The 1,153,433-nt window shown below is 38.9% G+C and overlaps 1 protein-coding gene and 1 long non-coding RNA gene across 2 annotated transcripts; both read left to right on the forward strand.

Annotated features, from left to right (window-relative positions):
• The first annotated feature begins 361,496 nt into the window (after positions 1–361,496).
• Positions 361,497–903,227, forward strand: khdrbs3 (KH domain containing, RNA binding, signal transduction associated 3). Its single transcript, XM_051936013.1, has 9 exons — positions 361,497–361,891; positions 595,917–596,035; positions 698,716–698,832; positions 735,817–735,963; positions 740,187–740,320; positions 740,791–740,980; positions 831,015–831,097; positions 891,375–891,433; positions 902,521–903,227. The coding sequence occupies exons 1-9, from the start codon at positions 361,801–361,803 to the stop codon at positions 902,610–902,612; spliced, it is 1,032 nt and encodes a 343-aa protein (XP_051791973.1). The 5' UTR covers positions 361,497–361,800; the 3' UTR covers positions 902,613–903,227.
• A 387-nt stretch (positions 903,228–903,614) lies between these two features.
• LOC127530101 (uncharacterized) lies at positions 903,615–928,950 on the forward strand. Its single transcript, XR_007936632.1, has 2 exons — positions 903,615–904,885; positions 928,059–928,950. It is a non-coding gene; the product is annotated as an uncharacterized LOC127530101 (long non-coding RNA).
• The last annotated feature ends 224,483 nt before the right edge of the window (positions 928,951–1,153,433 follow it).

Here is a 1,153,433-nt window from a genome sequence, read left to right on the forward strand (position 1 = left end):
TTCTTCAAAACTCTTGGCTGCATTTTTTTTTTTGCTGAAAATGAAGCCATTACTCCAATGTGCTCCCAAATCAGATTCTATACTGGAGTATGGAAGACTCTAAAAATTGTTGGAACCAAAACGTCATAGTGCCTGCAGAGAATATCCCTGAGACATGACACAGAAGATATTACTGCACCCCAGATCTTACCTTTAAAGATACAGGTCCTCTTTTCAGCTTCTGAAATGCCCAATTCAAGAGACACACGCAATGCCCAACCATTGACATTTGGGTAAAAGCTGCTACCCTCTCTGGCACTGTGGGGTAAACATCTCTGATTTGTTTCCAATCTGCTATAATCTTTAATTCAGTTTGTTCCATTCAGAAAACATACACAGGGTGCACATATATGGAGCATCACACCCTTTGATGCTATGATGACTCTGTCTTTCCACAATGTCCTGCACACCAGAGGTACTTTCCCTATCATCACATTAGGTGCCTTTAAGTTTACCAGAATTAGTTTAGATTTGAATAAATTTCCCACCGCAATGACATAGCACCCTTCAGGATCTAATACTACACTCTTACTACAAGTGGGATTGTTTTATGGATTAAAATTCATACACCCCTGGTTTTGTTCGTATAGTTGGAATGAAAGATGTGGTAGATTCAGTCTTTTTTCAATTGAAACTGACCCTTACTTGTTAAGTGAACCTCCTGTAAATAACAATCTTGGCCTTTAAGCCTGTGAGATAAGAGCACACTTTTTTATTCTTAAGACCTTTGACATTCCAGCTTGCAACATTTAATGACTGATCAGAGAAATACTGCTTCTGAACATTAGGGGACATTTTGTTATCTTAAGTGCAAGGAATGAGTTTTTTTTTTTCAGATTTTAACTTTAACACTTTAAGTTCATTTCTTTATTGTCGGGTGTTGCAATTAGTAACCTAGCCAACAAAATGAGACAATTGTGGGGATAAAAGAAAAAGAGAAATAATAATTTGCCCTCTTTCTCTTCTCATCCTTCTCAACTCTTCCCCATCTTCCCTCCCAAACTGAGTCTAACACCAAACATCACAGTTCTCTGACATGCCAACCAAAACACAAAGAGGTACTTTCCAATTGTCAGTTAATACCTGGTGGATGAGTATAAGAATAAAGGATTAGCAGTTTTCCTCAATTATACCCCTTGGTAGAAAGCTCAAGGACATAAGTCATGCCTAGACAGAACTGGTCAAAGGGCAAATGGCCTGAAAACGAGAGGGGAGACGGTCCCTACACTGCACTTTCCCATTGTTTCCACTGCAAGCACAAGACCAGCATAAATCAGTTACACAGAAGCCAAATGTCTCTTACACCATCCAGAGACCACACCAGTTCAGGACACCAATTAGCTTAGCCACCTGGCCATCTACTTACATTGAGTAAATAGAATTCTAGCAGGAAGAGTATCTATCCATCCATGTTGCATTTGATACTGAATTTACTTTGCTTCTGTTTTAGGAATATTAGAATTCTTAATTTTAATCTATAATGCATGAATAAAAGTCTAAACCTTTCCCAGCTGCTTGTTTAGCTGCTCTGCCTTGTCACCTCAAATTACAGGTACAAGAGCAAGGGGGAAGTATTTAGCCACAGCAGCTGTCAGCCCTGACAGTGACCATAAGTAGAGCTGCAGATTACAGATGCATCTTTGTGACAGGCTGCTAAGTGTGAACACGCGAGGCCCATCAGTGGGGATTGGGGACACTGTGTTCAGGTCTATGTGAGAATAGGATCACCTTGAGATCACTTTAATGATAAAACACTTAGCATCGTTGGTCGCATTTCCAGTCTGAACAGCTGGAGTGTACTGGTGACCCCGAGCCAAAGGTGGGCACTGAGTGAAAGTGAGCTCAACTAATGTCACCAGGAAGCACACAGCTTGCAGTGTTTAGAGGACGTCCCTAAGCACACGGAGCATAGGAGTGTCCCTGTTGCTCACAGAATAAAAGGAGCAGCTTTGTAATCCAGACGTCGTCCATCCACGGCAGGCCATCAGCAGTTGCCGGTATGCAAATGTCTGATGTGTTGTGATTCCATGATAAAACACTACCTCTTCTACAATGAATTCTTGATCATCATCTTTCTCCAAAACTGTGTTACCACAAAAAATTACAACAGACAAAAATCAGTGCCATAAATTGACATCTAGGGGCTATCCTAATGCTAAAGTAATTTCCAAAGGCCATTTAGTTAATGATAAAGTTCTCAGATTTGAATAATTACTTGCTATGCTGACTTCCCTGGTATAAACTATTCCAGATAAAACCATTTCCAAGAGCACTGTAACCTTTCTTTAAACCCTGGTGTATACTTCTTTTATTTAACTCGTTCTGTTTTCATGATACTATAAAGATTTTTTCATGTTTGTTATTCCATTTACACTTTACAAATACAGCACTATTTGTTTCTTTCTAGCATCCCAAGTTCAAATTTCATGCTCCATCATTGCTCCTGCAGGAGTCTGAACATTCTCTCTGTGACTGTACTGGTATTGTTGTTTTTCTCTTTGGTAACCCGTTCATGTAAAGTTAACTGGCAACTGCAAATTAGCCTTGCGTGACTGTGGGTGTATGCATGAATTTGCCCTGTGATGGACTTGGCACCCTGTACAGGGCAGTGGTGTCAATGAGGTGATGGGGGGTGGCTTTGGTTCCTGGTCTCAAGCATCTAGCTCTTGATCCATGGGAACTCCCCTGCCTACCTGTCCAATGAAGTTTGGCTTTTTTAACCCCTGGATCTTGGAGACCCATGTTCCTCTGGTTCGGTGTTCTGACAATGCTCATCGACATTGCAAAAACTCCATGGGTGAACTTCCCCCCAATAAGGTAATGGCTTTATCAGACAGGTGAGCTAAGCCCCTAATAAATGCTGAAGCTAGCGACACATTTGGTACAAGGTTGTTTTCTTCCTTGCACCCAGTGCTACCAGGATGGGCTGTAGCCCTGCAACCTTGAATCAGATTAAGCAGATTTTGAGAATATTATGTTCCCATTATTGTATTTGGTTGAAATAGCTTTCAGGTTTGTTGTCATATATTAAGTTTGCCTGAAAACTGCTAATCATTCATTTTGTACTTATCCGCCAAGGGATCAACCAATGTTAGAAAGTTTATTGGCTATAGAATGACAGGTGGAGATGATACATCCATCCATCCATCCATTATCCAGCCCGCTATATCCTAACTACAGGGTCACGGGGGTCTGCTGGAGCCAATCCTAGCCTACACAGGGCGCAAGGCACAAAACAAACCCCGGGCAGGGCGCCAGCCCACCGCTGGAGATGATACATTTCTAGTCAAATATTCAAATAATCCCAATGAGAAGGTTAATAAAGCATTCGACTCAGTTGATTGAGCTGCTCTGTGGGACATCCTGAGACTCTGTGGGATCCCGCAAAGTTGCTGGATATCATGGCCGGCCTGTACACTGGTACTGTGTGTGCTTGTGACACCCCGTGTAGTGGGAATTGGGAAACACCAGCCTACACTCTAGGTGTCTAGTATGTGGGATAGAGCGTGACCAGGATGATGGTGTAAGACAGGGAGACACAGAAACAATATGGTTGGGTTTTTGCAAAAATAAAGAGAGGTTTTATTTACAGGTGCACTTAAAGAAAAACAAAAATAATGTCCTGCGGAAAATATATAGATCAATACACAGTCCAATACCACCAAGGACACACAAAACAGTAAATAAATGAACCCCAAAAATGATGACTATTTACAGTATTTACAGTGCTGACTGAAACTCCCAAAAAAAAGAAAAATGCACACAAATTAATGAAACCCATATATACACAAATATATGCTGTCTTCCTCCACAGAAATCCCAGTCAGGAAGCTGCTCCTCCAAACACTATAAAATACAGGGTTTACTAAGAAAAATACTCAAAATACAGAAAAAGTGTATATACAAAAATAAACAGTGCACCATTAACCACAACCCAATTTATACCTCCACCAAAGTTAATTCAGAGATATTTATCAAAATATATACAAGAAAAAAAAATATTTACAATAATCATGGCCCAAGCAGTAGTGCTTGGTAATTTCAAGATGGTGTTCTACCAAGTACCTTTCTATCAGCAAGATCTAGCCAGAAGGCACCCTCTAGAGGCCGCAATTCCCTTTTGTATTATGCACCCTCACGCTAACCAATTAAACTGCTAAATGTCATCCCATGTGTGGGCACGCAAGACTTGGTGAAAAGTGGCATCTCCTGCCCTGCACAATTACTATAAGGCCGGGTTTATACTTCACGCGACACGATGCATGCTGCAGCAGATGCTCCTGCTACATAAGCGTTTCACTGTTTACATTATCAGTATATATTACTGATTACAGTTTTTTATTTTCATTTAATGATTTGGTGGTCAGCTTAAATTAAAATTAGTAGAGACATGTGACATGAAATTCATTAAAAAACTGGCCTATAGATTTAACCCCTAACATTTGTATTCATGTCATGCCAATTAGCCTACATCACCATCCATTTGTCAATTTGTTTTGTCAATGTGTTGCATTTAATACAGTGCAATAGTGAATCAGAACCTATCCTGTCAGCACAATTTGTAAAGATGTTTGTAACTTTTATTATTCTTATACCCTAAGCTTGAGGAGGAGGCTTATTGCATTCTTAGAATTTGTTATAGATCTCTCCACCTCATCATGCAAAATGAGCTGGGAGCACAACAGCAAACCACTAGAATGGTGATGGAGAACTTCGAAAGCTTCAGAGTCTCTTCTTCTCTCTTTGGTCTGAGGAAGGGTCAAGAGGGCATCCTCTTATGGGCATATAAAGCTGGGTAATTATAAACAGGAGCTAAACAAGATGATGGGAAGTTCACTTCTGGTCAGAAAGATAGAGCTCCACTTGAGAGACCGATCAGTTCAATTATTTCTGGAAAAAATGCTTTGATATAATTAATTCACCCGGAAGGCATTTGTTTCATTATGAATGTGTTGCTCTGCTGTTTGGTCAGACAGAGAGAGAACTCACTCTGATAAAATGGAAAGTGTGCTGAATAAAACAATTAACATTGCACTCTAAAAACCTATTTAAAGAGTTTGTGTCTTGGTGTGCTGAGCACCCCCTACTGGCTGTAAATTTAGTTTAGCAGCAGCAGTGATTGCAATTTTAGTGTAACCCTGGGAATGAGTAAAAGCATATGGTTAATGGACACATTACCTTTATTTGATAATTCTTTAAACTGAGATTGCCACTAATAACATAATATGAACGATTTTGCTTCCCGAACACTTCTGGGTATGTCTCATTTTGTGAGTGCAAAAATCGCCTTTACATTTCATTGCAAGCTCCTATTTTAAAAATTTTCTCTCATATTATAAGTATATGAGAGTAAGACATATATATATATATATATATATATATATATATATATATATATATATATATATATATATATACTAGGGGGCTCTGCCCCCTGCTGGTTTCGCTTGCCAGCCCCTGTGTTTGGTTTACTGGATATACAATACAGTTTATTTTTTGTATAGCCCAAAATCACACAAGAAGTGCCACAATGGGCTTTAACAGCCCCTGCCTCTTGACAGCCCCCCAGCCTTGACCCTCTAAGAAGACCAGAAAAAACTCCCAAAAAAAAAAACCCTTGTAGGGAAAAAATGGAAGAAACCTTGGCAAAGGCAGTTCAAAGAGAGACCCCTTTCCAGGTAGGTTGGGCGTGCAGTGGGTGTCAAAAAGAAGGGGGTCAATACAATACAGTACAATACATAGAACAGAATAAATCCTCAATACAGTTTAAAATAAAAATTCTAGAAGTACGGAGTAGAATTTCACATTAGATGATATCACATAACATGATTTGGAAGTCCTGGAGACCTCATTCATCAAGCTGCCTCCCCCATTTTGCCATTCCACATCTGAAATAGCGCTAATCCGATGAAAGGACCCCTCATTCCCACGTCCCCATTCATCAGGGATGACTTTACCTTAGGCAGGCAATCTACAATTTAAAGAGATTGTTATTTTCTTGTGAATTGTTACATATGCATTATTTTCACTTTTACTTTAAAAACTTTTGTAAAAACATTACTTGTTTCTTTATTTCCTGCCCTGTGCGAGGTTACATCTCTTTCTTCCCAGACGTATAATACTGCTCGTGTTGTGAAGGGTGTTGCGGCTGAACATACGCTAAGGATATGCCTTTAGATCATTTGCTGTCTTTTTGCTGCTTGCTAGCTGCCTCTTCTGCCTGTCGCATGTCGTTGTTTTAAGAGCTCGGAGCACATGATGCTTGCCTGTCAAAAGCAATCCAACAACTGCTAGCTTAGAGGTCTGTTGACTTGTTTTAAATGATGGCTCACTGCCTGGTCTCGCGTGACGTTGTAAACGCAATAGCTGTCTTTTATTTCTGGCCTCGGGCGTGGTTGAATTCTTTCTTGCAGGATGTATAACGCTGCTCGTGTTTGGTTGGGGTAGCTGCTGTCGCGCTGCCCTTCGATCTTTTTAAAGCCTGTACAGCCACTGTCCTTTTTGCTACAGCCCTGGGACAATCTCTTGGCACCAAGTCTCATGTTTACGGTCCCCGCGAGACGCACCGTGGCAAGTCTCCTTGGTCTTGCGGGTCTTTAAAATGTCTTTTGAGATTATCACGTATCGTAGCCTTGCATTTGCTTTCCATTCAAGGATTTTCTTTTATATATATATATATATATATATGGGCGGCACGGTGGCGCAGTGATAGCGCTGCTGCCTCGCAGTTAGGAGACCCGGGTTTGCTTCCCGCGGATAAGTCAGGGCTTGATTTTACCATGTAATTTCTGGTATTTTATAATGTCGGTCATATACAGTAAGTCGAATGTGGAAACCTCACGCTATTGGTCTAAGAGATTATGATATGCTAACGCCCACCTGAGAGAGTAACCACGGAGCACACTGTCTTTTTTTTCTATGTATTGTGCCTACGGGACCACACAGTAATACCCAAATTATTCTGAAGCGACGTTTGCATTGATTTGTGTGTTTTGTATCTCACACCCTCATACACCTTCATTGTAAGAGCATCGCTTATCTACGATGGAGCATTCGATCAGAAGAAAATATAAAGCTGGTTTTAAATTAAAAGTCGTTGAAGTGGCGAAAGAAATTGGTAACTGTGCTGCTGCAACAAAATTTGATGTGTCTGAGAAGCTGGTGCGAGATTGGAGGAAGCAAGAATATGTAAAAAAAAAAAATTAAATGTTGTATTTTTGAACTGGCTTATAAGTCGGGGTGTGATTTTATGATCGATTTTTTGGGTTTCGAGACCTGACTTATGCGTGAGTATATACGGTACTTTGTTCCTCTTCTGGCGTCATACCTCTAGTGGCTAAATTAGGTGGACATTCATAATACCCTTTGAAAAATCATCATATCCTTGTGGGCAGCATGGTGGCGGAGTGGTAGCGCTACTGCCTCGCAGTAAGGAGGCTAGGGTTCTCATCTGTGGCACGCGGCTGGGGGTGGCACCCAGCCGGGATGCCCAGGAGGACAGGAGGAGGGCTCATGCCTCCTCCAGACCATGAGGGGGCAACCGCCCTGGTTCCTTTGGGGGCCACGGGTGCAGGGCTTGGAAGCCCAACCCTGTAGGGGCCCGTGGTCTCCGCCAGGGGGCGCCCCCATGCCTGAAGGACCCGGAACCCCAACACTTCCGCCACACCAGGAAGTGCTGGGGGGAAGAAGACTGGGAACACCCGGAGGGCTTCCGGGAGCATAGCCGGCACTTCCGCCACACAGGAGAGTGTCTAAGGAGTGCTGGGAATCACCTGGAGCCCATCCGGGTAATTATAAAAGGGGCCGCCTCCCTGCAGACGAGGACTGGAGTCGGGTGAGGAGTGGACAAAGTTTGGAGGCAGGAGAGAGGAGACGGCCTGAAGAGCAGGCAGAGAGTGAGAGACGCCTGGACTTTGGGGGAGTTTGGTGCTTGAGGCACTGGGTTGTGCACTTATGGACATTGTGTAAATATGGTGAATAAATGTGTGGTGGACTGTACAATGGTGTCTGTCTGTCTGTGTCCGGGCAGCTTATCACACATCTTGGGTCCTTGCTGCATGGACTTTTCCATGTTCTTCTCACTTCTTAATGGGTTTCCTCATACAATCCAAAGACATGCGGGTTTAGTGAAATGCCAATGCTAAATTGGCATTGGTGTGGGTATGTTTACCTTGTGTTTCTGCCTTTTACGGTATGCTAGCTGGGATGGTCTCCAGAACTCCCCACGACTCTGGTCTGGATTAAGTAGGATAGAAAATGACATGACATATTGTTATGTTGTACCCATTGTAAAGGTAAATTGGTTTCTCTCAACTTAACTGAAACCTTACACTAAGCATTTTACACTGGCAGTGATATACCTCAGAAATCTATTCCGTGTTCTGAATGCTAATTATTGTTTTATTAACAAATTTTGCTTTTCACTTTTCTTTTGTAGTAATATTCATGCGAGAAATATGCTTGAATAAAAACAAAAATTTTTACTGCTTTTTATTACATTGCCATTGTTCTTTGACTGTGTTCAGGTCTGCTGTCATTGTGGCAATAATCCTCTTCTTGGGTCCTAGTACGGCTTCAAATTTCTTATTTGGGTGTTCAGATTAAAAAGTTTAAGAACCCCTTATTTATAGAAAAAAATATATTTAAAATAAAGAATTTCAGGTTTCCAACATTTTTTGCTGCTTTCATTTTTGTCCTGTCTGATTCAGGAAAGTTCACCTGGTCATTTTATCCTCTGCCTGTTAAAATCTGTGACGCTATCAGCCTTTGTTTTTACCAGGACATGATCCACTTCCTCAGTGACCCCTTTCTGTATTGACCTAGAAATTAAAGGATTATTGGGAAATAACTGTAAGGTTCCTAGAAAACTGCTTTTGCAACACTGAAAATAGACTTAATAAACTAAAAAAATATATATCTGTTGGGTGTAATTTGATAGGTTAAAATGGCAAATTCATCCATTTAAAATTAAATCTACAATACACTAAAATGTGCAGAAGCTGTAATTTCTAAAATGTTTAATCCAAACAAGTGGGGTGGGGATGGAGCCAATCCCAGAAGGCACAGGGTGCAAAGCAGAAAGAAACCCTGGACAGGGTGGCAGTCCATTGTAGAGCAAACACACACACACACACACACACACACACACACACACACACACACACACACGCACACACACCTTACACACACTAGGGCCAATTTAGTATTGTTAGTTCACAAAACCTGCACGTCTTACAGTAGGAGGAAACCAGAGCAGGCAAAGGAAACTCAAAACAAGCAAACTCCATACATGATGTGCTACTACTGTGCTAACCTGCCAAAATTGAAGGGGTCCAAATACTTTCTCAATCCAGTGTATATTGACCCCACATCAGTGTCTGTGTGAAGTGTGCGGGACATAATTCAATCCAGGGTTTTTTACTACTTTGTGCTAATTTTTGTAAGAAAAATTCCCAAGATCCTTCACTGTAAAATATACTGGACATTCATAAAACAGGGTTAGTTGTTTTATTAGAATGTTTATAGTTTTGAAAATCTTGAATGTTTGGTTTAATGATAGATAGATAGATAGATAGATAGATAGACAGATAGACAGATAGATAGATAGATAGATAGATAGATAGATAGATAGATAGATAGATAGATAGATAGATAGATAGATAGATAGATAGATAGATAGATAGATAGATTTTCCAGGGGGAAATTTGGGTTTTTATAGGTCAGGTCAGGTTGAGAAGCAGGCATTGGTGCAGCGTGTTGCCACATCCACCACGTGACAAAATAGCTCGGGATCCCTGTTGGTAACCCCCAAGGCAGAAACGTGGTCAAGTCCCACCCTCCAAAAATGACCATCTATCTGCCACAGCCAGGTGTTATGTGGGTGTCTGTGACGATGCGGGTTCGCTCCATGCTCCCATCTGACTTCTGGGAGCTCTTGAACCCGACACCATCGGTAATGTCACCGATGAGCTGGACAGTGAGGCACAACAATGAAGCAAGGGGATGGTGCAAAAAGTGCAGAGTGTTTTTATTTAAAATCAACAAACCAAAACAAAATGTTCTAATTAAATAGTGCAGTGCATCAAAAATAAGTCATTAAATAAATAATACGATAAAACGAGTAAACTAATGGAGGTTAAAAAAACACAATGAATAAATCCTTTTTAAAAATTATGTTAAAACAATGGCTGGAAGCAATCCTTTAAAACACAAAGCCTGGTGCATCCTTCTTTAACCCGGCTACTCCCCTGCTTCTCCCTTCCGGGCCCCGTAACAGGGGAATCGCCCTACCAGCAAAATGCAGCTCCTTCAATACTGGTCCAGTAGCCCTCCGATCCCCGGCTACGTTGGGCTCCAGCCAGACCGAGACTTAGGTTTCTTTCCCCAGTGGCCAGGGCGCTCACGCTGGGGCTCAACACGCCCAAAGCCTCCACAACTCCCGCTATCGTCAACGGCCAGTCGACTCCACTGCTTGTCACTCCAACTACTCCCACTGACTCAGCTGGAGCACCAACTTCAATCTGCCCCCTCCGAGAGTTGGCCAAACACTCCTCTGAGGATCTCCTACCAGCTACCTGCCTTTGCTCATGCAAGCCTGCTGTCGCTCACTCACACCGCCTCCACACTTCTCCAGCCTTCTTCTCCCTTAACCTTCCGTTCTCTCTCCTCTCTTTTCGCCTTCCTTTTTCTTTTTTTCTCTCTTCCTAGCCACCTCGCACTTCTATTTATTACGGGGACGTGGATCAGGTGTGGCAATTAGCAGCTCCCGTCATCAATTATGGATTGCGGACGACTCCTCACCTGTGCACTTAAACGAGGACCGCCCGCATCACGGAATCATCCGGGAACCGATCTGCCCACAGTACCACGCCCCCTCTCTAAGCCACGAGTGTGGCGATTATTTATTTAAAAAATGGCCTTTTTAACGTGAGCTGTGGACCAGCTACACCACAGTGTTCCCTTGGCCTTGGGTACTCAGCATTGAGGATCCTGCAAGCCGGATCACCCTTGGGGAACAGCACCAGAAGGTCGTAATGCCATAACTGATGCTCCCGCACAATGCAGGTCCTCATTCAGAACTCCATGAACAACCACTCATTCAACACAAAGTCAAACCAGCAGCACCCAAGGATTCTTTGAAGAGACACAGTACCAAAAGAGTCCAGTCTTCGTCTCAGGTCACTGGGTAGCATCCATGTCTCGCAACCATATAGTAAGACAGGAAGCACCAGGACTCTAAAGACAGCAGGAGATGAACTTGTTTTTGTTTGCTATTCATTTTACATTTGATTGTTAAAAGGTATAATTAATGACTGAAAAGAATGTATATTAATAAATATTGAATGGTCATTGATCTGAGAATGGGAAGAGATTTATAATTTATTACATTTCCACTAAAACATAAAATTTATTAATAGAAAGAGTTTATATTAGTAAATATGGAATGGGATTGGCTTGAGAATATAAAGAGATTTATAAAATATTACAGTTCGACTAAAATCCTGGAGTACAAATAAATCATTGATAGAAAAGACAGCAATAAATAAGGATGAGAAATGGAATAAAACTGCAAATATTGTAATTTGAATGGTTTATCAGCAGCAAGGGCATCTAACTGACGCTCCGTCAATTTACTGGCAGTTATAAATAATTAGGCAGTCAACCCATCACAGGTTTATAGTTGTCTGTGGCAACAGCAGCGCCGGCCAGTTTGAAAAATGTCAACAAGTGAAAGCTTCAAAATAGAAGCAGTAATTTAGAAGAGTAGCTGGCAAATCAGTGACTTCTGTAGTGAATCGTCTCAATTTAAAACCTCTTTTTATGTATTATGACCAAAAAAACATAAATTTCAATATTGTAGCTTGCAGTGTGACCCAAATGTGTGACTTAACAGTTAGAGAAGCTATGCTGCATAATAGGACTTAATCATAATTGCTGTCACCTTTCACTTTAGTTAATAATTTCTAGTGAGAAAGATGCCCTGCATGGCGGCAGTGACAGGTACAGAGCATTGTGTACAGACCAGGCAATCAATTGTTGCTATTCTTGAAAAAATATATTTGTAATATACTTCAGTCTTTCACCTTTAAATGGATGTGTTTTTCCAACACGAATTTCATGTTGTCTATTGTACTAGGTAGGTGGTCAAACTCCAAACATTTTATTCCAGTCAGGACGGGGCAAAAGTAGCACCATATCTTAGATTTAGGTACTTAACGCTGTACCCACTGTTATGCAAGAGATGTACTTTAACATACAGTGCAGTGAAACCAAGAACCGTGGACCCAGAAATGCCCAACGTCCTAGCCAGAGGATCAGCTTTAAACAGCAGCTCAAAGTAGACAAACTAGTGGGTCACAAATGCAGCGTCATCCTTAAGGACCATTCCATCACCTGTCTTGAGGCTGATCCTCCAATTAGATGTGAACCACCCAAGCTCACTGATATTGCACAGGTGGTGAACCAGCTGAGGGGGGGAAAGGCTGCAGGGATTTATGGTATCCGGGGTGAACTTCTCCAAGCTGGTGGTAAGGCTGTCCTCCTGGCATTGCTAGCAAACTTTGCTTCTATTTGGGAGACGGGCATCATCCCAACTGACTGGAATACGGGACTTGTCTTCCCTATCTGGAAAGGGAAGGGTGATTGCCTGGATTGCGGCAACTACAGGGGGATAACACTACTCTCAGTACCAGGTAATATCCTCGTTAGGGTTGTCCTCAATGACTTGCTCACCTATCAGTGACTGGAGCAGTCTGGTTTTACGCCTAAGAAGTCTGCTATCGACCACATCAGCTGTAGTGGAAGAGCTGCTCTCCAGGTCTCAGCAGTAATTGTAGCACTTCCTGGCAGTGCCCACGAATCCCAACGGGGCTGTAACAAACTCCAGCTCCCATGAAGCCCTGTGGGAGTCCGAGACACCACTGCAGCCCAGGGGGGCTGCCATCTAAGGTTCTGGGGGAGGTAATGCTCTAGCCACACTTGCTTCCCCAGTGCTCCCAGCATGGAGGTGTCCCATATATATATATATACTAGCTGTGTAAGCCTGTGCAAAACTATTGAAATTGTCAGAAAAAAAAATTGAAATTTAGACATGTCGTGCTCGCATCACTTGTGCATTAACAGCTAAATGACTTAGTCTTTCTTCGCAGGTTTCGTTTTGCCGACGTGCTCGCCTCGCTTCTGTATTAGTGTTGGGATGAAAAGTAAAAGAGAAACCATTTTGCAGATGTGCTATCCTCACTTGTGTATTAGCAGCTAAGCGAGTGACTCCTTCTTGTGAGGTTTCGCTTTGCCGATGTGCTCGCCTTGCTTGTGTATCCTTGTGTACCCTGACTCTACCTCTCACTTCCGGGCCGGACAGACAGACACACACATTTCCACACGTAGACGTTTATATATAAGATACATACACCTCGACTAAATCTATCACTCAGAGATATATATGTACAAAAATTCTTTCACACACTTGGGAACACCAGTGGAAAGTAACGAGAAGTGCATTTAAGACTGAAACCAGTAAGCACTTCATTACACAAAGCTGGAAAAACTACCGAATCATGGAGTTGAAGCAGAAACCTAGACAACCTTTAAGAAGGATCTGAATGAGATGCTGGGACACCTTGGCTATTAAAAACCCAGATGAGCTTGATGGACTGAATAGCCTCCTTGCATTTGTCAAAGATTCAATATAAACCATTTATAATATAATTTATAATATAATGCGCAAAAAACATTTATAGATTATATAAATTAAACAATGAATGCATATGCAGAATGGAGCAATTAGAGCAGGGATCTCAAACTCCAGTCCTGGAGGGCCACAGTGGCTGCAGGTTTTCATTCTAACCCTTTTCTTAATTAGAGACCTGTTTTTTTTTACTGCTAATTAACTTCTTCCATCCATCCATCCATTTTCCAACCCGCTGAATCCGAAGACAGGGTCACGGGGGTCTGCTGGAGCCAAGCCCAGCCAACACAGGGCACAAGGCAGGAACCAATCCTGGGCAGGGTGCCAACCCACCGCAGGACACACACAAACACACCCACACACCAAGCACACACTAGGGCCAATTTAGAATCGCCAACCCACCTAACCTGCATGTCTTTGGACTGTGGGAGGAAACCGGAGCGCCCGGAGGAAACCCACACAGACACCGGGAGAACATGCAAACTCCACGCAGGGAGGACCCGGGAAGCGAACCCAGGTCCCCCAACTGCGAGGCAGCAGCGCTACCCACTGCGCCACCGTGCCGCCCATTAACTTCTTTTGAATTCATTTTAATTGACTTGTTTATTTAAGATTTGTTCCCCTGAATCGTTCCTTTGAATTGCTTCATTTCTTTCCTTAAACAGAAATGAAATGTGAAGTGAGTGAGCCAACAGAAGACCAACTAAATCAGGGCCTCAAACTCCAACCAATTTCACTCCACTCAGTTGCTTAATTAGGCTCTGATTCTCGTTGTTAATTAAACCCGTTCTTTAATTCCATGGCTTGTTGCTGCTCTCATTGTGCAGTAGCAGACATTTCCTAAATTGTTGAGTTTTTCTTTACTTTTCTAAGAGCTCTGGTCAAATGTTTCGTGGACCTGAGCAGATCAACATTCCTGAGACCTTCACCTTTCTTTATTTTCAGGTATTGTATGATGGACACAGTTTGCTGGTCCTGTTTTAGTTCATTTTGTATCTAATTATTGTTTGGCTTGCTAATTAAGAAAAAAGAAACAATTGTTGGGTCTGAGTCTTCAAGAGCAAGTCAAATACCATTGATTCAAAAGCAGGTCACTAATTAAGAAAAGGGTTGGAATGAAAACCTGCAGCCACTGCGGCCCTCCAGGACTGGAGTTTGAGATCCCTTATTTAGAGTTTTTCCAGAAAAGCCTGACAACCTGCATATCAGGATAAACCACAGTTTGCCTATCCTCCTCAAACTGGTGCTATTTTGACTAAAAATGAAGTCATACCAAAATAAACAATCAGTAAGGTCCACGCAAATGAACGGAGTCAAAAACCAAGCAAAGGTCAAAACTGGAAGTCAAAGAGAATCGTCAAAAACAAATTGTAAACCAAAAATCTGTCGAAAATGCAGAGCTTTGTACCAATAGTCAGTAATCAGAATATCCAGAAAAATAAGTTGCTCTGTTCTGTTTGATCCAATGATTGTTTAGGAGAAATCTTTATATACAATCCACTATATAAAAGCGGTCGGGATTGTCCTTCCGTCTCGTGAGTGCTACGCAGGCGTGGAGTTTCTCGCACGCCCCGTCCACTTTGCAATGCACGATGGGATTTGTAGTTTCGTTTTTCCAGGTAAAAGATTTTCTTCTCCAGACTGTGCGATATATCTACTATATAAAAGCGGTCGGTATTGTTCTTCTGTCCCTTGAGTGCAAAGCGTAGCGGTATTCCGCTTATCACAGAATTACTACTTGTACTTTGCGGTACAAAGCGACGCGATGTGAGCAGAGTTCTGGTGCTCCCATCGTTCCCTTGCTTTTGTGCGCCATGCGCTGGAAAAATAGACAAAATTATGTCTCTGGAAATATTTAATGTTGATGGAGTACAAATGCCTCACCGCGTAGTAAATATCAGGGGAGATGGTGCTTGCTTATTCTCATCTATAGCTTATTTAGTGCATGAAACTCCGTCTTTAGCGGTACAGATTCGGGCTGACATTGTACGACTTTGGACAGGCACTCGAGGGGATAAAAAAACTTAGGTTTTCAGGAGATGTTATGAATGGACACGTTGATGTTCTCATTCCCTACACTTACATGCCTGATGTACACATGGAGCACACAAAAATTGAGGATAAAAGTCGGTCGCCTTAAAAGGCGGGTGAGCCTAGTATTGTATAAAGATTATAAAGACAGCAAAGGGCCTGAATACTTACATACATGAGAGATTACAGTTTATGATTTTTAACAAATTTGCAGACCTTTCTGAAAGCATATCTTCACTTTGTTATTATGGTTTATTGAGTGTAGATTAATGTGTAAAAATGGCAAATGTATTCATTTCAAAATAAATCTGCAACACAATAGAGTGTGTAGAAAGTGAAGGGGCTTAAATACTTTCCATTGTACATACATTCATACAAGCAAACATATATATATTTAACCCATGACAGCGTAGGTAGTGTCTCATGGGTCGTTGTCAAGATAAGATGACCCCAGCAGTATCCTCACTTCTGTCTCCTGTCTTAGAATGGAGGAACATCCACAGGAAGAGCTCTGACGTCATTGCAGGCGAGTCGTTGATAGCCCTGTCTCTTCTGCCTGTCACCTTATTTAAAGAACTCACTGACCAGAAGTTGGTTTTCATTTTGAAACCAGGTACTAATGAGGTCAGACCTCTAGATGGCAGTCTAATTAGCTGGGTTAAAAACCAATTCTCAGAAACTGTGCTGTAATTTTTGCTTTTCACATTTTTTTTAATATTAAATGGGGTATCCCATGGGACCCCAACAATTTATGATCTGATCTGATGATTTTATTTTTATCTACATAGATACATACACACATATACTGTCAAGCCTGCTTACTTCATTTCAAGGTAAATGAGCCAGAGCCTGCACTCTTAAAAGTAATGGTACCAGAGTGGTTCGTCAGAGTGATTCCGTAGGGGAACCATTTTTGGTTCCCAAAAGACCCATACTTGTGAAGGTTCTAGAAAGATCTGTAACAGGCTTCATACAGTGAATAGCCATGAATTGATGGAGACAGATTTGTGAAATACCAATAAGTCATCATTTTAAAAGGACTCTTTCTGCATACAATAATATGGGCCAAACCCAGGTTTTCTTAATTGGTCGGTGTCCTGCTTGGTAGCCTACAATACATTAAAGATTTCACTTTTTTTTCTACATATTGGAAAGTTTTTCAAGATAGAATGAAACAACTTCATATGCAAAGATCCCTTCCCAGAATGAAATAGTGCTTGGTCAAGCAATGACTGTATGAGGAGCCACACAACCCAGCAAAGAACAATAAAATGCCATTAAAGAACCGTTGTTTTTAAGAGTGTATCATGGCAGTACTGGTTGCAATGTGGAAATCAGCCAGGGACAGGGCACCAGATCATTACAAGCTCCATACCAAAGAAATTAATTGAAAAGGTAGAAAATGATTTAAAAAATGATTATTATTACTAACTATTATTGTTTACCCAAACGAGAATAAGATGGTGTCTCTCCTTGAGCTTGAAGTTCACCTCTGGCCTTTTTCTTATGTGCTCTTTTCCTGTAATGCCAATAAATGTTCTGTGGTGTGTTGGCCTGACCTGAATGAGTCTAGTAAACTGCTCAGGGTTTGCATCTCAGTATTTCTCTGCATTCATTTTACCCTTTTTACAAGCCCACCAGAAACATCCCCACTTGGAGGCTACCACCCACTGTGCCTTTCCCAATCTCAGGCTATTTGAGACAGACGTCTATACAAGCAAGTAAAAGATCAATAATTGTTTAGATAATTAGTTAAACTGAACATTACAACCAATGTTTAATATTCACAAACATATTAATGATTAATAACTTCATTAATATTTAACACTTAAACAGTATTTTTTAAGATAATTTATGGAAGATGAAAGGATTTGTAATGCCATCAAATTAAAATATTAAAAATGTGTATATCAGTATTTGACTTATCTGGCACATTCATATTTCTTACTGAAATTCCCTCCAATACATTTTTTTTCTTATTAATTTTTACAGATATGGTTTTCACAATCGTCTCTTATTAATTTGCAGAGCACAATGCACTGATAAACTGGCTTGTGTAGAAGATGTTCTTCATGTATTTTGTCTGTGTTAGCAGTCATTTGATCTGCGTTACAGCAGCATTTTTCACAGCTCATAGTAAACCAATTAGGTGCTCTGGAGTTCTTTGCAAATATCTGAGAGATTTTGTATGTTCAGCAAAAAAAAAAAAAAAAAAGATTCATTTTGCAAATCATGAATAAGGACCAGTCTGTTAGTTTTCACCAAGGTTCATAATTTTTGGTCAATAGATTCTCTGAGTCTATTTTTCACATCACAGCAGCCATGCTGAAATACTGTATGTATTAATAATGTGAGCTATTGGAAAGTGGCATTGCACTGTAGTGCATTTAGGAGGTCAAGACAAAATAATGAAAAAGTAGTGGCATGAGAAAACAAAGACAGAGCAAGGTGTGCAGCCACTGTCTCTGCCTTCCACTGTTTGTATGGCGAGGTTTCACTGTGCTAAGATAATTAGCAAGGTGACTGCTTCAAAACAGAATATACAGATAGATAGATAGATAGATAGATAGATAGATAGTGTGAACACTAGAGGCCACTGTTGCTCCTCAAACCCAACAGACAGACACTGAGGACACAAGTTAAAAGCACCAAGACTCTTTTTATCCATCCACCCATCCATTTTCCAACCCGCTGAATCCGACCACAGGGTCACGGGGGTCTGCCGGAGCCAATCCCAGCCAACACAGGGCACAAGGCAGGAACCAATCCTGGGCAGGGTGCCAACCCACCGCAGGACTCTTTTTATTCTTTCTTTAAATTCTTCACAGTGCTCTTGACCACTACAACCACAAGTAAAAAGCACTACAGACCACAATTATTCTTTCTTTCTTTCTCTTTCTTTCTTTCTTTCTTTCTTTCTTTCTTTCTTTCTTTCTTTCTTTCTTTCTTTCTTTCTTTCTTTCTTTCTTTCTCTTCTCTTCTCCTCCACACCTCCCAGCAAGCTTTGTCCACCTTTCACCCGACTCTGGCTCACTGACTGCGCTTAAGGTGGTCCTTCATATGTCACGACCTGCTGTTATATTTATAGACGAAGGTGTACAGCGTGGACACAAAAGGTGACAGGACCATTCTTTGTGATTCTGTGGTGTTGCTCACATGAACATCAGAGACACAGTCCTAGAGCCTCAAAGACTGTGGTCTTCCCATGAGATAGTCCATTATCCAGGACACCATATTATGAGAAAAAATATTTTATAGAATAATTTTCATATAGCATATTTTTATTTTGGACGGAACGGTGGCGCAGTGGGTAGCGCTGCTGCCTCGCAGTTAGGAGACCCGGGTTCGCTTCCCGGGATGCCCTGCATGGAGTCTGCATGTTCTCCCCGTGTCTGCGTGGGTTTCCTCCGGGCGCTCCGGTTTCCTCCCACAGCCCAAAGACATGCAGGTTAGGTGGATTGGCGATCCTAAATTGTCCCTAGTGTGTGTGCCCTGCGGTGGGCTGGCGCCCTGCCTGTGGTTTGTTTCCTGCCTTGCGCCCTGTGCTGGCTGGGATTGGCTCCAGCAGACCCCCGTGACCCTGTAGTTAGGATATAGTGGGTTGGATAATGGATGGATGGATATTTTTATTTCAGGTTTGTACGATCATCCACAACACTGCCATAAAGAAATACTCTGTCCAATTTTTTTTATTTTTATATGTTACTTATATGTTGGAGAACAGAGATAACGTTTAGTTTATTAAGACTAACATTGTACCACAGCAAACAACATGAAAATATTCATGAAAAAGTAAATTTCACGTTACTTGTGTCACGTAAGCCACATGTTAAGTTATCCAGTTGTATGCTCACAGCAGGGAAGCCACATTCGTTTTTGGTAAAATATTGTTAAATAAACACTTCCAGAAAATCAGAAAAATATACAAAGAATGAAAAGCTTTCGCAATGAAACAAGCCTTTGAATTGAACAAAGGACTCCTGTGCACTTGAATGAAGGGGAGAGTCGGGTATATTGACTGAACAAAGTGGTGGCATTTATGAGAGGAACTGCAAGCTGGAGATGCTGTTAAGTCAAGAATGTAAAGAATTTTAGAAACACTGAAAAACACAGCTGTGTAGCATTTCCTTGTGTAATTTATGATGAAGTCTAAAAATAATAAACCCCTAGGCAAACCCTATACAACTGATGTCTCAAAAAAAGAGAAATAAAATGCAGGTAAAGTGTTATGTTGCGATTTTTCAGACAGGAGCCTGGATACAACTTCCAAAGATGAAGATGGCTGTTCTTCCAGTTAAGACTGTGTCCGACAGGAAGAGTAGGATCCAGGGGGATGGACACTGGAATTGACATCAATCATTCGGTGTGCAGAGGGAGAGAAAGAGAAGGCATTATTACATAGCAGCAACCCCTGGAGCAGCAGAGAATTACAGTCACCAGAGCCCTTAAACTGTCCCCTATGTGCATGCATGTGACAATGTACAGCATGTGTTATTGTTTGGTAGTTGTTTTTAAGTTATTGAAATGCATAGTTACACTCCATGCTGTAGGGGACTTAATAAGGTTGGATTCTCAAATGGTTAATGAGTTTATTTCATAATACAGAAAACCCACTTAATTGAGAATTGGACACATTGGCTACATTGGCTGTTGTTTATTATCCATTGTCATTATTGCTCGTACATCATATTGCAATTAAGACATGTTTAAATGTTCCTAGAATGTCCAAGAGAGACATTTGTCCTTTGAAAAAGACAGATGTGACTAAGTGGCAAATGTTCAATGAGAGCATGTGCTTGTACGCATTCAAAAGAAAGGTCGATTGCTGAGATTTCCATAAACATTTCTTCAAACAGGGTAATAAAGACTAAAACTTACAGTAAGCTCAGAATAATGAGAGGTTTAAATTTAAACCTTTGCCTAATAAATTAAAGTACAGTGGAACCTCGGTTTGCGAGCATAATTTAGTCCCGGAAACGTGCTCGTAGTCTAAAGCACTCGTCTATCAAAGTGAATTTCCCCATAAGAAATAATGGAAACTCAGATGATTTGTTCCACAACCCAAAACTATTCATATAAAAATGATTAATACAAAATATAAAGTAAAAATACATAAAACAAATTAACTTGCACTTTACCTTTGAAAAGAATCATGGCTGGTGTGAGTGAGTTTCTAAACTCTTGTGGGATTGCACCCAATGGGACGACACGTGGAAGAGCGTCCCAAAGCAATCGCAGTCTCCCAGTGCTGTAGCAGTTCGCCGTAAAAGCGAATCCTAAAAGATCGCGGACATGCTATAAGCACCTGCTGTCGATGGGTGATACAAGGAACAAGGAACATTATAAATGCGCAGGGCCCTGCCTGACTGCTGTGTCTGTGTATAGGAGAGTGGCAGATCCCGCTACAATAAATAATCGCGCTGTTGCTGTTTCAAGCTGAATAAAGCTGGTGTTGCTAAAGTACTGAGACTCAGCTTCGTGTTTTAGGGTGCAAGACGGGGACTCACACGTCACAGCACACATGCACGTGCGAGCACACACAGTCACAATGCTAATGCTGCCGTAAACAGTATACGCTCGTACGGATGTTGACTATATGAGTGAGGCACACCGACTCAGACGGAGAATGATAATAATAATAATTCATTACATTTATATAGCGCTTTTCTCAGTACTCAAAGCGCTATCCACACAGGGAGGAACCGGGAAGCGAACCCACAATCTTCCACAGTCTCATTATAGGAGACGATTGCCCACAATCCCGCAGCGAGAGAGAGAGAAGAACCATCAGCTCAGTTGTGATCACATGACGCTCAGCAGACAAAGCGTATACATACTACTCGTACTGCAAGACCTCGCTCGTTTATCAAGTTAAAATTTATTAAAAATTTTTGTTCGTCTTGCAAAACACTCGTAAACCAAGTTACTCACAAACCGAGGTTCCACTGTATTCTCAAAGATAACATGCAAAGGAGAATGGTTTGTGAGCACATCCACCCATAGGATGAGTAAAATAATTAAACTAAATAATTGTTTCAATATATTATCTACAGTGGAACAGTGTACTAGAATGGGGTCTGGATGAGAGAGAGACCCCCGCTGATATCACCAGGAAGCGCTCCAGTTACAGCCTTTCTTTGTGCCTAGAACTGTGATCCTTAATTTTTTTGTTTCTTGTAACCTAATTGCTCCTTTTCTGAGTCTTTCAGACCTAAAATTGGGGTTGATTGTCATCTCAGGAAAATTGCCAACAGTCCTCATCCAATGATAGTGTCCTTTGTAGAATCACGGATGCAGGTCGTAGTGCAAAAAGGAATTTTGCTTAAGCTGCCCACAGTGACCCATCGCAAGACACCATGCAAACCATTTGAGATATTTTCCCTTTGAGTACATTTGTGATTCATGCCTCTGCACAGCCCAAATTCAGACAAAAAAAATGGGTCACAACCCATAGTTTAAGAACCTATGACCTAGAAATAAGAGAGTTAGTCCTTTAAGTTCACATTGACAAGATGGGTGATTCTGAGGGCTGTTAAACTCTAGAAGGTTGTGGCTCTCTGCTGATATCTACCACAGTGCCAATATGTCAACTGGGAATGCTTGTGGGGTGTATGAGTGTCTGGACCCACAACAGAATAAATGGCATAGTCGGCTGTCTTTCCACTGTGGTGGGGTGGAGTATGGTATCGATGTGGAGCTGTGTAGTACAATGGGGACTGGGTGAGAGAGCTGAGACAGCATTACCAGGATATACAAGTGTACACAGGATTTCAAAATGATCTAAGAAAGAAATTTTGCATTTCTATGATATAGTCTTTTTATACAGTGTCACAAAAGCAGACCACAGACGTAAAAAGGTTTGGGGCAGCCACCCGTATATTGTGCCTTGGCTGCAAATGGGCAGAAATTGATTGTGATATTCACAGGTTTGAGTCCAAAACAGAACTGAATGTAATAGGAAAATATGGCAGCTTTAAAGCCCGGAACTGGAAGTGACATCATCAGGATTGGAACTGGAAATGGCATCTTCTGGACCGAAAGTGACGGCATTTCTGGCACTGAAAACCGGAAGTGATGTCTTTGATACTGGAAGTGAAGTCATCCATGGCACCAGAACTGGAAACGACATCATCACTGGCGCTGGGACCTAGTAAGATTTCCGCATGGGTGGTTTGCAGAAGATTGGGAAAGAGAGTTAGTGCAGCTCGCCACCCCCTGGTCCTGCGTGGTAGTACTATTCTTAAGGCCTTTCAGATGTCTCCCAATCGCATGTGTGTGGCAACAGACAAACATTTGGAATATCGCAGAGCTTGTTCCACCATTACTGTATTGTAGCTAATGAATCATGATGGCCCAAATGCCATACACCTATTTCTTTCAACTTAACATTAAGCGTTTCCTTCATAGTCATCTTATACAGTATGTTGCCTTCAGGTTGTGCCAGAAAATCACTTTAATTAGATTTCTGCATTCTTCCATTGTGTTGCTAGGGAGTAGAAGTTATTTAGTCTTTAACTAGCTTATCGCTTATCACAATGCTTTTCTATCACTTATGTAGGTTTATTGGTGTAGACCTTTGGTATTTGTGTGGAAGTGCAGTGGTTCTGAGTAGTTCATTTAGCTGCCTAATAAAGTTCCTTTCGTGCACTGATAGCTGAAAAAAAATCTGTGTGCCAGTGTTAATGCCTGAATAATTCAGCATCACTTTGACTGTAATGAATAAATATTCTGTCAAGAAAACAAGCTCAGTGCCTCTTGTTGTCCGTACAAAAACTGTGCCAAGTGGGAAACACTACTTTGAAGATCTAAATTGGGCTGGAATATTCACATCAGTACATTTTTTTTTAAAGAAAGCTACAGATCATATGTATAAGCATCCACATTTAGTGCAATGATCTTCATGTAAGTGCCAATTTGCATTAATATAACTTGCTCTTACACCCTGAGCGGCCCAGTACCGGGCTGTGCGATCATTTAAAAATCTTTTGATACATCATAAAGGTGAGCTATAACATACAGTGACACAAACAATACCTTGTTTGCAAGTGATGAGTGTTGACTTCACACTACTAGTAATCAAATTAGTTATAATATTTACAGTTGATTTATGAAATCATATAGATAGATAGATAGATAGATAGATAGATAGATAGATAGATAGATAGATAGATAGATAGATAGATAGATAGATAGATACTTTATTAATCCCAATGGGAAATTCACATTTTCCAGCAGCAGCATACTGATACAATAAATAATATTAAATTAAAGAATGATAATAATGCAGGTGAAAAAAAGACAATAACTTTGTATAATGTTAAATGTTAACGTTTACCCCCCGGGTGGAATTGAAGAGTCGCATAGTTTGGGGGAGGAACGATCTCCTCAAATATGTGCGGTGTTTCATAAATTGTCACAAAAAATGTTTGAAAATCATAGTAATTATTCTGTAAAAGGAATACCCAAGTGTTATGAATCAATCCGAAGGTCCCAACCAATAAATTTCAAATAATGCAATTAACCCTCCCACCGACCAAGCAAAAGCAAGCTACAGGCTTCAAACTGGAAACAGTGTTACAGCACTCTTCTGATTTGTCGCGTGCTCTCGCATATTATTTCACAAAACAACAGCAAATATCTACAAATAACACATCAGTACTTACAGTAGATTCTCCTGATCAAAACAAGTCCAAGCACATTATTGTACGATGCATTAGTTATGAGATATCCTTGAAATAACAGGAGGCTCAAGACCACCTTTGGCAAATACCACCTCACATTTCCGAGTCATTAGCTCTGACTCAGTAGGTCTCACAATCACAAACTTCATACCATTGGATGGCAGTGACTGTGATGTCTCCAATGATTTGTAGATGTCCATATATGAATATAATGAGACACAACTGCTGTGGTGAGCTGGCGCCCTGCCCGGGGTTTGTTTCCTGCCTTGCGCCCTTGTTGGCTGGGACTGGCTCCAGAAGACCCCTGTGACCCTGTAGTTAGGATATAGTGAGTTGGATAATGGATGGATGGATGGAGACACAGCTGAGGGTGTGTATATTCATAACTATAAGTCTCTCAAAGACACATGGTGCATCAGTACACAGAGTAGCAGAGCACTGAAGAGCATCATTGAGCATTGTTTTCACTTATTTTCTGAATAAAATGACTTCAAGTCGACCAAAATGTACTTTGACTGCGGTTTTGGAGGCTATCTTCAAAGACAGCAGATAAAGACCTGGCTGATTTTGATTCAAACACAGGCAGCAGTTCAGAGGAAGAGTTTCCTGAGTAAGTAAACTTGCTAAACTTCTACTCAGTGTAATTAATATGTAGTTTAATTTCGATCAGTGTAGATCATTGTTACTTAAAGTTATTATATGTAATGTTATATTGACAATGGCACCAACAAGCAGCCATATTGGAAATTTTATAATACATATATGTATGTATGTGTGTGTATAGGGTGGTCCAGACCTAACTATGCAATGCAATGCAATAATTGCATAATTAGATCTGGACCACCCTTATATAATATGTATATATTATGTATAATGTGTATGTATATTACAATGTCATTTCTGTTTATTAGTGTTTCATGAAATTGTCTACACAAAGGCATTTATATTTTTTACATAAAAACTGTTTTTTGTTTATATGTGTGTGAGCGATACTGTTTGTATTTATATACAGTACGTATGTAAATAAGCCTGCAGTGGGTTGGCACCCTGCCCGGGATTGGTTCCTACATTGTGCCCTGTGTTGGCTGGGATTGGCTCCAGCAGACCCCCGTGACCCTATGTTCGGATTCAGCGGGTTTGGAAATGGATGGATGGATGTATATAAGCAAAGCTGGCTTTATTTATTTATGTGTGTGTGTACATATTATACATATATATTTCTGTGCAGATATTGTCACTGTGTTGTCTTAATGTCATTATCCTTTTACAATTTTTACATTTTCAAAATATGTTTTTAAAATTGATGGTTGCATAGAGACCAGTTTGATGAGGAGTGGAAACCTCCACAGAAAAAAGAAGTTTAGTACCCTCCCTTGCTTCTGGCTATGGTGATAGACCATCAACATCTGTCAAAATAAGAACCAGTTTACCTGTAAAAGGATCACACCCAGCCAGAAGTACAGGCCCAGCTCTTTCCCCAACTCCAAGGTCCAGCCACTTACCAATAACTTCACAAAACAGGAAGGCCACAAAAAACATTTGCAGTGCTGCTGGTCAAAGTGAAGAAGTACGGCACCATGTTTGGAGAGGTTTTGGAAAGGGGAAGGGGAATCCATGGCGCCAAGTGCTGTAACTATTTGTTTCTTTGTGTTATCAACATGAAAGTTTAAACAGGTACAGTTGACATGTCTGGGATCACCTCAGAGGTGAAATGTGACCTGGCATTACTTCTCCATGAGATGCAGTGCTGTATCAGAAAATAAAAATTTGAAAAAATTACTGTGAGCGCCTATATTACTTTAGTTTAGCAGCAGTTTCAAAGTAAAGGAATGTTTAAATTTGACACAAACACAGATTACATCACATTTGAGAAGTTATCTGTCAGGTTTTAGTGAAAAATTGACTGTCCTGCATTTATTTTTTTAATAATAAGGCTTTATGTTAGGGTGAACCCCCTCAGGCAGCGATTACTGACAAATGCCCCCAGGGTGTAAGAAGATTTATTGAGATTACCTCATATTGAGTGAGTCATGGGAAAATATATAAATCTGCATATTGCCAGCTTTGTAAGACTGTTCAAAGTTTGGTGCTAAATTCAAGAAATGGTTAGTTGTGACAAACCAAATTATTGCTATTGCAAAGTTACATTTTACATGTAATATTGCCAACACTGTCAGTTAGGCTGACAGTACATGGATTCTCTGTTTAGATGGACCAAACATATAACATACAAGATTTGTTACGAATCTCCATCAAATCGATATCCTTTAATGAGTACATTGTTGTCCAGCATTTCCAAAACATTTAGCATTTCCCAGAATGTGTGTGCTGATCTCTGCCTAAACGCCACATTCTGGAAGTTCCTAGTGAATAAGGACAGCTCACAATCTCTCGTATGTTCTGGTAAAGTTTGGAGTAGTTTCCTAAATTAGGAAAACTGATAAAATGCTTTCATTTCTACTCCTAGGACTAATTTTGCATCATTGTGAGATTTTTTTGATCCATTTAGGACTGTTTTCCTACTGTGAAATGCTTGATAAACATAGGCAGTGATTTTTAAGATGGCCGCTACTCACCCTTGCAAATATTTAAGAGAAACAATATTGGTCAATTTATTAATTTTTAAATCCAACCAGTTGTAAGTAGCCAGAGTCTATTCCAACAGCACTAGACTCCACGCTGGCTAAAAGGGACAGCTTACACCTCACCAGCTTGATTAGGAAGTGAGTGTTACACACAACTTGTCGAAAAGAAAAGAAATGCTGAGCTAATTTGTAGGGGGTACTTAAATCTGTTCAGCTGACAGATCTCTCACGATAGACCTTAGAGTGGAATTCTATTCAAGCTGAACAGGAGTGCAGTGTATTCTGGGAAAGTTGAAAGGCAAAGCAGGATTCAGAATACATGGCTTTTGTTTCCCATGTAAAATAACTTTGAGTTTGTGATAATGATTTAGTAACATTTTCTGTGCGTTTTGAGAAATGTAAAAAGTCATAGCACACTCTGATAACAGGAACGAAAACAAGTCACTTAGGCACTTATCAAGCCTGTACTCATGGATGGGGGGATTGTGTGGTGAAGGCCTCAACTAGTCATTTAGAGAGTTGGAGTAAGAAAAATGAAATGAGAGTCCAGAAGTGAGAATGGAAGGCTGTGTTAGGCAAGAAGTTAATCTACTCTACTATAAAAGAGCCTGTACAGACAGACCTAGTGTAGGCTATTTTGTTTTGTTTTTACTACTCTTCATTTTTGCATTTTATGTTTTCCCTATGGTCATCCCTCACTGCAACTGTAGCTCTCTTAACTAAAAGTATGTGGACACCAGATTATTGGGTTATTGGGTTCAGATATTTCAACTGCACCCATTGTTAAAAGGTGCAAAAAATTAGGCACAAAGCCATACAATCCATTGACAAACATTGGCAAGTAGAATGGCAAGTACTGAACAGCTCAGTGATTCTAAATTTGGCATTATCACAGAATGCCATCTTTGACACAAGTCAATTTATGAAATTTCTGCTCTGTTAGATTTTCCTTGGCCAACTATAAATGCTATTATTGTGAAGTGGAAAAAGTGTTGAGGAGCAGCAATAGCTCAACCACAAAGTATTAAACCAAACAAACTCACAGAGTGTGGCGGCTGAGGGCTGAAGTGCATAACGTCAAAATTGCATATCCTCCGTTGCAACAATTAAAAAAAAACATGGTTACAAACTGCCCCTGGAATCAACATCAGCCCAAGAATTGTGTGATGGAAGCTTTATGAAATGGGTTTCCAAGGCTGAGCAGCAGCACACAAGCCTAAGATCACTGTGCGCAATGCCAAATATCATCTTAAGTGGTGTAAAGCACATCGCTATTGGAATCAGAAACTGCAGAAATGTTTTCTTCTGGAGTGATTAGTCACGACTTTACTATTTGGCAGCTAATGGATGAGTTTAGGTTTGGTGGATTCCAGGAGAATGCTACCTTCTGGAATGCATTGTGCATACTATAAACTTTGGTAGAGGAGGGATAATGGCCTGGGGCTGTTTTACATGGTTTGGACTAGGCCCCTTGGTTCCAGTGAAGGGTATTGTTAATGCTATATCTAAGTCTGTGCCAACAGTTTGAAGAGGGCCCTTCTCTGTTCTGCCATGAATGCCCCTGTGCACAAAACCAGGTCTTTAAAGACATGGAGAAACTCGAGTGGCCTGTACAGTGCCCTGACCTTAACCCTACTGACCACATTTAAGATGAATTGGAATTCCTGTTGTGAAACAACAAATTCCCACAGATGCCCTCCTCAGTCTTGTGGAAAGCCTTTCTAGAAGAGTGGAACCTGGTACAGCCAAAAAGGGGGGCGCAACTCCATATGAATGGTCATAGACTTGAAATGGGATGTCCAAGAAGCTTATTTACAGGGTGAGTTAACATTTGAATGGCGGAAACAATTTATTCACAAAACATACTTCATATGTGCAAGATGATTTACAGGAATGTCTCAACCTGTTTGCCGTCATGCTCAACACATGTACCATATGTGGCATATAAATTGTACAGAAAAATTGTATATAAGTTTATACATAGTAGTACCATTAGTGTTAACATAATTTTGACTCACTCTATATATGTGATGGCTAGGTGTCTCCAGACATTTGCATTTGTATTTTGGTTAATAAAGGCACCATTTTTTGTTTCCTGTGTGCCTCCTTGGTATTTGGGTGTCAAGAATTGTATTAGTGCCACCTTTAGTGTTTTTCTGGTTTTCACTGTATCCTGCAATATAAAATATTTAATGTGGCAATTTTTATTCTTTCTATAAGATTTAGAGTTTAGCTTCCTTTCATAATGTTTGATTAGCATGCATGGACAGCTTAATTAGTTTGTTTATCTTGTTAATGGTTATGTGGGTTACAAATGCTTGAGATAATATTAGGATTACTTTTGTATTAACTCTAAAAACCTCTCTAGGGTGGCATTTAAGCTATTTTAATAATATTGTTTTAGAGTTTGAGCCAGTTTTAAGTCAATAAAAAATAAAATGTATGCAGTCAGAGAGGGAATGCAGCTAATTTCTAGATGTTTTATTTTTACTCAGAATTGGGACATATGTTTGGTTATATTAAGTTCAATGTTAAGGAGAAAATAAACAAAAAATAGAAAATGCATTTATTAATGTGCTAGGCTGATTAGAGCAAAGTATATGGGGTTCTCCTAAAAGTCTGGATATAGCTCTCTGCCTGCACAGTGGGACACTTGTGATGTGACACATTGATGAGACTTAAATCAGAGCTCCAATCCATACTAAAAAAATCCTTTCTGTTCTATCTATTCATAGCACTTTGTTCTCTTTTTTATTTTATAGAATGACATGTCTGCATTTCTTTCTACATAATCTATTTCATTTAAAATAGAATTGTTTTAAATTTGATGGTGTGAACTATTTTAAATTCATTTATACGTTGTTTGAAATAAATTTTCTGTTGCAGAAAATGTGAAGTGAACTTGGTTATGTTGTTTTGAACAGGTCCCCGAATTACATAATGTGAAAAAATTGGGATTTAATTTGTGTCATCTTAAATTTGAAGAAATCAGTTTGCTTGTGGATGGGGAAGAGAAAAACAAGAATTATTTAGGACTTTGCTTATGTTTAGTTTTTTATGGACTGTAGCAGTTGAGGCTTTTGTCCACCTCTTGAACCCTCAGGTACCACTCCAAACACCAGGTAAAAGTACAATTCTTCTTTATTGTACAATCACGTGCACAAAGCACCCTCCACTCCACACTACTCATATAAATCACTAATCACAATACAATACTCTTTCCTCCTTGCCCAGACACTTCGCCACCCTACCTCCCAGCTCAGCTCAATGTCTGGGCTTTCCCAGAGTCCTTTTATATCCCCTGACCCGGAAGTGGTTCCTGTCCAATACCCACAAGTCCTTATTGCTTCCGGGCCAGGGTAAACAGTCCTTTTCTTCAACCCGGGAGCACGTCCTTTCTTCCTGTCATGTGACCATGACGTACTCCCGAGTTATAGGGCACATAAGAGTCCACGAGCCCCCCTACAGCGACTCCCGGTGGCCCCCAAGGTATCCAGCAGGGCTGTGCATAAAAACTACAGAGTCCATGAGGCCCTGCAGGAATTCGGAGCACATCCATGCTGTTGGGAGAGCTCCTCCTGGTGGCCTGGGGGTGAGGGCCGGAATAGGAAGCCGGCAATCCACCACAGGACTTTACATTTTTTATTTTATTACCTGTTTATATTGGATAGAGTATGAATTTATTTTGTGTTTATTATCCATTCTGACTAGTGACTATCAAAGTGTTTATGGTGTTACCAAAAGGTATCAACTAACCTCTTATATTAATTTCTTAATGGGAGACAGGAAGAAATTTCAAAACTAGCTATACAGCTGTTACCTGTAACCTCTCGCCTGTCTTCATTGTCCACGCTGCACACTGCGTATTCAACACTAGGGACCGCTGATGGAAGGTTGCTCACTGACTGGGACTGTCATTACTTTCACTCCTTTATTTCCACCCAGTTTACCAATAATAAGTGTCCCTTTGACTCTATAAGAGACCGCAGCTAGACAAGGAACGATCACTCCATCACACAGCAATGACTGTAGCAATTAGACAGATTGATTTCAACTTAAATTTTACTTTAAAAATATATTTATTTGAGTAACAACCAATAACAGGAAATACAGGCAGTTCTCAGGTTACGTACGAGATTGGGACTGTAGGTTTGTACTTAAGATGAATTTGTATATAAGTCGGAACAGGTACATTATTTTAATAAATGCTATTGTTGACCGACTGTAACCAAGTACTCTGCCAATGAATGATGGAGTTTCATCTCTCTCTGACCATTTTATTATTTCTACTTTATTTTCAATGGTGATGGTTTTTCTCTTCTTTAATGTATCACCAGCTCTTGCATCAGATTTGTGTATCAGAGACATTGTTGAAGGGTGAAGACAAAAAGTTAAGATGAGCTCTTCTGCACAGCACTGTACACACTATCACAGCAGGAAGACACCCTTCAACACGTCTGGTGTACTGACAAGAGACAACTTCCTGCTATGTGCGTAACAGTACAAGCAGGCTTGCTATTGAGAACGAATGAGGGCGGCGAGGGGCGGTTCATCACCAGCCAACCTCACAGTCACCTCCACTACAGTATGCTGCCACCGAGGACGAACACAGTGTGGTAGTGAATCACCCAACCCCAATTCAACAGGCAGCTATCCAAGGCACACTACAATGCTACCCCTGCCGCCCCGTTCAGCCACAACCGTGTCACCACTTTTGCAGCATTACCAGCCATGTGTGCTGGGCGGGCAGTGAAATGCCCCCCTCCGCTCCATCCGGCCTGTGTCCAGTCAGGAGCAATAGCTGCGGTGGCATAGTAGGCGGGCAGTGAACCATCATCCTGCACATGAGTGACAGCTGTGGCCCCGGTGACTATGGACCACGGGTCACTGCTTGCCACCAGGAGCCGCCCGAGGGACATTACACTGCGAGAGCAGTGAAATCGCCCCCCTCCAGCCACCACTTGCAGCATCCCCAGGCCGAAGATGACGGAGCGGCAGCTGCGTCCTCGTTCGTAAGTCATAGGTCGGATGTCCGTAACCTGGGGACTACCTGTATAAGTGTTTGGGAAAAAACTTTCTATATGAATTTATAAAGCGCTTCTGACTGTGCCTGTCTGTGTAACTAAGGCAATCTGTACCATTTTTACCCAGCACATTACTAAGGAGATGAGATCATTAACTTTTAACTGTGGAATTATGTATAAGAAGTCTTATTTATTGATCAGATATTTGTCAAAGACGTTTAATCTGTTAAACTATTTTGGGACCTTTAGATATACAAAGTTATAGGTGTTAAGATTATACCATTTATCTGTATGCTGAATAATACAGACTGATGTGAATTTGAAGTTAAATAATCGCAAAAGAAACACAATAATTGCGGAAACATATTTCCAGATACAAGTTCCCAATTAAATTGTTTCAAGATGGCAGATCCTCCAGTCTTAAGTCCTTCTGGTGGGAAGAGGCAGGTCCTGGCAGGCACACACTAGAAGTGACATCAGGGTGTTAGAGCTGAAAAAAGGAAGAAAAGAGGCATTAGATAGATAGATAGATAGATAGATAGATAGATAGATAGATAGATAGATAGATAGATAGATAGATAGATAGATAGATAGATAGATAGATAGATAGATAGATAGATAGATAGATACTTTATTAATCCCAATGGGAAATTCACAAGGACACATTGCTAATCCCTAAAATTGTGTGGAATTACAATCAACAATAAACAATCCAAAGAATTATACAACTTTGGTGGGACAATGTAGTCTACATTTAGTCCCAGATGAAAATTTCCTTAACGCCCATTTCCTTAGTGAGCTATACATATTCATTATAGAAAAAATTAAAACAAACAATTCTTGCTGGGGAGAGAGAGCTCCTTGAAATGCTTTCAGATGTTAAGAAGTAAAAATGTAAGAAAGTACAATTTTTGTTACGTTTGGTGGAATTATTTTCCATTTTTGTTACTGAGCTGAGCTCTTTACAAAAGTGTCAGAAAGCTAACAGCTGTACGAAACACTCTGGTTTTGCAACAAGCAGCAAAAACGTTTAATAAAAAAGCAGCCAAACTCTTTCCCCCTTCTTGCCCAAATAAGTGTACACACCTGGCTTTCTTTCTTCTAGAAGACAGACACTTTGTCAAAATAAAAAAATGGCACTAAGTCATTATCATACAAGCTGAAGACAAGGCACAATAAGGTGGCATTTTAAGTGCTTCATACACTTAAATCAAGTTTAAAGCATATTATGCTGAATTCAAAAATATTTCTAGCTGTGCAGAATTTCATAAATATTTCTAAAATGCACTTAACGCAAGAAAGGGAAATTCTTGTAAACTGATCAAGAAGGACTGAGTTAGTTGTAGAAAAGTGGCCCTCACTTAAGAGTCACCAAGTAACTCTGGACTTACTATTGCAATAACATTCATACATTCCCAAACCAGTTTGGGGATGTGTGGGGCTGCAAAAACAGAAGAAATTGCTACAATATTACGAGTGGCAAAATCTACAGTTTGGTCCATCCTGAGAAAGAAAGCAAGCACTGGTGAACTCAGCAACGCAAAAAGACCTGGACGTCCACAGAAGACAACAGTGGTGGATGATCGCAGAATCATTTCCATGGTGAAGAGAAACCCCTTCACAACAGCCAACCAAGTGAACAACACTCTCCAGGGGGTAGGGGTATCGATATCCAAGTCTACCATAAAGAGAAGACTGCATGAAAGTAAATACAGAGGGTGCACTGCAAGGTGCAAGCCACTCATAAGCCTCAAGAATAGAAAGGCTAGATTGGACTTTGCTAAAGAACATCTAAGAAAGCCTGCACAGTTCTGGAAAAACATTCTTTGGACAGATGAAACCAAGATCAACCTCTACCAGAATGATGGCAAGAAAAAAGTATGGAGAAGGCGTGGAACAGCTCATTATCCAAAGCACACCATATCATCTGTAAAACACGGTGGAGGCAGTGTGATGGCTTGGGCGTGCATGGCTGCCAGTGGCACTGGGACACTAGTGTTTATTGATGATGTGACAAAGGACAGAAGCAGCCGAATGAATTCTGAGGAGTTCAGAGATATACTCTCTGCTCAAATCCAGCTAAATGCAGTCAAATTGATTGGGCGGCGTTTCATGATACAGATGGACAGTGACCCAAAACATACAGCCAGCAACCCAGGAGTTTATTAAAGCAAAGAAGTGGAAAATTCTTGAATGGCCAAGTCAGTCACATGATCTTAACCTAACTGAGCAGGCATTTCACTTGTTGAAGACTAAACTTCAGACAGAAAGGCCCACAAACAAACAGCAACTGAAAGCCGCTGCAGTAAAGTCCTGGCAGAGCACGAAAAAGGAGGAAACCCAACATCTGGTGATGTCCATGAGTTCAAGACTTCAGGCTGTCATTGCCAGCAAAGGGTTTTCAACCAAGTATTAGAAATGAACATTTTATTTCCAGTTATTTAATTTGTCCAATGACTTTTGAGCCCTTGAAATGAAGGGATTGTGTTAAAAAAATGCTTTAGTTGCCTCACATTTTTATGCAATCATTTTGTTCACCCCACTGAATTAAAGCTGAAAGTCTGCACTTCAACTGCATCTGAGTTGTTTCATTTTAAATTCATTGTGATAATGTACAGAACCAAAATTAAAAAAAAAGTTGTCTCTGTCCAAATATTTATGGACCTAACTGTATATACACACACACAGTAATTCTTTAGTTCTGCTCCCCACTGTCTGGTTAGCAACTGGTAATTTCTCTTACCCTGGGTCCTTTCTCACTCTTATTTCATTTAATCACACTGTCAACACATTCAAATAAAATTTTCACTTCTTCTGCAGTTGCCTGCATCACCCAAACCTGTGAGGATCGTACAGGCCATATAGCACTACACAGCTGCAACGCTGTATGCCTACCAAACATCCTCTCACCTGCCAAAGTACAAACTTTACTCTTACAATCTTCAACTATTTAAACATAGTTTACATTCATTCTATGAACAGTCAGAGCCTTTGCTTTGTTCATGACACGGCCTGTCACACCTGACCAACAAAGAACAGAATATGTTCCAAGACTGGTACAACTGGAATCTGATTGCCCCTTTAAGAGTTTTATTTCCCTCCTCTTCATGAAATAAAGGAAATACTTGCAAACAGGAACCACTGGTAGGTAGATTTCTCTCTCCTGGTGTCCCAGTGGAAAACTTAGAGCTACACTCAACCCCATTATTAATACCATGACTTTTCAGAAAATGATCCTACAAACTCTGCTTGGAGCCCAAAACCTCACTGAGGTTGGAGAGTCAAGCTTGAGGGAAGCGCTTAGCTGATGGGAGGAAGAGAGGCCAGAGATCAAGGCAGATAATGGTAGATGGAAGATACGAAATGGAGGAACTTGAAGGTAGATAAGTGGATGAGCATCCATACATGCCAAATGTAAGTTCTAATATTTCTCAATTAAATAAGGAGAAAACTGAAATACTTATTCTTGCAGGTGAGGTCAGGTTGGGGAGCATACACTGGTACAGCAGGCAGAAACTTGGCCCAGTCTAACCCTCCATTAATGACCATCTATCTGCCGCAGCCAGGTGTTATATGGGTGACTCCTTGGTCTGGCCCAGTTGCTCGGGGCCTCAACAATGAGGATCATGCGAGCTGGATCACCCTCAGGTCCTCACACCATATAACTGTCACTCCCTTACAATACATGTAATGTGCCTGATTCTGGTCTCCATGAGCAACTGCTCATTTGATACAAGGTCAAACCAGCAGTACTCAAGGACTCTCTGAAGAGACACAATATTGAAGGAGTCCAGTCTTCATCTCAGGTCAGTGGATTTTGTCCATTAAATTACAACCATATAGCAAAACATAGAGCAACAGGAGTCTAAAGACTTGGACCTTTATCCTTTTGCATAGATATCGTGAGTGCCACACACCCCTTTCAAGTGACCTCATGACCCCCCATGCTCACCCAATCCATCTACTGACTTCATAGGAAGAGTCACCAGAGACATGAATGTCACTGCTGAGGTAAGTAAACCTCTCAACAAGGTTGCCATCTCTCCACAGACAGACACACTGCTGATGGCTGTGCCCAAGAGGTCATTAAAGTCCTGGATCTTGGTTTTATCCAGGACACTCGCAAGCCCAGACTCTTAGACTCCTTGCTCAGTTTCTTATGAGCCCAGATGAGAGCCTCCATTGACTCTAAGAAGATCACAGCATCATCAACAAAGTCAAGATCAGTGATCTTTCTTCACCAGCAAATGCCCTACAGCCACTGGACCCCAAAACCCTGCCCAATACAGAGTCTACACAAGCAATGAACAGAGTTGGAACAAGAATATACCCCTGATGTACCCCAGAATCAACTGGGAAAAATGCAGAGGTTCTGCCTCTACTTTGCACTCACAGTACTAGTGTACAGGCTGGTCATGATATCCAGCAGCTTCGGGATCCCGTAAAGTCACAGGATGTCCCACAGAGCAGCTCGGCAAAGAATGCAAAGAAACTCTGCTAATATTCACATTAGCGCTTGATGAGAACCCTCAGTGTCTGGATGTGGCCGATGGCAGACTTCCTAGGTATAAAACCAGCCTGGTACATTCATTGATACAGTAGGTGAGCAAGTGATCACGAATCCTATTGAGAATGACCCGAGCAAGGACCTTACCTGGCATCAAGAACAGTGTTATCTCCTTATAGTCACTGCAATCTAGGCAATCACTCTTTCCTTTCCAGGTAGGAACAATAAGTCACTTTTTCGAGTGAGTTGGGATGACGCTCATCTCACAGATGGAAGCAAAGATTGCTTGCAATGTCAGGAGGACAGCTTTACCACCAGCCTGGAAAAGTTCACTTTGGATACCTGCAGCCTTCCCTACCCTCAGCTGGTTCACCACCTGTGCTAATTGGAGGATCAACCTCAAGAATCGTGGAGCTAGAGATGTCCAACATCCTAGCCGGAGGATCAGGGTTAAACAGTTGCTCAAAGGAGCCAGCCTAGGGGGTCACAACTGCAGAGTTATCCGTAAGGACTGTACCATAACCCATCCCACCTGTGCTAATTCTTGGCTATAATAAAAAATGTACAGCAACTTCAATAAAATGAGAAAAAATTAAAAGTCAAAAATCTTCATTTTAAATCTCATTAATTCTGCCACCAGAATGCAATTTTCTAATAAAGTAATACAGCAGATCTTAGATCCTTTATGTCTTCAGAGAATACAAAAAAGATGTTTAGCTGTTTATTACTGCGATGCACTCCTAACCGGTCAACAAAAAAGATTGCAGCCGCAAGAATCCTAACAAGTGACCAAATTATACAGGTATTAGCATTATTACTGGCAGTCTGTGTCTTTCAGAATCAATTTTAAAATACTGCTAATTGTTTATAAGGCTCTGAATAATCCTGCACATTCATTTTTCTTGGAATATTTGTCCTCTTATTATTTCCAATTGTATCCTTAGATTTACAAATTCTGCGTTGTTTGCTCTTACAAGAGTAAAAATTAAAAGAAGTGGTGAAACTGTTTTTAGCTTCTATGGGCAAAAAAATATGGAATAATCTACCTAGAGAGATACAGTGATATGAAAAAGTTTGGAAACCCCTCTTAATTCTTTGGATTTTTGTTAATCATTGGCTGAGCTCTCAAAGTAGCAACTTCCTTTTAATATATGACATGCCTTATGGAAACAGTAGGATTTCAGCAGTGACATTAAGTTTATTGGATTAACAGAAAATATGTAATATGCATCATAACAAAATTAGACAAATGCACAAATGTGGGCACCCTAACAGAGATATGACATCAATACTTAGTTGAGCCTCCTTTTGTAAATCTAACAACCTCTAGACGCCTCCTACAGCCTTCGATGAGTGTCTGGATTCTGGATGGAGGTATTTTTGACCATTCTTCCATACAAAATCTCTCCAATTCAGTTAAATTTGATGGCTACTGAGCATGGACAGCCTGCTTTAAATCATCCCATAGATTTTCGATGATTTTCAAGTCAGGGGACTGTGACAGCAATTCCAGAACATTGTACTTCTCCCTCTGCATGAATGCCTTTGTAGATTTTGAACTGTGTTTTGGGTCATTGTCTTGTTGGAATATCCAACCCCTGAGTAACTTCAACTTTGTGACTGATGCTTGAACATTATCCTGAAGAACTTGTTGATATTGGGTTGAATTCATCCAACCCTCAACTTTATCAAGGGCCCCAGTCCCTGAACTAGCCACACAGCCCCACAACATGATGGAACCTCCACCAAATTTGACAGTAGGTAGCAGGTGTTTTTCTTGAAATTCAGTGTTCTTCCTCTGCCATGCAAAGTGCTTTTAGTTATGACCAAATACAGTAACTCAATTTTTGTCTCATTGGTCCAAAGCAATTGTTCCAAAATGAATCTGGCTTGTCTAAATGAGCATTTGTATACAACAAGTGACTCTGTTTGTGGTGTGAGTGCAGAAAGGGCTTCTTTCTCATCACCCTGCCATACAGATGTTCTTTGTGGAAATTGCGGTGAATTGTAAAATGATGTACAGATACTCCACCTGCAGCAAGATTTTCTTGCAGGTCTTTGGAGGTGATCTGTGGGTTGTCGGTAACCATTTTCACAATCCTGCTCATATGACACTCCTGTATTTTTCTTGGCCTGCAGACCTGCTGGGTTTAACAGCAACTGTGCCTGTGGCCTTCCATTTCCTGATTGCATTCCTTACAATTAATTGAAACTGACAGTTTAAACCTCTGAGATAGCTTTTTGTAGCCTTCCCCTAAACCATGAGACTCAACAATCTTTGTTTTCAGATCTTTGGAGAGTTGCTTTGAGGATCCCATGCTGTCACTCTTCAGAGGAGAGTCAAAGGGAAGCACAACTTTCAATTGACCACCTTAAATACCTTTATATCTCATGATTGGACACACCTGTCTATGAAGTTCAAGGCTTAACGAGCTCATCCAACCAATTTGGTGTTTCAAGTAATCAGCATTGAGCAGTGACAGGCATTCAAATCAGCAAAATTACAAGGGGACCCACATTTTTGCACAACAAGTTTTTCACATTTGATTGAATTTCATACAACTAAATACTGCTTCACTAAAAATCTTTGTTCGGAAAACACCCCAGTACTCAGATGTTCCTAGGAAATGAAAGACATACCACTGTTATCTTTTTTGTTGAAAGTAGAGTCAATTATTATGCAGGCTGAGAGGGGTTCTCAAACTTTTTCATATGACTGTATGTCAGGCCAGGTGTGACAGGCCGTGTCATGAACAAAGCAAAAGCTCTGACTGCTCATGGTAGAGTTGTTCCAATTATGTCCCAAAATTTTGTTTTTAAATGTAGCTTTTTGTGAAATTCTTGACTAATCACATGTTCACCTTTTGTTTTCTTTTCTCCTTATCTGATGGCAGCACTGTGCCACCACAATCTAAATTAAATTTTCTGAGACTATTAGAAATAAACTCGATCCCTTAGGTTTAAAAATCAAGTTGGAGGTAAAGAATGTAGGGGTAATCATGGATTGTGACCTAAACTTTAAATTGCAAAGATAAGTGCAGCAGGCCAAGAAAAGATCCTTCTGGTACTCTGTATACAATGTCATGAATCTCTGAAGTACAATCACCACAACTAACAAAGAATTTTCTACCAGTAAATAAGATTGAAACCAATTTAAATGGCCCCAGATGACTAGGAACACGTTTATTCACTTAAGGAATATTACAACATTACAAGATGCTGAAACATTAATCCACCTTTTTGTTTTTAGTCAACTACATTACTGTAAGGCACTCCTAACAGAACTACCTAAGAAAGACATCAATCAGTTACAATTAGTGCAGAATGGAGCAGCAAGAATCTTAATTAGAAAAAGAAAATCTGAGCACATCTCAGCAGTTTTAGTGTTGTTACACTGGTTACCCATGTCATTTGGAACTGACTTTAAAATACTACGAATGGTTTACACAGCCTTAAAGAATGTCGCCCCATCCTATATTTTTGGAATGTCTGTCCCCTTACAATCCAAGTCATAACCTGAGTTCCTCTAGTGGTGGTCTGCTTATAATAGGAATGGTGAAACAGCCTTTTGTTGTTGCGCAACAAAAATCTGTAATACTTTACCAATAGAGACTTGCTAGACTAATACTGTGCAACTTTTGAAAGACTTGCTAAAATAACTTTTTAAATGTGGCTTTTTTCATAACTACATTTTAGTTGTACTGTTAATAGGCTTTATATGCATAGAATTATACTCTTTGGGGATTTTAAATCTTTACTAATCTCTACTTTTCGCTGCATTCCTTTCCGGTTCTGCTGTGGTGACGTTTTGAACCACCACCATCTGATCAAAGTTCTGTGCAGCAGCCTGTGATGCTCGAATGAAGGTGGGTTCCCCAGTTGTTCACTTCCATCGAATTCTCTGGGATGAAGACTGGAAACAATGAGAAATGATTTAAGCACTGTGATGGGCGGCCAGGTTCCATTCCCGGCCGGGACACCCCTTCAACACTGGATCCAGGGGAGCAGACATGGAATGCACTCTATGTCCCCTGGAACACTTGGTGGCAGCCCTTCTGGGTTACATCGGGGCCACAGAGGTGGGACTTCAGGACTCAGACCTGTTGGGCTCTGTGGCCACCACCCGGAGGAGCTCCATGGCTTAACGAGCCTCAGTGGGCTGGAAGGCAGCCACACCCAGAAGTGCAGCCTAATTAGGACAATTACCACCTGGAGCACTTCCGGGAGGGCTACAAAAATAGCCTGCAGCCACTACTCAGGGCCAGAATTGGGAGGAAGAGGACGAGGTTGCCGAGGAGGAGGAGGAGGAGGAGGAGGAGGAGGAGGAGGAGTGGTGGTGGTGGTGGTGGTGGTGCCGGTCCCGGTGCCGGAAGGGCGTATTTGTGGTGATTAGTTGTGCTTTATTTGAAGTGCTTTGGGACTGTGTATTGCCTGTGGGGATTCACGGGGAAGACGTGCTCCACAGGTGAAGAAAAATAAAAAGTCTTTGTGCTTTTACACGTGCTTTAGTGTGAATCTGTGCCGGGTAAGGCGCCTATATAGCGCCTTATTTCACAGCACATACTGTATACATTAGGTAGAATGCCCAGTGGGAGCTCAGCCGTCTTTTGCCATGTAATCCCTGAAGGTTTTGTTTTTCTTTTTCTCCAGCTTGACTGGAGTTTTCTTTTTTGTTTGTTTTAATATTTTCTGGTATCCTGGCCATCTGACTTTTTAATTACACGTATCTTCAGAGACTTACAACATGATATTGAATATAAGGACACTGCCCTTCCACTAATTATATCCATCCATCCATTAACCAACCTGCTATACCCTAACTACAGGGTCACGGGGGTCTGCTGGAGCCAATCTCAGCCAACACAGGGCGCAAGGCAGGAGACAAACGGGCAGGGCCCCAGCCCACCGCAGGACACACACACATACACACACACACCAAGTACACACTAGGGACAATTTAGGATCGCCAATGCGCCTAACCTGCATGTCTTTGGACTGTGGGAGGAAACCGGAGTACCCGGAGGAAACCCACGCAGACACGGGGATAACATGCAAACTCCACGTAGGGAAGACCCGGGAAGTGAACCCGGGTCTCCTAACTGCAAAGCAGCAGCGCTACCCACTGCGCCACCGTGCCACCCCACTAATTATATATCTATGTTTTATAAGATTTATTTTTTCTTTGTTACTTATTCATTAATATTCTTACCTAATCTTATTTGCTTTTTCCTTTCTTGTAAAGTTCTCTTGTAACTTTTTCTTTAACATTTTGTAAAGCACTTTGTTTGTTTGAAACTGTGTTATAGAAATAAAGATTTTTGTTGTCAACAAAATCACGACTGGTTGACAGTTGTGAGGGTCAATACAATGGTAGCTATTGAGGGGTAAAGAAGAAGAGTAGTAAGCTTGAGCAATCCCACGATGTTTAGTGAAGAACATACATATTCATGAGCATTGATTTTTACTGTTTATTACAGCATTTTCTAAATATTATACATGTGTGGGCATCTACATGCACTGTAAACTATTTAGAGGGTAGCTATTGAGAGAAACTCTTTGTGTTAAAAATAAAGCATGTAAATAATCGATAGATGTGCAATCTATGATAAAAAAGGGGAATTTATTTGTATCTATATCTATTAATGTGCTTATTTTTATATATTTAAAAATATACAAGACCCCTGTATCACTGCGGGGCTTGTGGTGATATTTTGACTCTGGAGTTCCACCCACACAGCTCCATAAATAAGACATTTTTAAAGCACACCAGAAATCTTTCATTGCAGTGAACATTTCTCCAGCTGTTACTGAAATTAAAAGAAATGCACAGTTTGCATCCATCTTGTACATCTGGACACCTATGAATCAATTTGCAATGTTTAGTGCAAAGTTCCTACAGTCACCTCCTAGACAAAAAATGTATGTCCTTTGCATTAAGTGTGATAATAACATTTTCAAGCACGGCTAAGGCGCAGTGCGTTCACATAATCAGAATTCCATTCTTGTCAGAATTGTATCAAAATCTTCACTTGGTGGGCCCCGCAATGACCTGTACTTGCATGCCACAAAACGCAAAAAGAAAATGATCCCTATTAAATCGTGGAATAGTACAGTAGCTACCTGTGCGTTTCAGGAGCGTGGCTTTGAAACCCTTTATGATGCAAATTACAGTAATAGAAAAACTAGGCAAATAATAGTTTGGATTTCATTGGTTCAAAGGGTCGAAAATGATAGCATTCGGCGTCTAAACAAATGAAAGCACTGATTGGCAAGAAGATATTTTAATGAAGGCCTTCTGGCACTGGAAGGCAGCTGTTGAAGCACAATTAGTGAGAAGGCATGTCAGTGCTTAATATATTTTTCTTGTTTTCGTCAAATGATATTCGCTTTCTGTCACTTCTCGACATGTAGTGAAATGTATTTTTTCAGCAATTATCAGATTCCTTTATCCCTACTATTTGACTTCTGCACCTAGTGCAGGCCAATCAGGCCAGAGTTTAGAATAAATGCCTTTGGCTTTAGAATATTGGAAGTTTCATTTACAATGGAGTCTAATTAAGTCCCGAATTAACTCCAAATGTGTACCTCAGGGGCATGACGCTTGCCATGGGACTCCCAGTCTGGATATGTTTTGCTGATAAGAAGTAGAAGAATGAAAAACAAAACTGAGTTTTCACAGAGGGCATGATAGACATTTGTGCACCTTTCTACCAGCAAGGTTTGGTGAAGCGTTACAATAACAGAAGAAACTTTTGTGAAGTCTGGAAAATTATACAGACGTAAAACTGTAAAAATGGCAGATGCTCAAATCCCACTACTGGTGCACTACATGACTTTCAGCACATGCTTTTACCCACCTGAGAGCTAGCCACATATGTTGTAGTGATGTTCACCATGAATGAATTGTATGACATATTGACATCTCAAATCATTTGTTGAAACAAAAACATTTACAGAGAAACATGATTAACTTCACTGTACAAGACCTTAGTAGAAGTCATACTTCATCTCAATATCCTTGATCTATCCATAAGATCAGACTGACTCCAACAGAGCATGGAGTACACCTCCTGGTCCAGGCTTTGGTCTTCTCATGCCTACACTACTACAAACTCTCTACTTGCAGGAGTACAAGTGTGTATTAACCAAGTTGCTGCAGATGATGCAAAATGCAGCAGCACATTTGGTGTTCAACCAGCCATGACACATGTCACTCCTCCTTTCTGGTCACTATATTGACTCGCTGTAGCAGCAGGTATTAAATCCTTAATAGCTGTATGCAGAATATCAGTGGATGAACACCTTTATATATGCAGACACCTGTGAGGTCCTATGCTCCTTTTCGACCACCCAGTTCTATTGATAAATGAGATCTGGTGATGCCATTTTTGTGTGGCATCAAATCTCAATCTGAACTCTTTTCATAGGTAGCTTCTAGTTAGTGGAATGAGCTTCCCACCAACATCCAAACCGCTGAGTCACTTAAGGTGATTAAGAAGCCCTTGAAACTCTCTTGGTATGTGAATTTATATCTAACTGACTAGGGGCTTTGCCCCCTACTCACTTCACTCGCCAACCTCTCCGCCTGCGCTGTGGGCCAGCAACTTTGTGTCTCTGCCATTCACGTATATGGATTTCACTTTCACCAAACAACAAATCTTTTAATTCTCATGGATTCACCTCTTCGTTGGGAAGAAACACTACTTTTCCCTGATGGCAACATGAATTAGACCAGCGTTTCTCAACCTTTAAGTATTTGCGACCCGAGTTTTCATAACAGTTTGAATCGTGCCCCCCCTAATGTTTTTTTGAAAGGAGCCCACTAATACCAATTTGTTTTTTTTAAATTAATGATATATCATAGATGCATATTTTGTTATACCTACTTAACTTTTATCGACATTTATCTAACTTTATATTTACTTTTCTAGTATTAGAATGTAGTTTAAGTTAATTTGTTTTGGTTTCAATAGATGTATTTTTCATATTTTTGATTCTTGTTTTCTTTTTTTCACATCTTCCCACCCCCCTCTTTGTTACTTCGCGCCCCCATAGGGGGGCCCGCCCAACAGATTGAGAACCACTGAATTAGACGATCTACAAGTCTATGACTTAAAGTTTAAATCAATCTCTTTTTGCTGTTGCGTTATTTCACTGAGTAATGATTTCCATTTATTCCGCTAATGTGATCTTTACTATCATTTTTTTGAGACTTTTGAATTTTCATACTTCCATTATCTCTAATCTGCTCTGCATGTGTACAGTGCCAACATTTTGAATTCTTTAGGATGTTCTACTTTGTCATCTACTCTTTGTCTTTAATTTCCGGCCCGAGTGTAGTTAAATCTCTTGGCACAAAGTCTTGTCTCGCGGGATGTGAAAGTGTCTCTCTGAGAAAATCACATCTCATCTCCTTCCAAGATATTTTTATTATAATAAAGAGATATTAATTGTTAGGTTTTTGTAGCTCAGAAATTGCAACCATTTTGTTCTGAACCCTTCACTTCTATAAATAATCTAGTCTAATCTTGTCCTGTAACACGTGCTCCCAAACTGTCCCCCAGACTGATCTTTACATGATTATGTTAACCACTTTTGCAGGTCACTTTAGATGAAAGTAAATACAGTAGTACCTCGGTATACGTCTGCTTTAGAATAAGTCCAACTTGGTATACGTCCTGTTTGGACGTGAAAAATGTTGCTTTGTATACGACCTTTGTTTGGAATATGACTGGTGTTTTAGAACACCGTGTGTGGTGTAGCGGGTCCGCGGCTTCAAAAAAAGGGTCAGGTTTTAACCTGTATAGCCGTGTCATTCTCCTTGGGCGCGATTGCACGACCGCGGGGGAGTTAATGAGGTAGTCGTACCTGCACAGGTGGGCTGTGATCGGGAAAAGTGAGACTTTTTTTAACTTTTTAACCTCGGATTTTATCTGATTTATTTATTGTTGTTTTTATCCCCACTGAACACTTGTTTTTATGGATACTTACTAAATAATTATTTATTGAAACCAGATGCACTGCACTTTTTGTTCGGTCACTGATTTTTGTTTTAAATAAAAGCACTTGGCATTCTTGCACTATCCCCTGGCTTCATTTGAGAATTGTCCTCATTTGTCAGCTCATCTCGGTGACATCACAGATGCTTTTGGGTTCAGGGCTCCCCGTAAAGACGTATGGGAGCATGGAGGGGACCTGCATCATCACACTGCGCACTACCCTACGCTGCCCACGAGCATCAGTATGCCAGTTGCTAGCATTCACTGAACAACCCGTGCTACCCTTGTTTACCTCTCTCGAGACAAAGCCACGACTGCCCACGAGTGTCAGTGCGCCAGTTTCTAGCATTCCGTGAACAACCCGCGCTATAACTCGATGTGAACTTTCACGTGATTTTGTGTTTTTTCGCATAAATTTGAATTGATTGTTGAAAAGTATGAAGGTGGCATGCATATCCAAGACATGGCTGCTGCATACTGTATGCCGAGAATGACGGTATCTACGATTGTGAAAAACAAAGACGTTATTAACAAGCAAAGTGAGGTTAAATTTTCATTTATTTCATCTAATTGCTTTTGTATGTATGTATTTTAGTATTAAGCAGTGTTTAAATTATTTTATACAATCCCATCAATGTATAATATGCCAATAACAATAGGATTTTTTTTCATGGGAACGGATTAATCATTTTCTCTTTATTTCTTATGGGAAAAAATTGTTTGGTATACGTCCTGTTTGGTATAAGTCAAAGGTTCTGGAACGGATTAAGGACGTATACCAAGGTACCACTGTACATGTAAATGTTGTTTTTTCACTACCAAATATACATATAGTTACCCTTTATCCCCCAATGCGGTGTTTTGATAAGGGGGGTGAGACAGAGTATAGGACTTTGTTTCTTGGTGCAAAGATAGCTATCTGCATCTTAACAACAGCAAAACCAAGGAACTGGTTATTGGGTTTTGCTGCACCAAAGAGCTATTCATGGAGTACTGGTGGACCACTCCAACAAGTACTTGGGGGTCCACATTAATGACAGGATGGACTAGCCTCTGAACACAGAGGAACTTTATAAGAAGGGGCAGAGCAGACTATTTTCCATAGAAGACTATGTTCAATTAATGTGGGTAGTGAAGTCCTTCACATCTTCTACAACTCTCTGATGATCAGTGAGATTTTCTATGCTGTGATATGCTGGACTGGTAACATCACTTCAAGAGAGTCCCACCAAATTAATAAGCTAATTAAAAAGGCAGGCTCAGTTATTGGACACAGGCTGGACCCCAAGGAGGTAGTGCCTAGGGAGAATGATAGTTAAAATAAAACTGAGTGTCATTATGAACAATGCTGCACATTCTCTCTCTGACACCAACACAAAAGACGTTGAGCCAATGAATTATTCAGCAGGAGTGTGTCAAGAAATGTTAAGGGGCATCTTTATACAAACAGCAATACGTCTGCATAATGCCTCACTGGGACTGGGACTGCCAAGTCAGAAGTTTTGTTTCTTTTTAATTTTCTTGCTTTTTAGTCATTCAGGTGTGTGTTAAGACCAAAGTGAGTATGTGTTGTCAAGCCTGGGTCACAAAGTTGCACAAGAGAGCTCAAGAAGTAGAAACTCTAGTGCTGTTCTACCAGTTACAAACACAAGTCTCCCACAGAGGCGAACCGGCCTCACAGGGAACAGCTGTCAAATGTGACACACCTGCCCTGACTCCTGCTCAAAAGAATACAAAGTCTTCTTCATCAAGGGGATCCAGCGGGCCGGCAGCAGTGACCAGAGCAGAGGAAATCTGGGGGAAAAGAGACAGGAGAGTGAGAGACCTCAGGATGGCCACGACTCGATCTTGTAAATGTTTCAAGCCCCATGCGAGGAGCATGTTATGTGGCAAGCCAGCAACCCGGCAGCTGATCTCACAAAGTGGTACTGAAAGAGTGCATTTGTTTTCCATTGAAAAACTGTTTAAGCAGGAGTTTCTGAAGGGTCATTGCATCCCCTAGCGGCAACGGTCATAGTGTATATATTTATTTATCTACCTATTTATGTATTAATTTTTTAAGGAGCTTCTATAAAATGCCAAATTTTCCCCTGTGGACAAATAAAGTCTGTCTGTCTGTCTGTCTGTCTGTCTGTCTATCTATCTATCTATCTATCTATCTATCTATCTATCTATCTAAATTTAGAATTCTATGGTATTGCAGTTTTAAAGGTATATAACTTGTGTTCATTGACCTTGTAGTAGGTACCATGTTACAGTAAAGTCTCAGATTCTAAATTACTCACACAGAACAGTAACAAATTATACAGACATGAAATACATCCTTATCACACTTAAGATTATTTACAGTGGATTCAGAAAGTATTCAGACCCCTTCACTTTCTGCACACTGGGACATTCAAGAACAGTCAGAAACTTGTCCTAAAGCCAGTCCAAAGTGGTCTTGGCTGTATGCTTCAGGTAATTGCTTTGCTGAAAGGTGAACCGCTGTCAAACTCTCAGGTCTTGTGCAATCTGAAGCAGGTTTTCTTTAAGAAGCTCTCTGTATTTCGCTGTATTCATCCTTCTCTCAATTCTAACCAGTCTCTCTATCCCTGCTGCTGAGAAGTACCCCCCATAGCAAGATGCTCCACCACCACAAATCACTGTAGGGAATGGAGTTAGGCCGGTGATGAGGAGTGCCTGGCTTTTTCAGGGACATAGTGCTTGGAGTTCACCCCAAAGTGATCCATTTTTACCTCATCAGACCAGAGAATATTTTTCCTCTTGTTGTCAAGCTTCAGGCAGTCTGTCATATGCCTTTTACTCAAGGGTGGCTTTTATCTAACCATTCTACCATAAATGCCGGACTGATGGAGCGATTCTGTGATGATAGTCCATACAACAGGTTTTCTCATCTCAGCAGAGAACTCTTGAAGCTCAGTTAGAGCTTCCCTAGAGTCACCTCCCTGACGAAGGCCTTTCTTCCCAGTTGCTCTTTAGGAAGAGTACTGGTAGTTTTAACATCCTTCCATTTCACATTTTTTGTAGCCACTGTGCTCCTGGGGAATCTCAAGGTTGAAGAAATGGATCTATTCCTTTACCCTGATCTACACCTAACCACAATTTGATTGCATCGGTCAACACAGAGTTCCTTGGACCTAATAGCTTGTTTTTTCTCCTAGTGTGAGACATTATGTACTCTGGAGTAGGCCTTTCTAAATGCTGTCCAGTCAATTCAATTTGTTCTTGTTCTAAACATATCTTAAGGAGAATTAAAGCAAACAGGATGTACGTGACCACAATTTGGAGTCAAACATCAAAGGGTCTGAATACTTAATAAAAATGAAAGATTTCAGTTTTTGATTTTTAATAAACTTGCAAACATTTCTGAAAACATATTTTCACTTTGTTATTATGGCCTACTGAGTGTGGATTGATTGGCAAAAAAGGCAACTTTATCTATTCAAAATTAATTCTACAACACAATAAAGTGTACAGAAAGTCAAAGGGACCTGAATACTTTGAGAATCCCCTGCATATGCAAATTATAACAAGCAAACAAGCATACCATACAAAAATAAAGTGGGCCATATTGAAGTCTACGAATTGATTAAAATGTATCTCAATTTCAGTCTTCAGTATAGAAGACAAGCAATATGACAAGTAGGTGTTAAAAAGGCTCTTCAGTCAGCCAATATGTTTCGAGCAGAGTCCTTTCTCAAGGCTCAAAAAATTGATATTCAAAATGCAATCCAAAAATATCCTGGGACAATTGACTAAATAATGACAAAGTACAAAAACAGAGATAAATACTTATCGAACAAATCTCTCAAAACACCTCTCCAACAATAAAAAATGAAGGGTTTCAGTAGACTGGAATACTAATAGAAAAAGTAAGAATATAAGATTAAATACATGAAAAACATGATCTATATTACAAACGGGGTGGTATATGGAATACCTCAGCGCATATAAAGGAATCAAATTGAAACATATTGTCACCACACCAAACAACGACAAAACTGAAAGAAACAGAACTTTCATGATTACATTCATGTTCAGTTATTTTATATAGCTGCTTATTCATTCATTACATGACATAATATAATAACATTCTTAAACTTTCTTATTCCAATTAAGGATGGAGGTTGGACCCTATTTGGACAGTACTGGATACAAGGTTTATACAAAGACCTTGCTACTCCCGATTTGTGAGTCTGCTGCAATTTCCTTACCAGACACATTGCAGAACGTATTTGCTATTAGCAGGCAAACATAACATGGAAATTTATATTTTACATATTATGGTGTATTTTTCTATTGCAGTTATATAGTTTTTATTTCTTGCTAAAATTACAAGCACAGTAAAATATACTGGTATACATCATAACAATTTCAGTTTGTACAGGAACGTGTGGACAGAACTCAGTCAGCATATTCAGAAGTTAAAAATGGTGTCCCACAGGGTTCAGATCCTGAACCTTTCCTGTTTTCACTTTACATGCTTTCACTGGGAACTATCATTAGAAAACAGAACATTCTCCTTCACTTTTATACAGAGGACACTCATCTATAGATCTCTTTCACACCAAACAATATGTTAGAATAGTTAACTAACCAAGCATACAAATTTTTGGGACATGTCAAGAACATCACAATACCTGGAGAAAAACTTAGGGACTGTAGATCCATGAGGCAGCAGCGCAAACCATTGTGCCCCTATGTTGCAATTTATAATTGTTTTGTCACTCCATCTGAGGTTGCACTTTTTGCACTGTGGTAACTGTCTGTGGCTAGACACAAACCTGTGACATCTGGATTACAAAGGCCCTCAGAAGAAGTCTCTAGATAGCAAGAGCAATAGAAGAAGTTCCATTCCTGGCTGCACAGTGGCTACCTGTAAGCTCTGCAACTGGACCGCTTCCTGATGACATCAGCTGTGCTAGCTCTTTGTCATTCAGTCCCAACCTTTCTGCACCATCGCTACACTCTTATCAGTCCACAGTGCAAATCCTGCCAACTACGCCATATATTTTGTCATGGAATTAAACTTATGATTCATCCCAGATCACACTTTTTGCAATGTGGTGTGTGGGCTGAACCCATGGTGTCTGGATTACAAATGCCCTTACAAGAAGTTCATATATGGCTAGAGTAATAGAAGAACTTCCATTCTTGGGTGCATATGGACTGCCAGTAAATAATGCAAGTGAAACACTTCCTGGTGAAGTCAGCTTATCTCTCTGTTAATCAGCCCTCATCTTTCTGTGCGGCACCACCATTACCCAGCAGGGCTACTACTGCTGAAGAGTTTGTCCTTTTGGTAATATGAGAGCACCTATGTGATGAACTGCTGGTAGCACTAGTGGCCAGGCAAACAGTAATTTTTCCAATTTCAGTGTAATCTTCGGTGGATCACACTTGATTCTTTTTATTAAAAATATATCAAGCCTAGTATTTTGTAAATGTATCATATGCACTTATTGAGTTTTCCCATATGTGTTTCACTATGAAAATGGTGCATGTTGGTCATGGTATGTATTTTAGTTCCTATGATTGTGGGCACTAGGGAATCCATCCAATCGGGAGCCCGGGATTCCCGGACATTTTTCATCCCCGCATTCCTGGGAATGAAACTGCTGTAATTCCCGGGAAAACGGGAACAGCTAAGCTTGCATATATAGCGTGTAAAAGCATAAAAATCAATCAAGAAATAACAGAGTTATAGCTGAAAATAATTAAGTGGCACGGTTTTTTGACCCATGGTGTAGTGTGTTGCTCATTAATTCATTCAACAACAGACCAGCAGCAGTCAGTCTTCTGGCTCCCACTAAGACTGAGCAAAGTGGACTGGTAGGTGTCTGCACTCTGCAGCTCATGAATGCCAGGACGGGGCAGAGTTCATTGACGCCTGTGGTGTTGACAGCTTTGAACAGGCACTTGAAATTGCAATGCGTCAGTCTGTTGCATCCGCATTATCTGTGCTAAGAAACTTGCCATCACAGAATGATGACAAAAAACTGGATGCATCAGTAAAAGCTGAAATGGCGGTGTTTAAGAGTAACGGCAAGCGCGGGCGTTGGTTAGAACAAGTGTATCAGTATCTGATGACTGTGCCGCCTACTTCAGTGGAGGCAGAGCGTGCTTTCTCAGCGGCTGGCGTACTCTGCATGAAGGTGTGCTCTCGCCTGGACGACCGCAAGCTGGACACGTTGTGCTTTCTACACTCTTATTACTGCAACTAAAGATACATGTACTTATATGACAGCATGAACTGCTCGTAGACAAGGTTAGTCTTTTATTTGTGTCAATATATTGCAGTAGTTTTATTAAAAATTAGTGTCGGTTGTTCTAAAACCGTTCACATGTGAGATGCCCGTGCACTGTGTCATCCCCGGGAGCTTGGGATTCCCGGGAATGACATGCAGGATTTCCGAATTCCCGGGAATGGATAAACCCGTCCGGGAATGGATTCCCTAGTGGGCATGGAGTAGGAAATGTATTTGTTTAATTGGATCCAGTTGTTAAAGAATCAGAAATTTTAAAAAATACCATTTTTATTTGAACATTTTCAGAAAAAAGATGATTTTGACCTTTTCTTAATGATCTTTTTAAATTACACAGTCAAGGAGAGACAGAGTGTGTCTAGCAGCACTTTGTTCAAAGTAGGAGATGACTAATGAATGGAACAGGCCAGTTTAATTTCCGCATTTAACATAACGTGCATGTCTTTGTGATGTGGGGTGAAGCTGGAGTACCCAATATGAAAAAAAAGAAACAGAAAAAACCCAAGCAGGCACAGAGAGAATGTAAAATGTCCTTGGAGCTGGGTGGCTTTGGTGTTAAGCACTGAGGCACTATGTTGCCTTCAGTTTATTGAAACATAATCAACAGTGTGAAAGCCATATGGTTAACTCTAAATTCATCATAAATAATACTGTTTCTGAGTAAAAATGTTGTTGCTGGATTTCATCAATTTTTCCAAAATTGTACAACTACCGAAATGGCAAAGGTTCAAGAAGTGAGCATCACAAGAAATTCCTAAGTGTAAGTAAATTTGTTTTAAACTTTTAGTAGTGGGTGGCACGGTGGTGCAGTGGTAGCACTGCTGCCTCACAGTAAGGAGTCCTGGTTTGTTTCCTGGGTCCTCCCTGCGTGGAGTTTGCATGTTCTCCTCCGGGTGCTCTGGTTTCCTCCCACGGTCCAAAGACATGCAGGTTAGGTGCATTGGCGATCCTAAATTGTGCTTGGTGTGTGGGTGAGTGTGTGGATGTGCCCTGCGGTGGACTAGCGCCCTGCCAGGGATTTGTTCCTGCCTTGTGCCCTGTGCTGGCTGGGATTGGCTCCAGCAGACCCCCGTGACCCTGTGTTAGGATATAGAGGGTTGGACAATGACTGACTTTTAGTAGTATTTCAAAGAAAAACAGTTCACAAAAAATGAAGTACATACAAAAAAGGCTTGTTCTCTATGATGTTATATTTTTTGGCTTCTACATGTATATTATGTTTCATTATGGTTGTGATGTTACTTACAGTGAGAAAAATAATTTATTGTTATGTAACTTTCAATTTGCAACAAAATTGAGTCTGCTTCACTGTTTACAGCAAGAGAGCAGGCTGCATTATTCCTAACACATGTGGGCTTGGAGGTGAGCTGGTCTAAGATATCAATAATAACAATTTGAGCATATCTATTTTTATATTCTTATAAGTGAAACTTTCTAACAGAACTAAGCAAATGCTTCTGTGTATATCTTTATATCTATTTGTACATCTTTATATCTATATCTTTAGCTTACCAAGAATGGCTCTTATGATCGTTCATTTTCAATATTATTAACAATTTCTTATGGAAAGCACAGAGTAAATATGTTGTGAGATCTCAAAAATGATGAAGTAGACACTGCATCTTTACATAACAAAACATTTTGAACAATAAGAATAGTTTGTTAAATAATATTCTCAAGTCCTATATTAAGCCATAACATAGCCAAAGAGTAGCATTGAAAAATGCTGTAACCAATGTTTGCATTTGTACTTTTTTGAGAACTTTAGGAAAATTTTGATGAGAAAAGGTCATTCAGTCCAACAAATCTCACCACTCCTATCCACCTAATTTCTCAAAAATAACATCAAGTCGAGTTCTGAAATGATCCTTAAAGTTATACTGCCTATCACACTACTTGATAACTTATTCCATGTATCTGTGGCTCTCTGTGTGAAGAAAAACTTTCTAATGTTTTTGCAAAATTTACCCTTAAGTGTGTCCCTGAGCTGTTGTTAAACTCATTTTAAAGTAACAGTATGGACACACTGTGCCAATTTCTTTCATCATTTTAAATTCATTCTTGTCACATCTTATTCTCTGTTTGCTAAAACTCCTTATAACTCATACCCCTCATTTCCTGGAGTCAGCCTAGTCGCTCTTCTCCGGACATTTTCTAGTGCTGCTGTGTCCTTTTTGTAGCCTGGAGACCAAAACTGCACCCAGTACTCCAGATGAGGCCTCACCAGTGTGTTATAAAGCTTGAGCAGAACCTCTTTGGACTTGAACTCCACACATCAGGGTGCTATATAACCTGACATTCTGTTAGGCTTCCTAATGGCTACTGTACACTGTCTGGATGTTGATAGTGACAAATCTTCTCCGAAACCTAAAGCCTTCTCATAAAGTGTACTTTCAAATCTTAGACCTACCACTGTGTACTCAAATCTGACATTTTTACTTCCTATGCGTAATACGTTACATTTCCTTACATTAAATTTCACCGGCCAGAAATCTACTCAAACCTGTATGATGTCCAAGTCCCTCTGTAATGATTCAGCAGGTTCTAGATTATCTGCTAGTAACCAGCTTGTTATTTACATTCATATCCAGTTCATTTAAATATAATAAAAATAACAGTGGCCCCAACACTCTGTGTGAATAAATGCTTTTTAATATTTGCTCGAAATGTACTCTACTTCCCTTCAGTTGTGCCACGAAGTCCTCGCTTCCTTTAAATTAACGTCTGAAATCAAAGCTAATTATAAATTATGATTTTTAAACACTTTTTTAAAATATGTTTCCATGTTTGTCTTAAAATTCGCACCTTTCTATATGCTGACAGTTTTGCCACTTTTGGCTCTGCTATATCATTCTCGTAGTTTAGAGACCAAACTGCAACCACTGTGCTCCAGATATGTACTCACAAGTCTATTATGTAGCTCAGTCAAATCTCTCTAAATTGAAAATCGAATAATTTTATTTCCAAACAACTTTCACATTTGTTTAAATTAAAACCTAATTTTGCAAAACATATCTGCCTGATTCTGTTCCATATAGCATGTGATTTAGTGTCTCCAGATATTTGCTTATCTATCTAGTTTAGTGTTGCCTCCTACTTTAGCTAATCCGTTTGTTAACTGTTTATCTACAGCATGTGTGACAATTAAAAATGACAGTCCACCTAGCAGTGCTCACTGTAGGGTCTCACTTTGGAATGAGCAAGATGACAATATGCTACAAAATGATGGGCCTGACTCACCACTTTGTGAAGAAATACGTAACACTAGTGCATTCAGACATGTGTCTTAGGGTGTTGTCATAGGCCTAAAATGACTTAATAAAAGCAAGAGACACTATTGAAGGGTGATACCAGCTCTTTCATTTTTGAGTAGAGTGTTCTGTGACCAAAGGTGAATGCACTGGTTAGTAAACGTGAAACAACTTTCGTGCTTGCACTGGTTCATGGATTTATTTATAAGTAACTGTGCTAACCATCTAAGATGAGTTGAAATCTAACTAATCAATGTAGACCTTGGCGTATTCAGCATTGATGTTTTCAGTGGACAGTCTATTGGAATGCATTTTTTGTGCATGTAGTAATAAAATGCATTAGATTTGTCATTCCAACAGACATGCATCACAAACATTACAACATTCAAACAATTTGGAAAAAACAGGCTATTCAGCCCAGCAAAGCTCGCCAGCCCTATCCACTTAATTCTTCTAAAATAATATCAAGTTGAGTTTTGAAGGTCCCTAAAGTTCTACTGTCTTCCACTCTACTAGATTAGCAGGTACTGTAGATTATTCCAAGTGTCTATGGTTCTCTGTGTAAAGAAAAACTTCTTAATGTTTGTGTGAAATTTACTGTCACGACTGTGAGAGTAGGAGGACGTTGTATGGACCCAGTGAAGGTAATTCCACGCCAGGCCAGAGGGTGGCGGGGTGCATTAAACCTTCTTCTGTTGTCTTAGAAGACCAGCCGCGGGAAAACCTGTGTGACCCATCCTTGAATACATCATTTCCACTTCCAGCACCTAAGTTGATGTCATTTCCAGTTCCAGCACCCAGGTGGAGGCCACTTCCGGTTCCGGCAGCTAAGACATTGTCATTTCCGGTTCCGGCGCCTAAGATGACATCAGTTCTGGTCCCAGCACCTAGGCTGAGGACACTTCTGGTTCTGGTGGCTAATTGATGTCACTTCTGGTTCCAATGCCTAGGATGAGGTCAGTTCCGGTTCCAGCACCTAAGAAGACATCAGAAGAGGGTCACTTTCGGTTCCCCCACGTCACTTCCAGGTTTTCTCCTTAAACTCGCCATCTTCCCAAACTTAACTCGTTTCATGTCTGGACTCCAACCAAGACACTTCCGTCTACCAAATCAACCCATTGCAGCTGGGGATAATATACGGGTCACTGTCCCAAACCTTTTTAAGTGTGTCGAGTCTAATCTTTCACATTACCCTTAACATGTTTCCAGCTGTGCCTCCATGTTCTTGATGATCTCATTTCAAAATAACAGTCTTGATCCACTGGACTACATTAGCACTGCTTTTACAAACACCTTGGCATATAAATAAATGTCATATTGGTGTCTTCTGCTCAGTGTCAGCAAGACAAAGGTGTTGATTGTGGACTCTTCAGAAAACAGTAGAGGCAGCACCACCACTTGGAATTAGAAGCAATCTGGTGAAGAGGGTGGACAATTTCAAATACCCCAGCATCCACATCACAGCGGACCTGACCTGGACCAAGCACATCGAGACCTTGGTAAAGAAGGCACGACAAATGTCTTCACCACCACAGATGCCTCAGGAATTTCAGACTGCCTTACCAATTACTACACATCCACCATCGAACTGTGGCCACCAGGGGGCACACCAGCTCCCCAAACCCGAGCCAGACAGACACTAGGCACAAGTCCAGCACAACACATGTTTATTTAAGTGGAGGAAAATGATTCCCTGTACAGTCCCAGCACACTGTACAAAGCACAAGAGTACAGCACTGTCTTTGTCTTCTTCATCTGCCTCCACTCCTCCTTTGGCAGCTTTGTCCTCTTCCTCCAGACTCTGGCCTCCCAAACGAAGACAGGCAGCTCGTTTTATGCTGCACCTGTTGGTTCGTTATAAAGTTCCCAGGAGTGGTGACAGCCCAACAAAGGAGGGCTCTGCAGCTCCCCCTGGTGGCTCCCATGAAACCCAGCAGGGCTGTGCCAGACTCCAACTCCAATGGAGTCCTGCAGGGATCCAAGTTGCTGCTACAACCCGGGGGGGCTGGCATCAAGCACTCTGGAGAAAACAGCACTTGTGTACATCTGCTACCCCATTCCTTCTATTATGACAGTCTCCCAGCCAATGAAAGGGCCCCAGCCGTCTGTCACAGAACGTATCCTGACAGTGAGTATTGCATGTGAAAGGTGTATTATATAAATAAAATGTATTATTATTATTACTGCCTGGTTTGGAAACAGCATGCAGAAAGACTGCAAAGCTCTGCAGAGAGTTGTGCCTATTTTCTAATTTCCAGGAGATCTGCACCAAGCAATGTCGAATCACGTTAATGAAAAAGATCAGAGATACCAGACATTCCAACAACAACCTCTTCTCTGTGTAGCAGTCAGGAGAACAGTACCGTGGCCTGAAGACCAGCTCAGAGAGCCTGAGGAGGAGCTTCTGTCCACAGTCCATCTGCATCTTAAATAAGGACAGTGCTTAGAGCTATGTGATGCACTATTGTTAACTCTCTTATATTAAGTTATTTATTTCGTTATTATTTAACACATATTTTATAATTCTATTGTAATGAATTCTATTGTTCTCATTTAACATGATGATTTTTATCGATACTTATGGTCATGTATTATTGTTGTTGTCCTTTACATTCCTATTTAACACACAGTCTTGGAGATTAGCACCGAAGCATTTCACTACATATTGCATTCCAAGTATAATTTGACTTGACTTGACTTGACATCTGGACTGACTCGGCCTGTCCAGGTCATTAACTCTTTTGTTTTTAAGCCATTCCTGTGTACCTTTGGCTTTATGCTTGGGGTCATTGTCTTTCTGGGAAAACAAGAGTTTTTTGCAGATTGCATCAGGTTTTCTTCCAGGATTTCCCTGCATTTTGATGAATTCCTTTTACCCTGTACCTTCTCAAGCATTTCAAGGCCTGCTGCAGAGAAACATGTCCATAGCATGATGTGGCCACAACCATGCTGCATGGTTTTTCATAATCTTCAATGTTCAACTTATGCCAAAAATGGCATTTAATCTAATGGCTAAAAAGCTACATTTTGGTCTCATCAGACCAAAGAACATTCATCCAGCTAACCTCAAAAATCTCCTGTGTGCTTTCTTTTTGCCAGTCCTAAACCTTAAAAAGGAGAATGGTGAAGCACCAGGCCAAGAGTTGTAATGCTCTCAGAGTTCTCATAGACTTCTTGGGGGCCTCCCTCACTAGCCTTCGTGTGATGAGTGGTTCATGACGCCATGCAGGTTTTTAAACAAATAGGGAAAAGGAAAAAGGAAGGGATGGAGGAAAGGGCAGGAACAGGACGAGATATAGTGTGATGCAGAGTGGAAGCAGACGGATGGGAAAGTGAGCCTCGGGTGAGGAACATGTGGCCAAAGCTCAAGAGGAGGATGAGGGTTCCTCCTGCTGAGCATTTTTTGGAGCAGAAGCTGCCAAGTGTTCTGGAAGCTCCCATAGAAGCCCGACAGACTGTGGCACAAAAGGGAGCAAGGAGCAAATCTTGGTGTGGCACGCAGTAAATGCAGACAGACTGGTAACAGGGGCCCAGGCTGGATTAAGGGCTGTCTGCATTTACTGTGTTGACGTCTCCTTGTGCCACAAGATTCAAGAAAAGGGTAAGCCGGAGAGATGTTGGATTTTAGAAGGAAGCAGCAAGGCTTGTGGCTTTAAAAGAAAATGTTCATCCTCATTTTTTAATGGAATTATTTATTGACTATTTTAACCTCCACATTCACATATGGATTATTTATTTAATGGTAGGTAAGCACTGACACTTTCTGTACCAGCCCCCTTCCTGCATGTACTGTATGTGTCTCATTTGTCCGGATCATCTTTTACGACTATGTTCATGACTATTGATAGTTTTAGGATGAAGAGTAAGTGACAAGGGAGCATGGAGCTAACACAGACCATCATAGTTCGTCTTGTACAATCACTCAGTTCTTGTAGACAGCTTTCTCTAGGCAGATTTATAGCTGTCCATTACTCTTTCCAATGAGTAATAATAATAATTAGCAACATTGAAAAAAGCACTTTTTATCTTACTCAGAATTCTTTAACATAGACAGTGGGGATCCACTTCAGCCACCACCGATGTGCACCTTCCACCTGGATGATACGACAGCAGTCATTCTTGTGCCAGTAAGCTCACCACACATTAGCTGTGTGGACAGTAGAGGGCACTCCAGCTCCCCAAACTCCCAACACAAACAGGCACTGTCACAGGTGAAAAGGCAAAGAGTCTTTTATTGTGGGAAAACTCTTCTTTAAGAAAGGTTTCCCACCACCACAGCCACAAGTGCACTTAGCACGATAGAACTCAGTCTTTGTCTTCTGTCTTTTGGTCTCACAAGTGTTTCACAAGCTTTTCCCTCCTTCCTCTTGACTCTGGCTCACTGATGTAAGATAGGCAGACCCTTTTATTTTAGTCACATATGGTCTGTCCACAATTCCGGGGTGAGGTGGAAACCCCATGATGTAGGGACTCCAAAATCCTGCAGCTCCCCCTGGGACCCAACAGGGCTGTCCCTTGGGACTACAATACCTGACATTCCCTGCAGGTACCCATGTGGGAATCTAAGCCTGGACTCACTGCTATATATTGTTCTGGGGGACATAAAGCCCTGTGTAAGCTGTCTCCCCCTGTCCTTCCATCCAAAGAGTGTCCCCGCTGTCCTTCACAGCTCTTAACCAATTATCCAATATGGGACAGAGGATAATTAGGAGGGCAGTATGACCATGCCATGGTAAGCAATTTACCCAGGATATCGGGAAACACACTGCGCTTTTTAAAATATGTCCAAGGATTTTTAATGAATACAGAGAGTCAGGATCATGGTTTTACATCTCACCCAAACAACAGCACCACTGGTTACAGGAGAGTGTCCACATCACTGCACTGTAGCACTGGAATCAACACACAGATGCTTGGGTAAGTGCTCCTTGACAGCCTCTCCAAAACACTTCCAAGCTGTACCTAGATGCTCTACCATCCAAGTACTGGCCAGGCCCAAACATGCTTACCTTCAGGTGGATTGAAGACCTGTTCTGAAGTACAGGTGGCATGGCTACTGGTTTCTATTTTCTTAATGACTGATTTAACTGGGCTCCAAGGGATAGTCAGTGACTTGGACATTTTCTTGTTTCCATCCCCTGACTTGTGCTTTTCAATCACCTTTTCATGGAGATGCTTTAGTGTTCATTGTGTAGGTTAGGCCACCATACTGACTTAATGCAAGTAGGTCCGTCCACATTTAGGCGCATTTATACAAAAGTCAATTGAAACATCAGACAGGTTGACTCTATTGAGCTAAATCTGGGAATTCTAAAACCAATACATATGTGATCAATTATTTCCTGTTTTACATTTGTAATTAATTTAGAAGGGCGGCACGGTGGCGCAGTGGGTAGCGCTGCTGCCTCGCAGTTGGGAGACCTGGGGACCTGGGTTTGCTTCCTGGGTCCTCCCTGCGTGGAGTTTGCATGTTCTCCCCGTGTCTGCGTGGGTTTCCTCCAGGTGCTCCGGTTTCCTCCCACAGTCCAAAGACATGCAGGTTAGGTGGACTGGCGATTCTAAATTGGCCCTAGTGTGTGCTTGGTGTGTGGGTGTGTTTGTGTGTGTCCTGCGGTGGGTTGGCACCCTGCCCGGGATTGGTTCCTGCCTTGTGCCCTGTGTTGGCTGGGATTGGCTCCAGCAGACCCCCGTGACCCTGTGTTCGAATTCAGCGGGTTGGAAAATGGATGGAATTAATTTAGAGCATTTTGCTGAGATCAGCTTTCATTGTGACATTAAAGAGTCTTTTTCTTTTGTTTGGTGTTAACACTAAAATGTGAAAACTTCCAAGGGGTTGAATACATTTTAGAGGCACTGTATGTGCAGAATGTTATGAAAAATGTGTTTTTAAAAATGCAAAATACAGTGTAACCCTAGAGAATATTTTAAATGTAACCCCTATAACTAAATCAGAGGCAATAACAAATTCAGCATTTTCCTAATTTTTTAAACAATTTAAACAATGTTGAAGTATTGACATGCACTTTAACTATTCTTTGTCAAACGCCCCATTCATTATTTACTTTGAACGCCTTCAAAGAACAGTTTTGAATCTTTTGGGATAATTTGTTTCGAAATCTCTGAGTAAAAAAGTCTACACATGTTTTTGCTTTAGAATTGTAAATGTATTAGGAGTTAATAAGACTCTTTATAACTAAGTAAGAAAAGTGCTTGAAGGCATTTGATGCCTCTGTAGATAAAAATCCTCCTTTAGTTCTGCTGAAAAAGACAGTGATGACTGACATGCTTGTACTTCTAGAATCAGGCGAGGGTTGTTTTAATTATATTTATTTTCCCAAAAAAAAATAACAGAAGGCGTTTTCTAAAACTGAAATTATTTACTCTGTCCACTAATGATGTCTTAAATGATAATTGATGACTGAAACATTTTATTACAGACTTTATTGCAATTAGTGCTGATGGGCAGGGTCACAATATTTTCCTAGTTTGTCGTGTGAAACCATTTTGATAATTGGTGGAGGTCAAAGTTGGGACATGTTTATTAAAGGCCATCTCTATTAAAGGGTCTTCCTTTTGAAATGTAGCTGACCATAGCTGATTAAAAATGACAACAACATGCTAAAAATAAAGTGAAAATGTGCCACTTACCGTTTCTGACTGAGGCCTTAGAAGACTTCACGTTTATAAGCATAAATGAACAACACATTATCAGAGTTTTAAACAGATGCCCAGATTGAAGTGAAAATCATCAAAGTCAGTCTGCTACTGCATATAATAAATGGGAGTATTAACAAGAAAAAAGAATTGTTGTAGTGTAAACATCAAGTGAAAATTTACAAGCAAGCAAACTCTAAGATAACTCAAACACATCATTGTATTTTTCCCTTGTGCAAATTTCAACAGTTAAAGACGCTGACTCAGCTTGGAGTAAATGTAAAACAATTTGAGGTTGATCTCTCCTCATTTATTTAAGTTGAATGTTGTGTACAAATCTATGACAACTTGACAGTATCTGATGGATTTGACCCCGTTCTACCTCCACGAGGGCCGGCATGTTAAATAATACGGTACATTTTTGCTGTAACTCTCATCACCTTACTAGGCATTAGCTGATAAACTTAATTCACATACAATATGTATTGTGATACAACTTAATAATCAAACACTCTCATGATAACAGTACATCTGCAGACCAATGGACAATGAATACATAATATTATTGGAAAAATTGTGAAAAAATTTATAAGATTAGCTTAAAACCAATAAAACAGGTGTTAAAAATGATAAAAATAAATACATACAACTGTTTCACCAAATTAAACACATTGAGCTTTGCGATTGTGAAATTGAATGCGGAAATAACCTTGGCCGTTTTGCTCACCCCACAGGCTTCTCTAAATGGCTCAGTAGTTTCACTCTGTTCTGCAAGTGAATGGTGCCTGAAGAAGGGGCCTGAGTTGCCTCGAAAGCTTGCATATTGTAATCTTTTTAGTTAGCTAATAAAAGGTGTCATTTTGCTTGACATTTCTCTACATTCATAATGGCTAACACGGTACAACACCCTAGTACTATAGATGATAATTAGAAAGAGAAATACAGTTTGTAAGTTTGTCTCCTCTTTTTATATTAAAGGGAGAAAAAAACATCTGAGCTTGTTTATTGTCCTGTGTCTACACTGTCTTTACATTGTTACACACGTGTGCTTAGGAGGCAGCCAAAGGGTCCAAATGGGAATGTAAGTACAAGAGATAAAGGGCTTGGAAACAAGCACTAATGCCTTTTTCCCTCTTTCGATAGAACAACGGAAGAATAGCCTTTGTTTTCTTCTTCCATCCAAATAAGGCGACATCTCTTCCGTCTACCCTCTGATGACATCACTTCCAGCTCCAACAGATGACGTCACTTCCGTCTCCCCCGTATGATATCACTTCCGGCTCCAACAAATGACATCATTTCCACTTCCTCTACTTCATCAAATCCTCTTCCTGCCATTTCAAGATAAAAGCTTCACCCAGTCTGTATTTGGTTGTCTATTGTAATTACTACAAAGAGTATATATCAGTCAGTTTTGATGACTCAGACCTCCAGACATTATACGGGGAGGCTTCCCGAAATCTTTATGTTTGTTTTGTCTGTTTATTTCTTGACAACATGTTTACATAAATCCAGCTTGTGTAATTCTTGTGTTATGACTAAAGTGTATTATTTCGTTTATTGAAGGAAACATGAAAAATGGTTTATTGCTAGGCTGACCACAAAACAGAGAAGGTGAAGGTGTTTAGGTGCACTTTTATATACAAATTTGTTCACAAATTAAAATTAATTTCTCTCTACATATATTTCCATTCACGACTTTATGCAAGTGAGAGATCCACAAATTGACATTGTCTCTAAGATTGATTAAGATTCTTTCTATTTCCTAGACAAACATGAAAATTATGCATGACTTGCAATATATATATATTGTCAAGCATACGCATCAGAGGATCTCAGTGCAGGCTCAATTAAGGTATGTGATAACTCGCCGGAGCAAGAGGGGGCGCTGTTGTTAATATTTTCTTCTCCTTCTCTTCCCGCAATACCGAGAAACTTTCCAGTGAGAGCAGTTATCCTCACCACATCCGGTTCATGCATTATATGAAACTCGGCTCCCCGGAAGGAGGTGTTGTTTCCACCAAGAGCAACCTGCCACCCGAAGCTCCACAATGAATGACCTTTATTTTATTGTCCAGGAGCCTGTAACTTTATTATTGTGCCAGAGCAGCTATTTGCTTTATCACCAAGAGTGGCACTTTTTTTTTCGATTGTAGTTATTAAATGAGACAACCCAGTTGGTGTCCTAACTTTTCCTTTGTACTATGACCTGTCACCCAGCTACAATCTCAGTCTATGAATGCAATGAATGTAATTACTCCAGACCTACAGGCTGTCATATAAACGAACCACACGCCGTGGCGCAGTGTAAAGAGGCTTCGTCTCTGACGCTGACGTCCGAGGTTTGATTCCCCGAGAGGGGAGCAGTGGAGTGTGTACGCCTGATGATCCCAAATGAGGGCGAAACACGTGTTGCGTACTCTTTGCTTTATTTGACAGTAAAACTATGCAACATTCCATGATCTGCTTCTCCCAACTGAAAAAGGGCACCATGGTGGATGTTTGCCGAATGGCAGACCAACCAGAAGTGTTACCTGGTAAGTAACCATCCACACAATTCAGGTCGTCGAGACTCAGTCTACGAATGCAATGAATATATATATATATATATATATTGTGGAGGATTGCCGGCTTTCCAGTCCGGCCCTCACCCCCAGGCCGCTAGGAGGAGCCCTCCAGACAGCATATTCGTGCCCCGAGTTCCAGCAGGGCCTCATGGACTTTGTAGTGTTTTGACACAGCCCTGCTGGATACCTTGGGGGCCGCCAGGAGTCGCTGTAGGGGGGCTAGTAAGCTCTTGCGTGCCCTATAACCCGGGAGTGCATCCCAGTCATGTGACTGGAAGAAGCGATGTGCTCCCGGGATGAAGAAAAGGACTTTGCCCTGACCCGGAAGGAAAACGGACTTGTGGGTTTGGCTTAGAGCCACTTCCGGGTCAGGGGCTTTAAAAGAACTCTGGGTAAGCCCAGACACTGAGCTGAGCTGGGAGGTAGGGTGACGACGTGTCTGGGAGTGGAGGATTGTTTATTAGAGAATTGTTTATTGAATATATGAGTGTGGTGTGTGGAGTGCTTTGTGCACTGTACAATAATAAAAATAGTTATTGTACTTTCACCTGGTCTCAAGAGTGGTACCTGAGGGTTCGAGAGGTGGACAAACGCTACATCTGCTACAATATATATATATATATATATATTTGCTATGTCCATACAATTAGTGTGATCATGAAAGGTCAAAATGAGAGGACTTTCAATAAGATTATTACAAGAAAGTCTTAAAGCTGTAATAATGTCATAACATACATACCTTAATATACCTGAGGATTTGGGTCAATTAAATGAATGCAGATCATTACCTCAGATGTCCAAATAATGACAGCAATGCTCCAGCTAAAGCTAATGCTCACATTTTGCAACTTCTAATCAGAGGGTATATTAGGTGTGCCAAATAAAGTTGCTAATCTTGTTGCCAGACCATGTCAGTATACATGAACTGAAAATCGCAGAGCATATCAAATTTAGCAACTATGTGAAGAGTTCTTGGCACAGTTTTGTTTGCCCTTTTTCAGACAGTAAATAGCGTGCTGCCAGACGGAGCCGGTGCTGTACAAAGGGTTAACAGATACGGTGAGTTCAGCTGTAATCTTGGAAGTTTTGTTTTTTTTTCCATTCTGTTGCTTACATAATATGGTACATAAAACACAAGTTATTAGACAGTAAAGCTTCTCTTCTGTTTGTGAGGTCCAAAACACCTGCATTCCATACTCCTCGTTGCTGCATCATATGCATTCTGCTTCTAGATGAGCATTCATCGGTTGTCATCTCTCATGCACACAGAGCCCACCTGATTTTGTTTGTCGGGGTGAGTTGTGGACTAGTTAGAGTGAGTCACTGTGCATGTCATTTTATGCGACTGGTTTCATGGGAGCACGCTGCCTATTGCCTCTGACTTGCTAAGATTACGTAAATGAAGGCTATAACTAATAATTGCAGGAAAAGTCTCTAATGTAACAAGCCCTTAAGATGAACACAATAAACAGTAAAATAAGAGCAGAAAAGCATCCTTTTACAGTTCTCAATGTGTTGAGGGCAGCCCGCCAGTCACAGTGCGCCATTCCGACATCTGGTTGGCGAGAGCCCAATTAGCAGCTTGGAAAAAGTGGCTCTCACAAGAAACAGGAGCCATGAAAACATCTACATCTACGTCACTAAAATAATTTTAAAAGATGTGCCTTTTATTATCATGGGATACAGTAACAAAGTACAATATTAAAATGTTAAACCATTAAAAAGAAGAAATAAAAAATACAGTGAAAAAGTTACGAAATAGCAATGTAGTGAACCATGCTGTACCTTTTTTTAATGAGTTCCTATTTTACATCTCCAGTTGCTTTTCATGTCATGGTAAATTATATAAAAAAAGTCTGATTGTCAAAGTCCAATAAGCGTTCTGTGTCTACAGAGCTAATCATCTCGTTCTGTGCGCTAATGTGCTAAACTAATTAATATTAATAGTAACTTGAAACGGACCCCTTTATTGTACATAACTGAAATGCTGGTAGAAATCAATAAAAATGAAGGCAAAACTCCAGGATCCAGCTTTTAATAATGAAAAGCAAGTGGGATATTATTTTTGTTGCTTTCCTGATGTTTGAACTATGGTGTAAAGGATTGTTACCAAACATATACGAGAATAAAAAAAAAATGACTGAACCGACACTCGGTAATTGGGAAGCTAACAGTAACTACAGGTCTTTTCAAGGCATGTTTTTCTAGTCTCCGAAGCGAGTATCCTAGCAACTATTTATCCCAAAACACAGTAATGAGTTCAGAAAAAACAGCGTAATTGGTAGAAGATATTGTAACAGGAGCTCCAAAATTTTACTTTTTCAAGTCTACAATGGTGAGATAAGGAAACAGGGTGATTAAATTGCCTTATACAAGATTAGACTTCGCTTTGATATTTAACTACAAAGAGACATTAGAAGCAATCCCTACCATATAGGAATTCATTTTGTTTGTTAAAGTTATAGTTAATTATATTTAAGTTTTGTGCCATTTACTTTTGGATGTGTCTTTGTAAAACGAAAAAATGTTATTCGATTGGAAGATTTTTCTTCTTAAATGTAACCCTACAGCTTTAAAGGAATAGCGGTGGTATTTCAGTGCCGCATGTTTATTAGATGTTGGAAATACAAACTATAAAAACGCATGGATTAAACAATGTACATATGTAGTGCACTTACATTTTATTTTACACTTGGCACATAAATAAAACTGAAAAGGTAATTGTCAAGTGAAAAGTGTCATACTTCTTTATTGTTTGTATCTGTAAAGCTCAGATGGAACAGAATCACACATAACATTTTTGTATGCTATTTTGAGGTTGCTGATCGTGAATCTAATATTTTTGATATTTAATTATTTACCGGTGGTTCTAGCCCTCTAACAAGTTTAAAGATGACAAATTTCAAACATAAGCATGTGGTTTACTATTTCAAACTATTTCAAGTTCTGTGATTATGATTATGGTGTCGTTTTTGATTTTTGAACCTTTATTAGGAATCTAGTTCCTCTATGGACCTCTATCAGTGGGTGAAAAATTGCAAATTTCAATCAGTCAAATCATTACAGAGGCACCTGCTAGACTTGGGCAGATGTGTGAATAATGAAATTTAATTTAAGTAAATGTAAATATTAAACACACAAAGTAAAATGTTAGATATAAATTCAAGATGGGAGGTTTGAAAGTACAACTTATTTTTGGAAAAAATAGGTGGATAGGATTGGTAAACTTAATTGGGTTGATCGATATGTTCTTGTTAAAATTTTTCTAATGTTCACAGTCACAGTGGTCTCATCACTATCAACATCCAGACAATGGACAGAAGCAACCAAGAGGACTAATAGGATGTTAGGCTTTATGGTACGATATGTGGAGTACAAATCAAATGAAACTATGCTTAAACTGTTTAATGCCTTTGTAAGGCCTCACCTAGAGTACTGTGTGTAGTTTTGGACTCCATGTTACAAGAATGACATAGCAGCACTAGAGAAAATCCAGAGTAGAGCAACAGGGCTGATTCCAGGACAGGATATGAGGAATGAAGAAAAATTGAAGGATTTTAACTTTTCAATTTAAAAAATGGAGAATAAGAGGTGAGATGACAAACGTTTTTAGAATTATGACAGGAATTGGTAAAATGGATCCCAGTTGTTACTTTAAACGAAGTTCTTCCAACAAGAACAGTGAAATACAGATCTAAACCATAGACACATGAAATAAATTACCTAGTAGTGTGGAAAAGAGTGGGATTTTAGAGACTTGCAAGACACTCAGATTGGTGTAATTTTGGAAAAATTCTGTAAATCGGATAGGTAAGCTTTGTTGGGTTGATAGTCTGTTCATATGAAAATTCTTTTAATGTTCTAAAATTAATAGCCACCATCCAGTGGTATTTGCTCTGTTCTTCATCTCTGTTTTGTAGTTCACCTTTTTCCAGAGTCTGCAACACCATTTTGTGTTTTTGGATGTCTGGATTTTGTCATTTGCTCTTGTTATTCGAATGTTATTCAAGTTTGTGAATGTGGCTTTGTCTTTAGTTTATTTGCTTTTTTGTTTTGTTAAATTTCAATTTTTTTTTGTATTTTCTTGAATATATTTTTGTTAAGTTTTGTGACTTTAAATATTTGCATTTGTATTTGAATTTTGTACTTTTGATATTTTTTAGTATTTACAGTATTTTGGAATTTTTCATTTAAAAGGTGTTTCCCCCTTGCTTGTTCTCCTTTTGTTTACAGAAATAAACTCTTCATTTGTAAATATATTTTGTTTGCAGAAATTTGCAGTTATCCACAAAAGAGTTTTTGTGTATTTTTAAAATAGATTTGAATTTTAAAAGCCTGAGCCCCATTCTAGACATTTTGAGCTTCGGGTAAGGCTGTAGAGGGTGAGGCCTATTTTGGGTTCCGACCTAGTGAAGTTATGGTCTGGGTGGTGGTATTTAGAGGTCTATTCACCTTCTATTGACATTCTGTGCCACAGCTTTATTGCAAATTCTAATTCATACCATGATGCTTCCATATTCTCACCTAAATCTTCAGTGGCCTTTTTTTGCCGCACGCATTACACTATGACTTCATTACGCTGCCTATTTTTCTGAGTTTCATTTTGTTTTCCAATAATCTCTTTATTTATTTTAGAATGCATAATTCTATTTGCTGGGGAGGACAATTATCATCATCATCATCATAATCGTCACTAGTTTAACAGCCATTTTCTGTATTTTTCCAGGAAAGTAGTTTGCCCCCCAAATCTTTTCCCTCCACTTTCTCGCCTGACTTACTGCACCTTTTCATTACATTATGTGGAAAAAAATACTTGTTGGTAAATACAAGCCCACTCTGAAAGGGACACCAGTCTGGTCTTGCAAAATCATACAAATGAATGAAGAATGGTCATTCAGCTTGATCAGGATTATGTTAATTAAAATAAAAGAAACAATATTATAAAATAACATGTTTTTAGACATAAAAGAATTCCATAGAAATGAATGAAGCTATTTGTGTTTCCCCATGGAAGAAATCTAACATTTTCTCTTTTTATTTTCAAAAGCTCATGTTATACATAACTCTGTTAGGGAATCTGTAACAAATCAAGTGAAACAGACTAAGAAGCTTTCCGGGCTCTTAAAATGCACCTGTGCTCTCATATTCAATTAAACTTTTTGTTTTACAGATTGACATACGCTATAGATAGGCAGAATGGTGCTAGTATAGTTGGAAGCCAGTGACCTGAAGCCATTGAATTATGTCTGGATAAATAACTTGCAGATAATGTAACACACTAAAAAGTGAGAGTTCAGCCATGAAATGAGCATACAAGACTTTAAAATTCAGTTTAATGGAAAGAGATTTACCCTTTTGAAATACATCACTATTGATCAGTAAAGCTACAGTCAATGAAAATCTGTGAAGCTAGGAAATGAAGGCACTTCACTGTGTTTCAAGCAGCAAGACAGGATCTAAAGGCAGGCTGTTTGATGTCATACTCATTACATACATTTTTATTTTTTTAAATATAGGAAAATAGGGCAATGCTATCTTGAAGCCACAACAGTGATAGTTTAGGTGAACAGTAGCCGTTCAGAAACTACACAGGTCACTAGCTTATAGGCTAGTCACTCTGGATCAGTGAGGAAACTTTTAGAAAACTTGTTGACCAGAGTCACTTATAATTTGTGTCTACTGAGACACTAATTACTTTATCTCCAAAAAACACAGTTCCTGTTACCCAGATGACCAGAGTATGGATAGAGAAAACACTTCTTGTTCTGTAGGTATAGCAAAGATTATAAATCAATTGGTTCCTCCAGATCAGGGGTCTGCAGAGTCATTACTGGAGGGCTGTGGAGGAGTCCTCACAGGTGGCGCAGTGGTAGTGCTGCTGCTTTGCAGTAAGGAGACTGTGGAAGATTGTCGGTTCGCTTCCCGGTTCCTCCCTGTGTGGATAGCACTTTGAGTACTGAGAAAAGCGCTATAGAAATGTAATGAATTATTATTATTACAGGTTTTTGTTCCAACCCAGTTTCTTAATTAGAAGTTGATTATTGCTGTTGAATCACTAATTACTCAAGCAATATTTTTATATTTCATTTTAGTTACCTCACTTGTTAAGATTCCTCACCCTTAATTGCTTCTTTTAGTATTAAACCATGTAGGAAAGAGAAAGTGATTTAACTTGTCCACCCCAGGGACGGCAAATTAATGTAAGCAATGCAGGATCTCTACTTCATCTTATAGTCACGGTAGCAGAAACATGAATATGACACCAGAAGATGAATATGACACCATATATTCTGAGCACCAGAATATGAAATATGAAAAGATCTGTATAATTTATACATTGTCGAAAGTCCACATTAAAACTTGAATCTCTCTGTTGTTCGAAATGTGGCTGAAGTCTTTCTTTCAAAAATAACCCAAATCTGCTTGTTGAATTAAAACAATACCATTTATTTATAATGTAAGAATAATAGAAGCTGGATATATGCAAGTATATATATGCATATATATATATATATATATATATATATATATATATATATATATATATGTATATATATATATGCAAAAATTCGCTGACGACACTGCTATCATGGACTGCATCAAGAGTGGGCAGGAGGAGGAGTATAGGGACCTAATCAAGGACTTTGTTAAATGGTGCGACTCAAACTACCTACACCTGAACACCAGCAAAACCAAGGAGCTGGTGGTGGATTTTAGGAGGCCCAGGCCCCTCACGGACCCTGTGATCACCAGAGGTGACTGTGTGCAGAGGGTACAGACCTATAAATACCTGGGAGTGCAGCTGGATGATAAATTGGACTGGACTGCCAATACTGAGTCTCTGTGCAAGAGAGAGACAGAGCTGACTATACTTCTTTAGAAGGCTGGCGTCCTTCAACCTCTGCAATAAGATGCTGCAGATGTTCTATCAGACGGCTGTGGCGAGAGCCCTCTTCTATGCAGTGGTGTGCTGGGGAGGCAGCATAAAGAAGAGGGATGCCTCACGACTGGACAAACTGGTGAGGAAGGCAGGCTCTATTGTAGGCACGGAGCTAGACAGTTTGACATCCGTGGCAGAGTGACGGGCACTGAGCAGGCTCTTGTCAATCATGGAGAATCCACTGCATCCACTGAACAGTATCATCTCCAGACAGAGAAGCAGCTTCAGCAATAGACTGCTGTCACTTTCCTGCTCCACTGACAGACTGAGGAGATCGTTCCTCCCCCACACTATGCGACTCTTCAATTCCTTCCAGCGGGGTAAATGTTAACATTATTCAAAGTTATTGTCTGTCTGTATACCTGCATTTTTATTACTCTTTAATTTAATATTGTTCTTTATCAGTATGCTGCTGCTGGAGTATGTGAATTTCCCCTTGGGATTAATAAAGTATCTATCTATCTATCTATCTATCTATCTATCTATCTATCTATCTATCTATCTATCTATCTATCTATACATATATATATATATTGTAAGAAGAACGATCATAAGACATTGCGAAGGGTTGGGGCTGCCACCCGTATAATTTTTCCCGGCTGCAAAACTGCAGCCAAAGCACAGACATGTTCATACAACAGAGTTCAAAACAGAACTGATTCATTCTACACAAGATGGCAGCTTTAAATGCTCATAGAGGAAGTGATATCATCAGGACCAGAAACTGGAAGTGACGTCGTTGGCTGGCCCAGAGCCAAGCGGAATTTTCCTAGAATGGTCTGCAAAAGATCAAGAGGGAGAATTAGTGCACCTTGCCACCCCCTGGTCCGGCGTGGAATTACATGTACTCAAGCCCTTTAGTTGTCTCCTAAACACACATGTATGACAATATATATATACATATATATATATCTAAAGTGAAAGAATTCGACTCAACACACTCAAAAAGGTTTGGGGCAGCCACCCGTATAATTTCCCTGGCTGCAAAAAGGGTTTGAAAGTAGCATTGATATGCATGTACAGTATTAGAGTCCATAACTGAACTTAGGATGGTTCGAAAAGATGGCGGTTTTAAATGTCCAGACAGGAAGTGGTGTAGTGAACCCGGAAGAGATGTGCTTCTGGGGTTGCCACCAGAAGTGACATGCTTCTGGGCGGCAGAACTGCAAGTGACATGTTTCTGGGTGCCAGAAATGGAAGTGACGTCTCCAGAGGTGGATCAGATTGGAATTACCCTTACTTGGTCCATACAGCTCCTTCCTATTCGCTTGTGTGTGACAATATATATATATCGTTCCTCCCCCAAACTATGCGACTCTTTAATTCCATCCGGGGGGGTAAACGTTAATATTTAACATTATACATAGTTATTGTCTGTTTTTCACCTGCATTATTATCATTCTTTAATTTAATATTATTTATTGTATCAGTATGCTACTGCTGAAGAATGTGAATTTCCCATTGGGATTAATAAAGTATCTATCTATCTATCTATCTATCTATCTATCTATCTATCTATCTATCTATCTATCTATCTATCTATATATATATATATATATATATATATATATATATATACACAGTATATATATATATATATATATATATATACACCACAGGTAGTCCCCAAGTTACGGACATCTGGGGGACACGACACAGGCTCCTCAGTAACTGCTGCTCCGTCATCTTCGGCCTGGGGACTCTGCAAGTGGTGGCTGGAGGGGGCGATTTCATTGCTCGCGCAGTGTAGTGGCTCTCGGAGGCTCCCCCATTCCTTCCCCATTCATTCTCAGTGGGCAGCTGGGTGCGCGGCAAACGTTTGTATGCAGGACGAAGGCTTGATGGGGTGGAGGGGGCCAGTTTGCTGCCCGCCCACCACGCCACCGCAGCTACTGCTCCTGACTGGACGGAGGCTGGATGGGGCAGAAGGGGGCTTTTCACTGCCCGCCTACCAAACAACCTTGCAGTGTCCCTCAAACGGCTGCTCCATTCATTCTCGGTGGGCAGCTGGTGATGCTACAAGCAGTGACCCAGTTGTGGCTGAACAGAGGCCATTGAGGGTGAATGGGGTGGTGGGGGACAGCATTGTAGTGTGCCTCGGGTGGTTGCCTGCTGAATGGCGGCGGTGGTGGTGGGCAATTCACTACCCGCCTTTGGCCGCACCCTGTTCACTCTCAGTGGGCTGATGCTGCTGGCAGCATACTGTATGCAAGTGGAGGTGACTGTGTGGTGGGCAGGAAGTTGTCTCTTGTCAGTACACCAGACATGCTGATGAGCAGTGCCTTCCTGCTGTGATAGCATGTACAGTGCTGTGCAGAAGATCTCATCTTAACCTTTTGTCTTTATCCTTCAACAATGTCTCTGAAACACAAATCTGATGCAAGTGCTGGTGAAACAGTAAAGAAGAGAAAAGCCATCACCATGGAAAATAAAGTAGAAATAATAAAATTATTTATATAATAATAGTAAAATTAAATAATAAAATGAATTTCCCCTTGGGATTAATAAAGTATCTATCTATCTATCTATCTATCTATCTATCTATCTATCTATCTATCTATCTATCTATCTATCTATCTATCTATCTAAAAAGGTCAGAGAGAGGTGAAACTCCATCATTCATTCGCAGAGCACTTGGTTACAGTCAGTCAACAATAGCATTTATTAAAATAATGTACCTGTTCCGACTTACATACAAATTTAACTTAAGAACAAACCTACAGTCCCTATCTCGTACGTAACCCGGGGACTGCCTATATATATATATATATATATATATATATATATATATATAGAGAGAGAGAGAGAGAGAGAGAGAGAGAGAGAGAGAGAGAGAGAGAGAGAGAGAGAGATAAATAGATAGATGAAGACATTAACAAATAAAAAATTATAAAATCTTTGGCGAACCTCTACTCTCCCATCGAAAAAGGAACATAACTTATGTATACTATCTCTTGTCTTAGAATTTCTCTCTTATAGAAAAAGACGCATAACTTTTGAACTCTAATTTTTCAATTCATGTGGTTGAAATGGATAAGTTCTTTGGTTGATTATGAAGCTTCTGTTGTCTGCAAGTAGTGTTCATTGGCTCACAGCAGCTAGCTTCTGCTCTGGCTTACCACCAAATCCCCAACAGAGAGCTCTCTTCTGTGTGTGTGTGTGTGTGTGTGTGAGAGAGAGAGAGAGAGAGACAGAGAGAGAGAGAGATTGTGTGTAGGTCTATATGTAAAAATTGCTGTGCACTTTCTAACATGGATTTAAGAAGAAGCTTATAACAGTGCCAAAACAGTGATCAGTGTTGCTCATCCTTGATTTATGGTCCTTTGTTCAGACCTTGAGTGTCCAGCTTGTGTCTTCCAGAGAGATGTCCCTGGGTATTACATGGCCTGGTATCGATCATCATAGGATCATCTTAGGACCATTTTAGGATTGATTTCCAAAGACATAGCAATGCTGGAAAAAGTCCAGAGAAAGAGTGACTAGGCTGATTCCATGGTTATAGATGATGAATTATGATGAAAGATAAGAAAGAGCTGAGAATTTTCAGTTTAAGCAAAAAGAAATTAAGAGGAGACATGATTGAAGTGTTTAAAATAATATAGGGAATTAGTACAGTGCAACGAGACTGTGACCCCATCACCTGGGGTAAAACCAATCCCGTCTGAATAGGGCCTTGCTGTATTTGCTGAAAGGTCACTTGTCTTGACCAGATTTTATTCTGAATGGGAAGTCTAAGTAAATACAAACAGTGCATTCAGAAAGTATTCAGACCCCAATACTGGCTGCACACTTTATTGAGCTGTAGATTTAATTTTAAATGGATAAATTAGACATTATTAATCATCAGGTTATATCCTATAACCCATGGTGTGGTGTAAGAAAGTAGTGTAGTGTAGTCAGGTAAGCAGACACAAGCAGCCACCAGAAAGACAGATCTGAGACAGGTGACAAAGCCAAAATAAGGACAGAGGATCTTAAGTCAAAAGAGAACAAACTCGTAAACAGAGAAATTCAAGTATGCTTTGCAAAATTTTTGTTTTAGAAATTTAGATGATCTTAGAGATGTGTCAGGGGGTTTAAATACCATTGTGGTTAGAGATGTAGGTGAAACCTCCATTAAATGCCTGCTATGAAACTGTAATTATGTCTAGACGAGAGATCAAAATGGTGTTGATGCAAAACAGAAATAATACTAAGGAACTTTTATTAAACTTTATAAAGAAAAGAAAATGAAATAATCCCTGAGGCAAGAGGAACCTATGAAGCCTTAAGCTTAATACTGTATGAGAGAAATTTCTTGAAGGGACAAGACAGAGGCACTGACCAGAAAGCAGGAGACAGAGCTGGAGGTAGCAGAGTTAAAGGTGTTAAGATTTGCATTGGGTGTGACGAGGATGTACAGAATTAGAAATGAGGACATTAGAGGGTCAGCTCAGGTGGGATGGTTTGGAGACAAAGTCAGAGAGGCGAGATTGCGTTGGTTTGGACATGTGCAGAGGAGAGATGCTGAGTATATTGGGAGAGGGATGTTAAGGATAGAGCTGCCAGGGAAGAGGAACAGAGGAACATCTAACAGAAGGTTTATGGATGTGGTGAGAGAGGACATGCAGGTGATGGGTGTGACAGAGCAAGATGAAGAGGGCAGGAAGATGTGGAACAAGATGATCTGCTGTGGCAACCCCTAACGGTAGCAGCTGAAAGAAGGAGAAGTCATCATTATGACAATTATATATCATTTTAAATTAATCTAATATGAATAAACTAATATATAAAATGTTCGAGAGAACAGAAATAACTAAGAAAAAAAAAACTGGGCAATAAAGCAGCAAATTAAAAGATAAAATATAATTCATTTTCTTAACAGTCTAAAATAATTTCAAATAGGGAGGAATATAAGACAAAAGGGGAAGTATTTGAAATTAGAGAATGTCAGTTTTAAAATCCAGTAAAGACTAAGGCCAGTCTTTTACCTGGATCTGAATGTTTTATCAGAATTATTTTAAAGAATAGAGACATACAGCAGACAGGAAGTAAACAGCCAAAATGGTATCTTTTTGTTAGGTTACATGCTATACATTACATTACGTTTGTCAGATCAGTGGTAAATGAGCTATTCCATCTTTTAAGCTGGGCAATGTAACATATGGCTGTGTAATTAGAAAGCCGAGAAATTCTGATCACGCAGGAGACTAATTCAGCTTGGTTTTTGTCGTATTTCTAATGGCATTTAAGGAACATCTGTTAATCTTTTGTAACTATGAGGCTGTCATAAAGTAGAAAAATCATGTGTCTTTTATAAAAACCATTGTAGAAAACATAAAAAGCAATATAAAAGTACTTACACAGAAATCTGCATCTTAAGTATATCCGGTATTTTTTTGTTTCAGTTAACAGATACTCTTTACTATATGTCAGTATAGTAGGATACTTGCCAGTGTGCAATAAATTTTCATATACTGTATCTTGTGTCTTTAATAGCATTTAATAAAACAGAGGAATGACATTGAAAATAGCTAACAGAAAACTGCTAAACTAATTTGGAGACCCACAGCTCCATGAAACTATCAAAGAGTCTGGCCTATTCTTCTTATGTATTAAAAAGAGTAACAGTTCAAATGTGTAGCAATGCTGTTTTTAAGAAATGGGGCTCAACTATCATTCCTGGGAGGTCTTATTTAAGAATTAAAGCAATTCTGGTATTTACCTTTACAAAGCAAACACCTTCCAGAACCTTCAATAATAATAATAATAATAATAATAATAATAATAATAATAATATAGACAAGACTCTTGACTAAAGAATGAGAGGGAGAGGTGGATCTTCAGTTCAAACATGCAATCTCAGGGGGACTTGCGTTTCCTGTTTATGATGTGTGCTGATTTTTATGGATGTATCTATTTAACAATTTCTTAGCAAAAAATGCTTGCGTTTTGCAAATTTTGAGCATGCAACTCTTTTTTCATTGATGTTTTTCACATTGTTTGCAGTTGAATAGCATTGGTCACCATTGGCTTTTATTTATATTTTTTATCTGCATGAAAATATGAGATCATAACTTTTTTCAGCAATCACTACAAACTACATGGGGTAAGGTACATTTAAAAATATATATTTTGTGGGTGGAGTATTCCTTTAAGGCTTTATTAACTATTCACAGTACAAGCCATACATTAACTCTAGCCAGAAGCATTGTTGACGTCTCTGTGCTCAGCCTCACCTGAGATGAAAGTGACAATTCTTAAACCCATCTAATCCAGTGCTGGGTTTTTGTGGTCACAGCCTATCTAAGCAGCATCAGACACATAGCAGGAACCAGACCTGCAAGAGGTACCAACCAGTTCAACACAGGGCTCATTCATGCACTCACCCATGGAGCCAACATTGAATTGACAGTATCTGGAGAAGAACCCTAGAAGATATGGGAAGAATGTATAAATTCATGCAGACATTTGCTGGGTGTAGGATTTGAATCTGTGAAGGCTCCACAAAACAGTAGCCCAATCAACTGCACCACCTTGAATCCATGTCCATATTACTGCAAAATGGTTGTTCTTTTGTTTTTTCAGTTCTTCTAAGGGAAGCTAACAGATCTTCACATTCTGTGGAATGTCTGTTATACTGCACGTTAACTTAACAAACAGCAAAAAAAAAAATTAAATTAAAAAATCTTTTCAAAATACAACACCTTGCCAACTGTTTTGAACTATTGTGTTATTACATTCTATAAGCCACAAAAATAATTTTCATTAAATGCTATGGCCTTGTCCATTGTATACATCTGGTAATATTAATAATACTGCATTAATAATGGAAATGAGTAAGAGTACAAGGAAGTCATGGAGGACTTTGTCTTGTGGTGCAGGGACAACAACCTGGAACTCAACATCAGCAAGACAAAAGAGCTGGTGGTGGACTTCTAGATTGCCAAGCAACCTCTAAGACTGGTCACCATTCCAGTCGAGGATGATGTGGAAGTGCTACAGAGCTACAAGTACCTGGGAGTTCACATAAACAACAAACTGGACTGGCCTGACAACACAGTGGTGCTGCACAAGAAAGGCCAGAGAAGACTGGACTTGCTAAGGAGACTCAGGTCTTCTGATGTGTGCAGCAAACTGCTGGAAATGTTCTATAAGTCCAAAGTACCTAGTGTGGTGTTCTATGCCTCAGTCTCCTGGAAAAACAACCTAAACGCAAAAGAAGTACAATGTCTGAACAAACTTATCAGGAAAGACTGCTCCATCACAGGCCAACCCTGGACACATGGAAGCTGTTGTAGAGAAGAAGATGGTGGGAAAATTGGGAGCCATCATGAAAAATCCCCTCCAAGAAGTTCTCTCTAGGAGCACTTTTAGCCTCAGGCTCATTCCACCACGGTGTGCTAGGAAACATCTCTGGGGGTCTTTTTTGCCCACTGCTATTAGGCAATTTAGTGCTACCACCCGGTGTATTGGTTAGGCTTATTTTTATTGATTGATTGATCGATTGGCTGTATTATCTCTCCTGTGAGTCTGTATTCTTATTTTTATATAGTTTCTGCTGTTGTATTCATTTGAAATTCCCTATGTGATTAATACAGTTTATGCAATCTAATCTAATCTAATCTAATCTAATCTAATCTAATGTACAGGTATTCTGGAACTTGAGGTTTACAGTTATCCTCTCCCTTGAAGAACCTTTCTTTTTCAATTTAAAGTATTTTGAACTTTTGACACCTTTTTGATGCCTGTCTTTTGACACTGGGGCCAGGTTAACGTGGAGTGAGGTCTGTTCCTGAGAATGAGCCGTGAAGTCCTGGCCAGGTTATTTTTTTAAGGACCTTTTCACCCATTTTTGGCATTTTGTGTCACTGTTTCATAATTGGTGTAATAGACAAGGGTTAGTGGACTTTTATATATTGTATATAAGTGTACATTTTGGAAATATTCTGACCCAGACACAAATAGGCAGACACAGAATGTCCTTAACACACACATTTATTGCACCACACACCACTACAGTGCACCAATCACTGTCAATCAGTCCTTCAGACTTTTTTCCTTCTCTCTCTCTCTCTCTCACCTCCACTCCTCTCCTCCAAGCTCTGTCCAGTACCACCCGACTGCGGCTGTTGAGTGGAGTGAGGCCTCTTTTATACAGCACCCGGAAGTGCTCCAGGTGCTCCCTGATTAACATCCGGCAGCACCTCCGGTCATGGCAGAAGTGCTGCAAACGAGTTCAGCTCCTCTTCTGGCAGCACTTCCGGGTGTCGCGGAAGTGCTGCGGACCACAGTTCCGGAGCTGTCCAGGCACTCCCAGGTGGTGGCCACGTCCCTCCATAGGGTTGAGATTCCAAGCTCTGTGACCCCCATGTAATCCTGGGAGGTCGCCCCCTTGTGGTCCAGGGAAGATACTGCCGTTTTCCCGGTCCTTCCCGTCCTCCGGCATCCCGGTGGGACAAGGTCCCTGGACATCTGTCACAACATATTTATATGTATAATGTGTTGCATGCTATACTATACTACATAGGCTACTATTTATTGCCATACAATACTTCTTATTTTTTCATTTACTTAATGTTTTGGGGTGACAGGCAAGTAAGAATTTAATTGTTTTACGTACACGTGACAGTATACTTCACCTGATTATATTAGTTTACTACATAGACAGCAGTTGTGTCACTAGGATTGGTGTCATCCAGTGCGCTAACCAGGATCGGATTAAGACCCCTATATGTTCCTGGGTGACTTGATGAATCTCTCTCTCTCTCCTTCTCTTTAACAGAGAGTTGATTATACTTTAAACATTGCAGCTTGTGGACACCCAGTCATTTAATGCAGCATGGTAAATCTTATTATTAATGGCATGCAGACACTTGATCATTTCATCGAGTATGAGGGGGCAGTTGGTGATTTCAGCGTGTAGACACCTGATTGGTTCATTGTGTGTGAGAGGGGGAAGTGTGGGGGGTGATTTCCCTTGATGATTTCAGCCCAAAACCCTGTACAGATTTTTTTTTGATGGTGTCACCCTATGTGATCCACACTCCCAGCATCCCTCTAGTAATGCCATTGGTCGGCAGCATTGTTGAATTAAATGAACAGTTGTGATAAGGTGCAAATTTTGATAACAACTTTCCCAAGAACAAGGAAAAGCAAAAGCTGGAGCTCCTCACCCATGGTGAAAATAAAACCAGATGCTGAGGTAGATGAATGTAACTGAGTGTCCTAACCTGTAAACATGTAGATACTGTTGACATTACAGAGGGAGCACACAGTAAGGGACTGCATTTCTAGAAGCCAAAAGACATTGTGAAATAACACGAACTGACACCACAATAAGGTTTGGGGCAGCCAACCCCTATACTTGAAAAAATGGCTAAAAAATGCAAAAGTAGAAAAACAGGTCTTTTAGTTTTAGTTCAAGACAGAACTGACTCAGCAGACAAAACATGGCGGTTTTTAAGGCCGGGAAGTGACATCACTGTGACAGGAACCAGAAATAATGTCATCGGTCCCAGAATTGGAAGTTCCATCATCGGGCACTGGAGCCAGAAGTGACGTCATCGGGCCCAGGTGGAATTTCCCGTGGTTGATCTGCAGAGGAAGAAGAGAAAGAATTGGTTTGTTTTGCCATCCCCTGGTCTGGCATGGAATTACCCTCTTTTGAGCCCTTTAGCTGCCTCCTGTGTGCGTGTGTGTGACAACATAAAGAAGACGTTAACCTCAGAGATGCTCACTGATGGCTACGATGAGTCCTATGGTGTTAAACCTACATGTTTAGGAGTGATACTGCTATCTCCTGGTAGGTCCACCTGTTAAAACTGCTAATCTCAATACTTCAGTAGGCATGTTGATCCCAGCCACAATGGATTTTAAAATCTCTGACACTTCCAATGTTTGAGGGTAGGTGACAAATAGGCCACATTAATAGAACACCTAAAAGGTCAAAGGAAGAGAGAGCTGCCCTCTTTAGTTCCTTAATTTTTCAAAGTTGTTGTCAGCAAATGTGTCTTTCAAATGATATTAATAGTGTCTTGGTCACACAACCACCCATCTGGTTTAATCAGTTTTTTTTTAAGAATGAATGGATGAATAGTAACAATAATAATAATAGGAAGAAGAATAAATAAATATGGATGCCTTTGTTTAGTTGGGAGTTTAAGCATTGAATGTGTCTTTTCATTATTCTCTGTGCTTGTTTCTTTTTTTACTTAGTCTATTTCCTTCTCCTTTTTGTGAAGTATATGTAAGGAATATGTACATAAAAAAAGAACAAAAAAGCATATACAGCACGTTCTACTCTGGCTTGCATTTACACCCATTTCCCAAGCAGACAATCAGTCTCACATGTTTTAAATGCAATCATAACAGTGAAGCAATATTAATCTATCTTAGAACGATTGTGTCTGGAATGGAGATCTAGCACCTTAAGGGAATAATTACACTAAAGTAGGACACCATGATGTAGTATTCTCTGAATCTTCCACTATACAAATGATTTTGTTTCCAATGTTTCAGTATGATTTTAGCTTCTATTATATCTCTGTTCAGTGTGGTTTGACTCCTGGGCCTCCCTATATAAGTCAAACACTTCATATTCATGTTATAGGCTGCATTTAGGGCATCACAGTAGAGAAGTAGTAAGAGCGACTGCCACACAGCTTCCATGGACATGAGTTTAACTTGCGGCCCAGTTACTGTTTGTGTGGTTTACACATTATCCATGTGTCATCCTGGGTTTTCACTCTGGTTTCATTTTACACCCCAAAGATGTGCATGTTGGATTATTTAGTGACTGTGAAGGGCTCTGGTATGTGTGAGTGTGCAGGAATTATCCCTGTCAAGCTACACTTCAATGTTGGAAACCCAGCGTGGGTCAGTCAGTTATGTCAGTACTTCCTAGGCTACCTTGCTTTTCAAAAATGATGTCATTATGCTTGTATGCAAACATTTTAGGATTTTAGAAAAGCAGAACATGTGAAATATTGTATTTTCAATGAACTGCTGTTGACTCATGGAAAGGGAGAACTGCTTTCATCTGACTAGAGCTGAGATGTGGTCTGCTTATTCTTCAAAGAAATTTGCTGAGACAATTAAATTTTTGATCAGATGTCTCAAACAGATTGCACTGTATAAAATTAAAAAATTTCAAAATTTCTCTATGAAAAGCAATGTCGATCTTGTGAACTCATCCGTCTTAAAATGAAGAAACGTTCTGTGGGATTTCAACTGGAAATTAGTTCACTGTTTCAATTTCACCTTGAGTGTGGTTGCTTGAACTCATATATTTTGTAGATTTTCCTCTTTTGCTTGTCTGACAGCAACGGGGATGCCTGGTGGAAGTGACTCAAATGCCAGGCAGAGCGCACGCACACAAACAGCTCACACAGCAGTGCCTTTCTTCTGCTGCTTTGGGTAAGTTAACTAACAGAGTACAAAAAAGTCACTTCTCTGGAAATAAAAAGAATGGGAAAGAAATTATGTATATAATACTGGATTGATTGAACTAATATTATTTGAAAATTATTATCATAAAGCACCAATGTTATTAACCTGTTGCTACATGGTGTTTGAACTAATTAGTATAACAGGAAAGGCTCAGCTGCCCTAACTGATATAAACATTGGATGGGTTTAAAATGGACAGTGGTATCAGGAGGTGGGAGGGTTCAGGGCCTTAGTCCTGGATAGACACGAACAATCGCGGCAAGACCCTGATCTTATTTATAGAATTTTAACTGTTTAAACTAATATCAATAGCTAGATGGGGAACTTATTTCACTTCCTTTTCTCTTTTCATAGGGTAATATTGACACTGATTTTGTGCTAGTATTGCTCATTTTGCCAATTTTTGCCCGTAGCCATGCCACATGCACTTCAGAAGAGGTCATCCACATGAAGCTAAGCATGTTCAAGCTCTGCCAGTACTTGGATAGGAGACCATCTAGCAAAAGCTTGGGTTGATGTTGCAAGAGGTGTTGGTCAGGCCAGAAGGGGGCACTTATCCCTGTGGTCTGAAAGTGAATCCCAATACCCAAAACTTTACCTGCTACACCAAACTTCCTGCCATTTTGCAGAGTTTACTGCACTGTCTTTCTCATCAGACAGGCCGCAAAATATCACCTGGATTAGGTCCCAAAACATAAATCCTGACATAGCCAAATATTATCAAAGTTAATCCAGATCCTACATGTGTGTGAAATACTAAATCACAAACCAATGATGTCAAACTGCACATTATGTCATGCAATTTTCTAAACTGCTTAATTCAGACCAAGGTCACGGGGTTTTGGTGGTGGAGCTGGAGACTACGCAAGACAGCATAGAGCGCAAGTTAGGAACGAACCCTATACAGGGCACCAGTCCATCACCGGCTGAACACACATCAGAACATTAGAACGATCTAAATGGGAGATGAGGCCATTCAACCCAGCAAAGCTTATCAGTCTTATCTACTAAATTCTTCTAAAAAAACATCAAGTAGAATTTTAAAAGTCCATAAAGTCCTACTGTCTACCACGGTACTATTAGCTAATTCCAAGTGCCTATGGTTCTCTGTGTAAAGAAAAACATCCTAATGTTTATACAAAATTTACCCATAATAAGTTTCCAATTGTACACCCCTTGCTCTTGATGAACTCATTTTAAAATAACAGTCTTGATCCACTAGAGTAATTCCCTTCATAATTTTAAACACTTCAATCAAGTCTCCTCTTAATCTCATTTTGCTTATACTGAAAAGGCTCGCCTCTTTTAATCTTTCCTCACAACTCATCCCCTGAACCCTGGAATCAGCCTAGTTGCTCTTCTCTGTTCTTTTTGTAGCCTGGAGACCAAAACTGCACAAAGTACTCCAGATGAGGCCTCACCAGTGGGTTATAAAGCTTGAGAAGAACGTTTTTGGACTTGTACTCCACACATCAAGATTAGCCTTCTTCTGAACACTGTCTGGATGTAGAGTGTGTAGAATCCACTGTGACTCCTAAATCCTTCTCATAAAGTGTACTTTTGAGTTTCAGACCTGTGGAAGAATAATGTTTGGGTATCATAGCTTTCATTTTAAAGAAATAACATAAAGGGTTAATAAATGTCAGAAACGTTTGCAGGCATATCAGGAAATCAGGTAAAGGTCAAGTGAACTACAAAATGTACTGAAAGATAACTAAGAAATCAGCAGATGTCCTGTAAACAACCAGAATGAACAATTGTTATATGCACAGAAATTTCAAGGGTGGTAGCTCATCTCAAAAAGTATAAGAAGAGCCAGAATATAATATAATAAACTTTTATTTTATAAGTCATTTGGGTGTAAACCAATAAATCAACCAGAGTAAATGTTTGCATTGATTGACACTGTATGTAAATTCATTAGTTTATAAAATGAACCTCTATTTTTTGTTGTTCTGATCATTTTAACCATGCTGTAATGGACTGCTTTTGAAGAATGTTCCCTCCAAGGCATTTTGCAGAGGAGTAATTAAAAGATACAATGAACAGCTTTTCTCCTGCCTTATAACTGATTTGTCCTATTACAGGATGTTTTTCTTTAATAAAATGTTAAATTTCTACCACAGACCTTCCATGCAGTAGACACACACTAGGGCCAATTTAGCATCACCAGTTCACCTAACCTGCTTGTCTTTGGTAAGAAACTGGAGCACCCTGAGGAAACCCACACAGTCACATGGAGAACAGGCAAACTCCACGTAGGGAGGACCCAGGACGTGAACCCTGGTCTCCTTCCTGCAAGGCAGCAGAACTACCACTGCACCATCATGCCACCCCATATTGCACATTATTTACTAACAAAAGAAACTCTACTGTAAAAGAAACTCTACTCTCTTTTTGCTTGCAGTTTTCACAGGTGACGCTCCCACCTCAAGTTATTCTAGCATTTTCCCTTTAGCATTTGAACAGGTCGTAAATGAAACAAAAAAGTTTCTGTACAAGTGTTTTCCGCCATTCAACATAAAGTATCTAAGACTAGAAGTGTTACTCAGTTTGATTCCTGTACAGTCAGATAGGACATATTGTTTGTTTCAGCAACTTCTGGAAAAAGATATACTGTACTTGCAAAGCATAACTGTTTTAATTGGGACTGGTGCTATATAAATTCATCCATCCATTTTCCAACCCACTGAATCCAAACACAGGGTCACGGGGGGTCTGCTGGAGCCAATCCCAGCCAACACAGGGCGCAAGGCAGGAACCAATCCCGGGCAGGGCACCAACCCACCACAGTGCTATATAAATGAAATGTATTATTATTATTATTATTATTATTATTATTATTATTATTAATGCGGAGGCCTTGGTGGGGTTTCAAAACATAAACTGTTCACTTTAGGTCCTGCAAGAAGCACAAGTCTGTCCTGGCACAAAAGGCTGTGTTTTTTAACTTTAATGGCTATGTTTGAGCTAAAACCAAATTTGGAAGTCCGGTAACACTCTGTTAATAACATGCTGACACTGAATTCAAAGCAACTTGTCACGATAGCCATGTTGATGCATTTATACTCTATTAAGGTTTGCTAAACAAATTGGTACATAGTAATAGGTATAACAACAACAACATTTATTTCTATAGCACATTTTCATACAAATGATGTAGTTCAAAGTGCTTTACAAGATGAAGAAAGAAAACATATAAAAATAAAATTAGGCAATACTAATTAACAAAGAAGAAAGTAAGGTCCAATAGCCAGGGAGGACAGAAAAAAACAAAAAAAAGCTCCAGAGGGCTGGAGAAAAAACCAAAATCTTCAGGGTTTCTGAGGCCACGAGACCACCCAGCTCCCTCTAGGCATTCTACCTAACATCAATGATCTCAATCTGTCCTCATGGTTTTCAGGCTTACGTGGAAGAATTTGATGATGATGGTCATGTCGACCTCTGGCCTTCAATCTGTCAATGTGGGGACAGCACGGTGCTTTGATCAAGTGGTGGTGACACAGATCACCACCACAGAGAATCGGATAAAGAACAGCAGAGAAAGCAGGGGTTAGTATGGATTTCTAAGCCATGAAAAAAATGATAATTAAATGCATATACAGAATATCAGGGTTACACTAAAATGAAGTTATGAGAAAGACATGTTAAATTAATGAGTTTTTTGCAGTTATTTAAAGTGCTCCACTGTATCAGCCTGGTGAATTTCTATCGGTAAGCTATTCTAGATATTTGGTGCAAAACAGCAGAAGGCCACCTCACCACTTCTTTTAAGTTTAGCTCTTGGAATTCAAAGCAGATACTCATGTGAAGATCTAAGGGTTATGATTTGGAGTGTAAAGTGAAAGGCATTCTAAAATATAGGATGGTATAGTATAGTATATAAAACAGTTACACTGGACAATGAAGATTTGCTTCCTGACCACTTTTGGCTGTATCTTATGGAGTTTGGCCTGCTGATCACAAACTTCACCTTTACATTTCGCTTTCATCTTCCATTTTATTGCAACCACCAATTTTTATCTTTTCCTCTTGTATTATAACAGGATTAAGCAGGCTTTGAAAATGGTATGGTATGTTATTATAAATATACAAATACAGTACAACAGTAACAATGGGAACATCAATGATGATCTAACAGTAGTGTCATGGCTACTAGGAATGGAGCTCAGAATGGGACAACCGTGCTAAGGAGTCTCATTACATTAAAAAGAACTGGCCGCTCCATAAACCTGTGACACATAAACCACTTGTTGACCCAACAGAAATTTTTGCCTCCCCTTTACATAAAACTTGGACTGCTGAAAAATGTCACAAAAATGATGAACAAGAAAGGTGAGTGATGTTGATCTTTGAGACCAATATTTCCATGAGTGACTGATACTAAGATTAAGAAAGGCATTTTTGTTGATCCACAAATCAGTCACATCATCAATTGCAAACGGTTTGAAGATCTGCAAGTGAGCCTGAAGGAAACTGAAGGCATTCAAGGATGTTGTTGAGAATTTTTTCGACAGTAACAGAGCCCCAAACTACGTCCGGCTGGTTGACAACATGCTTCAAACATACAAAAACATGAAGTGCAACATGTCGCTGAAGCTTAGCTTATCTTGATGCAGCCAGTGAGGAACAGGGTGAAATGTTTCACCAGTACATTGCAATGATGGAAAAAAAATATCAGGGTAAGTGGAATTCATCAACGCTGGCTGACTGTTGCTGGATACTGAAATGAGAAGCATTGCACAGAAAGTACAACTGAAAGTCAGCAGCAAAACCCTTTTACTCAGTTGAACTAATTCAACGTGTCAGCATCATTAAGTGGTTAAACACACTAGATTCAAGCAAATTTAATTTCTTGTTTCTCCTGCATGATACTGTCAATCTGAAATTAACTTTGTGCTCATCTTAAATATGCCTATTGTAAAAGAAAAAAAAATCAGGAAGCAAAATTTGTTGTACAGTAATCCCTCCTCCATCGCGGGGGTTGCGTTCCAGAGCCACCCGCGAAATAAGAAAATCCGCAAAGTAGAAACCATATGTTTATATGGTTATTTTTATATTGTTATGCTTGGGTCACAGATTTGCGCAGAAACACAGGAGGTTGTAGAGAGACAGGAACGTTATTCAAACACTGCAAACAAACATTTGTCTCTTTTTCAAAAGTTTAAACTGTGCTCCATGACAAGACAGAGATGACAGTTCTGTCTCACAATTAAAAGAATGCAAACATATCTTCCTCTTCAAAGGAGTGCGCGTCTGGAGCACAGACTGTCAGAAACAGAGAGAAAAGCAAACAAATCAATAGGGCTGTTTGGCTTTTAAGTATGCGAAGCACCGCGGTACAAAGCTGTTGAAGGCGGCAGCTCACACCCTCTCCGTCAGGAGCAGGGAGAGAGAGAGAGAGAGAAAAACAAACAGTGAAAAATCAATACGTGCCCTTTGAGCTTTTAAGTATGTGAAGCACCGTGCAGCATGTCCCTTCACGAAGCAGCTGCACACAGAAGGTAGCAACGTGAAGATAATCTTTCAGCATTTTTAGACGAGCGTCCGTATCGTCTAGGTGTGCGAACAGCCCCCCTGCTCACACCCCCTACATCAGGATCAGAGAAAGTCAGCGCAAGAGAGAGAGAGAGAAAAGTTAAATTGGGTAGCTTCTCAGCCATCTGCCAATAGCGTCCCTTGTATGAAATCAACTGGGCAAACCAACTGAGGAAGCATGTACCAGAAATTAAAAGACCCATTGTCCTCAGAAATCTGCGAACCAGAAAAAAATCAGCGATATATATTTAAATATGCTTACATATAAAATCCGCGATAGAGTGAAGCCGCGAAAGGCGAAGCGCGATATAGCAAGGGATCACTGTACATTATTATTGAACATACATTCATACATTATATTTAAAATAAAATAGGCAGATTATGTTTTCTAGTCTGTGCATGCTACTATGGTCACCAAACCTTCACTCATTTTGTTGGCAAGTTTAACCACCAACCCATGTTCTCCTTTCATTTTGAAATTCTACCTACCTCTCCATAAGTTTATCGCACTTGTTCACCTGTTAACGTTACTGCTTCTAGTATTCTGTGTGGACTACTGCATAATTCTGCCACCACTCCAATTTTGCACACACCACCTTCATATACCACATTTCATCTTAATTTATGCACTGTAAAAAATGCATATGCAAAAACTAGACAAAAAAAAATTTTAAACGGGAGTTGTTTTGCTTTTATTTAGCAAAAGAATCTGCCAATGGGGTAAGCAAAATTTGACAAGATTTCTTAAAATAAGCTAAGTGATCGTAAACACAAATTTTTTGATAAGTCAATAATTCTTACAATAAGGAAAACAAGATTTCATGTCATGAAATAAATACGTTTCCCCTTGCTTAGATTTAATTTTTGGTAGTGTGCTCATCACCTCTTTATGCAGCCACCCATCTTATTTAGGATGTGCTTTTCCATTTTCTGTTGTTTGCACTGCTGCCATACATACCCTTGGGTGAATGTATAAAATAAGAATAATATATGAAGATTTTTCACACAACGTCTTTTGAAGGTGTGATGTGCATGTGGAGTGAAAATGTATAATCTAGCATTTGTAAAAATAATACTAATACACAAAAACTGAAATTCAGTCTATTTTTAGGTAACTATCTCAGCTACTATAATTTTTCTTTTTTTTCTAAAGGAGTGTGGTGGTCCTGTAATACTGCATGCAGAATGCTGTATCTAGGAGACAAAAGACATTGTGAACATTTTCAGGTTACAAGCACACATTAATTAATTGTTATTAGCACCGAGCTTTGGATTTAATGTTGGTCATTAATCACATTTTTTTTATAGAGAAATCATGTTACTGTGCTTTGAATAGATTTTGATTGCTGACCATATTAATAATCAACATTATTTATGTGAAGTGAATGCAGTGTTAATTACATAAATTTGTTAAGTAGTGAATGTTTGCCTGAAAGAAGATGGCTTTAATTAAGAAAGAAGTAACTCATTATTGGGACAGAGAAATCCTAAACAAGGAAAAACTAACCAGCAATCTAAAGATGTTCTCCACTAATTTTAATCCAACTGCAAAGAAACTCCTTCTTTTCCTTGAAGTTATCGGAGGTAGGTGTGTAGTTGAGTCACCATACAAGACAAAAAAAAAGAAAAGGAGGGCACCTTTAGGATTTAGAAGCGGCGCACAGCTTCACTGTGTCCACTAGAGATTCTTCGATCCGAAGCAATCCATCACCAGCGGCTGACACTAATAAAAGCAAAAACAAGGTTAATCTATAGTTCTTGGCACCCGAATTGCTAATCTATCAATTTCAAGGTCAGCTTACTGACCATTAAAAAATCCAAATCAGCACTGTAAAAGAAATTTGTATCAAACCACTGAGAATTTGGAGAAATGTAATCTTTTGGTTGTCTTGTGTTCTGTAATTTAAACCGCCTTGTAATAATGCTAAGTATGAAAAGTTTTTTTAAAAAAAGGTAGATAAACTCACAGGAGATAACTACAATTCCTTTGACTTCACCCATGTAGGTTTGTTTTTCAAGGATGTTTAAGAATCCAGTTTTCTCCTTAAATCTATATGTGCCTTGAGTCCTTCATGTGTGTATAAGAATATAGCCAATATTTATATATTGTACAGGGGATGACATGCATTTTATAAATTTTGTTCACGTTCATATATATACTGTACATAGTGAAGGACCCTATCACCACGTGTAGATTGTCATACATGTGAATAGGGGGCTCCTTCATGACACTGTCATTAACTATCTTTCCCTCCACAGTTCCAAAGGGCCTCAGTCAGATAAGGCCTGAACACGCACCGCAATCCTACCAGGCCAAGGGATATATAAAGAGCCACCTGACGAAAACTGAAGCCTATTATTTTGGGCTGACATTGAGGAAAGCCAGAGAGTAAAAGTGCTGCAGAGATGCACTTCACTGAAGTGGCAATAGAACTGTTAACAGCAGGGGCCGAGTATTTAAGTAGTTAGTCTGCAGGGACAGCTATTGAAGACAATGGAAAAATTTAAATTTCTGAGATCAGTGGTAGCCCAAGATGGAAATTTAGATGCAGAGATAACCCATGGAGTCCAGTACAGATGGAACAATTGGAAGAAGGTATCAGAAGTATTGTGTGATCAAAGAATATCAAATATCACAGACCAGCAATGATGTATGGAACTGAGACATTGGAAGTAAAGGGAGTGCAGGAGAAGAAGTTAGAAGTGACAGAAATGAGAAGGATGAGATGGATGTGTGGAGTTACAAGAAAATACAGAATAAGATATGAGAGAGGTACAACAAAAGTGGGAGAGATAACTAAGAAAGTACAGCAAAGTAGATTGAATTGGTATGAAAATATGATGAGGAGAGACAATGAATATATTTGCAAATGAATGACGGGAAGAGAAAGCAAGGGGAGGCCTAGGAGAAAGTGGATGGATAAAGTAAAAGAAGGTCTGAAGAAAAATGGCTTGGCTGCTGAGGAGGTGCAGAACTGAGCAGTATGGAGAAGGTTGATCAAGGACATTGACCCCACAGAGAAGTGAGAAAAGATGAAGAGGAAGAAGAAGGTTGGTCCCCCAACCTTTCAATCTGTGTCCGTCCTTCATTCTACAATATATAATGTGCACTAACTGAGCAAAATATTAGAAACACTAACTGATACTGGGTAGGGCCTCCTTTTGCTCTCAAAACAACCTCAATTCTTCATGGCATGGATTCCCAAAAATGTTTGAAACATTCCTTTCATTCAGGTCAATGTTGACATGATAACATCACACAATTTCTGCAGGTTTGTCAGCTGCACATCCATGCTACAACTCTCCCGTCCTACCACAATCCAAAGGTGTTCTATTGCTTTCAGGTCTGGTGGCTTAGAAGGCCACTGAAGAACACTGACCTCATTATCACATTCACGAAATCAATTTGAGACCACTTTTGCTTTGTGATCTGGTGCATTATGATGGTGGAAGTAGCCATTATTCAGTCAAGCTGCCATTTTCAAACCTTCTTAGTCCTGAACAGGATCACAAGGCGATCACTGGAGCCTATCCCAGCTATGGCAAGGCCCAAGGCAGGAACAAACCCTTGACTGAGTGTCAGTCCATCGCAGCATAGCCATTAGAAGATGGGCAGATTGTGGCTATGAAGGGATACACATGGTCTGCAACAATACTCAGTATTCCAAGTAATAATTCCAATAAAACATTTACCCACGCCATTACACCACCACCACCAGCAGCCTGGACTGTTTACACAAGGGTGCATGGATTTATGTTGTTGGCACCAAATACTGACCTTTCCATCTTGAAATTTATCAAACCTGGCTACATTTTCCTGGTCTCAATCTGTCCAGTTTTGGTAAGGCTGTGCCCAGTTTAGCCTCAGCTTTCTGTTTCTGGATGGCAGGAGTGGATCCCAAAATGTTTTTTCGCTGTTATTGGTCATCTACCTCAATGTGTGTGCATTCTGAGATGCTTTTCTGCTCACCTCAGTTGTACAGAGTGATCATCTGAGTTACTGTAGCCTTTCTGTCAGCTCAAACCAGTCGGCCCAATGTCTTCTGACCTCCCTCATCAAAAAGGCATTTCTGTTCGCATAAATGCCTCTCACTGGATGTTTTTGATTCTTCTTACCATTCTTACCATTACCATACCCGTCCTGGGTATGGCGTTAATCTGCATCCAGCCCTGCATGTAGGCCCTCCAACCTAGCAGGGAAAAACTTTGGGGTTGGTGGCAGAATTGGCACTCCAGCCACCCTAAAAAACCTCACACTGTTCCATTCCATCTGAACTAGTGTGGTGCTAAGGTGTCACCCGTTGCATGGCTGCACTGGGATCCTGAATTGGTTTGTCATGTGGTGGGTGCGGCAATGCGCTGTATCAGTGCATGCTCCTAACCTCTTACCATTTTGAGTAAACTTTAGAGATCACCAGTTATAGAAATACTCAAACCAGAGTTTGCCATCTGGCACCAACAATCATTCCATGGTTTGATGTGAGCATTAACTGAAGCAGATGACCTATTATCTGCATGAATTTATTTATTGTGCTGCTGCCACATGATTGACTGATTAGATTTTACATCTATTTTTAATCTTCTGGTTATTTTCACCACTTATCATTAGTGAGAACAAACAAAGACGTGACACTGAAGCAACTACTCTCAATTTGCCATATTGTTTGCACCTGTGTTTGCTTGAATGTTTTTTAATTGTTAGTATGTGTATTTGTTTCAGAGAGCAAATTACATAATCAAAAGTGTTCAAAAAAAGAAAATGTCAGAAGAGACTTAAATGTTTTAATGGGAAGCAATCCATTAGCCTCTTTCACCCTAAACAAAAGTGACGACAACAAGATCTTTGATAAAAATGTAAGCTCTTACTATAAAAAAAAATGGAGACATAAATAGTGGGAATATTCAAAGTAACTAGATAACAGCTTTGCTGCTTCACTCAACATGGCCAAACAAGTCTGTATGTCATCTATATGGTTCACAAATCTATCACTTCAATGATGAAGTGTTACTGAAGCACTGAAACTACTTCCAGAGCAATTCCCAGAACCACTTTTAAGACCCAGAGCACCGCCAGAGGTTTCTCTTTGCAGGCCCCATGTTTTCTTCCACTGTTAAGTCCCAATAACTACATAAGGAGCCAGCCTCTGACCTCAACTGTTTTTCCATTGTGAACACTGAGATCCTACTCTTCCTTGTGGGACCTCTTTGTTGCCAAACAATATTGTGGGGAATCATCTGCAGCTTCCTGTGTGGCTCCATAGCCTTTGTAACCATCTGGCATCCTTCAAGTTATTACTTCTGAAGGCACTTAAATCAGATCGAGGAGATTAGATAGAACTTTATTCATCTCCAGGGGGAAATTTGGCTTTTTAAAGAAGCCCTTTAAAAAAATAAATACATAAACAGATAGATAAATACAGTAAATATACACACACATCAGAATGACTAAAAAGGAATAAAAAAAATAAAACCTCCTGGCTTGGCAGTCCCAGTCCCAGTGAGGCATTATGAAGACGTATTGCCATTGGTGTGTAAAGGAGCCCCCATGGTGTTTCTTGACATACTTCTGCTGAATGATGCATTGACTGAAAGTCCTCAGTGTTAGTGTGTCAGAAGTAGTACGTGACGCATTGCCCATAATGACACTCAGTTTTGTCTTCCTCTCCTTTGCTACGACCTCCAGGGGTTACACAGTGCACCCAATAACTGAGCCTGCCTTTTTAAGTAGCTTGTTAATTTCGGTAGGCCTATCTTGAAGTGATGGTACCAGCCCAGCACAGAAAATTGCACTGCCCATCACAGAGTTGAAGAAGATGTGAAGGATGTCAAATCCCAAATTAAAGGAGTGCAGACTCCTAAGAAAGAAGAGCCTGCTCTGCTCTGCCCTGCCCTGTCCATTCTTCTTACACAGTTAAAATTTAGAGCAATGATTTCCCTAACAAATGTCTCTCTCCATTACAGTTCCTCTTTAGAGTATGGTGCCTAATTCTAAGTACACCTTTCTCTAATGGACATTGGCCCATGTGTTTACCTTCTAGTATCCCTCTCTAATTCTTGTTAACTTCATTTTCTTTGCCCCTTTTACCCCCAGTACCACCTTGCTAGGCCTGTGCCCTGTGACAGTATTTAAAGCTATGGTATTAAAGTCAAATCTTTCCTAATTTCTGATGAATGTAAACCTCTCACTGTTACTCTTCTGATGGCCAAATTTGATCAGAAAAAGGACAACTAATTAAACAGTGAGAACAATTACAATCAGAATGTTTCACTTAATGTGGAACTCATGGGAAAGGAAACTGGCAGCCACTGGGACTCCCTGCAAATAAACCTGAGATATGCCACCTTAAATTGCAGTTATTCATGAAATAAACAAAAAAAGGTAAGCGACTTGGAATACCCGGGATTATACTACAGCTTATTTCTTCATTTAATTCACAGATACGCTTATTAGTATTCTGAAAGTATTCTTGCTGTACTATTTCCTGAACTATACATAGTCTTTTATAAACAATAACATATTATACATATATTTTTTCATTTTCCTAACATGATTTCCTGCTTTCCCAATTATTTTCTTAATAAACAGACCACCTTTTCAGATATCATTCAATCTGTAATGCAGAATGTAAGATAAAAAGAACCCTACTGAGACAAAAGCTCAGACACACAGCTTGGTTGCTTTGGTAGAAATAAAAAACAATATGTTATACAGTCCCTGGTTTACTATACATCCCAATCTTTCCTTTCCTAATGGCTACTTTTCTTAATCTGTTAAACTATCCTACTTGGAATTGAGTGCAGGTCTAATTGTTACTTTATATTGCTTAATAAATCATGTTATCAAAAAAATCTTTGTGAACCTGCATGTTTTATTGTAGAAGGTTCTTTAATTCCACATGGCCAGATTGTTTGTTACATAGACCCACACATACAGTGCCCTCCATAATGTTTGGGACAAAGACACATTTTTCCTTGATTTAACCCTCTGCTCCATGGTTTAAAATTTCAAATCAAACCATTTCAGACAACACTTTTTAGATATGGTTTCCCCATTTCAAGGGACTATAATGTTTGGAACAATTGTTGTCACGTGTGTTTGTGATTCCTCAGGTGTGTTTCATTGCTTCATAAGATCCCTCAGCCTGTTTCTATTCTTTGGAGTCTGTAGTTGCCATTGTTGAACATGAGGACAAGAGCTGTGTCGATGAAAGTCAAAGAAGCCATTATGAGGCTGAAAAACAAGAATAAAAGCATAAGAGACATCGGTAAAACCTTAGGATTGCCTAAGTTAACTGTCTGCAATATCATTAAGAAGAAAGAACACAGTGGTGAGCTCAGTAATCACAAAGGGACTGGTAGGCCAAGGAAGACCTCCACTGCTGATGACAGAAGAATCCTCACTCTGGTAAAGAAAAAGCCTCAAACGCCTGTCCGACAGATCAGAAACAGTCTTCAGGAGGCAGATGTGTGTGTGTCAGAGATGACTATCAGCAGAAGACTTCATGCACAGAAATACAGAGGCCACACTGCAAGTTGTAAACCACTAGGTAGCCACAAAAATAGGATGGCCAGATTACAGTTTGTGAAAAAGGACTTGAAAGAGCCTGCAGAATTCTAGAAAAAGGTCTTGTGGACAGACAGAGACGAAGATGAACCTGATCAGAGTGATGGCAGGAGCAAAGTGTGGAGACAAACAGGAACTGCCCATGATACAAAGCAGACCACCTCATCTGTTAAACATGGTGGTGTGGGTGTTATGGCTTAGTCATGAATGGCTGCCAAAGGTCCTGGCACACTTCACTTTATTGATGATGCAGCTGCTGATGGCACAATGAATTCTGAGGTGTATAGAAATATCTGATCTGCTCAAGTTACAGTAAAGTTACAGACCTCAGTATGTGCGTCTCAGGAACTGCAGGTCTGACATTGTGGTCAGCAATACAGGAGCACCGCAGGGGACTGTACTTTTTCTGGTCCTGTTCAGCCTATATACATTGGACTTCCAATACAACTCGGAGTCCTGCCACGTGCAAATGTTCGCTGACGACACTGCTATCGTGGGCTGCATCAGAAATGAGCTGGAGGAGGAGTATAGGGACCTAATCAATGACTTGGTTAAACTGTGCGACTCAAACCACCTACACCTGAACACCAGCAAAACCAAGGAGCTGGTGGTGGATTTTAGGAGGACCAGGCCCCTCATGGACCCCGTGATCAGATCTATAAATACCTGGGAGTGCAGCTAGATGATAAATTGGACTAAACTGCCAATACTGATGCTCTGTGCAAGAGAGAGACAGAGCTGACTATACTTCCTTAGAAGGCTGGCGTCCTTCAACAGCTGCAATAAGATGCTACAGATGTTCTATCAGATGGTTGTGGCGAGCTCCCTCTTCTACGCAGTGGTGTGCTGGGGAGGCAGCATAAAGAAGAGGGATGCCTCACGCCTGGACAAACTGGTGAGGAAGGAAGGCTCTATTGTAGGCATGGAGCTGGACAGTTTGACATCCGTGGCAGAGCGACGGGCGCTCAGCAGGCTCCTGTCAATCATGGAGAATCCACTGCATCCACTAAACAGGATCATCTCCAGACAGAGGAGCAGCTTCAGCGACAGACTGCTGTCACTGTCCTGCTCCACTGACACACTGAGGAGATCGTTCCTTCCCCACACTATGCGACTCTTCAATTCCACCGGGGGTGTAAACGTTAACATTATTCAAAATTATTGTCTGTCTGTATACCTGCATTGTTATCATTCTTTAATTTAATATTTTCTTTATCAGTATGCTGCTGTTGGAGTACTGTATGTGAATTTCCCCTTGGGATTAATAAAGCATCTATCTATCTATCTATCTATCTATCTATCTATCTATCTATCTATCTATCTATCTATCTATCTATCTATCTATCTATCTATCTATCTATCTATCTATCTATCTATCTATCTATCTATCTATCTATCTATCTATCTATCTATCTAAATGCCTCCAAACTTGTTGGACGGAGCTCCAACCTACAACAATATAATGATCCGAAACATACTGCTGAAGAAAAACAGTGTTTTTTAAAACTAAAAATGGAAAATTCTTGAATGGCCAAGCCGGTCTCCCGATTTACATTCAACTGAGCAAAACTTCCATTTGCTGAAGAGGAGACTTCAGGGGACAAGGCCCTGAAACAAGCAGGAGATGAAGATGGCTGCCTTAGAGGCTTTGTGCCAAACGTCATGGAGAGCACTGTAGCCAATTAACAGCATAAACAATTAGTTAAAATGAGCAGCATCTAAAGCTTGATGGCAGAATATTTTATTTAAGAAGAATATATCCAAGGATGAACACAGATAAAACCAACAAAAGGACTTAAGAGGATAAGTATTCGCTTACATTATTTTAGGGAAAAAGCCTCATACTGTACAAGAGAAAACTAAAGGCTTGAATTTTATTCAGAAGTTATGCTTTATTTTACCTTTCAAATAAAACTTCCAAGGAGCAACATGCATATACTCTCCATTAACCGCCCCCTAAATTTTAAAATCTGTCTTAATCCTAATAATTTACATCTGTAAACTACACTGATATTTCAGTTAAAGTGACACTCTTCCCTAATATATACAGTAATTTAAAACGTTTTTGTGATAACAAAAATTTAGTGTTTATTTTAGCTGTGACAAAGAGAAATGAATAAATAGGTGAACTATTGTCAGTAAATATTTCTTGATACATGTCTGGTTTTCAGCTGAAAAAAAAGAGTTCTCCACATGAAGGTCAAAACAGATGGTTTATGGCAACCGCAAGAAGCCGAGAAGTAGATTGCCAGGAAAATTGTTCATGATATCAAATTATAGGGTTGATCCTGAACTGAGAGAATAAATCTGATAAAAAAGAAGTAACTGGAGGCAATAGTTAAACATAACCAGATTTTACACTTTAACCACAGGAAACTCACTCAAGGAAAATAATAGCAATGTAACTCCATATTAGTAAAATTTTAAAATCTTTAAAGCAACAATTTAGATTAGGAGTGTGATAAACTTCAAGGTGTCAGTGAGCCCCAATCCCCAACACGAACACACTTATATAGTCCTGGGTTCAAACAATGAAAGGTTTTATTTTACATACCTCCAAATGTGACACAAGCACAAGCAAAATACAGGTCTTCTCCTTCCTACCACACCACCCTCCTCCAGTCAAGCGTTGCTCCACAACCTCCCAGCTCCAACTCGTCTGAATAAAGGAGTGCGGTCCCTTTTATTACAGACCCGGGAGTACTTCCAATGCCAGGGCGACTGCCCAATGAAAGCACTTCCAGGTCACAGGGAAGATCATAATAGGAAGCTTGTCTCCCTTACAGCGCCCTCTCGTGGCACCCAGTGACCCCAGCAGGGCTTCTCTGCCGGACTACATATCCCAGCATGCCCTGTTGGTTCCCTACTGTGCATCGACCTCCAGGGCTGCTGTCATCTAGCGTGTTGGGAGAAAAAAAAACCTCCATCAACATCTTTTCTTTTTAATGGGTTGTCCTTCCACCCTTTCTGGTCCTTCCTTCCATGTATGCTCCCTTTCCTGGCCGGGATGCCCATCCAGCCCGTGTGGCATCTATAGGAGGTTCACAATATTTAGATCAATAAAAAAGAAATACCAAAATAATATTATTGCCTTGTGAATGGGTACATGAATGGCAAGAGGTTGCTGGGACAAGGGCACTTTCAGCATAGCATATGGTAAGGCTAGGAAAAGAGAATGACAGACTATCAGCAGGAGAGGGCTATTACCACTGTTCAAATGAATAGGCCACTGCTGCTGTACACACCCTAGTATGTGTGTTGATTGTATGAAATGGACAGAGATGTTAGCACTTACAAGAACAAGCACAGTCCCAAAAATAAAACTAAGACACTGTCATTGTCTTAAATGATTCCTGTCTTGTTTAATAGGTAGAAAATTCTTTGTTAATTATGGTGATTGTAGTTTTGGAATCCGTGATATTGTATACAGTGTACAATAGGGATTTTTTTCAGGGCTGCTGTTGCTTTCAATCTACTGTACCTGTTCCCATTAAGCCAGATCATCCCAAAACACAAGGTGAACTAACAGAGCTATGCAGATGACACATAAAACTACAACATGTAGCCGGTTATACTTCCTTAGAAGGCTGGCGTCCTTCAACATCTGCAATTAGATGCTGCAAGGACAGTTGCAGCAGATGGTTGTGGCGAGCACCCTCATCTACGCGGTGGTGTGCTGGGGAGGCAGCATTAAGAAGAAAGACGCCTCATGCCTGGACAAACTGGTGAGGAAGGCAGGCTCTATTGTGGGAATGGAGCTGGACAGCTTGACATTTGTGGCAGAGCGACGGGCACTGAGCAGGCTCATGTCAATTATGGAGAATCCACTGCATCCACTAAACAGTGTCATCTCCAGACAGAGGAGCAGCTTCAGCGACAGACTGCTGTCACCGTCCTGCTCTACTGACAGACTGAGGAGATCGTTCCTCCCCCACACTATGCGACTCTTCAATTCCACCCAGGGGAGTAAACGTTAACATTATACAAAGTTATTATCTGTTATACCTGCCTCACACTCTCCACCTTGCATTTTTATCACTCTTTAATTAATATTGTTTTTATTAGTATGCTGCTGCTGGAGCATGTGAATTTCCCCTTGGGGATTAATAAAGTATCTATCTATCTATCTATCTATCTATCTATCTATCTATCTATCTATCTATCTATCTATCTATCTATCTATCTATCTATCTATCTATCTATCTATCTATCTATCTAACAACAACAGCATTTATTTATATGGCACGTTTTCATACAAATGATATAGCTCAAAGTGCTTTACAAGATGAAGAAAGAAAAATATAAAAATAAGATTAGGCAATAGTAAGTAAAAGAATAAAGTAAGGTCTGATGGCCAGGGAGGAGAGAAAAAAACAAAAAAAAACTCCAGAGGGCTGGAGAAAAAAAAATCAAAATCTGCAGGGGTTCTGAGGCCACGAGACCACCCAACCATCACTGGGCATTCTACCTAACATCAATGATCTCCATCAGCCCTCATGGTTTTCAGGCTTCACATGGAAGAATTAGATGATGCTGGTCATGTGGACATCTGGCCTTCAATCCATCAAAGTAAAGACTGCATGGTGCTCTGATCAGGTGGTGGTCGAGTGGATCGACGCCACAGAAAACTAAAAAAAGAACAACAGAGAAAGTAGGGGTTAGTACGGATTGTGGAGCCATGATAAAAACAATAATTAAATGCATATATAGAATATCAGGGTTACACTAAAATGAAGGTATGAGAAAGCCATGTTAAAGTAATGTGTTTTTATCAGTTTTTTAAAGTGTTCCACTGTATTAGCCTGGTGAATTTCTATTGTTTAATATTCCACATTTTTGGTGCGTAACAGCAGAAGGCTGCTTCACCATTTCTTTTAAGTTTAGCTCTTGGAATTCTAAGCAGACACTCATTTGAAGATCTAAGGTTACAATTTGGAGTGTAAGGTGAAAGACTTTCTGAAATATAGGATAGAGCAGATTATTTAAGGCTTTGTAAACCATAAGCAGTATTTTAAAGTCAATTCTAAATGGCACAGGTAAAAAGTGTAGTGACATCAGAACTGGGGTGATGTGCTCGGATTTTCTTTTCCTAGTTAAGATTCTGGCAGCTGCATTCCGCACTCGTTGCAAACGATTGATGTCTTTCTTGGGTAGTCCTAGTGCGTTGCAGTAATCTAGCCGACTAAAAACAAAAGTGTGAACTAATTTTTCAGCATCTAACTTTTGCTATATTTCTTAAGTAAAAAAATGCTGTCCTAGTGATCTGATTTATATGCAATTTAAAATTTAGGACAGAGTCAATAATTACCCCTAAATTCTTTACCTCTGTCTTAACTTTCAAGCCTAATGGATCAAGTTTATTTCTAACATCCTCATTATATCCATTTTTGCCAATCACTAAGATTTCTGTTTTCTCCTTATTTAGTTTGAGAAAATTACTGCTCATCCACTCAGAAACACGAGTAAGACTTTGGGTCAGTGAGCCAAGAGAGTTGGGGTCATCAGGCGCTATTGATAAATACAGTTGTGTGTCATCAGCATAGCTGTGGTAGCTCACATTATCCATCCATCCATCCATCCATTATCCAACCCGCTATATCCTAAGTATAGGGTCACGGGGGTCTGCTGGAGCCAATCCCAGCCAACACAGGGCGCAAGGCAGGAAACAAACCCCGGGCAGGGTGCCAGCCCACCTCAGGGCTCACATTATAAATTGAGATAATCTGACCTACTGGAAGCATGTACAGTACATAGATTGAAAAAAGCAGCGGACCCAGGATAGATCCTTGTGGGACACCATACAGAATTTCATGTGTCTTCGAAGTATAATTACCACAACTAACAAAGAATTTTCTATCTGTTAAATAAGATTTAAACCAATTTAAGACATTACCAGAGAGGCCCACCCACTGATTAAGGTGATTTATAAGAATATTGTGATCAATGGCATCAAATGCAGCACTCAGATTTAAGAGGATGAGAACAGATACACGGCCTCTGTCTGCATTTACCCGCAAATCATTTACTACTTTAACAAGTGCAGTTTCTGTACTGTGATTTGTTTTAAAACTTGGCTGAAACTTGTCAAGAATAGAATGTTTATTCAAGTCATCATTTAATGCGTAATGACTGCCTTTTCTAGGATTTTACTTAAGAAAGGCAGTTTAGAAATAGGTCTAAAATTTTCAAAAACATAGCTTTACTTAACTATAACACCTAGACCTAGAGCTCTGGGGCTTGTCATCCAATGCCTTATTTGCATTTTAGAGTTGATGAGTGAAAGAACAGAAATTTTAGTTGTTGGCAAAAATCAAAATAGTGAGGTTTTGAAATATAAACTTGATTACATTGTGTTTTGTCTTGGTAGAGTAATATATTACTCTACTTTCTCCTTTTGTATTATTAATACAGTATGTAGCCTTTGTCAGAATGCCTCAAATCTCACAGACTTACTACTGTTTATAAGGTATTGTGCCATATAACCTCTCCCCACCTTCCCTTCTACATGTATAACCTCAGACAATTAGGCGTAGTAAAAGACAAGCAGGAGTTAAGTTACAATTAAAATAATGTATTATTGATAATATTGATAAATAATAACAATATGCAAAGCACATTTGAATATTGTTACCCATATAACCTGATAAATGCATAGTTTCAGGCGACACACAGACTTGTTAGTTACTTAAAATGTCTCTACTTAAGTATTCATTTTTGGTCAGCTTTCTTCAGAACAGGCCGCATGCCTGTACCAATATGGCTGCCGAGCTGTGCTTTTAATTGTATTGTCCTTTTCAGTTCATGGTGTGTGAGATGCTCCTTCATCATTTGGTGAGAGAGAGAGAGGGAGGGGTAAAGCAAGCAAATTTATAGATGTTCTGTCCAAACCCTACAGCCAACAGGACATCAGTACTTAAAGGCTTCTGATACAAGCCAATTCCAAACAGCCATACTTCAGACCAATGAGCCATAGAATACCTTCACACCTGCCCCCAAAACCATGTGTTAAGGTGAAGCTTGCCAGCTAGGCAGTCTGGCTTTCTTGTGGGGGTTGATTGAGAGAGTCCTAGAAATACTGGCCAAACTGGTCTGAGGCACTTTCCCCAACCCTGTCATAAAATTACAGATAGACTCATTCCAAAAAGGGGGGAAGCGGTTCTTAACCATCTAACCATTGCTGTTCTTATTAATGATTGGCATTAGTGTTATTTACAAATAAAGACACACAGAATATTTATCAGAATATTTATATTTATTTAACTTATATGCAAAATTTCACACCATAACACCTTGGCATTAAAACTCAAGGCAGAAGTAAAGAATTTACTGTGTATTCGTGGACTCTGACCTAAACTTCAAATCTCACATTAACCAAATAACTAGGACTGCATTTTTTCTTTTAAGGAACATTGTAATGTACTTCTAACAGGACTACCTAAGAAAGACATCAGTCAGTTGAAGTTTGTTAAGAATGCAGAAGCAGGAATCTTATCTAGAAAAAGAAAATCTCAGCACATCTCACCAGTCCTATCATCATTACATTGGTTACCTGTGTCCTTCAGAATTGATTTTAAAATAATACTAATGGTATATAAAGCTCTAAATAAGCTTGCTCCATCTTCTGTCTTGGACAGCCTGCCCCCTTATATTCCTATTTGTAACCTTAGATTTTCTAATAGCAGTTAGTTAATTATTCCAGGAGCAAAGCATAAAAGATGTGGTTAGACAGCCTTTTACTGTTATACACAAAAAATCTGGAGCACTTTTTACTACTAAAAATACACCAGGCTAATACTGTGACACATTTTTTTTAAACTGCAAGCCCATTTTCTTAATTTGAATTTTTCATAGTTGCATTTAGTTTTAATTCTAAAATATGTAATATGCATAGAATTATATTCTTCATGGATTTGCAATTACAAATAATCTATACTCTCCCCTAATTTCTATTCCAGTTTCTTCGGTGGTGTCATTTTGCACCAAAGTGCTGTACAGCTGCCTGTGATATTGCAGTAGAAGTAGATACCCCAACTGTTGGTGAGATCCACTGGATCGAATCTTCTAGGACAAAGCTTAAGAAAAAACAATAAGGAACAACTTAAGTACGTGTAAATTAGGTAGAATGCAAAGTGGCAGCTGGGTGGTCTTTTAGCCTTGAACCCCTTTAAACATCACAGAATTGCTGTTCTCATGAGTAAAACACTAATACCGTGTTTCCCCAAAAATAAGACCTAGTACAAAAATTAGCCCTTGCATGATTTTCAGGCTGCTCTGTAATATAAGCCCTATGGAGCAGAGTTTAACAGTAGATGATAGCACATAATAAGATTTGGATATATTTAGAGTCCTGGAGACCTCATCCATCAAGCTGCCTCCCCCATTTGGCCAGCATTGGGCCAGCCAATCCGATGAAAGGACCCCTCCTTCCCACGATTCCTGCGATCCTCCATCAGGGATGACTTTACCTTAGGCAGGCAAAACAACTTGACAGGTGGGCCGTGGCACCAAGTGCCACATTTCAGTACCGAGAAGAGAAACAAAATAGGTGAAGGTTAGTAACAAATTATAACTATCATGTTACTTATATTTTAGTGCTAATGACTAACAACAGAGATGCAGTCTGTACAGTTAATCAGCAGCTCTAGTCAGGATATGCTAAACTGAAGTAGTGAGTCTTCAGCCGGGATTTAAAAGCTGAGACCGAAGGGGCATCTCTTATAGTAGCAGGCAGACCATTCCACAGTTTAGGGGCCCTGTAACTAAAAGCTCGACCTCCCATTGTTATTTTATTAATCCTTGGAATCATAAGCAGACTGGCATCTTGAGATCTTAATGTGCGCTCTGGTTTGTAAGTCATGATAAGTTCAGACAAGTAAGCCATGCCTTGGCCATTTAATGCTTTATATGTTAAAAGGAGGATTTTGAAATCTGCCCTAAACTTAACCAGGAGCCAGTGTAAGGATTTAAGAACTGGAGTTATGTGTTCGTATTTTCTTGTTCTTGTAATAATTATTGCAGCTGAATTTTAGATTAACTGGAGGCTGTATAGAGAACAGTTTGAACATCCAGTGAACACCGCATTGCAGTAGTCAATCCTACTAGAGATAAATGCATGAATTATTTTCTCAGAATCCTGTTTATTTAGAAAGCGCCTTAATTTCATAACATTTTTAAGATGGAAGAAACATGATCTGGACAACTTTGTAATACGCACTTTAAATGACATGCTAGAGTCAAAGATAACTCCTAGATTGCAGGCTGATTCAGTATAATTAATGGGGATTCCAACCGAGTTAAATGATGACAAAATATTGTTATGATCATCGTCATTCTCTCCAACAATTAACATCTCTGTTTTATCAGTGTTTAAAGACAAGTAGTTCTCATCCATCCACTCCTTTAATTCGCTAACACAACTAATTAAAGACAACATTGGAGAAACTTCATTTGATCTAAATCAAAGGTATAACGGGGTGTCATCTGCATACGAGTGAAAATTAACATTATGTTTCCTAATGAGTGATCCCAGTGGAAGCATGTAAAGTGAAAACAATAAAGGTCCCAGTACTGAGCCCTGCGGGACACCATATTGACCTTCTGTGTATAATGATGGAGTACTGTCAGCACATCCATCAATTTGGGGATGTGCCCATTCCAGCAGCATCAGCGCAAGACAGAAACAAAATCCCTGGATGGGACATCAGCTCATCGCAAGGTGAACACAAGAATACACACACACACTAGTGTCATTGTAGCTTCACCAAATTCCCAGCCCTTCATGTCTTTGGATGGAAAACTGAGCACACTGTGGAAACCCACCAGGAAATCATGCAAACTCCAGGCAAGTATCAAAAGGGACGTAACTCCCTGCGAGACAGCAGCGCTACCACTCTGTATTCATTATTCATTAACAGTATTCATTATTTAAACAAAGTTAATGATTTATCTGTAAAATGTAACATACTGTACATACTTCAATGCATCTCATCATGAAAGTGATATCAAGTATAAATCTAAGAATTCTAAATGTGCAGAGAACTGGAATATTATAAATTTAATGTGTTCTGTGTGGTAATCTATTGCTGCCTGCCGCTGCTGTCAGGTCAGGAGGAAACCCCAGAAGCGCATAGCGATTAACAACTGGGTCAGTTTTCAGATGACGTTTACGATGGTCTACTTTAATGATAAAGTAAACTACGAGGTTAAAGTGGACATTTCGAGTTTAAAGCCAAAATTTCCACTTTAATCACAAAATATAACTTTTCATTATGTCCTTATTTTTTTTCTCTGTGGCTCAAATACGCCACCATACATTCTGATGGTATTGTGAAGTTGCAAAACAAAAAGACGGCACAGAAGATGGTATGTGAGACATTTAAAATATATATTGTGTTACTTTGGGGAATATGCGATGCTTGAATATAAAAGCACCACAAATGCATTTCTATGTCGCTGTTTTGCTTCACCACTTCGAACCATTCATCAAACATCGAAGCAGGCACATCGATCCTGGAGGACCCTAAAAAGCAGGTGGAGTAGCAAAAAATTCAGGCTGGAATTCAGGGTTTGAATGTGGAGAGTTACAGTATGAAGATATTCCAGAATTAGATGTGTGGTGTAGCGGGTCCACCGCTCATGTCAAGAAGGTCACTTTTTAAATAAATCACGGCTTAGGGGGGGGGGTTCCTGGGGAATTCATGATGCGGGCGATCCTCGCTTAAGTGCACAGGCGAGGAGTCGTCCGCATCCGTAATTGTTCCCGGGACCTGTTAATTGCCACACCTGATCCACATCCTCGTGATATATAGAAGCATGAGGTGGCTAGGAGGGGGGAATGGAAACAGGAAAGGAAAGGAACATAACAGAGGTTGCAGAAGAAGGCGGCAGGAAGCAGTGAGAGGAAAGCCGGTGCAAGAGAGAGAGAAGAACGAGCGAGCGCAGGCTCGCGGGCAGCTGAGCAGTAAGCCTGGGTGTTTGGCCGGCACCCGATGAGCAGTCAATTGTGGTCTCTCCCCCTGAGCATTTTGTGAAGAGAGGGAGTAACCGGAAAGAAGATGGCTCACCGTGTAAGGCCAAGAAGGCAGCGGGAGTCGGGACTTGGAGTGTGAAAGCCCCAGCGTAAGCGTCCTGGTCGCTGGGGAGCCCAAGTCATGGTCTGGTTAAGCCTACCGGAGCCAGGGATCGATGAGGTGAACAGACCAGCAGGAGAACATAGAGAGAAGGTCAGCTGCAGGTAGGGTGGCTCCGCTGGTGCATAGCCTGGACGGGAGAAGCAGGGGAGTCACCAGTAGAAAGGCCCCGGGCTTTGTGTTAAAGGACAGCTTCCAGCCATTTTTTAACCTCGGGTTTTAAAAGATTTTTTTTCTATTGGATTTTAAACTCCACGATTTCACCTTGTTTTTATTTGATTATTTATTTGAAGGTTTTGATGTACTGCACTATTTATTTGAACACGGTTTTGCTTTGTTGATTTTTAAATAAAAGCACTTTGCACTTTTTGCACCATCCCCTTGCTTCATTGTTGTGCCTCACTGCCTAGCTCATCAGTGACGTTACTGACGGTGTCGGGTTCAAAGTCTCCCAGAAGGAAGATGGGAGCATGGAGCGAACCCGCATCGTCACGAGATGACATGACTGTATTTGGATACATGTATATTGTTGTACATGAATAAATGTAAGATATCCCCTGAAAATAAGCCTTAGTGCATGTTTTGGAGCAAAAATTTATATAAGACCCGGTCTTATTTTCGGGGAAACACGGTATTACATTTTCTTTGTTTGACATACAAAATATTTTTCAAATTAAATACAAAATTTCACACCACAACAAGAAGAAAGGAGAGATTGCTAGTGTCAGCACCCATCCTACCGTGGAGTGGTATTGTGGGTATTACCTGGGCTTTTCAAATGCTCCCTAAGCTCACATGTGTGTCAATGTAAAGTCACAAAAACCATCTCAGAAGCCACTTGTCTGCAATGAGAAAAGGCTTAAAATTGGCATTGTTATGCATTATACTCCCCGTGTCTGCATGGGTTTCCTCCGGGCGCTCTGGTTTCCTCCCACAGTCCAAAGACATGCAGGTTAGGTGGATTGGCGATTCTAAATTGGCCCTAGTGTGTGCTTGGTGTGTGGGTGTGTTTGTGTGTGTCCTGCGGTGGGTTGGCACCCTGCCCGGGATTGGTTCCTGCCTTCCGCCCTGTGTTGGCTGGGATTGGCTCCAGCAGACCCCCGTGACCCTGTGTTCAGATTCAGCGAGTTGGATAATGGATGGATGGCTGCATTATACTGTAAGTCTGTTTTTTAAAGTATAATTAAAAAATGTGTTCATAAATTCATAAATTCATAAATTACTTTTTCCCTAATGTTTATGTAGATTACAAGCATACATTCTGATCAGTGGTGAAGTGTCAGGTAAAGAATATCCTATATTACACACTGCTATGTAACCTAAGCATTATACAGGTTTTATTTTTATTTTTTCTTATTCTTGTATCCTAACCTGTACTTGTTCCTTAATTTTACAATCCTGCACAATTTCCTTCTGGACCCAAGCTGAGAAATGTTCATCTGACAAATCCCACTAGTGTTTATTATAAATGTACAGCCATTATGTTCTAACTTAGTTTGACCTATTGCATAATTAATGCTGTAATAATTTTGTAAAGCAAACATTTTATGCCATTAAGTATTCCCTAAGAAAAATAAAGAGCACATTCAATGTATCACAGTGGCCCTCACACAAATAGACTTTAGCATTTTGTAAGAGATGGTACAGTATATAATTAAGACCAAAAAAAAAAGTCTGCACAAAAAGTAAAAATTAAAAAAAAATAGATGGTAGCACAACAAATGGAATTATACATGAATACCTTTTTTACTCATATTTAATAACTGGCTGAGGTATGTGTTTCACCTTGTGTTTAATATATTAGGGCAAGGGACTGATAAAGCAAATAAATCCACACATTCCCAAACTACTGACTCGTAATGTTAACTTGAATTTGTAATAATCTGATAATTAGCCAATTAACATTAATATCAGAAAGGTTTTAAATTGGGTAAGCTTCTCTTACAGAGGGCAGTACAGCTTTTCTCATTATACAATACAATACAATTTATTTTTGTATAGCCCAAAATCACAGAAGAAGTGCCACAATGGGCTTTAACAGGCCCTGCCTCTTGACAGCCCCCTGGCCTTGACTCTCTAAGAAGACAAGGAAAAACTCCCAAAAAAACCCTTGTAGGGAAGAAATGGAAGAAACCTTAGGAAAGGCAGTTCAAAAAGAGACCCCTTTCCAGGTAGGTTGGGCAAGCAGTGGGTGTCAAAAGAAGGGGGTCAATACAATACAATACAATACAATACAATACAATACAATACAATACACAGAACAGAACAAATCCTTAATACAGTATAAAAAATTAAAAAATTACAAGTATGGAGCAGAATTTAACAGGAGATGATATCACATAATATGATCAAGCTGCCTCCCCCAGTTAGCCATTCCACAGTTGAACAGCGCTGGGCCAGCCAATCTGATGAAAGGACGCCTCTACCCCATTATTCCTGCAACCCTCCATCAAGGATGACTTTACCTTAGGCAGGCAAAACAACTTGGCAGGTGGGCTGTGGCACCAAGTGCCACATTTGAGTACCAAGAAGAGAAACAGAATAGGTGCGGGTTAGTAACAAATTATAACGATCATGTTACTTATGTTTTAGTACTAAAGAATGAAAACAGAGATGTAGTCTGTACAGTTAATCAGCAGCTCTAGTCAGGGTGTGCTAAACTGAAGTAGTGAGTCTTCAGCCGGGATTTAAAAGCTGAGACCGAAGGGGCATCTCTTATAGTAGCAGGCAGACCATTCCACAGTTTAGGGGCCCTGTAACTAAAAGCTCGACCTCCCATTGTTATTTTATTAATCCTTAGAATCATGAGCAGACTGGCATCTTGAGATCTTAATGTGCGCTCTGGTTTATAAGTCATGATAAGTTCAGACAAGTAAGCCAGACCTTGGCCATTTAATGCTTTATATGTTAAAAGGAGGATTTTGAAATCTGCCCAAAAATTAACTGGGAGCCAGTGTATGGATTTAAGAACTGGAGTTATATGTTTGTATTTTCTTGTTCTTGTAATAATCCTTGCAGCAGCATTTTGGATTAACTGGAGGCTGTATAAAGAACAGTTTGAACATCCAGTGAACACCGCATGAGGATGAATTTTATAATCTCCCCTTAATTCACGTGTTTCCTCACACTTTGAAGATGCATACTGTCATTTCTCTTGGGGTCGCCAAAGTGTTCCAGTTTGAATGCATATGGTATCTGGTATCACATCCTGAAATGTGCTCTTTGTTGGAGAGTTACATAGTGTAACAGAGAGAATAATATCTAGCATATAGATTGATAATATTTTATTTTTGTTGAACTGTTTGATGGATAAGTCAGGGACATCAAAGTACAATGAGACGAGACTTGCAAAGGCATGTTATTCTGTAAATAACTACGTTATCGCCATTCTCCATGAAAACGTTAGATTAAAATGTTTTTTGCCCATCACTACAAACGCAGGATAAGCAAAATAATAATAAAAATATAATTTGTGGCTGGGTTATTCCTTTAATTCAATCACATGTTCTCACCAAAAGTAAAAGAGTTGTTTTAACTGAATAAAAGAGGTTTAGCAACAACATGTGCAAAATTAGCTATTGCAGTCAGTATATATAAAGGTATTTCAATAAACCTCTGCACTGTTTCATATATAAGAACAATAGATGTTTGACAGTTAGTGAAGACAATCACACTTGTGTGTGATAGCAATTTCAATCAAACTTAAAGTAATACTCCACCCAACAGTAATATTTTATATTATACTGTCCCATGATGTTTGTAGTGAGACAGAGAAAAATTTTTAGTCTCATGGTTTCATGCAGAGCGACAGTAAAAAGTTTATGATATAATAGAAGCCAATTGTGGCCAGGGCTATAAAACAGTAAATGATGTCTAAAAGGTCCATGAAAAAAGGAAAAAGAATTTTCATGTTACACATGTTGCATAATCCACATGTCTGTTATCCAGTCGTATATACTCAAAATGTGCAAAATAGATAGATAGATAGATAGATAGATAGATAGATAGATAGATAGATAGATAGATAGATAGATAGATAGATAGATAGATAGATAGATAGATAGATAGATAGATAGATAGATAGATACTTTATTAATCCCCAAGGGGAAATTCACATGCTCCAGCAGCAGCATACTAATAAAAACAATATTAATTAAAGAGTGATAAAAATGCAAGGTGGAGAGTGTGAGGCAGGTATAACAGATAATAACTTGTATAATGTTAACGTTTACTCCCCCGGGTGGAATTGAAGAGTCGCATAGTGTGGGGGAGGAACGATCTCCTCAGTCTGTCAGTGGAGCAGAACAGTGACAGCAGTCTGTCGCTGAAGCTGCTCCTCTGTCTGGTGATAATACTGTTCAGTGGATGCAGTGGATTCTCCATGATTGACAGGAGCCTGCTCAGCGCCCGTCGCTCTGCCATAGATGTCAAATTGTCCAGCTCCATGCCTACAATAGAGCCTGCCTTCCTCACCAGTTTGTCCAAGCGTGAGGTGTCCTTCTTCTTAATGCTCACCACAACCATCTGACAGAACATCTGCAGCATCTTATTGCAAATGTTGAAAGACGCCAGCCTTCTAAAGAAGTATAGTCGGCTCTGTCCTCTCTTGCGCAGAGCATCAGTATTGGCAGTCCAGTCCAGTCCAGTTTATCATCCAGCATTTGTTTCTAAAATTATTCATTGTTTTGGAAAAAACAGCATGTGAAACATGTTTTTACTTTGCCATTATGGGTTATTGAGTGTGGGCTGATGGGCAAAAATGGTAAATGTATTCATTTATAATTAAATCTACAATACAATAAAGTGTGCAGTAAGTGAAAGGGTCGGAATACTTTCTGAATCCACTGTAGTAACCTTCCTTGAATTCTCTGCGCCGCACACACTTAAGCCCATCTTTGTTACAACAGCCCAAGTATTTCTAAGTTGCCTGCACTTAGATTTATGTTTTGAGTTCTGTTACCCAAACACTTTTACTTCCTTAGTTCCTTTTCCCACTAAACCTTTTTACCCTTAGAGGGCAATACTTTGATTTTTTTATTTTTCTGAACACATTAAGGCCTAGGTAGTCCTCTCTTGGAGTGACGCAGACTAGCTTCCTCATGAGAGAGATTTATTTAAACTAACAATAATTTCAACAATTTTTTTTTTACATGTTTGAGTTTTCCTAAGCAAAAATTGCCTTAACAAGCATTGTCTCCCCTTGAAGCAGTGGCAAAGTTCAGATGAGGACCTTTTGTTGGCTCAATGATGTGTAGGCCAGTAATGTCACACACTGATGCCTGCAGCATTGCAATGCTCTCATATTGTTGTGTCCAACAACATCAAGTCATTACCAATACATAAGCAAGGCAAGTAAAAGGAACTAAAGTGAATTGTAAAAGAAATTGGCAAAACATCAAAAATTAATCCAAATTTGTCCAGAAGCTACAGATGGACCATTGCTGTTTGAATTTTGTATAGTAAGCTCCATGCAAATAGCTTCATGATATACTGTACAGTATCAAGATAAGCCAAATAATAGTAGAATATTTCATGTTTCCTATTTATATTCACCCTGATATTTCTCTTTAGGTCTCAGGACAAATATTCGATTCCTAATGATAATCTTAGTCCCCTGTCAACTCTCCGGTTTTGTTTTCTCCTCTATTCCACCTGAATATCTACAAAATCTAGATGTCTTGAAATATGAAAAAATGCATTGTCCACTGTATTTCTATTTTAAATTAAGTACTGTATTTTGTTTCCAATATGTAATTACAAACATTACAGAGATGGCCAGGCTATGGTGCTCATTGCACTTAATATGGAATTTTGAACAGTAGGTTATTTAGCAGTAGAAAAAATAACCTGGTCAGATGAGTTATCCTTTACCTTAATTTAAATAATAATATTAATAAAATGGTTGGGCATATGTAAGATACACATCAACTAGGTGACTAGGATAAGCATGGTTGTTGGACTGAATGGCTTATTGTCATTATAATCCTACTGATATTCAAAAGAATCTGTAGGCCTAAACGTTTCTGGTTGCTGTGTTACTGTGTGGTGTGTGTTTTTCAGCCATGATCTGAGTCATAGTGCAAGTCAAAGGCCAGCGAACAGAAAGCATTTTTTTGGTCTGATAAAAAGAGGGCTTACTGTATGGTGACTCTTTCTAAAATGATCGAATCCATGTCACAGAAGTTCTTTTGCATAATAATACATCTCACTTCTGAGTAACTTTCTACTTTCTATAACCCGCCAGCATAGTAGATAACTTACAGTGATGGTGACAATATAATCATAATCTTATAACACAGCCCACCATATATTTATACCTTAATTTAGGTCCTTAAAAATAAACTGACTAGCCTAATATAATTACAAATTAAATGAAATCGAAATAGAATGATGCATTTAAAATTTACCCAAGATTTCTTTTTTCCTTAGTTTTCCAAGAATATACAAATTAGACAAACTTTCCATCCAATCAATGAATAGTATACTTTGAAATATATCAGCCTTTAGCAATGCAGTCATAGTCTACAACTTTGTGCTGTGATGTTGTTGCTATTGTTTTGTTATTTGTGTTGTAGCAAATGGAAAGAAAATAAATTTAAAAAGAAACCCTTTGCAGAAGGTGGGAGCCAATGACTCTTTAGTTTAGTAGTGTATATTTAGTTTCTTTTATGTGTACTATGAGGACAATTTTGATGAATGAATGAGACAAAACAAAAGATAATGCATTGACCACCCCTTGAAGCCCCTGGGTGTCATTTCTTACTCTTATCAGCTATTGCTACAATAAGGGCAACAAATTTCTTTTAACAGTAATGTCATATCTCATGTCAATGCGGATGTATCCTTATTTTTAAAAAATGTTTACATTTTTCCAGCTTGATATTAAATGAGTTCACCCCTGGTGCCCCAACCTTTCGTTTGTTTCAGTTTCTCTCGTTTCACACTACTTTCTTGAATGTGCCCCCTATGTGGTGGTAGGGATTTGGGACAGAGTGAGGTTAGGGGGTGTTTATCAAATGTCAAAAGGAAGACGCATTAACAAAAAGGTAAAGAACCTGTGTCATGTCTAACCATCTGTCATATATCATCTTAATTTTGCAAGTCTAAGTAGTTAATGTCATCTAATTAATGATTTGTATTTTATTGTACGTTTGTTCATTTGCAAAGATTTACAATTGCGGGGAGAAATGTAGCTGGACATCAACTGTAGGACTTGTAAGGCAGCTTCAGTATTCCGACAACTACAGAAGATCTGATCATCAGCAAAACTTAGAGCATGATGCAAGTGTTCAATGTCGTAGTCATACCCACTAGTGAAACCTGGAGGATCGCTCATAAACTAGATATGTTCTAGCAGAGATGCTTACAGTATGTAGGTTGATGGGAGTCACCTGGCAAGACAGAGTTAACAATGAGTCAGTATTGCAAAGAACAGAGCAGTCAATATTGCAAAAAGCAGATTAATCTTTTCTAAGTGATATGGTAAAAGAAAGACGACTAAGAGTACTGGGTCACACCTTCAGAATGCCAGAAAGAAGTCACCCCATGACTGCTTTGGAATGGATTCCACCGGGAGAAAAAAGCAAAAGAGGACAACCAATAATGACATGAAAAAGGACAGTAAGAAATGACATAAAGGTGATGGGCTTGACCTGGGATAAGGCAAACATCATGACAATGGACTGAGACAAATGGAGAGCCAATGTTGTTGTCCAGTGCACTACTCAGTATAGGAGGAACTGAGTCTATTCAGGTTGATATCCGAAAATCATACTTATTACTGTGGAAAACATCACACCGATCTTCCTGTGACTTGAACAGAGGAGCAACTCATTATTTCCACTGGACACTTCTACTGTATGCCATTTATGATCAACACCGTCTTTTTCTTTTAAAGTCAGGTGACTTGTTAGTTTTATACTGAAAAAATGTATAATGCATGTTGCTATGGATCAGTCAACCAAAACCTCTCAATACATCACAAAGACATATTTTTCCATGATTTACCTCACTGCTCCACAGTTTAAAATTTAAAAATTCCTCTATTCAGATGTGATTAAACTGCACATTGAAGACTTTAATTTATCTGTATTTGCATACATTTCAGTCACACCATGTAGAAGTTACAACACTTGTCCTACATGTTCCCCATAATGGGCACCATAATGTTTTGGACATAGCAATGGCAGGTCTATTGAAGTAGTCATATTTAGTACTTTGTTTCAAGTCTGCTATTCAACAACATGACAGATGCTGAGTATCTTCTTTGGTGATGCTCAGCCAGCCCTCTAATGCAGCCATCTTCAGCAACTGATTGTTTCAGGGGCTTATCCCCTTAAGTTTAGATGGTATTCTCAATTGGATTTAAAATAGGCAACTGGCTTGATCATTTGAGAATTTTTCATTTTTAACACTGAAGAACTCATGTGTTGCTCTACCAGTGTGTTTGGATCATTATCTTGTCATAGGATGAAGCACCATCCACGAGTTTGGAGGCATTTACTGTAACTTGAGCAGATCAGATGTTTCTGCACCTCAGAATTCATTGTGCTACTGCAGTTCCATCATCAATGAAGAGAAGTGTGCCAGGACCTGTAGAAGCCATACATGCTCAAGCCCTAAAACCCCACCCACCGTGTTTAACAAATGAGGTGGTCTGCTTTGTATTTTGGGCATTTCTCTTTCATCTCCACACTTTGCTCTTGCCATCACTCTGATGCAGGTTCATGTTTATCTCGTCTGTCCATAAGACTATTTTTCCAGAATTTTGTAGGCTCTTTTAAGTTCTCCTTCGCAATCTCTAATCTGACCATCCTGTGTTTGTAGCTAATTAGTGGTTTGCATCTTGCAGTTTGTCCTCTGTATTTCTGTATCATGAAGTCTTCTGCAGATAGTCGTCTCTGACATGTCCATATCTGCCTCCTGAAGGCTGTTTGTGATCTGTAAGACAGGTGTTTGGGACTTTTTCTTTACCATAGTAAGGATTCTTCTGTCATCAGCAGTGGGGGTCTTCCTTGGGCTACCAGTTCCTTTGCAATTACTGAGCTCACCAGTGCATTCTTTTTCTTAACAATATTCCAGACAGTTGATTTGGGTAATCGTAAGGATTTACTGATATCCAAAATAATTTTATTCTTGCTTTTCCACCTCATAGTGGCTTCCTTGATGCTTGTCCTCATGTTTAGCAATGGCAACTACATACTCCAAAGGTAGTCTGCAGGTAGAAGTAAGCCGAGGTATCTCATGTCTGCACTGATAAAGCCATGAAGCACACCTGACAAATCACAAAACACCTGTGATGCCAGTTGTCCTCAAACATTATGAAATGGGGGGACCATGTAGAAAAAAGTGGTGTCATTCTACACAGTGGGACGTGTAGAAATATATGCAAATCCCTTTAAATTAAAGTCTGCAGTGTGCACTTTAATCACGATGTCTGAATTGTTCGATTTGTAATTTTAAATGAAGGAGCAGAGAGGCAAACCAAGAAAAATGTGTCTTTGTCTGAAACATTACAGAGGGCACTGTATTTTACTTTTAGTTTATATATGAAAAATAAGACAACCCTGTCCATCATGTAAATTTCATGTGGTTTGCACTTATACACTATAAATAAATTAGACTTGTTTCTTACAGTATGTGATTATTCAAACTGTTAGTTTGAAAACCCTCATCGTACATCCATATTATTTCCCTGATTCTTTATCTATGGATGCCTTTTAACTTCTGTCTGCATTTCATTTGTGTTATTCACTTAGTAAGCACATATGTCAGTATTCATGCCAGAAAAAAAAATCTTTCTGTGAATTCTGTCAAGTTTGATGGATGTCTTTTACTTGTGAAAATAGTTTGACATCTGACAAATATAATTTGACTGTAGAAATGTTACAAAGGTGATAAAAGAAAATTACTGCAGATGATTACAGTGTAAAAAGTGAAGACATTTAAGAAGGTGAGACTTAAGAAATTAATTTTTTTTCTGTAAAAACCTTTTATGGTATAGTCTGAAAAACTGAAAAGGACACCGTGTCTGTATTAAACAGTAGTGAACGGAAAACTTAACTGAAAAGTGAGCTAGAGATAGACTCTTTTTTCATTTTCCTTATTTAATATAAATTTCTATTGGATATTTTGAAAGCCAGAGAATTTTTTCCGCTTTGCATTAAACTGATTACTTGCATGATTTCATTCAGTGTAAAGGGTCCTCCAGGCAAGCTCTGGACCGAGAATCAATAAAACTGAAGTGAAATGCAAAACCTACACCTGCAGGAGATTCGGGCATATTGTGGAAAGAATGGAATTTTTTTTTTCTTTTAATTCACTATTGATCGCATGCTGGTCCACAATATTTGATCCTTACTGAGTGTGAATGTGTGTGATTAAATCAGAAACTGCAGAGCAGAGAGGCTGATCAGCAGAAATGTTACCTGTGTCTCTTGCACGTTTTCTCAAAATTGAGCTGTATTTGGCGTGATATTTTCAGTAAACCAATAGACAGTTATAAAGCCAACAGTGCATTTAAGAAATCTGTTTGCAAATATTTTTTTTTATAAAGTCATACATCGGAGTGAAAAATTAACACCATGATTGTGGAAGTGATTACAATATTACATTCCCAGGCCTATGAAAGGAGCAGAGAGTTAAAAGCAAAAGATTCATCAGAGAATAAATTGGTAATTCTGCAAATGTGAAGGATAGCTTAAAATATCTTAAAGAAAATTAAGTAGAAGATGTAAAGTATTCCAAAAATAGAGGATTAAAATTTGAGATTTATCATGTTACAAAATGAAAATAAGATATATATCAAAGGTATATATCAAAAAGAAGAAAGGAAAAAAATATTATCCTAACTTATATACAAATAAAGGCATACTTTGCTGGTATAACTTGAATATGAGAGTGCAAGTAAACATAATAAATTATAACACAATCAAGCAGCCTCAGAGCATGGTGTTAGTCTCAAAGACATTCTTTTTGAGAAGAATTATATCCACATTGTAAAAGCAAGTAAAATAATTGCAATTTGGTTTGTGAAAATTTTTTTTTCAGCCTTTAATGACTGTACCCATTAAGAAAGCAATGCGATAATAGTGGTCTGTTGGAACAGACACACGAGTACAGGAGGTGCCAGTACATTTAATAAGTTAATCAGGAAGGCTGTCTCTGTTGTGATCACTGGCCTGGACTCTCTATAGGCAGTAATGGAGGAAAAGCTGGTGAACCTGCTAGCTATCATGAGCAATGTCTTTCACCTTCAGCATGACACCCTGGTAAACCTGCAGAGCACCTCCGGCATAAGGCTCAATCCACCACAGCACACAGAAGAATTTTTAACATTTGCAATTTGGTCTTACAACATAATCTCTGCCTTTCTAATATGTTAATGTTAATTAGATCATGTACCTATTTATTTTTATCTTACTCGTTCATCTTTATTGTATTCTGTCTATTTATGAATCTTTTTTAACTAAAGAAATCATATTAGCTTAATGCTCTGTCCTAATGAAACATTAACTTTATTTATTCAGTGTTGGCCATGATGACAAGGAGTCATATTAAAGCTGGGGGATACATCAAATATACTTGATACCAGTAATGACGCACTGCACGATAACGTGCAGTGAATACACTTCACTTGAGCATTCCTAGTTTTCATACTCTTTCTTTATCTGTACTTTTAGCATTCGTTTGTTCAGAGGTTGATGATGCTTGCTGCTTCCTGCACAGCTCTTCTTTTCTCCACCCTAGCGGCCCACTTCTCTTCTTCTCCTATCGGCATCTTTTTGCATTAAAACTGATTAAGTCAGTGTTTGTGTTGCAATTACTTAGTACGATTTCCTTAATTTTTCACTTAAGCTGGTACCTAAGTCTTCAATCTGCCTCAAGAATGATTTAAGATATGAAGAGGTAGGGGAAGTGACAGCGAAGGTGGTTGGGTATGAGAACGGCACTCGTACGCGTACACTGGCCACTGCCGGGAGTTGTTTCTACAATAAAATAAAAATAAAAAGAGGAATAACCTTGGATGTCAATCATCACCCCTGAAAGTGAATAGTAGATGTCACATAGTATATGTGTACCAATTTTCAGGTCAATAAGTCAAACGGTTTGTGAGCTACAGGTGATTTAAAATCCTGGACAGACAAACAAACAGCCATGGTAGCGTAATATATATAGCGGTTTTTAGGCCAGCTGCATAACGGTATATTCCCAAAAGGCCAGTATAACAGCCCGCCTATCTATCGTCATAACCCTTGTCACACACGTGTGCATGGGAGGCAGCTGAAAGGCTCACAAAGGGATAATTCTATGCCAGACCAGGGGCGGCAGAGTGCACTGATCCTTTCTCTTTGTCTTCGGCAGACCAACCACAGGAAATTTCACGTGGATTCAATGACATTACTTTCGGTTCTGGGGCCAGATGATGTCATTTCCCCTGCCCGGCTTTAAAACTGACACATTTGCCTGTCTGTACTGTTCTGTGTTGGACTGAAGTCTGTTAAGACTTGTACCATTTTGAACCACTAACTTCCATTTTGGCAGCCTCTCTCAAGTATATGGGGCGGCTGCCCCCAAACCTTTCTCTGTGTCGTGTGGAATCCTTTCACACCCTACTTGCCTGAATAACAGCCTACAGATATCTTTATGGCACACTATGATGCTGTTACGTTATTCTGCTCTCTAAATTTTGCACTCCGCTGCCATAGAGGCATATTTTTGGAAGGCTTCTACAACTCTCTGCTGTCATGAACCCGGCTGGCCAGAATGCTATATTAGGCTACAGACATATTATACCACTGTGTAGTTTCACTATTATATGCAGGTCAGTTTTGTTTCTTCTTATACATTTCAAGAAGAAAACAAATAAGATTTCAGCTGTACTTCAGCAAGGGATCAACTCCAAACAATAGATGCTTGGTGTACAGAGAGAAGTACAAACAGGCAAAGAGAGCCTTTGCCCTTTTGCTCCCTGGGAGGTTTCTTTCCTCCCTGAGCTCACCTTAGGAGATCTGCGTTACAGTGTGACACATGTACCACCCCTGTCAAACTCCCCGTCTGTCACTGTCCTCGGTGCGAGCAGCACTGCACCTGATGCATTTCAGGCACTTGACACCAGAAACGAGATCCCCATGGAACCTGACTTCTTCTGAGGGCCTCTTCAACCCAGAACCACTGATAACATACCCGAGGATTAGCCGGCAATTGAGAACACACACAGTCAGCAAGTGGGTGGCACAAAGTGGTTCAAGAGTTTTAATTAAAACCAATCAAACAGTACTCCAAACTGCATGCAAAAAAGTGATTTTCCATAAATAAATAAATAGTCCATAAAATCAAAGGTGTCAAGTGAAGGTTAAAATCCAAGTAAATAATTCCATTAAAATGAGGTTAAAATCAAAGGCAAGTTCTTCTATTAAAATAGCCACGAGCCCCAAAACCCATCTCTAAAATCTGGCATCTCCTCATCTTATCCCAACAGGATGTTGCAGCATGAGGAGACGCCCATGGACGGGTGCAGTCAACCAATTAATCCCATGTTTGGGCTCCTAACGCCTACCTGTCAGCATCCATATGACTTCCCACCTAACCCCACTCATGTCTCCCTTAGCCAGTCTGTCTGAGTCTATCCGGTAGATGCTACATGACAAGGCCGCTCCTACTCCTTTGGTAAGTTCTAAGGAGTGCCCAATTTCCAGCCACGCACTCAAGCACAGGCCTGACACTCTCTTCCTCGGGGATAATCCAGACACCTGCCATTAGTCCGTAAAACATGGGCTCCTCAGATGTCTTTCTCACACCCTTATTCCTTCCTCTTTCTTGCTTTCTTTTTGATCTGATCTTCTTTTTGATTCCTAAATCCTTATTGATTTTTTGCAGTCTGATCTCCACTTCCTGCCATGCAGGCTCCCTATATTGTTATGACTTGGGTACAGGTGCTCTCTTCCAACTTCTCTGAGATGTGAATGAGGCACCTGACTAGCCTGTTCGAATTTGCACATGAATGCATCATCGCCCCAATTGTGAACCACTCAGAGTCTGCACGCTCCGTGATATCCAACTACAGTATTTATTACTAGCCGACGCCCGCCGTGGCATACGGCAGTGTAAGAATAGGAACGGAAAACGGTGAGAAAGGATTTCAGAAATCAAGAAGAAATAAATACTTCTTGAAAGATGCAGTGCGCATATAGAATTTCCGGCCAAGCAGGATTACATGTGAAAGTGATAAATAAATCAGGCTTTCCGAATTTGCGTACTATGGCCATGGCATTCTGATAGTTTTGTTGCATGTATATTGGACTTCCTGGAAATGTGGATGGTAATATGATCATTTTGCCTACACATACATTATTTTCAGGGTTTGCTTGCAATGCATCTGATAGTTCCATGCACAGATCTTGTTGATGTAATCTGAGATAGTTGAGACACATGCCCTCTGTTTTAACATACGCATCTACGACGTACTGTTGGAATAGTTTGCCGCTGGAGTGCAAAATACTAAATGTATTCCTCATTGCTAATCTGTACACGTAAAATTGTCATTGAGTAAGCCTTATTTGCTTGGCGGTTCTTTTATCGGGAACATCTCCGACGAAAATCGCTGCAACATCGGTGTGACATATTGGGGCATTGTATCGTCGTAAATCCTGCCTAGGGTTTTCCTTGAAAAACCATTCGTACAGATGCTATTGGATTGGACTGAGCAATTTCATGCATGTGTTTGTATGATTTAGCGAAGGGGTTGATGGTTCTGAGCATGGAATCTAGCTGGAGAAGTACATTTTCGCTGCATGCAGAGTTTGCTTTATTTTATAAGTGTACTTCAGTAGCTTGCGCTGTGCCAAAAACAAACAACTGTCCATATCCTGGAGAGGTAGAAGTGTTAGCGTATAGTGGAGAGATTTGGTGATAAATCTGCCCGTGTATTTTAAAACAGTATGGTCCGTGGCCAGGAGGTTGAGTTATCTGTACACCCATGGAAGCAAACGCTAGAGAAGAGTTGTATTCTCAAATGTGTTCACGATAATTTTTAGCTTCTGATGTTTGCTGTGTAAGAAGCTGTTGTAAAGACACAGGTGGCTCCCGCAAAGGTGGTAAAGCTACTTTACCGATGTGGCAGCACCTTGAGTACTTGTTGGATGGATTACGCTCAGCAGACCAGTATAGTGCAAGACATGGAAGAGGACAAATAGGAATCGAGAAGTGCTGTGTCGGCTGCATGTGGGCGGGACCAGTTTTGAAGTGGAAGCAGGACGAACCAGAAGAGAAATATATATAAGAGACATCTTATTATTTATAAGATCTGGCGGTAAAGTGGTAAAGTTCAGTCTTGATCTGTCAGGTTGCTGTCTGCGCTCTCGGTTTGCATTAAAGATGATCAGCAAGCAAGCATTGATCTGCTTCTTATTGGCTGAAGGTTTACCAAAATCCATAGAAGGCCTTCTGCTCAGTGTGAAGACAGTGTTTTAGAATGTATAAGAATGGACTGAGAAGTTCAAAAACGGTCAAACAAGTGTTAAACATAAAGAAAGAGCAGGACATTTGTCGATGTCTACTACCAATAAAACATTGAACAAGTCCATACCATGATTCTAACAAACCCAGGAGGATTTCAGTCCCTCGTCACACCCTTCCTTTCAGTTTTTGCTCACTTCTTTAATGAAGCGACTTTCTAACACAGACTTTACAAGTCCTGAAACAATGCCTGCGTTAACATGTTGCTTATGGTAAACTGAAAAATTAAAAGTCTGCAGCTGAATAAACTACCTACTGAGTTTTGAATTTGTGCCTTTTTGTCTATAAAGCCATTGTAGGAACTGTGGAAGATCAGCCCAGCTACAGACAGACAAAGACTCGCAATGTCCCAAAACACACACTTTTGTTTTCATTACAGCTTTACAGCATCACACAATGCATAAATTAGTCACTGCAATTCCACTCAGTGCTTTTCTTCTTTCTTTCCTTCCTCTTTGTTTACCGCCTCCACTCCCCTCCCGCAAATTCTGTCCTCTGCCACCCGACTCTGGCTCCCTGAACGGAGTGAGGTGGACCCTTTTATGTTGCACAAGGATATGCTCCAGGTGCACTCTGGTGATTTTCCTGCAGCACTTCCTGGTGAGGCGGAAGTGCTGCATGAGCGCCCGGATTCTCTTCCAACAGCAATTCCTGGTGTGGCAGAAGTGCTGCAGTTCTGGGCTCCTGGTGGTGGCCACGATCCCCAACAGGGTTGCGCTTCCAAGCTCCAAGCCCATGGCCCTGATGCAATCCAGGGGGCTGCCCACTTGCGTCCCAGGGGAGATATTGCCCCTCTCCTGGTCCTTCTCTTCTCCAGGCATCCCGGTGGGGCATGGTCCCCGGTCGTCTGCCACACAATGCATGACTGACTACCAAAGATAATAGTGGATTACTTCAGCAGCCTATTTTAATGTTTTTTTTTATCTTTTATTGAATTTGTTAAAAACATATAACATTACATACAATCAAGTCAAAAATTAACAAAACTGAATTCAAATGAATCCCCACCCATGAGAAAGAGAGGAAGGCCAACAGCCAGAGTAAAACAATTGAGAGTAGTAAGAGAGAAAGGAGCCCTTTTCCCCCAATATAAATGGTTATTCTAAAATATTATTGATTAGGTCCTGCCAGGTTTTAAAAAAGTTTTGCACAGATCCTCTGAGTGAAAATTTGATTTTTTCCAATTTCAAATAGTATATAACATCAGTTACCCACTGACTTAAAAGAGGTGGGTTAGGATTCTTCCAGTTGTGCAAGACACATCTACGTGCTAATAGTGAAGTAAAGGCCATTACAGTTTGTTTGTCCTTCTCCACTTTATGTCCATCTGGGAGTCCACCAAACACAGCTGTTAGAAGTGATTGTAACACCAAGGCTGTCTGATAGGCATTTAAAAATTTTTGTCCAGAATGATGTTAAATTGTTACACGCCCAAAACATGTGACCTAATGAAGCTGAAGATCGATTGCAATGTTCGCAGATTCGATCTTGCCCTGGAAACATTTTGGAAAATTTTAAGCGAGAGAGATATGCAGGGCCGGATTAAGAGCTTTGGGGGCCCGTAGCACATTTCAAATTTGGGGGCCCTTTTGGTCTGCATCATCTGAAGTTTAGATTCTGAACAGTTCAAACCGGACTAAATAATTATTTTACTCTCGATTATAATAAGAATCTTATAATATTTATGTGAATTTTATGTGTTGGGCCCCTAAAGTTTTGTTGTGTAAGAAATTTACAGTTTAAAAACATAAAGATAATATTTTTAAAGACCAGTTTTTCAATGCTACACTTTTTCATGAAATATTGGGTCCACCATTTGGGGGCCCCCGAAATTGCGGGGCCCGTAGCATATGCTACATGTGCCTATTGGTTAATCCGGCACTGGAGATATGTTTGATAAAAGATTTTGAGTTGAACAATTGAATGCTTTTCACATATGGAGCTCATGTGATTTCTGTGCATTGCTACCTTCCATTCCGTTTCTGAAATGTTGATTAAAAGATCCTTTCTCTGCTGAGCTCTGAGATCTGTAAAAGGAAGGGACTTTAAAATGTTTTTATATATTATAGAAATGCTGTCTGAGTCTCCAGTATCAACATCTCTTCTGGAATAGAAATAGGTGGGAGGTGAGGAAAGTTGGGCAGATTTCATTTAGCAGTTTCTAATTTGAAGATAGTGGAAAAATTGTGTTGATTTTGAGTGTAATTGCTCAGAGGATGCAAAGACATTATTTATATACAAATGTCTAAATGTTTTAATCCCATATGTTTTCCAAAGAATTAAAACTGTGTAAGTTCAACAGGGTGGAAAGAGGTGGTTATCATGTAGAGGTGCCACTGATATATATTCTCTGACTTAAAGTGCTTCTTAAATCGGTTCCATATTCTGAGTGATTGAAGGACAATTTGGTTTTATTGTTAGACATTCTTTTTCAATATTTGAATATTTACATTCCCTGAACAATTAGAGCTTAAATATATAACAGGATCATCAAAAACCTGAGTTATTACAGCACCCAAACCAGATGTGCTTATTGGGTTCTGGTGCTGAAAAAGTATGACCTGGGTCATATATGAGGGTAAATCAAAAAGCAATGCAATGGATAGAAGCTGACACCATACAACACGTTTGTGATGGCTTACAGGTAGTACAAAAGAGCACAGCGCAGCACTCAGCCATTAGTCTGTTTGAAGCCAAGCTCAAATGAATGTGGATGCTCCACTGTGGAACTGCACCATTGTTGAACAACACGCTATACAGAGATTTCTTTGGGAAGAAGGAGTGAAGTCTGAAACTGAAACCTGAAATTAGCACTAAAAAATGAGGAATGCGGTCAAAAACTGTCTTGCTGCTCCATGACAATGCACATCCCCATGCAGCATTCGCAATGGTTGAGGCAGTGCCACAGCTGCGGTGTGAACGTCTTCCACTTCCCCCTTATAGCCCTGATCTAGCACCATGTGACTATCATATCAAATCCACTTTAAGGAGCTTGAAGTGGTCACCGATTCACCTCTGATGATGAGGTTAATGAAGTAATGCAGACCTTGTTTCGGGAGCAGCTGTAAAGCATCTTCTCAAAAGGATTGAAGAAGTTAGTGGAATGATACAAGAAGACCAGCGACCTGCAGGGAGATAATGAGGAGAAGTGAGAGGACTGTCATGTTCATCTGCTCACAGTTACAGGTATTAAAGGGTAAGTTGCCTTTACTTTTTGATTCTCCCTCGTAGTTCAGGGTGCTGCTTGACCAGGTTGGTGAAGACTTTTGTATGCACATTGTCCAAGGGGTTTTGGCATGCTTCCTGCTTCATTCCTGTTTTATTTTTTTTAAACCAGCGCTTTATGAACATTACCATTCACTTCAACATGCCAAGCAGTCTAGAAACATTGTGGTCAAGGAAGTAACCCCCGAGGAAGACAAGAATAGTTCAATCAATCAGTCTTTATTCAGTCACAGATGAGTACATGGATTCCACATTGCAAGGCAGAAGAGCAACATTCCGCTCTTCAGTCAGCTTTTTATATTTTCTCTATATTTTCTACACAAATCGTTTCTGTTTTGTGTATGTTGCAGATAGGGCGCTAAAGAAGGAAAAGTCATCTTTCCTGTGTCTAACGGATGCATTCTAAATAAAGAAGTTGTCCTAGGTCAGCTTACTCCAACCTGTCTTATGACATAAGCCTGTATGAATAACCTGCCATTATAACAAAACAGCTTTTAACCCTTAGTAGCTTGCAAGTAGTTGAATTTTCTTTCACATGGTCTAGCATTAAAAGGCTAGAAAAAATTATAATAATGAGCTCCATATGTGCAAAGCATACAATTATTCAACTCAGAATTATATATCAAGCACATCTGTCTCATTTAAAATTGTCCAAAATGTTTCCAGGGCAAGATCCAACCTGCGAACGCTGCAATCGAGCTCCAGCCTCACTGGGTCACATGTTTTGGGCCTGCACCAAATTAACATCATTCTGGACCAAATCTTTAAATGCCTTTCAGACAGCCTTGGCGTCACAATCCGTCCTAATCCATTAACAGCTGTGTTTGGTGGGCTCACAAAGGGGCATAAAGTGGAGAAGGACAAACAAACTCTAATTGTCTTTACTACACTATTGGCACATAGACTTATCTTACTCAACTGGAAGAATCCTGACTCTCCTATTCTAAGTCAGTGGGTAACTGATGTTTTATACTATTTGAAATTGGAAAAAATCAAATTCTCACTTAGAGGATCTGTGCAGAACTTTTTCAAAACCTGGCAGGGTCTAATCTTAATACATAATTCGCCAGTCTCCTCACTCACTCACTCACTCACTCACTCACTCACTCACTCACTCACTCACTCACTCACTCACTCACTCACTCACTCACTCACTCACTCACTCACTCACTCACTCACTCACTCACTCACGTCTGTCCGAAGCCGAATGCACAGTCGCCTTCTGCGCAGCTGCCTGAAAAACCTTACGAGACCGACATCGCGTCAGGCAGCGGATTTACGGCCGCAAAAATTCAAAGAGAAAGGCGACTTCGACCAACATCCAACCCCAACATCGTGGGAGGCGGCGGATTTACGGCCGCAAAAATTCAAAGAGAAAGGCGACTTCGATTAAAGCTCTAGAGGCCTGAAAGCTGATTTCGACTACAGCTCAAGGCCTAATTACGCATTCATTCAATACACCTATATCAGGTTTGTGGTGCTTATACTTATTATATATTATACTACTCCACTTGTGCCCGTTTCATCTTATGTTGTCAAAACGGGCTTTTTGTCTAGTCAATAATATTTTAGAATAAGCTCTTAAAGCACTGAGGAAGCAGATTCTCTCTACGTTTCTTTTTCTTCTCCATTCATCTTTATCCGCTTATTCATTCATTGATTTACTTATTTTTACTAGCTTTAAGTTTTACTCTGTTGGTCACGCTCTCTTTCTTAGGGGTTTGGGTTGATTTGTTTTCAGTCCTATTTTTGTAAAAATTGATGTATCTATATGGAATGTTGTGTGATTACAATAAAATCAATAATAAGAATAATAATAATAATAATAATGTTTTATTTATGTAGTGCCTTTCATACACTCAAGGCCACTTTACAATTCAATAAAACATTAACAAAACAATAAGAAACACATACAAGAAAATGAATAATACTAAAATGTTTAGATGTGAATGTGCCCTTAAAGATTGCCAGGATTCAGTTGGTATAAACGCATAATTGTGCATTTGTAGCTTTTTGGTTTCTAGTGACAGTACACAGTGTTTCCACAATAACTGTGGCCCCAGATCTCCCAGAAAAAAAAAACTGTCAAGAGTAAAAACTTACCTTCAATGGTCTTCTTTGACCATTCAGTCATATGTATTTGGGGATGTATTTAATGCTACTTTTCTCCAAAGAGCAGACAAGCACGATATACAAAAGAAACAGAAAAAAATGGAAGTACATACTTAGAACAAAGCTGACAAGTAACAACAACAATAACTTTCAGAAACGCACTGCAAAGAACATCCTGAAGAGAACATCAAGCAATTGCAAAATATGATTGACTCACCTACTGCAAATCAGTTCTTTTAATCATCAACCACTGCTTTAACAGGAATACAATGTGAAGCAACTCCAAGTGCAGACTCAAAGAATCCATGTTAAAAGCCGATAACCTGCGTGACCTCCAAAACCACTGCAGTGATGCAAATACAGGAAGCTGCAGGCAAGTGTCCCAGCATTCAGTGATTAACAAAACAATAATTCAGTCAATACTAGTATAAAAACACTTAACAAACAGTGCCAACTCGAACCCACACAGAGATGAGATTGAAAAAATAACCTTGAATAAAAAGACAAGAGTGCGCTTTATCTTTTAAAGAAGGGGTGTATGCTGATATTTGGGCTGTGATGATTAAGAGAGAAGACATGTTGATCCTAATTTGGCACCTTGCACTGATTTCAGGATTTTGTGTTGTTTTGTACAAATTTCTTCTGCCTTTTTTTTTCCTTCTTCATGCACCTGCTGTTTGTGATAAAAGAGTTGACCCTAATGAGCAATTCAGAGACAGATTTTTCAGAGGCTGGATTCCATGCAGTCTGCAATCAGTAAACTCTTAGAGCAGGTAAAAGCTGTTAGCAATTTACTTCACCATTTCGATTCTGGTTTATCAGCTCATTACCTACTCCACAAGCTTCAACAGCAGCTGAGCCTAAAATTGTTTACCCACTTTATTGAGATGGTAATCTTGATGGCAACCATGTTTTTTTTCCACATAGTGTGAATTATTTTTTCATTTAGTTTGTATTCCTTTTTTTCTCAACTGACAGGACATGTTTTGCTTTATCAGTGTTAATAGGCAAACCACTGAATTGGGCAACCACATGAACATAAATCTCTCCTCTATTGAGTCTTTGAGGATCTATTTAGTGTGAATTCTTTTTATTGTACCTAATGCCCAGTCTGTAAATATTTCTTAGACACGGTTGATTGCTTTACTAAAGCTAAACCAAGAAAACTGATAAGAGTAAACATTTTTGGTTTAACGCAGATTGAAATCTAAGCAACTAGCAGGTCATTTACTAAGGTGGTATGAAAGAAAAAGAATTATGAAAGGCACAGAAGATATTAAAGAATTAGCAGTTTTCAGGATTACAAAGATACTGCTCTGGTTTTGCTTTATTAACTTGTTCATTTATTATTGGTGAATACAGTGCCACTCCTAGCCAAACTGGGCCCCAAAGCGGAATCTTCTTGGGCCCCCATGCCAAATCTACTACAATAGTATTTCTTACAACAGCTTTAATCTGAATAATAAAGGTACAAATAAATAATTAATAAATCCAAAGAAGTACAGTACACATAACGTCAAATACAAATACTTTTTTTAAAATAATCAAAACTTGAAAGTGAATGTTTAGGGGTTTCTTCAGTCTCTTCATTGTATATCACAACAGCACACGTCTATATTTTTTGAAGGCAAATCCGTGAAGTCATCACAAAACAGCTTCTGGGTAAAGTCTGAGGTGATGCTGATGATAGCCAAGCTGCTCATACATTGTTGTGCCCTGGAGGACCTCAAGTATGTCGTGATTAGCTTAACCTTTGAAAAACTGGTAACTGGAAGGGTTACTGCAATCTGGAAGGCAACCCATGGATTTAAACTTCAGTGGCATTTCATGGCAATAATAATATGAATTGATCTGTTTCCTTTACAAATGAAGGCGTAACCAGTAAAAATAAAAATAACAATAATAATAATAATAATAATAATAATAATAATAATGGTCCAGGGTGTCAGTATACAATTATTCTTTGTTACTTGACACAGCCAACAGTATCACTTGTGACGTGATACAAGAAATAACAAGTATTTTAATACTACTGCCACTACTAGTGCTACCACTTCTTCTACAACTACTGCAATCCATCCATCCATCCATTATCCAACCCGCTATATCCTAACACAGGGTCACGGGGGTCTGCTGGAGCCAATCCCAGCCAACACAGGGCACAAGGCAGGAAGCAAACCCGGGCAGGGTGCCAGCCCACCGCACAACTACTGCTACTAAAAATAATAATAAAGCTAAAAATATAAAATATATCAGTAACGGCGGACTGCACGATAATGTGCAGCAAATAGATAGATAGATAGATAGATAGATACTTTACACTTGACTTATAGTTTTCATACTCTTTCTCTGTACTCTTTCTGTGTACGTTTAGCATTTGTTTGCTCAGAGGTTGATGCGTTCTTCTTTTCTCCACTTTAGCGGCCCGCTTCTTTTCTTCTTTTGTCTGTATCTTTTCACGTTAAAACTGTTTGTGTTGCAATTACTTAGTACGTTTTTCTTCATTTTTCACTTAAGCTGGCACTTAAGTGTTCAATCTGCCTCAAGAATGATTTAAGATATGAAGAGGTAGAGGAAGTTATGGCAACGGTGGTAGTGATGATGCCCTCTAGCTATCTGCCTCAAGAATGATGTGAGATATGGAGAGGTTAGGGGAAATGACGGCATAGGTGGTAGGTGATGCCGTGCTGCCCGTTGCCAACAGTTGATTCTACAATAAAATAAAATAAAAATAAAAAGAGTAATAATAGTCATCACCCGAAAGAGGACAGTAGACGTCACGTAGTATATGTGTACCAAATTTCAGGTCAATAGGTCAAACGGTTTGCAAGCTTCAGGTGATTTAAAATCCTGCACAAACAAACTGACAGCCACAGTAGCGTATTATATAAGAAGATATCTACTATTACTTCTCCTACTAATATATAAAATACTACTACTAATAATAAAATAAAAATAATTACTACTACTAATCCTGAACGTGCTTAATAAACATACTTAATTCAGTAAACAGAGTGTCAAAATGAATCTGAATATTTAGACATTTCACCTACACTTATGAATTCATGTAAACTTCATGTTGTCCTTCCAATGACAGCAGATTGCAATGTCATTAATTAAATCAGTAACGTTAGCTACCAATTGAATTAACCAACAACTTAAGTTTATCTGAGCTAATTGCCCTTTTTGTCTGTAAAAGTTGCTTGCCTTGCGCTTTTCCTCAATTCTACCAATAACAAACTAGTAAGCCTGTGTGTGTTGGTGAAATTTTCAAATGTGTCCTTAATGCAGTACCACTCAGGGCACTTCATAAGTCGACTAACGTTAGCAGCCTTTAGCAACACGTACAAGTCCTGAGGTCTGTATGTCGGTAATAAATAATCATCAGCCATGTAACCGCTAGGTATTGTACCATCAGATAATATCTGTTAAACACTCGATATCAGAACTGTTACACATAATGCTTCTCCATTAGTCCAGTAAAATGCTAACTTTAGTGTAGTGGCAATTGGTGTAACAGCTGGAGATTAGACAAATTTATATTTCTGTACACAAATGCACGTGCAGCATGAGCTTCTTCTTCATGCTTTTGCTTTGTTTGTTTCTGTGTTCCTGACTTGTGTTGACTTGAAGCCAAAACAGGCGCCTGTCAATGGCAATAATTTGATCAGAATCACTTTTATTCCCCAGTACTTGAATGTACAGGAATTAGACTTGCTAGATTTCGAGCTGCTTATAAATAGAACACAACATCACATACAAATAACATAAATAGCATAAGTTAAAAAGAAAAACTTCATACAAATTTGCAGGATAGTACAGTTATAAAGAGGATATGCAAATGATGATGTGATAGTTCAAGCGTGAGTGTGTAGTGTCTATACACACGCATACACAAACACAAGTAAATACACTTTACACACACACACACAAACACCTTCATACAGTATATGACAGAACTTATGAATATATAAAGACATCAGGCTAAGTTACTGGTTTGAGTGGGCTATGGCTCTGGGAAAAAAAAACTATTGAAGCGTCTGTTAGTATTAGTTTTAATTGGCCAGAAGCGTTTACCAGAAGTCAGTTTTTGAAATAAGTGATAAGCTGGGTGACATGAGTCCGTGGTGATCCTTATGACATAGTTAGTGACATGAGATGTACAGGTCTGACACAGATGGAAGAACACAGCCAATTATTTTGATTCATGAAACTGCAGAATCAAGCTGCAGACCTCCAGAGTTTCGCTCTGTTGAGGAGGTTTTCGCATTGCATTATACGTCAGTGATGTTACATGATACGCCCAGTGACACTATGGTTAAGATTAAGATTGCGGGAGGAGTTATCTGACTCATGTCAAGTAAAGCAAAAGACAAAAACGTGCATTCCAATTGGCGGTTCAGTGGAGCTTCTAAATCACAGAGGTCTGCGAACCCCCAGCCAGGGGACCCCACATTGGTCCTCTGATCACAGGCCCCACGTACAGTACATGATCTGCATATAGGAAGGGGCAGCTCTGGGTGGATAAGTAAATGATAGAAATATCTAAATCATGGTGCTAAGGTGAATAACTTTGTGTTACATGTGCACCCCTCAATACTCCCCTCTGAAATCCTTAACAACAACTTCCTACATGGTGCTGAGACCAATTTTGCTCTCAGTTTCTCCCATTACAAAGGCTAAATCACTGAATACCTTACCAATGGCAGGCTACACACTGCTGAGATCAACCTTGCTCACAGTTTTCCATCTTTGCATGGGCCAACCCTCTAAATATCCTAACAATGGCTGTTCCCAATTCATTGCCTCTAAGATGGATTTATCCTGAATGAGCAGTTTGTTACATTACTAAAAAATACGCCTCTGGACCCTTGGTAATTGCTATTGTTAGTAAACAACAAGGTAATTTCAGTGAGATAACAGCAAACTTTATTTCAATCTAAACTTGTTTGTTTGCAGAGAAGCCAGGGATATTAAACACTAGAAGTTAAAATAGAAGAAACATACAATCTTAATGATTTAAATCAAAGTCTATACAACAAGATTTACATCAGGTAATTTGTCTGGCTTTTCAGCTGTTAAAATCTTTATCTTTTTAATCCCGCAGAGGGGTTCTTTTAAAGATCAAAGCTTTGTACTCTTTTTTGGCCTAAGGCCAGTTGTCATGTTTGTGAACATTTAGACACACAGATGGTTAACCTTACAGAGATGTCAAGGAAATGCCTCCAAATCCTCTCCTTCATACAGTGTATTGGTGACTGATTATGCCAGATTCAGGCAACTGACAAATTCTGATGGTCTTGTTACTTGTCAGGGAAGCTGCCCTTAGCTAAATACAATAACATGTTGGTTCAAAGGTCCAGAACATACCTTCTTACAAGCATAAACACACTGGTTAGTTTTTTCGAGTTTAAACTTATACAACCAATTAGTTATAACTTTTTTATTATTATTTTTCATTTGCATATTTCCTATAGTTTTCAGCCTTATTTGCATACATCCAAATATCCTCTTCTTCTTCTTCTCATTTATTCGTTCATATGAATCATCTTTCTGTGCTTGCACACCCAATTTTCTGTCCAAAAAGGCATTTGCCGCTTAACCCTTAACTACTCGGGCTGGTGTATTTTGTACACTAATCTCAGTTATTTTTGTCCAACGTCCTGTCACTTGGAGGATCCCAGCAGTATCCGCCATCTATCCTCAGCTTGATTTACTACAAGTACAGTGTCGCAATGGTTTCCCTCCAGTGGATCCCAGGCCGGTTTTATGAGTGTATTCACATTCGCATTTGGTACACTACGCGGGTACTTACGTATTGTGAAGCCCAATTCGCGTACGTCCACCCTATCCCCGACACAGACAGGCAGGACACAATTTTTCCATACAACACACGGTTTTATTTACAACATCACGCTTGGGTCACAGATTTGCACAGAAACATAGGAGGTTGTACAGACAAGAACTTTATTCAAACACGGCAAACGAACATTTGTCTCTTTTTCAAAAGTTTAAACATGCTCCATGACAAGACAGAGATGACAGTTCCACCTCACAATTAAAAGAACGCAAACATATCTTCCTCTTCAAAGGAGTGCACGTCAGGAGCAGAGAATGTCAGAGAGAGAGAGAGAAAAAAGCAAACAAAAATCAATAGGGCTGTTTGGCTTTTAAGCATATCACACAACAGAGCAGCCGCAGGTAAGCCCAGCAAGTAAGGGAGCAATATGAAGGTAGTCTTTCAGCATTTTTTAGAGGAGCGTCTGTATCCTCTAGAGGTGCGATCAGCCCCCCTGCTCACAACAAATACAAAATGCTCACATAGCACAACACAGTCCCTTTTGCCGCCAGTCCTTCCACCTCCACTCCTACTCTGGCTTTGTCCTATTCCTCCTGACTCTGGCTGCTTACTTCTGGTGACTGTCTCCTTTTTATAAAGCACCAAGAAAGACTCCAGGTTCCCAACAGACTTTTTCCGGCCACACTTCCGCCTCGCAGGGCCAAATAGGCCCTGAAAACATCCAGGCATCCCCTGGCATTGGCCATGGGCACCAGCAGGGCTGAGCTCCCATGCACATGACCTGTGGCTCCGCTAGAAACCAAGATTGCTGCCCTCTGTTGGGTTCTGGGGGAGAAACTGTCCTGGAAATACTCTCTCCCCCGGTCCTTCCATAATCTGGGAGTCCCGGCCAGGTAAGGGCCACAGTATGTATGACAAAGATGACATGTTCTTCTTACAATGACTTTGTCTGCAAAGAGCATTCAAGAACTGAAGTGAAATGTGAAACGTGTAAATCCTGTAGTGGATGAAAGTGTGACCGGTGACGAAAGCACCCTGGAGAGGTGGATCAGGTTTATTTTCCGATAGTCCTAGACTGTGTCATTCTATTCAGTAATATGGTATTAAATTACATTAAAATAATTTACATAATTACATAATTATCACAATATTTTATATTACAACCTCACAGCGTGCATATAAATAGCCATTTTAATACTGGTGCATAAAGTACACTGCGTGAGTACTTATGAGATGAGAAATGGTGCAAGTAGTTAAGGGTTAAACTCCTGTTTAAATACACACAGTCAAAAATGATGCTAGCCTTCTCCCATGAGCTCTACAATATAGCCTAGTTTACACAGTTTATTCACTTAAAAACTGTATTTTATCTAAATAATCTTACATTCCTCACATAAATGAAATACTATGAGTTTTATTTCAAAAACTAAAAAGAAATTATTTTTCACCCCAATACACAGTGACATGTATTTAACAATATTTTGGCCAAAATTAATGCTTTTTGCACGTTGTGAGCCTATAATTGGACGAGATGACAAGTGGATTATGCAACAAGATCAATGTGAGATGTTGTACATGGGCATTTTTGATCTTGTTTGCTGTCATCCAGTGTTGGTAAGTGTAGGCTTTCATCCTATCAGAAACATTGCCATCTCTGCCATCTCCATGAAAACATGATATTAAATTTTTTTTCTCAGCCATTACTACAAACCACATGGGGTAAGTCACTAATAAAAGAATATAACTTTTCGGGTGAAGTATTCCTTTAATCAAGGAAGTCAGACCATCAAACCAAACCACAACACATAGATATACACAAAACAGGGTGCAAAATGTAACCGACTAGCTGTAGAACCTGACAATCGTGAAGTTGTCAACACAGAAATCCAAAGAAGCCATACAACATTTACTGATAGTGCTTGTAATGCAATATGACAAATTTGTCAAATTTCAGACCCAGTTAATCCATATCTTCTTTGTGTGTCTTTGCAGATTGCATTCCCACTGTCCTCTTTCTACACGTTAGATATTGCTGTGATGTCACCACTGCAGCCTTGCACTCCCTCACAAGTGCAGACAACCTGCTCCTGAACATATTCAACATATACATACTAATTAATAATCTTTAGCAATAATAACCCAAAAAAGGCAGCAGGTGGATATTATGGCTTAAGCTGTTTCAGATTTTGTATACTAGAACACAGTCTTCATGATGATATCTTCCACAGGAAAGGCTGTTCTCGTTAAACCATTGTGATGATTGTTTCTCTTTCTGCATTTTTTTATTTTTATTTTCTGCCCAGACTATCTTGTCTGTTAGCATTTGTTTTAAGCATGACAGGGATGATGAAAATCTTTTACTTGCAAAAAAATAAAAAAAAAAACATTCATCAAGTGGTGGCCTACTTCAGAATTAGTCTTTAATCAAAGCTAAAATGATGATCATAATTAATTAGGTTAAAAAAACATGAGAATCACAGCTCAAAAAGCTCCTTAAATCCTAAATAATATTTTAATTTTGTTTACTTGTCTTATTGCTTAGACACTTCACTATGTACTAAGTGCAATCGTGCCAATGTTACAAGCCTTACTGGTTCAGTCTATGGTAAGTTAAAAACACAAAGAATGATAATACATTTCAAAACAATAACAAAAATGAATGACCTGTTTCTTTTTTATATTCTTATGAAGATTATTGATGTGTGTTAAAAACAGTAACAGCCCTAGCACCCTTAACATATGGGCACAATGGGCACTGGCTGGGGTTCCAAGGAGCACAGGGGCCCACAATGTTTCTGATGCCTATATATTTTTCTGTTTTGCTATACAAACAGAGGCCTCAGCACACTACTTTGTCTTGTGGCCAATGGTGCGGGTAAGATGGCCTTGTGTTCCAGAGGAACACTTAACCTGCAGAAGAAGTTTCTTGCACCAAAGCCCTTTTCATCCATTGTTTAAGGTCATTTTGCACTCCTCTACACCCTGCAGCTTGAAGTCCTATTTCATTTAATTAGATTACAATTTATCAAAAGCTTTTTGTAAAATCAAGGTAAGAAGTTTCATACACAACTCTGTTAATATGCTTTTGTTGCTTCCTTCTGATATATTAATGAAACATGATCTGCCCTTCTTAAATGCAGTCCCCCTTGCTGACTGCTCACTAATACACCTATGTTTAATAGATGTTTTCATTAATTTGACGATGATGCATTTTAGGCTACAGCCTATAATTATTTGGATCAATCTAATCCCCTTTTAATGGAATGGAATAAAAGATTACAATCTTTGAGAATTTCTCTACTGTGCAGTAATTCAAAAAATATGTGACAAGAGTTTATATGTACTCACTAACTTCCTTAAACAGTCTACGATCAATTTTATCTGGTCTTGGTAATTTGTTTGATTTTAGTCTTTTTAATCAAAGCATCACTTCTCTCTCTACAATTTCCAAACCAAATCATACGTATCTCCTTGAAAATCCCTGTAACAGCTGGTTCAAGCACATGCAAAAAACAAATCTTAAAGGTGGCTTCTTTTTATGGGTTAGTGCTATAAAATATGAATCTCCAAATTAAAATCAAATAAATTCATAATTAAGTCTTTATTATAATAACTATTTTAATTAAGCATTGATGTTGTGATGGATGGCCAGGGCCAGGGCCGGATTTTCCTATAGGCTAACTAGGCTTCAGCCTAGGGCCTCAAGATCAAGAGGGGCCTAAATTCAAATTGTTAGCAAAATTTTATTATCATGTAATTTACAAACTTAAAAATGGAAGGTGAAAGGGCCTCATAAGTGGAATAGCCTAGGGCCTCTTTTCATATAAATCCGGCCCTGGCCAAGGCCCATGCCTGGCCGGGACGCCCCTTCACCACATTTGCCGGGGGGACAAGGGTGGGAAGCCCAGTATCTCCCCCTGGACGCTAGATGACAGCATCCCTGGGTGCCTCAGACTCCCCCAGGGCTTCATGGGGGTTGAAGTTCTGTGCAGCCCTATGGGGTTCTGCAGGCTCCGCCAGGGGGTGCTGCAACAGGAGCGGCTGGCCCCTTTTGGGCACTGGTTTCAACTTACCCAGAAGTGCAGCTGGATGTCGATAATTATCCACCCGGGTACCCAATAAAAGGGTGGCCAACACTCAGTGGCCACAGTCAGGTGGAGGTGGACAAAGCTTGCTGAGGAGGAGGAGGAGTGGTGGAGGAAGAGAGGAGAAGAAGAGTGCTTGGTGTTACTGTGCTTTGAGACTGTGTTGTGGCTGGAAGGATTACAGGGAAGACGAGCCATCCAGCTGAAGAAAAATAAATAGTCTATTTTATTTTACCCGTGCCTCCCGTGTGAATCTGTGTCGGGTCAGCGCAATATAGCGCCTTTATCTTACAATGTCAAGAAAAAAAACTAAACATCACTGATTCAGATACCAAAATAAATTAAGCGCTAGTTTGAAAAATTTTGTAACAGATGTCAGTGCCATTATAAGTAGACATACTCTGCTCCAAAAGATGAACTGACATCAGCAGAGTAGATCTTTTACTCAGAAGCCACACCAGTAGTTAAACAAAAAACACCACAGAAATACAACCAGACAATAAATGAATTTGCAGTAATTAATGCAATTTTTTTTACGTATATGTTAGGTTATATTACAGCTGTGTACTGTGCAGATTCAACTTTGAAGATTTTCTTATCATTTCAATTTATTTTTAGAAAATTTTATTTTGAATTTCTCATCTCGTTCTTTGTTTATGCGATATGATAGGAGCCAACACGTGACAGCAGTCATCCTGTCGAATGTGACACAGAACGTGATAGTATAAGTATGATGGACATGCCTCATCTCTCTAAAGCAATTCTAATGATAGCTTTCAAACAAGTAGGTCCTAGTGTCAGGTTTCCTTTTGGTTTGTTGAACTCCTGTCTGCCTTTGACTTTATTTGTTCTTTTCTACTCGTGTTTTGTTGGCCTCTTTCAATACTGACCTAGTTACTCTCTTAAGACACTTCTGCAGCCACGTAATCATCTCCTGCTTATTTTCTCTTCTCACAATAGTCTTTGGATGCAGTGCCTTATTGCAACATTCAACATTTTGAGCACCACAGTGGAAGCTGTAGACATAATATAAAACATATGAATGCTCACACTCTTAGCAAACCTGAGTGAGATGAAAATAATAACTCACACTGCATGGAGCTTCCTCAGTGTGTGTTCAGTATAATTTCTTTAGGATTGGCTATGCCAATGTCATCCATAGTGAAAATACATGATTTAGTCGGACACTGCTTGGCATCCTTTTCATAGCTAATACTAGTACAAGTCCCATTCCTACCTCTAGTTAGTGGCATCTTGTTGCCAATCAGCATTAATTTGTGATCTTCTGCTAAAATAATGGCTTGGGAAATGCAGTCCTTACTATTCTTGTCTGTAATAAAAGTTATGGTTGTAAATTATTGTACTTTCTGATATTCAAACTGTATTTTTTGAAAATATATACCGTCCACTGTGTAATTATTAATGATTGACCTTAACAACTGCACACAGGCACAAGCTCCCACCTAGCATAATGTAGAGTTGCTGCCAGCACTGAATGACCAATCTGGATAAGAAATGTAATCACAGTTGCTAGACGGGAGCCTTTCAATTATTTTCTGAATTCACAAGTATATCTATATCTATATCTATATCTATATATATATATATATATATATATATATATATATATATATATATATATATATATATATATATATATATATATATATATATATATTTTTGTATACAAAAGTTTTTTTTTTTCATAAGGTCATTAATAGATAGGCCTAGCAATCTAATAGGGTGGGCACAGCCCTGAGGCCCACCCAGAATGGCAGATCTACTAGTGGGAGGTTTTTAAGTTCTTCATATGTGAAAACCTCAGGAAAATGCAAACTTACATCATTCACTCTATTGCTGTCAGGATATTTTAGTTTGCCCTTAGTGTTCCTCATACACACATTTCTTCATTGACTGACCTATTAGTGTTAAAATGCTGAAAAAATGTATTTGGGTCATGTTTTGTCTTTTCTGCAATATCTCACTCTAAGTTACCTTTTAGCATTCTTAATATCCTTTTTAACTCTTGCCCTTATGATTTCATAAGCCAAATGGTTAGTGCAAGAATGAATTGCTTTGTACACTTTATACATATATATATCTCTATTATAATAAAAAAAAAACTTGGGTCGAGACGTGATCTTCTTGGAAGACACTTTGACATCCCGCAAGAGACACTTTAACGTCCTGCGAGACAAAGCAGTGAGACAAAAGGACAGCTGCTGTACAGGCTTTTAAATGATCGACGTGCAGTTCAGCAGCAGCAAGCCAGTAGCTGACCGGTCCGCATCTCCTTAGTGTGCGTTCAGCATCCTCCCTCCCCTCTTCACAACGCGAGCGTCAGAGATGTGAAGTGCGCCCCGGTGGGAGAGGGGGGCTGGGAGGGATGAACGAGAGCATGGAGATGCCAAATGCTGGGTGTGCTAAATAAGCAAATCCTATTTAATCGAAATAGAAAAATAAGAAAATTAACAAAAAATATGCATTTCAATGCACCTTTTACATAATACAGTCTTCTCTCACGAATGGCTAGGTTACAGGCTCTGGCTTGGGTGTGCATAGAAGCAAGGTTAATATTGAAATGAGATGCTGCCTTCTGGGAGCGTTCTGGTTTTCTATTGGATGGACCAGAAGAGGCGGGGCTTCTTTTTAAGCTCCTTTTTTACTCAATACAGAGTTCTCTTAAAATTCCTATTGCTTCTAAATTTCAGAATGAACTTGCTCTGTCCATCCATCCATCCATCCATTTTGCAAACCTGCTTATCGAGGGCAGACTTGTGGGGGGCTGGAGCCTGTACAATAAAGCGGTGGGTGCAAGGCAGTAATAATCTCTGGGCAGGGCACCTGTCTATCTCAGGGTGAACACACAGACAGACACACAAACCAGTACAGCCAATTTAGCAACACAAGTCTACATAACCTGCGTTTCATGGGAAGAACATGGCAACTCAATGCAAGGAGCACTTTGGACATTAATCCTCCAGTTGTCTCCTTGTCACAAGGCAGCAGCACTAACTGTGCCATCCAACTTGCCCTATGTTGTCCGTAAAATGCTTTTAAATCTGCTGAGTGCTCCTCGACTGATTCCACACTTGATATTACTGTATCCTTCATTACTCCAGATAGGAATATTTTTCTTTCCCTTAAATAAATTTGGCTTTTTAGTGCTGTCAGCCTCGAGGCTAATTTTTTAGCAAAGTGTTTCCATCAGCACTATCTGATTGTGCCACATTTATTAATTACATCTGATGAGCATTAAAAGTCTTAAACAGATTTTTAATTAGTCCTTCTGGCATCTTATTAAGACAGTGTTAGTCATGCATTTATTATTCATATGAACTAAAAAAAATAATGTTACAGCTTTTAACATGCATTTCTGCTAAGAAGAATATTGTTCAAAATAATACAATATACTTAATTTTAAAACCATGTTCTGTTTAAATTGCATTTATTGAGTGAACACTATAATCTTCTTTGTCTAAGATTTTTCTGATTGTTAAATTAACTTAAAAACCACTGCTTACGTACAATGTTATTTTAGGGCACAATATACATATTTTATTTTACACTACTATATTTTACTTAAATTTTATATTGTAACTAGCCAGGCTACCTGTTGAAAACAGGTAATAGAATCGTTTAAAAGTATGTGTTATCTCTTGCCCAACATGTATGTTCAGTGCCTTTCCTCTGTATTCACGTATGCTGGAAAGTCTCTTTACCGATACTCCCTCTCTCAAGTGCATTCCCGTAAAGCCTGCTTCCCAGACTCTCATTATTTTAGAAGGGCATTTCTCGCCTCTTATCTAGTTTTATACTTTAAGTCTCTGGAGGCAACTCTGTCACCATGCATCTTACACCTTTTCAAACTGCTCTTCGCCGACGTTCCCTCCCTTAAGTGCGTTCCTGTAAAGCCTGCTTCTTTACCCTTTCATTATTTTCAAGGCACCTTGTTGCCTTTATTTTCAAGGCACCATTCTCGCCTCCTGTCTGCTTTCATACTCTCCATCTTTGAAGGGGATTTTCTGCATGCCTCCTATTCCATTTCTCCTCCTTGTATGTTACACACTTGCATTTCCTCTTCTGTCAGCAGTTCTTAAATCCTTACACTTGCTCCTGGTTAAGTTTAGGGCAGATTTCAAAATCCTCCTTTTAACATATAAAGCATTAAATGGCCAAGGTCCGCCTTACTTGTCTGAACTTATCATGACTTACAAACCAGAGCGCACATTAAGATCTTAAGATGCCGGTCTGCTCATGATTCAGAGGATTAATAAAATAACAGAGGAAGGTCGAGCTTTTAGTTACAGGGCCCCTAAACTGTGGAATGGTCTGCCTGCAACTATAAGAGATACCCCTTCGGTCTCAGCTTTCAAATGCCAGCTGAAGACTCACTACTTCAGTTTAGCAAATCCTGCCTAGAGCTGCTGATCAACTGTACAGACTGCATCTCTGTTATTAGTCATCAGCACTAACACATAAGTAATATGATAGTTCTAATTTGTTACTAACCCTCACCTATTCTGTTTCACTTCTCGGTACTCAAATGTGGCATTTGGTGCCATGGCCCACCGGCCAAGTTGTTTTGCCTGCCTAAGTTAAAGTCATCCCTGTTGGAGGATCGCACGAATCGTTGGGTAGAGGGGTCCTTTCATCAGATTGGGTGGCCCAGGGCTGTTCAGCTGTGGAATGGCCAACTGGGGGAGGCAGCTTGATGGTTGAGGTCTCCAAGACTCTAAACAAATCCAAATCATATTATGTGATATCATCTGTTAAATTCTGCTCCATACTTGTAAAATTTTTATTTTTATACTATATTGAGGATTTGTTCTGTGTATTGAATTGTATTGACCCCCTTTTTTGACATCCACTGGTCTCTTTTTGAACTGCCTTTCCCAAGGTTTCTTTAGGAGGGTTTTTTTGGGAGTTTTTCCTTGTCTTCTTAGAGAGTCAAGGCTGGGGGGCTGTCAAAAGGCAGGGCCTGTTAAAGCCCATTGCGGTACTTCTTGTGTGATTTTGGGATATACAAAAATAAATTGTATTGTATTGTATTGTAACGTCATCAACTAGTGGACCTATCACACTACAGCCAAATTGAGCAATTAGATTGCTCAGAGGCACCGGACAAACAGACTTACATTTACATTTACATTTACATCATTTAGCAGACGCTCTTATCCAGAGCGACTTACAACAGTGCTTAGTAGTCTACGACTGTTCTTCAGTCTTTAAGGCTAGGATTAAATCTACTGTCATTAAACAAGTTACCGCTGACCAAGTTGTATACAAAACCCTGCTAGAAGAAAATAGTAAGTTAGTACAAAATTTTTTTTTTTTTGAAAAAAAGGGTAGAAAAAAGAGTATGGGGACTTTAGTCCAAGTGCTGTTGAAAGAAGTGTGTCTTCAGGCGATGTTTGAAGACAGTGAGGGTCTCCGCTGTTCGTACAGCAAGAGGAAGTTCATTCCACCACTGAGGAGCCAACACTGCAAAGAGTCTTGATGCATGTCGTCCTCTTCTTTTAAGTAAGGGTGGTTCGAGACGTGCAGTGCTTGATGTTCTGAGACAGCGAGAAGTGACACGCTGCTTGACCAGTGCTGATATGTAAGGTGGTGCAGCTCCAGTTTTGGCCTTAAAGGCAAGTGTTAGGGTTTTGAACCTGATGCGGGCAGCCACAGGGAGCCAGTGCAGGTTCCGCAGCAGAGGTGTAGTGTGCGAGAATTTGGGAATATCAAAAACGAGTCTTGCAGCTGCATTCTGGATCAGTTGAAGTGGTCGTGTTGCCTTTAGTGAAAGTCCAGACAGCAGAGAGTTGCAGTAGTCCAGCTTAGAGATGACCAAGGTCTGGACGAGAAGCTGAGTAGCCTCTGTAGTGAGAAAGGGGCGGATTCTCCTAATGTTGTAAAGGAGATATCTGCAGGACCTGGAGAGGTTGCTGATGTGTGGAGAGAAAGACAATTCTTCGTCTAGAGTGACACAAGACTTCTTGCCGTTTTTGAGGGGGACGATAACCGAGTTGTCAAGAGAGATTGCAAGGTCAAGATTCGGAGATGAGTTGCCTCTGATATACAAGAGTTCAGTCTTGCTGGGATTCAACTTGAGGTGGTGGGAAGTCATCCAAGAGGAGATATCAGCAAGGCAGTTTGAGATGCGGGTTGAGACCTGCTGGTCATCGGGTGGAAAGGAGAGAATGAGTTGACTGTCATCCGCATAGCAGTGGTAAGAGAATCCATGTCCAGCTATTACCTTCCCAAGAGAACCTGTGTATAAGGAGAAGAGAAGGGGTCCTAGGACAGAGCCCTGAGGAACACCAGTGGTCAGTCTTCGTGGAGCTGACTGGGAGCCTTGCCAGGCAACCTGGAATGTCCGGTCAGCAAGGTAAAAAGCAAACCATTGCCAGACAATGCTTGAGATTCCAAGACTAGTGAGAGTTTCCAGAAGTATCTGATGGTTGACCGTGTCAAAGGCTGCAGATAGGTCCAGAAGTATGAGGACTGAGGACAGGTTGGTAGATCTGGCTGTGTGAAGGGTTTCAGAGACAGCAAGAAGTGCAGTCTCGGTAGAATGAGCTGCTTTGAATCCAGACTGGTGAGGGTCAAGAAGGGCGTTATTAGATAAAAACAAGTTAAGTTGGTTATACACTGCTCGTTCCAGTACTTTGGAAAGAAAAGAGAGCAGGGATACTGGTCTGTAGTGGTTAATATCTGAGCAGTCCAGAGTAGGTTTCTTAAGAATTGGTGTGACAACAGCAGACTTAAAGGCAGTGGGAACATGGCCAGTCGTTAGGGAGCCATTAACTATGTGTGTGATGTGTGGGAGAAGATCCTGAGAGATGAGCTGAAATGTACCTGAGGGGATAGGGTCGAGTGAACATGTTGTGGGGTTGCTGGCCGTCAGGATCTGAGACACTTCCTCGTGAGAAAGTGGAGTGAAGTGATGAAGCTGGGTCGCACAGGTCGGTTGAGAGTGGGTGGGCAACATGTCAGTCTGAGGGAAGGAACTACAGATAGTAGCAACCTTATCCTCAAAGAATGTAGCAAAGTCCTCTGGTGAGAGAGCTGGGGAGACAGAAGGAGATGGTGATTACTTTATCAGATCACCTCTGACATTGACATAACATGAAAGCAATGCAACCTCTTAGGTTCTTTTCTTACTTGGGGATAGGAAAAAATGCCAAAACCAGCTATGTAACTGTTACCAGTAACCTCTTACCTGTCTCAATGTCCATAGTGTACCCCATGTATTCAAACCTAGGGACTTTCAATGTCAGACTGCATGCTGTGCTGACTGGGACTTACTTTCACATCTTTACTTCAACCCAGTTTAAGATCAATAGAGGACTTCACAAAGCGTCCTTCATTTCCTTAAGGGACCCCAGCTAGTCAATCAGCACTCTAGTAATCAATAATCAGAGAGAGACATTGAGTTTAAGCTTTTTCTTTAAAACCATATTTATCTGCATAATAACCAATAGCAACAAAAATGAGCAATAAAAATAATTATACAATCTGGGTGGTTCAAGCAGTCTTCATTAAGTCCTAGATGACATTTTACCAGATGGCAGGTCTTTAGTCATAGATTATATACCCTCATTGAAAGGTGAAAGGAAATTTTCTTGCCAGAGACAGAGCTCCTTGGAAAGTGTCCAGTAGTTAAACAGAGAGTAAACTTCATTTAAATGTCTGTGGCTTCTCTCAAAGTGTCAGAAAGGCAACAAATCACCAACTGAAATAAAACTAAATTAAAAAGTGAACTGAGACTCTTATTGAAAAAGATCTAATAAAAGGTGGCCAATGTCTGCCCCGTTCTTGCCCAAATTAATGGTACACACCTGGCATAATGTCTGGTAGCAAAGCAGCTAACACTTTTACTGTGTCCTAAAACACTGCAAAGTTATCACAAAAGCTCAAGGACAATTCCCATAGGAGTTAAAAGCTGCACTAACCTGCAAACAGACAAAACCTTCTAGGATCCTGCTTTGCTTTTCAGATTTTCCTGAATACACTTCACTCCTGTCCAGTTTGACAGGTTTGTCAGGCTTCAGCCATTTACCTGAAATCTATCAGTTAAAAATATTAATACATTTCCCATACAGCAACTAACTTGATATTTCTGTAGATCCGTCATCATCACACACTAAAGAGCAATAGTAAACTATTTGTAAAAAGAGGTTTAGATACCAGCAGCAATTCTTTCCTACTGAAAGAGGTGTGTTGTAAACCTGTTATGATTTTAAATATGCATGTCTGTTAAACGTTTTACCTTAAACAGCTCAATTAAATAGAAACCAATATAGTGTTATTAATGTGAAATTATTACAACAATAACATCCAATAAAGTCCTGTATAGCCCTAAATCACACATAAGAATTCCTCAATGGGCTTTAACAGGCTCTATTTTTTGACTGCCCTTCTGCCTCGACTCTCTAAGAAGATGAGAAAAACATTCCCCAAAAAGTCCTGTAGGAAAATAAAAACTGAAGAAATCTTAGGAAGAGCAATTCTGAGAGAGATAGATAGATAGATAGATAGATAGATAGATAGATAGATAGATAGATAGATAGATAGATAGATAGATAGATAGATAGATAGATAGATAGATAGATAGATAGATAGATAGATAGATAGATAGATAGATAGATAGATAGATAGATAGATAGATACTTTATTAATCCCAGGGGGAAATTCACATACTCCAGCAGCAAAAAATATTAAATTAAGAGAGAGAGAGACCCCCTTCCAGGTAGGTTGGGCATGCAAAGGGTGTCATAAAATGGGGTAAATACAACACACAAAACAGAACACAAGTAATCCTCTTCAGAGCTAAATGGCCAATCTATCATGGCCACCTTAGTAATACAATACAATGGTAGAAACTACTTTGTGCCTGCACAGCGCTTCTCACCAAGTATAGACAACTCTCAAGGCAGAATGCAAGAATAGATCGTACAACTTTTAAAATATGTGGATACGGATTTTGTTCAAAAACAAAGTAGAAACTAATTAACATTAATAAAAAATTACAATAGCTGTCCATAAGCTAATTGTAGAATCACAGCCAGATTGCAGAAAAAGAGTCAGACAAGTCCAACTAGCAGCCTCCTCCCTACTGGCCATTCTACTGCTGAGTCAGTGCTGGACCGGCCAATCAGATGAATCAGATGATTCCAGTGCTCCTTTGTCTGAGAAGACTTTTCCAGGCAGGTAAACAACATGGCAATTGAGCAGTGGCACCAAGTGTCATGGAATGATACCAAGAAAAGAAACAGAATAGAGGAGGGCTACTTAAAGATTATAAATATATTACTTTTATTTTAGTACTAATGACTAACAACACCCAGTATTATCAATAAACTGTGAGTAAAGGCAGCAACTTTTATTAGAAATGAGACAGGAGGCTTCTGCTTTCAAGACGCAACAAGTATACTGTAAGTAGTCAAAGGTAGAAAAGTGCAGACTTCTAAAAAAACTTGTGATAAATCTTTATCGATGTTCTTTCAGTGCTTCAGTAACATAATTAAATCACATAGAGTATACTGTAGATTTTCTGAAGATGGTTACTTATGTGTCACTGCTCATGTAAAGAGAGGTGGATATAATCAATACGCTTGAAAAGATTGAGGTTATTTAAATGTCAGAAGTAACTTGTAAATTATAATTGCATAGATACTGCATATAGCATAGAAAATTAGCACTTGGCTGCTGACTTTAAGTACATATTCAGGTGTCGGTCTGATAATGAATGTAATGAATGCAGGTTTCCAGACATCTGTCATTCCAGGCACAAGCTGCATGTTCCATCTCCTCTACCCAGGCCTTTTAGGAGTAACTCGTTTTCAAGGACTGCAGTGCGCTTTATACTCTACTCTGATCCTTACATTACGGGGTCCCTGTAGGAAATACATTAGTCTGCATTCTTTCAAGTCTTCATAAAAATGATTTCCAAGCAGGTGAATGCAGCAGCAGGACTCACAACGGACACTCACTGGGTTATTTAAAGGAATAAAATAAGTACATTGACTTTTCACCCCTTAGGCTAGTATGAGGAATTTAGCCAGGAATAAGAAGCAACTGGGAAGACAGAAGAACATTTTAATAGGCCACTCCTGGATTAATTCAGCAGGCAACTTTGAAGAAGATAGTCCCAACCACCTTGTTAGGTTTGATTTAAAAGACAAAGGCAGAAAAAAAAATCAAAAGGTTAAAAAAAATCTGTGTGCCTTCATCTTCTGCCTATGGCCCCCTACTTAAGAGTAAGTGGGAAACTGTACTTGAACACATTTCAGGATTTTCAATTAATATCAAGCTGTTTCCATCATTTTCTATTGATTACCATTTCCTAGTTTTCACACTTTTTAAATTATTTTTAATATGCTCTGTGCCATACTGTTTCAAATTGTTAGATTATATGTGAATCACACAGATATTGAGTATTCCTTGGGAACAAAATCTTGGCTGTTTGTTTTACTTTGACAACAATAATTCCAATTCTTTACATATTTTTATCTAGATAAACATTAATTAGAAAAATTACTACAGTATATATATAATGATGTTTTTACATGTGTATAAAACTATCAGGGGAATAACGTCTCAGGCAGATAGATAGATAGATAGATAGATAGATAGATAGATAGATAGATAGATAGATAGATAGATAGATAGATAGATAGATAGATAGATAGATAGATAGATAGATAGATAGATAGATAGATAGATAGATAGATAGAACATTATTTGTCCCTAGGGGACATACTGTATGTATATATACAGTGGTGTGAAAAACTATTTGCCCCCTTCCTGATTTCTTATTCTTTTGCATGTTTGTCACACAAAATGTTTCTGATCATCAAACACATTTAACCATTAGTCAAATATAACACAAGTAAACACATAATGCAGTTTTTAAATGATGGTGTTTATTATTTAGGGAGAAAAAAAATCCAAACCTACATGGCCCTGTGTGAAAAAGTAATTGCCCCCTTATTAAAAAATAACCTAACTGTGGTGTATCACACCTGAGTTCAATTTCCGTAGCCACCCCCAGGCCTGATTACTGCCACACCTGTTTCAATCAAGAAATCACTTAAATAGGAGCTGCCTGACACAGAGAAGTAGACCAAAAGCACCTCAAAAGCTAGACATCATGCCAAGATCCAAAGAAATTCAGGAACAAATGAGAACAGAAGTAATTGAGATCTATCAGTCTGGTAAAGGTTATAAAGCCATTTCTAAAGCTTTGGGACTCCAGCGAACCACAGTGAGAGCCATTATCCACAAATGGCAAAAACATGGAACAGTGGTGAACCTTCCCAGGAGTGGCCGGCCGACCAAAATTACCCCAAGAGCGCAGAGACGACTCATCCGAGAGGTCACAAAAGACCCCAGGACAACGTCTAAAGAACTGCAGGCCTCACTTGCCTCAATTAAGGTCAGTGTTCACGACTCCACCATAAGAAAGAGACTGGGCAAAAACGGCTTGCATGGCAGATTTCCAAGACGCAAACCACTGTTAAGCAAAAAGAACATTAGGGCTCGTCTCAATTTTGCTAAGAAACATCTCAATGATTGCCAAGACTTTTGAGAAAATACCTTGTGGACTGATGAGTCAAAAGTTGAACTTTTTGGAAGGCAAATGTCCCGTTACATCTGGCGTAAAAGGAACACAGCATTTCAGAAAAAGAACATCATACCAACAGTAAAATATGGTGGTGGTAGTGTGATGGTCTGGGGTTGTTTTGCTGCTTCAGGACCTGGAAGGCTTGCTGTGATAGATGGAACCATGAATTCTACTGTCTACCAAAAAATCCTGAAGGAGAATGTCCGGCCATCTGTTCGTCAACTCAAGCTGAAGCGATCTTGGGTGCTGCAACAGGACAATGACCCAAAACACACCAGCAAATCCACCTCTGAATGGCTGAAGAAAAACAAAATGAAGACTTTGGAGTGGCCTAGTCAAAGTCCTGACCTGAATCCAATTGAGATGCTATGGCATGACCTTAAAAAGGCGGTTCATGCTAGAAAACCCTCAAATAAAGCTGAATTACAACAATTTTGCAAAGATGAGTGGGCCAAAATTCCTCCAGAGCGCTGTAAAGACTCATTGCAAGTTATCGCAAACGCTTGATTGCAGTTATTGCTGCTAAGGGTGGCCCAACCAGTTATTAGGTTCAGGGGGCAATTACTTTTTCACACAGGGCCATGTAGGTTTGGATTTTTTTTTCTCCCTAAATAATAAAAACCACCATTTACAAACTGCATTTTGTGTTTACTTGTGTTATATTTGACTAATGGTTCAATGTGTTTGATGATCAGAAACATTTTGTGTGACAAACATGCAAAAGAATAAGAAATCAGGAAGGGGGCAAATAGTTTTTCACACCACTGTATATATTTATATATATATATATTGTTTATATATGTAAACAATTTAATCTACTAGGTGACACAAGAAAAACGCAATCTGGTGTCAATAACACTGCAAAATGAAACTCTTTCTTTCCTGAAAAAGATCCCACCCCTGATTCTGACTCCACTTTATAGTATGATTGGAGGTCTGACATGTGCTCCCCCACCTTCTCTCCTAATGAAGTAATTAGACGTTCTCTAACAGATAACAGATTAAAAGAATGACCCTAGTGAACACAGTGCCGTTTTACCTGCGTGTGGGATTCCTACCACCAGTCCCAGCAGAATCTTCTCCGATGCCCACCACTGCCAAAGCACCTACGATGTTGTGTGCCTCAGACAGAAAGGGGCTCCTTTATCATGGCTCAATCTCACATGAATGTGCAGGAAGACACATGCTCAGGTTTCTCTCCTGAACTCTGCGCAGGTAACTTTTCTTGCACTTCCTCTGGACTCTCACGTTACTCACACTTTATCGCCTGTGGGTAACTAAGTTGGTGCTCTTCCCACCACTCTGAAGAAATATTGGGACATCAACGTTTAAGATGGAGAGAGTCTTCCACAAATGGATGTTGAGATCAGCTTATCCAATAGTGCTAGTCCTCCAAAGAAAGCTGTGGAATATCACATGACAAAGAAAAAGGGTTAGTCATCTTTCAGAAAACTGTCAAGAAAAAAATAGTTATGTCTAAAAGTATGAAAAAAAAGTTAATTAATGTTCCTCGGAATACATTTTAATATACCTTTTTTGAAAAATATTTTTTCTTTTTGTTATGAGAAAAAAGCATTTGCATTATTCTTACTGATTATTCCTAATTAGCCTAAATCTGAAAAAGAAAAGACAAAGACTGGGGGTACTCGCAGTCACTTTACATGATGTTGCATCAATTGGTGCAGACTGATCACTGAAGCAAGTACTAGCAGCCACTATATTGTTCAGTCCTTGCAACAGAATGTCACAGAGGTGTCACACTTTTCTCTTTTTCTGTTTCATGTTGTGTCAGCTGTCCCTACGTGTACCTAGGTAATCAAACTATCCACAATTTGGAGATATGCTTTTAAAGATGCGTTGGAACCGCAGAGCTATTCTTTTTCTTCCGGAGCTGGGATCTCATTGCTATATAAAGAACAAACCTTACAGTTTAAATATCTGGATTTTGGTCTTTGGTTGTACATTCTCCTGTGTCACTTTAAAGAACTTTAGTATTATAACAGCCAAATAAAATCCACAGTGATTCAAAATGTTAAAACATCGAAGTGGATGCATACTTTTATAAGCACTGTGCAAGACCTGTCATATGATTTTGAGTTTAGAAATGAAAAGGCCGAACCTTTAAAAGGTATAGCATCAACAGCAATGCCTCTTTTATTGATTTATGTTGCAAAATGTAAAATATGGAAATACAGTAAATCCATGACCTAACTACAAAAAAAGAACTTTGTCTGAGTTCTCCTTGTCTTGTGAAACTAGACTGTGTCTAAGAATAAATTAAACATCAAGGTGACTCTTCTGTTTAAAAATTACACAATAAAAGTGAAAGCAACCCCTTTGACATGACTTTGACATTACTTTGTGCTCTATAATATAATGGAAGGTCACTAAACTGAATGAAAAGTATAGCTGTAATGCAGTGAAATGTAGGGAAACCAGCTGAGCATTAATTATGAACAGGCCGTCAGACAATTTGTCAATGTTCACTCACTGGAAATATATTAAAACCCATCCACAGGAGGCAACCCCTTTCTTGCAAAGACAGATAATCAAATGTAAATGACATGTAATCACATATTATATAAAAAATGAATATCAAAATAACCCATAAGACTGATTAGCCAAGGTTTATTTTGGCAGCAGTGAGTGTAGAAAGTTTTTTCACTGTGTCTAATAAAGAAGGCAGGCTTTTCAGTTGAAACCCAGAGTGGCAGTTATACAGACGTAAGCTTTAAACATATAGAAAACATAATAAACATTCCCGTGAGCCCAATTGTATCTGCCACTATTCATCCCCATTGCAACAATGAGTAAAAAGTGAAAACAATTGCACTTTGGGTCTTCAATTCTGATCTTGATTCTGTCACAGAATCGCTGAAAAGGAGGCGGACAAGCTTGAGTGAGCAGTATACCATGGCCTCGTTATACACTAAAAATGGATTCCATTCTTTATGCGCTTACCAGTAAAGAGGGAAAGTGACTCCTAGCTCTGTGATTCTGATTTTGTTTGACTTATCTGCAATGTGTTATGAAAGCAGTGGTATCAACCCAGAAGAAATGCAGTCACACATTGGGTTTCTCATAAACCTTTGTTCAGGTCGAAAGATTTCTTAAATTACAAGAAGAGAGAAAACTAAAGCACATGTCACTATTCCCCCTCTTCTGGGACCCCCCTAATTTTCCTATTTGGCTCTCTCCATCTCTGACCTAAGCCAAAGTCAACTGAGATGTCATTACGATCACACTACACTGACAGGGAGGATTTGACGTTAGCTCTCACCCTTACTGGCTTTACTTGGCTAAAATATAACAAGGCTTCTTCCGTATTTGTCAAAGAGCTAATAAGGGTCATTCTCAATTCAACAGTAGAGTAATACCTGACCCCACATAATCCTAATCATAACCTCAGATCTTTAAGATCTTTAAACACTGGCTTGCTTGTTTCAAGAGTGAAGCATAAAAGATTTCAGCAACCTTTTGCTTTTATGTATATAAAATCTGGAATTTACTGATAGGCAAACATGATGCTAATACTGCTGAACATTTCAAAACAATGCTAAGAATATGCTTTTTTAATACACAGGTGCATCTCAATAAATTAGAATATCATCGAAAAGTTAATTTATTTTAGTAATTTAATTCAAAAGGTGAAACTCATATATTACATAGATTCATTACACACAGAGTGATATGTTTCAAGCGTTTATTTCTTTTCATTTTGTTGATTATGGCTTATAGCTAATGAAAACCCAAAATTCAGTATCTCAGAAAACAATCTATGTAATATACAGTATGAGTTTCACTTTTTGAATTGAATTACTGAAATAAATTAACTTTTTGATGATATCTTAATTTATTGAGATGCACCTGTAGTCTTACTTTATTGTGTTATCAGATCATGGGCAAAGTGCACCTAATAAAAAAGGTACCAACTAACCTCTTAGGTTCTTTGCTTAATAATGGAGTATAGGAAGATACGGTCATATGAAAATGTTTGAGAACCCCTTTCAACCTGCATAATAATTGACTCTCCTTTCAACAAAAAAGATAACAGTGGTATGTCTTTCATTTCCTAGGAACATCTGAGTACTGGGGTGTTTTCCGAAACAAAGATTTTTAGTGAAGCAGTATTTAGTTGTATGAAATTAAATCAAATGTGAAAAACTGGCTGTGCAAAAATTTGGGTCCCCTTGTAATTTTGCTGATTTGAATGCCTGTCACTGCTCAATGCTGATTACTTGCAACACCAAATTGGTTGGATGAGCTCGTTAAGCCTTGAACTTCATAGACAGATGTGTACAATCATGAGAAAAGGTATTTAAGGTGGTCAATTGCAAGTTGTGCTTCCCTTTGACTCTCCTCTGAAGAGTGACAGCATGGGATCCTCAAAGCAACTCTCAAAAGATCTGAAAACAAAGACTGTTCAGTCTCAGGGTTTAGGGAAAGGCTACAAAAAGCGATCTCAGAGGTTTAAACTGTCAGTTTCAACTGTAAGGAATGAAATCAGGAAATGGAAGGCCACAGGCACAGTTGCTATTAAACCCAGCAGGTCTGGCAGGCCAAGAAAAATACAGGAGCAGCATATGCACAGGATTGTGAGAATGGCTACAGACAACCCACAGATCACCTCCAAAGACCTGCAAGAACATCTGGCCGCAGATGGTGTATCTGTACATCGTTCTACAATTCAGCGCAATTTGCACAAAGAACATCTGTATGGCAGGGTGATGAGAAAGAAGCCCGTTCTGCACTCACACCACAAACAGAGTCACTTGTTGTATGCAAATGCTCTTTTAGACAAGCCAGATTCATTTTGGAACAAAGTGCTTTGGACTGTTGAGACAAAAATTGAGTTATTTGGTCATAACAAAAAGCGCTTTGCATGGCGGAAAAAGAACACCGCATTCCAAGATAAACACCTGCTACCTACTGTCAAATTTGGTGGAGGTTCCATCATGCTGTGGGGCTGTGTGGCTAGTTCAGGGACTGGGGCCCTTGTTAAAGTCGAGGGTCAGATGAATTCAACCCAATATCAACAAATTCTTCAGGATAATGTTCAAGCATCAGTCACAAAGTTGAAGTTACACAGGGGTTGGATATTCCAACAAGACGATGACCCAAAACACAGTTCGAAATCTACAAAGGCATTCATGCAGAGGGAGAAGTACAATGTTCTGAAATGGCCGTCACAGTCCCCTGACTTGAATATCATCGAAAATCTATGGGGTGATTTGAAGCAGGCTGTCCATGCTCGGCAGCCATCAAATTGAACTGAACTTGAGAGATTTTGTATGGAAGAATGGTCAACAATACCTCCATCCAGAATCCAGACATTCATCAAAGGCTATAGGAGGCATCTAGAGGCTGTTATATTTGCAAAAGGAGGTTCAACTAAGTATTGATCTAATATTTCTGTTGGGGTGCCCAAATTTATGCACCTGTCTAATTTTGTCATGATGCATATTGCATATTTTCTTTTAATCCAATAAACTTAATGTCACTGCTGAAATACTACTGTTTCCATAAGGCATGTCATAAATTACAGTACAAGGAAGTTGCTACTTTGAAAGCTCAGCCAATGATAAACAAAAATCCGAAGAATTAAGTTCCAAAATTTTTTCATATGACTGTATGTCAAAACCAGCTATAGCTGTTATCTATAATCTCTTACTTGTCACACTGTCCTCATTGTACTCCATATATTCAACCTTGGGGTCCTCCAATGGCAGGTTGCTCGCTGACTGGGGCTGTCGTTAATTTTCACTCCTTTACCTCAACCCAGTATTACCACCAATAGAGTGGTCTTCATTTCATTAAGGGTCTACAACTTGACAAGAAATCCTCAGTCAGCACTTGGCTATGCCAGTAATCAATAATAGGATAAAGGCATTGCATTTAAGCTTCTACTTAAAAATATTTATTTGCATAATAATAAAAAGCAGCAAACATAAGCAATACAAAGAACTGCACAACTTAGGTGGGTCCTTAGAGTCTTCAGGCAGTTTTATTCTGTCCCACATGACAGTTGTGAGATGGCCCAGTTTCTTAGTTATTGATAATATACCCTTAATTGAAAAGTGGAAAGATTTTTTGCCGAAGACAGAGCTCCTTTGCAGGTGTCTAGCAGCTAAGCAGTTGGCAATCTCAATTTAAATGTCTGTGGCTCCTCTCAAAGTGTCAGAAAGGCACAAATCATTTTGCAGCAAAACACAAGTGAATTAAAACTAAAAACTGGAAATGAGTTTCTTACTGAAAATGTTCTAATAAAAGACAGCCACTGCCTTCCCTCATTCTCAGCCCAATGAAAGGCACACACCTGACTTACTGTCTATTAACAAAGTGGCTGACATTTTTACAGTTTCTAAAAACACAGGAAAGTTACTACTAGAGCTCAATGTTGAGTCCCATTGGAATCAAAAGCTGCACTAAGTTGCAAAAAGTCTGGCAACACAAAACATTCTAAGGTCCTGCTTTGCCTTTCAGCTTTCCTGGAATACACTTCACTCCTGTGCAGTTTGACAAGTCTTTCAGTCCTTGGCCATTTACCTGAAATCTGTTGGTTAGAAAGATTAAAGCATTCCCATATGTTCAATTTCAAAGTTATTTGTAGTGCACATGTTGTAAAATATTAAAACTAATACTATATAACCACATATTTTAGATATGCATATCTTCACAATGATGGGCATGCTTTCACAGAACTTAGTGATATAATGGCAGCAATCTGAAATAAGAATGGAATCAAGAGACAAGAGTTTGTAATGTAAATTCAAAGATCATCTGAGGAGAAAAACACAATGAGAACACAAAATCATAGTTATGATATGCACCAAGAGAGCCAAAAAACAGTAAAGTGCTTAGTAAACACAACCAAGACTTATACCAATAAACGTAGTCACAATACAGAAGAAGCAAGCAGAAATTCCACTGGTCAACAAGCATTTTGCTACTGGAATACTTTAACAAATTTCACTGACTCCAAATCTGAAAACCGTTTTCTTCCAGCACGTCCAGTTTTTTAGTTATGATGTTCCAGGTCTTGGACAATTAGGGTGACTGGATAGTAAAGGCGATGCGTTTCAGCATTTAAGAAATAAGTTTGGTCTCAAGAAAAGTGAAGCCAAAATTAAGGAAGGTGTTTTTGTTGGTCCTGAAATCTGTGAACTGATGCTTGACGATGAGTTTAAAAAGAAACTGAAGCCAACTGAATCAGCACCCTCATTCGTGCAGGTTGTCCAGAATTTTCTTGACAAGCACAGAGCAGAGAATTATACTGAGCTTGTGGACAATATGCTGAAAGTATATTAGCTTACGGGAGCCAGAATGTCACTGAAGACGCATGTTTTACATTCTCATCTCGACCGAGATGAGTATGAGGAAAGATTTCATCAAGATATAAAGGTGATGGAAAACTGATATCAGGGAAAATTCACTCAGAGTATGATGGGTGACTACTGTTGGTTCTTACAAAGAGAGACAGATGTGCAGTACAAGCGCAAAAGCGTGTGCCTCCAACATTTTTGGGTATGCTGACCTCACTTTTATATTGAGGTAAATTGACATAAATATGCTTTAATGTGTCTCTGGTATCGTCTTCTGGTTTGTTTTCAGAACAAACACATCAAAACAATTTTGGCGGGACATAGTCATGTTGATATATTATATTGATATTCAAAAGTGTCAAAACGTCAATGATGTGTATTTCAAAAACCTGAAGTGCTAGCTTAATTCCGATTTCATATATGAAATCAGTGTAAAAAACTTAATAAAGAGATGTTCTGAAGTTCCCAGTAGCAAACAAAAATATTTTTTTGTAGACCAGTGTATTAAACTCAAAGAAAACCACACAAGAGTTTTAGGTTGAGTCCACAATGTTGGAAAGTCAGGAAGTGTATGATGAAATTTTAAACGAGGATGAGAAGATCTAACTCACTATTCATCCCAAAGGTGTTCAGCAGGGTTGAGGTCAGGACTCTGTGAAGGCCACTCGAGTTCCTCCATATCTTAATGGACCTGGCATTGTGCACTGGGGACACAGTCACACCAGAACAGAAAAGGGCCTTCCTATAACTGTCAATGTAGTGTATCGCCATACAGCGTATCTCACGCCCGGGGTTGCAGCTTTTTCCTGCATATTTTCAAAATACTGTAAAGAAAATGTTGCAATATGTTTTGGGAAACCCTCATATTAATGTAAGTTTTTTCTTTTCTTTTAAATAGCAAAGATGCCTTTTTATTATTTTTAAGTAGAAGCCAAAAATATATGAAACTACAGTAGGAAAGCTATTTGTGATTTTCCCCTTGGGATTAATAAAGTATCTATCTATCTATCTATCTATCTATCTATCTATCTATCTATCTATCTATCTATCTATCTATCTATCTATTTAAGCTCTATAATTTTCAGATTTAAACATTTTCAAATTTAAAAATTGATAAATGCATTTGGATATGGAAATATTATTCTCAATCACAAAAAGGATTTAGTTGATTTAGTACTCCATTTTTTCAGTTGCATTTTTCTAAGTGTTATATTTTTAATTTCTGGATCATAATTTGTGAAGCTTAAAATTTTCAGTAAATGAACATTTTTATCTTTTTTCCTATTTGAAGTTAATCATGTGACATGCAAAATGACCCTTTTTCCTAAATATGAGGAGATTATGCCTCACTATGTGTAATGAGAATTTAATAGGTTTAATTGAGAACAGTTTTAACTTTCTGGGTTAATAGCTGTGACAGGGATAATAGTAAATTAAGTGTGAAGCTTCATTTAGATCTGTTTTTTTTAGTTAACTTAACACTGTGCAAAACCCACGCAAATTATCTAAAAACTGAAGATTGTTTTCAATATGCATTCAATATAAAAATACTCAACGTTGCACTTGTCCTCTTGAAGCATTTAGTTCAGCTCATTTTTATTTTGCACAATGCACTCCCCTTTGCTCCCAAGCTGCTGTAAGGACATGTGTTTAATTTCTGACTCTGTCGCATTTTCAGTGTGTCTTCTTTTTTCAGGTGCTCTATTTTATCCACATTCCAAAAAAAGAACATAATGTATTAATTAATAACTATAAAGTGGTCATGCATGTGTGAGCATAGGGGTGTGATATACAATGGACTGACATGTCTTCCAGTGTTAATGTCTGCATTACATGCGATATTATAAAACAAAAGTGACATAAACTTGCAAAACAGTTTTTTTTAGCCATAAAACATAAAACTGAGCACTATTTGAGATGATAATACAAATGTACATATTAAATTAAAACCAATAATAAAAGTACATTTGAATTTAAAAACAATTATAAAAGTAAAGTAGATTTAAGTTAAAGCCATCTGTCAATAGAAGTGAGAAAAACAAATGTTCCAGGTTAACAGTGTGCTGACTGCCCTGGACAGCAGTAGTTTAGAAAGAGAAATGGAATCACAAGATGGGTCGCAAGAAAATAACCTAGAAAACCAGGGAGAGCAAAAATCAAGAATACAAAGCCCAAAACATGGAAAAAAGTCATAGCTGAGATTAAAAATGAGAAAACCAAGAATTAATACATAAAGTTAGACCCCTTATAACATTGCAAGATGCTGAGAAATTAATCCACACTTTTGTTTTCAGTCGACTAGATTACTGCAACGCACTCCTCTCAGGACTACCCAAAAAAGACATAAATCAATTGCAACGAGTGCAGAATGCAGCTGCTAGAATCTTAACTAGGAAAAGAAAATCCGAGCACATCTCTCCAGTTTTGATGTCACTACACTGGTTACCTGTGTCATTTAGAATTGACTTTAAAATCCTGCTTATAGTTTACAAAGCCTTAAATAATCTGCTCCATCTTATATTTTGGAATGTCTTACTCCTTACACTCCAAATCGTAACCTTAGCTCTTCAAATGAGTGTCTGCTTAGAATTCCAAGAGCTAAACTTAAAAGAAGTGGTGAGGCGGCCTTCGGCTGTTATGCACCTAAAATCTGGAATAGCCTGCCAATAGAAATTCACCAGGCTAATACAGTGGAGCACACTGCTGAAAACACATGACTTTAACATGGCTTTCTCATAGCTTCATCTTAATTTAATCCTGATGCTCTGTATGTTCAATTAATTAACATTATTATTCATGGTGCCTCCAAAATCCGTACTAACCCCTACTTTCTCTTCTGTTCTTTTTCCAGGTTTCTGGGGTGGCAACCTGCGCCACCACCACCTGATCAAAGCACTGTGATGTCCCTGCATTGATGGATTAAAGACCAGAAGTCCACGTGACCGTCATCATCAAGTCCTTCCATGAGAACCCTGAATATCATGAGGACTGACTGAGGTCATTTATGTTAGGTAGAATGCCTACAGGGGGCTGGGTGGTCTTGTGGCCTGGAATCCCTGCAGATTTTATTTTTTTCTCCAGCCGTCTGGAGTTTTTTTTTTGTTTTTTCTGTCCTCCCTGGCCTTCGGACCTTATTTTTTTTCTATGTTAATTAGAGTTCCCTTATTCTAATTTTTATTTATTTTATCTGTTTTCTCTTTCTTCATCATGTAAAGCACTTTGAGCTGCATTACTTGTATAAAAATGTGCTATATAAATAAATGTCGTTGTTGTTGTAAATGGGGCCAAATCCTAAGTTAAAAATCATAGTTGAAGCCACAGGAAAGAGTTCCAAACCAGAAATGAAATTTAGACCCAGGAAAGAACATAGCACTGGAAAACAACATTGTATCCGTAAACTTGGACAAACCAAGAACTGCAAAATGCTGGTCTTTTATACCTTTGACCTTGTGATGTTACACGTCTCACAATTATGGTGGACCTTTCCTAGTAACTGCTTAGCAACCAGACCAAACAAAATGCACAAAAACAGCAGCAGGGACATTAAAAAGAAAATGGTGTTACAGTAAAACATTATTAAAAAATTAAATGTAACCTTTGTTTATTCATTGGCTCCCCGACCACCGTAAACAATGACAGGTTATATTTAAAGGCCAAGAAATGACTGTAAAAAATTACACTACACCTCGGATTGTGACAGATGGGTCCAGAGCCTTTCTTTCCAGGCAACAGCAGGCACAAGGCTGGAATCATTTCTGGACAAGGGCCCACTCACACATTCACTTACAAATTCACACATGGCCAATTTAAATTTAAAATTTCACAGATCCTGTAGAAAATGAATATCATTGGACTGATTTTTGATTTTGATTTTTAACAAATTTGCAAATCTTTCAGAAAACCTGTTTTCACTTTGCCAATATGGGTTATTGAGTGTAGATTGATGGACAAAAGCAGCAAATGTATCTATTTAAAATTCAGTCAATAACACAATAAAGTGTGCAGAAAGTGAAGAGATCCATCTGAATTCGCTGTAGTTTTCAGCAGGGGGGAGGCTCACACAATCAAAAATGGTCGTCTCCATAAACTAAAACTGCTGAATAAGAAATAATAACAACACCGTGTTTGGCAAGTATATATAACCATTTCTGCTCTAAATTTTACTAAAACTTTTAAAAGTTGTTGCCTAAATCATACTATGAATAAAAAGGGAAACTGATGAATTTTAAAAACCTTGGGCAAAAGCTAATTCACACTCCATTAAAAATAAATTTATAGTTTGTTTTATGCTACAGTGTGCTTTCAGTTAGAACAGTGTTTCTCAAACATTGGGTGGGCTGTAAGTTGCTATTGCTTAAAATGGTAGTGGGTCGTGAAGTGGGTTGCCGCTCCAATAATCGTTCCACACCCTGCTCAGATCAATTCATTATGGGGTCCCCCTTGTTCTGCTGAACAAGCTCACTTGAGCATGAATGGGAAAAAGTGGATTGTGACACCAGAAAGGTTGAGAAACACTGGTTAGAACTTGTCTTAATATAAGAAACACCTAAGACATATCTATTAGATGTTATTTTTACCAATAGATATATTGAGATATAATGTAAAAAATATTAAACAGTTTATTATGACAAGGAATTACTGTATACATAGTACAATAGATTCTAAAATGTACCTTACAATATATTATTCCTGGTGTTTTGAATGTATTAAATGTATTAAATTATTAAATTAAAAACCCAGCCACAAGGGATGCACAAACCAATGTGTTTCTTCATGCCGGTCCTAAGTCCGGATAAATGGGAAGGATTACGTCAGGAAGGACATCTGGTGTAAACTTTTGCCAGATCAATACATGGATAATAATACAGATTTCCATACTGGATTGATCGGTTAACAATGGCCACCACCAGTACTGTTAGCCAACAGGGTGATGGTGGAATTTGAGCTACTGTTGGCTGAAGAAGGAGAAGAAGAGTGGGTAGATATGTCTAGAGGAAAGAGGAAAGGAGGAAGGTAAAGAGAGGAGAACTGACGGTAGTAACTTTGAATGTTGGCAGTATGACTGGTAAGGGGACAGAGTTAGCTGATGTAATGGAGATAAGGAAGGTTTATATATTGTGCGTGCAAGAGACTAAATGGAAGAGGAGTAAGGCCAGGTGGATCAGAGGCGTTCTATCATGGTGTGGATGGGAGGGGAAATGTGGTAGGGGTTATTCTGCAGGAATAGTATGTGAAGAGTGTTTTGGAAGTGAAAACAGTGTCAGACAGAGTGATGATTATGAAGCTGGAAATTGAAGGAATGATGACGAATGTTGTTAGTGCATTTGTCCCAAAAGTTGGGTTTTGTGATGGATAAGAAAGAAGATTTCTGGAGTGAGCTGAATGAAGTGATGGAGAGTGTACCCAAGGGACAAAGAGTGGTGATTGGAGAGGATTTCAATGGACATGTTGGTGAAAGAAACAGAGGGGATGAGGAGATGATGGGTAGGTATGGTGTCAAGGAGAGGAATGAAGAAGGTCAGATGATAGTGGATTTTGCAAGAAGGATAGACATGGCTGTGGTGAATACATATTTGAAGAAGAGGGAGGAACACAGACGTACAAGAGTGGAGGAAGATTCACACAAGTAGATTATATCCTATGCAGGAGGGTCAATCTGAAGGAGACCGAATACTGCAAAGCAGTGTCAGGGGAAAGTGCAGTTAGGCAGCATAGGACAGTGGTCTGTAGGATGAGAAGAGGAGAGTGAGGGCAAACCTTGTTCAAATGGTGGAAGTTGAAAAAGGAAAACTGTAAGGGTGAGTTCAGGGAGGAGGTGAGACATGCACTAGGTGGCAGTGAAGAGTTGCCAGATAGCTAGGCGACTACATCAGACGGTTGACAGCAAGAAGGGTGCTTGGCATAACATCTGGTCAGTGGAAGGAGGAAATGGAAACCTGGTGGTGGAATGAGAAAGTACAGGAGAGTATACAGAGGAAGATGTTGGCGAAGAAGAAGTGGGATAGTCAGAGAAATGCAGAAGGTAGACAAGGATACAAGGAGACAAAATGTAAGGTGAAGAGAGGGGTGGTGAAGGCTAAAGAAAAGGTGTATGATGAGTTGTATGAAAGGTTGGACACTAAGGAGGGAGAAAAGGACCTGTACCAATTAGCTAGACAGAGGGACCAAGCTGTGAAAGATGTGCAGCAGGTTCGGGTGATAAAGGATAAAGATGGAAACATATTCATAAGCGAGTAGAGTGCGTTGAGCGCATGGAAAGAGTACTGAAGAACTGTAGTAAATGCAGGGGGATAAAACTGATGAGCCACACTATGTAGTTATGGGAAAGAGTAATGGAACTAGGTTAAGAAGGGAGGTGATGATTAGTGAGCAGCAGTATGGTTTCATGCCAAGAAAGAGCACCACAGGTGAAATGTTTTCTATGAGGGGGTTGATGGAGAAGTATAGATAAGGCCAGAAGGAGTTGCTTTGCATCTTTGTGAACCTGGAGAAAGCATATGACAGGGTGCCTCGAGAGGATCTGTGGCATTGTATGAGGAAGTCAGGGCGGGCAGAGAAGTATGTAATAGTTGTACAGGATATGTACAAGGGAAGTGTGACAGTGGTGAGGTCTATAGTAGGAATGATGGATGCATTCAGTGTGGAAGTAGGATTACATCAGGGACCGGCTCTGAGACCTTTTTTATTTGCAATGGTGATGGACAGATTAACAGACGAGATTAGACAGGAGTCCCTGTAGACTTTGATGTTTGCTGATGACATTGTGATCTGCAGCGATAGTAGAGAGCAGGTTGAGGAAACCCGGGTGAGGTGGAGATATACTCTAGAGAGGAGAGGAATGAAGGTCAATAGGAACAAGACAGAATACATGTGTGTAAATGAGAGGGAGGTCAGTGGAATGGTGAGTATACAGGAAGTAGAGTTGGCGAAGGTGGATGAGTTTAAATACTTGGGATCAACAGTACAGAGTAATGGGGATTGTGGAAGAGAGGTGAAAGAGAGAGTGCAGGCAGGGTGGAATGGGTGGAGAAGAGTGTCAGGAGTGATTTGTGACAAACCAGTATCAGCAAGAGTGAAAGGGAAGGTCTACAGAACAGTAGTGAGAACAGATATGTTATATGGGTTGGAGATGGTGGCACTGACCAGAAAGCAGGAGACAGAGCTGGAGGTGGCAGAGCTAAAGATGTTAAGATTTGCTTTGGATGTGACGAGGATGGACAGGATTAGAAATGAGTACATTAGAGGGTCAGCTCAGGTTGGACGGTTTGGAGACAAAGTCAGAGAGACGAGATTGCATTGGTTTGGACATGTGCAGAGGAGAGATGCTGGGTATATTGGGAAAAGGATGCTAAGGATAGAGCTGCCAGGGAAGAGGAAAAGAGGAAGGCCTAAGCGAAGGTTTATGGATGTGGTGAGAGAGGACATGCAGGTGATGGGTGTGACACAGCAAGATGATGAGGACAGGAAGAGATGGAAAAAGATGATCCGCTATGGCAACCCCTAATGTGAGCCGCTGAAAGAAGAATAAAGATTTTAAATTTATTAAATATATTTTTATTTTTTGGAAAATGTGTTTCAAGATATTATTATATTTTACAATTCATTTTAGTATACTGTAAGCTATTTTAATATATGTATTCTTTATTCATTTTATTGCATATTTAAAAGCATATTAATATGGGTAGTAATATTCAGTATATTTCTGTAAGGGATTATTGCATCCACTAAACAGTATCATCTCCAGACAGAGGAGCAGCTTCAATGACTGCTGTCACTGTCCTGCTCCACTGACAGATTGAGGAGATCGTTGCTCCTCCACACTATGCAACTCTTCAATTCCACCCGTTGGTAAACGTTAACATTATACAAAGTTATTGTCTCTTTTACCTGCATTTTTTATCACTCTTTAATTTAATATTGTTTCTTTATCAGTATGCTGCTGCTGGAGTATGTGAATTTCCGCTTGGGATTAATAAAGTATCTATCTATCTATCTATCTATCTATCTATCTATCTATCTATCTATCTATCTATCTATCTATCTATCTATCTATCTATCTATCTATCTATCTATCTATCTATCTATCTATCTATCTATCTATCTATCTATCTATCTATCTATTAAATAGATATGAAATTAAACCCTATGCTTAACAGCTAAAACTTTCTTTGCAATACTTTAGTGTACTATGATGTAATTCTACACTCCATTATTAGATAGTCTCATTTAAGTTACACATATTGGAGGAACTGTGCTATACATGTTAATAAAAAATGTATATCTTTAATGACTGAATATGTCATTTAAAACCTTATCTTGATTAAACTGTGTTATTCAACTTATTAACACTGTGGACTCTTCTTATTTGAATAAATCATTTTTCATTAAACAGGTAGATGATCACCAGGTAATCAGTGACTACTATATTTGCTACTGCTCCTAATAAAGCATATCATGTTCATGACAAAAACGTTGCCCACCTAGTTTAAAAAACTCATTTGAACACTCCACATGAACTGTGATTCAATTAAAATAAGTTAAAACTTAAAATGAGTAATCTGAAATTTTATTTGAAAAGTTGCTTGCCAGAATATTTAACTTGATTTTGCTTTAGAAATGCCATTATATGTAAGGAGCAATCATAGCATGTCATTTTCAAACCCACTTACTCTACACCAGGGTCACAGTCTTGGGGGGCTGGAGCCTATCCCAGACAGCAAAGGGTCTTAATCTGATATTTTACTGCAGCCAATACTTACGTGAACCTTCTCTTTTTACTTGCTAAATGTCTTCTAAAGTCAGTGTAGTCTTCCACCTTACACTGGGGATGTGGATAGGAGCACAGCTTCTCTGAAGAATAGCTCAGTAATGACAGGAGCAGCAAGCACAAAATAACAGCTGTGATAATCAAGGTAAAAAAAAACAAAACTTCAAGTAACCAGAATATAATAATAATAATAATAATAAAAATAATATTTCTTTACATTTATATAGTCTCAAGAAAGAATTCTGAAAACTTAATATATAGTTCCAACTGTTACCAATTTATGATTTGAGTCTTAATAATGTATTCATTCACATTTTATGATATATATATATATATATATATATATATATATGTATATATATTTTTTTCTTTCTTTTTTTTCTGAATATCGATTAAATGGCTGTATTATTTGTCATGTGAGTCTGTATCCTTATTTTTATCTTTCTGCTGCTGTATGCATGTGAATTTCTCCTCATTAGGATTAATAAACTTTATCTAATCTAATTTTCCTCAGTACAGTTTGTTCACTGCTAAATTTCATTTATCTGTACAAAATTTACACTCCCTGTAAATTCTTAGGATCACCACACCAATACTGGGTAGGGCCCCCTTTTGCTCTGAAAACAGCCTAATTTCTTCACCCCAGGAATTCCACAAGATGTCATAAACATTGCTTTGATATCCTAGTCCATGTTGTCATGATTGCACTGAACAATTTCAGCAACATTTGGTAGCTGAACATTCATCCTGAGGATCTCGTGTTCTACCACATCCCAAAGGTGTTCTGTTGGAATCAGGTCCATGAAGAACACTGAATTCATTGTCATGTTCATGAAACTAGTTTTAGGACAACTTTTGCTTTGTGACATGGTGAATTATCTTGCTGGAAGTAGCCACTAGAAGATGCATGAAGGGAATCCCATGGTGAAAAACAGTACTTAAATAGACCCTGCATTCAAGCAATGAATGATTGGCATTAACAGGCCCAAAGTGTGCAAGAAATCATTCCTCACACCATTACACCACCACCCCCATCCTGGACTAATGAAACAAGGCAGGTTGGGTGAGTGGATTCATGCTTTTGGTGCTAGAATCTGACCCAATTGTCTGTGTCCCTAGGCAGAAATTGAGATTCATAACATTTGTCAAGTCTTCAATGGTCCAGTTTTGGTGAGACTGTGCACACTGCAGTCCCAGCCTTCAGTTCTTGGATGACAGGAGGGCAACCTGGTGTGGTCCTCTGCTGTTGTAGCTCATCTAACTCAAGGTTTAATGTGTTGTACATTCTGAGATGCTTTTCTGCTCACCACAGTTGGACAGAGTGTAACCAGTCTAGCCATTCTTCTCTGACCTCTCTAATCAACTAGACATGTCCATCCAGAGAACTGACACTTACTGGGTGCATTTTGTTTTTTGCACCATTCTAGAGAATGTTAAGCATGAAAATCCCAGGAGATCAGCAGTCACAGAAAAACTCAAACCAGCCCAACTGGCACCAACAATCTTGCCATGGTCGAAATTACTGAGATAACTTATTTCTCCCCATTCTGGTGTTTGACGTGAACAGGATGTTTCAAGTTAACTGAATCTTCTGACCTGGATCTGTATATTTTTAAACATTATGCTGCTGCCACATGATTGGCTGATTGGATATTTGAGCAAATAAGCAGGTGTACAGATGTTCCTAATTGTTTTCCCAGTGAGTTAATAAATTATGTAAATGTATGTCAGGTTTATAATAAACCTGCTAGCAAACCAAATTACAATCTTAAAGAACAAAATGTAAATTTATTGAAACCTCCTCACTCATTTTCTTTTCTCTGTTATTTTTTTCATGAACTCTGGTACTGTATGTTTCTCATTGGCCTTTTTCTTCTTTTACTGTAATTGATTGTTAAAAAGAGGCTATTTTAATTGGCTATGACATGACTTTCTTTGTGCCATTAATAACCACCAGAAAAGAAGGACAGAAAAAACAATGTGGGGCGGAAAGAAATAAGAGCCTGCTACAGATAAATATGGTGTGATAGATTATATTATATATAATTATATTAATTTCATTTCATAATATAGACCAGAGTCGTGCCTTTGGTGGCTGTAGCCTATCCCAGCAGGCATAGTGTACAAAGCAGGACCAAACCCTGGACTGGGCCCCAGTCCATCACTGGGCAAAATTAAATTATATAGTGTTATGTAATATTCCAAAAATAATAGTCACTGAATGTGTTTATTTTAATAGAAGAGATGTCATTGCTTGGTTTTATTAACTAAAAGACGTCAGTCACTTTAAATTCAGAGTTCTTTAAATGGGTGGAGGTGGCATATTTCATGGCCTAATTTCTTCTAGACAGATAAGATCTGCAAAGCAACCCATCTTTCAGTGCTGTCAGCATACAGATTGTTAGTTATAAAAACGAATGGACTTGTCAGTGTCAGAATTGCTACACTTGGAGTGAAGTAGGAGCCATCGATTTGGATCCCTTTATTTTTTGCGATGATAATGTTGCAGGATATTGAATGTTGTCTCTTTCAAGTTTGGAGCACAACTGAGACAGTTAGGTCTCACACTTGTAATGCTGAGGACAAGTAAACATTTGGAAATGCAGGGGGCTGATGTGCTAAATGGAACTGCTTAATGATTTCAGATAGATAGATAGATAGATAGATAGATAGATAGATAGATAGATAGATAGATAGATAGATAGATAGATAGATAGATAGATAGATAGATAGATAGATAGATAGATAGATAGATAGATAGATAATCAATGAGAAAAATGCATACTGTATAATAAACAAGCCAGCTTCTTTTAAACACTATTATTCTATTCGCATTGTAGCTGGATTGTGTGTGGTGCAAAAGAGGTCAAGCAAATGCCAGCATTTTCCTTGTTTGCAGTTACCATAAGTTTCGTCCTAACAACAATACAAGCCTATTTTCTACTAACTCTGTAGCAGTGTGAATAGAAGTTTCTGGAAGATGCCTGTTGTCACCTCACCGAACTGAGGTCTCAATTTGCAGATGTCACTAAATTACTCTGTTAGAACATTAGAACAATGTAGACGAGAAAGCTCACCAGTCCTATCCACTTAATTCTTCCAAAATAATAAAGTTGAGCTTGGAAATTTCCAAATGTTCTGCTGTCTACCATACTACTTGGTTACTTTTTCCATGTATCTATGATTCTTTGTGTAAAGAAAAACGTTTTAATGTTTGTGAAAATTTTACCCTGTGTTCTTCATGATCCACTGGACTAATTCCCGTCATAATTTTAAACACTTTCATCATGACTCTTCTGCTTAAACTGAAAAGATTCAGTTCTTTTAATCTTTCCTCATAATTCAACCCCTGTAGCCCTGGAATCAGCCTAGTCACTCTTCTCTGGACCTTTTCTAGTGCTGCTATGTCCTTTTTGTAGCCAAAACTGCACACAGTACTCCAGATGAGGCCTCACCAGTGAGTTATAAAGCTTGAGCAGAACCTCCTTGGACTTGTACTCCACACATCGTGTTGTATAACATAATATTCTGTTACCCTTCTTAATGGCTTCTGAACGCTGGCAATTGATAGCATAGAGTCCACTATGACTCCTAAATCTTTCTCATGAGGTGAAAGTGTATTTTCAAGTTTCAGACCTCCCATTGTTTATTCTAACTTAACATTTTTACTTACTATGTGTACTACTTTACATTTACTTACATATCTGAAACTAGCAAATAAAAAGAAAAGGTTATAATGGGCAAAAGAACACAGCCATTGGACTGAAAGTGACTTGAAAAGCATATTATGGTCAGCATCCCAGAATCGTCTTTCTCTATTGCAGATGACACTGATATTTGGTGTGTATTTAAGGAAGACATCAACAGAGGACCTGTAAGGCGTTAGTCTTTAAACTACAGACTCTGATGTCCTGATCTATCCTGTTATGTAGTTATGCATCTGGGTCTTTCCCTTCTTTTTCTATCCTGGTTTAGATAGTTTGTCCTAATCTCTCAACAAAGTAGTGACACTTGTGCATGAAATCTTCAGTTTCTTGCCAGTCTGTCACTTGGAATAATCTTCATTCTGTTAAAAATGAAAGCTGTTTCATTTTTGCCATTTTTGAATCCAGAACTAAACTTTAGGAAAGCCAGTACCTTGCCACCCAAGTGAACAAAATAACAGGTTTCAGCAGTGCTAATGCAATTACAAACATTTTTCTAGTAACCAATTAGAATTTAAACGTTCCTAATTAACGCTAAGCTAAGGGAGTTGAACATTAGGACACCGAAGGAATGGCTGCTGAAAATGGAGCTTTGCAGTCATATGTGAAAAATGAATTAGAAATCAGTCATTTTAAGCAGCAATAGCCATTAGCAACACTAGTAATGCATTGGCTGTTATTTTCTATCAGTTTAATGGTATCCTGATTAAAAAGGGTATCAATTTCTACCAAAAACATGAGAATTTTTGAGTGGGTCCAGACTTTTGACTGGTAGTGTATGTGTTTCATTTTTATTGTTCTTGCCCGAGGAAGATTGACGTTTTTTAGTTTTTAAGTGCATCACAATTTCATTTTTCTGTGCACATCATGGATGCTAACAGCTGCCTTTATGACTCAAGTCATGAAGGCTTGGCGATAAATTCCAGCACAATTAAATTAACCCTTTTGTCTGGGATTTTGGATCCTTCCTTCACCATGAGCCCTGTGGGGAGAAGACCTTTAGAAAAAAAATATTTTTGAGACTTATTTTTTTTAGCTAAACACCTTCAGAGTAAAACACATTTTCCAGTTTGGATTTTTGTTTCTGATGCATCTTCTTAGTGAAGTGCCTTTATGAGTCTGGATTTTGTGAAGGCATGGCTTCATAGTAAAGGAATTTTCAAGTTTGGATTTTGTGAAGGCATGGCTTCATAGTAAAGGAAGTTTCAAATTTGGATTTTGTGTTGGAATGGCTTCATAGTAAAGGAATTTTTGTGCTGACAGTTTGGTTTCCAGTCAGTGGTGTAGCTCGAGTTCATGCTGAACGGGGCGGGGCCTCCCTCCAACATATCTGAATATGTTAACCTATTTAAATAGAAAATTAAAATGACACATAGAGAAAAATTAAGATAAATTTTGCATAGATTTATTCATATATAGAGAAACATTAAGCATTTTTCACATATAATTATTTATGAGCATCAACTAGACAAGAATATAGTATAGATGCACTGGTAAGTCGTGTTCTAATTATTAGTTTAATATAATTATACTGCGAAAACAAGAACCAGTGTAGTGTACAAGTGATAGGTGGGGATGTTTTCTGTGCAGAGCAAGAACACTTGCGAAACGAAATTATAAATTGTAAACTAGTTGTTTATCTTCCTAGAAATTATTATCGGTGTAATGTTTATGTGTAGGGCTGCACGGTGGCGCAGTGGGTAGCGCTGCTGCCTCGCAGTTGGGACACCTGAGGACCTGGGTTCACTTCCCAGGTCCTCCCTGCGTGGAGTTTGCATGTTCTCCCCGTGTCTGCGTGGGTTTCCTCTCACAGTCCAAAGACATGCAGGTTAGGTGGATTGGCAATTCTAAATTGTCCCTAGTGTGTGCTTGGTGTGTGGGTGTGTTTGTGTGTGTCCTGCGGTAGGTTGGCACCCTGCCCGGGATTGGTTCCTGCCTTGTGCCCTGTGTTGGCTGGGATTGGTTCCAGCAGACCCCCGTGACCCTGTGTTCGGATTCAGCGGGTTGGAAAATGGATGGATGTTTATGTGTATTTTTTTATTGCCTCATAAATTTCAACTGCTGTGTCTGATGCCGTCACAGAAGGACAGTCTGAAAACTATTTTTGAAGCATTTGTGGATAAAAATCAGAGAATTTTACATTTTACATTCATGAGTGATATTTTTCCGAACCCTGCTGCTTACACATGAATTTTACTGAGCCTTTTGGCCAATAATGCCGCCTCCGAAAATGTGCCGTAAGCCACTGTTTCTAGCCACAGTGCCTTTTTGAATGGTGAATGCTCACATTCAAGCCATAGAGAATTTCTGATTTTTTTTTTCTTTGCGACAACAGCTCGCCTTCCAATCATATTTTTTATGAATGCTCACCTTCTAGTTACAGAGATTTGTTTTCGAATTTTGATTTGCATGATAAAAGTTTAACCCTCTGGTCTTTGATGCCCAGGATGCCCATGACTAGCATCTTTCCTTGAACCCATAACACTGAAAGTCATGAAACTGAGGATGGACTGGGCAATGAGAACGCATAAACTAGCAAGGGTTGGTAAATCAAGTGCTTAGGTGAATACAAGCACACGCATTCACTAGCATAATTTTAGCATCACCAAATCCCCAAACCTGCATGTCTTTGGAAGGAAACCGAAGCACCAGGGCCGGATTAAGAGCTTTAGGGGCCCGTAGCACATTTCAGATTTGGGGGCCCTTTTGGTCTGCATCATCTGAAGTTTAGATTCTGAACAGTTCAAACCGGACTAAATAATTATTTTACTCTCGATTATAATAAGAATCTTATAATATTTATGTTAATTTTATGTGTTGGGCCCCTAAAGTTTTGTTGTGTAAGAAATTTACAGTTTAAAAACGTAAAGATAATATTTTTAAAGACCAGTTTTTCAATGCTACACTTTTTCATTAAATATTGGGTCCACCATTTGGGGGCCCCCGAAATTGCGGGGCCCGTAGCATATGCTACATGTGCCTATTGGTTAATCCGGCACTGCGAAGCACACTGTGGAAACCCACCAGGAAAACATGCAGGCAGGGAACAAAAGACGGCACAGAAGATGTTGTGTGTGACCTTTAAAATGTATTGCGTCAGTACGATGGGGAATTTGCAACGCTTGAATATAAAAGCACCACGTATGTCAGTATTTTGCTTCACCACATCGAACCATTCATCAAACATTGAAGCACACACATTGATCCTGTAGGAATTGCAAAGCGGCTTGCTGTCACATGTTGATAGTAAACAGAGACTCTGACGTCACAACTTGAACACACTGCACCCCCCGATTTTTCGCTGGTACTGCAACTCACACATGCGTCTCGTTAATTTCTGAGAACCTGCTCAGAGGACATGTCAAATGAACGCTGGAAACGCGTGGCAGCCATGATGTATGCATGTGCAGAAATATAATGTACGTCATGGTTGCTTACTGCTGCCTTGTTGACTCTCGTCATGAAGGCTCAGTAATACATTTCTGCATAAGAAAAGGAACAGTTCTATATGAGATTTTGGATTCTTCAGCATGATTCCTGTGGGGAAAATGACTTAAGAGAAAAATGCTTTTTAAATTTCAATTTTTGTAATAATATGCCTTCATAGTAGGCTAAAGTGCATTGGGTCTGGATTTTTCGGTGGTTCCTTCATGTGGTGGCTTTAATTCTTGTGGTGACAATTCACCTTTCATTCAAAGGGTCCTGTCTAGTGATGAATACTCACAGAGAATTTCTGAGTTGAAATTTTTGTAATAACAGTTCGTCTTCGAGTTAGCTTGTCTGATCATAATGCTTTTTTGAGAGGTGAAAGAGAATTTATGAGTTTTGATTAATGTAATAGTTGATCATAGAGTTCTTTCAAGTGTTGTTTTTATGGTGGTAGCTTGTCTCATAATTGCTTTGCTTTTTCAAGTTTATGTCTTGTGCCAGTTTGTCTTCAGTTCCTTGTATGGATTCACTTAGTGAGTAATTGCTATTAAAAAGTCTTGTTTTTTGGTTTTCTTGACCAAGTCTACATCTTAGTGTTTTGGCAGTGGTTAAATAATAAAATTTTGGTAAATGTCTCTGCAATTTTTACCTGAGAATTATTATGTTTAAGTCCTTTGGTTTAGAAAAAAATCAGACCTTATCTGACAGAATAAGCAGCACAACTTCTAATCCAGGCTTTGGTCTTGTCATGTCTGGACTACTGCAACTCACTTCTGGCATTTGTACCCACATGTGCTATCGAGCCGCTGCTGATGGTCCAGAATGTAGTGGCCCATCTTGTATTTAACCAGCCTAGATGGGCACATGTCACTTCTCTCTTCAGGTCGCTACATTGTCTCCCTGCAGCAGCTCACATTAAGTTCAAATCCCTGATTCTTGCCTACAAAGTAGTCAATAGAACACAGCAACTGGGTATATGGAGACACTGGTGAAGTTCTATAGTCCTTCTCGTCCATTCAGGTCTGCAGGGAACAGTGTCTGGTGATGCTGCCTCTGCATGGAATGAAGTCTCAATCCAGACTCTTTTCCTGTGTAGTTCCTAGTTGGTGGAATGAGATCTCCACCTCCATCCGAACTGCTGACTCCCTCAATGTATTTAAAAAGCAATTGAACACCCATCTGTTCTGTGAATATCAGTCCAATTGATTGAAGGAAAAAAACTGTTATTGTTGGTTAATTTGTTGTTTAAGTTAATTGCTTTATTGATTTTAATCTATGATTATAAATTAATTATTACATCTTTTCACTTGTGGCTATAAACTCTTGTTATCTGTCCTATTACATTGCAGAACAAACAGGCCCTAGCATAAAGTTACTCGATTATGTTTACTTCAAGTCACTTTGGATAAAAGAATCTAGCAAGAAAATAAATGTAAATGTAGAAAAATAGATCTCAATGTACAGAAATTATTACCTTTTGTTTTCCATTTTATTTTTAGTAAACAAGAAATAACATTTTTTGAGAGAAGGGAAATATCTCTTGGTGTACTGCTTTCTATAGAGATGGAGAAGCGAACTGATTACACTGCATTTTATTTTTAATAAAACATTTTGATTTTTTTTTAAATATCCAAGACACCTGCATGCCCAGAAAATGAAAAAGGCATAGTATGCGACAAAGCTCAATCGCAATGAAACAAACTGAAGTGCTGCAATCCAATTATTGCATTTTATAATGAATGATGAACCACTGTTGCCGAGGATATGGCAATGAAAGAGCTGAGGACAACATTGACAATCTTGAGTGAGTAAACTCACTGACACTCACTGATACCAATCAATCCATAAACACACAGTGAGAATGGGCAAACTCCATGCAGAACTAAGTGCTGTGAGGCAGGATTGACAGTTCTTTACTACCACACTTGCTGAAACATTTGTACCAAATTTACTAAACCTCAACATGATTAAAACTAAATGAATGCCTATAACTTCTGTTCAGTTTTTGAATGTGATTGCATGCAATGCGTGTGCTCAATCTTTTGCTAGACCATCACAACACATGTGGCAGCAGGTAAAGTGTTTGCAAAATAATGAAATAAGCTGCCTGGTGAAAGAATCTAAGCAATGGTGTGATTTTTTACTTTCTTGTATACAAAGTATTGTAATCGTCCAAAAGTTCGACCTCGAGATTTTGATCAATCTCGATGTTTTAGGCCTCCCAGAGTCCGAAAATACCACTTTTGGAATTATGTCTGTCTGTGTGTGTGTGTGTGTGTGTGACTTGATAACCTGAGTACGCTTTCAATTACGTCAACCAAATTTTACATACAATTATTAGGTACAAAACGTAGATTTCTATCAACTTTGAGATATTTCCGCTAACCGGAAGTGGTACTTTTTTATTCATAGCAGCTGCAGAGTATGATTTATTCAACTTTACTTTTATTATAATTGTTCAATATATTATTAATTTGATTTGATTTGTTGTTGATGGTTTTTTAATGTACATAATATAAAATATAATCATTGTCTTGTGGGTTTACTCCTTAAATATACATCTCCATATCTGAGTATATGAGAAAGTCTAGGGGAGACCAATCCCGATTTTTTCACTTATGATTGTATAGTTGTCTACAGAACAAAGACAACATTTAACATCTGGGTATCCAAATTTAATAAAGTCAATAGCGAGCATTTGGTGATCACTTTCCTCGCCCTTAAAGCTGAAAGTTTGCTGCGGAGGAGCAGCAAACAAAGCACATAGGTGATCTCCTTTTAAATTTTTTTTCCTTCCTAAAACAACATGGATATGCTGTTATGCAATATGGGTAATCTCAAGACATGGATCAATTCTCTGTAACATTTTTGACTTGAAAAATGAACATATTTGATAAGATGTAATGCTTTTTTTTCACGTTGGAACACCAGATATTTATTAGTTCCATTAGAAATGCAAAAATGAGCTAGTTATTTTGTTTTATTTATAAATATGGTCCACTTTAGAACACTGTTTCATGTGGCAAATAAAATATGGAAGATTTTATTAAACAATTATCATGACCAAGCACAGGAGTGGCATTTCGGAAGGGGTTAAAAGCAGAGATAGATAGTCAAGATAAACGAATTACCTTGGATATGTTTTCGGAGAGGACCCAGGCGCCGAAGCTATTCGGATGCAGGCCATCTCGCTTGAAAAAACGCGGTCTTTCCCAAAAGAGGTCCCAGTTGTTGATGAACCCGATGTCTTGATTCTTGCAGAAGCCCTGCAGCCAGTTGTTTAAACAAAGCAGACGACTGTAGTACTCGTTTGATCGTCTGACGAGAGGGAGTGGACCCGAGATGAATATCTTTGCCGATGGGGTCCTCTCCTTTGTGTCTTTAATTAATGCAGTGAAGTCTGCCTTGAGGATCTCGGACTGTCGGTGCCTTATGTCGTTTACGCCAGCATGATTGTGAAGAAATCCATCCATCCATTTTCCAACCCGCTGAATCCAAACACAGGGTCACGAGGGTCTGCTGGAGCCAATCCCAGCCAACACAGGGCACAAGGCAGGAGCCAATCCCAGGCAGGGTGCCAACCCATTGCAATTGTGAAGAAATAACTTTGCCAAGTGTATTTTTTAAGTTCCTACAGCTCCAGTGCTGCAATGTTTTTCAGGACCACTAGAGGGAAAGTGTGGCCTGATAGTCCAAAAACTTATGGACCCTAGAATACATTCCGATGATTACCTGAAAGTGTACCCTGGACTAGGTTTAAAAGCCAGTCTTCACCATTATAGTATTTAGTCTAAAGTTTACTGTCTGTGGTGGGCTGGCACCCTGCCCGGGTTTGTTTCCTGCCTTGTGCCCTGTGCTGGCTGGGATTGGCTCCAGCAGACCCCCGTGACCCTGTAGTTAGGATATAGCGGGTTGGATAATGGATGGATGGATGGATGGAAGTTTATTGTTGAGTTGAGTGGAAGTGGAGTGAGCAGAAGACAAGACAGGGTTTGTTTAGGGGTTGGTGGGTCTGGTAATGGGGTTCGGGAGATAAAGAGAAGTAGAAGGGAGTAAAGAAAAGCACTTTGTGGTGAAATCTAGAGAAGGAAAAGTAGCAGTAAACAAGCACAAATCTTCTAAGCAGAGCGAATAGAGGAAATGTGGGGTTTTATATACTAGTATACATTTAAATATTTAATTTTCTCTCTTGGTTCATCTGTATTTTTTGAAATCTAGAGCTGCTTGATACTTTTTGTGCTTCCTATTTACTGCATAGCCGAATTTTACAAAGGTTTCAAAATAACCAAATCAATAAAATGTCTAATTCCTAATTTGGTTATATCTGTAAAACAGTTTTAAAAGACTTGAAAGATTTATATTCACAAGTGAAAGCTCACTTTAAAACTGACAAAAAACCTCAATTATAATTTAAATAATGAGACACAAAAATAGATCAAAAAGAATCTTAATATTAGAAAGTAAGATGTTAGGCTAGCTTCTTTGATTACATCCTGAATTGCAAATGAATGCCTATAAAATATAGATAACAGATTTTTTTAAATGTTAAGTAAAATGTTAATCATTAGTTCCATTTTCAGACCAATGCAGGGAAAAGGAGATTGTGCCGACAGTTAGAACTAATTTTAGAATCATTTATTTTTCTTTCTTTGGGGAAGATTTGTTTACAAGAATGACATTTTCTCTGTGTTTCCTTTTTATTTTTTTTACTACTTTTTTCAAACTCAGGATCACAGGGGCTGCAGCAATGGGCACAAGTCACAGCCCAGTGCTGGATGAGGACAGTCATTGTAGGGCACACATGTACTCGTGTAATGTGAGGAGAGAGCATAGCACGTCTGAGAGGTGGACATTGAGAGCCTGCTACTACATGAAAGTCCCCGCGTATTACAAGGCCTGATGAGCTACTGAGGCCAAGGGAGTCCTGCTTTAGCTACACTGGCAGAAAAGGATCTAATCCCCTGGTTTACAACCTCCTGCTAGTCCATAACGCAGAGACAACACGCCCCAAACTTACAGTCTTAAAGGCTGAAGGATTTCAATGCATTTGAGATTTTTTAGTAGGGAGTAAGTGTTAAATTGAGCCTAAAATTTTGACTTCAACTCTGATTACCACAGGGCAATGAGCCGTCCCAGTTTGACCGGGAAAGTCCAGATTTCAGGCTATGCGTTCTGATAAGGCTTACCGGTCCCATTTGTATGCTTTGCATCCCATTTTATGACTAGCATCCTAGAATTAAACAATATGTCCCATTTTTAGGCCATCACAAAGGGGGATCTCCCCAATCCCCCCAGACTTCAATTTTTACAAGACGCACTATACTCCATGGGGGAACCTCCCACTTTGAGACTTCAAACTCAAAACACAGCACTCGCTAGAGCCCACTCTATTAGGTTAGATCAATGAAAATGATAGGTTTAAATTCAAGCCATATTTTATGTTGAGTCTGGAGCAATATTATGGACAAAATGAAATAAACAAATAAATAAATAAGCAGCAAAAAACATTCTGTGACACATTTATTTATTTGTGTTCACATTTTATGCTGTTTTTCTTTACTTATTGTCACATTTCAAAGTAATTTTATTTATTTAATATTTCCAAAATGTTACCTCATACTATGAAAGATGGCAGCATAAATAATCTGGCACCCGTATTTTATTTATTAAAGGATACATTTTTGCAAATCAAATCAACAAACTTAAAAAGAGTATTTAGAAAATGGGATCTGGCTTGTTTTGACTCAGATTTCTAGGTTTATTTTGCTTTAGGCAATCTGACTTCTCACTCACGTTACTGACCTTGACTTGATGACTATTCTTATCTTCTTCTATAATACGCTACTGTGGCTGTTCGTTTGTCTGTCCAGGATTTTAAATCACCTGTAGCTCGCAAACCGTTTCACCTATTGACCTGAAATTTGGTACATATATACTACGTGATGTCTACTATACGCTTTCGGGGTGATGATTTTATTACTCTTTTTATTTTTATTTTATTTTATTTTATTGTAGAATCGCGCCATGCGGCGCATGCGTATGGGCACCATTCTCATTCCCTACCACCTTCGCTAATCATTCTTGAGGCAGATTGGAGACTTAAGTGCCAGATTAAGTGCAAGATTAAAGAAAACGTACTAAGTAATTGCTACACAAAAACTAACTTAATCAGTTTTAACGCGAAAAGATGCCGATGAAAGAAGAGAAGCAGCGGGCCGCTAGGGTGGAGAAAAGAAGAGCAAGCACATCAACCTCTGAGCAAACGAATGATAAACATACAGAGAAAGAGGATGAAACTATGAATGCTCAAATCAAGTGTATTCGTGCAGTGCGCAGTTACTGGTATTGTATATTATACCTTTAATCTGTTTGCATCTCTACCACCCAAAAGTAGGGTCCTAACACCACATAAAGGAATGGGAAAAAGCCACACCGTATTGGGCCATTGAAGAAGAGTGTTCTGAAGGGTTTTCCAGAGGAGAGAAAGAGAAAGTTGAAAGTACAAAATTGTCTAAGATGTCTGTGTATGCTGTAGCATTACCAGTACCCTTCACTGGAACCAAGAGACCTAGCCCAAACCCTGAATGAAACACAGCGCCAGACCATTATCCCTCCTCCACCATGAGTACCATGCAGTCCAGAAAATTGAATTCTTCTTGCCTTGGGCCAAACCCAGATTCGTTCATCAGACTGCCAGACAGTAAAGCGTAATTCATCACTCCAGAGAGCACATTTCCATTGCTCCAGGGTCCAATGTTCAGTGTGATCTCTAGCCAACACTTGGCATTGCGTATAGTGTGCAGCTCTTCGGCCATGGAAACTCATTTAATGAAGCTCCTGACACAAGAGTTCTTGTGGTGATGTTGTGGTGAAACATCTGAACTCAACAGTTTGGAGAGGTGTCCAAATAGTTTGGGTCATATAGAGTAGATCCTGTCATTCATGGTGACCAATGCAAGAGAGATGGGGTGGTGCTAGTAGAGGAAATTGAGGAAATTCCCTTAAGATTTAAAATTGCATGTGACCCAGGAGATGCCACTTGGTAAGGGAGAGAGGCCATAGAGGAACGCATTGGCGGTCATTAGCCTGTGACAGAGATATACAGGTTTAAAGATTTTTAAATCAGGCATGTTTAAGTTTGTGTGGTGACTTTCATACATGGATGTCTGACCAATAAACATCCTTGATCAACAAGAATTATGAAGTAAATTTTGTCTTGACGTACACAACATAACAAAATCTTGTCATGCATTCGGTATAAGACAACTGTTAGTAACTCTTAGTAAAATAAAATATTTAAATACCTACTTTTTTTGTTCTGTGTCTCCACCAAAAGCTGCTACAGCCCAAAAAAAAAAAAGATTTGAGCAAAGGTGAAATTATGCAGAAAATCAGACTGTGAATATTTTTTTCCATTGCACTATAGTATACAGTAGAGTATGCTTGAATGGAAATTACTTTGAACTTTCTCATATTCTGGTGCGTATCATCATCTTGGGATAACACGTATTGTAGTCTCCTTATTTAAAGCAGTGTTATCATTTTTTGTATAAGCAATTCTCATAGCATTCTGTGAGCACTTCCAGCTCTGTGGTTACTAATTTCACTTTGAGAAAAGAATGGGCTTGGACAGAGAATCACATTTGTTCCAGTTACCAGTGACCTTGCTCTTAAATAGAACACTTTTAAGTCATCCTTCCAATATAGATTGTGGCACATAAAATGCTTCAGATATTGTAGTTTAAAATTGTCTACGACTAAGAGTCTATATTATTTCAAAACTGTTGTAATAACCCCCAACCAATAACTTCTTGTGGTTATGTTTTAAATATATTAAATGGATTATATTATATTTAAAGAGTAATAAAATCTCACTGATATGCACTACCACAAAAATCAATATAATGACAAGGGGTATATTTCAGTGAACTGTTGTTCAGTGTTAAGAAAAAATGTTTTACAACTGAGAAGCTATTTGACATATAATCAGTCATTCAATAGATTGTCTGGAGCTGTTTTGTGCTAATAAGTTCAAGAGCTTACAATAATTTCTACACTTAAACAGATACAATTGAATATTAGAATGTTTATCTTAGAATTCAAAGAAGATCCTGCAAAATACAACCAACCAATACTATTCAGAAGCTCTGTGATAAAAAACAATTTCAGTGTTTGTCTACATGAACACTTAAGGTAACACGATTTATTTGAAAGCAATATGAAAGTTGCGGAGACATTTTACGTTTCTTTTTGTTGTAAAAAATCCTTAGTAGATAAAGAAGAGTCTTGTGCCATCATTATTAATGAACTCCAACATAGAAGTTCTTTATTTACACCAACTGGTGGAGTCCCACATGCAACGTGGCAGACTGAAGAAATCTAACAGAGCAGTGTTATTTCATTTAGGTGCATTAACATAACACATTTAAATATATTTTAATTTACACTGATTACCACACAGATAAATGGTATATTCAAATACCACCACTTATGTCATTAACATCAAAATTAGTCCTAAGTAAATATCTGGTTAAAAGAAGTATGATTTCTTATATGCAAACTGTTATCAGAGAACAACATTCAAGGTGTGATCAAAAAGTACGATGAATGTTGACGCAGAGTACGATCCAAGAGCAATGCAAAACAATTCAATGCAGGTTCTGACATGTCGATCCTAGAGCCTAGTTTGTGACAAGTTTCAAATTGTTTGATACTGTCGGTCGTTTGTGAGCCACTTTTGAGTTCAAGTGTGTTTTTCAAGTTTGTCATTAACAATGGATATCGAGCAACGCATTAACATGAAATTTTGTTTCAAATTGCAAAAAGCTCAGGAAACCAATCAGATATTACAAATCGGTTTATGGTGACACTGCACCGACAATTAAGACTGTTCACCAGTGGTTTGATCTATTTTGTAATGGATCTGACTCAGTTGAAGATGAGAAAAGATCAGGACGTCCTTCGACATCAATAACCGAGAAAAATTCTGAAACGGTTTCATTCTTTATTATGACACCGCTTCTTGTCAAACATCCCTTCTAGTACGACAATTTCTCTCGAATAAAAGCATTACACTGTGTCCACATCCACCTTATTTGCTGGATCTGGCACAGTGCAACTTCTGGCTGTTCCCTAAATTGAAAATGACCATGAAAGGCAAACGATTTCAATCCATTGAGGACATCCAGGCAGCCACAAAAGCCGAACTAAAGACACTCTCAAAATATAACTTACAGAACTGCTTCGCAAAGTGGCAGGAGCATTGAGATAAGTGCCATCGAAGTGGAGGAGAGTATTTTTAGGGTGACTAGTAGTTGTAAATCTTTTACTGCAATAAACGCTCCTTTTTTAAAACATTCACCGTATTTTTTGATCACACCTCGTCTAAAAATAATGCTATATATGATCCTATTTTCTAATTTAAATGTACTGATACAAATGTCAGGATGGATGAAATAGTTAGGCTGGGGTGTCCAGCTCCGGTCATGGAGGGTCTCAGTGGCTTTAACTTTTCGTTCTAACCCTTTTTCTTAATTAGTGATCAGTTTTTGCTGCTAATTAACTTCTTCTGCCTAAATTTTAATTGATGTGTTATTTAAGCTTCAGACGCCTTAATTGGTTGTTTTTTTCTTAATGAGCAGCCATACACTAATGAGATTTAAAACGATTCAACAACTGATCAGATAACCTATGTCCATCATACAATATTTGAAATAAGGAAAAGTTAAGGTCTCAGTAATGTTGATCTGCTCATTTCCACAAAACATTTTGATGCTGCTCTCAGGAAAAAGAAAATCAACAGTTTTGGAAATGTCTGCTGTTCAGAATGAGTCCAACAATAAGCTGTGATATTAACTAATGTGTTTAATTAACAATAAGAATCAACTTCTAATCAAGAAACTGTTTGGAGTGAGTGGTCCCAAATTAGTTGATCATCTGTTAGCTCACTTCACATCTCATTTTTGTTTGGCTGCCATTTAAGGATGAAAGGCAATTCAGAGGACAAAGTCTTAAAAAACACGGCAATTAAAGTGAAAGGAAAAGAAGTCACTTAACAGCAGAAATTGGTCACTGATTAAGAAAGTGTCAGGAAAGAAAACCTGCAGCTACTGTGGCCCTCCAGAATCCCAGGTGGGTAGGTAGTTTCAAATATGTTTTTTCCCCTTGCACTTTTTTTATCTCAAATTAGAATATAACCCTTTATCTTTCATCCATAGTACTAATGCTCACACATACCACAACTCCACAAAACTAAGACAAAGCCCCAAAATAGAAATTCACAGTATATACACACTGTTATTAATGTACAGAAGATAAAGTGTCACACTTGTGTAACCATTAGTAATTAATTTAGACCACTTTGCAAAGATCTGTTTTCACTCTGACATTATAGAGGCTTTTTCTATTCATCAGTGTTCAAAAATAAAATATGAAAATGTCTAATAGGGTGAAATCTTTTTGTTGACATTGCACAAATTGGCTGGGATTGGCTCCAGCAGACCCCCGTGACCTTGTAGTTAGGATATAGCGGGTTGGATAATGGATGGATGCACAAATTAAATGATGTCATTGCACTTGTGTACAGTGTTGTGACCGTGTGCAGCAATGACAGTTCCAAGACTCCCAAGAAATTTAGGGGTGTGAATTGGATTGTCCTTTTTATTGGCTGAAAAGAAAAGCAAACAATCTTTGGTGTATGTCCCATTATGTGTGAAAGCTCAGGCAATTGTTAACAAAGTGGGCTGGGTAGCCAAGTCTTAGCTAGTCCAACGGGTTGCTTGTACCAGTAAATGATGCCTCCTTCTGGGACACCAAGGCTTTTATGGAAGAAGGACCAGAAACAGTGAGATCAAATGTCCCCACTGGTTGGCTTTTCAGTGCTGTGGAGAAAGAAGGAGATGCTAGTGTTATTGGCAGTTCCCCTTTTCTCGTCTCGGTGGGTAGTTACATACCTTGACTGAGCCTGTGAGGAGATCCTCCGATGCGCACGCGTGACAAGCTATATGACACCAGAGTGTATGCTGGTTATGACAGGACTGCGCTATGATCACTCAACAAACATATCATCAGGGCCACAGTTCAATGAAACACAAAATGAGGTGCAAATAACATTTTCTGCATAGACTATAACACTTTTTAACACCTTTTTCATATTCAGCAATGTTTATTTGTATGAAGAATAGTGTTGATCAGCGAATTTCGCCAAAGCGTTATTTGCAGTGAATTGGCTGTGTTCACGTTTGTTATTGTTCATTAAATAATTCACTTATAATTCACACAGTTTAGCAGAACTTTTTACCCCAGTGTCCCATAATGATTTGTGAGGCCAAAGCAACATCCCCCTAGAGTTGTAACAGCCAACATAGGATTGGACTGTCCCCCAGGTATATAATGCTGATCATTTGCATTACAGACTCTGTGGAATTTATTTAGTGGTAGAACAGATAAGCAAATAATGCAGGTTCTCAAAATTTTATTTTAATGAAACATACAGTATATGGCATAAATAACAAGTTATCTCTGCTTGTCGCCAAATGAGCAGGTTGATCTCTGAGTTTCACATCAGTATTAGAGAAGGAGGTGCAGGCCCTATGCATGCATAAATAGCCACATGGAGATAAAAAACAAACCTTGAAGGATGCTGACACCCACCACCCCAAATACAGGAGATTCTATGAAATAACATTGATAATGAAAGATTTATTACTATTTACAAGATATTTCTACTTTTTTGATAGAAGAAAAAGTACAGGGCATCAACACAGACAGTTTGGAGAACCTTCAGCACGACTTCAAAACATAGTGTGAGCAGACAGCTTCAATCATGATAAGCTACTTTGAATTTTCTTCCTTTAAACGACCTAGGTGTTATTTCTGACTACAATTTCAGCATTTCTGCTTTATTTTGACAACATATACTGTATGATTGTGTGTCTCTGACTGCATTCTTTCTTCTTTGATCTCACTATTACGGTGGTGCACTGGTTGGCACTGCTGCTGCACAGCTCAAGTTACCTATTTGGCCACAATAATAGGTCTAGTATTGGTGGCAGACAATTCTCTAACCCTAAGGGACACTTTAAAGATGATGGCACCAGTATAATCCAGTGAAATCTAATTTAGTTAGTCCTTCCCCATTGACTACAATGCATTTCGCTGAGTTTGGTAATATTCGTAAAACACATCCGTGATTTCTTCGAACTCAAGGAGAAGCAAACACCGTGGAGTTTTATAGCGACTTTAAAATGATTCAATCCCATTTGGATTTTCTTTTTCACATTATATTATTAATGGGCTTTTGAGAGTCCACTGATACAAATTGAGGAGCTATTCTAAAAAAGACTAATTTAGTTTTTTTAGGTGGCTAAGGATCAGAGGTTTTATTTTTTTAACCTAAACCAACATTAATGTGGTCTGCATCATTACAAGGTCTTTCTAATACCAAAGTCCAATGGACAACACAAAGGTAATTACTGTATGTGTGATGTTTCAGTTTTTAATTTGAAAACATTTAATATTTAATAATAATTGACCTTTACTTTGAGTGGCATGGCGGTGCAGGGTAGCACTGCTGTCTCATAGAAAGGAGACTGAGTTTTCTCTGAGTGGCATTTGCATGATCTAACTGTGTAAAATATTAGTTTGCTCCCGTTGTTCCGGTTTCCTCTCGCAGTCCAAAGATGTGCAGAGTAGGTGAGTTGGTATTGCTAATTTAGCCCTAGTGAGAGTGTGTGTATGTGTGTGTCTTTTTGCCCTGAGTTGGGCTGGCACCTTGTCCAGATGTTGTTCTTTTTTTGCACCCTATGATTGCTTGAATAGGCTCCAGCTACTCTGCGACCCTTCCCTGGATATCCATGTTAGGAAGACAGATGGACAGACAATATTTACCTTTATTGAATTTGCTTTTTTAAATGATATTACAGCAAGACTGTAACCCATTAAGAGCAAAAAACTGCACATCAAGAGCTTCAAAAACCTGGGATTTATGGCTGGGCTGCCATTAAAAAACTGCTGGTATTAAAGGCCAATGCACTTAGACACAAAATACGGTGTTAGAATTTGAAATACCTTGACCATAAGCAACAAAAAAGAGTATTTGGCTCTGATGAGTTATCTTTCACACTGTTTCCTACACCCAAATAGTTTTATATTTGGAGAAATCCAAAAGATGTCTTCAGGTCATATTGTCTGTTGCCAATTGATAAATATGGTATGGGATGCACAATAGTATGGTCGGCCATCTTTGTGGAGGTCATTAACTCTGATGATTTCCCTGCTAAATGATACTATGACAGCCAAGAATAAAGTCGGAATAAGTGTACATTGCCCTAATTCAGGGTGTTCAAAAGAAATGTAATGATTTACTTCATGAGGTAGAAGTACATAATAGGCAAGAATAGCAGCATCACATATTTGAAAAATTAAAATATGTGCTTCAATTGAAATGTTTAAAGTCTAAATATTCCCAACTGTAATACAGATTTCTCATTTTTCACCCTCTGCTAGAGGTCCATTGGGGGCTAGATCAATAATAAAGGACCAAAAGTTAAAAATAACTCCATAATCATAATCACAGACCTCGGAATAGCCTAAATGATCCCCCATGTACTTACAAGGGGGGACCCAAAAATAACCAGAAATATTTTTAAAACGTGTTTAATTTAATTTTCTGTACAGACTACAATTAGTCTCCTTCAAAGTACTCTCCATTGGCGGAAATACACTTATCTAACCGTTTGTTCAATTGTTCAAAACATTTTTTAAATTCGTCTGAAGTAATGCCCATTAATGCTCTGGTCGTTTCTTGTTTTACCTCTTCAACGTCAGCAAAACGCCTTCCTTTCAAGTCTTTTTTCATCCGAGAGAACAAAAAGAAATCACACGGAGCTAAATCTGGTGAGTAGGGTGGGTGGTTCAGGGTTGTCATACCGTTTCTTGCCAAAAATTGGCGAATGCTGAGAGCAGTGTGAGATGGAGCGTTGTCATGATGAAAGAACCAATCGCCCGACTCCCAAAAATCAGGGCGTTTCCTTCTCACACTGTTGCGCAACCTTCTTAACACTTCTAGGTAGAATGCTTGGTTTACAGTCTGACCTGCTGGAACAAATTCATAATGCACGAGACCTTTGACATCAAAAAAAGAAATCAACATTGTTTTCACTTTTGATTTCACCTGCCGAGCTTTTTTTTGCTTGAGGAGAATTTGCGGTTTTCCAATGACTGGACTGCTGTTTCGACTGAGGATCGTAACTGTAGCACCACGATTCATCTCCTGTAATAATTTTGGAAAAAAAATCTGGGTCATTATCAAACTGATCCTTCATTTCACGACAAGTTTCCAGGCAACGCTCTTTTTGATCTGCTGTCAGCAATCGTGGGACGAATTTTGCAGAAAGTGCCAACCTAACAGCAACAAAATTCAGATTATTTTTGGGTCCCCCCTCGTATGTTTGAAATTTGTCATTTCTAACCCTCTGGGAGTGGTTCCTAGAGGGCTAAGACCATCGGATCAGGTATCAAAAATATTACCATATTTGTGATCAGCAACCTTGAAATAGCAAAACACAACACTCCACATGCCTCTATTACCAATACATAATTTTTTGAAAAGGAATAACTTTGACCCCTTGCAACCTATTAAGTGTTGAACCTCTGAAGTCAGTTGATGTGGCATGCAAAACTTCAGGTCCTTTTGATCATTTGTGCTGAAGACACTTATTGGTTTAATCTTTGTCATAAGGGTGCACAAAATATGGTTAAAAAATATCTGCAAAATGAGGAGGGCCAAAAATAGGGGGAACCCCAAAAAGTTCACCATCTATAAAAAGGGCGTACTGCGTGTTGTATAACATAAGTGGCAATGCCAGAATTACCACAAAGCCACCATCACACACTGCACGACCCTGAAGTCTGCTTCCCATACTTCTGTATAATAAATAACAGAATCGTGGGTTTGACCAGGCCACCTTACAATAGCATTAGTGAAACAGATTTGAACATCACATGCTAGTTGTATATTAGGGTTGAGGAATTGTAATAATATCTGGGTGAATATCTCTCTCTCTCTCTCACACAGGCGGAAGCACGAGCGTAGCAGCGAGCGGAAGCACCGAGCAGAAGCACAGAGCAGCGGCGTCTCCCACAGGCACGTAACCCTTCGCAAACACCCGAGCAAGTTCATCGGAAGTAAAGCCGGCAGCTGACCAGAAGAAATAACCGGCAGTGAGAAACTTGAAGCCGACGGTCTCTGAAGCAGAAAGCACTTAAGTAAACTACAGAAAACGGAGAAGATGACATCAATACTAAACGTAAGTTCTATCTGCTCTCTGCCCGTTGAGGGCACGTTTATATGTTGTGTGTCCTGCAGCATGTACAGTTCAGGTTTTCCGGCCGACATTGTAGACAGCTTCACCTGCCAAAAGTGTTTAGTTAATTTAGAGTTGGTCGGGAAAATACGCGAATTGGAGGACCGCGTTAGGAATCTGATAGCGATTAGGCAAACCGAAAATTGGATCGACTCGGTTTGTTTAGACAATTCGGCTACATCTGATTCGGCTTCAGTCTCTCCTGGCCCCACTGTAGTCAGTGCATGGCCAAAGTCAGCAGCACCAATTCAGCCACAGGGCGAGTGGGTAACAGTAAGACGGGGGTCTAAGAATCCAAAATGTAGTCCCCCGGCACCCAGGTCACCAATTCGGACCCAGAACAGATTCTCAGCACTCCGCAGCGCGCCTGTGGAAACTGAGAATAAGAAAGCGCTCATAATTGGCGATTCCATAGTGCGGAATGTTAGAATTCCAAACTGTGTTAAACCAGCAGTTCATGTTAAGTGCCTCGCAGGGGCCAAGATTTCTGGCATAGAGGCCGCATTGGACCGTGTCGCCGACGATGAAGTATCTACCTTATTGCTGCATGTCGGCACTAATGATATTTATTCACAGCAATCTGAGGTATTAAAGAGGAACTTCATCTCTCTTTGCATCAAAGCTAAAAGAAAATGTCGGAATTTAGTTGTATCTGGCCCCTTACCAAGATTATATAGAGGGGATGTGATTTATAGCAGATTGCATTCCCTTCACTGCTGGCTAGAAACCTGGTGTGCAAACAAAAGCATAGCGTTTGTGAACAATTGGGATGATTTTTGGGAAAGGCCTGGATTTTTCAGAAGAGATGGTCTTCATCCTAACTGGAGGGGATCTTATGTATTATCCCAAAATATGGCAGCAAAACTGCCTGGTTGACTGATTAGAGCACCATCCAGGCCGCAGTCATGTGATCTTAAATCACAGGCTGTTGTTTATCCCACCTGTTACTTTCCTGAAGCTGTTACCCATAATCCTTGTCTTGGGGCATCCAGTAAATTTAGTCTTGATACAAACCTTAAATTAATTGATAACCAAAAAATAAGGTGTATAATTAGACCAAGGGATAAAACCAGACCCTCCACCAGGGGCATCTGTAATAGAAATTTACTACAAATTAAAACAAAAAGTATATCACCAATTCAGAAAGAAGCATACAGTTTTAAATGCTGCTTATTGAACATTCGCTCTCTTGGCACTAAAGCTGTTTTGGTAAATGATATTATATTAAGTACAAAATCTGATCTGTGTCTTCTCACCGAAACCTGGCTTAGTAAATGTGACACTGTCCCCCTAGCTGAGGCGTCACCAGATGGCTACTCGTTCCTTCATAAGTCTAGAGATTCTGGTCGAGGAGGGGGCCTTGGAATAATTCATTGTAACAAAATACAAATCACTTCTAAAAATTTAGGCAACTTTACATCCTTTGAAGCATTCATTTTAAATATTAAAACAGATTCCAACACAATTATAGTGCTAGTCTATAGACCACCAGGGCCGTATTCATTGTTCATGTCTGAATTTAGCAACCTTTTATCTGACTTGGCTATAAATTATGATCACGTAGTACTGATGGGAGATTTTAATGTACACATTGATGTGGAAACTGACACTTTTAGCAAATGTTTTACTTATTTGTTAAATTCAGTAGGATTTTGTCAGAATGTCAAAGGTCCAACTCATAATCATAACCACACATTAGATTTAATTATAACTTACAAAGTTGAAATTCAAAATTTAATTATTACTCCATTAAATGAAGTTATTTCTGATCACTACTTAATTACATTTGATTTAGTCCTGCCCTTGCCAACACACTCCCAGATTAAAACAAAGACAGTGCGACATCTAGATTGTAATTCTGCTTCAAAATTTATAGATACTTTGAGTAAGTCGAGTGTAATTGTGGAAAACCATTTAGATCAGTTAACATCAAATGTAAACACAGAAAACAATTTAGATGAGCTAACATCACATTATAATGTGACCTTGAGAGATGCTCTGGACACAGTGGCTCCCCTTAAAACAAAAGTGATCAAAGCACATAGAAACTCTCCCTGGTTTAATGAAAACACTCGAGCTCTTAAATTAGAGTGTCGAAAACTGGAACGCATATGGAGAACAACAAAGCTAAAGGTCTTTCAAATTGCATGGACAGAGAGTGTTAATAAATATAAAAAAGCCCTCTTTAAGGCTCGGTCAGAATACTATTCTACATTAATAGATAGCAATAATAAAAATCCTTGGGCACTGTTTAGAACAGTGGCTAAATTAACAAATGGAAATTCAGATCAACAGTGCAAAATACCAACAGACATTAGCAGTACAGACTTTATTAACTTCTTCAATGAGAAAATTAAAAATATAAGATCCCAGATCTCTGCATCACAGTACAAACCAAATACTAGCTTAGCAGACCCTGTCTCACATTGCACTCAGCACTTTAGTAATTTTAATCCTGTAACTGAGCAGGAAGTCTTAAGTTTAATTTCTAAAATGAAGCCCACTACTTGTTCCCTATATCCAGTGCCAACAAAACTAGTAAACATTATCAACAGTTCATTATTGCATGGCACAGTACCTGATACACTAAAAGTGTCAGTCATTAAACCATTACTTAAAAAGTCAGACCTTGACCCACATATGCTAAATAATTATAGGCCTATTTCAAATTTACCGTTTCTCTCTAAAATACTAGAAAAAGTAGTCGCCAGTCAGCTTCAGACACACCTTATGCATTACAATTTATTTGAGAAATTCCAGTCTGGTTTTCGCACTGGTCATAGTACAGAAACGGCACTAACACGGGTTGTAAATGACATTCTGATATCCTCTGATGAAGGAAACTCCACTGTAATTATGTTGTTGGACTTAAGTGCAGCATTTGACACCATCGACCATTCTATTTTACTGCACAGGCTAGAAAATGATGTTGGGCTTACAGGCACCGTGCTCGCTTGGTTTAGTTCTTACTTATCAAATCGATTCCAATATGTACAGAAATGTGCTGACAGTACTCCATCATTATACACAGAAGTTCAATATGGTGTCCCGCAGGGCTCAGTACTGGGACCTTTACTGTTTTCACTGTACATGCTTCCACTGGGATTTATCATTAGGAAACATAATGTTAATTTTCACTCGTATGCAGATGACACCCAGTTATACCTTTCATTTAAATCAAATGAAGTTTCTCCAATGCTGTCTTTAATTAGTTGTGTTAGTGAATTAAAGGAGTGGATGAATAAGAACTACTTGTCTTTAAATACAGATAAAACAGAGATGTTAATTGTTGGAGGGAATGATGCTGATCACAACAATATTTTGTCATCATTTAACTCAGTGGGAATCCCACTCAATTTTACTGAATCAGCCCGCAATCTAGGAGTTATCTTTGACTCTAGCATGTCATTTAAAGCGCATATTACAAAGTTGTCCAAAACATGTTTCTTCCATCTTAAAAATGTTAGGAAATTAAGGCGCTTTTTAAATAAACAGGATTCTGAGAAACTAATTCATGCATTTATCTCTAGTAGGATTGACTACTGCAATGCGGTGTTCACTGGATGTTCAAACTGTTCTTTATACAGCCTCCAGTTAATCCAAAATGCGGCTGTGAGAATTATTACAAGAACAAGAAAATACGAACACATAACTCCAGTTCTTAAATCCTTACACTGGCTCCCGGTTAAGTTTAGGGCAGATTTCAAAATCCTTCTTTTAACATATAAAGCATTAAATGGTCGAGGTCCGGCTTACTTATCTGAACTTATCATGACTTACAAACCAGAGCGCACATTAAGATCTCAAGATGCCGGTCTGCTTATGATTCCAAGGATTAATAAAATAACAGTGGGAGGTCGAGCTTTTAGTTACAGGGCCCCTAAACTGTGGAATGGTCTGCCTGCTACTATAAGAGATGCCCCTTCGGTCTCAGCTTTTAAATCCCGGCTGAAGACTCACTACTTCAGTTTAGCATATCCTGACTAGAGCTGCTGATTAACTGTACAGACTGCATCTCTGTTGTTAGTCATTAGCACTTAAACATAGGTAACATGACAGTTATAATTGTATACTAACCCTCACTTATTCTGTTTTTCTTCTCGGTACTCAAATGTGGCACTTGGTGCCATGGCCCACCTGCCAAGTTGTTTTGCCTGCCTAAGGAAAAGTCATCCCAGATGGAGGATCGCAGGAATCGTGGGAGAGAGGGGTCCTTTCATCGGATTGGCTGGCCCAGCACTGTTTCAGCTGTGGAATGGCCAAATGGGGGAGGCAGCTTGAAGGATGAGGTCTCCAGGACTCTATACAAATCCAAATCTTATTATGGGATATATCATCTACTGTTAAATTCTGCTCCGTACTTCTAAAATTTATATTTTTTATTTCTTACTATATTGAGAAATTGTTCTGTTCTGTGTTCTGTACTGTATTGTATTGACCCCCTTCTTTTGACACCCACTGCACGCCCAATCTACCTGGAAAGGGGTCTCTCTTTGAACTGCCTTTCCCAAGGTTTCTTCCATTTTTCCCTACTAGGTTTTTTTGGGAGTTTTTCCTTGTCTTCTTAGAGAGTCAAGGCTGGGGGGCTGTCAAGAGGCAGGGCCTGTTAAAGCCCATTGCGGCACTTCCTGTGTGATTTTGGGCTATACAAAAATAAACTGTAAACTGTATGTATATTAATTGAATGAAAGTCCTTTCTTTTCACAAAGGCTAGTTCATTCAATGATGGTGCCTTTATTGCAACATGCATTCAGTCCATTGCACTAATTACATTAAAAAACTCAGCAATTGATGCAATTTGCCTTTTGATCTCGGCCTGTTTACCCTGAGCATAAGGAGTGTATCTGGGTAACATCTTAGTTATTATACCCAAGACGTTAAGTGCCGGAACTTCCCTGCTTTTGTGGCAGATAATAAGCAGATATGTACAAGCACATCGAGCTTTGACCTTGCATTTATTTAAGTATGATCAAAGTAACTCCCACTCTCCAGAGTAGTTGTACAAATATTAAACACATTGTAAAGAGTAAGAAGAAGCAGATACAAAAGGCAGTTGTTTAGTTCCACTTCAAGCACTCATTACACTATTACATAATGATGGCATGACACAACTCGGTGACGTCTATGGAACTTCTTGACAAATACCCTATGGTTGTTAAAACCTGTAACGGAAAAGGGATGGCATGATAGTCTCTGTAATGTAGGCTCCATTTTAGAATACAACTCCAAGGAGATGAGGCCCCTGGTCTGCTGTATATAGTATAAGCACATAAACCAGATGTGTTCAGGGCAGGATTTGAACCCAGTCTCCTACAGTCATAAGTCCAAAGCTCTAAACACTGAACCACAATGCCAATCTCTGGAATTAATTAATATAAAAGTGTCTGAATTTTTTTTTTTACTTTGTGTTAAGTGTTTAACAGTTTGGAGTTAATGACAAAAAATTCTAATAAAATGTACTCTTCTTCTTTTTTCAGCTGCTCCCGTTAGGGGTTGCCACAGCAGATCATCTTCTTCCATATCTTTCTGTCCTCTGCATTTTGTTCTGTTACACCCATCACCTGTATGTCCTCTCTCACCACATCCATAAACCTTTGCTTAGGCCTTCCTCTTTTCCTCTTCTCTGGCAGCTCTATCCTTAGCATCCTTCTCCCAATATACCCAGCATCTCTCCTCTGTACATGTCCAAACCAACGCAATCTCGCCTCTCTGACTTTGTCTCCCAACCGTCCACCTTGAGCTGACCCTCTAATGTTCTCATTTCTAATCCTATCCATCCTCGTCACACCCAATGCAAATCTTAACATCTTTAACTCTGCTACCTCCAGCTCTGTCTCCTGTCTTTCTGGTCAGTGCCACCGTCTCCAACCCATATAACATAGCTGGTCTCACTACCGTCCTGTAGACCTTCCTTTTCACTCTTGCTGATGCCCGTCTGTCACAAATCACTCCTGACACTCTTCTCCACCCATTCCACCCTGCCTGCACTCTCTTTTTCACTTCTCTTCCACACTCCCCATTACTCTGTACTGTTGATCCCAAGTATTTAAACTCATCCACCTTCGCCAACTCTACTCCCTGCATTCTCACCATTCCACTGACCTCTCTCTCATTCACTCACATGTATTCTGTCTTGTTCCTACTGACCTTCATTCCTCTCCAGGGTCTCCTCAACCTGCTCCCTACTATCGTTACAGATCACATTTAGAGAAGACTGAATGTATTTTATAGTCCCTATACATTGTATTACAGTCTTTCCATTGATTTATTATTATTTAAATTCTTGTTTACCAGAGCTCTTCAGCTGCATTTATGAAACAAAATATTACTGGCAATAGAAGACTTTAGTACAGTCATGGCCAGATATCAAATTTCTCTTAAAGTATTTAAAAGCAATTCTAAAATTAGTTAAATCACCTTGAAAATGTCTCATCTGCTTCAGTTTGTTGTGTAAGACATTTTAGTACCAATCAATAGCGGTGACTTGATGTATTTTAACTGGTCATTATTTTAAGGTGTCAATGAACCTTAAAATGATAGCAGCAAGAACTGAATTATCCCCACTTGTTTAATTGCAAGTATTTTTTAAAAAATTAAAGGCAAAGGTTGATTTTAGACAGCCATGCTAACTGGTGCATGAAATCACATTCTTGTTTTTTTTTGCCCTGAAGCTCCCAGTAATATTAATATGAAGACTCTTTTCTTTTAATATAGTGTATTCGTTCTCAAATTTTATTTTTAGTCTGTTTGCAATATACCATTTCTTGTTAATCTTTTTAATAAAAATATTTACGCATATATATTTGTTCAGACATATACCATGCACATAATGTACTATTCAGAATATTTACAGTATTAAAATGGCTAAGACACTTTTCACTTTTTTCTTAAATCCTAAACCACAATCCCAAAATAACTCACTCGCCTGTGCAAATCTCAAATGTCCATACCAAAAGCAAGCATTAAAATCAAAAACAGGCACACTCCCATCTAAACCAACCATTTCACTCAGATGGAAAACAAAAACGCAAAGAATATCGACTACACACTAGCAGGATCAGTCCTGAGCACTCCTCCGGAAATGAGTTACTGCAGTGAATCACGACTTGCATGTTTGTCAGGGTAATTATACTGTACAATGTGTTGAACTTTACAATAAATACTTCATCTCTCCACTCAGAATGGGGATACTGGTACACTAAAAGCTGAAATACTAAGTCTCCTTCATAGATTCAAATTTACAATTAAAAAAAACAACAGAACTTTAGTAACACAAAAAGATTACTACCAACAACAATGGCAACAGACAAAGTTGGAAGTCAAATTACTCTTCAGATTCAACAACTCTATTTCCTTCCCATCACACCTGTGGCTTGTGTTAGGCTACATAACCTCATCCATGTCACATAAGTTGTTTGGTGGAAATATGCTCTGCTGTGTCTTAACCACTTTTGGATGGACTCCAGTGCTATGTCCCCACAGGTGTCTTCCATGTCCTCTCTTGTAGGGATTCCTGTCATATACCCAGTGCAGGATTTACGTATAAGCTACACAAGCTATAGCTTAGGGCCCCCGCCTTCTTGGGGGCCCCCAAAACAAATTGTCCAAGTGAGCAATTGTCATATATACTTAAATATACTACAGCATTATTTGTCCCAATCAGGCCCGGCCTTAGGCATAGGCGAAGTAGGCGACCGCCTAGGGCCCCGGCGTCCGGGGGGCCCCGGATCGACTCCTTGGTCTAATTTTCATGCATTTCACAGAGCTTCCAGGGGGGCTCCGCCCCCCTCAGGGGGCCCCTGGACCCCCCTTTCGCCTAGGGCCCCATAATACCTAAGACCGGGCCTGCATATACCTTCCATCAGGGCTGTTTCTGGGCATAGGTGGTCTAGGCAAGTACCTAGGGTGCCATCTAGTGGTCAGGGTGCACTGCTGCAGCCATATGTAGAGATTACTGTCTTTACATTGTTTAGAAAAAATTGATCGGACCAGAACACAAAGAAATGTTTATGTTGTGCGCCTCAGCAATATGTACAGCATAATCTGTTGTCCAGGAACTTCCCTTAGTGACGTGACATTTTTTTAAAACAATACAAATCTACAAACACTCAAAGTGAATGTTCAGTTGTATTGCTTTATATTATTTTTGCATACAAGTGATGTTCGGTCTTAACGTCTGATGACCTACACAGTCCAACAATAACATGAACAACAACAACAATGATGATAATGATGCCAATAATAATCCTCAAACTGCAGTATAGAAGAAACAGACATGACGAAATAAATTAAGACAGCAACAGAACTGTAGTCCTTGACTGAATTGCTAAAATCTGATTTAACCCAAACTATGATTGGACACACATTAAAACTTGTGTTAAAACTTAGCAAATATTTTCCTCTGTTGCTTACTAGCATTTGTGTGATTCGCTCTGCGCATGTTAAAGCAGTGGCACATTTTTTTGGATAGTCAGATTGCATTATTTGCATACATGAGCATACAGTAAATAGGAATTGTGGGTAAAGATTCCTACTGAAAGATAATCATCATATTCTCACTTTCACTGAATGCTGTCATTATGCTAAGTTTCCAATTTATCCACCCATCCATCCATTTTCCAACCCGCTGAATCCGAACACAGGGTCACGGGGGTCTGCTGCAGCCAATCCCAGCCAACACAAGGCACAAGGCAGGAACCAATCCCGGACAGGGTGCCAACCCACTGCAGGACACACACAAACACACCCACACACCAAGCACACACAAGGGACAATTTAGAATCGCCAATCCACCTAACCTGCATGTCTTTGGACTGTGGGAGGAAACCAGAGCGCCCGGAGGAAACCCACGCAGACACGAGGAGAACATGCAAACTCCACGCAGGGAGGACCCGGGAAGTGAACCCGGGTCTCCTAACTGTGAGGCAGCAGCGCTACCACTGCGCCACCCGTTTCCAATTTATTTTATTATTATTTTAAACAACATGTATATGTTACTGTAATGTCTAAGTTAAAATATATATATATTATTATTTTAAACAACATGTATATGTTACTGTAATGTCTAAGTTAAAATATATATATATACATATATGTGTAGAATGTCACAATCATCAAAAGTCTCATGTTTATCTATTGGTTTAAATTTTGGTTTAAATAGTTAACTTTAGTTTATAGTTAACTATATACTTTAACAATAACTTGAGTTTTTCTTTCTTAATGTTCTTTAGAGAAGCGGTAAAAGCAATAAATAAAGACTACTAATACAGCCCGATTCCTACTTATTTTCTGAAATGCTCCCCTCAAGAATGTATTTTTTTGAGACACTCTTGTAAATGTTGCTATAACTCGACATTCTCAAATTGTGAATTTGAGGTCCTAAATACTTCACTGTCCACAGTCCTGTCTCCGGGTCTCAATGTACAAGTAAAAAGCAAGGGGGTGTCGGGGTGCCATTTACAACTTCACCTAGGGCAGCAAAAATCATAGAACCAGCTCTGCATTCTACCACCATTTTGAGAAAAGTTCCTGACAGCAGCACATTGGCAAACCTGAGACAGTGGCTTACTTTTTCAGAATGGAGGATACTTACATTTCCTGAAATGACAATGTAGTATGACTGATATGTCTATCAATAGTCCCTTTGTTCTTCTACACTTACATAATCATAATGTTGATCGAGGAAAGACAAGAAGTGTTCTATGTTATAAGGGCCCAGAACAGCATGGTGGTGAAGGAGCCAATGATAGCTGCACATATTGTCACATTGTCCCCATACTGGCCAGGGACTTTCACAATTGCATTCTGTCTAATAATGTTACACCTCTTCTCCTCCTTTTAGTGAGGCTGAATCCTGCCTCATCAATAAAGGTGAACTTGTGGGGGGTTTCTCTGGCATCAAGCTCAAAAATGTTCTTCTATGAGTGGTGATGCTTTTAACATGGTTTATGACACTAGATGCATACAGATCTGCAACAGATGGCAGAGCACATCCATTTATTTTCTCAAATTTATTTTTGGAGTGGATTATTGCTGCCGAGGTACGTAAACATTCATGTCCCTTGTGACTCTTCCTATGAAGTCAGTAGACGGAGTGGGAGAGCATGAGGGGGGATGAGGTCACAGGAAAGGGGTATGTGGAGCTCCCAATATCTTTGCAAAGAGACAAAGGTTGAAGTCATTAGAGTCCTGGTGCATCCTGCTTGCTATATTGTTGCGAGACATGGACACTATCCAGTGACCTGAGAGGAAGACTGGACTCCTTCAGTGCTGTGTCTCTTTACAGAATCCTTGGGTACCGCTGGTTTGACTTTATGCCAATCGAGCAGCTGTTCTTGGATTCTTGAATGAGGCACATTACCTGCATTACGAGGGAGCATCGGTTACGGCACTACGGCCATGTGGCACCATTCCTGATTTGAGTGTGATCTGGCTCACAGGATCCTCACTGTTGAGGACCTGAGTGGCTGGACCAAGCCAAGTGGATGCTCACATAACACCTGGCTGCAGCAGGTAGATGATCATTTCTGGAGTCTGGGACTAGGCCATGTGTCTGCCTGGGACATTGCCGACCAGGATCCCCAGCTGTTTCATCATGTGGTAGGTGCGGCAATGCACTGTACCAGTGCATGCTCCCCAATATGACCTGCACCATTGGTAAACCAAACCAGAAACCAACGGAGTATGTGATCACACTTTTCAATTATGGCTTCAGAGAATTGTGCTAGGATAGACTTGGAAATATTTAATCTCTTTAGTTGGTGTAAAAATTCATCCACTGTTAAGTTTTCTTAGTGATGGAAGTGGTGTAAAGTTTCCAGCTGATAGGGTTTGTGATAGTAGTGCTCAAAAATTTGAAGGATTCAAACATATAGACTAGAATATTAATTTCTGGAAGGAGATGTTGTAACTCCCCTTTATTAAAGTCGATTACTATTTCCACTGTTTTGGTGTTTTTCAGTAGCAGTGGCAGGTTATTGAATGAGCTCTTCAAATTCTATCTAGCTATGTTTTAGGTTTTGTCAAAATAGTGATTGATTCAAGAACTAAGTTTTGGCCCATAGGACATTTGCTCTGGCTATCATATTCCTAACACCTTTGGCACAGACACCATGTCCCCACATCCTTGAACTGGATTAACCAGGTCCAGGAAAAATGTCGATGGATAAATACTGTATATACAGTACATACTAGCCAACCTGCGGTGTAGCATACACCGCATAATTATGTATTGATGGGTGAACACTTCCTGAAAGACACAGTTGTCCTAATGGGGTGGGTTTGAGGATACAACTGTAGGTGATTGAAAAGATGGAACTCTGGAGAAGGCAACATACAATTGTCTGTGGCTGAAAACTGGAGGACTGCCGTCGCGCCTCCACCTCCCAGAGCGTGGGACGGGGCTGTATGGCGCTCGGGCGTGGAGGGCAGAACAGGGGGGAGAGGGGAAGGATGCCCATTACGCCCCCCCCCCCCCCGTCATTCTAGTCTGCTGATTTCTTAGTCATCTCTTAGTCATCGTTCAGTACACACTGCCTGCTCATGTGCCCACCCCCAACTCCTCACCTGAGTCGCTTTCATCTGTATACAGTCCACATGCACCTCTGAGCCACGTTGACTTTTCATTGTTCTTTGCTGTTACGGCTGCTTTTCTATATATATAATCCACCAAGTCACCCGACCATGGTAGTAGCGACGGGGGGTGTGTACAAAGGGCAGGGACTTAATCAGTGCAAGCATATGACCCACACTTACTGGGAATTCCTCGTTTGTGGGGAACAATTGCAAGCTCCGGTCTCTATCACGAATGGGGTTCAATGGCTTACCCACGCCTCTTGGCGCTGGGTAGACACACGTTGATCCATTCAGTGTAGCGCATGTGAAGCACCGGACATCCAAGGGCATCACAGACCTGTTATTGTTCAATCTCACGTGGCTGAAAGCCACTTGTCCCTCTAAGAAGTTGGACGCCGACCGCTCGGGGGTCGCGTAACTATTTAGCAGGAGGGAGTCTCGTTCGTTATCGGAATTAACCAGAGAAATCGCTCCACCAACTAAGAATGGCAATGCACCACCACCCACAGAATCGAGAAAGAGCTATCAATCTGTCAATCCTCTCTGTGTCCGGGCCGGGTGAGGTTTCCAAGTGTTGAGTCAAATTAAGCAAAAGGCTCCACACCTGGTGGTGCCTTCTGTCAATTCCTTTAAGTTTCAGTTTTGCAACCATACTCCCCCCAGAACCCAAAGACTTTGGTTACCTGGTTGGCTGCCCGGCGGGTCATGGGAATAACGTCGCCGGATCGCCAGTCAGTATCATTTATGGTCAGAACTACGATGGTATGTGATCATCTTCGAACCTCCGACTTTCATTCTTGATTAATGAAAACATTCTTGGCAAATGCTTTCGCTCTCGCTGGAATTGTTGGTGGGCGGGGCTCTGTGAGTTGGCAGGCGTGGCTCTGTCTTGCGTGCGTCTTGCTTTCCATGGACTTAGTGAATTCTTAGAGTTGGTGGGCGTGAGTTGTCGTCGTATCCCATGGTCTTAGAGTTGGTGGGCAGGGCTCTGTGAGTTGGCGGGCGTGGCTCTGTCTTGCGTGCTCCATGGTGTCTTGCGTGCTTTAGTGAATTATACAGTATATATAGATTATACCATACTACAAAGGCTAGGATGAGTTGCTCCCTTACTTATTCTATAAAAGATACTTCTTCATCTTCATCTTTTCCCACTTCTATGTGGGGTCGATGTATTCGATCATATAATAAAAGACACACAAATTAACTTTATAAGTATCTTTATTTGGCAACTTTTTGTCACGTCAAACTAGAAAGGTTTTCTTAAATAATGGTTGGGTTGCTATATTGAATGAGACAATGAAAAATAGGAAATAGTTGGATGAATGTTATAAGAAATACAGTATGAGCTATAAAAATATTTGTATTAGTAAACTTTGTTTTTAAACTATTTAGAAATTAACTATACATAGACTGACTCTTTCCGCAACATTACTATCATATAAACACACAGAAAGCCAACTGGGACTGAATCAGCTGTTCTGTCTTGTCTTGTGGGTCTTATCTTATGCAATTTTTTAAAATGAAGTCATTTGCTTAAAGAGAGATTTAAAAATCTCCAGTGTACCTAACTTTGGTTTTCATAAAGATAGAAAGGTCAGAGTAAGTGACTGAGCCTCCCATGAGTGAGTTGATGAGATTGAACAGGCAGCAGTTTGGTTTACTTTTCATTGAATTAGCAATTAATCCACTCTGTCTGATGTTAAACAGAAAATTTTAATTGAACCACTGTAATTGTTAATTTGATATTTTTCCCATTGCAGTGCCATTTATTCACTACTAGCCAATGTACCCACTGTTGCCTAGCTATCTACATTTACAATAAAATGCTAAGGTCTGTATGTGTCAGGTGTCACTCAGCAATCTAATTGGTCAGTTTGGCTTTGGCCTGATTGGTCAGTTTGGCTTTGGTGATGCAATCGAAAGAGGAGCTGCAAGTGTGAGGACACGAGAAAGTTTAAAAGTGCAAGAGGGATGCCAAGAATTGCCTTCAAAGATAGCAGGTATGAAAGTGGACAGGAGGAGAGAAGCAGGCTTTACAGGAACGTGCTCATCACTGATATGGCAGATAATTTGGGCAATGCTACTATTTTTTTGTATTCCTTCTATTAAATCTCTGTTCATGATAACAGTTATGTTGGTTTAACTGCAATAAGCATGCAAAAATTCGTAAACTTTTACTGAGAAATTTTGGAGTCATGAGCGGTTTTGTGGTGTTTGCAATTTCATCATGACTTCCCAGTGCAATTCTTGGACGGCTATGCTTAATTGAATGAATAGTAATGGAAATACAAAAGTCTATGAAAGTAGATACAGCTGTTTTTCAATGATGCATTTTGTGTTGATCTAAAACTCAACCAACATGGTCATCATTTCAATTGAATTATAAACATGGAACATAGCCTTCACAATAAGTGAGGCCAAACCAACAATATGCCAGATTCATTACCATCGGTTGAATCATTTGGCGTGTGATAACTTGGTGTTAGTTTTGCACCATTCTGTGGTGGCACTTCTGGACATTGTCATTTTGAGGATTCATTGAATTTCATTAATTAGCAATTTACTTATCAGGGCTTTTAAGCTTTTTAAAAAAGACTTTTTTTGCATGTATGTTAACAGAATGTGTACAAGGGTAAGAACTCAAAACGTCCTGGAATGGTTATATAAAACTTTTATTGTAAAACCTATAGCAATTCTCCATTAATTATCTTGAAAATACTTTCCTTGAGATGCCATGAGATAGCAGGCAACCAGTGCCCACCCCCCGGGGTTGGCAAGTGAGGTGATCAGTGCGCAGAGCCCTCTAGTATTCATTAAAAATGAGGTTAAAAACACACCTGTAGGAAACTGTCCTTTACTATCCTGAGCCCTGGTGCCTTCCTTTCAAACTGATGTCTATCCATCTTATCCTGATCGGGCCCCGCAGCATGAAGTAGGAGGCCATCCAGCAGGCACAGACAACCTTTTATTCTGACTTGTGTTCCCGCCGCCAATCCCACGGCATTCCACGGGCCCAACTCTGCTTGCACCGCTGCCAATCACTGGCTCCTCCCAGCAAGAATACGCTGTACTCCCAGCGCTGCCAATCACTGGCTACTCCCTGCAAGAGTAAACCCTTAGCACAATGGTTGCTCCTGCTCCATAGTCACTCAGGAAGAGCAATCCTTCAGCCCTCTCCTAAGCGCTGACCACACACTCCCACACACTCCATTCCCATCCACCTACTTCCTCCCATTTTGCACCAGCTCTCTCTCGCTCACTCCTGCTCTTCTCTCTCCTTTCTTTAACCTCTGTTTTTTCTTTCATTTTTCCTTTCTGATTCTCTTGATTCTCCCCCTTTCTCATGCTGGTTCTCTCTTATATGCATCTGCAGGTGCAGCATCTCAATCGCGCACTGAAGGAAGCCAATGAAGCAACTGAGACAGACTGCAGCCTTACGTGAAGGTACGTCTCGTCCTAATTACTTCACCAACCTCCCATAGCTGTGTGAGCATGAACACCCATGGAGATCGAGCTGGCCAATTAATTATTTAGTTAAACAGTATCTTAATCGTTAAGCATCAGTCCTGCTATACCACAACAACCTGGCAGAAGTTGAGAGAAGAATGGGAGAAAATTCCAAAATCCTGTTGTGCAAAGCTTGTTCTGTCAGACCCAAGAAGACTCCAGGCTGCAATCATTGCTAACAATGTTTCAAACTAGTACTGTATAAAGGGTCTGAATACTTGTGTCATAGGAAATTTCAGTTATATATTTTCACTATAGGGCGGCACGGTGGCGCAGTGGGTAGCGCTGCTGCCTCGCAGTTGGGAGACCTGGGGACCCGGGTTCACTTCCCGGGTCCTCCCTGCGTGGAGTTTGCATGTTCTCCCCGTGTCTGCGTGGGTTTCCTCCGGGCGCTCCGGTTTCCTCCCACAGTCCAAAGACATGCAGGTTAGGTGGATTGGCGATTCTAAATTGGCCCTAGTGTGTGCTTGGTGTGTGGGTGTGTTTGTGTGTGTCCTGCGGTGGGTTGGCACCCTGCCCAAGATTGTTTCCTGCCTTGTGCCCTGTGTTGGCTGGGATTGGCTCCAGCAGACCCCCGTGACCCTGTGTTCGGATTCAGCGGGTTGGAAAATGGATGGATGGATGGATGGATTTTCACTATATTTTAAAATTCCTAAACTAGTACTGTATAAAGGGTCTGAATACTTGTGTCATGGGAAATGTCAGTTATATATTTTCACTACATTTTAAAATTCCTGTTTTCACTTCATCATTCTGATGTGAGGAGAAACAATGAATTTAAATGATCTTGGGATAAGGCAGCAATAAAAAAATTTGTGTTAAAAGCAAATTTCTCTGAATACTTTCTGAAGGCACAATATGCACAATAGTTCAGTTTCAGTTTTTAATGTAACTTTCTGCAATTACATTTGTAAATGCATACCATGCAGGAAACCATAACAAAATAATTGGAATGAAGTTAATTATTTCCAGAATTTTCTTTTCAATTTTTTTTCCATTTCTTAATAATAGTTTCTCAATCTTGCATGACAAAGATGTAACAATTCCTTAATAAATAAAGTTTGGCGTTAAAAATTGGAAGATGATTTCTAACATTCCAGCCACTAGGGTTTTCCGTTTGTCTGTCTTTCGAACTGAGTTTATTCTCCAATGGGGTCATTAGACATGGAAATATCTGCAAAAGAGAGCAAACAGAGTCCTTGAGGAGTTGAGGTAGCAGACCATCTCGTTCTGCTGACTTATCCACTTCAAGAGTTCCCAGCTCATTAGGAAGCTAGTCTTACTAAAACTCATATCTGACAATGTCTGGAGCAGGGGCAGATCATCAGTATTCTCTCTGGGAAATCAGTACAAACTTCAGCAATGTCATCTATAGTTAGCTGTCATTTTTTTGTTCCAAATACCTTTAGCCTCACATATCTTTAGTTCATCACTGTAATGCTGAAACACTTTTTGGATTTTGTTTAATATATAGAATTGCTGCACTTTTTAAGATATCATATTTCCATCTCGTTTCACTATTTTACTCTTTCTTCTGATTTTTTTTTGTATTTTTCTGATTTGTTCTTGTTTGCCTCTCCTGAAGTAATCCTGTTTTCTATTTTATTTTGTACCTATGAGGCCTTGTCAGCCATGCCTGAGAAGTCTTCTTCAGCTTATTTTTAATAGCCTTAGAAATATTTCATATCTTTAGCCAGTCTGGCTTTGAGCATACTCCATATTTTATCAGCTGTATCGGATTAAACACCATCTGCCCAGATTACTGATTCCAATTCATCCTTCATACTGCTTCATATATACTGTCTATATATATATATATATATATATATGTATTTAAATTGAAAGTGACTTTAAAGTGACTTCTTTGAAATATTTGTTTATCTTATGTATGTTTAAATTAAAGTTAATGTATATGTGCCATTGGTTCCCAATGGTTAAATGACTTTGATCCTGCTCCATCTTCATAATATGTTTACAAATAATTGAAATTAGAGAGGTGCTGCCTTGACAGGGGCTCTGCGCCGCAGGAGTGTTTTTGTGTGCTGAATCATTCTTTCCACAGGCTGTATAAGAAAGACGTATACAGTATCAATCAATTATAGACACTGTAAAAGAAAAAAAAACTGCTCTCCTAGTATCACTCCACCAAAAAGGCATGGACTTGTCAAAAATGGCATGTTCATTACTTTCATAAAAAACACATGCAGGGAACAGGTATAAAAGAATGGGGCATTCATTCAAAAGTCTGCGGTGCAGAGAAAGAAGCAAGCAGGGAGTACTGATTGATAAAGGGGCCAGCACCCCATGTAGCAGTCAGGTACATAGGCAGACCCTGAAGGCATTAGGTCATTTGTCGAGTTCCCTTTATGCTCCATAATAAAAATTCTTCTGGGCTGTTGCTTGGCCTCAGAGAATACTTAAGGATGCCCCTATAGGTCACAAAATATATGTAGATCTCGCAAAAAGGAACAAGAAAAAACAAAAAGAGTTGGGGTTTCATTCGAACACCCTGTTTAAAAGTGTGGTATTGAGAGAAAGAAAAAAAAGATAAATGGAAAAAAAAACAGTTGTTGCTCTAAAGAGTATTTGTAGAATATATTTTAGACTTAGAGCTCTATCTTCATCTAGAACAGGACCGGCAATGAACGGTGATATCCGGTGGTGCTGATCTTTAAGTACCGGGCAGAACAGAAAGGGCGGGGCTTGTGTCACCTGCACAGGAAGTGATGTCACTCATCTTCCACATGCTTTGAGTCCATTCTGTTGTGATTTAATTTTTCTTGTGTCTTCTTGAAAGGTTTGAGCCAATTTATGCATCAGTCATGAGGTTTTTATATACAAGGAATTCATTTTTGACATGTATTTTATAATCTTTTAAGTCTTTCTTAGAAAATTATTTATTTTTACCCTTATGCTACTATACCAATTTATTTTTCATGTGGACATCCTTTTATTCTGACAATGGTGTACATAGTGGTTTCCATAGTGATAAGTGCCAGAATTGTGTCCTGGGTTTACGTTGCGTGTGATGTTATCAAAGTGGCCATACAAATATCACAGCATTATTTATGTTGCACCCAAAACTGGTGTAGCGTGCGGCCGGGGCCCTTGCCCGGCCAGGAAGCCTCCACACTGGAGTACCAAGTGGCAGCCCCACTGGGTTGCAGTGGTGCCTGGGACTCCGTGGGAGTTGGAGTTTGGTGTAGCCAAAGACGTTTCCCGGTTTTCTGTGGTGGCGACCTGCGCCATTACCACCTAATCAAAGCACCATGATGTTCCTACATTGATGGATTAAAAGCCAGAAGTCTACATGACCATCATCATCAAGTCCTTCCATGAGAACCCTAAATACAAAGAGGACTGTTCATTTATGTTAGGTAGAATGCCCAGAGAGGGCTGGGCGGTCTCATGGTCTGGAACCCCTGCAGATTTAATTTTTTTTCTCCAGCCATCTGGAGTTTTTTTGTTTTTTCTGTCCTCCCTGGCCATCGGACCTTATTCTTATTCTATGTTAATTAGTGTTCTCTTATTTTAATTCTTACTTTGTCTTTTTTTCTCTTTTTCTTCATCATGTAAAGCACTTGGAGCTACATTATTTGTATGAAAATGTGCTATATTAATAAATGTTGTTGTTGTTGTAGCCCTTTTGGGATCCATGTGCACCACCAGGGGGTGCTGCAGCAGGATCTGCGGAGTCCTTGTGAGCAGTTCTTCCTCCACACCCCGGAAGTGATGCAGGAAATAGGTCATCAAGCACCTGAAGCACTTCTGGGTGCGTTATAAAAGGAGCCAGCAGACAGTACTCAGGGAGCCAGAGTCGAAAGGAGGAAGACAATGCTTGCCGGAGGAGTGGAGGAAAAAAGAAAAGAAGAAGAGTATTTTGTTGAGTTGTGCTGTGTAGTGCTTGTGCTGGGAACTGTGTTGTCCTTGTGGAAAACAGGGGAAGGCATTTCCCACAAGAAAAAAGCAAATAAAAAACGAGCGTGACTAAAACTTGCGTCCTATGCTTGTCTGTGTCTGGTTGAGGTGGCAGTGCCAGCCTGGTGGGCCACACTGGACAAACCTTCTTGAAAAGCTTGTGATCATTTCCTTAGTGCTCTTTTGCTTTACCACTCAGTTTTTTTAACTCTTGTCTTGCCCTGGTTCCAAAGAAATTTTGGTTTGTTTCCAAATTTTTCATCCTTTAGCATTTCTGGTTTACAGATTTTCTCGCAGTCCTTTACAAAAAACAATGCCCTTAATGTCTTTTTAAGAGAACACATTCTAGGGAAAACAGAAGCCATGTTAATAATGGTATTTCATTCTTTTCCAACGTCTTGTGAGAATGCAGACCAATACTCATGAGAAACTGCTCGGCCACCCGTGTGTGACAATCCATCTACTAAATAATCAAACACTGAGGGTCTCTGTGTGCAATCACTCAGCAATCTGATTGGTCCGTATCACTTGATTGGTCAGTTTGCCTTTGCTAACACGATGAAAGAAGAAGTATGAGTGTGAGACGCATAAAGAGGAGTAAAGGCACATGAGGCATGCTGAGAGAGTTGCCTTCAAAGACGGCAAGTATAAAACTGGACAGGAGGTGAAATTAATGACAAAGTCTGAGAAGCAGGCTTTATAAGAACACGCTCGGGAATAGGAAGAGTGAAGAGATGTCCAGACATGCTCAGATATAGAAGAAAGGCATTGAAGGTACATGTAGGGTATGAGATAGCTCTTATTTTTAAATTACTCTATTACCTGTCTTCGATACATACCATGGCTAGTATATTATTTATGGTGACACAGTTCATGCCACGTCTTCAGATTAAATATATAGCAAGCACAAGAAAAACAAAGTTTTAAAGGATTTCAGCACTGAGAAGGTCTCAGGGCATGTTGGGGTTCCTTTGCAGGAAGGGTGAAGGTTTCTTTTGTATTAAACAAGCTTTCTTAGGTCAACAGCAAGTCTTCAGAAGCCAGAAACAAAAATGGAGGTCCACTAGAAAGACAGGAAGCCTATCCCTTTCAGTCATGTACCACCTTGAGCAGAGAAAGGAAGGTATTTGAGGACTGTAGGTGTTTTGTCAACAGCTAGAGAAAGTAATAGAAATCCCCAGAATGATGTTTTACACTTGTGTTTATTCTCAAGAGTTGTCCACTCTGCTAACTGTTCATAGCTCATAACTCTCAGGATCAGCCTAGTGGCTTTCCTCTGGATGTTCTCTATTGCTGCCACATATCTTTTTGTAATATGGAGACCAATACTGAACACATTACTCCAGGTAAAGCTTCATTAGTGCATTATGTAACTTAAGCATAACCTCCTTTGAGATATACTCCACAATTTGTGATATATACCCTAACGTCCTATTAACTTTATGATTGCTTCTGTAGACTGTCTGGATGTAGAGTGAATGATGAGTTCACTATGACTCCTATGTCCTTTCCATAAGATGTAGTTTCAATTTTCAGATCTCTCATTGTGTATTCAAATCTAACATTTTTAGTTATTACATGTAATATTTAACATTTACTTACATTACATTTCATCTGCCACAAATCTTTGACTGTTCTTGTATTACAGAAATATTGAAACAATCTCTTAGGGTCATATTTTGCTTTTGCCGCAATATATATTTTATTATTCTTTTTTGTTTTCGATTATGCTTCTTGGGTAAGATTTGTTTTTTGCCTCTCTCTCTCTCTGTTTCTGTCTACTGGTTACAGTCGCTTGCCTGTTTTAACAGTTCCTCTCCTGGTCATTCCATTCATTGTTGTTGCAACCCAGCGCTACCTTAACTGTGTGTATGTGTGTTTATATGTTGTAACAGTTTTAGTTTGCCTCTTTTGTCGGGAGCACTATTCTTTACCGTTTAGAGCGGTGAAATATCTCAATGTATAAAGTCATGTTATTAAAAAGTACAGTATATATATAGGAGTGCCTTTTCTTCAAAAACTTTATTTTCAATTTTTGCTCTTTTTACTGTGAGTTTGTATTTAATAGGAAAGTGGTGGAATGTGATGTACTGCATCATGTTTTCACCAAACTACTACAGCTTGTCCTGCTCTTAAAAACTGAATCCATAACCTTTTGATTGGAAACACCAACGTAGGGCAGAAATTTGGCTGACTTGGTCCGTTGAAGTGAAAGAATATTATTTTAAAAACTCAAAAATATGTACTTCTCACTGTCAAGTCAAGTCAAGTTGGGGAGCATGCACTGGTACAGTGTGTTGCCGCACCCACTACACGACGAAACAACTCAGAATACTGGCTGGCAACCCCCTAGGCAGACACACGGTCCAGTCCCACCCTCCGTAAATGACTCTGAGGCTAGGGATCTGCAGTGGCAATCGGAAGGTTGCCGGTTCGAATCCCGTAAAATGCAAAAAGGGACTCTGCTCTGTTGGGCCCTTCAGCAAGGCCCTTAACCTGCAATTGCTAAGTGCTTTGAGTAGTGAGCAAAGCGCTATATAAATGCAAAGAATTATTATTATTATCTGCTGCAGCCAGGTGTTATGTGGGCGACCCCTTGGCCTGGTCCAGCCACTTGGGTCCCCAACAATGAGGATCTTACAAGATCACTGGATCACCCTCTGGGAAACGCACCACATGGCCGTAGTGCCATAACTGACGCTCCTCAAAATGCAGGTAATGTGCTTCGTTCAGGACTCCATGAGCAACCGCTCATTTGACACAAAGTCAAACCAACGGTACCCAAGGATTTTCTGGAGACAAACAGTACCAAAGGAGCCCAGTCTTCGTCTCAGGTCACTGGATAGCGTCCATGTCTTGCAACCATATAGCAAGACAGGAAGCACCAGGACTCTAAAGACTTGGACCTTCATCCTTTTGCATAGATATCGGGAGCGCCACACACCCCTTTCCAGCAACCTCATGACCCCACATGCCCTTCCAATCCATCTACTGATTTCATAGGAAGAGTCACCAGAGACATGAATGTCACTGCCAAGATAAGTAAACCTCTCGACAAGGTCGACACTCTCTCCGCAAACAGATACACTGCTGATGGCTGTGCCCAATAGGTCATTAAAGGCCCTCTCACTGTGTGACTTTCAAAAAATTAGATTAGATTCAATTTTATTGTAATTGTACAGGTACAACGAAATGCAGTTTAGCATCTAACCAGAAAGTGCAAATAACAGAGTAGGGTGCAATAGACAGTGGATGCAATTCTTACATTAAAGTGCAATAGAGAATAAGGTGCAATAAGGCATCATACAAATGAGAATATATATCTATATGATATTTGATTTTACAGGTAGTAGTATCACTGTCTTTCTTTAGAAAAATATCACACAAACACGAGACAAATTACAAATTATTTATCCCCATGTATTTCAGCAACACTTAGGTATGCAAAGAAAATCTGTGTCTCTACTCCATATCCAGGAGCCCTTTTAAACTTCCAGTATAGTCAGCTTGAGAAAATGGCTAACACTTTTCAAAAGACATTTTTGATGGACCGTGAAATTTAAACCTCTGTTTTAAAAGAAACAAGTGCTGGCTTGTTAGCCATTACACTTAGGGTGCAATGTTCTCCTGCTGCTTCCACAGATTCAGCTGTAAAATTTAAACAGACACAAATATCTGTACCTGAACAAGATGAGCAAAACAGAACTACACTGGGAGGTTGTTTGTCAAAGGTTTCAATCGTTTTTCTACTGCAATCATTTTCTTTTGATAATAATATTAGGTCTATAGTTTACGGGACAGAAAAGATGGCCTTGTATAATGTTGACCTAAAGGGAAAGGCCTCACGTATATTTCCTTAGATTGAGAGCTTGTTTGTGTGCTATAACCTTTGTGATATGCAAAGGAGAACATTCTAGGATTCAACTGCTCTCATAAGGTGGAGACTGGATTTATTTGGACCAGAGGGGAGATAAGAGATAAAGCTAACGTCATAGAATGACAAATTAATGTATTATTATTATTATTATTAATATTAATAATAATAATATAATAATAATAATAATACATTTTAATTAAATAGCATCTTTCCTATTCTTCAAACTATGGCCATTGCAAAATGTTTCACTTGTTTTTTTATGTCATTTGTTGTCCCTTCCAGTTGTTCTCCATTTTTTTCATTATTATCTAAGTTGATTATTCTTTTGATGAAGGTGTGTGACAAATTCATTAAAATTTATTAATAACTAGTAGCATTTAATACTTAATTAATTAACAATTTTTATTTATTTTTTCTCATGAAATGGATAACATTTTTTTCATGGTAGTACATATGGGAATAAGAGAAATTTATAGACTACTCATGACTGAGATACGAACTGTAGTGATAATTTTAAATTCCCATATAGAGTATACACAGAACATATAACAATCAGACATGGCTATCTGTATTCTTTCTTCTTCTTTCGGCTGCTCCCATTAGGGGTTGCCACAGTGGATCATCTTCTTCCATATCTTCCTGTCCTTCTCATCTTGTTCTGTTACACCCATCACCTGCATGTCCTCTCTCACCACATCCATAAACCTCCTCTCAGGCCTTCCTCTTCTCCTCTTCCCTGGCAGCTCTATCCTTAGCATCCTTCTCCCAATATACCCAGCATCTCTCCTCTGCACATGTCCAAACCAACGCAATCTCGCCTCTCTCCCAACCGTCCAACTTGAGCTGACCCTCTAATGTACTCATTTCTAATCCTGTCCATCCTCGTCACACCCAATGGAAATCTTAGCATCTTTAACTCTGCCACCTCCAACTCTGTTTCCTGCTTTCTGATCAGTGCCACCGTCTCCAACCCATATAACATAGCTGGTCTCACTACCGTCCTGTAGACCTTCCCTTTCACTCTTGCTGATGCCTGTCTGTCACAAATTACTCCTGACACTCTTCTCCACCCATTCCACCCTGCCTGCACTCTGTTTTTCACCTCTCTTCCACAATCCCCATTACTCTGTACTGTCGATCCCAAGTATTTAAACTCATCCATCTTCGCCAACTCTACTCCTTGCATCCTCAACATTCCACTGACCTCCCACTCATTTACACACATGTATTCTGTCTTGTTCCTACTGACCTTCATTCCTCTCATCTCTAGAACATATCTCCACCCCTCCAGGGTCTCCTCAACCTGCTCCCTACTATTGCTACAGATCACAACGCTATCAGCAAACATCATAGTCCACGGGGGCTCCTGTCTAATCTTGTCTGTCAACCTCTCCATCACCATTGCAAATAAGAAAGGGCTCAGAGCCAATCCCTGATGTAATCCCACCTCCAGCTTGAATGCTTCTGTCTCTCCTACTGCAGACCTCACCACTGTCACAATTCCCTCATACATATCCTGTACAACTGTTACGTACTTCTCTGCCACTCCCGACTTCCTCATAAAATACCACAGCTCCTCTCAAGGCACCCTGTCATATGCTTTCTCCAGGTCCACAAAGACACAATGCAACTCCTTCTGGCCTTCTCTATACTTCTCCATCAACATCCTCAGATCAAACATTGCATCTGTGATGCTCTATCTTGGCATGAAACCATACTGCTGCTCACTAATCATCACCTCCCTTCTTAACCTAGCTTCCACTACTTTTTCCCATAACTTCATGGCTTATCAATTTTATTCCCCTGTAGTTACTGCAGTCCTGCACATCCCCCTTATTCTTAAATATCGGCACCAGTACACTTCTTCTCCACTCCTCAGGCATCCTCTCACTTTCCAAGTTTCCATTAAACAATCTGGTTAAAAACTCCACTGCCATCTCTCCTAAACACCTCCATGCTTCCATAGGTATGTCATCTGGACCAACGACCTTTACATTTTTCATCCTCTTTATAGCTGTCCTTACTTTCTCCTTGCTAATCCGCTGCACTTCCTGATTCACTATCTCCACATCATCCAATCTCTTCTCTCTCTCGTTCTCTTAATTCATCCGCCTCTCAAAGTACTCTTTCCATCTGCTCAACACACTCTCCTCGCTTGTGAGTACATTTCCATCTTTATTTTTTATCACCCTAACCTGCTGCACATCTTTCGCTCGGTCGGTCCCTCTGTCTAGCCAATCGGTACAGGTCCTTTTCTCCATCCTTAGTGTCCAGCTTCTCATACAACTCATCATATGCCTTTTCTTTAGCCGTCGCCACCTCTCTCTTCACCTTGTGCCTTATCTCCTTGTACTCTTGTCTACTTTCTGCATCTCTCTGACTATTGCACTTCTTCTTTGCCATCCTCTTCCTCTGTATACTCTCCTGTACTTCCCCATTCCACTACCAGGTTACCTTTTCCTCCTTCCTCTGTACAGATGTCACGCCAAGCACCCTTCTTGCTGTCACCCTTACTACATCTGTTGTAGTCTCTCAACTGTCTGGTAATTCTTCACTACCACTCAACCTTGCAGTCTTTCTTTTTCAACTTCCACCATTTGATCCTTGGCTCTGCCCTCACTCTCTTCCTCTTCTTGATCTCCTACATCATCCTACAGACCACCATCCTATGCTGCTTAACTACACTTTCCCCTGCCACCACTTTTCAGTCTTCATTCTCTTTCAGATTGACTCTTCTGTATAGGATGTAATCTACCTGTGTGCATCTATCCACTCTTGTACATAACCCTATGTTCCTCCCTCTTCTTAAAATACAGTGCATCCGGAAAGTATTCCCAGCGCATCACTTTTTCCACATTTTGTTATGTTACAGCCTTATTCCAAAATGGATTAAATTCATTTTTTTCCTCAGAATTCTGCACACAACACCCCATAATGACAACATGAAAAAAGTTTACTTGAGGTTTTTGCAAATTTATTTTTGCTAATTTCTAAAAGAGTGTGCCCAAGCACCATTCTATATTCCCTTGTACTGATATTGTGATTAAACCTCTGTGGTTCTCTATCAAGCCTTCAAGTAATACTCATAGTCTCGTTGAGGGTTTAGGGTCACAATGGCAATGTCCTGAAGACTTTCTGACAGAGCACTCTCTGTCAGTCCCAGGTCTTCCATCATTGATCCTCATTCTCCATTAAAGGGACAAACACATCCTTGCTGCCTCCCATTCATAACAGGCAGTATGATTTGGTATTTTGTGTATGATAAACAATTTCTTAAGACTGGAGGCTACCTCAATGTATAAAATGGGATATCAGACTGATCCAAGTGACCATAGGCCTATAAGCTTAACATGCATCCAAGATATATTAATGAAAGCAATTAGTAAGGAAAAGATCAAGCAGTACGTGTCTAGAGCAGGACTATTAGCAAGGCTGAGGAAGGTTGTGTTTCAGTAATATTCTGGAATTCTATTAGGAATCAACAACAAAATACAATCAGAGAAGTGCATGTGATATCATGTGTCTGGAGTTTCAAAGGACTTTTGATAAGGTACCACTTGAAAGATTAATGATCAAAATTAAAGAAGAGGGAAATTGGGCCACGGTTTGCTGGTGGGTACAAAACTGCCTCAAATACAGATAGCAAATAGTTATGGTTAACAATTTAATAAGCAGGTGATGTTAAACGTGGTGTCCCAGAAGTATCAGTATTGGGGCCACTGGACAGGGAAATAAACAATACGCTGGTTAACTCTGCAGATGATGCCAAACTCTATGGCAGATAATGGAGAATCAGCTAATTTGTTACAGAGATATTTGGATAGCAAACAGGCTTTGGCAGATTTGTGGCAGATGAAATGTAATGTAAGAAAATGTAAAATATTTATGGTGGAGAGCAGGACTTTAGGAACCTTCAAATCTCAACTTGATGTTATTTTGAACAATCTAGGTGAATAAGATTGATGAGGTTGTTGGACTGTTTTTGTCATAATTTTTTTTAATGTTCTAATTAATATGCTAACCAATGAAAATTCCACTTATCTTCTGGCCACATGTCATCTCTTCCATCCGGGTACTCATTAAATAATAAAGTATATGGTAATACCCATCCAAATTGAGCCTAAAGCTCCCTATGAGCCACTACTTTGTCAACATTTATGTTATCTCTTCCATGGGCATCTGCTTCTCAGTGGGACATTTTTCTTTTTTTTCCCCCAAAAAATAAGTGTAGCATATAATAATGTTGCGGTCGATTGGCTGCTGAGGCAGATAGGCTGGTCCAGGGACAAGACTGACTGCAAACTAAGCAAGAGCTCTTCGGAGAACCTTTGGGAAAACAAAGGAAGAGGGATGGAGTCTGGGTGTGGTGGTGGCAGTTAAATAGGAGCCATCACAAGGAAGGATGTTTTTTCTTCTGAAGTATTGAGGTGTGAAGGAGGGCTAGATTGGTGAAGGAGTTTGTGAGGTTTAGGTTGTATCTGCTTTTTGCTTATTTTGAATCAATCCCCAGTTTGGATTTCCTCATATTATAATCGTTTCACTAGCAATTATAAGTAACTAGCTGTGTAAGCCCGTGCTGTAAAAAGCCCGGGCTCCTAGAAAATATTGAAATCGTCAGAAAAAAATTGGAAATGCAGAGTTGGCGGTTTCGTTTTGTGGACATGCTCGCCCCCCCTTGCCTATCAGCGGCTAGGCGAGTTTCTCTCTCCTTGGAGGTTTCGTTTTGCTGATGTGCTTGCCTCGCTTATGTATTAGCGGCTAAGCGAGTTTATCTTTTGTCGACTGTTTCACTTTGACGATGGAGTCACTATCTTTTAGCTTCATGCTATAGCATAGCACTTCTTTCTTCTTTGAGGTTCATGCTGTAGCTTCGCACCTCTGGGGTGGAGAGACAGACACACACACTTCCATGCATAGAGGTTTATATATAAGATTTTGAACAGCTGTAATTCATTACATCAGTTGATAGTTAGTATTCAACAATTGCAACATATTGTAACAATTTATTGATTATTGAACAAGCTTAGTGTAGTACAGGCTAGTTGAAGCTAGGGCCTATTCAGTGCAATCAGGCGCAAGGCAAGAACTCATACACATGGCCACAGTTACTTACACTGGTCAATTTAGACTCTGCTCAAAGTTGTCTTTTTACCTAATACCTCCAGGATAACTAAATTAAACTCCAATGTATTTAAATTAATATTGTATACATCTTTGATCATGTGTCGCAGAGCATCTGGATGGATGTATCAGCATATCATAGAATCTTTCTTAACCAGTGATCCCTCATGACTGGTGATGACTGGAGAGACAGCTGACAGCTTGGAAAGATGGCAACTGGGACAGGTAAGGTTAGTGGCCCAAGTGTGTGATGAAGTTCCCAAAAAAGCTGTGGACAGATATGAAAATATACACCCCCAGGGGAGCCCTACAGAGGGGTGAGCACCCCAACAGGATGGATCAAAGGACTTTAAATGACACAAACGCATCTATGCCCATGAGTTCAAGATGTATGTACAGGAAGGTCTGAAAGAACCTGAACGACCTGAATATCCAGCAGGCTGAGATGAAATGTTTAGACCAGGATAGTGCAATGCATTGCACAGGATTTATCCTAAATGAGACACTGGAGGAGCCTGGAATAGGGTCACCCCCCAGAACCCAGAATATCCAGGCATCAGATGTCCCTGCAACAGGCAGATCAATGCAATATCAGAGGGTTAAATCGCCTCCAGCCTGCAAGAAGAGAGAGTGGTCTTAGTTTGGGAAGGCTTTGCAGGCCACTAAATCTGAAAGGCATACACACTGCTTGGCATAACTGGAATTGCAAAGAGGACAGCCATCCAAACCATCACAAAGGCTGTGTAAAGAGCCTCTAGATGACTTTGGTTCCAGAGGGGTGATCCATGGACTAATGCTACTGGGAGGCACGTCAGTACCTGATTAATCCTGGCTGGGTGACTTGGATGGAAAGTGTCTGATGTTGAATGACCTGAAATACCCACTGAACCCAGGGTACGCCACTGACGATGCATCCCAGAGCATCCAGATGGATGCATCAACATATCAAAGAGGCACCTTTTGATTCATGTCCGCAAAGTTTTTAGACCCAAGATGATATAATTAGTTCCACCAGGAAGTAAAATAGAACGCGATCAGCACAAGCCATTAAAATATCATTTTGTATGTGTTAAAGGCCACAAAATGATTAAATCAAATGAATGGAGTTTGTCTGAATTAAGTTGAAGAATGAGATAAATAGTTCATAAAAAGGTATAATAATTTGTGCTTTTTATTTTAAATTGCAGATCAATAAGTCTGCCACAACTGAGTGATTAGACTCAATTAAATGGTACTACAGGGAGCTGTGGTAGAATGTATGCCTGGGTCATATCATATGGCAGCTGCAGGCTATAGGCAGTCAGCAAATTATTGGAAGGCTGATAAGGTGTCCAAAACGAATCAATTGTAGACTTGACATTTTAATAACTTATTGTCACCTCTCCAATTGTGATTATGTTCCAATAGTGTGTTAAGCTCTCACTTCTTATTTCCATTCAATTCTGTTTGTGTATTGCCTGTGCATTTTCTTTTACATTGTATATTCTGTTAATTAAATTATTTTGTGTCCTTTTATTATTGTAATAGAATTCTACACGGCATATTCAAACAGACATCACAGAACAATTTAATTTTTATTTTCTACATGCACTTCCCCGACTCATCAATAGCTGCTTTCTTCATAGTCTTGTATTATTTATGCTTGCCATAAATGATTTGTGTATGTTATAAGCTTAGGAATGACAAGGCTCCACAAACAGATATTTATTTTGACAGCATATAGAAAGGAAATAAAGGGCAGAATAAATGCTGGCTCCAGCCTGCTTCAGCATGGTCATTTATTATTAAAAGAAAGACTTTGCCATACTGTCTATTTTGGAGAAGTTCCATGACTTACTACAATCTACTGACCAGTAGGGAAAAAATACAATTTATATTTGTAATCAGATACTGTAATGCAATAATGGCCAGCAGTATTTTATGAGGTTCCACATTGATTAAGACTGATTTGTAAATATCTACCAGAGACAGATATTTCAGAAAACTTTTTTTTAGACTGGCTTGCATTATATCCAGTAACCAAACCTTAATGAATCTGTCCAGACGATGACAAATATAAACTCAGCCATTCACTTATTCATTCATCTACACAAAGATTAAAGTAACTCAAATACGCTTTGTGTAGATCCTGACCTGTCACTGTTACTGTCCCACAGGGTGTCCAGGTTTGTTGTGATAAAGAACTGAGCCAGGAAAAGACCTTTTAATAAAGAAAATGAGGTCAAGACTGTAATTAAAAGGACAAGACAAAATTGTAGTTCAAAGTCAATAAAGGAGGTCACAAACAAATTTTTTTAAAAACTCTATCACTAGGCCTACTTGAAAAACATCTGGTTTGGCAGAAATCAACTTCTCTAACATAGATGACCTCTTCTGTACATCTCTTACATTAAATAAGAACATAAATTTGACAAACGAGAGTAGACCATTCAGTCCAACAAGGTTGATCGTATAGCTAATATATCATGTGGTTGAAGAAGTAAGCCACAATATTAATTAACAAAAGAAAGTCTCTGCCATATTGGGGTGATCCAAACTGTTACTAATAATAATACATTTTATTTATATAGCATCTTTCCCATGCTTATTGCACTAAACAGATAAATACAGGATATACAAAGCATTAAACAGAACAAAAGACAATAAACCAGAGTAAAATACTAAATTCAACAACTAAAGAAAAGTCTGAACAAATAGCATAATTTGTGATATAACACACACACTCATAAATTATCCTGAGCATCCTGAAAGAAGGGGCAGAATGTCAGGTTAAGGTGAAAGCCTTCCTGAACAGATGAGTTCTAAGTTGTTTTTTAGAAGAATGAATGGAGTCAGTTGAAGTCATTAATTTCGGGAGGTCACCTTAGGTGCAGGTTAGTGTGGGGAACCACAAGATTGTCAGAATCAGAGGACTTTACTGGGTGAACATGAGCATAGTGATGGAGCAGGTCACTGATGTAGTCTGGTGCAAGGCCATTTAAAGATTTGTAGGTTATTAATAGAATTTTATATTCAATCCTGTTAGACACAGGAAGCCAGTGAAGGCGAAGCAGGATGGGTGTTCTGTGTTCGCTGTTACTGGTTCGTGTAAGGACTTGCAGCAGTGTTTTAAATCAACTGGAGCTATGATATAATATTAGAAGTAGCAGTGTTGTGCATGAACTAGTTAAAAGAGCGCATCTTGTCACACTTGGATCACAGAATTGCACAGAAACACACAGGAGATTATAGAGGCAGGAACTTTATTCAAACACTTCAAACAAACATAAGTCTCATTCAGGAGTGAATCGAGCTCCATATGTAGTCAGAGGGGACAGTTCTGTCTCTCAATTAAAAGAACAGAAAATCTTCCTCTTCATAGGGCCGCACCTCGGGAGCAGGACCCCCAACAGGAGCAGAGGATGTCTGGGGGAAAGGAGAGACAAGGCAGTGAGACCCAAGGACAGCTGCTGTACAAGCTTTTAAATGTTCGAAGAGCTGCGCGAGAAGCAGATCACGCGACATGGCAGCAGCAGCAAGCCAGCAGCTAATGGAGCAAAGAGGAGGTAAAAAAAACTGCATTTGTTCCCATTGTATCAGCATTTAAGAGGAGGTTTCAGAGGAGCGACCACATCTTCTAGGCGTGCGTTCTGCCCCACTCAATTCATTGAACAAGCTCATTTTTCTAAGAGTGGTGAACTTAACGTAACGTATTTGCAAGTGAAGTACTTGAACGTGAGCTGGTTAAGTTTTATGTGACATTCTGGATCTCGTTTAGGTCCAGATTAAACATTTTGCCTTACCCTGTAATGTAGGGGTGGAGCCGAATCCAAATAAGGTATTCGGATAACCACAAATAGTGTATTTTTCCGAATATTTATTTTGTACAAAATTTTTGCCATTTATTTGTATGTGGAAAAAATAACATAAAATCAAATAGGCACTGTCTGTGTCTGCCTGCTTGTGCTTAAGCTACACCCCAGCTGACACAAGCATGCTGTGAAGCTCCGCTTTCGCTTTTAGGAAAACGTTGTACTTCGCAGGGCCACTTTATATTTTTCCCTGTTGGACATGCAATATGTGATGCGATTTTGACTGGCAGCATAATAGGTTAGTTCACCTACACGCTGGTTCTGCAGTCACCATTTGTGTCACATGGTTGGAAATACAGTGATCCCTCGCTATATCGCGCTTCGCCTTTCGCGGCTTCACTCTATTGCGGATTTTATATGTAAGCATATTTAAATATATATCGCTGATTTTTTGCTGGTTCGCGGATTTCTGCGGACAATGGGTCTTTTAATTTCTTGTACATGCTTCCTCAGTTGGTTTGCCTAGTTGATTTCATACAAGGGACGCTATTGGCAGATGGCTGAGCAGCTACCCAATGTACTTTTCTCTCTCTCTCTCTCTCTTGCACTGACTTTTTCTGATCCTGACGTAGGGGGATTGAGCAGGGGGGCTGTTTGCACACCTAGACGATACGGACGCTCGTCTAAAAATGCTGAAAGATTATCTTCACGTTGGCTACCTTCTGTGCAGCTGCTTCGTGAAGCGACATGCTGCACGGTGCTACGCATACTTAAAAGCTCAAAGGGCACGTATTGATTTTTGACTTTGTTTCTCTGTCTCTCTCTCTCTGCTCCTGATGGAGGGGGTGTGAGCTGCCACCTTCAACAGCTTTGTGCCGCGGTGCTTCGCATACTTAAAAGCCAAACAGCCCTATTGATTTGTTTGCTCCTTTGAAGAGGAAGATATGTTTGCATTCTTTTAATTGTGAGACTGAACTGTCATCTCTGTCTTGTCATGGAGCACAGTTTAAACTTTTGAAAAAGAGACAAATGTTTGTTTGCAGTGTTTGAATAACGTTCCTGTGTCTCTACAACCTCCTGTGTTTCTGCACAAATCTGTGTCCCAAGCATGACAATATAAAAATAACCATATAAACGTATGGTTTCTACTTCGCGGATTTTCTTATTTCGCGGGTGGCTCTGGAACGCAACCCCCGCGATGGAGGAGGGATTACTGTACAGCGGTAATTTATATGTATACTTGCATCTATTTAATTTATTTTTTGACCGGGAGGATATTAGCATATATGGTTATACATGTTTGTTACTGGGTATAACTCAATAAAGTGTATTTAAATAAAAAAGTCTTCATAATTATTGCATTTTATTCAAGAACACTGTAATAGCCTAATATAAGGCATGCAAAATTGAAAAAAAGTAAACTCATGGGTCATTTATTCTCACTCCTTAAAAAATACAAAATGAACAGAACATGAACTAGTTCAAAATTGAAATGGTGAACTATGAACATGAATTTATTCATTTTAATCTATGTGAACTGAACTTTGAGGTAGCTCTTGTAAGGTATGAAGTTGCAGAACACTGAGAAGCAGCACCTGCCAGTAGGGAGTTACTATATGTGATAAAAGCATGGACACGTTTCTCAGCATTAGAAAAGGAGAGGAAAGAACAAACACAAGATATGTTACAGAGGTGAAAGTAAGAAAGTTTCTTAATGTGGTTTATGAGAGTGGAATAAGAAAGGGAGGAATTAAAGGTGGCACCAAGATTATTTGCATTAGATGAAAGTGTGATAAGATCACTGTCAAGAGTGACTGAGAAGGAGCTCAATTTCTTTAATTGCACTTCAGTGCCAATTTGCAGGAGTTCAGTTTTGTTGCAAATTAATTTTAAAGAGTTCTGCTCCATCCAGGTTTTAATTTCACTGAGGCAAGTTGTGAGCTGAGAAAACTCTGATGAAGTTTCACTTTTAACATTGAAACAGAGTTGAGTATCATCTGGATTTAAACCAATGGAGGGCCGTGTGAGAGATACCCAGCATGTTCTCCATTCTGGACAGTAGAATCTCATGTCTGACAAGTGTCAAATGTTGTACTGAGGTCTAACAGAATTAATAGGCTGGTTTGTCCAAAGTCTGCTACCATAAACACTTAATTTGTTATTTGTTGTAGCTGTCCTGCTCCCTGAAACCAGACTGAATGGGTTCCATCAAATTATTAGAAGTTAAGTAATTGGTGAGTTGGGATGCTACAACACACTCAAAAAATTTTGACAAAAAAGATAAGTGAGAAGTAAGTTACTGGAGTTTGAATAATCTGATCTAATTAGTTCCTGGATTTCAAAAAGTGGAAGATCCACCTGCCCCGTCTTAATTACTTAATAAAACAGTGTAAACAGAATACTTTGTGCTGATGCCATGTATGTTGTTTTTAGGACATGAAACAACAAGTAAGAATAAGGGATGGGCAGAAGCTGGTAATTGTTATGATTCCTTGCATAAGCAAAAAATATTGCCAGCTTTAACAAAAAAGCATATATTATTTTTTAGTTTCATTACAGCTTTATACTCTAAGATGTGTGGCTAATGATAAAAACAGGATTCATGCTCTTCATCTTCTCTTAAACAGTGTGTGTTGTCTTAAAGCAGATCTAGTAGAATCAGATATATCCTGTAATTCCACAGAATGACAAAAACAACTCAAATAATCATAAAGTAAAGAAACAACCCAAAAACCTGATTAAAGAAAAGGAACAACTTGAAATTAAATTCCTCCAAACTAATCTGTCCCAATATCTCATCCAGATACTTCTTAAAGGTTGTCAAGCTTACATGACTTGGTAGTTTGTTCCAGATTTCCCACAAGTCTCTGGGTAACGAAGGGCTTCTTGGCTTCAGTTCTAAATGCATTTGCCCTTAATTTCCACCGGTGTCTTTACTTCCGTGATTTGCCATTTAGTTGAAAGAATTCATCTGGATGCACTTTATCTATGGTTTTGAGCATTTTGAAGACTTGGATTGAGCTGCCATGCAGCCTTCTCTGCCCGGGACTAAACAAGTCTAATTATCTGAGCAGGACATGTCCTTCAGTCTATCACTTGACTGCTTGATTGTCCTGCATGTGGCAATTATGGCAGAAGAGATGGTTTCAAAAACTACTGTACTCTTCTAACTACATTGAGGACACTCAACAGAAGGTCCTGAATTCTAGACAGATACAAGAATGTATTATCCATGTTTGACTTATTTAAAGTAAAACACTTCCCCAGTTTAATGATTGCCTTACAATTTTTTATAGTCAAGTAATGATAAATGCAATAGTGAAAGCCATTTTATAGAGAAAGCTAAACACTGTATAACGATGTAGTGTGGACTTCTATAAAATGTGTTTTTTTATTTTTTACTATACCATCAGCCATTGTAATTCCATAATGTTTTTTTTTAATCTGAGGTAAAATTCCAACTGATATTTTTCCTTTTTGTTTTTTTCCGGGTATTTCTTTGAATTCTTTCAACCAACACTATTTTAGATGTGTCTTATATATTAGATGATAGCCTCTGAAGTTTAAGGTGACCTTGTGCCCTACTAAACCTAAGCCCTGGAGGCAGTATATCCATTTCTAAGAGGTGAGATATCATAAACAGTGAGGGTGAGGGGAGAGGGTGTCGAAAATCGAAAATTATTTCAACACAGGGAGATCATGATTTATTGCAGTTCATTAATTTCACATTATCCAATATATAGCACTAACTTAATAAATTAAGCAAATATATTAAGTATTTATAATGCAAGGGAATTGTACGGTACCAAACATGTTAGAATTACATGAGATCATCTGTAAGGGGACTGAACCTCCAACCCATTGTGATACGTTTTTTTAGGTCCTAGATTTGAGGTTTTGAAATTTCAGATTTTTAGGTCTTAGATTTGCACTAAAGTGACCTTCAGAAGTTAACTTAAAACTTGTCATTCAGTGTATGAATTTATGACAGCAGGCTGTATGGCATATCTTAAAAATGTTGGGATAATAATCTGTTTAAAACTGCTATTAAAATATATATAGAACTACTAAATTGCCTTTGTACTGTTAAGTGTAGCCATAACTTCTGTTACATTTTCCTGATCTCCCTTTCACAGTGTCACAGCATGCAACCTCTTTGCCATTATATGTTCTTATTTCTTACTATTTCTAATAAATGATTAGATTAGACTAGATCAGATAAACTTTATTAATGCTATGGGGACTCACAGGACAAATAATACAGCCAATTAATCCATCAAATGCGAAAGAAAGAAAGAAAGAAAGAAAGAAAGAAAGAAAGAAAGAAAGAAAGAAAGAAAGAAAGAAATGAACTTAAGGAGTACATCAGGTGGAAGCAACAAACGCTTGATAGCCATGGATGGAAAAGACCCCCAGAAAGTGCTTCTAAACACGCTGTGATGGAAGGAGCCTGTGGCTAAAAGTGCTCCAAGCAAGTGCCTCCTAGAGGGGATGGAGGGGATTTTGCATGATGGCATCCAATTTTGCCACCATCTTCTTTTCCACAATAGCTTCCAGTATGTCCAGGGTTCACCCTGTAATTGAGGAGGCTTTCCAGATATGTTTGTTCAGGTATTATGCGTCTTTGGAACTCAGTTTGCTTCCTTAGGAGACCACAGTGTAGAACACCACACTGGGTACTATGGACTGGTAGAACATTTCCAGAAGCTTGCTGCCAACACATCAAAAGATGCAAGTCTCCTTAGGAAGTCCAGTCTGCTTTGGCCCCTCTTGTACAGTGCCACTGTGTTGTCAGACCTGTCCAATTTTTTGTTTATGTGGACCCTCAGGTACTTGTAGCCCTGCACCACTTTCACATCCTGTGCATAGATGGTGACTGGTCTCAGAGGTTTCCTTGGCACACTGGAAGTCCACCACCAGCTCTTTTGTCTTGCTGATGTTGATTTCCAGGTGGTTCTCCCTTCACCGTGAGATGAAGTCTTCCACAATGAACCCTGCTTCATCTCCATTATTAAGACAGCCTATGATGAAGGAGTCATCTGATACCTTCTGCAGGTGGCAAGAGCTGGTATTGTGCTGGAATTGGAATTTCTCTACCACTAACCAATTCCTCAACATATCAGATTCAATGAACAATGTTTTGAAAAATGTTTACTTTGTAAAAATAAGTGTCCACAGGACAAAGTCCTCTACAACCTTCCTGTGCTCTGACTGGTCTCCATTATTAATGCAGGGTTACGACGTTAAAATGAATTGTAGGATTCATTATACATAATCTCTTTTTTTCAATAACATCAATTCAATTACAGCAGAATGAGGAAGACAATTAATTCCACTAAGCCAAGGGTATAAACTCATGTTTTCATTTATATATGGGATTCTCTGTTTAATAATAAGCTAAATAAGCAGTGGCTTTAACCAAGAGAAACACAAAGAGACAGCAGTTTAAAGTCCCACTGACATGTTGTTAATCAATGTGCTGAAACATTTTATCCAATAACTACTGTAAAGGAAATAACCAGCTACATTTATTTTACCTTTTGTCAATAATCTCTGAGAAAATAATCAAAAAGCTTTTTATCTTGCAGACAGTTTTTTGCAGTGAATGCAAAATAATAAAAATAAATGCCAACTGCTTTTAGTGCATGAAACATGACACAAACTGTTTAGAAAAATCCTTTTGTGATTTTTTTTCTGTATTATTTGTATTTCCTGAACGGTGCAGACTTTCCACAGCAATGTAAATATATTTAAAGCAGAATGTCAATACTCAAAAACATTTCAGTGGAAAATGGTATTTGACATAGTATCTTAAAGGTGTCTTTTTCCTCTTCCTGAATATTTATTATTCATACTATAGTCAGAGAGCAAACTGAAAAGAAGAGAAGACAAATGGAAAAGTTTTTTAAAACTCCTGCTAAAATGACTGAATTTCTGAAACCTCTTCAAGAGCCAAAGATTTTTTTTTTTTGAAATCACACATCACTCCATGAATATGAATAGGCATAACGTCTTCTACAGTATACTGTCACACATGCATGCACAGTCCCTTTTGCTGCTTAGGTTTTGTTTCTGTAACGCCTTTGTTGATTTATTCAGGACTGTGGCTTTGTCACTACCATAAGTCCTTATCCAACATTGCATCCACTTTCTTGACCCAGTTTTGGGAGCTGCTAGAATCAATGACTTTGTTCAGGTCAGAAACAATAATCAATAACTCGCAGTCATTCTGTCCTTCACCCTGATGCATTACTCCCATTATCCCTGTTTTCTTGTCTTCATATTAAGTTCAGTGTGCCCTTGGTAGGTCTACTTTTTTATTACGACAATGCTTCCTAACAGTTACTCTTTTATTATTGGATATGCCATGATTGTTTACTCCTTATGTTATCCGGTCTTCTAATTTCAGTGTGCACCAAACATTGCATTCTCCTGCGAGAGAGTCTCCTCACCTGTACAAAGCTCTAGTGGAACAGCCTGGTCAATTTTGGAGGTGAACACAGCAATAAAAAAATCAATTATGCTTGGCTTGGCACAGTCAAATGTTAAAATTCAGACTGGGTGTACATTTTCATTACAATCTTTTTTTTTTCTTAAGCTCCATTCAGATGGGATTAGTTTTACACCATGAGGTTGGGTAAAGTCAGTGCTTGAAGTGAGCTGGTTTGTGCCAGTACTCAGTACCAGCATTTCCCTATTCCAGTAGTTAATGTATGTGAACTGTTGCATACCATCAGTTCGGACAACATTAACAACCCTTATTTATAGCAGCAATATATCCGTTTTGATTAAAATTCTGCATATCGGCACACCTGCAGACCCCTGAAGGATTACCCCAACCTTCCCGTTATTCAGCCCCCACAGAACAAGGAGTACTATTTGTTCTTTTTTACCACTTTAGGGCCTGGATAAAGTAATTATTACTGGCAGACCACTGTAATTTTAGTCCTGCCCAAATCACTCAAATGATGGAATTTTACTAACGTCAATTTGCATAGGACATAGCTTAACATGGGGTTATTTTTTACAAACTTTTTATAAATGGTTAAAGGCACTGAAATCTTTACTGAGATGTGAATGCGCAGTCTGTAAAAAGTTACTTAAATGAGTTAAATTTTCAGAGCTCCTCCAGTAATAATCACTTTACCCCATATTCTAGTGTAAAACTAAATCGTGTTCAAATAGGGCTTTACAGGCCAATGCTTTTTGTTAATTTCCTCAACACGCATCCATACCCAAACTTAGAGGACGAAATGAAGATTTCTCTCTACTAATGTGAAATGGAGGGTACACTGTCTTATAATATCTTGCTTGATTTTTTTCAATGGCATTACCAGAACTGTGTTGAAAAACAGCTTTATATTTACTTGTAATATTTATAACTAGATATTTATACTGTTTGGTTGAATGGACAAATAGATGTCCAGTCTAGTTTGATGTGCTAGAGAGTTCACTAGAAACAACACACTTCATTCAAATTAGTTTTGAGTCCAGATGCCTTTTTAAATTATGCTAATACATTAAGGACTAGGGGTAAAAATATTTGTGGGTCTGATACATAAAGTATCAAATCATCTGCATATAGTGATATTTACTGTTCGAGTCCTTCTCCAATAATCCCCTTTATCACTGATGTATTTCGAAAATGAACAGCCAGTGGCTCAATGGCTATTGCAAAAAGCAATGGTGATAGAAGGCACCCTTGTCGAGTACCACGTTTTAGTATGAAGTACTCTGAGTCCATGTTATTAATATGTAATATGTAATTTGATCCATGCTGATATGTTTGGGCCAAACCCAGATTTGTGCAATGTGGTGAATGAATAGTCCCATTAATCTCTGTCAAATGCTTTTTCTGTGTTCAAAGATAATAGGATGTTTGATATGTTAGATTTTGTGGGTGAGTATATTACATTAAACAGAGGCCAAAGTTGTGAAGCTAAGTGTCTACTAATGAATCCAGTTTGGTCATTTGATGTTACTGAAGGAAGCACTTTCTCAATCCTTCTTGCTAAAGCTTTGAAGAGTATTTTAACATCTTTATTCAAAAGTAAAATCAGTCTGTATGATGTGCATTGTAATAGATCCTTATTTTTCTTTGGCAAAATGGTAATTAATGCTTGACAAAAAGTCTGAGGTAGAATTTTGTTTTCTCTTACTTCTATGAATATTGTTAATAATAAACCAGTTAACTGAAATTTTTTTATAAAATTCTACAGAGTAGCCATCAGGACCTGTTGCTTTCCCACTTTAGAGTGGGTTTACAGCATCCAGTAATTCTGAGAATGTCAGAGGATTTTCAAGTTCTTCTGCACAAAAAAACTCCAAGATTGAGTCTCATCCTCTTTAAACTGAGAGGAGTTTAAGGATGTATGGTACTCTTTAAATGCATAAATTATATTTTTATGGTTTATGATGTTATCTCCGGTTGTGTTGGTAATTTCTATTCCCCTTCTGCGAACTTCCTGCTTCTGGATTTGTTAACCTAAAAACCTTATTAGTTTTCTATCCATGTTCATAATAATGATGTCACCATGTACAAATGAGCTGTTTCATTTCTTTTAGTGTCAAGAGATTAAACATAACATGTATAGTCTGTCTTTTCCTGTTCTTGATTTTTATTATATGCAGCTCTTTTTTGTTCATTTCTATTTTTTTGAAGTCCATTATCAGCCCTTGCCACTCTTGTTCCATCACGATGTAAAATTTGACGTTCTTGAATAGAAACTTTGTTTTTCTACCTTGCCATTATAACCAACTACATTGAAGGGTGACTTAATACTGAGAGTGTCATGGGGTGGAGGGAGGATGTGCGCTGTAGGAATAACAATTAGGTGAGCGGTGTGGGGGGAAGTTGTCAAGGCTGAATAATGTGGACACAACGGAAAACATTTTTAATAAAATAGAGAGAAAATGGATCCAAAAAACTATAACACCCCAATAACAACTCAACAACTGTTCAGTGTAACAAATTCAGTCCCCTCTTTCTTAACCTTAGTAATATATTCGCTGAGAAACACTTAAAGAATTTACTTCTTATTTCATTAATTTCCAAGGTGACTTTGTGTGTATGTATTTTTTGTACAAGCAGCTTGTGTGAGCGCTTCCCCCGGAATTTTGGCTAACTTACACTGGGAATCTGAGAGGCTATCAAATGAGTAAAAGAGGAAAATCTACAAAAAAGGAAAAGGGGAAAATCTACAAAATATTCAAGCTGATACAACTGCTGTCAAGGCAAAATTAAAATAGTAAATTGAATTTAAAGTCATACAGAATATTTCTGTTTTAAGATAGACAAGTTTGCGTTGGAAGATTTTGAAACTTCAAAACTTACCATAGTGCAATCTGTTCAGAATATCTCAACAAAAATTGAACTATCATGACACATTCTCTTGAAGAATAACAGTGTCAGATTTTAATAAAATTGGTGCGTGCTATGATGGTCCAAATTGTTTCATGCAAACAGACATGATTATCGCAACAGGTGCTTTTCACATTATATGCAAACACGCCAAAAAATGACAATGGTGTAAGATACAAATATTTTCTAATGTGGCTGACAAGCTAACACATTTAATTTTTTGTCCAAACTTAGTGTCTACATCATAATTCCATTAAAACAAAAGGACACTAAGGAAGAACTAGAAAAAAAAAGATGGAACACTGCAAAGCTAATGGATGCTGTAGAGACGTTTAGGAAGTCTTTCCCAAATCACAGTACCAAGACCTGTAATGCGGAACACTAACAAAATAACATAAATGGATCAATGGAAATGCATGTTGCCTTCATAAGAATGACTCCATATTGTTAATATGGAAAAACTCATAAATAACAGAATATTCATACAATTACACAGAAATGTTTTAAATGTGCTGTAGGTCAAAAAACATTTTGAAGCCAAATTAAAATATTTCTTATGTAAATCCTTACCTTATCCTTAATGTAAGTATGTAAGCACCATCTGAGCATTTACTGAACATGCAGTTGTTCTGTATTATTTAAGTAATTTAATTTGAAATGTACTTACAGATTTAATTTGGGTAACATCTTAGTAAATAATGGACATTAACAGTTAAATGACATTATGCCTCACATTAACCATTACCTATATTTAAGTCAATTACATTATTCTACAAATATAAATTGGTTTGTGCTATCATTGAGTACTTCAAATGTGCATTATCGAAGTGCATTTTCCTAGATAATCATTCATTACAAAACAAGACACTCCTGTAAGTATATAAAAGGCTTAATTACCTAATACAGTTTTGCAAAGAGGTGTATCTGTTCAATTTAATATCATTGTAAATAGGCCAGATATTTTGTTAGGATTATGTCATGTTTACACATCCTTATTTAGTAAAATTACACAGCATTTGTACAATTTTTTGTTAGATGTTAAGTATTTCAAATAGAAGTGTAAGCAAATAAATACTGTATATTTTGATATTTTTATTCCCTTGTCGATTAAACTTCCTTTTTATGAGCAAAGCTCAAAACAGAGACTAAATACAGGTTAAGGTAAAGATAAAAGTTAATAGTGTAGGCTGAAGGGGGCGCTCCAGCTCCACAGATATGACACAAACAGACACAGGCACCAGTTCAGCAACACACACAGGCTTTTAATTCATTTTCATGGGAAATTCTTCTCACAAGCGTTTACCACCACAGCCAACACAGTAATAAAAGCACATAGCACTTTGTATTCTTTTCTTCCTGTCATCTTCTCTCTCTCTGTCCCCTCTGCCAACATTCCCCACAGCAAGCTTCATCTTTCTCCTCCTGTGGCTCTCCAAATGAAGGCAGCGGGCTTGTTTTATGTTGCCCCCGGAGTTCTTACAGTGGCCCATTAGCATGGTCCAGAAGTACTTCCGGTTGAGAGAGAAGCCAGAGGAAATAGGGCTCACTGGTCCCTGCAGCACCCCCTGGTTGCGACCATGGGAACCAACAGGGCTGAACCGCAGAACTCCATCTCCCATGAAGTCCTGTGGGAATCTGTGGCACTGTTGCAATCTAGCCATCCGGGGAGATAATGCCCTGTGCATGCTCTCTCCCCTAGTCCTTCCAGTTCATAGGCATCTTGGCCCAGCTAGGGCCCTGGCCATCCAACACATTTTTTTAAAAAATAGAACAGCTTATACATGAGATATGCAGGTGGGCATCAACATTGAGTAACAATATTGGTGATTGAGAAGGTGATTACATGCCTCTGGTGCTGAAGGGGTGCCATGGAGGAAGACCAACATGTTAGCTGGCAAAGTGAAAGGCACATCTAGTTTTCTTTTAAAATGGCAGAATCTGACAACAATAGTTTGCTTTTTGTTTTTTTATCTTCTTGAAATGACCCAGATATGCTGTTTTGCAATATGTGTGTAATGTCAAGACACAGACCAATACTCAATAATATTATGGCTTGATCAATGGAAGTATTTGGAAAGTTTTTCTTTACAATGGGATCCTGGCACACTCGTCCTCTATTATAAAATACAAGAGTGGGCTACTTTTTTTCATTTATAAAATATGCTTCACTTCAGAATGCAGTTTAATGTAATAAATTAATATATGCCATGATTGTGAAGAAATAACTTTGACTTGAAAAATACAGCACTTATCCTTTAAAGTGTTGTATCAGTTGTGGCGGATGGCTGGGGATCCAACCCAGCCGAGAAATGGCTGGAAGCGGTAGAGGGCCAATACCTCCCCTGGGCCACAAGAGGGCAGCTGCCCTGGTCTGCATGGGGGCCACGGGATCAAAGCTTGGAAGCTCATCCCTGTTGGGGCCCATGGCTACCGCCAAAGGGCGCCCGGACATTTATGGAACCCTGGATGGCAGCACATACGCCACACCAGGAAGTGCTGCCGGAAGATCATCTCAGAGCACCTGGAGGGCATCCGGGTTGTTATAATAGAGGCCGCCTCAATCCAGTAGATGAGCCAGAGTTGGGAGGAAGAAGACGGAGCTTGAGAGGAGAGGAGTAAAGGTGGCAGAAGTATGGAGAGACTAAAGGAAAGAAGGGACTGAGTTGGCTGATTAGGGCATTGTGAGGTGCCGTGTAAGATTGAAAGCATAATAAACGTGCGTGCTTTGGACATTTGGTGTCTTGTCTGCAGTGTATGGGGGGGTGGGGGGGGAACTGGCTCACCCCGCAGTGATGTCAGATGCCACAACGTTCGAGTCTACAACTCTGGCAATAGTACTCACAAATTGGTTGCCCACATATACAAAAAAGAAAAAGCCTGAATGGAATTAAAAACATTCCTTGACTTTTAAAAAATATAAATCTATGTATGGATTCCACAGAAAAAACATCTTAAGTCCATAATACACGATAGGTCTATCTTCCAAGTGCTATGTTATGCAGGAGACTTTTTCAGAAGCTCTTTCTTTTGTCTTTTTTGTTTTCTTAATTAACTTTTTTAATAAAGTTTCTATTTTTTTAATGAATGAAATTATTTAATAGTGTTAAGATTTAGCCTCTGGCTTATTACTTTTTACTGTAATTTTTTAAATAGATTTTTAAATTGAATTGAAGTTGTGCTGCTCTCATCTTAGACCAAAGTTTTGGCCCATCTCAACTGCGTTTTCAAATGAGCTGCAGACTTCAGAGATGTCACAGGTTGAGCACAGTGGATCTAAAGGTACCTTATGTCTACAACATCTGAGTCTGTAAGAGACTTTGACGAATGTAGACTGGGAAACATTAAATATTGCCGCACTCGGCAGGTAGCACCACCACCAAAGGATACACCTCACACATTATCGGAGGAGCAACTTGTCACAGAACGGAAAGAGTGAAGCTCCAAAGTAGAAATTAAAGAATGGTGGAAAAGATTCAAAACTGACCAAACTTTATATAACAAGGAATGTTTGATAATGTTAAAGATTGAAGAAACTGTCACATCGTGCCTTTCAGTCTGTGGCACCAAGACCATGGAATAGCCTGCCTTGTGGTCTGCGTGGAGCCGAGTCTGTTGATTCTTTTAAAAAACAACTAAAAACATTTCTTTTTAAACAAGCTTTTAATCAGTGCTGAATAGTTCCAGTTTGTTTATTTATTGCTTTTATTGGTCTTTTTTATGTTTTGTTTTAACTGTTGTATTTGTACTGTATTTGCTGTTCAGCGCTCTGTGACCTTTTGTCTGTGAAGCGCGCTATATAAATAAACTACTACTACTACTACATCTCATGGCAAATTTACAGCAAGTTTAGGTACTGTGGCATTTTTTTTACTGTGACAAATCAAGTTAAACCTCCTACTTCAGACTGGATAGATTCCATTTGATTTGATCAGACTGAGTGGAAAACACAGGAGAAGGTCTGGAGACTTGTGTAAATAAGAAATATACAGTGCATCCGGAAAGTATTCACAGCGCATCACTTTTTCCACATTTTGTTATGTTACAGCCTTATTCCAAAATGGATTAAATTCATTTTTTTCCTCAGAATTCTACACACAACACCCCATAATGACAACGTGAAAAAAGTTTACTTGAGGTTTTTGCAAATTTATTAAAAATCAAAAAACTGAGAAATTCCATATACATAAGTATTCACAGCCTTTGCTCAATACTTTGTCGATGCACCTTTGACAGCAATTACATCCTCAAGTCTTTTTGAATATGATGCCACAAGCTTGGCACACCTATCCTTGGCCAGTTTCGCCCATTCCTCTTTGCAGCACCTCTCAAGCTCCATCAGGTTGGATGGGAAGCGTCGGTGCACAGCCATTTCAAGATCTCTCCAGAGATGTTCAATCGGATTCAAGTCTGGGTTCTGTCTGGGTCACTCAAGAACATTCACAGAGTTGTCCTGAAGCCACTCCTTTGATATCTTGGCTGTGTGCTTAGGGTCGTTGTCCTGCTGAAAGATGAACCGTCGCCCCAGTCTGAGGTCAAGAGCGCTCTGGAGCAGGTTTTCATCCAGGATGTCTCTGTACATTGCTGCAGTCATCTTTCCCTTTATCCTGACTAGTCTCCCAGTCCCTGCCCCTGAAAAACATCCCCACAGCATGATGCTCCACCACCATGCTTCACTGGAGGGATGGTGCCAGGTTTCCTCCAAACGTGACGCATGGCATTCACGCCAAAGAGTTCAATCTTTGTCTCATCAGACCAGAGAATTTTCTTTCTTATGGTTTGAGAGTCCTTCAGGTGCCTTTTGACAAACTCCAGGTGGGCTGCCATGTGCCTTTTACTAAGGAGTGGCTTCCGTATGGCCACTCTATCATACAGGCCTGATTGGTGGATTGCTGCAGAGATGGTTGTCCTTCTGGTAGGTTCTCCTCTCTCCACAGAGGACCTCTGGAGCACTGACAGAGTGACCATCGGGTTCTTGGTCACCTCCCTGACTAAGGCCTTTCTCCCCCGATTGCTCAGTTTAGATCAGCTCTAGGAAGAGTCCTGGTGGTTTCGAACTTCTTCCATTTACGGATGATGGAGGCCCTTGTGCTCATTGGGACCTTCAAAGCAGCAGACATTTTTCTGTAACCTTCCCCAGATTTGTGCCTCCAGACAATCCTGTCTCGGAGGTCTACAGACAATTCCTTTGACTTCATGCTTGGTTTGTGCTCTGACATGAACTGTCAACTGTGGGATCTTATATAGACAGGTGTGTGCCTTTCCAAATCATGTCCAATCAACTGAATTTACCACAGGTGGACTCCAATTAAGCTGCAGAAACATCTCAAGGATGATCAGGGGAAACAGGATGCACCTGAGCTCAATTTTGAGCTTCATGGCAAAGGCTGTGAATACTTATGTACATGTGCTTTCTCAATTTTTTTATTTTTAATAAGTTTGCAAAAACCTCAAGTAAACTTTTTTCATATTGTCATTATGGGGTGTTGTGCGTAGAATTCTGAGGAAAAAAATGAATTTAATCCATTTTGGAATAAGGCTGTAACATAACAAAATGTGGAAAAAGTGATGTGCTGTGAATACTTTCTGGATGCACTGTAAGATGCAAGCACATTATACCTAAACAAAATACTTGCAATCCCCCCTTTGAAATGCATGACTGGTGTTCTGCCCCACATCTTGTTAGCTGTTATTTGTTGAGCTGTGCTCCCTCTTCTTCTTGTTATTTATTAACACACCAGTCAGTCACGTCCCACACTCACAGTGGTGCTATAAATGTCTACGAAACTCACGTAAAGCGCGTAGGTTCCATAATAAACATTTAAATACAATACACCCCATGTGTCTCATATAGGCACCCCTTTATCTCTTGTTTCGGTCACGTCCAAAGTGTTTCTTTAAGGTATATAAACCCCTGGGTCTGGTTAGTTGTGGTATGCAGCAATTTGAACCTTTGTCTACGCGCTTTTCTTTGTCTTGATCCAACTATGGAAATCACTCGCCTTGTAATTGTCTTTTAAAGCTTTATTGTTTAATGTGTACTGCCTGCTATGTATTACTTTGTAAATCATTCTTTATTGTCTTTGGTTGTACACCTGTATATATACCTGCATGTTTCTTTTGTATATATTTCAGTTTACAACAAGGTCCGTCCAGTAAAAGCCTTCAAGAATGCTCACCCCTTGTCATTTTTATGTGGATGTGCCGAGTTGTTTAAGCTCTCTGCAGCCACGTTACATGAACAGTGCGGAGTGAGGCAGAAAAACTTAATTCATCCACGTTACTGCCTAGGAGGAGGCTGCATCATCTTGTTGATGCTTATTTTTAAACGCTGCAATGGCAATGATTCACTCTTACTTCAAGACTCTAATGGTGAGTCATTCTGAACAAACTTGTAACGACATATTCCTTTTGTGGACACAAAAAGATGGACCTGTGTATTCTAATGTCAGTGTCTTCAAATGGACATATAGACACTTCTGACTGTTTCACTGCCACTTGTAAGCCTGTTATTGACAACAGCAGCTCGTCAGTTTATGTATTTGGGGGTTTGTTGGTTTGTTCTGATGGACTACTGAAACGTTTTAATTTTCCCCTGGGGACAAATATATAATATATATGATTTTTAAAGTTGTTACACGTATAACAATCTGAATCTCAGAATTTCAAGACCATTCCTGGCATTCTTGCTAAACTGAATTAAACTCAAACCCTAATGGTGCCTCAACAGGGTCATATATCAAATATGTAGAGTTATTTTATGGAAATAAATTTGAGTTAGGGAAGAAGAGGTTCATATACTAAAAAAAAATCTCTCAGAACTTCTATAGTCTGCTGTCGTTTAACATTCATCATTTATCTTTTATTGCCATAGTCAACCAGAACATGAAGCTTGTATTACCAGATAATGTTCTAAGTAAATTAAGTATGTAGTCTTAATCTTCACCAAATAGACAATATACAAGGGATCCTTTCCCTATGCAGTTAGTTTACAGAGGATGAGACTGGAATGAAAACATGACATGTGCATGAATTTGAATCCCACATGTTTACGAGAAGGAGCCGTGACTTCTGTCTTTTAGCCAGGTCCGTTGAAGCAACAAAAAATGTATTTCTTGTGTTTAGTTTCATTCTAGGGTTGCCACCAGAAAACCCAATAAAATTTATTCCTGCTATATAAGAACAATAAGCAGATTTTTGTTAGATGCATTCTTTATGTAGCTGGCCCTATGAAAGGACAAATATTCTTCTAGGTTTTGGTAATCCAAAGCATTTGTAATCCTAAATGAACACTGTGTTTGCTTTGTTTGTTGATGAACTCCCATTGTTTCCAGATCACTTGCATCCAAAAGTCAAAGGACACATAGAGGTTTATAAGGATATGTGACTACTTCTAATTGAAATATGCTCAGAAAGAGGTAAACAAACAACAAATGCAAAAGAAGCAAAGAAAAACATAAAGAGACCATTAAGTACACTATTAGTATTTAGCAGTTTGTCTAATTGTGACTAGAACATTGCAAATTAATTTGTCCAAATGTTTTTCCAGTTTTGAAGAATGTCCTGACCTCTCACATTTGATGGCATTTCTTTTTAGGTTTAGGTTTAGGTTTAGGTAGTCTTTATAGATAGATAGATAGATAGATAGATAGATAGATAGATAGATAGATAGATAGATAGATAGATAGATAGATAGATAGATACTTTATTAATCCCAAGGGGAAATTCACATACTCCAGCAGCAGAAGCATACTGATACAAAAAACAATATTAAAGAGTAATAAAAATGCAGGTAAAAACAGACAATAACTTTGAATAATATTAATGTTTACCCCCCGGTGGAATTGAAGAGTCGCATAGTTTGAAGGAGGAACGATCTCCTCAGTCTGTCAGTGGAGCAGGATGGTGACAGCAGTCTGTCGCTGATGCTGCTCCTCTGTCTGGAGATGACACTGTTTAGTGGATGCAGTGGATTCTCCATGATTGACAGGAGCCTGCTGAGCGCCAGTCGCTCTGCCACGGATGTCAAACTGTCCGGCTCCATGCCTACAATAGAGCCTGCTTTCCTCACCAGTTTGTCCAGACGTGAGGCGTCCTTCTTTTTAATGCTGCCTCCCCAGCACACCACCGCATAGAAGAGGGCATTATTATCTCCGAGGGAAATTTGTTTGCAACAGGAAAGTACAAAAACAGAAGACATTGTTACAGAGACTTAATAGATAAACAAAGACACAACATTTGACAACCAATGTTATTGCGTAAACACACATTGAAGATCAATAGAAAGAAGCGTAATTACTTTCAACAGCACACAATATAATAATGCAGAATTTAACACTTATTCTGCCTGGCCCCAAGCTTTTTTTGATTTTTGTTTGTTTAAGGACATTTTTTACATCATTCTTTTCAAAAAGGGCTGACTTCTGACTTATCATATTTGATGTCATTTATTTTTGCGATGTATTATGCTTCTACACTGATATCATTAATATAGAAAGGCCCTTCACAAATCCGTAAAGGGCTGCATTAATTACCTCATACCAGTTTGGGGATTTTCTAATCTGTAATCTGTTATCTCCCTATTAACCAGCACACAATCCAATTACTTATGTTACTATGGATGCTAATGGCTTTTTAGTTTGACAACTCATCTTTTGTGAAAAATTGCAGTAAAGCCTTTTCATAATCTGCCAAATGCTTTGTGTATATCAGCAGGTTCATTGAGTTCAAAAGGCAATATTTTATAAAAAAAGGCCATTTAGTTCAAGATAGTTCATTACTTTCTATTTGACTAATGTGCTTATGATAAGTTGGCTACATTTGGTTTATATACATATATCATACCAAGACATCTACAAAGAGTTCATTTTAAAAAACACAGATTTTTATTTTGTAAGTGGAATGGGGAAGGAAAGTTTGCTCCACAACACAATGTGTTTTGCGACACAAGATCACTGTCAAATCTACTTGTGGAACGAGCCTCGGACACAGACAGGCAGACATCATTTTGTCACCCAGCACACGTTTATTTTAAATGCATAACCCAGTGCAGCAGCACCAATCACCCTCAGTCCAGGCCCTCAACAAATGCCTTTTCTCTCTCTTCAGGCCGCCTCCTTGCCTCCTCCTGGACCTCGTCCTTCTCCTCACCCGACTCCAGCATTGAATGAAGGGAGGCGGCCCTTTTTATAAGCACCCGGATTTGCTCCAGGTGTTTCCCGGCAATCTTCTACCAACACTCCCCAGTGTGGCGGAAGTGCTGAGGTCCACGGCTGCCAAGGCATCCGGGCGCCCCCTGGTGGTGACCACAGGCCCCTACAGGGTTGAGCTTCAAAGCTCTGTACGCGTGGCCCCCAAAGCAACTAGAGCGGTAGCCCCCTCATGGTCTGGAGGAGGCACAAGCCCTCCTCCAGTCCTCCTGGGCATCCTGGCTGGGTACGACCCCCCGCCGCGTGCCATACTACTATATGCTTTTTATTTTTTCAAATGTTCACAGTTATAGGAGTTAATAATAATACTTTCAATAAAAATGGGAGGCATTTTCATCCACTAAAGTTACACACACAAACACCACAGTTTGTACTCTGACATGGAGCACAGTATACGGTTCAAATTCCAAAAGAGAGATTCAGTGACAAGGGAACCATTTATTATCACTAGTGAGTTAAACATCTCTCTATTATATAAAAAAAATCTTGGGTCAAGACGTCCCGCGAGACAAACAGGGCAGCTGCTGTATAGGCTTTTAAATGTTTGAAGTGCTGCGTGACATCCAGATCACACAGCATGGCACAAGAAGCAGCAGCAAGCCAGCTAATCGAGCATAGAGGAGGTAAAAAAAAATGTACTTGTTTCCCATTGTGTCATCGTTTAAGAGGGGGTTTCGGAGGAGCGACCGCATCTCCTTAGCGTGAGTTCAGCCCCCCTATTCACAAAGTGAGAGGCAGAGACGTGAAGTGACTGGCACTTAGCACGCCCCGGGGGAGGGCAAAGGGGGTGGGCGAGCGAAGTGAGCAGGGAGCAAAGCCCCCTAGTTACTACTGAAAATATTGTTGTAGGAGGAATTAAGTGCCTGCTTTTTACAGGAGATGCATTATTCCTATAATGGTAAGCAAACTGAAATCTTTTTAAGAATATCTTGAGTAGTGTAATGGGTAGTCTGGTGGAGAAGAGACTGTAAGCCAGAAAACTTAGCCCTGGGAGAAGGTTTATTAAAGCCCTAAAGTCATGTAGGAAGTAGATGAACATGAAGGAGACTGAAAATATAAAGAAAAGAAAGAGGTTCCTAAACTCCTTTTTAAACAAATTACATTTTTTCTATCTTAGATTCTTCAGTTTCGTTGTTTGAACTAAAGGAGACATTTTATTTGCTAAATCCTTATAAGTCAGTGGGTCGTTATGGTTTCCTTAAATTACCTTTAGCCTGCTGTAAACATCTGACACCCTTTTTATTTAGAGATGTTGAATCCTTTCATTTTCCATCTTCCCTTCCAAATTGCATCCCTTAGTAAACCCAGCCATGATCGTTCTCTTTCTTAAACAATGTAAGGACCCTGTAAACTCCTACAATCATCACCCTGTTTCTGTCATGAGTGCTGACGCAAAACTCTTAGAATAGCAAATGTCATTCACAAGTTAATTGTGCAGTCTAGACTGGGTTCATCCGGTCCCATTATGCCACTGACAACATCTGTCCTAAATGATGCTGCTGTTTACCAAATCCACCAGCTCTCCTCTCTCTCAGTATGGAGGAAGCTTTTAATTGATTGAATAGGTGCTACCTATGGCTGGTTATGATATACATTTTTTGTGAAGATTTCATTAGTATAAATAAAACATTGTATCCCTATCAAGTGGCCATAGTTCTTAAGAACTCAATGTTTTCTTGGCCACTCCAAGTCACAAAAGGCACCAGACAGAGATGCCCATTGTGAATTTCCCCCTGGGATTAATAAAGTATCTATCTATCTATCTATCTATCTATCTATCTATCTATCTATCTATCTATCTATCTATCTATCTATCTATCTATCTATCTATCTATCTATCTATCTATCTATCTATCTATCTATCAGTCTTGCCCCTACTTCAGTCACTCTCTCTTTAACCTCTTACCACTGCACTGATTTCCCCTGCTTTATGTAGATGATATTTTACTGTTCCTAGGAAACACCATATTGGATCTTCCCCATGTTCTAACTAGGTTTGCTATTCTTAAGTAAGATACTATGTAAATAAAAATAATAGTTGTGAGCCACCATTAACAATGAATTCAAGATGGATGTCCTTTATTACATGCAGACTAATGGAGGCTGCCATGTGCCCTCCTCAGTGCACTGTGACAAGATTGACTAATATAATAATGTAGAGTTTTGATGAAATTAGGTTCATTTATATAACACAGTCAGTTTACACCAATCAATAAACAGATAAATTATATATTCTTTAACACAAGTATGTCTTAGTATTATGTAAAAGTTCCAAAATAGTCAAACAGATTAAAAGTCTGTGGCAAATATCTTGTTCATTGAATAGGATTTTTTCTATGTACATTCACATAGTGAACAAAATAAAAAGTTAAAATGTCATATGATGTTGTCTCTATAGTTAGGTGCTTGTACAAAAAAGTTGTTGCAGTCAGAGGAACCCCAAACATCCATATACATAGTCCCACCGTAACAAATCCCTTTGAAAAACTAAAAGGCTATAACTTTATTCAGACAAACCCTACTCTTCTCCTCCTGAATTTTCTTTATTAAAAGACTATGAACACCTTCTCTAGCTCTTTGGTCAAATCAATCAAATATCTTGTAGAAGTTTCCCCTTAATTTCAGATAGAATAATAACAAATCATCATTGTGTTCTTAAAACCACTAAAGATTTATTCATGTTATATATAATCCCTCTTTTTTTGTCATTTCTCTTTAGATTAGCTACTATTAAAACTAGTATAGTTTTCAATTTAATTAGGTTAATGTAATGCTGTTCCAACCATCACCAGTCAAGTAATGGTAAGAGGTTGGATCTATCCTCTCTCATCTGATATGTAACTATAAAAAGCCTTCTATTAAATTTTCCTCTTTTATCTGAGATAGGTCACTGGGGGGTAGTTTTTGGGGTTCTTTCCCCAAGCTGGAGTTTTACCCCTGGAATTCTGTGTGAAGACTTACACTGTCTGGTACTGGTAAGATCCTCCAGTTATCTATGAAACCAACATGGTGGCTCCCTGACCTCTGTCTCATGTCTAACCTTTACTACTTTGATTACATCTTGCCTGAAGAAGGGGACTGAGTTACCTGAAAAGCTTGCAAATTGTAATCTTTTTAGTCAGCCAATAAAAGGTGTCATTTTGCTTGATTTCTCACTACATCCATAATGGCTAACATGGTACCACATCCTAGTACTACTTATAAACTGAAAGTGCCTTTCATCAAATCTATGTCCTATCCTCTCCTTTACTTTCAGCATTTGGCGCAGTGTGGAGAGGCATCTTGGCTAATGTCCTACCTAGCACAGTTCCACTCCCCTGTTATATAATTTAGCTCTACTCACTGATGGTAATTCTAACTCCTTTTTCCCTTGGTCAAAATGTAGAATTGCAACATGGGAATGCATGGGCTCTGTACGTTCCAGCTCATAAAGTATAGCTTTGATATCTTTATTTTTCTATCTCCAGCCAAGCCTGTCTCTCTGTTTTTGAGACATGTGGGGTTTGCTATCTTCTACTTTCCTCTTCCATCACTTATTTGTATTTTCTTGTTCACTCACTCCTACCCTACAGCCTGTGACAGCACTATATAAGAGCCTCACCAATTACCCTGATTTTACCTTGTGACTTACCTTTAGGACTCTCTCTGTATTGGAATATCATTTTTAAGAATATATATTTAAAATATGTGCATCATTTATATCTTACATCCTATGTATGTCATGCTATGGTGCTGGCTGAGGATCCCTACTGTCACTCATGTACACAATCCACCTGTGGGACATTTGTACCAATGTTCCCAGTGCTAACCTTTTGATCTGTGGTTTCCAGATTTCAGTTTTCTATGTTGCTGATTTACTTTCACCTCTTGCCACAAATCTTTCTTCTCCTAGACTTTATGTATCTTTCTCTTTCTTATTTCAAGAAGGGACTACTTTACATAGCATCAAAAGTGGTAAAAGTTTTCTTAGCCACACACGGGAAATCTCCAGACTGTCTTGTATTTAGTGTTTGGAAATCTTGTCCTCGTAATTTAACCATTTTTGAGTTCTCCGCTATTCGGATTAATGGGTCCTCAGGCTGAAACTTTGGAAAATGACTCTCTTTAGTGGAACAACTTCAGGACCGGGTGACTGGTGAATACTGCTATCTCAAGTCTTAAGTCCTGTTAATTCCTCTTCTCTCTGTCTCTTTCTGGCCTGCAGTGGACACTCGCTACTTCTAGTGTGATGGGCTTTCAGGCCACCATTTAATGTTTGTTTGGAGGGTTCAGCTGTAGCTTTTAGGGGTTTCAGATCTATGGCAAGGAACACAGATAGAGATGATGTAGCGTCAAATTTTCCCTTTTCCCAAAATTTGAAAGTGACATGTTGATTGATAATCCTGCTTTCTGTTAGTTAGCCAGCAATGGATCGTGCTTATTGCACCTCTTTCCTTTAACCTCTCAAAAATCGATTTTTTTAATGAAAACATTATTGTTGAAAAAGAAACCACAACAAAAGCATAAAAAGTCAACAAAAGCTAAGCATTTTTAATTAACATATTCCTTTATAATTATTAACGTAAGTTTATTGATTTACTTTGCCATTATGGCTATAGTTTCAGCTAACCTGTTTTTTATATTTATCATTAATTCACTCTATTTCCAAAAATATCAGTCTATTGTAATGTAGAATAATTGAGATAACTGAATCAAACTAGCTGTAATCTTATAATTAATTATATCTGGTGTGTATTTACCTAGCTACCATCTATTTTCCTATTGTTTTTCCAAGTTTGTCATAATTATTTATTAAGTTTCTGCTTTGAAAGGCACAGACATATGGCATTAGATATGGTTTCAAAATAACAGTTCATATTGTTAGTGAAATTAGGTTAGTTGTTATTTTAATTATTGTGAAATTACATTAAGAATTATATATTGACCAGGAGCAGGTGTCACTGAGAAGGCAACTGGTATGCTGTTTTCCATCAGTGCAGACTCTTGAAGATCAACTTTGAGATCAGCATCTGCCCCTTCAAAAGATGATTCTCATGTCAGTAAGATACCCAGCGAAGCATCAGTCTTAAGGTAGCATGTAAACTTCATGTATACATCAGATTTGAAGTGCTGGCTACAAACATACATAGTGCCACAGCATATAACATTATCTGGTCCTTCATATATTTTGATGACTTGGATCCATTTTCTCCTCTATGCTTCATCAGTTGTAAAGCTGTGAAAAATCCGATAAGATTGTTTTTCATTTGAAATTGAACACAGAGAGACACTACAGGTGATTCCACTGTTGTTTTGAATAACCATAAGAGTTCACCCGTTAACAATGCCTCCCAGAAGAACAAAACAGAGAACTGATAAAAAAAGGGCAATCATGAGTCACCAAACTACACAGATAGTGACCAGGCAGGAATTTGTTCACTTCTCATAATTTCTCTAAATATTTTGACTATTCCTACTTATTGTTTTATGGATTATTTTTTTTATCAGATCTGCTGTTGAAAACATTAGGATATTACCTGGAAGGGTTAAATGGACACATTCTGTACATACTTTGCTTATTAATCGACTCTTTGTTTTAAAGAGAAGATATCTATGTTTAGAATTCCAGTCATAGGATAATAAAAATATATACTGTCTCTTGGTATTGTAAGTTTATATAATTCAATAAAGTTTAGATTTTTGTTAACAAAAGTAACAAAAGAATGCTTAAAATAGTGAGCCTAGGGAAAATTCTAAGTAGGCTTTGCCCCTAAACTGACATGAAGTGGTACAGCAAATGTTTGTGTTCATGTTATGTAAAAGCAGTTTGATACCCACTTGTTTCCAAGACAATGTGGACCTACAGTGCAGTAGGAGGTCAAAATGTGATCATGGCTGGAGGCAGACTATGAAACATGCTACTGTAAATTGTTAAGTGATTGCTTTGTTTTGCAAGGCTTATGTAACTATTATACAAGTTTAACTCAGAATGTCGGCTATCATTAAATAATACACTGGTATTTATTAAAACTATGATGAGCATTTATTTTAGTTTAAAATAGTATGTTTTATATTTTGTGATCATTTCAACATCACCAACAAGCTAACATGATTTAACTTGACAACATTTGAGACCTGAAGGGACATTTTGAAATAAAATTGACACGAATGAAACAATCCAAGTAATTTTTTTTTTAATTACAAGATGATCCTAAAAGATGGATTGCATTTGAAAATGAGACATCTGATTAAAAGGAGAAAAAAACATGTTTAAAAAAATTGCTGGTAATGTCAAAATTTAAATTTATTTCTCAACGTGAACACCATTTGTACGTCACCTGGCTAGATCTCTCACCCACTAATTTGAATTCCTGATTACGAATCATTAGTCGGTGGGAAGCTATCAGTCATCCTTCAGTTTTTTCAAGAAGAGTTGACAGTTCTTGTGTGGTTGTGTGATTTTATATAATTTTTCTCCAAGTTGAAATGCAAGTGGCCTCCAATGTATAACATGGCATGCAATTTATAACTAATAAAACTCATCAACATTACGTGTAAGTTTTAAACTGTGAGTTTTTAGATATTGTAATACAAAAATTCCTCAATTACTCAGCAGTAGAATTCTGCTCACTTTGAATGATGTGTTAATGCGTTTTGCAAAGGATGAACAAACATTAAAGATCATTCCACGCTGTAATGAAAAGAAGGTAAAAGACACAGCGGGTTGGCTGTTTATCCTTCATCTGGTGTGCAACTGACAAAGACAAGGAAGGTAGAAAATTATAAGAGGGGAATGAGGGAACAATGTCAGTGCAGGTAAAAGGAGAAAAAGTGAGAGTGTTGCAGAAAATACTAAACAAAGAAGAGTTCTGAGCCATCGCTATATGTTTCCAAGGGAATGTGGACCTACAGTACTATAGGAGGCTGCTTTTATTTGCACCAATAGGTGGAGCTCCATGTGCTTTCTTCAGAGTAACGAGGCAGATTGAAGAAACCTAATAGAAAAGTTCTTTTTACCACTTATTCATTTCCATAACACATTTCAATATATTTTCATTTTCACCAATCAGCTTTAGATAGACGGTATACTCCAGAAGCACACCTCTGAATTAAGTATAATGTAATGTCCCAAGCTAGTTGAACATATTAAAAGAACTAGGTATACGAAATAAGACTTCTCATATGTAAACTGAGCACAAAGTTAAATGTTATACATGATCTCATTTTCTAATCTAAAATGTGCTGGTGCAGATGAAGCCAGGATGTCCTTGTTTAACAGGCTGGCAGTTTCAAACACTTTTTTCCTTTTTGCCACAGTGAGAAAAAGCTACCATTAGAGAAGATGAAGGGAGAGATTAAAAAGGTAGTTGGTCATTAAAACCTGGAGAATTGTGTGCTCCCAGCATGAAGATGAGCTTAGTTTCTTCTGGTTTTCTTTGAAAAGAGCCTTTTTAAAATCCAATTAGACACACCTGACATGAATGGTATCAAATAACCTCTTAAGTTCTTTTCTTAATGGAGGATTGGAAGAAATCCCAAAACCGGCTATACAACTGTTACCTGTAACCTCTTTCCTGTATCACTACCCCATGTATTCCACTCTAAGGACCGCCAATGGCAGGTTGCTTGATTCACTGGACCTATCATTTACTTTGAATCATTTACTTTACTCCAGGTTACCACCAACAGAGAAATTCACAAAAGTGCCCTAAAGGAACCACAGTTAGTAAAGGAATGATCAGTTTTAACTTCTCTGTTAGTTAATAACAATTGGTCTGAGACTGGCTTCAAGGTTTTATTTTAAAAATCATATTTACTGTATTTGAATCAAAACCAAAAGCAATAAATATAAGCAAAACAAAGAGTGATACATCCTGGGTGGGTTCTGTGGTAGAAATTAATATATTAATTAAAGAAAGAAACTTATCCACTGCTAGGATAAGTTTGATAAAACCTCTTCGAATCAGAAATCAGGCAGGAGAAAAGTTGTCTTTAATTATCTCTTTAACGCTTGAAGAGGGAGCATTCATCACAGCAGTCTTTCACAAAATGTTCAAATAAGTAAAGGCAAAGGTCAGTTTAATATATCATACTCTCATGGGTTAAAATACATAAGGTGCTTTAGCATAGTGCTCAACCAGCCTAAAATAAAAGTTTTTCTCTATTATATCCTTGTTCTTCAGTAACTCTTGAATTCAGCTCTTATTCTGCTATGAAAACTGTATAAGTGCCAACTAGCAAGACTTAAAGAACATTATATCAACCAGTTTCTTGAACCATTCTGGAACATTCTGCTTGTTTACTTGACCATTTCAGCAGTCTCTTCATGACATTTTTAAAACAAATGCTTATATATTTCAATGTGTACTGCAAACCAAAATGCTTAACTACTGTTACCTTTTAATATGGAAAGAATACCAAAACACTTTACGTTTATTACCCCTAAATGACTATGCGACCCCTAAGTCTAATTTTTCTTCCACAGTTCATGAAGTCTTCATTCAGTCCCAGATGACATTTCCCAGATGTTCTTGTACCTTAGTTACACAGAATATACCCTTAATTGAAAAATGAAAAGAAAGATTTCTTGATAGAGATCAACAGCACCTTTACCGAGTATCCATTATCTGAACTGCAGGTAACAAAGCTCTATTTAAGTGTTCTCAGCAGCAAATTAACTGAAAGTTCTAATTTTGCAACAAAGCGCCAACTGAACTACAAACTGAGGGAACTCTTTTTGGAAAACATCACTCTCCTCCTCTGTTCTTGCACAAAATAAGCACACACCCCTGTATTTCTTTCTGCTGGATGAGCAGAGTTTCTCACAACACAGAAAATGGTACAGAGTTATTATCCCGTAAACTTATGGGAATTAGTTTTGCTGCATATTAATTTAGTTCATGAGTTAAACTTTAAAGCCAGTCTCTCTGACTGAATGCTGCTAGTGGCTCAGGAGGTTAAATTGTTCATTCTTGCCTAACTGTGGTCCCTTAAGGACACAAGGAGACATCTTTGTGAAATTCTCAATTACTGATAAATTGGGTTGAGGTAAAGGTTTTGAAAGTAAAGATAGCCACTCTCAGCAAGTAGCCTGCCACTGTAGTCCTGAGGGTTCATGGTGTAGCACAGACAGTGAAACAGGTAAAAGGTTAAAGTTAACAGTGAAACCTTCAGTTTTTGATCTTTCTTCCCCATTTAGTCAAGAACATGCCTGATTCAAATCACAGATGATCTTAAAACATGATTAACACTAGAATTCCTGAGGCATAAGAAAAAACTTGTAATCCCGGTCCACCTTAATTCCCTTTACACCTCTCAATCAGTGTCTTTTGTTTTGTAAATGCGTCGATCAGCACAAGCAGCCTGCTATCCCATCCCTCGCCTTGACGGAGCTCAGCTTGGGCAAAAAAGTTCTTCCAGCTCAAATCAAGGCTCCTTATCAGCATGTGATGTGCCGGAAATTGTATAAGATAAATAATACAGTATATCCTTATTTGGAATACATGCATTTACTGTGTGTTCCGTGTCTACAAAGATCTGGGTAAGTGTAGGATTAAAGGAAATGTGAGAAATGCAAGAAATGCTGAACACATACCTAAAGCAGAAAACTTTTTCAATGTTATACTAATAATGATGAGAACTGTATAATGCGTGAAGACTTTAGTCACATAAACATGTGCGCTTTTATTCAAGAATATATATATAAAAAAAAAAAAAAGCATTCGATTTAAATGTGGCTGCAAATGAGTTGAAAACTCACGCTCAAATGTCAATTGACAAGGAGTTTACATGTATAGTTAAATAGTGTAGAGGTAAGAACTGCTGCCTTATAACCCAAAGGTCCCGGGTTCGAGACCGGGCGCTCTGTGTTTTGAGCACTGAGCTGCTAATATTATTATTTCGGCAATATAATAAAAACATACATTTGATTTGAGTCTGTAACACCTACATGTAAAAGTTAGTGGTTGTTTTTTTATTATTCAGTTTTATTCTCTCAGTGACATTCACTTGATACAACAAACTTCCCTCTCCCTCTTCGAGTTGATGGCATTTATCTCCATTCTTTTCACAAAAGCAGTGATGACCACAGTGAGTGCTCTGGCTGATACTTGCTCAGAACTATTTGTTGTACCAGCAGTCAAAGATTTCATGTCCCGTGACCACTATCAGACTGGACAAAGGCAGGACCGTAACAACAGACAGCTTCTTCACAGCTTCAGGAATTCTAGTGTTAAACATAGGTGAAGTGTCTATTAAACTTTGAGGAGGCAAAGGCAACTTTCTTAACGTATGGAAGGCTATCCGGCTGTGACACAGTCTTTACTGTTACATGCCTGCTCTGAGTGCAAATTGTAACTTAGATGAGATAAATTTCAACTTTCTCCTAAATTAGTTCCCAGAACTCTTCATGTCTAACACACTTTTTCTGCATGTTTAGGTATCTTTAGGAACTCTTTGAATTTGTGCATCAGTTCTTCCTAAACATGTAGTGCAGTCAGTCGTAAGGTGGGGTTACAATGTTAAAGTGATTTTACAGTTTTGACCATTAAAACCACCAGTCAGTAGGGAATCAAAGAAGCACTAAAGAATATTCAGACCATAAATGAGTAACAAAGCAAGGTCAGAAACAAAATTTCATTCTTATCATTCTTCATTTCTGAAATCCATAATTCAATACTCAAATTCTAATTGAAAAACCTGGAGAAAACCTCACAGAACAAATGCTCTCTTATCAAAAAGTAGATTATAAAAACAACCCATACTTTTACAGTGTTCTCCATAGTTGGCAGCATGTTAAGGCATCATGATTTTTGGAAGTTGAGCACACTTGCAATATAAAATAGAGTAAAAATGGATTGTAATAGATTGCTATTACAATGTGACCGCATCATGAAAACTGAATTTCTGTTTGCAAAATAGTGGAAAACAGTAATGCATCTTATGCTAGTCAGGGTCGTGGAGACACGAGTCAGTTTTCATGGCACCAATTCTGAATAGGATGCTAGTCCATCACACAGTACATTCACTAATATCAGAGAGATTAGAATCACCAATTCACCTAATGCACAGATTTTTGGGAAGTGTGAGGAAGCTGATGTATAAGGAGAAAAAAAATACAGAACAACAGTAAAAGACCTACGATCACCAAGTCTAATTGGAGATGTTCACAAATTTTATTTATTTGACCATTTGAATCATCTTGGCAGATACGTTCCAGTTCATGGTGACACCTTGCATAATAAAAAGCTGAATAAAGTAGAACAAAGATGGAAACAGAGCAGGTGAACTAAACCAAGCAGTTCTAAAGCGTTGTTCTCCTCTTGGAAAATTAAACAAACTGATCGATAAAAATATATATTGGCAGGTTAAGCACTTGAACTTTTGTTATCATCTCCTCATTGCGCAGCAGCATATGATTTCAAACTGCAAGTGATAGTGAACCAGTGTATATCGACTGGACAAATTGAGTTTCTTTGTGTATAATAGCAGCTTGAAAACATAATCTGTATTTTGATATTATAATTAAAAATCTGCAAATTGGATTATTGATTTTGCCACCAGATTGTTGCAAATTTGCCACATGTGGTGAGTGGCAAAATGTATTACTGAATCCAGGTCTAACTAGAAAATTACATTAGCATTGTAATGAGTATTACATATTATTTTCTAAATATTAAATTTTCACCAAGTAATGAGACTGACCAATCTGATTGTAAGAGCCATTTGTTAGTTAGGTTATGTTAAATTGTATTTTCCTAGTTATGCTAAAATGTTTGCCTATATATTAGTGCATAGTTAATGGAAGGTTCTATTATAACCCCTTCAAGCTAACTTGTAAATGGAACATTTTAATTATGTCTTATTGTGAGTAGAGACTAATTCAGTCTGGGCTCTGTCTAGCAGTTTGTAAAGCATGGAGAACAAACATTGTCAAACGATACTGAATATTTTGAATGTACTGAATATACTGAAGTGAAGCCTATGTAAGTCCAACATTAAAAAGTAACACAACTTTTAGAAAAGTACAGAAAATTAAAATAATAATGAAATAGAGAATAAATGTTTTTTCTCATTTATTCTGCTTATGTAATACGTTTTTCTGAAATTTTATGATTTGTTCTATTTAAAATTTTAACTAAACTTTTTAAACTATTTTTTTCTTTTGTTATGTGTTTGACTCATGCTGGATCCTACCTTACAAACTCAGAAGCTGTTCAAACTCAGCAGCTGGAAAAGACACAGCTACACTGATGGATTTGGGACTACTTGTAAGGAAAATGTTCTGTGTTCTTCTGTATGTAATGAAGTCTGTGCCAGTACGTTTACCATTGAGAAGATGAGCTCATTTAACTTTCATTAATTGTTAGCAACTTTCTCTCATGTGATTAGTCATGAACTAATGGAGCTAGAACCTTGATCTTGGTCTTAATCAAAACTATATGTTCTGAAATGTCTGGGAAGTTCAAAAAATTAAGGTAGCAACAAACCAATTGGCAGGAAAGTTTATTGAAGTTAAAGGATGGACCCTGCAGGCCTGTCTATTGGAAATCCCCCAGAATAATCTACACTACATATGTGCTTAAAATTCATAATCAAGTGTAAGTTCTTACATTTGCAAATAAAACATTTTATTTCAGAACCGTACTTCTACATTATTTTGTCTTGGTAGAGTTCTCTATTACTCTACTTTCCCCTTTTGTATTATTTATTGTGTAGACTTTGCCAGAACACCTCAAATCCCATAGACTTACCACTGTATACAGTGATCCCTCGCTATATCGCGCTTCGCCTTTCGCGGCTTCACTCTATCGCGGATTTTATATGTAAGCATATTTAAATATATAACGCAGATTTTTTGCTGGTTCGCGGATTTCTGAGGACAATGGGTCTTTTAATTTCTGGTACATGCTTCCTCAGTTGGTTTGCCCAGTTGATTTCATACAAGGGATGCTATTGGAAGATGGCTGAGAAACTACCCGGCTTACTTTTCTGTCTCTCTTGCACTGCCTTTCTCTGATCCTGACGTAGGGGGATTGAGCAAGGGGGGCTGTTCGCACACCTAGACGATAGGGACGCTCGTCTAAAAATGCTGAAAGATTATTTTCACGTTGCTATCTTTTGTGCAGCTGCTTCCTGAAAGACATGCTGCACGGTGCTTCGCATACTTAAAAGCTCAAAGGGCACGTATTGATTTTTTTATCTGTCTCTCTCTCTCTGCTCCTGACGGAGGGGGTGTGAGCTGCCGCCTTCAACAGCTTTGTACCGGCGGTGCTTCGCATACTTAAAAGCCAAACAGCCCTATTGATTTGTTTGCTTTCCTCTGTCTTTCTGACAGTCTGTGCTCCTGATGCGCACTCCTTTGAAGAGGAAGATATGTTTGTATTCTTTTAATTGTGAGACAGAACTGTCATTTCTGTCTTGTCATGGAGCACATGTTTAAACTTTTGAAAAAGAGACAAATGTTTGTTTGCAGTGTTTGAATAACGTTCCTGTCTCTCTACAACCTCCTGTGTTTCTGCGCAAATCTGTGACCCAAGCATGACAATATAAAAATAACCATATAAACATATGGTTTCTACTTCGCGGATTTTCTTATTTCGCGGGTGGCTCTGGAAAGCAACCCCCGCGATGGAGGAGAGATTACTGTATAAGGTTTTGTACTTTATAACCCCTCCCCACCTTCCGTTCTACATCTATAGCCTCAGGCAATTACATAGAGTAAAAGACAGACAGGAGTTAAGTTACAATTTTAAATAAAATATTATTGGATAATTTTAATAAAATAATAACAATAAGCAAAGTACATTTGAATATTGGCAACCATACACCCTGATAAATGCTGATATGTACTTTCAGGCGGCACACAGACTTGTTAGTTATTTAAAATGTCTCTAGTTAAGTCATCATTTTATGGCTTTCTTCAGGACAGGCCTGGCCTGTCTCAATATGGCAACCGAATTTATGCATTCTTTGTCCAAATTCTTACACCAATAGGGCATTGTGGTACAGAATGGCCTCTGATTCAAACCAATCACAAATAGCCAAACTTCAGACCAATGTGGGCACAATGTACCTTCCACACCTGCCCCCAAAACCATTTGTTGAGCTAATGCTTGCCAGCTCGGTAGACTGGCTCTCCTGTGGGGGTTGATTGAGAGAGTCCTGCAGAGAATCAATCACTTGCCAAACTGGTTTTAGGCACATCCTCCGACCCTGTCATAAAATTACAAAGACTCAGTCCTAATGACCCGGTGGTTCTTTAACATCAAACGATTGCTGTTCTTATCAATGATATACACCTAATATTACATTGCTCCGTCTAAGTTACAAATAAAGACTTACAAAATATTTATCAACTTATATACAAAATTTTGCACCACAACACACATATTCACTAGTTTGTATATAAAATGTTCTTATTTACTAAAATGTGTTGCAAAGACTTTTACTCTATCCAAATATGTTCGTACCGTTCAGTCTTTACAAAGCAGGCTGTTAGGTCGACTATGATGTTATCTTAATTTTAGTAGTTTACAGCTATGGTATACAAATTATCTTATAAACTAAAGCTCTGCCACATTTGTCATCATTTGTCATAGTGAACTGAGCTGTTCATATTTCTTAAAGGTTTGAGCCATTACAGTGGTGCTCTTAGCTGTTATTTAAAGGAAAACTCCCCAAATTTTTAGCTAGATAAGGGGATCAACCATTCTGATGACAATCTAATGGACTTTGGAACTTCCATCTGACCACAATATAATGAACATTTCTAAGAGATACAGTAGGAAATGGATAAAATAACATGTCACTGGTGAGAAACCCACTTGGCTTAGAGAAATTAACAAGTGGCTGAGCGTATTGGACAAAGTACACTGTAAAAGAAGGGCTTGGAGATTTATGAAATTATAGCAAACATTTTTTAAGTGTAAATAGTCTGTATTTTTTATTATGGGCAGTCAGTGATTTTTCTGTATCTTCCATATGAAGTCTAAATTAAGGTGGAGAACGAGTTAATGATAATTTTGACACTGCTTTAATGTAAATATTGTTTAGCGTTTCACTTGCTGTTAAAGAAACCCTGATCATCTGGACATTTTCATTGAAAGTTAACGTAATACAGCATGTGTTAAAATATACAACTGTTAAGTTTAGCAGCCTACTAAAGGCACATGAGTGTAACTCCAAAGCTCAGTTTCTGTTCTTAAAGGCCTCAAGGCGGTTAGCAACCTCAGATTTGGTGCGAGAAGAGAGATGACCTTGGGAACAGTTTTTGCTTGTTTTATTGATTTGTTTGCTTCTGCTTTCTTGACGGCGCCTCATTAGGTTTCTGGTTCTTATTTATTTATTTCTTTTTAAGCACACTTCAAGAAAAAAAAGATAAGATTGTACATGTGGGAGCAGATACAATAATCAATGCCTCTGAAAGATTGTGGCAAGAAGAGAAATTTTATTGAACATCTGGTTATGGGAAGTGTGAATTCCTGTCATTTGCATGTTGTTAAATTGAGCCAATAATCACATTTTATTCCCAATTCCTAGTGGATTGCGAGTTTTGCTGCTGTTGGGCACAAAGGACTGATGATAATAGACTGCTTCAATCAATGTTTTTCTTTCTTAGATTTTTACACTAGTAGATGAATACATATGCAATTTGCAAATGCAAGTATGGTCTGGAGCAAATAAACAAATTAAGGGGATTGTCATCAGGGAAGCTCATCCAAATATGTGACTTTTTAAAAACTTAATGGAATCTTTGTGCCCTATACACAAAGAGACAAAACTGATACATTTATCAATGTAACATTTTATTTTTGTGTTACAAGAACTCATGTTTTGCACTTGAATAACTGTATATTGGCAGAGATGAGCTTTGCTATATTTGTATTGTTGTATTTGTCCTTAGACTGGTATTAAATCACAAACTAATATTAAAAGCTGCTCTCTCCTTAGGAAGAATGTTGCGCATAGTATGCACACTCATGAAACAGAATTTTAAAAAGTAGAAGATTCACTATATGTATTTAGAAGCAAACTTCTCAAATGGTGAATTAAGAAAGTTTTCAGACCCCTTCACTTTTTTTCCCTTTTATTATGTTGCAGCCTTATGCTAAATTCATTTAAATTTTTTGTTTCCACATCAACCAATACTTAATACCCCAGAATGTCAAAGTGAAAACATGATTTTAGAATATGCTGCAAATTTATTAAAAATAAAAAACTGAAATATCCCATTGACACGAGTGTTCAGACTCTTTACTCAGTGCTTACCTGAAGCCCCTTTTCCAGCGACTGCAGCCTGGTGTCTTCTTGGGGCTGATGTAACAAGCCTCAAACACCTGGATTTAGGGATATTCTGTCATTCTTCTCAGCAGATCCTCCCAAGAATTTGGCTTGATGATTGGGAGGTAACAGGATCAGAAATTAAGAATGTGAAAGTGAAAACTCTTGTGCTTTGGAGGTGACATGAATTAGCAATGAGGTGAAAGTGGCAGGCAGTGATCTGTAGTGGATGATGTGCTAACTGTATGGCAAGACTTAGTGGACCATATGGTTTAATTCTCACTTATTCTTTTTTTTTAGTTTTATTTATTTTATTAAAATCAAATAATATTCCATACAAATAACTCAAGTTTTCCAAAAAACAAACAAAAAAAGGTTCAAAACAAATCAATCAATCAATTTCTCACTTATTCTTCTAATAATTTTAGTTTTTCCTTCATGTAGCTCTCATTTATTCTTTCCAATTTTATTTAGCTATTAAGAGACCCAAAGTAGACACTCCTTTTAAGTATTGTCTGGTGTCAGACATCATAACATTTATGACATTAGATCTAATTATAACTTACAAAGTTGAAATTCAAAATTTAAATATTACTCCATTAAATGAAGTTATTTCCGATCACTACTTAATTACGTTTGATTTAGTCCTGCCCTTGCCAACACACTCCCAGATTAAAACAAAGACAGTGCGACATCTAGATTGTAATTCTGCTTCAAAATTTATAGATACTTTAAGTAAGTCGAGTGTGATTGTGGAACACCATTTAGATCAGTTAACATCAGTTGTAAATGTGGAAAACAATTTAGATCAGCTAACATCACATTATAATGTGACCTTGAGAGATGCTTTGGACACAGTGGCTCCCTTTAAAACAAAAGTGATCAAAGCACATAGAAACTCTCCCTGGTTTAATGAAAACACTCGAGCTCTTAAAATAGAGTGTCAAAAACTGGAGCGCAGGTGGAGAACAACAAAGCTACATGTCTTTCAAATTGCATGGACAGAGAGTGTTAATAAATATAAAAAAGCCCTCTTTAAAGCTCGCTCAGAATACTATTCTGCATTAATAGATAGCAATAATAAAAATCATCGGGTACTGTTTAGAACAGTGGCTAAATTAACAAATGGAAATTCAGATCAACAGTGCAAAATACAAACAGATATTAGCAGTACAGAGTTTATGAACTGCTTCAATGAGAAAATTAAAAATATAAGATCTCTGCATCACAGTACAAACCAAATACTAGCTTAGCAGACCCTGTCTCACATTGCATTCAGCATTTTAGTAATTTTAATCCTGTAACTGAGCAGGAAGTCTTAACTTTAATTTCTAAAATTAAGCCCACTACTTGTTCCCTAGATCCAGTGCCAACAAAACTAGTAAAAAGTGTAATGGTTGTTCTTGCAGCGAATACTCTACATATTATCAGTAGTTCATTATTGCATGGCACAGTACCTGATACACTAAAAGTGTCAGTCATTAAACCATTACTTAAAAAGTCAGACCTAGACCCACACATACTAAATAATTATAGGCCTATTTCAAATGTACTGTTTTTCTCTAAAATACTAGAAAAAGTAGCCGCCAGTCCGCTTCAGTCACACCTTACGCATTACAATTTATTTGAGAAATTCCAGTCTGGATTCCGTACTGGTCATAGTACAGAAATGGCACTAACACGGGTTGTAAATGACATTCTGATATCCTCTGATGAAGGAAATGCCACTGTAATTATGTTGTTGGACTTAAGTGCAGCATTTGACACCACAGACCATTCTATTTTACTGCACAGGCTAGAAAATGATGTTGGGCTTACAGGCACCGTGCTCGCTGGGTTTAATTCTTATTTATCAAATCGATTCCAATATGTACAGAAATGTGCTGACAGTACTCCATCATTATACACAGAAGTTCAATATGGTGTCCCGCAGGGCTCAGTACTGGGACCTTTACTGTTTTCACTTTACATGCTTCCACTGGGATCTATCATTAGGAAACATAATGTTAATTTTCATTCGTATGCAGATGACACCCAGTTATACCTTTCATTTAAATCAAATGAAGTTTCTCCGATGTTGTCTTTAATTAGTTGTGTTAGCGAATTAAAGGAGTGGATGAATGAGAACTACTTGTCTTTAAATACAGATAAGACAGAGATGTTAATTGTTGGAGGGAATGACGATGATCACAACAATATTTTGGCATCATTTAACTCAGTTGGAATCCCAATTAATTTTACTGAATCAGCCCGAAATCTAGGAGTTATCTTTGACTCTAGCATGTCATTTAAAGCGCATATTACAAAGTTGTCCAAATGTCCAAAACATGTTTCTTCCATCTTAAAAATGTTAGGAAATTAAGGTGCTTTCTAAATAAACAGGATTCTGAGAAATTAATTCATGCATTTATCTCTAGTAGGATTGACTACTGCAATGCGGTGTTCACTGGATGTTCAAACTGTTCTCTATACAGCCTCCAGTTAATCCAAAATGCGGCTGCAAAAATTATTACAAGAACAAGAAAATACAAACACATAACTCCAGTTCTTAAATCCTTACACTATCTCCCGATTAAGTTTAGGGCAGATTTCAAAATCCTTCTTTTAACATATAAAGCATTAAATGGTCGAGGTCCGGCTTACTTGTCTGAACTTATCATGACTTACAAACCTGAGCGCACATTAAGATCTCAAGATGCCGGTCTGCTTATGATTCCAAGGATTAATAAAATAACAGTGGGAGGTCAAGCTTTTAGTTACAGGGCCCTTAAACTGTGGAATGGTCTGCCTGCTACTATAAGAGATGCCCCTTCGGTCTCAGCTTTTAAATCCCGGCTGAAGACTCACTACTTCAGTTTAGCATATCCTGCCTAGAGCTGCTGATTAACTGTACAGACTGCATCTCTGTTGTTAGTCATTAGCACTAAAACATAAGTAACATGATAGTTAGAATTGGATTCTAACCTTCACCTATTCTGTTTCTCTTCTCGGTACTCAAATGTGGCACTTGGTGCCACAGCCCACCTGCCAAGTTGTTTTGCCTGCCTAAGGTAAAGTCATCCCTGGTGGAGGATCGCAGGAATCGTGGGAAAGACGGGTCGTTTCATCGGATTGGCTGGCCCAACACTGTTTTAGCCGTGGAATGGCCAAATGGGGGAGGCAGCTTGATGGATGAGGTCTCCAGGACTCTAAACATATCCAAATCTACTACTGTTAAATTTTACTCCGTACTTCTAAAATTTTTATTTTTATACTGTATTGAGGATTTGTTCTGTTCTGTGTATTGTATTGTATTGTATTGTATTGTATTGTATTGTATTGTATTGACCCCCTTCTTTTTGACACCCACTGCTCGCCCAACCTACCTGGAAAGGGGTCTCTCTTTGAACTGCCTTTCCCAAGGTTTCTTCCATTCTTTCCCTAAAAAGTTTTTTTTGGGGAGTTTTTCCTTGTCTTCATAGAGAGTCAAAGCTGGGGGGGCTGTCAAGAGGCAGGGCCTGTTAAAGCCCATTGCTGCACTTCCTGTGTGATTTTGGGCTATACAAAAATAAATTGTATTGTATTGTATTGTACTGTATTGTGTTCCACCCTTTTTAACCAAGTCTGTGCCAGTACATGTACAGTGAAGATGATGCCATCATATAGGTTTCATTAATTGTAATATCTTTCTGTCATGTAATTAGTCATGAACTAATGGAGCTAAAACCTTGATCTTGGTCTTAATTGAAAGCTGATGCCCTTTGGATATCGTACAGCACTTCTAAAGAGTTTGGCAGTGCTGAAATCAAAGATACTTTATTGAACTCATTTATCTGAATTGTGTATTATACAACAGCCATCCAGAAAGCTTAGATCTACCAGTCAGTTGTCTCTTGCTGTCCCCCTTACCCAATTACATAAAGAGAGAGACAAGAGAGGTTAGGAGCATGCGTTGATATAGTGTGTTGCCGCACCCACCACATGACAAACCACCTCAAGATTCCAGGTTAGGACCCGAGTGCAGCCATGTGACGGGTGATACCTCACCACCACACTAGTTCAGATGGAATAGAACAGTGTGAAGTTATTTATGGTGGCTAGAGTGCCACTTCTGCCACGAACCGCCAGATTTTCTCCTGCAGGTTGGAGGGCCTACTTGCAGGTCTGGATGTAGGTTAACGTCATACCCAGGATGGAGAAATTTCAGGGGGCCTTGCTCAAGGGCCCAAAGGAGTTAGAGTCACTTCTGGCATTTATGGGATTTTAACTGGCAAGCTTCTGATTGCCAGTGCAGATCCCTAGCCTCAGAGCCACCACTCCGCCACATAAAGAATTCACCCTCAAATGAACAGTTTGAAACGTGACTGAAGACACATTTCTATTCTCTAGCTTTCCTTCAGTGCTACTGATGGTTCCTTCCTCTTAGCCATTTGTTTGTTTTCAATTTACTGATGATTTGTATTGCATTGGGTGGCACGGTGGCGCAGTGGTAGCGCTGCTGCCTCGCAGTAAGGAGACCTGGGTTCGCTTCCCGGGTCCTCCCTGCGTGGAGTTTGCATGTTCTCCCTGTGTCTGCATGGGTTTCCTCCGGGCGCTCCGGTTTCCTCCCACAGTCCAAAGACATGCAGGTTAGGTGAATTGGCAATTCTAAATTGGCCCTAGTGTGTGCTTGGTGTGTGGGTGTGTTTGTGTGTGTCCTGCGGTTGGTTGGCACCCTGCCTGGGATTGGTTCCTGCCTTGTGCCCTGTGTTGGCTGGGATTGGCTCCAGCAGACCCCCGTGACCCTGTGTTCGGATTCAGCGCGTTGGATAATGGATGGATGGATTGTATTGCATGTTATTCTATTTATTTTATTTATGTTTATTATATATTTTATTGTAAACAACTTTGGCTACAGCATTACTGATATTGTTTTAAATGTGCTCTATAAATGAATTGACATTGACATCTTCTATGCACAAGAGAGCAGGATGTGCATCCAAATATACAACTAGGTAATATTCAGTCCAAAAGTGATACAAAAGAATGCGTTGTTTCATAAAGACAAGGGTAGCTGCACAGGGAAATCAACAAGGAAATGTCCAATCAAAATAAACTCCCCCTGGAACCAGGATGATTATACTTCTGGTGTGGTGTGATTGACTGAAGCGTCCCGGCAGGGCATCTCTCAATTCATTCCAAGAAAGAAAATCATAATGGCTAGGTGCTTTAATGAATAGGAAAACAGGTACAGAATTTCTACATGTACAGTACATTTGGTATGGGATTCGTAAAAGAAGTGTTAATGTTTGTGATGTGCTATCTGTTGGATTGACAATTGCAATGCATTTTATTACTACAAATATTTGTGATACACCATCTGTTGGAATGACAGCGATATAGCAACCGGATGAGCACAGAGATACACAGACGCACAGACACTTATTTTTTTTACTAAGTTCCATTTTTGAGTTTTCGCCCTTCTTAAAAATCTTTGTGATACACCATCTGTTGGAATGACAGAGATATAGCAACCGGATGAGCACACAGATACACAGACGGACAGACACTTATTTTTTTTACTAAGTTGCATTTTTGAGTTTTCACCCTTCTTAAAAAACAAGTGTTTCAGCCTTTAGACCTTCAATTGAAATTAATTCAAAGACTCTCATTTTAAGGAACCTAAAGCTACCATTTATCTGCTGCTCTTGAGAAAGCCCATTAAACGACAGAAAATAAATATCTGAATTCATAGAGGTAATCAGTAATTGTGTTGTGTATTCAGAAGGAAGCAAGTCTTTACAAGATATGATAACAATCCTTTTGACATGTAATAAAGGAACATAAATTAATAAACACTCGCTAAAGCCCACACTCTCGGCTTTGCAGAGTGAAAGTGACAGTTTTAAATTCAAGCCTTATTTCATTTGTAGGATTATGATGGGCAAAATTAAATAAATACATAAATAAATAATCAATAAAACACATATCCCATGACACATTTATTTATTTACACTCACAATTCATGCTCTTTTTCTTTATTTATTGTCACAATTCACAGCACTTTTATTTGTTTATTTGTGTTTATTTATTTATTTAATTTTTTTCAAACTATTCCTCCATATTAAAAGAATACTCCACCCAGAAGTGATATTTTTATATGTTACTTACCCCATATACTTTGTAGTGATGGCTGTTTTAAAAATGTAATGCCATGTTTCATGTAGAATGGAGATAACAAAGTTTCTGAAAGAATGGGACCTAGTGGTGACCAATGCTGGACAATAGCAAACAATATCAAAAAATGTCCATGAAAAAAATCTCACTTTACTTGTGTCTCATAATCCACATGTGAAGTCACCAGTCTTACTCTCACAATTTGCAAAACGCATGTATTTTTTTTTTAATACCATTAAGTATATAACTCTGGAAAATGAAGGTAGCCCACAGAAACAAAGCCCCTTTACATGGGGCCACACTTTTGAATTGAAGACAGGACTCTTGACCAATGAATGAGGAGGAGAGGCGGGTCTTTAATTCAAAAGCACAACTCCCTGTGACAGGGCTTCCTTTTTGTGGACCACTTTCATTTTCCAGAGTTATTTATTCTGTTCAAAACTTTATGTCCTTTTATACACAAAGACATAAGAGTAACAATTATTCTTGGCCACCAGTGTAAACTGAACTGAAACAGTTCTGTGATGATTAATGTTGTAAACTTCTTTCTGATTATTGTGAAGGTCTGATTCACAGCTACTGGAAATGCTTGTTTGAGTGTATTGCCAACAAAGGAGGTTTGACCAGTTTTTAAATCCAAGGGTTTACTTATTTTTTCGCTAGTACACTGTAAATGTGATAGGTGTGTTCAATAAAGAGAGGAATCATTACAATATAATTGTGTGTTATTAGCTTACGCATATTTCATTTCTCTATATTTGTGACTAAGATGAAGATGTGATCACATTTTATAATCAGTTAGTGCAGAAAACCAGAGGCCTCATGTATAACGCCGTGAGTAGAATTCCCACTAAAACATGGTGTACGGAAATTTTCATACGCACAAAAAAATCCAGATTCATAAATCTGTGCGGACGGCAACTTCCACATTCTTCCGCTACATAAATTCCGGTCATCATGAAAAGTTGCGCACGTGCACGCGCCTGCTGCCACTCCCCAACTCCTCCCAGAATTACGCCTCTTTGAATATGCAAATCAATATAAATAGCCCTTAAGCTCACCTGTCTGTGAAAAGGCAATGGCAAAAGCACGGGGGGAAATAGAAGAATTTCAGCAAATACCAAGTGGAGGCAAGGAAAAACTTACTATTTGTGGTATAAACAACAAAAGGAAGTTGATCGAGTGACATAGATTGTTGGAGAAATTTGAAAGCTCAAGTTCACAAAGTCGCACAGTGTCTGAAATAAAAAAGAAGTTGTCAGATATCAAAGTCGAGTAGAAAAGGTGAGTTGTAGCCCACCGTCTGAGTGTCATATGAAAGCTTATTAGGTTACAGAGAAAAGAAAAAAAAATAGGCACACAGTGGGAAAAAAGCTTGAAATGTCAACTTTAATCTCGAAATTTCCACTTTAATCACGTAGTTTATTTTGTCATTAAAGATGAACATTATACACTTCATCTTAAAATGCAGATGTTGAAGGACGCAAGCTTTCTAAGGAAGTATAGTTGGCTCTGTATTGTATTGAGTTGTATTGGAAGTCCAATGTATATAGGCTGAACAGGACCGGAGAAAGCACAATCCCCTGCGGCGCTACTGTTCTGCTGACCACAATGTCAGACCTGCAGTTCCCGAGACGCACATACTGAGGTCTGTCTGTAAGATCGTTCACGATCCATGCCACCAGGTATAAATCTACTTCCAACTCTATCAGCTTGTCACTAAGGAGCAGAGGTTGGATTGAGTTGAAGGCACTGGAGAAGTCCAGAAACATAATTCTCACTGCACCAGTGCCTCTGTCCAAGTGGGAGAGGGATTAGTGTAACATGTAGATGATGGCATCCTCCGCTCCCACCTTCTCCTGGTATGCGAACTGCAGAAGGTCGAGGGCATGGCGGACCTGTGGCCTCAGGTGGTGAAGCAGCAGCCGCTCCATGGTCTTCATCACATGTGAAATCAGGGCGACAGGCCTGAAGTCATTCAGCTCATTAGGACATGATACCTTTGGGACTGGGGTGATGCAAGATTTTTTTCAAAGCCTCGGGACTCTCCCCTGTTCTAGGCTCAGGTTGAAGATGCGCTGTAGAAGACTCCCCAGCTCCAATGTACAGGCCTTCAACAGTCGTGGCGATACTCCATCTGGACCCACTGCTTTGCTGGCACGAAGTTTTCTCAGCTCTCTGCTTACCTGGGCTGCTTTAATTGTCGATGGGGGGAAACTCTCTCCTATGCTGGTATCAGCAGAAGGATGGGTGGAAGATGCAGTACTCTGAGGTGAGAGTGGGTTAGGGTGGTCAAACCTGCTAAAAAAGTTGTTCATCAGGTTTGCTTTCTCCTTGTCTCTCTCGATGGAGGCACCCCGCTTCGAGCTGCAGCCAGTGATGATCTTCATCCCATCCCACACTTCCTTCATGCTGTTATTCTGCAACTTTTGCTCCAGCTTTCTTCTGTACTGCTCCTTCGCCACCCTGAGCTGGACTCGGAGGTCCTTCTGCACGTGCTTGAGCTCATGCTGATCACCGCCTTTAAAAGCCCTTTTCTTCTGGTTCAAAGGGCCCTTGATGTCACTTGTAATCCATGGCTTGTTGTTAGCATAGCAGCGTACTGTTCTTACTGGAACTACAATGTGCATACAGAAGTTGATGTAGTCAGTAGTGCAGTCAACAGCCTCCTCAATTTTCTCACTATGTGACCCCTGCAGGATATCCCAGTCCGTAGTTCCAAAGCAGTCTCTCAGAGCTTGCTCTTCCTCAGGGGACCACTTCCTGAATGAGCGTGTGATTGAAGGTAGCTCCATCACACTTGGTTTGTAGTGAGGCTGAAGCAGAACCAGGTTATTATCTGCTTTTCCAAGCGCAGGCAGCGGGGTGACGCTGTATGCGTCCTTAACGTTTGCATACAGTAGGTCAATAATCCTATTCCCCCGGGTGTTACAATCCACATACTGGGAGCAGGCAGGTAATGTTTTGTCCAGCGTGACATGGTTAAAATCTCCAGTGATATAGCACAAGCGCCTCAGGGTGCTGTGTTTGTAGTTTAGCAACAGCAGAGTGGATGATGTCACCCGCTATCTCCGCGTTCGCCCGAGAAGGGATGTAAACAATAACAAAAATGACGTGTCCAAACTCTCTGGGCAAGTAATAGGGACGCAGACTTACGGCCAACAGTTCGATGTCCATGCAGCAAGTGGAGATTTTGACATTTACATGTCCCTTGTATTCACATAGAGAGCGAGTCCTCCTCCTTTCCGCTTCCCGCAGGTATTTGCGTCTCTGTCCGCGCTAACTGTGCTAAACCCGGGTAGCTCCACGTTAGCATCTGGGATGCTAGTTGTTAGCCACGTTTCACAAAAACACAACAAACTGCATTCTTTGAATGTCCTGACATTTTTCACCAGCACAGCCGGTTCGTCGATCTTATTTAGTAGCGAGTTCACATTTCCCAGTATCACAGAATGTACCGAAGGCTTGTATTGCCACTTCCTCGCTAGCCGCTTAGCGCCGGCTCTGCTGCCACGATACAGCTTTCTTATCTTGTCAGGTAAATAGGGAACCACACTGGCATGGGCCTTTGTTCTTAGCGCTAGAAGTTGACTACCTGAATAGACAAGTCTCTACGTGTAAAAATCCATTTCCAAGTAGTAAAAAGTGTCCAGAAAATGAGTCCACATAAAAGAAAGTGGTAGGAGTGATCAGAGATATAGAGGATATGGTAGAAAGATAAAGAAAGATAAAGTCATACACGGAGCTGCTGGAAAGGCTGCCACTCACGGCAGCGCCTAACTAACTGCACGACTTACAATGAAATCATTTATTGCAGCAGTACTGTCTCTTTCAAACGTACTAACCCCCAATTCCTGTCCTTCCTTTTCTTTCACCAAGTACCCAATCGCCACACAATCAGCTCAGTAATAGACGTTAAGCCATCTGTAAGCTTAGAACTCTGATTCTTCAAAACTTTTAAGGAACATTGAAATATCTTCGTAGTACATATTTAATTATTCTATCCATCTATCCTTCCAGTGTCGCGCCAGCCCCAGCAAGAATACAGCGTGAGGCAGGAACAATCCCTGAACAGGGCACCAGCTCCTTACTAGCGCTTCGACACCGTGTCCTCACATGTTTAATTATTAAAAATATAAATTATTTAAATGATGTTAACATTTTATCTGTATAATGTAATAAACATATTTTGCTGCATTTCATCTTAAAAATGATATCGTCATCATATGTAAATACACACTTTATAAAGTGGTGCAGGTTGTGCAATATTATAACTGTATCGCATGTTTACAGTGAGGTAATTGTACTTATAAATACAAGCAGTTCTACAAGGAGCACTTGATGGACTGATTGAGTGCGTTTATAGTTCTTGGGATGAAACTGTTTTTGAACCGCGAGGTCAGTAGAGGAAAGGCTCTGAAGCGTTTGCTTTATGGGAGCAGTTCAATAGACAACATGGCTGAGGCAGCGTATGCTTCATGCTGTATACCGATAATTTTGTTTCCGATCAGCTGCTGTAGAGCTGTGATTCTCCACTCAGATACAATGATATAAATACTCTGAGTGGTGCAGTGAGAGTAACAACGCTAAAGCAGCTATGGTATTTGGAATAGTTTGGCCATTTCGTGGACCATTATATTGTTACAGGTTAATTACAATCAGATGCCTTAAACTATTGAACAATATGTGGTTAATTTCAGTGTATATGATAAAGCTGCATCAGGGAGGTGGATCTACAAAAGAAAGGGAAACCACACTGGAACAAAATCACTGCTTTGACACTGGGTGCCACCAGTTTTCAAAACTGAGCGGAGAACTTGCCTGCGCCAGGGTTTGAGCTAACGTGAAAATGTGTGTGGCTTTACGCCAAGTTTAAGTTTTATACATTTCAATTTGAGCGTGGAAAAGTGAGTACGCAACATTTTTGTATATATTATTATTTTGTTTATACATGAGGCCCCAGGTCATTAAAACGAGTTCACGTACTTTCTTTTACCTACATAAAGAAACAATATTAACAAAAATTAAATAATTACAAAAATAGAAATAACAATAAAAAAATTAACATAAGCTAAGGCTCATTATATATTGGAAGAATCTTCAAACTCCACACACACTCTGGAATTGTGAAGCAGCAGTTCTAAGCATTGTGCCATTGTGCTGCCATTGTCTAAAACTTTCATCAGTTGATTCACTGATTCATCCTACTGAGTCCAACCTGAGGGAGTTATGGGTGTCCATTCCAGCAATATCAAGTGCAAAGCAACAACTAAACCAGTATGAATGTGATGCAAGTAAAGAATTGACAACTAACCTAAAATGCATCTGTTTTGGAGGAAGATATTGTACAGAATGTTAGGGGTCTGTGGCGGATTAGTGTTGGTGTAGGGTTTTGGTTTTTAAAATAGTGCAGCTCAGATTCCGCATGTGTAGGTATACAGTATGTGTAGATGTATGCAAAAGAGGCACTCGACCACAAAATAGCTAACGGGGGAATTGCCTATTTAGTTATTCACGTGGTGGAATGGGGAAGTACAGGAGAGTATACAGAGGAAGTGGTTGGTGAAGAAGAAGTGAGATAGTTAGAGAGATGCAGAAAGTAGACAAGAGTACAAGGAGATAAAGTGTAAGGTGAAGAGAGAGGCAGAGAAGGCTAAAGAAAAGGTGTATAACAAGTTGTATAAGAGACTGGACACTAAGGAGGGAGAAAAGGACCTGTACCGATTGGCTAGACAGAGGGACTGAGCTGGGAAAGATGTGCAGCAGTTTAGGGTGATAAAGGATAAAGATGTAAGCATGCTCACAAGCGAGTAGGGTGTGTTGAGCAGATGGAAAGAGTACTTTGAGAGGCTGATGAATGAAGAGAATGAGAGAGAGAAAGACGGTTGGATGATGTGGAAATAGTGAATCAGGAAGTGCAATGGATTGATTAGTAAGGAGGAAGTAAGGACAGTTTTTAACCAGATTGTTTAATGGAATCTTGGAAAGTGAGTGGATGCCTGAGGAGTGGAGAAGTGTACTGATACAGATTTTTAAGAATAAGGGGTATGTGCAGAGCTGTAGTAACTACAGTGGGATAAAATTGAAGTTATGGTAAAAAGTAGTGGAAACTAGGTTAAGAAGGGAGGTGATGATTAATGAGCAGCAGCATGGTTTTATGCCAGGAAAGAGCACCACAGATGCATTTTTTGCTCTGAGGATGTTGATGGAGAAGTATAGAGAAGGACAGAAGGAGTTGCATTGCATCTTTGTGGACCTGAAGAAAGCATATAACAGGGTGCCTCGAGAGAGGTTGTGGTATTGTATGAGGAAGTCGGGAGTGGCAGAAGTATGTAAGAGTGGTGCAGGATATACACGAGGGAAGTGTGACAGTGGTGAGGTCTGCGGTAGGAGTGACGGATGCATTCAACATGGAGGTGGGATTACATGGTGGCTGTGAGGCTAGGGATATGCACTGGCAATCGGAAGGTTGCCAGTTCGAATCCCGTAAATGCCAACAGGGACTCTGCTCTGTTGGGCCCTTCAGCAAGGCCCTTAACCGGCAATTGCTGAGCGCTTTGAGCAGTGAGAAAAGCGCTATATAAATGTAAAGAATTATTATTATTACATCAGGGATCAGCTTTGAGCTCTTTCTTATTTGCAGTGGTGATGGACAGGTTGACAGACAAGATTAGACAGGAGTCCCCTTTGACTATGATGTTTGCTGTTGATATTGTGATCTGTAGCGAGAGTAGGGAGCAGGTTAAGGAGACCCTGGAGAGGGGGAGATATGCTCTAGAGAGTAGAGGAATGAAGGTCAGTAGGAACAAGACAGAATACATGTGTGTAAATGAGAGAGAGGTCAGTGAAATGGTGATGATGCAGTGGGTAGAGTTGGCGAAGGTGGATGAGTTTAAATACAGTACAGACTAACAGGGATTGTGGAAGAGAGGTAAAAAAGACAGTGCAGGCAGGGTGGAATGGGTGGAGAAGAGTGTCGGGAGTGATTTGTGACATTTGTACCAGCAAGAGTGAAAGGGAAGATCTACAGGATGGTAGTGAGACCAGCTTTGTTATATGGGTTGGAGACGGTGGCACTGACATAAAAGCAGGACACACACCTGGAGGTGGCAGAGTTAAAGATGTTAAGATTTGCATCGGGTGTGGCGAAGATGGATAGGATTAGAAACGAGTACATTAGAGGGTCATCTCAGGTTGGATGGTTTGGAGAAAAAGCTAGAGAGGTGAGATTGGGTTGGTTTGGACATGTGCAGAAGATAGATGCTGGGTATATTGGGGAAAGGATACTAAGGATAGACCTGCCAGGCAAAAGGACAAGAGGAAGGCCTAAGAGAAGGTTTATGGCTGTAGTGAGAGAGGACATGCAGGTGATGGGTGTAACAGAGCAAGATGCACAGGACAGGAAGAGATGGAAAAAGATGATCTGCTGTGGCAACCCCTAACAGGAGCAGCCAAAAGAAGAAGAAGACCTCTTTGTTGGTTTTATCCTTCCACTGCACTGTTTTATGGATGATTATTTATTGAAGATTTTTGAATTGCACTGCTCTTTGGATACTGGTTGTTGTGGTCAATAAAATGCACATGTCTGCACCTGAAATTTACTGTTGTGTCCTCACTTTCCCTAGTCTATCCTTGGTTACGAACTACCGATTCTCCAGAAAACAGGTGATGCCAATGGCTGTGGGCTTGGAGCATTAAAGTGGAAGGATAAGCACATGACTTAATAAAAACAACATGGACAGATGCTGGCTTGCTATTTGAAACCAGCCATACTAACCCTTGTGCTGCAATTGATTAAAATACAGAATGTTTAAAATTTTAAATTTACCAAGCTGATTGGACTTGTATATGTCCACATATTCACTTAGTTACATAACATTAAAAAAAAACAGTGAAAATGCAAATCCAGTTTAAAATAAGCAAATGACAGCATAGATAAATACCTATAGAGACCTTAAAGAATGTAAAACCCACTCCTGCAATGAACTCAACTATGCTGGTAAAAGCATCAAGTGTATTCACCGACAGTTCAGCTACTCCCATCCATATGACCTTGCTTACAAAATTAAGTATCATTTTCTGTAGGCTTGCAATTTTCTCTGTATTACTGTCAATCCTGAATTAATACTGAAATATTAATAATGGTTATATGGAGGACCGTGAAAGCTACAGCTTTATATGGATCCTTCAAATCAGCCATCATAATTTTTACAAACCCCTTTTTAAATCCCCATGGCAGACTTGCAGGAAGCAAACACCCACTTCACTTCACACTGGGTCAATTTGCAGTTGTCAATTATAAAAAAAGGCACATACTGTATCTGAACTGTTGTGAAATGCCTGAGTCTCTGGAGCAAAATCATACAAAACAACAGGAGATGTGTTAGTGCATAGGAATCAGACCAGGGTCCAAGATTATTATGTCAGAAAAGCAACTAACAAGCAATCATGTCATCCTTGTCTGTTTACTGTATATTACTTAAAGATAAATGTTGTTTATGGAACAGTTTAGTGTTATATGGTCGTATATTTGATAAGTTAATGCTTTTGCAGTCACCAACTTCTCTGCACCCATCAGACTGGTATTATCAAATGACTATGAAGAATATTCACCCCCTTAAAAACTTTCACATTTTGTTGTTATATATTCATATTATTTAAGATTTGTCTTATCATAGTGTTTATTGTGTAGGTCAGGCTACCTTAGTGGCTGATTATAAGTTTACATTTATGCTACAATCACTTGAAACCCCAGATAAGTGATCTCCACTGAACTAATTCTGGGAGTTTAAAAGTCAATTGGCCGCATCATTGATGATATGGGTGTGTCTCACTAAAGGATTGAAGTCTCATGTGATCATATCAACATTTTGTTATTTAAAGTTTGTCATTACAATCAATTATCATTTTTCAGCAACATAACCACTGTGGATTTGGAAACTGTGGATACTGAAGCATTGATTCTATGGAAAGAATGGAGTCAGGATGCCAGGTCGCACTGATGGGGGGAGACAGGGTCATGCTGATTCTTGTTACAATTTTTAGTTCTTCTAGATAGTTGAGTTTGATCATCTTCTATTCACTCTGCCAGATGCTGCAAGCGACCACAGCAGCCCTGATCCAAGGAAATCACTACTAAAATTAACGAACCACTTACTAAACCCTCCAACTGGTAGTGACGATGGGCAGTGTGTACAAAGGGCAGGGATTTAGTCAGTGCAAGGTCATGACCGGCTCTTACCTGGAATTCCTCATTCATGGAGAACAATAGCAAACCCCTGTCCCCATCATGAATGGGGTTTGATGACTTACCCACATCTTTCGGCTTCAGGTAGACACACGTTGATCTTAAAGCATCACAGACCTGTTAATGCTCAATCTCATGTTTTGCTGCAGTGCAATAAGCCTCTCAGAAACTCAGAATTTTTCTTTTTGCAACATATGGACACGAATAGCCACAAGTAAACGCGGGTATCTCAAAAAGCGTTACACTTTTATAATAGCAAATCCATGGATAGCAAGGATTTACTGTAATTTAGACCACTTTGCAGAGATTTGTTTTCAATTTGAATTTAAATAGTCTATTTTCTGTTCAGAGTCAAAAACGCCTAATTAAATCCCCTGTGATTCAAAGTTGTATAACAATAAAAAGTGAAAAGAATCCAAAGGACAAAATACAGTACTTTTTATAGGCACTGTATATAGATAAATGGAAAACTTGTAAACCTAACTCTGCATCAAATTGGTATTTACTGCACTTTTTAGGATTCCTATGCCATGTCTATGCCTTAGTGAACTAAAATGAATGAACCGCCTTCTTGGTCAAGAAGTAATTTTAACGAATCAGATTAATATGCCAGTATTGATGTGCTCCTCCATACATTTTTAACTACAGTACACTGCTGTAGAGATATAACATAACGTTACATAATATTCTCAGACCTGATTGATCCCATTCAGAGTTTTTCTGAGCCAGAACTTGTTCTCCCAGTATTGTGTACCAAGCAAGAATTGCCTTAGACAGACTGCCAGTTCATCGTAGGATCCACTCACTCACACACACACACACACACATGCACACACACACACACACGCACACACACACACACTAACCTCTGCCACTTAACCTAACACAGACATCTTAGGAGGTGTGGAATTAAAATCCATGCACAAACACCACATAGACAAAGGCCACACTTGAAGCTTGATTCCAGAATGGCTTATCAAAGGGCAGCAGCCTTAGCCCCAGCACCCCTGTGCCATCCTGCTGTTGAAACAGCTATCTGAAATCAATAGAGGACCTCTTTCATTGAATCCCACACAGCAGCAAATGAAACATCAGTTAGGGTCCATGCAGTTGGAACTCTGGAGAAAGCCAGGGCATTATCCTGAATGTTGGTCTTACTATACCCTGAACCTCCTGGAACTACCCAACAGTATCATTTTGCAGGCGCTCATCTACTACTGTTATACAGACAGCAACAATAACCATTCTTTTTCTTATATAGCCCAAAATCACACAAGGAATACCTCAATGGGCTTTAATAGGACCTGTTTTTGACAGATCCTCAGCCTTGACTCTCTAAGAAGACAAGAAAAAACTCCCCAAAAAATCTTGTAGAGAAAAAAAGGTGAAATCTTGGGAAAAGCAATTCAGAGAGAGACTCTCTTCCAGGTAGGTTGGGTGTGCAATGGGTATCACAAAATGGAGTAAATACAACAAACAAAACAGAATCAAAATAATCCTCTTCACAGAGCTAGATAGCCAATCTGTCATGACCACCTTAGAAATGCAATACAATGATACAAACTACTTTGTTTGTGTGCAGTGCTCCTCACCAAATGCAGGCGCAGAGCACCACAACTTTTAAGACAAAATGGAAGAATAGATCATACCACTCACTAAATATAGAACTATCACATTTGACGGTGGCGCAGTGGTAGCACTGCTGCCTCACAGTAAGGAGACCTGGGTTCACTTCCTGGGTCCTCCCTATGTGGAGTTTGCATGTTCTCCCCAAGTCTGTACGGGTTTCCTCTGGGTGCTCCAGTTTCCTCCCACAGTCCAAAGACATGCAGGTTAGGTGCATTGGCGATCCTAAGTTGTCCCTAGTGTGTGCTTGGTGTGGGTGTGTGTGTGTGTATGTATGTGTGCCCTGCGGTGGTCTGGCACCCTGCCCAGGGTTTGTTCCTGTCTTGCGCCCTGTGTTGGCTGGGATTGGCTCCAGCAGACCCCCGTGACCCTGGATATAGCGGGTTGGGCAATAACTGACTCTCTGACATATGACGGTACAGATGTGTTCAAATAAATCAAAAACAAAGCAGAAACTAATTAACATCAATGAAAAACATTATCTGTCCATGAACTAAGTGTAGAACTATAACAACATTGTACAAAAGGAGTCAGATAAACCAGACACTGTCAGAGTCCTGGAGACCTCGGCCAAAAAGCTGGTCAATTGGGCATTCTACAGTTGAGTAAGCTGGGTCGTCCAATCTGATGATTCCAGTGCTCCTTTATCTGAGATGACATTTCCATAGGCAGGCAAATAGCTCAGCTGAACAGCAATGGCACCAAGTACCACATGAGGATACTGAATAGAGAAACAGAATAGGGGAGAGTTAGTAACAGTTTATAATTATCATATTAATTATATTTTAGTACTACTGACTAACAATAGAGATGCAGTATGCACAACTAATCAGCAGCTCTAGTCAGGGTATGCTAAACTGAAGTTGTGAGTCTTCAGACTGGATTTAAAAGCTGAGACTGAAGGGGCACCTCTTATAGTAGCAGGCAGACCATTCTGCAGCTTTGGGGAACTGTAGCTAAAAGCTCAACCTCCCACTGTTATTTTGTTAATTAATATTGTATAATGGTGTACCACAAAGATCTATTCTGGGTCCACAGCTTTGTTACAATCTACATGCTTCCACTAGGCCCAATTATCTCAAAACACAATGTGAGCTACCACAGCTTTGCAGATGCTACCAGAGCTATGCACAGCTATGCAGATGACATACAGCTTTATTTATCAATAGCGCTTGATGACCCTGATCCTCTGGGCTCTCCAATCCAATGTGTTAGCAGTATTTCCAAATGGATGAGTAGTAACCTTCTCAAAATAATAAGGAAAAAATAGAAATCTTAGTGATTGTATTGTGATAGTCTGTAATGGTATGGATACAAAGTGAGTTATGAGAACTAAGTACATTGTAAATTAAGGACATCTTCTTGCTCTTTTTCTAAAGCTTTTCACACTTTCATGTAAGGCAGATATAATGGACCAGTCTCCTCCACTCTTGTCTCTTGTATACTTCCACACCTGATATTCCTTTCTCCCTTGGAACCCTTTTCTCACGGTCCATCCACTTTCTCTTTCGTTGTCGTCTTCTCCTCCATCTTGACACCTCTATATCCATGATACTTCAATCAATGAATGATAGTGACTTTATGGCCTTAAAGTATCTTCTACGTTGATATCATCTTTAGAGTGAATAATTTATCAACTAAAAGGTACTGCCTGAAAATGAATGTCATTTGATATGAACACAGCTATGTTCATGGCTAGACAGCATCATTCACATTAATAGCAAGAACCACTAGATTAAGGGTTACAATAATACAATACTAGATAGTTAGATAATACTTTATTTGTCCCCAAGACTATACAGAAGCTCAAAAAATATTTAAATGCTATAATGAACAACCACCCCCTCAGATCCACAGAAGAACTGCTGGATTGGAGAATAAAAGAGATACCTCACAAACACAGCTTAGAAAGAAAAAAGTATAGAGGCTTTCTGTAGAAATGTCATATCAAATTAATTTTCAATAAAGAAAAGAATACAGCCTATTGACACTAGGTATATCATCAAAAATAACTGAGAAACTATATTGCATTTTAATTTTAATCTGCTTCTGAAATTAACGCTCTGCTAATTTTTTTTCTACCTCATGGTATTAGACGATGTATATTTAATAAATATTAATGTTTTTTAACAAGTTCTGCAATTAAGATTACATACTAAATAAGATATTTAAGCTCTAGTTGTTTTAAGCATGGAATTTAGAAAATAGACGTCTTTGGGTCAGCAGGGAGTAGTGATATGGAGGAATTCTTGCAGCACTTGCTGGGCGCTGATCATATTATCTTTTGCTCCTGGACCTGCCTGAAGGAAAGTAGGCCAAAAGAACAGAAGAAGTAAGCAAAGGCACACTGATGAAAAATACCAGTTATGACAGAAAAAAAAAAACGAAGAACATTATTTTTTTTTTTCTTATTTTGAGTTGATATTCACAGAAAAATGTAGATTTAAGAATCTCATAATGATCCCTCTCACTAGACAGAAACCATAAATTTGAACTGTAATTTGCTGACTGTCAGCTGTTGTTTCATTGGATTTCTGCTTAGTAGAGGGTGTTCTAACTCTCCAGTGAAATAAAAAATCCTTCTTATGCTTCCTTGTTCTGTGTTATGATCCTACTGAATTCAATATGAATTAACCAGTCATCCAGCCACCTTTCAATTTTTGAAACTCCACTGTAAAGCTATGGGAGCTGGAACTTATCCCATCATCCACAAGGGCAATAACAAAATAAACCCTGCTTGGCAAGATTCAATTGCACATTAGATTAGATTAGATTAGATTAGATTAGATTAGATTAGATTAGATTAGATTAGATTAATTTTATTAATCCTATGGGGAAATTCTTACTGATCCATTTAAAAAAAAAATCATAGTACTTGATCAACCCAGACCTGGGTTCGCTTCCCAGGTCCTCCCTGCGTGGAGTTTGCATGTTCTCCCCGTGTCTGCTTAGGTTTCCTCCGGGTGCTCCGGTTTCCTCCCACAGTCCAAAGACATGCAGGTTAGGTGGATTGGCGATCCTAAATTGTCCCTAGTGTGTGTGCTTGGTGTGTGTGTGTGTGTGTGTGGGTGTGTCCTGTGGTGGGAGGGCACCCTGCCCAGGATTCATTCCTGCCTTACGCCCTGTGTTGGCTGGGATTGGCTCCAGCAGACCCCCGTGACCCTGTGCTTAGATTCAGCAGGTTGGAAAATAGATGGATGGATGAACCCAATACAGGGCATAATGTTTTCAATGTTTGAACTCATTTAATCTGTCCAAATGTTTGCAAGAGTTTTAGCCTTTTATAGCAATATTTAGTACAAGGAAGAAATCAGCTCTGGAGAAGAAGCCAGGCCATTATAGCACACACTTACAAATGCAACCACACTCATTTCACCACAGTTAAACACACATACCATCAGTGTTCACCATAGCCTTGAAGGTGTGATGACAGCAGGCAATTTTAAAGGTGCTTTATGTGTGAGAAAACATAACTCCGTAAGTTATTTGGTTAGTGTGGCTGCCCTTCTAGCACTGGTGACTACCTGTGCTTTTATAGCACATGTTCAACAACAAAAAACAATTATGAGCAGGTATACAGATGGATAGATACCAACAGTAATATGCCTGCATAATGCCTTACTGTGACCGTGACTGCTAAGTCAGAAGTTTTCTTTCATTTTAAATTTTATTTCCCTTTTAGTCATTCTGGTGTGTGTTCATACCATCTTGTGTGTTTATTTATCTATTGTGAAATTAATAGCCTTAACACACAAAAATGGTTTGGGGCAGCCACCCATATAATTAAATCCTGCAAAAGGCAAATATGTCGCGCTGTTGTGTACAGAGTTGAGTCCAAAACAGAACTGAATACAAAGGTGGAAGATGTCTAGCTTTTAAGGCAGGTTGGCGGAAGTGACGTCATCAGGGACCGGGGCTAGAAGTGGCGTTCTTGTACCCACAAAAGGAAGTGACATTGTTGGGGCCAGAACCGGATGTGACATTCTTGGGACCAGAACTGGAAGTGACATTCTCGTGGCCAGAACCAGAAGTGGCGTCATCTGGCCGGAACCAGGCAGAGTTTCCTGTATCTGGTCCACAGAAATAAAAGAGAAAGGTTTACTGCACCCTGCCACCCCCTGGCCTGGTGTGGAATTACCTTCTTTTGGTCCTTCTAGCTGCCTCCCATGTGCACGTGTGTCTCACTATTTATGTATTTATTTATTTAAAGAGCAACATAACAGGATAGATCAGGACATCAGAGTCTGTAGTTTAAAGACAAACGCCTTACATGGTTTCTTCCTTAAATACACACCAAATACCAGTGTCATCTGTAATAAAGAAAGACAACTCTGGGATGCTGACCATAATATGCTTTTCAAGTCACTTTCAGTCCAATGGCTGTGATCTTTTGCCCATTATAATCTTTCCTTTTTATTTGCTAGTTTCAGATATGTAAGTAAATGTAAAGTATTAGACATAGGAAGTAAAAATGTTAGGTTAGAATAAACAATGGGAGGTCTGAAAATTGAAGATATGCGTTCACCTTAGGAGAAGGATTTAGGAGTCACAGTGGACTCGACACTATCAATTGCCAGCGTTCAGAATCCATTAAGAAGGCTAACAGATTGTCATGTTATATAGCGCCCTGATGTGTGGAGTACAAGTCCAAGGAGGTTCTGCTCAAGCTGTATAACACACTGGTGAGGCCTCATCTGGAGTACTGTGTGCAGTTTTGGTATCCAAGCTACAGAAAGGACATAGCAGCACAAGAAAAAGTACAGAGAATAGCAACTCAGCTGATTCCAGGGCTACAGGGGTTGAATTATGAGGAAAGATTAATAGAACTGAATCTTTTCAGTTTAAGCAGAAGAGTCTGATGAAAGTGTTTAAAATTATGATGGGAATTAGTCCAGTGGATCATGAAGAACACTGGGACACAGTTATAAAATTGTTAATGGGTACAATTTGCACAAACATTAAAACATTTTTCTTTACACAAAAAACTATAGATACATGGAATAAGTAACCAAGTAGTGTGGTAGACAGCAGAACGTTAGGGACTTTCAAAGCTTCACTTTAAGTGTGAATTAAGTGTAGAGGACTGGTGAGCTTTCTCATCTAGATTGTTCTAATGTTCTAACATAGTAATTTAGTGACACCTGAAAACTGAGACCTCAGTTTGGTGAGGTGAGAACAGGCATCTTCCAGAAACTTCCATTCACACTGCTACAGAGTTAATAGAAAATAGGCTTGCACTGCTGTTAGAACAAAACTTGTACTAACTGCAAACAAGGAAAACGCTGGCAATTGCTTGACCTCTTTTGCACCACACAAAATTCAACTACAATGTGAATAGAATAATAGATTTCAAAAGAATGTGGCTTGTTTATTATACAGTATGTTTTTGTCTCATGAATTTTATCTATCTATCTATCTATCTATCTATCTATCTATCTATCTATCTATCTATCTATCTATCTATCTATCTATCTATCTATCTATCTATCTATCATATAGTGCATTTCACATCTATCTATCTATCTATTGAAATCACCTTGTTTTTAATGAAGAACTGCCTCTTTTTTGTACCGTCTTGCTCTCTCACTCACCCTTGGTATGACTACTTGATACCTCATAGTCAAACCATTGCAAGCTACATGGATTGTACAGGGCTTCACACAAGCCTACTGGGGCTCTGGGTCAGTTTCAACGCCTATGCAAGCAACATCAGTAAGTCAGTAAATGTTCATCTTATATAACACTGTAGGTCGGTGCCTACACAAAGATCATGCAAATACAAAAGCCAAAGAAGAAGTAAATTGTTTATTCAATGTTTGCATTATGTATTAGAGATTATAGCATCAAAGGATTAGGTCAGGTCAGGTCAGGTTGGGGAGTATGCACTGGTACAGCATGTTGCCGCACCCACCATATGAGGAAACAGCTCAGGATCCTGGTTGACAACCCCCTAGGCAGACACACGGTCCAGTCCCACCCTCCAGAAATGACCATCTATCTGCCACAGCCAGGTGTTACATAGGTGACCACTTGGCTTGGTCCAGCCACTTGGGTCCTCAACAATAAAGACCCTTCGATCCGGATCACCCTCATGGAATTGTGCCACATGACCGTTGTCCCGTAGCTGACACTCCCTCACAATGCAGGTAATGTGCCTCATTCAGGACTGAGCAAACAAAAGTCAAACCAGCAGTACCCAAGGATTCTCCGAAGAGACACAGTACCGAAGGAGTCCCATCTTCAGAGTCCTCAAAGGATGCTTTCAAAAAATAAAATAACATATTTGGAAGCCATAAGAAGGATAGTACAAATTAATGATAAACCGCAGGGGAAGATAAACACTGGGAAGTGTACTTGATAATTTATGGCTGTTTTATAGACATTAATAATAAAATAATAACTCTTAGTATGACAGATTCTACGTAGGATTCCAGACCCATTTTCTTCATTTTAAAAAAAATGCATGTGAAAGGTTAACACAAATTGGAGTCGGAGAGTGTTTGCGAAACAAACCTGGAATTTGTCATTAAAACCGTAGACTTAAATCAGCATGACCAAGACAACATTTTCCATGGAGTGCCACTAGTAATGAAGAGAGGATGCAGAGTAACACTATGATTTCATGAGTGTTGTCTAACTCTGAAAATGTCATTTCAGCAAGCAGATGGTAATGCTACAAAGACAGTTAGGATTTCCTTCTAGGGATGCTATAAAAGATGTCTGTCATTTTAGATAGGAAAGCCGGTAATTTATCATTTTGTGGCTATAGAATTATAAGAAAAACCACAGGGTTGTTTGAAGAAGAACTTGTGTATTTGTTATCTGAATGTAAAAACTACTGGGAAGCCTCAACTGGGAGGCTGGGTTTTAAAATTCTGTGTATCTAGCATCTGATGCTAGGTCTTACTCATTAAAAGTTTCTAAAAAGTTGGTGTAAATGATGTTGCTTTATAATTAACAGTGAAAACAAAGGAATAAACTGCACTAAGCGCGGGAGAAGACAAAACACTTTTGACTTTCAATTGTGTTTATCACCAACATGTATTTGAAATAAATATATGGAACTGAGAAATAAAAGAAACAACTTAAATGCCACTAGATTTCCTTTGTTTCAGTGCATTACATATTGATTGACCTTCATTGTACTCATACAAGAGTCCTGCGTTTACAAGAATCAAGTCTAAAACTAATTAGTATCTTTTAGCTGCCATTCACTTTGAAACAAGACTAAGTATTGGACAGAATTTATCAGAATCAAAGCAGAAACCAACAGAGGCTTGCAATGGAGGTCTGATTCCTTTATGTGAAAATAACTGTAATTGACTGATAGTAGCACTGGTCCCAGCAACAATGTTATCTTGAAAACCCTCTCGGACAATCTCAACTGTTGGGACAAAAAGAGTTGCAGAGGCACAGAACTGCTCAGAATAATTCAATCATTTTTACATTGCCAGACAAAATGAGTCAAACCACTGGCCGCAGAAGAGAACAAATTCTCCCTCTTGGCAGTCAAAGAAGCTCCAGTTTTGATTTAAGGAATGCTGAAAGACTGGCATAGTGTATCTTTAGAGATTTGTTTAGTTTAGTTGGTTTTATTTTGCACACGTTACAAGGACAACAAAATTCTTACTCAGAGTTGACCTTAGTTAAGACTAACAATATTAAATCGAAATAATGAAAAAAGTGCATTATGGACACATAACCCATACAAGCAGAGAGGGACTGGCATTCAAGACTTGCCCTGGCCTTTCATCCAGACTGGTCCACCATAACTGGCCAGACATAAACCATCCTTGCATTATCTTTCAGTGCATGTTCACTTAACATTCCCAATTCATTTGTAAGTAAAGTAGTACAGTATACTCGCTGATAGGTGGTGCAATTGCTTCCCTTTTTCCCGACAGTCCATTTTGTCCTCATGCTTCTCCACAACTAGGTTGTGCTGCTCTGCAAATGCTTCACTTTGGTGGATTTTGAGAAAAAAAATAAAAACCTATGAGAGTCAAACACAGTTAGTGCTATGTCACTGCCAGGGTTTATACCCTGACATTCCAGTTTTCATGACATTTTCCATGTATAATAAAGCTGAACCAATTTACAATCCAGGATTGTCAATGTTTCTAAATATTTTGCATAAGTAATATTGCTTGTTCAGCTTATGATCTAGACTTTAAGACCTTTCAAAAGTTCCACCAAGAAACAGGGCTGTAAGGCACCCCATTATGACAGCCAAACAGTTCAGCCAATGGTTTGGCCTCACTTGTAGTGAAGGCCACATTCCATGTGAGTCATTAATTGGAAACAGTGGCCAAGTGACCAACACAAAAATCCTGCATTACTAAAAATTGGTTATGTCTACCATCACAGACTTTTGTATTTACATTCGTTGGTCAAGCAATTTTTAAATATAGAATTCATGGAGTTTCAAGAATTTCATTGGTGTGTCTAATGGGAGGTCAACACTACAAAAAACATGCATTACTCCAAAGCACCTGAGTGGACAAGATCCTACTGAATTCTACAATAGTCTCCTACGTTTCACTGATGTTGAGCAGCAGTTGGTTCAATTTGCACCATTCATGTCCTTCAATAGTCCCCTATTTTCAATCTTTGCCAACTGCTGGTGCTTCCAACTATGACTATATCAATAAAACATTTCTGCAGATGACACAGTTCAGTATTGTATCTAACATCTGAGGTGTACAGGGTAAACAACTGAAGGAGCTACATACATGAAAAGCTGCAGGACCAGATGGAGTCAGTCCTCAAGTTTTTAAAGCCTGTGCTGACCAACTTTGTGGTGTCCTTTGTCACCTGTTCAGTCTGTGCCTAAGGCTTCAGAATGTGCTGCTGCTGTAGAAAACATCCTGCATTGTTCCTCTTCCAAAGGAGGCAGGTGCCTCCTCACCTAATGACTGCAGACAAGTGGCACTTACATCTCACATCATGAAGACCTGTAAGAGGCTGGTCCTGGACTACATGAGTCCTCTTGTGGTAGACCACCTGAACCCACTGCTGTTTCCCTATTGGACAAAGATTGGATTTATCTATCTACTGTACAAGGTTTACTCTCACCTGAACTAAACTGGTAGCACTGTGAGAATTATGTTTTTTGATTTCCCCAGTGCCTTCAGTACCCCCCAGCCATCCCTGTTAAGCACAGAGATAAGCTTATGGTGCACTGGATAATGGACTATCTGTCGGGCAGACTGCAGTTTGTGAGACTTGAGGACTCTGTTTCTGATATGGATGTGAACAACACTGGAGCACCACAAGGGACAGTCCTGTCTTCTTTTCTCTTCACTCTATACACCTCCAACTATAAATATAACACCAGGTTATGTCATTTGCAGAAATTCTCAGATGATTCTGCACATATGGGGTGTATTGATAAAGGGGATTAGACAGAAGAGAGGAGTCAGGTGGAGAGCATTGTTTCTTGGTGCAAAGAGAGTTGTCTGGAACTTAATATCAGCAAAACCAAGGAACTGGTTAGTGATTTTCACCACACCAAATAGCCTGTATGTCTGGTCATTATTCAAGGAGTGGATGCAGAGGTGGTCCACTCCTACAGCTACTTGGGGGTCCACATTAATGACAGGTTTGACTGCTCTCAAAACACAGAGGAGCTATATAAGAAAGGGCAGAGCAGGAGACTGTGTTCTTATAATGTGAGATGTGACATCCTTCATACCTTCTATAACTCTGTGGTGACCAGTGCAATTCTCTGTGATGTGTTGTGCTGAGCTGGTAACATCACTTCAAGAGAGGCCCACTGAATCAACAAGATAATTAAAAGGGCAGGCTCAGTTATAGGACACACTCTGGACCCCCTGAAAGTAGCTGAAAAGGAGAGAATTAAAAGAAAACTGAGTGCAGTATGAACAATGCTGCACATTCCCTCTCTGACACAATAATAATGAGGACTTTCATCCAACTAATTATTCAGCAGAATTGTGTCAAGACACGCTACGGGGGCTCGTTTATACCAACAGCAATATGTCAGCACAGTACTGGAACTGTGACAGCCAAGTCAGACATTTTCTTTCTTTTAAATTTTTTTCTATTTTAGTCATTCTGGTGTGTGTTCAGACCATAGTGTGTGTGTGTGTGTACATACATATATAACTACCTATTTACAGTATGTATTTATAACTTCTGTAAAGAGTCAAATTCCCCCTTGGGGACAAATAAAGTTCTATCTATCTATCTATCTATCTATCTATCTATCTATCTATCTATCTATCTATCTATCTATCTATCTATCTATCTATCTATCTATCTATCTATCTATCTATCTATCTACTGAAAGGGAGTGAGTAAAGTTCTCTGTAGAACCCCTGTGCTTCTCATGACCATGCCCGATACACAGTTCTTAAGTGCTCAAACTGTGGTATACTAGTTAAGAGGTCCATTATTCAGGGCACTGTGGTATTATTAGCCCACATTGACCGGAAGTTCTTCCCCAACAATTTGAGCTATATGGGTTGAATGCACCACAGAAGACAAAAAACCAATATCCTCACCCTGCTACCCTGTTTCTCCAGATGGCAGTAAACTATTTTCAGCAGACAGATGTCAGTATTTTCCATCCCTATATGGTCCTGGTAGGCAAACTGGCAGAGTGTCCTGTACTATTCTAATCTGGGGCTGCAAGTGACCCAATATTAGCTTTTCCAAGGCCTTCATAATGTGTGAGGTCAGATCCACTGGTTGGTAGTCATTTAAGACTTTTGGCTGCACTATCTTGGGGACTGAGACCACACACGATGTTTTCCATTCAGTTGGAACCCTTTGAAGGATCAGACTCAGATTGAAGATATGATGAAAAATGAAACACGGTTGTCCAGCACACTCTTTCAACACCTTAGAGACAACACCATCAGGGTCCTGGCAGCTTTGTGTTGGTTGAGTTTCCATAGTTCTTTCTTGACCTGGTTCGCTATGAAGGTCAATCCTGGGTAGCTAGGAGGTTGTCAGAATGGTGGGTGCATGTCATTGTAGCTGGTGCATGAGGACAGTGACACTGGTAGCTGGAATGTAGAAGTGTGGATGGAACGTGAGGGGGAGTGAGGGTATGCAGACAGTGGTACTGTATGTGGTCATGTGGAGTAATATAGATAGGAGTGGCTGCATCTGGGAGGGTAAACTGTGAGCAGGAAGACCTTCATGTAAAGGCAGAAGCATTTAAGAAAAATCAATGGATAGATGAAGAACAGTATAAACAGATTCTAGAATAATTTGCATCTGTATCATGTATCATGTAAAATATACAGTAGTTAATTTTTAACTTCAAATATACCCAAAATACCCATAACACATCATGTCTACTAAAGAATTATTTTTTTTTACAAAATGATGATAGTGCTGTGGGTCTGATTTTGAACTGAACAGTTATTAACCTCTGTCCTGTAGAATAAACGGCTGGGAAAACCTTTTGGTGAAACCTTAAACAATGTACTTAATATATTATTTCCAAGAATGAAATTTAGCTTTAAATTAAAGTTTTATTCAAGGTACATTGAAGTGTTATGTAGCTGTGCAGTCATAAAAATACATCATTCTAATTTGCTCATTAGAAGACAATAACCTTCTGCTCTCCCTAAAAAAAAATACTTTGTAATGGCAGTGGTGATCACAAATAAAATTTATTAGGTGAAGATTTGTACATAATAAAAATAAGGCACTTACATCAGCTCACATAGAATCCAACAATAATTCATGTCCTTACTGAGGAGGTTGTCAATGAGACAGGCCAATGTGGCACAATTCCCAGACTTCCAGGAGAGTCTTAAAGTGTGTGTGTGTGTTGGCTGCTTACTTTGAGACAGATCTAGTGAGGGTATAATGCTGACTATAGACATCTAGTATTTTAATCTTATTGGGTCTGGACTCCAAAGCATACAAACTGTAAAGAAAAATGTTTGTTCCTTAATATTTTCATTGAGTTTTCATCCATCTATCCCAAAAAAAACTTTGCACAGAGAAAATAGAAGAAATCTTGTAAAGGGCAGTTCAGAGAGAGATCCCCTTCCAGGTAGATTGGGCATGCAATGGGCATCAAAAATGGGGTAAATACAACAAACAAAACAGATTCCAAATAATCCCCTTCACGGAGCTAGATGGCATCATTGATACCTCAGAAATACAATACAATGGAAGAAACTGTTTTGTTCTTGCACAGCACTTCTCAAAAAGTAAAGGCGTAGAGCATCACGACAACTCTTAAGGCAAGAATAGTTTACAACATTCACTAAACACAGAACTGCCACATATGAGGATACAGATTTGTTCAAATACATCAAAACAAAGTAGAATAATTAAATGCAATGAAAAGCATCAATATCTGTCTATAGGTTAATTGCAGAATCACAGCCAGATTGTAGAAGAGGAGTCAGACAAGACAGACACAGTCAGAGTCCTGGAGACCCTGGCCAACTAGCTGCTGCCCCCAACCTGCCCCATTGGCCATTCAACAGCTGAGTCAATACTGGACTGGCCGATCTCACAAAAGCACCCTTCTAACTAATGATTCCGGTGCTCCTTTATCTGACATGGCTTTTCCATAGGCAGGCACACAACTTGGCAGTGGAGCAGTGGTACCAAGCACCACATGAGCATAACAAAAAAGAAACAAAATAGGTGAAGGTTAGTAACAGTTTACAGATATCATATTAGTTATATTTTAGTACTAATGACTAACAACAGGGATGCAGTCTGCGCAACTAATCAGCAGCTCTAGTTAGGGTATACTAGATTAAAGTAGTAAGTCTTTACAGTGATCCCTCGCTATATCGCGCTTCGCCTTTCGCGGCTTCACTCCATCGCGGATTTTATATGTAAGCATATTTAAATATATATCGTGGATTTTTCGCTGCTTCGCGGGTTTCTGCGGACAATGTGTCTTTTAATTTCTGGTACATGCTTCCTCAGTTGGTTTGCCCAGTTGATTTCATACAATAGACGCTATTGGCAGAAGGCTGAGAAGCTCCCCAACTTACTTTCTCTCTCTCTCTCTTGCGCTGACGTAGGGGGGTGTGAGCAGGGGGGGCCGTGTGCAGCTGCTTCCTGAAGGACATGCTGCACGGTGCTTCGCATACTTAAAAGCTCAAAGGGCATGTATTGATTTTTGACTTTGTTTTTCTGTGGCTCTCTCTCTCTCTTCCTGCTCCTGACAGAGGGGGTGTGAGCTGCCGCCTTCAACAGCTTTGTACCGGCGGTGCTTCGCATACTTAAAAGCCAAAAAGCCCTATTGATTTTTTTTTGACTGCTTGCTTTGTTCTCTGTCTCCTGACGCGCACTCCTTTGAAAAGGAAGATATGTTTGCATTCTTTTAATTGTGAGACAGAACTGTCATCTCTGTCTTGTCATAGAGCACAGTTTAAACTTTTGAAAAAGAGACAAATGTTTGTTTGCAGTGTTTGAATAACGTTCCTGTCTCTCTACAACCTCCTGTGTTTCTGCGCAAATCTGTGACCCAAGCATGACAATATAAAAATAACCATATAAACATATGGTTTCTACTTCGCGGATTTTCCTATTTCGCGGGTGGCTCTGGAACGCAACCCCCGCGATGGAGGAGGGATTACTGTAATCTGATTTAAAAGCTGAGACTGAAGGGGCACATCTTGTAATAGCAGGCAGACATTCCACAGCTTCAGGGACCTGTAACTAAAAGCTCGACCTCTCACTGTTATTTTATTATTCCTGCAAATCATAAGCAGGACGGCATTTTGAGATCCTATAGTTTTGCGCTCTGTCTTGTAAGTAATGATAAGTTCAGAAAAGTAAGCAGAGCTTTGTCCATTTAAGGCTTTATATGTTAAAAGAAGATTTTTGAAATTTGCACTAAACTTAACTGGGAGCCAGTACAAGGACTTAAGAACTGGGGTTATGTATTTGTACTTTCTGGACATTGTAATAATTCTCTACTAATGCTAAGAATGTGTGCTGCCAGAATATCCATTGATATCCATAACCACATCAACAACAGTTCAATAAGTACTAAAGTTTCCAATTTCCGGGGACAGCTTTTGTATAATTTATAAAAACATTTTAAAGTCCCTTTCTTTTAAAGATCCCAGAGCACAGTGGGAAAAGGATCTCTTACTCAACATTTCAGAAACGGAATGGAAGGCAGCCATTCACAGAAATCACTGTAGCTCCATATATGCAAAACATTCAAGTATTCAACTTAAAATCTTTTATCGAGCACATCTGTCTCGTTTGGAATTGTCCAAAATGTTTCCAGGACAAGATCTAACCTGCACACATTGCAATCGAGCTCCAGCCTCATTGGGCCACATGTTTTGGTGTGTAACAAATGAACATCTTTCTGCATGAAATTTTTTTTTTTTTTTTTTTTTAAAAGCCAAAAGACAATTGCTTAGGGCTTTTTAATAAGGCAACAATAAATAAAAGAAAGGGAGAAATAAATATATAGGTAAATAAGAGATGGCGAAGGGAATTAAATGCGGTAATAGTTATTTCTCTTATTCTAAAATAATATTGATTAGATCCTGCCAGGTTTTGAAAAAATTTTGTACACATCCTCTAACTGAGAATTTGATTTTTTCCAATTTCAAATAATATAAAACATCGGTTTCCCACTGACTTATCAGAGGAGAGTTAGGATTCTTCCAATTTAACAAAATAAGTCTGCGTGCCAAGAGTGTATTGAATGCAATCACCGTTTGCTTGTCCTTTTCCACTTCAAGTCCGTCTGGAAGAACACCGAACACAGCTGTTAGTGGGTTAGGAGGGATTGTGACCCCAAGGCTGTCTGAAAGGCACTTAAAAATTTTGGTCCAAAATGATGTTAATTTGGTGCAGGCCAATTCTATTAAAATTTTTAAATGCCTATCAAACAGCCTTGGTGTTATAATCTCTCCTAATCCACGTACAGCTGTGTTTGGTGGACTCCCAGATGGGCTTAAATAGGAGAATGACAAACAAACTGTAATGGCCTTTACTTCACTATTAGCATGTAGACGTGTCTTGTTCATCTGGAAGAATCCTAACCCACCTCTTTTAAGTCAGTTGAGTAACTGATGTTATATACTATTTGAAATTGGAAAAAATCAAATTCTCTCTTAGAGGATCTGTTTAAATTTTTTTAAAACCTGGCAGGAGCTAATCAATAACATTTTAGAATAAGCATTTAAATTGGGGGAAAAGATTCCTTTCTCCCTTTACTTCTCTTAACAGTTTTGCTCTGGCTGTTGGCCTTCCTTTCTTTCTCTTGGGTGGGGGTTGATTTGATTTTAGTTTTGCTAAGTTTGACTTGGTAGTATGGAATGTTATATGCTTTTAATAAATTCAATAAAAGATCCAAAAAAAATAACGTTTCCAATTTCTGCTACAGGAAGTAAGATGCTCAGCTTTGCGGCTCATTGATACAACAGACAACAGTACACAGCTAGAAAACAGGATGTCTTTTTGGTGATAACCTTGTTGAGGACTGATTCACTTGTAGATTTATTGACTGCAAGCGCATTCATTAGACATGTTTAAAACATGGGTTATGTAAACCCCACACAAATAACAAGGAATGCCAAACCCAGTGGTCTGACTGCTTGCTGTTATATAATGTAACTTGTCAAAATTATAATGGATATTATTTTTGGCATTTGTACCTTAGGATGGTCTGCTATCTCATAAATATCATCAAAAGTTAGGCAGTCAGTTTAGCTTCACTATTTTTTAAATGGATTTAAATCATTCAAACTAGACATGCAAAAAAAACTGATGAGCCCCTTTAACATTAGTGTGACTGAACTTTTAAAATATTTTTTTAACTAATGTATATTTAACAATAATAAAAATACATTTAGGCCCACTTCTGACAAATTTAGGTCCACCCTTTGGTAATGTCCTGGTGCCACTGTTGGCCTAGACAATGAGAATGTTGTCCTCGGCATAAATCCCTAAATCCGTTTGAAAGGTTGCTTCTCACTAAACAGTGTCTCCCACCTTGTATTTATTAGTCTTATATTTTCTTAGGTGTATCACTGTGAACTTTTATGCAATTAACTGCAAGTGTTTGCCTAGTTTTGAAGACTGTACAGGTCTTTTTGTATCGTTTTTTCTGACTATCCAATATAGTGTCATCTGCAAATTTCAGGCGTTTTCATCACTTTTGTGTTGTTAATACTAATTATAACAAGTAACAGTCCAAGGACAATCCTCTCTTGGACTAAAATTCCTTATTTTTGTTTTTTCATTTGTTACCTTGTTTGCTTGCTTATTTATTGTGTTTTTGCTTATATTAATTCTTTACAAATGAAACCTTTGAATACTCTTGGCTTTTTGGCATATGTCTGTTTTCGGTGACAGCTCTTGTGCAAGACCTCTTCACTACAAGTTCCTGGTAAGTTTCTGGTGTCACTGAAGTATTTAGTTGTGAAATGTCTTTATAGCCTAAATTATGCATTAGCGTACGGAATCCTGGCACTAACCAGCTCCTTGCATACATCCAAAACTTCAGAAATGGAAATATAGACCCTATAAGCTACAGTATGTAATGGAACAATTAGTTTCCATAAATTGATAGGTGGATGCAGGGGACCTGGTCGGCAAGAGGCCTTTTCATATTGCACATTGAGGTTTAACACTTAAGGATGTGTTTTGATTTCCTAGTGGGACCATACCCACTTCAAACAGTTAAAATGGAACTGAAAACTCAGCTCTATAGGGAGTAGTAATCCTCCGCCCCCCCTTGATGAAATGAACAGTTTACATAGTGCTGAAATCTCCAAGGGGGAACCATCTCTCTTTGTCGGTCACTATAATGTATAATTGAACATGCGATAAAATCCTGGAGAGGTACCAGGGGAACCACCCCTCCATGCTCTCTGAAATGAATGGGGTTAACGTTGCACCCAGATCTCCATGTTGCATTCAAATGTTTGTATAGGGAGCTATTGTCATTGAATCACACAGGGGCCTATGGGGGTCTTAATCTTGCCATGGGTGGATGTCTGACCTGACAATGACTTTCGATGCCAAATCCTTATACAAGACAATGTTCTGTATGGGATATACTTATTTGTAATGATGATAATTACTACTACTATTCATTAATATATCAAAATACTATTTGATTTGGGACTGTGAAACAAGTCAAGATGCTCTGTGTCTTGCATGTGTGCTTAGGTCACATTTTCAGGGCTCCCATAAGGGTAATGATACCACCCTGGACAGAGAGGGGGCACTGTTGCTAATCATATCACCCTTTTTCCCGCACTTCTGAGGCTCGAACATCAGAGGACCAGTACCCCCAAGAAGCCCCACCCCTACCAGGACAACCAACATATAAACACAGCAACAAGGAGATACCAGAACCACCATTGAGGAAGGCAGAACACTCTCAACTAAACCTTTTGAATATTAAAGTCATTATGTCTCCTCATGTAACTTTTATTTTCACGTATTTTACCTGCTGTTAAATGAAATGACCAGCTGGTACCCCAACCCTTCTTGAAGTTTAACACTTCTGCCTTTTATATCTCACTTCTAATATTCTTATTAGTGTAAAAACAACTAATTCAGTACCTTGATTAAGCTGGCAAACAAAAATACAACTTTTTCAGCATTATACAGGCTCAGACCCCTAGCGATGCTAAACTGGATTAACTGTGTTTCAGAATGTTTTGTTATGCAACTGTGCATAATTACATTGTAGCAAACATTATGAAACTTGAACACAATTAAGTGAAAACATTTTAAGTGTTTTCTGCATGAAGGAAAAACATAATTTATGTAATTTCACTTACAGCTAACTAAATACCCTATTAGTGATTTTTTTTTATAATATAATGAATTATTCATAGTAAATAATATTGTCAAATATGTGGGAATTTTCTGAAAGTGAATTCAGGTTTTTTTTTCCTAGAAACCTATGGCTAAATATCTGTTTCTGAATTAAAAACAAACCCCAAAGCTCTCAATAAAAAGTAAACTATTTACAGCGTATTGTGTGAATAAACATAATGCAAGCCACTAAGCAGGCTTACCTGAGAGAAATGTGTAGGTTCTGATTTGAATATTTAACATATTAATTTTACAGTGCTGGAAGAAAGTACTTTTACGGTTATTGCTTCTTTTTCATTTATTTGAAATGTCTTTAAGCTAGAGACATGGAGTACTGAGCTTAAATGAGCATCTGTAATGATTATGCCTATTTTCCAGAGTATGAGTAAGAAACAAACAATAAATCATATTACTCTTTCCTCGGTAGATCGTGTATAATTTGAACTGACAGTGCTGTACTGGTAAAAGATCAATGTGACTGCAAAGCAATGGTAATAGAAAATTACAAAATATTTAGATGGAATTTCCCTTTTTTAAAAAGCACACAAACAGAAATAATTACAGGTGACCTCTGCTTATCATATTCCAGGATGGTATAAATTTGTTATAAGAGGCGCGACCACAAGAAGGCGCCACTGAACCCCAGACACAAGTACACCCAGCACAGTCACTGATTCTAGTAAAGGGTGTTAATTTGCACAGCACCTTCATTAAACAGACGATCACAACCCAAAGCATTTCTTCTTTTTACACTGTTCCATTGAGTTTCGTCCACTGTTTCCCAGCTCTGACACACCTAAGTGAGGCGAGATGACTACTTTTATATTGGAATCGTGGAATGGTGGAAGCACATCTGGGACACTCCCCAAAGTAGTTAGACCTTCCTCCAGAAGTTCCCTTTGACGGCACATAGGGAGTTCCGTCCTTGCCCTTCTAAACTACATGTCCCATGAAACCCTGCTTTATTTCAAACTAGGACCATACCAGAGTAGCACTGCCACCTTTCACCCTAAACTGTTTCCAACAACCAGTCTCCCCCCAGTCTGTCCATTACAGTAATCCCTCCTCCATCGCGGGGGTTGCGTTCCAGAGCCACCCGCGAAATAAGAAAATCCGCGAAGTAGAAACCATATGTTTATATGGTTATTTTTATATATTTTAAGCCCTTATAAACTCTCCCACACTATTATAAACATTGCACGCACAATTATACAGCATAAACCCCTTGTATTCTCTTAGATATTAGGTAAGATTCATTGAAATTATGTATGTAAACACAGTTTACATACAGTAAAACCTAAATATTATTTTAAAGATATCGAGCATCTCCAATATCACATATGTTACAGCCATTACGACAGACAGGCCACCAGCAATAAATATGTACAATGCAAGAAAAATTGTATACAGTAAAATGTGTGTACAGTGACACTAAACTATGTACATGTAATAAGTACTGTACGTAAATAATTAATTATGGTTACTCACCAACAATGACATGACGACTTGTCCGATAACGATGAGTTTAATTTTACTGCACAACAAAGGATAGCGTTACAGCTCTTCTAAAGGAGCCTCTTCAGGCGACTGTTTAGCACCGCCATTTTCTTCTTCCAGCACTCTTCAATCCAAATCCCTAAAGCAGATTCCATCCAGACTACTGCCTTATCACGTCCACTTGCAACTCGTTTTGCACCCTGGTTAAAGGACACTGCGGCCGTAGATCTTATATGCTTTTCCTCCTTTTTTAAATAAAAAGAATCGTGGACTCATTTATGCTGTAATGGTGTCCTGCAGCGGTGTAGCTGTTTCCTTCCTTCAACATATCCAAAACTTTTACCTTTTCTGCAATCATTTGCATCTTCTGTTGGCGCTTGGGCACGTTAATGCTGAATGAGTGAGATTAGACTTCCTGTTTAATGTAGCACTCCGTCGCTGAGCCAATCAGCAGCACACAGGAACTTAACCTCATGCTCTGATTGGGTAGCTTCTCAGCCATCCGCCAATAGCGTCCCTTGTTTGAATTCAAATGCGTCCCTTGTTTGAATTCAAATGGGCAATTCAACTGAGGAAGCACACGTACTGTAGACCACAGACATCCGCGAAGCAGTGAAAAATCCGCGATATATATTCACATATGCTTACATTTAAAATCCGCAATGGAGTGAAGCCGCAAAAGACGAAGTGCAGTATAGCGAGGGATCACTGTATATAATTGCCCAGACTGGGACAGGAACCTACAGCCATGCTGGCTGGGTTGCACCTCCACTTACGTACCCCATCCATTATGGCTATTATGGTAATTACAGAAGTTAAAAATATTGGTTCTAGAATCTGATTAGGTTCCCCTTACAAGGCCCTCCTGTAGATCTTTTTATTTTTTTGTAGATCAAATTTATACAAGAAAGGCTTCAAAATAACAATGCGAATGTCCTGGAATGGCCGAGTCAGAGCCCATATCTCAGTCCAATTTAAAATCTGTGGCTGGGCTTAAAGAAGACTGTTCACTTGTGGTCAATATACAACTGACAGAGCTTGAGTAGTTTTGTAAAGAAGAAGAAGGGAAAAATGGCAGGATGAAGCTTTGCAAAGCTGGCAGAAAGAGAGAGATCTATGCATACATACTCAAGGCTGTCACGGCTGCCAAAGGTGCAGCTACTAAATATTGACTTGAAGAGGGTGTACGAGGTGAGACACAAAAATAACTGGACTGCACATGGGGCTTTCCTGGAAAACCATCTGGAGGTCAGCCGGACGTGAATCATAGAACTATATCCCTTCGTACACGCCCTATCAAACCACCGACTGGCTAGGTATATCCTTTGAAGAGCCCAGTCAGTATTTGCATAACAATCTCTACATGAGTTGTCGCGACAATGTAGGGTGAAAAAAGCGAACAGTGAGACAAGACAAGACTACTCTCCCTCGCACAATGCTTTTTCCGTAAAGCAGTTTTTGGCTGACATTTACATTCCTGTCCTCGATCATCCTCCCTATTCGCCCGATTTAGTTCCCTGTGATTTTTACTTGTTCCCGAAAATTAAAAGTGATCTGAAGGGAACACATTTTTTTTCAGTGGATAAAGTGAAGACAGAAATGGCAAGCCTGTTGAAGAGCCTCAAGCATGAAGATTTCCAGCACTGTTTCAATCAATGGACGTTAGGTATGGAGCGGTGTAGAGATGGGGACAGAGGAGTACATAGAAGGTGACAATGTTTAGAATGCTGTAAGTCATCAATAATATTTTCTTTTTACCTCGTATGCTTATATGATCGATTATTTTGTGGTTTTTTGGTTTTTTTGTAATTAACTTAGATCATTTTCTGTAGATCAACTTAAAAAAAGTTAAATGAAATCCACATGATTCAATGTTGTATGATAATAAACTGTTAAAATTTCCAAGTGGCTGGATACTTTTGATGGGCACTGTAAGCTCATAAAACTTGATGTCCTTCAGATTTACATTCTTTCTTTTAATTAAAAGCTGAATGTAAAATTGTTGGTTTCCTTCTACCATCAGCCATGACATTCCCCTTCTCTTGGTGCTCCAGAACTTCTCTCAGGCCAGGCATTCTCTGCGGAGTTTCCTACACCAGCCTTTATAAAAACTGTGAAAATGCCATTATTCAATTCAGTTCAGTTTATTATTGTGTTGTGCTCTTCTCAACTAAAATGAAATTACAGACTTTACAAATTGTATAATGGGTACACAAAGAAGATCTTAAGGAAAAGGGCTTGGCTCGTTATTAGGTTCAGGACTGAGCTGCATGTTGATTAAGCACATCAATCTCACATAGAAATGGGAAAAGATGAAGGGGAAGAAGAATAAGATAATGAGTACATAAACACACAAAGTAGTTTGAAACTGTTAACATAAATGCAGCCCAGTTCTATATGTTGTCACATACGTGTACATGGGAGGAAGCTAGAAGGACCAAAAGAAGGTAGTTTCATGCCAGGCCAGGGGTTGGCGGGATGCATTAAAACTTTCTCTTTAATCTCTGCAGACCAGACATAGGAAATCCTGCCTGATTCCCATGACGTCATTTCCGGTTCCGGGCAGGAAGACGTCACTTCTGGTTCCAGTATCCACAAAGACGTCAATTCCGGTTCCAGTCTCCATGACGTCACTTCTGATTCCGGCCTCCATGACATAATTTCCGCCGAACGGAAATAAAACCCAGACCACTTTCTGCATGAACTCAGTTCTGTCATGGACTTAATTCTGTATACAACTCAGCTTATAATTTGCCTTCTTGCAGGCAGGATTCAGGTATAAGAATGGCTGCCCCAGACCTTTTTTTCATGTGTCAAGGCTGTTCATTTCACAATGTCCATTAAATAATTGTTGAACTATGGCCAGGTGACATCAGAGCAGAGGAGCAGTCAGCAGCATCGCTGCAGAAAATAAACCTCTTGGAGGTCCACAGTCAATTATAACAGAAAATTTTAAAGACAAAGTCAGACACATCAACAGTCCTGGAGACTGTCAATGCTGGGCCATCTAATCTGGCAGCTTTGATTCCAGTACTCTCAGTATCTCACATGACTTTTCCAAAGGCAGGAAAACTGCCTGGCAGTAGAGCAATAGCACCAAGTACCACAACAATATGCAGAGAAGAGAAACAGAACAGAGTTAGAAATGGTTCAGAATTATTGTAATGCTTATATGTTTGTGAAAATGACTGTCAAACAGAAATACAAAATACAAAACTAATCAGCAGCTCTAGGCAGGGTATGTTACATTAAATAAGTGAGTCTTCATTACTGCACTACATTATAGATTTGTCTTATGCCCTTGGCTCCTGTGGAGCTCCATTTGCCAACTAAACAATTGCTTACAACATTTACTCTTATTTGTGTGCTTAAATTTTTAAATCTTTGCTCTATATCTGCTTAAATCATTGCTAATAGTTTACCATCAATATGCGTGTGTATATTTCTCCACTCTAGAGTGCCTGTTCCTGCAAATAAATAACATTATTGTATCTTTTTTGCATTAGTCTTCTAATGGCTGCAGTGCCTGTTCTTTCTTATAAATGCTACCATTGTATCTCTTTGCCTCATTTTTCTAATGACTCAAGATTAGTGTAATTAGCGCATGCTGCTTTCTATGATCTTTCGAATGCCTTATCGGTTATACTTTTCGGCTAATGCGGTGAATAGTACTTCCATCCACCTTCTGCTGAGTGTAATTTCTTTGCTTCTCCTCTTTCCTCATTTTCTGGATCATTTCCTCTCTTATCCACGTTTTTAAAAGTCTGATTTATTCGCCCTTTCTAATATACATCTCCACTTTCACTGTCTCTTTTTAAAGCTTCACATTCTAGAGTCATCATTCTCTTTATTTTTTGTCTAAAATAGGTACTACTTCTCTTTACCTTATAAAGCGAAATTCTTCATATCAAGAATCATTCCTTCCACTTCATTCAGTCCACATTTGTTAAGGCTATGGAGGCCTATAAATTTGCTTGGTGTGAGTGAATGTGAACGTGTGTGAAAATTCGCTGAAATGGACTGGCACCCTACTCTGGTTTGTAAATTCAGGATTCATTTCTTTAATTTCAGGTTTAATTTCTTTAATTTAATGAATTACCTCATTAAAGGAACACATTTTTATAAAAATAATGCTAAAGTATTTTACATGTATGGTTAAATAACTCTGACTCCCTCATTTTTAAACATTAGATTAGATAAACGTTATTAATCCCATGGGGATATTCAAATGCATACAGAAAGCAGACACATAAAAATCAAGAATACAGATTCATAGGACAGATAATACAGCCAATCAATCATGCAATCGAACAATCGATCGATAAATAAATAAACAAATAAATTATTAAATAAAGTTAACAAGGACATTGGGTGGAAGCATTGCATTTCCTGATAACATCCCAATTTGCCATCCTCCTCTTTTCCACAACAGCATCCAGCATGTCCAGGGTTTGCCCAGTGATGGAGCAGGCTTTCCTGATAAGTTTGTTCAGTCATTCAGTCAAGCTGAGGTTGCTTCCCCAGGAGACCACAGTGTAGAACACCACACTGGCTACTCTGGACTGGTAGAACATTTCCATCTGTTTGCTTCGCATATCAAAAGGCTTGAGTCTCCTTAGGGAGTCCAGTCTGTTCTGGACCTTCTTGTACATCGCAACAGTGTTGTCAGACCAGTCCAGTTTGTTGTTTATGTAAACACCCAAGTACTTGTAGCTCTGCAACCTTTCCACGTCATCACCCTGAATGGTGACTGGTCTCAGAGGTTTCTTGGTACACCGGAAGTCCACCACCAGTTGTTTTGTCTTGCTGATGTTGAGTTGCAGGTTGTTGTCCCTGCACCACAAGACAATGTCCTCCATGACTTTCCTGTACTCTGACTCGTCTCCATGATTAATGCTGCCTGTGATATACAAGTCATCTGAAAATTCTTTAGAAATTCTCTATTAATGTAGAATTTTAACAGCACATAATAACAAATTTTCTTCCTGAAATAAAAACAAAAACAGGACCACAGCAGTTCCTCAAGATGATAAGGCATTTCATACATGTGGAGTTAGTGTAGGCTGTGTCAGCATGCACCTGTAAGGAAAAAAAGGTTTGAGGTTATGTTCCTGATAAAGATGAGGAAATGTTAAAGGCACAACAATTTGGCTGTACAGAGTAGTTAACAAATATAGGAGGAAACATATATAAGAGGGGAAGGAGGCTAGGCGTTATATTATACCTGTACAAAAGATATATCAACAATTGTGTCTGTGCTTTCTCCTACTCCAGCACACAGCTACAGAAAGCTGTTAATAATTTTGCTAGTTTCCATTGAGCTCTGAGGTTTATCATTGACAGTTGCACCACAACTTTACCATTTTTGATTTCAGTCTTTCTATCCAGCTTTCCAACAGTAACAGTGTCTCTTTCATGGTGCACCTCATGGACCATCAATAAACAAATGTCCATAAAGACAGTGCAGTAGAGTGTTAAATGAATAATTAAAATCCATAAATTCATTCATCCATTTTCCACCACTTATCTAGAAACAAGTTGCAGGGGCAGCAGTCTTAGCATTGAGGCCCACACGTCACTTTCTGTAGTCAACTCATACGGTAGGATCCCAAGGTGTTTGCCGGTCATCTGGGAGAAATAACCCCTAAGGTCTCCTCCCGGCTGCTTATGCCCATAAAATCTCCACAGGGAGGTCTGTGAGATTTCATATCAGAAGCTTTCCAACCTATCTCTAAAGGAGGACCCATCCACCCTGCAGAGAAAACTCCTTTCAGGCAGAGAAAGCTCCTTTCAGTCGCTTATTCCTACAATCTCATTCTTTCAATCATTACCCAGAGCTCATGACAATAGGTGAGGGTACCAAAGCCTGTCCTTGGGAGGATGCCCCAATAAACTCATACCAGGCTGGGTACTCTTTGTAAATTTGTGTATCATTAGGGGCATTTGAATCGCTCTTTGTCCGACCCTTCACCTGGGATCAATTTGCCTTGGGAGGCCCTATCAGGATCTTTTGCCCCAGACAACATATCTCCTCCCAAGGTCTCAGGGGCATACAAACCTCTCCACCATGATAAGGTGGCGATTCCCACAAACCAATAAAAGAATTGAAGTCTCACCCAGAGAGCACCAACCCTTAAAGCACTTCCCAGTACTCCTTCCATAAATGGAGCCCCATTGCATCCCTCGCTCATTTAGAAATGAGGACACCTACCAACTATATGCTTTTTCTTTCAATTCCATGCTTGCATCAATGCTTATGTATGACTATCCGCATTTCCCCCTCCGACATGCACCATGGCCATCCTACTCCCTGTCAACAGGCATTTCCTTTGTCCTAGAACCCTCGGTCAACCTCTGCCATCTCCCATTGGTACCCGCAAAAAGATACAAAGTCCACAATGTCTCCCCTGCCCTTTGCTGCATCACTGGGGCCATAATCCATAGAGATTTTTTTGTATAATATGGAGACAGTGTGCTAACATAGTGGAGTGTTTATGGATGGATTGAGGAGTTGAAATATTGTTGGACAAGTATTATGGATGAAGGACACTGACTGTAACTGCATTTTTTCAAGGATTTCCAAATAGTTCAAAATAATTTAAATGCAGCTACCAGACAAGTATTCCAGCACTAGTATGACTTGCCGTACATAAAAACTCAATTGTCTAAATGTCTTCTTTTTAAACTTTTTGTGAAATTCAAAGCAAACCGTTTACAAAAAACTAAGATAAAAAAGTTGATGATACATACAAAAGAGAGAAAAAGGGAAACTTTGCCACACAGAGTTAACCTTACGATCATTCTATTTTCTATAACTTATTAGGGGTTAAACTGAATCTTCAATTATCTTTGTTAAGCTACATTATAATCAAGTTTAAAAACTAAGCAAACTAAAGTAAATTTACCATTAACATTAACTTAAAGGGTTTGGTCGTTACACTCACTCTGACCACTACCACTACTCCACTCCACTACCGACAATAAGTCTGTAAAATGATTCTAATTAACTGACAAGCATTTCAGATTTTGGTATACCTTCATCTCATAATAAGTGGATCACTGCTCACTGATGTAATTTGTTGCAAACAGAGAGTGGAGCTGCCATATTTACTACTAGAAAACATTATGAGAAACTGAATGATCAAGGTTTAAACCTCACTACTGTGACCACAGACTCACCGTGTTTTCACATGTGTGAGGGACATTATTGACATAACCACACACAAAGCAAGAGATCAGGAACAGGAATAGTTTTAGAAAGCAAACCATTCACAAAGGTTTGTGTTATCTGCAATCTTGGATAAAGAAACAATGTTAAACCTTTTAACCCATCATGTTCTAATGTCAAGGTCACAACCCACTAGAAATTGGGATCCATGTCCTAATGATGAGTACACAAAAAGTCAGTAACTAATACCAAAACAAAATGGCATCAGACAAGCTATATACATGTGATCATTGACCTTTTTTTCGGGTACGACAAATCCATAAAAATATTACAAATGAGTCTACAAAAAATGAATATCCGAATATGTTCGTATTAGTATAATAAGGACTGGGAAACTGTTGGTATTCATTCAACAGGAGCCAGAAAGTCTTAAGGAGTTCAAAAGACGAGCAGAAACAGAGATGGACAATCGACAAAAGAAAATGGATGGGCCAATATCAGAATAACATGACAAGTGCCTCGATGACATCTTATCCTCAGTCATGAGGAAGGAAAAAGCCAAACTGAATCAAGCCGGGCAATAGTATGTCAGCCTTTTCTTTATGATATATTTTCACAGAGGAGTAACTCTAACAGTCAGTTCTGATTATGCACATTTATCAAACACCGATGGGAGAATGCAACTAAAATAAAACTGTGAGGTACACGTGAAAAAATAACCCTTTCCCCCATGAGGCGTTTATCAGCTTTTCTTCATATTAACAAAGTGTGGAGCATAAGCTTAAAACTGTTCAGACACTTTCCCTCGTACTACTTTCCCACTTGAAACACTTTTGTGGATTATGCAACACCCTTTTTCTCAGACTGCTATCTTTATGCTTGTTGAAATATATAGTGGATTCAGAAAGTATTCAAACTGCTTTAGTTTCTACACACTTTAGTGAGTTGTAGATGTAATTTTAAATTGCCATGTTTGCCCATCAATCTACATTCAATAACCCATAATAAGGCCGAGATGGGCTCTGGCCTCTCACAATCCAAAACTGTATTAATAATGTGGATTTAGAAAGTATTCAGATCCCGATTTTTCTACACTTTATTGTGTTGTACACTTAACCTTAATTGGATAAATTTTCCATTTTTGCCTGTCAATCTGCACTTAGTCACTCATAATAACAAAATGAAAACAAGTTTTCAGAATGCAAACTTATTAGAAATCAAAATCTCTCATTCAATTAAATATTCAGACCCTTTGTTGTGGCACTCCAAATTAGGCTCAGGCATGTCCTGTTTGCTTTAATTCTTCTTCAGATTTGTCCAGAACTTGATTGGAGTCCACCTATGGAAAACTGAATTGATTGGACATCTTTTAGAAAGGTACATGCATGTGTATATAAAGTTCCATCGTTCACGGTGCATGTCAGCACTAAAACCAAGTCATGAAATCCAAGGAACAACCCAATTGTGCTGAGACATAGATCAGCTTAGAGTGTTTCTAGGAGTTTTGATAATTGTGAAATGGGAGTTGGGAATAATTAGGATTCTTCCTAGAGTTAGTCGTTCGGTTGAACTGAGTAGCCAGGTAACGAGGGCTTTGGTCAGGGAGATGGGAAAACCTGTCGGAAAGACAACCATCTCTGCAGAACTCCATCAGGTCAGGTTAGGTCAGTTTGGGGAGCATGAACTGGTACAGCACGTTACTGCGTCCACCATATGACAACACTGCTCAAAATCCTGGTTGGTAACCCCCCCCCAGGCGGACACGTGGTCCAGTTCCACCCTCCGGAAATAAACATCTATCTGCCGCAGGCAGGTGTTACGTGGGCATTCCATTGGCCTGGTCCAGCTGCTCGGGTCCTCAACAATGAGGATCCTGTGAGCTGGATCACCCTCGGGGAATCCTGGTTTGTAACACTTATTGAGACTTACTCTAGAAGACTTGAAAGTGCAAAGTACTAAATTAAGGATTTCTGTTTTTGATCTTTAATGAATTTGCAAACTTTTCTGAAAGTGTGTTTTCATTTTGTCATTTTATGCATTATTGAGCATAAACCGATGGGCAAAAATGGCAAATGTATGCATTTAAAACAAAATCCACAACACAATAAAGTATATAGAAAGCAAAGGTTCTGAATACTTTCTGAATGCGCTGTAGGAGGTGTATGTCCTTAAATCGTCTAATTTTTCCACATGAAGCCTGAAAACCATGAGGACTGATTGAAATCATTTATGTGAAGTAGAATGCCCTAGTGGGCTCTGGGTGGTCTCGTGGCCTCGAAACCCCTGCAGATTTTTTTTTCTCCAGCCCTCTGGAGTTTTGTTTTTTTTCTGTCGTCCCTGGCCATCGGACCTTACTTTATTCTTTGTTAATTAGTATTGCCTAATTTTATTTTCATATTTTTTTCTTTCTTCATCTTCATCTAAAGCACTTTGAGCTACATCATTTGTATGAAACCGTACTATAGAAATAAATGTTGTTGTTGTTGTTGTTAAATACTGAGTGTCCTCAAAACCTGGGGATCACCAACGGGAAGACTCTGTGCGAATTAACAATTGACCCAAACTGTAATTCAGCAAATGTACACATTAAGATTTCTGGTGTTTAATGGTCAGTAAATTAGGTGAGGTAATACTTTGAAGAAAGGTAATCATGAGGACACATGATTTATTACTCCTATATCCTTCAGTCACTCAGGCACAATATGTAGTTCCAGTTTCAAAATAAGAATATAGTTGAAGGTTATTCTTTCATTTTATTTTGTCTGTTATAATAAAAATAGCAGTAATGTACAATAAGGTCTACAGATATCTTTAAACCTCAAGGCTGAAATTACCTGAGCCTCACCTTTCATATCATCACTAGTCTCTTTATCATTAATCTGGTCCTCCTGGAACTTTCCAGGCTACGGATTAGCAATTCCTTGTGGAAAACTCTCAACATGTGAGTGTAGGCTACTTCAGCCCTAGAAAATAATTGATTCTGTGCCCTTGCCTTAATGTCATTTATTTCATTTGATTATCCTAAAGTCACATGTATTTTATGATAAGTTATTTAAACTTGTATTGTGAACACCACACATTGAAGATGAGGTGAATTCTATTGTTCCAAGTTTTGGATACTTTTTGTATTTGTACTTCCCTATCATTTATCACTCATTGCCATTTTGTGGTCTTGTATTAAACTATTTACTATCACCATTATTAAGAAAATACATTGCTGAATGTTTTCCCATCACACTTGCAAGACAGTATTTTATTAAATTAACTTTACTCTTTTATGTAACAGTTCTCTTAATGATTCTCTAAAGGTATTAGTTGATGTGGTAGCCATTATATGTTCTGCATTAAATAAGCATGTACTGTATATACGACGATGTACTCTGAAGGTGTACCAGGGGTTGAAATCCTCATTGCTTCTTTAGAATCAGTGTATGGACTTTCTACATGTTGTCATCAGTAGTGGGCAGGCATCTCACTCCTCCGTCGTGCTTAAAACTTCTCAATCCATTTGTCAATGCTGCCCTGGGGTAAGACACTGTCCCCATATTGGGTAGAAATTGGCCCCTGGTACACCTTCAGCCTATAAAAAGTGTATCATTGCTCACTGATTTTCTTTGGTGCAAGCTGAGAATGGAGTGGTCATGTTTACTCCTAGAAAATAACAAAAGAAACTAACCAATGAGGGCTGAAAAACGTTACCACTGTGAACACAGACATACCGTGTTTCTACATGTGTTTGAGGAACTCTGTACAGTCAATGCATATAAAATTATCAGGCAAGTGCAGATAATTATTACCCTAATATTTAATTACTAGGGGGCTCCGCCCCCTGCTCGCTTCGCTCGCCAACCCCTGGTGTTGGGAATGAGAAAGAGCGTGATGTATGAATGAGATATAGAATAGTGTGAAGGTGTAGATGATGCAAATAGAAAGCAAACAATAAAGTGTGTGGCACAGTGTAAAGGTTTATTGGAAAATTTCTTTGTACACGCCATTTAATTGTAAAAGGTAATTCCAGGTCAGAACTTGTAAGGTCAATGAAGATGGTTATTGTCGTGATCAGAGTCAAGTTTGTCAGAGCTTAGAAAGAGTTGTGTCTCTCCAGGAAGTAATGTAATGACTTGGGTATTTATGTTTTCCACATTAATATTTTTTGGACATAGCGTAGATAAAGGCTTGAGGAATTGTAATAATATCTGGGTGAGGTCTATCTGTATTGGTGAGTGTATCATCTCCCAGATGTAATAACCAATTGTTATGATCTGGATCTGGACATCACATGTTTTGTACTAAGTGTATCTTTTGAAAGCAATGTTAATTGTCTGCGTATTTTAAGGTGCACTGAACAATAGGTGAGCGCATGGCATGTGGAACAATAGGTAAGCACTGTCTAAAATCTCCTCCTAATAAAAAAGTACCTTTCCTCCAAAGGGAATATTATTATTCATCAATGTTTGTAGAAGTTTATGAATGGTGTTGAGTAAGTGACTGGATGCCATTGCACATTTATCAATAATTAACAGTTTTGCAAGACGGATGTCATGTGCAGTGCCACTGTTCATGTTCATAGTGGATACCGATTTCTAGGATCTAATGCAGTTCATAAAGTTTTCACTTTCAGGTACATCATTAGTTAGAAGGTTCTGTAGATGTTCAGGATATGAATGTAAAGGAGGCAGTCTAATTTGACCCTTTTGACAACAACGTGTAAATCCATTACTTGTATTGTCAGTTGTTTCTTCAGGGAAGTTAAGTGAATGACAATGATTGCAAATGACATTCATTAATCCCAATGAATTTTCCTGAATAGTGGACTCATTATTGAATGCGTTGTTAGCTAACTGGCGCAAGTGTTTAGCAGGTGTCTTTCGTTGATGTCCGTGACGTGTATCTTTTGCTTGTGCTGTTTGAGAGGCGCGTTGTTGTATGTGTAGTATTTGGGACGTGTTGTTTTGGAGCTGTAATCGATTTGCCTGTGCTGTGTGAGAAGCCCGTTGTAGTCTACTGCGTGCATTGTTTGTATTGAGCCTTGCTCGTTTTTGTATGTCGGTCAGTTGAGCTTTCTCTTTTTGGAGCCTTGCCTGCTTGTTTGTCGGCATTCCAGATGCGCGGTGTAGACGTCTGCGTTTATTTATTTTGTCCCTTTGCTGTCGTTTACGTATGTCTGAGACAGGAGGTGTTTCGTTTTGAATCCGTGCCTGTTTCGATGCAGCGCTTTGAGACGCGTGCTGTATGCGTGTACGTTCATTGTGTCTGTCCATATGCGCTGGTTTCTGTTAATGTTTTAGTTGAGCTTTGCGTTTTTGGAGCCGAGACATTTTTTCTTCCGGAGGTTCAGAAGCGCGTTGTATATGCCGCCGTGTATTTTGTTTTTTTCATGCGGGTTCGTGTGTTTGGTCCCGTTATCCGAGCCGTATCGTTTTGTACCCGTGATCGTGAATTTATGACTTGTTTGTTCTTGAGCGTGATAAATATGGATAAGTAATAAGGAGGATCGCACTCACTGTTAATATGGAGCCTTTTCTGCGGTTGAACGGTTAATAGTGCCTTATTGTAATGAGATCCACCTATGCTGCATAGTGTGAACGTGTTGAGATGACGTATGTTTAATACGGACGGTTCATTTAGAAATGGGGCTTTGTGTGTAGATTTGTGCATATTTGCGTTGTTGATTTGTTTCAGGGTGCACTGTTCCAATGCGATGCAATATTTGTCCACATATGCGAAAGCAGTATGGGCCATTGCCTTTTGGTGGCCTGATATTTACTCCGGTAGATGCAAAAGCAAATGAACTATTGTAGGATCTAATGCAGTGCATAAAGTTTTTACTTTCAGGTACATCGTTAGTTAGAAGCTTCTGTAGATATTCAGGATATGAATGTAAAGGAGGCAGTCTAATCAGACCCTTTTGACAACAACGTGTAAATTCATTACTTGTATTGCCAGTTGTTTCTTCAGGGAAGTTAAGTGAATGACAATGATTGCAAATGACATTCATTAATCCCAATGAATTTTTCTCAATACTGGACTCATTATTGAACGCGTTGTCAGCTAAGTGGCGCAATCGTTTAGCAGGTGTCTGCGGGCGATTCCTTTAGAAATGGGGCTTTGGGTGTCACTTCTTATTGATGTTAGTGTGTTTGTGGGTCTGAATCATCATTGTTGTGAACGTTTCGTGTGCCATGTCCGTAGTCTGTCCCGTTTTTCGTCTCTAATGGGCTTGGTGTGGCGGTCACGGCTTCTTTTGTTTGGTGTGGTAGGAGCTTGTTGAATCCTCCTCTTTGTGTGCATCCCGTTTCGTGTGCAATGGGATTCGTGTGGCGCTGTGTGCTTTGCCGGCGTCTGGGGTTTGTTGCTTGGAGGGGATGGTGGGATTGGTGGGGCGTGAGCGCCTTCTTTCTTTTTGTGTGCCAGGGGCTTGTTGAATCCTCCTCTTTGTGTGTGTCCCATCCGTTGCTTGTAGGAGGGGGTGGGGTGCTTGGAGGTGGGTGTGGGATTTGTGGGGCGCGAGCGGGTTCTTTTTTTTTGTGTGCTAGTTTCGTGTGCAATGGCTTTCGTGTGGCACTGTGTGCGTCGCCTGCGTTTGACTCCTTTTTTCTGTGCTGACTCCTTTTTTCTGTGGTCGCGGCGCCTCATTTGTTTGACTCCTTTTTTCTGTGCTCACTCCTTTTTTCTGTGGTCGCGGACGCCTCTCGCGGCACCTCATTTCTTGGGGCGCCTGCGCAGTACGTCTTTTTGCGGCTACGGCCCATGGCCGGATGTCCCTGCGTCCATCTGGTTTAGCATTACTAATAGCTAAACTGTCCCAGTATCTTGTCAGATTCTTCTTAAGGGTTGTCAAGGTTTCTTCTTCAGCAACATAACTTACAGCAGTAGTTTAGTCTAGATCCCTACAATTCCTTGACTGAGAAAATCCTGTCTCGCTTCAGTTTTAAATACACTTCCCCTAAATTTCCACTGGTGTTCTCACACTGTGCAAGAACAAACTATTTTGTAGTGCTGTGTTGCATTTCTGAGGTGGCCATAATAGATTAGCCATCTGGTGCTGTGAAAAGAACTTCGTGTTCTGCGTTGTGCGTTGTATTTACTCCATTTTTTTGACACCAACCTACCTGGAAGGGGTCTCTCTCGGAATTGCTCTTCCTAATATTTCTTCCATTTTTTCCTACAAGGGTTTTTTGGGAGTTTTTTTCTCATCTTCTTAGAGAGTCAAGGCTGGGGGGGCTGTCAAAAAACAGGGCCTGTTAAAGCCTATTGAAGCATAACTTGTGTGATTTTGAGCTGCTCAAGAAAAAAATTGTTGTTGTTCTTATTGTACTACAGCCACTCTCACTAGCCCAACAAATTCCTAATCTTATATAGGCCTAGATCGGAAATGAAAGTTAAAAATTAGTTAATCATCCTATAGACTAGAGACACTTTAAAAGTTAATTAAAGCAATCTATCACATGATGTTTTAGGCAAGGCTGGTCATGGTCCTTTGTTGTAATAATTGAAATATATACATCTATCTATCTATCTATCTATCTATCTATCTATCTATCTATCTATCTATCTATCTATCTATCTATCTATCTATCTATCTATCTATCTATCTATCTATCTATCTACTGTATATATTCTTTTTAAGTCTAAACCGCAATCTTAAAAATTATTAGGTGGTTACCTACCAGGTAACACTTGTGGTTGGTCGGCAAGTCAGCAAACATTCGACATGTCGATTCAGATATGTGATACAGTATAATACAAAGAGTATATGACACATGTTTCATCCTTATTGGGGCTCATCAGGTGTATGCACTTTTGTGTATATATATATATATATATATATATATATATATATATATATATATATATATATATATATACACAGAGAGAGAGAGAGAGTATGCATATATACATATATAACAACATTTTAAAAAATTGAAATGAAAATATATTAAAAAAATACATCAAAATAATTTCCTTCACACTAGGTTTGGGACTGTTATGTCTAAAATTAGATAGATAGATAGATAGATAGATAGATAGATAGATAGATAGATAGATAGATAGATAGATAGATAGATAGATAGATAGATACTTTATTAATCCCAAGGGGAAATTCACAAAATTATGTGATGTCACCGTAAAATCAAAACCAACAATGTATACAGAAAGGAGATTAAGTATACCAAATGCATCTGATTACACTGGTAATCATTCCACATTTTCAAATATTTTCATATAAATTATGCAAGGAACTAAAATTATATATTTCATCCCAAAGGCAATGAGTACTCAGACAGCTACAGGCTTGCGACTGGCGAGTGAGGCTAACTTTTCTCAGATCTCAAAATGACCCTTTGCCATGAAGCCCTTTAATACAAACTGCCACAATCAATATAGTCAACAAAAGTATTATATTAACTGCAAATAGGAGTTTTGATCATTTTAAAATAATTTCTGTTTGCATAGACTGCCATTATAGAGTATAGTTAACATGGCAAAACATTAATGATAGACTATACTATAAGGTAGAGTAAGAAATTGCTTGTGCACCTAATTTGCAAATACCTGAGTTGTGTATTTCATATTAGAATAAGGAGTCCTTAATAGATGTATGCAATTTTTATATAAAATCCAAATAAAAGAAACCAGCTTTAAAATTAAAATTTGTTCATGCTAATTTATTATACTTTCTAAAGTATATAAAAATGTAAAAGAAAATCACTAGAAGTCACAATGGATATGACTGATCAAAGAAGTCTGTATTATATTTATTCATTATCTATCTGAGAGTCAGATGCTAGTAATTTTCTTCTTTCTTGCAAGAAGAACATACCCAAAGGTTCTGTGATCTTTCCTTCTGTTTCCCATTAATAAGTTTGAGTTTCATATCCCAAGAACTGTAGAAACAGATATAATAATATGAATTTAGGCCTTTCTTCCATTGTTGAAGTTGATGTAATTTGAAAAAAGGTCATAGTTTGAAAAAAAAAGAAAAATGACAGGCTATAGATGAAGTTTTGTGATACTTCAAAAACCACTAAGAGGCAGCATTGCCTCTCACAGACACGGAACAACATTTTGCTGTTATTTCTTAACATACTGAAGTTTGATTGAAATTATTCCTTTTTTTTTCTGCAAGAAACACAAGCATATTATTTTTGGGTCAGTTATATTTATTTTTTATTTGTTTTTGGCTAACTGTAAAAAAAACAACTTCTAATGTTATGTGCCAGCCTTTCCAGATGTTAAAAGTACTATCCAGACAAAATAAACCAGTAAATGATCAATACCTTAATTAATATATCTATTAATATATATAGATGCATTTTTTTATCTGTAAGAGTCAATAGTTTTAGAAAATTAGTTTATCTTGTTTGTGTTTATGCTTTTCATTCGGCCTGTGCCAAGTGTCCACTGTTTGATCTTGTCTAATTGAGTTGGTTTTACAAGTAGGCTGCCACCACCTTCAGCAGAGAGTGTTTTTGGCTCCTTCATGTCGACCTTTGCTACTATGTAGTTTCTATCTTATTTTTCTAGATCTCGGCACGTACCTCAACGTCAGTTATTTGACAGAGATGAGCCACTTTAGTAGTTTTCTGGCAGGTGTTTTGTTTGTGTTTGGCCATTCATTTATGAACAATTCTAGAAACTGCTTAAAAAATGCCACTATAACTTGACTATTTAATAAATTATTCAAAGAACATCTGTTTTATAAAGCTAAAATGTATCCGTCCACATTGCACATTTTAAGTTTTGCATTTATTCAAAGTGGCTGAGCATTGTTGTTCTAATCGACTACTGCTACTCTACAGCTCTTAATTGTTCATATTTAATTCCTCCAGTTACTAGTCACTACTTCTGCTTTTATCTTATTCCTGCCATGGCGATCTGTGCCATTGTTAGCTTGTACTCTGCAGTAACCTTCAGCATTAAAAAGGATGAAGGATGTTACAATTAAGATGATGTCTAAATAGTATATAGAGTCATATCTAGATATTAATGAATCCATCCATCCATCCATTTTCCAACCCGCTGAATCCGAACACAGGGTCATGGAGGTCTGCTGGAGCCAATCCCAGCCAGCACAGGGCACAAGGCAGGAACCAATCCTGGGCAGGGTGCCAACCCACCGCAGATATTAATGAATATCCTTGTTATACTTAAGCAGATTAGAATACCCTTTGGGGTTGGGTGATGTTTTGGCCTTGGAACCCCAAGAGGTTTATTTTCTAAATCATCTTCACCATTCTGTTTCATCAGATGTGATAATGTGTCTACCCAGGCATTACCAAAGTAAGAAAAAAAAACTTTTTAAGTGTTTGCATTTTCAAGGAAAGGAGAACAGAAAAAGAAAGAACGTCATTTACCTTTCTTGTTCAGCAGATGAGAAGGCAAGACAGCACTTTCACTAGTGATTTAACAGGTCTACGTGGCTTCACATACAGTCCGGCTCCTTGCCACCTGCAGCTGAAGTAAGAAAAAAAGAGGTACGAAGTGTTTAGTTTAATTTAGTTTAGTATGGAAAGTAAAATGGATTACAGAGGTTAACCAAATAATAGATTTAGAAAGAAAGGTACTAACTTACCATTGATACAGAATTGCAAAGTGCTCAAGCTCGACTCCCATGTGTGTACATACACCTGCAACGCTACTTGTAATGTAATAGAGGCCTTGCAGAGACGTAAGTGACATGACATGAGAACTTGCCTGAGTCACCTGCAATTGGTTACAGGGCAACGTAGACTTCAGGATTGGTCAGCAACATGGCGCAGAGTATAAAAGGCACTTCCTGCCTGCAGGGGTCGTCTTTTGACCAAGTCACAGTGATGAGTGTTTGGCATAGTTCAGCCCTTAAAGTACATCAAACATAGTGACTTGTGTCTTGTTTTTGTATCTATTTTCTTTTTTATTTATTTAATCTCCTAGTAGCTGTATAGCTTTGGTGGAGCTATTTATGGGAATTCGGTTTGTGGTGCACTTTTTCTATATACACTGAGTTATACCTTTTTGTAAATAATTTTGTGGATCATACTACTGGAAGGAATTTTTTTGTGTAGTATCTTCCAATTTTTGTGTGTATATATGTATTGTTCTTGTTTCTTTTTCTTTTGGAGGTCTTGCTATACTCCCTGTGCATATTGTACAGTTTTATGTTTTTTTGTGAGGAAATGCTTCTTTGAGTTTTGTGTGTCAGTTGCAGTAAGGACTTTGTGAAAAGCCCATGTGACACTATTTGATGTCCACCTGTAAATAAAAACCCACTTTGGTGTTGAAATCCAACCTTTTTTGTCAGTACCTTCCTGTCCAACATGTCTAATTTCCAATCCTGATCGGTCCCGAACTTCAAGATGCCCAATTTGTAGTCTGGTGCTGTTTTTCCCACTTCACGAGGTTTCACATCTGATCAAAGCATACATCCATCCATCCATTATCCAACCCGCTGAATCCAAACACAGGGTCACGGGGGTCTGCTGGAGCCAATCTCAGCCAACATAGGGCACAAGGCAGGAACCAATCCCGGGCAGGGTGCCAACCCACCGCAGTCACAGCATACAGTATAGATTTAAACAGGACACTGAATTTTACCGCTATAAACATCAGAGACTTTTTCTTCTTTCTATTTCTCTTTTATCATTTCTAAAGCACCATGAGCTACACTTTTTTTGTGAAAATGCACTATATAAATAAATGTTTTTGTTAAAATGTTAGCAATCGGGTGAACTTATTTTAATCAGTAAGTAAAATGAGGATGTGCTACATCTCATTTGAGAGACACTCAGATATTGCTTTATTTTGATGAACTTTTGATTAACACAAGATCAGCCAAACTAGCGGCAATAAAAGAGGAATAGCAGATTAGTGGAATTAAAAACACATAAAAAGAACTAAAGCAGTATAATGAATGAAATAATTTAACATAGACAGCTATATTTCTAAAATGTAATCAATGAAGTTTATTTCATATATAAAAACACAATGATGTAGACCTCTGGATTGAATCCTTGGAACTCTTAATATTAAGAACATTTTCAATATCAATTAGCAAAATGAACAGAAAAAAGAAATATCATCTCTTGAAGGTAGTATCAAACACTTGTACTGGAAGATTTTATTAGGTTTAATTACTGCATTTGATACTATTGATCATTTAATTTTATTTATGAGGATTGAATTAACTGCTGGTAATTTCTGTGGTTGCCTTGAATTAGTTCTTTCCTACAAAACCACCAGACATCATTCTGTGTGGGTAATTTGACTTTGCACTGTAAATCGATAGCTTCTGGTGTATCTTAACGTTTAGTTTTAGGACCTTATACTTTTCTAATATTAATTTTGACTCCCAGTAATGTAATTTATCTCTTTGAGATTCATGCAATTATTATGAGGTTAACACCCGTTATTTAAAATCTTTTAATGACACAGCTGTCCGCCATTGATCTGTTCTTTTTTCTAGAAATGGAAATTTACAATCATATTCATTGTTTACAATCAAAAGAAGAAAAATATAATATTATGTTCATGAAATTAGAAATATAAATAAGGAATTTTTGTTTTAACCTATCCCGTTAGTTACTTGCTGAAATATAAGAGAACTGTACCTATGAATATATAATTTATAATCTGTGTATAGTACTCAACAATCTATTATTCAATCTACAATATATAATTTATAATCTGCATATAGTGCACAAAACTCTGTTCTTCAATGTTCAATATATCCTGTGTCATGCAAGTGTGCCAAACGATAACCTTCTGGGCTAAGGTATGGGGTAAATGCAATGGCAAATGGTTGCAAATACTGTTGCCTTCTTTTCCTCTCACAACCGAAACTGCTCCTTGAGGGCAATGGAGCCGAAGAAGCCCCACCCCTTCTTGTCCATCCGATATAAAAGCGAGATGCTCCCGGAACGCAGTGTCTCATTTGGACCTGACCTTGCTGAACAGAGAGAGAGAGAGAGAGAGAGTGTGTGTGTGTGTGCGTGTGTGTGTGTGTGTGCGTGTGTGTGTGTGTGCATGTGTGTGTGTCCATGTCCATGTGAATGCTACAAGACTGATGTAAAGGGCAACTAGCCTGTCATTGTAGCACCATCGAGTGTGTGTTTTGTTTGAACTTTTTTCCTTTTTGTTAGAATTAAATGGGGTTTTGCTCAGTTGGCATTCCAATTATTTGTGGATTTGCCTTGCCTCATCATTTGCCCTACGACACCTGGTTGTTGCCATCAACTATTTGTGATTCCCTGCAGATGCAGACACATCAGGCTATTGTTTTAATATTCTTAGTAATGGAGAATTACACTGGAAAACAAAGATTTGGTTTCCTAAACACTTTTAACTGTGTATTGTGGATTTTGGCCTGCTAATTCTAAAAATCACCTTTAATATTTTATATTACATACCATTATACAGACCTGTACCATTGCGACGGGTTATATCCAAACCGGAAGGACACCAATATGTTGAGGAATCGTATGAGTAGGTTAGTAGAGGATTGTTTAAACTAGAGAATGGGAGGACAGGGAGTTTAGGACAGGTCAGGTTTAGACCTGTACATGAACGAACAAACAATAGTGTAAAAATAAAAATACAATGTAATGTAAATTCTAACCCAATGTTTAAATGTAAAAGTAAAATGAGTAACACATTAAAAATAACTTGCCTTCTTGCTAGAAGTATCATGAAGTTGAAGTTGTACGTAGAGGGGCATAATTATGATATTATAGCAATAATGGAAACCTAGCTAAATAAAAAAGACAGGGATGAGTATAACATAGGGGGATGCACATTTTTAGGAAGGATAGGCAGAACAGAATAGGAGGTGGGGTTGCTGTTTATGTCAAACAGAATTTAAAGGTAAGTCCTCTTCTGTTGGAGACCCATTTTAAAATGGATACAGTATATACAGCTTCGCCTGGAAAGCATTAGGGAAAGAGGCCTTATTGTAGGAGTGTGTTACAGACCACCCAATGCAGAAAGTAATTTCAATGCACATCTTTTTAGTAATATTAAAAAGTCAATTTTACAGGGGGATATTATAGTCATGGGGGAATTTAAATACCTAAATATTAACTGGGATAACCCAGCAAAAAGTGGAGCACAAGAGTGGAAGTTTTTAGAAGTAATCAGTGACTGTTTTTTTAACACATTATGTTAAAGCACCAATGTGGGGTGAAGCCTGTCTGGATTTAGTATTTTGTAATAATCAACATAGAATTAAGATTGTAAGGATAATTGACCAACTAGGGTCAAATGATCATAATATAATATAGTTCTCAGTGTTTTGGAAGAGTGTGAATTGTAAGACTAAAACTGCTAAGTTTAACTTTGGGAGGGCAAATTTTGAGCAGATGCGGCAAAGTCTAAAGATGAGAGACTGGGACAAGCTTTTAAGTATGGAGAGTGCTGAGAACTGGTTGAACAGGTTTAAAAATGTTTAACAGGTAATGCAGGACTTGCATATACCTAATTTTGGAATTAAGAGGAAATTTTTAAAAACTCAGCAGTAGGTTATGATCAAAGTGAAACATGTGATATTTTTTATCTGGACTTTCAGAAAGCATTTGATAAGGTGCCACATGAGAGGTTGGGCATCAAACTAAAAGAAGTGGGAGTTCAGGGTGATGTTTTTAGATGGGTGCAGAATTTGGCTGAGAGTCACAGGAAGCAAAGGGTAATGGTGTCGAGGAACCTTATCGGAATTGGCTGATGTTAAGAGTGATAATCCACAGGGGTCAGTGCTAGTGCAGCTGGTATTTTTAATATATATAAATGATTTGAATAGGAATATAAGTAAGAAGTTGGTTAAGTTTGCAGATGATACCAAGACAGTTGGATTGTTAGATAATCTGGAATCCATTAAATCATTACAGAGAGACTTGGACAGCATACAGGCTTGGGCAGATGAAATTTAATGTCAGTAAATGCAAACTATTACATGTTCGAAGTAAAAATTTTACATCTGGATACACCCTATAAGAAGGATTTGGGAGTTGCTGTGGACTCTATGCTATCATCTTCCAGAAAGTGTTCAGAAGCGATTAAGAAGGCAAACAGAATGTTAGGTTGTATAGCACGATGTGTAGAGTACAAGTCCAAGGCCTCATCTGGAGTACTGAGTGCAGTTTTGGTCTCCAGGCTACAAAAAGCATGTAGCAGCACTAGAAAAGGTCCGACTAGGCTGATTCTAGGGCTACAGGGGTTGAATTATGAGGAAATATTAAAAGAGCTGAGCCTTTACAGTTTAAGCAAAAGAAGATTAAGACGAGTCATGATTTAAGTGTTTACAATTACAAAGGGAATCAGTCCAGTGGATCGAGATTGTGATTTTAAAGAGAGTACAACAAGAACATGGAGGGTAAAGTTGTAAACTTGTAGAGTAAATTTCACACAAACATTAGCAACTTTTTCTTTACACAGAGAACCACAGGCACTTGGAATAAGTGACCAAGTAATGTAGTAGACAGAAGGACTTCAGGGACTTTCAAAACTCGACTTGATGTTATTTTAGAAGAATTAAATGGATAGCAATGGCGAGTTTTACTGGGCTGAATGGCCTGTTTTCATTCTGATTGTTCTAATGTTCTTAAAAAGTAAAGGTGCCAGAGTGGTTCTGCAGAGTAATGCCATATTGGGACAATTTTTGGTTCCCAAAAGGCCCAACCACAAGAAAATTCCAGAAGAACCTCTATTTATTTAGATCAATCAATAGCGGGCTCCATACAGTAAATAACCATGAGTGAAATGGTAACAGTTTTCTGAAATGCCAGTAAGTCACGATTTAAAAAGGCTAAGTTCAGGTTTTCTTAATGTGTTAATGTCCTGTTAGGCAGCCTACCATACATTAAAGATTTTTTTTCTACATATTAGGAAGTTTTACAAACCACAAAAAAAAAAACAAAAACAACTTCATATGCAAAGGACCCTTCCGAGAATTAAATAGTGCTTTGTCAAGTTTTGGTTCTACAAGGAACCACACAACCCAGTAAAGAACCATAAAATGCCATTAAAAAACTTTTATTTTTAAGATTGTACACTGTCTGTAGTTGGTATCTACAGTATTTCAGCAGCATTTAGAGTAGGACAGGAAACAGGATTGTCCAACAAAGGGTATCCTCAAATGAACACCGACACTCACTCACATAAGGCACACACAGAAACCAGCCTCTAAAACATGTCTTTGGGTATGCGGAACGAAACAGGACTTAGACACAACTCATAGATGAGATTAGACCACCATACCATGTCTGCCAGCATATAGCAAACATTAAGGAAAGAATGAAACTGGCAGTGATGGAGAAGTTGGGTAAATGCAGAATGAGGAAGATGGGTCAAGCATACTTGATAAATAAGGAAGAGGAACATTTAGAGTGGTGGGACAGAATTTATAACATCTTGTTCAGTTTGATTTATAGTGCACAGAATCTAGAAATCTTTACGATTCTCAAATTTGTGACTCAGAAAAACACGTACAAGGTTTTCTACAACTTGAATTAGTGCACCTGATACTGGAAAATGTATACCACACAAGTAGGGTAGACAACAGGCACATGCAGGCTAGAAGGTTAGCAAAGATGCTGTGGAGTGAGTAGGAATGAAACTTAACCTATCACTGAGAATTATTACTCTTTATATTTACATTAATCTTTTATGTTTTGTTAATTTGTGTAATTTGTTTTTCCTTTTTGCTTGGGATGTTTGATGGGCCGGGGGCGGCACGGTTGCGCAGTGGGTAGCGCTGCTGCCTCACATTAAGGAGACCTGGGTTCACTTTCCAGGTCCTCCCTGCGTGGAGTTTGCATGTTCTCCTCATGTCTGCATAGGTTTCCTCCGAGTGCTTCGGTTTCCTCCCATAGTCGAAAGACATGCAGGTTAGGTGTATGGGCGATTCTAAATTGTCCCTAGTGTGTGTGGGTGTGTGTGTGTGTGCGCGCCCTGTGGTGGGCTGGTGCCCTGCCCGGGGTTTGTTTCCTGCCTTGTGCCGTGTGTTGACTGGGATTGGCTCCAGCAGACCCCCATGACCCTGTAGTTAGGATATAGCGGGTTGGATAATGGATGGGATGGATGTATAATGAATGGATGTTTGATGGGCTAGTTATGATTTTAGCTACTGCTGCCACCTCATAAGGCATATTATACCTGAGCTTTGATTTACTACTAAGTTATCTTCGGTGTTAACATTTTTCCCATTTCAATATAGGATTTTTCAATGAACTTCAATGTAAATCAAAAGTACAAAAACAAGTCAATTGGTATTTCTAGATCAAGCAGTTATAAGTGCACATATTTATTTTAGGGGTGTCAAACAATAAAAATATTTAATCGTGATTCATCGTAAAACGTCACTTGAGGAATCATTTTTTTAACTAAGATAATTCTGCAACCTCCAGTAGTTCCTTGGGAATGTCACTGCTCTACAGCTTCTTAGCTGCTCAAACTGCTTGGAGTTAGAAAGACAGCACTCACCTTAGGCGCTCACTTTTACAGAAATCCATCAGTTTTGGAGTGGGGTGCAGAAGTGATAGGGAGCTGTGATCTCAGTGGAGATGTGAGCATTAAAAGACTGACTTGGATTTGGAAAGACAGGAATAGAATGTTGCAGCAGGAGCACTGTGAGACGGAGTGGATGAACTGAACCACAGTTGAGCGTGGAGACCCATGTTCGGCCACTATGTATCCAATGGTCCTTTCAAGCCCCACCTTTGTTTTGTCCCCTTGTGTGCCACCTGACAGTTGTTTGTGGTTAAGGACTGCTGCTTTTGTGTATCGATACATTAATACATTAGACTACTTTTATGTAACAACTGAAGAACATTTTCAGTTATCTGCATGTTTATTATAAAATTAGGCAATTTAAAGACAGTTGATAATATTGGAATAGGTGATTTTTAATAAGGGCGGCACAGTGGTGCAGTGAGTAGCGCGGCTGCCTCGCAGTTGGGAGACCTGGGGACCTGGGTTCACTTCCCAGGTCCTCCCTGCGTGGAGTTTGCATGTTCTCCCCGTGTCTGCGTGGGTTTCCTCCCACAGTCCAAAGACATGCAGTTTAGGTGGATTGGCGATTCTAAATTGGCCCTAGTGTGTGCTTGGTGTGTGGGTGTGTTTGTGTGTGTCCTGCGGTGGGTTGGCACCTTGCCCGGGATTGGTTCCTGCCTTGTGCCCTGTGTTAGCTGGGATTGGCTCCAGCAGACCCCCGTGACCCTGTGTTTGGATTCAACGGGTTAGATAATGGATGGATGGATGGATTTTTAATAATGTCAACCTTACTGGTTCTGCAGCCCAAAGGCTTAGATAGCAAGGGCTGTCAAGTAGTGTGAACAAGGAAAAACAACATATTACACCTTTGAAAATTAATCGCACGTGTTTGACAACCCTAATTTATTTACATCTTACAATGAAGCGTAATCTTTTTCTAGGATCTGTGAATTGCTTGCTACTTGTTATGGTGTCTTTCTGCCTCCCACTCTGTAGGACACTGGTTCAGACTAAATTAGTATAAAACTGTATAGATTCATTTTATTCAAGATATTTTTTTTAAATAAAAAAAACAAAACAATTTTTATCCCCCTTTACTCAACAAAATGTAATTTTATTATGGGATGGTAGGGTATTTGAAAGGCAATCTTATTTACCAAAGGTGAAGTTTCTATAGCAAACCCCCTTTAGAAAATTTTTTGGTGGGCATAACTGTGAGAGTGCCCTCACTCACTGCCCTCAAACCTTTGCAGGCTTGTTACAAGAGGCGTCCTAACCCGTAAGGACTTACTCATACTTAAACAAATCCATCATTAAAATTGTGTCTTGAAAAAGAAGACATCTTCATGTATAATTTAATGCACTAATGCCTGTACATTTCTACATTTCTGAATCTGTCTTCTTAACAAATTTCATTCTGTGTTGCTTATTTGGGCCAGAAAGCCCAAATGAGACCCATAATTTGTAATGTTCAATTAGTGGACAAGAATTTCTCCATCAAAGCCATTGTCTCATGCTGTATGTGTGTTTTTTTATAACTTGTTTGTTATAAATCCATGTATTATGTAAAGAATATGATTTAGATGAATGCGTCTACTTCTTCTATTTTTATACACCAAGGTCTATGGTTTATATGTAAACATTTTAGCAATTCTCAGTAGAGCTCCTCATAAATATTTGACCATATTTGTTACTTTCCTTGACTATTAAAAACCATCTCTGTTAACGGCCATAGCTGTGAATATCAACAAAGGCAATTTTAGTAAGTCATTACATTTATTTATTCCCTTCATTCATCAACACATTCCTTGCTTGACTTTGCTCCACACTCAAAAAGAAAGTACTTTCAGCACACATTTTTTTTTCGTTTTTCTGCATTATTTTTTCCAATTTCAACGCAGAGTAAATTAATGAAGGGAAATGCATGTGTTCTCTGGCTCTCCCCTGACATTTTGAAACAAAGCACAAGCAACACTCATTCCCCACACACCTTCCTTTTTGTTATTTGGGAACTGCAGCTATAATTAAAATGCATTTTTCAGGGTTACACAATTAATTCTGAATACATTGTTTTAATACATTATGAAAAATATATGAAAAAGTTTAATGAAACCTTATAAATATCAAGTTATAAATATTTAATTAGTCTATTTTCACTTTATGGTCTATTTAATATCGATTTTACAGCGGCAGAAAGCCACAGACTGTCCCAGCAGCTTCATATGCTAGGCCTGAAACCAAGGGCACCGACTTGTCATACACATTGGGAGGCAACCTTTTTTAGGCTACAACACAAACAAGAATCCAACAGTAACAACAATAATCTCTCTATTATATAAAAAAAACATGGGACGAGACGAGACCTGTTCAGGGAAACGAGACGTGACCTTCTCAGAAAGACAAAAGACACCTTCACGTCCCGTGAGACTAGACTTTGTGCCAAGAGATTTAACCACGCCCGGGGCCAGAAAAAGACAAAGAGTAGATGACAAAGAAGAACGTCACAAGAAATTCATAAACGCTGGCCCGATACACATGCAGAGCAGGTTAGAGATAATGGAAGTAGGAAAACTCGAAAGTCTCAAAAAAAAATGATAGGAAAGATCACATTAGCGCAAACAAACGGAAAATATTACTCGGTGAAATAACGGAACAGCAAAAAGAGATCGAATAGTGTTTGAGGATGTCTGGGAGAGAAGAGAGACAAGGCAGTGAGACAAAAGGACAGCTGCTGTACAGGCTTTTAAACGTTCGTAGCGCTGCACAAGATACAGATCACGCGGCATGGCAGCAGCAGCAGGCCAGTAGCTGATTGAGCAAAGAGGAGAGTTAAAAAAAAAAAAAAAAACAATTTGTTTCCCATTCTATCACCGTTTAAGAGGGGGTTTTGGAGGAGAGACCGCGTCTCCTTGGCGTGCGTTCAGACCCCCTCTTCATAATGGTGCGTAGTGGGGGGGGGGGGGGGGGGGGACGAGCGAAGCGAGCAGGGGGCAAAGCCCTCTAGTATTAACAATAATAATCCTTAAACTTCAACTCAAACTGGTATAGCATAGGAGACACAAAGAGTTAAAATTGACTTTGTTTTTTTTAATATGTCTCCATTTATGTGTTTTTCGATCATTGTTATTCCCATTTGGAGTTTTTGAAGGTGAGGATTTCAAATGTTTGGTTCATTTTTGCAGATAAAATATTGCTTTATAGTTTTAAATTATTTTGAATCATTCCATTTCAACATGTTGGTTTTCATGGTCATCTTCATTTTTCCTTACCGTTACTAGCAAGGCCAACCGAAATGCACAATTCATGACGTCAGAAACATGACTGTATAAAGGTCTGCCCATTTTCTTCCGTAATTACCTGAGTTTGAGGATAAACCTCCAAAAGTCTGTCATGTGATTTTCATTTCCTTTTTCTTAAGCAAACACATTTTTGCCAATGATTTTTCTTCTAAGGTTATTGGGTTTGACGATAGGGCAGATTGATTTTATGAGCGACGAACTTTGCGTGTTTCTGACTATGTTTCATTTCCGTGTCTTATTCACAAAAAATAATGTCTCACAATTTTTTTTTGATTCAGTATACAAACTTGGCAGCATAATCATCACAGCAACAGAACTGCAACTCTAGGCATTGAATTCATTGCTAAAGGTCGATTTAATTTAAAATGTAAGCATCTCTTAAATGGGGTTATATTAAAACGCTAAAACTGCCCTGCGTTGTTCACCACCACCTGTCACCTGCTCTTCTGGCACCCTAAAAATGAATGTTCTCCATAGTCAGTCTGTTGCTGGAAAACTCTTCCATCATACATAGTTTTAATTGTGGTATTGCATTCTTTGCACGTGTAGACTATATTAAAATAAACAGAATAAATGGGTAAATGTTTAAAGATGATCATTATACTACTAGTCATTTAGCCCGTTACAATAACGGGCGCTAGAACAGTAGTGCATAAACATTAGTAGGAACAGTCTATATTAAATGGCAAGGGACTTTGACCTCATTCTTTTTGTTGGTCGTATTTTTCTTTCTTTCAGCCTTTCTTTTGTTGATGTTTACTTGCTGAGCTGACCGTTCTTCGTGGGCTGCCGCCGTGTATTGTGTGTCTTTAATTTTCTGTGACAGTAATACTGTCTTGTACGGCTCTATTCAATAAGGGCGCGTAGATAATTTAGTTCAAATGGCTCTGGAACATGTGAAGAGCAACAGGTGCAGATCTTTATTTACACGTGCCTTTATTCGCTGCGCCCAATTGAGGTCGTCCTTTTGAGGCTCGCCTTTTTGTGCGCGCCCTTATTGAAGGATACCGTCTTGTACATCCGCTGGCTTGTACGTCCGTAACTTACGTCCATACGTCTGTAATATACCTTTAATTTTCTCTGGCGGTAATACAGGCGTGTGCGTCGGTAATATGCCTTTAATCTCCTCTGACAGTAATACTGGCTTGTATGTGGCTGTAATATGCGTCACTGTATTGTGTACGTTTAATTTCCTCTCGCAGTAATACTGGTTTGTATTTCCATAAAACGCCTCTAACTTTCTCTGACAGTAATATCGCGCATCGCACCGTGCCCCGCGCATGCGCACTTCACCAGAAGACACCCACACACGGACACCTGGATGCACATAGGGATTTTATATATATATAGATGATTTCAGTGAATTTTGTGATTCAGTTATACATGTCATTTTATTTCATGGACCTAAATTTAACTTATACGTTTGTAAGATTATGGTTATGTTGTAACCATCACAGTAATCTATATTATAGGCTGGCAGGTTAAACAGAAAGCTCCTCTTTCCAGTAGTGGTTTATACTGCTGTTAAATAGTAATATTTTTTTCTCTCATGTGACAAGGATTCAATCTTTAAAGAGAAATGTGAAAAGCAAAAATAAAAGAAAGTCTGCCAATAGAGCCCAACTGCTATGTGTTTTCTGAAATGTATTTTTCCAAAACAGTTTTGCCAGTTGGCACCACTCTCATGTCCACAGGTTTCTACATGCAGATCTAACTATGACAATTCCATTCAGAGCATCTTTGAGCATTGGCCATCATTCTCGGAAGTCCTGCACAGCAAATAATTTGCTGTGTGCATGTCGCTGGTGTTCATGGTTGTTTATTAGGATGCATCTGTCTGATGAATTAAGTTTTATTCAGAATCGATATCTGTAAACAGTCATATTGGATTTGATTCACTTGCAAAATTTTTTGAACAGTAAAACAACAACAAAAAAAAAACAGGATATTGAGTCTAAATGTATCTTTAGTCACCTGTAGTAAACATATGGATTCAGATGCAGCTGCTGTGGACTTTCAATTAATTTTTACCATCATGACTTTCCTCTGGCGTTGCCCCAAAATAGGATTGGGGTGGCAGCTGCCCCAGTGATTCCCCAGATAGATGGTCCCTATGCCTGAAACAATTCTGGATAAGATGCTAGTTTACCCCAAAAGTACAAGAATTAAAATCGGATCACCTAATTTAAATGGCACTAAAGATGAACTGATACACTATATAAATATATTTACCAAATCATTTCATGCATGAATTCCCTGCCAAACATTCAAATACAGGAATATGGGACTTATTCCCATATTGGGCCTGTCTGCTGGGCTGATAATCAAAAAGCATACAGAAGTCAAGCTGGATGCCTGAAAATTAAAGAGTCTGAGAAGCAAGCTTTACAGGAATGTAATCGAGAGAGGAAGTGTCAGGCAAAAGAGTCCGAGACACACAAGGATACCCAAAGAAAGGCGTTGAACGAACGATGAGCGTACATAGGAGGCAAGAGTTTTTTTGTAATGATTTTCCAATTGTATATAAGTCACCTTTTTTCACAATGCTGATTACTTCAAATTTATGACTGTAAGAGCCAATCTTAGAAAGTTAATGCTTTAAGTTAAACTCATATTAGTGTTTGCTTAATTTGAATAGAATATCATTTTCTTTCAATAGCCATGGAGAATGGTATAGTCTTTTACCCCCTGTAAATTATTCTTTTGAATAAAAGGATTAATCTAATCCAATAATATTTGTTTCGTAAATACCTAACAGGTTTACAGGTTCAGTAAATGAAATAATTCGTGATTTCATGTTAATAGTTCATTGACTTTTCCTTCTGTTCACACTTTCAGATCAGTCCTAATGATCGGATCGGCAGAGATTTAAAGAAGTTCTTTTTATGAACAGAGCAGGAGAATAGTAAAGGACTTTAGTTGCATTTGAAACATGGAAGTAGTTTTATCTTTTCAACATATTACTACAAATAAACAAGCTTCAAAATCAAAACAATATTAAAGTTAATTAAACGAGGGTATTTCAGACTTGCCAGCTGTAGTTGCTGACCATGGACCATATCAGTTTACATGGCTGAAAATTGCTGGGCAAATTTAGTGACGGCATGATAACTTCCCAGCACAGTCATGCTCGCCCCATTTTTCTGACAGCCAACAATATGCTGCCTGACGGAGCCAGTGATGTATGAAGGATGAACGTGTATGGCAAGTCCAGCTGTAATCTCTGCCCTTTTTTTTCCTATTTTGTTATGAAGCATAAAATGCAAGACATCAGACAGACGAGCTCCTCAGCTATGGTGACCAGATTTTTCAAGTCCCATAAAGGGTCTGTCCCTTGGAGTTTTAGGGGTTGAATTGTGTCCCCCTTGGAGTGGTGAGCACACTTGTTGTTGAGGGGTCCTTCTTTCAACTTTACATGCTAAATAATACCAATGCTCAGTCGAAAAGCAAGAGTTGTCTTGTCCGTGTTAAAATGTTGATGATTTTTAAATTATTTGTCAGGACACATAGCCTGAAATCAGGAATCTCTTGGGAAAATTGGGATGTATGTTCACTCGATTCTCTTCTGCTTGTGAGGTTCAAAACACCCACATTTGCTTATTCCTCATCACTGCATTCCATGCATTGTTCTTCCAGATAAGCCGTCACTTCTCACGCACACAGAGGCCACCCCTACGATAAAAGACAAAATCAAACCTGTTTGATTCTGTTCAGTAAATTGCTCTTTTCTACAAAATTACATCTGTTTCTCTAAACCTTACACTTAATTTCACAGTAAAATGTTATAAGGGCTTGATAAGCTCAAGAGCAGTGGATGCTAAAACAAATGTGTCTTTCTGCCGCAATGAGGAGATCATCAGCATCATATTTGCGTTTTATTTATTTTAAACATGTAACATATTTTTTATTACTCTTCTGGGTGAAGCTGGGTAGAACAGCTAGTATAAAATGTCATTTTATCACTATAAGGTGTCACGTGCGTACACATGGGAGACAGCTGAAAGGCTGGGGTGATGGTAGTTACCGACTGAACAAGGGGTTGGCACTGTGTTCTAATGCCATGTCTCTTCCTCCCATTGCAAATCAGAAGATTGGTGGCAATTTCACCGTTGACCTCACTTCCGTTACCCTCTTGTTCTTGCCTGGAATCCATATGACTGGAAGTTCAACTATTTTGAAATTAGTTCCATACTGAGCTCTCGTCTGAAAAGACGCATTCGCAACTTGTTGCATGCATTTGGTGTTTATTAATAATAGTAACACATTTATTCTTATAGCACCTTTCCCATGCTCAATAGTTTCCAACTATTCTAATTATGCAGGGTCATCAGGGTAGTGCCCCAACTCTTTGACATTGTCTTGTCTCCTCTTTATACTGGTAAATGATTTTTAAAGATGAGAAATATTCTTCTGAGAGGATTTCAAACAAGATTTTTCAAATTATTTTAATTGTAGTTTCCATTAACATTACGTGAGGTGCTAAAAGGTTGAACAGATTGGAGACAGGTTCAGGGGCAGTTCAGAATACTAAAAGAAGTCCGAAGTACCGATCATCAAAAGCCCAAAACACCAAAATGAATACTGAATTTGAAAAACCTCAAGAAAAAAAAATCCTTATGCAATCTAGATGTTTTCCCCTAACTAAACCACAAAATTTGTTTACTAAGTGGATCCATTTCTCTTTGGGATTAATAAAGTATCTATCTATCTATCTATCTATCTATCTATCTATCTATCTATCTATCTATCTATCTATCTATCTATCTATCTATCTATCTATCTATCTATCCAATAGATGGATAAAGTTTTGCTATGGCACTTTTATGGTATATTTGGTTTTCTTGAAAATTATAAAGAATGTCCTTACATGATCCGGATACTTTCCTCTAACTAAACTAAATTATTTACCAAGTGGATCCAATAGATTGATAAAGTCCTTGCCTCTGCACTTTTATGATGTATATGCTTTTGTTGAAATGTATAGAAATGCATCACATAAGAACATACTTTCATGTTGGAAAATAATGTATATTGTGATTGTGAAAAAATAACTCAGACTTAAAAAATACCAAACTTCTCCTTTAAGTGAGTATCAATATATTTCCATATTTATCAACTGAACTTAACTGATGAAATTCCACTTGTTTAGAGTTTAACAAACAACATGCATCTCATAAATTCGGGTGTCTCATTTGCTACATAGTGAGCTTCATCGCTTCAAGTGCCAAATTGAACTATTTCTTGCTTAACATAATCAAGGAAGCATGCATTTCAATTCTATCATAGGTATTTTACTTACAGTATACACAAACAAAATGCAGGAATATTCCATCACTTGCGCATTTTGTTATATACTTCAATGCTTGAGGTTACAGTTGGGAATTTAAGAATCTGACTTCATGCTTAAGAGCATGCAGATGAGCTAATGTAGAAATATTCCTTCAAATCCTAAGCAGCCTTTTCAGTCTAGAATTAAATAGTTTTAACATGATTAAAGGACTAATACATGTTAAATTCTTTCTCTTCACTTGTAACAGCCATAAAGAATGATTAATTCTTTCATTCATGTTCTTAGCTCATTTAGTCTAATAGCAGAATCAGGTCTGGTACAGCCTAGCCTCTCAACAATCAGACACTAGTACAATGTCCATAGATTAAGGCATCAACCTTTTTCACTTCTCCAGTAATTAAGCAGCAGCTGCCATTTGTCACCGGTCATTCATTACCTGTTACACGTCATTTCTTCCTTATCACTAATCTCTTGTCTCTTCTCACTTCGCACTTGGCACCTTTCAATGGGAACTTCACTTGAAGAATACAATTTTTTTTTTAACATTTTATTGAATTTATTAAAATCAAATAACATTCCATACAAGCAAGTCAAATTTTACAAAACTAGATTCAAGTCAAATCAACCGCGACCCATGAGAAAGAGAGCTTTAACAGTAGGAAAAATAAGTAAATAGATAAATAGAATAAAAAAAGAAGAGAATCCGCTTCCCTAATTTAAATGCTTATTCTAAAATGTTATTGATTAGATCCTGCCAGGTTTTAAAAAAGTTTTGCACAGATCCTCTAAGTGAGAATTTGATTTTTTCCAATCTTCCTATATAATGTGCTACCGTGGATGACCGTTTGTCTTTCCAGGATTTTAAATAACCTGTAGCTCGCAAAACCGTTTGAACTATAGACCTGAAATTTGGTACACATATACTACATGACGCCTACTATCCGCTTTTGGGGTGATGATTGACCTCCAAGATTATTCCTCTTTAAATTTTTATTTTATTTTATTGTAGAATCAACTCTCGGCAACGGCCAGCAGGGTTGGCAGTGCAGTGCATGTGTGTTCTCATTCCTACCACCTTCGCCTTCACTTCCCCTACCTCTTCATGTCTTAAATCATTCTTGAGGCAGATTGAAGACTTAAGTGCAAGCATAAGTGAAAAATTAAGGAAATTGTACAAAGTAATTGCAACACAAACACTGACTTAATCAGTTTTAATGTGAAAAGATGTTGACGAAAGAAGAGAAGAAGCAGCCTGCAAGGGTTGAGAAAAGAAGAGCTGCTCAGGAAGCAAGCAGCAAGCACATCAACCTCTGAGCAAATGAATGCTAAATGTACAGAGAAAGAGTATGAAAACTATGAATGTTCAAGTCCAGTGTATTTGTGCAGTGCACCATTACTGTTTTTGTCTATAAGCCGCGGCTTATCTAAGGAAAAAAGTTGTGAAAATGAAAAAAATAGAATATCGGCTTATACATAAGTCCGGCTTATACATCCATCGCGGGGGTTGCGTTCCAGAGCCACCCGCGAAATAAGAAAATCCGCGAAGTAGAAACCATATGTTTATATGGTTATTGTTATATTGTCATGCTTGGGTCACAGATTTGCGCAGAAACACAGGAGGTTGTAGAGAGACAGGAACGTTATTCAAACACTGCAAACAAACATTTGTCTCTTTTTCAAAAGTTTAAACTGTGCTCCATGACAAGACAGAGATGACAGTTCCGTCTCACAATTAAAAGAATGCAAACATATCTTCCTCTTCAAAGGAGTGAAGCAAACAAATCAATATGTCTGTTTGGCTTTTAAGTATGCGAAGCACCGCGGCACAAAGCTGTTGAAGGCGGCAGCTCACACCCCCTCTGTCAGGAGCAGGAAGAGAGAGAGAGACAGAGTTTGTTTTTCAGTCAAAAATCAATACGTGCCCTTCGAGCTTTTAAGTATGCGAAGCACCGTGCAGCATGTCTTTTCAGGAATCAGCTTTACAAAAGATAGCAACGTGAAGATAATCTTTCAGCATTTTTAGACGAGCGTCCGTATCGTCTAGGTGTGCGAACAGCCCCCCTGCTCAATCCCCATACGTCAGGATCACAGATAGTCAGCGCAAGAGAGACAGAGAAAAGTAAGTTGGGTAGCTTCTCAGCCATCTGCCAATAGCGTCCCTTGTATGAAATCAACTGGGCAAACCAACTGAGGAAGCATGTACCAGAAATTAAAAGACTCATTGTCCGCAGAAATCCGCGAACCAGCAAAAAATCCGCGATATATATTTAAATATGCTTACATATAAAATCACAATTTAAATGACCACTACGTGCGCGTGTTGACTCGGCGACGCCCAGAGCAGAAAGAACGCGCTCCGGCCGCTCCAACCGCGCCATGCGGGGAGTGAGAGAGACGCCAATATCTCACACTCTCTCCCCCCTTAAAGAAATTAAATGGGTGCGAGTGAGACCACTGACCTCCCTCCCTTCTATTAGTTATAGGTTATAGTACGTTCGGCTTATCCATGAGTCCGGCTTATCTATGATACGATTTTATTTTAAAAATTTGTATGATTTTTGGTCTCCGGCTTATACATGAGTCCGGCTTATAGACAAGAACCTAGGGTAATATATAACATTAGTTACCCACTGACTTAAAAGAGGTGAGTTAGGATTCTTTCAGTTGAGCAATATAAGTCTACGTGCTAGTAGTGAAGTAAAGGCAATCACAGTTTGTCCTTCTCCACTTTAAGCCCATCTGATTGTCCATCAAACACAGCTGTTAGTGGATTAGGAGAGATTGTGATACTAAGGCAGTCTGAAAGGCACTTAAAGAATTTTGTTTAAAATGATGTTAATTTGGTGCAGGCCCAAAACATGTGTCGAAATGAGGCTGGAGCTTGATTGCAATTTTCGTAGGTTGGATCTTGCCCTGGAAACATTTTGGATATTTTTAAACGAGACAGATGTGCTCGATAGATGATTTTTAAGTTGAATATACAATTAAATATAATCAAAAACACAAAATGCAAAAAAAAAAAAAAAATAGAAATCTGACACAATATATATTAACTCTAGAATTACCAGAGCCTACGAAAAAACTCATAGATCCGGCCCACCTTAAATCCGTTTGCACCTCTCCGCCAGCGTCTTTTGTCCTGTAAATGTGCCAATAAAGACAAGCAGCAAGAAGCCTGCTATTCCATCCCCCCACTGACTTAGATCGGGCACAAACTTCTCCCAGCTCATGCCTTGATTGATTATCTAGGAGAGAAGTGCTGGAGTTTTAGAGTGGAAATAATAGATCATTATTTGGAACACATGCATTTCATGCGTGTTCCGTTTCTACAATAATCTGTGTAAACACATTTTTAAAACATAAACGTTTTTCATATTTTAGTAGTAAATGACAAAATGTACGCATAAACTATATAATGTATGAAGCCTGAAGTCCAAAGATCAAATAAACACTTTCACACAAGGTTCAAGGAAAAGACAACAGCTGCCGTAGCGTAGCGGTAAGATTTGCTGACTTGTACTTAAGAGTCCCTGGTTTGATCCGCACTGCCTCCTATATTTGCCGTTTTCAGTAGTGTGCTGCTCTTATGTGTGCAGACAGCTCTGCCCAGAGATCAGTGGGAAAACCCGTAAGACACCTGTATTAACAAACAATGAAAGAATCAACATGTATATGAAATTACAATTACATTACATATACAAAATTATTGGTGCCTGTAGTTGATTGGTTAAGATGACAGAATTCTGCTTATTATGAGTCAGATGATGTAATGTATTAGAAAATAGAAAAGTTTAAAAGGAAATTGATTGTTTAGTTAATTCCTCACTCCATGGACTGAGACATTTGCGCATATCTATGTGCAAATAAAGAATTGTTCTGCATTCTCATCAGATCTCCGTGAATGACTTCTTTGAAAATGGAGCAAAGTTTTTTCCACAACACATTTTGGGCAGTGTAGTGGCTTGATAGCACATAGAGGTACTCCTGTTGAAAGTGAGTTGCAACAGACAAAACCAAAGCCTGGACCAGAAGTTGTATTGGATATTCCATCAAATAAGGTCTGATCTTGCAGATGTTGTACTGCATGAACCTGCATGAATGAGAAGCAGTAGAAATCTGGTCAGAAAAAGGTAACTCCTTATCAATTATGGTCATGCTAATAACATAGCAGAAATAGCACAAATCTCCAATACAACAACAACAACATTTATTTATATAGCACATTTTCATACAAAAAGTAGCTCAAAGTGCTTTACATAATGAAGAGAAGAAAAATAAAAGACAAAATAAGAAATTAAAATAAGACAACATTAGTTAACATAGAAAGGAGTAAGGTCCGATGGCCAGGGTGGACAGAAAAAACAAAAAAAAACTCCAGAAGGCTGGAGAAAAAAATAAAATCTGTAGGGGTTCCAGGCCACGAGACCGCCCAGTCCCCTCTGGGCATTCTACCTAACATAAATGAAATAGTCCTCTTTGTAGTTCGGGTTTTTCACGGAGTCACTTGATGCTGATGGTCATACAGACTTCTGGCTTTTAATCCATCCATCATTGTTGGAACATCATGGTGCTTTGGGTAGATGGTGGTGGCGCACGCCACCACCAACAGGACACCGGAAAAGGAAACAGAAGAGAGAGTAGGGGTTAGTACAGATTTTGAATGAATAGTTATTATAATGAATTGGATATACAGAGTATCAGGATTAAATTACAGTGAAGTTATGAGAAGGCCATGTTAAAATAATGTGTTTTCAGTAGTTTTTTTAAGTGCTCCACTGTATTAGCCTGGCAAATTCCTACTGGCAGGCTATTCCAGATTTTAGGTGCATAACAGCAGAAGGCCGCCTCACCACTTCTTTTACGTTTTGCTCTTGGAATTCTAAGGAGACACTCAGTTGAGGATCTGAGGTTACGATTTGGAATATAAGGTGTCAGACATTCCGATATATAAGCCGGGGCGAGATTATTTAAAGCTTTATAAACCATAAGCAGAATTTTAAAGTCAATTCTGAATGACACAGGTAACCAGTGTAGTGACATCAAAACTGGAGAAATGTGTTCGGATTTTCTTTTCCTGGTAAGGATTCTAGCAGCTGCATTCTGCACTAGTTGCAAACGATTGATGTCTTTTTTGGGTAGTCCTGAGAGGAGTGCGTTACAGTAATCTAGCCGACTGAAAACAAACGCATGAACTAATTTCTCTGCATCTTTCGATGATATAAGAGGTCTAACTTTTGCTATGTTTCTTAGGTGAAAAAAATGCTGTCCTAGTGATCTGATTAATATGCGATTTAAAATTCAGATTGCAATCAACGGTTACCCCTAAGCTTTTTACCTCCGATTTGACTTTTAATCCTAATGCATCCAGTTTATTTCTAATAGCCTCATTGTATCCATTATTGCCAATCACTAAGATTTCGTTTTTTTCTTTATTTAATTTGAGAAAGTTACTATTCATCCATTCTGAGATACAAGTTAGACATTGTGTTAGCGAATCAAGAGATTTGGGGTCATCAGGTGCTATTGATAAATACAGCTGTGTGTCATCAGCATAGCTGTGGTAGCTCACGTTGTGCCCTGAGATAATCTGACCTAATGGAAGCATGTAGATTGAGAAGAGCAGTGGACCCAGGATAGAGCCTTGTGGAACACCATATAGAATATCATGTGTCTTTGAATTATAATTACCACAACTAACAAAGAATTTTCTCCCTGCCAGGTAGGATTCAAACCAATTTAAGACCCTGCCAGAGAGGCCCACCCATTGACTAAGGCGATTCTTAAGAATATTATGATCAATGGTGTCAAATGCGGCACTCAGATCTAAGAGGATGAGAACAGATAAATGGCCTCTGTCTGCATTTACCCGCAAGTCATTTACTACTTTAACGAGTGCAGTTTCTGTGCTGTGATTTGTTCTAAAACCTGACTGAAATTTATCAAGAATAGCATGTTTATTGAGGTGCTCATTTAACTGTATAATGACTGCCTTCTCTAGAATTTTACTTCAGAAAGGCAGGTTAGAGATGGGTCTATAATTTTCAAGAGCAGAGGGATCGAGATTATTTTTCTTAAGTAGGGGTTTAACTACCGCAGTCTTAAGACAGTCTGGGAAGACCCCCGTATCTGATGACGAATTTACTATGTCATATTTACCAATCATCATAAGGCACATTCATTCAAACAAACACCGTAAATGCTCCACTGCCATTCAGCCAGTTCAGAAATGTTTTTAATCTAAAACGGTCAGCGACAAACAACAGACATTTTGAAGCTTTTTTTCCCACTGTGTCCCTATTTTTTTCTTTTCTCTGTACCCTAATAAGCTTCCATATGACACTCAGACGATGGGCTATGACTCACCTTTTAACGGCGACTTTGATATCTGACCAATTTTTTTTTTATTTCAGGCACCGTGCAACTTTATGAATTCAAACCTTCGATCAACTTCCTTTTGTTGTTTATCCATCTGCTTAAACCAACAAATATTACGTTTTTTCTTGCCTTCACTTGGCATTCGCTAATATTCTTCTTTTTGCCCCGTGCTTTTGCCATTGTCTTTTCACAGAACGTTGAACTTAAGTGAATATTTACATTGATTTGCATATTCAAAGAGGCGTAGTTCTGGGAGGAGTCTGGGAAGGGCAGCAGCCATGTGCACAAGCATTAAATTTCACGCAGAAAGGGATTTATGTAGCAGAAGTGCATGGAAATTGGCTTACACACAGTTTTCTGCATCTGAATTTTTTTGTGCCTACGCACATTTTGACTTTTGTCCATACGCCATGTTTTAGTGTAAATTCTACACACGCCGTTATGCATGAGGCCCCTGGTCTCCACAATACAAGAAAGACATAGTAGCACTTGAAGCTGTGCTGAGGAGAGCAACCAGGTGCATCCCATGACTAAAAGACATGACATACTCTGACAGACTAAACCTGTTTAGTCTCGAGCAGAGCAGACTGTTAAGGGACCTAAGGGTGAATCACATACTCAAGGACACCAATGGAAATTAAGGAGAAGTGTATTTAGGACTGAAGCCAGGAAGTACTTCTTTACTCAACGACTTTTGGGAGTCTGGAATAAACTACCAAGTCATGTAGTTGAAGGAGAAACCTTGACAACTTTAAATGTAGTATCTGGATGAAATATTGAGACATCTTAGCTATTAGCTGCTGTAACATAATGTCAAGACATTGATAAAGAGTTGGGGTACCAGCCTGACCACCCCGTATAACCAAAGGTTTTAAAAAAGAAAAAAATCACTGAATAATTGCCAAGACAACTTCTTAAATGCATATTCAAAACAGAACTAATTAAGATGGCAGATCTTCTTGTTTTGAGCATTTCCAGCAGGAAGAGGCGGGTCCAAGTAGACAGACACTGCAAGTGATGTCAATAGTGGTATAGTTGTCAATCATTCTGTCTGCAGAGGAAGGAATTAAAAAAGCAATAGGACACAGAGCCAACCCCTGGAGTGGCAGTAGAATTACAGTCACTAAATCCCTTAAGCTGTCCCTTATGTGCACGTACATGACACTGGACAACTGAACTTGATGGACTGAATGGTCTCCTCTCACTTATCAAATTCCATCTGTTCATATTCTCTAAGGAACTCTCATTCATCCTTACTATCTAATGTGTTACTATTAGATAATTTGCTGTGAATGAATGTGATTGTGTCTGTGTGTTTTCTATTGGACTGACATTCCATCCAAGGCTGTTTAATGTTTTGCGACCATGATGACAAAATAGACTCTGTGATCCTGCATTGGTTAGGGAAATCAGCATGTATTCAGTGAAGATAGGTGGAAAAAATAAGTATGAGTAGTGGGAAATTAATGTATTTGCTGAAAATCACGTAAAACATATATAGTAGAGAATGTAAACCACATCAGAGATTTTTTAGGAACTATAAAATGTCATTGAACATGATAAGAAAGTATGAAGTCTGACAGACCGTTAAATTCTTTCAGCAATCAAGTACCAGCAATGAAAGATGTGAGTGGGAAGGAAGGATTAGCATTGTATATAGAAAATTATTAAATTCATACATGGAAAATAAAAAGATCAACGAACATGCAGAGTTATGGAACGTCAGTTCTGAAATAGAGAATGGCAGGATGAAATAATGTGAATGATGCTGGTCCTGTTTTTGAAAAGACTAAACCATAGAAAGCAAAGAATATGTAGTTTTGTCCTGTAGGCCACTAATATTGTCCTGAAAGTGCTAAAAATGCAAATTATTCTGCAGAAGAAATTCATTTGAGTTAGGGAGAAGCTATATGAGCAGTTAAACAATTAAAGTGATGAGTAGATAATTTAGAACATTAGGACAATCTCAACGAGAATAGGCCATTCAGTCCAACAAAACTCGCCAGTCCTATCCATTTAATTCTTCCAAAATAACATCAAGTCGAGTTTTGAAAAGTCCCTCTAGGAAGTGTTCTTTGTGCTTTGGCACAGCGAAATGAATGGTAGTGATAACGCAAATAAGTCATAAGAGTATTTATAAGTGACCTTAGAAAGCAATGCATATACAGTAATATTTATTAGACTATTGTCCATGACTCCTCACATAATTCTTTTTTATATATAGGAAACCTTCCAGCATTTTGGCTTCTACAATTTTTAAATAAATATAAAATAGATATATATCATGAATGTGAAAAGAACAGCTGTCCCCATCGGCTAGAAATCATATACCACCAATCTATTTATCTGGACACTAAACTATGTTTTGACGCAGCATCTGAGAAATCCCAAGGCAGATCTTGGAAACCAGAGGTCACACATTTACTTTGACCCTGTTTGGTCAGCGGCAAAGACTGGAAAGTCCCCAAAGTGTAACTGCGAATTATGAGCTATATTTTTCACTGCAGGCCATTCTTATTCCTCCTTAGAAAAAGTCCAGTGGTTCATTTGAATGGTGGTTTGATTTCTTTTGACTAGTGAGCTTCACAGTTATCAGTGATGTTCAAGCTTCTTTTGTCTCATCAAGACAGACTATGAAATATGATATTATTTTAATTTTTATTATTCATAGCCAATGCAAACGTAGAAAAACAAGACACCTCAGAAAGGGTTTTTTGTTCGGCTTTTATTATGAACTTTATTACATTGGCTTTTAACGAGGCTAATGGTGATTAACATTTGCTTTGGATTTCTATCCAGTATAATACCTACTTTAATAACAGCTGTTATAAAATCAAGTTTTATACTAAAAATCACAATAGGGATACCTTTGACTTCTTTTTATAGGATTTCTCTGACTATGCCGTAAGTTGCAACTGTGACTACCTGTGATGTTGTAACTCCATCCAAATGTTCTTTACACACAAGAACATTTTTCAGTTATGGTCACCCATGCCCAAAAGCCTGGTGACATTATAAAGTCACATTCTACCCTCATTTGGAGTAAAACACATAGGCAACGTAGAACATGTACAGATTTGCAGAGACTGTGTATTCTGTATTCTAATGGACTCTTTAATTTATAATTCTTCTACTGTTTTGTCTTGCATACATCCCTAAAATAAACATACAGTGTATTCAGAAAACGTTCAGACTCCTTCACTTTCTGGATACATTTCTTATTTTTGCCCATCAATGTACACTCAACGACAAAGTAAGGACATTTTTTCAGAAAGGTTGACACATTTATTAAACATCTCTCATTCTTGTAAGTATTCAGACCCTTTGCTCCGACACTCCAAATTGAGCTCAGGTGCATCCTGTTTGCTTTAATTATCTTCAAGATGTGTCGAGAACTTGATTGGAGCCTACCGGTGACAAACTGAATTGATTGATTGTACATCATTTAGAAAGGCACACACCTGTGTATAGAAGGTCCCATAATTCACAGTGTATGGCAGGAGAAAAAATAAGCTATGAAGTCCAACTCTCCAAAGCTTTGTTTGTTCCTAGGAGTGCAATGGCCACAATAATTATGAAATGAAAGTTTGGAACCACCAGGACTCTAGTGTAAGCTCTCTGGCAAAACTTAGTAACTGGGCCAGAAGGGTTTTGGTCAGGAAATTGACCAAGAACCCAATGGTCACTCTAGCAGAGCTTCAGAATTCCTCTACTGAGATGGGGCAGCCTATCTGAAGGACAACCATCTCAGCAGCAATGCACCAGACAGCTGGAAGCCACTCTTCAGTAAAAGTTAGACAGAGTTTGCCAAACAGCATTTAAAGAACTCTAACAGCATGTGGAAAAAGATTCTTTGATCTGAAGAGGCAAAAATTGAACTCTTTGGTGGAACCCCAAACCCTATGTCAAACGAAGTACTGCTCCTCACTTGTCTAATAATATCTCCACAGTAAAATATGGCCCTGGCAGTGTTATGCTATGGTGGCTCATCTTAGTGACAGTTCAAAATTGAAGGAAGAATGAAAATAGACAAATACACAGAGAAGCTTGAAGAAAACCTGCTCCAGAGTGCATATGACCTTCGACTAGGGAAACCATTTAATTTTTCAGAATAACAATGACTTGAAGCATGCAGCCAAGCGAACACTATAGTGGCTTTGGGGCAATTTCCTGATTGACCTTGAGTGGTCCAGCCAAGGCCCAGGCTTAGACCCTGTACTGTAGAACATATGTGAAGAGGCCTTAAGATGGCAGTGTACAGATGCTTCTTATCCAAACTACCAGAACTTCAGATGATCTGCCGGGAAGGATGGGGTAAACTGGTCAAATCCATCCATCCATCCATCCATTGTCTCCCGCTTATCCGAGGTCGGGTCGCGGGGGCAGCAGCTTGAGCAGAGATGCCCAGACTTCCCTCTCCCCGGCCACTTCTTCTAGCTCTTCCGGGAGAATCCCAAGGCGTTCCCAGGCCAGTTGAGAGGCATAGTCCCTCCAACGTGTCCTGGGTCTTCCCAGGGGCCTCCTCCCGGTTAGACGTGCCCGGAACACCTCACCAGGGAGGCGTCCAGGAGGCATCCTGATCAGATGCCCGAGCCACCTCATCTGACTCCTCTCGATGCGGAGGAGCAGCAGCTCTACTCTGAGCACCTCCCGGATGACTGAGCTTCTCACCCTATCTTTAAGGGAAAGCCCAGACACCCTGCGGAGGAAACTCATTTCAGCCGCTTGTATTCGCGATCTCGTTCTTTCGGTCACTACCCATAGCTCATGACCATAGGTGAGGGTAGGAACATAGATCGACTGGTAAATTGAGAGCTTCGTCTTGCGGCTCAGCTCCTTTTTCACCACGACAGACCGATGCAACGCCCGCATTACTGCGGATGCCGCACCAATCCACCTGTCGATCTCACGCTCCATTCTTCCCTCACTCGTGAACAAGACCCCGAGATACTTGAACTCCTCTACTTGGGGCAGGATCTCGCTACCAACCCTGAGAGGGCACTCCACCCTTTTCCGGCTGAGGACCATGGTCTCGGATTTGGAGGTGCTGATTCTCATCCCAGCCGCTTCACACTCGGCTGCGAACCGATCCAGAGAGAGCTGAAGATCACGGCCTGATGAAGCAAACAGGACAACATCATCTGCAAAAAGCAGTGACCCAATCCTGAGCCCACCAAACCGGACCCCCTCAACGCCCTGGCTGCGCCTAGAAATTCTGTCCATAAAAGTTATGAACAGAATTGGTGACAAAGGGCAGCCCTGGCGGAGTCCAACTCTCACTGGAAACGGGTTCGACTTACTGCCGGCAATGCAGACCAGGCTCTGGCAACGATCGTACAGGGACCGAACAGCCCTTATCAGGGGGTCCGGTACCCCATACTCCCAGAGTACCCCCCACAGGATTCCCCGAGGGACACGGTCAAATGCCTTTTCCAAGTCCACAAAACACATGTAGACTGGTTGGGCAAACTCCCATGCACCCTCCAGGACACCCTCCTGCTCAAATCCAGGTATGCAAAGCTTGTATGTAAGAACACTCAAAACTGTATTTACTACCAAAGGGTCTTCAACAAAGTATTGAATTAAAGGTCTAAATACTTCTATGAATAAATGATTGAAGTTTTTGATCAATTTGCAAACCATTTTGAAAACACATTTTCACTTTGCTATTATGAGTTATTGAGGGTATTCTGACGGGTAAATTTATTTATTTCAAAACAATCTATAACACAGTAAAGTGTAGAGAAAAGGTATTTTTGATTTTGGGAGTCATGGGGTTCCATGTCTTGACGTACCAACAAATGAATATGTTAGAGCGACCAGAGTGTTAAAATGCAAATTCAGGACATATTATCTATAGTGGAAACATTGGCCCTTAATTATTAAGAAAAGGTTTTGTATATTACAGAGTGGGATTTTTTGGCATGAGAATGCCTTTGTCTGTGCAGACGTCTTTAACATTCACATGAACTAACCTACACTAACTAATAATGCCTCTCCTTCTTTTGCTAATGATTAGTGGTATATGCAAGTTCGGGTACCAATCACATCACATAAAATCAATCAAACAATGGAGTGCTGATACCTAGTCTGTCTTGATTGGTATTAGAACAATCTGATACCCACTGACATCATTATCATCATCATCTGACAAAATACAACCATATAGATTTAAATGCTAAGTAAGGTGAGTGTCACAATCGCCCACTGTTTAGGGAAATATCCTGGCTGGGAACTACACGGCAAACACCTCAAGTTAGAATTGAAGATCTATGAAAAATGGAAGGAACGCACAGGCTACACACACTACATTTGTAGTCAAACTACACACTGCAAGTCCAGCAGCACAGCTAGGTAATATGTGGCCAGGTGTTTGATGGTCAAACAATTGAAAAAAAACCTACCTGTTCTTTTAGGTTGGAGTGGTGGCTCTGAGGCTTGGAATCTGCACGGGCAATCGAAAGGTTGCCGGTTCAAATCCCGTAAACGCCAAAACTGACTCTACTTCATTGGGCCCTTGAGCAAGGACCTTAACCTGCAATTGCTCTGCCTTGGGTATGACATTAATCTGCATCCAGCCCTGCAAGCAGGTCCTCCAACCTGCAGGGAAAAACCTGGGGGTTGGTAGCAGAATTGGCACTCCAGGCACCATAAAAAACTTCCCACTGGTTCAATTCTATCTGGCGCTGAGGTGTCACCTGTGGCATGGCTGCACTCAGGTCCTAATCTGGGATCCTGAGTTGGTTTGTCATGTGGTGGGTGCGGTAATGCACTGTATCAGCATGTGTTCCTAACATCCCAACCCGTTCTTACCATACCAGGATTCCATGATTCTTTGAAAAAAGAGCATCAGACTGCTGGCTTCATTATCATAATGTGGAAGGTATAGGCTTCCTTGGTGGCTCAAAGACCAGGGGCCTCATGTAAAAACAGTGCGTATGCACAAAAATGTTGTGTAAGAACGTTTCCACGTTCAAATCGCGATGTATAAAACTTAAACGTGGCGTAAAGCCACGCACATTTCCATGATAGCTCATACCCTGTTGTATGCAAGTTTTCCGCTCGGTTTTGCAGACTGGCAGCACCCAGCGTCAAAGCAGTGCTACTATTCCTGTGTGGTTACCCTTTCTTTTGTAGATCCACATCCCTGACGCGGCTTTATAAATACACTGAAATTAACCGCATATTGTTTATTAGTTTAAGGCATCTGATTGTAATTAACCTGTAACAATATAATGGTCCACAGAATGGTCAAACTATTCCAAATACCATAACTGTTTAAGCGTTGTTACTCTCACTGCACCTTCTTCTTCTTCTTTCAGCTGCTCCTGTTAGGGGTTGCCACAGCAGATCATCTATTCCATATTACTCTCACTGTACCACTCGGAGTATTTATATTACTGTATCTGAGTGTGAATCACAGCTGTACAGCAGCTGATCAGAAAGAGAATTATCGGGACACAGCGTCAAGCACACGCTGCCTCAGCCATTCACTATTTGAACTGCTCTCATCCGACAAACGCTTCAGAGCCTTTCCTGTACAGACCTCACGGTTCACAAACAGTTTCATCCCAAGAACTATAAAACACACTCAATCAGTCCATCAAGTGCTCTTTGTAGAACTGTTTGTACTTATAAGTACAATTACCTTACTGTAAACTTGCGATACAGTTATAATATTGCACAACCTGAGCCACTTTATAAAGCGCATATTTACATATGATGACAATATCATTTTTAAGATGAAATGCAGCAAAATATGTTTATTATATTATACAGATAAAACTTTAACTTTAACTACATGGTGCCGTAGCGCTAGCAAGGAGCTGGAACTTCGTTAACGGATTGTTCCTGCCTCGTGCTGTATTCTTGCTGTGGCTGGCATGACACTGGAAGGATAGATGGATAGAATAATTAAACATTACGAAGATATTTCAATGTTCCTTAAAAGTTTTGAAGAATCTGTGTTCTAAGCTTACAGATGGCTTAACGTCTATTACAGAGCTGATTGTGTGACGAAAGAAAAGTAAGGACAGGAATTGGCGGTCAGTATGTTTGAAAAAGACAGTACTTCTGTAATAAAGTATTTCATCGAAGGTCGCGCATGACGCAGCAAGCATCTTGCGTGAGACATGAACAATCACTACGCCACCGTGTTCCCATGTTTAATAACATGCTTTAACTCCTATCATCATGAAAATGATGTCATGTATACTTCTCAGTATTTTAATTATTCAGAGAGCTGTAATATTACGAATGTAATGGATTATGTGTCCTGTCAGAGGAAGAGAAAGCCCGGAAGCACGTAGTGATTCACTCACATAGAAGATCAAATACAATACAAAGCATTTAACGTGCTACTTTAGTTACGATGGGATTTGAGAAACTAGTAAATTAAATGATTTTATGATGAAGTTTATGATGTTCTACTTTAATGACAAAATAAACTACGTGATTAAAGTGGAAATTTCGAGATTAAAGTTGACATTTCGTGCTTTTTTCACACTGTGTGCTTTTTTTTTTCTGAACCCTAATAAGCTTTCATATGACACTCAGACAGTGGGCTACCGACTTGCCTTTGCAACTTTGATATCTGAAAACTTCTTTTTTATTTCGGGCACTTTGCGACTTTGTGAACTTGAGCTTTCGAGTTTGTCCAATACGCTGTGTCACTCGATCAACCTCCTTTTGTTGTTTATACCACTGTTTAAACCAACAAATAGTAAGTTTTTATTTGCCTCCACTTGGTATTCGCTGAAATCCTTCTATTTTCCCTCATACTTTTGCTATTGTCTTTTCACAGAAGGCTGAGCTTAAGGGCTATTTATATTGATTTGCATATTCAAAGAGGCATAATTCTGGGAGGAGTTGGGGCGGGACAGCCGGCGCGTGCATTTGCATTAATTTTCACGCTGACCGAGATTTATGGAGCGGAAAAACGTGAAAGTTGGCATTCGCACAGATTTATGTATCTGGATTTTTTTGTGCATAAGCACATTTCTGCTTTTGTGCTTACGTCATGTTATAGTGCGAATTCTAGGCACGGCGTTATGCATAAGGGCCCAGAATTGTGACTAGAACATCTTACAGCAGAATGAATTAACGTTTTTTGGGTAATACTTGAGAAAAGAATTAAAGTAATATAATTCATGCATTGTGTGCCTTTTTCCATAGAGAAAAAGATCAAACTAAGCTAGTGTAAATTTATGTTTTGATTTGTTTGTTATTGTCCTTCAGCTGTATATATTTGTATATATCCATCTCCTATTATCTGTGTACAATGACTAAATGGTATTGTTTGATTTATTACAAGTATGTTTGGGTTTTTTGTTGAAAAATTGTCTATGAACCACAGACAGAGAGAGTGAAATTTGATTTAGGTGGACTTTCAACAATATAATTCTACAGATGTCTTCATTGTTCTGACATCCTGGCTGTAAGGGCTCATATAAACCTCAGCAATATCGCCAGCAGTCCTAGGGTACCTCTGTGTAGGTAAAAGTATGAGTTGTTCTCATCTTTATAGTGACAGAGCAGAACATTCTATGAAAATATTAAAATCCATCATTTTTACACAGACGTGGACAAATGTGTTGGTACCCCACAATTGTCTCTGAAATAACTGGAAACTAACAAAAGTAATTGGCACTCATCATTGGTTATTCTGTATCTAACAAAAATCAGACTTTGCTTTAGAGTTTTGATTCAATAGAATCTTTCAAATAATAACACAAATGAAAATGGCATGGACAAAAATGATGGGACCCTTAATGTAATGTTTTAGTGGCAATCACTGCAAACAGTTGATTCCTGGAGCTCTCAATGACACTTTTGCACACGTTGTTTGGCCCACTCTTTCTAAGCAAAACTGCTCCAGTGGCATGTGGTTTGAATGGGACCTTCTACAGATTGCAAGTGTTGGTTCTTTCCATAGATGTTCCATGGCATTCATTCAAATCAGGGCTCATAGAAGTTCACTTCAGAATAGTCCAATGTTTTGTTCTTAGCCTTTCTTGGGTAGGTTTAACAGTGTGTTTTGGGACATTGTCCTGTTGGAGGATCCATAACCTGTGAGTGAGACCAAACTTTCCGACACTGGGCAGTATATTTCACTCCAGAATGCCTTGATAGTCTTGAGATTTCATTATTCCCAGCGCACATTCAAGGCCTGCCGAGCCAGACGCTGTAAAGCAGCCCCATAACATAACTGACACTCCTCCATGTTTCAAAGTAGTTACGTTGTTCTTTTCTTTAAAGCTTTATTTTTTCATCTGTGGATATAGCGCTGAAGTGACCTGCCAAAAAGCTCCAGGTTTGTCTCATCTGTCCAAAAGACATTCTCCCAGAAGCACTGTGGCTTGTCAATAGGCATTCTAGTAAAGTCCAGTCTGTTTTGCCTCGGAGTAAGAAGACCTGGGTTCGCTTCCCGGGTCTTCCCTCCATGGAGTTTGCATGTTCTCCTTGTGTCTGCGTGGGTTTCCTCTGGGTGCTCCAGTTTCCTCCCACAGTCCAAAGACATGCAGGTTAGGTGCATTGGCGATCCTAAAATTGTCCCTAGTGTGTGCTTGGTGTGAGTGTGCACCCTGCGGTGGGCTGGTAACCCTGCCCGGGATTTATTCCTGCCTTGCACCCTGTGCTGGCTGGGATTGGCTCCAGCAGACCCCCGTGACCATGTGTTAGGATATAGCGGGTTGGAAAATGACTGACTGAGTGACTTTCAACATTGGAGTCTCCCTTGGCCTTCTTCCACTGCACCCACTGTCACTCAAAAAGTGACAGATAGTGCAATCAGAAACTGTTGGACCTTGACCTTGGAGTTCAGCTTGTATCTCTGTGGTAGTTGTCTTTGGCTTTTTTTCTCCCATTCTCAGTATCTTTCTACCCATTCTGGGGTTGATTTTCCTCTTTCTGCTTCATTCAGTCTCATGAACCTTAAACTTCTTTATAATATTTGCAGCTTTTATCACAAGAACAGAAAGCTGCTTGGAGATTTTCATCTAGCCTTTGACTTTAACACACTTGTCTATAATTTTCTTTCTGATCTCCTCAGACAACTCCCTCCTTTGCTTTCTCTGGTCCATGTTCAGTGTGGGACATAACGATGATACCAAACAGCAGAGTGACGACTTTTATTCATTTAAATATGCTGAATGACTGACTACATGACTGAAAACATGAGTAATAATATTTAAGTAATTTGAAAATCCCTCTAATCCAATTATTTATGATCTTTCTAGAGGAACCAAAAAATGTGTCCAGGCCATTTCAGAATATTATTGTAGAACTAGCCAACCCCAGGTTTGGTTAACCGGAAATACAATTTAAAGAGACTGTTATTTTGACGCGCTGCTCTTTCTTCTTTGCTTAGTCGTTAACGTGTCATCTAGAACGTATAAAATGTATAAGAGCTGAGAGCGCAGGAAGTGTGTCTGCCAAAAGCATTCCAACAGCTGAGAGGTTAGATGACTGTGGTCTTGTTTGAAAATGGTTGTAAGTAGGGCATGACTTGCTTCCAAAGGTTATAAGTATGACGTGACTTGACCATCTCACGGGACGTGAAAGTATCTCTCTTCAAAAGATCATGTCTTGTCGCAGGATATAAAGTCTTGTCTGATCCCATCTCATCTAATCTCATCTAAAGATTTTTTTTTTTATAATAGACAGATAAATAACACTTGATCTCTTTTCACACTCACTTTGCTTTACTCGATGATATATCAAAGGCATTTTAGGTACTGTATACAGGGAGCAATGATTTTTCATTTCATCACTTTTCAGGAGGCATACAACACTTTTCCCATTGAGTTGTAAGGGTACCAACAAATCTGTCCACGTCTGTATGTGGCTTCCATATGTCTGTTAAAATCTATGGAGGTGAGATGCACCAAAATGCTCTTTTTATATATCTTAATGTTGAAGAGTGAATGTGAAGATTGTTGCCATAGTCTGTTTAAGTAAGGAAACATCATTTTTCCATGTTTTCTAAAATTCGATTGTTTTTAAAAAACCTTTCAAAATAAATTTAGATGTATGCCAATGTGTTAGGTTTTGCTATCAATATTTCACACACAAAGCGAGCAAAGGCGTGATAAGAATGACAGTACTTGAAAAGCCTCTTCTTTAAAAGTAAGCTTACATTAGATTAAGTGTAATAAATGTAAATAGCCTTTGGGGATTTCTGAAAAGTAAAGTAATCTGAGCTCATTTTAGGACAACGCGGTTTTGATGACTTGAACACTGGCTATTACAGACACCCTGAGGTCAGAGGTTTGAATGAAGGCAACTGCACAATGGAGGATAACAGAGGTTTGTAGGGCAAGAGGCTACATAAGCCTGAAACGGCTCTCATAGAATCCCTTTTCCTTGGGTCATCTGCTTAGTCAAGCGCACACCTCCAGGTGAAGATCTTCATAAAAGTATCGCTGCAGGCAGAAAATACTTTCAGTGGCAACTGGAATTTAATCATTTCTTTTTCTTTTAAGTTGCTGCTGACCTAAAAGGCATGTTCATCTTGTTTAATATGATGGAAGAAGACAAGATAACATGTCATTAACCGAATGAAGACAAAAAAAGCCAGTCCTTTTAAATAATACTGTTCTGCTTGTGAAAGTGGAAATGTCTTTATTATCTAACAAAAAGCTTTTGTGGTTCATCAAAGTCACTGGGTTTGCATCTCTGGTTAACACAGAAGCTTGATTATTCCCCCTTAAACACAAATTGTTAATTTCAGTGAATTAATTTACAGTCATTCAACTGCAGAAAGTATGCAAAATATGAAAGTTTGGATAAAACCTGCATAAAATAAGACAATGCAGCCTTTTAGCAATCATTGGGAACCGATACCAAATGATGCAGACCACTGGAACACAGGATCAAGGGAGGCTATTTAAGAGATGGAGTAGAATATTAGAGAGGACATACACTGTAATAATAAAAAAATATCAAACCTCTTTATAGCCATTTCAAGCCACTCTTCCGTCTAAGGATGAAGATTCACATTCAATGATAGAGCATGACTGTGTTTCCTAAAATTTACAGTGGATTCAGATCCCTTCACTTTTTTCACATTTTGATATGCTGCAGCCTTGTGCTAAAATTATTTAAATTGTTTTTTACTCATCAAGCAACACTCAATACACCAGAATGACAAAGCATAAACAGGATTTTAGATATTTTTGCAAATGTTTTAAAAATAAAGCATGATTGGATAGTGACATCCCCATCCAGCATTGCTGCTACAGCTCTGTGATGTCACGTTGGCCACGCAAAGCATCATTGGGTGCTGGGAAAAAAAAAAATTGTCCAATACAGTCACACAACAAATTTCCAGAAAACTATTAAACAACAAAGGTCAACGGTGAACCCGGCATATTCGTTGTTTAAAATGGTTTGGCGAACTTCACTGATCATCACTAGTCTGCACCTCTGTGTATAAAGACACTTGTGAAGACCTTGGCATCTTGTCATCCACTCAGGTCTGCTAATAAATGACATCTGGTGAAATCACCTCTATGTGATATCAAATCTCAATCCAGAGTGTTTTCACGCGTAAATCCTACCTGGAAGAACAAACTGCTGACTCCCTCAATGTGTTTAACATGTATTTGAAGGCTCACTTTGTTCTGTGAATGTCTGTCTAATACAGTGACTTCCACCCTCTTCTATGCCCCATACCCCTAGAAAATGTTTGATTTATGCTCATACCCCTTACAAAAGCAATATCACATTTGAAGTTGAAGAAGTCAAATTTCTAATTTTTGAACCAAAAATTGAACCACATACAGTACTGTGGGTGAAACAAATTGTACTCAAAAATAAGCTTTTAACTCAGTGTGCCTAAAATTTAAATATACATTGGATGATTTACCTTTTATTAATATAAGGTTATTTAATAATCTTGTAAATGTGACCCTGTGAAGCTTAGACATTCGATTGATGATCTGAGGGTTGGGATATCCCATGAATCATCAAGTACCACGAGGAAAACAACAACATTTATTTCTACAGTACATTTTCATACAAACAATGTAGCTCAAAGTGCTTTACATGATGAAGAAAGGGAAAAAAGACAAAATAAATAATTAAAATTAGGGAACACTAATTAACATAGAATAAAAGTAAGCTCCGATGGCCAGGGAGGACAGAAAAAACAAACAAACAAAAAAAAAAATGCCAGATGGCTGGAGAAAAAAAAAATCTGCAGGGGTTCCAAGGCCACGAGACCACCTAGCCCCCTCTAGGCATTCTACCTCACATAAATGACCTCAATCAGTTCTCATTGTATTCAGGGTTCTCATGGAAGGACTTGATGATGATGGTCATGTGGACTTCTAGCCTTTAATCCATCAATGTAGGGACATCACGATGCTTTGATCAGGTGGTGGTGGCGCAGGTCGCCACCTCAGAAAACCGGAAAAAGAACAGAAGAGAAAGTAGGGGTTAGTACAGATTTTGGAGCCACCATGAATAATTATGATAATTAATTGAATATACAGAGAATCAGGATTTAACTAAGATGAAGCTATGAGAAAGCCATGTTGAAGTAATTTGTTGTTAGCAGTTTTTTAAAGTGCTCCACCGTATTAGTCTGGTGAATTTCTATCGGTCAGCTATTCCAGATTTTAGGTGCATAACAGCAGAAGGCCGCCTCACCACTTCTTTTAAGTTTAGCTCTTGGAATTCTAAGTAGATACTCATTTGAAGATCTAAGGTTACGATTTGGAGTGTAAGGTGTAAAACATTCCGAAATATAAGATGTATAAAATATAAAATAAAATATAACATATAATGATATTATAATAATATTATATTAATATAATAATATATTAATATTATAATATTAATATATAATATACTGTATATAATAATTATATAATAATATAATATAAAAGACAGAGGATCAACAATCAACAGGTTTGGGGACTTTGTTCCCAAATAACACCTGCACTGCAGTCCAAAAACATATGCACCACACACTTAAAATTGCTGTGTTACTGCCAGGACCACCAGCATTAGAGATGAGCAGAGTACAAGAAGCAGGTGCTGCATCCATTTCAGTCCCCCTTGACCCGGCCAAAATATCAATTAAAACTCGAAATCAGTGACAATTCATGATCAGGACTTGTACAGAAATGAATTCCAGACCTCGGGCTTCTCTATGGATCATTGCAAGGTCCAAATTCCAATCTCTTTTAAAAAAAGTTATTCGTTTTTACAAACCCTCTGCCCACAACAAGGAATGCGCATTTCTGCAGCATATTCACAGGTGACAATTGTCTTGATTCTTTTCATATCACAGAACAAGAGCACTAACTGATAAATGACCTGTAAATGATGGTGCACTGGAAAACACCGATTGCACCATGATAAAGTCGGACAATGCTCCTCACTTAATGATCTTTATCACACCCTATGCTAGGGCCTTGATAGCTAAAATAAGAGTAACTAGTCTTGTGTTGTTCTGTTTGGTTTAGAGCTCTTCACTGGTGATGATCAATTTTGTAGCCTTCTCCTTTAACACTTGTGCTCCAACAGTCCCCTGGACTGATGTTTACTTAGTTGGTTTTAGTTTTATTCATTTATATAGCACATGTTAAACAAATAGAAGTTGATCAAAGTGCTTTACATAGTGTGGTGAAATAAGCCACGAGAAAAACTCAAAAAGAGCTGGGGAATATCCCTGTACATTGTCAGGGCCTCACTTCAGCCAGGCTAATACCAAACTCATAAAGCAGGCTTGTGGCCCATGAAGACCCAAAAATGGGACATGGGTGTTTAAATTTCATAATGCTAAATTTCCAACAAAAAACGATGACAATAACATTTATTTGTATAGCATGTTTTCATACAAATTATGTGCTTTACAAGATGAAGAAAGAAATAAGAAAAATATAAAAATAAGATTAGGCAATACTAAGTAACAAAGAATAAAGTAAGGTCCGATGGCCAGGAGGACAGAAAAAACAAACAAAAAAAAACTCCAGAGGGCTAGAGAAAAATAAAAACCAAAATCTATAGGGGTTATGAGGCCACGAGACCACTGAGCCCCCATTAAAAAAACTCTGATCAAAGGACAAAGAAAGTTTCTTTAGTATTATAATATTTATTAAAGTAGACTCAAAAGATCTATTAAAAAACAAGGCAGGAGCAAAAATAGGTTAGCTTTAAAGGGAGAACATAAAAACAGATAATTGCCAAGATTATAAACCTAGAAATAATAATATAATGATCCGGGGATACTAGCTTCTTCAGCAGCTGCTTCGCCATGCTGCTCACGTCTTCTGCAGTGCCGCCTGCTCCTGACTGCTTCATCTCTTTTGCACGTACATACACGCTGAACTGCCCCACCTCATTTTGCTTACCTGGGGTCATAGGAAACCTTATCTGGAGCCTCCAGAAGCCTTCACAAGCCAGGCCAGGCCTCCTATGCCAGCCTGGATTATGCCTAACTCCACATGGGTTAAATTCCTAACTCCACAGGCTTGCTTCAAGCCTTGTAGGCCCAAAACAGATTTAAGTCTCAAAATAACTTAAATATCCCAAAATATACAGGTGCCTTCCCAGAGAAAGAGAAACTGGAAAAACTTGGCATAGAAAGACAGATTACAAAAGGAATTTTTATAAAAATAAGATTTATTTGCAAAATACCTCAAAAAAAAATAACAGAGAAAGCTCCACAGGCAAACAGATGCATTAAAGCAGTTGACTTAAAGGCTGTTCACTTTAAACAAGTCTCAAAAAACAAAATCCAAAAATCAGAATCCTTAGACAAATAAAATATAATCAAAAATCTAGAAAAGTCAACCATAAATAGTATACTCATGATTCATGATCACTTACCAACAAAAATGATTCTCACTGAACTGCCTGTGTCCATAGCCTTTATAGCCCAAACGGAGACTGACAGGTGGCCCACCTCCTGGGGTACGACCCACAAGGAACATAGAAGGCAGAGAAAAGCAGAGATAAGTAAATACTGCAAATCCATGAGCGTATGATGTTTGTATACAGGTATAATCTATTTGGAGTAGAACTAAAAGGTAGCTACAAAAAAAACAAATTGGGAGTGGTCACCCCTCGACTTTCTCGTATACTCGATATGGGGATGAATATTTGAGGAGTAAACCGCAAGACAATGATTATATTTTTATATTATGTACATTAAAGAACCATCAACAACAAATTAAATCAAATTAATAATATATTAAACAATTATTATATAAGTAAAGTTGAATAAATCAGATTCTGCAGATGCATAAATAAAGAAGTACCACTTTCAGTTAGAGGAAATAGCCCAAAAGTTGATAGAAATGTACATTTTGTACCTAATACTTGTACGCAAAATTTGGTTGACCCATGTGAAAGCGTACTCAAGTTATTGTGTTTACAAAGACTCACAAAGACACACACAGAGACATAATTCCAAAAATTGTATTTTTGGACTCTGGGAGGTCTAAAACATTGAGATTAATCAAAAAGTGTGTACCACTGGAATTGTTTTAAAGTGAATTCTAAAGGACACGGACAACCAGTGTAATGCTGCTAAGACTAAGGACATGTGCTGAAATTTTCTTTCTTATTAAGATTCTTGTTCCTGCATACTGGGTTAATTGCAACCAACTGACGTATTTCTTAGGTGGTCCAGTTAGGAGTTCATTGCACTAATGTAGTCGACTAAAAACAAAAGTGAATTAATTTCTCAGCATCTTGCAAGTTTATGAGAGGTCTATCTTTTGCAAATTTTCTTAAATGGAAAATGCAGTCCTAATGTGCAATTTAAAGTTTAGGTCAGAGTTCGTGATTACAACTAAATTCTTTACAACTGACTGGACTTTTTAAAATTCACAAAGAAATGAAGCACAAACCAAACAGTGGAATAGAAGCGATGCTGAACCAGATTTTTCATCTGCTGTTTCACTTTTAAATCCCAGTAGATGTGGTTATTCATCTGTAGCATCAGGTGGATCTGCCCCCTTAGGCTCAACATGCAGACTGCAAGTGATATACAGAGCTAGACACCAAAAAAATAATATTTATAAACACTAAATTATCACTGAACAAATTATTAATTATATCATCTATATATATAAAATCCCTATGTGCGTCCAGGTGTCTGTGTGTGTGTGTCTTCTGGTGAAGTGCGCATGCGCGGGGCACGGTGCGATGCACGATATTACTGTCAGAGAAAGTTAGAGGCGTTTTATGGAAATACAAACCAGTATTACTGCGAGAGGAAATTAAAGGTACACAATACAGTGACGCATATTACAGCCACATACAAGCCAGTATTACTGTCAGAGGAGATTAAAGGCATATTACCGACGCGCACGCCTGTATTACCGCCAGAGAAAATTAAAGGTATATTACGGACGTACAAGCCAGAGGACGTACAAGACGGTATCCTTCAATAAGGGCGCGCACAAAAAGGCGAGCCTCAAAAGGGCGACCTCAATTGGGCGCAGCGAATAAAGGCACGCGTAAATAAAGATCTGCACCATTGTTACTCTTCACATATTCCAGAGCCATTTGAACTAAATTATCTACGAACGCCTTTATTCGCTGCGCTCAATTGAGGTCACCCTTTTGAAGCTCGCCTTTTTGTGCGCGCCCTTATTGAATAGAGCCGTACAAGACAGTATTACTGTCACAGAAAATTAAAGACACACAATACACGGCAGCAGCCCACGAAGAACGGTCAGCTCAGCAAGTAAATATCAACAAAAGAAAGGATGAAAGAAAGAAAAATACGACTAACAAAAAGAATGAGGTCAAAGTCCCTTGCCATTTAATATAGACTGTTCCTACTAATATTTATGCACTACTGTTCTAGCGCCCGTTATTGTAACAGGCTAAATGACTAGTACAACATAAAAAAGGAGACAAAAATATTGAAAAAATAATATTTTAAATATTTCAACAAACAGAAAACATACTTGAACCAGGACTAAATCATGACATCTCAAGGCATTGAGGTCTAGCAAATGCAGTCATTAAATGTGACATGCTCTCCAACGCCAAGTAGATATCTTAACTGAAACTTTATACTCAGAAGAAAGAGAAGGCTTTAGCTACAAAATAAAATCTTTGCCAGGATCTTTACAGTAAAGAGGTGGCTAATAGGTAGAAGCTCCCTGAAGAAGTGGTCAAGCGAAGCGCCTGATGATTTAATTTCCCTGGAGTTACCCAGAGCTATAATTAGTAACGTCTGTATTAACACCATTAGACCACGGCAATTAGAAGTGTAAGTTGTAAAGGCCAAATGTTACTTTTTTGTAATGGAGCTCTTAATGGGGGTCAATTAAAGGAATTATGTTATATCCTGCTTATCTGTGGTTTAGCTACTCACCTTATACTTAGTATTTCTTTCTGTTCTGTTGGGATTTCACACAATTTTTATTTTTGTTTGTTTATTTATTTATTTATTTATTTATTTATTTTTATCAAAATAATCCAAGACACACAGTGTCTTCACAAAGTTTTCAGACCCCTTTACTTTTTTCACATTTTACCGTGTTGTAGCACAGTAAAACAATCATTTAAATTGATTTTTCCCTCATTAGGCAACACATAATACCCCAGAATGACAAAGTGAAAACAGGATTTTAGAATTATTTTGAAAATGTATGTAGTACTAGGGTGTTGTACCGTGTTAGCCATTATGAATGTAGTGAGAAGTCGAGCAATCTTTTTAGTTAGCCAATAAAAGGTGTCATTTTGCTTGACTTCTCATTGCAAATGTATTAAATATAAAAAACTTGAACTATTCCATTGACGCCAACATTCAGACCCTTTACTCAGTAATTTGTTGAAACACCTTTGGCAGCCATACCAGCCTCGACTCTTCATGTGTATGACGCTTCAAAGCCACTGTTCTAAACAGATTCTGTCAAGCTCTGTCAGGATAGAAGGAAGACTATCGATAGACAGCTAATTTTAGGTCTCTCCAGTAAAGTTTGATTGGGTTCAATTCTGGAAATTCCCATACTAGTCCCTAAGCCACTCTCGTGTTGTTCTTACTTTGTCCTGTGAGAAGGTGGACCTTTCACCCAGCCTGAGGTCCAGAGTCTTCTGGGGCAGGTTTATATTCATAATATCTCTGTACTTTTTTCCATTCAGCTTTCTTTCAAACCTGTCTATTCTCCCAATCCCTGCCACTGAGAAACAACCCCGTCACATGACGCTGCCTCCACCATGCTTCACTGCTGGAATGGTTTTGTGCATGTGATGTACATTGCCAGGTTTACATTCAGCTGTGACACCTGGAGACCAGACAGTTCATTCTTGGTTTCAGAACATCTTGTTTCTCATAGTCCGAGAGGCGCCTTTTTGTAAACTCCAAGCAAGCTTTTGTTCATCCTCTATTATATTTAATTTATCATCTATTATATTTTATTGATCATCTATTATATTCTAATTTCTGTGCCATAATTGCCAGCTTAGTGGAGAGATGAAGGGGTGGTTGTCCCTCTGAAAGTTTCACCCTTCTCCACACAGGTTCTGCGGAGCTCAGCCAGAGTAAACATCAGGTTCTTAGTCACCTCCATTACCAAGGGCATGATCGTTCAGATTTGCCAGGCAGCTAGTTCTAGCTACAGTAGAGTTGTGTTTTTTTTTTTTTTTTTCCCAAACTTATGCCATTTAAGAATTATGTAGGCCACTGTGCTCTTGGGAATCTTCAATTCTGCAGAAATGTTTTTATAGCTTTCCTCAGATATGTGTCTTGACACAATCCTGTCTCTAAACCATGCAGGTAGTTCCTTAGACTTCACGGCTTGTTTTTTGCTCTGATATACATTGTTCACTGTGGGACCTTCTATAGCAGTGGTTCTCAATCTGTGGGGTGGGCCCCCCTAGGGGGGGCGTGAAGTAATAAAAAGGGGGGCGCGAAGATGTGAAAAAAAGAAAACAAGAATCGAAAATATGAAAAATACATCTACTGAAATCAAAACAAATTAACTTAAACTACATTCTGATACTAGAAAAATAAATATAGAGTTAGATAAATGTCGATAAAAGTTAAGTAGGTATAATAAAATATGCATTTATGATATATCATTAATTAAAAAAGAACAAATTGGTATTAGTGGGCTCCTTTCAAAAAAACATTAGGGGGGGCGCGATTCAAACTGTTATGAAAACTCAGGTTACAAATACTTAAAGGTTGAGAAACGCTGTTCTATAGACAGGTGGGTGCCTTTCCTAATCCTGTGCAATCCATTGAATTGACCCCAGGATTCTAAAATCTTGTTTTTACTTTTTCACTCTGGAGTATTGAATGTTGATTGATGATGGAAAATTTAATTTAAATGGTTTTACCACAAGGCTGCAACATAACACATGTGAAAAAGGTGAAGGGGTCTGAATACTTTCTGAAGGCACTGCAATAAGGTGCTGGGTGGGCTGTTCATATTTGACGGTGAAAGTTGTTATCTGAAATTGTATTGTAATGATTTATGGACTGAGGGTTTTTCTTATGTCCTTTAAAACATTAGAACAATTGTGAAGAGAGCGGGCCATTCAGTCTAACAAGAAGTCCTGTTTGCTTGTTGACTGATTTGTCTATTTGGGTTATACTGTAGAATTCAAAATCAGGGCCTTATGATGTACTGTCATTTTTTCAGTATATTCTTTGTTTAATGTAAAGTATTATTTTTCTGATGTTTGTTGCATTTAAAAATTTTGTTAATATTAACTCTTTTAGGGCAGATGTTGACTTTTGTCGACACAAGAGGTTTAGGATGGATATCAGGGGCTGTAAATACTGATAAAACTCACCGTTACATTATAGGTAGACCCTCTTTGCTCGGAGGACTGTTAGACTCATTGACTTGATGCTTGAAACCCTGCGTGTGTGTGAGTAGCATAGAGTAAGCAACATCTAGAATGGCATTGACATCAGGTGAGAGAGCAAAGCAAATGCACAAAGCAAAATACTCTGTGCATATTATTTATTTCTTTGTTTTTTGTGTATTATTACTGAATTGGACTCTGACTTATCCAACTCCAATTTTGATACAAGTGATCTGGCGATCGAAAATGAAAGTCAGGTGCCTGCATCAGCTGACCGGTTGCCAGATGATCGTAGTTCTGGACACGCTCGTGCAGCTGATGCGCCAATAAAAACATCTGCCCTGGTACGGCTACACAAACTGGCAACTGGACTTCACCAAACAACACGGCCTGCTGGTGGACTACACAGATTAGCAGCCCCTTGACTACTTCAAGCTGTCTTTTACCAGAAAGTTCCTTTCAGCTTATGAGTGATGGGACAAACACGTATGTAATAAATATGTGAATATGCCTACTGTAGGGGCTCCTGGAACATAAAACAGAGTGACATTTGTCATAAATAAGTATTTTATGTTGATTTATGTGTGAAACCATTGCTTTGTGTGCTTTTTAGAAAACAGATTTTTGGAAAAATATTCAGCCCAGGGACAAAAGGAAGAAAAAATAATTTGCCCTAAAAGAGTTAATCTGTTTATTTATTTATTATCTATGCATTATGTCTTCCCCTTTGCAGTTTGTGTTTTGTGGGTAGAATCTTAAGAGTCGGTGACACACTGATGTCACTGTTAAAGGACTGGTACTTGCAGGTATTGAGTTTTCTGCTTTCTTGGATTTTCTTGCTTATTTGAATACGTATTGGGACTCGCTTGTTGCCTTATTTTTTGGCATTTTCATTTTTTTTAATTGCTAATAATCTTTTCTTCGTATATAAAGAGTTTGTTTTTGGATTGTCTCACCTGGCCAGAGGTCACATGGTTCCCCTCTCTAGAAGGGCATTTTTGTGTATCTTTTTAATTTCTGGGACATTTATCATATAAAGTGTTGTAGCCAAAACCAGTGGTTGTTTAGGGTGATTTAGACTGAGGCCAGCCAGTAGAGTTTGGGGTCAGACTGCCTGGAGTGAGGCTTATTTCTGGGAAGGCTCTAACCTGATTTGTGGTCATTTCCCTTTCACCATTTTTTGTGCACTCATTCATAACAGACTGGACTTTTGTCCCATGTATCCCTGAATTGTATTAACCAGGTTTAAAAATGTTATGTTATAATAATGAATAATTTTAAAAAAAGGAGGTTTACCCCAAGCATCAATCCATTCCTGCCATATGGCCGATAATAACTGGCACCCAGAAACAGCAGTGCAGTTCACATGAAAGTATGTGAATAAATCATAATTCCAAAAAGCAGAGGGAAATAAAGAATGGGACTACATGTTGGGGGTCATTTGTGTCAAGTAAAACTTCCCTATATGGCGATGTCAGCAGCCATGTGTCACAGCTTGGAGTCACACAGGTATGAATGTTGTTATCTAATGGCACTTCCAGTCAAATATTGTGCAGATTCTCAAACACAGAGGCAGTGGTGTGCAAGCAGTACCATTTGCATCACTCTGTGTTCTATACCACACTGACTAAAGAAGGGTGCTGATGTCACCAAAAGATCTGTAGGAGGTGGACGCAGTTTTTCGGTCAGGCTATGTCCTATTGCACCAGGGAGGATTGTAAGTATTTTTTTTTACTGTATATTGAGTGACATTGTAGGGACAGCATCTCCAGAAATTATTGCAAGGAGCAAAATGTCACATGAGGCTGGACAGGTTCAAGGTCAGAACCAAAATGATCACAAGGAAAAGCAAGCAAAATACAAGGACAAAATGAAAGGGGAGTCAAGAACAGAAGAAAGTTGAAAACTGAAAGAACACCACCTTGGTAAATAAGCTAATTATTCTAGAAATGTTTTAGGTAGAATTTATCCATTGAGGGATGCAGCTACTGTGTGCTGTGGAGCCAACAAATCTATAGCAAAACTTCTGTGTGTGTTATAGAAGTGCAATTCGTGGTAATGTGCCACATAACTGTATGTCACATAAACAAAAAACAGTAACGGTGAAATATAAATAAAACCCCCCACCACCAAAAAAGCTCAAAAACCCACTAAATGGATTCTCCATAATAAACTATTTTTATTAGGCACTGTGAAATATTAACTCGACCATAGACAGACACAGAGTCACGCAAGTCCAAAATCAACACGTTTTTAATTCTTTGCTCTGCCTTTACACAACACAGTGCACAAATCACCCACAATAATGGCTCAGTCTCTTCTTCTTTTCGTGCTCTCTGTCTATTCTTCTGCCACCTCCACTCCTCTACTTGCAAGCTCTGTCCTCCACCACCCGACTCTGGCTCCCTGAATGGAGTGAGGCGGCCTCTTTCATATTGCACCCGGAAGTGCTCCAGGTGCTCTTTAATTAACTTCTGGCAGCACTCCCGGGTATGGCAGAAGTGCAGCCTGGGCACCCGGAAGTACTCCAGGTGGACCTGGATCCTCTTCTGGCAGCACTTCTGAGTGTGGCTGAAGTGCTGCATTCAAGACTCTGATACTGGCCAGGCATCCCCTGGCAGTGTCCACAGGCCCCTGCAGAGTTGAGCTTCTAAGCTCCAAGCCCATGGCCCCAATGCAATCCAGGGGGGCTGCCCTATTGTATTCTCTCCTGGTCCTTCCATAATAAAAGTATTTTGGCTGGACAAGGGCCCCAGTTGTCCACCACAGCACATAACATAAAAGAAATGTTTATTTGTGAAAGACAGGACCAGCGTGATGTACTATAACATGGTGAATGACTGGTAACAAGCAGCATTGTAGAAGGTGCCATCTTACACTCTGAAGCAGCTTTTCTGCTGGTCTGCCATACTGGAGTGTTGTCTTGACTACATCAATATTAGTGACTTTAATACTGTATATATGATTTTTAGTGAACATTTACTGAAAAGGTAAAAGATGATCAACAGTCTATGATACTGGAGTCCAAATTCAATCTGCAATGAAAAGTGGAAGGCGTTGTACTGGATACAATGATTTGAGTTCCACTTCTGTGTGGCATTATATGGTGATCTTTGGAGGGGGCATAACATCTGCAGTTGGCTTGAAGTCCATGATGTTTCCTCCTCTGATATCGTTCTTGATACGTGTTTAATGCTTTTTGTGCCAGCCTCATCCAATTGTAACATTCATGTTGTCATAGATTTGGTTATGGACCATATAAACAGCAATGATTCAACCACTGCTGAACTTGCTCTGTTGTCCATATGACTGATAAAGGTGTTCTTTCATGCATACAGCACCAATGTTTTTGATTTTAAAGATTACTTGGGAGAGTGCATATATTCTATTCTCCCATTTTCTGATATTTTCTAACAATTTTCTTTAATCCAATGACTAATAACAGTTATTCACATTTTACATTGAGATTTATTGCCCTCAGGATAAAATAAGCTTGGAAATCTTTTCCGAATTGTAAAGTGTTTCACTAATATCTAATAAGAGAGCTTTCTTTCACATCGTACTGTACAGTTCATCATTGTTTAGTAAAGATCATGAAACACAGTGTTTATCAATGTATAACTGACTGAGGAAACCTCTAACTGACCTTCCTGGGTCTGGCTGAGTGACACCCAACATCAAGATGTTTTCCAAATGATATTGATGTTCAATCTCCAGTGATAAATTTTAGTAGATACATTTTTTCTTCCCTAAATCTCTTTGCACCAATGCAAGGCTGGCAGGACTTATCTCAACATCACTGGGCAAAACACAGGAATGGGATGCCACTCCATTGCATCACACACCCATACACACATCCTTTGTCTCTCACAAATAAATGTAACATATGCACTCATGGTAACAATCCATCTAACTGCCGAAACTGACCACTTGATGGGTTCTACATGGACATGGAAAGAACATGCAGACTCATCTGCACCGAGCAATGTTTGGACTCGGAACTTTAGAGCGAGAAGTAAATTTATTAGTTGTTTATTATGACACCTTTATTCAGCCTGATTAGAGCAAATTATAATTCTGTGGTTTCCCAAAACGCTATAAAAAAAAAGGTAATTGAAAAACAACAGAGTGATGGAGTTTATATTTTAGATGATAGATTTAAAAGACAAAAGTGCCATGATAGTTTTATTTTTTTAAAGTATATATATGAACTGCACACACACATATAGTATATTAAAGGTTTTTTCTTAGAATGTAGTATGAAATTTTATCAGAAGGGTCTGAATGTTTTTTTACAGAGCACACAGTGACACTTGCATATGCATGAATGATAGCTTTACTATACAGTAAGTACAGTGGCTACTAGCATCATCTAGTGGCCATAGAAGGTCATAGCATGCATATCATTTACATTGTATTTTTTATTGTATTTCTAAATAACAATCTGGCTATGATATGATAATGCACATCAAGAATACATAAAGAAAATCACAGAAATGTCAAAAAAGACATCCAGTATAACATGCCACATCCTAACACCTTTGAACCATTTTGAGAAATTGATGTATTATTATCAGCAATTCCGAATGCAGAATGTGAAATTCTGCAATTTAGAATTAATGTAAAAAGATCATATGTTTTCATCTATAAGAAAGCAATAAAGAACAAATTAATTATGGCACAATGTACCTTTGATATTTAGACTGAGAACATATTTGTTAGTTTAGGGTGGTTGATCAGCGCTAGAATGGCTCAGATTCTTAAAAGGGTTTTTGCTGGAATGTGCCATAAATGGAAATCAATCCATTTATTCAACCCATTGAATCCACTTGAATACATTCTGTTTATGTTTTATGTTGGCCAGACATGCAAGAAACATATGTGACTGTACGGCTATTACTTCTGCACACATTGATGCAAAGCTAGTGTCAGATTCACTGATTAACCTTGTGAAGGTGTGAGATGAAAGCCAAAGTGCATGCAGAGGCAAACTGACACAGACACGCAGCTCAACGTGCATTCATGAACTCCAGAGCGGCTTGAATTTGGAATCTACAAGCCCATTTATGTTTCCTTGGACAAATCCAGTCAGTTTTTCTAGTGCAATAGGTATAGAGACATGGAAAACATTTTTAATGTCTAATTGTTATTATTCTTATTACAAATAAAATCAAGAATTCAAATTAAACTCAACAGTCTTGCAATTTCGTGTTTCTCTGTTGTATTCTGAAGAGTGTTTTCTAACTTTTTGATTTCCTGCATTTGTAAGAATTATCAATGTGTAAATGATTTAGATGATTAATTCATTAATTATACAACATTCAAACTTTATGGAATTAAATATTTCATCTTTAAAATATCAAGATTACATGAGGGTAATAGTGGACTTGTACAAGCAAAGCATTGTGTTAAAAAAAGTCAGAGTGAGGTTTACTGTGTGTTGAGGCTTTCTTAGGCCATGTCCACCCAGTCGTCTTCTCATTTCTTCCTATGCGGTTAGAATGGAGTTGGGAGTTGGAGGTTATACCAGCATCACTACTGGCTCTCAACATGAATCTGCCCTTCGTTGAGCATCCAGTTCAGTCCATCATATCAACTGAAGACTACAATGTCATGAAATTCTTCTGCAGTTATTAATGATTTTCATTCAGTGAGCTACCTGAAAGTTGGTATCTTCTTCCTAGCTGTGACACAATTTAAGGTAAATACCTTAAACACTTTAAATACAGGATTTTAGTTTAATTGTTACATTGATACAGAATTTATGTTCTCAGTCAGTCAGTCATTTTCCAACCTGCTATATCCTAACACAGGGTCAGGAAGGGTCTGCTGGAGCCAATCCCAGCCAACACAGGGCACAAGGCAGGAACAAATCCCGGGCAGGGCACCAGCCCACTGCAGAATACACACTAGGGACAATTTAGGATCACCAATACACCTGACCTGCATGTCTTTGGACTGTGGGAGGAAACCAGAGCACCCGGAGGAAACCCACGCAGACACGAGGAGAACATGCAAACTCCACGCAGGGAGGACCCGGGAAGCGAACCCAGGTCTCCTTACTGCTACTGCTGCCCACATTTATGTTCTGTGTGTCTTAAATTCCCAATTACACACACACACACAGATTATATATATATTTATATATATATATATATATATATATATATATATATATATATATATATATCCATCCATCCATCCATTATCCAACCCGCTATATCCTAACTACAAGGTCACAACACAACACAGGGCGCAAGGCAGGAAACAAAACCCTGGGCAGGGCGCCAGCCCACCGCATATATACTGTATATACAGTATATATATGTTTATTGCGTATATATATTATATATATATATATATATATATATATATATATATGGTTGAAATAGTTTACTGTCAAATAAATGCAAAGAGTACGCGACACGTGTTTCGCCCTCATTCTGGGCTCATCAGGCGTACAAACTCCACTGCACTCCCTCTCGGGAATCGAACCTCGGACGTCAGCGCCAGAGGCGATGCCCCTAACGTTGCGCCACGGCGTGTGGTTCGTTTATTTGACAGCATGTAGATCGGGGTAATTACATTCACAGCATTCGAAGTCTGTGTCACAATCTGATTGTATGGGTGGTTACCTACCAGGTAACGCTTGTGGTTGGCCAGCAATCTGCTAACATCCGCCACGGTGCCCTCAGTTTGTGAGGAGCAGATCATAGAATGGTTGAAATAATTTACTGTCAAATAAATGCAAAGAGTATGCAACACATGTTTCGCCCTCATTCTGGGCTCATCAGGCGTACAAACACAAACTGAGGGCACCATGGCGGATGTTAGCAGATTGCTGGCCAACCACAAGCGTTACCTGGTAGGTAACCACCCATACAATCAGATTGTGACACAGACTTCGAATGCCGTGAATATATATATATATATATATATATATATATATATATATATACACATTAGCATAATATTTCATGGTCATGGGGGATGGGAATAAATAACAAGGGCATCAAGTAAATCTACATGTCAAATCCATGCATTCACAAAGAAATATGGTCATTTAAATATACATGTGTACCTTTTTGTTTTGTGTGATATCTATATTTGGAAAACACCACTTATGATTTCTGAATATAATGAAAACATATTTAATTGACTGCAATTAACAATTCTTTTAGTTAGAAGCCGATAATAGATAGATAGATAGGAAAGGCACTATATAATAGATAGATAGATAGATAGATAGATAGATAGATAGATAGATAGATAGATAGATAGATAGATAGATAGATAGATAGATAGATAGATAGATAGATAGATAGGGGCAAAGAAGAATATGAGCAGTAGAGAACAATACAAAAGTTTAATTATCACAATTGCTTACCATAAGATATATAGGCCAATTCAAACATCATCTTTAAACAAGATGTCTCTGTCAAAGAAAACATTTATTTAAGTATAAAAGAATTATCTGTTAATCATTTGGACAGAAAACATTAATTTACTACTTAAGTGGATCTGTGCCACAGCCTCCTGATCAAGGCACCATGCAGTGCCCTGTGCTGATAGATTGTAGGCGGGTGTCTCAGCTGTCCACAGCATCACCAACATCATCAATTACTATCAGGTGAAGAAAACAAAGAGAACTGATTTACGGACATTTATGTTAAGTAGAATGCCCAGTGGGGGCTGGGTGGTCTTTTTGGCTTTGGAACCCCTGCAGATGTTTTTTTTTTTTTTCTCTCCAGCCTAACTGCATTTTTTTTGTTTGTTTTTTCTGTCCTCCCAGCCATCTGACCTTACCTTTTGCCTTTGTTGCTTATTCTTTAATATTATTGCCTGATCTTATTTGTTTTTCATTTCATATAACGTTCTTTTTGTTGTTTTGTAAAGCACTTTGAACTACAATGCCTGTAAGAAAATGTGACATACTGTATAAATGAATTTTGTTTTCCAGTGTCACTGACCTTTTCTTTGAATGGTTAAATATGATTGGTAGACTTTATTTAACAATTTTATCAAGTACGTCACACTTTTTTTTAACTGGGGCATTTTAACAGATGCTTGACAGGTGTGATTTTGTGAGTAAAAAAAATACATTTTTAAATATGTTATTTGTTTACTTACACTGTTAAGGTATACTTAAAGCAAATGCAAATATATTAATGAAATATGATCTTTTTTATTTCAATTTAGTGAGCTTTCCTTTCAGAGTGAATTCACCTTCTTTCTTGCATGTTGCTTGCTGTATTTGCAGCTGTGATTTTGTTCACTCAAATGGAATTACAATGTGAATTAGCAATCACTAGAGCATATTTTGCCAATGAGATATTTTATATAAATCCATTTTAATTACTTAACTTTAACAGTATATGTGTCTAACTAGGAAAATATTTGAATAAGAAACAGTGTAAATAATATACCTTTAACTATGCAGTACTGCCTGGAATTAGTTCACAAACTAGAGTGCTCAGTTAATATTCAAATGTACTGACCGGGAGATCCAAAAATTGTGTTATAGTAGTTCACGTTCTAGGCTCTCTCTCTCTCTCTTCATATATAAATAAAAGACTTGACAGGTTCTGCAACCGTACTGGTGTACTAATAATTATTTTATCCACGGCATAAAGTAAACATATTTTGTCGGAGAAAAAAAAGTTTCATTGAAAAGGAAGAAATATCCGTCTTGTATTGGCATTCTTCAAGTGACTGCTTTGTCTTCTTTTAACAGGAATTTACCATGCTTTTGTCTCGCAGCTATATTTAAAGTAATCCGTTAAAATACATTTCACCCAAGTGCAAGTCTGGCCGTCTAACCCAATGCACTTGTATTTTAATAATCACTGAAGCTAGTTTAAAAACAAAGCAGGCAAAGCAATGGAAGACACAGCACAAATACAGACGTAGTGTGTTTGCATATCACACCAGCATTATTAAAAAAAGGAAAATGTTCTTCTGCGATTACATTTAATTACATTATGAATTAAATTTTAATTCACTGATATATCGCTAACACTTTGTTTACCCCTTCACACGGATTAGCTAAATTTTCTTGTTTTAGAGCCTGGTTTCTGGACATGAGATTAACGTTCGTGTCTTGTCCCGTCTGCCTGTCTGCTGTCTGTTTTCAAGCCGGCACCTTCTTTGTGTAGAGCTGACGCTTCAGCACCGCGGACAGCTCCGACTGCATCTCGTAGTCAAACGGCCACATGGTCTCGACTTGCTTCCTAACCTTCTCTCCCCGCCTTCAGCTTTAATGACATTCACATTACTTATTAAGAAACAAAGCTACACATTTACCGACCAATAGGAGTAGTTGGGATGAGAGGCTTTTTGTTGCCAGTGGAAACAGAGGGTGGAGCCAGCGTGCCTGTTTTCTGTAGCTGCTTCAGCTTGGCAGCCGCAGTTGCGATCGAGACGTTACAAGCTGTGTGATTTGCGAATGGAATAACAGGATTGTAGTGGACCGTATAAAAAAACACAAACAGTGTGACCAAAATATAAATAAACTATCAGCACTCTCATATTACGTGCGTAGAAAGAATTTTTAAAAGAAGCAGCGCATTACAGGAATATCACTTGTGCAATTTAAGTGGTATTTACTCACCTTTTCATCTTTTTCGGATTAAAACAATCTTATACATTGTTAATGGATAGCGAGAAGTACTTGCCGGAGCTGATGGCGGAGAAGGACTCTCTGGACCCATCCTTCCTTCACGCTTTGCGTTTGGTCAATCAAGGTAAGTCAGAATTGAACTGCAGACAAGTACAGTGGGGCAAGGTGTTTTGTGCTAACAAGTATTTTGCTTTAGCTGACAGTTAATTATCGATTACCAGTCCTTGTTAATTCAAAACATTTTTGTAATCGTCTACTTATTTACTTTGCCAATTTAAAATGGTTTTGATATTTTATTTTGAAATCAATGCATTCGGAGTTCGCAGTTTTCCGCCGCGCAACTGATGTGCGCTTTGCAATCTGTCACTTTAATTAGCAGCCCGACATTTTTTGACAAGTTGGAAACTCTGAACGTATGGCGTATAAGTCCTATCTATCCAGTCAGAGCATAAGAAAACTGAAATTTTAAGTGTTTTACTCCTAAACCTGTCATTGACCTGCTAACAGCGGCAACTTTAGTAATTCAGTAACTCGAGCTTCAGAAGAAAATGCCGTTAAAAGCTAGCGAAAGGGTCAGTTTCATAGCATGTTAATTTCATAGCCAATAAAAAGCGACGCTGCTTAATTCATGTTAATCATTAATCAGCGAAGCAAAGATTACAAGCAATAGGTCAAGTCTACTCTGGTAATTGAAGTAAATTTTTAATGGTCTTCTTGAGCTATCAACAAATGCTATGGTCAGACCTTAAACAGAAGTCATGCGTAGCTTTTATTATTTGTAAAAATGTATTAGTAAAAATAGCATATTTCACTCTGATTTATCAATGGCAAAGGTGTCAGATCAAAAAATAGGAAGAACACGTCAGGCGTGTGACCTGCAGAGCAAAGCCACAACCAAGTTATCTGCTTTCCAAATCTGTCACTTAGTTTTCAGTACATGCTGCTATAGCATTGACTTGCAATGGTTACAATATTGTATACTGTACTATATTATAGTCCGGCTATATCTGTCGCCGCGTTTCTATAATTATGGAAAGACTAAAATACATTTTTGATACGAGTCGAGTTGATACATGTCGAATTTATTAAAGTATATTGGATTTTACTAAGGCAACACGGTTTTACTAAGAAGAAAAGAAAAGCGAGCGTTTCACTACCGTGGACAAGAATTCTCAAAGGCTAAGTGGCGCAGTGCTTTTAATCTTTCGTTTCCATGCCCTCCCTCGATCTCGAATTTAAGTGAGGAGTGTTGATTTTAACCACGAATATTCTACATTCCATTTATTATTAAATTGCCTAGAGAACGGAAGAAAAGCAATTAACAATAATAATTAGAAGAATTTTCATTTCACTTCCCCGCAGCTTTTAGAGTCCGCCAGTGCATCGCATACTTCAGAAAAATATTTCTTTTAACTTTCTCGACTACCGGACCTCAAAAGAGATAGGCACCGGGATTGTGGACTTTATAAAGTACGACATCAAATACCTTTACAAACAGCCGTTGAACGTCTCAACGATTTGCCTGCTTTTCTTACAAAATTCTTTAGGGATATCTAGACAAGGTTTCTAATCGGTAAAATAAACTATAAACGTCCACTATTTTTGTCATTACCGTTATTTTTCTACAGTGTCTTTTTGCGTGTCACTCAGTGAGGAGTCGCTTTCAATCGCAACAACACAATTTAAACCCGCAACGTGCAGTAACGTGAAATAAAGGAAAATATTTCAGTGCAACATTTAAGACAGTAACGTGAACTAGATACAGAAGTTAAATGTAACAGTAAATGTTAAAAACAGATTTATAAATTACGGATTGAGAACAATGTCGACGTCCAAGCAAAGTTTAATATGATACTACGGCTGATTTAATCTTTATTTCGGTTCTTTTTATCTCTTCCACTGTGATACTTTGCATAATCACCCTTTAAAAATCTGAATTCTTTAATAGCACTTTACTGGCTTGTGTGGTTTCAATGTGTGAAAAAGAACCATTTTATTCTAGGAAGTGCTCTTTGGACTTTTCAAAGGTTGTGGTCAAAGCAGAAAGCTGTAATGTATAGTGGACTTCCTTCTCGGGATACTGACAGGTCAATAAAACCCGTGTTATTGTATGCAGAGAGAGTGCTTTTAAAATCAGGAACCCATTGGCATTCCACAGATCGGTTATCACCTATTTTATTTATGAAATCTGGTTTGGATCTAAAAAAAAAACAAAAGTTCTTTCTGGATTCTTTGTTGTTTTGGGAACCAAAAACGGTTGTCCTGTGACATTGCTCTAAACAACAACTCTGGCACTTTTATTTTTAAGAGTGCATACTACACTGTTTTTACCAATTTGCTCAATTAACACCCCATAGTAGACCTGTATGTGGTTGTTTAGCACTAACACGCATTTTTCTAAACTTAACCTCACTGTATAATTATATTGAATTATGTCACACTCAGATATTGATATTGTTGATGCTTTATTATCTGGAAGGAAGGAACTGATTACTGTAATGAGCTAACTTTCTGTTTCTTTGAAATGACTGGATTATGTATTTTAATTATTATTATTATTATTGTAAAGTATTTGCTTAGTTGGATGCTGCCTGAACAAGTTTTTCATTGTTAGGCTTTTATGTTTTTTATGGTTCTGGTTGTGAATCAGTTTTAGCTGTTAATTGGACAGCAGATTTAACTAAGGTGCATGCTGCTTCCATATCTAGTGTTTACAAACACATCCACGGCATTTAGTAAAGATTAGTGCTTCATTTACAGGAGTAGTTTATTGTAACACTTTGTGTTTCTTCCTTTAAAGCAAATGTATAATTTTATTATGATAATCCCTGCAGTGTAAATGACAATGAATTAGCCACATCTCTATGGGACACGTTGTCAGGTGGTGTGGCTCAGTGAATAAAGCTTTGGATCTCAAACCCTGAAACTACGGGTTGAAATCCCACTGGTGACACTGTGGGACCCCGAACAGGTCACTTCACCTGTCTGTCTGTGCCCCAATTGGAAAAACAAAAGAAATGGAACCCATTGTATCTCAGATGTTGTAAGTCGCCCCAGATAAAAATGTCAGCAAAACTATATTTGCCCTTTAGTTATTTTAAAACTGTCATTTAATATTTGAGTGAGAGAACCGGGCTGTTAAGAAAATAGGGTGCTAAAAAGAATCTGAAGGGCACCCTACATACCGTAGTGGGTATTAAAAGGGATGACAAAACCTCACCTTCAGACTGTACAAAGCAAGCTGTCATTGAACAATTTGCTCAATGAACTCTAATTTAGTGACTGAACTCTAATTAAGAAACTGGTTGGAATGATGATTACTAGCTTGACCAACTTCGGTGTTAATACCATTTGAATCGTTTTTTCTAATGATTGCAGCATGTCAATGAATTTTTACAACTGGACAAAACCTCTCCACTGTTATGCATGGACTGTGATGTGATTTATGAATATATTATTATACAAAATAATATAATAATTACACAAATTGAGTTATTATTGTATGCACATGTATAATAAACAGTGTTTTTAATTAACATGACCTGATTGTATTGGCTTGATTGTTTAATGACTGAGGGAAGAATTCAACATTTCATTTCATATTTGTCTTTTGTGTATGTAGTATTTGGTATGGATACTTAGTTATCTTCATGCTTTGTACATGTCATTTTTCCATTCAAATCCCAAGTGTAGCTTATGCTTACAGACCTTCCTGGCCAGTCGCACATCTGCCCTGTTGTTTTCTGCTGTTATCCTGCACAGTTGACAGCAGCTGGCGATACAGATTTAGCAAAACTTTATCCGCCGAGATTTAGACAGCTTAGCAATATCCACTTCTTAAGGTTTCAAAAAGAAGAACAAGTCAAATTGGGACTGTAATCAGTGTGTGTCTATAAGAATGTGCAAAAAAGAAGTTGTTATGAACCTCCATGCCAGGTCTTCAAAAATGTGTTAATAAAGGCAAACATCAAATGGGAGTTTGTTTCTATAATATTTATTAATCGAACACTTGCAGCAGTCATTGAGTATAAAGCTTTGGAGAATAAATTGTGTACATTTTTCATGAAGTTTCTTTTTATATTTTACGTTATGTGCACGTCATGTTTTTGTGCAATGCTGCGTTGCATTTCTGTACTTTGTTAAATTGTACAACTGCAATCTCTTAATTTATGTTCTTTTAATTATCATTTTATTGCAAGAGAGAGTACAAGTGAAAATAATTTCAGTGTACTGGCTAGTTATAGCAAATCCATTCCAAAACATCATCTTAGACAGGCGTAGAAAATTAATAAATGATAAAATAAGAAAAAAATTCAAAACACAGCCCCGAGTGTGGCTTCATTTCAAATGGCTTAAATCAGCAAAGAAACAAGCCGTCTGTAGACATCATTTGAAAGATCCAATCCAAGGTCAAACTGACAGGGATTGGTATATCAGCTTACACATCATGCATCAGTTTCCCTTAATGTTTAGGACATGGATGTGTTGACAAAAAGTGTTTATAGTGAGGACTAGTGAAGTGACTCTAATTTCTTTTTGGTTGTCCTTTATCACGCTGAGATTACACTTAGTGTTGTAGTTGTTCATGTACAGATACAGCACATTGTGTATAATGTCAAGATTTGCGCAGGACTTGGCCGCCTTCTCCAACTTGTGTTTAGTCTGTTTTTTCAGGTGCCTGCCAGGATTTATTACGGTGCTTTAAAGAGTCAGAGCCGCTCGCTCTTGTTTGGATGAGGTGGCGTGTGCTCCTCTTCACCTTCTTTGTAACCCCGTCACATATAAACCTGGAGCCCCTCTCGTACAGTGGGATTCAAATTAAATTTGGGTAGTGTAGATGAGTAAATGAGCTGTAATTTATTTTACAAGTGCAGTTGTCCTCTGTTCCGGGCAGAGTAACATAAAAGAGAAACGTGTATTCTTTATCATACATCCTCAGCTATGTAGCTTAAGATGTTAGTATTATTTAGCAGAGTCCATCTATGCTCAGGGTTTTATAAATGTAAATAAAGGTTTACCATTCAATTAAACAAATACATTATAACAAACACACAATATGTTCATGTTTTTAATACACTGTATACATACAGTACATACTTATTTTTGCAAGTTGACTTAAAGCATATTTTGGATCATTGGGCTCGCAGGCCATCCCGGCAACAGCAAGGCCAAAGGTGACTAGTCACCCTGGATGAGGTTCCAGCCTATTCCAGGGCATACTCCACACAGGGAGTGATAATTTGGACTTTACAGCTCACTTAGCAAGCATGCATCAGGAAATATGGGAGGAGAATCCATGCAGACAAAGGGAGAATGTGAAAAGTTAGCACAGGCAGTGGTTTAGCTGGGGTCGTGAGACAACGGTATACTGATCACTACTCGGCCACGCAATAATAATAATAATTATTATAATTCTTTACATTTATTTAGCGCTTTTCTCACTACTCAAAGCACTTTTTACATAGTGAGCGGGGAGCCACTTCACCCACCACTAATGTGCAGCACTCACCTGGATGATGCAACGGCAGCCATTTTGTGCCAGTAGGCACGCTCAGCACACCTTAGCTGTTAGGTGGTTAAAGAGTGAGAGATAGTTAGCCCATTAGAAACAAGGGATGTTTTGGAGACCAGAATGACTAGGCTGCAGTGGGCAATTTAGCCAGAACATCGGAAAACATCCCTACTCTTTACAAAGGATTTTTTACAACAACAGAGAGTCAGGCCCTCGGTTTTGCATCTCATCCGAAGGACAGCACCATTTGTACAGCACAGTGTCCCCATCACTGCATTGGGGCATTGGGATCCACATTCAGATCACAGGGTAAGTGCCACCTGCTATTGGCCTCACCAACACCTCTTCCAGCAGCAACCCAAGTTCTACCTGGGTGGTCTCCCATCTAAGTACTGGCAGGGCCTAAACATGCATAGCTTCAGGCGGGTGACCTGTTCTGAAGTGCCTGTGTGTTTTGGCTGCTTCCCTAGAAAAGGCAACAGGTTCAAATAAGTCAGAATAATTATTTTACACAGATTAAATTCACCCGTTTGACAGTTTCAGTGTTAAAAGTTGATATGGAATGGTCCAGGCGGTACTTCCATGTAAATTTCACTTTAGTGATAAGGCAGAAAATCACTTAATGGAAGATTTTACAGTACAATACAACTGATTGTACTATACAATAACAAAGAATCAACTACATTAGAATATGTAATATTTAATTACACAAATAAATGCAGCGTAAAATGAACAGGAAATTGAATCAAGTGAACAACTTCAGTAGAATTTCATTTAAAAGCTAAACACTTTGAGTCAAATGAAGTAAGTAAGCTGCACAGACAGACAGATTGCTACGGGGTCCTTCGATGTCTCTGTCCATGTCAGTCTTTACAGATTTATTGTGGTGTGTTTGTTTATGTGCTCATTTATTTCACTTCATCATCCAGAATGTGCTCTGGCAGGGCAAACAAGCTGTCAGCTATCTTCACTTTCTTTGAGTGTGTGAGTGTGTGTGGTTGCTTGTGTGCCTACATCTATATTTAAGTAATAGATCTCGAAAAACTACTTGCCCTGAAATTTTGCAGTTTTCCATGACTAAACAGACTAGACTGTAAATGTCACAGTTAAATTAAACTATTTCTAAGGCAGTTATCACTGGAGATAGGTCAAACGGTTTTTGAAGGATATTGAGATAAGTATTGGACCAAAAATAAAAGGCCTGGAGCCTGTAACTAGACAAACATTATACAAAGATCTGTCCATCTTTTCAGAAGTTATTGTTGTACTTAGGTTTCTACAGACACATAGACATACATACAGACACCATGCTAAAGTCAACCTTTCTTTGTATTTTGAATGTCATAGAATCAGAATTTGAACTTAATTTTGATAGCACATTTTGCACCCCCTGCCCCCCCCATAACTGCCATTAACATAGAAGTGAAGTAGAAGCACGCAACTTAATACTTTCCAAAGCAGGATTCATGTTGAACTGTAAAATTATTTTTTTTGCTGTTTCTTCAATGTCGGTTGTACAGAACAGACTTCACTATAAATATACTTCTTGGTATACAAAATTGGACAAAATGGTACAAATAAGTAGTTAAAAAACATGTAGAGCAGTAAGTGAAAGATTTGAATAGCCTGGCCATAAAGCATTACAGTACTCAACTCTGCTTGAGATAAATGAAGCAGCTTTTCTTCTTCTTCTTTTGGCTGCTCCTGTTAGGGGTTGCCGCAGTGGATCATCTTGTCCCATATCTTCCTGTCCTCTACATTTTGCTCTGTTACACCCACCACCTGCATGTCCTTTCTCACCACATCCATAAACCTTCTCTCAGCCCTTCCTCTTTTCTTCTTGTCTGGCAGCACTATCTTTATCAATCTCGCCTCTCTGACTTTGTCTTCCAACTGTCCAACTTGAGTTGACCCTCTAATGTACTCATTTCTAATTCTGTCCATCCTCGTCACACCCAATGCAAATTTTAACATCTTTAACTCTGCCACGTCCAGCTCTGTCTCCTGCTTTCTGGTCAGTGCCACCGTCCCCACCCCACATAACATAGCTTGTCTCACTACCGTCCCGAAAACCTTCCCTTTCACTCTTGCTGATACCCGTCTGTCACAAATCACTCCTGACACTCTTCTCCTTCCATTCCACCCTACCTGCACTCTCTTTTTCACTTCTCTTTCACAATCCCCATTACTCTGTACTGTTGATCCCAACTATTAAAACTCCTCCACCTTCGCCAACTCATCTTCCTGCATCCTTACCATTCCACTGACCTCCCTCTCATTTACACACTTGTATTCTGTCTTTTTCCTGCGGACCTTCATTCTTCTCCTCTCCAGAGCATACCTCCAACTCTCCAGGGTCTCCTCAACCTGCTCCCTACTCTCGCTACATATCACAATGTCATCAGAAAACATCATAGTCCACGGGGATTCCTGTCTAATCTCATCTGTCAACCTCTCCATCACCACTGCAAATAAGAAAGAGCTCAGAGCCGATCCCTGATGTAATCCCACCTCCAACTTGAATGCATCCGTCACTCCTGCTGCAGTTTTCACCACTGTCACACTCCCCTCATACATATCCTGTACAACTCTTACATACTTCTCTGCCACTCCCAACTTCCTCATACAATACCATTAATTAGTGATATTAATAAATGAAGCAGCTTTTCAAGATTTACTATCTTAAGAAAGTGCTCCAACTCTGAAACGACAATAATCAGTTTTACCTGGTCAGATGTACACTACTTGTAGATGTTGTAGAAAATGAAAATTCAAGTATTGGCATGAATGAATGTAAACTTAGTAAGAACTTCTGTAAGCACTAAACTTAGTGTGAATTAGATATGTCAAGTAAATAGTTAAAGTCATTTGCCATATTTCTTTTTAGTTAATGTCAGAAAGAAACCACCAATATGTAGTAATTCAGAAAGACAGAGAAAGGGTCAGACAGAAACTGCCCGAGGTCAGAGAAGGGGAACACCTGTTGTTTGAAGGCCAGCTAGGAAATAAGGGAAGCCAAGAATGAAGACAAGTGATAAGCTGAGAACAATATTGGTGGCCAAGGAAGGGCCCGTGAGAAGCCAGCTGGAGTAGGGAGTTGGGATAAACAACAAATTAGTTGTTTCGTATGTGGTCAAGATGATAAGAAATGGTTATATAAACTGTGATTTTTGGCTTGTTCGGGGCTCAGCTCAGTTTGGCCTAATTGGGTTGAGTCCGTGTTATTGTTTATTGCAATAAAATTAATTACTCTGTTTGCCTATCGTTCGACTCCTAGAGCCTTCTTTCAAGGTGAGAATCTTTGTCGTATTTTACGCCCTTACAGTGTCTTCTCAACAAATGGCATGCATTTACCTGTAAATATCACGAAATCTAAGAAATAATTTTAATAGTTAGACTGCTTGACAGAAGGTAGCCTTGAAGCAGGGCTGGGGTTCAAATATTGTGAGATGGCCAGATAATCTACTCTACCAATTTATTTTTAGACGTTTGATGTTAAACTCTGCACTGCTTATTTTCCCAAGGCTTTTGGTCTTTTTCACCAGTTGTAATCATCATACGTTTTCTTATGATTCATATGTTTATCTGATCTTAGACTGAAAAACTGGTTTACCAATGCATAAATAATGAATACATCACATAATAAAATTCTCAGACGCTGTTACAGTGATCCCTATCTATATCGCGCTTCGCCTTTCGCGGCTTCACTCCATCGCGGATTTTATATGTAAGCATATTTAAATATATATCGCGGATTTTTCGCTGCTTCGCGGGTTTCTGCGGACAATGGGTCTTTTAATTTCTGGTACATGCTTCCTCAGTTGGTTTGCCCAGTTGATTTCATACAAGGGACGCTATTGGCAGATGGCTGAGAAGCTACCCAACTTACTTTCTCTCTCTCTCTTTCTCTTGCGCTGACGTAGGGGGGTGTGAGCAGGGGGGCTGTTCGCACACCTAGACGATAGGGACGTTGCTACCTTCTGTGTGCAGCTGCTTCCTGAAGGACATGCTGCACAGTGCTTCGCATACTTAAAAGCTCAAAGGGCACGTATTGATTTTTGACTTTGTTTTTCTCTGTCTCTCTCTCTCTCTCTCTCTCTCTCTCTCTCTCTCTCTCTCTCTCTCTCTCTCTCTCTCTCTCTCTCACTCCCTGCTCTTGACGGAGGGGGTGTGAGCTGCCACCTTCAACAGCTTTGTACCGGCAGTGCTTCGCATACTTAAAAACCAAACAGCCCTATTGATTTTTTTTTGACTGCTTGCTTTGTTCTCTCTCTCTCTCTCCTGATGCGCACTCCTTTGAAAAGGAAGATATGTTTGCATTCTTTTAATTGTGAGACTGAACTGTCATCTCTGTCTTGTCATAGAGCACAGTTTAAACTTTTGAAAAAGAGATAAATGTTTGCTTGCAGTGTTTGAATAACGTTCCTGTCTCTCTACAACCTCCTGTGTTTCTGCGCAAATCTGTGACCCAAGCATGACAATATAAAAATAACCATATAAACATATGGTTTCTACTTCGCGGATTTTCTTATTTCGCGGGTGGCTCTGGAACGCAACCCCCGCGATGGAGGAGGGATTACTGTAATTCAATTCTGGGTAGTGGGTGCTGGAGCCTACACTCTGCTCACTGTAAGAAAGTTGCTTTTATTCAAATACTAAAAGGCTTGAAACATGCACTACATAAGAAGAAGCCATGAAGACCTCTCAACATCTATGTTACTTTTTCGTTCATCCATCCATTTTCTAAACCTGCTTCATCCTGAGCTGGGTTGCAGGGTCCATATCACTTAATATCATTGATAAGCTTAGAACATTTTGTTATTACAGCTTCACTTCAGAATTGTTCATGACTGCATTTTTGCTTATTCAAAAATATTTTTGATAGGAAATATTTTGCAATGCAGTAGTACACAGCGTGTTTGGTCATGCAGTTGATGTATAGTACACACATCTCTGTAGCCCGTCAACGAACGTCAATGGCCCTCCTTGCATATTCCTGTCTTATGCAGAGTTTTTTTGTTGAGTCTTCATCACGTCTCCTCTGGATGATTGGACATCTTTTAATGGTTTTGCTTCACAAAGAATCAATAGTATACATAAAGTTCAAAATGTGGCCACAAGGATCCTGATTCATATTGATACAGTGATCACCTTAAACATCAAAGCTGATGTTATGTTCTACCCTTAGTGAGCCCCAGTACTGGTATATTGACTTCCTGTCAGATAAAGAATCATCTATAATACTCTGCTGTTAAGTTACAACATATTAACTTACGCTAAGAAAACATAGAGACAGCTGAGATCTTTTGATTCTTCTCTTTTAGTCATCCCAGAGTTTTGCTACAACACCTTTGGGGACTGTTTTTTGAATTTTATGGCCCCTTCTCTTTGGCGCTCTCGCCTAGTTAAGCTCATGAGGCACTACCAGTTGTAACATTTAAATCAATGGCTAATGACCCACCTCTTCACTTGTGCTTTCAGGAACTGTTTATTCTGCAGCAACTCTCTAAAATTAACTCTGCCATGTTTTATTGCACTACACCCTCTCTATCTGAAAAGATGCCTCTGTGTGCACAGTGCCGCGTTTATTTTAGTACTGCTTGGTGTGAGTACCAGGCACAACAAATGACAATGCCTTGCTAATTAATTCAATTTCTGACATGTAAGTGTTGCAGACAGGGAGATTTATTCTTTTGCTGGATTTTCTGAAGTGATGATGGTGATCCTGCACTCATGAAAATGTTGGTTCTGTAATGGCACTTTCTTGGATTCTATGGTTCTCCATAAAACCTTTGCTTAACAAAGAACCCTTTCTTTCTGGGAAATGTCCTATACATATGAAATTGGTTCTTTGGGCTTTGTAAAGATTCCTAATATGTGAACAAAACAGAAATCTTTAAGGTATAGTAGGCGACTTAGCCGGATACAAGAGATGAAGAAGACCTGAACATTGTCTGTGCTATGGTATGCAGCACAAGCTCTTTTAAAATCAGAAATCCACAAATTCCTTATCATCTCTTCATGGATATTTAAGAACCCTGGCACAAATCTAAATAAATAAAAGGTTCTTTTTGGAAACCTTCATGGGGATGGTTCATTTCCTTATGACAACACTCTGAAGAACTACTCTAACACCTTTATTTTTAAAAGCATACAGATAGGGCAATTTTAGCAAAGCAGCAAAAACAAAATGCACTTTTTAAAATTGTAACATGGGAGGAAGTCAGTGTTAAGTATGCACTATAGATGTTTTCATAACATATTACTCCATCTATTGAACCAAAGGCTACTTAAACCTGGTCAGGTTAACAACAACAACAACCTTCATTTCTACATCATATTTTCACACATAGGATGTAACTCAGTATGCTTTACAAGATATCAAAGAACACGTTGCAAGAAAAGAAAACCAAACAACAACAAAAAAAAACCCCACAAACCCCTCTAAGCTCATCAGCAAATGCAGTGATCCGTGGCTGTGCACTTTATTGTGCAGCTGGATTTTTAAACTTTATAAAAGGCAGACCCCAGGTGCTTCAAGAGGGTGGCCACACCTCATCATCCCTCACCCTCCACACAGGGGCTCTACCGGGCTGGGTTCTGAGTCCTCCGCTGTACTCCCTCTACATGTTTGACTACACAGCTGTACACAACTCTAACATCATTGTCAAGTTTTTATTGCTGTGGTAGGCATGATATCAAACAACAATGAGCAGGCTTACCTGAAGAATGTGGAGCCCTGTCACTCTGGTGTTAGAATAACAGTCTACTCCTGAATGTCAGCAAGAGAAAGGAGCTGATTGTGGACTTTGGTATGAAACAGCAGGGGTACTACCAGCCCCCCAGTACTAACAACACTCAGGTAGAGAGTGTTGACAGTTTCAGATACCTTGATGTCCACATCATGGAGGATCTGACCTGGCACGGAAAAGTCTGTACCACCTCAGACGCCTCAGGGATTTCAGGCTACACTCCCAGATACTAAAGAACATCTATACATCCATCATCAAAAGTATTCTGACAAGAAATAATCACCTCCTGGTTTGGGAAGAGCAAACAGAGAGTGGTGCGATCAGCTGAATACAGGGTGTGCACTTACTAATCTCCATCTACACCAAGCAATGTCGAACTAGGGCAAGGAAAATTATTTGGCATACCAGCTATCCCAGCAAAATCCTCTTTTGTTGTGCTATGGTTAGGTTAAACCCTATGACTGTCTAAAGTCCCATTCAGAGAGATTGAAGAGGAGCGTCAGTCCACAGTCTATCCGCATCTTGAATAAAAAAAAGTGTCTAGAAATACATGATGCACTATTGCTAACTCTCTCACATTAAGTTATTAAGTCATATACTGCACCTACATGTAGTTGTTATTTTTATTGTTAGTTGTTACATATTATAATTCTATTAATGATTTTTGATTTTATAAAGTTATGTGTTGTTATTGTCACTTTATATTCGTGTCAAGACACAATCATAGGAGTTGAACTTCTAATTGTATTGTATGTTTAATTTGTATGAGACGAATAAGATTTGATTTGATTTGAAACTGGAAATAGATAAGAATAAGAATGAATGAACGACATACTCAAAATAGTAGATATGAATAAAAAATGCACTTAAATAAATAACACATATAATAGATAAAGTAGAGTCCTCGTGAAGAGATTCATTTCTAAGTCTTGATAACTCATGATAAGTCCAGTAATATGTTAGATGGCCAGTGAAGACAGAAAATAATATAAAAACTCCAGAGGTGCAATGCTGGAGAAAAAACAAAATCTGTAGGGGTTTCAAGGCCAAAAGATCATTATTGTACCTAACATAAACTTGCTAAAGTAGTTCCTTATTGTTTTTTAATCTTCATCCTAGGAGATTTGATGCAGTGGGTTTCGTTAACAGTTGACCACCAGCAAAGAGATATGTTAAGCATATAACATAATAGGTCAACAATTATAATCAAGTTTTATGGAGTTGTGGGAATGACAGCACTATTAACCCTTTCACTCTGATGTCAAGTAGGCATATAAATTAACCTTAAAGCCTTGCAATCAGCAGCCATGCAGTCACCATGGGCCCGTCCAGCCCTTGGTCTCAGTGACAACAGTCCCCACCCACACTGTCTATAGTTATGCCACTAGTTGATATCATTAGTTTGTATTTTTCTGTTACTGCTTTATGTTTGTAAATGTTTGTTAGTGCTCTGAGTCTCCTTTCTTAGGAGAATGTTATATAAGAATAAACTGAGTTTATTTCTACATAAAACACATATTTTACAAGACCTTTCAAATTTACCTTAGTTTTTAGAATCTTACCTAGGCTGTCATGTATAAGGGCTTTAAGTGTTGGTTCGACATTTTTCAAGCTTTTAATTGCCATTTTGCAAGCATTTTTCAGTCGTTTCTCAAGCATTTTTCAAACACTTTCAAAGAAGTAGCTCAGGTTATGGATGGAAAAAGGGGATGGTATTATTTACTTACATATTTATTACATATTATTTACATATTTTATTCATTGACAATTATTACTGACACATATATATACAAGGAGAACATGCAGACCCCATGCAGACCCAGGCGCTGTGAGGCAGGAAAGTCAGCTCTGCGCTACCAATCTGTTTATATTTAAGCATCCATGATAAACTTTAATCTGATTTAAACTAAATGTATAATTATAACATTTGTTCAGTTCTTCTCACTTGATTAAAAGCTATACACATGATTAATCTTTCTGTCAATAGCTCATGAGATGATTGAGGCATTTTCTTTTTTTTTTGCCAGCGCTTTACAAGCACTACCACTCATTTCAATGCAACCAAGTGTTTTGGCTGAAACCACTCGATACCTGCTCCAGATGGGGGTTTTCTAAAACACCTATATGTAAATTGCCATTATATGTAAACTGGTATTGGAGCATTCTAGTCTAGCGATAAAACACTAGAAAAAAAAAACAATGTGAATGTGTCCTAAGACAAAATGTTCATATCTTTCTCAAAGCCTGGAGCTTATTTTGACAGCACTGGCTATAGGAACCAACATGAAGAGGGTGCTAACACACTAACACACACATAGAGTTAATTTAGAATCACCAATAATTATGATGCCTACATATCTTGGGGAAGTCAGGAAAGAACCTGAATACTAGTAGGAAAATAGAGGCAGGTTTGAGGAGAAAATGTAAACTCCACACAGACAATGACCAAGTGCTGGATTCCAATACAAGACACTGGATCTGTGAGTCAACAGCAGGAGTATCTTCTATGACACTATATGGCAAAGGCTAAATGTTTTAGGAAAACATTTTTAACATTTCAAAAGACTTATAAATGTTGTTGAGTAGTTCCTTTTACTAATTGAAGTGTTTTGTTTTAATTACTTACCAGAATATATATTCTGCTGTGAATGCTAGGGGGTGCCAGTGAGCCCCAAACACACCAACACAGTCCTGGGTTCAAATAAAGGGTGTTTTATTACAATTACCTTGTATATTCAAGCACCAAAACAAGTTGTCTTTTCTCTCTTTATCCTCTTCTCCTCTCTCTACTGCACCACACTCCTCCAGTCAAGTTTTGCCTTCACTCCTCCCAGCTCTGACTCGTCTGGACAAGGCAGTGTGGTCCCTTTTAATTGAGGACCCAGGAGTACTTCCGGTGATGTGATGTCCCGGGTTATGAGAAAGCCAGGGATATCCTCCCCCAGCAGTGCCCTCTATCGTTCACCAGGAATCCCTAGATGCAGCCCTACAGGTGTCCAAACTGGGATTCTATATGAGGGACACTGCCACCTGTTAAAGTGGGGAGATGAATTGCTCCCTGCCATGTTCTCCTGCCAGTTCTTGTACTGGGCATCCAACCCAGGACGAGGATCATAAGGAGGCTGAACTGGGTATTGTCTCCATTTAGTCCATCCTTCCATTATGGCATCCCAGCTGGGTACGGACTCCACCTCCACCCTGGGCAGGACACCCAGCCATCCTCTGGGATATCATGGAGCCTTTCTGAGTCTAGTATCAATTATTGAACAGGATATTCAATATGGTTTAAATCCATATTTATTGGAAATGGTCAATATGGAGAGGACTTGATGTAGAGGTGATAGGAGTTGTTCAGAGACTAGGGTGGCTGGGGCATGTGAAGCATGAGGCAGAGGATGATCAGGTGAAGAGGGTTACCTAGACAGAGATAGAGGGTAAGGACCAAAAGGGCGGCCAAATAACACATAATTGAATGTGGTGTTGTATACTAAAAAAATGAATGGGTCTCACCCCAAAAGGACCCTGTGAGGACAAGAGAGAGTCAAGGAACCTGATAACCTCTGTACACCCAAAAAATGGCTGTTAAGATAGTGGAAGTGATGATAATGAAGGAAGGTATTTTCAGGAGGGTCTTGTGATATTTTACTATTTTATATTTAGTTGACCCATTCATCCAAGTTGACGTAAAAGGTCAGAATACATTACAACCATTTATAGATATTTTTTACAGTTTGAGCAAAGGCAGGTTAAGTAAGCAAGTGTTTAAAATTATGATGGGAATTACTTTAAAATACAACAAGAAGATGGAGACACAGTTGGACATTTAAGGGCAGATTTCACACAAATGTTAGAACATTTCTCTTCAGACAAAGAACCAAAAAACACATGAAATTAATTACACCAATCTACAAAAAACTTCTATGGTTGCACTTTTGTCAAAAATTGTAGATATAGATTTGAGGGGGCTGAATCCAAATCTGGTAATAGAATTATTTATCACATCTGGTTTTTGAGAGATGAATGTTTTTAAAATGAAAAAAAGTTGAGAAACAATATTTTTAAAATTATTTATTTAAACTTGTAGAGAAAAGCCAAGCAAAATGACACCTTTTATTGGCTAACTAAAAAGATTACAATATGCAAGCTTTCAAGGCGACTCAGACCCCTTCTTCAGGCAAAATGTAATACAGAGACTGGAGTTCCCTGTGTTTATATACACACTCTAGGACAAGAAACAATACTGGTAAATCTTTAAATGAGAAATTTTAAATGTAAAAAATTAATAGATTCATTCAGGCTAGGGTTCATTTAACAAGAGAGAAAAGAACAATGTATTGTCAAGATCTCTGGATAAGATAACTGTCCAACAAAGTCTTTTGGAGTTTGTAATGAGTTTTTTCAAAACAATGTAGGTCTGTAGACAGGTTGTCTGTCATTCTGAGAGATGTAAACAATCCTCATATCTGGCCATAAAACTCTTGTCTTTATTCAATCCATGTTGTAATGTATTACATTTTAGCATGAGTTTAACTTCCCATTCTTTTCTCTCTTGCTGTGTTTTGAAGTTGCCCATAAGCACTGTGACTTTAAAGTCCCTCTCACAGTGTCCATAGCTGTTGAAGTGGGCCGCTACAGGAACATCTGTGTTGCCATGTTTAATGTGGAACCTGTGTAAATTCATTCTCTGGCGGAGTGTTTGTCCAGTTTCTCCCACATAGAGTGCAGTGTCAAGATATTTCATGCAGAAAATTAGGTAGACTACATTAGATGATCTGCAGGAAAATGATCCCTTTATGTGATGTTCAAGTCGGCAGTGTGGTATAACTATACGGTCTGTATCATAGATGTGGGCACATGTTTTGCATCTTTTCTGTAGGCATGGAGATGTGCCATTTTCTGTTGGTTCACTTAGGGGAGCTTCAGACAATTAGTTGTTGAAGGTTTGGTGGTTGTCTCTATGCCAGGAGGGGAGGTTCAGGAAATACATTTTTCAGTGTTTGGTCATTGTTTAGTATTGGCTGAAGTTCTTTTATAATTTTTCGAAGTGTTTCAAGATGTGGGTTGTAGGTGACAACAAGGGAGATGCGGTTCTTGTTGTCTTTGTTTTTATATTCCAGAAGGTTGTCTCTGGGTATGGCAGTAGCTCTTCTTATTTGAGTGCCTGTTGTTTTGGGGGTGTAACCTTGTCTGATGAAATCTTGTCTGAACTCCTGCAGTTGTTGATCCCGGTCTGTCGGGTCTGAGCAAATACAATTGTACCGCATTGCTTAGCTGAAAATAATGGAGCGCCTTATATGCTTGGGGTGGAAGCTATCACTTTTCAGGTAGGTCCGTCTGTTTGTCGGTTTGTGAAAAACAGAAGTTACAAGGGTGTTGTCTTTCAGTTGAACGGTGGTGTCAAGGAAGCTGACTTCTGCTTTTGAGTAATTCAGCTTCAGCTTTATGTTGGGGTGAAAACAATTATATTCATTATGAAAATGGAGGAGGAACTTCTCACTGGCAGTCCAGATTATGAAGATGTCATCTATGTAACGGAGATACAACATTGGTTTTATGAAGCACATTGACATGAAATCTTCCTCCAATTTAGAATCTTATTTAGACTTGAAAAAAATATTAACATATAATTTTTAAACATAATTTGGTATCAACAAATAGTAGTCATTTGCCAGTTTTCTCCTCATAAAATCCTCTAAAAGTGTTTCACAGTGGAAAGATCAACACGTGTTTGTTAACAGACTCACTCCTCTCTCCATTAGAACGATGTCCTTGTAGACCCTCTCCCCATGGTCATCACAGACCACTCTAATATTGTCTGGGAAAAAATACAAATGAGATTATAGGAGATGGATTTTTAAAAATATGTTGCACCCAAGTGGCTAGTTATGAAGAGAGAAGCTTTTGTGTTCTCAAGAAATTTCTGGCACATGCTTTTAAAAGACCCCCTAGGTCTTTTTTTTTTTTCAACTTTCTTGTTACCTGGTCAAGACAAATGGATGGATCAACCTGACTTTACATGTTTCTCTCTAAACAACAACTTTGTCTCTTCTGGACAATCAAAAGGCATCTTTTTAACTTTCTAAATATAAATGTATGGCTATCTGAAAGAAAATGAAGAGAGAAAAAAAATACTGAGACCAAAAAATGTGTAGCAAAATGCTTGATTTGGGGTTGTTTCCATCTCAACTAACGCTAAGAACAAAGACGACTGCCATTTCCCAGTTCAAAATATACTTCAAATAATATTCTGTGCATGAAAATACTATTGTCATAAAACAAACATAACTTTTAAAGAAAAATAATTTTTTACAAAACTGCAGTTTTGACAGAATCTTATATCTGGCAGAAGCGGTTTATAGTAGAGGAATTCCAATTTCAGAAATGGATTCATCTGGAAAGTACACTGATTTTCTTGAATGGGTAGATCTTATTACAGAGCAGTGTTACCAAGTAACCTGGTGGAGTGTAGGACTTAAGAGACCTTCAAAACTCAACTTGATGTTACTTTGGAGAATCAAAGGTAAATAGGAATGGACTGAATGGCCTGTACTCGTCACTGTTGTTCTAATGTTCTAATTCAAAGGCGTACAATGTTATTCCTTGACTGGATTCTTGCATGAGTATGTTCTGTCATGGACTGGCACCACGTTCAGAGTTGATTTATGCCTCGAATCAATTGACGTGGCATACATTTGACCCTAAAATTGGATGGTGTGCATTCAGAAAGAGCGTGAGTGTTTCATATATTGCTTATATTTTCTGGCTGTCATTGCAGTTCACAGATAAAAATATTACATTCTCAATTTATATTTTTTAGTTACTATAAAATATTCTTTGATCTGCACTTGCTACTTTAACTGACAGAATTTTTACAAGGATTTTTCCAATCTAGATTTGTCAATCTAATTTCTAAGATTTGCTAAGATCCTGTCTTCCTTTAATTGTCAAATTTTTACCAAAACTCTTGAATTTGTCTACCATCAACAAGAGTTCTTCAAAGTGTAGTACAAAAACATATCATTTTCAAGAATATTTATGTTTAGTGTACTTAAAGGTGCTAGTGCTTTGGTATAAGCTTTACTGCTTATGCAAGAGATCTGTAGACTGCGTTTTAGAATTACTTGCTTAAGAGCCTTGCTAATTTCCTTTGGGGGATTAAACTGAAGCAATTAGGATTGCAAAATGAATAATAAAAAGGCTAGCAGTGATGCTGCCAATGGTTGTGGTGGGGGTGATTTTAATTTCTAATGCTGGCTGGCTGCTTTTGTTTACTTTGCAGTCGTTTGAAAGCATTTAAGGAATGCCAGTCTGGAACGTATTCCTGTCAAAGATGACAATATATGAGAAGATGAGCTGTGAAGTTTTAGGATGGATCATGTTATTGAGTGGTGCTCACCTCCCCCAGTTTCAGCTCCTTTCTTCCATTGCATTGGCTCAGAAAAATGAAATCCTTCAAACCCTCTGTTCATCCAAAGCCGAGATCCCATAAGGATTACCAATGTGGTGTCTCTGTGTTTTAGTGTGTGCAGTATTCACGATTCATGATTTTGCATGCTTAATGCAAAATATTGCTTTTTATAAATATATGTATTACTATTAAACATACATATTGATACAAAGTTATTCACAAAGTAGATTAAACATTTAATTTTGTCAAGAATAATTCATATTTCATATTGTCTTGGATATCTTAAATGAAAGATTTCTTACTAGGTGTTTTGCAAAAAATAAAATATAGTATATACTCTTATTTTATTCCTAACTAATGAAAAAACTGACAAGATTATACAGTTCAGCCTGTAGTATTTAATTTAAAATAATAATTCCAAGATTTTTGATCACAGAATAGAAGGTTGAAGAAAAAAGTAACATATATAGTTTTAATACAGCAATCAACAAAACGTTAATGAAATAAACTATTAAAATCTTAAAAAAATAATAGAACTACTGTAAGTGTAGTGCATAACTATAATACATGCAAAATCTAGATTAGTGTTACCGTATATACTCACGTATAAGTCGGGTCTTGAAACCCGAAAAATCGATCATAAAATCAGACCCCAACTTGTATGCCCATTCAAAAATGTGACACTTAATTTTTTTTATTTTACATCTTCTTGCCTCCTCCAATCTCGCATCAGTTTCTCAGACAAATCAAATTTTGTTGCAGCAGCACAGTTACCAATTTCTTTCACTAGTTCAACAACGTTTAATTTAAAACCAGCTTCATATTTTCTTCTGATCGAACGCTCCATCGTAGATAAGGGATGTTCTTGCGATAAAGTGTTGAGAGTATGAGGGTGTGAGATACAAAATACACAAATAAGTGCAAACGTTGCTTCGGAATATTTTGGGTATTACCGTGTGGTCACGTAAGCACAATAGAGAGAGAGAGGTTAGGAGCACATGCTGATACAGCACATTACACATAGAAAAAAAAGGCTGTGTACTCCTGGTTACTCTCTCACATGGGCTTAGCATATCATTATCTCTTGGACCAATAGCATGAGTTTTCTGCATTCAACTTATATGAGCGACATTATAAAATACTTGAAATTATACAATTAAATCAAGTCCCGACTTATCCGTGGGAGAACTTATCTGCAAGTATATATGGAAATAGAATACTCTCAAACTCACTTAATTACTGGAAATCACAAAATAATTCAACAGTAACAGATGCAAGGCAAGATACATCCCTCAACAGAGTGGCAAATATCGGTTAAAAAATTTGATTTAGATTGAATTATAATTTCCTCTCAAGTAATCTATATTTTAATAATAAGATGTTACAATATTGTTACCATGTCACTCCTTAAAAGCACATACCTATATAGATATTGTTTCCCTCGCCATTACCCAGTAATACCCCAGAATGGCAACATGAAAACGGAATTTTAGAAATATTTGCAAACTTATTAAAAATAAAAAAATTAGATATCACATTGACGCAGATATGTGGACAGTTTACTCAGTACTTTGTTGAAGTACCTTTGGCAGTGTTTACAGCTGGAATTCTTCTTGGGTATGACAAACACAAGTTTAATACACCAGGATGTGAGGATTTTCTTCCATTCTTCATTGCAGATTATCTCAAGCTCTGTCGGGTTGGTTGGAGACCATTCTGTGTATCCATCAGTTGTTCAGTTAGATCAAGTGGCCATCTTTAGGTAGAGCTGGTAATGATTGTTTCACAATTTTCCCATTTAATATTTATGAAGGTGATTATACTCTTGTAGACATTTTTGCAGCCTTCCCCAGCTCTGTGCCTCGTCTCTAAGCTCTGCAGGCAATTCGTTTGATCGGTTGATTTGGTTTTTGCTTTGAAGCAAATTGTTATAAATGGGACTGCCTCTAGACGGGTGTGTGCCTTTCCTAATCAATTAAACAAGTGGACTCCAAATAAGGTGAACAAACATCTTAACGTTGATCAATAGATTGATGGACCTCATCCAAATTTCAGGTGCCCTATAAAAGGGTTTGAATACTTGTGTTAGAGTGATATTTAAGTTGTTCTTATTTTAAAAGAAGTTGTAGACTTACTTAAATGAAGGCCAAAGACCCACAAAATTGAACTGCTTTAGCTATACAGAGTCCGAGCATCCTGTCTTTCATGTCTTGGGAAAGGCCATCAACCAGTACTCTGAAAAACTACGCAATCTACGGATTGCAGACCCTCTCTTTAAGGGTTTGAGAGAGGCTCTCAGCCAGTACAGATCCACTGAAAGTGGTCCGTTGTGGTCCTTTGACAAAATGTGGAGAGACTAATTTACATATTCACAGTCCATTTAGGGAAACACTAACTGTGTATGAACCCCAAAAATCCTAGACCTATTGTATCAATCGTAGGGAAAATTTAAGATGAAGCATCTGTATACCTGCATTGTTATCACTCTTTAATTTAATAATTTATTAATGTTCTTTATCAGTATGCTGCTGCTGGAGTTTGTGAATTTCCCCCTGGGATTAATAAAGTATCTATCTATCTATCTATCTATCTATCTATCTATCTATCTATCTATCTATCTATCTATCTATCTATCTATCTATCTATCTATCTATCTATCTATCTATCTATCTATCTATCTATCTATCTATCTATCTATCTATCTATCTATCTATCTATCTATCTATCTATCTATCTATCTATCTATCTATCTATCTATCTATCTATCTATCTGCAGTTGACATCCCCCAACCCCTCTCACCAGAGCACAGGTACTTAGAGTGGATGACTCTATGTGGACTTAGAGTCTTAGGTGGATGTTCAAAAGGGAGGAAAACCTTGAAAAATAGAATTTTGATATGTACAGACACTAGCTAGGCCGGGAGTCCCACAATAACATATACCTTCAGGTGGTGTGAGAGAAATATTTGGCCAAACATCTAAGAATTTATATTTGTTTAATCTGGTAATAAAAACACAGTAGCTACCCAAACAGCATAGTGGGATGGCCAGTGCATCCTTACATATCCATGAGACCCCAAGCTCAAAGTTATTGTTAGGACTGGACATCTGTTTGAATGAGGAATGGTGTAAAAGGGAGCATATTACAGTTAAAACTACAGTTTGTCATTCAGACATTGAAAGTCTGGCTGTCGGAATTCATCCACATTATTTGACCATGGAGATAAATTACATCATCCTTATTAATGTTTATATTCCTCCCTCCACAAATGGGGACTTAGTAACAGAAGTGATTCATTCCCAGCTACAAGCCAGTTCCACCAGAATAGTGAGGAAGTGGAGCCTGGAGGTTGAAATTGGTCTGAATGGCTGCCTCCAAACGACAGACTGGGAAATGATGTGAAGGTCAAATGGAGAGAATATTGAGGAACTCGGTCACTGCATCACAGACCATATTAACATTCTGTGTGGACACACTGGTACCCACAAAGACAGTACTTTGCTTTCCAAATAACAAGCCCTGGATTACTATTAAACTGAAAGGTCTCCTGAATGAGAAAAAGAGAGAATTCAAATCCAGTGACAAAGAGGCTCTGAAGGACGTACAGTGTGCGCTAAAGAAAAATCTGAATGACGGAAAAGAAGCTTACAAATCTAAAATAGAAGGATGTCTGGAATGAACTGGGTATAATTACGGAACTTAAGAAATCTAGGGCTCAGATGCTAGAAGGAGATGTGGACAAAGTTAACATCCTGAAACATTTCTTTAATAGATTTTCTTCCAATAACCAGGTTCCCATCACCCCCCCTACTACATCAACAGCATGGACTGCCTATAACTGAAGGAGACAACTGGGAAGCTACAGGACCAGATGGAGACAGTCCTTGAGTTCTTAAGGCCTGTGCTGACCAACTCTGTGGTGTTCTCTGTCACCTGTTCAGTCTGTCCCAAAGGCTTCAGAAAGTGCTGCTGCTGTAGAAAACATACTGCATTGTTCCTGTTCCAAAGAAGGCAAGCACCTCCTCACGTAATGACTACAGACCAGTGGCACTTACGTCTTGCATCATGAAGACATTTCAAACACTTGTCCTGAAGTACATGAGTCCTGTTGTGGTAGACCACCTAGACTCACTGAAGTTTGCCTATCGGACAAAGACTGGAGTTATCTATCTGCTTTACAAGGCTTATTCAAGGAGCCTCTATGTCCGGTAGAGGTGGTCCACTCCTACAATTACTTGTGGGTCCACATTAATAACAAGTTTGACTGGTCTCGGAACACAGAGGAACCACATAAGAAAGGGCAGAGTAGGCTTTTTATCCTTAGGAGACTGTGTTCCTTGAATATGGGATGTCACATTCTTCGCATCATCTATAACTCTGTGATGACCAGTACAATTTTCTGTGCTATGGTGTGCTGGACTGGTGACAACACTTCAAGAGAGGCTCACTGAATCAACAAGCTAATTAAAACGGGCAAACTCAATTATAGGACATACTCTGGTCCCCCTGGAAGTAGTTCCATTATGTACAATGCTGTACATCCTATCTGTGACACACAAACACAGGACTTTCAGCCAACAAATCATTTAGCAGAAGTGTGTCAAGAAACGCTATGGGGTCTCCTTTTATACCAAGAGCAATACATCTGCATAATGCCTCACTAGGCCTGGGACAGCCAAGTCAGAACTTTTCTTTCTTTTGTATTTTCTTGCTTCATTGTCATTCCTGTGTGTGTTCAGACCAAAGTGTGTGTATATTTATTTATTTACTTACTTATCTATTTATGTATTTATTTATTTAAGGAGCTTCTGTTAAAAGCCAAATTTCCCTCAGGGAACAAATAAACTTTATCTATCTATCTATCTATCTATCTATCTATCTATCTATCTATCTATCTATCTATCTATCTATCTATCTATCTATCTATCTATCTATCTATCTATCTATCTATCTAGATGACGCTGAAGGAGATCGTGGGGATGCATGAGGTGTAGAATACAAGCTAAAGGAGGTTATGCTTAAGCTGTATAATGGAATAGTGAAGCTTCATATGGTGAACTGCACACATTTTTGGTCTCTGGGCTACAAGAAAGACATAACAGGACTAAAGAAAGTCCAGACAAGACCAACTACAGTGGTGTGAAAAACTATTTGCCCCCTTCCTGATTTCTTATTCTTTTGCATGTTTGTCACACAAAATGTTTCTGATCATCAAACACATTTAACCATTAGTCAAATATAACACAAGTAAACACAAAATGCAGTTTTTAAATGATGGTGTTTATTATTTAGGGAGAAAAAAAATCCAAACCTACATGGCCCTGTGTGAAAAAATAATTGCCCCCTTGTTAAAAAATAACCTAACTGTGGTGTATCACACCTGAGTTCAATTTCCGTAGCCACCCCCAGGCCTGATTACTGCCACACCTGTTTCAATCAAGAAATCACTTAAATAGGAGCTGCCTGACACAGAGAAGTAGACCAAAAGCACCTCAAAAGCTAGACATCATGCCAAGATCCAAAGAAATTCAGGAACAAATGAGAACAGAAGTAATTGAGATCTATCAGTCTGGTAAAGGTTATAAAGCCATTTCTAAAGCTTTGGGACTCCAGCGAACCACAGTGAGAGCCATTATCCACAAATGGCAAAAACATGGAACAGTGGTGAACCTTCCCAGGAGTGGCCGGCTGACCAAAATTACCCCAAGAGCGCAGAGACGACTCATCCGAGAGGTCACAAAAGACCCCAGGACAACGTCTAAAGAACTGCAGGCCTCACTTGCCTCAATTAAGGTCAGTGGTCACGACTCCACCATAAGAAAGAGACTGGGCAAAAACGGCCTGCATGGCAGATTTCCAAGACGCAAACCACTGTTAAGCAAAAAGAACATTAGGGCTCGTCTCAATTTTGCTAAGAAACATCTCAATGATTGCCAAGACTTTTGGGAAAATACCTTGTGGACTGATGAGTCAAAAGTTGAACTTTTTGGAAGGCAAATGTCCCGTTACATCTGGCGTAAAAGGAACACAGCATTTCAGAAAAAGAACATCATACCAACAGTAAAATATGGTGGTGGTAGTGTGATGGTCTGGGGTTGTTTTGCTGCTTCAGGACCTGGAAGGCTTGCTGTGATAGATGGAACCATGAATTCTACTGTCTACCAAAAAATCCTGAAGGAGAATGTCCAGCCATCTGTTCGTCAACTCAAGCTGAAGCGATCTTGGGTGCTGCAACAGGACAATGACCCAAAACACACCAGCAAATCCACCTCTGAATGGCTGAAGAAAAACAAAATGAAGACTTTGGAGTGGCCTAGTCAAAGTCCTGACCTGAATCCAATTGAGATGCTATGGCATGACCTTAAAAAGGCGGTTCATGCTAGAAAACCCTCAAATAAAGCTGAATTACAACAATTTTGCAAAGATGAGTGGGCCAAAATTCCTCCAGAGCGCTGTAAAAGACTCATTGCAAGTTATCGCAAACGCTTGATTGCAGTTATTGCTGCTAAGGGTGGCCCAACCAGTTATTAGGTTCAGGGGGCAATTACTTTTTCACACAGGGCCATGTAGGTTTGGATTTTTTTTTCTCCCTAAATAATAAAAACCATCATTTACAAACTGCATTTTGTGTTTACTTGTGTTATATTTGACTAATGGTTAAATGTGTTTGATGATCAGAAACATTTTGTGTGACAAACATGCAAAAGAATAAGAAATCAGGAAGGGGGCAAATAGTTTTTCACACCACTGTATGTTGATTCCAGGGTTGCAGAGTATGAGTTATTATGAGAAAAAGTTGAAGGAGCTGAACCTTTTCAGTTTAAAAAAACTAAGATTAAGATATGATAGAAGTGATCAAAATTATGAATGGAATTTGTACGTGGATGAGACTGTGACATTAAAATGAGTTCAACAAAAACACTGAAACGCAGTTGGAAACTTGTTAAGGGTAAATTTCTCACAGATGTTAGATGGGTTTTTCCACACAGAAGAACCATAGTCACATGGAATAAGTTACCAAGTAGTGTGGTAGATAGTAGGAAAATGGGTCCTACAAAGATCAACTTGTTTTTGTGTTCTAATTGACATGTTTGCAAAAACTCAGTATCAGCAATAAATATTTTGCAAGTGTGATTTAGAAAAATGAATGTTCTTGCCTCCATGCTGGTCAACAGTTAAGTGAAACAGTAATCCAAAAACCCTTTAAAGGAATACTCTGACTGAGTGGAGTCAGGTTGGTATCATAGTTCTTCTCTCAGGTTGGTGAGTTTTTGGATACAGAGAAAGTAGACGGACATGTCATATGTATGGGTTTGGCCATAACCTCTTCCTCTGTTCCCTTAAATTCTATCTCTATAAGCATAGCAAGATGGTCATACTCATGACAACTGAAAAAAAAATATGTTTCTAATAATAGCAGTGATTTATACTTGAAAATATCCTAGTAGATGATTATATCTCTAAATGTACAGTAAATGCTATAACGGTTTAAACTATTTAAATGAAAATCTGCCAAACACAACTGTGTCTGAATGCAAGATTATAACAGACAATGGTTTATGCATCTTCATTTCAGTTTGCTGACTTGTTTTCAGGCACAGAGAAGAAAATATCGGTTGTATTCCCAAGCGCGGCTCAATGAATGCTGTTTCACTTATTGCTAGATTTTAGTTATTCATTAAAAGTAGCCAAGTAAAGCAGAGTGTACCTCAGAGGGTTTGCAATTTTATAACTGTCAAAACAGTCTTAAATATTACAACATTTGTGGAGCAGAATCACTTATGCATAACTAACATTCCATTGCTTCAAGGAAATTACATGAAAAACAGCTTTCAAGTTTCCAAGAACATTGCTTTTGTCAAATACTGAATAGCTTGACAAGGCATTGTCAGGGCTAGTTTAGAGTTAGCCTTTAATGTAATAACATTTTATGAACAGCTCAATCCATTTTAAACGTTATACTGTTTGGGTTGTCAAAATCCAGGTGCACAGTGTCACCCATATGTTGAAAAGACAACCATCTGTTCTAAATCACACTTAGAAACACACCTAGCCTCACTCATACGTGGCCACTTTCATTCCACCACTTAACCTAAAATACACATTTTTGACACAAGGAAGGAAAACCTGGAGGACCGGGATAAGTACATGGAGCAGACGGCACACAGACAATGACAGAGTAGCAGAGACCTCTACGCAGTGACACTAACCACTATACCACCCTGGCTTCTGTAACAACATTTTATTACTTATCGTTTAACTTTTATGAAAGTTCTTATGTGTATTTTAGAGAAGACAAAAAATTAGTACAATATTTCTGAGTTTATAGAATTAGCCATAACACTCAGATCAAGAATATAATCAATATGTTGGTGTAATATGGACAAGAATATAAGAATATACTCACTAGACTGGTTAAGTTTGTAGATGATGCCAGACTAGGTGGAAGGGAAGATAATGTAGAATCTGCTAAAATTTAACATTGTAATTAACATTTTTGGGTAATATACATGTGTTTGTGGCAATTTATTTGTGAAATTTAAAGTAATTAAATATAAGATATTAGATAGATAGATAGATAGATAGATATTTTATTAATCCCAAAAATGTAGGAAGTAAAAATGTTAGATTTAAATACACAGTGGAAGGTCTGAAACTTGAATGTATACCTTATGTGAAGGACCTGAGAGCCATGGTGGACTCATCACTATCAGCATCCAAGGAGAGTACAGAAGTGATCAAGAAAGCTATTAAGATGTTAGGTTGAATAGTACCGTCAACTAGGAAAGTTATACTTAAGTTATTTAACATTATTAGTGACAACTCCCTTGAATTACAGAGTTTTTGGTGAAGGTGGATGAGTTAAAATACTTGGGATCAACAGTACAGAGTAATGGGGATTGTGGAAGAGAGGTGAAAAAGAGAGTGCAGGCAGGGTGGAATGGGTGAAGAAGAGTGTCAGGAGTGATTTGTGACAGATGGGTATCAGCAAGAGTGAAAGGGAAAGTCTACAGGACGGTAGTGAGACCAGCTATGTTGTATGAGTTGGAGACGGTGGCACTGACCAGAAAGCAGGAGACAGAGCTGGAGGTAGCAGAGTTAAAGATGCTCAGATTTTCACTGGGTGTGATGAGGATGGACAGGATTAGAAATGAGGACATTAGAGGGTCAGCTTAAGTTGGACGGTTGGGAGACAAAGTCAGAGAGGTGAGATTGCGTTGGTTTGGACATGTGCAGAGGAGAGATGCTGGGTATATTGGGAGAAGGATGCTAAGAATAGAGCTGCCAGGCAAGAGGAAAAGAGGAAGGCCAAAGAGAAGGTTTATGGATGTGGTGAGAGAGGACATGCAGGTCATGGGTGTAACAGAGCAAGATGCAGAGGACAGAAAGATATGGAAGAAGATGATCCACTGTGGCAACCCCTAACGAGAGCAGTCATAAAAAGAAGAAGAATTTTAGTTTCCATATATATAAAAAAGACATAGCAGCATTAGAGAAAGTCCAGAGAAGAGATACTAGGCTGATTCTGGGGCTAGGAGGTATTTGGTGTGTAGAGTGATTAAAGAAGTTGAACCTTTTCAGTTTAGGAAAATAGAAATTAAGAGAGTTCATGACTGAAGCATTAAAAAATGATGAAAGGAATAAATGCAGTGGATCCGATTAAAATAAACTCTGCTACAAGAACACTTGTAAACTTCTTAAAGGCAGATTTTGCACAAACATCTGAGCACTCTTTTTCACGTAAAGAACCATAGATACATGGAATAAATTAAGAAGTAGTGTGGTGGAGAGTAGAACTTTAGGGACCTTCAAATTTTGAACATTTTTTTCAAGATGGCATTTTTTACTGCCTCAAATATCTGGCGAAAATGGTTTATGGTAGAGAAGTTCCAATTTCAGAAATTGTTTTAGCAAACCTGCTTCTTTAAAGTATATTGATTTTTTTGCAGACCAGTTTTACAGATAATCTGGTGGAGAATCGTCAGTAAGGCAGTTATATTTATTTATAAGAGCACATATAAATAACAGATGTTCCGCCAAAGTGCTGTACAAAGTAGCATTAAAATAAAAACAGAACAAATAATCATACATAAGCAGATCAATAAAAATAACCAATTAAAACCATACCCCACAACTCATTACACACAGTAAAAGGCAGAAGAAAACAAATAGGTCTAAAGCCTAGTTTTAAAAACCTCGATAGAGGATGAAGACCTAAAGTGGAAAGGCAGGTCATTCCAAAGCCTAGGGCCAACAACTGAAAATGCTCTGTTTCCCCTGGACTTCAGATGAGATCTTGGAACTACGAGGAGCAGCTTTCCAGATTAACTTAATGCTCTTGTGGCCGAGTAAGGGTGAAGGAGGTTGCACATGTATTGTGGAGCTTAACCAGGCATGGCTTTAAAAACAAATAGCAAAATTTTAAAATCAATGTGACATCTCACCGGTAATTAGCTGAGAGATATGATCCTTTTTTCTAGACCCAATTAGCTGCTGCGTTTTGAACCAGCTAAGGGCATGATAGAGCAGAGACTGACAGAATGGTGTTCAGTGAATAACTTACCACTGAACACCACAAAAACCAAGGAACTCATTGTGGACTTCAGAAAGCACAGCTCAGAACCTCTCAACATCGACAGAGACTACACCTTCAAATTCTTGGGAAACCAAATCTCAGAGAACCTTTCCTGATCAGAGGACAGCACAGCAATGGTCACAAAAGCACAACAGAGTGCACTTTCTGAGAGTGCTAAGGAGCAAAAACTATTGGTGACTTTTTATTGTTTAGCCATTGAGAATATCCTGCCATGCTGAATCACAGTATGGTACACCAGATACATGGCAAAAGACAAAAAAGGTTCTCCAGGAAGTCATAAATTCAGCACAAAAAAATGACAGGCTGCTGTCTGCCCTCGCTGGAAGACATTGCCCACTCTCACTATCTCACCAGACCCACAGACATCATTAAGGATCCTTCACACCCTGGTCACCACCTGTTTGAACTGTTACCCTCTGGTCGGCGTTATAGATCTTTGAAAGTACGGACCAACAGATTCAGAAACAGTTTCTTTCCAATGGCCATACATACATTGAACACAAATAAGCAAATTAAGGCGGGTTAAAGAATTTTTGGTGAGTGCTGGGAAATAGACTCATATATACTACTGCTGCCCTTGTGCAGCTACTCCCCAGAGAAATGGCATTATTTATTATTTATTGCATTACTACTGGTTTCATTGTTGTTCTCATTTCTTTTAAGTATATATTTTATGTATAATATACTGTTATCTGTAAACTGGGCTTAAGGTGCCAATGTCCTTTATTGCAATAATGTTTTTTTTTTATATTTGTTATTTTTTTGTTGTCCTTCTTGTGTGTATTATGGGTTGTAGTTTTTTTCTTTTTTTTCCACAAAAGTAGTGTGGTTTGCTTTTTTGTACCCAACTGGAGTGACGCTCATAATTTCATTGTAATTTTTTTATAATAAAAATAAAGGCTTTCTAAATTGAAGCAGTCCCATGTACAAGGAATTACAATAATCCTGCCAAGATGTGATAAAGACATGAACGGCTTTTTCCAAGTCCTTCTGTGGAAGAAAAGATTTTAGTTTTGGAATTTGCCTCAGTTGGTAGAAAAGAGGATACCTAGGTTCCTGACATCATTATGAATCATGACCCTATTTGAATGCTGATTTCAACTATGGATGTGGTAGATTCAAAAATAATGACCTCTGTTTTATTTTCATTTAACTATAAGAAATGTTGTGCCATCCCGTATTTAATACCTTCAAAGCACTGCGCCAGCTTGTTTACTGATGAAATGATGTCAAGTCTAACTTTGAGGTATAGCTGCATATCATCAGCAGAACCATGATAAACAACATCATGTTTTTGAAAGATGGCCCTCAGAGGGAGCAGATAAAGAGAAAATAGGACTTTAGGGACCTTCAAAACTCAACTTAAAGGTATTTTGGACAATCTGTGTAAATAGTATGGACAAACTTGTTGGGCTGAAAGGCCTGTTCTCATCACAGTTTTTCTAATGTTGTTATAACACATTTGGAACACACATTTTGATTTCTTTAAGTCAGTGTTTTTCTGTTAACTGAATGCTGTCCTTTCACCTTAAAACAGTCTCACCCTCCTCACTAAGAGAATATTTTATATGTCCATTTGAAGGAATGAATTTCAAAAAGCCCTGTCTGGGCAAAGATGGCAGGCAATTAGTGCTACTTAATCCCTTGCTTCCTCAACATTGCCTTCTGTGTTGTTTGCTTCATCCTCCAATGATTTTTTTATATCATCTTATCTTGCCATCTTAGACTTCTCTTCCTGGTGAGGGCTGCAGTATCTTCTAATTTTATTTTTTCAAAATCGTTATGAAAACCGGTGATGGAGAAACATGAAGTTAGTATGTTTTATTTGCATTCTGTAATGAAACATGGAGGGCTAAATACCATGGCTGCATTTTCTCCCTACTTAAACCTCTGGGTTGAACAACTTTCTTAAAGCACTTTCTGCATCTTAATTTCCAAAACTGAACATTTAGAATTTTTTTTGCAATAACTTCTCTTCAATAATTGTGAAACAAAGAATACAAGACATTAATGGAAATAGAGGAGTTGTGAACGTGGATTGGAAAATATTTTTTGTTTCTGAATTGCCTCTTTGTTCTCCCTGATTGGTGACTCTGTCAAAAATCATTTTAAAGTCCTGAAGGTGATGAGACAGCCCATTATCCAGCTACTTTCTCACTTACACTGAAATAATATTTGCTAAGAACACACTAGCTGCATTTCGTTTTGCTAATATTTTGACATCACTGACCTGAACAGATTACAGTAGCTTGTGAGTGTCATCCCCTGCTATACTTATTCATTCATGTCGCAGTTGCGTCCCTGTTTTTGTGAGTTCTGCTGGCTTCAGTTTTTTCTTTCTTTTCAATGTGTTATACAAGCATGTCTAGTCCCATTGACCCTTATCATCCATCAATGTCACTTCATTTTTTTATGTTGATCTTGCTAGTGGAAAAGGTACAGTATAGCTAACTCATACAAGGAAATAAGGATGTTCCTCCATTATATATTGTTTGCAGGGCCATGGGATTATTTTTGTTACATCATCTACTGTATCAGTTTGAAACTAAAGAACATTCCCAATCCTGTCTAAACCATTTCACACTCACAGGGGGCTACGGCCTATCCCAGCAGTACTGGCCACAAGAGAATAGATTATAAATTAAAAAGTAAATGTAATTTTATGCAGAAAGGATGCCTTTCAGTTGAGGAAAACCTTTTATTATCGTGCCTACATATTTAATACTGCTTTATATAAAATACTGGGTGTGACATTACATGCTTTAAAAATAGCAACATGAATGAATAATGATGGATTTACTTTGTACTGAACATACTAAATGGTAAAATCTCATATTTAAAAAAAGGAAAAATGTAATACTGTATTAGCTCAAGTACTAGGTGTTACACAGGGATACGTACATGCGTTTTTCCCAACAGCGTTTTGGAAATTCAATATGGCTAAACTCAAACCACAATGAAAGAAAAAACTGGAATCCGAGACAATGACATTGCAATCCAGATTAGTTAAAAAGAAAACGCTGTACCTTAGTTAAGATCCCTCTTTACCTTGTACAAAAGTCTGTAATTGCTGATCACAATGTTCACCTATCAGCCCCAGCACAATCCTACTAACTGATGGGAATTGCAGTCTCCCTATTTTCCGTTGGCTTTTGGGTGTCTTCCTACCATTATAGCCCCTCTCCCTCATACAACATAAAGCCTATATTTTCAGTTGGCACAAGCAAAATTTTGGGTAAGTCTAGCTGTTTTTGCGTAACTGGTAAACAAACAAATAGACAAATAAATAGACTGTTCCATTGAGGAGTCTCAAAAGTATATGAGGCTGCAAATGAAAAAATAAAAAATGGGTGTTGGGCCTCCAACAAATGGCCAAAACAAAAGGACCAAAAATGGGTGTGAGTCCTCCAAATTACATGTTCTGTGTTCCATTTAAGATAGTATTTACCCGTCATTTATAGATAGCAATACATATAAAACAAAAATTAGTCAGACAAGACTTAATGAAAAAGGATATAAGCAAGATCTAGAACTAGCTGTACATTGTACTGTATGTAGCAAATGGTTTTATAGGCAGGAAATAAATCCGTGAATATTAATTTATGTATTACTAGCTTTGCTGCATATCTAAGATGGGTTGTAATCTAAGCAATCAACATAGACCCCATAGTTAATATTTGCAGTGCACCATGCAGTGCATACGTCTCTAATCTATGTTTTATGGTATGGGATTCGTAAAAGCAGTGTTAATGTTTGTGATCTGACATCTTTTGGAATGGCAGAGACATAGCAACCAGATAGACACCCAGACATATACAAAAATACTTATCATTTTATTAAGGTGGAGAGTTTGAAAGAAATTCATTTTATGCATACAAACAGGTCTAGGACTTAGGCTTACAATAAGACTTGATAGTGGTAGGTAGCCAGTCACTGGTCATGCTCAGCCAAATAAAGACATCTTGGAGGCTTGGTTACAGTATAGACAACACCACATAAATTCCCTTAAGTATAATTTATTGATATGTATAGTATGACAACAAGCAATTATTTTACACAAAATGTAAAGATGATGATGATAGTTATATATGTACATGAATATCAAACACAAAAATGGTTCCTCATTTTCTGTTTTCGTGTTTCACAAATCCCTTTTTCTGCTCTCCCTTGGGTATCACGCATCATGCAGTGAAGCTTCGAGAGGTCACGCTTAAGCTGCTGCTTGAATACATTTTGTAGTTTTGGTCTCATGAAGGACATAATGACATTAGAAAAAAACTCAAGTGAAAAGATTGCAGAATATGGATTATTAGAAATGGCTCAACAAGCCACACTGTTTTAACGATGATCTCATTTGGTCTAAAAAGATATGAAAAGAGGAGAGGATGTCAATTTCTAAAGATAATAACTTAACATACATAAGTGCAAACTAAGATTAGATTTCACATAAAGGTCTTAAGATGTTATTCCAAAAATGAATGATTATTTTGTTCTACACCACACACATTCTTTGGTTTGTTTAGCCATAGTCACATTTCAGTTTTGTTTGTAAAGTGAAAATTGTAAGTGAACTTAATGTGAAATCAGAACTGTGTGTTTTTTATTCTTTTGAGGAAATGTACTATATATAATTCTGATGGGTACTCTAAGGCAGGGCTGTTCAATTACAAACTCAGTTGGGCTGGATTTTCAATCCAAGAAATTTAGCTGGGCCAGACATTTTTGGCGCCCAGTAACCCTCTTGTCTGTCTTTTGAACTGTTTAGCTTCACTTGATGTTATTTGTCCGTTTTACACACTAAGGACCTCATTTCAACCCTCAGATCACATCTTATCTTTTATTTGCTCACACAAAAATGGCAGAACCAATTTTTAATTTTCAATAATATATGAATTATTTTTTATATATTACTAGTTGTCCCCCACGGCTCCGCCTGTGTACTAGTGAAACAGGACAAACTTTAAAAATGAATAAACAAACAGGTATTGTGGAGGCAAGGTATGCTCCCAAACATAGCCAGATGTAGTCCGATTCGAATGGAGGCTGGCTTGTGAGTGAGGAGGGCACCACCTGGCTCCCCACTCCTGACGTCACACACGATGAGAGGAGTCGCAAAATCAACTTGAATGTTCAAGCAAATTACAGAAAAAAACCCGTTCTACATCTGTTAAGTAGTTCTCTTGTTCACTAGCTTACCTGGAGGCAAGGTACGCTCTGAGGCTGGCGCGTGAGTGAGGAGGGCCCCACTGAGTGTGGAGACAAGATGTAATTACATTGATTGATTACATCTGGCCTGAAGAAGGGGTTTGAGTTGCCTCCAAAGCTTGCATATTATAATCATTTTAGTTAGCCAATAAAAGGTGTCATTTTGACTTCCCATTGCATCTATAATGTCTAACATGGTACAAAACCCTAGTACTATAGCAACTTGATTTGCTAACTAAAGCTCAGTTCTGTTTTGCTTTCATATGCTGAAAACTAGGGGCACAAATAGAGGGGATGCAGAGCATGCTTAACATAATGGAGGGGCCTCATAAAGAGGCTTGCTTATTATTTAATGGCCATTGTTGTGCCCTGGTCACAATGAGCTAAAGTACAATGCTCTGTCTTCAAGAGGGTTGGCCGCAAGTGCACTGCTGAATGAGGCCAAGGAAACAAATCTCGGTGCCCACTTCAAAGCAACACACTTTGATTTTCATATACTGTATTTCAGTAATGCAATATTTAAAAAAATCAATGAAAATAATAAAACTGATCTTGAATATTTTTGTGAACTTCATGTAATATTATATTAAGACTATCAAAACTAGACATTGGTAGAATAACAACAATGAATGCAAATGCATTCAGTGAATACAATGCCATACATGAAATTTAACATCAAACAATACATACTAGCTGATATCAATATGAGCATCAATAAGATGCTGCAGATGTTCTATCAGACAGTTGTGGCGAGCGCCCTCTTCTACGCAGTGGTGTGCTGGGGAGGCAGCATTAAGAGGAAAGACGTCTTACGTCTGGACAAACTGGTGAGGAAGGCAAGCTCTATTGTTGGCATGGAGCTGGACAGTTTAACATCTGTGGCAGAGCGAAGGGCTCCTATCAATTATGGAGAATCCACTGCATCCACTTAATAGTATCATCTCCAGACAGAAGAGCAGCTTCAGCGACAGACTGCTGTCACTGTCCTGCTCCACTGACAGATTGAGGAGATCGTTCCTCCCCCAAACTATGCAACTCTTTAATTCCATCCGGGGTGGGGGGGGGGTAAACGTTAACATTTAACATTATACATAGTTATTGTCTTTTTTTCACCTGCATTATTATCATTCTTTAATTTAATATTATTTATTGTATCAGTATGCTGCTGCTGAAGAATGTGAATTTCCCATTCGGATTAATAAAGTATCTATCTATCTATCTATCTATCTATCTATCTATCTATCTATCTATCTATCTATCTATCTATCTATCTATCTATCTATCTATCTATCTATCTATCTATCTATCTATCTATCTATCTATCTATCTATCTATCTATCTATCTATCTATCTATCTATCTATCTATCTATCTATCTATTGAGCAGCCTTGGCCTGTGGATAAGAACCTGATTCTAGAGAAGAGAGTGTTAATGGTCCTGAATGGAGGACACAGAAAATTGACTCTGTAAGATAGCTACGATCTTTCTTCTTCCATTTCAGTTGACTTCACCATCACAAAGTGGTTGGGAGCCACTGTGTATCTACTGAAGTTCGTCAGCTCACATAAAGACCTCTGTGCTTTCCTGAAACCTCTGAAACAAAATATATATAGAGGAGTTGGTGAGCCTGCTTGATGACATTCAAGAAACAGATTTACCAGCTGCAGGTTGTCAGTAATGGTGACCACCAGACATTTTAATATTTACATTTACTTTGTCAAGAAATCAGACCACCCTAGTCCACTAGTAAAAGCTCAGTCTTGGAACTGAATCAGGTCAGAAATATACAGGAGAGACTCAGCTGCAAAAATATTCAGATTGGCTTGTGAAGGTGTGGAAAAATGTGAAGATTACACAATGAAATGAACATAAGAATAAGAAATCTGTCAAAATCTGCTTCAAAATCTCCACATTTAAACTGTGAGGTTTTCTGTAGTTTGCCTTTTATGATCTGAAATAAATGATTATTCTGTTGTCTTGAAAAATTTGCTTGAAAACGTGAACTAAAGTATCTTTTTCTTCAGTTAACCGTGTAGGTTTGGAGATAAAAATTAAACTGCTTTGTCACTCAAATGTTATGTTTTGAAATAATAATAGATTTTTAATCGTAAAAGTTCCATTTGGACAATAGCAAATTTAAAAAATGGTTCCAAGTAAATAGAAATACTATTAACTATTCATAGAAATCTATATTTGAATTATTATTACTTTCTTGTAAATAGAACTTTTGGTGGGTGAGGCAAAAATCTGCGATTGAGCTGAATATTATAAAATATTATAATTCTACAATGCTCAAGAAGTCGAGAAAAGTTGATTATAGCATGATGTGTGTGTCTATGGGAAATCAAAACTGATTTTCACGTCTTAAAATTACAGTTTTCTGCTTTTTCTGTTGTGAAGAGATCCTGTGTGACTGCATCCTAGTAAAGATACAAAAGTTGAGAATGAGTAGTTTCTGTGATATCCACCCCAAACACTGAGACCTATGTACCACAGTAACTTGCATTGTGTTTGCCTTGTTATTTGCTCCACACTTATTGTTTCCAATGTGGTGTTCCACGGGGGTCAGTACTGGGGTTGCTACTGTGTTTAATATATAAATTATTTGGATTGGAATATGAATAAGCTGGTTAAGTCTGCAGATGATACCAAGCTGGAGGACTGCCAGGTAATCTAAGATTCATCTAATCATTACAGAGGGTCTTGGACAGCATACCAGTTTGGGCAGTTTTGTGGCAGATGAAATTTAATTTAAGTAAATGTAAAGTATTATACAGTGGAACCTTGGGTCACGACCGTAATTCATTCCAAAACTCTGATCGTTGTGACTCGAAGTAATTTCCCCCATAGGATTGTATGTAAATACAATTAATCTGTTCCGGACCATACGAACTGTATGTAAATATTTTTTTTTTTTTAAGATTTTAAGCACAAAAATAGTTAATTATACCATAGAATGCACAGTGTAATAGTAAACTAAATGTAAAAACACTGAATAACCCTGAGAAAACCTTGAACAGAAAAAACTAACATTGCAAGAGTTCACACTACAGCCTTACGAACCGCTCGCTGTAAACACTTTATTTAATGAGTTTTAAGCACAAGGAAAAAACTGAAAATTTGAAAAATCCTTCATTTATACAAAAACTAACCATAAACAACCAAGAAAACTAACCTTGCATGAGTCGAGTTCTGGTATGAAGGAAGTGAGCAGGAAGCTGGGTGGAGAGGAGGTTACAGTTTTGAGGTAGAGTCCCTCTGCGTGATGCAGAAACTGGCTTTTTTGTCACCGAGTGTGTGGTCATGAACAGATGTAAAAGTTTGGCAAACTTTTTAGTCGTAACCCAATTTGTACGTGTTCCGAGACGTTCGTGACATGAGGTTCCACTGTATGTAGGAAGTAAAAATGTCAGGTTTGAATACACAATGGGAGGTTTGAGATGTGAAAGTGCACCTCATGAGAAGGACCTGGGAGTCACAGTGGACTCGACATTATCAACTGCCAAACAATGATCAGAAGCCATTAAGAAGGCTAACAGAACATTAGGTTATATAGTGCCTTGATGTGTGGAGTACAAGTCTAAAGAGGTTATGTTCAAGCTTTGTAACGCACTGGTGAGATCTTATCTAGAGTACTGTGTGCAGTTTTGGCTTCCAGGCTACAAAAAAAGACATAAAAAGCTAGAAAAAAGTCCAGACCAGGCTGATTCCAGGACTTCAAGGGATTAGTTATGAGAAAAGATTAAAAGATCTCAGCCTTTTCAGTTTAAGCAAAAGGATACACTGTAAAAAGTTAAATCTAAGCCCAGTGAAAAGTATTAAATCATTGTATTAAATCAAGTTTTCCTTGTTGCAAGAATTACTGACTTTTCCAAAACATTTGTATTTCCGATTTATTTAGCTTAGTTTAAGAAATCTTGTCAAGTACATTTTTCCTTACCCTTTGGCGGATGTTTTTTGCTAAATACAAGCAAAACCAAGTTTTTTGTCTAGTTTTTGAATATGCATTTTCTGTAGTGTACTAAGAGGTAACATGATTAAAGTGCTCAGAATTCTGAAGGGAACTGGTCCAGTGGATCAAGACTGTTATTTTAAAATGAGTTCATCAAGAACACGGGGACACAGTTGAAAATATATTAAGGGTAAATTTCGCACAAAACATTAAGAAGGTTTTCTTTACACACAAACCATAAATGCATGGAATAAGTTATTAAGTTGTGTGGTAGATAATAGGATTTTAGGGATCTTCAAAACTCAACTTGATGTTATTAAGAAGGAATTAAGTGGATAGGACTGTTGAACTTTGTTGGGCTGAATGTCTTGTTATCGCAGAAATCTTTCTAATATTTTAATAACTGGGGGTCTAGAAATGTCTAAAGTGATCATGTTATGCCTATCTGCATATTTTTTGTATAAACCATTGTCATAACTAATCAATGATAATTACTGTATGTACTATATTTTTAAAATGAGCAGCTTGTTTAGATGTAGACTCTACAACTTGTACTTTGATGGGTATAAACAGATAGATGGTTTCTTTTTCTTTTGCATTTATATTCCTGTCAGGTTGTCTTCACCTTTCATATATACAAACCCAACAACGATACAATGGAGCATTATTATTGAAGTCTCTTCATATTGCTCTGAACACTTGCAAACTTGGATCAATCATTCCCCGGTAAGAAACCCATCAGACACGTTCTTGTGAGGCAATTAGCATTTTCTCCTTTTAAACAAGTTAAGCTGCTTTCTACTTTGTATTCAAGCTCAGGTCTCTGCCTCTGTTTGCAGCCAAGCCTTCAAACGTTCTACGTTACATTATTAATAATCAACAGCTTTTTTTCTTTCCTATCTTTGTCCTTAAACTCACTTCCAGCAGACTTCCTACCATACACCCTGCCTGTTTTATTTAATCCCATGGCTGTGTGATTCTCCAGTTAAAGCCCTTCACTTGCTTTACACAGATCTTCTTCTTTTAACCATTCCTCCTTATGATTCCTTTCAGTACAGATAATACACCCCTGATGTTCTCTACGCCTGCTGTTCTTTTCTTTTTTTATGGTCAATTTTAATTTTACCCACAAATACCACTATTAGAGAGTTGCATTCACAACTTGGTTATCTAATGGACTGGACTGAAACCCTATAGTTGTCCATGCTTTGAGAGTGAACGTACATAACAACAGGAAGTTGGAAAGTCTGTTTAGTCCATCCACCTTGTTGTTTAGCCAATAGGTTTGGCTGATATTTCACAGAGATGCATTTTAAAAGCTCTCGTGATTTCCATCTTCCTACAGAGTGCATTTTATAATAATCACTATGGTGAATGTTTTCTTTCCAGGAAAAGATGCATTTTCTAGAAAGCTACAAACTTTTCATGCTTGCAGTAGGAAGAAATTTACTGAACACGTGTCTCATGTTGTGAAGTGGAAGGATATGGAAATGAAAATAAGCTTAAAACAAAGGGGCTACTTGCCATTGTCATGTTTCATGTCAAAGATTTTGATCACTTGTTAGTCTGCGAAAGCGAGAAGTCAACGATAGATCCAATGATAGATTACTCTACCTTGGATACTGGGTTTAAAGAAAGCCGTCACCATTAACTGGAAAAACATCTGAAGCCATGAAAGGATGCTTGTTGTATTAATCAGTAGGAACTCAATAGTGCCTTACAACATTTCTTCTACATGATTTCAGGCTTAATGATACCTATGCCGTTTTCCAAACTGCAGCTTCAGAATCATTCATTTGTGCAGAGCATGGAACTATTAATAACTGTTTGTTTGGCAGATGCCTTTATCCAATATATCAGCTGTTTGCTCATACTGTTGGAACAAAGGCAGATTAAGTGACTTGCTGAGGGCCACTCAGTGAGACAGAGAAAGTAGAAACTAACCTGGCATCCTTGTGGTTTAAACTTCAGTACTTTACAGCAGGAGAGAGGTTGGGAGCATGCGCTGATTACAGGAAGTTGCCGCACCCACCACAAACCCGGATTGAGATCCGAGTGCAGCTGTGCAACGGGTGACTCCTCAGCACCACACTGAACAGTGTCAGGTTTTTTACAGTGGCTGCAGTGCCAATCATGCCACCAGCCCATAAGTCTTCCCTGCAAGTTAGAAGATCTGGACTTTATATCTATCTCTCTGTATATAAAATCCTAAGCCTAAAAGTGCAACGATTTTATGCGACGTTTTTATGTCACTTTTTTGTCACACTAACTTATTTTAAAACCTACATATATATTTTGGTATCATTCTTTTCAGAATTTATAAAACTTTAATGTGATTTAATGTGATCAGATTCTTATTCCATTTTTAAATTATAAACTAAAAAATATCAAGAACTCACGTCCCACGAGACGAGAGTTTGTGCCAAGAGTTTTAACCATGCCCGGGGCCGGAAATAAAAGACAAAGAGTAGATGACAAAGACAGCTGCTGTACAGGCTTTTAAATGTTTGAAGCGCCGCGCAAGATGCAGATCATGCAGCACGGCAGCAGCAGCAAGCCAGCAGTTGATAGAGCAAAGAGGAGGTAAAAAACAAACGGCATTTGTTTCCCATTGTATCACTGTTTAAGAGGGGGTTTCGGAGGAGCAACCGTGTCTCCTTGGGGTGCGTTCAGCACCCCCTATTTACAACGCGAGTGGCAGGGACGTGAAGTGGCTGATGCATAGCGTAGAAAAGGGGGGTTGGCGAGCAAAGTGAGCAAGTGGTAAGCCCCCTAGTATATATAATATATATATATAGCAGGACTGGGCAAGAAATCAATAATTAAAAAATAAGAAATCAAGAATAAAAAAACATAATACAGTTCATTAACTCTTTTAATTTTGATTTCTTCAGCTGAACTTAAGATCAAATATATGTGATGATTTTTCTTTAATGGTAACTTTTCTGAATCAGTTGGCCTGAGCTAGATTTAGATATGTTGAGGAATGACGTGAAGTCTGGGAGGCTTCAGAGGCTGTATTCATCAAGCATTAGCAGAGAATAAATCTTGTCTGAATTTGGGAAGTATGCGTCCAAGATGCATAACAAATTAAACAAACTCTGAAATTTTCAGAGGCCCTGCCAGACTGTGTGACCCTAAGATAGATAGATAGATAGATAGATAGATAGATAGATAGATAGATAGATAGATAGATAGATAGATAGATAGATAGATAGATAGATAGATAGATAGATAGATAGATAGATAGATAGATAATACTTTATTTGTCCTCCAAGGGGAAATTAAAACTTTATGCAAACTCAAACTCAAACTTCAATCCCAAACACACACAAGAAATTCTGACTTGGATAATTAGAGACCTGCTTCTGTCTGATAACAGGTTTATAGCTGGCTGCAAGGTGGTCAGATCTATGCAGTTATGCCACAGGTTAACCTTTAAAAACATTAACATTTGGACAGCGTAAGCCCAGCTTGTTGTGTTCACAAATGGAACATGTAGAGAGAATTATGTAACCTCCAAAGTTCCCCTGGTTGAAGTCAACAGCATTCTAGGGTCAGAATGATTCATCATTAGAGTACTGCTAAATTATTTCTGTTCCTGAGTTAATGTACATTAGCCAGGAGGATGTAAATTATCTCACTAGGTATTAACGTGGATAAATTCAGTATGTATTTCAATGTGAGGATTACATATTTTAGTTCTAATTGTAATGTGCTTGTTTTTTTACCATTGCTCATTCACATAGCCCCCTCTTCTTCCTTTTCCACTCCATCTGATCATGTCAGATGAAAAATGTACAGCATTAATAAGCATCTGAAATAAGAAGCTTAAAGTGGTTCCCAGCAGTACCCAAAATGCCTCCATACCTGAACTTACCATGACTCGTCATGGAATGTGACTGTTCATCCAACATATTGAAAAGCGATTGAACATTCCTCATTTTATAGAGGCAAGCCAGAACTGAAACCTTTCCCCTGACTTTTATGCTTATATTGTGCCTTCCCAATTTACATCCTTGGATAAGGTGTAACAGAGTGCTTTTGCCTGCAGTGATCCCTGGGAATATTTTTTATACCTCACTTTGCATTCCTCAGAACTTACATTCTTAGATGTTGCAGATGTAGGCAAGCCTTCAGATCTTCTTCTCTGAAGTTTCTAGCCAGTCCAAAAAGGAGTTGAGACAAGCTAATGCTTGGATTTGCAATAAGAGCAGCATATCTTCGATTTAAAAATCCATTAAAAATGTATAGTGACAAGCTGGATATCAGATCACATCTAAACTTAACATTAAAATTAATAATTCATTATTGTTAAAAAAGAGTATATAAAAAAGGCTTTTACTCATGCGGAAAGGGCTAACACTTATGTGCCACCTGGAAGTAATGAGGTGTGGCTTGTTTATCTTTTTCATAAATCCAGCCCTGCAATTAAAGGAATAACAACTCCAAAAATTGATTTTTTTTATGTTTCTTATCCCGTGTTTTTAGTAGCCATGGGTTAGAAAATTTTTAATATCATGTTTTCATGGAGAACAGAGATAACAATGTTTATGATACAACAGGCTTCAATACTGGTTAATCGGAAGCCAGTATTGAACAGCGACAATATTAGAACAATCATGAAAAAAAATCTAGTTACTCTGGTTGCATAATCTACATGTCAAATTATCAATTTTTATGCTCACAGCATCCAAAACACATTCTTTTTTTAAATACTTCTGAAAAACTAATTAGCAGACAAATGTGAAATGTGTTCAAATTGGATTGAGCGCTTCAGTTGAAGATAAGTCTCTGGACCAATGAATGAGGAGGAGAGGTGGATCTTTATTTCAAACGCTTGATCCCATTTGAGAGCATGTTGTACTAAATTAACTTCCCTGAAGTGTTTTAGAGGGTCTGAGGCATTAAAATCCTTTATCTCTTTATTATTTAATATATTAAGTGGCCACTTTTTTAGGTATACCACCTTACTAACAAGTTGGTTATCCATTTCTCTCTTGACTGACTGTAGTACACTTTTATTTTTTTTGATATACTTTACTAATCCCAGAGGGGATATTATCTTTTCATGTGACCATTCAGGATCAGAGCGCAGGGTCAGCCATTACACAAGATTTCAGGTTAAGGGCCTTGCTTATGGGCCCAATGGAGTAGGATCCCTTCTGACAGTAATGGGCTTCGAGCCGGCAGTCTTCCAGATACCAGATCACACAGAGCCACCACTCCACCTTATTTGTCAGCCATGATTGGCTCATTTCATCAATGGTGTGTTTTTGCCTACAGGGGGGTCACAAGAATTTCACTGTACTCTGTACACGTGACAGTACTATTACTATGATTATTAGCTAGTGTTTTTGAGTGGTCTTCTATTCTAGGTTCTGTTCCCCATAAAATCATGCTAGTGTGTGCATCATTATTCACATAATTCTAAGTAATGAATTTCATGGAAAATGCAGGTGTTTTTAAGAAAATGACCTCTTAGTGTATCCACAAACATATATTAGAAAAACAGGCTTTGGCTTTCTTAATTATATGGAATAACTACTTTTATAAATTAAAAAAAAAATAATAAAATGACAAGGAGGTGCAGAGGTTATTATTTAGAGTTTATTTCCTACATGTGATGTACCACTGATATAGCAGTGATACTGTGCTATAAGCCTTTATTTTAGAAAATGCATTAGCACTAAGATTTTATCTTGTTAGTGCAATAACTACACAAAGCAATTAAAGAGTAATTGATGATTGGAAAACAGAAAAAAATAAAGCAAGTGCTTAAAATGGATTTGCTCTAAGTTTAATTATAAACATGAAAGGTTTAAGTCTGAATTAGTACTTATACATTTTGTCTAAAAGTAAAGTAAAAGTTGCTCTGGCGGTGCTAATGTAATGCATGCACTTAGTTTGTGCCGACGGTTGTGTGTCATCACTTTCAAAAGAGCCATACAGTGTATAATTTAATCAAAGAACAATTTTAATTTGCATTTTAGCTGAGGCTTAGAAGAGCAAGTACATTGTTTGACTTGTAAATCTGGTTAGCTGTTCAGGCGCTGTTGTTCTGTAAACAGCCTGATGAGTCCCAGATGTTTAATGCACATTCTGTTTTCAATTCATTTTTATAAGACACTTCCACTTATAAGCCCAGACAGTACCCAATACACTATCACAAATCTAGTAAAGTTCAAGTTCAAATTCATCGTTGTGTTTACATTGTATAATTAAATTCCAATTGGCGTGTCTCCAGCTCATAATACACACATAAATGACAATAAATAAAGAAACAATTAAATGTAATTGTCTGAAAAGTGATGGCACTGGATATCAGAAATCTTTAATAGGACTCTTTGCCTTTGTAAGGTTAATAGGAAATTCAGAAGACATACAATATAAACATAAAGCTTAAGCATAATCCTGAATGCACAACCACTTTTGTAAAGATATTTCAGCTGTCCTTGGCCAGCTGGTTGCCCAGACCCTTCAAAGACAGTCACCATTATGTCACAGAGTACGCAAGCAGTGACAGTTTCAGGAGAACTGGGTCCAGCAATTGGTCCTTCAACAAATTCAATCAAGGGTGTACCAAGTACCACCCCAGGACAGAGAGAAGATAAAGTTATTAGGACCTCAAATGGCAACACCATTTGGGGCACTCAACATATTATACTGTTATTTATTAAATAGTTGTTAACCTTCTAGCCCGCTTAGTTAGTTGGTTGTAGTAGACAGAGCTGATCTTGACAGCTGCACCCTAAGTGGGCCAAAGCAATCTTATGCATACTGTCACACTTACTCACACAGAGCTACTTAAGTGACAACAATTGTGTTAATATTAACAATAACAATATATGACTCTACTCTTACTAGCCATAAGACACCAGGTGATTGCTTAAATACGCCAATTTAGAAACACGCACATTGATGAGAGGTGGTTTGGTTTGGGACTGTTGACATGGATCATGGTATGTATGCATAATCTGTTGTATATAGTTTGTATCAACGCCTTTGCCTTGTTCTCAAAACAAACCTTGACTTCTATCAGACTATTATAAATAGTCTTTTGCAAGATGGTCAGTGAAAGACAGCTGGTCATCAATCAACATCCCGAGGTTGCATACAGACTTGGAGGGTATCAGCAATAGTGATCCAAGCTGAACAGAAACTGGGGTGATGAGTAGATAGACAAGCAGGGAAAACAAGAAGGTGATGGATGTTGCACATGGGCGTGCATCCTAGCCAGGGTGGGGTAAGGTTTCCTTGACTGGAGGCCAGCCCTTTGTACGCACAAGAAGGAAGGCAAGGATTGTTGTGCTTCAGTCAGGAGAGAGGCCAGAGCAGAAGTGAATATGCTGGTGTCCTGGCAGGATTGGACTGAAGAACAATACCCGGTCAGAAGGCTGGTGTGATGGAAGGATAGGGGGAAACAAAATTAGCTGTTGGCTGCATCCCTATGTGGTGTTACCAGTACAGACACCCACAAAGCATAGTGGGAACTTGTATTCCCATTGGGCAGTCTTGTTGGGTTCCGTGATCTCTGCTTTGTTGGGCTTCCACGTGACCCAGAAATGCTTCCAATGGGCTACACCCTATCACTGGAAGTACTCCTGGGTCAAATAGAAAGGGAGCCGCTCAACCTCATTCAGGTGAGTTTGAGTTGGGTGGAAGAGGACAAAGCTTGCCTGAAGGTGTGGAAGGAGAAAGAAAAGAGAGAAGAAGAGAAGTGTGCTTGTGTTTATTATTACAAAGAAGCCATTTGTTGAGGTACTTTATTATAATAAACCTTTTAATTGAACCTTTTTTATGGTTGTGTCTGGGGTTTGGGGTGCTACAGTGCCTGCTACCAATCATAGTCTTGTCTTTACCAGGTTGAGCTGCAAATAGTGCAGTGAGATATGCAGAGATTTTAGCTGAGAGAGTGTGTTCCTCTGGAGGGAACAACGTGTACATGCTGTGTATCATTGGCAAAAGACTGATTTTAGAAACCATGAGACTGGATGATAGAGCCTACTAAGGTGGCGAACAGACAGAACAGGATAGGACCGAGTACCAATCCTTAGGGGCATTCCAGTGCTTCTCTGGCTCACCATTGACATTTCTCTCCACCAGGACAACAGGGTAGAATCTGTCCAAGAGGTAGGCCTCAAACCACCTGAGGACATTCCCAATGATGCCGGGTTCAAAAAGGGTGTCAAGGAGGATCTGATGGGTGACCACATCAAAGACAGAGGAGCAATCTAGAAGGATGATTATAGATAACATGTTGGTCTTCTTACCAGCAGTAAAGTATAGACTGTAGTCAGTAGAGCCATCTCAGTGGAACGGCCTGCTTGAAGTTCAGTAGAAAGATGGAAGAGACCTGGTTACAGGCAGCAAGTTCAAGTCTAGAAAGAAGAAGAGACAGACTAGTCTGGAATTTCCTATTTGAGATGGGTCAAGTGTGGGCTTCTTGAGAAGAGACAAGAAAACAACAACCAGGTGTGGAATTTGAACATACAGTAGACACTACTTCTGTAAGACGCGACTGCTAACAACTGCATCACCATGCTTCCCTAAGAGTAAGCATAACATTCTAGATGGATGGTCATAGTTTTCTAAAAATTAAACCTTCTCTAAAAATGTATTGATTGGGCAATTTGAGGGAGTAAAGACCTGTAAATCAAATTATCTTCCTTTAACACATCTGCTTTGGCACATGACACATTTCAGAAAAATTTCAGCACATCTTCAAGTTCATAAAGGCTCAATCATTGAAATGTGAATGTAATTGAAACTGTGTTTTGTTACAAGACAATAGTTTGCTGGGACTCATCAGTCATAATCCCAATTTGCCTGTTTCTTGTTTATTTTACAGTAATCCAACATGATTATATATTAAAATTAATTTTTCCTATTCAATGCTAAAACCATTTTAGTAAGAAGATAATAAATTTTGGATAAATTCATTAAAAGAATTAAAAAAAGTACAAGGGCAGAGAAATCCAACATACAATTGAATTGCCAACATCTATACTTATTACATTAATGGAAAGTAATGCTCAAAAATGCTACAAATTCAAAAAATTTAATTTCTAGTACATCAATTAATATTTAAAACAGATTGATCAAATGATCTTGTGCAGCTGCCCTGCAAACTAAATTTCTGTACATAAATAACTAATGAGAAATGATTAATGGGTCTAACTTTGTATTTAGGAAAGCACTGGAAGATGCATACTTGCTTAAGATTTATTTTAGAATGAACAAGGTAATGCAAAACTAACAGCACAGACTATTGTGCCCGTTCTTTCTCCTTTCCCATCAGCCAATATTTTTATCTAGAGACTCGACTGCATGCTGACTGTAAATAAGCTTATAGCTAGTGGCTCACAAACTCACTCCAATAAAAAAGTTAATTGGCCAAATGTCTAATGATAGTTCCCAGGGTGGTGAGTTTTAATTGTATCTTATCAAGCTTGTCCTAATAGAGTATCCTTAAATTGGCATTGGTAGCCTTATAATTAGATTTTGAACCCATGACTGTTCCTTAGTTGAAACATGCTAATCAATTGCAGTAATTACTTTGTTTCTTTGCCTATCTTCAGGTGTTGATGTAGCAATGCATATCATGTGCTGGAATCCTGTTAAGAGACCACTTGTCACTCACTTCATTCATAATGTGGATTTATTATAGCATACTTAGCATCAGATTAATTTTGCAAAAAAATTTTCAGTACAGCCAGACAGAATAAGCATGTACTCATTCAAACTTCCTGTAAGTTTTAAAATATTTGTTCTATAGCGTAAGTTGCAGAATTTTTATGTATAATAAAAAAATAGTACATTGTTAATGAGAATGATTCAATTCAGTAGCACTGTTCTTGTTTTTGGGTGACATGGTGTTGCAGTGGTAGCAGTGCTGCCTCGCTGTAAGGAGAACAAATTTTACATCCCAGGTGCTTCCTTCATGGAACTTGCATGTTCTCGCAATGAGTTTCCTCCCCCAGTCCAAAGACATGCCAGTTAGGCAGAGTGATGATAAATTGACCTCTGATGTGCTTCTGAGTTCAGCCTTTGATGGGGCTGGTGCTCTGCCTTAGTGTTGTTCCTGGCTTCTGCTGCCCTTATATACTATATGGACAAACATTTATGGACACCCGATCATGAGCTCATTAGACATCCCATTCCAAAAACATGAAGATTAATATGGAGTCGCCACTCAACCCACCTCTTTGCAACTATAACAGCCTCCAGTCTTTTGGTAAGGCTTTCCATAACATTTTGGAGTGTGTCTGTGTGCCCAATCTAGCCAAAAGAGCATTTGTAAGGTCAGGTACTGATGTTGCATGATTGCGCCTGGCTCACATTTAGTGTTGCAATTCATCCCAAAGCTGTTCATTAGGGTTGAGGTCAGCGCTGTGTGTAGGCCAATTGAGTTCCTCAACGTCGGGGCATGATCCTAATGAGACGACGGATGGTGTCCTGGAGGATCTCCTCTCAGATCTGGACCAGAGCATCACTGAGCTCCTGGACAGTCTGAGGTGCAACCTGGTGGAGTCAGATGGACTGAAACATAATGTCCCAGTGGTGTTCTATTGGATTGAGGTCAGGCAAATGAGCATGGGGGCCAGTCAATGGTATCAATTCCTTCATCCTCCAGGAACTGCCTGCATACTCTCGCCACATGAGGCCGGGCATTGTTGTGCACCAGGAGGAACCCAGGGCCCACTGCACCAGCATAGGGTCTGACAGTGGGTCCAAGGATTTCATCCTGATACCTAATGACAGTCAGGGTACTGTTGTCTACCCTGTAGAGGTCTGTGCGTCCCTCCATGGATATGCCTCCCAAGACCATCACTGACTCACCACCAAACTGGTCATGCTGAACAATATTACAGGCAGCATAACCTTCTCCACGGCATCTCCAGACCCTTTCACGTCTGTCACATGTGCTCAGGGTGAACCTGCTCTCATCTGTGAAAAGCACAGGGCGCCAGTGGTGGACCTGCCAATTCTTGTATTCTATGGCAAATGCCAATCAAGCTCCACAGTGCCAGGCAGTGAGCACAGGGCCCACTAGAGGACATCGGGACCGCAGGTCACCCTCATGAAGTCTGTTTCTGATTGTTTGGTCAGAGACATTCACACCAGTGGCCTGCTGGAGGTCATTTTCTAGGGCTCTGGCAGTCCTCATCCTGTCCCTCCTTGCCCAAAGCAGCAGACACCGGTCCTGTTGATGTGTTAAAGACCTTCAATGGCCCTGTCCAGCTCTCCTAGAGTAACTGCCTGTCTCCTGAAATCTCCTCCATGCCCTTGAGACTGTGCTGGGAGACACAGCAAGCCTTCTGGCAATGGCATGTATTGATGTGCCATCCTGGAGAAGTTGGAGTACCTGTGTAACCTCTGTAGGGTCCAGGTATCGCCTCATGCTACCAGTAGTGACACTGACCGTAGCCAAATGTAAAACGAGTGAAAACACAGATGAGGAGGGAAAAATGTCAGTGGCCTCCACCTGTCAAACCATTCCTGTTTTGGGGGTCATCTCACTGTTGCCCTTCTTGCGTGCCTGTTGTTCATTTCATTAACACCAAAGCAGCTGAAACTGATTAACAACCCCCTCTGCTACTTAACTGACCAGATCAATAGCCCAGACGTTTCATTGACTTGATGCTATACTCTTATTAAAAAGTGTTCCTTTAATTTTTTTGAGCAGTTTATATATATCGTATTCTAAGAATGACACAAATATGTCATAAAGGGTTAGGGCATTTTCATGATCCCTGTATATTGTAAGATGCCAAAAACAAAACAGCGATATGTTTTTAGGTCTTTTCAGACTGGAATCCAAGATGAAACTGAAATGAGGTGGAGTAGGAGGTGGTTAAATGGGATCAAGTCAGGAAGAGGTGGGTCCAGAAGGGCGTATCACGGAAGTGACATCAGAGGTGGTGCGAGTGTCAGTCTTCTGTCTTGCAGAGGGAGGAAAAATAAAGGCATTATGCAACAGTGGTAACCCTTGGTCTGGAGGAGAATTACCACCATCAGAGCCCTTCAGCTGTCCCCAAAGCACATGAACTGTATTGTACTTGAGGAATATCAGAATATGGATGTGTATGCCAGGATCTAGTGAAAGACGACTACATTTTCGTGCAATTTTTTGCTGTTTGGTTTTGGTGTTTCTTTTGGAACTTTTTTTGCATGACTTTTTCTGTTTTATTATGTTGACCCGTTTTTTTTGCTGCGGACATTATTGCAGTCTACATATTTGGACACCATTTTAAATATAGTATATAACAAACTGCAGTCGGTTATCAAACACTTGCCTCTGTCAGGCAGTGGAAGATATCTCTACAGAGCAGTTTTTTTTACTTTCTTTAATAGGGTTTTTGGTTGGGCACCATCTGGTTGGGAAGCTTTGATTTATAAAAAGAGGCATTTAGCTTGAGATTTAAAGTTATTGAAAGAATTTTCTTTTAAAAGAAACCTTTGAGTTTAGTGGGAAAATGAAACTTTATAAATTATGTGTGACCTTTAGAAAAGGATTTTGAATCGTACAGGGAGGCTCAAAGGGAAAACTCTGCAGTGTGCAGCACTCCAAGGCTTGAGCATGGGAGACATGGGGCTATAATAAACAGGCATTTTGGTGTATGGTGCAAGCAGGGTACTTTGGTGTGTTGGTCAAAAAAGAAGAATTTGGGGTATCAAGAACTGCTTAGTATAAAGAAAAGAAGAACTTTACAGAAGGCTCATTTCAGCCAAAATTTGGCTCTAATTTATTTTATACTGACTGAGGAACACTCATTGCCTGTCTTCAGGGTAATATCCTGGCTATATATTATGGTTTGCATCCATGACCACCTTTGCATTGGTACTATTATAATCAGTGTTGTACAAGTTCACACCTCACAAGAATTAGCTCAAAGTTTAGTTCACACAGATTAAAATGAATTCATTCACGTTCATAGTTCACCATTTCAATTTTGAACCAGTTCATGTTCAGTTCATTTTGTGTTTTTTAAGGAGTGAGAATAAATGCCCCATGAGTTTACTTTTTTCTATTTTGCATGCCTTATATTAGGCTATTACACTGTTCTTGAATAAAATGCAATAGTTATGAAGATTTTTTTATTTAAATACACTTAATTGAGTTACAGTATACCCAGCAACAAACCCATATAACCATATATGCTAATATCCATCCATCCATCCATTTTCCAACCCGTTGAATCCGAACACAGGGTCACGGGGGTCTGCTAGAGCCAATCCCAGCCAACACAGGGCACAAGGCAGGAAACAATCCTGGGCAGGGTGCCAACCCACCGCAGGACACACACAAACACACCCACACACACCAAGCACACACTAGGGCCAATTTAGAATCGCCAATCCACCTAACCTGCATGTCTTTGGACTGTGGGAGGAAACCGGAGCCCCCGGAGGAAACCCACGCAGACACAGGGAGAACATGCAAACTCCACACAGGGAGGACCCGGGAATCGAACCCAGGTCCCCAGATCTCCCAACTGCGAGGCAGCAGCGCTACCCACTGCGCCACCATGCCGCCCATATGCTAATATCCTCCCAGTTAAAAAAAATTAAATAGATGCAATTATACATATAAATTACCGCTCTATTTCCAACCGTGTGACACAAATGGTGATTGTGGAACCAGCGTGTAGGTCAACTAATCTATTACGCTGCCGGTCAAAATTTGCGTCACATATTGCATGTCCTATGGGAAAAATATAAAGTGGCCTTGCAAAGTACAACGTTTTCCTAAAAGCGAAACTGGAGCTTCCCAGCATGCTCATGTCAGCAGGGGTGTAGCTTAAGCACAAGTAGGCAGACACAGACAGTGCCTATTTGATTTTACATTATTTTTTCCGAATACAAATAAATGGCAAAACATTCGTACAAAATAAATATTCGTAAAAATCCACTATTTGTGCTTATTCGAATACCGTATTTGGATTCGGCTCCACCCCTACATTTCAGGGTAAGGCAAAACGTTTAATCTGGACCTAAACCAGATCCAGAATGTCACATAAAACTGAACTAGCTCACATTTAACTTCTTCACTTGCAAATACATTACGTTAGAAAAATGATCTTGTTGAATGAACATGCCGACTATGATATTGTTTGCGATTCACATACATGTATACTCATCCAGATTTGGGGCAGTGATCTTTATATGTCTGGCGTCAATCACATTTAACAACTCCAGCAAAACCAGCAGTTTGTTTGATTGCATCGTCCTTTAACATTTCCCTACTGCTCCCCATTAGGAAGAGTACAAGTTTTGATAACGTGTTGTAAGGGTGTTCAAAACTTGGTGCAAAATTTGAGAAATGGTTGGTTATGTCATATCCAAATAATCACTATGGAAAAACTGCATTTTCCACATGGCCAAAAATATTTAAAGTTACCAACACTTTCGTTTTGTCTGATAGTGCACAGCTTCTCCATGTAGGTATAGATCACATGATGGATAAGATTTGTTATAAATATTGTTCCATGTCTGGTAAATCAATATATTTTAACAAGTTCTTTGTTGTTTGCATTTCCAAAATTTTCTGCCTTTCTAAGATGTGCGCACCAATTTCTGTGTGAACACTATCTTCTGTCCGCTATTAGTGTGTAAGGACAAGCTCCTGGTGAAATTAAGAGTAGTTTCCTAAATTGGGAAATTAAATGCTATTACTCCTACTCTTAAGAGCAGGACCAGATTTGAGTCAGTTTAAGATCTGAGAACGTTATCCTTTTCTGAGATAATTACGGGCACTGATCTCAAAGCTCATGGTGATTCTTCGAATTTTTCTACCATCTCAATACTAGATCAATGACAATGGGTTTATTCTTCTCAGAGAATTAATATGACTATGGCTGCATCATTTCATACTGTGTTTTTTAACAAAGGGCCCACATGATGCAGTACTATTCTTTATTAAAAAATAGAAACACTTGTGTTTTCCATTTTAAGTAAAACGTTTTACTCATCCTGTTGTCAGCTTGGATTAGTCCTTCTGTCCTTCATTATTATAATAAGCATACATTTTTTAATTTTTTCCCTCTTTGCTGTCAATTGGGTTTAGGGGGTGGCATGAGACTTTCACCCTACTCCCCAAAAGTCTTGAATGCCAACTAATAGTTTAATAATTGGCAAACAAACAATATAAGCTATTTACATTACGAAATCTATTTTATTTTCAGTCCATGTATTGTTACAGTGTAATACTGTAGTTGTTCCCAAAGATTTATTTGTTATGAGTTGCATAAATAGATGAAGAAGGCAGATTTTTATTTATCTCCAGTGATGGTTCAATTGCTAAGTGTGTTCTAGTATTGTGATTTGTGGGGCCATTGACATAGCTTCACTGAAACAGGTTTGCAACTCAACAACCTATCCTAAGATTTCCACAACAATCGTAATGTGCTAAAATGAATATTATTTTTCTATGTATTTTATTCTTTATACTGTATATCTTCCAATGTATCGAGAGAGAGAATTTTAGAGGTCATAAAATCAGACAGATAATAACGTATCAAGTATAACATTATTCATCAATCAAAAAGGTGACAGTGATGCTAACATTAATACAATGCCTTGGTCTGTTAATACATTTTGAAAGGCTTTGAAATAGATCCCCTTTTAGTTTGCCTCTGGCTTTATATAACATGTTAGTACAAAATCCTAACTCTGCTACTTTCGATGCTTTCAGTCATCCTGTACTTTTCTGTTTCATCAAACGTAATCGCTGAATTAATGCAAATCAAGTGGCGCAAGTTAATTTAACTCACAGCTATTTCAGACTTTACCTGGAGATGTATATTGTGCACAGACAAGTGCAGAATTAGATATCAGGTTCCAGCCTCTATTACTTAAATACAATTATAAGAATCACCTTTTTTATATTCAAAATATAAAGAGAAAAGTGTAAGTATGAATACCTGCTTTTATGGTTTTAAATGTAGTAATTCATAACTAAAGTAATGAAGACAAACTCCAATGTTCTGCAGGTTTTTTGAAATAAAGTTCAAAATGTCTGATCCTTATAAGGTTTACTGCATGGAAAGCAAGATGATGAACTTTCAGTTAATATCTTGCTCTCCAGCCATGTTAGAGATACTATTTTTTATAACTGTTTCAGTCCTTAGATCTTCCATGAAAATATCCACAGTTTTAATTCTTCATTGACTTTAAGAAGTTATATGTCACATCGCCCATACAACAAAACAAAGTGCTGCCATACTTCTGCCTTTCTAGGTCCATGTCAAATCAGAGGTGCCACTTAGTGTTTGTGTTGTCTATATTGTCCCTCAAAAAATTAGATTAATCAAAGATCCCTCCCTCTCATTAAAATGTAGACCCCTTTTCAAATGTGCAGATTCTTTTTAATGTGGATCCACAAATTCATCTGTCAGTTCTTTAGTTTGTCTATTGTTATGCTTACCAAACTTTGGAGATCTTTAGAGATCAGTTAAATTGCATTTACACCCACTACAATGGTCTACTACCTTACTGTCAGTAGTTTCTTCAGAATTCACCCAGGTATGAATGTCACTATAGCCTTGCTGATTTTCTGTCCCCTGTGGTGTGCTGGCGCCCTGCCTGGGGTTTGTTTCTGCCTTGCACCCTGTGATGGCTGGGATTGGCTCCAGCAGATCCCCGTGACCCTGGATAATGAATGGATGAATGGATAGATTTTCTGTCCCTTACCCCAATTTTCCTAGCTGTATAAGGAAACTGGTTTTCAGGACAGAGAAGCTGAGTAGAGCAAACATGCAGACAGGAAAGAAGGCTTTAATAGATTTTAATCTTTAAGCATTATTCAAATAGTGCCATAAACAAAAGCAAAATAAAGTGTGGCAATGCACACCAATACAACCTGGTACTGCTGGGGCTTAAGACTTTCTAGGCGGCTCTTTTCTTGCATTGCCTGAAGTGACTGTTCTGTCTAAGATAAACAGAAAGCTAAAAACCGTTGGGAACGTATCAGTCTCTCTGTTTCAATAGTAAAATGCAAAATTTTCACAAAAAGTTAATACTAATAAATCAAGTAAATAGAAAATGTCTGGTTCTTCTTGGGGCGGCACGGTGGCGCAGTGGGTAGCGCTGCTGCCTCGCAGTTTGGAGATCTGGGGACCTGGGTTCGATTCCCGGGTCCTCCCTGCGTGGAGTTTGCATGTTCTCCCCGTGTCTGCGTGGGTTTCCTCCGGGCGCTCCGGTTTCCTCCCACATTCCAAAGACATGCAGGTTAGGTGGATTGGCGATTCTAAATTGGCCCTAGTGTGTGCTTGGTGTGTGGGTGTGTTTGTGTGTGTCCTGCGGTGGGTTGGCACCCTGCCCGGGATTGGTCCCTGCCTTGTGCCCTGTGTTGGCTGGGATTGGCTCCAGCAGACCCCCGTGACCCTGTGTTCGGATTCAGCGGGTTGGAGAATGGATGGATGGATGGTTCTTCTTGATAAATCAAAGTATTTTTTAAAATATATTATTAAACTTAAGCAGTGTGATACATTTCTGACAGCTGGAGGATTCAAATTATGATGTTTGTTCATCATCAGCTTAATTATTATAGCTGGAACATGTCTATAAATTGATCCCATTTTTATTATCATATACTGCAGAAATTAAAGTCACAAGCATTATGGAAAAAATATTTTCCAGTCAAACATGCACAGTGCTGTATTATAGTTTTTTTAAAGTTAATTGTTAATCTGTTTAATTAAAAAAGAAATATAGTGATCTGTTGATCTAATTGTAGCTTTTTGATTGTTCCTGCCAGTAAATGTTTCACTTTCTGTGTATTTATTATATGCAACGTGGAGCATCCTGTTTAGACTATGAATTAATTTGAATTTAGATAAAATATGCTAAATAAATGCATACATTTATTTAGCTAACATAAAGCAAAAGATTGTTATAGCTCAAAAATGTACAGTTTTATGCATATTTTATTTACATTAATGTTTTGACATTATTGATTTTTTAGTTAATATATATTATTTTACAATCAGTAACAAGTACATAGATGAAGCTATATAAATCTATTACAAGTAGATATATGAAGCTGTAACAGAATAAATTATTAAACATAAGGAAAGGGATTGAATGTAACTGAAGTGTTAACTAAATGTTAACTTAAAACTTAAGTCTCGGTAGGTTCTCTTACACAAAACAAACATAATTTCCCATGGTTAGAATGAGGTAAATGAGTAACAAACACCCCTCCTGAAAGCGGGTATAAATTGATGGGAAAGCCCATACACCCCTCCTATGAAGCGGTGCTAAGATCAATGAGACAATCCACTGAACTTCCCTCTTAACGAAGCCGTGTTCAGAATAATGGGAGAATCGACATGAGTCAGAAATTACTGGTGGCATTAATTGATTGGAGAATGTAATAAAGTTCTGCTTATTAAAAGTCAGATGACATGATGTATTAGATAAGGTAGCAAAAAGTAAAAAAGCAGATGAATTATTTAATTGATTGCTGTCTCCATAGACTGTGACATTTGTGCATAACTCTGTGCAAATAAAGACATGTTTTGCCTTCCCATCTGGGCTTTGTAACTGCTGTCTTTGAAAACAGAGGAAAGTTTTTTCCACAAAAACATTTGCTATAGGTCTGATGTTCAACACTTGAGCTGGAAAAAACGACCAGATGAATTTAGTAAAATCAAAAATAACACTAATTAAAAGTATTTATTTATTTACTAATTAAAAGTATTTATTATAGTATTTTATACTATGCATGTTCTCCCTTGCACATTAGACTATGTTTGAACTGCATGAAGCATCCAGAGTCAATAAATTTCTTTCTCTCATATAGCTCTGTTTCCATGCATAAGATAACACATGATTATTGCATCATTTTCACCGTGGTTTTCTTCACACTTCAACTTTTGATTCAAATAATATTTAAAGCTAACATAAACAGTTATCTGTAAATATTATATGGAATCATCTTCATTATATCCAGTTGCAGGGTTGTATTAATACCGATTAAAACAGTACATCTGTTCCATTTGTAATTTCTGATCTGTCTACATTGTTAATTCCGCTCTAAACTCCATGTTAAACAAGGCCTGCATTGATCTCTTGAACACGACCAACTAATTCTTTTTTTGAGGTCACTGGCCTTCTGCTTAAGGGATTGGGCAGGATTAGTCCTTCTGTCTTCCATCTGATCCAATCTACTTGTCATGATCGAGATCATTTTAATTATATTCATTATTTTGATCTTTGGCATACAGTGGTTAGTTGTTCACCTTTAGAGATGGTGACTAACTATGCTCACTTTGAATTCCAGCTTCTTTAATTGACACCTTTTCTGGGTGTTGTCATTTAATAAATGATGAGATGCCAAAAATGAGAACTAATACTCAACTGGTTTGTTTGCAGTATTATTAGAAGGGAAAAAAGTTTGACATTAAATAGCTGAAACGTGCCACTAGATGCTGGGCAAACAGATTAATTTTTCCGGGCATGACATTGTTTATTGAGCACATGGCTCTGACTCCTACGCTTGCAGTATGGTATTTGAATGCATGAGTGAACTTTACACACACAAGTCGGCTTTTTTTGTTCATCTGCAGAGGAGTCATTTTTATTTTTGCTCACCCAAGGGCCAGTTTCTAGTAATCAGGTATAATAAACACCAGATGTTACTTAACGAAAAGCTTCTAAAGTATGCTTTTATAAAGGACAGAAGATTAACAACATCCCCTCATGTACTGTAAAGTTTGATTTGACAGAGTCTTAGTATTTATGTAGATCTGATTGATTCCAGGCATTTTTATTTCTGCTTTGGTTGTTTATTTCACACCTTGTAAATACAGACTTTATCCTTTTAAAGAACTTGCAGTATTATTTTAATATGCATGTTGCAAATAGCCTTTTTGCTACTTATAGCAGGTTTATGTGCTGATGCCTCATGGTCTGTCCAAATTTTACTTTGAGTCTGGTGGAAAGTATGCTTGTTCAAGGGAAATTAAATTGTAACCTAAAAATGATCTGGAATATTCTTTTAATTTAGTGCATCTCATGGATTAATTTTATCTCCAGTGAAGTATCAAGCTATACTGACAGCTGTGACTTCACGGTAGAATTCCTGTAATCACTACATTGTTGTCTTCTTGGTCTTTCTCTTTGGCTTTTCCAATAGCTGGGGTAACCACATTGGAGATGTATGAGTCTCTGTCCCACCGCATAGCAAGCCATCTCCTATTATACACAGTCCCCTGCATGTCCTTCTCTATCACATTCCTTTTTCTCTCTTTCCCCTGACACATCTATCTGCAATACACGCCTTAGTTCAATATTTTTAATGGTTTCCGCAAATGTTCAGCTCAGCCTTTTCTTCATCATCTACCATATCCCTCTAACCTTTTAGCTCCTCCAATTTGCTTTTTTTCTACTAAATATATTTTGTTCAACCTATGCATCCATTACAGCATTTCCATCTCTTGAACTTCTGTTCTTTCAGTCTCTGGTTTTGTTTTTTACTTTACAATATTGCACTATACACTATGCAATATTCCTACAGTATATGCGAAACACACAACTGAGCATGGGGCCTGTTATTGGAGGATTGATGTTGGGGGGTTGTGTGGTAGTTTGAGAGGTCATGGGGGATAATTGAGAGTTTGCAGACCTCATTGATTCAGGAGTTCTGGACAGCCAATCGGATTGCACGTTTTTGTCACTTGGTTTACTTGACTTGAGTCAGATGACTTCTCCCACAACCCAAATGTTAACCACAGTGTAACTGTGTGTATCACATAACATCATGAAGAAAAGTGACAACCTCCTCAACACAATGGAGCTCTGGAGGTCTACAGCTTGACTCTGTTGGGGTTATTGCTATTTCATGGATCATCAAAAAAGTGTACTGATCATTTTCCATTAAAGAAAATGTGCATAACATGCATCACAAGTAAATTATTGGAAGGAATTATTAAGGATGAGATTGAACAACATATGGTAAGAACAGGAGTTTTACTGAACAGTCAACATGGGTTCAGAAGAGGGATGTCATGTTTTACTAACATGCTATGATAAGAATTCTATGAGGAAACAACAAAGAGATATGATCAGAGGGGAGCATATGATATTATTTATTATGTTCTTCAGAATGCATTTGATAAGGTCCCACATGAAAGGTCGGGAATCAAACTTACAGAAGTGGGAGTTCAGGGTGTAGTTTGTAAATGGGTCCAAAATTGGCTAAAACACTGGAAGGAGAGGGTGATAGTGCAAAGTGTTGTCCCTGAGAAGTCAGTGATGGGCCAACTGCTATTTTTAATATATATATAAATATAAATGATCTGGATAGGAATAGGGGTGGCACAGTGGCGCAGTGGGTAGCGCTGCTGCCTCGCAGTTGGGAGATCTGGGGACCTGGGTTCGCTTCCCGGGTCTTTCCTGCGTGGAGTTTGCATGTTCTCCCCGTGTCTGCGTGGGTTTCCTCCAGGCGCTCCGGTTTCCTCCCACAGTCCATAGACATGCAGGTTAGGTGGATTGGCGATTCTAAATTGTGCTTGGTGTGTTTGTGTGTGTCCTGCGGTGGGTTGGCACCCTGCCTGGGATTGGTTCCTGCCTTGTGCCCTGTGTTGGCTGGGATTGGCTCCAGCAGACCCCCGTGACCCTGTGTTCGGATTCAGCAGGTTGGAAAACGGATGGATGGATGGAAAAGTATTACATTTAGGAAGTACAAATGTTAGATTTGAATAAACAATGGGAGGTCTGAAACTTGAAAGTACACCTTATCACAAGGATTTAGGAGTCATAGTGGACTTATCACTATCAAGTTCCAGACAGTGTTCAGGAGCCAGCTTGGGTAAAACCACATAGCTTTAGCTATATTCAGTTCTATAAATAATAAGATACATGAATAGATGCAGTGTTGAATGGAAAAATACAAATAGAGAATCTTTTGCTAGACTAAAAATGCATTATCTGAATATGCAAAGATGTGAATATGTTCAGCAAATATTCAAGTCTGGACACAACTATTGCAGAGGTGTTAGTCAATATGGAGATTACATAGATTTAGTTATCAAAAGGCAGCAATGATTGACAAGCCTCCCACTTATTTTCATAAATTATAATAGTGAGGAATAAAGGAGTGCTCCTGTTTCTATTATTTATATCTTGAAAGACAGGGAGTTAGCAAATATTCTATCATATAAAAAAGGGTGATTGGGCAGATCCAAGTAACTATAGGCCAGTAAGTTTAATGTGCATCACAGGTAAATTAATGGAAGGAATTATTAAAGAGAAGATTGAGCAACACATGGCAGGAACAGAAGTGTTAGTGAACAGTCATCATGCGTACAGACAGGGGAGGTTGAGTTTTACTAATATGGTGCAATTCTATGAGGAAGCAACCAAAGGATACGATCAAAGTGAAGCCTATGATATTATTCATCTTGACTTTCTGAAAGCATTTGATAAGGTGACACATGAAAAGTTGGGTATCAAACTAAAAAAGGGGGAGTTCAGGGTGATGTTTGTAGAAGGGTGCAGAATTGACTGAGACACAGGAAGCAGAGGGTTATGGTGCGAGGAACTGGCTGATGTTGAGTGGTGTTCAACGGGGGTTAGTGCTAGGGCCCCTGCTATGTTTAAAATATACAAATGATTTGGATGGGAATATAAATAACAAGATGGTTAAGTTTGCAGATGATACCAAGATAGCTGGATTGTCAGATAACCTGGAATCCATTGATCATTACAGAGGGACAGCATACAGGCTTGGGCATATTTGTGGTGAATGAAATTTGAAGTAAGTAAATGTAAAGTGTTACATGTATGAAGTAAAAATGTTAGGTTTGAATAAACAATGGGAGGTCTGAAAAACAAAAGTACACCTTATGAAGAAGATTTAGGAGTCGTAGTGGACTTGACACTATCAACTGCTAGACAGTGTTCAGAAGCCTTTAACTAGGCTAATAGAATGTCAGGATTATATAGCATCCTGATGTGTGGAGTACAAGTCCAAGGAGGTTCTGCTCAAGCTTTATAACACACTGGTGAGGCCTCATGTGGAGTCCTGTGTGCAGTTTTGGTCTCCAGGCTACAAAAAGGACATAGCAGTGCTAGAAAAGGTCCAGAGGAGAGCGACTAGGCTGATTCCAGGGCTACAGGGGTTGAATTATGAGAAAAGATTAAAAGAGCAGAGCTTTTTCAGTTTAAGCAAAAGACGATTTAGAGGTGACATGATCGACGTGTTTAAAATTATGAAGGGAATTAGTCTAGTGGATCGAGATGGTGACTTTAAAATGAGTTCATCAAGAATATGGGGACACAGTTTGAAACTTAAGGGTAAATTTCGCACAAACATTAGAAAGTTTTTCTTTAAACAAAGAACCATAGACACATGGAATAAGCTACCAAGCAATGTGGTAGACAGTAGGACTTTAGAGACCTTCAAAACTCGACTTGATGTTGTTTTAGAAGAATTAAATGGATAGGGCTGGCGAGATCTGTTGGGCTGAACGGCTTGTTCTCGTCTAGATTGTTCTAATGCTCTAATAATCTAATTTCCAGCTGTGCCATACACTTTTTATTTGCTAATGATTGATTTAGTTTTACTCCAAGTGATATTCAGTGATTTGGGTATTTGCTTGGAGTCTTCTTATTTGCTTGAAGTGTTCTTATGTCTTCATTACATAACATAACATAATCCAGGGGCTTTTATATTACAGTCAACGGAAACCTCTTTACTACAGGCAGATGGTCTCCACTGAACTAATTCTCTGACATGTCTAAAGCCAATCGACTGTACCAGTGATGATTTAGGTGCTTCATATTAAAGGGTTTGAATATTTATACAAGCAATTATTTTGTGCTTTATATTTGTAATTAATTTAGACCACTTTACTGCTGTCATTAAAAGGACATTTTACATTCTGTTGATCAGTGTCAAGAATAGCAAATTAAATCCACTGTTAATTCAATGCTGTTTAACAAAAAGATCTGAAAACTTACAAGTGGTGAATACTTTTTTTGGAATCAGTTTTATCCAGTTCAAGGTTATGGGGACCTGTAGTCAATTTTAGCAATACTGGGCATAAGGAAAATACTTTGTAGTGTATGTGTGAGTGTATAAAAAGGGTTCTTTCGAAAATGATCAGTAAATCAAATTATAAAGAAAGAAACCATCCTGCACAGTGCACCAGTGCATTGCACAGCCCACTCTTGATCAGTTTGAAATCCACAGTCAACCTAACACATACATCATGGGGGATTTAAACATGGAGAGAAAGTGTAAACTTTGCAGTGGCAAAAGCCAGGTGTAGGATTTGAACCAAGAACACTGGATTACTGCATTTTATAAATTACAAGGTAATGAGAGGACAGAACCTATGCCAGCAATAGTGAATCATTAACATGCATACCATAAGACGCTTTTATTTAATTCAGGCCATGTTTATAATACAGGACTCAATTCCAGTTTATCATTTTAATTCAGATGTTTTGTCTGACAGTTCTTTTTTATAGCTGCATGCTGCCTATGTCTGATCTCTATATTTACGTAAGCAATGCTCTGAAAACAACGAACAAGTGCAAAAAAGTGACAGTTAAAACAAGTGATGTTATGTTTATGTCAATAATGTAAAAACTTTCAGTTTTTGCTTAGCCCTGCAGATATGAATGCTCCTGCTGAGCCATGTCAACGGGTCATTATTGAATACGCCTTTAATGCAGGAACATCCAGTGGCGTTTCTGCATTAAGGGCCAGTGGGGCACACCTCTCCCAGATATTGTGCAAAATAAGTTTTCAGCTTCTCTTTAGTTATTTAACATATTATTAAAATGTTTATAAATGTCCACAACTTTTTCTTCTAAAGAATGTTTTTCCATTTGTCAACCATGTGCTCAATGTTATTTCTTACCTTGAAAAATACTGCCTTTTAGGATGAAATGGTCTTCAAGCCGTGTACTTCCAACCTGTTCCCAGTCGAGAGGAAAGCCCCGCAATGTTCTAGGTTTACAACAACAACAACATTTATTTATATAGCACATTTTCATACAAAAAGTAGCTCAAAGTGCTTTACATAATGAAAGAAGAAAAATAAAAGACAAAATAAGAAATTAAAATAAGACAACATTAGTTAACATAGAAAGGAGTAAGGTCCGATGGCCAGGGTGGACAGAAAAAACAAAAAAAAACTCCAGAAGGCTGGAGAAAAAAATAAAATCTGTAGGGGTTCCAGGCCACGAGACCGCCCAGTCCCCTCTGTGTCCCCTCAGTACCCGTGTTTGTGTGTGCACATGTGCCACCTGAACTTACCACTTTAGAGATGGAGCTTGAAGGCATTAAAATGAGATTTGGCTTTTTTTTTCAGTTCACCCTTTTCCATGTTAAGGCTATGCAGCACAAGCCAAAGAAGTAGGTGTGAAAAGTCCAGTGCCATTTACTCTCTTAAAGTTATCCATAATTATTTAAAAAAAAAATTAAAATAGGGCTGAGCTGCATCTTGATCTTTACTCCCAATTGAGGAGGAATGCCTGATAACATTATACAGTTATGCGCTGACTTATGGCTCCATTTGGGACCAGCTATTTCACCATATGTTACATTAGCAGTATGTTGGTCACAAAGTGTACAAGTCATTGCATTTGAGGCTCTGCAGGTCCATCTAAAGCAGTGGGTTGCTGTCGCTGGTTCATGAGTGGGTTGTTGTGTATTCCAGTGTTTCTCAACCAATGGGTCACAACCTGGGTTGCCACCAATGGGTGACAAGTTGCCATGTCACTTCTTGACACTCACACTTTGTGGAAAAGAAGCCAGCAGTTTGATGCCCCTGTTTCAAAAAAGCAGAGAGTCCCACTACAGCAAGAATAAGTACAATATATAGAAAGTTTTTTTTTTTTTCAATTGTTTGCAAATTTACATTGTCCAGCAAATATCTATCCACATAGTGATTAGTGCTACACTGGACAGCTCCAGAGCCTCGTGTAACAATGTTCTTGTAGCATGTCCTTTTCTTCATGACATGGCACTTAATTTTGAATTGTTTTGGCACATGTTTATAAACAATATTTGTTTTGCAATATTGTTTTTGTCTGTGTCTCTAAATGTCTGGTTTAGTTTGGTACTATTTTTAGTTAATATATAATAATCTTTTATAATTTATCACAAATATATGTCTAATCATATTCCTCTGATGATGCCACCTGGTAGGTTGTTGAAAGGAGACAAGGACTGAATATAATTCAAGGGATTAACTAAAAGTAACTTAAAGCTGAAAGCACAAGAGGTCTCTGCTTCGTCTTAGAGAAGCAGTCAACCTCATTTTCCAAGGTTAGAATGGGTAAATGAGTAATGAACACCCCTCCAGAAAGCAGGGATTAAACTGACAGAAGCCCATACACCTCTCCTATGAAGCAATGCTAAGATCAACAGCAAAATCCGCAAAACACCCCTCCTAACAAAATGGTGCTCTGAGTAATGAGAGAATTGGCATGAGTCAGAAGTTACTGGTGGTGTTAGTTGATTGGAGGAAGTAATAAGTTCTGCATATTAAGAGTCAGATGTGATGTATTAGATGAGGTAGTGATAATTAGAAAAAGGATAAAAGCAAATGAATTGTTTACTAGGTTGCTCACTCCCTGGACTGTGACATTTGCACATAAAGCTGTGCAAATAAAGAAATGTTCTCCTCTGGACTTCGTGACTGCATTCTTTGAAGATGGAAGGAAGTTTACATGAACTACAAGATGCCCAGGGATTAGGTCTGTGCAACGGTTCGAATGTATGATGCATCATAATGGCCTCTTCATAATTTTTATTTCAAAAACACCACTGGTAACATCCATTTAGTTTTGACTGCCCAGAGGTACCTCACCACTCACTTTTCACTCAATGATGTTCTCATTTGAGATGCACTGATAATGTTAATAAACTCTGTCACACTTTACTTTTAAGTTTATGTGATTGTTCTCACCTATTTTGCTCTGTAAGATTTGGAATCACATCAACAATCCACATATGAAATTGGACCACAAAACTAATTAAATTTCTATAATTTTTTTTTTTGTACATGGCACAGAAAATAAACCCATCTATTTCAGATTTACCAAAAAATCCTGCATTGGCCTAGATAAGAATGGGTTTGTCAGTGTTGCTTTAGAGCCACCCATTTAACTAAAATATGCATATTTTTGTTATGAGAGGAAGCTGATGAATCCAAAGAAAACCCATGTAAACACAGGGAGAATACACCAGACACAAACTTGGGAAAAAATCAAACCCAGGAGTCTAATGATTCAATTTTGGTGTATTAGGGAATTATTTTTTCTGAGAACAGTGGCCTGCCTTTAGCAAATTACATTGCATACTCTACATGTGTTTGCTAACTAAAGCCCAACATAACAGCTGTCAGGTAAAATAGCACCACTGCAAGTCTGAAATGCAGATATTTTAATACGCCCTTGTAGCAAGAAGAGATATCCTTTAATAAAGATATTTGGAAGACAGACAAATTAATTCAATTATTCATTTGCGGAGCCTGCTTATTCTGATATAGGATTGCATAATAAGTTTAATTATAATAACTTAATTAATGAAAGATTTAGATAAGAAACCTAAACCAATTATTAATTAATGGTAAGACTTAATATTTTAAATATCATAACAGTTTTTATTGTGCGTGTACTTAGTTTAAGTGTCACATAATCTGTTATTGTAAACAGAAGTCTCAGTCATTACAAAAAGGTTATTAGGCCTCCTAGCAGTCCCAAAAAAATAAGCCAGGACCCTCATCAGCTTTCCCAGATATGGCCTTACCCCAGATAGCCAGCCTTCAGCTACTACCTGCAGGCTTTGGCCTATGCAGGCCCAAAACATGTCTTACAAGGGAGAGAAAACCATACAACTCTGCCTTATAGAGACAATCCAAACAGGAGTTTTTTGAATGAATTCTTAACAAAAATCAGAAAAGAGCAAAAAATACACAAAAAGATCCCACAAGATGGGGACATCAGTATCAATTAATGACAACAAATTACCATATCATAGATAAGGATATTATAGCACCAGACGCTGTAAGCAAGGATGACACCAAATGAACTCATTACTAAGGGATGATTCAAATAAAGGAGAGGACACCCTGTTCAATGATAGATAGATAGATAGATAGATAGATAGATAGATAGATAGATAGATAGATAGATAGATAGATAGATAGATAGATAGATAGATAGATAGATAGATACTTTATTAATCCCAAGGGGAAATTCACTTTCTCCAGCAGCAGCATACTGATAAAGAAAATATTAAATTAAAGAGTGATAACAATACAGGTATACAGACAGACAATAACTTTGTATAATGTTAACGTTTACCAACCCGAGTGGAATTGAAGAGGCACATAGTGTGGGGGAGGAACAATCTCCCGAGTCTGTCAATGGAGCAGGACAGTGACCGCAGTCTGTCGCTGAAGCTGCTCCTCTATCTGGATATGATACGGTTTAGTGGATGCAGTGGATTCTCCATTATTGACAGGAGCCTGCTCAGTGCCCGTCGCTCTGCCACGGATGTCCAACTGTCTAGCTCCATGCCTACAATAGAGCCTGCCTTCCTCGCCAGTTTGTCCAGTCGTGAGGTGTCCCTCTTTTTATGCTGCCTCCCCAGCACACCACTGCGTAGAAGAGGGCACTCGCCACAACCACCTGATAGAACATCTGCAGCATCTTATTGCAGATGTTGAAGGATGCCAGCCTTCTAAGGAAGAATAGTCGGCTCTGTCCTTTCTTACACAGAGCATCAGTATTGGCAGTCCAGTCCAATTTATCATCCAGCTGCACTCCCAGGTATTTATAGGTCTGCACCCTCTGCACACAGTCACCTCTGATGATCACGGGGTCCATGAGGGGTCTGGGCCTCCTAAAATCCACCACCAGCTCCTTGGTTTTGCTGGTGTTCAGGTGTAGGTGGTTTGAGTCGCACCATTTAACAAAGTCCTTGATTAGGTCCCTATACTTCTCATCCTGCCCACTCCTGATGCAGCCCACAATAGCAATAACAGATATGGAAGGGAGATTTTGCACTTAAACTTTTCCAGTGCTTTCAATATCATCCTGTTAAGGAGTCAGCTCAGAAATATTCAGGTGGATGAGCCTTTGATGTCCTGGATAATGGACTTATCTGTTGGGCAGACCTTAATTTGTGAGGCTGAGGGACTGTGTTGTTGATGTATATGCAACACTGGGGCACCTCAGGGAACAGTCCTGTTTTCTCTTTGCCTGTACACCATGGACTATAAATATAACAACAGGATATGTGACTTGCAGAAATTCTCAAATGATTTTATACTAAAAGGCTTTCTTGACAAGGACCATGAAACAGAGTATACAATAGGGGTCAGGTGAAGAACTTTGAGAATTGCCTGCGACTTAACATCAGCAAAACTAAGGAACTGCTTATTGAATTTCACCATACCAAAGATCCTCTACACCCATTCACTATTCAGGGAGTGGATGCGGAGGTGGTACACTACTGGTACTTGGAGGTCCACATCAATGACAGGCTGGACTGATCTACTAGTGCATAAAAATATGTAAGAAAGGGCAGGGCAGACTCTTTTTCAGGAGATTACATTCCTTTAATGTGTGTAGTGACATTCTTTACATGTTCTATAACTGTGATGGCCAATGCAATTTTCTATGCTGTGAGCTGCTGGGCCGGTAACATCACTCAAAGGGAAGCCCAGAGAATTAACAAGCTGATCAATAAGAGAAGCTCAGCTATGAAGTACAGTCTCAGCCCATTAGAGGTAGCAGAGAGGGAGAGGATGAAGACCAATATGATGGCCATTTTTGACACACTAGCATTGAGGGCTTTCAACCAATGAATTATTCAGTGGAAATGTGTCGAGAAATGCTACTGGGACTTCTTTATACCTATGGTAATACGCCTTTATAAGGCCTCACTGTGATTGCTCTTTTATCTTTTGCCAAGTTAGAGTTTTTTTTTTCTTTTTTTATATGTATTTGAAAGGGGTTGTTTGTTTTGATATTTCTTGAGCTTCTGTAAAAAGCTAAATTTCCCTCTTAGATATATAGATATTAACTATCCACCTTATCTATCTATCTGTCTATCTTGAGCTGGTCCTTTTTATCCGTTAGGGGGATTTCTACCCTGTAAACCCCTGTTGTGTTATGCAGACAAAGAAAACAGGAGATGACCCACATATTTCGAGGTGCCACTCACTGTATAGCAATACTTGACAAGTGGGAATTCCACTGGCTTTAAGGAGAGTTAGATATGGAATGTCACCTCTAAAATTTAAACACCGTTACAACCAATTCTATGGACTAGCTCAATGCTGCTAGTTCAACTTCATACTCCCACATTGATTTAAATTAATTGTCAGAAACTGGTTTATTGTTCTTCCTTTCCTGTATGCTTTATCCAGCTGATTGTTCTAAAAATTTACTATTCATCAAAAGGCATATTTTCCATATCACTTTGACTTTTCTTAGTAGGTAACCTTACCAAATGCACAATTCTGATGTAGGAGGTGTGTATACGGAATTCTGCATTCTATGCAGAAGAGATCACGAAGGAAGAATCTGTAGCAGGCTCACAAATGCAGACTCGAGGTTCGTTTTTGTAAAACAGCAGTTGTGGCTGAGACATTGTAACAAGAGCTGAGTGCATGAGCTGTGGGAGTGAGAAGAATATAGCAAAAATAATCTGTGCAGCAGGGGGCTGATTGCATGTATTGTAAAGTAATTGTGGGTTTGTTCGTGCCTCTCTAACACAGTTTCCTTAGGAGCTTGATATTAATTCTAAACAGTAGTCCTCTTTCAAAGGTATTACGCTTGAGGCTTCAAATCGAAATATAAATGTTATGTCTATTTTTAAAAACACTGTCTGAAATTTTGGATTAAAGCAGATAAATGTTCATCCTTTGCCTGCTGTCAGAGATTATTTAAAGTATAATTTTTTTGGACCATACATATACTTTGGTAGAAATTTTGCAAGAGCTCACAAATGCAACACATTCTTACTCTTGAAGTACTTTGCTGCTTTCATTCAAATCCATAGTAAAAATTTAGTTTTCTGTTTTGTCTTCTGATTACGGTATCTTTTATTTGGTAACTCTTAATTTTCTGTTAATTTGTTGATGCCATGTTAACTTTGTTTTCTTTATTATAAGAATGAAAAGATTTTTTTATTCCTTGTTTTAAGTACTTATTTTTTTTTTTAATCTTGCTGTCTTTGCCCACACTATAGAAATAGCTGCAGTATAAACTCATTTTTTCAACTGATATACTGCTAGAGCTACAGAAATTCTTGTTATCTGGTACAACTTTTTCTGTCAGTTTTTCAGTTATTACTTTTCACTGGACTCAATGGGCTCTGTAAATCTCATCACCAGTTGGATAATCTGAAAAACAGCAGCAGTAACTTATACTGCAATATTTTCCTATAAAGGACTCTAATATATTAACACGATTAAGAGACTGACATTCAGATACTGAAAATGTTGAATACAATACTTTTCAGTGAGCAGAAAGGTTCTGATTTTCATGTTTTTAAGTCTTGTCTAACTGGATCATTTTTGATTTTGTTAGCTAAACCTGTTAGGCTAACAATTTATCTTAAAACATTATACTTGAATGTAGTGAAACACACAATACGTTCAACATATTTATGTAACTGAAAAAAATAATAATATAGACATGCCAAGATTATAAACATAAACCTAATTTTCATGATTAGGGTACGTTTTAATTCATTTGATTTTTTCTAACATATTGAATGCTACTTTTTAGGTCTTTGTATCGCTGCTCACAAGAGATATCATTATTGCCACTACCCACATTGCTAGGGGTGTGGCTTCTAGGGGTGTGGCTTCCAGGGTCATGGCTGCTGGTAGTTGCCGTGGCTACATAAAAGGTTGTCTGAAGGTTCCTTTTGTTTTCTGGCCTGCAGATATAAACATTCACTGCTTAAAAGAAATCTTTCATTTTAGTGCTTCTTGCAAGTTTCATTTGGTTTGACTTCTTGCCTGGTGTTTCATCTTCAATTCTTGTCACTCATTAGGATTTGGTAGCTAGTTTCATTGTTATTTGTTTTGGTTTAATTTTTTGTGTCTTTCTCCTGGTTTAGCTTAGTAAATAATCACTTGTCTGTTTCTCGGTAGAACACTAATGGTCACTTTGCCAAATTAATCCCACATTTGCTCACTGAGCGACATCAGATCACAGCGTTATGGACTCAGTAAGGTGTCAAAAATGCAGCTTAATAGTGCAACAAAAACACTTGTGTTTTCATCTGTTTTGGGGTTTTGACACATGAAGAATCTATTTATGAAGTTTCATGATCTGCAATCTTCTTTATTTTTTCTGGGTTTTTACTTACCGCATATACTCTCAGAAAAGTCGGGACTTGATTTTATCGTATAATTTCTGGTATTTTATAATGTCAGTTTTATAAGTTGAATGCAGAAAACTCGCGCTATTGGTCGAAAAGATTATGATATGGTAATGCCCACCTGAGATAGTGACCACGGAGCACACTGTGTTTTTTTCTCTATGTGGGTGCAGAAATGCACTGTATCAGCGTGTGCTCCTAACCTCTCTCACTCTGTTGTGCCTACGTGATCACACGGTAATACCCAAACTACTCCGAAGCAACATTTGCACTGATTTGTGTTTTTTGGTTCTCACACCCTCATACACCTTTATTGTAAGAGCATCCCTTATCTACGAAGGAGCGTTCGATCAGAAGCAAATATGAAGCTGGTTTTAAATTAAATGTTGATGAAGTAGCGAAAGAAATTGGTAACTGCGCTGCTGCAACAAAATTTGATGCATCTGAGAAACTGATGTGAGATTGGAGGAGGCAAAAAGATGTAAAAAAAAAATTAAGCATCGCATTTTTGAACGGGCGTATAAGTTGGGGTCTGATTTTAAGATCAATTTTTCGGGTTTCAAGACCCTACTTATACGTGAGTATATACAGTATATAAAATAAAATCAAAACCATTTCATTTTGGTTATTTTACAAACCAAGGAATTTAATTCTCCTATTGGCTCTGAGATTTAGTATTTTATTTAAAAATGAATAATTTTACCATCATTTTCAATGTTATTTTATTTTGTTATTAAATTTTGATAAGTCAATGTGTTTTGTCACTATGGAAATTTCCCATAGTCTTTTAGAAATAAACGATTGGTGATATCATCAAGTACAACAGTATAAAGGTCACCACTAGCATTTCTTCTTCAACCAAGATTTGATTAAAAACTTAGCAATTATTTGCCACTACTTTCTGAGTTTTTGTTTTTCACCTTTGCTTGTATTCTTTGAAATTGATTTGGTTTTGATGATTGGTTTTCTTTGCTCTGCTGGTATCAACCTTGCTTTGTATTCTTGACCTTGACTTTCTCTCGGTCCTTTCATAAAAGAATATATTTATCTTCTAATCAGTACTAGTTGTTCCCTCACGAGATACAAAATTGTTTTTATTCTTAATGATAGCTATCAACAAATCAGATCGCAGGAGTGGGATTTATGTTCTGGTTATGATCTCATTTCGGCATTTGACTTTTGTTTTTGTCATCCTCCTTTGGTTGCTGGTTTTTCTGTTTTGCTTGGTTTCCACGGTATGCTGATAGTTGCTTGTCCTGATCTTGCTTATTGCTACCTTAATAATCTCCAGGTTTTATTGTACTCACAGCAATCCATGGGCACCTATACGTGTCCTTGACAAGTAATGCTATCCTTTGTTAACTCCAGTGTATCCCATATTTTGGTGGTAAGAGATTAGTACTGTAGACATTACAAATTAAATGGATGGTCCAAGTGTTTTCCATTTTTACCAGTGTCCTCAAATATGTCAAACTTTATCCATACATTTGAGGCTCTGAATTAGATCTTTACGTAATCTTCTTTTTTCAAGGCTAAAGTTTTAGTAGCCTTATCCTGTCAGAGTGGAGTTTGTCTTTCACTCCAGAGATGTATTTGGTTGTGTTTCTTCAGTTGCTCACCAACTTTTGAATATTGTTCCACATCTTTCTCAATTATTTTCACTGCATGTTCAGTATTTGCTTTCCCTTTAACTTTTGGCAACAGTTGCACATTTTATAAATGAATTAACTATATAAATACACTTATTTTTAAATTTAGAAGATATAGCAGTCCTTGTATAAATCCCTGAGGGAATGTATTGACGACCACACTTGTTTCTCTGTATCTGTATTCTGTCTCCTGTCCTTACACCAGGTCACAATCCAACCTAATGTATGCCAATGGCTTCTAACTTCAAAAATAATTTTCAGTGAACTAACATATGGCAGGTTATTTTGCATTCTCTTCCTTTCTAGTGTTGCCTTTCTAAACATTTTGTGATGCGGAATCTTTCTCTTTTATGTATAAATTTATTTTCATACAAGTAGCCTTCAAGTTTATTTCTAACTGTACCATCTGTTATTTTACATGGAATTATTAGTCTGTAATAAATGTGATCCAATTCGATTTCTTCTTATAGACTGGAGTTAGATTTGTAGCTTTCCAAACATTGGGTATTTCTTTCAATGGCTTATAAATAACATTATTTTTTTAGCACTCATGATTAAATCCTGTTAGGTATTTGCATTGTGTTACTCTTTATCTCATCTAGTGACATCTCAGTACATTTCAATCCTTAAACACAGGGCTCATTTCACTTCTGCCTGAGGCTTTCTATTTTCATATTTTGCAAAAACTTGACTACATATTTCATATGCTCAATTCCAGAATTGTTGCTTTTGTATCTCTAGAGCTGTTTAAATGATCTAACACTGAAGTAGTAAAGAAAGATTTTTCTTTTGGTCTTTTTAATCTGCGGTTCCTTTTTTATATCTCATGCCTTGACATTTTCTTTGCATTTATTGCTCCCTTGTTAAAATTTCCTGCATTCCTCTAGATTTATCATTTTTGTTCTTTTTCAGATTTCCTGTAGTCCCATGTTTATTAATATTTGTAGTCATCTGCTTAGGCTTTTGTGTATTCATTTTCCAAAGGGGGTGAAAGTGTAGTGATTAGTGCTGCCGCTGCTTCACAGATTCCCAAACCACACCCAGGCATAGTCTGTGTGTAGTTTGAATGTTCTTCCCAGGTCTGTCTCATTTTGTCCTCTGAATTTTCCATATTTTCTCCCACTTCCCCCAAAGATGTGCAGGTGATGTTAATTGTGATTGTAAACTGGCCTTGGTATAAATGACACTGAGTGTGTATAAGTGGACACTACTATCATATGTATTTGTACCCTTTACACGGCTCTTTCCTGCCTTGCTGTCAGTGCTGCTGGAATGGCCTCTAGACTTGGGAACATGATTTGATGAAGGAGGTTAATGTATTGAATTATATTTTCATATTCACTGCACAATTATTTTGACCATGAATCAGAGTGAGTCTAAAATTATACCATTTATTATTTATAGCATTTTTTTATTTCTTATTTATTATGTTTTTCACAGTAACAGAAATTTGCATTTCATAAATGGTATGTTTTTGTTTTAATGCTCAGTTATTTTAAGTCAAATTTAACTATAATTTGATACCTGATGTCAGAGGAGAAATCGCATAATTTCTAGAGGTATTTACCGCTGTGGGAATTAAGAAAAGCTGAGTGATGAAACAGTTATTTACAACAAGAATCATTTCAGTTTCCTCTTGTCTTTCCAACAGTGTCAACCAGCTCACTGTCCAACACTGTCATTGTTTGAAATCACTGACAATCACTTCTTTTTCTTTACTTCATATGTCTTACTTCATAAAGCAATATTTTTTTTTTCATTTTTGAGAATGTGTTTTTTTGTACCAAATTAATATATATTCATTTGTTTTATGCACATGCCTCTTCCATTACACAGATCAATAGGCTCGAGTGTATTAAAGCTATATCGTTGCAGGGTCTGCTTGTGTGGAGTATACAAAGTCTATTTTATATCGTTAATTTTTAAATTTTATTATTTATTTTTTCACCAGGTTGCACATTGGCCCAGTGTGAAGTTGGCCCCAACTAATGTTAATTTGTGCCGTAATGGCACTCAGTTGGCTACAGCTGCTGACAACCAGAATTGGAATAATTGTGTAAACAAAATGAAGGATATCAAGGATTAACTTTTCTCACATATTCATCCATTTTCCAACCCGCTATATCCTAACTACAGGGTCACGGGGGTCTGCTGGAGCCAATCCCAGCCAACACAGTGCACAAGGCAGGAAACAAACCCCAGGCAGGGCGCCAGCCCACCACAGCTTTTCTCACATATTGATTTTTTAAATATTTGTCCAGCAAGTAGTCTATATTCCGCATTTGATTCATAATGGCCTGAGATCACTGAAATGTTTAACACTTTCAGCATAACACATATCCCTTTTCTCATCAAAGGATGGGACATAGTCTTATCATATCTCCTTTTAATCTCCATTTGCTTAAAACAAAAGCGTTTAACTCCTTCAATCTTTCCTCATAACTCATATCTTGAGCCCAATCACTCTTTTCCAGGCTATCTCTAGTGCTGCTATATCTCTTTTGTAATATGGTGACCAAAACTGCACACAGTACTCCAGGTGATGCCTCACCAGTGTGTTATAAATCTTAAGCATAACCTCTGTGACAAATGTAGACGGCGTAGCAGCCACTCAACCCGAAACAAATAGATGCAGGAGGCACACTTATAAAAACACAAATGTTTTTTAATTATCTTTACCTCGTGGGAAACACCTTCCTCGTTTCCTACAGGCACAACAACACACAATACTTTTCCTCTTCTTCTTCTCTCTTTTCTTTCTCCTCCACTCCTCCTCGGAAAGCTTCATCTCCCTCCTCCCGACTCTAGCTCCCCGAGTACTGTCTGCTGGCTCCTTTTATATGTTACCCAAGAGTGCTCCAGGTGCTTGATGTCCTACTTCAGCTGCAGTGCCCCCTGGCAGCTCCCCTGGATCCCAACACGGCTGTAGACAACTCCATCTCCCATGAAGCCCTGCGGGAGTCCGTGGCACCACTGCAACCCATGGGGGCTTCCATCAGGCGTCCTGGGGGAAGTACTGTTCTGCTCATGCTTGCTCCCCCGGTCCTCTCAGCGAAGAGGCGTCCTGGCCAGGCAAGGCCCTCGGTCATCTGTTACACCTCCTTGGACTTGAACTCCACACATCAAGGCACTATATAACCTGACATTCTGTTAGCCTTCTTAATGGCTTCTGAACACTGTCTGGCAGTTGATAGCATAGAGTCCATTATGACTCCTAAATCCTTCTCATAAGTTGTACTTTCAAGTTTTAGACCTCCCATTGCTTATTCACATCTAACATTTTTACTTCCTACGAGTAATACTTTACATTTAAATACATTCAAATTTGTCTGCCACAGTTTTGCCCATTGTGCTAGGTCCCTCTGCAGTGACTAAGCAAATTCCAAATTATCTGCCTACTCTGCAAGCTAAACCAGGTTGTTGTTTATATGCCTATCCAGATCATTTATACTGTATATACAAAATCCTAAGCCTAAAAGTGCAATGATTTTATGCAAAGTTTTTACGTGACGTTTTTTGTCACACTTTAAACTGGGAGTATTTTAAAACCTACATATATATGTTTGGTGTCATTCTTTTCAGGATTTATTGAACTTTAATGTTAGATTTTCAGATTCTTATTCCGTTTTTAAATTATAAACTAAAAAATATCAAGAACTCACGTCCCACAAGATGAGACTTTGTGCCAAGAGATTTAACCACATCCGGGGCCGGAAATAAAAGACAAAGAGTAGGACAGCTGCTGTACAGGCTTTTAAATGTTCAAAGTGCCACGTGAGATGCAGATCACGTGGCAAAGAGGAGGAAAAAAAAACTGTATTTATTTCCCACTATATCACCGTTTAAAAGGGGGTTTCGGAGGAACAACTGCATCTCCCTGGTGTGCGTTCCGCCCCCCTCTTCACAACGTGAGCAGCACAGACGTGAAGTGGCTGGCACGTAGCACACGCCGGGAAGGGTTGGCGAGTGAAATGAGCAGGGGGAAACCCCCTAGTATATATACTGTATATATATATATTCACGGCATTCGAAGTCTGTGTCACAATCTGATAGTGTGGGTGGTTACCTACCAGGTAACGCTTTGTGGTTGGCCAGCAATCTGCTAACATCCACCACGGTGCCCTCAGTTTGTGAAGAGCAGATCATAGAATGGTTGAAATAGTTTACTGTCAAATAAATGCAAAGAGTACACGACACGTGTTTCGCCCTCATTCTGGGCTCATCAGGTGTACACACTCCACTGCACTCCCTCTCGGGAATCGAACCTCGGACGTCAGCGTCAGAGGCGATGCCCCTAACGTTGCGCCACGGCGTGTGGTTCGTTTATTTGACAGCATGTAGATCGGGGTAATTACATTCACGGCATTCGAAGTCTGTGTCACAATCTGATAGTGTGGGTGGTTACCGAGGTTCGATTCCCGAGAGGGAGTGCAGTGGAGTGTGTACACCTGATGAGCCCAGAATGAGGGCGAAACACGTGTCGTGTACTCTTTGCATTTATTTGACAGTAAACTATTTCAACCATTCTATGATCTGCTCTTCACAAACTGAGGGCACCGTGGCGGATGTTAGCAGATTGCTGGCCAACCACAAAGCGTTACCTGGTAGGTAACCACCCACACTATCAGATTGTGACACAGAATTCGAATGCCGTGAATGTAATTACCCCGATCTACATGCTGTCAAATAAACGAACCACACGCCGTGGCGCAACGTTAGGGGCATCGCCTCTGACGCTGACGTCCGAGGTTCGATTCCCGAGAGGGAGTGCAGTGGAGTGTGTACACCTGATGAGCCCAGAATGAGGGCGAAACACGTGTCATGTACTCTTTGCATTTATTTGACAGTAAACTATTTCAACCATATATATATACATATATATATATATACAGTGGACCCTTGACTTACAAACTCAATTCGTATGCAAAGGCTGGTTGTAACTCAAGTTGGTTGTAAGTCAAGACTATTTTTCCCATAAGAAATAATGGAAATACCCATAATGCGTTCCGAACCTCCCACAGCAACACTTACTTAACCTTTTCATAATAAAAAAGGGTTGTAAAATGTGCATAATTTACCAAAACACCAATAATTTTTCTAATGTACTAACCAAAAAGTTATAAAAAGTGCCTAGCCTACCAGAAACAACAATTTCATACTGTACTCACCATTTAATTTGACATCTTTGGGCTGCAGGAAGGAAGGAGGAGGAGAATGAAATGGAAGGTGGTTATTGTTTGGAAGGAGCTTCCTTATACAAATCTTTTCTTTGTAAAATTTTCGAGATAGTGGATTTCGACATACTGTACATATTAGCGAGATCGGTCACACGAACACCACTGTCATATTTCAGCACAATTTCCTTCTTCATTTCGATTGTGATCGCTTTCTTTACCTTCATTACCTTCTCTTCCTTCCTTAGCAATTATCGAAAAAAATTATATAAATCACTGCACTGACCGAAATTATGTCCACAAATACATGTATCTGGGCTCCGACTGACCCTTACAAACGCTCTTGGCTGTTTGTTTACAATCGCATAAGCGGATACACGTGACCGCATTCAGGTCGTAACGCAAGATGTTGGTCGTAAATCAAAACAAAAATTTTGGTCGTAAATCAAGTTGTTCGTATGTCAGGCCGGCCGTATATCAAGGGTCGACTGTATAATAAAAATAGGAGCTGGCACAGCACTGAGTACTGCGGGACAACACGTTTGAGAACACGTAATTCTGTTAAGGTTCTTTGCACCATCACTCTCTCCTTCATGTGTTTTAGCCAATGTTGGACCCATTTACACACTACACCCTGAGCTCCCATTTCTTTTAGTTTAATGCCCAACTTTTCATGTGGGACTTTATCAAATGCTTCTGAAAGTTAAGATAAGTAATATCATATGCTTCACTTTATAGAATTGCACCATGTTAGTAAAGCACGACCTCCCATCTATACCCATGCTGACTGTTCACTAACACTTCTGTTCCTCCCAGGTGTTGCTCAATCTTCTCCTTAATAACTCCTTCCATTAATTTACCTGTGACGCACATTACATTTACTGGCCTATAGTTACTTGGATCTGTTCAATCACCCCTTTTATATTTGCTAACTCCCAGTCCTTCAAGATATAAATAACAGAAATAGGTGCCCTCCTTTATTCCTCATTATTATAATTTACGAAAATAAGTAAGATGCTTGTCAATTATTGTTGCTTGTTGATAACTAAATCTATGTCACCTCCATGTTGACTAACACCTCTGCAATAGTTGTGTCCAGACTTGAATATTTGGTGAACATATTCACATCTTTGCATATTCAGATAATACATTTTTAGTCTATCAAAAGATTTTCTATTTGTATTTTCCATTCAATACTGAAATCTATTTGTGTGTCTTATTATTTATAGAACTAAACATAGCTAAAGCTATGTGGTTTTACCCAAGATTTTATAAATGAATCCTTCACATTATTTTTAGATTACAGCTTTTTGTCTTTCACACTGAAAAAAATCCAATTCTTGTCCTGCCTGTGATCCTCTGACATGCGTTTTCCTCTTCATTAATCTACAAGCTGCTGCCGCTAATGACTAACATGACTGGAAGCTAGCCACTGAGGCATTTAATGACAAGGTGCACTACATATCCTGACTGAACCGCCACCATCCCAACAAGAATGCATTGGTCTTACAGGCCAAACTATGGTACGCATCGTTCACTTTGAAAATGTAATTTTAAATCCCAGCAACAAATTTCCTTAATATTTTTTTACCTTGAAGCTCTCTTACTCAATGAGGTGTTGATAAAGTATGTTGTATTGTTTGTCAGCTTGTTATTAAAAACTTTAAGAAACATAAAGGTAAGATGCTTTCTTAATACTTTAGAAAATTCTGAAACTAAAATTAAGCAAACATTTTAATGGACTGAATATCAAGGCATCTGGAAAAGTATGCATTTTAAATAGTCTGTAGTTCTACTACAATGTAAAATTACAGCTTTTGAAATTGCCAGAATACTCACCAAGTGGCAGATAAGTTAAAAAAAAACCTGTCATATGTAATACAAGCCTATCTGCTTTGCACCTTGCACTTCAAAATGAAACTGCCAGACCCATGGTGTCTGCTGAGCCCTTCTGATAAATCCAGAGCAACGGTCGTCATTAAGATAATAACTGATGACTGCAGCTGTACTCAGATGAAAAGAGAAGTAGGTAACATCACAGTCTGTTTGAGAGAGCCGCTTTCTTCATGGGAGATCATTAAGCAGCACTTTTGGAGACATTTCATTAAAAAAATCTCAGTTAAAAACATTTCATTTTTAAAATATATAGGCTGGAATCATTAAGACTATTGTTGGTAGTACTTTTGCTATTCCATATAATATGGAGAAGATTATACACAATCGCTTTTTCTGTTAAGAAGCTCTAGATACCCTTTCTTTTTTTGGATAGATACAAAATTAATTACTAATACAATCCATTCATGTATTTGTTTTCTGAATATGCATTTTCCAGTATATTGTTGTGTGGTGCTTTATGTTTAAATTGGGCTAGAATGGGCCAGAATCCAATTCCATCAGATACTGAGTCTCCACTGCACCGCATATGTAGAGCAGCGCAGCAGACTTTATTCTTAAATCTTGCAAACTCCGTCCAACCATTTGCCAATTTGCCTAAGCAACCAAGTAAAAATTTATTTTCATATGCATATTCAGTCCTGGGCGGCACAGTGGCGCAGTGGGTAACGCTGCTGCCTCGCACTTAGGAGACCTGGGTTCGCTTCCCGGTTCCTCCCTATATGGAGTTTGCATGTTCTCCCCATGTTTGTGTGGGTTTCCTACGGGTACTCCAGTTTCCTCCCACAGTCCAAAGACATGCAGGTTGGGTACATTGGCGATTCTAAATTGTCCCTAGTGTGTGCTTGGTGTGTGTGTGCGCCCTGCGGTGGGCGCCCTGCCCAGGGTTTGTTTCCTGCCTTGTGCCGTGTGTTGGCTGGGATTGGCTCCAGCAGACCCCTGTGACCCTGTAGTTAGGATTCAGCGGGTTGGAAAATGGATGGATGGATGGATATTCAGTCCCACTATACAACACAAATAACAACAATTTATTTCTTGTATAGCCCAAAATCACACGAGGAATGTCTCAATGGGATTTAGCAGACGCTGTTTTTGACCAGTCTTCACCAGCCGTGACTCTCTAAGAAGACAAGAAAAAACTTCTGAAAATGTTTCTCTGTATGCTCTTCTGACCACCAGTATACGCAAATTAAATGTAAGACTATAGTTTGCTAATAGTAAACAAATAAACCTCCACAATTACTACAGCAGTAAAATGTATGTAAATAGAGAACAAATATCTTGAATATTCCAGTATGTAAACATATACAGTGCCCTCTATAATGTTTGGAACAAAGACAATTTCTTGTTTCTTGATTTACCCTTCTGCTCCACAGTTAAACATGAAATAACATTTTTTCTACCTGGTCGCTCCATTTCAAGGCCCCATAATGTTTGGGAAAATTGGCGTCTCAGGTGTTTGTGATTCCTCAGGTGTGTTTCATTGCTTCATAAGATCCCTCGGCTTGCTTCTAGCCTTTGGAGTCTGTAGTTGCCAGTGTTCAACACGAGGACAAGAGCTGTGCCAATAAAAGTCAAAGAAAAACTGAAAAACAAGTATAACACCATTGGAGACATCTGTTAAACCATAGGATGACCTAAATCAACTGTATGGAATATCATTAAGAAGTAAGAATGCACTGGTGAGCTCAGTAATCTCAAAGAGACTGGTAGGCCAAAGAAGACCTCCACTGCTGATGACACTGGTCAACAAGTATTTTACTACTGGGATTCTCTAATTTTTATTTTAACAAATTTCACTTGCTGACTCCAAATCTGAAAACTGTTTTCATCCAGCCTGTCCCATTTTTTAGTTATGATGTTCCAGGTCTTGGATAACTAGGGTGACTGGACAGTACAGGCGATGTGTTTCAGTATTTAAGAAATAAGTTTGGTCTCGAGAAAAGTGAAGACAAAATTAAGGAAAGTGTTTTTGTTGGCCCTGAAATCTGTGAACTGATGCTTGACGATGAGTTTAAAAAGAAACTGAAACAAACTGAATCATCACCCTCATTCGTGCAGGTTGTCCAGAATTTTCTTGACAGTCACAGAGCAGAGAATTATACTGAGCTTGTGGAGAATATGCTGAAAGTATATTAGCTTACGGGAGCCAGAATGTCATTGAAGAAGCATTTTTTACATTCTCATCTCGACTTTTTTCCACCAAATCTAAGCGATGTCAGATATGAGCATGGGAAAGATTTATTCAAGATATAAAGGTGATGGAAAACTGATATTGGGGAAAAAATTCACTCCGAGCATGATGGGTGACTACTGTGAAATATGAAATGTGAATGTGAAAGTACAAGCGCAAAAGCGAGTGCCTCCAACATTTTTGGGCACACTGACCTCACTTTTATATGGAGGTAAATTGACATAAATACTGTATGCTTTAACGTGTCTCTGTTATTGTCTTCTGGTTTGTTTTCAGAATAAACACATCAAAACAATTTTGGTGGGACATAGTCCAAAATCCAGATATCGTGTTGATATATTGATATTCAAAAGTGTCAATACGCCAATGATGTGTATTTCAAAAACCTGGTGTGCTAACTTAATTCCGATTTCATATATGACATCTGTTTAAAAAACTTAATAAAGAGCTGCTCTTAAGTTCCCAGAAGAAAACAAAAAATATTTTTTGTAGACCAGTGATGATAGAAAAACCCTCACTATGGTCAAGAAATAGCCTAAAATGTCTGTCTGACAGATAATAACTGTCTTCAGGAGGCAGATGTGTGTATGTCAGAGACGACTATCTACAGAAGACTTCATGAACAGAAATACAGAGGCCTCACTGCAAGATGTAAAGATGTCAACCACTAGTTAGCCACAAAAACAGAATGGCCAGATTACAGTTTGTGACTTCAAAAGGCCTGCAGATTTCTGGAAAAAGGTCTTGTGGACAGACAAGACAAAGATCAACCTGAATCAGAGTGATGGCAAAAGCAAAATGTGGAGACGAAAAGGAAGTGCCCTAGATGCAAAGTATACCACCTCATATGTTGAACATGATAATGATGGCACATTTCATTAATGATAGAGCTGCTGACGGTGGTCACACAGTGAATTCTCAGGTGTACAGAAATATCTGCTTAAGTTCCAGTAAATGCCCCCAAACTCACTGGACGGTGCTTCATCCTACAACAAGATAATGATCCCAAAAATACCGCTAAGGCAACACAGGAGCTTTCCAAAGTTAAAACATAGAAAATTCTTGAATGCCCAAGCCAGTCACCCAATTTATATCAAACTGAGCAGGCCTTCCGTGTAATGAAGAGAAAACTTTAGGGGACAAGCCCCCGAAACAAGAAGGGAGCTGAAGATGTCTGCATTAGAGATTTGGCAGAGCACCACCAGAGAAGATCCTCAGCACCTGCTGATGTCGAATAATTTGCAGACATTTAAGCTGTCATTGTATGCAAGGGGTATGCAACAACATCCTAAATATGACGGCTTTAATAGATCTGCCATTGCTGTCTCCCAAACATTATGATGCCCTGAAATGGGTGACCATGTAGAAAAAGTGTTGTACATCGTGTGACCAAAATATATACAGATATCCTCAAGTGATAGTCTGCAATGTGTACTTTAATCATGTCTGAATTGTTTGATTTGTAATTTTAAACTGTGGAGCTGAATGGTAAATCAAAGAAAAATGGGGCTTTGACATAAACATTATGGAGGGCACTGTAAAATAGTGCATTGAAACATATAATAAGAAAATAAAAATGTAATACAGTTATCATAATTCAAAAGGTGAATAGCGTAAGTACATTAATGGCTGGACCGATTAGTTTGTGCCAGCAAAATCAGATATCATGAGGGGAAAAGGTCATGCACGGGAATCATTCACAAGTCTAATTGCCTACTGAATAAAACTGTTATGTAGTTTTGTAGTCCTTGATTTCATATTCATAACATCTCTCTGATGGTAGTAGTGTGAGTAGACTTAAAATGCTGTTGTCCTCCTGATGTCTCTGGCAGGGTAAACAGAGATGATGTCATCCAGTCCTGACCACCTGCTGTAGGACTTTACAGTTCTGTGCAGAGTAGTTACTAAAAGAGACTTTGATGGTGTTTCTGTAGTAGCCCTATAAAAGCTACCAAGGATTGTGGCTGGCATGTGAAATTTCTTTAGCCTTCTCAGGAAGTAAAAACAATGTTGATATTTCATTAACAATTGAGTAGTGTTGTCGAACCAGGTAAGGTCCTCACTAATATAAACACTGAGAAATGTAAATATTTTCACTCCTTCTATCTCTACTTCACCGATGCACAGTGGAGTGGGCTGCTCCCTCCTTTTCCATAGGTTTACAATAATCCAGTTTTTTTGTTAAACTGATAGGTATACTGTGAGAATCGTTACTTTGATTGGTGGATACTGAGAACCAATTACTAGTTAAAGCTCCAGGAGAGGTCCAGTGACTGCTTTTCTGAGACTTGTAGCTAATCAAAATGTTTGAGTAAATCCTGAAGAAGAATGGCAGTAGGAAGTAATTGCAATTTGGTATGGGGTCAGTAGTGCAGACATATCTTTGACAATTTACCTTGTATAATAATAATAATAATAATAATATCAGGAGTCTGCACTACTTCAATGGTTCCTACAAGATGATCCTAAAACCACCTACACCTGAACACCAGCAAAACCAAGGAGCTGGTGATGGATTTTAGGAGGCCCAGACCCCTCATGGACCCCTTGATCATCAGAGGTGACTGTGTGCAGATGGTGCAGACCTATAAATATCTGGGAGTGCAGCTGGATGATAAATTAGACTGGACTGCCAATACTGATGCTCTGTGCAAGAAAGGACAGAGCCGGTTATACTTCCTTAGAAGGCTGGCGTCCTTCAACATCTGCAATAAGATGCTGCAGATGTTCTATCAGACAGTCGTGGCGAGCGCCCTCTTCTACGCAGTGGTGTGCTGGGGAGGCAGCATTAAGAAGAAAGACGCCTCACGCCTGGACAAACTGGTGAGGAAGGCAGGCTCTATTGATGGCATGGAGCTGGACAGTTTAACATCTGTGGCAGAGTGACGGGTGCTCAGCAGGCTCCTATCAATTATGGAGAATGCGCTGCATCCACTAAATAGTATCATCTCCAGACAGAAGAGCAGCTTCAGCGACAGACTGCTTTCACCGTCCAGCTCCACTGACAGACTGAGGAGATCGTTCCTCCCTCAAACTATGCGACTCTTGAATTCCACCCGGGGGTATCTATCTATCTATCTATCTATCTATCTATCTATCTATCTATCTATCTGTAATTCAAATCCATTGTATTGCATAATGTTGTGTGACAGCTTTGTGTGGTCAGAAAGGTGAATTGGAACAGGGACAGATCTCATGCCCTCATCTGATATAAGAAACCCAAAACAAAATAACACTGATTGAATGCTAAAATATAAGAATGTTGTGAAGACTGTTGGAGCACAATGCTAGAGCACAGTTTAAAACCTGTTTTGCCCTTTTACGTTCTCCTGCCACAACACCATGTGATGGCCCACTGATTAACATTGTGGGGGTGGTCAAAAGCAAGTAATGTAGGGAGAGGGAATAGTGTTTGAGTCCAAGATCTTAGACTAACTTCTGAGGAGACACCAGCCTTCTTCTGGGAAAATTGACAGAACGTGTTTAAGGCAGAGCTGGGGTGCAACCAAGTTGAAAGGAATGACCAGGAGAGGACTCATTAAAAAAAGGCAAGTGGTCATAACAAGAAGACTGAGAGATTGTGAGCATCAAAACCAAATTGTACCCAAGAACTGTAATCAAAAACAAAATGAACAATTCAGGAGCCGTGAAGTAAAAAACTGTATTCATTTTGGAATACTTCAAACTCACATAATTATGGTCCTGTTGCACCAGTCTTTATACTGTTGCAGAGATAATGCGGCAAACATAATATGCAGGACTGCTATCCATAGGGCCAAATGATGGTGACCAGAAATAAGTAAAACTAACAATGAATCATTATGAAAATACCTTCACAAGGGAAAAAAATGTATTAAACAAGAACAAGGATCATGACAGCGGCCTAATTCAGTTATGGTACTCAGACTGACAGCATATCCTTCAACAGTGCATGAAAATTGCTGACCCCAGAGGAAAATAATACAGTATGAACACGGAAAGAGCCAGCCATACCTGTCATTGTGGGTGGACCTCAGGGATCCATGCCCATCCAATCAGTCTGCTAGTACTATCCATTAATAGTTTTTAATAAGGAAAAAAAAGACTCGTTTGCATAAATATATGCATGTAAAGAATTGAATCTGCACTTTTTAAATTGAGATTCTAGCAAGTACATTTTATACCGAGACTAAGAGTAACTCAACATTACCTTAATTAGAGGCTTGTGCATATGTCCCGGGTTGTCAACATAGATCATTGATAATTACAAAGCATACCGTATCATTTTAGAAATATGGGTGTCAGAAAATGCCTGAAATTGCCCCTGGCTACTTTAATTACGGATGACATTGGTAAGGACCCCGACACTCTTTCCAACTGTGCCAGAAAATCCCCAGATTGGGGACATAATTCACCTAATGAGTGCTAAGGAAAGGGCTTGTGCGAAGAGTCAGAATCACATGTGCCAAGTTCAATCACTGTGGATGACATGGGCGCAGACAATCCTAAACAAGTCACACTGAGAAAATAGTGAGGAAGCCCCATATGGAGCAATATTTTACTTTTGTCTCTTACTGTGCTTTGCTGCTTGTGCGTGTGTGTGTTTTGTGCCTGCTGCAGTATTTCGATTTCTTTAACATACTTTACGTGAACTTTCTGCCACAGTGATGCTCTTTTCTGTTGTTAATTGTGTATGTAGAGAACAGCCAAGCAAAATGACACCTTTTATTGGCTAACTAAAAAGTTTACAATATGCAAGCTTTCGAGGCAACTCAGGCCCCTTCTTCAGGCAAGATGTGTATGTAATTTAGTCTGTTGCATCTCAATAATTTACTATTTTGTTGATATTTTAAGTATTTTTGCTTTGGTGTCCGAAGTTTAATTCTGTTGTTTGGGTTCTAGTTAGGTGTAAGAGCACAAACTACAGTGGAACCTCGGTTTGCGAATAACTTGGTTTACGAGTGTTTATCAAGACGAGCTAAAATTTTTAATAAATTTTGACTTGATAAACGTGCGAGGTGTTACAATACGAGTAGTATGTATACACTTTATCTGCTGAGCGTCATGTGATCACAACTGAGCTGATGGTTCTTCTCTCTCTGTCTCTCACTGTGGGATTGTGGGCAATCGTCTCCTATTCTCCGTCTGTGTCGGCATGCCTCACTCATATAGTCAACATCCGTACGAGCGTATACTGTTTACTACAGCATTGTGACTGTGTGTGTGTGTTCTGTGACGTGCGAGTCCCCGTCTTGCACCCCAAAACACGAAGCTGAATCTCAGTACTTTAGCAACACCAGCTTTATTCAGCTTGAAACAGCAACAGCGCGGTTATTTATTGTAGCGGGATCTGCCGCTCTCCTATTTACAGACACAGCAGTCAGGCAGGGTCGTGGCCAAGTAGTACTGTGTCCTGCGCATTTATAATGTTCCTTGTATCACCCATCGAGGGCAGGTGCTTATAGCATGTCCGCAATCTTTTTGGATTCGCTTTTACGGCGAACTGCTACAGTGCTGGGAGACTGCGATTGCTTTGGGACGCTCTTCACCATGTTGTCCCGCTGGGTGGAATCACACAAGAGTTTAGAAACTCACTCACACTAGCCATGATTCTTTTCAAAGGTAAAGTGCAGGTTAATTTGTTTTATGTATTTTTACTTTATATTTTGTATTAATCATTTTTATATGAATCGTTTTGGGTTGTGGAACAAATCATCTGAGTTTGCATTATTTCTTATGGGGAAATTCGCTTTGATACATGAGTGCTTTGGACTGTGAGCACGTTTCCGGAACAAATTATGCTTGCAAACCGAGGTTCCACTGTATTCTGTTGTTGTGTGTTTAAAGTGGTGATGTCCTTTTGTTATGAACCTACTCCTTTTTCCAGTGCTTGAGTGGCCAGTGTGTCAGCATCACTACCATTCGTTTCTTTAAAATTATTTTGACATCAGTGCTTTATTAAGCTAGTTTTCAGAACCAATACTAAGATTAGTTTAAGAAAGTAGATAGATGGATGGATAGATATTCACACACACTACTTACTGTCTGAACACACATCAAAATGACTAAAAAGGAAGAAAATTAAAACGAAACAAAAACTTCTGACTTGGCATCCCAGTCGCAGTGAGGTAATAAACAGGCGTATTGCTGTTTGTTATAAAGGAGCCCCCATAGCGTTTCTTGACGCCCTTAGCCAACCAATTATAGAGCAGAAAAGTGTCGCAGAGAGAATGTGTAGCATTTGTCATATTTGCGCTCAGTTTTGTTTTAATTTTCTGCTCCTCTGCTCCCTGCTGGTGGTCCAGAGTGTGTCCCACAACTGAGCCTGCCCTTTTTAATTAGCTTGTTGATTCAGTGGTCCTCTCTTGAAGTGATGTTGCCAGCCCAGCACACCACAGCACAGAAAATCGTACTGGTCATCACAGAGTTATAGATGATGCGAAGAATGTGACATCCCATATTCAAGGAACACAGTCTCCTAAGGATAAAAAGCCTACTCAGCCCTTTCTTATGTGGTTCCTCTGTGTTCCGAGACCAGTCAAACTTGTTATTAATGTGGACCCACAAGTAATTGTAGGAGTGGACCACCTCTACCGGACATAGAGGCTCCTTGAATAAGCCTTGTAAAGCAAATAGATAACTCCAGTCTTTGTCCGATAGGCAAACTTCAGTGAGTCTAGGTGGTCTACCACAACAGGACTCATGTACTTCAGGACAAGTGTTTGAAATGTCTTCATGATGCGAGACGTAAGTGCCACTGGTCTGTAGTCATTACGTGAGGAGGTGCTTGCCTTCTTTGGAACAGGAACAATGCAGTATGTTTTCTACAGCAGCAGCACTTTCTGAAGCCTTAGGGACAGACTGAACAGGTGACAGAGGACACCACAGAGTTGGTCAGCACAGGCCTTAAGAACTCAAGGACTGTCTCCATCTGGTCCTGTAGCTTCCCAGTTGTCTCCTTCAGTTATAGGCAGTCCACGCTGTTGAAGTAAAGGATGTCACTTCCCACATTAAAGGACTGCAGTCTCCTAACAAAAAAGAGTCTGCTCTGCTGTTTTTTATATAGTTCCCCTGTGTTCCGAGACCATTAAACATATCAGCTTGCAGCATGTATTTGCTTAGCTATATTTTAAAACGTGTACACGAAGCATGCACCTTCTTTATTGATATATGGGAATATTTTTTTCTAAATGAATAAAATAGTAGAAAAATGGGTCACCATTCTAAATTGGGTATTAAACTACTCCAGTTTTATATGATAAAAAAAGACAACAAATCTACTAAGCAAATGTCATTTTTTTTACTCTTTAACTTATTTATGATTTGCAAAAAGCAGATTATAAAAATGCAATTATGAATAATCTTGTATATAAACGTTGACACGTGGAAGTATGTATGTCTGCCCAGCCCAGAAGTGAGATGTGGAGTCGGGGTAAGAGCTCCACCTCTGAGGAAACAGAAAACTCGCTTAGCCGCTAATAACATAAGCAATGCAAGCACTCTGGCAAAACAAATCCTCCTAGGAGAGAGATGCCCAGAGTAGTTCCTTTCAATTACCTCACATCTCTGCATTATAATTTTTTTTCTGACAATTTCAATAGTTTCTAGGACCCCAGGCTTTTTACAGCACAGGTTTACACAGCTTGTGTTATATAACCAAAAATGCCATAAAGTGTTATAAAGCTGCAGCGTGCAGGAGTGTCAAACACCATTTAAAGAGGATGAATACAATTGGCTTTCTAAAACATATTCCCATGTAGACATTTATAGGAATGTGTAGTTAGAAATAAAGATTGAAATACGTGTATCACCTTTCTAATGATTGGCCAGTAGTAAAAGTGCAGGTGGGTTAACTGTTGTCATTAGAAAAATGATTGATGGCTACCACGTCCTCTTCTGATGCATCCAGATTGCATTTTTCTCATTTATATGTCAGAGATTTTTGGGATAGATAGGAGGCAGAAAGGAGGATGGCATTTTGTTGGAGCTCAGAGGATGGATGCCATTTTGCAAGAGGCAGGAAGGAAAATACAGTTTTATGTTCCACCATATATACAAAATGCATACAGTTATCAAAATTCAAATATTTTTTAGTAATGCTATTAATTCTCATGGTAAGTGGAATCAATGAGATTTATCAAAAATCAAAGAACAATTGCTCATTCATACAGTGTGTGGACCTCTACAGGCTAGCACCGCCGCCCAAACCTGGCACAGACAGACGCAGAGGCACAACTCCAAAGCACATAGGACTTTTTTATTTTCTTTTCCCTTGTGGGCAACGCCTTCCCCATTCCCCACAAATATAACATAGTCCAACAAGCACACACAACACAATATTCTTTTCTTCTCTCGTTTTCTTTCTCTCTCTTTTCTCTACTTTACTCCTCCGGTCAAGCTTCGTCTCCCTCCTCCCGACTTTGGCTGCTGGCTGTTTTTATAACGCACCCGGAAGTGCTCCACATGCTTGATAACCTATTTCTGGCAGCACCTCCGGGTGTGGTGGAAGAGCTACTCTCCAGGGCTCAGCAGCAGCTGCAGCACTCCCTTGTGGTGCCCTCGGATCTCAACAGGGCCGCACCAAACTCCAGCTCCCATGAAGGCGTGTGGAAGTCCTTGGCACCGCTGCAATCCAGGGTGGGCTGCCATCTAGCGCTCTGGGGGAGGTAACACTCTCAATAGGCTGGCTCTCCTGGTCCTTCTAGTGTGGAGGCGTACTGGCCTGCTACAACTGATAATAATAAGGTAAAACATTTACAATATATTTAAAGTCTAATTAGCTAGAAAAATCCAGAATGTTACCTTAAAAAAATCACTGGAAAAATATGCCGTTAATTTTAGAGATCACAAAATTGTGCTCTTATGCCAAGTACATATATAAAGTCCTAAACTGACCTTTTAAATCAGATGTATTATTATTATATTATTTTCAGCAGTAGTACTACCAACACCATAAATATTGTGTTTTAACAGTGCAATTTATAATTTCAAATAGTCTTTGCAATTATTTTCTTTCAATAGTGCTTTTCTTCTTAGAACCTGAACAGGCATTTTGAAGAAAAAGAAATGAGCGTTCATTTGATCTCTCATCGAAATGCAACTCACATTTCATTGTTAAATAGCAGCACTTCCATTATTCATAACCGCAACCAGGATTTTCTTTTCTTGTGTTCGTGTTTGCAGACAATCACGCTTATCGCCCACTATTTCAAATCCAATATTTAACAGTCAGTCAGTTGTAGCAGTTCTTCATTCATTTATTGCTGTTTCCATATATCTGTTTTCAGAACTTTCTTCGTCTAAAGCATGGCTGCCTGAATCTAGAAACCATTCCAATTAAAATGGGCAGAGTCGAGTCTTGGATTCAACACCAGTCTCCAACATCACACACATTGTATAAAGCATTTTAGAGATCACCCTAACATTATTTTTGTCTGGAAGGTAACCACTGTTTCATAAAGAAATCCATGCAAACATAAAGAAAATGTTTGAACTCCATGCAGAACACAACACAGTCCTCAAGTACTTTAATCAGGACAGTGTGGATCGGGTAGTTGCACTGGAGTCTATGAGACTGGTGGGCCCACAGTGACTGCATGGATGTTGTTTCACAAGACGTCATTATTAACTTGCCTTCCTACTTCACATTGGACTGTAAAGGTTAATGATGCTTTAATTACTGCAACTCTATAAAGCATTATTATGATTATTATTGCCCTTTTCTTAATGGATGATGGTGGCCATTTTGTACTTACTTGCACATGATGTCTCCATGCTCTCTGTTTTGGACTGTCTTCAGTGCAGTTCTCCAAGTGATGCTGACAGTCTTCAGCTATTCCTCCATGTTGCAACTCCATATTTTTCTCGCTCTTCCACTCTTTCTTTTTTCCTGTAGATCCCATGCCAGAGCTACCTTTGCTGGGTGTCCAGAATGCATGTGGCACACATGTCTAAGCCACCTCCATTGGTGATTCTTCAGTAAAGTTGCCATTTTCTTCCAGTTTCCCATATTGTGGAGTCTTGCATTGGATAGTGAGGCTACCCAGTAGATTTTCATGAGTCTACTCACGCAACTGTTATGAAAACTTGATAGTCTATTTGCGTCTAGGTGATACACCAAACACCAACATTCTATGCCATACAAGAGGACAGAAAGAACATTGCTCTGACCAACTCTCAGCTTGGTGTTTCTTGAGAGGATGGATAAACACTAGAAGGGGCAAAGTATGGCAAAGGCTGCTGCATGTCTTAATGTCGTCTTCAGTTTCCCTGTGGAAATTGATGATACTGCATAGGTAGCAGAAATTGTTGACATTCACTATGCGTTTGTTTTTTATAGTAAGTGATGACACTGATAATTTACTCATAATTTTGGTTTTAGCAGTATTGCTGTTGAGTTCAATAGACTTGGCAAACTGCTCTAGACAATCGGATTTTCTCTGTATGTGAGCAAAGGCCGTCTGTGAAATCTAAGTCATCTAGTGAAGTAAACAATGTTCATCTGATAATCGTGTGCTGCTAAATGATTGTAATCCTCATCATTTAGTCAATGGTAAGGTTTAAAAGAAATGCAGACATGACATAAGCTTGTCAAACTCCAGACACGACAGAGAACCTTTCTACGGAGTTACCCAGACTGCACATGATAACTCTGTAGACACCTTTTGATTAGGCAAACCCTCCTCATATGGATGTCATAATGACGTAGCATCTTCCAGATGCTCTCTTCATTCATGATGTCAAATGCATTAGTTTTGCAGTATGACGTTGTGTTCTGTGGTTCCTGTTCTTTATGAAGCCTGCTTGTTCAATGTGTAGTAGATTGTCACCCTGATCTGACTGGCACCTTGTGTTGGTAGGTACCTTGCATGACCCAGTGACCAGGAAAACTATGTCGGTAGGAGTTTAGTCTCCTGGCAGAGACACCCAATTCTAAATCCAGGCTAAGCCTTGTCACTTGGTCCTCCATATTAGGGGATTCAGGCACAGGGCTAACATCCTCTCTTGTCATGTTACAGAAATTTGAACAAGATAGCCATTTTTAAACTGGATTACATTGAATTTCACATGAAGGCAGCCTATGTATTTTTTTGAACTAAGATCCATCAGACTAGTTATGCCACTGCTATTCTCTGTCCAACTGTGTTTCTCAAAGATATTGTAATTTAAATTTTTATATATAGGCAATTCTCATTATCCGTGGGGATTACGTTCCTAAAAACACCATGGATATGTAAAACACAGATACTGTATTGATCCTATGGGGAAAAAATGTGGTTATGTACCAATAGGATGTTGCGTCTCCGCCAACGAGTCCTCATCCTGAGGCATCAGGCTACTGCTCTCTCCCCTCGAGGCTCAGTAATGTTCTTCCTCTTTTTCACCTACAAAAAGCTTGTTACGACTTTGACTTCCTATGCAGCCAAATTCAGTCGTATTTTAGGCGCTCTGCCACAAGAGTACCTGGCTGCAGCAACTGCAAGATGTAGAACCCATTGTCCGCACTAAACCATCCAATCAATAGTAGCGAACTTGTGTGAACTTGTGACCTGTAGTTACTGGGAATTCCTTGTTCATGGGGTACAATTACCAGCTCTGGTCCCCATCACGAATGGGGTTCAGTGGCTCACCCACACCTCTCAGCACAGGGTAGGCACACTATATCCATTCAGTGTAGCACGTATACAGTCCAGGACATCTGAGAGCATCACAGACCTATTATTATCTCACATGTCGCTCAGAAAATTTTATTTTGCTGTGCATGGCCTCAAATACAAACCCCGAGATTTCTATCCATGCCCCATCCCGCGGTCCACAACAAGAACTCTAAATCTAAAAGTACATTTTCCAATTTTATTTTACTGAAGTGCAGGGTAAAATGATTAAAAAATATTCAAATTAAAAAACTATTGAAACTGTTTGTCAGGTAAGAACATTGACAGTGTAGATGCTTATCAGGATCAGCTAGGTTAAATAATGTGGCAACAAATTAGTTTCCACATAAAATAAAGTACTTTTTCTGTGTGTATAGTGATTTAAAAAGTCTTCCCTGCTATTTCTTCAGATCATTCAGATCCAGTTTCAAAACTATGCTCAGCTCCTGTAATGCAGTGGTGTTTGGCATAATGTCAATCTGCCAGTCTACCAACACTGAATAAAAATCGATACATCCTGACAATGCTGTAATGAGGTTTTGCTGGATTCAGAAGGCTTACCGAACAGCAAAGCCTCCTTGTGAAAATGCCTGTTGTATATTTATGTACTGTATATGAAACTCTTCTTGAAATGTTATACCATAGTGATTGTGCGGTACAAGTAAAATTTTGCAATTTGTTAAAGATTTCTGTATACATTTTAATTACTGCCTACATTTCAAGAACTCTGCTTTAGCGATGCATAGAATTATCTGAAAAGGGACAAATTCTTGAGGAGGATTGTGAAGGTGTATAGTTCTTATGTATTGCTAAGGGAGCTTCCTACCTAAACAATCAGTGGAACACAGACATATTTACAAGAAAATTCATGAATTCTCACTAATGCCTCACTACTCCATAAAGTGAATGAAAAAATATTGCTATGATTTGGGAAGCAAAGAAAATTTGTGTCCTAAGTCATAAGCTGAAAGTCATCACTTGGCAACAAGTAGCCACCAACTGGCCAGAAGTAAGATAATAGCCACCACATTGAACAAGTAACTGGACAAAAGAGCTTGCTCAAAACAACAGGACAGCCACCATTTGTCATGATATAGATAGCTTCTTGAAAGCTGGACAACAGCGGCCTAAGAATCCAATAACTCAGGACACAGCTGCAAGCAAGTGCGACACAATCGGCATATAATTAAAGAGCGATTACTTCTCAGTGAAAGCTGTGTAGCTGGACACAAACAGTACAATGGTGTTCATGGTGTCACACATAAACACAATGCTTCACATACACAACAACCACCTGCTGTGAATTCCGATTATGCCATCAAAGCACAGTGATGTGAACATTTAACTAAAAAAATCAAAGAACAAAAGAAAATTCAACTCAAATGTAATAAAAAATAACAATAAATATGGCAGAAAATCATGGCAAAACTCACCCAGCAGGCCCATTTTCCTGATATTAGATATAAATGTTGTGATGTGGGTAACACAAAATAACGAGACGGGCAAGGTTGGCCTGCCCAAAAAAACACTCACCTCAATTCAAACTTGACCTTAGGCAAATGGGAGGATTCAGGCCTGTCAAGGCATCAAGATGGATAACAAGCTTTTAAAGTAGAAAAGTTGAATAATCTCAAGAAAGACTCAGATATCTCAAAACTTGTCTAATAAGAGGGAGAACTGTGAAATCTTTATAAAGACAATATTTTACAAAAATTAAAAATACAAGAAAAAAATTAAAAGAGCAAAAAGGAGTTGCTTGATATGCAAATCGAAAGCGAACAAGGCCCAAAAACACAATCCAAGCAAATAATCCAAAGGCAGAAAGAGAAATAATCACAAAACCAGATCTTGTATGATGGACACACCGGTGCAAAATTGATTAGGTTAGCTAGTCATCGGTTGGCTCACTTTGCATCTTATTATTGTTTGAAAGAAAAATAGAAACCTTAAAATGCAAGAGAATGAAAATAAAGGCAACAAAGCATATTCCCTTGTTAGTGGCATTCATACACCTTTCACTTCCATGGTGAGAAAAAAAAAATCACTCCCTGAAGTTTAGGAATGATGAGTATTGGTGGGAGAAAATTGTGGATGGTCTCGAATGGTCAATGAACCAATTTCATACCTAAGCAGCCTTCTTCATACTCAAACCACAGTCAACCCTTATGATCAACTGCGGGTGATGATCAACTGTGGGTGGCCCACATTTCATCTGTGATGCTTGTCCTTTGTCTTCTTCCATGTCTTCCTCCTCTTATCCTCACATCTCGTCATCTACCTCTCTAAGCAATATTTGCCTCCATTGTTGTCCAAACAACGAAAACTAATGTCTAGCGCTCATGCTCTGCTATTTAAATGAAAATGGCTACACGTGTTGTCACATTTAAGAATTTGGTGTAGGCGATTGACCAATGGGTTTGCCATTTTGAATGGCAGTGTTTTCCAAATTCAAACAAAGGTGATTTCAGTTTTAGCAATTGTGTCTAATATAGAGAACTGTGTGGAGTGTTTTGCAAAATGCGTATTTTGATAATGCTATGTTGAATATGTACTTGCAGTTCTGCTGAATTGGTTAAAGATTTTGGACACGTGTAAATGGTTTCAGTGATGGTGCCTCTAGTTCTAATTTTTTCATGCTCGTGATCAGAAAATGGTGGCAACTTATAAAAACAAAATGTCATCACAGTAAAATGCAAAATCATTTTCAATTATTCAAAAAAAACTTCGTAGAGCAAAGTAAATGTTTGTGCAAGATTCCTCAAAGTTAAAAACCCCTGAATAAACCTTGCCCAAATCCTACACTAAGCATGAAAAAAAAGAATGCTCATTATATCACCAGCCTTCAGTGTGTATCTGAATGTTGTTAAATTATATTTAGTAATAAGCAAAATCTACAGAGTACACTCTTTTGTGAGTTTCTGTGAAATCACAGAAATGTTTGCAAAAAAATGTCTGCGAAATGCATTAAAGTTAATGGGAAAAGAGGAACTGAACTAGTTTTAAGAGGCTTATAATGGTGCAGTGGTCTTCTAAGTGTCCCTGTGGGCTATGGAGGCATCTGTCGACTATGTTGGACTGAGTGTTGTGGCCAAAAAATGTGATCTGAGCTGTGAGGCAGCAATGCAACATCGTGCCACAAACAACAAGAGACACAAACCAATGATAATCACAAACAAAATACAACAAATGGCCATAAACTAAAAATGTTATATTTAAGTTATATATATAGTGAAAAACCAGTCCAGTTACAGACAGACACCCAGGGCACACAATGTCCAAAAGCACACACATTTATTTCTGTTCTTTGCACACAACACAGTGCCCAAATCCACAGTCTCAACAACTCAGTCCTTATATTATAATTTTCTTTGTTTCTGCTGCCACCACTACTCCTCTTCTCGCAAGATTCGTCTTCCTGAATTAAGTGAGGCAGACTCATTTATACTGCTCCCGGAAGTGCTCCAGGTGCCCTCCAATCACCTTCTGGCAGCACTTCCGGGTGTGGCAAAAGTGCTGTGTGCCAAGGCTCCGGAGCTGTCCAGGCACCCCATGTCAGCGGCCATGGCCCACCGGCCGTCTATCACTATATATATATATATATATATATATATATATATATATATATATATATATATATATATATATATATATACAATACAATTTATTTTTGTAGAGCCCAAAATCACACAAGAAGTGCCATAATGAGGTTTAACAGGCCCTGCCTCATGACAGCCCCCCAGCCTTGACTCTCTAAGAAGACAAGGAAAAACTCCCCAAAAAACACTTGTAGGGAAAAAAAGGAAGAAACCTTCGGAAAGACAGTTCAAAAAGAGACCCCTTTCCAGGTAGGTTGGGCGTGCAGTTGGTGTCAAAAAGAAGGGGGTCAATACAATACAATACAATACACACAAATCCTGAATAGAGTATAAAAATAAATATTTTACAATATACAACAGAATTTTACAGTAGATGATAGCACATAAAATTAGTTGGATTTGTTTAGAGACCTGGAGACCTCTGCCATCAAGCTGCCTCCCCCATTTGGCCATTCCACAGCTGAAACAGTGCTGGGACAGCCAATCCGATGAAAGGACCCCTCTACCCCACGATTCCTGCAATCCTCCATCAGGGATGACTTTACCTTAGGCAGGCAAAACAACTTGGCAGGTGGGCCGTGACACCAAGTGCCACATTTGAGTACCGAGAAGAGAAACAGAATAGGTGAGGGTTAGTATCCAATTATAACTATCATGTTACTTATGTTTTAGTGCTAATGACTAACAACAGAGATGCAGTCTGTACAGTTGATCAGCAGCTCTAGTCAGGATATGCTAAACTGAAGTTGTGAGTCTTCAAGCGGGATTTAAAAGCTGAGACTGAAGGGGCATCTCTTATAGTAGCAGGCAGAGCATTCCAGAGTTTAGGGGCTCTGTAACTAAAAGCTCGACATCCCATTGTTATTTTATTAATCCTCAGAATCATAAGCAGACCAGCATCATGAGATCTTAATGTGCACTCTGGTTTGTAAGTCATGATAATTTCAGCCAAGTTAGCCGGACCTTGGTCATTTAATGCTTTATATGTTAAAAGGAGGATTTTGAAATCTTCCCTAAACTTAACAGGGAGCCAGTGTAAGGATTTAAAGTAATATAGTATATATAGTAATGTGTGCGTTCCTGTCTTGCACCCCAAAACAGGAGGCTGAGTCTCAGTACTTTAGCAAAACCGGCTTTATTCAATTGAAACAGGAACAGCACGATTATTTATTGTAGCGGGATCTACCACTCTCTTTTACACAGACAAAGCAACCAGGCAGGGTCATGGCCAAGTAATACTGTTCCCTGAATTTATAATAATAATATAAATATAATAATTGTTTTCCCAGCGAGCTATGCTGTCTTCCACAGTTGCAGTGATTGTGATTCGGGATGCTCTTCGGCGTGTCGTCTCGTTGGGGGGAGTCCCAAAAGAGTTTAGAAACCTTACAATATATATATATATATATATATAATATAATATATGTGTGTGTGTGATATAGTATCTGCCAAATAATACAAAGAGTACACGACACATGTTTCATGTGTTTCACCCTTATTGGGGCTTGACAGGTGTATGTACTTTTGCATCCCTGGCATTGAACCTTGGATGTCAGCACCTGAGGCAAAGCCTCTGACGTTGCACCACAGCGGCTGGTTCGTTTGTTTGACAGGGTGTAGATCGGAGTACAGTATTGCATTCTTAGTTCTGAATCGAAATCTGATTATTTAGGTGGTTACCTACCAGGTAGGGCAAGTGGTTGGTCAGCCATTCGGCAAACATCTGCCACGTCCTCTCATTTGCGAGAAGCAGCTAATAGATATGTGATACAGTATCTGCCAAATAACAAAAAGGGTACATGACAGAGTTCCAATCTTGGGGCACACATTAGCTACACAGAGGAAGCAATGGTCCAGTTGTTTCAAGTCGAGAAACCTGGAAGAGCTAGAACTCCTTTTTGTTTCCCATGTATCTGTGCAGATGTTTTACAATATTTTTTTCCATTAAGAGGATAGAAATATCTTGTAAACGATATTATCTTTCAAGGAAAGTGAGAGGGCTCCTTTAAGGCTTGTTTTAAGATTGTAGCTGGGCACATGGCTAATTATGCATGCAAATTTACCATGAAGGGCTGCATGCCAGGCACAAAAGGATTGAATCTGTCCAGAGGCAGTACTCATAATTTTCTCTTTATGGTACTTCTCAAAAAAAATACTGCAGTTTTATTTTTTTTAGGTGCATTCAGGTTGGAAGGATGGAGTACTGATCAGATCAGTTGGTGACATCACACATGCCCAAAGGAGATCGGCAACGATCTTACAGTATGCATGCATGAAAGTTCTGAGCAGGGCTGCTACAGCTTTGTGATATCATGCTGGCCTCACAAAGCATCATGAGGTGCTGGAAAAAAATGTTTGCCTAAACCCTACGCAGGATGAATTTCCAGAAAAATATTTGGTGTACAAGGTCAATGGGGCGAATACAGCATATTTATTACGAAAACACTTTGGTGAATTTTATTGATAAACACTAGTTATGTTATGTCTGGCTAGAAAATCTATGGCTACAATAATGTATAATTTTTAAATAAAATTTGTATTTATTATTGAAAAATTTCTAGTCACTTTATGCTGTTCTGCTTCATGGCATCAGTACTTGGGAAAGTTGGCTAATCTGTTATATTTCTGTCCTTCACAAAATAAGTAGCTCTAGTAGAGTTTAGTGCATAGTGAAAATAATGCAGGAATTTATTTTGTTTTTTTGCCATTCATCTTTTCACAATTTCTATATAATATTCTTTTGGAAAAGACGTGCAGCAGTGCGTCATACTGGTCGGTCAACAGGATGAATCTTGTTGATTCAATTCTGTGGTGTATCAAGAGACAAAAGAATCGATTCGTTCAAAAAGAAAATTTTGCTTCCAGGCAGAACATGCCATAGCTGAATGTATCTCAGAAATCAGGTGAAATGTCCTTCAATAAACAGTATTTGAGAATTACATAATTTAAGTTGCAGTCCTGTTTTTATTTTGCCATCTATTGCTGGTTATATTATTGTTTACCTGGTAATTACTCTCCTTTGAGTGATACTAATGCAGCATATTCAAAATAAAGTGTGAAGATAAGAACTCTAAAGTGGGTTTATTAACAGTATTATAATATAGATCTGTGGTTTGTTTGAAATTTGAATGCATGTCACTTCCTCTTCTTTTCCCCACCGAGAGCGCCAAGGTTAGATGGTATTATTTTCACTTGCTTTTAGTACTGACACTTTGGCTTTGATAGGAGGAGGGGGTAGAAGGTGTGCTGAGTGGATCCAATTTCAGACATGGAAACTTTATCTTGCAGCATCCCTAGAAACCACACGCTGTGTGATAGTCCAAGTGCAAGTAAAGACTGTGGTCCACAGCTAATTGAAATCTGACAGAATACCAAATGCAGTGTTGACGCCAGGGAAGGCAATAAAGAAATGGTAGCAGATGGCTGAAGTGAAGATAGATCAAGCATAAGGCTAGCTCTTGTAGTATTCTTGAAAGGGATGGCTTACGACCTTAACTGAAAACATGCAGACTTTTGTTGGCATTTCCATGATTAAAAGCAAAGGAGCTGTAAGCATTTCATGTAATGTGAAGAGTATTTATCACATCATTCTTTAGAATAACTCAAAAGTAATTCATATTTTTTTATTGCAAAGGTTAAACCAAATTTAAATTAATTATGAAATCATGTGTTTTTTCTTAAGGATGTAAATCAGTAAATTTAGCAGTTATCAATTGTGTCTGTGTATAGCTAGGAAGTTTAATGGATGCTGGAAATGGAAAGATGCAGCGCAGTGGTCAGTCACACTAACTTGTGACGTGGCTTCAAAGAGCATTTCCCAGTCTCACTGTGCACTTTGTCGAGGCTTTCACTCTGTGCCTTAGTTCTATCGATTCACTGACATTCTGCACTCAGATGTACAGGTTGTAAGTAGAGCCTACAAAACACTAGGAGGTGTTTATTTAGAGACTGATAGCACCTCGCCTTGATCTCAACATGTTTTCAAACAAAACACAAACAAATGTAGAGGATTCTTGAAGTGGATAACGTGTTGTGAACAAATATGGCATTTCACGGTGTTCTTTGTCTTAAAAGCTTCACTCTTCTTTAACCGTACATGGCGATGATCACTGTCACCAAAACAGCTTCATTTTTGATTTGACCGATTAACATACTCTCCTGGCGAAATCATGGAAATGTTCGGGAACTTTCCTGAACTCAGTGAAATGCATTGAAGTCAGCAGGGACTGGCAGCTAGAGATATGTCTGCCGACCATGCTTAATTATAGTATTCAAGAAAGTCACCTGAACTGTGAGGTGCCACCATGCTTCCCTGAGATGAAACAAAGAATTAAATATCAGAACATTTGCAGGTCTTGAAATCAGTGGCAGACAGGAAGCATGAATTCACTAAGGCTTACTCCACAACAGTTTAGACTGCAAGTGCTCACCTCTCAAACCAAAATGTTTTTTTTTGTCCCCCCTGGCACTTTTTCTCATTTACTGTCACACCTACCAAATAAGTGCAATACTGAAGCACGTGGATTCTTCACTCCTTTCAGTCTGCATCAACTGCATAGCACTTATTAAATAAAGAAACAGGCTCAAGTATTACACATACAAAAAGACGTTACCTTTAAGACACTAATATACCAACACATTTCCTGTTTCCTACTGCATACACGTTTTGTGTTTAAGTGTATTTGCAAGTTTTCCACTAATTTTTAGCCCACCACTAGGATCAGTATTACTGTATATATTCGCAGATAAGTTCTTCCTCAGAAAAGTCAGGACTTGATTTTACTGTATAATTTTTGGTATTTTGTAATGTTGGTCGTATGAGTCGAATGCTGAAAACTCACACTATTGGTCCAAGAGATTATGATATGCTAACGCATACCTGAGAGAGTAACCACGGAGCACATTGCCTTTTTTTTCCTATGTATTATGCCTATGTGACCACACAGTAATACCCAAACTATTCCAAAGCGATGTTTGCACTGATTTGTGTTTTTTGTATCTCACACCCTCATACACCTTTATCGAAAGAGCATCCCTTATCTTTGATGGAGCATTCAATCAGAAGAAAATATGAAGCTGGTCTTAAATTAAACGTCGTTGAAGTAGCAAAAGAAATTGGTAACTGCACTTCTGCAACAAAATTCAATGCGTCTGAGAAAAAAATAATTAAGTGTCGAAAAAAATAATTAAGTGTCGCATTTTTGAACTGGTGTGTAAGTCGGGGTCTGATTTTATGATCGATTTTTTCGGTTTCAAGACCCAATTTATATGTGAGTATATACGGTATATATCAGGGGGTTGCCCATCCAACATTCACTTTTACAGCGCAGTAATGTTTATGCTGTCTTTGTAAAGCATCATGGGGAGCTGGGGAAAAAATGTTTAAGCTGGCTCCTCTGTGAATATTCCAGAAAAATATTCATCCATCTAGGTCTCCAACAAACTTGGCAAATTTACTGCAAAAAATACTTTGACAAATTTCAATAATCCACATTAATCACCATAGATGCCTATTGTATCAGAAACTTTGTTATCTCTGTTCTGCATAAAAATGAAATTAAAATGCTTTCTATTTTGGATGGTGTATTCCTCTAAATTCTAGAGGCTGCACAAATATGATGTTGCATAAGAGAGACATAAACATTCATTCTTACTTTTTGTGGAACAAAGCTATATATTGTTTTATCAAAAATTAAAATCAACCCTCTTATAAGAATTAAAATACTAATTACTTTATTTTTTCATGCAAAAATTAAACCAGCATAATCAAGTTGCAAAAAATCAATGGTTGAATGTTTCAATGGATATTATAAGGATTATAATATTAATCTTAAAGCAAGATATGAATAATTTTTAGAAAACAGTCCATAATCCATTATTTATTTTGAGTAAAAATGCAAGAATCTATTCTTTTTAAAAAAAAACAAACTCATTACCTTCTAGCAAACCCGTGTCAGTCTGCTTTTTCTTATCATTTTTTGAACTGCTTGGTCTTCTGCCAGTTTAACGTTTTCAACTTTTATTTGATATTGCCCATCTGTAGTAGTTCTTCTTGCAGTATTCCAGTTTTCATTTCTTTTCTCTTAAGGCATGTAGTACAAAGGCACACATTTTTTTAAAATGAAAGTTTTCTTGCCAAAACATTTAACTTTTATTGAACAGTTTCTGGGACTTCCTTTCTTTAAATTAACTACACTATGGAACACATTTATTACCGTACTTTAGTCCAAGGTTTAGTGAAGTAGAGGTGTGGTGCCATGCATTTATAAACATGAACTGACTGTTTTGATCAGATTTATAAAAATTCAAAATTAGAATATAATCAATTGTGGCCTTTATTACAAATGAGGAACAAACACATTTCTGCCCTCTGCTCTGCATGTCTACTTTGGCTTACAGTAGACTGAGCAAAACACACAGTGAATTAAAAAAAAATACACTCTACAGCTCAGCAAAGATCATAGCAAGGTTCTTTTGATTAAACATTTATTTTATAATGCTTCACTGCCTTTTAATTTCATTTCTGACTTGTTGCATGTAATTATATTTGAAAATAAGCAGCATGTGGAAAGATGGCACCAAGTCTCATGCCTTGCATCTTCATTTTTTTTTCTTTTTATAAAGACTAAAATGTTTGTACTGCTGAGAAGTCTCAAGTGTGATTTAGTGGTAAAAAACAAAAGGAATAAAACAAAATGAACGATAACCACAAACAAAATTCAACAAATGGCCACAAACTAGCAATAAGTAAATAAATACAAATCATTGTACTCACAATGATCTTGGGGCACACATGGGCCGTGCTACGAAGCTGTGGCATGGGACTGGCTTGTTTCATTGTTTGAAGTGATGGCTCCAGGTGCAGCTTTGTCATCTTTTTTTTTGTTACAAATCCATCTGTGCAGATGCTTCGTACATTTTTCTTCCAAATGAAGAAAAGAAATGCCTTGTAAATAGAAATCAGTCTTTTATTATTAGTATTATTTCTCAGAGTCTCCACTGTCTTTTTTAAAAATTGTAGTTTTGTGAAGGGTTAATTATGCATGTAAATTAGCCATGTGGTGCTGCATTGCCAGAGTACTCGGAATAGTGTGTTATATCCAGTGGCTGTACTCATTATGGTCAGCTAATGTATCCCTCAAGTGAAAAAAGTACAAGTTTCTTTATTTTTTATCTAGTTGTTACAACACACATGCATGAAACAGATCAGCAAATATCTTACATGGTTGCTATGGCTCTGTGGTGTAACTCTGGCATTGCAAAGCACCATGGGATGCTGTAAAACAATATCTGCCTACGCTAGCCACAAAAGTGAAGTTCTAGAAAAATATTTGGCAAACAAGGTCACCTGTAAACAACCTGTAAAACGCTGTGGCAAATTTCACCCCTTAACCCAACTTTTTATGTGGAATTATATGTAACTGTGTACATTTTGTAAATATAAAGTATTGAAACCATTTTTTATTCCAGATTAGATTCTGTTAGAAATAATTCATTATAAGATTTTGGTGTATACATAGATATTTTGTGGGTCTGTGCGTTTTAATCTTCTATCCGTAATCTCTGTTAAAATTCCCAGATGCATTATTAAGGAGAGGGAAAGTAAAGAATAGTGCTGATTGGTGAAATTTGCCAGAGTGTCTTTCACAGTGAAAAAGCTGTGTTCACCGATGACCTTGTTTGGTGCATGTTTTTGTGAAAATCTGCTGTGCTACTGGCTTAGGTGAACATTTTATTCCCAGTGCCCCATGATGCTTTGCAAGGCCAGTGTGACATCACAAAGCTATAGCAGCCATCCATAGAACTTTCATGTATGCCTACTGCAAAATCCTTGCTGAGCTGTTTCAGGCATGTGTAATGTCACAACCCGATCTAACCAGATTTTCACCTGCATGAAAAAAAATAAAACAAACAAAAAAAAGCAGTATTTTAATTTAAGGATGGCTTTAGCCAACCACGATGAGAATGTTATGACTATTACCATCAAATATATAAAACTGATCTCTGTGTCTTATTTTAATTTCTTAGTTTGTCATTTATTTTTCTTTTCTTCATTATGTAAAGCACTTTGAGCTACTTTTTGTATGAAAATGTGCTATATAAATAAATGTTGTTGTTGTTGTTGTGTGTTTCCTCATTCACTAACTGGTTGTCCAGTGCCACGTGGCTAATTTTGCATCCATAATTAACCATGTGCAGCTAGAGTCCAAAACAACCTTAAAGGAACCCTGCCCTTTTCCGAGTCATACTTGACAATGTTAATTAATAATAATAATAAAAGTTTTATTAGGATTTACTATTTATTTTATTTTTCTTGCTGGAAGAAAAAAGCACAGTATCTGTAAAGACAAATTGGAAACAAAAAAGACGTTCAGGCTGTTTCCTGGAGCTGCCACTTCAAACAATGGAATAGCCAGTCCCAGGCCTCTGCATCATAGGACAGCCAATTTGATTGGAACTCTGTGAGCGTGATTATATGTATATAAAATTATATATATTATTTATGTGTATAAATAAAATATGAATTTTATAAATAAATATGCTATATAATTTTATATATAAAATTATGTATAAAATAATTTTGTTTGCTGTTATCATTCTGTCTGCTTCTGTTGTTGGTTATCACTTCTGCCTCACAGCTCAGATAATAATAATAATAATACATTTTATTTATATAACGCCTTTCCCATGCTCAAGGCACTTCACAGAGTTTAAGAAAGAATGGCAGGGTGTACAGTATATAGCATTGTACTTACCAGATAAATAAATAAAGAAGAGTAAGACAGTAAATTCAGAGAAAAAAAGCCTAACAGACAACATAATTGATGGTCTCGCACACACACACACAGGTGACATGAGCATCTTCACAGAGAGGTAAACTGAGAGAAGGGTAATAAAGTCAAGTAGAGCTAAAAGCCTTCCTGAACGGATGAGTTTTGAGTTGTTTTTTAAAAGAATTTATCAAGTCAGCTGATCTAATTAATTTTGGTAGGTCATTCCAGAGTCTGGCCGCTATACAGCTGAAGGCCCTATCACCCATGGAGTGTAGATTAGTCTGGGGTACAACAGGATTGCCAGAATCAGAGGATCTTAGTGGGCGGACAGGCACATAGTGACGGAGAAGGTCACTGATGTAGTTTGGCGCAAGGTCATTTAAGGCTTTGTAGGTTATTAATAGAATTTTATGTTCAGTCCTGTAAGACACAGGGAGCCAGTGAAGGTGAAACAGGATGGGTGTGATGTGCTCGCTGCTCCTGGTCCGTGTAAGGACCCTTGCAGCCGAGTTTTGAATAAGCTGGAGCTGTGATATAAGATTAGAAGGGGCACCTGCCAGTAGGGAATTACAATAATCGGTGTGGGATGTGATAAAGCATGGGCAAGTTTCTCAGCATTAGAAAAGGAGAGGAAGGAGCGAACACAGGATATGTTACTGAGGTGAAAGTAAGAAAGTTTCCTAATGTGATTTATGTGGGCAGAATAAGAAAGGGAGGAATCAGAAATGACACCAAGATTCTTTGCAGTAGAGGCAGGTCTTATTGACTGGGAAGGAGCTCATTAATTAAGTTGCACTTTAGTCCCAATTTGCAGGAGTTTAGTTTTGTTGCAGTTTACATTTCTGGCCACAATAATTGGTCGGGCATAACTGGCAGATGCTTCCCTAGTCCCCTGGAACACTTAAAAGACCATTGTATGACTATAATTAAATAGACCATTGCACCACTCAAAACTACTTCATTTTCTTCTTTCCCATTAACTTCAATGCATTTCCCATAATTTCACTGAACTCATGCAAAGCAAACTTGTGAGGTTTGCTCATCACTATTAAAGAAGTATCGCCTTTAGTTGTGGTGGCACAAAACATTTCAATTTTAGAAAGTGGTACAACAAGAGGAGGTTGACTACCTCAGCCTAGAGCTATCATTTGCTATTCTATCTATCTATCTATCTATCTATCTATCTATCTATCTATCTATCTATCTATCTATCTATCTATCTATCTATCTATCTATCTATCTATCTATCTATCTATCTATCTATCTATCTATCTATCTATCTATCTATCTATCCTTAAGCATTTACTTTGAATAAGAGGTCTATTACTATATAAATTCATTCTGTGAGACCACAGTTAAGAGAAACCAACATCCAAGATAATGCACAGCTTCACAGCATTGGCTTTATATTAGTGGGGGCTCTGACCTGGTGGAATTACATTTTTGAAGGCTTTGGCTTAAAAAAAAATTGGGAACTCCTGTGTTAGAGTATATTTTTACTCTAGAACAATATGAAAGTAACTAAAGCAAGTGGCACATTACACAATTTCTAGTCAGAGGGTATGCCAGACTTGACAAGCGAATTTGCTGAATTTTATCACCTTGCGGATGTCAGATTACATGACTGGGAATCACAGGAGATAATGAATTACATGTCTTTGTATGATTTTGCAGAGTTTATAATTTCCAAAACATCGTAAGCTCCACATGCCTGACAGCGCCTGAGCAGTCCAAATGCTCTCAGGTATGGTTCAGATGCTGTCTCATGCTTTTTTTTCCTTTTTCTGTAGCGAGGTGAGAAATACAAGACATACAAGTATCTCTTCTGTTTGCACGAATAAAAAAATCTACATTCCTTAAGAAGACTCCAGGCTATAACCACAGCCAAAGGGGCTTCAATGAAGCACTGAGTAAAGGGTCTCAATACTTGTGTCAATGTGAAAGTTCAGTTTTTTATTGTTAATAAAACTGAAAATTTTTCTAAAATCCTGTTTTTGCTTTGTCTTTCTGGGATATTGAGTGTGGTTTGATGTGTGGAAAAAAATTAATATTGAATGATTTAAGTGCAAGGTTGCAACACAGCAACATAGCAGAATATGAAAAAATGAAGGGGTCTGAATACTTTCTGACAATACTGTATCATTCATGTTATGTTTTATGTTTTTTATGATGTTGTATTTCTTTTTATGTTTTCTACTGTATCGCTCTATCACACTCCTTTGAAGTCTCATTATGTAATACTGGCCAATGTTAAAAGACCCATCTTTTGCCTTTCACTTCCACAGACAAATGCCTGCCATGATTAAAAAATAGTGGAAATACACCAGAATGACGTTTTATTTGCTACTAGCAACTAGTATGCTGTAATTTTGTTTAATAGTCCTTTTCTCTGTAACAAATAATAAAGGCAAATAAAGAAAAAGGAAAAGTGCAATCATATGGAAACTGAAGTGTGTCTAGGGAATCTGGAAAAGCACTGCTGATGTTAATTACCACGAGGCATTCCGAGCATTTCATAGCCACAGATGGGCAATAGTCATTAAGACATGATACTTTGTTTCCTTTTAAACTATGCACTATGATATGTCTGCATGTATGTGTGTGTGTGTTTTCTAAGATCACACAACTGACAGACAGGTATAATCAAGAGAACGTAAATATGATGTGATATTCAGAAGATTTGAGGATGCAGGGTGAAGCCCAGTCCAGGTCAGCTTTCTTAGGCAAGAGAGACACCCCATCTCCTACCATTTAGAGGCCTCATATTCCGATTAGTGATCTTTCCTGCAGCCAAGTTCTTCTGTACAGAAAGACACACATACTGTATTTCTTTGTGTTGTCTTTGTGAAAATGCTGTTTTGGAGTTACAGTGTCCGATATATTTTTAATAAGAGAGGAATTGTACCTTTCAAATTTGTATATATGGCATACATTTTGTGATGTAAGAATAACATTACAACCTACTCAGGGTAGCATTATTAAATATTAAGGTTCACTTGAAAGCTCAAAAACACATATTTGATCACAGTTCCCCACCACTGAAATGCTAGTGTTCTACCATATTTCATACTTCTATATATCTAGTTTCTCAATCTGCTTATCCTTTACAAATTAAGTGATATTCATGCAGATCATTTTGAAAAATAATGTTTAGAGCTGAGCGGTGCTGTGACGCAGTGGTAGCGTGGCTACCTCGCAGTAAGGACCTGGGTTCGCTTCCCAGGTCCTCCCTGCGTGGAGTTTGCATGTTCTCCTCGTGTCTGTGTGTGTGCTCCGGTTTCCTCCCACAATCCAAAGACATGCAGGTTAGGTGCATTGGTGATCCTAAAATAGTCCCTAGTGTGTGCTTGGTGTGTGTGTGTGTGTGTGTGTGCCCTGCAGTGAGCTTGTGCCCTGCCCAGGGTTTGTTCCTGCCTTGCGCCCTGTGCTGGCTGGGATTGGCTCCAGCAGACCCCCGTGACCCTGTGTTAGGAGGTAGCGGGTTGGGAAATGACTGACTGACTGTTTAGAGCTGCACTGCCAGAGTGGCACCGTTCTTGTAGCTACTGCCTCATGAATTCCATATCCTTGGTCAATATCTGTGTGGAATTTACACATTTTTCCTGTGTCTCCAAGTACGCCAAGTCTTCATCTCCAGTGATATGTATGTTAGGTTAATTTATTAAGTTCAGATTGTTCAAGTGAGATTGTGTTTATGAGTGGGCACAGTGATCAGTGCCAGCTCTAGTATCTTTTGCTGCCCTAGGCAAAAGTAAAAATGTTGCACATAAACCACAGAGTCTTGAAAGGAATTGTTATCCACATTATTACAGAGAGAAGATCATTGCGGGTGACGGTTGGGGTGGGGCCTTCTTAAAGGTTCTGTGTTAGTCACACACAAATCCCAAATTTTGGATCAAAGAGGGCTTAAGGAGCCCTTGGAGATCCACATGAGTTTTACCTGGCTATTAGTTCAGAGAACAGTTGGAGAGTTCCCATTTGACATTCACACAAGTCATTCCTATATGTCAGATCTGACAGCAGGGAGGCCAAAGATTACCAAAGGCCAAACAATCACAACACCAACGGATATGTCTATTAGAGTTGATAAAATCTCGCCTGCCCAAGAAAACTTTGCTGCCCTAGGCAACCGTCCACCTCGGCTATCTTGACAGAGTAGGCCCTGATTATGATGGATTCCTTTCTTTGCCACTCTTACATCCAGGTATGGGCTCCAGCTCCTTGCAATCCTAAATTGAAATAATAAGGCATGAGAGTACTGTGTTATATTGTACAGGTGCCCCATGCAGGGTTACTTTCATTCTTGGACCTAAAACCACCAGGATTTGCTCCTCTTCCTGTGACTGTGAACTTGGATTCATGGATAAGTATCCATCCATCCATTTTCCAACCCGCTGAATCTGAACACAGGGTCACGGGGGTCTGCTGGAGCCAATCCCAGCCAACATAGGGCACAAGGCAGGCACCAATCCCGGGCAGGGTGCCAACCCACCGCAGGACACACACAAACACACCCACACACCAAGCACACACTAGGGCCAATTTAGAATCGCCAATCCACCTAACCTGCATGTCTTTGGACTGTGGGAGGAAACCGGAGCGCCCGGAAGAAACCCATGCAGACACGGGGAGAACATGCAAACTCCACGAAGGGAGGACCCGGGAAGCGAACCCAGGTCCCCAGGTCTCCCAACTGCGAGGCAGCAGTGGTACCCACTGCGCCACCGTGCCGCCCTGGATAAGTATTGTATTGTTATTTCTTCACAGTCATGGTAAATGTTAATTTGACACATATGATTGTTTTCTAAACTGACACATCTCTTATATATATTTCTCTTCTGGTTCGTCCTGCATCCTGTCCCGCCCACACACAGCCAACACGGCATTTCTCGATTCCTATTCCTGCTCTTCCAAACCCTTCTCCACGCTGCCTGAGGCCTCCCATACACCCCCATGCTGCTTTTCTCGATTCCTATTCCTCCTGCAACTAAACTTCTCAAACCGAACCTCACTTGCTAAATACAAGAAAAGGCATTCTTCCCAACAACTATATGAGTGCCAGAAATGCAGTAAAAAGTTCACTACACAGGATTGTCTGACTAAACACAACAAAACTCATTCACAACTCTTGCAATGCGACATCTACAAAGCAACGTTTCCAAACCAACGCAGTCTCAGCAGACATACACACAATCCTCTTCCCGTTACCACTGGTACTTCTTCACCTAATTCCTGTCTTCCCGTCCAAGAATACAACATTGGGACTCCAGACCAGCAGTGCACTGCAAAAAATCAGTGTGAAAAAATGAGAAAAAATAAATAAAAAACAAGAAAAAGATATTAGAATGAAGCAAAATTATCTGCCAATATAGTGAGAAAGTTTAACTTCTTAACTTGTTAAATTTTCTAAAAATGAGATTATATATCTTACACATACAAATCTACTCAAGTCAGTTATTCTTAAAATAAAAAAACAAGATCTATTATTTCTTTTCAAGATTGTCTGGCTTGTTAAGATTTCATTTTTTGCAGTGTGCAAACACTGTCATGCACTATACTGGCCTGCTGAGCGTAATCCATCCAACAAGTACTCGAAGTGCTGCCACAACGGTAAAGTAGCTTTACCATCTTTGCGGGAGCCACCTGTGTCTTTACAAGAGCTTCTTACAACAGCAAACATCAGAAGCTAAAAATTATCGTGAACACATTCGACAATACAACTCTTCTCTAGCGTTTGCTTCCATGAGTGCATAGATAACTCAACCTCCAGGCCACGGACCATACTGTTTTAAAATACACGGGCAGATTTATCACCAAATCTCTCCACTATACGCTAACACTTCTACATCTCCAGGGTATGGACAGTTGTATGTTTTTGACACAGCGCAAGCTACTGAAGTACGCTTACAAAATAAAGCAAACTCGGCATGCAGCGAAAATGTACTTCTCCAGCTAGATTCCATGCTCAGAACCATCAACCCCTTCGCTAAATCATACAAAGACATGCATGAAATCGCTCAGTCCAATCCAACAGCATCTGTACGAATGGGTTTCAAGGAAAACTCTGGGCAGGATTTACGACGATACAATGCCCCGAAAAGTCACACCGATGTTGCAGCGATTTTCGTCGGAGAAGATGGCGAAATGCCTGCCGAAAGGGACATTTGCATCTATCCCATAGGCAACTCCTGTAAACAGATTTCCACGCTCAATATGAATTGCGATCCTATGGTTTACCCACTTTTATTCCCTTACAGAGACATTGGCTGGGACAAAGATTTACAACATGTTCCCGATAAAAGAACCGCCAAGCGAATAAGGCTTACTCAATGCCAGTTTTACGCGTACAGATTAGCAATTAGGAATACATTTAGTATTTTGCACTCCAGCGGCAAACTATTCCTACAGTATGTCGTAGATGCGTATGTTAAAACAGAGGGCGTGCGTCTCAACTATCTCAGATTACATCAACAAGATCTGCGCGTGGAACAATACAAAGGACTATCAGACGCACTGCAAGCAAATGCTGATTATCTGTTGTCTCCACCAAAACACCTATTCACAACTGCGTCTTTCAAGAAGTATTTATTTCTTGTTGATTTCTGAATTCCTTTCTCACATGTTCCGTTCCTATTCTTAAACCGCCACATGCTACGGCAGGCGTCGGCTAGTTTTTAATTAATTTTATTAAAATACCATACCTGTCCTTGCATTTTAAAATGAATATGAATGGAGCCAGGGACCAAAGATGAAAACAAAGACCTTAAAACTTTACCTTTTTACCTTGTGTGAGCCCCTTTGTGTCTCCATTCCTATAATTTAATGTGTTCATGAAGTTACAATTTTTGTTTATTCTTTGCTTATTTGTTGTATTTCTGAGCATGTGGGTTTGCTATGAAAACTTCCTTCTTATAATAGAAATAATCAACACTTATTAAGCTTAATAAACCACAATACAGTATGCTGGAAAAAGAATAGATAACATCAATAACATCTAAAGGTTTATTCTATGAAATGGACACATGCAAAAAAAAGGAAAACTACAATAATAAAAGTAAACAGTAATTGAACAATATTGCATAATTTGTTTTCTTTTTACACATACATTATGAGCATTGCTTCTTTATATTTCTTCTATTACTGAGTTTTATTTAGTCAAAGAGCCATGAAAGAGCACAAAGAATAAATAGCAAACACTCAGATTTTGCAGAAATCTGAATCTCTAGCACAGCATTCGAATCACTGGGTGGTATTACCATATAAAAGCAACTGCATGTGAAGCTGTGCAGTGTTGTAGGTATTAATGTAAACCACAGGGAACTGCACTGCTTGAAAAGTGACATGGTATTGATTTACTAGCATATCGTCAGGAAGAAATATATGTTGGTGTAAAGGCAAGCAAATAGAAAATCACTTTGCCAATGTAAAGAATGGATGCCTATTGTTCTTTCAGGATTTAAATTTAGAAAAAACTTTGTACAGGGCGGCACGGTGGTGCAGTAGTAGCGCTGCTGTCTCGCAGTTAGGAGACCCGTGTTCGCTTCCCGGGTCCTCCCTGCGTGGAGTTTGCATGTTCTCCCCGTGTCTGCATGGGTTTACTCCCACAGTCCAAAGACATGCAAGTTAGGTGGATTAGCGATCCTAAATTGTCCCTAGTGTGTGCTTGGTGTGTGTATGTGTGCCCTGCGGTGGGCTGGCGCCCTGCCCAGGGTTTGTTTCCTGCCTTGCGCCCTGTGTTGGCTGGGATTGGCTCCAGCAGAGCCCCGTGACCCTCTAGTTAGGATATAGCGGGTTGGATAATGGATGGATGGAAAAATTTGTACAACGGAAAGGCATACTTAGTTATTACAATCCTAATATACAATGGATTCAGGAAGTATTCAGACCCCTTCACTTTCTGCCCACTTTATTGTGTTGTAGATTTCATTTTAAATGGATAAATTTGCCATTTTTGTCTATCAATCAACACTTAGTAACTCATAATGACAAAGAAAAAGCATATTTTAAAAACCTTGAGGTACCTTTTTACCTTAGGTGCGCTTCACAAGTTGATAACCCGGTGAAACAATGACTGACATTATTGAGGAAAGTAGCAGTGTAGATAGCAGCAGTTACTTAAATATTCACTTTTTAACAGGGACTTTGAACACAAATGAGACCTGGGTTGGGGAAAAATTCACTTAAGCATTAATATTTACTAGCCTACCCGCGGGTAGTATACGCCGCATAATGTGTGTGTCTCTCTCTCTTGCGCACCTGTGTGTGTGTGTCTCTCTCTCTTGCGCACCTGTGTGTAAGTGAATGAAAAGGTGGAACACTGGAGAGAGCAACATACAATTGTCCGTGACTGAAAACTGGTTTTGGCAGATACAGGCATATCTTTTTGAAAGTTTGGCCCTGTGCCTTATTAATTGTCATTGCAAAGGCCAATCTAACAGGAAATTGCCTGCGTGTAAAAGTAAAAGGCAAATTTGAATCTGATGGGGTCAGGGAAATCCGGGGAATATGGACAGTTTGTGAGGTAGCAGCTGTGATTGTTTTACACTCCAGTACATTGCGGTGAATGCTGAGAACAGTCAGTCTAGTGCCTTTACAGAGACTTCTTGCTGGCATGAGGTTTCTGAGAAGCATGACGACTGAACCAATTTTAAGTTTGACTTTATGTGGAGGCATGCCAGTGGGAGTAATGGCTGCCTGGCGGGTCATGGGACTAACGCCGCCGGATCGCCAGTCGGCATCGTTTATGGTCGGAACTACGACGGTATGTGATCTTCTTCGAACCTCCGACTTTCGTTCTTGATTAATGAAAACACTCTTGGCAAATGCTTTCGCTCTCGCGCGAATTGTTGGCTCTGTAGTGCGTGTGCCATGGTCTGCTGCTTAGTGAATTGTTGGTGGACGGGGCTCGGTCTTGCGTGTGTCTTGCTTGCCATGGACTTAGATAGATACTGTAATCTATATATATAATTCACTATCTATCTATCTATCTTGATACTTTGAGTACATTCAAATCTCAATATTTTGAAAAAGGTAGATGAATAGAAATCAATGAGCTTTGTGTAGGACATACTATGTGAAGATGTTTTCTTCTGTTTTTTTGGCACAGCAATGTTTGGTTTATTAGAGCTATTTGGCCCCCAAAGCTACGAATAATTTGTTAACCCTTATAAATTGTGCTTTTCTTAGCAGTATTTTTTATATTGTTATGCAAATTGTTTATGTCAAATGTTAAACAAAAAGATTTTTTTGAATAATGAGTGAAATATTCAGGTTCAAACAGTTAGCAATGAGCATACCTTTTTAAGTACCTACAAAATCTATCCATGCTGCATGACAGAATGTGCAGTAATTGGGAACGAAAGTGCACACGGCAAGTCCACAGCCACACTTATTAGAAACTGCTGCCTGTGCTAGAAGGGGAAATTGCTGACTGTAGAAAAGGTCAGTATCCCAAACACACTTCCAGTATTTTAGGATGTTGTACTTGAATTTGACAGCTGCATTGTTTTCCTTCCTTTATGCACTATTTTAATTAACTGGCAGCAATTTTGATACCAATCATTTTTTGTGTGTCACATTTTTGGAGGAAAACTTTTTATTTGGGCTGTCGTTGAGTCTTCTTTTTCACTTGATGAACTATCAGTGCATTTTGTCAAGATGCTGAATTACTGAAGATAAAATTAGCTCTGCTTTGTCTTTCTGGAGCACTTAACATTCAAGTCTGTCATGATAAGACAGCTCCTTTCAAATTTTTCCTTTTTTACACACTCGAAAAAATGGACATTGTATATCACTCCCTTGAACATGAGTGACAAACATATTTATTATATACATAGGTCACAAGAAAGAAACCACTAATCTTAATAATCTCATACTTATTATCCATTAATTAGAATAAAGGCTCTGTTACACCTAGTTGGTCAGTCCATTAAGTGACACAGAAGCCACCGTCATCTGAGGGGCACCATTTATAAAAGTTAGGGGGTGCATGCTGCAGACACCAAAGGTGACCCCTGACCCCGGATTATACTGAGTACTGTTACCTACTGGATGCTGTTTATTAAAACAAAAGTGCGCACACTCCGTACAACAAGGGGTGTACACTCCTTTAAAGTCTGCAGTATATACACAACGGAATGCCATCTGTGCGACTGAACGGGCACATGCTTCGGACACTGAGGGTCTTCAAAGTTTGATAATACTGACTACCCGCTGTGGACAACGAGAGGCGACGTCTCTTCACCTCACCTAGAGTTCCAAATGGGCTTCGACCAGTACTGCTGTCACATTTCATGGCTTTTCCAGCAATTTTTAGTTGCTGACTTCATTTACATGATCTTAATGAGTCAGGGCAGTTGCAATACCACATACTTCTATTACCTTTGGTTGTGTAGTGTGACATACCCAGCTACTCAGTTTGCCCAGTCTGCAGCTCATAAAATCAAACAAGTTTGTTCTTGTTTTATGTCGTAAGGGGGGGGGGCTTCGTGTATGTGATTGCTCACCCGGAAATTGGATGGATATGATGAAGTAACAATAAACAAGGGGGCTTGTCTGTATGATGTCTCATGATTTACCTACCATAACAGAAAGGAAAAAAGAAAAAAAAAGGTGAGATTGCAGTTGAACCCGTCATACCTGGAAAGCATTCAGTACGGTACCTGGTCTTTCACTCAGCACACTGTTGGCTATCAGAAAAAGGGACAAGCTTGTGATACTTTGGAAATGGGGAAACTGTGCTGGAAGGTCGCCATTAGGTGTGTCATATTACTAATGAAATCAGTTATTGTGTGTTTTATATTTGTAATTATTTGCAGAGATCTGTTTTCACATTGACTGTAAAGAATCTTTTTCCTGCTGATCAATGTCAAGAGATCCAAATTTAATACACTGATTCAATGTTGTATAAAAATGAAACGTGACAACTTTGCTAGGAGTCGAATACTTTTTGTAGGTATGGTATATGTGTACATTGTACAATACAGATGAATTATGATATGTTTTACACAGAATGAAGAAAAAGAAATATGGATGGCTGAATTCAATTGCTTATTTGAAAGTCCAGTTTTGTAATTAATAAACACTGGAATATGAAGCCACATGCCACACATGCCATAAAAGAAGTTGGCAAAGTGTTTAGGATTGTTGGACTTGAAATCCCAGTCAGCATCTGCACTGAGTTCGCATTTTCTTCTCACTTCTGCTTGGATTTTTCTCCCACCTACCATATACACTTATGTTATGTTAATTGGGAGTCGCCTAAACTTGACTGCACTTAGTTGGACCCTTCCTTGTGCTATGGCCTCTGCCTTCTCACAGTGCTAAAACTGAACTAAGCAGGTTATTTAAATAGATGGATGGCATTAGTAATTATCAATTAAAACATACCATTTTGCCATTATAATGTAAATATCTACAAAACAAATTTTGTATATTTCAAAAAGCAGAACTGATTCACAACTTCCTCTGTCTTTGATGAGGACACAAAATATAAATGAGGTATCTCCAATTTCTGAAATCCCAATCCCCTGGTAGCATTAACACATTCCTATTTCCAAAAAGAAGTCATTAAAAATTTACCATATCCTGATCCTAAAGACGGAAATGTCAGGTTGATTGCTCACCAACCCCAGATCAGTGGTGCTCAAGGTGTTTCAGACTGGGGACCACTTTGCTAAATTCAAATCTAGTAACAGAGCACTTATGTCTGACAGTCACCTGATAGTGTAATTCCACGTTACATTTCCCAAATTTGTTTAACGAAAGATGTTGCAAATATTACAATTCTAATCCAGCATTGATGCATTTGCATTCCAAACTGCTGAATTGCAGCCAGTGATCCATTTTAAGCCATGAAAATCAATTAACAGCAGGCATAGAGTTAAAGAACTGACACGACCAGATGTGGTCTCTCCAGGCTGACATCCAAGTGAGCTCAGACGAGAGACCTGTGCAGTGAACAATACCAAGATCAGCTGAACTGCAAAGAGAGACTGGAGCTGAAGAGGTGTTGTGTGTAGGAGAGAGACAGGCAAATGTGAAATAAAGGGGCGACCACAACAAGCAGACAGTAGTGGAACAGAACGGCATGGAATTGAAATTAAAGTTGTTACCGTCCACAAGAAAGTTAGATGTTGTGCTGTTCAGTGATAGTAGACTCATTTTTCATATTTTAAGGATACTGATTTAGTTAACACTGATGTTGGCCAGCAGCCTTGGTTGTTATGAATAAATACTTAAAGCCAATGTCCCACGGTTTCCAGATGGAAAGTAGGCCAGATTTGTCGAAGGCAGCTGCTAATCTCATTGCACAACTGAAAATTGCTAGGTATGTCAAATTTAATGACTGTATTACAGTTGTGTTCTCCCCTTTTTCTGACAGCCAATAGCATGCTGTCTGACAGAGCTGGTGCTGTACGAAGGGTTAACAGCAGGTATGGTGATTTCAGCTGCAATCTCAGTCCTTTTTTTCCCATTCTGCTCTGGTACGTAAAACACAAGACATAAGACTGTTTGCAAGGTCCAAAATATCCTCATTTTTTATTTGTCATCGCTGCATTGTACTTTTGGATGAGCTTTCATTGATTGTCAGCACTCATGCTGAAAGAGCTCACCCCTACGACTGTTTGATTTTGTCGTGGTGAGTCTTGGACTAGTTGGAGTGAGTAGTTAGGTATGTTAGAGTATGTGACTGGCCTTTAGAGGAGCACTCCGCCAATCTCCGACTCGTTAAGGCTGTGTGAATGACGGCTATGACTGAATAAATCTCAGGATAAGTCGTCTAATCTGACATTGCCTTAAGTAGTTACATAATAGGCTAACCTATTTGAGCAATCTAAAAGTCAATTTCCATTAATGATTGTCAAATTGTGAACCACATGAACTGGTCGTCCGTATTCCAGCTTTTGAAAGCCACTGCCCTAGATTGTCCAACTAAGGGTGAGTGTGGGTGTACAAATAATTTTGCTGTAAAGAAGAGTAGCATCCTATCCAGAATTGGGTCCTGCCCAAAACATAGCACTAGCGTGATGGACTTTCTGCAAACTTGTTAGAAAGTGGATTGAAAAAAAACTTAAACAGTGGACTTTCTGACTTCTATCTTCATTCCCATTCAGATGAAAAGTGAAACACGATCACTTGTATGAACATGACATCCCTCTTTGCTCTACTCTAGGATTTTTTTCTATTTCATTTCAATAATTAAATGGTTCATTGCTATTAAGTTTTTTTTCTATATTACACCTACGCCTCCCATGATCATGTATCACTCGTGTCTGAGAAGATAAATTAAGCGGACATAGAATGTTCACACCAAGGAAATGGTCTCAGTAATGAGGGCTCTTTGGACAAAAGAGACGAGAGCTAATCTTCTTTTGAGGATCATTATTGTGCCTAATCTCAAATCCTTTTTTAATTCCCCGGCCTTAGCCTAAGCTTTAATTGGTGACCTCCAGTGCCAGATAAGTGGGTGTGATAGCATGGCCCTGCGCTTTGTACTTTATAATGATCGACAAAATTAAAAGCTCCAAATCTAGCCTGATTCCTTCCGGCATTTTTCGTTTCTGTGGAAACACATGGTCTAATTTAGCTTTTTATCCCCCTTCAAATACCTTGTAAGCTATAAGCTCCATAGCCTCCTGCTGTTAATTGCAAAACTTAAGTGCTTCGGCAAATGCAGTGAGCTTAATTTGTATGGAACTACAAAACAGCAGTTGACTTTGTATTCTCTTTTGTGAAGTCTGATTGAAAATAACCAACAAGCTCAGCAGTTCCACAATGAGCAAACATTCAGATCTGAAACAATAAAAAAAAACAACAAATATATATATATATTTTTTTTTCTTTTACACTTTAGCTTTTAACAAAGCTACAATTGATTTGAGTTCCTGTTCTTCTCTGTCTGAGTTTTCAATTGACAGAAATGAAGTGACATTTGGGTACTAATTGGTAACATTTTCAGTCTTCTGCAAGCTGAAATGTAGGAAAGCTTGGAATGTGCAATATTTTAAATGGCCCTTAAAAGGTAATCTTTGAAAGGCAGGGCTGATGTGCATTGATATTGGCATGTGATAAAGAAGTCACACATTTGTTCTCTTATCGAACCTTGTGGACCAACTTCATTTTCTTTCAATCTTGACTTTTTCTTTAACATAATATAATGTAGCATTCTCATATCCAGCTTGGGGTCATGGGATGCCAGAACTTATCCCAGCAGCAACAGGTTAAAGGCAGGACCCAAGCCTAGATAGACCTATCTTCTATTTAGTATCATTTTAGGTTATTGGTTATTTTGTTAGACCTCTCCTCCCTTTTTTTCTTTCAGTTGGTGCCATCTTAGAGACTGAAGTTGACTAACAGTTTGGCGTATCTTCATCTCTGTGTATCAATTGTTTTCTGTAAAATCCTGTCCAGTCTCTTATACAGGGTGGTGCACGGAAACGGGAAATTTTCAATTGATGTTCAATGCATTAATAAACACATTACAAAATACATTTAATGATGAAATGTATTGTACAGGATATGCAATAAATGATGGTAATCAATATTCATTCAATATTCATTTTATGTTTTGAAGAAATCATCATGAAGGTGTTCTCCATTTCTCTGTACACATTCTGATAGCCTATTGTGGAAACTCTGCTTTGCTCGATGTAACATGTCAAGAGGAATGCCAGCGATTTCCTCTTCGATCCTCCTTTTTAGTTCAGCAATGGTGGCAGGACGTCTGTGGTACACTTGGCTTTTAAGATGTCCCCACAGAAAAAAATCACAAACCGTGAGATCTGGGGATCTTGGAGGCCATGGAATGTCACCGTTGTGTGAAATGACAGTGAAATTCCCTTTGCTCAGCAGTCACACTATCACCACTCTTATGCCGTAAAAGGCTTTCACGGCAAATGCTTGTTGTGCACCACACCACTACTCCATTATAACTAATGACAAGGGACTCTAAATGAGGTTGCATTGGTCCCAAACAACTGCCAACACCCCTGGGTCGCCAATACCTAGTTCCAAAATTTCGCCTGTGCCACCCTGTATTACTCATCCAAGATGTTCTTCTCCTTCCTCCTGCACATTTTTGTTAATATTTCCTTCTGTAATCTATATATATTTAGAGAAGATGCTAAGTCCCAAGACTTTAAGAAAAACAATTTTATTCCAATCAAAAGAGGAATAGTCAGGGTATTTATTTAAACAGGACCTACCACTTTAATACACAGCAAGGAAGCAGTGATAGGGCCATGTCAATGGCCAGATTAGAATGTTCCCCGACACAACCATTGGGCGAGAGATGTGTTACGCTTACGTTTGCGGTTGCCTTGGTAGTGATGGAAAAGGAACCCTCAACAGCCACATCAATAGATAGATAGATAGATAGATAGATAGATAGATAGATAGATAGATAGATAGATAGATACTTTATTAATCCCAAGGGGAAATTCACATACTCCAGCAGCAGCATACTGACACAAAAAACAATATTAAATTAAAGAGTAATAAAAATGCAGGTAAAAACAGACAATAACTTTGAATAATGTTAACGTTTAACCCCCCGGGTGGAATTGAAGAGTCGCATAGTTTGGGAGAGGAACGATCTTCTCAGTCTGTCAGTGGAGCAGGACAGTGACAGCAGTCTGTCACTGAAGCTGCTCCTCTGTCTGGAGATGACACTGTTTAGTGGATGCAGTGGATTTTCCATAATTGATAGGAGCCTGCTGAGAGCCCGTCGCTCCGCCACAGATGTCCAACTGTCCAGCTCCATGCCTACAATAGAGCCAGCTTTCCTCACCAGTTTGTCCAGGCGTGAGGCGTCCTTCTTTTTAATGCTGCCTCCCAAGCACACCACCGCGTAGAAGAGGGCGCTCGCCACAACCGCCTGATAGAACATCTGCAGCATCTTATTGCAGATGTTGAAGGACGCCAGTCTTCTAAGGAAGTATAACCGGCTCTGTCCTTTCTTGCACAGCGCATCAGTATTGGCAGTCCAGTCTAATTTATCATCCAGCTGCACTCCCAGATATTTATAGGTCTGCACCATCTGCACACAGTCACCTTTGATGATCACTGGGTCTATGAGGGGTCTGGGCCTCCTAAAATCCACCACCAGCTCTTTGGTTTTGCTGGTGTTCAGGTGTAGGTGGTTTGAGTCGCACCATTTAACAAAGTCATTGATTAGGTCCCTATACTCCTCCTTCAGCCCATTCCTGATGCAGCCCACGATAGCAGTGTCATCAGCGAACTTTTGCACATGGCAGGACACGGAGTTGTATTGGAAGTCCGATGTATATAGGCTGAACAGGACCGGAGAAAGTACAGTCCCCTGTGGCGCTCCTGTGTTGCTGACCACAATGTCAGACGTGCAGTTCCCAAGACGCACATACTGAGGTCTGTCTTTAAGATAGTGCACGATCCATGCCACTAGGTATGAATCTAATCCCATCTCTGTCAGCTTGTCCCTAAGGAGCAGAGGTTGGATTGTGTTGAAGGCGCTAGAGAAGTCTAGAAACATAATTCTTACAGCACCACTGCCTCTGTCCAAGTGAAAGAGGGATCGGTGTAGCATATAGATGATGGCATCCTCTGCTCCCACCTTCTCCTGATATGCAAACTGCAGAGGGTCAAGGGCGTGTTGAACCTGTGGCCTAAGGTGGTGAAGCAGCAGCCTCTCCATGGTCTTCATCACATGTGATGTCAGAGCAACAGGCCGAAAGTCATTCAGCTCACTAGGACGTGATACCTTTGGGACTGGGGTGATACAAGATGTTTTCCAAAGCCTCGGGACTCTCCCCTGTTCCAAGCTCAGGTTGAAGATGCGCTGTAGAGGACCCCCCAGCTCCGATGCACAGACCTTCAGCAGTCGTGGCGATACTCCATCTGGACCCACTGCTTTGCTGGCACGAAGTCTCCTCAGCTCTCTGCTCACTTGCACTGTTGTAATTATGGGTGGGGATGTCTTTCCTATGCTGGTATCAGAAGAAGGATCTATCTGTGCTCCTGTCCTCAAGACAATGTAATCATTATGCTTACAAATAGGGTGTTACACACCACGATTCTTTGAAAAAGAATTCCAGTGGTGACATCTCCTGAGCCAAATACACGAGGTGCTTCGGTGACAAGAACGCTGAGAGGTAAGCCTGAATACAGAACCATTGAGCGGTTGGCTAATAGAATGACTCGACGACATGCTAGAGATACTCCAAGATACAAAATGCAAGAACAACAAAGGAGACGAATGAGGAGATCATCAAAAATGCACCACTTCTCCCCAGAAGTAAACATTGGTTTTATATCCTTACATCAACGTTTGGCTGAGATGCACTAAGTATGAAAGTTACATCGGTAATGTGCGCACTGTGGGGCAGTATTTTTTCATATTGAAAATGATGGAATTTGTGGCCAAAATTGAAGTTTTCAGCCTCCTCTCTATGAACCACCATTATTTGAGGACTGGAGGTCCATAGGCTTCTTAGTGTAGCGTAATATCTTGAACTTTTCATGTCTTCCTATGTTTCCAAAGTATTTCAGTTTTCTACTTTTTATTTTATTTTCCACTTCCAGGGTCTTACTCGATTTATGTAGAACTTCTTCATTATTGTTTTTCTTTGTCCACGATATATGCAGAATGCGCCTGTAAGTCCACATCTGGAATACATTTATCCTGTGTAGAATATCTGATTTACACCTCCACAAATCACAACTGTAAAGAAGTGTTGCCAACATATAACAAATTTGAATTTGAAGCTTCAGTTTTAGATTGAATCATTTGTTACAAAGAACGTTTTTCATTTTTATAAACGCAGAATGTGCTTCTTCTGTTTCAGCACTTAATTCCACCTTAGTGTCAATGGTCATCAACCATTGTTCCCCAATATTTGTATTTGTAAACTTGTTCATTTTAAGTCTTGTCCCTCCAAATATCGATCATAATCCTTTTTTGAATTACAGTCATGACCTTGGCTTTCTTCACATTCAATTTAGAGTACAAGCGTCTGCTACTTCTTCTTTTTATATTTGTACTTAAATAAGGACTATAATGTTTGGCACAAAGAGATGTGCTATATAGAAGGAAGAGAGGCTTGTTGTATGTTAGAATAATTAGATGACTTCCAGTGTTGTGAATGGTGTGAGAGTACTGATGACCTAAGAGCAAAAGTATTTTAAGAAAATCTAGGTCATAGCCGTTAAGCCATTAAAGGCCAAAGTGGCATCCATTATGAATCAGGTATCTAATTAATAGCACTCTCCTCTCTTCAACATCACTCTACTGTTATCTCAGAGCTACATGGGAGAGAAGCATAAATTCATGATGCAGCATTGACAAGCACTGTCTGCGACCTTAAGCATGAAATGCAGGATCTCCCATACAACAAAAAGAGCTGTCTGAGAATATAACACTGGGCATTGATGACTACGGTTTCATTTGTTCTGGATCATCAATTGCTTGAATTAATCTGCAGATTAATTTTCTGAGCCAGCTTTTAGGTGCTATGATCTGCATGCTTCAAAAAGACCCTATAAATCAGGTCCGAGCTGCTGCTAAAGCCAATGTCACTAGCTGTTGGGCATGTAAGATTTTCAGAATGTAGTTGATGATGTCATCATCAGATCATGTCAATTTGCATGAGTGCAGTTTAGTGACTGCATGATGATTTTCCAACACAGTTGTACTTGCCCCTTTTTGTGATAACTAATAGTGTGCTTCCTGACAGAGCTGGTGCTTTACAAAAGGTAAATAGCTAGTGAGTTCTGACAAAATCTCAGCCCTTTTTCTTCTTTCCATTCTGTCATGGTATGTAAAATATGAGACATCAGACAGACAAGCTTCTTTTCAGTATATGACATGCAAGATTCTTATTCCTTGTTACTGCGTTATATGAATTATACTTTCACATGAGCAGTCATTGCCTGTCATCTCTCATGCACACAGAGCCCACCATGACTGAAGACAAAACCAAATGTGTTTGATTTCATTGGGGGAGTTGCAGACTACTTGGGGTGAATAAGTGAGTACCTCACACTAGGCGACTGATGTTCATGGGAGTGCACCACCAACTGCTTTTGACGTGCTAACATTATATAAATAAAGGCTACAACAGAAAATCACTGAAAGTCATCTAATGTGATATGGCCTTATCCTGGCAGAAAAGGAAACTTGACCCCAAAGTTTGTCTTCCTTTGGCCTACAAGGGCCTAAAAAGGATTTTGGCTTTGAATTGTCAAAATATACTTTATAGTGGGTATCTCTAGGCATCTTTCAGAAAGAGTCGGGTTTACCCCAATGTCCTGGCTAAATTGCCTATTATAACTTAATCCATTGTGGTCCCCTAATCATCCCCTGTCTCTAATTGGCTATCCCTCTCACCCTTTTTCCACCCAATAGGTAATGTGTGGTAGTAATACGTGTACAATATTGGCTGCCATCACATCTTCTAGGTGGGTGCTACACATTAGTAGTAGTTGAAGTGGTTTCCCTCTCTCTAAACGCTTTGAGTAGTGAGAAAAGCTCTATATAAATGTAATTAATTATTAACTATTATTGTTATTATAGTCAAAACAGAACCAATAAATTAAAAAATCTAGAAAATCCACACTCACAAGAAACACTCTTTGAAAGTCAATCAGTGGACCGCTAAGAGACTCACTTCCTAGGCTGAATTTATGGGCTAAATTGGATGAAGTAAGGGTGGTCCCGCCTCTTGGGATTCCACCTACAAAATACAAGGAACATCAGAGCACAGTACAAGATATATGGATACTGAATAAAAAATATCAATGAAAATTACATAGTTAAAAAAGAACAAGACAGAAATATAGAAGATACACATAGGCTAAAACAGAACATTAGGAAGCTGGGATTTGTCCCAATAGCATTGTGTACAAGGCAGGAAGCAATCTTGAATTTAGATGTGGTCCTTTGCATGACAGACCAAGCCACCAGATCACAACTACATGTCTGTGATGTGGTAGGACACCATAATCCTGGGGATCTTGGGGTTGTAGATTGACGAAGAAGGTAAAGACTATGCACAGGCAGTAACCAGGCCAGAGCTTTAAGGAAACGGCACCAAGCTTTCTTTTTTGTAATTTGAAATCTGAAGGAATATCACAAAAATACATGAAAATTACAAACATATTGGATGCATATTTATTGCATGTATATTATTTTTAATTTTTACAAACACCCACACTCACCCACATGTACTGACCCAGTATTGTTATTACTCACACAAAATAGCTAAAATGGAGTGAGGACTTCTAAAATAGCCAGGAAAACAGGCCTGACTCCTACCAGCCAGCCCAGAGAAGGTGCACCAAAAGGCAGCCTAGTGTCCCATTTGAGCGACTGGCATTGGCCTAAACTGGCCTAAAATGCACTTAACTTTCAAAGTTGAAAAATATACTTTGAAATATAACAAAATACACTCAAAATGCCTCACTAGGGGATAGATCATCATCAGCTCATGGCTAGTACAAAACAAGACAAAATAAAATCTTTATAAAAGGATAATTTATTAACAAAATACTCAGAAATTCTCCAAAAAGGAGGGAAATGGATTTGCCTAAAAGGTAATCTAAAGCAAACAAGTCTAATTCATAATCCTTAAATTGTAACCCAAGAAACAAAACCTTAATTAAATCACAAACCAGAGAAGCAGACATAGAAATAGCAATTCTAACGCAACCATCTCCAAAGCACACTCACTTTACCACGAGGGACTGCAATTTCCATAATCCTTTACAGGACTGGGAATAGTCCTTCAACGGAGATTGACAAATGGCCTCACCTCGTGGAGGAACCAGCCACAAAACACAAGGGACATGGCAAAACAAGCTTCAACATATAGAAGCCAAACAAATAAAACTCATAAAAAAACTACAAAATAATATAAATAATAACAACAACATTTATTTATATAGTACATTTTCATACAAAAAGTAGCTCAAAGTGCTTTACATAATGAAGAAAAGAAAAATAAAAGACAAAATAAGAAATTAAAATAAGACAACATTAGTTAACATAGAAAGGAGTAAGGTCCGATGGCCAGGGTGGACAGAAAAAACAAAAAAAAAACTCCAGAAAGCTGGAGAAAAAAATAAAATCTGTAGGAGTTCCAAGCCACGAGACCGCCCAGTCCCCTCTGGGCATTCTACCTAACATAAATGAAATAGTCCTCTTTGTAGTTAGGGTTCTCACGAAGTCACTTGATGCTGATGGTCATACAGACTTCTGGCTTTTAATCCATCCATCATTTTTGGAACATCATGGTACTTAGAGTAATAGACTAGAACTAGAATTCTTCACTAGAATAAACACTAGTGAAACACGCAGAGCTCCAGCTCCATGCATTTCTCTGTCTTTGTCGTTCTTGCCTTCTCTATCCTTCACTAGCTGCTCAGCAGATGTTGATTATCTTCTTTTTCTTTCCACCATGTCACTTTGTTTGCCTATTACTTTGCCTTTAGAGCCCCATGATCACAGGTCAGTATGCTGAGGTTGCTGAGGTTCTTGATTAACAAGAACGTATCAGGCCATAAGTTTTCAATCAAGGCCAAGATTAAGGTTTTAGCCCAAGTAGTACACAAGTGATCGTATGACAGACAGACAGACCTTTTTTATGCAGCATATATAAAAATATATATACAGTATATAAAAATAAATTTAAACATAACTAAGCACTTGGGGGCTTTGCCCCCTGCTCGCTTCGATTGCCAACCCCCAATGGCTGATCTGCATCTCGCGTGGCACATCAAACATTTAAAAGCTTGTACAGCAGCTGTCCTTTTCTCTCATTGCCTTGTCTCTCTTCTCCCCCAGACATCCTCTGCTCCTGTTGGGGGTCCCACACCCGAGGTGCACCCCTATGAAGAGGAATATTTTCTATTCTTTTAATTGAGAGACAAAATTGTCCCCTCCGACTACACACAGAGCTCTATTCACTCCTAAAAGAGACTTAGGTTTGTTTAAAGTGTTTGAATAATTTTTCTGTCTCTAAAATCTCCTATGTATCTGTGCAACTCTGTGACCCAAGCGTGACTGTTATGTGGATTTCACTTTCACTTTCACCAAACAACAAATCTTTTAATTCTCGCGGATACGCCTCTTCATTGGGAAGAAACACTACTTTTCCTTGATGGCAACACGAATTAGATGATCTACAAGTCTCCAACTTAAAGTTTAAATCCGAACAATATATTCAATCTCTTTTCGCTGTTCCATTATTTCATCCATCCATCCATCTATTATCCAATCCGCTGAATCCGAACACAGGGTCACGGGGGTCTGCTGGACCCAATCCCAGCCAACACAGGGCACAAGGCAGGAACCAATCCCGGGCAAGGTGCCAACCCACCGCAGGACACACACAAACACACCCACACACCAAGCACACACTAGGGCCAATTTAGAATCGCCAATCCACCTAACCTGCATGTCTTTGGACTGTGGGAGGAAACCGGAGCGCCCGGAGGAAACCCACGCAGACATGGGGAGAACATGCAAACTCCACGCAGGGAGGACCCGGGAAGTGAACCCAGGTCCACAGGTCTCCCAACTGCGAGGCAGCAGCGCTACCCACTGTGCCACCATGCCGCCCACTCCATTATTTCACCGAGTAATAATTTCTGCATGTTTGCGCTAATGCAAACTTAACTATCATTTTTTTGAGACTTTCTAATTTTAGTACTTTCATTATCTCTAACCTGCTCTGCATGTGTATTGTGCTAACGTTTTTGAATTCTTTACGACGTTCTACTTTGTCATCTACTCTTTTATTTCTGGCCCCAGACGTGGTTAAATCTCTTGGCACAAAGTCTCGTCTCACAGGACGTGACAGTGTCTCTCTGAGAAAATCACGTCTCGTCTCCTTCCAAGATTTTTTTTTATAATAGAAAGATAATATCCAGCATGCATGTCTTTGGTCTCTTTGTGTTGCCAGACATGCTAGTTTTCCTCCTATATCCTATTCAGACACCACAAAGAGTTACTGGGTTGGGATTTGAAAAAAAATGAAACCACCATGACATTGGAGAACACAACAATGCCAAACTGGGGTTATGTCAGCAGTGGCTGTACTTGTTATGCCAACTAAAGATGCCGTAAAGAAATTGCTTAAAGAAATTAAACATTTCCCAGGCAACCCTAGTACAATTTTACAAAGGCTTAACTGAAAGTGTGATTTCATTCTCCATTGTTATCTGGTTTGGTTCAGCAACGGCCCACTCCAAGAATAAATTACAACGTGTTGTGAAGTGAAAGTAATTGGCTGTGCTCTTTCATCTGTTGCAGACCTGCAGCATCTAGAGTCACTAACTATGTCAAAAGGATCACCATGGACTAATCTCACCCAGGTGAACACTTGTTCCAAAAACTCCTTACTGGTTCACTCTTTAGGTCAATTAAAACTAAAACTAATAAGACAGCTTCTTTCCCAGGGCCATAGTCCTTGCAAACCAGCAATTTAGCCCATCATCCTTGCTTACTAATGTGTTCTGTGATATACTGTATGGAGGTGTGCATACTCACTATACACTCATGACTGTTATTTTTGTGCACATCTCGTTTGGTCCAATTATATTCTGCAACTGTTTATAATATATGCTATTTAATTTGTTATTTATGTAATTTGTATGTGATGTGGTTTTATGATATACAGTAAGTATCTCCAAAGCTACCTACTTTAACTCCTGTACATTAAGTACTAGTGAATAAAAGCGATTCTGATTCTGAATTGAATCTAGGTCACTAGTGTTTTGAGGATACAGGGCTAGCTAGCCCTTGTGCTGTCTCATTATATTTCCACCTCCTACATATCAATTTTCCAAACCTGCGCTTTGGAGCATGGGATCTCCCAGTAACTTTGGATTGAGCGGCAATCCTCTGCATGGCAGACTAAAGTAGAGAAACAGATTAAAATCTACATCTCTGGGATGATGGAGGAAACCAGCATACTGGAAGAGGAATATATGGACAGGAGACTCTACACAGTCCTGTGGCCAGGCCAGAAATGGCAACCTTGGCCCCCTGAGCTGTATGGCAGCAGCACTAACCACTGTACCACTGTGCTCCCCAACAGCGAGGTCATGTTCTTGAAAGTGATACTAAATATAATTAGAAAGGAGCTTTCAGTGCTTTGAAAATAAGATCCTTCTGCTCGCTACTCATTGTGGAAATGGAGACCTTTGGGTTAAGTGGTCATTCTCTTTACAGATATTTTAATGAAGATACACTCTATGATACTTTAAAAAGGAAGCCAGGCAGTATCAATTTACCAGTACAAAGGAATTTTAGGCCTCTAACGCAACTGTATCCTCAACAATCTGTGCCTAACCTCATCCACTCTTCTGTTTGCTCGCTTCCTCCTTTCTGTTTGCAATTCACCAGGGTATCAGTCATCAGACAGAGACCAAGGCATTTTAAATAAACTGCATTGCTTTTCTCTTCAACTAATAGCATGCCGTCTGTCACAGACTCATTGCTGCTATTATATTTTGAAGCCTTTTAAGATGAAATGAAATACCTAAGATTCAAGTTCTCTGATGTTACACCTGATTTTAATGGAGTGACTCACGATGGGTTTGTGTTTGTATTTGATCATTTGCTGCAAAGAGCAATATGCATGGCTGACAGAACTCTCCTTTAGGTAAGTGGACTGCCATGGAGTTTCACTGTCTGCGTTTCTCCTTTGAGAGCTCTACTTATGAACTGCGGTGACATGGCCATTTGACAATTTATAAATAGACGTTCCAAGTTGAACACGTTATTTTCCCACTAATGGTTTTTGGAGTGACCCTGGGTTTTGCAGGAGTTTCCGGCAGGAACTTCACTTTTCATCACAAGTAGCACGACTACGTTTTCCTTCTTTATGGTCGATGTCAGTGTGAAGTTCTCCTGCTGTCTCTGTGGGTTTTCCCCCAGATATTCTGCAGGCCTAAAGACAGGTGTGTTATGTTAAATGAAGATTCTAAACGTTGACCCCATTAGTGAGTTATGGGGGTATGCTTGAGTGACTTCTGTCTGGGCCAGGAATGCTTCTGCATCCTAAACAAGATTAAATGGGTTTGAGAATTTTATGCTAATTGTTGCATAAGAATGTGGCTTTCTGTGTCTGTAAATGGATTCACCCCCTTGGACGTTTTAACGTTTTATTGTTATACAACATTGATTTCATTTTTTTTTTGACATTGATCATCACAAAAAGACTCTTTAATGACACAGAGAAAACAAATCCCTACAAAGTGCCAAATATAAAATAGGAAACACTGGATGGCACAGTATTCACCTCCTTAAATATGATGACCCTAAATCATCATGGTGCAGCCAATTGCTTTTTCCAATCGCAGAATTAGTTCAATTGAGACCACCTGTCTGGGGTTTCGTTTGATTGTAGTCTGAATGCCCCTGTATGTGGAAGGTTCAGCTTGTGGTGAGTCAGTATGGTGGCCTAACTTACATAAGAAGACACCAAGCAAATATCCAAGTCACTGAATATCCTTTGGATTAACATTAAATCACTCAGTAAGAAATGGAAAAAGTGTGTTATTTAACCTTTTCGGCCCTGACATCCTACTACTAGTACATACAGTATATGCAGCCATTTTTGTAAAGCACAGGTACGTTTCCAACCTTTGGAACTGGGCGTGCTACTATTAGCGCAGACTGGAGGGAAGTGTAAGTTGCTTTGAGTGCTGCCTGGTGGCATAGTCCATGAAACTCAGAAGTGAAAATGGACGCTTCTGTGCACCACATAGAAGTATCTCCACTTTCAATTTTATTTCCTCAAGAAGATGGAAGTATTTGGCAGCTATTGTACAGGGTTGCACACAAAAACCCGAACCGTCTCCGACCAACTGGCTCGAGCTATTATACAGGTAGGTCAGCAGCCCGAAAAGTGCATTAATAAGGAAGCTGTAAGGCAATGTGTACAGACATGCGTGAAAGAGATCCGGAAGATGTATTCTCTGCAACAAAGGATTGGAATAGTGGAGGCGTATGTGTCTACTGGTTCTTTTAAGGAAACATGGGACATTTTCGCACATTTTCCTGGCGTAAACCTACCAGCAAAGAGAAGTATTCACGAGTTGGTGAAGAAGTGGTGTAAGACTGGGTCAGTTGCAAACTGCAAAAAGAATCGGGCCCCGTCCGTTCGTACACCTGCGGTCGTAGCAGATATTCATGAACAGATGGCCAGAAGCCCTAGGAAATCGACATGTAAATTGGCACAACAAGTGAATGTTTCGCACAGGTCTTGTCAACATGTGTTGCACTCACTACAAATGAAGCCGTACAGAATGACTTGTGTTCAAGAACTGAAGGACGACGACAAGGAAAAACGTGTCTATTATTGCACATGGCTCCTTCAAACAATTGCAATTGGATTTTTGTTTTGCATATCTTTCGTTTCGTGTACGGGCTATGAAACGTACGTCAACGTTGGAGTCGGAGATGGTTAGGTTTTTCGTGCGCCACCCGGTATAATAATAGTGATATATTTTTTTGTTTCAAATTTTGTTTCAATTTTTTTGTTTTCATTTTTGAGCTTCCTAGTCACACCAAAGGTAGAATATCTCACGAAATAAGTTTTCCCATAAAAACAGAAAATCCTAGACCGAAAGCGTTAAGATTGTATTATCTGCTTTTATTTTACATACTGTGACAAAGGCGCTATACAAGCACTCAACCCGACACAGACAGATGCTGGAGGCACACTGATAAAATAAATTTTTTATTTTCTTTTCTTCTTCACCCGTGGGCAATGCCTTCCCTGTTCCCAAAGGCACAACACAGTCCCAATAAACACAATACAAAACCAATAAGTCTTCTCTTTATCTCCTCCTCTCCTCTCCGGCAAGTTTTGTTTCCCTCCTCCCGACTCTGGCTCCAGGAGTAGTGGCTGCTGGCTCCTTTTATAGCCCACCCAGAAGTGCTCCAGGTTGTTTGATGACCCATTTCTGGCTGCACTCCTGGGTGTGGTGGAAGAACCGCCCACATGGGCTCAGGAACCACTGCAGCGCCCCCTGGTAGTGGCCACGGTCCCTAACAGGCATGAGTTCCAAAACCCCATGCTCGTGGCCCGATGCAACCCAGGGGGGCAGCCATCTAGCGTTCTGGGACAGGTACTGTCCTAACCAGGCTTGCTCCCCTGGTCCATACAATGAAGAGAACCCCGGCCATCTGTGACCATACACAAGCAACTTTTGTTTTCATAATATACCAGAACCCCAATTTTTGTCATGTTTAAGATTTTCCCACTTGAATGGTGAGTGGTAATGATGACAGGTTTTCCAAAAGTAATATCTGTTTTTGGGAATTAAAGAAAACAAAAAAAAATTATTCTTTTATAATTTGAATATTAGTAATTTAGTATATTACAAAAACAGTGACTTTTTTTTCAACAAGTGTGCTGTAATAATAATTCTTTTCATTTATATAGCGCTTTTCTCACTACTCAAAGCGCTCAGCAATTGCAGGTTAAGGGCCTTGCTCAAGGGCCCAACAGAACAGAGTCCCTTTTGGCATTTACGGGATTCAAACCGGCAACCTTCCGATTGCCAGTGCAGATCCCCAGCCTCAGAGCCACCACCACCATTTTATTTTAATTGTACAAATAAAAAGGAACATTCATTTTAAAAAAAGCAAATTTTTACATTTGTAATTAATCCAGCATTAGCAGTTTTTTAAGCAGTTCTCTTATAAGCGGAGCTTCCACTGTACCATTTCTACTCGACAAAATGGTCTGAATAGAGACAAGACTGAGCGCTTTGAGTAGTGAGAAAAGCGCTATATAAATGCAAAGAATTATTTTTATTATTATTAAAGAATTATTAACAGACTGACTGACCAACTGACTACATCAGAGGCCTATCTGACAGACAATGCACTTCAAAAAAAACCTTACAGGACTTTCTCTAGTGATGGTTATCTTATCTCTACATTGTATTAGTTCATTGTTCTCTTCTTTCAGGGTTAATTCATCTAAGGTTTATTAATTCTGCTAACATTTGAACAAAAAGGTTGTTAATATGAAAGGAAAAAAATCACTTTGCTGTCCCAATATAAGCTAGAGTATTTTTCAGTTTCTTTGTTACATCTTGCCTGATGAAGGGGCCTGAGTTGCCTCGAAAGCTTGCATTTGTAATCTATTTAGTTAGCCCATAAAAGGTGTCATTTCACCCTACTTTCTCCTGTATCAATCTATGGCTAACACGGTACAACACTCTACTGCTATGTATCATTTCTAGACAGAAAACAGTATGTGCAGTTGGCAGCACAAAATTCTGTTATGTATTTCATTGCAGTGTTATTAATCATCAATTTTTAATTGTGTCGTAATTGTGTACTCTTCTAGGAAACTATCCATTGCTTAAATCAATTCAGGTTCATGGGGATAAAGCAAAGGAGGGGCACACTCACTCACAGAGGTCCTATTGTAAAGTACCAATTATTTTCTTTTTCTTATAATAATAATTAAATTGCTATTGTGCAGTGTAGAGCCACTACACAGTCATTATACACATTAATATAATTTTTTTTCTTTTTTTGCTTGGAAAGTAAAAAAAAATGCCTTTGTTCTCATGTTTTATCTGGGAGGATATTTCACAATGTGTACTGAGCCACTGTCTGGGGCGGTTGTCGTCTTTCCTAATATGCTTTTTCTGTTCATGACCTGGTCAAAGCATTTAAAAGAGAATGCAATTACTATGAAACATTTTACCAAATGCTTTTCTTGGTTTTGTCTTCCAATTTTTTGACATATCAAAGGATTTTTTTTTTGTGTTTTCAACAAAGGATGTCTGAGCAAACATGCAGTCTGTTTTGATCATAATTTTCACTCTTGCTCAGGAATAAAACAGCTCTTTAATGACACATTACGTTAATGAGCATATTTCTTTTCACACTGCCCCTGGGGTGTAACACAGACAAAAACAAACATTTTTTTTTTTTGTCTCCATCTTTTCTAAATTGTGGTTTATGTTTTTTTGTAAAAAGAAAGTGGAAGGATTAAAAATGGCAAAAATAAAAATGTAAAAGAAAACAATTAAGATTTACCGCTTCATTGTCCATTAGAAGGCATTTGAATTTTTATAGCTTTGCAATGTTTCTGGCAGCCTACAGTATATTGACACAGCCAGCAGGTGCACTAAGCCCCCAGCCCTTCTTGGTCACTCCCAGGAGGCAAGCAAAACTGCTAATATTTCCGAGAGAAGGCAGACACATTCATTTTTAACTCTGAATTAGACCTGCTACAGTCTGCATGCTTTATGAATGAACAGACAGCCGAAGCTGCCATTCACTGTAAAAAACGAAATGTGATTGTTCAAGAATGCAACAAAGAAATGCATACATAGCCATAGTAAATGCATAGAATTAGTCAGTCTACGTAAATAAATAAGTTAAATAAACAAACATGTATTTTTTTTGGTTAGATGAGTGTAATCATTAGAGCCAGAAGACCAGCTTCAGCACCCAGCCTGGTCACTGCTAGTGAGTGATTAGCTCATTCTCCGCATTTTCCCAAGAGTTTTCCCCGAGTGGGTCAGGTTTCTCCTACATCCCAAAAACATGCATGGAAATATAAATAATTTATTGTATGAATAATACATAACAGACACAAATGCAATGAATAATGTTTTACTCTGTAGTTAGCTATTTTGTGTCACTGCTGTAGGTACCCACCTCGTAATCCTCTCCCAGCCAGTATCTGATTTCAATTTTCATGTTCTCCATATACCGATGTGGAATGTCTCTGGATATTCCAGTTTCCTCCACAGCCCAAGGTTGAGCAGGTCACATTGAGTGATGAGTCTAAATTGGCCCAGTAGGAGTGAATATGCTATCTGATGGAGTAGTGTCTCACAGTTAGGGAATTTTCTATTAAATAACAGCTGAGATCACCACTGCAAGGGTTCCAATGGATGTTATTTATTACAACAGATCTGAAGGAGCATCTGCCACACAAACACCCTGAGTTCACTATAACACACGCTGATCTAATAAAGGAACTGAGATGATCTAATAAAGGGAATGAGATGCTGATTTAATAATATAGACTGAGATGATTTCATAACACCTTTGCATAATACACTCACTGAACAAATTATTAGGAACAGGTCTGGACAGGTTGGGGAGCATGCACTGGTACAGTGCATTACTGCATCTACCACACGATGAAACAGTGTGGGATCCGGGTTGACAACCCCCAGGCAGACACACAGTCCAGTCCCACCCCCCAAAAATGACCATTTATCTGCCACAGCCAGGTGTTACATGGGCGTCTCCCAGGCCTGGTCCTCAACAATGAGGATCCTGTGAGCAGGATCACACTTGGGGCATCGCACCACATGGCCATAGTGCCGTAACTGACGCTTCCTCATAGTACAGGTAATGTGACTCATTTGGGACACCCAATTGTTTGTCACAAAGTCAAACCAGCAGTACCCAAAGATTCTCCGAAGAGACACAGTACCGAAGGAGTACAGTCTTCGTTTCAGGTTAGTGGATTTCGTCCATGTCTCACAACCATATAGCAAAACAAGGAGCACCAGGACTCTAAAGACTTGGACCTTTCTCATTTTGCAAAGATATCAGGAGCGACACACACCCATTTCTAGCGACTTTGTGACACCCCCCGCCCCCAATGCTGTCCCAATCCATCTACTGACTTCATAGAAGTGTCACCAGAGACATAAATGTCACTGCCGAGGAAAGTTAACCTCTCGACGAGGTTGACACTCTCTCCGCAGACAGACACACTGCTGACGCTGTGCCTAAAAGGTCATTGAAGGCCTGGATCTTGGTTTTTATTGGGACACTCGCAAGCATAGACACTCAGACTCCTCTCTCAGTCTCTCAAGAGCCCCAATCAGAGCCTCCATTGACTTTGTGATGATCACAGCATCGTTAGCAAGTCAAGATCAGTGAATCTTTTTTCTCCAACAAATGGCCCACAGCCGCTGGACTCCACGACCCTGCACAACACTCAGTCATTGCAAGCACTGAACAGAAAAGGAGCAAGAACACACCCCTGACGAACCCCAGAATCAACTGGGAAAAACTCAGAGGTTCTACCTCCACTCTGCACAGCACTCACAGTATCAGTGTACAGTCAGGCCATGATGTCCAGCATCTTTGAGGAGATTCTGCAAAGTCTGAGGATGTCCCACAGGGCAGCTTGATCAACCAAGTCAATTGCTATACAAAAATCAACAAAGGCTGCAAAGAAACTCTGTCGATTTTCGTGTCTGTGATCCATGAGAACCCTCAGTGCCAGGACATGGTCCATGGTAAACTTCTTAGGCATAAAACCAGACTTCTCCAGTCACTGGTAGGTGAACAAGTGATCACGGATCCTATTGAGGACGACCCTAGCAAGGATCTTACCCGGCACTGAGAGCAGTGTTATCCCCCTGTAGTTGTCGCAATCTAGGCAATCCAGATAGGTACGACAAGTTCCATTTTCCACTCAGCTGACATGATGCCCTTCTCCCAAATGGAAGCAAAGATTGCTTGCAATGTAAGGAGGACAACCTTACCACCAGCCTGGAGAAGTTCACCCCAGATACTGCAGATCCCTGCCTCCTTCCCTATCCTCAGCTGGTTCACCACCTGTGCAATCTCAGTGACATTGGGTGGGTCACAGCTAATTGGAGGATCAGCCTCAGTAACCGTGGACCCAGAGATGTCTAATGTCCTAGCCGGAGGATCAGCTTTAAACAGCTGCTCAAAGTAGCCAGCCAAGTGGATCACAATTGCAGCATCATCCATAAGGACTGTTTCATCACCCGCCCCTATATTAATACTTTGTTTGTTCTCAAAACAACCTCAGTTCTTTGTGGCGTGGATTCCACAAGATGTTGGAAACATTCCTTGAGATTCTGGTCTATTTTTGCATGATTCTTCAGCTACAAATTCATGCTGTCAATCTCCCATTGTACCACATCCCAAAGATTGTTCTATTGGATTCAGTCTGGTGGCTGGAAAGGCTGCTAAAGAACACTGAACTCAAGAACACTGAACTCATTGCTATGTTCAGGAAACCAATTTGAGATGACTTTAGTTTGTAACATGGTGTATTGTCATGCTGCAAGGAATCATTAAAAGTGGTACATTGTAGCCATGAAATGATGCACATGGTTGGCAACAATATTCAAATAGGCTCTGTGCCAAGAAAACATTCTCCATACCATTGTACCAGTACCACTAGCATGAAATGTGGACTCAAGGCAAATTTGATGCATGTTTTCATGCTGTTGATTCCAAGTTCTGACCATACCATCTATGTGCCTCTGAAGAAATCGAGATTCATCAGACCAGAGCCTTCACCTGTCCAGATTTGGTGAGTCTGTGTCCACTGCAGCCTCAACTTTCTGACAGTAGTGGAACCTGACATGCTCTTTTGTCGTTGTAGCCCATCCACATGAAGATTCAACATGTTGTGCATTTGGAGGTGTTTTTCTGCTCATCCTTTCTGTCAGCTCCATCAAATCTGTCCATTCTTTTCTGACCTCTCTCATCAACAAGACATTTCTATCCACAGAGGTGCCACTGACTGGATGCTTTCAGTTTTTTGTACAATTCTGAGTAAACTTTAGAGACTGTTGTGTGTGAAAATCCCAGCAGATCAGCAGTTACAGGAATACTCAAAACAGCCCATCTGGCACCACCAGTCATACCATGGCTGAAATCACTGAGATCACATTTTTCCCTATTTTAATGTTTGATGTGAACATTAAGTGAAGCTCTTGACATGTATCAGCATGATTTATACACTGTGCTGCTACCAAATGCTAAGCTGAGAAGATAATTGCATGGATAAGCAGGTGTGCAGATGTTTATAATAATTTGCTCAATGAGTGTATTTTTATATAATACCCATCATCCCTTCACACCTTATGTGGAAGACACTACTTTATCTGGAGAGCATAGGCTGCAAAATAGTTAAATGCTTAAGAAAAACAACTGAAGGAATGATCTCACCATTGTCATCTTGGATACAGTGGGCTCAGAATATCTTATAAGAGAATTTCCCTAAGAGAATAACCCTAATCCTAACGTCTGGCTCCATCTCAGTCTACTGGAATAAGCACGTGAAGAACAAAGTGCACGGACAGGTCAATGAATTAAGATATTGTTTGCCTTAGACTTGTCATGATCATTTCTTACACATGCATATAGTATACAACCCACAAGGTTGATTTTCCAATTATGTTTATAGGATACATAACAATAAAAGGCATATTTAGCAAAGAAGAATGTTTTTGTTGTATTAGCTTGTCCTTGTATCATTTTCTCCAAATAAGCTATACTGTTCTCTTTCAGTAATTGAATTACATGTGATAAGCCGCATCTATTCTTATGAGCCTTAATTTGTGCACAATCCAGCTGTAGAAAGAAATTCACTGGAGAGAACACATTCAAGGCCTTGTTAAGACAAGTCTTGATGAAAAGCCCAATTGTCAGTTCATTTCACAAATCACTAGGGGACAGGATTCACAGCTTCGGGTGCCAAATGAACTGCATCATCAAGGACTTGGAAGTGTCATGAAACATAATTTAAAAATGAATATAACATGCGAAATAATAAATAAACACTGACGCCAGTATGAGAAACACTATTCTCATACAATAGGAGACATTAAATCAAAACCAGGGTGGTATACTAGTTAGAGCTGCCTACTCGCATCTCCAGGGTCTGGGGGTTCAGATCTCAGGTCAGGCATTAGTCATTCTCCTCATGTTTGACAGTATATTTCATTCCACATCCTAAAGACGTGTTAGGTTAAATGGCGAGTATAAATTTGACTAGTAACAGTTGTAGGAATCGTTACTTTTGATGAACTGGCACCTTATCCAGGATGTTTTCTGCTTTGTTCCCAGTTGTTGCAGGATAACCTCCAGCCCCTATAGCCATAAATTGATTTAAATGGGTCTGAAAATGAGTGGATGGATGAATGGATCAGTGAAAACCTTGGATTGCTATTTGATTAATGACAAATTTGGGGTGTCTGCCAAAAACTGACACTTTCAGAGAACTCTCTCTCTCTGTATACATACTGTACATACATAAATTTATATATATATATATATATATATATATATATATATACTATAGGGGTTCCCCCCTACTTGCTTCGCTCGCCAACCCCCTGTTCAATTCACTCGCCAGCCACTTCGTGTCGCTGCCTGCCGCTCGCGTTGTGAAGAGGGGGGGCGAACACACCCTGAGGAGACGGTCGTTCCTCCGAAACCCCCTCTTAAATGGTGATACAATGGGAAACAAATAGTTTTCTTTTTTACCTCCTCTTTGCTCGATCAGCTGTTGGCTAGCTGCTGCTGCTGCTGCTGCCGTGCCGTGTGATCTACATCTCGTGTGACACTTCGAACATTTAAAAGCCTGTACAGCAGCTGTCCTACTCTTTGTGTTTTATTTCCGGCCCCGGGTGTGGTTAAATCTTTTGGCACAAAGTCACGTCTCACAAGACGTGAGTTCTTAATATTTTTTAGCTTATAATTTAAAAACGGAATACGAATCTGAAAATCTAACAACATCACATTAAAGTCTGATAAATTCTGAAAAGAATGATACCAAACATATACAGTATATGTAGGTTTTAAAATAAGCCTGATTTAAAGCGTGACAAAAAATGACATAAAAATGTGACCTAAAATAATTGCAGAAAATCGTTGCACTTTTAGGCTTAGGATTTTATACATATAGAGTATATATATATACTCATATATATATATATATTGTGGCACGCGGCTGGGGGTGGTACCCAGCCAGGACGCCCAGGAGGACCGGAGGAGGGCTTGGCCTCCTCCAGACCACAAGGGGGTGACCGCCCTGGTTGCTTTGGGGATCACAGGTACAGAGCTGTGAAGCTCAACCCTACAGGGGCCCGTGGTCACCGCCAGGGGGCGCCCCAAAGCCTGGAGAGCCCTGGACCTCAGCACTTCCGCCACACCAGGAAGTGCTAGGGGGAAGAGGAGCGGGGACACCTGGAGTGCTTCCGGGTACACAGCCGGCGCTTCCGCCACACTGGGGAGTGCTGGTGGAAGATTGCCGAGAAACACCTGGAGCACATCTGGGTGGATATAAAAGGGGCCGCCTCCCTCCATTCGTTGTCTTGAGTCGGGAGGTCGAGAGACGAGGTCTTGGAGGAGGCAAGGAGGCAGCTTGAAGAGAAAGAGGCATAGTGTGGTGTTGGCCTGGACTTTGGGGGAGTCTTGGGGGTTTGTGTTGCACATTTGTAAATAGTGGATTGTAAAATAAACGTGCGGTGGTGCATAATACCATGTCTGCCTGTCTGTGTCTGGGGCTCGTTCCACAACATATATATATATATATATATATATATATATATATATATACATTTGTTCTGCCTGAGAACAAATAATATGCTATGAAGGAACTGGACTACCCTGGATGTTCTTCATTGTCTTGCTGTTGCTGTTGGGACTGCATGACTTAACCCACCTAGGTTGTATAATTCTACATACGTTCAATCCTCCAATTTGATGGGGTAATGCTGCAAGAAAACGGCATGAAAATCAAACACGTGAATGTTAATGCATTGCACCAATGGCAAATAGGGGGTTATGTTTCCGCAACCTGTAATGATTTTCTAGAGATTGCTCAAAATACACTTTTCTGTATAGAATTTTTCATAACAAAATATTAATTCTGATATGTACTTTTCATAATACAGTAAAATAACCCGTAAAATTCAGTACACAAAATAAAATTTGCAACATACAAAACATTTTTTCCTCGCTAGTCATGCTAGACATTCCTTAGAATTCTGTGACCTTTTATGATAACAAGTCAATAGAAAACTTTAGTCACTGTTGTCTGACTGAAGAGGTCTCGACATCACCTCTTAGCTGGAGGATGGTGTTGGAGATCATGAAGGACACACCAGCTTCAAATTATCCGTCAGCGACTTCTGCTCCATGTGCCGCTCAGAGTATGGGAGCATAGCAGAGGTGAACGGACGTTTAACCTTGAGGTTGCAATTCATGGTGGGATTGGCAGCTTCAAAGTCTCTAACTAGCTGGTCGCAGCCAACAGCTGCCACTGACATTCTGGTGTAAAGTTTAGCACCTTTCTTTTCTCACCATGCTGCATTACTCAATTTGCACTGTTGGGATTAGAACCTGAAGGACTTGCACTATGCTTTGGGGGCAAAATTGTAACACAACACTTTATTTTTTAAACAAAACAGTGAAAATATGCAACAAATGCATAGGGAGCTCTTTACTCTATAACATTAGGGTATACAAGACTGATAAAGCACCTAATAGGATCCCAGACGCATTCCAAACTTGCAAACATCTCATTTTTTTCTCTATTGTGCACAACAGTGAAGCCAGCAAATGTTTGTCACCAACGCAACAATAAAAATGAGGTTACAAATAAAATTGCATACATGCTTGAGGTTGCAAAAGCTAAACATGTGAATGGTAAGGATTGCTTGTATCACTTTGTACTTGCTGTAATTGGTTTTGATGCAAATAAATATAGTTTCTTAGTGAGAGCTTAAAGACAGTGTCTGTATTTGACTTTTACTGATGAGCAGGGGGATTAGATTGTTCATTCCTTGTCTATGTTCTCTCCTTTAATGACACAAGGGAAACCCTCATTTGTAGGTAAACTGGGTTGAAGTAAAGGTTTGAAAATAAGTCCCAGTCAATGAGCAGCCTCATGTAGAGGTCCCAAGGGTGAAACATGAGGTGAAGTATGGACAGTCAGACATGTAAGAGGTTACCAGTAACAGCTACATAGTTGGTTTTGACATTTGTTAATATTTTACATCTAGAAAAGAACCTAAAAGGTTGGTTGGTACCTTTTGTGATAGGATAACATGACAAAACAATGCCCTAAACTGTATATTTGGAGACAATAATGAGAATCTGGAAAGATTGATTGACTTTCCTCAGCCCCCTCAGATGGTGAAGACACTGTTGGACCTTCTTAACCAGATAGGTGCTGTTGATTGACAATAAAAATCAATGATGTGGACTCCTAACAACTTAAAGTTACTCTTTTCCACAGAAGCCTATTAATGCTAATATATGTATGTCTTCCACCAGTGTCTTCAGGAGTTTTTCTGAACAGTCACCATGTGTTCAAAAGTGGGAGGTCATGTTTAACCAACATGGTGGAAATTTAGGAGTCAACAAAAGAATTTGATCAAAGTGGTGCATATGATGTTATTTATCTTGACCAGGGGTCTCCAACACGGTAGCTCACAACCCCTTTCCAAGTAGCTCATCAAAGGGTTAATGAATCCTACATAAATTTGAAAACTTGATTAGTCAAATTAAGGTGGGGGATCTTTTCAAAAAATCATATCACAATCCTTTTAACACAAAATCACGATCCAAAATCTGAGTTGCAATCTATTTTTTCAATGTGTCATACACGTAAGAGAATATCCAGACTCAAACTCATCAAGACCTAAGTAAAACTTTATTTTAAATATCAAACAAAGTTGAATTCAATTGTTCTCTCATTCGCTAGCTAAGCGAAGTTAAGGTACATGCCTCGAAACTGGCGAGTGAGTGAGGAAGGCCCCTCCTTTCGGCCCACTGCGTGTTTCTTGGATTCACGCTTATAAATTGTTTACTGCAAGCAAACTATGGTACATAGCGAAATGAGAGAAGTCGCAAAATCAACCGGAATGTTCAAGCAAATTATAGGAAAAAAAACGATCTAAATCCGTTAAGTAGTTCTCTCGTGAAACGCGAACAGACAGACAGACACAGAGAGACATTGGATTTTATATATTAGTAAACCTTCAAAATAATGTGCAATTAAAGTCTTAACAGCATTCTCAGCATTTCTGGAGCTTAGTAGAGCCAGATAACTATAAGAATTTTCACCAAGCAGCTCTGAAAATGTCTGCTTTGTTTGGGTCTCCATACCTCTGTGAGTTGGCCTTTTCTCACATGAATGTCATAAAATCAAAGTTCAGAACAAGACTGACAGATGAACATTTAAATCACTCCAGAAGAGTGAACCTGAGTGGCTCCACTCCACCAGACACCTGCCTCTCTTGTTGACTCCATGCAGTGCCAGTCGTCTCACTAACTAAAAAACACATCACACATACAACTGGGCATGTGAATAAAGCTGAAACAGTGACATGAAACAAAATGAAAAATGAATAAGGAATATCTGTGTATTTGTAATTGCATTGTTTTGTTTTAACAGCATTCATGTTTAATTCAATAGTGTGAGAAAATGCATAGACATACAAAATGCACTTGCAGGTGAACTAAATATTTTTTGTGATGTTTTAATGCAAAATGTGTTGTGGACACCAACGTTTTGTAAATGTTCAGGCAAAACAAGCTTATTCAATTTGTTTAGGTTGAAATAAGCTATGAGAATAAATGTTAGAAAACATGAGTAGCTCTCGGCCATTTTCATTTTGTAAAAGTAGCTCTCAGGGGGGAAAAAGGTTGGAGACCCCCGCTCTTGACTTTCAGAAAGTATTCGGTGCCACATGAACAGTTGGGGCATCAAACTAAAAGAAGTGGGAGATCAGGGTGTTGTGTGTAGATGGGTGCAAAACTGGCAGAGACACAGGAAGCAGAGGGTTGTGGTGTGTGGAAGAAAATATTTAAACAGACGCCCCCACTGGAATGCCCAAGTTAAAGCAATAAAACACAGGCAGGACAAAGTGTCAATCATTATTCTTTATCTAAATCTTGCAAGAGCCAACAGCATATCTTATTAGCAAGTGCTTCAAAGAAAAGAGCGTCATCTGCACTAAATTTGTACAATTCATTGATTAGATCACTATTCCAAGGAATTCAGTACATATTCAGAAAACTTTTCACATGATTGGTCACACCCAGTTGTTAACGGGACATGACAAACGTTGAAACCTTAAATGATCACAATTAACCTTGTCCACTAGGTTGATTGATAGTTCTGCTAGCTTAGGATGTATGTGACTTTTTAAATGTATTATTATTATTTTTATTTTAAAAGATATGTTAATGAGCGTGAGATTTTGCACGTTCATCCTGTTTCTCATGGTTTGTCAAACAATGGTCTAATATATGGTCTAGCTGGGTACATCAACAGAAAACTTAGTACTAAGCATTAAAATAGAACAATGATTTTACCTTAAAATATAACATTTTTCTCTTAAGTTTTGTAAATATATATATATATATATATATACTAGTCATTTAGCCCGTTACAATAACGGGCGCTAGAACAGTAGTGCATAAATATTAGTAGGAACAGTCTATATTAAATGGCAAGGGTCTTTGACCTCATTCTTTTTGTTGGTCGTATTTTTTTTTCTTTCAGCCTTTCTTTTGTTGATGTTTACTTGCTGAGCTGACTGTTATTCGTGGGCTGCCGCCATGTATTGTGTGTCTTTAATTTTCTGTGACAGTAATACTGTCTTGTATGTCCGCTGGCTTGTACGTCCGTAATATACCTTTAATTTTCTGTGGCGGTAATACAGGCGTGCGCGTCGGTAATATGCCTTTAATCTCCTCTGACAGTAATACTGGCTTGTATGTGGCTGTAATATGCGTCACTGTATTGTGTACCTTTAATTTCCTCTCGCAGTAATACTGGTTTGTATTTCTGTAAAACACCTGTAACTTTCTCTGACAGTAATATCGTGCATTGCACCGTGCCCCGCGCATGCACACTTCGCCAGAAGACACACACACACAGACACCTGGACGCACACAGGGATTTTATTAAAGAGGATTTTTTTTTGCTTCAACTAAAATGCATTTATCGTAGTGAATAATAAAATAACAGCTTCAGCCTTTAAGCATAAGCTCAGAAGGACAGGAGACTCAGCCCATGCTAAGTGCAAATTGGACCAGGGCTCACATCAAGTCTTACAGCAAGGAACCCTCATCAGAATTGGCTGACGTTAAGAGTGGTGTTCCACAGGGGTCAGTGCTAGGGCCACTGCTATTTTTATAATATATAAATGATTTGGATAGGAATATAAGTAACAAGGTGGTTAAGTTTACACATGATACCAAGTAGGTGGATTGGCAGGTAATGTTGAATCCATTGAATCACTACAGAGGGACATGGACAGCATACAGGCTTGGGCAGATTTGTGGCAGATGAAATTTAATGTAAGCAAATATAAAGTATTACACATAGGAAGTAAAAATGTTAGGTTTGAATACACAATGGGAGGTGTGAAAATGAAACGTTCACCTTATATAAAGGATTTAGGGTTTATAGTGGACAATGTTCAGAAGCCATTAAGAGGGCTAACAGAATGTCAGGTTATATAGTGCCCTGTTGTGTGGCGTACAAGTCCAAGGAGGTTCTGCTCAAGTTTTATAACACACTGGTGAGGTCTCATCTCGAGTCCTGTGTGCAGTTTTAGTCTCCAGGTTACAAAAAGGACATAGCAGCACTAGAAAATGTCCAGAGAAGATAGATAGATAGATAGATAGATAGATAGATAGATAGATAGATAGATAGATAGATAGGATTAATAAAGTATCTATCTATCTATCTAAGGGGAAATTCACAAGAGAAGAGCGACTAGGCTGATTCCAGGTCTACTGGGGATGAATTATGAGAAAAGATTAAAAGAGCTGAGCCTTTTCAGTTTAAGCAAAAGAAGATTAAGAGGAGTCATGATTAAAGTGGAAATGATTAGTTCAGTGGATCGAGACGGTGACTTTACAATGTGTTCACCAAGAACATGGGGACACAGTTGGAAACTTGTTAAAGGTAAAATTCACACAAAAATTAAGAAATTTTTCTTTACACAGAGAGCCATAGACACTTGGAATAAGCTAACAAGTCGAGTGATAGACGGTAAGACTTTATGGGCTTTCAAAACTCGACTTGATCTTGTTTTAGAAGAATTAAGTGGACAGGACTGGCAAGCTTTGTTGGTCTGAATGGCCTGTTCTTGTCTAGATTGTTCTAATGTTCTAATATTTTAATATCCACAGTCGGGTCCCTTTGTTATGCTGACACTGATGGACGGATTGTTATTATTTATTTTAACATTCTTTTCTTTTTTGACTGGGGTTTTTCTGTCAGGTTATGTCATTATATTTCCTCCATTGTCCCAAAGACACATGTACTAGGTTGGTGTGTCACTATTATTTGGCCCAGTGTTGCTAGTTCTGAGTCTGTTTGTGTTATATGAAACTGACACTGTGGAAGTGACTGTGGGTGATTGTTTGCATGGACTTCCTTCCATGGATTCATACCCTGTTTAGAACTGGCTGCCAGGATTGGCTTCTGTGCCATACCCCATGGTAAAGGAATAAGTAGGTTTAAAAATAGAGTGAATAATTCGACACTAAGCCTGCAAATTCAGAATTGCTCTCCAGTATGTGCCTTGCAATTCCAAGAAGTATAGGAAAGATACGTCTTGTTTTAATGAATGCTGGCACACAAGGCAGCTTGATTAGAGCTGAGCTTGAGGCCTTAATTCTGTTTAAATAATTAAGAAAAAGCAACCATCTCATGAATAACAGACACAGTTGATATTAGATGCTCTTAGGTAGTCGGCATTGTAATTTGCAGCTGTGTTCATTCATCAAGAATTGGCTGCTTTTATTAAGAACTATTTAGACATTCAATAGTTTGGACAACCTAGTAGATTGTTAGGAGATGAATAACAATTAGTTTTGTGCCTGAACTGGTTTGGCAGGGGGCTGTCTGGTCTGTGTATAGAAAGAAGCTAAACAATCCCCTCCTCTCCATAATTCATCAACGGACAGCTGTTTAAGCAGTGTGGAAAGTTAGAGAAGGAATACAAAATAATTCAAACTGGGAAAGAAAATGTACATTCTCTTTACATGGAAACCAGCGTATGAGAAGAATCGATTATCCTCCTTATTTGAACTTCCCTTTCATTAAGGGCACTTTACTGTGGTGCAGTTCATGGTTTTCACATTGACAAAGAAGTAAAATACAATGCTTAGCAATAATTAAATGTAGTGTAATCACTAGGGGGCACCACTGTCCTCCAAACCACAGACACAGCAATGCCCAACACAATTCCAGGTTCAAATAAATGATTTTTTTTTTTAACAAAGACACCTTTTCTACAGAACACCAGCAAAAATATACCATGCACAATACTCCTTCCTCCTCCAAGAGAGCGTAGCCCACTGCCTCCTGACTCTAACTCATCAAAGTGACTCTTTTAAAGTCGACCCGAGAGCTGCTTCCGGACTCCTGCATAAATTGTCCGGAGCACTTCCGGGTCATGCAGAAACCAGGGCAGTCCTCTCCCCAAAGATCCAGACAGGTCTACATTTCCGAATTCCAATTCCCATGCCACCCTGTGGTTGTCCTAATCGGGTTCAACCTGTTCAACCTTGAGAAACACTGCCACCTGCTGTGTGGGGGAATGTCCTGCTCCTGATAAACCTGTTCACCCAGTCCTTCCATTATGGCCTCCTTTATCGGGATTCTGGCCTTCCTTCCTTCCAGGTACTTAAATCTTTACAAAATGTCTTAGAATAAAATTATGCTCATAAATGTTTTAAACTCAAACTTTTATGTGTAAAGGCAATGAAGCAATTTTAATTATGGCTGGATTTCAATTAAATTAGCTTCTAATCTAAGGTTGACGTACTTTTGTGCAGCTTAGTCTAGACTCAGTAACTGCTTTCTTTATCTTCATTTTACGATTTGTGATCGTTCATTTCATAGTACCGTGTTCTGCTTCATTTCTTCAGTGTGGCTTCAGTATATTCCGTTCCAGTGTGGTGGAGTGGTTAAGGCTTTGGACTGCAGATGCTAAGGTTGTGGGTTCAAATCCTGCTACTGAGACTGTGACATTAACAGTCACATGACCTGCCTCTGCTCCAATTGGAAAACCAAAAGAAATGGAACCAATTGTATCATAAATGTTGTAAGATGCCTTGGATAAAGTAAACGTAAATACAGTATTTGTGTGAGTTGTCTGTGTACTGATGATAATTATCCTTAAGCTGTGTGACTATTTAATTTCCATTTAATCTGATATGAAATACTGTATATATATATATATATGTATCTAATATATTGAGCACACCTATTCAGGTCAGGGTTACGGGAGACCTTAGCCTAACCCAGTTTTTTCAGGTACAAGGCAAGGCCTACTTCTTAATGGGGCACTAAACCTCTGCAGGACCCTCTCACTCATACATGCACACACAATTGCACTCATACAGATTCCAAAAGTTGTCAGACCCCTTCACTTTCTGCACATTTTATTGTTTTGTTGATTTAATTTTAAACAAACAAATTTGCCATTTTTGCCCACCAATCTACTTTCAGTAACCCATTATGACAAATGAAATTTACAATGCAATAAATTGGGCAGAAATTGAAGGAGTCTGAATACTTTCTGAATCCACAGTAAATGTGTTTTTGGATGGATTAGGATGTGGAAGGGATGACTTATGTGAACTTTTCAAGAAAAAAGAAGGGTATCTCTAAATGATGGGGCACTAACACAAGTGAGAGAGAGAGAGACATCATAGATTGACACAGTCAATGACCCCACACAAAGGACTGGAGCAAATGATCCAGCAATTTGCATGGATGACTGTCATTTCCATAGAGAGTGAATGAGTAAGACATGGCAACATGTCTTGGCTGGTAGAAGGCATAATGTCCTGGAAGACAGCATGAAGCACCATGTTATCCCTCTGATAGAGAAACATCTGATGAGCTGCTTTGAAGGTTTGACCCTTTAGGGCAGTAGACATCCTAGATGGACACAGGCAATGACCCCCACAAAGGACTGGAGCAAATGATCCAGCAATTTGCATGGATGACTGTCATTTCCATAAAAAGTGAATGAGTAAGACATGGCAACATGTCTTGGCTGGTAGAAGGCATAATGTCCTGGAAGACAGCATGAAGCACCATGTTATCCCTCTGATAGAGAAACGTCTGATGAGCTGCTTTGAAGGTTTGACCCTTTAGGGCAGTAGACATCCTAGATGGACACAGGCAATGACCCCCACAAAGGACTGGGGCAGATGATCCAGAAATTTGCACGAATGACTCATTTCCATAGAGAGTGAATGAGTAAGACATGGAAGGCAGCATGAAGCACCATGTTATCCCTTAGATAGATAGATAGATAGATAGATAGATAGATAGATAGATAGATAGATAGATAGATAGATAGATAGATAGATAGATAGATAGATAGATAGATAGATAGATAGATAGATAGATAGATAGATAGATAGATAGATAGATAGATAGATAGATAGATAGAGAAAACATCTGAAGAGCTGCTTTGAAGGCTTGACTCTTTAGGACAGTAGAAGGTTTATGGGTGTAGGGACACCAGAAGGAGATCCACCCTCACTTTCATGGAGCTTCCTATAAACACAACAGTGATTCTGGGGTTAAGCTGAAACTGCCTATCACACTAGACATGTTATTTGTAAAGATGGAGGTGATTTATATGCAAGCACTCTACGGGTGGAAATGAAAGGAGGGAAAGATGTTAGGTGGAGGAAGCATTTGTTGCTTGTAGTGTGATAAAGGTGGAATTAGTAGGAGATCCAACCCTTCTTGATGAACAGGTTTTGAGATCTGTTTCAGTAGGCATTTATTTTTCTATTTTCCTGTTTCTGTTTCTATTTATTTAATCCCTTTGTTTTTTGTTGTATTAATAAATAGATGGATTTGTGCATTTTCACCCTTGTTGGCATTATTCTAGGTTACGGGATGCTACAAGAGCATCCTCTAGTGATTACACCCTGCTCCACAAAAATGTAGTCACAGATAAAGCAATTAGATGTATTTTTCTTACAATAACTACATGTTTAACTAATCACTGTTTTCCTAGTGAAAAAGATGAATGTAGAAAATTAAGTAATGGATTTATGTTTCAGCATTTGGATTGTAGAGTTAAAAAAATCAGAGTTATCCTGTCGAATATATCTTTCTTTTTATTTGTATCTAATTGTAACTGTGGTTGTTGTGAACAGGTGTACACCTCAGGCTAGCATGTTTCTTCAGTTAAAACACACACAGTTTTAAATGCAACATAAAAAATTACTCAGGGATGTCTTTAGTTCTAAGAAGACAAACAAAAAAACTTTCCAAATCTGCCTTACTTGTTATCCATGACATATGTTCCATACCCAGGCTTAGTCTTCCTCTCAACTACAAATTTGCCAAGGTGCAGGTGTTAAGTTTTAATACTCCCATGTAATGTGAAGATTCAAGGATCCCAACACACCCAGAACACTCCAAAAATACTCTGGATATTTCCTATCACGTTTTGAGTTGACTTTATTAGGCATTAGCATATTTTTATACAATATTAAGCACAGCTATTATATTAACTCTATTAATTCATTAGACCCTTGAAAACTTATTGAACAGAATTTTTTTAAAATTGATGATGATGTGGACTGTAGTCTCCCTGAAGCTAAATGTATAATATATTTATCTAGAGACAGCTGTGAATGAATTTTGCTTAAAACTGGATGGGAAAAGTTAGACTGCCCACTGAGCGTCACATTTCTAAACCAATCAAACGCCCCCTGAAGGTGGTGCTCGGAGTAAGGGGAGATGATTTTGAACTACAAAGATCTAAGGTGCTCTTGTTAACCTGATCCAACAGACAGTAAGCTACTATTTACAATGAACCATCTACAGTCAAATGTCTCCTTCAAAAAACCCTATTAAACATATAAAGTGTGTATCGCATTAAATAAATAAACATAACTTGTTCTAAAAATAAACATAACCTGAAGCATGGGAAAAACTTTTCTGTAGCATCAGATTATACATTGCCATTTAATGGCATCAACGAATAAATGGTAAACTTGAACGATATGCTGTTGAAGGTGCTGTGTGTGCACTCTGTTATTCGGCATTCGATTGGAAACTGACTGACTGATTTACAGATGTGACACTATGACAATTTAAATTGTAATAGTATGTGATACATGAGAGCTATCTTTATAAAGTAATGTTAACCCAGACTCCACCTTAGCTACTTTTTATAATACACAATCTATTGTAGTCTAATAATAAAGCAGTGACTGCATGGGTTTCCTCTGGGTGCTCTGGTTACCTCCCACTGTCCAAAGACATGCAGGTTAGGTGAACTGGTGACACTATATTGGCCCTAGTGAGTGAGGGTGTGTGTTCAAACTGCAAAGGACTGGTGCCCTGTCCAGTGTTTGCTTCTGCCTTTTGCTCTATGCTAGCTCAAGTACCGACCCGCAACCCTGGTCTGGATTAAATGGGTTAGAAAATTACACAACTAGTTCTTTTACAGTATTGGTAGTACCGAGGGAACCCAGCAGACAGATGCAGACTCAGGTTTAAAAGAACTAAGAAGTATTTTCATTTTCTTCTTCTTTCAATAATCTTTCTTCTTCCACAATAAGCACACAATGAATAAACACAACAGTTCTCCTCCTCTCCTCCCAGCAGCTCTGTCACACTCCCTCCCAATTCTGGCTTGGCTTGCTGGGTTTCCACCAGTCCTTTATATAGTCCTTGACCCGGAAGTGCTTCTCCTCTTCTGTTCACATGACTTGTCAGCACTTCCGGGTCAGATGGAGAATTACATATTTCTTTAGCCCGGAAGTACTTCTGTCCTTCCGTCCCCATGACTCGGGAGTACTTCTGGGCTATATTGGAAACAGAAATCCCCTTGTCTCCCTTCAGCGTCCCCTGGTGGCACCAACCATACCCAGCATGGCTGTGAAGCCGAACTCCATCTCTCATAGTGCCCTGTGGGAATCTGGGGCACCGCTAAGCTGCAGGGAAGTCGCCATCTAGCGTCCTGGGGGTTTCATCTGGGTTGAGCTGCCGGCCGTCCCTCACAATATATTAAAAATAGCAGTAGCCCTAGCACAGACCCGTGACCCTCTTAGCTTCACCCAATTCTGATAAGGTCCATCACATCATAGCCCTCAACTTCTCGTGTCTGACCCAATTTTGCACCCATCTACGAACAACACCCTTGAACTCCCTGTTCTTTCATGTGGCACCTTATCAAAGGCTGTGTGTAAGTCAAGGTCCTCACAGGTGGCGCAGTGGTAGTGCTGCTGCTTTGCAGTAAGGAGACTGTGGAAGATTGTGGGTTCACTTCCCGGTTCCTCCCTGTGTGAATAGCGCTTTGAGTACTGAGAAAAGCGCTATATAAATGTAATGAATTATTTATTATTATTAAGGTATATAACATATTCACTACTCTGATTGTATTCTTTTATTGTTTCTTCACAGAATTTTAGCTTGTTGGTAAAATATGACCTTCCTTCTCTGAACCCATATTGACTGTTCAGTAAAACTCCTGTTCTTGTTGTGTGTTGCTCAGTCTTATCCTTAATAATTCCTTCCATTAATTTACCTGTGATGCATGTTAAGCTTACTGGCCTATTCTTGCTTAGATCTGCTCAATCACCCTTTTTATATGACAGGACGATATTTACTATTTTCTAGTTCTTCGGAATTTCACCAATGACTAGTATTGTGAATTTCCCATTGGGATTAATAAAGTATCTATCTATCTATCTATCTATCTATCTATCTATCTATCTATCTATCTATCTATCTATCTATCTATCTATCTATCTATCTATCTATCTATCTATCTATCTATCTATCTATCTATCTATCTATCTATCTATCTATCTATCTATCTATCTATCTATCTATCTATCTAAAAATATGTGTCAAGGGTTTGTACTAACTTTGATATTTATGAATGCCAATATTAGTTTGCTTAAGTAATAGTTGGGTTACTGCTTGTAGAATATACAATTTTAAAGCTGCTATTAATGTTAGTATTTGTGTATTTTATATTGTATTACAGAAAAAGGCACAATATTGTTCACTTCAATAATGGAATGACTTTTAATTAAGTAAACGAGATTTCTGTTTTTGCCCTAGTATCAAAAGGGTATCAAGTATTGTGAAATCTCATTGGTATTGGTATCAAATACAGAAATTCTGGTGTCTTGATACCCAGGTTCAGATCTGTCATCGGGGTGTTCTGTGTGCGTCCCCAGGGTTCCATGATGGCAAGGGTCTTCACTTTCCCACAAACCTGCTTGATGAAATGATCGCTTATCAGCGTGACAAATTCAAGAGTTAGAAATAACAGGTAGCATTAAACTACTGGGTGTCCACACACTGCATTGTTAAAAGTATGATTAACATTCTGTTAAAGAGCTAAGTCACCCAGGGGCCTGTGGGGGTCTTAATACAGAATTGGTGACACCCTTACTAAAAAATGTGTCTGTTTGCTCTTTAAATGGGAGCAGACCTAGCAAATGTTACAAACTCCTACGAAATCTGCTGCTCAGTAGCACCCAAAGAAGTTTAATTGTTGAGTTATTAAGCAGGAAGAATTAAAATTGTATGGTTTTTGATGTTATTGTAGATCAAAGAATATGCATAACATAAGAGCATGCTTGTTGTTTGTGTAGATCGGAAATTATTTTTGTTGTTGTAAAATTATCCCTGTTTCTTGACAGCTTCATTTGCAAGGTCACACAGGCATTGGTATCATGGCATGGTGACATAACATCTTCATACAACTGCACTACTGCCAACTGAGTATGCTGGCAGTGTGCTGCTACCATGCATGTTTTAAAATTGCATTCAATATTTTTCCCCCCTCTGTTGTGTTTTTAAACATCCTCAAGGCTATTTTAGTGTTATGTTAATTGTATATTATATTCAGAAGTGTTTGCCTTGGCAAAATTATGTTAAATGCTGTAATATTCTATTGTCTTAGGACTACTTTTGCTATTGCACAGTGCCATTTATGTCTAAATAAAGAATAGATAGGCAAATAGTATGCTCAACTGTGCAATTTAAAGTGCATTAAAGAATTAAAGAACTGCAGTGTAAAATGATAAATAGCCAAGGTTTGTATATAAACAAATATAAAGGCTTCATTGCTTAATTGCCAAGATAACAGCAAGCAACTGATCAAAGACACTAAAAGCACTTAATGTTGCTTTTACACAAAGAGAACGATTGAAAAAAATCTGAGAAGCAAGAAACAGTAAAAGGCTTTCCTTTTGGTTCATTATAATCAAAAATCATTTGTCACTTTTGTGTAACATTTTCCTTAGAGCTTACTGATGGCCAGGTTACATCTTCATATATAAGTGGATATTCATATGTACTCAGAACACTAAAAGGTGGTACCAGACCACTAAATACAAAAATAAAGAGCTTTACCTCACAATGTATGCTTAACAATGACAGAGAAGCAATCATATAAAATGATATGCACTTTCTAAGGTGATAGGGCCATTTCTAAGCATACAGTATCTTGCCTGCTTCCCCACTCCATACCACAGTCTTTTCCCTCTCATTTTTACCATCCACTGTCTCACTGCCACATTCCTCTCAAAGTTTTGTGAATTCTTGCAGGAGGAAAGACACTAACAACTCATCTTGTAGCTTACTTCTCTGGAATCACCTTTAGGGTCAGGACTTGTCTTACAATGTCCCAGTGTGCTTTTAGCTGAGCCAATTAATTGTATCAGTTTTGTTTTATAGCTTCTTTTTAACATGCTAGACAGAAAGAATTGTTCCTTATTGTTCTTTAACCCTAATCCTATACCTAACCCTAATTATAAAAGCCAATGTTATAAGGTTCCCATTTACTACCAGCTCTTAGGAACTGAGTGCACAAAATGGGACCACCTTTTAGTTCCCTGTTTAAGACAGACACAGGAGACCATCTGTCCCAGCACTGCTATATGCTATTTAACTTGGCCAGGAACAAACTATCATAGGCTGGCTAAAAGTTGATGTACTGGCCAGGTTACCCCATTTAATAGTAACAAAAAATGGCTTTGGTTATCCTTGATTTGCAGACTGGTGTCGTAGCTTGGGATTCAGATTTCTCTGTTCTGTTGTCTTCTCTCAGCAGTCAACATCTAACACTAGGCTTCCTGGTGGCCTGGTTTTTAAATCATTAGTTCCAGAAAGGGGTGGAGACTTCTTGGAGGTGTGGGGGTGGAGCTAGGCTTCTTCTCTTCTTTCAACAGTTCTTCGATGCTACTCTGAAAAGAGAGAACACCACTAGCATCAGCACCCTGTCTCATCCAGCAGTGGAACTGCTTACCTTGCCAGAGCTAGGAAGGTGGTCCCCAGGCACACATGCGTGACAGCTGTAATAAATGTGAGGACCCATTCTGTACCTATTACATGTCCTCCTACCTCATAATATTGTTCTACAGTTCTGTATTTCTTATTTTGCTCATTTTTCATTGTTTTGCTAACGGCTCATCAATGGAGGTAAATCACATAATCGAGGACACCAGTGGAAAGTAAGTTGAACTGCATTTAGGACTGAAGCCTGTAAACACTTCTTTATGCAAAGAGTTGTGGTAATCTGGAACAAATTACTGAGCCCTGTAGATGAAGCAGAAATGTTGACAACCTTTAAGTGGTACCTGGATGAGATGCTGGCACAGTTTAGTGTATGTGTGCCAGGAATGAAGGACAGGCATCCTGGCCAGGATAAAAGAAGGATTTATACCTAATTAAGAAGTCATAATGGAAGAATCGGGTGAATGGGCATCAGTGTTCCTCAGGGCTGAACCTGATTAGGTCACCCACTGGGATCATGGGAGTTGGAGTCCAGAAACGCAGCCCTGTCGGGATCTTTGGAGACCACCAGAGGACGCTGCCAGGGGGAGGATTCAAGACAAACCTGAAGTGCCCCAGACAAGTTGCACAGGAGACTGGAAGACGTTCCTGGGTCAACTTTAAAAGAGAGCCTGCCATCTCACTTAAAATGAGGCAGCAGGCAACACTCTTAGAGTAGGAAGGAGAGAATTATGATTTGGTGTATTTTGCTGGTGTTCTGGAGAAAGAAAGTGTGTTGTCAAATAAAAATCCTTTATTTGAACCTAGAGTTTTGTTACATATTGCTGTGTCTGTGGTTTGGGGCTCAGTGACACACTCTTGTTGTTACATCAACTATCAGATAAACAAATTGGCTTGATGGACTGAATGGTCGCCTCTCGCTTGTCAAATTTTTTATTTTTATTTTCTGTAGGTAATATCCGAAGTCTCTTCTTACATTTTTATACTTCATATTGTTTGAAAAAAATTCTTCACTAGTTTTTTTTTTCACTTGTGGTGTTTCATTTTTGTATACAAAATCTTATAAAACAAAAAAAGGTTTGAGATGTATTGTCCCGATTTTAGCTTTTACCCTCCTTTTAATGTCCACTGTGAATATAACACATCCCAATCAGATGCTTTTCCTTCTAAAAGGCTTTTAAACATTTATGCTCATTCTTCGGATAAATGCAAAATAAGCACTACAAAATAATTAGTAACACTTTAGTTTAGGTACTGCAAAAATGCATTTACTGTTGCTCAACAAGATCTTAATATACATTTCTTTGGGTCTTTATAACACTTAGAAAACAGCAGTAGATGGGTTATTCATCTCTGCGCTGTGTGGTGTATTGACGTAAGGGTAATATGACTTGTTGATATGAAGGATTCACTGGCCTTTTACTAAAAATGTAATATCAAGAGAAATGTGTCTCAGTTAAGACACCTCAGGTCACTCCAAAGTCAACTTTTTTAGCAGGTCACATTGCTGAGATGAATAAATGCTTTACTGATGGTTTGCAAGTGTTATGAATACCCAAAGAAGTGTTTCTTCAGATCTTGTTATATAAGAGTAAATTCGTTACAGATGCATTTTTGCAGTACCTAAACTAAAGTGTTAGCAAATAATCTTTTTTTGTTTGGTCCACAGTGCTTTGTTATAATGCTATTAAAATTAAAATGTGGTCTCGAAAACACCATGAAAGACAAAAACTAATAATTTTATTAAGGGAATTGAAGGCTAAGGGAATTGATTCTGTTTAACCGCAGGTAGTGAGAGCTGCGTGACTTCTTTTAGTTAAATAAGGATTCTCACACTTAAAGACACCCATGCAGAATACAGGGAAGAGAGAATTCACACAAAGTGTTATGGTAACCTGAAGCAAACCATTGAGTCATGCAGTTGAAATGAAAACCTTGTCAGCTTTTAAAAAATAACTTCTTGTTTATAATGCATGGACAATTTAGCAATTGACCAATTAAATAGGCTTCTTTCTTTTGTCAATATTTTTAATATTTTCTTTTTATTTGAAGCAAATTTGCAATATATAAGAACCAATATGGGAAAACATTTGTGTTATTCTCATGGCATTATTTACTGCTGAAGTAATATAATAGTAACTTCTCATTAATATAAAAATGACAAAAATATTATGACTGTAAATTTTGGAATTAGTATGTTTGATTGAATAGCAAGAAAGATGACTGATCTTCTGTAGAAACAATTGTCTAAAGCAAATAATACATCTAATTTTCAAAGCACTCATTAACACAAAGATTGTTTCTTTAAAAATTATGATGACAGATATGTGTCAATAGTGAATCTGTTTTATTCAGTATAGTGCTAAAGCAAGCTTAAATTCAAAAAAAGTATTTAACATAAAGGTTCACATATACAACTAGATAGATAGATAGATAATAAAAGACACTATATGATAGATAGATAGATAGATAGATAGATAGATAGATAGATAGATAGATAGATAGATAGATAGATAGATAGATAGATAGATAGATAGATAGATAGATAGATAGATAGATAGATAGGAACTTGGAAAGAATAGAAAGGAAATTGCAGACGTCATAGCTGTAATAATCACAGCAACATTTGTTTTGTGTTGTCATAATCAGGCTTATGATTTTTAAAAAGCAAAGACAACGCATGAGAGGCTCTGGACCTTCTCAGAGTTTCCCAGCCAGAGCCCAGAACTGAACCCAATCAAACATGTCTGGCGAGACCTTCAAATAGCTGTTGACCAACAGTCTCCATCCTGACTGAATTTGACTGGATCTACAGAGAACGACGGCAGAACATCCCCAAAGGGCATGAAATAAAGCACTGAGTAAAGAGTGCAAATAATTTTGTCTATGTGATATTTCAGCATACGTTTCTAAAATCCCGTTTTCAAATCGTTATTCTTGGGTATCAAGTGTTGCTAATATGGGGGAAAAATAATGATTTTAGCATAGGGCTGAAACATAACCAAATGTATTTAAAGTGAAGGAGCCTGGATACTTTTGAAGGCACTCTGTTTTATCAAAATAGGCATATTATTGGATTACAGTTTTAGTACTAAACTTTACAAGATCTATATCATATTTCACTTTGAGTAATATTTTTCATTTGCCAATGTTTTAGCATCATTCAAATATGTTTTACTCAAAAACAAGTTATTTGTAAGGCTTTTAATGAGCTTACTTTTGCCTGTCAACTGACTGTCAGGTTTGCCTTTGCTTTTATTGTGTTATATACACACTTGTTGAATCTTTTGCTGTACTGCCTTAAAAAACCTGAAGTTAAAAACTGGGTTATGGGGTTGCAATGCACTTGCCCTTTGTCTACTTTCTTTCCGCTGTCTGCTTCTGTAAGTAATATATTGCAATTTGAGTGAGGGAGCATAGAGTCTTAATCCCAAGGATTATCACATCCTATAATCTTGCATTAGTGTGTTTTATCTCAGCATAAATCAGGTCTGCTACACGCAGATGAATGTAGATTCAGGATTAGCAGAAGACAAATTCACTTTTCAGTTTGACCTTGAAAATGTAACCAAAGATTTGAAATTGATACATCAAGATTGAAAAGCATGAACAATGTCAATGTGATTTCATATAGATAAATAGATAAGATGTTGAACTGTGTAAGATTTGACTATCCAATTTCTGTAATAAACATGATATCACAATTTCACCCTCTGGACTGACTTCCTGACCTTGGAAACACATTACATGGAGAGTATGAGAAAGTAATTACGCTAAAAAGCATTTTTACTTATTAATTTATGCTGCTGCCCTCAGCTATCCCTGGGATTTCACTTTTTACTTGGAACACATTGTACCAATAATACTTTCAAGGAGCTGTGTGCATTGTAGCTTTGATAAATTAGAAGAGTTCTCTATTAGATGCAGACCTACACTGCTTCAGTATGACAAATGGAATCTTACTACTTGAGATGTATTGATTCTTATTCTTGAAAAATCGCAATATAGAAAACAAGGTGTTCACTGAGATTACCACTGTGGTCATTAGTGCCATTTGTAATTTTTCTTTTTGCTGTGCATGTGACAAAAGACTCACAGGATTCTAGAATTTTTTTTTCCTAAACATATGTATCTACCTGTGTGGCAGAAAATAAATTAAAGCAATGAAAGAATTAAGAAGTATAATAAGCCTGTGTGACATTTCAAAGCAAATGACCAAACCCTTTAAGCGTAATTATAGTATATTGTTTCAGCATTCATGCTAGCCCCATCCTTGTGCTATATTAAAAAGCAATCTTTAAGTCATATTGTTAAGAGATATGTACATATAGGAGAGATACTCTTGCCAAATTGATCTAATGGGAGAAAACATGAAAACTGCAGTCCACTTGTTTCAATACTAAACTTAAATCTCCTTTTACATATTTACTCCATACTGGGAATTTACCACTAGAACCAACAGGGGGCACCAGAGCCTCTAACCCCAGACACAACTTCGCAGACACAAGTGCTTTTCAAATAACAGTTACCTTTCACAAATGTTCGAAAAGCACCATCAGTGCACTTCTCCTCAGTTTCTCTCTCTTTTCTCCTCCTCGACACATCCCAGACAGGCTTTGTCCACTTCCACCCAACTCTGACTTGCCTGGATTAGGTCGAGTGGCCTCTTTTATCTCAGATCCAGAAATACTTGGCCAGCCGGGACGCCTCCAAGCTGGAAGGACCAGGGGAGGGAGCGTTTCCAGAGCATTACCTGACTAGATGGCAGCCCACCCTGGGTTGCAGCAGTCCTTGGACTCTCGCAGGGCTCCATGGGAGCTGGAGTTTGGTGCAGCCCTGTTAGGTTCCATGGGTGGAACCAGGGGGTGCTGCAGCTGCTGCTGAACCCCTGAATGCAGCTTTTCCGCCACACCTGGAAGTGCTGCCGGATCTGGGTTAACGAAGAAATGGAGCATGTCCGGGTGCCTTATAAAAGGAGCCAGCAGCCACTACTCTAGGAGCCAGAGTCGGGTGGGAGAAGACAAAGCTTGTCAGGAGCAGTGGAGGAGAAAAGATAGAGAAAGAAGAAGAGTGTTGTGTCTGTTTGCTGTGCTGTGAACTGTGTTGTACTTGTGGGAAATGGGGGAAGGCGTTTCCCACGAGGGAAAAAGGAAAAAATAAAAGCATGTGCTTGCACTTGTGCCTCCTGTGTCTGTCTGTGTTGGGTAGGGTGGCTGGTATGCCCCCTGGTAGTCCTAAAGGGATTGTTAACCCCTTCAGCTTCCTTGGGCAGCCCCCGAAGAACACCACAGGGCTACATTATGGCATTATAGGTTCCAGCATGCCCTGCTGGAGGTCATGTGAGAACTTTAAACTAGGGAGGTTGCCACCTAACATCCTGGGGGAAGAAATGTGCCTGATCAAATGTTCTCCTCACTCCTTCCATTATATGGGCAACCCAGCCGGGTATTGTTCCTGGATTTAACCCAGCCAGGAAGCCAGTGTGTTCCTCCTGGCATTAGTATCCCCTGCTTGTCTTCTGGGCAAGATAGGATTTTTTTCACGCCGTTTCTTGGAGTGTCATGGGGCTGGCCACCGTTTAAGGAAACACCCTCCTTCCCGGCCGGGATGCCTGCCCATGTATATCGTCCATCACACAGTAAATTCATGGATTGGAGACATGTATGAAGAAAGCTAGGTCAAGAATCTAGGGAAAGTTAGCCCAGCAGTTTCACAGGCAACATCTGCTGAAGTATAATTTCAGGGAATTATTGCTCTCATCAGGCAAAATCCAGAAAATTGCCAATTAAACCACCCAAAACTTTGCGGTTTCCTCACTGAAGATGCACTGACATGTACAAGACAAAACCCATTTATATCTATTAGGGGGTGCTTGTTCCCCCCAAGATGTGTCCTTACTTGATGCAGAACAGACAAGAGCCAATACCTATCCCCTGTGCAACCATGGCAGAAAAAATCAGATGAGAGAACTATGGTATAAAAAGATGTATTTAATTTGCAGTAAAATGTAATTTCCACCCCAAAAAAAACCAATATATAATTAATTTATTCATCCAGGCCAGAGAGAAGCCAATGGAACATACATTCAAATCTCCATGGGGAAATGATGACAGCTATATCACCCGGGTCCAGCAAGATGAGGAGCAGCACTTGGTCAGCTTCTTCCTTCATGATGGATCCTCTTCATTATAAACACACACACATATTTACATATTTGCCAAGTATGGGCAACTTCCAACAGAGCTGTCCATGTTATTTTTGGATTAGGCCCAAATAACACCTTCCCTTGTTCTCATGGCTTCTAGAGACAGTAGCTGTTGGTCACTCTGGTCATATATTGATTTAGCAAACGTCAGCATTTGAAAGTAGCCTGCCTGGATTGGCTTTCACATGTTTCTGTCCATCGGCCTAGCCAGTTTCACCCTGTCAGCTGGTCTGTGTGGCTTCAACTGTGGAATAAAGGAATATTTTTTACAGATTACAGTGACACACTTTAACTTATTACAATACAATACAATACAATTTATTTTTGTATAGCCCAAAATCACACAAGAAGTGCCGCAGTGGGCTTAAACAGGCCCTGCCTCTTGACAGCCCCCCAGCTTTGACTCTCTAAGAAGACAAGGAAAAACTCCCAAAAAAACCCAGTAGGGAAAAATGGAAGAAACCTTGGGAAAGACAGTTCAAAGAGAGACCCCTTTCCAGGTAGGCTGGGCGTGCAGTGGGTGTCAAAACAAGGGGGTCAATATAATACAATACAATTCAATACAATACACAGAACAGAACAAATCCATCCATCCATCCATTTTCCAACCCGCTGAATCCTAACACAGGGTCACGGGGGTCTGCCAATCCCAGCCAACACAGGGCACAAGGCAGGGAACCAATCCCGGGCAGGGTGCCAACCCACCGCAGAGAACAAATCCTCAATACAATATAAAAATAAAAATTTTAGAAGTACGAAGCAGAATTTAACAGTAGATGATATCACATAAGAAGATTTGAATATATTTAGAGTCCTGGAGACCTCATCCATCAAGCTGCCTCCCCCATTTGGCCATTCCATGGCTGAAACAGCGCTGGGCCAGCCAATCCGATGAAGGGACCCCTCCTTCCCATGATTTCTGCGATCCTCCATCAGGGATGACTTTACCTTAGGCAGGCAAAACAACTTGACAGGTGAGCCGTGGCACCAAGTGCCACATTTGAGTACCGATAAGAGAAACAGAATAGGTGAGGGTTATTACTAATCATCATAAACATTTACAAGACTAGACCTATCATAAGGGATTTGAACAATGTATTATCAAAGTTTGAATGTATTTTGATCAATTTCGTGAAGTTTGTTTTTTTTAAGGATGACTACTGTACTCTATGTGAAACATATCTACAATGTGAATAAAAAAGTGTGATATAGTGGGTCCGCTGGTCTAAACGAATGGCCAGTTTTTTAAATAAATAATCACCGCACTCGCAGCTTAAGGGAGCATGGTAGTGTGGCCAGAGCGGTTCCCGGGCTCAATGTGGGCGTGGGCTTTTCCGCACTGAAGAGCACAAGTGCGGGATCACCCGTGTCTGTAACTGATGCCTAGAGCTACTAATCTCCACATTTGTGCCACGTCCCCATTATAAATAGGAGGAGTGCAAGTGCAGAAGGGAGAAAAAAAGAAAGGAGGTTAGTGGAGAGGAGAAGTCTGGAGAAGTGCAGAGCCGGTGCGAGCGAGCGAGAGCAGAGGTAGGCAGCTGGAAGGAGAGCCCTGGAATGAGTGTTGGCTGACACTCGGTTTGAGCTGAAGGAAGCGGTCGCTCCAGCGGAGTGATCTCAAGGAGCTGGAGTGACCAAGAAGGTGGTTGGCTCACCGCGTAAGGCCAGGAAGGCAGTGGGAGTCAAGAAGGCTTGGGAGAGTTGAACCCTAGCGTGAGTGTCCTGGCCATTAGGGGAACCTGAGTCTCGGTCCGGCAGGAGCTGTATGGAGCAAGGAGACAGAAGGCTACCAGACCAGCAGGAGAAGGTCAGGTGCAGCTACAGGTAGGACGACTCCCCTGTTGCAAAGCCTGATGGGAGAAGCAGGGGAGCTGCCAGGTAGAAGGAAGAAGGCACCAGGTATTTATAAAGGACAGTTTCCAGCTTGTTGTTTTTAACCTTGTTTTAACTGGATTTATTTATTTGGATTATTTTAACCTCCACTTCTATCACCCTGTTTTTATGGATTATTTACTTATTGAAACATTTTTGAAGCACTGCAGTTTGAACACTATTTTGGTTTTGCTTTGACTGTTTTTAATAAGAGCACTTGTACACTTTTTACACCATCACCTTGTTACTAATGTGATTTGTCCTCATTGTACAGCTCATCCAGTTACATTACCGACGGTGTTGGGTTTGAGAGGCTCCCAGAAGAGGGGTGCAGGACCCGCACCATCACAGATAGCTAAATTTCAAAACTGCATTCTTCTTAGCCTACCTTTGCTTATCTGCACACATGTGCGACTTGAACTTTTCAGTTCCTCCTTGGGGCCATTGAATGATTTACTGCGATACAATACTGTGAAAAGGGTACATGAATTTTAGGGATGCCCCAAGCAGGTTTTTTTTAGGTCCATGTGGCCCTACCAGAATTTTCATGACAAAACTGTCAGTGCTTCTAAGAAAGGAATTCCACCAGACTCGGCCATGTGCTGTACACTTCATACCTTCTTTCAAGCCTGATGTGTAGGACAGCAGTGAAGTAACGAAAAGGGGGCGCCTGTGCTGCTAGTCTGGTGGAACATAAACTTTGAACAGATTCTGAGAGCAAAAAATGGAGCAACCATTTCATTTAGATTTGGATGTTTTCAGTTGTCAATCTATAGGATTATGTTAAATGCATCATTCTGAGTTTAGTACCAGTGGCAAAAAATAATTCAATAAATTAACAGTACAAAGCTGTTGATCATTGCTACTCATCAGCATATTTTATTTTTAAAAACACTCTTATTGTAAGTCATTCAGTGGTATTTATGATAGATATATCAACCGATTGCTCTTTAAAGCTTGCTTAACAAATTTCAGCCTCAGTCAATAGAGGTGTTCTGCAATTCTTTATACTTATCATGTTAATGCTGCACTCCTTTTTAAGATGCAATACTGGCTTTTCTAGAGGAAAGCTAATTTATCCTTCTGAATGCATCCAAACTGAATGAATAACTCTCACTGGAGTCACACTCAGAATGAGTCCATTGTAAAATATTACCACAATTCACATTAAAGGTAAACTCCATTTAACAGACAAGCCTAATAAAGGTGGAATGAAATTACACAAAATTAAAAAAAACTATAAGACTGTTATCATTCACAGTCATTTTCTGGATGCTACAGCAGATTTCACTGACTCCAGGGCTTCAGAGCCCATTTTACAATATATCTTACTGGGTGGAAGGGGCAGGACATCTGGTTCAGCCTTGGAAGTGACATCAGTTGTCTTCTGGGTCTAGAGCCATCAGTTCTGTTGGTGAAATTGAAGGAATGGTAAGTGACAGTGCCCCCACTCTCTCCGGAGGAGAATTACTTCTGTTCTGAGAGTTTTCAAGACATCCCCTAAGCACACGACTGACACCATATGCAAGCTCAGTTCACAAAATTTTTGAATAGGGGGAGCAAAAGGAAAGGTGAATGGTTTGGTGGAGCCCATCCAGTGCAAATATCTGAAACTTTGCAATAAAGTTTAAATTTATAATACTGAAAAAATAGATCTGAACAGATTACTTTCATCCATTACTTTTTTGATTCTTATATTCTTTCATCTTTTATTCATTTTACAATCCCTTAACATTACCCTTATACTGCATTATAATGGATATTATATTTCTGCTAATTTTAAATAAAATTCTTTGTATATATATATATATATATATATACCAATGAAGAGCAAGTACTACAACACTCTCTTAAAGGTTAAAAAATCACGTTTTTTTTTTTTTTTTTTTTTTGTCATCGATATCCGAGAAAGGGAAAGCTTGTGCCCATATTATTCATTTACTTGGCAATAAATCATGAAACCTTTTCTTTCTCGCAATATATTCCCCAAAGTGGCTTGAATCAGCAAATTTCTACCTGCTTCTCACATGCATGCTCAGTTGCTGTGTGATGAAACAACATATAGAGTTAAATTATATTTCTTCCTTTTTGTTTTCCTGACTTGTCAAATTTTTTTGGCTCTTTTCTCAGAAATGATGTAAGCAAAGCATCAGATTAAAAAAAAAATGCAGGATGGTCCAGTAGGATAAGAAATCACTATACAATGTCAAATGGAAATAACATCTATCATTCAGCCTGATCTTATCGGTGTATTTCTGCATTGATCTGCAATACATAAGGCAAAATATTCAACTTTAAATATTTTAATTATAAATTTAAAAAGTCCTCATATATTGTTATTGAAATATTCTACTTTACAATTTAAAATAAAAAATACAATACCATACTAGGGACTTAAAGATGTAAATTATACATAATATTTAAATTAATAGTATAATGTTAGTATACCTGTGGTGGGTTGGCACCTTGCCCAGGATTGGTTCCTGCCTTGTGCCCTGTGTTGGCTGGGATTGGCTCCAGCAGACCCCCGTGACCCTGTGTTCGGATTCAGCGGGTTGGAAAATGGATGGATGTTAGTATACTGTTCAAGGAAGTGTAATTCATCTCGATCTTTTTCAAACACACTATCCTCCGCGTAATCAAATGCCCTTATAAAAGGAAGGCATGTCAGAGGGTCGTCATTTAGTATTAGTAATTCTGTACGTAATGCTAGAGGTGCATCTTTCTTGTCCCGTTGCTAGACTAACATTTTAGCAGCTCTTCATTTCCATCTTCATGAATTGACGCAAATCTTTTCTGTCACTTTGAGCGTCAACACCTACATATGTTAGACGTTTGTTGTCCTTGTATTTGCTCTTTTAACAACTCAAGCTCCCAAATCATTTCTAGAATTCCTTTTGTTTTAAGCATGTCTGGTGGTAAAGGTGTAGGTGATGCAGCATTTGGCGGTGATGGCAGAAAGCACTATTTGTTTTAATATATGCTTTTTAAGTGCTGCTGCTGGAGTATGTGAATTTCCCCTTGGGATTAATAAAGTATCTATCTATCTATCTATCTATCTATCTATCTATCTATCTATCTATCTATCTATCTATCTATCTATCTATCTATCTATCTATCTAAGTGTAAAGGTTGAGGGATACTGTTTTCAATGCGATCCTGTCCTTGCTATTGTAATTTATGAAACTGACTCGCTAACCTGCGGTGGGCTGGTGCCCTGCCCGGGGATTTGTTCCTGCCTTGCGCCCTGTGCTGGCTGGGATTGGCTCCAGCAGACCCCCGTGACTCTGTGTTAGTATATAGCAGGTTGGATGATGACTGACTGACTCGTTAACTGTTCAATTAACTAGACTTGGATTCAGGATATCTCTGAATTTTGGTCGTTTCCATTGTTCTCACACCATATTTATTTAAAATGCTCGATTTGGTTATAAATCACTGACTTTGTTTTTCTTTATTCAATGAGGATAATATCCTTTCAGAGCCGGCTCTAAGATTTTTGCTGCCCTAGACGAAGTTGTAAATGCTGCCCTGCCACCCCCTTTGCTTTGAGAAGAATCATCACTTGCCAGACCTGTACATTGAGACCTGGAGACAGGACCGGGAACAGCAAAGTATTTAGGACCTCAAACTCATAATTTGAGAATGGCGAGTTATAGCAACATCTGTTTACCAGAGTGTCTCAAAAAATACACTCTAGAGGGGTGCCATTTCAGAAAACAAGTAGGAATCAGGCTGTTTTAGTAGTCTTTATTTATTGCTTTTTGCATTTTCTAAAGAGAATTAAATGCAGTAAAACAAAGTTATTGTTAAAACTGCATTTCTTTTTCTGTTGTTTGCTATTTAAAGCACTAATCAAACCTGTGCTTTTTGGTGATGGTGACATTATAGTTATTCTTTTTTTTTTTTTTAACGAAGATATTACTGTAACATATACATGTTGTTTAAATTAATAAAATATATAAAAGCATAATAACAACAATCAGTGAAATTGAGACTATAATGATTATCTTTAAACAGGAATCTTAACCCACAACTTCCTACTTACCGTATGCATGTGTATGCAAATAATGCAATCTACCAATCCAATCAATGCACAAGCTTTTCCAGGGAGAGGTGGACTACGCAGAACTGCTTTAGTATGCCCAGAGCGAACCTCACAAATGGTGGTGAGCAACAGAGGACCATATTTGCTAAGTTCTATTACATGTTAACTTACCGGGGTTAAAAGACTAAACCATAATCTAAGTAACTATGAGAAACTGATATTCAATTGAAATTAAGCAGACACTTACGTGGATTAAACATTATCTTTCTAAGATTGGCTCTTACATATTTCATCCAACTTTATTAATGCTTGTATGTAAGGGAGGGGGGGGGGGGTGTCCAAAATTCTTGGAATCGTTCAATAGCATGGAAGTAGGGTGTAGTTCTTGAAAATACCACTAAGTGTTTCACGCCTACCTTCTGGTTAATCGGTCCACCAAGAGGGCATCATATTGAGTTGATTGAGTTTGTATTGCTGCCATTTATTCTAACATCGTGCAGGTAACTGGCTTTTTTTTTTCTAAGTCGCTATGGCAAATTTTCAAGAGACAATGATGATAATGTTTTTCTGTATTGATGGAGTTTGTTTCTGATGGACAGACTGTTAATCAGCGACAATACATTAAACTGCTGAGGCATCGACAGTAAAGCATCAGGGAAAAAGTGTCCGGAGAAGTGACGCACCCAAAACTGGGTTTTGCACGATGACAATTCACCTCCACACAATGCATTGTCAGTCAGAGTTTTTGACCAAAAGCAATATGGTTGTTGCTTTGCAACCACCATTGGTATTCACCAGATCTCACTCTCTGTGCCTTCTTTTTATTCACAAAATTAAAAAGGCCGAAAGTGAAGATTTTGTGCTCCTGTGAAAGAAATTTAGGAAAATGTAGGAGGCTTTAGACATGTTAGCAATTTCCTGAAATAGGAGCAGTCTGAGGACAAAAGTATTGCATTTCAAATAAGAGTATTTTGAAGGTGACTGAAAGGTAATTACTGTATTATAATATATTTTTTTTTAATTCTATGATTTTTTGGGTCCCCCCATATATCAGAGCATTTAACTTACTCACTAAAAGAGGGTGTGATCGTCTAACTTCTTGTTTAACTGTGATCTTGTCACAAAGGTTAGACTGACATGCACAAGTGTCCATAGTGTTACTGTATGAAGTTAGGAGTCATCAATTCCCAGAATGGTCACCTTGGGCAAACTAAGAGAGAGGCATGACTAAATGTGCATTTAAGTTTCTGGACTAGTGCACCAAAAATGAAATTCGAAAGGTGCTCCTTCTGTCTGTCTATGTCAAAATAGCTTCTAAAGGTTTTAAGAATGTGATGGAGTAAATTAACAAATCCTCTGTGTGTCAGTAGTGAATCTGTTTTATTCAGTTAGTCAGTCATTGTCCAACCTGCTACATCCCAACACAGGGGTCTGCTGGAGCCAATCCCAGACAGCACAGGGTGCAAGGCAGGAACACCAAGCACACACCAGGGACAATTTAGGATCGCCAATGCACCTAACCTGCATGTCTTTGCACTGTGGGAGGAAACCCACGCAGACATGGGGAGAACATGCAAACTTCAGGCAGGGAGTACCCGGGAATTAAACCCAGGTCTCCTTACTGCGAGGCAGCAGTGCTACCACTGCGCCACCGTGCTGCCCCTGTTTTGTTCAGTATTTTGGTAAACCAAGCTTAATATAAAAAAAGCATTTAACATAAAGATTCACATATACAACTAGATAGATAGATAGATAGATAGATAGATAGATAGATAGATAGATAGATAGATAGATAGATAGATAGATAGATAGATAGATAGATAGATAGATAGATAGATATGAAAGCCACTATATAACTGATAGAATGGAAAGGCACTATATGATAGATAGATAGATTGGAAAGGCACTATATGATAGATAGATAGATAGATAGATAGATAGATAGATAGATAGATAGATAGATAGATAGATAGATAGATAGATATTAAAGGTGCTATATAATAGATAGATAATGAAAGGCACTATATAACTGATAGTTAGATAGATAGATATGAAAGCCACTATATAACTGATAGATTGGAAAGGCACTATATGATAGATAGATAGATATGAAAGGTGCTATATGATAGATAGATAGATAGATAGATAGATAGATATGAAAGCCACTATATAACTGATAGAATGGAAAGGCACTATATGATAGATAGATAGATTGGAAAGGCACTATATGATAGATAGATAGATATTAAAGGTGCTATATAATAGATAGATAGATAGATAGATAGCTTGGAAAGGCACTATATGATAGATAGATATTAAAGGTGCTTTATAATAGATAGATAGATAGATAGATAGATAGATAGATAGATAGATAGATAGATAGATAGATATGAAATGTGCTATATAATAGATAGATAGATAGATAGATGTGTTCATAGTGTTACAGTTTGAAGTTAGCAGTCATCAGTTTCCAGAATTGTCACCCTGGGCAAACTAGCCTAAAGAGATAGGAAAGACACAGTAACATAGAGGGATAGATGGACAGATAGATGTATTAATCCCAAAGTAATACGCACAGTTACATTTGTTTTGTGTTACAATCAGGCTTGTGGTTTGTAAAAAGCAAAGACATCACAGGAGCTGCTTAGGGACAACTCTGTGAATGTTCTTGAGTGGCCCAGTCGGAGCCCAGACAAACTCAATCAAACTTCTCTGCAGAGACCTGAAAACAGCTGTCCACTGACAGACTCCATCTAGCCAGGCAGAGCCTGAGAACATCTGCAGAGAAGAACGGCAGAAAATCCCCAAATCCAGGTGTGCAAAGCTTGTTTCCTCAAACTCAAGAAGACTTCAGGCTGGAATTGCAGCCGAAGGTACTTCAAATAAAAATTTAGCAAAAGGTTTTAATATTTGTGTCAATATGGTATTTTAGATTTTTTTTTACTGTTTTTGATTTGTCATTCTTGGATATTAAGTGTTGCTTATGGGGGGAGGGGGGATGAATTGTAATGATTTTAGCATAAGGCTGCAACATAACAAAATGTGTAAAAAGTGAAGGGGTCTAAATAATTTCTGAAGACAGTGTGCATACAAACAGTACTAGGCAGCCAACTTATTACTATCACATTGTCAAACCTGATTGATCCAGTTCAGGGTCACAAATTGGGCGCACCATCTGGGAACAAGAAGACAGCCATAGACAGGGCACTAGTTCATCACAGGGTCCACAAACATACTGTACATACACACCTAGAAGAGGTCAATTCAGAATTGACAAAAAACCTCCACACTGACGTGTCTTTGGTATGAAGAAGGAAAGCCAGTATACCCAGAGGAACATCCATGTAGATGATGAGAATGTACAAACTCCATACACACATGACTAGATGTGAGATTCAGATCTCGTGGATCAGTGAGACAGCAGTGTAAGCCACTGTACCACCATGCTGCCCAAGAAGCAAAATTCATCCATCCATCCATCCATCCATTTACCAACCCGCTGAATCCGAACTGGGTCACGGGGGTCTGCTGGAGCCAATCCCAGCCAACACAGGGCACAAGGCAGGAAACAATCCTGGGTAGGGTGCCAACCCACCGCAGGACACACACAAACACACCCACACACCAAGCACACACTAGGGCCAATTTAGAATCGCCAATCCACCTAACCTGCATGTCTTTGGACTGTGGGAGGAAACCGGAGTCCCCGGAGGAAACCCACGCAGACACGGGGAGAACATGCAAACTCCACGCAGGGAGGACCCGGGAATCGAACCCAGGTCCCCAGATCTCCCAACTGCGAGGCAGCAGCGCTACCCACTGCACCACCGTGCCGCCGCAAAATTCAATGAAATTATAGTTTTAATCAATGCATAATTTAAAGTCATCAGTCCCTTAATGATTTAATCAGTTATACTGAAAGATTTTGGGTCCAGGTCAAGTTGGATAATATTATGGGTGGGTCAGGTCAGGTTTAATTTTTTCATCTAATCTGTGTTCTGTTAGGCAGCTCTCCTAGAGAACAAAGACTTGCTATAAATAAGCCACAGTGGACATTAGAATCCATTAGGTTGGCTAAGTGTGTATCTACATCAACTTATATTGGAAATGTATCATTTCTTGTCTTATTAGTAATTAATACGGTCTCATTTGATCTCTGGATTTAGCCTAATGTGAAAGTACCTATTTTCTTTTCATTTCAATTAGTGTAGACTATACGTTACTTATCTGATTCATCAAACTATGAGTTGATGTATGACATAAATGCATCATTGGTTTCAAAGATGCAATGGAAAAATGATTTGTTAGAGCACTTTGTGAAAATAATTGTGTGATTTTTTTTTTTATTATGAATATGAAATAATGTTTTCAAAACCAATGGATCGTCTTTTAAAATTGAATAATTGGAGTCTTCAGAATTTTAATTCATGAGATGTTCTTAAACACAGTGAATCTGAAGCTATGCTGTATAATATACTAAAACTGAAAATGTTATTCTTGTCTTTAAATCATGGTAACCGTTCTGAATGCATAAATTGTTATTCTTGTTGCAGAACATTATCAAATATTTTATCATGATTATTCCTTACTACTAACAAAGTGAAAAGTAACAGCTGCAGGTAAAAAACTTGTCACTCTGGTTGAGATATGGCAATTCTATCAATCTTGATACTTGCTAAAGAAAAAAAAGATTTATTTTTCGTACAAGTATAGTAAATTTTGAACCAGTGAGTAAAAAAAAAAAAATCAGAGGCTGTCAAAAACTGTTCTGCTATTTGCAGTTATATTTCTCATGGGAAAATATCCCATTTGGCAGTAGATAGCTTTGTATTAAAAGGGCTCCACCATCTATTGTTATGTTATATAAGACATACTATATGGAACTATAGGAGCTTAAAATAATGTACGCATAAACAGAACAAGTGCCAAATCCATATTTATAGCAACAAAAAAGACAGGCATTTGGGGCACATAGATTCTATAGAAATGAATAAACAAAGATGTGATTTTGGCTGGGTATCTTTTAATTTTAATAGTAATTCTATTAACCTGCCAGGCATTCTCATCAAGTGAGTATTAAAACATTCATGTCAAGCAGGCAGAATAATAAAATTGCTGAAAAATGGCGTTTCTGTATTAACTAATTATTTTACAATGTTTAAGACACTTACAAAAACACTAGTAGGTGCCAGCACATATTACAGAATGTTCATGACAGGGATGGGCTGCCAGTTGGCCTAAATCAGGCAAATTTTACAGTCATTATTCATTTCCCATTCCCACTTTGTGCAGTTTAAGGTCATAAGGACTGGAGCCCCTTTTGGGACAACGCATGGAAGAGTGCCAGTCCAGCACAGGGCACACACATGACCAGTTTTGGTGTCCATCTTACAAAAAAGACATAGCAACACTAGACTGTCATGATTTGGTATGATTCTGTGTCCTCAGATGCCAACGTTGTTTAATTCTGTTATTATGTCTGCTTCCAGGGATGCAAGGGGTGTGGCCTCTGAGGTCATGACCCATGCGTAATCGACGCAATGGGATAAAAGGAGAACTAAAAGTTCCAATTTTTACCTGATTTTACCAAAACTCAAAAGAACACATTACAAAAAGAAAGTAATTGGAACTTTATACTAATACTAGCTGTGCAAGCCTGGGCTTTCCTAGAGAATATTGAAATTGCCAGAAAAAAAAAACGAAATGCAGAGTTGGCGGTTATGTTTTGCGGACATGCTCGTCCCCCTTGTCTATCAGGGGCTAAGTGAGCTTCTCTCTCCTCGGAGGTTTCGTCTGTGCCCGCCTTGCTTGTGTATTAGCGGCATTTTCACTTTGGCGAAGGAGTCGCTTTCTTTCAGCTTCATGCTGTACCCTTGTCCTTCTTTCTTCCTCCGACTTGTTAACTTGGGGCCACCTTGCCAGCTCTTTGAGCTTCATGCTGTAGCCTCGCACTTCCGGGCCCGATAGACAAATACACACACTTCCATGCGAAGATGTTTATATATGAGATAATTATACTTTATACTACTATATCTTAAATTTCAGTTTCTCGATTCATTGTGTGTGCTGTATACCTAGTCATTTATTAAGCTGTTTATATTTGCAATATGTGCTTTTACTGCCTACATATTATTCTTTTATTTGACTTTCATGTTATATTCACTTCAAGACCAGACATTTTGTGTACATCTGACCATCACACCGGGCGGCACGGTGGCGCAGTGGGTAGCGCTGCTGCCTCGCAGTTGGGAGATCTGGGGACCTGGGTTCACTTCCCGGGTCCTCTCTGCGTGGAGTTTGCATGTTCTCCCCGTGTCTGCGTGGGTTTCCTCCGGGCGCTCCGGTTTCCTCCCACAGTCCAAAGACATGCAGGTTAGGTGGATTGGCGATTCTAAATTGGCCCTAGTGTGTGCTTGGTGTGTGGATGTGTTTGTGTGTGTCCTGCGGTGGGTTGGCACCCTGCCCGGGATTGGTTCCCTGCCTTGTGCCCTGTGTTGGCTGGGATTGGCTCCAGCAGACCCCCGTGACCCTGTGTTCGGATTCAGCGGGTTGGAGAATGGATGGATGGATGGATGACCATCACACCTCAATGAGCTTGTTGGACATCCATTTCCAAAACCATGGGTGTTAATATGGAGTTGACCTTTTGTAACTATAACAGCCTCCACTCTTCTGGGCAGGCTTTCCCCAAGATTTTGGAGTGTGTCCATGAGAACATCTGCCCATTCAGCGAAAAGAACATTTGTGAGGTCAGGTACTGATGTTAGATAAGAAGACCTGGCTCATAATCAGCATTGCAATTCATCCCAAAAGTGTTCAGTAGGTCAAGGTCAGGGCCCTGTGCAAATCCCTCAAGTTTCTCAATATCTTTATGGACCCGGCTTTGTGCAAAGGGATGCAATTATGCTGAAACACAAAAGGGCCTTCCATAAACTGTTGCCACAAAGTTGAAAGCCCATAATTGTCTAAAATGTCTTTGTATGCTGTAGCATTAACAGTACCCTTCTCTGGAACCAAGGGACCTATTGCAAACCCTGAAAAACAACTCCAGACCATTATCTCTCTTTTACAGTAGGAACTGTGCAGTCCAGAAGTTCTCCTGGCATCTGCTAAACTCAGATTCATCCATCAAACTGCCAGAGTGTGAAGTGTGATTCATCACTCCAGAGAACTTATTTTCACTGCTCCATAGACCAATGGCAGCATTTTTACACCACTCCAGCCAATGGCTGACATTGCACATAACAATATTAGGCTGATGCGCAGCTGCTCACCCTCAGAAACCCACTTCATGAAGCTTCTGATGCACAGTTTTTGTGCTGTGTGATGATGCAGGTCTGCTCTTTGCTCCTTCTTCCATAATGGAAACCTCTTGAACCAGACACTGTCAGTACCGTAACCAAGATGAGCATGGCAGATGAGGACAAAACACACCACACAAAGCAAGGGCTTTTTTTAAAACAAATCAAAAAAACAAATGTTCCAAAAAAGTGCAGTGATCAAAAAGTTAATAAATAAACAATCGATAAATAGTCAAAGCGTTGGTGGAGGTTAAAATGTTCCAATAAATAAATAAATGATAAAATAAAAATGAGGCTAAAGTTCAGGCAGGCGTCTTCTTTAAATTATCATCTCTGGTGACTTCATTTTTAAAACCGACGCCTCTCTGGCTTATCCTACTCAGACCTTGCAACATGGAGAGATGTCCACCAACAGGCCCAGACATCTTTTAAATGTAGCCCATGTCCCCACTACCCAATCCACGGCAAGCTACCGGACCCTATTCCCACACCCACCGCTGCCTTTCCAGGCTCCACCCAACGAAAGGAAACTGCAGAGCGTAACAATCACTCCTGCTTGATCCTCGTGCCCCCTCCTGAGTGCTGGCCACACGCTACCTCCTGGGGCACCATTCCCAGCTTCCCTCTAAGCACTGGCTCACTACCACTCCTGCCCAACTCTCCATCCTTTAACCTCCACTTTCTTTTGTTAATTTTCTTCTTGGCTTGTGCCAGCATATTTTTAAGACTTCGTGGGTGCAGCATTTCAATCGCACACTGCATAGAAGCCAAAGAAGCAATTATGAAAGCCCATACCTTCACATGCAGGTGTGTCTCGCTCCAATTACTCCACCAACTCCCTACAGCTGCGCGAGTGCGCCCACAGAGAAGGAGCCGGCCAATTGATTTATTACAAAACAGCCACTCTTTTTGAGCCGTGGACCCGCTATACCAAAGCTAATGTTGCTTCCAGAAGCACTTCGGTATTCAGTTGTGAGTAGTGCCTTTGAGGATAAGTGATTTTTACATGCTATGCACTTCAGTACTCTGTGACCCCATTTTATGAGTTTGTGTGGTCTTTCACTTTGTGGCTGAGCTGCTGTTGTTAGTACTTCCACTTCATAATAACAGCACTTACAGTCTACTGGGACAGATCTAGCAGGGCAGAAATTTCATGTACCTACTTGTGGAAGTGGTGGCATCCTATGACAATACAGTACCACGTTTAAAGTCACTAAGCTCTTCAGTACAACCCATTCTACTGCCAGTGGTTGTCAAAGGAGATTGCATGGCTGTACGCTCAATTGTATGAATCTGTTAGCAATGAAACACCTGACCTCAATAGTCTGGTGGGATGTCCACATACTTTAAGCTATGAAGAGAGAGAGCACAACAGACACGCTAAAGGTTTGGAACCCAGTCCCGTATACTGTAGGTCTTATGGAGAATAGTCTTTCAATAGTGTTACAAACACACAAGAGACTTCCATGAGACATTGCTGAGTAGTACAGGGGGATTTTTATATGACATGGGTAATTAACAATGACGTTGAAATAGTGAGCCAGAGATGATAAGATGGAAGAAAGGTGGAAGTGAGGTCATCAGGAGTAAACCGAAAGTGAAGCCATCAAGTGAAGTTGGATCTTCAGCACCCGGAAGAGGACTGTTTCTTAAAGTGGTTGTTGAATGGATTTTGTTTGGAGTTTCGGAAGGTAAGTCTTCTAATCTTCCATTTTCCTGGAGGGTAAGAGAGGGAGGTGTTAGCGCTAAACATCAAATGCTCCCGGTTGTTGTATTCACTCTTCGTCAGGCCATTTGGCTGACCCCTATTCGAATGTGTGTGACAAGCCTAATAGCATACTCTTAATTTATTTGAATGGTTATGGATTTTTATTACAAATACTATCTTTAAGTTGCATGCGCTGCCCCATATTTTGTTTTGGTCAGTCATGCCACTTGAAGTGAAGGCTTTCTTCAGGTGTGATTTTACTACACCAGTGTGAATTTCTCACTTTATCAGCTCTCTTCTCACAAAGGTTTAGGGAAAGAAGTGAGAAATTTGAGCGAGAAACCATTTAGAAATATGTGTGTGTACTTTTCGCACCTTTTATTATATGGAAACTCATCCCAAGTCTGTTATAAAAGTAAAGACAATAGAGAGGTCTGACAAGAAAGCAAACACAACATCTCAATAATGAATGCAATGTCTGATTTGTTCATCCTTTTTTAAATTTTGATTTATTGCAAGCTTTCAGCAGCACATACTTTACCTAATTCTGACTTCGGTGTACCGCTTTGAAATTTAATGGATACAGTGACAATAAATAAATAAATAAATAACAAACTGAAGACTTTAAGGGTCATAGGGGTATTTTGGCATGTATTTGATTAATATAAAATTAAGCTATTATTGTTTATATTTTAAATAAAGAATAAAATAAACTGAAAAAGTTCATGTTTAGCATTTTGATTGTGTATCACACTGAGCTTTGCCTTATTAATATTAATAATTATGCATAATATTTATGCATGATTATCTAAAAAGAACAACCTGTCTCCAGTGAATAATTTCTTGCACAAAGAGACATTTCCATGCTGTGCATTCTTTTATAGGCGGTGCAACAATTTGTCATTTTCTATTATCGCTATAAATAATTATGCATTTGTAACATTTCTCAGATTAGAGATAAATTATGATATTGATTAGTGTTTCCCTATCCTTGTCTAGGGGGAATCAATGTGGTTGTTGGTGTTTGTGTTCACTTCACATGAAATACAATGAAGCAGTGGTTAGCATTTCAGCCTTTGGGGTCCGGGGACCTGGATTCGAATTCCAGCTCAGCCATTCCTTATGTGATGTTAACAAGTTCTGCCTTACACTTTCTTTAGTTTTCTCCTTCTTTCTTCTTGTAACACAGTTTTTGGGTGTATTTATGAAGTCATGTACATTGAGGTGTCCAGCAAAATGACACCTTTTATTGGTAGTGAGAAGTCAAGCAAAATTACTCCTTTTATTGGCTAACTAAGAAGATTACAATATGCAAGCTTTTGAGGCCCCTTCTTCAGACAAGATGTACATGTACATCTGAGTTGCCTCGAAAGCTTGCATATTGTAATCTTTTTAGTTAGCCAATCAAAAGTGTCATTTTGCTTGACCTGCTCACTACATTCATAATGGCTAACACATATAACACCCTAGTACCTTTTATTGGCTAACTGAACAGATTACAATATGCAAGCTTTCAAGGCAGCTAATGCCCCTTCTTCAGGCAAGATGTAAGGGGGGGCCTTAGCTGCCTTGAAAGCTTGCATATTGTAATCTGTTCAGTTAGCCAATAAAAGGTGCCATTTTGCTGGACTTTTCAATGCATCCATAATGGCTAACACAGTACAACATCCTACTACTACTCATACGTACAGTGAAATTCTTATTGCATGTCCAACAAAGTTTCCGTCACCTTAATAAAAAAATAAAATGTCTATAAAAAGTATTGCTCCCTTTGGAAGTTTTTACATTTTATTGTTATTCAACATTGAATCTCACTGGATTTAATTTGTCTTTTTTTAACACTGATCAATAGAAACAGAGTACTTGATGTTAAAGTAAAAACAGATCTCTGCAAAGTGAATCATTTAAATACAAATACAAAACACAAAAATAATTTGTTGTATAAATATGTATGACACATTTACAGTGCCCTCCATTATCTTTGGGACAAAGAAACATTGTTTCCTTGGTTTATCCCTTTGATCCATAGTTTAAAATTCAGACGTGATTAAAGTGTACATTACAGACTTTAACTTAACGGTATTTGCATACATTTTGGTCACACCATGTAGAAATGACAACACTTTTTCTACATGGTCCCCCATTTCAGGGCATCATAATGTTTGGGACACAGCAATGGCAGGTCTATTAAAGCCGTCATATTTAGGACTTTGTCGCATATTCCTTGCTTGACATCTGTGATTCATAGACGTCACCAGGTGCTGAGGGTCTTTTCTGGGGATGCTCTAATTATATTGTATTCAAACTGGGCAGTGCTAGTGTTACTAGGATATCATCCTTGTGTGGGTTTTTGGATATTTAGGGAGGGCAACTCAATAAACTAAAACTGTATTTTTACTGGTCATTCATTGGGTGGGCAGAGCATAGCCACACCCCTGCTGTGTGTAGCAAACAAAAAGGTAATGTACTGTTTCTCCCTGAAGCTGATCTCCTGCATCTCTGTGCGCTCTCAATGGCAAACGTGTATCCTAAGTTTTCCGTTCGGATTTGACAGGCATATACAACTATTCCGTCCACACGTCCATCTTCCTAACCCACTTATCTGAGGCAGGGACGTGAGGAAGTTGTAGCCTAGCCCAGCAAATCATAGGACGTAAGGCAGGAACAAAACCTGGACAGGACTCCCGTCTTGCAGTGCAACTTAACTTTATGTATTTTAGCACCAATAAGTTGGCAGCTTACAGTTTACAAACAATATCATTTACCTGAGTTTGCTTCAGTGGCTTACATGACTAAACATTAATGTAGACTTTATCAATTTTATACATTTCTGTCCACTGTCTTGAAGGTATAATAGGGGATTAGAGCACATCTTATGAGTTGATTCCTTTCTTACACACTGCATACCCTAATGAAGTCAAATGACATCATTGATGTATGCAGCAAAATGGAAATGTATTGAGATGTTATATTACTTTTCAAACACTAGAATTAAGTATACTTCAGATCAAGAGTCCTCATCAGATTTGATTTTAGTGTACAATCAGTTTTATATTAATGAATGCAAAAATGTGTATGAAATTGACTGCTAGGCTTAAGATCAAATTTATGAATAGAATTGTTTCATAAATGAGGACCAGCATATGATTCCAGAGTATTAGATGATTTAAATAGTTTTATGCAAATGTAAAATACTTAGATTCATATCTAAGCTGTTTGAGAAATGCCAATACAGCAGATCAGGAGCCATATGTATATAGTGACTCAAAGTAAAGATTTGCTCCTAGTAGAGTATCTGAAAACTCTATGTGCTTGTTTTTTATGAATTAAAAATAACATTTAATCCATGCTATTCTTTAGATTTAAAGCCCTCCTGGCTTATTTAGGCAATGTCATAATCATGCCACCAGTATGTAGCAGAGGTAGAAGTCAATGATTTTTCCAACTTACAATGCCTATATTCTCTCTATTGTAAAGTTATTTTTTTATTATTTTAGTTGCTGGCCTAGTCTCAAATAATCTAAAGCAAAACTCTCAAGCCTTAATGAATGTTATGCTGAGCAAAGAAACACATCCTGGCTCTGAGATGTTTAGAATCACCTTGTTAGCTTACTACAGTGCCTATAAAAAGTATTCACCCCCTTCGAATTTTTCAATTTTATTGTTATACAACATGCGCCCTGTGGTGTGCTGGCGCCCTGCCCGGGTTTATTTCCTGCCTTGCACCCTGTGTTGGCTGGGATTGGCTCCAGCAGACCCCCGTGACTCTGTAGTTAGGATACAGTAGGTTGGATAATGGATGGATGGATGTTATACAACATTGAATTGCAGTGGACTTCATTTGGCTTTTCTGATATTGATGAACTTAAAAAGACTCTTTAATGTCAAAGTGAAATACAAGATTGATGCAGTGTGATCACTAAAGCACAATGCAAATTATATATTTTTTATATTTGTACCCACCAGCAAAATAAATGATCCACATAAAAATAACACAACTAAATCATCAGTGTTGCTGCCGATTGGTTTTAGAAGTCACACGGTTAGTTCACATGTCGGTAGTTTCAATTACTTGTAGTATAAATGGCCTGAATTTGAAAGGGCCAACTTGCAGTGAGTCAGTATGGTGGCCTAACCTACACAATGAAGACAAAAGAACACACCAAACAATTCCATGAAAAGGTGATTGAAAAGTACAAGTCGGGATGGAGACAAGAAAATATCTGAGTCACCGAATAACCCTTGGAATCCAGACCAGTGAGAACTCTGAAGGGGCGACAAGCTACAATGAAGGATTAGAGCGATATAGGCTTAAGATCAAATTTATGAATAGAATTGCTTCATAAATGAGGACCAGCATATGATTCCAGAGTATTAGATGATGTCAATAGTTTTATGCAAATATAAAATACTTAGATTCATATCTAAGCTGTTTGAGAAATGCAAATACAGCAGATCAGGAGCCATACATATATAGTGACTTAAAGTAAAGATTTGCTCCCTAGTAGAGTATCTGAAAATTCGATGTGCTCATTTTTTATGAATTAAAAATAACATTTATTCCATGCTGTTCTTTTTATTTAAAAGCCTCCTGACTTAGCCTACAGATGACAACTGTTGCCTGGGTGCTTCCCCAGTTGTGGCTTTTTGGGAAAGAGGCAAAGAGAAAGAACATACATGACATCTGTATCCAGCAAAGAGCTCTAGCTCCCTGGGAATGAGTTCTTTTGTGATTGCAGCATGTTACATAACCTGAGTCTATATAGATATAATAATAAAAAGCAATGACCCTCCATTAGTGATACGGCAGTAAGAAATCACATAGGAGAAATAACTTAGCTTTGTTTAATGATGGCTTATGCTGCATGATAGATGAAGGAAGCTATGACAAGAACCCAATTCGGGAGTGGGGGCCCAATGTGTAGAGTCTGCCATTTTCGCCTTGCAGTGGAAAGATTTTCAGGATCAGATGACATTATCTACCACCTGTCTGTTGGCTTCTAAGGTGTGCTGGGCAATTTTAGGCTTTATACTCTTTCTTCACATGCAGGTCCCCACTTAGGTGAATTATGCAATTCCAAACAAGGCAAAAAAGGATATAGTTTCATGTTGACTTTGACAGACAAAAATAGTATACAACAGTCCTCAGTCTGACGGCCCATTTCCTAGTTGTCTCTATCTGCCTTGTCTTAAAATGCTTGCCTGTGCTAAATCTGGCTCTATGTTAACTGTGCATGTGAGTAGAAAAAGGCAGATTTATAAGATATATTTGCACAGAGTGCAATGACATATTAAACTTATGCTTATTACAGCATCACAGCTAGAGTTTGCCTGTAGGTGCATGAGAGACCATGAAGTCAGCTGGAAGAAGGTTTGATGCTCTGATGAGACCAAATGTAAGCCATCGGACTCTGCACCATGTTTGAGTAAGTCAAACACTGCATGCACCATATCCACAACACATCATCCCCACCATGAAGCATGATGATGGTAGCATCATGCTGTGGAGATGCTTCTCTCCAGCAGGCCCTGGAAAGTGTGTAGGGTTAAAATTAATGCAGCAAAACACAAACCTGCTGCAATCTATAATAAACCTGCACCTTGGGAGAAGATTTGTTTTCCAGACAACAACCCCAAGGTGAAAGCCAAAGCTACACAGGAATGGCTTAAAAATGACAATGTGAATCTCTCATAGTGGCCACGTCAGAGCCCACATCTCAATTCAATTGAGAATTTATGTCTAGACTTGGAAAGGGCTGTTCACTTATGACCTCCATGCAACTTAACAGAGCTTGAGTGGTTTTGCAAAGAAGAAGAATGGCAGATGTGAGAAGCTGATCAGACTCAAGGCTGTCATGGCTGCAGTGGTGCATCTACTAAATACTGGCCTGAAGGAGGTGGTGAATACTTATGTCATCAATTGTTTGGTGTTTGGTATTTGTAATTAATTTAGATCACTTTGCAGAGATCTGTTTTCACTTTGACATTAAGAAGGCTTCTCTTTTCATTGTTATTCTAATGCCATTCCCTAGTAGCTTTGTGTTAATGCTTGTGGTCGTTGTCTTGCTGGAAATCAAATCTCCATCCAAGGAGCAGGTTTCTTGCAGACTCCATCAGGTTTCCCCCCAGGTATTTTCCTATATTTTGCTGCATTCATTTTACTCTCTCAGTCCTTTCAGGGCCTGCTGAAGAGAAGCATCCCACAGCCTAATGCTGCCACCAACAAGCTTCATGGTGGGGGTGGTATGTTTTTGATAATGTGCAGTGTTTGACTTACACCAAATATGGCATCTAGTCTGATGGCCAAAAAGATCAAATGAGAGAACCTTCTTCCAGTGGAGTTCAGAATGTACTTTCATGTTTTTGCAACCGTTGCTTCCTCTTTGCTATTCTCCCATAATTCTGTAGCTGGTGAAGCACCAGTTGTTACTGTATCTGCACAGTCTCTCCAGCCTAATCATCTGTAGCTTGTAACTCCTTTAGAGTTCTCCTTGGTCTCTTGGTGGCCTCCCTCACTTATTGTCTTCTTGCACAATCACTCCATTTTTGTGGAGAGCCTGCTCTAGGCAGATTTCCAGTTCTGCCATACTCTTTCCATTTCCATGACTGGTTTAACTGGACTCCAAGAGATATTCAATGACTTGGATGTTTTCTTGTCTCCATTCCCTGCTTCGTGCTTTTCTATCAGTTTTTTTGCACAGTTGCCTGAGGTCCTCACTGTGTAGGTTAGCCCACCATACCGGCTCACCACAAGTTGGAACTTCCAGATCAGGTGCATTCATACAACAATCAACTGAAGCCCCAGGACTACTGACAAGTGATCTCCTTTTAACAAATTATCTGATACCAGTTATAATTTAGGAGTGTCATATTAAATGGGCAATACTGTAATGACAAATGTGCAAAGCTGAGAGAGCTCACTTGGCTGCATGGGTACATCTACTAAATAACTGACTTGAAAGGGTAAATACTTATGCCATCAATTACAGTAGTGGCAAAAACGTTTGGCAATGACACAAATGTTTTGCGAAATTTGTGGTGACAATTCGACTTGTTTTTATATTATTCTGCAGAATGATCAGATTCATATTAGTTCATTGCAAAGAACTTTATTAGCATAAAAAGTTAACTTTATCACAAAAACCCATTTTCACTTATTTTGGCCCTGGCACAAAATGATCAGCTAAAAGTGTCCAGCAAGTGCCAGCACCGTCTCCTCCTGAGGAGTCAGCTACAGAATCGTGTTGCCACCAATGCAGAGCTTGCTCAGGAATGGCAGCATGTTGGTGTGAGTGCATCTGCAAGCACAGTGAGGTGAAGACTTTTGGACAACGGCCTTGTGTCAAGAAGGGCACCAAAGAAGCTACTTCTTTCCAAGAAAAACATGAAGGACAGACGAGGATTGGACAGCAGAAGACTGGTGCAAAGTTAAATTATCAGATGAATCCTCCTTCCAACTTTTTGGGACATCTAGGAAGATTGATTGTCGGGAGAAGGAAAAGGCGAACAAGGCCACGAGTCCTGTGTCATGCCAACAGTGAAGCATCCTGAGACAATCCATGTGTGGGGTTGCATCTCATCCAAGTGAGTGGGCCCAGTCACAATTCTGCCCAAGAACACGGCCCTAATTAAAGAATTGTATCAAAACGTCCTCCAAGAGCAACTTCTCCCAACAATCCGGGCGCAATTTGGTGATGATCTGTGTATTTTCCAGCATGATGGAGCACTACGTCACAAGACAAAAGTGATAACGAAGTGGCTCGGAGGTCATAACATTGAAAGTATGGAACTGTGGACAGGAAACTCCCCATATCTTAATCCCATTGAGAACCTGTGGTCAATTCTCAAGCCCACAAATTATGATCAACTCCAAGCACTAAATAGGCAAGAATGGATCGTCATCAGTCCAGATTTGGCCCAGAAGCTAATATCTAGCATTCCTGAGTGAATTGCAGAAGTTATGGAGAAAAAGGGTCAACATTGTAAACATTGACTCGTTACATAAATTTGATTTCCAGTAAAAGCCCTTTGAAACTTATAAAATGTTTATAATTGTTCTTCATTATACCATAGAAACATATATAAAAAAAATAATAACAATAATCTGAAAATACTGAAGCAGCAAAGTTTTCAAAACAAATTTGTGTCACTGCCAAAACTTTTGGCCACTACTGTATTTTGTGTTTTATATCTGTAATTAATTTACAGTATATACTCGTGTTTAAGTTCTCCTGCTGATAAGTCGAGGCTTGATATTACCGTATAATTTCTGGTATTTTATAATGTCGGTCGTATAAGTCGAATGCGGAAAACTCACGCTATTTGCCCAAGAGATTACGATATGCTAAGGTCCACCTGAAAGAGTAACCACCGAGCACACAGCCTTTTTTTTTATGCATTGTGCCTACATGACCACACGGTAATACCCGAACTATTCTGAAGCGATGTTTGCAATGTTTTGTGTACCTCACATCCTCAAACACCTTTATCTTAAGAGCATCCCCCTAATCTATGATGAAGTGTTTGATCAGAAGAAACTATGCAGCTGGTTTTAAATTAAAAGTCATTGAAGTGGCAAAAGAAATTGGTAACTGAGCTGCTGCAACAAAATTTGATGTGTCTGAGAAACTGGCGCGAGATTGGAGGAGGCAAGAAGATGTAAAAAACCATTTGTTGTATTTTTGAATGGTTGTATAAGTCGGGGTCTGATTTTATGATCGATATTTCAGGTTTCAGGATCCCACTTATATGTGTGTATATACGGCGGACCTCTTTGCAGAGATCTGTTTTCACATTGGCATTCAAGAGCCTTTTTCTGTTGATCAGTGACAAACAAGCCCAATTAAATCTCCTGTCAGTCAATGTTGTATCATTATAAATTGTGATAAATGTGAAGGGGACGACTACTTTTTATTGGCACTATAGTAAGCTATCAAAATGATTGTAAACATCTCAACGCCAGGATGTGTCTCTTTGCTCAACATAGCATTCCTGAGAATTTTGTTCTGGATTATGTGAGACTAGGCCAGTGACTAAAATAAAATAAATACAGTATACAGTTTATATGTGAGCTAATTTGACAGGACACTCTTGGGTATTTGAACAGGGAGGTAGAACTGACTGCACCTTAATTGAATTGGGACATACAGTAGCACTTCATCTGTACCATTTTTTTTTTACCATCTTGACAATTTGTATTAACTCGCTCCATTAATTAAACTGTTTCTGAAGCAAAATTCTTTTTCTAATATTACCTAGAAATCCATCATATTTAGGTGACTATCTGACCATGCATTGAAATTCTCTTACAAATCTGTGTACAAACTGAATGGGTTAAAACAAATCCAACTGAATAAGTGCTTTTATTTTTATATTTATTTGGCTACATCTTTGATGAACCAACGCTCAAGTTCATTACTTAAACTTTTCTTTTTTGGTTAGGGTGATGATGAAAGCATTAGCAGGCATAGCTTTGCATTTTTCTATGAAGCACTTCACTATTAAAATAATTATGCATGATATTTCTTTCTTTTTAATTAAAAAGAGTAAAGCAACCATCTAAACATTGTTAGCTCAATTGGGTGCAGCAGACCACAACCTCAGCAGTAATTAGTAGAGGAAAGGAACATTTTGTTCTTCTTGTGATGGAAACCTAGAGATTATTTCTACAGAGGTAGATTCCTTGGGGAACAAATATAATCTTTATTTGTGTCTTCATGCTGCAGGCTTTTTTTTCTTCAGCAAACACAGATTCACCGGTGTTCTGAAGCAAACAACTAAGATCCTGAAGTCATACAAAGCTTTTTAATTTCAAATATCCAAATATCAGATTTAATACATGTGGCCTTTAACTAAAATAGAGATGTTTAATGTTAAATATTAGGGTTTCAAAAAGGAAATGAGTACCATTAAATGAAGTCAAAGACTATGAAATTATGAAACACACACACACTCACACAAAAAGTACCATCTTATAGAAAAGGTAAGAAAGCCAATGGTGCAGTTAAACCAAACAATATGTTCCATTCTTAATAATAGAAAACTAACTCCTTTAAACTATAAAAATACATACAGAAAAGTAATTGAAAACGAAAAGAACTGTTTTAGTTTTATTTGTTTTTGTTGAAATGTATGGCTGTATTTCAAAAAAAGAAAAACGAATGCTTACAACTACATACAGATCAAAATATCCAAAGATCAGAGTCAGAGTCAGACTCTGCACATCTGGGCTCAGCTCACTCCATTACACTGGCGACCATTCTTGGAAGTCATTAAATAAATTACTAAAGAATCACTGAGTGAAACGGGAAAACACAAACTAAATTGTAATTTAATTCTCAAAATCTGACTGAGCTAACAATGGCTCTGTATTTTTTTTTAATAAATTAATATTTTTTAAATTTCACATAGTATGGCAAAATTGACGCACAGCAGGGTTGGATCTACTATTAAACAAATGAAGCTTAAATTTAGGGCCCCCTAATCCCAGAGGGCCCCCAGAAGCAGCGATAGTCCACATTGCTTAAAAATTTTTGCTGTCTACTGTATGAGAAGTGTTTTTTATAAAATAATAATAATAGTAATATAATGTAATTCAAAACAATTGTTAAAATAAATGTTAAAAGTTTGTGACTAGTGTAGAGGGTGTAGCAGCTACTCAATCCAACACAGAAAGATGCAGGAGGCACTTATAAAAACAGAAATGTTTTTTTTAATTTTGTTTCTTCACTTGGGGACAACGTCTTCCCCGGTCCCACAAGCCACAACACAGTCCCACTAAGCACAGTCACAGCACAGTACTCTTTTTCTCTATTCTTTTCTTTCTCTTTTTCATTCTCCTCCACTCCTCCTCGGCAAGCTTCGTCTCCCTCCTCCCGATCTTGGCTCACCGAGTACTGTCTGCTGGCTCCTTTTATATGTTACCCAGAAGTGCTCCAGGTGCTTGTGACCTACTTCTGGCAACACTTCCAGGTGCGGTGAAAGGATTGCCCATACGCTTCAGAGCCCCCTGAAGGAGCCCCCGGATCCTAACAGGGCTGTATCCAACTCCATCTCCCATGAAACCCTGCAGGAGTGTGAGGCACTGATGTCACCTGGGGGGCTGCCATCTAGTGTTCCGGGGGAGGTAATGCTCTGTCCACACTTGCTCCCCTGGTCTTACAATGGAATAGGCGTCTCGGCTGGGCAAGGGGCCCCGGCAATCCATGACAGTTTAAATTTATTTACAATTATATAGCAAAAGAAATTAGTACACAGATGTAGTTTCCACTACGACTGCTAGATGGCGTGACCAGTGCTACCTTTATGATCCTTGGTATGTATTGAATACGCATCAAACGGCATTGGTGGAATACATGCACCACCTCGGCTGCATTAAGGCCGGAAGCGGTTTGAAGTGATTTCACGACAATCGTCTACAAGGGGTTAAAGTATCATATAGGCTAGACGTAAATGAAAAAACTTTCAAATTAAATGTGCTGGTAACACTTTACATTAAGTGTCCTTAATTACACTGTAAATACTATGTAATTACCTGTATAAGTACAGTATAACTACAAGTTATTACTTCGAACTTACTGTGTATAATAGTATAGTTAATTACTCAGTTGTAACTGTTATTCCACAATTTATATAATTACAATGTAATAATTTATCACTGATCCAAAAACAAGTGTATTTACATAGTTACATTGTATCTGTACAGTGGAACCTCGGGTCACGACCCATAATTCGTTCCAAAACTCTGGTTGTAACCCGATTTGGTCGTGACCCGAAGTAATTTCCCCCATAGGATTGTATGTAAATACAATTAATCTGTTCCAGACCGTACGAACTGTATGTAAATATATTTTTTTAAAGAATTGTAAGCACAAATATAGTTAATTACACCATAGAATGCACACCGTTATAGTAAACTAAATGTAAAAACATTAAATAACACTGAGAAAGCCTTGAACAACAGTGAAAGCTAACATAGCGCTACAAACTGCTCACTAAAAACACTTTTTTTAATAAGGTTTAAGCACAGGGAAAAAAATGAACATTTGAAAAATCCGTAATTTAATAAACAACCAAGAAAAGTAACATTGCAACAATGCACGCTACGAACCGATTGCTGTAAAGAGAAGTGAAGTGGAGGTTAAAATCCAATAGAAAAAAGTCTTCATTAAATACTGTACAACGAGGTTAAAACAATGCTCAAATCAATCTCTTTAAAAACAAGCTCAGTGCATTCTTTAACTGCCTTCTCGGCCTTATGCGACCAACCCTCTCTCTCTTGCTCGCTCTCTCTCTCTCTCTCTCTCTCTCTCTCTCTCTCTCTCTCCCACAGGCTCTATCTCTCTCTCTCTCTCGCTCACTGCACAGGGAATGCACAGGGAGAGACTGAACATGTGCGGAAATCATCGGCGAGCACGAACCAAAAGGTAAACTGGCTTGTTTGTATACCGAGTGTGTGGTCGTAAACAGATGCAACAGTTTGGCGAACTTTTTGGTTGTAACCCGATTTGTATGTGTTTGGAGACGTTCGTGAACCGAGGTTCAAAATGTAATAAAAAATCAGGGTATGTAACTACAACTATGTAACAGATGTTCCATGGTCTGGGCAATTGTAATGGAGAATTGCAGTGATAACTGCATAGGTTTTCTATGATATTTCAAGATCTTTTTTAAGTGGTGGAAATACCTTCGCAAAATGGTTAACGCTTTTCCCTCACGGATTCATTATCCTGAGATGGAATTCTGTCTGGAGATATGAGAGTAAAATTTGTACGTTCTACCCATGTCTCCCTATTTTTTCTTCATGAGTTTTACTGCCACATCCCAGAGACATGTAGGTTGGGGTTACGTGGCGATACATGTGAGAGAAGTCCATGAGAAATGATGGCCACTCCAATGGTATGTAAGGTTCTGACCCTTTTTGATTGTGTGCTTTGTTAATGGCGTCTTAAGAAGTTCATAAATCAGATGGCTGGTGATTTCTTATGGACCTTAATATACCTTTCCACTGTAAGACTGGGAGCAATTATATTATGGTCACTCATCCTGCTTGGACAATTGCTTTCAAAAGATGAGTTTATTGCTGAAAAATGCAAAATCTAGAGGGGAACCTCCTTGACATTTTTTGCTTAAACAAGCATTTGTCACATTCCTGGCTATTATTATACCCATCCCTAACATAATACTACCAAACTTGCATCATTCAATCAAGGTACGCAGAGCCGCAGAGCCATTCCAAGCATCACCGGGCACAAGGCAGGAAACAGCCCAGGATGGGGAGCCATCCCATTGCAAGGCCCACTGACAAACATACCAGGACTCACGCTCTCGCCCATATGGCCACGTAAGCCAACCTACATGTCCCTGGGATGTGGCAGTAAAACCCATGAAGAAGACACAGGGAGACATGGGTAGAATGTACAAATTTTACACACATATCTCCAGACAGAATTCCATCTCAGGATAATGGATATGTGAAGCAAAAGCGTTAACCATTTTGCAAAGGTGTTTTCAATATATATATATAGAAATATTATCGAAAACCTATGCAGTTATCACTGCAATTCTCGATTAAAATGGCCCAGACCATGGAACATCTATTGCATAGTTGTAGTTACATACCCTGATGTTTTTATTACATTTTGAAAGTACAGATACAATGTAACTATGTAAGTACACTTGTTTTTGGATCAGTGGTAAATTGTTACATTGTAATTATATAAACTGTGGAATAGCAATGACAACTGAGTAATTAACTATATCGTTACTTTGTATTACACAGTAAGTACGAAGTAATAACTTGTAGTTACACTGTACGTATACAGGTAATTACATAGTAGTTACAGTATAATTATGGACACAATGTAAAGTGTTACCAGAGTGTTTCATTCTAAATATATTTAATACAAGATAAGTTTAAATAATTTAAAACACTATTAACTTTTATAACAGAAATTAAAATTTTTATTACAATTATCCAAGTGTTCGTCAATATTACTAATGCACTTGACAGTGCCTATCAAGAGAATTTTTCAAAGCCATCCTTTATAAAGGACAAATTTTGGTCTACCTTGACTGAAGAGTACTTAAATTCATTATACATTTTGACTCTAAAAAATAACTGTGCATTTGACAAAAAAATTTGCCTCTTATGAAAAAAAACTACATGTGAATATGTTGCTAGAAAATGAACAAGAAAAGTAGTTTTTTGTAGAATGTGCTACATGTTTTATGTACTCTGTTAGGCGTCTTGTATTATTGTGGAATTTAGCCCTAATATAGCTGCTTTATAGCGCCCCACGTGTACAGTCTTATCTACATTTAGACAGCTGCTTTAAGCAAAGAGACTTGCTAACTAAGGATAAGCAGACCAAACGGTTAAGCAGCACCTGTGTCCATCACCAAATCAGGTGTCCACTCACCACACTGCTACATTTGGAAAACGTCTTTTCCTCAGCTGCTGACCCCTTTGGGAACATGGCAGTCACCCACACCCACCAGGTGCTCTTATCACCAAACATTGAATATATTATTATGGAGATTTCTGTGTTAGTTATTTTTCTACCCTAAAGTTACTGTTAACTGTATTTTTTATTTGAATGTTAGGTATCTGCTTTATAGTGCCCCATGTCTACAGCTTTACTTGCACGTGGACGGCTACCTCCAGCAAAGACACTTACTAGCTCTGCACAAGAAGACCATATGGTTGTCTTCAGACCTGACCTACACCTGTCCAATCCACAAAGCAGGTGCCCGCTCATTGCACTGCTTTCTTTTGAAGATGTCTGTTTCCAGTTGCTAACCCCTGCAGGAATATGGCAGTCACCACACCAGGTGTTCTTAGCAGTATACCTTGACCCAATCATACAGTGTAAAAATCAATAGTATTATAAAGCACCGTTTATAAAAAACAGAGTCTGATAAAAAATATTTATGCAGTAAATAAAAGTGATGGAAGATGAGTCATTTAGAGTCTGGGTGTTGAGTTGCTTCAGCTTGGTGTTCAGTCCACAGAGGTCCTTGTCAGTTTCTGTGGGCTCTTCTAAATCTCTTCTCTCTGCTTGATCTTCTTTCTCCTGCTTAGTGGCGTAGCTCGAGTTCGTGCCACTCGGGGCGGGGCGGTGCTTCAATTTGCCCCCCTCCAACATATCTGAATATGTTAACCTATTTAAAGAGAAAATTAATGATATGGTTTTAAATATATCAGACCCAGAAAACACTGTGCCTGCAGTTTTAACAGCACTTACAGAATTTCAAAAGATCTCTGGATTCAGAATTAATCTGAATAAAAGTATACTCTTTCCAGTGAATTCACAAGCATATAATATTAGATTAGACACCCTACCTTTTACCATAGCAGATCAGTTTAAATACGTAGGGGTAAATATCACAAGTAAACATAAAGCTCTTTATCAACAAAATTTTGCCGTCTGTATGGAAAAAATTAAGCAAGACTTGCATAGATGGTCAACCCTTCATCTCACTCTAGCCGGAAGAGTTAACGTTGTTAAGATGAATATCCTTCCTAAACCTCTTTTTTTATTTCAAAACATTCCAATATATATCAATAAATCGTTTTTTAAGCAATTAGATTCAACTATAACCTCATTTATTTGGAACTCAACACACTCAGGTATCTGAAGAGCGACCCTACAAAGACCTCAGGCAGAAGGTGGCATGGCTTTACCTAATTTTCAGTTTTATTACTGGGCAGCAAACATACAAGCCATAAAAACCTGGACACAAACAAATGAACATACACAGGCTTGGCCCGCAATAGAAGTAAAATCCTGCAGTACTTCTTTATATTCCCTGCTCTGCACTCCAATAAATGCAAGTTATCGCAAATATACTAATAACCCAATTGTGCTTTACTCACTCAGAATATGGAGCCAATTTAGAAAGCAACTTAAGATGGAGAATCTTTTATCTGTGGCACCTCTGCAGGAGAACCACCTCTTTCAACCCTCGCAAACATATCCAGTTTTTAATACCTGGAAAAGATTTGGGATTAAATTGCTCAGAGATCTTTATATAGACAATATCTTTGCATCCTTGGAACAATTATGTTCCAAATTCAACCTCCCAGCTACACATTTCTTTCACTATCTTCAAATTAGAAACTTTGTTAAACAGAAACTCATCTTGTACCCTCTACCATGCTGGAAAAAATACTGCTCAATTTCGAGGACTTAGACACCATTTCTGCAATATATAAAATTTTATTAGAGTCCCTTCCTTTCAAAGATCCAAGAGGACAATGGGAGAAAGATCTCTTAATATATCAGAAAAGGAGTGGAAGGTAGCAATGCAGAGAATTCACTCGAGCTCCATATGCGCAAAGCATAGAATTATTCAACTAAAAATTATATATCGAGCTCATCTGTCTTGCTTAAAACTGTCCAAAATGTTTCCAGGGCAAAATCCAACCTGCGAACGCTGCAATCTAGTCCCAGCCTCACTGGGTCACATGTTTTGGGCCTGCACCAAACTAACATCATTTTGGACCAAAATTTTTAAGTGCCTTTCAGACAGCCTTGGGGTCACAATCCCTCCTAACCCATTAACAGCTGTGTTCGGTGTTCTTCCAGACGGACTTGAAGTGGAGAAGCACAAGCAAACGGTGATTGCATTCACTACACTTTTGGCACGCAGACTTATTTTGTTAAATTGGAAGAATCCTAATTCTCCTCTTATAAGTCAGTGGGAAACCGATGTTTAATATTATTTGAAATTGGAAAAAATCAAATTCTCAGTTAGAGGATCTGTACAGAATTTTTTCAAAACCTGGCAGGATCTAATCAATAATATTTTAGAATAAGAAGAAATAATTATTTCCGCATTTCTTTCCCTTCTCCATTTTTTACTTATATATATATATATATATATATATATATATATATATATATATATATATTTCCTTTCTTTTGTTTATTTTTGCCCTATTAAAAAGCCCTTAGCAATTCTCCTTTGGCCATGCTCTCCTTCTCAAGGGTGGGGTTTGATTTGTCTTCAATTCTTTTTTGTATAAATTGATCTATTTGTATGGAATGATTACAATAAAATTAATAAATAAAATAAAAAAATAAAAAAGAAGAAAATTAAAATGACATATAGAGAAACATTAAGATACATTTTGCATGGATTTATTCATATACAGAGGAACAGCAATAATTTTTCACATATAATTATTTATAAGCATCAACTAGACAAGAATATAAGCCGTGTTCTAATTATTAGTTTAATATAATTACACTGCAAAAACCAGAACCAGTGTAGTGTACAAGTGATAGGTGGGGATGTTTTCTGCACAGAGCAAGAACGCATTCAGATTGATAACGAAACGAAATTATAAATTGTAAATTAGTTGTTTAGGTTAGGTTTAGGTTTATGTTTGTTATCGCCTCATAAATTTTAACAGCTGTGTCTGATGCCATCACAGAAGGACAGTTTGAAAATTATTTTTGAAGCAGATAGATAGATAGATAGATAGATAGATAGATAGATAGATAGATAGATAGATAGATAGATAGATAGATAGATAGATAGATAGATAGATAGATAGATAGATAGATACTTTATTAATCCCAAGGGAAAATTCACATACTCCAGCAGCAGCATACTGATACAAAAACAATATTAAATTAAAGATTGATAACAATGCAGGAAAAAAATAGACAATAACTTTGTAAAATGTTAACGTTTGGTTACCAGAGGTGGAATTGAAGAGTCGCATAGATTGGGGGAGGAACGATCTTCTCAGTCTGTCAGTGGAGCAGGACAGTGACAGCAGTCTGTTGCTGAAGCTGCTTTTCTGTCTGGAGATGACACTGTTTAGTGGATGCAGTGGATTCTCCATAATTGATAGGAGCCTGCTGAGCGCCCGTCGCTCTGCCACAGATGTCAAGCTGTCCAGCTCCATGCCAACAATACAGCCTGCCTTCCTCACCAGTTTGTCCAGGCGTGAGGTGTCCTTCTTCTTAATGCTGCCTCCCCAGCACACCAGGAAGAGGGCGCTCGCCACAACCGTCTGATAGAACATCTGCAGCATCTTATTGCAGATGTTGAAGGATGCCAGCCTTCTAAGGAAGTATAACCGGCTCTGTCCTTTCTTACACAGAGCATCAGTATTGGCAGTCCAGTCTAATTTATCATCCAGCTGCACTCCCAGGTATTTATAGGTCTGCACCATCTGCACACAGTCACATCTGATGATCACGGGGTCCATGAGGGGTTTGGGCCTCCTAAAATCCACCACCAGCTTTTTGGTTTTGCTGGTGTTCAGGTGTAAGTGGTTTGAGTAGCACCATTTAACAAAGTCCTTGATTAGGTCCCTATACTCCTCCTCCTGCCCACTCCTGATGCAGCCCACGATAGCAGTGTCGTCAGCGAACTTTAACTTTAACTATAACCCTTTGCTTACTGTGTTTGAGCCGCTTTTGTACCCACTAACTAGTTGTGCCCTGAATTTCCACTTTTAGTGTGATCACTAACCTTTCATGTTGTACCTTATGAAACATCTTCTGAAAAATCAAGATAGATAGATAGATACTTTATTAATCCCAAGGGGAAATTCACATACTTTTTTTTATACATATTTGTGGACAAGAATCAGAGAATTTTACTTTTTTCATCCATGAGTGATATTTCTCCGAACCCTGCTGCTTACACATGAATTGTGCTGAGTCTTTTGGCCAATAATGCCGCCCCCAAAAATGTGCCATCCGGGGCGGACCGACCCCTCCGCCCACCCCTAACTGCACCACTGCTCCTGCTCTGCTCTGCCTCCTTCTGCTCAGTGTGCACCCCAGACTTAAAGGCACAACGTCATGTTGAATTAACAAGGGTTACAAGAATAATCTGCAAATTTTTGCCTTTCTCAGTCTGTTTGTCCATTCAGATCCTAATTGCCCCAGGTCTAACAAATTAACAATCTGTTTAAGATTCTAATAGATTGATCTAAAAAATACAAGGTTCAAGTCAGTAAAGATACACAATGTAAAATCAATCTATAGTAGTCAATAAAATGTACAGTGTGTTTAGTATAGGATTAAAATGTACCCCGTTTAAAGGTTTAAGTATACTTTGTTTAAATAAATGTCAGAAGGTCCAGGTTCTCTAATTGCTGGCTGTTTACTCAGATGTCCTTATTGCTGGCATGTTACTCAGTGTTAGTTCACACAGTCTGACATATTTTTTGCAGTCCATTTTATTATTTTATATTTTAATTCGTAGTTCAGCATTGTGAGTTTTGAACATTAAAATCAACAACAACAACATTTATTTCTATAGCAAGTTTTCAGACAAATGATGTAGCTCAAAGTGCTTTACAAGATGAATAAATATAAAAATAAGGTTAGGTAATACTAAGTAACAAGAGTAAAGTCAGGGAGGACAGAAAAAACAAACAATACTCCAGAGGGCTGGCGAAAAAAATAAAATTTGTAGGGGTTCATGAGACCACCCAGCCCCCACTGGGCCATATGGCACATTTTATATGCCATATACATGTCTAAAATAAAAGATTATATTGACTGTGGTCTTTTCAATGTTTTATTTCATCATTCTATGATGTGCCATGCATATATAAAACACTTTCCTAATTTTCAACAATAATGCAGATGAAGTTGTTATTCACAGCATTGACACTGACTTGTGAGATAAGCCAATACAGCAATTTTATTTAAAATCAGAGATGCAGTGGTTATATTTTTAAAACAATTGTGGTGATCTGTCATGGAACAACCCCATTGAAGAAGATAACAGTGATTACTCAGACCTTGTTGCTCTTTGCAAAGGGACCCCCATAACAGTTCAAGCTTCAAGGCCCCAGAAATGTATGTCTGCCACTGCCTTAACAGCTCAAAGAGACAATGTTTGAACCCTAGTGATTCTGGCCCTGCTATGCATACAAACACATACAAATCTCGACAAATAACTAAACGTGACAAATTAAGAGTCAAGAGCTGAGACAAAATGAACAGACTTTAGGGTCATTCCATCAAGATACACCGAAATTTGAAAAACATTTTTGCTATTGTGAGACACGGGTCCGAACACCACCAGACAAATACGAACACTTTACAAAAACACATGGGTTTATTAGTAAAATACAGTCTCACACAGCACACAGTGCTCCCAGCACCAATCACTCTCTTCACAGGCCTCTCTCCCAGTGTCCGTGGGCCGATTTTCCTTTCCTCACGGGAGCTTTGTCCTGCTCCGGCTCCCGACTCTAGCTCCCTGATTGTAGGGAGGCGGCCCCTTTTATTTTCACCCGGATGTGCTCAAGGTGCTTGAATGATGTTCTTCCGGCAGCACTTCCTGGTGTGGCGGAAGTGCTGCCCTTGCACCCGGAATTACTCTGGGCATTCCTGGAAGTTCCTTCCTCCACCTTCCCAGATGTGGTGGAAGTGTCGTTCTCCCGGGCTCCATGACACTCGGGGTACCCCCTGGCGGTGGCCACTGGCCCCAGTGGGCTTGAGCCTCCTTGCTCCTTCCCCGTGGTCCCTTCAACATCCAGGGTGGTTGCCCCCTTGTGGCCCGGAGAACGTATAAACCACCTCCCAGTCCTTCCAGGCGTCCCAGCTGGGTGTGACCCCCAGCCTCCTGTGACACTGTGTAGTTTTTAGAAAAAGTTAAACTTTGTTCGGTCATTTTTAGGGTTAAATGATGGCCAGAAACAATTAGAAAAAATTTTGCACCTTGTTCCCTTCTAGCCCAAATCAAAAAATTGAGGCCATTGCAATGTTTAGCATTTGAAAGCCTTTGTAAAATGTCAAATACCTCCTAACCCAACAAAGATATTTAAATGACTCAAAAAATATTTTTTTCAGCATGAAGTGAGAATTCTTTTTCACTTAACATATGCTCTGTAAATCAATCATATTCATTGTGAACACAAAAAAAGAAGGCAGACAAGATGAAAGTTGGGATGCCAAATGGTTAACTGTGTTATCAGTTGACAAGTTTGAAATAAAGGTTTTGAGAAATTAACAGCCAGGCTGTTGAGTGAAGTCTTTGTAGACACGAGTCCAAGTCATGATTGCCGAGTTGTGCTGGTGACGCCCTATTTGAGGAGTTCTGGCAGGAAGAGGCGGGGTTTAATGTTTCCTGAACTGGAAGTGATGTCAGCAGTTTTCATGTTGATGATCTTCTGGTGTGCATTTTGAATTAAAAGCGAGGCTGTAAATGAGAGCACGAACTCTCGACTAGGGGTATAATTACCATATAATAGGTCCCGAGGTTGTCTTCCAATCACACGTGTGTGACATACTTTAAAAATTGACGATAAGGTACCAGTTTTTTACACTCTGTGTAATTTTTTTTAGCAGCACTGAAGAGGTAAAGAAACATTTTATCCATACTGTAGACATCTTGTTACATGAAAAACATAAAAAATAAATATATTTTGAAATACTGAAAATAGTTACCCCTTCATAGGTCCCCATGCTTCTAAATTTGAGGAAGATCAAATTTTTGCTATTTATGAGGCCTTGCTCTGGTGGGACTGTTTCTTAAAAAACATTTTAAGAATGCAGATGGGGATACTCTGAAATAGAAAAAGAAGTTTGGGAGGGATGTTCATCTTGATGGTATTGATTCTCCCTGCTAATGTGACCATCTCTTCATATCTTGTTTAAATTTTTCCATGCTGATGTGATGGTGTGGATTTATTTATTTTGATTTTAACCTCCACTTACGCCTTTATATGGATTATTTGCTTATTATGGATATGGGAGCACTGCACTTTTTGAACACTATTGGATTGTTTTTACTAAAAGTACTGAACACTTTGCACCTTCCCCTTGCTTCATGTGGTGTCCTTATTTGTACAGCTCATGACTATCAACGGTGTTGGGTTCAAGAGGCTCCCAAATGAGAAGAGCCGGACCTGCACCGTCATAGCTGATAGCAAAATTTCATAGAAAAAACATCTTGATATATGATATATATGATTCTAATTGAAGATGTGAGTTCCAAAATCTGCTAATTGCACCTTTTGGTAAAATTTAGTGAACACGTGATTGTGACTTTTCATGCAGTTGGTCATGCGCCGAAAATATATTTGAGCTTCAAAACCTGCTAATTACAACAGTGTAGCGCTATAGTTTTAGAGATTTAGTTTCAGAATCTGCTTACGGACCCAGATTTTCCTATTTATCTCCAAAATTTATCTTTTGTACTTAGCTGATTTTGGAACTGAGCTCTTCAATTGTCAATTTTAAATTGATATGTTATGAGCAGGTATGGTCATCTATGCAAATATGTTAATGGACTGGTGCTTGGTCCAGGGTTCATTCTTGCCTTGTGTCCGATGTTGTCAGTATAAGCTCCAGTTCTCCAAAAGTTTATTTGTAAACAGTGAATCAATGCATCTGCCATAAAGTGTGCAATCACAAAGCATATTATGAATTGTATAGTAATGTAATTAATATTAACTAGTTACATTTACAAGTATTCACTTAGTAGACACTTTTATCCAAGGTACCTTACAAAAGAGGTCAATATTATCAAGTAAACATTAATCTTGGGGGACTACTGTGAAACAAGCATTACAGGCCAAGGTTAAACAATTGACCATCACAAGTGAAGAGCTCCAAGCCCAACAGAACAATGCAAGATTGGTTACTCTTTTATTGGCTACTAAGGACCTCACATTATCAATTACAAATATATTCACATGATAAGAGAGTTTTCAAATGTTTTGCTAACACTCTGAAGGAGTCTAACATTTGGGTGGAAGTGTGCTGCGCATTGCATAAGTTAGTAGAGTCTGGATTGAGATTTGACGCCATGCAGAGGTGGCATCATCAGACATTGTTCATCAGCAGACCTGAGTGGGCGAGAAGGAGCATAGGACCTCATAAGTGCCAGCATATACAAGTTTTTAATTAATTTGAATTTAATGTGTACAGAAACAGGGAGCTATTGTAGGCAACTGAAAAGAGGAGTGACATGCACCCATCACCACTTTAAACATCTATACAATACAATACAATTGATTTTTGTATTGCCCAAAATCACACAAGAAGTGCCACAATGGGCTTTAACAGGCCCTGCCTTTTGACAGCCCTCCAGCCTTGACTCTCTAAGAAGACAAGCAAAAACTCCCAAAAAATGGAAGAAACCTTAGGAAAGGCAGTTCAGAGAGAGACCCCTTTCTAGGTAGGTTGGGGTGCAGTGGGTGTCAAAAAAATGGGGGTAAACACAATACAATACACAGAATATCCGTCCATCCATCCATTTTCCAAACCGTAATATCCTAACTACAGGGTCATGGGGGTCTGCTGGAGCCAATCCCAGCCAACACAGGGCGCAAGGCAGGAAACAAACCCGAGCAGGGCGCCAGCCCACCACAATTACACAGAACACAACACAAGTAATCCTCAATACAATATAATAGTGCACTAGAGTTATTACAAGTACGGATCAGAATTCAACAGTAGATGATATCACATAATATGATTTGGATTTATTTCTTTTCTTAATTAAGGTATTTTGTTAACATGACAAGAAGACTGAATAGTACTAGAAAAAAATTGCTGTTATAAATACCAAGTAAAAAGAGTTTACCCAAATGTCATTAAAACAATTTCAAAGATGCATGTTTTACATTGAACAGAGAACTCCTTATAACATGATGGGAGCTGTGAGGCTACCGTGTGATTAGTAAAGAAGTTCACTGAAGCTGAACTTGGGAGCCCAGGTGGAGCTGCCATGTGTGATTCTAGCAAATACTAAGATCTGTGCTTTGAAGTTAAAAGGATTCCATTTGAATAAAAGTTGAATGAGGCAAAGCTCTATGTGGTCAGTCAGTGAAAGGAATGAAACAGATCATTTCAGCAGGCAGGTTGCCCTCATGTTCCTCTGACCAGATGAGCGTTGCCCTCTGGTAATTCTAATTTTCATTTTCCTCAAGGAAAAATCATCCTCTGCCATTGATGTACCGCTTCACAGTTGTTAAATAAATTAAAGCTGGGATGCTGATATTTTTGTATTTTATATTTGGAATGGTTTTTGGTTTGTTAATAAATAGAATTCAGTTAATACATATTTTTATTCTTACATATCAATGTGCAACATAATCAAAAGGCAGTAATTTCAATTTATAATGTATCAGTAAATGTGAAAGACTCCCAAAAACTATTTTTGTGTTTATTTTTATCAAATACCTAAAAGTGGTTGTGTTCACTTTTCATTGCATTGCAGTTATCATTGATTAGCACTAATGGACAGCGTGGTCCCATGCCCTGCCGGAACACCCCTGCTGCATATGTTCCAGGGGAGCAACCATGGGCAACTCAATACCTCCCCCAGGACGCTTGTTGGCAACCTCTCGCAGGGCTCGATCGGAGATGGAGTCCTCAACAGCCCGGTTGGGAGCTGGGGTGGCCACCAGGGGGTGCTGCATGGATTCCACAGCCCAGCTGGACAACTCTTCAGCCCCACCCGGAAGTGCAATTGGAACCAGGTGGTCAAGCACCTGGAACACTTCCGGGTGGGCTATAAAAGGGGCCAGCCACCACCACTCAGTGGCCAGAGTCAGGAGGAGAGGACGAAGCATCAAGGGAGGAGTGGTGATGCCAGAAGGGCATGTGTTGGTTTGATTAGTCTGTGTTTACTTGGACTGTGCTGTGGCCTCCAGCTTAAGAAAATAAAGTCTGTTTGTGTTTTTACATGTGCCTTAGTGTGAGTCTGTGTCGGGTCGGGCGCTATACAGAATCCTTATCGTAACAGATAGATTGATACTACTTAATCCAAAGGGGAAACTGCAATGTTTTGGCTGTATTTACTTTATTTGAACTTTATTTGTGTCCAGGGGGAAATGTAGTGTTTTACAGAGGCTCATTAACTAAATAAATAAAAAAATAAACACACACACAATATGGTCTGAACAACACCAGAATGATTGAAAAAAGGAAACTAAAAAGCAAGAATATGTCTGACTTGCCAGTCCCAGTCACAGTGAGTCATTATGCAGGCATACAGCTGTGGGTATAACGGAGCCCCGTAGCGTTTCTTAATATGCTTCTTGTAAAAGAGGGGTGCAAGGACCTCTGGAAATGCGCTAATTCACAGAGTTTAGTGAACAGAAAGCTGAGTGCAGGAGTCACACTCAGATGACTGGAAATATGAGACTGTTGAATTCCAGTATTTTATATTTATTTAACGTAAAAAGACAACTGAAACACACAACAAACAAACAAACATGCTGTAGATAAACCAATATGGCGGAAAGACTCTGTCATTTAAAGACCAGAAGTCTACGTGACCGTCATCATCAAGTCCTTCCATGAGAACCCAGAATACAATGAGGACTGACTGAAGTCATTGATGTTAGGTAGAATGCCTAGAGGGGGCTGGGTGGTCTCATGGCCTGGAATCCCTGCAGATTTTATTTTTTCTCTAGCCGTCTGGAGTTTTTTTGTTTTTTCTGTCCTGCCTTGCCATCGGACCTTACTTTTATTCTATGTTAATTAGTGTTCTCTTATTTTAATTCTTTTTTTTTGTTTCTCTTTCTTCATCATGTAAAGCACTTTGAGCTACATCATTTGTATGAAAATTTGCTATAGAAATAAATGTTGTTGTTGTTGTTGTCATGAATGGACAACCACTTCCGGTTGACGGCGTGACCTCATTAAACTTTCTTACACTTCTGCTGAATGATTGGTTAGCTGAAAATCTTCAGCGTGTGTGTGTGTGTGTGTCAGAGTGAAGATGTGCAGAATTGTTCATAATGGTCCTCAGTTTTGCTTTAACTCTCTCCTTTGCTATGAAGTCCAGGGGTTCCAGTGTACATCCGTAACTGAGCCTGCCCTCCTAATTCGCTTTTTTGATTCAGTGGGCCTCTCTTGAAGTGATATTACTGGCCCAACACGCAATACTGGCCAACACAGATTAGGACTTTATAGAAGGTCACTAAAATATAAATATTGTAACAAACCACAATCCCCTAAACACAAAATAAGAACTTCTGGCTTGGATAATAAGTGAGCTGTTGCCATCTAATAACAATATTTCAAGGTCGGGATTACACGTTAGTTTTAATTGTAATGTGTTTCCTTTTTTATGAAGTTAAAGCCGATTCTCTCCAATGCACAAAATGCCACAGTTCCTGAACTCGCTGTGCTTTGCCATGAGCTGTTACAGCTCATCCATCTTACTCTAAAGTAATTGAACATTCCCAGTTTCATGGAGGCAGGCCAGTTCTGAAATCTTTCCACCTTACTTTTATCTCCTCTCAGGATGTTCGCTTTTTACATCTTTGGAGGAGCTGTTCCTCTGATAAAGTGTAACAGAGCTCCTTAGACCCTAGTGATCACAATGCTACTGGCTGGTAATGAGACTATTTAATATAGCCTACTTTACATTTCTCAGCTGCTTACATTCTTAGATGTTGCATATGTAAGGTAGCCTTCAGATCCTCTTTGCTGTCCTTCTAACATCTCTCAAGTTCACCGCTTGGCGAAAAAGGCAGACGGGATGTGTTGATACTTGGGTTTGCAATGGCAGCAGCATATCATTACCGTATATTTGTGTATAAAAATCGATCATAAAATCAGACCCTGGCTTACACGGCCATTCAAAAATGCAACACTTAATTATTTTTTTACATCTTCTTGCTTCCTCCAATCTCGCACCAGTTTTGTTGTAGCAGCAATTTTTTTCACCACTTCAACGACTTTTAATTTAAAACCAGCTTCATATTTTCTTCTAATTGAACGCTCCATCGTAGATAAGGGATGCTCTTACGATAAAGGTGTATGAGGGTGTGAGATACAAAAAACACTAAACAGTGCAAACGTTGCTTTGGAATAGTTCAGGTATTACCGTGTGGTCACGTAGGCACAATACAGTAATCCCTCGCTATATTGTGCTTCGACTTTCGCAGTTTCACCCTATCGCGGATTTTATATGTAAGCATATTTAAATATATATCGCGGATTTTTTGCTGGTTCGCGGATTTCTGCGGACAATGGGTCTTTTAATTTCTGGTACATGCTTCCTCAGTTGGTTTGCCCAGTTGATTTCATACAAGGGACGCTATTGACAGATGGCTGAGAAGCTACCCAACCAGAGCGCGTATTACATATTAAATAAAACTCCTCAAATATATTGTGAGCACGGGGGCTGTTCGCACCCCTACAGGATACTCCTCAAAAAACGCTGAAAGATTACCTTCACATTGCTCTCTTCCTTGCTGGGCTTACATGTGGCTGTTTTGTCAAGCGATATGCTTCCCGCACTGTGCTTCGCATACTTAAAAGATCAAACAGCACGTATTGATTTTTGATTGTTTGCTTTTCTCTCTCTCTTGCTCTGACATTCTCTGCTCCTGATGGAGGGGGTGTGAGCAGGGGGGCTGTTCGCACCACTAGATGATATGGACGCTCGTCTAAAAATGCTGAAAGATTACCTTCACGTTGCTCCCTTCTGTGCAGTTGCTTTGTCAAGTGATATGCTTCCCGCACGGTGCTTTGCATACTTAAAAGCTCGAAGGGCACGTATTGATTTTTGATTGTTTGTTTTTCTCTCTCTCTCTCTCTCTCTCTGACATTCTCTGCTCCTGACGGAGGGGGTGTGAGCAGAGGGGCTGTTCGCACACTGGCCTAGAGGATACGGACGCTCCTCTAAAAAATGCTGAAAGACTACCTTTACATTGTACATCCTTGCAGCTGCTTTGTCTGGCAGTGCTTCGCATACTTAAAAGCCAAACAGCCCTATTGATTTTTGTTTGCTTTTTTTTCTCTCTCTCTCTGACATTCTCTGCTCCTGACGCGCACTCCTTTGAAGAGGAAGATATGTTTGCATTCTTTTAATTGTGAGACGGAACTGTCATCTCTGTCTTGTCATGGAGCACAGTTTAAACTTTTGAAAAAGATACAAATGTTTGTTTGCAGTGTTTGAATAAAGTTCCTGTCTCTCTACAACCTCCTGTGTTTCTGTGCAAATCTGTGACCCAAGCATGACAATATAAAAATAACCATATAAACATATGGTTTCTACTTCGCGGACTTTCACCTTTCGCGGGGCTAGGTCTGGAACGCAGCCCCCACGATGAAGGAGAGATTACTGTACATAGAAAAAAAACAAAGGCAGTGTGCTCCATCTCTCTCAGGTGGGATATCTCTTGGACCAATAGCGTGAGTTTTCTGCATTTGACTTATACAACCAAAATTACAAAATACCGGAAATTATATGGTAAAATCAAGCCCTGACTTATCCACGGGAGAACTTAACGCAAGTAAATACGGTAATTTAAAAAAATCCACATTGTGGAGCTTCAGCCTGAACACAGACAGGCAGACACCAATGGTTCCAACACACACGCATTTTATTTACAGTATTCACAGTTCCCAACACAGTCCCACACAGCACACAGTGCCCCTGCACTAATCACCCTCAAAGTCCGGGCCTTCTAACGATCCTTCCCTTGTTTCAGCACCTCCACTCCTCTCCTCCGAGCTTTGTCTTCCTCCTCCCGACTCCGGCTCCTGACTGGAGGGAGGCGGCCCCTTTAATTCCCACCCGGACGTGCTCCAGGTGCTCCCTGATAAGCTTCCTGCAACACTTCCTGGTGTGGTGGAAGTGCTGCATGAGCTCCCGGAAGCACTCCGGGTGTCCCTGGTAATCCATCCGCCAACACCTACAGGTGTGGTGGAAGTGTTGACGTCCAGGGCTTCACAGTCGTCCGGGCTCCTCCTGGCGGTGACCACGGGCCCCTATAGGGTTGAGCTTCCATGCTCAGTTCCTGTGGCCCCCATAAAAACCAGGGCGGCCGCCCTCTCTTGTGTTCCAGGGGAGGCGTAGTCCCTTCTAGGCATCCTGGCTGGGCACAGCCCCCAGCCCCCCACCACAATATATACATTCGTAGTGGCAAGCCAAATGCCAGATCGTATCTAAATTTAACATTAATAATTGTGTAAAATAAAAAAGTACATTAACCACAATTACAAATAATATACAAATCTCGCCTAAAAAAGTGCACATTTTTTCCTGCCAACAGCTGAAGGAGGACTGACCCCTTCCCACTACATTGTATACTTTTTTGTGCACTCCAGAACTGTGTTTTTACAGAAGAGTATTAGGAAAACACAGAAAAAAACATTAGGTACACATTGAGGCAAAAAAGGGCCTATTTCATGATTAAAGTCTTCTTAATTTCTCTTCTACAATGTTCTAGTGAGGAAAATCTGGAGAGATTTACTTTTAAAAAAGACTTGCTAGGATATAACATTAAAGTGGGGATTTTCTAAGTAGATAAGAGGTTTGCACAACATAGCATAACATTTTCACATGTGCTAAATGATCTTTGGGTTCATAGGGAGCTCAAGCTTGTTTTGGCAGCATTGGTGAAAAGTGCCAGCTCTAAACAGAATGCCAGTCCATTACAAGGCTTAGCTAAGAATAATACTATGAGATCCCAGTCATCTTTTTCATTTTGATTTGTTTCCTTCAGTCATTAGAGAAAGTGAATTCTAAAAGTGATCCCAACGTATATGTCTTACAATTTACGAACTCTGGTATTACCTGAGCAATATGCATCAGGGACAATACGTACAAAATTTCACACAGGCATCCTTTTTAGTGAATAAAACATCTTACGCTAATCTTTTAAGCCTGGTCATCTGCTTTTCAAAAGAAATAGATAAGCATCAGCTTAACAGAGAAATAAATAGTGAAGCACTACAGGAAAGGTCAAACCACAGATATAAAACAAACACTGTTTTAATAACAAGTGAAGGCATAGGATATAATTGGTTATTTCTACATATAAATGTATAACAATAAAGTGCAAAATTCTTATTGTCAGCAGTAATAGATACTTAATTTATGCCACGTCTATTAGAGTTAGATAGATAGATAGATATTACAAGTCTTACTCTGTTGTTAGCTTCTTGTAAGAATGACAAGTGTATTTCTAGCAGTATTAATAATGCATAGAACTGTAGACTGCAATTGAATTTTTGCAAAGAGTTTCTAAAATTTCATTAATTTGCACTTTAATCACTAGTGCTTCAGATTGTATACATCGTGGCACTCACAGCACTTTTCTGAGCACTTTTATCATGTCTTAACATGTGGATGATACCCCTTATAGATATGAAAGACACTATATGATAGATAGATAGATAGATAGATAGATAGATAGATAGATAGATAGATAGATAGATAGATAGATAGATAGATAGATAGATAGATAGATAGATAGATAGATAGATAGATAGATAGATAGATAGATAGATAGATAGATAGATAGATAGATAGATAGATAGATAGATAGATAGATAGATAGATTGTTGCCACTAGAGTTTGAAATGTTAAGAAAATTTTAGCCCTTTCTGGACTAACAAAAGTCTTGCTTTGTTGTTAGCTTCTTGTAAAAATGGCAAGTGTATTTCCAACTCTATTAATAATGCATAAAACCGTAGATTGAAATTGAATTTTTGCAAACAGTTTCTAAAATGGCATTCATTTGCACTTTAATCACTAGTGCTTCAGATGGTATACATCATGGCACTCACAGCTCTTGTCTGAGCACTTTTATCATTTCTTAACATGTGGATGATACCCCTTTTAGATATGAAAGTCACTATATAATAGATAGATACTGTAGATAGAAAAGGCACTATATAATAGATATGTAGGTACTACTACTACTGCATTTTTCTGGCTGTACTGAATGCACAGAGTGGCAGCAATTTTGAAAGGAAATGGAATCAGTAGAAAGGGAAAAGTACAAACTAGCCAAGGACAATTACTAGGAGATCGTGAATCATGAAAATAAGCTTTGTGCACAAAACCAAAATCATAGTCAAGGGGTGTAGCAAGAATGTTGAAAACCCTGATATGTATGTAAACTGAGCCAATGTTTGGTCAAAATGACAGAAAAAAAAATAATAATAATAATAACGCTAAAAACATTTTAAGATGAATCCACCAACTTGGCACACCAGGAAGTGCACAATGCTGACCTTTTATACCTTCCTAGTAATGATGTCACTTCTAGTCACCCTTCTTATCTGTCACGAAAGCAACAGTGAAAGTAACAGTTTGAAAATGTCATTGTGGGAAAATGTAATTTAAATATAGCGATGTTAAAAATGTACATGTGACTATAGGATTCGTTGAACTCTAAAACCTACAGAATGAATTTTCAATTACTTTTTAAAGAAAATTTATACAAAATAAACAACAAAATTGAAATCAAGACAGTGACAACCTAAACATGTTAACAGCAGTTAATACAATCAATAAATGATTTATTAGATTTATTTACAATGAAATTTGCATTCACTCCCAGTTTGCAAAGCAACAAAAATTATATCTGTAACTTGCAGTAGTAGTATCATTTTAACACTAAACCTGATGTGACATTATTCAACTTATAATCATCAGGTATGTCAAAGTTGCTGACTGCGGTGCTGATCTCACTGCTGGACCATGTCATGTCAGTTTACATGACTGAAAATTGCTGAACATGTCAAATTTGTGCCTGCACAGTTTTTTTTTTGTCCCTTTTAGTGTCAGCCAATAATGTGCTGCCATATGGACCCCAAGCCTTAAAAAGGTTAACAGGTATACAGAGTTCAACTGTAATCTCTTTTTCTTTTTTCCATTCTATCATGGTACGTAAAACATAAGACATCAGACAGATGAGCTTCTCTTTTGTTTGAGTGTTCCTTCTTCCTCATCGCTGCATTATATGCATTGTACTTCCTGATGAGCATTCACTGGTTGTCAGCTCATTTGTACACAGAGCGTGTCCCTGTGACTAAAGACAAAAATCAAACCTGGACTGAATCGCTGGGTATGTCAGACTAGACATGGCATGGCATGGCGTGTGCCACCAACTACCTCTTACTTGCTAAGATTATGTAAATGAAGGCTACAACTGAAAATTGCTGGAAATGTTATCTAATGTGGCGTGGCCTTAAGGCAGCCAGTTATAGAAATCAAGCCCAGATTAAATGGCTGAGGTGTACCGTATACAAGCTTAGATGGGTGTAGCACTGTTTACATGCAAGCTACACACTGAAGGGGAGTTATTCTTTATAGAGAAAATAGTTTTGTCAAAATTTTTGCCAAACTGAAATAACAATACCCAAACTATACATTAGTACGAAGATTCTGCAAAACAATCAAATTTGTATGAAAAAAATATTCTTTGAAACTAAACTAAGACTGAAAGCTATGTTTTTTTTGTCCTCTATAACATTATAACATAATTTACAGGAGTCCAACTGCTAACTTTCTAGGAGTATTTTAAACTTCATTTAATTAGATGAGAGTAATTTGTATTCTAGTCATGCAGTTGTTATAAGTTACAGAAGAAATTCTGCAAGAGGCAATGAAAAAAAATACTTCGAATTGCTTAATGTGATTACCTTTGTACAATGTGAAGCTGAGAATTCTTGGCAGATAGAGATTTATAAGTGGATACGCCTATGGGCAATACAGAGAGGATTTATTGTGACACAGAATACTAAAAGACAGGCTCTAAATATTCTTTTTCCATGGGGCATGCGACTGGGTTAAGCTAACCATTTACAAAGATATCAGCATCACAGCTGAGGCCCAAATGTGGTTTGCCTCTGTAGTCTAGGATGGTGTAACAAAATTCATATTCTATATCTTTTTCCAAATAATGGTCATACAAAAGAATTCACTCACTATATCACTGAGTGATACCTTCTAAAACAATGACAGTTACTTGAATGAAGCAATGAAGAAATACAATGGCAGTTTATCTAAATCAGTCCTCTAATGCCGGCATCTTAATTCATCTCTTTGTCTCTCTCTCTCTCTGCTTATAGGTTTTATTTTGGCATATTAAATCACAATTAGTTGAGTTATTTAATTATATCTAATAAATAAATCTACAAATATACTACATGTAATATTTCGCACTTTATTAAAAGTGTACAGAACAAATAGCACAGTTGTGTCTCGTGCATTCACAAGTGCCATACTGATGTCTTAACGTACAGTAACTGACTTGCTCAGGGTCACTTAATATGTGAGTTGCACTAAATTTGAATTTTGTGCTTTATAGTTAAACCCCTTGGTGACAAGAACATAGTATTAAAAATAAACAATAAATATGGCTTCACAATATGGATGTACAGTATCAGATTTTGCATGTGTCTTTCTGGTAGTCTGCATATGCACAGCCTTAACTTCGGCTGTAAATTTTCAGCTTTAATGGCAAACGGTGATGTGGACTGTAAACGTAATAGCAGAAATCTGTAAAGCATGTACATTTTTAATAACATCCACTAAATCACTCGACCCTTCTTAAGTGATTCCATTTCCTTAGGAAACACAGAGACAGCAGGACGACCCCCTGCTGCGCGCTGCTCGTACTTATGCACATGTATTTCGGCTGTCAGTAGAAATTGAATGCGTTTCTGCCGGAGAAAGAAAACAGATCACATTATAAACACATTGAAAATTTTTTTTTTTTTTCGAGTTGCATCTGCAAGGTCATACCTTTAAAAGCCTACAGAAATAAAGATGTCATACGAGAGGGCAAACGTTCACCAGAAGACACCGGTGTCTCATCTTGTCTGCCCAAGCAGTCTTTTTGGTTGTTAGCGCACACCTGGGAAAGAAGAAACGAGAATAATCCATCAAGAAGGAAAGAGAATTTCTGTAGTGCCAAGCATGCAAAAAATTCAAAGTGGCATGTGCTAGACTTGTTTGATGGAAAAAGAGGAAGAAAAGTCTTTAGGGGGCAATTTAATTCAAATATTCAAGTTCAGTTTTTTCTTTTGTCAAACTTAAAAATGATCATTAGCTTCCAAAATTAAGGCAGACTACATAATGTAACAGTTTTTAACTGCATCACTGTTACATTAATGGAAACAATTATTAAGGAAAAGATCAAGCCGTACACATCTACAACAAGGGTTCAGATGGGAAAGCAACAAAGCATACAATAAGAGAGGTGAATATGATATTATTTATCTTGATTTTTCAGAAGATGTTTCATAAGGTACAACATGAAAGGTTAGTGATCACACTAAAAGTGGAAATTCAGGGCACAACTAGTTAGTGGGTACAAAAGCGGCTCAAACACAGTAAGCAAAGGGTTATAGTTAAAGTTAAAGTTCGCTGACGACACTGCTATCGTGGGCTGCATCAGGAGTGGGCAGGAGGAGGAGTATAGGGACCTAATCAAGGACTTTGTTAAATGGTGTGACTCAAACCACCTACACGTGAACTCCAGCAAAACCAAGGAGCTGGTGGTGGATTTTAGGAGGCCCAGACCCCTCATGGACCCCGTGATCATCAGAGGTGACTGTGTGCAGATGGTGCAGACCTATAAATACCTGGGAGTGCAGCTGGATTATAAATTGGACTGGACTGCCAATACTGATGCTCTGTGTAATAAAGGACAGAGCCGGTTATACTTCCTTAGAAGGCTGGCGTCCTTCAACATCTGCAATAAGATGCTGCAGATATTCTATAAGACAGTTGTGGCGAGCGCCCTCTTCCTGGTGTGCTGGGAAGGCAGCATTAAGAAGAAGGACGCCTCATGCCTGGACAAACTGGTGAGGAAGGCAAGCTCTATTGTTGGCATGGAGCTGGACAGATTCACATCTGTGGCAGAGCGACGGGCGCTCAGCAGGCTCCTATCAATTATGGAGAATCCACTGCATCCACTAAACAGTGTCATCACCAGACAGAGGAGCAGCTTCAGCGACAGACTGCTGTCACTGTCCTGCTCCACTGACAGACTGAGAAGATCGTTCCTCCCCCAATCTATTCGACTCTTCAATTCCACCCGGGGGGGGGAGGGGGTAGGGGAGTGTGTGTAAACGTTAACATTTTACAAAGTTATTGTCTATTTATTTCCTGCATTGTTATCAATCTTTAATTTAATATTGTTTTTGTATCAGTATGCTGCTGCTGGAGTATGTGAATTTCCCCTTGGGGTGAATAAAGTATCTATCTATCTATCTATCTATCTATCTATCTATCTATCTATCTATCTATCTATCTATCTATCTATCTATCTAGTGAGGGGATCTTGTTCAGAATTAAGTGGTATTAAAAGTGGTGTCCCTCAGAGATCAATGCTGAGGCAGCTACCTCTTTTCCAACCTCCTTAGAATTAGACCCAAGCGTCACTCAGGTTGTAAATACAGTGCTAGAAGCTTTAGTCCCGATTGTCACCTGGGCAACGATATAGACGCATCTTGCATAAGACATAAGGATTACTCGGGCTGTAAAAGTGCCAACAGTGCCGAATGTTACTTGGGCAACGGTATAGGCGTGTCTTGCATAAACATCAGGCCTGAGCATTACCTGGGCAACGGTATAGACCTGTCTTCTCCTAGCTTCATAATAGAGTCTCGTAAGAAACGCCTCTCATCAACAATGATGACGAAGTAAATCTGTCTTCAGGCAGTTAAATTGAAATTGTCAGTGAAACCAAAAATGATTCTGGGAATCTAAAAGTGACACTCCCGTCACTTGCACATGTATAGTGTGCTGTTCATATTATTATTATTGTATCATTATTATACTTTCTATACTTCTGACTTTTAGTGTTTTGCACATTTTACAGTAGAAAGATGAGATTTAATAAAAATGTCATTTTTCATGCCCTAAAAATGCAGCTTTTTTTACATGTATTTTTGAGAAAAAAGAGTAATGCTAAGGGTTTAATATGCATAAATGGTCTGAACAAGAGTCTAATTAGTAAGCTGGTTAAGTTTGCAGACGATACCAGATTAGGTGTCAGGGCAGATGATGTAGATAAAGCTAAATTGTTACAGAGGGTCTTAGACAGGCATTGTGTTGAAATTTAATGTAAGTGTATAACAAGTATTACATGTAGAAAAAAAAAGTGTTCGATATTAATACATAATGGGACCTAGGGGTCATAGTGCACTCATCACTATCTACATCAAGGCAGTGTACAGAAGCAATCAAGAAGGCTAATGGGATGTTAGGTTATACAGGGCTATTCAAAATGAAACAGCAGATTTCAAAAATGTATTTCAAATAAACTGTATAAGCCAGAAACACATTCCGCACATCACTGGATAGAGGAAAGTTCAAAGTTTGGTTCTATGGTCCTTGAGGTTGCATGAACTCAACATGAGCACCATGTGTAGTGTGACAAACATCAAAACGGTAGACCATTTTTTGCCACACATGAATCAACTGGTCCCTAGTTACTGAATTCACAGCTTCCTCAATTCGATGTTGCAAATCTTGAAGATCAGCAGGTATAGGTGGAAGGAACACTCTTTATTTAATGTGCTCCCATGGATAAAAATCGCAGGGGGTATGGTCTGGATTCCTGGGAGGCCATAGACGATAAGGAAGATCTTGTTGTCCACATCTTCCAATCCATCATCCTGGAATGGTGTTGTTCAGGTAACGTTGGACTTCCAAGTGGAAATGAGGTGGGGCACCCATCTTGTATGAGGTTCCGGCATTACCTGAATGAACCATTCCAGAACGATGGATTGGAAGGTTCGACCTTCATTTATAATAATTGTTTTTCAGGACACAAGACCAGGAGTAAAAATGTAGTTCAAGAAACGGCGCATAGGTCAAAACCAGAATTGAGGAACGCAATCGACAGAGCTCAAAACACTTAAAAGAATATACAAGACTGGTACCAAAAGAAACATGAACATCACATGTAAAAAGTTGAAGCTCTTATTTAGTCTTAGATATTGAGGAATGGCATGGGCTAGATTTATACCAGTTGCTGCGTTGTCCTGAGGCATTAAAGAATTTATTTCATAGAAACTGGTGATATAAAAGCCCCAACATAGCAACACCCATCACCAAAACAAAACAACATTGAGACTGATGCTAAAAAATAATACAATTTTAAATAACATTTCCAATCAAGAAATTTATGTCAGAAATGGATTAAGTGTGTATGTAAAACCCCTAAAACATATATAACATAATTACAGAGTCCAGGAAAAATTTTGAAATACGTAAATCACAAGAAGGATGAACAGACTTATGGGGATGAATGGCCTGTTCGCATCACTGTTTTTCTCGTTTTCTATTGTAATAGTTAACTTTTAATATGTATACTCACACTTCTTTACACTGTACTATCGCATTTAAAACAGGTGAAGTTAAATGAAGGAACTTCAGCCATATGTTCACTGTCCGCAATCACTCATTCCAATTACAGACTGTAGGAAACAAGAACCTGTTCCGACAGCAACAGCATTGTGAATAAAATAAAAGCAACACAAACAGTGTTATCGTTAATTTCATTATAATTGATACCAGCGTAGTTTTTCAAATCACTTTTCTGGCTATTTTGTAGAATATATCAGTAAAAATGTTATAACATTGTGAAAGAGCATCCTCCAATCCCAGTTAATCTGTTTTTGGCATGCAGTATGCAACATACCAGCATTTAAAGTGCTCTACTAAATCCATGTAAAGGTGAGAGAGCTGTGCAGTCTTTAAATCATGGCTCAATCCTTGGGCTGTATTCTTTAAATGTTGCCATCAAGGGTTCAGAATGTTTCCAGCCATGGAATATGGTACTTGTGCTGTCTGATTCTGAGATTATGCTGCCTGAAAAGTATTGGATGTGTTGTCCTTTGAAAGACTGCTTAGGATTCAGGGACAACTGGAGGCACAAGAAAGCCCTTTAACCTGGTAGTTCTGTAGGTTAATAAGGCCGCTCCGGACTCTTTATGACATTGAGGTTCAACCCCAGTAGCTGTCAGTGATGTAAGACTCTAGGGTCAGGGGGTGAATGTGACAATGGAACACTTCTATGGTGAAAAGAAGGCAAGGGCAGAAAAGAGAAAGAGGTGGAAAGCCAGAAGGTACTACTTTATGGTACAGAGAAGTAAAAAAGAAATTGTGATTTTTTTTTGTATGTTAGTTTTCGATACTGTTTTCTCTCTTTGTTGATCCTTGCTTTTGTGTTTGTGCATAACTTACCCTTAACAAGTTTCCATCTGTGTCCCCGTATTCTTGATGAACTCATTTTAAAGTAATAGTCTCAATCCACTGGACTAATTTCTTTCATAATTCTAAACACTTTAATCATGTCACCTCTTATTTTCTTTTTGCTTAAACTTAAAAGGTTCAGCTCCTTTAATCTTTTTTCTTATCATATTCCCTACAGTCACACTTCTCTGGACCTTTTCTAGCGTTTCTATGTCTTTGTTATTGAATAAGGACAAAAACTGCATTAGTGAGTTATAAAGCTTGAGTGTAACCTATTTGGACTTGTACCCCACACATCAAGGCGCTATATAACCTAACATTCTGCTATCTTTCTTAATGGCTTCTGAACACTGTTTGGAAGTGCCGAGTTCACACTACTCCTAAATCCTTCTCATAAAGTGTACTTACAATTTGCAGACATCCTATTGGGTATTCAAATTTAATGTTTTTACTTACTATATGTAATACTTTAAATTTACTTATATTAAATTTAATCTGCTACCAGTCTGCCCAAGCATATAGTCTGTCCAAATCCTTCTGGAATGATTCAACCAATCCTCCTAGCTTGATATCATTTAGAAACTTACAAACCTTGTTATTTAAATTCCTATCCAAATCATTTATATATATTAAAAATAGTAGTGGCCCTAACACTGACCACCCCTGTGGTACACCACTCTTAATTTCACTCAATTCTGATAAGGCTCTTCGCACCATCACCCTCTGCTTCCTATGTATTAGTCAATTTTGCATTTACCTACAAATCACAACCTGAGCTCCCACCTCTTTTAGTCTGATGTTCAACCTCTCATGTGGCACCTCATCAAAGGCTCTCTGTAAGTCAAGATAAAAAATGTCATATACACCAGTCTGATTACATTTGCTGTTTCCTTATAAAATTCCAACATGTTAATAATAATAATAATACATTTTATTTATACAAGGCGCCTTTCAGAGAACTCAAGGACACCGAACAAACAATAAATAAATAAATAATTAAATAATTAAATAAAAGACACAATTATAAAAAACTTAAAACATCAGAAAATCTAGAAATTAAAACCAAACAAAACCACTATAATAATATAATATAATGTTTGTAAAACATAACCTCTCTTGCTCCCCATGCTCATTGTTTAGTAAAACTCCTGTTCTTGCTGTGTGTTGTTCAATGTTATCTTTTATATAATTTGCCAGTCTCCTCACTCACTCACTCACTCACGTTCGTCCGAAGCCGAATGTGCAGTCGCCTTCTGCGCACGTCACCTTCTGCGCATGTCCGAAGCTGAATGCGCAATCACCTTTTGCGCAGCTGCCCGAAAAACCTTACGAGACCGACATCGCGGCAGGCGGCAGATTTACGGCCACGAAAATCCAAAGAGAAAGGCAACTTCGACCAACATTGCGGCAGGTGGCAGATTTACGGCCGCGAAATTTCAAAGAGAAAGGCGACTTTGACCAACATTGCGGCAGGGTCTGTCTGAAGCCGAATGTGCAGTCGCCTTCTGCGCATGTCCGAAGCTGAATGCGCAGTCGCCTTCTGCGCAGCTACCCGAATTACGAGACCGACATCGCGGCAGGCAGAGGATTTATGGCCATGAAAATTCAAAAAGAAAGGCGACTTCGACCAAAATCGTGGCTGGCGGCAGATTTACGGCCGCGAAAATGCAAAGAGAAAGGCGACTTCGACCATCATCGCGGCAGGTGGCGGATTTACGGCCACGAAAATGCAAAGAGAAAGGCGACTTCGATTAAAGCTCTAGAGGCCTGAAAGGCGATTTCGACTACAGCTCCAGGTCTAATTACACATTCATTCAATACACCTATATCAGGTTTGTGATGCTTATACTTATTACTTATTATTCCACTCGTGCCCGTTTCATCTTATGTTGTCGAAACGGGCTCTTTGTCTAGTTTTTAATAATTCCTTCCATTAAAGATGCACATTAAGCTTACTGGCCTAGAGTTACTTGGATCTCCCCAATCACCCTTTTTATATAATAGGATAATAATTGCCATTTTCTAGACCATTGGAAATTCTCCAGTGCTCAGTGACTTCTTAAAATTATGCGTCAAGCACTTGAGGATACATATTATCTGATTCTAGTAATTTGTTTAATTTCAGCCTATTTAATTGGAGCAGCACATCTTCCTCTACAATTTCCAAACCCCTCAATACACCCTTAGTAGTCCCTGTTATTCACATCTTCACGTGTAAAGACCATAGCAAAAACGCAAGTTTAAAGCATCTGCTATTTAACTGCATTTTTTAATTCCCCTTTACTAATCCTGATTCACTTAACCTCCTCCTTGACTGTTCTTTTACTACTAAAATACTGAAAGAATCTCTTTGGGTATTCTTTCTGCAATATTCTTCTCCAGTTGCCTTTTTGCTTCCTTAATATTCTTCGTGTTGGTTGTCCTCATGCTCTCATATGCCCTACGATTTATATTGACGTTATCAGTCTTATATGCCTTACACAGCTGTTTTCTCCTTTGCAGCTTCTGTTTTATCTCCTTATTAAACCATTGCAGAGTTTCTTTTTTTTTTTTAAATTTCCTACTAATTCCAAATTTTGGGATGAACCTGTCCTGCATCATATGTAAAACATTGTTATACCTGTTGCACTGCTCCTTGAATATCTCCTGTGAAAGAAATAACAGGACAAGGTTAGAGTTTTGGGGCACCTTGTGGCCAATCCTGTATAATTTTAAGCAATAAATTAAAAGAAAATGCCTGTTTTAGTCTTAGGTAGACTGACTAGGATGGCGGCTCTTCCATATTTAAGGCATTCTGGAAGGATGAGGTGAATCCAGGTGGATGAACCACGGTGGTGACACCAGAAGAGGAAGAAGAGAGGTAGTTATGACACAGTGCCATCTCTTGTCTTTGTGGAGAATTACTGTCACCCATGCCTTCAAGCTGTTTCCCATGTGCAAGTGTGTGACACTCCACACTTAAAAACTTATCCCAGTTTATCCCTTTTATACTTAAGTTAAACTTAACAGTTTTAGTCTTTGCATCTGTGCTCTATCAAAAAAGTGAGAATTGTATTATATTATGGTCACTTGACCTTAGTGGTTCAATCAACTCTACACCCTCAGTTCTGTCTTGGTCATCACACAGCTTCCTAAAGATCTGCAGGAGTCAAAACCTTTAAAGAAAACCAATAGAAATAAGTAAAAAATATACTAGCTCGGCTTTATCCAAACTCCAAAGGTGCATTTATCTGTCAAGGGTATGTTTTTTTTCCTAGGTGCTCCTAACAGAGTTTGCTGACAGTTGTATAGCAAATGTATTCCTTGTACATTTTTACAGAATTCAAATTTGCAGTCAATAATTCATCAACTGAAAACTATATGAAAACATTTCATTCTATTTTATTAATGAAAATGCATTAACATTTCTTTCTTTTATTATCAAATACCCGTCTCATAAAAAAAAAAAAAAACATGACATTTAGTGATTAGAACAACCAGCTCTCATCAGCATGCGCACTGTCACTTTTCTCTTCAGTTCTTTGCTAAAAGAATAATCAGTCAGCGTTTTTTTTTTTTTTTTTACTTGAATAGAATTCATTATTTTCAGCAGATATTTTAAAAGGTTGCATTACAAAGCTGATGTGCCAGTGTATGATATCTTACAAAGTAAAGTTGCAGTCTGGGCACCACACTTTAAATTTTATTCATCGACTACAACCTAAAAATGTGTCTCCAATGATTGCAAGTGCCTGAATTTCTGAAAGAAGAACAAGCAGAAAGGTGGCAAAGAAAGCTGCCAACTGACAGTACAGAAATAGAATCTCGGAGGAATAGGAGAGAAAGTCCTGAATTAATAGGGAATGGTAGTAGCAGTGTTAAAGAGGAAGGACCACCTTCATGCCCTCTGAGAAATAACCTGGCCAACCCAATAAACCACAAACACTATCAAGAAATGACAAAACCTGTTTTCTCTAAAATAACCTATTCTGTAGCAGAATTTAATTAGGTCACCCTAACCCAAACAATGATTTCTAGCTTCTTCTGGAAAATTCTCAGAAACTGCCAGGCCAGCTGAGAGATACAATCCATTAATTGTTACAGAGTTGATTTACAATAGAAATAAAATAGTTGAAAAAAATGGACACCAAAGTGATGCAGTTAGCATGAGATATATACTGTACTTGTACGGCTGTGAATGACACTTACTTAAACACTGCCAGCCACTGGGTCTCAGAGTCCATTACTTGTTTCTGTACTCTGTCCCTTCTTCATATCCCCCAATGCCAGTTATCCTGACTCATTCCTCATAAAAAAATTGAAATACTGAAGCCGAATAGAAGAAGTTGTATTTCCACAAAGAAGTGAATTAATAACGTGAAAAACACCGAGTTTGATTTTGGAAAATCCTTACTTCTTGAAATCCTTTATATACATTATATAAGGATAGTCTCTTAATTAAGGATTTCATTACTAGAATCCCTTATCTTACTAACTAGCTGTGCTAAAGCTGCTTGAAATCTAAGTAATCAGTAAATCTCATGTTTTGTGTTTAATAAATGGTAACACTTTAGATGCTACAAAAATGCTTCTATAACTCATTTACTATGTTGTAACAAGACAGAAACAAACACTTACAAAGCATTAATTAAGTATTTATTTATCCATCCATCCATCCATTACCCAACCCGCTACATCCTAACTACAGGGTCACTGGGGTCTGCTGGAGCCAATCCCAACCAACACAGGGCACAAGGCAGGAAAGAAACCCCGGGCAGGGCTCCAGCCCACTGCAGGGCGTGCACACACACACACCAAGCACACACTAGGGACAATTTAGGATCGCCAATGCACCTAACCTGCATGTCTTTGGACTGTGGGAGGAAACCGGAGTACCCGGAGGAAACCCACATAGACACGGGGAGAACATGCAAACTCCACGCAGGGAGGACCCGGGAAGCGAACCCTTACTGCGAGGCAGCAGCATTACCACTGCACCACCATGCCGCCCATATTTATTTATCTCTGTAATATAACATACCAATAAAATTTCACTTTGGAATAGTCTGAGGTGGCTTAAATGAGACATGTGTTTCTTGCTATTACATATTTGAGTTTAAAATTTGTGAATCCTCCATATTCAAAATTCATTTTGCCATTGCGTCAATATATTGCACTGCACAAGCGTGAATGACTATTTTCCCGATGCTTTGTAAATGTTAGTAAGATCAACAGAAGCCTTTGTTGAGGTCTTTTTGCACAGCAGAATATGAGTAATAGAGGAATTTTTGCAATACCTAAACGAAAGTGTTACAGATAAATTTGCAGTCCATTTTGTCTGGTATAATAATACTTACCTAATCCCTTTCCCTCAAAGTGGCCTTTCTCTCTTCAGATAGAGCCGCCCATTTTTGTTGCATCCTCTCAGCATCACTTGTTGAACTGAGTACTCTTGTACTTAGCTGGGAAAATGCAGCAGTAGTCACTACCTCATTCGCTTGGCTTATAAATTCTAACCGAGTCATGTTGGGGTTTTGGTTTCCCAACATGTGCATTGATTAATGGTTATTTACAGTCATCCATTGCCCACCAGACTAAGCTATCAGTCAGTTATTAAACCTCATTCATATAGCCTGAGCAGGTGCAAAAAGTTGCTATCACACTGCAGTGGCTAGAATATAACTTTGGACAAAAGAATTGGCTGATAACACCAGTCCATCACTGCCATGCATTCTAAATGCATGTCCTTCTGTAGGTTTATTCCTTGGGGATCTCCAGACACCTCACTTCGGTGGGTCTGACTCCCCTTTACCTGTTGATGCCATACTCTCCTCACTATGCTCGCATTCCATCCAACACAAGCGCCAATGTCCTGGAAGGATGATGTCACGTTTTCACTCATTTGCATGATTTATTTCTTGCTTAAAGTCCAAGGGTTGGACCTACAGCTGGTATCATCTTCACTGTTGCATATTTGGTCCCTAAGAGTACACTGACTTGAGGCAGTCACCCAGTGAAGGTCCCTTTTCAGGTGCCTTTTATACGCACCGCAGGAAAGTCTAATCAATGTAACTTGTACACTTCATTTCCAAATGTACTACGCTTTTAATCATTTCCCCACTCTACCATGACATATCCATCCTGCAAGTTTTGAATCAATACGATTTCTTTTTCCCTGTGTCACAGTTTTAATGGCCACGTTCCTATAGTGTGGAGTTCAAACTGAAACAATTAAAAAGAAGTGAACATGAATAACATGAAAATGCAGCGGCCAACAATTTGAAATGCTTGTAACTGTAACAACAGAAGAGAATGTTTCAAAGCAATGTGTGTCACCTAACTTCTAGGTGTTACGAATTATGAGACTTAAATTGTAATAACTGCACAGCTCTGCAGAAAACAATGATATTAGCCTACTAGGCTAAAGGATAAGTTTTCTAGTCTATGAGCAACCAGTGTAACTTAATCTGAGGTAGGTGACATGCCATGATGGGTGCCAAACCTAATTCTGATAGCCAGCTACATCGTAAGCATAGGAGAGTGTGACAGTGTTAGCTGGGTAAGCCTAATAAGGTGCAATTATAAGCATGTTTTTCAAAAAACAATGATCCGAGCTGCCTGGGATGCAGATATTTTGGTAACACATTAATTTAGGTACTGCAAAAATGCATTTATTACTCATTTACTTTCAGAGTTACATGTATTTTAGCAGGTAAAGAAAAAAAAAAGCCACTTTACTGAGGCTTTGTAAGTGTGTGGTGGGCCGCCGGATCCCCTGCCCGGCCGGGACACCCCTTCTGCTTATGTTCCGGGGGTGCAGCCATGGGCTCCTCAGTACCTCCTCCGAGACGCTTGGTGGCAGCCTCCCTGGTTGACGATGGTGCCTCAGTTTCCCGCAGGGTTCCATGGGAGATGGAGTTTTCCACAACCCTGTGGGGATCTGGGGTGGCCGCCAAGGGGCGCAGCATGGATCGCTGAGCCCAGCTGGTCTAATCTTCAGCCCCACCCGGAAGTGCAATTGGAAACAGGTGAGCAAGCACCGGGAGCACTTCCGGGAGGGCCATAAAAGGAACCAGCAACCACCACTCAGGGTCAGAATCGGGAAGAAGAGGATGAGGTTGCCTGGAAAGAGTGGTGGTGTCAGAGGAAGAGTGTGGTCTGTGACTTAAATGCTTTGGGACCATGTTGTGGCTGGAGGGTTCACGGGGAAGATGTGCCCTCCAGCTGAAGAAAAAAAATAAAGGTTTTGTGTTCCTTTTATACGTGTCGTTGTGTGAGTCTGTGCTGGATTGGGCGCTATATAGCGTCAATACCACAAAGTGTCATTAAAACCCAAAGAAGTAAGGTCTTATTATGTAAGAGGAAATGAGAAATAGATGCATTTTTGCAGTGCCTAAACTAAAGTGTTACCAATATTTTTAGCTTAGATGATTCTGTTACATATGTGTTAGTTCTGTTCCTGGGTTGTGAGCGAGAGAGATGAACTTCAGTTGCAGGTGAGAAAAATACCATGATTGGCAACAATACACATCTGGTGCTCTAGTGTCAGGTATATAAGCAAGGAGAATGCAACATGCTCGCATTTATGAAAGAGGAATGATAGCCTCAACATTCAGGGAACAATGATAATCACCTTGGATGCAAAGTTTCATGATAGCTACTCTGTCTAGGTTGCATTTGTGCAATTTATGCAAGTAAAAATACGGGTGAGAAGTTCAATGCCAGGATGAGGACGAGCTGTGGCTGGTGCTAAATCTGAGTTTGTTATAACAGTTATCACAGCGTCCCTCAATGAGAATAACAGATGTAAACAGGAGCGAGAGTAACAATGCTATGATGTCAGATACATGAGCATGTTAGGCGGCACTTGTTTTCCGCTCACTGCTTATTATCAGCTTACTAAAAAATGTATTTACAGCCAAAAGAGTGTGAGGAGTGAATTCATAAAGGAAGTGAAACAGCTCCACTGCATTCACATCTGTAACAAGTGTGCATTTTTTTGCATACAGAAATGTAATTACAGTTGTATAAGAAAAAGAGCAGAAGCCATCCATCCATCCATTTTCCAACCCGCTGAATCCGAACACAGGGTCACGGGGGTCTGCTGGAGCCAATCCCAGCCAACACAGGGCACAAGGCAGGGAACCAATCCCGGGCAGGGTGCCAACCCACCACAGGACACACACAAACACACCCACACACCAAGCACACACTAGGGCCAATTTAGAATCACCAATCCACCTAACCTGCATGTCTTTGGACTGTGGGAGGAAACCGGAGCGCCCGGAGGAAACCCACACAGACACGGGGAGAACATGCAAACTCCACGCAGGGTGGACCCGGGAAGCGAACCCGGGTCTCCTAACTGCGAGGCAGCAGTGCTACCACTGCGCCACCGTGCCGCCCAAGAGCAGAAGCCTGCAGCTTAATTGTACAAAAACAAACCTCGTCTTGGACTAGTGTGATAAATGTTTTAGGATATGTTATAAACACTTCTTTATAATTTCACTATAATAACATATTAGATTATACGTATTTGTAAGAAAACACAGTTTATCCCCAAGTAGAAAACATTAATTGAGGGCACCCATTCTGTCCAGGTTAGTTGCTGCCGTGGCCTCAGACACCCAGGGCAGGCTGCTGCCCCAATAACTCAGAAATGGATTAAAGGAGACAAGGTAATAGAAGAATATTTCAGACATTGCTGACATGAAGGCTGTGTCATAATAAGGGATTCTAACCACCCCTAGCACAAAGAGTTCCCACCTCTGCATTTAAGCAAATGATACCACGGTGTCAATCAAACATTATTAGGCACCATGATTGACCTACAACTATACTTAAACTCCTAAACTGTTGAGCATCATAATGTTTGTGTTCTGCCCTTGTGCTATGTGGTTTCTCTGCTTATTGGCCATCCCAGTAAAACACCATGTTTGGGGTAAAACAAGCACTGTACGTTATCAAGAACACATCATCCCTACTGTGAAGCATGGTGGTGCCAGCATCGTGTTATGGTGATGCAGCAGGCTCAGAAATGCGTGAAGAGGAAATGCATGCATCTAAATAAAGGGACACCCTGGAGGAAAACCTGATGCAGTCTGCAAGAAACCTGTACCCTGGGATAATTCAGTTTATATTTGTAGCATTCCTCATTAAGTGCAAGTAAAATGCAAATACAAATTTTACAAATTATTATTTACATAGAGTATACATAAAGACACAGATTTGTTTAAACTGAAAAATAAAGTAGCTGGAAACTAAATAACATACAGTAAATGGAGAGCAGCAAAATCTGTCCATCTGTTAATTATTGAACTATGGCCAGTTGACAATGGAGGAAAGGAAAACAAAAACTCCATGGAGAAGGTTTGTTTTCCAAGCAAGTCCGTGACCCCAAATGTAAAGCCAAAGCTACACAGGAATTGCTTAAAAACAAAAATGTTAAAGAAATAGTCCATCCAGAAATTATATTTTTGTTACCTACCCCATGTAGTCTGTGATGATGGGCAAGAAAAAAATGTAATCTCATTTGAAAATAAGGCATAACAGAGTTTCTGACGGAATGGGACTGAATGGTTACCAACGCTGGACAGCAGCACACAATAGAAGAAGGGACAGAGTCTATGAAAAAAATCTCACAATCTTATGTTACTTGTGTTGCATAATCCGCGTGTCAACTCATCTAGTCATATGCTGAAAACGTGCAAAACACACATATTTTTGGCTAAGATATTGTTAAATAACCATAAAAAAAGAAAACCCTTCACCCAGGGTTGCACTTTGAATTGAAGATTTCTTCCATTCATTCATTGGTCAAGTGTCCTGTCTTCAGTCCAAAAGTGTTTTCAGGTTAGATATCTCTTAACATTTAATTTAAATAGGATTTTCAAGTCAGTTATATATACAGTCTCTATATTTTAAAGAATGTAAACTTTCAAAGTTAGATGTTCAATTACGACACTCCATTTACATATTGTGACCAGAGGGTTGTGGTGCAATTAGCCAAGACAACCAAGGTGCTATCCCAGGTGCCTGGAATATGTTTATTCAACCAGAGAACCTAAACGAAAGATCTGTCACCAATAATCTCTTTACTAGTTTTGTCTAATATTTATGAACCAGGAAGTTAGATGCGCACTAGGAAATGAGTCTATAATTATTGATCTCCTTCAGTAATTACATTTTTTCTAAGTCTAGGTGGAGTTCCACTTAGCATGTTGAGCGTATACCGCAAGTGAACGGAGGCTGTTCTGAGAGTGATCTGTTTTTTATTTAGTCTTGGAGGCACATGGCCATAATGCTGTGGAACTGTAACCATGTGCATTATCCTCAATTTTTGGGATGCCGATAGTCACGAACCAAAGATGGACCAGGGTGACTGAGTAGACAGGTGAGACTTTAAAATCAAATGAATGGGAGTTTATTTAAAAGAGAAGGATAAAACAGTACAGTCAAAAAATATATAGTTGAATAAATAATTCACTAAAATCCATGCCATAAAACCAATAAATTGTCTGTAGGGTGCAAATAATCCAGTAATAAATAAATTCCAAAGATTCAGTTTAAACTCCTGAAATGGCCTAGAGGTAAAACCTTTATGTCAATTTATATCCTCTCTTGTCCTTGTTAGGACAATGGGAGACTTCCCTGTCGCAGCCCATTGCATTCCTGATCCGCCATGTAAATCCAAAATGCACCACTATCAGCTTCCTTGGTTCCCTTCTTGGGATGTCACCGTGTCAGACTCTTACCCTGATGCAACCCCAGTCTAAGACACAGATCTGAACCGTGTGAAGGACAGCCGGGTCCCATGCCCGGCAGGGACGCCCCTACTGCATCTGTTCCGGGGGAGCCACCATGGGCAGCCCAATACCTCCCCCGGGATGTTTGGTGGCAGTCTCCCTGGCGGACGGTGATCCCCCAGCCTAGCGCATGGCTCCATGGGAGATGGAGTCCTCCATAGCCTGGTTGGGGGCTCGGATGGCCACTAGGGGGAGCTGCATGGACTCTGCAGCCCGGCTGCTCGAATCTTCAGCCCCACCCGGAAATGCAATCAGGACCAGGTGATCAAGCACCTGGAATGCTTCCGGGTGGGGTATAAAAAGGGCCAGCCACCACCACTCGAGAGCCAGAATCGGGAGGAAGAGGACGAGGTTGCCTGGGAGGAGTGGTGGTGCCAAGGTGGAGAGAAAAGAGTTTTGTGTTGTATAAGTGCTTGTGGGACTGTGTTGTGGGTGGAGGGATTACGGAGAAGACGTGCCCTCCAGTTGAAGACAAATAAAGAAACTGTTTGTTTTACACGTGCCTCTGAGTAAGTCTGTGCCGGGTCGGGCTCTATATAGCGCCTATATTACAACCGCTATTGCTAATAGTTGCTACTGATCCAAACTGCACCACCAATGGGTTCCTTGCTTCACAGAGTGCTTTTCCCTTCTTTGGATGCCACTGTGCCTGGCTCTTTTGCTACTACATCCCCAGTCTACCACAGAGATCTGAACTGCTACCACTAACAATTGCCACTGCTTCCTGAGGACGTCTTGTCCTTCTCTGGTCCTAAGCCTCTCTCCTCCACTAGCTTCCAGCTCTCTTGCTCGTCAACTCAACTGCTCAGCTAATGAGAGCACAGCCACAGTATGAAGCCTTCACAGCAGTCAGTCCAACTCTTCAACAGATAGTCAGCCGGACCAATGCTGCCCTTTCCTTTCCTTCGCATACTGGAGCGAGCTAAAATGATGAGTTGCACTAACAATCAGTTATGATCATTAAAAAAATTACCATAATAAAAATGCCCCCAATATTCATCCTACGACAATGACTAAAACAAATATTCCTCTCCCTGAAAATCGTAAGAGGTGTGATTTCTTTTCCTTCACTTCTGTGGACCTTCAGAGATCCTTCTTTACAGTTTTCCAGTTCTCTTCTGAAAAGAAAGCTCAACATGCTTTGAGACATCCAGAAATCTTCATTCTTACCCCTAGGGCTTTCCCTGCACTCCCATCTAAAACCTCACACGAAGGTGAAGCAAATGTGACAATATGATACACTACTTTTACCTTATCTTTCTAGCCAGCTTCATTTTTCTTGGCTAAGCATATGGATTGTTGTGTGTAGGTGACAGAGGACCAGTACATGCTCAGTATGTATTCTGTGCCTTTCATTGATTATGGCAGAATTTCATTTCTAGAAAAAGTCAGCTTTAGATAGATAGATAGATAGATAGATAGATAGATAGATAGATAGATAGATAGATAGATAGATAGATAGCCTGGGTTTTTCAAATATATGATGATTTGCTTGAGTCAAGCTCTTACTTGAGTTAAACAAGGCAACAGTGTTATTTACTCAGAAGACTTTTTGAGAGTAGCATATGTAAGAGACCAGACAATCAATGATATAAGAGTTTGGGCATCACCCTGGTGACCCTATATAACTGGAAGCAAAACAAAAATTCAGGAAAGTACACAATAAATGAGCAGACATCTTTTCAGACCGGGTTCTCAAACTGAACTAAACTAAGATGACGGATCTTCTGATTTTGAGGATTTCCATCAGGAAGAGCGGGGTCAAGGTAGACGGTGGTGGTGGCAAAGCCATCGATCATCCAGTCTGCAGAGGGAGGAAGAGAAGAAACATTATTACACAATGCCAACCCTTTCAGCGGATATTATAATTACTAGAGCCCTTAAGCCAGTGGTTCTCAAACTGTGGGGCAGGCCTCCCTAGAGGGGCACGAAGCAGTGGTGGGCCGTCAGGGCCTGCAAGGCCTTCTCTGCTGGCCTAAAAAAATATCTGAATGACAAACTGATGTTAATTATATTTTGTCCATGAATACTTATTAAATAATTCCAAATAGTCTGTCCGCTTCCTTTCATAGCTTTTCCGATGGTTGTGCTGCTTCCAGACATGTATTTTCGTATTAAAGCATTTAACCAATCACATTTCAGCCATCATTTGTTGCCAGGCAGGGCCAAAGTCAAAGAAGTCTGCCTGGAGGCCTTCACAATTTGTTCTGCAGGCCCTATAACACAAAATAAATGTTGATTAAACTGTTGCTTCAACCAATCAGATTTTGAGTTGGTGTCACTAGGGCCCTCCAGCAGGCGTACGGCAACGCCACCGTATTCAGACCCGTTAATTGGATAGGATGGTGTAATAGAAAAATCTGAATGAGAGCATGGGGCAGCTGTACACATTGGTATGTTTGACAGTGACCATTCCCGTGTCCACTGCTTCTGTCGAGCGGACATTTTCAGCCCCAAAGCGAATTAAAAATTATGCCAGAAACACGACAGGGCAGGTTTGACTTAGCTTCGAAGGCAATAGAAAGGGACTTAGTGATGGAACTGAAGTGCATGGATAATCTGTACGACAGAGTAATTGAACTGTTTTTGAGGAAAGAGAGGAGGATGGATTTTGTTTACAAATAATCCGAATTTTTGGTGAGTAAAATGTTGCGATTTTCCTAAATAATATTGCAAGTTTATGAGTTATTATTGATGTTTTTTATGTGTGTCACAGCTGTAGTTGCAGTAGAAAGGAACTTATTCACCCCTGGTTTGTCTATTCAATAAAGGCATTTATTGTGGCTACAGGAGTTATCTATCTGCGATGCAACGGCTCTTTATACTGTATTTCTGCATATTAAGATGGTTTTTATAACCATAAATTAGTTTTTGAGGGGCGAGTTGATTCAGATGGAGCACTACTGAAGGCCTAGGTGTCTGCCAACTGGCACGAAGTAACAAAAGGGGGCCGCGAAGATGTGAAAAAAAGAAAACAAGAATCAAAAATATGAAAAATACATCTATTGAAACCAAAACAAATTAACTTAAACTACACTCTGATACCAGAAATATAAATATAGAGTTAGATAAATGTTGATAAAAGTTAAGTAGGTATAATAAAATATGCATCTATGATATATCATTAATTAAAAAAGAACAAATTGGTATTAATGGACTCCTTTCAAAAAAAGGGGGCGCGATTAAAACTGTTATGAAAACTCGGGTCGCAAATACTTAAAGGTTGAGAAACGCTGCCTTAAGCTCTCCCCTATGCGCAAGCACATGACACATACAAGACAGATTTTATGAACTATAGCCACATCTATATCTCTTTCTTTCCTTTATACTTTATATAACACATGTAATAAAGTACTAGCTGAAGGTTCCAGGGTTGTTTAGGTACAGTATATTTATATAATGGGTTAATTAAAGTAAGATAGCAAATATTCTTTTTTTTTTTTAAATGTTGAATCTTTTGTCATAGATGTCTGAATCGAAGTGTCCCATGTGTTACCTACACCTCTTCTTCATCAAGGTCTTTGCAGTCAATTTGTTCTTTTCATGTGTGATTGGATGCCATAATTGCTGTCACTCGTTGCTGGGTTGAAACCATGAGCACCACTTGTTTGTATTTCCTGTTGTGGAACGAGCCCCGGACACAGACAGGCAAACATGGTTTACTCACCACCACACATTTATTTACACTACTAATATTTACAGTTCAGTGCCACACAAACCCCAATCTCCCCCAAAGTCCAGGCCAACCACACTATGCCTTCTTCGGACCACCTCCTTCTTTCTCTCTCTTCACTGACCTCGTCCGTCTTCCACCCGACTCCAGCCTCTCTGTGAAGGGAAGCGGCCCCTTTCATAAGCACCCGGATGTGCTCCAGGTGTGTTCCGGCAATCTCCCACCGACACATCCCAGTGTGGCGGAAGTGCCGGCTGCGTACCCGGAAGCACTCCGGGTGTCCCCACTTGTCTACCACCCAGAACTTACGGGTGTGGCGGAAGCGCTGGGGTCCAGGGTTCTCCAGGCATGGGGGCGCCCCCTGGCGGTGACCACGGGCCCCTACAGGGTTGAGCTTCCCAGCTCTGTACCCGTGGCCCCCAAAGGAACCAGGGGAGGTCACCCCCTCGTGGTCTGGAGGAGGCATGAGCCCTCCTCCTGTCTTCCTGGGCGTCCCGGCTAGGTGCCACCCCCAGCCGTGTGCCACACTGTTTACTGTGATTTCACAAATAAATGTTTAATCCCACATTTAATAAATTGAATGGTTTGTTGAATAATTCAATAATTGATATGTCATGTAAGCTGGGCAAAGCCACTGTTTTTTGTGTTGTTCCTTCTATTGAGCCCTAATTCATGATGGAACTTCATAAGCTCTACATAATATACTGTATATGTAAAGTTTCAGGGACAACCATTTAGCTGTTTTTGAGTAATGTATGTTTTTGTTGTGGAGTTGGCCCTCCCATTATGATCCCCATATTAGAATTCTTTAATCTCCATGAAGGCTATATTTTAAACTGCATAATCACCAATGTAAATACAAAATGTTCAAGAAAGTAGACACAGCCATTTTTGAGTGATACGTGATTTTTGTGGTAGTCCTACATTGCACACCACACAACAATGATAATTTTTTTCTTGTATAGCCCAGATTCACATGAGGAATGCATCAATGGGCTTTAACAGGCCCTATTTTTTGACAGCCCCCAAGGCCTTGATTCTCTAAGATGATAATAAAGATCTCCCCAAAAATCCTTGAAGGGAAAAAAAAGGAAGAAATCTTGGGAAGGGGCAATTCAGAGAGAGAGAAAGAGAGACCCTCTTACTGGCATGTTGGGTGTGCAATAGGTGTCAAAAATGCAGTAAATACAACACACAAAACAGAGCTAGATGGACAATCTATCATTGCCACCCCAGAAATATAATATAACAGTACAAAATACTTGCGCAGTGCTTTTCACCAAGTACCACTCACTAAACACAGAGTTAGCACATGTAAGGATACAGATTTGTTCAAATACATCAGAAACAAAGTAGAAACTAATTAACATGAATGAAAAAAAACAAAATCTGTCCTTCAGATAATTGAACAAACACGGCCAGATTGTAGTAAAGGAATCAGAGAAGCCAGACACTGTCAGAGTCATGGAGAGCTCAGCCAACTAGACGCCTTCCCCTACTGGCCACTCTACAGTTGAGTCAGTGCCAGACCGGCCAATCGGGAAGCTACTAATGATGACTCCAGTGCACCTTTATCAGAGATGACTTTCCATGGCAGGCAAACAACTTGGCAATACAGCAGTGGCACCAAGTGTCATGGGATGATACCAAGAAGAGAAATAGAACAGAGTAGGGTTAGTAACAGTTTATAAATATTGTATTACTTATATTTTAGTACTAATGAATTCCACCATTGTTTCCAAGGAGTCACTGACGTGGATTAGAGCCTTCAGGATAAATGAAGACAAACTTAAACAATATGTTGAATTCATTACCATCAGCTGAATCATTCTGCCTTGGTAACGTGGTTTTGTTTTTGTGCCCCAACCACCCCACTGCAATCTTCTTTCTTGTTGGAACTTTTGAAAGGCCTTAATGATTTTAATCAATATCAATAGTAATATGCATGCAAACTGCCATGACCTTCAACTCAACCATTAGAACGTTCTGTGCTGATTACATTTTTAAAACACTATGGGGCTTGGATTTGAAGTTGGTTCAGCTTTATTTTACATGCAAACTTTCATGAAGATCTACTCAGCCATTTTGGAATAATGCGCACTTTTTGGGTTGCCCTATCCCCATCATAACTCCCTTCCCCAATTAATTTTTTAAAACCCATTATAGCCTCTATTTTAAGTTGGACTAACAGTAGCTTACAATGCAAAATTTCATGAAAACCAGCTGTGCCATTCTTGCATCGTTGTCGAACAGACAAGGCGAGATCTGATAGTTGAAATGAGATGCTTAATGTGCAAATCAGACAGACAACACCAAACAAAGCTGAAAAGTTCAAAAGACAGAGAGAGAGTATTACGATTTTATTTATATAGAAATATTATGTATAAAACAGTATAGCATGTCAAATAGGTTGTTTCAATATAAGTAATGAGAATCCCAAAATCTCTGCGATGAAATATAAAGAGGCTAACACAGTGTAGCAGTAGAGGCGTGTGTCCACCTCTTGAACCCTCAGGTACCACTCCAAACACCAGGTAATAGTACAATTCTTCTTTATTGTACAGTAATCACGTGCACAAAGCACCCTCCACTCCACACTACTCATATAAACAATAAACTCACAATAATACTCCTTCCTCCTCGCTCAGACACTTCGCCACCCTACATCCCAGCTCAGCTCAGTGTCTGGGCTTTCCCAGAGTCCTTTTATACACCCTGACCCGGAGGTGTTCCTGCCCAACAGTCCACAGTTCCTTATTCCTTCCGGGTCAGGGTCAACAGTCCTTATCTTCAACCTGGAAGCACGTCATCTCTCCTGCTCACGTGACCAGGACGTATTTCTAGGTTATAGGGCACACATGAGTCCATGGGCTTCCCGACAGCGACTCCTAGTGGTCCCCAAGGTATCCAGCAGGGCTGTGTATAAAAACTACATAGTCCATGAGGCCCTGCTGGAATTCGGGGCCTGTCCATGCTGTCGGGAGAGCTCCTCCTGGGGGTGAGGGCCGGAATAAGAAGCCGGCAATCCATCACAACAAGTAAATGCAGTGAACAAACATAATCTAAAACTTTAAACCTGTCACATTATTTTCCACTCTCCTGGAGTTTTATTTATTTATTTATTTATTTTTGCTAAATTCAGTTTTCCATGGTAATGCATAAAATGTTAATCTTGGCTTTACTAGGAACGTGAGGAATCCACTTCCTACGGGATGGCTTTAGGCTTTATGGATCTATTCCAGCTTACTCATACATCTGTTGTAGCTATTAAAAGGGCTTTATCGCCACTTTTAATGCATCATATTCTAATCATCATTGGGGACCCAGGATTATACTACCCCACTAAAAGCACACATTTCGATAATCTGTGTTTTGTGTTCTCCACACTGAAAGTTGGTGTATTTAAAAACACTGGATGCAAAATGGCAAACATCCAATGACTATTCAAGGCCAGAAATAATGGTTTATTTTTTAATCAACATCAAGCAGGAGAATTAAAAAGTAGCACCTTCATTTAACAGATGATTACCTACAATAAATATAGCTCTAAACATTCTGCAGAGGAAAAAAATAGTTTAAATAAATGTTATTGCAAAAAAAAAACTCTCTTAGCTGAATACAAACATAGTTCAAGGAGTGTTTTTTACTTTATTATGTAGTCACAAAAACAGGTTTATTGAGAAATTAGGACAAAACTGTGTTGTACTTCTTTTTGTCATCTTTTGGCAAAAGGTTTGGATGATTTATTAAGTTGTCCCACAACACATAGCTCAAAAATATCCTACTTTTATGTATTTTTTCCTACAGAGATTGAGAAACTACAGAAGGATGAAGAAAAGGAAGATGAAAAGTTTATTGATGTGGTAATCAACAAGAACATGAAGCTGGGACAGAAAGTCTTAATTCCTGTCAAACAGTTCCCCAAAGTGAGTAAATTATTTAATGAAAAATTAAGTATGCCTGCCGTCTTGAACACGTGATATCCCTCTTGTTGACATTAGCTGAATATGTTTTTCTAATTTATTTATGTGATGTTTATTCATTAATTAGAAATACACTGTTTTGCCGTTTTCATTTCTATATTTGGTATTTGATCACATGCTGTTTAAAAATACACCAACTTATTAATGAACTATGTGTTTGTTATACATAAATAGTCATTATTTTCAGGTTACTATTTCAAGTCACAGTGTAGATAATTCTGTTTCATTTTTTTTAAACAATGAATGAGAGACGCTTTAATCTGTAGAGCAGACGTCTGGCGTAGTGGTTAATGCTGTGGACTTCAAATCCTGAGGTTGTGGGTTCAGCTCCTGATATTGTGTGACTATCAGCAACTCACTTTACCTGCATGTACTCCACTTGGAAAAGCAAAAGAAATGGAGCCAATTCTATCTCAAATGTTGTAAGTCACTTTAGGTAATGGGGTCAGCCAAATAGGTAAGCATAACAGCATATTGTAGGGGCCAAGGCAAATGAACTGGCATCCTGACTGGGATGGAAAGAGATCCTTTACCTGGCTGGGAGGCCATAATGGAAGGAACTGTGTTGGTTAGCAATCCCTATCCCAGTCAAAGTAAAAAGCTAATGGATGGACTGAGCAAACATGAATGCCAAAGGCAGTTCATTCGACCACACAATAGGTGGCAGTGTCCCTCCAGGCTGGTCCCAATTAGGACTTCTGCAGGGCTGCATGGCAGTTGAAATGTAAAAGAACAGCTAAGTGCTGCAAGAGGGGGCTGTCTGGGGAAGACTGCCCTGCTTTCCTTATGTCCCAGAAATGATCCAGATGACCACTGCTGTGACACCGGAAGCATTCCTTGGTCTGGTTTATAAAAAAAATGATGCATCTCCCTGGGAATTCAGAGACAGAAGGGTGGAAGAAGTAGAAAAACATTGTGCTGTGTATTTATTGATTGTGTTCACTTGGTGAGGTTGGTGACAAATTAAAAAAGAAAAAAAAAACTTTATGTGAAGTTTTGTTGGATGACATTGTGTCTGTGGTTTGTGGCTCAGTGATGCCCCTACTGGCTACAATATAATAATATTTTTCATATTTGTAATTGTTTTTCAAAACAATAGTTTGTTAATAGTATAAATTCCTGAAAATGCTATTCTCCTTTTTCTTGACTGGTTTGTGGAAATTCAGACCTAAGTTAGTAGAATCTGCTGTGCCACCAGTAAGGTTATAAGGTGTATCATCCACAGTGTAAGAAATGATAGCCGTGCTCAGAAAAGAGCTATGAGTACCATGGTGTATACCATCTGAAGCACTTGTGATTAAAGTACAAATGAATGCCATTGTAGAAACTCTTTGCAAAAATTCATTTGCAATCTACGGTTTTATGCATTATTAATAGTGCTAGAAATACACTTGCCATTCTTACAAGAAGCTAACAACAGAGCAAGACTTTTGTTAGTCCAGAAAGAGCTAACATTTTCTTAACATTTCAGACTCTAGTAGCAACAATCTGAATTTCAAGTCTGGCCATTTATATTTTTGTAAACACAAACACTTGCTTATAATGTACATGAACATTTTTATAACAGAACTTTCTCCCCTGAGGATCTATCTATCTATCTATCTATCTATCTATCTATCTATCTATCTATCTATCTATCTATCTATCTATCTATCTATCTATCTATCTATCTATCTATCTATCTATCTATCTATCTATCTATCTATCTATCTATCTGTTATATAGTGCCTTTCATATCAAGCTATCTAGCTATCTATTGTCATACAAACGAGCCAGGGAATCAAAAAAAGTTTGGGGCAGGCACCCATATATTATGCCCTGGCTGCAAATGGGTAAAATGGTTGTGGTGTTCATCGAACAGAGTCCATAACAGAACTGATGGTAGGTTACAAACATGGCAGCTGTAGAGGCCGAGACAGGAAGTGATGTCACCGGGACCAGAACCGGAAGTGATGTCGTCTGGGCCGGACATGATGTCATTGGGTCCAGAAGTGCCATCATCAGGAGCGCTGGAACGGGAAGTGACGTCATCATATGCACCAGAACAGGAAGTGATGTTATAATAATAATTCATTACATTTATATAGCGCTTTTCTCAGTACTCAAAGCGCTATCCACACAGGGAGGAACCAGGAAGCGAACCCACAATCTTCCACAGTCTCCTTACTGCAAAGCAGAAGCACTACCGCTGCGCCACCTGTGCCAGGACCAGAAGTGAAGTTATCAATGGTACCGGTACCAGAAGTGACATCATCATAGGTGCTAGAACTGATCAGGATTTCCCGTGGATGGTCTGCAGAGTATTGAGAGAGAAAGTCAGTGCAGCTCGCCACCCCCTGGTCTGGCATGGTACTATTATTCAGGCCCTTTAGCTGCCTCCCAATTGCACGTGTGTGACACTATCTATCTATCTATCTATCTATCTATCTATCTATCTATCTATCTATCTATCTATCTATCTATCTATCTATCTATCTATCTATCTATCTTTAGATAACTTCCAAAATTCTTTAGCTTACCTGTGGGTAAGTTACTAGTGTGATTTTCTCCTGTTTGACAGAAACTAGATAATCCCACAGAATGTCTTAAAGTTCATTATTTCTTGATGTAGTATGAAACTTGTATTGTAGCTTGCCAGACTGCCATTAATTATACAGTGCTTCCTTCTGTATCTACTAAAGTGGTAAAAATCATTTGTTAGGGATGGGGCATTTTAGAGTGCATGCTCTGTTATTGGTATATTCGAAATTATGAGGTACTATAAACATGTTACCAATATTTTAGCAAATTTTACCTGTGTTGGCGTCATCCCTTAAATCTAACATCATCTCTTTGCTGTCTCAGTTCCATCACTGGTAGCACTTTTTCTTACCTGGAGATGTCACAGAGGCTCACACTTTCTTCCTACAGATCAATTGCCTTGGATTTGAATCCTGCACCTGGTTGTTGTCTGTGTGCCATTTACATGCCATTCTTGCGGCTATTTCAGTTTTTCTATGGGTACTCCAGTTTTCCTTTCACACTCCAAAAGCATGCGTGTTAGATTCATTGGTTGTTGCACACTGGTCCTGTGTGAATATGAGTGTTAACATTTTGGTTCAGCAATAGCCTGGTGCCCTGTCCAAGGCTGATACTTGTCTTACAACAGATTATCCTAGGATAAGTAGTACCCTGATAAATGACCATGAGTTTGGTTAAGTGGGTATTAAAATGTCATGTTATGTTTTATTACCTCTATTGTACATTGAGATACATACGGTAGGTGACAGTTCTCATTCCCCTTTTATTACTCCCAAAGAATTTCTTTTAATTGAACCTAGTCCTTTCTTTCCACATTGCCATGCCCTTCTCCAGTAAAATCATGATATACAGTGTAACTATCTTGACCACATATTTGCATGCCCCTCACTCCCATACCATGAGAAAGTACACTATATAGACCTTATAAACCTACTGGATTACTCTTGATGCTTCTTTATACTAATGGCAACATAACTTCATAACTCCTTACAGTGAAAGCTTATTTTATCTTATTCAATGAGATAAACAATGAGGATCTTACGAGCTAGATCACCCTTGGGGAAACGCGCCACATGGCTGTAGTGCCGTAACTGACGCTCCCTCACAATGCAGGTAATGTGCCTCATTCGGGACTCCATGAGCAACCGCTCATTCGACACAAAGTCTAACCAATGGTACCCAAGGATTCTCCATAGAGACACAATACCGAAGGAGTCCAGTCTTCATCTCAGGTCACTGGATAGTGTCCATGTCTCGCAACCATATAGCAAGACAGGAAGCACCAGGACTCTAAAGACTTGGACCTTCGTCCTTTTGCATATATATTGGGAGCGCCACACACCTCTTTCCAGCGACCTCATGACCCCCCCATGCTCTCCCAATCCGTCTACTGACTTCATAGGAAGAGTCACCAGAGACATGAATGTCACTGCCAAGGTTAGTAAACCTCTCAACAAGGTCGACACTCTCTCCGCAAACAGACACACTGCTGATGGCTGTGCCCAAGAGGTTATTAAAGGCCTGGATCTGGGTTTTTATCCAGGACACTCACAAGCCCAGACACTCAGACTCCTCGCTCAGTCTCTCAAGCGCCCCGATCAGAGCCTCCATTGACTCCGCGAAGATCACAGCATCATCAGCAAAGTCAAGATCCATGAATCTTTCTTCACCAACAGATGCCCCACAGCCGCTGGACGCCACGACCTTGCTCAACACCCAGTCCATACAAGTATTGAACAGAGTAGGAGCAAGAACACACCCCTGACAAACCCCAGAATCAACTGGGAAAAAAGCAGAGGTCCTGCCTCCACTCTGCACAGCACTCACAGTACCAGTGTACAGGGCAGCAACCTTGAGGGGATCCCGCGAACCCTCAGGATGTCCCACAGGGCAGCTCGATCAACTGAGTCGAACGCTTTGTGAAAATCGACAAAGGCTGCAAAGAAACTCTGCTGATATTCATGTTTACGCTTCATGAGAACCCTCAGTGCCAGGATGCGGTCAATGGTAGACTTCTTATGTGTAAAACCAGACTGTTCCAGTCGCTGGTAGGTGAGCAAGTAATCATGAATCCTATTGAGGATGACCCTCCAAGGACCTTACCCAGCACAGAGAGCAGTGTTATCCCCCTGTGGTTGCTGCAATCCAGGCGATCACCCTTCCCTTTCCAGATAGGGATGACAAGTCCCGTTTTCCAGTCAGTTGGGATGATGCCAATCTTCCAAATGGAAGCAAAGATTTCTTGCAATGCCAGGAGGATAGCCTTACCAGCAGGCTGGCGAAGATCACCCTGGATAGCACAGATCCCTGCAGCCTTCCCTACCCTCAGATGGTCCACCACCTGTGTAATCTCAGTGAGATTTGGTGGTTCACAGCTAATTGGAGGATCAGCCTCAAGAACCGTGGACCCAGAGATATCCAACATCCTAGCCGGAGGATCAGCTATCAAAGTAGGGATCAAAGTAGTCAGCCCAGCGGGTCATAACTGCAGTGTTATCCGTAAGGACCATTCCATCAGCCGCCCTGACTGAGACTCTCCGAGGAACAGATTTGGATATGCGTAATGCTTTGATTCCTCTGGTCTAGGACGTGGGTCGCTAGACCACAGATGGTGCATCACTTGCTCACAGATTCCTCTAACAAACGCCTCCTTATCTGCCCTCAGAGCCCTCGCAGCCGTCCTTCTCAGATCCTGGTACAGACCAGAGTTGCCATTGAGCCGTGCGCTGTGACTTCTCTCGATGATATCCAGGGTGCCCTGCGAGATGAAACACCTCCTTCTGGGAACACCGGTAACACCAACACAACCCTCAGCAACCTTCAGGGTCTTGTCACGGAAGGTCTCCCACATCACATTAGGATTGGCAGTCGTACCCAAATCTGCAAGTTCCTCACACAAACTGCATGCAAACTCATTAGAGACAGCCTGGTCTTGGAGTCTGGCCAAGTCCAGGCTCATTTTCCTAGTAGGGGGTAACCTACTGGACCTAAGCTGGATCCTAAGAGTAGCAACAACAAGTCTGTGGCCAGAATTCACAAACTGGGCACTTCTGTACACCCAACAGTTTTGCAAGAGCCTCCAGCGTCTGCCCACGAGGATGTGATCGATCTCCTTCACCGCACCATCAGTATTAGAGTACCAATTCCAACAATGCAGTTCTGGAACCAGGATCCAGTGATTGGCAGCCCCTGACCTTTTTCAAAGTCAAGGAACATGGAGCCACTTTCACCATTGTCACCAGACTCATGGGGACCGAGACAATCCTCATACCCAGGCCTGTCAGTGCCAGTTTATGCATTGAAGTCACCCATGACCAGAGGAGTGTCACCTCGTGGGCACCCATCCACCACCGAGCGAAGCTACGAATAAAATGAATTATGGGGAAATACTAAAAGTGCTCAGCCTTTTCAGTTTAAGCAAAAGGAGATTAAGAGGTGACATGACTGAAGTGTTTAAAATTATGAAGGCAATTAGTTCAGTGGGTCAAGACTGTTGGGAACTTGTTAAGGGTAAATTTCACACAAATATTTGGAAGTTCTTCTTCACACAGAGAACCAAAGACACATGGAATAAAATACCAAGTAGTCTGGAAGACAGTAGGACTTTAGGGACCTTCAAAACTCAATTTGATGTTATTTTAGATTTAAGTAGATAGGACGGGTGAGTTTGTTGGGATGAATGTCCTGTTCTCGTCTAGATTGTTGTAATGTTCTGAACTATCTATCTATTGATCAATTTATCTATTTATCTATCTATCTACATTGCAATTCTTTCTTTATTGTTTTAAAGCAAGTATTTAATTTGCTGTGTCAAGGTACTATTCTAAATGTTTTAGTTTCCAAAAACTTTATTTACTTAAGTATATGCACTAAACTAGCAGATTTTGGCATCACAAAGGCGGACATCTTGCTTGCACACTGTGTAACAGAGCTGCCTTTTGACTCTAGGAAGATGGTGAGATACTGGCATGTCCTCCCATGTTCATATCATTTTTTAGGTAAATCAGTTTTCTACCACCTCCCAAAGACAGTATGTTACTGCTCTAAACCGCCCTGCGCATGTCTTTCCTGTCATGACTGACTGTTACATATTCAAGGTTATTTTCTTCTTTGTCTTGAATACTGCTATCCACTGGACTCCTACAATGGGTGAACCCCCATGAATAAATTAATGACTAGACAAAGTGTTAATCAGAATAGTGCTTGTAAGCTCGAAATGCCTGGACTGCTTCCAATGTCAGAATTGGTTATGGAAAGTAATATACTTTATCATTGTATATGTGTATAACAATTCATTGGCTGTGTCTTAGCCATATTTGTCAATGCCATCAATACAGCATAGTTTATTATAATTAATTTATACTTTTCCCACCTAAGAAAGACTCTTTTTTTGGCTTTCTTCACTAGAAAAAGCAATTGTGGCTGTTCCGGTTTTGCTTTTGTAAAATGTGACACCAGTAGGTGTCTTTATAATTAAAGCGGTAATTTCTGAGTTTTTGTGTTTGGCCACGATAATAATCTCATTACTGGGATTGCACTTTACATCACATTAATTACTACTTGGATGCAAGTACCTTGAAGCACAAAGACACATTTTGCTGTAAATGTCCACTGTGTGAATTCAATGTGTGATAGTTTAACACAATGGTCCAGATCCTTACCTGTCACTGATTTATTGAAACCGTGACGTTATTGGCATTAACATTTTTTCTTCGTAAAAAAACCTAAAACTTATGTAAACCTTAAATGACTAGATTTGTGTTTGCTGTTTCTTATTTTTTCATTCATGGTACACCATGACTATTGTTTTCCTGAATAAATAGACATAGCATGTTGATATTAAGATATTAAAGTGTTTATATAATATAAAGGAAAAAAGTGCTTGAAATTCCTTACCTGTTAAAGTAGGACATCCTGAATTCACTTGTACCAGCACATTTAAATTAAAGATGGGATCAAATATTTTAACTTTATATTTTGTTCTCTAATAACAATTTACATATAAGAAGTCTTTTTTTCTATGAAACTGATATTCATTCAATGCATTTAATCTGTTTAACTATTTGGGGATCTTTGAATAGGAGACAAAGATTTTACATTATTGGAAAATGTCCTTAATGCTTGTGCTGTAAATTAAAATATACTTAACTGTGTTATGTAAATGAACCTAACTGATAAAATAATCTATTTTGTTAAAATAGATCAATCTGCCATGTTGTACTGAAAAACAGCACATGATGGCTCCAACTAATAATGGACATCCATTTTTGGATGCATTTGTAACGGTGACTCAAGACTATTTCTTATTTAATGAAACATTTCTCTGACAGTAACAATTCAGAAGTTACAATAGTGATAATGTCCTGGAAAAAAAAAACCCAGATGAGAATGCAGAACAATTGTTTATTTATTTCACTTCCATGGAGTGAACCATCAATTCAACAATTGATCCACATTTAATACATCACATCATCTGACTCTTAATATGCAGAAATGTACCACCTTATCCAATCAACTAAAGCCACAAGTAATTTTGGACTCATGTTGACTCTCCCACTGATCTGAACGTCGCCTTGTTAATAGGGGTGTTTGAGGATTGTTCTACTGATCTTAGCACCACTTCATAGGAGGGGTGTTTGGGCTTTCCCATTAATGTATCCCACTTTCTGGAGGAGGGTTTGTTACTCATTTATCTCATTCTAACCTTGCAAAAATATGCTGGTATCTTCTTTAAGACAGGGCAGAGACCTCTTGCACTTTCAGCTTTAAGTAGTATGTAGTTAACCTTTGAGTTACACTCAATCCTTTTCCTTGTGTTTAATAATTCATTCTGTTATATCTTATATATACTTGTAATATATTGTAAAAGAGTATTCTATATTAACTAAAATTCCATAATGAACCTGTTAACCTTTGGTGCACCCACTTTTTGTTATCCTTTAATATAAAGCCTTTAATTCTTTACAAGACATCAAGTGCACTGCTGGATCTTGAGCAAAGGGGGATTTTGGTTCACTATGACTTGTTTTCTTAATTTTAATTTGGTTTTGGCTAAGCAAATTAGCTTGATGGTATGTAAATTGGCTGGTGCATTGGACCTTAAGCACAGGCTTGTTTTTCACTCACTACATGACCATACTAACTCACCACAACTTGGGCCTTCCACGATCAGGTGCATTTAGACTACAATCGATTGAAACTGCAGGCAGGTGATCTCCATTGTACTCATTCTGTGACTTCTAAACCAATTGGCTGCACTAGTGAGGATTTAAGTGTGTCATATTAAAGGGGGAAAATACTTAAACAATTAATCATTTTTTATTTTAGATTTGTAATTAATTTAGATCACTTTGTAGAGATCTGGTTTCACTTTGACATTAAACAGTTTTCATCTGTTAATCAGTGTTAGAAAAGCCACATTAGCTCCACTTATTTATTCTGTATAATAACAAAAAGTGGAAACTTCCAAGGGGTGAATACTTTTTGTAGGCATTGTATATGAAAGCCTGGTGGTTGTTGAGTTTCCAGATTTACCTAATCATTCATGAACTACACAGCCCGCAATACAAACACAGTGGATGTAATACAGTCTGTGAAGATCACATTATTTATGGTGGACAGTGTTCAATCAAATTGCTGTAAAGCAATAAATGGAATCTACAGCAGAAAAATAGTCTGTTTTATGAAGCAATAGTATGACATCTTAGCAAGCATAAAATAAAACCAGCATTTATCCTTAGTCAATTAGAATTAATCATTTCAATTTATTGGAGAATTAATTTATGTTTGTAATGAACTGATTAAAGGCCTTTGAAGATTCTAGGAATATATGTAGTACTGATTATTAAAACATTATACAGGTCATTTTAAATTAGAATGACTTTTTATGTCATGCTGAAATTAAATTTAATTAAGTGTACAGGTATATATCTCTAGAACCTATTTCTATCTGAATTTATGTAGTATATATTAATATCCTACTACAACATTGCATTAAGTTCTTTCTTTTACAATATTTCACAATTTTTGGCCAGAAATTGCATTTTAAAGCTGGGCAATGTCATTTTCTTGTGCTGATTCTTCAGAATGCACATAATGCAAATATTTGCAACTATTATTGTGTAGCATTTTGAATGAAATACAGGGATCCAATACAGAAATGCTTTGCCTTTCTGTTGATTTGTAGAATGTAGTATACCATTAGGCAGCAGCTTTTACTCACTGTGCAATTTCAATTCAGTTTTCCTTTTCTGGCCACACCATTGTAGGCCAATATGTTTTTATTAGTGATGGAATATGCATTATCAATTCATGGTATTCACATACAGCCTACTAGCAGTTCTGGGAGATTCATTATCTGCAGTATAATATGGTACAACAATGTTCATGTGCATCAAGACTGAAAAACATGTACGACAGCTCTATATCCTAATTCTTTTTCTTATAGTGTAACACATTGTACTTCAAACACTGAAGAACTAAACTTACATGAGTCAATAATCATTTTTTAAAAGAAACGAATTTAAGAAAATTATGCTTCCTATAAGATGAAAGCTGGGTATTTTTTTGGCTTGATTTTAGGAAATTACTGTGTAATTACCAGTTATACAATTTTAATTCTTGTTTTTATAGTGCAGAATATAATGAAAGACGACAGAGTTATGTAATAACACTTATCCTAACCTGACCACTTTTAAAAATGCAGTGTATATAACAAAGGCATTTTTCCAGGATGGGAGGCACAGTAGTAGCAGGAGAAGTAGACATTCTGCTTCGCAGCTCCACAAAAATGCGTTTGACTCCCAGCCCAGTCAATGACTATGTTGGGTCTGCATGCTGAATGTCTTCATAGGTTTTTCTGCTTTCCTCTCACATTTCTAAGGTGTACAGTGAATTCGGAAAGTATTTAAACCCCTTCTCTTTCTGCACACTTTATTATATTGTAGATTTAATTTCAAATGGAGGAATTTACTATTTTTTGTGAAATTTCAGAAAGGTGTCATTTTGCTTAGCTTTTCTCTACATTCATAATGGCTAACACGGTACAACACCCTAGTACTACAGAAAGGTTTAAAAATTTTATAAAAATCAAGGACTGAAATGTCTTATTCATATGCATTTTCAGGCCCATTGCTGTGCTCAGGTGTATCCTATTTGCTTAAATTCTCCTTGAGATGTGTCTAGAAGTTGACTGTATAGTTGGATGGCATTTAGAAAGGAACATACTTGTGTATATAAGACCCCATAATTCATATTTCATATCGGTACAAAAACCAAGCCAAGAAATCCAAGGAATTCTCTCTAGACACCTGTGATCAAATTGTGTTGAGGCATAGATAAGGATAAGGGTATAAAACCATTTCTTGAATGTTCCCAGTGGCCTTAATAACTGTTAAATGGAAGAAATCTGGAACCACCAGGACACTTTCTAGAGTTGGCTGTTTGGCTAAACTAAGCAACTAGGCAAGAAGAGCTTTGGTCAGGGAGGAGATGCAATGGTGGATCCAACGGTCACTCTAACATAGCTTCAGAGGTACTCTGCTGAGATGGGGGAATTTGCCAGAAGAACCACTATCTCAACAACTCTTCATCAACAGGAGTTTATGGTAGAGTGGCAAGAAAGTATCCACTCATGCCAAGAGGCATTTAAAGGACTCTGTGAGCACGAGGAAAAAGATTGGTCGGAGGAGACAAAAATTCAAATGTATGAGCAAAACTGCAGTCAGTATGTCTGTCATAGACCAGGCACTGCTTATCACCTGCCTAAAACCATCCCTACAATGAAAACCTACTCCAGAGTGCACATAACCTCAGACTGGGGTGATGGTTCAACTTTCAGCACAACAATGACATGACGCATACAGCCAAGACGATACTGGAGTGGCTTTGAGACAATTCTCTGAGTGTCGTTGAGTAGCCTAGCCTAAGCCCAGACCCCATAGAATGTAATGGAAAAACGTTTCTCTGTTTTCAAAGAAGTCATTCATGGAGAGGGGCTTCACTATTAGTTAATTCCCGCTTTTTAGAGGGGTGCTTGTTACTCACCTACTTCATTTTACCCTTAGCAACTATCTTGGTGGCTCCTCTAAGATGAGGCAAAAGCCTCACATCCCTAGACTTAAAACAACATTTAGTTAATCCTTTAGTTACAGTTAATTCTTATCCTATATTTACATTCAATTATTGTCCTTATGTTTAATAATTTGTTGTTATAACTTCATATACTTGTATTAAACTGTACAATTATATCATGTATTGATTAAAAATATTAATTAAAATTTTATAAGACCATCTGTGAAGAGACCTGAAGATGGTAGTTTACAGACACTTTTGTTACAAAAGTTAAAAATTGGGAGTGGTCTCCCCTAGACCTTCTCTAGATATAGGGGATGGATATTTGAGGAGTAAACCATAAGACAATGATTATATTTTTATATTATGTACATTAAAACAACATATCAAATCAAATTAATAATATATTGAACAATTATTATAAAAGTAAACCTGAATAAATCAGAATGGAAATAGCCCAAAAGATGATAGAAATCTATGTCTTGTACCTAATACTTGTATGCAAAATTGTATGCAAAATTTAGTTGACCTACTGTAAGTGAAAGTGTACTCAAGTTATCGTGTTTACACACACACACACACACACACACACACACACCCACACGCACACCCACACACACACACACACACATGCACACACGCACACACACGCATACGCACACACACACAGTGTCGCTGACGACACTGCTACCATGGGCTGCGTCAGGAGTGGGCAGGAAGAGGAGTATAGGAACCTAATCAAGGACTTTGTTAAATGGTGCGACTCAAACCACCTACAACTGAACATCAGCAAAACCAAGGAGCTGGTGGTGGATTTTAGGAGGACCAGGCCCTTCATGGACCCCGTGATCATCAGAGGTGACTGTGTGAAGAGGGTGCAGACCTATAAATACCTGGGAGTGCAGCTAGATGATAAATTGGACTGGACTGCCAATACTGATGCTCTGTGTAAGAAAGGACAGAGACGACTATACTTCCTTAGAAGGCTGGCATCCTTCAACATCTGCAATAAGATGCTGCAGATGTTCTATCAGATGGTTGTGGCGAGTGCCCTCTTCTACGCGGTGGTGAGCTGGGGAGGCAGCATAAAGAAGAGGGATGCCTCACGCTTGGACAAACTGGTGAGGAAGGCAGGCTCTATTGTAGGCACGGAGCTGGACAGTTTGACATCCGTGGCAGAGCGACGGGCGCTGAGCAGGCTCCTATCAATCATGGAGAATCCACTGCATCCACTAAACAGTATCATCTCCAGACAGAGAAGCAGCTTCAGCTGTCAGACTGCTGTCAATGTCCTCCTCCACTGACAAACTGAGGAGATCGTTCCTCCCCCACACTATACGACTCTTCAATTCCACCCAGGGGGGTAAACGTTAAAATTATACAAAGTTATTGTCTGGCTGTATACCTGCATTGTTATCTCTCTTTAATTTAATATTGTTCTTTATCAGTATGCTGCTGCTGGAGTAAGTGAATTTCCCCTTGGGATTAATAAAGTATCTATCTATCTATCTATCTATCTATCTATCTATCTATCTATCTATCTATCTATCTATCTATCTATCTATCTATCTATCTATCTATCTATCTATCTATCTATCTATCTATCTATCTATCTATCTATCTATCTATCTATCCTTTCCAGGTTAATTAAATCACATCTAGTGATTTAATAAGTAAGAAGCAATTCACTAAAGAAGAAAATTAGATATATAATTAATAATTTATTTGATATTCAATAGCTTTATTGCAAAACTTTAAACTTAAATATTTTCAGGAAAGGAGTTAATGTGCTTCAAGGGCTAAAAGCCGTCCTCTTCAGGGTCATGTAAAACAATTCGTTAAAGAAGAAAATTTGAAAAATGAATTTTTACGATGTAGAAAGAGAAAGAAAACAAGCAAAATGAAGTAAAGAACTGAGACCTGACATACAAAAAGAATGTCACCAACCCAACTAGCAATGTTGATTTGGAAAAGGATGACTACACAGAAAAAAGGGAACATAGTAGAAATAAGTAGAGCAATTAAAGGGGATGGAAATAAATCTGTTTATTTGTATGCAGATTGTTTGTCCTCAACCAAATGACAACATAGGTGAATCCCACAATTCTCTCTTTTCATTATTTTATGTGCCACTCTGATTTTTTATTTTTCATTTGTTATTATCATTTTTACTTCCATCATCTTTAATTATTGTAATTATTTAAATTAAGTTCCTTTTTATATGTTTCATTCAGTTGAAGGAAATGGTTTTACTTTCTATTATTAATGTGTTGAAGTAAAAAGACAAAGTAGAGAGGAGGGTTGGGTGTCCTATACACCAAGGAAACACCACTGAAATAGAGACAGTAAGATGAAAGTGTAATTTTTAGTGTTTTTAACATAAACATCTGTCTAAACTGTTTGGGCACATGCATTGAAAAGAGAGCAGATGTAGCAAAAGATTTAAAACATAGTTTAAATAAAGACAACAAAATACTTCTCTGATCCGTACAGGCCTATCCAGCTGACGTTAGGCTGTTTCCTTAATGTTACGAACAGCTGGTTTTCTTTCTTGAATTCTTGTAAGTGTTGCTTCCTTTAATCTTTTCAATGGTAATTTATGTAAACTCTATGGAATAATCAGCACTTCACACCAGATCACTCCTAGGATTAAGGTTTGACGCCTTCTAATACCGCATTAGGCAAACTGCGTTCCATATTCTCTGTGTTGCTTCTCCCACTACTTCCACAGAATATCTCAATGCTCATTTTTGGAGTTTTTGTAGAATTATTGTCATTAAAACCATCATAATTGTGATGCATGCATTTAGGTGTTTTCACCTTTCTGTTAAGCATAAGTGTATCTTGTAACCTAAGGTTCACTCTGGGCAACTGTATCTGTTGTGATATCCATGAGATTATGATCTGTTTTGAGATCACATACAGTAATAAGTGGTCTTACTTCTCTTGCAGTTGTCCAGTCCATTAATACAAAGGTTAAGCCCTCTGGTTTTTGGTAGCAATCCACAGCCTATTTAGAAACCTGCTTGGTCTTTTGTTTCTGTCTCAAAACGCACACACATCTCCTGGTGTGTTACAAATAAAATCTAACAGTTGCTCTCTTTCACTTGTCAGCAAGCAATTCGAACAAGGAGGCTAGAAAGCTTAAAGGCAGGTGGAGAGCGCCTGTGTTACAGTACTTGCGAATGGCATACAAGAAGCACAGGATTGACTTTTCTGAAAGTTCTGTTTGTTTTAGTCCAATTAAAGTGGAAGTCTTTTACATAGCATAACTCTTTCTCGCTCTCTGTTTTCTCATCACAGTGCTTTTGGATTTCTAAAATTACCATTATGCTAGTCTCTCGGGGCCAGACATGATTCTCAGATGAGAATATACGTCTGGAGACGACCCATTAAAAGGTGTGTTGTGAATAGACGCAACATCCTGCAGTGCAGACGCTACCCCTACAGGGCTTCTTCCTAGAACATCTGCCCCCAATCTCTCCAGTCTGTGCGTTTTAAACTGCCGCTAGGTCTGCAGGAAGATAGCAAAAGGTACTGAAAAAAAGCCTTGACGCTGAGAGAAAATAAAAAGCTAAAATTGCTGTTATCCATTCAGGACCTCAAAAGCACAAGCTAACTGAAGCTTCGTGATTAGTTTGCACATTGTAATGAGCTCTGCGACAGAAGAGACAGACAGACAGACAGACACACATACATGTAGACCACCACAGCCACTATTCTGCAAAGTGCTTTTGTCTGCTATGATATCTTTCTGTCATTTTGACTATTGCATCAGTATGTGACATAACAATTTCTAATAGAGTTTTGATGAGCATTATCATCTCTGGATATACAACGTATTAAAATGTAGTGGCCACATTCCGGCATGGCATATTTGCAATTCCAATTAGAAAGTACTGCTACATTTCTTTAATTATTTGTTTAGATGTGCAGTCAGAAGGTGGATGTTGTGCATCCTTCTACCTGATTTTACTGGTGTCGTTGGGCAGATTTATTGATTTGGGTGTTTTGAGTACTGAAATCTGCATCTCCTGTGGCTCTTTGTTATCAGCTCTCTTAACAGCAGTCCTTTTGATGGGCTGTGACACAATCGTTTATATCAAATGCATATATTCATGAATACAGCTGCCAGTTCTTTCAAGCTTAAATTGACTCCTACACTATTGTCATAACGCGACAACATATTATTCATGTTTACCACTAGCCCAATCATTCAGTCGAATGCCGGTCTTATATAATACGCTATTGTAGCTGTCCGTTTGTCTGTCCAGGATTTTAAATCACCTGTAGCTCGCAAACCGTTTCACCTATTGACCTGAAATTTGGTACACATATACTACATGACCTCTACTATCCGCTTTCGGGGTGATTATTGACCTCCAAGGTTATTCCTCTTTTTATTTTTATTTTATTTTATTGTAGAATCAACTCTCGGTAGCGGCCAGCAGGGCAGCCATGCGGCGCATGCATACAGGCTCCGTTCTCATCCCTACCACCTTCGTCATCACTTTCCCTACCTCTTCATATCTTAAATCATTATTGAGGCAGATTGAAGACTTAAGTGCCAGCTTAAGTGAAAAATTAAGGAAAACATAAGTAAGTAATTGCAACACAAACATTGACTTAATCAGTTTTAACGCCAAAAGATCCTGACGAAAGAAGAGAAGTGGGCTGCTAGGGTGGAGAAATGAAGAGCTGCTCACGAAGCAGCAAGCGAATCAACCTCTGAGCAAATGAATACTAAACGTCCAGAGAAAGAAAGAGTATGAAAACTAGGAATACTCAAGTCAACTGTATTCTGTGCCGTTACTGGTACAGTATATAATCCGATGTTACAGAAAGTTTTTTTCCCTTGACATTGGTTATGTTTATTTTTAATATGTGTAACGGGCTCAGTGCACAAGTGACACACATTTATATGACTAATAAGGTTTTTTTTGGCGACTTTGACTTTATATGGTTCATCATAAACAGAAGCGTACTCTCTGCAGTTCAAAATCATTGTCTCTGAGCACTACCTTCATGAGGCGTTGGATTGATTTAGAAATGTTACACAGTGAGCCGGCTAATTGTCTCCACCCAGTTTTAAGTAAAATTCACCTATATACGAGGGACGTTCAAAAAGTTTTTGCACTTTTATATTTTCATTAGAAATGGTGAAGGCGGGAGGAGTAGTAATTGGTCGTGTCTGCGAGTGTCATGTGACTAGTTCTTTCTGGCAAGCCGGCTGCCATTGCAGTTTAGTAAAAGAGTTGTCACCCTGTGGTGAAGATGGCTGTGAAACATCTAAATTGCACCAAAGAGGAACAGTGTTCTGTCACATGATTTTTGTGGGCAGAAGGTGTGCCGGGAGTGCAAATTCATCTCCGCATGTGTGCTCAGTATGGGGATAAAGTTCTCTCTTGTAGAGTCATCTATGAGTGTATTGAAATGTTCGAAAATGACCGTACTAGTGTGATGGATGCAGAGCGTTCTGGACGTCCAGCTACAGCCACGACCACGAGGAATGAAGAAAGAACCCTGGAACTGATTTGCATCAGTGGGTATGCACTCAACCAAAAACATTTTTTGCTGATGGCATTAAAAAGTTGGTACAACGCTGTAAAAATTGCATCGCAAAGGAAGGTGACTGTAGAAACGTGATGTAATTTGTTTTTGAATTTCTTAATAAACACAGTAAAAAAAAAGTGTGGCAACTTTTTGAACACTCCTCGTATTATATGTATGGTTTCAGCGAGACTAACATTTTACTGTTATGTTTATGGCTACACCCTACTTAGGATTATGCAGGCTTAGAAAATAATATGAGATGGTGTAGTATGGTTTATGGCTATACTGGTTAAATAAAATACCATTACCATCAGTGAAAATTAAGGCCAAACAGAGTGTTAGGACAAGATTGTCTCAGTTTACAATCGCACATTCAAAAAAATGAGGTAGAAGTAGAAAACAAGACATATAAACTGCTCCCAAACTATGTTTAAAAAATGTAGCCCAACTTCCTTTAGGGCCTTTACAGTATTTGATTTTCTTCCATCCCTTTAGTTCCAAACATTTTCTCTTTCTGTGGATTTTGTTCTTTTTCATACACTCCATATCTTCTACCTGGATGTTTTAGCTTCTGCCTGTCATTGCTAAGAATTTGCTGTAGCTGCGTCTGTGTTACAAAAGTAACTAGAAAATAAAATGATTGGCCTGACCAAAAACCAGAAATAAATACAGGAAACGAAGGTAAGGAAACATTTAGCTAACATGTCAGCTATGTTTAACACTAATGAAATGAAAGTTTCTGAAAAGATTCCAATACATGGTCACTTGAAACAGCACACAACCAACTTTACATAAGGTGATGCACAAACGTAAGACTTAGGAATGAAGCCTGATCACAAGGTAGCAACAGTGTGCATCAGCCATTATGAACATGGCTGTGATCATGCAGCAACACACAAAATAAATGTGTATAAAATGAAAAAAAAAAAGGAACCATGATGAATGTCATCATCATAATGAAAAATATTTTAACATTATCTAAAACAAATGTACTTAAAGTACAAAAATGGTTTAAGAGAGTACTAAAATTCTGATAACAAATTTAAATGGCTAATCAGGGTGTCATCATTTCCCACTATCTGACATGATCACCTAAGGCTTTCCTTGACCTACAATGTCCATACAATTCAACAGTTTATTTATTGCCTTTCACTTCACTAGGCCTATAGGACATGACTTTGACACGTGGATACTTTTGGATTTCAGTATGGTTTCTTTAATGGTCACTTACAAAGGTTTTCTGACTAATTTGTTTGACTCCCAAGAAAATTATTAAAAAAATGTAATTAATTGAGGTATATATGCTTAAACTATAGTACGAAATGGGAAGCTATTATTGCTCCGATTTAATATTTTTTTTATTGACGGAGGACATTAAATCTATCACACATTTTATGTCAGTGGTCTACTGTTTCCTTAACTTGTTGACATCAATCGCAATAATTGTCCGCTCCCTTATAGTTCAAACCAAATACCAGGGATTTATTTTGCTTATTGTTGATTTGAACCTTCCATGTTATTTTGTCATCTGCACAGTACCATCATTTGTATGTGCTATATTTCTGCAGTGCTTACTGCATAATATTTAAAGTATCACAGTATATTAGTTACTGCTGTTTTAATCATCCTCAAAATATAATATTGTAAGATGAAATATAATAGTCTAAATTTCTGCTTAATATACACACATATTCAGTGCCCTCAGAAGGTATCCAGACACCTGCTGTATTTTGTTTTACATTTTATTATGTTGTAGCCTTGTGCTAAAATCATTTTAATTCGTTTTTTTTTTTCTGTAACAGTCAATGCTCAATACCCTAGAATGACCAAGCAAAAAGAACATTTTAGAATGTTTTACAAAATTATTAAAATGTAAAAACTTTATGCTCTCAATCCCACTTAATGAACCACTGGGAGCCCAGGCCTATCCTGAAAGCATTGGGCCAGAAACCAGTCAGAAACCAACCTTGAACAGGGCACCACCCCATCACAAGACCCCACTCACAAACACATGGCTAACACATCATTTCTAGTTAACCTAACCTAACTAAAACCCACTCAGACAAGAGAGATGTGCAAATTCTACATGGACAATGACTGGCTGATGGATTCAAACTCAGAATGCTGGATCCTGGAGGCAGACAGCAGTGCTCACCACTGATCCACCATTGTACTCTAATATACAGTATATCACTATAAGTTATAATAATAAGTGTACACAGTCATATCAGTAATAATACTATGCCAGTGCCTTCTAGAAAGGAAACTGCAAGGACTACAACAAATTAATCAAACTTAAAACAACAAAAGGGAAAGGACAGAACTATTGAAGTTAATAGAGTCGTTGCTCTCTACAGTATGTGCTTTAGAATGGGCTGTCCTCTGTGGCAGTGTCTGAAGACGTGTAGATTTTGTGGAGCTCCGCCAAACAGCAGCACACTCTAGAGAGAACACTTCCTGAGGGTGGGTATAGAACACAAAGAAACTTCATGATGAAGTTTCTAAACATCTGTCTGGTTGATGTATGAAATAAAACTGAGAAAAGCGGGTTATGCTTTCTATACAGTATGGCAGGCATTTGTAATTAAGAGCTTGCTTGTTTCTTTACAACGTATGCAGTGCTACATGCAGCAAGAGAAAGATTTGTTATTTAAGGCAGATGCAAAATTGAAAAAAAAATAAAGATAAACAAATGTTAAATCATTCTATTGTACTGATATGATATATACAGTATATATAGTCATAGAAGGTGGCATTGGATTGTGGTCCCGGGTTAGATGGATAGCGTTTCTGTTTCCAGACTGCACAATAAATTGAGTGGACTGGGGGGAGACAGTCATCCAGGACGGTTTACTCTTCTGTAGAGGGTTCAAAAATGACAAATGTTACAACCAAAGAGTGTTGGGGCTCCAGGTGAAGAACCCCAAATATATTTGATGGGAAAAAAATGAGTCAAATAAGCAAGCACATGATGGTATGAAACAATCAATGATTTTTTCGAGTTGTCGAGAATGTCCTTCAACGTTGGTTCCAAACTGAACAAAGACTTCTGGTATCATGGTTGTTTTATGACGGAGCAGACCTACTGAGAGGAAGTGGAACTTGGACTCTGGTCTGGTCTGAAATGAGCTTTGGAAATGTGGATAAAAAGGAACAGGTGGTTAGTAACAACACCTTTTCTTGGGCTCGGCCATTTAAGATGTCTCCTATTAACACGTGCCTGACACCTCTGATGTGTTAGGTGGCAGCACTCCTAGACTGGTACACTCATGCATACTCCCACAGGGTATGTTGGGAACTGTAGTCCAATTAGGCAGCCCTGTTGGGTGCCTTGGAATACTGTGCCATCTGTAGTACCCCTGTGTTCTGCATAAAAAGGGCCACCAACATTCTCCAATGGGGAAGGGACAATTCTACTGGCAAATGAATCCCCTGAATGACACTCTGCGACGAATGAAGGTTTGCAAAGATGCAGAAATGGCAAAATTGGGTCATGAGAAAAAAGTTTAAGGACAACCGTCTTACACCAAAAAGGACTTTGGAAACCGGAGGAAATTCTGACAGGAGCACGCCTGGCAGACCCAAAGCCACAACAGAATCAGAAGACAGGGTTTCTGAGAGATAACAGGTTGCGGGATGGGTGCCTCACAGGACAACAGCTGTGCAGTAGCCATATGTCCAATTGTTTATTTGTTCTATGCTTTAATTGCAGATTACATTGAGACGGGTGGTGGTGCCTGGCAAGGACTTGTCTCTTTTTCTTATTTTGCGGTTTTAATAATGGCTTCTTTACTGCCACTCGACCTGTCAAATGTGCTGCTGTTGAAAGTGACCCCTGCTCACTTTGAGCACTGTCCTGTGAGGCAGCTGGCTTGCAAGCTATTACATATTGCTGGAGCCATTAAGTAACAGCACTAATCACTGCTGCACCACAACACTCTCCATAGCTCTCTCTTTATACTGTCTTTACAGTGCATATTGTGAATGTGTAGGGGTCGTCTTAAACTTAAACACAGACAACAACTACATGAACACAAGTCTCTGCTTTAAAGAACTTTCATTTTTTTTTCATTCACCTTCACAAAGGCGTATATGTGTAACACATAGAGAAAAGCATTTACTTATTTATGTATTCATTTATCTTTGATTTTTTTCTTAGAAGAGTAAAAAAAAGAACTCCATCTATAGAGAATATTTAAATCCCGAAATCAACGGAACAAAAAATGCCTTCCAGTTAATCAAGGCATTTAGCTATGCAGACTTAATTTTGTCTCTTTTTGAAAGATGACTAGGAATAAGCAAAGATTTTGTTCTCCATGGTATTTGCAGTCGAGTGTTCTCCTTTACAGCTGAATTAATTTTACTGAAATGGGAAAAATGTTTTTAAAAAGTGTGTATTCTTCGCATTTTATCATGGGGATTTTATTTTTCCTCTTATTACCTTTTAACACCTAACAAATTTATTTTCACTTGACTCACAAATGTTCCAGCTGTGTAGAAATTTGAACATCTTCTAATCAAAAAAGTGTGGTAGATGTTGTTTTAGTATAAAATATTAACTTACTTCATCTGTAACCTGTTAGGAAAACAGGAAAACCTTGTTTCTTTTTGTTGTTATACGTTAAGCTCTTATTACCTGCTAAAGATTTTACATTTTCATATTTACTAATTTGTATAGCATTTTATCAATCACAGTATTCAGTCTACACAACAAGTTGTAGAGCACTTGCTAAGTAGCACTCATCAATCAGCATCTGTCTTTGCTATTATGAATGGCGTCAGCATTCTGTAAACAGATGTATAACTCTGTCCTCTTCAAAATGTATCCATAATACAGTGACGCTTTTTTTATTCTTTCCTTCTAATAATAAACATTGACATATAAAATTAAAACAGATGTTCTGTTTGGTGCTGCAGTGACTTCTTCTTATTCTTTCGGCTGCTCCCGTTAGGGGTTGCAACAGCCGATCATCATCTTCCATCTCTTTCTGTCCTCCTCATCTTGTACTGTGACACCCATCACCCATCACCCATAAAACTCCTCTTAGGCCTTCCTCTTCTCCTCTTCCCTGGCAGCTCTATCCTTAGCATTCTTCCTCCAATATACCCAGCCTCTCTCCTCTGCACATGTCCAAACCAATGCAATCTCACCTCTCTGACTTTGTCTCCCAACCATCCAACTTTAGCTGACCCTTTAATGTCCTCATTTCTAATCCTATCCATCCTTGTCACATGCAATGCAAATCTTAGCATCTTTAACTCTGCTACCTCCAGCTCTGTCTCCTGCTTTCTGGTCAGTTGCTCACTTTTTATCCAAAGCAACTCATAAAAGAGATCAACATAATTGAGTAATAAATCAGCCTGGAGGACTGTTTGGGAACAAGAGTTAAAGGATAAGGTTACAAAATTGATCATCACAAGTGAAGAGCTACAAATCAAACAGAACTTCTTAAATACAATGAGGTTATCAGCGGCTTGGGTGCAGGTGGGTGGCTTGTTTCACCAGCTAGAAGCTACACAAGAAAACAGTCTGAATTGAGTTTTGATGACACTCACAGGTGGTATCACCAAATGCCATTTATTAGCAGAGTGGGCGAGAAGAAGCCTAGGACCTCACAAGTGTCTCCACATATATAGGTGCTCACCCACTGATTATTCTAGATAGATAGATAGATAGATAGATAGATAGATAGATAGATAGATAGATAGATAGATAGATAGATAGATAGATAGATAGATAGATAGATAGATAGATAGATAGATAGATAGATAGATAGATAGATAGATAGATAGATAGATAGATAGTGCCATGTGGTTGGTTTTGTTTTGATTTAGTTCTGCATTTATGTGAGAATTTGCACAAGGAAATTGAAAACATAATCTTACCACAAGAAAAACGGTACCAGGAATATGTGATAAAATTATTATTTCCAGATCCCTTTTGTCATCACAAATATGAATTAGAACAACGAAAGGCATGGATCAATACTCGACAACTGTCTTTGCTTGAAAAATTAATGCATTTGGTAAGTTTTTAAGCTTTTCCTCTGTTCCCTTTAGACTTCAAAATAAAGCGCCAGTGATTAAATTTAGAACACAATTTCGCATGGCAAATGCATAGATAGATAGATAGATAGATAGATAGATAGATAGATAGATAGATAGATAGATAGATAGATAGATAGATAGATAGATAGATAGATAGATAGATAGATAGATAGAACTTTATTTGTACCCAAGGGGAAATTTGGCTTTTAAATAAAAAACAAGCTCTTTGAATAAATACATTAATAGATAGATAAATAAATAGATATACATACACACACATCACATGTATCAAGGGTACATGAAAAAATAGGTGACATTGGCTTGTTGAATACTATCTATATGCTCTGCCCTTCACCTCTCCCTGACACATCTGGATAAAAAAGACACATATGTCAGGATGCTATTCATAGACTTTAGCTCTGCCTTCAACACAATCATCTCACCAAAGCTTGTTGTAAAATTGAGCAGGTTGGGCCTGAACACCACCCTCTGCAATTGGATCCTGGACTTCTTGACAGAGAGGCCCCAGTCAGTTCGGATAGGGTGCAACACTTCCAGCATCATCACATTGAGCACTGGAGCACCGCAGGGCTGCGTGCTTAGTCCACTGCTGTTCACCCTGCTGACTCACGACTGCACAGCCACGCACAACACCAACCACATCATCAAGTTTGCGGATGATACAATGGTGCTGGACTGATAAGCAGGGATGATGAATCAGCATACAGAGATGAGGTGGAACGGCTGTCTGAATGGTGTGAAGACAATAATCTATCTCTCAATGTCGACAAGACAAAAGAGATAATCGTGGACTTCAGAAAATCACGTCCTGCCCACATCCCACTCAGCATCAACGGTTTAGATGTGGAGACTGTTAGGAGTACCAAGTTCCTCGGTGTGCACATAACTGAGGAACTTACGTGGACACATAACACCTCATCACTAATCAAGAAAGCCTAGCAGAGACTACACTTCCTGAGGCAGCTGAAGCGAGCAAGTCTTCTCCCTTCCATCCTCACCATTGTTCTACAGAGGCACCATTGAGAGTGTTCTGACCAGCTGCATCATTGTCTGGTATGGCAACTACAACATATCCAACCGCAAGCACCTGCAAAGGATAGTGAAGACAGCAGAGAACATTATTGGGGTGCCTCTCCCTTCACTACAGGACATATTTTACAAACGCAGTGTCCGCAAGGCCTGCAGCATTGTGCAGGACCCCTTACACCCCTCACATGGACTTTTCACACTTCTGCCATCCAAGAGAAGACACTGCAGCATCAAAGCCAGATCTGCCAGGCTGCAGGAGAGTTTTTACCCCCAAAGCTGTTAGACTCCTTAACACCATGCTGCCACCTGGGATCTTCCACACGGCCTCAACCACCAATAAAAACAGAACTTTTATACATGCGAGCCACTGTCCTGCAAAGACGAGTGTGCAGGTGAAAAGAACTGAAAATCTCATACTGACTTTTAAGTATTTTGACACTCTTGAGATCCTTCTGCTGTGAAACATTCTGACCTGTCATTGTTTACACGTCTTAAACAAGTATTATCATACACTGATAATTTCTGTATTATCTATATCTATTATTTATTATATTACATATCTTACACATCAATATTGCTGCTACTTATTTGTCCTGTCTTTGCACAATGTCTTGTCTTGTTTGTGTTTTAATTTTTAAATTTTAAATTTTAATTCTATTTTTAATTTATTTATTGCACGTCATGTTGTTACACTGTAGACCCTGAGCTTTGCAATTTCATCTATCTGTATACTTGTATATGGTTGAGATGACAATAAAGTTCACTTTGACTTTGACTTTATGTCCAAACTAATTTTGCTTAATAAGCACGAACCAATAACAGCACAGATAGATTCTGCATTTTCAAAGCTCTACATTTTCATCAATCCACACTGCAACTCTGTGCTGGTGTTTTCTGAAATATACAATCCTGGAGAGAGTTATCACAAGTCTCGGTTTTCGAGTTCTAAAAATGTCACAGAGCATTGAAAATGGAGACTAAGGTCTACATTTTTAAATGAAAACATAGTAGTGTGGGTGTAGCCTTAACTGTCAGAATGTTAGAAGCAGTGAAGAAAGTACTGTTTTTTTCATTTGATGCAAATATTTCAGAATGTTTGCGTAACTTTAATCCTGTTTGTTGCTGTATGTTTTATTTTGTCTTTTGTTGGCTGCATCTGAGAAGGCACATTTTACATTATCTTGCGTAAACATGACTAAATATTAAACCTTAAACTTGACCTTCACCTAGCTGCATTTCCAATGGGACTATATGCTTTGAATTCTTTTACTTACTTACTGTACATTTTCTCTAGTTTCCTGAGACACAAATAGAGTCAACCATGCCATGAAACCAACCAGTTTCCAAAGCAAGAACTCACTTTCAGATCTTTATTCACTCACAGAAATCCCGTTTTAAAGCACCACTCAATTAAATACTGCATTGATTTGGTAAGAAGGTAGAATTCTAAGGAGCTAAGAAAATTAAAATGAATAAAGAGAGAGAAAAGGTGTTATGCCTGAGAACTGAATCTTAGTATGTAGATTTAGGAGACTCAGCAACACGTTTGTGTCACCCATGTGTAACTTATCCATTTCTAAACTTTTATAATCCAGTGAAAGGTACAAAAAAGCTGGAGCTTGTATTGCCATCATCAGATAAACAGCAGGAACCAGCACTAAATGGGAGAGGTGTAAATTATGTGTAATTTAAACATTATTTTAAAAAGCCTGAAATTTTCTTTAAAATTCTTTAAACCTAATGAGCTCATAATTGTGCTAAGTTTTCCAAAGCTTCAGTCTCCAGTCACAACTTATTTCTAGTTTACATTCAAGTAACAGGTTCTTGCAATGACTGTCATCTGGATCCTCTCACATTATTTTTATTACACTATATATAGTTCTGCGGTGGGTTGGGTCCTGCCTTGTGCCCTGTGTTGGCTGGGATTGGCTCCAGCAGACCCCCGTGACCCTGTGTTCGGATTCAGCGGGTTGGAAAATGGATGGATGGATGGATGGGATATATAGTTTCACTACACATATCATTGACACTTTAAGAAATGTAAAAACAACAACAGTCTTTCACTGCCCCAATTTATTTACCATTACATTAAAATTATATTAGGCTTCTGAATATATTTGGATCAATAAATAAGTGAAAATAGAAAACAACATGCCAGACATTACTATATTTACTTATATTTCCACAATAATCTCCATGATAATAGTCTTTTAGAAGATACTCTGTAAAAACAGTTACTAAAGAAAAACATTAGTAAATATTTTTGTTTACAGAGCTGTTAGTGGGATGGTTTTTCATGTTTAGTGCATATCCACCACCTCTCTATTTCTTTTTTTGCAGTTAAAAAAGCAAAAATAAAAATCCAATGCTAGACAAGTAAAAGTAACTAAATGACGTTAGTGTTGTTTGCACTTAAAGTTTAATTTTGATTGTGACATAAATTTATTACACCTCTGTCCTTAGATGATTTTTTTTTCTTGTGACAAGACATTTTTAAACAAATTTACACATTAGGGAGCAAATATATTTATTTTAATTCAATGTGAAAATCGCAGCTTTCTTCCATTTCCTCTGAATTAAAACATCTAATTTAACAAAATTACTTAATATATGTATATATATATATATATATATATATATATATATATATATATATATATATATATATATATATAAAACATATGCAGTATTATAGTATAACTGTACCTAGTCTTTAAACATTAAAAAAACTTACTTTTACATTATGCAAAGGTTCCATAGAACAATCTAGAGCACTTTCATTCTCCTTCCAAAACCTATTTTTATTCAGTTTAAAATTTTTTCAGGGCGTTCCCAAATAATCAACAATAATATCTTGACAGATTTGAAAAAAGCTACCGCAAGTGGTATTGGAAAACACATCCACTTTAAACATGTTATGTTATTTTGTGTAAAATGTTAATAAAAGCATTCATATCATTGAGTGATAAATTCACCAAGATGGAAGGCTTTAAGACTAAACAGAGAACAATCTGTGTGAATTTCAGATGTTTTCTATAAACCCGGAATGCAACCAGTTTTTCAGGACAACGTACAGTACATATCCTCAGACCACTACAACACTTATGTTTGAGTCTGTTCAGATTTCATTGTAGACGTCAACCTAAAAATCCCAGAAACACATGGCATCAGATAAAAAGGGTCACTTTAACAGTAAATGAGAGGTAAAGACGAGCGCCAAACAAGTTAGAAAATGTATGCATGGTGTAACATTCATATGCATTCTGGGACTGAGTTAACTAATTTGAATGTTGGAACATCTGCGGTGGGTTGGCACCCTGCCCGGGATTGGTTCCTGCCTTGTGCCCTGTGTTGGCTGGGATTGGCTCCAGCAGACCCCCGTGACCCTGTGTTCGGATTCAGCGGGTTGGGAAATGGATGGATGGATGGAATGTTGGAACATTTTCATTTTTTTAGTTGTTTCATTAAAAGTCAGTTCTCACATTTATGTATGTTAAGTATTTTAGAAACAATGAGTAATTTAATCAAATATACCAGCGATAACAGAATGCAATTACTTGTGTTAGCAGACTACATTAAATATACCGTATGCTACCTAACAGCACTCTTCCATGTCATGTAGTTAAAAATGTTGGTCAAATAGGCTGCAACATAAAAAAATGTAAAAAAAGAGTTCTAGAAAGTTCTAAAGGCACTGTATGTTTCAGTCCCCATAAAATCCTATAAGTGTGAAAACACCAATCACTCTTTTATTTTACTGCTAACTGTGCTACTCGTCTAAGATAATCTGATTCCTGTCTGTCCGGCAGTTACTCTCTGTTGGACATATTCAGCATTAGCATTCACAGTGCACCATCTATTGAAATGTATTTTGTAATGCATGTAGTAATCGGGTGCATTGCATTTTTCATTCCAACAGATGGCGCATCAGAAACATTTCCACTACTTTTTACGAATCCCATACCAAATGAGAAAAATCTTGTAGCAGCATGCACAATGGGCCTGCCCAAACCTGGATGGGGCTAAACATTTAACTCTGCCTGTTATTCATAGATGTCACATGTTTAGGATCTGCTGAACTCTGCACTACACTGGAAAGATGTGATCTGCATGCAAAGGATAAAGGTTGAACGTTTGTGTAACTTGATTTACTCAACAGTCGCCATTATTTGAATAAGGTAACCCTCCCACAACCGTAATCTTAACAAATCAAGTCCAGTCAAAGTTGTTTTATTGTCATACCATCTGTACAGAGTATTACAGGATACAGTGGCATGAAATAGTGTTGCCCAGGAACACAGTGCAAAACATACATAAACATAGGACTAATGCAAGGTCAGGTAAAGAACTATACTATAATAGATAAATAGGTAAGTGCAGAAATAATAAGAATTTGAAATAGATAGTAATAAATAAATTATATATATATATATATATATATTTGTAAAATCCAACGTCTGTCTGTATGTCTGTCCGCTTTTCACAAGAGAACTACTTAACGGATTTAGATCGGGTTTTTTTCTATAATTTGCTTGAACATTCTGGTTGATTTTGCGACTTCTCTTATTGTGCTAATTATCATAGTTTGCTTGCAGTTGTGATTTATTTGCGCAAATCCAAGACAGAGGCTGCAGCCTTAGGGGAGTGGGGTGGGGCTTTAGGAATAGGGAGCTGGGCAGGGCCCTCCTCACTCACCCGCCAGCCTCTGTTCGAGTTGGTTTACCTCTCGCATCTACAGATTGTTAAGGAGAAATGTTCAATGTTTTTGAGAGGGAGAGATCAGAGCTCTGTGTGTTTTAGAGGGTAGCTGCTGATTGACAGAGATATTACGGCCATGCAGGGGAAGCTCTCCTGCCAGAGCTGTACACAATCAGATACAGTGCCAACATTTGACATTGGAGAGTACCTACCTTCTGCTTGGCTAGAGTTACATTTTTTTATTTTTTTATTGATTTTTTAATGTTTTTCCTGTTTCATTACTATGTGGGCAGAGCCACAGGGGACAGCTACTAAATAATAATTCCCCTTGGGATTAATAAAGTATCTATCTATCTATCTATCTATCTATCTATCTATCTATCTATCTATCTATCTATCTATCTATCTATCTATCTATCTATCTATCTATCTATCTATCTATCTATCTATCTATCTATCTATCTATCTATCTATCTATCTATCTAATAGTAAAACTAATAATAAAAAACAACAATAGAGACAAGTGTTACCAATATGTACTGCATATAAATTCACCACTACGGGGCAGGGGGGCAGCACAGAGTTCAGAGTCCTGACGAGGTAAAGGGTAGAAATTGTGTAACTGGGCATATCGCCCATACAGTCGCTGTAGCCTGACAACTGTCACTACCAGTGGGCGGAATGGGGCGTGACCCCTGTGTATTATGGGTGGAGTTACACATTTAACTCAACCCATGTTTAGCAAAGAGTCATTCCACAAGCTTCAGTGAGGGGTTCCTGGACCAAATGGCATGTAACAGAGACATTGCAACTAAATGGACCCCTAGATACAAAAACACTTGACATTATATGAATATTTTAAGTGGATATTTTGTGCACCATTGCATCTTTTAAATGTTTGCGAATTTAGATCAAAAGTACACTTTTCTGTCATCTAGAGCGTTGCTCCACATTGGAATCATTTTTGTCCTTCATTTTCTTAGTCAATCATAGCCCTTCCAGGTGAGTTTTTTCACAGTAGAGTACTATAGTGTGAGATTCACACTTTGTCTTTGCTGAAAAGCTGAGAAAACTTTGTGAGAAATTGATTAAATGAATCTGACTGTATGGAAGCTCGCCTCACATCATTTCACGTCGGTTACATCATTTTATCTCCATGCACATCAATATTGTTAAGTAAACAAGTCAGGACTCACAGACACACCATTATATTTGCACTCATTTAAAACAGAAAGGTATAATTACTTGCCATACACTATTAAAACATGTCTGATTTAAATTCAGATAGGATTTTAATGAATAATAGGCTCCCATGAGATGTGATAACAGCAATATTTTATTAATGTCTACAGGTATACATGTTGCAGGAATCGAGCCCTCTGACACATTGTTAGAAATGCTGGAGGGCAGCGTTTATGCGACTGTAAGCCTCATTTTACTTCAGACTTCTACATTTGAAAATGTTCACTGGGACATCTTAGAGCCCGTAAAAGCCAGCAGCTGAATAAATGACATTTTACTTAGAAGCTGTTAATTTCATTTATTTAATATTTAAAATGAATGTGTGTTCATGTTGTTCAGCAGCAGGATGTGTCAAAAGTGAGAGCAGTTGTTTATTTTAATGCTGTATGTGCAGACAAGATGGCCCTCCTGCATGATTAATAAAAAGATAATTTTAGAAATTTAGAACAAGCTAAATTGATTTCTGCCTATACAGCCGTGATAATACCAATATAACAGTCAAATCCATTAAAATCCCTGTAAGGCTCAGGCATAGATTTTATTGTTCTACATTTTAGCAATTGTGCCAGGGGCGGGCACATTTTATTCTCCGTATGATCTAGCTGAAAATATGTGATCAAAAATTACAAAATAGGTACTATGCAGTCAAGCAAATGACAGCATTAAAGCATCCAAAGTCATCCCTTTCACTGGATTAATGTCAAAAAGGGACAAGAGACTTAAATTGTTTTGAGTCACGTAAGGAGCACTGATGTCACACAACATGCTCAATGTGAGTTGTGTAGTTACTTGCACTAAAAAAACACTTCCTGCGTCTTTTTTCTTTCATGCACTATGGCAGAATAAGCTGCCAAATCATTCCCATGCTGATATCTGTTTTTGACCACCAACACCTCTGTAATGTATTGTGATTGTTAGCTCTGGTATCCTGATTCTCAAACAATGGTGAAACTAAATAATTTGCAGCCTGCGGCGTGTGACGCTTCCTGCCACCCCCATACTCCCTCCACCACTTCACTCTGCCTAATGCATTTTTTCACATGCACCAATATTATAATGGATAGTTTCACATTTTCTGCACATTTATATTATTCAGAAACAATTCTCAGCACAAATAATATCATCAAAAGCATCCCTTACAAATGAACGCTTGTAATAAAAATTCAACTGCTTTTGAGACGAAGGCTTTAAAATCTTAAACAGTTTCCTAGAAATTAATCGAAATATTTAAACAAGGAACTTAACATTTGAAAGTGAAAGGCTTTTTTTTAAGATTACAGCTGTTTGTTAACTAGGAATATAAATATTGAGCGAATTAAAACAAGAGCAAGAACGTGTTTATTCTTTCTTGTTTTTCTGTGAAAGAGTAGCACAGCACCTTCTTACAGTCTAGCAGTATTTTTTCAAATCTCTTTTTTAGGTAACACTGTTGTCATCTGCTGGAATTGTACTGTTAGTTCTGAGGAGCTTATCAGTCCTGAAGTTGTTACTGCAGTATCTACAATCTTCTTAGTTTGTGATTCGAAATTGGCCTTCTGTGGCTGTTGTGAGCTTCTTAGACTCCCAAACCTTAGACATAACTACACCGACAACAGTGCCAGATTCAAAAGTCGTAGTTTCTTTTTTACATTTCACAACATAACCATCAAACTGTTTTTTTTTCTTCATATCCGCACAATTCTTTCTCTGCTTTTCTCCTCTTTTTCTTCCGCTACTCTCAGGTGAATATTGTCCTCTTTCTCTTCTGGCTTCAGCTACCCTGGATCAGGTGGAAGGCTCTTTATTAAACCAAACCCAGGAGTACTTGCAGTGTCAAAAAAAGCACATCCGAGTGAAACAGAACCTTGTTAGAACAGCGCCCCCTGGTGACACCCAAGTATTCCAACAGGGTAGTCCTTTGGATTCACAACTCCCATGCTGCCCTGCAGGTGTCCAAACAGGACCTCTCTAAGAGGGATGCTGCCACCTAGTTCCATGTGACCACAGGAGGCAGTCTCCCACTGTCCTTCACTTATTTTGATTTGGTTGGTCTTCCCTTTCCCAGTTGGGATGATCCTCCACCTGTAATGTCCATCCATGACAGCTTCCTGGCTGGAATAGGGAACACCAGCTACTTTGGTTGGGATGTCTATTCATCACAGCTGTCCATCCATTATGATGGCCACCTGGCCTAGTAAGGAAGCACCATCCATCCCGACCAAGTTGCTAGTCCATCCATGTCTTCCATCACACTGCATACATATCGTTGTTTCCTCCCTTGCATCTGGTGCTGCAAAGATAAGCTCCACTCTCCTGCCACCTTGATTTGTGTTTGTAACTTATGAGCTGACACTTCAAAATCAGAATTCCAGCTTGCAAATTACTTGGTCTTATTCCCTCTCTTACCCATAATTCCTCACCACAAAACTAGTTCATCAAAGGATTTTGTGGAGTTCCTAAAACAGCCTAATTGTTCATCTGGGAAAAATCCATCCCCAGATGACAGACTATGAGCCCGCTGGACTACGCAAAAAGCCTTAAATTAACAAATGGAAGATTCCCACTGGAGATTCGTCCGTTTTCTTTTAGCTGTGATAATTTAGAATTTTAAATGTCTGGCCTGCAACTGTCACATTTTTATATGCATTTTAGATAAATATCCTAATAAAATAAATGTCAGCAACACTCATATGTGTACAACACAGGATTCAAACACGTAACTGCAGTCCGTGAGGGCCCCGCTCCAGCTTTTTAAAGAAAGCTTATTAAATTTTCATAGGATACACTTAAAATGTATTACATCAAATTAAGCCAAGTTTTTATTTTTATTTTTTTTTATTGTAGGGGCAACCAGAATATGTAGTTGCATTCTCAGTCCCACTTTAAACACACCAGTCCAGCTAACATGCATCTCCTGTAAATGAACACCCAAAGCCCGTCATCGAGAGTTGGTGTACCCAGTGATAATTTTGATGAAATGCCCTCCTGGGTCACACTCCTCTGGAAGAGGAAAACATGAAGTGCCTGTGTCACTTCGAAAGCTTTCCCCAGCACCCCTTCAATATCAATCCCCATAAGAGAGACACAGTACTCACACTTTCGATACTCCCCAACTGCAAAACTTATATGACCTCCATAAAGGACAGAAAATGCACCAGCAACCTTCCAGTTTTACACTTTTTCCTGTTGGTTTATTTTATGAAAGGGTAAGTTTGGGATTTTTCAAGTCAAAGTTATTTCTTCACAAACATTCTACCGTGTTTCCCCGAAAGTAAGACCTACCCTGAAAGTAAGACCTAGCAGTAATTTCTGATGTAACGCTAATATAAGCCCTCCCCTGAAAATAAGACCTACCTCTAATCCGACATTTTTGCATCTGTCCTGAGAGCTGCTGTATTTAGCCCAAAAGCTGCCCTGGTTACAAGGTAAGGCGCTTTTACAAGTAGTTAAAAGAGTAAACGTTGTCTTTTGTCCAGCATAACATCAGATAAATATGGTGCACTCAAGCCGTTATATGAAAGTAGGTAGATTTAATGTTTCCACGTGTTTTGCGAGGTGCCCAAAGAGGTCTGCTAGTCTGGGAGTCTGCTAGCACTCACCGCGCTAAAGACATGAAGACCTTCCTTAAAGAGAGAAGAATAGATCAGATAATGATTCCTGCATGAATGACAGCCTATCTCCAGACACTTGACATTGCAATAAACAAGCCATTCAAGGACTATTTGTGAACAGAAGTCAATGATTACATTGAAAACAGAATGGATAGAAATAAGCGGGGGAACTTTGTGAAGCCTAAGCTGCAAGAGGTGGTGACTTGGGTGAAGAATTCATGGGACAAAATCACTGAAAGCTGTGTTGCCAATGCACTACGAGCAGGTTACCTGGACAAGAAGTGTTCATTTAAGGAGAGAGGTATTGCTGCACATGAGAGATTGGGGCCATTAATTCTAAAGGAATTAGAGTCAAAAGAAATCCAGTTAGGAATTGCAGGTTCAAATATGGAGAGTTATGATGATATTCTAGAAGAAGATGACATGATTGTATTTGAATAAATGTAGAAGCAGTTAACATACGGTAGTTTGTATAACATGAATACATGTTGATTGTTAAACCAGAGTTAACATAGGAGGGGGTGCCCTAGGGAGTCCATGATACCGGTAGCGCTGCGCTGGCCGTGGCTTTTGGGGGTGCACGTTTTTCCTGCTGCGGTGGGTGAGTGTGGAACAGCTTTCAACCTCATTTTTTGCTTCTTCTCGTTCTTTGTGGTCGGCGTGCGGCTGTGGGCTTTTGTTTCCTGCTGGGGAGGGGTGCTGCATTTCACCTTTTTTTAGGCGAGAAAAATCTTTTCTCGTTTGGGAAGGGGTGAGGTGAGGCGTTTTTCCGCGGGGCCGCAGGGATCGAGAACGACAGGAGATGGGGTTGAAACTTGGGGCACTACCTTGGAGTAAGTTGTTCTGTGCTTGCCTGCCGTGGCAGGGGAGGTGTGTGCTCCGGGGGCTCCATCCAGTGCCCCACTATTGCGGATTCTTTTGGGTACCCCCTCGTACAGTAGTTTGCAGAACATGAATACCGTACATGTTGATTTGATTGTTGAACAGGCATTAATGTACCAGTTAGTTTGTACAGTATAATTGTTGAACAGTAATAAACATACTTTACTTTTTTGAACTTCAATAAAAATAAGACCTACCCGAAAATAAGCCCTAGTGCATTTTTTGGACCTAAAATTAATATGACACTGTTTTATTTTCGGGGAAACACGGTATATATGCATTTGCTATGCAAAATTGTGTTCTAAATTTAATCACTCTGTGTACATTACAAAAATAAAATATCTTGCCCGCACAGCCACTTTGTCTACAGGGCATGGTGGAAAAACTTAAAAAGTTTCGAAATACGTCCATTTTTCAAGCCAAGTCAAGTGTTGAGTATTGATTTGCAATTACACACATTATAAAATGTTTATACATGTCATTTTTTAACACAAAAGCACCAATATTGTTAGATTCTCACAGGTGGTGCAGTGGTAGTGCTGCTGCTTTGCAGTAAGGAGACTGTGGAAGATTGTGGGTTCGCTTCCCGGTTCCTCCCTGTGTGGATAGCGCTTTGAGTACTGAGAAAAGCGCTATATAAATGTAATGAATTATTATTATTATTATTATTATTATTATTATTATTATTATTATTATTAGATTCAGCCAAAAGAAGAACAGCCATGCACAACAGCTCATCACGTAATCTTCCTGCATGACAACCTATCACCATCCCCAGGACATGGTTTCCTCCCAAAAGACCAAATGACAGTTAACTTTTCATGCCATGTGGTTGGTGTTCTTTCGATTTACTACCATATTTATGTGAGAATTTATACAAGTGAATAAAAAATATATCCTTACCATGAGAACATGCGATAATATGATTATTTCTAGATCCCTTTTGTTGTCACAAACATGAGTCAGAAACACGGAAGAGACAGATCAATACTTGACAACTGTCTTGACCTGAAAAAAGAATGTATTGGTTAAGCTTTAAAGCTTTTCTGCCTTGCCCCATACCCTCCATTGTAAAGTACCGGGGCGAGCATGATATTTTTTTTAATTTATAGAAAGTGCTTAAGTTTAGAGCACATTTTTGCGTGGAAAATGGATACAGTATATAACACTTTTGTGAAAAAATAACTTTGATTTGAAAAATACTGAACTTATCCTTTAAGAACGTGATGTGAAATTTGAGAATTTTGGGAATCTTGCTGCAGTAGATGACAGAATAGCTTCTTATTCAGCTTGACAGTTGGAGATTCACATATGAGAAAATATAAAACTGCAGTCAATTATTTTGTTTTTGGTGGTGCTATCTGCTGCTACGTAGTCCATAAATATTATCGCTTAAAACATGTTTGAAATATTTCTTTTTTCTTTTATAAGATACAAGTTCTTTGTACTCCTGTGAAGCTTCTAAAACAACACAGTAAGCAAGAAGTCAAAAGCTCCAAGTCTACAACCTTGCTATTGATTTACAGTTCTGCTCCTTTTACGGTATATTTTTCCTCAGTTGTTTGAACTAAACTGTCAAAATTAAACAACTGAACAAATGTGCATACACACAGTAAGAATTTACTCCTTAAAATAAATTTACAAGACATACTGTTTTGGACATTTTAAGCCATACTGGACAATTCTTTTACATCTCAAGCACACATTCCACAGCACCATTAGCATCACTTTTGATAATCCTGAGTCTCGGACACTCAACAAAAACCACTCAACTGCCCTACCAGAAGCCAAATTAAGAATTGCATGAGTTTGAGACAAAATACCCTAAAGTGTAACCTATGAGACATACTGCTTCATTATGTCCTGATTATTTTTACATGTTTGATTACATTAATCAAACGTAGCTGTATTTGCTGGTCTTTATGCCATTGTCTTGGTACAAACCTTTTCTCATTCAACCTAGCTACATATCTTCTGGAATAAAATATTCCAGACAGCTTGTGACAGGACTGAAGCCTCAGCAGTTTATTAATAATGCACTCCCTCAATAGACAGGAGCAGGTAAAGACCTTCTGACAAGATAGATGCAATTTAAACTGAACCTTTGATTAAGTGATTTTCTACCCCTTTAGGTGTAGTTAGAACCTATCCCAACATCACTGGATGCAAGGCAGGAACCAAACTGGGATTTTACTCTGCCACAGGGCATGCTAATTCCTACAGCAACACTCACGGGTGACTGGCCATTTTAAGCTCACCTGAAAATTGTTGTAATGTAGAAGCTGTCACACATGTGCGATTGGGAGGCAGCTGGAGGGCCTGAATAATAGTAGTACCATATCAGACCAGGTGGTGGCAAGCTGCACTAAACCTCTCTCTCAATCCTCTGCAGACCATCCACTGGAAATCCCACTAGGTTCCAGTGCCATTGAAGACGGCACTTCCAGTACCGATGCCGTTGAAGACATCACTTCCGGCTCCGGGCCCGATGACGTCACTTCCTTTACTGAAAGCCATCATCTAGCCTCCATACCATCAGCTCTGTTCTGGACTCTAACCTGTGAACATATCAAGCCATTACCATTGTGCAGCCAAGGCATATTATACAGGTGGTTGCCCCAAAACTTTGTGATGCCTCTTTGTTGTTTTTGTGACAAAGGAAAAATGAGAAGGGTCACACAGACATGGCGAAATTGAAAACATCACACTGACAGTGACTAGGTTGGGATTTAAATATAAAGTGCAATATAAATAAAATTTATTATTATTATTATTATAAACCGGAATCTCCACAGCAAGTTACTCTGCTGTATGGCCACCTTTGTTTTAACCTGCCCTGGATGAATATTTAGTTGTCGTATAAATTTAACTTAATAATCGAATGTGTTTAATGGAAAGTACAACTGGCTTCATAAAATATGCATAACAATGCTGCATATAGTCTCTCTGACTCACTAATACTGAGGACATTCAGTCAACAAATTATTTAGTAGAAGTGTGTCAAGAAACACTATGGGGGCTCCTTCATACCAACAGCAATGTGTTTGTATAATGCCTCACTCTCACTGTGACAGCCAAGTCAGAAGTTCCCTTTCTTTTTAATTATTTCCTTTTTAGTCATTTTTGTTGTTATCTATCTATCTATCTATCTATCTATCTATCTATCTATCTATCTATCTATCTATCTATCTATCTATCTATCTATCTATCTATCTATCTATCTATCTATCTATCTATCTATCTATCTTTTTAAAGAGCTCCTATAAAAAGCCACAATTTTAAAGTTCTATCTAAATCTAATAAGAGATGTAAAATAAAGAAATGACAATAGTTGAGCATCTTTACGTCTCTTGTTGGACCACTATGTTAAATGTATTCTTACCTAAAACAAGACTTTGGTCAGACTACAGACAATCTAGTTTTTATTTCTTATGGCGTGGTTAAGAATTGGACAAATGCTACTGTGGTGTGTGGCCGGCTAAATATTCCAGCCCTCACCCCCAGGCCGCCAGATGGAGCTCTCCCAACAGCGTGGACGTTCCCTGAATTCCAGCAGGGCCTCATGGACTTTGTAGTTTATATGCACAGCCCTGCTGGATACCTTGGGGACCACCAGGAGTCGCTGTGGGGAGACTGCCGGACTCTTACTTGCCCTATAACCCGGAGGTGCGTCATGATCACGTGACAAAAGGAAACGACGTGCTTCCGGGTTGAAGAAAGGAGCTTTTTATCCGACCCGGAAGTGTTCATGATCACATGGACAGAAGGGAGAAACACTTTCGGGTTAGGGGGTATAAAGGACTCATGGGTAAGCCCAGACATTGAGCTGAGCTGGGAGGAAGGGTGGTAAAGTGTCTGGTAGTGTGGAGGATTGATTATTGATTGTTTATTGCTTTATTGTTGAGTATTGTGGAGAGGAGGGTGCTTTGTGCACCTTATTGTCCTAATAAATATTTATATTTGGACTTTTACCTGGTGTCTGGAGTCGAGTCTGAGGGTTCAAGGGGTCACGAAGACCGCTATCTATCACAGCTACATATGTATATTTGATAACATAACGTTTTTGCTTTTGTGTTTTGCTTATGACAAGTTAAAGTACTTATGAAATCTATGTATCTATAATACATTAAGTAACACTTTCTATACATTTAAATAGAAGAAGAAAAATTGCAATTTTAGAAACATTCTATATAAAAAATATTTCTGGCCCCTTATTATAGTATATAAAAAGCTTAGCTGTCAGTAACAGTATTCTATTGATAGTGAATGCTATTCATGGTCATTGTGGTGGCTCCAGGCTGTAAAGCACTCCTCTGCATTTTAGAACTCCTCATTTAAAACACTGTGGGGACTATGGCAGAGAGAAAACCTACAGCAGTTTCACCCTCTGTTTAAATCTAGTAACTAACCCATTCATTAAACCCCATGGGGGATACTAACAATAAAATATATGACAAAAATGTTCCATAAAGTCAGTAATGGCTGCTAAAAGGTCTCTTTTTGTGCCCTGTGAGAATAAGATAATGTGCCTTGTACAATAGTTGGGTTAGAAGTAGGTTATCTTCATTAAATGCACTTGGAAAAAAACATTTCATTTCCCATCCTTATAGAGAAAAAAGATAAAACAACATAAAAACAACATAATATTTCTAGGTAAATGATACACATACAGTACATGATGCATATATATATTTTTGTTGCATTAAACTGATTATCATTTAATGGTAAATTGTAGGTCCCCGCGAGTGTGTGTGTCTGTCTGTTTGAATATATATATATACTGTATATATATGTATATATCTACAGTATATATATAAAATCCAACGTCTGTCTATCTGTCCGCTTTTCACAAGAGAACTACTTAATGGATTTTTTAGACTTTTGCTTGAACATTCCGGTTGATTTTGCGACTTCTCTCATTGCGCTAAGTATCATAGTTTGCTTGCAGCAGCAATTTATTTGCACAAATCCGAGACACAGGTTGCAGGCTGAGGGAAGGGGAGGCAGGACCTTCCTCACTCACGCGCCGGCCTCTGTTCGAGTCGCTCTACCTCTTGCCACGTGTTGGAGCTAGCAAAACCTGTTTGTTCAGCAGACATTATCATCTACAGATTGTTAAGGAGTAATGTTTGATGTTTTTGAGTGGGAGATCACAGCTATGTGTGTTTTAGAGGGTACCTGCTCATTGGCAGAGATATCACGGCCATGTGCTCTTCTCCCCACCCGGGGGATGCTCTGCCATCAGAGCTGAACCCGACCAGATACAGTGGCAACGTTTCACGTCAGAGCGCTTGGCCAGAGATACTGTGCCAACTTTTTACATTTTTGCCAAAGAGATCACAGCTACATTCTCAACCCTGATAGCAAAACCAAATCATATTGTATATGAAGAGGCCCTCGGATAAGAAAGCTATCAATATATATTCTTTTGAATACAAATTATTACATTTTTTTAAACTGATTTTTAAAGTTTGTCCTGTTCCACTACTACGCAGGCGGAGTGGCAGGGGCCAGCTAGTATATATATATATATATAAACACAATCAAATGTACATAGCATGAGTGTATATACAGTACATACAAAACAATATATACACACATGCTAGGTACATTGTCACACACACACACGCTTGGGGACCTGCGATTTACCATTAAGCAGTACTCTGCCTTGCGCCCTGTGTTGGCTGGGATTGGCTGTTTAATGCAACCAAAAAGCAAAAAAAAAAATTCTCATGACTTGTGGAGCCTTCTCCTATAGGCTACCAAGTCTTTAGATAGAATTGCTCTTCTCTGTGGGACTTTATCACTTTTGGGTGCAGGTGTCCTAATGAACCCTGACTTCAAGTACTGCTGCTCCTTGAATAGCTGGTGTGGCAGAATGGAATAAAACACCGTAAATGATATCACTATTTGTCCTGAGACTCGAGCTCTGGTCTTTGGGCAAGAGAGAAGAAGGCCTTAGCAACTACTTTTACTTAGGCTTACTTTATCAGAGCCTTGTAGATTCTCCCTATGTGTGCATATGTAACTATATATACAATATTACATATATATATATATATATATATATATATATATATATATATATATATATATATATATATATATTTCACTTAATGGACAGTTTAATGGGCACAGTAAGCATTTCTATTGTATTTAGTCTAATTCCACAGATGTTAGATTGAAATAAAATGTTATTGCTGTAGATAAATTATATGTCAAGTCATGTTCCTGTAAGCATTTCATATAGTTTTACTTGAACAGTAAGACAGTCTCAGAAATGAATGTTAAAATTCTTTATATGGTGTAAAAGACCAGGCCCCAGGCAAGACAGACAGACACCTTATGTCTTAAACACACACATTTTATTTTCTTCACCCGTGGGCGCACGTCTTCCCCGTGACCCACAGGCAATACACAGTCCCAAACAAGCACAATTCTCACCACAGCAACAATCCTTCTGGCAGCACCACCACTCCTCTTCAGGCTTAGTCCTCTTCCTCCCGACTCTGGCTCTCCCGAGTGGTGGTGGCTGGCCCTTTTTATACCCCACCCGGAAGCGTTCCAGGTGCTTGATCACCTGACCCTAATTGCCCTTCCGGGTGGGGCTGAAGATCTGACCAGCCGGGCTGCTGACTCCATGCAGCTCCCCCTGGCGGCCATCCGAGCCCCCAACCAGGCTGTGGAGGACTCCATCTCCCATGGAGCCACGCGCCGGGTTGGGGAATCATTGGCCGCCAGGGAGGCTGCCACCAAGCGTCCCGGGGGAAGTATTGAACAGTCCATGGCTGCTCCCCCGGAACATAGATAGATAGATAGATAGATACTTTATTAATCCCAATGGGAAATTCACATTCTTCAGCAGCAGCATACTGATACAATAAATAATATTAAATTAAAGAATGATAATAATGCAGGTGAAAAACAGACAATAACTATGTATAATGTTAAATGTTAACGTTTACCCCCCCGGATGGAATTAAAGAGTCGCATAGTTTGGGGGAGGAACAATCTCCTCAATCTGTCAGTGGAGCAGGACAGTGACAGCAGTCTGTCGCTGAAGCTGCTCTTCTGTCTGGAGATGATACTATTAAGTGGATGCAGTGGAGCCTGCTGAGTGCCCTTCGCTCTGCCACAGATGTTAAACTGTCCAGCTCCATGCCAACAATAGAGCTTGCCTTAATCACCAGTTTGTCCAGACGTGAGGCGTCTTTCCTCTTAATGTTGCCTCCCCAGCACACCACTGCGTAGAAGAGGGCGCTCGCCACAACTGTCTGATAGAACATCTGCAGCATCTTATTGCAGATGTTGAAGGACGCCAGCCTTCTAAGGAAGTATAGTCGGCTCTGTCCTTTCTTGCACAGCGCATCAGTATTGGCAGTCCAGTCTAATTTATCATCCAGCTGCACTCCCAGATATTTATAGGTCTGCACCATCTGCACACAGTCAGTCACCTTTAATGATCACTGGGTCTATGAGGGGTCTGAGCCTCCTAAAATCCACCACCAGCTCTTTGGTTTTGCTGGTGTTCAGGTGTAGGTGGTTTGAGTCGCACCATTTAACAAAAACATTGATTAGGTCCCTATACTCCTCCTCCAGCCCATTCCTGATGCAGCCCACGATAGCAGTATCATCAGCGAACTTTTGCACATGGCAGGACTCCGAGTTGTATTGGAAGTCCAATGTGTATAGGCTGAACAGGACCGGAGAAAGTACAGTCCCCTGTGGCGCTCCTGTGTTGCTGACCACAATGTCAGACGTGCAGTTCCCAAGACGCACATACTGAGGTCTGTCTTTAAGATAGTCCACGATCCATGCCACTAGGTATGAATCTAATCCCATCTCTGTCAGCTTGTCCCTAAGGAGCAGAGGTTGGATTGTGTTGAATGCGCTAGAGAAGTCTAGAAACATAATTCTTACAGCACCACTGCCTCTGTCCAAGTGAGAGGGGGATCGGTGTAGCATATAGATGATGGCATCCTCTGCTCCCACCTTCTCCTGATATGCAAACTGCAGAGGGTCAAGGGCATGTTGAACCTGTGGCCTAAGGTGGTGAAGCAGCAGCCTCTCCATGGTCTTCATCACATGTGATGTCAGAGCAACAGGCCGAAAGTCATTCAGCTCACTAGGACATGATACCTTTGGGACTGGGGTGATACAAGATGTTTTCCAAAGCCTCGGGACTCTCCCCTGTTCCAGGCTCAGGTTGAAGATGCGCTGTAGAGGACCCCCCAACTCTGATGCACAGACCTTCAGAAGTCATGGCGATACTCCATCTGGACCCGCTGCTTTGCTGGCACGAGGTCTCCTCAGCTCTCTGCTCACTTGCGCTGTTGTAATTATGGGTGGGGATGTCTTTCCTATGCTGGTATCAGAAGAAGGATGTGTGGAGGGTGCAATACTCCGAGGTGAGTGTGAGAGTGGGTTAGGGTGGTCAAACCTGTTAAAGAAGTTGTTCATTTGGTTTGCTCTCTTCACGTCTCTCTCGATGGTGGTACCCCGCTTCGAGCTGCAGCCAGTGATGATTTTCATCCCATCCCACACTTCCTTCATGCTGTTATTCTGCAACTTCTGCTCCAGCTTTCTCCTGTACTGCTCCTTCGCCGCCCTGAGCTGGACTCGGAGTTCCTTCTGCACGTGCTTGAGCTCATGCTGATCACCGTCTTTAAAAGCCCTTTTCTTCTGGTTCAAAAGGCCCTTGATGTCACTTGTAATCCATGGCTTGTTGTTAGCATAGCAGCGTACTGTTCGTACTGGAACTACAATGTCCATGCAGAAGTTGATGTAGTCAGTAGTGCAGTCAACAACTTCCTCAATGTTCTCACTATGAGATCCCTGCAGGATATCCCAGTCTGTAGTTCCAAAACATTCTCTCAGAGTATTCTCCGCCTCCGGAGTCCACTTCCTGAATGATCGTGTGGTTACAGGTAGGACTCTCACTTTTGGTTTATAGTGAGGCTGAAGCAGAACCAGGTTATGATCTGCTTTCCCAAGCGCAGGCAGCGGGGTGGCGCTGTATGCATCTTTAACGTTTGCATACAGTAAATCAATAGTCTTATTTCCCCGGGTGTTACAGTCCACATACTGGGAGAATGCAGGTAATGTTTTGTCCAGCGTCACATGGTTAAAGTCTCCAGCGATTAGGACAAGCGCCTCAGGGTGCTGCGTTTGTAACTTAGCAACAGCAGAATGGATGATGTCACTCGCTGACTCCTCATTCGCCCGAGGAGGTATGTACACGATGGCAACAATGACGTGTCCAAACTCTCTGGGCAAGTAGTAGGGACGTAAACTTACGGCCAACAGTTCGATATCCCTGCAGCAAGTGGAGATTTTGACATTAACATGTCCAGAGTTACACCACCGTGTATTAACATAGAGAGCGAGTCCTCCTCCTTTGTGCTTCCCACAGGTACTTGCATCTCTGTCATACACAGTAGGGGCGTCCCGGCTGGGCATGGAACCCAGTCGTCCGTCACAATGGTTATGTCTTAAGTAAGGACATTTCTGTGTCTCTTCAGAGCCTGGCCAATTCTTCTGGATTTACAGTCCTCAACTCAGAAAAATTTTTGTGGTACCCAGATCTCATCAACAAATGCTAGGGACTTTTCCTGTGGCTGTTCTCCCAGTCCAGACATCACAGGAAGGAGAACTGTAACACTAAATATTATGTATATATGGATGCATATGCGTTTATTGTATAATTGCAGCATATGATTATCAGTTTCAATTAATGGTCACTTTAATATGTACCTTTTTATATATATTTGATCTAAGTCCACATGCATGGTTAGATTGATATCTGAATTGGAACTGGGTTGCATCATTCCCATCAGATTGGGGTATTAGTTAGTGCTGTTGCCTCCAAGCTTTTAAGTCCTGGCTTTTTCACATCTGTGTGTAGTTTGTACAATCTCTCTGTGGGACTGCGTTACCTCATGTCACTCTGGTTTGCTCCAGTGTCACAAAGGAACGCATGTTAGTTGATTCGTGAGTCTAAACTGGCTCTGCATGAACAAGTAGCATGCTGAATAATTTTAGGTTCATTCTTTGTGCCTGTTACTTCTAGAATAGGCAATAGCAACAACAACGACATTTATTTGTATAGCACATTTTCATACAAACAATCTAATTCAAAGTGATTTACAAGATGAAATAAAAAGGAAGTTAATATATAAAATATAAACAAACAAGTTTAGGCAATAATATTATATAGTATGTAACAATGAAAAAGGTAAGGTCAGATGGCCAGGAAGACAGAAAAAATAAATAACTCCAGTTAGCTAAGGAGAATAAAATAAAATCTGCAGGGGTTCCAAGGCCAAAAGACCACCCAGTCCCTTGTAATAGTAATAAGAATATATATAAAAGTAAAAATATTTATATTGCACAAACATGCTGCAGGATAGATGTATTTAAATTAAAAATGCAGAATGCAGAACATTTTGGAAAAAACAACTAAGAGGCCCTAACACATTTCTGATAGGTAAGCAAACATGGGTTTGCTTCATAAAGTCAATGTGAGTGCCTGTCTACACTAAACAACTTCTAAAGGCTAAAACAAAAACACAACAAAAAGGAGAAACATTAGAGGAGAGAATAAACATACCCAAAGGTGTCAAAACAATGTACAAATCTATTATGAAATATTTTAAAAATACACCAAAAAAGTAAAGAAGACAGAGTTTTGCCTTTCCAAAAGGATTCAGAAGACCACAGTATCTGCATTGTTTCGTCAAGCCTACTTATACAAGGGGAGACGGCCATAGTGAGATTACATACCTGCATATGTGGCCACATTCACTGTGTTCACTGTCTTTATTTGTTTTCAGCCTTTTCATTGCCCTCTAAAGTAATGGAGGTAGTATTATGGGGGTTTTAGAGTTCAAGGAATTTAATGGGTTGGCCTGTTATAGAAAATGTTACTTTTGAAATATGTCCTCCAGAGGTGCCATTTTGTTTTTAGAATCGACCCCATTGTTTGCTTGCTGTTTGTAATGCAGAGTTGCCAGGCTGTTGTTAGGTAAGACATCCATGTGACACAATTACTATGAAGACATAAAGGTCCACGTCATACACCCCTTTACCCTCCAAGTTTGTGACTATTTCAAAACTTGAAACTCTAGCATCACTGTTGTTAAAGATCTCTCTGGCTATGACCTGTTTTCTGTTCTTTGACATATTGGTTTGTGCATTATAAAATATTCTGATTTTTGACTCACTCACTACATTTCTTGACTTTGTCTCATGTCCTGGCCTTTGTTTATTTGTATCACATCCTCCCGGTTTCAACCTTGGCTCGGTATTACTAATATGTTCAGTCTCCTGTGTGGTTGTTACACTGTGCTTACATAACCAGGCCCACAATGTGATAGGACAGGCATTTAGAATTCTAGGAAACAATGAGAGACCACCAGCTAAAGAGTACATTAAAAAGAACAAGTTCATCAATGAGAAAAGGGAACATGCACAGATTCCTGTAGAACTTGACACTTTTAGCTCAGAAAATGAGTGATGTGTATCAAGTATTTTCTATAAATGAACCATTTGGTCTAATTTAAAACAAAAGCTCCTTCTCTGCTTATCAAGTGTATATTGCACAGATGTCGTCTCTCATCAGCATGTGAGACTGCACAATGCATGTTGAGGTAACAGCAAGTATTGTTATCAAAAGGCTTTAAGCGCTGAACCCAAACAGATTTAAAGCCAAATTGTGACATGTTTGATAAGTAGAAGAACTAATACAGTGTTTAGAACTTCAAGACACAACTAAAGGAAGACAAATTCAATTTGTTAGCTGTGACAAGAAGAGAATGCAAAACCAATCTCCTGTTCACTAAATGCTGTGCTGTGGTGTCACTTGCACGCTTTCCTTTCTGAGGCTTTTAGGTTTTTACTTTCCTTTAGGGTGTTAATAGCTGACTGACAGTTTCCTTTCATTTTCTTTTTCAATGTAGCTCAAGTTATGAAATAAAACAAATTATCAGGAATCTGGAGGAATTCTACAATATATACTTTCTTTAAAGCTACAACTTAGTGAATTTTCTTGCAATTAAAGGGTAACCAATACCTAAAGGTGATATACGTTAAACAGTAAGGGTAGTTTTTTTCATGCACAGAAAATATATGAAATTATTTCCTTTTAGATTTTATATTGCTAAAACCACCAACTGGATTTGTGCACAGTGGGGTTGCTAAGGGTTACAAAAGTTACAGATTGGTTTTGTAACCCCAGGGTAATAAAACAAATTTGGTTCCTAGTTTTGTGGTAGATAACAAAAGCAAAAGCCTGAAATCAATGTTTTTCATTCTGCATGGGCCACCAATTGGCTTTGCTAATATACTGCCTCAAAACACATAGCATTTTTAGCTAGGTGCCTGTTTAAAAAGGTCCACTTTAGTCCCTGGACAGTGCTTCCTCTGCAAAGTGTCAGATTTTTTCATTCAGCATACACAGTTAAATGCCAAATAGAGTTTATCCCTACCAAATTTATTTAGTTTTTCCTATTAGGCACAATGTATTATAGTAAATATAATTATCTGAGTTCAAATGATTGAATACATGTAACACACATTTTTAAATATTCAAAAATGTCATTAAAAGTATCACTTTTATTATTTTTGTAAATGTTTTCCTTAAAGTTAACAATTTTAATGACATGCAGAGAGGTGATACTTAAGTGGCTGTCAGTATTTATTAATCATAGTTCCCAATATGCATTACACATTCTTAAGGCAATTTACACCTCCAGTTAACACAATTAACTCACAGTGATCCACAGGGCAAACACCTGGCACCCTCTGCAGGCCCATCTGGCAACAGATAAATATGATATAGTATATACATTTGAATTAAAGGGAAAAAGCATTTACCTGTATACTTTGGTATGGATAAACACAAAACACTTAGTGGATATAAAAATGTACTGTCAATAGTGACGTACAAACGTTTATAATATTGTTGTGAATGTTTTTAAATACATTTTTGCATATGCCTTTTATGTGTGACACAGGATTATGATTTCAAAATTGCTTGTGCTATACCAGGGGTGTCGAACTCCAGTCCTGGAAGGCCTCAGTGGCAGCAGGTTTTCATTCTAACCATCTTCTTAATTAGTGACCAATTTTTGTTGCAAAATACTTTTAATTCTTTTAATTAACTTGACTCAGGCCCTTTAGTTGTTTCTTTTTCCTTAATTAGCAGCCAAACAATAATGAGACACAAAACAAGCCGCCACATCACACAAAATCTGAAAATAAAGAAAGGTGATGGTCTCAGTAAGGTTGATCTCTCAACTCACCCAAACACTTTGACGATGTTCTTATAAAAAAACAGAAAATCAACAGTTTTGGAAATGTCTGCTGTTGCAGAACGAGAGCAGCAACAAGCCATGGAATTAAATAACGGGTTTAATTAACAGTAAGCATCGGCTTCTCATTAAGAAACTGGTTGGAGTTTGAAGCCCCAGTTTAAGCTGGTCATCTGTTGGCTCGTTTCATATCTCATTTCTGTTTGGCTGTCATTTAATGAGGAAACGAATCAATTCAGAGGACTGAATCCTTCTAACATGGCTGTTAAAATAAGGGGGAAAAAAGTGAATCAGCAGTTAAAACTGGTCACTGATTAGGAAAAGGGTTAGAAGGGAAACCTGCAGCCACTGCAGCCCTCTAGGCCTGGAGTTTGACACCCGTGTGCTATACTAATAGTAAAATAGTTTAAAAATTGTAATACATAGGAATGAGATACCATATACAGTATATGGTGTATATGACACTGATAAGAAGAAATATGGCCACTCCCATAGAAAGAAAATCATGTCAAGTAACTCGGAATAGCTGCCCATGTCAAGGTTAGGGATATAAACTTACATTAGGTACTTGTAGTCGACTTGTTGAATGCAGAAGATATAGATAGGTGTAAAGACCTGTCTGACTTTGATAAGGGCCAAATTGTTACGACCAAATGACTGGGTCAGAATATATCTGAAACAGCAAGGCCTGTGGAGTGCTCATGCAGCCAGTACTTACCGACTGCTCTGATGATGGTAAAGCCAAGAATTGCAGACATGGTTTTGGACAGCCAAGGCTCATCAGTGTGAGAGGTTAACAAAGGCTAGCCTGTCTGGGACAAACTAACGAAAGGGCTACTTTATCACAAATCACAGATATTTTTAATGATGGTCACAAGAATAATGTGTCATGACATGTCATGTCAAATCTTTCTGAGCAGATGCAAGCCAGCCAGTAAAACCCGTCCATCGTCAAAAGCACATACAGTAGGCATACCAGCGTCAGACCCAGACCTTGGATCAGTGGAAGAAGGTTACCTGGTTTGATTAATTCCATTTTCTGTTGCTTCATGTACAGTAGATGGCTGGGTACGTTTGTATCATTTACCTGTGAAAGAGATGGCACCAGGATGCGGTAAGAAGATATGTCCGCGGAGGATGTGTGATGCTTTGGGCAATGTTCTACTGAGAAACCTGGGCATTCATGTGGATGTTAATTTGACACATACCACCTACCTAAACATGTTGCAGACAGGTACCACCCTTCATGGTAACAATATTCCACGATGGAAGTGGAATCTTTTAGTAGGATAATGTGCCGTGCCACACTGCACAGCTTTTTTTGGAAATGGTTTGAGGACCAAAATGAAGAGTTCAAGGAGGTGCCCTTTCCTCCAAATTTCCAAGATCCAAATCCAAATGGGAATCTGTGGGATGCATTGAAACAACAGGTCTGATCCATGGTGACTTCAACTTTTAACTTACAGGAGCCTCTGATGCTAATGCCCTAGTGCCGGATACCACAGGACACCTTCAGAGGTCATGCAGATTCTATTTTGAGTGTATATAAGTGTATATAAGCAAAACAAGAATGACTGCCTTTTAGGAAAGTAATAGATTTTAACAGAACTTAAAAAAAAATCAAGTGGGATTCGTAAATATGTTCTAAGCAGCAACCTATGCCTACGAAAGTGAAGGAAGCTTGTTTGTTTAAATAATAGTAATATCTGGTATTACATTTACTGAACTGATATTTTAATTTGAAAAAACTAGGTTTTATTTTCAACATACTAAAATAAGAATTGTCAGCCAATTCTTCTGCAGTGGTCCTATGTTTTGATGTATTTTGTGAAGACAGACACTATGATATATTACATCACAAATTATCTGTACGTTGCCTGTATTATACTTGTATTATTCACTTTCATCATAGTTCCCTTGAAATTCTGATTTATAAAGAAATCCTTTATTTAAAAGAAAAATGATGTTCATAGCAGCGTAAAAAGTAAAATATCAAAACCCTTTGTTACTTGAAGTTTTACACTTGTTCAAATCAGACCCCTTAATACTACTAAAATGGAATATATAATACACTGCTACTACTACTAATAATAATAATAATATGTGACATATTTATTCTTTTGTAGTATTACAACATTAATAAGCTATTTAAAGTAACTTCATTTGCACTTTGCATTATGCTTGAACTGAGCAAAGCTCACTATGCATTTGAAAAAAAAAAACTTTCATAACTTATAAAATACAAAACAAAATACAGAATAATTAGATTAAAATAACCCAACACATTGTCATACTTCTTTAATTCACATCAGGATCACGGGTGCCTGGTTCTTATTGACAACATTGTACCCAAAGCAGGATATAAACTGGAAATTGGCACAAGTCGAATGCAGGGCCTCTTTGAAAGCAAGAAGCATGACAATATAATGAAAATGTATAATTAAGATAAGGCACTAAGTTTGAGAGTCATAAGTGAACAAGAATTGTACAACTCAGTGCTTCATTTCACGAATTAAATGAACGAGAATCCTTTAACTGGTTCTTGGGTAATGAGTTAGGTCACAAATCAAACAAACGAGAATTGTGTGACTTGTTTGCGAATCAAATGAACAAAAATCTCGTGACTCGATTTCAGGTAAAGAGTCAGTTCATGAATCAATAGAACTAAAATTGTGTAACTTGCTGGTGAATAACATGAACGAGAATCGTGTGACTCATTCTTCAGTTCACAAATCAAATGAGAAATAAAAAGTGTGCCCTAAAGTAAAGTTGATAGCAAATCATTTTTAAAAATTAGAATAATATTTTTATAAGGTTCAGTTTTGTGTGACTAATTTGTTGAATGTACAAGGGGGCATAAATGTATTAGTTTAACATTATGTTTATATATTCTCTTTAAAATAATTCCAATAGCAAATTGTACAAAACGAACAGTTAAAACAGTATACTTTAAATATGTTATTACTGTATTGTACTTCAATTATGAACAAGAGAATGATGAAAGACAGAGTTCTTGTTTGCCGATAATGATTTACAAGTTCTAACACCTGATAGCACTGATCTCATTTAATTAGCTGGTATTTTTTTTCTCTTATTCTACATTCAGAAAAGCACAGCAGCATGATTTTTACATTTATAAGACATTTAGAAATATTTCTGCTTTTTCTATAGATTTAAATGCTTAACTCTCTTTTGTTAATTTCATTATATTTTGCCCTTTCTCTGTGCAGTTTTTCCCCTCTTATTAATGACAATTAAACACGAGCAGAGCAGACACGCTGGCAAACAACACTACATAATCAAAGGTTGCTACTTTAGCGTTAGACCCACTGATTAGTAAATAAAAGAAAAGTAGAATGAAAATCAAGATGAAAATAATAATAATAAAAATTATTTGCATTTATATAGCACTACTGTTAAAAAGACAAAAAATACATTATTCCTATATAACTGCTTGGTAAATTTTAATATATTTTTTTTTTTTTTTTTTACCAAACTTAGTTTTCTAATTTCTAAAACACAGAACTTGGAATATAACACATCACTTAATTAGCCCAGGAGTCCAATTAAAAACAAAAGCTGGTTGGAACAAAAACCTGCAGCCACAGGGGGTCCCCAGGACCGGGTTTGGGAAACACTGATTGAAGTGACAAAGACTGAATGCATCACATGTGCACACTTCTCTTGAGCTCTACTGAATTGATTTATTCGTGTTCACAAATAATTTCCAATGATTCACTGAAAAAAGTCATTCAGAAAGAACAAGTCATTCGTAAGTCACCAGAAAAATGTTTTAGCTATTTTTGAAATACTGAAAATGTGAGCCAAAATTCAGAAAAAAGAAGGCAAATTTTTATTAAGTGTGTCCTTCTTCTTCAGAAGATTGTGCATGTCTCAGTGTTGGTTTGAGAGATATTGTGCAAATCATTCTGATTAGACATTTCTGATTTGACATAAAGCACTTTCTGGATTCTAGACAATCCAAAGCAGCCATTTGACTTAACACCTGCACAAGCAAATTATTTTATTGTCCTTCTTTGAATTTAAGTCTGTGTGTGTGTATAGGTGCATATTATTTAGTTTGCTGAAAATGTTTTTTCATATGTGATAATACATCCATCCATCCATTTTCCAACCCGTTGAATCCGAACAGAGGGTCACGGGGGTCTGCTGGAGCCAATCCCACAGTGTGATAATACAGTATTTGCTATTTTGACTATTTGTTTCATTTTACAGTAAGGTTTAATATTTTCAGAGCATATACCATAGAAAGGCTGCATTTGTATACAAATTTTACTATCCATTAATCATTATATTATTTTACATCATTCCAGGAAAATATCTTGGCTTACAGTTTTGCAATTATGAATTGTTGTTTATTTTAAATCTAAGATATTATTTTAAACACTCAAAATAACATAATAATTATTTTTCTCATATAGTAAAGTGAAAAAAATCCCTCCAGGCAAAGCTTGGAGAGAGAAAATAAACTTGTAATCTCAAAACTAATAGATTCCCCCAATCTTCTTGTCATGGTTAGTCTGTCCACTGAAATGTCTAATGTGTGAAATCCGCCAAAATATTATTCTAGTTAATTCCAGAAGATAATGACCATACACAGTCTCAGCAGATAAATATGGTTCTAATATGTCAATATAAATAACTAGGATAGAAGGGAACTGACAAGAGTCAGGGACAAAAGAGTACTAATATGCAGTACATTTACTGAAAGATCCTTGGGATTGAGCCACACATAATTTAGGCCGCAGTAGTTAATGCCTGCCAAATAAAGATTAAAGAGTTTATCTTTACAGAACCGAAAGAACTACCACTAAGAAAAGAATGAAAGTCTTTAGATCCTAGAACTAGTCTGACAGTGGCCTGAGGTGACTTATGACAGGCATGATTAGCTGGCACTCTATATAAGAATAGGAGATTCCCACTGGTTTACCTATTAGAAGTGTGTGAACACTGCCCGAGAGTGACAATTATGTGTCCTGGAATGATGAAATGATGACAGCGATATTTTTATACTTATATCAGTGTATTTTTATATTTATTTATGTTTTTTCATCAATTCGACTATAGCACATTTCCTTTAGGCATGGTGGCTCAGTGGTAATGCTGCTGCCTCGCAGTAATGAAACCCTGGTTCGCTTTTCATGTCCTCCCTATGTGGAGTTTGCATGTTCTCCTCGTGTCTGCGTGGGTTTCCTCCCAAAGTCCAAAGACATGCAGGTTAGGTGCATTGGCGATTCTAAATTGTCCCTAGTGTGTGCTTGGTGTGTGGGTGTGTGTCCTGTGCTGGGTTGGCGCCCTACCCGGTTTTGGTTCCTGCCTTGTGCCCTGTGTTGGCTGGGATTGGATCAAGCAGACCCCCGTTTCCCTGTGTTAGGATATAGCGAGTTGGAAAATGGATGGATGGATGACATTTCCTTTAACAAGTTCAGACAGCTGCACAAATATATGAATATTACACAGATAAAATATAAACAAATGACATATACCAAAACAAAAGGCATTCAAAGAAATAATCAAATGATGCCCCTTTTCCAACTCCAAGGAATAATGTCAAATAGCAGGGCCTACTGCTCATAGATTCCTTGAAACATTTGCGTAATAAACAATATGTTCATGAAGGCAGAAACAGGTCTTTTTTCTTGTCTTTCAAAGGTCCAAAGTTCAAACCATCCCAGTGTGTCTATGTTCAGCTTCAGCAGGGTGAAAAGGTTTAATTCATCTGACATTGTGATCAGCAACACAGGAGCGCCACAGGGGACTGTACTTTCTCCGGTCCTGTTCAGCCTATATACATCGGACTTCCAATAAAACTCAGAGTCCTGCCACGTGCAAAAGTTTGCTGACGACACTGCTATCATGGGCTGCATCAGGAGTGGGCAGGAGGAGGAGTATAGGAACCTAATCAAGGACTTTGTTAAATGGTGTGACTCAAACCACCTACACCTGAACACCAGCAAAACCAAGGAGCTGGTGGTGGATTTTAGGAGGCCCAGACCCCTCATGGACCCCGTGATCATCAGAGGTGACTGTGTGCAGAGGGTGCAGACCTATAAATACCTGGGAGTGCAGCTGGAAGGTAAATTGGACTGGACTGCCAATACTGGTGCTCTGTGCAAGAGAGGACAGAGCCGACTATACTTCCTTAGAAGGCTGGCGTCCTTCAACATCTGCAATAAAATGCTGCAGATGTTCTATCAGACGGTTGTGGCGAGCGCCCTCTTCTACGCAGTGGTGTGCTGGGGAGGCAGCATGAAGAAGAAGGACGCCTCACGCCTGGACAAACTGGTGAGGAAAGCAGGCATGGAGCTGGACAGCTTGACATCTGTGGCAGAGTGACGGGCACTGAGCAGGCTCCTATCAATTATGGAAAATCCACTGCATCCACTAAACAGGATTATCTCCAGACAGAGGAGCAGCTTCAGCGACAGACTGCTGTCACCATCCTGCTCCACTGACAGACTGAGAAGATCATTCCTCCCCCTAACTATACGACTCTTCAATATCTATCTATCTATCTATCTATCTATCTATCTATCTATCTATCTATCTATCTATCTATCTATCTATCTATCTATCTATCTATCTATCTATCTATCTATCTATCTATCTATCTATCTATCTATCTATCTATCTATCTATCTATCTAATTTGTAGGACCAGGAGATCAAATATTGTCAAAGGATTTGTACAGAGTGGTGGCTGTGTGGCTAAGGATCTTCACTGGTATCTGGAGTGTTGCCGGTTCAAATCCCATTACTGCAAGAAGGAATTCTACTCTGTTGGGTCCTTAACCTGAAAATGACTCCAGGTGCAATGTACAATGGCTGACCCTATTCTGTCACTCCTAAAGGCCATGTGAAAAGACAACTTCCCCTTGGAGATTAACAAAGTATATCAAATAAAAAATAAAATTACCAAAGACACAAAGAGATCTTTTTACCAAGCCAGAGATGTTTAAAGAAAAAATGTTACATTGAAAAGAATGAAGAGAACTGAGGAGAGTTTACGTCTAGAATTGCACACCAAATGTTATAATTATCCAAAGCCTAGATAAGCTAAAAAAAGACTTTATATGATGGAGCCGATGATGTCACGGGGGGATTTCTCGGAGAGATTAGTTAGAAAACAGCCAACGGGAATGGTACAAAATTACGGCACCCATAAACAATACAAAATGGCATTGTGAAAAGATGCTAAAAAATTACACGTTTTTCATTAAGGTAGTTGGAGAAAAATAAATGTCAAAATTGAATTCTTTGAACTAAATAAAAACTAATATCAGGGTATTTAGAAACAACCTAAATGCCATATCCAAATCAGTCATTTTTTTCAAGATTCTTCCAGGAGGAGAAACAAAAAGCTACACAATCATAGCACAGTCATATAGCATAAGTAAAGAAATGGTATGAAGAAGAAAGATTTTATTTAGAGTGGCCAATGTGGGGAGGCAGCTAGTTGGTTGAGGTCTCCACGACTCTCACAGTGTCTGGCTTGTGTGACTCATCTTCTACAATCTGGCCATGGTCCTACAACTAAATGATGGACAGATATGGTTCCTACTTTGATTTTGATGTATTTCAACAAATCTGCACCATAATAAGACTCGGGTTCGCTTCCCACGTCCTCCCTGTGTGGAGTTTGTATGTTCTCCCCATGTCTGTGTGGGTTTCCTCCGGGTGCGCTGGTTTCCTCCCACAGTCCAAAAACATGCAGGTTAGGTGTATTGGCGATCCTCAATTGTCTCTAGTGTGTGTGTGTGTGTGTGTGTGTGCGTGGGTGTGTGTGTGTGTGTGACCTGCGGTGGGTTGGCGCCCTGCCCAGGATTGGTTCCTGCCGTGCACCCTGTGGTGGTTGAGATTGGCTCCAGCAGACCCCCGTGACCCTGTGTTAGGATATAGCGGGTTGGAGAATGACTGACTGTATCCTTATGTGTGATAGTTCTGTATTCAGTGAGTTTAATCATCTATTCTTGAATTTTGCCTTGAGTCTTGTCACAGTGCTCTGTGTCTGCACTTGGTGATGAGTGCTGTGCAGGAACAAAGTAGTTTGTATTGTTGCATTCTGTTTCTAGTTTGGCCTTGATAGATTCACCATGGAGCTCTGTGAAGGGGACCACTTGTGTTACTTTTTGTATATTGTGTATACCCCATTTTTTGACGCCCATGGCACACCCAACCTACCTGGAAGAGGGCCTCTCTCTGATTGAAGCATCCCCTTGAGTGATTTTGAGTTACTGTATGTATGCAAGAAATAAATTGTTGTTATTGTTGCTGTTGACAGTAGGAAACAGTTTTGTCTTCAAAGAGTTATCAGAATCTGGAACAAACTGCCAAGTCATTTAGTAGAAGCGATGACGACTTTTAAAAGGTAATCGGATGTGATATTACAACAACTTGGCTATTAGCTAATCAAACAAGATTGCTGAGAGGAATGGTCTCCTATCATGTTGTTTAACTTCTTATGTTCTTATTTCCTTATCCTTACATCTCTAATATATCAAAAGGCACAAATGTATTACAATTAATTATTGTCCCCCCACAAGCTCTGATAAGAAAGGCAGGGTGGAAAGAAACAAAGTTAATGGCTATATGTCATGTGCTCTTTTATTACTCATAATTAGGACTGAAATCTTTCTTGCTTTCCTGAGACCTACTATATCTCTCTTTTTGTACAGTTAAAGCCCAAAGACAACCTTATTTTCTATAAGATATATATTGTCAATTTGTTACTAATGGATCTTATATTATGCATCAACTATGTGCACTTACTCATCCCTTCTTTACTAATTTATTTGTTAAGAAAAGGTTACAGCATTCCAAAGGAAAAAAAAGATAAAAAATATTGGATGGATTGATGTTAGAAGCTTTTTTTAGGCTTTATAACATAAATTATTTAGCTGTTCTCCAGCATATCAGTAAAGTCGCTTAATGTATCAGATCAACGTTTATAAATTCATCATTTTTAACCATGACATGATGCTATCTGACAAGTGAAACAGGTAATTTCTTTCAGTTGTAATTAAGATGTCTTCGGTTGAGGTAAGAAACCAGCTGTGTCTTATACTTTAGGACACACAAGAGGTATGGCAACACCCCACACTGGCACATCATGCTGTGTCAGGCGTTATTACTTAATTTAGTCTGTAGAGTATTCATTCTCTGAGGTTTTTAGTTCCAGACTTAATTTAAATAAAGTGTCTTCAGTAGAAATTAACGGATAAATACTTAGAAGTAAGCTGTACAATCACTTACCTCTGAGTCTATGTTGAATAAGCAAAACACACAAATTCTGAAAAGTGCATTACTATGTAATAAAATGACATTTTTTAAAAATGCGTTTTTATCCACTTAAATAGGCTCCCTTTAGTGTTTGGTGCACATAGAATGATATGTGAGAAAGAAAATACAAATTATATTCACAAATAAAACATAAGTTACATTGTTACTGTACACTGAGTAGAGCTAGTGCTACAAATATGGAAATCATGCAGTTTGGATAATATATTTTTGAATAATGATCATGTCTAATGCCCCTCCTTTAACCGTCACCTTATCGTGGTGGAGGGGTTTGCGTGTCCCAATGATCCTAGGAGCTCTGTTGTCTGGGGCTTTATGCCCCTGGTAGGGCCACCCAAGGCAAACTGGTCCTAGGTGAGGGATGAGACAAAGAGCGGTTAAACAAACCTCCTATGAAGAAAAACCATTTTGGACGGCGTTTTCCCTTGCCCGGACGCGGGTCACCGGGGCCCCACTCTGGAGCCAGGCCTGGAGGTGGGGCTCGATGGCGAGCGCCTGGTGGCCGGGCCTGCACCCATGGGGCTCGGCCGGGCACAGCCCGAAGAGGCAACGTGGGTCCCCCTTCCCATGGGCTCACCACCTATGGGAGGGGCCAAGGAGGTCGGGTGCAGTGTGAGTTGGGTGGTGGCCGAAGGCGGGGACCTTGGCGGTCCGATCCTCGGCTACAGAAACTGGCTCTTGGGACATGGAATGTCACCTCTCTGAAGGGGAAGGAGCCTGAGCTAGTGCGCGAAGTTGAGAGGTTCCGGCTAGATATAGTTGGGCTCACCTCCACGCACAGCTTGGACTCTGGAACCAATCTCCTTGAGAGGGGCTGGACTCTCTACCACTCTGGAGTTGCCCCCGGTGAGAGGCGCCGAGCAGGTGTGGGTATACTTATTGCCCCCCAACTTGGAGCCTGTACATTGGGGTTTACCCTGGTGGATGAGAGGGTAGCCTCCCTTCGCCTTCGGGTGGGGGGACGGGTCCTAACTGTTGTTTGTGCGTATGCACCGAACAGCAGTTCGGAGTACCCACCCTTTTTGGAGTCCCTGGAGGGGGTGCTAGAGGGCATACCTTCTGGGGACTCCCTCGTTCTGCTGGGAGACTTCAATGCTCACGTGGGGCAATGACAGTGAGACCTGGAAGGGCGTGATTGGGAGGAATGGCCCCCCTGATCTGAACCCGAGCGGTGTTTTGTTATTGGACTTCTGTGCTCGTCACGGATTGTCCATAACGAACACCATGTTCAAGCATAGGGGTGTTCATATGTGCACTTGGCACCAGGACACCCTAGGCCTCAGTTCGATGATCGACTTTGTGGTCGTGTCGTCGGACTTGCAGCCACATGTCTTGGACACTCGGGTGAAGAGAGGGGCGGAGCTGTAAACTGATCACCACCTGGTGGTGAGTTGGCTTCGATGGTGGGGGAGGATGCCGGTCAGGCGTGGTAGGCCCAAACGTGTTGTGAGGGTCTGCTGGGAACGTCTGGCAGAGCCCCCTGTCAGAAGTAGCTTCAACTCCCACCTCCGGCAGAACTTCGACCACATCCCGAGGGAGGTGGGGGACATTGAGTCCGAATGGGCCATGTTCCGTGCCTCTATTGTTGAGGCAGCTGACCGGAGCTGTGGCCGTAAGGTGGTCGGTGCCTGTCGTGGTGGCAATCCCCGAACCCGCTGGTGGACACCGGCGGTGAACGATGCCGTCAAGCTGAAGAAGGAGTCCTACAGGACCCTTTTGTCCTGTGGGACCCCGGAGGCAGCTGATAGGTACCAGCAGGCCAAGCGGAATGCGGCTTTGGTGGTTGCTGAGGCAAAAACTCGGGCGTGGGGAGGAGTTTGGGGAGGCCATGGAGAATGACTTTCGGACGGCTTCGAGGAGATTCTGGTCCACCATCCGGCGTCTCAGGAAGGGGAAGCAGTGCAGTGTCAACACTGTATATGGTGGGGATGGTGCGCTGCTGACCTCGACTCGGGACGTTGTGGGTCGGTGGGGGGAATACTTCGAAGACCTCCTCAATCCCATTAACATGCCTTCCAATGAGGAAGCAGAGCCTGGGGACTCAGAGGTGGGCTCCCCCATCTCTGGGACTGAGGTCACCGAGGTGGTCAAAAAACTCCTTGGTGGCAGGGCCCCGGGGGTGGATGAGATACGCCCGGAGTTCCTCAAGGCTCTGGATGTTGTAGGACTGTCTTGGCTGACACGCCTCTGCAACATCGCATGGACATCATTGACAGTGCCTCTGGATTGGCAGACCGGGGTGGTGGTCCCCCTCTTTAAGAAGGGGGATCGGAGGGTGTGTTCCAACTACAGAGGGATCGCACTCCTCAGCCTCCCTGGAAAAGTCTATTCAGGGGTCCTGGAGAGGAGGGTCCGTCGGATAGTCGAGCCTCGGATTCAGGAGGAACAGTGTGGTTTTCGTCCTGGTCGCGGAACAGTGGACCAGCTCTATACCCTTAGCAGGGTCCTGGAGGGTGCATGGGAGTTTGCCCAACCAGTCTACATGTGTTTTGTGGACTTAGAAAAGGCATTCGACCGTGTCCCTCGGGGAATCCTGTGGGGGGTACTCCGAGAGTATGGGGTACCGGCCCCCCTGATAAGGGCTGTTCAGTCCCTGTACGATCAGTGCCAGAGCTTGGTCCGCATTGCCGGCAGTAAGTCAAACCCGTTTCCAGTGAGAGTTGGACTCCGCCAGGGCTGCCCTTTGTCACCGATTCTGTTCATAACTTTTATGGACAGAATTTCTAGGCGCAGCCAGGGTGTTGAGGGGGTCCGGTTTGGTGGGCTCAGGATTGGGTCACTGCTTTTTGCAGATGATGTTGTCCTGTTTGCTTCATCAGGCCGTGATCTTCAGCTCTCTCTGGATCGGTTCGCAGCCGAGTGTGAAGCGGCTGGGATGAGAATCAGCACCTCCAAATCCGAGACCATGGTCCTCAACCGGAAAAGGGTGGAGTGCCCTCTCAGGGTTGGTAGTGAGATCCTGCCCCAAGTGGAGGAGTTCAAGTATCTCGGGGTCTTGTTCACGAGTGAGGGAAGAATGGAGCGTGAGATCGACAGGCGGATCGGTGCGGCATCCACAGTAATGCGGGCGTTGCATCGGTCTGTCGTGGTGAAAAAGGAGCTGAGCCGCAAGGCGAAGCTCTCAATTTACCAGTCGATCTATGTTCCTACCCTCACCTATGGTCATGAGCTATGGGTAGTGACCGAAAGAACGAGATCGCGAATACAAGCGGCTGAAATGAGTTTCCTCCGCAGGGTATCTGGGCTTTCCCTTAAAGATAGGGTGAGAAGCTCAGTCATCCGGGAGGGGCTCAGAGTAGAGCCGCTGCTCCTCCGCATCGAGAGGAGTCAGATGAGGTGGCTCGGGCATCTGATCAGGATGCCTCTTGGACGCCTCCCTGGTGAGGTGTTCCAGGCACGTCCAACCGGGAGGAGGCCCCGGGGAAGACCCAGGACACGCTGGAGGGACTATGTCTCTCGACTGGCCTGGGAACGCCTTGGGATTCTCCCAGAAGAGCTAGAAGAAGTGGCCGGGGAGAGGGAAGTCTGGGCATCTCTGCTCAAGCTGCTGCCCCCGTGACCCGACCTCGGATAAGCGGGAGACAATGGATGGATGGATGGATGGATCATGTCTAATGCTGTATATATTTAACGGTTAATGTTAACACAGAATCGAAAAGATTTTTAAACATGTTTAAAGTCTGCAGAGCAAAATATGTCTACATATTTATTTTACTTATCGTATATACTCGCATTTAAGTTGTCCCGTGGATGAGTCGGGGCTTGATTTTACTGTATAATTTCCGGTATTTTATAATGTTGGTTATATAAGTCGAATGTGGAAAACTTCCGCTATTGGTCCAAGAGATTATAATATGCTAACGCCCTACCTGAGTGAGTAACCACGGAGCACACTGCCTTTTTTTCTATGTATTGTGCCTACGTGACCACATCGTAATACCCGAACTATTCCGAAGCAACATTTGCACTGTTTTGTGTTTTTTGTATCTCACACCCTCATACACCTTTATCATAAGAGCATCCCTTATCTACGATGGAGCGTTCGATCAGAAGAAAATATGAAGCTTGTTATAAATTAAAAGTCGTTGAAGTGGCGAAAGAAATTGGTAGCTATGCCGCTGCCACAAAATTTGATGTGTCTGAGAAACTGATGCGAAATTGAAGGAAGCAAGAAGATGTGAAAAAAAAAATTAAATGTCACATTTTTGAACGGGCATATAAGCCGGGATCTGATGTTATGATCGATTTATTGGGTTTCAAGACCCGACTTATACGTAAGTATATATGGTAGTCATTGTATTCCTGACCTGTCCATCCTGGGAAAAGTTATTCTTAGGGAAATGTTACTCCACTGCAGATTAGGCAGAAACACAGTTCAGCTTCAGATTATTTTTGTGTAATGCATCATTGGCAAACTGCTAAACCGTAGAAATTTGCATACATAAACACGCAAAACAAAATTAAAACAGAGCAATTTCAGTTTGATTGACATAAACGCATCATGATAATAAAACAGTGGATACAAAAAGTATTCAGACCCCTTCATTTTTTTACACATTTTGTTATGTGGCAACCTTGTGCTAATATAGTTTAAATTCAGTTTATGCCCAGTACTCCACAATGATAAAACAAAACCAGAATTTTAGAAATTTTGGAAAAAATTTTAAAAATAAAAAACAGATGCATCACATTGACACAAGTATTTAGGCCCTTTACTCAATATTTAATTGCAACCCACTTTGGCCTCATTTCCAGTCTGGAGTCGTCTTGTATATGACTTGACAAGCTTCATATGCCTGGATTTGGGGATTTTCTGCCATTCTTTTCTGCAGCTCCTCTCAAGCCCTGTAAGGTGGCATGGAGAGCTTTGCTCTCTATAGAGATGTTTGATTGAGTTCAAGCCTGGGCTCTGGCTTGGTAACTCAAGGACATTCATAGAGTTGTCCCTAAGCCACTCCTGTGTTGTCTTTGCTCTGTAATTAGGGTCATTGTCTTGTTGGAAGGTGAACCTTTGTCCCTGTCTGAGGTCCAGAGCGCCATGGAGCAGAATTTAATTAAGGATACCTCTGTATTTTTCCCCATTCAACTTTCCCTTAACCACTGTGCCTGCCACTGAAAAACAACCCCACAGCATGATGCTTCCACCACCATACTTCACTGTTAGAATGGTATTGTACAGGTGGGTGAGCAGTGCCTGGCTTCCTCCAGAAATGACACTAAACTTGGTTTCATCAGATCATAGTATTTTGTTTCTTACATTCTTAGATTTCTTTAGGTGCCTTTTAGTAAACTCTAAGCAGGCTTCCTTTTGTCTGTTACTGATGATTGGCACTTTGTCTTGCCACTCTGTCATAAAACCCAGACCTACCAGTTTCTAATAGAATAGGCATTTACTGTATGGTGAATGACACTAGACAACAGCAAACAATATAAAAAATATCATTTGTGTTATTTGACTTGTAAAATCTACATATCATCCAATCTCATGCTCAACATCCCAAACACAAGTATTTTTACTAAAATACTGTTAAATAAACCACTATTTGGGGAATGCTTCTGTGAACAAAAATGGAATGCACTCAGATGTACCTGAGCATTCAAACTGAACATCTGCTCAGAATGACGGATCTGCTGGTTTCATGGTAGGTGACGGGCAAGAGTGAGTTCTTTAGGGCAGCGTGGGGTGCTGCCATGTAAAATAACTCCGTGAAGAAAACTATACCTAACTTCAACTTAATATCTAACAAATGCATCCTCTGCAACAAACATTTATATTCTTAAACACAATCGGTTCTGAGCTCCAACAACCCTAGGCAGAGACTCACTAACATAAGGGGACTCAAGTTTAGTTTTGTTTTGTTTTAGCAGTCAACAATGGAAAATAACACCTAACTTGTAACATAATGAGTGTTAATCTTTTACAAGAAGATCCAAAACCTTCATCATCTTTGTACTGAATACATAGTGAAGATTACTAAGTCATATGTAATTATTTCCTCCTGGGGGATTTCAGAGAACATTGAATTAAATAATAAGTCTCTTAAGAACGGATTCTTCTTGTAGACAGCTGACCTCTTGGCCTTCTGTATAATTCTTAGTTTTCTGGTGCACCTTGCTTCGATAGCATGAGGTCTTTGAGATTCTGATCATTTATTGTATAAGGGCTGTAGTTTGCAGCTATTTGCATTTGACCTATGAGAATTTCAGGCAACACATTCAAAATTTATATTTTTTCACTCCATTAACCCCTTTTGGATTCAAACAGAGATTTAATTTATAATGGCGAGATTAACATCAAAGGACCAATCAAGTCACTAAACAATTTTGTCAGAATTGGACACTGAGTGATCATTGTATATTCAGACTTTTTGGAAACTTGATCAGCATAAACAGAGAATAAAATAGATAAACAGCTTTTGAGATCTGGTTCTTTTTTGAATTGTGTTTTATTTTTGCCGCACTGAATGATTTTAAGAGTGGCGTATTCAAAAAGCCTATCAAGTCACTCTGTAGGTGGAATATAACTTGTTTCCCCCTCTGTCCCCCGGTTTCCTTCCACATCTCAAATATGTGCAGGTTAGGATGAGTATGTTAGAATGCCTTACTGGTGTTTCATCTGGTTCCTCCTTTAACCTTATGTCACAGGTGTCTGGTCACACTTATAGGTAATCTAACTTAGACACCATTAAAATATCCGACTACGCCACCCAGTTTTATTAAGAGACTGGGAACTCCTGTAATTTACCAATAATAGCACACAGGTTTCTTTAAATTGGGCGGTGAGTAAACACACAATGAAAGACACAACAGTAATTTCAGAAAAAGGCAACAGTAAGTTCTATTGTGCAAGACAATATTAGGTACATTAAAAAGATAAATGAACATAACAGAACCTAAACATATCAGGAATTAATTTCCTTTTTTGTAAAAGGAAAATACACAGTCCACACTCTAAAAGTCCGTAAAAACAAGAATTGGAGGATACAACCTTTAGTGGTGCAGAGTCCAGTTTGGGCACTGTGTTACCCCAACACTTAATTGTTCATGGATGCACTCTGTTCCCCGGCAGAAGTTGTGTCAAACTGTTGACTCCCTGTCAGCGTCTCTTCGTTGTCCCTTTTTCTTCCACTCTGGGCTCCTTGTGTTGCTGGGACCTAGGCACGCCTCATTTCTCGTCTGTCAGCTTTACTGGGTCCTTTCATGCAGATTCCCTCTCTCGCTGAACCCACATCCAGCGTCTCTTTGTGGAGCTGTCTCTTCCTCCCTGGAAGTGTTGCCGTCCTTGTGCCTCACGTTGTGCCAGCCAGGTACCCTTGTCTGCCTGCGAGCCCCCTGTGCCCTGTCCGAGTGTCTTGGCAGCGTTTCCTGTGGGTTCTCCCTCCTGCCTTCTGCTGCCCAGAAGTTTATATTTACTTCAGTCCCTGCTGTTGTCAGTCCTGGACAAACAGTTTAATCAATGGCACATCTAAATTGCCTGGGTTTAACAATTAATGAAAACACAAGTTAACAAAATGTATGGTTACCAAACATTAATAAGTACAGATATGCTGATTAGAAACCAATATTTCCAAGCCAGGTAAATACAGACATTCTTCTAAGGCCAAACTTCAAAACAGTGACTCCCTTGCAGGACAGCAAATACCATTAATAAGTACAGACAGCCTTTTAACTTCTCACCCCCCAGTCCCAACAGTGGGTGCCTAATGGAACCACCCAGTGCACAAAAAAAATGTAAAAGTGTCCCCCTTTGACACTTATACTAACAGGATAGACTTTGCCTCTCCGAATTACTGTAGTAGATAAAGTGAATGAATGGATGGATGGATTGATGAATACAGTATATATTTTTAGGTGTTATTTTTTACACTTAGATTTGATTATCCTGGACTTGGGGACCAAATCTCTTCATACTGCTTCAATGAGGTATCCGTCTGCTATATCACTAATTACAAATCAACACTTTTCTTCCTTTTAAACAGCATTTCAATTCCTGTTCCTTTCCTGTGTTGGAATGGTGCCTGCAGATTTGCAACAACGAAAAATTCTCATTCTGTTCCACCTGCACCTTTTTTGACAACCTTTCAATGCTTGAGCCTTAAATAATTCCAAAGCATTCTGTGGGTGGAATAACACTTATCAGTGGTGACATCACATATTAGCTGTTAAGATATTCATTTATTCTGTGGCTGGTGTAAAGTATTGTGAAGAATAATAGAAAGGCCTAAAACTAAATTTAACATGTCTTTTTTTCTATACAGTGTAAAACTGCCCAACTACTAAACCACAAAGCACCTCATTAATGGAGCTTTGTGAGGTTATTGCTTCATTCATCTATTGCATGTCAAATCCTCATGATAAATAATTTTAAAAAGTACAGACTGAGTTTATAATTTACTAGCCACTATGTCATGATCTTTAAATCCCTAAAGCTAAGGTTTCATAACAATTCCAAGGTTTCCCCCTAGAGGCGGGAATTACTGTCAAAATACCCCAACTAGAAACAAAAGGGCCAAGAACAAATCTTTATAAAAAAAACTAGGGGGCTTTGCCCCCTGCTCACGTCACTCAAACAACCCCCTTCCCCCCCATCCACCATGGGGGTGCGCCAGCCTTTTCGCATCTCTGCCGCTCGCGTTGTGAAGGGGAAAGCTGAACACATGCTAAGGAGATTTGGTCAGATCAGCTGCTGGCCGAGCTGCGTATTCTGCTTGTACAGCAGCTGTCCTTTTTGTCTCACTGCCTTGCCTCATGGGACGTTAAAGTGTCTCTCGCGGGACGTTAAAGTGTCTCCGAGAAAATCACATATCTTCTCCTTCCAAGCCTTCCAAGATTTTTTTTTATAATAAAGAGAAAGGATTACTTTCACAAAAGGCTATGCAAGCCCCAATGCTCCGAAGAGTACAAGGAGATGCCTGAATGGCAATGCGATACACATTAAACAAAGTCCCACTCTGGAATCCAGAAATCGTGGTCAGAAACAGAGTAGACATTCAAAAATATCAAAAAGCACAGTAACATAAACAGAATGCAAAGAGGCAAAGTCAAAAGCAGAACACAGGGTCAAAAATTCAGAAAACACAAAGCAAAGCAATAGCACAAAACTTATCAAAAACACTCTCTCCACTCCCATCGTATTCAATGAACCACCAGGAACTATGGGAAGCCTTCCTTTAAATAGGATGGAGGGCCTGTTCATGGCAGTGATTGGTAGGTGGCCCCGCCCCTTGGGGAGCCACCCAAAAAACACAAGGGACATAATCAAGGCCACATTCACTTATAAACGAACACAGAGAAAAATGTACATAATGAATATTAATACAAATAAATGGCATAAAATATCACAAAACAAGCTAGAAACACCACTTTCAACCCCACGCAGGGAAGACGTGCTGGCTGAAACATGACACACGGTACCTTTTGAAGTCAGGTAACAGAATAATTTAAAGATATTTGCTATCTTTTGCAGTATAGCATTCACGACATGTACGTTCAGCACCTTTCATCTATTCGCATGTGTGTGAACGTCTCTTCACCCTATCTTGAGCACATTTCCGTAAAGCCTCTTCCATTAAATAACATCCAAAGGTCCCAAATTAGTTAATCATTAAAAGTATTGTCTGTTTGGTTTATAGAATAAGACTTCTTATACATAAACTGTTATCACAGAATAAAGCACAAAGTTAAATGATTTATATTGTCTAATTTCCTAATATAATGAAGTCATGATGTTCTAGCATAACAGGCAGGCAGTTTCAAGCACTGATTTTCTTTTCCCTTACATTGTGTCACAAGAGCTGGATGCTTAACTGAATGCTGCCTTCCAGATGTTGCTATTCTTATATAGAGGTGCAGACAGAAGAGGCAAAAGATTTCTTTCATTAGAGGTTGTGACATTATAGTTATTTGACACGGCTGTCATATGCTCTAAAGGCAGAGGGTGTTTGTGACAGCGCCAACCTCTGGTCCAGAGAAGAATTACAAGTCAAGTTAGAGCCTTGAAAATAACTTCCTACTCGTGTATACAAGAATTCTATATCTGCAGTGGACACAATGTACTGAATATCATATTCAAAGGATTCAAATTTAATGATGAAGACTGTTGAATCCTTAGTGATGGCTTGCATTGATCTTAGTGAATATTTAATAATAAAGTCAATCAGCTGTGTTGCAGGTTGTAAAATCAGTCTCACACCCTGGAGAATTGGTAAGATCTTTATGTACTTTTGGCAATGGATAAACCATTGGGATCAGTGGACGCTCCGCCATGAGAAAATGAGCTCTTCTAAATGGGACAGCCTGGGACAACAGGGGTTAACAGGAACATTATTTACTTCTGTTGGGCAAATGTATCTTGCTATAGTCAAATTCTAAGTAATTAGGAAACAGCCTTGAATAATATAATTAGCTAACTCTTAAGATATAATGCCATATTATACGGGCTTCTACTTATGTACTAGAAAAACATTTGGGTATGTTAATATTTAGTCTTTAGATTGCCTCTTTAACTGAAAGAAGTCCTGCAGAAAACAGACAATAACATATATGTTGAACACCCCTGGCTATCGATATTATCTATTATACTTCTGTAGTGCATGTCTGCTGCTCTATTTCATATACTTTTTCTAAGCATGGAACCTTTTATTCTCAGAGAGATATTAGCATGTAGAGGTGAAAGCAGTAGCATGCTGACACATAACAGATATCATGTTGACAGCTGATAAGATATTCTGAAGAACAGTTACAATACTCCGAGTGATTAATAGCATTCAAATATTTATGTTTTTCATCCTCTGCCTCTATTATCCATAGAAAATGACTGATGGAAATACAACATTTTTTGTGACTCTGTTTGTGCCTCAGGGACTGAGAATAAATGATTGCACTGATCAACACAATGCACTATTGACAGCTAATTTTTTTTCAGTATGCAAGGAATGAAATGTGAACATTATAAGCGTATACAACATGTGTAAATCTCATTCATATTTTACAAAGTAAAGGTTAAATTAAAAACAGATTAATCATAAAATGAAATACTTTAGGCATTTTACTGATGAGGAGGCTTGTAGAATTTAAAAGAGGAAACAAGACACTTCCTGACTGTGCTTTTAAGTCAAATTGAAAATTACCTGGAATTTGTGACTCAGATGCAAGTCAATATCATTCTTGCTGTTGTTAAAAGTACACAAATATATAATCAAATATTATATGTTATGATAATATTGTGACAACCAATAAAATGAGGGAAGTGACACACAGGATTTTTCATTTAAGCCCTAAAGCACTTTTATTTATTTCTCGCACAGCTCTGACTGCTATGGCCATGGTAGATACTACCAACACAACAAACCTGCAGAATCCTGTTCTTGCCTTACTCTCCGTGCTGTCCAACCAAGTGGTCTCGGCGTCTGGGTCTAAGTACACAACTCCAGGCCTCCTGCACAAGACCACATACGCTGTGTCCAGCTCTCCATTTCATTCAGTCAATGACACTGACTTGTGGTACTGGCTTAAAGTGACCGCACTGCCCTGCTGGCAGGCTACAACTCACGAAAAATTAAGCAGTAAAACCCAATGACCATACTGTGATGGGGATTTTTAAAACATTATGACTTGTTTTTGTTTTATTCTTTCTGTTCTAGCTCAATAGAAGAGATTATTTTTTGTTAAACAAACAAAATAGTTTGTTTCAAGTGCAAAGTGTATTGCACTGTCATGAGTTTATTTCCAGAATGCACTTGAAAACAATGCTCACTATTCTCATTCACACTCTGGTTGTTACTGGTCATAATATATTTGCATATATTCAATTAGAAAGGGAGTTTTCAAAAGTTTCTGTTTCCAAAAAAAGCTGATTTTCTTGCTTAATATTCAGTACTTTTAAATCATTATTTTTTTTGCATTATATAAAATCATTTATATGAATATTGATGAGCCACACATTCCAAGACTTATTTTTATCTCAATCATTTGCTGCAGTAACAAAAGCAGGGTGATAACTGTAGATATAATTATTATTAAAATAACAATTAAAGGTGATATGGTGACAGAATATATTTTCAAAAAGAGATGAAGATAAAGTTATGAACAAGCTTGCACCTTGCAAACAAGGATTCAACCTAATTTCTCAAAATAAAATGCATATAACAGCTAATGAAGCATGCAACTAGGAATATTCTCAATATTAATATTAGTTGCTTTCAAATTGTATGCTTAAGGTGCTGGTAAATTTACATTTTGCAAAAAACAAAAAATTAAAAATATGAGTGTGTGTTTGGCACAGTGGTTAGCACTGTTAGCTCATGGAGCCTTCATCCTGACTTTGAATCTTGCACCTGGCAACTTTTTAGTTGTGCAGTTTTCACTTTCCCTGTACAAAAAGTACATTCACTTACAGTATTGTAACTTTCGGCATATGTGTTCCTAATTTTAATACAACAAATTGACATGCAGGTTAGATGCATTGGCGATCCTACATTGTCCCTAGTGTGTGCTTGGTGTGTGTGTGTGTGTGTGTGTCCTGTGGTGGGCTGGCGCCCTGCCTGGGGTTTGTTCCTGCCTTGCGCACTGTGTTGGCAGGGATTGGCTCCAGCAGACCCCCTCGACCCTTTTTTGTAGGAATATAGCGGGTTGGAAAATGACTGACTGACTGACTGACTAAAATTACTTAATCTAACTAACACTGAAATATTTAATTAATTCCAAGCCCTGGATCAAGGTGGGGAGCATGCACTGATAATGCATTGCCGCATCCACTACACGACTAACCACCTGGTTTGGGCAACCCAAATGCAGCGGGTGGCACCTCAGCACCACACTGGAACAGTGTGAGGTTTTTTTTTTTAAATTTTATTTTTATTTTTTTTGCAGTGGCTGGAGTGCCAATCCTGCCACTTATCCCCAAGTTTTCCCTGTAATTTGCAGGATTTGGATGCTAATTAACGTCATACCCAGGACAGAGCAATTGCAGGTTAAGAGCCTTGCTTAAGGGTCCAAGGAGTAGAGTCACTTCTGGCGTTTACGGGATTTGAACAACCTTCCGATTGCCAGTGCAGATCCCTAGCCTAAGAACCACCACTATGCCATGGATCAAGCTGGACTTAAAATGTCATGTTATAGATTCCATTCATCCATCCATCTTTATGTATGTGTGCATATAATGTGAAAAGTACCTACTGCTATAGTCATGTCTGTCTGTATGTATGTATGCCACATGAAACACTTACTCTTTGCCAGGACAGTTCAGTTTCCCTTGAGATATCTCCACTACAGAATACTGTACACATTTCTGTCATTTCTACATTTCCACTTTCCAATTTTCCACCTTTTTCAAATCAAAATTGACCAATTGACCAAAATTGTCTTTCTTAGAATACAGAAACAATCTGTGCAACTTCAAATACCCATTTACTTTACTGTTTTAGTTTTACCTTGAGAGGAATTACTTCAACTTGTATATTTATTACTGTTTTTTTTCTTTTATTCATTTGACAGCAGCCCTGATGTCACCTGCAGTCGTGTGTGCTGAAACAAGAACACTTTGCTGCAGGACACATGATGGGCCTGGGTCAGATTTAGTCAGGGCCGGGTGTCAGAATGTTATTTTATAAGAAAGATACAATGTTTGATGTGTATTTATTTGTTCAATTCAGTAATAATGATATTCCTATTTGTTCAATACAGTAGTAATAACATAATTTATTCATCACTGTGAAATTTTAGTACTATTCCTTACTGTACTAAAATGCAGGGAGAGGTTTCATTATAGGGTGGCACGATGGCGCAGTGGGTAGCGACCTGGGGACCTGGGTTCACTTCCCGGGTCCTCCCTGCGTGGAGTTTGCATGTTCTCCCCGTGTCTACGTGGGTTTCCTCTGGGTGCTCCGGTTTCCTCCCACAGTCCAAAGAAATGCAGGTTAGGTGGATTGGCGATTCTAAATTGGCCCTAGTGTGTGCTTGGTGTGTGGGTGTGTTTGTGTGTGTCCTGCGGTGGGTTGGCATCCTGACCGGGATTGGTTCCTGCTTTGTACCCTGTGTTGGCTGGGATTGGCTCCAGCAGACCCCCTGTGTTCATTTTCAGTGGGTTGGAAAATGGATGGATGGATGGGTTTCATTATATGCTAACCTTCTGCTTCCGCTTCCATTGCATCCTGTGCTCGTTTGTGCAGCTGCACTGTGTCTCGAATGAACCTCAGTCACAGCAGCTCACTGTTCCTGCTCTTCAAATCAAAACAGTTAAGTAACATGACATCCATGTCCATAAAAGTAAAAAATAAAGCCAACATCTGTAGAAATGTAAGAAAAATGGCACAGTGACGCTTTATTCTCTAGTGACTAACTGTGCATTCAGTATTTACGTTACACAAACACAAACTCACAGCTTCATTGTGTAAACATTATAATTTAAAAATAATCCTTTGACACTGTAACTTATCAGGAAAGCACCATAATAATTAGCTATCAGTCATGTTTGAATGCAACCAATAATTTGAGCTTTAGATTCTAATTCCCCATTTGGTACATCTTTGAAAAATTTTATGTTTAAAAAATGTGAACTACAGTTAATCACAGAACCTCCACCTCCCATAGCTAACAAAGGCACATGCATTATTGCATCACGTGAGTTGGAATCTGCTATCTATGAAAGCATTTTCAGCCACATGAAAATATAAAATGATATTTTATGTACACTACTAGTACATGTGGATGTACATTGGTAGCAGTTAGGAGACCAGGGTTCACATCCCGGTTCCTCCCTGAGTGGAATTCACATGTTCTCCCCATTACCCATTTCCTTGGGTGCTCCGGTTTCCTCCTGCAGTCCAAAGACATGCGGGTTAGGTGGATTGGCAATGTTAAGTTGGCCCTAGTGTGTGGTGTGTGTGTGTGTGAGGGTCTGGTGATCAAATGCTTGCTGAGACAGGCCTAAGCCCCTATTTGAAGCTACTCAGGGTTAAGTGGGCTATGAAAATGGTATAGTACTAGTGCATGCAATTACATTCGGTTATCACAAACTCTTTGGTAAAGTACTGTATATACTCGCGTATAAGGCGGATCTTGAAACCTGAAAAATCGATCATAAAATCAGACCCCGACTTATACGCCTGTTGTGACCCTTAAATTTTTTTTTTTTTTTTACATCTTCTTGCCTCCTCCAATCTCGCATCTCGTTTCTCAGACGCATCAAATTTTGTTGCAGTAGCGCAGTTATCAATTTCAACGACTTTTAATTTAAAACCAGCTTAATATTTTCTTCTGATCGAACGGTCCATCATAGATAAGGGATGCTCTTACAATAAAAGTATATGAGGGTGTGTGATACACAAAACGGTGCAAACGTCTCTTCGGAATAGTTCGGGTATTACCGTGTAGTTCACTTAGGCACAATGCATTGAAAAACAAAGGCAGTGTGCTCTGTGCTTACTCTCTCAGGTGGGCTTAAGCATATCATAATCTCTTGGACCAACAGCATGAATTTTCCGCATTCGACTTATGCGACTGCCATTATAAAATACCGGAAATTTTACAGTAAAATCAAGTCCCGACTTATCCATGGGAGAACTTAAACGCAAGTATATACAGTAACAAGAAAATGTGAAAATGCTTCAAATTTCAAACCAACTAACCAAGTTTCCAAACACACCTGAATGTTACATCATGCATAATTTTCTTACTTGTTGAATGTGCTCAATCTGATTGATTATTTTCATGTAAATCAAATTAAGAGATAAAAGCTTTCTGATTAAACACTTACTGTAGCACACACAATAATAAGCATTATTGTACATTGTGTTTCGTGAACATATTGTTTAAATCTTTAAAGTTAAGAATTCAAAAAGTATGTAACCCGTTAGACACCTGGTAACAGGTGGAACTGCATTTAGTAGTAATAACTGCTACCAAAAACTTCCGTTAACTTCTTTTCAGACTTGTGCAATGCTTTTATAGGTATCGGCCTACTCCTCTTTGATGCTTTCATTTTAACCTAATATTCGAGCCAGTGTTGCTCTTTTTCTTGATGAATCTATTTATTTACAGTATAAACCAGTAACGGCACACTACACGATAACGTTCTGTGAATACACTTGACTTGAGCATTCATAGTTCTCATACTCTTTCTCTGTACGTTTATCATTCTTTAGCTCAGAGGTTGATACACTTTCTGCTTCCCAAGCAGCTCTTCTTTTCTCCACACTAGCGACCCACTTCTTCACCTCTTTCGCCGGCATCTTTTCACGATAAAACTGATTAAGTCAGTGTTTGTGTTGCAATTATTTTGTACGTTTTCTTTAATTTTTCACTTAAGCTGGCACTTAAGTCTTCAGTCTGCCTCAAGAATGATTTAAAATATGAAGAGGTAGGGGAAGTGATGGCGAAGGTGGTATGAAATGAGAAGGGCGCTCGTACATAAGTGCTGTATGGCCACCCTGCTGGCCACTGCCAACAGTTGATTTTACAATAAAATAAAATAAAAATAAAAAGAGGAATAACCTTGGAGGTCAATCATCACCCCAAAAGGGGATAGTAGGCGTCACATACTATATACCAAATTTCAGGTCAATAGGTTAATGCTTTGTGAGCTATAGGTGATTTAAAATCCTGGACAGACAAACGAACAGCCACGGCAGCGTATTATATATAAAGATTAGGAGCAAAGCTTTCCAGCTCGATGCTTTTCTTGACTCTAACCATCTTTATGGACCATGGCTTAAAAAGCCACCCTGCATGGCAGCAGGTGTCAAGCTTTTTAACTGGTCACGTCATCAGGTCTTTTCTGATGTTTTTATAAGCTAGCATCCTGCCACTGGTACCCTGGTCGCTGTTTGCCCGCAGCTGCTTATTTGTTGTTTTTCTGCTTATTTCGCTGCTGATCTTTATGTTAGAGTCATTCATTATCTATGACCTGTGACATGTGTGGTACCTGTGTAACATAACTAATATATATGTATAATTGTGTGATATAAATTTGAGAGGCAGAGACATAAATAAAGACTTCCACCGGTGGACAGAATAGCACAAGCCGCTTTGAATATTAGGGCACCATCTGGGTGTCCTCGTTTAATTAATGAATACAAAGAAAAAAATGTTCAGAAATGGAAAAAAATGGCATAATTACCCAACAAATACAGGTGTTCCCAGATTAGGAGGGACAGATCAGTCATTGGAGGTTGCTCCATGTTGGGTTCTGGGTCTAAAGTCAGACATCATTGTCTGGAGACCATCCAGTTTTATATAGCATCATCCAGAAAGGGCAGGGTCAGCTCTGTGCTTTGTGGCTGGTTGGGTTCCCCACACTAGGTGGCTTCTCTGAGCTATGGGTAGAAAAGCAGAGACAGTTAGCATGAGCGACCCCCTCTCAAATTAGAGTGGTACATAGCATGGCAACTTAGCCAGGAAGGTGATCCCCTGATGCACATACAGTAGATGATGACAAGACATTTAAAAGAAAGCAGGTAGCTTGTACAATTGATAAAATTCAGATTGAACAAAAAGAGGTGGTTTGCATATGTATACAGAATGAATGAACATGTATGCCAAAATATTGAAATTAATAGAAGAGATCACAAGGCAACAAAGGAAGAGATGGTGGAATAAAAGACAAAAAAACTGAAACTATTAGCATTTGAGAGTGCAGAAAATATTACTCTCTGGTGAAGGAGATCCCATATGGTTGACCCCAAAAAAAACAGATAGAGAAAGAAGCGAGACATAGAGAAGGGAGATTTTTATGTATGAGTCTTTTATGGAAGAATTTATGCTGTAGTGAATGTACTTAGCCAAATGGAGATAAATTAGGCATCAAAAAGACAGAGACTACCTTTTCAAAAAGTTCCAAAGGACATACAGTCTTGCCACTCAACATGCCAACTTTTATGGAGTTGAAACATGGCCACCAAGCCTGCAGATTTATGGCTCTGGAACACCTCATGCCATCATGTGACTTGATGTCATGACATGGCAGTTATTGTGAATCCCTGGCACAATGCAAAATCACTACATTTAATTTAAGAAAATAATCAAAAGTACAGTGAAACATACACAGCTGGGTATGTACCTGACAGAAAAAAAATGTAATAATTGCTGCATAATAACAGCTACACTAATGAGCACTAATTAGTATACTGCATTAAATAAGAAACATCATTGCATTAGGTCAGGCAAGATAAGAACCGCAACATTTCTTATCAGTATGTATAAATGTGACATTTTGATCTTACGAATTTTCATCTAATAATTTGATGAATATGTTTATGTGTTAAATTAGTTGTTTAGGGCCTAATAGGGAATAATAATTACTGTTGTCTTGATGTATTTTTCTTCTCATGTTTTATCTGTATAAGCCCCACCAAATCAATTTCCATGCGACTGAAAACATATTTTAATTGACACATCCTTTTCTGGTCATTTATATAAACTCAAAACATTATCTGGCTTGACAATCTATTAATTAAAATCGCAATTCAGAAGCATAATGCACTTGTTGCAGTAGCAGTAGTACTTAGTAGTTATTATCATTTGTGCAAAGTGCAGGGAAGTTTTTACTTGGTTATCTGACCAACACTGAACATGTCAACATTGTTTGGCACTAAAAATCTTTAAAAAATGCATTAACAGAAGTGTATAATAGAATGTCAATCACAGATGGAGTGTTGTTGTCCATGGCGGACTTCCCTTTTAATATGTAGCATTTGAATAAGGTAGAAAGGACTGTGCAGCCCATTTCTTAGTTTCCTCAGCCTGTAATTATTGTTTCTGAAAATGTATCTTCATCTGCTTTGAATGCAAGATCATGAATGAAAACCAACTTCCCATCTGCTTGTTTTTTAAATAGTGAATGGGAGTAGAGGGAGTGGGACTTCCAGATTTAAAGTGGAGGTGATGTCATAGGTGCTCCTAGTTTTCTTCTTGCTGTCTAGAAGTAAAGAGGGAAAGGTTGTTAGGAACCCCATTTTTGTATCTGTGTAGAGTCCTCAAAATGTTCCTTGGTCTCATGTATCTGGCAAAAGACAAAGAGATATGAAAGTTTATATATAGATACAGTATATACTGTATATTGCATAGTTTTTACTGTCAAATAATGCAAAGAGTACGAGTTTCGCCCTTATTTGGGCTCATCAGGCATACACACTCACTGCACCCGTCTCAGGGATCGAACCTCACTCTCCGGGCTGTCAAATAAACGAACTACACGCCATGGTGCAACGTGAAGAGGTTTCACCTCTGACGCTGACGTCAGAGGTTCAATCCCGAGTGGGGTGCAGTGAGTGTGTACGCCTGAAGAGCCCAAATAAGGGCAAAACACATGTCGCATACTCATTGCATTATTTGACAGTAAAAACTATGCAACATTCTATGATCTGCTTCTCGCAACTGAAGAGGGCACCGTGGCGGATGTTTGACGACTTGCAGACCAACCAAAAGCGTTACCTGGTAGGTAACCACCCATACAATCAGATTGTGATTCACACTACGAATGCTATGAATATATATATATACACACACACATGAGGGGGAGTCAAGCTAAAGTTAGAAAATGGGATTTATTAAAAAATGGAACTAACCTTAACAAAACTGATAATGTAATTTCACAATGTAGTCTCCACCCTTCTAATTGCACTTGTGCCACCTTCCTGCAAGTGCCGGGATTTCAGCAAAATAAAAGGTTTTGTCTTGTCCTCGCAACCACTTGTGCATCCGGGTTATTTTCAAACATGACATGCCGAGGGGTACTACAGTCACTAGTGCAGGCTACTGTGACTTGCTGGAGACCAATGTGAAGCCTGCTATTCGATCCAAGTGGCGAGGACTACTGTCTCAAGGAGTCCTTTTGCTGCAAGAAAATGCCCACCCGCCCACACACACTAAGAGCACCAAGGCTTGTTTGGACAAACTGAAGTTTCAGGTATTGCCACATCCACCTTATTCGCCAGATTTGGCACCGTGTGATTTCCACCTTTTTGGACTGGGTGGTCGTCGATTCAAGACAGATGACGACGTGAAGAAAGCAGTGTGTGAGTGGTTGTGAGGACCAGGCAAAACCTTTTATTCTGCTGGAATCCTGGCATTTGCAGGCATGTGGCCAGGCACAAGTGCATCAATAAGGGTGGAGACTACATTGACAAATGACATTATCAGTTTTGTTAAGGTTTGGCTCATTTTCTGATAAATCCCATTTTCTACCTTTAGCTTGACTCCCCCTCATATAGATAGATAGATAGATAGATAGATAGATAGATAGATAGATAGATAGATAGATAGATAGATAGATAGATAGATAGATAGATATTGTTCACAGCATTAAAGCATATAAAATCAAATACAAGTAAAAACAATCTGTGTTAAATGACCCAATTCAACTAATGTGAAGAGTCACATTGAGCAATTCATAATTGATGCCAGGAGCTGGTAATTGCCATACCTGAGCACAAATATTGATACCAATCGGAGATCGGGTGACAGTTGTTGGAGCTACTGCAAATAAGGCAACACACCAAAGAAGAGTTGGAGCACCACCCGTGATGCACACTGCAATTGTTAAGCAGAAAATTGAGGAACATCTTTTTAGACGCAAATCTATAGCAAGACTTTCAGCGAGATGTAGTCGTGGCCATGATATGGGTTTCTTTCCCAGAACGGGAAGGGTTTCCTGCAGAAATAGGCTAGTATTCATTTACCATCAAGCCTTGGAATAATCCAGTTTATGGATAAAAGAGGAGAAGATGGCAATTACAGTGCCCACTCAAGACCTGGAGTGGAATTGCAATCTGTGCACAAGCCTTGAAAATGCCCCCTTCTTGGGTGTGTGTGGCACTAAATACAGTCGTAACTGGGCTAGTTTAATGTCAGGTCTGGGAAGAAGCTGAAATATTAGGACTTGCTACACATACAGTAAAATCAGCAGAGGCACATCTCTGTGACCACTTGATACCAGGATCTGTGTGATGTAGTGGGTCCACGGCTTAGTAGAAAAGGCCAGTTTTAAATAAATAATCGCCACACTCGCGGCTTAAAGAGGGGGCGTGGTAGTGTGGTGGGAACAGTTCTCAGATGCTACGTGATGCAGGCGTTTCCTCGCTTAAGTGCACAGGTGAGGAATCATCCGTATTCTTAATTGATGCAGGGAGCTTGTAATTGCCACACCAGAGCCATGTCCCCATGATAAATAGGAGAAGCGCAAGTGCAGAGTGAAGAAGACAGAAGATGAGAAAAAAAAGGCTTGGAGTGCAAGTGTGAGAGCGAGAGAGCAGCATTGGGGGGAAAAGAGAGTGTAAGAGCCAGCCAGCTGTGAAAGAGGAAGGTCATCGTGGTCATGGGTCCCGAAAAGAGTGAGTGGGACAAGATCGCACCCACTGAGGTTTTTGGAAGATTGGGTATGATCAGGGAAGAGTCTACCCTAGGGATCCGAGGGATGACTTTGAGTGTAAGAAGGAAGACGGGAGGACAACTGACCCCGAGCGTTCAGGAAGACGCCGGCAGAGGCAGCCAAGACGGGGGTCGGTAATATGAGGACTGCGGTGGCTGAAGTCTGTCCCACTGAGCATAAATCAGGTGAGCTGGAAAGACTGGGAAGGAGCAGAGCTTGGCTGGTGTGACCCATATGCCATTTGCAGGATTTTAATCTTGTTTTAGCCTTGTTTTTAAAGGCCTGGATTTTTACCTGTTTTTTATGGATTATTTATTTAATAACATTTTAATCACTGCACCATTTTGGACAATGGTTTTGTTGTTTTAATAAAAGCACTTTGCACCTTTTTGCACTATCCCTTTGTTTCATTGTATCCTCACTGTCCAGCTCATCCGGTTACATTACTGACGGTGTCGGGTTCAAGAGCTCCTGGAACCCAGATGGGAGCATGAAGCGGAACCTGCATCATCACAATCTTTTCTTTTTACTTAGTGTCTTAAGAAAAATCACTAAAGCACTGTTTGGACAGGATAAGCTTTTACTGTTACCACACAACATTGGTAATTTTTATTGTGGATTCACACGGGATAAAATATATGTAGAAATTTATACAGGGATTGATGTGTCTTCTATGGTTACACAATGTCATCCCCTCTAAAAATCCACACTTGCTGTAGCTACATAACTATTGCTGCTCCCCATAAACAAGCTCCTTTGTTCACAAATCTATCTACTTGACTAACGCTGTATGAATTTCTTTGAAGCAATTGAATGTGGGTCACTCTGAGTGCAGACAACTTCTTCAACTTCCTCCATTTTTTCCGCGAGAACCTCTAAAATCCTGGGTGAAATGCCGTTTCCACCTGTTGACCTGTTGATTCACATGGGACTAATTTAACCTGGGTTTATTTTTTACTGACTTGTTATAGAAAGTAAAAGGCTCCATAATCTATCATGAGATGTAAATGTGCAATCTGTAACAAAGTTACTGACATGAACGATTCAGAAAGGACTGAAATTACAGAGGTCTTCCAGTAATAATTATTTTATCCCATCTGCTGGTGCAAAAGTAATCCAGTCTGAATAGGACTGAAGACAGAGTTGGCTACAACAGCCTAACTACAATATTTGGTATGGAGTTTATGGAAGTTTTTTCTTGAAATGTGCAGAATGGGAGAACTTCCAGTATAGTTAATTTACCATGATGTACAAAAAAAAAAAAGGAAAAGCCATATTTAAAGTTTTTCTCCTTCCAAATATTGGAGATTGTAAGCTATGTCTGTGTCAGAATATTCAGGACAAAGTCAGTACTCCAAATAATAATGTGGCTTTGTCCCAAATGTCTTCATTAGTATTGCTTAATATAAAACATCATGCAAGTCTCATTACTCTCATTGCCCCAATTCTGGTGAGGGTCAAAGTACTCTGGACGTGCCGTCCTCTCATCAGCAAGTTCTTCTAACTCCCTTTGGGGAACTCTCATACACTTCCAGACCAGTCAAGAAATATCATCTGTCCAGCATGTTCAGCATCTGCCACTGTCTTCTGCAAACTGGTAAAATCTGAAAGAGCGGGCAAAGAGAGAAGTATTACATTTTCTTTGAATTAACAAAATTCATGTTTATAACAGCAGATACTGAGAGCCCTTACTCACCAATTGCTTCCTTTTATTTTGCACTATCCTGGAGGTATGCTTCAGTATAACATTTTCATTATTTTCTTAATGGCAATTTCACATGGTCTAAGAAAAGCTAATAATTGGTGCTGCATAACTTGTATGTTGTTTGGCAGAGAATGATGCACTAGTGGTTGAAATTATACATTTGGCTTTGATTAAAAGGTAATGATTAGAAAAATATCTGCTATTTCCACTAAGAAATGCTGAAAAACCTTCCCAATGATGTCAATAAGAAAAGGAAAAATTGCAAGCTGACTACTGAATGTTTATGGAAATACAGAAAGCTAAAAAGAGAAATGTTCCAGCTCTACAACATGGTTTCGTTATATCTTAGATGTGTTAGTTAAATATGTATGAGTTTAAATAAAATACAAACACCCACACATTCAGCTGATGATACATCACATACTGTATAGCAAGGCTACTGATGTTAGCATTAGCTTTTTTAATTTAAAATGTGCACATTTTAGAGGCTTCTAATTGGTAATGGACTTAATTTGTCCACTGGTAATATTTTATGTGGTGTGACAAATTACAGAAACTAACTGGCACTTGAAAAGGATTTATTTTTGTAAACAGGATACCTTTTAAAACACTGTAAATTAGGCAGACGATCACTGTATTAATCATCTTCAGCATCACAGTGAATGTTCTGTATATGCATCTAAATTGATCTGTGTAGCCATTTTTCATGTGACTAGAGATGTTTGTAGCCTAGTAAATAGCTCTCACAGAAAGATCTGTAAGGATGTGATGCCCGCTATTATGTGGGTGAGATTTTACCTTGTGATAAAAAAATGAAAGATTTTATTAGAAGGAAGGAACTGTTTTTTAAATAAGGCAATTCTCTACCATTACTTTCCATTCCCCTGGCACCCTCCATCCATGGATTTGCCGAACCCAATTAGTTCGTTATAGTTTATTAAAATAACTTTCTGTAAAATGTTATAGCAATAGTTTTACCAAGTCATATTTTATATAACACCGTATACAATAAGCATTAATGTAAGTCACTTTCAGGGTAAAGTAGATCACAATGCAGTATATAGTGCAGAACATTTCAAGGTGGGTGGTAAGTAGTGGTGGAAGTAAAACTACAATACATAATAAATGTTCAGGGGATGAAGAAAATAGGGTTTTTTTAATAGATTATGAGTTGTCTTGCAAATGTCCTAACATGCAATCTGAACACAAAACAATGTGTAAAGTCAGCATTCTCACAAGTGGTTCAAATAGAAAAAGAGAACTGGAGGTACTTCCTGTTTGTTTCCTCCTCGTCCTGCATATAGTGTTCAGGATGCAATGTTGGTACAGTGGTGGTTTCCCCCCTTGAAATTTCCAAAAGTGCAGTGATATACAGAAGCAATTATAGAGAGTGGCGTTGGACCTCCTGGGGGGTTTATGAGAAGTATCTGCACGCATACTTTAATTTGCTGGTACTCTTAACAGCAGAACAGGTACAGAGTAACAGTGAGTACCGGGCCACTTCAAGCACTGATTTACACGATATTTACACGATAGTTAGCCTCAAAGGAACAGCAGTTCAAAAATGCAGGAGAGAAAATGTAATTCTGCATATCTGCCATAACCAATGGGACCTTAAGGACAAACACAATAACCTGATCAACTTCAGGATGTGAGACGGAAACTGGAGCACAATATCCGGTGATCATTCACTGACCCCGGTGACACTGGTAAGCAAAGATTTTGTCACAGGGGTGTATTAAAAGTACTTTTTCATGCTGATTTCAGAAGTGTACTCAGAAGTTCTGTATCATCCATAGTTTCTGGGTTATGTCTTTTTATAGGCTGTATATTTAGTATACAGTATAAGGCCGTATTCAGGTATACATTTTTTTAAATTAAATTCAGGATTAAAATAATTTTATTGCTGTTTTTGAATATTTTAGATCTTTCAAGGAGGGCTTAAAATAATTCTGTTGTGCCAGAGATTGCAGGCCATAACATCTTTGGTCTCAGGTTCACATATACTGTATATATAAGAAAGACATATATCAAGATTAGAGAACCCAAGATCAAAAAAAAGGAATTTTTGTAGGACATTAAATTAGGAAATTGAATGAAGATGAGTTTTTGATAAACAGCTGAACCAAGTTGTAAAATCTGCTTTTCAGTACTTTAAAAGTATTTGCAGGAATGTCTTAATAATAATAAAAATAACAATAACTGGGGGATTATAAGGCAGACAACTACAATACAATACAAGCCCAAAATCACACAAGGAGTGCCCCAGTGGGCTCTAACAGGCCCTGTGTTCTGAAACGCCCCAAGCCTTGACTGACTACCAAGAAATAGTTGGATGAACTTTTGAAGTTGTACAAAGCCATTGGATATAGCATGTCTTTAAAAATTCATTTGTTCTTTCTTCTTATCATCTGGATGTTTCCCCTGGAAGTCTCATCGCAGTCGGTAACAAACATAGCAAAATGTTTCATCATTTCTGAAATGGAAACGCTAGACCAAAGCAAGTGGAGCCCCAGTATGTTTGATGACTTCTGCTGAACCTTTAAGAGAGCTATTCCTGATGCCAAGAAGAGCATAAAATTATACAGTTCTACTTGTTAGATATAAATACACATTTACTGTAAATTTTAATCAGTGGTTAAAATCCTTGTGTGACAAAGTCTGATTAGATATTTGAATTCTATATGAAAAATACTGTAAGATTCACTTGTACAGATTCATGTAACAAAAAAGAAATACATTTACTAAAGATACTAGAGAGATTGAACCACAAAGCAAAATCTGTGTTCACCCAGAGTGTCATTGTGAAATTTCAGATTAGCCATGAAGTGCTGAGCAGAGGATGCTTTTTTAGGTCTTTATTCAGTTGTTCCTGTGTAGCATATTACTTAGTGGACAGGAGGGATAGGAAGCATGGCAGGCATTCTGAAGTTTTCAAATGTTTAGCTTTGCATATTAATATTTTACAGATGATTCTAAATCCAACATTAAGTCTTGTATATATGAGACAGCAGGGACTACAATTTACTCCTTGTTCTCCAGCTCACGTTACTAGTTACTATGATTTAGTTCTGAGTCCTCTGTCTGGACCACAGGACTGTCTTCTCCCTTTAATAAAGTAATCCACCTTTTCTATTTCCTGATCGAACCCCTGTCTAATAATCATAGTTCTGACGGCTTGTCAGCCTGTTCTTAACATGTGCATAGAATGTGGTACAGTTTTTACTTGCATGTACAACCAACATGCACCATGTGGCTACTCTCTGTTGTCTTGATAAACAGGAATGTATTAACTATCCATCCATCCATCCATCCATTGTCTCCCGCTTATCCGAGGTCGAGCAGAGATGCCCAGACTTTGTTTAATGGAAAACTGAGATCAGCTTACCTCATGTACTTTCTTTTTTGGTGACGATCTCAATATCCAAAACCTTGCAGAAGAGAGTTGTGAAACAACCATGCTAACAAATGGGATAAAACAGCTTAGTAGTTCACCTATCATATCTTAGATGGCACAAAATAAATAAACAAATAGCCACAGTGTATATCTTGAGAATGTGGTTGTATTTTGTTTTATACACAAGTTACCTTTGTTTTAGGCTGATTTTTTTTATGACAGGTATACAGGTGTAAACTATGGATGAATGTTTTGGACAAAATTAAATAAGTAAAGACAAATAAATAAATGTTTTGTGTAATGTAGCAACCAATAAATAATAACAAAATGATATGTGATCATAAATAATTAAATGTGTCATAATATATTTTTGTTGCTAATTTCATTATGCATGTATTTAATTATTTAATTCATTTTTTGCATCAGTGAAACTGCTTGCAAAATAAAATATGCCTCAAAACAAAAACTGTCAATTTGACTCAGCAAAGTTGAGAAGGTGGGTTCTATCAAGTACCGTTTTTCTGTTTGTGAAATGTTGGTGGAGTGGATGAAAACCTCCAGCCATGAAATATCTCCAGATGCAGACTCCAGATGAAGAGTTCAGAGCTTCTTGATTTTATGTATTTGCTCCAAATAGTAAATCTGGGCAGCTTTTTGTTGTACTCATATGCGCCACATTCATGCACAGCCACAGCTTTGACCATGAGCTTCATCACCAATTCACCAATCAAAAAACAGTACACATTAGAGTCCACCCTCTCATCTTTGATGGGTCAAAAGCCTTTCATGATTTCCATTTTTCATTTATTTGTTGTGTCTTTTTTAAGATGTTTCCTGAAAATATTCACACGTGGATCCGCTTCTTATGTGCCATCTTTGATCCAAAGTTTGCTTTCTATGTACCCTTATTTCCTTCCTCTTTTTTTAACTTCCCCTCACATTTTTTATACTGGACAAAATTTTATATCATCATCCCAACCTCAGCCCCACATGCTTCCTTTGTCTCTTGTTCTGTCTGTTATTCATTCTACCCTCAATTGTGCCATTTTCCCAGTTGACCCTCTTAACATATGTCCTACAAATCTCATCATCTCCTCCACCATACTCTTTTCTATACCTGTCTTCTTCATCACTTTTTCATTTGTCACCTTCACTTTACAGCTAATATTCATTATCCTTCAGGAGCACCACATCTCAAAGCTTTTCAGCCTCTTAATACTTGCTTTCTCATATGTTCATGAATCATTACCATAACCTAACACTGAGAAGATGTATGCTTCCAGTAATGTCCTTCACAATTACAGAAGCTGTCCTGTCCTTTTTACATTCTTCATAGTTACATTTTTAACACTAGAATTCCTGAAGCCTAAGAAAAAACACGTAATCCCAGCCCACCTTAAATTCCTTTGCACCTTTTCATCAGCGTCTTTTGTTTTGCAAATGTGTCAATCAGCACAAGCAGCAAGCAGCCTGCTGTCCCATCCCTCACCTTGACAAAGCTCAGCTCGGGCAAAAAGTTCTCCCAGCTCAAGCCAAGGCTTCTTATCTGTGTGTGAGGTGCCTGGAGTTGTATAGGGTAAATAATACATTGTATCATTATTTGGAACACATGCATTTCATGTGTGTTCCATGTCTACAAAGATCTGGGTAAGTGTAAGATGAAAGGAAATGTGAGGCAAGAAATGCTGAACACAATCCTAAAGCAGAAACTTTTTCCATGTTATACTAATAATGACATGAAGTGTGTAATGTGTGAAGACCTTAGTCCAAATATCAAATAAACATGTGCGCTTTTAATTAAGAATATAACCAAAGAAAAAAAAAAGTCTTTGTAAACACGGAACATACATGAAATGCATGTATTCCAAAAGAACAATATATTGTATTATTTCCCATATACAACTCCAGGCATCTCACACGCAGGTAAGAAACCTTGGCTTGAGCTGGGAGAACTTTTTGCCCGAGCGGAGCTCCGTCACGGTGGGGGATGGGACAGCAGGCTGCTTGCTGCTTGTGCTGATCGACGCATTTACAAAACAAAAGACGCTGATGGAGAGGTGCAAAGGGATTTAAGGTGGGCCAGGATTAAGGGTTTTTTCATAGGCTTCAGGAATTCCAGTGTTAAACCCATGGATTCTGAATAAGACCTTAGTTTCAGTCCAGAAAGCGTTATTTAGCGGCTGTGACTTCATGGGTATAAAGGTCACATTGAACACTTTCTATTTATCTGTTTTTGTAGAAAAACTTAGTAATAAATAATTTGCAGTGTTTTTATTTTGTGAGAACTTTCCTGGTCAACGACTTTTGTGAGACGATTTTTTGACTTCAATTTCGCATTTTGTTTTGGCTTTAACAATTGTCAAAAGTTGACGACTTCCTGGGCACAAATCCCATTTGCTCTTCAATTCACGTCTTATCTCCTGGTTATTTTCTAAAACATTTGTTGCCTTTCTCATTGTGGCAGTACAAATAACAGTTTTCATTTCAAGGCATATTAAATGTTGTGTACAGTATCACTGAAAAAAATAGAAATAATTAAGTGTGTAAATAAATAAGCAAAAAAATCATACTTCATGACACATTTAATTATTCAAGATCAAATATAATTTTACTATTATTTATTTATTGTCACATTTAACAATGTATTTATTTAGTTACCCATTTATTTAAATTTATCCAATATATTCTCCATAAATGATTAATGCTGTTGCTTTACAGACTCAGAAACAGAGATAATTCTTGCTTGGGACACAAACTTGGTTGAGTTTATATTCATGCAGTTTAGCTCTTATCACACTAATTTCCAGACTATATCACCACAAAACGTAGTTTTTTTTTGTTTGTTTGTTTTGTTTTTTTTTTGCTATTTTAGGTCATTAAAGAGTAGTGCATATTTTATTACTGTGAAAATTGTGAAATCTGCCCCATTCATCATCTCCACATGTCCTCAAGATTTTTGCCTGATCTCTGAAGGCATACATCATAAGAGGTTTTTTCACAGTCTCATTTAAGGGAGTTCCTTGTTGGTCTCATAAGTCAAAAGCATAAAACTGGAAATCGTTACAACACCCAATTAGCATACCTGTTATTGATCACTCTGTATCTCTGGTGCACTCCACAACTGAGTCAGACAGCATGATTAGGAACAGTACAGTGCATTGTTCAAATGTAAAGCTATGTCTACCTAATTGCCTTCCATTAGAGATGAAACCTTTAAGTGGCTAACTGAATTCAAAATGGATAACCGAAATATGCCATCCAAACATCAGTAACAAGTGCAAGAATTATTTTTCCCTGACCTGGACACACTAAAAAGTATGCCTATTATTATTTACCTTAAACCATAAAAATCACATCATGTGAACATGGCAGAGAAAAAAGTGAAATAATACCACAATGTACTTGCTGATTAGGCAGTACGTTTTGCCTGCATGAATACAGCCATGACCTTCTGTAAAATATAAAAGAAGCATAACTCAGCACAAATATTTCTAAAAAAGGAAAATGGTTCCACACTACAGATGTGAGAAGGATAACTAACAGGGTGATATTCTTTATGGAATTGTATTTTATGTATATTATAACTACAAGGGACTGAAAAGTTTATATTTCTATTTTTAACTGTGGAAGTCAGTTCATTTAATGGTTTTACCCTTTGTTATTCTTTAGCATGCTGAATATATTACAGTACATAGAGTGCCTAGACAAAGTGTTCACCCCTTTGAATGTTTGCACATTTTATTTTTATACAACATTGAATCATAGTGGATGTAATTTGTCTCTTTTTGACACTGATCAATAGACTATTTAATGTCAAAGTAAAAACAAATTATTTACAAATATAAAACACAAAATGATTTCTGACATAATTATTCATTCCCTTAATATGATGCCCCTCAGTCATCAGTGGTGTATTCAATTGGCTGTAGAAGTCACAGAACTAGTTAAATAGAAGTCACCTCTCTCGGTTTCAATTGATTGCAGTATATGTGATGGAAACTAGGGCGTTAATGGCCCAAACCCCCAACACGAACGCACACAGAGTCCCAGGTTCAAAAAAGGATGGTTTATTCAACCTTTTTCCTCCCACAATACCACAAGGTAGCACCAAAGCACAGGTTTCACTCTTCCTAATACACAATAATCTCCACAATACTCTTACCACAGCACTGCCCTCCTCCAGTTGAGTGTTGCCTTACTTTTTCCCAGCTCCGACTCACCTGGACAAGGGAGTGAGGTCCCTTTTATCAAGGACCTGGAAGTATTTCTGGTGCCAGGGCCACTGCCTGATGGAAGCACTTCCAGGTCATATGAAAGTCCATTGCAGCAGAGAGTTTGTTTCCCTGCAGCGCCCTCTTGCAGCACCCAATGCCTGGATGCCCGTCCAGCCCATGTGGTATCTACAATAAGTACACCTGAATGTGGAAGGGCCAACTTGTGGTTATTCAGTATGGTGGTTTAAGCAACACAATGCTGACAAAAGAACACTTAAAGCAATTCAGTGAAAATGTGACTGAAAAACACAAGTCAGGATGGAGTCTAGAACGTATATAAGTCACTGAATATCCAGTTAAACCAGTTATTAAGAAATGGAAAGAGTATGGCACAACTATAAATATACTACAGCAGGCCGTGCACTAAAACTGAATGATTGTGTAAGAAGACTAGTAAGAGTAGTTATCATGAAGCCTATGAGAAGTCTAAAAAAATGACAAGGTACGGTGGCTAAGACTGCTGAGAATAAATTTTGCCTGGTTGCTTCACCAGTCACAACTTTATAAGAAAGTGGCAAAGAGAAGAAGCACACAGGACATCTATCGAGTTTGCCAGAAGGCACATTGTAGATGCTGAAGTCACCTGGGAGAAGGTTCTGTGATCTGATGAGACCAAAATTGTGCCTTTTGGCCATCAGGCTAAGCACTTTGTCTGGTGTAAGCTGCGTATTATCAAAAACACACCATCACCCACCATGATGCAGGTTAGTGCCAGCATCACACCGTGGGGATGCTTCCGTGCAGCAGACTCTGGCAGTTTTTTGAAGGTAAAATAAATGCAGCAAAATACAGTGAAATCCTTTCAGGAATACCTACATGTTTTGGAAAAAATGTTTTCCAGCAAGACAACACCACCAAGCATTCATCCATAGTCCATAGTTGCAAAAGAATGGTTTACAAACAGCAAACAGTTACTATCCTGGAGTAGCCAAATCAGAGTACAGATCTCAATCGAACTGGATGGACTTAAATAAGGCTGTTCACTCACGATCCCCATGCAATCTGATTGAGCTTGGGCAGTTTTGCCATGAAGAATGAGGACAAAATATCAGTGTCCATATGTGCAAAGCAGAAAGGGAGAGAAAGACCTGTGCACACAGACTCAATGCTGTCATGGCACCTATCAACTACTGACTTGAAGAGGTTGAATATTTATGGGATCAATTATTTTGTGCTTGATATTTGTAATTAATATAAACCACTTTGCAGAGATCTGTTTCCACTTTGACTTTAAATAGGCTTTTTCTGTTGTTAAAAAGATAAATTACATCCAATGTAATTCAGTTTTGTATAACAGTAATGCACTGTGTGAAAGGATCAGACTCCATACACTCAATAAGGTTTGGGGCAGCCACCCATATATTATCCCTGACTGCAATGGGTTAGGTCAGCGTTTCTCAACCTTTAAGTATTTGCGATCAGAGTTTTCATAACAGTTTTAACTGCGCCCCCCCCCCTAACGTTTTTTTGAAAGGAGCACACTAATACCAATTTGTTCTTTTTTAAATAATGATATATCATAGATGCATATTTTATTATACCTACTTAACTTTTATCGACATTTATCTAACTCTATATTTATTTTTCTAGTATCAGAATGTAGTTTAAGTTAATTTGTTTTGGTTTCAATAGATGTATTTTTCATATTTTTGATTCTTGTTTTCTTTTTTTCACATCTTCGCGCCCCACAGATTGAGAACCACTGGGTTAGGTTTTTCACAACAGAAGTGTCTTGTTTGGAGTCCAGACATGAACTGTTGAAGGTTTGGAATGATTGCGGTTTTAAGTGACTAGACCAGAAGTGATGTAGGGGAGTCGGAAGTGACCTTCTTCTGATGTCAGTGAAGGCGCCAGAAACGAAAGTGACATCAGCCTAGGAGCTGTAACCAGAAGTGACATTGTCCTGGTCGTTGAAACCAGAAGTGACATCGTCCTAGGCACCAGAACCAGAAGTGCCGTCTTCAATGATGAGTCAGACAGGTTTTCCCACGGCTGGTCTGTAGAGTTAGCAGGAGAAAGTTTAGTACACCCCGCCACCCCTTGGCCTGGGGTGGAATTACTTTCGCTTGGTCCATACAACATCCTCCTACTCGCACATGCGTGACAACTGTTATAGATTAACTTTCATAAATTCAGGGAAATGCTAACATTGTATATGAGATTGGAATGTCAGCAGTTGCAATGTCTGAAACAGGCAACACTCAACATTTGTTTCAGGCTCTTCCAACAAATCTTTTGTTTCTTGTATAGTAAGGGATATTCTATGACATTTTTGAACAGGAAAGACTGAGAATATCTTATGTATGTTGTCTCTGCTGAGTTGGCACCTTTCCTTCCATGAGGGATCCAGACCAAAAGAGAAAAATCAGATCAAATTTAATTTGTCAGATGCAATTAAATATTCAGTGCAAATTGCTGTGGAACACCTAGCTACAGAGGTTCAAGAAAAATATAAATTTCATGAAAAAAGAACGACCTCCCCAAACACACATAAAAACTTCTGGCTTGTATAACAAGAGAGCTGCTGCTATCAAAGAACAGGCTTATAGGTGGCAGCGAGATGTGGTCAGATCTACGCAGTTGTGCCAATGGTTTTACATTTAAAGACATTAACATTTGAATAAAGCAGGTCCAGCTTGTTGTGTCCACAATTGAAACATACTAATAGAAGTTTGTTCATTATGATGTTCCTCTGTTTGAAGTCACCAGCATTCCAGGGTCAGAATGATTCATCATTAGAGTGTTGGTAACAGACTGAATTTCTATTGCTGAGATAATAAACACTATTCAGGATTATGTGGCTTTCGTCCCTAGGCAATAACATGGACGAATTCTGTCAGTAATTCAATATCTGGATAATACACTTTAGTTTTAATTATACTTTCCTCACTTTTTTACCTTAGTTCAATCACATAAATCTCCAGTCACCTCCTGCCTTTTCCACGTCATTGTATCGTATCAGATGAAACCTGTCTAGCATTAAAATGTCTTAAGTAGGAAGTTTAGGCCAGTTGTACACAGTACCCAAAATGCCACAGTACCTGAACTCACTGTGACTTGCCATGAGGTTTAAATATTCATCCAAACTTATTTAAAAGTGATTGAACATTCCTCATTTTATTGAGGCAGGCCAGTTCTGAAATATGTTTACCTTACTTTTATCCTTTCTCTGGATCTCTTGCTCTTTCCATCTTCAGACAAGCTGCTCCTCCAATAAGTTGTAACAGAGCTCCTTAGGCAGTGGTGAAAGCAGTGCTACCTGCTGAGTTTGGGAATATTTAATATACCCCACTTTGTGCTCCTCAGAGTCTCTTACACTCTCAGATGTTGCAGACATAAGATAGCCTTCAGATCCTCTTCGCTTACCCTGTGACATCTCTCAAGTTTGCACTTTGCCCAAAAGGCAGTTAAGTCGGTTGATATTCAGATCTGTTTTGACAGCAGCATATCTTCAAATTAAAAATCCATTTAAAATTGAAAGTGACAAGCCAGAAGCCAAATCTTAACATTAATAGTAAATAAATTAATCAATATTTGTAAAAAAAAAAAAACAACAACTGCAGGACGTAAGGTTGAGGATATCTACATCAGGATTTGCCCTAATGCTGTATAATTTATATATCTGCCTCTTACTAGAAAACTCTGTTTTTAATCTCCAGAGAAATGTATGCATTGTAGGGCAATCCCAACTAGCTGCTGAAGCCATTGTAGTTACTTTAAAGTACAGTGCCCACCATAATGTTTGGGACAAACACACAAAAACCCATTTTTCCTTGATTAAACCCTCTACTCTAAATTTTAAATTACAGTTCAAACAATTCAGATGTGATTAAAATGTACATTTTAGACTTCGTTTAAGAGTATTTGCTTAAATTTCAGTCACAGCATATAGAATGACTACACTTTTTCTACATGTTCCCCACATTTCTGGACACCATAATGTTTGGGACAATTGGTGTCACAGGTATTTGCGATAACTCAATTTTGTTTCATTATTTCATTAGTGTAGGCATAAGATAACTAGGCCTGCTTTTACCTACAGACTACCGTTGGACTCTGTACTTGCCACTGTTTAAAAGATTGACAGATACTGTGCCAATGAAAGCCAAATAAGCCATTATGAGGACTGAAAAACAAGAATAAAACACATTTTCTGGAATATCATTAAGAAGAAAGAATGTACTGGTGAGCTCGGTAATCTTAAAGGAACTAGTAGGCCAAGGAAGATCTTCACTGCTGATAATCAAAGAATCCCCACACTGGTAAAGAAAACGCCTATCCGACAGATCAGAAAAAGTCTTCAGGAGGCAGATGTGGATGTGTCAGAGATTACTGTCTGCAGATGACTTCAAGAACAGAAATACAGAGACCAAACTGTAAGATGCAAACCACTAGTTAACCACAAAAACAAGATGGCAAAGTTTGCGAAAAATACTTAAAAGAGCCTGCAGGAATCTGAAAAAAGGTCTTGTGGACAGACGAGATTAAGATGAACGTGAATCTGAGGGATGGCAGGAGTAAAGTGTGGAGATGAAAAGAAACTGCCCAAGATCCAAAGCATACCACCTCATCTGTTAAACACGGTAGCGGGGTTGTTATGGCTTGGCCAGCATGGCTGCCGCATGTATTGGCCCAGTTCTCTTCATTGATGGTAGAACTGCTGATGGCAATGGCACAACAAATTCTCAGGTGTACGGAAACATCCAGTAAACCTCTCCAAACTCATTGGACGGCACTTTATCCTGTAACAAGATAATGATCTGAAACATACTGTGTCACACACATGCGCATGGGAGGCAGCTAAAGAGTCTAAATGAGAGTAATTCCACGCCATACAAGGGGGTGGTGGAGTGCACTGACCTTTTTTCTCACTTTCCTGCAGACCGTTCACGGGAAATTCCGCCTGGCTTCCTGATGACGTCACTTTCCGGTTCCAGGCAGAATAACATCACCTCCGGTTCTGGACCCTTGGATGATGTCACTTCTGGTGAAGAACCCATGACAGAAGAGACTTCCAGTTCCGGCCCTTTTGATGAGGTCACGTCTGGGTCCGAGCCTATGGAAGAGGACCCTTCCGCTTCCACCCTCGATGACTTCACTTCCTTTTCTGGCCTTTAAAGCCGCCATATTTGACTAACCTAATCAGTTCTGTTTTGGACTCCGTTCTGAGCACATCAGTGCTAGTAATTACCCATTTACAGCCAGGGAATATTTTTCGGGTGGCTGCCCCAAACCTTTTTATGACTCTTGTGTCTACTTTTTGTGACAACTGCTAAGGAATCATAGGACTTTTTCAAAGCTAAAAATGGAAAGTTCTTCAGTTGCCAAGCCAGTCACTCGATTTAAATCCAATTGAGCAAACTGAGAGAAAACTTAAAGTAATAAGTCCCTGAAACTAGGAGGAGCTGAAGACCATTAGAGGCTTGACAGAGCATGACCAGAGAAGATCCTCAGCACCTGGAGATGTCAATGATTCGTAGATTAAAGCAGTCATTGCATGCAAGGGATACGCAACAAAGTCCTAAATATGACTACTTTAATAGACCTGCCATTGCTGTGTCCCAAACATTACGGTGCCCAGAAATGGGGAACCATGTAGAAAAAGTGTTGTAATTTCTACTTGGTGTGATTGAAATGTATGCAAATCCCCCTAATCTAAAGTTTTGCAGTGTGTACTTTAATTATGTCAGAATTGTTTTATTTGTCATTTTAAACTGTGGAGCAGAGGGTTAAATCAAAGGATAAATGTGTCTTTGTCCCAAACATTATGGAAGGCACTGTACATTTTAAAGTACTCTTTAAATATATATAATAAATGAGTGAATTAATATGGCAAGTTTACAGTACCCCTCACACAATTGGATGACACCAGCATGTTTCCAGCTAAGCAGGGTAATATCAATACTACGTACTATGACATTTAGGATGTGATATATATAACAGAGTCTCTGTATGAGCATACAACCAAAAGTTAATTTATATAATGTACAGATCTTAATTTTTGTATTGCTTATCATTTACTGTTGTGGATGTAGCAAAGGTATTATTACGTTTTTTAATTGAGATGCTCAAGGTGCTATAGCTGACATTGTTCACCCCCTCAGAGCAACACACAGCGCAGCTATCCTTCAGTCTGAAGTGTTCTGTTGTTGATATCTCCTGGGTGCTTTCACTGCAGGAAGCTCCTAATAACTGAACTGTAAAGTAGTACATAGCAAAAACAAGCACAGGTGAGGAGTGAAACAATAAGGCCTGTGCCTTTCTTTTGTGGCTAATTAATGGATAGTGGTGTTTCTTTAGACAGGGCCATAATTCAAATGGGAGAGAAATGGACCTGACAGAAGCACAGCACTCACCATATTGTATGGTTAATCCCATTCATCAGCAAGTACCTTATATAGTAAACAACCCTTGATAAAATGAACCTGCCCATCTAGATTTTTCCTCACTGATCGTCCAATTCATTGTTTCCTCCAAAAAAAATAAAAATGTAAAATTTTTTGTTTCTTTTGTCTTTTAATCAGTTTAATTTCTTGGTATGTTCCCACTAAAAGTCTCCTTCATTACCTTTCCTGCCTCGATCTACCGTTATACAGTTCTGTTCAATTATTCACTACACACACTCACAAAATGTTCAAAGTCAGTTCTTCATTTTCTTGAACACATCCTTCATGTCCTTCGGCTGCTTTTGCAATGTCTTTTTCCCTAATTAGCTTATTGTATTTCTGCCACATCCTTGGCCAATATAAATTTTTATGAATTTCTGCCATTACTGCTTATCAGCTTGTCCCAAAATACATATAAAGATGTCTTTCTATTACACAATGGTGTGCCATATATGCTAATAAAAAATGTTGAGACTGGTCAGATGATTTTTCCTTAGCTTCAGGAATTCCCTTTGCTCTGACAGAATGAACACACAGCAGTTCTATTCAGCTTGATGTACAGACAGCACCAACCCAATTCATAACACCAATGTCATCCAGCCGGACTACAAGAAATTTTTGCGTAGTTCTACCAATTAGATTGCTTGTATGTCTGGTCCACATCAACACTGTGAGCACAGGGAAAGCAATTCATTTCCAGTTCAAGTATTAAAGGTGAACGCAGTCTCAGTTATACAGTATCAGAAGTGGGCATGCCCTTCATCGAAAAAATGGAAAATTTGGATGAGGAAGAATGTACCAGAGGTGTTAGCAAACAGAATATGTACAGTGGTACCTCGTACTTTGAACTAAATTCATTTCAGGAGGCCATTTGAACTCAGAAATGTTGAAAGAAGTCCAAATCAGTTTTCCCCATTAGAAATAATGGAAAGTTAATTAATCTGTTCCTAGACCCTTAAACAGCAAGGTAAGGTAAAAATAACACAATTAAAAGCCCTAAATAATAAATGAAAACATGAAAACAATAAGTAAAATACATAAATACTGTATAATAAAATGAAAAATGCAATTACTATGCCTTCATGCTTCGTGATAAGTTCCCTTTTCACCTCAATCGTTGATACTACAACCTTCCATCCTAGGCTTGTTGCTTCCACACTCTTTTTGGATGCCATAGTTAATAGATAGGGGTTATATGTATAACCAAAGATGCCAAAAAAAGGTGAAAAAAGCACTGAAAACACATGAATATAACGTAAGAGATGCTTTCACAGCAAGAGTGAGAGATGACTTGGGCGAACAACAGATTACATTTATGTTGGTGCATTTTTTTTTTACTGCAATGGCAGTTTGAGCGTAGAAGCATTTTTTCGATCTCCAGATCAAATTTCTCTCAAATTTAGCGTTTGAACTCTGGAGCGTTCTAAGTTAAAAGTACGAGGCACCACTGTACTTTTCATCACATAAATAGGCTATTAGTTTCTCAAGGCTGTCATAACAACACGTAAACGTGCCCAAGGATTATTGTGAGTACAGTAAAATAAGGAGATGATGAAGGAAGCAGTAGCTGAGGTTAGAACAAGCAAAGTCAGAATACTATGAAAGCCAAACAAAACTGAGAAATCAGTAAATGAAGGGGCAAGAGAAAAACAAGAGTCAAATGGAGGAAAGAGATCGTAACCAGAGCACAAATCCTACCTGTAGGACCTATTTTATTGAAAGCTAACTATCACTAAGAGTTTTACATTCACCAGGATAAGGCAGTAGGTAATACAGTATTGGTCAGAAGTTTACATACACTCATGATGGACACAGTGGAGTGGTGGCAACTGAGGCTAGGGATCTGCACTGGCAATCGGAAGGTTGCCGGTTCGAATCCTGTAAAATGCCAAAAGGGACTCTGCTCTGATGGGCCCTTGAGCAAGGCCCTTAACCTGCGATTGCTAAGCGCTTTGAGTACTAAGAAAAGCGCTATATAAATGCAAATAATCATTATTATTATTATGAATATCATGGCAATTGTGGGGTTTCAGTGATTTCCTTGAACTGTTCCTTTTCTGGGGTGGAATGAATGTACAGTAATCCCTCGCTATATCGCGCTTCGCCTTTCGCGGCTTCACTCTATCGCGGATTTTATATGTAAGCATATTTAAATATATATCGCGGATTTTTTGCTGGTTCGCGGATTTCTGCGGACAATGGGTCTTTTAATTTCTGGTACATGCTTCCTCAGTTGGTTTGCCCAGTTGATTTCATACAAGGGACGCTATTGGCAGATGGCTGAGAAGCTACCCAACTTACTTTTCTCTCTCTCTCTCTTGCGCTGACTTTCTCTGATCCTGACGTAGGGGGATTGAGCAGGGGGGCTGTTCGCACACCTAGACGATACGGACGCTCGTCTAAAAATGCTGAAAGATTATCTTCACGTTGCTACCTTCTGTGCAGCTGCTTCGTGAAGCGACATGCTGCACGGTGCTTCGCATACTTAAAAGCTCGAAGGGCACGTATTGATTTTTGCTTGTTTGTTTTTCTCTGTCTCTCTCTCTCTTTGTCTGCTCCTGACGAGGGGGTGTGAGCTGCCGTCTTCAACAGCTTTGTGCCGCAGTGCTTCGCATACTTAAAAGCCAAACAGCCCTATTGATTTGTTTGCTTTCCTCTCTCTTTATGACAGTCTCTCTCTCTGATGCGCACTCCTTTGAAGAGGAAGATATGTTTGCATTCTTTTAATTGTGAGACGGAACTGTCATCTCTGTCTTGTCATGGAGTACATTTTAAACTTTTGAAAAAGAGACAAATGTTTGTTTGCAGTGTTTGAATAACGTTCCTGTCTCTATACAACCTCCTGTGTTTCTGCGCAAATCTGTGACCCAAGCATGACAATATAAAAATAACCATATAAACATATGGTTTCTACTTCGCGGATTTTCTTATTTCGCAGGTGGCTCTGGAACGCAACCCCCGCGATGGAGGAGGGATTACTGTACAACATAAATGGTTAATGACTTTAAAAAACAAGAATTTCATACACAAGATTGAATTTAAATGTGTACTTCTGGCATTTTAAAGCAATGCTTCTGCAATGGTTGGAGTAGCTCCTGTGTCCTACAGTGAACTGCAAGTCTGCCCTCTCATAAGTTTTAAAGGTACCTTGCCAATACCTAACTTTGTAATGATTTGTCTATTCTTCCGTTAAGCTTCTAAAGTAAGAACTTCTAGATCTCTGCTGCTTTTTAAGACCAAACTCTTTAATATGATTTATATTTTAGTTCTCTTCAGTCACTACAGAAACTTTCATATTTATTTATTGTGGTCATCCAAATGAAAAATGGTCAACGGAAGTGGAATATTTTAGGATGCCAACACAGCCCTCCCTGCTTACCGATTAGGCCGAAAACAAAAACAACGGCATGAGAAAGGACAACAAAGTTAAGTGCCACGTAATAAAGTGGCATCTAAGCGTTTCGGCTCTTCTGACTTGGAACTCCTTTTGTCAGGTCATCTGCGTGATCAATGACAACTCCTTCCCGGCGGTCGCCCCTTTTAAAATCCATGAACATAAGGGATGGGTTCAGTTGCCCTCAATGTGTAATTTCTCAAGAGGAAATGAAGGAAGAAAATGTCAAGACTGTTAGTGGCAGGGCCCCCTTGTGTCCAGGGGTGGTATCACATACCTAGGAAGAGATTGGATGGTTATTCTCAGAAGGGCATGCGTCACACCATGCAGGACCATTTGAGTGTTTAATTCTGCAACTTTGCATTAATTCATCAAATAACATCTAAATGTGTAAAACCAAAGAAATGACAAACAAGTTTGTTTGAAGCTTTCTGACATTATGTTATTAAATAAGATGTTGTCAGCTATTAGAAATGGAAGGATAACTTACAAAAAATTTGGCAGTGTGTATAAAAGTACCAACAAATAGTCTTCACTGTTTATATTTGACATCTAATGTTATATCCTGATATTTCTCACTGTTCTACTGCTGCCAACGCCATCCTGGCCTGTCTTAATCATTACATTCACTTTTGAGTCATGATTGTTAGAAAACTGATAACAATATTAACAATTCATCATACACACAGAAAGAATCATTTTTATATTTAAGGAATATTTTTTAACGTCTTTATAATGACTATGGTATAGAATACACTTAAAAACCCCTTGACATTCTAAACTCTGTTGTCAAGGAAACAAGTTACCATGGCAAAGCCAAGAGTCAGGGAGAGGTGAATGATTGGTATCATACATTACCTCCCTCATTAAGTACCCTCACAGAACTATATAAATACTGACTGAAGCGAATAAAAAGAAAAATAATTTAAATATGCAATGAACCTCTTTACAACCTCATTACTGCCAATACAACCTCATTATTTAATTACAACCTTAACTCATTTGCTAGCAGAGTTTATCAGAATTGAAATGATTTGTTTTAAAATGATACTTAAACCTAGATTTAATGTTCCTTTTTATCTTCTGTCTCTAAAGTGAAGTTTTCATTACACTTGAAGGAAAGTCATGACTTTAAGCACTTTGTCTCTGTATTAAGTTTATGCAAGCCTTTGAAAAAGTGCCTAAGGATATTCAGTATCGAAAAAAATGCAATATGACTTCAGTTTCACCTCAGTAATTGCCACTACTATGGATCATTTTCCTCTTCATGGTGAGAATGAATGGATGGTTGGCAAAAATGATGGATTACAATATCTTTCTCACACTAGTGAGAAGTGACATGATCACAGCTGAATAAGTAAATTATAGTGGCCTTTCTAACACCATATCAGAAATCCCCATTAGCACAGAGCACTTTAAAGGGTGCAGCGGGCACCAGTGCAGCAATTTAAAACTTGTTACAAAAGGTTAACAAAAATCTTTTAGCGGGTTTTACCCGAGAAACTGGTAATGTATACATACATCCTGTGAAAATAATGTTTGAATAGTATCTTGTTGGAACAAATGGAATGTAAAATGAAGAGATCGTATTGCAGTGGTCATTTTAAAGCTTGACTATATCATCACAAGGAATGGGAACATTCATTCCCCCCGCAAACTGATTCTGTGCCTGTAGGTCTAAGTGGAAGCAGTGGGTGTGTAAGACAAGGCAAAGTTCACAAGTTCCAAGTGCATGTACTACATAAACAACAAATAAAGAAACTCTTGTGTCCTTTGTGTTTCGTATCCTCTGGGCCAGGGGTGGGCAATGCTGGTCCTGGAGGGCCGCAGTGGCTGCAGGTTTTCATTCCAGTCCAATTACTTAATTAGAAACCAATCCTTGCCACTTTCAGACCTTATTTAATTTTATGGCTTGTTAGTCTGCAATGTTAGATTCTTATATCATAGATATAAGATATCATCTAAATTAGGGGTCATCAACTCCAGTCCTGGAGGACCACCGTGGCTGCAGGTTTTCATTCCAGTCCAATTACTTAATTAGAAACCAATCCTTGCCACTTTCAGACCTTATTTAATTTTATGGCTTGTTAGTCTGCAATGTTAGATTCTTATATCATAGATATAAGATATCATCTAAATTAGGGGTCATCAACTCCAGTCCTGGAGGACCACCGTGGCTGCAGGTTTTCATTCTAACCCTTTTTTTTAAATGAGTGCCCTGTTTGTGCTGCTAATTAACTTCTTGTGAATTCATTTTACTTGAATTGCTTTTTTAACATTTGTTCCCCTGAATTTCTTCATTGTTCCTCTGAATTGCTTCATTTCTTTCTTTAAATAGCACCCAAACAGAAATGAAATGTGAACTGAGGAGGCCAACAGAAGAGCAACTCAGTCAGGGCCTCAAATGCCAACCAATTTCATTCCAACCAGCTGCTTAATGAGGTGCCGATTCTTGTTGTTAATTAAACCTGTTCTTTAATTCCGTGGCTTGTTGCTGCTCTTGTGGTGCATTAGCAGACATTTCCAAAATTGTTTATTTTCTCTTTTCTAAGAGTTCTGTTAAAATGTTGAGCAGATCGACATTCCTGAGACCTTCATCTTCCTTTATTTTCAAATATTGTATGATGGACACCAGTTGTTTTGGCTCATGTTGTATCTCATGATTCTTTGGCTGCTAATTAAGAAAAAAGAAACAATTAAGGGGTCTGAGTCTTTGAGAGCAAGTCAGTTCAAATTGGTTCTAAAGAGGTTAATTAGCAGCAAAAACAGGTCACTCATTAAGAAAAGGGTTAGAATGAAAACGTGCAGCCACGGTGGTCCTCCAGGACTGGAGTTGGCGACCCCTGATCTAAATTAATTTGAAGCCTAAAAAGGATCATTTATAGTCTGTCACATTTTTCTCTGTAGTGTTTTATTAAACCAAATAGTGCATGATGAATCCACACAGGTGCAAACGGGAACAACTTAGAAGGAGAACCACTGGCTCCTTTGTCATTTGCATCTTATTGCTAATAAGGAGCCATTTAAAACAGCGAATGCAGATTTTTACAACTGAAATACCGTATATACTCGCGTATAAGTCGGGTCTTGAAACCAGAAAAATCAATCATAAAATCTGACCCCGACTTATACACCCGTTCAAAAATGCGACTTAAATTTTATTTATTTTTTTACATCTTCTTGCCTCCTCCAATCTCACATCAGTTTCTCAGACACATCGAATTTTGTTACAGCAGCATAGCTACCAATTTCGTCCGCCACTTCAGTGACTTTTAATTTAAAACCAGCTTCATGTTTTCTGATTGAGCGTTCCATCTTAGATAAGGGATGCTTTTGCGATAAAGGTGTATGACGGTGTGGAATACAAAAAACACAAAACAGAGCAAACGTCGAATAGTTTAGGCATTACTGTGTGGTCACGTAGGCACAATACATAGAAAAAAAGCGCATTGTGCGCCGTGGTTACTCTCTCAGGTGGGCTTTAGCATAGTATAAGCTCTTGGACCAATAGTGGGAGTTTTCCGCATTTGACTTATACGACCGACATTATAAAATACAAGAAATCATACGGTGAAATCAAGCTCCAACTTATCCGTGGGAGAACTTATCCGCGAGTATATATGGTAAGCAATTAAGGGTGGGGAACCTTAACAAGTGAGACCACTAAAATGAAGCATCAAAATTTCACTTGAGCAATAAGTGCTTCATCAGTAATAATTGACTTCTCATTAAGGAACTGCATTGGAATAAAAACCAGGCAGCCTCTGTGGCCTTCCAGGATCGATGCTGCCCACCCCTGCTCTGGGCCATCCTTCTCAATAAATTCACCATTTCTATGTAGTTCTAATTTCTACTCATCCTGTGAAGTAGAGAGCAACTGTGTAAGTAAAACCATGAACAACAAAAGATCTACGAATATGAATGACACCATTGCATATTAGAAACTTAATGTTACTTCTTTTTAAATATATTCACAAGTACAGATTTAATTTATTTTAGTATTTCATATTATAAATGTCTTGCGATGGACTGGTACCATGTCCAGTGTTTATTGTTGCCTTGCGTCCCATGCTTGCTGGGATAGTCTCCAGCTCCCTGCCACCCTGGTCTGGACTGAGTAGGTTAGAAAATGACACGACATATTACAATGTCAAAAGAACATGGATTGGAAAACTGGTTTACATTTAGTACATATTATTGTGTAGATGAGATAATAGTAAAGTGCTCGTGCAGCTGCTTCATGTCTTCCAGTACCTGAGCTTGACTGCCAGTTTATTAAGTATCTCTGTGGAACTTAGATGTATTCTCGCTATGTTGCTCTGTTTATTTCAGATTTGCATTGAAAAATAGAAGTTCTACCCAGTTCTCAAACATGTGTGTGTTAAGGTGATTGCTTTTCTTATAAAAGACTGTAAGTTTGTATGTATGAGAGGTTTGTTGCCTGTCCAGATTTGGTTTCTGCATTGTTCTTTATGCTTGTAGAATGAGCTTTCATTCCTCTTAATGCTGTAATAAAACAAGCAAAGGATTATTTTTACAAGTTTTTTGTCCTTACCAAGCACTAATCATTTAAATAAACCTCAGTTAATTTGAATTATAGTTTGATTCGATCATTACTAATGGCATCAGTGGTTAGTTAATCTTGCATTTTGTTAAGAACCTTCTATACATGGATTGATGGCTCAGTTCTCTTCTCACTGTGCTTTTCAATTTGTTATTTATTTCTCAAACTACGTTTCTTATATTGATATTCTGCTGCTTATTCTTACCTTTTACATGTGACTAATTTCTTTTTTTTTTTCCCTCTTTCACTGTCTTTAGTTCAATTTTGTTGGGAAACTTCTTGGTCCACGTGGAAATTCTTTAAAAAGGCTCCAAGAAGACACTCTTACAAAAATGTCCATTTTAGGAAAGGGTTCTATGAGAGATAAAGAAAAAGTGAGTAATTTTAATTTTTAAACTAACATTGAACTGCATGAAAACAGAAAAAAAAGTATAATGTTGGAAATGACTGAAATGTGATTAGAAAAGCATTACACACATTGTGAAGAGAGAGCTCGAAAATATTCATTGTGCAGTTGTTAAAGCTTAAGTACATTTTCAAGCAACAGAATATATATTTTTTGACCTAAATAAAATTGACGGAATTAGATCATTATTTAACCTGTTCCAGTTTTTTTTTTAAGAAAACAAGGAGGTGTCTCATAGCACAGCATTCATAAAGCAGATCAAAAAAGTTAACTTTGTTTAGGCAGCGGGTGGCACAGTGGCGCAGTGGTAGCACTGTTGCCTCGCATTTAGGAGACCTGGGTTCACTTCCCGGGTCCTCCCTGCATGGAGTTTGCATGTTCTCCCCGTGTCTTCCTCCGAGTACTCCGGTTTCCTCCCACAGTTCAAAGACATGTAGATTAGGTGCATTGGCAATCCTAAATTGTCCCTAGTGTGTGCTTCGTGTGTGTCTGTGTGTGCCATGCGGTGGGCTGGCGCTCTACCCGGGGTTTGTTTCCTGCCTTGTGCCCTGGGATTGGCTCCAGCAGACCCCCGTGACCCTGTAGTTAGGATATAGTGGGTTGGATAATGGATGAATGTTTGGGCAGCTCAGTATCTTAGTGGATGGCGCTGCCATATTGCCACCCACTGTTGTGATTGGTCTGGTTCTTTTATTTATTGATTTATTTTTGCTTCTTCCTAAAATGTTTGTGTTTATCTATGTGTCTATCGTGGGATTTTAACCCTAAGGAATCCAATTTAGGAATTATTTTTTTTAATTTAAAACACAATATTAAAATGATTAACGTTTTTTCTCAAAGCCGTTTTAATTTTCCTCTGAGTGTCACTGTTTTGTGACATTTGTTTTAAGGGTTTCAAAATAACGTTTGTAGATGTGCAACATCTTTAATGTTATTGCAGAAAGGTCAGAAATGTAATTTTTGTATTATCTGATATTGGATAAAAAACTGTGTGTTTGTTCTTGTTGGTTTATTTCTGGCTTAAAGACATAACTTCTGGCTTCCTGATTATGATTCTTGCTTCCTGCACTGATCTGTTAAAAAATCAGCTTGATTCCTGAGTAACGAATGTAGGACATCTCTGGCTTCTTAAGTCTCCTCTCCTGCTCCTTAGTAAAAACCATTGCTGTTTCATTGAGGAAGGGCACCCACAATTTCATCCACCATCCAAACTCAATCAATTAGATTAACTGATGATTTAAAGTGCACCCCTTTTCCTGAAAATGTAGATATGTACATGTATGTGAGAGTGCCCTTCATTCAGTTGGTTGTAGCTTCCTGTGACTGTATAATTCAATAGTTAAGATAAGGAAATTCAGGGATGGAAAATGCTATTTTGCCAAAAGTATATCAGCATAATATACATATATGTTTAACATTTAAAGCAGTGCTTCTCAAGCTCAGATCTGGAGTCCACCAGTTGCCGGCGGTTATTATTCCAGTCAACTTATTCTTTTTAATTGGACACCTACCTTAATTAAGACAGCTGCCATTACACAGATTCTCTGTTTTGGTCTCTTCTAAATATTTACTGGAATACAGAAAGCATTAATATGTTACAATAGGATCATATTGAATTTTTTATCTTGGCTTTTACAATATTGTCTTGATTTTGATAATATATTATTCCTTTTAGAAACATTATTCATACCCTTCCCCGAGTTTTTTTGCTGTTTGATTGCAGCTCTTAAAACATTAATGCAGATTAAAATGTGATTAACCAAGAGCCCTGTAACTGACGCCCATTGTCTTACAGATTTTCCTTGGTAAAGCCAGGTAACGCAGGTAGTTAATATATAAATAGCTATTCAGCAAGCATTTGCAGTGTTTACCATTTTACTATTGCTTCATCAAAACTCTGTGAAACAAAGTTGAAATCCCAACCGGGCCCCTCCTTTGTAAAATATACACAAAAAAGGTTTGAAATGTGCATAAGCAACTTCCCATACGTATGTCATAATTTATTAAAGATAACTTGATGGGGGAATTTGTGTTTATTTACAGCAAAACTGACCCATGCATATGCAACATTTCAAAGAAATTGATAAAGCAGGAAAATGCAGCCAAACCAACTAAATGATGACCCGTATGCATAATAATTCTTATCACCGAGCTGTTATTATAATGTGCGTTGACGTGATAGACATATTAAAGCTCAAAAATGATGAATATAATGCACTTGTATTGTTGTAACATATTTTACCTCCCTTTTAAGAGAACCGATGCTGCGTATTTGTACTGAAAACGTTTTTACTTATTAATCTGTCTATATAGCCTACTTGTCACTTCTCAGGGAACAGGCTGAGAGGTCAGGAATATCTCAGCCAAACTTCACTCCATCATGCTTACTGTACTGGAAGATATTAACCGACCGACAAAATACTACATTTAGTTTCTGTATGGTGTGGGTGCACATACATAAAACATAATGCATTTTGCCAACATAATAAGGCTATTTGCAGCAGTGCTCAATTTTTCTAGCATAGTCAGAGCACTCTAATGCACTTATATTGCAATAAGGGCACCTAGCGATTTTAAAGTTGCTTTTGTTAACTATAAGCAGTTACATTGCATTAACATATAAGTCATTTGTGATGGCAAGATGATCGTCGGGGCTGCTCTGGCATAATGACACATAAAAAGGCATCTCCAATTACAGATGCCATTCGCAGATTGAAATCAGATAGCATAGAAATGTTTTTTCAAATAACCCTCATTTTTCCTCTGAAGATTTAGATTGTGGCTGGCATCCGGTAAAAGGCTGGTTCCTACTTCATAGCTAATAGTTTTGGCTCCCTCTGATACTGCAATTAAGTAAGCTTGGTTAGTAAATAAATCAACGAATGACTACAAGTGTGATTAACAAGTTTTGATTATTTCGTTTCAAGTGTGTGAAGTAAAGTTAGCATTGCTGCCACAGTTTTTGTGAAGTAGATTTTTAAACATCCTTCTTTGCAAATGTTTCCTGTGATTGTTGCTTAGAAATTATACACTTTATTAGGCCGTATATTTTTTCCTGTGTCAAGTAGAATTTGCATATAGAAAGGTCATCCCCCTTTACCATCTAAATGTTCTAAGGAATGTTTGTGATGTATATTATGAATGGTTCTGTCCAGTTGAATACGCTGTCTGTTGACCTGCCACCACTATGTTGCTGTGCTTCCGAATGAAGCAAGTTCTCAATTCCCAACTTTCACAATAGTGGATCCATTATTTTTTCAACACATAGCAGAACACATATATTATCCTAGGCTGGTGTATTTTTCTCTTTACTATTTATTTCCTTTTGTGGAGTGGATCTTAACATGTTACATTTCCTCAGTGATAAGGAAATTTAAATAATTCAGCTTGTGTCAAGGAGTGAGGATGCAGTGGGACTGTAGTTTTCTAGTACCTGTCTTGAATTTTATTTCTGTTATATTCATTCAGTTACTGTAGGATTTCACATGAATCTTTCATTTTATATTCACATAATAAAATATTCTGGTGAAAAGGTTTCATTTTACAAGGTATTTTTAAACCATAAAAAGCTTATGTTTTGATGCATTATAAAAACTCAACTTGAAACATTGTCTTTAACATCAGATTTTTTCATGATTAATTCAGCTTAAAATAACCAATAAATTAAGAACTACAGGCTATAGAAATTCTCAGATAAAAGTAGTGATTTCAGCTATTTTTCTGGGAATAACCAAAAAGCAATAGATAATAGATAGAGTTGAATTTTAGAAAGGTTTGTGATAAAATATGATTTCTTCTTTATGCAAATCTGTCTGTAATGTTGAAAAACCTTCTGTTTCTTCAATGCCTTTACATTGTACTACTTTCAATGGGGTTTTAAAGTCAAAGGAAATTCTCCATATTTTTGTCCAGGTCTAATAAGCCATTTACTGTACTTTTTTTTCTGTAGCAGGATACAATGATACGGTTCTTTAATATGTTTGACTATAAACTGTCAAAATTTTAGATCAAATTATAAAGAAAAAACCTTGGAGGAAAAAAAATGGATAATACAAAAATATTGGTGCATTCAAAATTTATTTTATGTAATTCCAAAGTTTAAAATGTCAAAAAAGAAAATTTTGTTGTTTTGGCTTAGCTGATGTTCTGTTTTATTCTTTACTAAAACATTGATGTTACTTCTGCACGGCTTGACATAAGTGTAGATAGATAGATAGATAGATAGATAGATAGATAGATAGATAGATAGATAGATAGATAGATAGATAGATAGATAGATAGATAGATAGATAGATAGGAAAGGCACTGTATAATAGATAGATAGATAGATAGATAGATAGATAGATAGATAGATAGATAGATAGATAGATAGATAGATAGATAGATAGATAGATACTTTATTAATCCCAAGGGGAAATTCACACATGTACATGTGTATGTACATATTTAATGTATCGACGAGTGGCAGTGAACCTTGAATTTCGATCGGTCAGTTTCTGCAGGTGTTTTAGTATATTTAGTGTTAGTATTAATAATAATAATAATATACATCGTGGTTGTGCAAGGTAGGACCCTGGATCAATATAAATGTTGGGGTGCCATTCGGGTCACCCCATTTAACAAAAAAGCTTTAAACACAAACAAAACATAATGGTGCATATAAAGTAAAGTAAAACAAGGCAAAGCATTTCTATAACAAACGGGTCTGGTTCAGAGCTCCATCTCTCTTGAATGTCAGTCCAGAATCAGACACCTTCTATGAGCACCATGGCAGAGTCAGTTGCTCTCACTGGGCGTCTTCTGCTAGCTGTGGGAACCAAAAGAGGGGATAATGCTTGTAACCACAAGATGAGAACAGGAGGGTGATCCTCAGACACACATACATGACAATATGCGTTTTTTATTCTTTCTTTTTACTTTAGGATTTTGGATTTGTAATCTCACAGTGTTCTGTGTATCTGCTGTAAGATGGCTGGAGTGTTTTGCTGACATGGAAATATGCTAAATTGGTCACCATGAATGTTCCTTTGGTCTTAGGAACCATTATTTTTTTTGTACACAATATCTTCAGGCGCTTCCCGGATAGTGTCCAAAAGTCTAAATTGGCTGTGAATATGGTAGAAACTTCACTTTTTTGGAGCATGTGGCATCTTTAAATTTAATGCTAGTATTTTACTGCCTCTCTTCCTTTCTCTCCACCTGTTGCCACCCTTTTGTTATATCCATACTTTGAAGTGTCTACAAAATTTTGACCTGACACACTACCAAGTAAACCGACTTCCTGTCAGTCAGCAGTGGATTGTGCTTATTCCACCTTTTTTCGTTTCAGTTACAAAAATTAATTTTAGCAATGTAAGAGGTACAGATGAATAGCATTCCGTAGTGACAGCATGAATTTGGGATAACATCTGTACCTTTTTTGTGAAGGAATTCCTTCATGATTTCAAACCTAGGTTTGTTAACTTTCTTATGCCAGTATATTAATGCTTTAAGCTAAACTGATTTTTGTACGAGGGACATTCAAAAAGTTTCCTCACTTATATACTATCGTTGGTAATGGTGAAGGCAGGAGGAGTAGTAATTGGGCATTAAAAGTTGGTACGACGCTGGGAAAATTGCATCGCAAGCAAAGGTGACTATGTAGAAAAGTGATATAATTTGTTTTTGAAATACTTAATAAACAGTTTTAAAAAAAGTGCAGAAACTTTTTGAACGTCCCTCATTGTTATTTAATGTTTACTTGCTCGGTTTTGAAAGACTTCATTATCTTGTAATATAAATTCGTGAAGTAAATTTAGTAAATTGACTGTGTAAGAAAGGTGCTATATTGCGCCCGACCTGACACAGATTGACACGGAGGTACGTGTAAAAACAAATAAACTATTTATTTTTCTTCAGTTGGAGCGCACGTCTTTCCCGTAATCCCTCCAGCCACAACACAGTCCCAAAGCACAGTACAGTCTCCAAGCACTCTTCTTCTTTCCTCTCTTCCACCACCACTCCTCCTCAGCAAGCTTTGTTCACCTCCACCCGACTCTGGCCGCTGAGTGGTGGTCGCTGGCTCCCTTTTATTGGGTACCCAGAAGTGCTCCAGGTGGTTGATTGCCGACATCCGGCTGCACTTCCGGGTAAGGCACACCCAGTGCCCAAAAGGGGCCAGCAGCTCCTGTTGCAGCACCCCCTGGTGGCGCCTGTGGAACCCCACAGAGCTGTGCAGAACTCCAACCCCCATGAAGCCCAGGGGGAGTCCGAGGCACCGCTGCAACCCAGGGAGGCTGCCATCTAGCATCCAGGGGGAGATACTGGGCTTCCCACCCTTGTCCCCCTGGCAGATGTGGCGAAGGGGTGCCCCAGCCAGGCATGGGCCCCGGCCGCCCATCACAACTGTTATTTCATTAAAATGTTTTCCAAGAAACCATTTATCATACTTTTATTTCAAACGTTTTTTAAAGTTTGTTGTATATGCAATTCAGCGTCAAATGTAATCAATGTTGAGGTGGCTGTGAGAAAGCAATGATGAAGAATGAGGAGCTACATGCAACAGAAATTAATCTTAAAAAAAAAAAAGAACGCTCAATTTAATGTTGTTATGGTTAAGAAAATTCAAGTATTCACTGAAAGCATGGAGGAGTTATTAAGTTTTGGGAATGAAACCTAGTAGGAATCCAAAGTTGTTTCAGTTTGAAAGGTTCGGCACAGCATCACTCTTAAGGCATTCACCCTAAGCAGTCATCACATCTGAAGTGTCGGCTACCGATATATATGCTTCCACAGCATGTAACAAAGTTTGGTCTATTTTTTTAATGGTTTTGATTCATTTTATTTACATGTTTCAACAGTGAGAAAGATGCAGGAACTCCGGCAGGGATGTTTTTGTTTAAAATTTGAACACAGAGGTACATTATAGAAGTTCTACTTTTATGATTCCGCCATTGTTTTGAATAACCAGAATGGCATTTTCCCTATGACTGTGACTCCTGGAAGATAAAAATAAGGAAGTGTGAAATGGCCTATTGGTTTGTTCTGGGCCAAAATTATCTTTCTGATGTAGGAGAAAAATAAAGTTTTCACAGAAATGAGTTTTGACTGCAGTCAGACAGTTTGTGTGCTCACAGCTTTTACCATGAGGCCCTCCTACCAGATATCACATTATTACAGATATACAGTACTTATGTGCTACATGAATATAGCAAGTAATCCACTGACTGCTACTGCTGGAAAAAATTGAACATTTTGATGCTAGATTATGTCGCAACTAGACTTGAATGTTTTTAGAAGAATTAAGTGGATAGGACTGGCGAGCTTTGTTGGGCTGAATGGCCTGTTCTTGTCGAGATTGTTCTAATGTTCTAAAGTGGCATTTTCAGGCTTTAGCTCACTCAACCAAGCAAGCCCATACTAATAAGAACTTGAGGGCTGCTCACTTGCTCATTACAAAAATCTGAGGTATGCATTCATTTTTAATTAAAGCCTTTTGTAAGCACAAGATATGTACTGACATTCACTCATTCTTTATTGAGGTTCCTTAAGAGGTGACATGATCTAAATGTTTAAAATTATAACGGGAGTGAGTACAGTAGATCCCAAATCTTACGACAAAATAAATTCCTTAACAAGAACACCAGGGCATGTTTGGAAACGCAGTGTGAACTGTGTGTTACAATGAAAACTTTAAAAACAACTAATCTGACCGGTCATAAAACGAGTCATCAAAATTAAAAGTTATAGTATAACTATTTTTCAGACAAGGTGCCTTTTTGCAGCAGTTCATTGTTCCGGCAACATAGACGTGGAACTCCAGACAAGAAACGTTCTTAAAATTGTACTCTGTAAGAAGAATTCCGGGCGGCTCAGTGGCGCAGTGGGTAGCGCTGCTGCCTCGCAGTTGGGAGACCTGGGGACCTGGGTTCGATTCCTGGGTCCTCCCTGCGTGGAGTTTGCATGTTCTCCCCGTGTCTGCGTGGGTTTCCTCCCACAGTCCAAAGACATGCAGGTTAAGTGGATTGGTGATTCTAAACTGGCCCTAGTGTGTGCTTATTATGTGGGTGTGTTTGTGTGTGTCCTGCAGTGGGTTGGCACCCTGCCCGGGATTGTTTCCTGCCTTGTGCCCTGTGTTGGCTGGGATTGGCTCCAGCAGACCCCCGTGACCCTGTGTTCGGATTCAGCGGGTTGGAAAATGGATGGATGGAAGAAGAATTCCTCTGACAGAGTCAACAGACGGTGTATTTTTTCTCTTTTGTCCACTACGCATTGATCCAGAAGAATGCTCTTTTAACGTTGGCATTGTGCCCAGGAGAACAAAAGAAAAATTTGCAGGTTTTAATCAGCTCTGAGTAACTGGCTTCATTTGCACAACTTTGGAAGTATGAACACCACTGTTCATTAAGGAGGCTGTCAAAAAACTTGTCATCTTTTTGTCCTGCGAATGATTTCAGGTTGCAGTACTGGTCAAACAACTGAACATCGTCTACAATAATACTCTTTTTGCTGATATACTGTACGCGTGGTAACAGATCATCAAACGTACTATCTTTCACTTTGTTTAAAAAAATCCAACAAAAGCACTGAAATTCATTGAAGGGTGTCATCCTCTTTTCCAAATAATTAATGCACCCTTGGTCTTGCATTCTTCATCCCGGCCGTCTTCACAAAGTTTTTTTTTCAAAAGTTCTTTCACTTTCAGGGAAATAAGTTTCACTTTGTCTGCTAAGCAGAGTTTGCTTTGTCGACTGTAGGATGCCTTCAAAGCCGATGTTTCTTCCCTTTCAATAGCTGCAATTTTCGCCTGTCATACTGACATCAGTGAATGCAAAAATCACAAATATACTTCTGAAAAACTGTTCTCGAAGAAATTCTTGATCAGTACCAGTGACTGATTTATGCTCTGAAAGTATTGTAACGTCCCAGCCAGGCTGAAGGCCTTTTGGAGTGACTGTTGGGTCTGATTGAAGGAGGGCGGAGTACAGCACAAAGAACTGACAGCAGGGATATGATTGGCGTGGAAAGGGGGGGCGGTACCCAGGATGGATGGGACGGGAGGAGGGTTGGGTATGGCTTGTTGGAAAAAAAGGACGAGAAGGAAGGTGTTGTGGCGTTACGGAATCGTGTTTTTTTTCTTCTGTTTTGCTTTTCTTTCATGTCGTTTCTCAGGACCTCAACTATGAGAGAAATATAGGAGATTGTAAATAGTTCAAAGTCAAAGATGTTTATTTTATTGTTTATTTTTTTTACTGTTACAACCCTGTGGTTTTTTTTTCTTCTTTACTGTTCAGGTAAACTGTTTTGTGAGCCTTACTTCGTCCGTCTGTTTTTTTTCTTTTTTTCGAGCCTGACGAGGAGGTCACTACAGTATGCTTTCAGCATGGGGAAAAACTGCAAAAGCCTCTCAATTGCTGGAGTTAGGCTGTGTAGCACGTAGCCGTGTTTTGTTTTCAATAAAACATAGAAGATTTATGTAAAACATAGAGATGATAGCGGGCGATTTCAGCTGATAACCCTGTCAAATCAGTTATTGATAAAAGCCAGACATTTTCACCTTTGTAGGCAATGCCTGCTGGACACAGGACACAACGTCGAAACATGTCCTTCTTTTGCCGGACGTCTGGTAACCCTACTTTAGGAACCTTTAAATTTTGACTTGATGTTGTTTTGAACAATCTAAGTGAATATGATTATTAGACTGAATGGTCAGTTCTGGTCACAGGTGCTCTAATGTTGTAATGTTCAAATTAGTTACTTTGTCTTGATATTCAAAGACACACTGGAGACCCAGCTTCTTTTGCCTGTTTTTATCAATATCTGTTCCTTTACAAACTTCCATGGTACATAGCATTCATTGTCATTAGTCAATACCATGCTGTATATTTCCTAGATCTGAATATTCTGCCTAAAATTTCAGTATATTCTGTGCTATTATACAAAGTTATTGTCTGTTTTAACATGCATCGTTATCAATCTTTAATTTAATATTGTTTTTTTTGTATCAGTATGCTGCTGCTGGAGTATGTGAATTTCCCCCTGGGATTAATAAAGTATCTATCTATCTATCTATCTATCTATCTATCTATCTATCTATCTATCTATCTATCTATCTATCTATCTATCTATCTATCTATCTATCTATCTATCTATCTATCTATCTATCTATCTATCTATCTATCTATCTATCTATCTATTATACAAATACTCCATCTTAACTGTGCCTTTAATGGTCATTTTTAGAATAATCTTGGAAAATGTTTTAGCCCACTTTTATCTCGATATACTGCTTACTAGTTTTGTATTATTGTAATAGTTAAAATATAACTCTTATAATACTGCGGTGGGCTGGTGCCCTACCCAGGGTTTGATCCTGCCTTGTGCCCTGTATTGGCTGGGATTGGCTACAGCAGACCCCCGTGACCCTGTGTTAGGATATAGCGGGTTGGAGGATGACTGACTGACTGACTCTTATAATAAAGAAGCAGAGACAGTAAGATTAATTATGTATCATTGATAAAATGCCTAAAATTGCAGTATTAAGAAAGCAGAATACTATGTGAATATTGGCAAACCATACATTACAGCCTAAGTAGCAGTCGACCTGGTGGCTTTCAGCTTATCTTCAGTCCAGCTTGCTTTGCTACTACATGGCGCTTGAGTGAAGTATAGAGGCCACATGCCAATATGGCTGCTGAGATAGTTTTCTTCATCATGGTCTTCTCTTCATGGTCAGATGATGAGAGAGAGATAAAGGCAAGGTGAGTAACTTCATACCATTCTTAAACCAATAGGGTGTCTTAGTACAGAATGGCCTTCAATTCTAAACCAATCATAAACAGCCATACTTTAGACTAATAGAAATAATTTTCCAGTCCCTTCCTGATCAGTTACCAGTGAAAATGATCGGGTACAACTTATCCCCAAGTTGCTCTGTTTAGTCAATTTATGGCCTTCCTTCACTGGATAGCTTATGGGCTCTAAGTCCAAATACAGTCACCCTTGCCAAGTTGGTTTGATGCTCCATCCTCCTCACCATACATTTCACATCCTGGGTCAGTACTAAAGACTGGGGGGTTTGATTAGGTAAATATCAAAGCACTGCTGTTCTCATCAATGAAATAAAGGCACACAAAATATTTATCTTATAGCTTTTATATGCTAGAAATCACTCCACCACACCATATAATCGATATCTCAAAAAGAAAAAGAAAAAGTGGCTAAGAGTGTTAAGATGCGTCTTTTCAGGCAGAAGTCTATTAACTACTACCAAAGATGGCGGTTCTTTCAGCTGTGAGAGATTCCAGCAGAAAAAGGCAAGTTCAGGTGGACTGGCACCAGAAGTGACATCAGTGGTGGAAAAGCCGTCAAACTTCCAGTCTGCTGTGGGAGAAAAAGAGAAGGTGTTATCCCAGAGCGCCAACCTCTGGATGGCAGAGAACTAACGTCCCCTATGTGCAGACTTAGGTTCTAGAGTTTTCTTTATAGAAATGTCTATGTTAAAAAAATGAAATCTGTGCATGTATTTCTATAATACAGCAAATTAACTAATTATAGAGAATATAATCAAATTAATATTCTATGTAATTTGGTTTTTATTCTTGACATAATGTGAGCCATCCAAAATACTAGATTTAATCAAAAAATATTTATATATACTGTCGGAAGAGTTCAGAAGTTATAATACTTTTAAGATTATTTCTCCAGGTAATACTGATATTAGTTGAATTAATTCTACAATATCCATAATACTTCAGAGAATCACAAAATAGCTTTAGGAAAGAAGAGTGAGGCTCAGTACACAGCGTCTAATGAGGCAGAACAAAATTGTTCAAATTAGCTGTTTCTTTCTTTTAGCCATCCAGTTTCCTCAGAAGAGCTGCTGATAAAATTACTGTTTTGATTGTTTTAGTTTTTGATATGAAAACAAAATAATACATGTAATCACAGTGTTTAAGAATGTATCTGTCTGTGGTTCTTGGGTATTTTTGTCATTATGATGTTGTGGTACTCTAAATTGTCAGGTGAATATAATATAAATGAATCTGGTTTGTTTTCATTGTTGATTGTGTTGCTCCTCTGCTGAAAACCCATCTTCAGCCAAATGCAGATAACATGAATGTCTTTAGCATTTCCCTTTTTGGGTGTATTCTTTTTATATGGCATACAGTATGTACTTTCTTAATTACATAAATATAGTGTTTTGTTAACATTCACAAAACCACCCTGTAATAATTACATGCAAATACACTGATTGCACAGTTTTTCAGTACATCTTTTTATTAAAGAACTAACTGCTCATTTGCCCAAAGAACGACCTGAACTTGTCAGAGCATGGGCCCACCAGCGTTTCCAAAATTGGGTAAGGGATATTGGCTAGATATTTGATTTTTGCAGAATGGATGAGGTCTAGTTTGAATAGCTCTATCTTATCCTAAAGATTATTGCAGTTTAAACTGGTGATTGGAGAGACCACTGCTTTAAACTGAATTCATGTTAATACACCAAAAAATTTTTCTAAGGCTTTATAGCACAGAGTATGATCCTGCAGAAAATACTCGTTCATAGAGTGCACTGCTGACGTGACAGAATGTGTAGTAAACAACAATTTTCCGATATTGTGTGAAGATTCAGTACTGTACCCTTAGTTTTCTTTTCTTGTAACTGTTTCTTTGATATCTTGTAATGCACTTTGAGCACTTTCTGTGCATGAAAATGTGCTATAAAAATAAATGTTGACTGTGAGCACCAGTCTACACTTTTGACATATGCTGGTAGGACGGAGGGCTTTTTCATATCCACATGTACTTCAGAGCAGGTAATCCAACCTGAAGCAAAGCATCTGTGGACCTAGCCAGTACTTTGATGGGAGACCATCTGGGGTTTCTGCTGGAAAAGGTTTTGGAGAGACCAAAGGGGGGCACTTAATCTGTGGTCTGAGTGTGGATCCCAATGCTCCAGTGCAGTGACAGGAACACTGTGCTGTAAAAATGGTGCCATCCTTCAGATGTGATGGAAAACTGAGATTCTGACTCTCTGTGGTCATGAAAGATCCATAGACATCTTTCGTAAAGAGTCAAGTGCACCCCAATGTCCTGGTTAAATTGCACACCATGGCTTACTCATGCTGGACCCCTAATCACTTCCTGTCTCTAACTAGGTATCTCTCTCACCTCTTCATCACCTAATAGCTAGTGTGTGGTAAGTGTACTGGCACAAAAATGGCTGCTGTCACACCATCCAGGTGGGTGCTACTCATTGGGAGAGGGAGAAGTGGGTGCCCACTCACTATGTACAGCACTTTGACCAGTGAGAAAGTAATATCTAAATGTAAAGAATTATTATTATCATTATTATCGCATCATTGCGAACTGCACTTCAATCACAGGTGGATTATCAGCTATAATACACCTTACTCCATCTTTCAAAGATTCTTTTTTTTCTAGTTTAAAATAATATTAAACATTACTTTCCTAAGTTATGGATGATGGGCTAGGATTCTTCCAGTTCAGTAGGATGAAGTATTGTAGGATATCACAAGGGTTTTTTTATTGTATTATGGTGTAACCTCTTTGCTTGATTTTATCTATAGGTGGTCATCTCAAAATTAAAATAGTTCTGATCTCCTCTTTATTTTTAGCTAGCTTTAATTCCAGTATAAATAATGATGCTTATTTTTGGCAATGTCTCTGCCTTGTACACAACCCTAAGTCTTCCATGACTAACAAGTGCAGTATTGTTGTCTTCTGATTCCTTCCATAGTCTCTAATAGAAATATTTGCAGTCCAGATGAAAAACTGGAAGTTAGGTAATGCCATGCCACCCTCAGTTTTAGATCATTGCACAGTTTTAACATGCCTATTTTGCATTGCATTTGCATTAGAATTGCGTCTTAATTTTTAAAGGAGGATTTGATAATATATACATTAAGGATACTCTGCAAAAGAAATAAAATCTTTCAAAGAATATATATTTGAACAATATTAATTTTTCCTGCTAAAGTAAGGTGAAGAGATCACCATATGTGAGCATCTTGTTTGACGCTTTCCATCACATTGCAGAAATTAAATATTAATACATTACATTTTCTGCTACAATCTACTCTATCTCTCTCTATATAAAATCCTAAGCCTAAAAGTGCAACAATTTTGTACAACGATTTTATGTGACTTTTTATGTTACATTTTTTGTCATGCTTTAAATCCGGCTTATTTTAAAACCTACATATATATGTTCGGTATCATTCTTTTCAGAATTTATCAAACTTTAATGTGATGTTGTTAGATTTTTCAGATTCTTATTTCGTTTTTAAATTATAAACTACAATATCAAAAACTCATGTCCCGCAAGACAAGACCAACAAATTTAACCACGCCCGGGGCCAGAAATAAAAGGACAAAGAGTAGATGACAAAGACAGCTTTTAAATGTTTGAAGCTCAGCGAGATGCAGATCACGTGGCACGGCAGCAGCAGCAGCAAGCCAGCAGCTGATCGAGCAAAGAGGAAGTAAAAAAAATATTTGTTTCCCATTGTATCACTGTTTAAGAGGGGTTTTTGGAAGAGTGACCGTGTCTCCTTGGGGTGCATTCGGCCCCCTTCTTCAAAATGTGAGCGGCAGAGATGCGAAGTAGCTGGTGCGTAGTGCAGGCCATGGGGGTTGGCGAGCGAAGTGAGCAAGGGGTAAGCCCCTTGTTAATAATATAAGACAAATAAAAAGTGATTTATTTTAGTTTGATTTTCAAGACAATACAATGAAAAACATACCATTTTTATTCATGATCAGATAGATCCCCCAAAAAGTGTTTATTATACTGTATTATACTGTATAAGTGTTTATTATACTGTACTTAAAATGAATGGTAATCATGAGTATGGATTCATGATAAAGCGCATTGTGTTATCAGTTTAGAGAGTTACATGTTGTTCAAGACCTTCCCGTTTGATCACCCTTATCTACACTTCTTAAGACTTTGAGAGCCACAGGTTCAGTAGCAGTTGCAAAAAGCAATAGCGATAACAAAACAACATAATTTGTTTCTACGTTCTGAAGTTAAATAGCAAGAATTTACTGCATACTGTTTATATAAAACAGAGCTTTCTGAGATATAATAGTTCATTCCAAATACATATATTGGGTTTAAGCTGAGATTTGTTTATTACAGTAAAATCTGTCAAAGTTTTTTTCAAGCATTCAGAGATGCTAAGGTCTTAAAATCAGATACTTAAGGAATATATATTCTGGTAGCATATATCTTGAATAAACTCATGTTGTTTAAGTAAATACTTCAGCAAAATTTAATGATGATTTATAAGGTAAGCCACTGTAGTACATAAAATGATTAATCTTCATTGTTTTTTAAACATTCTCTTTTTGTGTGTTACATTTCAAGGAAAAAAATAATCGCCGTGCGCTCCCTCTCCTACTATTCTGCCTGATCTTCATCATTGTGAAAGGATGCCCTACTTTTTGGGAAATGACTTTCAAAGGTGCAGTCATGTCCTGTCATACTTTAATTCCACATAGTGGTGCTCTCATTTTGTTTTGCTTAGTAAATCCGTCAATATTTCTTTAACGTTTTTTTTTTTTTCTGATTCTTCATATTTAATTTTAATTCATTTGTACTGTGTTTTTGTAAATAATGTTGCTAATGATCTAATTTAATAGTTGCAGTGATCTGCAAGCCTGAGAGATATTGTTTCAACATGGTCAGTTAAGGGCATGGTCATTGATCAACACTCTAATGTTGTGTGCATACTTGATGGGTGTTAGTGACAATGAGCCGAGCTGAAAGGTGATGGGCTGCTGAACAGATGGATTAGCTGGGATAACAAGAAGGTACATCTTTTCCAAGTTGAGCTGGAGATGGTGACCTTCATTTAGGTTGCAAGGTCAGTGAGACATGCAGAGATTCTAGATGATTTTTCTGTGTGTGTTTTTTTTGTGTGACCCACCTACTATCTGCCTTTACATCAATCATATTGGTGCCTGGTTTATCAAGATTTACATTGGATCTTTGTGTTCCCTTCGGGCATTATCATCTACCAATATAGAGCAGTACAAATTTAAATGTTACATAAATGGTGAGTCTCCCAGTAATGCTACTGCCCAGGAAAATATATTGACTATGAACTGCCTAAATTGAATAAGCAGCACCTTCAATTTGGAATCGCACAACTTTTATTTAAGAAAGGTTAACCCAGAATAACACAAAGAATATAAATACTGCACAGTGCAGGATTCAAGCACAGAGCTTCAGAGCTACAGTATATGGTAGTGGTATTAATAACCATTGTGTGGCCAGCTTTCTGCTGGTTGGCCATTGAAGCAGTGCATCTCTGCACACCTTTTGGTTTTCCACAGTAGGACTCTGTACTACTTTAACACATCATATCCATGCTACTTTTCTGGGTAGAGGTGGTCATTTGTTAGCTTTTTCTCTGTGAACTGAAAAGACTCATATAAGGTTTCTTTGGTGGCTTTTTCACATTTAGTGCATTCAGAAGGAGAAAGCAACTGTCAAAAGAACAATTGAATATGTTCAGACAGGTGAACGTGACATTATTTATTTTGATTTCCAGAAGGCTAATGATAAGGCACCACATGAAAGGTTAGTGACCAAACTTAAAGAAGTGGGAATTTGGGGCACAGTCAGCAGGTCTGTACAAAATTGTCTCAAACTCGGGAAGCGAAGAGTTATGGGGTGGGGAACGTTTTCATAATTAGTTAATGTTAAAAGTTCTGACCCCTCAGGAGTCACTTCTGAGGCCACTGCTCTTTTCAATATGCATAAACTCTATTCATAAGAATATAATCAGTAAGTTGGATAAGTTTGCAGATAATACCAAACTAGGTGGAAGGGCAGACAATGTAGAAGTAGCTAAATTTTTGCAGGGGGATTTGGCAACATATAGGGTTGGGCATATTTATTGGAAATTAAATTTAATATAAGTAAATGTAAAGTATTACACAGAGGAAGGTAAAATGTTAGATTTGAATACACAATGGGAGGTCTGAAACTTGAAAGTACACCTTATGAGCTCATCACAGTTTACATCAGAACAAAGTACAGCAGTGATCAAGAAAGCTAATATAGTGTAAGGTTATATATCACGATCTGTGGCGAAAAAGTCAAAGAAGGTTATGTTTAAGCTTTGTAACACAATAGTGAGGCCTCGCCTAAAGTATCAATCTTGGTCTTCATATTACAAAAAAAACATATCAGCATTACAGAAATATCAGGGAAGAGCAGCTAGGCTGATTCACGGCTAAGAGGTAAGAGCTATGAGGAGAGACTGAAGGAGATGAACCTTTTCAGTTTAAAGGGGATATAACTGAAGTGTTACAAATCATGAAAGGAATTAGTACAGTGTGAATCCCAGCTGCCACTATAAAATGAATTCTGCAACAATAACACAGAGACATGGCTGTAAACTTTAAGGTTAAAGGTAGATTTCACACAAAAATTATAAAGTTTTTGTGTACGCAAAGGCATAGGAATAAGCATAGGAATAAATTACCAACTAGTGTGGTGGAGACCAGGGGCATCATATATAATGGTGTGCATAGATTTCATAGTAAAAAATGGCAAATGGACAAAAATGGAAATGTGCATATGCACAAAAAAATTCAGATTCACAAAACCGTGCATAAACTAAATTCCATGCACTTCCGCTCCATAAATACTGGTCCATGTGAAATGTAACGCATTTGCATGCACCTGCCACCCGACCCTGTCTTCTCCCAGAATAATGCCCCTTTGAATATGGTAATCAATATAAGCAGCCCCTTATGTTCAGTGTTTTGTGACGACAATGGCAAAAGCACGGGAAAAAAAAAACTTCAGTGAATGCGAAATGGAGGTCCTACTCAGTGAAGCAGAGGAAAGAAAAATGCACTTTGGTGGCTTAGGCAGTGTATGAACAACAAAAGGGAATTGATGGAGTGGCACACAAAAGTTCAAGTTCAGATAGTTGCACAGTGCTGAAATAAAAAAGAAGTGATCAGATGTCAAAGTCGAGGTGAAAAGGTAAGTCGTAGCCCACTGTCAGAGTGTCATACAGAAGCGTATTAGGGCACAGAGAAAAAAAAAAAATTAGGAACACAGTGAAGAAGGTTGAAATGTAGACTTTAATCTCAAAATTTCCACTTTAATCTTGTAGTTTATTTTGTCATTAAAGCAGAATGTTGTAAACTTCATTTTAAAATTGATTTCTAATTTTCTAGAGTTTCTCAAATCCCTGTGTGTAATTCTATGTGTTTTACATGTTGAATCACTATGTGCTTCTTAAATTGGCTTTTTCTTCCATAGACAGGAGCACACAGACAGTGATCGTCACACAGAATACACTACATTCATGATATTACAGCTTTCTGAACATTTTAGAATGCTAAGATGTATACTTGATATCATTTTCATGATGAAATGCATTAAAGCATGTATTAAACATGTGGGGCACAGTAGTGCAGCAGTAGCGATGAGCTGCCTCCCCCGTACAGGGATTGTTCCTGCCTCCCACAAGATGCTTGCTGGGACACGCACAACAATGAATGGAATAATGCAGCAGTACTGTCTCTGTCAAACGTACCAACTCCTAATTCCTGTCCTTCCGTTTTCTTTCTCCACGTAAGCAATTGCCACACAATTAGGCTCTGTAATAAATGCAAAACTATCTTCAAAACTTTAATGGAACATTGAAAAATCTCTGTTATACATGTATAATTATTCCATCCATTCAGGGTCATATCCGGGCCAGTCCCAGCAAGCATCACGCATGAGGCAGGAACAATCCCTGGGTGAGGCACCAGCTCATTGCTACTGCTGCACCACTGCATCCTCACGTGTTTAATTATTTAATTGTTTAATTGTTTAATTATTAACAGTTTACATTATTTAAATGCAGTTTATCTGTAAAATGTAATATGCATACTTTAATGGATTTAATCATAAAAATGATATCAAATATACAGTGCATCTGGAAAGTATTCACAGTGCATCACTTTTTCCACATTTTGTTATATTACAGTCTTATTCCAAAATGGATTATGTGAATACTTATGTACATGTGCTTTCTCAGTTTTTTTATTTTTATTAAATTCGCATAAACCTCAAGTAAACTTTTTTCACAATGTCATTATGGGGTGTTGTGTGTAGAATTTGGAGGAAAAAAATGAATTGAATCTATTTTGGAATAAGGCTGTAACATAACAAAATGTGGAAAAAGTGATGCGCTGTGAATACTTTCCTAATATTCTAACAGCACACAGCTCTAAGAGGATAGCTCTTGGAAATCTAAATCGACTTAGAACCCAGTCGTCATCATATGTAAATACATACTTTCTTCTATTGAATTGAACTGAATTCCTTTATTGTCATTGTATGGTACAATGAGATTCAATATGCAAATCCTCCATAAGCTTATTTTCCTTTTTTAAATGATAAAATAACAATAATACAATTAAAAACAATGAAAAATATACAATATGAAAACACAATAGTACAATAAACATGTACATACAGTGCAGATAGTGCAAATGGTTCATAAAGTGGCTCAGGTTGTGCAGTGTTACACTTGTAGTGCAAGTTTACAGTGAGGTCATTGTAATTATAAGTACAAGCAGTTCTACCAGGAGCACTTTTTGACCTGATTTAGTGCATTTATAGTTCTTGGGATGAAACTGTTTCTAAGCCTAGAGATCAGTGCAGGAAAAACTCTGAAGCGTTTGTCTGAATGGGAGTGTTCAAATAGACTGAGCGCATGGCTGAGTGGAATCCATGCAGATGCTGGTAGCTTTCCTGAGGTAGCTTGAGCTGTAAATGTCCTCCAGGGCTTGATATCAGGGCCTGATAATCCGCTCCGCTCTTGACACAACCCATCATAGAGCTTTCTGATCAGCTGCTGTGCAGCTATGATACCACACACACACATACAATGTGTTAAAATACTCAGTGGTGCACTGAGAGTAACAACACTAAAGCAGCTATGGTATTTGGAATAGTTTATTTATTCTGTGCACTGTAATATTGTTGCAGAATGATTACAATCAAGTGAATTAAATTTGTAAATAAAATGCAATTAATTTTGATGTATTAGATAAATCCCATTTCACTGAAGCAAATCTTTAAAAAGGGAGCCCACACAGAAACAGTAGCACTGCTTTGAAGCTGGGTGCCACCAGTTTGCAAAACTGAGCAGAACCATTGCCATACACAAGGGGGGAGGCTGCCATGGGAATGTGCGTGGCTTTATGGCAAGTTTAGTTTTTATACATTGTGATGTGAACGTGGAAATGGGTGTACATAACATTTTTGTGCATATGCACTGTTTATACATGAGGCCCCTGGACTTTAGAGATCATCAGATCTCAATTTGGTATTATTTTGTACAATCAATATCAGGGGTGGCAAATTCCAGTCCTGGAGGGCCGCAGTGGCTGCAGGTTTTCATTCTAACCCTTTTCCTAATCAGTAACCAGTTTTCACTGCTAATTAACTTCTTTTTCCCTTCATTTTAATAGCCCTCTTTTTAAGGATTCAGTGCTCTGAATGAATTATTTTCTTCATTAAATGACAGCCAAACAGAAATCAGATGTGAAACAAGTCAACAGTTGGCCAGCTAAACTGGGGCTTCAAACTCCAACTAATTTCACTCCAACCAGTTTCTTAATGAGAAGCCAATTCTTGCTGTTAATTAAACTCGTTATTCTGTTGCTGCTCTCATTCTGACATAGCAGACATTTCCATAACTGTTGATTTTCTGTTTTTTCTAAGAACATTGTCAAAATGTTTTGGGGACCTGAGAGATCAACCTTACTGAGACCTTCACCTTTCTTTATTTTCAGATATTGTGTGATAGGCACGGGTGAGCTGGTCATGTGGCTGTTCTGTGTCTCATTATTGTTTGGCAGCTAATTAAAGAAAAAGAAACAACTAAGGGGCCTGAATCAAGTTAATTAAAATTAAGGCAAAAGAAGTTAATTAGCAGCAAAAACTAATGAAGAAGATGGTTAGAATGAAAACCTGCTGCCACAGCAGCACTCCAGGACTGGATTTTGCTGTCCTTGATCTAGATGAATAGGATTGACTAGCTTGTTGAGATGAATGGCTTCTTCTGGTCATAACATTTCTAATGCTCTAATTCATCAGTTGTAAATGATTATCAAGAAGTACACTGTGCTATGACTGATATAATGTCCTATTCTCAAAGCATTCATGGTACAAGATTGCATCTCTCTTTTTTCAGATTATTATAGCAGCCTTCAAAGCAGCAAGTAGTACTAAACTTTTTGCAGCTCATTGCTGACTTGCACTATCTTGACTTGACTGGGAAAAACACAAATCAGAAGTGTGAACACAACATTTAAAAATGGGGGCACTATTTTTCTGCCAAGAATAACATATTTTTTTATCCTTCAACATAGGACATCTTTCGGTGTTAAATAAGCATTGATTAGATAGATAGATAGATAGATAGATAGATAGATAGATAGATAGATAGATAGATAGATAGATAGATAGATAGATAGATAGATAGATAGATAGATAGATAGATAGATACTTTATTAATCCCAGGGGGAAATTATTGATGATATGCTATATATTCCTGTAGTGATAAATCCATCCATCCATCCATTTTCCAACCCGCTGAATCCGAACACAGGGTCACGGGGGTCTGCTGGAGCCAATCAAAGCCAACACAGGGCACAAGGCAGGAAACAATCCTGGGCAGGGTGCCAACCCACCGCAGGACACACACAAACACACCCACACACCAAGCACACACTAGGGCCAATTTAGAATCGCCAATCCACCTAACCTGCATGTCTTTGGAATGTGGGAGGAAACCGGAGCGCCCGGAGGAAACCCACGCAGACACGGGGAGAACATGCAAACTCCACGCAGGGAGGACCCGGGAACCGAACCCAGGTCCCCAGATCTCCCAACTGCGAGGCAGCAGCACTACCCACTGCGCCACCGTGCCGCCCGTAGTGATAAATTATTTTTGAAATTATTTCCAGCTGTAATTGAACCCTTAAAGTTCTCTCAGGACACGGATAGGTGACATTTTACTTGGAAATATCTGTGAATTCGTCATAGAACAACTTGAATTTGTGGTCGGGGAAAATTATGTCTGTTTGGAATCTTTAATCATCCTAATACAGAACATCTTATTCCTCTCAGGAGCTAAAGGAGTAGATGCATTTTGATATATAAGCTTTGTTTAAAATTAAATCATTTAAATGAACTGTGTCTTTTTCTGCTAGAGAATACTGTAAAATAGCATTGTACAGTATTTTGTATGTCAGTGAAAGCTTACTATTGTGATATTGAGATGTACTGTTTGCATAGTGGGTGTCATCAACTGTCAGAATAAATTATAAATAGTCAAATCTAAAGATGCAAAATATTTTTATATTCAAATATGCCACAATTCTCATTTCTTTGTACTTATTGTTAAAGTGTGGAGCCCTAGCTGTCAGTTTTATTGCTATTTTTACTCCTTAAACATTTCTTGAATATATTTTTCTGCAGCATCGATATGAAGCAGAAACTATGTTACTGTGTTAATGAAAAAGGATTTACGCTTATTCTACAAATATTTTTTATTGAAGGAATTTTCAAAGTTGCCTTCAAAGGTTTTGATTTTACTTCTTTTTTTTTAATGTGTTGTTATGTACCAAAATGTATATCAATATTTGTCACTTATTTCAGCTTATACTGCACATGTTGATTAGGCAGACCTGAAAATATAATTAATAATTATTGCTTAATGTATTTCCAAGAAATGATTTTTTATGATATGGCTCCTGATGCATGTTCATTTTTGCATATGAAGTTATCTTGTGCAGAATTAAGTCTAAAAATATTTCATTGGAATAGCACATTGTACTACATGTACAGTACAGTCTGTTCTTACAGGTAATACAGTTTTCTAAGTGGAGTGAAACAATCTGGTTTATTTAACATTTGTTTCACTTCATAATGGCAACTTCAGAGTAACATACACATTTTTGTACACTAAAATCAAGGTACACAATAAAATATACAGTATATTCTTTCACATTCATGGGTTTCAAGTTTGGGTAGAATTGTGGTGAGTATCAGTATGAAGCTTTCCTCCGCAATGGGTTGAAAGGTTGCCCAAAGGTTTTCTTCTTTATCCAAGCTGAAGGATTTCAAACACCCTTCTATGTTTACTAAACAAATTATTTTCTTTGACTCACCAGTTTTTTTGAATTGTGCCAGATCTTTTTATTTCAATTTTTGTCTCACATTGTTGTTTTGGTAACTGTGCAGCTGTCTTTCAAGTATTAACCTCTTTTGTCTTCCTACTATGTCTCTTCTTTTAATTGCATCTCAAAAACTCTTTTGCTAGTTTAACTAGCATAACATTCAGATGGCTTCTATTCCATTTTGGGGGGTATAATTTATCAACTGCAGTGAACAGTCACACCCAATAGTAATGTTATAAACATCAGTCATGCTAAAAAGAATAATCTTGTAGAAGCTCAAGGCTGATTATTATTATTATTTTTTTTAGCAGGAAAAGGGAGACAAATTGTACAAAACAACATATGTTTCAAAAAGCCCTATCAGGCCCCACCATTACCCTGAAAAATAAGCTAGACAACAAAAGGTTGTTCAGCTCAAAAGAGCTTACTTCTCCCCGATTCTGTGCAGTCAGTATGAGCACCTGCCTATTTAAACAAACCACTAGAGAGTATAATGACCAACAGACTGCAAAACAAACAAATAAAATGGAGTAAAAACTATGCTGAAATACATAGGCAATATGCAGCCTCACAGGTGGTGCAGTGGTAGTGCTGCTGCTTTGCAGTAAGGAGATTGTGGGTTTGCTTCCCGGGTCCTCCCTGTGTGGAGAGCGCTTTGAGTAGTGAGAAAAGCGCTATATAAATGTAAAGAATTATTATTAAAGAATTATTATTATTAAATAAAATAGTATATGTACAAATACAGAAAAACTGTTTGAAAGTATTGTATACATTTTGGCAAAAAAACAAGTGATAGTCTGGCTCCTCCAACAGGTATCAGAAGAGCAGACAATCAGACCATTCCTTCAGCGCTGCTGTCTAGTGCCACAAAATGACCTCTAGGACAGTGTGGACACAGTCCTGTTGTTCTCATCTCACTATTACATTATAATAGCAAACTAGCTAGCACTAGCAAAACCAAGGAACTGGTGGTGGATTTTAGGAGACCCAGGCGTCTCCTGGACCCCGTGATTATCAGAGGAGACTGTGTGCAGAGGGTACAGACCTATAAATACCTGGGAGTGCAGCTGGATGATAAATTGGACTGGACTGCCAATACTGATTCTCTGTGCAAGAGAGGACAGAGCCGGCTGTACTTCCTTAGAAGACTGGTGTCCTTCAACATCTGCAATAAGATGCTGCAGATGTTCTATCAGATGGTTGTGGCAAGTGCCCTCTTCTACATAGTGGTGTGCTGGGGAGGCAGCATTAAGAAAAAGGACGCCTCACGCCTGGACAAACTGGTGAGGAAGGCAGGCTCTATTGTAGGCATGGAGCTGGACAGTTTGACATCTGTGGCAGAGCGACAGGCGCTGAGCAGGCTCCTGTCAATCATGGAGAATCCACTGCATCCACTAAACAGTGTCATCTCCAAACAGAGGAGCAACTTCAGCGACAGACTGCTGTCACTGTCCTGCTCCACTGACAGACTGAGGAGATCATTCCTCCCCCAAACTATGTGACTCTTTAATTCCACCCAGGGGGGTAAACATTAACATTACTCAAAGTTATTGTCTGTTTCTACCTGCATTTTTATTACTCTTTAATTTAATGTTGTTTTTTTATCAGTATGCTGCTGCTGGAGTATGTGAAGTTCCCCTTGGGATTAATAAAGTATCTATCTATCTATCTATCTATCTATCTATCTATCTATCTATCTATCTATCTATCTATCTATCTATCTATCTATCTATCTATCTATCTATCTATCTATCTATCTATCTATCTATCTATCTATCTATCTATCTAATAGATATTCAGGCAGCTAAACTCCTCCCTATATCAATATGACGACTCGGAAACTGGCTTGACACGAGGTGTACAAACCTCCAGTCTATTAACAAAGAGCAGGTGTGAAAGTACAAGTAAAGAACGCAAATAACAAACAGTTTGGTAACAGCTTTAAACTATAAGTAGCAGTGCAGGCGGGATAAACTTCGCTGCATGTAGTTGTGTTAGATACATTACTTACATTGGGAACGCCCCACTGTAAGGCGACTCAGGATGGACAAATATCACAAAAGTAAGCATATCTTAACATAACAACAGTTTACAAAATTGAAATGGTTAATAATTAAGTATTTTGCCCATTTTAACAAACATGATACTCATTGACAACATCCAAAGAACCGCTCTGAATTATCAAGAACTGCTGGCTTTCTTGTAACAGACCTGCAACTGAATTGTTTTTCTTGTTACTTTTTACTCTGTTTAATCAATCCTAAAAAACATAGCATCTTTATTATACAATGTATACACTTCTTACAATAATGAAAATGAATTGAACTCCTGTTAACAGTAATGTAAACAGCACAGCAGTGTCCGCTTTAATGATGTAAGTTTATAAAGAAAGAATACTGTAATAACATCTAACTTGAATTTTAAAGTTTTAAGTAAATGAATTGTCATAATTAAGCTGCTTTAGCCACTCTTAACTTTACAAATGTAAAGGTGAAAAGTCACATTTTTTCTTTAACAACAGCTTACAAGGAGCTTTATATTTTCACCATTCATTCCCAAAAATGATACAGCAAATACATTTTAAGATTTTTTATATGAATTCTGTGGTGCCATTTTTATTTTGTATTACCTATCTTTGAGAAGCATTAACAAGATGAAGATTTACTAGCTACCCATTATTTTTTTTGTACTTGCTAATTCTGTTTGAGGTCCTGTCAGGAACCAGTGCTGGATGGGGTGTGAGTCTATAGCAGATCGCACTCCTGTACACACTCTGTTTTTATTGCTATAAGGTATAAAGTCTCTAACCAAACCTGTACCTCTTTAGGAGTGTAAGGGCAACATCCACACAGACATAGGAGAATGTGCAAACTCGGGGCTGTGAGCTGCGAGGCAGCAGTGCCAACTACTGCTTCGCTATGCCTGCTGAGTTGAAATACAGATAATAAAAATAAAAATATAAAATCAAATGTCGCTGAAGCAGTCATGTGAAAACATTTTAAGCACCCAACTGTGCAACATATTTACACATTTCCAAATAATATGAAATATTTCTGCAAATTAAGAAGTTGCAGTGTGTCTTTACTATTAAGTACTTATAAGCAAAATAGATGGTGTGAAAAAAGCTAAACATAAATAATATTGTGCATAATATATAGCTGGGTCTGAAAATATTCATTGTGTGTGCCAGTAAATCTTCAGAATCTCACAGTAGGACCTGAAAACTTAATTTCTGTTCATCTGCTCCCTATAGCAGCATACGTCTTAGCCACTAGATGGGGAAGGGGAGACACTCTGATAATTTAAATTTTAAAGAAACAGTAAATTTATGCTTTGAGCAAAACTTGTCTTTGTGATTTGCATTGTGTTTTACACGAGAAGATAGCTAAATGAAACAAGCTAGAAAATGTGTGCATGGCATAACATTCAGATGAGATTGAGGACTGCGCAGAAACTGTAGGCCACAACCATTTCAGAGTTGTGGGGGCCAAATGCTGTCTCACTAGGATTGGGCAAAAGGCTGAAAACAGGAAAGAGCGGGACTCTAGACCATCACAGAGACCACTCTCACTCACACATTCACATAAACACGCACACACACCTTATTTACACAGTGCAATTTTGCCATTGCTAATTAACATCATCTAAGATGTTAGACGATGTACGCATGGCATAACATTCAGGTGCGTTCAGCGACTAAAAAGTTGGAGCATTTCAGATTTGTTTTTTACTTCTTCCAAGAGTCAGTTACAACATTTGTGTTTATTAAATAGTCTTGTAACAATGAGTCCTGTTCAAAAGTAATAGCGAGAATAGAGTGCAATTACATGTGTTAGTAGACTAAATTAGTTACGTGCCTTTAAACAGCACTTTACAATGGGGCAAAAGACGGAGCACAAATAGGCTTGTTGTGGTTCAATAGCTTTCATATACGGCAGATTGCAGTTCAAGTGATGTGAAAATGGAATTGAGTGATGTGTGTTAGTGGTGGAGGGTCTGTGACTGTTGTTACGTGAACATTTTTTGAAAGATACTCAATACGGTAGTAACTGATAATTAGTATTTGAAAAATATATCTATTAATACCAAATGAACAATACTAAGCATTAATATTACTCTATGAAAGGTGAAAAGGAACTCAAATAAGTTTCCAATCTAGCTTTTAATATCAGTATGCTGGTTACATTGGGAAAAGGATGCTAAGGATAGAGCCAGGTAAGAGGAAAGAGGAAGGCCAAAGAGAAGGTTTATGAATGTTGTGAGAGAGGACATGCAGGTTATGAGTGTAAGAGAGCAAGATGAAGAGGACAGAAAGATTTTGAAAAGGATGATCTGCTGTGGCAATCCCTAACGGGAGCAGCCGAAAGAAGGGGAAGATTGTGACAGATAGTAAGGGTCCTTGCCTGGCCGGGAGGCTGATATACTGGATGGATTTGGGGAGCAGATGTGCACAGGACCCTGCATTCCCTGGACCTCTAGAGGGCAGCCCCCCTGGGCTACTGTGGCTCCACAAATACCAGCAGGGCTTCATGGGAGTTGGAGTTTAGGATAGCCCTGTTGGGTTCCATGGGGGCCACCAGGGGGAGCTACAGAGCCCTACATTGGGCTTTCACTGCACCTGGGAGTGATTCCAGGTCTGATGAATGAGCCACCTAGAACACTCCCAGGACCAGCTTAAAAGGAGCCTCCTCGCTTCGCTCAGGGAGCTGGAGTTGGATGGAACAGGACGAAGTTTGCCAGAAGAGGAGTGGAGGCGGAACTACAAAAAGAGAAGAAAGGAAGTAGGATTCTTTTGCATTGTGATAATGGTGCTTGTACTGTGCTGTGTTGTTTAGGGATTGAGACAAAAGAGCTTTCCCACAGCAATAAACCTGTGTTGTGTGGCTAGACTTCTGTATGTGTCGGGGTTGGGCAGTGGAGCGCCCTCTGGTGGCATATATATATATATATATATATATATATATATACAGTGCATCCAAAAAGTATTCACAGCGCATCACTTTTTCCACATTTTGTTATGTTACAGCCTTATTCCAGAATGGATTAAATTCATTTTTTTCCTCAGAATTCTACACACAACACCCCATAATGACAACGTGAAAAAAGTTTACTTGAGGTTTTCGCAAATTTATTAAAAATAAAAAAACTGAGAAATCACATGTACATAAGTATTCACAGCCTTTGCTCAATACTTTGTCGATGCACCTTTGGCAGCAATTACAGCCTCAAGTCTTTTTGAATATGATGCCGCAAGCTTGGCACACCTATCCATGGCCAGTTTCGCCCATTCCTCTTTGCAGCACCTCTCAAGCTCCATCAGGTTGGATGGGAAACATCAGTGCACAGCCATTTTAAGATCTCTCCAGAGATGTTCAATCAGATTCAAGTCTGGGCTCTGGCTGAGCCACTCAAGGACATTCACAGAGTTGCCCTGAAGCTCTGACAGAGTGACCATTGGGTTCTTGGTCACCTTCCTGACTAAGGCCCTTCTCCCCCGATCGCTCAGTTTAGATGGCCGGCCAGCTCTAGGAAGAGTCTTGGTGGTTTCGAACTTCTTCCACTTACAGATGATGGAGGCCACTGTGCTCATTGGGTACTTCAAAGCAGCAGAAATTTTTCTGTAACCTTCCCCAGATTTGTGCCTCGAGACAATCTTGTCTCGGAGGTCTACAGAGAATTCCTTTGACTTCATGCTTGGTTTGTGCTCTGACATGAACTGTCAACTGTTGGACCTTATATAGACAGGTGTGTGCCTTTCCAAATCATGTCCAATCAACTGAATTTACCACAGGTGGACTCCAATTAAGCTGCAGAAACATCACAAGGATGATCAGGGGAAACAGGATGCACCTGAGCTCAATTTTGAGCTTCATGGCAAAGGCTGTGAATACTTATGTACATGTGCTTTCTCAATTTTTTTTATTTTTAACAAATTTGCAAAAACCTCAAGTAAACTTTTTTCATGTTGTCATTATGGGGTGTTGTGTGTAGAATTCTGAGGAAAAAATGAATTTAATCCATTTTGGAATAAGGCTGTAACATAACAAAATGTGGAAACAGTGATGCGCTGTGAATACTTTCCAGATGCATATATATATATATATATATATATATATATATATATATATATATATATATTATATATATAATGTGGAGACACTTGTGAGGTCCTCTGATCTTTCTCATCCAATCAGGTCTACTTATGAACAGTACCTGGTGATGCCACGAAATCTCAGTCCAGATTCTTTTTATGTGTAGCTCCTGGCAGGTGGAACAAGCCGCCTGCCTCTATTCAAACTGCTGATTCCCTCATTGGGCTTAAGAACCATTTGAAGACTCTTTTGTTTGGTGAATTTCTGTCTAACTGATATTAGCTGTTAGGATTTGTTACCTAGGAATTATAACTTGCTTATATTTTGTTCTGAACTCTTTACTTGTCAGTCAGTCAGCAAGTCATTGTCCAACCCGCTATATCCTAACACAGAGTCACGGGGGTCTGCTGGAGCCAACCCCAGTCAACACAGGGTGCAAGGCAGGAACAAACCCCGGGCAGGGCGCAAGCCCACCGCAGGGCACACACACACACCAAGGCACGCACTAGGGACAATTTAGAATCGCCAATGCACCTAACCTGCATGTCTTTAGATTGTGGGAGGAAACCGGAGCACCCGGAGGAAACCCACACAGACACGGGGAGAACATTCAAACTCCACACAGGGAGATTCCTGGGAAGCGAACCTAGGTCTCCTTACTGTGAGGCAGCAGCGCTACCACTGTGCCACCGTGCCACCCCTCTTTACTTGTGATGATCAATTTTGTAGCCTTGTCCTGTAACACAAGTTCCCAAATAATCCCCCAATTAATATTTACTCAATTATGTTGACCTCTTTTGTGAGTCACTGGAAAAAAAAGCATCTGCTGTCCATATAAATGTAAATATAAAAGTTGTATATTATGAACTACACTTTTCACCTAATCCCCAAGTGGCATCTAAGTTATCAAAAATCCCCTTCCTATATTAGCCCTATGTGGTGTAATATCTGATGGAGCTTGGCAGCCTTCACCATACAGCCTGCTTTCTGTGTCACTCTGCTCATTTGGAGGTGTCCACTTTGAAGTAAAATGGAAAAGCAAAGTCCTGTACAAGAGAACACATTAAGAAATACATTTATGTATCAAAAAAAACAGCTCAGTAATTTTTCAGCACATGTTAGCACTTCAATTCTCTTTTCAAATAGCACAGTGTGAAGTAGCTGTTGACCATAATAATTCACTGTAAACCTTCAAATCACTTAGATTTTTTTTTTAACTATCTACATTTTTTTTTACTTTTCCCTTTATTTTGAAGGAAAGGTAGATTTGAAAATGCTGATTAGATAATACATTAAAAGTGCACTTGAATCTGATTCTGCTTTTCTCAACAAAATAAAATAATAAAAAGAAACTCTTTCTCTGCCCTGCTCTACATTCGTGGCCAAAAGTTTTGAGAATGACATAAGTATTTGGTTTTCACAAGGTTTGCTGCTTCAGTGTTTTTAGATCTTTCTGTAAGATGTTTCTATGGGACACTGAAGTAGAATTACAAGTATTTCATAAGTTTCAAAGGCTTTTATTGACAATTACATTACGTTTATGCAAAGAGTCAATATTTGCAATGTTTGCCCTTCTTTCTTTTTCAAGACCTCTGCAATTCGCCCTGCCAGGCTGTCAATCAACTTCTGGGCCAAATCCTGACTGATGGCAGCCAGTTCTTGCAGAATCAATGCTTGGAGTTTGTCAGAATTTGTGGCTTTTTGTTTGTCCAGCCACCTCTTGAGTTCTCAATGGGATTAAGGTCTGGGGAGTTTCCTGGCCATGGACCCAATAATTCAATATTTTGTTCCCCGAGCCAATTAGTTGTCACTTTTGCCTTATGGCCCAGTGCTCCATTATGCTGGCAGGGGCATTGTTGGTCACTGTTGTGATGTGAGATTTTTAATATTTTGTATGTCTTTAATTGTAATTTAGGCAAAGCAATGTAATTTAGTGTTTTAAACCCCCCCCCCCCTTTTAGGAATGGGCCTCTCTGAATTTTACGACAGAGTTGGGGGAGGGTGTGCCTTAAACCCCCGCAAGGAAGCCAAGCTGCCATATGGTTTTGGGGGATGCCAGGTGTTGCCCCATTGGTCTGAAGCATGGCTGTTTGGAAATGGCTTCTATAAGAAATGGCTTCTATAAGTACCATGATGTCCTATTGGCTGTAGGGGTTGGACAGAGAATCTATAAATCTGCTTGTTCAACCACATTCTCTCTCTAACTAACATCTGAAAGAAGCATCTCTTACTAACCTCTGATGATGAAGACCAACAAACCATGAAATGAAAGGACAACACAATGGAGACCACAGTTTAGCAGCCATATTGGAACAGGCATACGGCCTGTTCTGAAGAAAGCTGAATGATGCTTTAACTAGAGACATTTTAAATAACTACAAGTCTGTGTGCCGCCTGAAACTACATATCACCATTTAATCAGGTTGTATGGTTGCCAATATTCAAATGTACTTTGCATATTGTTATTATTTATTAATATTATCAATAATACATTATTTTATGTGTAACTTAACTCCTGCTTGTCTTTTTACTACACCTAATTGCCTATAGATATAGAAGGGAAGGTGGGGATAAGTTATATACTATAATACCTTATAAACAGTGGTAAGTCTGTGAGATTAGGCATTCTGACAAAGGCTACATATTAATACTACAAAAGGGGAAAGTAGAGCAACATATTACTCTACCAAGACTAAACAGTCACCAAACTGTTCTTGGATGGTTGGGAGAAGTTGCTCTTGGAGGATGTTTTGGTACCATTCTTTATTCATGGTTCATGATCAGGGGGGCACCACCAGTGCAGAGCCTGGCAGCAGACAGGTGTGAATGCCTGGTGTCAAGAAGGGCAGCAAAGACACCACTTCTCTCCAAGAGAAACATCAGGGACAGACTGATATTCTGCAAAAAGTACAGAGATTGGACTGCTGAGGACTGCTGGGGTCAAGTCATTTTCTCTGACAAATCCCCTTTCCAATTGTTTGGGGCATCCAGAAAAAAGATTGTCTGGAGAAGAAAAGGTCAGCACTACCATCAGTTCTGTGTCATGCCAACAGTGATGCATCCTGAGACCATTCATGTGTGGGGTTGCTTCTCAGCCAAGGGAGTGGTCTCACTCAAAATTTTGCCTAAGAACACAGCCATGAATAAAGAATGGAACCAAAATATCCTCCAAGAGCAACTTCTCCCAACCATCCACAAACAGTTTGGTCACGAACAATGCCTTTGCCAGCATGATGGAGCACTGTGCCATAAGACAAAAGTGATAACTAAGTGGCTCGGGGAACAAAACATTGAAATATTGGGTCCATTGCCAGGAAAGTCCCCAGGCCTTAATCCCATTGAGAACTCAAGAGGTGGGTGGACAAACAAAAAGCCACAAATTCTGACAAATTCCAAGCATTGATTCTGCAAGAACGGGCTGCCATCAGTCAGGATTTGGCCCAGAAGTTGATTGACAGCATGCCAGGGCGAATTGCGAAGGTCTTGAAAAAGAAAGAAGGGCCAACATTGCAAATATTGACTATTTGCATAAACGTAATGTACAGGTGCCTGTCATAAAATTAGAATATCATGACAAAGTTGATTTATTTCAGTAATTCCATTCAAAAAGTGAAACTTGTATATTAGATTCATTCATTACACACAGACTGATGTTTAATCCAATGTTTATTTCTTTTAATTTTGATGATTATAACTGACAACTAATGAAAGTCCCAAATTCAGTATCTCGGAAAATTAAATATTGTGAAAAGGTTCAATATTGAAGACACCTGGTGCCACACTCTAATCAGCTAATTAACTCAAAACACCTGCAAAAGCCTTTAAATGGTCTCTCAGTCGAGTTCTGTAGGCTACACAATCATGGGGAAGACTGCTGACTTGACAGTTGTCCAAAAGACGACCATTGACACCTTGCACAAGGAGGGCAAGACACAAAAGGTCATTGCTAAAGAGGCTGGCTGTTCACAGAGCTCTGTGTCCAAGCACATTAATAAAGAGGCGAAGGGAAGGACAAGATGTGGTAGAAAAAAGTGTACAAGCAATAGGGATAACCGCACCCTGGAGAGGATTGTGAAACAAAACCCATTCAAAAATGTGGGGGAGATTCACAAAGAGTGGACTGCAGCTGGAGTCAGTGCTTCAAGAACCACCACGCACAGACGTATGCAAGACATGGGTTTCAGCTGTTGCATTCCTTGTGTCAAGCCACTCTTGAACAAGAGGCAGCGTCAGAAGCGTCTCACCTGGGCTAAAGACAAAAAGGACTGGACTGCTGCTGAGTGGTCCAAAGTTATGTTCTCTGATGAAAGTAAATTTTGCATTTCCTTTGGAAATCAAGGTCCCAGAGTCTGGAGAAAGTGAGGAGAGACACAGAATCCATGTTGCGTGAGGTCCAGTGTAAAGTTTCCACAGTCAGTGATGGTTTGGGGTGCCATGTCATCTGCTGGTGTTGGTCCATTGTGTTTTCTGAGGACCAAGGTCAACGCAGCCGTCTACCAGGAAGTTTTAGAGCACTTCATGCTTCCTGCTGCTGATGAACTTTATGGAGATGCAGATTTCATTTTCCAACAGGACCTGGCACCTGCACACAGTGCCAAAGCTACCAGTACCTGGTTTAAGGACCATGGTATCCCTGTTCTTGATTGGCCAGCAAACTCACCTGACCTTAACCCCATAGAAAATCTATGGGGTATTGTGAAGAGGAAGATGCAATACGCCAGACCCAACAATTCAGAAGAGCTGAAGGCCACTATCAGAGCAACATGGGCTCTCATAACACCTGAGCAGTGCCACAGACTGATCGACTCCATGCCACGCTGCATTGCTGCAGTAATCCAGACCAAAGGAGCCCCAACTAAATATTGAGTGCTGTACATGCTCATACTTTCATGTTCATACCTTTCAGTTGGCCAACATTTCTAAAAAATCCTTTTTTTGCATTGGTCTTAATTGATATTCTAATTTTCTGAGATACTGAATTTGGGACTTTCATTAGTTGTCAGTTATAATCATCAACATTAAAAGAAATAAACATTTGAAATACATCAATCTGTGTGTAATGAATGAATCTAATTTACAAGTTTCACTTTTTGAATGGAATTACTGAAATAAATCAACTTTGTCATGATATTCTAATTTTATGACCAGCACCTGTAATTGTCAATAAAAGCCTTTGAAGCTTATGAAAAACTTGTAATTATACTTCAGTATACCATAGAAATATCTGACAAAAAGATCTAAAAACACCTGGAGCAGCAAGCTTTGTGCAATCCAATACTTGTGTCACTCTCAAAACTTTTGACCACGACTGTACCGTGTGTAACTGCTAATAGTTTACATTATAGATCAGACCATACACCATCCAACCTGGAGACACAAACTAGAGTGTGAATTATACCTTGACTTTGTGACATCTTCTACAACTCTGAGATGGCAGGTGCGATTTTCTACCCTGTGGTGTGCTAAGCTGGTAACAACACTTCAACAGAGGCCCACTGAATCAACAATCTAATTAAAAGGGCAGGCTCAGTTATAAGATGTACTGTCAACCCCCTGGAGGTACAAGCAAAGAAGAGAATTAAAACAAAATGGAGTACCATTATGAACAGTGCTGCACATCCTCTCTCTGACAAATGAACACTGAGGACTTTCAGGTAACAAATCATTCAACAGAAGTGTGTCAAGAAACGCAATGGGGGCTCCTTTATACTAACAGCAAAACTCAGAAGTTTTCTTTTCTTTCTTTAAACTTTTCTTCCTTTTTAGTAATTCGGGTGTTCAGACCATATAGTGTGTATATATATATATATATATATATATATATATGTCCTGTGGTGGGTTGGCACCCTGCCCAGGATTGGTTCCCTGCCTTGTGCCCTGTGTTGGCTGGGATTGGCTCCAGCAGACCCCCGTGACCCTGTTTGGATTCAGCGGGTTGGAAAATGGATGGATGGATGGATGGATATATATATATATATATATATATATATATATATATATATATATATATATATATATATATATTCACGGCATTCAAAGTCTGTGTCACAATCTGTTAGTGTGGGTGGTTACCTACCAGGTAACGCTTTGTGGTTGGCCAGCAATCTGCTAACATCCGCCACGGTGCCCTCAGTTTGTGAAGAGCAGATCATAGAATGGTTGCAATAGTTTACTGTCAAATAAATGCAAAGAGTACACGACACGTGTTTCGCCCTCATTCTGGGCTCATCAGGTGTACATACTCCACTGTTGTGGATGCTGGCCCGGACACAGACAGGCGGACACCGATAGTTCACCCAACACATGTTTTTTCTGCATATTTACTATTTACAAGGTGTCACACACAACCCCAAACTCCCCCAAACTCCAGGCCTTCTTTCCAATGCCTTTGTCTCAGGTCTGCCTGCACTCCTCTCCTCCAAGACCTCGTCTTCTCCACTCCTGACTCAAGCCATCGAACGGAGGGAGGCAGCCCCCTTTTATAATAACCCGGACGTGCTCCAGGTGCCTCCCAATAATCTTCTGCCGCACCCGGGTGTGGCGGAAGTATTGAGGACCAGGGCTCTCCAGGCATCGGGGCGCCCCTGGCGGTGACCACAGGCCCACTATAGGGTTGAGCTTCTAAGCTCAGTTCCCGTGGTCCCCAAAGCCACCAGGGTGGTCGCCCCCTCGTGGTCTGGAGCAGGCATAAGCCCTCCTCCGGTCCTCCTGGGCGTCCTGGCTGGGTACCACCCCCAGCCGCACACCACTATATATATATATATATATATATATATATATATATATATATATATATATTTCTATTTCTATTTCTGTATTTATTTAAAGAGCTTCTGTAAGAAGCCAAAATTCCCCCTAAAGTTTTAATACATAAATAATACAGTATTGTATATCTGTATTCCTGTTTCCTCTAAGAAAATTCAGCAGATTCGGTAGAAATCTCTAATATCTGTGTTCTACAAATAAATAATAAAAATCTAATAACATATCTGTTCAGTATCCACAGTATCATTTTAACTAGCATATGTTAGGCAAAATACAATACAAAATGCTGAAGCCTTTTTAGGAGCTTCTAGCTTTGCACAGTTGTCATTGGAGGGGCTCTTCCCATTCTGCATGTCCTTTTCATACTGATTTTCCAACTAGGCACACCTTGGAAAAAGTACCCTGCTACAATCTGCACTATGTATCATAAATAAATAGGTTTGATTTTACTGATATTTTCATTTTGAGTTTGCCCTGTTACTGTAGCTTCATTTTTAAAAGAACATCTAAGGCTAACCTTCACCACTCGAAACATGTTTTTGGCTTTGTTGTTGCTCTACCATTTTAAGTCTGCTTGATTGCACAGCTCTGGATGTTTTGCTTCAATCCCAGAAGTGATAATGATGAACAGATTTCTTTATTTTGAACAAATATAAAAAAGGGTCTTGATTTTACAAAGGAGAGGCACAACACTCTTATCTCATTCATATGCCTTAAAGTGTGTTATCAGCAGCTATCCTGTTTATTGATGGCTGTTATCTTCAACACACAGTAGGCTCGGATTTATGGGAGTGTACAGAAAAAAAATTCAATATACTGTATTTTGAAGTGCAGTGTTATTTTACAATGCATATGTTTTCAGTTAATATCTGTCTTCTATTGTAGGAGGAAGAACTCCGAAAAAGCGGTGAAGCTAAATACCAGCATCTCAATGAAGACCTCCATGTTCTCATTGAAGTCTTTGCTCCTCCTGCTGAAGCTTATGCCAGAATGGGACATGCTCTGGACGAGATAAAAAAATTCCTGATTCCTGTAAGAAAATTCACATAAAAACGCATTTTTTTATTTTAAATTACTGAAAATTACAGTGGTAAAAAATAACGCATATTACGGGTGTGAGAAGAAGGCCCAATCCTGTTGTTATGTCATGTTTTACTGCTCATAAAATATGTCGTACATGCCAAAGCTATTTCCCAGGTCAGTAATTCAGTGCCCTCTCCTACAGCCGTTATTTTTAATCTTCTGTCCAGCCACGTCAATGCAGGAGATAAATCTGTGTGTGAGTTGTTGTGCACTTTATGATGATTAAATGTGCCTTAAAGATTAATCAAAATTGATCTTAATTATGAATAGGATCACACATGCCCTTGAGAGTCTGTTCCAACTTACTCAGCCCAGCCTTAAAGGTGAAAAAGCGAAAAAGTCTGCAATGAAGATGTTACCTCATGTTAACCATTAAAATGAAGTAAAATGTGCTGGGTATCAATTGATCAATTGGTATTTAATGAAATCATGCTATGAATAGAAGGCACCATCACAAGGCAGTGCAGACTAGGATATTTATCATTTTATTATATTTTTGCCTGACACCTTTATCTAAGGTGTTTTGTGAATTTCCCCTTGGGATTAATAAAGTATCTATCTATCTATCTATCTATCTATCTATCTATCTATCTATCTATCTATCTATCTATCTATCTATCTATCTATCTATCTATCTATGGCAACTTGCGTGATCAGGACGCATTACAACTGTTTACAGATATTTTTACATCTGATGCACATGGAGGCTAAGTGTCTTGCCGAGAGTCAAATGGCAAGATTTAAATGTTCATCTTTTGTGTTTAAGGTCTGGTACCTTAGCCACGTTACTATTCAATATCACATACACAGACTGAGAAGTACAATATAAACAACATCATCCATCCATTTTCCAACCCGCTGAATCCGAACACAGGGTCACGGGGGTCTGCTGGAGCCAATCCCAGCCAACACAGGGCACAAGGCAGGAAACAATCCTGGGCAGGGTGCCAACCCAACCGCAGGACACACACAAACACACCCACACACCAAGCACACACTAGGGCCAATTTAGAATCGCCAATCCACCTAACCTGCAATGTCTTTGGACTGTGGGAGGAAACCCACGCAGACACGGGGAGAACATGCAAACCTCCACGCAGGGAGGACCTGGGAAGCGAACCCAGGTCCCCCAGATCTCCCAACTGCGAGGCCAGCAGCGCTACCCACTGTGCCACCGTGCCGCCCCCCATATAAACAACATGTACAGAGAATTCAGAATGTAAGCAGCTCCCCTCACTTTCTGCCCACTTTATCTAGTTGTGGATGTAATTTTTAAATGGATACATTTGTCATTTTGTAAATCAATCTACAATCGATAACCATTTCAGCAAAGTTCTGAAAAATTATTAACAATCAGAAAATTGAAATTCTCTTAGTCATGTAATCATTTAGACCCTTGATTCAGTACTCATTTGATAGCAATTACAGCTTTGAGTCTTCTTGGGTTTGTCACTACAAGCTTTGCACTCATGAATTTGAGCAATCTTATCCCATTCTCCTGACAGATTCTCTCAAGATCTGTTAGACTGAATAGGAAACATCTGTCAACTGCCATCTTCAGGTCTGACCACAGATGTCCTATGGGGATAAAGTCTGGACTTTGTCTGGGCCATTCAAGGACAGTCAGAGACTTTCCCTAATCTCACTCTAACGTTGTGTTGGCTGTACGCTTTGGGTCTTTGTTGTGCTGAGAGTTGAATCAGCGGCCCTTGGAGAATCGCCACTGACAGTCGTAGCAGGGGGTTTGGGTACCCCTAAGAGAATCAACACTGACGTCATAGTGGAGCAATGTCAATTTTATTAAACGGTGATTTGTGAGCACACACATCCCACATGCAGTGACCAATAACTAAAGCAACTGTTCTTAAGGTCACTGCAGTTTTACAAGGTGAGCTGTCATCCAAGTTTGAGGTCACATGCACTCTGGAGCAGGATTTCTTCAATGATCTCTCTGTATTTGGCAGCATTCATCTTTTCCTAAATTCTTACCAGTCACTCTGTATCTGCCGCTGAAAGGTGGTTCTGTCACCACCATGCTTCCAGGTAGGAATATTATTAGGTTGATGATGAGCAGTACCTGGTCTTCACCAGACATAATGTTTGGTGTTCTGCCCAAAGAGTTCTGTCTTTGTCTCATCAGACCAGAAAATGTTTTTCCTCATACTCTCAGACTCCTTTAAATTCCATTCGGCAGGATCCAAGCAGGCTGGCCACTCTACCATAAATGCCTGATTGATGGAGTGCTGCTGAGATGGTTGTCCTTCTGATGGGTTCACCTATGTCAACCAGAAGCTCTGTTAGAGTGACCATTGGGTTCTCGTTTACCTTCCTGAATAAAGCACTTCTAGGATGGCTACTCAGTTTAGCCTGACAGCCAACTCTAGTTATAGTCCTGGTGGTTCCAAACTTTGTCTTTCTACCAATTATTGAGGCAGCTGTGCTCCTGGGAACTCTCAAAGCTTTTCTCTGATCTGCGCCTCAACACAATTTAATCATGGAGGTCTACAGAGAGTCCCTTGGACTTCATGGCTCAATTTTTGTCCTGATATGCAGTCTTAATTGTTGGACCTTCTATACACTGATGTGTGCCTTTCCTAAACAATGTACAATGTATTCAGTTGGCAACAGGTTGACTCCATGAAGTTCAAAATGCATCTCAGGAAAAGTAACGCAAACAGGACACGCCTGACCACAATTTGGAGTGGCACAGCAAAGGGTCTGAATCCTTCTATAAAAAGAGATTTCAGTTTTTTGGTTTTAATTTACTTTGTAAACCTTTCTGAAAACATGTTTTCACTTTGTCTTTATGCTTATTGAATGTAGATTGATGGGCAAAAGTGAGAAATGTATATATTTTAATATTAAATGTACAACACAATAAAGCATGCAGGGGGTCTGAGTACTTTCAGAATCCACTTATTGTGCTTCATAGAATAGAAATACAATTGCTCATTTAAATATGAAGTAACTATCATGGCCCCTGCGGCCCTGCCCACATAGTAGTGAAACCAGAATAGTGAAGAAGCCCCGCCCGACTCCCTACTCCTGAAGGTCCGTTTCATCCTCCCTTGGCCCACCAGCCTCTTTTTCGGATTAGCAAGAATATTTCGCTCCTGCAAGAAAACTATCATTCTTACTGCTCTCAGTATAATTAAAGAAAATTATCTTAAGGCTACAGTGCATATGAAATATCCAACCAGTGTGCATAGTGTAACAATGGCGCCATATTGCGCCCGACCCGACACAGACTGATACAGAGGCACGTGTAAAAATAAAATAAATATTTATTTTTCTTCACCTGTGGGGCACGTCTTCCCCGTGAACCCCACAGGCACAACACAGTCCCAAAAACACAATCCACCAACACAACACTCCCTTCTGGCACTACCACTCCTCCTGTCAAGCTTCGTTCTCCTCCTCCCCACTCTGGCCACTGAGTGGTGGTTGCTGGCCCCTTTTATAGCCCACCCAGAAATGCTCCAAGTGCTTGATCACCCGTTTCTGGTTGCACATCCGGGTGGGGCTGAAGACTCGTCCAGCTGGGCTCAGGGACCCATGCAGCGCCCCTTGGCAGACACCCCAGATCCCAACAGGGGTGTGGGGAACTCCATCTCCCATGGAGCCCTGCGGGAAGCTGAGGCATCACCGTCAGCCAGGGAGGCTGACACCAAGCGTCCGGGGGAGGTATTGAACAGTCCATGGTTGCTCCCCAAGAACATATGTCGAAGGGGTGTCTCGGCCGGGCATGGAACCCAGCCGTCCGCCACAATAGCTAACAATTTATAATTATCTGTTTATACAGTTACCTCTTTAAAGTGCTGTTTAATCTGTATTACCAAGAAAGACTTCTTTGTCTACCATTTTAGTTGTGATTTTGTGCTCCAGTAGAATTCTCTTAACTCTGGATCACCTATAAAACCAGTTCTTGGTTGTGTTCCTGGGATACTGGACCCCAGTGGTGGACTGTAGCTTGTGCTATTTCTCATTAAAGCAGCATTAATAGTTTTCCAAACATTTCCTCACATTTCCTTACACTGTCTGCTATCCCTGAAGCAATTAACTTCTATGCACTGTTGCAAGCAGTAATGCAGAGCACAAGCAGCCTAATCAGTAATTCTGATTTGACTGCACTGGTGTTTTCTGTAATTTCTGTTCTGTGCCTGTGTTTGCAGGATTACAATGATGAAATCAGACAAGCACAACTTCAAGAGCTGACATATCTAAATGGAGGGTCTGAGGAATCGGAAGCACCAGCTGTGAGGGGAAAACCAGTTGCAAGAAGCAGAGGAACTACAGGGCTTGCCAGGTAAAACTGTCACTTTATTGTCCTCACTTAATTCTGATTGGTATTGCAAAGGATAAAAGGTAAGTTAATACACCATTAGTAAAAGTTAAGGAAAATTTCTAAACAGTAACTAAGCAAATATTAAAAATATGTATACATACATTTTATTTTTGGACCTTTGCGCTTTGCTTATTTTGATTTGTGTGTTGTATTTACCCCATTTTTTTTGACATCTATTGCATACCCAACCTTCCCAGATGGGGTCTCTCTCTGAATTGCCTTTCCCAAGATTTCTTCCATTTTTTTCCCTGGAAGTTTTTTTGGGGAGGTTTTTTTGTTTTCCTAGTGAGTCTAGCTTGTTCAAACCCATTTAGACATTCCTTGTGTGATTTTGGGCTATACAAAAAATAAACTGTTGTTGTTTTGCTCAAGAATTAAAGACTGTTTTACCTAAAATTCTTCCTTAGTAACTGCCATACTTTTACTGTTAGGGGCCGAGGAGGGGTCCCATCACCCCAAGCAGGTGTGCCCCGTGGAGCTCCAGCCCCCAGAGGCTCTTTACCTGGTCGATTACCAGCAACCCGGACACGTGGTATTCCTGCTCCGAGAGCTCGAGGTGTGCCACCTCCAGTCGGATTCAGACATCCCCCACCTCCAGCCCATGAGACCTATGGAGAATATGTAAGTGTATGTTGATTCTGAGTCACTAAAAAAAGAAGAAAAATACAGCCAACTTTCAAAATTAAAAAGTGTTTGAAGCTTAAGCTCAAAATTTAACTATAGAAAGTAATATACAGTATTAATATATGGTAGTAATTACTTTTGGTCTGTTTTTATAACTTGTGTAATCTTATATGGTCACATGCTCTATGTTGGTGATTTTTAAGTTCAATAGATACTGTGCAAATGTAGTACACACATATTTGCTTCTCCACAAATTGGAGTAGGACAGTGCAAGTAAAATGTTTGTTTTTTTAAATGAATGCCAGTTGCAAACATGTACATGCATAAGCAAATACTTTAATATGTGAACCATTTGAGTCGATTCCAGCATGCACATTTCCAATGTCCAATTTCCTGATGACATATATGTTCCTGAAAGCCACATTACAGTTTATGCCCAACCTAAGCCAAAAGCAAAACTAAAATTCAAATACAGAACCCTTCTTAAGACGTGCTGTGCACATTGACCAGCAGGAAGCTTTTTTATTTGTCAAGAACACTAATTTATGTTTACTGGTTTTCATTCCTCCCCCTTCTTCATTAAAATGACAGAATTGTATTACACTGTTTTGTACAATCAGCCTGTATTGTTGTAGAATCAAACCACAATCAAGCCCAGGTTGTGCGTTTTGTACTGTGGTCACTGCTGGAGGTCAACTGTGAACCCAAGAAGTCTGGATTACATGGGCTCCTCAGAAGGAGCTTCTCTAAATTGTTAGCTAAAAGAGATCTCTGTTAACTGTTTGTGCAGAGACGGGCTGTATGCAATGTAAAACGGAGTGCTTCCTGATGACTTCAGCTGTGCTTTCTCTCTTACTCAGCCCCCACTGTACTGTACAACACCATCAACACTCCACTCATCCACCATGCAAATCCTGCCGACTGTGCCAAGTGTATTGTCATGGAATCACACAACGATTAATCCCAGGTTTTGCATTTTGCACTTTGGTAACTGCCAGTGATCAGTCACAAACCTGTGATGTTTGGCAGGAGTACCAGCATGTGTCATCAAGCTGCTGCAGCTGATTCAGAATTCATGTCTGGCATTCAATCAGCCAAGGCAAACAAATGTCACTTCACTTTTCACATCACTACATTGGCTTCCTGTCAAATCTTTGATACTTGCCTACAGAGTATGGACCGGGAGCTATATATTTGGAGGCACTTGTGAGTTCCTGTGTTCACTTCTTAGTTCTTCTGATTATCAGCATCTGGTGATACCATCTCTGTGTGTAAGCAAATCTCAATCCTAATTCTTCTCATGTGTAGCTACCAGCTAGTGGAGCAAGCTGCCCACCTCCATTCAAATTTCTGACTCAATAAGCATATGTAAGAAGCATTTGAAGAATTGTAATTAGCTTTCCTTTTGTTCTGAGCTCTTCATTTGTGGTGATCAATTTGTAACCTTGCAACACTGTAACACCTTGTCTCACACTTGTCTGATGTTTGCTCAATTATGCTGACCTCTTTTGCAAGTTGCAATGGATAAAAGTAACTGCTAAGCAAATAAATGTAAATGTCTGTTATGTCTAGTAAATGTTTATTACTAGGCCCCTCAGAATTATCTTTCCTAAAGCATTACCCTAAAGGTGGGACTTCCATTAACTGTGCTGGGATTGCCTTGTAAGCAATAGCAAAACCTGCTAGCTCTGTCTGCCTCACTCAGTCTCTACTTGTGTTATGCAGAGCCCTCATCACCACACCAGCCATAATCCTCTTTCGTCTCTAACCACTTCACCATTCTTTCATTGGCACTCTTGGGAGGATTTTAGAATTGAGCTGCAATCTAAGCCATTAGATTAGATGAATATTATTTTGGTAATTTTTACACTTCTGTTGACCTAAAAAAAACAGCCAAGAATGACAAATGCTATCATAATGAAACACAAATTTTTCAATACAGGCTTTTCACACATTACCTTCTATATTTCTCATCATATTCCACAGTTTGTTTCATGAGTTATCTCATTTTATTACACCAGATCTAAGAAATAAAAAAGCAACCTATGCCATTTATGTATATATATATTTTTTTTATTTTCATTTTGTAAGATGCACTAACTGCTAAAATATTCATTTGACTACTGTAAAATCTACAAGTATAACATTTTATCTGTGTTATTATCATTATTCACTGTGTTTATTTTTCACTGTATCTCTCACTACTCAGTAAAAAACAACAAAAAAAAAAGTTTTATTTTATCCATCCATCCATTATCCAACCCGCTATATCCTAACTACAGGGTCACGGGGGTCTGCTAGAGCCAATCCCAGACAACACAGGGAGCAAGGCAGGAAACAAACCCTGGGCAGGGCGCCCGCCCACTGCAGGGCATACACACAACCCAAGCACAATTTAGAATCGCCAATGCACCTAACCTGCACGTCTGTGGGACTGTGGGAGGAAACCGAAGCACCCGGAGGAAACCCACGCACACACGGGGAGAACATTGCAAACTCCACGCAGGGAGGACCCGGGAAGTGAACCCAGATCTCCTAACTGCAAGACAGCTCTACCACTGTGCCACCGTGACACCAAGTTTTATTTTATTTTATTTTTAGTCCTTATTTATTTATTTATTTCCATTTGTAATGTTAATTTAAAAATGAGAATTATCCAAACAGCTATTCTGGTTTTATTGAAAGACAATTCTTATAGTGTCTTCTAGGGGAATTTAAAAGAATAATCAAAAACAGACGGAAGCCACTGCACTTTCAAATTAAATTGCCCTAACCAAAACATTAGCTGAAGTTAAGTCTAAAGTCTTATCAAAGTTATTATTAAGTAAAGTTAGGAAGCCACATGTCCATTGTCTTCAACGCTGTATCGTGACTGTTATAAAGCTTCTTCAACTTATCTCTATCCTGTGAAACTTCCTCCAGGTATTGTCTTCATGCTCCTCTCTCTTGCTTCCTATATCTCCATATCTTTCTTGGCCTCCCTGCTCTTTTCCTTCCTACTGGAATCCATCTTTCCGCTCTTCTTGTTGTTCTTGTGTTGTTCATGTGTCATACATGGCCTACCCATCTTATCATTCTCAATATCATTCTCAGCTCCATCTGACTAGTCTCTTTTTCAAATCCTCATTACTGTTCTTGGCCATCTCGTTCCCATAATGCATCTCAAGCATCTTCAATCAAACACATCTGGTCTTCTCTTAATTGCTTGGTCAAATGTCCTACTTTCAGCTCCATACCAGGCCACCAGTACTACTAGAGCATTATAGACGTTTACTTATGCCCACAGTTTGATATCTCTGCACCACCAAAGTCCTCTTTATAAATTAACAAATACTGCTCATAACAAAGCTAATCTCTTCATCACATCAATCTCACCGCCATGTTACCCTAGAACTTGCTTCCCAGATATGTGAATTTTTGTACTCTTTCTAGCTGTTGACCCTTATTTTCCAATCCATTTCTTCTTGTTCACCAATCTCCACTCATTTTGTAGTGTTCGGCCTTTTGCTTTGTTTTCATTCACACAGCTTCAGTCCTTGTGGATTTGGTTTCTTGGTCTTGGTGATCTCCCACACGAATGACATTTGGCCTATCCTATGACTTTATTTCTTCCTTTCCCTGTTGTTGGTGCTGTGTCTTGCTCATTTCTGTAAATACCAGACTTTCACTCATCTCTGATGTCCATATCAGTCCACACTACTCTGTCTGTACTCTTTTGAAAGTAATTTCTGCCTGACTCCCAGCAAAAATAATTAACCTTTTTGACCCTTGTCCATGATTATACCATAAAAGAGCATTATAAAGGAAACAAAGTATTATCATGTATACACACTGAAAGGTAAATAGTACTCACAAAAAATGTTATTTAGATAGATCCTTTATTCTGTTTTCACCTTGCCATTGGATTTGCAAACTCAGCTAAGAGATTTTTTTTATTCTTAGCTGCTTGCCATGGCTTCCCTCCAACATGACCGTCTAGATCAACAAATACTTCATGGCTTGTGCTTTCTGCCAAACGTGATAGAGCTATGCTCCTCTCACTCTCTAGTCTTGTGGCTTGGCTTCTTTGCCACAGAAAGCAATGCTGTTTGGCTCATGCAGAGTGAGACACTCCAACTTTAAATTCATTGTTAAATATTAATGTAATTTATTGATTGCTGAATTGTTCTTTTAGATTACTGGCAATGCTAAATTGCAACAAAAAGCTTCCAAGTGCACCTCTCATACAGGGTGCTTGATGCAGACATTTGTTCTTAGAATTTCTTTATATTCCTGCCTGACGAGTCTTAGACAATTTTGAAAATGATTGTCTTTTTTTAAGTAACAAAATGATGATGGTTCTTACATTTCTATTGTGAAAAATTGCCAAGACCTCTGTATTTGTTGGTGTGCTGCTGTCGCAGATGAAATAATCCATCAGGCCACTTCATATACTGTGCTTTGTCATTGACGGAGAGAAAGGAAGGTTGGGGTCCCAATGGGTCACCCCATTTGCTTAAAACAAAAAAACAAAAAAACAAAATGAAAGTAATAGGTGCGTTTTAGCAAAGGATTAAAAATTGTCACGGCTTTAGCTGTTTTATCACAGGATCAGAGCTCTGTAAGATGATGCACTTATCTCCTGAATGATACACCACTTCTCAGGAGCGCCTCTCTTTTATAGCTCCCGGACTCAAAGGGGCATGGTCAGTTGTCCTCAGTGGATGTCTTCTTGGAGCTGTGGGTAATAAGAGGTACTAGCCAACCCGCAGCGTAGCATATGCCGCATAATTATTTATTGATGGGTGAACACTTCCTGAAAGACACAGTTGTCCAAATGGGGTGGGTTTGAGGATACAACTGTGAGTGAATGAAAAGATAGACCTCTGGAGAGAGCAACATACAATTGTCCGTGACTGAAAACTGGTTTTGGCAGATACAGGCATATCAAACTTTTTTAAGTTTGGCCCTGTGCCTTATTAATTGTCATTGCAAAGGCCAATCTAACAGGAAAATGTCTGCGTCTAAAAGTAAAAGGCAAATTTGAATCTGATGGGGTCAGGGATATCCTGGGAATAAGGACAGTTTGTGAGGTAGGAGCTGCGATAGTTTTACACTCCAGTACATTGCGGTGAATGCTGGAAACAGTCAGTCTAGTGCCATCACAGAGACTTCTTGCTGGCATGAGGTTTCTGAAAAGCATGACGACTGATCCTATTTTAATTTTGTGTTTATGCGAAGGCATGCCAGTGGGAGTAAGACTGTTATGATACTCTTTGGGGAATGAAACTTGATCTGCGGGATCGTCTGTGACAATGGAGTCAACGCTGGTGAAAGTTACTTCGTCAGTAGAGATAAGTTTCATTACTTGTTCATTAAGGTGTAGCGAGTTTTCGTTGGTGACGCTTAATATAGCTTGCGTGCTGAGTTGTTCCAGAGTGACAGTTGAGAAGTCGATGTCGCCATATAGTTGTTGAACGGAATCAGAAATAAAAGGAAAACAGTGTGAAGGTAATGGGCAGGCGGGGCTCTGTCTTGCATGTGTGGATGCAGGAGGAGGGCTAGAGTTGGCAGGCGGGGCTCTGTCTTGTGTGTGTGCGTATCCCATGGTTGGGCGACTTGGTGGATTATATATAGAAAAGCAGCCGGAACCGAAAAGAACAATGAAAAGTCAACGTGGCTCAGAGGTGCATGTGGACTGTAGCAGAGACGAAAGCGACTGAGGCAGTGTTTGGTGAGGTCTTGCGTGCTGGCACATGAGCATGCAGTGTGAATGCCTCGACAGTGAGGGTGGACGCAGAAGGAGGGTTAGAGTTGGCGGGCGGGGCTCTGTCGTGCATATCCCATGACATGGGAGGAGGGTTAGAGTTGGCGGATGTGGCTTTGTCGAGCGTATCCCATGGTCTTAGAGTTGGTGGGTGGGGCTTTGTGTGTTGGCGGGCGTGGCTCTGTCGTGCATATCCCATGGTCTCTGTCTTGCGTGCCATGGTCGGCTGCTTAGTGAATTGTTGGTGGGCGGGGCTCTGTGAGCTGGCGGGCGTGGCTCTGTCTTGCGTCTTGCCTGCCATGGTCGACTGCCTTAGTGAATTATATATATAGATACATGAGTTAGCGACAGCACCCTCTGATGTTCCAGAGTGGCAGCACATACCTCAGATGAGCCTGGAAGGTGACACTTGGACGCATATATATGATAGCTTATAGTACGTACAGTACACTGTTGTATATAATAAGTACTGTTTTTTGAATTCTAAGTCAGAGAATATTTAACACTGTATTTATATAAAACATTGTCTTTTAGAAACTATAGGTATCATACTCAGTTGGCCCTTGTGATTCGTGGGTATACAATTTCTGAATCCTCCTATTTGTGGGTTTGTCAACAATAATTAAATGGAAATTACTTTACTAGTTTTGAAATCTGAAAACTGCAGACGACATTCATAGGCTAGAAAATGTAATCAAAACTAAAAAGTTCTACGAGGTGAGAGACAAAAATAACTAAACTGGGTTTGGGGCTGTCCTGGAAAACTGATCGGCCGGTTGTGAATCATAGAACTATATCTCCTCATACACGCCTTCTCAAACTGCCGACCGGCTATGTGTATCCTGTGAATAGCCCAGTCAGTATTTGCACAATAATCGCTACACGAATTGCCACGATAATGTCGGATGAAAAAATCAAACAGCGAATCAACATTGCAAATTTTCTCTTTTTCCGTAAAGCAGTTTTTGACTGACAAAAACATTCCTGTCCTCGATCATCCTCCCTATTCACCTAATTTAGCTCCATGTGATTTTTTCTTATTCCCGAAAATCTAAAGTGACCTGAAGGGAACACGTTTTTTTTCAATGGGTGAAGTGAAGACAAAAACAGCAAGCCTGTTGAAGAGCCTCAAGCAAGAAGACTTCCAGCACTGTTTCAATCAATAGAAGATACGAATGGAGAGGTGTAGAGATCGAGGAGGGGGAGTATATAGAATGTGACAATGTTTAGAATGCTGTAATTCATCAATAAATATTATTTCTTACCAATCCGGTTATTTTTGTGTCTCACCTCGTATTAAGTCATGAACACATAAAATATGTTGAATATTAATCATTTTTATTGTTTACTACCATACATATACACACATTTATTTTAATAAGCTAGATTTTGTAAATGTAAATTTCACAAAAAAACTGCAGAACTTTGTCTCAGCAGCCAGTGTCACACATGTCAATTGCTTGTGTAGTACTTGTTCTGTTTCACATTTCTCTCGGCTTTTTGCATCTTATTTAGAGAAATAAACTTAGAATATAATCATAGGTCTAAAACATAGTACTAGTGCTTCTAGTGGTTCTGAAAGTGCTCTGAAGAGAAAGAAGAAAATTATGACCCTGAAAGAAAAGGTTGCATTATTGGATATGTTTTGTTCAGTGAAGTCAGCTGCTGGGGTTGCCGTGTACTAAGGTATATAAAGAAAAAGAGCAGGAAATCCATAAAGCCGTTGTAGTAGCTTTCCCATCAAGGAAAGTGGATATTAATGTTTCTTAAATTTACAGGTAGGCCCAGGTATACAGTATAAACCTGAGTTTTGTATTTTACTGTTTCCTAAATACAGTACTGTGTAATACTGTAATTGTGCTGTATGTGTATTGGCTCTTCCTCTGTGTGTGTTAGCTTACATTTTAGAACATATTCTTCAGATTTTTAGTTTGTTATTATAAGTTATTGAGTACGGATAGAAGGGCAAAATAGGATATTTTGTCCACATCAAATTAAATCTACATCACAAGAAAGTGAAGAGGCCTGAATACTTTCTGAATCCACAAATCAAACAGTGTGATATTGAAATGTACAAAGATAATCAATGTTGTGATTTAAACAGGATTGTAGCCCTGACTTAAGTTTATTCTTTGTTTATTTATTGGTTTTCTTATTTTTTCAAATATTATTTGACCCTTAATGTTGTTGATTTGGGATGTTTTTTAATGTGACTTTTTGAATTATTTAAATTGTGTTTTTCTTTAATTATGTTTTATTTCATTACTGTATTATGCTCTTTGTGTTTTGTGGGTGGAACAGCTAGAGGCCACCCTGACTTCACGGCTGAAGGTCTGCACTCAGCCTTATATATTGTGAGGTTACGGTTATCCTTCAGTAGCTCATTGATGTTCTAAGAGTACATTTTGTTAACACTGGGTTTTCTGAAATTTGCTTCTGTTTTTGAGGTTTATGTTTGTATTGCATTTGGGATTTGTTTGCTCTGTAAAACCCTTTAGGCAAATCCTCTCTTGCCTCTCACCATTTTGTACTTCTTTCTTATCTTTAAAATATCCTTATTTATAAAGAGTCTGTTTTGGCCTTGTCCTTCTAAGCCAGATTTATTTTTTTATGTTTTTTTTTCTCCATTTTTAAAACAGTTTTGACGTTTGAAGGTATTTTGGAACTTTAAAAACTTTTACTCTATTTTTGGGGGATGAACAAGTCAAAACCCACCAAAGGAGTTTGGGGTCATGTTATCTCTGGTGAGGCCTATATCTGGGCAAGCTGGAGTAGTTCTTTGTCTGATTTATTGGTCTTTTATGAAACTCTACACCCTTTCTCTTTTTGGAGTGCATTCAAATCATAATAAAATTAACCCCTCACAGAACACAAGGAATGGAAGAACATTTAAAAGGTGCAGTACTTTAATAATAAACAATAAACAAACAAATCAATATTAAGATATGAAAAATGCTTCAAAATAACAACAAAAAGGAGAGTAAACCTTAGTTGTAATACTGTACTATGATCCGAGGTTTGCATCTTTAATCTTGGATGTGTTCATGTTGTATGTGTTATGAATTAGTTTCTGTTCTTACTTTTTTCAGTCTTTTCTGGACCAGTTTCGGAGATCTGAAAGTCATGTTGGTTTCCTTGTTTAATAGTGTTCTATTATTATTCTACTATTTTGATGTGATTTGGCTGCATGCGACAGTCCGGATTGACCTCCCGCTACCAGGTCCTTCTGGGATCCTCTTGAAACCACCACTGCCAATAAAGTACACAAGGTATGAGCCAGGCAAATGAGGACACACGCATAGCAAGGGGTAGGTGCAAAGGTGTATATTGCCTTTTTTAAACTTCTAAAACAGATCAGTCCCCAGTGCTTCCCTTTAAAACCAATGTCTCTCTGGCTTTTCCTATTAGGATATTTCAGTCCAGACAGACGTCAACAAACAGGCTACCCATCCTATTTCTTTTCTTAGGGCACCACCATGCCTTCACCCCTTCAACTTCCAGGACTTACACAGGGAGTCCTCTCTTGTATTATGGGTGCTCCTGTTCCCTGGCTGCTCAGCAGGAGAAACCTTCAGCCCTCTCTTGAGCGCTGGCCACAAGTTTCCTTCCCTGGAGCTCCATTCCTTCTGCCTGCTTCTTTTCTGTCACACTGGCTGCCTCCTGATCCTGCCCTTCTCCCTCCCGTCTTTCAGCCTCTGCTCTTTTCTTTTTATTTTGGATCTTTTTTCTCTGCTTCTTTGTTTTTTTCCCTTCTGTTCCATGCAGGCTCCTTTATTCTCTGCTGTCTAATTAGGTTCAGGTGTGAGGAGCTACTCCCCCCACAGCATACCTGACTGATCTGCCAGCGTCCGCACATGTATACGGCATGGTCAGCCAGTTCCCTAATTAATCGTGAAGCGAAACACACTCATGCACCACCGGACTCGCTTGGAGCCTGAACATTCATGGGGCGCAATTATTTATTTAATGTTGACCACCTATTGTTAAACCACAGACCCACCATTTTCTTTTTCATCATTACGTCCACATTGTTTGGGGTGTGTCCTCTGAGGTTGTGGTTTTTAAAATATGACGTGACAAGTTTAAAAGGTCAGCCAAGAGATCTTTTCCTTATCTGAACTGCAGTTTACAAGGCAATTTTTGAAATCACTTTCTACAATCTTTTTTTGATTAAAATTTCATCTGATTTTTGACTTTTGCACAGGTTATTTTTGACTGCTTTATTTGGGAAAATTGTTTGGTATCTTTGACCTCCAGATTTTGACCTTTTTCTGTCTGGACCCATCTGTCTCCTGGTGGCCTCTTAAGTCCTCGTCAGTGAGCTGATATAAAAATCTGAAGAGATATGCGTGTGTGTTGTAATGATCTGTCAAAAATATTATTCTGCCCACATGCATCCTGTAGTCTCTGCATCATTTCAACTATAAAAGGCCCTCTGGTGGTTAAAGAAGATAAGCAAATTAGCACAACAAATGCAGATTCTCAGAGGTTTGTTGAATCCATGGTTTTCTGGCGATTCCACTGTCTACACTATTATATTTTAAAAGACACACCAAAGGTATTTTTGATGTGTTAGCATAAACTGTCTTCTTGTTTCTCATTGTCTTTCAAGGTTTTATGTTAATGCCTGTTATTTTTAAAATAAAGCACTTACAATTATTTACTACTACTGGTTGCACCCTAATACATTTTGGTAGGTGGTTTATTGGTTATAAGTATTACTCAGATTTGCAATATTAAACTCATAAACACTTGATTTAATTGTGAATAGTTATTTTTATTTACATTCAGGAACACAATAAAAAGTTTCCATCACTTCATGTTTAAGTACAAATTGAAAAGAAATGTAACTAAAATGTAACAAATGACACAGTTTATACAAGTATACAATGTTGTTCTAAATCAATTTAATCTGAAAATATTTAGTCAATCTAATATTATAAAACATATCTCTCTATTATAAAATACAACTTGGGACAAGAGTTTTTTCCCACGATAAGATGTGATCTTTTAAAGAGAGATCTTTTGAAGAAAGACAGAGAGACACTTTCACGTTCTGCGAGACGGGCAAGTCACTTCATACTTACAACCTTTGGAAACAAGTCCCGTGATACACATGAAGAGCAGGTTAGAGATAATGGAAGTAGGAAAATTCGAAAGTCTCAAAAAATGAGAGTAAATATCACATTAGCGCAAGCAAATGGAAAATATTACTCGGTGAAATAACAGAACAGCAAAAAGAGATCAAATAGTGTTTGAGGATGTCTAGGGGAGAAGAGAGACAAGGCAGTGACTTTAAAATGTTTGAAGTGCTGCACGAAATGCAGATCACGCGACACTGGAGCAGCAGCAAGCCAGCAGCTGATTGAGCAAAGAGGAGGTAAAAAAACAACTGTTATTTGTTTTCCATTGTATCACCATTTAAGAGGGGTTTCAGAGGAGCGAACACATCTCCTTGGAGTGCGTTCAGCCTCCCTCTTCACTACAGCGCGTAGCCATAGAATAAAGATAGCATTAGCAGAAACAACCGGAAAATATTACTCGGTGAAATAATAGAACAGCGAAAAGAAATCGAATAGTGTTTGAGGATATCTGGAGGAGAAGAGAGACAAGGCAGTGACTTTAAAACGTTTGAAGTGACGCACGAAATGCAGTAGCAAGCCAGCAGCTGATCGAGGAAAGAGAAGGTAAAAAAAACAACTTATTTGATTCCCATTGTATCACCATTAAAGAGAGGTTTTGGAGGAGCGACCGCGGCTCCTTGGGGTGTATTCAGACCCCCTCTTCACAACAGTGCGTAGCGCTGTCAGAAGAGGAGGGGGTGGGGGAGGGGGAGGCGAGTAAAGTGCAGATCACACGGCACGGCAACAGCAGCAAGCCAGCACTTGATTGAGCAAAGAGGAGGTAAACAAAAAGGAATTTGTTTCCCATTGTATCACCGTTTAAGAGACGTTTCAGAGTAGTGGCTGCATGTCTTTGGGGTGCGTACAACCCCCCTTTTTCACAAAAGTGTGTAGTGCTTGGTGGGGGGGAGGGGTTGGCGAGCGAAGTGAGCTGGGGGCAAAGCCCCCTATTGTAAAAAAAAAAAAAATAACACATGTTCATTGACCTATGTAACTTGGAGAGGAGAGGAAATCTGACGTTTACTTCCGGTACTGAAAATCCTAAAATTCTGTTAGCGTATCATTGTGAAATGTGGGTTTTTCTGTACTTTTCTAATGCCGGTATATTTGCACAGCCCTATCATCACACCCTCAAGTTCTGCATAGCAAATTAGGTTTCTAATATCAGGACCAGCAAACATGCTCTGTGTCAGTTTAACCTTGGATGCTTCCAGAAACTTTCATCATAAATTCATAAGGCGGGCTGCACCTCTTGGTAGGGCTTTAACAGACTACTTCATTAAATCAAGCTTAATGTGAAGCAGTGGTAGCGGCACTTTATCTGGATCAACCAGGTTTGGTCTCATGATGTGTTTGGCACCGAGCTCTAGCTTTTTTCTAGCTGGCCATTCCTTCTGAAGCCAATGTCAATTCTCAGCTCTGCTATCCCACTCATTGTAAGAAAGGGTGGGCTTCACATACTGCTACCTGGTACTATCACTCAAGACTGTGCTCAAGTCTCTATACTAAACGTATGATTGAATACAATATACAGTCTTTACACATAGATTTTAGAAAATTAGAAAATGTTACATTCAAACAAGGTTTCTTTAAAATAAAATTGATATTTAATTAATTATATTTCTAAAACTACTGAAACATCTAATGTATTTTGTTAAAAAAATGTTATGTGATGGAGAACAATGGTGTTATTTTTTTAATTCAGTGCCCAAATATATATAAAAATCAAATAATCAAAACAATTTTTATACTGTATACCTGTGATCTGCAGCCCACACATCCAATGTGTGAATACAGATTACTGTCAGAAGTGCTGAGAGGCAATTAGTGATATCTGACACTTTAAGTTCTTATAATTGTTCCAAAATGTATTAGCTTACCTACAAAAATGAATATAGATAAGACAGTGAGTATCATACTGAAAAGAAATTATAATCACTTCTTTAATACGTAACAGAGCTGTTACTGTATCCTTTAAATCCTGGAAAACTATATTGCAGTTAATTATTGCAAAGAAGCCCTTTCTCTATTAGATCCATACTTTTGGGTTGCCTAGGCAAGCAGTCAATTGACAACTGCTATCATCAACACAATAAATTAATTAGTCCCTGCAAAGTGATGCCCCACAGCTCTTTGACTCACAGGTGTGCCTGGGCACCATTTACTTTAAAGTTAATCACACTTCAATGCATCTTGCTAAATCACATAGGCAGAGTGCAGATGGGTACTATTTACATGAGCCTTTGACAACAATCACTGCAGGATGATTCACAGAGTAATTCCAACATCTGTAGGGGTCTCTGTATTTAAATTAATGACAAGTGGGTCGATTTCCATCTTCTTTAACTGCATTAATTTCTTACTTTATACATTTTTGCTTGACTGCTGTTGTACACATTTATTTGACTTCTGAAGTAAATGATCTTCAGTAGATGACTGATTGGAAAAATTAGAAATCGAAACATTTATTTGTCTAATACACATCCATAAAGCTTAAGAAAGATAAAAATAGCTTCTGTGGAGGTGCTATTTATTTGACACCCATTCCCATAGCTCTTTGGGGCAGTGAGCCATACATTTTGGATTAACAAGCTAAGTGTGTGCCAGTGATGCAAAATAATTCACTACTGAAAAGCAACAATATAAATAGACTTGTAGTCCCTGGTGGTTTTGCCACGATAATAGGAAATAATAAAAGGGCATCTAGGTGTGACATTTCAGTTGTCATTGCTGGCTACAGTACAAATAATTGTTGAATATGTTCTCTGTAAATCAAAGCATATTTTCGCAATCCTTAATGGCTTATTGACGTACAGATAATAAATCATTTGTATAATATGTAAAGTTAGAACAATTCATTCTGGCAGCTACTTTATAATGGATTAGCTGGACTATTATAAAAAATGTGTATTGCTAGCATGTATTCATGATGATCACACAGTAGGCTGCTGAAACTCTCTACATTAAAAATAAGGAACATTTTAAAAATACCTTTGTGAAGTTTGCACATCCTGTTTGTTTTTCTGATAGCTTCATCCTGTAGACCCGAGGTCACCAATAGGCGGACCCAGGTCTGAAACAGGACTCAGAAGCGGCTCTATACGGACCCAGACCTATTATTATATTTTGATACATCATTTCTATTTTAATCTGCACAACTTTTCTCGCATTCACTGTATTTTTTTTTTTTTTTTACATTTTATCTTTGTCTTTATGGCAGTCAATGTACAGTATGTACACAGGAAATGCACACACCAATCGTGTGCATTGTAACTCATTCCACGTGACACCTATTCAGGCCAGTCAAATCATTTATTCAGAGCAATGTTGTGAGTTGGTCAAGTGGAATATTTGTGTGTGAAAATACACACGAAAAATACACAGAGAGAGACACACAAATGCCCAAAGAAGTGAGATCAAGGGAAAACAGACACTCTAAATGAGGAAAACAGACAGAGAAGTCATTATTCCGAATGGACAGGCTCATACATGCTCATACTTCCACAGTGAGTTCAAAACCAGTTTGTCTCATTTGCTCAGAGACTGTAGCTATAATTAAAAGTGACAATGTGAAGGCATCACTACGAGACAAAGCACAAATCTTTTGAGCAATCATACCCCACTCAATTCGAACTGAGAGCACAGAAATGACATTGATCTCAAGAGCCCAATATGATCGATTCCACCAGAATCCTGACACCAATCATTCACTGGATGATGGATTTTTGAACAACATAAAAAAAAAACCTTTTACTGATTCCGGAATTGGTCAAGGAATGCATGAGTGCAGTGGCTGAAACCCTACTGGAGAGAAAACAAAAACAAGAGATATGTGAAAAGATCAATCAAATCCCCATGTCAGACATCAACAGCAACAAGAAAAACAGAAATATTAACCCAGGATGTTGTTAGAACAACTGGATGAAAGCAATTCACAAGGCACATGTGTAGGTTTTAAGCTGTAGATGAGTCTAACTGATGTGTTTGAACAATGCTCAGCTGTTTAGTTTTATGTAAGATTATTCAACAAGGAGGAAGAAAGAGTTCAGTGAAGACCTATTGGGTGTTACATTCCTGTGGAAAGCAGGCCCGGACACAGACAGGCGGACAGCGATGGTTCAACCCACACAGCGTTTATTATACATAATGTCTATTTATAATAGTGCACACAACCCCAAACAACTCCCCCAAAAGTCCAGGCCTTCAACCATTGCCTCTTTCTTCAGGCCGCCTTCACTCTCCTCTCCTCCCGAGCTTGTGTCTCTCTTCCTCCCGACTCCAGCCCTCGAATCGGAGGGAGGGCGGCCCCTTTTATCCCCACCTGGACGTGCTCCAGGTGCCTCCCGATTAGCTTCCGCTGGCACTCCCCACGTGTGGCGGAAAGTACTGCTGCGCATCCGGAAGCACTCCGGGTGTCCTTGGTCTTCTTCCCCACAGCACTTCCGGGTGTGGCGGAGAGTGCTGAGGGCCAGGGCTCTTCAGGCAATTGAGGCGCCCCTGGCGGAGACCACGGGCCCCTATAGGGTTGAGCTTCCATGCTCAGTTCCCGTGATCCCCAAAGACACCAGGGGCGGTCGCCCCCCTCGTGGTCTGGAGGAGGCGCAATCCCTCCTCCAGTCCTTCCGGGCATCCCGGCTGGGTGCCACCCGCCGCCCCACCATGCTTTGCCACAATCCATTGTCAAAGATTGAGACAAAGAACCACAAAAAGATTTTGGGGCAGCCACCTGTATAATTTTTTCCTGGCTGCAAAAAGGTTGAATTGTATACAGTTGTGTACAGGTTCGAGTCCAATACAGAACTGTCTTGATGAGGCAAAGATGGCAGTTTTAAGGGGCATATCAGGTCGGAACAAGAAGGTGACATCATCAGGGCCTTAAACGGGAGTGATATAATTAGGCCCAGAACCAGAAGTGGCGTCATTGGACCAGGAACCGGAAGTGACGCCATTCGAGGTGAGGCGGAATTTCCTGTAATCGGTCTGCAGTGGAAAGAGAGAAAGGATTCAGAACACTCTACCACCCCCCGGGTCTGGAGTAGAATTACCACTTCATCATGCCCTTCAGCTGCCTCCCATTGCACATATGTGACAACCTTCAGACCAGTACAAGAGGAGAAGGATATCTACCTGGCATAAAGAGAAGGTTAGCAAAAAGGGGAATAAGAGCCAAAAAAAAAGTGGTTTCAATAACCACAGATGGAGCCCCTGCCCATGACAGGGAGAGAAAGGGGAGTTGTGGTAAGAATGAAAGAGGACAATCCTTAGGCTCATCTCTTATCATTCCATAATTCATCAAATAGTGCTGAGCTCCACCCCAGTCAGACGAGTGTGCAGAAAGTGATGAGCATGTTGATGAGAATGACAAACTTTTCTGAGGGAATCTTCTTCTCATTAGCATTGCTATGCTCAGCGGAATTCCTCAGGAGGGAGGTGGATGCAAATGCTGACGACCTTCTGCTGCACAACAATGTAAGATGACTCATCAAAGGCAAAGTGTTGGAGCGTCCTTGGTCCATCAGAATGGAAATTCGCAGCTTCTTGAAACAGTCTGAAGAGGTAGAAGGCAACTTAATTTTCTAATTTTTTGGAAGATGAAAAGAAGATGGATATTTATGATATCACTTTAAAGCTACAAGGCAAGGACAATTCAGTTTGTGACCTGATGACACCCTTTCCACTCCTTCCAGAGGAAAACTGGAGATAGATGTTCAAGGAAGACCTGCAGCAGAGACTCTTGTGAAGGAGCAGATTCAGGGTGAGAGAGATGGATCTGCTTTTTTTTGACTTTGTTGACAAGCTAATGGTAAACTACAGCAAACGTTTTTGATAGCATCAGCCTGTTTATTCAGAACCCATTCCTTTCACAGATGTCACCGGGTTCTCAAAGGAAGTCACACAGCATTTGAAGTGGGCAAATGCTGGGCCTCTCCAGATGCAACTGATCTATCTCCAAGCAGATGTGGCCCTGAAAGAGCATTTTGGAGGAACTGATCCTGCCACTTTCTTGTTCCAAATGGTCTCAGAGACAGCTTTCCCAGGTCTGAGGAAAGCAGCCCTGTACATCTTGACTATGTTTGGCTCCACATACAACTATGAGGCAGCTTTCTCTACTATTAACATTATTAAAACTAAATATTACTCCAGGATTGCAGATAAGCACCTACACATGTGTACGAGAATGGCACTAACATCATTCCAGGCCAGACATAAAATGCTGGCAGCACAAGGTAGAGCTTACTTCTCTCATTGAACAAGAGAAAGTAGGGTGGGGAAAATGGGAAGCAAAGAGAGACAACTTCAAAATATATGGCAATGAATTGTAATGCATGCTAGACATTATAATGTTCTGGAGCTTTGCTTAAGAAAATTTTTTCTAACTGGACCTCATTGAATTTTAGTTGAAGAGCCCCTGCAGTAAGATGTTGGGTTGACATGAGAGGCTGTTCGGTGTGTATAAGTTGTTTGTGATGAATTTGTATCCCATGTAAGACGTGTTACTAAACATTATGAGTTCCATCAGTAAATGCAGGTTTTATTTTTCAAAGAAATACATCATTGTAGCGAATACAAAGAATTAATTAACCTGTGCACAGTAAATTAATATATTCCTCCTGTATTAATCCACCATACCTACAGTGCCTATAAAACGTGTTCACCTGCTTTGAAGTTTTCACATTTTACTGTTGCTCATCAAATCATATTTTACTGCTCTCAAAGGTTGATCTATTGATGGCTCATGAAACTTTAAAAGAGATTCTCATTTATGTTTCAATTAAGGATCAACTCTCACAAATGTTTCTCCTAAAGTTCCGTAGAAGTAGCTTTAGATAAAAATGAGATAGGAGATTCAAATAAGGTAAAAGGAGTCAAAATTGAGAATGTGGTTTGGAAAGCATGTTATACAGTATTTTGTGAGATCTTTCTCATCTTGTTTTAATCTCTTTCAAGACTTCATATTTCTTTTTTACTTATTGTTGGGCTGATGCCTTTATCCAGAGTGGGCATGCAACATTTGAAATATGATCAGTTACATTTCTTTGTGTTTTCCAGCTTGGAGCAGAGGCAGATGAAGAGACTTGCTCGTGGATTTATGGTGTCAGTAGTGGGATTTAATCCCACAGCCACAGGGTTTGAACTCCAAAGTTTTACACTGTGTGCCATACTACCTCTCTTTTCTTTTATAATAAGTGGTAATCTAATTGGAGCATAACAATACAGATTAGAGTAACTAATAGTATTATTCAGAGCCAGGGACTACAGTTTTGTAATAATAGTAAAGTGTTTTATTACCACAGACAACTTATTATTGAGCACAGAATGCCAGATATTTTCAAATTGCAAGAAATGACACTATTTGGAAAATGTGAGCCGACTCTGTGACTTTGCTGAGACCTTTGCTGAAACTCAACCGGAGAAACTGTAGTGAGAATACTGGGAGTTTTTTTTTCTCAGGAAGAAAATATTAAACGCATAAAAAAAACACAATCTTCATTTTTTTTCTTGCTGATGCATTGCTGTCTAAGAGAAACCAAAAAATATATTAACACTAGAATTACCAGAGCCAACGAAAAAACTCGTAAATCCGGCCCACCTTAAATCCCTTCACACCTCTCCGTCAGCATCTTTTGTCTTCTAAATGTGTCGATAAGCCCAAGCAGCAAGCAGGCCTGCTATACCATCCCCCCCCACCGCGGTCAAGAAGTTCTCTCAGTTCCTGCCCTTGATTGATTATCTGGAAGTGAGCTACCCAGAATTGTAACGGGAAATAATTTGATGGTGTGTTTTGTGTTCCACAACAATGTATGTAAACACATTGTAAAAACAGAAACGTTTTTCACGTTTTAGTAATAAATAACAAAATGGAAACAAGAACTATATAATGTGTGAAGGCTGATGGCCAAATATCAAATAAACACTTTCACAAAAGGTGCAAGTACAATACGACAGCTTTCCCGTGGTGCTGTGGTTAGAACTGCGATTTGTAATCCAGATTTGTAAACCAGAGTGTCGTAAATTCGAAACCAGCTCTACCGCAAATTTACCGTTTTGAGTAGTGAGCTACTCTTATTGTTAAGTATTTTACAATAAAAACATACATTTCATTTGTGTCTGTAAGAGCCACTGTAAATCTATAGTTCTTGTAAAAGTTGACGGTTTTTTTATGTAGGAGGCAGTCAGGATCGAACCGGGACTCCTTGATTACAAGTCAGCAATTTCTTACAGCTACGCCACGGAAACTGTTGTATCATCCTTGAACCTTTTGTGAAAGTGTTTATTTGATCTTTGGACTTCAGGCTTCACACATTTATACACCTAAAGTTTATGCCTACGTTTTACTAAAATATGAAAAACGTTTTCTGTTTTAACAATGTGTTTTACACAGATTATTGTGGAAATGGAACACACATGAAATGCATGTGTTCCAAATCACAATCTATTATTTCCACTCTAAAACTCCTGCACTTCACTCTCAGATAATCAAGTTATGAGCTGGGAGAACTTTGTGCACGTTCTGCGCGTGGTGGGGGGGATTGGAATAGTAGGCTGCTTGCTGCTCGTCTTGATTGGCACATTTACAGGACAAAAGGCGCTGACGGAGAGGTGCGAAGGGATTTAAGATGGGATGAATTTACGAGTTTTTTCGTAGACGGGTAATTCTAGTGTTAAGAAAGTCTCTTTTATGATTTTCATTCCTTTGGGACTGATCGACAGAAAAAGTTAAAAAAAAAAAAAATATAACAATATAAGACACAAAAAAATTAACTGCATAATTTTTCAGTAATTGTCTGCCTTGACTCTGTGTGGATAGGTTTCTATCAGCTTTGCACATCTCCACTCTTTCATTTTCCCCATTCTGCTTTTCAAACTGCTCAAGCTTGCATGGTGATCACAAGTGAACAGCTTTTTCAAGTTCAGCATTTAAATTGAGATGTGCACTCTGACTCTGCCATTCCAGAACAGCAGCATTGATGTTTTGAAGCCATTCCCTTGTAGCTTTGGCTTTATACTTGGGGTCGTTGTCTTGTTGGAAAACAAATCTTCTCCCAATGTGCAGGTTTCTTGCAGACTTCATAAGGTTTGCCTCCAGGATTTCTCTGTATTTTGATGCTTTGATTTTATCCTCGAAAGCCTTCCAGGGCCTGCTCCAGAGAAGCATCATCACAGCATGATGCTGCCACCACCATGCTTCACAGTGGGGATGTGATGGTTTTTGATAATGTGCAATGCTTGACTTATGCCAAACATGGCGTTTAATATGATGACCAAAAAGGCTCAATTTTGGTCTATCAGACCAGAAATCCTTCTTCCAGCTGACTTCAGAGTTCTGTTATATGCCTTCTGACAAACTCTGTCAGGTGTGCGTGTGTCTGTGTGTGTGTGTTTAACAGCGGTTCTCACTTTGCCACTCAATTATATAGCTGCAACTGGTGAAGCACCCAGGCTACAGTCCTCTCCAATCTCAGCCACTGTAGTATTTAGCTCTTTAGGATTTCTTGTGGATCGTTTGGTGGTCTCTCTCACTGGTCTTCTTCTTGCCCAATCACTCAGTTTTTGTGAATGGCGTGCTTTATGCCCGATTTAAAGCTGTGCTATTCTCTTTTCATTCTTCATGACTGATTTAATTGGACTCCAAGGGATTTTCAGTGACTTAGATATTTTTTTGTCTACAGGCCTCTGACTAGTGCTACTCAATCACCTTTTCATGGAGTTGCTTGGAGTGCTGTTTTGTCTTTATTGTGTTGGTTAGGGATCATACTGACTTCGCATAAGTCGGGCTTTCCACATTCAGGTGCATTTATACAACAACTAGACAAAGAGCCCGTTTCGACAACATAAGATGAAACGGCACGAGTTTGATTTAGCAGTGTATGAAGAACAAATGATAAGTAACGAAGAAGTTGTTTTTGTAATGATTGTAGTCCGCTTTACTCATTACTGTACAGGCTTGTACTGTTAGTTGATGAATTTTCCAGGCCTATAGTATAATATTGAATGATGAATGTTCCAGTACAATATGGAATAGTAATAAGTATAAGCACCACAAACCTGATATAGGTGTATTGAATGAATGCGTAATTGAACCAGAATGTGTAATTAGGCCTCGAGCTGTAGTTGAAATCGCCTTTCAGGCCTCTAGAGCTTTAATCGAAGTCGCCTTTCTCTTTGAATTTTTGCGGCCGTAAATCCGCCGCCTGCCGCGATGTTGGGATTGGATGTCGGTCTCATAGTTTTTCGGGCAGCTGCGCAGAAGGCGACTGTGCATTCCTCTTCGGACGGACGTGAGTGAGTGAGTGAGGAGGCAGGCGAATTATGTATTAAGATAATTGAAACCATAGACATGTGATCGTCATTGAACTAACTCTGTGACTTCTAAAACCAAGTAGTTGCACCAATGATGATTTAGATGTGTTCTATTTTGGGGGGTGAATACTTATGCCATCTATTTTGTGTTTTATATTTGTAATTAATTTAGTCAAGAATCTAGTTTCACTTTAACACTAAAGAAACTTTTTTTTTCTGTTGATGTAAATTAAATTGACAGTGAATCAATGTTGTATAACAATTAATTATGAAAATGTCCATGAGGTGAATCATTTTTACAGGCACTGTACGTACACTGCAGTGCAGGACATTAGAAGATTATATTTCCATGAGTCAATGTGAAAGCTTTGTTTTTTTTTTTCTGTTGAACAAAATGTTCCATCTGTGTTGTGACGTGGATAAGAAAAAGGGTAAAATGTTAAAAAGAACTAAAGGAAGTAGTGGGAAAGTATAAGAAAATAAAAAATCAAAAATTTGACATGATAGAGGATTAATTAATCAACATTTCACCAATGTGTATCATTTTATGTCCAGCAATGAGTTTTGCCCCTGTTATTTTCTTATAGATATGCCTCTGCATTGCTGCAGAAGTGCTGAAAAAGATACATTTGTATAGGTAAGACTGCCATGGCCATAACAACTGTGATATTTGTAATCTCATTAATAGCCTCTCATGCCGTGACACTTCTTTAGATAAGAAGGTTAATCTGTTGATAAGAGAGTACAGCTAAAGGGGCTGAGAGTTTCAGATTTGATTAGTGTTTCACCATTTAAGTTGAAAAGACCAAGACTCTCTTAATATGTAACCTTAAATGGGAATGAATTAATCATTTGTGGCTACTAGAGGGTGTCAATGAGTCTCAAATCCCCAGGCACAACTACACACAGACAGTCCGGGTTCAAGTGAAGGTATTTTAGTAAATAAAGTACCTTTTTACAAACCTTGGTCCCCCAATCACAATACAATCTTTCTGTCCTTTTCTGCTCCTTCTTTTACTCCTCCAGGAGAGTGTTGTCTCCTTCCTCCCAACTCCAACTCTTTGAGTGAACGATGGTAGCCCCTTTAATGCTGGATCCAGGAGCAGTTTTGGTGTCAGGATACTACAACCAGGAAGCACTCCCAGGTCAGGCAGGACCCTCAAAAAGTAGAAACAACCCCATGGCGGCACCCATAGAAGCCAGCAGAGCTGCCCCCTGGGACTACATCTCCCAATATACCCTGGTCTTGCAGGAATGGATCAAGGATCTTTTATTGTCATACCAACATCCATATGCAGATTCAAATTCAAAGTACTCAGGTCCTGGTAATTAAACAGTGCCCATGACCCCATAACAAACAGCCTTCATAATAAAAATGTTCCCCATCAGTAGCCCTTTAACCCCTAAAGCTTCATGATAAAGGTATCACAGATAACCACAATAAGATAGAACAAAATAACATTTATACATAAATAAAGATAACCATAGTTAAAAGAAATATTATTGCAGCATACCCTGTAATTAGCAGCAAGTAAAAAAGATAGCAGCAAATAGTTTATTACATGAGACTACTGAAACAAAAAGCAAAGTGTAGTATAAGTCGCACACAGTTTACAGTCAGATTTATTGATGTTGTATCCAAGAAGAAGCTGTTCTTCAACCTGGTAGTACTAGCTGTAAGCTGCAGAATCTCCTGCCTGACAGGAGGGAGGAAAACGTCCATGCGCAGGATGACTGACATCTTCCATAATGGAGAAGGCTTTACTTTTGCTGCACAGGAATGATGCCATCTAGCGTGTTGGGAGAGCATGCAGTGTTGAGAGGCTGTCCTCCTCCATCCATCCACTGTCCCAACATCCTTGCCAGGTAAGGGGATTGGGTTCATCCCAGCTGGGATGCCAGTATGTCCCCTCAATCTGTCATACATAATTTGTATAATGTTTAATCCTCACCATTTAATGTATATATTCATAGGAATTACTTATGAACGTTTTGAAATCACATTATTTTATTTGTCTGCCACTTCCTGATTCGCTCATATGAGAAAACGCCTCGCTTAGGTTATATGCCACTCAACTTATCCAGATGTATAGTTATGCAAATTATCAAGCTGATCATGAATATGATCATATTTTTGATATCTTATTTTCTACTAGTGCTCTTGGCTGTCTAAGAGTCACTCCCAGAAGGTTAAAAATGACAAATTTGAAAAATAACTATGTGGGATATTCATTTTAGACTATTTTGGGGTAAGTAATTACAAATATGATGCTATTTTTTGTCCTTTACTTGGCATATAGCACTCTATGGACCTCTATCAGAGGGTGAAAAATGACACATTTCTATTACAATTGTAAATATTTACTCTTTAATTATTTAAATTGAAGCACACACTTTAACAGTTATTCTTGTTTATTATGTACTTCTACCAAATGACGGAAATTATTACATTCCTTATAAACACCCCCAAATGAAGACAGTTTGCGTTAATTCAGACTTTTTATGCCTGTAATTGTTTATTTATAATGAACCTATATATAAATATCCTCTGTATAATATCACCCTGACTGGAAATCCACCAGCAAAATCTTCATTTTAACAGCCCACCTCTGTAAAAAAAGTTTTTCATTAGCATATCGTATCTTCAGATTCATGTAAATTTTATTATATAAATTATAATAAAAATGGTTTATAAAGATCAGCAAGAACAAAAAAGTTATATTTTGTGACTGATTTCTTAATTGACAGCAGTTTCATTGGAAAGTCCATCCTTTGGAAGTTAAATAAAACCGAGGTCCTGACTCTCTGTGATCATTAAAGATCCCTGGGCATCCTTTGTAAAGATTAGGGTGTATCCCGATATCTAGGCTAAGTTTCCATCATGGTCTGGTCATTCTGACCCCCTAATCATCCCTTGTCTCTGACTGGCTATCTCTCTCACCACTTCACTTCCTAACAGCTAATGTGTGACGAGCATACTGACGCAAAAATGGCTGCCATCACATCATCCTTATGGATGCTGCACTTTAGTGGTGGTTCCCCTCTTGCTAAGCACTTTGAGTAGTGAGAAAAGCGCTACATAAATGTAAAAATTATTGTTATCACAATTATTATTATTAGGGGGCTCTGCCCCCTGCTTGCTTTGCTTGACAATCCCTGGGGACAGGCGCTGGGCACCCGCTATTTCGCGGCTGAGAAACGCTGCTCGAAGGGAATTGGGGTACTCCTCCATTAGAAAAAGTGATTGTATTTAAAGAGATGGTATATAGAAGAGTATGCGGGCCGTGGGAGGAAGATGATTTGGTCCTTAGTTATTATAGAAAGAAAATCGGTTACTTGAGTATTTCACTGCATCTAACTGACTATGTTAAATACCAATTGATAATAAAATGTAGTAAAAAGTAGAAGTAGAATTTAAAAAGTAAAACTTAATAAAAAGTAAAAAAAATTTAATTACTTTAACGCCTCGTCAAAAACAATATTATGAATAACTTTATCCTCTAACTTACATTCTATAAACATTGCTTTTTTGTATTTCTGTTCAGATATTGTTCGGGATATTTTCCTTTATTTTCGTTTATTGGACAATTCTCTCTGTTCTTGATTTTTATTATATGCAGCTCTTTTTTGTTCATTTTCTTTTTTTCGACGTTCATTATCAGCTCTTGCTGCTCTTTTTCTGTCGTAATCTAAAATTCAACGTTCTTGATAGATCATTTGCTTTTCTGCCTTGCCATTATAACCGACTGCATTGAAGGGCGAGTTAGCACTGTGAGTGTCGCGGGGTGCTATGGGGAGATGATGTGCGCAGTAGGAGTAATGATTGGGCGAGTGGCATGGAGTGGTGTGGTCAAGGCTGATTAATGCGGCCACAACGGAAAACTTTTTTTTTTAACATAATAGATTAGGATAAGCTTTCACATCGGAGAGGAACTCATGCTAGCATCTGGAGTGCACCTCTGTAAGGTCAGTGTGGAAACTGAGGGGCTCTTTATGGGTTACCATGAAGGTTGCCTAGAAGAGAAACAATTGAGGGCAACAGTGATGATGTTAGGCCAGTACATCTCCTCCAGGTGGAACACAGTCCCTGTTAGGCTTGAATATATTACAAATGTTTACAGGGATTTTTTACAGTTGGAGATGGGCAGTACTATGAGGTGGAGTCTTAAACATGGTGAAAATGGAAGTAAGTACTTCCAAAATGTAGCCACACATCAGGTCAAGACCTTCATTCCCTAGTGAAGAACAAGCTCACTGCAATCCACCTACTCCTCACTGCTAATTGCTGGATTCCAGTCTAGCAAGACCCAACCAAGCAGACCTGAAAAAAAAAAACTAGAAAAGTCCCCAAAAAAGCAAAAGGGCCCACAATAAGAGAGATAAACCATAAACCTCTGGCTTGGGCACATCACGGCAATCAAAGAATGCTTATAAATGAAAGATTTATTTTTCAGAATAGAAAAATATAATACCAGAATTGTTAAAAGAGCAAAAAGGAGTTGCGTGAAAGGCAGTCCCAAGCAAACAAGTCCCAAAATGCAATACCAGATCAGAATCCCAGAACAGAATAGAAATGCACACTAACTGAGCAAATTATTAGGTACACCGTCACAGCTGCTTATCCATGCAATTATCAGTATCAGTTATACGTGATAATGAGCTTATCACATGGGAGCAGCACAAAGCATAAATTCCTGCAGATACAGGTTAGGAGCATCAGTTGATGTTCACACCAAACACAAAAATGGGGGAAAAATGTGATCTCATTGATTGCAAACTTGGCATGATTTTTGGTGCCAGATGGGCTGGTTTGAGGTTTTCTGTAAATGCTGATCTCCTGGGATTTTCACACACAACAGTCTTCAGAGCTTACTTAGCATGGTGCAAGAAAGAAAAATATCCAATGAGTGGCAGTTCCGTGGACAGAAACGCTTTGTTGATTAGAAAGGTCAGAAAAGACTATCCAGACTGATTTGAGCAGACAGAGAAGCTACAGTATCTCAGATAACCACTCTGTGCAACTGTGGTGAGCAGAAAAACATCTCAGAATGCACAGCATGTTGGACCTTAAGGCAGATGGGCTACAACAGCAGAAGAACACTTTGGGTTTGACTCTGTCAGCCAAGAACAGAAAGCTGAGGCTACAGTGGGCACAAGGTCATCAAAATTGGACTGTTGAAGACTTGAAAAACTACCCTGGTCTAATGCATCTCAAATTCTGTTGAGGTAGAATGATGGTTGAGTCAGAATTTGGCACCGGCAGCATGAATCCATGTACCCAACCAAACCAAGGTGCATGTGGTGGTGTAATGGTGTGAGGAATGTTTTCTTGGCACATGTTGGGACAATTAATATCAATAATCACTTGAATGCTACAGCCTATTTGAGTATTGATGCTGACCACGTACACCCCTTTGTGCCCACAATTTTCCCATCTTCTAATGATAAACGCCAGAAGTAACTCTACTCCGTTGGGCCCCTGAGCAAGGCCCTTAACCTGCAATTGCTCTGTCCTGGGTATGAAGGAGCCCAGCAAGCAGGTCCTCCAACTTGTAGGGAAAACTTGGGGGTTGGTGGTAGGATTGGCACTCCAGCCACCATAAAAAAACCTCACACTGTTCAGCGTGGTACTGAGTTGTCATCCATTGCACGACAATTTGGTGGGTGCGGCAACATGCTGTAATCAGCGCATTGCTCCCAGCCTCTCCTTTAATGATTACTTCCAGTATGATAATGCACCATGTCACATATCAACAAGTTTCATGAACATGCCAGTGTATGTTCACTGTACTTCAATGGCCTTTTCAGTCACCGGATCTGAATCCAATAGAACACCTTTGGGATGTGGTAGACAGGGAGATTTGCAGAATGAATATTCAGCTGACAAATCTGCAAAAAATGTGTGATAAAATCAACATGGACCAGAATTTCCAAGAAATGTTTCCAGCATCTTGTGGATTCCATGCCAGGCTGTTGTTAGTGTGCCTAAAAATTTGCTCAGCGAGTATATGCCAAAAACCAGTAAATCCATAAAAAAGAATACTTACAAACAAATCCAAACAACTATAGTACTCAACTGCTGGAAATAAACAGTCAGAAGAAGAAGCAGTTGTAAAAGGGTTTGAATACTTTGTGAAGGCACTATATATTCTTTTCTGCTATTATTCTTTTTCTGTAGAGATGCCTTATGATTGTCATTTGTTACCACTGGAAATGAACAGTCCTGTATTTGCTGATTTCAAATGATTAATAACATGTCTCACAGAAAAAAAAAACACTTTACTTTTGTTGTTTTGTTCCGCACAAGCAAAAGTTTTTAGCACATTTTTAAAACAGGTGCCAATTCTTTTGAAATATATTTAGAATTAATGGAGAATGAAATCTTTACAGTTTTCTTGTGGAGTATTTTTTCTTTCTTATAAAGGAGTACGTGGGTTAACAAGACTGTGCTATTAGAGACTGATGTTTGCTTTTTATTGAACATCCTGGTAAACATTTCCTGGTCCCGCTCTTTATGTGCTGTGTGAAGGACAGAATTCTTGATCGCTAGGTAGGCATTATCCAAATTACCTAAAGCCTTCCATTCACAGATGTGATGACAGCACTTACTCAAGTAGGTTTTTTTTTCTGCAGTAACATGAAACCATTAATTTTAAGGCTTTTAAAACTTCCGATACACACTCCAGTGTTCTAATCTTGTTTCAAGTGATTATGCCCATTATAGTGTTCATATAGATTTACTTAAGGGTGCTTAAGAAGAATAAGGAGGCCTCACTCTGAAAAGTGTAAATTAGGTTATGATTTGCTTTAACACCTGTGTTGTGATTTGGAGAATGTTGTATAAAATTTTTGTTAGCCTTCTTGGATTAGATTAGAATAGATTAGATACACTTTATTAATCCCAAAAGTGAAATTCACATGCATATAGCAGCAGAAACATAACAAAACAAGGATACAATCACACAGCACAGATAATACAGCCAATCAATCATCATTCAATAAATAAATAATATTACAAGTACATCGGGTGGTAGCATTGAATTGCCTGATAGCAGTAGACAGAAAAGACCCTCAGTGATGCTTCTTAGCACACTGTGGTGGAATGAGCCTGTGGCTAAAAGTGCTCCAAGAGAGCACATACTGAAGGGGATGGATGGGATTTTTCATGATGGATTCCAATTTTGTCGCCATCCTCTTTTCCACAACAGCTTTCAGTGTGTTCAGCGGTTCGTCTTGTGATGGTGCAGGCTTTTCTAATAAGTTTGTTCAGATGTTGTTCTGCTTTTGAGCTCAAGTTGCTTCTCCAGGAGACCACAGCACAGAACAATACACTGGCTACTATGGGCTGATAAAACATTTCCAGCAGCTTGTTGCAAACTTTCAGTCCCCCTAGCAAGTACGGTCTGCTCTGGGTCGTCTTGTACAGCACCAAATACAGAACAACAGTAAAATGTATACATATGATCTCAACTACATCTACCATTGAACCTGATTAATCCTATTCAGGGATTCCAGCAGCTCTGAGCAAGTCAGGAAATCAACTCCGTCAAGGCTCCAATCTGTCACAAGGCACACTAATATCCACAGACACATTCACTAATACTGGGCCAATTTAAACCCCCTAACCAGGACTGGCACATTGTGTGAGGCAATGAGTTGTCATTTCAGGTGGCATGTAGCAGTGCTACATGACTAACGTCGTCTTAAATGTATTGTGCTGAGTCGCGTCTTTTATAAGCTTTGTCCGTTTATGTAGACTATGGTGCGTCTGTGTAAATGTTGTCCCCGTGGAAAGAAAGGGGGAAAGGAGAACTCTGCCGGACCGTGACCGCTTAAGTTAATTTGCCTGTCCACCCATGAAGTCCAACCGGTTATTTTTTATTTAAATGAAAGGAGAGAGATAGAGGGAAAAAAAGGAGAGAAACCAGAACACAACACAGAGACGCATCTAGAAACAGAGAAATGCCCATCCGGGTCATCACACACCTTTCCACAGCTTGCTGCTCTCAGTGCCGGACCATTCTCACAAAACCCCGGAGTTCAGTAGTAACAGGACATGCCAAGAACCATATGGTGAGACCGTTTCTTTTTATTTCGGGAAAGGAGCAAACAATCAAGTGCTTCCATATCACAGTTACCGCTGGACAGTTTCTAACCGGTTCAAGTTCATTATCATTAATCACTCTCTGGACAATTTCCTGGACTTTACGTGTGTTATGTGTTTCGTGTGTGTCATATCTGTTTTATGTTCAGTGTAGGGTCAAGGGAGGGTTAACTTTGTATATTTATTGCTGCACCGCTTATTATAATATTCCGCTTATCACTCGTGGGGTTGTGTGTGTTAGGGGAGGGGGGAGATGAGATATTTATACTGTTTGGCGTTTTGTTTCACTTAGTTTCGTCAATATACAGTATATACTGTATATTCACTTTAGTAACTTACCAACTGTTTGCCTTTTTTGCCTATTTGAGGGAATTAATTGGAAGAAGTAAGGCTTGTCTAATGCCCCTCAGGTTGCCAGGCCATAGGCTTGGCGGTGTAGTTGCCGATCCGGACGATTGGGCTGGCCGCTACAGGCGCTTTGCTCAGGGCAGAATTTTCATGAATAGAAGAGTTTTTTTTTTTACAATGCAAAATAATAATACAAAAAAATGAAAGAGTGAATCATAATAGTTATGTGCATATCAAGTGGCTAATTTATATCTTGCTTTTAAAATTTTAAGAAATATTTTCATTTTCAGTGTTTCAAATGTCTCAAAACTTCACACCCAAGCATCAAAACAACACCAGCAGAGCTCGAACCTACAAGTCAATTGGTGCTCGTTTTCCTGATTTTCGCATATCTTTTTCATAAATATTGATATTCTGGAATGTTAAATGTTGTCAGTCACAGGTTCCATGTCTGTTAAATGTCTCTTAAGTTTGCAATGGGTGTGTTTAGTCAAAATGTATTTAGAGAAGCTTGCAGGATGAGCAAAACAAGTAAGTTTAATTTTGCATTCAATTTGGTAATTGCAAAACTATTTTAAAAATACTGTATATATTTAGTTCATACAGAAGTGATAAAGATTTTATACATGTTGTGGCCCACCAGGGTGCACTCCAGCTCCCCAAATATTCAACACAAACAGTCCTGGACACAAGTCTCAATAAGCAATAGGTTTTTATTGTGGGAAATCCTTCCTTTCCAAGCATTTCCCACGCCACAACCACAAGTACAATAAACAGCACACAGCAACTCTTTGCCTTCTTCTTTGTCTCTCTCTCTTTGCCTTCTCCACTCCTCCTGGCAAGGTTTGTCTCCTTGCTCCTGACTCTGCCTGTCTGAGATGAGTCAGGCAGCTTCTTTTATATTAAACCCAGGGGTACTTCTGATGTCCCATAATAATGACCTGGGGGCATTTCTGGGTTATGCTGGAGCCTGACAAAGTAGAGCTCACCAGTCCCTATAGCATCCACTGGCAGCACTCACAGAACCCAACAGGGCTGAGCCAAAGAACTCCAATTTCCTTGATGGCCTGTGGGAATCCATGGCACTGCCTCAACCCAGGAGAACTGCCTTCTAGCAGTCCAGGAGAGACAATGCCCTGTGCAGGCTGTCTCCCCTATCCTTCCATTGCAAGGGTGTCCCGGCCAGGTAAGGCTCCCTGCCATCCCTCACACTGTGTATTGGCAATAATGCCTGTTTATATGTATCACTAATTTTAACCTAATCTTTTTAATTGTTTTTCCCCAATAATATTATTTATAATTTTTCTGTTTGTTCTGAGGATGTGCTGTAACATGGGAGAATTGTCTTATGAACTCTGTAACATGATATATATATATATATTATGTGCGTAATTCTCATGCCTAGTATGTATATATAGTGGTGGGAGTAGTATCCCTGGGCTCAAGCAGCAATATTTAATGTGCCAGCTCTGGTCATAACACAAACAACTTTGGGATGAGGGAGAAGAACCAGAGTGTTCAGTGGAAAACCATTCTAGAAATAGGGAAAGTTAGCAAACTGCAAAAGAGAGCATGCTTAGGCTAGGATTCAAACCCAAGACTCTGGAGCTACTGTATACTGTAAACAGCAACCATTGTGCTATACGCTATCCTAAAATATAAATGGTTGTATAGCTATGTCCTTATAAAATACCTAGGGATGATGTTTAATGCTACTCCCCACACTACTATGTTTTCGATTAAAAAATGTTTTTAAAACCAAAACAATCTCTGTCCATTCTAGTGTTTTCCTCATCGTTAACAAATGCATTAGTTTTGCTAATAACTGAAAATGCATATGACATTTTCCTACATTGAGCTTAAGGGCAATCGTGAAAAAAATCCTCAAATATGTGGTAATACCACTAACCACAGGATTTATCACAAAACTGTAGATTATTTGTCTGTTTCACATGTATGTAGCATTCAAACTACACAAAACATAATTTAGATGCATACAACACAACAAGCACCATGGAAAGCAACTCTTTTATGTACAGTACGCTATGTTGGAATATGACTTTCTTCCCTAAAGGGTGACCAATCAGGGAATGAGATGTTGTAATGAGCAGGATCCAATCAAAAAAAGGACCACGTAATAAGGACAAACCAACCAGAGCGCAATTAGAGTTCTTAAAAGTGGCATTTTCAAAAGATTAAGGCTCTATGTGGTATAGCGGGTCCGCTGCTTTAAAAAAAAAGGGTCTGGGTTTTAAATCTGTATAGCTGTGTCGTTCTTCATGGGTGTGATTGCACGACCGCGGGGAGTTAATGAGGTAGTTGGAGCAAGTTGCACCTGCACTTGTGGGTGTATTCGTTTTCAATTGCTTCATTGGCTTCCTGTGGCGTTTGATTAAGGCATGGAGGTGCGGGGAGACGTGGCTATATATACGGGTCGACACCAGGAAAATAGGGAGGATAGAGGGATAAAAGGATAGAACGATCGAGGAAAAGTGGAAGTTAATGGAGGTTAAACGACGGGAAAGGCAGTCTAAGCAGGAAGATCTGGCCACCTAGAAAGAGGAGACAGAACGAGCTGGTGCCCCACGAAGGAGTGTTTGGTTGTGGCACTCTAGGGGCTAATTTGCCCCACTGAATGTTCGAGTGAGTGGGGTGAGCAAGGCAGGTGTCCTCCCGAGGGATCTGAGGAGCGACTGCGGGAGCGCGAAGGATGAAGAGAGGAGAGCCGACCTCGGACGGTCTGGCAGTGACATCCGTAAGGAGGCCAAGATGGAGGTTGGCCAAAGGAGCTCATGGCTGTTGGGTCTCCGCCGGCTACACGAGTTATGGGTGAGCTGGGGAGAAAGATACAAGGAGGTGTGCCGAGATCGGGATGAGAGAGACTGCATTTTAACCTCGGATTTTAATGGATTTATTTGTTGATGATTTTTATCCCCACTGGACACTTGTTTTTATGGATTCATTTATTGAAACTGATGGACTGCACTTTTTGTTTGGACACTGTTTTGTTGGTTTAATAAAAGCATTGGAAATATCAACTGGCTTCATTTGAGAATTGTCCTCATCTGTCAGCTCATCTTGGTGACATTACCGACGGTGTCGGGTTCAGAGCTCCCGGAAGACATTGGGAGCATGGAGCGGACCCGCATCGTCACACTCTGGAAGTCTCTGTTTTTGAGGGTTAAAAACGCCAGGGTATTCTAGATGAAAGGTGAAGACCATTTTTAAAGGAAAACATAATGGTGTGGTCATAGCCTCTAGCACATTGTACCTTTTATTGACTTATAAACCGTGGTGAGATCAATTATCTTATGAAATTATAAAATTATAAATTCAATAGATCAAAAAAATTATAAACTCAATAGATCATTCTACGTGTGTGCAGTGACAGTGTGTTGCTTTTGAGTTAAGGGTAAGTACACCCACTTCTGAGAAGCCCTATGGGTAAATGTAATATAGTTTATCATAATAAAAACTACATCATGAAAATAAAGTAATGTTCAAAGCATATATGAGCTTATTGAAAAACAGAAAAGGAACAGGAAGATAATTTTCCAATTTATTACTGATCCCTTAAAGCCCAATGTATTAAAAATGGTGCTACTACATTGAAGTATTTTAATATTTTACGTTTGGACATTGCAGGTCAGCGGTTTACTTACGTACTGCATACATTTGTGTAAAACAGAAGTGGTGAAGAATTTATACATTTGTATTTTTATTAACGGTTGACTTACTCAGCTCAGCATCACTCAGTGTGTCAGCTGTGAACATATGAACAGCAACACAGCAGCTTACAGTGCCACACCTTAACCACCAGGTCACACTGCCTATTTAATTCTATGACTAATACAATAGCGCTTGCCTTTGCAATAGTTTCATTCATTCTGCTTAGACTAAATGTCAACACAAAAGGCAGAGAAATTAGCATTGCAGAGAACTAGCTATGGGGCGGGGCGGGGGGGTTTACCTTGACAGCCACTGACTGATACATTGGATGATATCAAGAGGTCACTGAGGCCAGCTGTTCCCAATCACATCAGCATGCTTATACTGTTCCCACGGCATTGGCACCTGTGTGTCATCTAGAGCTGGAGCATCTGTCGGAGAATAAATTGGTTCCAGTGATTAAAACGTGCAGGTGAAATGATTGCATTATGTATGTTGTGTTTTCGAGCAATTTTTTTCAGAGAGAATATAAGCAGTATTTAGTGAATAAATTTTAAAATAGACGTTGAAAGAGTTTGTAAACATTTGAAAAAAAAAATATCAAAACCCAACTGCTTTGTTCTGAGCAGGTTTCTTTTAATTCACCTTGATGACTTAAAAACCTGCCTAAACAAATTCTATATGACAATTCCCATCCTGCTGGTTTAAGCTATTGGATAAGAATCCTATATGTAGCATCACACTGCCACTTGTAAGGATTCATGCTATGGATGGTGTTCATAGGATAAGGCGTAATGCTACACTTCCACAGATATTGATCCCATTGTTCAACCGAAGTGTGTTCTACTTGGTCTCACACATTGCAAATGTCTTTAATCAGTTTGATGTTTGTGTTTAATATACACTTTATGCAAAATTAACTTTCATTTTGCTACTCTTACATGAGGCTCAGATTTCCAAGGCATTCAACAATTGAATGTCGTATGTGTCTTTGTTACTATCTGAGTGAGGAAATAGTGTATATATTTTAGAGCCCCCTTTTTTGCTCACCCTGACTAATGCTTTTCTTGTTCAAATATACATTTTAGCTTCTTACTATTTTCTATCTTAATTCACAGGTCTACAATATTTTCACCATTTATTTTTTAATAGACTTTACCAAGGCAGAGTGGTGGCTCTGGGGCTAAGAATCTCTGCTGGTATCTGGAAGGTTGCAGGTTTGAATCACCATTATTGCCAAAAGAGATCCTACTCTGTTGGGCCCTTGAGCAAGGCCCTTAACCTGCATTTGCTTCTGGGACGCTGTACAATGGCTGACCCTGCACTCTGACCCTAAGGGGTATGCAAAAACTAATAAATTCCTAATTCCTTATGCAAGAAATTGTATAAGGAATAATAAGAACAAAAAAAGCACTGTCACATAATATATTTTCTGGTTTGTCTTTTGTCTCTCTGTGTCATCCTCAATATAAACCCTGTCTCCATCCAATCACATAAATAAATGTGGAAGGAATAAAACAGGTACGTTGGACAGATGGCAGTAGGGAGGACCCTTGTGAAGTTTGGTCATTTGCAGTGAGTTCCGGAAAGTCGTCCTGGTAATGGACACTATGATTAAAAAAGAGAGTGATAAGGCAGGAAAAAAGAACAATATTGAACATGTGCTTTAAGGTGGAGGATACAGTACAGGCTTGGACTAACCAAAGCCAGACAGAAGATTGCCACACTTTGCCTCCTCCAAATTGGAAAGGGCTTCAACATTTTTCTTGAAGAATTTACTGGAACAGTTGTTCTTGAACCAATGTGCGACAGAAAGAAATGGAAAGGACAGTTAGAGGACTGTGATTTGTTGAGCTATAAACAATCTTTATTGTTCTGGGATAGCCTCTCTGGAAACTCCACAAAAAGGAAGAAAAAGACTGCAATTTCATTTAAGCAGCGACAGAACTGTGTGGACATTGTGTGTTGTCTGTTGTCAAAGATTTCTCCTTTCATGTTATTTGTATATTGTACTAACTGTTCCTCACGGCTCCGCCCATGTATGAGTGAAACAGGACAATCTTTAAAAATCAATAAATAAAAAGGTATCACTAGCTATGCGGAGGCGAGTTATGCTCCAAAACACAGAGGTAGACTGATTCCCCACTCCTGATGTCATGCTTCCCCCTCCACTCAGCTTGCAGCCTCTGTCTCAGATTAGCACGAATATATCGCTCCTCCGCTATGGTTCTTAGTGCGATGAGAAAAGTCGCAAAATAAACTAGAATGTTCAAGCAAATTCTAGAAAAAAAAACTTGATCTAAATTCGTTAAGTAGTTCTTTCGTTCGCTAGCTAAGTAGAGGTAAGGAACGCTCCGAGGCTGGCACATGAGTGAGGAGGTTCCTGCCCCCCTCCCCTCAGCCCGCTGCATGTCTCTCCAATTCACACAAATAAATCGGTGCAGCAAGCGAACTATGATACATAGCGCAATGAGAGAAGTCGCAAAATCAACCGGAATGTTCAAGCAAATTATAGAAAAAAACACGATTTAAATCCGTTAAGTAGTTCTCTCGTGAAAAGCGGACAGACAGAACAGACATTGGATTTTATATATATAAAGATGTGTTGGGTTGATGGTGTGTGCGGTTATGAATCCGATTGCTACCATTGTGTTTTGTACATAATTGATTTATTCTATTTGTTCTCCACTTTGCCTGTTGCACTGGGTCATTTTCTTTATATTAATTTAAATATCGTATTTAACCTGTCAGTATCACAGGAAGGGGTCTGAGGACAGTTTAGGGATGACCTGCTATCCGGATCAATATCACCAAAAGCGTGGTGACTTATAATGGTGTGGTTTGGGATAAGGTGAAGTGTTATATGGTTGTAGGAGGTTTAAAACATATCTGAATATTTCCTATTCCCTATTTCTTGAGATTTTCAGCTTTGAATGTTCCTCCATCTTTATAATGTAATTTTTGTTAGGACCTACTATGACAATTATTAGAGATAACTACCCTAAACTTACATTATGCCATGGCATACATGGATTTACATCACCATAACTATTTTTGGTATCCGTTTAGTTTTGGGACGGCTAAAATGCATCTATTACTCATTTACTGATATGTAACAACACTTACAAAGGATCAGTAAAGTGTCTATTCATCTGTGTGATGTGACCTACTAAAATAACTTCACTTTGGAACAGTTAGAAGTATCTTAAGTGAGACATTAATCTCTTGATATTGTATACTTCAATATACAACTTGTGAACCCTTCATACAGTGCATCCGGAAAGTATTCACAGCGCATCACTTTTTCCACATTTTGTTATGTTACAGCCTTAATCCAAAATGGATTAAATTCATTTTTTTCCTCAGAATTCTACACACAACACCCCATAATGACAACGTGAAAAAAGTTTACTTGAGATTTTTGCAAATTTTTTAAAAATAAAAAAAATGAGAAAGCACATGTACATAAGTATTCACAGCCTTTGCCATGAAGCTCAAAATTGACCTCAGGTTGCATCCTGTTTCCCCTGATCATCCTTGAGATGTTTCTGCAGCTTAATTGGAGTCCACCTGTAGTAAATTCAGTTGACTGGACATGATTTGGAAAGGCACACACCTGTCTATAAGAGGTCCCACAGTTGACAGTTCATGTCGGAGCACAAACCAAGCATGAAGTCAAAGGAATTGTCTGTAGACGTCCAAGATGGGATTGTCTCGAGGCACAAATCTGGGGAAGGTTACAGAAAAAGGACAGTTCCTAGAGCTGGCTGGCCATCTAAACTGAGCGATCAAGGGAGAAGGGCCTTAGTCAGGGAGGTGACCAAGAACCCGATGGTCACTCTGTCAGAGCTCCAGAGGTCCTCTGTGGAGAGAGGAGAACCTTGCAGAAGGACAACCATCTCTGCAGCAATCCACCAATCAGGTCTGTATGGTAGAGTGGCCAGATGGAAGCCACTCCTTAGTAAAAGGCACATGGCAGCCCGCCTGGAGTTTGCCAAAAGGCACCTGAAGGACTCTCAGACGATGAGAAAGAAAATTCTCTGGTCTGATGAGACAAAGTTTGAACTCTTTGGTGTGAATGCCAGGCGTCACGTTTGGAGGAAACCTGGCACCATCCCTACAGTGAAGCAAGGTGGTGGCAGCATCATGCTGTGGGGATGTTTTTCAGCAGCAGGAACTGGGAGACTAGTCAGGATAAAGGGAAAGATGACTGCAGCAATGTATAGAGACATCCTGGATGAAAACCTGCTCCAGAGAACCTCTTGACCTCAGACTGGGGCGACAGTTCATCTTTCAGCAGGACAACAACCCTAAGCACACAGCCAAGGTATCAAAGGAGTGGCTTCAGGACAACTCTGTGAATGTCCTTGAGTGGCCCAGCCAAAGCACAGACTTGAATCCGATTGAACATCTCTGGAGAGATCTTAAAATGGCTGTGCACCGACGCTTCCCATCCAACCTGATGGAGCTTGAGAGGTGCTGCAAAGAGGAATGGGTGAAACTGGCCAAGGATAGGTGTGCCAAGCTTGTGGCATCATATTCAAAAAGACTTGAGGCTGTAATTGCTGCCAAAGGTGCATCGACAAAGTATTGAGCAAAGCCTGTGAATACTTATGTACATGGGATTTCTCAGTTTTTTTTATTTTCAATAAATTTGCAAAAACCACAAATAAACTTTTTTTACATTGACATTATGGGGTGTTGTGTGCAGAATTCTGAGGAAAAAAATTAATTTAATCCATTTTGGAATAAGACTGTAACATAACAAAATGATGAAAAAGTGATGCGCTGTGAATACTTTCCGGATGCATTGTATACCTAAGTTATTCTACCAGCATATCAAATGCCACACTGCACAGAGATGAAGAGACGCTTTATTAATGAGTAACAGTGTGGTATAGCGGGTCCACAGCTCTCAGCAAAGGCCTGTTTTAAATAAATAATCACTGCGCTCACGGCTTAGCGAGGTGGTTGTGTGGATGCAGCAGTTCTCAGGGCGATTTGCAGTGAGGGCGTTGCTTACCTAAGTGCACAGGTGAGAGACTGCCCACATCCGTGATTGTTCCTGGGGCTGCTAATTTGCCGTAGCTGCTATGCCCTTTCGATATATAGAAGCGTGATTCGGCTAGGAAGGGGAGAAGAAAAAGAAAGGAAAGAAAGAAGAGAATGGGAGGTAGCATGAGAAGGCAGGAAGCAGGTGGAGAGAGCTGGTGTGAGGAAGAAGGAGAGCGAGCGAGCGTGTGAGCAAGAGCAGGCTCGAATGTGAGAAAGCAGGCAGCCGAACCAGCATCGTCACAAACAGATGCATTTTTCCCTAAACCTAAACTTTTTTTTGTATGCAAGCGTTGGCCTCTTGCACATCTCCCTGAAAATATGCTTTCACTTTGTCATTATGGGTTATTGAGTGTAGATTGATAGGCAAAAATGCAACACAGTAGAGTGTGCAGACTTTCTGAATCAAATGAATGCGCTTACATACATAAATGTTGTGAGGTTAGTACTGCACTATTGTCATATTATATTTAAAAATATGTGTAAGCACTCTATGCCAGGAATACACTTAATTAAATTTAACTAATTACCAAACACACTGTACCTTCTAAAGGCAATTGTTCTTGACAGAGTCTGTTAAGGTGTATTACATAAAATCCAACTTTCTGCAGCTCCCATTTTCTGGAGTCGGTCAAGGTTCAATGATTGATCTCCTCTTTACAGTATCTAAATATAGCTTTCCAGGATACGTGAATTGTCATCATAACTTTAGGTTCCAAAAGTTTGTCCCTGATACTTTGCTTAATTTGAAAATCAACATTTGATGCATATTGGCTTTATATCAGGTCATTGCCTGCCTGTATGACATTGGTTCTACCTTTCTGTCGACAAACACTAACAAAACTGAAGCACTTTGTGTGAGATCTCCAGTATTAGACTGAATCCTTTTCATTGAATCACAGCTTTTTCAAAATTGAACCATTATTTTCAGTCATTTGCCTTGGAGTCATTTTCAGCAGCACCCTAACTTTGTTATAATCACAGACTGCTTATGTCACCTACAAAATATTGCCAGAGTCTGACTCCACCTTTCCTTTTTCTGTGTGTAAATCTTCCATCTCACACCTTCTTTTCCTCTGGGATGTATTATCACTAATCTCTTTTTAGAGGCCTTCCTACAGAAATCAATCACAAATTATAACACGTTCAAAGTGATGGCTTGGACTGAAGACATCATCCATCAACTGGCTTGACTACAATGTCGCCCTGTTCAATATCAGATTAGAATTTAATTTCTGCGCCTTACTTAGAAAGCCGTTAATTCTAACATACCAGGCTACCAATCATCTCTTACCAGGTACCAGAGATTTTCTAATACTGATGCTCATGGCTTAATTATGTAACTTTCAGTGAAGCCATGTTTCGCCCTATCTCTCTTGCTCTCCATAACTGTCCTCCCTATATCTTCTCATAAGACTCTATCACTATTAACTGTTAGTTCCTGCTAGAAAATCAAAATGATTCAGTTACCCTGTACATTAGAAAAATAAGATGTTTATTACAGTCTCATCTACCTAGTATACAAATAATGACTCCCTCACACTTAACCTTTAATCTGCTTCTCTGCACTATTTTTCACATTTATGGAATCTGCTTAATGTTCAAGAATGATCATTTCTTTACTATGTAACATACCACAATACAGCAATCACAAAGTCAATCCTGGCAGCATCAGGAGCAAATCAAAGCAGGAAGCAACCCTGGAAGAAATATCAGGCTTTTGCATGGCCCACTCAAGAACATGCCTACACAGAGCAATTTGAAGTGTGCAGTTAACCTAACATGTAGGTCTTTTGAGATGTGGGACAAAAAAATGGAAAACCCTAAAAACACCTACACTGATACTGAAGGAATGAGCAGATTCCTCTCACACAATGAAGCAGAATGTCTGATATTCTGTAATATTGCTGACAAGATGCATCAGCCTGGGGATGATCTACAACCACTATGAGCTGGCATTCCATCATGTACATGAGCAGCTTCAGAGCCATCTGCAGGGGATCCTATAAAAACAACAAGCCTGAAGAGTCATTGAATGCATACCATCCAGTGTAGCAACAATAAATGGACTTTTTAAGGATTGTGAGCTACCCACAAGAGTGATATAAAAAGAAAAGAATGCATATTAGCAATCTACACTAGCAATGCATTAGGGTCAGCCATGGGATGATGAGAAGACAAACCACCTGGCTTAGCAAAGCACTGTAATAATAATAATTCATTACATTTATATAGCGCTTTTCTCAGTACTCAAAGCGCTATCCACACAGGGAGGAACCGGGAAGTGAACCCACACTCTTCCACAGTCTCCTTACAGCAAAGCAGCAGCACTACCACTGCGCCACCTGTTAGGACAACTGTATGCCTTGCAGACCTAAATTGGACCTGCTGCACGCTTCTGAGGAGTTACTGGATAGTCTCAAAGTTGAGGTCCGGACCAGGAATGCCATTTTCACTCTCAGTCCAGTAAAGAAAGATAGCTGAGAAACTGATACAACTACAGATCCAGGGTTACTTGCCTGGTACACCACATTCTAGGGCTACACTTAGTACACCTGCTGTGCAATCTGACAATGAAGCACTCAAGACCCCTTCTGATGTGTTTTTGTCACCACAATGGTAACAAAGACCACCCCGCTGTTTCAAAGACTTTGTGCGCCATCTCAAGGAGTTGGAAGTAGTCACTTGGGACAGTAACTCAAATGGAGAACAATGTAAAGGTGCTAATAAGATCCATCATCCTGGGAATCAGTCACCAGAACAATGAGTTGGTATTCCATTATGTAAATGAGCAACTTCAGATCCAGCTACAGGGGAGCCTATTAAGGGGCAAGCCTGCAAAGTGGGAAAATTAATTCCATATAATGTAGCAACAGTCCTTTTAAGGATAGCAAACCACCTAAAAGACCAATGGAAACATTAAAGAATCTACATTTTCTAATACTGATGCTCATGGCTTAATTATGTAACTTTCAGTGAAGCCATGTTTCGCCCTATCTCTCTTGCTCTCCATAACTGTCCTCCCTATATCTTCTCATAAGACTCTATCACTATTAATTGTTAGTTCCTGCTAGAAAACCAAAATGATTCAGTTACCCTGTACATTAGAAAAATAAGATGTTTATTACAGTCTCATATACCTAGTATACAAATAATGACTCCCTCACACTTAACCTTTAATCTGCTTCTCTGCACTATTTTTCACATTTATGGAATCTGCTTAATGTTCAAGAATGATCATTTCTTTACTATGTAACATACCACAATATAGCAATCACAAAGTCAATCCTGGCAGCATCAGGAGCAAATCAAAGCAGGAAGCAACCCTGGAAGAAATATCAGGCTTTTGCATGGCCCACTCAAGAACATGCCTACACAGAGCAATTTGAAGTGTGCAGTTAACCTAACATGTAGGTCTTTTGAGATGTGGGACAATCTGGAAGCATCGGGAGCAAATCTCAACACCAGTACAATGATCTGTTGAATGAATATGTAATTTCTGTTATGAACAGCAGCATTCAAACAAAACAAAATTTGGTATAGCCCTCCATTTTGCTCTTCAGTTCGTGATACTTACTTCTAGAGAAGAATGCAAATCAAATGTACCTGCAGAAGGCTAAGGCCTTAAGACATTTCCTCTGTGACCGATGTGTGTCATTTTTTATTTTCTTTAGTACGAGTTTGGTGTAGTATAAAATTGTACATGTGAGCACAGTATTCACTCAGCGCTCATCAATTCAGTGTGCTCGTCTGTCTGAGAGCACGTTCACAGCTCTGTAAAAATGAATAACCTTTAAAGACACTGGAGCACTTTGAGAGAGGGCCATTCATTGCTTTAACAGGAGTGAGGAAGCTTCCTAATCTGTTTATTCTTTGTGTTATTTTAAAGCTGCTCCTCTGCCCAGATTCACTCCTCACATACTGAAAAACAAGAGAATTTAACCATTTCATTGAAAACATAGTGATGGTATGCAATATGGTATTGCAATCATTGAGCGATGGCAATGTTCACAGACAAAACTGCATCATCTTAAATTAAATAAGAAAGCAATTACGAGGGCAAAATAATGGATCTACTCTCAAAATGTAAGAAATATCAACTTTTCACAGCTGTGTTGGGTGTTCTCACATTACTATATATTTTTTTTTTTAGTTTTTGCTTTGTTCCACGTCTTGTAATCTTGTGAACTATACTATAACACTGATAAATTATTCATGTTTTCTCACACTGCATGGGTCCCACTGCTTGCTGCGTGCAAATGTCAAGTTAAAAAATATGTACATGTGCCTTACAATTGTAATTTATTCGGTTTCAGAAATGATATTGCTATATTGAGGCAGACCACACCACAAATGCTCCACTGTCTTGATACTTAAGTTGTATTTTTCTTATGCTAAATTCAGGCAATGCTAATATAGCAGTCTTGTTTATGACATATAAGCATCATGGGGTCATCAGATCTGTTTATTTTCTGGACACATTTTCTGCATACCAGGTTGTGCATAATGCTGTTCAGATGAAGCACATGATCTATGGAGTGTAAGGTTGCCAGCTTTAATTTGGAGAAATAAGAGACAACAACAATAACAACAACATTTATTTACAGTATATAGCACATTTTCATACAAATCATGTAGCTCAAAGTGCTTTACATGATGAAGAAAAGAGAAAAAAAGACAAAGTAAGAATTAAAATAAGACAACACTAATTAACATAGACAACCCCCATGGTCAGTCCCATGATCCCAACATCACTACCAGGATCCATTTGAACCCGTAACCCTCAATAATATACCCAAGCATGAGCTGGGCAAATGAGGACACACACAATCAGCAAGAAGTTGGTGCAAAGTGTTGAGGTGCTTTTATTAGAAATCAAAGTGTCCAAAGTACAGTGCAAAGGATCTATAAATAATTCATAAATCTGTAACAGTCCGTAAATTAACATTCAATAAATAATCTAAAGATAAAATCGTAATAAAAACAACACAGTCATCGGGTCCTTACTCTTGTTTCATTCGTTTCACTGAGCCCAGTGCAACTTCTTCTCTTCTGTCTCTCCAGCTCACCCAGTGGTTTGATTAGTCGGTGAGGACACCAGCAGCTGCTATCCTCTCTTCCGACTCCCATCTTGGCTACCTACATTGGCATCTTCCAAACCACTCAGACCTGGCTGTCCTCCTTTCTTCCCTCATACTCTCCTGGTGTCCTATGAACCCCTAAGGAGGACTCCACCACCATCGTACCTGCTCCACCAGTAAATCAGCGGGTAACGATCCACCCCTAGAGCTCCGTTCAGTGTTATGCAGAGCTACCAACCACTCTGCCTCTTTTTTCTGAAACTGGTTCGGCTCGGACACCCGGAACTGCGCTCGCTCACATTTCTGTTAGTCTCTCACTTCGCCCCTGTCATGCCTCGGTTCTCTTTTACAAACCCTGTGGGACATTGGAGTGGCAATCACAGCTTCAGTGCTAATGAAGGAATGGACCAATCCCACATGTGTGCACATTGAAGTGCATTATCTGTTTATTTAAAATACTCATGCCTCAGGTGTGCTATCTCACATCCCCGTTCCATGCCCCCAATGTAATGCTATAATACATATGACTTTATTGAGAGACAATACATTGGCGTTGGGGAAGGCACGCAAGTCGTTTTAAAGCAGGGTGTGTATGAAAATATGGAATAAATCACGTTCCGTATCAGTTCAATACAGAACACATCTTTTGTGTTATGAATTTTACGAGATGGTTGACAACCCTAATGGAGAAATGGCAGTATGCAAGTTTGAAAATGAATGGCACCACTTTCCAAAAATAAGCAAAATTTAGCAATTACCGCCATGGTAGACAAATTTATGATGTTGAAAGTATGGGCCTGGGAACTACAATAAATGTAATGAGTTATGTTTTTAGTGTAACACAGTACTGTATGCAGCATGTGTCTGCAATTTTGCTCTTCAATAGTGGCTTGCACATTGCTTATCTACCAATAGGGCCAACGCTGGGATATTATTAAGTGTGGGAAATTTTTGTTAGTACATCCATTGAGGTCTGTAGCACATTCGTGGTTAGCATTTCCTTGATACAAATAATCTGTTTTCTTTTATACCAAAGCTCACTCAAAATGACTCACTCTGTCGTCATTGGGATGTTTGATGTATCTTTCACTATGATATTAGCTGATGTAATCATATTTCAATAATTGTGAAATTCTTCAAATATTATGCCTCTCTTGAGTTGTGACTTTAAATTACTTTAGATGTTTGGAAGCTACTTAAGCCGTTTGGTAGTATGAAATTCTTGAAGACATTATTTTTGTGTTATGGAGTCTAATTGGCGTGAGGTGTCAAAAATGAGCCACAAAGCATGCTAGGCCCTTCACTAGATTGCCCTTAAAAGGCTCACCCCAAGTCAGGTAGATCTAACTATTATCTACAGGCTTTACTGAAACAGGCCTAAAAATGGGGAGCTGACTTTTTCAAGTTCTAAATGCAATGAAAGTCCCAAAATATACTAAAATGTCGTGCAAGAGAGAGAAACTGTAAACCTCTGGCTTATAGTGACCATACAAACAGGTATCGTTATAAACTATGGGACTTATTAACAAAATTAGAAAAACCCAGAAAAAATAAGGCAATAAGTCCTGATACACAATCCAAATAGCAGAATGCAAGAACACAAGCAAAACAATTCACAAAAAAACAGTATGGAAGAAAAAGTAGGGCACAATATTAGTTAACAAAAACAGGTATTTATTATATTGATAGATCCAGAACCCTTATTGAAATTCTGAATACTGATTTAATTAGTCCATGGCTTTCAAAGGTATCAAGATCCACCCCCTTATTTTACTTACATAATACAAGGATACAAGATTTCTTTTGCTGACAGCATATATATTTTTTTAGGATGTGAAACAATGAACAAAGGTAGAATGAGAAACAGATGGTAACCATTATGACCCCACAGACATTACCAGGTTTGTTTATTATAGAAATGAATTATTTGTATTCTGAAACTCTATAGCCCCACACCCCAATATGTGTGAATGAAAAGGCAAACACGACACAAACTACCATCTCTTATACAATGGGCATCATCTTGAAGCAAAGATATAAAGAAACACATTTAGCGTAGGCAACCCATGCCTAGTCAGGGCTAATTAGCATTTCCATATAGAAAATATAGCCAACACATTCTAATAACCATTATTAAATGAAGGCACAGACTGCTATGATAAGTTTTTATATAAAAGGCAAATAGGATCTTTGTAAATTATTAATTGCATAGTGAGTATACCAGAGAGATAAGCAAAGTAGTCTGAAACGGATAAGCATAAATGGAGCCTTGCATTGTCTTCTTCCTCTTCATATTTTCCCACTTCTATGCTGGGTCGATGTGCCTGATCATCCTTTTCCAAAAAGCTCAGTCCTGCACCTTTTCATCAGTCAAGCCCTTTTCCTTCAGACCGTCTAACTTTATCCATTTACCTCCGCTTTAGCATCCCTTGCTTTCTCTTCCCCTGTTCTTCCATTCCCATCACACTATTGCCCACATATTCATTATCTCTCCTCATCACACGTCCATAGCAATTCAGCCTACTTTCCTGTACGTTCTTAGATATCTCACCCAATTTTGTTGTACCTTGGATTGTCTCATTTCTTATTCTGTCCTTTTTTATAACACCATACATCCATCTCAACATTCTCATTTCTGCCACATCTAACTTTTTCTTCTGCACTCCCTTAACTGCCCATGTCTCAACTCCACACATTATTGCTGGTCTTATCACTGCTTTAAAAACCTTACCTTTAACCTTCAATCACACAATACTCCTGATACCTTCTTCCAATTGTTCCTTCCACACCGAACTCCAAGGGTTAGTTTTCCATCTCGGGTTACCACTGATCCTAGATATTTAAACTTAGCTGCTGTTTTCAATAGCTCTCCCTGCAAGCTAACCTCTGAATCCTGGTCGTCATTAAGCCTCATATATTCTGTCTTCCTTCTGTTTATCTTCAATCCTCTATCTTCCAAAGCCCCTCTCCTTTCTTCCAACTCCCTCTCCACTTTCTCTGTCCTGGTGCTACACAATACAATACAAAACTTACACCAGGGAATTGATCATTTATCCCTTAACTCAACACATCCATAACAACATGAAAGAAGTAAGGACTTAAAGAAGATCCCTGGTGCTGATCTACTCTAACTGGAGCAAATCTAGCCACCAAGGTGGCAAACCAGCCCAACTTGGTGCCTGTCCCAAGCCCTTATAAAGACAGATGTTTTGTGTCAGGAAGGGCATTCAGCCATAAAACTTTAGCCAGAACCTTAGTGATGGAGCCTAACAATAGCTATTCATTAATTAATAATTAAAAAAAATGACTGCATTTTGACAGTGTTAGGATTTAAGCCAACAGAGAAGAATAAAACCACTGATTGGAGACATGTACCCACATTGATATAATACAAATTAAACACAAATTCTTCCACACCACAAATATCAGGAGAAAACAATACTTACAAGTAACTGGGATTCTCTTTCTAATTGGAATATAAAGCCAGAAAGAGGACTCGGCAGCAATGATGTCAGAGTGGCCCCACCTCCTTGGACTCTGCCTACAAAATGCCGAAAATGGCAACACATTTAAACAGACAGAATAGCAAAAAACAAATAATAAACAAATCTAACAGAAAAACCTTGAAAATCAATCATTTTCAATTAACAAAAACAACATAAAAAATAAATACAAGCCATATAAAATTAGAAGAAAAAGTATTATGTGTTTGATGGCATTAATGATGAACTGTGTGATTTTAAAGATAATTTTGTGTTTCTGAAATAACAAACTTTCATTATAAATGGGTGTGTTCTCACCCGTTCTAGAATTTTTCTTACTTCTTTTGCCATACACTGCACAGTAGAGTTGAAATTTTATATTTTTACTTACTCACACATTATATGTAAACCTAATCTTGGGACACAATTCAAAATTTCTTCTCATACTGTAGCAATATTTCTTTTGGTTTTTGTAAGTCAATTAATTATCAACAGTTTTCACATTTTTAAATGTCAGAACAATAATTTCAAGGTAGATTACTTTAAATTAATGAATTAAGTTACAGAATTTCTGATTTCTATCAAGTACTTTCCGGGAAAAAAAATTGAAATAAACTCTTCTATGTTTAGTTACTAGACAATACCGCATTCATCAGGGTAATATTGACTGAAGTAAAGTGTGAAGGGGTGAGAAACTAAATTGGTATGTGGAACCGTGTGGTATTTATAACTTGGAAAAATCCTTAACTCCAATACATGTATAATTAAATTTACAACAAACATTGAAACTTAAAGTGTTATGTCTCTACTGATTTATCCTATCATTGCAAACAGTACAAGATTTTTTTTCTAAATATTAGCCTTCAAATATATGTTTAGTGATATCCTTTACATTTAAAAATGTTTCATCAGCATATATTAGGTTGGGTAGCATGCTGGGACTCTTTTCAGCATCAGGGGTATCATGTATAAATGGTGCGTACCCACAGAAATGTTGTGTATGAACGTTTCCATGCTCAAATCTCGATGTGTAAAACCTAAACTTGCAGTAAAGCCACGCACATTTCCACGGTAGGTCATACCCTGGCGTGCGGAAGTTCTCCACTCTGTTTTGCAGACTGGCGGCACCCAGTGTCAAAGCAGTGCTACTGTTCCTATGTGGTTTCCCTTTATTGTTTAACACCCACATCCCTGACGCGGCTTTATAAATACACTGAAATTAACTGCATATTGCTTATTAATTTAATGCATCTGATTGTAATTAACCTGTAACAATATAATGGTCCACAGAATGGTCAAACTATTCCAAATACCATAACTGCTTAAGCGTTGTTACTCTCACTGCACCTTCTTTTTCTTTCAGCTGCTCCCGTTAGGGGTTGCCACAGCGGATCATCGTTTTCCATATTACTCTCACTGCACCACTCAGAGTATTTATATTACTGTATCTGAGTGTGAATCACAGCTGTAAAGCAGCTGATCAGAAAGAGAATTATCGGTATACAGCATCAAGCACACGCTGCCTCAGCCATTCACTATTTGAACTGCTCTCATCTGACAAACGCTTCAGAGCCTTTCCTGTACAGACCTCGCGGTTCACAAACAGTTTCATCCCAAGAACTCTAAACGCACTCAATCAGTCCATCAAGTGCTCCTTATAGAACTGTTTGTACTTATAAGTACAATTACCTCACTGTAAACTTGTGATACAGTTATAATATTGTACAACCTGAGCCACTTTATAAAGAGCATATTTACAGTACATATGATGACGATATCATTTTTAAGATGAAATGCAGCAAAATACGTTTATTATATTATACAGATAAAACTAACTTTAACTGCACGGTGCTGCAATGCTAGCGAGGAGCTGGAGCTTCGTTCAAGGATTGTTCCTGCCTCGCGCTGTATTCTTGCTGTGGCTGGTGCGACACTGGAAGGATAGATGGATAGAATAATTAAACATTACGAAGATATTTCAATGTTCCTTAAATGTTTTGAAGAATCAACGTTCTAAGCTTACAGATGGCTTAACGTCTATTACAGAGCTGATTCTGTGGCGATTGGGTATTTGGAGAAAGAAAAGTAAGGACAGGAATTGGGGGTTAGTATGTTTGAAAGAGGCAGTACTGCTGCAATAAATTATTTCATCGAAGGTCGCGCAGCAAGCATCTTGCGTGAGACATGAACAATCACTGCGCCACCGTGTTCCCATGTTTAATAACATGCTTTAACTCCTATCATCATGAAAATGATATCACACATACTTCTCAGTATTTTAATTATTCAGAGAGCTGTAATATTATGAATGTAATGGATTCTGTGTCCTGTTGGAAGAAGAGAAAGCCCGGAAGCACGTAGTTATTCACACACATAGAGCACATAGAAGATCAAATACAAAACAAAGCATTTAACGTGCTACTTTAGTTACGATGGAATTTGAGAAACTAGTAAATTAAACGATTTTAAGATGAAGTTTATGATGTTCTACTTTAATGACAAAATAAACTGTGATTAAAGTGGAAATTTAGAGATTAAAGTTGACATCTTGTGCTTTTTTCCCACTGTGCGCCTTTTTTTTTCTCTGTACCCCAATAAGCTTTCATATGACACTCAGACATTGGGCTATGACTCACCTTTTCACGGCGACTTTGATATGTGACAACTTCTTTTTATTTCGGGCACTATGTGACTTTGAGAACTTGAGCTTTCGAGTTTCTCCGACACGCTATGTCATTTCCTTTTGTTGTTTATACCACTGTTTAAACCAACAAATAGTATGTTTATCTTTGCCTCCACTTGGTATTCGCTGAAATTCTTCTATTTTTCCTCGTACTTTTGCTATTGTCTTTTCACAGAAGGCTGAGCTTAAGGGCTATTTATATTGATTTGCATATTCAAAGAGGCATAATTCTGGGAGGAGTTGGGTCGGGACAGCAGGCGCGTGCACGTGAGTTACTTTTCACGCTGATCGGGATTTATGTAGTGGAAGAACGTGGAAGTTGGCGTTCGCACAGATTTATGCATCTGGATTTTTTTGTGCGTATGCACATTTCTGCTTTTGTGCTTACGCCATGTTATAGTGTGAGTTCTACGCACGGCGTTATACATGAGGCCCCAGGAAACTGAGTATCACAATCCAGTCGGGGGAATTCAAAAACTTGTTTTCTCTTTAAGCCTGCTGGATCAGGGATGTTATTTTGTCATAGTCAGAGGTCAAGAACCTAAGCTTCAGAATAAATCGTAGCAAAACTTATTCTAGAGTTGTAGCCAGACAATCATTCATAATCTAATAAAATTTTTAAAGGGAGACCAGTCTCATTGTCAAGAAAAGTAAATCTTGAAACCAAGAATACAATTGAGAAATAGAGGAATGTGGGTCATAGTGAAACCAGGAGTTGGAGCAGAGATCTAAATCAGAGATTTAAAAAATGTTTTTGTAACCTAGTGGTAGTGCCACCACTTTACAGATCCAACCTCCTGGGTTCAAATCCCAATGTAAGTCATTGCCTGTGTGGAATTTATATGTTCTTTTCATGTCTGTGTGGTTTCAGGCACAATGTCTTTCATTTCACATGCCAAAATACATGTTGAGTAAGTTATATGGCGGTTCCAAAATAGCCAATAGGTATGTATGTGATCAGGCTCTGGGATGGACTTGCACGTTATCCATGACTACTTTTAGATCTTGTGCCCAGTGTTTCTGGGAAACTCCAGCATCCCTTTGTAAGAAACATGTCCACACTCGGAGGCCAATAGTTTACAGACTGAAGCTAATGCTGGGATAAGTACAGAGTTGGCAACGTCAATTCCTAATTAAAAAAACACAAACTCCAATGTCGATGAAAAAAACAATTAAGCAAGTCAAAATATAGATTTTGTAATTGTCCATCCATCCATTATCCAACCCGCACTATCCAAGGATTCTCTGAAGAGACAGAGTACCGAAGGAACCCAGGTCTCAGGTTACTGGATAGCGCCCATATCATGCAACCACTAGCAAAACAGGAAACACCAGGAATCTAAAGACTTGGACCTTTGTCCTTTTGTAGAGATATTGGGAGCGCCACACACCCCTTTCCAATTACCTCATGAATCCCCCATGCTCTCTCAATCCGTCTACTGACTTCACCGGAAGAGTCGCCAGAGACATGAATGTCACTACCGAAGTAAGTAAACCCCTTGATGAGGTCGACATTCTCTCTATGGACAGACACACTGCTGATGGCTGTGCCCAAAGGTCATTAAAGGCCTTGATTTTGGTTTTTATCGGGACACTCGCAAGCCCAGACGCTCAGACTCCTCAGTCTGTCACTCAAGAACCCCATTCAGAGCCACCATTGACTCAGTGAAGATCACAGAATTGTTGGTCACCAGACCAGTGAATTTCTCTTCACCAACAGATGCCCCACAGCCGCTGGACCCCATGACCCTGCCCAACACCCAGTCCATGCAAGCATTGAACAGAGTAGGAGCAAAAACACACCCTTGATGAACCACAGAATAGAAAACACAAAGGTTCTGCCCGAGTTGCTGTATATCATGGCCGGCCTGTACATTGGTACATTTACCACTGGATTTTAATAATAGATGCATGCTTACAAGTCCTGATAGAATAAATTAAAGCAGAAAAAACAGTTCAAATAGAAGTTTTCTGAAAAGTAAACTAATACAATCTCACAACTTAGTCCAGAAAGCAAATTCACAGCCACTGAAAATGAATAAAGAAGTGTTGAAAACACTTTGCTGCCGAGCATAAGATGAGAAGTGTTGATGGGTTAGTCTCTGTGGTGGGCGATGGTGATTTTTTGTGAAAATGATAGTGATGGCAATGACTGACGTTGATTCTTTTCTTTTCTTCTCTGTTGAAATGCGTGGTTCTGTTTTAAATTGCGCAACCTGGAATTAGATGTTACAATTACAGGAAAGGGTTATATGTTGCAACAATCAAAATCCTTGCCATTTACAAATGAAAACATTTAAATATACAAGAAAAAGGTGTGACAGACACAACACTTATAAATATGGAACAAGCACAAATGACATTTTTTGTAGCACTGTTACATAACAATGATATATTGGATTAGACACAATTTTTTCACCCTAATATACAAACACAGCTAGACATAAGCATGGCAGTCAAGGGCCCTGCAGGCTACAGGGTCCCTGAAATTGATCAAGATGTATGAAACATATTTCCAAAGAAATGTTCCCGGTGATAGATTGACTGATTGAGTCCTCTTTAAACCCTTTTATGTTGAGATAACTTGTCCATTACTAGCTGCTCACACACACCATCTTCTGCAAGTGTATGTGCCTCAAGAAAACTGGTACCAGCAGGCTGCCATAGTGCCTGAACAAGACAAAGATTTTTGAAAATACCGGAGGAGAAAACTTAGATATGCACAAAGTTTGTTAACCAGAAGACGAGCCTATCTGTCATCAAAACAAAAAGGGCAAAACTGAACTTGTAGTCAAATGTCAAACAGAAGGAGGTGTTTTTAAGCCAAAACATTAAAAGAAACAACTGAAAAGAAGTTTGTATTCAATCTTGGACAAATGACAAGTAAAAATTGTGATCTTTAAATAGGTGCATTGATGATGTCTTTGTTGTGCCATCCCTGTAAATTGTGAGAAACATTGCCTAGGCAATAAACGATGCAAAATCCTCAAAGCAGATGAACCCATTGCCGATACAAAATGGCGTCAAAAGGTAACATAAAAAATAATTACCTGGTGATCAAAATAGCTGCGGTCTACACAGGCCTAAAATATGTGGAGCTTTTAAAGTTTAAAATATTACACATTTCTCAAGATTTCCAACAAGGGGAAGACAATGTAAAACCTCTGGCTTATAACCGAAGGGCAATGACGGATCTTTATAAAAGGAATTTATTTAACAAAAGGCTCAAAAGAACAGAAAAGGTTTTGCCTTAAACCTCAGTCCACAGCAATCAAGTCCCAAAACATAATCCAGCAACTAAAAATCAGGAACAGAGCAAATAAAAATCCAAGAATGCAGAAATAAATCAAGAAAGTCAGAATAACTCACAGTAAACTCCATTACAAACTCAGTGCTGCATTAATGGATTACTGGATCCTTTTCTCTGGCTGCCTTATAAAGATACAGGTATTATGATCTCTAACTTTCAAAAATGTATTATGCAAATTCTAGCAGAGTTTGTGGCTAATGGTATGTTAGATTATAGGGTTTTGACAAACAGAGATTCCAAAATTGTTTTGATGTTTTTTGCACCTTGTTTCGACGCCATTTTGTCTTTTTTTCTTGGGTACCACCATTTTCTGGATCTCATTGTCATGATGCTTTCTCCATTTGCTAGGTATGTGCTCACAGAGGTCGTGAGATCGTGACCCTACCCCGTTAGGTCAAAAATTTAAAAGTTGGCTCAAGTTGGCCATGTTTTATCCGAGTTTCACGGATACGATTTGAATCACTGCATGAAAGACTGTTGTTTTTGATTTTTTCCCAGTTAACAAATCATTACTGTTGTCTTTTTGACTTAGAATTTTTGATTGAGTTTTGGTTTTGACAAAAGAAACCTTTTTTGTTTTCTTGATTTCCGATTTCTTTCTTTCAACTCTGACTCATGATTTTTTTTTATTACATTCTCAAATTTTTTGAAAGATAAGATTAACTTTTGCTTCTGATCTCAGCTTACTTGTTTGACTTTGCATTTCTCCCAGTCCTTACATAAATGGGGTACAGTGGTGGTTCTGAGGCTAGGGATCTGCACTAGCAATCAGAAGGTTGCCGGTTCAAATCCCATAAATGCCAAAAGAGACTTTGCTCTGTTGGGCCCTTGAGCAAGGTCCTTAAACTGCGATTGCTCCGTCCTGGGTATGATGTTAATTTGCATCCATCCCTGCATGTAGGCCCTCCAAACTGCCATGAAAAACTTGGGGGTTGGTGGCAGAATTGGCACTCCAGCCACCATAAAAAACCTCACACTGTTCCACTCCATCTGAACTAGTGTGTTGCTGAGGTGTTAGGTCCTAATCTGGATCCTGAGTTGGTTTGTCGTGTGTTGGGTGCGGCAATGCGCTGTATCAGTGTGTGCTCCTAGCCTCTTACATAAAACATTTAACTGTCTTCCTGGGAGGCAGTACAAGAGGGAGGATTGAGCAACAGCAACATCTCTTGGGGTTCCACCCATAAAGAACAGTGGAGGGCAGTACATTTAAAGAGACTGCACATAATTAATGAATAATAAGTAAAATCAACTGAAATGACACAAAAACATGAATAAGTGAAAATTAATACAAAACGATAATGTGAAAAGTGCATAGATACAAGCCAAGGAAAAATCCCTCACTGTATCATAACGCTTCTAATTATTCCTGAGAATAGTTACTGGAATACATTAGGTCTGTCCTTGCCTACTTGAGATTTGCATAGTGATGTGTTGATTAGATCAGACCGTACAAATATATATGCTAACTCTTTTTACATTTTTCAGTCTATAGTTTAATGACAACATTATACCCACTAGCATAGTTCATGTGTTTTAATAAAAAAGGGCTTTACTTTGCATCTGTTATCTTTTAAATAAAATGAAATCTGAAGCATTGACCTTTCAAGGTGTAGTATGTTATCTTTTGCTAATTTAGTTTGAACATGAAGTCCTAACTCCTCACGTAAATCCAAAATAGCCTCAGAAGGGAACCTTAATCTTTTGACAAGACAGTTCTCTGGCTTAGCATACAAATTCCAAATGTCCCTCCTGACCTTTCCTTGATTTTTTTTTTTTTTCTTAATCTCATTCTTTCTGTCATATTGCAAAAGTTGGGACTCACGTGCTTAACAGAGACTCCTGGATTTTTTTTTGAAAACAGACCTGTCTTAGGTTAGAGAATCAGATAATACCATTCTTACTTTTAAAGTTGTCACCAAAATAGGTTTCAACATTTAATGTAAAATGAAAAAAAAACACACATATTTGTATTTTTGATTCCTGCCTTTCTCCTGAATCTTTTGGAATAGACTGTAGTCCCTGTAACACTGTATTTTATCATGAAAGGAATCTGGGGCTGATCCTATCCTAAAATAGAGATTTCTTTTTCATTCCCACACTTAGATTGTCTGCTACGTACACTCACTCATACGTTCTCCACTTCAGCTCTAGTTCTCTTAAAACAATGCACTTGCAGCTGGGGCTATGAAACATCTTCACACTGACTGCCACGGTGCTTCACTCCTCCTACTAGAAGACATCTCCTCTTTTCTCTGTAGCCCAGACAGAAAGACAGAGCAATAAGACAAGCAAGTGGAGCAGGCAAAAAACTTTTATCCAGTCATTATAGTCTTCCACATTCTTAAATAAACTGATCACAAAAATTAAAGGAACACTTTGAAAACACATCAGATCTCAATGGGAAAAAAATCCTGCTGGATATCTCTACTGATATGGACTGGGTAATGTGTTAGGAATGACAAATAATGCCACATTGTTTGATGGAAATGAAAATTATCAACCTACAGAAGGCTCAATTCAAAGACACCCCGATAATCAAAGTGAAAAAATGATGTGGCAGGCTAATCCACTGTGCCGAAATTTCATTGCAGCAACTAAAAATCGTACTCAGTAGTTTGTTTGCCCCCCACGTGCTTGTATGCATGCCTGAGAATGTCCTAATGAGATGACGGATGGTGTTCTGGGAGATCTCCTCCCAGATCTGGACCAGGGCATCACTGAGCTCCTGGACAGTCTGAGGTGCAATCTGGTGGCACCAGATGGACAGAAACATAATGTCACAAAGGTGTTCTATTGGATTGAGGTCAGGTGAGCGTGGGGGCCAGTCAATCGTATCAATTCCTTCATCCTCCAGGAACTGCCTGCATACTCTTTGCACATGAGGCTGGATATTATTGTGCACCAGGATGAACCCAGGACCTACTGCACCAGCACAAGGTCTGACAATGGGTCCAAGGATTTCATGCTGATACCTAATGGCAGTCAAGGTGCCACTATCTAGCCTGTAGAGTTCTGTGCGTCCCTCTATGGATATGCCTCCCCAGACCATCACTGACCCACCAGAGACATTCACACCAGTGGCCTGCTGGATATCGTTTTGTAGGGCTCTGACAGTGCTCATCCTGTTCCTCCTTGCCCAAAGGAACAGATACCGGTCATGCTGATGGGTTAAGGACCTTCTCCGGCTCTGTCCAGCTCTCCTAGAGTAACTGCCTGTTTCCTGGAATCTCCTCCATGTCCTTGAGACTGTGCTGGGAGACACAGTAAACCTTCTGGCAATGACACATATTTATGTGCCATCCTGGAAAAAGTGGACTACCTGTGCCACCTCTGTAGGGTCCGGGTATCGCCTCATGCTACCAGTAGTGACCTGTTAAACCATTCCTGTTTTGGAGGTCATCTCATTGTTGCCCCTCTAGTGCACCTGTTGTTCATTTCATGAACACCAAAGCAGTTGAAACTGATTAACAAGCCCCTCTGCTACTTAACTGACCAGATCAATAGCCCAGAAGTTTCACTGACTTAATGCTATATTCTAATTTTTTTGGGGAGTATATTCTTAATATGACAAAAGTGAAAGCAAGTATCAGTAAATGGGTGTGGCAAAACCATGCCACACAACCTGGTTATTTCAGGAGCTGCAGGTCTGCAAAAAACAGTGAATTTCCAGGTCATGTTTTTTAGCACACTTTTCAGATAACACTTCCCAATAAAAAAATAGCATGTTCTTTCTGGGTGCTCAAAACTCCAAGAGGTACACCCTATCCCATTTAAATTGTAATACATGAGGACGCTCGAAACTGCAAGGGTGGTCCACACCTTTATATTCGTAAATCTTGATGCTCAAAACTCAGAGAGGGAACCCTGCTCTCCAATCTAATGATACTAAATCTGGATTGGAAAATCTATGCTCTATTAAAAAGAAAGTTCCGGCACTTATGTACTTCCACTTCAGGCTCTTTTTGGATATAATATAGTTATAGTTGTTATAATACAGAATAAATTAGTTTACTATATATTCTATCTTTTTTCTCAGTCCTCTGGTGGTCGGTCCATAAGTCAGAAAGTTTGAAAACCTTTATCACAGATAATGCTGGACGACTCACCTGATGTACACACATTTCTGCATCTATTGGCATAGGTCTTCTTGGTGACTGTGTTCTTCCTCCTTCTCCTTACTGGCTCTTCCACTTCCTAATGTCTTTTAAAAGCTTGTCAAGTCAAAGGTGAACACCCCTGTCATTTTGACAGAGATATTCAGTTTATGTTCACATGGTGTGCATGTACAAAGAATGGTTCAACGGCTTAATTTTTATGCATGCGGAAAGTCCAGAAAAAGACCACTTTACCATTTAAAATCTAAGTTTTCATCTTGCTGGATTGCCCATTACATAGCAGTAATGTTCATTTTGCTGGTTTAACTTGTAATACCAAGTGTTTGCTAAAACTTCCTCTTTTTCAGTTTTAAACTCGCTGCTTGTTAAACTTGCTTGCTTGTTAAAGGGTCAAACTTACAGTTTGAACTGAAAGTTACAACATCAAGAAAAATCTATATAAGCAAGTTACACAATGCACGCATAGCATAACATTTAGGTTGTAAAAGAATCAGTCTCAATACACGAATGTTATCCCTGGCTGCAATTGGGTAGTAGAAAGATAAGCAATGTTGCTCGGTTGAGTTCTCAGATGGAACTGATGAGGTTTTGAAAGATGTGGTTTTATAAGCCGTGAACCGGAAGTGGTGTCATCTGTCTAGAACCGGGAGTGACATCAGTCTGTACGCCAGATCCAGAAGTGACATCTGTTTGGGCACCGGAACCGGAAGTGATGTTAAAACAGGCAGGTTTTCCCATATATGGCCTGCAGAGATAACAGAGGTGAGTTTAGTGCACCCAGCCACCCCCAGGCCTGGTGGGTAATTACCTCCACTTGGTCCACTCAGCTCCTTGCTAGTCGCACGTGTGTGACAAGGTACATTCGGAAACTAAGTTAATGATATGAAAGTTGGAGCATTTCAAATTTTTCTTTACTTCTTCCAAGAGTCAGTTATTATATTTTTGATTATTAGTTTTATAACAATGAGTCATATTCAACAGTAATAACAGTAACAGAATGAAAGTAAATGTGTTAATAAAAAATGCTTTAAATATGTGCTTTTTAACAGCACTTTAGTTAAAAATGGAGCACAAAGAGGCCTGTGGTGGCTCAATTGGTTTCATATACAGTAGATTGCAGCTCAAGTAATGTGAAAATGGCATTGACTGATGATGTGTGTGTTAGTGGTAGACGGTTGGTGACTAAATGTTCAATTTTCTTAAACGTAACATTTTTGAAAATACATCCAATAGAGCGGTACCAAATAATTAGCAATTAAAAATTATCTGTTAAAACAAAATCACCCATACTGACATAAAACCATATATCAATATTACTCAATGAAAGGAGAAAATGAACTGAAATAAGTCCTGCATGTAGCTATTAATATTAGTTTCAACACAGTAGTTTGTTTAAAGTATATAAATAAGTAAGAAATTTGAAAGGAACTGGTTTATTTTATAAGGGAATACGAATGGCACACAATGGGCAAGAAGCTCAGGGGCTTGCTGTGAGTGTTTGTAGATATCTGTGACTGAAATATCATGGGCTGAATGTCAGAGATCAGGGGCTTAAGCCATTGAAGCCCCCCACTTTCCAACGCCACTGTTCATTTCTAAATCCTTTGATTATGTCTGTTAGGGCAATTGCCCCTTTCCATCCATCCATCCATCCATTTTCCAACCCGCTGAATCCGAACACAGAGTCACGGGGGTCTGCCGGAGCCAATCCCAGCCAACACAGGGCACAAGGCAGGAACCAATCCCGGGCAGGGTGCCAACCCACCGCAAGACACACACAAACACACCCACACACCAAGCACACACTAGGGCCAATTTAGAATCGCCAATCTACCTAACCTGCATGTCTTTGGACTGTGGGAGGAAACCGGAGCGCCCAGAGAAAACCCATGCAGACACGGGGAGAACATGCAAACTCCACGCAGAGAGGACCTGGGAAGCGAACCCACGTCCCCAGGTCTCCCAACTGTGAGGCAGAAGTGCTACCCACTGCGCCACCGTGCCGCCCGCCCCTTTCCTGTGTAAGTAATTAATTCAAACACTGTTTAGCTGCAGGTTGATAATGTTGGCTCTTCACAGTAATATTCTGGAAATAATATACACAGAGCATTATATATACAGAATGCATATTAATGTTTTTGTGTCTGAAAGGTTAAATGTCATATTATATAACTGATCAACAATCCATCAATCGAGAACCTCCTATATCCTGAGAAGAGTCATGGGCAAACTGGAGCCTATTCCAGCAAGCCTGGTCAGAATGCCATCCCATCACAGGCTGAACACACAGACTCACAAATACATACCAGGGCCAATTTAGTGTTGCCAGTCTACCTAAACTGCAAGTCTTTGGACTGTGGATAGAAAGCAGAGCACCCAGAGGAAACCCACATGAAATGGGGTGAACATTCAAACTCCACACATGGAGTACCTAAGATGTGGAGTCCGTCTTTTATATTGTGATGCAGTAGCGGTTCCAATGTGCAACCCTATAACAGGGAAATTTTAGAAACACACCATCAAATTTACCTAAAGAATCTACATCTTGGTGGCAAAAAAAAAAACAAAAAAACGTTTTTCGTTATTACAGAATACTTGTCTTTAGGAGGTCGCAGTATTCAGAAATGTTACTGAATTGCATTTGTTTTAAGGCTGAATTGTGCACAAAGACCATGGTGTGGAAGACTCCTCATTGCACTGTTTAATAAAAAAAGATGTTTAGAAATTGGTTTGATGTTTACAGTTTGGGGAATTTCAGGAACTGCAGTTTCATTGAAGTGAAAGATGTATGGAAAGACAAAAGCACTGGCAATGCAATTAAAAACAGTAAGTGATGATCAATCACACTGTGACAGGGAATGAAAGAAACCTTGCAAAGCTTTCTTGAAGAGTCATGGCCATGATGAATGTGCTGTGGTCTACATTGGTTAAAAAAAAAAAAAGGCATGTTCCATCGTACCCAAAAGTTTCCGTTGACTACATTATATTTGATTGAAAACACTTGCTAAACATGCTGGTCATTATAGTGGAATAAATAACGCATGCAATGCAAACACTGATGTGACCTCACTGAAAATGAAAAACAAATCGCTAACATTTATTGAGAATACACATTTATTAATTGACATAAAGTGGATGTCTCACTGATCCTGTATCTGGGCCTGCATGGAAGGAATTGGGCTACCTTACTGTAAATACAGTATATGTGACTAACTATGCTTATCTTTCGAAGTCAGGTGATAGTCAATAAATTTTAAAATATTTTTGTATGACATGACTGCGATATTTAAAAAAAATCAAAATTGATCATTTTTGTTGTAAATATAATTACATTTTTCAATGGTTAAGTTAGTTAATAATTCATTTAAAAAATAGTTTAGTTTAAATAATGCATTTTTAAAAATAATTCTGCTTTGATTTATTTATCAAACAATATTAATTAATACACCATGTATGACTACTTCTGTATCAGACTAATCAACGTGCAACTGTAAAATCTATTGCTACCATACCCCCCTAAACCCTATCCCCTCACTCCATTATACTTCTAACTCTTGTCAGCGGGTCACCTTCCAGGCACTCTTGAAGTATGGAGTAGCACCACATAGCGAGAGGGTGAGAGATCTTTGAGTAACTTTGTCACCTGTTTCTACCACAACAACTCAGAGAAAATGCCCACTGAGAACAATTGACTAAGGAGAATTTTTATAAAGCCGTGCATCCCCAGTTGAAGGTGCTTGATTTTGAACAGAGGAAAAGAAGGATTCATTCAGACAAGCAATAATTTCTTTAAAGAGAAAGGAAATACAGCTTGCCATACCATTGTGCATTATTTTATTTATTTCACAAATCAGATCCATAGAGTGCTTAAGTACATATTCTATAAAAATCACCTGTCCTCTGTGGCATTTTCCACAACACAGTTCCAAACTACCTGTGGAAGCAACATCATCAGAAAAAATGTGCATCAGGAGCTTCATGAAATGGGTTTCCATGGCCAAGCAGCTGCACAAAACCCTAAGATCTCTATGCACAATGCCAAGCATCGGCTAGATTGGTGTAAAATTCGCTACCATAGGTCCCTGGAGTAGTGGAAACGTGTTCTCTAGAGTGATGAATCACACTTCATTATCTGGCAGTCTGATGGATGAATCTGAGTTTGGCACATGCATGGAAAACGCTATTTTCCAGACTGCATAGTGACTACTGTAAAGTTTGGTGGAGGAAGGATAATGGTCCAGGTCAGTTTTTTAGGGTTTGCGCTAGGGTCCTTGGTTCCATTGAAGCATACTGTTACTACAGCTTACAAAGACATTTTAGAAAATGGTGTGCTTTCAACTTTGTGTGGCACAGTTAGCTTAAGACCTTTCTGTTCCTATGTGACTGTGCCCTGGTGCAAAGTTAGGTCCATTAAGACATGGTGGAACTCCATTGCCCCGACCTCACCCTTATTAAACACTTTGTAAATGAACCGAAATGCTGATTGCAGGTCAGGTCTTCTCATCTAACATCAGCACCCAACCTCACAAATGCTGCTTTGGCTGAATGTCAACAACTTCCCACAGACACACTCCCAAATCTGGTGGAAAGCCTTCTCAGGGGAGTAAAGGCTATAATAACCACAAAGGGGGTAGGAGATGAAGAAGCAATTCCGTATTAATGCCAATGCCTTTAGAATGAGATGTTCAGCAAGCTTATATAGGGGTGAAGGTTATACAGTACAGGAAAAGTTGGAACCCTTGACAAGATTTAACAAAAAAGCAAGATGTTTGCTTTTTGATAAATCCAGGACTTGATTGTAGTGGGTAAACCACAATAACAATAATAATAATAATAACACATTTTATTTATATAGCATGCTCAAGGCACTTCACAGAGTTTCAGAAAAAACAGCAGGGTATGTCACATTGGAGACAAAAGTAGTTTCTACCTAGAACACTAAAACAGATAAATACAGGATATATGAAGCATTAAATATAATAAAATAAAATAAACCAAAATATTAAATTCAATAGTAAAAGAAAAGCCTGAACAAATAACATAATTTGTGATATAACACACATACAAATTATCCTGAGCATCTGGACAGAGAGAGGTAAACTTAAAAAAGGGGTAGAATGTCATGTTAAGTTAAAAGCCTTCTTGAACAGATAAGTTTTAAGTTGATTTTTAAAAGAATGACTTGAGTCAGCTGATCTAATTCATTTTCGGGAGGTCATTCCAAAGTCTGGACGCTATACAGCTGAAGGCCCTGTCACCCAAAGAGTGCAGGTTAGTGTGGAGCACCACAAGATCACCAGAACCTGATGACCTTAGTGGGCAAACAGGAGTGTAGTGATGGAGCAGGTCACTGTTTGCAGGTTATTAACAGAATTTTTATATTTAATCCTTTATATTCAATCCTGTAAGACACAGGGAGCCAGTGAAGGCAAAGCAGGATGGGTGTTATGTGCTCGCTGTTGCTGGTCTGTGTAAGGACTCTTTCAGCAAAGTTTTGAATCAACTAGAGATGTCACATAACATGAACGGGCCACCTGCCAGTAGGGAGTTAACAACAATTTGTTAAATTTGTGAATTTGTGAATTTCCCATTGGGATTAATAAAGTATCTATCTATCTATCTATCTATCTATCTATCTATCTATCTATCTATCTATCTATCTATCTATCTATCTATCTATCTATCTATCTATCTATCTATCTATCTATCTATCTCAATCGCTGCGGGATGTGATAAAAGCATGGACAGGTTTCTCAGCATCAGAAAACGAAAGGAATGAGCGAACACAGGATATGTTCTGGAGGTGGATGTAAGAATATTTCTTAATGTGGTTTATGTGGTTGGAGTAAGAAAGGGAGGAATCAAAAATTACACCAAGATTACTTGCATTAGAAGAAGGTCTGAGGAGATCACCATCAAGAGTGACTGAGAAGGAGATCATTTTCTTAAGTTGCACTTTAGGGCCAGTTTGCAGGAGTTCAGTTTTGTTACAATTTAATTTTAAAGAGTTCTGCTCCATCCAGGTTTTAATTTCACTGAGTCAAGTTGTGAGCTGAGAAAGCTCTGATGAAGTTTCACTTTTAACATTGACATAGAGCCGAGTATCATCTGCATAAAAATGATAACCGAAAGCTATGAATAATATGGCCAAGAAGAAGCATAGAGATACAGAAGAACAGAGGCCTGAGGAGAGAGTCCTGATGAACCCCTTATGTGTCCTGCACTGAGCTGGACCTGCTGTTTCCAAGACTAACAAACTCTTGCCTGTCAGTCAGATAGGACTTAAACCATTGGAGTGCAGTGCTAGAGATACCCAGCATGTTCTCCATTCTGGACAGTAGAATGTCATGTCTGACAAGTGTCAAATGCTGCACTGAGGTTTAACAGAATTAATATGCTGGTTTGTCCAGAGTCTGCTGACATAAGTAAATCATTGGTTACCCGAAGAAGAGCAGTTTCATAGATGTGCTGCACCCTGAAACCAGACTGAAAGGGTTTCATCAAATTATTAGAAGTTACTGTAAGTAATTGGTGAGTTGGGAGGCCACAACACGCTAAAGAATGATTGACAGAAAAGGTGAGAAATAGACGGAGAATTGTTAAGATGGTCAGCATCAAGACCAGACATTTTTAACACTGGAGTTACAGAAGCAATTTTAAAAGTAGCTGGCACAAGTCAGTGCCAAAGGATGAATTTATTATTGTTGTAACAGTCAGGATTATGGCATGAAGGAGGATTTAAGAAGTGTTGTGGAGATAGGATCCAGTACATCTGTCAAAATCAGTTAAAATCAATCTGGGGAACCCCCTCTAGAGCTGTCAAGCATATCATTTTCAAGAAGTAAGCGCTACTCTGTGGTATTCAGTTTGACTCATTATTTTGAATTTTTCTGGTACAATGGTAGTACTAGAGTGTTGTACCGTGTTAGCCATTATGAATGTAGTGAGAAGTCAAGCAAAATGACACCTTTTATTGGCTAACTAGAGAGATTACAATATGCATGCTTTCGAGGCACCTTGCCTGAAGAAGGGGCCTGAGTTACCTCGAAAGCTTGCATATTGTAATCTTTTTAGTTAGCCAATAAAAGGTGTCGTTTTGCTTGACTGGTACAATGGTGTAATTGTCCCAATAAAGAATGTTTCCTGCCTTGTATCCAGATTTCCCATGGTAGGCTTTGACTCTGCATGTCTCAGCAATAGAAAAAGTGAATTCAAAGAAAGAACAGATGGCTGGGTGCTGAAGTTTTCATGAGAAGTCTCACTAAGTCGTTATATCATGTTACAATTACCTGACAAGAGAGAAAGTGACAGTATCTGGTAAAAGATTAGGGAAACCAGAAGTTCTGGCATCTGTAGTATACTATGTTTACCGATGAATACATCAATCACACAAGGTAGGAGTTTAAATTTTAAGGCAAATCAGTTTAGTGATTCTTTTTAGTTTAGCAACTAATGAGATTGAAAGAAATTAAGAGATAGAGGATGTCTCTTACCACTGCACTCTCTTCAAGTGCATACAAATTGTAATCTGCCTGATTGAAACAGACAGGCTAGAGATAAACTGAACTTGTTGTTGTGAACTTGAGATACGCAACACTTAGGATGTAATACTAGGAAAGGCTGCATTGAAAACAAAGTAGGAAATGCATTTTCCTGGATACCCACCTGGTACTCTTGAAATCAGACATTTATCTCCTTTGTCAATTTGACATTCACTTTCTTGTGCTGTAGCAATGTACTCTGCTGACAATGGAATAGCCTTAAAAATGAAGTATGGCCTTAAGGTGTCTTAGGAATATTTGCGGTTTAGAAAATATATAATATATAGCAAAAAAAAGCTCCTTCTAAATTTTTCTGCTGGTTTGGTTATAAATTTCATTGAACGGGAAAGTAAAATCTTGGCTACTTATGACTGATTGGTGTGCATTGACCTACCTGAGCACTCAATTTCATTCTCTCCATTTTCTCGGATAGGCGGTAAACCTTGTCAGTTATTGCCAGTAGCCCAATTGCAGGCAGAACTTCCAAAATGTGATTATGGCTGTTGCACATAGAGATATAATGATAGCTCCTCACAAGTTTGACATAACTATCCATTTTTAACATTGTTACATGTGGTTTACTTATAATTGCTTCTGTATTTTTCTCTAAATGGGGTGTTTTCACTTAACTGTCTATAGTCATTTATTCTTAATAAATAAATAAATAATACTAAATAAATGAACAAAAACATCTTTCAAATGAACATGTGTGGCAAGAAAATTAAAATAATTTGCAGAGCACATTGTAAAATGATGGATATGCTGGACACATGTGTTAGAGTGGGTCTGGCGAGACCACTCTAGGGCTGTTAAGCGCCTCATCCTCACAGAAGTAAGCACTCCTCTATGGTATTCAATTTGACATGGTACTTTGATTTATTTACGGTAAGACTTCTAATAAATTAACAAGAATAATTTTCAAATGAACGTGTGTTACGGAAATTAAAATAATTTACAAAGCACGTTATAAAAGCATGGATATGCCTTAAAGTAATGTTAGGTGAGGACGGAAAGAGACAATATTTGTGCTTCTAATTATTCAATCTGTTCAGTTCAGTTAATTTTGGCATAGTGCTTTTAGCTACAGATTATAATATAGCACCAGTAAATGATTAAACAATTACATATTTACAATGGGAGTGGCGCAGTGGTAGCGCTGCTGCCTCGCAGTTAGGAGACCCAGGTTCGCTTCCCAGGTCCTCCCTGCGTGGAGTTTGCATGTTCTCCCCGTGTCTGCGTGGGTTTCCTCCGGGTGCTCCGGTTTCCTCCCACAGTCCAAAGACATGCAGGTTAGGTGGATTGGCGATTCTAAATTGGCCCTAGTGTGTGCTTGGTGTGTGGGTGTGTTTGTGTGTGTCCTGTGATGGGTTGGCACCCTGCCCGGGATTGGTTCCTGCCTTGTGCCCTGTGTTGGCTGGGATTGGCTCCAGCAGAACCCCGTGACCCTGTGTTCGGATTCAGCGAGTTGGAAAATGGATGGATGAATATTTACAATGTAATGGGTGGCACACATGGGCTTGCATCCAGGACTGAACAGAGACCCTTACCCGGCCAGAAGTGCGGTGCAAATGAAGGATCAGGTGAAATGAGCACAGGTGAATATTTTCTAACTCGATACGCTAGATGGCAGACTCCTTGGGCAGATTCCCACACAGACACGTGCAGGGCATGCTGAGACCTATAGTTCCGTAGGGCAGCCCTGTTGAGTGTCAAAGGGGGGCGCCAAAGGGAGTTGCTAGAGATTTACAGTCTCTACTTTCGTGGACTTCTGTACAACCTAACACTGGAACTACTCCTGGGACATTAATAAAAACAGCCACTCGATTTCAGCCAGGTGAGTTAGGAGAGGAGCAGGACAACACTCACTTGGGAGGAGTCGAGGACAAAGAAGGAGAAAAAGGTTGTTTTGTTGGGCTGTGTTGTGCTAAAATAAGATACGTGATAAAGGTATCTTTATATATACTGTAATATGCTACCGAGGAAGTTCGTTTGTCTGTCCAGGATTTTAAATCACCTGTAGCTCGCAAACCGTTTGACTTATTGATCTGAAATTTGGTACACATAAACTATGTGACCTCTACTATACACTTTCGGGGTGATGATTGACCTCCAAAGTTATTCCTCTTTTTTAGCATAATGCTGTAACATAACAAAATGCGAAAAAGTGAAGGGGTCTTAATACTCACAAAATGCACTCTGTTCCGGATATACTGTTAATGCAAACTGCACATAGAAAGTGACGTGTGGCTGGGGGCGAGGAAGCAGAAACAGGGAGAAATGTTGGGGTACCACCCCAGTAACCCCATTTAATAGTACAAAAATAAAAAGGAGAAAACAGGTGTGTAAGCACACACCTAAAAAGACACCAACTTAATGTCAGTCTTGCAAGCTTTCTCGCTCTCTGCTCTCTCTCTGTGGTATGCATCTCTGGCTCTTAAGAATCAGAGAGTATCTTTATTGTCATTGTAGCAAATACAACGAAATTAGGTGCAGTCCCTGCGGTGTCAAAATATAAATAAATATAATTACAAAAGGATAAGAAGAAATAAGGTAGAATGCAAACATTCAACATAAGATCTTAATTGCACATGAACACTATTGCACAAGATGTCATCTATTGCACGGCTGCATTGGAGGTGATTAGGTGGCAATTCAGTGCCCTAATAGCAACAGGGTAGAAACTGTTATTCAGTCTATTAGTCTTTGTTTTGATGCTCCTATATCTTTTTCCTGATGGCAACAGTTGGAACATGTCATGAGCGAGGTGTGAGGAGTCTTTTAAGATGTTTTCTGCTTTCCTGAGGCAGCAAGAGCTGTGCAGTTCATCCAGAGAGGGTAAAGAACAGCCAATGATCTGCTAGGCAGTCTTTACGATCCTCTGAAGTGTTTTCCTCTGCGCTGTTGTGCAGCTGGAAAACCACACGCAGAGGCAGTAGCATAGGATACTCTCAATAGAGCAGCGATAGAAGGACACCAGCAGTTTTTTGGGGATGTTATTTTTCCTGAGGACTCTCAGGAAATAAAGTCTCTGCTAAGCCTTCTTCGCCAGCTCAAATGTGTTCAAACCCCAGGACAGGTCTTCCATGATGTGGACTCCCAGGAAGCGGAAGTCTGACACCCTCTCCACACAGTCCCCTCCGATGTAGGTTTGAGAGGCTTGATGTCTGTTTTCTTTTTCCTGAAGTCCACAACGAGCTCCTTGGTCTTACCTTGAGCACAGGTTCTCCACAGGGGTGTGTTCTAAGTCCCCTCCTCTTCACGCTCATGACCCACGATTGTTGTGCCAAGTTCAGCACAAACCAAATTATTAAGTATGCGGACGACACAACAGTGGTGGGTCTCATTCGAGGTGACGGGGAAGGGGATTACAGAGAGGAGGTGAAGTCATTTGTGGAATGGTGTGATAAAAACAATCTGATACTGAATGTCGAAAAAACAAAAGAACTGGTGATCGACTTCAGGAAGAAACAGCTGATACACATCCCGGTCTACATTAAGAACACTGCTGTGGAAATTGTGCAGTCTACTAAGTTCCTGGGAGTTAATGTGACGAACAACCTCACCTGGTCCCTGCACACCTCCTCCGTCATCAAGAAAGCTCACCAGCGCTTGATCTTTCTGCGGAGGCTAAAGAGGGCCCATCTCAGTAAGTCAGTCCTCACCACTTTTTACAGAGGGACCATAGAGAGCGTGCTAACCAGCAGCAGCTCTCTGTGGCAGGAGAGCTGCAGCACTTCGGACTGGAAAGCACTGAGGAAAGTGGTGAGGGCTGCGGAGAGGATCATTGGAGCCCCGTTGCCAAATGTACAAGATTTGGCAAAACAACGCTGTCTGGCCAGAGCTGTGCGGATTTCTAGAGACCCTACTTATCCTGCCTCTGAACTCTTTTCCCTCATGCCCTCAAGCAGAAGGTACCGCAGCCTGAAATGTAGAACTACCAGGTTTAAAAACAGTTTTTTTCCTACTGCCGTTCGTCTTTTAAATGAAGCATTTTAGTATTTTATTGTAGGCTGATTTTAACTATGTGTTTGTATTAATGTCTTGTGCATCATATTTTCGTTCTGCAGCACATCTTGGATGTTCTGCTAAATGACAAATAAAATTGAATTGATTGATTGATTGATTGATACTTGTGTTCAGGAGCAGGTTGTTGTCAGTGCACCACACTGTCAGCCGCTCCACTTCGTCCCTGTAGATGGATTCATCCTCCCCAGAGATGAGCCCCACCACAGTGGTGTCATCTGCAAATTTGACAATGGTGTTGCTGTGGTGGATGGGGGCACAGTCATGTGTGTACAGCGTGAAGAGCAAGCGGGCTCAGCACACAGCCCGGAGGAGAGCCGGTGCTGATGCTGATGGCCGAGGAGATGTGAGGGCCCACTCTAACCCTTTGTGTGCGGTCTGTCAGGAAGTCTTTAATCCATTTACAGGTGGAATACGGGAGTCCCAGGGCTAGCAGCTTGCACACCAATCTGTGAAGGAGGATGGTGTTAAAAGCAGAGGTAAAATCAATAAAGAGGAGACATGCATAGCTCCCCTGGTGCTCCAGATGGGACAGGGTAGCATGGAGAGCAGCAGCAACAGCGTCTTCAGTAGACCTGTTAACCTTGTAAGCAATTTGCATCAAAAGTGGGAGGGATGAAGGACATGATATGACTCCGGACCAGTCTCTCAAAACACTTCATCAACACCGGGGTGAGCTCAGGTCCAAGTCTGCTTAAAGACACCACCTTTTCGTGCCATCGGTTCATATTTCAGATCGGATGGAAGGGTTGGGATTTGTTCCGGAAGTCATGGGTAGGCAGGAGTGCCCTCACTGGGCATCTTTTCTGGGCTGTGGAGCAAGGACAGGACACCATTAGCAACAGCGCACCCTCTCAGCCCAAAGGGGTATTGCTTACCTTAGACAAACTTGTCTGGGGTCTCACAGACACATATGCATGACACATGACAGGAGGTAGAAAAGCGAAGTGGAGAAGTGAGAGTGTAGCACTAGTTACTGTGCCACAATACAATCATCATCTAATTACATCACTCAGGCACATACCCAACTTCATTCAAACTGGACAAGTTTCGAAATACCATTTAAACTAACATTTATGTGTTTGAGATGAGAGAGGAAGCTAGATTATCTCTAAAAACAAAAAAAAAAAAAAACATGAGGACAGAGCGGTCAAACTTCAAATCAAAGCCCAGGTCCCAGGAGCTGTGAGGAAACAAAAGCCACTGCACCACCTTGCCACTCAGTGCAGTAAATGAATCTTGAATAATTTAAAGATTTGTTTCGAACCTAGTTTTGTTCAACTTGACTTGCTTGTATGGAATGTTATTTGATTATAATAAAATCAAGAAAATGCTAAAAAAATAATATTGATAATTTAAAGACCTAGAAGATACCTGTCTTGATATATACAGTAGATACAGTGAAAATATGCACACTAGTAGAGTGGGGAAAAATAATTTCAAGTTTACATCTTCCAGTGTACAGTGTGAAAGGTGAACAAAATGTATTTTGTAAAGGCAGAATTATTTTAGACCTGTTGTCCATTCCACACAGCACAACCCTGTACTATTTAAATCTTTATTTTCTTCACTGATGTCTTTGGTATCTGTTTACTGGTTCTAAAAATTCTAAAAAAGAAAAGTGTAGGAATTATTCTGATTATCATGAATCCTTAACGTTGCACACCACAAGATGATTGCATTATATGATATTGTCAAGTCAGAATTATTTTCCTTAAAGATTATAAGAAGAAAACAAATGATGATCTTGATGAGATCACTAAGGGTCTAATTGCTTTTGGTAAGCCCCTCACCGTGCTTACTCAACTAGTAAAGGCAACCTCTTAGGGGTTTTCTGTGTTTTTTCAGGGGTATAAGCAGGTTTTATGCTCAGTCCAAATATCTTTTAATAAATTGATTGCTGAATGTAATCGGTCTTCCTGTTTGTGTTGACTTGCATATGCATGTGCTTCCTGCTATGAACTATGTTCATGTTGCTATTTTACCATTCATCTTCTATAAGATATATTCTGTACTGTACAGCTATTAATTTTGAAAATATTTGTTAACACATTATTATCTACTTGATTAAAGGATAAGTGTGTCACTCTAGTTACTATATCTCTGTCATTCCAAACAGATGGCGCATCATAAACATTAACACTGCCATATCAAATGGCATATCTTCTTCATCTTTTGGCTGCTCCCGTTAGGGTTCATCACAGTGGATCATCTTCTTCCATATCTTTCTGTCCTCTGCATCTTGTTCTGTTACACCCATCACCTGCATGTCCTCTCTCACCACATCCATAAACCATCGCTTAGGCCTTCCTTTTTCTCTTACCCGGCCACTCTATCTTTAACATCCTTCTCCCAATATACTCCGTATCTCTCTTCTGCACATGTTCAAACCAACGCAATCTCACCTCTCTGACTTTGTCTCCCATGTCTCCCAACTATCCAACATGAGCTGACCCTCTAATGTACTCATTTCTAATCCTGTCCATCCTCGTCACACCCAGTGCAAATCTTAGCATCTTTAACTCTGCCACCTCCAGCTCTGTCTCCTGCTTTCTGGTCAGTGCCACCGTCTCCACTCCATATAACATAGCTGGTCTCACTACCGTCCTGTTCCTTTCACTCTTGCTGATACCCGTCTGTCACAGGTTACTGTACTCCTGACACTCTTCTACACCCATTCCACCCTGCCTGTACTCTCTTCTTCACCTCTCTTCCACTATCCCCATTATTTTGTACTGTTGATCCCAAGTATTTAAACTCCTCCACCTTCGCCAGCTCTACTCCATGCATCCTCACCATTCCACTGACCTCCCTCTCATTCACACACATGCATTTTGTCTTGTTCCTATTGACCGTCATTACTCTCCTCTCTAGAGTATATCTCCACCTCTCCAGGGTCTCCTCAACCTGCTCCCTACTATCGCTACAGATCACAATGTCATCAGCAAACATCATAGTCCACGGTGACTCCTGTCTAATCTCGTCTGTCAACCTGTCCATCACCACTGCAAATAAGAAAGGGCTCAGAGCCGATCCCTGATGTAATCCCACCGCCACCTTGAATGCATCCGTCACTCCTACCGCAGACCTCACCACGGTCACACTCCCTCGTACATATCCTGTACAACTCTTACATACTTCTCTGCCACTCCCGACTTCCTCATACAATACCACAACTCCTCTCGAGGCACCCTGTCATATGCTTTCTCCAGGTCCACAAAGACACAATGCCACTTCTATGTACTTCTCCATCAACACGCTTAGAGCAAACATCGCATCTGTGGTGCTCTATCAGAGACAAATGCATTCCATAGTACACTTCAAACGTTAACCCTGGGTTCTACCTAGATTACTTATGTTTTAGCCCATCTTTAGACATATATCACAGCTAGGGTAACATACAATTGTACAGGGATGCACCCTGACTGGTCTTCTACTCTAGATAAGTTAAAGGCCACTACAGAACTTTAACAGAAAGAGAGTCCCAAATTACCTGACCTGACAGAAAAGTCCTACAAGTGAGCTCATCTTTTATTGGTGTGATCCAGGCCAGGGGAGAATGGTCCTATGTAAAAGGCCTAAACCGGTTACCACCAAGGGGTGATGCCTGCAGCTACGGTATATACGATATTGCATGACTAGGGACATGCCGAGGTCATAGCTACTTTGCCAAGTTTACTTAATGCCACTCTCAGGAGGATGCAACTGGAGCCCTGCTGCCTAAAAACAGGCCTGGGTAAGTGTCCTGTATTCTTGGCATTTTAAATATTCATCAGGGCACCTGATGTCAGAAGAAGGACTTTGCTGGCCGAAATATTTTCTGTTGCTACCCCCATACTGGATATGATTTCAGTGAATTTCCTCTGGAATAAACCCAAGTTAGGTTTGAATGACTACTGTCATCTAGACAACAATCTGGAGAGTAGGTGAGTTATGGGTGGTGGTAGTAAGGGCAAAATGTTCAAAATGTAATAAAATGGGTTCATTTTGATAAAATCAAATTAGGTAGGTACACAAGTGAGCTATCTCATCCACCAAGGCAAGAGAACAAAATACTGTTTAGTAAGTTTCAGAAGATCAGTAGGATTTTGTATTTTGTTCATCTCTCCATGTGGTTTGATTAAATAATCCAGTAATACAAAGTATTTCTTAAGACTTTGCATAACACAACTGACTTAAAAGATGTATTAGTGAAGCATCTAACTAATTATAAGGTATTTAACATTCAGTTTAATAAAAATGACTTTCTATCACTAGGTTTCATGCAAGCAAACAAAAAAGTGGAGTTGAATTTAGGTGTTGACCACTTTGACTTTACTCTGCCTTTCAAATGAAAGAGGAAAAGAAAAATTCATTTAAAAGATATATAATAGAAAATGCAGTTTCCTTTGAAAGCTGTAATTTTATTGGAGATTAGCACAATAGAAGGAGTGAACTAAAAAAAGTGCAGAGTAGAAATGACCATAATAATTTTACAGACATGCTGTATTAAATCTTTAAAAAATTGCTGTTTGTGTCATGACAGTTTGTCATCTAAGGAAGACGATTCAGTACATCTTGTTCTGCAAAAGCAATAATTTCAACATTCATGCATTCCAATGAATACCAAGAGGAGAGACATCTCTAAAACAATATTCTCTTTAATTAAACTTAAATGAAGGAACGATGTCACATACATCTGAAATTCATTGTTCATAATTTAATTTTTATATCACAAAATGTTCCAAAAATAATGGCTCTTGGGATCAGATGTAGAGGATTGCAGTACAAAGAAGGAATCCTTAAACAAAGTAATAAACTGAATATCCCAGAAAAACTGTACACACACACTGGAAATCAATTAAACAAAGAAAAGCGATACGCTTACCAAAAATATATAATTGAGATCATTATGTCTTTTACTAAACTGGGAAAGATAAATTAAAATAAAAGCCAGACTGCAAAGTTTGGACAAGAGTGATCAAAAAGATAGGGGAACAAAACTATAAAAGACATGGTTAACCGACTATTAATTATGGGAATATTTAATTTAACCTTGACAATTCTTTCATCCTGTTATGTTATTTCCAGCAAGAAAATCCTATACATAGCAGCAAATAATTTAAAAATTTCTTTGTTTGAATTACAGGCTAATATTTGTCTTGAAAATTTATCAGTTATTTGTTCAAAAGACCTTACAGAAGAGAACATCTGTAAAATGAACAAAAACCTCTTATACATTTATTTAAAAACTTGCGTCTTTGTGGACCTGGAGAAAGCATATGACAGGGTGCCTCGAGAGGAGTTGTTTTATTGTATGAGAAAATCAGGAGTGGCAGAGAAGTATGTAAGAGTTGTGCAGGATATGTACGAGGGAAGTGTGACCGTGGTGAGGTCTGTTGTAGGAGTGACGGATGCATTCAAGTTGGAGGTGGGATTACATCAGGGATCGGCTCTTTCTTATATGCAGTGGTGATGGACAGGTTGACAGACGAAATTAGACAGGAGTCCCCGTGGACTATGATGTTTGCTGATGACACTGTGATCTGTAGCAATAGTAGGGAACAGGTTGAGGAGACCCTGGAGAGGTGGAGATATGCTCTAGAGAGGAGAGGAATGAAGGTCAGTAGGAACAAGACAGAATACATGTGTGTGAATGAGAGGGAGGTCAGTGGAATGGTGAGGATGCAAGGAGTAGAATTGGCGTAGGTGGATGAGTTTAAATACTTGGGATCAACAGTACAGAGTAATGGGGATTGTCGAAGAGAGGTGAAAAAGAGAGTGCAGGCAGGGTGGAATGGGTGGAGAAGAGTGTCAGGAGTAATTTGTGACAGACGGATATCAGCAAGAATGAAAGGGAAGGTCTACAGGACGGTAGTGAGACCAGCTATGTTATATGGGCTGGAGATGGTGCCACTGACCATAAAGCAGGAGACAGAGCTGGAGGTAGCAGAGTTAAAGATGCTAAGATTTGCATTGGGTGTAACGAGGATGGACAGGATTAAAAATGAGTACATTAGAGGGTCAGCTCAAGTTGGACTGTTGGGAGACAAAGTCAGAGAGGTGGGATTGCGTTAGTTTGGACATGTGCAGAGGAAAGATGCTGAGTATATTGGGAGAAGGATGCTAAGGATAGATCTGCCAGGCAAGAGAAAAAGAGGAAGGCCTAAGAGAAAGTTTATGGATGTGATGAGAGAGGACATGCAGGTGATGGGTGTCACAGAACCAGATGCAGAGGATAGAAAAATGTGGAAGAAGATGATCCTCTGTGGCAACCCCTAACGGGAGCCGCCGAAAGAAGAAGAAGATATTTATTTAAAAACGACTCTGTATTTTAAGCAACTTAGACTGTGTTCACATTACCCGGCTGAAGTGACCACATCTGATTTTTTTTGCCTTAATGCAACATAAATGTGATGCTTTCTGGGCTGTGTAGACAGACATTCTGCTTTATACAGTACATACGTATAGATAATTAAACATTTAGATCTGAAAATGCTAAATCAAGATGAACTACTGCTGTGTTTTATATAGCACCTTCCATTGTACAAACCATCAAAAGGCATATATACCTATACACATATTAAAACTAATATGGTCTTTCTCTTTATGTAAAAATAAAAAAAAAAATAAAATCATGATATGCCTTTAGATAAAGTAGATCCACTTTATAGATGGTAATTTGGAATCAGGGGGTGCCAAGAGATTCTAAAGCGATGTAAAATGAAAATCGCCATTTGCACCGATTCGAATGCACGGTATGTTCCCAAAGAAATGGTTTTGTGCCTTGCACTCCTACAGTAGACTGAAACCAACAGTGTTGTGCTTCTCACTTACACTTGACTGTGGAGTATCAAACAAGCGACTTAGCCATCTTAGCTATTTCTTTCGAAACTCATGTTCACGTAGCAGAAGACAATTATAATGCACCACTGTTACAATATTTCTAACAGAGTTCGCTATCCCCTGGATACAATTCAGATTTAAAATATCTTCATAAAAAAATAATATATCTTCAATTAAAATTAAAAAAAAATAAAATTATTATATTGTATCTGATATTGGTTTGCTCTTGCCACCTTCTACAGCTTATTCCCTTCCTATGGGTGACACCTTGACTTGAAGGCTTGGTGCAGGTGGGAGAAACTGACAACTCATGCTCTTAAAGCCATTAAAAACTTTTATATTAGAATGGGCTGTTCAGCCCAACAAAGCTCACAAATCCTATCCCTGCAGTTCCTACAAAACAACATCAAGTCGAGTTTTGAATGTCCCTAGAGTCCATAACCAGCACCTCCTCCAGCAGTACTTCAAATATTTCCTAGATGGTCTCCCATCCAAGTACTTGCTGGGCCTAGCTTCATGGTGGATGACCTGTTCTGAAGTGCAAGTGTACAGTGTCCATTTTAGGACATCCTCCTCCCTCCGAAAAAACTCCATCCTTCCTACTACCTTCGACAAAATATTCCTCCTCCCTGCGAGGAATCCCCAGTCACCCCTCCTCCCTCCTCTCTCCTCCCTCCTCCCTCCTCCCTTCTCTCTCCTCCCTCCTCTCTCCTCCGTCCGCTCTCAGTTCTCCGATGTCCGTTTTCCGCCATCCACCCTCCTATCTCCGTCATCCGCCTTCAGCTCTCCATCAAACCTCACACTCCCCCCCGCCCCCTCATCGACATTTTCGTTAATGAAGTGACGTAATACTTCAGCTCCACCTTCTTCACAAGTTCATTCACCAAATTATTTGTCAATTATATTTCACAGTAAGAATTTACAGCACGACTCAAACGTGGGAACGAAAGTAAATGACGTTAATTGTTGAGTGTCTTTTAATATTGTGTAAGCATACATATTAACACATGTGCAATTAAACGTGTGCATTTACGGTGTGATTTTTCAGGCGTAAAAGCTCGCCTTTTATTAAAAAGGTAAATGCAAACTTTTTTCATTCTGAAGGGCACAAACCACGCAAAAATGTCGGTACACCAGATAAATAAGCGCAACGTATTATCAGTTGTATTGTATGCTTATAATACATATAGAAATGTGTTAATCGTTAACTTATAGTATGGGATGGTGTTTTTCAACTCAGCTACAGATGCAGATGGAAACCAGAACTGCTTTGAAAAATACGAATGCCTTAGGACCGATCCGGAATAAGGTAGCACAGCGCCTTGATTTAAACGATTCCATGTCTTGGTGGGTTTGCGTTGCTTGTTGTCAATATCTTTACACCTGTTTTTAAGGCTTATTGACTGAAAGGGGCTTTCGTGAAAAAAGTTAGGGCTTTGCTACAGGATACACCCTCCACAAGTTAAGGAAGTTAAAAATAAAGGTATATATTTCTGTTTTATTTAAACCTTTTAAGTTTGTATGCGGGCGGCATGGTGGCGCAGTGAAAGGTGCCAGTTAGGAGACCCGGGTTCGCTTCCCTGCGTGGAGTTTGAATGTTCTCCCCGTGTCTGTCTGGGTTTCCTCCGGGTACTCCGGTTTCCTCCCACAGTCCAAAGACATGCAGGTTAGGTGCATTGGCGATTCTAAATTGTCCCTGGTGTGTGGGTGTGTGCGCCCTGCGGTGAGCTGGCACCTTGCCCGGGGTTTGTTTCCTGCCTTGTGTTGGCAGGGATTGGCTCCTGTATTTAGGATATAGCGGGTTGGATAATGGATGGATGGACATTTGTATGCATAGCCCCATTTGCCCGTTTTCAGGTGTAAAGATATTGACAACAAGCAATGCAAACCCACCAAGACATGGAATCGTTTAAATCAAGGCGCTGTGCTACCTTATTCCAGATCAGTCCTAAGGCGTTCGTATTTTTCAAAGCAGTTCTGGTTTCCATCTGCATCTGTAGCTGAGTTGAAAAACACCATCCCATACTATTAGTTAACGATTAACACATTTCTATATGTATTGTAAGCATACAATACAACTGATAATATGTTGCGCTTATTTATCTGGTGTACCGACATTTTTGCGTGGTTTGTGCCCTTCAGAATGAAAAAAATTTGCATTTACCTTTTTAATAAAAGGCGAGCTTTTAAGCCTGAAAAATCACACCGTAAATGCACACGTTTAATTGCACATGTGTTAATATGTATGCTTAAACAATATTAAAAGACACTCAACAATTAACGTCATTTACTTTCGTTCCCACGTTTGAGTCGTGCTGTAAATTCTTACTGTGAAATATAATTGACAAATAATTTGGTGAATGAACTTGTGAAGAAGGTGGAGCTGAAGTATTACGTCACTTCATTAACGAAAATGTCGATGAGGGGGCGGGGGGAGTGTGGGGTTTGATGGAGAGCTGAAGGCGGATGACGGAGATAGGAGGGTGGATGGCGGAAAACGGACATCGGAGAACTGAGAGCGGACGGAGGAGGGAGGAGGGAGGAGGGGTGACTGGGGATTCCTCGCAGGGAGGAGGAATATTTTGTCGAAGGTAGTAGGAAGGATGGAGTTTTTTCGGAGGGAGGAGGATGTCCTAAAATGGACACTGTACAAGTGGAATGGCTAAGCCAGCAGGAGTGTTAACCCTGTGATCTGAGTGTGGATCCCAAAGCCCCAGTGATGTGACAGCGACACTGTACTGCAAAAATGGCACCGTCCTGATGTAAAACCAAAGTCGTGACTCTCTGTGGTCATAAAAGATCGCCGGGCATATTTCGTAAAGAGTAGGGTGTTTTCTGCTGTCCTGGCCAAGTTGCTCATCACAGACTGGCCAATCAGGCCTAATCATCCTTCGTCTCTAATTCAACCCTCCCAATCATCCCTTGCCTATATCAACCACCCCTTCGCTACCTAATAACTTATATGTGGTGACCATACTGGAGCACAACATAGCTACAGGTGGATTCTGCACATTGGTGGTAGTTGACGTGGTTCCCAATCTATATGTAGAGCCCTTTGAATGCTATGTCTTCTTCTTCTTCTAGAAACCTACTGTCCACCACACTACCTATTCCATACAACTATTGTTCTCTGTGTGAAGAAAAACTTTCCATGGCCAAACAGTAGCACACAATTTTAAGATCACTATGCAGAATGCCAAGCGTTTGGCTGGAGTAGTATAAAGCACATCACCATTGGACCCTGGGGCAGTGGAACCATTTTCTCTGGAGTGATGAATCACATTTCAGTATTTGGAAGTCTGGTGGACGAATCTGTGTTTTGGCAAATGCCAGGTGAATTCTACTTTCTGAACATTGGAACAATCTAGACAAGAATAGGCCATTCAGCCTAACAAAGCTCACATTAAGTTCCCTGAAGTTCTACTGTCTATCATATTTCTTGGTCACTTATTTCATGTGCCTGTGGTTCTCTATGTGAAGAAAAACTTCCTAATGTTTATTTCCATTGTTTGGCCTGCTTTAAGCATTACTAGGGGAGTGTCCTCTGAGGTCAAGACCCATGAATAATCAATGCAACAGGATAAAAGGACAGCTCTGAGTATCCGATTAGCAGATACCAAATCTTTGAAATATTCAAAGATTAGCTTTTTGCTCTTTTCTTACGTGTACTATTGGTTTTGACTCTCTTGTTCTCTCAACCACAATTATTGTCTCTCATGTTGGGTTTCACCATCATTTCACTTTACATCTTTTTTGTGCTGTTTTGTTTTTTAATGTGAATACCCAGGTTTTTGCTCAAAACGTTCATCTGCCAGTTTGCAGACAGAACAACTGTATCAATTCCTTTCGTAGTTGTAAACACTTCATGCAAGAGTGATCTGTGGTAAAATGTATTCTATTTTGAACAAATGTAGTAAAAATTAGAAGTAAAACTGCTGTAATTATTAAAATTGTGTTAAGTGCTTGGGGATTGCATTGAGTAATATACTTAGTAAATATAGTGTGTTTAGAAAAGCAGAACCTTTAATGGCAGATTAATTTTTTGTTTCAATTGCAACATATCTAATATGACTTGATGTGTTATTATATAGGTCACTACCATTTTGTGAAGTTTTCTGGGTTATACAATTTTTTTTTTTCATTTATATACTTTACCAAGGAAAATTTGCATTTTTATAATGTATGCAAAACTAATGCAAAATTCTGAGGCAAGCGGGACAGAAACATAGTTACAAAGCCCTAAATTTCAAACTACGGTGTTAAAATAATAATAAGCATCTGCAATGGAAACTGTATATCATAATGTGTGTAGTTGTTCCTAAAGTATCCTCCTCTGCTACTTCATATGTAATTTATGACAAGAAACAGAGCTCTAATCAGAGTGACTAGAGGTTCATTGCAGATCTCCTAGGCCGTCAAAAGTCAGTAGTTCTAATATTGATTAAAAAAAATTAGAGTCAAGTATTTTAGTCAGTAACTGGAGATTAATGATTGATATGCTCTTCTGAACATCATCACATTGTACTTATAATCATTAATAATTCACTAGCATATCAGCACATTAAAATATCAATTGCAGTCAGAGATTCTTACAAAAGAAATGATGGACCAGTACATCAAAAAATAATGAAATTCTTTTCTTTCTAATTTATTTGGACTTGTAATTGCTGTTTTTTTATTCCCATTCCTTTTTAGAAGTAGTTGTTTTAAAGGACAAACTGCAGGACAGTTTGGATGCATTATGGCTCTTAGTTCAGCACCAGTGTGGATTTCACATTTTCTCCCTGTGTTTGCTAAACTAGTGTCGGAAAATTAGTATTTTAAATAAAGAAAAGCAGAGATCATAATTATAAACACCTCCATCTGCAGGATATCCGTTATTACAACAAGCCAGAGGGAGCCTCATCATATGAATGGCAGAGTTCTCTACAATAACAGTGAGAAATATAACAAACCAATATTCTTAGGAAAGGTAGAGCACAGGCACATTCATTTAAATATTTAAATTTAAAATAAATTCCACCACCAAGAATAAAATCACACTAATACACACATTCATTCAAGCTGTTCTAACATAATTTACTTATAGTTCTTATTAACATTTTAAATGTATATAAATTATCTGTTCGCTTCCCGGGTCCTCCCTGCGTGGAGTTTGCATGTTCTCCCTGTGTCTGTCTGGGCTTCCTCCAGGCACTCCGGTTTCCTCCCACAGTGCAAAGACATGCAGGTTAGGTGCATTGGCAATTCCAAAATGTCCCTAGTGTGTGCTTGGTTTGTGGGTGTGTGTGTGTGTGCCCTGTGGTGGGCTGGCGCCCTGCCCAGCGTTTGTTTCCTGCCTTGTGACCTGTGCTGGCTGGGATTGGCTCTGGCAGACCCCCTGTGACTCTGTAGTTAGGATATAGCGGGTTGGATAATGGATGGATAGATGGATAAATTATCTGTTGAAAAAAAACAGTAGACAAATACCTAAAAACTGCATGGGGTTCAAATAGATTTCCCCCTACTAGTAGTAATAAAACTAAATAAAACAGATAAAAATATAGCAAAAATAATGTTTGTATATTTCAATTTAAAACGGCATATATTCCAATAAATTAAAATTAGCATTTTAATGAAAATGTTTAAAATTATGTCTCAAGTAACGTATTCCACAATAAATTAAACAAGGTAAATAATCTAGGGTTAGTATAAGAACCTCAGATTTAGGGTTAGGTTTAGGGCCCCAAAATAACTTTTAAGATTAGGGCATAGAGTATACTAACTTTACATTTAGGGTTGTAGTAGGGAAGGGACCTATTATGTGCAAATAAAGGAATAAAAGAAAGGTAAAGAATATAAAAAGAAGGACTATTTCTATATCTTGCCAATCTGAGACAATCAACAATACACTATAGATTTAACCAATTATGGAATTAAAAACTATGTATACATTTTTTGTCCCTATGCAATTTAAAAGATGGATTACACAAAGTGTTAGGTTAAAATCTGTTTGTTAATGTCTACAACATTTTGTCCTATTTTCTTTTGGTGCATTGTTTTAGAACCTTGATATGGAGGAATTTGTGTAAGACAAATAGTAGCTTCATTTGCATAACACAGTCAAGAAACATTTTAGTTGAACCAATCATCATACAGATAAATGGTACAGCCTATTAACACACCTATATCTTAGTATCACCTAAAGCTCCCAAAGTAGTTAATAAATGTATTATCAGCAAACAAATACTGTACATTGGATAGTCTATTAACACATCTATATCTTATTATTATCTAAAGGTCCCAAACATGGTTAACATATTAGAAGTCACACATATTTAAACACAAATTCATACACAAAGACTTCCCCCAACAATAGTTTATGAAGTTTCCATTCCCCATGTCATGCTGTCAGATTGACTTAAGGCTGTAAATTGTCCCAGTATCAGTGTATTTAGGTGATTACCGTAGTATGTTTCTGTAGTGGACATGAGTTACATCCCAGATTGGTTCCTGCTCCTCACAAACTTGAGAGAAATTGAAGATTCTGAAAAAAATGGACTTCGCTGTCTTTTTAGAGAGAGAGTTTTGGATAGCTTGGATCATAACTTTGGATCATGTTTAGATCACGGTACATTATTTAACTAATTTTTATTTGTATTTATAGTTTATCAAGCTAAATCAAATCATTTTTTAAATTATAGATAGCACAATATGAATGGTATGCTTTACACAGTAATAATTAATGTTTGGATGAGCATAATTTACATGAATAGCTGGCAATTAGGAGAAAAACACAATAGCCTCTAAAATGTATTGCATCGAATAATAAAACACAAATACAATAAAAAGCTTCAATAACATGCTCTGCAATAATGTGAATTGGAAAATATTGTGATTATCATTTGTCTGCATTTCATAAACAATCACAAAAACAAAGTCACTTGTTCACTTGAACTGAGACTGCCCTCCTTAAAGATGAATGAATAGTTCAGCCAGTGATTTTTTGATGCTGCTGTGAACATCCAGGTTTACCTCAGTATTTCTGTAGACCTATAGACAATAACATTGTAGCCATGAGCATTTACATCTGTTTAATACCCTAACTGTAATTTTCCCAGCACTTCTTCCATTCCTGTTAACATTTCCTGTACTCATCTTTTGTTTCTGTGTTTCCCTCCTCTGTTTTTTTCTGGAATTCTTAGACGGTAGAATATCTTCTTCCAGTAAAACAACAGAAACATTATTTAAAAATCTTGGATTGACAATATGTTGTGTGGAGGTACGTTGTCATTGTTCAAAATCAGTTTTGGATGCACCACTTCTCTGGATGTTTTTTTCATGACACTTTCCCACAAACACTTCAGTCCACAGAGAACAAACTATTTATGAAAAAGTTTGGCAAAGTCAAAAAGCTGATCACCATTATCTTTTGAAAATCTGTCATGGTGGCTTGGAGAAAAAAAAAGCCCAAGTCATGTGCACAACTGTAGTATAAACCTCAGAAATAAGCACTCAATCAATTTGAGTATGATGCTACTTGGAGAACTGACACCCTGAAATATATTCAAGAACTACACCCTACTCCCATGCTATTGACCAATTCCAGGAATTTATGGATTCCCCGTCATATAGAATAATAATAAATGAATCAGTTGTCCCATCTTACAGACATTTCTGTTTTGCTTTTCTCCTCACAAATTCATTAACAATCTCATTAAAGTCCAGGTTTTTATTCAGTTTCCTCTCTATGACTATTTAAGAGAACAACTTCAAATCCTTGGTTGGTTTAATTTTCCTGAGGGCCCTCTGACCTATGGGTTGGGGTTGACAGTCCCCATTAGAGTCCATGTTTTCTGGGATGATGAGCAGGAATAAAAGAAATCATACTAATAAAAATATTGTACATTGTGAGATATGTGGATATTTAACTTTCCCATTAAACAAAAGTCAAAAACGTATTATAATTGTCTAAACACCACTTTTAATTTTCCTAATAGGTTTATTCAAAGGATCAAAAACTGAAGTACTGAATTATCACCAACAATTACATCAGTGAATAATTCAGCACTTTGAGAACAATGTTCCCCAAAGACTATAAGGAAGGATTTGGGGCATTTCACCCTCTACAGTGCACAATATTTAAAAAAAATATGCAAAAAATCTGGTCAAATCTGGGGTCTCCAATCCCTCAGACGTCACTTTCTTAAAAACCACTGCCATTCACCTGTAATTATTATCTTGACATGGTCTTAGAAGTATGTCACTTAACTTTGTCTGTCAATCACCATTTGCCGCTGCATCCACCGATGCAAGTTAAGGCTTTGCTATGCAAAGCAGAAGCCTTACATCAACACTGTCCAGAAGTACCATTGACTTTTCTGTGCTTGGTCTTAACTGAGAAGGAAAGTAGCACATTGAAATCATGTTTAATGGTCTGTCAAGTCAACATTTCAAATAGGTTTTGAGAAACATGGCCAACTCTTTCTCCAGGCCAATGAGGAGAGGACAATCCACGCTCTTATTAATTCAGAAAGCAATGTACAACTTTTGGAGTAACATATGGTGCCATTCAGAGGCAATGATTTCAAGGGATGTTCCTGCATTTACCAGAAGGACCGCACCAAGCCACATTCTTCCCACATTACAGGTGCATGGCTCCATAAGTAGAGAGTGCAGGTACAACAACGACGGGAAAGCTGAAGACCAGCATAATGGACAAATGTAGGAAAATTCCACTTGCTAAATTTTTAGGAGAACATTAGTACAACCTAGATAAGAACAGGCCAATCATCCCAACAAAGCTTGCCATTCATATCCACTTAATTCATCTAAAATAACAACAAGTCTAATTTTGAAAGCCCCTAAAGCCCTACTATCTACTACACTATTTGGTAACTTATTACATGTGTCTATGGCTCTGTGTGCAAAGACAAACTAGATATATCACGGTCCAAGTTTTATTCCACCATCATCAGAAATGGCTCCAGCAACCCTAAAAAACTTTTTTCAACCATAAATCATCTTGTCAAACCTCCTTTACCTGCCCATTCTGAGACCACTGATGACAGATGCAATATGTATATCAACTTTTTTAAACAAAAAGTTGATAATATCCGTTTACACCTCTCTACCAAGGATATCTTGCCCTTCCCAACTGTTGACTCATTGTCTGAGACCGTCCATCCTCTTTGCTCTTTCTCTGTTGCCACACGGGAAGAGGTGGAGGATGTCATCAGGAAAATGAAACCGTCTACTAGTTCCCTGGACCCTTTCCCCTCACCCTTGCTGAGGGCCAACATTTCTGCCATCTCTCCACTTATCACCAGGATAATAAATCAGTCCCTCCTGGCTGGCCATATTCCTTCTGCACTAAAAACTGCTGTCATCAGACCTCTACTGAAAAAATCCACCTTGGATCCTGAAGTTCTCTCCAATTATAGGCCCATCTCCAATCTTCCATTTCTCTCCAAAGTCCTGGAAAAAATAGTTGCAGCACAACTTCACAATCATCTCAAACTGAACAATCTGTTTGAAAAGTTTCAGTCTGGTTTTCGCCCTGGCCATAGCACTGAAACAGCCCTGGTCAGGGTCACCAATGATCTTCTGATGACGGCAGATACTGGTTCACCTTCACTACTTATCCTCCTTGACCTGACAGCTGCTTTTGACACAATAGACCATAACATCCTTCTTCACCGCCTGCAATACACTATTGGACTCTCAGGAATTGTTCTAAATTGGTTTACATCATACCTGACTGGCAGAACTGAGCATGTCGCCCTTGGCAGCGCAAAGTCCCACACCCACAACGTCGCCTGTGGTGTTCCACAGGGCTCTGTGCTGGGCCCTATCCTTTTTACTATCTACATGCTCCCCCTTGGAACTGTCATTGGCAGACATGGTTTATCGTTCCATTGCTATGCCGATGACACTCAGCTTTACCTCAGGACTACTCCCACCTCCTCTACTGCTCCTCTGCCAACATCTACATTGTCTACCTGCCTGGAGGAGATAGAGGCTTGGATGAGGCTCAATTTTCTTCAGTTGAACAGATCCAAAACAGAAGCCATCTTAGTTGGTACATCACATCATCTTCGCTCTTCTACCATCACCAGTATTACTTTCTCTGGCCAAAATATTCCTCTTTCCACATCTGTTACTAATTTGGGTGTTAGAATGGACTCCCAACTTACTTTTGACACCCACATCAAATATCTCTGTAAGTCATATTTTTACCATCTCAAGAACATCGCCAAACTCCGCCCATTACTCACCCTGGCAGATGCAGAGAAGCTCGTCCATGCCTTTGTCTCTTCCAGGCTGGATTACTGTAATGCACTCCTCATTGGGATTCCTGGCAAGAGTATCCAGAGCCTCCAGTATATTCAGAACAGCGCTGCCAGGATCCTGATGAGGGTGCGAAAGTATGATCACATCACCCCAATCCTGAAAACCCTTCACTGGCTCCCTGTTTCATTCAGAATAGAGTACAAGGTCTCCCTTCTTACCCATCAGTGCATTTATGGACATGCCCCTCTTTATCTACAGGAACTCCTTACCCCCCATAACTCCTTACGTTCCCTCCACTCTGTACTCACTAACACTCTTCAAGTCCCCAGAACTAAGCTCAGCAGCATGGGTGACAGGGCGTTTTCATCGGTGGCGCCGAGGCTGTGGAATGCCCTCCCTGATTACCTGAGAGCCCCACAGTCGACTGAGGCCTTTAAGCGAAACCTAAAAACTCATCTTTTTAGAAAGTCATTTTGTTAAAGTATTTTATAGACTCTTCTGTTCTTTTTTTTATTTTATTATTCTATTTTTACTCTGTAGCACTTTGGGATTGCTAAAATATAAAGTGCAATATAAATAAAATTTATTATTATTATTATTAAATAACAAAAAACATACAACTGGAACAATTTAAATCAATGTCTACCCAGCAAGCTTCGTTTCCGGTGGTTTGCCTTGAGCAGCTAGTTTGCAGTCTTTTCTTCTTCAGCCACTTGGGATGCTAATGTTTGTTGGGATGCTGTTGGGATGATGTCAAAGAAATGCACTCAGATGCTCTCTTTTGTACAGTTGCCTCAAAGAGGTAATTTTATTGGAAAAGTACTGCTAAACAGCAAGACACAGCAAGTCACATATTGCATCATGCTAAAATCGGACAACTGATAACCTGTTATTGGTATTTTTACTTGTCAGTGAGGCCACTTTATCATTACCACATATAATACATTAGAGATGATTGGAGCAATTTACATGAGATCAGGCCATTCATCCCAACACAGCTTGCTAGCCCTATCCACTTAATTCTTCCAAAATAACATCAAGTCGAATTTTGAAAGTCCCTAAAGTCTAACTGCCCGCAACACCTCTTGGTAGCTTATTCTATGTTTCTGTGGTTCTCTGTGTAAAGAAAATTTTGTTCGAAAATTTGTGTTTCTGTGAAATTTACCTTTAACAAGTTTCCAGCTGTGTCCACATGTTCTTGTTGAACTCATTTTAAAATAACAGTCTTGATCCAGTGGACTAATCCCTTCAAAATTTGAAATACTTTTTCCTTACCCTGAAAAGGCTCAGCTCTTCTAATCTTCCCTCATAAATCATCCCCTGCCATCCTCGAATCAGCCTAGTCGCTCTCCTTTGGACATTTTCGAGTGCTGCTATGTCTTTTTTGTATCCTGAATACCAGCGCTAGTAGCTAAACACAACAAAGGTTATAATCATACAAGACCAAAAGGGCCCAAACACTATCATCTTACAAGTACACCCTGGTTATTTTATCTGTACATTAAGTTGTACAGTTTACAGTCATAGTAGCCATACAAGTACCAACTTGTGCATTCAGTGCCCAGCTGCTTAATAAAAGTTATTAAAAGAAATGGCGATGTTACACAGTGGGAAACACTCAACTGGCCCAACTTTTTTGGAGCGTGTTGGAGTCATCAGATTTGACATGAGTTCATATTTAAAAATATATATATATCCAGAAGAGTAAACCATCTAATAATGTGGTGTTGTAGTGTTTTCAGTATAGTACAGGGTGAATAGACTTTACAAAACTTTTTTTTATAATATTTTTCATATCCCAGCTTTTTTGAAATTTGGTTGTAGAATCAGTTACAGTTTCACTGGCAATACTTGTACCAGTATATCAGCAGAGACATCTTACATAATATTACAAATTATTATTTTTTATGTATGTACATATTGTGACTTGCTCACATGGGGTCAGACAAAATAAATTCTGCAGATCTGCTTTCAGAGGGTATTAGATGTGAACATTTGAACAAAGCTCATCGGAGCAGCTGCTAATTGTTCACTGGTGAATTGGGAATGGCATTGTAATCGACAAATCACCATTATTTCTTCCTGTTCTCCCTTATGTGCACACCCTCAATTAGTGAATTTTTTTTTTTCCCTTCGCTTGCTCCATCTGTGTTGTGTCTATGTGGCTGTGTGTATTGCTAGTAGCATTTCTTTGGTATTGTTTATGCCAGGCTCTGACTGTTCTGCCTCTCAGGTTGATTGGTAGCAGGTGCCTTTTACTCATTGAAGCCAATCTTCATATAAAAAAAGGGGAATGAGAGCCAACAGGCACTTACTCACTTAGCCTGTGCTCACAAAACTGGAGACAAGACCTCAGATCTGAAAGAAAAAGACAAGGATAAAAGGGGAGAATTTAAAAAGCAGGGAAATACAGTATAATTAGGAAAAGAAGGAAAGATAGGATCTCTTCTCTGTTTCAGCGTTGGCTCGAGACCTTTTAGCTTTCTTGCTTAATGATTTTTCAATCTTGCACGTCTAGTCTTTCCTCAGAATTATTGTTAATTTTGTTAACTTCCACACCCATTTTAATTTAATTTTTAACTGGGAAGCCAATGACATGGAAATAGAAAGTTTCTGCTAATTATAAACACTTTAGGTTAGGTTAGGTTAGGTTAGGTTTCTTTATTTAGTCATGTTTATACAGGAAAACATGAAATTTAGAAGAGCCTTATGAGATAAATATATTGTGTCTCACTTTTCAGCAGATAGTATATTCATGCAGGGCATAGTGACTTGTGTAAAGGTCTGATTTTGTTCAAATTGGCCTGCATACTGTGTAGAGTATAAGAGTTAACAGTGTTTTACATAAAATGAGAGTCTTATGTTTCTTTTTTCTTATAAATCTCTCACACATGCACAAATAAAAGAAGTATAAACAGCTAACCACCTCAAGTTTCAGTTTCTCCTTTATAGTGTCAGACAGAATATAACATGGCATTATGGAGGATGGTGTAGGTATTAGTAATAGGTGTGAGATTAGTACCTGTGTGTTAGGAAAATATACAGCATAATAATAATAATCCCTCTATTATAATTAAAAAAATCCTGGGATAAGATGAGACTTTTTAGCCTGGGACGGGACGTGACTTTTTCAGAGAGATACTTTCATGTCCTGTGAGATGAGACTTTGTGCCAAGAGATTTAACCACGCCCGGGGCTGAAAATAAAAGAGTAGATGACAAAGTACAATGTCGTAAAGAATTCAAAAACGTTGGCATAATACACATGCAGAGAAGGTTAGAGATAATGAAAGTACTAAAATTCAAAAGTCTCAAAAAAATGATTGTAAAGATCGCATTAGCACAAACAAACGGAAATTATTAATCGGTGAAATAACGGAACAGCGAAAAGAGTTTGAATATATTGTTCAGATTTAAACTTTAAGTCGGAGACTTGTAGATCGTCTAATTTGTGTTGCCATCAGGGAAAAGTAGTGTTTCTTCCCAAAGAAGAGGCGTATCCGCGAGAATTAAAAGAAAGTGAAATCCATATATGTGAGTGGCACAGACGTGAAGTGGCTGGCGTGCAGCAAAGGCCAGGGGGGGTGGTGAGTGAAGCGAGCAGGGGGCAAAGCCCCCTAATAATAATAATAATAATAATTTTTATTTATGTAGCACTTTTAAAAAAAAAATGAAAAGGGCTCCAATTGAAATAACTTATTTATTTGTGTCTAACGCTGCCAGGAAAGGCGCCAGCCCATGCAACCCTGATCAGGCTTAACTGGGACTGAGAATGTTATTGTATGTTACATTGATAATACCAAGCATAGGAAAATAACTCTCATGTTAAGATTGTTCAGATGTATAACACCATCACTAGCTAAGAGACGACATCTGGCTTCATGTAAAAGATTCACAACAGAACATTTCATAATTTACACCTGGTATTACCAACCTACCATTTTTATAGTTAATCAAATTTCAGGTCACAGAGATGAGAGTTTGTCCCAGTGGCACTGGGTGCAAGTCAGGAAACAGTCCTGTAAACAATGCCAGTCTATCGCAGGACCCACTCCCACACACACTTACACTCAGACTCTGCCTTTCCAGAAAAGCCTGTCAATCTATCTAGAACATCTTTGGGAAGATATCACAGTATTCGGGGGAAAGTCCATGTTGAAATGGACAGAATATGCAAATTTAACTGCCTGGGACTGAAACCCAGGAAAATGGATCGGTAAGGTGGTAGTGCCACCCACTGCACCAGCATGTTGTCAGATTTGCCTTGCACTGAACATTTGAGTCTGTAGATCATCACACATGTTCAGTTTATATGCTAAGACTGATAAATGGTTGTTTTTGTGTTTGTGTTTTTAGGATTACGGTGATGGCTATGGAGCAGTCTATGATGATGAAGGGTTTGACTCTTATGACAACAGTTATGGTGATCAGGTAGAAAGGTAAGTGATGTTTTGTTTCTTACTATTTCTGATATAGGGATCTGGACATTGTAATGCATATGCTTAACTATTTGAACCTACAGTAAATGGCAGTGAATTAGTTTGTTTTGCAACATGGGTTGTGCCTGCTACAATCATTAAAATGTTAAGGACAAGTAAAGTAAACTCAAAAATCTGCAACAGTTCCAACTAACCTTCACTGTGTACAGTTGAACCTATTGTCTAAACCATATTTACAGTATATCCTGTTTCCTGCTGTATGGTACCATTTATACCTCCTGATAATTATGTGTTTTGCATGCTCTCCTTGAAGTCAGAAACCCAGGATATATTGTAAAAACTCTAGTACTACATTATTTAGATTTATGCTGACGATGGGCTGTTGACAGATGTTGTCTGATACTGACTGCTGTGTGGAATAGCTCACTAACACCCTGGGGAGGTATGGATAGGATTTATTATGGCTGCATCTCTTTATTTGAGAAGTTAAATAATGAGCAACTTCACAGGTATTGGATAAGGCCATACAGTATCCTAGACATTTAAGCACTAATCCGGGGACAAATTTGTAAAGCAGGTTATGCAAATACAGAACATTAAATATGTGAGACTGAAAAGCAGATTAAGTGCTCCATAGAGATTTTATAACAAGGTCTACTTTACTACCACCCATCACCTACAGCACATATAAAATCACTTTAAAGCAGGAGGTAAAAATGTACATTACTATATGATTTGTGATTTCTTCTGACTTACTGCTCTATATTCTAAATCAGACCTTGTCTCTAAAGGATATTTTATCTTAAATACTTTAGTAATAGTTAAATTATTCTCTCACACAATACTTTACATGTACCATAAGAATGAAAATGAAAAATCAACCCACCACACAGAAGAACCTCCAGTTGCCAGAAACTCAGCCTTGCTGTTTTTCTTTTTATTCATTAAGCTGTTCTCTGCTTCCTGTTATGCTTGTATTATCAATGGCTTTAGACCAAGACAGCTTGCCCCCACAATTCATCTTTAGTTAATGAGTATAATAAGTTAAAAAATGCTGAAAATCCTCTATCATGCTTCACTGCTTTGCCATTAATTTCTCTGATTACACTTCAGCTATACATATACTTTTGTGTGTGTGTATATATATTTATATATACAGTATATGTATGTATATGTATACATGTATATATATGTATATGTGTGTGTGTATATATATTGTGATGAAACCGGGGTCGTCAGCGACCCCCAAACCCCAAAACACAAATAAAGGATGGTTTATTAACCAAATTCCTCCACAAAGTAGCACAAGCACAAGTAATTTCTCTCCACAATTTCTCTCAACACCACACTGCCCTCCTCCAGTCAAGTGCTGCTCCACGTCTTCCCAGCTCTGACTTGCCTGGACACGAAAGTGCAGTCTTTTTTATTAAGGACCACGGAGTACTTCCAGTGCCAGGGCCACTGCCCAATGGAGGTACTTCTGGGTCACATGGAAGTCCCACTTATTAGAGAGCTCATCTCCCTGCAGCGCACTCAAGGTACTCCAGCAGAGCGGTGTTGCCGGACTACACTTCCCAGCATACCCTACTGGTTCTGTACTGGACACTGATATCCAGGGCTGTTTCCAATAGCGTTCTGGAGCGATAAAGAGTCCCCAGTGACATCATCTGGTGGGCTGTCTGTCCATCCCCTCCAGATCGCTCCTTCCTTTCTCCTGGTCAGGATGCCCATCTGTCTGCTCAGAACCTCCCGTCCAGGTTAGGACCCATCCCCTTCTCTGGTCGGGATCCCCATCTAACCCTGGTGGCTTTATATATACAGTATATAATATGTTTGTGTATGTATATATATATATATTTTTTTTTTTCTTTGATTTACACCTCCACTCCACAGTTTAAAATTACAGATCAAACAAATCAGACATGACTAAAGTGCACACTGCAGACTTTAATTTAAAGGTATTTGTATTCATTGCTTTTTTCTGGGCATCCTAATATTTGGGACATAGCTATAGCAGGTCTATTAAAGCTGTCATATTTAATAGTCTGCATGCAATGACTGCTTGAAGTCTGAAATTCATAGACATCACCAGGTGCTGAGGATCTTCTATGATTATTCTCTGCCAAGACTCTAATGCAGACATCTTCAGCTCCTCAAGGACAAATGTTTCTTTGTCCCAAACGTTATGGAGGGCACTGTATATTATGTAGTGGAGTGAATGATGAGGCAAGGCAAATCCAAGAATAACTGGGGTGCCAACTGGGCAAAAACCCCATTTAATTCTAGCAAAAAAAGAAAACTTCAAACAATACACACACTTGATGGCACTATAATTACAGGCTAGTTGTCTTTTAAATCAATCTCATGGCAATCTCACAGACTCTCTTCAGCATGGCCAGGTCCAAATTAGATGCCACCTTCCTGGAGTGTCTTCCTTTTATACCAGATTGACCAGAAGTGGTGGAGTCTCATTGGCTTCATTGCTCTCATGGGGTGGTTTCTCAAGGCTGTGAGGAGAAAAAGGAGACAAGACTGTTAGTGGCAGCACCCTGTCTAATCCAGGAGTGGTACCACATGCCATAGGTGAAAGAGGAAGGTGTTCCTCTGGCACACATACATGACACCATATATATATATACAGTATCTGCAGAAAATATATATACATACAGTATATATAGGTCTTGTCTTAATCTCCTTTTGCTTAAACTGAAAAGGCTCAGCTCTTTCAATCTTTTCTCGTAACCCATCCATCTCCTGTAGCCCTGTAGTCATCCTAGTACCTCTTCTCTGGCATTTTCCTAGTGCTGCTATGTCTTTTTTGTAGCGTGAAGACCAGCTCTAGTAGTTAAATGCAACAGTAATTATAGTCACATGATACCAAAAAGGGCCCAAACACTTATTTTATACCTTCTTACAAGTACACACTGGTTATTTTATCTGAGCATAAACCTTGTGTTGTTTATAGTCATGGTGTAATACAAGTATTTGTGTGAGTATTTTCGTAACTTCCATTAGCCCTCAGACTGGACTTGGCAACCATCTACATAAAAACACCAGCCCAGCCCAGCCATGTTAAATGCCTGTTAAAGACAATTAATATAATATTATCCATTCCGTTAATAGAGCTACAGTCTGCTTTCCACATTTAAAAGCTGCATTTTATATAAATAACCATTTATTCCTAAAACTAACAGACCACACAGATATTACACGTCTTATTTCCAAATAATGTACTGTTAAAATAATTATTTTCTCCCCAATTACTATAGAAATTCAACTTCGTGGGTTTGAGTCATGAGTCAGAGTCTGATCTCCCCAAGTACGGTGTTGATTTTGTTCTTTATGTAAAAAAACAGCAAATGACGGCACTGATAAATATGCATTACAGGTTGAAAGTGAAACATTCAGTCTTTAATACGTTTCTTAGTTTGACATGGTACAGTTAAGATCATCCTGTGATCTGAGCGGTGGAATAGATGGAAAATGGCTTTATTTTGCTGTCGCTAAAATGAGCACTGTCTGCCTCTCTTTAAAGGTGAGGACTTCTGTTTGTGCATAAAACTTTGCCATAAAATTTAAAACCAGGAATATTTTTGATAGGTATTTGCACAATAGATAAAAATAAAGCATTGCAATAATATCAGGTTTCCTCAGAGGTGCTGAATCAAATACAGTTGGTGGTAAAAACCCCAATTACTTGACTGTTCCTTCTGAGAGTTTCGCAATACGCTCTTTGATGCATGAATTTACTTTAAAGCTTGTCTTTAGAAGAAAAATGGTCGCATTTTTTCTTTTTCTCATTATGGTATAGCAGCAGATCAGTTACAATGTCATGAAAAAAAGGTTTTTGTCCCCTTTCTGTTTTCTTCTATTACTGAAAATGTTTGAAAACAAGTGCTTTCAGATCTTTAACTAAAACTAAATATTATGTGATCAAAGTGAACAGAACACATATATGTTTTAACTATATACTCAAAGAACACATTTATTCAACCATTGACACTGATAGAAAAAGTAATTCTGATTTTATTACATTTCTGGCCCAAATTGGATTGGGAGTAAACGCATTATATCAGATTTTTTTGAGACTGGATAAAGGCTGTTTGATTTCTATCACTTAATCACTCACATGCAGACACACACACACACACACACACACACACACACTGCCTATAAAGCTTCTCAGGATAGTTCTACTACTTCCGATGGCGTCTCTCACCCAGATCCATGTGGCCCCATCACAATTTTAATGCTAAAAATGCCAGTTTTTAAAGCATTTTTTTGAACAGGTCAACACCAGGGCCTTTTAAACACTCTTTATGACATCACTGCCATAACTATAAAAATCAATAAATACAAATGGAAAAAAGAGATACTTGTATTGAAAAATGATGGAGGATAGAAAAATACTAGAAAACATGAGAAAATGGCTCACCTGTAGTATCTTTGTTTATGATCCAGGTGAAGTAAATTAGTTGTTTATCTCTCTTTCCTGTTTTTAGCAATGTACACTACATGACCAAAAACATGTGGAGACCTCTGTAAACGAATGAATTCAGATGTTTCATTATTAACATTTGCATAAAATGAAACACATGGCCATGCAGTCTCCACTGACATATGCAGTAGATTGGGTAATACTAATATATAATAAACATGGCACAGTCATGGGATGCCACTTTTGCTCCAAGTCAGCACATGAAATTTCAGCTCACTGCCCTGGTCAATCCTAAGTGCTGTTAATGTGAAATGGAAGCGTCAAGGAACAACAACAGCTCAGCCACGGAAGTGATTGACCACTGAAGCTCACAAGCTTCACCTGAGTGCTGAAGCCCATAAGCCTGTAAAAATCACCTATCATCTATGGCATCGCTCACAATAGAGTTCCTCTTTAAGCAACATCAGCACAAGAACTGGAGCTTCATGAAATGGGTTTCCATGGTCAAACAGTGGCACACAAGCTTAAGATTATTATGCGGAATGCCAAGAATTGGCTGGAGTGGTGCAAAGCACACCACCATTAGACTTTGGGGTAGTGGAAACATGTTTCCTGGAGCGATGAATCACATTTCACTATTTGGCAGTCTGGTGGGTGAATCTGCATTGGGCAGATAGCAAGAGAATGCCACCATCTGAACATTGGAACAATCTAGTCGAGAATAGCCCAACAAAGCTCACCAGTCGTATCCACTTAATTGTCCTAAAATAATGTCAAATCGAGTTTTGAAGGTCTCTGAAGTTCTACTGTATACTATACTACTTGGTCACTTGTCCCATGTTTCTATGGTTCTCTGTGTGAAGAAAAACATCTTAATGTTTGTGCCAAATTTACCCTTAACAAGTTTCCAACCGTGTCCCAGTATTCTCCTTGGACTTATTTTTAAAGTCATAGTTTCGTAATTTTAAACACCACAATCACGTCTCTTCTTAATCTCCTTTTGATTAAACTATAAAGGCTCAGCTCTTTTAATCTTTCCTCATAATGCATCCCCTGTAGCTCTGGAATCAGCCTAGTAACTCTTCTGCATTGTGCCTACTGTTTGGTAGAGGGGGGATAATGGCGTGGGACAGTTTTTCAGGGTTTAGTTGAGGCCCCTTGGTTTCAGTGAAGGGTACTGCAAATGCTACAGCATACAAAGGCAGTTTAGACAACTGTGTGTTTCCACCTTTGTGGCCAATGTTTGGGGAAGGCCCTTTTCTGTTCAGAAATGTCTGTGACCCTGTGCACAAAGCTTGGTCCATAAAGACATTGAGGAATTTGAGTGGCCTAACCTCGAATCTGTTGAACACCTTTGGGATGAACTGGATGGCTAGTTGTAAACCAACATCAGTAGCTGACATCACAAACGTTCTTTGGGCTAAATGGACACAAATTCCCACGGACACATTTCCCAGTCTGGTGGAAAGCATTCCAAAAAAAAGTTGAGGCAGTTATAGCCACAAAGTGGAGTGTGGGGGCAACTCGATATTAAAGTACCCATAATTTTGGAAAGGGATGTCCAACAAGTTCATGTAATGGTCAAGCTTTTGGCCAAATATTGTAATGACTTAAAATATCAGTATAATGTCAGTTTTTATTTATTTACCAATTGAGGCTGCAGCTCTGGATTCCTCTTTATGCTAAATTCATTGTTCAAAGATTTGCTTTTATTGTTTCTTGTTTTATTTTGCTTCTATTACGGTACATACTGTGCACCTTATAACTCTTCAAAAGAAGTTTTTAATGGATGTATCAAGCAAGTGAACTTGTGAAGGGATTTTTTTTCCAAACTCTCTATGAAGTCCTACAGTTTTGTAAAATGATCTGCTCTTCCTTGTGTGTTACAGAAAGCTCTCTTTATTCTGACAAAAAGCCCTGTTGAAGTCAAGGCTTTTTGTTGGATTGTGTCTGTAGGCCGTATTTCTCTAAGTCCTTTTCAGAAAGATTCATTTTGCACAGTTTGCATCTTGAGGGCACATTTGCAATAGCTAGTTGTTAGATCTGCAAACTTTTCTGTTGGAAATGTGCCTCCGGTGTAAAGCTATTTGTTTTAAAAGCGAGATGGCAGATAATGGTAAAGGCTTGAGGCAAAAGTGGAGTGGGGCGGGGGAGACCATGAAAAAGACATAGAATTTTGTCATTCAAGATGTGAATGCCAAAGGCCCTGCCTTACTGAATGGAGCTTAGTGTGTTTCTGGCTGGTTATAAAGAAATTAATTGATCTAAAATTGTATATTTTTTCTTGGAGAACGATGGCCAGGATTACTTAGGGTCATGAGAAATAACTAGTGTATCAAGATGGGGAAGAGACTGAAAAATATTCTGTATCTCAGTGACTCCATTAAAAGTCTTATGCAAATGTGCACGTACCTGCTTTGTTTATCATGATGAAAGAGCACGATACATCGTATTTAATATACCAATGCACTTGATCTTCCTGGCAAAATAACATGCAACAACAACCCCTTACCACTTAAAGAAAACAAATTGTTTGTTCCTTACCTTATGTTTTTTTTTTCATTTAATTGTTATTTATGTTGTTTTTGTATTATCATTATGTTCATAAAAATTACTTATGAACACTTTTAAATCACTTCAGCTTTTTTTGTTTGGCGCTTCCTGATTCTTCAATATGAAAAAACACATTCATACGATATACCAATCGACTTTTGGGAGCTTTTGCGCAAGGGTGAATAGGCGAAGGTGTGAGTGGTAACATGGCAGAGCGGTTTCAGGGTGTTATTGTGTAATTGGTCAGCCAAACATTCACGTGTGGGCATGCAATAAGAACAATTAATTTCTTCTATAGCCCAAAAATCATACAAAGAATGCCTCAGTGGGCTTTAACAGGCCCTGTTTTTTGACGGCACAAAGCTTTGACTGTCTAAGAGGATAAGAGGAAAAAAAAAACAAAAACTTGTAGACAAAAAAAAAATTGAAAGGAATCATGGGAAAGACAACTCAAGAAAGGGAGACCCCACCAGGTTGGGCATGCAATGGGTGTTAAAAATGGGGTAAATATAACACAGAAAACAGAATACAAGTGATCCTCTTCACAAAGCTGAATGGCCAATCTATGATGGCCACCTCAGAAATACAATACAACAGTACAAAAGAGTTTGTTGTTGCACAGCGCTCCTTGCCTAGAGCATGCGTAGAGCACCATGACAATTGTCTAGGGCAAAATGCAAGAACAGATTATGCCACACTGTAAATACAGAACTATCACATATGTGGATACAGTTTTGTTCAAAGACATGAAAAATGCATCTCGGAAAACAAGCTGCCTCCCCTCATTGGCCATTCTATGACTGTGTCAGTGCTGGGATGGACGATCTGATGAAAGGACCCTTCTACTCGATGATTTCGATCTGAGATGAATTTTTCCATACGCAGGCAAACAACTCACCCAACAGAAGGATAAATGGAGCCTGAGCATGACAGTGGGGGAAGGTTCGAAAGCAAGGAAGTGTTGGGAGTATGAGCCAGCATGGTAGAAGGAAGGCAGAGAGGTTGGTGAAGCAAGAGGTACTGCTGTTTTAGGGGTGTGTATCTCCTGCTGAGCATTCCAGAGAAGCCTGAGTGATTAAGTTCTCCAGTGGTCCTGCTAGACCGAAGTCAAGTGGTACTGCCTGAGGTGACTGAGATAAGCGCTGGGGAGAGGTACTGCAACTGTCAGTACCTCAGCCTGGCTGCAAGACCTGAGAAGAGTGAGCTGTGGAGAAGCAAAAGAAAGATGTGCAGGGCTGTTACAGAAAGAAGGGACAGAGGTAAAAACTGGAGGAAAGGAACAATCAAGGACATCTTAAGCGTGAGCAGCAGAAAACGTGATTTTGGACTGAAAAGGATCCACTGAGGCTTGTGGGTTTAGTGAATGGATCCCAACTGATTTTAACTTCGTATTTTTAACCTATTTATTGGAGTATTTATTGACGTAGGGCGGAGTGGTGGCTCTAAGGCTGGGCATCTGCATTCAAATCAGTTCAAATCCCACAAACACCAGAAGTGACTCTACTCCATTAGACCGTTTAGCAAGGCCCTTAACCTGCAATTGCTCCATCCTCGTTATGACGTTAATCTGCATCCAGTCCTGCAAGTATGCCTTCCAACCTGCAGGGAAAACTTGGGGGTTGGTGGCAGAATTGGCACTCCAGCCACCATAAAAAACCTCACACTGTTCCATTCCATCTGAACAAGTGTGGTGCTGAGGTGTCACCCGTTGCATGGCTGCACTCGGGTCCTAATCTGGGATCCTGTGTTGGTTTGTCATGTGCAAAGTGCTGTATCAGTGTATGCTCCTATCCTCTCTTATTGATGTTCACCATGAGCACTGAATTTTTTTTTGATTATTTTTTTATTTCTGAAGCACTGCACTTTTGCACCATACACTTTGTTGTGACTGTGTGTTTCCTCATTTGCCCAATCGCATCTCTGTTCATGACTATCAATGGTTCCAGCTTAAAGTTTTGCCAAGAACCATGGAACCAGCCCAGACCGTTATAGCTGTCTTCAGCAAAAATGACCAGAAAGACTTGAAGCTGTGCATGCCACATCAACTGGACCCAGGGATTCACATCATAATTGTATTTCACCCAGGGTTCTTCCCCTGGCTGTGGTTCAGATGGCATTTTTATGTCTATTTGGTTCATTGCTTATGTGAATATTGTTGATTATTTAGTTACTTCATGTTTAAGCATCTTTTTTTATGTGTCGTGTGTTTTTTGGTGGTCTCCCAAGAGTTGGAGCCACCTGCCTATTGCCTTCCAAGACCTTCCCCTGACACTATAAAGGCAAGGACAACACAGAGTCCCTTGCGGTTCATTCTAAACATGCTTGTGGTGTGGGATTATCGGTTACTGTACCTTTTGTGAATTTCTGTATTTTTTGACCGCTGGTCTCTATATATTGACTACTATTTGGATTTGTGATTGGGACATTGTTTGCTTATGGAATTGCCTTTTTTTGAATGTATTGTCTTCTGTGCCTTTGTTCTTTTTGATCCTTAATTTTTGTCTGCCTTTTCATTACTACTTGGGGTTTGACAAGTGATTTTCCACTCTATTGGGCATTTTGAGTATTTTTGGGACTTTGTGTAGTTTGCGTGATGTCGAGTTTGTAACACTAATGGAATATGAGGGGTACCAGTTTCACAAAACTTCAAAAAAATGGGGATCAAAAAAATAAGGATCAGTAATATTGGCACGTCTAGTGTCATTTATACTAATTTGAGGTTGCTGATCGTGAATATGATAATATTTTTGATAAGTGATTCTTTACTGGTGGTCCTAGCCAACTAAGAACCACTTGAAGAAGGTTAACAATAAAAAATTTTAAACATAAGAAAGTGGGATATCGTTTTAAACTATTTCAAGGTCTGTGATTACGATTATGGTATTATTTTTGATTTTTGATCCTTTACTAGGGATCTGTATGGATCTCAGATGGTGTTAAATGACAACTTTCTAGTACAATTGAGAATATTTAGTCTTTATATATTTAAGTTGAAGCACACATTTTAATATTTCAAATATTTGATGTAACTACTGGTATTCTTGTTTATTATGTATTTCTGCCTATTTCTTTTGAATACCCCGAATTAGCGTGGCTTACGCTAATTCAGACTTTTTAATTTTTATTGTTATTTCTGTTGTTTTTGAATTAGTGTCTGCAAGGCAAATACATTTAAATGTCTTTGGGAATGTAGGAAAAAGGTCGCTGAGAAAGGAACTGCATGAAAACCAAGAAAGACATTCCAAACTGACAATAATCTGAACACTGGATTCATGAGATAGCAGCAATACCCACTGCACCATCAAGTTATTTTATTATTTCTAACTTGGCCTAGATACAACCACTCTAGATTCAGACATCCCATTCCCAAAGACTGGGTTAAATGAACTAGTAAATAGAATTCTGTCTTCTTCTCTTTTTCTTTTGCAGTGTTGAACACCTAATGGCTTTTGCCTGTACATTTTGAAACTCTCCTTGATGAATGCTCATTCTCTTGACATCACTTGCAAAGCATTTTAGGGTGTTGGGAGTGGGTCACACCAAACTAACCTAAAAGCAGGCTTGGTGATTTGGCACACCCTACAAGATGGCACCTTACGTGTAAAATGAACTAAACACAGGGGTATAAACATTCTGTCATTGCGTAAATTAGTGTTTGTTTTATCGCTGCAGTTTGATGGTGTCACTATTAGTATTAGAGTAAATGTAAGCCACATAAGCTCACTAATGCAAGATAAGGGATGTGCAGAGTTAGCCTGCAGGCTGTTAACTTCCTCCTTGCACTAAAATTCCTGGATTTTCTGCTCTTCATATACACAATGGTTCTGTGTAGACATCACAGGCATCGGCAGGTCCTGTAGTGGTTGGAAAGGATTAAGGAAAAGATTGCACATTCAGCTTGAAGTTACAGTAATGTCATAATAATATGTAAGATAATGCAAGCAGACACCCTTAGACACACATTAACTTGTAGAGGACTTTGCAGCAAGGATAGATAGATAGATAGATAGATAGATAGATAGATAGATAGATAGATAGATAGATAGATAGATAGATAGATAGATAGATAGATAGATAGATAGATAGATAGATAGATAGATAGATAGATAGATAGTGTGGTGGATTGCCGGCTTTCGATTCCGGCCCTCACCCCCAGGCCGCCAGGAGGAGCTCTCCGAACAGCATGGACGTGCCCCGAGTTCCAGCAGGGACTCATGGACTATGTAGTTTTTACACACAGCCCTGCTGGATACCTTGGGGGCCACCAGGCGTCGCTGTAGGGGGGCTCGTGGGCTCTTATGTGCCCTATAACCCGGGGGTACGTCATCATCACGTGACAGGAAGAAACGACGTGCTCCCGGGTTGAGGAAAAGGACTGTTTACCCTGACCTGGAAGGAATAAGGAATGGTGGACTGTTGGACAGGAACACCTCCGGGTCAGGGTGTATAAAAGGACTGTGGGAAAGCCCAGACACTGAGCTGAGCTGGGAGGTAGGAGGGCGAAGTGTCTGGGCGAGGAGGAAAGAGTATTGTGTTATTATTGTGATTTATATGAGTAGTGTGGTGTGTAGAGTGCTTTGTGCACGTGATAACAAAATAAATAGTTGGTATACTTTTACTTCGTGTTTGGAGTGGTACCTGAGGGTGCGAGAGGTGGACAAAGGGCTTATCTGCTACAATAGATAGATAGATAGATAGATAGATAGATAGATAGATAGATAGATAGATAGATAGATAGATAGATAGATAGATAGATAGATAGATAGATAGATAGATAGATAGATAGATAGATAGATAGATAGATAGATAGATAGATAGATAGATAGATAGATAGATAGATAGATACCATATAGGAAGGTAAAACTGTAAAAAGAAACGTTCTCAATGTCAATCCTTAATTTTTTTTATGTGAGAGCACTGCAAATATTGTTATGTTTAAGTGATATAATAAATAAATATTCCAGAGATAATTGTGTTCTTTAGATTATTCTTACATATATTTATTTTTAGTTGTGCATTTGCCGCAAAAGTATGTTTTTTTTATATAATTATTTAGAATTACCTTGCATGCAATTTGCACATGTTTAGTTTGCTGTTATCATGGCTTATTGTATTAACCTTTTTTTTTTTTACATTTATTGTTTGTTCATTTATTTTGAATTGCCTAAGACTCCACATGCGCTTTGACTGGCACTGCCAATGTTATAGTATTTCAAATTCAATCTTGCAGAATACACCTCAGGTTACTCTTATTTTCCCCACAATAAAAATTATTCAATAGTAATCTTTCTACACTCGTTACAAATGCATTATTTTTAGGAAGTAAAGGATTAGGTCTAAAGTGAAAATAAAACTGCACATTATTAAGTGTTCTTCCATAATTTACTCTGAATTACTTCAAAGTGATTTTTACCAATTACTTATTATGTGAAACATCTCTTCTTCCTATCAGACAGATTTAGGTTGAGCTCTTATTTATGTCTCCTAAATCTGGGTCTCTATTGCATTTAGAGATGAAAAGGAGGGGAAAAAAATCAGACTTTCAAAATCTGTGCAGCGCCATTTAAATTTACATTTACAGAGGAGGTTGTTGCAAGATGGGTACAAAATGAAATAGATCTGTGTTTGCCGTTTAGATCTGAAAGTTAAAATATATCACAAGGTCAGTGAAAAGCCTATTTTTATGTTCCTATCCCTGATCTTAAATTACATTTTTCAGACCAGGCATTTATATTTTGAGCCTTCAGTCTACATTTTAAAAGCTGGTTGGGCTGCCAACCAATGATCAAGGTGTCAACAAGACATTTCTATTCCAAGGCTGTTTCCATTTAGGTCTTACCCATGGTTAGTGGTGCCAATTTTGTGCTTGTTTATTTTGTCAGAGAAATTGTGATTGATTATTCAATGTATGCCTTACATAGCTAAAATGTTTCTAGCTATGGTATAGTCATTTTAACCATTATAGATGTCCTATATTTTTCACAGGACAAAAGATGGTTTTATTTGATGAGTGAAGTTTGAGGTTTTGATTCAATCTATGAAAAACGATTGTGCTGATTTTTTTAGGAGTGAATGGTACAGCTGCTTTAGCATGGATCTCAAACTCCAGTCCTGGAGGGCCAAAGTGGCTTCAGGTTTTCATTCTAACCCCTTTCTTAATGAGTGACCTGTTTTTGCTGCTAATTAACTTTTGAATTAATTTTAATTGACATGATCTTGAAGACTCGGATCCAATAGTTGTTTCTTTTTCCTTAATTAGCAGCCAATCATACAATATCTGAAAATAAAGAAAGTGCTGTTAGAAAAATCAACAATTTTGAAAATGTATGCTATTGCACAATGAGAGCGGCAACATGCCATGGAATTAAAACAACGGGTTTAATTAACAACAAGAATCAACACCTAATTAAGAAACTGGGTGCAGTGAAACTGGTTGGAGTTTGAAGCCCTGACTTAGTTGGTCTTGTGTTGGCTCACACATTTCACATTTCATTTTTGTTTAAGAAAAGAAATAAAGCAATTTAGAGGAACAATGAAGAAATTCAGGGAAACAAATTAAAAAAAACAAGTAAAGTAAAATTAATTCAAAAGATGTTAATTAGCAGCAAAAACAAGTCACTAATTAAGAAAAGGGTTAGAAAGAAAACCTGTTACAGCTGCGGCCCTCCAGGACTGGAGTTTAAGATCCCTGGTCTAGCACTTCAGCTCCAAAAATGTTAGGACAGAATGGAAAATGCTAGAAACCAAACGCAGGGATCCATAAAGTGGCTTGTATTCAACCAAAAACAGTATAAAGACAAGGTACTGTAGGTTTTACCTAATCAAATGTATTGTTTTTGAAGATATACAATTATTCCAAAATGAATGCCCACAAAATGTTCCCAAAACATTGGTACAGGTTTAGCCGATGACTAATAAGTAGTGTGACAATTTGACATAACAAGTGATATGAAAGACCTGATGTTAAATGGGTGACGCAACCGAGTTCTAGTATACTGTATCTGGAGCCTCCAACAAAAGCCTAGTCCTTCAAGAGCAAGAATGAGTCGAGGTTCACCAATCTGCCAAGAAATGCACCAGCAAATAATCTAGAACAACATTCCCCAAAGACAAACTGGCAGGATTTCACCCGTTAAAGTGCACAATATAATTAAGAAATTCAAGGAATTAGGTCAGATCTCAGTGCATTAAGGGTAAGGCCAAAAACCACTTCTGAATTTACGTAATCTCAAATCCCTCAGACGTCACTGTCTTAAAAACCATCACTTGTCTTTAATGGATATCGTGACATGGCTTCAGGAATACTTTGGTAAAGTTTTGTCAGCCAACACCATTCACTGCTACATCCATACACGCAAAGGAAAAAGTGATACATCAACCTTGTCCAGAAGAGACAGCGACTTCTCTGAGCTCGGTCTAATCTTAGATGGATAGTAGCACAGTGGAATCGTGTTTTGTGGTCCCACAAGTCAATTTTTAAAACGGCCAGAGGAAAAGGGCCATCCCAGCTGTTATTAGAGTCACATCGAAACGCCAATGTTTGTCATGGTATGGAGGTGTGTCAGTGCCCATTGTATGGGTAACATGAACATCTGTAAAGAGCACCATTAAGGTAGAAAGATACGTACAAAAAGCTGCCATCCAGACACTGTCTTTTCTAGGGATGTCTCTACTGTTTTCCAGCAGGACAATGACAGACCACATTCTTCCCAGATTAAAAATGCCTGGCTGCATAATCAAGAGAGTTTAGGTACAAGATGTACACCTGCATCGGATTGAGAAAGTCTGGTGCGTTATAAAGGAAAAATATGGCAATGAAGTCCTTGAACAATTGCATGGCTCAAGATCTTCTTAACACTTTGAATGCAAGGTATGAATTTAGTCATATCTCACTGAGCATGTCAAAATATGACATATGAGATAACTCGTATCTCTGTATACAGTAATCCCTCACTTATCGCGGGAGATAGGTTCCAAGGCCGACCGCGATAACTGAATTTCCGCGAAGTAGGGACACCATATTTATTTAATTATTTAACGTGTATTTGGATGTTTTTAAACCCTCCCTGTATTGTTTACAACCCACCCTTTACTCTATTAATAACAGGGACAACTGCTAAGCAATATGAAATCGGTAGATAAGTTTACACTTACTGTATAGCGAAGTACACGTAGCTATATATGACGTGATGAATATGCTGCGCAGTAAAAATGATGACGATGAAAGTGATGATCCCCTGAATGCAGTATAAAGAGCACGTTAATGTTGAATGAGTGAGATGAGATGAGACTTCCTGGTTAATGCAGCGCTGCGTCGCTGAGCCAATCAGCAGCACACAGGAACTTAACTGCGTGCTCTGATTGGGTAGCTTCTCAGCCATCCGCCAATAGCATCTCTTGTATGAAATCAACTGGGCAAACCAACTGAGGAAGCAACTGTCAGAAGTAAAAAGACTAATTGTCCGCAGAAACCCGCGAAGAAGCGAAAAATCTGCGTTATATATTTAGATATGCTTACATATAAAATCCGCGAAGTCGTGAATCCGCGAAAAGTGAACCGCGAAGTGGCGAGGGATTACTGTACAGCCATTATAGATAAGCCAGCTAGCTGGAGAGCTTTACTGCTGCATCTCTGTTACCTACTACAGTGGTAGTAGGTACACTGCCATCTAGTGGATAGCCATGGAATTTTATTTATTTATTTGTTTGGTAGCAACGGCTTGCGGAAAATAGTGATATAAAAAGACAGTCTGTAGCTATATCATTGTGAAACAGGTATAAAGCAGCTGGCATTTTGAAACAACTGGATTTACTGCAAGATGAGTATTTTGAAGATAATGATAGAGATTGAGGTAGCGACAATCATTTTAAATGATATGGAGCCTGTAGGCTCTGGCACTGATGTGAATAGCTGCACCAAAGGCGTTTCTTCATCAAAAAGCGTCCGACTTGTCGTGACTGTTAGGACAGCAATATATTCTGCCGCTTACTGAGCACAAACAGTCACCAACTGCCAAATATATTTTGTGCAACAAGGGTGGACAGTGCAAAGAAATGTGTTATATTTATTGAATCATGTGCTTCTAAGTCTGCGCTCTGTGTGGTCCCTTGCTTCTAGGACTCTCATTCAAATGTAGACTTTTAGTCATGTTGCTGATATAAATAATGTAAACAACTTCTTCTTTACATTTTGAGAGTTACTCTTGATAATAAAATTGTTGCCTTCTAATACATTTCTTTACATTTTTTACTAATTTTGATAGAGTTCATTATTTATTATATATGCATAGACCTGTGCTGCAGCATCCTGGTAATAAATGATCCAGTAGTAAACGTGTTAATGGGTGAATGGGGGAAAGTTCCACTTGCTAAACTTAACCACTTTGTGTCTTCAGTGCCCAAATTCTTAGTAAGTGTTACTAAAAGAAATGGTAATGTTATACATTGGTAAATACCCAACATGAGTGTATAGTTTCAAAAAAGCAATTAAATTGACAAAGTAAAATATCAAATAAAGTGTTGTTGTGTTTTCAAAATAGTACAGAATGAACAGAATTTACAAATCATTCCTTTTTGTTTTTTATTAACATTTTCCATATTGTCCCATTTTATATTTGGAATTGGGGTTGTAGTTTCAATTAAATGTACTTTGGATACTCCACTTTGCTCCGTGCTACTACAGTTGATAGATGTGCACGCCAGGTTGCTTGGTACTCTAGCTATGAAGTAGGCCAGTATGAGTGATGAGCATGGGAGTATGAGTGAGAGCCTTCTACGATGGACTAGCAGTCCTGCTCAGGGTTATTTCTTGCCTTGTGTTTGTTGCCAAGAAATACAATTCTGGCTTTCATGCAAACTAAATCTTTTATTTCTATAGCACATTTTGATTCAAAAGCATGTAGCTCAAAGTGCTTTACAAAATGTCAAAAAAAGAAATTAAAGAAAATAAAAGCGTATATCTGAAAAAATGAAATACCCAAAGCAGCAAATAAGAATAAATTAATGCATGATTGCTATTACAAATCCATCTTAATAAAAGGATAAGTGTCTGCATTGCTGTCTCTGTGCATCACAAACATTTTTAGTAAAAACGCATTGCATTTTTCATTCCATTAGATGACGCACCACAAAGTTTCCATACCAAATGGCATATAACAGAGACATAGTTAACACGGATATCTACATTAATTACTTAGATTTTAACCCATTTTAGACATATGATAGATAAAAACTAATTCATATTTAAGGGTTCTATTGTGGTCTCTTGTGGTTATAACAAATGTGATGCTATTGTCAGATGGCCAGAGAAGACTGAAAACATCCATCCATCCATTTTCCAACACGCTGAATCTGAACACAGGGTCACGGGGGGTCTGCTGAAGCCAATCCCAGCCAACACAGGGCACAAGGCAGGAACCAATCCCGGGCAGGGTGCCAACCCAATGCAGGGGACTGAAAACATTTTTAAAAATTTCAGCTGGTGGAGTTCCAGGGCCAAAAAAACAGCCAGCCACTACTGAGCATTCTTCATAAATGTCCTCATGCAGTTCTTTATTGTTTCAAAGTTTCAACTTGAAGATTTTATGCAGTGGGTCTCATCAACAATTGGAGTGTCCATATTCATTCCAACATCACAGATGGCTGCACCGAACTTTTTAATGAGCTGATGAAGATGCAAAACTCTATCAGAGAAAAACAGAAAAGAAAACTGAGAAAAGCAGAGATTAGTGGTAATAGTGAATTCAAGAAATGTATATTTCAATACATATGTAATCTATCAAAAGTGAAATGAAAGTAAAGCTGTGGAAAAGCCAAATAACAAAAGTGTATTTTTATGGAATTTATTTAAATAATTAATGGTAGTAGCCTAGTGTACTTCAGTTAGTAAAATATGTCAGATAATGGGTGCATAACAGCAAAGGGCCACCCCACCACTTCTTTTATGCTTACCTCTTGAAATAATAAGCTGAACACCATTAGAAGATCTAAGGCTGTGACTGGAAATGTAAGGGGACAGGCATTCCAGAATATAGGAAGAAGCAGGGTTATTTAGTGCTTTGAAAACCTTTTAATAGCATTTTAAAATCATTTCTAAAGGACACGGGTAACCAAAGTAATGATGCCAAAAAACTGGTGAAAGGTGTTCGAATTTTCTATTCTTTGTTAAGATTTTTGCTGCTGCATTCTGAACATACTGCAACCGATTGATGTCTTTCTTACAAAGTCCTGTTGGGAGTGCATTAGAATAGCCCATCATACTGAAAATAAATTAGTATGAAGTAATCTATCACAGAGTACACTGACATGCACACCTCCGCACAATCATCCATCCATTCATCCATATTCGGAACCCGCTTGTTCCACTTCAGTACTGGTAGGAGACAATACCAAAGCAAAAAATCAATGCTGTACAGAATGCTGATTCATATTGGGATGATTTAAAATACTAAGATAATTTAAAAGACACCATTTTTGCAATTAAGGAGAAAGCTAGAACACACAAAAAAAAAACTACACAGAACAAGGAAAACATTTGGGCTCTGCACAAGTCAGGAATGAAACACAGATGCCCATCCACTCTTATCAAACCACTGCCTGAATGCAGTGTATTGGTTATATAAAGAGTTGTTTATTTTTTTGGGCCATTTCTACTGCCCTTCTGAACACATACGTTAGTACCAATAGGCAAACTTAAGTCTTGCTCTCAAGGCACAATGATTGAGATCCACTAGACCGTATCCTTAAGACCAAATGTACTTTTATGCCAATATTTGCCTTTTCCATTTAAATACATCATAGAAAGCTAAAATAGCATGAAAAAGGACTTGTGCTGTAAACAGCAGGAGTGTCGTCAACCTCCATATGTGACTGAGTGTTAGCAAATGATGACAAATGTGTTGCAATCTTTCTCAGATTTTCGTCACATTGAGCACTGTGGAGATTACCAATCCACGTTTATTGCATTCTCCTTGGAAGTCACAAAGGCTGCTTTTCCAGGGAAAGTCAATAAAGACTGATCCTGATACTCTAGTGAAGTACACATCTATATTGGCTAAGCTCTGGGACTTTGCAGCTTCCATGGAGAAGCACCGCTAGGAGGTAAAGACCAGGAGTACAATTCACAACCTTGGAGCTGAAGTGCCATTTTCAAAGTGAGGCACTGGAGAGTTCTAAGAGCACCAGTTCTAATCATCAATTTTTAATTGTTTTTCCTTTGATCATTCATGCATGGCATGCTCTTTAGGGGTTAAAGTTTAATGCAACTGAGTGCAGAATAAGTGGAGGGCCATATCCCAGAAGGAGAAATATTGCTTTTTTTAATTGGTAAAGACATGTGTAACCTGCAATATATCTGTTGATTGGTGCTGAAGGAGGGAGAGGGAATGAGCTGCCATTAATGGGCTCTATGAAGCATAAGAGTAAATCAGACGGATTCATTGCTGTGAACGATCAAATTAATCTACTTTCCATGTTGTAATTGAAGACAAGACATGTGAAATGTTTTTTTTTTAGTTTTGTTTAATTGAGCTTTGTTGCTTGATATGTTATGCAGTTGCATGTTAACGCTGACAGCTTATGAAAATAAAATTCATCCTCTGAGCCAAACATTATAGATGTGGCCAACAAGCATGAAACATCAAGCTGCTTTAATACAAGGATCATCTATCTATCTTTTCAGTGTCTACACCAGCTCTCCCTGTGCATTTTTTTTTAATAATGGAGTCAGTTTAGGAGAAATGGGTGCAAAGCAGGAGAACAACATGGGTGGTGCACCAGTCCACCATGGACGGCACTTATACAGACACCTTATAAAGTATGTGACTTGAGCCTCTCGGCCCCCTGGAGGAAACCAACACGATTAGGAGATATAAAAACATCAGCCCAAATTAATGTTTTATCAAGCTCTTCATCATGTAATAAAATTGTGATCGCTGCACATTTACAGGTGTTTTATGTTTTATAGCTATTGTAACTCTCCAGATTATACGTAATGCATATTATGTTATCTTCATTTTGATAAATCTCTCATTCTGTCCATAGTTACTCCCAGACAAGGCGAAACACATTTGATTTGTGATGTGCATACAAACAAAGATTATTGATTATCAAAAGAGTGGCACGTTTTTATTTACTGCACTGCAGATATCATCAGAGTTTTGGTTCTCCTTTATTGTGTAAGCGCTTGTGAGTTGAGCTGCAGGTTACCTGATACTGTAAGAATATTGGCTTATACTGTATATTAGTGTAATATCTGTGTTAGCATATTCTGATATTCTTCATCGCAGATATCACCAGAGTTTGGTTTCTCTTTAATTCTATAACTGCTTTTGAGAAGAACTGCAAGTTACCTGATACTGTGAGAATGTTGGCTTATATATTAATGCAATACCTGCGTTGTTAGCATATTCATATTCTGATATTTGTCATCACAGATATCAGCAGAGTTTTGGTTCTCCTTAATTGTGTAATTGCTTGTGAGGAGAACTGTTGGACTATAGAAATGTTGGCTTATATATTAGGAGAGTAAAATAATCTAGATGAGAACTGGCCATTCACCCCAACAAAGCTCACCAGTCCTGTTCACTTAATTCTTCTAAAATCACATCAAGTTGAGTTTTGAAAGTCCCTAAAGTCCTACTGTCCAAGTGTCTGTGGTTCTCTATGTAAAGAAAAACTTCCTAATATTTGTGTGAAATTTAACCTTAACAAATTTCCAACTGTGTCCGCGTGTTCTTGATGAATTCATTTTAAAGTCACAGTCTCGATCCACTGAACTAATTCCCTTCATAATTTTAAACATTTCAGTCATGTTTCTTCTTAATCTTATTTTGCTTAAACTGAGAAGGCTCAGCTTTTATTAATCTTTTTTCATAATTCATCCCTTGTAGACCTGTAATCAGCCTAGCCGCTCTTCTTTGGACTTTTTCTAGTGCTGCTATGTCCTTTTTGTAGCCTGGAGATCAAAACTGCACACAGCACTCCAGATGAGGCCTCACCAGTGTGTTATAAAGTTTGAGCATATCCTCCTTGGACTTGAACTCCACACATCAAGGTGCTATATAACCTGACATTCTGTTAGCCATCTGAATGGCTTCTGAATACTGTCTGGCAATTGATAGTGTCAAGTCCATGATGACTCCTATATTGTTCCAATAAGTGGTGCTTTTGATTTTCAGACCTCCCATTGTGTATTCAAACCTAACATTTTTACTTTCTACATGTAACACTTTACATTTACTTACTTTAAATTTTAGCCTGTATGCTGTCGAAGTCGCTCCGTAATATAATATTAATGTCATATCTGTGGTATAATATTCATATTCTGATATTCTTCATCACAGATATCACCAGAGTTTTGATTCTTGTTAATTGTGTAACTGCTTGTGACATGAACTGCAAGTTACTTGATATTGTGGGAAGTTTCCATCCATCCATCCATTTCCAACCCGCTGAATCCGAACACAGGGTCACGGGGGTCTGCTGGAGCCAATCCCAGCCAACACAGGGCACAAGGCAGGAACTAATCCCGGGCAGGGTGCCAACCCACCACAGGACACACACAAACACACCCACACACCAAGCACACACTAGGGCCAATGTAGAATTGCCAATCCACCTAACCTGCATGTCTTTGGACTGTGGGAGGAAACCGGAGCGCCCGGAGGAAACCCACGCAGACACGGGGAGAACATGCAAACTCTACGCAGCGAGGACCTAGGAAGTGAACCCGGGTCTCCTAACTACGAGGCAGCAGCACTACCACTGCGCCTGTGGGAAGTTTTGCTTATATTTTAATGTGATATCTACATTAAAATGTTCATATTCTAATATTCTTCATTGCAGATATCTCCAGAGTTTTGATTCTCGTCAATTGTGTAACTGCTTGTGACATGAATTGCAGGCTACTTGATATTGTGGGAATGTTGGCGTATATATTAATGCAATATCTGCATTAACATTTTCTGAATATAGTAGTGCAGGGGTAGTCAAAGTCATTCCTGGAGGGACACAGTGGCCGCGGGTTTTTGTTTCAACCCAGTTGCTTAATTAGAAAACTATCCTTGCCAATAATTACATTTCATGGCCTGTTACTGCTTTAACTCTGCTATGTCAAGTCATTCTCATATCCTAGATTTTTTTTCCATTCTAAGGATATCATCCAAATACTTTGAAGTGTAAAATGGATAGGTAATTCTCAATCCTTCACTTTTTTCTCTTCTCTTTCCTTCCAGGTATTTAATTAAACCAAATAGTGCACGATAAATACACACAGGTGTAAAGGGTAACAAGCAAAATGGATAACTGCTGGTTTCTTTTGTCATTTGCATCTTATTACTAATAAGGAGCAATTAAAAACTGAGAATGCAGCTGTTTAAGACTTAAATAAGCAATAAGGGTTCATAATCTTAACGAGGGAGATAACTAAAATGAAGCAGAAGTGTTTCTTGAGCAATAAGTGCTTCTTATTAAGCAATTGGGTTGGAACAAAAACCTGCAGCCACTGCGGCCCTCCAGGAATGACTTTGCCCACCCCTGTAGTAGTGTATTCAAAGAATTTGAAAACTTACACCAATGTATATCTGCGTGTATTTTCTAAAAAATAAATAAATAATACAAAGAAAGTAACATACTATATAACTAAATGAATGGTAGCAAAATTCATTGTTTTGTTCTTACTAAAAGTATTTTAGAGATGTAGCGAAATAAATACATAAAACATTTATTTATATTAAGACGAATAACCTGGAGAAAAAACAAATAGTCAAGCATTCCTATGGAAATAAACATTCGGAGTAAAAGATTATAGCCAAAAGAGTTAGACAATTTATTTAATCAAAAATACTATGTCTGTTACTGTACACAATTAAACCGTAAGTGACCTGTGGCCTTATATGAACAATCTAATTGGGTCTCGTTTGTAGAATAATACAGTGTAAGTTCTAATGGTTTGACTAGAAAAATAACAAGTTAGAAAATGAAGACATGGAGTAACATTCAGATGTGTCAGAGGACTAAGTTAATTGATATGAAAGTTGGCACAATTTCCATTTTTAGTTACTCCATCAAAGAGTCAGGTATCACATTTTTGTTTAAATACGTCAAACCAAAAACAAGAGTGACAATAAAATGTAATTACGTGTGTTAGTCTTCTTCTTTCGGCTGCTCCCATTAGGGGTTGCCACAGCAGATCATCTGCTTCCATATCTTTCTGTCCTCTGCATCTTGTTCTGTTACACCCATCACCTGCATGTTCTCTCTCACCACAGTACACTACATTAAATAATACATGCTTTTTAACAGCACTTTACCATGTTATGTAGTTAAAAACAGAGAACAAATAAGCTTGTGGTGGCTCCATAGCTGTCATACACAGAAGATTCCAATTCAAGTGATGTGAAAATGGCATTGATTGATGTGTTGTTAACAGTTGGGGAAGGTCGGTGACTAATTATAAAGATTTTTTTTCTTTTTTTTTTTTTAATAACAAAAGGAATCCAAAAAGATAAAAGAAAAAAACAATAACCACCTAACAGGTACTTAGTGGAGTAAATACAATCCCCACTTTCTCAGCCTTAGTAATAACATCAGACCATTCTGTTAAATGAACTAAAGGCCATCTCATACTGTATGAACAATAAAGTGAAATTACCAAAAGAAAAATAGCTATGAAGAGAAAATAAACAATCCTCTCTAATAAAATCCCTGTGTGTGTGTCTTCTGGTGAAGTACGCATGCGCGGGGCACGGTGCGATGCGCGATAGTACTGTCAGAGAAAGTTACAGGCGTTTTACGGAAATACAAACCAGTATTACTGCGAGAGGAAATTAAAGGTACACAATACAGTGATGCATATTACAGCCACATACAAGCCAGTATTACTGTCGGAGGAGATTAAAGGCATATTACCGACGCGCACGCCTGTATTACCGCCAGAGAAAATTAAAGGTATATTACGGATGTACAAGCCAGCGGACGTACAAGACAGTATTACTGTCACAGAAAATTAAAGACACACAATACACAACGGCAGCCCACGAAGAACGCTCAGCTCAGCAAATAAACATCAACAAAGAAAGGCTGAAAGACAAAGAAAAATACGACCAACAAAAAGAATGAGGTCAAAGTCCCTTGCCATTTAATATAGACTGTTCCTACTAATGTTTATACACTACTGTTCTAGCGCCCGTTATTGTAACAGGCTAAATGACTAGTACTAGAATAAATCACAATCTGTTACTCGATTTATGATGCAAAGCACCTAAAAAAAGTTTTCTATCTACCTATTAATATTAGTTAAAAGACAGTACTACCTAAATAACAATTATTGTATAACAGGAATACCAAAGGTGACACTTTCAGTAAATATTTTAGTTTCTGTTTCAAATATACGGAAGTATAAGCGGCTCTTCAGTCCATAGACCAAACTCTTTGTCATTTGTTATACCACTAAACAACTCTTTAACACGGCCCAAGCTGTAGTTCCGCTCCATTTTTGTTCTTCGCAGCACTCATCCCTTTGTGAACCATAAGAGCTGCTAATCACATTGTTGTCCTTGTTATGGGCCCCACAGCTCTGATCTTTGGCCCTGCAGCTCCATTTTTAACCCATGCTATCTTAGAGAGGCTGCACCTTTATGTGTGATTAGTTAGTTCAAACACCTTTAAGCTGTAAGTTGATAACGCTTGTTTCTTACAATAATAATGTGTAGATGGCACAGTCATGAGGTACTTTATACTGTAGTTTATATTGTAATATAAATACTGCCTATTCTAATTGAGCAGCACTTGCACCATTTCTTTCTCCTTCCATTTATTTCCAGGTAGGTGTCTTTTGTGTGTGTGTGTGTGTTTCGTTATGATTGGCTTGCACAGAGCCTCCCCAGGAGTTTTGACTAAGTTGACCTCTTTTGTAAGTCACTTTAGATAAAAGCATCTGCTACATGAATAAATGTAAATGTAAACTTTTTCTGGGGATTTAAGTGGCTGTCAGATGAGTAAAAGGAAAAAATATACAAGTTTAATCAACCTTTCTCAAGGTAAAATGGAAACAATAAACTTCACAGAACGTTTCTCCATTTTAAGACAGAGTGTTTGCAAATTGGCCAATGCTTTTCAATGGGAGATTTTGAAATATTAAAATTTTGTACAGCGTGATGTGTTTGAAATATCTCAATGAAATGTCTCGACATATTTCTTTGAAGAACAAGTTATGCCACATTTCAACAAAACTGGTCCACTGGCGGCCAAGTTGACAGACATGGCCACCTCAAATTGGTGCTTTGCACATTATATGCAAACACACCTACAAACCCTTATATATTTCCGCCTCTGTTATTTAAATTTCTTACCCTATTGTACATATAGTACTTTGCCTATTTTACTTATATATATACCTACATTTATACTAGAAGAAGTATCACCCGGCATTGCACGGGTAAGTAACTTTAAGTTCTGCTTTGTTTGTCTGCTAGTCTGGTTTCAATTTGTTCTGGTGCTTCACTAACTGAGGCCCACCAGGTGGCACTGTCATTCATCCATCCATCCATCCATTATCCAACCCGCTATATCCTAACTACAGGGTCACGGGGGTCTGCTGGAGCCTATCCCAGCCAACACAGGGCACAAGGCAGGAAACAAACCCTGGGCAGGGCGCCTGCCCACTGCAGGGCACACACACCCACACACCAGGGACAATTTTGGATCGCCAATGCACCTAACTTGCATGTCTTTCATTCAAACTGTAGTAAAAAGAAAACAATACACTAAGGTATACCCAGGGTCAAAATTTTGGGTCAGAACATAATCTACAGTTTTGCCTTGATCAAATGATGGAGCAGCAAATTTTGGCAAGGGTAGGTCCAATGCTGTAGTTCCCCAATACACAGAGGCTTAGACAGAAGTTTACCACATAAAAAGGGTTATATTTGGTGTGAAGCTCTTTAAAGTAAGAATTTCCCACTGAACACTCACCAACACAAATCCAATACACAGCAATACTGTCATTTCTACCTTTCTCTTTCTCCTCTGCTCCTCTTCGCGAGCTTTGTTCACCTCCTCCCATCTCTGGCTCTTGGAGTTGAGGCAGGCAGCACCTTTTAAAATAAAACCTGGGAGTTCTTCTAGTGTCCCAAAATTGTGGCCCAGGCGCACTGCCAGGTGAGGCTGGAGCCCAACAAAGTAGGGCTCACTGATCTTTTCTGTGCCCCCTGGAAGCATCCATGGACCTCAACAGGTATGAGCCGACAAACTCCAATTTCCAAAATGCCCTGTGGGAATCTATAGTGATACAGCAACTCAGGGGAGCTGTCACCTAGCATCCCATGGAAGACCATGCCCTGTGCAAGCTGTCTCCCCGTCTTTCCATGTCATGGGCATCCTGGATTGTATAAAGTTCCCAGTACAACTCCGGCTGAGATGCCAGTCCTCCGGTGGGATCTGTCACTCGGCCCCTTCCTCACCTGAGCTGTGTAGGGTGAGGCGGCCTGTCCTGTGAGAGCTGTACTTCTTCGAGGGGGTTCACCACAATCCACCTGTCCATGACCCCCAATAGAATCATATGGACAAAAGTCAGTCAGGGAGATGTTGCGCCTCTACTGACTTCCGGTTTCTGCTTGCCTTCCATATGGGCAACATCTCCAGCTATGCTCCGGCTGACGGCATTCGTAGCAGCAGAGGCCTCCTCTTGGAGCTTTTCTCCTGCATTCATGAAAGCAGGACAGTAATCCCCACCTCTCCCCGTGCTCAGCTGAGCTCTCCGATGGAGGGCCATCTGACACATGTAAGCAGTATTAGCTGACCTGGTCTTTCTCCTGTGGACCTCCTTCCTGTTCTGGGGGTATAGCAATAGTTTCAGTCTCTCTATGAGATAAAGAGAGATGCCATGCTGTCTGGACCCCCCTTTACTTGCATGAGACCACCACTAGTTTCATAGGGGGCCAAACTTCCTCAGGTATTCTTACGTTATCCTCGGAGGTGCCTTGGCCACCCTCTTCATTCCCTCGATCATCACATGCAGCAGCCCAATCATCAGTAATAGGGAATGAATGAGCTGGAGTACCCTTACCAGATCCCATACGTCCAGGCTACAGTTACTCATTTCGGTTGACAGTGGGCAGTCCCATTCACTGGCCCCAAGTCAGAAGGCATGTGACTGCTCTGCACATGCTCCATCTGGTTTCCTAGTGGCTCATGGGATGTGGAGTCTGGACTGTCACCTACCTGACCATTTGGTCATGTCTGCACCAATTTATTGGTGAGAACCCAACATGAATCGTGCAACTCCTTACCTGCCATGGAGGAGACAGTCAGGCCCCTCACCTATACATCAAAGAATGCAGAAGTCACGTGTGCCTTGTATAATCCATATATATATAATTTGATAGTATCCATATGTATGGTGTTCGCGTCAATACCCCGTATGTATGACGATGTATGGTGTTCGCATCAATACCCCATATGTATGGTGTTCCCGTCAATACCTCGACTCAATACAAGTTAGAACCATGCAATGGGACTCTGCTTCTGTAGTTAGAACATAACGTGGCAAACGCGGACGCAGCAGCAGAATTTTGAAGAAGTTGTAAGCGATGGATAAGTTTTTGTAGGATGCCAGATAGAACAGCATTACAGTAATCTATATGTGAGGTGACTCGGGCATTAATCAATACTTTGGTACTGTGTTGCATAAGAACAGGACGAAGTCTAGAAATGTTTCAGAGATGGAAGAAGGCAGTCCGCGAAATGTTACTTATATGGGAGGAATTATTTAATAATAATAATAATTATAATTATTATTTAATAATTGCCTTTATTAGTGTATAAATGGATATAAATAATTACATTTAAATGATTCGCCAAAATCTGTTGAATGTAAACGATACTGTTTTAAACATTATTGTTTTTTCATCAGAAAACCCAGTTTCCATGTCTACGTGTATTAGTTTAAATGGCACTTTTACCATTCCCAATAGGGCGGACACGCTGACGTATCGTGTCGACTGGGCAACCCAGCGAATGCGGCGTCTATCTATATATGTCTATGATTTGTTCGGTTTCCGACGTAGAGTAAATTAAGTAAATTCATCTCACTGTGGTGCGTATTCCGTGAGTAATACCATGTTACCGTAATACCATTATAATTCAACTGCTTTACGTGAATATACCCTTGCCACCGAAAAAAAGACGTACAATTCCATGGTCCACTTCAGATGCCAGAGAAACGTCTATTTCAAGGGCGTCTCAAATGCCACAGCAGACACAATCCAAAGTGGACGAACTTACAATAAAATGTGAATCAGAAAACTGTTTGTTCTATTTTTATGTTCTGTTTCTCTCATTTGGGAAATTCACCACTTACAGATTCCCGGACAACGCCGGGTACTCCTGCTAGTATATCCTTATGTTTAATATAACTGTCAGCAATCTTATCAATGTGGACTGAACTAGAGCAATGGATTTAAATGATACTAAGCTGCCAAAGATGAAGACAACAGTTTTGAATTTCAGTGGTTTGTATTTTTAGAAATGGAAAGAGCTTTAATGAAACATTTGTAAAATGGACCTGCCATAATTATCCTATTGTGGTGAACGAGTGAGACTACAGAGTCTCAAAAGTAGTTGGAGTGCCAACCAGGCCACCCCGTTTACTATTTCTTTCAAAATCAAAATGCTGCAGTTAAATAAATAAACAGATGCACAGGGACACTAGAACACACTGGGAGCACCGTCCTGCTGTGAGTTCAGGTCGAAGTAAGATGTCACCTTCTTTTCATATGTTTCAGACTGGAAGGGGTGGGGCTTGAGAAAGTGATGGTGCATGGTCAATCGGCTTCCTGGGTCGCCGTCTCTGTGCTACGGAGGGAAGAGAAAAGACAGTTAGTGACAGTACCCCTTCTTGCCCTGGGGTGGTACTACATACCTGATCAGGGCCAGCAAGGTGGTCTTTAGACACACATATGTGACACTACTGTATATATGTAAATATTATAAGTAAAATGTTACAATAATACTATATCAAGGGGTAAAACAGTAATAATCCTACATACCCTGACATAGTGACAGGCAGAACAGGGGACACCATTTGCTGCTTCACCTACGGCAGCACAAACGCTAAAGCTGACATTCGTTTTTACACTAAGTGCTGTTTTTGGCCCTCTGGCTACTAGTAGCTTTCCTAGCCCAATGAAATGTCCAAGAAAAGAAAAGCTGATAAAAACAGAAGACAGCTGCCAAAGAGATGTGACACAGAAGAAACAATTGTGATGAGCATAGAGGGACCTGTGTGTCTGTTTTATAAAGCAAAAGAGGCATTTGTTTATTGATGTATTCTGGCTCACATCAGATATATAAAGTATTATTTTGACCCTCATTAAAATTAAATTTGACACCCTTGGTTTAGAGCAACCTCACAAGCAAAATTTTAAGTCTCTATACAGAAAAGCAAGGAGAACTAATTCCAAATGAAGCCAGTTTACTGAAAACATTGTGTATAAGGAAGTATGTTCTGCTTATATGTGTAAATTAATTCAATAAGGAGTTAGTTTAGCATTCAAGCTTTTAAGCATGCAAGTTACATGAATACTTACACTCATTAAAAATAAAGGTGCAGGAGAGGAACCATTTTTGGCTCCCAAAAGATCCATCCACATGAAGGCTCCAGAGAGGACCTTTTATTTATTTAAATCTGTAATAGGCTCCATACAATAAATCACCATGAATAGATGGTAACAGATTTGAGAAATTCTAATAACACATGATTTTAAAAGGACTCTTCCTGCATACAATACCACAGGCTAAGTCCAGATCTTCTTAATCAGTTAGTGTCCTGCTAAGTAGCCAGCCAAATAAAATTTAATTTCTTTCCTACATATCAGAATGTTTTTTAAGCACAAAGAACCAACATCATATGCAGAGAACCCTTCCAGAATGAGATGATGCTTTGTCAAGCAATAGTTCTATGTGGAACTACACAACCCAATAAAGAACCATAAAATGCCATTAAAGAACCATTATTTGTAAGAGTGTAGAAGGATGTTTGCCTTCAAGTTATCTGTTTTCTCATCCTTCTTTTGTGTTAACAGCCATACGCACTGAACACCTGTCTCATATTACAGTCTTTCTTTCCTCGGATGGCATGATGTACAGTTGCGGCCAGTTGTGAAAGTCTGTATTTGGCAGATGCCTCTAACCAAGACTATTTACCAATCCAGGATACATGCAATATATTAGAATACTTTAAATGGCTTTATAAATTTTACAGTAGTATAACGGTTTGCTATATGTAAAGCAATGAAAAATACATTTTGTACCGTATTGTATTTTTCTACAAATGCTGTTGAGTCATTTATTTTATTGTTGAAGTAATACACTCTACAGGAGGTCTATCATATTTAATCCACTAATAAGACAAATATCTGATAATAATTGTAATTTATAGCTTATATCTGTCCACTGTTTTAATGTCCTTACAAATTTAAGAGATTTATCACACAAATTTGTGTAATAATGGTGTTGTGAAGAAACAAAGTCCGCCAGGGACATGTAGTACATCATTCAGATTTAGCACAGCCATCTGTTTAATAGCATCAGGATGACTACATAGGTACTTATGATCAACCATTCATTGAGATGACAGATGCTACAGATTTAACATGTCTACAAGAGAAGGTTTGCTGCTAAACTACAGATTACAAGACAAGGTTATCTAATAGGCACTGCAATTATTTCCAAGACCTTGGCCAACTGCTACACAAAATGATTACTCTCTTCATTTTTTTTCCTTTGACAAGCAGAGGGAAAGATAAAAAGAAAAGAACGTGCTAATGAAACCTTAGAACAAATTTTGTATTACTGTTCCAAAAAAAAAAGATATATTTAGAAATAATGGGAAGGTGCAATTTACTAAAGCTGTTTTTATATACTGTGCATTGACCACTTAGTTACAAGTAAAGACTCTGAAACTTGTGATAATTATCTGTTTACCTGAATAATAACAATCCGCATCTTCTACTTTTTCAATGAGATGCACATTCTTTTTGTTTAGAGTGTTTTCCGTCGAATACTAAAAATGTGAAGGTGTTTTGAGTTTATTTTTTTGGCCTAAAGGAAATTAACCATCCATCCATTATCCAACCTGCTATAGCCTAACTACAGGGTCATGGGGGTCTGCTGGAGCCAATCCCAGCCAACACAGGGCACAAGGCAGGAAACAAACCACGGGCAGGTCGCCAGCCCACCCACCGCAGGGAAATTAACCACAAATCATTAATTTATGCTTAAAACTTAAAAACAATATATGAAAGCTAATACAATAAAATATGTTCAGCATTCTCGTTTAGAAAAATATTTATTTGTATTTAACTTAATGTGTATGGATTTCCCATTGACAACACAGAGCATTGACCACAGTACTGTAAGTAAAACATTAAACACAATTCAGCAAGTACAAATACAGAAAAATACACCTATCTTTATTATAACATGTTAATATATGTTTAATCTATTAATATTGTCCAAATACATTTAACCCTGAACATGGAATCAATTTGTTTTCAAATTGTTTTGTGCTTTAGTTCTTGGAAAACATATTAAAGGAACTTGACAATTCTTTAAAGCACATTACCAGTCTTTCATTGCTAAAACACCAAAGATGTCAGCATAAATTACAGTAAGTAATTAAAAGAAAAACAATAACATGGTGTAGGCATTCTTACATCCTCAATAATGGTTTTGTTTGGCAGTGCATCTCGGTCCATTGAAAAGACAGACTGCAGTGAGTTTGTTCACACAGGAAAAAAGGCCATAAGCCTGAAATGAAATCCATAGCTGAACAGGAAACCTGTGGGCAGTATAATAGAGTGACTCGCTCATTCAAATAACTATCTCCCTTACTTATTACTTACATATTACTCTCACAAAAATGGCACACTGTAGGTTGCGCATGCTATTGAAATAACGAGGGAGCCTTTTTTCCTCCCTCATGCTGTCCAGGCAAAATTTTTGCAATACGTCTTCCTCCCAACACTTTCCTAAATAGCTGGCTGGTCTGAGTCAGAAACTGCTGATCTACTGGGATTTTCAGGCACAACCATCTCCAGGGTTTACAGAGAATGGTCCAAAAAAGGGAAAATATCCAGTGAGCGGCAGTTCTCTGGGTAAAAATGCCTTGTTGATGGCAGACTGGTTTGAGCCAATAGAAAGACAAAAGTAACTCAGATAGCCACTCTTTACTTTTTTTTTTTTTGCATTATATTGATTTTATTGAAATCAAATGAGCGGCACGGTGATGCAGTGGGTAGCGCCGCTGCCTCGCAGGTAGGAGACCCGGGTTCGCTTCCCGGGTCCTCCCTGTGTGGAGTTTGCATGTTCTCCCTGTGTCTGCATGGGTTTCCTCCCACAGTCCAAAGACATGCAGGTTAGGTGGATTGCCAATTCTAAATTGTCCCCTGTGTGTGTGTGTGTGTGCACCTTATGGTGCGCTGGCGCCCTGCCCGGGGTTTGTTTCTTGCCTTGTGCCCTGTGTTGGCTGGGATTGGCTCCAGCAGACCCCCATGACCCTGTAGTTAGGATATAGCGGGTTGGATAATGGATGGATGGATAATGGATGGATGGATGTATATCAAATTTACATTTATGTTTCTTTTAGGACCTTTAAGAGAAAAGTTGTAGTCGCTTCTGATCTTAAAAAATTTACTTTTTCTGAAAATAATTCAGTTGGGTATACAGCCTGATCACGGGAAACCTTCATTGTACAAAATATACTAATCTCCTGCGATGAAGTAAAAGCAACCATTGTTGGTAATACAGAAAAATTTTTTGTGCAGTTGTGAAAATGTATTAGACCTGCCGGGCTCAGTTCTTAGTTTACTTCATACTTATCAAATTATTTTCAATATGTGCAGAAGCCTGAAGACAGTACTTTCTCTTTCCTGCCTGCAGTTGACATGGTGTCCCTTAGGGTTTGCTGCTGGGACCATTTCTCTTTTTTTCTCTCTATATATGTTGAGTGATCAAAACTTTTTTAGCCTGAACCTGAAAGGAGTAATCTAAAGTGCTGATTTTGTAAGTGAACAAAAAGTTAAAACTGTATTTTCCTATAACTGGGATGAAAACCTGACTGCAATTTGTCATAGTTGTTTTTTAACATAAGATTGGTGTTCTGCCTAGAAAGAGAAAAAGCAGAAGGAATCTGAAGGACCAGAAGATGGAACTGCAATTGGTAAAAGCAGGAAGACAAAACTGAGCACAAAAACATTAAATGCTAGACAAATTTGAACTAAATAAATCATTTCATACGGAAGCACTGAACCGCACAGTGAAAAAAAATTATGGGATAACCCTTATCTCATATGTACGGGATACTTTCCCGTACGTACAAGATGTTTTTGCGTACGTACGGGATACTTTTACGTACGTACGAGATGTTTTCAGAAAATGATGTACAGTAGCACGTGATGGCATTTGGTACTCATCTGAATGTATGAGGAGCACATGCAGTATTGGCCGGTGCGACCTTAAAGCACCTGGTCCACAGGCTATGGTAAGTGGTGGGCATGAGATATATACATGGTGGGCATGAGATAGTAAGTTGTACGCACTAAATTGTTTCCCAGGAAGAAAAAAACACCATATCTCCTCAGGTGCTCCGTACGAGTGAGCAGATGAATATCTGTAAACATAAAGCACATTCCCAAACCCTTACCCCCCCACAAGCCTAATCTTAACCATAGTGTAATGGGGTATGCAATGGGCGTTTCGTGACTGACATTCTGGGCAGTACCTGACATACGTCACAGGTATTGCAAGCTGCAGTTAAACCCATCTCCTACCATCCCACACTCCTTTAATAAATAAAAGCCCAGCCGTCTGCTTTTTTATATCATTGCACTACAAGAGCTGGAAGTGACGTCAAACTGAAGCGCCGAAGCCTTGGTAAAGGCATAATTAGGTATCCCCGAAGCGCACTTTTGTAATATTTTTATCTAACATTATCTCATACGTACGTGAAAACATCTCATACGTTCGTAAAAGTATCCCGTACGTATGCGAAAACATCTCATACATACGTGAAAGTATCCCGTACGTACGCAAAAACATCTCATACGTACGGGAAAGTATCCTGTACGTATGAGATAAGGGTTATCCCATAATTTTTTTTCACTGTGCGGTTCAGAGCTTCCGTAATTTCAAGAGTCTAAGCCTAAAACTCTAAAAATACGGAGTGCTTAAAAACCTAAACAGGACTTGAAGTCAAAATTAGGAGCCAAAGCCAAAACAACAGAAATCAGTCAAGATTTTTTGACTTACCCTCAATTTTAGAAAGCTTGGAATTGAACAACGCTGATCTTTATACTGTGGCAATGATGGCATCACTTGCCACAACACTTCTGTCGTCAAATGATAGCAACCGAGGCAGTAACCACAAACAAAACTTCACATGATTGTGTTCTATTTGTATTGTTATGTTCACATTTTGTTTTTAGTATGTATATGGTTTGTCTGCCGAACGTCACAAGATCACAACTAGAGCCGATGGTTCTTCTTTCTCTCTCGTTGCAGGATTGTGGGTAATCATCTGCCATGCTTGGTCTCAGTCCGCGTGCCTTACTCGTATAGTCAACATCCGTACAAGCGTATACTGTTTACTATAGTATTGTGACCACATGTGTGTGCATAAAGCATTATTTTATTTTGTGTGAGAGCGATAAGTTTGTGTAACGACAATGTAATGTCACATTTCCGCAAAATCCTCAAAAGGAGGCAAAAGCAACTGTCATTGTTCCTTGTTAAAGTCGCAAAAAAAGAAAAAGATTCCAGTGAGCCAACAGATAGCAGTGATTCCGTCAGTTATAGTAAAAGTCGTCCTACACAATAACCCTCCTCTTCCTCTCCTATCTCTCCTCTCTCTCATCTCTCTCACACTAGCCCCAATTCTTGTCAAAGGTAAAGTGCAGGTTAATTTGTTTTATGTATTTTTACTTTATATTTTGTATTAATCATTTTTATATGAATATTTTTGGGTTGTGGAATGAATTATCTGAGTTTCCATTATTTCTTATGGGGAAATTCGTTTTGATATACGACTGCTTTGAATTACAAGCACATTTCCAGAATGAATTATGCTCATAAACCAAAAGACCACTGTATTTATGAAGCGTCTCAGAGTTGGAAAATGGCCCTAACTGGCTGAAACATCTCAAAAGAGTGACGCACATTTGTCGTACTCTTAGGAGCATTTTAGCAATTTTCCTTATTTTGCAAATTACTCCTAATCTCAAGAGGATTTCAGAAAAAAAGGAGCTAGGAGCTCAAACAAAAGGTGTTCAGGAAGAGGTCGGCACACACATTCCAAAAAAGGCTGAATGTTTGGAATGGCTGGACAACTATGAACTCATAAAAAGAAATTGATTTAACCAAGATGGAATAATATCCGTAACAAATCTTGTACGTTACATAATCGATCCATCAGATCAGAGAAATGATTTGCTGAAAGTGTTGGCAATGTTGTTTTTTTAGCCACACGGAAAATTGCATTTTGCAATAGCAATGAATTAGGTATGTAACATCCAACCATTTTTTTAATTTTGTACCACACTTACATCCCTTTAGGTAATACGAAATTTATAAGATTCCCCACCATTTCATGTGAGATAATGTTAAAGCAAGCTACATTCATGCAAATTGACACACACATAAAGATTATTTGCCCAAGTGTAGATGAGCATGCATATGTGAATTGCTAGAGTTATCACAGTATCAATACACAGGTGGTTATGGATGCAAACTGTATTGTAGTAACCAGCATATTACCTGGAAGATTCGCGTTAGAATTTACAAATTCAGGAAGGTTCAAAAAACTAGGCAGAGTGTCCTGAGGTTTTAGATGAATACAGGCTTGCAGAAGATGGATGGGTTCACATAGAGGGACATGGCAGTTGACTCTGAAAGATGATCAGCAATACTGGATGAGTGAATACAACTTATAGCCATCGCTACTTTCAGTAACTGTGACGGTACAAGGCACTTCCTGGGCCGTAATAGCAGGAAGGGGTTTCTTCTGAAAGTACAGTGGTGGATTATTCATTGTTAAATAAACGTGCCAGTTATTGGGCTTTATTCTCTTTCAGTTTGTGTGTGTGTCCCTGTCTTTCCATATTGGGGCTCATTATAAAGTAATTCCTAATGTTGTTGCAAAATGGCAACAATTACAGACATCTTAGCACAATATTCTGCCTTATTATGTTTTAATACTTCTTCTCCTCCCACTTAGAATATTATTATATTCTTTGTGTTAAAACCCTAGTGTTAGTATCAGAAAACTACAAAACATCATCATGAGTGCCACTTTGCCGCAAAATCATGACATCATTCATTCTCAGATGTGGCCTCCTAATCCTTGTTGGGACTGGGAGTAGGACTCATCGTAACTACTTCTAATGTCCTACTTTCAGGTATGACAAATGTTTACCCTAGTCGTACTTTTAGTGCAATTCCTAGGAGTAAGTATGAGGTGCTTGACAAATATGGGAACTGATTTCTTTAATAGGAATTTGCAGTGGGTACTTTGTACGAATCAGGGACGATGCCATTTAAGTGATTTATCAATTACAGAATGTACCATACTGTTAGAGCAATGTACTGCTAATATTTTTTATGATTAAACCTCAAATATTCTGTGACTAATTTCATTATACTATGTTGTTACGTGTAAAAGTGTTACATGATATGCTCAATCTGTATTCCTATGATATCTAATTTACTAGTAAATGCACTCACAATGCCATTGCTATGGATGTTATGAGTGTTGTGAATGGGTCCATTATTGTTATTATTATTATTATTATTAATTTTTATGCATTTTTCTTTGTCAATTTACAAAGTCGTGTACTCATTTTTTGGGTTTTTGGAGGTTTACAGTAGATGCTGCATCTCTTATTAGTTTTTCAACTGAAAGCTTACTTTTGTTGTGAATTATTCACAGCCATTTTGATCATTCTGTTGTTAGGACAGCTCAGCATTGTCAAGGGGTAGGCCCTCAGAAGTTGTGAGTTTTCAAATTCCAAAATCGTTATTGACAGTGTTTTCTTTAAACAACCATTTTTCCAGTATACTTTTGGTCCCAATGTGTTCCTGAATTTTTTACTAAGATTTTTTATTCTTGTTATGGTTTTGTTAGCACCAGTATTCTTGGTTTTCACATTTTTTTCTGGTTTTAACTATGTATTTTCTTCTAATCTCCTTTAAAAAAAACTTCCTTGCTAGTGCTTTAGCATATTGATGTGAAATCACATATATGGCTAAGGATAGGTCTCTAATGTTTTAGGGTCATCATACCACAATGCCCTCTGATGGTTCCTGTGACTGTTCTGCTATGGAGAAAAATATGAAGTTGATGATATGAATAGTAAATATAAAATTAAGCAGGGTGAAAAATCTAAAGAAACAAAGAAAAACAATCACCAAAGTCCAATACATAAACCAGAAATCAAGGCATAAAATGCAAAACTCCTTGAATGAAATGTTGCAATGAATGCTGAACAACGCCTAAGAAAATCCAGAAATATCGACACTACTGATAGTGTGCCACCATCTTAAATAGGAAATGGTCTGTGACAACACACCTATGACGGCATCCAGTCATGTGGTAGCAAATGCCCTAGCAGCCATACATAATATTGCTATAGCTGTAAAAAACAACTATGAACAAAAGTAAAACAAAAAATGGCAATGTGAAATATTTGATAAAAAAAATCATTTTAAGATCAAAATGAAGAAGAAATTACAAAATACCTATAAAAACAGACCTAAAAAATTCATCCCCACGCCCCAAAATCATAATAATGACTGCTTTGCCATTAATTCAGTTCTCTACCTACAACCCTATAATGGAATAAACAGGCACAGGAAACGGAAATAAGAAAATTCTATATGAAAATATTTTCCTACTCCATTCCAGAAATGAGACTGACTTGGGCTTTCTTAACTGCAGTACTGCCACTGGATTTCTTATTTTTTATATATTCACTACACTCTCCGTAGCTTCCTGGACTGCCATTAGAGTTAATATTGCAAAGTCACAGAGGTTAAGAGACCTTGACATTTTCTAACTACTCAATCAACTCCCGTAGACTGCATCTTGGTCCAATTATGTCTTATTTAATACAGCTTGGGAGACTAATAGAGACTTTATTTGGACTCCAAACCAAATAGCACCTATAAACCTACAAACTCCACTCTTTAATATAATTTATCTTTACTAATGACTTCTAAAGCATTCTCCTCCTTAACTCCTTGATCTTGGTTGGGAATTCAGACTATATACTTCTTGTCTTCTAAACTTAAAGAAGGTTATGCATATTCTATGTCCTCATTTTTTTCCCTTTTCTCTTCCATGCATTAATTTTATTTCTAAAGTGATTTATGTTACTTGCATGGGTTTTTACTTGTCTTGTCTGCTTCTCATCATCTTCTGACTTTGACCTACTCTCATTATTCTACTAGAGTGTGGTGTTATTAATTAACTTAAATTATTGACTGTACATTCATGTAAGCACATCCTTTTCAGTAATGTTTGTGATATAGAAAAAGGACTTAAAATAATTATTATTAAAGGATACCAATCAATCCATTATATTATGATATTCATTTTTTTTATATATTGTAGCAGATATAGCGTGGAGCCACCTCTCGAACCCTCAGGTACCACTGTTGAGACCAGGTGAAAGTATAACTAATATTCTTTTTCTTATAACAGTGCACCAAGCACTCTCCTCCCCACACTCATTAACTACAATAAACTCTTCTCTATAAACACAATCCTCCTCGCCCAGACACTTCGCCACCCTACCTCCCAGCTCAGCTCAGTGTTCTGGGCTTTCCTTAGTCCTTTTATAGTTTCTGACCCGGAAGTGGTTCCAAGCACAACTCACAAGTCCATTTCCTTCCGGGTCAGGGCAAACAGTCCTCTTCTTCATCCCAGGAGCACATCGCTTCCTCCAGTCACGTGACTGTGACGCACTCCCGGGTTATAGGGCACGCAAGAGCCCACTAGCCCCTTTACAGCGACTCCTGGCGGCCCCCAAGGTATCCAGCAGGGCTGTGTATAGAAACTACAAAGTCCATGAGGCCCTGCTGGAACTCGGGGTACCAATATGCTGTCCGGAGGGCTCCTCCTAGCGGCCTGGGGGTGAGGGCCGGACTGGAAAGCCGGCAATCCTCCACAATATATATATATATATATATATATATATATATATATATATATATATATATATATATATATATATTTGTTACAATCTCATTAGATTCTGGTGTTCTGGATTATTCATTGTCCTGAAATGTAATTGTTTTAAGATGTGAGGTTTTTAGGAGAAAAATGGTTCACTCAGAAACCGTCAATCCATGAGATGACTTAGGTGGCCGCGTGGACACTAGTTATGAAATTTAAGGAGCATGCACTCCAGACAGCAAGGGGGGATAACTTTGAAGTGTGATACTAAGTGGTCTCCATTGCCTGCTGTTTATGAAAGTAAATGTGCACGTGCTCCACACACCAAGGCCTGCATGCTCCTTAAAGCCTGAGGGATATGCGCAAAGGGGTACCGTTTGTGCTACTGAGGGGGCGTGTGCTCTGGACACCAAAAGGAAGCCCTCCCACAGGTCGTTGAAGACTAATGATACCGACTAACCACTATAGACAATGATGGGCAACATCTGTCAACCCTGCCTAGAGCTCCAAATGGGCTTGGACTGGCACTTAATTACAAAAAAAAAAAAAGGTATGGCAGTTTGTTTTGCCAGAAAATAGAATTGGCATACTGTTAATAATGCTTCTTTTTTGTTTTATCTGTGGTATCTAGCCATTGTTTTTTTTTATTTATTGTATCCCAAAAATAATAAAAAGGATATTACAAAAAATTGCACTTTTGAAATCCAACAATAGATCATTATTTTCATCCTGACATATTTTGTTTAATGTAATATTGTGAGGTTTGGTATGTCAGAGTTTCCTTCTTTGGAAGACTATGGAATATAAAAAGAAAAAGAAACTAGAAGTTTGAAATAATCTGAGTTATAGCAGGATACAGAAACAAGCAGTGATGATGCATATTCTGTATTTTCTACAGCTACTTTAGATGGCTCATTAAGTCATGGAAATCTTACTTAATAAGGTATAGTCCAAAACAAACTCAAACAAGTACAACAGTTGTTACATTTTTCTATAATACTAAGCTATAAAACCCATTATCAACATTCTAAAAAATGCCTTATTCTTTCTCAAGTAGAACCAAATAAATCATTGGCGAAAATGTAAAAACTGAAAAGCCACAGAATACTGCACAGTATACAGTCATGTGTCCATTTGTGATGCCTTGCATGTAGTGCAGCAAAATTATTTCCGAAAGCTGTTTTGTTCATATTTTATTCCAAGGTGCACCTTCTGTATGTACTAGGATTTATCATAAATGGTGTCCCTGGGTTGCAGCAGTGCCTCGGACTCCCCCAGGGCTTCATGGGAGTTGGAGTTCTGTGCAGCCCTGTTGGGTTCCACAGGCGCCACCAGGGGGTGCTGCAGCAGGAGCTGCTGGCCCCTTTTGGGCATTGGTTTCACCACACCTGGACGTGCAGCTGGATGTCGGCAAACAAGCACCTGGAGCATTTCCGGGTACCCAATAAAAGGAGCCAGCAACCACCACTCAGCGGCCAGAGTCGGGTGGAGGAGGACAAGGTTGCCTGGGAGAAGTGGTGGTACAGAGGAAGAGTGTTCTACCTTGGTGTGTTTGTGTTACTTTGGCACTGTGTTGTGGCTGGGGGACACGGGGAAGACGTGCCCTCCAGCTAAAGAAAATAAAAGATTTCTTGGTTTTTATACGTGCCTCCATGTCCAGTCTGTGTCAGGTCGGGCGCAATATAGCGCCTTTGTTACACCACCTAGTGACTTTCCTTCCAGCTTCTGTCACAGATCTTATGGCCCTCCTCTCTGTTGCCCCCATTATCCCCAGTTGAGATATCACCCTTCAGTCTAACCATCCTACTAAGCCCCTATAGTCCCAGATTGATCAACTCAAAGACAGTCTGCCAAGTGCTAATTTGGCACTTCTCCATGAGTTCCTGGTATTTTGCTTTCTTTCTTTGGCTGGTGTCTTCCAAGCATTCTTCCCCTGGCACTGTGAGTTTGAGCATGATGAATTGTTTGATGTCCTCTAAAAAGATGAATATGCCTTCCAAGATGTTTTATTTATATGATGGGGTCTGGATTTGTTAAATGATTGCCCAGATCTACTCTGATCTTCCAGTCAGAGGTTTGGGTGAGGAGACCAGTCCTAATTTTTAGTTGAGTGTGGAGTTCCTCTCCTGCTTCGATGAAAGAGATAATCTTCTTCAGTGGACAGAATGTGTCTGCTGGAGATGATTGTAATGGTTATACTGTCGGCAACTGTCTTCAGTACCTGGTCGTAGCGTCAATGGTAAAGGCCTTTGGGCAGCTACTAATAAGGCCTTCCAATGACCCATTTCAAGCACAGATAGGGCAAACGGCTGTCTCACTCTCTCCCAAGATATGAAAATTTCAAGAACTTGAGAGGGCAGCACAGTCAGCTTTGACAAGGAGCTGGATACAATGGGGGTCTGCCTGCCAGATGTTCTCCCAGGTTATCAAATGTTGGAGTTTACCATTCCACCTTGTCCATACTCCCTGCTGCTTAAGCCCCACCATCCTACTTGCATTGCACATACTGAAGCATACTTATTTCTGACAGATTTAATTCTTTTAGGCAGATATCTCAAGTCTTCCAGAATCTCCTGCCAGATGTTCCGTCATTTTTCAGCAAATCAGAATCTCCTGCCTGACTCCTGCCAATAATCCATAATCTCCTGGAAATTGCTCCTCACTCCAAACTGTATGGACTCCTATCTAAAAAAAATCATTATCGTGTTATTAAATTATACTGTAAAAGTGAGATTTTCTTCAAGGAAGAGGACCAATCCACAAGTGTTCACAGTAGGATGACCTCCCAGAAATCACTGCAATGAGGTGTTTAATTATAGAGCTGGGATTTTTCTGAGGGTAGCATCACCTCCTCCCTAAAGTCATCTTATCAAAGTTGGAAAATCTGTCAAGAATCAACCATTTCAGCAGCACTCCATCAATTTGGTGTTTATGATTAGTGGGTAAGCGTCAGCCATTTTTGATTACAAGGCATATGAGAGTTTAAAGTACTCTGAGAGCATGGGGGAAATATTCTCTGGTGTGATGAGACAAAAATGTAAATCTTTGAACGAAACTCCAAGTCGTTTTCACAGGTACTGCTCATCACCTGCCTAATGCCATGTCTATAGTGAAGCAACATCATGCTGTTGTAGAGGTGCCTCTCATTGGTAGGGGCAGGGAAAATGGTCAGACAGGTTTGACAAATGCAGCCAAATGCAGAGATCCTTGATGAAAACCTGCTCTAGAGTTCATGTGTCCTCAGACTAGGGCAACTGTTCACCTTTCAGCACAAAAAACCTGAAGCTTATAGTCAAGACAACAGTGGAGTGGCTTTGGGACAAGTCTCTGACTGCCCTGGAGTGGCCCAGCTAAAGCCCAGAATTAAACCCCATAGAACATCTGTGGAGATACCTGAAGAGAAGGTGGCCATTTACAGACACTTCCCATCCAGTCTAACAGAGGTTGATAGGATCTGCCAGGAAGAATGGGATAAACTGTCCAAATCCAAGTGTGCATAACTTGTAGAGACCTACCCCAAACGACACAAAGCTTTACTTTCTGCAAAAGGGGCTTTTTACAAGGTACTAATATGAGGGTCTTCTACGAAAGAGGTTTCAGTTTTTGATTTTTAATAAATTTGAACACATATTTTTAGTTTGTCATTATGAGTTGTTGAGTGCAGATTGATGGGCAAAAATGTGAAATATATCCACAACACAATCTACAACACAATAAAGTGTGCAGAAAGTGAAATAGTTTGAATACTTTCTGATTGTACTGTGCATTGGAATCCTTATGAGAAGGATTTAGGAGTCATAGTGGACTCTAAGCTATCGACTTTGTCGACAGTGTTCAGAAGCCGTTAAGAAGGCTAACAGAATGTTAGGTTATATAGCACGATGTGTGGAGTTCAAGTCCAAGGAGGTTCTGCTCAAGCTTTATAACACACTGGTGAGACCTCATCTGGAGTACTGTGTGCAGTTTTGGTCTCCAGGCTACAAAAAGGACATAGCAGCACTAGAAAAGGTCCAGAGAAGAGCGGCTAGGCTGATTCCAGGGTTACAGGGGTTGAATTATGAGGAAAGATTAAAAGAGGTGAGCCTATACAGTTTAAGCAAAAGAAGATTAAGAGGAGACATGATTGAAGTGTTTAAAATTATGAAGGGAATTAGTACAGTGGATCGAGACTGTTATTTTAAAATGAGTTCATCAAGAAGACGGAGACACAGTTGGAAACTTGTTAAGGGTAAATTTTGCACAAACATTAGGAAGTTTATCTTTACACAAAGAACGATAGACACTTGGAATAAGCTACCAAGTAGTGTGGTAGACAGTAAGACGTTGGGGAATTTCAAAACTCGACTTGATGTTTTTTTGGAAGAAATAAGTGGATAGGACTGGCAAGCTTTGTTGGGCTGAATGGCCTATTCTCGTCTAGAATGGTCTAATGTTCTAAATAAATGTAGTTAATATTTGGTATATTTGCAGTACATACAAAATTGTGACATTACCCTGTTATAAGTGACAGTTAATAATTAATTATCTTTCATCGAACAAGACTTGTCTTAAGCCAAATGTTCACCTGGTATGTTACAGGGTTGTGCTGCCAGATAGTTCTTTTCTAAGTTAACTTTAATATTTTCTTTCCCAATTCAGCTTGTTTTAAATGTATGACTTTTAAAGTATCTGTTTCATGTTTACTTGCACAATCCATTACTTTTGTCTCTTTTTTTTATGGATTATCTCGGTCAGATTTGTGCTGCTTTCTGACCTTAGATTACTGTACAGTCAAGATTTAATCCCCAATATTGCTACAGCAGAGGACAGACCATATTTTATGCCTGGGTGAGGTGGCAGGAATTTTTTTCGAAATAAGTGAATGAACATGAAATAATTGCTTTTTAAAATATACATAGGCTGGCGCAAAGACAGACTGGCACTGCACAGCAATCAGAAATTGCATGCTACATTATGCAAAGTCACTTTTTAATGCCCAGTGCTCTGAGCAGAAAAAACAAGCAATGCACAATCATCTCTGTCAACAGAGGAAAATGTGTACATACTGTATAATCAATGTATAACAAATGAGACGAGCAGCCAGGAAAAACATTGTACCATACATTAGAAAACCTTGGGCTAAAAAAGCAACTTTTCAGACAAATAGTGAAACAAACCAATCCAACCACCACTTCAAGCCCTCCTCTAAGGAACATATGGCTAATTGATTGGGATCATTTTTATCACTTTGTGTATTCATTTTTTTATTCCCATTAGTTGTTGCCTGGTGGCACGATGGGACAGTGGGTAGCGTTGCAGCCTCACAGTTAGGAGACCTGGGTTCGCTTCCTGGGTCCTCACTGCGTGGAGTTTGCATGTTCTCCCTGTATCTGCACGGGTTTCCTCCCATGGTCCAAACACATGCAGGTTAGGTGCATTGGCAATTCTAAATTGTCCCTAGTGTGTGCTTGGTGTGTGCGTGTGTGTGTGCCCTGCGATGGGCTGGCACCCTGCCCAGGGTTTGTTTCCTGCCTTGCACCCTGTGTTGGCTGGGATTGGCTCCAGCAGACCCCCGTGACCCTGTAGTCAGGGTATAGCAGGTTGGATAATGGATGGATGGATAGTTATTGTCTTTCATCATTATTTCATTATCATCATGGTCCAGAGCATATTTATATTTATTTTGTGATATGTTAATTTTGTTCAGATGCATTATTCATGTTTATTTCGTGTTGTTCTCATGTAACTCTCTTCGTGTTTTGCAATGAACAGGGCTATTTTGACATCACAGACACAGCATGTTGCTGGGGAAAAAGGGTGTCACCTGGAGTGCATTATAAAGGAAGGGAGCTCACAGAGCAACCGCCAGACTACGGCTGCAACTAATAACTATTTTACTCATTAATCAGTTGGTCGATGATTATTTGATTAATCAATTAATAATGGATTCTAAAAGGATACAAGGTTTATACAAAAATGCAAGCGTATTATTTTAAAATGAAAGAGTTTTGTTCTTATTTTATTTGAAGAAAATAGCGCATACAATCAAGTTGAACTTAATAATAATAATAATAATAATAATAATACATTTTATTTATACAAGGCGCCTTTCAGAGAACTCAAGGACACCGAACAAACAATAAATAAATAAATAAAAGACACAATTATAAACAACTTAAAACATCAGAAAATCTAAAAATTAAAACCAAACAAAACCACTATAATCAGATGGAAAAAGAAAAATCCATTTTAAACAGATGTGCTTTAAGTTTACATTTGAAGGATGAATATGATTTGATGTTTCAGAGCTCCACAGATAATGAATTCCAGAGCTTGGGAGCAGAACGGCTGAAAGCTCTGCTCCCCATGGTGGTTAGACGGGCGGGAGGGACGGTCAAATGGGTGGAGGAAGAGGATATAAGGTTATGGGATGGAATGGCAACATGAAGAAGGTCAGACAGATATGGAGGGGCGAGGTTATGGATGGCCTTAAATGTTAATAGCAGAATCTTAAAATCAGTTCGAAACTTGATCGGGAACCCATGAAGCTGCTGCAAGACCGGAGTAATATGGTGAATAGATGAGGTTCGAGTGATGATACGTACTGCAGAATTCTGGACTAACTGAAGCTTATGAAGAGATTTATTAGGGAGACCAAAGAGGAGTGAATTGCAGTAGTCCAGCCAAGAAGTGACAAGACTATGAACAAGAATGGCATGAGGAGTGAGGGAGGGGCGAATGAGATTAATATTACGTAGGTGGAAGTAAGCAGACCGGGTGATGTTATTAATGTGACATTGAAAAGATAGAGTACTGTCGAGGATGACACCCAGACTCTTGACCTGAGATGATGGGGAAACAACAGAGTTATCAATAATAAGAGAAAGATTATTGATTTTGGATAATGATGATTTTGAACCAATGAGGAGAACCTCAGTTTTGTCACTGTTTAATTTACGAAAATTCGAAGAAAACCAGGATTTAATTTCAGAAATGCAGTCAATAAGCGATAGTGGGGGAAAAGAGGAGGTGGGTTTACCAGCTAGGTAGAGCTGGGTGTCATCAGCATAACAGTGAAAATTAATGTTATATTTGCAAAAAATATTGCCAAGGGGAAGAAGGTAAATAATAAAAAGAAGAGGCCCCAGGACAGAGCCCTGGGGCACACCAGAAGTAACAGCGGTGGGTTGGGATGTGAAGGTTTTAAGCTGTATGAACTGAGTGCGGCCTGAGAGGTAGGATCTAAACCAATCAAATGGAGTGTGAGTAATGCCACTTACACTTAAACTTACACAACAAAAGACTTCATCATCAAACTAGAAAAAAAGAAAACAACATCAGAAAATTAAAAAAGAAAGAAGGAACAAAAAGAGACAAAAGCTTACAAAACAAAATTCAACCTCCACTCAAGAGAAAACAAGCAGAGCCAAAAGCATTGGCAAAATTAGTAAGAAAAAGAAAAAGATGGGAAAATGTTGTTTTCCCCAATAAAAAAAAAATTATTTTAAAACTTTCTTAATATCTTTCAATATTTTTATAAAGTTTTGAACAGATCCTATAAGCGAGAATTAGATTTGTTCCCATTTCAAACAGTATAAAACACAATGACTTATAAAAGGTGGATTGGGTTTCGTACAGTTAAGCACTAATGTGGTGACAGCTATCACAATTTGTCCTTCTCCACTTTAAGCCCATCTGCGAGCCCACCAAACACAGCTGTTAATGGGTTACGAGTGATTGTGACACCGAGGCTGTCTAATAAGCATTCAAAGATTTTTGTCCAAAATGATGTTAATTTGGTGTAGTCCCAGAACATATGGCCTAGTGAGGCTGGAGCTTGAGTGCAACACTCGCAGGTTGGATTTTGCTGTGGATATATTTTGGACAGTTTTAAACAAGATAAATATCATCGATGAAAGATTTAAAGTTGAATTATTGAATTACTGAATACTTTGCACATATAGAGCTAGAGTATATTGTATGCATGGCTGCCTTCCACTCCTTTTCTGAGATATTAATAAGATCCTAATCCCCACTGTACCCTAGGATTTTTGAAGGGAAGAGACTGACATTTTCTTCAATATTGTTGAAATGTCTTAATTTAAAACAAAAGGGAGAAAAAGTTTTTGCTTTATTTTTATTCTTTGCACGATGCTCTTCTTCATAACATTATATACCAATAGACTCTAAAATTACTTCCATGCATCCAATCATCTGTGTTCCTAACCCACTTATCCAGGGCAGGGTACGAGGGGTCTAAAATTGCATTGTCAAAAAGGTGTAAAGCAACTGTTCTTGTTGCTGACTTTAAGGGCTAGCTTAGCACTTTCAAAGCTTTGGCGACATTAAGGGCAGAAGGCAGAAACCATCATTAAGCACTGACACACTTTTCCTAGAGTGTATATATAGCTTGATTCTATCCACTAAATGGCGGAAAAGTCTTTGAGATGAACTGTGTTTTGCTCCTTTGAAGCCTCATTTGTCTTTATGGCATAGAATACCAGCCGTCTCTATCATAAAAATAAATACTTTGCAAAAAATTATTGTTAATGACCCAGATTCAGCACGTGTCAGATTAGGATTTTGGGCTGCCAGTAGAAACAGAAAGAAGAGACACTGAAATTGCTGCTGGATTATTGTCAAGAGTGAGGGAGGGATCACCATTGCTGTAATGTATCCGTAAGTATTAAACGTGACTGTCATTGTCTCTTGAAAATCTTACATGGTGACTTGGAGAAAAAAATTCACTGAAGGCACCTGCATGATTGTAGAATAAATGCCATAAATACGCATTTGACCAACTCAGAACAATGCCAGTCAGTGGTATGAGTAACCAAATCATAGGCATACAATACCTGATGGCATATTCTATAATAATTACACCCTACCCCCAAGCTATTGACGGATTCCAGGGATTTTTGGATCCCCCCTCATACAGTGAATTTCATATATAATCCACTACTATTCACCTGCTGACTCCTAATTGAAAGTTTTTTAGTCTTTGCTGCTTGAAAAATAAATTAGATCCCAGGACTTTTAGCCCATTCTTTCAGACATGTTATCACCCATCTTCTGTTCACTTTCCTTTCTTCTGGTAAATGGCTTAGATCGATTAAGAACAGGACTGACAGATATCCTGAAAGTACTTTTCCATTATATGAATATGTAACATCCTAATACTTACTTTTAGCAGTTTAATCAACATGGCTAAAGGTGCTGAGTTAAATTTGCTGTCTGGTGGCTACTGGGGAAGGTCTATTACTGTTTGTCCTTAAGTTGTACAAACTTCACTAAATCACATTTCATGTACCTGACTTTATGGTAATAAATTATATACTTAAAATTTTTAATTTCACTGATATGAACTGGTGAATGTGAAGGGGTATCCTTTACAATCCTTTAAAAATGTGGGTGCTTTACATTTTGTGATGGGTATTATTAAAAGAAACACAGATGTACACTGCATGCCAGATAAATGGTTTTTTGGGGCTCCTTGTTTTACAACCTTATTATTAAACAAATTTGTTCTTATCCATTCTTTCATTTTGAAGCCTACATTTTTTAATTTTGCATCATAGGAAGCCAAAGTGAGTCCTGGAGTTCAGTTGACCCCAAGGCGCACTTGAGCACATACTTACACACACTCACACTGGATTAGTTCAGAGTCACTAAAAAACCTAAGAGCGCATCTTTGGACTCTGAGAGAAAGCTCCAGTTCAAGGAAGAAATCTAATTTGGTACAATTTATTCAGTATTGCGTTGACGGCTAGTCTGTGTGGAAAGTGTGGTTTGAAGGTAATTGGGTCTGGCAGATAAGACTTCTGAAAATAATAATATGTCTAAACTTTACTGTCCACACACTCGCCCAACTATTAGTCCAGTCCAATAAATATTTTACTGATTAAATTTCTCCCAGAGTATCTATTAAAGCAATCCAAATGGACTCAACTAAACAATTTATATATATATATATATATATATATATATATATATATATATATATATATATATATATATATATGGTACATAATAATCTACAAAGGGACAAAGGGAAAAATGAATCGCGTATCTTAAAATAGTTTTTAATTCTTGAGCTTTCGACAATCTACCAGGTGTCATCATCAGAGGAAAATGATTAGACATGCAGGAATCAAAGGCAATATATAGCAAAATGAGGGGGTGGGGGGGGTGGAGATCAGGAAGGTGGGGTTTGGAGGATGTCGGTCATAAAGTCTTTTTTATTATTTAGGTGTTCTTCTTTTTAAGCCTGCATATGCTGAGTTCATTTCTAAATGCCTGTTAATGGTGTTTTCATTTGAGAGCCATGATTCAGCCAGCTCTCTGGCACTTTTAGTATTAACCCTGTATTTTACCTGCACCCATGTCCCAGTTTAATGTGTGTCCAGTTGAACTTCTATATGCATATATCAGATATCGTGGGTCCTTACTTCTGACAGCTTTGTGATGTTCATGTATGCATGTTGTGAGTGTTTTATATGTTTGTCTCATGTATACAGCTGGGCATGCACTACATGGTGTACTGTGGTACTGCGTTCTCTATCTCTGATGCAGATTTCTTGTTTTTGGCAGTAAAAAGAATAGTCCATAGAGTGTTTGCAGGTTTATAGGCTATTTTGATGCCTCATTTGGAGAGGAAGTGCACTGTGGGAAGGGTGAGCCAGATAGGATGTGAGATCAGATTAGAGTCGATTGTTTTCTGAGGTCTGTGGCACCTCCCTGTGGAATATTTCCAGCACCTTGTTGAATCTATTGCATAAAGAATTACGGCAGTTCTACAGGCAAAAGGGTGGGTCCAACACGCTACTAGCAAGGCATACCTAATAAAGTGGCCGGTGAGTATATGTGTGTGCATTCGTAGTCTGAGTCCTGACCTGATTGTATGGGTGGTTACCTACCAGGTAATGCATGTGGTTGGCCTGCCCTCAGCAAACATCTGTCACGGTGCCCTCTTCAGTTGCGAGAAGCAGGTGATGAAATGTTGCATAACCACCCATACAATCAGGTCGGGACTCTGACTACAAATGCAATGAATGTAATTACTCCGGACCTACAGGCTGTCAAATAAACGAACAAATGAGGGCGAAACACGTGTTGCGTACTCTTTGCATTATTTGACAGTAAACTATGCAATATATATATATATATATATATATATATATATATATACAGTGACCAGCAGTGACATAACAGCAACATCCAAAACCACAACACAACCTCACGGATATAGTCCCTTGGTCAAATTTTTTATTTAATAAAGTACATTTAATAGGCTTCTTCTTTTATAGCATAGCACAGCACAGCAAAACAAACTGTTTCTCTTTTCTGTCCTTGAATTCACAGGTGAGTGTTGCCCAGCTCCTTTACCAACTCCGGCTTGCCTGAATAAGATCGAATGGCTTCTTTTATCTATGAGCCAGGGGCACTTCCAGATTTAGAGCATAGCCTACTGGAAGTACTTCTGGGTCAAATGGAAGTCCCTGAACGTAGGGATTGTGAAACCCAACAGGTCTCCCTGGTGGCCTCCACAGAACCTAACAGGTCTGCCCCATGGGACAACAGACCTCAGCATGCCCTGTGCGTGTCCGTGTAGGAATCCTAACCAAGAGATGCTGCCATCTAGTGTATTGGGGGAGAAAATAATAAGACAGTAATACTGTCTTGTACGGCTCTATTCAATAAGGGCGCGCACAAAAAGGCGAGTTTCAAAAGGGTGACCTCAATTGAGCGCGGCGAATAAAGGCATTCGTAGATAATTTAGTTCAAATGGCTCTGGAATATGTGAAGAGTAACAAAGGTGCAGATCTTTATTTACGCGCGCCTTTATTCGCTGCGCCCAATTGAGGTCGCCCTTTTGAGGCTCGCCTTTTTGTGCGCACCCTTATTGAAGCATACCGTCTTGTACGTCCGCTGGCTTGTACGTCCGTAATATACCTTTAATTTTCTCTGCCGGTAATACAGGCGTGCGCGTCGGTAATATGCCTTTAGTCTCCTCTGACAGTAATACTGGCTTGTATGTGGCTGTAATATGCGTCACTGTATTGTGTACGTTTAATTTCCTCTCGCAGTAATACTGGTTTGTATTTCCGTAAAACGCCTCTAACTTTCTCTGACAGTAATATCGCGCAACGCACCGTGCCCCGCGCATGCGCACTTCACCAGAAGACACCCACACACGGACACCTGGACGCACATAGGGATTTTATATATATAGATGCATTTTTTATTGTAAATGTTAAATATTGTACAATAGCAACATTTAAAAAACTTAAAAACATATGTAAACAAAGAGATGGATATACTGTATTAAAATTCTGTTTAAATGAGTCTATATATTTCAGATTCACTATACATTTAATAACTTCTTCATATATCAAGAATTATGTGAAAATAAAATGCTGAACAATGAAAGAACCCATGTAGATTGTACAGCACTTTCGTTTACCAGTGAGTGGGGCCTGCAGAATGTTTAAGTGCCATAACTGAGATTATATTGTAAGAAAGTGGGTCAAACAGCAGGGAAGTGTTCAGGCATCCTGCTGTGAAATTTATTGCAAAGTGTACTGTGTGAATAAAGTCACAGCTTTCCCATGAAGAGGCCACAACTATTGAATTACCTGTTTTTTTTTTTGTAAATGTTTGTCTTTGAAAAAAATAAAGGAAAATAAATGTTTTAAAATATACATAGCAGGATCCCTATTTTATGAAATAAAGCTGTTTTGGCATTTGGCCTTTGATTAATATAAATGTCTGTAACCCTGACTGATGCTTTTAATGTCACTAATATTAATTCCATTTCTGAATTAAGATATACATGTATTTCCTATTACTAAAATGGATATTTTAATATATACTGTATATGTATATTTATTTACCTTAACAATGCTCTGCCTGCACATGAAAATACTTTAGTGCAAGAGTTCAAATTGCTTTGCAATTATTTGGTAGAAATAACATTTCAATGTAGATGGCATGATGGTGTAGCGGTACACTCACTGCTCCAGAGGCCTAGCTTTCATTCCTGTCCCAGGCACTCGGGGCATTTGAAGTGTACCTGAGATAGTACCACAATAGCTATGGATCACACAACATAATATGGTGCTAAGAGGAGACAATCCTCAGGTCCAAGTGTTGCAGTGAACAGTGAAACGAGATCATCCCAAGTTTAACTAATTCACAGCTAGTCTTGTTTTTGTTTCTTGTGTCTCTTTGGATGACTCAGCTGGCCGTCTGATTGGCCGTTAACAGCGGCGCACTGACAACATCTTGATCTGTCTCAATTAACAGCATGCTGCTACATATTCCTCTCAAGTTAAAGAGACAGAATACAGAGTAAAAGTATGTCCTCATGTAAACTTGTTAAAAAATTATTATAGCTGTTAAGTTACATTAAATCAAAATGAGTGTCACTGTCATTATTGTAACTGTTATTCACTTTGAGCATATGGAAAGTCCTTGAAATCCCTATACAGCAAGTAAAGACGACAAGAGATAAACATTAGTTGAATTATATCTGAAATATAAGTGTCCGATTGTGACTCATGGACAGATCTACCAATCGGGTGACCTGGGTACGCACTCTGGGACCTTGGCATATGCAAGGAAAAAGTAATGATGGTGCATATTTCTATTTCAGCTGTACCTCGTGCTCTTCCACACAACACACCTACATGGTTACTCACGCACTAGATCACTTAATCTAGCCTATGAGTTGACCATTTGCTTAAATCTCAGAAGGAGACCACCCCAGGCTTGCTTTATTTTTTTATTTCATGTTCATGGAGTGTAAATGTATGCATGTGACACCATGGAGCCGGTGGGGGTCTTAATTTGGTCTCGCTGTAACTCATTTTCCAATTATGCAGATAACATATCATTGCTTCATCAGGCCATGATCTACAGCTCTCTCTGGATCGGTTCACAGCCGAGTATGAAGCGGCTGGGGTGGGAATCAGTACCTCCAAATCCGAGACCATGGTCCTCAGCTGGAAAAGTGTGGAGTGCCCTCTCAGGGTTGGGAGCGAGATTCTGTCCCAAGTGGAGGAATTCAAGTATCTCGGGGTCTTGTTCACGAGTGAGGGAAGAATGGAGCGGGAGATCGACAGGCGGATCGGTGTGGCGTCTGAAGTGATGCGGGCTCTGCATCGGTCTGTCGTGGCAAAAAAGGAGCTGAGCCGTAAGAAAAAGCTCTCAATTTACCGGTTGATCTACATTCCTACCCTAACCTATGGTCATGAGCTATGGGTAGTGACCGAAAGAATGAGATCATGAATACAAGCGGCTGAAATGAGTTTCCTCCACAGTGTGTCTGGGCTTTCCCTTAAAGATAGGGTGAGAAGCTCTGTCATCCGGGAGGAGCTCTGAGTAGAGCCGCTGCTCCTCCGCATTGAGAGGAGTCAGATGAGGTGGCTCGGGCATCTGATCAGGATGCCTCCTGGACGCCTCCCTGGTGAGGTGTTCCAGGCACGTTTAATCGGGAGGAGGCCCCGGGGAAGACTCAGGAGACTCTGGAGGGACTATGTCTCTCGGCAGGCCTGGGAACGCCTCGGGATTCCCCCAGAAGAGCTAGAAGAAGTGGCCGGGAAGAGGGAAGTCTGGGCATCTCTGCTCAAGCTGCTGCCCCCGCGACCTGATCTCGAATAAGCGGAAGAGAATAGATGGATGGATGGCAGATAATACAGATGAGATGATAATTGTCATTCATTATGCGCCCAACTTTTCCTATCCCCAAAAAACCAGAATTTATAATTATACTATATGTACAAGCAAGTAGCGTAGTGCTAGTTTAAACAGCAAATTATTTTGTTTGACTGGACTCTGTCTTGTGCTGCAATGCAGTGGTATCCCTGTCAAAATACATGTTGTTAGTTTCTTAGATTAACTCTGGTTGCCCAAAATCTTACAGTAGAAACAACACATTTCAGAAAATGTACTGATGGACTGAAGGCCTCCTATTTTTAAAACACAAAGCACACTTCACAGAATGAATTGATATGAATACTTACATATACTGTATTTTGGAGAATATGCATGGAAATGGTGCAAGACCTTTCTCCTGTTATGCTGGAATATTTCCACATATTGGTTTTCTTTTGAACTCTCAATCATCTTATTACCTTTTTTATTATTTATTGTATTATTCCTATGACTTCCACGTAAAACGAAACTGACAACTGGACACAGCTGCAACAGGGCATTCAAAATTGATAACAGTTGCATGGTAAATTAAAAGACTTTCAATCGAATGACAACAGATGTCTATTTAAGATTGTTTCGTCAATGAAGCATTGCCAACCTAATGACCTTTTAATTTTTTGGAAGAAAAAAATACTTCAGGCATTGCTTTGGGAAAAATATGCTTTAGTGCTATAGGGAACTACAGGAATCTACAATCGTGTTTCCTTATTTACTGTATAATTAATTTTTGAGGATTTTACCTAAAATTTAATATTGAGGGTTACATTTTGCTTTTCTATGTGCATCAGCATTTTGTCTAAGAATCTTCCTCGTTCTTTATTACTTAATTACCTTCTGTGATGTGCTTGATGCCCAGCAGATGTTGCTGCGTCTTTTTCTTTCTGGCATTAAGGGTTCGATCATTTAACTGCAAAAAACATGATCACATGTTGTTGCTCCCAAGAATTTGTTGGATTTTAAGGACATGTCAGGTCTTAAGCTTTTGGTTAAGACCAAGATCAAGGTTCTAGCCTCACTGGGGACAAATAAAGTTCTATATATTTATTTACGTATTTATTAGTTTGTGAGTAATTGAATGACAGACAGACAGACAGACCTAGGCATTTTGTATATAAAAATAAGTAGGTTAGCAACAAAAAAGTTCTGCTTTTCCCTCAGTGAAAACACAGAGGCTGCAAGAGGGCGGTATGAATCTAAAAAACTTTTAGATGAGAACTGGCATACTGTATTCTTCTATTTCTCTCATCAAAGCTTGTCTGTTTTTCGAAGCCTATGCTCTGCTCCCAGAAATACGTATAGAGAGTCATACTTGAGAAAAAAGGAAGGCTTTATAAAAGAAGCTGACTCACTTACTTAGGTCTGACACAAAAGGAGGTACATAAAGAGACGCACTGTAACTTCACTCTTGCGTCTTCTCTGTCTTATTGGGCTTCATTACTAATAGAGCCTCTGTCACTTAGATAAAGCATTTTAAAATTGTTTTGAGCTGTATGTCAGTTTATTACATTTTCAATTTTATAACGCTCTTAAAGTGTGCATTTGCATGTGATGTTTCTTTGGGTATTAATAATTAATAATTAGCTTCTATAGAGATTAAGATTGTACTGGCACCTTTGTAAAGGAGGTTATTACAAGTGAATATTATTGTAGAACATATTCTATGCAGGGCGGCATGGTGGCGCAGTGGGTAGCGCTGCTGCCTCGCAGTTGGGAGATCTGGGGACCTGGGTTCGCTTCCCGGGTCCTCCCTGCGTGGAGTTTGCATGTTCTCCCTGTGTCTGCTTGGGTTTCCTCCGGGCGCTCCATTTTCCTCCCACAGTCCAAAGACATGCAGGTTAGGTGGATTGGCGATTCTAAATTGGCCCTAGTGTGTGCTTGGTGTGTGGGTGTGTTTGTGTGTGTCCTGCGGTGGGTTGGCACCCTGCCCAGGATTGGTTCCTGCCTTGTGCCCTGTGTTGGCTGGGATTGGCTCCAGCAGACCCCCGTGACCCTGTGTTCGGATTCAGCGGGTTGGAAAATAGATGGATGGATATTCTATGCACATTTGTTTACATGAACATACTGTAATATTATTGAAATCAATCAGAAAATGAAGTACATCACCAGGATTATAGATAAGAATCACTAACTTTGTGAAATTAAGACAGCTTTGAACATTGTAGAATTTTCCAATGTCTTATTTTTTAGTTAACAGTATTGTGAAAATGATTTACCAAGATGGTTTTGATCTGTCTTTTTGCTGATATAGCCTTCAGATCTGTTATGTGAAATTCAGTCCGTTGCAAGTGAAACCTTACACTCAGTAGTATCTTGATTTCCCATTTGTTATTAAGCATAATTGTACAAATCCAACAGCAGCTCTCCAGTGTACTTTAATAACATTCTATTGTTGTTCAAGTTATTGCCCTTATGCCTTGTAATACAATCAAAAGAATTTGTTTCTAGTGTCACTAATGCAGAAACCTGCTGCAACAGTACAATATATCGAGGAATGACAGAATTTGAAATAAATAAAAAAATGTAGCTGTTTCAAATTAAAAGTAAATAAATAAATATAATGTAAAAATATTGCACCATGAATATGATAGAACAAATAACAATAAAGAAGTAACATTTAATAGCTAAGGGAATTTAAGTTATAATGTGTGTGCTTGTATAATGGAATTCTGCTCAAGCAAATGATTGTTCTGAAGTTAATAGTTTAATAAGCCAGGAGTAGAATCTTTTTGAACATTTAAGGTACTTTATTGAATGCTAGATTAACAGCAGCAGTGGAGACAATTTGATGCTGATGTTGGAAGAGCTTATTGCAGTGGAAAATATTTTCTTCAGACAGATCATGTCATGAATGTCCTGCGTGGATGGGATTGTAGCTTCAATGCTAAATATACTGTTCAGACCTTGGGGTCAAGCACAGTGCAGTTGCCACCCCAATCAATACGCTCTCAAAGTATATATTGTTAGTCATTAGTAAAGTTCCAGAGGAAAAAAATTGTTTTGGTGGTATTTGTTCCTTTTGTGATGACAGTTTTATTTGTTCTTTTCTGCTGTGTTTGTACAATATTTTTATTATAACATTAAAAAAACTTCAACGAGAACAGACCATACAGCCCAAAAAAAGCTTGCAAATTCAATCCACCTGAATTCTTCAAAAATAAGAGAGTCTTGTTATAAAAGTCCTACTGCCTACCATGCTATTTAGTAGTTTATTCCATGTGTCTGTGGTTCTCTGTCTGAAGAAAAACTTTCTAACATCGGTACAACATTTACCCTTTCCACTTCTATATCCACTCATTTCAAAGTAACTGCCTGGATCCACTGTACTATTTTCTTTCATAATTTCAAAACTTCAATCATGTCACCTCTTAAACGTTTTCTGTTTTAGCCAACAGAGTTTACTGGAGTTAATCTTTCCTCATAATTCATACTTTGAATTCTCAGAATAAGCCTAATTGCTGTTCTGTGGACTTTTTCTAGTGCTGCTATGTCTTTTTGTAATACGGAGACCAAAACTGAGCACATCATCTGCAAACTCAACGAGCTTATTATTTATATTCCTATTCAAATTATGTATATATGTTAAAAAATAAACAGCCTTAGCACTGACAGCTGAGCGATACCCCTTTAGACATCAGATAATTCTATTAAAGGTTCCCCACACCACAACTTTTTGCTTCCTGTGTTTGAGTCAACTTTGTACCCATGTACACACAGCGCCCTTAATTCTCCCTTCTTTTGGTTTGATGCCCAACCTTATCAAACCCTTTCTGAAAATTTCAAAATAAATGATATACGCACCTTCCTGATAATATCCTTTTGGTGCTTCCTCATAAAATTCTAGCATATTAGTAAAATATAAGCTCATTTGAACCTCTGCTGATTGCTCACTAAAACAACTGTTCACGCCATGGTATGTTCAATCTCTATCTTATTTTCTATTAATTTACTCATGATGCATGTTAAGCTCATTGGTTTAAAGCTACTTGGATCTGCTCGATCAACTCTTTTAATATCAACATAAGAACATTCACAGTGTTGACATACAAAAGGAAATCTATTCAACTGTTTAATCAGTATACAATTAAACCAATGATCTAGTGTATTGCTTCTTTTTTTGTATAAGACAGCTGAAGATCAGCTTTACAGCATGACTAAAGAGCATGCTTATAGTTACCCAATATTGAAGAATCCCCTCTAGTTTTCCATCCATCCATCTCTTTTCTACCACTTATCCAGTCGGGGTTACAGGGGCAGCAGTGTAAGCAAAGATGCCCAGATGTCCCTTTTCCCCGCAATCTCCTCTAACTTCTCCCTGGGGATACAAAACAGTTTCCAGTGTCCTCCACTGAGGCCTCCTCCCGGTTGGATATGCCCAAAACACCTCCACAGGGAGTCATCATAATCAGATGCCAGAACCAACCTCAACTGACTCCTTTTGATGCAGAGGAGCAGCAGTTCTACTTGAGCTCCTCCTGAATGTCTGCACCCCTCACCATATCTCTAAGACTGAGCCCAGACACCTTGCAAAGGAAGCTCATTTCCGCTGCTTATATCTACAATCTACTTCTTTTGGTCACTAAGAAAAGCACATGGCCATAGGTGAGGATAGAACTGTAGATCAATCAAGATCTTGTCCTTTTGGCTCATTTCTCCATGCATCATGACTGACTGGTACAACGTTCACATAACTGGTGGTGCAAGACACCCTGCGGAGGAAACTCATTTCAGCCGCTTGTATTCACGATCTCATTCTTTCGTTCACTACCCACAGCTCATGACCATAGGTGAGGGTAGGAACGTAGATCAACCAGTATATTGAGAGCTTTTTCTTATGGCTCAGCTCCTTTTTCGCCACGACAGACCGATGCAGAGCCCGCATCACTGCGGACACCACACCAATCTGCATGTCGATCTCTTGCTCCCTTCTTCCCTCACTTGTGAATGAGACCCCTTCAATTTTTAAACTCCTCTGCTTGAGGTTGTACCTCCACCAAACCTCCACACTTTTTCCAGCTAAGAACCCTGACCAGGTGCTAAGCCTCATCCATCTCTAGTTTTCTGTCATAAAACACTTCACTTTAATGTATGAGTGATTTTGCATGGAGTGTGATTTAGGGTCTCACGTACTCTTGTTTCCTGACAAGAGAAATTCCCTGTCAGAACAGGACACTATACTGTATGTCCTTTATTTCAGTGATACATCATCTTGCTCATCTCTTTACTTATTAAAGAATAACCTGCTGTAAAATATTCGTGTTAGTTGTACATTTAGAGAAAACAAACCACTAAACTAAATTAAACCCCTGTGTAAATTGCCTTAATAGGCTATAGAGCTTAAATAGCATCAGTGCATCTTGTCATAGATTCTGCAAATGTCTGAAACTCTATCTTTAGGAATGCTACACCATTTTTACATTTGAAATTACCTTATTGTTGTTTCAGTGAGGACAGTGAAAAGGACTTTTTTGAGACCATCCAAAAAGTGCTAAAATGGGCTGAGATCTGGTGACTTAAAACACCATTTACAGTTTTATGATGGTCTTCAACCCTCTCATTGCCCACTTGTCTGTGTCATTTCACTACAATCTGGACAGAAACACTTTTGTATAGGAAGATAGAAATAAGCATAAAAGATCCGTTTTCCACCATCCTTTACCACCTTCGTATAAAGAAGTACTGTCCTGTCTTTTCTCTGTGTCAGCCCTGCTGTTCCTGTTCTGCTTCACAGCATGTTTAACACAGTTCCCAGTTTCTTTAAGAAACACTTTAAGAAGATTATCTGGTTTATGCTTTTCATCAGATTAAGCATTATTTAATCTCTTATAGAGCTGCTCTGTTTTGCAGAATCTCTAATATTCTAGCATTTCATAACTCAATGAACATGTATTATATTCAATGGCTGAGAAATTATTTAATGAAATTCTGAAATATGCGATTCATTGGTGCTGAGAATTTGTTTAACATAAGAGACTTTAAATATGAGAATTTTATTCTGGTTCCTTGATTTCCTTGATATACCATGTTAACGCCAGTCCAAGTTATGTAATCAGTCATGATGTTTCTAAAAGCAATTGCAGAAAACAGAACATTGGTATATTGTTTGCCAGAAATAGGGGGTGGATCATCTGAAAAGGGTAAAAAAAACACTTGCACATTACAATGAAATGCTTATAAATATTAACTTTATGTAAATGTGTTATTTTCAATTTCTCTTGGTAAATCAAGTGTTTTCCAGGGACGAATGGAATTTGGTAGCCTATGATAGTTTGAGAGCATATAGATGCATCAGTATGTAGTAGTGCTGTGAATTTGAATTTCTTATTAATAGGATATTTCTTTATGATTTTGTTTTTGTCTTTTAACAGTGCCAGTGATTATTATGATTATGGGCATGGCATCAGTGAAGATTTGTATGATTCTTATGGTAAGTAACGATACAATTCACAAGCTAATTTCTAATTTTGGTGCAAGAATTACTTTGTTCTGTATTAGACTTGTAGTGAGATTGAATCAGTATTAATATCTTTATTTGGTTTATGCTTTTGGAGTCACTTTCTGATGAAAACATTAGGAAAACCTGACAGCTAATAATTCATTCCTTTGTAAATAAATGTACCATGTTAAAAACTAGATTGGGACTCTTTTGTGTATACACATTAAAAAATTGGGATTGATCTCCCCTCGACTTTCTCGTATTCTCAGATATGGGGATGGATATTTCAGAAGTAAACCGCAAGACAATGATTATATTTTTATATTATGTAAATTAAAGAGCTATCAACAACAAATCAAATCAAATTAATAATACAGTGAAATATTATTATAAAAGTAAAGTTGAATAAATCAGACTCTGCAGCTGCATGAATAAAAATGTACCACTTCCGGTTAGCAGAAATAGCACAAAAGTTGATAGAAATCTACGTTTTTGTACCTAATACTTGTATGTATAATTTGTTTGACCTAAGTGAACTAGTCCTCAAGTGATTGTGTTTGCATACACACACAGACGGACACACAGACATAATTCCAAAAATGGTATTTTAAGACTCAGGGAGGTCTAAAACGTTGAGATTAATAAGAATCTCGAAATCAATTTTTTGGATGAATCAAATACTTTCCCTATACTTTGTATATGAGAAAGTAAAAAAAAACATTTTATCAAAGTACTTGTAGATGGAATTCACTTATTTTTCTATACATGAGAGACAAAAGATGCAGTGAGGTGACATTGTGGAGGATCCCTAGGCCTCTTTTTGTGAGTGTATACAGTTTATTCAGAGCATTTTCATACCACTTCACTTTCTTCACGTTTTGCTTTTTCACTGCCTTGTGCTAAAATCATTTAACTTACCTGTATTTTTTGCCTAACATTAAGCAGCTCTCTATACCCCAGAATGACTAAACAGAATGTTTTGCAAATTTATTAAAAATAAAAAGCTGAAATATCACATTAACAATAAGATTCAGACCCCTTGCTCTGACATTTGAAATTTGGCTCAGTCGTATCCCATTCTGTTGATCATCATTGAGATGTTTGTTCACATTGTTTGGAGTCCACCTGTGGTCAATTCAATTGACTGCACGTTATTAGAAAAGACACACACCTGTCTATTGAAGGTCCCACAGCTGAGCAAAAAACAATCTTGATTTTGAAGGAACTGTCTGCAGCACTCAGAGACAGGATTGTGTCTAGGGTAAGGCTACAAAAAAATTCCTGCAGCATTGTAGGTTCTGAAAAGCACAGTTGCCTTAATATTCTGAAAATGGAAGAATGTTGGAACAAATGTGAATCCTTCTAGAGCTGGCCACCCTTGTTAAACTGAGAAATAACAGGAGAAGAGCCATGGTAGGAGAGGTGATCAAGAACATTATGCTCACTCTGGCTGAGCACTGGAGAACCTGTGTGGTGATGGAAGAAACCTCGAGAAGGACAACATTTACTGCAACACTCCACAAGTCTGGGTTTTATGACAGAGTGGCCAAACGAAAGCATCTCATCAGTAAAAGATACATTGAAGTCTACTTTGAAGTAGGTGCAAAAATGCACCGAAAGGACTCTACGAGTGTGAGAAACAAGATCCTCTGATCTGATGAAACCAAAATTAGCATCATATCTGGAGAAAACAAGGCACAGGTCAATCATATGTGCAGTACCATTCCAGCATTGAAGCATGGTGGGGACAGTATTATGCTATGGATTTAGGGGCTGGAAGACTTGACAGGGTTGAGGGAAAGCTTAACAGAGCAAAATACAGAGCTGTCCCTAATGGACTTCAGATTGTGCCAAGTTTCATCTCATAACAGGACAATGACCCTAAGCACAAAGCAAAGACAACACAGGAGCAATTTATGCATACCTCTGGCAATGTCCTTGAGCTGTCCAATCAGAGCCCAGACATCAACCCAATTGCACATCTCTGGAGATACCCAAAAATTGCTGTCCACCTGCAGTCTCCGTTCAACTTGACATAGCTTGAGAGGATTTGCAGGGAAGAATGGCAGAAAATCCTCAAATCTAAGTGGTCAAAGCTTGTTCCGTCATACCCAAGAAGACTCCAAGCTATCAAAGCCAAAGGGGCTCTAACTAAGTACTGAGTAAAGGGTCTAAATACTTGTGTCGATGTGATAGTTCAGTTTTTTATTTTTAATAAAGCTGCATAAATTCCTAAAACTTTGCTTTTGCTTTGTCATTCTGGGATACTGATTGTTGCTTGATGCACGAAAAAAATAATGTAAATGAATGTAGCACAAGGTTATAACATAGCAAAATGTGTAAAAGCTGAAAGGGTCTGAATACTTTCTGAAGACTCTCTATTTCCTGTATTTCCACTGAGAACTGAATAAACACTGCGTTAAGACTTATGGACAGTGGCAATTTATATTCCTAACATGTTTTCCTATAGGGAAGCCCTAGTGAACATTCCTATGAGAACATGAAGTCACACATCCCAAGTGATATTTGTAATAAAAGGTTCTGGGCGTACTAGACATGTTCTAATATAGCGTTTCTCAACCTTTAAGTATTTGCGACCCGAATTTTCATAACAGTTTTAATCGCGACCCCCCCCTAAAGTTTTTTTGAAACCCTAATAAAATTTATTCCTATATTTTTTGCTGCCAATACACCGCTACAAGTTTAAAATTTCGCCTACGAATAGTGAAATTACGCCACATATGGCAACATACGCGCCCCACAGTTTGAGAACCGCTGTTCTAATAGACATATACAATATTTCTCTACAATTTCAGTTTGTAGTAGAAAATCACAACAGCCCAGATAAACTCAAGAAAGTAAACTCTTAATACATGTATCTGCTGCAATAGACAGTGTGCAGATGCCGAAGATTACCTTTAAAACTTTCTCTTTCTTATTCTTTCAACACATTGTATTGACAGTCTTGTGTGTGCTTCTCTATTTTCATTTTTTTCAACCTCCTTCATTTTTCTATCTCCTGTCTTCCCTGCTGTGTCTTAGCTGATATATTTAGCTTGTAGAAGTGGCTTTGATACTCGGTTGTCTGTCTTTTTTTTATATAAAACCCTAAACCTAGCATTTTTGTAACAGTTTTGGGAGCCTTGCAATTTATGGCTCTTGTGCTTGAAAATCTTCCAGATAACATGTCTTTTTGCAGAATCTGATACAGACAGCAATTGAAAGGGACAAAGAGTAAATGAGTACCTTCAAAATATAAATATAATTTCAAATAAACTTGAAAACAAAATACGACTTTTCTCTATAGACAAGACACACTGTGACTTAATTGTGTTAATCTTGAAATCTGAAACTGCACATTGTCAAAGAGCAATTCAACACAGGCTGCTTCTGATCACTGTGACACTGCTTATGACTAAAGAGAAATTCAATAATAGTCTAAAGTCTGTCATCCAACATAACTCAGTATACAGAGTTCTATAAGAGAAGAAAAAAGAAACTGCTGTCTCAGCAAATGCGAAAAAGTAATACTTTTTACAGTAACTGAACTGATATTTTAAGTTGGCATTTGATGGGCTTTTGGGATTTCATTAATCAGATATGCACCTTTATGCATTGTTCACTGAAAAATGTAATGAAACGTTATATCAGATTGCAGAATTACGCAGGAGGGAAAAGTGATAGAGTGTTGCAGTATGCTAACCGGCTAAGCGTAAGCTGGGATGGCTTTTGTTTCCTCACAGCCCTCCTCAGGATAAGGGGGTTTTGAAAATGGACGGATGGATGGATGATCGTTTGCTCTCACTCTCTGAAAAACATTTCTGAAGCGACATTAACTAAAGCAGGGAAAGTTTTAAATGAGAGCTAAGAATGAGTTTTCTTAGTTTAAATAGGTGAGCTACATACAAATGTGGACAAATTTGTTGGTACCTTTCCATGAAAAAAAGAAATTGTCTCTGAAATTATGTGAAACTGACAATAATAACTGGCGCCCATCATTGTGTATTCTGTTTTTAACAAATATCAGACTTTGCTTTAGAGTTTTGATTTAACAGAATATTTCAAATAATAACACATATGAAAATGGCATGGACAAAAATGAAAGGTTGTTACACAACCTTTAGCGGAAATCACTGCAAATAAGCAATTCCTGTCACTCTCAATGAGTCTTCTGCACCTGTCTTCCTGTCTGAGGAAACTGCTCCAGATGTGTCGGGTTTGAAGGATGCCTTCTCCAGACCAAATGCTTCAGTTCTTTCCATAGATGTTTGATAGGATTCAAATCTGGGCTCATTGAAGGCCACTTCAGAATAGTCCAATGTTTTGTTCTTAGCCATTCTTGGTTGCTTTTAGCTGTGTGTTCTAGGTTATTATCCTGTTGGAGGATTCATGACTTGCAACTGAGAGAGCTTTCTGACATTGGGAAGTACATTTCACTCAAGAACATCTTGATAGTCTTAAAATGTCATTGTTCCCTGCAAAGACTTACGGCATCCTATGCCAGGTGCAGCAAAGCAGACCCAAAACATAACTGAGCCTCCTCCATGTTTCATAGTAGGTATGGTGTTCTTTTCTTTAAAGCTTAATTTTTACATCTGTAGACATAGAGCTGAAGTGACTTGCCAGAAAGCTCGTTTTGTCTCCTCTATCCAAAGGATATTCACCCAGTCAATATGCATTTTACCAAATTCCTGTCTGGTTTTATTATGTTTTTTTTTTTTCAGTAGTGGCGTCCTCCTGGGTTTTCTTCCATTGAGCCCACTGTCACTCAAAAAGAGATGAATGGTGTGATCAGACACTTGACCTTGGAGTTCAACTTGTACCTATTAGGAAGTTGTCCTTGGCTTTTTGTCAGCTGTTCTCACTATTCCTCTGCCCATTCTGGAGGTGTTTCCTCTTTTGGCCATGTTCAGAGAGGTTGGCTACAGTCCCATGGACCTCAAACTTCTTGTAATATTTTTATTTTATTAATTTTCATTGTAATCATTCCATACAAACAGATCAATTTATAACCCAACAAATTTGAAAACAAATCAAACCCCACCCCTGAGAAGGAGAGCTTAGCTAAAGGAAAATTTCTTTAAGCTTTTTAATAAGGCAACATTAGACAAAAGAAGGGGAGAAGTAAATATCTATATAAATAAGAGATGGAGAAGGGAGTTAAATGCAATAATAGTTATTTCTCTTATTCTAAAATAATATTGATTAAATCCTGCCATGTTTTGAAAAAATTTTGTACAGATCCTCTAACTGAAAATTTGATTTTTTCCAATTTCAAATAATATAAAACATCGGTTTCCCACTGACTTATAAGAGGAGCATTAGGATTCTTCCAATTTAACAAAATAAGTCTGCGTGCCAAGAGTGTAGTGAATGCAATCACCGTTTGCTTGTCCTTCTCCAATTCCAGTCCATCTGGAAGGACACCAAACACAGCTGTTAGTGGGTTAGGAGGGATTGTGATACTAAGGCTGTCTGAGAGGCACTTAAAAATTTTTGTCCAAAATGATGTTAGTTTGGTGCAGGCCCAGAACATGTGACCCAGTGAGGCAGGAGCTTGGTTGCAGCGCTCGCAGGTTGGATCCTGGCCTGGAAACATTTTGGACAGTTTTAAGCGAGACAGATGAGCTCGATATATAATTTTTAGTTGAATAATTCTATGCTTTGCGCATATAGAACTCGAGTGAATTCTCTGCTTTGCTACCTTCCACTCCTTTTCTGATATATTGATTAAGAGATCTTCTTCCCAATGTCCTCTTGGATCTTTGAAAGGTAGGGACTCTAATAAGATTTTATATATTGCGGAAATAGTGTTTGTTTCCTCGGAATTGAGCAGTATTTTTTCCAGCATTGTGGAGGGTGCAAGGTGGGGGAAATCGGGCAATTTCTGTTTAACAAAATTTCTAATTTGAAGATAGTAAAAGAAATGTGTAGCTGGGAGGTTAAATTTTGAACATAATTGTTCAAAAGATGTAAATATGTTGTCTATATAAAGATCTCTGAGCATTTTAATCCCAAAACTTTTCCAGGTATTAAAAACTGGATATACTTGCGAAGGTTGAAAGAGGTGGTTCTCTTGCAGAGGTGCCACTGATAAAAGATTTTCCATCTTAAAATGCTTCCTAATTTGGTTCCATATTCTGAGTGAGTAAAGCACAATTGGGTTATTAGTATATTTGTGATAACTTTCATTTATTGGAGAGCAGAGCAGGGAATATAAAGAAGTACTACAGGATTTTACTGCTATTGCAGACCAAGCCTGTGTATGTGCATTTATTTGTGTCCAGGTTTTTATGGCTAGTATGTTTGCTGCCCAGTAATAAAACTGAAAATTAGGTAAAGCCATGCCACCTTCTGCCTGAGGTCTTTGTAGGGTCGCTCTTCGGATACGTGGGTGTTTTGAGTTCCAAATGAATGAGGTTATTATTGAATCTAACTGTTTAAAAAATGATTTATTGATATATATTGAAATGTTTTGAAATAAAAAGAGAAGTTTAGGAAGGATATTCATCTTAACAATGTTAATTCTTCCGGCTAGAGTGAGATGAAGGGTTGACCATCTATGCAAGTCTTGCTTAATTTTTTCCATACAGACGCCAAAATTTTGTTGATAAAGAGCTTTATGTTTACTTGTGATATTTACCCCTAGGTATTTATTCAAACTTCTTAATAATATTTGCAATTGTTGTCACAGAGAAATCAAGCTGCTTGGAGATGGTCTTCTAGCCTGTGCCTTTAACGTGCTTGTCTATAATTTTCTTTCTGATCTCCTCAGACAACTCTCTCCTTTGCTTTCTCTGGTCAATGTTCAGTGTGGGACACATAATGATACCAAACAGCAGAGTGACGACTTTTCTTTATTTAAATAGGCAGAATAAATTACTGCACAATTGGAGACATGTGTGATACTAATTAATGAAAACAGCTACTTTGAAAAATCACTCAAATCCAATTATTTATGATCATTTCTTGGGGTACCAACAAATGTGTCCTGGCTATTTTAGAATATCTTTGTAGAATAAGCAATACTTGATCTCTTTTCACACTTGCTTTGCTTCACTCAGTGACATATCAAAGGCATGTAGGTATACAGAGGACTATGGCTTTTCATTGAATCACTTTTCAGGAGGAATACAACACTTTTTCAATGAAATGTAAGGGTACTAAAAAAGTTGTCATAGTCTGTAGATTGATAATTGGATTGCTTCTGAAGTACTTTAATATTGAGTTTTCTGCATTAAATAACAATCACTCTTACAATCTTCCTCCATATATTCTGGGCTTGCATTCCTCTTTGGTCCTTTGTTTCTGACTCCTTCTCTTCAGATGTTTCTTTCCACATTCCTCTGTCACTTCAAGAGTGTTATTTGATGTTTCCATTTAATAGTTGTATTGCATTATTACATTTTCTGTTTATTATAAAATTCCACAGATTTTTTTGGCCTCATGTCTATTTTACATTTATGTATATTTAATTTTCTATTTAATGAATTATTTGGCAAAGATATTGCCTGCTGCCTCCATTTTAATTGTGCACACTTGTGCTTCAGTCGTCTAGTGATAACTACTAACAGATTAACCATGCACATAGCCTGCAATCAAATGATAAGAATTGAACAAATGTTATAGGTACACATTTAGTTTTAGTCAGGTTAAAGTTTAGTAAGTTCAGTACAGATGTTTTAACATAATGCATGGCATGTGCATGTTTTCATCATACATTTCTTGATTGCTTGGTATTAACTTGTTTAACACTGAAAACCAGAAATGTGTCTTCTCAGTTATAAGAATACTCAGCTCAAGCCCCCAAAGATTTCAGGTACTATATGAATGATTGCCACTTGGCCACCAGATCACGCTGTTTCAAAATGTCTGTTTGCAAATAACTGGATTAAAAGTAAACAGATACTTTATTTTTCTGTTTTTGTTATCTTAATTGCACACAACATACTCTTTTCTGATTGGCTGTGTGATTGATCCCTGCATAGAACTGGCACAATGTCCACCATGGTTGCTTCTTGCCTTACACCCAATAGCTGTTGTGATAATCAATGGCTCCCTGTGGCACACAACTTTGTGAATTAAATATACCCTTCATCACATGTAGGATTAAATGTATACACCTATAACTTTTGTTCGGTCCTTGTCACTTGATAGCACACTACATACGTGTTTAATCTCTTCTTTACTAGCTGTCACTGGATGGTTGGAGCACACACATCATCATCAATATCATATGTGATAGTTCTATATTTAGTGAGTGGCATCATCTATTCTTGCATTTTTGCACTCTGTGTCTGCACTTAGTGAGAAGCTCTGTGCAGAAACAAAGTGGTTTGTACTGTTGTGCTGTATTTCTGAGGTGGCCATGATAGATTACCTATTTAGCTCTGTGAAGAGGATTACCTACCTGGAAGGAGGTCTCTCTCTGAATTGTCTTTCCCAAGCTTTCTTCCATTTTTTTTCCCTGCAAAGGTTTTTCTTGTGAGTTTTTTCTTGTCTTCTTAGAGAGTCGAGGCTTTGGGGGGCTGTCAAAAATCAGGGCCTGTTAAAGCCTATTGAGGCATTCCTTGTGTGATTTTGGGCTATACAAGAAGTGCATTGCTGTCTTTGTTGATGTTAATACTGACCCAGCATGCAATATCTTTGTGAAGCAATGCAACAATTACTGCAAAATAATGCAACACTTTTGTGAAATAACGGTGTACCTTTTTTTTTTTTGAGTAGCCTCAATAAGCTTCCTTAGCAATGCTTAGCAACACTAGCACAAAAAATAGGAATATTAGAGAAAAAATGTGTGTGTATATATATATATATATATATATATATATATATATATATATATATATATATATATATAGTGGTCCACCAGAGGGTGTACAGCTCCCTCAACCCCAACACAGACAGGCTAAGACACAAGTTCAACATAGCACACACATTTATTCTTCAGTTGGGAAGCGTTTTTCCTTCGCTCCCCACTACACAGCACAGTACAAAGCACCAATATATATATATAAACACAATCCTTTCTTCTTCTTCTTCTTCTTTCTCTCTCTCTCTCACTACCGTGCCTCCACTCCTCCTCGCAAGCTTTGTCCTCCACCACCCGACTCTGGCTCCCTGATTGGTGGTGAGGCGGCTTCTTTTATAGCACACCCGGAAGTGCTCCAGGTGTCTCTCAACCTTCTTCTGGCTGCACTTCTAGGTGTGGTGGAAGAGGTTCCTTCAAAGACCCAGCAGCACCTGCATCAGCCCTTGGCGGCACCCATGGAGCACCAACAGCGCTGTTCCAAACTAGTTCCGACATGGCCTGTGGGTATCTGTGGTGCTGTAGCAACCCAGGGGGGCTGCCTTCTAGAGCAGTGGTTCCCAAACTCGGTCCTGGGGACCTACTGTGGCTACATGTTTTTGTTCCAACCTATTTCCATTTTTCATTGGACTCTTAGTCTAATTAAGTGAATCATTATTTCCCTGCTTCTGTGTTTTGGAGTCAATGTAGAAATTACAAACTAAGTTTGGTAGACTTTTATTAAAATGGGGAATATGTAGTTTTTTTAAATTGTTAACAATATTTTCAGCCTAATTCTCATTCTGTTTTTCCAGGTGTTCTGGTTATTTAATTGATTATTTACTAATTAGCGGGTCTGACACTGAAGTCGTTGCAGCTTTCATCATCCCGGGTGTCTGTTATGCTTATTGTTAATTGTCATTATTAGGGTTAATTGAAGGGAGCGTCCTGGCTGGGTATTGCTCCTGGCCATCTGTTACAATATATATATAATATATATATATACAGGTATATATATATATATATATATATATATATATATATATATATATATATACAGTATATATATATACAGGTATATATATCTATTATAATAAAAAAATCTTGGGAAGAGAGACGAGACATGACTTTCTCAGAGAGACACTTTCACGTCCCACGGGACGAGACTTTGTGCCAAGAGATTTAACCAGGCCCGGGGCCAGAAATAAAAGACAAAAAGTAGATGACAAAGTAGAACGTCGTAAAAAATTCAAAAACGTTGGCGCGATACACATGCAGAGCAGGTTAGAGATAATGGAAGTACGAAAATTCAAAAGTCTCAAAAACATGATAGTAAATATCGCATTAACGCAAACAAACAGAATTATTACTCAGTGAAATAACAGAATAACGAAAAGGGATCAAATATATTATTCAGATTTAAACTTTAAGTCGGAGACTTGTAGATCGTCTAATTTGTGTTGCTATCAGGGAAAAGTAGTGTTTCTTCCCAATGAAGAGGCGAATCCACGAGAATTAAAAGATTTGTTGTTTGGTGAAAGTGAAATCCCGTGAGAGAAAATTTCAAGCCCCACGAGACAAGACTTTATGCAAAGAGATTTGGAAAAGTCCTGCCCACATCTAAAACATTTACAACCACGCACACGGTTCAAACATTTCTCATTTGTGTGAATGATATTATCAGACACAGTTCGTGTAGAGAGAAAGAAACGATATTCACTCACGGGCAGTTATATGTTGTGTTATCACAATGTAATTCCAAACTCAGAATCAAAATTCAATGCGATATTGATGAAAAGGTAAAAGCAAAATGAGATTGAATATATGGGCATAGGTGATATGACAGAAGTATGTAGATATTGTTTGGCTTTAAACTTTAAATTGGAGACTTGTAAATCATTTAATTGCTGGTGCCATCAGGGAAAAGTAGTGTTTCTTCCCAATGAAGGGGCCTATCCGCAAGAATTAAAAGTGTTGTTGTTTAGTGAAAGTGAAATCCACATACGCGAGCGGCACAGACGCAAAGTTGCTGGTGCATGGCACAGGCAGGGGGTTGGCAAGCGAAGCAAGCAGGGGGCAAAGCTCCCTAGTATATATAAATATATATATATATATATATATATATATATATATATATATATATATATATATATAAATATATATATATATATATATATATATATATATATATATATATATATATATATATATATATTAAAGTTACAAAAACCAAATATGACTTGTTACAGTTTTACAATTGCGCTTTTTTCTTGTCTTATTTGTTTTACAGGCCAGGAAGAATGGACTAACAATCGGCACAAGGCTGTTTCAGCAAGGATAACAAAAGGAGTTTACAGAGAGCAGCCATACTCCAGATACTGAACTCTGAGATTAACTCTCCCGACCAAGTCCCATATGCTGTTCAAAGTAATGGGTTTTTCTATGAACAATCCCTCATTTTTATTACAAACATAAACACAATGTTTTGAACTGCTTAAGAACGAGTCTGAAGTGATGGATTGAATTTAAGTATGGAGCCACCCAAGCTATCGATGAGACATCTAATAAAACACACTTTTCAAGGAATAAAATGTATGTTGAAAAAAATAAACTAACCATTTATTATTAACTAGTTTAAAAGACAAGAATAGATTTGCTAGCTGTAGCTTTTTCTTTCTAAAACTGTTACTTTAACTTGTAATGTAGTAATCTTTTTTAATCTTTCAGGATTGTGAGAAATAAATACTTCTTTAATTTTAATTATTTGGGGAAGGGGAGCTGCTTAAAAAGTTGACGGGACTAGTTTTTTTTTTTTGTTTTGTTTCCTTTCCTGTTCCCTTGTAAATCTATTTAAACAGGACACACAAAAAATATAACCTCAACAAAAAAATAATGTTGTATTCTTTTTTGTAACTGAAATATATAACTGTTCTGTAGTGTTGAGCAAAAAAAGATCATTCTTGCTTAATGCTAAATAAAACTTTTGAAAAAATAAAATCTGCTTTTGTGTTTTTGAGGCAATAGTTGTATGTGTTTGCTATTAAAATTACATAAACATAACATGCAATAAACAGAAAAATAAAACGTAAAAAGTGTTTGGTCAATATCCATAATATTTAAAATGTATAACTTTCTCAGCATAGCTTTAAAAATAAGACTATTTATATTGGGTCTACTGGTGGTGTCATTTATCCTTATACTGCTGGAAATGTTTGCATTATTCCAAACACAATACTTTTTATATATTTTCATAAAATGTGAAATTAATTACTTGAAAAAAGTCCTTACCTTTATTTTGATTGTGATTCTAGCATGACTTCGAAACATTCCCTTGGTAGTGAATAATACACAATAATAATGAAGATGCCATTATAGTTAAAAAATATCATTTAGCATGAAGAAATCTGCGCTGTACATTTCCAATCATTCATTTTCTTTATTTTCACAAAATGTATGTCTGTTTGCTCGGTTCAGTCTTTCACCAGACTGTCTAATAGTGAACTACTATAAATGGCAGCAAGTCAGCTGCACGTCAAATGGGGGAGCCATTAATTCACTGTGATTCAGTTAAATATTTGCTCAGTAATTTCAGTGCTTGATGCAATGTAACCCAAATTTTAAAAAGAAATATAATTCACATTGGGTATTTGTGCATTTGCCTGCTGTGCAAGATCACAGAAGCCAAGAATATATATTCTGTACCTTTTATTAGCATCACCTTGATGCACATGAAAGGATTTTTATCATGAACACAACAGAAGCTATGGAATGTTTCTCAAAATCCAGAACTCCAAAATTAAACTATCATGGGAAATAGATGTCTTTCTTTTCGTAAAGAAAAAAAAATACCATTAACTTTCCAGCAGTCTAAAGATTAAATAATAAAGTAATACACCAATGTAAATTAAAAAAAAAAAAAAACCTGTGTTTTATTAAAAGTAGACTTGATTAAAACCAACAATAATAATATTGTGTAGAACTGTAAGTAGCTATTTATGTTGTCAATGCCTTTTTTCAGTAGTACAACGTTGGAGTTGTTTTTTTGTTTCCTCCTATAAGCACGTGAGAATTTTTCTGTACCTAAACAAGCCCCTCCGTGTTCTGTGCATTAAAGAGAAACTGAATAAATGATGCCGATCGCACCAGACACAGAGGATGGGTGTAACGGTTAAAAGAGCCTTCATTTGAAAAGGTAAATAAAGCAAGTAAACGTTTTAATCTCACCTAATCTACCTTAACATAAACAATAAAATCAAGTTCAGAAATTTATTTCAGGGCGTTAAGTTTTTTTCTAAACTCTTCTAAATGTCTGCTAGAAATATAAAAACTGGATATGGAGCTCTATTGGGCTTTATTTAATTATATATTATTAAAATAATGAAAAAATGCATAAACAGAGACAAAAAGTAAAAATGTGACATACAGACTTAGCTAAATATCACTATTAAAATACATAATATGCTCCATTAATATGAAATCAGACACAATACTTTTCTGTAAACAGTTACGTCTAAATTTATTTTTTTTTAATGACAGCATAAGACATCATATTTTGGAGAATGCTCTTTTACTAATATAAATATGTTCTACATTGCAGGAACCAAATGATGCTTTGGGACAAGAAGAATTTTGCCCCTTTTGTAAAACTGAAGTAGGTACGTATCCAAACCATTTTTATTTAATTAACTTGTGTAATTGTGAAATACAATAAAAGAGAAGAGCCTCACCAAGCTGAACATATTGTAGCAGCCTTTTGTAAGCCTGTTTGCCGATGCACTACTGTATTTGTAGAGTGACTGTGGAGCAAATGTTAACTTTCTTATTCAGCGTAATCAGGGCGCACTAACACAAGCCTATTATACAGCTCTGACGAGTCCTACTATAGATACGAATGATTATTATTGCATTGCTTCCAGGTCTCCAGGTATTTATTTATGTGTATCATTTATTCATTGCACACAGAGAGAGTTTTCTCCCTGTTATGTGCTCTCATGCTAATGGAGTACATACGCTTTTCTCTTCTGATCATTTGCTTTGAGATGCATGATTCTAATTATACTTGACGATTGCGGCTAGTAGTTAATGTTTCAAGATACAAGAAGATGTATGAATACTTAAACCTATGATAGCTAAGCCTCTATATACACTGCCAGTCACTTAATATTGCATAAATTGTTCAAATTGTTCTGCTTGTGTGGATGTGAGAGTTTATTACTCTGTACGTTCTTTGTTTATCTTCATTACAAATTGAATCTACCGCTAGATAATGCATGATTATTATAATGTAAATGTATTGTTTTGTTTGCAGTCAACTTTCTTTTGAGGTATAAACTGTTGTAAGAGGCAGCTTACGGAGTTACATTATGGTTATATTTTTAAATGTACCCTGCTTTGTGAATTTTTTAGGGTTTTTTTTCAATTTTATATACCGATCTGCTATTAGTACTTAGAGACAATCATTTAGATGTAATACTGTTGCTTTATAATGAACAAATGAATACTGCAGAAAAGTTAAGATGAGAACTTATTTATGCAGTGGAATCATCACACTTGCAGTGAAAAAGAGTATTAGGTTTTCAAACTACGCGACGTTTCCTTTAATACAAACAAAAAGTGAATGCACTCATGCACACAGCCATTTTCACAAGCAGCCAGTTTAGAACCACCATTAAGTTTCACGTGTCTTCGGCAATGTGGGAGAAAATCCCCAAAGGCGTGAGGTGAACACATGCCCTGCTTTGTTCACGTTGGTGCCAGCTCCTAATGACTACTTTATAACTAATATAACATTAATTTTCACTGTTATGCTGATGACACCCAGCTCTACCTTGCTGGTAATCCCACCTCCTCTTTTCCACCACCCTCGTTTATTGACTGCATTTCTGAAATTAAATTCTGGTTTTCTTCGAATTTTCTTAAATTAAACAGTGACAAAACTGAGGTTCTCCTCATTGGTTCAAAATCATCATTATCCAAAACCAATAATCTTTCTCTTATTATTGATAACTCTGTTGTTTCCCCATCATCTCAGGTCAAGAGTCTGGGTGTCATCCTCTACAGTACTCTATCCTTCCAATCTCACATTAATAACATCACCCGGTCTGCTTACTTCCACCTACGTAATATTAATCGCATTTGCCCCTCCCTCACTCCTCACACCACTGCCATTCTTGTTCATAGTCTTGTCACTTCTCGGCTGGACTACTGCAATTCACTCCTCTTTGGTCTCCCTAATAAATCTCTTCATAAGCTTCAGTTAGTCCAGAATTCTGCAGCACGTATCATCACTCAAACCTCATCTATTCACCATATTACTCCGGTCTTGCAGCAGCTTCATTGGCTCCTAATTAAGTTTCGTATTGATTTTAAGATTCTACTATTAACATTTAAGGCCATCCATAACCTCGCCCCTCCATATCTGTCTGACCTTCTTCATGTTGCCATTCCATCCCGTAACCTTAGATCCTCTTCCTCCACCCATCTGACTGTCCCTCCCGCCCGTCTAACCACCATGGGGAGCAGAGCATTCAGCCGTTCTGCTCCCAAGCTCTGGAATTCATTGCCTGCGGATCTCCGAAATATCAAATCATATTCATCCTTCAAATGTAAACTTAAAACGCATCTGTTTAAAATGGCTTTTTCTTTTTCCTCCTGATTATAATGGTTTTGTTTGGTTTTAATTTCTAGATTTTCTGATGTTTTAAGTTTTTTATAATTGTGTCTTTTATTTAATTAATTATTTATTTATTTATTTATTGTAGTTCGGTGTCCTTGAGTTCCCTGAAAGGCGCCTTGTATAAATAAAATGTATTATTACTTTGGAGAAAATTGGTTCAAGATCTTATCTTAGGTTACAATATTGACCCCATGAATATGTATATCTTATCCAGTATTATTTTATCTTATCTTCTTTATGGCTACACCTCATTGTAGGTTATCTAAGAAACCTAATTGCAGTATAGAGTTAGTGAAGAGTTGTGTCAGTGTGCCTCCGCAAAGGAAAAAGATGGTTAAAAGTTCTTTCCAAACTGAAAAGGAAAGAAGGTAAAATACACAATGATGAAGACTGTACATCCAAAACATTGAAAAGGAAAGAAGGTAAAAGTGACAAAGTTTTGGATATCGAATATTACAATATCCAACAGCATTAAAGATGCTAAGAATTCTTTTAAAAAACAACTCAAAACTCATCTGTTCAGGAAGGCTTTTAGCTCTACTTGACTTTATTACCCTTCTCTCAGTTTACCTCTCTGTCAAGTTGCTAATGTAACCTGTGTGTGTGTGTGTGTGCGAGACCATCAGTTATGTTGTCTGTTTTTTTTTTCCAGAATTCACTGTCTTAATCTTCTTTATTTATTTATCTGGTTTGTACAATGCTATATACTGTATACACTGCCATTCTTTATTATATTCTGTAAGTGCCTTGAGCATGGGAAAGGCGCTATATAAATAAAATGTATTATTATTATTATTAAGATTTGCACTGGGTGTGATGAGGATGGATAGGATTAGAAATGAGAACATTAGAGGGTCAGCACAAGTTGGACAGTTGGGAGACCGACAGAGGTGAGATTGTGTTGGTTTGGACGTGTGCAGCAGAGAGATGCTGGGTATATTGGGAGAAGGATGCTAAGGGTAGAGCTGCCAGGCAAGAGGACAAGAGGAAGGCCTCAGAGAAGGTTTATGGATTTTGTGAGAGAGGACATGCAGGTGATGGGTGTGACAGAGCAAGGTGCAGAGGACAGAAATATATAGAAGAAGATGATCTGCTGTGGCAACCCCTAACGGGAGCAGCCAAAAGAAGAAGAAAGCAAAGGAGAGAATGAGGACAAAACTGAGTGCTATTATGAACAATTCTGCACATCCTCTCTCTGACACAACAACACTGAGGACTTTTGGCCAATGAATCATTCAGCAGAAGTGTGTCAGGAAATTGTATGTGGGCTCCTTTATATCAACAGCAGTACTTCTGTGTAATGCCTCACTGGGAATGTGACAGCCAAGTCAGAAGCTTTCTTATTTTTTAAAATTCCTTCCTTTATCGTCATTCTGGCGCGCGTTCAGACCATTGTGTGTGTGTATGCATCTATCTATCTATCTATCTATCTATCTATCTATCTATCTATCTATCTATCTATCTATCTATCTATCTATCTATCTATCTATCTATCTATCTATCTATCTATCTATCTATCTATCTATCTATCTATCTATCTATCTATCTATCTATCTAATCTTTTTCACACCTTTAAGGAAGGTACACCATAGGTATAAATAGGATATAATATTAAAGTGGTGAAATATTATACTGCACAATATTCAATATGTTTATTTTTATTGTCTCTTTAAATAAATTTGCTTATATATACTTTGGGTATAATTATGCAAGTGGCATACATGTAAATATGTATTTATTAAAATACCCACTAGTACAAGTGTGATCTAAAATGTAAAAACACTCAGCCACTCATGCAGATATGAAGTGTGTAATGGCAGTTTACTTAATCCTATTGATTAAAACAGACATGTAGTAAAAGCAACAAGAGATGTGCAAATGTGTCACACATGACTATAGCACGTCTATATTAAGATTTCTGTAAAAAATAAACATTTGCCTGTTTTAAACAATGAATTGCATAGTCTCAAATGAAATCCCATAACAAATTAAAGGAAATTTCAATTAACACATAATGCCAAAATACTGAAACCTGTTTATTTCAGAAGAATGTCATTACAATTACTGTATTTAAAAATAAAAAAATAGCACACACCATTAGATTTAATAATAGGATTGTACCAAACTCTTTCAATCTGTGATGGTCTTTCACGTTATCATGGAAGAAAGCTGCTTTAAATTTAGAGAAATGAGGTTTGAATTACCCAAATGAATGCTAAAAGATTTCAACAGGTTTATGTCTTAGATTTGATTTAGCTTTTCCTAAACGTTGAATTTGTTTTGCTTTACCCAAACTGCCGTAGATTTGCCTGCACGTCATGGCCTAGCTTCGTGACCCCATTATACTTCAGCTTCAATGGATGCCCCTATAGTCTGATGTTCTGTTGTAAAATTCCCTGATATAATTCAAAATTATTGTTTGCTTTAATGTACTTTCATACTTGATAGACGGATTGAATGTCTGATTGCAGAACACACTGTTTAATTTTTCACTACGCATAACTGGATCCACTTAAGAAATGCAATGTCAAGAGAAACTTTACCAAAACTAAAGGACTATGACTCTGGAATGCTAACCTTAAGATAAGCTACCAGTCTTACGTGATTTTAAATGCTACAGCAAAAGTTATTGAAGATTAGTCATGGAAAAATTAAATATAATCCAATGTGTAAACTACGGTGAAATGCAATACATATGCAAGTGGGACATTTAATTTTGGCACAGTTTTATTGTATCATAATTAAAAACATATCAAGCAAATGACTGATTGCTTTTCACGCAACTTTTGTGTCTGTTTGAAACGTAATACAAAAATGTATTTCATTTTAATTCCTGCCCATAGATCGCATGTCAAAAGCAAAGCAGATATATTGCATTTCACTTTGTGGCAGCTCTGTGTACTGCATTTGGATTAGAGACCATGCTTTACTGGTGCCAAAACTAAATGTAATCAGATGTCCAATTAGAGTGTCAAAATGTGGGGCAAGGGGTGTCAGCAGTTGGGGAAAGAGGAGATCCACTTCTAAACATTTCTGTATTCTGACAGCAAGCACAAGTATAATCATTATGGCCAGTGGATTGAACTCACATGGAAATGCCATCTGCACTCCGTGACACACAACATAACTCCATCAGAAAGTGACGATGCCACACGCTGAATTCAGAAATTATTCAGATCCCTTCATTTAATTCACATTTTCTTATGTTGCAGACCTGTGCTGAAATCATTCAAATGAATTTTTAACCTTTAGAATTTTTTTTTCTAATTTATTTAATATTAAAAAAAGAGGCTGCTGCCTCACAGTTAGAAGCCCCGGGTTCGCTTCCCGGGTCCTTCCTGCGTGGAGTTTGCATGTTCTCCCCATGTCTGCGTGGGTTTCCTCCGGGCACTCCGGTTTCCTCCCACAGTCCAAAGACATGCAGGTTAGGTGCATTGGCGATTCTAAATTGTCCCTAGTGTGTGCTTGGTGTGTGTGTGTGTGCAGGATTTATTATAGATGAACATATGCAGGCTTGGTGCACAATAGAAATACAATCCTGCAGTACTTCTTTATATTCCCTGCTTTGTGCCCCTATTAATGCAAGTTATCACCAATATACTAATAACCCAATTGTGCTTCACTCACTCAGAATATGGAACCAATGTAGAAAGCATTTTAAGATGAAGAATCTTTTATCTGTGGCACCTCTGCATGAGAACCACCTTTTTCAACCCTTGCAAACATATGCAGTTTTTAATATCTGGAAAACATTTGGGATTAAATTACTTAGAGATCTTCATATAGACAACATCCCATGAACAATTACATTCCAAATTTAACTTTCCAGCAACACATTTCTTTCACTATCTTCAAATTAGAAAATTTGTTAAACAGAACCTGCCCGATTTTCCTCATCTCCCACCTTACCTTCAGTTTCGAGGACTCAGACAGCATTTCTGCAATATATAAAATTATTTTACAGTCCATCCCTTTCAAAGATCCAAGAGGACAATGGGAAAAGGATCTCTCACTCAACATATCAGAAAAGGAGTGGAAGGTAGCAATGCTGATAATTTACTCAAGTTCCATATGTGCAAAGCATACAATTATTCAATTAAAAAGTATATACCGAGCACATCTGTCTCACTTAAAAGTGTCCAAAATGTTTCCAGGGAAAGATCCAACCTGCGAACGCTGCAATCAAGCTCCAGCCTCACTGGGTCACATGTTTTGGGCTTGCACCAAATTAAAATCATTCTGGACAAAAATTTTTAAGTGCCTTTCAGACAGCCTTGGTGTCACAATCCCTCCTAACCCATTAACAACTGTTTTTGGTGTTCTTCCAGAGGGGCTTAAAGTGAAGAAGGACAAACAAATTATGATTGCCTTTACTACACTATTGGCACGCAGACTTATTTTGCTAAACTGGAAGAATCCTAACTCTCCTCTTTTAAGTCAGTGGGTAACTGATGTTTTGTATTATTTGAAATTGGAAAAAATCTAATTCTCACTTAGAGGATCTGTGCAGAACTTTTTCAAGCCCTGGCAGGATCTAATCAATAATATTTTAGAATAAGCTCTTAAGGCACTGAGGAAGCAGATTCTCTTCCCATTTATTTTTCTTATCCATTTATCTTTATCCGCCTATTAAACTCATCAATTTATTTATTTTTACTAGCTTTAAGTTTTACTCCGTTGGCTATGCTCTCTTTCTCAGGGGTGGGGGTTGATTTGTTTTCAATCCTATTTTTTGTAAAAATTGATCTATTTGTATGGAATGATTACAATAAAATCCACAAATTTAAAGAAATAAATGTGGGTCCCCTTGTAATTTTGCTGATTTGACTGCCTGTCACTGCTCAGGGCTGATTACTTGCAACACCAAATTGGTTGGATTAGCTCATTAAGCCTTGAACTTCATAGACAAATGTGTCCAATCATGAGATATAAAGGTATTTAAGGTGGTCAATTGCAAGTTGTGCTTCCCTTTGATTCTCCTCTGAAGAGTGACAGCATGGGATCCTCAAAGCAACTCTCAAAAGATCTGAAAACAATTGTTCAGTATCAGGATTTAGGGAAGGCTACAAAAAGCTATCTCAGAAGTTTAAACTGTGAGTTTCAACTGTAAGGAATGTAATCAGGAAATGGAAGGCCACAGGCACAGTTGCTGTTAAACCCAGCAGGTCTGGCAGGCCAAGAAAAATACAGGAGCAGCATATGCGCAGGATTGTGAGAATGGTGACAGACAACCCACAGATCACCTCCAAAGACCTGCAAGAACATCTTGCTGCAGATGGTGTATCTGTACATCGTTCTACAATTCAGCGCAATTTGCACAAAGAACATCTGTATGGCAGGGTGATGAGAAAGAAGCCCTTTCTGCACTCATGCCACAAACAGAGTCGCTTGTTATATGCAAATGCTCATTTAGACAAGACAGATTCATTTTGGAACAAAGTGCTTTGGACTGATGAAACAAAAATTGAGTTATTTGGTCATAACAAAAAGCGCTTTGCATGGCGGAAAAAGAACACCGCGTTCCAAGAAAAACACCTGCTACCTACTGTAAAATTTGGTGGAGGTTCCATCATGCTGTGGGGCTGTGTGGCTAGTTCAGGGACTGGGGCCCTTGTTAAAGTCGAGAGTCGGATGAATTCAACCCAATATCAACAAATTCTTCAGGATAACGTTCAAGCATCAGTCACAAAGTTGAAGTTATGCAGCGGTTGGATATTACAACAAGACGATGACCCAAAACACAGTTCGAAATCTACAAAGGCATTCATGCAGAGGGAGAAGTACAATGTTCTGAAATGGCCGTCACAGTCCCCTGACTTGAATATCATCGAAAATCTATGGGATGATTTGAAGCAGGCTGTCCATGCTCGGCAGCCATCAAATTTAACTGAACTGGAGAGATTTTGTATGGAAGAATGGTCACAAATACCTCCATCCAGAATCCAGACACTCATCAAAGGCTATAGGAGGGCGTCTAGAGGCTGTTATATTTGCAAAAGGAGGATCAACTAAGTATTGATGTAATATCTCTGTTAGGGTGCCCAAATTTATGCACCTGTCTAATTTTGTTATGATGCATATTACATATTTTCTGTTAATCCAATAAACTTAATGTCACTGCTGAAATACTACTGTTTCCATAAGACATGTCATATATTAAAGGAAGTTGCTACTTTGAAAGCTCAGCCAATGATAAACAAAAATCCAAAGAATTAAGAGGGGTTCCCAAACTTTTTCATATGACTGTATAACAAATGACACAAGATGACATCATTTTGCAGAATGAGAAACCAATAAAAGACAGTCATACAGCAGAAAGCTACCTGGCCAGGTGACAAGAAGTAGAGTGTCACTGTGAGCAGGCATATGTGGTAGCACCTGTAAAACTAAACAGTTGTTGCTCTGCCATTTGAGAGTTTGAATAAATTAAAACAAAGCATAAGGTCATCATTACCTTATTTTTTCTATGACTAAGAATGGTGTCCCAGTCCCAATCTTCCAGATCCTTAGCTCCGTACAGAATATACAGTAGGAATTTTAAGACCTGGGGAGAAATCATAGGACATCACTAGATCCCCTGCTGCTACAAATTTCTCGTACTTGTGCATTTTATTGGACATATTTAGATACCACGTGTTTGTGAGGTTACCTGTTTTATTCCAGTAATGGAAATTTTTTTCATTTGTTTTCAACATTTTTTTTGTATGCTTTAAATTTCTTTTGGACTTTATTGTATGCTTTTTGTTTTGTTTATATTTTGACGTTTGTGCAACTTCCACCAGACCCAGCATGTAGTTGAGGCAAAGAAAGAATTAAAAATAAAAACCAATTAGTATTTCATCTGGCATAACATGGAATGAAAATGAACTTAAGTTGCCCAGATCATAACTGGCACGGATCTTATGTCCTCTGTGAATCAAGTTTGATATCCACAGGACAGTTCCAGAAGGGGTGAGGTTAGAGTTAGATAAAAGTTGCTTTTGTACTGTGAAACTCCTGTATACAATGCACAGCTGAAATGTACAGCAGTCAAAGTGATCAGAAACACAATGTGGGAGGAAGAACTAAATTATAAGTGAGTTAGTTCAGGTTCAGTAAAGTCAGTCCTGAAAGGCCATAGTGGTTGCAGGTTTTTGTTCCAACCCAATCTGTTAATTTGAAGTAAAATATTAATGTTGATATTCTTGTTGTGCAAGCAACATTTTGATGCTTCATTTTATTTGTCTAGCTTGTTAAGATTCCCGACCTGCAATAGTTTTATTCAGCTGCATTCACTGTTTTTAATTCCTTTTTAACAATAAGATGCAAATGATACAGGAATAAACAGTTCTCTGTCTAACTTGATTCAATTTACACCTGTGTGCATTCATCACTAACTTCTGATCTAATAAAATATCTGGAAGGAAAAAAGTGAAGGACTGAGAATTACTGTTTAACTTCAGGCTTCAAGTCAAGAGAATGAAATCCTTGCAACGGGATAAAAATCTGAGATATATGAAAGACCTGACATGGCAAACGAAAACACTAAAAAGCCATAAATTTCAGTAAGGTCTGTTATTGGCAAGGATTGGTTTCTAATTAAATAATCGGTTTGGAAACAAAGCCTCCAGGACCAACTCTAGCAATCTTTGGGAAAAGCTTCTGTGAAACACAAAAGCAAAATAACAATTATATTTTTTACACCTAAATCTAACATAATAATGATGTTACTTAACAATATGCAAGATTGTTGATTCCTCCAAAGAGTGAATACATTGTTCTTTTACAGTAACATATTGCGTCCAGCAAGGAATGTTAGCTTTCATGAATGGACCAAGTAAAATGGTGGGAATGACCACAGATAAAAAATAATCTTTAGATAGAGAAAAGATAGAGAATCTTTTCAGCATACAAATTTACAGTCAGGCTCTGTCAGCAGACACAAGATAAAGGTTAGCAAATAGGAGCACAGTTAGCTGAGGTGCTCTTTGCACTCTGGCTGTTGTCATCTCCAGATGCTGTAAGGTTGTGCGGAAGTTACAGAGAGCAGCAATTCAATGGCACAAGGATGCATCTCACTGCCAAGTACAGGGAGACTGTTCAGAATTGACCGAAGGATGAATGCAGCCAAATACAGAAAGATCCTTGATGAAAACTTGCTCAAAGGACACGCTACTTCAGACTGGGGTGACAGTTCACCTTCCTCATGACAGACTTGAAGCATGCAGCCAAGACAAAGCTGAAGTGGCTTTGGGACAAGTCCATGAGTCTGTCCAGCCAAAATCCAGGCTTAAATGCCATAGAAAATCTGTGAAGAGACCTGAAGATGGCAGTTTACAGGCAATGTTCACAAAGTCTACCGGAGCTTGAGATGATTTGCTTGGGAAAATAGAATAAACTGCCCAAATCCTGCTGTACAAAACTTGTAGGGACTTTCCCAAGGAGACTGAAAGTTGTAATTACTGCCAAAGGGGCTTCTAGAAGGGACTAAATTAAGGGACTCAATACTTATATGAATGAAAGATTTCCAGTTTTGATTTTTAATAAATTTGCAAATTTTTCTTAAAACATTTCACTTTGTCATTATGGGTCATTGAGTGTAGATTGATGAACAAAAATGTCATATTTATCCATTTAAAATTAAATTTACAGTACAAATAAAGTATGCAGAAAGTGAAGGCATCTGAATATTTTTTGAATCCATAACACAGGAATTAAAAAAAAAAGGCCAGCAACATATAATAAAAGGGAAAGGCAATCACTGTGACATAGTGATAATAATAATAATCAGAAATAAAAATCTGTACTTCATATTGTATTTGAAAAAATAATATATTATACCAAGGTTATTTTCATGAGTGCAAAGCTTATTAAATACACAGACCACAGTGACACACTAAACATCATTAATCTTTACTCCTGCCTACATAATAATAATGATAATCCAAAATCGAAACATATATTTTATAATGCATATGAAATAGTAATATTTTATAAAAAGTCTGTTTACAAGAATGCAAACCTTATTAAATGCAAAGGCCATTGTCATGCAGTATATATAATTAATCTTCCCTGCCACCTACAAATATATAGAGAAATGGCTATCTGATTTTACCATGACATGCTTTTGGATCAGAAATAATGTCTGTTGTAATATTATTTACATAAACTGACCATATTTAACTGCCAAAGTCACTAAATTGTGCTGTCCTCATTGTTGCTCTTATTCTGTGAGTCTTATATGCGTGTTTGCTCATTGACATAGCATTGTATGAATTTTGCTTGGGTGCCACTCTTCTACTAGTTATGATTGCTTAAAAAAAAGATTGGCATTGGTTTAAGAAGAGAAAAAAAACATCAGCTTTAAACACAAGTTAGTTTTTAATCTAAAGAATCGAAGACAGATAATTTTTAGGTATTCATTAATGGATACATTAACTTCCAGTCAAGATAAGGAAATTGGGAGAGTAGTCTTCTAGTGAACATATGGAGGAGGAGGAGGAGGTTAGGAGCACACGCTGATACAGCATATTGCTGCACTCACCACATCCAACTCAGGATCCCAGATTAGGACCCGAGTGCAGCCATGCAACAGGTAACACCTCAACACCACAATAGTTCAGATGAAATGGAACCAGTGTGAGGTTTTTTTATGGTGGCTGGAGTGCCAATCCTGCCACCAACCCCCAGGTTTGTGGGCCTACATGCAGGGCTGGATTCAGATTAATGTCATACCCAGGATGGAGCAATTGCAGGTTAAGGGCCTTGCTCAATGGCCCAGTGTAGTAGAGTCATTTTTGGCATTTATGGGATTCGAACCGGCAACCTTTCGATCACCAGTGCAGATCCCTAGCCTCAGAGCCACCACCACTTCCGCAACATATGTGTCATCTAAAATTCACTTTTAAACCCTAGGCTAAACTCCAGTGGATCCAGAAAGTATTCAGACCCCTTTATTTTGTTCGCACTTTAAAATTAAATCTAGATCACAATAAATGGATAGATTTGCCATTTTCACCAGTAAATCTACACTAAATTACACTAGATTGGGTGGGAAGTGTCTGCAAACTGACATCTTGAAGTTGCTCCACAGATGTTGTATGAGCTTTAAGTTTGGGCTTTGGCTGATCCCACCCAAGGACAGTCAGAGACTTGTCCCAAAGCCACTCCAAGTATTGTCTCTGTCTGTATGCTTCAAGTCATTGGCAGGCTGAAAGGTGAACTGTCACCCCACTCTGAGGTCACATGCATTCTGGAGCATTTTTTTTAAGAACCTCTCTGGTTTTGGATCTATCTATCTATCTATCTATCTATCTATCTATCTATCTATCTATCTATCTATCTATCTATCTATCTATCTATCTATCTATCTATCTATCTATCTATCTATCTATCTATCTATCTATCCATCCTTCCCTCAATACTGACCAGTCTCCCTCTCCCTGCTGCTGCCAACAGCACACTTCACTGTAGGAATGCTAGGTGATGAGCAGTGCCAGACATAGTGTTTGGAGTTCTGCCCAAAGATTTCAATTCCTATCTGACCAGACCTAAGAATCGTTTTCCTCATGCTTTCAGAGTCCTTTAAACTGTAATGTGCCTTTTACTCAAGAGTGGCCCCCGTCTAGCCACTGCATCATAAATGGCAGATTGATAGAACCCAGTTGAGATGGTCGTCCTTCGGACTGGTTTTCCCCTCTCAGCACAGGACTCATTTTTTTATGTAATAATCTTATTATTATTATCAAGCAAATAAAATTTGCAAAACTTGTACAAAACACCTAACAAAGCAAGAATTCAACCCCCACCCAAGATAAGGAGAAGAGAGACAAGAGCATAGGAAGAAATAAATAAATAAATATAAAAATAATAAAAAGGGGGAAGCATTCTTTTCCCCCTACATGAATTCATATTCTATGTTTTATTTTTTTAATCAAGCCCCTCCATGTTTTAAAAAAGCTTTGGACAGATCCGTTTTTTTCCAATTTCAGATAATAAAGAATGTCAGTTTTCCACTGACTTATTAAAGGTGGGTTCGGATTCTTCTAGTTAAGAAAGACTTCTGAAGCTCTGTTATGGTGACCATTGCATTCTTGGTCAAGGCCCTTTAGAGGAGCTTTAAGGATCATGCACTGATACAGTACGTTGCCACACCCATCGCACGACAAAATTAGGACCCGAGTGCAGCACCACACTAGTTCGAATGGAATGGCACAGTGTGAGTTTTTCTAACAGTGGCTGGAGTGCCAATCCTGCCACCAACTCCCACATTTCCCCTTGCAAGTTGGAGGACCTGCCTACTCAGTTTGGTCATGTGGCCAACTCTAGGAAGAACCCAGGGGGCTTCAAACTTCTTCCATTTCACAATTGCCAAAGTGCTCCCAAGAACACTCAAAGCTTTAGAAATTGATTTATCCCCTTCCCCTGATCTACACCTCACCACCATTTGATTGAGGAGCTCTACAGAGAGTTCCTTGGACTCCATTGCTTGATTTTTGTCTTGACATGAGTGTGAATTGTGGGACTATATATAGGCAAGTACATGTGTGTCTTTCTAAACAATGTCCAATCAACTCAGTTTGCTGCAGGTGGTCTCCAATCAAGTTCTAGACACATCTCAAGGAGAAATAAATCAAACAGAATGCGCCTGACCACAATATGGAGTGCCACAGCAAAGGGTCTGAATACGTCTATAAACGGGAATGTTAGTTTTTGATTTTTTAATAGATCTGCAAGCTTTTCTGAAATGTTTTTCGTTTTGTCATTATAGAATATTGTTATGTTGGGTAAAAATGGCGAAATATATCAATTTACCACTAAATATACAACATCATAAACTGTGTAAAAGTGGAGGTGTCTGAATACTTTCTGAATCCACTGTATGTAATATTTTCTGATTCTAGTAAACCAGACTTTTTTTCTGAGGAGCTGATTATTTAAAATGCACAAAGAAGAACAAATATTTACTTAAACAGAGGACAGATATGTTTAAAAGTTACACACATTTAAAATAAATATGTCTGAATAATAATAAATAAAGCCAGACTGCATGTCCCATTAGAGCTTCATATTTCTTCCACACTCTTCTTGTGGTAATGCGGAACGGTTTATTCTGTTTACACCCTTAAGGAATTTAAAGACCTCTATTATATCTTTTTTCATCTTTCTTCTTTTGATATGTCCAAGTGACAGATTTTTTTGGTCTCCAGCATAACATCACAAAAAAATGGACAGTGTGTCACTTTAATGTTAGGGTTTTACTAGCAGTTTCAGAATTTGCCTCAGATAGTAAGTGAAATTTCACTGTTTTATTCTTTTGTGCCTCAGAGAATAACAAGCAGATCTTATTTTTATGGACATCCAACATGACAGCATAATTTGCTTTTAAGAAAAGAAAGAAAAAAAATGGTGCTAACAACAACAAATATATATTTTGCACTGTGAAGCTAGGGACAGTGTGATACATATGTCTAGTTTAAAATATGTATATTTCATAATATACATGCTATAAAAAGCACAAATTATATATTATATTGGTAGCTGTTCATCTGATTAAATAATGTGGTTTAATTGATCACATGAAGACCAGTTGTGTACTGTGTATTAAAAATGTAAAGTAAAATGAAATACAGAACACCAGTCTCTAAGTATAAAATAGACTGGGTCCAAATTTATCAAGTGTCTCAGAATTACTCCTAGGAATTACACTAAAAGTCTGACTAGGACAGTGTTTCTCAACCTTTAAGTATTTGCGACCGGAGTTTTCATAACAGTTTCAATCGCGCCCCCCCTAACGTTTTTTTTTTTTTTGAAAGGAGCCCACTAATACCAATTTGTTCTTTTTTAATTAACGATATATCATAGATGCATATTTCATTATACCTACTTAACTTTTATCGACATTTATCTAACTCTATATTTATTTTTCTAGTATCAGAATGTAGTTTAAGTTAATTTGTTTTGGTTTCAATAGATGTATTTTTCATATTTTTGATTCTTGTTTTCTTTTTTTCACATCTTCATGCCCCCCTTTTTGTTACTTCGCGCCCCACACATTGAGAACCACTGGACTAGGAGAAGAATTTGCCCTTCCCCAGACTAGGACATGACAAGATTTGAAGTGTCCTACTCCCACTCCCAGGTTTGAGAATGAACAACATCACAATTTTACAGCAACCGGAGCCTCAACATGACACTCATGAAGGCATTTTGTAGTTACCTTGAAAATTAGGATAACATTTTGTAATTGTCTAATACTAAGGCTTCAGTAAAATATATTATTATTATAATTACTAGTCATTTAGCCCGTTACAATAACGGGCGCTAGAACAGTAGTGCATAAACATTAGTAGGAACAGTCTATATTAAATGGCAAGGGACTTTGACATCATTCTTTTTGTTGGTCGTATTTTTCTTTCTTTCAGCCTTTCTTTTGTTGATGTTTACTTGCTGAGCTGACCATTCTTCATGGGCTGCAACTGTGTATTGTGTGTCTTTAATTTTCTGTGACAGTAATACTGTCTTGTACGGCTCTATTCAATAAGGGCGCACACAAAAAGGCAAGCTTCAAAAGGGCAACCTCAATTGAGCGCGGCGAATAAAGGCGTTCGTAGATAATTTAGTTCAAATGGCTCTGGAATATGTAAAGAGCAACAAAGGTGCAGATCTTTATTTACGCGCGCCTTTATACGCTGCGCCCAATTGAGGTCGCCCTTTTGAGGCTCGCCTTTTTGTGCGCGCCCTTATTGAAGGATGCCTGTGCGCGCCCTTATTGAAGGATACCGTCTTGTATGTCCGCTGGCTTGTACGTCCGTAATATACCTTTAATTTTCTCTGGCGGTAATACAGGCGTGCACGTCGGTAATATGCCTTTAATCTCCTCTGACAGTAATACTGGCTTGTATGTGGCTGTAATATGCGTCACTGTATTGTGTACCTTTAATTTCCTCTTGCAGTAATACTGGTTTGTATTTCCGTAAAACGCCTCTAACTTTCTCTGACAGTAATATCGCGCATCGCACCGTACCCCGCGCATGCGCACTTCACCAGAAGACACCCACACACGGACACCTGGACGCACATAGGGATTTTATATATATAGATCTATGCACCAGCCACTTTGTGTCTCTGCCGCTTGCATTGTGAAGAGGGGGAATGAACGCGCCCCAAGGAGACGCGGTCACTCCTCCGAAACTCCCTCTTAAACGATGTTACAATGGGAAACAAATGCAGTTTTTTTTTTACCTCCTATTTGCTTGATCAGCTGCTGGCTTGCTGCTGCTGCTGGTGTGCCACGTGATCTGCATCTCACACGGCGCTTCGAATATTTAAAAGCCTGTATAGCAGCTGTCCTACTCTTTGTCTTTTATTTCTGGCCCTGGGTGTGGTTAAATCTTTTGACACAAAGTCTGGTCTCGCAAGACGTGAGTTCTTGATATTTTTTAGTTTATAAATTTAAAAATGGAATAAGAATCTGACAATCTAACAACATGATATTAGAGTTCAATAAATTCTGAAAAGAATGATACCAAACATATATATGTAGGTTTTATTATAAGCCCGATTTAAAGCGTGACAAAAACATGACATAAAAACGTTGCACAAAATCATTGCACTTTTAGGCTTAGGATTTTATATACAGTAATCCCTCCTCCATCGCAGGGGTTGCGTTCCAGAGCCACCCACGAAATAAGAAAATCCGCGAAGTAGAAACCATATGTTTATATGGTTATTTTTATATTGTCATGCTTGGGTCACAGATTTGCGCAGAAACACAGGAGGTTGTAGAGAGACAGGAACGTTATTCAAACACTGCAAACAAACATTTGTCTCTTTTTCAAAAGTTTAAACTGTGCTCCATGACAAGACAGAGATGACAGTTCAGTCTCACAATTAAAAGAATGCAAGCATATCTTCCTCTTCAAAGGAGCAAACAAATCAATAGGGCTGTTTGGCTTTTAAGTATGCGAAGCACCGCGGCACAAAGCTGTTGAAGGCGGCAGCTCACACCCCCTCCGTCAGGAGCAGAGAGAGAGAGATGGAGAGAGACAGATAAAAAAATCAATACGTGCCCTTTGAGCTTTTAAGTATGCGAAGCACCGTGCAGCATACTTAAAAGCTGCACACAGAAGGTAGCAACGTGAAGATAATCTTTCAGCATTTTTAGACAAGCGTCCGTATCGTCTAGGTGTGCGAACAGCCCCCCTGCTCACACCCCCTACGTCAGGATCACAGATAGTCAGCGCAAGAGAGAGAGAAAGAAAAGTAAGTTAGGTAGCTTCTCAGCCATCTGCCAATAGCGTCCCTTGTATGAAATCAACTGGGCAAACCAACTGAGGAAGCATGTACCAGAAATTAAAAGACCCATTGTCCTCAGAAACCCGCGAAGCAGCGAAAAATCCGCGATATATATTTAAATATGCTTACATATAAAATCCGCGATGGAGTGAAGCCGCGAAAGGCGAAGCGCGATATAGCGAGGGATTACTGTATAGAGAGTAGATTAAAAATAACATTTAAAGTAGTAGAAGAAGATGGAAAATGTAATGTAGAATATTCTTCTTGTAACTGTTGAGACTGGCCTCAGCATCAAAAATAACAGAGTCTGCACCCACCAGTGGGTTGATATTGCGATATTGATTGCAATTCACATATACGTTCTCATCCACAGTTGGTGTAATGACCTTTATGTGTGTGTCGCCAATCATACCGGCTGCAGGAAAACTGGCAATTTTCATGAAAGCAGCTTGTTTTAATATTACGTCAAGTGTAATGGTTGTGTGGGCGGCACGGTGGCGCAGTGGTAGCGCTGCTGCCTCGCAGTTAGGAGACCTGGGTTCACTTCCTGGGTTCACTGCGTGGAGTTTGCATGTTCTCCCCGTGTCTGCGTGGGTTTCCTCCGGGCGGTCTGGTTTCCTCCCACAGTCCAAAGACATGCAGGTTAGGTGGATTGGTGATTCTAAATTGGCCTTAGTGTGTGTTTGTGTGTGTCCTGCGGTGGGTTGGCACCCTGCCCAGGATTGGTTCCCTGCCTTGTGCCCTGTGTTGGCTGGGATTGGCTCCAGCAGACCCCCGTGACCCTGTGTTCGGATTCAGCGGGTTGGAAAATGGATGGATGGATGTAATGGTTGTGGGGGGGGGGAGTGTATAAATCTGCTTCTTACCTCATGCCTAGTAAGGTTTTTCAATGTTTGGTGTAAAACTCAAGAAATATTTCAATGGTTTGTTGTGTTCAATCATTACCCTGTAGCTAAAAAAAAGGAACGGTACCAACACTGTTGTAGATGGATCAAGTAGCGTACGAAATCTTGTCAGATTGATATGCTTTTTTATGAGTTCATTGTTTTCCAGCGTTTCCAAAACCTTGTGCCTTTTCATGAATGTATGTGCTAGCTTCTGCCTGAGCGCCATCTTCTGGCAGCTCCTAGTGAGTTAGGACAGTTCACAAGCTCTCCTAAATCTTGGTGAAGTTAGGAGTATTTCCTAAATTAAGAAAATTAATAAATGCTACTACTCCTACTTCTAACAGTAAGACCAAATTTGCATTGCTTTGATTTTTGAGCCATTTGGGACAGTTTTCCTACTCTGAGATGCTTGATAAATATGGGAACTTGTCTTCTTCAGTTTTGAATAGGTCAGTTGTGAATGTTCTCTCAATATCACTGCAGACATTTTTCTTGCAGCTGTTCTGTCTAATGACAATAGTGATCATAACGTACAGTGAAAGACTGTCCCAGATCTGTTGTCCATCTCCAGTAGACCTAGAGGTATTGATTTACGGATCTTTTGTATGTCTTACAGGGTGTGTGTACAAGGGTCAAGATTTACCGCAAAAGCCTTAAGCCATAACTTTTAATAAAACTTAGAGAAGAAGGAATTATGCTTCAGCATCTTTAAAATTACTCACACGACAACAACAGACAAATTCATAAGAATGTGATTTTCTGTTTTATCTAATAGCATCAACCTTTTTTCTTATAGTCTATAAACTATCCTTCCATTCAGCTATCCATCAGTTTCTGCCCCCTCCTTGGCTAATTCAGTGTAGCCAGAACAGCAGTTGATTATTTTTTATCAAGATCCAGAATATTTTTTAATCCCAGCAGGGAACAAATACATGAAGAGTTGTTATAACAATAACAGCAAAAATAAGAAAACAAAAACTAGATGCAGTTGAGCTCCTTTAAGCTGGCCAAGAAACATCCTGGTTAATTTTCTTGTCTTATCAATAAAATGGCAATGATTTTGCATTTCATATTTTTATTGTATCTGCCACCAATTCCTTTGTCTTGTCTTGCACTCTGCTGGCCCGCTGCCATCCAGCAGGTGCCACATTTGGATCATCAGCACAACTGGCTAATACCTACCCTGCTGTGAAATGGAGTTTCATAGATGGTGAATAGTGGCTGTGAGCCCTCCAAAATAAGCCGCAAAACAGGCAAGTCCCCCCAGTCAGCCAGCCATAACTACTAACTGCAGACGACAAACTACACAGGCTTACAAATGAGGAGTTGGCTTTAAAAATTCAAAATGTGCAAAAGGGCCTTATGAGAGAGGGGAACTGTACAACCTCTGGCTTGATGAGACCAGTGCCTCAAATAATCTTTAAAAATAAAGAATGTATTTTAAATTAAAAAAAGCACAAAAATGAAGAAAACATAAAAAAATGCAAACATTTGCCTAAAAAGACAGTATTAAGCTAACACGTTCCAGTACATAATCTAGACATAGAATCCAAGACGAGAAACACATAAATCACATATAAACAGAAAATCCAAAGAAACCATAATACTCACAAGGCTCCTTACAAACTTAATGACCCGCTGCTGAGATCCTCTCACTGACTCAATACACAGCCAGTCAAAGGTCCCAGCAGATGTGACATCATGGTGGCGCTGCCTCTTCGACCACCACACATTTAAAGAGACAGTACAAAAATATTAAACCAACATTACAGGAATCCATCCATTATCCAACCCGCTATATTCTAACACAGGGTCACGGGGGTCTGCTGGAGCCAATCCCAGCCAACACAGTGTGCAAGGCAGGAAATAAACCCCGGGCAGGGCGCCAGCCCACTATAGCATTACAGAAATTAGATAAAAATATGAAAAATAATAATTGGAAAATAAGAAAAACAACAATAAAACAGAAAATAAATAAAAGCCAGGGGAAAACCTGTAATACAACACACCCTAGGCAGCCGTCCTCATTATCCTAGTTTCTCTGGGCAGCAGTCTGCTCCCACCCAGTTACAATCTGCCTTGTGGTCTGAGAAAATATCTTGTAAGTACGTGAAAGTATCATGTACATACGTGAAAACATCTTGTACTCATAAAAGTATCCTGCACATAACAAGATATTTTCACGTAGGTATGAGTTATTTTCACATACATACGGGATAGGGGTTATCCCATGATTTTTTTCAATGTGTGGTTCAGAGCTTCCATAGAAAGTAACTGAAGTTTAACAAGAGAAAGCTAAGATTGTAATGAAGCAGTAGCAGCCTTCTTTCCTTTTTTGCCTTTTATTCTACATTTGTAGTAACTTTTTTTTGGATTTTCTGTGGTTTGTTCTTTTTAAAGTTTTCACTAAACCTTTTTTTAAAACAAACATTATTGGACTGTGCAATTTCTTTTGTTACCATTATGACTCATGCTAGATCCTGCTGGTCGACTTTGGGAACCTAGAAACTGTAAAGCTACAAATGGTAAAAGGAGGGATATGCAGGTGAATGAGATGATGGTGTCCTGGATAATGGACTATCTGTCGGGCAGACCACAGTTTGTGAGACACAAGGACCATGTTGTTGATGTATATGTGAGCAACACTCGAACACCACAAGGAACAGTCCTGTCTCCTTTTCTCTTTACTCTGTAAACCTCTGGCGATAAATATAACACCAGGTCACGTCACTTGCAGAAATTCTCAGATGATTCAGCACTTATGGGGAGTATTGATAAGCAGGAAGAGACAGTATGGAGGAGTCAGATGGAGAACTTTTTTTCTTAGTACAGAAAGAAATGTCAGCAACTTAACATCACTGAATTAATGGACTGGTTATTGAAGAGCCTCTACACCCAACCAGGGAATGGATGTGAAGGTGGTGCATTGCTAAAGGTACTTGGGAGTTCACATCAATGGCAGGCTGCACTGGTTTCTTAACGCAAAGGAACTATATAACAAAAGGGTTAAAGCAGGCTCTTTTTTGTTAGAAGACTGTGTTCCTTTAATGTGGGTAGTGACATCTTTCACATCTTCTACAACTCTGTGATGTCAGGGTGATATTCTGTGCTGTGGTGTGCTAGGCCAGTAACATCACTTCAAGAGAGGTCCCCTGAATCAACAAACTAACTGAAGGGCAGACCCTCTTGAAATAGTAAAGGAGAAGAGAATGAAGACAATACTGAGTGCCACTGCGAACAATGCTTCACATCCTCTCTGTGACACACTAACACAGAGGACTTTCAGCCAACAAAATATTCAGCAGAAATGAGTCAAGAAATGGTATGGGGTGCCTCTATACCAACAACAATACTCCTGGATAATGCCTGACTGGGACTGCCAAGTCAGAAGTTTTGTTTCTTTTAGTCATTCTGGTTTGTGTGACCATAATGTGTGTGTGTGTATTATAAGAATTAGATAAAAACAGATCAGAAAGAGCCGGGGCACATACATGATCCACGTATGTTGTACTTTTCAACAGAAATGAATAATAGCAATTAGGCCTTTTCATACCTGAGTCAACAGTAAGACTGAATCCAAGTGGAGTGGGAGCCGGTTATATGAAATCCAGGCAGGAAGAAGCACGTCCAGGATTGTGGACAACAGAATTGATGTTAAAGAGGATATGAGTGTCATGCTTAAATTCTGCTGAGGGAAGAGAAGAGAAGGCATTAAGCAACAGCGCCAACCTCAGGTTCTAAGGACAACTACCATCACCACAGCCCTTCAACTGTCTCCCAAGTGTACACTCATGTAAAAATGTATATGCAATATTTATTTTTTTATTTAAAGAGCTTCTTTAAAATGCTAATTTCCCCCAGGGGACAAATAAAGTTCTATCTATCTATCTACGAGGGCAATCCCAAAAGTAAGGTCTCCTATTTTTTTTAGAAATACAAACAACCGTTTATTTTCTATAATGTCTACATCATTTTAAAGGTTAAAGACTTATTTATTTTTCTACATAATCGCTATTTTGGTCGATGCATTTTTTGTGGACGCTGTGGTAGTTTTAGAGTGCCCATGTCATACCAGCTCACCGCCATGTCCTTCAGGAAGCGTTGAACCTCATCTTTCACCTCTTTGTCGGAGCAGAATCGCCTTCCAGACAAATGTTCTTTCAACTTAGGGAATAGGTGGTAGTCACTGGGTGCCAAGTCCAGACTATAGGGTGGCTGGGTGATGAAGTTCCAACCGCCGATCTTTACGCATGTTTTAATCAACCTTCGTGACTGTCTCATCGGAAATTGACGGTCTCCTGCGCGAACTTCGCACTTGGCGGTAGCGTTCAATGGGAGCTCCATTTTCAAGGGCTGCCAAGCCAAGATTGAGTATCCCAGCGAAGCCGCACATGCTTGTTTGGGAGTGGAAGAAGCACCAATCACAACAGTGTGGCCAACAGCCGTACGAACAGTTTCTCTACGTCCCCACCGCTTTGGAGACCTTACTTTTGGGATTGCCCTCGTATCTATCTATCTATCTATCTATCTATCTATCTATCTATCTATCTATCTATCTATCTATCTATCTATCTATCTATCTATCTATCTATCTATCTATCTATGTGATAAAGAAAGCTGTTCTGTTAGATTCCTTCACTCTTGCCAAGAAGAACTTAGCTGTCCACATGGTGAGGCTCCACCAGTCCGGTGTAATAAAGGACGTCTGTCTCAAATCTAATTTTTATCTGTGACTCGTGACTATTGTTTGTTTACTGAACATTTTCTCTGACACTCTGACACAGGATAGCTTGGGGAAAATAAACTCTGTAGTGTTCCCCTTCCTTTAGTGCACTAAGCATGTTCTTTTGTTGCCTTTATGGTTAATCCAAGGCTGACTGTAATGCTTCATGTGTTTGCATGCTTAACCTAAAATTATAGGAAAAACAAGACTGTTAATAATGAACTTTTTAAATTATTTTATTAATTATGACTTTGTTTTGTTTACAGTGTTTAAGTGACAGAATCAAAACAAAGTGGCCTCCCAAAGGCATGTGGATACCAAAGGAGGATAAAAAATATCTCCCTGCTGTATTAGAAAGAGAAGATATTCTGCACACTGTGCTCAAACACTGATCATTTTCCTCCCTAGAAGCATTTATATGAATGAATTACTAAAATACGTGGGAGTCTATGGCTTGAAATGACAAAATAACTAATCAAGGAAGCTTGAGAAAGAGCAGAAGACTTCAATAATGAGACATTTATATCTTTAACACCATTCCGGACACAAATTCTCTGGAAGGATTAATAAAAGCAGATGCCCACACCCTTCTAAGAAGAACATTTGTTTTTCATCAGCACTCCCCAATACCTGAAAGTGCCACAAAAGGACTTCTGGCTACTTTGCAGGACTGGTTACTATTGAAAGACAATTACATTCAGTTTAAGATTTTCCAGGGCATTTTTAAAAAAAGTGTGGCACTCTAGTTATTTGAGTCCATAAATTACAGTAAATCATTGTAGTGGAGTTAATAGCTCAATGAAAAGAACTTTTGGAAGCTGCATATTAAGGAAAGATATACAGTATGCTCTTAGGGACTTAGTTCATACATTATGAATCAAACAGAGATAAAGAGGCTAAGAATCAGCATGAGGTTCAATTCATTTTAGTTTGAGCTTTGTCACCAGCAGTAAGGTCCAAGACCCTGAACAAACCAGATGAGTGCACTAACACTGCTGTATAAAACATTAGATGTACTGTATAGTTTGACAGTTTTTTATACTGTATATACAACATGACACAGGCTTACAAATAGGGAAAAAGTAACTGATATTTTTGGACATTGTATATATTTATTGCATTGTTTTATTGTTTTAATTAAAGTAAAAATCAAAAGAACTTACATTTTGTTCATGTTTCAGTTAACTATTAAATGACGCAAAAGAATGTGAAAATAGCATTTATATATCTTATATATATAAATGTCTATGCGTGGAAGGGTGTGTGTGTCAGCCCGGAAGTGTGAGGCTACAGCATGAAGCTCAAAGAGCCGGCAAGGTGGCCCCAAGTTAACGAGTTGGAAGAAGAAAGAAGGACGAGAGTACAGCATGAAGCTGAAAGAAAGCGACTCCATCGCCAAAGTGAAACTGCCGAGGAAAGACAAACGAGAGATAAACTCGCTTAGCTGCTGATAGACAAGGGGGGCGAGCACATATGCAAAATGAAACTGCCAACTCTGCATTTCCACTTTTTTTTCTGATGATTTCAATAATTTCTAGGATCCCGGGCTTTTTACAGCACGGGCAGCTGTTATATATATAAAATCCTAAGCCTAAAAGTGCAACGAGTTTGTGCAATGATTTTATGTCACGTTGTTGTCACGCTTTAAATCGGGCTTATTTTAAAACCTACATATATATTTTGGTATCATTCTTTTCAGAATTTATCGAACTTTAATGTGATGTTGTTAGATTTTCAGATTCTTATTCTGTTTTTAAATTATAAACTAAAAAATATCAAGAACTCGCGTCCCGCGAGACCAGACTTTGTCCCAAAAGATTTAACCACGCCCGGGGCTGGAAATAAAAGACAAAGAGTAGGACAGCTGCTGTACAGGCTTTTAAATGTTTGAAGGGCCGTGCGAGATGCAGATCAGGCGGCATGGCAGCAGCAACAGGCCAGCAGCTGATCAAGCAAAGAGGAGGTAAAAAAAAAACTGTATTTGTTTCCCATTGTATCACCGTTTAAGAGGGGGTTTTGGAGAAGTGACCACGTCTCTTTGGGGTGCATTCAGCCCCACTCTTCACAACATGAGCGGCAGAGACGTGAAGTGGCTGGCGCATACTGCAGGCCGGGGGGTTAACGAGCAAAGCGAGCAGGGGAGAACCCCCTAGTATATATATATATATATTGATGGACTAACCAGCATCTCTTCTGGGATGGATCCTAATTCCTTATCTGGCCAGGAGACCATGGGAAAGGAAGGCCAGCTTGGGAGCGGTGATATTCTCTTTCCGTGCCAGAACAGGACAATGAATGCCACTGCAGCAGCTGTTACAGTGGCGTTGGCATGGGTGGTAGCATCCTGTCTAGTGAGCCCCAGTATGGATATACACAGGGCAGTATAAAAGTTGTGGCTCCTTTGGCTTGCCCTACTGGGTTCTATGGGAGTTGCCAGAGGAAGCTGTTGGATAACTGATGACACAAGGACTGGTGTTAAAAGAGAGTCCTCCACTCAGCTCAGGGATTTGGAGTTCAGAGGAGGTGGACAAGGGTTCTCGAGAAGAGTGGAAGGAGGAAAATATACAGGAAAGAGAAACTGTAGACTTTTTACTGTATATTGTGAAACCTGTTGAGAGGTATTTCCTTATTAATAAACTATTATTTAAACCAGGGGCTTGGTGTTGTGCAGTTGTGTCTGGGGTGCTGCTACACTCTCTAAAGGCCACTTCCCTCGCCAACCCCCGTGCTTGGTTTTCCGGATACACACTTTTAAGATTTTTTTTTCTTTGAATTGTTGCTATTTCATTAGTTTCACTTTTATTTCAGAACTTCGTTAAAAACAATATTTGGAATCTTTCGAGTCCCAACATGCTGAATCTTTTAAATGAGGTCAGTGAGACATGTGTTTAATGACTTTGTATCATAATTCAGGAAAGGTTTCTCTGTTTTGAATTTCAGCACAGACAAAACGATCTACATCATCAGCAGTTAATATTTTTTTTTTGTAAAGTAACCAATAAATGCATGTGAGGTAAACCCCGTTTTTGAAATTCTCTGACTTAAACTTCAAAGCCTTACAATATTTACATACTTCTGACATATCACCTATGTCCATATATTCGATCTCTATTCGCCTTTTAGTTATTTCTCCGAGTAATAATTTCTCTTTGTTTACGCTAATGCGATGTTTACTTTCTTTGTTTTGACACTTTCGGTTTTTTCTGCTTTCATATTCTGTATCTTGCTCTGCATGTGTTTCGCGCCTACGTTTTGAGTCTTTTGAATTCCACTGTTTTCATTATCTCTAAACTGCTCTGCATGTGTTTGGCCCCCTTGTTTTTTAACCTCTTTATGACGTTTTACTTTGCTTTCTACTCTTTGTCTTTTACTTCTGAGCTCACTTTGTCCTGCTTTTCTTCAATGACACCTGGTCCGTGGTGATTATTTTCCCTATTTTCGAGTAATAATTTACGTTTGTTTGCGGTACTACGATCTTTACTTTCTTCTTTTTTTTTTGATACTTTCTCATTTTCCTGCTTTCATATTCTTTAACTTTCTCTGCATTTGTATTGTGCTGTTTTTTTTCGAGCCTTTCGAATTCCATTGCTTTCATAATTTCTAACCTGCTCTGCATGTGTAGAGTGCCTACGTTTTTGAACGTCTTTATGAAGTTCTACTTTGTCTTTACTCTTTGTCCTTTAATTCTGAGCCCGATTGGACGTGTTTTTTTTTCAATTCCACTTGTTCTGGACTGATTATTACTTTCCTTATTTTCTGAATTTGCGCCTAGATTATTCTTTTTCTTGTCTGAATTTTTTTCTCTCCAACGCTTTTGAGTCTCTTTTCTCCACGCTGCTCTTTCTTCTTTGCTTAGTCATCACCGTTTCATCTATAACGTATTGTCCTTATATGCTTTATATGCACTGACAGCCCTGGATCTGTGTGTGCTCAAAGCCTTTGCACGACTGAGTGTTTTGCTGCCCGTGGTCTTATTTGATATTGGTTGTGTCTTGCAAGTATCTCATGTTCCATGTCCCCGCAAGACAGACCTGGGTCAATCTCTTGGCATAAAGTCTCATGTTTAAGGTCCTTGCGAGACGCTCCGTGGCCAGTCTCTTTCGTCTTTTAAGTGTCTTCCGTAATCTTCACGTGAAGATCACGTCTCGTCTCCCTAGTCTTTCTCTCCCAGGATTTTTTTTATAATATATATATATATATATATATATATATATGTATATATATATATAGGGATGGGAATTGATAAGATTTTCACGATTCCATTTTCGATTCTGTTTAACAATTCGATTCTTTATCGATTCTCCTATCGATTCTTATTGTTAAAAAAGGAGAACACACAGGTCGATTAACTTAGAACTTTGTTTTATATCTTATCTTTGAACAAGATAGAAATTTAGGAGTAGCATGACCTTACAAACCCAACAGTGAGATCTTAAGAGATCCACAGCCTACGGCTCCTTGATGGGGTGCCACGGGGTCCCCAGAAAAAAATGTGTAAATGTAAAATAATAATAAAATAAATATTCTTCTGTAGCAATAACAAAGTATAACATAAATTATTCTGTGGCAATTACACAAGAATGTCCAGTAACATTTACACTCTCCTTTTTAAAAGTATATATGAGCTGAGCACTCAAAAATAAAACTACATCAGCCAGCAACAAATACAATCAACTCAAGTCCAATGGAACTGTGCACAGTGCAATTCTGCAACCATCAACTATTTTGACAGCTACATCCATGTTGGCCGCATTATCAACAGTGGCTGCCACAACCTTGTCTTTGATACCATACTCCTCCAAGATCTCATCAGTCTCCTCTGCTACAGCTGTCCCTGTCTGTGCCTGGTACACTGGTTTGGTTTTGAGGACTTTTTCTTGAGCCTGGCCATTCCTGACATAATGCAGCATTACTGTGAGGTAATGATCTTGACTAAAACTTGCCCATCCATCTGCAGTGACGGCTGCCTTCAACACATGTTTCAGCTCAGAAATGGAAATGGATGAAACATCTGGTAAGAGGAGAACACGCAAATTTGACATTCCCTGACTTAGGCTACAATTAAACACATTCACTTACCGAAAATCGGGGGCATCTACTGTGGCAAATGGGTGCAAGCCTTTTACCACAAACTTAGTCACTGCTCGGTGACATTCGTCTATCCTGGCCTGTGTCATTTTACTTTTCCCTGCCTCTGTGAAAGGAGAAGCTACTGGTAGACTGCAGCGAGAACTGCCAGCATTTGAGACAGCCAGACTCTGTCTGTCTCTCTCGTCATGGTCATCTAAATGCAATGCACAGTAATAGCAGGTTTTGCAATAAGGCAAATCACGCTAACATAATATGCAATGTTAGTTGATTAGTTACCTGCCGTATTAATGGGAGAGAACCTGCAAACGTTACCGCTGCTGCTGGGTTGAGATTCACTAGTCTGGAGCGGATCAAAAACACAACATTCATTTAAGGTTATCGCGTGTTTTGTGTGCAAATGCTTTTGCATATTCGTAGTGTTTCCTCCCTTTGATGAAATATCTACTTTGCAAGTATTACAAGTTGCCCTGTTGTCATCCTTTCCCGTAAAGTATAACCAAACTTTTGAGCATTTGTGCCGCTTAGGCGCCATGTTTCCTGCTGGGTAAATGACGCTACGCAACGCGGTGACGTCATTCGAGGCGACTGGAATCGATAGGGGAATCGTTTGCAAAAATGGCAAACAATTCCAAGGAATTGAAACAGTGGGAACCGGTTCTCAACAAGAACCGGTTTTCGATTCCCATCCCTATATATATATATATATATATATATATATATATATATATACTGAATATACACATTTTTTTAAATGCTAACAGTTGTTTCCATCTGTCACATGATTACTCTTGGACCGCAGGGGTTAGAACCTTCCTCTTAACTGAAAGCTTATGATCTGATATGTGCCGATGAAGCAAAATATTGGGGTTGTGGAAACCTCCATGAAGTTGTTAGGGGTCACATGTTCCTTACAGCAAACGGCTTGAGAGGGTGGTATGGCAGAAAGAAAAAGAACAGCAGAGACAACTGCTAACTGTCCAACAAATTGCTGAGGCAGCTCATAGCAAGAAGAAGAACAGCAGAGCTGTTCACATCTGCCCATTCTCCCATCTGCTGAGAATCAAGTATGAGAAACAGAATGCATGTGCAACAAAGAGAAATGGCTCATTGGCAGGCCACACGATATAGAATGCAAGAATGACAACACTAGAGAAATGGATGCCAACACCCAATGGGATTGTCAAATACTCACAACTTCTGCCTATATGCAAATGTTGCTTTCACATCTTTACATCAGTGTTAGGTTGAGGACCACTACTTTTGGAAGTTAGATCAGTGATGTGCTTTCTGTGGGCCAGTATTTTTTCATATTGAATACAAAAGAAAGAGCAGCCAAAATGGAAACGTTCACCTTGCTCTACAGTAAACAGTATGCAGTAAACCACCTTTATTTGAGGATTTGAGGTCCACATATTGCCTACTTATAAAAGAAGACTAGTTACAAAATCAACATGAGAATTTGGCAAATGTGAACTGATTAAAATTTATTGTAAAATTTTGTGCATTATCATGGAGTCAGCCTGGCGGTGTAAAAGTATGTGTTATTTATCCGAGAAGTGAAAGTCAACAGAGATGATCCAAATATTATTAGTTCTAGTGCTGACTTAATAATAAATAATAATAGTAATTCTTTGCATTTATATAGCGCTTTTCTCACTACTCAAAGCACTTAGCAATTGCAGGTTAAGGGCCTTGCTCAAGGGCCCAACAGAGCAGAGTCCCGTTTGAAATTTTACGGGATTCTAACCGGCAACCTTCCGATTGCCAATGCAGATCCCTAGCCTCAGAGCCACCATTCCGCCTTGATACAGCAGCTATGGCATATAGCAAAAGGACAGTGAGACGCATCAAGTAAATGCTCTGAGAGCAAATTCACAAACTGCAAATCCATCCAAGAGGAATCAGAATATCACCAGATTCACAATTATTGCAGATTAAAGTTAAACATGGCAGGTTCATTCAGTGACACCTCACTCCTCCCACTTAAAGACAACATACTCTGTATTACTGTGCATCATTTCAAGCTGAAGCCTTATGTTCTTAGTTCCGGTAGATTCAGAAAGTTTTCAGACCTTTTCACTTTCTGCACACTTTGTCCACTAAATTTTAAATTAATAAATTTGCAATTTTTGTCCTTTGTTTTACACTGAATAACTCATAATGACAAAGTGAAAATATCTTTTCAGAAAGGTTACCAAATTTATTAAAAATCAAAAGTTGAAATCACTCATTTATAGAAGTATTCAGACCCTCAGCTCTGACACTCCAAATTGTGGTCAGCTGCTTCCTGTTTGCTTTAATTTTACTGAGATGTGCCAAGAATGTGACTGGAGTTTACCTTTGGCAAACTGACTATTGGATGTCATTTAGAAAGGCACACACCTGTGCATAGAAGGTCCCACAATTCAAACTACATGTTAAGACAAAATCAAACCCTGAAGTCCAAGGAACTTTCTATAGACCTCCCCAATCAAATTGGTGCGAAGCATAGATCTGGTTAAGAGATTAATCCATTTCTAAAGCTTTAGGTGTTTCCGAGAGCACAGAGGCCTCAATACTTGTGAAATGACAGAGGTTTGAATCCACCAGTGTTCTTCCTAGAGTTGGCCCAAATGAACTGACTGAAGATAGTTTAGAAAGGAGCACACCTTTGTATAGAAGATGTCACAATTCACGCTTTGTATCCAGTGACATGCGATTAGGTTCATGGCCGGTGACTCCTTCAGAGTCAGATTTACAAATATGTGAACCCAAAAGAGTTGCTTTTTCACTATTCAATTGGCAGCATGCACACTGACTTCTGGTTATTTTTCATATCTAAGCATTCTTTACACACACATAGGTAAGGTACATATTTGGCTAAGAAACAACGTTACATTTATAGCAGCAAGAGAGAGCGGAGAGAGCGCATTTGCTCTGCACCCTCCATGTGTTGTAAATTTGCAGTTGCAATTCCACAATTCATACTCATTCGATACAAATCAAAAGTACTGAGTGGTGTACAAAAAAAAACGGATTTCAATTTTGATCTTAATTGAAAAATTTCATTTTTAATAATAAAAGGTTTTAATTCTGATGCTTTAATCAATTTTAATATAGACTGTTCGACAAAAGGATAACAAGAAAAACAAAATAATATTTTATTTAAGGTCAAAATTTAGTTTTCAGTTATTGGATTGTTTTGTTTCTTAGTCTGATCCCATTTTTTTATAAAATTGAAAACCTTACCTTTATTTGTAAATGAAGTCCATGCGCCTATCCTTCTCCACAAAAATCTCCATCACATTCTTGTAAAAGTCCTCCTTATTTTCCTTTAGTTTTAAAAATCTTAATCTTTCATTTTGGCAGTCAGTCGGAACAAAAAATAAAAACAAACATACTGCTGCAGTGCACTTGACTTTTTGATATCGCTAACTTATTGGCGCCGAGAGCCTCTGTGTAGAAGAACAGCAGCAACAAGCACCTGTTGAGCTCACATGTGCCCCCTTCAGGGCGGCACGGTACTGTGTCTCACCTTGAGCCTGATTACTGCAGTTTTATGTCCGATCAGCAAGACTAGATATGTCACACACATTTATTAAAGATATTAGCCAGACTGTGGAAAGTCAAGGTGTATAATAGACGTGTCTGGAAACCTTATATTGGCGACATACAGATAGACAGCAACAGGCAGGCATCAACTGCATGCATCAACTCAGTGTGTGAGGGAGAGCGCAGACCAAGGTGAGGTGAGGTGAGGCTCGTCTCTGCCACACCCCACGTTTCTCCCCTGTATTTAAACAGGAAATGCGCCAATTAAACTTTTTTTACTATAAAAATGATCAAAATTATTGGAATCATACAGAAAACAAATTCATAGTACAGACCACTGGACACATTTATTTTGTTATTATTAGTTTTTTTACTTTTCATGATGACAAACTCCCCTGACCACACGTCACTGTGCGTATCACAATGTCATAACACAGCTCTATCCAACAGTAAAACCTAGCATCTACAACAGATGAACTATAGTGTCTTGCACAGAAGTGACTATTAAAACAATCATATTTCAAACACTTTCCACAGTTTTGCAATAGGTTTATTCCATTTATGAGATGACAGATTAAAACTACTACTGATAAGAATTTCATTTTGAGTGTGACACACAACTCAGGCAGACAAAATGATAAACTAGAAACACATACAAAAGGCATTCAGCAGAGCTATGTGTTAAATTGTTTAAAAGTGTACTAGTTGGAGAATCAGGAGAATACCAGTCTTTGCTACTACAAGGCAACTAAAAAAGTGTTTGTCACATTCAGAAAAAAAAAAACGGAGAATGTGCATTTTCTCCAGACACCTTACTGGAGGAGTAGCCAGCATTTCTATTTTGCAGATATTTCATTTCATTTAGCTAGACTACATCCACGGTCTTGAGCACAGCAGCTGACAGAACACAACCTGTTAAATATACAATCAAAGACGCTAATGAACTTAACTCTGCTCTCAAGATGTAACATTAATGATTGAGAAATCAGTGTTTTTTAGTTATGGAAATGAGCAAATACTCACACATTAAAGTTTGCCCTGAATCAAGGCCTGCCACTAATCACTAATGAAATTCTGTAGAGGTGACTTTGTCTGCCTTTGATACATTTATTGAACTTTTTTTTGTTGCTATAACAAAATGAATATACATTTTCCACTAAGCTTTTCTTTAAGCAAAGGTTTTATCAATCGGGAAGCACAAATGACACTATTTTTAGTTCTGCTGCCTCATAGCTCATTACTCGTGTACGTCTAAGCACTGTCTGTGTGGAATTTGAACATTTTCCAAGTGTACACACGTGCTTCCACTTGGTACTCCAGTTTTCTACCAAAATCCAAAAGAATGGAGGTTAGCCTGACTAATGATCCTAAGTTAGTCCATTGTGAATAGCTCTGGAAATGAGTATGTATACCTTGTGATGAACAATTTTCTGCAAAGTTAGGCTCTGGCCACGTGTGACCTTTTCAGAAAGTAATAAAAATTAATAATTATGTTCTGAAAGAGGTGGGTATTGTTTTTCTATAGAAGATGTTCACAAACCTTAAATATTAAGCTGATGTCACATTATGCCGCTGCTGTTGCTCATCTTGTCGCTGGTCCATTTCACACATGTTGGGCATGTCAAATTTAGCGATCAAATGAAAATGATGAAAATGCTTTCCACAAGGTTAACAGGTATGGCGATTTCAGTCGTAATCTCATCTTCATTTTCTGCTTTCCATTCTGTCGTGGTACATAAAGCACAAAACACCAGACAGAACAGCTACATTCTTTATTGCTCATTGCTGCATTCTATACATTGTACTTCCAGAGGAGCATTTATTGGTTGTCAGCTCTCATGTACACAGAGACCACCCCTACGACTACTTTTGGAGCGGGTCACAATCTAGTTATCGCTGCATATGACAGACAAAAAGGCCGATCTTCATGGATTTGCATTGCTGAGTGCCACCAACTCAGTAAGACTTGCAAATGAAGACTACAACTGAAAATCACTTGAAATGTCATCAAATGTGACATGGCCTTTATTCGGCAACCTAAGTGTCAAAAAGGGGTTTTATAGACAAAAGGAATTTTATTTCTTCTAATGGCCGCCTCTAGTGCCTTGAGTGAACTGCAGCTAATTCCAGTCACCAGGATAACCCTTTTCCATGATGCGGGTGGTGTCCGGGTTCATCACCTGTTTCTATCTGCAGAGGTGAGTTTAAATAGCTGCCTACTTCAACTTGTCTTTAATCTGAGCAGAAGATAAAAAAACCTTTCACAAATATTTCTTGTTTTCTGACTTGATCTCTTGGATTCATGACATTGCTTTTGTCCTTCTGACCTCGATTTTCATCAAGATCTTTTGTTTTGTTGTTTCAGCATTTTTTGTCATCCTGGTTTTGATCCTTTAACTTTTTGCGTCATTCTCCTAGTTTGCCCTTAAAAATTTTGTCGGCTTCCCGACATTACATCAAATGTCATTGTTTATACAGAGCTCCACCTTATACCCTGCCCTTGCTTCTTCATTTACTTGTTCCTTTTATTTGTTAATTATTATTCCTTACTTTCCTTTAAGATTTAGACATTGTGATCTGTAGCGAGAGTAGGGAGCATGTTGAGGAGACCCTGGAGAGGTAGAGATATGCTCTAGAGAGGAGAGGAATGAAGGTCAGTAGGAACAAGACAGAATACATGTGAGTGAATGAGAGGGAGGTCAGTGGAATGGTGAGGATGCAGGGAGTAGAGTTGGCAAAGGTGGATGAGTTTAAATACTTGGGATCAACAGTACAGAGTAATGGGGAGTGTGGAAGAGAGGTGAAAAAGAGGGTGCAGGCAGGGTGGAATGGGTGCAGAAGAATGTCAGGAATGATTTGTGACAGATGGGTATCAGCGAGAGTGAAAGGGAAGGTCTACAGGACGGTAGTGAGACCAGCTATGTTATATGGGTTGGAGACGGTGGCACTGACCAGAAAGCAGGAGACAGAGCTGGAGGTGGCAGAGCTAAAGATGTTAAGATTTGCATTGGGTGTGAGGAGGATGGACAGGATTAGAAATGAGGACATTAGAGGGTCAGCTCAGGTTGGATGATTGGGAGACAAAATCCGAGAGGTGAGATTGCATTGGGTTGGACATGTGCAGAGGAGAGATGAGGGGTATATTGGGAGAAGGATGCTAGGGATGGAAGTGCCAGGCAAGAGGAGAAGAGGAAGGCCTAAGAGAAGGTTTATGGATGTGGTGAGAGAGGACATGCAGGTGATGGGTATAACAGAACAAGATACAGAGGACAGAAAGATGTGGAACATGATGATCCGCTATGGCAACCCCTAATGGGAGCAGCTGAAAAAAGAAGAAAAAGACTTTCCTTAAAGATTTAGCCCAAATGGGCAGAGCCTCTCTAATAATATGAGTTTTCATGCATGAGTTTTTGGAGTTTTTTTTTTTATTTTAATTTTGCTTTGAATAAAATTTAAATTAATGAATACATTGAAGAGATGGTTCATAAAAATGAATCTGTGCCACTATCATATTCTTCAGCAAACTAAATGATGTATCTGGTAATTTTAGAAAGTTCATACTTTGTTTACTGTTTACATCCTCACCATTTTGTTTTCCATATGAATGACACTATTTTAGAGTTTTTGTATTAGTGTCACCCTGGCCTCAGTTTCCAGAATACCCCATGGCACGATCGGATCATTGGTTTAAAGATTGTCCTCAGTGATTCTGAGTATCCAAGTCAGACAGATAAACCCTGTTTCGGCTGTGCTTGAAAACTTTATTTTTCCCCTTCTCTTTTATTGAATCTTTGATCTATTTTTTTCACTTCGTTTATGGTTCTCATGTTGCTTATGATGCTCGATTGTGTTTTCTCCAGGCTTTGACCTTTACCCATTCTCTGACTCCATTTAATTTTTTTTTCTGTTACTGTCTCTCACAAGTCAGTACAAGAGCCTAACAGAATTGCAGGCCTCTGTTGATCCATGAAGCACACAAGAGCCTCCCAACATACCCAGGACAAAATTCTACCCGGAAAAGTGCATTGAAAAGATAAACTGGCAGGTTTTTTTTTTACAGTAATATAGAACTATAGTATAGTCAGTATCTACAGATAACCTTTTCAAGAGTTTTATACTGGTCAGTACTGGTCAGATAGCATGTTGAAACTATTTATTAAAACTGAAATTTCTCTACCATAAATTATTTCCACAGGAGACTGGATTCACTGAATAGCACCATTTTGAAAGAAATAGTACAATTTTTAAAAATAAGTTATGCTTTTGTTTATGGCGTAAGTATTTGTCATGTTCAGAACATTATTTGAAGTATATTTTGAGCTGGGAAATGTCCATCTTCCTTGTTCTTAATTTAATCAGTTGAGGTGGAAACAAATCAAAATCAAGTATTTGATATTGTAATTTCCTGAATATTCTACAATATTGTAATGTTCAAAAAGTGTCTACCATCATAATAATAGCTTTCTGTATTGTCAAGTCAAGTGGGTTTATTGTCATGCCATCCATAAATCGTATTACATATAGTTGTACGTTCCCCAGGACTGCAGTGCAATATATACATAAGCACAGGACAAGTGCAAGACAGGTAAAGAACTACTGTATTATAAATAGATAAATAATAGGCAAGCGAATGGACAACCCAGCCACACGGGATGCACAAACCAGTGTGTTTCTTTGTGCTGGTCCCAAGCCTGGATAAATGGGGAGGGTTACGTCAGGAAGGGCATCCGGTGTAAAATTTTGCCAAATCAATATGTGGATAACAATACAAATTTCCATACCGGATCAGTCGAGCCCCGGGTTAACAACGACCGCCACCAGTACTGTTAGCCAACAGGGTGCTGGTGGAAATTGGGCTACTGTTGGCCGAATAAGAAGAAGGAGAAGAAGAGGGGGGAGATTTTTCCGGAGGCAGGAGGAGAGGAGGAAAGTAAAGAGAGTGGAACTGAGGGTAGGCACTTTGAATGTTGGCAGTATGACTGGTAAGGGGAGAGAGTTAGCAGATATGATGGAGAGAAGGAAGGTTGATATATTGTGTGTGCAAGAGACTAAATGGAAGGGGAGTAAGGCCAGGTGGATTGGAGGTGGATTCAAATTGTTCTATTATGGTGTGGATAGGAGGAGAAATGGGGTAGGAGTTATTCTGAAGGGACAGTATATCAAGAGTGTTTTGGATGTGAAAAGAGTGTTAGGCAGATTAATGATTATGAAGCTGGAAATTGGAGGAGTGATGATGAATGTTGTTAGTGCATATGTACCACAAGTTGGGTGTGCAATGGATGAGAAAGAAGATTTTTGGAGTGAGTTGGATGAAGTGATGAACAGTGTACCCAAGTGACAGAAAGTGGTGATTGGAGAGGATTTCAATGGACATGTTGGTGAAGGGAACAGAGGAGACGAGGAGGTGATGGGTATGTATGGTGTCAAGGAGAGGAATAATGAAGAAGGTCAGAGGATAGTGGATTTTTCCAAAAGGATGGACATGGCTGTGGTGAATACATATTTCAAGAAGAGGGAGGAACATAGGGTTACGTAATAATAAGAGAAATTGAGAAGTTAGGAATGATCCTATATTCATATGAGACAATGCTATAGGCTTTACGAGTTCAGTACTTTATAAAGATGTCATCAATGGAGGGCAGAGAGATCTCATCTTTTCAACTGTGTGTACTTAAGGTTCTTACAGTCATATTAACTATATTATATTATTTAAATATATTATACTAGCTGTCCCCCGTGGCTCCACCCACATAGTAGTGAAACAGGACAAACTTTAAAAATCAATAAAAAAAAATGGAATTCTGGCCAAGCGGAAGGTAGGTACTCTCCAACATCAAACGTTGCCACTGTATCTGATCATGTTCAGCTCTGACAGGAGAGTGTCCCCTGTGTGGGTGAGAAAAGCACGTGGCCATGATATCTCTGGCAATCAGCAGCTACCCTCTAAAACACATGCAGCTCTGATCTCTCTCTCAAATACATCAAACGTTACTCCTTAACATCTGTAGATGATAATGTCTGTTGAACAAACAGGTTTCGCAAGCTAAGCGGAGGCAAGGTACGCTCCAACACATGGTGAGAGGTAGAGCGACTCGAAAAGAGGCTGGTACGAGTGTAGAGGGCCTCTTCCCTCAGTCTGCTGCATCTCACAGAAATAAATTGGTACCACAAGCGAACAATGATACTTAGTGCGATGAGAGAAGTCACAAAATCAACTGGAATGTTCAAGCAAATTACAGAAAAAAACCCAATCTAAATCCGTTAAGTAGTTCTCTCGTGAAAAGTGGACAGACATACAGACAGAGAGACAAATGGTGAATTTTATATATACAGGGTGAGTCAAAATTCTGTTAACACTAATGGATTATTTTTATCTCGACCACACCTTTCCAGGTCGATGGATAGGTCATGGTGGACCATTGCCATGGCCTCCACACTCCCCAGATTTGACACCCTGTGATTTCTGGTTCTGGGGTATGATGAAGGAGCGCGTGAAGAGCAGGAAAGTTCATGAATGACAGAATATGGACTGTGGTATCATCTATTCCCCGCAAAATGTGTGTCTGGGCTTTAAATGGTACTGTTGTTCATTGGTTTTTGTGTGTTGAGCATGATGGCGAGCAGTTTGAGGCATTCTTGTAAATCATGTTGCACATATGAAGTATGTTTTGTGAATAAATAGTTTCCGCCATTCAAATGTTACCATAATTTTGACTCACCCTGTATATATATAGATATAGATTATACAGTATTAGTGTGCAATACCATTAATGCAAACAACAGCATTGTAATGGCAAATCTATAAGAGGCCTAAAATGTTCAGTGATCTCATGTTAGAGGTACTGCTTGTTTGTTTATCAAATGTTCAAATTTAATAATCTTTGTGTTAAGAAATAAGTCAGATCTTTGTTAACAAAATTGTTCTTTACAATGAAAGTGTTTACTGCAGAAACAATTAAACTATTTGAGAAACCTTTTTTCAGGTCACAATAATTGATGTGATGTGGTCTACCAACCAACCATATTTAACCAATGCATTGCATTCATTAAGCAGTTATCACAGTAGTATACAGAATAAATACAAGAAACTGGTTGCATTATGAATTCCACAAGCCTTATATCAAGAAAATTTTAGGAAATGTACTGTTTTCAGATCTAATAATCATTCTACTGCCTACAATCTTCTCTTCTGTATGAATTTCACTATTCTGTTCAGATTAGCAGCTTTTGTTTATGCCAGGAAGTCTGCAGTCTTCATATGAAGACAATTAATTTAATAGTGCATTATACAACATATACTTTGCAATCTGAACAGTCACAGGGTTTGACTACCTAATTCCCTTGAGCACTTCTGAATCACCTCTAGTTATGGAGCACAGAAAGGATAGATTGAACAGGCTGCTCTAAATTACGAGGAAATAAGCTACTTGAATACATTCTATTTCCATCTCAGATGGTAATCTGTGCACACAATTAAAATGGTATTAACTGTTTTATTGTTTAATTAGTCTATTTACTTGGCAAAAATTCAATCACAGAAGCTTAGTGTAATCAAAACCATTTTCTTTTTTCCATAGACCATAGACTGCCATGGTTATTGTAAATGAAAATTAAAAATTAAGAGCAATTCAGTGTTTCATAGCATAAATTTGCATTTACATTGTTGAATAAATTGTAATTATTATTATTATTATTATAACATGCAAAAACAGACCTACTGAAACAATGCTAGTGTGATGCATATTAGCAAATATATATTTTGAACAGACGTAAATATTACTACATTAAGCACATATACTACTATAGAAAAATGTATTGCTGTGTTAAATTTAGATAGAATGGACTATAATTTTACCTTGAAAGATATTTTCTTGAAAAATCTAAACTGTTGGAAATGCACATAACAATATACTGATTAAGTGAACCGATTATTTAAAAAATTAAACAAAAAGCAGCAGGGCTCTGAGAGACAGAGTCAGAAGCTCAGACTTTTGTGTTTAAAGAAACTTCGAAATGCGTGATCCAAAAGACAGTGACAATATAAAGAATGATTTTTATAGCTGAAGACTTGGCATATCTTTGAATCTGTTTTTCCAGCTGGTAGTGGAAATTGGGACATTTAGAGAAATTGGGAAGTTAGGAATGATCCTATATACCTGTGATTCATCCAGACAACTGTAAACATAACTTAAAAATGGAATTTTTTGAAACACCATAATAGTAGTAGTGTAGCTGCATGGGCTTGGACCTGAGAGGAACATGGTCCTCAGTTGGCCGTAGACTGTCAGAGATGGTGGGGATACCAGGGGAAGTCATCAATAAAAGAGAGTATGGAAGGGGGATAAAGAAAGAGCTAAAGTATCTTGTTCTCTTTCATTCACTACCAGCAAGCCTTACACAAGGATCCTGGCCTTGAGTCGGGCTCACAGAACCAGGGTATAGAGTGAGGCAAGGGTGGTGGCACATATTGTATGTCCAGGCAGAAGGATGAAGAAGCTGAGGGCCATGTGGGGCTGAAGAAGGCTGTAGCGGGTCTGGCCCCATCAAGAACCCAACCATCTTTTTCAGGGCTAACTCCCACCAGCATTTTGCGATAACTGCAAAGTCCTTTCCTCCATTTCTCGCACCCCCCTGGTCATTATTGCTGGTAGCAATGGTAGGATAAGAGTTAATAAACAATCTGAGATGGAGGACTAGTTTATCACTAATGCTAGTGGACCCCAAGAGTGCTTGCTTCAGACTGGGCAGACCAGATCACCTCACACTCTTAGACTTCATGTTACCCTTGAGGATGAGGGTTTTAAGAGGAGCATAGTGTAGAGCCGTGGGTCCATTCCAGACCTGAGAGGGTGGCTGAGGACATGTCAGAGGTACCTGGAAAAGTCAGCTATAAAAGCAGCTCCTGGGATCTTGGATGGGGGTTTGTGCACACAAAGCACTTACAGACACACTTGGAATGCATCTCCCTGTTGCAAATGTCCATTGGCCTGGGTGTGTGGGTCTGCCAATGAGCCCTGGATGTGGACCCTGGCCTTGTGTCAGCTTACAAAGCCAGTGGGATAGTGTACTGTAGTAAATGGGCTGCCTCTGACCCTGGCTGAGCATAGCGAAGCAATGTTTGCGTGCTTGCCTGTGTATATGTCCAGGCCGAGGGTTGAAGCAGCTTGGGGATGCTTGGGGCTGCACAAGACCTGAGTGGTCTGGAGGAGCAGCCAAGTAAGTCGGTAGCGAGCCCAGCCCCTGAATAAACCAACAGTGTTACTCAAGGCTAACTACCACCACCTTTCCACAAAGTGCAAAGTCCATTCTTCCATCTGATATTTCAAGTGTTTTCCTAGTTTACACATGTATAGTTTAAAACATATTGAGTTTGTGATTTCTATGTTTTCAATTACTTGAGCTATTACTAAATATCATTAAAGTAAAACTTTTCAACAAAAGTGTGTTACAGGTACTTTAAGCTTGATATTACTTCATCCATCTACCATCCATTGATTTTCGAGGATTCTTCTTTCATTACCTTATTTTATAGAGTTGGAGTCTTGACGACACTGGACAGAAGCTCAGACAGGATACCAAATTGTCGCAGGACGCTTCTGCTGTAAAGCTCCAGGGACCTGTGTTTAAGCAAACTTTGTATTATGTGCATTTTTTACCCCAATATTTGTATTTTCCAGGATTTTGGTTTACTCCTCCTTACAAAATACCTTTTATGTTTTAAATACTAGAAAAATACAATTCATTTTATTTCCACAAGAAAAAAAATACCACATAAACAAAAGCACAATTCACAAAAGTGTGAGAGATATACAGTGAGTGCCACAAATAGTTACCCTTTCTTAAAAAATTCATGGAAGTATATTTTTGATTTGATTTGATATGTAAGACATAAAACCATTTCCACGTGCAACATCCTTCCATGTATCTATTTTTCTAACCCACTTATCCAGGGCAGAGATGCAGGGCAGTTGGAGCCCATCTTACCAATCACTGGATGCAAAACAGAAGCAACACCTCCTGGACAACAGCCCATCGCAGGGTAAGAACAAAAACACCCATTAGGGTCAACTTAGCAATGTCAGTTCAACTAACTTGCATGTCTTTGAACTGTGGGATGAGACCTGAGAATCCAGAGGGAACCAATATGGACATTGGGGGCACCCAGGGCGTGAACCCTTGTCTTTTTGTCACAAGGCAACAGCGCTACCACTGCGCCACTGTGCTGCTCATACATGTAATAATGTAATATATTCTTAAAACCTTTTAATATGCAATAATGTTATTATAAAAAGTGTTAAGCATACAGGTCGGAGATTCACATTCCTGTCTTGTCAGAGGTAAGCAAAACCACCCTTGGACACCCTGACTCTTCTTTCTCTTTTTATACCCACTGCTCCGAGAAGACACCCATTGAGGGCAACTGACTCCGCCCCTTCCGGGTCCTCAAGCGATAAAAGCAGGGCACTCCTGGAAGGAAGCGTCTCATGTAGGAGATAAGCCATGCACCTAACCTCTCTCTAGACACTTCTAACTACAGTCAATGGTTGAGCATAGCTTTTTGTTCGTTATTTTGCCATTGTGCGCCTGTAATTTTGGTTTTACTTATTATTTCATGTAAACTGGGTGACCCTGCTAGCCCCCCAATATTTCATTTGGATTCTTGTATTTATCACAGTCGATGACAACAGCTGTTCTGCCAAATTAAAATAAGATTACTTTATTAATAATATATGCTGGTAAATAAATAAAACCACACCACTAATATAAAAGGAGAAACAAATTAGCTAGAAACACATTACTCAACAGCTGATAATACTAAATGAACAGAGGAACCTGACATGATATAAGAAAGAAACAACTGACATTAAGTAAACACCAAAATGCCACATTCCATTACTTTTCAATATATTTAGAAACAGCTAGCAGAATCCATTACACTTACATTTATTTATTTGTTTATTAATAATTTAAGACTGTTGTTAAAATTGTACAAATGTGGTTTGCCATGTATAGAACACAGAATAATAATTTTCCATGAGAGTGTGACATAAAGGACTACAAGGAAAACAATTATTAGACTTAAATTACTCTTATCCAGCATAGGACCAGGACTGCACCTAATTATGGGATACCAGTTCAAAGCAGGACACACTGAACAAATGAAGTTAACATTATATTTCTTTTTTCTCTACATTTCTAACTAGCTCACTTTTGATACTTTCTTATTACGCACAATACAAAACATATTTTGATTTACGTTTTTCTGTCATTATCTTTAAATTTTGCCTAACATTTGAATAACTTGGTGGGGCGATGAGATCTGCAGATACTAAGGAGAAGCGTTTTCATGGAAGGATACCTTGTAAATCCATGAAATGTAGAAAAAATGAAGCTTGTAACTTTCATGAAAAGCCTCAGAAAACAATATACAGTCATGGCCAAAACATTTGAGAATGATACAAGTATTGGTTTTCACAAAGTTGGCTGCTTCAGTGTTTTTAGATCGTTTTGTCAGATGTTTCTATGGTATACTGAAGTAGAATTACAAGCATTTCATAAGTTTCAAAGGCTTTTATTGACAATAACATTAAGTTTATGTAAAGAGTCAATATTTGAAGTGTTGGCCCTTATTTTTCAAGACCTCTGCAAGCCCTGGGATGCTGTCAATCAACTTCTGGGACAAATCTTGACTCATGGCAGCCTGTTCAATGGTACAAACACATCCTCCGAGAACAACTTCTCCCAACTGTCCAATAACGGTTTGGTGACAAACAATGCCTTTTCCAGCATGATGGAGCACCGCACCATAAGGCAAAGTGATAACTAAGTAGCTCAGGAAACAAAACATCGAAATTTTGGGTCCATGACCAGGAAATTCCCCAGACCTTAATCCCATTGCGAACTTGTGGTTAATCCTCAAGAGGCGGGTGGACAAACAAAAACCCACAAATTCCGACAAACTCCAAGCATTGATTATGCAAGAATTGGCTGCCATCAGTCAGGATTTGGCCCAGAAGTTGATTGACAGCATGTTAGGACGAATTGAAGAGGTCTTGAAAAAGAAGGGCCAACACTGCAAATATTGACACTTTGCATAAATGTAATGCAATTGTCAATAAAAGCCTTTGAAACTTATGAAATGCTTGTAATTATACTTCAGTATACCATTGAAACATCTGACAAGAAGATCTAAAAACACTAAAGCAGCAAACTTTGTGAAAACCAACACTTGTGTCATTCTCAAAACTTTTGGCCACGACTGTAGAGTTAAAAGCTATGAAAAAAGAAAAAACATACTGGTTGACCCTTTAACTCCATAAGCCTTGGCTTTACTGCAAGGTATCAGACTGACCTCTTTATAAATTTCTAGAAGTCACTTTATTACTAAAGATAATCTGCAGAACCTTCTAATTCTGGATTAAACATTTTTACTTATTCTATAAAAGATGGTAATTCTGAGCTGTCTTAATAGGCATTACAATTACTGGGGTCTGTTTAGTCATTTGTAAGCTGGAAATTGCAACAACAACATTTATTTATATAGCACATTTTCATACATACAATGAATGTAGCTCAAAGTGCTTTACAAAATTAAATAAAAGGAAGTTAATATAAAACACAAATAAACAAGATTAGGCAATAATATTATACAGTATGTAACAAAGAAAAAGATAAGGTTGGATGACCAACAGGACAAAAATAAAACAAAAAAAAACTCCAGTTTGGCTGGAGAAAAAAACAAAATCTGCAGGGGTACCAAGGCCAAAATGACGGCCCAGTCCCCTCTACGCATTCTACCTAACATAGATGTTCTAAATCAGTCTTTATGGCTTCACATGGAAGATATTGATGATGATGGTGGTCATGTGGACATATGGGACAACCACCATTCAATCCAAAAAATGCAGTTTGCAGTATGGTACATTGATCAGGTGGTGGTGGTGCAGATCGCAACACCACAGAAAAACTGGAAAAGACAGCAGTGAATAGTAAAAATTAATAGGGAATTGAATAACCCAGAGGAAAATGATAATTCAATGCCCTATAGTATAATAGGGATACAACTAAAATGTAGCTGCGAAAAGAGCATTTTAAAACAATGGGTATTTAGTGTTTTTTTAATTGTTCTACAGTATTAGCCTGGTGGATTTCTATTGGTAAAGTATTCCAAATTTTAGGTGCATAACAGCAGAAATCCACCTCACCACTTCTTTAAAGTTCGCTCTTGGAACAGACCTCCATTTGAAGATCTGAGGTTATGATTTGGAGTGTAAGAGGACTGACATTCTAAAATATAGGATGGAGTGAGATTATTTAAGGCTTTGTAAACCATTAGCCAAACTCTGTTCCATTAGAAAACCAAGCTTCTGCATGACTTAGAAAAATGCTACAAAGTATGGTTGCATTAAAACAAAAAGCTACAATTAAATGTTTTCTGGGATGCAAATGCAAAACTTGTCTTTTTCAAAGTACACCAGCTTCAGGACAGTATTAGAACAAGCCACTAATGAATTGCACTCTATACCAAACAACAATTAAGAAATGAATGATGATAATGAAAATCATTTGAATATGAAAACATGCAAACTTGTATACTGCATATTTTAATAAAGGAAACTCACTTAATTATTAATTAACAGCAATTAGGAAATGTTAAACTGATGGCGGCAAAATATATTTAAGTCACTAGAGAGTACTGATAAAGGAAAATGACAACAGTTAAATTAAGACTGTCTTGTGATTGACATGTAAATAAAGAGAGCAAGGTGATAAGCTGAGTAGTGCTGCCACTTCATAGTTTCAGAGTCCTAGTTTTGAATCCTGTGGGCAGCCTGTGTGGAATTTCAACATTCCCCACTACTCTGCATTGGTGTTCCAGCTGTCATCCCACGTTGCCAAAGATGTGAAGGTTAGGCCAGGGTGTACAGGTATAGGCCTTGTGATGGACTGTTGTCTTGTCCAGGGTTGGCTCTGCGAAAACAGTATCCTGATTCAGAATCCCAAAATTGCATTAAATGTGTTTCATAACATCATATTATGACATAAAGGCAAAATGAATGGGCTTCAAAATAAAGGAACCTACAATGGGGCATGGCTTCCTTAATATAATTTTAATGTAAACTGCTAAAAAAGATTAAAGGAACACTTTGAAAACACATCAGATCTCAATGGGAAAAAATCATGCTGGAGATCTATACTGCTATGCTACTGGGTAATGTGTTAAGAACGAAAGGATGCCACACCGTTTGATGGAAACAATGACACCCCGAAAATTAAAGTAAAAAAATGATGCGTTCAGGCAAGTCCATTTTGCTGAAATTTCATTGCAGCAACTCTAAATCGTAATCAATAGTTTGTATGGCCCCCACGTGCTTGTATGCATGCCTGACAACGTTGATATTGCATGCTCCTAATGAGGTGATGGATGGTGTCCTGGGGGATCTCCACCCAGATCTGGACCAGGGCATCACTGAGTACCTGGACAGTCTGAGGTGCAACCTGGTGGCATTGGATGGACCCAAACATAATGTCCCAGAGGTGTTCTATTGGATTAAGGTCAAGCAAGCGTGGGGGGTCAGTCAATGGAATCAATTCCTTCATCCTCCAGGAACTGCCTGCATACTCTCGCCACATGAGGGCTGGCACTGTTGTGCACCAAGAGGAACCCAGGACCCACTGCACCAGCATAGGGTCTGATAATGGGTCCAAGGATTTCATCTCGATACCTAATGGCAGTCAAGGTGTCATTGTCTAGCCTGTAGAGGTCTGTGCATCCCTCCATGAATATGCCTCCCCAGACCATCACTGACCCACCACTAAACCAGTCAGGCTGAATGATGTTACAGGCAACATAACATTCTGCACGGCTTCTCCAGACCCTTTCACGTCTGTCATATGTGCTCAGGGTGAACCATGAAGTCTGTTTCTGATTGTTTGGTCAGAGACATTCACACCAGTGGCCTGCTGGAGGTCATTTTCTAGGGCTCTGACAGTGCTCATCCTCTTCCTCCTTACCCAAAGCAGCAGATACCAGTCGTGCTGGTGGGTCCAGCTCTCCTAGAGTAACTGCCTGTCTCCTGGAATCTCCTCCATGCCCTTGAGACTGTGCTGGGAGATACAGCAAACCTTCTGGCAATGGCACTTATTGATGTGCCATCCTGGAGAAATTGGACAACCTATGCAATCTCTGTAGGGTCCAGGTATCACCTCATGCTACCAGTAGTGACACTGACTGTAGCCAAATGCAAAACTAGTAAAAAAAAAGTCCGAAAAGATGAGGAGGGAAAAATGTCAGTGGCCTCCCTCCACCTGTTAAACCATTCCTGTTTTGGGGGTTTGTCTCATTGTTGCCGCTCTAGTGTACCTGTTGTTAATTTCATTAACACCAAAGCAGCTGAAACTGTTTAACAACCCCCCTCTGCTACTTAACTGACCAGATCAATAACCCACAAGTTTCATTGACTTCATGCTATACTCTGATTAAAAAGTGTTCCTTAAATTTTTTTGAGCAGTATATAATATGTATACCTACAATCCCAGAATTCTTACTAGGTCTACAAGGACGATGCTAAGGTAACAAATAAAGTAATCTTGTTCAGAGCACAGCCTTTTCATCTTTTATGTTGTTCAACAGGTTATATATAGAAAAGATCTTGAATAAAAACATTAACAGTTCATACAATAAAGTTATTAATTTTTATGTACAGACAGAATAATAGCCTTTAATCCTGGCAATCCCATAAAGTGTTCTCTGTTAGAAACCAAATAAAAGCTAAAAAGAGAAAATCTGGACACTCTTGAATGGTAGCAGCTGACATTAAGAAATTTACGAAAGACATGGAAGCCATGAGGCAATCAGATTAATTCTTCAGCACAAGCCTGTTACAACAGTCAGAAAAAACACAAAGTGGTCTGTAAATTCAAGCAGCAGTCAGTGTACTGTTGCCTAGCACAATGTTGGTCTGTGCAACTTTCCAAGGATATGCCTCCCCAGACCATCACTGACCCACCGCAAAACTGGTCATGTTGGATGATGTTGCAGGCCACATAATGTTCATTATGGCGTCTCCAGACTCTTTCACGTCTGTCACATATGCTCAGTTGGGAACCTCCTCTCATCTGTAAACAGAACGGGGTGCCAATGGTAGATCTGCCAATTGTGTATTCTCTGGCAAATTCCTATCGAGCTACATAGTGATGGCTATGAGCATAGGTTCTAATAGAGGACATCAGGCCCTCATGCCACCCTTATGGGGTATGTTTCTGAAAATTTGGTCAGAAATATGCACACCAGTAGCTAGCTGGAGGTCATTTTGTAGGGCTTTTGCAGTGCTCCTCCTGTTTCTTCTCATACAAAGGACCAGATGCTGGTCCTGCTGCTGGGATGATGACCTTCCACAGCCCTGTCCAGCTCTTTTCGTGTAACGGCCCATCTCTTGGTATCACCTCCATGCCTAAGACCATACTGGGTGACACATCAAACCTTCTTGAGACAGCATGTATGGATGTGCCATCCTGGAGGAGCTGGACTACCTGTGCAACCTGAATTGGCAGTAGGTACCGCCTCATGCTTCCAGTAGTGACAAGGACACTAGCAAAATGCAAAACAAGACAGGAATCAATCAAGATGGACAAGGAGAGAGCAACTATCTGTGACCACCACCTGCAAATCCATTACCATTTTGGGGGTTGTCCTGCTGTTGCCCCTCCACTGCACATGTTGTCACTTAGATTTGCACCAAAGCAGGTGCAGTTGATTCACAATCACTTATGTTTCCTAACTGGACAGACTGATATACCTAAAGCTTTAACTTACTTGGTGTTAGACTGGCATGATTAAGTGTTCCATTAATGTTTTAAGGCAGTATATTATGAGACTCTTTAAAAATGATGCCTGGTAAAAATTGTATGTTTCTGTATAATACAAAACACACTGAAATGAAAAATATTTAACTATTCAATATGATACTTTACATTCCCTAAGAGCAATAAATGTAATTTTTTAAAGTTAGAAAGAAAACTGAATACAACATGTTTATGTATTATAGACATACTTAAGGCCAGTGAGAAACAAAATGTTAAAACCAATGCTTTTTGAAATGCAAAAATGTTAGCTAGGAAGAACACATTTAAATGTAAAATATGTACAGTAATACTCATTATGTCAACTGTAATGGTTTTCAAAGTGCTTTAGAAGTTCTAAATGGTAAAGAAAAGCATGTTATTGTTGTAATTCTGCCTAAAAGAGTGATGTATTATGTGAAACAGGACTTTTAAAATTGTTCTTGTATAGAAGACAGATATACATTTCACAGCATTAAAATCACAATCAAAAGTCATTATAGAAAAAGAACAGACTCAATCAAGTTATGTCTCTAACCATTCATAAATGTTACTATATAAATATGAATGCTTATTGTGAATTATGTATTTTTATCATTCAGCAATTCTGTTTAAAAGTGATAAAGCTTCCAGCTCTTATCAATTGGAATTGTTCCAAGTAATACTGTACATGGGTTGGAAATGAGAAAAAAATGTTATTTTTTTATGAAAGTGTCTGCTGATATTGTTAATACCACACCTCATCTCCCCTCTCTAATGAGTTTTAGATCACTTATACCATTATGTGTATTATCTTTTTATAACCAGTCGGCTGTCAATGAGTGCTCCTAACAGTGGCCAGATTTTACCTGCGTTATTTTTAACACACCTAATATCAATTGTGCCAAATTATTATGCACACATTCCCAGAAATGGTATGGAAAAGGTCTGAGTTATTGAGGCCTGAGCTGTTATCCCTTATGGTTTCAGGTTCAAATGGTGGAAGAGAACACTGGCCCAGTGGGTAATATTGTGGATACTCAGCTGGAAAGCACAAAATTCAGATTGATCTGACCATATGGACTAGAAAATGTTAATGGATAAAAGAGACTCAAGCCACTGAGTCAGAAAACAAATAGTGGTGGAGCACAACATGAATCACTTGTTTACTTCTACAGACTTGATTTCCTCTAACACTGGATGACAGATTTAGAGAGAAAAAAAATTGTACAATTCAGATGTACAGTATATACAATTATAAAATAACAGGGAAAGATACTGGATTGCAAAATAATAGGGGGAGACACCTGCATTCCTTTGGTCTGTGGGGTGAAACCAGTGCAAACTCATGCAGAATTGGGGACAACATGCAAATTTCATGAAAGCAACACTCAGAATATGAACCCTGTCCCTGATATACATTATATATAGTGAGATATACTATATATATATATATATATATATATATATATATATATATATATATATATATATAGTGACTGCTGCTGCAGGGGGATGCAGCAGTCCTTCAGAAACCCCCTCTTAAACAGTTTTTTCAATGGGAAACAAACACACTCTTACAGCTCCTCTTTGTGAAATCAGCTGCCGGCATGCCGTGCAGGGCTATGGACATTTAAAAGACTGAACCGCGGCCATCCTGAGGTCTCTCACTCTCCTGTCTCTCTTCTTCCAGACTCCCTCTGCTCCTGCCGCTGCTTCCAAGCCGCTTGATGAAGAAGGCTTTGTGTTCTTTTGAACAGGAGTCAGGGCCGACGCGTCAAGTTTGACAGCTGTTCCTTGTAAGGCCAGATCACCTCTAAAAGAGACTTGTGTTTGTATCTACTGGAACAGCAATAAAGTTTCTACTCCTTGGAAAAAACTTCTGTACTCTCCTGTGCAACTTTGTGACCCAAGCTTCACAATATATTGCAAGAGTGAGTCTAAAATGTCAAAGCTTAAAATGATAATTGATAGCCATCAGATCACAGTATGCATGTCAATTATTAAATACCAAGTCTGACTCATGTACCACCTATTTTGACAGTGACAGATGGAGAGAGGAAGGGAAAATTCCCCCCTAAAAAAAACATTTATTTGGCACCTAATTAATTTCACAATATCTCATGACTCTGTTTTGTACCCATGAGACATGTGTACAGCAGCTTTAAAAGTTGAACATACCTCTTGTTACACCAATACTCTGGGGGATGGAGCGGGGCACTGGTGGAGAGGGAGATTGATATTCATTATACACCCAAAATGGTTATTGGCAGAACAAGAAAAGGTTAGGATGTAGGATGTGTTATACAAAATATAAATTTGTATTTAATGCTTGCTGTTAGAATATATGAATATAAGAAATTTTATAAACTACAGGAGACTATTCAGTCCATCAAGCTTATTTATTTACCTAACAGCTAAGGCATCCCAGTATCTCGTCCAGATACTTCTGTAACTGTTGTATATAGCAGTTACAAACTTGGTGAAAAGGTGTAAAACAGGTCAGGACCTTCACCAACCTGCCCAGACATAGTCTCACCTCTAGGCAGTCAGCTCCCCAAACTCCACTGGCTGTCTGCTGCTGCATATGCCTAATAATTGGGAGCTTGCTTTACAAGTTTAAAATGTTCCAGAAAAATGAGAAAATGCTTCCCAAGAGAGAGGAACTGACAAACCCCTGGCTTGATAAGACATGTCCAAAAAGTATCTTTATAAAACAAGAATTTATTTTGAATTCAATCAAAAAAGAACAAAAACAGAGTAAAAGAGCAAAAAAAAAGGACTTGTCTAAAAAGTAAGGCTGCTGTTCAATTAAAAAAATCAACATTAATTTCACATTAATTACTGGAGGAATGCACTGCATATTGTTTCAAAATGTTGCATATATTACTTCAAGCATAATAATATTTTTCTATATATAAGAAACAAATGAAACAAAAAACATTGAAACACTAATCAGTCAACAGCTCAAACTCCGTTTTTTATTTTTTTTTATTTTGAGCCAACTCACTATGAAAATTAGTCTAGCAGATTGATTGGCTCTGTCAATAATGCTGCCTTTAAAATGATACAAAGATAAAAAATAAAACATTATTAATTTTCTGATTATGTATTCATCTGAGTGCTTACTGTAAGTACACCAAAGTGCTTCTTTTCATTAATTAGAGATACACACACCAAACATCGACGAGGGACAGTAGTGACCGGGTATGTTAAATATTTTCTAGTTAACTTAGCCAGTCTTTTTGTTCTGCTGTAGCTTCCAGGACAGTCAACTTCAAATTTTTGCTCAAACCCTGGCTAAAACATAACCAAAAAGTAAACATAAATCCCAGCTATAATATAGCATATTCTATGTGTTTTAAGAGAAAGTACAGTGCCTACACAATAAATGTCTTTGCCAATTATCTGCCTCCACTGATGAAGGTATACTAGTGATGTGCAACAAACAAACAAACTAGTGCTTTTGTACTTGTCTTGGTCTCTGAACAAACATACTAGTACAATGAAATTGAAGAACAAATGTTTTTGCAGCATGCATGGTGCATGCTACATTTTATATTGCATTCAGTCTGGAGCTATCATCTTAACTTCACTCAAACGGCTGCTGTCTTTGGGAAATAGCCTACAGTGAACTGTTTCAGCAAAACGGTCATGACAACTAGCCAGTGACTGACTTGGTAGATGACACCAAGCACCTCCCATTGATTGGTTCCCTCTGAATGAGTGAGCTATGACCGTCTCAGTACGTACACTGACTGACTGAATGAACCAGTACACCCCCTACCGATCTGGAGAACCATTGTGAGTTTGTTCATAAATTGCAGACAAGAAAGTACACTGAGTTAGTTCACCGAAAGAATCAGTTAGTGTCCTGAACAGAGGAACAAACTGCAGACAAATCGCAGTACACTGAATCTCAGTTCAGTTCACTGATTATATATGTATGGGAAATAAATTCAATTTTATTAGTCATATTATAACATCAATTTTATTTAGTCATATTTCAATGTTCTTACAGGTTTATCGTGATGTGTGCATTATTCTAAGGTTTTATTTGTATGATTGTTTTTTTTCTATTTATTGTTGATTTTATTTATTGTCAAAATACAATAAAGAGGATTATTATTATTATCATGTGTGAATTAATTATTTTGTTGCTTGCTTTTTATATTGTTAATATAATTTGGTGGTTAAAGTTGTTACACTGTTATGATATTATTCGAGATTTTAAACAAGAATATAGCTTGTTGGTGTCTTTGAAGTGAATGAATCAGTGATTCAAAGATTCAAATCATTTTGGTGAACTTAATGAAATTAATTGAATCACTAAAAAGAATCGTTTTGCACATCACTAATGTATATTTTGATCTATAGAAATTGAGTTCCACTGCTTTATACATACTGTTTATGATTGTACTTCTGCCTTGTACCATATGTCACCTAGAGAAAGATCCAGCTATGGCATTTTCCCTGCCATAAGGAAATTTGTAAATGGAGCTGCACCACCTACTTTGTTTAGACTGGAATCATCACTGCTGGACCTCTACATAGAAACCTAGACACGAGTGAGGAGTCAGAACTGGGGAGAGCAAAATATGGAAGGTTTGGATGCATATCTCTGAATTTACAATTTGAGAATGTCAAGGGGGATGTTTGATTTCTTATAGCAATGCACTGTTTACACAATTGTTTGAGAAAATCATGCACTTGAGGAAAACATATAAGAAACAGGTTCTATTACCAGGCTTAATTAATTAGTTTACTTTTGTATTTAATATTTCTCAAAGGAAAAAAAAAATGTTCACATAAACAAACTATCACTTAATCTATAACTGTGCCCTATACCTCTCTAGTTAGTCTCCCACCTTAACGAGTATCTTACGATGATGTTGACAATCTAGTTATTAGTTTACCAAATTATTTTGTAAACATTTATATTTCATTTAAGTAAGTGAAATAAATTGAAAAGCTTAATGTAATATAATCAGAAAATTCAATGAAATAATTATCTTCAAACATTTACCTATGATTCCTATTATTGAATCTTTGCTAACATATGCAAATAATGAAATATAACTACCCAATCAATACACAACCTCAGAGACTTTTTCCCATTCAGAGATGGACTGTGGAAAATGTTTTTAGTGTGTCAAGGGCAAAGTTGAGTGATATTTGATAAGTTTTAATGCCACGGTTTAATGTAAGCCCATTTGGATAATCACCCATAAGAGGTTTGTATAGTTGAGTCAGACATTATGTCCAAATATCATAATATAAACAATATAATTGGGTTAATGGGAATCAGACAGTTGTATTGAGTCAGAGTGTTACTAAGAATTGGTATTGTTTGAAAAAATATTGGCCCTTAAATTCTGCTGTCCTAAGTGACAACCTAATTTGCCTAAATGGTAGTGCCTATCCTGCCTAAAGAGTCCATAACACACAGCGCTACCTGAGAACTACCTACTCTATTCTCTCTCTCTCTTTCATATGTATACCAATACAGTATATATAGATCAGGGGTGCCCAATGCGTCGATCGCGATCGATTAGTAGATCGCGTTGCATTCAAAAAAACATTTTTTTATATGTTAGTCGATCATATATCCTCCCTATCGCATTTGCCAATTGATTGACATACGGGGCAGCCAGACTGATATCTCTTTTCTTCTAACACACTGGTCATCCTGCATGCACGATCTACTGCAAAACTCCGGCTGTGATCTAGTTAGACTAAAGAAGGGATTTAAAAAAAATTGTTTGGGGAGGGTTTGGGCTGGATGTGGAATTAGAAGAGGATTTTTTTCTCTCACAATGTCACAATCAAAGTGCGTTTGTTTGATCTGTCAATCTATCACTGCTATTCCAAAGAAGGAAAATGTGGAAAGGCACTTTCGAACTGTTCATAAAAACCTTTAAACTGACTTCCTTCCGAAAAGCGATCTGAGAAAGAGAAAGGAGAGGGAACTAAAATCGCAGTTAATCGGACAGTCATCATTTTTCACTCGGCTGAATTCAAAAGCAAAGGCAGACACACCAAAGTATCGTTCTGGGTGAGTCACTTGATCATTAAGCATACGAAGTCCTTCCAAGATGGAGAGATGATAAAAAGATGCCTTCGTTGAGACAAATGGCTAGGGAGAAATTCCTGCTGAGATTTCAAGGCCCCTGGCCAGAGAAAAAGGGGTTTCCCCTTGTCATTAAACATGCAGAATACAAGCTATTTAATAACGATCAATGGTCGCTAGACTTGGCATTTTTTTTCCGATCTGACCAACATGTTGAATGAGCTTAATTTACAGCTGCAAGGAAAAGAGAACTCCATGGTCAATATGATTAGCTCAGTTAATGCTTTCAAACGAAAAATGCAACATCTGTCCTCAAAGCTGCAGCGCCTTGATTTGGGGAACATCCAAAACCTCGCGTCAGAGCTGGAGACGCGTTGCGTGTGCGCAACTTGACAGCATACGCTACACAGAGCAGATTGAAAATTGTCAGACTTTGACGGATGGTTTCAAGACTCAGCTTTACTTGAGCCAATTGCTACATTTAAGTGCTATCCATTTAGGGAAGATGTTGAGGGTGATTCATCCGCATCAAAAATTGCAACACTGTTTCACCTAAAACTACTCTACAGTGAAGGATGAGATTTTGACACTACAGGATGACATTCAGCTGAAGTCTGGGGCTCTTGGATAGTTTTGGAACTTACTCACAGAGGAAAAGTACCCAAACATGAGGAAATGTGCTACCTCCTTGACTGCATTATTCGGCTCTACTTATTTATGCGAGTCAGCCTTTTCCCACATGAAGATTATTAAATCCAAATACTGTAGTGACCATAAATGTATTGAATTGTTATTGTGCCATAAAGGTTATTCAGTTATGCAAGGTACGACAACATACATTTTATGTATAAAGTATACTCAGTATATATATATCTATATACAGTGATCCCTCGCTATATCGCGCTTCGCCTTTCGCGGCTTCACTCCATCGCGGATTTTATATGTAAGCATATTTAAATATATATCGCGGATTTTTTGCTGGTTCACGGATTTCTGCGGACAATGGGTCTTTTAATTTCTGGTACATGCTTCCTCAGTTGGTTTGCCCAGTTGATTTCATTCAAGGGACGCTATTGGCAGATGGCTGAGAAGCTACCCAACTTACTTTCTCTCTGTCTTGTGCTGACTTTCTCTGATCCTGACGTAGGGGGATTGAGCAGGGGGGCTGTTCGCACACCTAGACGATACGGACGCTCGTCTAAAAATGCTGAAAGATTATCTTCACGTTGCTATCTTTTGTGCAGCTGCTTCCTGAAACGACATGCTGCACGTGCTTTGCATACTTAAAAGCTCGAAGGGCACGTATTGATTTTTGACTGAAAAACAAACTCTGTCTCTCTCTCTCTATCTCCCTCTCTCTCTCTCTCTCCCTGCTCCTGACAGAGGGGGTGTGAGCTGCCGCCTTCAACAGCTTTGTGCTGCGGTGCTTCGCATACTTAAAAGCCAAACAGCCCTATTGATTTGTTTGCTAGAGATTGTTTTCTCTATCTATGTGACATTCTGTGCTCCTGACACGCACTCCTTTGAAGAGGAAGATATGTTTGCATTCTTTTAATTGTGAGATGGAACTGTCATCTCTGTCTTGTCATGGAGCACAGTTTAAACTTTTGAAAAAGAGACAAATGTTTGTTTGCAGTGTTTGAATAACGTTCCTGTCTCTCTACAACCTCCTGTGTTTCTGCGCAAATCTGTGACCCAAGCATGACAATATAAAAATAACCATATAAACATATGGTTTCTACTTCGCGGATTTTCTTATTTCCCGGGTGGCTCTGGAACGCAACCCCCACGATGGAGGAGGGATTACTGTACATAAAATTCTTTTCGTGTTTGAAACGGAAATTACATATGAGTGTTTGAAATGGAAGTTACGTATGACCACAGAGGGACAGGAAAAACATTCTTAATAAACCTGACTGGCTGTAGCGTCATGGGGAATTGCTTCTACATTATTAGATGGAGGCCGTACAGCACATTTGGCATTGCAATTACCAGTAAACCTTGCTCACGACGAAAATCCAATTTGTAACATACGCAAGGGCTCTGGAAAGGCAAAAGTCTTGCAACATTCAAAGATAATAGTTTGGGATGAGTGCACCATGGCACATAAAAGAGCTTATGAAGCCTTGAACCGAACAATGCAAGATCTCGGAGATCCTACCAAAATAATGGGAGGCACTGACGTTTTACTCGCAGGAGATTTGCGTCAAACATTACCAGTTATTCCACAAGGGACACCAACAGATTAACTCAACGCGTGTTTAAAATCCATACTTCTCCCATGGTCAGTTATATGTCGTGTGTTCTCGGGTAGGTACAACAAAAAATGTATACATTTTATGCATGTAATGGGCAAACAAAAAATGTAGTATACCTGAAAGCACTGCAGTAGTACTCAATGTATCTTTACTTCTTAAATGTTAATGTATTACTGTTTAATAATTTATACGCTTCTTATATGTTGTTCAAATTCTTTAATCAAAATACCAGTAACGGCGCACTGCACGAATACACTTGACTTGAGCATTCATAGTATTCATCCTTTTTCTCTGTACGTTTAGCATTCGTTTCCTCAGAGGTTGATGTGCTTGCTGCTTCTTGAGCAGCTCTTCTTTACTCCACCCTAGTGGCCCGCTGCTTCTCTTTCGTCGGCATCTTTTCACCTTAAAACTGATAGTTAGTTATTGTGTTTCAATTACTTAGTACGTTTTCTTTAACCTTTCACTTAATCTGGCACTTAAGTCTTCAATCTGCCTCAAGAATGATTAGAGAAGATGGTAGGGAATGAGGACGGCGCCTTACGCATCCGCCACATGGCCACCCTGCTGCGTGCTGCCAAGAGTTGATTCTACAATTAAAATAAAATAAAGATAAAAAGAGTAATAAAATCATCACCCCGAAAGCGGACAGCAGACATCACGTAGTATATGTGTACCAAATTTCAAGTCAATAGGTGAAACGGTTTGCGAGCTACAGGTGATTTAAAAACCTGGACAAATGAACAGCCACGGTAGTGTATTATAGAAGAAGATTTTACTGTTTAATAATTTATATTTATATGCAATGTGCTTCTTATATATTACTTCATATTCTCATATGATAATGATGTTAATAATATTGACATTATATTGGTTTCTATGTTATTGTAAGTGCTCTTTATTTGTTGAAAAATAAAATTGGCAATTAACAAACTTATTTTTATAAATATGACATTTTATTTTTTTCCTTTGCACTCAGTGAGCGAAGCCACTGGGTAATCAGCTAGTGTATATATATATATATATAATTTTTAATGTAGGTAGATCATTTCGACCTGGTCATTTTAAAAGTAGCTCGCAAGCCGAAAAAGTGTGTTTTATATATATACAAGTATATATATATATAATATATATATATATATATATATATATATATATATACATTTATTTATTTATATATTTAGACAGTAGACACTGTTTTTCCATGCTTATGCTCAAGGTCTTGTTGAGGGGGCGTTGTTGTTGTATTTGTATTTTACATGTCTCTACTCTGAGGTTTCCTGATTTCATAATGTCTGGAAAACTCTTTTCATGTGCATATTCTCATTGCAATCTTCTCATTAGGGCTTGACCACCACCAATCTGCAGTTCCTGCTCCACAGAATAATTTAAGGAGTGTCATAGTGGTTACTAAAAGTGTTTGAAAAGCATGAATGTAAATAATCGCAAAATAAACACTAATTTAAATTGTGAGAAACACATACTACGCTTAATAAGCCTTTGCAGAATCCAAATTTACCCACCTCGACCTTAGAAATGACTGGAGAATTTACTTTCGCAGTGCCAACCAGAGGTCAGACCCCTTCTGGACTCAATTGAAAGCACCTGGCAATGCCAGCATCTTTCACTCTTCATTAGGGCCTGGAGTACTAAATTCTGTTTCACTATCTCAATGGATTTAATTAATTTTTCCAAATAAAGATGACAAGGCAGACAACAAATGTAAGGCAGAATTTCAAATTACTCAAAATATTTCAATAAATATTTTTCCACAGTTCATAAGTCCATTTTCTACACACTGAAAGTTACTGTTATCAATTTATTTGATACAAAAGTTGCTGTGATGAAAAACATAACTTTATATAGTACATTTATAAATAATTTATACAAAATGTAAATCCATGTTTCAGACGAGAGACCAGAGACAAATGACCCGTATGCAGGGTGCATTTTGTATGGCAGCCAACCTAAAGCAACACATCTGTTCTTATAAATGGGAAAAAACAATGTTCCATATGTGTCCTGCTGCTGCATTTTTTTGCATTTGTATTTACTAGTCAGTTGTCTGTTTTAGATAATTAATTATAAGAATGTGTATCCCCATTTGAGAATCGGTGTTCCATAATCTGAAGCCTGTTCCTGCTTCGACAAGTCTGAATAAAAGTGTGATTTTAACACTAAGTGAACAGTGTGATTGTAAGTGTGTCACTCCTTTGCAATTTCTGACCACTGAGTGATTTTAATTAAATTTTTCTTTTTATTCCTGAGCCTGAAATTTCAACCATGCTGGCAAGAATCTTCGTAGTGAAAACTGTAAAATGAATAAGGCAGACTAGAATTGCATTAGACTTCCCTGATTACCAGTGTCACAATACAGATTTTTTTTACTGTTTGTTTAATTGAGAGCCAGCCTTCTGAAGTGCTGTCAAATTCTGATGAGCAGTATTTTCTCTCAAGCCTGATGGCAAGTATTGACTGGTACCAAATGTGGATGATAGCAATTTAAAATACAAGGAAAGGTTAAAGAGTGACTCTGTAACTGAGTGAAGGATCTGTAGGCAGGGATGTAATGAGACATAACCTGGCAATGGCTAATACCTAATATTTTAATTGATGTCAAATGACAAGATCTGAAATTGTGCAGGGCAATAAATGAACATCATTTAATTAAAATGTCTCAAAAACAGACTGCCAAATGGATTAGTGCACTGGACAGTATCAGCCTACAGGACAATACTAGCAGGTAGTTAAACTGAATCGCTCTAGTCATATGGATATTTAAACCTAATTAATCTGATAATATAATTTGCTAAAGTCCTTATGTTTTAAATACATGACAAGACAAGATGGAGAGGCTCACCAGGGTGACTAAAGTAAGATGGGAGGGTGGAGTTTGTACTTATTGTTTCTGCATGATTGGGACTTCATGGCTATCAAGAGTGAAGTAGTGTGTAGGACAGCACGATGGCACAAAGTACCAGAGAGACACACATTTGTGCAGTGCACCAGGGAGGCTGGAGTTAGACAGGGTGGGTTTCACTACAACGGTATTGCGTTCCGAAAGGTGGTATTGACACCAAAGTCAAAAGTTTAGTACCACTCCAACACTACTAAGGTATGAAAAGAGGCTTAAAAGTGATACTGTACCACATAAATTGGGAAAATCTCTTATATCCATCATTTTTATTCTGAAATTGCCACAGCCATCTGTTTTATCTGAATTTTGAGTTATCAAAAGTTGAGTTATCTGTCCATATTACCTTGGATAATCAGGATTCTACTGTAGTTACAAGGGGGGCCTGCTGTGGGCGTTGGAAGGTGGTGCTGATGATGGCTCCGGAGCAAGGCAGGTGTGTGCACATCCAAGACAGTGTGGCAGGGGCTTGTGGAGCGGTGCGTGAGCCATCTGAACTTGGATATGAGGATGCATCTTGGTGTGAGGTACCAATCAACAAGCTAGAGAATAAAAGGTACTAAAGCCTTTTCAGTGTAAGTTAAAGGGCCCATTAGAAAAGAATAAAGTGATTACTAACAGGAGAGTAATCAAAGTTGGAGTATCCATGGCCATACACATACATGCAAGCATGGATCCTGGACTTCCTTCCAGGTTACAGCGTATAGAACATCCTATGTGAAGGCACTGTAGTTTATTGAAAATGACTGAGGGAAGCATCCATCATGATTGGAGTAAGTGATCCTGAGTACATACGAAAATGGAAAGATGGACGTTAAAGATTGTCTTCGTTGTCAGCAGCTAGTCTGTCATTAGTGTAGGGTGCACTGCACTGCTCCTGAACTGCCTGAACTAGGATAGGAGGGGGTGCATGTTACTCTTTGGCTACCCTCTAAAGGCCTGAGAAGTGGGAATAATGTGGTGAGCCAAGACATCAGTTTTATTTAAGTTTTGTTTCTTTGAAAAAGTCAAGGTTAGGGTTAGGGTTAGGACCCTTTGAATAGCATTGAAAAGGGAAAAAGGTAAAAGAAGGGGGTTATTGTTTTGAATTTGTTTTTGACTAAGAAAGTATTCAGATCTCTTCCTCATGCAGCCTTTCCTCATATTTTTATTTTCTCATATTTATTGCAGCACATGGAAACAGCATCTTGTTGGATTTGCTTTTGTTTTTTTCACCTTCTTCAACTTTTGAGACATTTTTGGTGTCTCTTTTACCTGTTTAATAAAGAACTGTCTATTTTTGTACCATCTAGTCTGTGCCTCTCAAACTTTCTCTGTTTTATCCCCTTTTTAAAATGCTGTGAAGTATTTGGTGGGTACTGGGCATAACACAGAGTCATATTATTGCACCATTTCTTATCCCCACTTATCCCCACTTATTGAACTCATGACCTTTTGATTACCAGTCAGCAATTCTTACCGGTGCACCACCAAAGAAGTCGGATTAAAGACCTGTCAATGTCGCACCCTAACACGGGTTCTTTTTCTGCAGTTATATTCTTGAATAAAAGTGCACTTGCTTTGTTATTCTTGTACCTTTTGTGAAAGTGTTTATTTGATATTTGGACTTCAGGCTTCACACATTATATGCTTCATGTCTACATTTTGTCAATTATTACTAAAACATAAAAACGTTTCTGTTTTAACAATGTATTTACATAGATTGTTGTAGACATGGAACACACATGAAATGCATATGTTCCAAATAACAATATAGTATTTACTCTATACAAATCTAAGCAACTGACAAGCAGGTAAACAGACTTGAGCTGAGAAAACTTTGTGCGGTGTTGGGGGGATAGTATAGCAGACTGCTTGCTGCTTATCAACACATTTACAAGACAAAAGACACTGACGGAGAGGTGCAAAGGAAATTAAGGTGGGAAAGATTTACAGGTTTTTTTCACAAGCTTTGGTAATTCTAGTGTTAATAATGAATAGTAAATGATAAAGCCACCAACTCCCCAGATGACTTGGTTCCATTTAAAATGGTGAATGTGCATCATGAAGTATCTGTGTTAATAAAATATTTAGAAATAAATGAGAGAAAAAGGGTAGGACTGTGAAATGTACTTTTGTTCCAATCCACCAAACATATGGCTAATGTTCTCAGAAAAGGAAATTCTATAATGTAATTAAAAGCTGTCTTGGATGAATGAAAACACTAACCAGCAATACAGTTAAATGCCAAGTTTCATTATTAGCAAGGACTGTCTTCTAATTAGGAATCTGGCTGGAACAAAAACCTGCAGCGCTCACGGCCCACCAGGACCATAAGTGATAATCCCTATTTTGTGTAATCTTAAATCAATTCTATTAATTAATTTATTTCAATCTGGGGTATACTATATAAAACTAATTGGCATCAATGAGTAGGTAAAATGGCAGCATGATTTAAGTATGTGTATCCAGTAGACCTAGCTCTATAGTATCAAAGTGAAATACTCATAGGAATGGGCGTGAGGTTCTGAGGAGGTGCACAATTAAAAGCTACTAGACATTAATGCCAGCTGGCAATAGATAAAACATTTGGGGTGAGAGACAGGATTTTCTATTTGGATTATTTTTTTATAAGAATGTATATTGTCAAGCTTGAGTCAAAATGTTGCACAGGACAGTTCAGCAGGTTTTCCAAGGAGTAGAAACGTTATTGGTGTTCTGCCAGATACAAACACAAGTATCTTCCAGAGGAGATCCAGCCTCACAAGGAATAGCTGTCCAACTTGACGCATTGGCCCCGACTCCTGCTTAATAGAACACAAAGTCTTCTTCATCAAGGGGATCCAGCAGGCAGGTAGCAGCAGCCAGAGTGGAGGAATTCTGGGGGAAGAGAGACAGTAGAGTGAGAGGCCTCAGGATAGGGTGTGGGATGGCCTTTTAAATGTTTGTAGCCCCACGCAAGGAGCATGTTGTACGGCAAGCCGGCAGCTGATCCCACAAAGAGGAGTTTGTTTCCCATTGAAAAACTGTTTAAGAGGGGGTTTCTGAAGGGCTGCTACATCCCCCTACAGCAGCGGTCACAATATATCTCAATAGCAGCCAATTACAGCCCTTTATCTGTATCAGTGCGTGAAAGCAGTTCCCTCATTATATATTGGAGTGGCAAAAATCATTGGTGGCTAAAATAAATATTTGAATTATTTTTTCTTTTTAAAGCAAACCAATTACCCATCTATGCATCAATTATCTATTATCAATTACCTTAATCCATTTCCACTTTCAGGCTGAATGAGTCAGTGACCTTGCCACCAGCAATGTTTTAGAAATATGTACAGTATGTATAAAGTGAAAATTTCAGCACCACCAATCAAAAGTACACAACCAGGCTGCTTGCATGTCAAGTAAGAAATCAGTTCTATTAAATTAATAATATTTTGCCTTTCATCCACTTTTCAACCAATTAAGGTCAACTAAGGCAGAACTCGATCCTTGATAGTTTCTATTAATGATGCCAGGGACTGTGAGTGACTTTTGCAATATGTACGGGATACATCAATGAGGTACACAGTGTATGTTTGTTTCAGTAGATGGCTTGATTAGTACCAGTCAATTGCTTGTTTTAATACTGTATAAAACTATTGAAAGTAATATAAAAAAATTCAAACACTGTTTTTTAAAAATATTGATCATTTCCCTTTAAATGATCATGTGAAAAACAGCAATCTGTGTCCTGTTTTCTATAGATGTTGGTGTTTCATGTACGTGCAATGTGATACATCATTAATAAGAATGATGCCCAATTATATTTGCTTATTTACTTATCGATTGATTGATTAGCTGTATTTATCTGTCCTGTGAGTTTATATCCCTGTTTTCTGTGTTTCTGCTGCTGTATGCATCTGAATTTCCCCATGGGATTAATAAAGTTTATCTAATGTAATCCAATATTTTTGGAACATATCTGTTACTAATTCAAAATATGATAATGTCACAAATGTCTTGGATGTTCCCTGCGTAACGTTTGCCTGTTGTCCCTGTGTCTATATGGGTTTCCTCTTGGTGCTCCAGTTTCATCCAGGTTAGGTGAATTGGCAATATTAAATTGACCCAAGTGTGTGTGTTTCAGTGTGATTGTGTTCACTCCATGATGACATAGCTCCCCGTCCAGGGATTGTTTTTCGTTGTGTCCAATGCATATTAGGATAGACAACAGCTGCTCCACGACACAGCCCTGGATAGGTGGGTTAGGAAAACAGATAGATGGATGGATAATGTCATAAATTTATTTATTTTTTGGCAAAGCCTAGTACTTAAAACATCTTTGCACTCATCTGAAAATGCACAATGCTTTTTAATACTGTAAATCACAGATTTTTATATCTGCCACTTCACTAGAACGAGTGCTTATTGATTTAAAGTGGTACCTTTCCTTCATGGCATAATTAACCTTTCTTACTACTTTGACTAACATGCATGCAATTTCAAGTTGAGTTGTTCTTAATACGCTATTTTACTTCAAGATTAATTAGCATTTGCTTTCAGGTTTGTTAAAGTTAACTATGGAACCGGTTACTAATTAATGGTTTTATAATAATTTAGAAAGACTTAATACGTAATTTAAATTAAGTCCATTTCAATTAAAGTTCCATTTATTAAGCACCAACTAAATGATTAATCTAAAGGAGAGACTGAAAAAGTACATGCAGAGCTACTTGTCCAGCTTTAGCATTCTTTCACACAATATTATTATTACATCTATTGGTGTTTTTTTCTGCAACTCTTTCTCTGTTCAGATGTTCTTCATAAAATCCTTTATGCTGAATCTTGAAGTATTTACTAGTTATCCATGAGAAAAAAGCTCCTTCTTTGCATGTCTCCATCCCAGCATATAGTCAATAAGACTCAACACTGTCAAAAACCTAACACTTCCAAAAGCATGCCAGAAGTGAAGGATAGGCACAGGAAAATCTCAAAGCATCAAATGAGTGATGATAAAAAATAGTTCCCTACATGGTGTTGTTAGGTTGATGGGATGGTTCCCCCATCTTCTCACTTCTAAAGTACAAAAAGTTCTAGAAAATTAGAAAATTCTGACGGCCAAACAAACTCAACAATCCTATATCCATTACATCTTTCCAAAATAACAAAACTTACTTTTGAATGTCCCTAAACCCCTACTGTCCCTAAATATCGCACAAGCATTAGAACGTTTTTCTTTGCACAGAGAACCACAATACTTGGTCACTTATTCCATGTGTTTATGGTTCTCTGTGTGAAGAAAAACATTCTAATGCTTGTGCGAAATTTACCTTTAACAGGTTTTCAATTGTGTCTCATGATCTTGTTAAATTAATTTTGAAGAAAGAGTCTTGATTTACTTTATTAATTTTTGCCATAATTTAAAAAAACTTCAATATACCCTCCTAAACTCCATTTGCTGAAACCGAAGAGGTTCAGCTTCTTTAATCTGCCCTTATAACTCATGCCCTGCAGACCTGGAATCAGCGTAGTTGCTCTTCTCTGGACTTTTTCTATTGGTTCTATGTCATTTTTGAAGTCCGGAGACCCAAAGTAGATGGAACAATATAGATGATGCCTTACTACTGTGTTATAAAGCATGAGCATAACCTCCTTGGACTTGTACTGTACACATCATGCTATATAACCTAACATTCTGTGAGCCTTCTTAATGGTTTCTGTACACCACCTGGATGTTGTTAGTGACTGTGATTCTCGGGTCTGCGTCATTAGCTGTATTTTCAAGTGTTAGACCATACATTGTGTATTCGAATCTACCATTTTTACTTTGTAAATGTAATGCCTTACATTTAGATACATTCAGCTTTATCAGCCAGAAATCTGTCCAAGCCGATATGCTATACAAGTGCCTATGTAATATTTCAATGGATTCTAGATTATCTACTTTTCCACATAGCTTGGTATTATCTGAAAATATGCTTATATTTTTATTCATATTTTTATGTATATATTAAAAATGGTGGCCCTAGAACTGACCCCTGAAATACAAAACTTTTAACATCATCTAATTCTAAAAAAGTTCCTTGCACCATAATTGTTTTCTTCCTATGTTTAAACCAATTTTGCACCCTTAAACACACAATGTTCTGAATTACAATTTCTATACTCTACCTTTCATTATGTTGTGACTTCTTTATTTTTTTACATTTAATTTGCATTGATTCCTTTATTTATGGTTTATGGTATGGTTTATTCTTGTCATCTGTTTTTGATATGAGTTTCCTTTTCTTATTGTTAATATTTTTTCATAATATTAATTTCTTTTGATGCACAACCAGATGATTTTCACGGGTGCCACCATTTTCTGATTCTCTTTTGTTGTCAAACCTCATGACCGCTAGTGAGTCACTTATGGAGGATTGTGAATATAAACAAATGACTATCATGGTGTTCATGGCAGTTGAAAGATGATTTTTGAGTGTATTTCGACTTTTGGTTTCGTTAGACATTTTCTGGTTCCTGTTTTAATCTTTGTGCTCCATTTGGCTTCTGACTTCTGTCACTTTCATCTCCTGGTCTAGTTTCATCAGGGAGGTCGGTCTACTGATGTGTCTGTTTTTACTTTCTCATATACAAAGTATAGGGAAAGTATTGTAATCATCCAAAGATTCGATGTCAAGATTTTGAAGAATCTTGATGTTTTAGACCTCCCGGAGTCTGAAAATACCATTTTGGAATTATGTCTGTGTGTGTGTATATGTAAACACTTAGGTCAACCAAATTTTGCATACAAGTATTAGGTACAAAACGTAGATTTCTATCAACTTTTGGGCTATCTCTGTTAACCGGAAGTGGTACTTTACCTTTATTCATGCAGCTGAGAAGTCCAATTTATTCAACTTTGCTTTTATAATAATTGTTCAATATATTATTAATTCAATTTGATTTGTATTTGATGGTTCTTTAATATACATAATATAAAAAATATTATCATAATCTTGCAATTTATTCCTCAAATATCCATCCCCATATCTAAGTATGCGAGAAAGTCTAGGGGAGACCACTCTTGATTTTTTTTATATTAAATCCAAATATCCTTTATTGTTGCATCATTATTAAAAGTACTTTTCATAATACAAATTTTATTACAAAAAAAGCAGTAGAAACAGTAGAAATCCAACTTTGAATTACATACTTAAACCAATAAAGCTGGGTGTGATTTATGAATAAACAGTGGATTTATTTTAAAATAAATACGTGATGATTATTGTCAGCATATTTTCAAAAAACCTTTACTTTTTATTGTCAAGAATGCAAGCCACCTTGGATCAATATTAAAGACTTGACCTGAGAATTGATTTGGGTCAGAAATGGCTTGCAAATATTGAAGACTTAAAGAAAACAAAGTATCTTAAATCTTAAATGTGAACTTTTGAGAATTTATGTAAAAAGTTTGAAAATCAAAGAAACACATCAGATCATAGAGAAACAAGCTAGATCATTGAGAAATTTCTGACAGTTGGTCAGGACAAAGTAGTTGCATTATTATGCCTGACAAACATTCAACATGTCACCATTTTTTATGGCCATGATAAACAACAATGGATGAAAATACAAATAGTTCTGTTTACAAAAAACAAAAGCAGATATATTAAAAAGTAATTATACTGGCTCAGAGAATGACAGTAATGTTTTAATGTAAAGGACCGAGAGATGCATATAGTTGAAAGACAAGCTGAAGTTGGAACTGAAAGTCAATCATACAGTATATTTCGATGAAGCTGGAAATGTAATTAATATCAGTAATCTGAATCAAGGGCAAGTGATCAGAAAACTGGGAACTCAAAAGGAACTAAAGGTTCTTAAAGACTTGAGTACAAGTTCTCTCTGTAAAACTTGGATATTATGGAGATATTAACAATAACCTTTAAACTGACACTCCAATGACATCACAGACAGTTCACATTTGATGAAATTGTCAGAGGATTGCTATGACAGTGGTAGACACCCATATGTCCCAAACAGAGGTGCTAAAGGAAACAAAGATAGCACTGCAGTATAACAGGAAAAATCTTGAACTTTTTAAATTTATACTAAACACAGAAACTAATTAGAAAATCATAATCCTTGGGTTATAAAACCCATAGATCAGTGTATAGATTGTGTAAATCCATTCAGGAAATCCCATGAAATGAATAAAGGTACAGATCTCAATGGTAACAAAATACAGTACAATATGTTCGGTTTTGCCAAATAAAGTAATATGTTGGAATAGAAAACTAGACAACACAGGGTAGAGTCCCAATGCTAAAGAAAATGAATGGGAACAAAAGGACTTTGAATAGTTTGATTTAGAGGTAGTTTCCAACTTATAGCTCCTGTGAGGTAATGTGTCTCCAGGAGTTGTGGTTCTGAAAACCAATGCCGACATCTGACTGGCTCAGTTTATTTATGTGATTGGGGCTGGAAGCGGCCCCAGCAAACCAGAAGTGAAGTCACTGGTGTCCTGCAGACTTCTCCTCCATTCTAGGATAGGAAAAGGAAGAGAGGTTAGTGATGGCATCTTGCCCAAACCTGCCACCCCCACAACATTCTCATAATGCATGTGCAATCAGCCTTGATTTAAAAGCATAACCGTACTCTTTCTAAATCCAGTCTTCCCTCTCTTTACGAGCATAATGCTTTCCTGATATACCACTCATAATTTGAAAGTGTAATCCCAATTAATTTCAATGGGAAAAATGTATGTGTCCCTGAGTCCCAAAACTGACACTCATTCTTCCTAAAATAACACCAAATTCCATTTAATTAAATACAGTAACTTTTATTGTTGGTAACAGCAATCACAACACACTCTAGATATGCATACCCCTACATTATTAACTCAGCAATTGCAACATTACAATTTTTTGATGAAATCAGGCCATTTTTTTTTTATTTTCCATCCATCCATCCATCCTCTTCCGCTTATCCGAGGTCAGGTCGCGGGAGCAGCAGCTTGAGCAGAGATGCCCAGACCTCCCTCTCACCGGCCACTTCTTCTAGCTCTTCCAGGAGATTCCCAAGGAGTTTCCAGGCCAGCCAGGAGACATAGTCCCTCCAGTGTGTCCTGGGTCTTCCCTGGGGCCTCCTCCCGGTTAGACGTGCCCAGAACACCTCACCAGGGAGGCGTCCAGGAGGTATCCTGATCAGATGCCCGAGCCACCTCATCTGACTCCTCTCGATGCGGAGGAGCAGCAGCTCTACTCTGAGCCCCTCCCAGATGACTGAGCTTCTCACCCTATCTTTAAGGGAGAGACCAGACACCCTGCAGAATTTTTTTTTATTTTGCCTTATACAATTTCTTCTATTAGGAATTTGTTAGTTTTTCACAAACCCCTTGGGGTCAAAGCATAGAGTCAGCCCCTGTGCAGGTTAAGCGCCTTGCTCAAGTTCCCAGCAGAATAGGATCTCTTTTGGCAGTAACAGGAATTAAAACTGGCGACCTTCCAGATACCAGCACAGATCCTTAGCCTCAGAGCCACCGCTGCACCCCACCATTCTGAAGGTCCCTAAAGATCTACTGTCCACAATACTACTTGTTAACTTATTCCCTATAGTAGTTCTTGTGACGATGCAGGTTCACTCCATGCTCCCATCATGCTTTTGGGAGCCCTTGAACCCGACACAGTCAGTAATGTCACCGATGAGCTAGACAGTGAGGCACAACAAAGCAAGGGGATGGTGCAAAAAGTGCTTTTATTAAAACAACAACAATCAAAATGTTCAAATAAATAGTGCAGTTCAGCTCAAAACTCTTTAAATAAATAATCCAATAAAACAAGTGAACTGGTAAAGGTTAAAATCCAATAAATAGAAAAATCCTTTTTAAAACGAGGTTAAAACAATGGCTGGAAGCTGTCCCTTTAAAAACAAATCAGCCCAGTGCCTTTCTTCTACTGGTGACTGGTGACTCCCCTGCTTCTCCCATCCAGGCAATGCACCAGGGGAGTCACCCTAGCTGCAGCTGACCTGCTGTGCCTGCTGGTCTGGAGACTTCCCGATCCCTGGCTTCAGTTCTGCTCTCCCCAGACCGAGACTTGAGTTCCCCAGCGACCAGGATGCTCACACTGGGGAATCCACCTCCCAAGCCTCCCGACTCCCACTGTCTTCCGCGGCGAGCCATCCTTCTTCTGGTCACTCCTGGTCCCCAACTACATGCTCAGCAGCAGCGACCACTACCGACTGCCCTAGGAGTCGGCCAAACACCCCGCTAGGGCTCACTGCTCAGCTGCCTTCTTCGCTCTTCTGCACACACCGGCTTTCTCCTGCCTGCTTCCGGCCGCCTTCTTCTCTTCTCTTAACCTCTGTTCACTTTTTTCTTTTCTTTTTCTCCCTTCCTAGCCGCCTCGCGCTTCTATTTATTACGGGGATGTTGATCAGATGTGGCAATTATTTTTTTATTTTTTTATTAATTTTTATTGTAATCATTCCATACAAATAGATCAATTTATAACCAAACAAAATTGAAGACAAATCAAACCCTACCCCTGAGAAGGAGAGCTTAGCCAAAGGAGAATTGCTTAGGGCTTTTTAATAAGACAACAATAAACAAAAGAAAGGGAGAAATAAATATATATGTAAATAAGAGAATTAAATGCGGTAATAGTTATTTCTCTTATTCTAAAATAATATTGATCAGATCCTGCCAGGTTTTGAAAAAATTTTGTGCAGATCCTGTAACTGAGAATTAGATTTTTTTCAATTACAAATAACATAAAACATCGGTTTCCCACTGACTTATCAGAGGAGAGTTAGGATTCTTCCAATTTAACAGAATAAGTCTGTGTGCCAAAAGTGTAGTGAATGCAATCACCGTTTGCTTGTCCTTTTCCAATTCAAATCCGTCTTGAAGAACACCGAACACAGCTGTTAATGGGTTAGGAGGGATTGTGACCCCAAGGCTGTCTGAAAGGCACTTAAAATTTTGGTCCAAAATGATGTTAGTTTGGTGCAGGCCCAGAACATGTGACCCAGTGAGGCAGGAGCTTGGTTGCAGCGTTCGCAGGTTGGATCTTGCCCTGGAAACATTTTGGACAGTTTTAAGTGAGACAAATGAGCTCGATACATCATTTTTAGTTGAATAATTCTATGCTTTGCGCATACGGAGCTTGAGTGAATTCTCTGCTTTGCTACCTTCCACTCCTTTTCTGATATATTGATTAAGAGATCTTCTTCCCAATGTCCTCCTGGATCTTTGAAAGGTAGGGATTCTAATAGGATTTTATATAATGTGGAAATGGTGTTTAATTCCTCGAAATTGAGCAGTATTTTTTCCTGCATTGTGGAGGGTGTGAGGTGGGGGAAATCGGGCAATTTCTGTTTAACAAAATTTCTAATTTGAAGGTAGTGAAAGAAATGTGTAGCTGGGAGGTTGAATTTTGAACGTAATTGTTCAAAAGATGTAAATATGTTGTCTATATAAAGATCTCTGAGCATTTTAATCCCAAAACTTTTCCAGGGATTAAAAACTGGATATGTTTGCGAGATGTGGCAATTAGCAGTACCCGGTATCAATTACGGATGTGGACGACTCCTCACCTGTGCACTTAAGTGAGGACCATCCGCATCACCCAGGAACCGCTCTTACCACACATACCACGCCCTCTCGCTAAACCACGAGTGCGGCGATTATTTATTTAAAAAGTGGCCCTGTTGACTTGAGCTGTGGACCTGCTACACCACAGTGCTTTCCAAACTTTTTCCATGGTGATTCCAAAATGTCTTGCAAATTTCAGCTTGACAACCCAGCACAACAGATCCATGTATTTAATTTTTATTAACATGAACACAGTTCCTTTAATAGTTAACAGTAGTCATCAAAACATGCTCTAAAGAGGCATTTTCCCTTCATTAACATCTCAATAAACTGCAGTTTACCAGATTCCATTAAGCTTGTTTATAGCCATTGTATTATGCAGCGTACATTTATATTTGCAAGCAAAGCAAACATGTTAAACTTGTTGTTTATGTACACAGAATGTGAGCTTTAATTGAAAAAAGAGAAATAAAACAGTAACTGCACAGTAAAGACAAAACAAAAAACACCATTAATTACCTCTAGTTTCACTTGAAAAAAGTATATTTATTCTCCAATCCCAAAACTGACACGAAATTTTCTTAAAATAACACCAAATTCCCTTAAAATTAATAGAATCACTTCAATAGTTAAGAGCAGTTTTCAAATGTACTCTAAGCAGGCATTTTCCTTTCTGTAATATCTCAACAAAACATCTCTTTTACCAGCACCATTAAGCTGTTGTTTATAGTTATTGTATCACGCAGTGTACACATATATTTGCAAACAACACGCAGATATAACACTTTGTTTATGTGCACAAAATTTGTACTTTAACATAATCAAGCACAAAGTACAGTAAATCCAAGAAAGAAAAGAAGCCATCAATATAACACTCACTGAATAAACTGAGAACAGAGAGAAAATGTGGGAGTGGTGGTGGCATTCATTGCTGCTGGCTGGTGGGTGATTGCAAAGGTAAGTGAGAGAATGATAGAAAAGCAAAAAAAGCACTCAATTCTTTGTATTTCTGGTGTCACACACATGCAGTGTGGGAGAACACATCAGAGACAGGTTATACTAAAGTATTGTTACAAATCTCTCTGCTTCTTCCAGATTGAGAAAGGAGGAGGAGCCCACTGAAGACCAATAACCTCACTTCCGGATCATTCCAGAAGTCTCACCCTAATGTAAGCAACAAGACGGATAAACTATGTCCAGGTTTCACCCTTTACTTCCATTTAGCTTATTAGCACTGCTACTTTAAAACATGAAGTCTCGGGGAGATCCTAACACATCAACCCGTCTTTTTTTTTCCTCCAAACTTGATGGTCTACATCTTCTGCCTTTTCTATTGTAATGGGAAGGCAGTAGAGTTAAGAAGTAGAAGGGAGGGATCACCCCTTCCCAATCCTCCTTAGGCTCTTTATACTTTGTAGGTGCTGCTGCTTTTATTAACCCACTGGATGTCAATGAGGAAACTGGCTGAGCTCATCATACATGACCAGTCAGTCTCCCCACTGAACACTCTGTGGCTACACAGTCTTGCAGCAGCATGCAGCCACACCAACCAAGCCTAAAGAGCACTTGTTTTTATTTTCTAAAATCCTGCACTGCCACAGACCCCTATTTAGCTTTACCACATTTATATTAATGGAAAGTAGGGACGAATGATGTTCTCTTATCCAGCCAGGTGTCCAATATAATGGAATGACAGTCGGAAGTCTAGCACTAGTATCCCTAAAGCTTTAGAAAAAAACTTGTAATCCTGGGTCACCTTAAATTCCTTCACACCTCTCCTCTTCGGGGTCTTTTGTTTTGCAAATGTGTCGATCAGCACAAGCATCAACCAGTCTGCTATCCCATAACCCCCCGATGGAGCAGAAGTCAATAGGAAAATTATCAGAGCTCAAGTGTGTTTATCGTGGAGTGAGGTGCCTGGAGTTGTATAGTGTAAATAATATATTATTATTTGGAATACATACATTTCATGCGTGTTCCGTGTCTACAACAATCTGTGTAAGTGTAGTATGACAAGAAATGCAAGGCAAGACATGCTCAACACATAACTAAAACAGAAACTTTTTCCATGTTATATTAATAATGACGTGAAGTGTATAATGTGTGCTTTTATTCAAGAATATAACCCACGAAAAAAAATCATTCGGTTTACATGTTGCTGTCAATGAGTTAAAAACCCAAGCTCAAATGTCAATCGACAGAAAGTTGATATGTACTCTTGAATGGTGCAGAGGTAAGAACTGCTGCTGAGTCCAGGCTCTCCATGTTTTGAGTAGTGAGCTGCTATTATTATTATTACTATAATATAATAAAAATGTACATTTGATTTGAGTCTGTAACACCCAGGGTAAATTTTGGCTACTTGTAAAATTTAGCACTTTTTTTATTATTCAGTTTTATTCTGTCAGTGACATTCATGTGGTACAATGAACTTGCCTCTCCCTCTCTAAGTTAATGGCGTTTATTTCCATTCTTTTCACAAGAGCAGCGATGACCACGGTGGGTGCTGTGGTTGATATCTGCTCAGAACTATTTCTTGTACTGGCAATTAAAGATACAATGTCCCGTGACCGCCGTCAGACTGAACAAAGGCAGGACCGTTGCAACAGACAGCTTCTTCACAGCGCTTTCGCAGGCTAATAGACTGCTGCAACGTAACGCAACTCTGCTTGGCACCCATAAGTAAAGTGGGACTTTCATCTACAGCTATAGTCACTTCAGTACATGAGCACTTTGCCACGCTATTGTTTAGATCTGACGGTGTATGCGTCCAAAATGCTCCGTCTATGGTGGAATAGCGGGCTGCTTGCTGCTTGTGCTGATCGACATATTTGCAAAACAAAAGATGCTGATGAGGAGAGGTGTGAAGGAATTTAAGGTGGCTTGTAATTACAAGATTTTCCGTAGGCTTCAGGGATTCTAGTGCTAGTGGAAGCTCCTATTTGGACACCTGCAGGGCTTTAGTTACAAAGGAAAGCTATGTTGAGATCCTTGGGTGCCACTGGAGGTAGAAGGCTTCCCTGTCACATAGATACTGTGGAACAATTTTTTTTAAGCTTTAAATATTTTTTTCTGATAAATTTGAGATTATGATACTGTACATACTCTTTATAATAATATAAAATTTTGCTTGTCTCTATCTTCTATCTTTATCGCACTTTAAATCTTCTCTGGCACTTCTTCTTACAGAATGGGGCATCTGTCAGGGCCGCCCTTTCCGCCAGTTTCTTTCTTTTGGCAGTAGTGCTCCTTAATCTGTATATTACTGATTGAAGAAATCAGAATTAGTGACAACACTTTAATCATTGGCCAATTAGCAGATGATACCTGTCTGTTACTGAGGGATGAATCACAGGTCTCAGTTGTTTTGGAGAGTTTCAATCTTTTTTCAAGGACTCTGGTTTGAATGTGAATGTAAGGAAAAGTAAAATCATTTATGTGGATCATTCAGATAAAATTGCTATTAATAAAACAGCTGTGTCACACAATGTGTTAGATATCTCAATGTTAACATATGCAGATATTCAGAAAGCATATCTGAAAACTTCAGACCAAAATTAGAAAAAAAGGAAAAAATACATTTGTTGCTGAGAAATTTGATGGTTAATGGAAGGGTGCTATGAATAAAGCTGAGTATGTATTGAGATTAGTATACCCAACACTCAATGTATGTCATTCATAAAATGTATAATTCTTTTGACTCTCTATTTTTTAACTTTGTTTGGAAAAATAAAGCTGATTACATGTACTTTTATGGTGGGGTGCACATTAATTGGATGTTTTTAATTTTTTAGGCTTTTCCTTAGCCTGCTGGTTAATCTGCACCAGTAGGCACATGAGCTTGACTTAATGAAGTGATTGTAGTTTTGTGGCATGGCAAGTGCACAGCATCAGCTACAGTTGGTAGCTCAGATAAAAAAAGGACAGTGGCTAAGTAAGAGGACATTTAAAATGTTGAAAGAGAAACAATATGGAGGAAATGGAATAAAATGAGAGTGATTATGAGCTGGAGCATGAATGGAGAAATGGCGAAGTGAGAGAGACGAGATGATAGCAGAGCAAAAACGGCAAGGGCTCAATATGAGTTCTCATTGGGAGCAAGAGAGAGAGTAGAATACAATCCAGCTGAGAGGAGAGGTCTAGATTTGTTGATCATATACCAGGAGCAGTGAAGGCAGAAAGAGGCTGGCGAGGAGAAAGGAATGGTCTGGAAGGAAGCATACAAAGGTGGAGCTGTGTGTCAAGCCAAGTGAATCTGTTGCTCTGTGCAGGGCTGGGGGCAATGGTGCCTGGGGTCTGACCTGAACTCCCAGAAAGGGCTGTACATCGCGTGATGCTCTGGGTCAGAATCTATACTTCCAAAGAGACTAGATGTTTCTTTTGAATTATTTTTAATGCACAGATTTAAAATGATCTCTCTCTGGAGATGACTGACTATTTTATTTGGCTTGAGTGTTTAATATTAACTCCTTTTTATTCATCTAAGAACATGGTTCTTAAAAAAGCATTGTGCACATTTTACATTTTTACCGTGGAATAAACACATTGCACTTTATTGCACTTTAATTCTTGTCTGCATCCTCACTTGCTACTTGTCCATTCTCAGTCAATAAACTATTGATGCCCCCACTAAGGGCTCGTTTATACTTCGAACGTGTACGCGCACACATCATGGCTGCCATGCGTTCCCAGCATTCATTTGACATGTCCTCTGAGCAGGTCCTCAGAATTTAACGCAACTTGTGCAAGAGTTGCAGTACCAGCAAAAAGTCGGGGGGTGTAGTGTGATAAAAGTTGGAATGTGATGTCAGAGTCTCTGTTTACTATCTACATGTGACAGAAAGCCACCATGCAGATCCTATGGGATCGGTTTGCGCGCTTCGATGTTTGATGAATGGTTCGATGTGGTGAAGCAAAATGCCGACGTAGAGATGCATTTGTGGTGCTTTTATATTCAAGCATGGCATATTTCCGTTCGTAATGACACGATACATTTTAAAAGTCTCACATACCATCTTTTGTGCCGTTTTAATTTTCTGGCGCTTCCTCCTGAACTGACAGCAGCGGCAAACAGCAACAGATCACCACACAGAACACATTAAATTTATGATATTCCAACTTTCTGCACATTTAGAATCCTTAGATTTATACTTGATATCACTTTCATGATGAAATGCATTGATGTATGTTACATTTTACAGATAAATCGTTAATTTCATTTAAATAATGAATACTGTTAATAATTACACACATGGGGGTGACATGGTGGCAGAGTGGTAGCACTGCTGTCCCTCAGGGAGTCACGTCGCTGGTGTTCCCTGCCTGCAGTTTAAATGTTTTCCTGCTGGGTTCCACAGTGTGCTCTGGTTTCCTTCCAAAGATATGCAGATTTGGTGATGCTAAAATGACATTAGTGTTTGTGTGTGCTGGTATTCACCTTGCGATGGGATTATTTCTGCCTCGTGCCCAGTGCTAGGTGGAATGGACACTTCCCTGGATTGATGGATTTAATCATTAAACATCCTTTTCTTAGATATTGCAGTAAGGTGTCATCAGAATTTAATGGGTGTTCCAGGCAAATCATAACACAGCAAAGCCAAACATGTTCTCACAGTGATAATATCTCGCACTGCCACGTGGTGGATTCTTCCAGATTTACGTAAAGTACATGTGCAAGTATAAACAGTAAAATAGCAGGAGCGTCCGCTGCAGCATGCGTCATGACGTGTGAAATATAAACCCGGCCTACTAGACAATGCCAGGGCTGCTGGCACAGAGTATCACAAATTCTAACATTTGAATCCCAGAATTCAACACTCCGTTCAAGCACATTGTTAATCTGATCAGTATGTTTAGCTGATGATTCAAAAGAATGACATCCGGCGCCGCCGTGAGTGGCAGCCTTTTCAGCAGCTCCGTGTATGACTGTATATGTATGTGTACTTTTCTACTTTTATTTTTCTATTTTTATTTATTGATCACTTCTACCACTTTATTTTATGTGGATTCGTTCCCTGGACACACTTACTTTTACAACGTGGGCATGGATTTTAACACGCCGAGACTCGCCTATTCAAGTACTCAACTTCGGGCGCTGAGAACAAATGCCAGTGCCGGTGTGGTTCCATATTTACCTGACGAGGTAAGAAGGCGGTATCGTGGCAGCAGAGCCGGCACTAAGCTAAAAAAGAAGCGGCTTGCGAGAAAGTGGCGTTTCAAGCCTTCGGTGCCTTCTGTGATTCTGGGGAATGTAAACTCAATCTCAAATAAGATCGACGAACTGGCTGCGCTGGTGAAAAATGTCAGAACTTACAGAGAATGCAGTTTGTTGTGTTTCTGCGAAACGTGGCTAACTAACACCATCCCAGATGCCAACGTGGAGCTACCCGGGTTTAGCACAGTTAGAGCGGACAGAGATGCAAGTACCTGTGGTAAGCACAAAGGAGGAGGACTCGCTCTCTATGTTAATACACGGTGGTGTCACTCTGGACATGTTAACGTCAAAATCTCCACTTGCTGCAGGGATATCGAACTGTTGGCCGTAAGTTTACGTCCCTACTATTTGCCCAGAGAGTTTGGACATGTCATTGTTGTTATTGTATACATTCCTCCTCGGGCAGACGTGGAGTCAGCGAGTGACATCATCCATTCCGCTGTTGCTAAGTTACAAACGCAGCACCCTGAGGCGCTTGTGCTAATCGCTGGAGACTTTAACCATGTGACGCTGGACAAAACATTGCCTGCATTCTCCCAGTATGTGGACTGTAACACCCGGGGAAATAAGACTATTGATTTACTGTATGCAAACGTTAAAGACGCATACAGCGCCACCCCGCTGCCTGCGCTTGGGAAAGGAGATCATAACCTGGTTCAGCTTCAGCCTCACTATAAACCAAAAGTTAGAGTCCTACCTGTAACCACACGATCATTCAGGAAGTGGGCCCCGGAGGCTGAGAATACTCTGAGAGAACTTTTTGGAACTACAGACTGGGATATCCTGCAGGGATCTCATAATGAGAACATTGAGGAAGTTGTTGACTGCACTACTGACTACATCAACTTCTGTATGGACATTGTAGTTCCAGTAAGAACTGTACGCTGCTATGCTAACAACAAGCCATGGATTACAAGTGACATCAAGGGCCTTTTGAATCAGAAGAAAAGGGCTTTTAAAGACGGTGATCAGCATGAGCTCAAGCGCGTGCAGAAGGAACTCCGAGTCCAACTCAGGGCGGCGAAGGAGCAGTACAGGAGAAAGCTGGAGCAGAAGTTGCAGAATAACAGCATGAAGGAAGTGTGGGATGGGATGAAGATCATCACTGGCTGCAGCTCGAAGCGGGGGTACCACCATTGAGAGAGACGTGAAGAGAGCAAACCAAATGAACAACTTTTTTAACAGGTTTGACCACCCTAACCCACTCTCACTCTCACCTCGGAGTACTGCACCCTCCACACATCCTTCTGCTGATACCAGCATAGGAAAAACATCCCCACCCATAATAACAACAGCGCAAGTGAGCAGAGAGCTGAGGAGACTTCGTGCCAGCAAAGCAGCGGGTCCAGATGGAGTATCGCCACGACTGCTGAAGGTCTGTGCATCGGAGCTGGGGGGTCCTCTACAGCGCATCTTCAACCTGAGCCTGGAACAGGGGAGAGTCCCGAGGCTTTGGAAAACATCTTGTATCACCCCCAGTCCCAAAGGTATCACGTCCTAGTGAGCTGAATGACTTTCGGCCTGTTGCTCTGACATCACATGTGATGAAGACCATGGAGAGGCTGCTGCTTCACCACCTTAGGCCACAGGTTCAACACGCCCTTGACCCTCTGCAGTTTGCATATCAGGAGAAGGTGGGAGCGGAAGATGCCATCATCTATATGCTACACCGATCCCTCTCTCACTTGGACAGAGGCAGTGGTGCTGTAAGAATTATGTTTCTAGACTTCTCTAGCACCTTCAACACAATCCAACCTCTGCTCCTTAGGGACAAGCTAACAGAGATGGGATTAGATTCATACCTAGTGGCATGGATCGTGGACTATCTTAAAGACAGACCTCAGTATGTGCGTCTTGGGAACTGCACGTCTGACATTGTGGTCAGCAACACAGGAGCGCCACAAGGGACTGTACTTTCTCCGGTCCTGTTCAGCCTATATACATCGGACTTCCAATACAACTCGGAGTCCTGCCATGTGCAAAAGTTCGCTGATGACACTGCTATCGTGGGCTGTATCAGGAATGGGCTGGAGGAGGAGTATAGGGACCTAATCAATGACTTTGTTAAATGGTCCGACTCAAACCACCTACACCTGAACACCAGCAAAACCAAGGAGCTGGTGGTGGATTTTAGGAGGCCCAGACCCCTCATAGACCCAGTGATCATCAAAGGTGACTGTGTGCAGATGGTGCAGACCTATAAATATCTGGGAGTGCAGCTGGATGATAAATTAGACTGGACTGCCAATACTGATGCGCTGTGCAAGAAAGGACAAAGCCGGTTATACTTCCTTAGAAGGCTGGCTTCCTTCAACATCTGCAATAAGATGCTGCAGATGTTCTATCAAACAGTTGTGGCGAGCGCCCTCTTCTACGCAGTGGTGTGCTGGGGAGGCAGCATTAAGAGGAAAGACGCCTCACGCCTGGACAAACTGGTGAGGAAGGCAGGCTCTATTGTTGGCATGGAGCTGGACAGTTTAACATCTGTGGCAGAGCGAAGGGCGCTCAGCAGGCTCCTATCAATTATGGAGAATCCACTGCATCCACTAAATAATGTCATCTCCAGACAGAAGAGCAGCTTCAGCGACAGACTGCTGTCACTGTCCTGCTCCACAGACAGATTGAGGAGATCGTTCCTCCCCCAAACTATGCGACTATTTAATTCCACCAGGGGGGGGTAAACGTTAATATTTAACATTATACATAGTTATTGTCTTTTTTTTTTTTTTTTTTCACCTGTATTATTATCATTCTTTAATTTAATATTATTTATTGTATCAGTATGCTGCTGCTGAAGAATGTGAATTTCCCATTGGGATTAATAAAGTATCTATCTATCTATCTATCTACATCTAATGGACCCCTTTCCTAAAGTGGTCTCAAACTTGGCCCATAATTTCCTTTAAAAATTGTACATCTAATTAAGAAATTGCTTGGTCGCCAGTTTGAACAGTGCACATTAAAAGATGTTGGCTGTTTCTCTTAATTCTGCATCCCTTCCGAGTGTCATGGAAGAAATTTTTTTGAGTGTTCTCCAGATCTCTCACAATAAGTATTATAAAGTGCCAGTGCTCTAGTGTGAAGTTTGTCCTATGATTTGATATTCTGTATGAATATTGTTCTGCCTCTGACTAGTTATTTTATTGAATTTAGTGACTGTTCGATTATTTCAGTTATTAGGAAAAGCTGGGTCCATAGTGAATGAAAAGTTTTATCAACTCTTCTGTATTATTTACATAATCGGAAATTGAGTTACAGCAAAAGCAGATTCACACCCCCCATAGGCACCTTGAGTGTCACACACATATATTTTCACTCTGTTTATATTACATATAAAAATATAACCAGCCAGGCTGTTCACCCTTGGAGATTTAAGCGAGTGGTCACTCGTATACTAGATTGAGAGACAGCGATATAATATACGAGTCACCACATATGTGTGTTATGTGAAAGAGCATAAGGTACCACTGAAACAGAAAAGTGCCAGCATTACTTTTTCCAACATATGCCAAGGCCCCAGGGAATATACAGAGGTCACCCTGATGATAGATCCACCCATCTGTCACAGACATTTATATTTCATATACTGTATGATACTACTTATGTGAATTTCCCATTGGGATTAATAAAGTATCTATCTATCTATCTATCTATCTATCTATCTATCTATCTATCTATCTATCTATCTATCTATCTATCTATCTATCTATCTATCTATCTATCTATCTATCTATCTATCTATCTTATGTCTACCTTTTGCCGTAGTTACTTTCCGTATAGGGATTTCTGGGTTTTTTTCAGGTTATTTACAATAACTACAGTGACATTCATTTCAGTCTGATGTAGCTTAATAATTGTCATTATTTTTAATAAGTTTATATGAGGACAAACTTTTTTCACTGTGCTCTGTCCGTTTAAACCAAGACGGTATGAGTAGCTGCAAGTCGTTAATTGAGGGAGGGCGAGGCGTTAATTGCCAGTGTGCCACCATGAATAGGCAATCAGACGGCTATCTAAGCAAACCCAGGAGAAGCATAAAGCCACAAGACTAGCTGTTAATTAGTTAAAATTTGTATTTATTTTATTCCACAGTTCACCGCAATACATTCAGACCTGAGGATCGTCTCCCCTTAGTACCTTACTACGTAGTCTAGTCTTAATCCACACCTAGGACGGTACTATCTAAGGTACGCTGCAACTGTCCCTCGGAGGTCCTAACATATAAAATGTTATAAGGATATGAATTTGTGTACATGCAAATATATCAAAGTACCTCACTAAATTTTATTTTTTTTAGCTTTCTTTCTTTTTACATATTCACATTAATTATTGCAACCCTGACACTTTCACTTTTTTGTTGAAAGTAAAATTCATTTATCAGTGACCTACTGCTATACAATTTAATTAACTTTTAGATATACTTAAATATGGAAATTTACACCAGTATTTGCTAATTCATGTACTGTGGTAATGTTTGCTATGAAAGGACTTTCCTTCAAAGGCACGGAGTTTTGTGTTTTCCAGTCACAATTTTACTTAACAAGTGCTTCATGATCCGCAGTGAATAAACCTGGCACAATCAAAGTAATTCATCATCAGGGATTATCAGAAATCAAGAAGATGTTAAAATACAGAATTAGTTGCGCTGTGCTCTTTCATACAACTAAAATCTGCATTGAGCGAGTTTTAAAGCTATCATCTAATCATTTGGCTTGTTCCACATCTTGGTTCACAAAAGACAAATCATTTCTTAATCTACTATTAAGTCATTTATGAAGACTGATCTGCTAAATAAATACGTGGTACTCTGCAAGCAAAAAGATGACTGTCAGCTGCTTAATTTGAGCAGGGAATATAAGCCTGACTTTGAAGAAGCAAATATACCATATTGCCATCATTTTGCTGTGAAGTTGAAGCTTTTAATAAGGAGAGTATAAATAATGTAAGGTTACAACAAATACAAATTAAAGCAAATATAATTTTCATAGCTGTGCGACAGTGAAAAGACATTATAATGCCATAACAAAGTTACTTAATTGGATTTAATAATCAGTATATTGTAGATGTGAAATGTAATGATGATAAATTAATCATTTTTTCAATGGTTCTTGTTTGCCTCTCCCTAGTTCATACATTTATTCATTTCATAACATAATGCACATGATGTAAATCATAAATTTGCTATAAAAATCAGGAAGATTTAGGTGCAATAGTTTACTCCTTTTGAATATGAAAACACAACTTGTAGTCTATCCTGATCTGTTCACAGGAAGGAACCAGCAGTGTGCAAATCCATTTCCATCCTAGTAAACCAAAAGCCCGAAGACTCCACATGACCCAGGACAGTCCCAGTGTTAATAAGAGGGCCGTCCTAGTTATACAGTACTTTGTCGTAATTTGACTTTTGCTCTTTATTTTTAGTCATTTTCCTTGTCATATCAGTTTCTAACCCTCTTAATTTAGACCAGGGTCACTGGAGTCTATCCCAGATAGCATAGACCGCAAGGCAGGAACAAACCTTGGACAGGGCGCCAGACCATCACAGGGCAAACATACACTAGCGTGCAAGTCTTTGGAATCCAGAGCACCCGGAGGAAACCACGCAGACATGGGGAGAGCATGCAAAACTCAAGGAGAACCTGGAACCCAAACCCTGGCCTCTTTACTGCGAAGCAGCAGCACTACCACTGCACCACCTTACTTTTTTCTTCACCTCAAAATCTTGAAGCTTAATTTTGGGATTTTTAGAAGGCAAAGAATCCTGTGATCTCATTTGTTTTTTGATTTTATGCATTTTTTTAACATTGCTATATTTAAATCACATTTTCCTGTGACACCATTGTAGCGGGGCTACATAATAATAAGTATTTGTTTTTTTGTCTGTGCTGAGTGCGTTTTCTTTTCATTGTCCCATTTGCTATACTGTATGTGTGTATTAGTAAATGTTGTCCCCGTAAGTTAAAAGAGGAAGGATGATAAAGGGAGACCGCAACACCAAGATGGAAATTACCTGTTGAATCCACCAGTTACAGCCGGGACATTCTGTATTTAAACAAGAGGAGCGAAAGGCAAAAGAAGGAGGATAGGAGAGAAGAGAGAATAAAAAGAATCATTTACGCATCCATATTTCAACTCCGTATTATTATCACGACTACCAGCACCGAGGAACCCCAGGGTTTGCAAAACTTATCAACCATTGCTGAGGACACTTTGGTAGTTTTTTGTATTGTCGTGAGAGAGAGGAGGTTAGGTGCACGCACTGATACAGCGCATTGCTGCACCCACCACATGACAAACCAACTCAGGAACCCAAATTAGGACCCAAGTGCAGCCATGTGGCAGGTGACACCTCAGCACCACACTAGTTCAGATGGAATGGAACAGCATGAGGTTTTTCATGGTGGCTGGAGTACCAATTCTGCCACCAACCCCCAAGTTTTCCCTGCAGGTTGGAGGGCCTGCATGCAGGGCTGGATGCAGATTAACGTCATACCCAGGACGGAACAATTGCAGGTTAAGGGCCTTGCTCAAGGGCCCAACGGAGTCATTTTTGGCATTTACGGGATTTGAACCAGCAACCTTCCGATTCCCAGTGCAAATCCCTAGCCTTAGTGCCACCACTCTGCCATTGTTGGGAGGAAGCAAAATATGACATCATCCAATATTAAACTATTACTGTGTTTTCATATAATTAATAATTATTCACTGGTGCCATTGGGATAGTGGTATTTTGTGTGCACATATATATTATTGAATATTGATCTGTCATCATGTGTATTTATATTTATCACTGTCAATATATCTGAATTTGGTTTTACATATTTGTCTACTGTTTGCTTTTTATTTCATTTTGTCAGGAAAAATAGGACAATCTGTAAGGAGTACGGCTTGTTATCGTCTCAAGAGTCTTCAGGCTAGTCCAAGGAAATAATCTTGGTAGTGTGGTGACCGGTCAGGGTAAGGGGTCGGCCGTTACACCATTTTGAAACAGTTGTTTTGATGGTTGCTTGCCGTTGTTATGCAGACTAACTGGGAGATTGCAACATGTAATTTCATTGCCTGAACGGTATAAAAGGTCAGAGTCATGTAAATGATGTTTTGTCCAAGTTTGTGGATTTTGTACTGTAAAAGTCAATAGTGTTTTTTTGTGCATCATTTTGATCCCTAGATACACTATTTTATGTCTTCTTGACCATGTTTTTTACCTTATGTTTTGGCTCAGTTTGCATATATATCCTTGTTTTTGACTCTACGCCCCCGACTTTGATGTTGGCTAGTGCACTGAGGTTGTTTTTTAGGCTCTCGATGGCTAATTTATACTGTAATATTTCCTTTTCGGATGATTTAATTTTCTTTCAAAACTGATGCCATCCTGAGCAGTCAGTACATTCTTCTTATGGGTGATGTAACAGGCACAAAAGACATCAGTTTACTTGTCTTCCCTAGAGAAGAAACACCAATGACCAAGAGGCTCATCCAGGTATTCCACAGATGCATCACATAAACCAAGATACTGCTAACTTTTTTTTTTTGCACTTTAATAATTCATTCCTTCATTCTGTCATTTATTCATTCATTTTTGTTCACTTATCTGAAATTAGTCTTAGCAGTGAGGCCCATACTTTCCTTTTCCCAGCTACACTTTCCAACTCATACTGTGGGATCCCAAGCCATTCCCAGGCCATCTGGGAGATATAATCCCTGGGTGTTCACCGGGGAGTTTCCTCCCAGCTGTTCGTGTACATAAAACCTCCAAAGGAAGGCATCCAGCAGGCATTCATATCAGATGACTGAACCTCCTCAATTGGCTCCTCTCAATGTGGAGGGCACTTTAATAAGTATTAGCAGTATGACAGGATTAACAAATCTAATCTGGAGTGCAGTCTGTTGGTCTGCCAAGCACCTCCTAATGTTGGCAATATGGTATTTTGTGGAAGCTACAAAAGAAGTGTATTTTGGAGCCACCACTGTGTATCATTCATCATTTTGCTTGTACAGCAAGAGGTTGATTGCATACTTGGTGTTAAGTCACATTCCTTCAGTGTGAATACCCCACTGAAGATGCATCTTACTGTATTTCCTGTCCTCTTTTTGGTTTTAACAGAAAACCTATCAAAGTATAGCCTAGAACATTAGAACAATCTAGATGAGAACAGGCCATTCAGCCCAACAAAGCTTGCTAGTCCTAATCACTTAATTCTTCAAGATTTGAAAATCCCTAAAGTCTTACCGTCTACCACGCTACTTGGTAGCTTATTCCAAGTGTCTATGGTTCTCTGTGTAAAGAAAAATTTCCTAATGTTTGTGCGAAATTTACCCTTAACAAGTTTCCAACTGTGTCCCCGTGTTCTTGATGAACTCATTTTAAAATAACAGTCTTGGTCCACTTGACTAATTCCCTTCATAATTTTAAACACTTCAATCATGTCACCTCTTAATCTTCTTTTGCTTAAACTGTAAAGGCTCAGCTGTTTTAATCTTTCCTCATAATTCAACCCCTGTAGCCCTGGAATCAGCCTAGTCACTCTTCTCTAGACCTTTTCTAGTGCTGCTATGTCCTTTTTGTAGGATGGAGACCAAAACTGCACACAGTACTCCAGATGAGGCCTCACCAGTGCATTATAAAGCTTGAGCAGAACCTCCTTGGACTTGTACTCCACACATCGAGGAGCTGTATAACCTAACATTCTGTTTGCCTTCATAATGGCTTCTGAACACTGTCTAGAAGTTGATATCATAGAGTCCACTACAACTCCTGAATCCTTCTCATAAGGTGTACTCTCGATTTTCAGACTTCCTATTGTGTATTCAAACCTCACATTTTTACTTCCTATGTGCAATCCCTAGGTTTGATGATAATTCAGTCAGAGAACTTAAGGGTTTTATCTCCACTATGTGTTATCTTTTCGACTTCATCAGACTTCCTTTTCAATCATGTACTAAAACAGTTTGGTGTTGATTGTGTATATAGTCAATATGATTATTAGCCCACTCTACAACTGAGGTTATGCTCTTTTCCTAGCAAAGTGCAAAGCCCTTGACCAAATCTTTCAATTTACAAGTAGGGGGGGCGTAGCAGCACCCCAAAATTCCAGACACAAGTGTCTGGTTCATTTAAAAGGTTTATCAAATACCTTACAAATAGCTTCTCAATACGGTTTACACAACCACAAGTCTCTCTTCTCTCTCTTTCATTTCCTCCACTCCTCCCAGGTGAGATTTGTCCATCCTCCAAACTGTCTCCAACTCCAACTCCCACGGGTGAAGTGAAGCAGTCCTCTTTATACTGTTCCCAGGAGTACTTCAGATGCCACCATGCTGCATCCAGGAAGCACTTCTGGGTCCCTAAACGGGGGACAGCTTTTCCTACCAGAGCTCCCATACAACCCAGCAGGGCTGCCCATTGGAATTACAACTCCTGTGCAGCCTGCAGATGTGCACACAGATGACCTGCCAGAGAGTTGTTGCCACCTGTTGTGCTGGGAGAACACATGGCCCTGAAAGGTAAACTCATTCCACCCTTCCATTATCGAGGCCTCTGAGCTAAGTCAAGAAACCATTCATCCCAGCCGGGATGCCAGCCAACCTGTGTCTTCTATGACACAAGTCAGTCTATAATTTTGTTCTTACCAATGGTCACAAGCTTGAAAGAATTCAATTTAATTCAGTTTATTTTTTTGTATAGCATTCCTCATTGAGTGCAGGCTGAGAGAGCTTGCACAAGTTCACAGATAAAAGCAATTATAAACTTTATGAATTACTGATTACATAATGAATACACATAAAGACTCAGATTTGTTTAAAACACAGAAATTAAAATTAATTCACATGAATAGAGCCTAACAATATCTATTCATTAACATATTTGTTGAACTATGGCCAGTTACTGTAACTGTGGAAAAGGATGACTTAACAGCCTCACTTAAAAACAGTAGCCTCTGGGCGTACACGGTCACTTATAACACAAATTCAAGAGACAAAGTCAGACAGAGTAACAATCCTGGGGACCTCAGCCAACTGGCCGACCAACTTCTCCTGAGCATCCAATAGTATACATCTGTGCTGAACCATCTAACACTGTTTCCATCCATTGATCCCAAGGCTCCCAGTATCACAGATGTCACAGGATGACATTGGAAGTGCAAGAATTTGAAATGAGGTTCTTACACAGCATCGCTCGGTTCAAAAAATGTGAGGTACAGTACAATCCCTCTTAACCAGCCACCTCGGGACTGGACCCATGGCTGTTTACCGTTTTGGCCGGTTAATCCGACGCATACCTATTTTCATGTAGAAAAATATTTCTAAGGTATATACTGTACCTGTTCGATGTTCCTGAAGAAACCATATCCACAAGGCTTCATCCACGATTTCACACACAGGTTTTTTTCTTATACAACGACTGGACAGTGTGTTGTAGCGGGTCCACACCTCAAGTCAAAAAGGTAACTTTTTAAATAAATAATTGCCACAATCGTGATAAATAGATGTGCAAGGTGGCTAGGGGGGAGAACAGGAAAGAACGGGAGGTTAATGGAGAAGGAAGCAAGTAGAGGAAAGCCGGTGCAGGAGAGCGAGCGAGAGAGAGCAGATTCGATGGAGCAAAGGCAGGAAGCTGGGAGGTGAACCCCTGCAGAGGAGTGTTTGGCCGTAACTCGGTGGGGCTGAAGAAAGCGGTCGCTCCAGCTGAGCGATCATAGAGCTGGAGTGATCAGTATTGAAGACAACTGGCGGTCAAAAGGCAGCGGCAGTCGTGGAGGCTTTAGGCTGGTTTAGCCCCAGCGTGAGCGCCCTGGCCACTGGGGAAAGAACCCAAGTCTCGGTCCGGATGGAGCCCGACGTAGCTACCGGGCTACCGGACCACTGTGGAAGGCAGATGCACCTGCAGGTAGAGTGACTACCCTGGTGTGAAGCCCGATGGGGGAAGCAAGGGAGCCGCCAGGTAGAAAGAAGAAGGCACCATGGAAAATTCATAAAGGAATATGTAAACGGAAATCACTCTGAGCGTAGGAGCCCTCTCACCTTCCAGGAAAGAAGGAAGTGCATACATATAATATAAAGAAGAACTCTGGATTAAAAAATATATATATTTTATTTTATTTTAACAGGCCGGTTAATCTGGTTAATGCGAGGACAGTTAAGAGGGATTGTACTGTAATCAGTATTATGGAAGAATTTTGAAGTACAGTTTACAATACAATACAGTTTATTTTTGTATAGCCCAAATTCACACAGGAAGTGCTGCAATGGGCTTTAACAGGCCCTGCCTCTTGACAGCCCCCCAGTCTTGACTCTCTAAGAAGACAAGGAAAAACTCCCAAAAAAACTTAGTAGGGAAAAATGAAAGAAACCTTGGGAAAGGCAGTTCAAAGAGAGACCCCTTTCCAGGTAGGTTGGGCGTGCAGTGGGTGTCAAAAGAAGGGGGTCAATACAATACAATACAATACACAGAATAGAACAAATCCTCAATAAAAAATAAAAAATTTTTAGAAGTACGGAGCAGAATTTAATAGTAGATGATATCACATAATAAGATTTGGATAATTTTAGACTCCTGGAGACCTCATCCATCAAGCTGCCTCCTCCATTTGGCCATTCCACAGCTGAAACAGTGTTGGGCCAGCCAATCCGATGAAAGGACCCCTCTCTCCCATGATTCCTGCGATCCTCCATCAGGGATGACTTTACCTTAGGCAGGCAAAACAACTTGGCAGGTGGGCCGTGGCACCAAGTGCCACATTTGAGTACCGAGAAGAAAAACAGAATAAGTGAGGGTTAGTATACAATTATAACTGTCATGTTACTTATGTTTAAGTGCTAATGACTAACAACAGAGATGCAGTCTGTACAGTTAATCAGCAGCTCTAGTCAGGATATGCTAAACTGAAGTAGTGAGTCTTCAGCCGGGATTTAAAAGCTGAGACCGAAGGGGCATCTCTTATAGTAGCAGGCAGACCATTCCACAGTTTAGGGGCCCTGTAACTAAAAGCTCGACCTCCCACTGTTATTTTATTAATCCTTGGAACCATAAGCAGACCAGCATCTTGAGATCTTAATGTGTGCTCAGGTTTGTAAGTCATGATAAGTTCAGACAAGTAAGCCGGACCTTGGCCATTTAATGCTTTATATGTTAAAAGAAGGATTTTGAAATCTGCTCTAAACTTAACCGGGAGCCAGTGTAAGGATTTAAGAACTGGAGTTATGTGTTCGTATTTTCTTGTTCTTGTAATAATTCCTGCAGCCGCATTTTGTATTAACTGGAGGCTGTATAAAGAACAGTTTGAACATCCAGTGAACACCGCATTGCAGTAGTCAATCCTACTAGAGATAAATGCATGCATTAATTTCTCAGAATCCTGTTTGTTTAGAAAGCGCCTTAATTTCCTAACATTTTTAAGATGGAAGAAGCATGTTTTGGACAACTTTGTAATATGCGCTTTAAATGACATGCTAGAGTCAAAGATAACTCCTAGATTGCAGGCTGATTCAGTAAAATTAATTGGGATTACAACTGAGTTAAATGATGACAAAATATTGTTATGATCAGCATCATTCCCTCCAACAATTAACATCTCTAGCAGCAGAACTACTGCTTCTCCAGATCACTAGGAGCTAGTTCAGGCAGTTTGGTGATGGTGTTTCCACAGGCAGGATTTCAGGCTGGTCTCAAAGACAGAAGACACAGGGCTTTCATTAGGAATGATATAGCATGTCCCATCTTACCCAAGAACATTTATGAATTTCCAGGAGAGAATAGACTAGCATGTCCAGTTTCCACCCTTTTTTTTTGCTTTTTTGCATAATTCTACTATTAGTATCTGAATGATTCGAAAATTAAGTGGGGGTCACGTGTTGTCACGCATGTGTGTCGGAGAATTGCCTTCTGAGGTAAACACCAGCACTACGGGACACGAGAAGGTGCTGTCGCTGATGGTATTTTCTGTTTTTCCATCCACAGCTTCAGGAAACAGCCTAGTGAGAGCAACTTCCAGAGACTATAAAGCCTAGACACTGCCAGAAGGGGTTGCTTCATTGTAGGAAGAGCAGTCCACTAGACAGAGCTCCAACCTGATCCTGTCACCACTCTACAAAGCTTGAGTTCTGTTGCCTGGATCGACAATACAGCCTACTACTGTTCTGAGTTTCTTTTGCACCATTGAGTGCCTGTTTATTTTGTTGGATGGTTTAGTTATTGAAAGGGTTGACCTGGTTGCACCCCAACATTTCATTGATAAGCTTATGTGTTCCTAGATGAGAGGGTACATTTTCCCTTTTGTAAACATTTTTATAATTAAGTTAACACCTTTATATTTTGTGCCCATTTGACAACCTTCACTTTCCTTTTTTACATGTGTGGCTCCCTGTTAGTAGATAATGTTTATGTCATGTACTGTATGTCAGCCTAATTATTGATTTAATGATCCATTTTCAAATCTGGCAAGCCAATATCTAATTTTCAACAGAAGTTTATCCTTTAGCAGGAGCAAACTGAGGCTTATGATCAATACTAAGGAACAAGACACATTCATGCACACACACGTACAGGAAAATGTTGAGTCAACAGGCAAGGTAACCTTTGCATTTTTTAAAATTTGGTAAAAAAAAGTTAAATCTGGTGAAAAACCTCACATAGACATAAGGAGAACCAAGAACGGAATTCAGACTCTCAGAGTCTTTGAGTCAGCAGCACTTGCAAATGAGTCATTCTTATACAGTGGTTTAAATTCAGTTTGATTTTAAACTTGAACAGACATACACTCTACAGTACCTCCTTTTAGTGAATATAAGTAAACATTAAAATACTAATTTTGATCATTCCATTCTTTCATTTTCTATTGAGTCTTGAACATTAATGAACTCTGTTTCTTCACGTGAGCCATTTTTTAGATGAGAGAGAATATGGATAATTAAAATACAGGTGTTAAAACAAAACAACTGAATTTGCAAAGAATCCAGGAGAAAAGAAGCAATTCACTTAGCAACCTTCTTTTAACTGTTTACTTGAGAAGATGGATGGCAGAATGTAACTGGCAAGTCTGAATGGCGGAGCTCAAAGGTCCTGGAATCAGTTATCTGATATGTGTGGGGGAAAACAAAGCCAAGAAAATACAAGAAGAGCAGAGGTAGTGTATTGTGTGCCTCACAAATGATGTCTAGATTTATACTCGTGGATAGGCTATACATGTTCAGATGTTAAATCGTCTCCTTTAGAGGAAATTTTTGCTTACTTGATTTCTTCCAAGTTCATAAGGATTTGTTATAATAATAATACTTTACATTTATACAGCATTTATCTCACTACTCAAAGCGCTCTCCATGCAGGAAGGACCTGGGAAGCGAACCCACAATCTCCTTATAATCTCCTGCAAAGCAGCGGCACTACAACAGCGTCACCTGCATGAATATAATTCACATTTTAATATTAGATATGTTTCTTGCTCAACCATGTTGACAGATTATTATTATGTCATGCCTTTTTTTTTTTTTTTTTTTTTTTTTTTGGTCTTTATTTCATCTTATACGATTTCTCGTATTAGAGATTTGTTAGTTTTTGCATACCCCTTGGGGTTAGAGTGCAGGGTCAGCCATTGTACAGCGCCCCTGGAGCAATTACAGGTTAAGGGTCTTGCTCAAGGGCCCAGCAGAGTAGGATCTCTTTTGTCAGTGACGGGGATTCGAACCGGCAACCTTCAGGATACCAGCGCAGATCCTTAGCCTCAGAGCCACCACTCCGCCTTAATGCGCTTAATCCAGATCGGGGTCACAATGGGTGCTGGAGCCTATCCCATCAACACAAGGCAGGAACAAGCCTTGGACAGAGTGCCATTGCATCACAGGGTGCTGTTAATATTATAGCATAGTTAAACACACTTTCACTATTGCTATAAATGAACCTAAACTTGACAGTAGCTAAAGTATTTTTCTTATTACTTGAAATTGCCATATTTCGTATTTTCAAATAATTACACCAATGATTTACCGAGCACAGTTCCACAGCAAGTGCCATATGAAGATATTTATTTTAACATAATTGTATCCTCATATTTGTTAAATTTTTATACATCTTATTCATTCATTTGCTTTTGCATTATTTCTTTATTGGAATATTTTTTCAGTTCAGAGTGAATTATTCAGTTTTATGATGGCCAAAGCTTTCAGATCTCAACCATTAATAATTTAAGTAGTTTTAAATGCTGTGGCCCAAGTTGCATCAAACTTTTAGAAGTAAATATTCCCTTAGTACTTGTTTGTAGTTCTCTTAATAGCTTCTCTTTAATTCTACTGCAGGCAACACACTTTTTAACACACAGTATTTCCATCCATCCATCCATTTTCCAACCCGCTGAATCCAAACACAGGGTCACAGGGGTCTGCTGGAGCCAATCCCAGCCAACATAGGGCACAAGGCAGGAACCAATCCCGGGCAGGGTGCCAACCCACCTCAGGACACACACAAACACACCCACACACCAAGCACACACTAGGGCCAATTTAGAATCACCAATGCCCCTAACCTGCATGTCTTTGGACTGTGGGAGGAAACCGGAGCACCCGGAGGAAACCCACGCAGACACGGGGAGAACATGCAAACTCCACACAGGGAGGACCTGGGAAGTGAACCCAGGTCTCCTAACTGCGAGTCAGCAGTGCTATCTACTGTGCCACCGTGCCACCCACATACAGTATTTTTGAGTAGTATTTTATAGAAAAAGTATCTATTGACACCCAAATCTGAAAACAGTTTTTATGTATCTCTTTTGGCTGTACAGTATAGAGCAGGGCTGGGCAAATTCATTGCTGGAGGGCCGCAGTAGCTGCAGGTTTTTGTTCCAACCCAATTGCTTCATAAGAAGTACTTATTGCTCAAAAAACACTTCTGCTTCACTTTAGTTGTCTTGCTCGTTACAAATTTTGAACCCTTATTGCTTATTTTAGTCTTAAACAGTGTAGTCTTGGTTTTGAATTGTTCCTTATTAGCACTAAGATGCAAATAACAAAAGAAACAGGCATTTCTCCATTTAGCTTGTTACCATGTACATCTGTGTGTATTTATCAAGTACTATTTGGTTCAATAAAATATTTAGAAGGAAAGTGAAGAGAAAAAAAGTGAAGGACTGAGAAGTATTCATTTGTTTTAGATTTCAAATCATTAGAAAGGAACAAAAATCTAGGATATGAGAATGACCTGACATGGCAGAGTTAAAGCACTAACAAGCCATGAAATTAAATAATTGGCAAGAATTGGTTTCTAATTATGCAACAAAAACCGGCAGCTTCTGCGGCCCTCCAGGATGGACTTTGCTTACCCTGGTAAAGAGTGAGTATAGATTGATGGGAAAAATGGCAAATATATTTATTTAAAATTCATTAAAAATTCATAAATTAAAATGTATTTATTTAATAAATTTGCAGACCTTTCTGAAAACATGTTTGTCACATTGTCATTATGAGTTATTGAGTGTAGATTGATGGTCAAAAATGGCAACTGTATCCATTTAAAATTCAATCCAGAACACAATAAAGTGTACAGAAAGTGAAGGGGGTCTGAGTACTTTCTGAATAAACTGTAAGTGTATGTTATACAGTATTACATTAAAAGATCACAATGAGTGTTGATAGCACAGTTTACTGGAAATGAAACATACTTTATACAGTACCAAATACATTCAGTAGTTTTGTAAAAATAAAAACAGTTTATCAAAGTTTTTGGATTTTTTAAAAACCTTGCAACTATAAATACTTGACCTTAAGTTTCAAATTTTATAACCCTGCCATTACAGACTGACATTTAGAACTATGTACCGCACTCATTAGTACACTCTCTCTGGGATCAGATCATTTTCCACAGTACATCAAGGTCAGTGGTTTGCAGTGAAGGTGAGCTTATTACAACAGTATGCACATTCCATTTCGGGATTCTTTATTGGAGCACATTTGCTCATGTGATCAGAGTACTTCAAAGATTGGGTAACCCTTTTGCTTCTTTGCTGTATCCTTCTCTTAAAAATTGTAAGGTTCCCAAAACCCATTAGCTTTTACACAAAATCAGACATTTTAGGGTTATGCACAAACTGCAACTTTGTTATTTAAAAGTTTGTTCAGTGTGCACATCTTCATTGTGTGCCGAGATTTCTTGACAGTCCAAAATAGAAACTAATTAAATGAGATCATTATAATAGGTGGTAAAATGTGTGATGAATTATTCATATCAATCAGATGAAGATACCCCCCAGCCTGACTTGTAGAATTAACTGTTTCATTCCAATAAACATTAGGCTTCTCCCTATTAGACAGGCTACCAGTAACTCATAGCCGAAATGCTTTTGTAGTCACATAATTAGATGTTCTAATATGTTGAGATGGTAATGTGAACACTAAGACAGGCTGGAGGGGATGTTCAATTGTTCTTTTTAGTATTATGTGTGTAATCTGTTTAGTAAAAAAAAAAAATTGTTAATATTCTTCTCATTCATAGGGGTGTTAATAGATACAATAAATCCTACTTTGTACAAATGTAAATGATATGTGCTAGATTTCAGTTAACAGTGGCAAAACGAACCAATATATAAATCAGATAACCACATTAACTGAATCCTGTATACAGTGCCCTGCAAAAGTGCTCATCCCCTTTTGGAGTTTGTCCTATTTTGTCACCTGACAATCTGGAATTATAGGACCACCTTTTGCTGCAATTCCAGCTGCAGGTCTCTTGTTGAATGTCTCTATCAGTTTAACACGGGGGTGTCCAACTCCGGTTCTGGAGGGCCACAGTGGCTACAGGTTTTCATTCTAACCCATTTCCTAATCAGTGACCCATTTTCAATGCTAAGTAACGTCTTTTCCTTTTTTTTAAGGATTCAGCCCTCTGAATTGATTCTTTTCTTCATTAAATGGTAGCCAAACAGAAGTGAGATGTGAAAGGAGCCAACAGGTGACCAGCTAATTCAGGGCTTCAAACTCCCACCAATTTCACTCCAACCAGTTTCTTAACACTAGAATTATGAAAGCCTACGAAAAAACTTGTGTAATCCTGACCCACCTTAAATCCCTTCACACCTCTCTGTCAGCGTCTTTTGTGTTGTAAATGTATCGATCAGCAAAAGCAGCAAGCAGCTTGCTATACCACCCCCCGCTAACGCAGAAAGGGCAGAAAATTCTCTCAGCTCAAGTCTGTTTACCTGTGTGTGAGTTGTCTGGAGTTGTGTAAGCTAAATAATATATCGTTATTTGGAATACATGCATTTCATGTGTGTTCCATGTTTACAACAATCTATGTTTCTGTTTTAACGATGTGTTTACCTAGATTGTTGCAGACATATGACAGATCATGTGACACTTTGATTGCACACAGGTGGACCTTAATCAACTAATTATGTAACTTGTGAAGTTAATTGGTTGGACCATATCCTATTTAAGTGTTTCATGGAAAAGGGGATGAATACATATGCACTTACCACTTTTCAGTTTTCACTTGTTTTTAATATATGTATACAAGGTATTTTATTTTCATTCCACTTCAACAATCTGGACTATGTTGATAATTCCCGTGCCACTGTAACACCTTGGAGAGAAGCGAGGTTAACAATAATAGGACCGAATCTCTTCAGCACCCGGCTCATCCGGACTCCATTAAGGAGATTGGAAACTGTTCTTGTTTTTACTAAGCAGGGTCTAATCAGTGGCTGATTTCAATCCAAGCCAAGGAAGATACATACTCTTAGAAAAAACCAAATGGATCAAATAAAACCTTGGAAATAACTGAGTCTTTTCCTAGATGTGTCTTGCAGTTCATAGGAAAAAAATGTCAAGTGGATTCTCCAGCTGGCAAAAAAAAAAACTATAGAAAAAAAAAATCAATGAACACCAGAAGAGTAATGCACATACTTCTGTAGTGTTAAAACTCAGCGAATGCAAATATTGATTTAAAACTGGAAGTACTGTCTTTTGGATCAGCTCTGAAAAAACATGCAGGAAAAAGGGCAGTCTCTGAAAACTTTTCTTTGTGTTACAGCTCGGTTATTTTGCTTCATAGACATTCATAATTGAGGGTTTATTGATATGATAGTGTTAAGGGATTGATAATATTCATTATGTTTTCAAGTTGCAAAAAAGATAATTTTGTTACATAATTCATATAATTAAGTTATGTAAAGCAAGAAGTTTTGCCGTAATAGCAAATGAAACTCAAGACAGGTTGATTTAATCTGAAGGCCGGTTGACAAACACCTTGTGCTAAATACATCTGCTGGACTTTGTTCGAGACAAAACAAATGGTTGATCTTTCACTTTGCTCAAAAATATACAGTCAATTAATACTTTATAGTGTTTTCTGTGTATTTTTTATTCATTTATTTTTCCTCCTTCAAGCTCTTTGTCATGGGTCAGCTGCAGTGTATCTAAGATAGTCAAGTCAAGTGATTTTATTGTCATATCATCTATACGCCATATTGCAGCATACTGCAGCACGAAATAACACAATGCAACATATATATAAACACAGGACAAGTGCAAGACAGGTAAGGAACTATACTATAATATAAATAGATAAATAAATAATTACCCTAGGTTCTTGTCTATAAGCCGGACTCATGTATAAGCCGGAGACCAAAAATCATACGAATTTTTAAAATAAAATCGTATCATAGATAAGCCGGACTCATGGATAAGCCGAACGTACTATAACCTATAACTAATAGAAGGGAGGGAGGTCAGTGGTCTCACTCGCACCCATTTAATTTCTTTAAGGGGGGAGAGAGTGTGAGATATTGGCATCTCTCTCACTCCCCGCATGGCGCGGTTGGAGCGGCCGGAGCGCGTTCTTTCTGCTCTGGGCGTCGCCGAGTCAACACGCGTGCGTAGCGGTCATTTAAATTGTGATTTTATATGTAAGCATATTTAAATATATATCGCGCATTTTTGCTGGTTCGCGGATTTCTGCGGACAATGGGTCTTTTAATTTCTGGTACATGCTTCCTCAGTTGGTTTGCCCAGTTGATTTCATACAAGGGACGCTATTGGCAGATGGCTGAGAAGCTACCCAGCTTACTTTTCTCTGTCTCTCTTGCGCTGACTTTCTCTGATCCTGACGTAGGGGGATTGAGCAGGGGGGCTGTTTGCACACCTAGACGATACGGACGCTCGTCTAAAAATGCTGAAAGATTATCTTCACGTTGCTATCTTTTGTAAAGCTGATTCCTGAAAAGACATGCTGCACAGTGCTTCGCATACTTAAAAGCTCAAAGGGCACGTATTGATTTTTTTATCTGTCTCTCTCTATCTCTCTCTAACTCTCTCTCTCTCTCTCTCTCTGCTCCTGACGGAGGGGGTGTGAGCTGCCGCCTTCAACAGCTTTGTGCCGCGGTGCTTCGCATACTTAAAAGCATTACAGACATATTGATTTGTTTGCTTCACTCCTTTGAAGTATGAGGGGCCAAACAGGCCAAAAATCATATATTTTTGTACGTAAAGTATTGGTTTACGCATGAACATTATTGGTTTATGGATGATTACTATCGGTTTGCGTGCATACTTAATTGGTTTGCGTGCAAACAATACTGGTTTCATTCATATGAACCATATTGGTTCGTGTCCGTATATTATCGGTTTGTGCGTGAACTATATCCATTTGTATATGCATAGTATTGGTTTGCATATGAACTATATTGAATTGAACTTTATTACTGGTTCACGTGCGTTTGCTATCGGTTTGTGACGGAATTACATTGGTTTGCGTGCGTATGCAATCGGTTTGCGTATCAACTATATTGGTTTGTGTTCGTATACTACTGGTTTGCTTACGTATAGCACTGGTTTTTCATATGCACTATACTGGTTTCACGTGGGTAATATATCGGTTTCACATATGAACGCTATTGGTTTTGTGTATGCACTACATTGAGTCCTTGTCAGTCTTCTACCGGTTTTATGTGTGCGTACTATGCCGGCTTTGTGAAAATAACATGCTGGATTTATGTGTGCACTATATCGGTTTTGCGTATGAAACATACTGGTTTGCGAACGTACACTATTGGAATGTTGTGTATGAACTATATCGGTTCTGCATGCGAACTATATTGGTTGTTCACGTGATCTTCAGTGGAAATGGGCGGGGCAAGAAACAGGTCAGGGGCCGGTAGTGTCATGGAGCGTGTAGAGAAGCTGACAGGAGACGGATCTGGGTTTACTTTAAGCAGAGCCGTATTTTTTTCCACACGATAGGTTTGGGAAAGGACTTGGTGGTAATTATTACTATTTAATAGAATCAGCCATTGAGTGTGTAATGAACACAAAGCTGAAGTTAAGTACGTATTTGGTCGTCTTTTTATTCATTTCCAGCTACATGCTCGCTTGCAACCCGCGACTGTACTTTTTCACACAGCTTTTGCAAACTAGTTACTTATTCTAAAGGCAAAATATTCTACATTTACGACTGACGCCATTATCCAGTATAACATTTAGTTACTACTGGTTACATTTCTGATGCCCAGCGATCCCGCACCGTGCCGCCTAGACAGGTGAAGTGACATGCTCATGGTCACACAGTGTCACTATCAGGACTTGAACCGACAAATGTAGGGTTTAGAGGACAAAGCCCTAACCACAATGCCCCACTGCTTGCACATCTGCAACGTGCATATTATTTGACATGATATAATCGTGTCCATTCTTTGAAAAGCTAAATGTTCCATATTTAGGACCAGTATATGTGAGTTACATCATATTGGGTCACCTTACCTTTCACAGTTTTGTGACAAGGCATATGCGTTTTTTAAGATGCAGCCGATTTTTGCCCTGCCAGGTACGAGTACCTGCGTATTTCCACCCCAATATCTGATAAATAGGATTTACTGTGCTATCATGGGCACTGTAAAGTGTTAAATCACGTTCAGCCACCTGAATTTTCACAGTTTTGTGATAAGACAGATTCCTTTGTTAAATTAAAGTTGTGTTTAACATTTTTGACCTGTGCAGAACCAAAATGTGGAATATTTATTTTTTCAAATAATTGATCAGTTTGTAATGATTTTGATTAATGTACATGCTGTAGAATATTTTGCCATGCTGTTAGAATAAGAAGCTGGTGTGCAAAAGCTGTATGAATAAGTAGCTGACTGCATGCACATACTGGATGTAGCTAGGATTGAATAAAAAGCCAGCAGAATGTGCACCTCACGTCAGCCCCGTGAATATTTCAGAATTACGGGAAAATACTGTTAAAAATAATAACCACCAAGCCCTTTCAGAAACAAACAGTGACATATAAAAGTATTCAATCACTTTAAAAGTCATCCTAATTTTCTGTATGACAAAAGATTTTTCCACGTTTATTTATTCATTCTTTTTAATGTGAACTCTTGTGCTGTAACAATACATTTCTAAATAAACCATTTTCTGTAGATATTTAACTGAAGAAGAAAAACTCCAAAGTTGGTGTTTGCATGAAGTATTCAAGCCCAGCACATTCATACTTGGTCAAGAACCCTTTTGCTGCCGTAACAGCCTTCGTTCTTTTGTAAGTAGGCCCCAGTTCTGCACACTGCTCAGGAGTGATTCTGCCCCTTTCTTCTTGGCAGGATTTCTAGAGACCCTCTATGTCGGTGAGATGGCACCTCTGAACAGCAGTTTTCAAACAGTGCCACAGATTCTCAACAGGGTTAAGCTTAGGGCTTTGACTTGGCCACTCCAAAACATTCACCTTTCTGTTTTTGAGCTATCCCAGTGTCACATTGTCCTAATGCTTAAGGTCATTATCATGTTGAAAGATGAATCTTCTCCTGAGCTTTCATAGCAGACTGGAACAAGTTCTCTTGCAAAATTGTGCAGTATATGTGTCCATCCATTGTCCCTTCAACTCTGACAAGATTCTCAGACCCAGCACATGAAAAACATCCCCATAGCATGAGACTGCCACCACCATATTCCACTGTAGGAATGTTGTTTCTTGAAGCCTGGGCAATGTTAGTGTTACACTTCACATACCTCTTACGTCTGTCCAAAAACTTCTATTTTGGTCTCATATGACCATAAAACCTTCTCCCACATTTTAACTGGGTCTTTCTCATGCTTTGTGGCAAACGCCATACATTGTTTTATGTGGACCTTCTTAAGGAATGGCTTCTTTCATGCTACCCTCCCATAGAAGCCTGTTTTATGGAGAACTCTTGAAATTGTGGACCCCAGCACCTTTACTCCAGCTAAAGATCATTGCAGAGGTCTGAGAGTGACAGTTGGATTTCTAGTCGCCTCTCCCACCAGTTGATGTCTCACTCTGATGTTGAGTTTTGAGGGACAGCCTGTTCTAGTCAGAGTCTGTGTACTTTGATGAACCTTCCACTTTCTGGTGATGAATGCAACAGTGCGCAATGGGACATTCAAACTCTTTTGATATTTTTATAGTCATTCCCAGTCTTGTGCATTTCAATAACTTTGTTTCTCACATCAGTAGAATGCTCCTTTGTTTTCATTTTTGCAGTGACTGTCCACCAAAGATTACGGCCCTTACAAAGGGGGCTGTTTATATCCAGAGAGACAGAAAGGACTCACAAGTAGCACCTCATCATGTTTAATTATGACTGTTAAACGACTGTCACCTTTGTAATTAATTTGTCATTGGTGTAATGATGGAGCTTCCAAAGCACAGAGGTTTAAATACCTATGCAAACATTAACTTTGGAGTTTTTCTTCTTCAGTTAAACGTCTACAGAAAATGGTTTATTTTGTCTTTGGAAATGTTTTGTCACAGCATAAGAAAAATACTGAATGAATAAATGTGTATAAATCTTTTGTCTTGCAGAAAATTATGACTTTCAAGGGGATTGAATACTTTTGTATGCCACTTAATGTTTGTGAAAGGGCTTGGTGATGATTAACTTTTAACATCTGAAATGATCACGGGACTTAAGTTAGGTACACATTCAGGTGACTTTTTATTCACTCCTAGCTACACATATGCTTGTAGTCAGCTACTTATTCACAAACCAGCTTCTTCTTCAATGTTAAGTGCATGGTAAAATATTATACAGCGTGTACATTAATCTGCAAACTGATACATTATTTGAAAGAATAAATATCCCAGATTTAGCTCTTGAACGGGTTGAAAATGTTACACTCAACTTTAACAAAGGAATCTGTCCTGGACAAGATTATATTATGTCAAATAATATACACATTTCAGATGTGTAAGCATTGGGGCATTGTGGTAAGGACTTTGCCCTCTAAATCCTACATTTCTCGGTTAAAGTCCTGATAGTGACACTGTGTGACCTTGAGCATGTCACTTCCCCTGAATAGGCGGCACGGTGCGGGATCGCTGGGCATCAGAAATGTAACCAGTAGTAACTAAATGTTATACTGGATAAAGGCGTCAGTCGTAAATGTAGAATATTTTGCCTTTAGAATAAGTAACTAGCTTGCAAAAGCTGTGTGAAAAAGTACAGTCGCGGGTTGCAAGCGAGCATGTAGCTGGAAGCGAATAAAAAGACGACCAAATACGTACTTAACTTCAGCTTTGTGTTCATTACACACTCAATGGCAGATTCTATTAAATAGTAATAATTACCACCAAGTCCTTTCCCAAACCTATTGTGTGGAAAAAAATACTGCACTGTTTAAAGTAAACCCAGATCCGTCTCCTGTCAGCTTCTCTACATGCTCCATGACACTACCGGCCCCTGAGTTCCTATTTCTTGTCCCGCCCATTTTCACTGAAGATCACGTGAACAACCAATATAGTTCGTACGCAGAACCGATATAGTTCATACACAGAGTTGCAATAGTGTTCGTTCGCAAACCAGTATGTTTCGTACGAGAAACCGACATGGAACACACATACAACCAATAGAGTTCAAGCGCAAAACCGATATGTTACCCACATGAAACCAGTATAAGACGTGCATGAAACCAATATAGCGCAAACACATCCATCGTTAGACCGGCACAGAACGCAAGCCAATATAGTTCATATGCAAACCGATAACATACAACCGAAAACCAATAACAAACGTACTGGAACCACTGATATACACACGCGAATCAATATAGTTCATATGCAAACCAGTGCTATGCATATACAAACGGATATAGTTCACGCACAAACCGATAATATACGGACACGAACCAATATAGTTCATATGAATGAAACCAGTATTATACGCACGCAAACCAATTAAGTATGCACGCAAACCGATAGTAAATATTCATAAACCAATAGTGTTGATACGTAAACCAATAGATTACACACAGAAATATATGATTTATGGCCTGTTTGGCCCCTCATATTGAAGAGGAAGATATGTTTGCATTCTTTTAATTGTGAGACGGAACTGTCATCTCTGTCTTGTCATGGAGCACAGTTTAAACTTTTGAAAAAGAGACAAATGTTTGTTTGCAGTGTTTGAATAACGTTCCTGTCTCTCTACAACCTCCTGTGTTTCTGCGCAAATCTGTTACCCAAGTATGACAATATAAAAATAACCATATAAACATATGGTTTCTACTTCGCGGATTTTCTTATTTCGCGGGTGGCTCTGGAACGCCACCCCCGCGATGGATGTATAAGCCGGACTTATGTATAAGCCGATATTCTATTTTTTCATTTTCACAACTTTTTTCCTTAGATAAGCCGCGGCTTATAGACAAGAACTTAGGGTAATAGGAAACTGAATCGATAGTAATAATTTGAAATAGTAAAAAATTCGCAAATAATAACTAACAGTAAAACTAGTAATAAGCAACAGTAGTGACAAGTGTACAATGTACTGCATATAAATTTGCTACAAGGTGCAGATCAGAGGGCAGGGGAGCAGCACAGAGTTCAGATCCCAGACAGCCAAGGGGTAGAAGCTGTTGTAGAGCCTGGCAGAACTGGTTCAGATGCTACAGTACGTTCTTCCAAATGGAAAGTGGGACACAAAGAGAGCATGGGAGTGGTCCTTCACAATGCTGTAAGCTTTGTCTTCAATGGAGGGCAGAGAGGACCCGGTGATCTTTGCTTCTGTGTACAATATCTGTTGCAGGACCTTACAGCCTGAGACACTGCAGATCTCAAATCAAATAGTGATACAGCTGGTTAGAACACTCTTGACTGTACTCCTGTACAATGTGATGAGAATGGGGAGGATGTAGCTTTGCCTTCTTCAGCCGCTGAAGGCAGTGGAGACACTGCTGTGCCTTTGTGGTTATGGAAGTGGTGTTAATTGTACCGTACTAGCTTCAGATCAAGACAAGACTACGTAATACGGTACTAGGAGGGGATGAGCTTCATGTCTAAGTGCTGTTGCAGTGAATAGCGGAACAAGATTATCCCAAATTTAACTAATCCACAGCTGGTCTTGTTTTTATTTCGTGTTTCTCCTTGGTTTGCTCAGCTGTCCCTCTGATTGTCCATTAATGAAAGTGCGCTGTCAATTAATGTTCCACCCTCTCTCAATTAATGATGTGCCACAACATATTCATCTTCATTTGAGGAAACAGGGCACAACAAAAAAGTACCCCCTATGCAGACTTATTTAAAAAGTTGAAATTGTTAGGCTATATTGGATTGAAGTGAGCATCACTGTTGTTGTTGTAAATGTTATTCACTTCAAGTGTATGAAAAGGCCTGAAATCCTTAAACAGAAAGTAATGATGATGAGCGGTAAACATTTGTAGAATCTTATCTGAAGCATAATTGTGTCTCTGTAACTTATGGGCAGATCTACCATCAGGGTGCCTTCTGTCTTGATATATACAAGAAAAAACAATGGCAGCATTTTTCTGTTTCTGTTTTTATCTTGTTCTCATCAATGCAACACATGTATGCAGTTTATCATACATTCTATCTCCACGCCTCGACGCTGGCTAAAATCTCCAAAGGAGTGTAAACTCTGTTTTTTTTGAATATGTGATATTCATAGAATGAACATATACTGTATATATACTGGCCAGTGGAAGTCTTAATCTGGTCTTGCTGTAATTTTCCTAATTACATAGATAATACAAAGGAGTTGATAGTTCTCATTCATTATGTGCTCAGCTGTTCCTAATAACCTTATTAATCTAACAGTCATCAAAGTGTATACAATAACTCATCAGAAGAGTGACAATATTTGTAAAGATTTTCTCATAGCAACACAAACTTCACAGTAGAGCAAACGTTCTATATAAAACATAGTGTGAGAGATCTCAGATCAAAAACACGTCCATAAGGTATCCAGCATGGACACCAAAAATGAAAACATTCAGGTGCATTCGGCAACTATATTTCAGAATGCCTTTCACTTTACACCCCAAATCGTAACCTTAGATCTTCAAATGAGTAGCTGCTTATAATTCCAAGAGCTAACCTTAAAAGAAGTGGTGAGGCGGCCTTCTGCTGTTATGCACCTAAAATCTGGAATAGGTTACCAATAAAAATTCACCAGGCGAAGTTTAAAAAACTGCTAAAAACTCATTATTTTAATGTGATTTTCTCACACCTTCATTTTAGTTTAATCCTAATATTCTGTATATGCATTTAACTATCATTATCATTAATGGTGGCTTTGAAATCCGTACTAACCCCTACTTTCTCTGTTGTTCATTTCCCAGTTTTCTGTGCTGGCGATCTGCACCACCACCACCTGATCAAAACACCATGAAGTCCTTATATTGATGGATTGAAGGCCAGAGGTCCACATGACCATCATCATCAAGTTCTTCCACGTGAAGCCTGAAAACCATGAGGACTGATTGAGATCATTTATGTTACGTCAGAATGCCTAATGGGGGCTGGGTGCTCTTGTGGCCTTGAAACCCCTGCAGATTTTTTTTTTTTTTTTTACAACTGTCTGGAGTTTTTTTGTTTTTCTGTCCTCCCTGGCCATCAGACTTTAATTTTATTCCATGTTAATTAGTATTGCCTAATTTTATTTTTATATTTTGTCTTTTTTTTTCTCTTTCTTCATCCTATAAAGCACTTTGAGCTACATCATTTGTATGAAGATGTGCTATATGAAGTAAATGTTGTTGTTGATGTTGTTGTTATGTTATGGTATGCATATTTTTTGAGAAATTAAAGAGCAGCTGGTCCTAGTGAACAATAAGGCTAATTCACATGTTAATCATGTGCTGATTGATGAGAAAAATGGACGAGCGCTAATTAACCTAAAGCAGTTAATGCACCAGGTGAGCATTAGTGAGGGGAAGCATGTAGAAAGAGCACTAAAATGTCAGGAGCACACTGGAGGACAGAGCAGCCATGAGTGTTGAGTGAACACAGCAAGGTCACCAGTTAAATGCTCAAGGAAGACAGCAAGCAAACAGGGAGTGGGCTGTGAAGTCCTCAAGCACAGCAGATGTGCTGGAAGAGAATGATCGTTCATGAGAAAAGCGATGAGTGTCATGAGAGTGCTGGGAGAGTCAAGGCTGGAGCCTTGTGATGTATTCTATTGCATCAAGTGGGAATAATGCAATACAGTCGACCTCTGGGCAATAGGGAGACGTCCTTGTTCTGGATGTCATGAGTCAACATTGGAGAGAGGTAAGGAGGAGTGAAGGTCTTTGCCTGAAGGTTTTCACTGTGGATAAAAGCACCAGGTAGAACTCAGTAACTGAGCAAACAGGATGAGTTAAGGATGTGCTACCAGGAATACTCTGTTGTGGGATGATTATTCAGGAGTTTTACTGCACATATGGAATAACTGTTCTTTTCTTATTTCTTCTCAATGGGTTTTTAATTGTATTTTTTATTTGTATAAATGTATTTATTTATGGCATATTTTACATCTGCTCTGACAATTGAGTTTTGCACATTTTAAACTGTAATAAATATGCACTTCCGCATTGATAATTGTTATTGTGTCCTAGTCCATCCTCTGGTATGATCTGCTAGATGCTCCAGTAAATGGCTGATGCCAATGGCTGAGGGCACGGACAATCACATGGCTCAATAGGTTTCATACACAGCATTCTAATTCAAGTGATATAAAAAATGTCATTGATTAATATGATTTAGTAGTGGAGGGTTTGTGACTAACAGTTTTTCAAGTCTGATAAACATATCATTTTTGACTGTATACCCAATAGAGTAGCCCCTTATCTACCTGATAATATTAGTTAAACCCCACTAATTCATTAAAATTACCATTTTGATGTTTAATTTTGCAGCCAAATTTACCTGGAAACCTTTGCATTAATTTTAACTTTTTCCAGTTATGCTCTGAATTTGAAACGTCGATTGCTTGAGTTCATTAGGAGCTAGTCTGCAATGAGTAAAGCAAGCGCTTGCAGGCTCAGTTGTAACAATTTCATAAATTATTTTTTTGCTCCTCACCAAATATATTATGTTCACATTATGTTCAAAATGGATTGAGTAAATGTCCATTTGGGGTAAATGTTAATTTTTGGATTGACAGAGACAAATACAAAAAGTGTTAATATACCACTATACATCTCATTAAAGAAGTCCCCTGCAGTATACCAGCAATTACAAAATACAGCAGAGTATATTTAAAACAAGTAACTGGAACACATTTGTTAAAAATAAAAAAAATAACAACAAAACAAAAAATATATTTGAATTACACATATTCCAATATTGAATTCTCAGGCTTTTCATTGTGTTTATTGTTACAGCAATGCAAGATGTTTTTCCAAATATATTAGCTAGGGAAGTGAGTCTGATAAAGTGTCCAATCATTAGCATCCAATCAAGTCTTCTTTGGCTAACATGTTTCTTGCCAATATAGTAATGGTATTGATTCAGACCAACATGCCCAAGCCTTAATCTATTCAAAATAACTTCTTACTTTCTAAGTAAAGGACGCAATTTATTTTTACCCCTTATAGAGGTTTTAACTGTTAATAAATCCTTTCTTCATAACTATGAGAGAACATTCAGTTTAAAAAGATGGAATAATTTGAGTAACATTGTTAAAAATACTTTCATTTACACCAAGCATCAAGATGATAGATAGTATAATTTATAACACACCCTACATCTTTGTACATCGAAAGGTCTTACAATAGTTAGAATAAGTGCCTTTGGGTAGTATCTTACCAATAAACTAGGAAACACAAGGACTTCTGCTTCTCCCAAGATCAAGGATTCAATACTTTTGAGAGTAACAGTAGGCTGAGGTTCCATGTGTGTTTGATGTGTAGTGGATGACAGAGCTGTCATTCTTCTTCCTATCACATAATCAACTTTTGCAATTCGTTTCATGCTCAGCAGATGTCAATGCAGTTGGTTGTAAGAAAGACAAGAACCCCAATAACTTTGTAGAAGTTGACACTGGCCACATTCTGTTTTTTTCAGCATGTTTCACATCATAAAGCCTTTAATGAAGACAAGGATGAATGTTAAAGCCCCCGTCGCTCAAGTGTAATCGTGTGACAGATAGACACAGCCCTTTTCATTTTATATACAGTGTACAGTAATCCCTCACTTATCGCGGGAGATAGGTTCCAAGGCCAACCGCGATACCTGAATTTCCGCGAAGTAGGGACACCATATTTATTTAATTATTTAACGTGTATTTGGACGTTTTTAAACCCTCCCTGTATTGTTTACAACCCACCCTTTACTCTATTAATAACAGGGACAACTGCTAAGCAATACCAATAATATAATAGCAATATGAAATCGGTAGATAATATGATAGCAATAGCAATAATATAATAGCAATATGAAATCGGTAGGTAATATGATAGCAATAGCAATAATATAATAGCAATGTGAAATCGGTAGATAATATGATAGCAATAGCAATAATATAATAGCAATATGAAATCGGTAGATAAGTTTACACTTACCGCGTGATGATGGTGATGAATATGCTGCGCAGTAAAAATGATGATGATGAAGGATGATGATGACTTTTACTGTGCAGCTGATGGCTGTATTTTACGTCTCTTCAGACGGCGGTGCCATTTCCTGGGGCACCCCCTCCACGGTTTCCGAAGGTGTATCCGTAGTTGTAGGAACTGGCTCTTTTTTGCGAGGCTGAAAAAACATTATGATCGGCAGTTGCTGCTGCTGCTTCTTTTTCTGGTTGAAGAGCAGCGTGTAGCCGGTCATGACGTCGTCGATCTTGTTGCAAAATTGGACCGATCGAACCATATCGTCGTCCCATTCCTGTGACCGCTCTTGCAGATCCTTAGCCAGTCTGCAGATCTCGGCGAGCCGTTCCAAAGTCAAGCCAGTTGGGGAGACAACTTCTTCTGTTTCTTGCTGCTCTTCTTCTTCTTCTTCACTCACCGACTTTATCAACTCTTCGAGGTCTTCTTCGGTTAGCGGCTGAGAGTGGCACTCTAGTAGCTCGTTGACATCATCCGCAGTCATGTCTGCAAAGCCCTCACCTCCAATGATCGCAGCCAACTGCACAGCTTTCTGTACTGCTGAGTGTTGGATTTCGGCAAGTGTAAATCCTTTGTCTTCGTAAACAACCTCGGGCCACAACTTCTTCCAGCTGGCGCTAATGGTGGCAGGCTTCATCTCTTGTAATGCCTTCTGGATATTTTGGAGGCACGTAGCAATTGTGTACTGCCGTCAGTATGCCTTCAAGTTGAAATCGTCATCTTCTTGGGTGGCATCCATGGAAGAAACCAGGTTTGCTAAGGCATTCCTCGTGTATAGGGTCTTGAATGCCCTGATAACCCCCTGATCCATAGGCTGAATTAGTGACGTCGTATTGGGCGGCAGGAACTCAATCTGTACCCCCGAATAAGACAGATCAATAGCGTGACCACCAGCGTTATCCATAATGAGAAGGACTTTGAATGGCATGCCCTTCTCTGCTAGATACGCCTTCACTTGCGGGATAAAACACTGGTGGAACCAGTCGGAGGTCAGCATCTTCGTCATCCAGGCTTTTGCATTGTGCATCCAATGTACGGGAAGCAGATTCTTGTTTTTGTTTTTTAAAATCCTTGGGTTTTTCGACTTGTAAATAAACCCTGGCTTTAACAAAAATCCAGCAGCATTGCCACACATCACGAGGGTCACACGATCCTTGTATGCTTTAAAGCCAGAGGCTTTTGCTTCCTCTTTGAACAGGAAAGTTCGCGATGGCATTCTTTTCCAAAACAAGCCTGTCTCATCCATATTAAAAACTTGTTCGGGCCGATATCCACCTTCGGAGGTAATCTTCTTGAACGTTTCATTCACATAAGTTTCAGCAGCAATCGTGTCAGCGAAGTTCAACATACAGTAATCCACAAAAAAATCACACACAGCACACTGTAAAGTAAACCGCTCAGCGAGAAAGCTTGAAGCGAATGACAAGGGGAGATATTGTGGGATCTAGGCATCAGTCAAAGCACCAATCACAGGCCCGATTAGAAAGCGGAAAGCTGTGATTTGTCGTCTCCCTCCCATGTGACAATCACAGCCCGTGCTACAACGCACGTAGTCACCGAACTTGTTTTGTTGTTCTTAGACTAGGAAATACTACTACATGTACTATGTTTAAAAAACCGCGAAGTCGTGAATCCGCGATAAGTGAACCGCGAAGTAGCGAGGGATTACTGTATATATATATATATATATATATATATATATATATATATATATATATATATATATATACTGTATATATATATATATATCAGCTGTGCTACTCATGTAAGAGGGGTTGAAATTTAAGTAATCAACATAGACCTCAGCGTTAATGTTTACAGCACAACGTGTGCATAGTCTCTGTTGCATACCATTAGGTACAGGATTCATAAAGCAGTGCTAATGTTTGTGATGGATCATCTATTGGATAACAAAGACATAGCAACCGCATGGACACACCGAAAGACGTACAGACACTTGTCATTTTATTAACATGGTGTCACACACGCGTGTTTAGGAGGCAACTAAAGGGCTCGAATACATGTAATTCCACGCCGGACCAGGGGGTGGCGAAGTGCACTAATTCTCCCTCTCGATCTCATACAGACTATTCTAGGGAAATCTCTGGGGGCAGCCAATGACGTCACTTCCGGTTCCGGTCCTGATGACATCACTTTCTGTAATAGCCTTTAAAGCCGCCATCTTGATAATATTGAGTTAGTTCTGTTTTGGACTGAATAGTGTGGATCTGATTATTAAGAAGTTTTGCAGCCGGGAACAATAATACGGGTGGCTGTCCCAAACCTTCACAATGTATTGTGATCTTTATTGTTACAATGGATAGATATGAACTTGTTATATATAATACTTCGGTTAAAAATTAAAATTGCTATTTGATCTCATTATCTCCATTAAAATGTTCTGGAAATAAACAGTACAGAAAGTCTTAATTACACAGGAAAGGCACATACAGAAGCACTCACAAACTCGCATACAAAGTTTTTCCTAACGTATGCAGTATGCATAAGTTGTTTACAAAAAGATCATTATTGAGATGATAAAAAAATTAACAGAATCTAGCACAAAGAGACCAATAAACCAAAGTTTTATTTTGTAACAAAAAAGTTATTGCTGAGCTAGTGAATAGAGTTTGCTTCATCCCTATATTATGTTAGTAATGTGTTTTTAACTGAACTTGCATCTCATACAAGGCATCCTAATATTGAGATATTTGCAAGCATTCTTAATATTAGATAATAATTGTGAAAACAGAAATTGGAAATAAATATGCTTTATCAAGTTTAACTACTAGTGTAGCACATTGACTTTATTGCTATACTGAAATTATATGAACAGTTTCTCAGAAGCTACATACTTTTCCCAAGAGGTTCATTATATTAGGATCACATGTACCAGTGAGCAAGAGAGCAGACATGGCAATAATGCATTCCCTTGAGATTAGATTCCAAACCGCTCTGTGCAAATTGTAAAAAGTGGAAGCTGGAATGGTAGCATTAATATACAATATGGTCAGCTAAGAGAGTTAACTCGTTATATTCTGCCATTTACTTCTCATTTTATTCACTTGAAATGTGATTACAGTACAAATATACCATTTAGGTTATTCACAGGAATATGTTTCACTTGCTTATGTGATACACACATTTTCAAAGATATTGGGAAATTTCATTTTTTAGATTTTTTCTTTTGAGAAAAGATTTACACTGTACATAAAACACATGTCTGTCTTAAGAAAAGATTTCAAACATTGTTTGAATATGAGAGTAAACAAACAACAGAAACATATTCAAAAATGTATCTGGAAAAGAAAGGTGTGTTAGGAATATTTAGTTTAATAATAAATAAAAATGTGATAGTTAGAAAAAATAGTTGATGCCTTCAGAATTTTGAATGCATTATATACATGCCACAGCCAAGGGCCTGAATACTTATATAAATAAGAGATTTCAGTTTTTGATTTTTAATAAATTTGCAAACCTTTCTGAAAATGTGTTTGTCACATTGTCGTTATGAGTTATTGAGTGTAGATTGAAAATTGCAAATGTATCCATTTAAAATTCAATCTACAACACAACAAAGTGTGCAGAAAGCAAAGAAGTATGAATACTTTCTGAAAATGCATAAGTTGTAATATTTTAAATTTGGTAGATTGGATGTGTTGAAAAATTAAATCTGTCATTACTAAAGCATTAAATTTTCATAAAAATCATGCTGGAAAAAGCTACTGAAATTTTAATTGAATGATTTTCTAATTTTCTGTACTGTTGGTACAGTGTATATTGTACATTATCACACATGAGTGTCTGGGGGTCACCTTCCTGGCTGTATTGAGGTAAACGATAACACTCCATGTTGAGAGGGGGCGCTGTTGCTGACTGTATCCTCTCTTTCACCAGCAGTTCCAAGAAAATCCCCAAGGAAGGTGCCTAGCCCCACCACAGTTCTCAGAGCAGGCCCCACCCCTTCCATTCAGACACCATAAAAGCAGGGTGTCCCAAGAAGGTGGCGTCTTATTTTGAGAGTACTCTCAATGAGGACAGAGCTCCTGGTGACAGAACCTTTTGTTAGAATAGTACCAGTCTAATAAGAGATTACTTTATTTTGTGCTCTTTGCTTTTTTCCCGTTAACTATTTATTTTGCCATTTTTATCACAATTCTTCCAGGCCAGGTGAGTATGAGAATAAGAGAATAAGAACAGAGGTGGAGGACAAATATGTGGGTCTATGCTACAAAGCAACTGTGTAAAGGAATACATTTGTTTAATGTTTTTGGACAGGGTCACCCCCAAACCCTTCTAAGATAAAACAGCAACCTTAACAGACATTTCACTGTTCTGCGTAAGTCTGAGCTTGCAGTTCCTGTGCTCTGCCAAGGTCAGTCAGTCATTGTACAACCCACTATATCCTAGCACAGGGTCACGGGGGTCTGCTGGAGGCAATCCCAGCCAACACAGGGCACAAGGCAGGAACAAATCCCCAGGCAGGGCGCCAGCCCACCGCAGGGCACACACACAAACACACATGCCAGGGACAATTTAGGATCACCAGTGCACCTAACCTGCATGTCTTTGGACTGTGGGAGGAAACTGGAGCACCCGGAGGAAACCCATGCAGGCACGGGGAGAACATGCAAACTACACACAGGGAGGACCCGGGAAGCAAACTCAGGTCCCCTTACTGTGAGGCAGCAGCGGTACCACTGAGCCACCGTGCCACTGTCTGCCAAGGTATTATGGTTATTATCTAAGTCTTTGCATTTCCATGAAACTCTAATAAAAGCGGTGGTACAGATCCTGAAATAGTTGTAGATTTTGAGACATTTTTGTTCCTTGTAAATGATTCTATTCTATTAATTTTTTTTATTATTCAACTACACCACAAGCACTTTAGAACAGGTAATCCACCTGAAGCTAAGCATATCTGGGCCTCGCCTTTACTTAGATAGGAGACCAACCAGGAAAAATTTGGGTTGCAGCTGGAAGAAGTGTTGACGAGGCAAGAAGGGGGTGATTACCCTGTGGTCTGAATGTGGTTCCCAATGCCCCAGTGCAGTGATGGGGACACTGTGCTGTAAAAATGGCGCAGTCCTTCAGATGAGATATAAAACCGAGGTCCCGAATATCTGTGGTCATAAAAGATTCTTCATAAAGAGCAGGGTGTATCCTGCTAAATTGTACAACATGGTTTGTATCTAACTGGCTAACTATCTCTCACCCCTTCACCACCTAACAGCTAGTGTGTGGTGAGCGTACTGGAGCAAAATGACTGCCATCACATCATGTACAGCTATGTACAGCGCTTTGAGTATTAAAAAGTGCTATAATTGTAAAGAATTATTATTATTATTATTATCCTCTGCATTAACAAAACTGTGCAAGTGGAATTTAATGATTGTGTGTGATGGTGAGAGGACTGGAGGGCACTATATACATGGTACATATTCTTCTGTTCTATATTATTCTGCTGTCTTTTTATTGAATGCTTTCAAATGACTAACACAGTACATATTCTTTTAGACTCTGATACACTTCTTTTCGTAAAAGTTTCTCAGTTCAAGTTTCAATAATCAGATCATTGAAAGTTCAAGGATTTTCAGTCTCTTAAATCAGATGATGTCTTTGCCATTCAGAATCCTTTCTTTCTTTTCTTATAATTACTTTACTATAATGCATAAAACACTATTTAAAACTGTAATGGTCTGATTGATTTGGACATAGAAAAGGTTCATTTTCAAGGACCACTTACACAATTAGTTATGAAAGAGTAACCCATATTAAATGTAAATATATAAAGTATACTCATATACTCTAGATCACTGATTCCCAAAGTGGTCTATATGGACCCCCAGGGGTCGATTTTGACTTGCAGGGGGTCTATGTCAGCGAGAGAAAAAATTGGGGGTGCACGAGATGTAAATGGTGGTCCACGTGAGCGGACACATGTAAGAATTTTACTAGGTTCTGATTTGTTTCGTTCCAAATCCAAATATTTACTTGCATTTTGTGTCTTTTCAATAAAGGTATGAATAAAAATTGCACGTTTTTCTTTTTTTACAATTGTCCACTCTACAAAAAACCCTATGAAAGTAAGCAGCACTGTGTCAGTTGCGAAAAACACATTTGAAGTTAATAAGTTTAGGAAAATTCAATATTAGTCAGGCAGGGGGTCTATGAAAAACAAAAAAATTGGTAAGTGGTCTACGGGGCAAAAAAGTTTGGGAACCTCTGCTCTAGATAGTAATTAAATCGTCTAAGTAGTGCAAATATCTTAAACTAGCATAGCAAAGCCCCTGTTTATTAAAACCATCTTAATGGTACAGTACATTTGTAAATTCATCTGTTTCGATTACATTGCACATTTACAAACCTCTGCTCACTGGATATACCTCACTTCCCTCTGTCTTTGTCTGTCTTGTTGCCTTTGTTCATCCGACATTCAAGCACTTACTTCCCTTTTTTGTGCTTCTTGTTGCCTTTCTTTGTTGGAAATTCAAGCCCTGTTGTGGACGCCGGATGATGTGACGCACAGACATACGCTGCACTCCTAATTAGTAAAGATACCCTACTGTGCCAAGGGTTTATGGTTGCTCTCCTCCTTTTTCAGCTTTTGCTATATTTTGGGACAGTTCATGTTAATTTACCTCAACCTAACATTTGAGGCCTGCCAGGCCAGAATTGTGCAGCTTACTGCTGTGGGACTAACTGACTTTGAGGTTATCTTCTTTGGTCAGACTGATTAGGTTTTGGTCCTTTTAGGAGGTCTAACACCAATTTTGTTATGTTTTTAGACTTCACTTTATAACAATTATGTACTTCTTTTTACTTTCTCCTATATGTAGTATAGGGAAAGTATTGTAATCATCCAAAGATTTGATGTCGAGATTTTGACGAATCTCGATGTTTTAGACCTCCCTGACTTTCTCGTATGCGAAGTATAGGGAAAGTATTGGAATCCTCCAAAAATTCCATTTTGAGATTTTGATGAATCTCCTTGTTTTAGACATCCTTTAGTCTGAAAATACCATTTTTGGAATTAAACCTTTGCATCTGTGTGTGTGTGTGTATGTAAACATGATAACTTGAGTACACTTTCACTTAGCTCAACTAAACTTTGCATACATGTATTAGGTACAAAACGTAGATTTCTATCAACTTTTAGGCTATTTCCTTTAAACGGAAGTGGTAATTTACAGAGTCCAATTTATTCAACTTTACTTTTATAATAATTGTTCAATATATTATTAATTCGATTTGATTTGTTGTTGATGGTTCTTTAATGTACATAATATAAAAATATAATCATTGTCTTGCAGTTTACTCCTCAAATATCCATCCCAATATCTGAGTATATGAGAAAGTCTACAACAACAACAACAACATTTATTTATATAGCACATTTTCATACAAACAATGTAGCTCAAAGTGCTTTACATAATGAAGAAAGAGAAAAAAGACAAAATAAGAATTAAAATAAGAGGACACTAACATAGAATGAAAGTAAGGACCGATGGCCAGGGAGGACAGAAAAAACAAAAAAAACTACAGACGGCTGGAGAAAAAATAAAATCTGCAGGGGTTGCAGGCCATGAGACCTCCCAGCCCCCTCTAGGCATTCTAACTAACATAAATGACCTCAATCAGTTCTCATTGTATTCAGGGTTCTCATGGAAGGACTTGATGATGATGGTCACATGGACTTCTGGCCTTTAATCCATCAATGTAAGGACTGCATGGTGCTTTGATTAGGTGGTGGTAGAGCAGATCGCCACCACAGAAAACCAGAAAAAGAACAGAAGAGAGAGTAGGGGTTAGTACGGATTTTGGAGCCACCATGAATAGTAATGATAATTAATTGAATATACAGAGTATCAGGATTAAATTAAAATGAAGCTATGAGAAAGCCATGTTAAAGTAATGTGTTTTCTGCAGTGTTTTAAAGTGCTCCACTGTATTAGCCTGGTAAATTCCTATTAGCAAACTATTCCAGATTTTTACGTGCATAACAGCAGAACGCCGCCTCCCCACTTCTTTTAAGTTTAGCTCTTGGAATTCTAAGCAGACACTCATTTGAAGATCTAAGGTTACGATTTGTAGTGTAAGGAGTCAGACATTCCGAAATATAAGATAGAGCGAGATTATTTAAGGCTTTGTAAACCATAAACAGTATTTTAAAGTCAATTCTGAATGACACAGGTAACCAGTGTAGTGACATCAAAACTGGAGAAATGTGCTCAGATTTGCTTTTCCTAGTTAGGATTCTAGCAGCTGCATTCTGCACTCGTTGCAATTGATTTATGTCTTTTTTGGGTAGTCCTGAGAGGAGTGCGTTACAGATAATCTAGTCAATTGAAAACAAAAGCGTGAACTAATTTCTCAGCATCTTGCAATGATATAAGAAGCCTAACATTTGCTATATTTCTTAAGTGAAAAAATGCTGTCCTAGTAATCTGATTAATATGTGATTTAAACTTCAGGTCACAGTCAACAGTTACTCCTAAATTCTTTACCTCCATCTTGACTTTTAATCCTAATGCTTCAAGTTTATTTCTAATAACCTCATTATATCCATTATTGCCAATCACTAAAATTTAAGTTTTCTCTTTATTTAGTTTGAGAAAATTACTACTCATCCATTCAGAAACACAAGTAAGACATTGTGTCAGTGAACCAAGAAAGTTGGGGTCATCAGGTGCTATTGATAAATACAGCTGTGTGTCATCAGCATAGCTGTGGTAGCTCACGTTATGCCCCGAAATAATCTGACCTAATGGAAGCATGTAAATCGAAAAGAGCAGCAGACCCAGGATAGAGCCTTGTGGGACACCATATAGAATATCATGTGTCATTGAAGTATAATTACCACAACTAACAAAGAATTTTCTACCTGCCAGGTAGGATTCAAACCAATTTAAGACACTGCCAGAGAGGCCCACCCATTGACTAAGGTGATTTCTAAGGACTTTGTGATCAATGGTGTGAAATGCGGCACTCAGATCTAAGAGGATGAGAACAGATAAACAGCCTCTGTCTGCATTTACCAGCAAGTCATTTACTACTTTAACGAGTGCAGTTTCTGTATTGTGATTTGTTCTAAAACCCGAATGAAACTTATCAAAAATAGCAATGTTTATTGAGGTGGTCATTTAGCTGCATAATGACTGCCTTCTCTAGAAGTTTACTTAAGAAAGGCGAGTTAGAAATAGAACTAAAATTTTCAAAAGCAGTGGAGTCAAGATTGTTTTTCTTGAGCAGGGGTTTAACTACAGCAGTCTTAAGACAGTCTGAGAAGACCCCCGTATCTAATGACGAGTTTACTACAGTATGTCAAGAATACTATCAATTACCACGCCGGATACGTCTTTGAAAAAACTTGTTGGTATTGGGTCAAGGACGCAGGTGGAGGGTCTCAGTTGAGAAATTATTTTATATAAAGCAGGTAAATCTATCCTGGTGAAAGAATTTAATTTGTTTATAATGCAGTACTGGGGCTTAAGAGGATCAGTGTTGGAGAGATATACTATATTATTTCTAATATCATTAATTTTTTGATTGAAAAATCCAGAAATAGCCTCACAAGTTTCACTAGAAGTATTTTGGAGGCATTCCATTGAGTTAGCTGGGTTTAGCAGACGATCAATCGTAGGGAATAAGACTCTGGGATTACTAGCATTGTTATTTATAATTCTAGAGAAATAGCAGTGCCTCTCAAGACGGACTATGTTGTTGTATTCTGTTATTTTAACCTTCAGTATCTCATAGTGGATAGTTAGTTTAGTTTTTGGGCCTTCCATGGTATAACAATGCTAGAAGATTTTTTAACTGTCTTTTCAGGTGCAACTATGGCAGCAGCAGCTCTCACTTTAGTATTAAAATTTTCCACCTTACCTCTCCCTTTTTTACTTTCAGTTTCATTTTGAATGTGTTAATATGTTTTGTTGTTCCTGCTATTTGTCTTTCATGGATGCCACCATTTTGAGCAGTCTTTCAGTTAGCAACAGATGTTATTGCCACAATGTGACAACTAGAATTATTATTTTTTTTTTTTAATAGATTTGCAAATCTTGTTTTCACTTTGTCATTCTGGATTATTAAGTGTTTCTTGACAAAGGAAAAAAAAATTTTGTCTCAAGACTGTAACATAGGAAAATGCAAAAAAAGTTTGTACATAGTGGATAGTTTCTGTTACATTGAATGATGTTTAAATGTAATATTTGTACATTTGTACAAATTTAAAATACCTCTGATATTAGGCATACCATTCTCAACACAGTTTAAGAATAAGGCAGTTAAGCATAATTAATTATAACTTCTGGTGCAATATCTTTTAGCAGCTCTCAGTTTATTATTTTTGACAATGCGTAACTACTGTTTGCTATTTGGAAAATAATTCACCCATCTTTCTGCAAGCTTTGAAAAATGGACCAGGACATTCATATTACTGCCATGTGTTCTTCAAATTCAGGATGATGCAGTTAGCTACTGTATTCCTGAAAATCCCCGTCTTCTGCTGAACTCTCCATTATGATATGCATGTCAAATCGATATACATAGCTGCCTGTAAAATAGTTTTTTGATTCACTATCGACTCATTTACTCTGATTTTCTGGAAAATAAAGAACTGTACTGTAAGCAAATATATATACTGTATTAGATTTTCTCCCTTTTAACAGCAAATCATTTTTATCAAGGAGCCACTAGTGTCCATATAAACTAATTAGCTTGGGACGGCCTCTTTCTGTATAGTTAAATTAGCCACTTTACTTCATCCATCTGCTATATCCTAACCACAGGGTCATGGGGGTCTGCTGGAGCCAATCCCAGCCAACACAGGGCACAAACCCTGGGCAGGGTGCGCGCACACATACCCACACACTAGGGACAATTGAGAATCGCCAGTGCACCTAACCTGCATGTCTTTGGACTGTGGAAGGAAACCGGACTACCTGGAAGAAACCCACGCAGACACGGGGAGAACATACAAACTCCACGCAGGGAGGACCCGGGAAGTGAACCCAGGTCTCCTAACTTGCTTGGCAGCAGCGCTACCCACTGTGTCACCGTGCCGTCCCACTTTATTTCAGTTAAATGCAATTTGAAACCAATGTAATATTTCTCAGTGATGGGGTACAGCCTATCTTAAATATATTTTATTATAATGTAGCTGATTTCTTAAAAGAAAAAGGGTTTATCTTAGCTTCACAATATGAAAGTGTATATCATCATCATGGGAATAAAAAAAAACTGTTATGCTTTATAGACAATTGAAAAAAGGCCTTATAAAATATAAAAGATCAGAGGTGAGTATTAAGATATGTTCAATAATAACTGCAAGCCTTGATCTACACTAATCAATAAAGATTTAAAGCTCGGATGATGAAGGTTGGCCCTGGAGGGCTGCAGATTTCTTTTTTTTTCCTACCAAACTCTCATCAGTGGCCAATTCATTCTTGTAAATAAGCCTCTTTTCCCAATTAGCTTCCCTATGTGGCTACCTAAATCTAGCTAGCTTGTGTTCCTGTTTTAAGGTATTTTACAATAATGAGTATTTCTTCTAGCATTTTAGTGTTCTAGTACACCTAAATTACATTTATTACTGTCTAAAAATACATTATAGTATGAATGTGCGCTTGCTGTTCCCCACTGTGTTAAAAGCAATGCAGTCGTCACATTACCATTCACAGTAATCACACATTATCAAAGACTGACCACTTACTGCTCTGTAAATAGTTTTAAACAAGGATCAGCTATAAACAGTAGAGTTGGAATGCAGTCTGTAATGTCACAGAATACAAAAGCGCATATATAAACTGACAGAAAAAGTACTTGTGCTCTTCTTGATTTCCTCTATTACTGCAAATTCTATACACTGAATTTTCAAATCCTCAATTAAAATTGAATATTCGACAATGTGACAGGACAAATAATCCATGCTTTTTAACATATATAATTTACCTAATAAATAAAGTTATCCAACAACAACTGGGAATGGCAAAAAAGTAATTGATCTCTTAGTAATCAAAGGGTTAAATAAAGGCAGCTTTCAAGTTGTGATGACAAATATCCAGAAAGCACATAATGAAACAATTACATAAATTCCCCAAGAGAACAAAAAGAAAAAAAAAACTTTGCTGGTATCTATCGATTTGGCAAAAAACTATAAAGCTGTATTGGCAGGTCCATGTAAGGATTCTAAAGAAAATCCAAAAAACTGCAGGCTTCTGTTTCCTCACCAAAGATCGTTGTTTATGATTAAATCATCCAAAAGATATTGGGTAAAAATAAGTGCTATTGGAGAGTAGCAAAGTGCAGACCTTTACTACCCAAGAAGAACATAAATGCTAATCTATAATTTGTCTGGAAATATTTGTATGATCCATATGTCTTTTGGGAGAATTGTCCAAAGGACCAATGTGCAAAAGTGAAGCTTTATGGATGATTTGGGCCCCATTGTGCCTAGTTGTAAAGCAACCACAGCCTTCCACAGTAAGGAAATCCCACCAGCAGTCAGAGTTGGTTGTTATAGTGTGATGGTGTGGAGATGATTAGGGACCTCAGGATCTTGACCAAGTACCACACAGTAGGTAGAAAGAATTTGTTTTGTCCCCAGAGGGTAAATTTAGCTTTTTACAGGAGTTCTTTAAATAAATAAATACACAGATAGATACTGTAGATACTTTGGTCTGAACACATACCAGAATGACTATAAAGCAAGACAATTAAAAAGAAAGAAAAGTTCTGACTTGGCTGCCTTGCAGACCATCCACGGGAAATCCTGCATGGTTCCAGCGCCTCTATTGACTTCACTTCTGGTTCCGGGCCCTCTGATGATGTCACTTGCAGTTCTGGTCCCTCTGATGACGCCACTTCCGGTTCAGGGGCCTCTAATGATGTCACTTCCGGTTGTGGGCCCTCTGATGACGTCATTTCCCATCTCAGCAAATAAAGCCACCATCTTTGACAATCTTCCTCAGTTCTGTTTTCTACTCAAACCTGTAAACAACTCCTACAAATCACCCATTTGCAGCCAGGGAATATTATCCATGTGGCTGCCCCAAGCCTTTCTTGATGTCTTTGGCTCATTCTTTTGACACAAAAAACAACATTATACATAGTTATTGTCTGTTTTTCACCTGAATTATTATCATTCTTTAATTTAATATTATTTATTGTATCAGTATGCTGCTGCTGAAGAATGTGAATTTCCCATTGGGATTAATAAAGTATCTATCTATCTATCTATCTATCTATCTATCTATCTATCTATCTATCTATCTATCTATCTATCTATCTATCTATCTATCTATCTATTCTGTCTCATCTAATTTATCAGAATCCTCTGAGAATTTTTGCAAGTGACAGAATGTGGTGTTATATTTATAGTTGGAGGTGTAGAGAAGTGAAGAGAAAAGACAGGACTGTTCCTTGTGGTGCTCCAGTGTTGTTCACATCTGTATCAGAGACACAGTTCTGGTCCCCCAACTTTTTCTGTGTGTAGATTCCGCAGATGTCTCCTTACTTAGTCTTCAGCTATGGACAGTCAATACTGATGGTCAGAGGTGGACTTGTCACTAGCCATTCAAGATGAAGTGATAGAAGTTGTTGATGTAGTAGGGATGATGTGGGGAGACTGGTCATTGGAGGAAGGTGGCAGATAGAGAGAAAATCTATTAAAAAATGGTTCAGAGCATTAGCTTTGTCTACATCCTATTCCTTCATGCTCGTATCGACCAGCAGCAGGATTGCCTCACTCCGTGTTTTATTTTGTTTTGTTAAATATTTTGTTACATTTTTCTTATATATATCTTCTATAATACGCTACCATGGCTGTTCATTTGTCTGTCCAGGATTTTAAATCACCTGTAGCTCGCAAACCGTTTCACCTATTCACTTGAAATTTGGTACACATATACTATGTGACGTCTACTATCCGCTTTCAGGGTGATGAGTTTTATTACTCTTTTTATTATTTATTTAGAATCAACTCTCGGCAGAGCGCAGTAGGGCGGCCGTGCAGCGCATGCGTATGGGTGCTGTTCTCATTCCGTACCACCTTCGCTAATCATTCTTGAGGCCTTGAAGACTTAACTGCCATCTTAAGTGAAAAATTAAAGAAAACGTACTAAGTAATTGCAACACAAAAACTAACTTGATCAGTATTGACATGAAAAGATGCGAACGAAAGAAGAGATGCAGCAGGCCGCCAGGGTGGAGAAAAGAAGAGCTGCTCAGGAAGTAGCAAGCGCATCAACCTCTGAGCAAACGAATGATAAATGTACAGAGAAAGAGCTCAAGTCAAGTGTATTCACTGCACGTTATTGTGCAGTACGCCGTTACTGGTCTTATATAATACACTACCGTGGTTGTCTGTTTGTCTGTCCAGGATTTTAAATCACCTGTAGCTCGCAAACTGTTTGAACTATAGACCTGAAATTTGGTACACATATACCATGTGACATCTACTATCCTCTTTCAGGGTGATGATTGATCTCCAATGTTATTCCTCTTTTTATTTTTATTTTATTTTATTGTAGAATCAACTCTCGGTAGCAGGGCGGCCATTGCGGCGCATGTGTACGGGCGTCATTCTCATTCCCTACCACCTTCGCCGTCACTTCTCCTACCTCTTCATGTCTTAAATCATTCTTGAGGCAGATTGAAGACTTAAGTGACAGATTAAGTGAAAAATTAAGGAAAATGTACTAATTGCAACACAAACACTGACTTAATCAGTTTTAACGCGAAAAGATGCCAATGAAAGAAGAGAAGAAGCAGGCCACTAGGGTGGAGAAAAGAAGAGCTGCTCAGGAAGCAGCAAGTGCATCAACCTCTGAGCATACAAATGGTAAACGTACAGAGAAAGTATTAAAACTATGAATGCTCAAGTCAGGTGTATTCCATGCAGTGCGCAATTACTGGTATATATATGTCTACCTAATCCTTTTTCTTTTTAATGCTTAACAGTGTTGTAGCCATGGGGGATGCACAAACCAGTGTATTTCTTTGTGCTGGTCCCAAGCCCGTATAAATGGGGAGGGTTACGTCAGGAAGGGCAACCGGTGTAAAATTTTGCCAAATCAATATGCAGATAACAATACAAATTTCCATACTGGATTGGTCGAGCCCCAGGTTAACAACGACCGCCACCAGTACTGTTAGCCAACAGGGTGTTGGTGGAAATTGGGCTACTGTTGGCCGAAGAAGAAGGAGAAGAAGAGGGGGGAGACGTGTCCAGAGGCAGGAGGAGAGGAGGAAGGTAAAGAGAGTGGAACTGAGGGTAGGAACTTTGAATCTTGGCAGTATGACTGGTAAGGGGAGAGAATTAGCAGATATGATGGAGAGAAGGAAGGTTGATATATTGTGTGTGCAAGAGACTAAATGGAAGGGGAGTAAGGCCATGTGGATTGGAGGTGGATTCAAATTCTACCATAGTGTGGATGGGAGGAGAAATGGCGTAGGGGTTTTTCTGAAGGAACAGTATGTCAAGAGTGTTTTGCAGGTGAAAAGAGTGTCTGACAGAGTAATGATTATGAAGCTGGAATTTGGTGGTGTGATGATGAATGTTGTTAGTGCATAGTTGGGTGTGCGATGGATGAGAAAGAAGATTTTTGGAGTGAGTTGGATGAAGTGATGAACAGTGTACCCAAGTGACAGAAAGTGGTGATTGGAGCGGATTTCAATGGACATGTTGGTGAAGGGTACAGAGGGGACGAGGAGGTGATGGGTAGGTATGGTGTCAAGGAGAGGAATGAAGAAGGTCAGAGGATAGTGGATTTTGCCAAAAGGGGAAGACATGGCTGTGGTGAATATGTATTTTAAGAAGAGGGAGGAACATAGGGTTACATACAAGAGTGGAGGAAGATGCACACAGGTAGATTACATCCTATAAAGAAGAGTCAATCTAAAGAAGATTGAAGACTGCAGAGTGGTGGCAGGGGAAAGTGTAGTTAAGCAGCATAGGATGGTGGTCTGTAGGATGATGTTGGAGATCAAGAAGAGGAAGAGAGTGAGGGCAGAACCAAGGATCAAATGATGGAAGTTGAAAAAGAAAGACTGCAAGGTTGAGTTTAGGGAGAAGGTGAGACAGGCACTGGGTGGTAGTGAAGAATTACCAGACAGTTGAAGAAATTACAGCAGAAGTAGTAAGGGTGACAGCAAGAAGGGTGCTTGGCGTGACATCTGGACAGAGGAAGGAGGAAAAGGTAACCTGGTGGTGGAATGGGAAAGTACAGGAGAGTATACAGAGGAAGAGGATGGCAAAGAAGAAGTGGAATACTCAAAGAGATGCAGAAAGTAGACAAGAATACAAGGAGATAAGGCACAAGGTGAAGAGAGAGGTGGCGAAGGCTAAAGAAAAGGCGTATGATGAGTTGTATGAGAGGCTGGACACTAAGGAGTGAGAAAAGGAGCAGTGGGCTAGACAGAGGGACCGAGCTGGGAAAGATGTGCAGCAGGTTAGGGTAATAAAGGATAAAGATGGAAATGAGGAGAGTGTGTTGAGCAGATGGAAAGTGTACTTTGAGAGGCTGATTAATGAACAGAACGAGAGAGAGAGGAGGTTGGATGATGTGGAGATTGTGAATCAGGAAGTGCAACGGATTAGCAAGGAGGAATTAAGGACAGCTATGAAGAGGATGAAGAATGGAAAAGCCATTGGTCCAGATGACATACCTGTGGAAGCATGGAGGTGTTTAGGAGAGATGGCAGTGTAGTTTTTAACCAGATTGTTTAATGGAATCTTGGAAAGTGAGAGGATGCCTGAGGAGTGGAGAAGGAGGGTACTAGTGCTGATATTTAAAAATAAAGGGGATGTGCAGGACTATAGTAACTACAGGGGGATAAAATTGATGAGCCACAGCATGAAGTTATGGGAAAGAGTAGGGGAAGCTAGGTTAAGAAGGGAGGTGATGATTAGTGAGCAGCAGTATGGTTTCATGCCAAGAAAGAGCACCACAGATACGATGTTTGAAGTATAGAGGCGGCCAGAAGGAGTTGCATTGCGTCTTTGTGGACCTGGAGAAAGCGTATGACAGGGTGCCTCAAGAGGAGCTGTGGTATTGTATGAGGAAGTCGGGAGTGGCAGAGAAGTATTTAAGAGTTGTACAGGATATGTATAAGTGTGACAGTGGTGAGGTCTGCGGTAGGAGTGACGGATGCATTCAAGGTGGAGGTGTGATTACATCAGGGATCGGCTCTGAGCCCTTTCTTATTTTCAATGGTGATAGACAGGTTGACAGACAAGATTAGACAGGAGTCCCCGTGAACTGTGTGTGCTCAAGTCCTTCACAAGACTGAATGTTTTGCTGCTTATTGTCCTTTTTGATAGATTGTAAGTAGGCCGTGTCTTTGGTCTCGCGGGTAGATTGTAAGTAGGGCGTATCTTTGAGTCCCGCGGGCCTTTAAAATGTCTTTCGAGATTATCACGTATCGTAGACTTGCTTTTTGCTTTCCAGGACAGGAGATTTCTTTTTATAATAAATAGATACGTAAGACAGCCATGGCCCTATTGTCAATGAGTTTGTACAATGGTGTGATCACTCTAATTTACGACTTAATATTTCTAAGACAAAAGATATGGTTGTAAATTTCAGGTGCTCTCCACCATCCCGTGTCTCAACTTTAATTAAAGGGGAGAGGTGGAGATGGTAGAGTAATACAAATATCTGGGAACAATCACTGATAACAAGCTAAAATTTGATCTTAACACTGTGCAAATCTGTAAAGAAAGGACAGTCACATCTTTTCTTTCTTAGGAAATATATACCTGTTTTAAAGTGGATAAAACCATAATAACACTTTTGTATAAGTCCTTTATTGAATTTGTAGCTACATTTGCTTTTATCTGTTGGTTTGGCAACCTTAGCAATAACAACATTAAAAAAAATTTGCAGTAAACCTATTGGTTCACAGCAGACTTCTATCAATGAAATGTTTTGCAAACAGGTTAGAAAGAAAGCCAATTCAATTCTGTCAGACAGTCACCATCCTCTTAGCTAGAAATTCCAGCCATTGCCATCAGGCTAAGGTAAAGAGCAACAGATTTAAGAACTCTGTTATTCCTAGAGCTATAAGCATTTTAAATTCTATCACTTACAGGAATGCTGCTAAATGTTAAACTCTGCATTATTATTTTGTGCACTGTTGAAAGTAATTATTCTTTGTTTTGATTTTGATTGTGTGTTTACGCAGTAACATTGGTTGTCAGATGTTGTGTCTTTGATTATCTATTGGATCTATGTAACAATTTCTTCAATTTTTTTACTTTCCTTTTGCAAACAAATTTCCCTCTGGGATAATAAAGTCTACCTAAACCTAAACCTAAACTTTTTATCACCTAAGTACAGGATTTCTTAAGTCCCAGACCATTTCTTAATTATACCCAGACCATTCCAGGCAACCTTCATTTTATTCTGAGTGAGTTTGTTTTCTATGTTAGCTTTGTAAGCTTCCTTTCCTTCACTCAGCTTGGCACACGTTGTTCATTCTTCAAAGTCACTTTGCCACTGGATTTGAATGCTCTCTTTTTCTCATTCAGGAGAACTTTTAGCTCCTTAGTAATCAGGGCTTGTTGCTTGGGAAGCAGTGCACTGTCTTTGAGGGTACCACTGGTTGTAGGAGTCAAGAATTCTGCAGAATTTCTATCAGAAAAAAGGAAAGAAGGAAGAACAGTTAGGTCTAGGTCTTTCCAATTACATGCAGCCTAGTTCAATATCCTACCTTATCATGTTTTCCTTCATATGGAAAAAGATGATCCGCTGTGGCAACCCTTAACGAGAGCAACCAAAAGAAGAAGGAAGAAGATTATGTTTTCCTTCTTTTTCTAATTATGTCATTTTCTAACCTGCTTAATCCAAACCAGGGTGCCAGAGCCTATTGCTTTTGTTAAAAGGAAACTCCACAAACATTCAAGATCAAGAACAAATTTCACCTGAACAGTGGGATGAACTACAAACAGAAAGAAGATTATAGATGACTGCAAGAAATGTTTGGAGGCTGTTGTCATTACAAAAGGGTGTGCATCCAAGTAATAGGGAAGGGTGAAGTCTTTTCTCCATGTTCTACTGTGGAAAAAGAAGTTATATGAAACTTGGACAGACATCTTTTTTTTCTTGTATAGCACTGGACACCCAATTAAAATATTCTGATGATCAAAGATGTGTACATTTCCAGTCATTTCTGATGATTATTGACTTAATAAACCTAAAGGTACCAATAATATTAACCACAACTGTACTATATATCTTCTTCTTTTTTCAGCTGCTCCCGTTAGGGGTTGCCACAGCGGATCCTCTTCTTCCATATCTTTCTGTCGTCTAATCACATAAAAAAATGAACTGAATAAAAATGACTATTTTGTGAAAAATATAAAATGTGACACTTAGTAGGGGAAAAATTACATCACCTATAAAAAAAAACCCAGCTTCAGATCATTTGTTTGATTCAACCACAGACACAAAAGTAAAATGTATCAGAGTGGTTTGCACGAGATAGGGGATGGTTGGCTCTTTGATAGGTGGAGAGTTCACTCCTCACTGCAGTAACAAATATACAGCCATTCTGAACTATTCCCATCCATCAAAATGCAACACAATTTATGCCTCCCTGGCAAATCTCTTAAGGTTGCTGAGTGAAAGTCATATATTAACTTCACAGCTTAATGTGACTGTAAATGCGAGGCCACCGCACAAGTCACATGTAAGCACCTCACTAAAGCAAGAAATAAGTTAGAAGCCCATGCCTGTTAGACAGCAGAAAGACACGACACAAGTGAGCCTGCTGCCTCTCACAAAAACTGACTTCTAACAGTGACTTATTAGAAAGCTGAGATAATAGGACATTTTGGGTAGATAAACAGTGTCCTTTCACCAGGCGCAGTGCCAGTATAGGGCCCAGGTAGGCCTATGCTCACTTTACTCATTTGCCCATCTTGTTTTGTAACTAATGAAAATTAGCCTATCCTGTATGCATGCATTTTAATATAGATCTTCTTTGATTAAATGTCAACTAATAATAAACCTACACAGCACAATCACCAGTGTTAAATAATTTTTTTAATGATAAAGTAACTCTTAGGAAGTATTTGGATTAGAATACATTAGATACATTTAACTAGGGGGAAATTCAATTAGAATGCATATAAAGTCGACCTCGGCAAAGTCGCGGTTCAGAGTTCACAGCCTCGGTCGTTCACGGATTTTTCTTTAGAACCTAATTAATAATTGTTTGCAGAAACTGCAAATATCCTCCGCAATTTTTTGATGGCTTTTTTTCATGGCAATACTGTACTGTAGAGAGAACACAAAACAACCATAGAGGAAAAAGCGGATTGGGATGGTGAAATACCCCTGTACTCAGAGGCGGGATGTTTGAAAGTAGCCAATCCGAGAGCGTTATTCATTTCTTCTTGCTGCTGATTGGCTGCTTCCCTGTGACACATCTCCGGTTGTTGGACTCTACTTTATCTATTATTTGTATATTTGTGTTATCTAAATGCTTATTGATTTATACTTATTTATTATTTTTAGTATCTAATTTATTTAATTTTTTTATCTATTTCAACTTCTTCTGTGACATTTTGTAAAGCACTTTGACTTACATTCTTTCCAGGAAAATGTGCTATAGAAATATATGTTACTGTTTTTTTTAAAAAGAACAAGGAAAAAGACAAAACTAGTGGAGGTAAGTCCCCAGGAAGTCAGAAAGTTTATGAGAACTGAAATGAATACCAAAAATTCCCCAAAATTCTAATCTGTTACTATCAAATAACTTCCCTAACAAGCAAATAAAACCCAAAAAGTTGTTAGTTTGTTTTTATCCATCCATCCATCTATTATCCAACCTGCTACTGTATATCCTATCTACAGGGTCATGGGGGTCTGCTGGAGCCAACCCCAGCCAACACAGGGCGCATGGCAGGAAACAAACCCCAGGCACGGCGCCAGCCCACCGCAGGGCGTGCACACACACACACCCACACAGCAAGCACACACTAGGACCAATTTAGAATCGCCAATCCACCTAACCTGCATGTCTTCGGATTGCGGAAGGAAATCGGAGTACCCGGAGGAAACCCACGCAGACACGGGGAGAACATGAAAACTCCACGCAGAGAGCACCCGGGAAGTGAACCCGGGTCTCCTAACTGCGAGGCATAGTTTGTTTTTAGTAAATCAATAAACTTGGGCACCGAAGCAAGCATGCTATCATATTTCGTTCTGTCAACATTGTGATGTCAAGAGGAGGAGTAGGCGCTGATATAGCACGTTGCCGCACCCACCACGAACTGACCTGAGTGCAGTCATGCAATGGGTGACATCTCAGCACCACACACTGGTTCAGATAGAATGGAACCAGTGAACCAGTGTGAGGTTTTTTATGGTGGCCGTAGTGCCAATTCTGCCACCAACCCCCAGGTTATTCCCTGCAGGTTGGAGGGCCTACATGCATGGCTGTATGCAGGTTAATGTCATATCCAGGACGGAGCAATTGCAGGTTAAGGGCCCCAATGAAGCGGAGTCATTTTTGGCATTTACAGAATTTGAACCAGCAACCTTCCGATTACCAGTGCAAATCCCTAGCCTCAGAGCCACCACTCTGCCCTAAGGATATTGCGTATTAGTCAAGGTATAGCTGCGATTCTTGAGAGACAATCTACCAGAAATTATTGCAGGGATCCGGGTTCGAATCCCGCTCATGGCACATTGCTGAATTGAAGAATATATCTCTAAATTTTTTTTTTTTTTTTTAAACTTTCTCTTCGACGAACGGTGCTTTGAATTCTGCTTTGCAGATTTAGTTGTTTATTTTGATTTTTTGATTAAACAAAAACTGTTTAATGAATGATTGATTTGTTAAGGAACACATGGACAACAAGCATAGTTAAAATCACAATTAAACAAACTGCCCGCAAATTCTATTGAATCATAATTATAACAAATAATCACGCATTTCACTTACTTATATAGCACCTTTACCATGGTCTGAGACGGCTGCACAGATAATCAAGAGGGGTACAATAAAAATGAAAGCACAATAAGAATGAATAAATAATAGTTCGCAGCCTTGTGTTTGTATTTATAAAATTTGGGAAGTAATATATTCTAGTTGATGCTGACATATAATTAATTTGAAGTAGGTAAAAATAAATATTTGGAAATATTGCAAATGTAAATGTTTATTTACTTATAGTAAACAGCACACACACCATTTAGTTAATTATATATATATTGTTCTTCTTCATTCGGCTGCTCCCATTAGGGGTTGCCACAGCGGATCATCTTTTATATATATATATATATATATATATATATATATATATATATATATATATATATATATAATATGCTGTTCTACAGCTTGATTAGAATCATCCGAGTATTAAAGGTCTAGGTCTATTTTATAAGCATATTTTACAACATCAACGTTAATATAGAGTATAACTATAATTATTATTCTGTATTAGCATTGATATGAACGATTTGTGAAATTAGTGTTAAGTATAAAAAATGAAACTATGATTATACAATTCAATGTTTATTATACTGTGGTGGGCTGGCGTCCTGCCCGGGGTTTGTTTCCTGCTGTGCGCCCTGTGTTGGCTGGGATTGGCTCCAGCAGACCCCCGTGACCCTGTCGTTAGGATATAGCGGGTTGGATGATGGATGGATGGATGTTTAGTATATTTATACATTATTATATCTGTCTTTACACGTTTTGCACACATATTTAATAAATGTAATAAACTGCACCAAGTGGTTAAAAAAATCATTCAAAAAATGTATATGTGAATGTAAATGTATCTGCACAAACTGACTGAATTTTTAGAAAGTTCAAAATGAGACGCAAATGGCAAAGCGTATGTGTGCAGACTCGAACAAGCTTTTGCAGAATACATTAACTGACAAGAGGCTGGCCCACCCTTTCCGAGTTTTGGTAGCCAACACGAGCCGTCATTGGCCAATTCTTGGTAGCCGAAACGGGTTGTGAATGGTCAATTCTTGGTAGCTGATATGGGCTGCGATTGACCCAAGCTTTGAATTCTTGGTAGAATCTTGGTAGCAGAAACCGATCTGATCGGTTTTCGCTATCAAGAATTACCTCAACTCATGGCTGCTCGGGGGCCCTAATGTGATGTCAGACAAGACAAAAATGCCAGGCAACTGTAGTCAACATTGTGCCATGTATCATGGAATGAGACATTAAAATGTAATTGTAAAGCTAAAAATAACCAATCACATTAGAAACTTCAGGACAACCATTACTGCAACACTTCACTAATCTGGGCAGACAGAAGCCTCTCCTCAGTAAAAAATAATTGGAAGTCTGCTTGGAGTTTACAAAAAGTTAGCTAAAGCACTATCAGACTGTGAGAAACAAGATTCTCTGGTCTGATGAAACCAAGATTTGCATCATGTTTGGAGGAAACAAGGTGCCGTTCATCACCTGTGCAATGCCATTCCAGATGGCAGCGTCATTTTGTGGGGTTGTTTTTCGGCTGCAGGGACTGGGAGGCTAGAAGAAGATGAAGGAAAATGAAGGGAACACATTACACAGATATACTTAATGAAAACCTGCTCCAGAGTGTTCTGGGTCTCAGACTCTGCCAAAGGTTATCCTCCAAACAGGGTAAGGACCCTAAACACAAAGCAAAGACATTATAGAAATGGCTTTGTGACAACTCTGGAAATGTCCTTGAGTGCCTTAGCCAGAGTCTGGATTTAAAATGAATCTCTGAAAAATAGCTGTCCATTGTCAGATCTATGTCCAACTTGAAAGAGGATCTGCAGAGAATCCTCAAATCCTGATGTGTGAGACTTAACACATCAGAACCAAGAAGACTCCAGGCTGAGGAAAAGGTTCTGAATAATTGTGCCAATGTGACATTTCAGTTTTTTAATTTCAATACATTTTCAAAAACTTCTAAAATTGTGTTTGTGCTTGGTCATTATGGGATACTGGGCGTTGCCTGATGAGAGAAAAATTGAATTTAAATGATTTCTGCACAAGGCTGTAACATAGCAAAAAGCGTAAAACATGAAGAGGTCTGAATACTTTCTGAAGGCACTGTGTGTTGTATTCAGTGTATGATGCTGTATTCATTGTTGATTGTTGATATTGTTTCTACTCCTAGTCTGTGGGGGACATGTAAGAGAAAAATTAATTGCGATATCTACTCTATATACTGTATATAAAATCCTAAGCCTAAAAGTGCAATGATTTTGTGCCATCAATTTTATGTAACGTTTTTGTGTCACATTTTTTGTCACGCTTTAAATCAGGCTTATTTTAAAACCTATATGTATATGTTTGGTATCATTCATTTCAGTATTTATCGAACTTTAATGTGATGCCGTTAGATTTTCAGATTCTTATTCTGTTTTTAAATTATAAACTAAAAAATATCAAGAACTCACGTCCCGCGAGACGAGACTTTGTGCCAAAAGATTTAACCATGCCCGGGGCTGGAAATAAAAGACAAAGAGTAGATGAAAAGATAGCTGCTGTAAAGGCTTTTAAATGTTCGAAGTGCCACGTGACATGCAGATCACGCAGCACGGCACCACCAGCAGCAGCAGCTGATCGAGCAAAGAGGAGGTAAAAAAAAACTGTATTTGTTTCCCATTGTATTACCGTTTAAGAGGGGGTTTTGGAAGAGCGACCGCGTCTCCTTGGGGTGCGTTTAGCCCATTTCTACACAACACGAGCAGCAGCAACGCAAAGTGGCTGGTGCATAGCGCAGGCATGGGGGGGTTGGCAAGTGAAGTGAGCAGGGAGGAACTCCCTAGTGTACACATAACAATACAGCATAAAGCTTTTCACTACATATTGTACTGTATGTTTAATTTGTATGCAACCAATAAAATTAGATTTGATTTGATTAAACTTAAACTTGAACCTAATCTATAATAATAAAAGGCAAAGCCCTCACTGACTGACTCACTGACTCACTCATCACTAATTCTCCAACTTCCCGTGTAGGTGGAAGGCTGAAATTTGGCAGGCTCATTCCTTACAGCTTACTTACAAAAGTTAGGCAGGTTTCATTTCGAAATTCAAAGCGTAATGGTCATAACTGGAAATATTTTTTGTCCATACACTGTAATGGAGGAGGCGGAGTCACGTATCGCGTCATCACGCCTCCTACGTAATCACGTGAACTAAAAACAAGGAAGACATTTACAGCACGAGTCACACGCGGGAACGAAGGTAAATGACGTTAATTTTTGACTGTCTTTTAATACTGTGTAAGCATACATATTAACACGTGCAATTAAACGTGTGCATTTACGGGGTGATTTCTCAGGCTTAAAAGCTCACCTTTTATCAAACGCGGGAAGAAAGGTAACTGACGTTGTTCACTGTCTTTTAATACTGTGTAACCATACATATTAACACATGTCCAATTAAAACGTGTGCATTTACGGGGTGATTTCTCAGGCTTAAAAGCTCGCCTTTTACTAAAAAGGTAAATGCAAAACTATTTTCAATCAGTTTATTGAAACGCTCCCGTTAAGGATTGCAATAACATATTCGCGAGATAAAAGAACGAAGTAGGGGGAAATGGAGGAACAGCCGCAAACAGCGAAGAGCAAAAAATTAATTAAACAATTGAGAACAGAGCGAGTTAAGCATACAAGCATGTTCATAAGGGAAACAAAGCACGGTGTAAAACGTAAGTTTCAATTAAGTTTATAGAAACGCTCCCGCTGTGGATTGCAATAACATATTCGCGAGATAAAAGTTTAATGAGAAGACACGAGGTATAAACGAACCACACGCCGTGGCGCAACGTTAGGGGCAACAGTTTCAACCATTCTATGATCTGCTTCTCGCAACTGAAAGACGGCACATGGCGGATGTTAGCCGACTTGCTGACCGCAACGTTAGGGGCTTCAACTATGGCGCTGACGCCACATCTCAGTGCCAACACTTTGCAGACTGTACTTAAAAGACACGCCCTCCTCACTGGACAGTTAAAAACACCAGTCAAACTAACGATGACATCAAGTATTACCCAATCAAAAGTAGGAAAGGAGGCATCTTCATAAAATGCGTGTGGGATGATTTGCATGAGACGCTGCTTTAAAAAAAAAATGATAAAAAAAATACGGGATAAATCACGTCCAGTATTGATTCAAAACGGGACGCGCAATTTCATTCTCAAACGCGGCACGATTCCGTATTTTAAAGGACGGGTGGCAACCCTACAGTGCCAGGTAACCACCCATACAATCACATTGTGATTCAGACTAGGAATGCAATGAATGTAATTACCCCGATCTACATACAAGGCGAAAGTCTTGCAACATTCAAAGATGATGGTTTGGGATAAGTACACCATACAACATAAAAGAGCTTATGAAGCCTTGAACCAAAAAAAGCAAGATCTCAGAGATCGTAAAAAAAAAATAGGAGGTAATGTCGTTTTACTCGCTGTACATTTTAGTCAAACATTACCAGTTATTCCACGAGGGAGACCAGCAGATGAACTCAACGCGTGTTTAAAATCCATGCTTCTCCCACGCTCGGTTATATGTCGCGTGTTCTCGGGTAGGTGCACCAAAAAATGTATACATTTAAGCATGTAATGGGCAAACAAAAAATGAGGTATACCCGAAGGCACTGCAGTAGTACTTAATGTAACTTTACTTCTTAAATGTTAATGTTTTACTGTTTAATAATTTATACGCTTCTTATATGTTGTTCAAATTCTTTTATCAAAATACCACTGACAGCGCAATGCACGATAACATGGAGTGAATACACCATACGCATCCGCCCACGGCTGCCCTGCTGTGCGCAGATAGGAGTTGATTCTACAATAAAATAAAATAAAGATAAAAAGACTAAAACAATCATCACCCATAAAGCGTGTGTGTGTGTATATATGTGTATATATATATGTTGATATGTGGATGTGTATATGTATATATATGTTTATATGTGTATTTTATATATATAAAACACAGCAACACTCATAACAATGACAACACAATTACATTGACAATCATGTTACGTTATTTTTAAAATGTTTCCTTTTTTTTCATAACCTGTTTAACACACTACTTCTCCGCTGCGAAGCGCAGGTATTTTGCTAGTCTTCAATAAATCATGGCGTCATTTTACCAGAAGACAATTAAAACAAGGCAGAATACACCTTTGGATGTTGTGCCAGTCCATGACATGGCCAACCCTCATCCTCCAACTCTTCATCCTCTGGCCATTTCAGGTTTACGACCCCTTTATGAATTACATAAACATTCCTGTTCCTGTTCTAAATAAAACAAAATTTGAATGCTGTGTTACTATAGAATAAACTGCAAATATGGTTGTCCCTGTGCTAAAATAAAATAAAAAAAAGTTATGTCCTCGAGAAACCTTCTATTATTGCTCAGCCTTTTTTATTTATACATTTTGATTGCACTTTAAATCTAGTCAAAAGAAATATTAGTGGCCTGAAACATGTGTAATGCATCTAGTTTCATCTGAGCTGTCAGCACAGCCCTTTTGTTTGAAAACAAGTATTAATAATTCACAAAATCATATTTACTAGAAACAAGCTTTTAGTCTTTAAGCCAAGTGACAGTAATATGACATCAACAAACATTATATAATATGTTCCTGTCACTAAAATGTAAAGGCCGGCAAATAATGCAGACATTATGAAAGGATTTATGCCAAGGTTTTAACTGCATTAGGATTTGATTAAAAGCTTGTAGATTTCATGATGTTCATTAATGTAAATCAAAACATTGCTCTTGTCTGCAGATAAAACAAACACTTCATCAATTATTCAAGCTATATGTTGGTTTTTATAGAAGTAATTAAGCTCAATAAAATGGGTAAACATTTTTGACAGGTGGATTTTCATTTTGCAATAAAGCATACATTTGCCTCAGTCCTTTCTGATTTGGAGTCTTTTGTCTGAAATTGTATGAAACTTATGAATTGCTTAGTAAATTTCCAGCTCGTTATATATGTGAAAAGTGTTAAGTATTTAACAACTCCACTCATTGTTGATTACTTTTATGTGAAGAATGGTTATATTTATTTTATTTCTTCCTTTAATAATCAATTTCTTCTGTTTTTCAAGTGCAACCCTGTGGAATAAACAGTTGCAATACTTCTGTGGTGTGTAACGGTCCAGAATGGCTGCACTTTCCCTGGCACCACTTGAACCTGTAACCAGGATGAACTGGGGAAATGAGGACACATAGTAACACAAGAGGTGGTGCAAAGCATTCAAGTGCTGTTATTTTCAACAAAACAAACAGTCACCAGTTCAAAAAACCCAAAGTGCAAAAGTGCAGTGCTCAAAGTCCTTCAATAAATAAATATTCCATAAAATCAGTGTTTGTGGAGGATATAAAGTCAATAAATAATCCATTAATACGGGATTAAAAATCATGACAGGGAACTGTCCAACAAAATCTAATGAATCCTGGTGCTTCCTTCTAAAAACTGACGTCTCCTCTGCTTACCTCTGATGGGATCCTGCAGTCAGAGGAGATGTCCTTCTGGCAGGCTCAGCCAACCTTTAAAATCCAAGCTCGGGTCCCTGCTGCTCTCACAGGCTCCCAGCAGGTTGCCACGCCAATCCTTGATCCTCTGACTCCTGCTGCCACTCCTCAGCCTTATGAGGGAGCCCTCTTGAGCAACTCCAGCTACCTGAAGACAATCTGCCGGAGTGGCCCTCTTCAGCCCCTTTCAGTGTTGGCCATGTGCTGCTCCTCAGGGCTTTCTACCTGGCTGCCTGCCTCCACTCTTCCGCATACTGGCTCCTCATGGTCCTGCCGTTTCTGTCATCCTTTCTTTCACTTTAACCTCCATCTCTCTTTCTGTCTTTTTCACTTATTTACTCTTTCTCGATTCGCCCTTCTCTCATGCAGTCTCCCTTTTTAAACTGCCCTTGGGTGCAGATGCTGCAATCACCTACTCTGGGTTATGAATGAAGATACTGTAGATTATGCTGAAAAAAATCCAGAAGCAGTGCTCTGACATAGATTACATCCACACTTTTTCATTTTTATTTAAATGAAAATGATCTCAATACACACTGGCGTTTTCACAAAGTTTACGAAACTATCTCTACTCACACTAAAGCAAATGAAAACACATATGCCTTAGTCATTTACCTTAACTGGACATGCACGCATCGGTAGAAACAGGAAGAGGAAGTGTCCTCCTTGCAGGGATGGTTACACTGCCAGCCAAAGAATTTATTGGAAAACTGTAGTGACTGGAAAATGATATGACTTTTGCACATGTATAATGTAACCAAACTGAAATTTAGATGCATACAGGTAAGCAACACAACAAACCCCATGGAAAGCAACAGGTCTACATCCGCCATATGGGAACATGGTTTTCTTCCATGAAAGGTGACCAATCAGGGAAGAGGCACATAATCAGTACAAACCAATCAGAGCACAATTATAGTCCACGTTTTCATCCATCCACACTGCAGCACTGGGGTGACATTTTCAGAAATATACAGCTTTGGAGAACATTGTCAAGTCTCCGTTTTTGAAGGTTAGCAATGTGTGGACAAAAGAAACTAATAATAAAGACAAAAATTTGTGTTTTTAAGCAAAAATATAGTAGTGTGGATGAAGCCAAATCTATCTATCTATCTATCTATCTATCTATCTATCTATCTATCTATCTATCTATCTATCTATCTATCTATCTATCTATGAACCAGGCTTATTAAGAAAAGAGCAGATGTAAGATAACCAGCACAGCATCTTCTATACTTTTCTTGGCACTTTAAGCAAATTGGCAGTTATCTTGAAAGAGCTTTTTCACCAAATATTCAACTCATTTCATGGAAATAGACATTAATGCAACTGGCCTACAGTTGTTCAGAGTGCTTGGCCTGGGATCATTGGAAACTGGATTAATGACTGACCATCTCTACAGTTAAGGTATAATATCACAGCTCTGAGACCAGTTAAAAAAGCAAATGAAGAAATGGAGAAAGATGCTTTAAACGTGCCTTCAGGAGCCATCGTGATATGCCATTTGGCCCTTATTGGTTCTGACCTGGTGAAAAAATGTATCCACTTCATTTATGCTAACTTCCATCCTAGTATCATTTGAGGCATTTTTTTAAAAAGCACCACCGTTACTTGGGCATTTTAGACATTGAATTCATTGTATTCAAACCTTGTGAATAAAGTTGTTTAGTTGATCAGCTAAGTACTTGTGATTCTTGTCAATTGGAAAGGTCACAGTTTTTTTTAGAACCCAATTCTGTGACAGTTTTCAGACCTTTCCAGACTTACTTTGCGCTTTCATCATGAAACCACCTCTTGACTTTTTCCCCGTACATTGTTATATTTGCTTTAATTGTCTTGTTTATCCTTTGTTGTAAAACCCACTTTTCTTCTACCTCATTTTCACAAAACAGCATGTTGTTTTTGCAACAGCAATATTTTTATATCTTTGTTGATCCATGGCTTTCTTGTTGGGTACACTTTGACAGTTTTCTTCTTAATGATCACTGACTCATAGAATTTCATATATTTACTGACAGTATAAATGGCGTCATTTACTGTCTCTGAATGTGTCAGCACATCCCAGTCAGTGTGGGAGAAGGACTCCTGCAGCTCTGCTATTCCTTAATTATTTTTAATTTCAGGTTCTGGTATTATGTGTGAGAATGGAATGAAACAAATAAGAAAATATATGCATGGCATAACATTCAGGTGCATTCAGAGACTTTGTTAACTGGTTAGAAAGTTGGAGCATTTTTAAATTTTCTAGACCCTTCAAGGGTTTGTTATCCCAGTTTTATTTATTACATATTTTTGTAACAGTGAGTCATATTCAAAAATAACAGTAATGATAGAATGAAATTACATGTATTATGATGAAAAGATTTGTGTGTTGTTGTTAGTACCTGGATGTGGAGAATCTGTGTATCTAACTGTAGTTTACATTTCTCAAACATAAAATTGAAGGAGACATAAAATTTGCACTGAAGTCTGAAGCTAAAATTGTTGCTTGCACCCAAACATGCTGATGACACACAGCTGTATTTATCAATAGCACCTGATGACCCCGACTCTCTTGGTTCACTGACACAATGTCTCACTTGTGTTTCCGAATGGATGAGTAGTAATTTTCTCAAACTAAATAAAGAGAAAACAGAATTTTTAGTGATTGGCAATAATGGATATAATGAGATTATTAGAAATAAACTTGATGCATTAGGATTAAAAGTCAAGACGGAGGTAAAGAATTTAGGGGTAACTGTTGACTGTGACCTGAATTTTAAATCACATATTAATCAGATTACTAGGACAGCATTTATTCACTTAAGAAATATAGCAAAAGTTAGACCTCTTATAACATTGAAAGATGCTGAAAAATTAGTTCACGCTTTTGTTTTCAGTCGACTAGATTACTGTAATGCACTCCTCTCAGGACTACCCAAAAAAGACATCAATTGATTGCAATGAGTGCAGAATGCAGCTGCTAGAATCTTAACTAGGAAAAGAAAATCTGATCACATCACCCCAGTTCTGATCTCGTTACACTGGTTGCCTGTGCCATTTAGAATTGACTTTAAAATACCGCTTATGGTTTACAAAGCCTTACTGTTCCATCTTATATTTCAGAATGTGTTTCGCCTTACACTCCAAATCGTAACCTTAGATCTTCAAATGAGTGTCTGCTTACAATTCCGACAGCTAAACTTAAAAGAAGTGGTGAGGCGGCCTTCTACTGTTATGCACCTAAAATCTGGAATAGCTTGCCAATAGGAATTCGCCAGGCTAATGCAGTGGAGCACTTTAAAAAAACTGCTGACGACACATTACTTTAACATGACTTTCTCATAGCTTCATCTTAGTTTAATCCTGATGCTCTGTATATTCGATTAATTATCATTATTATTCATGCTGGTTTCAAAATCCGTACTAACCCCTGGTTTCTCTTCTGTTCTTTTCCCAGTTTTCTGTGGTGGCGATCTGCGCCACCTCCACCTGATCAATGCACCGTGATGTCCCTACATTGATGGATTAAAGGCCAGAAGTCTACATGACTGTCATCATCAAAATCTTCCATGAGAACCCAGAATACAATGAGGACTGATTGAGATCATTTATATTAGGTAGAATGCCTAGAGGGGGCTGGGTGGTCTCGTGGCCTTGGACCCCCTGCAGATTTTTTTTTTTTTCCTCCAGCCGTCTGGAGTTTTTTTTGTTTTGTTTTTTCTGTCCTCCCTGGCCATTGGACCTTACTTTTATTCTATGTTAATTAGTGTTCCCTAATTTTAATTCTTATTTATTTTGTCTTTTTTCTCTTTCTTCATCATGCAAAGCACTTTGAGCTACATTATTTGCATGAAAATGTGCTATATAAATAAATGTTGTTGTTGTTGTTGTTGAACTGTTAAATTATTGTAATCTTTTGATAATGCAGCCATGATGTTGTTTATAATGTGTCACGGGTGGCCTCGGCCATTATCCGCCCAGGATGCCAACTGGATGGAAGGACCAGGGAAGAGAGTACCTATGAGGCACTACCTCCCCTGGGAAGCTAGGGGGCAGCCCTCCTGCAGGGTACGCTGGGAGCCGGAGTTTGGTGCAGCCCTGTTGGGTTTCGTGGGGGCTGCCAGGGGTAGCTGCAGAGCCCTGTACTTGACTTCTACCACACCTGGGAGTGGTTCCAGTTAATCATGGTGAGCCACCTGGAGCACTCTCAGGTGCTGAATAAAAGGAGCCGCCTCACTCCAATTGAGGAGCCAGAGTCAGGAGAAGGTGAATGAAGCTCATTGAAGAGGAGTGGAGGTGGAAGGACTAGCAAAGAGAAGGGACTGTGTTTACTTTGCTATACTGCTGTGGCTATGTACTGTGCTGTGGGGAGCAGAGAAAGCGCTTCCACCTGTAAATAAAAGCGTGTGTTGTGTGGCAGACTTGTGTCTGCCTGTCTGTGTCGCATTAGAGCGGCTGTGCATGCCCTGGTAGTCCACAAATGTAATGGAAATACTGAGTACACATATAGTCGCAGTAACATAAAGTGTCAGAAAACCATCTGTCATGCATTTTTAGGTAAGTTAAGTTTCTTGTATTCTTTACTTTCATGAATATCATGTCATTTACCCACTTCGATTTCAAGAAGGAGAAGAGATCTGCTGTAACTAAGGTTCACACAAAATACAGCATAGTTGCGGAGACAGGAAGTAGATAGGGCAGAGGCAGAAGCGGACTGTTGGCATATAATGATGTAACAGCCCTGGCACACTTGGCTATCCTGGAAGGCATCACTCATTCACATACAAGACAATTGATGCTGATTTTACTTTAAAAGATTTGGTAACACAGGTAAATATTAAGCCCTAAATTAATCTGTACACTACACCTGGGAAAGATATCCCATAATATTCTTCCAAGACAACAAAATAATGCATACCCTCCCCCTGACAATTACATTATCCAGCAAAAGAATACAGTTATTAGCCTACCAGGGAGGATGACACAGACTCGTAGAATTGTCCAAAGAGGTACCTTTTTTTAAAATGAAAGATAACTCTTCATCCACTGTCCTCACGTTTTAATGAACTTCCATTTCTTCAGGCCACTTTAATTCTTTGGGATAGATTCATATATCACACAGCTCCTAGCTGATATCCTTACTTGTTTCGTCTTGCTCATTTAGCATCAACGTGTTTTGCTGTTTAAAGAGTTAACTTTTGTGCTCTTTTGTGTTTATCTTTGTGCATAGTCAAGCCCTTTGTTATGGCTCCAAAATGATCTGCTCCTGCTACTGCTTCAGGGGTCATGCCCAAGCACCAATGGAAGATGCTAACGATTGCTGAAAAGGTAAAAGTTTTGGATATGTTGAAGGAAGGGAACAGCTACACCGCTGTAGGATGCCATTACGATCAATGAGTCCACAATTCTTTTTATTTAAAAAGGAGGAAAAGAATATAAGATCTACGGCTGCAGTGTCCATTAACCAGGGCACAAAACAAGTTGTAAGTGGATGTAATAAGGTGGTAGTTCGGATGGAATCTGCTTTAGGGATTTGGATTGAAGACTGCCAGAAGAACAACAACGGCGGTGCTATACAGTCGCCTGAAGAGGCTCCTTTAGAAGAGCTGTAATGCTCTCCTTTGTTGTGCAGTAAAATTAAACTCCTCGTTATCGGACAAGTCGTCGTTTCATTGTTGGTGAGTAACCATAATTAATTTTCTACATACAGTACTTAGTACATGTACGTACATTTAGTGTCACTGTACACACATTTTACTGTATACAATTTTTCTTGCATTGTACGTATTTATAGCTGGTGGCCTGTCTATCATAATGGCTATAACATATGTGATATCGGAGACGCTCGATATCTTTAAAATAATATTTAGGTTTTACTGTATATAAACAGTGTGTTTACATACATAATTTCAACGAATCTTACCTAATATCTTAAGAGAATACAAAGGGTTTATGCTGTATAACTGTGCGGGAAGTGTTTATAAGAGTGTGGGAGAGTTTATAAGGGCTTAAAATATATAAAAATAACCATATAAACATATGGTTTTTACTTCGCGGATTTTCACCTTTCGCGGGGGGTTCTGGAATGCAACCCCAGTGATCGAGGATGGATCACTGTACATCTAACATCATTCCTCCCCCATATATATTAACATTTGACCATGTAGCCCCGCCTACAATCTGACCCCTCCCCATTCTGAGTCCAGCAGCAAGGTGTACTTACTTCAGCAGATACAACTGCAGGTGTTTACTATTTTGCCGTCAGGAGCAACTGTCTAACAAATAAAAGAGTAAAATATAAAAAAAATATATATAAAAAGATAAATACAAGGTGAAGTAAACATTCAGAAGTTGAAATTGAAGCATTAAATTAAATTGTGGAAGAAGTTGGACAAAATGTTTTTTTCTGTTTCAAGAGACAAATTCACAAATTCATCAATACTTCTCAATGGGAGATTTTGAAATTTCAGAAATGTGTACAGAATACTGTATCTGTATTCCAGATATCTCAATGAAAATTAAATTTCCTGACAAATTTCCTTGAAGAACAATTCAACAAAATAGGTCAACTGGGATCCAAGGAGAATCACATACAGACATATTATATGTGAACCCACCTAAAAAAGGTGAATGACTTTAACACGTTGAAACTTATCAGGAAAGACTGATCCATCGCAGGCTGAACCCTGGACATGCTAGGAGTTTTTGAGGAAAAGAGAATGATGGCAAAATTGGATGCCATCATGAAAAATCTCTTCCGTTCCGTCCAGGAAGAGCTCTTTTGGAGCACTTTTAGCCACATGCTCATTCCACCACAGTGTGCTAAGAAGCACCTCTGGGGGTCTTTCTTCCTACTGCTGTTATGGCAACTTAATGCTTCCACCCAATGTACTTGTTAAGTTTATTAATTGATTGATTGATTGGCTGTATTATCTGTCCTCAGAGTCTGTATCCTTGCTTTTTATGTTTCTGACTGCTGCATGTATTTGAATTACCTGAAGAAATTAATAAAGTTTATCTAACCTCATCTAAATGAGTTGGTGGTGTACCCTTGAAACGATCACCATAAGAGATGAGAGAGAAGTTAGGAGCGTGTGCTGATACAGCGCATTGCCGCACCTACCACATGACAAACCAACTCAGGATCCCATGATGAAGACCAGCGTGCAACCACACTAGTTCAGGTGGAATGGAACAGTGTGAGGTTTTTTAGGGTGGCTGGAGTGCCAATTCTGCCACCAACCCTTAAGTTTTTCCCTGCAGGTTGGAGGGCCTACTTGCAGGGCTGGATGCAGGTTAATGTCCTACCCAGGACGGTAAGAGATGCATCTAGTGATATTTTCGTTTTCTGTAAGACAAATAATAACATCTTTTTTCATCATATTTTTTAACCCAATCTAAGAAACCATTCAGAATTTAAAGCTCTGTGTCAGATTGTAAGCTAATGTGTGTCGTGGACATGTTTCAACTTTTTATCCAAAAGGTAATGCCACCCATCAGTATTATTCTGATTCTTGGCATTAAAGTAGTCAGTTCTGCTCGTTCACAGATTCACTTGCTACAGTTTAATTCTAGGCCTGTTCACTGTCTGTGTAGAATTTGCCTGTTTCTATTTCTCTGTGTGTTTGTTTTCCTGCTATGTCTCCTAAAGGTATGCATGTTAGTTTAGCTAACATCTGAAAATGTCAAAATAAACGTAAATCTGGGTGACTGCTCTGGATTGGCACCCCAGTTCCTTTTCTTTTAAAGAAATAATAGAGAAGCATTAATTCCTTGTGAATAAAGAAGTTATTGTTCTGGTATTCAGTCTCACTTGCTGCCAGAAGATGTTTTCTAGACTATAAACACACTTTTCAGTCGCCTACTACCCAAGGGATTTTTTTTTGTATAATATTCACAAATGACAGGTTAGAGGAAGCATTTGTACATCCACAATTAGCAGAGAAAAGGTCGGTACATGCCTGATAGTTTACTACCCTTCCTTACTTAGTGCCCTCACATTTCTGAATAGGTCACTAATTGCTTTTACACAAAAGACGTGCAGCACCTTTGGTGGATGAATCACCTTTTATTTGAACGGCAATGGGAAAAAAGAAAGCATTAGGGAAATGTTGTTTAGGTATATTATGTTTAACATCTGATAAACATTTGTCAACACTGATGAACTAAAAGCTAAACGAGTGGCATTTCAAACAGTTTAATAGAACCAATTACTTTCCTTGAATCAATAGCCATTTCTCAGCACTGTATTACAATGGAGAAGTAGTTAACATGGTCCAAGTGCAAATCTTCATTGGCACAAAGTGTGACAGAAATGTTTTAAAAGCATTTGTATGCGATCTTAATGTTATTGTTGTGGTAATAACATTTTCCATTTACACAATTAATTGCCATGTTTTACATTATACTGATTATGAAGGAAGAAAAAAAATGAAATGACCCAGCAGGCGTCAGACTTTGGAAAAAATGTTATTTTTAATTATTACTCAACTGAAAAACATTATGCTAGACAAACACGTACTGTAGCTATAATGCCACTTGTGTTTTTGAAAAATGTTTACTTTTCACATAAAATATCTTTTGTTATTATACTTCATATATAAAATATGTTTGGGGCCAGAATAATACATCTCTGACAATAATACAGGCGACAGCTTGTGCACTTGTTGACCTCTTGTAAGATCATCGTGGGGTAATGCTAGGCTTTAAATCACAAGCGTCATATGCGATACATCAAATCCATGCTTATAATTTTAAAAATGGCACAGAATTACTCTGTAAAAAAGATTTTCCCAAACCTACTTAAACTTATCAGAAGTGGACATGTGTATTTTATGAGAGGTCAAAGTTGGAAAAATACAGTGTGTGTATATGTATATATATATATATGTATATATATATTTGCAGTTGGAAATCCACGAAGGGAGAAAAAACGAATCACGTATCATAAAATAGTTTTATTCCTGAGCTTTCAACCCCTATCAGGGGTCTTCATCAGAGGATAATGCTTAGACTTACAAGAATCAAAGGCAATATATAGCAACACATTCAGTATGGGGGGGGGGAATATGGGGGGGTGGGTGTTCAACGTAAAAGTAAAATTTAAGGCCAGTACAAAAAGCGCCAGAGAGTTGGCCGAGTCTTGGCTATCAGATGAAAACGCCATCAACAGACACTTGGACATAAACCCAGCATATGCCAACTTAAGAAGGACATATAAACAATGATTAAACTATACAACACCCCCCTCCCCCCCCTTGATCATACTGACTTAGTCACCTCCACTCAAGAAATGTATATTGTGAGACTTTCCCGGACACCACCAGTCGCAGACCACATCTTTATAAAATGCACACGTTTATTAAACATTATTAAACACAGTTCCACACACCACACAATGCACACAGCAATAATCACCCCAAAATATCTCTTTCTCAGTCCTTTGCCGCCTTTACTCTCCTCCTGGGAGCTTCGTCCCACTCCCGACTCTGGCTCACTGACTGTGAGGAGGCGGCCCCTTTTATTCCTGCCCGGATGTGCTCCAGGTGATCGATGACGTCCATCCGGCAGCGCTTCCTGGTGTGGCGGAAGTGCTGCCCTTTGAGCCAGAAGCACTCCGGGTGTCCCTGGCAGGTTCCTCCGCCATCTTGCCAAGTGTGGCGGAAGTAACAATATCCGGGCCTCCAGAGGCTTAAAGCGCCCTCTGGCGGTGGCCACGGTTCCCAATGGGTCAAAGCCTCTTTGTCCCTTTCCTGTGGTCCTCTTTTAATCCAGGGCGGCTGCCCCCTTGTGCCCCGGAAGCTGTTAGTGTCCCTTTCCGGTCCCTCCAGGCATCCCGGCCAGGTAATGATCCCAGTCATCCGTGACAATATATATATATATATATATATATATATATATATATATATATATATATATATATATATATATATATATATATATATATATATATATATATATATATATATACAGTGGAACCTCGAGATACGATCACCTCTGTATACGAGAAATTCAAAATACGAGGAAAGTATGAGCGAAAAATTCAGATCTAAATACGAGCATTGGTTCACGTAACGAGCCACGAGCCAGGCTGTGGGTATAGCTCGCGGCTTAGCGAGGGGGCGTGGTAGCAGTTGCGAGCCGCAGGGCGATCTGCGGTGTCTGCGTTTCTCACCTAAGTGCACAGGTGGGAAATTGCCCACATCCAAGATTTGTCCTGTGGCTGATGGGCTGGGCAGAGTTGCCACCCGTCCTTTAAAATACGGAATCGTCCCGTATTTGAGAATGAAATTGCGCGTCCCGTTTTGAATCAATACGTATGCATCCCTTATTTTTTTGTATTAAAAGTGGTAACCCTAGCAGCTGCCATGTCTTCCCCGCATATATAGAGAAGCGCGAGCCGGTTAAGGGGGAGAAGAAGTAAAAGAAAAGAGAGGAGAGGAGAGGAGAGGAGAGAGAACGGAGGTTGCAGGAGGAGGCAGGAATCCGCAGCAGTAGGAAGTCGGTGCGAGAGAGCGAGCGAGTACAGGCTCGCGTGTAGCTGAACAGGCGAGCCAAACAGCTGAAGCAGGACGGTGTAGAGAAGGTCAGCTGCATTAAGTGTCTCGCCTGTTGCAGAGCCCGCATGGGAGAAGCAGGTGAGACGCTAACAGAGAAGAAGCACCGGGGATTGTCATCTGTTTTTTGAAGACTGCTTCCTGTTGACGTTTTAACCTCGTGTTAAAGGATTGTTATTCTTATGTACTTTAAACCTCCACTTCACAACTGTTTTAAGGATTAAAGATTTATTGAATGCTCTACTGCACTTTGAACACCTGTTTTGATTCTTTTAATAATCAGTTATATTATTTACCAGTGTTATTTATTAAAGGTAGACTACAGTATACAGTGGTGTGAAAAACTATTTGCCCCCTTCCTGATTTCTTATTCTTTTGCATGTTTGTCACACAAAATGTTTCTGATCATCAAACACAATTAACCATTAGTCAAATATAACACAAGTAAACACAAAATGCAGTTTTTAAATGATGGTGTTTATTATTTAGGGAGAAAAAAAATCCAAACCTACATGGCCCTGTGTGAAAAAGTAATTGCCCCCTTGTTAAAAAATAACCTAACTGTGGTGTATCACACCTGAGTTCAATTTCCGTAGCCACCCCCAGGCCTGATTACTGCCACACCTGTTTCAATCAAGAAATCACTTAAATAGGAGCTGCCTGACACAGAGAAGTAGACCAAAAGCACCTCAAAAGCTAGACATCATGCCAAGATCCAAAGAAATTCAGGAACAAATGAGAACAGAAGTAATTGAGATCTATCAGTCTGGTAAAGGTTGTAAAGCCATTTCTAAAGCTTTGGGACTCCAGCGAACCACAGTGAGAGCCATTATCCACAAATGGCAAAAACATGGAACAGTGGTGAACCTTCCCAGGAGTGGCCGGCTGACCAAAATTACCCCAAGAGCGCAGAGACGACTCATCCGAGAGGTCACAAAAGACCCCAGGACAACGTCTAAAGAACTGCAGGCCTCACTTGCCTCAATTAAGGTCAGTGTTCACGACTCCACCATAAGAAAGAGACTGGGCAAAAACGGCCTGCATGGCAGATTTCCAAGACGCAAACCACTGTTAAGCAAAAAGAACATTAGGGCTTGTCTCAATTTTGCTAAGAAACATCTCAATGATTGCCAAGACTTTTGTGAAAATACCTTGTGGACTGATGAGTCAAAAGTTGAACTTTTTGGAAGGCAAATGTCCCGTTACATCTGGCGTAAAAGGAACACAGCATTTCAGAAAAAGAACATCATACCAACAGTAAAATATGGTGGTGGTAGTGTGATGGTCTGGGGTTGTTTTGCTGCTTCAGGACCTGGAAGGCTTGCTGTGATAGATGGAACCATGAATTCTACTGTCTACCAAAAAATCCTGAAGGAGAATGTCCGGCCATCTGTTCGTCAACTCAAGCTGAAGCGATCTTGGGTGCTGCAACAGGACAATGACCCAAAACACACCAGCAAATCCACCTCTGAATGGCTGAAGAAAAACAAAATGAAGACTTTGGAGTGGCCTAGTCAAAGTCCTGACCTGAATCCAATTGAGATGCTATGGCATGACCTTAAAAAGGCGGTTCATGCTAGAAAACCCTCAAATAAAGCTGAATTACAACAATATTGCAAAGATGAGTGGGCCAAAATTCCTCCAGAGCGCTGTAAAAGACTCATTGCAAGTTATCGCAAACGCTTGATTGCAGTTATTGCTGCAAAGGGTGGCCCAACCAGTTATTAGGTTCAGGGGGCAATTACTTTTTCACACAGGGCCATGTAGGTTTGGATTTTTTTTTCTCCCTAAATAATAAAAACCACCATTTACAAACTGCATTTTGTGTTTACTTGTGTTATATTTGACTAATGGTTAAATGTGTTTGATGATCAGAAACATTTTGTGTGACAAACATGCAAAAGAATAAGAAATCAGGAAGGGGGCAAATAGTTTTTCACACCACTGTATATAATTTATCAGTGTTATTTGTTAGGAAAATTGATTTTTATGTTAATATATTTGGGATGCGGAACGGATTAACTGGATTTCCATTATTTTCAATGGGGACGTTTGTTCTAGATACGAGAAATTCGCTATACAAGCTCAGTGCTGGAACGAATTAAACTCGTATCTAGAGGTTCCACTGTATATATATATATATATATATATATATATATATATATATATATATATATATATATATATATATAATGTATAGAAAGAGAATGAGCACCATTAATAATATACAGTGGATTTATTCAACACCCCTTCACTTTTTCACTATTCATGTTTTGTTATGTTGCAGTTTTATGCTAAAATCATTTGAATTATTTTTCCCTCACATAAAGCAACACTTAATACCCCAGAATGACAAAGGAAAAACAGGTTTTTATAAATGCTTGCAAGTTTATTAAAAATAAAAAAAGTGAAATATGACAGTGACTCAAATATTCAGACCCTTTTCTCAATATTCAGTTGAGAAATCAGTCTGGCTTCTTCTTGGGCCTGACACGACAAGCTTTACACTTTGAGGGTTGGGGGAGACTGCTGGCAGTTCAACCAAGCCAGCATGCCCCTGGAATGGAAGGATGGGGGAAGGCAGCTACTTGTCAACACTGCCTCCTCCAGGACACTAGATAGCAATTTCCCTGCAGAATAGCAGTGCTCCGGATTCCCACAGGGCATCAATGGGATCTGGAGTTGGCTTCACAGCCATGCTGGGTACCGTGGGTGCCACCAGGAGACGCTGCAGGAAGACCCGGGGATTTCTACTTTCTGTATAGCCTGGAAATACTCCCATGTCACGGGGACGGAAGCCCCAAAGTACTTCCGGGCTGAAGAAAACTCAAGTCTCTCCATCTGACCTGGATGTGCTGGCAAGTCACGTGGGAGGAAGAACGGAAGCACTTCCGGGTCAAGGGCTATATAAAGGACTGATGGGAACCCAGCAGACGAGCTGGAGTCACGAGGAGTAGGACAGAGCTTACTGGGAGGTGTGGAGGAGAGATTGCATTTATTATTATTGTTATTGTCTGTGTATGGTGGCGGAGGTGCTTCAGGGTACTACTACAAGAAGAAGAATAATTAAATTCCTTCTTGGTGATTCTTACCCTGTGTTCAGTGTGTCTGTCTGTTGAGTTGAAAGGGGTAACAGTGACCTCTAGCATCTTATAGGGTTTTGCAGTGGTAGTGCTGCTGCTTTGCAGTAGGGAGACTGGAAGATTGTGGGTTTGCTTCCCGGTTCCTCCCTGTGTGGATAGCGCTTTGAGTATTGAGAAAAGCACTATATAAATGTAATGAATTATTATTATTATTATTATTATTGCCATTCTTCTCTTCACGTTCTCTCAAGCTCTGTCGGTTGGATGGAGACCATCAGTGGACAGCTACTTTAAGGTCTCTCTAGAGATGTTAGATTCAGTTTCAGTCTGGGCGTTTGGCTGGACAACTCAAGGACGTATCCAGAGCCATCCCTTAGACACTCCTGTGTTGTCTTTGCTTTGTACTTAGGGCCATTGTCCTGTTGGAAGGTAAACCTTCAGCTCAGTCTGAGGATCTTCGGCTGTGAAGCAGCTCCTCATTAACACATTGACCATTTATTACCTGGACACTGCACTATAGGTCTGTGCATATTTGATAAATATTGAACTCTTTTAAAATTCATAAAAAATATAAAGAAATTTTTTGGAAAGCAATGGTCAATTTTTTATTCTCAAAACTGTGAAAATGTAAAGAAAGGTACTGCAGAGGTGATGAGCAGTACCTGCTTTACTACAGATGTGATGGTTTAATTAAAAGGGACCTTTAGGTGCCCTTTTGAAAACTCCAAGCAGGCTTCTATGTGTCTATTACTGAGGAGAGGCCTCTGTCAGGACACTCTGATATTTAGAATGGATCAGTGGAATATTGCAGTGATGGTTGTTCTTCTAGAAGTTTCACCCATCTCCACAAATGTTTTCTAGAGCTCAGCCTGGGTGACCATCGGGATCTTGGTGACATCTCTTACCACGGCCCTTCTTCCAAGATTGCTCATTTTGTCTGGGTGGCCAGCTCTAAGAAGAGTCATGATTTGTTTCAAACTTCTTTCGTTTAACGATTATGGAGGCAATTGTACTTTTGAGAACCTTTTGTTTTTTTTTGTAGACTTCCCCAGAACTGTGCCTTAACACAACCCTGTCACTAAGTTAAGAAAAATGCTCCTCTTTGTCTCATCACTATGATCTGAAGGCTGAAGTAAAATATAATTACAATTGCATCTACATTTTCTCTCATTCACTGACTTAATGCTTTCTTTTCTTCCTTTGATTCTGATAAGAAACTGCTTTTCATGTGATTGCATGCAGTACTACATGATTCATCCTCATCTGTTTCCATAAATGACATAAGGAGGATTTTACAGGTCCATAACACATGTGGTCTGGATGGAATTTCAGGGCACTTTTTAAAATCCTGTAGCAACCAGTCAGCTATTATTTTCAGGGACATGTTTAATATATCACTGATATAATCTATTGTCCTCTCCTTCTTCAAAAATACAATAATCCCAGAGCAAAAGAATACAAAATTGGACTGTCTCAGTGACAACAGAGTAGCAGCCCTAACTTCTATTGGTGCATGCTTTTAGAGACTAGTGCAGGGGCACATTGACCGGGATATTCCAGATAGTCTTGACTGTCTGATAGTTTGATGGATGGCAACGTTTTTCGGAAGGTCTTTATCTGTTCTAGCCTGACTGTGCCCCTGTACACAAAGCCAGGTCCATAAAGACATGGAGAAACTCGAGTGGCCTTCACAGAGCCATGACCTCAACCCTAATGAACACATTTGGGATGAACTGAGATACCGATTGCGAGTCAGGTCTTCTTGTCCAACATCCATGCCTGACCCCACAAATGCTCTTTTGGTTCAAGGTGCACAAATTCCCACTGAAACTCTAAAATCTTGTGGAGAGCAAGTGGAGGCTGGTATAACTGCAAAAAGGGGGGCCTAGTTCATAATAGCCCATAGTTTTGTAATCAGAAATCCGCTCAGGTAACCACAAGCTTTTGGCCAGAACAGTATATACGAGGTGGTACCCAAAAATACCCGGAATTGAAAAAAAAAATTGTTTTAATAACTTTTACTTACTGAAACTTTAGTCTCCTTCAAAGTACTCTCTATGTGAAATAATGCCCTTGTCCCAACGGTTTTCTCATTGGTGGAAACATTTTTGGATTTGCTGAAGAGGAACATTGTCCAATGCTTGCAGCGATTTTTCCTTTGACTTTCTTTGAGTTCTTTTTTTACATGCGGGAACAAGAAAAAGTCGCACGGAGCAAAGATCAGGCGAGTAGGGAAGGTGGCAAGAACTCCGAGACACACAAGTCAATTCAGAAATCTCTTCCATTGTCCGACGACAATCTTCGTAAATTGCATTGTGAACTTTTTCAAGATTTTCGTCATTCCTAATTGTGGAAGGTCGGCCAGATCTTGGTTGGTCTTCAAGTGACATTTCCTCTCGTTTGAAATGCGAAAACCACTCTTAGACCTGTGTTTTACTTAAAGTTTCCTCTTTAAAAGCAGTTTCAAGCATCACAACAGTTTCAGCAGCTGTTTTCCCTAAGAGAAACAAAATTTAACGCAGACTTGCTGTTCTTTATGATCACCCACCACAAAAATCACAGAACATGTTTAATAAGCACCAAGAAAAACTGACAAGAAATGCCGTATGAACAATACAGAGCAACGGCACTTGGCAGACTGCCACAGAATACTGTAAGTATGCTACACCTAGCGAGCGAAATTCTCAACTAAGTCGAGATTATGCGCCAGGTACAAATTCCAGTTATTTTTGGGTATCCCTTCATATGTGTCTCTGTGTGTACCACACACTTTCAAGAATGGTGATAAACATTTTCTTCCTATCCTTTTAGAACATAAGGTGTTTCAAATAAGAGGAAACATTCACTGTGTCAAGCTCACTTGATTCGCCAATAGTTAAGTTGTCCTTTCCAGTTTAGATATGTAAGATCTAATGTAGCTGGGTGCATGTTCCACCATCATATTTAATAGAGATGTTCACCTTGCACACCCTGTGCTACCAGCATATGCCTCTCCCTTTAAAGTAATCTACTTTTGTGGTATATAATTCAGATACAATTTTCAGTTTGAAAAAAGAGTCACAGAAGCTCGTTCATCCACCATTATCCAACCCAGTATATCCTAACTACATGGTCATGGGGGTCTGCTGGGGCCAATCCCAGCCATCACAGGGCACAAGGCAGGAAACAAACCCCGGGCAGGGCGCCAGCCCACCACAGGAAGCTCATTCAGGCACTCCATATTTGAAAGAATGACAACACAATACAACTTGAGGCTGGTGCATTAAAATGATGTACAGTAAATTACTTTAATATCAAAGAAATCAGAAATAGAAAATTAGCTTTAATATTTTTGAGACATTTTTATAATAAAGTACTATAGCCATGAACTTTTCTACCCTTTTCATGAGACACTGATGTACTATAAAATAAGGTAGTTGCTGAACTAAATGCCTAAAATATGGCTTTCTAAAATCAATTTTAAACTGTGATCAGTAATGTGGGAAATTTGATTTATGGCAATGACAAGTTTTTGTGTTGATTTCTTACTAAACATGGCCTGCGGGCATGTATGTAAATATTCTATGAAGAAATGGCACCCCATGAAGCATGGAGATCTGTCTTTTTCCCAAAATATTCAAGGATAATGGTGTTAAAATTGAGACTGGTACTATACAAGCCAACATGCCATAAATTATTGTCAATATCTCCTACATTCATTTCTAGGAAAGAAAGGAAACTTGTTGGAAATGATAAATTAATTAACATATTTTTTAGGCTTATAGTCAAGTCAAAAAACCGAGCATAACAACAACTGTCACATAACTGTTGAATGCCATCTGTATAAGAATGCAAAACATTGCCAAGAAATTTCAGGCTTTAAAAGCAGTATGTAATATCATACTTTACACACAGACTAAGAGTTCCTAGGATTTTGCACATTTCTTTTATCTTGATTTTATAAAGATTATAAATGAATTTCCTAAAGTCAATGCTTTTGGCAGTATGAAGACTTATGTTTTATCTATGAACTCAGCATAAAGAGCTTTCTAATTCCAATGAAACTGTATGATTTACATCGACTGTTCCATTAAGGCAAGCAAATTGTACTGCAAATTCTATTTAGACAGTAATCATTTTACAATATGACCAAATGACAAAAACATTGTCCAACGTCAGAGCTTAAAGAAGTAGAATAGGTGTACACTAGTTGAACCAAGCTATCTTGTTGAGGAAACAGGATGTAAAGAAAAATATACAGCTGCATATAATTACATATAATATAACTATAAAACTTATCAGGCATCCACTCACATTTATAATGCACAGTTATAAATTGTGTTGGATGGCATTCAAATATTCATCATGCTGTGCTGAAAATTATAATTTTGAAATGACAGTCAACAGTGATCAAAAAATGAAAACATATAGACCACATATTAAAAGCCAAATGCAGTAATGCTCACTGTTAAAAATCTAACTGAACAGTTGAGTTACTGTAAAGAACAAATTGCACAATATGCTGAAACATAACAGGCAAACAAAGAACACCGAAAGGGCAAATAGCTCTAACACCTCTATTGACCCATCTAAAGTTAATCAGACAATAAATCTTTCTTAATACGTCTGAAGCACAGCCAGAGTGAACTACTTGTTCAGGGTCACATACTGGCTCTGTGATGAGATATGAAGCTGAAACAAAATTTGTTATCGAGCATGACCTGCACAAAGAATTGGGCTTTTATTCTTGTTAGCATTGATAAAGTTATCAGTCACTTTTTAATACTAGAATGTAAGAAAGATGAAAAGGTACAAGACTGCAAAATATCCACAAGTGAAATGGTAGGATGTGTTCAAAAAACCTAATGGACACCTACGGGAGGTCAAACCAAGGAGCCTAATGAAACCAACTGTGGAAAGAGCATTTGGTTAAAGTGAATAGACCCATCTCAGTTTCTTCTTATGAAACACTAACAAGACAAAAAGCTGACAACTGTTACCCTGCTGTGGACAGCAGAGAGAGTGATGTCAGGTACTTCTACTATATAAGGATGTTCTCTCTTGTTTCGGTTATGTCCGAAACGTACCTTTAAGGTATATAAACCCCTGGGTCTGGTTAGTTGTGGTACGTAGCAATTTGAACATCTGTCTACACACTACTCTTTGTCTTGATCCAACCGTGGAAATCACTCACCTTGTAAGTGTCTTTTAAAGCTTTATTGTTTAATGTATATTGTCTGCTATGTATTACTTTGTAAATCATTCTTTATTGCCTTTGGTTGTACATCTGTATGTACCTGTATGTTTCTTTTGTATATATTTCAGTTTACAACAAGGTACATCCATAAACAATTTCAAGAAAGCTCAAGCTCACCCCTTGTCATTTTTATGTGGATATGCTGAGTTGTTTAAGCTCTCTGCGGCTGCGTTGCATGGACAGAGCGGAGTGAGGCAGAAAAAAGGACATCAAAGCAACAGCACAAATACAACTGCGAAGTCTATTGAGACATGGTTTCAGTACTCAAAGAATATAATTAGATAAAAGCTGTCCTCCTTTGTTACCGTCAGCTGAGATGTGGCAGTGAATATGAAGTTCAGAGGTATGACTGACTTATAACTGGTTGTCACAAAAATATAGTGTGTATGATATATATTAATGTAAATTTATTTAGCATGAACTTGCCTTTTGTATAATATATAACATTTGCTTAGGCATTTTTTTTAATATGCAGTAATTTTTATAAACATTATAATCAAACTCACATAGCAGAAAAACAGGTCAGGATGGAGCCGATGGGCTGGACATGATTGCATGAGTTATTGCCTTAACTTTACAAGAATATAATGAAAGAGGAAAGCATGTAGACTAATCACCATTCTAGTTTGAACAGTATGTGTGCTAACAGGTGATGGTTTAGGACTGACTGACATTATCTATTTTTGCCAAGCATGGAACACAAGTCCTTGGCTTAAAAAGCCGAATTGTCAAAAACTAAAGAGCCTCAGTCCTCCTAACAGGACCTATCTTTGGAATTCAGCTTCTGTGCCCTATCTGATAAAATGATCAGTCACAGGTCAAGTGACATTCCAGAGATGGGTCTTCAAGGTACCATCTAAACACACAAACTCAAACAAAGAACTATAACTGAATGATGAGCAGCATTGATGGACTAACCTCTGCTCCAATAGTCAACCAAAAAAGATGGGCTTATCTGCACCCAATAAACCAATTGCAAGACATCTGCTCTTTCCTTTAAAACCTTTTGCACACACCAAATCTTTCCTTTCTCTATTAGTTCACGGCTTTCAACCTGACTATAAGTTACGCTTGATAGCAGAGACCTAGTGCTTAATGGTTGTGGCTATAACAAAGGTTAGAGCAATCCCTTCTATTCCAAAGGGTAAACAGTGCAGAACTAGAGAAATCGAAAACCATCAGTAAAAGGAGTTGGATGAGGAGTGCCATTAGTCTAAACTTTTGTAAGAGAGCTAGTGCCCAAACCGAGGAAGACCATACATTAAGCCACGTTTTCACCTTGCTGAAATTGGTAACTGTGTGATCAGCTGCTGACCCAGCAGACATAAGTTGACGCTGCATGTTTGAACCTCAAAGAGAAACTGCAGTACAGTAATCCCTCCTCCATCGCGGGGGTTGCGTTCCAGAGCCACCCGCGAAATAAGAAAATCCGGAGAAGTAGAAACCATATGTTTATATGGTTATTTTTATATTGTCATGCTTGGGTCACAGATTTGCGCAGAAACACAGGAGGTTGTAGAGAGACAGGAACGTTATTCAAACACTGCAAACAAACATTTGTCTCTTTTTCAAAAGTTTAAACTGTGCTCCATGACAAGTCAGAGATGACAGTTCAGTCTCACAATTAAAAGAATGCAAACATATCTTCCTCTTCAAAGGAGTGTGCATCAGGAGCAGTGACTGTCAGAAAGAGAGAGGAAAGCAAACAAATCAATAGGGCTGTTTGGCTTTTAAGTATGCGAAGCACCGCGGCACAAAGCTGTTGAAGGCGGCAGCTCACACCCCCTCCGTCAGAAGCAGAGAAAGAGAGAGAGAGAGAGAGAGAGATAGAGAGAGACAGAGAAAAACAAACAATCAAAAATCAATACGTGCCCTTCGAGCTTTTAAGTATGCGAAGCACCGTGTAGCATGTCGCTTCACGAAGCAGCTGCACAGAAGGTAGCAACGTGAAGATAATCTTTCAGCATTTTTAGACGAGCTTCCATATCGTCTAGGTGTGCGAACAGCCCCCCTGCTCAATTCCCCTACGTCAGGATCAGAGAAAGTCAGCGCAAGAGAAAGAGAGAGAAAAGTAAGTTGGGTAGCTTCTCAGCCATCTGCCAATAGCGTCCCTTGTATGAAATCAACTGGGCAAACCAACTGAGGAAGCATGTACCAGAAATTAAAAGACCCATTGTCCGCAGAAATCCGCAAACCAGCAAAAAATCCGCGATATATATTTAAATATGCTTACATATAAAATCCGCGATAGAATGAAGCCGCGAAAGGCGAAGCGCGATATAGCGAGGGATTACTGTACCTCCTAAAACCAAAAGTTGTGACCAAGGCAAAAAATGAGACAAGCTATTAAACAAAGAAAGAAAAGCATGATGAAGATCCTTCCAGAAAGCCAAACAGGAAAGGAATAAAGCATTATTGATATCAGAACCACAAGTACACCTACTTTGATAAATGAAAAATGAATAGTAACTTAGTAGTGAAAATAAAGCCAGTTAATTTATTATGATATTAGTGCCACTGTAACTGAAAGGTAATAACCTTGTGAAGCATGAGTTCTAGCTGTTATAAGTTTCTTCCTAAATCCAGTAAGAAAGTGAAGAGAAGCATCTTACTCCCACACACTAACACACAGAAACTGCTGAGAGGAGGGTAAGCCTGTGCAGACTAGCTGCGAATAAATGAATGGCATGTGTGCCACTAGAAACCTTAATAACTAGCTAAAGAACTTGTCCATCTTAACCACATGAATTGAAAGATCAGAATTCATAAGCTGTATGCTTTTTTTCTATAGGAGAGAAAAATATCTATCTTAGACAAGAGATAGAATTTATAAGTTATGTGCCTTTTCCTATATGAGAAAAGCTAAGCTATTATAATTTTATGTTTTGTATTGTTTACTATTGTCCTTTGTGTCTCTATCTCTCTCTCGCTCTCTCTCTCTCTCTCTATATATATATATATAGAGAGAGAGAGAGAAAATATATATACAGTATATATATATATACTGTATATACTGTATATATACTGTATATATATATATATATATACTGTATATATATATATATATATATATAGAGAGAGAGAGAGAGAGATGTGCTGTGTGGGTCACACATTTGCACAAGGGAGAAGAAGGTGAGTCCAGATTGCCAAAAAAATCAGCTTTATTGTTGTGAAGACCAGAACATTCTCAAAGCATTTATTCAAATTGGAGCTGTCACTTAAACACACACAGCATGCAAGCAGTGATGATGATGTCGTCCTGCATTAGCTCCCTTCAAAAGAACAGATAGTCTTCCTGCATAAGAGAGGAGACAGAAAGTGAGTGCAAGACCAGATCAATGGCCATATTTAAATGTTCCCCACATCAACTATTGGGCAACAGACGCATTATGCAGTGAGCCTGCAAACTTGCAGTTGCACCAGCAGCGGGCAAACAATCCCTGCCTGCGTTAACAGAGTTTCAGTGTGCAGCACAGTTGGAGGCTGTCAAAGTCTCAAAAATCTCAGAAAATATATGTATTTATACTTGCATATATTCACCTTTTATGTTATGAATGAATTATATTATTTTGTTTTTTGCAATAGGTATGTTTGGGTTAGTTGTTAAAAAAACAAAGTCCAAAACACAACAGGGAAAGTGAAAGTGATTTAACACATTGACAGCTGGACCAGTTATTACCAGGAGAAAACAGTATAAGTCTATACATACATGATAAATAATGAACTCTATCAAAATTGAAAAAAAATTTAAAGAAGTCTATTAGTAAGCAACATTTTCTTATCAATAGAAATCTGTCAAAAATGTAAAGAAACTGTTACTAATTTTCACCAGCAACATGTAAAAGTCTCCAATTAAATGAGAGTCCTAGAAGCATGACACCTCACAGAATGCATGTGTCGTAAATATAACAAGTGACCACACTTGTTGCATGTAACACATTTGGTAGCTAGTCACTGTTTGCACTCAGTGGGCAGCAGAATGTCCATGTACTGCTGTCCTGACAGTTTATACAAGTTGGATACCTTGTAATGGAGAAACTCGGGGCAGCAATCTGCATCAGTACCAGAGCCTACAGGTTCTCCAGCATCCAATAGATTTCCACTATCTCGATTGCTATCGTTATCATCAAAATATTAATTTTGCAACAATTTTAGTTGTTTCGAAACATCAACAGATTTACAGTACTGTATACACTTTTTGCAATAGCATAAACTCAGACTCTCTGTTTATAACACTATTTTCCACAAGCTGTTACATCTAAAAAAATTCTAAGGTTATCCATTAGACGGCAGCAATATAGCAAATACCATATATACTCGCGTTTAAGTTCTTCCGCTGATAAGTCAGGGCTTGATTTTACCATGTAATTTCTGGTATTTTATAATGTCAGTTGTATGCTGAAAATGCACGCTATTGGTCCAAGAGATTATAATATGCTAACACCCACCTGAGAGAGTGACCATGGAGCACACAGCCTTTTTTCTTCTATGTATTGTGCCTATGTGACCACATGGTAATACCCAAACTATTCACTATATTTAGTGTTTTTTGTATCTTACACCCTCATACACCTTTATCGTAAAAGCATCCCTTATCTATGATGGAGTGTTCGATCAGAAGAAAATATGAAGATGATTTTAAATTAAAAGTCGTTGAAGTGGCAAAAGAAATTGGTAACTGCGCTGCTGCAACAAAATTCAATGTGTCTGAGAAACTAGTGCAAAATTGGAGGAAGGAAGAAGATGTAAAAAAAAAAAAAAATAAAGTGCCATATTTTTGAATGGGCATATAAGCCAGGGTCTGATTTTATGATCGATTTTTCAGGTTTCAAGACCAGACTTAAATGCGAGTATATACAGTAACTGCAACAAGCAGTCAACGCCTATAGTGGCTGCATACTGAGAAACAAGTTATATCATATGTCTCACATTGACAGGCTCAAAGAGATACAACTTAACCCATACCTCCCATTCAAATTGTGAATGTATGCTTTCGTCAATTTATGAACCTCGTTCATAAACTGAACGGATCTCTTTATATGTCTGACATCCTGCCTGAAAAGTGAAACAGAGGTCAATCACTCAATCTACATTAATTTGTTGTCTAATTCGTAGGTGTCTTGTTAAATATCGGTATTGTCAAAGGCATAACTGATAATGAATTAACTGAGTCATCAGATCAGCACATTTCCTACAGTGGCCATCTGTGTGCTGAGTGTCCCAGAAGGATCAACATATAGGGACAGAAATATCAAAGAGAGACAGAGGGAAAGAGAAATGGGAAAAAAGAATTGTTACCTACAAGTAAATGTGTGATGTTTCTCCAGGACAGTAAAATGATTGTGACCGGGTAGTTCAAGTTGCAGACTTTTTGGAAAACATGTTTACATTTTGTCACTGTGGATTATTGAGTGTAGATTAATGAGCAAAAATGACAAATTTATCCATTTAAGATTAATAAAGTGAAAGGGTCTGAATAGGATAGGAATATAAGTAACAAGCTGGTTAAATTTACAGATACCAAGATAAGTGGATTAGCAGATAATTTGGAATCCTTTATATCATTACAGAAAGACTTGGATAGCATACAGGCTTGGGGAGATTTCTGTCAGATGAAATTTAGTGTCATTAAATGTAAAGTATTACACATAGGAAGTAAAACTATCCATCCATCCATCCATTATCCAACCAACTATATTCTAATTACAGGGTCACGGGGGTCTGCTGGAGTCAATCCTAGCCAACACAGGGCATAAGGCAGGAAATAAACCCCAGGTAGGGTGTCAGCCCACTACAGGGAAGTAAAACTATTAGGTTTGAATACACAATGGGCAGTCAGAAAATAGAGAGTACACCTTATGAGAAGGACATAGGAGTTATAGTGGACTCTAAGCTATCGACGTCCCGACAGTGTTCATAAGCCATTAAGAAGGCTAACAGAATGTTAGGTTATATAGTACGGTGTGTGGAGTACAAGTCCAAGGAGGTTCTGCTCATCCTTTATAATGCACTGGTGAGGCCTCATCTGGAGTACTGTGTGCAGTTTTGGTCTCCAGGCTACAAAAAGGACATAGCAGCACAAGAAAATGTCCAGAGAAGAGCGGCTAGGCTGATTCCTGGGCTACAGGGGATGAGTTATGAGGAAAGATTAAAAGAGCTGAGCCTTTACAGTTTAAGCAAAAGAAGACTAAGAGGTGACATGATTGAAGTGTTTAAAATTATGAAGGGAATTAGTCCAGTGGATCAAGACTGTTATTTTAAAATGAGTTCATCAAGAACACAGGGACACAGTTGGAAAGTTGTTAAGGCAAAAGTTCACACAAACATTAGGAAGTTTTTCTTTACACAAAGAACGATAGACACTTGGAATAATCGACCAAGTTGTGTGGTAAACAGTAAGACTTTAGGGACTTTCAAAACTCGACTTGATGTTATTTTGGAAGAAATAAATGGATAGGACTGGTGAGCTTTGTTGCGCTGAATGGCCTGTTCTCATGTAGAGTGTTCTAATGTTCTAATACTTTCTGAATCCACTGTACATACAATGGCTCTCTTCTGTATATGTAATAACATTTTCCAAACAAGCCCATGAGGTGAGTGACAAACTCCAGTAAACATTATTGTAACATGGTAATATATATGAAATGTTTAATGCCCCTGAATCAACTAAATATCTTACACATATCTGAAATCTAATTACCCTTTGCTTTCTCATGCAAACATTGTGAAAATTATCTAAAATAAAATCCACAGTTAACATCTGATCTTTATAAATGGTTTTGAAATTAATAAAAAAAAAACCATTATATTCCTTATAAATGATCTACGGTATACCTTTGGTAGTGTGATGTACTGTCAGTGTAATTGCCAGTTTTCATACTTTAAATGCATTTCACTATAATGTTTTTGCCAAGATTGCATTGTATGTTGTGATTAATTTGCTTTTACATTTTTTGGTAAATTTAATTTTTCTTTTCATTTTTTGCAGTGTTTTTCATGTCCCGGAATATTTGTTTTAACAAGAAAAAATGATGTTGAAAAGTGGCATTGACTTAGCAAAGAATTTCTATTTATTTTTTGAAAGGTGAGTTGAATTATGATGTATGTGATGACCAGTTTTAACCTACTGTAGTGCTGTACATTTGTTTTGTTCTTTTTATAGAGTTGGCAGAAACTTAAATATAGATAAAGACCTCCTCTCTTTTTGTGTTATTTACTTGTTTTTCAATTTTTTCCCCCCTTTCCATATAACATCATATGTAATCACCAGTAAAGGCAATAAAATGATTGTGTGTGTAAAAAGGCAGATTTGTTTCCCCCTCTTTTTGTTAATAATACAGAAGCAGAGTGAATCAAGGGGACCAGTACTGCAATGTTTCTGGACTGTTTTCAATGATGAAAAATTGTTTAGGTTTTTGATAATGGCAGTGCAATATGGCTCTAAAAATTTAACTGCCAAAGCACATTTCATATCTCTGTGCTGATTCAGCTCTGTTGCTTTACTAGAGATGAGACTTTTATGTTTCTTCAGCAATAAAATCATCTCTGCTTCAAGTAACTGAGATGCTGTAAAACCAGTTGTAAGACGTTGAATATATTCAATATTATTTGCTCCTTCCACATTTTTTTACTCGTAGGGGGGAAGGCTACTTTGTACTATATTGCAACAGCACTCTAATTAAATAAAATGTGTAACACAGAAACTGTACTGTACTGTACCAAGTGTGCTGTAATTTAGGCATATTTAACTTTCCTTTGATGATTCTTATGTTCTATATGGCAGGTGATCGCACAACTAAATTCTAATATAATAATTTGCCCTATGCAATATTATTTTTAAATGCTTTAAATGTATTAAGGACTTTATAAATGAGATAGAGTTTGTGCACACATTGAATAGGATATAACCAATAATAATAATAATAATAATTCTTTGCATTTATATACATCAAAAATAAGGTCGCTGCAAACTGCAAGACCTGGTCACTACAGGCATCAGACATGAGTATACTTGTCTAATACACTGTACGTTATTCTTCTTATTCTTTATGTCTTCCAGTCATCAGGTTTATTATTAGACATCGTAGCAGTCAATGAAAAAGAGCTGTGCCTTGAAGGCTATTATGAAAGACTATTGTGAGAATCTCCAGCAGGCATACAACATGCACTTCACAACAGGTAATCTACCTGAACCTAAGTATGTTTGGGCCTGGCCAGTACTTAGATGGGAGACTATCTAGAAATATCTTCGGTTTCTGCTGGAAGCAGTGATGGAGAGGCCAACAGGGGGTTTGTCTGTGGATCCTAATGCTCCAGTGCAGAGATGGGGACATTTTGCTGTAAAAAGTGGTACCATCCTTTGGATGAGGCTTAATGATGACATGTAAAATGTCCTGACACTCGATGGTTGTAAAAGATCACTGGACGTCTTTCAAAAAGAATATGGTGTTTCCCAATGCCCTGGCTAAACTGCCCATCATGGCCTGGTTATTCTGGCCCCGTAATCATTCCCTGCCCCTTATTGGCTACTTACCTTTCTCACCCTTACACAACCTAATAGCTATTGTGCATTGAGCGTAGTGGTGCAAAAATGGCCACCAACACATCATCTAGAGAAGTGATGTGTCAACCTGGACATGCATCCCCCATGTGAAACTGCCATCAACTGTTGTTGTTAGCCCCATTGGAAAATCTCCATTGAATGTCATCTTTGTTCACCTTGGAGAAACACTGCTGGTTGTCGTCTTGGAGAATCACCACTGATTGTCCAGGCCCCCTTGGAGAATCATGGCCAATCATTGTGTGGTGACCCATCCCAAGGTTTTCCAGAAACCATTTGTGACCCTTTCTCATCCATTATTCTTGTAATTCATGAGTCAGTGAATCCCAAGTTCAGACATCATCCATAGTTTAAGAAACATTGGTCTTCATGGATGTTACACATAGGTAGTGATTGATGTGGTTCCTCGTGTTCTATGTAAAGTGTTTTCAGAACATTAGAAAAGTGCTATATACATTTTATTAATTAGAACATTGCAAAAATGTTCATGAGAACAGGTCATTTAGCCCAAGAAGGCTCATTAATCATATACAACTAACGTCTGAAAAATAACATCAAGTCGAGATCTGAAGGTCCCTAAAATCCTACTTTCTGTAAGAATACTTGGTAATTAATATCATGTGTCTATGGTTCTCTGTGTAAAGAAGAACTTTCTAATGTTTGTGTAAAATTTACCCGTAACAAGTTTTTAACTGTGTCCCAGTGTTCTTGTTGAACTCACTTTAAAGGAACAGTCATGATTCATTGTCTGTATTCCCTTCATAACTTCAAAAACTTCAATCATGTCACCTGTTAACCTTTTTGAAGTTAACTCCAAGCGTGACTTGGGCTTGGAATTCTTTGCAAGTACAGTTAAATATTGGGGGTAAACCAGCATCAGTTAACGTGTGGTGTGATAAGATTTATAGTGTTAAGCGTGAATAACTTCTGGGACAGTATTCTGCTTCCATCTAGTGGATCAGTCTTCAGCTTGGATTTAAATGATGATATTCCCTAAATTTTCCCCCATATCACAATTATGTCCAGGTTAGATTGACTGGCAAATTAAACGAGTCTGCTGTAAATTTTGGTACTGTACTGTATATCCATGTATGAGTGTGCTCTTCGATAAGTTTGAGTGGGTTTCTCTTCTGTGCCCAATGCTATCTGGATAGTTTATGGCTCCCTGCAAACCTGAATTGAATATCCTCTATTAAATAAAATGATGGATTTATTACATACAACAGGTTCTTATAACTTCATTTTAGTGTAACCCTGATATTCTCCATATGGATTTAATTATCAATTTTATCATATCTCCACAATCCGTACTAACCCCTACTTTCTCTGGTGTTCTTTCTCCAGTTTTCTGTGGTGGCAATCTGTGCCACCACCACCCGATCAGGGCACCATGCAGTCCCTACACTGATGGATTGAAGGCCAGATGTCCACATGACCATCATCATCTAATTCTTCCACGTGAAACCTGAAAGCCATGAGGACTGACTTGAGATCATTGATGTTAGGTAGAATGCCCTGTGGGGGCTCAGTGGTCTTGTGGCCTCAGAACCCCTGCAGATTTTGTTTTTTTTTTCTCCAGCCCCTGGAGTTTTTTAGTTTTTTGTGTCTCAAATGGCCATCTGACCTTACTTTACTCTTTGTTACTTAGCATTGCCTAATCTTATTTTTATATTTTTATTTTTTATTTCTTCATCTTGTAATGCACTTTGAGCTACATCATTTGTATGAAAATGTGCTATAGAAATAAATGTTGTTGTTGTTATTAGTTTCTTTATTTTTTTCTGGGTATACCAGTTTTCCTTCCATATCTAAATGAGCACTCCATAAATGAGTGGGTGAGTGCACCTTGCTATGGGCATTACTGGTTTCTGCCTAGCTGCCAATACAGATACCAGTTCACCACAACCTAAACAAGCTTAATGGCTTATAAAATGGCTGGACACAACATGGGTCATAGTTAGTGCTGCAAAGGACTCTACTTTTTTTATTGTGACCAACATCACCATAAAGTGCACAATAAATATGCTGAGTGTTAAAAAAATTATTAGTTTTATCATAGTCATGTTCAGTGAGTAGCAATGTATCATAATTAATGTAATGTTACATTTGGGTAGATCCATAACCTGCTCTATAAATTATTAACAGATATTTAATAGAGTGTAACATTCACTTTATTTTGAGTTACTATTGACGTGTTATATAGAACCTAATCAATATATTCTCATAGATGGTTTATCAAGTGAAAACATATTCACTCTGTTTTAATTAAAAAGCCATGCAGTTAATTCTTCGATAGTGTGATGTCTGTATTATCCTGAAATATTACCTGTGAACAGAGAATTACGTTCACTGGCCAGTGACCACTCGAGACAGACTAGGCAATAAACTCTGTGTTACTTGAGGCTAACAATCTTCAAGAGCAAATCACAAAGAAGACAAGCGGAAAGGGTGAAGTGAGATTGTCTAAAGACAGACAGAAGAGATCTGTGAATTAAGGATAAAAGCAAGGAATACATGTGCAGCATTTTTTTCTGTTTATTTTACTGCTTTATTCTATTTTTATATTTATATGGCAACCATGATATGTGACATTTAAGGAAGGGAAATTAAAAAAAATATCTTTTGACCAGTGGCGTTTATGCATTAAAGACCAGTGGGGCCCAGTGGTTGTAAAAAATAAGTAATAAGTTTCTCTCAATAATTTGAGTTCTCATTAACATGTGTCACACACATACGCATAGGGGACAGCCAGCTCTGATGATTGTAATTCCCTGCCGCTCCAGGGGTTGGTGCTGTGGCTTAATGCCTATTGTCTTTCTCCCTCTGCAGACCAAAAGATTGACAGCTATAACACCACTGATGTCACATCCGGTGTCTGGACACCTGGACCCGCCTCTTCCTGCTGGAAGGACTAAATACTGGAAGGTCCGCCATCTTCAGGCAGTTTAATTAAGAACTTGCCTCTGAAAGAAAAGGCTTCACAATTATTGCGTGTTTTTACTTTGTTGTTCATTTTTAAATAAACAGCATTACTGGGGTGTGGGGGCGGCATGGTAGCGCAGTGTTAGCGCTGCTGCCTCACAGTAAGGAGACCGGGGTTCACTTACCAGGTCCTTCCTGCGTGGAGTTTGCATGTTCTCCCGTGTCTGCATGGGTTTCCTCCGGGTGCTCTGGTTTCCTCCCACAGTCCAAAGACATGCAGGTTAGGTGCATTGATGATTCTAAATTGTCCCTAGTGTGTGTGTGTGTGTGTGTGTGTGTGTCCTGTGGTGGGCTGGCGCTACGGGGCTGCCCGTGACCATGTGTTAGGATACAGCGGGTTGGGTAATGACTGACTGACTGACTGACTAGGGTGTGGTGCCACAACTCTTTATCATGGCCTGGTTGATCTCTTATACATCACTATAACAACACTTAATTTTGTCCTCTTCAACAGTTTTTCTCCAATTTGTAATTGTAATTTCTTACCTAGATAAATGTAGCTTTTCGAACTACAGTTGATTCAAAACTTATTTAACTTTCTGTACACTTTGTGTTGCAGATTTAATATTAAATAGATAAACTACACTCAATAACCCAAAATGACAAACTGAAAACATGTTTTCAGAAAGGTTGGTAAATTTAATAAAAATCAATCTCTCATTTCCATAAGACTTTTGAAGCTCTACTCGAGTGACCATCTCCCTGACTAAGGCCCTTCTTGCCTTGTTACTCAGTTTGGCTAGATGGCCTGCTCTAGGATGAGTACGGGTGATTCCAGACTTCTTCCATTTTACAATCATTGAGGTCACAGTGCTTCTGAGAACATTCAAAAGTTTAGAAATGGTTTTAGTGGGTTAGGGTTAGTAAGATGCTGCAGATGTTCTATCAGATGGTTGTGGCGAGTGCCCTCTTCTACGCAGTGGTGTGCTGGGGAGGCAGCATTAAGAAGAAGGATGCCTCACGCCTGGACAAACTGGTGAGGAAGGCAGGCTCTATTGTTGGCATAGAGCTGGACAGTCTGACATCCGTAGCAGAGCAACGGGCACTCAGCAGGCTCCTATCAATTATGGAGAATCCACTACATCCATTAAACAGTGTCATCTCCAGACAGAGGAGCAGTTTCAGTGACAGACTGCTGTCACTGTCCTGCTCCACTGACAGACTGAGAAGATCATTCCTCCCCCAAACTATGCGACTCTTCAATTCCACCAGAGGGGGTAAACGTTGAACATTATTCAAGTTATTGTCTGTTTTTTTATCTGCATTTTTTATTACTTTTTAATTTAATATTTTTGCTGCTGGAATATGTGAATTTCCCCTTGGGATTAATAAAGTATCTATCTATCTATCTATCTATCTATCTATCTATCTATCTATCTATCTATCTATCTATCTATCTATCTATCTATTGCCGTGTCCTGAACTAAGCCTTGCCGCAATTTGATCACTGAGGCTTTCAAAGAGCTCCTTAGACTTCATGGCTTGGTTTTTGTCCTAAAATGCAGTGTGAATTGTGGGACCCCATATAACAGGTTTGCATCTTTTTAATGGCCAATTGATTCATTTTGCCACAGGTGGGCTCCAATCAAGTTCTCAACACATCTTAAGGACAATTAAAGCAATCAGGATGTACCTGAATTTGGAGTGACACAGCAAAGGGTCTGAATACTTGTATGAATGAGAGAGGGTCAAAATGGTAAATTTATCCATTTAAAATTCAGTCTGAAACACAATAAATTATGCAGAAATTGAACGTGGTCTGAATATTTTCCACTGTATGTGAAATTGTCTTTGTGCCGGGTACTGCAAGCCTTTGTCTGGCTGATGGGGCCAGCAGTATTGGCCTTGCATTGTTCCCGGTATATCGAGGGGTGTTTGTGCAGTTGTACGTCCTTAGGTTTACAGTTAGGAGATTGAGCTGGAAGGTTAAAGCCCCTCATTCTCACTACTGAAATTACAACTTTTTGTTCAAGATGCTGAGAAACACCACTGCATGTGATGTCCTAGGCATGAATATGTTTGAGGACAGGCAATATGTTGATGCTGTTTATTAAAAAAAAGTTGAGAGGGAAAACAAAAAGGAACCATATAACTATAAGAGGAAACTTATTATTTAACCGTGATGGTACATCACAGAATTACTGTGCTGATTAGAGATATTTTTAATATTCTGTTTCCTTGATTATGGTAATGCAAGCATGAAGAGCATGTACAGTATGTGTTGTGTTTTTATCCTGATCTCATGGCATATCGCTAATAGGCATTTTATCATTTTTCAAAGGGGGCACAGACTACCTAAAAATGGTTCTTTTACTTGTTTACTAGCAGTTAACAAGCACAGACTTCACTAGTAGTGGAAAAACACTCAAAATATGAGAATATATATTTTGATTGCAACTCAGTCACTAATGTACAGTCGTGGCCAAAGGTTTTGAAAATGACACAAATATTAATTTTCACAAAGCTTGCTGCCACACACTATAGTGATGGTGGAGCTGGAGCCATTAATAGCCTGTCTCTAGACCAAAGGACAGACGGGAGGTATTCATTGTAGAAAACATTTCCTGGGTGCTAGAGGTTCTACAGCCCCAGAAGAAAAGATGGACAAACGTACTGTCCCCCAATGTGAGCTGTTCAGAGGTTAATTGGGTGACTTGTCTCTTTAAAGCCAATGGAAAGATCATGGTTCCTGAACACCAAGAGCCACTTTGTTGAGCTGTAGCCCGGTAACCATGTTGCAGTTATAGGGCTGCCCTGACCCAATAGACTAGGATGGAAGTGACACAAGGTTGTGATCCTCCCAGAGGCTCAGTGAGGCTAGAGTGAGAAGGTGAGACAAGGCAAACACTTGGATTGGAGGAAGAGAGACCTGGAGAGAGACAGAGGGACAGAGAGAAAGAGAGTGAGAGAAATGGGGCAATTTCTACATACATTGGTGGATAGGTGAACCACCTATCTCACCAGTTAGACAGCAGACTAAGACCTGTATGCTTTCAGCCCTATTTCTCAACTATGCATCTATGCCAACTCAACTAAAAAAGGAGATCTCTGAAAAGGAATTTCAGATGTCTTAAATGTAACTTTAGCTTTTCAGATATCTGAAACTGATTTCAAGATGTCTCAAATTACGTTCCCCGGTATTTTAGGATATCCGTAAAACATTTTCATATATCTCAAAACAACTTACTGTGCATTTCAAGGTATTTCTTGATATACAGTACATTTTAATTGATTCCCTATGCATTTTAACGTAGAGTTGTGGCCAAAGGTTTTGAGAATGACACAAATATTAATTTTCAAAAAAGTTTGCTGCCTCAGTTTTGATGATGGCATTTTGCATCTACTCCAGAATGTAATGAAGAGTGATTAGATGAATTGCAATTGTAGTCCCAAAAAAACTATTTCCACTGCATTTCAGTCCTGCCACAAAAGGACCTGCCGACATCATTTCAGTGATCCTCTCATTAACAAAGGTGAGAGTGCTGACGAGGACAAGGCTGGAGATCACTCTGTCATGCTGATTGAGTTAGAATAGAGAGGTTCAGTTTTTATGAAGAAGGCTTCAGGGTGCCCAAGAAAGTCCAGCAAGCCCCAGAACCATCTCCTAAAGTTGATTCAGCTGCAGGATCAGGGCACCACCAGTGTAGAGCTTGCTTAGGAATGGCAGCAGGCAGGTGTGAGTGCATCTGCACGCACAGTGAGGCGAAGACTTTTGGAGGATGGTCTGGTGTCAAGAAGGGCAGCAAAGAAGCCAAGAAAAACATCAGGGACAGACTGATATTCTGCAAAAGGGGCAGGGATTAGATTGCTGAGGACTGCTAGGGGAAAGTCATTTTCTCTGATGAGTACTCTTTCTGATTGTTTGGGCCAACTGGAAAAAAGAAAAGGTCAGCGCTACCATCAGTCCTGTGTCATGTCAATGGTAAAGCATCCTGAGACCATTCATGTGTGGGGTTGCTTCTCTGCCAAGGAAGTGGGCTCACTCACAATTTTCCCTAAGAACACAGCCATGAATAAAGAATGGTACCAAATATATGATCTGAGCATTAAGGCAGCAGTGCCAATCTACTGTGCCACCCATGCCTCAAACAACAAAAGATGCAGATGGAAGGAATACCACAAAAAATATACAACAAGCAGCCAGAAGCTAGCAATAAGCATATAAAATATACTGTATTGTATATCATTGCTCTCACAGAGTTCCACTCTTGAGGCACACGTTGGCTCTGGACACAGCTAGAACATCAGTTCTGTTTTTGATTTATCTATGCTGATACTTTCATCAAGAAGAAAAAAAAAACACCTTCTAAACAGTAATAAACCTTTTATTCTTATTACTTCTTCGCATGTTCTGTATTTTCTGATGACTGGATGGGGAGAAGGAGGGTTCCTTTAATGTTGTTTTCGGAATGTAGCTGGGCACATGACTAACTTGCATGCACAATTGGCCATACGGTGCTGTACTGCCAGTGCACAGGGATCAGTGTTATAAATTTCCTCCACGGTACAAAAATGCTTTCATTTGAGTTCTTTTTTTATATGCGGGAACAAGAAAAAGTCACATGGAGCAAAATCAGGCGAGCATGGAAGGTGGCAAGAAAGATTTTCATCATTCCTAATTGTGGACGGTCAGGCAGATCTTGGTTGGTCTTCAAGTGACATTTTCCCTCGTTTGAAATGCGAAAACCACTTGTAGACCTCTGTTTTACTTAAAGCTTCGTCTTTAAAAGCATTTTCAAGCATCACTACAATTTCAGCAGCTGTTTCCAATAAGAGAAAACAAAATTTAAAGCAAACTCAATGTTTTTTATGATCACCCAACACAAAAATCGCAAAACACGTTAAATAAGCACCAAGAAAAACCAACACGGAATGCCATACAAACAATACAGAGCAATGCCACTTGGCAGGCTGCCACAGAATACTGTAAGTATGCTACACCTAGCAGAGAAATTCGCAACTAAGTTGAGATTACAGGTACAGATTCCGGTTATTGTTAGGTACCCCCTCATCTATGTGCATAGTCCCAAAACCTGAATTTTTTGTGAGAGCCTACCCCCTGTGACAGATAGGGGGTGCTATCACTCCCTTGAACCCTCGGACAATATGCCAGACACCAGATAAAATCCAAAATATTGAATTTATTATTAATAAACAGTGCACCAAGCACCCTCCTCTCCACAATACTCACACAATAATAACAAATAACAATCCTTCACTCTCCCAGACGCATTGCCACCCTTCCACCCAGCTCAGCGTAACGTCTGTGATCTCCCATGGTCCTTTTATAGTCCTTGACCCGGAAGTGTTTCGCTTTCTCTGTCCATGTGACTAGGAACACTTCCGGGTCATATAAAAACTCTTCGTCTTCATCCCGGAAGCACGTCATTCCTCCTGTCGCTGAGATTAAGACGTACTTCCGGGTTATAGGGCACGTAAGAGTCTCTGGGCCTCCCTGCCTTCAGGGCACCTCCATACTGCAGGGAGAGCTCCATCTGGTGGCCTGGGGGTATTGGCCGGGATGAATGGTTGGCCATATATCACACACCCTTCAAAAAATAATTACAGATATATATTTAAATAATTTGGACGACTTGGGGGCAGTTTCAAAAAAGAAAATGGGACAACTTGGGGCAAATGTATTTAGCAGTTGTAGGAAAAAATAAAATATACTAGAATTAACCTTGAAAGAATAAAGTACAGTATGAAAAAAAAACAGCAGTTACTTTTGTCTTTTTCAGTTAATTTTACATCCACTTTACATATGGGTTAGAAGTTGAAAATCCTTATAGTACAATTGTTGATCTAATGGGATTCATACTTTCATGCCCTTTATAAAAGCCTCTTTATGTCCTTTTTACAAGCCTCTCTTTGTAAATATATGAAAAGATGGGATTGCTTTTACATTATACTGTATGCATTTAAATTAACAATTGGCACAAAATAAATGTATTTTACCATCACAACATTGAGGATATCGCAAACATAATGTTTAATAATATTATAACTTGGTAAATATCACACTGCCATTTATGCAGACTACAGCATGTATTAAGGAAAAATCTGAGTATATTTAAAACTGCAATGTTAATCACTAAATTATATTTAAAATGATTAAGTTACAAATTTATTTTCTAAAAATTTGGTGCTTGACTGTCAACATTTAACTATACAAAACTAGGTCTTCATGTAAACAGTCTCCCAATATATTATGTGTCAAAAGCAAATGAAATTATATGTTGGATCAGATCACTATTAAAAGGAGTAGTCCGTCTAGTCTCAACAGCTTGAACTATCACACATCACTGCGCATGAGATGTGGTATTTAATTAAATAGGTCTAAGAAACCTTGTAAGCAGGAAATATTGGAATTCTGTCACACAAGCTTTCTAATGAAATAAGTTGAATCAAACTTTTAAATTACACATACTCTTAAGACTGGGGATTGCTGAACAATACGTTTTTACAGTTCTTCTTGGAGTTTTACTTTTTAATTTTCTCAAAGATAAGCCGCACATTTTTAACACACTTGACATTATTACATTAATCAGTATTGACTACAGTGACAGCGCTGCTGCCTTGCAGTAAGCAGGGTCTGCATCCTGGGTCCTCCCTGTGTGGAGGTTGCATGTTCTCCCTGTATCTGTAGGGGTCTCCTCCGGGTGCTCTGATTTTCTCCCACTCTCTAAGGACATGCAGGTTAGGTGAACTGTTGATGCTAATTTGGCCATAGCGTGTGTTTGGTGGGAGTGTGTGTGTCCGCCCTGTAATGGACTTGCGACCTGTCCAGGGTTTGTTCCTGCCTTGCCTTGTGTCCTTTGCTAGGTGGGATAGGTGCCAGATGCAGCTCTTGTCTGGATGAACTGGATTACAAAATGACATGACAGAATCAATTAGAATTTAGTATTATTTATATACCTGTAGTCTGAAAATCTGTTTTCGTCAAAATTTTAAATGTCACTTGATAATAAAACAGGAAAAAATTACATTTCTAGTCAGTTTATACTTGTTATTTCTGATCTTTTCATTTCAGTTTTACAGGTTTTTGTTACTTCCAGTAACAGTGTACTAATGCCCCATCCAGGACTTGTTTCTGATTTGCACACTCTGCTGACAGGATGGTCTCTGGCTTCTTCTGACCTTAAATCTGGATTAAAATAAAACAAAATGAATGAATATGTGGTTTTGTTTCAAAGTATGTTTTTCTGGGAAGAAAAAACAATTTTGTCTTAATCTGATCATACTTAACATTCACCTGCCACATTGTAATAGCCAGACCCGCTAACAAGCACACCAGAACAATATGGAACCGTCTATGAATCTAACTAGCAAGTGTTTGGGAAGACAACCAGAACACTAAGAGGCAAACCTATGCAGACATTGGGAGAAAGTGCAAATGTTACTGACCTCAGGACTTGGGGAATCTGGGTCAGTTACAAGCCCACTGTTGCTATAGGGTGTAACCACAGTGGTAAGATGCCAAAAAGTAGTTAGGAATCTCTGACCATACTTCATTTTATTCCAATTTGTCCATAGATATATAACTGCTTTAATCTCTGCCTAGATCAACATGATGATTGGTTAAACAATGGTGCACACCAATTTTATTTGCTTAACAATAGTGTACACACATTTTCATTGGTTAAACAATAATATTGTTACTAACTATTGTAGAAGATCAGCCCGGCTACAGACAAACACACAGACCCACAATGTCCAGAACACACATGTTTATTTATATAAATGTCCTGCACACAACACAGTGCTCCAATACACTCAAACACAGTCCTTTCTTCTGCCACCTCCACTCCTCACTCGCAAGCTCCATCTACTCCCACCCGACTCTGGCTCCCTTGCTGAAGTGAGGCGGCCTTTTTTATACCGCACCCTGAAGTGCTCCAGGTGCTCCTTGATCAAGTTCCAACAGCACTTCCGGGTGTGGCGGAAGTGCTGCAAGAGAATCCGGTTCCTCTACTGGTAGCACTTCTGGGTATGGCGGAAGTGCTGTAGACCATGGCTCTGGAACTGTTCAGGTGCCCCCTGGTGGTGGCCAAGGACCCGCACAGGGTGGAGCTTCTAAGCTCCAGTTGTGTGGTCTCGATGTTAACCAGTGGGCTGTCCTCTCGTGTCCCGGGGTAGGTACTGCTGGTGATATGTCCACTCCCCCCGGTCCTCTCCTCGAAAGGGCATCCTGTCTATCACACTGCCCTTCCCTCAGCTGAGATTCGTAGTGCGAAGCGGCCAGTCCCACGAGGGCCATCTCTCTCCAAGCTGGAGCGCCGGCATGACCCAGTCCACGGTTCCACCCTGAAGAACACAAGCAAGAAGAGGGCGGGGAGACGCTGCCTTGACACCATTCCAAGGCGCCCCTTATATTACTATAAGGACAGTGTCGCCACCCATGCCCAAGACTGTGGCATTTATAACACCAGTGCTCTCCTTGTTTTCGTACCCTCCGGAAGTGAAAACAGGATGGGAACATCCACCCTGTATTGTCCCCAGCCGAGTTCCGGATCTCCTTTCGGCTGTGTGGAAAACACCCTTTTGACGTCTGTGAGCACACCAGCTCACAGATCACCCTATCGGGAGTCCCATTCCTGCCTTTCCGGGTCCTCCCCTTTTTTCTCTGGGGCAGAATGACAGTCTGAGTCTCTTTATGAGATGAAAAGAGACATGCGCTGTCTGTGCCCCTGTAGACCTGCGTGAAACGGTCGCCGGTTTTTTGGGTGGGGCAGTCTGACAGTCGACACTTATCAGCCGGCGTTCTATACGTGCCTCTGCCAATTCCACCCCTACCATCATCACAGCCACGTCCACTGTTGGAGTCCCTGCTACTTGAATCCGTTCAGTTACATCCCGGTTCTTTTCGCTAGGGTTTCCGTTATTTTTTCTGGTACCGGTATCACTCACCTGTACCGCGGCATCAGACTGGCTGGAGAAGCCCATGTCGCGCTGCCTCAGTCACTTCAGTATGGTTCTCAGGGGCATGTCCACATTTTCTTCCAGCCTCTCGATCACATCCTTTAACTCCTGCATAACCTGCAGAATAGACTATACAGGGTGAAGGACCCTCTCCAACTCCTGTACAGTTAGAAACAACTCACTTACAGTATATCAGCCAGCGGTGGATTCTTGTTTCTCTCATACCCACCTGCCAGCTGCAAGCCACAGAGTCGCTGCGCTGCTTGCGCAGACTCAGTCGGGTCCTCCTCAGGCTTAGGATTGGCGTATGTCGGCCCCACCTTCAACCAATCACCTGCGGATCACTCGACACGAGCTGTCCAATCCCTTTCCTGCTTCGGGGAGGGCTATCTGGTCCTCCACTGCCTCTTCCTCCCTTTGCTTGGACCCGATGAGGAGACGAGCTGCCAGGTGCTGTTTGCCCTGCCTTTGTTCCTTGTCGTGCAGCGATCCCTCATCCTCTTTCGCTGTCATCTCGCTGTCGCTCCACGGGTAGGCATGCTTTGGCCACAGACACCGGATCCGGGCAGTTCCCTTCTAAAAAGTAAGACCAGGGGACAGCAAGGTAATCTCAGCTAGGCCAATCGCCCCTATGCGTGAGACTTACCTCCTGGATCCCGTCTCCTGGAGCGTGCTGCCTCTGGACGGCCTCTTCAGCCACTGCGCCAACCAGGGCGTCCTTGACAACGAAGCGTGCCTGGGGATTCGCCACTCTTAGGGCTCGCTAGCTTTTCTTCCTCCCCATCGGTAGAACGGTGTTTCTGTGGACCTCTGGCTGCTGTCTGAGCGGGTTGCTAGTTGCAGTATGTGTACGTGCGTGCAGCAGGAGCGTGCATGCTTCGCACGGCTACGAGTGCGTTTCTCGTGCTGCTGGGTCCCCACCTTTTAGCAGGTAGAGAGTCCCATCTGGGATGCCATGTAGAAGATCAGCCCGGCTACAGACAGAAACACAGACCCACATGTCCAGAACACACGTTTATTTATATAAATGTTCTGCACACAACACAGTGCTCCAATACACCCAAACTCAGTCCTTTCTTCTGCCACCTCCACTCCTCTCTCGCAAGCTCCGTCTACTCCCACCCAACTCCGGCTCCCTTGCTGGAGTTTGGCGGCCTTTTTTATACCGCACCCAGAAGTGCTCCAGGTGCTCCTTGATCAAGTTCCGACAGCAGGTGTGGTGGAAGTGTGCAAGAGAATCCGGTTCCTCTACTGGTAGCACTTCCAGGTGTGGTGGAAGTGCTGTAGACCACGGCTCTGGAACTGTCCAGGCACCCCCTGGTGGTGGCCAAGGGCCCGCGCAGGGTGGAGCTTCTAAGCTCCAGTCGCGTGGCCCCAATGTTAACCAGGGGGCTGCCCTCTCGTGTCCTGGGGGAGGTACTACTGGTGATATGTCCACTCCCCCAGTCCTCTCCTCAAAAGGGCGTTCCGGCCGGGCAAAGTTCCTGGCCGTCTATCACACCATCAAGAATTATAAATACCACTGTTTGTTGAATAGAGACTAATGTTCCCAGAACACATTCATTTTCAGATGAAGTACATTTTCTAAGAAAGCAGGCAGTTCTGCGGTCACAATGCTGTAGGTTGGTGAGATGCAGTGTGTATTCAAAGCAGGTGACTTTTTCAAGACAGATAAATATCTGCATCAACAATAAGCTGTAACAGAATTATTCAGTAAATTTGCTTTTCACTTATTATGCCAGTCTTAAACAAAGGGTGCCTACTGCCCCTTCATCTGTTGGCTTTTACATTTTCTATTTACACATTTTTTTGTCTAACAGCAACACACAGAAATGTTGTTTTCTTTTAAACACCAATTTCTAGCCCATTCAACAAACCTCACAATGACTTGGTGTGTGATTTGAATCCAGGACACTACCTTCACAGGGCAGTAATGCTGCCCATCACACTGTAGAACCCATTAATCTTCAGTGCTACTCTATATACCATAGTCAGTCAGTCAGTCATTATCCAACCTGCTATATCCTAACACAGGGTCATGGGGGTCTGCTGGAGCCAATCCCAGCCAACACAGGTCGCAAGGCAGGAACAAATCCCAGTCAGGGTGCCAGCCCACCGCAGTATATACCATAGTTGGACACCAAAATGTTTTCTAAGCTGTGACACAGTAACAATGCTAGTCATGCCGGGTCTATTTTCACTATAACCTTGTCCTAAGTATGCCTTTCTTACAAGACCATCTATTCTCATTTACAGGATTATACAAAAGAATGAGCACCCATACGCTACACTGTAAGCAATAGTGAATGCAGAGCTGATGTCACATGTTTTGAAAATTCTCAGAGTTGATTTGGTTATAATGTCTACATTCACAATTTTAATACGAATACAATACTGTACATTCAGAAAGTTTTCAGATCCCTTCACTTTCTGCACACTATATTGTGCTGTAGATTTAATTTTAGATGGATAAATTAGCCATGTTTGCCATCAATCTACATTCAATATCCATAATTACAAGGTAAAAACATGTTTTCATAAAAGTTTGCCAATTTATTACAAACCAAAAAATTTTATATCTCATTCAAATGAGTATTCAGAACTTCAAATTGTGCTCAGGTGCATCCTATTGGCTTTAATTCTCCTGTTTCCAGAATGTAATTGAAGTCCAACTATGGCAAAAGAGTTGATTGGACATCATTTAGAAAGGCACACACCTATGTATAGACATTCATGCATGTCAGGACAGAAACCAAGCCATGAAGACCAAGAAACTTTCTGTAGACCTCCAGAGAGCAGGGTAAGAGGTTAAAACCATTTCTAAAGCCTTAAGTGTTCCAAGGAGCAAAGTGGCTTCAATAATTGTGAAATGGAAGACATTTGGAACCAATAGAACTCTTCCTAGAGCTGGCTGTCTGGCCAACCAGAGTAACCAGGCAAGAAGGTCCTTGGTTACAGAGATGACCAAGAAGCCAATTGTCACTCTAACAGAGCATCAGAAGTTCTTGGCTGAGATGTGAGAAATTGTCAGAAGGATCACCATCTCAGCAGCACTCCATCAATCAGATGCACATAATGGTCAGCTTGGAGTTTGACAAATGACATTTAAAGGACTCTGAGAGCACAAGGACAAAGATTCTTTGGTCTGATGAGGCAAAAATTATTTGGGCAGAACTCCATACACTATGTCCGGTGAAGACCAGGCACTAGTCATCACCTACTTAATTCCATCCCTACAGTGAAGCATGGTGGTGGCATCTTCATCCTACTTGGGTGCTTCTCAGCAACAGGTGTTGGGAAGGATGAATGCAGCCAAATACAGAGAGGACCTTGAAGAAAACTTGTCCCATAGGGTAAAGAGCCTCATGCTGGGGTGATGGACCACCTTTCAACACACTAACAGTGACCCAAAAGCATGCAGTGAATACAATGCTGCTGAGGCTTTTGGACAAGTTTCTGAGTGTTCTTGAGTGTTCTTCAAAGCCAAGATTTTGACCCCATAATGCATCCGTAAAGAGACCTAAAGATCACAGTTTACAGATACTTCCCATCCAAATTAATGGAGCTTATGATATTCTTCCAGGATAAATGGGATAAACCAGGGGTTCTCAAAGTCGGTCCTGGGGGCCCACTTCAGTTTTTTGCTTCAACCAGAATCATAATCAGTGACAACTGATAACACTGATCTCAATTAATTAGATGGCATTTTTTCTCCTCTCTTATTCTACCTTAAGAAAGCACAGAGGCATGATTATTACATTTATAAGACGTTTAGAAATATTTCTACTTTTGATATAGATTAAAATGCTTAACTCACTTTTGTTGCTTTCATTATATTTTACCCTTTCTCTGTGCAGTTTTCTCCCTTCATTGTATCTTAATAATTATTAAATTAAATTAATTAAATTAAATTATAAAATTAATAATTTCAAAACGAGCAGAGCAGACTAGCCAGGCAAACAACACTGAATCGTGAAAGGCTGCAATTACTTCAGCGTCAGACCCACTGATTAGAAAACAATGGATTAATTAAACAATTAGAACACCCGGAAAAATAGAATGAACATATTGTTAAAAAGAAAAAAAAAACATTATTTTAATATATTTTTTTTACCAAACTTAGTTTTCTAATTTCTATATTGTTCCCAAAACACAAAATCTGGGCAATGACAGTTCACTTAATTAGCCTAGGATTCCAATTAAAGATAGAAGCTGGTTGGAACAAAAACCTGTAGCCACAGGAGGTCCCCAGAGCCGACGTTGAGAACCCCTGGGATAAACTGACCAAATCAGAGTGTAGAAAAGCCTGCAAAGACTTACCCAAGAAGATCCAAAGCTGTAATGACTGAAATCTCTCGTTCTCATAAGTATTCAGACATGAATTCAGTACTTTTGCAGTTTCATTTTATCATTATGGGTTATTGAGTGTGGATAAATGAGCAAAAATGGAAAATTGAACCATTTAACACACAAAGTGTGGAGAAAGTGAATCCACTGTATGCAGACACAGGGACAAATAACTGGTTGCATGATTTGAACCCAAGACACTAAATTATCAAAGCAGAAGCTCTATCCACCGCTCCAAGATGCCACCATGACAGAATATGTGAGGGAAATTCATTTTCAGTGCTATATAGTTGGACACAAAGATGTTTTGTAGACTGTGACACCACAATCATGATAGTCATGCTATGTCTCTTTTCACTTTAGCCTTGTTCTAAACACACTTGTGTCCTGTAATGTCAATTCTACTTACAGGATTTTACTACAGAATGAGCACCAATACAAGGCATAACATAACATACATAACATACAGTTATGTACATAACAGAACATAAACGCAGAACAGATGTCATATCTTATAATGTTCAGTTATAATGTATACTTTCACAATTTTTAATACCCATGAACTATTTAAGTAGAAGTACTTTTTACAAGTAAAAGTACAACAATTACGTACAAATATTTAAATTACTACAACAAATATCAATATACACTAGATGATTATTAACAATAAGAAAGTCTGTCCAATCAAAGTCATCTTTTGTAAAAAATCTACTAAATTAAGATTCTTCTTCTTCTTTCGACTGCTCCCATTAGGGGTTGCCATAGCGGATCATCCAAAATTGTATGTCCGCATATTGATTTGGCAAAATTTTACACCGGATGCCCTTCCTGACGTAACCCTCCTCATTTATCCAGGCTTATATTAGTTTATTTATTTTTTATATACTTTGTTAATCCCTGAGGGGAAATTGTCATTTCGTGTGACTTTTAAGAGTGTAGGGTCCACCATTTTACATCATCCCCAGAGCAATTTTCATGTTACATGGCCCAACGGAGTAGGCTCTCTTCTGGCAGTAAAGGGATTTGAACTGGCAACCTTCCAGATACCAGCGCTGATCGTTAGCTTCAGAGTCATCATTCCAAAAGAAAGAAAGAAAGAAAGAAGCAGTTGATGCTTTAGCTAGTGTCACACACATGCACACTTAGGAGGCAGTGAAATATCGCGAGACAAGGGGTCGATCCACGGTAATAACGCCTCTCTCTCTCTCTCTTCAGACAAAAAGAAGAAATATAAAATACCTCCAATACTTCCGGGTTCCCAAGATGGCGACCGATCATCACTTCCTCCTCTGACTCCCAAAGACAACGTCACTTCTGGCGCCCTCGTCACAATGTCACTTCCAGTTCCACCCCGATGACATCACTTCCGATTCCACATCACTACTGGCTTCCAAAGATGATGTCGCTTCCGTCTGCCAGCCATGACGTCATCTCCTGCCAACTCACTTCTGTTGGCCATATTTTCCTGTATAAAAACGCCATTCTTGCATATGTATAACTGTCAATTGCTTAACAGTATTTTGATCACAAATTCTGTTTTTTTTTTCTCATTAATGTCCTTTGGACATTGTATGGGGACGGTCCCCAAATTTTTTTTTTGTTGTGTTGGAGTCTTCTAATTTATCACACTAGTCATGTTTAATTGCATATTACTGTTAAAGCATTTATTAATATAATAGTGTTTTTGTTCCTAAAATAGAATAACAAAATGATATTGTGTATATACATTCAGCAGTTTTGTTATAAGTAAATCTATACTGAAAAGCTAAAGAATGGTAAAGATGAAGTAGTTTTACTTTTCATGTCTGCTCTGTCCATTGTGTAAGTATTATCAGTAACAGAATAACAATATGAATAAAAATAATAATGATAATATTACACTTATGTAATTGCATCTTCCAGATAGCTCAGAAATTCATTACAAGATAAAACCACAGAATTTACAGTACAAATGATTCATATTAATGAAAAATACAATACAAATGATTTAACTGGTCAATTAAAAATTAGAAATAAAATCTGACAGAGTTAAATGTGACTCTGTAGTAGGGAGGGCAGAGAGAGAAAAGGTATTTAGATGCTCAATATGAAGAAGGACTGAATTCCAGAGCAGTGTTTTTATCAGTCTTCCCGCTGTAATCCTCACTGGGCTATTTAGTATTTTTTATTATTATTTTAATGATTGAAAAAATACTTACGGGCTTTTGCAGCAACATATCTGTGGAAAGTTGCATATGCTACACAGCAGTTTGGTCAATGGTGCTAGTATGAATGAATGTTGTTTGGTAAATGATATGGAATCTTATAGCCTCTGCAGTGAACAGCAATAAAAGTCTGTTAGTATAAGCAAGAGTGCACTTAAGCTCAATAGATAAAGGCCTTCATTTTTCTTTTCAATAGGCTTTTCAAGAGTATGAGGTTTCAGTTTGTGGAGGCCAATATTTGGACTAAAGTGTGTTCACAGTGCTATAGAAAACAAAATAAAACATTTAAAAGAAACTTTTTGCTTTTTTAAACTTGTCAGAAATTTGTTTATGGTGTTTACCAGTTTACATGTGGGATATGTACAGGATACAATACAATACAGTTTATTTTTGTATAGCCCAAAATCACACAAGAAGTGCCGCAATGGGCTTTAACAGGCCCTGCCTCTTGACAGCCCCGCGGCCTTGACTCTATAAGAAGACAAGGAAAAACTCCCAAAAAAAAACCTTGTAGGAAACAAATGGAAGAAACCTTGGGAAAGGCAGTTCAAAGAGAGACCCCTTTCCAGGTAGGTTGGGCATGCAGTGGGTGCCAAAAGAAGGGGGTCAATACCATACAATACACATAACAGAACAAATCCTCAATACAGTATAAAAAAAAAATTTTTTTAGAAGTAAAAAAAATAAATAAATAAAAATTTTAGAAGTATGGAGCAGACATGTAACAGTAAATGATATCACATAATAAGATTTGGATATTTTTAGAGTCCTGGAGACCTCATCCATCAAGCTGCCTCCCCCATTTGGCCATTCCACGGCTGAAACAGTGCTGGGCCAGCCAATCCGATGAAAGGACCCCTCTTTCTCACGATTCCTGTGATCCTCCATCAGGGATGACTTTATCTTGGACAGGCAAAACAACTTGGCAGGTGGGCCATGGCACCAAGTGCCACATTTGAGTACCAAGAAGAGAAACAGAATAGGTGAGGGTTAGTATCCAATTATAACTATCATGTTACTTATGTTTTAGTGCTAATGACTAACAACAGAGATGCAGTCTGTACAGTTAATCAGCAGCTCTAGTCAGGATATGCTAAACTGAAGTAGTGAGTCTTGTAGAGGATGTAGGGTGGAGTGGTGGCTAAGAGGCTAAGGATCTAACCAGGTTGAAATCCTGCTACTGCCAGAAGGGAGCCTACTTCACTAGGCCTTTGAGAAAAAGCCTTTCACCTGAAAAGTCCTACATGAGAACTGTACAATGGCTGAACCTGTACTGTGACCTCCAAAGGTCATGCGAACAGACAATTTCCCCTTCAGGAACAATAAAGAATATCAAATTAAAAAATTTCAAATTAAATTAGCTTCACCAGATGAATACCAGTGTTCTTCAGCAGTGTAAAGTGTTATGTGTCAAGCTTCAAGGATGATTAACAACTTTTTGTTTGCTTATTTGTTTTTTTATTTGTGTCCAAGGAGTCCAATCACCCTAAAAACCTGTTAATCAGTTGAGTAACATGACACATTACACCTTGTGCAACCAAAGTCAAGCTGTTGGCTTCATCAGGTGGTGACTATAGATGTGCACTGAGGCAGTTTGCAGCCAAGTGTGAAACACTCAGTATGAGGACAAGCACCTCAAAGTCTGATGTCATGTTTCTTAGCCGGAAATTGGTGGCGTGCTCACTTCAGGTTTTTGAGGAGGTGCTACTTCAAGTGGAGAAGATTAAGTATTTCAAAGTTTACAAGTGAGGGAAGAAGCACACAAAAGATCAACAGGTGGATTGGAGCAGTGTCAGCAGTTACGCGAACATTGTACCAATCAGTTGTAGTGAAGAGAGAGGTGAGCTGAAAGGCAAAGCTATCCATTTACTGTTCGATCTACATTCCTACCCTCACCTAGAAGAGAAGCAGGAGTGGCGGATGGCTCGCCGCATAAGGCCGAGGAAGGCAGTGGGAGTCAGATTTGGGATCGGAACCCCAGCATGAGAGCCCTGGCCATTGGGGGAACCCAAGTCTTGGTCTGGGTAGTGGCGCCGTACGGAGCCAGAGGACAGAAGGCAACCAGACGTGGTGAAGGTCAGCTGCATGTAGGACAACTCCCATGGTGCATAGCCCGGATGGGAGAAGCAGGGGAGCCGCCAGCTAAGAAAGGCACTGGGTTTTATTTTTAAAAGGACTGCTTCCAGCCAGCTTTTTTAACCTTGTTTTTATTGGAATTATTTTAACCTCCACATTTCACTTGCTTTTCAGTGGATTATTTATTTATTTATTATTGACTTTTTAATGCATTGCACTATTTATTTGATCACTGCTTTTGGATTTATTTTATTGTAATAAAAGCACTTACACCTTTTTGCACCATCACCTTGCTTCTTTGGTGTCCTCACTCTCCAGCTCATCCAGTTACATTACCGACAGTGTCGGGTTCAAGAGCTCCCAAAAGAGAGGTGGGAGCATGAAGCTGAACCTGCATTGTCACACTGCCCCAGCAACCTAGACCTGGATAAGCATGAGAAACTCGATGGAGGGATGGATGTTTCCAGATGGCTTTCATGTCATAGAGTCCAAGTCCTCAAAGAGCTCTAGAAGTATTGTCAGATGGACATTACTTCTGATATTTTTGGAAAGGTCCAACTCTGTACTTTTGAAATTCATTTATTTATCCTGAAGCATTTTTTCTTCTATACTTATGGTCTATGCCCATTTTTTTACTTGGTATTCTTGAGCAGGTTGTGTTGTCTTGTGCTCCTGAATGTTTTATTATTTTTTTTCTCAGCATTGTGGTACTAATGTTTATTTAGGAGCTAGTTAACACAGACATGCACCCAGAATGATGATGTACAGCTTTGTATTTCTTTTAATCACTCTCCGCTTTCTGACTAGATGTGTAGCATGTCCGAGCTTACACGACAGACAGACTCCTGGATAACATTCAGACAACTCAAAGGCATATATGAGCCTCTTGAATATTGAGGTCATAACGCTAGGCACTTTCGTCTACTTTGAAGATCATGTAAGCCAAGTTGAGTTAGTCTGGACTGTTCAGTGGCACATCACTTGAAAATATTGCACAGTCCCACATCAGCTGTGTTGTGGTAAAATAACTGCTCTGTACGTGACTCATACTTTAGAGACACAGTCCATTATGTTTTCTGTAATATCTTTTTAAATATTTGTTTTATTTTTATACTTAACAGGCATACTTACGGACAACACACAATTAAATAGGCCTAGATCATATAGAAAACTCTTCTATCAAACCCAGAAAGACAGAAAACATGTTGAAACATTTCCTGTTTAAAACTGTATTGCTTATATATTGTTATATTAACATATTTTTATACATGTTTTTGTGTGTGTATATGTGGTGGCTTGTTTTTAATTCCAACTTGTTTTTCTTCGTTTACTCATCGCTGTTTGGAAGGGTCATGTGACTGAGATTATCTCCATGGTGACATCACAGAAGTAACATTATAAATTTATGATGGTCATACTATGCATTATCCCTCAGTGGATTCACTATGCGCAGGAATGCTCTATTAGCATACTTAGCATCTTTTCCAAGTAGGCCCCAGCGCTAGGTTTGTTTTTCTGGTTTGATTTCATTTTTCTTTCGACTTCTGCTTAACACATTGCCCCTTTGATTTCTGATTGCCTGATTTTATTTTACTTTTCACAGTGTTGATCCTTTGCCTGTCTTGACTACGGTTCCATCTCCCGGTTATTCTTTATGTCTAATAATAATGTTCGACACATAACGTTTCTCAAAATATGTATCCACAACTCACAAAATGGCCTTGCACATGCCAGCTTGAACCACAGTGCCAACTATACTGACTCACACTGAGACAGTAATACTTTTAATTAATTAGAGGATCAGGAGTTACACATAGTCAAAAGGTAAGCTTAGGTCAAAACTGAAAGTCAACCCCGTATTTCTAACAAACTGTTAACGTAATTAGAAGTTAGTAGTCAGAATTGGCAGCAAGATGTGAGAAAACTGGAGCACAAGTTTCAAAAGATTGAAGTGCATGTTCTATTTATAAAACCTGGATACTGTGCAGAATGTTTCAAGCGACTTTTAAATTGTCACTCTGATGACATCACAAGCAGCATTAATAATGTGGAATTGTGGGAGAATTTCTATGAATACTGGAGAGGCCAAAAACCTGAAAAAAGTTTTGGCAAAGGAAACAAAGATTACGTTATGGCATTATCGGAAAAATCTTTCTCAATTTTCACTTATCACAAAAACTATAAAGAAAATTGTAATCCTTGAGTTTTAAAACCCATAGATCAATGTTTAGAGTGTGTAAATTTGTCCAGGAAATCCCATAAAAAATTAATAAAGTTGCAGAACACGTGTCATCAGCACCCCTGAACTAATACCTAGAAACATTAATAAATCAATATCTTTAAATAATGCATAATATAAAATTAATATTTGAAACAGCTCACTACTGAATCTCAACAATACAAAGTAGGGCCGCTAGGCACATCATTTATTTGATGCCCAACTCAATCACTGAAGCAACAATTTAAAATAATTTCCAATGTAATATTTTTTTTTAATATATTTTATTTATTTTTATTGTAATCATTCCATACAAATAGATCAATTTATAACCAAACAAATTAAAGACAAATCAAACCCCACCCCTAAGAAGGAGAGCTTAGCTAAAGGAGAATTGCTTAGAGCTTTTTAATAAGACAACATTAAGCAAAGGAAAGGGAGAAATAAATATATATGTAAATAAGATTAAATGCGGTAATAGTTATTTCTCTTATTCTAAAATAATATTGATCAGATCCTGCCAGGTTTTGAAAAAATTTTGTACAGATCCTCTAACTGAGAATTAGATTTTTTCCAATTTCAAATAACATAAAACAACGGTTTCCCACTGACTTATCAGAGGAGAGTTAGGATTCTTCCAATTTAACAAGAATAAGTCTGCGTGACAAAAGTGTAGTGAATGCAATCACTGTTTGCTTGTCCTTTTCCACTTCAAGTCCGTTTGGAAGCACACCGAACACAGCTGTTAGTGGGTCAGGAGGGATTGTGACCCCAAGGCTGTCTGAAAGGCACTTAAACATTTTTGTCCAAAAATGATGTTAATTTGGTGCAGACCCAGAACATGTGACCCAGTGAGGCAGGAGCTTGGTTGCACCGTTCGCAGGTTGGATCTTGCCCTGGAAACATTTTGGACAGTTTTAAGTGAGACAGATGAGCTCGATACATCATTTTTAGTTGAATAATTCTATGCTTTGCGCATACAGAGCTTGAGTGAATTCTCTGCTTTGCTACCTTCCACTCCTTTTCTGATATATTGATTAAGAGATCTTCTTCCCAATGTCCTCTTGGATCTTTGAAAGGTAGGGACTCTAATAGGATTTTATATAATGTGGAAATGGTGTTTAATGTAATATTTTAGAGATTAGGTGTTGATAGCTGTATGTGGCTACATTACAAAGTTAATAGGTATATCTGCATTTAACTTACAAATGTTTGCAGTCATCATTGCTAGATGTTTCCTTGTGAAATTCCCATTCATTACTTACAATAGAAAATTAATTTCAAAATCTACAAATAGATGAAAGGCGAGACATCAGTATCATTGAATAGGATTGATATGTCAGCCACATCTATCAATGGATAAACCAAAAACAGCAAAAAAGGAGCACATGTAGATGTTGTCAGAAAAATGACTATAAGACATCGAGAAGGTTTGGGGCAGCCACCCGTATAATTGTTCCCGGCTGCAAAACTGATTAAATAACAGAGACATGTTCATTCAACTGAGTCCAAAACAGAACTGATTCTCAGGAGACAAGATGGCAGCTTTAAAGGCCAGTAGAGGAAGTGATGTCATCAATACCGGAACTGGAAGTGACGTCATTGGCTGCCCCAGAGCCGGGCGGGATTTCCCTAGAATGGTCTGCAAAAGATTGAGAGGGAAAATTAGTGCACTTCGCCACCCCCTGGTCTGGCATGGAATCACATGTATTTAAACCCTTTAGTTGTCTCCTAAACACACATGTGTGACAACGTCAAGACTTGACATGAGTTACACGGGATCATGCGTAGCACAAAAGGAACTACAAACAACTTCTAAAAACCTATAAGAGATTTCTTTCACAACTGATTGATGTCTGTCGACAGGTAAAATATAATCAATACATAGATTATTTTATGTATTTACATAAAGCATTATTTTCTTCCAAGGAGTGTTCTCTTTTTATAATGGTGGTGGTTCTATCTTATAACATGCTGATTAGTTCAGTTCAACAACAAAGGATTTTCTACACCCGACAGCTAGCAAAAAACAAGCAAGTTTTATCCAACATTATTTTAAAAGCAATCAGTTCTGTTCTGACCTGTTGTGAGAACTGAAAAACTCAGCAGGGATTGGATGTCAAGTATAAAAGAGTCCTGATATTCTTTTGGGTTGAATTTATCAAATAAATAAAGTTTCCCAAAGTAATCCATATTGGGTATTGTGTATTTATTTAGTGTGTCAATTAAACACCAATAAAATCTTCTGAATATTGTGGAAGCGTTTAAGGAATTGCCCTTGTGAAAAAAAATCAGACATTTTAATCGTTGATCAGTCTTGAGTAAGGTTTACTACTTGATACACACAGACACACACTGCTGCTGCCTGAGGTGTGTGTGTCCATTCCATTAGGCACGTCACTTTTATAAGTAGACACATATATTTTCATACATCGTACCCTGATCATTTGGTATTTCTCAGAAACAGCAGGATAATCTAATGAATTTACAGAAATCAAGTCAGACTAATGCTAATAATAAGCGTCGAAGTCTAACACTTGTGCCATTTCTTTTATCCTCGACCTTTTAAAACAAGATTTCATAAGCCGCTTTTGCTTTTTTAGCACAAAAATCTATCTAACCACAGAAAAAGTCCTAAGAGTAAAACACAACATATTTAACATTGTTACATTATTTGTTATATGTCAATAGCTAGACCAGTGCAATAATAATAATAATAATAATAATAATAATAATAATAATAATAATACATTTTATTTATATAGTACCTTTCCCATGCTTAGGGCAATAAAGGAATCAAAGTAAACATGAGGCATGGTGGCTGCATAGGTAGCTATATAAAATCCCCCTAGTACTCTTAGTACTCATAAACCTCACAATATATTGTCATGCATGTGTGCTTAGGATTACAGCTTAAGGGCTCTGGTGATGGTAATTACCCACCAGACCAAGAGTTGGCACTGTTTGCTAATGCCTTCAAGTTTCCTCCTTCTGCAGAACGGAAGATTAACAGCTGTTCCACCTCTGCCGTCACTTTTATTGTCTCCCCTTCTGGACCCACCTCTTCCTGCCTGGAAGCCATATAACCAGCAGTTCGGCCATCTTGAAACAGTTCTCTTAGGAACTCCGGTCTGAAACGGTTTCTCCGCATTTATTGTGTTTTTCTTTGTTTTTTGTTGCCGATTATACGGGGTCACCTAGGTGGTGCCTCAACCCCTCTCATGTTGTTGTGTCTCCTTTTACAATATAAAATACTGTATATGGCCTGCATATCTCATGACGCTTTGATTGTGTATGATATTATTTTATCAATTAATTATTTTTGATGGTGGCCCTCGCAAGGTACATCATCACATCACACATCATCACAACAAAAGTACATTTTAAATTTACAAGATAGCACATAAATTAGTTTAATTCTGTGTTTGGAAATTGAAACAATAATTGTTTGGAACGTTAATTTACAGGCATAAAAATGTGGGAATAGAAAAGAACTGTTTTTCTACATATGTATTTTTTATTGTCGATTGCCATGAAAACTGCAAAAAATCTTTTAAAGAAAATAAAAAAATAATAATAATGTCAGCTAATTCATTAACTAAGTAAATTATTAACATTAAAACCATCATAGTCTACCAATTCATTTTTACATATTATCACTGCAATCATAATAGAAAATATTGGCAAGACATTGTATAGTGGTCATCTTCATTATTCCCAAAGTAAATGTAATCTGTTTTATTAGAGTGTTAAAATGAAAAATCCCCTCCAATAAAAAGAATATTTACTGTATATATTCTAAAAACATTTAGTGCACACAATGAAATGCAGAAATCTATGACCTTTTTGTGAAAGTAGTAAGAGAAGATTGATGAGAAAAACAAGCTATTAAGGACTGTGTATGTATGTTGGTAATCAGAAGTGGAAATGGGGTGGAAATTCTTTTTTTTTCATGCCACATTGATTCATCCTTCAATAAAAGAAACATCCCATTATCCACACCTCAGCTAAATGGCTTGGTATCATCGCTGGATATTGGCAATTGTGGTTCTCATCTATGTGTGGAATGTCCCTTTCTGCCCTTTAAAAAGGATATGTATATCTCTAGAGCAGATGGCATAGATTACTAGCTCCAGAATTCATATTTACAAGGGCATAATGTACTTAATGCTTAACTACTATAAAAAAAAAAATATGAACACAACTACTCAAAGATGGTTTCACTTTTTAAGTACTGTAATAACCTTGAACAGTTTGGCACTGAGGAAGGCTTAAAAGTCTCTTGCCATTCAGCTCTCACAGTAACTGGGTGTATGGTAAGTGAATTCATTTTTACTAGATAAAGTAAAAAAAATATTTAATCATAGGACTTCATAAGTGTTCTGATTTTTTTATGTATTTTTTATGCTTTTCTATAATTTAGTATTTACTTCATAAACTATTTTAGAACACCTGTAATACATGGGCATATTTTCTAATTTAGCCATTTATTTGTAGAGCTCACTGTTTCCATTCAGAGTAACAGAAAGAATGAACACTTAAAAGGGAACACATAAATCACACAATGGATCTCAATGGATGAAATATTCAAGTGAAAAATATGTACGGAGTAATATTGTGTTATTATTTGAGAACAAAATGATGTAACGATGGTCAATGAAACTAAAATCACCAACCCATTGAGGGCTGGCTTCAACATTGCACCAAAAATCAAAGTCAAAAATTGAAATCACAGGCTGATCCAACTTGTGTGAATTTCATCACGGTAACTCATAATGTGACTCAGTAGTGTCTATGGCCCCCACATGCCTGCATGTGCTCCTAACAATGTCTGGGCAAGCTCCTGATGAAACAGTGGATGGTGTCCTGGGGGATCTCCTCCCAGACCAGGATCAGGGTATCAGTGAGCTTCTGGACATAACATCCCAGAGATTCTCAATTGGATTCAGGTCTGGGGAATGTGTGGGACAGTCAATAGTATCAATGCCTTCATCATCCAGGAACTGCCTAATGGTCTGGCTGGGCATTGTCCTGCAGCAGGAAGAACCCAGGGCCCACTGCAGCAGCGTAAGGTCTGATAATGGTTCTGTGGATTTCAATCCAGTACCTAACAGCAGTTAAAGAACCACTGCAAACATGTGGCGATCTGTGTGACCCTTAAGGGATGTGCCTTCCCATCCCAGACTATCACTGACCCACTGCCAAACTGGTCATACTGAATTCTGTTGCAGGCAGGATAACGTTCATCACGGTGTCTTCAGACTCTTTAATGTCTGTCACATGTGCTTAATGTGCTCAGGTGCCGATGGCAGAGCTGTCAATTGTGTATTCTCTGGCAAATGCCAATCAAGCTGCACAGTGATGGGCTGTGAGCACAGGTCCCACTAGAGGACATTGGGCCCTCATGCCACCCTTGTGGAATTTGTTTCTGGCAGTTTTCAGCTGGAGGACATTTTGTAGGACTCTGGCAATGCTCCTCCTATTCCTCTTCGCACAAAGGAACAGATATGGGTCCTGCCGCTGAGGTGACATTCTTATACGCACCTGTCAAGCCTACCTCGTGTAATGACCCCTCTCCTGATATCTCCGCCATGCTCTTTAGACTGTGCTGGGATTCACTGCAAACCTTCTTGCAATGGCATGTATGGATGTGCCATTTTGGAAGAGTTGGACTACCTTTGCGGCCTGAATTGGCTGCAGGTAATAATTAATTAATAATTCTTTGCATTTATATAGCGCTTTTCTCACTACTCAAAGCGCTCAGCAATTGCAGGTTAAGTGCCTTGCTCAAGGGCCCAACAGAGCAGAGTCTCTTTTGGCATTTATGGGATTCGAACTGGGAACCTTCCAATTGCCACTGCAGATCCCCAGCCTCAGAGCCACCACTCCGCCTAAAGGTACCGCCTCATGCTACCAGTAGTGACAAGGACACTAGCAAAACGCAAACCTAGAGAAGAATCAGTCAGGAAGGAAAAGGTGAGAGCAATTGTCTGTGACCACCACCTGCTAAACCATTCCCTTTTTGGGGGTTGTCTTGCTGTTGCCTCTCCAGTGCAACTGTTGTCACTTTCATTTGCACCAAAGCAGGTGAAGTTGATTAACAATCACTTCTGCTTCCTAACTGGACAGATTGATATCCCTGAAGCTTAATTGACTTGGTGTTAGACTGTCATGATTAAATATTCCCTTTTTAATTTTTTGAGCAGTGTGCATAAATATATACTATACTAGCCGTCTCCCACAGCTCCACCCTCGTAGTAGTGAAAAAGTGACAGTGAGGAAGGCCCCGTCCAGCTCCCCACTCCTGACGTCACGCTTCCCCCTCCTCTCAGCCTGCAGCTTCTCTCTTGGATTAGTGTGAATATATTGCTCCTGCAAGCGAACTATAATTCGATGAGAGAAGTCACAAAATCAACTGGAATGTTCAAGCAAATTATAGAAAAAACCTGTTAAGTAGTTCCCTCGTTCGCTAGCTAAGCGGAGGTAAGGTACACGCCCTATGACTGGCGCATGAGTGAGGAGGGCCCCACCCCCCTTCCCTCAGCCCACTGTGTGTCTCTTAGATTTGTGCAAAACATTATCAATTATGGAGAATCCACTGCATCCACTAAACAGTGTAATCTCCAGACAGAAGAGCAGTTTCCTGCTCCACTGACAGACTGAGGAGATCGTTCCTCCCCCAAACTATGCGACTCTTCAATTCCACCCTGGGGGGTAAACATTAACATTATACAAAGTTATTGTCTGTTTTTACTTGCATTATTATCAATCTTTAATTTAATATTGTTTTTTGTATCAGTATGCTTCTGCTGGAGAATGTGAATTTCCCCTTGGGATTAATAAAGTATCTATCTATCTATCTATCTATCTATCTATCTATCTATCTATCTATCTATCTATCTATCTATCTATCTATCTATCTATCTATCTATCTATCTAAATAAATCAGTACTGCAAACAAACTATGATACAAAGTGCGATGAGCGAGGTTGCAAAATCATCCGGAATATTCAAGCAAATTATAGAAAAAAATCTGATCTAAATCCGTTAAGTAGTTCTCGTGAAAAATGGACAGACATACAGGCAGACAGACAGGCAGACATTGGATTTTATGTTATATATAAACGTCTACACATGGAAGTGTGTGTGTCTGTCGGGCTCAGAAGTGAGAGGTGGAATCGGGGTAAGGGCTCTGCCTCCGAGGAAACAGAAAACTCGCTTAGCCACTAATAACACAAGCAGGGCCAGCACGTCAGCAAAACAAAACCTCAGAAGAAAGACAAAATCGCTTAGCCGCTGAAATCGGCAAAACGGTATCCCTTTTACTTTTCCTCCCACCGCTAATACACAAGTGATGCGAGCATGTCGGTAAAACAAATGCTCCTAGGAAAGAGATGCCCAGAGTAGTTCCTTTCAATCTCCTCGCATTTCTACATTTCAGTTTTTTTCTGACGATTTCAATAGTTTCTAGGATCCCAGCCTTTTTACAGCACAGGGTTATACAGCTAGTATATATATCCATCCATCCATCCATTGTCCAACCCGTTGAATCCGAACACAGGGTCACGGGGGTCTGCTGGAGCCAATCTCAGCCAACACAGGGCACAAGGCAGGGAACCAATCCTGGGCAGGGTGCCAACCCACCACAGTAGTATATATATATATATATATATATATATATATATATATATATATATATATATACAGTGCATCCGGAAAGTATTCACAGCGCATCACTTTTTCCACATTTTGTTATGTTACAGCCTTATTCCAAAATGGATTAAATTAATTTTTTTCCTCAGAATTCTGCACACAACACCCCATAAGGACAACATGAAAAAAGTTTACTTAAAATAATTTATATTTGGTTATTGCTGTACTTATTTAATACCTTTCATTTAAAATAGACTTAGAAGACTTACTCTGCGGTGGGTTGGCACCCTGCCCGGGATTGGTTCCCTGTATTGTGCCCTGTATTGGCTGGGATTGGCTCCAGCAGACCCCCGTGACCCTGTGTTCGGATTCAGCGGGTTGGAAAATGGATGGATGGACTTACTGGACTGAATTTCCTATGTGACTTTAAATGGACTATGTATATCTAAAAAGCTTATGGCTTATTTCAAATTCTTTTTAGTTTTAAATAATTGCCATTCATCTAAAATAAGTCAATAATGAAAATTTGTGAGTAAACTTTACAAAATAAAAATGAAGAAAAAGAAATACTAAATAAACACACAATGAAGAACATGGCTAGACGGGAGCCACTCTTGTGTAAAAGGCATATGACAGCCCGCTTGAGGAAAAAGATTCTCTGGTCTAATGCAACAAAAATTGAACTCTTTGGGCAGAACTGAAAACGCTATGTCTGGCAAACACCAAGCACTGCTCATCACCTAATATGATGAAGCATGGTGGTGACAGCATTATGCTGTGGGGGTATTTCTTAGTGCCAGGGACAAGGACTCTGGTTAGAATTGAGGAAAAGATGAATAGAGCCAAATCCAGAGAGGTCCTTGAAGAAAACCTTTTCCAGAGTGCATCCAAACTCAAACTGGAGTGCATTTCCCCTTTCAGCACCACAATGGCCCAAATCATGCAGCCGTGACAACACTGGAGTGGCTTATTGACAAGTCCCTGACTGGGCCCAGCCAAAGCCCAGACTCGTCTGGGAAGAGACCTGAAGATGGCTGTTTACTATCTAATGGAGCTTGAGAGGATCTGCCAGGAAAAATAAAATAATCTGCCCAAATCCAGGTGTGAAAAGCTTGTTGAGACTTACCTAAGAAGACTCAGAGATGTAATTACTGTACAAATTAATGAATTAAGGATCACATTACTTATATGGATGAGTGATTTCAGTTTTTAATTTTTAATAGATTTGGAAAATTTTCTGAAAACATATTTTTATTTTGATATTAGGGGTTATTGAGTGTAGATTGAGGGTCAAAATTAGTAAATTGATCCTTTTAAAGTTAAATCTACAACCCAAAGTGTGCAGAAAGTGAAGGGGTTTGATTACTTTATTGATTCTGTGTAGTTAAACATTAATAAAACACAACAAATAAACTAATATTCAGCAAGTAATGACAAATAACATGAACAATAACACAGCAAAATATAATAATGTCTAACAAAACATAAAAAGGTCTGTGTGTGTCAAGTCGGTCAGAACAACATGATTGGTCAGTTTGGCTTTGATGTGATTGGTCAATTTGGCTTTGGTGACTCAACGAATGAGGAAGTGCGAGATTCACAAGAAAATCGCATAGGAGGCATGCTGAGATTCACCATCAAAGATAGAAAGTATAAAAGCTTAGACAGGCACCACAGAAATAATAACAGAGTCTGAAAAGCAGGTTTTACATAAACACACTCGAGAGACAGAGTGCCAGTGAAGAGACAATCAGACACACGCAAATACTGGGGAAAGGCACTGAAGGCACACACAGGGCAAGAGATAGGTAACAGAATAATTAAAAAACATTTGCTATCTTTGACAGGTACTGTAGCTGATAACACATAAAATAACAATTTACATGAGCCAGGTATGAAAGTCTGGCTAAATCATTACAATTAGTTTATTCAGTTTTTGATATTTGACCCCTGGTTTTCTTTTACCATGAGTGTTGCCTGTTCCCCCATTCTCACCTCCTTGCTCACAAAATACCAACAAATAAAACTCTGAGCACATTATTCTTCAATGCCTTTTCTATGTTCATGATGAGAATAATATGCCAAAAAGTCACTGACTCAAGCAAAGGCTACAAAAGTACAAATCATTGCAATCCTTTCTCCTATCTTAATACATAATTCGTCTGCCTCCTCACTCACTCACTCATGTCCGTCCGAAGCCAAATACGCAGTCGCCTTCTGTGCATGTCTGAAGCCGAATGCGCAGTCGCCTTCTGCACAGCTGCCCGAAAAACCTTCCGAGACCGACATCCAACCCCAACATCACGGCAGGCGGTGGATTTACGGCCGCAAAAATTCAAAGAGAAAGGCGACTTCGATTAAAGCTCTAAAGCCTGAAAGGCGATTTCGACTACAACTAGAGGCCTAATTACGCATTCTGATTCAATTACGCATTCATTCAATACACCTATATCTGGTTTGTGGTGCTTATACTTATTACTATTCCATATTGTACTGGATCATTCAATATTATACTATAGGCCTGGAAAATTCATCAACTAACAGTACAAGCCTGTACAGTAATGAGTAAAGCGGACTATTATCATTACAAAAGAAAGAAAAGAAGAAATTATGCAGAAAAACATTCATTAAGTATTGTTTTGTTTTTTTTACAAACTCTCACCTTTAAATGAAAGCATCCACAAAAATGGCAGGCATCTTAAATGTCCAGTATGGCAGTTTTAACTATTGCTTGGCAACAATTTTAGAAATTAATCACATCAATTATTTGTTCTGCATTATTATTTGTAATCTTTAAGCAAATGCATTTAATCTTTGAAGTACTAAAATTGTTATAAAGCCCAGTATAAAGCAACACAAAGAACAATGAATACACCTGCAGCATCATAGACAGACATATTTTAAGGAAAAAAACTCTTGCAATGGCTTCTTTTGGGTAATGAAAAAAATACAAGATAAAAGTAATATCTAATTGAAGAGTAATTTAACATAAAAGGTTTCCAGGGACAGATGCCAAAGGTCAGACTCTTGTAGTTGATGTTTGATGGATTAAGGTTGATGGTTGTTTTATTGTAGGATATCTTTTTACCGCATGTGGTGCTAACTTAAGAATAAATGCTTATCATAATTCATTCAATAATAACATGTAGTTAGTTATTTTTCTCCCTGTGGCACTACTGTAAAAATAATGTAACACATAACCTCATTTTTCAGAAAACATGTAACACAGCAAATTGTAATAATTATAATGTTGAGTAGGATATTTTTTGTAACAGTCGAGTATTGTTCGCTTTGTCCACAGGGTCTGTGATATGCTTAAGTTACTCATACAAATGGGACATACAGTAATGCATATAACAAAAGTCTGCATTTTATTATATGACATTTTTAAAACACCAGTACATTCAGAATTTAAGAATCAACTAATTCATTAATAAGCTTTTACTTGTATGATTATAGCAACATACTTATAGTGCAAACTTTTTACCTCTCAAAATGGAATAATTTTAAACATCTATTTTTCAAATAGGGCAGATTGGTGGCATAGTGGGTAGCGCTGGTGCCTCGCAGTTAGGAGACCCGGGTTCGCTTCCCGGGTCCTCCCTGCGTGGAGTTTGCATGTTCTCCCCGTGTCTGCGTGGGTTTCCTCCCACAGTCCAAAGACATGCTGGTTAGGTGCATTGGCGATTCTAAATTGTTCCTAGTGTGTGCTTGGTGTGTGGGTTTGTTTCCTGCCTTGTGATCTTTGTTGGCTGGGATTGGCTCCAGCAGACCCCCCATGACCCTGTAGTTAGGATATAGCGGGTTGGATAATGGATGGATATTTTTCAAATTTTTCTGCTAGAGATTAATTAATATTTTTATAATAGATTATTATAAATTTTTTTCATACCTTGCTTACACTGTGGCATTTGCTGGATTCACCGGTGTTTGTGCATTCTTAATTATAATTTATACTGTATTGGATTGTTCTGTTTTATTGTAGACCACTATTTTAATTATGTTAAATTTACAAAACCAGACAAATTACACTTTTAAAGGTAATTAGACAAAGGCACAGGTTAATTTTTGCATATAGAGTGTCACATACGCGTGACTGGGAGACCACTTCAGGGTGTGTCAGCTTGAAATTCCACCCCAAGCCAGGGGTTGGCACTGCCTTGGCTCCTGGATCCACCCTTTCCACTTCATCACCTTCATGAAGACCACCACATCCATCTTTCTCCAGACCACATGTGAAGATGTTATTCACAGTACACATGTGTTTATTATTTTCTGTTCTGCAGTATAGAGGGTTTGCCTGATGGCGCCCCAAACCTTTATCTTTGTTCTGGGTTTAATTTACTATAAATAAATATATAATAGACTGGTACATAGATAGTATGTCATTTGTTCCAAAAGGGAAATTGAGCCTTTTACAGAACCTTAATAAATAAAATAAATAAATATTCAATCAAACAACAACAACCCCTCTCAAATACACACCAGAATTACTAAGAAGAAAAAAAGAAAACTTTTGACTTGTCAGTCACAGTCACAGTGAGGCACTGTAGGAGCGTATTGCTGTTGGTATAAAGGAGCTCCAGCAGCATTTCTTGATTCACTTCTGCTGAGTCACTTGTTGGCTGAAAGTTCTCAGTGTTAGTGTCTCAGAGAGAGGATGTGCAGCTTTGTTCATTATGGCCTTCATTCTCTCCTCTGCTACTATCTCAAGCAAGTCGAGAACGTGTCTCGTAAGTGAGCCTGCTTTTTTAACAGTGTTGTGCAAGTTTGCACCTTACAAGAACTAGCTCAAAGTTCAGTTCACACAGATTAAAATGAATAAATTGACGTTCATAGTTCACCATTTCAGTTTTGAACTAGTTCATGTTCAGTTCATTTTGTATTTTTTAAGGATTGAGAATAAATGACCCATGAGTTTAATTTTTTCAGTTCTGCATGCCTTTTATTAGGCTATTACAGTGTTCTTGAATTAAATACAATAATTATGAAGACTTCTTTTATTTAAATACACTTTATTGAGTTGTACCCAGCAACAAACACGTATAACCATATATGCTAATATCCTCCCGGTCAAAATGAAATTAAATAGATGTAAGTATACATATAAATTACCACTCTATTTCCAACTGTGTGGCACAAATGGTGACTGTGGAACCAGCGTGTAGGTGAATTAACTTATTACACTGCCAGTCAAAATTCACGTCACATATTGCATGTCCAATGGGGAAAAATATAAAGTGGCCTCGCAAAGTACAATGCTTTCCTAAAAAAGAAAGTGGAGCTCCACCGAGTGCTCGTGTCAGCGGGAGGTGCAGCTCAAGCACAAGAAGGCAGACACAGACAGTGCCTATTTGATTTTACGTTATTTTTTCCAACTACAAATAAATGGCAAAAAAATCGTAAGTAATAAATATTTGTAAAAATCTACTATTTATGTTTATCCGAATACCATATTCGGATTATCTCCACCCCTACATTACAAGGTAAGGCAAAACGTTTAATCAGGACTTAAACCAGATCCAGAATGTCATATAAAACTGAACTAGCTCACGTTCAAGTTCTTCACTTGCAAATACGTTACGTTAAATTCACCATTCTTAGAAAAATGAGCTTGTTCGATGAATGCGCTCTTTCGAACTAGTTCATGCACAACACTGTTTTTTAATCAGCTTCTTGATTCAGAGGGCCTGTCTTAGAGGGATGTTACTGGCACAGCACACCACAGCATAAAAAAATCAAAGGAGAACACTCTCCTTTTTTTTTTAGTTTCTCTGTGTTATGAAAGCAGTCCAGCCTGTCATTGATGTGGACCCGCCAAGTACTTGCAGCAATGCACTATCTCTACATCCACTCCCTAGATAGTGACCAGGAATAGAGTCCCTTTAATGTGGCAAAAGTCAATAACCAGTTCTTTGGTTTTTCTGATGTTGAGCTGCGGACAATTCTCAGAGTTTTCCACCTACTGCTATCTATCTACAGTGGTGTGAAAAACTATTTGCCCCCTTCCTGATTTCTTATTCTTTTGCATGTTTGTCACACAAAATGTTTCTAATCATCAAACACATTTAACCATTAGTCAAATATAACACAAGTAAACACAAAATGCAGTTTTTAAATGATGGTGTTTATTATTTAGGGAGAAAAAAAATCCAAACCTACATGGCCCTGTGTGAAAAAGTAATTGCCCCCTTGTTAAAAAATAACCTAACTGTGGTGTATCACACCTGAGTTCAATTTCCGTAGCCACCCCCAGGCCTGATTACTGCCACACCTGTTTCAATCAAGAAATCACTTAAATAGGAGCTGCCTGACACAGAGAAGTAGACCAAAAGCACCTCAAAAGTTAGACATCATGCCAAGATCCAAAGAAATTCAGGAACAAATGAGAACAGAAGTAATTGAGATCTATCAGTCTGGTAAAGGTTATAAAGCCATTTCTAAAGCTTTGGGACTCCAGCGAACCACAGTGAGAGCCATTATCCACAAATGGCAAAAACATGGAACAGTGGTGAACCTTCCCAGGAGTGGCCGGCCGACCAAAATTACCCCAAGAGCACAGAGACGACTCATCCGAGAGGTCACAAAAGACCCCAGGACAACGTCTAAAGAACTGCAGGCCTCACTTGCCTCAATTAAGGTCAGTGTTCACGATTCCACCATAAGAAAGAGACTGGGCAAAAACAGCCTGCATGGCAGATTTCCAAGACGCAAACCACTGTTAAGCAAAAAGAACATTAGGGCTCGTCTCAATTTTGCTAAGAAACATCTCAATGATTGCCAAGACTTTTGGGAAAATACCTTGTGGACTGATGAGTCAAAAGTTGAACTTTTTGGAAGGCAAATGTCCCGTTACATCTGGCGTAAAAGGAACACAGCATTTCAGAAAAAGAACATCATACCAACAGTAAAATATGGTGGTGGTAGTGTGATGGTCTGGGGTTGTTTTGCTGCTTCAGGACCTGGAAGGCTTGCTGTGATAGATGGAACCATGAATTCTACTGTCTACCAAAAAAATCCTGAAGGAGAATGTCCGGCCATCTGTTCGTCAACTCAAGCTGAAGCGATCTTGGGTGCTGCAACGGGACAATGACCCAAAACACACCAGCAAATCCACCTCTGAATGGCTGAAGAAAAACAAAATGAAGACTTTGGAGTGGCCTAGTCAAAGTCCTGACCTGAATCCAATTGAGATGCTATGGCATGACCTTAAAAAGGCGGTTCATGCTAGAAAACCCTCAAATAAAGCTGAATTACAACAATTTTGCAAAGATGAGTGGGCCAAAATTCCTCCAGAGCGCTGTAAAAGACTCATTGCAAGTTATCGCAAACACTTGATTGCAGTTATTGCTGCTGAGGGTGGCCCAACCAGTTATTAGGTTCAGGGGGCAATTACTTTTTCACACAGGGCCATGTAGGTTTGGATTTTTTTTTCTCCCTAAATAATAAAAACCACCATTTACAAACTGCATTTTGTGTTTACTTGTGTTATATTTGACTAATGGTTAAATGTGTTTGATGATCAGAAACATTTTGTGTGACAAACATGCAAAAGAATAAGAAATCAGGAAGGGGGCAAATAGATAGATAGATAGATAGATAGATAGATAGATAGATAGATAGATAGATAGATAGATAGATAGATAGATAGATAGATAGATAGATAGATAGATAGATAGATAGATAGAGTGGTGTGAAAAACTATCTATCTATCTATCAGAGTGGTGGTTCTGAGGCTAGGGATCTGCACTGGCAATCGGAAGGTTGCCGGTTCAAATCCCATAAATGCCAAAAGAGACTCTGCTCTGTTGGGCCCTTGAGCAAGACCCTTAACCTGCAATTGCTGAGCGCTTTGAGTAGTGAGAAAAGCGCTATATAAATGCAAAGAATTATTATTATTATTCTGTCTCAATCCCCCTTATCATTACACCCAATTAGTACACAATCATCTGTGGATTTCTGCAAGTGACATGACCTGGTGTCATATTTACAGTCCAAGAAGAGAAAAGCTAATAGGATATTTCCTTGTGGTGCTCCAATGTTGTTCACATCCACATCAGAGACACAGTTCTTGAGTGTCACAAACTGTGGTCTGTCCGACAGATAGTCCATTATCCAGGACACCATAGGCTCGTCCACCTGCATAGGTCTGAGCTTACCCCTTATCAGGGATGGCTGGATTGTATTGAAGGCACTGGAAAAATCCAAAAACATAATCCAGTGCAATAGCCAGTGCTGCCAGCTTTGTCCAGGTGAGAATAAGCCTTATGGAGCAGAGAGATAATTGCACCCTCCACTTCAATCTTTGTCCAATAGGGAAACTACAGTGGGCCCAAGTGGGCTTTCACAAGCAGATTTAAATAGCCCAGGACCAGCCTCTCAAAGGTCTTCAAGATGTGGGAAGTAAAGGCCATTGGTCTGCAGTCATTACTACCTGTTATCTTCTGATTTAAACCCTGGACATTAATGATTTCAACTCTTGAAAACTTTTGTATGCTGATTATGACCCCTGCTTTGATTTTCACCACATTTTTTCTAGAGCTCAGCTACTTTAACGTTGCGATTTAAAGCTAACATCAGTAAGGAAAGGCAAAAAAATGTTCATTTTTTGCTCTGCTGGATCATGACATTTATATGTCATAATTTCAAGTTCACAAAATCCTAAGTGTATCATATTTGCTTTACCACTCTCTTTCCTTAGGAAACTCAGGAGTGTAATATACAGGGAAGTAGTGTGAACAGTTTATAATGTACATGTAGCAATGGCCAATAGTATGAACAGTAAATGAGTGAAAAAGTATTATTTTTCACATTTGTCTGTTATTAATTCAAAATTGATGGTTCCCCAGTGGAATTTCATGGAGACTTTGAGTTGAGTATCATGCCTTAGAGTATAATTTACCTGAACATGTGACCGGTGTTTGCTGGTGGTATGCATAAAAGCAGTGTAAGGTTATGAGACATCATCCCTTTGCACAAAAGGAATATAGAGATATTGTTTTATGAAATTACTGACATATAGGATTTCTAATATTCATAGTGAATTGTGTATTTCATGGACTCTGGAGCTCTGATAGCTTCATTTATCAATGAAAGTCATGTCTTATACAAGTTGGGTTTTGCTTTAGTATGTCTTAGATTTTATTTGTACCTTAGCTATATTTTATATTTTGCAGCTATCAGCCCATTATTTAAGCCAGTTTTTTCTCTCTTTTCTATTGTGGGGAGTTAGAGGCTAGATCTTTTGTGAACAACACTGAACACTACACAGAAATCAAAAATTGATGGTACTGTATGTCAGTCGCTCACTCACTTATACTGCTGACCTGAAATGTACTGACATTCTTGCAAATGAAGGAGAAGTGGCTGAGAAATTTTCTGAGAGTTTTGTGTTCTGTGGTAAGAGAGTTAATTAAAAAAAAATTTGCTCCTAAAATCTTTGTATTTTGGTTGCTGCTAAGGAGTTGTGCTGGAATTTCTAAAGATCTTTTTTTCCTTTAGAACGTTTTTTTGCCCACACAGGAGCAAAAGCAGTTGAGTGTTTGGGGGAGCATTTGGAAAAGTTGCTTGTTATTTGTTACTTGTACTTGTTCTTTGTATTCAAACTAGCATTGGCGAGGCAGGGCAGTAAGCAGCATAGCTGACACTGGCATCTCTGTAAATAAATAACTGACTTTGTAGATAGATAGATAGATAGATAGATAGATAGATAGATAGATAGATAGATAGATAGATAGATAGATAGATAGATAGATAGATAGATAGATAGATAGATAGATACTTTATTAATCCCAAGGGGAAATTCACAAGTATCAGAAACAATGATCTCTTACTGGGAAAAAAGGGCAGCAGCTGACTTCAAAACATTAAAGACAAGGGCACAGTGGTACATGGGTAGGTGGCTAGCGTTAAGGTGCCAATCAGGCACAAGCGGCTGTAGGAGCAGACAAGACAGTAAGAAATTAACTAGCAGTGGAAGTTCAGTGAGCAAGTATTTCTAGATTGAGTAGTTCTTAGAGGTCAGGAAAATAGAGCAGTTAAGAGAGCAACAGCGTAAGCGTTCATTAATATGAAGGAATACAAACGGTGCAAGTGGAGAGCTTTTAAGAAGAGAATACGAGGAGCTCAAAGTTAGGAGAGTAGACAAAGAAAAGTAAAGTTAACCTTATAGAAGAACAAATGGCAGACAGTCAAGGGGGGGAATATTACAGGAGCTGAAGGGGTCAGCATGTATAAAATAACTGTAGCTGTTCTTTAATCAAATTTTTTGGCTTAATTAAAAACAACAACAACTTTAAAAACAAGCAGTTTTAATAATCCAAAGTCAAATTTTAATAAAGAAGCCAGTCCTGTTGGATGTTGGACTTTTTAGATGATGGCCTGGAGTAGCTAGTCTTCTATGAGGGCTACAGCTGCAGGAAATGTCAGCTGATCCAGCATCTCAAGCTCAGGGTTGCTGAACTTGAAGAGGAGTTGGCTGGCCTGCATTGTAGTAGGGAATTGGTGGACCTGGCCCAGGTGTATTTTAGAGAGAGCGTGTGCTCTCCTAAGGCGCAGAAGGAGATTCAAGACCAGTCAGGTAGAGATAGGTGGGTCAGTCACAAGACACCAAGGTAAAGGGTGCATACCATCCGGGGACATCAACCCCAGAACTAGGCCTGTCAAACTGTTTTCAGGTCCTTGCAGAGCTGCATGGTGTCTCTGAAGATTCTGAGGTGGTAAGCAGGCATGAGGAGACAGAGACAGAAAGTCTTGCACAGTGTGATGCCTTCAGGGTGCACAAGTGGGAGACCTACTTGGACATGCTGATAGACTCTGGGCCAAACCTGGAGTGGATCCATTGATCTTGTACGAATTTCTATCTGTGCCATGTGCCAGTCCAGGTAAGACTGAGGAGATTAGAAGGTGTGGCTCAAATCATGGTTTAGGGTAGAAGGGTACAGGTTTATGAGGCATTGGGTCTCCTTTTTCAACAGATGAGACCTGTTCTGCCACAATGTGTTACATCTGAACCAGAGGGGCACCAATGTGTTTAGGAGGAATATGAGTAGGTTAGTTGAGCATTGTTTAAAACAGGGTATGGGGGGCAGGGAGTTTAGGACAGGCCAGATTTAGAACTGTACATGAAGGAACAAACAATAGTTTAAATTTAAAAATGCATAGTAATATAAATTCTAATCTAATGTTTAAAAGCAAAAGTTAAATGAGTAATGCATTGAAAATAAAGCTTATCTTAATGCTAGAAGTATCAAAAATAAAACAAGCGAGCATAATTATGATATTATAGCCATTACAGAAACCTGGCTAAATAACTAGGCTGTATGAATATAACAGAGGGATGCAAATTTTTTAGGAAGGATAGACAGAACAAAAAAGGAGGTGGGCTTGCTGTTTATGTCAAACAGAATTTAAACGGTGGCCTTGTCTGGAAAGTATTAGAGGAAGAGGCCTTATTTTAGGAGTGTGATACAGACCTACCCAATGCAGACAATAATTTCAATGCACATTTTTTAGTAATATTAAAAACCCAAGTTTACAGGGGCATATTATAGTCATTGGGACTTTAACATCCTGAATATTAACTGGGATAACCTTGCAAATACCAGAGCACAAGAGCAGGAGTTTTTATAAGTAATCAGTGACTGTTTTTTAACACAGTATGTTAAAGCACCAAGGATTTAGTATTTTGCAATAATAAGAACAGAACTGAGAGGTGATTAAACCACTAGGATGAAGTGACCATAATATAACATAATTCTCAGTGTTTTGGAAGAGTGTGGATGCTAAGACTAAAACTCTTTTAAGTCTTTTGGTAGGGCAAATTTTAAACAGATGCGGCAAAGTCTAAAGAGGAGAGATTGGGATAAGCTTGTAAGTGTGGAGACAGTTGAGGAGCAGTGGAACAGGTTTAAAAACGTTTCACATATAATGCAGAGCAGGTACAAATCAAAATTTGGAATTAGTATGAAATTTTAGCAGTAGGTTAATACAAAGTTGAAAAAGAAGCTGCAAAGGCAAAAAACAGCTATATAAGGCATAGAAGACTAATAACTCTAATGTGAATCACAGGGTGCATGAGAGCATGAGGACAACAATTAAGAAGGATATTAGGGAAGCTAAAAGACAGTTATAGAGAAAAATAGCAGATAAGGCAAAGGTTGACCCAAAAAGTTTCTTTTAGTATTTTAGTAGTAAAAGAGCAGTAAATAAATAGGTGAAGTGGATTAGAAATATTAAAAGTGAATTAAAAAATACAGACAGTGAAATAGCAGATGCTCTTAACTCACATTTTTCTGAGATCTTCACATGACAGGAACTGGATAACCTCCCAGCAGTAAAAGGGACTACTAAGGAGGTTCTGTGTGCTTTGGAAATTGTACAGGGTTAGAAGTAATGCTTAGATTAAATAGGCTGAAATCAATCAAATCACCAGGACCATATCATATTTACCCTTGAGTTCTTAAGGATGTTAGCTAGTACATAAATGTACCCGTGATGCATATTTTTAGGAAGTCACTGTGCACTAGGGAAACTCGAAATAACTCAGAAATGGCAAATATTATCCCATTATATAAAAAGGGTGACTGGGCAGATCCAAGCAACTATAGGCCAGTAAGGTTAACGTGCATCACAGGTAAATTAATGGAAGGAATTATTAAGGATAAGATTGAGCAACACATGGAAAGAACAGAAGTGTTAGTGAACAGTCAGCATGGGTTCAGAACAGGGAGATCATGTTTTGCCAACATGCTGGAATTCTATGAGGAAGCAACAAAAGGATATGATCAAAGTGGAGCAGATGATATTATTTATTGTGACTTTCAGAAAGCCTTTGATAAGGTGCCACTGAGAGGTTGAGCATCAAACTAAAAGCAGTGGGAGTTCAGGATGTTTGTAGTTGGGAGCAAAATCTGACTCAGACTCAGGAATCAGAGGGTTATGGTGTGAGGAACCTCATTAGAATTGGCTGATGTTAAGAATGGTGTTCCACAGGTGTCAGTGCTAGAGCCTCTATATTTAATATATGTAAATGATTTGGCTAGGAATATACGTAATAAGCTGGTTAAGTTTGCAGATGATACCAAGTCAGGTGGATTGGCAGATAATCTAGAATCCATTGAATTTTTACAGAGGGACTTGGATAGCATACAGGCTTGGGAAGATTTGTGGCAGATGATTTTTTAATGTCAGTTAATGTAAAATATTAAATGTAGGAAGTATGTACAAGTCTAAGTATGTATAGAGTACAAGTCCAACGAGGTAATGCTCAACCTTTATAATACACTGGTGAGGCCTCATGTGTAGAACTGTGTGCAGTTTGGGTCTACAGGTTACAGGACGGACATAGAAGCACTAGATAAAGTCCAGAGACGAGAAACTAGGCTGATTCCAGGACTGCAGAGAATGATCTATGAGGAACGATTAAAAGAGTTGAGCCTTTTGAGTTTAAGCAAAAGACGAGGTGACATGATTGAAATGTTTAAAATTATGGAGGGAAATTAGTTCAGTGGATCGAGACTGTTATTTTAAAATGAGTTCATCAAGAACAAGAGGACAAAGTTGGAAACTTGTTAAGGAAAATTTTGCACAAATATTAGCTGGTATTTCATTACACAGAGAATCATAAACACATACAATAAGTTACCAAGTAGTGTGGTAGGCAGAAGGAGTTTGGGGACTCTCAAAACTAGACTTGATGTTATTTTAGAAAAATTAAGTAATTTGGAACGGTGAGATTGTTGGGCTGAAAGGCCTGTTCTCGTCTAGATTGTTCTAATGTTCTAATATACTAGGCAGGTCTGTAGAAGCCATTGACCCTCACGTGTATGTTATTGGGATATAGGATTGAAGCAGAGTGCAAGGAGAAAACCCATGTAAAAAAGGGAATCACATGAGCCAAACCAGTGTCCCTTTTCACTTCTCCACTGTGGCCTGCTATTATATTTTGTCATTGGCATTTATGTGAAGACAAAATAGGTAATTTGGCATACACAATATAGCATACAAATTACTTTTTTTGCTATAAATAATCCTAAAAATGACTTTAGTAGGCCAGGGAATTGCTGTAAATTCAGACTCTATAGGCTTAAATGATAAAAGTAGGCTATTTTTCTTTCCTTCATGTTATGATTGATTACATTGAATATGACTTAATGCTTATTTATAAAACAAGATACCATATCCTTACTACCTAGTGGGGCAATTTCCTGAACAGCACAAGAGAAAGTATGTTGTGTTTTGACCCATTCATCCATCACAGTGTCAGTGTATCACTCTAGAGAATACCAAAATGCCCAATTACAGATATTTTCTTCTGTCTATAGCAGGTACTGCAACATATACACGTGTTCCATAGTATCAATTAATTATCCATGCAATGGGCTACCTTTTGCTAAGCCAACATATAAAATATCAAGTAATTTGACAGTTTTTCTAAAAAGAAAATATTTAAAAATATTACTAAAAAACAACTTTGGTTTGAATGGATTTTCTTCAAGTATAAACTAACTAGACCCCTTCACTTTCTTCATACTAAACTGTTTGAAGTGCTGCTGTACTTTTGGGATCGTCCCAATGATTTTCCTTATTTCATAAAATAAGTTAATAAAATAATTTTAATAATAGGATGGTTATGTTTGCAGATATAACCAAACAAGGTGGATTGCAAATAATTTAGAATCTGCTGAAACATTACGGACAGACTTAGATAGCATTCTGGCTTGGACAGATGTGTGACAGATGAAATTTAATGTAAGTCAATATAAAGTACTACATGTAGGAAGTCAAAATGTTAGGTTTGAATACACAATGGAGAAGTTGGAAAGCTGAAAGTACACCTTACAAGAAGGATTTAGAAGTTTTAGTGGACTTGTCGCTATCAACTTCCAGACAGTGTTCAGAAGTCATTAAGAAGAATGTCAGGTTATATAGCGCCTTGATGTGTGGAGTACAAGTGCAAGGAGGTTCTGCTCAAGCTTTATAATACACTGGCGAGGCCTCATCTGGAGTACTGTGTGCAGTTTGGTCTCCTGGCTACGAAAAGGACACAGCAGCGCTAGAAAAAGTCAAGATAGGAGCGACTAGGCGGATTCCAGGGATACAGGGGATGAGTTATCAGGAAAGAGCATTTACAGTTTAAGCAAAAGAAGATAAAGAGGAGACATGACTGAAATGTTTAAAATTATGAAGGGAATTAGTCCAGTTGACTGAGACAACACGGGGACAGAGTGGGAAACTTGTAAATTTTGAACAAACATAAGGATGTTTTTTTTCACACAGAGAACCATCAACATATGGAACAAGTGACCAAGTAGTCTGGTAGCCTAGGAGTTTAAAAACTCAACTTCATGTTATTTTAGAAGAATTAGGAGGACAGGACTAGCAAACTTTATTGGGCTGTATGGCCTGCTCTCATCCAGATTTTTCGAATGTTCTAATATCATTTAATTGTTTTCAGAGAAGCTGTACTTCACACAATCACACTGTTTAAACACTTTGTTTTAATGATCCATCCATTTTCCAACCCGCTGAATCCGAACACAGGGTCACGGGGGTCTGCTGGAGCCAATCCCAGCCAACACAGGGCACAAGGCAGGAACCAATCCCGGGCAGGGTGCCAACCCACCGCAGGACACACACAAACACACCCACACACCAAGCACACACTAGGGCCAATTTAGAATCGCCAATCCACCTAACCTGCATGTCTTTGGACTGTGGGAGGAAACCGGAGCGCCCGGAGGAAACCCACGCAGACACGGGGAGAACATGCAAACTCCACGCAGGGAGGACCCGGGAAGCGAACCCAGGTCCCCAGATCTCCCAACTGCGAGGCAGCAACGCTACCCACTGCGCCACCGTGCCGCCCTTGTTTTAATGATGTAATTTAAAATTTTATATTGACAATCTATACCTAGAGCAACACAAGGTGATGCAAGCTGCTTAGCAGTTCAGTCTGCACAGTGACACCTAATAGATCCTATTACAACATGCAGGTAGGAGTTTCTATGCTCTAAATCAATAAAAAGAGTATATTAGGTTAATGGGCACTTCTTGTCCCAAGAGTAATCATGCCTTGCAACTGACTGCCACCCCTTCTAGGGAAAGGCTCTCCTTTACTCACTAATGCTAAAGAACTAGTTCAGAAAATGGTTGAATGGGCACATCAGCGTGTACAACCTCCTTGAGTCAAATAAATTATACAAAAATATGCAATTTGAAGAAGGGTTTTATTTTATATATTTTAATTATTTTAAAAATACTAAAGGATGATGTGATTGACCCATTTTATTCGTTCAATAAAAAGAAATCGAAACACCTTTTTTTGCTTTGATGTCTAGTTGATTGCAGTGAGTGCTTGAAAAAGTTATTGTCAAAAACACACAAAGAGGGAAAACCAAAACTCGTCAGGGGTAAGCACATAGTACATAATACCATTAAGCCACATAAGGACACGGTGCCTTTGACAAGGCAAAGAAGAATCCTAATCAGAGGACTGCCAGGGTCAAAATCTGAAATTAAAAATTGCATTCTATATAGCAGTCCGAACACTGGTGCAGTCAGCAAAGATCAATAGTTGCCTCCAGTGAGGTGAAGTAGTAGATAGCAACATGGGAGAATGGTGTGAGGTGATGTTTTTGGGTGCAGATGTCTTATTCTGTGGGGTTATTTACTGTAGCTCAGAGGACAAAGAGACCAGTCTGCAAAGGTTGACTGGCTGCACATTTTGAGCACGAACACAGGCACAAAATTCAAAATGGGTACTATGATCTGCGGTGGGCTGGTGCCCTCCCCGGAGTTTGTTTCCTTCCTTGAGCCCTGTGTTGGCTGGGATTGGCTCCAGCAGACCCCTGTGACCCTGTAGTTAGGATATAGCGGGCTGGATAATGGATGGATGGATGGTACTATGATGAGAGGTCAGTGGTGCAGTGTAGTTTTTTAAATAAATAATCGTATCCCATGAAGTGCAGGGTCTGAATGGCTGCACATGTGAAAAAGTGCTTCACTCTGGGGTTGATTCGGGTGTTTGGCTGATCGCAGACACAAGTGCAAATACAAATGTGAGGCAGGATATAAAGGAGCCTGCAGGGCAGAAGGTGGATGGAACCAAAAAAAAAAGAACAGAAAGAGTTGGAGGTTAAAGGAAGGGAGAAAAGGGCACAAAAGGGATGGAACTGGTGCGACACATAGGAGGAAACAGGAGGATGAGTAATTGAACCCCAGGGAAGGAGAGTGTGGCTGATGCTCGAGGGGGTTCAGGGTTGCTCCTGCTGAGCAACCTTGGAGCAAGAATGATAAACTACTCCAGCAAGACTTCCCCACAAGGCCAGGTAATAACAGAGGGAGTACTTATCGGTGTGGCGCCCTGTACATGCCAACAGACTGGCAACAGGGGCCCAAGTGGGATCAAAGGGTTGTCTGCACCTGCTGGTTAACATCTCCTCAGGCTACGGAATCTGGAAAGGGTAAGCTAGGGTGACATTGGATTTTACAATGCAGCACCGCAGCTTGTGGTTTTAAAAAGAATATGTTCACCCCTGGATTTTAACCTCGTTTTATGGATATATTTATGTGGACTTTTAACCACTACATTCACTTTGGTTTTATCAGATTATTTATTGAAGACTGATTTGATGCACTGCACTAATTGCACTTTGCTTTTGGTTTGATCTTAATAAAAGCATTGACACTTTTTGTACCACCCCCTTGCTCAATATATGTGTCCTCATTTGCCTGGCTCATCTCAGTACATGACTACTGACGGTTACAGGTTGACGAGGCACCTGGAAGAAGCCAGTAAAGTATGGGGCTAACCCAGACTGTCACAGTACCACAAACAAATGAGTGACATAACCAATAAAAAACAACTTGGCTCATACTGAAAAAGAATTGTAGTTTTAGAAAATGCACAGTGTGACTGATTCCATTAAAACAGCCACTGCTCAGTGGGATGGCCACTGGACAGTGCAATTTTTCTGTCAGTAAAGTGACATATAAAATTTTGAGCAAAAACCAGGAGCTGCATGTAAAAAACAAAACAAAAAAAGATATAAAGCAAAATTAAACTGAAGTCCAATATGAGAGGCAATAATTGTGGTCGGGAGAACAAGGGTCAAAATTGAAAGTACACACGAGAAAAGAGCACAAAAATAATCTTTAAATACTTTAGAGATTTGGTATCTGCAGATCAGATAAGGATTTGCACTCTTAGCCATCCTTTTATTCCATCGTGTCGATTACACGTGGGTCCCCATGGCAGAGGCCATGCCCCTAGCAACATTGGAAGTAGACCTAACGAAAGATATAAACACCGAAGTCCTTTAAGAACCCAAAATCATACTAAATCATGACAGTAATGAACACCATGCAAGGAAATGGTGTCCAGAGGGAAAAAGAAAGAGGAACTAATGCAGAAAACGAAAAGAAAGAGGCCAGAAATCTTTGTCTTAAAGCAAGCAGGCTTAAGTAATACTAAGACAGGAAAACAGAACCAAACGTCAAATCCAAAAGCACAAAACCAGAGTTGAAGCCAAAATAACACTGCAAACAGTTGTTTTATGTGCGTCTAAGTATTAATAATTATTTGTTTTATTGCAAATCTGAAAGCGTGGATGCTGCGTGCCATGGGATGTGATGACAAGTATGTCATGTGACTTCCAGGTCATGTGACTGGTAAGGTCAGTACCAACCAAAAATAACATGGTCAACACAAAGTGGCATAACCAGACATCTACTTTGACCACACCAAAGCAAATAAACAAAATGTCATCACCAGTGTAGCAAAACAAATTTACTCAACCACAATATACAGTGACACCTTTCAACCTGAGGTGGAAGTACATACCTCAGATGAGCCCAGAGAGTGATCCACTGATGCACATGAGTGACAATATCAATACAAAAATATTTATTTACCTAATCGTACTGAAATAAATTATATGAAAAATCTGAAAATGTGTGTTTTCTGAAATCTCATGTGTTTAGAGATCTGTTGACAATGTACAGAATAAATTATTATGTCTCATTTAAGTATGATTCATTGCCTTGTACTTCTTGATGTCTAATTGCACTCCAGCTTCTCATGACAATGATGATAGGTCAAGAAAACAGATTGAAGCATACATCACTCACAACTGCAAACAACTTCCATATTTATAATGATGTTGAAATAGAAAAAAAAAGAATACAAAATATCAAACAGTGAATGCATGAACACACACATATTCTGAAATCACATGCATCATAGCTTTCTGCACTATACTGTGAAAAGCTACTGAAGTACTGTATTTATTTCTTGTAAAGCTTTGAGGATATAATATATAATGGCATCTTAGCTTTTTAGGGCTCACCTTTGACTAATTGTATATTTTATTATTTTTGATCCCGTGACTCTACTTAGGATTAAGCAGGCTTAAAAGATGGTTGGTAATATTTTTGAACACACAGTCCAGTACAAAGCAGGCTCACATTTATAGATTATTTTTAATGTGTCCTATGTGTCTGGTTCCCTATCACCTGATGACAGTAGTAGAAATAACATATGAATAACTAAAAAAAAATATTTTGCAGTTCTGTCATTGTTACTGATATCATAATTATGACATTTAATTGCAGAGCATCATTCATTATCAGGTTATTAATGATTTCCTCCAAGAAATTTCAAAAGGTCACAGGTTTTTCAGACTGAAACAAAAAAGGATTATTTCATCTCTTTATATGATCTCTTTATTTTTCAATGTGGAATAATAAGCAGTTGCTGCATATACTGATACTTTTATTTGAAAACCGATGTAAAAGATTGATTCCATCTTCCAAAATCAAATAAAAAACCTTTAGCATCCGTGCATTCATTGATATGAAGTGTACTTAGTAACCCAAATTGTAGTTGTTCACTTTCCTTCCTTCTTCACTACAGCTATAAGAGCTCTAATAATCAGTAACCCTTTTTTAAAAAAAAGGAAGATAAGGCTTGGGAGGTATGATTGACTTACATTTCAATAGGAATTGCAGAGTTTGTTTCAAGGATCTTGTTGGTACGGATGCAGTGCTAAACCCTCTAGCAGGATGTAGACTTGATTCCAATATGGCCTTTTTTTTTTACTTTTTGACCTCAGTCTGACTTACGTCTCAAAAGTCTAATCAAGGATGTGCACAGACACAGTCTAAAGTGTATTTGTCTACTGAAACAGCAGTTTATATTCCAATGGATTTACACTTGGATTAACTAGCCAGCTGCTTTCAATTCGGGATATAATAACAGTCTTTACTTTTATATGTGACACTAGATGATCTACTTATTTCTCTTTTTTTTTAAAGAAAATCTGAAAATGCAAATTAAAACTTCAAGCCAAAAATGTTTTTGCAGTCTGAATTAAATTAAAAAAAATAAGAAATTCAATACTATGTACCAATACCAATACAAAAAGAGGTTTTAAGGGTCTGTACAAATATTTTGTACCAATTTATTGCTGCAATGTACAGTTTTCAGGTGGCACAGTGGTGTAGTTTCTAAGGCTGTTGTCTCATATCCCTAGAAGAATGGATTCAAATCCCAACTCATTTTCTGTCAATACAGAGGCAACACATTATCCCCATATATACCGTGGATTCATTAAGTATTCAGGTCCATTCTCTTTCTGCATACTTTATTGTGTTGTAGGTTTCATTTTAAATGGATAAATGTGCCATTTTTGCCCATCAATCTATACTCAATGACCCATAACGACAGATTGAAAATATTTGATGTTTTCAGAAAGGATTGAAGATTTTTAAAAAATCAAAAACTGAATTCTCTCATTCATATAAATATTCAGATCCTGAATTCAGTACTTTGTTGAAGCCCCCTTTAAAATACTCTGTTAATCCCTAAAACTGTCATTTCACATATGCTTTGGAGGTCAGGGTGCAAGGTCAGCCATTGTACAGTGCCCTTGGAGAAATATATCAGGTTAAAGGTTTGGCAGCAAGTACGGCTTCAATTTTTTTAGGTAAGTTTCTTCCAGCTTTGCACACTTAAATTTGGGCAGTTTAACCCAATTCTCCTGGCACATCCTCTCAAGTTCCATTAGATTGGTTGGGAAGTGTCTCCAAACTGCCATCTTCAGGTCTTTCCACAAATATTTTGTGTGGTTCAAGTCTGGAATTTGGTGGGGCTAGTCAAGGATAGTCAAAGACTTGTCCTGAAGCCACTCCAGTGTTGTCATGGCTGTATGTATTGGGTCATTGTGGTCCTGAAAGGTGATCCATCATCCCATCCTGTAAGATCTCGAGATACCGGTCTGCTTATGATTCCAAGAATTAATAAAATAACAGTGGGAGGTTGAGCTTTTAGTTACAGGCCCCTACAATGTGGAATGGTCTGCCTGATACTATAAGAGATGCCCCTTTGGTCTCAGCTTTCAAATCCCGGATGAAGACTCACTATTTCTGTTTAGCTGCTGAACAGTTGCAGTACAGACTGCATCTCTGTTGTTAGTCATTAGCACTAAAACATATCATAATAGTTAGAATTTGTTACTAACCCTCACCTCTCTTTTCGGTACTCAAATGTGGCACTTGGTACAGTCATCCCTGATGGAGGATCGCAATAATCGTTGGGTAGAGGGGTCCTTTCATCGAATTGGTTGGCTCAGCACTGACTCAGCTGTGGAATGGCCAATAGGGGGAGGCAGCTTGATGGCTGAGGTCTCCAGGACTCAGAACAAATCCAAATCGTATTATGTGATATCATCTACTGTTGAATTCTTCTCTGTACGTGTAATATTTTTATTTTATTATTATACTGTATTGAGGATTACTCGTGTTTTGTTCTGTGTATTGTATTGTATTTACCCCGTTTTTTTTACACCCACTGCACGCCCAACCTACCTGGAAAGGGGTCATTCTTTGAATAGCCTTTCCCAAGGTTTCTTCCATTTTTTCCCTAAGAGGGAGTTTGTCCTTGTCTTCTTAGAGAGTCAAGGCTGGGGGGCTGTTAAAAGGCAGGGACCGTTAAAGCCCATTGCAGCACTTGTGTTATTTTGGGCTATACAAAAATTAATTGTATTGTATCCCAGTCGGAAGGTGCTCTGGAGCAGGTTTTCTTCAGTGCATTCTTGCCGGCATTCATTCTTCCCTCAATTTTGACCAGTCTCCATGTACTTGCTGCTGAGAAACACCCCTATAGCATAGCATGATGCTACCAGTTCCATGATTCACTATATGGATGGTTTTAAGCAGGTGATGAGCAGTATCTGATCTTCACCAGACACAGTGCTTGGAGTTCTGCCCAAATCGTTCAAGTTTTGCCTTATCAGACCAGAAAATCTTTTTTTTCTAATACTCTCAGAGTCCTTTAAATGCTGTCTGTCAAACTCCATAGGGACTGTCTTATGTCTGTTACTCAAGAGTGTCTTCTGAGTAGCCACTCTACTGTAAATGCCTGATTCATGGAATGTTGCAAAGACGGTCATCCTTCTGACAGGTTCTCCCATCTCAGAAGATGATACCTGATGCTCTGTTAGAGGGACAACTGAGTTCTAAGTCACCTTCCTGCCTTTCTTTGGTTACCAGACTGCCAACTCTAGGAAGAGTCTCGGTGGTTTCAAACTTCTTCAATATCAAAATGAAGCCACTGTGCTCCTGGGAATCCATAAAGCTTTAGAAATAGTTGTATCCCCTTGCCCTGATCTATGTCTCACCTTAGTTTGATCATGGAAATCTACAAAGGTTCACAGGGTCCTTAGATACATAGGTACATGCGTGCCTTTCTAAATGATGTCCAAACAAAATAATTTGCCACAGGTGAACTCCAATCACATTCTAGGAACATCTCAAGGAGAATTAAAGCAAACAGGATGCACCTGATCACAGTGTGGTGTGCCACAGAAAAGGGGCTAAATACAACAACAACAACATTTATTTATATAGCACATTTTCATACAAAAAGTAGCTCAAAGTGCTTTACATAATGAAGAAAAGAAAAATACAAGACAAAATAAAAAATTAAAATAAGGCAACATTAGTTAACATAGAAAAGGAGTAAGGTCCGATGGCCAGGGTGGACAGAAAAAAAAAAAAAAAACTCCAGAAAGCTGGAGAAAAAAATAAAATCTGTAGGGGTTATATGTATATGAATGACAAATTTTAGTAATTTTAAATACATTTGCAACTCTTTTTTAAAAACATGTTTTCACTTTGTCATTATGCGTTATTGAATGTAGAATGATGGGCAAAAATAACAATTTTACCATTTAAAATTAAATCTACAATGCAAAAAAGTGTGCAGATAGCAAACGGGTCTGAATATTTTCTGAATCCACTGTAAATTATCTGCATGACAACAATAAAATATCAAAATCTATTTAAATAGCATGTTTTCATACAAACAATGTAGCTCAAAGTGCTTTACAAAATGAAATAAAAGGAACAAAAAACATAATCAAACAAGATTAGGCAATAATACTACACAGTATATAACAAAGAAGAAGAAAAGGTCGGATAGCCAGCAGAAAAAATAAACAAGCAAAAAAAATATCTAGTTAGGCTGGAGAAAAAAAACAAAATCTGCAGGGGTTCCAAGGCCAAAAGACCACACAGCCCCCTCTGGGCATTCTACCTAACATAGATGTTCTAAATCAGTCCTTATGGTTTTCAGGCTTCACATGGAAGAAATTAATGATAATGTGGACATCCTGGACACCCGCCAAATGATAATTCAATGCCCATATAGACTAACAAGGATACAACTGAAAAGTAGCTATGAAAAATCCATTTTAAAATAATGTGTTTTTAGCAGTTTTTTAAATTACTCTAAAGTATTAGCCTGGCAAATTTCTATTGGTAAAGTAGATGCAGTAGTGGAAAATAATTACATATCTTACTTACAAATGGATGGAAGGGGATGCTCCTTAATTATGGCTCAGTAAGACAGTATGTATACAATCAATAAACATGTGCTCAGTATTTTTGCTACAGTAAAAACAATCTCATGGGTGCATTATTTGCAGATTACAATGATTTAATTTTTCTCTAACCAATATAAATTATTGGCAAAATGCAATGACTTGCTACACATTATGGTCCCTGTAACCAACAGCTAAGCAGATAAATGTTAAAAGCATAATAATATCAAATATTCGATATAGAAAAACACGAAGGTCTGTGTGTCCGGTCCCTCAGAGCAATCTGATTGGTCACATTAGCTTTGGTGTGATTGGACATTTTGGCTTTGGCGACTCAACAAATAAGGAAGTCAGAGTGTGAGACACACAAGGTGGAGTAGAAGTGTACGGGGCACACTGAAAGAGACACCTTTAAAGACACAAAGATAAAAAAACCTCTAAAATAAACTGAGATGCAAGCTTTATGGTAGTATACTCGAGAGAGGGAGCACCAGTGAAGACACATTAGTAAAGGTGTAAGAGGGATGATGAGACCGTCGCCTTCAAAGACAGCAAGTATAAAACCAGACAGGAAAGGCGTATCGAAAATAATGGCAGAATCTGAGAAGCAGGCTTTATAGGAACATGATCAAGAGAGGGAGCACTGGCGAAGAAGTTCAGTTCTTTACACGGTCATTGGTCAGACGGCTCAGTTGTTGACTACCTCCTTTCAGTGCAGGGTTTTTTTAAAGCACTGGTTCCTGGAAGTGGCTGGGCTTAATGACAGAGAGCTAGAAGAAAGGAAATTTATCATTTGAAAAAAAAAGAGCTCCCCCTCTTCTCCAAGTGCTGGTATTGCTTACCTGCCCAGAGCCCTGAGGATGCCTCCGATTTGCACATGCATTGTACAAATTAATTAGCAATGAGGTGGAAAATAAATTATGATAGAAATAAAAAAGAGTCAGCAACTGACAGAACAACTTGCTATGATCGGCTGACTGGCCATCTCTAGAACACACAGTAGTTGCAAATATTAAAATTGTATGTGTATTTGATTTGATTGATGGCTCATTTTGTTTTGTTATGTTGGTTCATTTGAATTTTAACAAACAGTTTTTAAATTCACTCCATGTGTCACATTAACATTAGATATTTATGCTGTCTACCTGCATATTCATGCTCAGATGTGAAGGAAAACAGTCTGCTTTGATCTGGATATTTAGTGTTACAGTGTACTTTGGGAGAAAGAAGCAGAAAGAAATTATTATTTATATGATGACAAATATTACTAATTAAGGTAAAAAATACAAGTGTTACTCAGGTTAGATTTCAGTATTGATTTTCATAAGCAAAAAATGGTATTGGCCTCTTAAGGTATTGACAAAGCACATTAAAATAGTAAGAAAAATGTAATTTACAAAAATTTCTATGCATACAGCACATGAATAATTCATGTTTTATGAAAACCGGGCACACTAGTGATGTGTCTGTTGTTTTCTTTCATTTGTCATAATGATATCCAAATGTTCTTTGAGGCCACATTAAATAAATCATTTCATTATTAGAATCTATAATATTCAACTAAAAAAGAATTCCCTAGTTATCCTCAAAGACTAATATTAGGTACTTTATCAGTCCTGTTTCCTGGGTATATCTACCTCTACTGATATTAGAATAACTATCATATGGTGTAGGAGACAATATTATATTAATACAAATTAGCAATTCTTCTGCCTCAGCTAGCACAGGAACAAAGTATTTTAATAGGTATATGTGAAATAAATAATTCAATAAAGAGCTTAAAGAATCTAGCCACCAGAAGACGAATCGGCCTAACTTGGTGAATGTCCCAAGCCCGAATAGATATAGAAAGTTAGTGCCAGGAAGGGACCCGAGTATAAACCTTAGCAGGGAAATCAGTCCAATCAACTTTGGAAAAGGACTCACACAGTAAACTGCCCCAGACATAAGGCTTGAAAAGTGATTGACTTCACACAATAAAACGGAAAGTATTACTTCAATGAACTGCAACTCTGAAAGTTGAAAGGACTGCATCTCGTAAGAACGTATACATTTGTAGTAGAGGACTTTACTCTAGTTCTTCTTCTTCTTCTTTCGGCTGCTCCCATTAGGGGTCGCCACATTCGATCATCTTCTTCCATATCTTTCTGTCCTCCGCATCTTGTTCTTTTACACCCACCACCTGCATGTCCTCTCTCACCACATCCATAAACCTTCTCTTAGGCCTTCCTCATTTCCTCTTCCCTGGTAGCTCCATCTTTAACATCCTTTTCCAGATATACTCAGCATCTCTCCTCTGCACATGTCCAAACCAACGCAACCTTGCTTCTCTGGTTTCCCAACCATCCAACTTGAGCTGACCCTCTAATGTACTTGTTTCTAATCCTGTCCATCCTTGTCACACCCAATGGAAATCATAGCATCTTTAACTCTGCTACTTCCAGCTCTGTCTCCTGATTTTACTCTAGTTACTTGGCTAAAATTGTTTTTAATAGAATTTGTGTCTTCATTTCCACTCTTAAGATTAAAAGACAACCTGCAGGATTTGGAACGGAGGAAAGGGAAGGTTAAAACATAGTCTGAATTACTGTGTAAAATTATTTGGACATTTGCTTATCTTACCATTATTCCTTGGTTCTTATTTATTTTAAAAGAAAGACAGCCATCAACAAAGGTAATCAATTGAGACTGTCAATCATAGGGAGTGAATCTTTTAGCATCAGGATGACTGATTCATTATTTGGGATAATTGATTTACATATTGAAAGTTTACAAGGCTGTAAAGTAGCAAATTTGAAAAAAATGTTCAATTATATAATCAAGGGAGTGAACTGCATGGAAACTAATGCACAAAGATAGGGCAGGAGACCCAGTGTTAATAAAACTAGAAGTACAATTACCAAAATGTGATACTAGATTAAAAATAAGATATTTAGAACCAATTAAAAAAAATATAAAAAGAACTACCCAAAACAACTTTAGTTTGTATTAATCAATAAAGCCTATCCATTAAAAAGATGAAAATTATATGTAAATAAATGTAGTTGTAGTAACTATGCTTACATACAATTAACAAATATATACACAAAAGAGAAACAAATCATACATAGCTATTGCAGCTGAATTTGTCCACAATTTCTAAGGTTCTGGAGCTTTAGATTACTTCATAGAACAATTCTGACAAAAGTGTGACGCGTGTTCAAATAATTCCACAATAAAAATTCTTTTTTCCAATTTTGAGTTAAATTCAAAATAAAACAGTCCACACAAAAATAGAGAAACAATTGATATTACACAGAAATAAATGTTCTTGTTTAAAGAAAGTCCTGTTTAAGGTTTACTTATCTTGATTCATTTCTCTCAATATGTAGTCATAAAGTCATACTTTCAAATGTTCATTTGTTCATTAAGGATGTAGAAAGATAAACAGAGAATCAGAAGACTGTATGCCAATGTTCTGTTTGTGAACTAATCTAAAAGTCCCTACTTCTAGAAGTGAGACTGTTTCCTAACTGTCTTAATTAACACTTTGTTTTTACAGGAATAGATAAGAAAGTTATAATGTATGTTAACTTACGGGGGTAAACGATTATACCATAATCTAAGTAACTATGAGAAATTCAGTTCAAATTAGTAGACACTTACATAACTTTTAACTTTCTAAGACTGGCTTTTAGAGCTATTATAAATGCTGTCATATGCTGTAATTAATTAAATGAAAACATATTAAACAAAAACGTGTGTGAATAGAGAAATTAATTTTATTTTAAACAAGATGTAGTTCAACAAAGGTATTAAATCATATTACAAGTAATTAAACCAAATATTAATGAGCAGAAAGAAATTAGAGCAACACCAAGGACAAGGCAATATTCAAAAAAGAAAAACAGGAAAAGGCTTACGTAGGTAATATTCAAACCACGCTCATGTGACGGTGCGGGTCGGCTACTTGCTTCCTTTTTTTTTTAATGGGAGCCTCTCGAAACCGACACCATCAGTACCATAACTGAGGTGACCGTGGAAGATGAGGAGAAAACACACCAAGCAAGGGGATGGTGAAAAGTGCAAGTGCTTTTATTAAAAAATCAACAAAAACAAATGTTCCAAGAGTGCAGTGCTCGAAATCCATAAAAATAAAGGCGAGGTGAAGGTTAAAATGATCAAATAAATGAGTCCATAAAAACGAGGTTAAAATTCAGGCAGGAGTCTTCTTTAAAATTCTCAGTCCCTGGTGCTTCCTTTTAAAAACCGATGTCTCTCTGGCTTGGATTGCACAGCACAGCGAGATATCCTTCAGTCTGGCCCGTGTCCCTGCCGCCCAATACACAACATTCCACAGGGAGCCACCGGACCCTGCTCCCTGGTTGCTCAACAGGAGTGACGCTGAGCGCTGGTCACACGATACCTCCTGTGGCACCATTCCCGTCTGCGTGCTTCTCTCTAAGCACTGACTCACTCCCGCTCCTGTCTTTCTCTCCATTCCTTAACCTCCGCTCTCTTTTTTGGTTTTCTTTTCTCTTGCGCAAACATAATCTTGAGACTCTGTGGGCACAGCGTCTCAATCGTGCAGAAAGCCAATGAAGCAATTTAGAAAGACCACACCTTCACGTGCAAGTCCGTCTTGCCCCCATTACTCCAGCAGCTCCCCACAGTTGTGCGTGCACACCCACGGAGAAAGAGCTGGCCAATTGATTATTTATTAAAAATGGCCATGCTTTTTGAGTCGCGGACCTGCTATACCACAGCTCCGTGTCTGTAGAAACCAACAGAATATTACACATCCAAATTAAACAAAAAGAAGTTGTCTTACAAAATTACATAATAAAAGTATTCAGCTGAAGATTCAAAACAAAGATCAAAGCATCTCAAGGGCTGTTGTGTGTTGCTCTAATTCACTTCTGCTCATTAACATTTGATGTAGGCCTTATAGATTTCAACCCATCTTACATGGACAGCACAGCTGATGTAAATATAAGACTCCTAACCAGTGAATTAGAAGGAAACGTGGATCTTCAAATCAACAAGACAATCCTAAGGGGATGTCCATGTTCTGTTTATGATGTGCAGTGATTTTTCTGGAAGTATCTATTTAACAGTATTTTATCAAAAAACGCATGCATTTAGCACATCTTAGGCCTACGACTTAATACCTGACATGTGGATTATGCGACATAGGTAACGACGTTATATTTTTCTAAAGACTTTTTTCACACTGTTTACTGTTGTGCAGCATTGGTCACCATTGGCTTGTATTATATCACAAACTTTATTATCTTCATTCTAGATGAAAAATGAGAGTAAAAAATGTTTCTCTGCTATCACTACAAACTACATCAAATATAATTTTTGGTAGAGTATTCCTTTGAGAGTGTTAGTATGTGTGTGCGTGCCTGAGTGAGCTCAGTGATGGATTTATTTCCAGGGCTGCCTGGATAGCTTCTGGACCCCAAAACCTTGAATTGTGGGTTTGACAGTGCTCTGTTATGTAGACTTAATAGAAACTTCAAGTTAGCAAAAGTAACGTTATGAGAGTTTCGTCATTGCATACTAAATATCTTGGTTATATGTGTACAGAGCTGGGCAGTGATACCTAGAAGATGTTCCTACAGCTAATTAAAAAGCAAACTGAGCTTCACCATAAACTGATCAGTGGCCCATGCCAGTCTCAGTTATGCAGGAACAATGATCTTTCTATCAATAGTTTTACACTGTTCTCCTCAGACTAACACTTGACTGTGTTAAAAGTGCTTTTGGCTTTATACATACGTTATAACTAAAGACACATCTTCTTAAAATAAGACTACCGCCAAATAAAGATGGATGGAGGATGACACTGTCAAAATATGGGTTGGATCAATTGGGAAATGTTATTTGATAAATATTTTTGCCAGATCTTCTGTTATAGCAAGGTCATTAAACCTACATCGAAAGATTTTTGCACAGATAAAAAAAATTTCAATTGCAGAACAAGAAAAGGTGTAAAATGCTTTAGTGTGATTTATGCCTTAAATAATAATGACATTTACTGTGTTATTCTGGGTAAAGTAAATTAATCATGTTTTTTAATTTCTTGTTAGAGATGTGATTTTTCTTTTTCTACTGAAAAAGGTACGGTTTTTAATTAATACATCAGAATGTACTTCAGGAACTGGTAAATTATGGACAGTTAAAGAATTCAAAACAAGGCAATCACAGGATTAAATGTGATCCTTTAGGTCTGAAGTTTAAGGTCATGAAGCAACGAAGGCGTATACCTACTAAAGAGATATCTAGTTTTAAAAATAAAGGACTTCATCAGGGATTGAAGAGCTTATTGTTGCAGATGTCAGTGGATCCCAGTGATCACAACTTGGGACCAAGCTGGAAGAAAAAAAATGGTCCAGGATTAGTGGCGATATCTAATATTCCATAAAATGTCATCTCCATCCATCCATCCATTTCCCAACCTGCTGAATCCGAACACAGGGTCACGGGGGTCTGCTGGAGCCAATCCCAGCCAACACAGGGCACAAGGCAGGAACCAATCCCAGGCAGGGTGCCAACCCACCGCAGAAAATGTCATATCATATTATTGAATGATAACATTTAAAACATATGTATTTTTATTTTAATCTATAAGGATTAAGTGGTATTTTTTTTTACATTTTGGTTTTGATTTATTGATGTATAGCTTTTAAGTCAAATAACTGGTGTGTATATTTTGCAAAATAAGAGAAATCTGAGTTTTTCAAGATAACAAATTTTTTTTTTATAAGTGAACAAGTAGTAGTATTGCTATGTAATGGAATTTCAGCAACAGTATTTATTTTACTGATCATGTTAAAATGAAGAATAATTATTTTGGTTGCATTCAAAATTACATACAAAAACAGAATTAATATTTAAGATACTGAGAACTATAATATTTGAATAATAAACTTAGACTATATTACACATAAGTACTCTACAGTTCTACTAATATGTCATGTAAACTCATATTGATTTATTTATTATTACTTATTCTTCACTATTCTTACCTAATCTAATTTAATTTGTTTCTTGTAACTATTAATCTTGTGAAGCATTTGAGCTACATTCTGTGTATTAAAAATATGACTTAAAAAGTTGAGTGTTTACAGCCATAAGACATTCCTTACTGCTAAAACAGGCTCAGGAATTCAAGAGTCTAGGTTTTTATGTATTTTTATTTGAATCTATTACAATTAAGTGGGATTTATTTTTTATTGTGTTATTTATTCCTGCTGGACTTTTATGACTTAAAATCTTGCAGATAGCATTTTGCTTTTGGTGATCATTTTTCTTTGGTCTTCCTTTTTCTACCTTGTTTTGGTGTTTCCAGACTACAGATTTCTCCCAAGTCTCTCCTAAAATATTTTGACTATTTCTGTAATTAGTATATCAATGCATTTGGAAGTTGTGCTAACCCAGACACCTGGAAAATGCATAGGTAAAAAATAAAACATTTAATTTTTTTTTACTGTTGTCAGAAGTAATTCATTTACCAAAATAAAATAAATAAGGTGTTTAGGAATTAATTGCGCAACACTATATTGTCAATTTGGAATATGTCAGGGGATTTACTTCAATAAATTTTCCTGATTGACTGCTTTAATTGTTATTGTAATCTTTGTGTCATTTTTTTTTATTAATTTGCTTTCATTTTGCTGATATTCTGTTTATTAATTATGTAATATTTGATTATTCACAGTAGTGTTTCTTAAACTATGGATCTGGAGTTTGAGTGTGCCGAGTTATGAATTACAGTGGTATTGAATGAGAAAGGGGCACAAACATTTTGCAGAATGCCTGGCGATGGGTCATCGCAGGTAAGGGGAAATCGCCACTTGCTCCTTTTGTCCACATGTGTGACAAGAAAATCAATTTGATTCAATTCTTCAAGTGGTACAGGACAATGATCATCAAAGATTCATCGGACGCTCCGCAGCAACTGAGGGTTGTGAAGATATGCATGGAGGTAAAATTGAATCGTGAGGGAAAAAAAGTTTAAGAACCAGTGGTTTATGGAATATTTATCATTTTGCAAATATGGCATCTTTACCATCATCTTGGACCCAACATTGGGTTGCTAGGGGGCAGGAACAGGAAGCCACAGCAGTGTGATATTATTATGAGTTATGGTATTTAATCGGGTGCAACACCACTGTTAGCAGTCTAAGCTTCTGGATTCTGTTAAATATGGTGCAATGGAGTTTAGGGTGTGATATTAAATTTAGGAGAATGATTTTTGTGCAAGTTATTTTGACCACGATTTTTTTGTATTGTGTTTTGGCTTAGCTGCGTCTTTTTTCTGTGCTGGTCTTTATGAAAAATATACGCTTGGCTTCTTCTGGCCTGTGCAGATCAAGTTTGGAGCCAGACTTATTTATCTCTTAGGGCTCCCTGGGGCAACTAAAACAAATGTAAAAACTCTAAATGTAAGACATCAGCAAAAAATCCTTAAAGCAAAAATAAGCAAAGTAACAAAATAAATCTGTTATGTTTTCCAAATATTGAAACACACTGTAGTCTTTTATATTGGTTGGGCCTGGTGACGTACCACAACACATGACTTCTCTGACACAGCACCAGCAACCAAAAACAATGTGTCAGCTTCCTTCACAAGAAAACAACAGATTGGTTAACCGTAAAATATTCAAAACTAACTATACCCCGTGGCTTTGCCCACGTAGCAGTGAAACGGGACAAACTTTAAAAATCAATAAACAAACAGGTATCGCTAGCTAAGCGGAGGCAAGGTACACTCCAAAACATGGCGAGAGATAGAATGATTAGAAGGGAGGCTGGTATGGGAGTGAGGAGGGCCCTGCCCATCACTGCACTCCTGACATCACACTTCCCCCTCCCCTCAGCCCGCAAACTCTTGTCTCGGATTAGTGTGAATATATTACTCCTGCAAACGATATATACTGTAATTCTTAGCTCGATGAGAGAAGTCACAAAATCAACCTAAATGTTTAAGCAAATTCCAGGAAAAAACCCTATCTAAATAGCTAAGCGGATGTAAGATATGCCCCGAGGTTGGCACGTGAGTAAGGGGGGGCCCCATCCCACGGCCCTCGGCCCTCTGCGTGTCTCTCGGATTCATGCAAATAAATCGGTACCGCAAGTGAACTATGATACTTAGCGCGATGAGAGAAGTCGGAATGTTGAAGCAAATTATAGAAAAAACACAGATCTAAATCCATTAAGTAGTTTTCTCATGAAAAGCAGACAGACATACATACATACATACAGACAAACGTTGGATTTTATATATATAGAGATGACACTAATGCAGATCAGAATTAAATAAAACAAAAAAATTTTTTTGATGTTACTTCAAAATAGCAGTCATGTTATCTGTGTTTTAAATAAGAGCACTTGTGTAAAAAAAAATCTTGAATTTGGCATAACATTTAGGCATTTTCAAAGATTATATTAACTGATATGAAGTTCAGGGCATTCTACATTTTTTCTATTTTATCAAAGAGTCAGTTATCACATTTTTGTTTATTAATTTTTTTTTTTGAATGAGTCATATTCAAAAACAAAAGTGATAAAAAAATGCAATTATATATGTTAGAAAACTACATTAAATATCTACTTTTTAACAGCACCTTATAATGTCATGTAGTTAAAAATGGACCCCATAATGGCTTGTGGTGGCTCAATAATTTTTGTACACGTAAGTTTCTAATTCAAATGATGTGAAAATGGCATCAATTGATGAGCTGTTAGTAGTTGTGCATGGTCTCAACAATTGTATTTATTTATTTATTAAAATGGCTCTGTGGCTAAGGATCTGCATTGGTATCTAGAAGGTTGCCAGTTCAAATCCTGTTACTACCAGAAAGGATCCTACTCCGTTGGGCCCTTGAGCAATACCCTTAACCTGAAAATTGCTCTAAGGTTGTTGAACAGTGGCTGACCCTGCGCTCTGACCTCCAAGGGTCATACGAAAAAACAGTTTCCTCTTGGAGATTAACAAAGTATATCAAAATGTAAAACATCAAACAAAAGGGATCCCAAAAAAGATAAAAACCCCAATAACCACTAAAGTGGTGTTTGGTGTAATGAGTCCAATCCCCTCTTTCTGAACTTTAGTAACAATGCCACACCGCTTAGTTGTTACCTGCTAAATGCTCACACTGTATCAATGATAAAGTGAAACGATCAAAATAAAAATAACTATAGAAAGTATAAAATAACAATCAACATTACTCCATGAAAGAAGAAAAGGATAAAAATTAAATTCCCCATTTTTAGTCCGTTTATAAATGGTAACTCCCTTTCTAATCCCATGCTCTCTGCCCCTTCATGTGTGATTAATTAGTTCAAATCACCTTTTAGCTGAAGGTTGATAACATCCATTCTTTACAATAATAGTCAGCAGATAATTCAGGCTCAAGGTACTTTATAATGTTACATAAACACCAAGGACATGTTAGTTTAATCTTTGCTTCTACAGCGACACATACAGAATTTGTTTTCTCTTCCATCTATATTCAGATACTTGTGCATAGGCCTCCCGTGGAGTTTTGACGAACCTGTAATGTGATCCTAGTAGATGTCAGATGAATAAAAGATGGAAAATATACAAAACAGAGAAGTCGATGTGACTACTCTCAAAGTAAATTTGAAACAGCAAACTAATTATAGATTAAGTCTCTGTGTTAAGAAAGTTGAGTCTGCAAATTCTCCACTGCTTTTCATTGAGAGATTTTAAAGGTTTAAAAACTTTGTATAGCACAATCTGTTTGAGATATCTCAAGGAAGTTTGAACTGTCTTGACAAATTTCCTTGAAAAATAAGTCTGCTACATTTGAACAAAGTTTGTCCCCTAGGGGCCTAATTGTTTTATGTGTACAGAAAGACAGACATGAGCATCACCATAGGAGCTTCTTGCGTTATATGAAAGCACACCAAAAAAAGGAAGACATTTTGGACCGTGAATGTTTGTAGCCTCTTAATACTAGAATCCCTGAAGGCTACGACAAAAATTGTAATGCCAGGCCACCTTAAATTCCTTTGCACCTCCTCATCAGCGTTTTTGTTTTGCAAATGTGTCGATCAATACAAGTAGCAAACAGCCTGCTATCCCATCCCCGCCACTGACACAGCTATAGTTCTCCCAGCTCAAGTCTGTTTATGTGGGTGTGAGGTGCCTGGTGTTGTATAGTGTAAATAATATATTGTTATTTGGAATACATGCACTTCATGTGTGTTCTGTGTCTACAATGATCTGGGTAAATGTAGGATGACAGGAAATGCGAGGCAAGAAATATTGAACACATAACAAACAGAATTTTTTTCATGTTATAATAATGACAAAATGGAGACGTGAAATGTATAATGTATGAAGACTGAAGTCCAAATTTAAAACAAACACTTTCACAAAAGGATGGGATGGGATAGCAGGCTGCTTGCTACTTGTGTTGATCGACACATTTGCAAAACAAAGACGCTGATGGAGAGGTGCGAAGGAATTTAAGTTGTAATCCCGGGATTACAACTTTTTTCGTAGGCTTCAGGGATTCTAGTATTAATGGATTGCATAGTTGTCTTCAAGCTTCTGCCAGCTGTTGCAGTCTGATGTGTAGCTTCAGATAGTTTCATGACCCAATCTCATCCTTCTCAACATGACTAACCCTAAGTGTTAAAAAGATCTTCAAAAAAAGTTGGAGAAACACTGAGATGCTCAACAGAAAAAAATAAATAAAAATGATATAAATTATGTAAAGACAATATGAACTAAAGAATTAAAGTTTATGGACAGATTCATTTTAAATATTAGTACCCTATAAGTAAAAATAAAGTTTCAATGTGAACTTTAAGAATTAAACTAAACAAAATGCTTATGTTTAAAGACTACACTGGTTAACAAGTCCGTCAAAGTAAGTGACAGGCAAAAAAAAAAAAAAAAAAAAACTGACATATTCTTATGTTATAAAGATGTATTGTAATTTAAAACTGCAGCCAATTGATTAGCATGTTATCTAAGTTTCCTTGGCTGAAATACAAATCTGACTCTGACTAATCACTTTTCAGAAAGAAACAGAAGCTCAGCTGTAAACAGTTTCTCTGCATTCAAGTGTTGTTTTTTATTAATAATTTTGTAAATTACTCTTTTGAAGTGAAGTGTGCATTGTTCAGCAGAACAAGAGTGCAGCTGGGTGCACTTATGGAGATGATTAGGCGGCAGCAGTGTTGAGTGGGTTATGAATGAAACAATTAGAAGGGTGCAAATTACCTTTCATGTTCAGGGTTCATCAGGGGTTACCAGAGTTCTTACGAGATAAGCCTTGTGTTGAACGAAGGGTGCCCACAGCTAAATTCTGTTCAGCAGAGGCAGGAGTGAAAGGAAGCAGTTGTTATTTTGTATCCTGATTTTGAGAAAGTAAATTTATAGGTTTATAAAAAAAGGCAGCACTGCTTTCACGGTTTTATTGTTGTTTTATAAATCCTTAATGTCTGTTTCAAAGTTTATAACACTAACTAAAACGTATAGAAATGTAGATGTTTAAGTACCAGTATTTGTAAACTTTGCAGCCAAGTACAGTCTTATTCTGTTGGACAGTGCATAGGTCTATGAAAAGGGTAACCAGCATCAAGGGAAATGATCAGAAACTTTCAAGAAGGACATAAAGGTGATATTTGCTTTCTTTTTTCTTTGTATTCCGGTTGGTAAAAGGTGGCAACAAGGCAGAAGAGTTAGTAAGATGAGATGCCAGTCCGCACAATGAGAAAAAAAACCTGCATGACAGACAGAATGTGTCTAAGGATTATTTTGGAAATATATAAACCCGGCGACAGTGAACAAGAAACAAAGGCATTGTCAAACAAACCAAAGATCAAAGCTAGAAGTCAGAGTTTGAAATCAGCAATCAAAATCATAAAGAGGTAAAGGCATTACCTGTAAGTTGGGTGCAAAATGAAGTCAAAACCAGAAATACAATCCTAGAACTAAATCCTACATGAAAAAGTAACGTGGCAACAAAGAGATGTTGTTTATTGTATAATGCAGTGTGGATCACCCTGGCTGGCACTGCCACCTGAACCCGATACAGACAAGCATGGGACACAAGTTCAAGGCACATACGTTTTTATTTTTCCTTTTGTTCCTGGTGGGAAACGCCTTCCCCATTTCCCACAGGCACAACACAGTTCAAAGCACAGCATGAACACAATACTTTCTTTTCGGTTTCTCTTTCTTTTCTCCTTTCACTACTCCGGTCAAGCTTCGTCCTCCTCTTCCTGACTCTGGCTTTCTGAGTAGTGGCTGCTGACTCCTTTTATAAGGCACCCAGAAATGCTCCAGGTGCTTGATAACTCATTTCCGGCAGCATTTCTGGGTGTGGTGGAAGAACTGCTCATAAGGGTTTCAGCAGCTCCTGCCGTAGCACCAGGGCCTGCAGATCCTAACAGGGCTGCACCAAACTCCAACTCCCATGAAGCCCTGCAGGAGTCCAAGGCACCACTGCAACCCGGAAGGTTTACCATCTAGCGTCCGGGGGAAGGTAACGCTCTGGCCATGCTTACTCCCCGAGTCCTCCCAGTGTGGAGGCGTCCCGGCCGCAGGCTACAGCAGGCTGTGAATATTGTGTTTAAGTATTACCACTTCTGTACTGTTAGCAACAAGAGGATCTTGGTCACATCACACTTTCAAAAGTTTCATTGTGTAAACAAAGTAAACAATATATGATTCAAACTAAACTTACTGTATCAAAATAACTAAACCTCAGAAATGAAATCCTTATTTGAAGTAACCCGAAAAGTTGCAAAATTGGACGTATAACAACCTGTAATTATGACAATGATACCCCAATGAAGTTATACTGAATCTTGAGGTGTGAGACGTTCTTCACATATCTTGTGCAGCTGTGCGGTGGTAACATATGAATAGGCCAGATGGCAAAGAAGAAATGTGCCACTGCTGACTGTGGGAAAACAGTTTTACTCCAAAAAACATCTTCAGATATCTCAAAATGTACTGTAGAAATCCTTTAAATATTGCGACGGATGGCCAGGGACATTACCCAGCCAGGACGCCAGCTGGGTGGAAGGACCGAGGGAGAGACCATATTTGGGATATTATCTTCCTCGAGACATTAGAGGGCAGTTTAATAGTACATTTTACCTAAATCGATATATGATACCTAAGAAAAGATACCATTGATATTTTTTTAATTGTTACTTCTGAGATTCCTTATTTAAAAAGACATATGGCACTGGGGAGAAAGGAATTTCTCAAGAGATTTGTGTGACTTTTCAAAGCAAATACCCTCTCTGATTTTCTGAAGTTAAGTTCTGCGTGTAGTAGGTGTGTGTCATCCGTTGTGATGTTGTGATGATTTCTATTTATTTTTTAACAGTGCTCTCTGACACACACTTACCAGATCGTCTACTTCAGCCCCGATCACTTCAGCTGCATGTTTGGTAATCTGATGAAGCGTTTTCTTATTTTTTTATTTGACTACTAAACCAGGCAGTGAAGCCGAAAGTGATAACAGAATGTAACGCATTGCGATAAAAGGACAACATTAGCTCCTTGTCCACTTTAAATAATCAGTTTTCAGAGAGGAAATAAAAGCGGACTGTATTTAGAGAATATTTTTTGTATTTGTATTTCAATTAAGATTATCATCTAGTGTAATACCTAAGTAATTACAGTGGAACCCCGGTTTACAAGCAGCTCGGTATACGAGTAATTCGGTTTACGAGCCGCGATCCGAGCAAAATTTCTGCCCGGTGTACGAGGCTTGCCCGTTTTACGAGCCGAGCTCCGAAACGTCACTGCTAGTTTCCGCTTCGCCTTTCTTACCCGGAAACCTCTACCCCTTCTACCCAGAGCCATATCATACATATTGGGCATTAACCATGTCTTCAAAGAAGGTAGGAAGTGGAAAGGACAGCAGCAAGAAGAAAAGGATGCTGTCAGTCGAGTTGAAGCAGGAAATTATAGAAAAGCATGAGAGAGGTGTGCGTGTGATGGAACTTGCCAAAATTTGCGACCGCAGTACGTCCACGATATGCACAATACTAAAGCAAAAGGAGACCATAAAGAGTGTAAAAGTAGCAAAAGGCATGACCGTAATTACACAGCAAAGGTCGGCTGTCCACGAACAAATGGAAAACCTGCTGTTATTGTGGATAAAAGAGAAAGAGTTGGCAGGAGATATACTTACTGAAACAGTCATAAGCGAGAAAGCTCGCATCATTTACAATGACCTGAAGCAGAAAGAACCATCCACATCTACGGATGTAGTAGAACCAGAATTCAAGGCTAGTCATGGATGGTTCGACAGATTTAAGAAGCGATCAGGCATTCACTCTGTCGTAAGACATGGCGAGGCAGCAAGTGCAGACCAGAAGGCAGCTGGCGAGTTCATCACACGTTTCGCGCAGCTCATCGAGGCAGAATGTTACATCCCCCAGCAAGTTTTTAATTGCGACGAGACAAGGCTTTTTTGGAAGAAAATGCCCCGCAGGACATACATCACAGCAGAGGAGACGAAGATGCCAGGACATAAGCCGATGAAGGACCGCCTCACCCTTGCATTGTGTGCAAATGCTAGCGGTGACTTTAAAGTGAAGCCACTGCTAGTCTATCATTCAGAGAATCCTCGAGCCTTTAAGACTCACAGGATTCTTAAAGAAAAACTGCAAGTGATGTGGCGCGCCAATCCAAAGGCATGGGTTACGCGGCAGTTCTTCATCGACTGGGTAAATCTCTGCTTTGGACCTGCGGTGAAGAAGTATCTTCAAGAAAACAAACTGCCTCTGCAAGCGTTACTCGTCCTCGACAATGCTCCAGCCCACCCACCCGGTCTCCAAGACAACATCCGGGAAGAATATCAATTCATAAAAGTCCTCTACCTCCCACCCAACACGACTTCAATCCTGCAACCGATGGATCAGCAGGTCATTTCCAATTTCAAAAAGCTCTACACGAAGCATCTGTTCAAACGATGCTTCGATGTGACAGAAAATACGGAGCTAACACTCCGAGAGTTTTGGAAAGAGCATTTCAACATCGTGCAATGCCTACGCATGATTGACCTGGCGTGGAAAGAAGTGACCAGAAGAACACTGAATTCTGCATGGAAGAAGTTATGGCCTGATGCGGTTGCAGCGAGGGACTTTGAAGGATTTGGTCTTGATACCGAGACCGAGATCGAGACCGAGACCGAGACCAACGTGCCCGACGTAGATCCAGTGCATGAAATCGTGTCCCTCGGCAAGTCGATGGGTCTGCAGGTTGACGAGGGTGATATCAACGAGCTTGTCGAGGAACATGAGGAGGAACTCTCAACACAGGAGTTGCTTGAGCTGCAGGACATGCAACGTACAGAGGCTCTGCAAGAGATCAGCGGTAGTGAGGAGGAAGTCGAGACAGAGAAAATTTCGACAAGTGAAATTAAAGAAGTGCTGGGAATGTGGGAGAAGGTTACAAGTTTCATTGAAAAGAAACATCCAGAAAAAGTTGCAACTAGTCGTTCTGCAGCAAATTATGATGACACCTGCTTGGCTCACTTCCGTAAGCTTTTAAAAAGCAGGCAAAAGCAAACGTCGTTGCATAGGTATCTTTGTACTAAAACTGAAACTGCTATAAGTGAAGGTGCCGAAAGTGCAGCCAAAAAGGCAAAAACAGATGATTAGCATAAAAAAAAAATCATACGTACGTAATGTTAAGTGTTAGGCTAAGTTTAAAGTTAAGAAAGTTTATTTTTTTACAATTCATGTACGTAGGTACAGTTAAGAAAGTTCAATTTTAGTTTTTTTTGATGTGAAGGTGCCGAAAATGCAGCCAGTCCTCCCTCCCTCCTTCCTCAGCAACTCTCCGTTATCTGCCGCCAAGGTAAGATTACATTTTCTTAAGTTGGTTTATCTTTTATTTAACTATATTTACTAATACAGTATTTTGATGTTTGTTTCTTATTTAAAAACATGTTTTTTTTCCATTATTTATGATATTTTGGGGACTTTTTGGGAGGGCTGGAACGGATTAATCTCATTTCCATTATTTTAAATGGGGGAAAATTTGTTCGGTTTACGAGCAGATCGGGTTACGACCTCGGTTCTGGAACGGATTAAACTCGTAACCTGGGGTTCCACTGTATATTCAGTCATTATTTCTGCCTTCTCCCCCAGAACAATAATGGGTGAACATGCAAATTTCTGTCTCTTAAAATCAAATATAATTTATTTGGTCTTTTTGACATATAACTCTTTGAGGAGGCTGAATATTTTTTTTCAAAAAACACAGTTTTCTGAAAAGCACACAAAGCAGTAGTTTCACACAGAAATCAACATAAAATAAGATGCTGTGGATGTTCTATCAGACAGTTGTGGCGAGCACCCTCTTCTTCGCAGTGTTTTGCTGGGGAGGCAGCATAAAGAAGAGGGACGCCTCATGCCTGGACAAACTGGTGAGGAAGCCAGGCTCTATTGTAGGCACGGAGCTGGACAGTTTGACATCTGTGGCAGAGCGACGGGCGCTGAGCAGGCTCCTGTAAATCATGGAGAATCCACTGCATCCACTGAACAGTATCATCACCAGACAGAGGAGCAGCTTCAGCGACAGACTGCTGTCAATGTCCTGCTCCACTGACAGACTGAGGAGATTGTTCCTCCCCCACATTATGTGACTCTTCAATTCCACCGGGGGGGGGGGGGGGGGGTAAAAAATATTATACAATTTTATTGACTGTTATACCTGCCTCGCACTCTCCACCTTTCACTTTTTAACTTGCACTGTGTTTTTATCACTCTTTAATTAATAATGTTTTTATCAGTATGCTGCAGCTGGATTATGTGAATTTCCCCTTGTGGATTAATAAAGTATCTATCTATCTATCTATCTATCTATCTATCTATCTATCTATCTATCTATCTATCTATCTATCTATCTATCTATCTAAAACATTTGTTGCTGCCAGGCTGTCTTCACGTGGCAGGGGGCAGCAGCAGCAGTCGCAGTGCATTGCAATCTGGTTTGTAACTCTTGTCATTGTAAGTGGCGGTCATCTCAGGCAAACTTTGCCATAGGCACATCAGATACATGAACTTGTTCTGCACCATGATCAGTTGGGAACCAAACAGCTGATGCTGGTACCTCACATTCGTTTTCGATCACTTGTTTCAAAATCGGAGTCGGACAAGTCATAGTCCAATTCAGAGATAATAGGCAAAACGTTGTCCACGGAGTATTTTGCTTTGCACATTTGCTTTGATCTCTCTCCAGATGTCAATGCCATTTTTGCCGTTGTTTGCTTCTTGCTACTCTCGGGAGCGCAGCAAATCTCGGTCACACCAATGAGGCTAACTTTTCTTCTAGCAAAGAGAGTCCAACTAAAACATAATGCTGGGTTTTGTCACTGTTTAAAGTTGATTATCACCGTCAACCCCTCCTTTTGACATCCGCCCTGAAAGAGTTAAAGTAAGATCATTCTTATTGCTCCACTTTACCAAACAGTCCAATTGATTTAAGTAATGGCTTTTATCTTCTGCAGCTATTTCTCTCATCAATATGGTGTCATCAACATATTTCATAATAGAGCAGTGGTTATTGTCAGTCTCAGGTCACTTGTGTATAGAGAAGAGTAAAAAGTAAAGGAGACATAAGACACATGCCTGCGGACTTCCTGTATTTGAATGAATGATTTTTGATAAAGTGTCCTGTATTTTGACCATCTGTGAATGATTTTGCAAAAAGTCCTGAATCCATTATGTAATAAACGGGATAACATTCATAATGTTCGATATCACAATCAGTATGTGAGGCTGGGTGAAACTCTAAAGAAAATTCCAGAAACAGTGCTCTGACATATGAACCAGGCTTATTGAGAAAAGTTCAGATTTGATGTAAAGTAACCAATAGAGCATCTTCTTCACTTCTGTTTACACAGTAAGCAAACTGGTGGTTATCTACAGTGCTACAAAAGGACTCCATTTCCCAGGTGTCCAGAGGGTATTGTCCTAATTGGACAACTGCAGGGAGCACATGGACTGATGGGGAGCAGGAGGGGCTGTCAGGAACTTTAAAATAACAGACAGTAAAGGGAGATAAAAAGTCAGTTGTTTTATTTCTGTGTTCACCTGTTTGTTTTTGCCATTTGCATCATCTGCCTTGGACTATCTCTTTTTCCTGGATCACCGCCTGTATGGATATATGAACTTTCTTGTGCCTACCTGTCGTGTGAATACAATACTATACAATACAATTTATTTTTGTATAGCCCAAAATCACACAAGAAGTGCCGCAAAGGGCTTTAACAGGCCCTGCCTTTTGACAGCCCCCCAGCCTTGACTCTCTAAGAAGACAAGAAAAAACTCCCAAAAAAACCCTGGTAGAGAAAAAATGGAAGAAACCTTGGGAAAGGCAATTCAAAGAGAGACCCCTTTCCAGGTAGGTTGGGCGTGCAGTTGGTGTCAAAAAGAAGCGGGGTCAATACAATACAATACACAGAACAGAACAAATCCTCAATACAGTATAAAAATAAACAATTCACACATAAGGAGCAGAATTTAACAGAAGATGATATCACATAATATGATTTGGATTTGTTTAGACTCCTGGAGACCTCAGCCATCAAGCTGCCTCCCCCATTTGGCCATTCCACAGCTGAGACAGTGCTGGGCCAGCCAATCCGATGAAAGGACCCCTCTGCCCCACGATTCCTGCGATCCTCCATCAGGGATGATTTTACCTTAGGCAGGCAAACAACTTTGCAGGTGGGCTGTGGCACCAAGTGCCACATTTGAGTACCGAGAAGAGAAACAGAATAGATGAGGGTTAGTAACAAATTATAACTATCATGTTACTTATGTTTTAGTGCTAATAACTAACAACAGAGATGCAGTCTGTACAGTTAATCAGCAGCTCTAGTCAGGGTGTTCTAAACTGAAGTAGTGAGTCTTCAGCCGAGATTTAAAAGCTGAGACCGAAGGGGCATCTCTTATAGTAGCAGGCAGATCATTTCACAGTTTAGGGGCCCTGTAACTAAAAGCTTGACCTCCCACTGTTATTTTATTAATCCTTGGAATCATAAGCAGACCGGCATCTTGAGATCTTAATGTGCACTCTGGTTTGTAATTCATGATAAGTTCAGACAAGTAAGCCAGACCTTGGCCATTTAATGCTTTATATGTTAAAAGGAGGATTTTGAAATCTGCCCTAAACTTAAATGGGAGCCAGGGTAAGGATTTAAGAACTAGAGTTATGTGTTTGTATTTTCTTGTTCTTGTAATAATTCTTGCAGTAGCTTTTTTGATTAACTGGAGGCTGTATAAAGAACAGTTTGAACATCCAGTGAACACGGCATTGCAGTAGTCAATTCTACTAGAAATAAATGCATGAATCCTGTTTATTTAGAAAGAGCTATAATTTCCCAACATATTTAAGATGGAAGAAACATGATTTGGACAACTTTGTAATATGCGCTTTAAATGACATGCTAGAGTCAAAGATAACTCCTAGATTGTGGGCTGATTCAGTAAAATAAATGGGGATTCCAGCAGAGTTAAATGATGTCAAAATATTGCTGTGATCAGCGTCATTCCCTCCAACAATTAACATCTCTGTTTTATCTATGTTAAAGACAAGTAGTTCTCATCAAGCCACTCCTTTAATTCACTAACACAACTAATTAAAGACAGCATCGGAGAAACTTCATTTGATCTAAATGAAGGGTATAACTGGGTATCATCTGTGAATAAGTGAAAATTAACATTATGTTTCCTAATGATAGATCCCAGTGGAAGCATGTAAAGTGAAAACAGTAAAGGTCCCAGTACTGAGCCCTGCGGAACACCATATCTCACTTCTGTGTATAATGATGGAGTCCATTCAGCACATTGCTGTACATATTGGAATTGATTTGATAAATAAGAACTAAACCAAACGAGCACAGTGCCTGTAAGCCCAACGTCATTTTCTAGCCTGTGCAGTAAAATAGAATGGTCAATGGTGTCAAATGCTGCACTTAAATCTAACAACATAATTACAGTGGAGTTTCCTTCATCAGAGGATATCAGAATGTCATTTACAACCCGCGTTAGTGCCGTTTCTGTACTATGACCAGTGCAGAAACCAGACTGGAATTTCTCAAATAAATTGTAATGCATAAGGTGTGACTCAAGCTGATTGGCGGCTACTTTTTCTTGTATTTTAGAGAGAAAGAGTAAATTTGAAATAGGCCTATAATTATTTAGTATGTGTGGGTTTAGGTCTGACTTTTTAAGTATTGGTTTAATGACTTACACTTTTAGTGCATCAGGTACAGTGCCATGCAATAATGAACTATTGATGTTTAGAATAGGCGCTGTAAGAACATCCATTGCACATTTTACTAGTTTTGTTGGCACTGAATCTAGGTAACAAGTAGTGGGTTTGATTTTAGAAATTAAAGTTAAGACTTCCTGCTCAGTTACAGGATTAAAATTACTAAAGTGCTGAATGCAAGTGAGACAGGGTCTGCTAAGCTAGTATGCAGCTTGTACTGTGATGCTGAGATCTGGGATCTTGTATTTTTAATTTTTTGAATAGTGTGTCGGATTTACCATCACCATCATTGGAGGGAGTGCTCCCAAATCTCACCACCCCTCACTGCATCAGGAACACTGGTAGAACTGTTTATACATTTCTTACAGCAAACTGTTCACAGGCTCATCATTTTGTTGCTTCATTCCACATCATCTGTTTCCGCTGCTTTCAGACTGTTTATGTACTTGGTTGTTAGTGTTTACTGTTAGGTGTTTATCGTGGTGTTATTTGTTTTCATCTTATCACTGCAAGAGAGTAGGCAGGGTTATCTGTTTATTTGTTCTTTATGTTTTTGTTTCATTTAATATACAATATTATTATTTTAACTACTGTTAATTCATGTATCTGTGTGTGAGTGGTGCGCATTGGGCCAAGGCTAGGTGCGTTCCTGGGGTCCCACCAAACAAATAAACAAATCAAAATCCCTACAATGCTGAGAATCTCAGAGGCTCTAGACTGCTACACATTAATGGATGGATGAATTATCTTGCTATTATTATTATTATTATTACATGCTACCCCCTGGTAGTAGCTGCATTTTTAATGTAGATGAACCAGAGTGCCCTAGAAGGGAGGAAAAATGCCTGCTAACTCAACTTCACTGCTGAGCACAGCTGAAAAGACAGAAATCCAAGCAGCCTTCAGTTTTCCACCTACCCTATTGCAATTCAGAATTAACAAGTTTGTAATACCTGAGTAGAAAATATCTAATTTTATATCACATAGCTTCTGTGGTAGGCTTCATTTTCAAGCAATACTGGAAAATGAATGTGCAGCAGGGACGTGCAGTCAGGGGAGGCAGAGCCTCACCTGTCATTATGAAAAGTAAAAAAAACTAATAATGATAACATATATTTGTCCACTGGTCTGTGTTATAAATTTGTTTTCTGTATGATTCCAATAATTTTGATCATTTTTATAGTCAAAATCGCTGAATTGGCACATTTCCTGTTCAAATACAGGGGAGAATTCGCTTGGTGCGGCAGCGACAAGCAGAGCCTCACCTCGGACTGTGCTCTCCCTCACACACTGGGGTGATGCATTGCGTGCCTTTTGCTGCCTCTCTGTGTGTCGCCAATGTAATGTTTGCGGACATGTTTATTATACACGCTTATTATATTTAATTGAATGTGTGTGACATACTGTATTTAGTCTTGCTGATCGGACATAAAACTTCAGTGAAAAGGCTCAAGTTGCAGACAGTACCGTGCAGCCCTGAAGGGTGCAGATGTGAGCCAAACAGGTGCTTGTTGCTGCTGTTCTTCTACGCCAATAAGTTAGTGATATTAGAAAGTCAAGTGCACTGCGGTGGTCCGTTTATTTTTATTTTTTTGTTCCAACTTACTGCCAAGATGGAAGATTAAGACTTTTAAAACTAAAGAAAAATAAGGAGGACTTTTACAAGAAAGTAACAGATTTTGGTGGAGAAGGATAGGCGCATGGACTTCATTTACAAATAATGGTAAGAGTATAAACAATTTTCAATTTTACAAAAAATGGGATCAGATTAAGAAAAAAAAACAATCCAAAATTTAAATACTAAATTTTGACCTTAAATAAAATATTATTTTGTTTTTCTTGTTATTCTTTTGTTGAACAGTTTGTATTAAAATTGATCAAAGCATCAGAATTAAAAGCTTTTAAAAACAACTAAATATTTATATTAAGGTCAAAATTGAAATCGTTTTTTTTTGTACACCTCTATAATTTCATTTATACTGAATGAGTGTGAATTGTGGAATTGCAACAGTAAATTTAGAACACATGGAGGGTGCCGAGCAAATGTGCTCTCTCCGCTCTCTCTCGTCGCTATGAATGTAATGTTCTTTCTTAGCCAGATATGTGCCTTACCTATGTGTGTGTAAAGAATGCTGATGAGATATGAAACATAACCGTTAGTAGTCAATGTGCATGCTGCCAATTGAATAGTGAATAAGCTACTCTTTGGGGTACATATATTTGTAGATCTGACTCTGAAGGAGTCAGTGCCTCACCAGCAAGATGCAGACTGAAAATGTTCCTGTAATTTTATTGCTATTTAATACATTGACTTCTGGACCATCTATTACCAGGATGCTGCAGTATAGGTCTGTGCCTATAGGATAATTAATGAACTCTATCAAAATTTGTGAAAATGTAAAGAAATGTATTAGAAAGCAACTGTTTTATTATCAACAGTAACTCTGACAAAAATGTAAAGAAACTGTTAATTACTTTATTTTGACCAGCAGCACAACTAAAGTCTGCAACTAAATGAGAGTCCTAGAAACAATGGACACAACACAGAGTGCAGCCTTAAAAGAGCATGTGCCGTAAACATAACGCGTTTCTTTGTGATGTTCACACTTGTTGCACACAACACATTTGATAGTTGGTGACAGCGCTCAGCGGGCTGCAGAATGTCCAAGATGTTCTGTCTTGACAGTCGTGACAAGTCGGATGCCTTGTAATGAAGAAACTCCTTTGGGTCAGCTATCCACATCAGCTGACTTTGGGTCAGCTATCCACATCAGGACCAGGGCCTACAGGTTTCATATCATCCAAATGATTGTCAGTCTCAATCACTGTTAATATCATAATCATATTCATCTTGTAACAAATCTATTTGCTTCAAAACATCAGCAAGCTTTATACCTTTCTCACAACAATATAACTACATGCTGTCAATTTATACTGAGATACGAGTTCTATCATACATCGCACCTTGACAGGGTCAATGAGATATGACTTAACTCGTACCTCACATTCAAAGTTTTCATTTCAGCATTTTGATATTCTCCTGCTATGAAATTATGAAATACAATGGTTAATGGATTCGTTCTACCAGATGTTTTTGTATTTTTATTTTTCAACCACTAAGACAACAGTGTCTGTGCAGGAATAAAAACAGCAGGTTATTCTCCATAGTTATTCCATGATGTTTTGGAGTGAAAGGAGACTCAAAAAACAGATATTACAGAGAATGACATATAATCTGACACTAATTCAGCTGGAGACTGAGTGAAATTGAAGGATTTATTTTCCTAGTAGGATACAGGTTAGTAAGCCATGATGTTTGTGGCACTGATCTCTAGGCATTGAATCCTTTTCCTCCTGAAGAAGTTAGACAGTTTGATGAGGCAGGAAACAACTACTATAAAATTGTATTTTGAAGGAAAGCAATATGGTGTGTTTGTAACTTAGTGGGTTCATTTTTAAAGAAAATACTCTAATGATATATTCAGTAAGAGATTTTTTTTTGGAAAACACATAAAACAATAATTTCGAATGCTGCCCTGTCCAACTCTTGTACCCAGTGTTGCTGGGATATGCACCAACTTCCCACAATGTCATATAAGAAGGCTAGAAAATGGGTAAATGAAGGGAAAATTATGCATACATATGATTAAAACCATGTTCTAAAATCAGTTAAGAGGATCATCAAACTCAGCCTTTCCTGAAGAAGCTATACTGTTAGAATACAATTTAAGAAATAACTTCATTTTTGGGACTGGAATATTGTGAAAACCTTGATTATTCACTTAAATCCCATAACATCAATTACAGATAGATAATGAGCCTATGCAAATTTGGCAATAGTCCTGAAATGTTTCCTTTTCCTTTTACTGATAATTACTGAAGGAAATAAAGCTACTAAATGATGAAACTGATTTTATTTTTGCTGAATACATAACAGGCTTTTCAGCTCAGTGCTTCTTTCACACATTCTGTAAATGAAAAAAATGAAATACAGCTCTCAGTAATTAAATTAACTGGAAGGCTCCAGTGCAGCTTCACTTGCAATAATAACTGGGAAAATGCTTCTGTGTATTTTGAAAAGAACATTTATTATCAAATTATTGATAAAATGTATGGGCACAGATCTCTTGTTTTAAAGAGTTTTGTGTCATAAAGTTATCAGTGTAATACAACACGGCTAGTCAAGTCTTAAGCACACATAAAGCTTGGTGATTCTGGAGTCATATATTGCAGAGGCATCAGCTAATTCCAAAGAATTACCCAGGACAGGAAACATTCAACAGGAAACTTATTCTAGAAGTTATTGTGATGTGATTACTACTCACTGAATTCGGTGACATGGAAAACGTCAATGCAAAAAAGAAAAAAAATTTTCAGGTTACTTGTGCCACATAATCCATGTGTCTCTTATCCAGATGAATACTCAAAGTGCGCAACACACATGAATATTTTGATAAAGTATTATTAATACTTACTTCCAGAAAAATCAAAATAGAACGTAAACAGGAAGGAAGCATTACTATAATTTTGTGCTTGTAATTCCACTTTTCCACCTCATTCATTGGTCAAGAGTCCTGCCTTATAAGTATTCTGTAAGCATTAATAAGATGTTAGCAAAAAAGCATGTGTTTTGTATACTTTGAAGAATCGACTGGTTAACAGACATGTGAATTATGCTATATGAGTAATGTGAGATTTTTTTTCTTTTTGCAATGGATGTTTTTCACATTGTTATTGGACAGAATAGGTTGTCATTACCTTCCATTATATCATAAACTGTTTTCTCTCATTCTGCAGGGACACTTGAGATTAAACATTTTTCTCACTAAAACTACATGGAGTAAGGCATAAAAATATTTTTGGGTTGACTATTCCTTTGAAAATGTCTGGGATTTTCATAGGAGGAACTGGAGATCCTGGGAATACAGTGACATGGCCTAAATAGTCCAGAGTTCATGCACTGCCACTCTCTCTAAAGCAAGTAAGTGGAAAGTGAAGCAGTATTTTTCTTCAGATCAGTAGTGCATGATCTATCAGATAAGTGCCAACTAAAGACTGAACACTATTATACTTCAGCACAAGTTAAATAAGTGTGTTACATGATGTGTGAAAAACGTAAATTAAAAAATGAAGTTACGAACTAAAAACTCTTACAATAAATCATTCCAAATACAATAATAGATTGAAGTAGAGAAACAGATAATCATGGAGAGCCCATATTAGAGGTGTCAGGGGTAAATGAAGTATGAAAAAGAGGGTTATCGCTTTTTGAAAAACAACATGGATTCTAGCCAAGATGGGAAGGATATTCCATAACTGAGCTTTCAGTATTGAGAATCAGTGAGCTGAAGACTTTCTGCCCCTCAACAATGGCATTACCAGATGCCGCGTGGAAGCAGACCATATGGGCCTGACTGATCATATGTTACTTGCAACAGTAGTGTTAGCCTGCTCACTCGCAATTCCTTTAGATGTTTTTCAATCCTAAAAACATGAAGTTCACCCTGAAATTTTTGTGCTCCTCAATTCCACCTTGAAAAGCTCTTGCTTTAGACTAGGCTTTATGTAGATGTGTATATTTGGCATTTTGTAGCATCTGTGTTTTTGTGTTGATAGCACAACATGGCATTACTGCCAAAGTAGCTACGTGTTAATGAAGACACCTTGAAAAGTGAGCTGTGAACAAATTAGTGAAGGATGCACAGATCCCGACTTTGATTACAGCAGCTCAAGGACACACAAATGTAGAGTGTTATTGCTTTCATTTCTAGGGGTGCTTATACTTTGGTGAGAAGAGTTCTTCGCTACAATTTTTGGAATTTATACAGCATAGTGAGTGATGAAGAAAAGGTGAGTTTTTTGCATATAAAGTTGTTGTTTGGACATTTCTGTGTTTGGAATCTTGTTACCTTTATATAATTGTAATTATTGTCTTGTATTTCTGGGATAAACATCAGCATGTACACACATTCACAATTATCACATAACAGAAAACCCCACAATGTATGGTATTAATTGTGGTAAGTTTATGCATCTAGTAATGAATGAGCAGCAAACCATGAAATCCTTGCTGCAGAGCTGATAGACGGCAGAGATCGTACATTCACATAGGGAAAATAAATATATTAATTAAAAAAAAAAAAAAAACTTGATAATACTTTAGTTTAAGTAGTGCAAAAATGCATCCATTACTTGCATACCATTATGCAACAAGACATGTATAAACGTGATAATCTCACTAACAAAGCATCAGTAAAGTGTTTATTCATCTGTGCAATGTGGCCTGCTAAAACAATGTCAGTTATATATATATTTATTAGGGCTGGGCAAGTTAATGCATTATTATCACGTTAACATGTTAATTAATTAACGCTGACCATTATTTTATCGCGAGTTAAAGTAGTTTTTGTTATTATTATTATTATTATTATTTTGAAAGCCTCAGTCTCGCTAGCAATTGATAGAGATCATTGATCTTCTTGTTACAGTGCTTTTCGATACGCTTTTGATAGAAAGAAAGTTAGCTTTGTTGATTTGACCTCGATTCCCTGCACGTGCATGAGTAGAGAAGAGCAAAAAGCTTCTAAAATGGTATGTGGAGAGATACCAAAGTGAATGCTCAAAGCAAAACTTTTTTTGCATTATCACTGAATCGGACTCTGATTTTGATGTAAGTGATCTGGAGATGTAGATCAAAAACGAAAGTAACGTACCGGCATCAGCTGATCAGTCCCAAGCTGACTGTGGTGCTGAACACGTTTGTGTAGCTGATGCAACTATGGCAATGTTCGCCTGGAAGGACAGACACAGAGAGAAGGTACCAACCATATTGAGTTTCACTGCAACTGCCACTCTGCACACCTGTCTCACAAAGACAGCCAGGCAGCCAGCCCACCTTGTATTACTTTAGGCCGTCGTACGGACCCCGTGTAGCCACAGCTGCGGCAAACTGCAAACAGGCGCCAACAGCAAGCACAACAGGCAATATGTTGATTTATGTGAGAAGCCATTGCTTTGTGTGCTTTTCAAAAAACTGAAAAAAAAATATTAGCCTTCAAAGATTTGTTACTGAACATACGATTGTTTATGCTGCTCCCCGATAAAAGAAAATGTTTCTGCTGGTATCTGTTCAGATAAAAAGGAAAACAGATTTAGAAATGTTAACTTGTTGTTCCTCGGAATGTGCCTCAAATAATGTTGTGATCGTGGCTCTGGACTCTGAGGGTAACTTGTTTTTCTATAACAGACTAGATAAAACGTTAATGTCCTGGCAATGACAAATAGCTTTGGTGTTATATTTGATTTGATTACATTAATATTTTAAGTTGACGTTTACAAGAAATATTTTAACTGCTACTACGTAAAGGGAATACTGCTGTTAAAAAGCACTTTATTTGTTTAAAGTGTTTGCAAACCAAATACACACAATACACTACTTTTGAGTTCATTATTGAATTTTGCACATAAAAATGTGATTGTTGTGATTGTCTGCGATTAACCACGATTAATCGCAGACAATCATGCGATTAATCGCGATTAAAAAAAATTAAACGCTACCCAGCACTAATATTTATATATATCAGATATATTTCTCTTGATATTTCATACTTCAGTATAATACCTGTGAATCTTTCATATCAGACACTTAATATGCCACACTGCACAGAGATAAATAACCACTTTACGGATGCTTTATCAGCATAATTAACACCAAAAAAATCCTTTGTTGAAGTATTGTTATATATAGTAAAGGAGTAAAAGATGTGTTTTTGCAGAATGTATACTAAAGTTATACCAAAAACTTGATCCAAGGTAAATATAGTATGAGAAAACTTGGAAATAAATTATGGGACAGGTACTGTAAGTTATTTACAAGACACCAAGAGTCAGTTTCAGTGTACCTGAGAATGTACCATACTAACAGTGGATCAAGACCAGATTACGTAGTACAGAATTGGGAGCCGATGACCCTCAGGTTCTAAGTTTTGTCTCTGTGAACAGTGGAACGTAATCAATCCCAAGTTTAATTAATCCACAGCTAGACTTGCTTTAGCTTTATATTTGTCTTTGGTTTGCTCAGTTGGCTGTCTGATTGTGTTACGACTGGGAGTCCCACAGCATGAAGTACAGAAAAGAACTTCCAAAAATGCCCACTAGAGGGGGCTATACCGCCAAACCTCAACTAGATAAAGAGGAAAACACAGAAACTTTATACAAGTAAAAAAAGGTTTATTTTAACAAAAATTCTCTCTCAATATTACTGTGAGGAAACTGAAAAGTACAAAAAGCATACAATGGATGCAAAGTCAATTCCAAAAGCAAACAAAGTCCCAATACAGATATTTAAAGAATGGTCAAAACAGAGCAATAAGGTCAGAAATCCAAAGAATCACTAGGCATCAAATAGTACAAAGACAGACTCACTAAACTCCCAAGCAAATTCGAAATTAACCACCAGGAAAAATGGGAGACCCTCCGGATTAATAAGGTTGGAGGGCAGTTAATGGCAGTGACCGGCAAGTGGCCTGGCCTCTTGAGGGATCACCCACAAAACACATGGGACATAACCAAGGCATTGATACATAAACAAAATAAAAAACAAAGAATACAAATAATAAGCACAAGCAATATTAATGTAAACAAAACAATCAAAAACGAAAAAAGACATCAAATAAAGACAGAGGAGAAACCTTAGCTAAAACATGATTGCCAGATAACGTCGGTACGCCGGGAATTAATGTCTCACCGTTTCTAAATTAACAATGTGCGTCTACACATTCCTCTTGATTTTAAGGGACAGAGCACAGGGAAAAACTACATCCTCGTGTAAACTTGTCAAAGATAATTACAATCATTAAGCTATATAGTATTTGATCAGCTGTTGTTAGT

This window comes from Erpetoichthys calabaricus, chromosome 13 (genome assembly GCF_900747795.2).
Source record: "Erpetoichthys calabaricus chromosome 13, fErpCal1.3, whole genome shotgun sequence".
Classification (NCBI taxonomy): domain Eukaryota; kingdom Metazoa; phylum Chordata; class Cladistia; order Polypteriformes; family Polypteridae; genus Erpetoichthys; species Erpetoichthys calabaricus.

Excerpts from the sequence above, each read along its gene's own strand:
- khdrbs3 (XM_051936013.1), top strand. The coding sequence starts at position 361,801 with ATGGATAGCGAGAAGTACTTGCCGGAGCTGATGGCGGAGAAGGACTCT. Across the intron at positions 596,036-698,715 it reads CTGTCAAACAGTTCCCCAAA|TTCAATTTTGTTGGGAAACT; the intron begins GTGAGTAAATTA and ends CACTGTCTTTAG. Across the intron at positions 831,098-891,374 it reads TATGGTGATCAGGTAGAAAG|TGCCAGTGATTATTATGATT; the intron begins GTAAGTGATGTT and ends GTCTTTTAACAG.